Here is a 950,396-nt window from a genome sequence, read left to right as displayed (position 1 = left end):
GTACAGATGCCTTGGGGAAGTTGCCCTTCCCTGTCCAGCATACCTACCTCCTGGATACCAGAGCAACCTTGGGCCTCTCAAAGGATGATGGGCTCTGTGATCACGAGGAAGACCCCCCATCCCATGCCTTTATATTTTGGATGAGACAGAGGCAGTCTCACAGGAGGAGCATGGATGGCTGGGCATGAACCACATTTCAGAAGCTGTGACGTGATTTTTTCCTCCTCAGAAATCATTTCCAATTTATTTGTTCTATCTTGTTTGTACATAGATTGAATGAGATTATATTTGTAAAGTGTCTCATACAGAGGAGGGGCTGGGCCTGGAGAAGAAGTTCACATCCTGCCTTGGGCCCTTCTAGCTGTGTAGTGCTGGCCAAGCCCCTTCACCTGTCTGCCTCAGTCTCTTCATCTGTAAAATGGGGATCAGAATCTACCTCCTGAGGTTCTTGTGAGGCTCAAGTGAGAGAATATGTGGACAGCCCTCACACAGTGCCTGGTCCTTACCAGGTGCTCAATTAGTCCTTGTCTACCTGTTACCTGCTTCTCCAGACTGTGAGTCCTTGGGAGCTCAGTGCAGTGCCTGGCATACAGTAGGAGTTTAATAGTTGCTTAGACTTTTCACTCTTCCCCACCCTTTTCCAGCCACGCAGGCAAACTGGCCATTCATCCCCTGCGGTGGCCAAAGCCCATCAACTTCCCCTCTGCAGCATCTCTCTAATTTGCCTCCTTCTTGGCTCTCTCTCTGGCCTGGGGCAGGCCCCATTGCCTAACCCTTGGACGGTTACAGTAGCTGCTGGGGGGGGGGGGAGGTCTGCCTGCCCCAGGTCTCTCCCCATTCCTGTCCATTCTCCATTCACCCACCAGAGCTGCCTTCCTGAAGCTTACATCCTCTTACTTAATCAACTCCAGTAGCTCCCTATCACTGCCAGTGTGAAGCATGATTTTACTTTATGTCTCCCTGTTAAAATGTCTACTTTGGGCCAGTCTCATAACATCCGTTATAATTCCTGTGGTAACATATAGAGAGAATTGCCCAGGAAAGGGCTCTGGACCTATGGGCTTGTCCCATCAAACATCATCACTGGAGCTGCTGGTCCAACCAATGGGTCCTTTCATATGGTGGGGAGGGGAGTTACTCTATGTCCTTCCCTCCCTCGACAAGCATTTATTAAGCACATGTAGTGAGCTCAGCCCCGGAGATGTAGAAGCACAGTGAGCTGAGCTCTGCCTCTGTTCTGGGCATAAAGCATTTGGGGAATGGCAGCCAGAGAAAGGAGGTTCTGCTTAGGGCTAGAGAGGAGAGCCTTGTGCCCATAGATTGATTGCCTCATCCTTTTCAGGAGCTGTTGGCAAGGTACCTACCCTGGGGAGACCCTGGTGTCCTAGTGGACCCTGGAAGAGATGCAGTCCAGTTGGAGGCCCTCTCTCCCTAGCCCTGCCTCTTGGAACCCCCAGGTTCTGTCACTCATGGCTCAGTCCAAGGGCCACCTCCTTTACTAGCCCCCACGCTGGTCCAGTCCATCCTCAACCCCAATTACTTGTTTTGACTTATTCTGCCTGGATTTCACCTTGAGTAATATGTGCCTGTGTTGTTCTCATCCCCATCCCCAGCAGAAGGGGCTGTTTCATTTCTGTCAGTCCAGTGGCCTGGTGCACACAGCAGGTGCCTCAACAATGCTTCCTGGTTCATTGACTAACTCAGTGACTGATGCAATAATGTGGACTAGAGACTTAGGAGCATCTTGTGTGAATAGGTCATGGTCTCCCCAAGAGAAGGAGAGTGCAGACAGTGCCATCAGGGACCTAGCTACACATTACAATACCCCCTCTCCCTGCCTCTCTCCTCCCACACACAGTGGATAAGGGCCCAGAGGAGACAAACAGACTGTTTTTAAATCAGGTCACATGTTCTGAATAATCTTCACTAGTTACCAAAGAAATGCCACTTCAAGCGACTTTTTGGCACCATGTCAGATTGGGGTGGGGGATAAAGGTTTGCTTCTTCACTGCAGGCAGAATCATGAACCAGAAGAATCATTTCAGAAAGCAATCTGGCCACTGACCATTTGGCCCAATGATTCCGCTGCAAGGAGCATCCCCCAAAGGTGTTGTCAAAACTAAAAGTACAAAGAGATGAGCCCAGCTGCCCCAGCACCTTTAATGGACATTAATGCAATGAAATGATGCTGTTATGAAATTAAGGCTGTAAGAAATATAACAGGAAGACCAGCTCATGGGAGGAACACAGAGAGCCCCATCAGGATCTTTATGAAATGAGGCAAAGGGCGAAAAGCCGAGTCAGACGAATCAAGTACAGGTGGACTCTGGTCAGATAAAAAAAAAAAAAAGGAAAAGGGAGGAAGAAAGAACGAGAAACACAGACCTCCATGGGAGGTTCGGAGGAAGGAACTGGGGCCCCGGGGTCTCAAGGAGGTCATTTATTCCAACATAAGCCAGCCTAATTCATCTTATCTAGGTTTCATACCGAGCTGACAGAAGACTCTTGGAGCAAGGACATGGGGACAAGCATAAATCATTTATTCCTGCAGGCTGAGCTTTATCTAACCACACAAAATACAGCCATCCACGCTACCTATTTTGTGAATACACAAAATAACGGGGCTGGGGGTGGCTTTTCCTAAGCTCAAAGTGCCACTGTGAAGGCCACATATGTCACCTTCATCGATTTTTCTGAAATGCTCCTATTGTGGGTGACCCAAACAGGGAATCCAGGGTCCTTGACTAATCTTGACTTCTTCTCCTTCCATTGTGACCATGGGCCAGACAAGACAGGAAATCAGTTTTGAAATTTCAAGCATGTAATTTACATTTTTAAGATTCCCCCTTTGAAGTTGTGTCTTGTACCTGAGTCCAAAATGGGCAGCCTGGGGAGAAACCTCTTGGACTCAGATTGTGTGTGTGTGTGTGTGTGTGTGTGTGTGTGTGTGTGTGTGTGTGCCCATGTCCAGTGGAGCCCTAATATTAAAGACAAGTCCCTGTGGCTCCATTTGCCCTCCCTGCTGATGAGAGAAGTAAAAAAGAAAGTTATGCATCCCACTCAAGTGAAAATGCTGTCTCTCTGTGTTTTTTGGTATCATGTCTAAGAAAAATATGAATTGACAATCTGTTTATAAAGAAATGTGTGGAGAAAAGTGGGCTGAGCGAATGTGCCTTCCTGTTCTGTTTGTTTTTCTTTTTCTTTTTAGGGAGAAAGTAAATCAAACTCACACAGACTTTATTTTAAACCTGACATGTTGCTCGCCATCTCTGCTGCACAGTTCCCTATTAGCCACCATTCCTACCCTTTATCTGAGCCTGGAAGCTGCTGGCCATTACAAGATGCTGCCATTTCTCCCCCCAAAGCCTCTTACCCATTGAGGGAATAACGCAGGACAGGCCACCACCAGCACTGAAGCTCCCTGAAGCTCTAAGTTGGACATCCTAGGAGTTTCTCCCATACTCAAAGTCCGGCTCTCACTGTTCAGATCCTGACTCTGCCCTGGGCAGAGACTAAACAACATCTCTTTGGGCAGCCAGAGGGAGGCAGAGCCAAAGGCCAGAATCCTGAGCTTCTCTCCGGCAGGAACTCATGTCTGCTAAATTCAGACTGATGCTTTGTGAGAGGGGCCTCCACAAGAAGGCCCCAGATTGCCTGGAAAGTATTTCCTGCCAGGGGGAGAGAGAGAGAGACAGAGAGACAGAGGCAGAGACAGAGAGATAGAGACAGAGAGACACAGAGAGAGAGACACATACACACACAGAACATGATAGGAAGAAAGAGGGAGAAGGGGAAAGAGAAAGAATGAAGACAGAAAGGAAGAGAGACTGCATGATGGAAGGAGAGGGGGGAGAGAGGCAGAGAGAGAACTCAAGATGGAAAAGAGAAAAAGAATGAAGGAGGAGGCCAGAAAGGCAGTGAGGACGAGCCGACAGGAAGCGGACCTGGCCGGGCATTTGGAGAATGTTCCCTCTGTACTCCAAGTGCTGGTGCTAATCTGTCAAGACTAGAAAACGTTCTCTACAGCTCTGGCCTGCCCAGATATTTTCCATCCTAAGCTGCTTACAGTAAGGTCGTTCTCACGGCCCCAAACAGAGGCCCCCCCGTCCTCCAGCCTCTCCCAACATTCTTTTTCTTGTTGGGACTCCACAGGGAATCCTGGAAAGGAGTGGGCCTTTTCCAACCCCGATTTGCAAGCAAACCCTCTCCTATATGGAGATTTAGTACCCCTCCCTGGCAACAAAACCCCTAGCCCATGAGGCTGCCTGCTAGGACAAAAGGAGCTGGGAGCCCAGCTTGGCCTTACCTTGGGTGGGGGGGCACTGAAATTGCCCCCATCCATCTGAGGAAAAGGAGATGACCCCGTCATCCAGAGCCTAGGTAGATTTTGTTGACAAATAAAACCCTGGTCACTGGACTTGCCAGGGGGCTTCAGGGAGATCCTGGTCCAATTCCTGCTCCACCTACTGCCCCCGTCAGTGCCCAGAGCCCCTTTTGGGGACGGGCTCATCTATCTCTCTCCTCCGGGTTGCCTGTGCCTCCTCCAAATGACTTCCTCCGAAGGAAGGAGCGGCTCCGGGCTGGGAGCATGGACTCTCATTTGGTTTTGATTAAAACCAGACAGCCTGCTCTGGAGAAGTCAGCTCTGGACTAAGCTCATGGAAACTGCTGGGGTGGCTTCAATTAAGGCACCAATTAATGATGGACAGGAGCTGGTCTTGCAATGAACGAATGGGCCCAGATACAGAAGGAGAGCAAGGTCAAGGCATTGCAGGAAGGAAAAATAAAAGGGAGAGAGAGAGAGAGAGAGAGAGAGAGAGAGAGAGAGAGAGAGAGAGAGAGAGAGAGAGAGAGGAGGGAGGGGGAGAGAGAGAGGAGTTAGGCAAAGACTCACTCCTTTCTGAACAAAAACTGTCCTTGGGGGAAGGGGAAGGAGCACATACCCTGAAGCCCAAGGGACCTCCAAGATGTGGGAAGGCAAAGGGAGGCTATTTTGTTAGCGGAAAGAAGCACAGCCTTCATATCCAAGGAACTTGCAGCTGCCTCCAGTGGGGATGAATGGTCATGCTCATTTTTATTGGTCCTTTAGGAGTTAGGATCTTTTTTTTTTTCCCAGGGACTGGTGGGATGGATGCCAGCCTGGGGTCAAGGGGCAGCTTGCGTTTTTTGGCAGTTCCTCAAATTGAGAGGGACTGGAATGACTACAAATTTTGCTGAGATAACCAGGCCATATAGAAAAAATTAGGGACTAGGATTTTTTTTAATGGTAGCATTCACACTCAGCTCCCTGCCCAACTCTTCTGAATGTTTTCTAGGCCCACAGAAATGGAAGAAATCACAGGCATCCGGTCTAATGCATACCTGAGCCAGAATTCCTTCTATAACATAGTCTAAAACTACTGGTTCCCCTGACTTGGTTTGAGGACATCTAGGACCCTCATAGGAAGCTTATGTACATCATATATCCCTTGCACCCTCCAGCAGTTTTGGATATAAAAAAGTCTTCCTTCTTCTTGAATAAAGATTTGCTTCTCTGTACCATTTATACCATTTCCTTCCTTTCTGTCTTTTCTCTTGAGTCTTGAGACTTTATATTTCAGAAAGGAGTTATCCTGTCCTCTTCTCCAGGTTCACAAAACAAGCAGCACAGGTCTAGATTTCTAGTTACTTCACCTTCCTGACCACTGTCCTAAACATTGCCCAGCTTGTCAAGGCCCATTCTGTAAAGGGGCTCTCCAAATGGGAAACAGTCCAGATGTGGTCTGGGCAGGGAAGAACAGAACATGATTCTGGCTTCCCTTGTTCTGAACCCTCTGCCTTATTCAGTGTAACAAACATTAGGGTTTGGTTTGGGGCTACCATATTGCATTATAGAATCCTATTTAGTTGGTGACTCAATAAAACCCAGGATCTTTTTCTTTTTCTGTTTTTTTTTTCTTTTTTGAGAGGCAATTGGGGTTAAGTGGCTTGCCCAGGGTCACATAGCTAGTAAGTGTTAAGTGTCTGAGGCCAGATTTGAACTCAGGTCCTCCTGAATCCAGGGCTGGTGCTCTATCCACTGAGCCACGTAGCTGCCCCCCAAGATCTTTTTCTAAACAAAAATGGAAACTCTTGTCTAGCCACCTCCATGAATTCAATTAAGCAAACATTGATTAAGTACCTAGCATGTACAAAGAACTGTGTTCAGTGCTTGAGGTCTAAAGATGAAAGATCACATAGTCCCCACCCTCAAGAGCCCTACTTCCCAGTGACACTTATCTTTGTGCATTTAATGGTTTTGAACTTAATTCTAAATTCTCACATTTATACTTATTATGCTTCATCATTTAATAATATTTGCCCTCCCTGGTCTGGCCCATTGAGACCTTTTTGGATCCTGAATCTCACATCCGACATATTAGTGATCCCTCTCAGCTTTGAGCCCACTGAAAATCCAATGAGTATATCATTTATGGCTTTATCCAAGCTACTGATAAAAATATGGAGTGGTGCAGGCTCAAGAGCAGAATCCTGGAATACTCTACCAAAGACCTCCTGTTGTGGTGACATTGAACCATTAGCTCTTTGAGTCTGGACACATTCCACCAGGTTTGAATCCATTTCATGGTATCATCTTTTAAGCCATGTCTTTCTATCTTCTCCAAAAGAACAGTATATTTTATCAAAAGCATGACTAAATCTAAGAAAACTATATCTATAGTATTTCCCTCATCTCTCAATTTAATAATCCTGTACAAAAAAGTAAATGAGATTAGTCTGGCATGACCATTGCTTGTTGAAGCCAGACTAGCTCTTTGTAATCACAGCTTCCTTCTCTGGATATTCACCAACGATCCCTTTAATGATGACTTCTAGAATATTGCCAGGTATTGAAGTCAATCTTGTTGGTCTATAGTTTGAAGACTCAGATCTTTGCCCGTTTTTGAAAATGGGGCCATTTACATATTTCCAACCTTGGGGGTATGTTTTCCATGGTTTTTCAAATGTGACAGAGAGTAGCTCAGCAGTCACACATTCCAGTTATTTCTGGACCAATGAAAGTAGTTCGTTTGAGTCAGGCAACTCGCATTCCTTAAGGGCATCTGGATGCCCTCTTATGATCTCCTTACTATTCTCTGCTCTGTCAATATTTGGGTTGTGTCATTTCCAGTGGAAAGGCCAAAACAAGCAAAAACAAAGTAAAAGTGGACCAGCTTTGCTTTTTCTTTGTTGTTAGTTTTCATCATCCCATCCATGCCAAACATAGGTCCTACTCCTTCTTCAATCCTCTATTTCAGAGGTGAGCTGGTAAATGTTTAAGAACTGGTTCTCCAAGGGATTAACTAGGTGTCACAGTGGATAAAGCACTGGCCCTGGATTCAGGAGGACCAGAGTTCAAATCCGACCTTGACACTTACTAGGTGTGTGACCCTGGGCAAGTCACTTAAGCCTCATTGCCCCCCCTCCAAAACAAACAAACAAAACAAAAATCAGTTCTCCAGAAAATAAAACCCACACATATGCAGGACACACTTTTAAGTTGAATTGGCATTATTAAACTTTTCTCTGACATTTTCTTAAGTCTATACAATTAACAAAGCAATCAATGAAGCCCTGATTCACAGCATTTTCTAATTTCTTAAGTGTAAATGCTCACTCTGAGAATTTAACAGTTGCTTCTAGTGAGCTGGTATGAGCTGGCTCCAGGACATCACTGTGTTCATTCTCTCCCAGTATAGCCACAGAAAAACAACCAACCAACAGAGGCTTTGTTTTCCTTGGCTTCCCTTGCTAACCCTAGCTCATTCTAAGCCTAAATGACACCATTTTTAAAGAGTTGTGCATACCACAGTCATATCTATCCTCGGTTATCTGGACTTGTTTGCATCTCCTGCACATTACTTTAAAAAATCTAAGTTGATGCAAAAAAAAAAAAAATTAGGACACCTAGGTGGCGCAGTGGATGAAGCACTAGCCTTGGATTCAGGAGGACCTGAGTTCAAATCCAGCCTCAGATACTTAACTAGCTGTGAGACCCTGGGCAAGTCACTTAACCTTCATTGCCCTACAAAAACAAAACAAAACAAAACAACAACAACAAAAAAAAAACACACAAAAATCTAAGTTGATTGGTGAACTGCCTGTGCATCTACATGGGTCTTTTCAGACAAATGCCATTTTTCCTTCTCTTTAGATCATTTTTCTTTTTCTTTTGGAATTCCATTCTTGAGCATCTCTCCAGATCTCCTGGGCTGACTTCCCCTAAAGCATTTTCTTCCTTGTGATAACACCTAGTTTTCCTCTGAACTCTTTTAAATCTGCTTTCTCAAAATCAAGGGTTTATGTCATACCATGACCAGATTTTTTTCTCTTTAATACAAGCTCTAGGAAGAAGAGGTTACTTTTTCCCAGGATTTCCATTATTTCCATTCCAGGAACCATTTTCCCCTGTTGGTGAGAATCATAACCAGAAGATAATTTCTACTTGTTGGATCTTCCAACTTTTAAAGGATGAAATTATCGCTTTTTAAATCAAAAGGTTATTAGTTGATCGACTTTTGGCAGAAACAGAGTGTGCCCCCTATTACTCCTTAATCATGCCTCTGTGTCAGGCTTGGGTTCTATTTATTAAATTCCTCATCTCTTTCCTCTTTCTGTTTAGTATAATTTAAAAAAAAAAAAGGGCAGCTAGGTGACACAGTGGATAAAGCACCAGCCCTGGATTCAGGAGTTCAAATTTGGCCTCAGATACCTGACACTTACTAGCTGTATGACCCTGGGCAAGTCACTTAACCCCCATTCCCCTGCAAAAAAAAATCACTTCTGTTATGTCTCCTTTGACTTTCACCCAAGCATTCTCTGATATGCTCGCCTCTCTAGCTCCTGAATTTCCTCACATTAGTCTGCCTTCTCAATAGCCTGGGTACCTCAAAACTCTCAGTGAAGTTTGAGGCTATTAAAGCTTAAAACTGCACTAAGATTTTTAAGACTCCTGCACAATGTTACCCTATGATCCCTCTTATTTATTCTGTTTTAATTTTTGAATAAGGTTTACCCATTCAGAGCCATTGTCCAATCATGGTTGCATCCGATCAAACCTCAGTCATAGCTAAGAGATCCCGCAGCCCTCTGTTCTCTTAGGATCCCTAGTGTCAGTTGTTTGCTACATACATGTTGAGTGTGTGTAGGCACTTGAGATTGTGCATTTTATTAATGGCTCCTTGGATTTGTTTCCTGTGAACCTCTGGGTGCTTCATCTGCCATTCTTTTTCTCTGGCCACTATAGTATACAACTGGAGAGGGATACACACACACACACACACACACACACACACATGCATATATGTACATATATATATGGATAGGCATGCCCCCTCCATGGTTTTACTTTAAATCCTTTCTGAGAACATTGTTCAAGGTTACTGGCAAATATGTACTTATCACCCTTTTTTAGGTATACTCCATCTCTGGCTGGGAACTTGCCATCCTGGTATTTTATACTATGGATCAGAAACCCAAATTCTATTCTTCTTTCTTAGGCAGCTGTTCACTTACAAAATTAACATTTTTTTCTGCATTTCTTATCTTCACTTGGTTGGTGATAGCAAGAGAAATACACCCAGTGTCCCAGTGGTCTCCAATTTCTTTTTTTTTTCTTTTTTCTTTTTGACAGTGCAATGGGATTTAAGTTGCCCAGGGTCACACACCTAGTAAGTGTCAAGTGTCTGAGGCTGGATTTGAACTCAGGTACTCTTGAATCCAGGTCCGGTGCTTTATCCACTGTGCCATCTAGCTGCCCCAGTTTCCAATTTCTTGATGAAAATCATATAATTGTTGGCAATGTTGTTTAGGTTCCTTCTGGATGTCTCATTTATGCTCATTTTCATGAGAAGTGAATGGTTGTTATCTGTTATGATGTCTTAGAGGCACTCTGCTATATCTTGGATCCCAAGGAGACAACAGACTTCTCTGATATTATCAGGTTGACAAATAGCTGCCTTAGTGCCCCTGAGAAGGAAATTACTACCTACTTACTCTTTCTTCCTTTGTCTTTTAGTGAGCAGTCTCTCACCTGATACTTCTGTGGTTTTCTTCTATCATTCTCAGGAGGACAAGCAACTTCTTCTACCCCAGAGTATCTCTCTCCCTCCTCTTCATAAAGAGCCTTAGATTGGTTTTTAGTTCTTATTGTCCAGCTATTTTGCTTTCCTTATCTCAGAATTATTCTCCACTATTGCCTTTCCCTTATCCTCTCTCCCCAGTCTTAATTAGTTGCCAAGGCTTGGGGAAATTCTCCATCCAGTTCCTGTCACATCTATTGTCTTCTCTCTGCTCACAGCACAAATACCCTAGGTCTTCCTCTCATCTGGGCAACAGACATAGCCTCATAATTGGTGTCCCAGGTTCCAGTCTTTTCTCCACACAGCTGACAATGTAAAGTTTCTAAAGCAAAACTTCTATGGAATTACCCCCATCAAAAAGTCAATGTTATCTCCAAAATAAAATGCAAAGTGAGTCAATAAGCATTTTTTAAACACTGTATTCCAGACACTGTGCTAAATATTGGAAATATAAAGAACTGAAAACACAGTGCCTGCCCTCAAGGAACTCACAGTCTAATGGGAGAAAACATATGGTGCATATAAGATAGAGACAGAAGAGATGGAAGGTAGCCACAGAGGTAAGGTTAAGAACTAAGGGGAAAAGGAAAAACCTTCTATGAAAGGAGTTTGAGATGAGTCTTGAAAGAAGCCAGAGAAACTAAGAGGCTCAGGTGTGGGAGCAGAATATTTCAGGTACAGGGGTTTGCCAGTACAAAGGTGCAGAGTTGGGAGATGGAATACTGTGTTCAAGGATGTCTGAGAGGGCCAGTGTCATTGGAATGGAGGGTAAGACTAGAAGAATAGGAAGGGGTCAGGGTAATAAGAACATTGCCAAAGGGAAGATTTCATATTGGATCCTGCGGGTAATGAGGAACTACCAAAACTCATTCAATAAGAGAATGACATGGTTAGAACAGTAACATGAAAAAAAAAAAAAAACGCCTTGGTAGCTGAGTGGAGGAATGGATGGGAGTGGGGAAAGAAGAGGCAGGGAGACCCACCAAAAGGCTATTGCCACAGTCCAGGAGATATGGGGGGGTAAACTAGGATTTGCAAGTGGAGAGACAGGGACAAACATCTGAGACGTGTTGTGAAGGTCAAAATAATCCACTCATGTAAGGAGAGATATAGGATAATGGGTATGGAGAATAATAGCTCTGTGTGTGTGTGTGTGTGTGTGTGTATGTGTATGTGTGTGAAATAGCTAAGTGGTGAAATGGATAGAGCTCCTGGCCTGGAGCCAGGAAGACCTGAGTTTACATCTAGCCTCAGACACTTACTTGCTGGGTGACCCTGGGCAAGTCACTTAACCTTGATTTGCCTTAGTTTTCTCAACTGTTAAATGAGGATAATAATAGCACCTCCCTCCTAGGGCTTTTGTCAGGAACAAATAATATAATATTTCTGAAGCCCTTTGCAAATCTTAAGGCCTTATGTAAATGCTAATTGTTATCAAAATTAAGTATGGTGGAGACATGTTCAAGCTTGTAGTCAGTGAAGAAGAAGCCATAGACAGTGAAAAGGTCAAGATAAGAGTGAGAATGACTGTGAGACAATCTACTGGTGAAGAGAAGAAGGGATGGGGTCAAGGGCTTTGGCCAAGGGAAGGGTGGCCATCTGAGAAAGGGGTAAAGGAGGAGATGGGGGAGAAGATGTTTGAATGTTGGGGGATGAGGAGGAGGCTAAATGGGGAGGGCTCAGTGAATGGTGCACACCTCAATCTTATACCCACTTCCCTCTCTGGTTTATCCCCCCTTAGCCACTTTCATATACTACCTGCAGTCATACTGGGGTTCTGTCTGTTACCTGAACAGCATCTCCTACTCCCAGCCTTTGTCCAGACTGTGAGCTTAGTCTTCCTTTTCCCCTCTGCCTCTTAGAATATCTAGTGAATTCCTCATTGGGCACCTCCTGAGCTACCTTCTACTGGATTAACAAGCAAGTATCACCTACCTAGCAAAATTGAGCATAAACCTCTGTAAAAATAGTATAACTGTTTGATCTGAGAAATTATAACTAGCTTTCTAATTTGTAAAATTTTATAACTGGCCAATCTGTGACTTTTATATAGCTGTAATTAGCTGCCCAAGCCAGTCTGTGAGGGGCTATCTGCCTGGAGTTTAAAAAGTCCCCCAGGTTCATTAAGCCCTGTATGGGGACCCAATATGTGAGGGCCTGCCTCTTCCCCAAGACTGCTTCTCCCAGACTGATAAGAAAAAGCCTCTTTGAATTTAACACAAAAACAGGGTTTATTGAGGTGAATAAACTTAGAGATAAGGATAAAGTAAGTAAAATATATGACCTGACTGTGTTTAATTTTCTCCCTGCCTGAAATCTCCTCCCTCTCTGTGGGTGTGTCTCTCTATGGCCACTCATCTTGCACTCACTGCTGCTCCCCTCTTAGCCAAAAGCCGCCCTCATTCTACTCACTGGAAACCCCTTCTTTCCTTTTCTTCTCAGCAGCCTTTTTCCTTCTCAGCTCCCCTGCAACTGTCAGCCCTCTCCATAGCATCCCCCTACCGACTGGCTTCTTCACTCCATTCTCCTTTCACCACACCCTTATCTCCCAGGAACCATGGGCCTGCCCCAAGACACCCAAGCCCCCAAGCTAATTCGTTGGCACCCCCAGGCCTCACCTAAGGCCGTGCCGGGTGTGTCCAGAGCTCCAGAAACCTGTGCATATCCCCCAGCTGAGCGGGGCATGGGCATGGTGCTCAAAGCTTTCGGGGAGAGCAGTCAAGCTGGGAGAGGGGTGGCCCTGTTCGGGGCGCCCAAGGCTAATTTTAGCCTCTTACACCTCCATGGGAAAAATGGATATTCAATGAAAGAGAGGACTTTTAAACATTCCTAATAAAAGAATCAGAGCTGAATAGAAAATTTGACTTTCAAATACAAGACTCAAAAGAAGCATAAAAAAGTAAACAGGAAAGAGAAATCATGAGGGATTCAATAAGGTTAAACTGTTTATATTTGTACATGGGAAAATGATACTTGTAACCAACTTCTAAGAACCTTATCACTGTTAGGGCAGTTAGAAGGAATGTACATGGACAAAAGGCATAATGTGATTTGACTATGATGGAATGGCATCCACAAAAATAAAATTAAGGGGTGAGAAAAAGGAATGAAGTGGGAGGAGGGGGAAGGGAGAGGTAGAATGGGGTAAAGTATCTCACATAAAAGAGGTGTGAAAGAACTTTTGCAGTGGTGTGGAAGATGGGAGTAATGGTGGGCACTACTGGAACCTTACCCTCATTGGAATGGCCTCATAGAGGCAATAACATACACACTTACTTGGGTATAGAAATTCATCTTACTTTATAGGGAAGTAGGAAGGGAGGGGAGCCGGAGAAGGGGAGCTGATAGAAGGGAAGGTGGATTGGGGCAGGTGGTGGTCAGATACAAATAGAGTGGTGACCATGGGTGTGCCACTTCCCTTTTCTGATTCTCAGTTATCACATCCAGAAAGTGGGATCAAGTGAGCTCCTGTGTCTGAAGTGCTTTGCAAACATCAACTTGGTATCAAACCATGAGCTATTATTTAGACTCTTAGCCTTCTCTGGCCTCCCACTGTGCTTTGCCTGTGCCTCACTGATGCTTATATTAGTTGTCTGGGCAAATGTCCTTTCCCTATGAAGTTTGGGAAGCTGGTCTGGGTCAATCTTGGCTGCCTCTTCCAGGCATGAGGTCACGCCCTTGTATACAGTGAATGCCTAATCAATGTTTGTGCCAAAGTAAGGAAGTGGTGAGTGGCAAGAGCACTGCATGCTTTTGTAGTCCATGCAAATATTTGATTGGTCAGAAAAGCATCCTCCTGGGGCCATGGGCTCAGGGTCACCCTGCAAGCCAGAAGTCCAAGAACATCATTTGCTTCCTTTCTGTGATACCTTTGAGCCAGGAGCCACTGCCACTGCCCACAGACCTGCTGCTCAGCAGCAGAACCTGCCCATCGAGTCTTCTGGGAATTCTTAGACCATTCTCCCCTTTGGCTCATACCCCCTTTAAGGAGGGAGACTGCTCTAGGAACTCCCTCCATCCCAGAATCTCTCCCAGTGTCACCAGCCTCTGAATCAGTCTCACTGCTTGCAGCTGGCCCTGATGAAATCAGCAGGGGTCCCGGCTGCCCTCTAAAACTATAGCCTCCTTTCTCAATCTGTCAGTGGTCCCATCAGACCAAAAAGTGGGCCTACTACGTGGCTCAGCTGAGAAGCAGGGGCCTTTCTGGAGCCTGGAATTTAAGCAGAGCACATCCTCTCTCTAGGTTTCATTCACTGGGCCTGGATGCTGGTGGAAACCTCTGCTGTTGGCCAAGGATTCCCCAAGACTTATTTACCAAGCCCCAAGCTCTTCAGCCTAAGGGGGTGAGGTGTGGGGGTGAGAGTGATGATAAGAAGCCTGTGATAGCAGCAGCAAGCTAGAGTAAGTGAACACCAAGAGACAGGCACAGTTAAAGGCCCAGGGAACACCAGGGCTTCTGCTGCTACTGCAATAGGGGTCCTGGAGGTGGAAATGAGGCTAGAAAAGCATAAAGCTGACTGGCACAGCACAAGTGAATATTGTGGGGTGCTTAAATGCTAAGATAAAGCCAGATGCTGAGTTGGGCAGGAGGGAGGCCCACATATCTCATTAAGAAAGGGGTCAGGGGCAGCTAGGTGACCCAGTGGATAAGGCATGGGCCCTGGATTCAGGAGGACCTGAGTTCAAATCTGGCCTCAGGCACTTGACACTTACTAGCTCTGTGAACCTGGGCAAGTCACTTAACCCTCATTGCAAGGCAATGAGGCAACAAAAGAAAGAAAGAAAAGGGTCAGAGCTATGGATACTGCTGAGAACACTGGGCAGGAATCACTTCTTCCTACTTTTCTGGTCTTGTCTTCAACTAGCTCATTCTTTCTGTGTCTGGCATTCTCTGTTTCAAGCTGGCTCAGTCTCTGTTTCTATCTGTCTCTTTCTTTGTGTCTGCCACTATCTCTGTCTCTAACTGTTTCTGTCACTGTCTCTGTCTGTCACTATCTCTGTCTCTGTCACTATCAATGTCTCTGTCACTGTCTGTTTCTGTCACTGTCTCTGTCTTTGCCTCTGTCACCATCACTGTCTCTGCCTCTGTCACTATCACTGTCACTGTTTCTGTCTCTGTTTCTCAGGAACTTTTCCCAATCCTGACTTCTTAAGAGTTTGCTTTGCTTACTCTTTGGATGTTGCTTTAAAACCTTTTTTATTTAAGATAAAGAAATACTGATTTCCATGTTTCTCCTCAAATGTAGCTGTGAAAAGCAAGCAAATGCATGGGAGAAAGAGCAAAAGGAGATTTTTTACCCTGTGACATGAGAGAGATCCAGAGAGAGATCCAGAGAGAGATCCAGAGAGAGATCCAGAGAGAGAGAGAGAGAGAGAGAGAGAGAGAGAGAGAGAGAGAGAGAGAGAGAGAGAGAGAGAAACAGAAGCAAGGCAGAGAGAAGAGATTCTCCTTCTAATTTCTGGAACTTTCCCCATTGGGCAGGTATTATGCTGAACAAAAGAAAAAGTGATTCATATTTGTTATGGCTTTCCCAAATCAGAGAAAGACAAGAGAGAAAGACTAGACATGAATGAGTCAGCATGGTGGGGGGGGAGGGGGGCTTTTGGTCGGGGGGTGGGGGGGTAGGGGGGGTGAGGATTTGTAATGAAGCCTTTCTCAGATAACTTCCACTTCCTTTTGTTCTTTCTGGCCAGTGCAATCCCAAAGCACCAAGCCCTGAAGCACTGAGCCTCACTTGTCTCCTAAATATGTCCGGGGAACTCATTATGTGCTTTATCCCCAGGAATGCTCAGCAGTATATAATCTGGTCTAATTCACTCTACAAATCCAGCCAACAAAAGCTCTTTTGAAGAGCATCGTTGAAGAGGCAGCTCCACATGCCAGGTAGAAAACTGGACTCAGAGTCATGATACCTGGGTTGAAACCTGGGTCTGCCTTAGGCACCAATTAGCCAGAGGAACCTGGAGAAATCACTTACCTTCCCCGTACCTCAGTTTCTTCATTTATAAAATGGGCATAACCACCTTCATGAGATGTTTGTCAGCACTACACTTTGTAAACTTTAGAACAACAAATATGAATTATTCTTTACTGGGCTGTTTCTGTGCAGAACTTGTGCTAGGTGGTGGTGGAGATACAGTTTAGCTAAGACAGGAGGTTGAGCCTCAGGGAGGTCATAGCCTAGAAGGTCATTGTCCTTTGTTCTCAAGGAAGACTACAAAGATATCACTTAGTTGGGGTCAAGGTATAGCATGTCCGACTATGGCTGATCAAACCAGTATGAGATGGGAAGGCTCTACCATAGGTTGGGCACAAATCGTCCATATGAACATTGGGAGCGGAGATGTCTAGAGAATTTAGAAATTCGTGCATCTCACATTTCTTTTAAGCTACTGCAATTCTGCTTCACTTATAGACACAGTGCTATCTTTGATGTGGGCACTCCCATGGTGGGCAGTCCTCTGACAGCATCTCCCATGTCTCATAACTGATTCCAAAGTTCTTTATGATCATCTAGATGTAAATAAAATGATGAAATGGCACAAACTGTTGTCCCATTGAATATATGTGGAAACTGAGTCTAAGAGAGCTGCTATGGCTTGTCCAGTAAGTATTTGAACTTTTCTGTGAGCCCTGCCTGCCTGAGCACATTCCCCATGACACCAGAATCTTCTTCCTATGGTACAGAGGGAGAATGAATGCTCAAAACAAAGATAGACTCAAATACAAATGAAATTAGCTAATGATTTGCCTACTTTATACTCCCTCTCCCTCCCCTTGAAGCTCCTAGTTCTATTGAATAATTTAATGTTTCATTTTTGCTTTTAATCAATTCTTCCTTGATTTTTCAGGATTTCTGTTTAAGTATTTGAGTTTTAAAGAATTTGGTTGTTTTTTTTTTAAATACTACATAACTAAGATTAGAAGGGAAAGAGTTAAGAGAGGGGGCAATTTTTGCAACTAATTTCTTTGGTAAAGGTCTTATTTCTAAGATATATAAGAACTGATTTAAATTTAGGAAACTAAGAAACATTCCATAATTGATAAATGATCCAATGATAAGAGTAGGCAGTTCTCAAAGAAATCCAAGTTATCGACAGTCACATAAAAATGCTCTAAATAACTATTAGAGAAGTATGAATTAAAAAAAAAACTCTGAGGTCCTACTTCATATCCATCAGATTGGCAAAGTTGGCAAAAAAGAAAATGGCAAATGCTGGAGGGGCTGTGGGATAACAAGTGCATATATGCACTGTTGGTGGAACTGAGAATGGATCCAAATATTCTGGAAAGTGATTTGTAATAATGTCCCAAAGTTACTAAACTCTGCCCACCCTCTGATCTGCCTGCTCCTAGATCTATACCCCAAAGGGATGAAAGAAACAGCAAATGGAACAACATGGACAAATATATTTATAACATGTCTTTTAGTGATAGAAAAGAATTGGAAATGAAGGAGCTGGGGAATGGCAGCTAGGTGGTATTACAGTGGGTAAAGTGTCCCATTCTGGAGTTAGGAAGACCTGGGTTCAAATTCAGCCTTAGAGGTTTACTAGTTGTGTGAAATTGAGCAAGTCACTTAACTTCTCTCTGTTTCAGTTTCCTTAACTGTAAAATGGAGATAAGTAATAGCATCTACCTCCCAGACTTGTTGGGAGGATCAAATGAGACAATATTTGTAAAATACTTAGCAAAGTGCCCAGTACAGATATTATATGATATAGATGGGATATTGTTGTGGCATAAGACAGGGATGTCATATTGAAATAAAAACATGGCCACTAAACAGTACATAAGGATCCTTTGAGCTACATTTTATTGGAGAAAGCCATATATTAAACATTTTTTTTTGGAAAGGCAATTGGGGTTAAGTGACTTGTCCAGGGTCACACAGCTAGTGTTAAGTGTCTGAGGCCAGATTTGAATTCAGGTCCTCCTGAATCCAGGGCCAGTGCTCTATCTACTGTGCCACCTAGCTGCCCCTAAACATTTTGTTCTATTGTATTTTGTCTCTATTTTGTTTAACATTTCCCAATTGTATTTTACTTTGGTCTACCATACTTGGGAGTGTTGCTGGCCTAAGAAATGATGAAGGGGATAGTTTCTCCCCCCCTTCCTTCCTTCCTTCTTTCCTTCCTTCTTTCTTTCTTTCTTTCCTTCCTTCCTTCCTTCCTTCCTGCCTGCCTTCCTGTCTTCCTTCCTTCTTTCCTTTTTCCTTCCTCCCTTCCTTTTTCTTTCCTTCCTCCATCCCTTTTTCTTTCTTTTCAATGGGTATTGGAAGATGAGATGGAGAAAAAAAAATAAATAGTTGATAATTGAAAGAAATGTTTAAGAAAGAAAGAAAAGATTGACTTTGTACTGTGTCCTTATTCATCTTGAGAAGGCAGGAGGGGTGTCAGTGACTCCTAAAAGAAGAAGGATGATAAGTGTTGAAAAGGACAGGTTTCCATAATCTAGAGAATATTGTGCACTTCTGTACATCCTCCTAGAAATTCAAACTCGATCTGTCCCCAAATGAGCATCTTGCTTTCCCCTCCCCAATATTTCCTCCCTCTTCTGCCTTTAGTCTTTTTATATGGGCTGCCACCATTTCCATATTTGTAAAAAATTATAATTGATTTTTCCTTCTTGTCTCAGCATATGTAAAGCTCTTTGCAATCCTTAATGTGCTATATTAATGCTATTTGACATGTCCTTTTGTTACCTTCACCTCCACACTTTCATATTCATCTCCATTTTTCTCCTTCCACTGAGAGCTAGCATGGCAAAATGGATAAAGTATAAGATCGGGTTCAAATCCTATGTCTGAAAGATCTACACTGAGAGTGGGGGTGCCAATTGCTTGTCCAATTGAATTGACTTAAATTGGTCTATGCCAAAATTCTTTTGACAATGGCTTTAAGGCACACACCAATGAGCTGTGTTCATTCAGTTTCGGGGATGGTCGACACTCATGACTTGGCCCAATGGCCAATTGAGTGGCAAGACCTAGCTCTTGGATTCTGCAGACTAAGACTCTTTCCATGCAGCTGCTGAGATAAATGAGATAACCCTGCCAAGAGTCTGTTAGTGCAATCTCATTTTTTCTCTAAGAATCTCAAAGGTTTAGAATTATCATGTAATGATCAGTAACTATGGTGACTATATTTTCCAAACCCCAGGTCAGAACTCATAGTCTGGCCACAGACTTGTCTTTTCGCAAAAACTCCTGAAAAGTGTATCTTGAGATTAGGACTGACTCAATAAACCCAGGATGTTTGCTGGGCATAGATATATCTTCAAATCAGGATTCACTTTATAAATAATTTAAAAAATAAAGCCCAAGAATCTAATCAAATGAACCACATTGCATTGTCTCACCCATTCTTCAGAAAAAAAAATGTGTAACTCTGAGTTTTCCAAATGTTTTATGAGGCAATGGAAAGTAGCCAAGGACAGCAAAGCATATGGGGATTAACAGTCAGACACAGAGTAGCTTCCAAGATATGGGAAAGAAAAGAAGAAAAAAATGTTTTAAAAAACCACCATCTTTTTTAATATCTTGGAACTCTGATCCCCTCAAGGTCAAAAATTGTCTTGTGAGTACAGAAATACCCATGCTATTTCTAGTGCCTAGAGTCCAGTGGTCAAATGTCTTTCTTATTGTTTATGGGTCTTTTGTCAGTAACATGCTCAGACTACCATACATCCTAAATGCTTCTAGAATTTGGGTCAACCTGGAAGTGTTCCTGGCACTTACTTAATGCTTACCTATTAAAAACGTTGTTCCAAGGAGCCAGGATATTGTTTCCATATCATCAGTGGCAATATAATATGTTTATGAATCCTGATGCCAAACCATTCTTTTCATATTAGGAAAGGTTTTGGAGGCTATGACAAACCCACATAAGGATTGAGTTACGTTTGCTAACACTGTGTTAGCAGTGGCACATTCACATGGGCACACATCTGCATACTCAGGCACACGTTTGTCCTCAGTCACAAAGTCTGACAGAGCCGCATTTCAAAGACAACTGGAAATGCACTCCCAGGCATCTCCCAGAAAGAACGTGACTGGAACATTCATGAATCACCAACAGACCATTTCAACTTTTCTGCAAATTTCTGCAATAGCCAAGCCTTCCACCCTCTACTCTAGGGCTGGTGGTGTGGATGTGCCCAGCCCTGTCCCTGAGGATTGGAAGGCAGAAGGCTTGGCCTTCATCACCCTGGAACATGGCACTTTAGCTCTGGGCTACTTTCCCAGCCTTGAATAATTGATCTGTGACTCCATTACCTTGGACTAGATCACCACTGAGGTCTCTTCCAACTCTCAAGGCATTTTCTGATTCTGTAATCACAGACTTCACCACTTGCAAGAATCTCTCCACATCTATGCATTGTCACACAGCACCCCATTTCTATTATGCAGGATGCATCCAGGAATGGAGGGACTCTGTCTTCTATCAAATGATGCACAAGAAAGAAAAACCCAGTGCTAGCCCCTATCCGTGTTCTCTCCCTCCTAATTACCATGCTCATCCGTAGTTGTTTTCAGGTTGGAAACTCTCCTCCTCCACCACCGCCTCCAATGTAAACTCCTTGAAGGCAGGGATTATTTTCTTGTTCTTGTATACTCAATCTGCAACACTATGCCTTTGCTATGGAGGTCCTTAATAAGTAAATGTTTATTGGATAAGGGGAAAGGGCTTCGTAAAGCTTAAAATTTAGACAGAAATGAAAATTCTGTTAGCGCATTTTATTCTGATTGTGAAAGCATCCTCTCCAAAATAACAGTGATTTCCATGAACATTCACAGCTCCCTCTTCCCATTCTAATCTTCCTCTGTGTCTCCTTGAAATGACAAAGCCTCTCAGCCTGGAGCACAGACAACTATTTTGTGGGCTGAAGAAAAGCCATGATTTCATTTTACTGATCGTAGGATTTGGCACCCGGAGGAATCATTGACATCATCTGCTCCATGCTCTTGTTAAATGAAATAATATTTGTAACAAGCATTTAGCACAGTGCTGGCACATAGCAAGAACAGTAAAAATGTCTACTCCTCTCCCCTCCCCGCTGCTCCTCTCCTCTCACATTCCCTCTGCTCCCCTCTTCTCCCCTTTCCATTACTGAGCCTTAACAAGGCAGCTTGGTGTGGTGAGTTGGCCGGTCAATAATCATTTATTGAGCACTGGCTATGTGCCAGGCTCTGTGCTAAGTGCCAGGGATACAAGTACAAGCAAAAAGAAACAGTCCCTGCCTTCAGGGGGCTTACATTCTAATGGAAGAAAGACACCACATAAAAGGAAGCTGAAAATGGAGGAGATAGCCATGCTGGTGAAGGTGGGAGAATCATAAGCAAAGCTCAGAGAGGAAGGAAGAATAATGGCTGGCTTGGGACCCTTTCTAAAATGCAGGTGCTGGGAAGAGCTCACCAATGGGAGAAGAGAGCTGCAGGAGAGTTGAGAAGGCAGCTGAGGCAGAGAGCTGTATGGGGAGAAAGACATGGATCCAGTGCTTTTCTGAGATACATATTAGCTGTATCACCCTAAGCAAGTCATTGGACTTCCCTCTCAGTTTCCTCAGATGCAAAATGAGGAGAAACATAATGTGTGTATACATACTTATATATATACATACACACGTATATAATACATATATACAGATATGTATATAGATGTGTATGGATATATGTATATGGAGGGATGAGGCAGCTAGGTGGCACAGTGCATAGAGTGATGGGCCTGGAGTCAGGAAGACTCAACTTCCTGAGTTCAAATCTTGCCTCTGACCCCAGCTGGGTGACCCTAGGCAAGTCACTTAACCCTGTTTTCCTCAGTTTCTTTACCTGTAAAATGAGCTGGAGAAGCAAACTATGCTAGTATCTTTGCCAAGAAAACCCCCAAAATGATTATGAAGAGTAAGACATGACTGAAAAATGACTAAACAAAATATATAGAGAGATTTATATAGATAGACCTAGCTATCTACTCATATATGTGTGTGCATATATATATATGTGTGTGTGTGTACCCCATTTTGCATCTGAGGAAAGAGATTTATCTATCTATCTATCTATCTATCTATCTATCTATCTATATATCTATATCTTTACAACTCTTTGAAATGAGATGAAATGAGACATGCCTAACCATACATCTATAGACATATATATATATATAGAGAGAGAGAGAGAGAGAGAGAGACATCTATATATCTATATCTATATATACACACAAAACCCCATTTTTCAGCTAAAGAAACTGAGGCACATATATAATACACACACACACACACACACACACAATGTTTCCTCAGATGCAAAATGGGGTTTTATCTATCAATTTGTGTCCGGGCGTATCTTATTCCATAGGGTTGTTGCAAAGATCAGCTGAGATAAGGACTGTTAGGCATTCTGCTAGCCTATCTTTGGAGTTTTGGAGTTTTGTAGGATTGTATCAGCTTGTGGGACTTCTCATGTGTAAACTCTCTCCTTTGTTGCAGAGGAGATGAATGTGCTTGTAAACTTGTTTGGGGCAGTGAGAATAAATGAGTTGTCCCAGCCAGCACTAGGAAGAGGCAGGGCAAGGACCCACTTTTCCCTTACACCAGGGATGGCTGTGTGCCCACTACGCCCTGTTCCCTCTCTTGTAAGCCTTAAAGTACCATACAAAGGTTGGTTGTTGTTTCTGTTGTCCTCTTTCAAGCTCAAAGGGGGAAGTGGTTTGGTTGTGGTCACACAGCTGGAAGGCAGGAGGGCCCTCTGACTCCAGGCCCAGGGCTGCTTTGGTCCTATGTTGCTGGTACTGCCATGAAGCAATTCTTATGGGTCCTTTGGGGTTCAAAAGTCAATGGTGGAAATGACAGGGGTGACCTCTGGTTGCCCAGGCTGAGGCTGACATCGGAGGGGACCTGAGCAGCCACGGCCCCATGGGTGTGCCAGCTTCCTGGTCCATGGAGTGGGTGTAAGGCATCCAGAGCTGCCCCAGGGCTGCTGCCCCACTCCCTTTTAATACCACCTGGCAGCAACGCCTGGCGGCCAAGGCCACCTGGGGCAGAAGAAGGAGCTATTTACGCAGGCCTCATAATATCGCTCTGTTTCAGCCCTGTAGGCTTTCCAGTTCGGCAGAGAAAGCCTCAGAGCAACAGTCTGGTATCCTGCAGGGAAACAGTTGGGTCATGGAAAATTCCTACCTGGGAACAGCAGGCTGGAGTTGCTGGCAGGCTGGAGCCGCAGGCCAAGATCCTTGGGGCAGGGCCCCAGGAAGAGTCCAGTCCCAACTTCAATCTTTCTGTATCAATGACTGGGAAGAGTAACGTTACATTTACTGTCCAGCATTGATGCTGCATTTGTACATCAATCACCCTGTAAAGTCAGAGCTGGCAAAGAAGGCAGGTGTGTGTGTGTGTGGGGAGGGGTGGGCCAGTGGAGCCTCTATCAGAATTATAGGGCAGCATCTCTCCACCTCCTTACACACAGACCAAGGTGTCAGCTGTGGGTTTTTTTAAATCTCCTGTCCCCAGGATTTCATGGTCCCCTCAAAAAAATCAGTCAATCTGACCTAATCCTTCTTTCATGTCACATGACATGTGGCTCCACCCAGTGGCTCCTCCCTTTACTCTTGGGGTCCTCTGAAGATGCCAGTAAATACACTTCATGATGCCTCCTCATGAGATGAAGCTGAGCCCTCAGGTTGTAAAGACTGAGATTGTTCCAGCAGACACAAGATCTGACAGCTTTCACCAAGGTGCCTCTCTTCCCAGGACCAGCCTTAGTTCTCTCCTTATGGATGAAGGGTCTTGCCATGGGGAGGAAGAGCGGAGCAGTCTGGGAAGGCAGGGAGGAGCTTTGCTCCTTTGCTTTGTTCTGATCAAAGTGCTGCGCCATATTATGGTGAAGTGTTGAAATACCAGTAGTTTGGTTTCATGGAGGCATTAGACGCCAAGCCAAGATAAAAAGCCATGTCTTAGTTTCAGCCAGATTTGTGGACATTGGCAAATAGCAAGCTCTTTGTCATGAATGTACTCAGAGAGAAATTGGTATACAGACTAAGTTTGGGGATGGTGAAGTGGGAGTTATCTTCAAGTCCTTGAAGGGCTGACAGGTGGAGGAGGGATGAGACTGGTTTTTCTCCAAAGAGCAGAACCAGGAGCAGTGAGAGAAAGATACAAGGAGGAAAACCTACCTAATGATTAGACCTGTCCCAGAACAGACCAGGCTGCCCCCAGGGGAGATAGCCTTCCTCTCCTTGGAGGTTTTCTCACAAAGCCTGGACACCCACTTCTCAGGGGTGTTAGAGTGGGATGGCTTTGTTATGCATTGGACTAGCTAGCCATGGAAACCCTTTCCCACTCTCAAATCCTGTCATTCCATCTATGAAGAATAGAGTTAGGGAATTATTACCAAGGTATTCTTTCTGGGGACATTTACAAGAAAATATACATATATATGAGTATTTTTTTTCCACAGAATTTTAACACCAGGAGTTTAAGAGCCTGGAGGGATCTCAGAGAACTTTCAGTCTAACTTCATATTAAACAAACAAATAAACAAGTAAGCAAGCAAATGAATGTTATCAAACAAGCAAGCAACTGAATGAATGAAATAAGTAAGCAGGCAAACAAACAAATAAGTGCAGGGAATTAGTAACCTTAGAGGAAATAGCTTCAGTACAGTGGTGGTATCCAAAACTGGATTTCAAGGGACTCACAAGAGCCAGGGGAAATGGAGGGAAATGGAGGGAATGAACATAGAAAACTTCTTTAGGAATTTGGCTGTGAAAAGGAGAAGAGATGTACAATGGCAGCTCAAGGGGATGGCAGTGTCAAATAAAAGATTTTCAAAGATCATGGACACCTGGTTATATTTGTGGAAGCAATCAGGGGATCAGGAGAGATCAGAGATCAGTGAAAAGAGGGAAAGATCAAAGGGACAAGATCCCAGAAGAATTGAGAGGAGAAAGGAGGAAGACTCCAAATTCAGGATCCACTTCTTCAGAGACTGGAGTAAAGGACAGGAAAACAGGGAATGAAAAGGACTTTTGAGGTGGGGAGTTGGGTAGGAGAGGAAGCTTGTGACTTCTGGTGTCCACCATCATTCAAGTATGAAGAAGAGGGAGTGGGGAGAACATCAGGTGTCCCAAAAGAGAAGACTCAGACTATCCCAAGATGATCATCTTCCACATAGTGCCCATCTGCTATGAATATTGCCCCAGGCACAGTGCTAACTTCTCTTCCCTTATCTCCCTGCCACTCTCTCACTCAGTGATCTCACTGACTCCTAAGGGTTCATTCACCATCTCTCTGAAGATCCCCAAAGGCAGAGGGTGATATTCCTCTAGTCCTATTCCTTCTTATCAAACTCAAAATATGCAGAACAAGAGAAAACAAAACACCTGGATGCATTGACTCACCCCCAACTCACTCCTCTCCTAGAGTTCCCTATTCCTAGCAAGCACACCACCATCTTTTCCTTTAGTCACCCAAGTTTGTAGCTTCAACATCCTCCTCCTCATTCACTCGCCTTAATCCCACATAGTTAAACAATCAGCAAATTTTGCCTCCACAACCCTCCCAGCCAGCCCTTTCTTTCTATTCACATTGGGATAACCTCCCAATTGCTCTCCTGTGGTCAAGTCTTGCTCCACTTTAGCCCAGCTTCTATGCATCTACCAAGGGGAGTTTTCTTTTTCTTTTTTCTTTTTCTGTTTAGAATTTTATTTTCCAAATTACATGTAAAAACAAATTTTGACATCAATTTTTTAAAACTTTGCATTCCAACCTCTCCCCCTCCTTCCCTTCCCACCCACCACACCCAAGAACTCAAGCAATCCAATATAAGCTATACATGAGCAGTCATGGAAAACATATTCACATTAGCTAGGTTGTGAGATAAAACAGACAAAAACAGAACTTCAGATTAAGGAACTGTCAAAAAATGCTTCAATCTGTTTTCAGACATCATCGGTTATTTCTCTGTAGATGGACTGCAATCTTCATAAGTCCTTCAGAGCTATATTGGATCATTGCTGTGCTGAAAATAATCATGTGCTTCCCAGCAGATCATCTTACACTATTGCTGTTATTTTGTATACAGTTCATTTCACTCTGCTTCAGTTCATGTAGGTCTTTCCAGGTTTTTCTGATAGTATCCTGTTCATCATAACTTTTATATAGTACCTTAAACTTGACAATAGTCTAGCAAAGTAGGTATCAGACATTTTGCCATTATAGTCAATCATCACACCTATTTCCCTCCATCCTATTTCCTTCCCATGATATTTACCCTATTTTCTATCTTCTTTTACCCTTTTCATCCTCAAAAGTGTTTTACTTTTGACTGCCCCCTCTCCCTGCTCTGCCCTCCCTTCTTTCACCCTTCCCTCCTTATCCTCTTTCCCTCCTTCTTTCCCCTAGGGTTAAATAGATTACTCCTCCCACTTGGGTATGTATGTTATTTCCTCCTTGGGCCTACTCTGATGAGGTTAAAGTCTTTGAGGTAATTTTTGCATTCTAAATTTTCTTCCTCTCTCCCTCCTCAACCCTCCCAATGAAATCAAGCAATTCAATATAAGTCATACATGTGCAGTTATGCAGAACATCTTCACCTTCCTCGAAAGTGGAAAGTGTTTTGCTTTTTACTGCTCCCTTACCAAATCTGCCCTTCCTTCCTTCCCCTCTCCCCTCCACCTTATCTCTTTCCCCTCCCACTTTCTCTCAGGGCATAATATATTACTATACCCACTTAATTAGGTATGTTATCCCCTCTTTGAGCCAATTCTGATGATAGTAAGGTTCACTCACTCTCCCACTCCTTCCCCTCTTCCCCCTCTTCCCCTTCCCTCCATAAGCTTTTTCATATTTTCTTCATGTGAGCTACCTCTCCCCAGTCCACTTCTTCAAGGGGATTTTTCTAACATGTCTACCATGTCACCCTCTGGCTTAAACATCTTCTGTAGCTCTTTATTACCTCTATTATCTGATATCCAGTCCTCTCTTTGTCACTGAAAGTTCCTCACAACCCAGCCCCTTCCTCTGCTGTCCACCCAGACTTGTCTAGTGGATTTTCTTTATATGCAGTACTTTGTCTCTGGCCTTCATGAATTTGCAATGGCTGTTCCCCATTTCTGGGATGCCCCCCATTTCCAACTCTTAGAATCCCTGGCTTCCTTTACAATTTAGCTCAACCACCACCTTTCGCATGAGGTCTGATTGCCCTCTCCCCATCCCTAAGATTACGCTGTGGTCATTTTATACATATTAAAAATATGCTGAAGGGGCAGCTAGGTGGCGCAGTGGATAAAGCACTGGCCTTGGATTCAGAAGTACCTGAGTTCAAATCCGGCCTCAGACACTTGACACTTACTAGCTGTGTGACCCTGGGCAAGTCACTTAACCCCCATTGCCCCGCAAAAAAAAAATATATGCTGAAATATGTGTGCATTATGTCCTTTATTAGTGAAGGGCCATCTTGAGAGGGCTGTCTCACTGTTGTCTCTGTATGCTCAGTGTTGACCAAGAGTTGGGCCTTCATAAATGTTTGCTTGCTTAGTCAGTTGACTAGGAGGCTACTGGATGATCTCAACATGATGGGTGCCTCAGAGGAAGACAGGTTTCTTGAGTTGCAAAGGGACATTGGGAGTCAGGAGGTAGGTCAAGGACAGTTCCTGCTCCTGCTTAGGGATTTGGGAGGGATGGGGAAGAATCATTCAATACTGGAGAGAGTAGCCAGGGACTCACTGCCTTCTGGGGGAGAAGGAAAATAGGCCTCCAATAACATAGGATGAAAAGAATGTGATGTGGCAAGATATAGGGGGTTGATTAATAACAGGAATTCTAAGTGGTAGAGGGCAGCTAAGTGGTACAGTGGATAGAGTGTCTTGCCGGGAGTCAGGAGATTCTGAGTTCAAATCTAGCCTCAGATACTTACTAGCTGTATGACCCTGAGGAAGTCACTTTGATGTGGGCAGAAATTTGGGGTCAAATTGATCATGAGTCATCCCAAAAGAATTACAAGCCTCAGTGACTCATTTTCCCAAGTTTTATTGCAATGCTGTGAGTGACCACAGGGAGAGAACCAGAATAGTGGAAAGGTATCTCTCAAACAGTGAAAGGAAAGAAAGTTATATTTATAGTATGGATAAATTGATTTATCTGTTTCATTATAATAATCTCTACCTTAAGGAGGTACAGGGGAGGGTCTGTCCTACTCATTATAATATTCTCCACTTTGGGGAGGTACAGGGGAGGGCTTTATCCTAATTTGCAGTTCCTGGGGTCCTAAGCCAATGCCCCCAGGTGGGTACCTTTTTCTGTGGAGGTGTGTTTTGGGGGTTTACATGTCATAAAGTGAATCTGGGGACAAATGTGGCCTTTTCTGTGCATGTCTTCTTTCTGATTCCCATGGCTAGTTTCACATTTTTCAATAGAATTTCTATAGCCTTGTCATTTTATTTAAGGTCTTATTGTTATATGACCTGACCCTTTATGGTTCCATTATGGGTACTGATCACTGTGGGTGAGATAACCTAGCATCCTGACTTGTAAGTTATCCATTACCTGGGGCCTGACTCCCTTTTGGAGCTAATATGGGAATTAGAGCTTGGGTCTTAGGTTTTTCTGTTAACCCCTTTTTTGCCTCCTGCATCAACTTTATCCTGTTTACCTAAGTTTCCTCATCTGCAAACTGAACTGGAGAAGCAAATGGCAAACCACTCCTGCATATTGGGCGAGAAAACCCCAAATGAGGTCACAGACAGTTGGACACAATCGACATGACTGAACAACAACATTGTAGAGTGAGACAATAGGGCTGAGGTGAATAGAGATGAGGAATAGAAGCTGGAGTAGATGTTTTTTAGTTTAATTTTAATTAGTAACTTGCTTTTATAGAATTTTCATCTCCCAATATGAGAGCTTTCCCTTATAACAAAGATATAAGAAAAGAAAGTTTAAAAATCAGTCTAACAAAATAACTAAGGCATCAATTAAGTTTGACAATATGCCATATCCAGAGTCTGCTACCACTTTAAAGAAAGAGTAAAGGCAATTTTTTTCTTCTATTTCTTCTTCTGAGTCAACCCTGGTTATTACAATTATAATGTTTTGTGATTGTTTCTATTTACATGGTATAGTCCTTGGATATATTGTTTCCTTGGTTCTGCTAGCTTTGTTTTGTGTCAGTTCATATAAATCTTCCTGTGCTTCTCTGAATTCTTCCTATTCATCTTTTTTTTTTTACTATGCAGTAATATTCCATGACATTTATGTACCTTATATATATTTTAAACATTTCTCTAGTCCATGGGCATCTACTATATTTCCATGTTTCTGTTACCACAGAGACAGAAAAAATGCTCTCACACCCAATATATATTTGGGGGGGTTATATATTGAATCTTTTTGTAACCTACGTGAGGTAGAGTATTACTTACAATTATAATATGAGAGGTTAACTATTTCTTCCAAATCTAGGGGAACCTGATTACTTCCCTTGGGCTACATGTGGAGTCCAAGGCTGAAAGACTGAGCACTTTGGAACAAGACATCATGTCTTTGGTCTCCCTGATAGCAACAGAGGGAAGGGGAGGGAGCAGGGAGTGCTCACTGTGTCAAGAGTCTCCCATTTGATAGACTTTAAAGGGTGAAACCACCTGCGTTCTTGTTCTTTTCCTTTCTCTCTCCAAAACATGGACATTGAACCGTCTTTCTGAGACTTTCATGCTCCCTTTCTTAGCAGCAAAGACAATAGGACTGCTCAAACATGGTACCCCCAGGACCCACCTGGCATCTAGGCAATTGTGAGCCTGCTGCTTCTCTGCTTTGTGTGCCTTTTCCTAATCCTGAGATGCATGTTTCCTCCTGGGAGGCAACTTTGACAGTCAGTCAATTAGCATTTTATTAAGTACCTACCATATGCCTAGCACAGTGTTGAGTGTTGAGGGAACAAAGAAAGGTAAAAGACTGTCCTTGTCCTCCTGAAGCTTTTAGTCTAAGGAGGATACAACATGTAATAATATAAACACAAAGGGCACAGACAGGCTAAATTGAAAATAATCGGCAGTGACTAAGGCAGTGTGGCAGAAAGGGTTTTTTGTCTTCTTGCAGGACACAACCAGCAAGGATGATGAGACAAGCCCTGTTTTCATGCTTTAAGTATCAACCTCTCACGAGAACATCCAAAAACGACTGATGGCTAGGTCATGTTGGAGACTCTGTCAGTGGGAGCTTTGGAGGGTTTTGTGTTTTTAGCATTACTTTTACATGGAGGAAATAAATCATCTCCTGAAATCTGATCTGCCCTGTTTATTGAGTACCTTTCTGCTCTCTTTTGGGATGCCCCTGAGCCTAGACTTGAGTGAAACCTAAGCTGTGAGTCATTTCCCCCAGAGGCTCCAGAGTATAAGGGAGAGGGGCTGAGCCCCCCATACAGAGCCCAGACTTCCCCAGGAGGGAGCCCAAGTCAGCAGTCAGGAGTCCAGGCTGAGGGGGCTCTTTCATGGGAGAAGACAAGCGTTCCAGTGCCTCATAGCAGCAATGGGATCTCTGGACCCATGGCAAAGCCTTTCTTAAAAGGGCTTTGGTAAGCTGAAAATGCAGGAGTGGAGCAGCAGAGCCCAGATTCAGCCACAGGCTGGCTAACCAACCTCCCCTCCCTGCTGCACTCTTACTGGGACTCCATCTGTTACTGAGCTTAGTGGCAGGGTAGGAAGCCTAGACTTTGAGTGAAGCACCAGCCCTTCATGTAATCCTTTATGGAACAAATATATATGATATATATGATGTAGTGGAGGAGGTGGGAAGGGGAGAGAAAGAGACACAGAGAGAAACAGAGACAGAGACAGACAAAAACCAGATAGACATGGAAACAGAGACAGAGAGAAAAACACAGAAAGACAGAAATGGTGGGGGGGAAGGAGGAAGGAAGAGAGAGATAGAGAGAGAGAGGCAGAGAGAGAAAAAGACAGAGACAGAAACACAGAGAGACAGAGAGAGAGACACAGAGAGAGAGACACAGAGAGAAAAAGACAGAGACAGAAACAGAGAGAGAGACAGAGACAGAGACAGAGAGAGAGACAGAGAAAACCCTTTCAGGGTTTATGATGTGTTCTAGGTAGAAGACAGTGCCATCTTGTGGCAACTGCTAGATATTATAGGATCTCCGAAAGGTCTTGTGAGCTTGGAAATGTTTGAAGACCCATCAGAAGTCTTGTGTCAGAGCGGAAAGGATACAGTCCTGAGGAATAACGCAGAAAAGCAATAGACCAGTTGGGGAGTTGATATGCTGTCCCATCATCCTGGTGGCATTTATTAGCTTTGCTGTTCCCAGAATTGAATTCAGTGGTAGAAATTTTTTTCTTTCTTTTTCTTTTTCTTTTTCATTTTTCTTTCTTTCCTTCTTTCCTTCTTTCCTTCTTTCCTTCTTTCTTTCTTTCTTTCTTTCTTTCTTTCTTTCTTTCTTTCTTTCTTTCTTTCTTTCTTTCTTTCTTTCTTTCTTTCTTTCTTTCTTTCTTTTTTTTTTTGTGAGGCAATTGGGGTCAAGTGACTTGCCCAGGGTCACACAGCTAGTAAGTGTCAAGTGTCTGAGGCCAGATTTGAACTCAGGTCCTCCTGACTCCAGGGCCAGTGCTCTATCCACTGCACCACCTAGCTGCCCCAGTGGTAGAAATTTTTGTATCCCCTACATGATGTTTGAGTTTGCTCTAGCTGGACACCAAAGTTGTAAAGGAGAGAGGGTTTCCTCCCCCTTGGATTTTCTTGTCTCCCCCCGCCCCTTGGTTTTCCTTTTCTTTCTGTCTCTGTCTTCTTGACTATCTGTTTTTTGTCTGTCAGTCTCTCTCTGTCTCTCTGTGTCTCTCTCTCCCCTTTCCACCCCCTCCACTTGTTTGTTTATATTTCTTTTCTTGTTATATCTTTTCATTAAATATTCCTTTGTTAAAGGGAGTTGCTGTTAAAATTAAAACAACTCTGAGGTACCACCTCACACCTATCAGATTGGCTAATATTACAAAAAAGGAAAACAATAAATGTTGGAGAAGCTGTGGAAAAATTGGAACACTAATGCATTGTTGGTGGAGCTGTGAACTGATCCAACTATTCTGGAGAGCAATTTGGAACTATGCCCAAAGGGCCATGGGACTGTGCATACCCTTTGATCCAGTAACACCACTATTAGGTCTGTAGATCCCAAAGAGATCATAGAAGAGGGAAAAGGACCCACATGTACAAAATATTTATAGCAACTCTCTTTATGATGGCAAAGAATTGGAAATCGAGGGAATGCCCTTCAATTGGGGAATGGCTAAACAAGTTGTGGTATATTAATGTAATGGAATACTATTGTACTGTAAGAAACGACGGGCAAGAGGAGTTCAGAGAAACCTGGAAGGACTTAAATGAACTGATGCTGACTGAGAGGAGCAGAACCAGGAGAACATTGTACATGGTAACAGCAACATTGTTGTTGATTAACTGTGATAGACTTGGCTCTTCTCAACAGTGCAATGATTCAAAACTATTTCAAAGAACTCATGATAGAAAATGTTCTCCACATCCAGAAAAAAGAATTGTGAATTCTGAATACAGATTGTATCATGATGTTTTTGCTTTTTGGCTGTTTCTTCCTCCTCCTCCTCCTCCTCCTCCTCCTCCTCCTCCTCCTCCTCCTCCTCCTCCTCCTCCTCCTCCTCCTCCTTCTTCTTCTTTGTGAGGCAATTGGGGTTAAGTGACTTGCCCAGGGTCACACAGCTAGTAAGTGTTAAGTGTCTGAGGCCAGATTTGAACTCAGATCCTCCTGACTCCAGGGCCTGTGCTCTATCCACTGCACCACCGGGCTGCCCATTTTTTCCTTCTTTTTTGAGGTTTTTCCCTTGTGCTCTGATTCTTCATTTACAATATGACTAATGCAGAAATATTTTAATGTGATTGTACAAATATAACATATCAAATTGCTTTCCATATTGGGGAGGGGGAGGGAAGGGAGGGTGGGAGAAAAATTTGGAACTAAAAATCTTATGAAAACAAATATTGTAAACTAACCTTACATGTAACTGGAAAATAGTAAAATACTTTTATTAAAAAAAGGAGTTGCTGTTAATTGCACATTTATAATATCAAGAAGATATCAACTCAACTATGATTTGAAGAAGATGATAATGAAGAGAGAATTGCTTGATTGTAAGTAGCAGGAACACATAGGATGGGGGCTTGAGCGGATGACATTACAAATATATAAGTACTGCAAAAATATTTATAGTAGTTCTTTTTGTGGTGGCTAAGAATTGGAAATCAAAGGAATGCCCATCCATCAGGGAATGGCTAAACAAACTGTGGTGTATGATGGTGATGGAATATTACTGTGCTATAAGGAATGGCAAATAGGACAATTTCAGAAAGGCCTGGAAAGACTTGTATAAACCGATATATAGTGAAGTGAGCAGAACCAAGAGAACATTGTGCACAGAGACAGCAATATTATTTGATGATGAACTGTGAAAGATTTAACTATTCTCAACAATTCCAAAGGGCTAATGATGAAACTTATTCTATCCACCTCCAAAGAAAGAACTGATATCGATTGAACATAGACTGAAGCATGCTATTTTTTTCTTTCTTTCATTTTTTTCATTTATTCAAATTTTCTTGTACAAAATTACTAATGTGGTACATAATTGCACATGTATAACACATATCTGATTGCTTACTGTTTCAGGGAGGGAGGAGGGAATGAAGGGAAGGAAGGAGGGATAAAATTTGGAACTAACAACTGTAAATAAAAAATTTTATTATCTTACAAAAAAGAATTACAAGTACTGCACTTGAACTTGTCATTCATACATTCACTGATTCACTTCACTTGTTCAATAGCTGTTTACTAAGCATTTACAATAACATTTACTCAGTTGTTTACTAAGCTATAGTTTCCTACTAGGGAGAAAGAGCAGTGGTAGTGAGGCATGGCTAGATAGTAGCTTCTCATCTGAAAAAGATGAGAGAGGTTTAAGTGGGATGTGATCTCTATGTGAGTCAACAATGTGATATGGAGGCTGAAACAGCTAGCTTAATTGTTGGCTACATGGAGAAGCTTAGTGTTTAGGACTCTGGGGGAGCGGTCTGGTTTCATTCTGACCTGCTCAGACAATAGCTGTGCTGTTGCATTTAGTTCTGAGACCACATTTTAGGAAGACAGTGATAAGCCAAAGAGCATCTAGAAGGTGAGATCGAGGCTGACGAAGGGCTTGGAATTCATGTCATGTGAAGGAACTGGGAATATTCAGCCTGGGGAAGAGAAGGGGGGAAGTGAGGGTGATCTGGAACGTCAGAGCCCTGGAGGACAAAAGCAGAAGCAGGAGTAAGGAGGTGAGGAAATACACCCTGATAGATGCCTTCCAAAGTGGCCGCAGGGCCTTAGGAGGGGGTAGGGCTCTGGGCCATGGAGGTCCTCTAGGGGGAACTGCTGACCATTGTCATAGTGTGTGTATGTGTGTGTGTGTGTGTGTGTGTGTGTGTGTGTGTGTGTGCTCTTCACCTTTTTGTGTGTCCAGGGTCCCTTTGGCAGTCAGTCTGATGAAACCTATTGACCCCTTCTCAGCATAATGCATGAAATAAAGAGCATGGGGTTTCAGAGGAAAACAATTATATAGAAATACAACACCTCTCTCTCTGTCTCTCTCTGTCTCTGTCTCTCTCCCCCCTTCCCTCCATTCCTCCATCCCTCTATCCATCCATCCATCTATTCGTCCATCTGTCTATCTCTCTACCTATCTATATATCAGCCTATATATGTTCCCGGACCCCAGGTGAAGGGTCCTTGGATTAGAAAGTTTCTTTCTTTCCCTCTGACTCTGCAATTCTGTGGTTTTCAAGGTGTGGAGTTAGGTATGGGGGGAAGCCCTTAGACTGTTGAGTTGGAGGCCCTCTTTTGGGCCCTGCCCACTCTTGTGATGTGCATATATACAAAGACAAACAAAATTTTTCTATACGGAAAACTTGTAATTCATGCTTGCCAGTCAAATGAAGATATTTACTGTCTTGGGGGTGGGGGGGAAGCAGGGAGCCATGGGCAAGGCGGGGGGGGGGGGTAATTCTTTGTTTCAAGGATAGGACTATAAGTGACTGTGTGGCATAGTGGGTAGAATCCTGGGTTCAGAATCAGGAAGACCTGGGTTCAAATGTCACCTCAGACAGTCATGGTGCTAGCTGTGTGATCCTGGGCCAGTCACTTCCCTCTCTGGGCTTCCCCTTCCTCATCTGTAAGATGAAAGGGTTGGACTTGGTGGCGTCTAATGTCCTTTCTAGCTTGAGCTTCATTTCAGAATGTGATCTTAGGCTTACTTCCTCATCTCCAGTGCCAGAGTCACAGGATGCAAAGGAATCAGAGACACCCCTATTCCTACTCCAAACCCATAATTTTACAGATAAGGAAAATGAGGCTCAAAAAGAGAAAGGGATTTGCCAAAAGTCACTCCTTAGGTGTGGAACATCTGGACTCTCTACCTCCTTTCAAGCCTGACTCTGCCCCCTTTTCTGAGCTCCCTCATCCCCACACCCACTCTAATTTCCTTTGTTTACATCTTGTATTGACTTAGCTGAGTACCGGCTGCTTCTTACCAGTGGAAAGGAATGCTACTTGAGAGCAGGGACTTCCTCCCTCTCCTTTCCTCTCCCCTCCCTTCCTCATCTACCCATGATGTGAACTGAAGGTCTTTGGTCTATATTTAACCAAGACCAAAGTGGAGGGAGAGTTGGGGTGGGACTTTTTGTCCGTAGATCATGATGCACTCAATGCAGATTCTGAGGCTGAGATGCAACAGACTATGGTTCTATTCTCTGCTGCTTGTGCTAATTTGGGCCTGACAATCAACACTAAGAAAACAGAGGTCCCTCACAAGCCAACTCTACAATATCCATATGTGGAACTATCGGTTACAGCAAATGGAGAAATTTGGAATGCTGGGATAAGTTCACCTACCTTGGCAGTGTACTTTCCAGGGACATCTGTATAGATGATGAGGTTGATGTACACTTTGCCAGAGCTAGCTCAGTGTTTGGGAGACTCCAAAGGAAAGTGTGGGAGAGAAGAGGTATTAGATGGACCACCAAACTGAAGACTGGTCTCATTATTGTTTGCTTATAAAACCTGGACAGTCCATCCATGCCATGCCAGAAAATGGAATTGCTTCCACTTAAATTGTCTTAGGAAGATTCTGAAGCTCACCTGGCAGGATGAGGGACCAGAGACTGAGGGCCTTTCTCAAGCAACCAAACTCTACTGCAGAGAGCACTTCTCCAATGGGCTGGCCACATTGTTCAAATGCCAAACGCACATTTACCTAAAAGGTTATTTTATGGCGAGCTCACACAAGGCAAGTACTCACATGGAGGTCAGAAGAAGGGGTACAAGGATCCTCTCAAGGTCTTTCTGAAGAACTCTGTATTGTGAGACATGGGAGATGCTGGCAAAGGACCACCCAGCATGGTGTACCCACATCAAAGATGATCCCGTGAGCAAAACAGAATTGTCATAGTACAAAGGACATGTGAGCTGTGCAAATCCAGAGCCATCTCCATCCCAATTGTTTTTTCTTTTTTTTTTTTTTGTGGGGCACTGGAGGTTAAGTGACTTGCCCTGGGTCACACAGCTAGTAAGTGTCAAGTGTCTGAGGTCAGATTTGAACTCAGGTCTCCTGAATCCAAGGCTGGTGCTTTATCCACTGCACCACCTAGCTGTACCCATCATCCCAACTGTTCTAATGGACTACCTGTGGTAGAGCTTTCCAAACTCATATTGGACTGATCAGTTGCAGCCAAACACACTGTCCCCTGACTCCATCGTGATGTCATTGGTCCTATTAGAAAACAAAGAACAAATAACAAGAAACCAAATGATTAAGTATCCTGTGAAACCTGTTCTTCATTTTAAAATCAGATGATGAGGTATCTAGGTGGTGCAGTGGATAAAGCACTGGCCCTGGATTCAGGAGGACCTAAGTTCAAATCTGGCCTCAGACACTTGACACTAGCTATGTGACCCTGGGTAAATCACTTAACCCTCATTGCCCTGCCCTCCCAAATGTTTTCTTTTTCTTTTTTTCTTTGTTTTTGTGGTAGAACTTTCTAAGTTCATATTGGTCTGATCAGGCACAGTCAGACATACTGTACCTCGTCTTGAACACAGTAATGTCATTTTGGTCCTCTTTGAGCACAAAGGACAACAACTGATTAATCCTGGGCAAATTACTTAACCACTTTTCTTCTTTGCAAAATGAGGGTTAGATGATCTTTCTCATCCTTTTCTATCTCTATAGGACACACCAGCTGAACATGAACTGTCTGCTTCTACTGTGGTGGAAAGATGTCAAGAGCTTCTTTCACTTTAGGTGTTGGTCCAAGGTACAAATTATGCTTTTCAGCAGCCCAAATCATATGAAAGAGAGAAAATATATCTCTCCTCTTTCCAATGAGTGTGTATTCAGTATCATAGTTCTTTTTCAATAAAAAACCCCACAAATTTTATCTCTTCTTCATTTATGGGTTGTTGCAGGACTTCAAAAAATTATTTTATAAAGTGGTAATTTACATTTGTGGGCAACCAGGTGGCAACAGTGTATGGAGCACTGGGCCTGGAGTCAGAACATGAGTTCATATTCAACCTTAGACAATTACTAGCTGCATGACTAGACAAGTCTGTTTACCTCAGTTTCCTCACCTGTAAAATGAGTTAGAGAAGGAATGGCAAACCACTCCAGTACCTTTGCCAAGAAAACTCCAAAAGGGATCTGGAGGAGTCAACATACTAAAATGACTTAACAATTTATATTTATTAGTATCTGCTTTGCTGCAGCACCCTCAGGACCATGGATAGTTTCCATTTCACCTACTGCTGAAACCTACTGTGTTAGTCTTCCTGTTGTTTCAGGATATAAGCTCTTTGAGAGCAGGAGGTGTCTGAGTTTTCTATTTGTACATAGTGAGCAATTAATAGCTTAAGATCAGCTAAGTGGCCAGTGGAAAGAGAGCAGTCGATCAGGAAAACTCTGATTTCAAAACCAGTTTCACTTTATTAGCTGTATGCCATTGAACAAAATTCATGTTTCTTTCCTGCTATGTAAAATAGGAATGATAATAATAATGGCATGGAACCTACTTCCCAGGGTAGTTTATCAGATGAGACAATATTTGTAAATTGTTTTTGCAAACCTTAAAATGCTAGCTATTATTAGTAGTAAATGCTTCGTCCATACATCCATTCTTTTTTAGCCCCCCAAACTTAATGGGGCCCGGAACTGATGGCTTTAGGGCAGAGAATACTCGCTTAGAAGGGCTAATTTCAGATATCCTGAGAACACAGTGCCTGGAACATAACAAGCGCCTTAAAAATATTCACTGAGTGAGTGAATGAATGACCGAAATCCTGGGGCACAGGCCCCTGGGGAAGGAACCAACCCTAGTTTGCCTGCGCCTGCTCAGAAAAGCTTGGGCCCCTACCTACGCTTTCCTCTATCCCAGGTCTGGGGACAAAAACACCGGGGCCCAACCGCTACAAAACAAAACAGAAAGAGAACGCAGAGACGCCCAGTGCTTGAGGCAGTTGGGGCTCAGCTCTCCTCGAGAGCCACAGGGAATGAGGGGCAAAGCGGTTGGAGGCCTGGGAGGTGACTGGTGGCTGGAGTTCCTGAGAGGGGGAAAGGCCTGCCCAGAATGGGAAGGCTGTGGCAGATGGGGAGGGGAGGGTAGACACTGCGACGGGGCAGGGGTGGGCACTCACAGCTCCAGAAGGTGACTGACCTGCCGGGAATGAGGCCTTATTTTTCTAAGAAAAAAAAAAAAAGACAGTTAGCATGACTGATGGATCCTGTCATGAACTGAGAGCTCTGGAGTGAGGAAGAACTGGGTTAAAACCTGATCTCTGATACATATTGACTGTGTAACCCTGGATAGGTCACTGAAAATCTTACTGCCCCAAACAGCTATCAAAGATTCTTACATTTTAGAGCAGTTTCAGATCTACATCAGGGGAGTGAGCTTCCTTTACTGAATTGTCCCTATGTGAAATGACAGGTCTGGTCCCCTTGGTATCTCCCATGAAAAGAGGGAGTGGCACAAAAACCTAAATCAAATTCCTTTCTTGCCTTTGGCCTCAGTGAGTCAGGGCTCTGAGTAGAAGAGTGGGTCTCTAAACTGTCATCTACTGATCCTGACTTTGTGTTCAAGCCTGCCTCCTCTTGGGAACCCTAGGCCAACACCACTGTGGCCACAATGTGTTCCCCCTTGATGGAATTACAGGAATGGAAAGGGATCTTTCTCTTCTTAATGTTTCAGATGACAAACCTCCTCTCCCAAGGTGACTCTACTTGGTTCCCTTTCCCATGGTATCTTCTACTACTAAGACCTAGAGCACCTCACTGGGCTGCCTCTAGTTCTGATCTTAAGAGCCAAGGAAGACTGACTGAAGGAGCGAAAGGTGATGAGCATCTTGGGAGCTGTCAATGGCTCTCTGCTGCTGCTCCAGTTTAAGTCCTTCCTGGACTGGTGGCCCAGGTTATGTCATCAAGGGTGACCTGATTCCCTCACTCCTCACCCCTGGAACCATCTCTTTCCTCAAACAATTTCTGCTTCTATTAATGTGTACCCTTTCAGTTTATTTCCAGTGGAAAAACTTTTGGTTGATGGGTCCCCTAAAATGTTGATTTCAAGAAAAGTCTCTAGTGGAACACCTCAAAGAACTTTATCAATTTACCTTCAACACCAACTAAAATGAACACTTCAGTTCTCATAGAAGAATAGGGAAAAGATGATTGTACATGAAACTGAGGATCTGTATTACATACAGCTCAGTCTTCTTTACAAATATATCTGACTGGGGCAGCTAGGTGGCACAGTGGATAGAACACTGGCCCTGGAGTCAGGAAGACCTGAGTTCAAATCCGGCCTCAGACACTTAACACTTACTAGCTGTGTGACCTTAGGCAAGTCACTTAACCCCAATTGCCATATATATATATATATATATATGAGGCAACTGAGGTCTACCTGTAGCTTTCAAAGCTGTCCTGCTTGTCTTTGCTTCCTTCTGGCTTTCCTTTTGTTTTCTCCTGTGAATTATGATCAGTATGATTAATATGTCAATGATCCTCTTTCCTCCTTTCTTTTTCTAGTAGGGGTTGGAGGGTGTGGGTAAAATTAAATAGTTGTAATGCATATGTGTCATCAAGCAAAATGAAATCATGCCTTGTCTGGGTCTGAAAATGCAGATCTGAGTCTGTACCGAGCCCATCATCACTTCTCTTTCAGTAAGTGGGTAATATGATTCGCTTTTGTTCCTTTGGAAGCATATCTGGCTAGTAAATTGAATAGCATTCTCTGCTCTTTTTCTGCCACCACAAAAAGAACTACTATATGATGCATTTGGATCATTTTCCTTGGACTTTTTTTTAGGAGTATATACTTAAGGGGGCAGCTAGGTGGTGCAATGGATAAAGCACCAGCCCTAGATTCAGGAGGACTTGAGGTCAAATCCGGCCTCAGACACCCGACACTTACTAGCTGTGTGACCCTGGGCAAGTCACTTAACCCTCATTGCTCCATTTAAAAAAAGGAGTATATACTTAGTAGTGGTCTTGTTGGTCATAGAGCATGCACAATTGAGACATGGTTCCAAATTGCTTTCCAGAGTGGCAAGGGATGAGTACTAGCCCACAGTTTTGTGGACCACATTGTATTTGTAGACATTGAATGCTAGAGCCGGAAGGGGCCATAGAGCTCATCCAGACCAATCCCTCAGTTTGACAAATCAAGTAGAGAAGGGTCTCAGTGACAATTGTGTGTATATGCACTCAAGACAAAGAAGGGGCAGAGATGGCAGATGTCTGCATTTTGAGGCAACCTCCTCCCTTGATAGAGGAGGAAACTGAGGCCCAAAGAGAAGTGACTCATTTAGGTCATACAGCAGCAGAACTCAGCACCCTAGAGTGCAGTGACCTGATCCCATTTGTTTCTCGGCTGAGATCCCATAGGTTGTGTTCAGGAGAATTACCTAACACCATCCCTGGTTCTAAGGTTAACTTAAGCACTTGGCTAACTTCAAAGAACAGTTTTACCACTCTTTCCACTCCATTTCTTTGGCTGGCTACTGCTACTGGGACATAATTAATACAGAGACAGAGTCCCACATTTTTTCTTCTTTTTTTTAGTAGGAGCAGAATTCAGTCTTTGGTCTAACTTCAAAGAGAAACAGGAGACTGTCTGGCAAGAAACAGTTGTGGAATTGAAGAACTCAGTGCCTCAGGGACTTTGCCACCTTAGCAAATGGAACACCTTCACCCCAGAGGAGTTTGGTTCCCTGTGATGCTAGGTACATGTAGGGAGATGTGACTCCTCCTTGGCTGAGAGGTCCTTGAACCTATGTCCATGTGTAAGGCACATTTGAGGGAGAAGCAGCTTCTGATTGTCAGAGTAATTGAGAGGACAGAGTGTGGAGTTCTAAAGAGATGGGGCCAGAGAGAAGGTGCAACCTTTGGACTGGCAAACCGGAGTATCTGGAGCCACAGTCCAGTGGGATTTCTCCAACATGTTCCCTGACTCCTAGCACCTTCAAGCCTAGGGACTGCTAAGAGTAGACTCCTCTGGTCTACCATTAGTAGACTTCTTTGGTGAGACTATTCTTTGCTTGGTTGAATTTAGAGTTTATCTTGCTTCTGAGTCAAAGAGCCAAGTTCTCCTGTGTATTCCATTGTCTTCCTAAACCTGTCGACCACTTCTGATTGACTGCTTGTTTGGATGTATATGACTGCTCACTCTCTGTAATAGACTTTTGTGTAACAAGCATTTGGTGAGAGAGAGCTAACCCTTATCCTCCCCCTCAGAGTGACCAGGAGATGTAACTTTGAAGGCTTTCAAGAGCTTCACACAGTGAGACTACAAATAATCGAGATATGGTAAGGAGATAGAATTCTAACCCAATGCCCCACTCTGGGAGATAGGAGAGTGAAGGAGTGAGTGCCTAGCCATGGCTTCCCTTGGAGTGGGGCATGCCAGATCTTATCCATCTAAATATATCACCTTGGTAGCTATGGCTCTGTCTATATCACAAAGGATTAACAATCTAATCAGTCTCCAGTCTCCAATGAAAGATAAAGTTGCCTCTTATTGTCAGAAGACCTGGATTCAAATCATCCCTAACTCTTTGTCATGATCCTTCTGGTCACCTGCTCCAGTCCATCTGTCCATGTTGTGCAGGCACCAGCAAGTTTAGGCATTATCAGTTCTTCTGAGACATTACCCATGGGAATCTGATGCCAAAGCGGTCTTTGCTTAGGCACCAATTTCATAGGTGATCTCTGTCCAGATACTTGAAGATGACTGTCATGTTTTCTTCTTCAGGACAATCAGCCCTAATTCTATCAACTGTTGCTCACCTCAGTAAGTTGTCATTGACTATTATTTGTTACATGATGTTGCTAATATCTTCTCAATCAATTAATAAGATTTCTTTTTATAGGTAGTACTTCTTAAGTCTCTCTGCATCTACTACATCTTTCCACACTCTCAGAAATGCCATTTATTATTCTATGGTTTTCTTTGCAACTTGGTTGTTACATTCCAGACTGATGAAACATTGGCCTCCGGCATGGGGCATTTAATACATCCTGAGTTTCATGACTGTGTTCATTGCTACAATAAACTGTTTTACATATTGAAGAATGATTTGAGGCTTTCCTCCAAACCTGCTGCCTTTAATTAAACTGAGGTAATTCAGGTAGTAAATTTCTTTCTACCTCCTTTCCTCAAAGAGTCATGGGCTTGATAATAAATTTTAGGCAAAGATTCTACAGCCTGTGTTGGAGAACCAGATCTAACATATTTAAAAAAAAAAGCTTTCCAAGGAATTAAGTCATATAAATTCTCAAATCATTGAATCAAAGGCACATTTGCCCTGCTTTAACTAATGAGTGTCTGATGGTATTTTGAACTAACACCACTTGGTAACCATGCAAAGCTACATGCTTCTCCTTTGTAATGTAATTCAAAGAAGCCCAGACTCAGGGACTACTATGCCAAATCCCTATTTGCACCAGCAGACCTGGTCCCCAGAGGGTGGCTGTTTTTTATCCTCTCAGGGTTCTATGGGACCCTAAGGATCTGGGGCATGGTTTTCTAGTACTATACCTTATGGACCCCCCACTAGTGTGCTTCACCTAGTGATTATCAGTTATATCAATGAACCAGGCAGCTTTAATTAACTTGGAAACAGGTAATTACCAAGTTGTAAGAAGAGTTGGAACAAAATATCCCTGCCCCCCCAAAAAAACTTGGGTCACCCTTTCCCACAAATACTTATGAAGCCCAGGGGAAAGTGGGCTCAACTTTAGAGAGCACATGAGGCAAAGGTGTCACTCCCAGCCCCTGGTTGTCCTGGAAGTCATTTTCTCCCCTTTGTGTGGCCCTCAAGAAGTTCCCCTTGGGCATGGTGTGGCTTTACTATGAAGTTCCTTGCCCCTTTCTGAACATCCCATTCCCAAGCATGTATGCTTTGTTCTCAGTTCCCAGTGCAGACACTGACAGCAGTCACTGCTGTTCCAGAAACACCGTCAGCTCCCATGGGACGTTCCAGATCCTGCAGCCTTCAAAATGTTCATCCTATGATTAGGGGTTGAAACCCTTCTCTTCCCCTTGCCTCTGCACTCCCAGGGTATCCCCTCCCTGGGGCTTGGCTTGAACTGTTTCTCCTGCATCCTCCTTAGAATGGTGGAATCAGCTGGTTTGTTCCTTTGTACGAGTCCCCAGGGCATAGCTGCTTCTCCTCCACCACCATCTCATTTCCTGTGTAGCATCATTTTATTTCATCCCAAGTCTGGAAGCATTCAGCTCCTTTCCTTCTTGGTTAACTATGTTCTTCATGCTTGGTTCAATATCTTTAGTTGACTGAGAGCTGGGGGCACTGCAGTATCTAGAATGCTGGGCTTGGAGTCAGGAAGACTTAAGTTCAGATTCAGCTTCAGACATTTACTGGTTGTGTGACCCTGAACAAGTCACTTAAATGCTGTTTGCCTCAGTTTCCTTAACTGTAAAATAGGGATAATAATAATAACACTTACCTTTTAGGGTTATTATGAGGATAAAATGAGATGATGGCTGTTAAATGCTTGGCACAGTGTCTGGCACATAATAGTTGCTTAATGACTGAATGCTAGTAATAGCCAGAATTGACTGAGTGCCGCTAGGTTTGCAAAGTATGATGTCATTTTATCCTTAGCACACGTAGGCTTATAAAGTAGCTGCTATTATTGTACCCATTTTATAGATCAGAACACTGAGACAGAGGTTAAGTGACCTCAGTCATTTAGTCACTAAGTGACCTCAGTCAGTGTCTAAGGCCACACTGCTACAAAGTATATGAGACAGGATGTGAATTCAGGTCTTTCTGACTCCAGGTTTAGCATTGTATCCACTGGGCCACCTCCAGCTGCTTTGGAATTATTCTTAACCAATAAAGTATCTTGATAGTTACTTCATTAAGGATGGCATGGGGGGGGTGGGATTGATATGGCTTACCCTCAATCCTTACAAAATGTAATGATGGCATGGTCACTTGCTATTGAATTTGTTAACTTTACACTTAGATATGATTATATAATTTTGTTAAAACAAGAGACGTCTTAGTGCATAGTAATTGAAAAGATTCCTTTGCAAATTGCTATGGCAATTTGCCTTTGAAGACGGAGTAGTGGAGAGAGTGGTGTAGTGGAGAGATAGCCAGCCCTGAAACCAGGAAGACCTGGCCCCAAGTCTTGGTTGTTTGACCCTGGACCAGTCTTTTAGACTCTCAATGGTCTAGAGAACACTAAGACTGTAAATTACAGAGAATGTGCTGACCTTCATTGGTAGAGGGAGCTTCATCACCAGAGATTTTCCTAATCCAAGGAAATCCCTGATCCAGTTCTGATTCTTATATCTATTGTGTGGTAAAAAACAGAAGTTTTAGCTTAAGCATTTGAGAGTTGAGCCCATGCTACTGAAGCGGCTTTTGAAAGACCGCCCTTTTGGGGAGGAGACCACTGTGTGTCTGCTGCTGCCCGGAGAGCTGGCCAAGCACACCGTGTCCAAGAGCACCAACTTCCGGGATGGCAGTTTGAAAACTGAGGGTGGAACGGCAGTGCTCACTCTCTCTCTCATTCGGGCTTCTCAGTTTAGCCACAGTCGGCTCTGGTTCTCGGCCTGGCAGGCAGTTTTGGGATTCAGTGAGTTTTATAATGGAATAGAGACTAAGCTTAGATCTAAGATTATTCATTTGTATTTCTACTTTCCTATTTCCCTAATGGGTATCACCTTTTTGTTATCTAATTAACTCCCAAACAATAACAACTAATCCCTCACTGATTAAAGCTCAGAGGCTTCTTTTTCTTAGTGGTCTGGGAGATATATAAGGGAAAAGTTAAAGGGGGAGTTTAATGCTCTTTTATCCAATTTTAAATGTCACAGTTTACTCCAGTTCTGCTTTCTCATCATATTGAAACAAGGCATGTGAGGAAAAATGCCCCTTTAAACTTGCCAGCTCTTGGGACCGGGGAATCAAGGAATCTATGGAGAAATCAGAAGGCAGGCAATTCATGAAAGAGAGCCAGGAATAAGTGAATCAGTCAGTGAAGGCTAAGACTTTTAACAGCATGAGACAGTGTGGTATAAATGCAAGCAGTCCCCAGGCAACCTTAAACAGCCTGCAGCCTGCACTGAGACTTTTGGGACACTTTATCAAAAGCACTCTGGATTTCAAGTCAGGAAATCTGAGGGTACCACTGGCTTGCCTTTTACTAGCTTCAATAACATTCAAGAGAGTTGACTTACAATGTGAAATGCCTCTACTAATGCAGGTTGGCATATTTTCTGTAAGTTATAGTCTTTTGGGGTTGCCTAGAATGACTTGCCCAGGGTCACACAATGAGGGTGTATCAGAGGAATGACTGGAACCCAGGTATCCTTGGTTCAAGAGTCAGCAAAGTCTATAAATTGCAGAGAATATGCAGACCTAGTGTCAATGGCTACCTCTACCATAGAAAACTTGAGTGATCCTGGACAAATCATTTACCTTCTCACTATCTCAGGGATACTGTAAGATTCTAAGTTGAAAAGCAGCTGCCAATTGGCCTTGGTTATTCAGTGGGAGTTCCCTAACCTAGTAAAAACACAGGCCCAGCCTAAAACCAAAGGAAAGTCCAGACCAAGTTTTGAATATGATGTCAAAGTATTATTCGTGAATTTTATGGGAGAACTTTATATATTCCTATTTTTTCTGCTCAAATGTATAATTTTCTATACTTCCTTCAGTCTTACCAATCTCCCTTCTGCTTTTTTTCAGTGAGAGTGATAGAGAAGAAGAAAGGGTGATAAGAGTCAGAGTTTTCAGACCATTTAGAGACATTTATTTAACTGTTGGTGCTTTAAAGGCGGTATCTGTGTCAAATGAACACCAAAGTCACATCCTAATGGGAACAGGGAATTAGCTCAATCTCACCTTTCTGGGTTGCAATGAAATAGGACGAAAGTTGGGCAAAACATAAGGATAGTTTAGATTTCTCCATGGAGAGGCAAATAAGAAGAATGGGAGGGGGGCAGCTAGGTGGCACAGTAGATAAAGCACCGGCCCTGGATTCAGGAGTACCTGAGTTCAAATCCAGCCTCAGACACTTAACACTTACTACCTGTGTGACCCTGGGCAAGTCACTTAACCCCAAACTGCCTCACTAAAAAAAAAAAAAGAAGAAGAAGAAGAATGGGAGGGAATGACACATAATGGATTCCCAGAGTAATGAGAAGCAGAATGTCACAGGACATTTGGTTAACCTGAATTGGAGTATTCTTAATATACATTTGCAAAAGAACACCCCCCCCCATAGTATCATATGTATCAAGAGCCATAGCAGAAGATGAAGAGCCAGAGAAATTCTACAAAGATCCGTCAATATACTTAGATAGAGGTTGTATGCAACAGCAAAATAAGCAAAGGCATGACTTCATATGCATTATGGGTATTGTATTGTCTTCTTCATGGATGGGGGATGGGTGGAAGGAGGAAGAGAATTTGGAACTGAAAATAAAAACCAAAAAAATTGGCAAAAACTAGAATGGATATATGGATACAGATATGTACACATACACACGCATACACACACGTATGTATGTATGTATGTATGTATGTATGTATGTATGTATGTATGTATATATATATATGTTGGACAATGTGTTTCATGAATAAGTCCAAAGACATGTTGACAACACAAAAACTACATGGGAATATATCATGAAAGGAACTAGGCATCAAATGGCATCACAAAAATGAAACTGATTGTGCAAGGCAATGGGGGTTAAGTGACTTGCCCAGGGTCATACAGCTACCAAGTGTCAAGTGTCTGAGGCCGGATTTGAATTCAGGTCTTCCTGAATCCAGGGTCGGTGCTTTATCCACTGCACCACCTAGCACCAACTGATTGTATTTTAACAGAAAAAAAATGACATGGCACTGATGAGGCCATCATTCCCCTTTTTTTTAGTGAGGCAATTGGGGTTAAGTGACTTGCCCAGGGTCACGCAGCTGATAAGTGTTAAGTGTCTGAGGCTAGATTTGAAGTCAGGTACTCCTGACTCCAGAGCCGGTGCTCTATCCACCATCATTCCTTTTTAAAATGTTTTTTTCAAGTGTTAAGGGCTAAAATTCTAGCTAGTCTGTCTAAAATATCTAATGAGTGGTCACCAATAAATTATAAGCTTTAGCAAGAGTTAGGCTTTTAAGCATTTATTAAGGAGAATAAGAATTTGGTCAAGAGAGAGAGAAAGGCCTACATTCATCTATCTATTAAAGGGAGAGCACATTTCTAGCTCTACTCTCCACCAGAGTCCAAAGGAAAGAGACCCAGTCAGAGCGCCAGGTTCCTCCCTTCTTCCTCCCACAAGCAGACGTCACTTCCCGACGCCAAAGAAAAGACTCCTGGTCTTGCCCTCAAAAACCTTCACTTCATCGTGGAGCTTTTCTACAGTAAGTCTCCAGCAGGTGGCATCATTCCAATCATTACACAAGCCTTTGTTATCTCTACTTCTCCATTCTCTCCCCACTTCCATTAAAAAATAAAGAAAAGAAAACTGTCATAACAAATATGCACAATCCAGCTGAACAAATTTCCTCATTGGCCAAATCCAAAAGAGCTCCTTTCACCCTGCATTTAAGCGCCTCTGCTGTCAGCAGGAGTTGGGCAATGTGCTCCATGCTTTGACCTCTGCTGTGTTTGGTCATCTCATAGATCAGAGTCCTCAAGCCACTGAAGGTTGTTTCCTTTCTAATATGGTCTTCCTTTTATACATTGTTTTCCTGGTTCTGCTCACTTCACTCTGCAGCAGTTCAGAGATGTTTTCCCAGGTTACCCTTACACTGTAGTCATTTCTTAACTTGTAGTGTTATTCAGTTACATTCATATGCCGTCATTTTTTATCCCATCCCCAATAGGTATAGCCTCACTGAATGTGTCTTTGGAACACTTCCAATAGCAGAAAGGATGCCAAGGACACAGCTAGCATTAATGTAGCACTTGAAGGTTTGTGAATTCTTTACCTATGGCAAAAAGGAGGTGATGTTACCCATGTATATTAAGGGTCTGACTCCCAGGGAGGCATGAAATCTCTCAAGTCTGCATTGCTTACTCTTCTTCAAGGGAGACTTTGATTCCTGTCAAGAAGGAAAGCAGGAAATTAGTACCAGAGGCTAGCCACTTTGCTCTCCTTAGAGAGGAGGGGTACCAAATTAGAATTATAGCTACCCACCCTCTAAACATTATTAGTCTAGGGGACGTAATTTTAAGGTTTAAACTGTGCTCCTGATTATTATCCCTTAATGGGGAAGGAGTGTTGCAAGCTATATATTCAGCGTTTGTCTCCCTTCCCATCAAATGCCAGTTCCACAAAGACCACATGTAACAAATAAGTACATTTATCCAAGCAAATAGCAAACAGACATCAAAGAAGGTATAGAGCTGAAGTGCTAAATAATACACTAAATGAACTCTCCACTGGGAGGGGACAGACACAGACACAGAGAGAGACAGAGAGACAGAGATGGGGCTGGGGGGATACGGGGTGGTGGTGGGGGTCCCTTGATTCTACTCAAGGGGAAATTCTCCAAGTCTCTAGTGTAGTCATCTGGTGATAAGGATATAATAAACGTGCCGGTTCCTTTATGTCATATTCTTCCTAGTCTTTCAGACCTTCCCTGAGAATAATCTGGAATTTCCCTCTCTCTTAAAGCTGAAAGTCAGAAGAGCAGGATTTCTTTTCTCCCAAACTCTCACCAACTCTAGCTGTCACATAAGCCTCAGAGCACTGAATAATCATTTCCCACTAGTCTTCTGCCACCAATTCATTCTCCTCCTAGTCCTATTTCTGGCTTCCTCTAGACTTCAGGGCTAGGTTCCCTCTATTGCTGGCTCATCCTGGAACTTCTCTTAGTGCCTCAAGGCCTCTTTGCCATGGGAAGTAGACTTTGCAATCCAGTCACCATGTCCTTCTGCCTCCAGTGGGGACTTAATCCTGGAGCCTCCATTTTGGGAATGTGCTGATGCTGGCCTGTTTCCATTCTTCTCTCAACTCTGTTCCTGACTTCTGCTGGACTTCAGACCCAGGTTTCCACACAGGGTACCTTCATTCCTCTCCTGCCCCCACCCTTTTCATCTCTGCTTTTTGTGCTATATTCCTCCATTAGAATGTAAAAGAATGTTTATTTCCTTCCTTCCTTCCACTAATGAGGAGAGTCTTATACAAATAGATTGGAAGGGTGACTCACACCAGATTTATCTCATTTGATCCTGACAACAACCATGAGAGGCAGGTGCTGTTATTATTACACCCATTTTATAACTGAGAAACCAAGTCTGAGAGAGGTTAAATGACTTGCCCAGGATCACATGGCTAGAAAATATCTGTCAGGATTTCAATCCATGCCATCATCTTCCTGAGTTCAAATCTGTCCCCAGACACTTTCTAGCTGTGTGACCCTGGACAAGACACTTATTTTCCTCAGTTTCCTCATCTGTAAAATGAGCTGAGAAGGAAATGACAAACCACTCCAGTATCTCTGCCAAGCAAACCCCAAATGGGGTCAGGAAGAGTCAGACATGACTGAAAAACAACTCACTGAAAGCCTGACTCTAGGTCTGGCACTTCTCCCACTGAACAACCACCTTGCCGGCACATACCTCCTTTTGTTTTTTCCCCAAGGTCTCTTTTTCTGAAATGTTTTCTCATCCCATATAGTTTGGAGACCATGACTATTTGGAACAGAAACATCTATTTAAAGGTCATCCTTAAGTTTTCACCCCTGGATGTCTTCTATTCAGGCAGATGTGAGCCCTGCAGCTCTACCTCAGGATATGTCCTGACTCCAGTTCTGTTTATTTGCTGCCACCTGGAGGACACTGAAAAGTTCGGCTTGACAGGAATTTATCTTTTGGATGACAAGGTAGCTTCTAGCATGTCATTCCATCTGCCCGATCAGGTCTTTCTAGGTAGCCAGCAGATGCTCAATGTTTGCAACCTTCAGTTCCATGTCGCCCAATTTCAACCACTTTATTGCCTCATTGGCATCAATCAAAAAATCTGGGGTGGTTAAGGATCCTCATTCAGTAATTCCTGGTGGCCTCTCCTGATTCCAAATGGTCATCTGTTGTTGTTTGTCCTTCATTCTTGAAGAGGACCATGATATTGGGGTGATGTTATGCCTTGCACTGAACTGGATAGAAGTGAGGGAGGGCTGTGCAAGGTCACCAACCTCACTCTCCTCCAGAGACATCTGGGTCCAATGACAAGATATAGATCAGGATGACTGGAGATGGCCCCAGATGTTTGAAGCAATCAGGATTCAGTGACTTGCCCAGGGTCCCACAGCTAGTAAGTGTCTGAGGCAAGATTTGAACTGGATCCTTCCCACTTCAAGGCCGGTGCTCTATCCATTGCCCATGCAATAACCTCCTCATGTATGCCTATCAGCTAATCCACCAGCCTCAATCTTGTGCTCAAAGCTTCACTGCTGTAATGATGGGCAGGAGGTTCCTCTGGATGTCTCTCACGGAGCTCTCTGGCATTCTTCTCTTGCATCTTTGCCATTTCCTGTTTTGTTTGTTTCTTTCTGGAAGTTTGTTACTTTCTGTTACATTAACCAAACCTAGTGGTTTGGAGCTTTGTCAGCTTTTCCTATTGCTTGGTGAGGTGAGGTCTGATCCCTAAACATTTCTGCAAACATTCAACCTTTGGGGTGCTCTTGGAGCTTGTATCCAAAATATGGGCCTCTTGGCTCCCAGAAAGGGAACTTGGATTCTAATTCATATCGTGATTCTGCTGCTTACTTACCACCTGTACTGAGTTAGAAATGAAGGTGTAATCATGATCCTCATTTTACAGTTGAGGAAACTGAGGCAGACAGAGGTTAAGTGATTTTTCCAATGTCACACAACTCGTAAGTATCTGAGGGCAGATTTCAACTTAGGTCTTCCTCCCTTAAGACTCAACACTTTCCTCTGTGCCACCAGCTGCCTCAGGAGAACACCTGAAGCACCTTCACAGGCCTGGACCAAACACTGGGAGATGTGGACTCTTCACTTCCATTGACAGCTTTCTACCTTTCAAGTCAAGACCCATCGAGTTCAGTGGCCCATGGATCCATGAGCTGTGGGAAAAGTGAAGAATTAGGAGGAAAAAAAGGAGTTGTGGCCCTGGGCTTCTTTCCTGGACTTGGAGGTTCTCCCCGATGCTGCCCCTTCCTCCCCACAGCATCCAGAGCTCCCTTCCCTGGCAGTTTGGCTGTCACCCTGATGCTGCCTCTAGGATTAGACGGTGTCTCTGACAGAGCTTCCATTGTAGTCAATCAACATTCTCCCTGACACACCAAGGAAGGAAGAACTTCTCTCTCAAAGGAGTTCCCAAAGCCTTGATTAGGTTGCATTCAGATCACAAGGGACTAGGCAAGCAACTTGCTGTGGGGACACTTTTTTTGGGGGGGGTAATGTATTTACAGCCACTCATGTTCATCCTCAAAATTCCAATTCTGCTTAGTGATGAGAACAACAAATTTTGTATGCTGAGATTTTATGAATATTAAGCTAACGTTCCTTCAGCTATCAAACAAGCCATTTATTTGAGCAATAGAAAGGAGAAGCAGGATTCGTTCCACCATCTGAAGTTTATGCTGTAATCATCAGAATTTCCATATTTTTTTATCGTTTTATTAGCATTTATACATCACATTTTACATCTGAGAAAACAGCTTTATGCTCATTTTAATTAGTTGTTCTTCACATCTATCAATTAGTTTTAGTAATAGAAACAGTGAAGTCAAAAGGATTTCGAAAACCAAGATGGAGCATGTGCATGCAAATCAGGTTTTAACGACTTCCAGCTGCAGACAGTTCCCCATGGTTGGGTGGGGATGGGAGAATGGTGAAAGGACAGACTTCTTCCCATCGTCCCAAAGTGCGGTGCTGGACGGGCTCAGCAAAAGCAGCTCAACGCAGCTTGAAAACATGAAGCAAAGGCCAGGGAGATGTCCCTGTGCACGTGTGCGCGCACATACAGTACACGCACGCACACTCGCCCACAGGCACGAGCCGCCGGCATCCCTAGGAGGAGCCCATCAGTCCTCTACATGGGGGATCCCAAGATCAGTCATCCCCAGGAGGAGCCCATCAGTCCCCTACATGGGGGATCCCAAGATCAGTCCTTCTGCCTCTCCACCTTCTCTGTCCTCGATTCCACCAGTTGGCAAGCCAGGGGCCTCTTCAGCTTCACTGTCAAGTCTTCCTGTTTTCCGGGCACCCAATCGTGACTCCCTTGAGATGACTAGGAATGGCAATGAATCCAAGAGAAGGATCCCCGCGGCCTTTGAAAAAGGTGTGTCCCTCATCAAAGAACAGATTTCGATGCTTTGGCCACTCAAAAGGCCCGGGCTGCCTTCCCTCCGGCACCCTGGAAAATCCCTGCGCCAGCGGGCCCCTTCGTGCTCCCGGTGACTCCCTTCTCTAAACCTCCATTTGAGGACGCCCCCAGGCCAGCGACGCTTATTGTTCCTCTCTTGTCCTGGTTCGGTTCCTAAATCTCTGGAGCGCTCAGCCCTGCGTGCCCCTCCGCAGGTACCTTCTCTCCCTATGGTGTGCCCCAACTTTCCAGCTCCCCTTTAAATATCTATCTATCTATCTATCATCTATCTGTTTTTATATTCATTCGTTCATTCATTTACTTACTTATTTATTTATTTTTGGTAGGGCAATGAGGGTTAAGTGACTTGCCCAGGGTCACACAGCTACAAAGTGTCAAGTGTTTTTGAGGCCGCATTTGAACCTGAATCCAAAGCTGGTGCTTTATCCACTGCGCCACCTAGCTGCTCCCTCCCCCCCTCAGGTCCCCTTTATATGTTGTTTTCTGCCTTTAGAATGCCGGCTTCCTGAAGGCAGGAAATGGCGTCTTCGTTCTTGTATCCGTATTTCCAGTGATTAGGCCGGTGTCATCCAATTAAAAAATCAGCTTCTATATCTAATAGGAATATTGGAGTAGCATCACAGGGTCTTAGCTATAGATCTGGGAGGGACCTGAGAAGCCACTGAGCCCAACCCCTTCATTTTATAAAGAAACTGAGGCACACAGTGACAAAGTGACTTCCCAGGTTCATACAGCTTATAAGGGTCTGGGGTAGGATCTGAACCCATGTTTTCTTGACTCTAAGTTCACCTCACTCCTGAATAATGGATGATACAGGAAGGAACTAGGGAATAACCAGGGTGAGTTTGTTGGAAAATAAAATACTAATCTTTCTTTCTTTCTTTCAATTTCTTTCTTTCTTTCAATTTCTTTCTTTCTCTTTCTTTCTTTCTTTCTTTCTTTCTTTCTTTCTTTCTTTCTTTCTTTCTTTCTTTCTTTCTTTCTTTCTTTCTTTCTTTCTTTCTTTCTTTCTTTCTTTCTTTCTTTCTTTCTTTCTTTCTTTCTTTCTTTCTTTCTTTCTTTCTTTCTTTCTTTCTTTCTTTCTTTCTTTCTTTCTTTCTTTCTTTCTTTCCTTCTTTCTAACAAACATTTATTTTTTCCAGTTACATGTAAGGATAGTTTTCAACATTCATTTTCATAAGATTTAGAGTTCCAAATTTTTCTTTCTCCCTCCCTCTCTCCCTCCCTTTCCTCCCCCCTCCACAAGAGCACAACCAGGTTATATATGTAGAATCCACAAGTGCTCTTTTTTATCAGTTCTTTCTGTGGGGGTGGGTAGTAAGCTTCCTCATTAGCTCCTTGGGATTGTCTCGGATCATTGCATTGCTGAGAGTGAGAGTCATTCACAATTGCTCACTGAACAATACTGCTGTCACTATGCACAATGTCCTCCCAGCTCTGCTCACTTCACTATGCATCAGTTCATGAGTCTTTCCAGGTTTTTCTGGGATCATCCAAAGAAATGGAGATAGACTCTTTTTTTTTTTTAAGTGAGGCATTTGGGGTTAAGTGACTTGCTCAGGGTCACACAGCTAGTAAGTGTCAAGTGTCTGAGACCGGATTTGAACTCAGGTCCTCCTGAATCCAGGGCTGGTGCTCTATCCACTGCACCACCTAGCTGCCCCTACTTAACATGCTTTAAATTTAATATGCATCATTAATACTTTCCCCATATCTTTTTTTTTTTTTTAGTGAGGCTTTTGGGGGTAAGTGACTTGACCAGGATCACACGGCTATTATGGTCCTCCTGACTCCAGGGCTGATGTTCTATTCACTGTGCCACCTAGCTGTCCCTCCCCATCTCTTAACTCTATAATAATAAACAATAAATCAATACTGGATTTGTAATATTTGCCTATTTCTAAGGCCTAACTCCTCACGTTGAAAATTTAACAATCAGCTCTCATGAGCCATTGAGGGCTGGTTCCATCACCTGAGCTGCACTTTATGCATTACAGTAGGATTCTGACTGGCATTCCACTGGTTTTCTTAAGACTGCTGCCACAGGAGACCAAGATGACACAAAAATGAGGAATCCCTGCTTGAAACTGTGCCTGTCTCTCAAAATCACAATTACACCAAAGGCTATATTAAGCTGCTCCAGTTTAAAGAAATAGGTTGCCTTCATTACTGTGGGGTTCTTGATAGGTTCAGAATTATAGGTCATGAGCCTGAATCCATTTCCTTCCTATGCAGTTTGCACTGAGTTGCTGCAAATTTTTTATTTTTGACTATCAACAGGCCTCTGGCTCCACCTCCCAACATCCCACATCATTCTTGGAAGTCGATTGCCTTCTTGTGACCTGCATTGCCACGTTGTCAAGGTAGGTTTCTGGGGAAGTAGGTAGATAGATAATTTAGGATTTTTCTTCCCTAAACTTTTTTATTGGTAGCCTTTGTCTATTGCCTTCATTCCCCAATATATCTCTTTAGCTTCATCATTATAAAATTTGGGGGATACTACTTAATCAGAAAAGAAGTAGTTGAGGGAACAGAGGAAGACAAAGGTTAAATGACTTGCCCAGAGTCAGGTAGTTAGTAAGTGTCTGGGGCTTGCAGGTCTTCCTGACACTAAGCCCAGCTTCTGAGCACCGAAACCCCCCCTGACTGTCCCAAGGCTAAGAAAAAGAAAAGGGAGGTGTGGGGAAGCAGTTCAATAACACTAATTGATCCATCAGCTCTGTCCAGCAGTCTAGGGAGCATTCTTGTGCTTATAGATGGGCTCAACTCCTTTGAGTGATCACAGATCTGTCAGGATGCTCTGCAATATAGCTGCCCACCCCACCTCCTGCAAGGAAGGGAAGGAGGGATGTCCTCCTAGCTCTTAATTATGGACAAAGCAGAGTCATTATAATTCTACATGCTCAGATTAACATTCCATTAGTTTGACTCTTTCACTTACATTGACTGTATAAATGGTTTGTAAACTGTTATGTACAAAATGACCAAACACCTTCTGTGTGCTGAGCACTGTGATGGGGTCTGGGACAATGCAAGGTTTGAAGCTAAGACTTCATCCCTGCCTGTTTTGGCTTGGTAGAGGGATAAAGCCCAAAGAGAAGTGACTATCATGCACTCTAAGGTCAGCTTGGTAGTGCAGGGGATAGAGTGTGGAGCCTAGAATGAGGGAGACTCACCTTCCTGAGTGCAAATCTGGCCTCAGACACTTACTAGTTGTGTGACCTTGGGAAGTCACTTAACTGTTTCCTCATCTGCACAATGATCTGGAGAAGGAAATGGCAAATGACTCCAGAATCTCTGCCAAGAAAACTCTGAATAGGGACATGAAGAGTTGGACGTGACTGAACAATAAGAACAAATTATGTACTCTATATAAAGTCAGTTAACTACCAATCACTTATTAAGCTCTTACTCTGTGTTTAGCTCTGTTACCTGCTGGGGATGTAAAAAGAGGTAAAACAAAAACCAAAGAAACAACCCCCCTCCCGGCAAACTGATCCGGGCCCTTAAGGACCTTGCATTCTAATTGGGATTGACTTGATACCTAGAAGGTGCAGCCGGTGTAAATGGGAGCTAATCTTCCCCCTAATGGAGGGAAGGCACAAGCATTAAAGGGAATAGCCAAAGCTGTCTAGTAGAAAGGAGGACTTTATCTGTGACTTGAAGCCTCCTTCAGATGAAAAGAGCATTCGGGGGATGGAAGACAGCCAGTAAAAACCATCTGGAGATTGGAGACTCTTGTGGGAGGAGCAGCAAGGAGGCCTTTGCTGCAGGATTGCAGAGGACGTGGAGAGGAACAGGTTGGGGGGAGCTTGGAGGTAATGAAAAGCACGAGAGGATTTCATATTGCATCCTGGAGGCAACAGGGAGTCCTGGGTTTATTGGGTAGGGGTGTGTGTGCATGTGTCATGTGATTGGACTTTAGGAAGATCACTGGTGGCTGAAAAGAGGATGGACTGACATGGGGAGAGGCTTGAGGTGTGCAGACCCCACCCCCTACAGACTACTGCACCAATCAAGGTGGGATGTGATGGGGGCTGCCCCTGGGTGGGGACAGGGCTAGAGCAACCGGACTCTGTCAGAAAATATAAACACAAAGAATGTGTGTGAGTGCACAGAATAAATAGAAAGTAAAAAATAAATACAATACAAAATAGTCAAATCCAAGGTTAGGGGGAGGGAGGGAGGGCACTGGCAGTTGGGGGGAGGGTTCAGGTGAGGTATTATCTAGAACAAAACTTTTTTCCTCCAATCTTAATAGTGTTTTTTTCCCCCCAATTACATGTAAAGATAATTATCAACATTGATTCTTGTAAGATTTTGAGTTCCAAATTTTTCTCCTTTCCTTCCTCCCTCCCCTCCCAAAGCCAGCAAGTAATCTGATATAGGTTATACATCACAATCATGCTAAATGTTATGGGCCTAGCTTGTGTACCCCAGAAGTTCTCGGGTATATCAAAGAACCTTTTTCTTGAGAAACCAAACCAAAGGACAGACACACCTAAAGAGATAAGTGGTAGGGGATCATGACTGAGCTAGCTCTGGGACCATCACCCTTCATTGCAGTCTTCCCCACCCCTGGGGAGATAAAATTAGGTGTGGCTGCTGCCTTTGTGGGAGAGGGGGAGAGAGATGGCTTGAGAGATCTGCAGCCACCCCTCACCCAATTCCCCTAGCCACCACCAGTGAGGGATGGTACTCCCCCAATAAGGGAACTTTCCACAGTCAAATGATCACCCCCATCAGTCCTCTATAAAAGTACCTGCCTGTCTCCTGCTGGAGGAGAGAGGTATCTCAGAGCCACACCTCTGTGTCATGCCTTCTCCCTATGAGAAGTCCAAGGATTTCTCCCTTGGTTTCCCTTCCCTAGTCCCTAAATAAACTATTATTTTATTCTAATTGGTTTTGTGTGCAAAAGGGTGTAATTCTTTAAAGAGGAATTCCTAAGAACCCCTTTCCCAAACCCTCACCTATTTCCCCATAACACTAAACATATTTCTGATGTACGAGGCAAAAAGGGATTAACAGAAAAACCTAAGACCCAAGCTTTAATTAAAATATTAGCTCTCAAAGGGAGTCAGACCCCAGTTAATGGATAACTTACAAGTCAGGATGCTAGGTTCTCTTACCCACAGTAATCAGTACCCATAACAGGAACAGAGGGAGCTAGGCTGTGAAGACCTTAAATTAAATGACAGGCTATAGAAATTCTAATGAAAAATGAAGATGTTTTGAAACTAATCATGGGAATCAGAAAGAGACCAAATCAGAAAAGGCCAAATTTGTCCCCAGATTCACCTTATGACGTGTAAACCCCAAAACACACCTCCACAGTAAAAAGTACCTGCCTCGGGGGTTGGCTTAGGACCCCAGGAATTCCAAATTAGGATAGGCCCTTCCCTGTACCTCCTTAAGGTGGAGATTATTATAATGAAACTGATAAATCATTTTATCTAAATGTTATGGGGGAAATGGGGTATGGGTTTGGGGTAGGGGTTGGGGTTCTTAGGAATTCCTCTTTAAAGAATTACACCCTCTTGCAGCTAGATGGCACAGTGGATAGAGCACCAGCCCTGGAGTCAGGAGTACCTGAGTTCAAATGCAGCCTCAGACACTTAACACTTAGTAGCTGTGTGACCCTGGGCAAGTCACTTAACCCCAGTTGCCTCACTTAAAAAAAAAAAGAATTACACCCTCTTGCACACAAAAGCAGTTAGAATAAGATGGTAGTTTATTTAGGGGCTAGGGAGGGGAAGGGGTGAGGGGAAGGGAAGGGAAGGGAAGGGAAGGGAAGGGAAGGGAAGGGAAGGGAAGGGAAGGGAAGGGAAGGGAAGGGAAGGGAAGGGAAGGGAAGGGAAGGGAAGGGAAGGGAAACCAAGAGAAATCCTTGGACTTCTCTTGGGGAGAAAGGCACAAAGCACCTGGCTCTGAGGTACCAATTTCCTGGAGCAGGAGACTGGTAGGTACTTTTATAGGGGACTGATGGGGGTGGACCATCTGCCTGTGGAAATTTCCTTTAGTGAGGGAGGACCATCCCCCACTGGTGGTTGCTAGAGGAATTGGGTGAGGGGTGGCTACAGATCTCTCAAGCCATCTCTCTCTTCAAGACACAAAGGCCACAGCCACACCCAAAGTTATCTCCCTAGGGGTAAGGGAGATCAGAATGAAGGGTGGAGGTCCGAAGCTAGCTCAATCCAATCTGGTTCTGTTTATCTCTCTAGGCTTATCTGTCCTCTGGTTTAGTTTCTCAAGGAGAAGATTCTCTGGGCCCACAACATAAACTATAAATATAACTGTCTTTCACTATTCGAGAGATACCTTTCTACTTTTCTGGTTCTCTCACTGTGATCACTCATAGCATTGCAATAAAACTTGATAAGCTGAGTCATTGAGTGTTGTAATTTTTTTGGGATGACTCACAATTTGAACCCAAATTCTACCCATATCATTTCTACATTAGTCATGTTGTGAAAGAAGAATCAGAACAAAAGGGGAAAACCACAAGAAAGAAGAAACAACAACAGCAACAACAACACAACAAAAGTAAAAATAGTCTACTTCGATCTGCATTCAAATTCCATAGTTCTTTTTCTGGATGTGGAGAGCATTTTCCACCATGAGTCCTTTGGCATTGTCTAGGATCATTGTATTGCTGAGAAGAGTTCAGTCTATCACAGTTGATCATCACACAATGTTGCTGTTACTGTGTACAATGTTCTGGCTCTGCTCACTTTACTCAGCATCAGTAGAACAAATTTTAAATTGTGGCCCATGACCCCATATGGAATCGTGTAACTGATTGTGGGAGTAGCAAAAAAAAAATGCAGCAATAGTAAAAGGTTATATCTACCTATTTTATATACCTATATACCTGGAATCATGTAAACATTTCTCAAGAGAAAAGGGATCATGAGTGGAAAAAGTTTAAGAAGCCGTGATCTAGAAGGTGGGGCTCCAGCCACTTTACAAAGAAACTGGCAACCTATTTATTTAAATGGGAACAACTTAATTTAGCCCTTGATATAATTGTGATTGAGAGAGATGAGCACACTTTCAAACAGGGATTCATTTCTCATGTCTCTTTGTCTCCTGTGGCAACAGTCTAGTGAAAGGCTTTGAATTTCTTCTTGGAATGCTATTATGTAACCCATAAAATAAAATACAAAGGAGTATCAATTAAGTTGAAGAACAATTAAAAAACACAAGATCAGGGCAGCTAGGTGGCACAGTGTATAGAGCACCGGTCCTGGAATCAGGAGTACCTGAGTTCAAATCCGGCCTCAGACACTTAACACTTACTAGCTGTGTGACCCTGGGCAAGTCACTTAACCCCAATTGCCTCACTAAAAAAAAAATTAAAAAATACAAGATCACAGACCTCAGATTAAGAGCCTTTGGTTTAAATTAACTATCACAGGGGAAATAGGTGGTGAGGGTCCTTAGGTATTCCTTTTTAAAGAATTACAACTCTTTGGAATTCGATTGTGCTGTAAGAACCAATGAGCAGGAGTTCAAAGAAACCTGGAGGGACTTGCATGAACTGATGAAGTGTGATATGAGCAAAACCAGGAGAACATTATACACAGTATCATCAACATTATGTATTGATCAACTGTGATAGACTAGATTCTTCTCACCAATCCAATGGTACAAGAAAGATCCAAAGGACTCATGAGGGAAAAGCTCTCCAAATCCAGAAAAAGAAAAAAAAAGGAACTGTGGAATATGGATGCTGATTGGACCATACTGTTTCTTTTGTTTTTGGTGCTGTTGTTTTTCTTTTTTGAGGTTTTTCCTTTTTGCTCTGATTCTTCTCTTATAACATGACTAATGCAGAAATATGTTTAATGTTATATCTATGTATATGTATCTATGTATATGTATATATATGTATATATGTGTGTGTGTACATACACACATATAACCTATATCAGATTGCCTGCTGTTCTCTGGGGGGGAGGGCAGGAGGGAAAAAAATTTGAAATTGGAAATCTTATATAAACAAATGTTGAAAACTATCTCTACATGTACCTGGAAAATAATAAAATACTTTGATTAAAAAAAAAAGAATTGCAACTCTTGCACACAATCCAATTAGAATAAAATGGTCTTTTATTTGGACTCTTAGAGAAAGTGACCAAGAGGGAAGTGGAAGATTTCTCCTCAAGGGGAGGAAGTGGCTTAGAGACATGATTCTCTGAAACACCTTTCTCCTCCATTGAAAGGGAGGCCAAAGCCTTTGTAGAGGACAGATGGTGTGGGGACTGATGGGGTGACCACCTGACTATGGAAAGTTCCCTTTGGGGGTGGGGAAGGCTTGAATGAGGGGTGGGATGGGAAAGGCTTGAATCAGGGGTGGTGGTATCTCTGTCCCCCGGTGAAACTCACGTAGCAACCACACCCAATGGGCTTATCTCCTGGTGGGGTGGGAGAGACTTGAATGTGGTCCTGACTTCTGGCGTGATCTTTGCCCCAGGCTCCACTTACCTCCCTCTACATCTTAGATGTGTCCCTCCTTCATTTTAGCTTCTCAAGGAGAAAACCTTGGGGTTAGGCCAGACCCATATCAGAATGATATAGACTCACATAATCTGTGAATGCTGGAAGACACCTGAGGGTGCATCTCAAAGCTGCCCCTGAACAAGAACGGCCTTAGTGAACAAGTAGGGATCAGGTAGCTAGTATGGGCAGCTAGATGGCAGAGTAGATGGAGCTCGGTGCCCGGGGGTCCTTTCTTTAAGCTCCTCCCTCCTTTTTGCCTCTTCAATCCATCAATTCAGTAGGCAAGCGGTTCTTATACTTCATCCTGTGTCTGTTAGGAAGCCCTCCAATACTGACTGCACCCATCTTTGACCATCTGGGCAAATCCCTGGGGATGAAGGGAAAACAGCATTATTTTAATTTTGATTTCTTCTATTATTAGCCATTTGTAGACAACAAAAGAGGGAGTTTCTTTCTTACCACTATAGTTGATGTTTCTAAAACTTTGTCCAATAAGAGGGGAGGAAGGGAAACAGCCTTGTTTTTCATATTGATTTGGGCAGTAATTCCCTTATGACAAATAATGACAGCTTTTAGTTTTAGAAATGTACTTTCTCCCCTTAAAAAAAAAAGTCTTCTCTGCCAGTGCTTTGTAGGGTTTTCAGTAAAAATGAGTGTTGTGCTTTGTCAAAGGTTCCATCTGGAACTATTGATGAAAATCTTGTGGTTTGCTTTTTTTTCCCTTTTTTGTTTTTACTATGATTAATTATGACTAGGGTTTCCCTAATGACTATCTTTACATTCCTTCAATAAATCTAGCTTTTCCAGAGTGTTTTTTTCCTTTCTGTAGACATTTTACAAGGATTTTAGTTTACATTTTAAAAATTGAGGCAATTGGGGTTAAGTGACTTGCTCAGGGTCACACAGCTAGTAAGTGTTAAGTGCCTGAGGCAAGATTTGAACTCAGGTCCTCCTGACTCCAGGGCTGGTGCTCTATTCACTGTGCTACCTAGCTGCCCCTTTAGTTTACATTTTTGATCAATGCTCCAGGTCTCTCTTTTTCCTTTCTCCTTCCTGGTTTTAAGTATTGCTGTCATATTTGTCTTATAAAAGAGGCTTAGTAGAATGCTTTCTTAATTTTTTGAGAATAATTTTGATGCATTATCATTAATATATCAAATTGTTGTTATTAATTTTTCTTTAAAAGTTTAATAGAAGGGGCAGCTAGGTGGCAAAGTGGATAGAGCACCTGCCCTGGATTCAGGATAACCTGAGTTCAAATGTGGCCTCAGACACTTAACACTTACTAGCTGTGTGACCCTGGGCAAGTCACTTAACTCTCATTGCCCTTCCAGAAAAAAAAAAATTAAAAGTTTAATAGAGTTCCCTGTTAGTCCATCTGAGCCGGGTTGTTCCCCCCTCCCCCAAACCCACCCCCTTTAGTAGTTCCTTTATAGTTAATTTGGTTTCATTTTCTTGGATTGGATTATTTAAGATGTTTACTTTGTGGGGGCAGCTAGGTGGCACAGTGGATAGAGCACCGGCCCTGGAGTCAGGAGTACCTGAGTTCAAATGCGGCCTCAGACACTTAATATATACTAGCTGTGTGACCCTGGGCAAGTCACTTAACCCTAGTTGCCTCACTAAAATACCACCCCCCCCCCAAAAAAAAGATGTTTACTTTGCGATCTGTTGGGCATATTATATTGTTTTGGGACCTGTATAGATCTCAGGTTTTCTGGCATATATTAGTTTTTGATGATTCCTATATTTGTTATTTTGTTGTGACTGTACCTTGTTTCTTTTATACTTTTACTAGAACTAGTAAATGTCTGAGGAAGGATTCAGGTCCTCCTTATTCCAAGTCATTCATTCTCTGCTGAGCCACTTCAGGTATTATCCACTCTGTTAAAATCCAAGGTGCTTGAGAGCAGGGAACACTTCATTCTGAGTATTTTTTATAACCATCTCCTAGCACATCATAGGTACTTAATGATTGATTCACTTATCAATTTGATTATATGATTTCCCACAGGTTCATACTGCCTCCCTTGCTCATGGCTGCCAATCCTATTCATATTTATTTGATTTTACCTAAATTTTCAATTTCTCTTCTCTCTCTTCCTTCTTCCCTCTTTGTTTCACTGTGTGTATATGTGTTTGTGTATATATATATATATATATATATATATATATATATATATATATATATATATATATATATATATATATATACTCCTTCCCTCTCTTGTGAATAACTTTCATTGCAACCTTCCTTTTCCTTTCCAGGGCAAGATTTACTGCTGACCCTGTTTCCTTCTTTCCATAGCTTTTCTTCTCTCCCATGTATCCTCCTCTTGTTGACTGGCTATAAAAATCATCCCTTCATGCAGGGGTACACTAGCCAATGTTCTGCCAATTACCTTTCCTCTCCCTATCAGTACAGTAGCTATGTGGCACAGTGGATAGAGTAGCAGGCTGGGAGTCAGGAAGACCTGAGTTCAAATCCAGCCTCAAAGATTTACCAGCTGTGTTACCTTAGGCAGATCACTTAACCTTGATGGCCTCAGTCTCCTCATCTATAAAATGAGCTAGAGAAGGAAATGACAAACTGCTTCAGTATTTTTTCCAAGAAAGCCCCAACTGGTGTGGCAAAGAGTTGAACATGACTGAAACAACTGAACAATGACAAATTCCTCCCTATTAGGACAACTTTCCAGGCTGTTATTGCTTCCCACAATAGATATTGGTTAACTTAGAGTTGAGGGTGAGGTGGGGTGGTGGTTATTAGTCCATGGAATATTAATTTAACTACTCATTCTCTTTTGTTTTTTGTTTGTTTTTTTCAGGACAATGAGGGTTAAGTGACTTGCCCAGGGTCACGCAACTAGTGTCAAGTGTCTGAGGCCGGATTTGAACTCAGGTGCTCCTGAATTCAGAGCTGGTGCTTTATCTACTGTGCCACCTAGCTGCCCTCCTCATTCTCTTTTGATGATGATTTAAGTTTCTCTTAAATGTTTGGCTCCGTAAATCCTTTCTTTTCTTTTGTGGTTATCTTTTGTTGTTTTCTCATATACCATAGATTAGTCCTTCTCATGGAAAAATAATACGTAAACAGAAAAGAATTGATTTCATTATTTCACCTTTTCCTGATATTTATATTTATCTATTTTTCTTATGCTTCTGTTGCACTGAATGTTTGAAAGTTGAAAGATCTAGCATTTCCCTTATCCCCAAAATACCTTTCTTTTATTGTTCATCCATCTTTTTGTCATTGATTTGGCTCTGATTTTCCTAATGTGTTCTTTTAGGTTGAAACTCAAGCCTCTTTGCTTCTTGAAATATTATTCCAAATTCTCTCGAGATTTTATTGAAGACAGAATAAACCTGTGTTATTCAAGTTGTCTTATGTTCATATCTGAAGGTCTTTCTCCTGGATGCTTGCAAGATTTGCCATTTGTTGTTGAACTTGTTAAATTTAACTACTATGTAACAAAGCTTGAAGCACAGTCTTCGTGTCCTCCCTCCTCCTCTACTCCATCTGTAGTCTACTGAGTGAAATTTTTTTTTAACTCATTTGTTTTTGTATTAAGAAGGCCTGGAACCACAATCTTTTGATAATATACAGTTTTCTCTCTTCCATTAGCAAATATGTGTTAATTTTCCTTCATAATATGTTTCTTTGAAATGTATTGTTTTTTTCTGCCTTTTGGCTCATTCCTCCTGTGTTTACGATCATATGATGGTTTATATGCTTGTGAGCTGGGTTTTTATTCAGGCTTCTTTCTTGACCTTTTCCTATTTCAGCTTTTCTTTTGTATGCCACCTCACTTTTGGGAATCCTCCTCAGTCTTTGTAACTTCTCCCTTCCCTTGCTGCAAATACCCACACCACTCTATCAAACAATGCCTTCCCAAATGTTCTTTCTTTTCTCTCTTTGGCTCCAGTAAACCTTCTTAGGCTTCTATGAGGTTGTCAACCAACTGGCAATATTGATTCCTTCCCATGTGAGATATAGAGACTTTGATTCACTCATGGTCCTGTTAATATTCCAGCATGTGGTTAACTGATGCTCAGCTCAATGTAATAAAAATTTATTAAACACCTAAAAGCAAAACAGAACTCTGCCTCAAGTTAGGTAATCTAGGACTAGTGGAAATCCAGAACCTGCCTGGTCTATGTAACCTCTAGATGGAGAGAACTGGCCCTAACTCTGTCTTTAGTCCTTCTCATTATTCTGTTTCCCTTTTTCTTGTTTTTTTGGGTTTTTTTAGTGAGGCAATTGGGGTTAAGTGACTTGCCCAGGGTCACACAGCTAGTGTTAAGTGTCTGAGGCCGCATTTGAACTCAGGTACTCCTGATTCCAGGGACAGTGTTCTATCCACTGCGCCACCTAGCTGCCCCTTCCCTTTTTCTTATGGAAAGAAGTAATGAAGCAAGCATTTACTGAACACCTACATTCCAGGCACTGTGCAGAGCACTTTGTCAATGTTATCTCTTCTGATCTTCTCAACAATACTCTGATAGGTAGATGTTATTATTATTCCTATTTTATAAACGAGAAAACTAAGGCAGACAAAGGTCAATTGACTTTTCCAGAGTCACACAGCTAGAAAGTATCTGAGGCTGAATTTGAACTCAGGTCTTCCTAACTCCAGGTCTAACACTTTATCCACTGGACCACCCTGTAACATCTTTTGCCTTGACTGATCCTTCCTGACCCTCTCTTTCTTTTCTTAGACTGGCTGAGCAGAATCAGTGGCCACTTTGTATGGGATCAGGTGCTGGGTTGGTTTAAGAAAAGCTACCTCTGTGGAAAATCTCTGCAGTCAGTCCTCTAGTTACATGCCAGTGGGCTCACTTGTACTGACTGTAGTGGGTACAGCTGTGAGTAGGGGCACTGAATGAGAATTCTGAATATTAACATTATCCTGTGTAGGGGGCAGCTAGATGGTGCAGTGGGGACAGCTAGGTGGCGCAGTGGATAAAGTACAGACCCTAGATTCAGGAGGACCTGAGTTCAAATCCGGCCTCAGACACTTGACACTAGCTTTGTGACCTTGGGCAAGTCACTTAAACCCCATTGTCCCACAAAAACAAATTAAAAAACACAAAAATAAACAATTGCATCTCTTTTAAAGAATATATTGTTGGATTCTAGTTTCTAATCCATTCTTCCATCTGCTTCTGTTTTATCAGTGAGCTCATCATACTCACATTCACAGTTATGATTACTGCATATTTATTTCCCTCTATCCCATTTTCATCTGTTTATCCTCTCTCTTTTTATTCTGTCCCTCCTGAAAAGTCTGTTTTGCTTCTCATCACTGCTTCCCTTAATCTGCCCTTCTTTTTTTATCATACCTCCCCTTTTCCTTTATCTCCTTCCCTCCCATTTTTCTGTTGGGTAAGATAGATTTTTATACACAACTCTGTGTGTGTGTGTGTGTGTGTGTGTGTGTGGTCTTTCCTCTTTGATCAATCTTGATGAGAGTGAGGTTAAAGTAACACCTATAACCCCATCATTTTATACTTCCATTATAAAACCTCTTCCTTCTGTACCTCTTTTATGTGAGAGAAATTCCCCCATTCTACTTTTCCTTTCCCCTTCTTGCAGTGCATCCCTTTCTCACCCCTTCATTTTTATTTTTATTTTTTGAGATTGTCCCAACATAATTGACTCATACCCATGGCTTCTGTCTATGTAGACTTTTTCTAACTGCCCTAATAATGATAAAGATCTTAAGATATATATATCATATTCTCTATAAGAATGCTAACAGTTTTGCCTTATTGAATCCCTTATGATTTTTCCTTTATGTTTACCTTTTTATGCTTCTGTTGAGTCTTGTGCTTGAATATCAGATTTTCTATTCAGCTCTTGTCTTTTCATCAGGAATGCTTGAAAGTTTTCTATTTCATTAAATATCCATCCCCCCCCACCCCCCCCACCCTAGAAGTATTATACTCAATTTTTCTGGAGAGGTTATTTTTGGTTGTAATCCTAGTTCCTTTGCTTTCCAGAATATCATATTCTAAGTCTTCTGCTCCTTTAACATGGAAACTGCTAAATCTTGTGTGATCCTGACTGTGACTCCACATTTGAATTGCTTCTTTTTGGCTCCATGCAATATATTCTCCTTGATCTGGGAATTCTAGAATTTGACTTTCATATTCCTGGGAGTTTCCATTTGGGGATCTCTTTCAGGAGGTGATCAGTAGATTATTTCAATTTTTATTTTGCTTTCTGGCTCTAAGATATCAAGGCAGTTTTCCTTTATAATTTCTTGAAATATGAGGTCTAGGCTGATAATAGTTGATAATGGCTTTCAGGTAGTCAGTTTTCAAATGATTTCTCCTTGACTTGTTTTCTAGTTCAATTGTTTTTTTTTTTTTAAATGAGATATTTCACATTTTGTTTTATTTTTCATTTTTAAACATTGTCATATTGTTTCTTGATATTTCAAGCACTCATTAGCTTACACTTTACCAGTTCTGATGTTTAAGGAATTGTTTTCTTCAGTGACCTTTTGTACCTCTTTTTTCATTTGGCCAATTCTGCTTCTTAAGGAGATTTTTCCTTCAGTGAATCTTTGTGCTTTTTAAAAAAAAATTTAGCCAATTCTATTTTTTTAGGAATTAATTTCTTCTGTGAATTATTATGCCTTTCCTCTCTTTACCAGTAGGCCAATTCTATTTGTTTTGTGTGTGTGTGTGGCAATTGGGGTTAAGTGACTTGCCCAGGGTCACACAGCTAGTAAGTGTCAAGCGTCTGAGGCCAGATTTGAACTCAGGTTCTTCTGAATCCAGGGCTGGTGCTCTATCCACTGCACCACCTAGCTGCCACCAATTCTATTTTTTAAGGTGTTTTTTTTCCCCCCAGAATTTTTTGTGCTTCTTTTATCAGTTTGTTAATTCTTTTTTTCCATAATTTTTTTGCATCACTCATTTGTTTTCCCATTTTCTCTCTAACACTCTAATTTCTTTCTTTAACTCTTGCAGCAATTCTTGCCAAACTTATATCAAAGTTTTTCTTTGAAGTTTTGGTTGTAGCTGTTTTTACATTGTTGTTTCCATTACATTGAATGTGTCCTGGTCTTCCCTGCCACCATAGTAGCTTTTTATGGTAAAGTTATCATTGTTGTTTGCTCATTTTTCCAGTCTATTTCTTGACTTTGAAATTCATGTTAGAATTAGGCACTGTTTACCTCAAGGTGGTGAGGGACTGTCCCAAGCTTTAAGCTTTTTTTATTGCTATTTTCAGCTCTAATTATTGGAGTCTGAAAGTTTTTGCTGCAGTGGTTCTGGGAGATTTGTGGTCACTTCTCAGCTCATTTGTGTCCTGGTCTTTACCCAGGAAGAGCCTCTGCTTTCCTTCAGTCATAAGCTCTAGTCCTTCACTTGGCCCTGGAACTGTAACCAGTTCATTCTCTATGCAAAGGAATGTGAGGCACACAACATCTGCAATGTTTCTCCTTTTTGTGGCACCCTTGGTGGCATCTCTGTGACTCAGAGACTGCCTATTTGAGAGGGAGAGTAATGGGATCAGAGTTTTGATGTTTGGAAGGGACAGTAGAAATCATCTGGTTCTACCTCCTTCTATAGATACCAAATCTGAGGCCCAGGGAGGTAAAGAGTCAGGTCCAATATCACAGAGGTAAGTATGTCACATATGTGACAATGCTATACAGTAAGTAGCTAGGTGGAACAGTGGATAGAGTGCCTGCAGTTAGGGAGACCTTAGCTCAAATTTAGCTTTAGAAAATCTCTAGCTGCTTGACCCTGGGTAAGTCACTTAATTTTGTTCAGCCTCAGTTTCCTCATCTATAATATGGGAATCATCATATCACCCATCTCCCAGAATAACTGTGAGGTTCAAATGAGATAATATGTGTCAAGTGCTTTGCAAACCTTAAAGGCTAGTGATTATGATCTAGATCCAAATCTTCTGGTTCAATACCCAGTTTCCCTATCTCCATGTCATTGCTCCTTGCCAGGAGGAGTTTTTAGAGGGAAATAAGCCCATGGCAGCAACATAAGCCCAATGCTGCCTTGGGCATTTGAAGGCAGCCTTCATTTGTTACTTCACAAGGACTAATTCCTATATCTCCCTTGTGTGGGCCTCTGCAACCCTTCCCCTCTTCTTCTTTCTCTTCCTCTCTTTTCTTTACCTGTTCCCAAGCCCTTTCTCAACAGACAGATGGACAGACAGGCAGACAGCAACAGTCGGGATATGGCAGGAAGGAAAAGGGGGTATGTTTCAAAGACAGTGCATTGGCAGGTGTGCAGAAGTGACCATGTGTGTGCATGCACACATATGTAAGTGCATGGCTCTGAGGGCATAGTCTAAACGTTTTTAAGTTTAAACCAGAATACTGGGTTAGAACACAGCTCAGGTTGGAGTCCAATTATTTTTCCCTAATTTATGAGTTTTATTCACTTCTCAGGCTCTACCATTACTTTATTTCCAGGCAATTTATGTGTGTAGAAGCTTATGAAAACACATAAGCCCATTCCCAGAGGCAACCAGCCCCTCTCCAGCTGATCACCAGAGGCTTTGCTGTGGGGATAGATACCCAGGGTGACACATCTACTCAGGCCACTAGATGGCGCTTCAAGCTCACTGCTGCTGCTACCAGTACCTTGCTAGGTCCTTTAGAAGTAGAGACTAGTTCTACAGAAAGGTGCATTGTTCAGTCGTTTCAGTTGTGTCTGACTCTTCATGACCCCATTTTCTGAGATACCTTGACAGAGCTACTGGAATGCTTTGTTTGTCATTTCCTTCTCCAGCTCATTTTACAGATGAGGAATAGAGTCCAACAGAGTAAAGTGACTTGTCCAGGGTCACACAGTTAGTAAATGTCTGAGGTCAGATTTGAACTCAGGAAGATGAGTTGGAAGACCGATCCCAAGCCCAATGCACTATCCACTGTACCACCTAACTTCCCTGGAGAAAGGAATGGTTGGTAATATAAATCTCCAATCACTAGTCCCACTCCAATCACTCAATCACATTTCCTGATTTCACAAAACCCAGAAGGATGACTCATTCAAATGTAGATAATCAAAGGATGTTCAATTGAAATTACTAAGCAAACTAATAAAAACCTAAACAAATTGTATTAATCTCCCCTGCGGATTGTGTTGGTCTGGATTTCCTATGGCTTCCCCCTTTCATCTTGCGCTACAGCTCCTGATTAGTGTCATAGAGATAAACAGATACTCAATTCCTTGTACCTGGCATGCTTCTCAAAGTGTTCTCACTCTGAGTGGGGTGGGGAAGCCCATGGGAGGAGTCATTATTCTTTCTCTGTGAACCCATTTGTTATAGGCCCAGAGTACCCCAGAAGTTCTCTGGGGTACATCAAAGAACCTTCTCCTTGAGAAACTAATCCAAAGGACAGACACACCTAAAGAGATAAGTGGAACCCTTTCATAGTGGAGCAAGCTCTGGGACCCCCACCCTTCATTCCAGTCTCCTCCACCCCTGGGGAGATAAGTTTGGATGTGGCTGCTGCCTTTGTGGCTGGAGGAGGAGAGAGAGATGGCTTGAGATCCGCAGCCACCCCTCACCCAACTCTAGCCACCACCAGGGAGGAGGGTCCGAACTCACTAAGGGAACTTTCCACAGTCAGATGGTCACCTCCATCAGTCCTTTATAAATGTACCTGCTGGTCTCCTGCTCGAGGGGATTGGTATTACAGAGCCACACTCTGTGTCATGCCTTCTTGCCGTGAGAAGTCCAAGGATTTCTCTTGTGGTTTCCCTTCCCTTCCCCAGCCCCTAAATAAACTACTATTCTATTCTAATTGCTTTTGTGTGCGAGAGGGTATAATTCTTTTTTTTTTTTTTTTTTGTGAGGCAATTGGGGTTTAAGTGACTTGCCCAGGGTCACACAGCTAGTAAGTGTTAAGTGTCTGAGGCCGGATTTGAACTCAGATCCTCCTGAATCCAGGGCTGGTGCTCTATCCACTGAGCCATCTAGCTGCCCCTGAGAGGGTGTAATTCTTTAAAGAGGAATTCCTAAGAACCCCAAACCCCTACCCCTATCCCTAACCCCTTACCTCATTTTCCCCATGTTACATTCTTCTTGTCTTACTGCATGTCCCAAGATGATCATGCACTCTGAACCAGTGAGGACTATTCCCTTCCTAGGGCGTTGCCAGGGAAAACTGAAGTCTCCTGAATCAGCCGGCTGGGCCCTGGAGATTCTGAGGCCAGGAACCAGCTACTCTTCTCCCTCTTGGGTTCATCTCCATGCATGCCACACCCCTTTTCCATCCCCTAGTGTCCTTGGGCTTCTCTTGCTCTTTGCCTCTCTTCTCCCCCAAAATCTTTGTCATTTTCTATGAGCCAGGGGCAGGGTATAGCTTCTCTACCAACTGAAAGAATGATGCATTGAACTCCACCAGGCCTCAGGGCCTCTTGTGTTTCCAGAGTCCTCGCCCTAAAGCTCCTTGACTTTTTAAAAAAATGTCCCCCTCAAAAGCAACATTAGAATGGCCCTAGTCATCACCTTTTAAGTGACATCCTCCCAAGTTCTCTTCCTCATGGGATCCCTGAGCTAACTCTGGAAGGGAGAGATTAACTCCCTTGGCGAAAGAGTAAATGTCTGAATCAAAGCTTGAACCTGTCTTTCTTTTAAATTGTAGACTTTAAAGTATCTCTTTCGAGATTGGAGGATTATATACCACCTTCTCCATCAAAGTCCTCCAGATGGTGCTTCCTTATCGTGGTGCAGAGGAGACCCTGGACTAATCAAGGCTATACTTGTGAGACATGTCTGGCTGGAAAGAATCCAATCCTCCTGAGGGCGAGAGCTGCTCCATTTTTGTCTGTCTAAGTCTTCCCTGGGCCTGGAGTGTAGAAAATGCGTAACAAATGATTGTTGACATTAGTGATAACTTAAGAAGCAGCCTCTTCTGTCCATCTCTTCACTTCCAGCCCCTCTCAGCACAGTGGTCACAGCCCCTCATGAAGATGGTTTGCTAAGACACAGAAACTGGGCCTTGGTGGAGAAAGTCTTCACCCTGTGGCCCTGGCACACAAAGCACTGATGGAATTAAGCAATATAGCAAGTAAAGCTGCGTTATGTTCCCCCTTTGGGAAATGGCAAAAATAAAGATAATGGAAAACTGTTTCTGCTGTTCACAGCCAGACGGGCTTCTGCTTTCATGGAAACTGAAGACACCTTGCTCTTCTTTGAGTTGGAGACTTAGAAATAGCCTTCTGGATGAGCATTCTGGGGCTGAATCCCTCACCAAGCCCCCTCAGCAGAAAGGGACCATGCCTTTCTTTGTGAGCTCCAGAAGCCATGTTCTCCTAGGTAGGCTGACAAGCTGATGAGTGCACCAATTTTCTGGTAAAGAGGGTGGCTAATGGATACTTGATGCTGGGGAAAGAACCAGTGGGCTATGTGCTGAAATACAACCCAGCCAGTGGGGCAGGAGTTTTCCTCCACAGACCTTGGTAGAAATGAGATATGTCTCAAAAGGAATGATTAGGCAGATTGCATTCCCCAGTTATTTACCATTGGTGTGCTTGCTTTTATAAACTGGTGTGCTCCATGTTATGGAAACTGCAAATCCGAATATTAGACACTCATTCCCTCATATGCTGCTTGCTGTTGATTCACTCAGAGTTCAGAACATCCAAAGAAAAAAACTAAGGAAGATTCCATGAAGAAAATGAAGGGAATCACATGGATGTTTGGATTCGTCACTGGAAGGTGCTGTCATTTACTTCTGTTCTAACTAAACTGGTACCCACACCTTGATCATAGGTATTGGATTTAGGAATGGATAGAACCATAAAGATCTTCTAGGCCAATGAACTCATGCTTCTAATTCATGATTATAAAATGTGGGTCCTGATCTTGGTGATGCATTTCCCAGGTCTTAAGAATTATGGGATGATTCTGACTTGTTCAGAACTGGAAGAGCCTTTCTCACCCATAAACACCCTGGAAAAGCTCCCAAAATGTTCCCAGAAGGTATTCTGACAAATGAAGCTGATATGGGTCTGAGGTACCTCTCCCTGAGAAGCTAAACTAAAGGATGGACACACCTAAGAAGTAAAGGAGATAAGCCCATTAGGCATGGCTGCTGCCTACAGAGATAACTCCTCAAGTTAGGATCACCACTTCTTGTTTAAGCTTTCCCCACCCCCAAAGAGAACTTTCCATAGTCAGGTGGTCACCTCATCTATCCCCCTATCATCTGTCCTCTATAAAGGCTTTGGCCTCTCAGTTGAGGAGAGAATATGTCTCAGAGAATCATGTTGTCTCTAAGCCATTTTCTCCCTTTGAGGGGAAGTCTTTGACTTCCCTCTTGGTCACTTTCTCTAGCATCCAAATAAAAAAAACCCTTTTATTATAATGAGTTTGTGTGGGAGAGGTATAATTCTTTAAAGAGGAATACCCAAAGACCCCCACCAACTCTTTCCCCCATGACAAAACCAGGAAGAAACAGTTACAACCCCTTCCATCCAGTCTAGGACTACAGTAGCAAGACTGACAGAACTCTCTGGAAGGTCTGATTAGAGAAGAGACCCTGTAGATAGAAGGCAAAAGACCCTGTCAGTGGAGAAGAAGAGGAGACTGAGCCCAACATGAGCCCAGCATGGGCTCTACTCCTTAGTTTGTATAGGAGACAAGGTCAGACTGACAGGCAATGCCAGGTCTGCACTGACAAGTACCAACCCTTACCCACAAAACCCTGCTGCCCAAATGTACTACAGGTTTATGTTACACAATCTTAGCTGGGCCCTCACTATAGCAAGACAATGCTTTTACATTCCATAATTGAGTCACCATCTCCCTTATCATAGCAACCCTTCCAAAACTTTTCTTTCCTTGGTAAGCTTCCCATGACTCCCTGTCTCCTTACCCTTCTGTTTGAGAACCTTGCTTCATATTTCAGGGGGAAAATGAAGTCATTCTCTAAGAACTTCCTCCCTTTCCCTTCTCATCCCACATCACGTAGATGTCCTCTGCCATTCTTTTCTTCTTCACCCCTTCTTACATGAAGAGGTGGCCCTTCTCCTTGATGGAGCAAACTCTTCTACATGCACAAGAGATCCCATTCCATCCTGTCATCCCCAGCAGATTGCCCCCTTTGTCATTCTTATTCTATCATTTATCTTCAATATCTCCCCTTCTATGAACTGATTCCTTATTGCCTACAAATATAGCAGTGTCTCCTTGATCTGGATCTCTCCATCCTGTCTAACTATCATCCCCTAGCTTTCCTCCCTTTTGTGGCTAAACTCCTTCTCCTTCTCCTCCTCCTCCTCCTCCTCCTCCATCTTCTTCTTTCCATATAACACCAACAAAATATTGCAGAGACAGAAATTCCTTTCAGAATAATTTTAAAATGTATAAAATATTTGGAGTCTTTTTAAAAAGGCATACAGAGAAACTATAAAAATTCCACCACAATCCACTATTTACTGAAATAAAAATAGACTTAAATAATTAGGGGAAAAATTCATTACTTATAGGTATGCCAATATAATTTAAAAAATGACGATACTGCCTAAATTACTTTATTCATTCAAAGCTATATCAGTCAAACTACCAAAAAATTATTATATAGACCTTGAAAAAAATAATAGCCAAATTCATCTGGAGTAGTAAAATGGGAATGAAGTATCCCAAGGAAAAGAATAAAAAGGAGGGAAGAAAGAGGACCTAACAGTAACAGTACTGTATTAGTTATAGTAAAATACATACATACACATATATTAAATATATAGATATAAACATATCTATAAATGAATAAATATGTGTACATGTTTATATATTTAATTATATTTACTATAGTTAGTATTGTTGTATATACTCACAACACATGAAAATAGAAAGTAGTAATGATTAAAACAATTAGATATTAGTTAAAAGAAAAAGAGAGGCTGATCTATGTAACCAAATACATACTTAACAAACAGAAGTAAATGAACATATACTTTGCTAAACTCAAGCACCCAGTTGTGAGATTCAAAATTGGATATACAGAGCATTAATCTCCCCCTTTAACTTTTCCCTTTTATATATATATCTCCCAGACCAATAAGAAAAAGGAGCCTCTGAGCTTTAATCTGTGAGGGATTAGTTTTTATTGCTTGGGAATTAATTAGACAACAAAAAGTGAAACCAATTAGGGAAATAGGGACGTAGAAATACATATGAATGGTCTTAGATCTAAGCTTAGTCTATTTTCCTTTATAAAACTCACTGAATCCCAAACTGACCACCAGGCCGTGAACCAGCACACCCAAGACCAAACACCAACCACGTGTTTCCGAACTCCTCGCACCGCCATGTCTAAATTTCACAGCCAGAGAGCTCAAACTTCTGTTCCCGCCCTCACTTTTAAGTTCACATCCTGGAAGTTCCTCGCATTCTCGAGTTTTCTTCCCAAAAGGGGAGGTCCTTCAAAAGCTGCTTCAGTAGCATGTGTAATCTCTCAAATGATTCAGCTAAAACTTCCGATATTAATCTTTACCACAAATAATTTTTACCACACAGTCATTGGGGGATAGACTCACTATTTGACAAAAGCTGCTGGGAAAACTGTTCAGCAGTCTGGCAGAAGTTAAGTACAGATCAACATCTCACTTTACATACCAAAATCAACTCCAAAAAGATGCATGACTTAGAAAAGTAGTATCTTAAGGAAATTAGAGGAGTGAGGAAGAAGATTCCTCTCAGAGCTATGGCTAGGAGAGTTCACAATCACACAAGGGATAGAGCAGATCACAGATTATATAATGAACGATTTTGATTCCATAAAGTTAAAATGTTTTTGCAGAAATAAAAAAAGTCCATTTGCAATGAAAAAGGAAAAAATTAACCAGGGATGGGGGTGGGGGCAATCTGATAAAGATCTCACTTCCAATATATGTAGGGAAGGGATTCTAATTTATAAAAATAAATCAATTCCATTCCCCAATAGATCAATGGATATGAACCAGCAGTTTTCAACGGAAGAAGTTCAAATGGCCAACAATTATATTTTTAAAATTCTCAATAATAATATTAATAGCTCATATTTCCATAGTGTTTACTATGTGCCAGATGCTTTGCTAAATGCTTTATAATTGTTTCATTTGTCCTCACAACAATGCTGGGTGCCATAATCACCTCTATTTTACAGATGAACAAACTGATGTAAACAGAGGTTAAGTGACTTGCCCAGGGTCACACAACTAGTGTTTGAAGCTGGATTTTAATTCCCATCTTCCCGACTCCAAGCATGGGGCTCTATGCACTGCTACCTCCAATCACTAACAGTGAAATTCAAATGAAAACTCTTCTGAAATTCTACTTTATACCCATCAAGTTAGCAGAGGTGACAAAAATGGAAAACACCAATATGAGAAGGGCTGCAGGAAAACAGACACAGTGACCTGAACTGGTTAAGCCATTCTGAAATTTAAACCCAAAGAGTTACTTCACTGTGAGTATTATTTTGCAAAAGAAGGAAACAAGTATTTCTTAGGTGCCTACTGTGTGTCAGGTACTGCACTACATGTTAAACAATTCTTATCTCATTGGATCCTCGTAATAACCCTGCGAGGTAGGTGCTATTATTGTTATTCCCATTTTACAGGGGAAGAAATTGAGATAGAGGGTAAGTGACTTGCCTACGGTCATATAGCTAGTAAGTATGAGTTCAGATTTGAACTCATATGTTACTGATTCTGGGGCAGCTAGGTGGGGCAGTGGATAGAGTGCCAGGCCTGGAGTTAGGAAGACAGAAAACTGGGAAAGATTTTTTGAAACCAGCATCTTTGATAAAGGCCTCATCTCTCAAATATATAGAGAACTGAGTCAAATTTATAAAAATACAACTCATGCCCCAATTGGTAAATGGTTGAAGGATATGAAAAGACAGTTTTCAGACAAAATAAAATCAAAGCTAGCTGTTTCTGTGGTGGCAAGGAATTGGAAATTTAGGGGATGCCCATTAATTGGGGAATGACTGAACAGGTTGTGGTATATGAATGTAATGGAATACTATTGTGCTGTAAGAAACAATGAGCAGGTGGATTTCAGAGAAACCTGGAAGGACTTACATGAACTGATGCTAAGTGAGATGAGCAGGACCAGGAGAACATTGTACACAGTATCAACAACATTGTATGTTGATCAACTGTGATAGACTTGACTCTTTTCAGCAATGCAATGGGCCAAGACAGTTCCAAAATGCTTTCCAAATCCAGAAAAAAAGAACTGTGGAATCTAGATGCAGATTGAACTATACTATTTCTACTTTTTTGTTTTTCTTTTTTGAGGTTTTTACCTTTTGTTCTGATTCTTCTTTTACAGCATGACTAATGCAGAATTAGGTTTAATGTGATTGTACATATATAACATTTATCATATTGCTTGCTATCTTGGGGAGGGGGGAGGAAAAAAAATTGAACTAGAAACCTTATAAAAACAAATGTTGAAAATGATCTCTACATATAACTAGAAAATAAAATACTTTTATGATTTAAAAAAATCAAAGCTAACTGTAATCATATGAAAAAATGCTCTAGATCACTATTGATCAAGAAATGAAAATTAAAACAACTCTGAGGTATCACCTCATACCTATCAGAGTGGCACATACAACAAAAAAGGGAAATATTGGATGTTGGAGGGGATGTGGGAAAACTGGGATGTTAATCCAATGTTGGTGGAGTTCTGAAAAGATACAACCATTCTAGAGATCAATTTGGAACTATGCCCAAAGGGCTATAGAACTGTGAATACTCGTTGATTCAGCAATACCACGGCTAGGTTTGTATCCCAAAGACATTCCCCAAAAGAGAAAAAGACCTATTTGTAAAAAAATATTTATAGCAGCTCTTTTTGTGGTGGCTAAGAATTGGAAATCAAAGTAATTGCCATCCATTGGGGAATGGCTAAACAAACTGTGGTATATGATGGTGATGGAATATTATTATGCTATAAGAAATGACAAGCAGGCTGATTTCATAAAGGCCTGGGAAGACCTGTATGAACTGATGTATAGTAAAGTGAGCAGAACCAAGAGAACATTGTGCACAGAGACAGCAATATTGTTTGATGAAGAACTGTGAATGACAATTATTCTCAGCAATACAATGATCCAAGACAATCCCAAAGGACTAATGATGTATTAATTATTAATAATTATAATTAATTATTAATGATGAACTACCTCCAAAGAAAGAACTGACATTGATTGAACACAGACTGATGCATGTTATTTTTCACTTTCTTTCATTTATCCAAGTTTTCTTGTAAAAAATGACTAATATGGTAATTTTTACATAATTTTACATGTATAACCTATATCTTATTGCTCACCACCTCAGGGAGGGGCTAGGAGAGGGAGGGAAGGAGAGATAAAATTTGGAAATCAAAACTTTAAATAAAAATGTTTATTATTTAAAAAAAGACTTAAAGACTCTCATCAATGCAACAACCAGCAATAATTTCAGAGGACTGATGACAGAGAGGTGAGGGACTCAGGATGAAAAATGAGACACACATATCTATCTATCTATCCATCAATCATCTCTTTTTTCTTTTTAAATATGTAGTTCAATAAACAGGCTACTTTCAAATCTGTCCTGATTGTCTGACTCTTGTTTTCTCCCTCCCTTCCCCCTTTCCTTCCCCTCTTCTTCCTTGACTGGTACTGGCCCCCAGCACTGGCACTGACACTAGCTTTCTCTCTCTCTGTCTCTTTCATCAGAGAGTTTTTGTACCTCCTTTTCCATTTGGCTAATTTGGTTTTTCAAGTTGTTAATTTTTTCTCATGTCTTTCCTGCATCACCCTCATTTCTCTTTCCATTTTTTCCTCTACTTCTCTAACTTTATCTTCAAAGTCCTTTTTGAGCACCTCTATGGCCTGAGACCAATTCATATTTTTCTTGGAAGCTTTAGATATAGGGGCCCTGACATTGACATCTTCCTCTGAGTGTGCACCTCGATCTTCCTTGTCACTGAAGAAACTTTCTATGGTCCTCACCTTTCTCTGCTCATCTTTCCTTTCTTTTACTTGACTTTTAGCTCCTTAAAGTGGGGCACTGTTTCCAGACTGCAGTATCCCAAGCTTCAGAAGGTCCCAGGTGATATGATTTAAGGAGGATCAGGTTCTTCACTCACCTGGCCTGTTCCCTGGTTTGTAGATGACCCCAGACCAACTTGCTAATCAACCAGCTTTGTGTATTGTGGTTGTCAACTTGGATGAGCCTATACCCCTCCCCGACTTGGGCCACTGCTACTCAAGCCTACCTCCTGGTTCCCATCAGGGGTGAAAAACCCAAATTCTGCCTCAGCACCAGCATAGACCCCTGTAATCTCCCCCTTGCCAAGGTCTCAGCCCTCTCACCAGACTGTGAGTTTGTTCCAGATGACACTGGTGCTTCAGCTGATTCAGAGGCTCTGGGAGTCTCTTTCTCTGGCAAGGTCTTCTTGGGACTGGATCTGTGTCAGCATGACTGGGGTTGGGCTCCACTCCTGTCTCGGCACAGCAGCTCCCTCCTTCTAACCTTCCAAGCTGTCCTTGGTTGGAAGATGATTTCAGCACATTCTTCTGTGGGTTTTGCTGCTCCAGGAATTGTCCTATGGCATTATTTGGATGTTTTTTGGAGTGATCATGTCATGAGTTGAAGAGCTCACTGCCTATCCTCTACCCTCTCTGTTTCTTTCTCTCCCTTCCTCTTGCCTCAAATAGACAAATATCTCTATCACTATTCCTCTCTCCATAGTCTTAGTTTTGCTTTCATAAAATTTTGCATATTACTTTTTGATAATTGGATTTTTCTTGTGAATTCACTTTGTTTATTTTAATTTGTTTATTCCATCAATTTGATTTTACTTTCTTGACTTACCTAAGGAATGGTCAGAGATATGTGTGACGATGGCTCTGAACTAATGTTAAATACATAGATTTGGGACTAAATACATAGATATTGGCTCAGAGATGACAATTAAATTCATGGGAGCTGATGTAATTAAGTAAGAGAGGGCTGAGAGAAAATTGCAGAGTCTTGGACAGAGCCTTGGGGGACACCACTCATTAGTGAGTATGATGTGGATGGTGAACCAGTGAGGAGGCTTAGAAGTCTTTAAAAAATAGAACTAAGAGAAAACCCAAAGAGGAAAGATGATCCAGGAGGAGAGGTTTGACACAACAGTGTCAAACACTGCAGAGAGGTCAAGAACGATAAGAACAGAGAAAAGATTTGGCTCAAGAGAGTATTTAGGTGTTCCAGTTATAAGGTGACATGAGGAGGTAGTTCAGAAGGCTGATTCTCCCACAAACACTCCAGTAAATCTCTAAAAGGACTCTGGGTTGAATAATGATCCAAAGACTATTTGATTTAGGATTATATAACACATTTCTAGAAAGTCTCTGGGTCCTGAGAAAGGAGGTTTGGTTAGGAAAAGCAGCAAAAACTAAGGTAGACAAGCTGGACATCTGCTGGCACTCTGACCAGAGAAGGTTCCTGGGATACCTGAATCATTGTCCCAATCTGTTCCTATGGGTATAAAGGCTAGTGTGTTTTAGTGGGGTTGGCATAGGGTTCTGTGTAGTATTGCCAGTCAGGAGCTGCTTGCTGGGAATGGGAAGGAAAGCTTTCTAGAGGGGCTTGATGCAATTAACAGTTGCAACTGTAGGGGCAGCTAGGTGGTGCAGTAGATAGAGCACCGGTTCTGGATTGAGGAGGACCTGAGTTCAAATCCAGTCTCAGACACTTAACACTTACTAGCTGTGTGACTCTGGGCAAGTCACTTAACCCCAGTTGCCTTACCAAAAAACCCAAAACAAAACCAAAAAACAACCAAAAAACAAAAAACAATTGCAACTGTGACAAATATAGGTTTGTATGGAATCTTTTCAAAGTATGACCATGTGCTATGGCATATAAACTTCATAAATAAATGTAAAGAAGCAGATATCAAACATTTCCTTTATTGACCACAATGCAATTAAAAATTGTAATCAATAAACAACCTTTGAAAAGAGGATTCAAACTTAAATGGAGACTAAAAATTTAATTCTAAAAAATAATTGGTTAGTCATAAGGTTACTGTAACCATAACATTAAAAGAAATTTGCTCCTTGTAAGAAAGGCAAATCTGGTCAGCATACTAAAAAACAGAGACATCACCTTGCTAACAAAGGTCCTTGTAGTCAAAGCTATGTTTTTTTTAGTAGCAAGGTATGCATATGAGAGTTGGACTACAAGGAAAGCTGAGTACTGCAAAATCAATGCTTTTGAATTGTGGTGTTAGAGAAGACTTTTGAGAGTCCCTTGGACTGCAAGAAGATCAAATCAGTTGATTAAAAAAATCAATTCAGGATATTCACTGGAAGGTCAAATACTGAAGCAGAATCTTAAATATTTTGGCCACATAATGAGAAGATGGGACTCTTTGGAAAAGACCCTGATGTTGGGAAAGATGGAAGGCAAAAGGAAAAGGGGACAGCAGAGGATGAGATAATGTAACGGAAACAACAAGCATGAACTTGCACAAACTTTGAGAGAAAGTGAGGGCCTGGTACACTATGGTCCATGAGGTCACAAAGAGTTGGACCTGACTGAATGACTGGACAGCAACAAAAAGAACAAACCATAATAACAAGAAGAAAGTGCTATCTGTGAGACAAGATGGCAAACCTTTATGATTCAGCCAAAGTAGTCCTTAGAGTAAAATGTATATATCTAAACACTTTCATCAACAAAAAAAGATAAAGAACAAATAAGTGAATTGTACATGCTTCCAAACTCCTCTCTCAACAAAAAAAACCTTAAACAAAAAACTTCTGAAATTCTGATAATCGAAGTATAGATAAATAAAGTTGAAAAAAACCCACCCCACTGAAATGATAACCAAATGATGATTTGTTTTTTAATCTAAAAAATGAATTGAATATAAAATAATTTTAAAGATAGTAAAGCTGATAATATAAGTGAAAAAGAAGAAATTACAGTGAATGAAGAAGAAATAAAAGGAATTATTTGAAACCTCTAGTTGAATTATATGCCAACAAAATTGCTAATTAAAATGAATGAATATTTGCCCTAAATACAACATACTCAGATTAATAAAACCAAGAATGGAAAATTTAAAGTGGGAGGGAAGCAGCGAAGAAGATGAGGAAGCCAGGAACGAACTCCCAAATGAAAACAAATCAAACACATGTCTGAGTGAACTTAAAAGTCACCTGTATCAAATATCTAAAAAAACCCCAAACAAAATAGTTTCAAGGCTAAATAAAAAAATCTCAAAAATAGGAAAATAAGGGACTCTACCAAGTTCCCCTAAAATACAAATATGATCTTCATACCTCAACTAGGAAGAGACAAATCAGAGAAATAAAGTGATAGATCCATATGCCTAGTGATTATTGTAGCAAAAATATTTAATAAAATATTATCCAAAAGGTGACTGGAATATATTAAAAAATATATATTACTAGGTTATATTTATAACAGTAAAGTAGAGTTGTTTTAATGTCAGTAAAATTCTAAATAGATTACATTGATGCAAAAATGAAAATACATGGTCATATTAATAGATACAAAAGAGGATTTGGACCAACCACAATAACAATTTATATTAAAAACATCAAAAAGCAGTGGAATGAATGAATTTTTGCTTTATATAGTAAATCGTATCCAGTCAGGTAGATGGTCCAGTGGATAGTGAGTTGGGCCTGGAGTCAGAAAGACTTGAGTTTGAATTTGATCTCAGCCACTAGTTTTGGGACCCAGGGCAAGTTAATTAACCTCTGTTTGCCTCAGTTTCCACAAGAGTAAATAAGAGAATGAGCTGAGATAATATTTGTAAAGCACTTAGCATAGTGGTTGGCATGTAGTAGATGCTTCCTAAATGTTTCCTTTTTTCTCAATAGAAGAAAGGGAGCTATCAACCACAATATGAAAAAACAACACTTCAACTTACTAGTAATAGAAATGCAATATAAAATAACTCAGCTTCTATCTTACACCCATCAGATGTGCAACAATGACAACAACAGAAAATGACAATTGTTGGAGGGCATGTGAGAAGACAGATACACTATTATACTTGTGAAGCTATAAATTGGTTCACTCATTTTGGAAAGTAATTTGGAACTAAATTCCAAAAGTCACTACATTGTAGACCTTTTGCCCTAGCAATACCTTTTTCTTTTTTTTTTCTTTTTTAAAATTTTGTTTTTTCAGGGCAATGAGGGTTAAGTGACTTGTCCAGGGTCACCCAGCTAGTACGTGTCTGAGGCTGAATTTGAACTCAGGTCCTCCTGAATTCAGGGCTGGTGCTTTATCCACTGTGCCATTCAGCTATGCACCCTCCCCCCCCCCCCCAGCAATACCTTTACTTGGCATGGGAGCCAGTGATAGCAAAGGAAGAGGAAAAGAAACTATGTGTATCAAACTACTTATACTTTGGCCAAAAATTGGAAACTGAGGATATGCCCGTCAAGTGGGAAAACACTGAATAAAGTATGTTATATGAAAGTAATGGGCTATTATTGTTCTGCAAGAAATGATGAAAAAAATGGGTTCAAAGAAATCTGAGAATTATATAAAATGATGCAGAGTGAAGTGAGCAGAAATGAGGGTGTAACTTATACTGTGACCTCAATGTTGTAAAGCGCAACTTTGTTTAAAAATGTTTTTTATTTTTTGTTCCACATTTTTACCCCTTTCTGCCTCTCCCTCATCCACTGAGAAGGCAAGCAGTATGTCTCCTATTACACAAAACACAACAACTTTGCAAGTCTTGTGAACTGTGTAGTGGGCGAGCATGACTCCGGGGGATGGTGATAAAATGTGCTTCTTTCTACCTCTTGACAGAGATGATGGACAAGGGACATTTCAGATGTTGACAATCTATAATTGTGCTCTCCTTCACTGTGTTTCCTGTTACAAGAGAGGCTTTCTGTTTGTTTTTTGGCAGTAGGTTAGTGAATTAAGGGCATTAGAGGTGGGTGATGATAGTGATGATAAAAGAAAGAAAGAAAGAAAAAAAAAGGGAAAAGAAAAAGAGTAGAAACATTTTCCTTTTAAAAAAAATTGACATAAGAGAAAAGAAGGACCTTCAGCAGGAGAGACAGATAAGCAAGAAGTCTTTGAAACTAATGTATTGAGGTTGTTATATAATCCCCCCCCCAAAAAAAACCAACCCCAAATAAACTGTAGATAATAAAGATTGGAGGGGCAGCTAGGGGGCGCAGTGGATAAAGCACTGGGCCTGGATTCAGAAGGACCTGAGTTCAAATATGGCCTCAGACACTTGACACTTACTATCTGTGTGACCCTGGGCAAGTCACTTAACACTCATTGCCCTGCAAAAAATAAAATAAAATAAAAAATAAAGATTTGTATATTAAAACAAACAAAAATCCTTGTCCTCATGTTTCACACAGTAGGATATTAACTGATGTTAGTTAATGAATTAATCTTTTAGGACCACACCTGTGACTTCATTGGTGAGGAACTTTTAACAACTTAAAGTAGATTAACACCTTCTCTGAAATGAATGGCTTTTAAAGACTCACATTTGGCACCAATATGTTAAATGACTTCTGTAGGGTCACACAGGCTAATTTGGAATTGGACTTGCCTAGATGTAAATTGAACTCAGGTCATTTGGACTCCAAGGCCATTTCTCTATCCATTATCCTACATTGCCTCTCAATCCATAGATTTCTAGAAGGTAGAGCCAATAGCTTGAAGGATTTTCATTTTATTCAGAATGCAAGAAAACAAAACACAAAGTGGATTAGCCTATGGAATCAGAATTGGCAGACAACTTCTCCTTTTGGTTTAGGAAATAACATTTTGAATCATTGGCAAATTGAGGCACCTGAAATATATTGGAAAATGACCCACTCACGTGGGTCTCCATAGTGTCTCCATAGTTCTGTGTCATTTCTACATAGATGGTTTAAAATCATCATGTTCAGCTAATGTTTAAGGGAGCAATTTTCCATTTTTATGACTTCTAGATACCACATTAACAACATTTGCATTGATTCTGATAATAAAAAGGCAATCAGTATTCAATGCATTGGAGAACCCTCCTAGGATGGGAGAGCCCAGTGTCTAGCTGATTTTATAGCTTTGTTTTCCTTTTGAGCTCCCCAGGCACCTTTCTTTCACAAACCATTAAATTTCACAGTGTGCAGACACCTCGGGCATTCTTTGGCTTATCCTAATAAAACAGTTCCATTCAGCATCATTGCTAGAAGTGATGCTGCATCAGAATCAAACTTCATTCATGCCTCTGGGACAGTAGTGAAAGGAGGCTGGTTGCTGCCTAGAAATCTAGAAAATAGATTTCCAGGTAATACTCAGCAGGGGTCATATTTTCTCATTTTTTCCCATTCCCCACACCCTAGGATTTCTCTTTAATTATAAAAACAAACAAACAACATCTCCTTTGGGGCTGGGGCAGGAGACAGGGGCAAAAAACAAAAACAAAAACAAGACATTAGACAAAGAAAGACTGTATCTTAGAGACCTTCGTGCAAGAGGAAATAGTGAGTTTTTAACTTTATTGATATATTTTTATTTGAACAAATAGACACTTCCCAATAGGCAACTAAAAAATGTCATCCAAAAATACATTCCCTTCAAACACTTAAGCAGGCAGAGAGAGAGAGAGACAGAGACAGAGACACACACACACATACAGAAAGAGACATATTTAAGTAAAACAGTCAGATGACATGTTTGTCAGTGATATTACACAGTGTTTTCCTGTTCTGTGACTGAGTCATTTTTATTGCAAAGGAAGGTTCATAGACTCATGACTGGAGGGAACTTTGGTGGCAATTTAGTCCTAGCTTCACACACAAGTAAGGTGACTGGGGCCAAGGGCAGGAAAGGTACTACAATCAATTAGAGGAAAGATTTGAAGGATGGTCCTTTGACTACAAATCTAACACTCTTTGTGCTATCCCATGCTGTTCCATTTTCTCACCTGTAAAAGGAAATTTATTAGGAGAGAGAGATATATGGGCTGGGGGAACACACCGCCATGGTGACTGTCCCACTGGAGTAAGAGAAGAACTGGTCTTTTGTATCTTTACAAAGCAAGGGAGAGGAAAGGGCAAGAACACTGGGAAGGATCTTGGATAATGGGGTATCAGTAGGAGATGCTGCATCCATCCATATCCTGCAGATCATCATGCAGACCTTGATATTGCTTATCAGCATACTGGGTCATGTTCAGCCACACCTTATTCCTGAGGTCCTTTTCCCTTGGGAAAGTCTTAAGGATTCCTTGGGTATTGGGTTTCTTGGGGTCCCACTGCATTCCCACAACAAATACATACTTACACAAACCATTGGGCTACATGGCAGGTGGGGTGAGTGTACAAAGAAAATCAAACAATTCCTCCCTTGAGGAACTTCCAATTTAATAGGGTTCCAGTTTATGAGCAGAAGTGTACATAACAAGATAATGAATATGTGGAGAAGTGGTAGGTGCTCAACCCTGGGAGGTCTTCAAAGGAAGGCTAGATGGCAGCCTGTCAAGGTCATAGGGGGAGAATTCCTTTCAGGTGTGGGTAGCTCTGGATGATTGTTGATGTCCTTTCTGATGTGGGATGGAATTTGGAGTCAAATTGATCATGAGTCATCCCAAAAGAATTACAAGACTCAGTGACTCAGTTTACCAAGTTTTATTGCAATACTGTGGGTGACCACAGGGAGAGAACCAGAAAAGTGGAAAGGTATTTCTCGAATAGTGAAAGAAAAGACAGTTATATTTCTAGTATAGATAAATTGATTTATCAGTCTCATTATAATAATCTCCTCATTAGGGAGGTACAGGGGAGGACTTATCCTAATTTGGAGTTCCTGGGGTCCTAAGCCAACCCCTGAGGTGGGTATTTTTTTCTGTGGAGGTGTGTTTTGGGGGTTTACATGTCATAAGGTGAATCTGGGGACAAATTTGGCCTTTTCTGTGCATGTCTCTTTCTGGTAGTTTCAAAACATCTTCATTTATCATTAGAATTTCTATACCCTGTCTTGTGTCTTATTGTTATATGACCTGACCCTTTATGGTCCTGTTATGGGTACTGATTTCTGTAGGTATGAGAACTAAGCATCCTGACTTGTAAGTTATCCATTAACTGGGGTCTGAATCCCTTTTAGATTTCATATCTGAATTAGAGCTTGGGTCTTAGGTTTTCTATTAACCCCTTTTTTGCCTCCTACATCACTTTCCAGCTCTCAAATTTGATGAAGAGTGATTTAACATGGACGCAATCAAACCCATCTTGTCCACTGTAGTTGAGCTGTCTTGTTCCCTCTCCATGTTCATTTCACTTGCGTTGTTCTAATCATGACAGTTTTTTTTAGCTTTCTTCTCCCATTCTCTATTAATTCATTCACATCTTATGTTTCCACGAATTCTCAAAATTTGTTATTCTTTAGGGTCTAGTAATACTCTGTTACATTGGCATGCATAGTTTATTTAGTCATTTTCCTGTAATGAGGTTACATTGTATTTTCAGCTTATAATAGATATGCTAAGAGTGTCAGTGTACACAAAGTTATTTTATGTTATCAATAACCTCCTTAGTATATAATCCTGAACAATGTTGAAAATTTAGTTGGAAAATTCCAAATTGTTCTCCTGAACAATGGCATGACTTCTGAGCTGCACCAGTGATGAATTGCTTTACCTATCTTTCCCATCCCCACAGACATTGGGTTTCCCATCTTTTTTTTCTTTACCAATGTGACAATCGTGAAGTTATTTTTTAGAGAGGTCTTCTTTTTAAGGTTGATTTTGAACAAATTTTCAGAAAGTTGTTAATAGTTTGCTTTTCTTATTAGGCAGCATGGTGGCATGATGGATAGAGCACTTTGTTTGGAGTTGGTAAAATCTGAGTTTGAGTCTATCCTTCAATGAGAAGGAACCACTTGATAAGGAGAGGTTCAAGATTGGAGTGAGGGGGTAGGTTTGATCGAAAATTAGCTGGGTTATGTGGGAGATTTTCCTTGTTAAGGAGAATGGTTACATCTTTTTTCTTTTTTTAAAATAAAAGTATTTTATTATTTTCCAGTTACATGTAAAGATAGCTTTCAGCATTTGTTTACATAAGATTTCCAATTTCAAATATTTCTCCCTCCCTCCCCATCTCCCCCAGACAGCAGACAATACTATATAGGTTATAAATAAATAAATAAATAAATAAATAAATTATATATATATATATATATATATATATATATATATATATATACACATAACAACATTAACCATATTTCTGCATCAGTCGTGCTATAAGAGAAGAATCAGAGCAATAAGGAAAAACCTCAAAATAGAAAAACAACAGCACCAAAACCAAAAGAAATAGTATGGTTCAATCAGCATCCATATTCCACAGTTCTTTTTTTTTAATTATTTTTTTTTCTGAATTTGGAGGGCCTTTTCCATCATGAGTCCCCTGGAACTTTCTTGCACCATTGTATTGGTAAGAAGAATCCAGTCTATCAATCACAGTTGATCAACACATAATTTTGATGATACTGTGTGTATAATGTTCTTCTGGTTCTGCTCATCTCACTCATCATCAGTTCATGCAAGTCCTTCCAGGTTTCTCTGAACTCCTGCTCATCATTTCTCACAGCACAATAGAATTCCATTACATTCATATACCATAACTTCTTCAGGCATTCCCCAACTGATGGGCAACCCCTCAATTTCCAATTCCTTGCCACCACAAAAAGAGCAGCTATAAATATTTTTGACCATGTGGGTCCTTTTCCCTTTTCTATGATCTCCTTGGGAAAAAGACCCAAAAGTGGTATTGCTGGGTCAAAGGGTATGAATAGCTTTATAGTCCTTTGGGCATAATTCCAAATTGTTCTCCAGAATGGTTGGATCAGTTCACAGCTTCACCAACAATGCATTAGTTTTCCAATTTTTCCACAGCTTCTCCAACATTTATTATTTTCCTTTTTTGTCATATTAGCCAATCTGACAGGTGTCAGGTGGTACCTCAGAGTTGTTTTAATTTGCATCTCTCTAATCAATAGTGATTTAGAGCATTTTTTCATATGGGAATAGATAGCTTTGATTTCTTCATCAGAAAACTGCCTGTTCACATCCTTTGACCATTTCTCAATTGAGGAATATCTTGGATTCTTATAAATTTGATTTAGTTCCCTATATATTTTAGAAATGAGGCCTTAAAACTTCTCCCATGAATACTATTATGCAGCTCCTAGCAAGTCATTAATTTTTTTGTACAGGTTTTGTCTATGATGTTGGTTTTTAATAAACACAAATGTGGGGAAAAAAAGAAATGAGGCCTTTATCAGAAGTACTGGCCATAAAAATTGTTTCCCAGCTTTCTGCATCCCTTCTAATTTTGGATGCATTGCTTCTGTTTGTACAAAAACTGTTTAATTTAATGTAATCAAAATCATCCATTTTGCATTTCATAATATTCTCTATCTCTTATTTGGTCATAAACTACTCTCCTTTCCAAAGATCTGAAAGGTAGACTATTCCTTCTTCTCCTATTTACCTATGGTATCACCTCTTATATCTAAATTATGTACCCATTTTGACCTTAGTTTAGTATAAGGTTTCAGATGTTGGTCTGTGCCTAATTTCTGCCATACTATCTTCCAGTTTTCCCAGCAGTTTTCATCAAATACTGAGTTCCTATCCCAGAAGCTAGAGTCTTTGGGTTTCTCAAACACTACATTACTACTGTCATTTACTACTGTGTCTCCTGTGCCTAGCCTATTCCATTGATCCTCCACTCTATTTCTTAGCTAGGACCAGATACTTTTGATGACTGCTGCTTTATAGTAAAGCTCCAGATTTGGTACAGCTAACCCACCTTCCTGTGCATTTTTTTTCATTATTTCCCTTGATATTCTTGACTTTTTGTTTTTCCAGATGAATTTTGTTATTATTTTTTCTAGGTCTATAAAATAATTTTTAGGTAGTCTGATTGGTATGGCACTGAATAAGTAAATTAATTTAGGTAGAATTGTCATTTTACTATATTAGCTCTGCCAGTTACCCCTTTATCAATGACTTGGCTAAAGGGGAGCAAATGAAAGATGTCATTGGGTTTTGTAATGAAGAGAATGAGAAAACAGGATGCTCACATTGAGTGACTTCATTCTTCCAATAAAGTAAGAGGCAAGATCCTAAGCTGAGGGAAGCTCAGGGAGGGAAGAGAAATTTTGGAATCATTTCTGGGGCAGGGGGAGTAAGAAAGATATTCATGTATGGAAAAACAAAAGGGGAAGGGGTGGGGGAGGCCTTCCTGCAGTGAGGCCCAATTGCTGCTGGATAACATAAATTGGTAATACACCCAGTCAACAGTAGTGAGATTTCCTCCAGCTGTGCTCAGGAGAGAAAGCAGATAGTAGGAGTAATCAGAATCTGAGGTTTGACAAGAGAAGCTTGGTAACAGGACGAGGAGTCAAAGGATTCAGTGGCAGAGGACTGAATAAATTTGAAACAGCTATCAGGCTGAGGTCAGAGAGGGAGGAGAGTGAAGTTAGAGCAAAGCATATCGAGGGAGAGAGATTGGAGGTCTCAACAAGGGTGAAGAATAGTAATTGTTGTGGTTGCTCAGTCATGCCTGACTCTCCTTGACCTCATTTGGGGTTTTCTTGGGAAAGATACTGTAGTGGTTGGTCATTTCCTTCTCCAGCTCATTTTACAGATGAGGAAACTGAGGCACACAGGGTGAAGTGACTTGCCCAGGGTCCAGCACTCTAACCATTGCACCACCTAGTTGCCCTGAACCTGATTGATGATGAAGCCAAAAGGAAGATCATGAGGCCACATTTCTTTAAGAAAGAGGTGAGGGGATTCTTCAGGGATGGGGGCTGGCGGGGAGCGGGGGGAGGGGGCTGCAGGAAAGGAGAATCCAACAAAGAAACCATCATTTTCAGGGTACACACATCCTCTGGGATGCCAGTATAACTCTATATAGTCCAGTTTTATTTTCTCTTTGTATTCTCAGCATCTAGCATAAACCCTGTACATCATAGGTACTGGTAACTATCTGGTGGATAGTGTGTCAGATTTAGGAAGACCTGGGTTCAAATCTTGATTCAGAAACATGCTAGCTGTGTGGCCCTGAGCAAGACACTTAGATTGTGTCAGCCTCAGTTTTCTCATCTGGAAAATGAGGCTGGGGGCAGCTAGGTGGCGCAGTGGATAAAGCAAGCACCAGCCCTGGATTCAGGAGGACCTGCATTCAAATCTGGCCTCAGGCACTTGACATTTACTAGCTGTGTGACTCTGGGCAAGTCACTTAGCCCTCATTGCCCTGCCCCCCCCAAACATGAAAATGAAAAAAGAAAAGTAAAGTGGGGCTAATAATGGCACCCACCTTACAAGGTTGTTTTGAGGATCATATGAGATAATATTTGTAAAATGTTTTGAAAACTTTTAAGCAATATGTAAATGATAGCTATTAATAATAATAATGACAATAAGTGATGGTAGAATGAGTAAAAAAATCATTAAGCACTATGTTCTAGTTTCTTTCTTTCTTTCTTTTTTTTTTTAGTGAGGCAATTGGGGTTAAGTGACCTGCCTAGGGTCACACAGCTAGTAAGTGTTAAGTGTCTGAGGCCGGATTTGAACTCAGGTCCTCCTGAATCCAGGGCCGGTGCTCTATCCACTCTGCCACCTAGCTGCCCCAAGCACTATGTTCTAAATGCTAGGGAGCTGTGGTTACAAATACAAAAGAGAGGTCTACCTGCCCTCTAAGAGTTTGCATTCCAATAAGGAGAGACAATATTTACATAGTGAGTGTTGGCTGCCAGAGGTACTTTGGTCTGGGAAGTCACAAGGATGTTGAGTAGAGCCACTGGGGAATAGACTTAGATACCCTTTCAAGGAGCAATTTCATTAAGGTTCCATAGCTGGAAAGGTGGGGGAAGGGAAGGGTGGGTGACAAGAAGACAATCTGGGAGTCTAGTGAAACATGGTTGGACCTCGCTAGATATGGTAGGGCATGTGAAACATTCACCTGTATTTGTGGAAGTGGAGAGAGGGCCAGATTTCCAGTGGAAAGTGTGAGGTCCTCCACATCATAATCTATTGTCTGGAAGGTGGAGGCAGAGTGGATGGGATAAGATGGCTAGTATATAAAAAACAAAATGGACTGAATTGAATTGAATTGAATTGAATTGCTCATAAATTCACCCATTCTTCCTTTGGGTAAAGCTACTGAGAAATATGTGTGGTCCTACCTTTGGCAGTTGTTGGATTTAAGTAAATTAAATTGAGTGATTTAAAGGATTAATGGAAGAAGAAAATATTCTAAAGCAAGATTAAAGTTATTTACATTTTAAATTCCTGCAGTCTCTACAATCTGCTTATGGGCAAAGCCCCTTACCGTTCAAAGAAGCTTAATTTCTCTGGGTAAACAGTGCTGCTAAACATCTCACATTCCAGGAACCAGAGGGAGTTCTGCTCATTTCAGATTAGCCAGTGCCATTTTTAGCTCCAGGAAAATACTCTTCCTGTGGATTGACTCTCCATACACCTGCAGTTAATCTGGAAGTTGGAAGGATATACCATCTTTCAGACAACAGAAATGGTCATTGTGTTTTAGGAGGCAGTGAGCACCATTAGTTTTCAGAGCCTTGTGACTCTGTTCATGGGGTGAGATGGTTTTAACCTCTTTTTATAGAGCAGGGGAGTTCTTAAACTGTAGGTAACAACCCCATATGGGGTCGTGTAACAATGTGGGGGTTGAAAAAAATTTGGCAGTAAATATTTGACTTGTATGCCTATTTTATTTTGTTTTATTTTATTTTATTTTGGTTTGTTTGTTTTTCTTTGCTTTTGTGGGGCAGTGAGGGTTAAGTGACTTGCTCAGGGTCACACAGCTAGTAAGTGTCAAGTGTCTGAGGCCGGATTTGAATTCAGGTCCTCCTGAATCCAGGGCTGGTGTTTTTTATCCACTGTGCCACCTAGCTGCCCTATTTTATATACTTATATATCTAGGGTGGCATAAAAATTTATCTGATGAAAAGGGGTCACGAGTGGAAAGAGTTTAAGAAGCCGTGAACTAGATGACCTGTCTCTGATACACTGTGGTCCTGTGAGTCTGAAATTTTCCCTTTGGGTCATGCATGTTTTTCATTTTCCACAGGACTATTGCAATGTTTTTCTTTGCTTCTTCTAATAATCAAAATAATCTCTTTTTTATACTATAATTTACAAGGTCAGAACTATATTAAAGAGGAAAAGAAAGTAATTGAACACCATTCATATCAATGAGAAGGTCCAATCATACTACAGAAAGCAGCTATATTTTCTTTTCTGCATTACAAAACAATGAAGAATCCAAGAATATTAGAATTCAGAGGGGCCTCAGTGGATACGACAATCCAATCCACATCCCTCAAATGCTTGCTTCCAAAGAATCCTTGACAAGTATTCCCCTGGACCTTTGTTTGAAGAACTCTGTCCACAGTAGGAAAACAAAATAGAAAAACAACAACAACAACAACAACAACACACACAACTATTTCTCAGTTGAATATAGAGACAGGGTTTAATCTATCAATTTATCCATTGCTTTTATCCATCAGTCACAGATCTTTTAAATAAATATTGTAGTTTGACAATGAACAGGACCCAGAACCAAATAAAAAGAAATCAGGTTGGATTGTCTTTGAGAAAATGTATAGGACATTGCTTGACTCAGAGTTACTCCTGCTATAAAATCTCAGCTCTTTATGACAAGTGTTCAATCAGCGATGGAACATGACTATGGATTATGGAAGTCCATCTGACTTAAGCTGAAATCTTTCATTTGTGTTGTCTCCTTCATTGGCATGTAAGCTTCTTGAGATCAGGGATTTTTTTACTTTTCTATTTGTATTTTCCATGATTTGCACATTGTAACGATTGGAATAGCGCCACCTGCTGGAGAATTACTGTAGAAGAGTTCCACCCATGAAGCAAAGGTCTTTGAGGGCAAGACCAGGAGTCTTTTCTTTGGCATCAGGAAGTGATGTTGGCTAGTGGGAGGAAGAAGGAAGAGCTGGGCGCTCTGACTCGCGCTCTTTCCTGAGGACTCCAGCAGAGAAGGGAGCTAGAAATGCGCTCTCCCTTTAATAGATAGGAATCTAGGCCTTTCTTTCTCTCTTTATCAAATTCTTATTCTCCTTAATAAATGCTTAAGAGTCTAACTCTTGCTAAAGCTTATAATTTATTGGCGACCATTCATTAGATATTTTAGACAGTTTAGCTAGAATTTTAGACCTTAACAACATAATAATAACTGCTCATTCATTCATTCATTCATTCATTCATCCCTTTGTTACTGACAAGTTGTTTGTCCTTCGTTCTTTTCTTTTTTTTTTTTAGTGAGGCAATTGGGGTTAAGTGACTTGCCCAGGGTCACACAGCTAGTAAGTGTTAAGTGTCTGAGGCCGGATTTGAACTCAGGTAGTCCTGAATCCAGGGCCGGTGTTTTATCCACTGCGCCACCTAGCTGCCCCACCCTGTCCTTCATTCTTGAACAGGACCAACACATCAAGATGACATCTTGACATGCTTGGATTTAAGTGAGGGAGGGCTGTGCAAAGTCACCAGACTCACTCACTCTCTCCTCCAGAACCATCTGGGTCCAGTGGCAAGCTATACATCAGGATGACTGGAGATGGCCCCAGGTATTTTAGACAATTGGCGTGAAGTGACTTTCACAGGGTCACACATCTAGCAAGTGTCCAAAGTGAGTTTTGAACTCAGGTCCTCCTAACTTCAGGGTCAGTGCTCTATCTACGGCGCCGCCTAGCTGCCCCTTCCTGACAAAGTCAAATTTTGCTGGCCAAATTGGTTTCTGGACTCTTCTTGCCCGTCCCCAAGTTGTGGAGTTGATTTACATCAGTTGAACTTCTTTTCACAATTATTACAATAAGTGGTGATTTCATTTCTGTTGTCCATTTCCCATTTTTCATCATCAATTACTTGTTTAGATAGCTTGGGATTAGGTTGTTTCAATTGTATGTCATGGGGCAGCTAGGTGGCGCAGTGGATAATACACCGGCCCTGGAGTCAGGAGTACCTAAGTTCAAATCTGACCTCAGACACTTGACACTTACTAGCTGTGTGACCCTGGGCAAGTCACTTAACCCCCATTGCCCCACAAAAAACCCAAAAAACATCAATTGTATGTCATATTTGTTCTCATTTTTCTTTCTCCTAGATTCTTACTAATTTTGATCCTTACACTGAACAATATAATCAATTTCACTTTTTGGTGAATGTGATTCGATGTTCATTATTTCCAGTGCTCATCAATTCTTTGCTTAAGTGTTCATAAGGTAAAGGTGTGAGGTTCTTGTGTAGTCTTTAATGTTTTGGCCCTTCTCCTTCCTTCCTTCTGAACCCTGATTTCCTACATGTTTCTAACCATCTTCATCTCTTCTCATTTTTTCCTTAAAGTCACCGAGTAACAGTATGCAGGCTGATTTAGTTTTCAGGATTTTTTCAAGTCCTTTAAATAATTTTTCTACATCTTCATTCTCTGTTAATCATGAGCAAGCTAAGCAGCTAGATGGATAGAGTGTAGGATTTGGAGTTAGGAAGACCTGTGTTTGAATCCTTCCTCAGACACTTCCTAGTCATGTGATCCTGGACAAATCAATGGCAATAGTAATAGCACCAAATCCCGCAAAATTGTTGTGAGGACCAAATGAGTTCAGATATGCAAATCTCTTTGTGAACCTCAAAATACTATAGAAAAAATGATTATTGTTACAAGTTGCAAATATTTTCATGATAGTCTTTTGCAAGTAACTATCATTGGCAATGCAATAAAAGATGAGAAACTGCTATAGTAAATAGTGTTTCTTTAGAACTATAATAAAACCAATCCCCACAATGCATTTCTTTGGCTATGCATGGTGTACTTCTTCTTCTTCTTCTTTTTTTTTTTTGCAGGGCAATGAGGGTTAAGTGACTTGTCCAGGGTCACACAGCTAGTTAAGTGTCAAGTGTCTGAGGCTGGATTCGAACTCAGGTCCTCCTGAATCCAAGGCCAGTGCTTTATCCACTGTGCCACCTAGCTGCCCCTCATACTTTTTTTTTTTTTTTTTTTAGTGAGGCAATGGGGGTTAAATGACTTGCCCAGGGTCACACAGCTAGTAAGTGTTAAGTGTCTGAGGTCGGATTTGAACTCAGGTATTCCTGACTCCAGGGCCGGTGCTCTATCCACTGTGCCACCTAGCTGCCCCCTGCCCCTCATACTTCTAAGCCATGCTTCACATTAGCTGCAATTTCCATCTTCATGGTTTTGTTTACAGTGTCAGTGTCAGGATTGATATGATTGGTTGCTCCTACAGAATAACCACTCATTGGTCATTGGATAATGTCCCTTTGTAGCTCATCACCACAGAAAAATCAGGCACTAGAATGGTAATTTTGGGGGAGATATTGATAATTTCTAATTTTTTTGGGGGGCAATGAGGGTTAAGTGACTTGCCTAGGGTCACACAGCTAGTGTCAAGTGTCTGAGGTCAGATTTGAACTCAGGTCCTCCTGAATCCAGGACTGGTGCTTTATCCACTGTGCCACCTAGCTGCCCCTTATTTTGAAAATTTTATTGAAAATTAACATTTAAATCATTTCCATTTATGGTTAACAGCTTTGTGAGAATGCACATATCATTTCTCTAATCATTCAGATTAACTTAGTAACTTCCATGGTATGATTAACTCCTAAAACATCCCTACAAAGTCCCTGTATAAACCAAGGTCAGAAATATCAGGATCATTCTTCTTGTTTCTCTGTGACCCACACTTTGGGGGCATTCGTGCAACCAATCATCATCTTGAGCATTTCCAAACAATTCAGCCATGATTTTTAATGAAGTAGACAAGCATGAAATGAGTTTTCCATCCTTGCTTATGGATGCCAGGAGAGCTCATAGCTCACTAACATGGGTATAGGCATTGCTGCTTACTTTTTATTTATTTATTTATGTACCTATTTATTTATCCATTTATTTATTCATTCATTTAAATAAATACATAAAAGTATTTTATTATTTTCCAGTTACATATAAGGATAGTTTTAAACATTTGTTTTCATAGGATTTTTAGTTCCAGATTTTTCTCCCACCCTCCCTTCCCTCCCTCTTCCCCAAAACAGAAAACAGTCTGATATAGGTTATATAAGTACAATCACATTAAACATATTTCTGCATTAGTCATCTTGTGAAAGAAGAAACAGAGCACAAGAGAAAAACCTCAAAAAAAAAAGGAGAAAAAAAAAACCAGCCCCAAAGTAGAAACAGTATGGTTCAATCTGTATTCATAATCCACAGTTCTTTTTTCTGGATATTGAGAACATTTTCTATCATGAGTTCTTTGAAACTGTTTTGGATTGTTGCACTGCTGAGAAGAGCCAAGTCTATCCCTATTGTTCATTATACAATGTTGCCGTTACTGTGTACAATGTTCTTCTGGTTCTGCTCCTCTCAGCATGAGTTCATGTAAGTCCTTCCAGTTTTCTCTGAACTCCTCCTGTTTGTTGTTTTTTACAGCACAATAGTATTCCATTATATTCATATACCACAACTTGTTTAGCCATTCCCCAATTGAAGGGCATTCCCCCAATTTCCAATTCTTTGCCACCACAAAGAGAGCTGCTATAAATATTTTTGGACATGTGGGTCCTTTTCCCTCTTCTGTGATCTCTTTGGGATACAGACCTAGCAGTGGTACCACTGGGTCAAAGGGTATGAATAGTCCCATGGCCCTTTGGGCATAGTTCCAAATTACTCTCCAGAATGGTTGGATCAGTTCACAGCTCCACCAACAATGCATTAATGTTCCAATTTTCCCACAGCTTCTGCTGCTTACTTTTAATTTCAATGCTTTCCCCCTTTACCTAGCATTAATTCTCAACATTAGGAGTGATAGTAGTAGGAGGCATGAGTAATTTGTTTCCTCCTCTCTACAGTCTTGAAAATAATCCAGAGTTACTAATTGTTCTTTCCTCTCATCCCTCACCTAGTTTAGGGGTACCAAGGGTAGCATGGATAACTTGTCTGTAGGATGGTCCATCTCTGAAGCCATCAAAGTATGAGGGATGGGGCTTCTCAAAATGTCTTCCTTTGTGCTTGTTTTGAAACTTTTATTGCCAAATAGAGTGATCTTTCCTTAGATTTCATTCTCTTTGGCCTCTTTGAAGCACTTGGCACTCAAGTCTCTTCTACTGGACGCTCTGTCCTTTTTCACTTTTCATGAAGTTGCCCTCCTCTCATTCTGTTTCTCTCCAGCTGGCTCCTCCTCACTGTTCTCTCCTGGGTCTTCATCCACATCACAGGTACTAAGTGTATGAGATATCTGAGGCTCCATATTGATCCTTGTTCTTTTGACACCTATGGCTGATCACAGCAGCTCCAGTGGCACCAGTCATCTTCTTTCTGCAGATGCTTCCCAGATCACTATATTCAGTCCTATTTTCCCTCTGGAACCCCAGACCCACCTTATAATCTCATGTTGAATGTTTCATAGTCCTCTTATACTCAACATATCCCAAACAGAATTCTTTCTTTTCCTCAAAGCAGCTCCTTTCTCTGAATACTCTATTACTCTCAAGAAAGACATCATCATCACAGTTACCCAGGATCATGACCTTGTTGTTATCCATGATGCTTCAAGTTCACTTATTTCATTAGGTCAATCTGTTGCCAAAGCTTGTTGTTTCAAACTTCAGTAAATCTCTCATATATGATCCCCCTATCCTCTTATATGGTCATCATCATAATTCAGTATCTCTTGCCTGGACAAGATTCAAACTCAGATATTCTAATGCTAAGTCCTGTATTTCTGTACTATACCATCATGCCTCATTGTTTTTCTTTTAGTTTTGTCAAGTTCTGAAAGAAGGATACTAAAGTTATCTGTTGTGGGAAAATTGTAAATTTCCACTATTGTGGAAATTGTAAAAATCCACTGTTGGTGGAGTTGTGAACTAATCCAACCATTCTGGAAGACAATTTGAAACTATTACCAAAGGGCTATAAGCAATGCCACTATGAGGTCTCTATTATGAAGAGATACTTAAAAAAAGGAAAAGGACCCACATGCACAAAAATATTGATAGCAGTCCTTTCTGTAGTGGTAAAGAATTAGAAATTGAGGGGATACCCATCAGTTGGGGAATGGCTGGACAAGTTATGGTATATGAATAAACAGAATACTATTGTGCTATAAGAAATGATGAGCAGGCAGATTTCAGAAAAACCTGGAAAGATTTATATGAACTAACGCTGAGTGAAGTGAGAGGAACCAGGAGAACATTATACACTGTTAACAGCAACATTGTGTGATGAACAATGGTGATAGACTTAGCTCCTCTCAGCAATACAATGATCCAAGGCAACTCCAAAAGACTCATGAAGGAAAATGCTCTCCACATCCAGACAAAGAATTCTGGAGTCTGAATGCAGATCAGGGTATACTATTTTCCACTTTTGTTTTTTCTTTCTTGTGGTTGTTTCATTTTTGTTCTGATTCTTCTTATACAACATGACTGATGTAGAAATATGTTTCACATGTATACCTGATATCAGATTGCTTGCTGTTTTGGGGAGGGGGGCAGAGAAGGGAGGGAGAGGGGAAAATTTGGAACTCAAAATCTTACAAAAATGAATGTTGAAAACTATTTTTACATACAATTGTGAAAAAATAAAATACAATTAAGTGGAAAAAAATAACAGGTATATAACAGGCCAGGGCCATTGATGGAGAAATCCTCTTCTCTCTAGAATAAATGGATTTGAGATCTAACCATGGTGGCAGCTTCCTTCCTTCTGCAGTATAGCCTGTCACTTCACCCTTTGTTAAACCCTCCATTGAGGATTTCCCTGATGCCCTGGAGTGTCTCCCTCTGGAGTATCACTCTTTCCTGGATACCAGGGCAGGAGATGAACTGTCTCTCTCATCAGAAGGAGCAATTCTCGACCTGGTTTGCTCATAGGAGTCTTCAACATTATGATTTCCCTCTCAATAGGACAGGGTTTGGTTTTTGTGTGTGTGTGTTTTTGTTTGTTTGAAGTAAATCTTTAAGGTTAAAGTTGGAGGCTAAGCCCTACTCCTTATTACATTCCATCTCTTATCGCTAGAACTTAGTATAGCACTTGGCACACAGTAGGCACTTGATGTTTGTTGATTGAGCTCGCTCACCTGTACTTGCCCTTCCTTCTATGCCTCCTTCTCTTTTCATCCAGTACCACCTTCTTCTGCTCACTATTGTCCTGCTAAGGCAGAGCCAATGCCAGTAGGAGAAACAGCATCCCTGGTGACCAGGATGGACTGTTTGGAGGCAGGTTGGTCATCTGAGATGAAATCACAAATGATGGGGTCACAGAATTCTCATGGCAAATGTAAAACCAGACATCCTTTGTGTGTTTCTGAATTAAGTTGGTCCACATTATGAAACTGTGTTGGCTGGATTCACCACAAATTTTCGTTACATAATCTCTTTTATTTTTTTTTAAGTGAGGCAATTGGGGTTAAGTGACTTGCCCAGGGTCACACAGCTAGTAAGTGTTAAGTGTCTGAGGCCAGATTTGAACTCAGGTACTCCTGACTCCAGGGCCGGTGCTCTATCCACTGCACCACCTAGCTGCCCCCTCATTACATAATCTCAACTGGGTTCTCATTGCAGCAAGGCAACCCTTTTAAATACTACTAATAGCATTTAGTTAAATACTAATGATATTAATATTAACATACTAATGATAAATATTAATACTAGCATTTATATAGGGCTTTAATTTCACAAACATCTCATTTTATCCTTATTACATCTCTGGGTGATAGGTACTATTTTTATTTCCATTTACAGATGAGGAAATTGAGGTGGATAGAGGTTTTAGTGACATTTCCAGGGTCAACATCAATTATCTGTGTGGGGTAAAATAATGGAATTTGATAGATCCCAGGGGTCTGACTTGATTGACTTAGTAGTGTTTGAATTGGGTGTGAATGAGAAGCCACTAAGTACCCACTTAATGTGATTAGATCTTGAGTCGCACCTGGCCTGCCCTGTCAGACCTTAGTCTAAATTTGGCCAACCCTGAGAACGAGTGTCCTCAGAGGCTGTGGACTGCATCATCAACAGAGAACCAGTCTCAGCCACTCTACTTGAAGGACCTCTCCTTTGGGAGAGGGAGAAAAGGTAGAAAAGAGGACCCCAATGGGAAGTAAAACACACTCTTACACTTTCTCTCCCTCTGGCTTTGGAGCTCTGAAACTATGGACCCTTGGTGGTGAGTTAATTCCAGCCCTTTGAATTAGCCGAGCTGGAAGGGAGTTTGGGGATTGTATAGGTTTTTGTTAGAGTTAAGAAGATTATCCATTTTCCTCTTTCCCTATTCCCTTGCCCTTAACTTTATTAATTTCACCTTTGTTGTGTATTTTATTCCCATTAATAAAACCTGATTCATTTGTGGAAAAGAGGCTATTAAGCTCCTTTGTCATTGGCCTGGGAGAAATAACTAAAAAGGCAGTTTGGAGGTGTTAAGGGCTAAAATTCTAGCTAAACTGTCTAAACTATTTAATGAGTGGTCGCCAATAAATTATAAGCTTTAGCAAGAGTTAGACTTTTAAGCATTTATTAAGGAGAATAAGAATTTGGTAAAGAGAGAGAGAAAGGCCTAGATTCCTATCTATTAAAGGGAGAGCACATTTCTAGCTCTGCTCTCCATCAGAGTCCCAAGGAAAGAGCCCGAGACTGAGCGCCAGTCTCTTCCTTCCTCCTCCCACTAGCTGGCGTCACTTCCTGATGCCAAAGAAAAGACTCCTGGTCTTGCCCTCAAAGACCTTCACTTCATGGGCAGAACTCTTCTACAGTAAGTCTCCAGCAGGTGGCGTCATTCTAATCGTTATAGTCCCCCCTATTGTTCCTCAAGAAACAAAATGTTTCCTTGACGGAACAGAGGGGAGGAAGTTTTGGACCTGGTGGTCCCTCATTATTTTCTGAACCTCAATATTATGGTGAGCCACCCAATTAACTCTTCACATATTAAATTTGGCCTCTACATGAGTCTGGATCTGATCTCAGGCATTCATGTCTCCAGGCAGAGTGTTCTATTCAGAATACCACTTGGCTACCTCTAAATGCTTCTGTATTATTTTCTCTTTTCTTGTTGTTGTTCAGTTGGCTTAATCTTGTTGGACTCTGTGACCCTATTCAAGGTTTTATTGGCAAAGATATTGAAGTCGTTTGCCATATATTTCTTAGCCAATTTTACAGATGAGGAAACTGAAGCAAACAGGGTGAAGTGACTTGCCCAGGGTCACACAGTTAGGAAGTGTCTAAATCCAGATTTGAACTCAGATGAGTCTTTCTCACTCCAGGCCCAGTCCAGCCCTCTGTGCACTATGGTACCTGCTAGCTGCCTCATATTACCTTCCTTGGTGAGTTAATTTTCTCATTCAACACAGCTACTCCCTTGGCCAATCCTCTCAGCTGAAAACCTTGACTCAAATTTTATTGAAAAAAATGTGGGGCAGCTAGGTGGCACAGTGGATAGTGTATCAGCCCTGGATTCAGGAGGACCCGAGTTCAAATCCTGCCTCAGACACTTAACACTTACTAGCTGTGTGACTCTGGAAAGTCACTTAACCCCAATTGCCTCACCAAAAAAAAAAAAGAAAAGAAAAGAAAAAAGGTCACTTTCCATGAGTTTCCTCTTCTTCCTCCTTTTCATCTCACACCACCCAGATGTCTCCCCATGGATCTCATCCTTCAGCCCTGAAGAGGCAGCCTTTCTCCCCAAGATAAGAGATCCCATCTCAGCCAGTCTTCTCCAGCAGATTGCACCTCCAGTCATCTCCTGTCTCTCACTTATCTTCAAGCATTCTCTGTCTACTGGACACTTCCCTACAAAACAAAACAAAACAAACAAAACAAAAAAACAACCCCCAAACCAAAAAACGACCCCCTCAAAACCCAAGAACAACAACAAAAACAACAACAAAACGACCAAAAAACCCTTGACTTATAAACATGCCCATGTCTAGCCCACCTTAAACAACAAAATGTAAAAACCTCATTTGATCTAATTTCTTCTATAGCTATCATCCTGAATCTCTCCTCCCTTTCTCAGCTAAACTCCTTAGTCAATAGTCAATAAACATTCTGTGCCAACTGCTGGGGACACAAATGAGAAAGACAGTCCCTGCCTTCAGGGAGCTTGCAATATATGCCAAAAGACAGTACACAAAAGGAAACTAGAAAAGGAAGGAGGCTGCCAGAAGGTTCCTGATGTGGGAGGGGGCTGCTCTTGGGAAGTCAAAACCAAGTCTGGAAGCTGATGGGAAATGTAGACTTAGCTGGAAACTTCTGAGCCCTTTATAAAGCAAGAGTTACTGTTCTACTGTTCAGCCCTCCAATCAGAGAGGGACACAGTTAAAGGTGCTGAGGAGGTGTTGAGTAATCAAAGATCAGTTAATCTCCTTGAGGAGGAGGTTTCAGGTGTAGAGTATCTCCTGAGGGAGGCACAACATGGAAATGAAATCAAAGGGAGCAGCTGATGGGAAATGAACAGGACTGGAACAAGCTATCTTTAGATATTATATATGAATATTGTAAATGTATTTAAACATGTTTACAGATGTATATATGCACACAATTACATACATACCTACAGTGAGAAGAGAGGAAGTATATATCAATTTAATGGAGACAGCCTGAAAAAGCTGGCTAGACTCAGGGTCACTACTTTGTCCTCTCCAAAGTCACTAATGATCTCTTCTTTACTGCCAAATCTAATGGCCTTTTCTCATACCTCATCCTTGTAAGTTTCTCTGAAGCTTTTGACACCATCAATCCCCCTCTTCTCCTGGGTACACACTTGTCTCTAGGTTTTTGTTTTATCTCCCAGTTCTCTTCCTCTCTGTCTGACCACACCTCCTTAGTGTCTTGTGCTGGATCTTCAACCCAGTTGTGCCTGCTCACCAAGGGTGTCCCCAGGGCGTCTATCCTTGGCCCCCTTCTCCTTTCTCTTCTATACTCTTAGTTGGTAATCCCATCTCTATGAAGATGACTGTCAAATTTATTTATCCAGCCCCCACTTCTCTCCTGACCTATTGGACATCTTGAGAATGTGCTGGAGACACTTTAAACTGCACATGTCCCCAGCTGAACTCATCTTTTCCCCAAGCCCTGCTCTCTTCCTATTGCTGTCAGGGGCACCATCCTCCTATTGAGATCCTTTTGCTTCTGCCTTCACAACATCCATCAAACACGGCCACTTCTCTCATCTGATGCTGACCCTCATTGGCTCCCACCTGCACCATTGCAATGGCTGCTGGGAGGTCTGCCTGCCTCAAGTCTCTCCCGCCTCCAGTCTGTCCTGCACTCAGCCACCAAAGCTATGCTCTAAAGCACAGATTGAACCACGTCAAGCCCTCTTTCTCCCCCTCCTCCCTGCACAATATTCTCTCCTTTTGACCTCAAATAGAAAATCTCCTGTGGGCATTTAAAACCCTTCACAACTTGGCCCCTTTCTACTTTTCAGTCTTCTTCCATGTTACTGCTTTTCATATAGTCTATGATCCAGTGATGGTGGTGTGGTAAGATCGGAATTTGACTGACTGATTGGGATGAGCCACACCTGGCCTGGCCTGAGTGACATGTGCTGCTGATGTCAGCAGGAGAAACCACTCTTCACAGGCAGTTTTGAAGGACCTCCCCTTTTTGGGGAGGAAGGGTAAAAACTGGATGAGGGGAGCTCAGTCTCTTCTGGAGTGATTTTTTTTTTTTCGGTGGTACAAGCAGCAGGAGCATATAAGTCCTGAGGGCCCTGGCTGAAAAGCTGTTTTGTTGTTTTTCCATTGAAGCTATGGACCAGCATACAAGCCCTGCTCTTTTGAATTAGCTGAACTGGAAGCGAGTCTGGGGATTGTATAGACTTAGATAAAGTTAGGTGGATTATTCATATTTCTTTTTCCCTGTTCCGTTGTCTTTGATTTTATTAATTTCACCTTTTCTGTTTATTTTATTCCCTTTAATAAAACCTGATTTGTTTGCGGAAAAGTGGCTGTTAGGCTCCTTTCTTATTGGCCTGGGAGAAATATCTAAAAAGGCAGTTTGAAGGGGAGGGAGCTTTGGACCTAGAGGTCCCTCATTTTCTGTGACCCCAATATTACAGTGAGCCACTCAATTAACTCTCCATATATTAAATTTGGCCCTCACAGTGGGCTTGCTGTCTCTCTGTTGTGGGTATACAGTGGGACCCCAAGAAACCTAAAGATCCCAACCCCTGAAACAAAGGAAAAAGCAGCTCTCTCTCCCACCTGAGGTATGAGGTATGGCAGGACATGACCCCAGTATGCTGAAGCAATACTAAGGTCTGCAAGAGGATATACAGGATATGGATAGATGCTGCATATCCTACTGATACCCCATTACCAAAGATCCCCTCACAGTTATCTGGCCCTAGTCTTTGCATTTCCCCTTGCTTTGTAACTCCCTTCCCTTTCTTTGTTTTGTAAAGATACAAAAGACTAGGTCTTCTCTTACTCCTGTGAGGCAGCCACCAAAGTGATCTGTTTCCTGGCCATATATTCCTCTCTGAATAAATCTCTTTTTATTTTACAAGATTAGTGATGAGCCTCCAATTCTTTGGGTGAGCTAGCCCCTGAACCACTTTGCAAGTCCCCACCAAACATTTCCACTCCTCACATTTTCTCTGCCCATCCCTTGTGCCTAGATTGTTCCACCTCATGGCTTCCCTGGGCCTTCTTCAAGACAGCTTAAATTTTACCTTCTTCAAAGGGCCTTCACCATCCTCATCATCTAGTGCCTCCAATAGACCCTTTATATCTTGTCTATATATACTCATTTTCATGTTCTCCATGAGCTCCAAGAGGGGAGGAGCTGTTTTTGCCTTTCTTTATATCCTCCCAGCTTAGTGACTGTTCCACAGCAGATACTTATTGCCTTTTGACTTGGCTATTTGCAAATACTCAAAAAATGAGGGGGCTACTATTTAACTCCTTGGTCAAAAATCCCAGTATCGCTATGGTCTCTAGCACAGAATGGCCTTGTATTTAAGGCTCTTGACAATTAATGTATCATAATTGTTAGCATTCTTTCACCTGGGCAATGGGCATTCAATTAGAATCTAAGCCAGCAAGGTTGTGCCCCATTTAGGCTAGAACAAGGTTAAAGTTGTAAAAACATGGAAATGTAAAAGGATAGGTCTTTCCATTGCTGAGGAAACATTCCATCCTAGAGGAAAGGGGCCAGGGCTTGAATGGCTTGATTGCATATGAGAAGAGAGCCAGACTATGAACTTCCCCAGGGCACTGTCTGCTTCTGTGTTTCTTTGTAACTTGGCTGATTATCTTTCAGTAAAGGTGGAATCCAAACTTGAAGGAAGTTACACCTGAACCCAGAAAGACTGAGAAGCTCCAGAGGCTGCACACCCCCCCCCCCCCCATCTCCTGATTGGACTTGAACAACCCCTGAGCTAAAGTCAGTCCTGGGCAAAGGGCACTTTTCCTTGATAAAACATCTGGTAAATCTTCATCTGAAGAGGACCCCGGACCACCCATCCATCTGAGGATCAAAATAGAGTATCAAATGTGTTATTCAATCATGTCCAACTCTTTGCGACTATTTGTTTGGTTTTTTTTTTTTTTGCCGAGATGTTGATGTGGTTTGCCACTTCCTTCTCCAGCTCATTTTATACAAGAGTAACTCAAGTGACTTGCCCAGGGACACACAGCTCAAAAGTGTCTAAGACCAGATTTATTTATTTATTTATTTATTTATTTATTTAGTTTTGCAGGGCAATGAGGATTAAGTGACTTGCCCAGGGTCACACAGCTAGTAAGTGTCAAGTACTTGTCTGAGGTAGGATTTGAACTCAGGTCCTCTTGTATCCAGGGTCAGTGCTTTATCTGGACCACCTAGCTGCCCCTCTAAGACTAGAAAAGAACTCAGACAAATGAGTTCTTCAAGACTGTAGGCCTGGTGCTCAATTTACTGCACCACCTACCTGAAATATCAAAAACAACCTTCAAACTTTTAAAAATTGCATGTGACTTCAATTTTTGGTCAGTAGCACATCTTATTCTGTAAGCATTTGGGAAAAGGAACAGTGATCATTCAGAGCCTGCCAGGTTCTATTGAGAACAAGTTGTGGTAGAATTCCTTCATGTCCTTTGTTGATAAGATCACCATAAGATAGATAGATGAGTCTAGGGAATGCTGTTGGTAGCAGCAATATACTTGGATTTCAGCAAGGTAGCTGAAAAAAACCCTTTCCCCATATCCATGAAAAACAACTAGAAAGATGAGGGCTGGATATAGAGTTAAGTGAATTTGTAACAGTTTTAATTAACCAGACACATGGATTGTTGACCAGACATCCAGTGGAGTACCTTGGGCATCCAACTTGACTCTTTGATATACAATCTCTTAACGACAACTCCTACATTCTATGCTCCAGACCCACCCTCGCTTTACATGGAACTAGAGTCATAATGAGTAATCAATCAGATCTATGGCTCACTTTTCTCCCAGCTAGGTACTTATGGGAATTTTTTTTGGGGGGAGACTTTTAATATCAACTTTTCAAGTTATTCCCTGCTTGACTTGCTGATAGACCAAAGAACATCAACAGGTTTAGAAAGAGAGCACAGTTATTCAGTTCAGATCCAGGCAGCAATGCACCAGAAGTTAATCAGATCTCACATTTGGTGAAATCAAAAAATAAGGAGTTTTCTGACACATCTACTCAGCTGTCCAGAAAGAATGAAATGCTGCTTTTCATAGGGAAACAGAAAGGTTCTCCTGAACCATCCTTTGGCTACTTCTCTAGAACAGGGCTTCTCAACCTTTCTCCATTTGCAACCCCTTTTTGCCTGAGAAATTTGCATGCAAGCCTGGATTTATAGGTATATAAAATATCAAATACTTATGGCCAATTTTCCCCAACCCTCACATTCAGTTATGTGACCCACAGTTTAAAGAGCTTTTCTCTAGAATGCCTTAGGGTGCCAGGCCTTTGGTCCCATGCCACTCCACCCCCACCCCCTCCCTGTGTTCTAGGCTTCATTGGCCAAGGTCTTCTGAGAAATTCTCTTCATGTGCTGCCTGCTTGCATTCTTGGCTTTATAGTCCCTTCTTCTGGCTGATCCATTGAAGTCCTTCTTTTCCATGGGGAGGATAGGGCAAGCTTGTGAGTCCATGGCAGCCTCTCCTCTGTGTAATTTAAGATTCTAAATGTGGATTCTAATCTGTTCCCCCAGTTTTGGGGGAAACTGACTAAAATCACTGATAAAACAAGTTTAGGAAAATAGAAAGAAAAAGATTGAGAACAGAATTCCAACAGCCTGGCATTCCTATCTTTCCTCAAATTTCCTGTGAAGTCCTCTGCCGCCACTACCATCAAGTCAGGAACCCAAAAAGCCCCAGAGCTCTCCGCGCAGGCTCCCTTTCCTCCTTCCTGTCTCCTCCCAGACCATAGGAGGCTCCTCGAGTTGATTGGCTGGTAGCCTTGATAGACAGCACCCATGAGCAAACATCATTTCCTGATGCCAAGGAAAAGCCACAATGCCTCTGAGGCATTTTCCTCATGGTGGAGCTTTCCCACAGCAAGTCTCCAGTAGGTGGCATCATTCCAATCATTACAGTCCCCACTTTTGTTCCTCAAGAAACAAAATGTTTCCTTGACAGAACAGTAAAAAGAATATAATAACTATTGCTAGCTAATAATATGTGAACAACAATATAGAAAAGGAAGAGAGGAAAGTTTTGTCCAGAGGGGCGATTTTTTTGTTGTCCTTATGAACCGATGCTTTGACATTAGTCTTGCAAAGGGAGAGCCTCTGCAGAGAGTACATGTTACAGATAGTATATATTATAACAGAAAGGAGATAGTAAAAACTAATAAAGCAAAACAGTTCATATAAAGTCTCTGATTTCTCTTGTCTTCTTGAAGTGGTAAGATGTCATCAGGAGGAAGCTGGATTCTGGTCTGGAAAACTGGATTCTGGACTCTGGTCTGGAAAGCTGGATTCTGGACTCTGGTCTGGATAGCTGGATTCTCTTCTTTAACTGTTTGAATTGCTGTATTTTTACTAAACCTTAGCATAGCATTGTCAATGATCAAATTAATAAATTCCATTACATTCCCTCCTTTATATCCATAGACTTTTAATAAAGGGTTGAAGTAGTTATGCAATCAGTAACACTTTTTACCACCATGTGTCTGGATCAAAGTCAAATTTAGTATGTGTTCATGACACCTGAAAATGTTATGGAAAGGTTATCATACCATATCTCATGGTTCCGAGACAGCCAGTGATTGTGCTAGGCCACAGGTGAATTCAACTGAGTGAGATAAAAAAGATAAATAAGTTCAGTTAAATTAGGTTAAATTAGGAGGGAGAGAGGATGAATACTGGACTGTGCCTAGTAATTGTGTTCTACATAGTCACCATCATAAGCAAACCATGGACTTCCGTATACCTGTCTCTCCTTTTGTTGCACATATATTCTCTCCAGGGCCTGCATCAGAGTTCACAGCAAGTTAGTCTCTGAAATGATAAGTTTCCATACTTCCGAAATCTCATTAATTTCACCAAAGACAGTATGATGGTAAAAATGCATGCTATACTGCATAACTGAGAATATATTAGTGATATATACAATAATTCCAAACCATACCCAGAGTATAATGACATATAAATAATAAATGAATGTAAATAGCTGATTATATTAGACATTATTACATAATCTTCTTTTAGACATTATTACATAATCTTTTAGCAATTAACCACACCATCTTATACATGAATTCTCTAGTATAACAGTAACAGATACTTAAAGTGGTGATTAATTTATCAAAAAGAAATAAGACTTCAATTGGCAAGATTCAATATTCAATGTTTTCAGTGAGGTATCAAGCAATAGGGTTCAATAACCCTTCCTGGTCTTTTTTAGTTAAACAGAACAACATAAAAGAGAAAGGAGAAAAAGAAAAAAAAAACTCATTAGAACTCATGGTTCTCTCAAAGAGAGAGTTAAAAAAAAGAATTCTGGTAGTTTCTGAGGCCTGATGGCCTAACCCACAGCATATACTTAAAGTGTCTTTGAAAAGTCACTTAGTTTACAAAATTTAGTTTTAAAGAAAAGCAAAAGAAACAAAAGTCAAAAAAAAAAGCAAAACCAAAAACCAAAAATAAAAAGCAAAAGATTCGCTAAGCACCCTTTTGTGCTCTTAAAGAACTTAAAGGTGTGGTGAATTCCAGGTCTTTTCAGTACCTTTCAAAAGTCAAAACAAAAAACAAAAAGGATTAAAAAAAATAGGTATAGGGTAGGGAAAGGGTGGGGGAAATTGAGGTGGGCCAGAAAACTAGGCCATGTGCTTCAGTGCTTTTGCCTGTAGAAGGAAATGCTTGTTAAATTTTAAGGTATTTAAGCTGCTAGAGTTTGGGGTATGCCACATTGTTTTAAGGTCTCCATTGACAATAGCCTTGCCTGAGGATGTTAGGAAGCCTCGTTGATGCCAAATCATACCAATAAAGTGGCATATGCCAAAGCCATATTTTGAGTCAGTAAAAATGGTGGCACTCTTATCTTTGGCTATATTACAGGCCTGTGTAAGAGCCACAAGTTCAGCAGCCTGTGCCCTAAAATGGGAAGACAGAGAAGCTGCCTAGAGGGTGTCATAATCAGAAACTACAGCAGCTCCAGTAAAACGGGTTCCCTCTCTCATAAATGAGGAACCATCTGTATAGAGGACAAGATCAGGATTTTCTAAAGGTGTATCAAAAAGATCATCACGGGGTTTTTCAGCCATATCAACTAAAGAAGCACAGTCATGCAACGGTTCCCCCGAGAATGGTAAGTTAGGGAGTAGTGTTGCTGGATTAAGAACTGTGCAGCATTTTAAAGTGATATTCTCATTACCTAACAGGGTTATTTCATACTTAGCCAGCCTTTGATCTGAAAAGGCTTGTGTCCTGTGACGTAGTAAGAGAGCCTCCACTTTGTGAGGGCATTGCACAGTTAGAGGGTTACCTAGGACCAAATCAGAGGCTTTTTCTACCAAAAGGGCTGTGGCCGCCACTGCTCTAAGGCAAGGTGGTGCTCCAGCCACTACAGGGTCCAGCTGAGTTGAATAGTAGGCTATAGGGCGTTGGTTAGGCCCCAGTGATTGAGTCAGAATTCCAGAAGCCACCCCCCTTTGTTCATGCACAAAGAGAGTGAAAGGCTTACTATAATCTGGTAGTCCTAGGGCAGGTGCTGATAACAAGGCCCTTTTTAATTCTTTTATGGCTGAGAGATGCTGGGGATCCAACTGCAAAATGTCTGGGACAGAACTTTTTGTTAGAGTTATGAGAGGTTTAGTAATTTCACCAAAAGAGGGTATCCATTGTCTACAGTACCCAGCTCCTCCCAGAATGGCTCTTAATTGCTTCTTAGTAGAGGGGGCAGAAAGTTGTTGAATGGCCTGGACTCACTTAGAAGAGACAGAGCGAGTTCCAGCAGCCAGAATAAATCCTAAATATTCCACCTGGGGCAAACACCATTGTACCTTTGACTTGGAAACTTTGTGGCCTCTCTTGTGCAGCTCTAGTAGTAAGTGACGGCTATCTTCTTGACAAATTTCAGCATTAGGGGAGGCTAAAAGTAAGTCATCAACACATTGTACTAGTGTGGAGCCTTTAAAGGTAATGGAGGCCAGATCCTGCTGTAAAATTTGGGAAAATAATGTGGGACTGTCTACAAATCCCTGTGGGAGTCTAGTCCAGGTCCACTGTCTATTTTTCCAGGTAAAAGCAAATAAATATTGAAAGTCCTCATGTACTGGTATGGAGAAAAAGGCAGAGCAGAGGTCTACCACTGTGAAGCATGTAGATTCACAGGGAATGGAAGAAATTATGGTAGAAGGGGAAGCCACTATAGCATGTCTAGGGATAACATAATCATTAATTGCTCTAAGATCTTGCACAAAACAATAAACAGGTTTACCATCTGGCCCAGGCTTGGGTTTTTTAACTGGCAAAATGGGAGTATTGCATGGAGAGTGATGACATGGAATAATACTACCCTGGCTTTTCAAAGCCTCAATTATAGGGGTGATCCCTTCTATTGCTTCCCTAGACAATGGATACTGTGGAATGGAGGGGGGTGGTCCCCCCTAAACTTTAAAGGTAACAGGCATGGCAGACTTAAGGAGTCCCACCTCATTAGGGGATGAGGCCCATAAAGACTCAGGAATGTCAGAGGGAATTTTGTATACTTCCCCTACTGTTCCTTGAGCTTCTGTTAGTAAAATTGGTAATAAATGAACAGTACCCTCTGGCAATTGTAGGGAGACAGCCCCATCTGGAGCACAAGATATGGTTGCTCTAAGCTTGCAAAGGAGATCACGACCTAATAAATTTACAGAGGCATCAGGCATGAGTAAGAACGAATGTTCCACTGTTAAGGGCCCCATAGATACCATGCTAGGATTCAATTTTGCCACTCTCTGGCTCTTTCCTGAGACTCCTACTACATTAAAAAATCCTACAGGTCTACACCCAGCATCTGGTTTGCTTACTAAAACTGATATAGAAGCTCCTGTGTCTAGCAAGCAGTCATAATATGTGTTCCCTACTTTGAGGGTCACATAAAGTTCATTACTCTGGGGAGGTGAATGGACTGGCACAAGTGCATTCAAAAAATCCGGATCTGGGAATATGTTGCTTTCATTATCTATGTTCCATTCCTCTCCTTCCTCTTGTCAATCCTGTGCCCCCCTTTGAGGGAGTCCACGGTTACCCTGATTCTGGTTCTGTCCTTCTGTTCCTCCCTGATAGGGTCTACGGTTATTCTGATACTGTCTCTTTGTATCCCCCTGAAAAGATTTATATCCATTTTGATTCTGCCTGTAATAAGGCCTATCATCACTCCGGTTGTTTCCTTTCTGATAAAAGTGTCCAAAATTATTTCGATTTCCCCCAAAGAATTCCTCAAGGCTCTCGGTCATTGTCCTCTTAAGGTCTTGTTTTCTAGTTCTACATTCCCTCAAGAAGTGTCCTTGTTTTTTGCAGTACTCGCAAAATTTAGGGGGTTGATAATGATTTTCAATTTTCCAGTTTCTCTGCCCTGTTGTTTCCTGTACTGGAGCTAAAATGTTCTGTCTGTTCCTTTCTTCTCTCTTATTTCCTTCGTAAATATATGTTGCTATTTCTTTAAGTCTGTCAGGACTCAAACTATTTCACCCAGGACATTGCTTTTTAAAATACTTCCGAATTTCTGGTAAGGACTGGTTTACAAAATGAGAGCAGATAATATGGGCGTCTCTACTGTCTAATGGGTCTAGTCTAGCATATTGCCTGGCATACTTACACAGCCTGTCATAAAATTTACTATGTCTCTCATCAGGTCCCTGAACTGTATCTATAAATTTTTGCCAGTTATCAGTCTTTCTAATACAGGATTCCATTGCCTTCAGCAATGTTTCCCTTGCATCTTTCAACATATCAAAATGCTTAGGGTTATTGGGGTCCCAGTCAGGGTCTTGAATAGACCACCCAATACCAACCTTTCCCGTGGCTTCCAGGCTGTTTGCTGCAGCTACTATATCTGCTCTTTCTCCTGGGGACAATATTGTTTCCATAAGGTCAGTAATATCATTCCAAGTGGGCTGATATGCTCTAAAAATTGCTCTAAACTGCCTGATAACTGCTGTGGGATCTTCATCAAATTTAGGAGTGCTTTGTCCCCATAAAGCCAAATCCTTGGGTGTAAAAGGTGTGTATTGTCTGAGCTTACATATAGTACCTTTTTGACCATGGGTGAGGATCTCTTGAAGGGGAAAAATTCCTACTTTCTCTGTCTTCTCTACAGGGGAATCATTTCTTTCTTTCTTTCTTTCTTTGTTTGGCATGGAGGAAGTAGAGGGTGAGGGAATAAGAGTTGGGTCATTTGGAATTTCAGTCTGAATGGCCTTGCATTCAATCTTGGGTTTGGAGGTTTGGGAGGCCATGTCTACAAGCTTAGGCTTGTCAATTTGGGGTCTGTATTTTCTTCATCTTATATTTTTAGTATGATAATTTTCGCTTGCTCTGGCCCAGATTTTCCAATAATGTAAATGTTCAGGTGGACATCTACTTAGGGTTCTTTGCAAATGCTTCAATGTTTTGGGATCAAATGACCCATATTTGGGCCATTCTTCCTATAATTCCTCATGCCACATAAAACACAGTCTGATAAGCCCTCCTCTGGTCATGGTTCTATTTAGTCTAAGTTTTCCCTCATTCCAATCCATAAGTAGCTTTCCTAATGGGGAATCCCAGGGAATCATCTTTATTCTAATATTATCTAGGGCATGCCAAATTCTCCATACCACACCACAAAGTCCCACAAAACCAAAAAGAGTAATAAAAATATATTCAAATTCAAACTGGCCAACATTTCTGATTAGTGAAGGTAAAGCTAGAAAAGGGGTACTTAGGATGCTTAAAAGATCCATTTGAAATTTAAAACAGCCTATACTTGATAGTACTTTCCAATTTAAAGGGACAGGGGAGGGGAAATCTTACCCAATCAGAAGATCAGAAGATGAACGTTCGGTTTTCCTCTTCGTGGTCAGCCAAACTGTGTAATTTAAGATTCTAAATGTGGATTCTAATCTGTTCCCTCAGTTTTGGGGGAAACTGACTAAAATCACTGATAAAACGAGTTTAGGTTTTTAAGGGTTTATTGGAAAATAGAAAGAAAAAGATTGAGAACAGAATTCCAACAGCCTGGCATTTCTATCTTTCCTCAAATTTCCTGTGAAGTCCTCTGCCACCACCACCATCAAGTCAGGAACCCAAAAAGCCCCAGAGCTCTCCGAGCAGGCTCCCTTTCCTCCTTCCTGTCTCCTCCCAGACCATAGGAGGCTCCTCAAATTGATTGGCTGGTAGCCTTGATAGACAGCACCCATGAGCAAACATCATTTCCTGATGCCAAGGAAAAGCCACAATGCCTCTGAGGCATTTTCTTCATGGTGGAGCTTTCCCACAGCAAGTCTCCAGTAGGTGGCATCATTCCAATCATTACACCTTCAAGTGTCTCAGTCCCAAACGCAGCTTCTACTGGGAAATGTAATCTCTCCACTATCTGTCATACCTGTGAGATGGATGGCATGCTTATCAAATTAGCAGATGATGGAGAGTCATAACACTACAGTGTCAGAGATGGAGGCAGCCTCAGCTATCTGGTCCAAGGCAAACCCGAAAAAAAGCAGCCCTCTATACCATACTCAGTAAGTGTTTATTTGGCCTTCTCCTGAAGACCTTAAATGAGGTGGAAACCATTATCTCCTCAGGCAGCACATTCCATTTTGAGACAGACCCAATTAATAGGATGTTTTCCCTGACATCAAGCATAAATTTGTCTCTTTGCCCCTTCTACCCATTTTCTGTTCTGTCCTTTTGTGCCAAGCAGAAAACTGTCTAATATTTCTTCCACATGATGGTCCTTCAAATACACAGACCTCATATTCTCCCTAAGTGTCATGGGAAATTGGGTGGTGGGAGTCCTTAGGTATTCCTCTTTAAAGAATTACACCCTCTCACATACAAATCCAATTGGAAAAATAATCTTTTATTTAGGTGCTGGAGAAAGGAGACCAAGAGAGAAATCCTTGGACTTCTCCCGAGGGGAGATGGTTCAGACATATTCTCTGAGGCACATTTCTCCTTGAACAAGAGAAAGGCCATAGCTTTTATAGATGGTAGATGGGGTGACCAGATAGGGGGGTCACCATGTGATAATGGAAAGTTCCCTTTGGGGGTAGGGAAAACTTGAATGAAGACTTGAAAGAGAAGACTTCTTGAGTTATCTCTGTCCCCTGGTGACACTCAGGCAGAAGCCATGCCTAATGGACTTATCTCTCTTACTTTTCAAGATGCATCTGTCCTTTAGTTTAGCTTCTCAAGGAGAGTTACACCAGAACTGTGTCTTTTAGTTTAGCTGGCCAGTTTGAACTTTAATAGTCCCAAATTCCCAAACCCCATAACATTAAGTATGGCCACTGCTACACTAAACACCTCAGATTCCTTTAAATAATCCTCATAAAGCAATGATTCAAGATCCTTCACCATCCTGGTCATCTCCTTTTACACATCATCAACTTAATAATATCCTTCATAAACCACAGCACCTAGAACTGAAGACTACTCCAGATATGTACTGAGTACACACACACACACACACACACACACACACACACACACACACACACACACACACAGAGGGAGAGAGAGACAGAGGGAGAGAGACTATGCTAGGATTTCTTTAACTTCCTTAATCACATTTCTGACTCCTTCTAGGCTTTCAGTCCCTTAAAGCCCCATATACAAAGATCAGAAAAAGAACACCGTGCAGAAAACCATGGATCTCTATCCCATTCAATTTGTTTTCATTTGAGTATATAATAAATTCAGCAGAAGTGGCCAACTTTTCAAACATCTGTTCTAGTGTGGTCTGGAGTAAGAATCAAACCCCCTGGCTCGTGAGGCTCGTGAGGTTTAGATTCCATTCTCTTTCCTTATTTGAGAGTCAGGATGGCATGAACTCTTCCCTAGTCCTACAACACCAGCCCCATCCTCCAGGCTCTTGCAAAGATTGGCTTTTCAATGAACACATGGTATCTTCTTTCATAGGTGCAGGCTCAAATTTGTTCCTTGAATTGAAGTGTTCAGTGGTCATTCTTCCTTCCCCCTCTGTGCAAAAAGGAAGATGAGGAGACTCAATAACTCTCACCAGAACTGGTTTGCCCACAGCACAGCTCTCTTCCATATTTCCCACAAGAATAGTATGAGTTCCTTTATTAAGTACTTTCCCAACAGTCTAGCTTCTGTCTGTTGTAATTCACCAGCTTTAATAGCCTTGGAGATATCTGGAGTAATGTGGGCAACATTTTTATAAGGATTCATCTCCACTTTAAGGAATTCATGTTGTAATTAAATTCAAAATTTTAATAAATTAAAATAAAAATGGACTTAAATAAATTAATCAGATAATTTAACTTAATTAATACTTCAGATGAATCCAGTTTTAAAATCAGGAATAATTAGGGGTAGATTTTTACCTGCTTAGATGTTTATTCTATGTTAATACTCAAAAGAATCTGTGACTGTCTCACTATTAGGCACTCCAACAGTGAGAATTCCTTCACCAACACAAGATGTGACCCATCTATGACTTGGGAATGGGTCCATCTGAGTTATCTGAGGCATATAGAAATTAAATGACTTGCTTAGGGCCACATGTTGGAGATAGAAATTGGAGCCACACAGATCTTCCTTATTCTGAGCCCAGGACTCCACACTATGCCATGTTCAACCTCTTGACTCCAACATATGTGTGTCTGAGCTACCTCGTGTCTTTGACACTAAAAGGAAGAAATGATTTTCCTCTTCTCTTTGCTGCATCCAACCAGTTTCTATTTAATATCTGCTGACTCTGTCCCACCATAAATGCCCCCCCACACACACATGCATGCCCCTAGTGTCAAGGTCTAACTGGGTACTGAGGAGTTTGCATGGTTGAGCAGGCAGTACCATGTCTCCGATCTAAAAAATGACATCCTTTTCTGGGATGCCACCAGCAGGAACAAACAGGGCCTGTCACTTCTCTGTAGACTCCACAATCAGTGTCCTTCCTGCTCATCTAATTCTGGCTGGGCAATCCTCATGGCTCACAAAGCTCAACATAGATAGCAACTGTATGACAGTGATACCCTGCTCATTATCATTAGTTGTAATAGTAATAGCCAGCATTGACGTGGCACTTTCACCATTTTCATGGTGTTTTGAATATCTTATTTCATTGAGTCACACAATAACTTTGTGAGTTAAGTATAATTATTATCCCCATTATAGAGGTGGGGAAACTGGCTGAGAAAGGTGAAAGAACTTAGGGTCTATGGTTTAGTCATTTTCAGTCACATCTGACTCTCCTTAACACTTTTTAGATACTGCAATGGCTCACCATTTCCTGCTCCAACTCATTTGACAGGCGAGGAAACTGAGGCAAACAGGGTTAAGTGACTTGCCCAGGGTCAGACAGCTAGTAAGTGTCTGAGGCTGGATTTGAGCTCAGGTCTTCCTGACCCCAGGCACAAGGATCTATCCCCTGAGCCACCTAGCTGCCTATTTAGGGTCACCCAGATATTAAATAAGTTTCTGATGATGGATTCAAGCTCAGGCATTTCTGATTATCCATAGCAGGGAGTTCCCCATTTCAGTTAATACTGGGCATGTAAATTCTGACATAAATCACATGATATTTTGGCTATATGTATATGTGACCTACCTCCCTCTGAGACTGTATTCTTCATGAAATCAAAAGTTGTGTTTTCTTAATTGTTTTACCTCTTGCCACTGAAAAGCACTTGAATAATTGTGGAGATAGACAGATAACTGATAGATAAATAGATAGGTAGATAGATTGATAGATAAATATGATAGATAATAGAGAAGATAGGTAGGCGGGTAGATGAATAGAGAAAGATGATTGATATAACAATGAGAGATACATAGATTGATAAAAGACATATGATAGATGATAAATAGATGACTAGATAGAAATGACTGAAAGATAGAGATGATAGATGATAAATGGATAGATAGATGATAGATAGATGGACAAATAGTTGATAGACAGATATAGAGGATTCATTATTTGCTTCCTATTTACCAAACACCTTACCAAGTTCTGGGGAGGCCAAAACAAGTAAGCAAAGCATCCCCTGCCCTCATGGAGCTTATGATCTAATGGGAGGAGAAAATCCATAAAAGGGTATTGATTTGGGGCAGCTAGGTGGTGCAGTGGATAGAACACTGGCCCTGAATTCAGAAGGACCTGAGTTCAAATCCGGCCTCAGACACTTAACACTTACTGGCTTTGTGACCTGGGCAAGTCACTTAATCCCAATTGCCTCAAAAGACAAAACAAACAACAAAAAAGTATATTGATTTAAATAAATGATTAAATGATTATCCCTAAACCAGTGGAGAAAAAGGAATAAAGAATCACACAATCTTCAAGTTTGGAGGGGGCAGAATCTCCAAGGTTTGCCACCAGATGTCCAGCAGACATTTCAATGTCAACATGTCCCAAACTGAACACCACTGTTCCTGCTTCCAGATGTCCCTATTTCTATCAAAGGCCCCACCATTCTTCTAATCTCTTCAGTTTATAGCTGTTGTGGTCATTGAGGTTGGAAGTGTGTGACAAAATGGAGTTACTCAGGCTATGTGGCCCTGATGACCATGGCAAGTGGGCCTTAAGTTGTTATCCATCACCCTTCTATGTGATTCACCCAAGGGTAAGCAAACCCTGAGGAGCTACAGCCTATAAGTGTGTGCCAACCCCAAGGTGGCTTGGATAAGACCACTGTCCCCTACCCTTTTCCTCAGGCAATTTCCATTCTTGACCCTCATTTCAAGAGCCATATAGTTTTCTAACATTGGCATCCTGTGACCTTGTTCCCTCTCCTCATGTGGATGGCCAATATTCTGTCTGTTTATGTGTTCTCTCCACTGATCCCATCTCATTTCTGTACTTTCCCTTATGCTATGTGCTCCAATGGAGTTGTGTCTAAGCATTCTTCCTGAATCTTTGGAGGAGGCTGCCTCTTGAGTTTGAGACCCAGAACTTGGGTCTGGTACCACAATCTTGGTAGCCCTGGGATTCATTCTAATGCAGTGATCTTGGCATCATCATAGACTCCTGCCTTCTCCTCCACATTCATATGTCAGATCTTGCCCTTTCTATCTTAACAACATCTCTTGCATTGGACCCAGGACTCAGGTCTTCGTTGCTTCTCGCAATGACTTTTGCAGCAGCCTAACAATTTCTCCCAGCCTCAAGTCTCACACCCCTCTGGTCTATCATACATGCTGTTGCTAACGAGTCTTTCTTTAGGTACAGATACAACCATATCATGGCTGTAGTCAGTAATCTCCAGAGGCTCCTTATTGCTTTTAGAATAAAACATGACCTCTTCTGTTTAACTTGTAAATCACTTTACAATGCCCTACCCAAACTTATCTTTCCAGGCTTAACCTACTTACTTCTCCCTTCCCAGTTCTGTGATCTACCCAAAGTGACTTTGTCATACACAACAGTCCACACAGCTAGATAGTGTCCAAGGTCAGATTTGAACTCCAGGCCCAGCACTCTATGCACTGCAACCAACTAGTTATTCAGTTCAATAGTAATTCTATACTATTTAAATACAGTAGAGAGTTCAGCTGATTTGCTAAGGAAAGGGAGAGAGTATAGGCTAATCAGGGGTAACAGCTGGGTCAAATTCTGAAGGTATGGAGAGATTAAGGGATGGTGATGCAGAGGACAGAGCACTGGACCTGGAATAAAGAAGACCTGATTTCAGAGCTGGCATCAGACATTTACTAGGTGAGTGACCTTGGGCAAGTCATTCAACCTCTTCTGATCTTATTTTATCTTTAAGATGGTGAAAATTATAGCACCTACTTCCTAGGGTTGTTGGGAGAATAAAATGAGGTAATTTTTGTGAAGTGCTTTGAAACCTTAGCTCTGTTGTTTATGGTTGGTATAGTATCATGTGTGTGTTAGGATAAAATATGCATATATGAAATTGTTTTTGATTTATTTAATGGGCTGCAATTTTGGTATATTAATTAAAAAATTGTATTGCAACTAGTTTGCATAATTACTTTAATGTTCACCTGCTAAGTACTGCTTGGTAGAACATTGCTTTTTTGTGTCATTGTGGTATAATGTTACATTTACATTCATATTTTAGCATTATTAGTTGTTGGATATGATTATCATGGATCAATTTATTAAGAAGATGGGACTCAACTTTCTTCAAAGCTATTATCATATTATGGAAATAGAAATAGAAGGAGGGGGCAGCTAGATGGCGCAGTGGATAGAGCACTGGCCTTGGATTCAGGAGTACCTGAGTTCAAATCCGGCCTCAGACACTTAACACTTACTAGCTGTGTGACCCTGGGCAAGTCACTTAACCCCCATTACCTTACTAAAAAAAAAATAGAAGGGACTTGGCCCCTTTTTGCCTTGTTTTAAAAGTGGGCCCAGAACATAAAAAACCGGGATATTATAGAAGCATTAAAGAGAAATGTGAGAAAGATTGGGTGGATTATAAAAGTAATGTGTGGCAAATTTAAGACTGGGGGGACCTCTCCAGGAGCACTTTACAAATTACAAGGTCCATTTGATCATTTAAAAGCCCTGGATAGGGGCAGCTAGGTGATGCAGTGGTTAGAGCACTGGCGCTAGAGTCAGGAGGACCTAAGTTCAAATCCAGCCTAAGGCACTTGACACTTACTAGCTGTGTAACCCTGGGCAAGTCACTTAACCCCAATTGCCTCATGAAAAAAAAAGGAAATCAGTAAAAGCCCTGTGCAGACCCCCTTCTGAGGAGGATGAAGAGTTGGTCAGGGGAGCAGATGTCATAATGAAAAAAAGGGGTTTAGCCACAGAGAGAGGTGGGATAGTAGATTGAATGCTGGGCCTGGAGTCAGGAAAATTTATCTTCCTGAGTTCAGATCTGGCCTCAGACACTTAGTAGTTGTGTGAGTCACTTATCCTTTTTTGCCTCTGTTTTCTCATCTGTAAAATGAGCTGAAAAAGGAAATGGCAAATGACTCCAGTACATTTGACAAGAAAACCCTAAATAGGGTCACAAAGAGTTGGACATGACTGAAAAAGATGACATGAAGCCACAGAGAAAGTGAGAGGAGTACCTAAGTCAGAAACCACCACCACCACCAGCTCACTTATTGTTTGGGCCAAAGATGGATTTCCTGTATTATTCTGAGAAAGCATAAGTCAGGTCTCCTGTACCAGACAGAAAAACACTATTTGTGGGCAAGAATACTTTATTATTTAGGAATATTTTTGAACCTAGGTTAAGTGGATAGAAAATTGTCTAGCCCAAAGCTTACCCATAGAGGTCAGCCTGGCATTAGAGTTGCTCCAGGGAATCTGGAGACTGCTTCAAGGAATGCTTGAATGCACCCCAAACATTTGTGTTTTGTGTTTGCTCACCCAGGTCTTGTTTTGGGTCACCCACATCTTGTGTTTGCATTCCCCAATGGCTTGTGTTTAGGCTTTGCCTCAATTTTATGGAATGTTATACTTGCTGATTACATCTGAAGCAAACTGCCTATGTGCAGCAGTTCATGTGCTAGCCAACCAGCTACTTATCCTTACACCCTTTTTCTCCACCAACAGTGTGGAGCCAAATTAAGAATCTTGTCTGAGAAGGAGTCATATCATACTGGGAAAGAGACCTCGGCAGGCTGGATGGTTCATATTTCAGAATTTTTACAGAACTAGCAGACATCAGAGTTAGAAAAGATTGAGGGAAAGCTTTAGGAGAGCCACTTTTGGAGTTGTATAGAACCTGAAGGCTTAACAAATCTGGACTCATGTGATGAATAAACCAGTTTGATAAAGAAGAATGAGGTAATATGATGGAGATTGAACACCAGGCCAAGTAAATGCCGCATTCATAAAATCTACAAGTCAAAACAAAAGAGAGATTCTTTCTGAGTTTGTAATTTTTGTGAATACCATAATACAAAAACTGAATGAGATAGTCTGAATAAAGCCCAAAGAAGAGGAATTAGTTAGTGTGGATCATGCAGCAACATGGTACATAGCTGAATGAGTCAATAAGGGGCATTTAGGTAGAGATAAACTTTGGCTTTTTTGTTTGTGTGTGTGTGTTTGGTGGGGCAATGAGGGTTAAGTGACTTGTCCAGGGTCATACAGCTAGTAAATGTCAAGTGTCTGAGGCCAGATTTGAACTCAGTTCCTCCTGAATTCAGGGCTGGAGCTCTATCTACTGTGCCATCTAGCTGCCCCTAAGAGATTGACTTTGATGGAATCTATCAAATAGTCACCAGTTGATAGAAAGAATCTCAGTGCCAGATTGTGGTCATGCATTCTGCAAAGAAGAATTTCTATAGGAAGCAATGAACCTTGGGTGATTCTGGAACATTTTTTTCATGGATGAGCAATGGAAGTTAAAAAAAAAAAAGGTAGCACCTTCAAGATCCAGATACAAAAGTCGGAATTCACAAACCACAGCATGAGGAATAGAACACTGGACAAAACAGCAAAAGAATGGAAGTCCCTGCAAGTGCATACAAGGCTTTTAACTAACAAAAGACAGCTGGGGAAGATGGACACGTGAGGGTAGATGGCACCTGAGAGGGGAAAAGTAGAGGCAGACTAGGTGTCAGAGAAACTTAATTCCAAGGACAGCATTGGGAAGAAGGAGTCAAGACCAGGGAAGAAGGTTGCCCCAGACCTCAAAACATTTAAGAATAAACCAAAGCACTGAATCCAAGTGGGCATATCTCTTCTGATCTCATAGAACTTCACATCGAGGTGATAGTGAAGACTGAATTTTCAGTGGATTATACTGAATTTTGACCAGCCATCATATTCCAATCATCCTAAGAGTGATATTTGAGAAAAGTAGTTTTCTATCCTGTGAAAATGTTTTGTTGGAGCACTGGGTGAAAAAACAGCAGAAGTGGCAATAACAACACTACCCATTTCTTGGATATATCAGAGAAAGTATGAATATTCCCAGGGAGATTTTGCATGTCAACACGCAGGTGGATATTATACTTCTGACATTTCCAAATCAACCAACCAGTTTTGGGCTGTCAATACTGATTGGAACCAATTCTAATCATTTTTTTTCCTTGCTGGGGCAATGAGGGTTAAGTGACTTGCCCAGGGTCACACAGCTAGTAAGTGTCAAGTGTCTGAAGCTGGATTTGAACTCAGGTCCTCCTGAATCCAGGGCTGGTGCTTTATCCACTGTGCCACCTAGCTGCTCCCCCTCTAATCTATTTTTAAAACAATCCTTTATTAAGCACTTACTATATACCAGGGACTGTGCTAAGCACTTTAAAATATTATTTCATTTGATCCTCACAACAATACTGTGAGGTGGGTGCTATTATTATTTTCATTTTATAGATGAGAACATTTTACCAGGTTTTCCTGGGATTACTTAAAGAAGCTAGAAATTTTCTGTGATTGCTAAAGTGTGGTGGTTGAAGTATTCCTCAGGGTGTGGGCTTCCTGCCAGAATCCATTTGACCATGGCAGAGACTTTGTGAGTCTACTATTCAATGGAATGCCAGATACTCAATGGAATGCCAGCGTTGGTAAGTCAAGAAGTGTAGAAACACAAATTACCATCCCCTAGGACACTCAAAGCCTGAGTATTTCTGTCTCACCCTGTTGAACATAATAAAACATTGAGAGTAGGAAAAAACCCCAAAAAACCAAAACAAAAGAAAAGCTCAGTGGAGACTCTGCATGGCATTATTTACAACTCCACCAAGAAAGGTGGGTGTACAACCCTTATAGTATACTTGGTGTTGTTTGGATAAGAGACACCTACCTATTGGCTTGTGCTTGGGGATCTTAAAGGATAGAAAAGGTCCAGCCCCTCATAACCAATATATATTTTTTTCTGGCTGAGAGAGGCTGAAATAAACCTACCAACTAGCTATGACTTTAGCTCAGAAGAGATTTGCTGGAAAAAGAGAGGATAGTATAATGTCTAAGTTTGTTGTCAAGATCTTTAACAAGGAGACAGAAGTTTTCTAGGAGTCTTTGGTGGTCATGGGGTACAAAAAAGTTAGTCAATGTTGCCAGACCAAGTTGGAGAAGGACTAGACAACTTGATATCTACTGAACAGCCAAAGGAGAACCAGTTGGGCTTTGATGAGCAGGTAGAGACAAGTCTGAAAAGTTATACCTCATCAGACTCTAAGTCAAAGAAACTTAAGGATTGTCTGACCCAGATACTGGCTCAGAAAGTGGCATTTCTAGTTGAGAAAACACCATGCTGTAACCCAATAACCTTTCTTCCAATGGAAATGGACCCCAGTTCACCCAATGGGAGGGGACTGAACCCTGAGGCAGCATCTATCCTGTCTAGAATTTTCATTGTGGGTGCTTAAGGTACAGAAACACCTCTGAGAGCCTGGCAATAATGGTAGCCACACTGGGACCTCCAGACATATAGATTTCAGACTCTACCTAGTTCTGCTTGCCTAATCACACAGTGGGCAACAGCTTCTTGGATTGATGGCAGTTGTAGAATTGAAAATAGAGGCACATTCAAATGACTCATCAGCCTCACCCTTATATGAATGAGATCTTATATCTTGATTGAGATACCAATGGTCCAAGACCCAATTCTGGGAGTATTCTCCCTAGTGCTAGCCACCATTGACTAGCACCTCAGTCTCATTTAAGCACAACAATAATTAGTTGTTACAAAGGGATATTAATTTTGAAAATGTGGCAAGAAGGAGGCAGCTAGGTGGTGCAGTGGATAGAGCACCGGCCCTGGAGTCGGGAGTACCTGAGTTCAAATCTGGCCTCAGACACTTAACACTTACTATGTGACCCTGGGCAAGTCACTTAACCCCAATTGCCTCACTAAAATAAATAAACAAACAAACAAACAAACAAAAATAAATAAATAAATAAACTTGTTAAAAAAAAAAGAAAATGTGGCAAGAACATAAGTATCTACATTTTCCTCACTACCTTATGTGTACAATCTTTCCTATATGATCTTTTTCATCTTCTATACTTTCCTCTGAGGAAGAGGCACCAGACCTAGTACAGTTTCTACCTAGCAACATACCAAAGCCAAGTCCTCATCAAAGCAACTCAAACCTTTTAAATCTGTTCATTGTGCTCCAGTTTGGGGTTCATAGCTGTTATCAGTTAAAGAGATTGCTGTTCACCACATAATTAGTAGACTAGGGCCAGTTAGAGAATGTCTAGGCACACTTCAAGGCTCTCCAAGGTTCTTCTATTACTCATCATTATGACTTTCCTTGGAGCAGGCTTGCCACCTTCAATGTGGGAAGTGAATCATTGTGCATATTCATAAGGACTGGGCTCATGGGTTAGTCTCTCATGATACCTGTCATAAATGTAGCAGCCAATAATTCTGGCTGATTGATTATTATATGAGATGTGGATCAGATAGAGATCTCAACTGTTGAGCTTCAATAACTTCAGTTTGGTGTTCACAAGTGCATGTAAGGAGGTTCAGATCTGCATATTTCATATATGAGAGGCTTAGACTGCTTTAATGAAAGACAGAGAACCTGTTTCAGGAAGATACCTCTGTAAAATATAGGCTGGGAAAATCCCAGAGGTGTTGGTGGGACTAGGGAGAGGGAAAGAAAAAAAAAAGGGTGAGCCATTTGCCTTCTTGAAGGCTGTGCCACTCACTTCTTAGAATGGGAGTGGAGTTCTGAGGAAATCCCAATCAGCCAAAGGGAGGGGGAAGCTGCCTAAAATGGCTCAGGGGTGAATGACAACTCAACTTACCCTGCTCAACAGGGGGCACTACTGGTGGCACTACTCCCAAGAATAAAGTCAGTAAGGTTGAATGAATTCTCTTTGTTCTTTCCTCCCTTCTCTCTTTCCTCTGTCCCTCCCTCCCTCCCCCCATCCCTCCTTCTTTCCTTCCTTCCTTCCTTCCATTTTGTAGTAGCAGCAACTTTGGAACAAATGGAAGATGGGCAACAGGAGTTAGCCCTCCTAGGTATCTCTTTCATGCCTGTAATGATCCTCCAAAAAGAATGAAACCTGATCCGATCCCAACAAAATCAATAGGTCCAAATAACTGCCTTGTGAAAGGAAGGGTGATTTACAACTTGTCAGAGAGACAGTCTAGTTAGAAATGCTTGGTTTTATACAAAGTGAGTTTGAGTACAAAAGTAATATTCTTTCATTCTGGAAATATTGAAGGTTTACAAACATTGAATAATACATAAGAAAATAATCCTTTTTCATTGACACTCAAGGGGATCATTAACAGGGAAGGCCCAAAAGGAAAGACATGATTTATAGACCTGGCTGACAAGAGGTCGAGGACAATACCACCTTTGACCTAGCTCCCATCTAGGTTAAGGCTTCCACAGTGAATATCCATGAGGCACATGTGCTTGACAATTTGGAGTTTATTTCATTACTAAAGTAACTCAGATGAGAAAACATGAAAGACCCCACCACCTCCCACCATTGTAGCTGACACCTTAAAAAGCACCAATTGGCTTTCTTTAACCTGGGGCCATTGCTTTCACAATATGTGTGTGATAGACCTCTGGGATGAATTCATGTGGCGTCTTTGTTTGGGATTCTGTTGAATAGAACCTCATTGGCCTGAGTTTGCAGATGCACAGATTTCCTCAAGACTATGGAAAGGTCCTGTTTGTATGAAAAAGCTGGTTGGCCCGTTCCATCCCTCTAAAGAAAGGGAGACCTATCACTCCACGGATGCTGTGATGTTAGCATTCTCTTTCCTCCCCCCTCTCACTTCACTGGCATGAGAAGCTGCAGTGTCCTCTCTCTCTCTATCAAGACTTCCCTGCCTTTGGTCTCTACCATTTCACCTGAAGCCCTACCCATCACAGGGCTCCAGGAAGTCTTTCAAAGAGTTTATGACCACTGATGGCAGCACCTCTTTCTGAATCCCTAGTGCTTAGCACAGTACCTGCCACATAGGTACTTAATACATGTATATTGACTGACTGTCTGATAGTGGCATCCTTCCTTGTGGGCACTGTGACAGGGTATAACCAGAGAGTCCAGTCTAAAATAGTACAGACATTCTCCACGTTTAGAAATTGTTGGTCATACAAACAGTCTGAATACATCTGAAACTGATTCAGTGTCCGAGGGATCAGACCTGGCAAACTCTGAGGGACTCAAACTTCAGGAGGCTATGATAGGTGTATCTTCCAAAAGCTTACCAAATACCTTAAAATGTGGTAGCACCACTTCCTGCCTGAATCCTCACTTTATTTGGCCTAGCACCAAACATGGAATGTGTACCTCACCCCAGACAGCCCAGGGCCACTCTCTGCCACCCTGGCCATCAAAACAAAAGGTCACCATGGGGAGACTTGCAAGGAAGCTTTGGCCCTAAAGTTGTGTTTTATATCAGGAGGCCTTAGACAGTTGTCTCATTGGTTGGTGCACGTGAATACTTTGTGGAGCATAACATCGGTCATGTCAGGAGAACCCCACATTCTGAATCTGCCCCTATGCAGGCTCTGAAATCCCTCCTTCAAAGAGCCCAGTGGAGGCAGCATGAAAGAAAGCAAGCACAATGCCTGTTTCTTGTTAGGATTCTGATTCATCTTTAATCAGTTCCCACTGAAGGGAAGGGAGCCAGTCACGGTCAGCCTCAGCCACTCACTGCAGGTCAAGAACACAGAGGCTCACACTTCTCTCTGGAAGGGACATTCCATGGCTGTCATGGTGAGAATGAATTGGGGTTTTCTGGCCAGTAGTGTATTCCAGGGACATGAAGGGTTACAGGAAAGGTTCTAACAAGTATGCCCAGAGCTTCTGTCACTCACTCACTGGGTGACCTCGGGCAAGTCCCCTTTTCTCTCTGAGCCTGTTTTCTCCTCTGTAAAGTAGGCTAGATGATGTTTAAGGTTCCTCCTCTAAATTTATGATCATATGTATTTATATTTGGGTGTCAATATATGTTTTCTTCAAGCATCACACTATCATACTGATGTAAGGAGGCAAAAAGGGGTTAATAGAAAAAGCCAAGACCCAAGCTTTAATTCAGATGTTAGCTCCAAAAGGGAGTCAGACCCCAGTTAATGGATAACTTATACTAGGTTCTTGTACCCAAAGAAATCAGTGCCCATAAGGGGAACAGAGGGAGAGAGGCCACGATGACCCTAGACTAAATGACAAGGACATAGAAATTCTAATGAAAAATGGAGATATTTTGAAGCTAGCCATGGGAACCAGAAAGAGACATGCACAGAAAAAGCCAAATTTGTCCCCAGATTCACCTTATGATGTATAAACCCCCAAAACACACCTCCACTGAAAAAGGTACCTGCCTCGGGGGTTGGCTTAGGACCCCAGGAATTCCAAATTAGGATAAGTCCTCCCTTGTAACATCCCTAGGTGGAGAATATTATAATGAGTAGGACAGGCCCTCCCTTGTACCTCCCCAAGATGGAGATTATAATAATGAGACTGATAATCAATTTATCTATACTATAAATATAACTGTCTTTTCATTCACTATTGGAGAGATACCTTTCCACTTTTCTGGTTCTCTCCCTGTCATCACTCATAGCATTGTAATAAAACTTGGTAAACTGAGTCACTGAGTCTTGTAATTCCTTTGGGATGATTTACAATCAATTTTGCCCCAAATTCTAGCCCACATCAATACATTCAGAACAGGTTCATTGTATACTTTTTTTTTCTGGGGGCAGTGAGGGTTAAGTGACTTGCCCAGGGTCACACAGCTAGTAAGTATCAAGTGTTTGAGGCAGGATTTGAACTCAGGTCCTCCTGAATCCAGGGACAGTGCTTTATCTATTGCACCACCTAGCTGCTCCCCTGGGTGTCAATATATGTGAAGACTCAGAGGGACACCAGGCTAAAGGATGTTTTTGCCTCTCTTTTCTTCTGTCTCATGTAACCAAGAGGCCTATCCTTCCTGGTTCTGCTCAAATGCCCCCTCCTTCATAAAGCCTCCCTTCCCTGTTCTAAGCCAAACCTTTGTGTTTTTCCCACTGATTGTCTCCATTTGGCCCTGTGCCTTTTACACATAGTAGCTGATTAACAAATAATGGGAGGCAGCTCAGTGGCACAGTGGATAGAGCACCAGCCCTAGAGTCAAGTGGACCTGAGTTCAAATCTGGCCTCAGACACTTGACACTTAGTAGCTGTGTGATCCTGGGCAAGTCACTTAACCCCAATTACCTCACCAAACAAACAAAACCCCCACAAACAATGATTTAAGTGAATCATGGCTTCTTGTGTGTATATCTCATATATCTTATCCTTCTGAAAATATCTCAGGGTTTGGAGAGGATGAGGATTGCTCTTTATTTTTCTGCCTCTCTCCTTGGCAAATGACCCATTTTTTTCCTCAGGCAAGCCTATCCTGTCTAAGGATGGGATTTCAAGATAGACCCCTAACATGGATGTCACTGTTTATTCAGACTACAAATATGTATACAGGGCAGGCTGCTTGTTTTACACTGTCCCAATCTGCCTGGGAAGATAAATGAAGGGCATAAAGAGGACCAGGCAGGATTATTCCTGTTTGCTTTGCCTCTCTAGGGAGGCTGAGGCATGCTAGGGTGTGGGGACCAGCAGAGAGCTAAGTTCTTAAGGATACATCTTTCCAGGAGACCGGCTACTGGCTTTGTTGATGTAGATGACAAGACCTGGTTCTCTTCTTGGAGATGTGGGCATAAAACCTGCACCAACCCTCAGATATTCCATTGGGATGCACCTGGTCCCTTTTGTACCTTCCACTGATGCTTGGTGTCTGTGGCTTTCTGAAAAATTCCAGGCAAATCATTCCAGTCTGCCATGGAGTATTAGGTGGAGAAATACCTGGAATGAAGCAACCTTGAGCATTCACCATGTCCAGCCTGGAGCTCAGCATGTTCCCCTAAGTCATCTTAGCTTCCCAGTTTCCCTGTTCCCATTGAGGGCAACACCAGCCTTCCAATCGTAATCCTTGGGCCATACTTTGCTCCTCTTCCTCCTCCCTCACCCTCCATAACCAATTCATTAGCAAGTCTTAGTAGTTTTGTTTTCAAACCCACCTCCTCCTCACCACTCATACACACCTTACCGCAGCCCAGGACCTCACCAGTTCTCTCTCACAAAACTAGTGAAGTGGCTTCCTAATTGGTTCCCCTCCCTCTGACCTCTTTTCCCTGCAACCCTTCCTCCACACAGCAGCCTGATGCTCAAATATGACTGTCATTGTTCTTTATGAAAGTCTCTAGTGGCTCCTGATTACCCGGAGGAGAAAAGATGGATTGACTGGCCTGTTACTAGAGGCTTCCATGCTCTGGCTCATCTGTCTCCGTGACCTTTTTCTCTCAGTGTACTTTTTAGCCAAACTAGAACTGACTGCAATTACTTGATAGGAGCCTAGGATCATATATTTAGGACAGGAAGAGACCTTATAAGTTGTTGAGTCCAGTCCTCTCATTTTACAGATAAAGAAACTGAGGCTCAGATTAAGTGACTTTTCCACTGTCATGCAGCTAATAAATGCTTGGTGATAGTATCTGAACCTCTCTAAGTCCAAGCACAGAACTTCAGCTACAGCTGCCCCTGGGACCCAATCTTGCCCAGGACTCTTACCTATGTGCTTTTGTGCAGGCTAGGCCCAAAGCCCGACATACACCCTTTCCTTTGTCATTGCCTATTCCATTACCTCTGTTCCTTAACAGCTAACATTGATGGATTGACTCAGGACTCTGCCCACCTCCGATCCAGTGACAGCAGACTCCTGGCTGTCCCATGACAAGCACTTTCTTGGCTCTGGGAATTTTCTCTGGCTATCCCCCATGCCGGGAAGGCTTTCTCTCCTCATCTCTGCCTCTTTGGCTTCCTTTCCAACTAAAATCCCACCTTCTACAGGAAGCCTCCCCCCTTAATGCTAGTGCCTTCCCTCTGTCTTCTCGTGTCCAGCTTCTTTGTGCATAGCCGTTTGCTTGTTGTTTTGCCCCATGAGACTGTGAGTTCCTTGGCACTGTCTTCCACCTCCTTTTGTATCCCCAGCACCTATGACAGTGCTTGGCACAGACTAGAGACTTAATAAATGTTTGTGACTGACTGACTGACTCTGCCTGCATGATCTCCTTTGATTGCCCCTCCCCTCCCCTAAACCCCTGGACATGAGTCCTGCAGGCATTGTTATCTCTACTTTATATGTGAGGAAACCTTGCATAGGGTTTCACAGCCTATAATTGTTCAGTGTCTGTTAGCATATATCTCCTCCTTTGCTAATTAGCATCTTCCTAAAACAATCTCTTTTATGACCTCACTCACCTTCCCAATTTGGTTAAGAAACCATCACTTTTAGGTCTTATCCAAGTCATTCATTTGAGGAAATGGGGCTTCAGAGGAGGGAGGTAACTTGGCAAAGTCACAAATGGATTTGTAATAGAACCAGGCCTCAGACCCTGGCCCAGGGCCCTTTCTGCCATGCTAGGATCCCTCTCATGAACTTAGGACAGAAATTCAGAAAGTTTGAATTGAAAACTAGTAGGAACTAACTAGAATGGCATAATGAGTCCTTAGAACATCTTCAAACTTCCTTGGGTTACATTTTGTATGTTTATAATTAAAAATGGAGCCCAATTAAACCCCTGTATCACTTTGTTCCTTTTTTTAAAAAAAGTAATTCTGTCTGTTTAATCTGCTCTTTCCTTACCCCTACTCAGGTAGCTTTGAGACAATCACTCAAACCCCAATAAAGTGCTCCTGTCTATATGTAGGATTAAGTGAAGTGGAAGTCTAGTCATTATCAAAGCAGGGGGAAAATGAGTAATTTAAATCATTCTAGGTAGACAGTTAATGCAGATGATTCAAGACAATGTTGCCTCACCTTTCACAATTTTCTGGTTTCATTGTGCAAACCAACACTTTTATTATTGATTTGGATAAAATAATTGATGACATGCTTGTCAGGTGTGCAGATGGCACAAAGCTGAGAGGGATGGTCAGTGCACTGAATGACAGCCATAGCTCAGAATGATCTTGGCTGGTGACAATGTTGGTTCAAATTTAATAATAGAAAATATAATGGGTGGGGGCAGCTAGGTGGTGCAGTAAGTAAAGCGCCAGCCCTAGATTCAGGAGGATAGACCTGAGTTCAAATCTGGCCTCAGACACTTGACACTTATTAGCTGTGTGACTGTGGGCAAGTCACTTAACCTTCATTGCCCCACCAAATATATACATACATACACACACATATATATATATATATACATACACACACATATATACATACACACACACACACACACATATATATATATATATATATATATATATATATATACACACATATACACATACACATACACATATATATAACACGGAGATAAAGGTAGGGCCTGGCACTTAGGTAGTGCAGGCAAATGGCTACTCAACAGTTCATCTGAAAAGGGACCTGGGATTTGAGAGGACTATAAACCCAATGTTGAGTCAACAGTGTGACATGGTAGCTCACAAAGCTAATGCAGTCTTGAATGGTAAGAAAAGAGATATCCTATCCACACTTAGCCAAGTCATTGCCCCACCATACTCTCATGTAGCCACACAGCATCTGGAGAATTTTGTCTGCTGATGGGTGTTACAGAGAAAGAAGTACACAGACTAGCTGACCCACTTCTGATACATGCTGACTTTGTGATGCTGGGCAAGTCATTTCATCTCAATATTCTATGCAACTCTCTATGTTGAAGAGAAAGGGTCAACCTATGGTGACAGAGAATTTCCTCATCCAGGGTGGTGCCCTATTCCAATGAAATAGCCAATGAAATCCTCTCTCCTATCAAGAGACTGGGCACTGTCCAGAGGAGGAGGGACTCCAGCTCATGACATATGAGGATTGGGTGAAAAAAATGGCGCATAAAGAATATATAGCATAAAGAAGATAAGTCTCAGGGGAACATGAGAGGTGCATTTAGAACATTGGTAGAACTTTCACCTGGTGATGGGAATTTGTCTAATTCTGTTTGACACCACAGAGTAGAGAGAGAGAGGGACAGATTTAGGTTTGATGTAGAGCTTTCCTAACAGTAAGATTTCTTCTAAAGCTGAATGGATTACTCTGGGTAGAGGGCTTCCTTGTCTTCTTGGGGCAGGTAGGTGGCACAGTGGATAGGGCACTGACCCTGGAGTCAGGAAGATGTGAGTTCAAATTCAGCCTCAGACACTTGACACTTAGTAGCTGTGTGACCTTGGGCAAGTCACTTAACCCCATTGTCTCAAACAAATGGGGTCATCTGCAGTCATCCTGATATATATCTTGCCATTGGACCCAGATGGCTCTGGAGGAGAGAGTAATGCTGGTGACTTTGCACAGCTTTATCTCACTTAAATACAATTAACTGCAAGGCATGACATCACCTTCTGACATCATGGTCCTCTTCAAGAATGATGGACAAACAACGATAACAACAAGGAGGTCTTCCACAAAAGTGATATGACTACTTGTCGTAGGTGCTGGCTTGAGGACTCTTGTTCAGATCCACATTGTCCCTAAAGACCTCAGAGTTCCCTAATAATCCAGAGTCATTGACTTATGAACATACTTGGAGAAATGCCACCCCACCCTCATCACTTTGCCTTGCCTCTATTTGTTTCACATACCACGTGAGCAAGGTAGCCATCCCAAGAGAAGCAGGCAGGCACTTAGTTATACCTCCCAGATCATGAAGGACATAAGGGGCCACTGAAGTATGATTGACATGGAAAATAGATAACTTACCTTATGTTATACAAACAACCTTTCCAAAATAGGAAACATTTAATATTGTTTTACATTCCATGATCCTGCAATTTTCAAGACACTCTTGTTAGGCATGTTTTGATAAATTAACTGACAACATTCTAGAGTCTTTTTTTTTTTAAAGATGTACATTTTAAATAAAGTCATTAAGTAGTGGAGAGTGATAAAAGGCTAGAATTCTGGTGGTAGGCTAGTCAAATAGCTCCATCAAAGGCATTCCAGAGAGAGAGAGAGAGAGAGAGAGAGCTGGGGAGAGTAGGACTCCTTGATGTTTATGGTTCAATGGAATCGATGTGGATACCATATGTTTGTTAACACTTGTTTTCTTTTCTTGATTTTTTGAAAAAGCATCACCTAATGGATACTTAATGGGATTACTTGGAAACCTTACACAGCTAGCTAATTATAAAGGGAATAGATAAGAAACATTGGGATTCTATTCCCATTGGAAGTTCACTAGTTCCCAGCATCATACATTTCTTTTGTTGTTAATGAGGATTAAATAACTATGTGATTTTAAAAGCATGATCCATTTTCCACACCATCAGGAGGCTTCTCTTACTCTGAGCCTAAGTTTTGATAAACTCGATGTTCAATTGAAAGCAAACACTTCACATGCATTAGTCAGGTAAAGCTTCCATAAGGCTATTCAGATCTGATGGAGAACAGCATTGTGGCATCTTGTTAACTCACTATAGATTATATTGCTGACCACACTCAAGATGACATCATGTACAGAGTTCTAGACATACTGAACAAAGAGGAACAACATATTGGATTGGATTGGAAGAAAAAACTCAGGGCAAGATTCTCATTCTCCCCCTCAATCAATCTCTCTCTCTCTCTCTCTCTCTCTCTCTCTCTCTCTCTCTCTCCCTCTCTTTCTCCCATCCCCCCTCTCTCTTAAAAAACATATATTGAATTTAATTGTTTAGTAAAGCAAGCATTACATAATGCTTTTGATATTTTAAAATTATGGGATAAAAGTTTACATCCAAAAAGATGAATGGAAAATTGTGCTTTCAGACAGTAGTGTTAGTTATCATACAGGGTTTCCCCATTCCCAGTGTTGAGGGAATGTCTCTAGACCACGCATGTACGTGCAGTTTCCATCCCGGTCCTGCCAAAGTTTAAAGCATGTGCTTGCCTCCACGTAGCAAAGACACCCCGGGGGGACAGAAGGATCCAGATTTCTTGCTGAAGACAACAGCAATCACCCAAATCTTGGTGCTGGCTCCCCACTGAGTAGCTTTGCTTGAGACTCTCTGCAGAGCACAAGCATGCCTTGGACTTCTGGGAGGTGAAGCGAGCAGAACTGGGCAGCGGACGGCCAGGAAGGGAAGGCTATTCTGGTGTGAGGGGCCATCAGGGCAATCAGTGCCACAAACAGATACTGCTGCTCGAGTGACACGTGGAGCCCACTCCGGCTGGGGAAAGGTACAGTTTGCCATTGGGACAGGCACAGAGCTCATACACAGTCTGCTGAGGTGCTGGGGAGCTTGGTGGGACAGCTGAAAAGGAGCCCACAGGCAGATTTCCCAGACGAATGGTGTCGGCATTTAAAAATATCTAGGAGGAAAAGAAACCATGGTTAATATTTCTGGACATGAGAAATTCCTTCAGAATGTTGTTCCAATGCCTGCCTGTCTTCCACAACCCTTGTCCATGTTCTTTCCTAGGTTTATCACAAGGGATCCTTCTGATATGCTGGAGGAGGGCTTCTTTTGACAACCAAATAATATCAAATGAACCTGCCAGTCATCTGCCAGCTATCTTGTGCTCTTACCACTCCATCTTAAAACTTGAGATTTTTTCTTAAAGGAGGAAGATGTTTGGGCATAGTCAGACATGTACCTTTAATTTCTGGAAAAAGGAGTTTTAAAAAATCCCATGACTGTAGATTCTAAAAGGCAACCCAGATCAAGAAAGAAGAAAAGTTTTCAAGAAGAACTTCTCACAAAAACTATTTCCCAGTAAGTGGTCAAAAGATAGAAACAAACAGTCCTCAAAAGAAGAATTGCAATCTATTATCAGGTAAATGAAAGAATGCATCAAAATCACTAGAAACAAAAAAAAAAATGAAAATCAAAACACCATTGAAGTTTCTTCCCTTGCCCAGAAAATAACAACAATGAAAAGAGATTGGAATATCCAACATTGGAGGGATTGTGGGAAGACTGGCATACCAGGGCATTTTTGATGGAGCTGTGAATTAGTATAACCATTTTGGAAAGCAATTTGGAATTATGCAAGTAAAGTGATTAAAATGTCCATATACTTTGACCCATAAATTTTGCCACTAGGCATATATCCCAAAGAGGACATTGATTAAAAGAGAGTCCTCATATGCATCAAAATATTTATAGAAGTACTTTTTATGATAGAAAAGAATGAGAAACAAAGGATATCCATGAATTGAGGGATGCCTAAACAACTTTGTAGTATGTGAATGGAATGGAATATTTCTATACTGTAAGAAACAACAAATATGGTGAATTCAGAGAAGCATGTGAAAACTTACATGAACTGATAGAAAAGGAAGTAAGCAGTCAAGAAAATTAAAGAAATATAATGACTTCAACAATGTAAATAATGACACCTTTGTAAAACAATCTAAAAATGAATGTTGCAAAATTACAGAGAATAAGCATAGCCCCAAGGAGATACCTCCTTCCACCATCTTGCAGATTTGAAAGGTTGATGGGTATAGAATATTGCATGTATTTTTAGATTTTTTTTCAATGCATGGAATAGTTTGATTTTTTCTTCTTTCTCTCACTTTTTAAACAAACATATCTGAATTATGAAAATGGTTCTCTGGAAGTGGAGAATAAGAGGGATGTAGGGGGAATTAAGACCATATAAAAAACAAGTGCTAATAACATCTGCATTCTCTTAACATTATAAAGATGGAAATGTCCACAAGTTGAAAGGCCATAGTAATATCCATTGAAGCTATTAGGCATATTGTGCCTGGAGAAGATATTTGGGGGAGAGGCATGGGATGGAGTTCATGATAGCTGTTCTCAAGTGTGTCATGAAGCATTGTACAGAAGATGTAGAAAACTCCTTCTGCTTGACTCTAGAAAGCACAGCTGGGGACAACTGATGCAAGGTGCAGAGGGACAAATATAGACTCGATATGAAGAAAATGACACTAACAATTTGAACTATGAAAAAATGTAATGGGCTAATTCAGGGTTAGTTGAGTCTCTCTAAGCAGAGGTTTGCAAGTCAACTGTGGATAAGCATTTATGGGTATGTCATTTAGAGTATTTTTGTTCAGGTATGGGTTGAACAGAGTAGCTGCCAAGGTTCCTTGCAATGCTGTGATTCTGTGATTTCCCATGGGCCTCAGTGTCTTTGTCTGTAAAGTAATAGCTTTGGATAATATCAAATCTAGGGTCCTTTTAACTCTAAACACTATGATCCTATAATCAAAGCAAATGGAGTCAAAACATTAAATCAAGAGAGGTGGCTCTCTCTAGCTGCCTTTATTCTTTTCCCTAGGCATACAAATATAGATCAAGTATACCCTCAGTTGATTCAGGGCCTGGACAATCTATTTATGTCGTAAACATTCAGGAGCTTTTTTAATGGATATGGACATTTAACCACATTCTAAAGCTTGAGTCCAGATGTTAACAATAGCTAATATTTATATAGAGTTTTATGGTTTACAAAGCATTTTACAAATAACATATTTGAACCTCACAACAACCAGGCAAGGTAGATGCCATTATAATTCCCATTTTACAGTTGAGGAAATAATAATAATAATAACAATAATAATAATATAGTGCTTACTAGGAATCAGGCATTGTTCTAAATACTTTACAATTATTATCTCATTACTATAACATTTTACTGATGAGGAAACTGAAGTATACAGCAGTTAATGACTTGCCTAGTGTTACACAGCTAGTGAGTGACAGGATGGATTGGAACTCTAATCATCCTGACTCCAGACCTAGCTCTGTATCCACTGTGCCACCAGCAGCCCCAAACTTCTCTTTAAATAAGTGATATTTATATACAGGGTAGTATCTCACATTTAGAAGAGAAGAAAAAATACAAGTGATAACATGTGTGCAACATAGATAAAGGTTAGTGTGATCCATTAACAGAAGAGTTAACTAATAGCAAATGTGGTGGAATCATGTGAGCAATATCTGTCTGACCCAAGCTGACTTCATGGAGTCCTGTGTTGAGAAACTATTATTGCACCAACATTCTCTATCAGTGGGCTACCTCAATACTTCAAACTTTCATTTACTTAGAGTTCCATCCACTAACTCCACGAAGACCATGATTCATTCCTATATACCTCAATATATAGTTTTTAATTTTTTTTTTATTGAGGCAATTGGGGTTAAGTGACTTGCCCAGGGTCACACAGCTAGTAAGTGTTAAGTCTTTGAGGCCGGATTTGAACTCAGGTACTCCTGACTCCAGGGCTGGTGTTCTATCCACTGTGCCACCTAGCTGCTCCTGATATATAGTTTAATGATAAAAAATTCCTTGTGTGATGCCCAAGATTCTGTTTGAGTTTCTCAGCTGATCAGTCATGTGCCAGTCCATTGCTGGACCTGGAATTGGGCCATTTCTTGATTGTTTTCACCTAACAAGGTTAAGGTTGGATGAAGAACTTAGTATCCCTTCTATATCTCAATTAGGCATCAAAAAAGTGGGGCTTTAGTGAAGGACTAGTGGGATCATCTCACAAAAAATTGATACAGGATGGAAAATGATTCATTGTCCACAGGCTTTAAAAACATCAATGTAAAAGACAAGATGTAATCACATAAAAAGTGAGGTTTTCATCATTATTCTGTATGGCACCAATAACCCTATGTTGGCTGCATCTATTGCTGGAAGCTGTTGACTCATTAATTAAATGAATAAATAGAAAAATGTGAAAATTAAACAAGTTTGTCAGAAAAAAGTATCTGAGTAATATATCTAGAAAAATGAAGCAAGGAAGGATGAAACATTTAGGGGTATAATTAATAACAACAACAACAATAATTAGTTTTTATATAGCAACCCAAATATCTAAAAAAATAAATATACAGTATATATTAAAGATATATACTAATATATAATGTATCAAACATTTAGGAATATAATTACTAATAATAATTGGCATTTTAATAACAACCCAATATCTCAAAAATTAAAAATAAACATAGTGATATATATGCATATATATGTGATATATAGTAATTAAGGTTGAATTTATAAGATAACAAAACAAACACACATTGGAGGGAAGAAATTAAAAGACATAGGGGACCTTCTTTCCAATGAAGTAGAGATCTTGAAAGAGAAAGCTACAGATTTGGAATACTAAATATGAAACTAGTAGAACATTTGGGAGGAGATAAGCTAAAGACAGCAATGCTAGGAGCATACATAAATTTTATAAAAGTCATAGTGCCTCAACTTTAAAATAGGATACAAATGGACAATTTCAGTATTATAGATTTCCAATAAGAACATTAAAAAACATAAAGGGAATATCATACTGCAGGAAACAATACAAAGAAATTGTAAAGCATGCTTGAGTATAGACAACAAAGTACTGATCAATAAAATTCACCATAGTACAACTGAGGCAGGATGGAGAAAATGCTTACAACTCCAAGACATGTAGTGGTTCCATTTCACCATTTCAATACCAAACAAAAACTTATTGCAAGCAATTGGAAGACCTTCAATATAGCATGGAGGACTACAAATTCAAATAATGCAAGATTACCCTATAGTCATGAGAAATCAGAGAAAGGAATGACACAAGATGTTACATAAAAACAAAAGGAACTCAAGCTGTATTTGGACTATGCCGAGCTAAAGATTTTTAAAAAATTTTTTCATTGGCACAGGAATTATTTGTCTACCAATGGATAATGTTGACATACTTAAAGTGTGCACCCTTAAACATTGCCACTGTAATTTTGCCATTGTGTTAGTCAATGAAATCTTCATACGCTACTAGTAGGTGAACTTCAAACTATTAAGAGGACATTCATCATGGATTCCCAGCAAAATCTCAATTTAGCAAATCATGTATTGAACTCTTAGTCTTAAGTCACCATAACAAGCAACCATGTGGTTTAGGCTTCACACACACACACACACACACACACACACACACACACACACACACATTTATTATGGGGAAATAAATGAACTCAATCTCTTACTAATATTACTCAATATTTATGGAACATTTATGATAGAGTATTCACAGTGCAGTGGAAAGAGTGAAGAATGTGTAGTAATTATAAAAGTATCCTAGCTAATGAAAACTATAAAGAGACTTGATTCAAATCTTGCTGAGCCACATATCTGATTTTGGATAAGTCATTTAACATCTCAGGGAGTTTTACCTGGGTTCAATTTTCATTTGAATTATGAGGGGAAAGACAACAAAGAAACATTCTAAAACCTATGTTGATGAAAGCATGGTATAGATTAATGAGGCTTTCCATTTGTGATGAAAGCCTGTGATGGGAGTAAAGAAGAAGGAGTTTATTTACATGCTTCCTTAAACTACAGCTTAACTTAAATTCATTCACTCTTCACTAATCCACAATAAGAGGACCAAAAAATATCTAGAAACAATGTAGGAGAGCTGGATTCCATGTGTGTTTGAGGTGGGGGTGGGGTAGGACAGTATTGAAGGAGGAAGTACCTTCTTGGGATGTTTTCTTTTGTCTCCTATGTATACTCTTGAGTTATCTCTCCTATATCTTTTCCATGTCTATATTTGACATTGTTCAGGTTTGTATTTGAATACCTGGCCCAATTTGAATCTTTGTATCTAAAACCAAATATGGAACAACTAGATGAGTGTCAATCTTCAGTTCTTCCTAGAATGCTCTGTGCCCTTGAGGTATTTGAGTTCCCTCTTTTCTTCTATTCTACATCTCAAAATCCCTTGACATAATCATCTATTCTCTCTTCCTTTCCTCTAGCCTATGATGAAGAGGTCTGTCCCTTCACAAAGGACAAATCCTCTTCTAATACCATTGTTCAGATCACACCCTCTTTCTTTTTGCCCAAAATCATCCTTCTGCCCTACTTCAAATCTGCTTGGCCCCTAAAAACAGAATTGGGATCAGTAAGTGGAAGTGGAAAAGAGACAGAATAATATTTAACTATGGAAAAACTTTCAAACAATTGGTGCTGTCTCAAAGTGAAAGGGAGAAGTCTGAGAAGGGAGAGGAAGAAAAAGGGAGGAGAAAGAGAGGGAAAGAGAAGAGGAGAGAGAGATGATTCAGTATGGGCTTGTAGTTATGTTTAGGAATATTAGGCAGCTACATGGCTCAGTGGATGGAGCACTGGGCCTAGAGTCAGGAAGATCTGAGTTTAAATTCGGCCTCAGACACTTATTAGCTGTGTGACTCTGGCCAAGTCATTTAACTTCTATTTGCCTTAATCCGCTGGAGAAGGAAATGGCAAACCACTCCAGTATCTTTGTCAAGGAAACCCCATGGACAGTATTGGCATACTATGGTCTATGTGGGTCACAGAGAGTCAGACATAACTGAAAAAAAAAAACCAAGGGATATTTGCCCAAAGTTTTCTCTTTATCTTTTTTCCATGATGTAGCTCAGTCATTTAGGGCACTCACACTCAGAATGAAATAAAAATAGGATTATCTTTATCTGGAGGTAAATCCTATTATAAAAGCACAGGCAACAAATAAAGAAGACTTAAGGGAAAGGGATGCTAGTTTATCAGGTAATGGTGGGACAAAGGAGATAGAGGAAGGGTGAAGAGAAATTCACCTGTTCCCAGTGGAGCAGCAAATCAAATCCTAGCAGGTTGATTGTTAAATGGGTCAGTGAGCCACATAAGGCCACAACCACTCATGAAGGCAATTAGCTTGGGGTGGCAGCATGCTTCTCTTGTATTTAGCTGGCCAGTGTCACTGGTGCCCATCTGAACACTCTGAGACCCTCCTCTCCAAGGGGCTCAAAATGTTCCTGACTTCCCCCATCCCACTTGACTTCCTCCTCCCATCAGCATTTAGTGCCTTCTTCCAGCTGAGAAAAACTACACCTCCTTCCAGCCCCAGTGATAATGAGGCAATACTTCATTTCTTCATCTGTAAAATGGAGGTGTTATCAGTACTGACCACACAGGGCTTTTGTGAGGACTTGCATACATATATTTCTGAAGATCACTAGGGTAAGCAAAAAAAGTGCTTATCTTATTTGGGGGGAGCACTGTTTTCCAACTGCCATAAGATTTCCTAGATAGAAATTGTCCCATTGCTCTGTCCTTACTCACCTCCCCCTCTGTGGATTGTAAATGAAGTTCTTTCCTGCAGGTGGCTTTGAAGTCTCCTGCAGCTGCGCTCACTTGGACGCCCCTGGGTGCTTCCATGATCAAAGACCTAGTTGGAGACTCAAGCCTAGGAAGTTAAAAATAAAGCAATCATTAACAAACAAACAGACAGTGTGAATGAGGAACACTCCTGGTGCAGTGGGAAAGGAGTCAGACATGGAGCTGAGGAAGAACTTGGTTGGAATTCTGCCTTCAGCATTTACTAGGAGGGTTACCTTCGGGAAATCTCTTGTCCGCACCCAACTTCTATTCCCTCAACTGCCAAATAGGAATATGATTAACATCTCTCTTTACCTCAAAGAATTGTGAGGATCAAATGAGATAATATGTTTAATGTGTTATGTAGATGTCAGCTATTATAACAAATAATAAAGCTATGATGAACTTAAAAAAAATTATCCCCCAATGAAACTGGAAATAAAATGAATGTCTCTTCTCCTAATGGGAAAAGGGAAGGTCTTGGCGCAAATGTTTTATCATCTCCCTAAGGCTGGTAACCTCTTTCAATATTCTTCCATTTTAGGCATCAGTCTCTTTATTTCCATTCATAGCATTTCCTGAAAATAGGTCAGGGGGTATTTACTTCATTCAGTAGTTTATGTGTTATCTGTATGTAGGTCAGAAATGAATTATTTTCTACCTTGCCCAGAAGTATCCCTCAGCACAGAATATTTGCTGGCACACAAAGATTTGTCAACTTGAAGAGTTTTCAAAGTTCTCAGAGTATATTTGCACTCTTGTAGAAACTAATTCAGCTGAAAACATTCTCTATGACCAATGTCTAGCCCTCCCAATGAATGCCAGGAGTCTCAAAAGAAGATCTAAATTTGGAACTTCAAGGATGATTAAAAGGCTGGACAATTAGACCTCTGATGAAAGAAGAAAAGGACTGAGATTATTAAGGACAAATGATCAGGACAGGGTGATTTGATAATAACTTCAAACATATTAATGAACAACATGAAAGAGAGCAAGGAGATTAGAGGAAGCAAAAGGGAGAGGAGAAAGAAAAGAGAGAATATGTGAAGAAGGAATCAACATTCTCACATCTTCTAACATACAAATCTCTCTCCCCTCCATTGTCTCCTTGGACCACTTAAGTCAAGTTGACACCTGGTTCCCTGAATGTGGCACCTTTGCCAGAATCATTAGTGCACAGGCTATTTTTGTTTCCTCTTCCTGGGATCTCATAGCATTTTTTGTCATTGGACATGCAATATCCTGGATTTTGTCTGGTAGACAATAACACCATCACCAATTGACTCCTCAGAGCCATGTTCCTTCTTGGCAGCCAGAGACACCTTAAAGGATCAAACGGTAAGAACTCAAGGAGCAGGATGCAGGAAATGACCTCATTTCCTTCCTCTAGTTCATAGTTCACCAACCAAAGCTATTGAATATTTTGTTGATTTCACATCTGGGCATCCCTAAGAAGCTGAAACTGGATTGACATTGTTCAGTCTTATCTTTATTGGGTTATCTCCTTAGGCATCCCCAAACTATGTCTAGGGGCTAATGTAATATTCCCCTGGTGTTAATTACTCCTAACATTAAGCATAATTATCTATTTGTGGATGATCCTATAATTCATGCAGCAGTTAATTTAGACCTGCCAGACCTAACTGAAAGGAATATTTAATTAAAATGTGTCACTAGTTGAAAATGGTATGTATTTGGTAATTCTACGAAAAGCAATTCAGTGACTAGAAACAGGAATATGTGCCAATTATTTTATCAAATAGATGGATATGGTTTGGTTAGGCATAAAGTATGTTGCAGCTGGGCTTTATTTAAGTCAAAGAGTCCTGCCGAATACATATATCATAAGGGGATCCGACGCATTTCTGTAAACTTATCATGGAGGCATTCAGAAACGTGCTAGACACTCTGATATTTCTGTTGCTTCATATTTATCACTCAGGCACAAAACAGTCATCAAGCAATTTCCTATTGCCTTACCTGGAAAAATAGAGAGCAGAGCCATTGAGCCAGAGAGTGCAGCATGATTCATCCATCTACCCAATGCTTTATTTGTCTGCTTCACTGATCAATGATTTCATCATCATGCTCCTCATCCAGATGGTCCTTTTCTGACTTGTCAGTCTGTGCACATCCTTCTGTCAAGCTATTGATCTATGGGATTGATCTATGCCCAGGTCTAGTATTTTCTTCAGGTTCTTATGGGCATTGCATTGGTGAATCACCCAGAATCTTCATTGCTTCTCCCTCATTCATTATACTGCTCCTTGCTGATATCATGCTTTCTGCTGGCAAGTCATTATGGGTAATGTGCTGTAGCCTAGTGATTGCCACCAAATGTTTTTGATCATCTTTTGAAGGGTTATCTATGGGAGTGAGCCTTCTGAGATTATAGTGCCCCATGATGGTACCAGATCACTGGGAGAATATCACTGCAAAAAGATGGACTGGGGAAGCAGGAAACACCTGGAAGTTGCTGAAGGTGCTGTGCTATTTTCCAACCATGAACCAGTCCATTCTCCTTCATTTTTCAGAGAATCTTAGAATCTCACAGTTGAAAGGGGCTGGATTCAGGGATCATCTGGCCAAGCTGAGAGGTGAATATCAGACAACCCACCAATAAGTCCTGTCTGGATTTTACTAGAAGTCCTCCAATAAAGAAGGAAGGAGGAAGGCAGACACCTAGGATATTGATCATATGGAATGATTCCAAGGGAGGGCAATCAGAATGGTTAAGGGCCATGCCCTCATGCCATATATTCAATTGAACTGGAGATGTTTTTCCTGGAGAAGAAAAGTAGGTAGATGCTTTCCCATCCATTCCATTTTTCAATAGTTGGTGATTCCTTGGAAGTTTTTCTTTGAACCAAGCCAGATCTGCTTCTTTGGGACTTCCATCTAGCACTGAACTTTGGGTCAAATCTGAGCAAGACTAAAGATTTTTGACAAGAAAGCCCTGCATTTACTTGAAGACAACTGTTACATCAAATGATTTAAGTTTCTATGTGTCAGTCACTGGAGTTACAATGACAACAATGAAAACAACTCCAACCCTCAAAGCTCTAATATTTAATGGAGAGTAGGGAGGCAGCAGGGACATAGATAAAACAAATAGGGAGCAGCTCATGTGTAAGTTAGTACAGTATAATGCAGAACCCAGGTTTAGTAGCAGTCTCACTTACAGAGGTCTAGTAGGGTCTAAGTTTGGTGCTAAAGATTCCCTCTACTAGGCATCCCCAAGCTCAGGGGCTAGCTGTAGTCATCCCAGGGCCACCTCCCCATCCAGCTTCGGTTTTTCTTTTGCTTACTTTGCTTTAGGGATTTCTCTATCAATATTCAGTGGACAATTGCATTCAAATATTGTCCCTCTGGTTTCTTCTAGCCATGGGGGTAGGGAACAGAATAGATTCCTCTCCCTTTTACTCTCTTTAAAACTCTCTCCCCTGTAGGAGGGAGGGGAAACAAGATGTGAATAACTTGGACAGTTACAAGAGAGCTGTTCCCCTACTTTCCATGGATAGGATGATTCTGGGCCTTCAGTTTTATCTTATTAGCTATAAAACTCAACTCCTTCATCCATGGATCTAGGATGACTCCTTACTCCCAGGAGTCCTGGAATCAGGGAACATCATCACCCTGACTGCCATCTCCCATCAACTTCACAATTTTTCATGGTTGACAAAATGAACCTCCACATCTTTGTGTCTCTCCCCATGGTGCTTATCCAGTCCCAAGCTCAATATCATGGGTATTTGGAAACTCTGGGTAAAAACATCTGTTCAGTTGCCATGGCAATGCCTGCCAGAGAGTGAATTGAAAGTTACATAACTATAAAATGTAAACACAAAGTGATATTTCCCTAAATCCTTCATATGAGCATTCCATGTAAGGCTTTTCCTTATTTCTTTCCTCATCAGCATTCTTTCCCACTCTATGTATGTGCTCTCTTTACCCAGGAAGATGTAAGCTCCCTGTGGATGGGGACTACATTTTTGTCTTTGTTCATACTGCCCTAATCTGGGAAGAATTCACATAGAATTTTAAAATATAGCAAGAAGCCAGACATCAACTAAAATTTTCAGTGCTTTTAAAAACCTGTGTTTTCATGAATATGGGCAGCCCCAGGTAAGAACTACCCCTTTCTCACAGAAGATCAGCATCTACTAAGCAACACATGAGAGATGCCTAGGAAACCCATGATGAAGTGACTTGCCCAAGGTCACACAGATACTGTATGTCAGTGGCAGAATTTTAATCTAGAACTTCCTGACTTGAAGACCACTTTTCTCTCCACTAGGCCCACACTGCCTCTTTGGTCAATAAAACATGCTTTGTGACTTGTCTAGTCTCTAGCCACACTTAATGTCTGAATTGCTGAATTGAATTGAAATAAATGGTAGCAGGGTTTTTGATGAATGGTGTGACCCTTTCCATGCTCCTCTTTGTCAATGACACAATGTGGATTTCATCATGTCTTCGAATAGGAAGGCAATGTTTGACGAAATTCACTGTAAAGAGAAGCCAATCATTCTCACAGGAAGTAATAGATGAGCCAAAAATGCACATGGGTCAGATTGATGTGTTAATGGATGGGCAAACCATTCAGCTAGCTGATCAATATGTGCATTCTGCCATTCACTGTGTATAGACCAAGCTTAGATTGGAGGAGAACAGGGCATATAATTTTGGGGAAATTAAATGACCCAAGGAGTTAGGTTGTGGTAGAGAATGTATCACTGTTAGGATCCCCATGTGGCCAATTGTAATAGCCTTGAGGGTGTCAGTCATGAATATTGGACAAAAAACTAAGAAGGACTCTTTTGTACACTTGTTTGTATAGATTACCTCAAAGAAAACACCATACCCTCAGTCAAAGTAGCAACTATGACCTGTCTATGGTTCAAGAGCATTTCAAATTTTCAAATGGATTCCCCTTGAGACTTGGAATTTTGAGATGATGAATGGCTCTTTGCAATATCATGCTAAGGCCAAATACTGCTCATTGTACAATATCTATACCTAGGAGTTGCTTTAATCCAGATGTCTTCTTCCCTTCTCCAAATGCTTCCATCCTGCAACCTTCTTTCCTTGGCTTATGCAGAAACACTAGAAAAAATAAATAGCACACAACAAAAGAAAAGGAGAAGAAAGCTCAAAAATGCTAAAACTGAACAAAATAGCCAGGAACATGTACTCTGGGCACACCTCCATGTTCCCTTTTGAATTCTGTCTCTTGTTTCCTGGGGGCATAGATTGTGTTTTATGTAGCAACATCTTCACATTTTAACAAAACTCAAGGAAAAGAAATATCTCATCATTCTAGAACCAACACTTACTTGAGGTCTTGGGAAGGTTCTGCTCTGATGTGAGGTGTTTCCACAGAGTGTCCAAATACTGCTCCTTCTGTGCCTGCAAGTAACAGGAGAGAAATAACTCCATTGTTGTTGAAAGCAGGTGTGTTATTACTGATGATAAAATTTCTTTTTTTTTTTGTGAGGCAATTGGGGTCAAGTGACTTGCCCAGGGTCACACAGCTAGTAAGTGTCAAGTGTCCGAGGCCATATTTGAACTCAGGTACTCCTGACTCCGGGGCCGGTGCTCTTATCCACTGTACCACCTAGCTGCCCTGATAAAATTTCTTAGAACATCTGTGTAAAATCTGAATCTTCCAAAGAGATCATTTTAAAAAGCACTACCACAGGAAAAGTAAAAACCAAACTCATGAAGGGAATAGAAGAAGAAGGAGGAAGAGGAGTAAAGAATCAAGGAAGGAAACAAACATTTATTAAGTGCCTACCATTTGCCAGATACTGGTTTTTTGTTTTGTTTTGTTTTGTTTTTTTCCAGATACTATTAAGTGCTTTACAAATACTACCTCATTTGATCACCATACCAATCCTGGGAAGTAGGTACCATTATTATCCCTTTTTGTATCCAAGGGAACTGAGACAGAGTTAAGTGACTTGTCCAGGCTCACATAGTTAGAAAGTTTCTGAGGTCAGATTTGAACTCAGGACTTCCTGACTCAAGCCTAGCACTCTATCCACAGAGCCACCTAGCTGCCTCTTATAGGCAGAAGGAAGTAAAATAAAAAGAACAGAAAAAAGAGAATGACAGGTGTGATAACAGAGAATAGGCAAAGGGAAATCCAGATTTTTGGGGGTTGCCTTTAAAGACAATGACACATCTAGATATTTGCAGAGTATTTTCACCTGTAGGTCCCCTATCTTGTGGTTAATAAAGAATCTACAATCTTATTCTATCTTACACCATTAGAAAAAACTGATCTGTGTGTCCATTCATGAATGAAAACCAAAAATAGACAATCTCACCCAGTGCCTTCTAGTCTTGGTAAGTGAAGCTGCAGGTTAATATATGTGACCTTGGTGCCACTCAGTGGGTAGATGATGGGGACTGAAAGGAATTTACTCATTTCAAATAAAATATTACTTATGCTACCATCGAGAAAGGAGCAAAATAGTTAAAACAAACAAACAAAGGTTAGATGTTCTCTGAATATTCACTGTGAAAATATATGGAGGTGAGGGTCATATAATACAGGCCAGGTGAGGGGTGGTGGTAGTACACGATATAAATGGTGGTCACTACAATATTAACTAGTGAAGTCATTAGGGTCAACGATATTGAGTATGGTTTAGACTCTACTTCCTGGTGGAATTTGGGCACAGTTCACTAATTAAAAAATAAATTTGATTCCATGAAACTGAAATGCTTCTGCACAAATGAAATTAATGTATCTCGGGTAATAAGGGAAAGACTATGGGGAAAATGGTATCAAACATGCAGCCTGTTCTGGAAAGAGGCTGCTCACACCCAGTGATAAAATGTGTTTCCCCAGAAACAAATCCCTAAATGTGTCCCATGTGGAACACATACACATGCATATACATGTACACACATGTACACATATACCTATGTGTATGTGTACATGTACATTCCATTTGGAAATAGATGAGCTATGAGCCATGTTATGAATGAAGAGAATTGCAAACTATTCATAACCGTATGAAGGAATGTGGAAAGAGAGACACAATCATTTATTATTGATAGAGGTGTGAATCAGAACCATTTTGAAAAACAATTTGGAGTTATGCAAATGAAGTGAATTATGATTTCCACACACTTTGTAACAGACAATCCACTCTTATGCTTATACCTTAAGGAAGCCATTGATTAGAAGAAAGTCTCCACATACACCAATATATTTATAGCAGCACTTTTTTTTTATAACAGCAAAGAATTGGAAATAAACTTGATGCCCATCAATTATGGAATGCTAAACAAAATGTGGTACATGAATATAATGGGATATTACAGTGCCATAAGAAAGATTGAATGTAATGAATATAAAGAGGACATAAAAATATGCAAGAATTGATACAGAATGAAGTATACTGAAGAAAATAATATACACAGTAACTACAACAATGAAAATGGAAAGAACAACCATCAAAAAAACTCATTCAATGTTACAAAATTACAAAGAACAAGCTCAAGTCCAAAGAAGAAATATGAGCACACACTCCCATCATATCCTTTTTTAAAATTAAAATTAAAATTTTTAACCATATTCTTTTATTGAGAGAAGAAGTCCATAAATGAGTCATTTTCACATACTTACAGATATTTTATGTATTGATAAGTTATGCTGATTTTTTCCTCTTCTCTCCCCCCCTTACCCTTTTATATGGGATGACTCTCTGGGCAGGAGAGTGGGAAGGATAAGGGGGGAAATCATGATGATGTAAAAAAAAACCCCAAATCCCTAAAAAACTTATTTTTAAATGTTTCTATTAAATATTCTCTTTTGAGACCATTAACCCAAATCAGCTTAATTCCACTTTGGGTAGAGGCATCTTTCTTGAAGCTGTTGGTATTAGACTACTAAATGCTCAGACTCCACAATGAAATCTGGAGCACAAATCTTCAATTCCTATTTGAAATACCATTGAGCTTTAGGGAGAACAAAGATCAAAGTTTGGACATTCTCAATGGAAAGGATGACAGATTTTTTCCATTGCAGATTTAATATGTCAAAATTGTCATTTAAGTCCAAGTTATAGGACTCTTACTCCTTTCTTAGATCCTTCTGCCTCCAAGTTAATTAATTTAATGCTGAATACAAAAATAGTTTGAGAAAGTAAGATGAGAAAACACTTGATGAATAAATGGACCATGAATTCAATTATTTTCTTGAAGGCAAACTACTTTCAGACATGGATAATTGCCATTAGGGAATAAAATGGGACAACAATTATATAGCAGGGTTGGGAAAAGGGCTCAGCCAGATCTTGACAATGTCTTTCGATGATAATCTGAATCCATCTTTTATTTTAGTGTCATGACTTCTTATAAGATTTAGAGGCCATGGATATGAGACTATGATTCACTTTTTTTTTTTTTTAGTGAGGCAATTGGGGTCAAGTGACTTGCCCAGGGTCACACAGCTAGTAAGTGTTAAATGTCTGAGGCTGGATTTGAACTCAGGTACTCCTGACTCCAGGGCTGGTACTCTATCCACTATGCCATCTAGCTGCCCCTATGATTCACTTCTTACCTTTAACTTTGGTTTGTTCTTAAACATCAAAGAAAAAAAAAACTTGAGATGGATTGAACATGTCCAGGGTCAATACAGTGAGGGAAAGGTGGGAAAAGGATTAGCCTTTGCTTGGTACTTTACTTGCCTTTGCATATGGAGGGAGTGGATCCTCTATGAAAGTGGGGTATCAGTGACTGGTAATGAATTGGTTGGCTTGCATTGTAGTGGATCAGCAGCCCTCCTTTGGCTCTCAACTTATAAAAAGTTTGGTTGTAGACTCAGTGTTCTCCTTTCTTGCCTTTAAAGGCTAGAAAAAAGGACATCTGAGTAACACAGAAGATGAATGAAAAGATACAGATATGTGTAGACTATTAGACTTTGACGAGAAGAAGCAAAGTGGACCAGTGGACCATGGCAAGAGGTCAAGGATTCTTCATTAGGCAGCCAGTGGTTCCTGTGTCAAAGAAACATAAAGAGAAGACTGCTTCCATTCATTGTTAGGTTGTTGCCAGTTTGAATGTATGCCCCAGGGCATCTCAGGGGCACCTGCTACTTTTCCATGACTGGTAGAGAATAATAATAATGACTTTCATTTATAAAGCACTTTCAGGTATGTAAAATACTCTACAAATATGAATTCCTTTGATGCTTACAACAACCCTGAAAGGTAGGCACCATTATTATGCTCATGTTACAGATGAAGGAAGTGAGGCAAACAGTGGATAACAGGCTTGCCCAGGGCCACACAAGTAGTAAGTATCTGAAACAGGATTCAAACTCAGGTCTTCCTGACTACAGATCTGGCACTCTATTCATTGCACCATGTGACTGCCCTAGGAAGGTAGTCTAGCTAGAGAAAAATGATCTGAAGCTTTATATTGGCAAGTTAGTTAGGCGACATTTATTAAGGGCTTACTATTTCCCAGGTACTGTGCCAGGTTGACAGAGCTTCTCCTAAGTATGCAAGTCACAGCACATCTCAATAAGGTGTGAACACTCCTGCTTTGGCCACATCCACAAAACTATCTGAGGGTTTTCCTAGCATATAGTGGACATCAGTCCAATTTTTTAAAAGAACTATATTGCTACTGCTAAAGCATGGGAGTTGTGCTCCTATGATGGAAGAAGGACAAGAAATCTCATCTTTTCATAAATCCCACAAGCCTTTTGGAGAATTGAAGGGCAGATAGGAACAAGCTTGCAAAACCTAGGTGAGTAACACTGCATGCGCATGGTATTGGCCTATGTAGACCCAAGGAAGCCTTTTGTCCTTCCTGACAGGCTTGGGATCAATAGAGCATTGGTCACCAGGAAGGCACTGCATGTCTCAACAGAGGGCTGAGAGAGATTCATTGTCCTAAACAGAAGCAGCAGTTTGTGGCTTTGAAGTAGCTTGTGCTGAGCTGTTCTGAGGCCACGTGGTCAATTAGAGCATTGAATTTGATGTCAAAAAGACTTGGCTTCTTCTGATTTCTCTCCTGATCTTTGTGGCTAAGTCCTTGAAAAGGCCATTTACAAGTGCCTTCACTTCCTCTCTTCTCACTCTTTTCTGAACCCCTTACAATCCAGCTCCCAAATTCATCATTTTACTGAAACCACTCTCCCCAAAGTTAGTGATCTCTTAGTTGTCAAATCTAATGGCCTTTAATTGGCCTCTTGGTAGCCTTTGACCCTGCCCATCACTCTCTCCTTGATATTCTCTTCTCTCTAGGTCTTCAGTACACCTCTCTCTACTGGTTCTCCTCCTACCTATCTGACCACTCCTTCTCCGTCTCCTCTGCTTGATCTTTGTATGATGTTCTGGACCACATTCTTTAACCATAGGTGTCCCACAGGGACCTGTCCTAAACCCTCTTCCCTTCTCACCTCTATTATTTCACATCAGCTCCCATGAGTTTAATGATCACTTTTATGCTGATGATTCCCAAATCTACCTCTCCTGCCCCAACCTCTTTGTTGACCTCCAATTTTGCATCTCTCCAAATGCCTTTCAGACATCTTAAGCTGAATGTCAATTACACATCTTAAACTCAACATGTCGAAACCAGAACTCATTATCTTTTCCCTTAAACTTCCTCCTCTTCTACCTTCTCTATTATTGTATAGGGCAACACCATTTTCCAGTCTCTCAAGCTTACAAGCTAGGAGTTATCCTCAACTCATCACCATCTCTCACCCCTCTACCCCTCATCTAATCTTTTGTAAGGGCTATTGATTTCACCTTTGTTGTTGTTGTGGGCATTGTTTTTCTTTGTCCTTCTTCTCCCAAAGAGAAGCATGACATTGGGGTAATGTCATGACTTGCACTGAATTGGACTTAAGTGAGGGGGCTGGGCAAGGTCACCAACCTCACTCTCTCCTCCAGAGCCATCTGGGTCCAGTGGTAAGATATACATCAGGATGACTGGAGATGGCCTGGATGTTTAAGGCAATTGGGGTTAGGTGACTTGCCTAGGGTCACACAGTAAGTGTCTGAAGTGAGATTTGCATTCAGGTCCTCCTGACTCCATGGTCAATGCTCTATTTCCTGTATCACCTAGATGCCCCCTTTCACCTTTGTAACATCTCTTGAATACATCTCCTTCTCTTCTCTGACATTGCCATCATTCTGGTTCAGGTCCTCATCACCTCCTGCCTGGATTATTATAATAGCTGCTGGTGTATCTTGATGCCTCCAGGTTCCTTCCATTCCAATCCATTCTCCATTCAGCCACTAAAGTGATTTTCCTAAAATGCATGTCAGAGCATGTCACCTTCCTTCTCTACCCAAGAAAATCCAGTGGCTTCCTGTCACCTCCAGGAGCAAATACAAACTCTGCTTGAAATTCAAAGCCCTTCATAACTCAGATATTTCTGATGTTTCTGGTCTTCTTTTTTTATTATTTTATTATTTTTACCCTCAGTCTTCTTATACTTCCCTCTGACAACATACTCTTTGAACCAGTTATACTGGCCTCTCACCTATTGCACAAATGAAACACTGCATCTCTCACCTCCAGGCATTTATTCTGGCTTTCTCCCATGCCTAGAATGCTCTCCAGCCTCATCTCTAGCTATTGAATTTCCTGGCTTCCTTGGAGTCTGAACTGAAATCACATTTTCTACACGATAAAAACAATCATTTTCAACCCCTGTAAATTCTAGAGCCTTCCCCTTTTAATTATTTCTTATTTATTCTATATGTAGCTTGTTTGTATTGATAACTACAAAGGTACTGAGAAGTGACTGATCCCCAGTCAGTATTCCTACCTAGGCAGGTGAATTGCCTGGGGCTGACTGGTATTTGTCAATTCCAGTCTCTTGATCCACTTATGGACCTCCCCCCTCCCCCCCAAACAAAATGATCCCCACCTTACTTCCTGGACTTTATGTTATTATGTAAAAGGGTCCACCTACATTAAGTAGTTCCTATTTAGAATTAAGTAGTATCTATACTTAACTCAGGAGCAGTCCTAGTTTCTTTCTTTCTTTTTTTTTTTTTGTGGGGCAATAAAGGTTAAGTGACTTGCCCAGGGTCACACAGCTAGTAAGTGTCAAGTGTCTGAAGCTGGATTTGAACTCAGGTTCTCCTGAATCCAGGGCTGGTGCTTTATCCACTTAGCCACCTAGCTGCCCCCCTATAGTTTCATTTGTTAAAAGTTCATTTACATTAGGTAGTTTCTGTAGTGACTCTGGAGCACTCTTTTGGTTCTCTTTGTTCTGTTACCCCATAAAAGTCCTGTCCTTGGTTCCCATATTTAGGTATTCCTAGCTTCTTTCTTTGTGATACCACAAGCTGTAGTTCCTCTGCCCTGATTAAAGACCTTATTTCTCCTATATTGTTTCCTTAATTTCCAGGTTAACAGTATATAATTGCTTGCTGTTCCCTCCATTAGATTATAAACTCTTTGAGGGCAGGGACTGGTTTGGGGACTTCTTTTTGTATCACCAGTGCTTAGCACAGTTCTTGGCACATAGTAGGTGCTTGTCTTAGACTTACTATCTGTGTACATCTGCAAGAATAACTTGGACATAATATTTTGGCCTTGGTTTCTTCATCTGTAAAATGATGAAGTTTGACTTGGTAACATCGAGGTTCATTCTAGCTCTTCTTCTGTGGTGTTGTCATTAGAGAACACAACTGTCAGTGAGACCGACAACTATCTATTAACATACTGTGACCAGTGCCAAGGTGGACACAGCTTGCCAGAGATGGTCAGCAGTCCTAGTCAGTTATAGATTCAGCATGTGCTACTGACTGGGGAAGATGAGCATGGGTAAAGAAGCCCTGCCCTGAAGGTCACATGACATGAAAATTATGGTGATTCCTAAGGAAGGGGTGAAGGGTTTATAGAACACCCATAGAGCTGAGCTACAAGCAAATGGCAATAGAGCTGGGAGTCTGGGACATTCATCAGAGAGCAGGTCAGCAGCATGTTTGAACCCTGTGTCCTTGAAACTACCTTCTCTGCTTTGGTTGTCTGTAGATATCTCATGGTGAGAGCAGGTGGCTGATGGACCGAGAGGAATGTAGCAAACCAAGAAGTGAGGCAGTAACATGAAAAGACTCGAATTTCAGTCTCTAAAAGTTTCCCTACTAGAGATAATAGCCAAAGCTGCATTTGTGCAAGAGTGCAGGACTGGACCATCATTGATCATACATATAATACCATGAAGCTATTAGTATTTACTAACACTATGGCTAGGAAAATTGTCCATGACTTTGAAGACAGGTCAAGAGAGCTCCCTAGAGCTAGTAAAATATCATTTTTACTAGCCCAAGATGGCAGCAGATTTCACTAAGAGTTACAAAACGAGCTCACTGTTTCCAAAGAAAAGTACTATCATTTTGGGCTCTGGTTTTTGATCCATTTTGCAATTTGTTTCTGTTTTATGGGTGAGTTCATCCCATTCATATTTGATTATAAGTACTAGTTATATATTTCCCTCCATCTTATTTCCCCCACTGTTTGCCCTTCCCTTCCCTTCCCTTCCCTTCCTTTCCCTTCCCTTCCCTTCCCTTCCCTTCCCTTCCCTTCCCTTCCCTTCCCTTCCCTTCCCTTCCCTTCCCTTCCCTTCCCTTCCCTTCCCTTCCCTTCCCTTCCCTTCCCTTCCCTTCCCTTCCCTTCCCTTCCCTTCCCTTCCCTTCCCTTCCCTTCCCTTCCCTTCCCTTCCCTTCCCTTCCCTTCCCTTCCCTTCCCTTCCCTTCCCTTCCCTTCCCTTCCCTTCCCTTCCCTTCCCTTCCCTTCCCTTCCCTTCCCTTCCCTTCCCTTCCCTTCCCTTCCCTTCCCTTCCCTTCCCTTCCCTTCCTCCCTCTCCCTCTCCCCCCCCCACCTCTCTCTCTCTCTCTCCCCAGAAGTCTAGTTCACTTTGGACCACTGCTTCCCTAACCTCCTAAAAGTCCCACACTTATCCTATCCAAAACCTTCCCATTTCTCTGTAAGTTAAGACTTCTATACCCAGCCAGATGTATATGCTATTATCTCTTTAACCCAATTCTCATGAGAATGAAGTCCCCACTTCCTGCCCTCCACCCATGCTCCCCTCCACTGTAAAAGTTCTTTCATTAATGACTCTTTTGTATGAGATAATTTGCTTCATTTTACCTCTCCCTTGTCAAGTGTGCTTTTTTGGATCATCCCATCATAAACTCAAACCCAAGCCCTTTATCTATATATGCTCTCTCTAGCTACTTGAATTACAGATATCATTCCCCCATATAAAGACAGTAAACAGTTTAAGCTTATTAAATCCCTTATAATTAGACTTTCATGTTTACCTTCTTATATTTCTCCTGATTCTTGCATTTGAAAGTCAAATTTTCCATTCAGTTCTGGTCTTTTTCTCAAGAATGACTGAAAGTCTTTTAATTTATTAAATTTAATTTTTCTTCCCTTGCAGGATTACACTTGGCTTTGCTGGGTAGGTTATTATTGGTTATAAACTCAGCTCCTTCACTTTTTGGAAGATCATATTTGATGTTCTTTAGTCCTTTAATGTAGAAATGGCTAAATCTGGTGTTATCTGAACTCTAGTTCCACAATATTTGAATAGTTTCTTTCTAGTTACTTATAATATTTTCTCTTTGACTGGGAGCTTTGAAAGATATAATGTTCCTGTGAGTTTTCATTTGAAATCTCTTTCAGGCAGTGATTGGTGGATTTTTTTTCCAATTTCTCTTTTACTCTCTTGTTCTAAAATTACAGGGCAATTTTCAATAATAATTTCTTAAAGTATAATGTCTAGACTCTTTTTTGATTATGTTTTCAGGTAGTATAATGATTCTTATATTATCTCTCTTCCATCTGCTTTCCAGGTCAGTTGTTTTTCCAATGAGATATTTCACGTTCTCTTCTATTTTTTCATTCTTTTGATTTTGTTTTATTAGTTCTTGATGTCTTAGGAAATCATTACCTTCTTGTGGACCAACTCTAATTTTTTAAGGAGTTATTTTTTTCAGTAAGTTTTGGAAACAGTTTTCTAAATTGATTTACTTTCTTTTCATAATTTTCCTGGATAATTCTTATTTCTTTACCCAATTTTTCCTCTGCTTCTTTAATTTTTTAAAAAGTCTTATTTAAAGTACTTCCACTAATTCTTTTTGGATTTATGACCATTTCACATTTTCCTCTGAAGCTTTAAAAGTAGCTGTTCTGACTTAATTATCTTCTCCTGAGTGTCTACCATTAGTGTTTTTTTCCCTGTTTACTCAATTTTAATGGCCTAATTCTTGGTTGTTAAATTTATGTTAGGGTCAGACTCTGCTCCTGGTGTGTGGGAGATAATGTCTCAGGCTTCAGGTTTTTTACACTGCTCTTTTCAGATCTCTAGCTGGTTTTTTGTTTGTTATTTTGTTTTTGGCTTTTTGATGATTCAAATGTGCTGTAATCCAAGACCAGGTGTGGTCATCACTCTTCTGGTTGATGCCTCAGGTATTTCTCTTCAGCCCTAACCCACAACAGTTCCCCCAAAATTCTTTTTCTGCTGCCTCCACAAACACTTTCTCTCTCTGCAGTTTGGAAACATACCACTAGCCTCTTTCTTCCAATTCTTCCATAGTAAAAAGTATCAGTTGACCCCTCTGCCCTGGAACTGAAACTAGGGATTCCATTGTCCTCTAAGTGACCACAGACAGTCACAGAAATCTAGGTAGGGCTCCCTCTCCTCTGTGACCATACTCACTCGGTTGAGCTTGTTCCTTGCTGCTGGCCATAACCCAGGATTACATCTTTACCTGGCCCCCATAATCTACTGCTCTCAGCCACTCAGCTACCACCTTCCTCCCTCCTGACCTTCACTTTTGGTGAGGCAGTTGGGGTTAAGTGACTTGCCCAGGGTCACACAGCTAGTAAGTGTTAAGTGTCTGAGGCCAGATTTGAACTCAGGTACTCCTGACTCCAGGGCCGGTGCTCTATCCACTGCACCAACTAGCTTCCCCTCCTGATGTCCTTCTAAGTTTTCTTAGGCTGGATGACTGCTTTACTCCAACTTGTTATTGTTTCTGCCAGTTTAAAATTCAATTTGAGGCATTTTTTAAAAGTTATTTTGAGGGGAATTTGGGAGAGTCAGGTAATTTCTTCTTTTATTCCATCATCTTCCCATAATTCCACCCCAACTCCATATCAAATGGGCAGCTGGGTGGTGAAGTGGATAGAGCTCTGATACACCTGGAGTCAAGAAGTCCTGAATTTAAATCTGACCTCAGACACTTACTAGATGTGTGACCTTGGGCAAATGACTTAACCCTGTTTGCCTCAGTTCCTCATCCATAAAATAAGCTGTAGAAGGAAATGGAAAACTCTTCCAGCATCTTTCCCAAGAAAATACCAAATGGGGTCATGAAGAATTAGTCATGACTAAAATGACTGAACAACAATATATCAAAATGTTAACTTTAACAATACAGAAGTGATTGAGATTATAGAATGTAGTCTTTGCATTGTCCTGACTTACTGAAGATGTGAATGCCATATTGCCTAATTAAAAGCAAAAAAGAAGATGATGATGATGATGATGATAAAGAATAATAATAATAATACAGAACTGTGTCCAGAAGAAGGGCCATCAAACAAACATTTATTAAACATCTACTATGTAGTGCCAGGGATACAAAAAGAGAAAAAAGATAGTTCCTGTCTTGAAGGAGCTTACAATTTAATGGGAGACACAGCATGTGAATAAATATGAACAAATAAACTATATAGAGGATAAGTGGGAAATAAGAATGGGGAGGTATTAGAATTAAGAGGGATGACTGCCTGTAAAAATGGGATTTTAGTTGGTATTTAAGGAAGCCAGGGAGGTCATTAGTCAGAATGGAGGAGGAAGAGCATTCCAGGCATGGGGGCCAGCCAGAGAAAATGTCTGGTGAGAGATGCTATTTGTGGAACCAACAAATATGTGTTGGGGATTAAGATCTAAGAAGATAAGGAAGGTAGGAGGATGAGAGCCAATCTGAATGCCAAAAACATTTTGTATTTGATCTTGGATGAGTAGGCAGCAATTGGAGTCTATTTATTGTGGAAATGGGTGGCATGATTAGATCTGTGCTTTAGGAAATTCATTTCAGAGGATGGACTGGAGTGGGGAAGGACTTGAGATAAGCAGACTTTATACCAAGCATTTATAGTTTTTCATTCTAAAAGCAATAATAACAATAAAAGAAGAAAAGTATACAAAAATGGAGCATGTGGAAAGTCACGGGTATATAAAGAATACCTTCTTATTAATTTGGTAATTATTGATCAAACCAAACTATTTTTGCTTTTATGGATTATTGAAAAGCTTTGGACTCAGCTTTAGACTCATGATGTTCATTTATTACCAATATGTAAAAATGATCCAGTATGATAAAAAAACTATAGCATGTGGTATCTACCTGGAAAATTGTCCTCTCTTTAGACCATGCCACCAATACAATAATGTCAGGAACTACTGTTATAAAATGGGGTCTTTTTTTAGGTATCCAGTTTAGCCTCATCATTGTTTTCTTCAGTTTCAAACTCAAAATCAACTCCCCTAAACAGGATTGAATATGGATTCCAAAGTAAATATGGAGTCATACCCAAATATTTTATTACCTGATATATATGGATGGTATCAATTTATATGGTTCCACCAAAAAAACATTCAACAGCTTCTCCATCTTGTGAAAGTTTTCTCCAATGATACCAGAATGTCATTTGGATTCAATAAGGGTAAAATTCTTCATGGACACCAAGGAAAGGTAGAGACTGAGGGCTTTGATCTTGAATCCTGATATCAAATTGGAACAGATTAGAACACTCTTGTCATGAGTGATTCCATCCTGAATTTGTAATGAATATGCACACTCTAAGTACATGCATATGTTTAGGTTTGATAACTAGATGCACATGACCAGTATGTCTAGTTACCCAGACCCAATGACTATTTGAGTTGGTCAGGTTGTCCAGATCAGTTTATTATGGATTGACCTGAATTGGGATGTCAGTATATTGGTATTTGCTCCAAATAACCTTGTCTACCAATTACATAATTAAAAAAGATGTGGTCAAATTATCTTTAAAATGGTTCACTCTGACCTAAGTTGCTACTTCTGATTATGGCACACAGTTCCTGGTCCTGTAGTAGAGATTAACTATGGGCTATAGCAGAGAGGAACCAGCAATGTCCTTTCTGGCAATGAACCAAGACCAGAGAAGAAAGTATACTAATCCCCCAGCTTCCCAGGTTTCAGAGGTGACCAAGTACAAACTCACCAGAGACCAGACCATGTAGAGTCCAGCCTCCAAATGATTCTCAAAGCTACTGGACCTGTCTGCCATGTCCAACTGTCTGCACTATTCACCCTCAGCTCTCCCATTCATGATCATAATTTTTCAGGATGGGGGGGGTCAGGTAGTAATACAGTTTTGGGAAGTTTGAATGAAATAGTGAACTAGGTATTCTTTATTATAGATCTCAGGGATCTTAGTTGATTTGCTTTATATTAGGGGAGTTAGTGGGAATCAGAATTATCTTCCCTCCCTTTATTGAGTTATTTAGGGGAGAAAATGAAATAAACAGAGAATGCATGTATCAATTGAAGTAAATAAAAACAATTTGAATGATCAAATCATCAATTGAAGACATGCTTTTAATATTTTAATATTTGGCTATTCATTTTCATATAAAATTATGGGTACTTGGCCTCTGGAAGTCAATTAAAGAACTTAGGTTACTACAAGTAATACTTATAATACCTTTCTCTCCTCTAGACAGGGCATTGAGCATAAAACTCTCAAGGAAAAGTTGTGACTTTGAATATTTGTGGCTGTGAATATTAAGAGACTTACTGGAACACTGACATAAAAATTTAATGGAAAAACACATTTAAAGAAATGAACAACTACTGAATGTAATTCTTAGCATGCACTTATGGAAGCTCCAAATGGACCATAACAAATTTAAAAAGTATCCTAAGTGAAATCCATACAATATTAACAAAACATAGGGCTCATTACTCTAAGGGATTTATGGAGAGATGAATACTTCTTCACCCCAAATGAGGAAGAAGATTGAAGTAAATTCTCAGAGCACAAGATAAACACATTTAAAACTTGCAAAAATTCTTTGAAACAAGCAGGAATCATTTCACAGAGCAATGTCAAAGAATGACAATGGGCATATTCCATTGGATTTCTCAAATGTGGCCAAAAGGCATTTACATTGGGAATGGAGCCTATGCAACTGCTAAGATCTAAGAATAGAATCAAAAGGCCTTTCAAGAGAGATATTCACATGAACAATATGTAGACGAAAGATAGCTGAAAAAATGGCTAGGCTGCCTAGATGTGTTTATAGAGACACATTTATGATGACATCAGAACCAGTTCATCTTCATTGGAAATTGAAGATGGCTTATCTTTAAGGAAATTGAATGTATTGAATAATGCAGACTGTGCAAAGCAATGGCAGAAAATGGGTAACACATCACTGTTGGCTAAAAAAAATATATCATTTACCAATAACTTCCTTATTTCTCACCTGGGACTTCTTTGACCTACTTGTCTACCATGACCAAGGAAGTTCATTATTAGGATAACTTCATCCTGAAATATCCCATCGGCCTTGGTACTCTACCTCACCACTACCCTCTGCCTCTCTGATTGAAGGATGGGGTCATGAACTCTAACTTCCACTTAAGAAGGAACCTCAGCTCAAAAATCTCTCTCTCTCTCTTTTTTAAAACCTGACTGTACTGCTTTGGAACTTCTTTGACTGACTTCATTATATCCTTCAGTTGGATACTTCTCCAACTTCCCCTCCTTTCAGTTTCCTTTTTTGTTTTGTCTACCCCATTAGGCTGTGAACTTCCTGAAGGCAGAGACTGTCTTTTTTTTTTGTATGTGTGTATATGCTCAACTCTCAGCACACTGTCTGGCACATAGTAGGTGCTTAACTGTAACGATTGGAATGACACCACCTACTGGAGACTTGCTGTGGAGAGCTCCACCATGAGGAAAATGCCTCAGAGGCATTGTGGCTTTTCCTTGGCATCAGGAAATGATGTTTGCTCATGGGTGCTGTCTATCAAGTCTACCAGCCAATCAACTGGAGGAGCCTCCTATGGTCTGGGAGGAGACAGGAAGGAGGAAAGGGAGCCTGCGCAGAGAGCGGGGGCCTTTTGGCTTCCGGACTTGATGGTGGTGGCGGCAGAGGACTTCACAGGAAATTTGAGGAAAGATAGGAATGCCAGGCTGTTAGAATTCTGTTCTCAATCTTTTTCTTTCTATTTTCCAATAAACCCTTAAAAACCTAAACTCATTTTATCAGTGATTTTTAGTCAGTTTCCCCCAAACTGGGGGAACAGATTAGAATCCACATTTAGAATCTTAAATTACACATAACAAATGTTTACTTATTGACTGATTAACTGACTTCCCAAGATGTGACCTGGCAGCTAGAGTAATAAGTAAGTAACTTAGTACACATTGATGATGAGGTTGATGCACTCATTGCCTGAGCTAGCTCAGTGTTTGGGAGGCTCCGAAGGAAAGTGTGGGAGAGAACAGATGTTAGGTTGCCTACCAAAATGAAGATTTACAGAGTTGTTGTCTTGACCTCATTGTTGTATGACTATGAAACCTGGACACTATACCAGCAACATTCCAGGAAACTGAAGCACTTCCATTTGAATTATCTTAAATCACTGGGCAGGATAAGGTACTAGACACTGAGATCCTTCCTCCAGTTGAACCACCAAGCACTCAAACTCTACTGCAGCAAGTGCAAATACAATGGGCTGGCCATGTGGTTTGAATGCCAAACATACATTTGCCTAAAAGACTATTTTACATACAGCTCACACAAGGCAAGTGCTCACATGGAGGTCAGAAGAAGCAATACAAGGACACTCTTAAGATCTCTGAAGAACTTTGGAATTGATTGTGAGACATGGGAGACACTGGTACAGGGGTGCCCGACATGGCATGTCTACATCAGTGAAGATGCTGTGCTCTATGAGCAACACTGAATTGCAGGTAGACACACTATATGTTGACCCTGACATAATGATGCCATTTTGGTCTTCTTCAAGAATGAAAGACAACAACCAGTAGCTTAGTATCTTTTACAAATCAATGGAATGCCAATCATCATATTACAAATGTAGAACTCAAAATACCCTTGAAAATTCCACAAATAAACCATAATAGAACCAGAAAATTACTGCAGGCAAAATTGTTTCCCACAATTACCTAGACATTGTTCCCTAAAAAAAATGAGGGAAAATGGTTTTAATGGAAGTGGCCATACAAAATGTTAATATCTTCTAACTATGAGGAGCAAAGAGCTTTCAAAATATAGAAGCCAAACAACAACAACAACAAATTCATGGGATCAATAGGAAGTATGCATCATCCTCTCATCCTTTCTGCTACTGAAGGCATCCTATCATTGCTTTACATAAACCTACAGAAGATGACCTTATGCCCTAATACATTATTGAGTTATAGAAATCAGGTATTCCTTGTCCACCTGCAAAATGGTCTATAGAATATCTAGTAGAAAGGATTCTTAACTGGACTTTGTTCCAGGGTCATTTTTGTGTAAACTCAAAAATACAAGAAGCGTGAGATGGAGAAAGATTCTAACAATACATTGTAAACAATAGTAGAACATGTTTCGGTGGCATTTACATTTCCACATGCCTTTCCCCATTACTGTCTAGAGGAGCAGGAAGACAGTGCAAAGGACTGCCATCCATGCCTAATTTAGAGATCTGAATACCAATACATTTCTAGCTCTTTTGCAGGATCCCAGAACGATCAATTTTGCATTTTCTATAATGGGAACATTCATTGTTTTTGAGTCAGAGGACCTGGATTCAAATAATGTCTCTGTGACTTGTTACCTCTGTAAATGGGGCAAGGCATGTTACCTCATTTATTTGGGTATCAGTTCTCTCCCCTAAAATGAGGAGCTTGGATTCAGTGGCTCCATGAGCTCCCTTCTGGCTCCCCACCTTTCTCCTCCAATTGTATAGTTATTTCTACACTGGAGATTTGGGGAAGAGGCAAGTATCTTTTAGATTTTCCAGCCCATTTTTGCTGCTGAAAGTGACTGATAGGTTACCCCAGGCACAGCATATCAAAATTGACAATTAATAAGCATATCTTTCATTATCTCACCTGTTGAAAACCTGAAATACCAAATAATAATTGCCTGTTGGAGAAAAAACTGGGGTGGTAGATATTCAAAGCTGTGATCTGAGATGGCTTCATGTTTTTCCCTCTACTGAGGGCCTTTAATATATGTTTGGGCATTTCCAAAATTATTGCTTTGTGTGTGCATGTGTGAGCATTCAGTCAACAAATCTTTTTTCTTCCTTCCTTCCTTCCTTCCTTCCTTCCTTCCTTCCTTCCTTCCTTCCTTCCTTCCTTCCTTCCTTCCTTCCTTCCTTTCTTTCTTTCTTTCTTTCTTTCTTTCTTTCTTTCTTTCTTTCTTTCTTTCTTTCTTTCTTTCTTGAGCAATGAGGGTTAAGTGACTTGCCCAGGGTCACACAGTTAGTAAGTGTCAAGTGTCTGAAGCTAGATTTGAACTCAGATCCTCCTGAATCCAGGGCCAGTGCTTTATCAACTGTACCACCTAGCTGCCCCCTCAGTCAACAGATCTTGATTAAGTGCTTTATATGTGCCAGACAGTGTCCTAAGGGCTGGGGAAAAAAACCAACAGTCCATGCTCTCCAGGAGTTTACATTCTAATGAAAGAAGGTAACAGTTAAGAGAGAAGCTAAAGAGTATGTGTGTGTGTGTGTGTGCGCGCGCGCGCGCTCCCACACATGTAGGTACCAGGCAGGGACAAGGGGCTTACATTTAGAGAATGAGGGATGGTTAGTCTAGGGCCATTACCCAAAGTGGAGCTTTTGAGAAGAACTCCTTAATGGGGGGAGGATCCCACAGAAGCAGGGTCAGGAGGCACATGAAGCATGGTGGTTATATACATACTAATGTCAGAAAATAGGATGTTATTGTTTAAATCACAGAACCCAAGCTATAGTGACAAGAAATAAATTTTCCTCTATATTCCTTTAAAAGAACAAGAAAGGTACACAGTAAATAGTAATGGAGATCTCACTTTAGTTTTCTGTGAGTCATTGATTATCTCTGAATCACTTCCTTCACTAATGCAATTTGAGTTCACTGAAGGCATACATTATCACCCTCCACTGGCCAGGGAAATGATCACTTAACATCTCCCCGCCCCCACTCAATGTAGAATTATGAAAATCTTGACTGGGTATGATACAGTCCAAAAATGAATTCAGAAGTCCTGATGCAAACCCACCATGTTAAGGAGTCACAAATCATTCAGCTATTCTTCACATACAGAGTATTAATAACCCATTGGTAAAGATGCAATGATGGTAAGGCTGCTGCTGATGACAATTTAGAGGGTGGGGCATAGAAGGGAGGTTACTAAGACTGATGGGAGACAGGCTAATCAGATTATGGAACAATATAATTAGTTATATACAGACAACTGCTGAGTCATTCATAGTTAATCTCGGTAACAAATTCTTTCCTTTCCCTGTGGCTATAGGGATAACAATATGCCCTGTGGAATGGAGATAGCAGAATGTGACTTTGCAGAAGTGGTAGCTGCCATTTTCTAGGCAGTGTAAATAACTTGAGCTATGTTTGATAAAATGTTTTGTTATTAAAAAGACTGGCCCTAATATAAAGAGCTGGCAGAGAATAATGAATAGAAAACTAATCTTAGAGCCAGAGAGACTTGTGTTACAATCCTACCTGTGACATCTACTGGCAATATCACACTGATCAAATAATATGAACAGGAAGTTTTTTTTGGGGGGGGGGGCAATGAGGGTTAAGTGATTTGCCCATGGTCACACAGCTAGTAAGTGTCAAGTGTCTGAGGCTGGATTTGAACTCAGGTCCTCCTGAATCCAGGGCCAGTGCTTTATCTACTGTGCCACCTAGCTGCCCCCTTTTATTTTTATCATTTACATATTTTTAAAGGAAATTTTCAAAAAAAGAGATTATACACTATCCATAATTTTATGACAAAATGCTCCAAGTCATAAACACTTAGAGAAATACATATTAAACCAACATTGAACTTTCATTTTAGAAACATCAGCACACATAAAAATGATTAAACTTGCAAGGCTATGCAAAATATACTAATGGATTGTTGGTGGAGGTGTCAATTAGTCCAATCATTCAGGCAATTTGTATTTATACTGTCAAAGTCACTAAGCTCTACTGTTTGGCTCAACCTTACTATTATGAGGTATATATCCCAAGGAAGTAAAAGACATAGGGGAAAGTCTTACATATGGAACTTATTTCTAGAATCCCCTGTTTATTTTTCCATTAGGAAAAAGAAAAAAAAGGAGAAACAAAACAATTGCCTATGTGTTAGGATATGCCTGAATAAACTGAAGTATATAAATGTAATGAGATATTATTGGAAGTGACCAATTTGAAGAAATCAGGGAAATTGTGAAGATTTGTATGAACTAATGCGGAGTAAAGTCAGAAGAACTTGAAGAATATTTGTTTTATCTTGTTTTCACAATTACCAAAATAACATAAAGAAAAATAGCAATAAAAGACAGTAGTACTCTAATACAGTGATGAGTCTAGCCTTCAGAAAAGAAAATCACTCCACTTGGCATACAGAGAATGAATAATAGATTCAGAATAGGTCCTGTTTTATCAAATAAATCCATTTTGTTCATTTGTTTTCTTAAAGATTATTTCTTTTTGACATGGAAGGGTTCTATTCGGGGTGGGGGTGGGGGTGGAGGTATGCAGAGGGAGTCATTGGGAAATCACAAGGAAAGAGAAAAAAAAAAAAGAACAGAAATAAAACATTTCTTCTCTTTCTTTGTAGCCAAGCTCCAAAGCTCGTTCTCACAGTACCTGTTACTTTCAGTCGGTCAGCCCCAATGGTGATCTCTTCTTCATTGGCAGAAAACAGGACCCTCCCACCTTCACCTGCACGGACTTCAAATTTTTTACACTGAGCTTCCACAGCATCTGCTCCTAGGAGAAAGGGAGGGGATGACAATAAAATGGGAACAAATGTAACATCCTAACTTCTATTTTGTGTCATCATTTTTATGTAATGCTTCAAATGACCAATGGCTACATCAATTTCCAAAATCTATGTAGCTTTTAAATTATTCAGAGACTTTAACATCTAAAGCCATTTGTGTATTGCTATTTTTATAGATCAATAATTTAGGTCCAACATGTAGGCATATCTTTTCCTTACTTAATATTCAGATGACAGTTTCACTCCTTTCCCTCCACTGATTTTCTTTCTAGGGCTTTTTCACTGATATAGTTAATAGCTCTGAAAAGATGGTTCAATCATGCTATCAGGCAAAGAAAAAGTAAAAAATCCAAAATATCAATAGAAATAAAGAAGGGGAACAAGGGGAAGATAAAGGAACACAACTCCCCAAAGTCAGGAAGGCAGTGAGAGAAACCAAATGAACAATTCTACCTTTAAAAGAATGCAAAGAACATTTCAGGCTTAAAATGATGCATTCATAGGATGTTAACAGTTAGAAGAGATAGAAGACAGTCTAGATTTGTCTCTTCCTAAGGAAACTGAGTCCCAGTTGAAGGTGAAGTGATTTGTCCAAAATCAAACTGTTATTTCATAGCAGAAGCATGACTTGTTCTGATATCTTCTGCCCCCCAATTCAACTGCCTTTCTCCTATGCCAAGCTTCCTCTTGGAGGATGAATTACATATCTGAATCTTTGGATTACAATCAAATACAATATGTCTTTATTCTTCTTTGTCAATTTTAAAAGGCAATACTCTTTCAGAAGAGCAAGAGAAAGAAGGATCTTTCTTTTCTCTTAATTCTACTATTTTATACCAGTGTCATTCTGAGTAGCCAAATTCAGAATGAAAAGAGATTAAGAACAGCTCAATGTGATCTTTTTAAAAACCTATATATGTGGGAAGACTAGCATACCTTCTTAACTGAAAAATACCTTAATTCCAGCTCAGATCAATGGCAACAAACTTGATTCATGTATATAAGTGCCATTAGCATAAATAAATTCACACAGGACAGAAAGGCACAGAGTAGAAAACCTTTATCTTATCTAGATTGATTAAGACAGAGGTTCCTACTCAGAAAGGCTCCAATTCAATTACTTATATCTAAACAGATATAGATAAAATAAATTATTTCCCCAACTTTGTCTCAATGGTCAGATATTGAGAAAATAGAAGAAGAAATATTTTCTCAAATTCTGCATCCTCACATTCAACAAAAACAAAGTATAAATGAAATCAGTGACACCCCATCCCTACTATTTGTCAGACACTGCTGAGTGCTAGGAAATCAAAGAAACACAAATCCCTTCCCCAAAGGAAATCTTATCCTATTGGGGGAGATAATATTTAGATAACGAGGTATATATAAGACATACAAAATTCATGAAGGTAATCTGAAAAAAAGGTATCATCTGCTGGGACTCAAGGACAGACCTTTTCCAGGAGAGTGTCTTATGAGCTAATTCTTAGAAGAATATTAAATCACACAGATAAATTACACAGTTCCCTTCCTGGAACTTAAGTAGACTCTACACACATGGATGTGCATGCACACATACATACACACACACACACACACACACCGAGAGAGAGAGAGAGAGAGAGAGAGAGAGAGAGAGAGAGAGAGAGAGAGAGAGAGAGAGAGAGAGAGAGGATACAGCCAGATCTTTTTTTTTATTCTGAATAGGATTTTATTTTCCAAAATACATGTAAAAACAAAATTTTAACATCAATTTTTAAAATACTTTGTGTTCCAACTTTTCTTCCCCTCTCCATTCCCACCTCCCACCCACAAGAACTCAAGCAATTCAAAATAAGTTATACATGAGTAGTCATGGAAAAATTCCCATATTAGCTAGTTGTGAGAGAAAACAGTCAAAAAACTCAAAACTTCAGATTAAGGAATTTTCAAAGAGGAAATGAAAAAAGAACATTTTAAAATGTGTTTCCATCTGTTTTCAGGTACTATCAGTTCTTTCTCTGCAGATGGGCTGCAATCTTGATAAGTCTTTCAGGGTTATATTGGATCATTGCCTTGCTGAAAATAACCACATGTTTCCCAGCAGATCATTTTACACTATTGCTGTTATTTTGTATACAGTACATTTCACTCTGCTTCTGTTCATGTAGGTCTTTCCAGGGTTTCCTGATAGTCTCCTGTTCATCATAACCTTTATATAGTACCTTAAGTTTGACAGAGAATTTTCTTCATAAAAGCCCAGCAAAGTAGGTGCCATATGTTTTGCCATTATAATCAATCATCATAACTATTTCCCTCCATCCCACTGCCTTCCCATGACATTGACTCTATCTTCTTTTTACCTATTCCTCCTCTAAAGTGTCTTACTTCTGACTATCCTCTCCCTCGTTCTGCACTCCCTTTTTTCACCCTTCCTTCCTTGTCCTCTTCCCCTCCTATTTTCCTGCAGGGTTAAATAGATTACTCCTCCCAATTGGGTATGAAAGCGCTTCCCTCCATGAGCCTACTCCAATGAGATCAGGGTCCCTGAGCTAATTCTGTGTTCTAAATTTTTCTTCCTCCCTCCCTCCTCAACCCTCCCTATGAGATCAAGCAATTCAATATGTCATACTGGTGCAGTAATGCAGAACATCTTCATCTTCCTTGAAAGTGTTTTGCTTTTTACTGCTCTCTCCCCCAATCTTCCCCTTTCCTCCTTCCCTTCTCCCCCCCACCTTTTCTCCTTACCCCCTCAGGGCAAAAATATATTACTATACTTACTTGAGTATGTATGTTAGTCCTTCTTTGAGCCAGTTCTGATGATATTAAGGTTCACTCACTCCGCAACTCCTTCCCCCTCTTCTACTCTCCTCCATAAGCTTTCTTCTTGTTTCCTTCATGTGAAATACCTCTCCCCAGACCATCTCTCCCCTTCTCCCTCCTGCAGTTTATTCCTTCTACACCTCAACCTTATTTTAATGATGTCATCATGGATTAGTTAGGTGGCACAGTGGACAAAGCACCAGCCCTGAACCCAGGAAGCCCCAAGCCCAAATCCAGCCCCAGACATAAGACGCCCCACCCTGTCTGCCCTACAAAGAACAAAACATAAATGCTTTACAGATATCATCCCTTCATATTCAGTTCAGCCCTGTCTTCTGTGAATTTCTTGTAAAGACTTTTTTTGTTTGTTTGTTTTGTTTTGTTTTGTTTTTTGGTGAGGCAATTGGGGTTAAGTGACTTGTCTAGGGTCACACAGCTAATAATTGTCAAGTGTCTGAGGTCACAATTGAACTCAGGTTCTCCTGAGACCAAGGCTGGTGTTCTATCCACTGTGCCACCCAACTGCCCCTGAATTTCTTACTGAGACAGTTCTTATGATTTCAAAGTATTATCTTCCCATGCAGGAATGTAAACTGTTTGATCTTTTAATATCCCTCATGAAGTCTTTTTCCTGTTTACCTTTTTATGCTTCTCCAGGATCTTGTATTTGAAAGTCAAATTTTCTATTCAGTTCAGGTCTTTTCATCACAAATGCTTGAAAGACCTCTTCCTCATTGAAATCCCATTTTTGTCGCTGAAAAATTATACTCAGTTTTGCTGGGTATGTGATTTTTGGCTGAAGTCCCAGTTCCTTTGCCCTCTGGAATATCATATTCCATGCCCTTTGGTCCTCGGTCTTCATTCTTCTTGACATATCTTTGGCATTTAACACTGTTGACCACCTTCTCCTGCTAGAGAATCTCTCTTTTCTGGGCTTTCAACTCTTTCCTAATTCTCTTCTTATCTATCTAACCACTCCTGTCAATCTCCTTTATTGGGTAATAATCCATCTCATGACCCCAAGTTTCTGTCTTAGCCTACCTATATCTCTCTTTTTGTTTCGGTTGCATTCTCTCTCTCTCTCTCTCTCTCTCTCTCTCTCTTTCTTTCTTTCTCTTTCCCTCTCTCTCCTTCCCTCCCTCCATCTATGTCTCTCTTTCTGTCTCTGTCTCCAACTGGTTACTAAATCTTCCTGTTTCTACCTTTATATTATCTCTCATATCTGACTTCTCTCAGGTTCTTATCAGCTTTCATCTAGATTATTGCAACAGCCTCTGAATTGGTCTCATTAGTCTCAAGTCTCTTAATCTTCCATTCTACCTTAAAAACCATTGCCAAAATCATGTTCCTTAACTACAGACTGACTGTCACTTTTGTACTCAGTCAGCTCCAGTGATTTTTTTATTGCTTCTATGAGAAAATATGTCCTCCTTTATTGTGCTTTCAATTTCTTGTACAACATGACCCCAAATTTTCTTTCCAGGCCAAATAGACATTGTTCTCTTCCACTCGGTGATCAAGTCAAACTGGTCTTCTCTCTGTTCCTCACATACAACACTCCATTTCCCATCTCTATGCCCTTGTTCTCACCATTCTTCATGCCTTATCTCTACCTCAGAGGGTCCTTTTCTTCCTTTTAAGCTCAGGGTCCATGTTGTGTTTGAGGCCTTTCCTGATGCCCCAACTCTCAGTGCAATTTCATAAACTACCTTTACTTGAACTATTTTGTATATATTGGCATTTATTCACTTCATATTTGTACATCATACAAACATATACCCATGAATATATAGGTCTACACACATCCAAACACACACACTTACTGGCTACCCTATTAAAAATGTAACCTCCTTGAGCAGAAAAATCATTTTAATCTTTGTCCTTGTATCCCTAATGCCTGGACCACAGTAGTTGGTTAAATATATATTAACTGATTGATAGATGAAACAACCCAACTTTTTTTTACAAATATTACTGGAGTCCCTAACCCAGACTTTCCCTTAGGGGATTCCAAAGTTTTGCCTCCACAAAACAACCACAACAGGATTAGAATTAGCCAGACAGAACAGAAACAGAATCACAGGAAAACAGGTTTTTACTGACCTGGAACCCACAAACAGGGGAAGTCCAGTCTTTGAAGAGGTGTGGAGTGCACAGTCAGCCACCTTCTCCAGCCCTCTATTAGAGATTTAAAAGGAATCTCTCTTACCTCAAATAGGAGCCCAAGAGAGGGAATGGGGGAAAGAAGTGGCCAGCAGTTTCTCCTCATCTCTCCATGTTTAGGAATCCCACTTTTGACACTAGAACTGTCATGGTAAGGAAAATCACTTTATTTAAATATAGAATGCAAGTCAGTAAAAGACCATATTCTGTGTGCTGTTACAAATTAAGGCAGGGGAAAAAAAAGAACTGTCTATTGTCACATGAAGAAGCAAATCTCTGAAATCAGTGGGCTTCTGAATATAAGCAATTTCCCCCAGGTACGTAGAGTATACAGAATGATGTATTTTCATTCTGGACTTGCAAATGATTAGACATTGACCTAAAAGGGCAGTGTGTTGTGTTTCAGGAAAGGGAGGTAGAGACTTTTTAATCTGCTCATCTTTCATTAGACTTCAGAGTTTGAAATGTGATGAACTCTGTCTTTTGGTTGTCCCTACACAAGAAATGAAGTAAAGGAAGACAAAACTTTGGTTAGATATAACTTTCCATTTCTCCTTATAATGGGGGGGGGAGCTTACTCTAACATGGTATTAATCATGTCAAGAAAGGGACAGTAGGGGCAGCTACATGGTGCAGTGGATAAAGCACTGGCCTTGGTTTCAGGAGGACCTGAGTTCAAATGCAGCCTCAGACACTTGACACTTACTAGCTGTGTAACCCTGGGCAAGTCACTTAGCCCTCATTGCCCTGTCTCTCCCCCCCCCCCAAAAGGACAGTACAGTCATCCCCCTCTCCCTCCATAGTAGCACAATAATAAAATATTACTTTAATGTTCTTTTGTGAGAACAGGACAAACATAATAGAAAATAATAATTAAAAACCCATAGAATTACACCATTTCTGTTTTTGTTTTTGCTTTTGTTTTTGTGGGGTAATGGGGGTTAAGTAACTTGCCCAGGGTCACACAGCTAGCAAGTGTCAAGTATCTGAGGCTTGATTTGAACTCAGGTCCTCCTGAATCCAGGGCTAGTGCTTTATCCACTGCACCAACTAGCTGCCCCCTAACTACACCATTTCTTTTCTTTTCTTTTTTTTCCAGGGTGATGAGGGTTAAGTGACTTGCCCAGGGTCACACAGCTAGCAAGTATCAAGTATCTGAGGCTGGATTTGAACTCAGGTCCTCCAGAATCCAGGGCCAGTGCTTTAACCACTGTACTACCTAGCTGCCCCCTAATTACACCATTTCTAATAGAATTTAGAAAGGAAATATTTAAGGCCTCTTCTAAATGGAAACAGTAAAGAATATACATTTTTTTCATAGCATCCCATGATACCTTTACAGAAACTGACAACACAGTACTATGAAGAGAAATGATAAGTTCTTGTTTGAAAAATATATTCTATTGGGACAGCTGGGTGGTGCAGTGGATAAAGCACCAGCGCTGAATTCAGGAGGACCTGAGTTCAAATCTGGCCTCAGGCACTTGACACTTACTATCTGTGTGACCTTGGGCAAGTCATTTAACCCTCATTGCCCCACAAAAAAAATTCTAAAAGTTTTTCTTAGAGCCAATAAAGAATAAAACTAGTAAGTATGATAGGGAGGACAAGTAAAAGAAACAGCCCTAAAAGAAACAATCACAAAATGTCTGAGATGCAACTAAAGCATTCCCCAGATGAAAAATAAAATCCCTGAGAGAACATGATAATAACATAGAAAAATAGATTATTAATAAACTAATGAGTGAATAGGAAATCCACAAATAGACAAACATGAAATAAACATAAAGGAGGGAGTTCTCAAAACTAGAGGAGAAATGGATTTGTTAGAAAACAAAAAGACTATTGAGACAATAAAACTAAAAGAAAGTTCTTTGAAAAATTAACAAAATCAACTAACTTCTAGCAAACCTGATTATCAGAAGACATAGAGGAAAAACAAATTTTAAAAAATGAAAATGAAAATGCAGCAGGAAGAAAAAATAAAAAGAAGTATTTTCTTATAAAGAATAAAATATTAGCCTAACAGATTAGACTGTGAACTCCTGAAGAATAGATGTTTCTTTTTTCCTTTCTTTGTGTTCTCCATTCTTAGAACAATGCCTGACACATAGTAAGGTCTTAATAAATGCTTGACAAAGACATGACTTGACTTAAACAAACAAATGAATCAAAAGTTCAAATTAATAGAGATCTTAAATTATTCAATTTAAGGAAAGGAAATTGAAATAGCTGCAAAGGAGCTTTGAGAGGAAAAATTAATCTCCTGGCCTAGATGGATTTACTGGAGAATGACATCAAATGCTTAAAGAACAATTAATATCTATAATTCACAAATTATTTTTAGAAATAATGAGAAAAACACTTTATCAAACTTTTAAAATAAGAGGAATATAGTATTTATACCTAAATTAGGAAGTATAAAAAGGACTGTAGACAAATATTAAAGAATAACAATGAAAATATTTCAAATAATAGCTTTGCAAAAAGCCAACAGTATATGAGCCAATCAGCCCATAGACTGTATGTACAAGTATTTATTAAGTGCCTATAAGATACCAGGGACTGGGGATATAAATACAAAGAAGGGAACAATTTTTCTTCCAAATGAGGTTGGTTTTTGGTACTCTCTTAGTTTTGTTTTGTTTTTTTGCAGTAAGCATTCTAAGATTTTCCCCACCCCTTTTATATCATATTCCTAAGATGACATGAATTTTTCCTTCAATGACATCCCAATAGTGCCACCTCCAATGCATATATCCTTTGTAATATTTGGTGTAGTCTGTTTTCCATATCTTTCATTGTTGTTGTTGTTGTTGTTGTTGTTGTTGTTGATTGCCTTCCCACTTCCTCTATATCTACATCAAGGACTGTGATGCTAGCAGCCCAATGGAAGTATACATTTTTGCTGATTTTTCCCTCTCATCTTCCATCTAGTTGCTGTTTTACCTTCTTCTAGTCTCACATACCCTTTGGATTCTTTTCATAGTTGAGTCTCTTGTTTTTCTTAAACTTAGACATTGATACATTCTTGAAGTTAAGTGGATACAAGATGCCTATTGTCCAGATTAGAATATAACATGTGTTTCTGTTTGGTGAGTGTGTGTATTGTATTTATGTGTATGTATGTAACATGGAGATGGCTTATTCATTCCCCATCAGTGATGTGTTTTCAACTCATTCATTTTTAGTGTGCAAAGTCTGCATTTTGTCATTCCCAGGTTTAAATGTTGTTCCAAATATTGCATGGTCTCTTTACTAGAAGAAAAGATGAAGGGTGCTGAATAATGAATTTTCCCACCCCAAACTATCAAAGATAATAATGTGTTTCCTTGTCTCAAACAAAAAAAAAATGGAAATAAGGTTATGATGGGGAGAAAAGATTTCCCTTTCCACAAAGTGTTGGAAATGGGAAGAGGGAATCTGTCTTTTTTTTCAGGAGGGTGGAGATGGGGAGAGTGTCACATAGGTAAGACAGGGAAGGAAAAAGCCAGTGGAGCATTGGCATAGTAATGAGAATAAGGCTTTATCCAAAGAGAAAAGAGGTATAGTCTCTGAGGAGGAAGCAGTTGCTTGCCTTCCAAGGAATGATGGAGCCATCAAAACAGATGACTTCTCCTCACTTCAGCTGACTCAGTGGGGGCACAGATGACACTGACAGAAGGGATCTGGAAAAACTAACTGGAAACAAGGAGGTTTGGGAAAGAAACCAAAGACTTTGGAGTAGGGGCACAGGTGGTGTTTTTCACTTCTACTTGTTGAAAGCAAAGAAAAAGAGAAAATATGGTTGGGAAGTGACATGACTAACAAGACAATTTGAGAATGGAATTTGAAGGTCTGGAGCATGACCAAAGAATGACTTGTTCTTGGCAAGGGATGGATTATACCTTATCAAAAACTGGTAAGGCCATATTTGCCTAATGTAGCAGGAATCTAATCAAAAAAGCTTTTAAACTAAAAAGGGTGTGTGAAGGAGAAAAGCACCTGCATATAACCGGTTATCAAGTATATTGTAGAGAGAAGCTACAGTAAAAGAGCAACAGTGGCTGCTTATAAGAATCTGAATCTATAAGAAGAGCTATTGGTAACCACTAACATCAACTTTATGTACACTGATGCCCCAAACTTGGACCAGAGGTCCTAATACAAGGAGGGAAGGTTAAGCTAATTTATATCACTCCAATTTATTGATCCTTTCAGAGTTGTTCTAGATGAGAATGCAAGACTTCCTCTGTTTTATGAAATGCTGAGCTGCCTCCCTTCACAGAGGCATGGAAATTTATCAGGGAGCTTCAGGAGTGCAGCCTAGCCCCTGGTTCTGGTGCCTCCTCCTCATGCTGGGCTGTGTGCAGGCTTTTCTGGTGAATTTCCAGCTTTATGTGGTAGAATGGCAGTTTTCAGGATTTCCTAGATATGTTAGCCAGTACCATGCCCAGAATGTCTTCTTTCTCAAGATGCCTTAGTGCTTAGCACAGTGCCTAGCATATTGGAGGTGCTTAATAAATGTTAATTGACTGACTAAAATGATCTATTGCTTCCTTTTAGAGGAAAATGCCAAACACATTTAGAAGAAAAATTGTTGTAGTTGAAATATAGTTAGCCACTCACTCTTCCAGAATGAGGCCAGCTACCTCAACCCTATTGATTCTAAGAGCATTCTTGATAGGTTGACCCCCATTCTAGTGTGTTCTCCCACTGTTAACTGCCAATGACCCAGTATCATTTAATCACTTAACATCTTTTAGGGGTGAATTTTTACTAAGGAGATTTAGCAAAAAGAGAAAGACATTTTCCCCAACTCCTAGAGACACAGTTTCCCCAATATAACATCAAGGTCCCTGGGAAAAGTGGTCTCAAACTTTCCCAGAAAAAACTTTCTGCATAGAATTTACCCTTCCAAGTTCACTTCCAAATGTGGCATAGCTAATGGATAGGAGTGAATTCAGTGGCTAGGCACTAGACCTAGAATCAGGAAGACCTGAGTCTGAATTTCACCTTAGATACTTCCTAGCTATGTGTCTCTGATCAAGTCACTTAATCTTTGTCAACCCTAGTTTCCTCATTTGTAAGTGGTGATATTAATACATCTACTTAAAAGCAACTAGTTGGTACAGTGGATGAAGTTCTGGACCTGTAGTAGAGAAGTCCTGAGTTCACATCTAGCCTCAGACACTCACTAGCTTCACAAGCATGGGTAGGTCATTTCATTGTGGCCTGCCTCAGTTTCCTCACCTGGAAAATGGTGTGGCAAAAATAATTTGTGGTAAAGATATATATCGGAAGTTTTAGCTGAATCATTTGAGAGATTACGCATGCTACTGAAGCGGCTTTTGAAGGCCCTCCTTTTTTGGGGAGGAGAATGCGAGAAACTTCCGGTACACACACTTAAAAGTGAGGGCGGGAATGGAAGTTGACGTTCTCTGGCTGCTAAACTTAGCTGTGGCAGCGCGCATGGGTGAGAGGAGTTGAGAAACATGTGGTTGGTGTTAGGCTTTGGGTGTGCTGGTTCTCGGCCTGGTGGGCAGTTTGGGATTCAGTGAGTTTTATAAAAGAAAATAGACTAAGTTTAGATCTAAGGTCATTCATCTGTATTTCTACTTCCCTATTTCCCTAATTGGTTTCACCTTTTGTTGTCTAATTAATTCCCAAGCAATAAAAACTAATCCCTCACAGATGAAAGCTCAGAGGCTTCTTTTTCTTAGTGGTCTGGGATATATATATATATATATATATATGGGAAAAGTTAAAAGGAGGAGTTTAATGCTCCGTATATCCAATTTTGAATCTCACAATGGGAATAATAATATTGCTTACCTCCCAGGGTTATAGTAGGGATCAAATAAAATACTATTTATGAAGTGTATTGCAAACCTTAAAATGTTATATAAATAACAGCCATCATAATCCTCACAATGATCACAGAAAAGAGGACATTTTTAACGGTGAAGTCATTACAGTCCAGTCACATGCCAGCCATCCCAGTCCACTTTACCTGGATCACAAATCTGGGCCTTTGGTTTGTTTGTTGGTTTCTTTTCTGATTTAATCAGACATTCTAGAAAGGTGAGAACAGATGCCAGAGAGAAAGATATTTGTGAATACAATGGCACTCACCTACAGTCAGCTGGCCAGTGAGTTGCCCCAAGGCATTCCGGGCATTCAGGGTAACATTTCTGTCAGACTGTAAGACCAGCGGGCTGTCCTGGGAAATATGCAGAAAATAGACAGGTGAAAAATGAAATCCACGTCTAAGTATGCTTACAATATCAACCTTCACAGGGTTGCACAAGGTCTTACTTATATGGTGTGGGGAACATTCTTTATCTTAGATTCCATGCAATATAACAGGATGAATCAAAGCACCCCCTGGGGCCACAAGCCTACAAGAGGTATCTTCTCATTGTTTTTCTTCTGCTAGACTGTAATCTCCAGGAAGAAAGGGCAGGGGCCATATTTTCTCTGCATATATGCTGCCTGTAGTAGCAGCCTGGTAGGCCTAGGTCCAGTTAGAGATGCTCTGGCCCTGAAAGGGACACTATGACCATGGGGAAATGTGGTTGATCAACTTGCTGGCATCAGTTAGAGATTCCTCTTTCCTTGGAGAAGCAAAGTAGTTCATTAACCAGATAGTGGTTGGTCAAACAGATAATAAAGCAGCCACCCAGAAAGCTGGACTCCTTGAATTTACAACAGGAGCTTAGTTGGGAGCCAGTCATGTTTGATATGTGATTAAGACCAGGTAGTATTAACAATCTCAAGTTAGAAATGTGGAATTTTTATTATTCATATATCCAAATAGCTAACTATCACTTTCAAACTGCTGTAACTTTTCAGTCTTAAGTCTCTCCCCCCCCCCCCCACTCCCTTCTCACCTCTATGAAATTGTCATCTTCTCCTTTGTTTAGGGAGTTGAAGTCTAGGCTTCTTCTCTGAGTCATACCTCTATTGCTGTCTAAACCTCCCTGGGAGTTGAAGTTAAACTTCTTCTCCCAGCCATACCTGTATGTGCTGCCTGATTACAGGAACATGCCATAAACCTGTACTTCCCTAGAAGATGAAGTCTAAGCTTCTTCTCCCGGCCATACCTCTGTGTGCCAAATAATAAAAATTTTTACTTAGTGATTGGATTATGTGGGCGAGTAATTCTTTGAAAGAAGAATGTTTTCAAGAACCCAATCTAACAGTAACACTGCCCCTAGTGCCGAGCACAGAGTTCCACACACAGTAGGAACTTACTAGCTGCTGAAAGGTTTGCCTTTGCCTTCCTGAAGTGGGCATTTACACCTGTGCAGACCATGAGGTCAGAAATGATGATAAAGATAAGGTCCCATGAGAGTCAGTTGGAGTGTGGTACAGTTGCCTCAGCATCTACCCTTCAGTGACATGCTGGTGGATCATGATGTGGAGAAGGAGCCCCCATTTCTGTTATGGCATGTATGTGGGCACCTGTATATGAGGAGTGAGGAAAGTGTAATTGGTAGCAGAGGATATCCAGGCAAAGATACCTTTGGGCAGTTTTCTGGGAAAGTGAAGAGGATATAAGAGGAAGAAGAGCAAAACTTCCTAATGTGGGATAATGATGATGGAAGGCCACTTGGAAATGTGGGAATTGCAGAAACAATTCCATTGAATTTGGTTAGTATTGATGGATGATCCTGCCTATCCCTGTACTGGATGCTCAAGAATAGAAGACAGCCCCTTAAACTATTGTTAGTCCATGGGATACATGTAAAGGTCTCTTGAGGAAGTGCCTGACTTAATGAACCTACAGTTTAATTGACCTTATAACTTGGTGCTAGAGGTCATTCATCAGCACAAAGAGCAGAATTTGTAAAAAAAAAAAAAAAAAGCAAAAAGTCCCCCCAAACCCCCTAAGCCATGAACTATCATGGCCCCACTCTTTTTTTCTTTTTAAGCAACAAACATTTATTTTATTTTCCAGTTACATGCAAAGGTAATTTTCAACATTCATTTTCATAAGATTTAGAGTTCCAAATTTTTCTCCCTCCCTTTCCTCCCCCCTCCACAAGATCACAACCAGGTTATATATGTACAATCCACAAGTGTTCTTTTTATCAGTTCTTTCTTTAGGGGTGCATAGTAAGCTTCCTCATTAGTTCCTTGGGATTGTCTTGGATCATTGCACTGCTGAGAGTAGTTAAGTCATTCACAATTGCTCATTGAACAATACTGCTGTCACTATGCATAATGTTCTCCCAGCTCTGCTCACTTCACTATACATCAATGTTCATTAGCCTTTCCAGGTTTTTCTGGGATCATCCTGTTTGTCATTTCCTGTAGCACACGACCAATCCACTACAATCATATAACACAGCTTTTTCCATCATTCCTCAATTGATGGACATTCCCTTGATTCTCAATTCTTAGCCTCCACCAAGAGTTGCTATAAATATTTTTTGTACAATTCCACCCCCCCCCTTTTCTCTTTTTCATGATTACTATTGTTACTGGTTTCCCTTCCATCCTATTCCCTTCCCCATGATATTTATTCTATTATCCATCTTCTTTCATCCTATCACTCTTCAAAAGGGATTTGCTTCTGTCTGTCCTCTCCCCCACTCTGCCCTTCCTTCTTTTGCCCCTCTCTCTTTATCCCCTTCCCCTCCTATTTTCCTGAAGGGTTAGAGAGATTACTCCACCCAATTGAGTGTGTACATTATTCCCTCCTTGAGCCAATTCTAATGAGATTGAGGTCTTTGAGCCAATTCTGATGAGTGTTAGGCTCATTTACTGCCCAGATTAAACAGATTACTACACCCAGTTGGGTCTGTCTGTTAGTCCCTCCTTGAGGCAGCTCTGATATGAGTTTAAGGTCTTTGAGCCTTTTCTGATGAGTGTAAAATTCATTTACTGCCCTGCTCCTCTCCCATCTCTTCCCCCACTCCATAAGCCTTTTCCTGTTTCTTTCATGTAGGATTTCACCTCTGCCCTTTCCCCTCCCCCAGTGAATTCCCTTCACCCCTCAATTTAACCCTAAAGATGTTATCATCTAGCTAAGTGACACAGTGAACAAATCATCACCCCTGGACCCAGGGGGATCCCAGCCCAAACCTGGCCTCAGGCACAAGACAGTCGCCCACTGTATGACCCCAGGTATGTCCCCCAGCCCCAATTTTTTATGGTTCTCTAGGGTCTTGTATTTGAAAGTAAAATTTGCCATTCAGTTCAGGTCTTTTCATCACAAATATCTGAAAGTCTTCTTTTTCATGAAAGTCCTATTTTTTCCACTGAAAGATAATGCAGAGTTTTGCTGGGTAGGTGATTCTTGGTTGTAATCCCATTTCCTTTGCCCTTTGGAATATCATACTCCATGCCCTCTGGTCCTTTAATGTAGAAGCTGCTAGATCTTGTGCTATCCTGACTGGGGCTCCACAGTACTTGAATTCTTTCTTTTTGGCAGCTTGCAATATTTTCTCCTTGACCTGAGAGCTCTGGAATTTGGCTATAATATTCCTAGGAGTTTTCCTTTTGGGATCTCTTTCTGGAGGTGATCAGTGGATCCTTTCAATTTCTATTTTAGCTTCTTCTTCTAGAATTTCAGGGCAATTTTCCCTGAGAATATCTTGGAAGATGGTGTCTAAGCTTTTTCCTTGATCATGGTTTTCAGGTAGACTAATAATTTTCAAATTATCTCTTCTGGACCTATTTTCCAGGTCAGCAGTTTTTCCCAGAAGATATTTCACATTGCCCTCTATATTTTTTATTCATTTGGATTTGCTTTATTGTGTCTTGGTTTCTCATAAAGTCACTGGCTTCCATTTGTTCAATCCCAATTCTTAGGCAATTATTTTCATCAGAGAGCTTTTGTACCTCCTTTTCCATTTGGCCAATTTGACTTTTCAAGCTGTTGAATTTTTTCTCATGTCTTTCCTGAATCACCCTCATTTCCCTTTCCATTTTTTCCTCTACCTCTCTAACTTTATCTTCAAAGTCCTTTTTGAGCACCTCTATGGCCTGAGACCAATTCGTATTTTTCTTGGAAGCTTTAGATATAGGGGCCCTGATGTTGACATCTTCCTCTGAGGGTGCCCCTTGGTCTTCCTTATTACTGAAGAAACTTTCTATGGTCCTCACCTTTCTCTGTTGGCTCATCTTGCCTTTCTTTTACTTGCCTTTTAGCTCCTTAAAGTGGGGCACTGTTTCCAGGCTGCAATATCCCAAGCTTAAGAAGTCCCAGGTGGTATGATTTAAGGAGAATCAGGTTCTTCACTCACCTGGCCTGTTTCCTGGTCCTTAGATGACCCCAGACCAACTTGCTAATCAACCAGCTCTGTGTGTTGTGGTTTTTAGCTCTGATGAGCCTGTGCCCCTCCCCCACCTGGGTCACTGCTACTCCAGCCTACCTCCTGGTTCTCAGCAGGGGTGTAAAATCCAGGTTCTGCCTTAGCACCAGCATAGAACCCTGTAGTCTCCCCCCTGCCCAGGGCTCAGTCCACTCGCCAGACTGTGAGCTTAGTTCCAGACAACACTGGCACTTCAGCTGATTCAGAGGCTCTGGGGGTCTGCTTCTCTGGTGAGGCCTTCCTGGGACTGGATCTGTGTCAGAGTGACTGTGGGGTTGGGGGCTCAACTCCTGTATTAGCACATCAGTTCCCTCCTTTTGACCTTCCAAGCCATTCTTGGTTAGAAGATGATTTCAGCACATTCTTCTGTGAGTTTTGCTGCTCCTGGCATTTTTCTATGGCATTATTTGGATGCTTTTTGGAGTGATTGTGTCATGAGTTCAGGAGCTCATTGCCTTTCATCCCATGGCCCCACTCTTATATAATCCTACTTAGGGATTGCTTTAACTTCACTGGGCTAAACCTCAGTTTCCTCCTCTCTAAGATCCCTTCCAAATCTAGACCTTTACTGCCTTCCTTCCATCTAGCCACCTGGTACCCAAATCAGAGAAGGAGACTCCAAAGTCTGAGGCTGAAACCCTGCCCCTAGTTCACTGATGCTTCCAGGACATTTACTGAAGTCTATTGAGTGAAAGTCTTTAACATTGATGAGCTCAGTCACTTGTCCCCAAATGGTCAATGTTGATAGACCTCACCTAATGAATTCATTTTAGGTTGCTAACCTGATTATAGGCAGCCACCACTTCTGAGGTTGGGGGAAAGGGCTTTTGTTGTCATTATCATTCCACTTAGAGACTGCTCTCAAACCCTTTTCCCTCTGCATGGCAAGATCCAGGCTCAGGGAGGTGGTAGAGAGGGGGAAACAACTTTAAAAATAACTCATTTCCATAAGAGATAAGGGGAATCCTTGGATGAATTATTGTGGTCTTTACTGACTTCTTGAACCTGAAGATAGTATAAAAACCCATGCTCATGCACAATGTCAGACACTAGTTAATCAATTTACCAATAGTCAAAACTATTTTGAGAAAGGAGGGAAAATGGGTTATGGGAAAGGTCAATGCCTCTGTCAAAAGCTCAACTTCTTTCCCTTTCCAGTCCCCATGGTATAGTAGCAATCACTTGAGGTTAAGTCTTCCAAGTATCTTTTGTACAGAGACTCTATTCAAAATCTCTTACAAGGTCAGGGATTATTCCCTGATTTGAAAGAGAGATTATATATTATACACAAAGACCAAAAGGATGTCTGGTCCATGAAGGTCCTTGGTATTTCCATTCAATTTACAAAACAATCATTATTTTATTAAATTCATGCAACACTTGTGCCAGGCACTGCTCTAGAAAAATGGAACTGTCCCTGGCTTCAAAGAGATTCTATTCTACTCTGGGGAAATATGCACAGAGAAGCAAATACAATATCAAAGTCAAGAAAACATGAAGTTATTTCAAGGGAAAATATGATTAAGTGGGACGAAGGAAAGGCCTCATGTAAAGGTGGAACATGATTAGAGCCTTTGGCTTTTAAGAAGCTTATCCTCTAATAATGGAGATAAACATGCCCAGAATGGAATATGATGGAAGAGGAAATGGGGTGGGTGCAAAGCAGAAGGTCTCAAAAAGTACCATGGGAAGTGAGGAGGCCACATTCACCTGTGGGAACAGGGGCACTCAAGAAAGTTTCCATGGAACAGGTCACATTAAAGCTGAGCCTTGAAATATGGGTGGGGGTCAGTTGGAGATGAGGGGATGAGAAGCTGTAAAATTCCCTAAGAATCCTGGCAAACTAAATGGATCCTCCTAATAATGAAAACTGTCTGTGATGCTATGAGTTCATTCCAGGAATAGGGGGTAGTCAAGATTGGATAGGGAAGAAAGTGAGGGTGACAAGAGAATACTGATAAGGACAAAAACTGGCAATGGAAGAGAAAACAAATGGGGAAATGGGACGTAGAGGACTTTGTTGTCAGCCAGAGGAATCAAAGTAATTATAGCAGTTCTGAGCTAAGAATGTGAATTTTCCAGTGAGTGGCTGATAGACAATAGGGTTGAAGAGTATGGGAGTTGAATAGGAATAACTCTGAAGAAAGTTGATACTTCGTACAATTATATGATAATAAAACTGAAAATTAAATGAAATGGATGAATGGTTACAAAAAATAAAATGCCCAAATTAATGGAACAAGAAATAGAGATTCTAAATAAAACCAATCTCACAAAAAGAAACTGAACAAAGGCATAACAGTATTCCTAAAGGAGGGAAAAGAAAAGAAAAGGCTCAGGACTTAAAAGTGAATTCAATCAAACATTCAAATAAAAATGAATCCTAATTTTACATAAATCATTTATAAAAAGGATAGAATGACAAAAAGGTTAGAAACAAATTCTTTCTATGAGACACATGTGATCCTAGTAGCAAAACCAGGGAGAGATAAAGCAGAGAATAAAAAGACAAAAATGTCTTTATGAATACAAAGGCAAAGATATTAAATAACATATTGGTAAAGGGGTTACTATAGCATAATAAAATTATTATACACAATGAACAAGTGAAATTTATTTTAAAAATATAGAATGGGTTCAACATTAGGAAAAATTTCCAAATAGAATCAACATACACTCTTGATACTTGGTGATTTCAATGTAAATGCTGGGACAGGTGAAAATGGGGAGAAATATATGTGAAACTATGACTTAGAAGGAAGGAATGAGAGGAATAAAGATATATAGATTGCATAGAAACTTCACACTTCTATGTAATGAATACTTTCTTTAGAAAATGAATTGTTAGATGTAATTGGGGAAAAAATAGAATTTTATTCCAAAAAAGAAAGAAAATGAATTGTTAGGAGCTTGATCTGTAAAGCATCACATAATACTAAAAATAATGAAATTGGGGGCAGCTAGGTGGTGCAGTGGATAGAGCACCAACCCTGGAGTCAGGAGTACCCGAGTTCAAATCTGGCCTCAAACACTTAACACTTACTACCTGTGTGACCCTGGGAAAGTCACCTAACCCCAATTGCCTCACTAAAAAAAAAAAAAGAAATTGATTATATTTTCAACAGACCAGAAAATACATAATACTGACATGTAAGTTATCTCTAAGTCACCTAGCTATCTGTATACAGTGACCATCTATTCATCAGCATTAAGATCAGAATTTGTAAAAGTAAAAATAAATGAAAAAAAAAACAACCTAAGAAGAACAATGAGAAAACTATATGTTGGGCAAATAGAAATGTTTAATCTTGATTTATTTAAACAATTTATTAAAAAACAAAACAAAAAAAATGAGAAGTGGTCAATAGAATTGATGTTACTATTGAATACAATTTCACCCAGGAGTTAAACTAATGTAACTTAACAGCCAAAATGAGACCCAAAGGGCCAAATTAACAAATATCTGACTTATGTGCTAGATTAAAAGATTGTTTATAAAGGCAACATCATATTAGACTATAAACTTGTTTGTAAAACCTTACAAAGGATAATGAATAATTATGAATAGAGCCATCTCACAGATAAGAAAGAAGAAATGGAGAGTAAAACCAAACAGCAGCAACAACAAGAAAAACTAAAGAAAGTATGGCAAGATATTCAACTAAGTAAAACTCATCTCAAGGGCATTCGAGGATTAACATAGAAAGAACTACAACCTGAAAAAAATTGAAAAGGTTTCCAAACCCCAACCCCCTCACCCCCCCCCCCCACCACATACCTCAACCAACTTTTCTCCAACAAAGACAATGGAACCACCATACCTGGAACTAACATCACAGTCCCTGAGATAATAGTATCTAGTACACAGCACCTAGATAGTAGTATTGGCACGAAAGAGAACAAAGATGTGAAAAGTAGCCAAATTAGATCAAATAAAAAGATAAGAGATTCATGTTGTAAACATTGCAATTATGAGAACATTGAGAGACTGATTCATGTGAAGGAAGGGAAAATACCAAAGGAATGGGGGAGGGCTTGGAATTCTCAGACCTTATTAGTATCCCAAAAAAATAATGCTGGACAAAGGAACATCAATGTCTACCAACCTAGTTGTCCACTCTCATCTATTCAACATCTTTATGAACATTATCTATATGTAAATTAAAAATATTAGCAGGAATAAGCAGATTTTTAGAAACAATATTCAATTACTATCTTGAAAATCACTGAAAGATGTAAAGAATTTAAAACCCCATTAGGTTAATTGTTTGAATATGGGAGATAGAGAAGCAATTGAATTGGTACAAGAAAACACCAATTCACAAACTGTTTTATAGCACCATGTCTCCTATGTATACATCCAAACCATTAAACATTCTTTGGAGAATCAACATGTAATTCATGAACTTTATTTTTTTCTAAATTTTTGCATTAGTCATGTTGTGAAATAAGAATCAGAACAAAAGGCAAAAACCTTAAAAAAGTAAAAAAACAAAAACAAAAGTAGAAACAGTATGGTTCAATCTGCATTCAGAATCCACAGTTCTTTTTTCTGAATGTGGAGAACATTTTCCATCATGAGTTCTTTGGAATTATCTTGGATAATTGTGTTGCTGAGAAGAGCTAAGTCTATCACAGTTGATAATCATGCAATGTTGCTATTACCATGTACAATGTTCTCCTGGTTCTGCTCACTTCACTCAACTTCAGTTCACTTAAGTCTTTCCAGGTTTTTCTGAAATCTGCCTCCTCATCATTTCTTATAGCACAATAGTATTCCATTACATTTATATACCATAACTTATTCAGCCATTCCCTAATTGATGTACATTCCCTCAATTTCCAATTCTTTGCCACCATAAAGAGAGCTGCTATAAATATTTTTGTACATGTGGGTTCCTTTTCCCTTTTTTATGATTTCTTTGAGATACAGATTTTGTAGTGGTATTACTGGGTCAAAGGGTATGCACAGTCCCATACCCATTTGGGCATAATTCTAAATTGCTCTCCAGAATGGTTGGATCAGTTCACAACCCCATCAACAATGCATTGGTATTCCAATTTTTCCACAGCTTCTCCAACATTTATTATTTTCCTTTTATTGGTCATATTAGCCAATCTGATAAGTGTGAGGTGGTATCTCAGAGTGATTCATGAACTTTTAAAAATAATTATTTATTTATTTATTCATTCATTTATTTATTTTGCAGGGCAATGGGGGTTAAGTGACTTGCCCAGGGTCACACAGGTAGTAAGTGTCAAGTGTCTGAGGTCGGATTTGAACTCAGGTCCTCCTGAATCCAGGGCCAGTGCTTTATCCACTATGCCACTCAGCTGCCCTGATTCATGAACTTAAAAAAAAATTGATAGTTACATTTTAATATAAATGATTTCCTTTGCAATGCTGTGTTTTATTTCATGCATTTAAAAGGATGATATGTGGGTTTATTTATTTTTGTTTGTTTGCTTATTTATTTATTTTAAATTTCAATTTAAATTTTTCTCAATTACATGTAAAGATATATTTTAGTTCCAAATTTTTCTCCCACCCACCGTTCCCTTCCCCCTCCCAAGGCCAGCAAGCAATTTGATAGGTTATACATTGCTATTATGTTAAACATATTTCCACATTAATCAGAACAAAAGGAAAAAAAAACCATGAGAAAGAATAAACAAGAACAATAACAAAAAGCAATAACAAAATTGAAAATAGTGTGTTTCAGTCTGCATTCAGACACCATAGTTCTTTTTCTGAATGTGGAGAGTATTTTCCACCATGAGTCTTTTGGCATTATCTTGGATCATTGTATTGCTGAGAAGAGTTAAGTCTATCACAGTTGATCCTCACAGAATGTTGTTGATACTGTGTACAATGTTCTCATAATTTTTATAAGTAACAGCCAAATAATTTTAGATGAATTTCCTCTTAAATATAGGCAAAACTTGGAAGTTTCTAAGTTCCTAATTACAGTGCTTCAGAACACATGGTCAGCAGGGCTGATAGAATGACCTAATAGTTTCCTAACCCATCCATTCCCTCTCTTTCTCTCTCTCTTTTTAAAACAGTATAATTCTCAATCCATTAACACCTAAATCATGAGGTATTGCTTTTCTAAAATATATGATACAATTGTTTGCCAAATTATATACTATAAGAAAATTTAGAACTATAAAGTACTCTAAGAAATATTATGTTTTTTAAACTTGAAACAAACCCAATTAATTACCAATCAGGTGATCTTAACTTAGTCAAATGTGCACTTGCTCTAGACCAGGCACTGTGTTAAACACTTTACAATCATGTGATTCTCCAGAATAATCCTGGGAGGTAGGTTCCATTATTATTCCTTTACAGAACAGGAAACTGAGGCAAACAGAATTTTCTTGGGGCCATTCAGCTAATAATTTCTTTGTTTTTCTTTTTTTTTTTTAGTGAGGCAATTGGGGTTGTGACTTACCCAAGGTCACACAGCTAGTAAGTGTCAAGTGTCTGAGGCTGGATTTGAACTCAGGTCCTCCTGAATCCAGGGCCAGTGCTTTATCCACTGTGCCACCTGGCTGCCCCCAGCTAATAATTTCTTACTGTCAAATAACAAATACATTTTCATGGGAGGTCCTAGTTTACCATAATAATACTGCTGATAGGAAAGGACACTCAGATCCTGTTCTTATTTCCTTCAGGACAGATTTTGGCTTAAATCAAGTCAAATTCAGATTTATAATTGCTAATGATACCGTTTTTAGGACTAATTCTCTGTCTCTGTCTCTGTCTCTGTCTCTGTCTCTGTCTCTGTCTCTGTCTCTCTCAGGTCTAATAATCTTACCCTTTTCCAAGAAAAAAAAAAGGGGAGCCTCAATACAGCTCTTAAAAGCCTGGTATATTGGACACTTGACAATTTATGGCTGTGTGACCCTGGGCAGGTCGCTTGGCCCCGGTTGCCTCACCAAAAAACAAAACAAAACAAAACAAAACAAAAATTCTTCACAAGCAATTCACAGAAGACAGGGCTGAACTGAATATGAAGGGATGATATCTGTAAAGCATTTATGTTTCGTTCTTTGTAGGGCAGATGGGGAGGGGTGTCTTATGTCTGGGGCTGGATTTGGGCTTGGGGGGCCTCCTGGGTCCACAGCTGGTGCTTTGTCCACTGTACCACCTAGCTAATCCATAATGACATCATTAAAATAGGGTTGAGGTGTAGGAGGAATAAACTGGGGGAGGGAAAAGGGGAGAGATGGTCTGGGGACAGGTATTTCACATGAAGGAAACAAGAAGAAAGCTTATGGAGGAGAGTAGAAGAGGGGGAAGGAGTTGCGGAGTGAGTGAACCTTAATATCATCAGAATTGACTCAAAGAAGGACTAACATACATACTCAAGTAGGTATAGTAATATACTTTTGCTCTGGTGGGGGGAGGGAGAAAAGGGTGGGGAGAAGGGAAGGAGGAAAGGGCAGATTGGGGGAGAGAGCAGTAAAAAGGAAAACACTTTCAAGGAAGATGAAGATGTTCTGCATTACTGCACCAGTATGACATATGGAATTGCTTGATCTCATAGAGACGGTTGAAGAGAGAGGGAGGAAGAATAATTTAGAACACAGAATTAGCTCAGGGACCCTGATCTCATTGGAGTGGGCTCATGGAGGGAATAGATTTCATATCCAATTGGGAGGAGTAATCAATTTAACCCTGCAGGAAAGTAGGAGGGGAAGAGAATAAGGAAGGAAGGGTGAAAAAAAGGGAGTGCAGAACGAGGGAGAGGATAGTCAGAAGTAAGGCACCTCTGAGGAGGAATAGGTAAAAAGAAGATAGAGTCAATGTCATGGGAAGGGAGTGGGATGGAAGGAAATAGTTATGATGATTGATTATAATGGCAAAATGTATGGTACCTACTTTGCTGGGCTTTTGTGAAGAAAATTCTCTGTCAAGCTTAAGGTACTATATAGAGGTTGTGATGAACAGGATGCTATTGGGAAAACCTGGAGAGACCTACATGAGCTGAAGCAGAATGAAATGTACTGTATACAAAATAACAGCAATAGTGGGGGATGATCTGCTGGGAAGCATGTGGTTGTTTTCAGCAAGGCAATGATCCAATGTAACCCTGAGGGACTTATGAAGATTGCAGCCCATCTGCAGAGAAAGAACTGATAGTATCTGAAAACAGATGGAAACACATTTAAAATTTTTTTTTTTCATTTCCTCTTTGGCAATTCCTTAACCTGAAGTTTTGGGTTTTTTGACTGTTTTCTCTCACAACTAGCTAATATGGGATTTTTTCCATGACTACTCATGTATAACTTATTTTGAATTGCTTGAGTTCTTGTGGGTGGGGGGTGGGAATGGAGGGGGGAAGAGAAGTTGGAACCCAAAGTTTTTTTTAAAAAATCGATGTTAAAATTTTGTTCTTTTACATATATTTTGGAAAATAAAATTCTATTCAGAACAAAAAATAATAATAATAATTTAAAATTTTAAAAATAAGAAAAATTTTTAAAAAGCATGGTATAGGTGTGTGGAAATTTATTTTGATTTGGGGACCCTACCTTTAGGCTGAGATTAGAAAGCCTTAGGCCTTCAGGGTCTCTTCCCCTCCCCCTCAGCTTCAGCTGAGTCAAAAATCCCCGTGGGCTGTACAAGACGCCAGGTCAGATAGCTGGGGGGACAAAAGCCCCCAGCTCCCTCCAACCTGAGCAGAGAAGAAAAGGTATATATAGACCTGGGAGTTAGACAGCAAAGGGGGCACAAGGACAAGGACGGGGGCGGGGGTGGGGGGTGGGGGGGTTCGGTTGGACAAGGACGGAGGAGAGAGGCTGAGAAGAGGTCAAACCACGGCTGACGAGATTAGAAAGGAGAGACGGGGAGGAGATGAACAACAACGCAGGACTAGGAGCTAAGGCGGCAGAAGACAGACTGAACAGGAGGCAGCAGAGAGCACAGAAGCTGTCAGCACAGGGTATAGGTTGGAGAAAGTGAAGATTAAGAGGAGTTAGAATAAAGTACCTGAGTGCCCTAAGGCGAGAGGCAGCTAAGGCCCTTATTGTATTCAAAGTGCAGCAGGTGGGAAAGAGACAGTGGAAATAGACCACAGGAAAGCAGTCAGGTTGTACATTTTATTTCCCTGCATTCTTAATTTTAAATAGTATCTCATAAATAAACTCTGCTTTGATTATTTAGTTAAGAGGCTTCTTAATATTTTGCTTATCAATTTGGGAGTAGAGCAGTGTGGTGGAACTTTATAAACGGCCCATGCTAAATTAATAGCAGTCAGATTGCCAAATAGTCTAAAGTCCCCAGATTAGTGCTCCCATCAGATTAGCCCCAAAATTAGCCCTAGTCATCAAAAATATTTCCATATTTGAATGGTGACCATGGCAGGACTTACGGCCCAATTATAATTTCTCTAAACTTATAATTTTTCATATACTTATAATTTTTCATAGTATAGTTATAATTTTCCCAGATTAGTTATAGTTATTAATAATTAATTTTTGTACAGGTGAAAGAACTTTGGAGTCAGAGGATTTGGCTTTGACGCCGAGCCTTGTCACTAGTGCTTATCATTTCTTACAGCACAATCGTATTCTATTACATTCATATAGTACAACTTGTTTTACCATTCCACAATTGATGGACATCCCTTAAACATCCAATTCTTTGCTACTATCTTTAAATAGTTAGCATCTATAAATATTTTTGTACATGTGGGTATGCACAATTTTAAAGCCTTTTGGGCATGGTTCCAAATTGCTCCCAAGAATGGTTGGATAAGTTCACAGGTCTACCAACAGTGCTTTAGGGTTTCAATTTTTCGATATCTTCTGCAACACTTATCATTTTCCTTTTTTGTTATATTAGACGATTGGATAGCTGTGAGGTGGTACCTCAGAGTAGTTTACATTTGCATTTCTCTAATTAGTAGTGATTTAGAACATTTTTTCATATGGCAGTAGATAGTTTTAATTTCATCATCTGAAAACTGCCTTTTCATATCCTTTTACCATTTCTCAATAGGGGAATGACTTATATTCTTATATGGGATTTGTGGTTTTAATTACACTACTTCAAAACCATGGGTACAAGGGCAGAATGAAGGATTCATTACAGAGACACCAATTTGGATAAGTACAATCTTTGACAATAGTAAATGTAATATAGGACCCAAGAATGTCAGAGATGGAAGGAATCTTAGAGATCTAGTTCACACTTCCCATTTTCCAGAGGGGAAAACTGAGGTAAAGGGAGGGCAAATGACTCGTTCAAATTTACACTGGTAGGATGCAGTTCTCCATTCTCTGAAACATTGATACTCAAGAATAATGCCAGCATATTAAGGATTACCTGTTTTTCATAAGAGGGATAATTATATTTAATTCCAGGATGAATGATTTGCCCACTCCTAGCATCTTAGATGTATGCTTTTGTATGCAGGGGCATGTAAACACACACAGATACACACATTCACAGTCACTAACCCATTCATGGAGCTGCTTTAGAAGTTATCCACTCAAATGAATATGATAGCCTGGACCACAAGCTTTCTTCCTATGCCTGGCATTTCCAGAGAGGATAATTAGGAGGAAAATCTTTTGAATGATTATTGATCTCATTTAGGAAGCTCTGCAGTGTTCCATGGATTGATGCAGCCAATATATAGAAGAGAAGACTGGGTTGGCTTGCATTTGGCAAATTGGGAAGTATTTTCAATGATGCCAAGCTCCTTCATAAAACAAAGGCTTTTCTTTTTAAACACTTTTATACTTCAGGTGAAGCTATTTGCCTGAGGAACATGAACTACCACAGTCTCCAATGATTAAAGGCCACAAAAGGCCAATGGATAGAGCCATAGTGGGTAGGAGCAATCTTTTTTATGTTATCACTAAAACATTACTTAGGAAAGCTGGCGTAAAATAGCAAGTAAAGAGATGAAGGAGCACCAGTGGATTAGAGTGGTCATATCATAAAACTGAGAAATTAGAGTTGGATTGTCCATGTGTTTCACTGACAAATATGGCCCAGACATAATGGGGCCTCTTCTCTTTTTCAAGATTTTTTTTTTTTTGGAGAAGGTGAATAAAAGAAGCACGTACTAGGAATCTGGGGGTGCACTTAAGATCTTTGCCAATAGATGGAGTATTCCCAGTGATAAGACCATATATTCATTGGAGGATGGAAACAAAGAGCAATCCAGAACAACTTCATAGCTCTGAGCTGAGAGATTGGTTCTTGGACCCTAGCAAAAGTACAGTTTATTCCATTTCAATACTGGACCAAAACTTAGACCAAATATTCTGAAAAGGCAACATTTGCCAACAATCATTAAAAACACACATGGTAGGTATTATTCCTAAGGGAAGAAGATTCTTCCAGAAAAACCTATTGAGAGTTTTATTGGTAGGGGCAGCTAGGTGGCGCAGTGGATAGAGCACCGGCCCTGGAGTCAGGAGTACCTGAGTTCAAATCCAGCCCCAGACACTTAACACTTATTAGCTGTGTGACCCTGGGCAAGTCACTTAACCCCAATTGCCTCACTAAAAAAAAAAAAAAAAAAAAAAAAGAGAGAGAGAGAGAGAGTTTTATTGGTTTTGGCTCAAAGGGTGCACATACGTTGCCTGACCATTGACTGAATCAAATACTGTTAAGTGTATTGTGATATATGCCCACATGCATGTATAGTCATGAAGACTAATTGACAAATAAAGCTGTGTCAATACTTGTGCTGGACAACAGAGGCACCAAGATATTAATAATGACCATAAATACAAATCATATTATCTTACCCATATGATAGAGGGGAATGGCAGAATGGAATAAAGAGCAAAACCCAGCAATTTCTTACATATAAAAAGTCACCGTTAAGTTATAAAAATCCATACAGAATTAAAATTAAGAGTTGGAGTAGAATTCATTTCTATTCAACTCTATTTTAAAAAATCTACACTGGTATGGTGTCATTTAAGGTAACAAAAACAAATAGATATGGTTAAGGTAGATAATAAAACCATATCATGTTTATGGGTACCAAAGATGATAAATCAATATTATTGTTAAATCTCCAAATGAACTGAATGGCATAACTTTTGAGTACCCAAAAGAGAAGCTACAAAATTATGAGAAAACCTATATAGTAAGAAAACAACTGTTGGGCACTTCATTAACCCTCTTTCAAACAATAAAGAAATTAAGGATCTCAACAGAAGATTAGGGGAAAAAAACTATACACACAAGGATATATATACATTGATGACTAATAAAAGGGAAACAAAGAGTATATACACACACATATTCAGCAATACAAAATTTTACATAATGCACATGTATAACCTATATCTCATTGCTTACCACCTCAGGGAGGGGAGAGGGGAAGGAGGGAGAGAATTTGAATCTCAAAACTTTAAATTAAAATGTTTATTATTTAAAAAAACAATAAAAATCTCTTTGTGGGCACAAAAGACTCATGAAGGGATGTGGAAAGACATACAGATTAAACCTCCTGAGTTGACCATAAATCAGTGGGAACTGCAGTCATTAAGGATAATGGGAAGGAAGCTTTAGGACTTAAATGGAGAATAAAAGTTACCTTTAATGATCTACCTTCAAGCATTTATTAAGTACCCACTATGTTATAAGCACTGGGAACACAAAAACAGAAAGAAGATAGCACCTCTCCTTAAGGAGCATACATTCCCTCCAGGAAAAATATATTCCAATTATCCTAAAAATCAGCATCATAGGGAAAAAATACCCTAATCACCCTAAGAGAAAAAAATTACAATTAGACATCAAATTTCACAGGATGAAGTTTAGATAGTTTTAACTTTTCTTTAAAAATATTATATAATAATGATAGCTGATATTTATATAGTGCTTTTAATTGAATAATTTATAATTATTATCTCATTTGATCCTCACAATCAGCCTGGGTGGTAGGTGCTATTATCCTCAGTTTACAGAGGAGTAAATTGAGGGAAACAAAGTGGTAAGAGACTTGCCCAGGGTTATATATCTAGTAAGTGTCTGATGCTGGATTTGAACTTGGGTTTCTTTGACTCCAGGCCTGGTGTTCTATTCACTGTGCTACTTAGCTGTCTCTTAAGTACAAAGACTTTATTATTTATTTAGTTAGTTAGTTCAAAATTCTGTCCTTCCCCCACTCCCTCTCTTACTCAATGAGAAGGCAAGAAAACCTGTTACAAATATATGTTGTCATGCAAAATAAATGTCTGCACTAGCTATATTCCCAGACAAAAGCAAGAAAAAGCAAGAAAGAGAAGTAAATATACTCATGTTTGCAATTTGAGTCCATCAGTTCTCTATCTGGAGGTGGGTAGTATATTTCATCGTGAATCCTTTTGAATTCACCTGAGTAGTTGATGGTATTGATTAGTTACTAATTCTTTCAAAGTTGATTATTTTTCCAATGTATCTGTTATTATATGGATTGGGCTACTGGTTCTGATCATTTCACTTTGCATCAGTTCATAGAAGTTTTCCAAGGTCTGTTTGAAACCATTTTCATCATTTCTTACAGCACAATAGTGTTCCATCACATTCATATACCAAAACTTGTTCAGCCACTTCCCAATTTATGGGCATCCCTTCAGTTTCCAAATCTTTGTTACCATACAAAAAAAGAGCTGCTAGAAATATATTTGTACATGAGTCCCTTTTCTCTCTTAAAAAAAAAAATCCCTTTCAGCTATAGATGTTGTAGCAGTGTTGCTGTGTCAAAGAGATGCATAATTTTGTAGCATAGTCCCATATTGTTCTCCAGAAGGGTTAGGCTAGTTTACAGGTCCACCAAGAGTGCATTGGTGTACCTCTTTTCCCACAGCCCCTCCAACATTTGTTATTTTCCTTTTCTTTCACCTTAGCCAATCAGACTAGTATGGGGTAGTACCTCAGAAGTTGTTTTAATTTGCATTTCCTAATGATTAATGATTTAGAGCATTTAGGTCTTAGTTTCCAGTATACATATTTTTAAAAGAGATAAAATAAAATACTGATGAATTGAGAACACAAGAAAAACAAAAAGAGAATCAGCAAATCATTTACTGTATCTCAAAACAAACACTAAATGGAAATCCTGACCAAAAAAATAATGAAGAACAAAGAAAATTGAAAAATAATAAGACTGATCAGATAATAAAAACTAAAAGCTGTTTAAAAAAACAATGAAATAGGTAGTTTAAAAAAAGAAATTAGAAAGCCAAATTACCAAAATATAAAGAAAAATAACAATGGATGCATTGGATGCAAAGTAAATAAAAAGAAAATATTATATCCAGTTACATGGCAGCAAAACTAAAAGTATAATTAACTAGTTGAGCTTTTACTAAATACAAAATGTTAAGATTATAAAAAATAGAAACTAAGGAATACATAATAAGCACAATACATAAAAACATAAACAATGATTTTCATTGAGAAATTAAAATAAGCCACAAGCAAACCCCAATGGTGGGTAAGGGAATCTAAGTCAAATGGGATTACAGGGGACTTACTCTGCTTTTTCAAAAGTTTTTATTTTGTTATGGAAAAGAGAAATAAATAACTTTTCCAGACTATGTATATTAAATCAAGTATGATCTTGATACTCACAGCATGGAGGAATAAAGCTGAAAAGAAACCATAGACCCAAGTATGCTTAACTGACAAAATGTTTACAAACATATCAACAAAGAGGCTAAAATAATCTAGACTAAAATTTCAATATTGCCACATAAGATTTATACCAGGAACATAAAGATAGATAGTATCAGGAAAAACATGTTTGTTTTTTTTTTATTAGACCTATAATTTCACTGATGTATGGAAGACTTAGTGAGAAAATTACAGGTGCCATTGCAGATTTGCAATGGCTCTGCAAGTTCAAATGTTGCCTGGAAAATGAGAGGTTAAAAGATTTGCCCAGGGTCATGCAGCTATCACATGTCAGAGGTGTTATTTGAAACCACTTCTTGATTCTAAGGTCAACTCTTTGTCCATTATACCAGAGTTTTCTTATAGAAGAGCTATAAATATAATAAAGTATATGAATAATGAGCAAAACCAAATCACATTTATTGATTAACACAGAATAACCTTTATTTTTATTATTTTACTAAGTAGCAAGCACTGATTATGGTTGTAGACTCTCTATAGGCAAGTTTTCTCCCTTCTCTAAATAGCAGTCAGTATTGTTCCTTAGCAGGCGGTATTGTAGAGATGTTTCTTGATTAAATGTACCTAGAATTCTGAGTCCTGGCCCCTGCAACCAGAGGGAGGACTCCCAGGCTAACCCCTTGCTCATGGATTAGACACAGGGAGCCAAACACATCTCAGACCTTAGCTATTTTCCATTCCATTCCATTGCAGGGCACCCAGATCAAATGAAAAATCTGCCAATCTTGATTGTGGCCAAGGCTTATTTTGTGTAGTTATCAAAGATGAATCTGGATGTTAAAGGTTATCTTCTAAAAAGGTCTCTGTTTATTAATTTTCTCACTATATTTCAATCTTAGGTTAGGGATGTCTCCTCTAATAGGCAAAGTCCCTGTTTAGTATGCTAAATATATAGTGATGTCTCTCTCTGTGTCTCTGTCTCTGTCTCTTTCTCCATCTCTCTCTGTCTCTTTCTGTATGTCTCTCTGTCTCTGTATCTTTCTCCCTCTTACTTAGAAAATATAAAATGCCCACATTAACAAAATTAGAAATAGAAAATGTAAATAACCCAATCTTAGAACAAGAAATTGAACAAGACATAAATGAATTCTCAAAGGGGGAAAACACAGGGCCAAATGGGTTTAGAAGCAGATTCTAGGAAACATTTAAAGAACAATTAATTCTAGTATTTCAAAAACTGTTTGAAAAAATAGGAAAAAAGGATCCTACCAAATTCCTTCTATTGTACAAATGTGGTCTTGATGCTGTGGAAATTTATTTTGATTTGGGGACCCTACCTTTAGGCTGAGATTAGAAAGCCTTAGGCCCTCAGGGTCTCTCCCCCTCCTCCTCAGCTTTAGCTGAGTGGAAAAAGCCCCGTGGGCTATACAAGACGCCAGGTCAGACAGCTGGGGGAGAAAAAAAGCCCCCAGCTCCATCGGACCTGAGTGGAGCTATCTGAAAGATAGACTGTGCTGAGGCATGAGGCTCAAGAGCACCCCCCCCCCAGCAGCTGCAGCTCTGGCTGGCGGGTTAGCTTGGTCTGTGGGGGTGAAGGAAGCCCCAAGATTTTAGTGGAGAGAAGAAAAGGTATATATAGACCTGGGAGTGAGACAGGAGGGGAGAGACGGACTAGATAAAGGAGACTCAAGGACGGACTAGATAGAGGGACTAGAGGGGAGTGCGGACAAGAACGGAGCGGAAGACAGACTGACCAGGAGGCAGCGGAGAGCACAGAAGCAGGTCAGCACAGGGTACAGGTTGGAGAAAGTGAAGATTAAGAAGAGTTAGAAGAAAATAGCTGACATGGGAAAGTGTATCATGCCCTGAGGCCAGAGGCAGCTAAGGCCCTTATTATATTCAAGAAGTTCAAAGCGCAGCAGGTGGGAAAGAGACCACAGGAAAGCAGTCAGGTTGTACACTTTATTTCCCTGTCTTCCTAATTTGAAATAGTATCTCATAAATAAACTCTGCTTTGATTATTTAGTTAAGAGCCTTCTTAATCTTTAGTCTATCAGTTTGGGAGCAGTGTGGTGGAACTTTATAAATGGCCCACATTAAATTAACGAAGTCAGATAGCCAAATAGTCAAAAGTCCTCAGATTAGTCCTCCAGTCAGCTTTAGCCCCCCAAAATTAGGCTCGTCATCAAAAATATTTAACATTTTAATGGCGACCACGAAGGGACTTACGGCCCAATTATAATTTCTCTAAACTAATCATTTTTCATATAATTATAATTTTTCATAAGTACAGTTAAATAAATTTCCAGGTTAGTTATAGTTATTAACAATTAATTTTTGTACAATGCCTACACCAGGGAAAGGCTAAAACTAGAGACTGATCACTATTGAATATCAGTGCAAACATTCTAAGTAAAACATTAGCCAGGAGTCTACCTTAACATACCTCAATGGTTACAAACATGACCAAGTTAGATTTGTACCAATAACTTGGAGTTGCTTCAATATTAGGAAAACTAGAAGCATCATTGACCACATTAATAGTGAGAACAATAAAAAGCAACAGGTGAATAGAAAGTTCTTTGACAAGATAAAACACCATTCCTATTAAAAACATTAGAAAGCATAGGAATAAATGGATTTTCCATAAGATGTTACTCAATACATATCTAAAATCAACAAGCAGCATTAACTGTAATGGTGATTACAAATGAAAGGCCTTTCCAATAAGATCAGCAGTAAAGTACAGATCTCTGTCATCAGTGTTACAATTCAATATGGTGCCAGAAATGCTAACTAAGCAATAAGAGAAATAAAGAAATGGAAGGAATAAGCACAGGCAAAGAGGAAACAAAATTCTCTCTTTGTGCAGAAGATATGATGGTCTCTAGGAAATCAACTAAAAATTGAAGTAATGAATAACTTCAATTAAGTTGTAGGATATAAAATAAATGGACATATTATTAGAATTTCTATATGTTACCCAAAAAGTCCCACTGGAAGAGGTAGAGAAATTCCATTTAAACTAAGATCTACTTTCCAAGACACATAAATAAATAATAGGAATAACACTGCAAAACACATTATGCAAACAGACATATTTAACAACTGGAGAAATATTAATTGTTAGTGTCTAGGTCAGGCTAATGTAATAAAATGGTAATATTACACTAATTAATTTACTTATTCAGTGCCATATCAATTAAATTACCAGAGGACTATTCTACAGAGCTAGAAAAATAATAATAAAGTTCATTTTGATTAACAAAAGTTCAAGAATCTCAAGGGAAAAAAGGTAAAAGGAAGGAGCTAGCAGCTGTAGATCTCAAATTAAACCACAAGGCAGTAATTATTAAGATAATTTGGTACTGGATAAAAAAAATTGAAAGGGTGATCAAAGGAATAGATTGGGTATTCTATATGCAGACGTAAATGAGCATAGTAGCATAATGTTTGATGAACTTAAAGGTACCGACTCCAGGGATAATAACTCCCCATTAAACAGAAATTATTGGGGAAACTGGGGAGAAGTCAGGCAGAAACTAGGTCTAGATAAACATTTCACATTGTATAATAAGACAAGATCCAAATGGATGCATGGATTAAATATAAAGGTGACATCATAAACAAATTAGGGGAGCAAGGAAGGAATCATCTGTCATATCTATAGACAGGGAAAGAGTTCATGATCTAATGAGAGAGAGCTTCACAGGAGGAAAAATGGATAATTTTGACTACCAAAAGTTAGAAATAAAGTGTTTGCAAAACCCAACCAATGCAGCTAAAAGTGGAAGAAAAATAGGTAAATGGGGGAAATTTTTTGCAGCAAATTTCTATTATAAAGTTTCATTTCTAAGATATATATATATATATATATATACACACACACACACACACAAATTATATATAACTTTTAAATTTACAAGAATAAGAATAATTTCTCAAAGGATATGAATAAATAGTATTCAGAAGAAGAATTTCAATCAACAGTCATATGAAAAACCTTTATATGGCTAATAATCAGAGAAATGTAAATTAAAACAATTCTGAGGTTCTACCTAATCCCCATGACTTCGGCAAAGTTGAAAAAAAAGGCAAAATGAGATGTTGGAGGGGCTGTAGGAAAACAAGTATATTAATGCACTATTGTGACCTGGTCTAAAAATTCTGGAAAGCGATGTAGAATTATGTCTCCAAAGCTACTAAACAGTGTATGCCCTTTGACCCAACAATACAATTTCTGGGTGTATATCCATGAGAGAGCAAAGATAGAGAAGGAAAAAAAGATTAGAAAAATATTATAGCAGCTCTTTTTGTAGTAGAAAAGAATTACAAACCATTAATTGGAGGATTGACTGAACAAGCATATTAATGTTATTATGTTATAAGAAATAATGAAGGGCATGATTTCTGATAAACATGGGAAGACATGGTACAGTGAGTAGAAAGTGAAGGACAGTTTATGCAATAACAATAGTATTGGAAAGAAACAACTTTGAAAGACTTAGGACCTCTGGTTAATGCAATGACCAAATGTGATTCCAGTGGATCAATGATGAAGTTTGAACAGAGAGGTGAGAGACTCAGAGGGAAGATGGAGGCATTCACACATGCATAGAGACATAGACACTACCCCTTTCCCCCCTTGGACATGGCCAATGTATGAATCTGTTTTGCTTGATTACATATTTGTAATGCAAGTTTCATTTTTCTTGTTTACTCATTTGGGCTAGGGGTCAAAAACAGATTTTCATTGATTAGAAAAATAAAATAAAGGGCTATCTCATAAGGGAAAGAAAAAGTTTTAAGATAGGATGGTACTAGAAAAGTTCTAATGACACACAAAAAATCCAGAACAGCATAGGGATCAATGTCCATTCCTAAAGAGTTACTGGTCATTTTGTTTTTATAGGTATGATGTTCACTGGTAACATTCTGTCAGAAGTCAGTATTAAACTGATTTGGACAACAGTCTCAGTGGATACTCATCATTGCCACCAACTCATAGACCTGGAAGGAATCTTGAGTCTAGACTAGGGCTCAGGCTGGGCCTCAGGTCTCCTGTTTCGGGGTCTCATTATCTCTCCACTACATTCCTCTTCAGGGTCATGATAATACCAGGGTCTGTGTTAATCGTTTTTGCTAATTTCACCAAATATAGAATGGGTTAGAAAGAAACTGACAACTTGGTCACTGGGGCAGTTATATTTACTTAAAAGAAACGGATTGGAAATAATAATTTTTTGTTCCTCACAGAAAGGAGATCTGTAGTAAGTACTTTTTGGATTGAACTGAATTGGCAGCTTGAAACTGGGATGTTCTTTATTTGTTCAATGGCTACTTCTCTCTGCCTCACTTTGCTCTTCCCAGGGCAGTAAAACTCTCTCATCCCTCTGGGCAGGAAGGATAAGGGCAAATGGTAAGAGTCTACATTAAATAGTGATTGGATGAGTGGATTAGTCCATAATCAATCAACAAACATTTACTAAGCATCTACTATGTGTCAGGCACTGTGCTAAGTATTAGAGAAACAAAAAGGGAAAAGAAAGTCTCTACCCTCCAAAGATTTATGATCAGATAGGGAAGACAATATGCAAACAAGTATATACAAAGCAAGCTATATACAGATTAATAGGGAATAATAAACAGAGGGAAGGCACCAAAATTAAGAGGGGTTGGGGAAGGCTTCCTGTAAAAGGTAAGATTTTAGCTGGGACTTAAAGAAAGCCATGGAGGTCAGTTGTCAGAGCAGACGCAGGAGAGAATTCCGGGCACAGAGGATAGCCAGAGAGAATGCCAGGAGCTGAGAGATGGAGGGTCTTGCTTTTGGAATAGCCAGGAAGCCAGTTTTATTGGATTAACAGTACCTGGAAGAGGGCAAGATGTAAGAAGACTGAAAAGGCAGAACAGGGAATATATGAAGGGATTTTAATGTCAAGTAGAGGATTTTGTATTTGATCCTGGTGGAAATAGGGAGCCACTGGAGTTTACTGAGTAGGGGAGTAACTTGACTTGACCTGTATTTTAGAAAATCACTTTAGGAGCTGAATAGAGAATGGATTAGAGTTTGAAAAGACTTGAGCCAGGCAGAGCCATCCTTAGCTATTGCAGTCATCCAGGTGTGAGGTGATGAGGGACTGTGCCAGAGTGGTGGCAGTCAGATGAGAGAAGGGGACATATTGGAAAGATGTTGCAAAGGTGAAATCAAAAGGCCTTGGCATCAGCTTGGATATGGAGGGTGAGAGAGAGTGAAGAAGCTAGGATGGCTCCTAGCCTGAGGGATTGGGAGAATGGTGTTGCTCTTTACAGTAATAGGAATGCAGGAGGGGGGCAGGTTTAGAGGAAAAGGTAATGAATTCTACTTTAGACACATTGAGTTTAAGATGTCTATTGGACTGGGGCAGCTAGGTGGTGCAATGGATAGAGCCCTGGCCCTGGATTCAGGAGTACCTGAGTTCAAATCCGGCCTCAGACACTTAACACTTACGAGCTGTGTGACCCTGGGCAAGTCGCTTAACCCCAATTGCCTCACTAAAAAAAAAAAAAAAGTCTATTGGAATCCAGTTTGAGATGTCTGAAAGGCAGTTGGAAAACACCCAAGAGATGGGGCCAGGTAGATTTGAGAATCACCAGAGATGGTCGTTAAATCCATGGGAGCTGGTGAAATCACCATGTGAAACAGTATAGAGAAGAGAAGAGGACCCAGGCCAGAGCCCTGAGGCAGATCTACAGAGGATGATCTGGAGAGGATCCAGCAAAGGAGACAGAGAAGTCACCTAGGTAGGGGGAAAACCAGGAGAGGAGAAAACCTGGTCCTGAAAACCAGGAGAGAAGAGAGGATCAAGGAGGACAGAAAGAACAACTATGTCAAAGGATACAGAAGGTAAGGAGAACGAGGCTTGAGAAAAGGCCATTGGATTTGGCAGTAAGAGATCACTGGAGAGAGAGTTTTGGGGGCAATGCTAAGGTTGGAAGCCAGATTGTAAGGGGTTGTTGTTGTTCATCCTTCATTTTTGAAGAGGACCAAGGACACTGGAGGTGATGTCTTGACTTGTGGGTGAATTGGATTTAAGTGAGGCAGAAGTTGTCAACCTCACTCTCTCTTCCAGAGTTTTTGAGGTCCAATGGAAAGACAAAACTTAAGACATCCCTGGGTTGTTCTCTTTCCTCATCCCCTCTTCTTTGGATCCCTAGCTCCTTTCACAGCTCAGCTCAAGTGCCTTTAGTTGTGGGGGAAGGGACTAAACACTGATTAAGCACCTACTATGTGCCAGGCTCTGAACTAAGTGCTTTATAGTAGGCCTTTCCTGAGGCACAAAGTTGTTAATGTTCTCCTCCCGTATTCCTTTGCAGAAAAGTGTTTTCCATATTATTTACTTTGTGCATTCTTTGCTTTCTCTCACTTATGCTTCACTCACTCTAAGCAGGCTCAATCTAATCTAAGCAGGACCTTCCTGAAGTAAGGGCTTGTTCTTAGCTTTTTTTCTCCTTTGTACTCCTAGGCCTAGTACAGTACCTTATATGTAGCAGGTGCTTTAGAAATACTCATGCAGTTGGATTTTAAAGGCATTTCTGGATGATTTAATAGGAAAAAAAACCACCCTTGATTCAATTGTGGATGAAGGTCAGGAGACATATGTGTTTGTGCCTGTGAGATGCATTTTAAGGAAGAATGTGGAAGTTAGAAGCAAGTTCCGAAACTCTTTGGACTCAGAGAAATTCTAAATCAATCATAAGTTTGGATAGATAAGGAAGACTGTTTAAGTGGGGTCAAGAGCAGGCACCAGATAGAGAATTGCCTGGATCTCTCTAGAGTGCCACTATGGCCCATGTGCAAAGGGTAAAAGATACCAGACACAGATCTTCCTTCTGCTGAAGTTAATTTTAGTATTACACGGTGTGCCAGTCAATAAATCTTCTTAGGGCAATCAACTGTCAGCAGCTCATCCACCAACACGCTATTATGAGAACAACCCAGGGAATGTAGTGGTTTGAGAGAGATGAGTGATTAGGAGGAGAGAGCCTTATAACTCATAGGCAGGCCTCATCAATCACATGGCTGCAATTCCTCACACACTGATTGCATGCTTAATGCCAATGCCCTCTTATCTCCACATCCACTGATGCATAGCCTGGGCTCAAGGAGTCATGGAAATACTGCCCCCCCCATCTCTAGAACATAAAAGGCATTCCTGCTCCAGCAGATGCACAAAGTCTCTTGACTATGTTTGATTTCAAATAGAAAACTGGGTGAATAATTACTATTAGGTTTTATCTTTTGTAAAAAGAGAAACATTTACATTAGATTTTTCGATTGTGGGGGGCAGCTAGGTGGTGCAGTGGATAGAGCACCGGCCCTGGATTCAGAAGGACCTGAGTTCAAATCAGGCCTCAGACACTTGACACTTACTAGCTGTGTGACCCTGGGCAAGTCACTTAACCCTCATTGCCCCACCAAAAAAAAAATGAAGTATAGATTTTTCGATTGTTGGTTTAAAACTATCTGTGACACAACATACATGTTAATCGCTTTAAAACCCTGACCACTAATGACCTCAGAGGGGAAATGCTCTTTTCTAGCACAGGGCTTGGCACATAGAAAATACCAAATAAATGAGTTACCATTCCTTAATTCATTTGTTCATTCAATCACATGGCAGCTTTTATGCCCAGGACAGTGAGTATATTCAGTTGTATGTCATCTTAAGAATCACACACAGGTCAATAAGAGAGGACAGTCTTCTTCAGAAGAGTCATCTCTGACCCTATAGAGTTCCCTTGCCAAGATCCAGTGTGGGTTTTCAAATAAGACAAGGCACACATTTATGGTTGAGACGAGGGTGCGCATATAGGGAAAAGGATGGATCCAGAAACACCAAGCCCAGCAAAGATGCCTGGAGTGGTGAGGATTGTAACATTTCCTTTGCCTTCTTCTGTTTTGTTATTGATGGAAAAGAGAGATTTGACCATCATTTTACACATCTTGGAGGAGACTTAGACTGAGTATTTAGAAGATTTTGCAGCTACATGAAAATGGATTTAAATAAAATGTGAGAGTGTCTCAGGACCAACCTCTGAATTTTTTGCCCTACCACTCACTTTGAGGAGGTCACACTAACCTGCCTGTCTTCCTTCATAACCAACAGGGACAATATAGCTCATAATCTATATTCAGCTCCCTCTGTCAGCACAGTTTTCTTAGGTTTCTGTGGACAGGACCCCACTTGTTTTCAGGACTGACTGGGGAATAGGCTTCTAGCAACCTCACCCACCAGCCTCACCAGGAAAGCAGAAGGAACACGAAGGTTTTCCCTCATGAATCTCTGAGAAGTATATGCTGGAAGGGAAGAGTTTAGAATTATTAGGTAAATTGAGTCAAGTTTTATTGGTCTTCAAAATGAGTAACAAGTGACACCTGCCAATTGGAACCTTGAAGAAACAGGAAGACAGGCTAGAGAGGTAGGCTAAAGACAGAATAGGGCTAGTCTTGGGTGCCAGACAAAGATGCATACACTTTATTAGTTAGGAATAAGGAATTACCAGACATTTTTGAATTGAGGAGAGACAAGCATAGATGTTTACAGAGCAAAGGTTGTTCTATCTGAAGTTGTATGAAGCTATATGAAGAATGGAGTGGAGGAAGAAGTCAGTGGAAGCTCTGGGAACTGTTAGGAAGCAATGGTGTTTTACAGGCAGGCTGAAATGAAGACCTCTAAGATGTTGTGAGAATAGGCAGAGGGAGGGACATATGGGAAAGATATACAGGAATTGAAATCTATAAGACCTGGTAACTGATTGGACAGTGGAGGGACAAAGAGAAGTGTCAAACATAAAGTTAAGTTTTCAAGCAAGGGAGTCTGGGTATGTGACAGTGCCATAAAACAGGTATACTAGAACCAGAAAGAAGAGCAGGGATCAGGGCAATTGTGTGAGCTCCATTTTGGATATGTTGATTTTGAAGTACCTGTAAATTATCTGTAGAAAAATCCTATAAGTGGTTAATCTGGAATTTAGAAGAGAGATTAGGACTGGTCATTTCATGTCACAACCATCAGCGTATATCAAGAGAGGGTAATCAGGAGGGTGCTAGGTCAGGTCAGTGAGCCTCAGAGTGAAAGCCTTATTGAGTGGTGGGAATCAGTAACTAGTGAAGCAGAACACTGGGTGGGGTATGGTACCAGGCACCAATAGGACAGAGGATCTGGTGAAAGTACCTCACAAGAGGGTAAAGGATGAGTGGGCATGTTGGGAGAGCAGAAATAATCACACACAGGTGCATCAAACAAAAGTATGAGCCACAATTAAGGAAGGATCATGCAAGCCAAAGGGTCAAAGAGTCTGAGTATCAAATGACCCCCATGGGACACAGACTGACCATGGACTGAACATCTTGATATACTCTTCTTTCCCTTGGCCAGCTTGTGAATCCTTTTCAGCTCAACTGGCAAGTGACAGACATGGTCCCTCCCTATCAGGGCTGCTGTGAAGGATCAGGATAATAGCAGTTAAGAAGGAATGACTAGCTGTGTGACCCTGGGCAAGTCACTTAACCCCAATTGCCTCACTAAAAACAAACAAACAAAAAAACAAGCAAGAAGGAATGAGAATCAAGCTTTACTGATTCTTTCAATACAAGTATCATCCTGGGTGGAGGCTTAGGGAAGAGAGAGCACAAGTGGGAAATGAAACTATGGCCAAAGGAGAGTATGGTGAGTCAACTACCAGGTGCATTCCATTTAGGATCATTTGGTCAGTATTGTTTGCAGGGTGTTTAGGGGTAGAGATGGGACTAAAGGAGCCATTGGATTACCACATGCCATCAGTAAACATATTTATTGTGTGGATCAGAACAGAACATTCTCCCTTGTCTAAAAAAAAGACAAGGTGGGGAATTGGGTGCAGCCTTTATGAAGAAAAAGGGTGTAACTATGCAAATAGATCAAAAGAGAAAATAAAGAAAATGTCCAAAGGACACACACACACACACACACACACACACACACACATATGACAGGAAACACTAAAGGAAACACCAATGCCAGTCTCATTGTAGATGGTACTTAAAAACCAAAAAAAAGAAGAAGAGTACAAGAGGGGAGAAGTTAAAGAGAACTTTAGGGAAGGGGGAGAAGCAAAATGTGAGTAGTCTAAGGGGAAAACAAAAGAGGGTATTCAAAGAAAGGCTTTCAGGATAGAGAACCATTGAAAAGCATGCCAGTGAAAGCACAATTCAAAATCAGAATATATAACATAAAGAGCAGAGTGAGAAATAAAATGCAATCTATCCCATAGAATGCTGGGAGAGAAGAAACAGGATTGATGTTTTAGTGCCAAGAATGTCATGATTTGTCTTTGCATTTTGAGTACCCATATTATGCTGTGTGCACAAGAGGAGCTTAAAATGGTTGCTGGATTGCACTGAATTATATAAATACAAAGAATATTGTTTGTGAACTTCCAGGGCTTAGTGTCCTTTACACTGAGTCACATCAGCAAAGGAAATTAAAGAATCAAGCTTTGGTCACACAAACAATACATATATTGTATCTTTTTCGATACATTGTAGGCTTATGGATGTCACTTGGAGTACATATGTTGGGGAGGGAGGGGATTCACAAATGAATATACTTGTTCCCTGAGGGAAAAAAAATCTGTTTAAAGATACAGTGAACAAGTCAAATTGGATCTCAATGGGATTGAGTTATAGGAGCTTGATCATATTGATAGTTAATTTCACAGCACCAATTTAGTATTTGGTATTATAAATCAGCAAGCATCTATTGAGTCCACCTATTATATGACAAGAACTATGCTTGGCCCTGGGGAAACACCATTAAAAACAAAGATACATTTACTCAAGAACATATCCAACACTAAAGGGGCTAAAATACACACCAAGGAGGTATGTGCAGAGTACACAAGGTAATGTTGAGAGGGAGAGAGTGATCTTTCAGGGAGATTAGGAAAGGCCTAATATTGGGAGCAGCATTAGGTTGTACTCTGATGGAAACTTGGAATGTTATGTGGTAGAAGTGAGGGACCCCAGAACATTGTGGGTTGTGATACTTACCATGGAGCTTAAAGGGCACAACATGGAAATCATGCTGATTGTGGCCCCGAGCATGTTTCAACAGACATGGCAAGCTCAGTGGAGGATGGAGTGGTCAGCTTGGGACCTTCTGTTAAAATCACACCAGACCCATTATAGTCAAGCTCTCAGCTCAGGCTCATTGGTTGGGACAGAAACAATCATTCTCCAACTCCATTGACCTGGGCACTGTCTACATAACACCCCAAATCATGCAGGTACACCTGTCTGTGTGTGTAAAAAAAAAGATTTCCATCTGAGGATATTAAACTCTCTGTTACAAAGTGCCAGTACTTTAGTAAATAGAGCCATTATCTCTCCCTTTTCTCCGTGGGATTTGCATTCCTGTACTTGGGAGGCAAACTGAAGAATGCAGAACCTGTCCAAGAAGATGGTGGTCCAACTGCTATATCACAGAGCAATAAACCAATCTAAGGGATTTGAATACAGTGAGTTCTTACCTGTGGGACTTGACTACTCATGGCACTGAAGGGGGTTCCTGTTAGCATGTTCACATCTGAAAGCTACTTTTTTGGGGGTGAGGGAGAAAGTATGGCAGGAGAAACTTTTATCTCTTTATTGATTTATTTCTAGAATATAAACTCCTGAATATTAGGGATTTTCACTTTTAAACTTGTCTTCTCAGTATATAGGGCAATGTCTGGCACATAGTAGGTGCTTAATCAATATTTGTTGGTTGACTGTTGATTATTAAAAATTAAATATCTTCAGTGAAGAAAGAGGATGACTTTTTAAATCCCCAACATATTCTACCCTGATAAGATTGAAGAATTTGCTCACCAATGCACTTGGAAGAAGTTTTGTTTCTGGGATTAGCCTGGACCTCACATCCCCTTCTTTTTTGGTGATTCTTATCTCTGATTCCCCTCAGTCACACATTCCCATGTTTAGGACAGTCCCTGGGTGAGTTTAAGTAGATCTTTAATCAATGTTTATTGACTTACTAACTGACTGACATCTAATCCCTAACAATACAATAAAAGGGAAGCACCTCACTAAGAAATGGACTTTGTCCTATTGAAACTCATGAAATTTTCCTAGTGTATACTCTCACCTAATGGCAATTTAATGTAATTGAATGCAACATGGATTTTTGGTTTTTATTACCCACAACATGCAAGGTACCATGCTACAAGAAAACTACTGTACACATTGGAAGAGATAAGGAAAGTCATCCTTGTTATTAAAAAAACACACACAAAAAACCCCCAAACTAGCAAATGATTCTAACTACCTGTCAGAGAAAGGCATAGCTACAACCGCATACATACCTTTCGGGAATGGATTTCTTTCACATACAATGGAAGTAGAAATTCAGATATACCTTCAAGTCGGATTCCTTCCTTGGTGACTCTCAGATTCCCCATCCCATCCTATAAGCAATGAAATATATTTCACTTTTAGCGATGACTACAGAATGAATATCCATCAACATAATTGCATGATAGTTGAAAGAAAGCATGGAGCTCATATCATTCAGGGCAGGATTAAGGGAAAAGAACAAAATAGGTCATATTTTACATAGATGGAGAATTCCAGGGGGAAGTATACAGGATCAGAGGACCTGCGACATTTTGCAGTCTCCATCAAGGATACAGTTATGTGACAACAGAAAATTCAGGTAATGATAACTGCCACCCAATTAAATGAGGGGATTAAAAGAGTGTTAAATCTAAAACATAGACATAATCTTTTACTTAGGCAGCTATGTGGTAGGGTGCATATAACATTAGACCTGTAGTCAGGAGGACCTGAACTGAGATTCTGTCTCAAATATTTACTATCTGTGTAACCCTGGACAAGTCACTTAAACTCTGATTCTCAGTTTACTCATCTGTTAAACTAGAAACTTGGTAGTATCTAAGTTTCCTTCCAGGTATAAATCTATGATTCAGTGATCTTATGGGTATTGTGTAAAGGAATAATGAGAGAGAGAAAGAGAGCGAGAGCAAGAGTGGGAGAGTGAGAGCAAGAGCGAGAAGAAGAAGGAGGAGGAGGAAGAGGAAAAAGAAGAAGAGGGAGAAGAAGAGGAAGAGGAGGAGGAGAGAGGAGGAAAGACCAGAGGAGAGGAAAGGAAATAGATTTCAGGTAGGCAGACAAATTAGGAGGCTTGTGCAATTAGTTGTTGTTCAGTTTTTTGAGTCATGTTTGATTCTTCATGACAATATTTGAGGTATTCTTGGCAAAGATACTGAAGCGGTTTGCCATTTCCTTCTCCAGATCATTTTATAGATAAGGACACTGAGGCAAACAGAGTTAAGTGACTTGCCCAGGGTTACATAGCTAATACGTGTCTGAGGCTGGATTTGAACTTAGGTCTTCATGACTCCAGGCCCAGCACTCTCCACTGTGCCACATAGGTGCCCACATGCAATAGCCCAGACAAAAAAATAGTGAGGGCTTGAACTAGAGTCATAACTATTTGAGTAGAGAGAAGAGAATAGATAAAAAAATGCAACAGAGAGAAGATCACCAAGAGTTGGCAACAGACTAGGTATGTGGAGTGAGGGAGTGATGATTCAAGGATGAATCTGAACCTGTCAAAGCTGGATGATGGAAAGGATGGCAGTGCCCTTGACAAAGATGGGGAAACATAGAAAGACCCCTGCTTTGGGGAAAAATAGTTATATTTTAGACATATTGGGGTTGAGAATCCTATAGGACATCAAGTCCAAAATGGCCAATGTTGAAGATGCAGGACTGGAGCACCAGAGAAAGACTAGGATTGGCTAAAGAATACTGCAGTCATCTGCATAGAGATTGTAATTGAATCCATTAAGCCAATGATGGCTAAAGACAGAAAGTATGTCTGGAGTTCCATAAGATTGTGAGATGCAGAGAAGGGGAGAAAAGGAAACTCACAGCAACTGGTTTCTCCTTTCTCAGGCAAAGTACAAAGCAAGTTACTCTGCTGAGAGTCTGGAGAAAGTTTGCTGGGGGCCCTTGAGGAGAGAAGACAGAGTTTGCAATAGATGTAGTGGGGAATGAGAGAGGGTCTCACTTAGGAAGGTGGATCAGTTGGTATGTGGCTGAAATGTCTCCTCCCTGAGGGTTACCTTGGCAGACATATGACACCCAAGCAGTTTTCAGGCATCTGATTCCTCAAATGCCTTAACATGCCCCTCATCTTTGACCACTTCTGTCCTCCCCTCTCTCTCTGTCTCTGACACCACACTACACATAAAAATAACAGGTCACCTGACTACAGAACTGGGTGGTTTGCAAAGCACTCTCCCTGTGAGGGAGGGGATGGAACACGTGCCACTTTTCATCTTTTGCTGATGAGGGAACTCTGGCTCAGAGAGCAGAAAGGACATGCCTAGAGTTATCCAGCAGTTAAACTGAGAGACAGGAGATTAGATCATGAGTGTCTGGAAAACCCCAGAGAAGCAGAACAAAAGTGGATTTTGAACAAGAGTCTCTTGAGAAGGATGTGTTTAATGCTTACAAAATCCCAAATGTGATAATGTGGATATATATGTGCCAAATTATTCAGTGGATCCTGGACCTTTATAGGTCATTCTGGACAGTAGCTTAGCAGATCTTCCTAAATTAATGAATCCAAAACTGAGCTCTATACTTTGGAGGTTACCTGCCCAAGGCCCAGGCAAAGGAACCATTACCTCATTTATTCAGAGGGCACTTATGCCCTTCCTAATACAGCCTAAGATCCCATTAGGTTCCAAGACTGCTGCTCTCACTGCTGATTCAAAGTGAGCTTATGGGTCACTAAATGCCCTCGTGCCTGCCCTCCCCCCTCCACAAATGCTGTGAAGTTGCATCTCCCTCATTCTGGGTTTGTGAAGTGGCTTTTTTGAAACCAAAGACAAAAGTTTGCTTTTGGCCCAAGAGAATTTCATTTAGCTACCTTTTGATTATCATGACCTCAGGAGGATAATTGGTTCCTCTCTCCACCCTCGCAATTTGCACTCAGGGAGACTGTGAGCAAGAGAGGAGAATGAAGCCAGGTTGCAGACTCAGGTGTTCCAAGGTAGACAAAGAAGTAAGAGTTCACAGAATCATAGCTAGAGAGGTGAATGGGACAAGGTCATCTGGCCCCATACTCTCCTTTTGAGATGGGGTTATTTGAATTCCTGTTTGGTGTTTAGTTAACTTGGGCTTATTAGTTTTCTATAAATATCTATCCTTTTCACATATCATTTTTGGCTTCTAATCAGACAAAATGATTTCCAATAATTTCCTTCATTTCCTCTTCATCTTCTGTGGATTCTCCCTCTTTGTTCTTTAATTGGGGTATTTGGTTTTCTTTTATTTTTAAATCAAATTAGATAATGATTTGTTTTATTCTATTTTAATAATTATTTTAAAAAGAAGATTTTAGTTTTCTTTAGAAAACATTTTTATTTTCACTTTCTTTTATTTCTTCTTTGATTTGCAGAATTTCTCATTTTGTGTTTCATTAAATATTAAAGCTTGTTATATATATACACACACACATATCATATATATGTATATTTTCAGTTGCACATCCAATTAATTGATCTGTTCATTCTTTCTTTTGTTGTTGATGATGATGATTGGAAACATAGCATTTCTCCTCAGGATGATTTTGTCTGCATCTCAAAAGGTTTCATATATTGTTTCACTATTGTCATTTTCCATAATACAATTCCCTAATGCTTTTATTATTTGTTCTTTCCCCATTAGATTTAAAAAACATATTAAGGATTGTAAAATCATCATCATATGAATACTGCTTTACACAAAGCAGGCCAGAACAAGGGAATTCTATCAGGAATTACAACTACTACAGACAGTTTGTCCCATTTAATAAGCATTCAGTTTGAATGTACCAACATTGCCCTAATTGTGTACCCTCTGACCTTTCTCATCTCTCCTGAGAATTTTCAAATGTTTAATTGACTCCTTTGCCTTTCCTATTTTTGCAACCTTTTCACTAACTCTCCAAAAGCCCTTCCTTATAGCCAAAATAAATTCAAGAAAAATGAATTTCTGTTGTAGTGATTGTGCCTGGAAAAGTATATGTCACTCTGAACTAATAGTCCATCATCTCTCCACTGAGAAGTGGATACCATGCTTCATCATCAGTTATCTGGGACTGTGGCCATTGCCCCAGTCAGAGTTCCTAAGGTTTTCAAAGTTGTTTTCCTTTACAACATTTGGGCCATTGTTCATGTAAATAGTTCCCCTGGTTCTGCTCACTTCATTCTGCATCAATTCATACAAACATTCTCAGGTTTCTCTGAATTCATCTGTTCCATCAATTGTGGCACAATAACCATTGCATGCATGTACCATAATTTGTTCAGCCATTCCACAATTGATAAGCACTCCTTTAAATCTAATTCTTTCATGCAACAAAAAATGATGCTACAAATATGTGGTTTTTTGGGGGGGGCAACGGGGGTTAAGTGACTTGCCCAGGGTCACATAGCAAGTCAGTGTCAAGTTTCTGAGGCTGGATTTGAACTCAGGTACTCCTGAATCCACAGCCGGTGCTTTATCCACTGCGCCACCTAGCCACCCTACAAATATGTCTTATGAATATGAGTCCCTTCTCACTTTCTTTGTATTAAATATGCCTAGTAATTGTTTCTCTGGGTCAAAGAGTATGCGTGCTTTAGTGGATTCCCATTACCTCCAGGACCAAATATAAATGTCTCTTGCATTTAAAGCCTTTTATAAACTGGTCTCCTCTTATCTCTCCAAACTTCTTATACTTTACTATACTTCATTTTCTCTATGATTCAATGGGCCAGCTTGATGTTTCTCACACACTTCATTTCCTGATTCCACATATTTTCACTAGGCTGCTCTCCATGCCTCTGATGCTCCCCACCCCTTGCTTCTGTCTCCTAGTTTTCTGACTTCTTTTAATACTCATCTTAAATCCCAATTTCTACATGAAGCATTTCCCAGAACCCCCTCCTACCCCACTGTTTACTCTCTGACATTACTGTTTAGATTATATATGTCTTGTATGTACATGTGCATAGTTGTGTACATGGTATCACCCCCATGTGAGATCCTAGAAGGTAGAGACTAGGTTTTTTACTTTATTTAAATCACCAGTGCTTATTCCAGTGCCTGGCTCATGGTAAGCACTTAAAAATGCTTGTTGACTGACTGATTTGGGGGCATACTTCCAATTTTCTTTGTACAATGGTTGTACAAAGTCCCAGCTCCACCAACAGCACATTAGTCTTCCTGTCTTTCAGCATACTTCTCCCCTAACAGTTATCATTTTCTTTTGTACTTTTTATGGGCATGGGGCAGAACATCAGAGTTTTTAAATTTGCATTTATTTATAGAATTTTATATAATCGTTGATAGCTTGAAATTCTTTGCCCTTGATAACTGCCTGTTCTCAAATGAACATGTCCAAACCCAAACTTCTTATCTTTCCCTCACATCTTCCCCCTTTTCCAAACTTCCCTTATCCATATCAAAAAGGCTAACATCCTTTTCCCCTTGTTCATAACCTGGACTTTTCATCTCCCTCACTTCACATGTCCAGTCAGTTGCTATATCTTACTGATTTTTACCTTTACAACATCCCTCTTCTAACTCCCATCTAATTCTCTCACACAGAGATCACCCTGGTCTGAACTTTATTCCTCTTTCTTAGATCATTGTAACAGCCCCTTGTCTCAAATTTCTCCCCATTGCAATCTATCTTATACACTACTGCCAAAGTAATTTTCCTTAACCAGGAATCTGACCATATTGCACCACTACTCAATAAACTCTAGTATCCCCTGTTGCTTTTAGGATAATGTAGAAACTTCTCTGTTTAGATTTTAAAGCCCTCCATGACCTGTTTGCATTCTATCTTTCGTCCTCATCAGGTGTCATTCCCCCTACCACACTCTATCATTCAGACAAACTCATTTTCTCTCATCCTTCACATGATACTCCATCTTCAATTTCTGTACCTTTGCACTCCCCTTTCCCCATGCCTATAATTTAGTCCTTATTAGTATCTCTCAGTCCCTTAAAGACTCAGGTCAAGTTCTACATTCTACATGAAGCCTTTTCCTAATCCCTCTTCCTGCCAAACCCCTCTGTCTCAAATTACCTGGTACAAAACTATGTTGTGTTAATTTAGATTTATTCTTTCTATATTTCTATATTTACTAGTTTCTTCCCTGTAAAGGAAGTTTCTTGTAAGTAGATATTGTTTCATTCTTTGAGCTTTTCTCCCCAAGGCTTAGCACTTAATAAATATGTGTTTTGTTGATTGATGGATACATAACCTTTAACTGTTTATCAGGAAAGAGAGTACCAACATTAGATATTTTTTAAATACCAGACAAGTTAGCTGCACAGCTCCCCTGCCCTTGCATCAAGTCTCCTCCTTTCTAATTCTTATTACACTGATTTTGTTTATGCTCAATCTTTTCAATTCTATGTAATTAAGATTGTTCCCTTTATCTTCTCTCTATCCATTGTCTTCTAGTCAAGAATTCTTCCCTATCCATAGTGACAAAAGAGATGACCTTCTATTTTCCTCTAAGGGGAAAGATAATGAGTTCAAATTTTTTATTTTATGACCATTTCTATTTAGGACATGTATCCATTTTGCACTTATATATGGTGCAAGATGTTGATGTATTCCTCATTTACACCAAACTTATTTCTAATTTTCCCAGTAGTTTTTCCTCGAATACTGAGTTTCTACCCCATGTGTTGGTGACTTTGTGTTTATCAAACACTTTGCTACCATGTTCCATTGCTTCAGGATCTTATGCATGTAATATATTTATCAACATTTCTATTTAGAGAGTACCAAAATGTTTTGATCACTATTGCTTTTTATTATTGAGAAGAACTAATTCTTCTTCCTTCCAACTTTAATTTTTTAAAAATATTTTTCTTTGTGATTCTTGACCTTTATTTCCTTGAGGTAAATTTTGTTGTAATTTTATCTACATCTATATTTTTTATTTTTTTTATCTATATCTGTTTTTGGTAGTTTTGTTGGTGAGATACTGAATTTGCATGAAAGTCTGATGATATTTTTGTTTTATTTTATAGGCTGCCTCTTTAGTGGTTATTAATTGTTTCAATTAACTTTCTTTGGATGAATCTCTAGTATTCTTTTTTTTTTTTGTGGGGCACACAGCTAGTGAGTTTCAAGTGTCTGAGGCTGGATCTGAACTCAGGCACTCCTAAATCCAGGGCCGGTGCTTTATCTACTGCACTACCCAGTTGCCCCTCTAGTATTCTTTAAATCCAGGCTTCCCAAATTTTTTTCCACTTGCGATACGTTTTTGCCCAAGAAAATTTTGTGTGACCCCAGGTATATAGGTATATAAAACAGGTATGCATAAACTTTTACTGCTGCCAAATTTTTCATGACCCCCCACATTCAGTTACATGACCCATATGGGGTTGTGACCCACAGTTTAAGAAATTTTGCTTTAAATAAATCATAATAGCATCTTCAGAAAAATGATAATTTTGTTTCTTATTTCATTATGCTTATTCCATCATTTTTTAAACTTTATTGCTATATTTATTATTTCTAGAATTATATTAAATAATGGTAATGACAATAAACATCTTTATTTTGCTTCTGATCTTATTGAGAAGTTCTCTACAATTTCTCCATTATAGATGATGCTTACTTCTAGTTTTAGATAAACAACTGTTTGCCATGCTAAATAAAGGTCCATTTGCATCTATTTTTTTCAGTTTTTAATATAAACATTTGTGAAGGATTAATGTTAATTGTACCTTGAGTGTTTGAGAGAATTTACTGACCTATCTACTGATTGCCACTTGCTTCTGGTCATCTTTTTGTGTAGATCTGGATTAAATGGAGAATTTAATCCTATGTGTTTTGAGGTTTCCTTATTATTGTTCTTCTGGGGTTATTTTCATGCATTTTCTGGAGTGGGACTACTGAACTTCTCTTCAATCTTTCTTTTTTTCTTCTTCAATCTTTCTTGATGGAATCTTAACTAGCAGTCTATTCTACATATTCTTTAAGATTATATGATTTGGGGGGCAGCTAGGTGGCACAGTGGATAAAGTACCTGCCCTGAATTCAGGAGGACCTGAGTTCAAATTCGACCTCAGACCCTTGACACTTACTAGCTGTGTGACCCTGGGCAAGTCATTTAACCCTCATTGCCCCACAAAAACAAAATAAACAAAAACAAACACACACATACACACCCACACACACAAAGACTATATGATTTTATCTCAATTTATGGCTGAATTCTTTCTGAAAATTTCATTTATCAGTTTTCATTTTTGTTGTTCAATATTTCTACTTGTGAAAATTTGTTTGTGAGGTTTTTTTAATGCCCTAGAACAGCCAGTTGCTATAAATGTGCTATTAAATTCAGAGAAATATGTATACTCTTTTCAATTCCAATTCAGTGATCACCAGAGAGCTAGTATATATATGTTTTCTAAAGTTTTATTTAGGTTCTTACTGTGGTAAAGATATATATCAGAAGTTTTAGCTGAATCATTTGAGAGACTGCACATGCTACTGAAGTGGCTTTTGAAGGACCTCCTTTTTTAGGGAGGAGAACGCAAGGAACTTCCGGTATGCGGACTTAAAAGTGAGGGCGGGAATGGAAGTTGGCATTCTCTGGCTGCTAAACTTAGCTGTGGCAGCGCGTGTGGGTGAGAGGAGTTGAGAAACATGTAGTTAGTGTTAGGCTTTGGGTGTGCTGGTTCTCAGCCTGGTGGGCAGTTTGGGATTTGGTGAGTTTTATAAAGGAAAATAGACTAAGTTTAGATCTAAGGTCATTCATCTGTATTTCTACTTCCCTATTTCCCTAATTGGTATCACCTTTTGTTGTCTAATTAATTCCCAAGCAATAAAAACTAATCCCTCACAGATTAAAGCTCAGAGGCTTCTTTTTCGTAGTGGTCTGAGATATACATATATATATGGGAAAAGTTAAAAGGGGGGGGGTTTAATGCTCCGTATATCCAATTTTGAATCTCACATTACCTTTGTTCTTATTTATTATGTTAGATTTATCTAGGTCTGAAAGGAACCACATTGTTGTCCCCAACTATTTTATTTTTATTCACTATTTCTTCCTGTGGCTTAATTAGCTTTTCCTTTAAGTATATAGGTGTTATACAATTGTACAAAGCAATAACATTGACATTATTAAATTATTTATAGTGCCATTAAGAATACTGTAGTTTCTCTGCCCATTTCCTTTGATGATTGCTTTGTCTATGATCGTAATTGTTAATTTTATTTTGTTGGATTCACCTGAAGCTTAATAAATACTAGTTTAGATATTCATTTCTTTCCAGAAAATTATTTTAAGTTTTATGTACCTTTATGTTTCAACTATATTTTGTATAAATATGACCAAAGGAGATAACTATGCAAGTGCTTTATAAGCCTTAAAGCTCTATCAAATGATAGTTATGAATATTATTAAGTAATATAGTCAGATCCTGCACTGTGATCCATTTTGCTATCCTCCATTTAATGGGTGAATCTTCCATTCATATTGATTGTTATCAGTGATATTTGCATTTTAAAAATTTCCATCATATCCTAAGTGCCGAGAAGTCCTCTCCTGGTTCAAGGGCAACCAACTGGTTGAGAGGAAGGAGCATGCACACCAGAAGAAGAAATTGGGGTGCATATTTCACTTCTGTCAGGCACCTGTTGTTCTTGTGGCAGGGAGCAGTTATGGGGACAAGTGCTGGTCAACCCCATCCCTGGATTTACTGCTAAAGAGATAAATTAAAATAGCCCTCCTAGCAAGGGACCCCCTGGGTGCTAGGTCTTGAATTTCAGGCTTTGGTCCTTTCTCCTCTGGGACCTGAGGTTTTTGCCCCAAATGCTTTCATAAAAATCCTTGTTCTCAGTGGGTCCTGGAACTGAATCTTCCTCATTTGACTTTTCTTTCTTAACTTTCCCCTTCCACCCTAGACAAGGTAGACATTATCTGTATAGCCCTTCCTAATCCTGTGTATGCATGTCATGTCAGCAGTGTTTTGGTTTTTTTTATGGTTTCTTATGTAATATACACACATTGTTTCGACAAAGAATGATAGAATTAGAGCAAATTGTGTAAATTAGTAGAAAAAAATTTCATTCCATACCTATTAGGGAAAAGGTTGAGGCCTCCTTGCCCCACCTTATCTCTTTACAAAGAAAATGAAATGGATGGTTAGAAGAACAATAGATAGAGTGGTCTGAGCCTCTTCTTATGTAGCTGCTATCCACCTCTGTGGTGGAGACAGGCCCATGCTTGAATCCTTTATAGACTGGTGAAAACTTAGAGAGCTTGTGTTCCCCAATATAGCCTTTGAGAGACCAGAATCACCTCTGCCAAGAGGAGGCACTGGAAGAAGATTTTAGCTTAGCCTTCAGATGCTGACACAGCAGGTATTTGACCTCAGTGATGCCATTTGAATATAGATGATCTATTTCAGCATGTACCCTTATAAATTTAAATTTTATTTCTCTTTATGTTACATTCATTTCCCGAACTATCCTCTCTCTCTTCTCACTTTCTCAGAGTAATATCTCTCTCATAACAGAGAATAAAAATAAGGGGGAAAACCCCACAGTCCAACAAAATTAATACATCAGCTAGGTGTTTTATTTATGTTTAGAGTTCCATATCCATATTTCATCTAACTCTCAAAAGAAGGGAGAGGTATGTATTTCCACTGTTCCTCTTTAAGACCAAGTTTGGCTATTATATTGCAGCATTCATTCTCAGTTTTGTTATTATTCTTTCCATTTACATTGCTGTACTCATTTTGTATATTCTTTTAAAATTCTCTTTAGTTCACTATGTATCTATTCATACAAGTCTCCTTATATTTCTCTGTATTCTTTGTAATCATCATATCATTTGATAATATCCCCTTACATTAAAGGAACATAATTTACTTAGTCTTTCCCCATCAAATTTATTTCTGATTTTTTATTACTTTAAAAAAGCAGTTCTATGAACATTTTGATATTTATGGGACTCTCTACCCAACCCTCATGTATCTCCTTGGTTCCTAGGTCTCTCATTGGGATCTCTGTATCAGAGACTATGTACATGGAAACCATGGTCTTAGCATAATTCCAAATTGCTTTCAGAATGGTTAACTTAGTTTCATCAACAGCATAATAGTGTGTCTGTATCCCTGAAGCCCTTCCAATTTGGACTATTTCCCTTTTTTTTTTTTTTTTTTTTTTTTGCCAATTTGCAGGGTCTGAAATAAAATCTCAGAATTGTTTTGATTTGCATTTCTCTTATCACTAGTGATTTGAAGCACTGTTTCATATACTTGTTTGCTGAATTTTGGTGTATTTTTTATTATTTCTCTGTATTAGAGAACAAACCCACAATTTTTCCCAATTAAAAAATAAGACTGCTATTCTTATCCTATTTGATTTTGGTCATGAAAAGACTTTTCTTTTTTAAAAAGTCAATTTCATGGGGGCAGCTAGGTGTCACAGTGGATAAAGCACTGGCCCTTGATTCAGGAGAACCTGAGTTCAAATTTGGCCTCAGACACTTGACACTAGCCATGTGACCCTGGTCAAGTCACTTAACTTTCATTGCCCTGCAAAAAAGAAAAGTCAATTTTATTTTCTTTTTAATTTTCTTTTCCCTTCTTTCCTTACTCTACCTGTTTCAAAGGCGAGAAAAACAAAACCCCTTAAAATATGTATAGTCAATGCAAAGATATTTCAATTCCATGTGATAACTACAAATTTACTGAGAACTGACCCAGTCCCCCTACCCAGGCAGGTGAATTGCCTGGGGTCCACCAATCTTTGTCAGTTCCAGACTCTTGATTGACTTATGGACCTTCCCCCACCTTATTCCCTGGACTTTATGTTATTGTGTAAAAGGGTGCATCTACATTAAGTAGTTTCTATTTAGAGTTAAGTAGCATCTATACTAAACTCAGGAGCAGTTATATAGTTTCTTTTGTAAAAGGTCCATTTACATTAAGTAGTTAGTTTCTGTACATGACTCTGGAGCTGTCTTTTGGTTCCCTTTGTTCTGTTATCCCATAAAAACCCTGTCCTCAGTTCTCATCTTTGGGTATTTCTAGCTTCTTGCTTTGTGATACCACGAGCTATATTTCTTCTTCCCTGATTAAAGACCTTATTTTCTCTTATATTGTTTCCTTAATTTACAGGTTAATACATGTAATCGAATTATCTATTTCATTGTTTGTCATCCTCTTTTTTTTTCATTCCTTTTATAATGTGATTTCTGAATGTAGTACATCACCTGTGAGTGCTGAAATAAACAAAAGACATTTGGGCAGAACACATCTTAAAGTTTGCCAGTTTGGCAATGTCTTTGGACTTGGCCTTGATTAGTTCTGGAAAGTTGAAGTTAAAAGAAAATAATTTATCTACCATTGTGAGAGTCACAGGGAAGCACAAGGTTAGATTGGCATGTGAGAAGAGCACATCCTGGCACAGGGTGTGCCTCCATTCCCCTCTGTCCCACTGTGCATCAGGGTCCTTGCATACCTTTGTTGCAGGAGAGAGCAATCAGACTTGTGGGCTGTTTGAAAGATTACTAAAAGTTTAGAGTGAAAGTTGTGAAGACTAGACCTACACCAAACCCAGACAGCTCCTTCTTTCTCCCCCTATCTTCAATCTGGGTGATGGCACAACCTTTCATTAAGTGACCATCTCAGTCTGACTCTATCTCTTCCTATTTTGGGGGAGGGGGAAAATTAAATTGTGGAGAAACTGAATCTATCTATGCAGCCAGCAGTGTGAGCTGATTGCTACTTCCTATTCAAGCAGAATGACTCACCTGCCACCCCTCCACCTCTACCCAATTGCTCACTGCCTTGTCATTACTATCACAGTATTTTCTCATAGCAAACAAAAATCTAGGGACAATGAATCCTTTTTCTTGTATGATGAATGTTGTTACAATTATAGATTCAGTAAATAGTTTGACCCCTTTACAAGAACTGGAGATGCATGCCTACTTCAGCATGAGCTCAGCGGTAGTGGAGGAAGAAAGGACACTGGTCCTATATGGAAGTCCCACAAACGAGATCATATTATGATCATACACCTAGGAAAGCATGTTTCCAGTACATATCAATGGAAAACATATGCGCATTCACACGCGCGCGCGCACACACACTCACACACCCTAATAGATAAAAACAGATGTCGACTGAGCCTGAGCAGGACCTACTAGGTGTGTTCATACTCTAAGGAACTGGGGCTGACTCTCCTACAGCTTCCATGATATTCTGATCATGCTTTTATTGTGGTATATGGTGTGAGCAGTTTGTCTAAAACTAATTTCTTCCAGACTACTTTCCTGTTTTTGCAGCAATCATTGTCAACTAGAGAATCCTCCCATTACTTAATTATATCCTCAAGTTTTATTAAACGCAGAACTATTCATTGGAATTGTTTCTGATCCATCCGTATTCTGTTGAATGGATTTATTTTGTCTATTTCTTAACCAGTACTAAATGACTTTATAGTATAATTTGAAGTTTCATAGTGTGATTTTTCTTTCATTCCTAGTTTTACTCATTATTTCCCATGAGATCCTATACCAGTTGTTATTCCAAATGAATTTTATTACTTTTTTTGGTTGAAGTCTATGAAATATACCCATGGTAGCTTGGCTGGCATAACACTAAATCTATAAATTAATGTAGGTAAATGGTCAGTTTGTTATATCTGTTGAGCCTGATGGTGAGCACTGACAATTTAAGTCATTCTTTATTTCTTTAAGTAGTGTTTTACAATTGAATCCATATAGGTCTTGAGTATGTCTTGGTAGATTGACATTTTTTTAGTTCTTTTGAATGGGATTTCTCTTTGTATTATTCCTTGTGGATTTTGTTGTTCCCGTATAGAAATGCTATTGATTTTTGAAGGTTTATTTTGCATGTTACTGAAGTAATTTTATCAATTATTGCCTTTCCTTATTCTCTAGGAATTTTAAAGCAAACAATTATGTAATCAGTAAAGAAGGATAATTTTAGCTTTTTTGATCATACAAATTAATTTCTGTCTCTTGCCCTATTGTTATTGCTGACCATGTCCTATACTATTTTCCAGGCTTTTTTTTTTCCATTGTAAAGTGGTTATATTGAGTTGGAGAGGGTTATGGGACATCTAGATCCAGATGTCCAGGAGTTAGTGACATATGTCTACAGCTCAAGACAGAGGTGACAGTTGAATATGTAAATATGGGAGTCATCTTTATAGAGACAATAGTGGTCTTTACCAATTCCCAGTGGGTGAGATAAGAAAGAGAAAGAGATGGTGAGAGGACCCAATAGCAAGCTCTGAGATATGCTCAGGCCAAGGAAACAGCATATGAAAGAAAGACCAGAAGAGAGGTGAAGGCCTGGCAAAGCCAGAATAGATGGAAAGACTTGAGTAGGGGTTTTGAACCATTTTTGCATCATGATCCCCTTAGGTAGGATGGTGCTGCTGCTGCTGCTGCTACTGCTGCTGCTGCTGATAAGAAGAACTAGGCTTGCTATATCACCTGCTGTGTGCCATTCCCTGTGTTAAACACTTTACAAATATTATCTCATTCAATCCTTGCAACAACCCTGCGAAGCAGGTGATGTAAGGAAACAGAGGCAGAGGTAAAATGAGTTGCCCAAGGTCATGTCGTCAATAAGTCTCTGAGGTCAGATTTGAATTGAGGTCGTCCTGTTTTAAGACCCAGCAGTCCATGCACTGAACCCCCGGCTGCCTCTGTCTGGTGAAGTCTATTGGCCCAGTCTCAGAAGCAGGATTTTAATCATTGAAGGAAATGCTAAATTTCATTTGAGGTTACTTAAAATTAAGATGCATTTCCCACCATTTAAGTTCACACATCCCATGAAATCTATCCCCAGATTTATTCTTACAGACCCTTGAGATTCTGTGGACACCAATTTACCAATCTTAGCAACTAGACTTTCTGGTGGGCATGCAGGATAGGTTTGGGAGGTGTGAGCACACAGGTAGTTACAGAAGGTGGAGACAGAAGAGAAGAGGATGGGGTTGAGTGGCCATCCCCATGTGTGGCTGAAGTGCAGTAGAATGCCAGCAGAGATGTCAGCAAATAAAGTCCACAGGCACCAGGCTCAGGGTTGGTGTGGAGAGAAAACTACAATCCAATCACTGAACTCCTGGTGAAGGGAGCTCTAAGTGACCTGGGGCTGAGTGCCACCAGGCTTGCTTGTCAAAGGTGTAGATTTCGTGAACCTGGCAGCGAGTGCTAATGCATGGGGTGAATGAACAGGATCTGAGGAGAGCTCAACATTGGGGCTGAACTGAAGGGATTTAATGGAAATAAATGTAATGTTCTATGTTTGGTTAAAAAATTAAGGAAGAAAGTTGCAGTGCTAGGAGAGGCCTGACATAGCTATGGACAGGAAGATTCTTCATGTGAAAGAGGTCTAGCTAGATTGGAGCCAACAGGCTCAGTATGAGTCAGGTTATATGGAAGTGCAAACACTCTTGAATTTGCTGCTGAACTGATAGAAACAGGGTCCATTTGCCAGGGGTGGGGTAGAGGTAGGAAGTGAGAAGGAGTGGTTCCTCTGTGCTCTCTCCTGGGGGCCAGATAACTTCTGGAGCATTGTTTTGGGGTCTAGTCAGTGTTTTAGAAAAGATGTTGAGGGGCAGTTAGGTGGCACAGTGGATAAAGCACCAGCCCTAGATTCAGGAGTACCTGAGTTCAAATCTGACCTCAGACACTTGACACTTACTACCTGTGTGACCCTGAACAAGTCACTTAACCCTCAGCGCCCTGCAAAAAAAGAAAAGAAAAGAAAAGAAAAGAAAAAAGAAAAGATTTTGAGGGATTGGGACATTTCCAGAAGCTGGAGACCAAAATGGTCCAGGACTCCCATTCCATATCCTAAGAAATAGTCAGTCAACCAATACACATTTATTAAGCACCTGCTATGTACTAGGCACTGTGCTAAGCTCTGAGTCTACAACTACTAAAAAGAAAGACTGTCCCTTCTCCTAGGGAGTTTATAATCTAATGGATTATATAATTCATTGGTCTGAGGAATTGGGAGGATTAATTGGAGATAAGAAAAATCAGGGGAACATGATATCAGTTTCCAAGCCCTGGAAGCCCAATCCTATGGAAGTGGCTCTGGATTTGTTTTGCTGCATCTCAGAAGGGAAAATAGAGCCACGGATATAATTGTCATAGAGAAAGGTCTTTGAGTCATGCCAGGGGTTGGAAACTGAAATGAGATGATTTAGGACATAAGAGCTTCGTACCCTTTAAACATGTTTAATTGTTTTATTAATGTAGTACCCACTCTGGCACACATGGTAAGGCCTGTCTAGCCAGCCCCAAATATGGCAAAGGATTAAAAATAAGGAGCCTCCTACAACATGGAAGAACAAAGGCTAGCCATCCATCTGGAGTAAGCCTCCCTCATCGTCAGCTTTAAACTACTTTCAGAAAGCTCTGCAAAATATGTTCAGCATTAACAACAACAACAACAAAGAGAAAGAAAGAAAAAAGAAAAAGAAAACTGCTAAGTCAAAAGAAAATGTTTTAACCCCTCTTGGAAATGACTCAAGGCATTAACCCCACTTGTTCCCATGGTGGGTAAAGGGGTAGGGGGGAGCTTCTGATAGGCCCCTTCAGAAATTTTGCCTTGGTCTCCACTGAACCCTGATGTAACTCTAAGGAACATGTTCACATCGATGTGAAATACACATTTTATGTTACTTGGACACTGTATTATCTGTCTTCTAAATGAAAAACATTATTTTTTTCTATGGTCGTTCTTGAAAACAAAGGTTAAAATATATAGAGCTATGATGATGGTATTAACTTTAGAGGAAAAAACAATTCTGCCTCAATGAAAAGCATTTTCTTTGAGGGGTGCAGTTTTATTCTCCTTAGAACTTTTTCTCCTGAATCCCAATCTGTTGTCCAAAAACATACCTGTTCTCTCCCACATCTGTATACTAATTCCATCTATTAAAAAAAACCAAACAAACAAGAGAGTTCAAGACAATATTGATCACAGGAGCATAGAACTGGAAAGGACCTTAGGCATCATAAAGTCTAACTGCCTAATTTTACAGTTGATGGAAATGAGGTAGACTTGCCCAGGGTCACATATCTGTAGTAAGAGTTTGAGGGTGGATTTGGCCTCAGGTCTTCCTCACCCCACATAGAGCAGCCTTCCCACTACATTCCATGGTGCCTCTCTCTGTTTGAATAATTAGATAACAATTATTATTTCATTCAATCACCATTTCATTGTTTGTTGGGAAAGGCTGTTTTTTCTTTGCTCTGTCTGGGTGAGTTTTTCTATACAGCAAAGCCAATAAATCACTGGGGTCTGTCTTATCAGCACCAATAGCCCATCATAACCCATTGAGAACACATGATATCAAGTGTCTCACAGACAAGTTGAGGTAGTCCTATGAAATGTGTTGTGTTTTCATTTCCACTGGTATGATCCTCTTGTATAACCAGCATTCACTCAACAACCAATTTGGTTGTTGGGCAGTACATTTTTGCATTTCATAGCACACACTGAGCTGAGAATTGGGACTTTGCTTTTCATAAACAAACCCAGTAAACTGCTGAATTTGTCTTTCCAATGCACACAAACCAATGGATTGTGTAAAGGAACTCTTGTTGTATGAACAGTAACCTTAGAAAAAAGTGTTAATATTCCTTTTATAAAACAACATAAATGAATAAATACCAAGTTCAAAACATCTGCCAGTCATTCTTTGGCTTTTGTTTTTGAATGAATTGCCTTTACAACTGTCTCTCTCTGGCAAGCTTGCCTCCTGCAAGACCTCTAAAAGGGGTCCTTAAACAGTGTCCAGAGACATGATTGTCATTCTTTTTAAAATCTATATTTTAATCCCTATTTCACTGTCATTGGTGTCCTCAGTGATCGTATAGGTTTTATTTTCTGCATTTCAAAGTGTGCATCTGAGAAAGAGTTTGTACAAGAAGTGGACCAGTTCTCCAATTCAAGTCCACAAATCCCCATGGAGATCTGGCCTCCTGAAAAGCACCAGCCTGGGGACTAGGGAAGAGTGACAAGACCCACAAGAAAGGCTTCCCTGCCTTCCTTCCAGGACCTTCCATGGTCTTGGTCCTCGGAACAGAGGCATGGAACCATGAGGGATCAGAATGCTTGCTAAAAACCACTAATGTCTAAGGCTCAGGAAAAGCTTGGTTTAGGTAGAGAGGAGCAGGGTCCTGCTTCTAACCCTATCTCAAGCATGCATTAGTTGCATGTCCCTGGGTAAGTCACTGACCCTCTTTATGCCCCACTTATCACCACCATATTGGTGACCATAGGACAAGCCCAGAGGTGGCAGGCAGGGTGATCTTTTTATTAAAAAGTCAGGGAGGGAAAGATGAGGAAGACCTGGGTTCAAGTCTCACCTCTGACTCACATTGGCTATGTGACCTTGGGCAAATGTCTTAATCTTGGTGGCTTCCCTCTAAGATTCTCTAATTTGTCTGATGTAGATATTTTGTTTGCAAACACACACATGTATATGTATATGTTTGTATGTATAACTAGGTTTGCAAGTCTTTTACAATTATTATCTCATTTTATTATCCAACAACCCTGGGAGGGAGGTGCTATTATTGTGCCCATTTTACAGGTGAGAAAACAAATGCCCCCCCCAACACAAATTAAATTACCTAGCTAGTAAATGTCTTCCTGATTCTCACTCCAATGCCTGGCATGTAGTAGGTATTTAATAAATGCTTATTGACTTGATTTGGCTTTCTGTGTTCTGGGTAACTCTAACAGACTAATTTGCAGAAGAGGTACCAAACTGCATTAATGGAGGGAATTTCCTCACCCAGGAGTTCCCTATGCCCTGGGATCATGGATCCAGGGGATATAGCTATCCCTTACAAAAGGGCATATTAGGGAGTGCTCTATGTTTCTTACTCTTTGTGTTAGGCATCCTGCTTTGCTTATCTTTGGTCAAAGTTGTGCTACCTGATTTCATAGAATCAGAAAATTGAAATCCCTCCTGCTAAAGGCTTAGGAATTCATTATGTTCTTGGCCCAATTATTTTTTACCTCTGTCTGATGGGATCCAGTGATATTCATCACCAGGTATGTCCTTGAAATTTTGAGGAAGTTATAATAGACAGGATAGCCAAATGCTTAGATTTTCAGCAGACCTGAGAAACTGAACACTCAGAAGAAAGAATTATGCCTCTGTTACAAAGTACTCACAACTGAATCCACAGTATAAAAAGATGGAAAGGTAGCACCAAAATCAGAGGATATTGAACTGTCTTTTAGAAGTTTGAAATATTCAACAATTCACATACATAGAAAGATGTCATCAAAAGGCCACCTTCAAACATCACTGGAGAACATGAATACTTGGAGTAGTCTTTTGGCATCCACACTTTCATAAATAACTCAGTATTTGGAAATAAAGTGAAATCTCAGGCTTGGACTCCAGGGTATAGGATCAGATGTAAGGAGACTCTTCTACTTTTTCCTACTGCAGTAACTTCACCTGAACCCTCTTTTGCAGCAAACTACTATCAACTGCCCAGGTAACAGGTAACACTGATTCTATCCAGCCAGATAAAGGAAAGGGAAAATATTGGATAGAGTTAGGGCAGAGGATGTTGACAGAACAGAAGACATAGGCAATGGAGTATGACACAGACCTAAAAGGTAGAGGAGAAAGAGTATTTGTAACAAAGACAAGAATGATTGAAAACTGAGCTGACTCCATCCTCTTTCTGGCACATATCAGGACTGTCCTTCCTTGTATCCCCCAACAGGAGGTCTGAGTGACTGCCTCATCCATCCCTCTAGGATCCTTTCTATAAGGGACATAAGGGTGTGTGTGTGTGTGTGTGTGTGTGTGTGTGTGTGTGTGTGTGTGTGTGTGTGTGTGTGTGTGTGTGTGTGTGTGTGGGGGAAGGGCAGGAAACAAAAGAGTGAAGAGGGAAAACTGGGACATGCAGCTGGGGATGCAAGAGAAAAGCAGCTGAAAGCATGAATAAAAATTTATCCTCTAAACAGAAACACAGAGACCATGGAAACAGAAAGCAAAACTTCAAAAAGAAGGAGAGCACATTGATTATAGACTATATAACTGGAAAAAAAAAAGAATTGAAACTTTCAGATGAAATGGCATTCTATGGACTCGCAAAAGTTGAAACACCAGTCCACCATTCCATATGGGTTAGATTAGAAATAAAACTCTTGAAAGAAGACATTAGGCATCAATTTAAATAACAAATCAAAACCCCACACATTAAAGAAAACAGTGAAGGAAAAATTGAACATATGATGGAGGACCTCTGCAGAGAAGAAGAGGTTCAGAGAGAGAGGGAATAACAGATGTGCTACACAAAAATAGTGAAGTGGAAGAAAACTTGGCAGAAGAGAAGCTAAAGGTAGCCATATTTAAAGAACAAATTAATTCTATAAAAGTCTAACCTCTTGACTTTGAAGATGGGGAGGATCCATAAATCTACATTAAGACTTTTATACATACATATATATCCTATAAATGATATAAATACAAATATAAATATAAATACATATATATCCTATAAATGATATAAATACAAATGCATACATACACATGTACATACACACATACATGCATATGTATGTATGTATCTCCTGATTGTCATATTGGAGTAAATAATGCAAGAAATCTGTCTAACAGTTCTGATTGTAGACAGCAAAGTGTTGAGGTATAGAATCAACAGGTTGTCATCAGGCAAGACTGTGACTACATGTACACATATACTTCAAACAAACAAACAAACAAACACAAATGAAGTGATTAAATTTCACCGTTCAAATGAAAAACAAATTTTACAAATTGTCAGAAGAAAGATAATCAAATATAAAGTAAATGCATTTCAAATAACACAGAATTATTCTGTAGTCATGGGTAATCAATCATGAATAGGGCCATTAGTAATAAAAAAAAGAGCAGGGGAAATCCTGTGGAAATAGACTACCATTAAAGGAATCTAAGCAAAACTAATCTAATCTCAGATAGAAAGTATTGACTTAAAGGAGGAAAGAAAAACCATCAATGCTAAAATAAGGAATAGAGGAAAAAACAAGCCTATGAATGTTAACTTTAAATAAGAATGGATCAAAGAGCTGTTGTTGCTGTTGTTGTTCCTCTTTTGTTTTCAAAGAACACCAGTGACATCTCCAGGAAATGTCTTGACTTGTGCATGAATTGGATTTAAGTGAAGCGGAGTTGCACAAAGTCATCTGCTTCACTCTCTCTTCCATAGTTATTGAAGTACAGTGGCAAGCTAAAAGTCAAGATGACTTGATACAATGGTGGACTCAGGATGCAGTGGATGACTTTTGTGTCTGTTGCCTGACCAAGCTCTAAGTGCTCCACCATACCTGATTCAGCTGCTTTCATGGCCATTGGAACAAATTGTTGTCATCCATTCATTCTGATGGGAGAAGTTTTTATGTGTTGGGGGTAGACATCCCTGTAATGAGGCCTGTTGGTTACTCTCAACCTTGTCTAGCCCATCTACCAAGATGGTTTTGCTAGGGTGTGGCTATTGCACATGTCACAGCTTCTTGGAGTCACAGGGGTGCTAGTTCTCTCTGAACACCCCATACACTCATAGGGGGTGAGGGAGAGGGAAGAGTAAAGAATGGCTTTAAGGTTAAGAACATGAGTAAGTAAGAAGATGGTGGTAACCTCAGTACAACTACAGAAGTATGGAAGGGGTGAGTTTTGGTGAAAATGGATGGGAGAGGGAAGACAGAAAACTTATCCCACTGTCAAGCAGCTAAATCAGACACTGTCATATATTTAGCTCTGAGTTTTTGGAGGCTTTCCCTTTCAAATTTAGAGGATATTGAACTATCTTTTAGAAGTTAGAAATATTCAACAATTCTAATATATAATCAGATTGTTGTTTGAGATGTTATTTCAGAAATGTAAACTTAAAAAAATCAATGTTAATAGCTTAATGGATGAAAAAACACCCTATAACCACACTACATTCCATAATGTGAGCGAAAATTACATTGGTTCAGTATCAATATGTCTTCTCTTTTCCAGAATTCTTGAAAAAAGATACTTTATATTTTTGTGTCTAAAAAGGAAAAAAATTAACACAGATAAGAATGTACTAGTAATACCAATATTGGAGGAAGTCTAGTAGTAAACAATAGGATTAAACAATAAAACAAAAGAGAAAGTTGCATAAAGAAGAAATAAAAAAATCTGGATCAGCTGTCTACAAGACACATCTGAAATATAAAGGAACAGACAATGAATATGAGACACTAGAACAAAATTTACTACGAATAAGGAGTTTCCCCAAAAAGCAGGAGATGTAATCATGCTCTTAAAAAAGAACAAAATGAAATTCAAAATTTAAAGAAACATAAATAGGGTAATGCCATCAGGCTTAAACATAGACAATGAACCAATACTAAAATGCATCAAGTAGTACAATAGTTCAATTAATAGAGAAAAACTTAATTTCACTGTAAAAAATATACAGCCACAAAGTAATTATAGGAGACTTTGATATTCTATCAGATTTTAACAAATTCACATAAGCAAAACAGAAAATAATTGAATTTCATGAATTATGGGAGAATTTAGAGCTGAAAGACATTTGGCATTTTCTAAATGGGAACTTTTAAAAAAGATATATATTTTCAAGTACGACTGGTTACTTTTTACAATAATAAATTATATGCTAAACCCCTGAAGAAATTAGAGGAAAGCAAAATCTACAGAATTAAATAGAAACCGTATAATCACATCCTGAATAATGAATGGGTCAAAGAATTAATTGCTATGTGAAAGAGAATGATAACAATGAGACAACATGGCAAAATTCTGGGATATACACAGAAAAATGATATCTGAAAACATTCCCAAAATAGAGAAAGAGGATTGTTGTATTGAATATGCAATTAATTAACTATAAAATCAATTTTTAAAAAGTAGGAAGGACAATTTTCAAATATCAAAGGCCAGATAAAACGAAACAAAACAAGAAAATAATACTCCTACAAAGTCATATTCACTGCATTTACTTAATATTTTCCTAATATATGGCATCTGAAACTGAAAACAATCCTTTATATGTGATCTAATTAGACTAGAGGACAGAAGAAATTAAAGTAGATATAAACAAAGTAGAAAGAAAACTATCACTATTTGCTGAAGGTATGATGGGTTGTTTAGAAAAACTCAGAGAATGCATAAAGAATCTGAGACAAGTAGTAGTGTCAGCAGTGTAGCACAAAAAACATCAACAACATTTCTATATCACAACAATTAGTTCCAGGGAGAAATAATATAAAGGAAAATTCCATTTGAAATGCATAAAATAACTGATCCAGAAAGATACCTTGAGACATATAAAAATGTATTAAAAATAATGACTTTAACAATTAGAGGGATATTCATTGTTCATGGTTGAACCTAATCAATATAATAAAAATAATGATATTTCCTTAATTAATTTGGTATCCTGTCACTGAAATTGCCAAGGGGGGATACTTTATAGAGCTTGACAAGAAAACAAAATTCATTTGGAGTGGAAAAATTTCTTAAATCTCAAAAAAAAAACCCTAGAAAAAATAGAAATGAAAAATGAATAATGGTTTGTTTTAAAGTCATATTATAAAAGAGTAGTTAAGTCCAATAATTTGAAAGCATATATATGTAAATTTGCTTTTTTGAGTGGGGGGCAATGAGGGTTAAGCGAATTGCTCAGGGTCACACAGCTAGTAAGTGTCAAGTATCTGAGGCCAGATTAGAACTCAGGTCCTCCTGAATCCAGGGCTGGTGCTTTAAACACTGTGCCACCCAGCTGCTCCCTATAAATATGCTTTCAAAATATATATAGATATGCTTTCAAATTATTAGATTGACTATTATTTCATATGTACATATATATTTTATTATTATGGAAAATTAGGCCAGTAAAACATTTTTAAAAAGGAAATTTCAGAAACAATTGAATTCAATAACCCAATTTTCAATGAAACTAAAAACAAATTAATTGGGAAAAAACTTTCTATGTTAAGGAAAACTGGAAAAGAGTTTGGCAGAAATTAAGTTCAGGCCATCATCTTGCATCGGAACACAATAACCTCAAATTGGATATATGACATAAATATTAAAGGTCACGCTATAGGGACAAGAAGAGAACACAATTGTAAATGTTTTACAATTATAGGTCAGAGAATTATAATAAAAGATAGAGAGGCCAGTGCTAATGATTAAATATCTAGTTACATAAATTGAAAAAATTGCATAAGCAATAACAATAATAGCAAAGAGAATAGAAGAAGAGAAATATTGGGGGGGAATTTTGTGTCAAATATCTCAGATAGGAGTCTGATATCCAAGATCTATAGGGAATTTACATAAACATATATAAGTTCAAGTGACATTTCACAATGAATAAGTAGTCAAAGGATATAAAGAAATGGTTTTGAAAAAGAATCAAACTATTAACAACAATAAGAAAAAGTGCACTAAATCATTAATAATAGGAGATATACAAATGAAAGTAATTGTGAAATTTAACCTCACACCTGGCAAATTGGCAACCAGAAATCACAAAAGACAGAAATATTTTATGTCAGAGGGGTTGTGGGATGGCAGGTACCATCATATACTATTGGTGGAATGAGGAATTATTCAAGCCATTCTGGAAGGAAATGTTCAACTATGCTTAAAAAGGTGACTACAGTATTGAATGCCCCTTGACCCAGTGTTCCCACTATTAGGAATATTCCCCAAAGAAAGTAAGAATTTTATGAAGGGTACTGTGTACACCAAGAATCAAAACGGCACTTTTGTTATAGTAGTAAAGAACAGAAATAAAACTGATGTCACCAACTGGGGAATGGCTAAATAAATTGTGGTACAAGAATGCAAGGGAAGGTTATTGTGCTAGAAGAAAGGCTGAATCTGAAGAACTCAGAGAAGCTGAGGAAGACATACAGACTGATGCAGAATAAAGGAAATGAAGGCAATAAAACAATGTATAATGACTAAAACACTGTAATGGAAAAAGAAAACCCTATAAAAATGGAAATATATGCAGTAAAATTACAGGGACCAAGCTTGACCTGGAGAACAGATGAGAAAGTACACACTCTCTCCCAATCTCTTTTGGAGAGGTGAGGCATCGGGGATGTGAAACACAGCATGTACCAACAGCCACTGGTGATTTCTTGGTTGTTTTCCTGAACTGATTTCTTTTATTTCTTCATTACAAGAGAGGATTTTCTGGATAGGAGAGTAAGGAGAGATACACTAGGAATAGAATGTTGGGCAAAACAATAGAGTAATTATATTTGTGTGAGTGAATATATAAATGATTTTAGAAAAGAAAGTTGAGGATCAGTGATTTCACTGATAGGACCCTCTACAGATGGGAAAACATCCCCACTCCACATTCCATTAGGCAGTCCACCTGAGTCGCTCTTACTGAAATGTCTTTTTCTCTGTCTATATAAATAAATCTAGATTTAAATAATTATTGTCATTTCTCTCTGTTTCTCTGTCTATGTTTGTGTCTCTGAATCAGTATCTGATTGTCTCTGTGTCTCTTTCACTGTCTTGTTCTCTGTCTCTGTCTCCATCTGTCCATTTGTCTTTCCCCCTCCCTCCCCTGCTGGTGGCCAACCTTCTAGCAATGTGCCATCTCTGTCCTTAGTAGTATCAGTAGCTGGACAACAGGCCCAGAACTTACCCTTGATACTGTATTCATAGGTTTTCAAGGTTGATAGGAATGGTCAGAGTTTGGACTCTTAGTTTAGCCTTCAAGAAGCAATGGTCATCTCCACACCATACTAAGGCAGCAAAAGAAAATGATGGAATGATGCACCATTGGTTAACATGGTATGAATCAGTGAAATCAAGCGACAGAGGATGCTGAGAATACAGAATATTCATTTTCAGATTTACTCTCTCTGCAAATTACTTTTTGTCATTCTCTAATTATTGTTCCACTTGAAGATTAGCAGATGTTCCAAATTACATGGTGACCTCATTTCAAAGTAGCCTCCAGGAACAGAAGGTTTGTAAAGCTCAAATTCTCTGTAAGATATAAAATAAATCCCACCTAATGAAAGCAGGTCATAAATCAATCCACAATGCATGCTGGAAGCCAATCAAAGATATACAACCTCAAGCTTCAACTCTGGGTCTGCTTCAACAGTTGTTCCATCCCTACATTGGTGGGTTTAGTAGTCATCGATACCCAGATGAAAACTGTCCCCCACAAAGGACCCCATTTCCCCAGTGTACCTCTGTCATATGTCTGCAGAATAAAAAGTCCCATTGGCACCACTGAATGAACTAGGAGAAGCCCCCCTGCTGTACTTAGTAGGGAAAACTGGGAAGGGACTGGGTCAAAATCCTTGCTCTGTCATGAATTACCTGTGTGAACTTGCTCCAGCCCCATCACTTCCCTAAGGCTCAGTATCTTCAGTGAAATAAATGAAGGGCTTGATCCTTCATGGAGTCTACAATCCCTTCTACTTCCACTCCTATGATTCATTTCTTTTTGGCTAATAGAATGTAAACTCCTTAAGGGTAGGGACTGCTTTATATTAACCGTTGAATCCTTTGTGCCTAGTATAGTACCTGGCACACAGTAGGTACTTAGTAAATGCTTGCCGATTGAATCACCTCAGTTTCTTCATTCATAAAATGAGGGGGGATTGGTTGGCACCTGAGTTCCCTCTGGAGCTCCTAGGTTGAGATGCTAGAACTTATGGTCTCTAGACATTACCTCCATCTCTAGGACTACGTTGTTGATAAATTCAGGGCAAATTGAAGAAAATATGAAACATGATTGTGGGGAGGGGGAGGGGGGAAGGAACTTTCTATTTTTATTTAAGCGAAGAAAGGATCGAAATGGGAGGTCAACTTTCTTGACTGAAAATCTGACTGAAAACAGGTGGCATATTATTTTCTTGCCTGTCCTGCAGAACTTCTTGGAATCTCCTTGCCATGTCTCATCTCAGTTAAGGAGGAGGGAGTTTAATATATGCACAGAAAGAGAATGTTCACTACTTCATATACATTTTGTTTATTTATTTAAAGTTTTGATTTCCAAATTCTAACCCTCTCTCATTCCCTCCCTCCCTCCCCCCCTCCCCAAGGTTGCAAGCAATCAGTATAGGTTATGCATATTTATTTATTTAAAGTTTTGTACTTCACACACATTTTGATTAAACACCATTGCAATTTATTGAATACCTATTTTATACAACATATCATGACCCCTGTCTTCTGTCAAGAACTCATCACCCTTGATGGTTACTGCCCTGAAACCTGTGACATAGGCAGCCCCAAGAAAAGAAGGAAGGCTCAGTAAATCTATTGAAGGAAACAACTATTTCCATTTGTGGGATATAGAAGCATCACTACCCTTGGGTGTCTGTGCCTAATACCTCACATAGTTCAAAGCATGGCCCAATTCATGAGACATAAACAGCCTGAGAAAATGCTAACACTGAAAAAAATCACCCAGGTGTCCATATCCCCACTGATCCATCTATGTCTATATCTATCTACTGCCCCAGGTTCTCACTGCGCTCTCTTCTTTACCTTCTTACTGTCAACACATTCAGCTCTGCAGCTACAGTGTAAGGGTCTCTCTAAGAACCAATTCTGGGGCTCACACTCACCCTGTCTCAAGGAAGCCAATAATTGGAGAAAGGCCCATGCTCACCCTCAATCTACTGGCAGAAGTTGCTGACCTTTTGTTCTCACAGTTCAACCTCCCTCAATGACATCCACACGCTTGAAAAGTCCATCTTTTTTTGTAGGGAGAGATACAAGAGATTACAATAATCATAAAAAGCAAGCCACATCAATAAAGTATATAATGCTTCACAAAGTGTTTTCCCCACCACAATCTCATGAGACAGAACAACTATTATTATCCCTATTTTTAAAGACAAAGAAACTGAGTCTCAGAGAGTTGAAGTGGTTTTCCCCTTACCACTTAGGTAGTGAGTGTCAGAGTTTGGAAATGAATCTACTTATCATAATCTAAAGTCCAGTTGTCTTTCCTTTCCACCATGCCTCAAATAACTATAGTGCAAATTGGACTTTGTCAACTATATATTAGAGATACAAAGTGTTCTGAGATCAATTGAGTAAAAGATTGTTTCCAGCTGAGAAAATTGGAGATGGCTTCATGGAAAAGGAAGCATTTGAGTTAGTCATTGAAAAAATCCTGAGGATGATAGCAGATGGATAGGGTGAGAGTATTTGAGGAACAAGGAGCTATAAGGCCTGGAGACAGGGAAACAAGGGTGAAGAGGAGCAATGAGCTGGGAATAATGAGTTACCCCATTAGCCCGGACCACTGCTAACTTAATGGTGAGGGATAGGACCTAAATCCATCATTGCAGCTTGGATTTTTGAGGCAGCATTAAATACTAGGTGATGGAAATTGGCCTTTATTCTGAAGGTCATGGGGAGCCATGGACAGTTTTTGGTTTTTTCATTATTATCTGCCCTAGGGGTTCCTGAGCATGTCAAGTGGAACTGAAGGGTGTCAGGTGAACAAGCTGGGTTTTGGATCCTAATATACAAATAATAATCACTGACATTTATATGAAGTTTAGCAAAGGTTTGCAAAGTCCTTTGCCTGTATGAAATGTGTCCTTCTCGAGAAAGCGGGGTGGAACCAAGATGGTGGAGGAGAGGCTGTGACTCCTACAAGCTCCAGATAAACCTGTCCACTCACTCCCAAATAATGTGGTTTTAAAGAACCCAAAAACCCAGAGCAGCCTAATGCACATACGAACAGAGTGAGACTATTTTTCAGCAAAAGAGGGGAATTGTGATGACCTACCTGGACCCAGCCAGGAACAGACAGAGCTTCCAGCGCCCATCAGAGTCTTCAGCACCAGCAGCCTCTGAGGCTCTGATCACAGACTGGTGAGGGGGTTCAGCAATAGGCCGGGTTGAAGTGGAGGTAGTCTCTACTGGAGCTGGGGTGAAGCACCCTGCTTCTGAACCAGTGGGCTGAATCAAGTGATGGTGGCCCAGTGGGGGAGGGGCATAGGCACACCAAGCTTCCAACCATCAAGAATCAGATTTCAATCAGACTTCTGTTTCCGGGTCAAAGACAAAGCAGCTATGACTACTCACAAGCCAGGCAGGCTGAGAAGAAGCCCAATCACCCCCTGGGCCACACTGTAGCTTGAACAGTGTGTCCTGGAAGCAGCACTACACTTTAAGAATGAGTTAAAAGTCAAGAAATAGTAAGCCAAGATGAGTAAGCAGAGAAAGCAGAAGACCATCAAAAACTTTTTTGGGGGAAAAGTAGACCACAATACACCCTCAGAAGAACCAGATAATAACAGGGTCAAAGCTCCAACATTCAAAGCTTCCAAGAAAAATATGAATTGGTCTCAGGCCATGGAAGCTCTCAAAAGGGACTTTGAAGAGAAAGTAGGAGAGATAGAAGGAAGATATAGAGAAAGAGAGGAAAGAATGGAAAGAGAAATGAGAACAATGAAGGAAAGTCATGAGAAAAAAGTCAACAGTTTGAAAAGCCAAATGGAAAAAGAAATAGAAACACTCTCTCAAGAAAATAATTGCCTAAGAATTAGGGTTGAACAGATGGAAGCTAGTGACCTTATGAGAAATCAAGACACAGTAAAGCAAATCCAACTGAATAAAAAAAATAGAGGGCAATATGAAATATCTCCTTGGAAAAACAGCTGACCTGGAAAACAGATCCAGGAGAGATCATTTGAAAACTATTGGACTACCTGAAAACCACGACCAGAATAAGAGCTTAGAAACCATTCTCCAAGCGACTGTCAGGGAAAATTGCCCTGATATTCTGGAAGCAGAAGGCAAAAATAGAAATTGAAAGAATCCACCAATCACCCCCTGAAAGAGATCCCAAAAGGAAAACCTCCAGGAATATCAAAGCCAAATTCCAGAGCTCCCAGGTCAAGGAGAAAATACTGCAAGCAGCTAGAAAAAAAAAAAGAATTCAAATACTGTGGAGTTCCAATAAGGCTAAAACAGAATCTAGCAGCATCTATATTAAAAGACCAGAAGGCATGGAATATGATATTCCAGAGGGCAAAGGACTGGGACTACAGCCAAGAATCATGTACCCAGCAAAACTGTGTATACTCTTTCAGAGGAAAAAGTGGAACTTCAATGAAAAAGAGGACTTTCAGTCATTTGTGATGAAAAAACCTGAACTGAATAGAAAATTTGACTTTTAAATACAAGCCTCTGAAGAAGCATAAAAAGGTAAACAGGAAGAAGACTTCATGAGGGATATTAGAGGATCAAACTGTTTATATTCCTACATGGGAAGATAATACTTCTAACTCATAAGAACTTTCTCAATAAGGAATTCACAGAAGACACAGGTCTGAACTGAATATGAAGGGATGATACCTGTAAAGCATTTATGTTTTGTTCTTTGTGAGGCAAACAGGGTGGGGAATCTTGTGTCTGGGACTGGATTTGGTCTTAGGACCTCCTGGGTCCAGGGTTTGTGCACTGTCCACTGTGCCACATAACTAACCCATGATGACATCTTTAAAATAGGGTTAAAATGTAGGAGGAATAGACTGGGGGAAGAGGAAGGGGAGAGATAGTCTGGAGAGAGGTAGTTCACATGAAGGAAACAAGAAAAAATCTTATAGAGGGAAAGGGAAGAGAGGGAAGGAGTGGGGGAGTGAGTGAACCTTAATATCATCAGAATTGGCTCAAAGAGGGAATAACATACATACTCAATAGGTATAGTAATATAGTTTTGCCCTGAGGGAGGGGAGGGAGATAAGGGGTGTGGGGAAGAAGAGGGGAAGCATTGAAGGGCAGATTGAGGGAGAGAGCAGTAAAAAGCAAAACACTTTTGAGGAAGGTAAAGATGTTCTGCATAACTGCACAAGTATGACATATTGAATTGCTTCATTTCATAGGGAAGGTTGAGGAGGGAGGGAAGTAGAAAATTTAGAACAGAGAATTAACTTTAAGACCTTAATCTCATCAGAGTGGGCTCACAAAGGGAATAACACTCACACCCAGTTGGGAGGAGTAATCTATTTAACCCTACGTGAAAGTAGCAGGGGAAAATGATAAGAAGGGAAGGATGAAAAAAAGGAGTGCAGAGCAGGGGGACAGTCAGAAGTAAAATACTTTGGGGGAGGAATAGGTTAAAAGAAGATAGAAAATGGAGTAAATATCATTGGAAGGGAATAGGATGGAAGGAAATAGTTATGATGACTGATTATAATGGCTGGGCTAATATGAAGAAAATCCTTTGTCAAGTTTAAGGCACTATATACAGTTATGATGAACAGGATACTATCAGAAAAACTTACATGAAAGACCTACATGAACTGAAGCAGAGTGAAATGTACTGTATACAAAATAACAGCAATAGTGTAAAATGATCTGCTGGGAAGCATGTGGTTATTTTCAGCAAGGTAATGATCCAATATAACCCTGAAGGACTTAGGAAAATTGCAATCCATCTACAGAGAAAGAACTGATAGTATCTGAAAACAGATAGAAACAAATTTTTAAAAAATGTTTTTGTTTTTGACAATTCCTTAACTTGAAGTTTTTGTTTTTGACTCTTTTCCCTCACAACCTAGCTAATGTGTGAATGTTTTCCATGACTACTCATGTATAACTTATTTGGGATTGCTTGAGTTCTTGTGGGGGGCAGGGGTGGGAAGGGAGGGAAGAAGAGAAGTTGGGACACAAAGTTTTAAAAAATTGATGCCAAAATTTGTTTTTTACATATATTTTGGAAAATAAAATTCTATTCAGAAGAAAAAAAAATGTGTCCTTCTCCCTTTTCTCCCTCTGGCACACTCAGTAGCCATTACAACCCACCATTTCCAGGCATCTACTGCGAGTCCCATGGCTGACTATTGAGCTCCTGTTTTTCCTTTGAAATATGAGGATGGGGGGCGGCTAGGTGTATTTTAGGGGCAGCTAGATGGCACAGTGGATAGAGCACCGGTCCTGGATTCAGGAGTACCTGAGTTCAAATCCGGCCTCAGACACTTGACACTTACTAGCTGTGTGACCCTGGGCAAGTCACTTAACCCCCATTGCCCCGCAAAAAAAAAAAAAAAAAGAAATATGAGGATGACCCTTTTTGTGTGTTTTTTCCCCCAATTAAAATGTAAGCTCCTTGAGGGCAGTACCCATCTTTTTGCTTTTATTTTTATCTATGTATTAGCCCATAACATAGTGCTTAGCACATAAAGAGAGCTTAAAAAAGGCTTGTTAAGTACTCTAACCTAGGCACAGAGAGTTAAGGAGAGATGGTGGCTGCCTTATCCATGATCTAACCCCATAGGTATGGGGTCACATGTTCTTTGTAGACAAACATGTAACTTACATTGGACCATTTATCTTTTCTTTTTTTTCCTTCCCCACTTGGATGACTGAGTAGTAACTTCAAGATGGACAAGTCCAGGTGACCTTGTGAGTATCAGAGGACTAAGAGATAGGGGCTATTTCCACAATCCACTGCCATTGTGGCATAGCAGGAGTCCTGGGCCAAAGGGAGAAGCCAGGAGCTGGGACAATGTTAGTGACTGGGCCCAAGGGAACAGGAGAATGACCAACTAGCAGAATGGCACTACTGGGATATGAACTCAAGATGCTTAAGATCTTGGTTTCTCTGCTAATTATTATAGAGCAATAAGTTCAGATACTGAATCCAAAAATTCAGTTTAAATCCTTCTATTAATGTACATGGTGATTCTTAGATACTTCTTGATTTCTCTGTGGGAATGGTGACCTGTCCTATACCTAAGCAGCTAAGTAGTACAATGAATAGAGAACTGCGCTGGGGGTCAGAATCACTTGGGCTCAAATCCAGCCTGGGGCAATAACTAGTTGTATAAATCTAAACAAGTCAGTTAACCATTGTCTGCCTCAGTTTCCTTATCTGCAAATAAGGATAATGATAGCACTTAGCTCCCAGGGTTATTGTAGTTTTTTGTTTTTTGTTTTTGTTTTTTAGGTGAGGCAATTGGGGTTAAGTGACTTGTCCAGGGTCACACAGCTAGTAAGTGTTAAGTGTCTGAGGCTGGATTTGAACTCAGGTACTCCTGACTCCAGGGCCAGTGCTCTATCCACTGCACCACCTAGATGTCCCCCAGGGATATTGTAAAGATTAAATGGAATACTTGTAATAATACAAACCTTAAAGAGCTACATAAATATGATTCTTATATTCTTATTATTTCAAGGTTGGGAGGAGGAGTACCCTGACCTTCTGTGAATTACATGAATTTTTATCTGTAGTCTCTCTTCTAGATTCATTATCTCATCTCTGTTTTGTTTTGGTTCAAAAGAGGGTACTTGGAAGGGACAGATGAACAATTTGCATAAAAACAACCAACCATCCAAATAGATAGAAAAGTAAATCTACTATATGTATGTACGTATACACACACACACACACATATACATATTTTATATTTATATACATATATATGAAATACTGATGGGAATTGGGGGTAGGTTCTCTCTCCATTTCTCTGTTTCTATCTCTCTGCCTCTGTCTCTCTCTCCCTCCTCCCTCCCTCTCTTCCTCCTCCTCTTTCTCTCTCTTCCTCTGCGATTGACCATGCCAGTGAAGAAGGGACCATCAGGAGACAAGGCTTCCAGCCAAGGGCAGAGAGACATATGGTGGTGGTCACCCCAGAAAGGAGAGGCTATGCAAACATGCACCATAAAAGAATGCAGGTGATGGATGATCAAGGCCCATTAGGGAGCTACATCTAAGCGAAATGTCACAAGAATCTAGAAAGTGAGAAAATGACTTCTAGTAACTTTGTAAATTATTTCTGTTGACCTAGTTCTCTCAGCTTTAGTTCATCTACTTACCTAAGTACACTGTGTGTGTCTGAGGAGAATGTAGCCCCTCTGGGTGGAAGGTTTTTGTAATTACTGTTCATGTTACACTGTCAGATAACTTCTTTGCTACAAAGCTAAATTGGTCTTGCTGGATAATTGCTCATAGGAAATAAAGCAGTGAAGGCTCATGAGTGAAAATACTCAAATCTCAACCCCTCAGAATCACCCCTTCAATGCTAAGGGGACCTTTTCTTTGGGGAGGTGGTCCTCTAAGGTAAGTGGGAATAAGGAAGCAGCTCTCAAAGGGAGCCAGTATTTACATAGCACATTTGGTCCTCACAATTCTTTAAGGTAGGTGATATTTGTAAGAAACAAATTGGGAGAAACCCCACTTAAAAATTTCTGGGACTCAGTGTTGGAGAAGTATCAAAGGTCTTTATTTATACATTCGCCCTTGAATAGGCCAGCTCCCTAATGGAAATGGCGGAGAGTGTGGGACTCAGGAGCCCTTTTATCTCAACTGGCTGGCCCCTTCCTTCTTCTTCAGTTAGAATTTTCGAGTCAAGGCACTGGTGCCAAACGCTAGCCCATTGAAATGCAGTACAGCCAAATGGGCAGCCCTCTAAACTCCTCCCCCACATGACCAGCCCTAGGTCTCTCTCATCATGTGATCCTGATTGCTGGGGAGGGGGGAGGAAAGGAACCATTAGTAAGCACCCTTCTCCTAGCTGAAATTCACCTCCCAGACATTAATTGCTCCCCAGACAACTTCAATCAGCTTTTGAGGGGGGCCCATATTTTCCCACAATATTGTTATCCTAATTTTGCACCTAAGGAAACTGAGGCAGGCAGCATAACATAACTAGAAAGTATATGAGACTAATTTTGAACTTGGGTCTTCCTGACTCCAAGTTCAGCAGCAATTTATGGACTGTGACATACAGTGGCCTCAGTGAAGCTGCTTGTCTCTCCACTTAGTATGGAAGTCCTTTGGGTACATGCACAACCATTTAACTTTGGTATTTTCAGTGTTCAGCACATTTCCTGACAAACCACTTAATGAATGTTTGTTGATTGACTGATTGAGCTTGCAATCATTCTGAAATGAGATGTTTACTTTCAACTTTGCTTCCTGCTTCACACTGAAAATCAACTTCTGCTTGGAAGAGGCTTCTTACAATAACAAACTGAATCTAAGAAGTTTTATACATACTGAGATTTTTTTTTCCTTTCAAAGACATCATTAATCCTCCAAGCACATCATTTTAAATTCAGTGAGATGGATTTGAAAAGGTCAAATCCAGTAGCTGTTAAAAATCATGGAGCACAGCTCCGTCCCCCTGCAACCATCAGCAGTCTGTCTCTGAGGGCTTCCTCAGTAAACTAACGGAGAAAGATGTTCAAATCACCAGATGAGCCTTGGGAGAGAGCTGGCATTAACCCTGGAGAAAGTGGGCAGCTCTCCACATAGCCTGAGGGCATAGGACAATGGAGCCCTAGGCATCACCTCACCAATACACACAGCCCTGACAAGACCTTCAGTTTGACACCTGCACAGGATAAATGCTTATTACCAAATGGGTAATAAGACCGGAGCATAGGCACAGGTATGAGTCACTGAGGATGTTTCCCAGAAGTGTGGACTAAGTGTCATTGCTCTTTCTCCAGTACTGCTGAGGCCCATCTCTCCATGCCTGATTCTCTGTGCCATCTTTGCCCTTGTGTTTCCATAAATCCTCCACAGATATCGTGACAAAGTCTTGCTGTCCATCTTGGGCTCTTCAGTATTTCTGAAAAGGGAGAGGGTGCTGGGTGCTGGGGGTCAATGGGAAAGTTTAGAAATGGCCACAGGCAGCAGGGAGTATTTCAATTCCATCCTTCATGGCCAGTATACCAGTGTTCTGAAACACAAACAGTGTCTGTACAGGAATGCAGTGTCATTGGGGGAGGGAGGAGGGAGTGAGTCCCATCTGGAAGTCTAAAAGTAAGGTGCTTAAGAGGAAGAGGTGGAAAATGGAGGGAAACTTGTTGATGATAGACTAGGAATTCCAGAGGACACAGTTGACAAGGAAAGCAAGGCAATAGTGACACATAGGAAGAACAAGGGTGAGGTGAATCTGCATGAGAGAATGGAAAATGAGGGGTAGAAGTGGGGCCTGAGTTATGTATAGTTTTGTTGTCATTCAGTCATTCTGTCATGTCTGACTTTTTGTGGCCCCAGCTTAGGGTTTTCTTGGCAAAGATATCTTCAGCTCATTTTACAAATGAGAAAACTGAGGCAAACAGGGTTGAGTGACTTGTCTAGGATCATACAGCTAGTGTCTAAGGCCAGATTTGAACTTAGGGAGAGGAGTCTTCCTGACCTCAGGCCTGGCACTCTAACCACCTTGCCACCTAGCTGCTCCTATACACAGTATAAGAGGCCATCAATTCATTTGATGTTTGCAGGGGTCTCAGCTGTGCATTGATTGAGGGGGCAGTTGGTTCTACTTTGAGGAGATCTTGTCTCTGTCATTGGGGAGGTGAGATTTGGGAAGGGGATTGGGTGGGGCAGGGAGAGAAAGTACTTAGACTGTAGAGAAGACTCTCAGCCAGCTCCGATTCACAATATGGCACTTGGTAAATGCTGCACAGAGAGTAAGCAGGTGGAGAAGGACTTCTATAGCCTGCTGTCTCCACCCTTTCTTGTCCATGGCATCTGGATCAAGATCTCAATGCATCTTTGATCAATCATCTTCTCCTTTGTGCTTTAAAAGTTAGCTTTCAGAAACGTAACACTGAAGGGCTTCTGCAAGACCCTTGTTTATAATACAAATACAGGACAAAAGCTGATCAGAACAGTCATTATGGAGCCTCTGTGATTGTCTCCTTTTTCTCAAGGATTTTCTCATGCCTACTTATTTGAAATGTGGCAAATGAGCAAAAAGAGAAACAAGGGGAAAACGCTGATTTGGCTACTGAGCCATTCTTGATTAATTGATAGAAAAGTATGCTTGTGCCCATGGCCAGAGTTACTCCTGAGATAAGGAGAGATGCAATTAAACATCCTTCAAGGTCTCTGGAATGCTACTTTACTATGGAAAAGTCACTTCATCTTTTTCCACATAACTTTCTCCATTTTAAAAAGGAAATGAGGATAATAATAATTGCTAGCATTTACATAACACTTTAATGCTTGTAAAGTACTTCACTTGTCACCTCATTTTCCTGAGACCCCAATAACAATCCTAGGAGTCAGGTGCTATTTTTATCTTCGTTTTAAAGATAAGCAAACTGAGGCTGAGTGACTTGCCTTGGGTCATATGGTTAATAAGGGCCTGAGGCTGGATTTGAACTCAAGTCTGACTCCCACTGTAGGACTCTATGCCACTGAGCCAGAATAATGGTAGAACTTTTTTGGGGGTCGAGGATGGGAAGGAGGAGGGAGGAGGGCACTGAGAGGAAGCTCTTTGTCAACCTCAAAGCCCTCTTTTTAGAGCTGAGAACTCTGAAAGCTGCTGCTTTCACTCCAGGGTGACTAATCAGGCAGACCTACTCTAGCATTACCTTCAAGTCAGTGACATTATTATTCCATACTCTGATGCATGTACTAATGGCCATGATGAATATTTAGTATTGTTAGTCTTAGGGAGTCAAATATAATTGGTAGAGATGCAGAAAATATATGTTAACAGGCCTGAATTTCTAGGTATGAGAGAGGTCTTCAAAGATTAAAAAAAATTAAATATTAAAAGTAGTGAGTTAAGAAATCAAAAGAGACTGACATAAAGCCTGTGAATTCAGTGAAAGGGGATTTGAAATAATACAAATAAAAGGAAATGCGAATCTGTTCCATCCATGCCTGCTGTGAAGGCATATAAAGGTAGAAAAATCAGAATAACAGCTTACATTTATATTGGCTTTAGGGTTTGCAAAATTCTTTCTGCATATTATCTCTTTTATGCTTACAGTAATTCTGAGAGGTAAGTGCTATTATTCTCATATTACAGATCAAGAAACTAAGGCAGGAAGAGGTTAAGTGACTTGCCCAGGGTCATACAGCTAGAAAGTTTATAACTCCAAATCTAACACTTTATCTATTGTGCCACCTAACTATGAATGACAGAGCAGACAAGTCATAAAGATGGGTCTACTTTATGTAAGCATGGTCACAGGCAGCCAACCACATGCCCTATCAAATTCAGTATGCTGATTCTGTAGGGATGACTAGGAAACACCTCAAATTGAGAAACATACAGAAGAAAGCCAAACCCTTCATGCAATGAAATATGAGAGGGGAGGGTGTTGGTATCATTATATTATGATGTCAACAGAGGCATTCTGTCTACTGGAAGAGATGATGTCTAAGGTCCCTTCTAGTTCTCAGTCCTTTGCCCTGATGATCCTGGGATGCACTGGGAGCTTTTGGGTGGCATATGCTGATCTACAATGAATTACAAATTGAGATTCAGAGATTCAGCCTTATCTGAATTAGAAGTAGAAGACATTTTAAGGGCCATGTAGTGTAACTTCCTTAAAAAAAAAAGGCTCCAAGAAGTTGTAGAACTAGTGGCCACACCCCATTCAAACAGTCTCAGCAGATGGACTAAATGAGGTTGACCTCAAACATTTTGGTGAGTTAGTGGGGGTGAGTGTCTACCACAAGCATATTAAGACTTCTTCCAGCAGAATGGGCAGATGAGAACAATTTGTCCTTAGAGTTTATTCAGACATTGAAAAAGCCAAGGTCACCCACTGTATTCTGGGCCATTGCCAGTCATCTTGGCTTTTGTATTGCCACTGCACTTCAATGATTCTGGAAGAATGAGGCTGATGACTTCATGCAACTCTGCCTCCAATTCAGGCATGAGCCAAGACATCACCCCATGCTGTCACTGGTCGTCTTTGAAAACAAAGAAACAAACAACTTGACACTTCTCTCAAGCTGCTGATAGAAATGTCCTTTGTTACAAAAATGTATGCTTTAGTGAAATAAAACTGTATTGGGGGCAGCTAGGTGGCACAGTGGATAAAGCACCAGCCCTGGATTCAGGAGTACATGAGTTCAAATCTGGCCTCAGACACTTGACACTTACTAGCTGTGTGACCCTGGGCAAGTCACTTAACCCCCATTGCCCCACAAAAGAAAAAGAAAAAGAAAAACAAAACTGTATTGGCCATGTCTAAACATGCATGCCTCATCCCAAACTCATAGTCTGCTGAGAGGAGGTATGCTTTGTTCTCAGTGTTCTGAGGTCATGATTTATCATTGCATTGATCACATCTCTGGACTCTGTCCATGTTGTTTTCCATTACATTATTCCTTGATACTGTGAATTGTTCAGTCAGCATTTCTAACAGAGCAATAACATTCTATTACATTCACTCACATGATGTTTTGTTCAATTATTCTCAGTCAGTGGACATTCACTTCCTGTCAAGTTCTTTGCTATGACCAAAAAAGTGCTATTACAAACATTTTTGTATGTGCGTGATCATTGCCTCTGTCTTTGACTTCCTTGGAATATGTGACTACTAGTAGTATTAAGATGTCAAGGGCTATGTACAATTTAGCATCCTTTTTAACATTATTTATTTTCAACATTTTCTTTGTAAATTTTGAGTTTCAGAATCTCTCCCTCCCTCTTGCCTTTTCCCTACTCATTGGGAAGACAAATATTATCAGTTACACATGTGAAATCATGCAAAACAGATTTCCATATTAGTTATATTACAAAAGAAGACACAAAAAGCAAAAAAAAAAATTTACTTCAATTTGCCCTGAGAGGTAATCAGTTCTCTCTCTCTCTCTCTCTCTCTCTCTCTCTCTCTCTCTCTGGGGAGAACATTTTTTCATCATCACTCCGATGGAATTATTCTGGATCAAGTAACTGACTTAAAGGTAATGCTAGAGTAGGTCGGCCCCATTAGTCACTCTGGGGTAGTCAAGTTGATCATTACAACATTGCTGTTATTCAAAATGATCTTCTGGTTATTCTCACTTTACTTTGCATTACTTCATATATTTTGCAATGTTTTTCTGAAACCACCTGCCCTTGTCATTTCTCATAGCACAATAGTACTCCATCACAATCATATGCTATAACTTATTCAGTCATTTTCCAATTGATGAACATCCCCATAATTTCCAATTTTTTGCCACCATAAAAAGTGCTGCTATATTTTTGTACATATAAGTCATTTTTGGAGATTTCTTTGGGGGTACAGACCTAGTAGTGGTATTTCTATGTCAAATGGTATGCACAGTTTTATAGCCCCTTGGGCATAGTTCCAAATTGTTTTCCAGAATCATTACACTAATTCACTACATCAACAATTCATTCACGTACCTATTTCCCCTCATCCCCTCCAGCATTTGTAATTTCTGATAGGTATAAAGTGGTACCTCAGAAGTGTTTTGATTTGCATTTCTCTAATCAATTGTGATTTAGAGAAGGACTTCTTATACTTTTTCCACTCACAATCCCTTTTGGTCCAAGAAATTTTTACATGATGGGCATATAAAATATGTGTACATAACTTTTTACTGTTGTCAAATTTCTCTTCACACCCATATTCAGTTATGTTGTCCCATATGGAGTTGCAACCCACAGTTTTGATTCAGAGCATTTTTTTCACATGCTTTGATTTTTTTTTTTCTTCTGAAAACTATGTGTTCACATCCTTTGACCATTTACCAATCATGGAATGGATCCTTTTTTTTTTTTTTTAATAAATTTGACTCAGTTCCCAAATACTTTAGAAATAAGGCCTTTATCAGAGAAACTCACTGCAAAATATTTTATATTGGCTATTGTATTTTTTTTTTTAGCAAAATGTGGTTTCCCTGATTATCTCCTTTAGGTAAATCTATTTTTACTTTATTTTTGTCTGAGATCATGATTGCTACCCCTGCCTTTTTTACTTTAGTTGAAACATAATAGATTCTGCTCCAGCCCTTTATTTTTAACTCTGTGTGTGTTTCTGTTTCAAACGTGTCTCTTATACACAATATATTTTTAGATTGTGGTTTTTAATCCATTCTGCTATCCTCTTTTGTTTAATGGGTGAGTTCATCCCACTGACATTCACAGTTATGATTATTAACTGTATATGTATGTCCATTTTATTTTTTTTCTGTTTATTCTTCAGTCTCTATTTTTATCCTGTTTCTTCTCAAAAGTCTGTTTTGCTTCTGACCACTGTTTCCCTTAATCTGACCTCCACTTTATCACCCCACTCCCCCAAAAAACCTCTTAAACCTTTCCCCTACATTTCCTTTTGTTCTTTTTATTTGTTCTTTTCTTTTTTATTCTTTTTTAAAATATTTTTTTTCTTTTCTTTTTCTTTTTTTGTGATTTGCCCAGGGTCCCACAGCTAGTAAGTGTCAAGTGATGACTGCATTGAACTCAGGTCCTACTGAATTCAGGGACAGTGCTTTATCCACTGCACCACCTAGCTGCCCCATCCCCTACCATTTTCTTTGTTTTTTTTTTTGTTTGTTTGTTTGGGTTTTTTTGCAGGGCAATGGGAGTTAAGTGACTTGCCCAGGGTCACACAGCTAGTAAGTGTCAAGTGTCTGAGGCCAGATTTGAACTCAGGTACTTCTGAATCCAGGGCCAGTGCTTTATCCACTATGCCACCTAGCTGCTCCTCCCTACCATTTTCTTATTGGATAAGATGGATTTCTATACCAAACTCTCTGTCTTTCTGTCTGTCTCTGTCTCTGTCTTTGCTGCTGCTATGACTGCTTCCATGGCCCGCTGCTGGTGCTTTTGCCATGCTATAGGCCTGTGCTCACTCCATTTTTATAGACCTCTATTGTGGACCTCTTAAGTTGTCTTAGGTTAGATAAATATCTCCCTTTGAACTTTTTTTTTTAATTTTAAAATTTTTTATTTTATTTTATTTTTCTCTCTTTTTTATTATGAATAGAATTTTATTTTCCAAAATATATGTAGAAACAAAATTTTAACATCAATTTTTGAAAAACTTTGTGTTCCAACTTCTCTTCCCCCCTCCATTCCCATCCCCCACCCACAAGAACACAATCAATTCAACATAAGTTATACATAAGTACTCATGGAAAAATTCCCATATTAGCTAGTTGTGAGAGAAAACAGTCAAAAACCCCCAAACTTCAGATTAAAGAATTGTCAAAGAGGAAATGGAAACACATTAAAAAAATTATTTTTCATCTGTTTTCAGATACTATCAGTTCTTTCTCTGCAGATGGGCTGCAATCTTCATAAGTCCCTCAGGGTTACATTGGATCATTGCCTTGCTGAAAACAACCACATGCTTGCCAGCAGACCATCCCCCACTATTGCTGTTATTTTGTATACAGTACATTTCACTCTGCTTCAGCTCATGTTGGTCTCTCCAGGTTTTCCCAATAGCATCCTGTTCATCACAACCTCTATATAGTACCTTAAACTTGACAGAGAATCTTCTTCACAAAAGCCCAGCAAAGTAGGTACCATACATTTTGCCATTATAATCAATCATCATAACTATTTCCCTCCATCCCACTCCCTTCCCATGACATTTACTCTATCTTCTTTTTACCTATTCCTCCTCAGAGGTGCCTTACTTCTGACTATCCTCTCCCTCACTCTGCACTTCCTTTTTTCAGCCTTCCTTCCTTCTCCTCTTCCCCTCCTATTTTCCTGCAGGGTTAAATAGATTACTCCTTCCAACTGGGTATGAAATCTATTCCCTCCATGAGCCCACTCCAATGAGATCAGGGTCCCTGAGCTAATTCTGTGTTCTAAATTTTTCTTCCTCCCTCCCTCCTCAACTGTCTCTATGAGATCAAGCAATTCCATATGTCATACTGGTGCAGTAATGCAGAACATCTTCATCTTCCTTGAAAGTGTTTTGCTTTTTACTGCTCTCTCCCCCAATCTGTTCTTTCCTCCTTCCCTTCTCCCCCCCCCCCCAGGGCAAAAGTATATTACTATACCTACTTGAGTATGTATGTTAGTCCTTCTTTGAGTCAATTCTGATGATATTAAGGTTCACTCACTCCCCAACTCCTTCCCCCTCTTCTACTCTCCTCCATAAGCTTTCTTCTTGTTTCCTTCATGTTAAATACCTCTCCCCAGACCATCTCTCCCCTTCTCCCTCCTGCAGTTTATTCCTCCTACACCTCAACCTTATTTTAATAATGTCATAATGGATTAGCTAGGTGGCACAGTGGACAAAGCACCAGCCCTGGACCCAGGAGGCCCCCCAAGCTCAAATCCAGCTCCAGACATAAGACACCCCTCCCCGTCTGCCCTACAAAGAACAAAACATAAATGCTTTACAGATATCATCCGTTCATATTCAGTTCAGCCCTGTCTTCTGTGAATTTCTTGTGAAGAATTTTTGTTTTGTTTTGTTTTTTGGTGAGTCAACCAGGGCCAAGTGCCTTGCCCACGGTCACACAGCTATTAATTGTCAAGTGTCTGAGGTCACACCTGAACTCAGGTTCTCCTGAGTCCAGGGCTGGCGCTCCATCCACTACACCACCCAGCAACCCCTGAATTTCTTATTTGAGATATTTCTTATGATTTCAAAATATTATCTTCCCATGTAGGAATGTAAACTGTTTGATCTTTTAATATCTCTCATGAAGTCTTTTTCCTGTTTACCTTTTTATGCTTCTCCGGAATCTTGTATTTGAAAGTCAAATTTTCTATTCAGTTCAGGTCTTTTCATCACAAATGCTTGAAAGACCTCTTTCTCATTGAAATCCCATTTTTGCCTCTAAAAAATTATACTCAGTTTTGCTGGGTATGTGATTTTTGGCTATAGTCCCAGTTCCTTTGCCCTCTGGAATATCATATTCCATGCCCTTTGGTCCTTTAATGTAGAAGCTGCTAGATCTTGCTTTATCCTTATTGGAGCTCCACAGTATTTGAATTCCTTTTTTCTAGCTGCTTGCAGTATTTTCTCCTTGACCTGGGAATTCTGGAATTTGGTTGTAATATTCCTGGAGGTTTTCCTTTTGGGGTCTCTTTCAGGAGGTGATTGATGGATTCTTTCAATTTCTATTTTAGCTTCTTCTTCTAGAATATCAGGGCAATTTTCCCTCACAATCTCTTGGAGGATGGTCTCTAAACTTTTGTTTTGGTCATGGTTTTCAGATAGTCCAATGATTTTCAAATTATCTCTCCTAGATTTTTTTTTCTAGGTCAGCTGTTTTTCCAAGAAGATATTTCACACTGCCCTCTATTTTTTCATTCAATTGGATTTGCTTTACTGTGTCTTGGTTTCTCATAAAGTCACTAGCTTCCATTTGTTCAATCCTAATTCTTAGGCAGTTATTTTCATCAGACAGTTTTTTAATCTCCTTTTCCATTTGGCTTTTCAAACTGTTGACTTTTTTCCTCATGACTCTCCTGCATCGCTCTCATTTCCCTTTCCATTCTTTCCTCCTTTTCTCTACATCTTCTTTCTATTTCTCCTACTTTCTCTTCAAAGTCCCTTTTGAGAGCTTCTATGGCCTGAGACCAGTTCATATTTTTCTTGGAAGCTTTGGATGCTGGAGCTTTGACCCTGTTATTATCTTCTTCTTCTTCTTCTGAGGTTGTATTGTGGTCTACCTTACCCCCAAAGAAGTTTTTGATGGTCTTCTGCTTTCTCTGCCTGCTCATCCTGGCTTACTATTTCTTGGCTTTTAACTCCTTCTTTAAGTGTGGTGCTGGTTCCAGGACACACTGTTCAAGCTACAGCATGGCCTGGGGGATGATTGAGCTTCTTTTCAGCCTGCCTGGCCTTGCTTTCACTTGATTTTAAACTCTCCACTGGGGGGGAGGGTGCTGCTTCTCGGCTCCACTCCTGTTCTCAGCTTCAGAGGGTCTCAGGTGTTTTGGGTTGATGGGAGGCAGGCTTTAATCTCACCTGGCCTGTTCTCAGGTCCAGAGATAACCTCAGGCCTATTTACTAAGAAACCAACCAGGAAAGCTTTCTGTGGTGTGGTTCTCAGCTTCTTATGAGACTGCTCCCCTGCTCCCCTCCCCCACCTGGGTCTCCCACCACTCAGGATTTCTTCCTGGTTGCCCACTGGGGTGGGACAGTCGAATCCTTCCCCCCAATCCACTCGTACCCCTGCACTTACCCACCCCCCCCCACCCCCTCCAGCCATTCAGTCCGACCACACGCTCAGTTCCAGTCCCTTTGATCTTTTGTTGGCTTTGTCACTCCAAAATTTGATTGCAGGCATTATTTTAATGTTGTTTGGAGGGGAATGTTTAAAGAATTCAGCTGGGCCCTGGTCTGTATGATATCATTTTGGATCTACCCCAGCAACATTTAAAAATTTATATTTACACAGTTTTAGAAGATAGTTTGACCAGTTCATAGCCTCAACAGTGCATGAGTATCCTTTTCTTTCCCTACCTGCTCCAGTGTTTATTCTCTTCATCTTTTACCATGTAGGGAATATGAGCTAAAACCTCAGAGTTGTTTTTAATTTGTATTTCTCTTATGATTAGTAACTTGGAGCATCTTTTTTTTTTCATGCTCGTTGATAGTTACATAGCTTCTTTTAAATAATATTGTTTCATGCCCTTGGGACACTACTATAGTGTGGAATAGTTCTTTTTCTTATGTATTTCTATCACTTCCTTATTTTGGATATTGGTGATTTTGTTACATTTCCCCTAATTTACTGCTCCTCTTCTTATTCTAGATGAATTGATTTTATTCAAGCAGAAGTTTGAAAAAAAAGTAATCAGCATTATCTATTTTATATATTGTGGCCACATCTAACATTTGTTTGGTTAAGAATGTTCTTCCTAGCCCTAATTATGCAAGATAATTTTTTCTATTGGCCCCATTTCCTTTTTCTTTCTTTCTTTCTTTCCTTCCTTAATTACCATTTTGTAAGCTTTTACATTTTGGTAGTTTACCCATTTAGTGTTCAAATGACTATATAGTGTAAACTGCTGCTCTAAATCTAATTTCTGCCTAAGTGGTTTTCAGTTTTTTCAGCATCTTTTTTAAATTGTGTACACACCCTAGTAGTTCTTCTTAGATTTATCAAACACTAAATCCTATATTTAGTTACTTCTAGTCCTTGTTTGCCTCATTCATTCAACTATATCTTTTTACAGAATTGAAAACAGAGGCACAGTGACTTGTATAAACTGACAAAAATTTCAGGTAGGAATACAATTCAGTTTTTCTAATCCCAAATCTAGTCCTTTCTTCTCTAACATCATGCATCACATGTTAATTTAGAGTCCAATGAAATATATATTAAAACCTATGTACCATAGATTGGGCATGTAAGGGGGACAAAGATGGATTCAGTCATTCTTCATCTGCCTAGGATACCAATCAGGCAATATTATTTTACCTTACCAATGGAGAATAATCATCACATTTTATGTAATACTACTCCCACATACCCAGTATATCATGATCTTTTATTATGGACTATAGGCTCAATAAAGTTTAATTATCTCATCCTCAAACATACACTGCATAGATAAATAGATAGACAGACGGATGGATGGATGGATAAATGGATATCGGGGAAAGTAGGTTTTTTTGGTAAAGATGTAAGTCATGGTTTATTGAAATCAGTTCTTGATTTCATTAACTAGTCATTTTAAACTCTTGCAGAGTTTTGTCACAAGAAAATTTTGCATATATTTCATAATTGTATTACTTTTGAAGTAGAAAACTTCTCTACCACCCATGTACACAATGAAAATAACAGATTAATCCTTGGCTATACTGAAATTTGACATGTCACTGCTCCTGTTCCAATTATGAACTGTGATGATCTTTTACAAAATGCCCTTGTGAAACAAATTTGTTGATAATGAATTTCAAGTAAGGAGTAAGACTAAAAGAAGCTCTATTGCTCTTCATTCCATATATAATAGAATTATTATCCTGAAAGAACTGATAAGTTTGGTGAAATTGAATTAATTTTCCTTTTTAGTTGCATTTCTTTGTAATATTTTATCTTTTCATTCACAAAACACAAATTATTCATTCTAGATTATTTCAATTAGAAGCATGCTTATGCAAGTCACTATCCACTTAGAAAGAAAAAAATTACTCATATTTTCAAGGTGAAATTCATTTTCTTAAAAAACAAAAATTCCATCAAAGTCTGCCTTTAATGCTTTATTCAGACAGGGAGGTCACCCTGTGTTTTGAAAGTCAATTACTGCCTTTCTTAGGTAGCAGGTTCTAGTAATCTAGAAAGGTTTCAAACAGAGGCCTGCCTACAGTCTGCTTGATTATTGTCTCAAGCCAAATCTAAGTAAGTACGGAGAGGCTAATCACCAGGTTTAGTTACAGAGTAATGATTTGGGGGGCAAACGAAACTTTATGAGACTGTCTATTAAGTTGCTGGTGTTTTGGGCTATGAATCAGAGGAGGAAGTGCTCCATCTATGTAATCATAGGTGCCTGAAACAGTAAAGCAAGAAGAGACTGGAAGTGATTTAGAAAACCTAGAACATTGGGCTGTGATCAAGAACACTTGTTTCACCTTGTTATCCAATAAAACATAGGGTAATGGTGCTTATTGACACCTTTTCCTTGCCTTTTCAGTGCTTTTATTGGGTTTAAGTAAGCTGCTTTACTGGATCACATGACCAGCAACATAGAAGATGATGATCCAGCTGGTTACTTAAGACAGGGGCATAGACCAAAAAAAAGTTCCAAATTTTTCATGAGAAGACTCAGCAAGCCTTTGAATCTAAAGATCAATAAAGAAGAAAGAGCCAGAAGGTAAATAAAGGTAGATAACAAGGAAAATGCCAAAACACCAAGAATATCAAGATAAAAATATTCACAAAAATCCCTTTACACAGCTAATAAACAGAAGGGATAATAAAAATATAATGAATAGTATATAAAAACTGCAAAGCAATATTAAAAGACTTCTAACAAAGGTTATGATATGATGAAAATGAATGAATAGCACTAAATGAAAGATAACATGGTAGGCATCCCAGAGAAAAGAAGAAATGCAAAAATGATATGAACAAAATAAAATGGATAAAAGAAGAAATTAGGAATGCATTTACATTAAAAATTAAAGTTTTCAATGCAAGAAATAAAACACTCAATCAACTAACCAAAGAAAAATGAAACCCCAAAACCACCCCTGACCCCAACAACCCCCACCCCAGATTAACAAAGTAGGAAATATTGAATCCATTATGGAAAATCTTTCTATATAAATAGAGATTATAAGAGAAATTTACAAATTTGAAATACAAAAATACTGAAACTGTGGGAAATTTGGCAGAAGAGAATGTGGAGTCAGGACTCTGGACTTATCAAACAATTTATCAACAAGGATTTAGTAAGCACTTCCAATATTTGAGATAGCATACTAAAAACTGGGGAAACAAAGACAAAATAAAAACAACCTCTGCTCTCAAGGAGCTTATATTCTTTTTTTTTTTTTTTTTTTAGTGAGGCAATTGGGGTTAAGTGACTTGCCCAAGGTCACACAGCTAGTAAGTGTTAAGTGTCTGAGGCCGGATTTGAACTCAGGTACTCCTGACTCCAGGGCGGGTGCTCTATCCACTGTACCACCTAGCTGCCCCTGCTTATATTCTTTTAAAAATTCAATTTCTAAAAATTTTCACCTCCAAATTCTCTCCTTTTCACCTCCATCCCAATTGAGAAAAAAAGGGGGGAAAAACCTGTTACAATCATGTGTAGTCAAGCAAAACATATCTCTCCTTTTGCCAAGCCATCTCTCTCCCTCCCTCTCTCTCTCTCTCTCTCTCTCTCTCTCTCTTCTCTCTCTCTCTCTCTCTCTCTCTCTCTCCCTCTCCCTCTCCCTCTCCCTCTCCCTCTCCCTCTCCCTCTCTTTCTCATCTGCACTCTGAGTTTATTATCTCTCTATCTGGAGGAAAGCAGTATCTTTCATCATGAATCCTCTTAAATTGTGGTTGATTATTTTGTTTAATAGAGTTCCTAATTTTTTTAAAGTGTTTTGTTTTTTTTACAACTGTTTAAATGTTCTCCTCACTCTAAGAAGTTTACATGTTATAGGGGAAGACAACACGAACACAAACCACTACATACCAAATTGTTGGTTTGTTGTTTGTCCCTCATTCTCAAAGAAAATCAGTGACATCAAGAAGGATGTCTTGACTTGCAAATGAATTGGATTTAAGTGAGGCAAGCCTGTGCAAAGTCCGGACCCAGTGGGAAGATATAGATCATGATGACTGGAGATGGCCCCAGATGTAGTGGGAGACCTTGGCTTTTTTTAACTATGGTCTTTCCTAGGTCTCAGTTTATCTGAGACAATGGCCAGTGTTTAAGGCTAGGGAAAAAATGAGGCAAAAATGGCTTCATTTAACAAAAAAAAAAAAAAAAAAAAATTCAGTCTGGGAGGGGAAGACCCTCAGCGTTTCTGACCAGTACAGAAACAATGGTTTTTTACATTCACTCTGAGCCATCAGAACCCCAAAATACAGATTTTATACAGAATGAAGACAAGGTAGTTTGGGAAAGTGGTGCCCTGGCAGCAGTGCTAAAGAAAGACTTCATGGAGCTTTTTTTTTTTTTTTTTTTTTTTGCGGGGCAATGGGGGTTAAGCGATTTGCCCAGGGTCACACAGTGGGTAAGTGTCAAATGTCTGAGGTAGGATTTGAACTCAGGTACTCCTGAATCCAGGGTCGGTGCTTTATCCATTATACCACCTAGCTGCCCCCAGCTTTTGGTTTTTATTGGAACAAAATTGCTTCCAGTATTTTCTCCCTCTTCCCTCTTCCACAGAGGCATCACATATAACAAATCATATTTTAAAGAAAAGAAATAGAAAAAAGAGAAACATCACAAAAACCAATCATCCCCCCAAAAAACCCCAAAGAAAACAAAAGCTTACATATCACATTTCAAAATATCCTTAAGAAACCCAAACCTTCTCAAATCTCTGAGAACCAGAGGACAAATGTAATGTAAATAGAAAGAATTTGTTGGTCACCTCTCAAGAGCAACTCTGGAATGAAAACTCCCAGCAATATCATAGCCAAAATGCAGATTTTTCAGGTTAAAAAAAAGTGCAAGTAGCCACAAAGGAATAGTTCAAACATTAAGGAGCTATAGACAAAATAACTTATGGTTCACCAGTCACCAATTTAAAGGAATGAGAAGTTTGAAATACAATGTTCCAGAAGGCAAAGAATATAGATTTACAACTCCCGACTTTCCCAACCAAATTTGGTATAACATCTTTTTCTAGTAGCAAAGAGGTAGAAATGAAAGAATGCCTATCAATTGGGAAATGGCTAATAAATTATGGTACACAAATGTGATGGAATACCACTGCATAAAAGGAATGAGGAAAAGGATAGTTTCAGGGAAACCTGGGTAGATTGTATGAAAAGATGCATACTGAAAAATTTGAATGACTTAGGGAATCTGTTTTATGTAATGACAAAACATAATTCCAGAGGCTCATGAAAATGATGCTCACATCCCTTTTTTTTTTCAGGGCAATTGATGGTTAAATGACTTGCCCAGGGTCACACAGCTAGTAAGTGCCAAGTGTCTGAGGCTGGATCTGAACTCAGGTCCTCCTGAATCCAGGGCCAGTGCTTTAACCACTGTGCCACCTAGATGCCCCTCTGTTCACATCTTTATGGAGAGGAGAAGGACTGAGTGAAGAATGACCCTTTTTCTCCCTCTTGGACATGGCCAAGATGGAAATTTGTTTTGCTTCACTATACATTTGTAACAAGGGTTCATTTTCCTTTCTTCTCAAGGGGTTGGGTTGATGGGAGGGAAAGAAGTCATTTTGATGACTGAAAGAAATAACTATAAAATAATAAATTTATTGAAAAGAGTAATGATACAGATAAACTAAATATTGATAGAACATACAGAATGTATGGGATTAAGGTGAGGATGGGCAGCATATTAGGTATGGAGGACAGTGAGTGAAAATAAATAGAAATGGGGGGGAATGAGTATTTAATGAAGAAAAGCAATAAGACCAAGATCTCTGAAATGCAGTGTATGAGGAGAGAAGAAAAGTGTAAGAAGATTGGAAATGTAGGAAGGGGTCAGTTTGTGAAGAGTTTAAATGTCAAATAGAGGATTCTATACTGGGGCAGGCCATTATCACCTCATACCTGTACTTTTGGAATAACCTGCTGGTTGGTCTCCCCACCTCAAGTCTCCTTTTCCAGACCTATCTTCCACATAGCCATGAAAGTGAATTTCTTAGACCAAAGGTGGAGTGACTATGGTATATTCCTCTCACCTCCCCATTCAATAAACACCAGTTGCTCCCTATTACCACCTAAATCAAATATAAAATCTTCTATTGGGCTTTTAAAACCATTTACAACTTGGTCCCTTTCTACCTTTTTAGTTTTCTTTTACCTTATTCTCCTCTATGTACCCTGATCTGATACTGTTTATCTGGCTGACATAAAACCCCACCTTCAGCAATGAGTCTTTCTTGATCCTCTAGTCCTTTCCTCTGAGGATATCCCCAATTTGTCCTATATATAACTGGCTTGTACATAGTTATTTGCATGCTCTTCTTCCCATTAGACTGTGACCTCATTGAGTGTAGAGACAGTTTTTACTTTTCTTTGTATTCCCAGAACCTAGTACAGTTCCTGGCACATAATAGGTACCTAGTAGATGCTTGTTGACTTGACTTGTTGCTTTCATCCTTGGGGCAATACAGAGCCACTTGAATTTGTTGCATATGGCAGTGATATATTAGCTTTGTAAATGATGAATTGGAAAAAATCCCCAGAGATTTGAAGCAGCGAAATAGAAAAGGACACTACATATTGCAGAAGAATGAATGAGAGGTGATGACAGCAAGAACAAAACCCTAAACTGAACTTCTCTTCCTTTTGAGACCCACTCATCTAATTGATGAGTCTCTAACCTGGACTACCATTTCATGGTCCACAACCATGCTTACTTAATTCCTGACTAGATTCCCTGACTAAATTTCCTCTCTACACCTTCACCAGAAGCCCTCCTCTCTTCAATTGGAGCCTTCATCCTCCTTTTTAGTTCCCCTTTCTGCATCACTTTCTCCTCCCTCCCATTAGAATGTAGGTACCTTAAAAGTAGAAGATTCCTCACTTGATTGTGTTAGTATCCCCAGCACCTAGCTCAGTGACTGATCCTTACTAAGCACTTAAAACATGCTCTATCTGTCTGTCTCTCCATATAACCATCTGTCTATCAAGGTAGTGGCTGAATGAGTGGTGAGAAGCAGATATATTCAGGAGATATTGTGGAGATAGAAATGATGAGATTTGGCAATCGATTTACTACATAGGAGGAGTCAGAATTCTGAGTCCCAATCTGCGTAAATGAAAGGACAGTGCTGTTCTAAATAGGAGATCTTCCAGAAAAAGAAATAACAATAAAATGATTTGGTGGATTTTTAAGGAAAGAAAAGGAATCAAACAGTTAGATGACTCCAGGAAATCTCCAAGAGTCAGTTGGTGTTTCAGAACTAGTGCTTGGGAGAGAGAGGAGAGCTGGATAAATAGATCTAGGGATTATATGAACTCAGGGGAAGCTGATGAGATCATTGAGAGAGTATAGCACCAGAAAAGGGAAGAGGGACCAGGATAAAATCTGGGTGACATCCACAATCAATAGGCATGACATGGATGATGAATCACCAAAGGAGACTGGAAACAAGCAGTTGAATTGGTCCTTTAAATGCTTTAAGGAGAGAATTTCCAAGAATTTGGTGTGGAATTCAGTGTGGCCAACAGTGTCATTTGCAACAGAGAGTTCAAGAAGGATGCTGATTAAGAAGAGGTCATTATAATTTCACACTAGGAGACAATTGTAGCTTTGGGAGAGAGCAGCTTCAGTTAAGTGATGAGGTTAGAAGATTTTAAAAGAACAAATGAATTCAATACAAATTAAAATGATTGCTCACGAAGACAGGATGCACAGAGATATTTTAAGAACCACAGTTTTCCCAGAAATACATGGGACATTAAAAAAACTTATGAATAAAGACAAAAAAAATCATAGATTAAGAAAATTTACAGAATGGAATAGGCAAAAGAGAAGGTTTGGGGAACCCTAGTCTTCAAATGCCAGGATACAGAGTAGTCATATTAAAAATGCATTTGTCATTGAGTTCAGGAGACTTTCAAAAATGATGTGAATAACTAAAGATTACTCTGATTTCAAGAGAAATGATATGAAGAAATATCCCCCCCAAGCATGCACTCAAACTGTTATCTAAAATTATATATAAAACAAAAATAAGACTTATTCCTATGGAAAAGATGGTTTTCCAACAAAGGAAAGACATTGGATTCATTCTTTAAAAAAATTCATGAACAGAATGTTGGATTATAGCTGTGTTATCCAGGGCAAATCATTCAATTTCTCAGAATCAGTTTTCTCATCTGTAAAATGGAAATAACCATAGCATTTACTCATTGGGTTGTTGTGAAGATGCAATACAATAACCTGTGTAAAGCACTTTGCATATGTCATACTACTATAAAAATTCGAGCTTTATCATCATCATCATCAGAAGCAGCAACAGAGGCAATGGATATGATGAATACAGAAAGGTATGGAAAGACATGAAATTATGTAAATTGCAGAAAGGAGACCCAAGAACATATTATATGTGACTACAACAATATGAATGGAAAGAATATGCAGAAAACAATTGACAATGAATGTTGCAAAATCACAAAAAAAAAAAGTATGGCCTCAGAGAAAAAATATGAGAAGATCATCTACTCTATACTGCCCTCCCTTCCCCCCTACTTCTATATAGATGTGTGGGAGACCATGAATGTAAAATATTGCATATGTTGCCAGGTTGATTTTTAAATTCTTTATTATTTTTTGCCAGTTTTTTTTAAAATGTAGAGAAGTTCTGCTGACTTATGTTTCCTCTTCCCTTTTTTAAAAAAAAATTCTTTGTAATATACAATGATTCTCTGGAGGAGATAGGAGAAGAATAAAAGAAGAAATTTAGGCAATTTTTAAAAACTATCAATACAAGTTTATTATTAAAAACAAACAAAAGAATGTAAGAACCTTGAGAGCAGGGACTGTCTTAGAATGGCTGCATGCAATGCATTCCCTGGCTATGTCTTTAAAAGGTCATTCAGGAAAAAAAAAAAAGATCATTCAGGTCTTATTTAATACTTACTCACAGATTATTCAAGTGGGGTACCAGAGAGCTCTCTCCTGCTGGTTGGGGGAGATTCCCTCAGTATGGAATCTGACCTGAATGAGCTACCAAGGACATTTTTGTATGCATCCCTTTGGATGTATTTACAACTTGGAAGCACCTTCTATCTTTTTTGTTTGTTTGTTGTTTTGTTTGTTTGTTTTTGTTTTTCTTTTTAGTGAGCAATTAGGGTTAAGTGACTTGCCCAGGGTCACACAGCTAGTGAGTGTTAAGTGTTTGAGGCCGGATTTCAACTCAGGTACTCCTGACTCCAGGGACGTTGCTCTAACCACCTTCCATCTTTGCTGGGTAATTGCCAACTCTCTGATCCCTCTGCAACATTGGTCAGTACTGTCATTTCCATTCCAGCCTCATAACCACAATGGTCATACTAATTAGCAGAAGTTTTAACAATTACATGATTTAAGTTGTTTTTTTTTCCCCTTTAGTAGTTACTGGTGACTTCACAAGGGGCAGAAAAAGGTCGTCTCTCCTCAAGGTTTCAGGGACACAAATGGAGCGAGCCACTGACTCACTGACAGATAATTCTAGTAGAATTATTGCCACAAGTATCTAAGTCCTCTGCTAGGAGGACATCATCCCTAAATAGGCCAGTTAATCATGACTGAGGATGAAACGCTCATTAAAATAATTTCATTCCAAAAATTTGACAGCCATCATGACCGACACTGAAAATATGTCCATGTTTGCTGTGAAGTTAGGCCAATAATGGTCAAGAAAAATTATTAGGAGAAACTTATTAATGGGCTTAAGCTCATTACATTCAATTTAGTCCCAAAGTTTGGCAGATGATGTGACTGACAAGCAAATATATTGGCATTTACCAGAAGCTCCAATGAAAGGTGATTGAAGACAATTATTAGGAGAAACTCTACTAATGACCTGACAGTTTCTGGAAGTCTGATCCACAAACAGTACTATCACTCATGTATATGTTAAGATTCAAGTCTGCAACTGGATAAATAGTTATAATTTGCACACCATGTGTAAGGTATCATGCTAGGAACTAGGGATGTAAAGACATGAATAAAACAATGCTTTAAAAACATCAATAGAATGCATCTTGAAACAGCCCATTAACAGTATAATAATTTAAAATAAATACACCCACAAAATCAATTTTTACAGAAATTATGGGAGACAACCAAATAAAAGGTGAAAATCAATAAATAGTCACAGTTGGGATGCACCAACACAATTAAAAACATGATGTGATCCACATTGATCAATATTTTTTTCACCATACCACTTTAATTAACAAATAAGAATCAATGGTGAAATGTTCATACAGAGAAATGGAAAGTTCAGAATATCATGGTAATATTGATTAAATCATAAAGAAGAGATGGACTCGGCAGATATAAAATTATATGACAAGGGCAGCAAATAATAAAGCCTTGCAGAGAGCAGATGGCCAGAAAATGGTCTTATCCTAGCTTCTTACATGATATATGCCAACAAATAACCAATTGATAAACATTCTTAATATAACAACAATACCAAGAAGAAGATGTGTCTTCACTGAATCTGTTATATTAGTGCTTGGTGGAGTGTCAGCTTAGTATAATGAAAATCTAAATTCAGATCCTGACTCTGAGACATACTGACTGTTTGCTCATGGCCAATTATAGATTATAAGTCATAGTCTAGTTGCTGACCAGCATTTTGTAGAGGGGATTTCCATGCCAGGAGTTCCCAATCTCAATAAAATTTCAAAAAAAGAAAAAATAATAATATCATTAAAAAAAGTTAGAAGAGACAATCTTCTTTCAATGTCTTTCACAAATGTGGATGGGGGGGGTCAGGACTCATTAATAGATATTAAGTAAAGGATTTTAGAAGAGGCAGAATAGACAATCTCAATTACATAAAATTAAAAATCAATTTAGGCAGAACAAGACAAATATGGATTGGGGAAGAAATCGCATCACACATCTTTGAGAACTCTGACATTAAAAAATCTAAAGGAAATTGACACAGTGTAGAGTAAGGGTTATTTCTCACTAAATGATAGGCAAACAAAGTGAATTTAAAAAAAACAACATGCAAAAACAATATGCAAGTCATAATTCTAAAGTATCTTTTCCCATTCATCAAAACGGCAAATATGGAAGCACTTACTATTGGAGTGATATGCAAATTCATAGCTGGTTGAGTTCTCAATTGTTTCAACCATTCAGGAAAATAACTTGGAAGGCACCTGAAAGGGCATATAGTCTAATCCCTTCATTTACTGAGGAGAAACTAAGGCTCAGAGGACATGACTTTCCCAAGGTCGCACAGGTGGTCATTAACAGAGCCACTATTCCCATCTATGGAGGAGAAAAAGGCCAATGGCTCCAGTGACTTTGCAAAAAAAACGCCAAATGGGTTCATGAAGAGTTGGACATGACTGAAATGACTTAAAACAAGAAAAACTCATCTTTGTCCTATGCCTCCAAATAAAGGAGGTATGCCTCTCAACACAGGAAAACTTACAAAATGTCCATTTCCTTTGATTCCCTTACAGTTTTTCATGCCCTGGGGAGGTCAACAACAAAAATGAAAGCTTTTTTGGACAAATTCTCATAGCCTCACTATTTGTAATATCAAAAACAAGCAAACAACCCCACCCCAAACCAAACAAAAAATGTGTCATACCAATTACCGTCTCAAACATGAATAGCTAAACCAGAGGATAACTAAAAATTCTTGTACCTGAAACAAAAACAGTGGTAGGAGTGAGGGAATCAGGGAGAACTGATTGAATAAGTAAGTAAATGCAGAAAATGGCATTCATTAAGTGCTTATTGTGTACAGACTCAGTCAGATGTTAATTGTCATTGTACCATTGAAGGGGACAGCCTTACCTAGAGTCCAGCCCATGCCTCTATAGGTGTTGCATGGAGAAGATTAGATCACAGTGCTGGGAACCTGGAGATGCCCTAAGATAAGGTGAAGGTGAGATTCTTACAATGGAGCCCAGAGTCAGAAGAGTACTCTAAGAGGATGAAGTTCAGGAACCAAAGTCCTTTAAGAAGGAGGAACACACCAGAAAATACCTGGGCTCTAGTGCTGAGTTCTGGTTGTCTTGAACCTAGTTGTGGCTCTGGGCTGAACAAATTATGGTACTTGAATATGAGAGAATATTACTAACACAGTAAGGATGATGGCTATGAAGAAGTTAAAGAAATTTGGGAAATGTATATTAGGTGACACAGAGTGAAGAAAGAAAACAATCTATTATACTAACAATATGATAAACAAAGTGGCCACAGAAACTTAAATGAAGGCAAAGGAGGAAGCAAAGGAACTACAATGCAGATAAAATGGGTGATGCTAGATCCAAGTGACTAGATTAAGACACACTAACTTCACCAATGTGATAGCCAGTTGTTATGCTCATTTGACTTTGTAGAGTATATTTTGTATGCAGGGTATGGTGTATGGGGGGGTTTTTCTTGTGTGTGTGTGTTTCTTTTTTGTGGGGAGGCTTGTTTCATTCTATATGGGAAGTGTCTTCTGTGTCTTAAAGATAGTATTTCTCCAAAATGGAATGGGCTGGATCTGTGATACATTGCTATAAGGAACTTCATAGAGGCCAGAATCTTCTTGTGCCTAATAGTCTTTAGAGACTACTTGTGGATAGTACTTTGCATGCTATGTCCCTCAGTAATTAAGGACTGTGAGTCCTAGAGAACAAAAACTGTTTTGGTCTTGCGGGTTCCCAGATGCTTAGCACAATGGCTGACATAGAGGTTCACACTGATAAATGCCTGTGACTTGCTTTACCTAAAGAGTTGACTTTTAGCCTTAGAGTATTGACAGGTGAAGTGACTTTCCCTGTGTCTCATAGCGTAGGTATAGGTAAGAGGCAATGAGGTAGCATGTGGATAGAGTGTTTGACCAGAATGAGGAAGACCCAGTTCAGTTCCTGATTCAGAAACTGACCACTGTGTGACTCTGGCAAGTCACTTATCTGCTTATCTGACTCAGTTTCCTTTATGTAAAATGGGGAATAATAATGTCACCTATCTTCCAGGGCTGTTGTGAAGAACAAATGACATAATATTTGGAAACTCTGTGCAAACCTCAACATGCAACATAAATGCTAGCTATTATTAGGTAGTAGGACAGTAAAAAGCATAGGAACAAAGAACTTTCCCATAATATGGTAAATAGTATTTATATCCAAATATAGCACAGTCTGTAATAGAGAAATGGGTTGATGTCTTTCCAGTAAGATTCAGATGTAATAACACCAATCATCATTACCAACAACATTTATATAACTCTTATGTAACAAAGTATTTTACTAAATATTGTTTCCTCGTTTAGGAATAAACAGAAGTCTGTTTGTCACCATTTGAATATAGGTTAGAGAAAGGCAGGCTATTAATGAAGACAAGAAAAAATTGAAGGAATATACATAGCCAAACAAGAAATACATTTATCTCAATTTGAGAAGATAGGATACTGTACTTAGGGAACCCTAGAGATTCAGTTTAAAATAATTGAACAGTAACTCCAGTAAAGTAGGCAGGAAATAAAATATAACCCACAAGAACATCACTCTTTCTGTATATTACTAGCAATACTCAGCAAGAAGAGACAGGAAAGAAAATTCCATTCAACATAGCTGCAGAAAGTCTAAAATAGCTGGGAGTCTACCATCCAGGGACATGCTGTGAACTGAAGTGGAATGAACAGCAAAGAACCCTTCAAAGAAATAAAGTAAGGGCATAATTAATTTTAGAGCTATTAATTGCCCATGCTTAAGCCATCTCAATATACTTAAAAAGACAAGATGAACTAAATTAGTTTACATATTTAGCATCCTACCAAGAAAACAACCGACAGGTTACTTTTTTTTCTTTTGAAATAAACAAAAAATAATACAAAATTCTTCTGGAATAAAAAAAATACTCAAGATCTCAAGAGAAATAATGGTGGTGGTGGTTGGGAGGGGGGGAGGGGGAAGTAGGAAGAAAAGTGACCTAGCAATACCAAATAGACTTAAAACAGAAGTCATCAACACCATTTGTATATATTTAAAGAAATTAGGCAAGTTGACTATGGGAACAGATAAGAAAAGCAAGACTCAGAAGCAAACAGACAGTACCATAGTGTTCGATATACCTCAGAACACCAACTACTGAAATTAGGATTCAGTATTTGAAAAAAAATACTGGGGAATTCAAGGGCATGGCAGCAAAAGTTAGTAGAGTGAATCACTAAGTCCAATCTTTAAAAGATAGGGGGAAAGAGAAGGTTGGGGAACCCTACTCTTCAAATGACAGGATACAGAATAGTCATTTGTTAACATCTGTTACATGCCAGGCACATTGTAAGTGTACAAAGAAAAGCAAGATGATGATGATGTGCCTGCCTTCAAGGAACTCAAAGTTTAATAGAGGAGAAAGCATGCAAACAACTATATATGTACTGGATGTTTAGTGGACAAATTGGGAATACTCAATAGAAGAAAGGCACAAGCATTAAGGCTTCATGAAGAAAGCAGAATTTAACTGGGACTTGAAGGAAGCCAGAGAAGTGAAGAGGAAGAAAATTTCAGGTACAAGCAGTGAAAAAGCCCAGAGTTCACATTATGGAGAGTCATGTGAGAGCAAATGATGATCAACTGCGAATGTCTTAGTTATTCTCAATGATCCAAGACAATTCCAAAGGACTCATGAAAAATGCTATCCACAGAAAGAGAAAGAACTGATGGAATCCGAGTGCAAATCAAAGTATACTATTTTTCACTTGTATGTGTGTTTGTGCATGTGTTCCTTTTTGGTATCTTTATTCTTTTATGATATGGCTCATATGGAATTATGTTTTACATGACTGCATCTGTATAATCTATATCATATTGCTTACCATCTTATTGAATGGGGAGGTGAGGAAGGGAGAGAAAAAACCTGGAACTCAAAATTTTGAAAGAATGGTAAAATTGTCTTTACAAGTACTGAAAAAATACTATTAAAATTTAAAAAGTAAAGATGTTATAGAATTTCCCCTGGAAGCAAAGTCAAGTTCATTGGATTATGGGTTGTAGACTCAGTTTTTCCTCTCTCTGTCTCTCCTCTCTCTCTCTCTCGTTAAATTGAAAAAACTTTCGTCCTTGTCTTGTGGGTACGTCTGATTTCATGTCTCCATTTTCCTGTCTTGTGGTACTTCTTCTGATTTCCATGATCTTTAAATATTAGTGAGAGTGATAGCTCTGCTCCTCTCTGTACTTGCCTGTCTAGTCAACATTTCCCCCCCCACACCTTTTTTTAAAAAAATTCATTTATCTACTTAGTCCATAGTTCTGATATGTCTTCTATGTAACTTGGGGGAGAGGAGGGAAGAATATGAGAAATGAAATTATATAATCATTCTCATGATTACAAACACATTAAATGTAAGAGAGGTTAAAATGCTGAATTTTTTTCCTAAAAGAAACGGTTCTCAGAGACTCATCCTATCTTATCTCTTTCTTAAAACAGATCTTTTGGGGGTAGCTAGGTGGCACAATGATAAAGCACTGGCATTGGATTCAGGGAAGACCTGAGTTCAAATCCAGCCTCAGACACTTGACACTTACTAGCTGTGTGACCCTGGCAAGTCACTTAACCCCTGTTTGCTGCAAAAACAAAATAAAAAACCAAACAAAACAGATCTTTTTCCCCAAAATATATTCAACACTCAGAAAAACAATCCAGAAAGTGATCAAATTTGTCTATGAGGAAAAAACAGCATAGAACAGAGTGGCATAAAGGTTCAATGCCAGGATTGAGGGTATATTTCCTTTTTGGCAGATAGTGTGAGACTGGCATCTTCTCTTAATTTTCTGCTATCTTTTTATTAGATTCAAGAAATATACATCATTTCAATTTTATCCAGGTATTTCCTACATAAATCAGTAGTGGAGGGCACCTCATTGATATATGATAACATATGGAGAACACCCTTTCATTCATGACAAGCACTTGGGGGGTTTTGATCTAATTTCTCAGGTGGGGAAAAGGACCAAAACACTTTTCCTCACAGTTCCCATCACCTAAGAGAACCATTATTTAACTCTGTGATTTGTGTCGCTTTTGAAGTCTCCAACTTTCTATTATAATGTTAGTCAGATTTAAGAAAAAAGAAAGGAACAGCTGTGTAGTGAAGTGGATAACATGCTAGATCTGAGTCAGGAAGACTCCTCTTCCCTGAGTTCAAATCTGATCTCAGAACACTTCTAGTTGTGTGACCCTGGACAAGTCACTTCACCCTGTTTGCTTCAGTTTCCGCATTGTAAAATGAGCTGAGTAGGAAATGGCAAACCACTGCAGAATCTTTTCTAAGAAAGCTCCAATGCTAAAAGCAGGAAGCAAGAAAAAGAAAAACGTGACCTCGACAAAATAACAGCACATGTTCAGGTTCAGTATGTTTTGGAGAATAGGGATTGAGGTCAAGAACATCAAGGGAATCAATAAAAAAATGAAGGATGAAGGACTTTACAGTAATGGATTACCACAAAGTCGTAATCAACAAAACTATTGATACTGGATAAAAAATGAATGTCCTGATCAATCGAATAAATCAGGTACACAACATAAAGAAGCAAATGAGCACAGAAAATTATTGTTTGATCAATCTAAAGATCCCAACTATTGGGACATGAATTAACTATAGACAAAGCAGTTGGGAAAATTGAAAGCAGTCTGAAAGAAAGTAGGCACTAACATCTTAGGGGCATATGCTAAGAGCTGAATAATATGTGCATGATTTAGACCTAATAGGTGACACCATAACCAAATTAAGTGTTATGGAAAAAAATTACCTGTCAGATGAATAGATAAGGGAAGAATTCATGACCAAATGAAATAGAAAGCATTACAGGAGATAAAGTGATCATTTTGATTTGATTAAATTAAAAAGGTTTGCTCAGACAAACACCATGCAGCCAAAATAAAAGGAAAACATTAAACTTGAAATGTTGTTTACAGCAAATTTCTCTCATAAATGTCTTATTTCTCAAAAATATGGATTTCTAAGAATAAGAGCTATTCGCCATTGATAATTGGACAAAGGATACAAACTGGGCAGTTTCCAGAAGAAAAAAAATCAAAGCTATCAATAGTCTTGTGAAAAAATTCTCTAAATCAGTATAATTAGAGAAATGCAAATGAAGACAACACCAAAGTACTACTTACACCCCCATAAGATTGCCTAAAATGGCAGAAAAGGAAAATGATGATTGCTGAAGAGGATGTAAAAATACTGATACACTAATGCCTTTTTGGGTGGAGTTGTGAACTTGTCCGTTCCTTGTGGAAAACAAGGAACTATGTCCAAAGAACTACAAAACCCTGCATGACCCTTTACCTATCAATACTGCCACGGTCATACCTCAAAGAGAAAGAAAAAAGGAGAAGGATTCATATTTATAGCAGTTCTTTTTGTGGTGGCAAAGATTGGAGACTAAAGGGATACCCAACAACTGGGCATGGCTAAACAGAGTTACTGGGTACAGGAATGCTCCTGTGCTATATGATATGATGAAGGGATTAGTCTCAGAAAAACCTGATAAGTATGATATGAATTTGATGCTAAGTTAATTGAACAGAACCAGTAGAGCAATGTAGACAGTAACAATAATTTTATTATGATAATCGACTGTGAAAGACTTAGCAACTTTGATGAATAAATGATCCACAACAGTTCCAAAGGATTAAAACTGAAAAATGCTATCCATCTTCAAATAGAGAAAGTATGACTCAGCAAAAGTTGAAGTATATTTTTTTCTCCTTAATTTTATTTTAGTTTTTTTTTGCTTCAGTCATTCATTTATTTTTTACAGCTTGGTTAATGTCAGAATATGTAGTGCATGACTTCATATCTATGGTAGTTTTGGTATTTTTTGCCTTCTCAATGAGAGGGAGAGAATTTGGAGTTGAAAGTAAATTTTTAAAAGGTGGACAAATAGGGACTGAACTTGCAAGTGCATTAGTTCAAAGATATCCTGAATGAAGATACTGCCTACTTAGTCCACAATTTTCGGCAATTTATGAGTCTGTAGAGATTTGCCTAGAGCAGCAAGAGGTTAAATGATCTGCCCAAGGTCATACAGTCAATATGTGTCAGAGGTGGGACTTTAACCCAGTCATGGCTGGCTCTGAAATCAGCTATTTATCCTGATGTCACTTTCCAGTCTCACCATTCCATTCCATGTTGATATGAGACCATCACTGCATCTCTTCCTTATAGGAACCTGATTCCATTATGGGTATCTCAACTCAGAAAGGTCAGCGTTGGCTCAATATTGTCAGGGTGAGATATGTACATACATACACACACCACAATGCATACCTATGTACATATAATATATGTAACACATACATGGAAATTTCTGTCATATGCGACTCAATAACTGCCATCCCAGAACTATCCCATAACTGCTTTCTTCAGAAAATATAATAACTACTTTTCTCTCAGAACACAGGAGTAAACTCATGCCCCAGACAAATGAACAAAGTCATCTGTCTTACATATACATACCACAGGTTGCATTTGTCCAAATGCAAGAAACCCCAGAACATAGGCTGACTTATATATGCTTTTATACAAGCCATGTTGCTAGGAAAGGGAGGGAATATGTGATCTACATTTGTACCATGGCATCATAGTTATTTTTTAAATTGCTTCAAAGAAAATTTGCAGCGTGCTGCTACTCTTCTCACTCGGACTTTCTCACCTCTTCCCCATCAGTTTTTTCCCCACCATAGGCATCCCCTCCTTACTCCCCTCACCCTCTATAACACAATGTTCTTCTTGCCTTTAGTCTAGTCTTCTTAAATAGAAAATCCTTAGGGAACAGGGGGCTGTTTTGATGGGTGTATTCACTTTACCAGGTACTTGATAAACTAATTCTTGAAGGCCCCTTTGGCATCTTGCTTGAACTTTTACCAGTAGTTACCAAGTTTGTTATTGTCCCTTCCTAAGGTACTGTGTATAGCATTGAACAAGGTGCTTTGGATGGGCATCTAGTTGCAGTATATAATGGGCCTCTCACCTGTTTATGCTTGGGAGATGACCTTTCTGTTGTCTAATGATACTTCCTCTATTTCCTGAAACCTGTACTTGTGAAGGTACCATTCTTTTTTTTTTTCTTTTCTTTTTTTTTTGTGTGTGAGGCAATTGGGGGTTAAGCGATTGCCCAGGGTCACACAGCTATAAGTGTTAAGTGTCCTGAGGCCGGATTTGAACTCAGGTCTTCCTGAATCCAGGGCCAATGCTCTAACCACTGTGCCATCTAGCTGCCCTGAAGGCACCATTATTAATAGCATTGTCATCTTCATTATCATCAAATTTGGGAAGTATTATCTAGAACATATAGCTACTTATTCTTGAACTTGGGCCTACTAGTAACCAGAAGAATTGAAGAGAGAAATTTGGGTGGGGGATATTCAGAGCCCTCTCTACTGGCTAAATAATAGGTTCCATTTCTAAAGATGGAAAAGCAATTAACAGAACATGGGCCTGCTTTCTTTTCTATGTAATAGCAGAAAGCAGAAAAAACTAGTGGAAATGGCCTGAATTCACTACTACATACAATTCTAGCACTCAGCTCACCTGAATGCTAGGTGACTGGCGGATGGGTCAATTTAAGATGATGGGAGAAAGGATAGTTTAAGTCCTCATGAGTTAAAATTTTATAAGGGAAAACAGCCCAGGGGAAATAAAAAGCTATCATGAAATCCTGAGGAGGAAAATGGAAATAATTCCACTGAGGAAGAAAAGGAGAAGTTGTGCAATGAGAATAATTAGTAGCACACAGGGCTGACCATTCAACTTACATTTAAAATGGAGCTCAGTGATGATCTGAAAACAGAATTACTTAGGAAAGAACTCCCTATTTGGAAAAAAAATGAATTCCTAGGAAAACTACAAAAGATTCTGGGCAAATTTAGTTTAGAACACTATACACCATATACAATAATACACACAAAAAGGATATGTGACCTCAATATTAAAGATCTTGTCATATAAATATAAGTAATTTAGATCATGTACCTTTCATTTCTATGGCTAGGTGGTGGACTGCTAAGTAAATACAAATGACAGCATGTGACTAAAAAAAAAGATAAAAAAGATAATTTTGATTATATGAAATTAAAAAGCTTTCCTAATCAATATTAAGCCTCTACTATGTTCCAGAATTGTATTAAACACTGGGGATACAAAAAAAAGAGGCAAAAAGACACTACCTAGCCTTAAGAAGTTTATAATCTGAGTGGATAATGAGCAATAAGATAGGAAAAGAGAAGGCAATTAACTGGGAACAAATGAAATATTTGTGATATGGGTCTGGTATCCAGGATATTTTGGGAACTAATGAAAATACATAAAACAAAAGCCATCTGGTAGTGAAAGGACATGAAGAAAAAGTTTACAAAAGAATAAATTTAAACTACTAAAAACTACATAAAATACTCCCAGTCATTAAAAAATAAGAGAAATGTACATCAAAGCAAACTTCGGTTTTACCTCACATTCAACAAATTGGCAAGGATGACAAAAAACTTTAAATAAGCAATTTTGGAGAGTTGTGGACAAACAGGAACATTTATACACAGTTGGTGGAAAAATGATTTGGTCAAGAAATTTTGAAAGCAAAGTGGAATTATGATAAGACAAATTTTAAAATGCCAAAACCCTTTTACTGAGAGATTCTATTTCTAGGCCTATATAATGAAGAGGGCAATGATAAGAAGAAAGACACAAAGTATTACACAAAAGTATTCATATTAGCACTTTGTGTGTGTGTGTGTGGGGGGGGCAATAAAGGGCTTGAAAAAAAGTAGATTCCCATTGATTAAGGAAATGGCTAAACAAGTTTGTGGTAAGGAATGGAACAAATGGAATATTTTTATGCTTTAAGAAACAATGAATAAATTCAATACTGAAAAGTATGGGGAAGACATGAGTTGATGCCGTTGTGAACTAGGAAGGACCAGGAAATATGTCCATAATCATTTATAACAGTGTAAATGAAACAACAAAACAATTGATATTACATTTGAGATATATTTTAGCCAAGCTTGTCACCCAAAGAAAAAATTTGGAAATGTATTTATATTTCCTTCTTCTTGGTACAGGTAGGACAGACTATGGGTATGGAATTCTACAGGTCATATCAGAATTTTTTGATGTCTTGGTTAATTTTACTGAATTGTTTCCCCTTCCTAATGATTTGTCATAATTATGGCCTTTGCAATGGGAAATGGATGGATTGGAAATTTCATAGGAGATGTAAAAACAAAAATAAATCAATGATTGAAAATATTGATTAAAAATAAATAGATGTATATGAAATAGTTAATATAGATTATTTCAAATTAAGTGGATTATAATAGATGTGTATGAAATATGGCAATAAGAGCTGTTAATAAAGCACAGATATAGCAGTGTTACATAGTCTTTTTTTTTTCAGGACAATGAGGGTTAAGTGACTTGCCCAGGGTCACACAGGCTAGTTAAGTGTCAAGTGTCTGAGGCCTGATTTAAACTCAGGTATCCTGAATCCAGGGTGTGGTGCTTTATCTACTATGCCACCTAGCTGCCCCCATAGTCTTTTAAAAGTAGCATATAGTCTAAAGATCATGGCAGCTAGGTGGTGCAGTGATAAAAGCACTGGCCCTGGATTCTGGAGGACCGGAGTTAAAATCTGACCTCAGACAACTTGACACTACCTGTGTGACCCTGGGCAAGTCACTTAACCCTCATTGCTCTGCAAAACAAAACAAAACAAACAAACAAAAAAAGACTGTTAGTGCTAAAGATCAGAATGAAATGAGGCTGGGGAGAACAATGAAGGAACTATAAGGGCAATTTTATTATTGTTATTATTATTTTTTTGGTGAGGCAATTGGGGTTAAGTGACTTGCCCAGGGTCACACAGGTAGTGAGTGGTTAAGTGTCTGGGCCAGATTTGAACTCAGGTCCTCCTGACTCCAGGCCGGTGCTCTATAGCTACTGGGCCACCTAGCTGCCCCTTTATAGGCAATTTAAGGAGAAGGACCAAAGGAAAGGGATAGGAGCATTGCTTGGTGGGGAGATATACTAAAGGAAGAAGGGAAAGTCTTGACCAGCATGACTCAAAGTTGCCACTCTAGAACTTCGAAGTTTGAGAATTCTAAGATCTAAGCTTCTAGAGAGAAAAGAAGAAGGACAAAAGAAAGAGAGAGAGAGAAAGAGAGAGAGAGAGAGAGAGAGAGAGAAGAGAGAGAGAGAGAGAGAGGAGAGAGAGGAGAGAGAGGTATGGTGGAGAGAAGAGAAGAATCTGAATAGGGACCTACCTCTTGGAGGCAAGTATAATGCAAGCAATGTTCTGGACACAGAGCAACAGGTAAAGAGGTAAGCCACAACATAGTGGGGAAAAAGAACTGAACTTGCAATATTAACATGCATTATTCAGATGGTATAAGTTTGATGGGAACCTCCAGCAACTCCAAGTTCATTTCTTGAAAATATCCAAGGCCTTAGAGTTATACTACCTAGGTTTATGTTCATATCTAGTTTGAAACTGTAACTCACTTGATGCTGGGGAATTTTCTCTTTAGCAAACCCTAAATCATTTCCCTTCTAGACTTATGCTATGAATTTGGGGGGAAGGTTGGTCAGTCAAATGCTGAGGGATGTTTTCTAGGAACCTAAGTTTGTACTAGAGTCTTAGGCCCTTGTGCATCTCTCATTCCTGTGAATTCCAAGATATCTTCTCTATGTGGGACTTTTCCTGATTCTCTACAGTTGGGAATGCTTTTCTCTCCAGCTTACCCTCCCTCTGTTCCTAAAATTACTCTGGAATTACATTGCATATATTACATTTATTTATGAATATTCTCCTCTACTTTAAAGGCAAGGATTATATAATTTTTTCTTTGTATACCCAGTACCAAATATGGTGCCATAATTCAATGTCATGGAAATCAAACCACCCTAACCACCACAGCATCAATTTATAAATGTAAACAAAAACCATGACATAATGCATCAGAAGGAACAAACCAGAAGAATCTAGTTTGAGAACCTGAAGGGAAATATTGAAAAAGTAGTGGAAAGGAAGGAGGCCTATTAGTACCAGATCTTAAAATATACTTTGAAGAAGTGAATAAAAACAATTTGGTAGTTATTTTTAAAAAGGAGAAAAATTGATGAGTGGATTAAGATTAGATATATAACCTAGAAGCAATCAAAATATAATAGTGTAGAGTTAGATAATTCCAAGGATGCCAACTGCTGGCATGAGGATTCACTATTAAAACAAAAAAATGCCTGGGAAAATTGGAAGTTCACTAGGGAAAACAGATTTGCAGCAAATATATTTGACAGAAGTTTGATTCCAAAACTTCCTAGGGAATTGATTCAAATATATAAGGACACAAGCTGTTGCCCAAGAGAAAAAGCCAAAGGAGATAACAGGCAGTTCTCATATTGAGAAATACAGAACCATAAGAACAATCATATTTAGAATGCTTCAAATTAATACTAAGTAAAGTGCAAGTTAAAACAACTGTGAGGGTTCTCCATACCCTCAAAACTGTCAAACTGGGCATATTTCCTGACCCAGCAATGCACTACCAGACTTATGCCCCAGAGAGAAATGAAAAAAGATGGAGGATAAATATAAAAATGTATAAAAAAATTTTTGACACAACTTTTAATTGCAGCAAAAAATTAGATACTGAAGAGGTGCCAAATTGGGGATGGCTAATCAAATTATCGCACATGAATGTAATGGAATATTAATATACTCTAAGAAATTATAAATGATGAGAGATTCAGAGAGACATTGGAGTACTTTATGAACCAATAGAGGGAGAGAGATGAGAGTCAGAAGAACATTTTATATAATAACTATGGTATTTTAAAGGAAAAGACCTCTGAAAGATTTCAGAACATTAATCAGTCTGGTGAATGGTAAAGACTACATCAGATTGGTGATGAAGCATGATTTCCAGCTCTTGGAAGAAAAATAGTAGATGCAAAATGAATCACATATTTTCAAATGTAAGCAGTTATATTTGATTTCTGTAAATATACATACATACATACATACATACATACATATGTATACATATATATATATAGTTATAGTTATGAGAGTGCTTTCACTTTTAGGAGGTGGAAGATTTAAGGAGGGAAGTGATAAGGTATTAATAGTTACACTAAAAAAAGGAAAAATTTAAAAAGGATCAATAAAACACTGAAAAGAGAAGAAAGAAGGGAAATTCGGAAGGGAACACAGATAGGCATGGCTGTGTGAGTACTACTATGTTAAATTTAATATATACTAAAAAAAAACCCAACAAGCTGCATGTAATAGACTCACAGTTTCATCTATAATCTTTTCTGTTCTTTATTTATGGAAATGCTCATCTTTATTACTATTTTACAAGTTTGCTATAATTTTTGTAGAAAAAATAGAACATAGAAAAAGAATTATAGGAATTGAATAAAAGTTCAATCATCACAATCCAAACTGTATAGACACTGAGCTTAATTATATGATGCAAAGGTGGTTAGATGTAGCAGAAATTCTAGACAACCTTGAGCAGGCCATAGACTAAAAACAGTTTTATATCCTGGTTGTCATTTGTTAATTGTTTTTCTGCCTTATGAAATGCTAGAAATTTCATGTAATATTCTATAACTTATTTTGCATATTAAATTTTGTTGGCATTTTTTATAGTTTTAATTAAATCAAATTTTTTTCTGATCTAGATAAATGAAGAGGTACCTATAAAAAATAACATCACCACCTACATATCTGTTATGACAATTAAAAATTTAACATGTTCATGCATGATAAGTGCTTCCTAACTTAGAAAGAAAACAAACCTTGATGGTGACAAATATTTGTGGGGTTTTTTAAAGCAAACCAAAGTTTTGTTTTCCATTTAAATAGCAGCCAGTGTCAAATCTATATCCTGATGAAATCCATCATAAGCAGATATCACAGTCTTGGAATTCCACCATGCATGTGCAAAACTAAGGTCATAAGCACTGTTGAAAACTGAGACAGCTGAGTTGTCTTTGACTAAACAGCAGAGAGATGGAGGTTTGTGGCTGTACTTACCACAGTGAAATTCATCACTTTCAATATCCATATCGTCATGGCTAAGTTAACAATTGCAGTAACCAGAAGCAGGAGGACAAAAAAGTATAAGCACCTCTTCCTCCATCCATAAATTCCAACTGGATAAAATTGAGGATTCTCCGTTCGGGGCAGGTGATTCTGCTGTGTTGCCAATATGTACTGTTCTCGTGTCATCTGTAGGGGTGTAAATGACATCATCAGAAACTAAAATCCATAAAAATTTTCTTGTGATTGAGTCAGAGTCCCTACCAAGTGGGTCTCTGTACCACCCTCAGGCTGAGTGCATTCCCTAGAAGTGGTTCCTGATGGATGTTGGAATCAATAAAAGTTAAAACACTTGATACATGTCAGTAACTCCCACTATAATGATTTTTTAATTGGTATCTGACACATTTCCTCAAACAATTACCATCACAATGGCTTGGTAGAAGTTCTCTTGATGCTGATGGCAACTTGAGAATTATATACAATTTCCAACTGCTGTTTTATTTCTGTCCCCAAATTCAGAAATCAGAGATTTAAAGATTGAGTTGGAAGGGACCAAGGGGTTGCCTAGTCCAAACTAGCTTCATTTACAAATACAGAAGCCAAGTCACAGAAAGGAAGTAGTATACCCAGGCACACAGATTATTAGGCAGAGATGGGACTAGAGCCTAGGTCTGATGACTTCTGGTTCAATGCTCTTTCCTCTTTACTATACTGCCTGGAGTAGCCATTGAGTCCTTTCCCCGGATATCCCCTAAAAATCCTACCATATTAGCTATGGCAGAAGAACTAGCATGATACATGTCTCTGAGGGGGTATCACCACCCATATTCACCTGGCCTCCTGGGCAGGTGTTGGTCAACATTATGTCCAATGTGTAAAAGTCTGCCTCCCATCCTATTAGGTGTGAGGCACGATACTAAGCACAGGACATACAGATGCAAAGAGACTCTCTCTCAAAAGAAGTCTTCATAACAATGTATTCTTGTGCATATTGGCATAGTAATGCAAAGAATGAAACTAGCTCTCAAGGAATTTCCATTCTACCAGGGAAGATAATAAGCATATTCACAAGTAGTTACAGAATAAATATAAAGATAATAAATACAACATAGGTAAATATAAGATACTTTGGAGGGGGACACTGGGTGCTGGGAGGATAATAAAAGACTTCATGTATAAGAAGGTGCTTGGGGGTAGCTAGGTGGTGCAGTGGATAGAGCACCGGCCCTGGATTCAGGAGTACCTGAGTTCAAATCCGGCCTCAAACACTTAACACTTTCTAGCTGTGTGACCCTGGGCAAGTCACTTAACCCCAATTGCCTCACTAAAAAAACCAAACAAACAAAAAAAAAGAAGGTGCTTGGGGAAGCTCTCAGATGAAGAGAAGGATTCTGAGGAGCAAGGGAGAAGGGAAAGCCTTCCAGACATGGAGGACAGATCATTTCTTAGAGGAATATGGTGAAATAGACTACAATAAAACCATCCAAGTATATATAAGAAACATTGAGGGAAAAAAGCATTTATTCCGGTTTATGTGTACAGCATGAATAACAACAGGGTTTTTGTTGCTGTTGTAATAATGATGAAAATACTAATAATAGTTACAATTGATAGGGACTTTAAGGTTTACAAAATACTTTACAATATACTTTCTCAACTTGAATTCATAATGCTTTTAGTTGCATTTCAATTTTGGTTATCTCATCAAAATAAAGTCATTTGTATCTTTAATTATAATAATAAAAAGAAAAAATTATCACACTGAAATGAACATTTTTAAAGTAGTATTTTTCCATGAGTATAGGAAGCAACCCATTTAGATATTTCATATTCTGAAATGGACAACTAAATCCATTATGTGATGACTTGAAAGTATGTGGCAGGGGAAATCTGGGGGGCACAATAGATAGAGTGATGGGCCTGTAGTAAGGAAGACATATTTCTGAGTTCAAATTTGGCTTCATACACTTCCCAGCTGTGTGACCTTTGAAATGTACTTAACCCTGTTTGCCTCAGTATATCATTTGTAAAATGAACTGGAAAAGGAAATGGCAAGCTATTCAAGTATCTCTGCCAAGAAAACCTGATATGGGATTACAGAGAGTCAGACATGACTGAAAAATGATTGAACATTAACAACTACCTGGCGCTTTAGATAAGACAAGTCAAAAGAATATTTACTAGGTAAACTTTTCACAATATTCCATTTGCCTCCTTGAAAGAGTGATTTCCTTAACTATTTATGAAATATTTAAAGAAATTAGTTGTTCATAATCAAAGTAACATTAATTTTCATTTTTCCCTTTCACCATCATCTCTGTAAATCTGAATTCTATGATAGTTGCCACCAATTTCACCTTCATGATGACTGTCCCAATAATGGGGAGAAGTTGTGTGTCCAATAAATGCACCAGAGAAATGATGTAATCCTGAATGATGTTTGTGGCACAGGCTGAGTGTTGACAAGTTAAATGTTTCCATTTTCTTTTATTTTTTCAATTTTAATTTATATTTATTCCTGAGAACTCAAATAATATTAGCAAACCTTTAAACGTTCAAGGAAGGAAGGAAGGAAAGGAGGAAGGAAGGAAGGAAGGAAGGAAGGAAGGAAGGAAGGAAGGAAGGAAGGAAGGAAGGAAGGAAGGAAGGAAGGAAGGAAGGAAGGAAGGAAGGAAACAAACAAGCATTTATTGGGAACCCACAATGTGCCAGGCCCTGTGATAGGGGCTTTCTCTCATCTGATCCTCACAACAACCATGGGAAGTAGGTACTATTATTATCCTCATCTTACAGAGGAAACTGATGAAGACAGAGGGTCACACAGGTAGTAAATGTATGAGGTGGGATTTGAATTCAGGTCTTTCTGACTCTGGGCCAAGCAGTCCATCTCCTATGCCAGTTAGAGATATGTTCTTGCAAATTTGGGCTGTTGACATGCTAAAAATGACAATACATTAATTTAATTAATTAATTAAAAATGACATACATTAATTTATATATTCAGTACCATGTCAATAAAAAGATTCTTATAAAGCTAGAAAAAATAATCAATTCTCATCACAAAAATACAATCTCAAAGTTAATAATTTCTTTAAAAGTAGGAAGGAAGGAGGTCTAGTAATGCTAAAGCTGACTACATTACAAAGCAATAATAATTGTAAATGATTTGTTACAGGTTAAAAAAGCAAGAAGTTGATTAATGTTACAGGCTGGGCACACAATTTACAGGAAAGAAGGCCCACAGTAAACAAGGTATTTGATAAACCCAAAGATCCAAGTTATGAGAAAATGGCCTCATTATTTGACAAAAACTATTGGGAATACTAAAAGGCCATCTGCCAGAAATTCTGCATGGCCTAACAATTCACACTATACACCAGGATAAGGTTCAAATGGATGCATAACACAGCTATAAAAGGTGACATCATGAGCAAATTAGAAGAGCAAAGAAGACACAGCCTTTGAACTCTTTGAATGGAGAAGTACTTATGATTAAAGCAAGAGAGAGGATCAGACCAGATGAAATCGATACTTTTGATTATTTAATTTTTTAAAGGTTTTGCACAAATAAATCTAATGCAGTTAAAATTAGAAGGAAAAAGGTAACTGGGGAAAAGTCTTTGCATTGTTTCTCTGATAAAGGTCTCAAATAATATATATATATATAATATATAATATATAATATAATATATAATAATATATATATATATATAGAATGAATTCAAATGAATAAGAAGACTTAAGAGCCATTCCCCAATAAATTATCAAAAACTGCACTGTTTTCAAAGGAACAAATCTAATCTATCCATAATCAGATTAAAAAAAAATGTTTCAAGTTACTATTAATTTTGTTCTTTAGTAATTTTTTTTCAGTTGTGTCTGGCCTCTTTTGGGGTTTTCTTGGCAGAGATAATGGAGTGGTTTGCTATTTCCTTCTCCCGTTCACTTTACAGATAAGGCAACTGAAACAAACAGGGTTAAGTAAATTGCCTAGGGTCACATGGCTAGTAAGTATCTGAGGTTGGATTTGAACTTAGGAAAAGGAGTCTTCCTGTCTCCTGGACTGGTACTCTGTACACTGTGCCACCTAGCTGCTCCTGTTAATAATTAGAAAGACTCAAGTTAAAGCAAGTCTGTGGTTTTACCTCATACCCATCACATTGGCCAATATGACAAAGAAGGAAAAATACAAGTGTTGCATAGGCTGTGGGAAAACAGACACACCTGTGCACTGTTTTTGGAACTATAAAATGAGCCAGACATCCTGGAAAGCAATTTGCAATTATGCAGTTCATAAACTGTTCATATCATTGACCCAGTGATGTCATTATTAGGTCTTTACCTGAAAGAGACCCAAGGAAAAGGAAAAAATATATCAAACCCATGATAAATCATCAGTCCAAAGGAATGGAGATGAAACATGCTAGGCCCCACTCTTCCCAAAGACATGATGGATTTAAGCTCTAGAATGAGACATATTGGACATAGCCAATTGAAAGGTAAATGAATATTAGAAGATTATCCAGGTATAGGCGTAGCTCACAAGCCTGTGTTTGCCCCCTCTATGAACTCCCAGATGTTTTCTGTGAACTCTAGGTATAGCTTAACGTGGGAAATTGCCCCTGTTTTGACTGAGAGTGGGATTGTGAAGCAGGATACCCTGCTGGGATCTTGGCCAGGTCCCTTCTAGGCATATCTCACTGATTAACTGCCTAAGGTTCCCAGGATCCTATGGATTATAAACAATTCCAGGGGTAGTCCTAGGGTTTGGCTCCCCCTCAGGAGTATGCCCTGAGAAACTAAATATTTATTCCAACTTCTCTGGCAGTGATACTGTGCGAACTCACTTGGTGTCAGTCATAAAATTAGTTCATCATACAAGCCGCTATTGTTGGCTTCAAGCCACTTTTGTTTAAAGTCCGATATAAATCAAAGTAAAGCCTCTGCCTCTTTGGAGTCTCACTCATGGGGAGGACGCTCAGCCCAGGATATTCCCAATCGGAACTCTGGGAGGCTGTACCGAGACCCCTAGCCAATGGACCCAGGAGTGGGTGCTTCCCCGATTTGGTGATGTATTTCCCTTTAAATCTCTACATAGTGGTCACTTTTGCTTTAATAGCTACATTGTTAGGCTGCTTACTTTATTGCTGCTGCAAAACTAATATCTCTTTTCCTGTACTATAATATTAATTAAATCTAATTTTCTTCACCTGGTGTTGGAGTGTCATTTTGTAGGAGTGCATCTGAACATTAACCTTAACAATACACCAATGCAGGAACCTGTTTAGCTGAAATGTGCAGATTCATTTAGTTAGTTATTTTCACTAGGGGAGGGGAGGCCCTGAAAGCAAGAGAGAATAAATGTGATCATCTATCGATCTCTATCTCTCTATCTATACACGCACATACACACACACACACGCACACACACACATATATGTATATATATACATATATACACACATACTCACACACATACATATATAATTATGTAGATTGTATATATATATATAAATAGATTTTCCCCCAGTTACCTTTTTCTGTCTAATTTTAACCACATTAGATTCATTTGTACACTTTCAAAGTTTTTATATAACCAACATATACACATACAAATACACATAAACACACACACATACACATACATATACAAAATCTTTGTTGTTGTTATTTATCAGTTGTGTCTGACTCTTCATGGCCCCTTTTGACATTTTCTTCTCAAAGATATTGACGTGGTTTGGCATTTCCTTCTTTAGCTCATTTTACAAATGAGAAAAGAGGCAAACAGGATTAAGTGATTTGCTAGTATGCATCTGAAGTTAGATTTGAACTCAGGTCCTCCTAACTCCAGGGCCAGTGCTCTATCTACCATCCACCTGGCTGCCCATGCATACACACACACACACACACACACAAAATGTGTGTGTATGTACATATAAATAAAATTTGGTTGTAAATGATGTTCCTTTGTAAAATTAATGCTCTTTAGTTCAGTTTCTTCACAATGGGGTCAATCCTTCTAAAGGGGTTCTTAAACTTTTAATGTATATCCTGGAGCCCTTTGGAGTCTGAGTGAAGGTTATGTACCTTTTCTAAGAATATGATTTTTTAACAGGAAAAAATAGAATATAAAGATTACAAAGGAAATAGGTATGAAAATATATTTTCTTAAAAAAAAGTACAATCATTGTGTGATGATCAACTGTGATAGACTTAGCTCTTCTCGGCCTTGCAATGATCCAAGACAATTCCAAAGAACTCGTGATGGAAAATGTTCCTCACATCCCCCAAAAAAGAACTGTGAATTCTGAATGCAGATTGAAACATACTGTTTCTACTTTTTGTTTTTTTTTTCTTTTTTGAGGTTTTTCCTTTGTGTTCTGATTCTTTTTTCACAACATGACTAATGCAGAAATATGTTTAATGGGATTGAACATACATAACCTATATCAGATTGCTTGATGTCTTGGGGAGGGGGGAGGGAAGGAAGGGAGAGAGAAAAATTTGGAACTAAAAATCTCATGAAAACAAATGTTGAAAACCATCTTTATATGTAACTGGAAAATGATAAAATACTTTTATGATTAAAAAAAAAGAAAAAAAAAAACAGTGCAAGAACTCTGGGTTCAAAAACCTTCTATCTACTACTCTCAGAATGTCCATTGCCCTCATTGGATGATCTTCTGTCACTATATTAGTATGTTTTCATGTGTTTTCTTGTGATGTTACCAAGAACTCCTCACCTGAGCGAGATGTTGTTCCCACCTGGGTGGGATCCTGGACTCTGGAAGATTATGACAGTGGAGCACAAACTTGGTAAGAATTCTACATAGACCTGAATCTGCTCATTGAAGACCAATCTAGCTAAGTTTAGAGAAGTACATGATTCAGCTGGAAGGCAATGAATTCTTTACTCATGGCAAGCCAGGGTGTCTATGGGGAAACATATAAAATATATACAAGATAAGTCTAAGGTACTTTGCGTTTGGAGGAAGTCTTTGCACCTTAGGTTCAGAAAAGACCTCATGTGGAGGTGGCTCAGTGGTGTGTTGGTAAATATTTAATAACTATGTCTCTGGGAAAAATATATGCATGGTACACTTTGAAGTTTATTCTATACCAACTATTTCACCATCAATTTCTTAAGTCTAGACCATTAACAAAACAATAAATAAAGCTCTAATTTTTAGTGTTTGCTGATTTCTGAGGTGAAAACTGAACAATCAGTCCTTCTGAGCTGGCACCAGCCCACCCTTGAAGGGGGCAAATACAATGAACTTTGTAGGAAATGACGGGCTCTCCAAGGGAATAAGTAAGGAGACATTCTCAGGCATGAGGTAGGGGTGTGGGTCAGCTTGTGCAAATAAAGCCAGACTAGAAACAGAGCACTGCATGTGAAACATAGCCAAAAAGCCATTTTGGTCAAACAAGGGAGTGCATGAAACAGAATAATGTATAATAAAGCCAGTCAGATAGGTTAGAGCCAGTTTCTAAAGAGCATTAAATGCCAAACAGTAGAGTTTGTATTTGATCATAAAAGATTCAGAGACAACTGCTGGTTATTATGGAGGGAAGACAAGGTCTGATCTGTGCTTCAGGAAAATCAGTGAGGCAGCTGTGTAGACAATGGGCTGATGAGAGGACAGAACAGAGGCAGTAAGAGCAATGAAAAGGCCAGTCCTATAGTATAGGTGACAGAGATAGGGGCCTGAGCCACACTTGTGGTTATATGGTGGAGACAATGGGATGGGTGCCAGGAATGTTGTGGAAGCTTGAATCAATGGGACTTAGTAACTGAAGGCATGTGAGGTCAAATGGGGTCTAGGTGACAGAGAATCAAGAACTGAGGATGGTTCCAAGGTTGTAAATTAGGTGGTTGGAAGAATGGTGGTAGCCAACAGGAATACAGAAATTGAGAAGCATGGTTGGGGAAAGATGCATTCTCGTTTAGACATGGTGAACTTGTGATACCCATGAGATAGCTATCTGAATTATTTAGTGTTTAGTCTTTACATGAGAAGTACTGGAGAAGGTTCAAGTCCTCTAGAAACATGAGTTCCTGTCATTAGGATCACTTAATTGGATAGAGAATTCCATTATTTTCATTCATATAAGGAAACTCCATCTACCAATGTAAGTCAGAATCTTACCTCCAATTTACAGTCTTAGAGAGTAGTCTTGAGCAATGAAAAATTAAGTGACTTGCCCAGGGTCACATAACCTGTATATATTGGCATTGTGACTTCAAGCCTGGTCTTCCTGGTTTTCTGGATAGTTTATTTTCTCTCCACTATGGCATGCTGACTTTTTATTGTTAGGATTCTTAGGTTAGTTATATCCAAGGCCTCTTTTTCCAATTAGACGATTGTTTTGGTAACTGTATTATTTCCAGTGGGGCAGCTAGGTGGCTCAGTGGATAAAGTGCCAGGCCTAGAATCAGGAAGACTCATATTCCTGAGTTCAGGTTTGGACTCAGTTACTAACTAGTTGTGTGATCCTGGGCAAGTCACTTCACTCTGCCTCAGTTTCCTCATCTGTAAAATGGGCTGGAGAAGGAAATAAACCACAGCAGTTTCTTTGCCAAGAAAAACCCCAAATGGGGTCACAAAGAGGCAGACACAAATGAAACAACTGAACGACAACAATCACTTCCAGTGACAGAGGTAGATGCCAGATAGATGCTTAAGAGATAGTTTTCTATTAGATGAATCACCTCTGAAAACCTGAGTTGAGTCCATAGATTTGGCTGGCTTCAATACTAAAGCAGGCCTTCTACCCAAAGATTTGCTTCCTTCAGATTCTATTTGGCTATGAGGAGGAGAGAAATATATGTTAGAAATCAATTTAGAACTTAGCATGTCCCCTAACAACTCTCTCTCCCTCCCTCTCTCTCTCTCTCTCTCTCTCTCTCTCTCTCTCTCTCTCTCTCTCTCTCTCTCTGTTTCTCTCTCTCACTCTCACTCTCACTTACCCACAAAGTAGGATGGCAACAACCTTTTTGGTAAAGGGTTTAATGTTCCTCAAGCTCCTGAGATGCTAAAAGACTAACATCCCCTTCCAAACCTACCTTGGACAGCTTCCAAAAGCAAATCTTTGAGTGAAAGGCCATAGCAAAGGGTTGTAGAGGAAAAGAGAAGATCCATTTATTGAGCATTCTTTCATGTGCTTGTAAATTTATTGCAATTTTTGTTATGAGAAATATTTGTTCATTTCATTTGATCCTTTATTGGGGAATGAGTATTAGTCATACACATATACATTATTTATGTATCTTGGATACCAAATCATTATTTCCTAAATTCTATTCAACTATTGCTCTTCTCAACTCAGATGCATTAATATTCTTTGTGCAGAAGCTTTTCACATTCAAATAATCAAAGTTATCTATTTTAACTTTTATTGTTGTTGTTCAGTTGTGTCCAAATATTTGTGACCCCATGGACCATAACATGCCAGGCCCTTCTATCCTCCACTCTCCCTCTAAGTCTGTGCAAATTCATCTTCATTGTTTCCATGACACTATTTATCCATCTCATGCTCTACTGTCCCCTTTTCCTTTGCCTTTCAATCTTTCCCATTATTAGGGTCTTTCCCAATAAGTCCCATCTTTTCATTATATGGCCAAAGGATTTCAACTTTAGCTTCAGTATTTGACCTTTCAGTGAAGTGCCTGAATTAATTTCTTTAAGTATTGACTGATTTGATCTTCTTGTCATCCAAGGGGCTCTCAAAAGTTTTCTTCAGCACCACAATTCAAAAGTGTAAATTCTGTGGTGTTCAGTTTTTGTCCAGCTCTCACAGCCATACATTGCTACTAGAAGAACCATAGCTTTGACCGTACTGATCTTTGTTGGCTAGGTGATGTCTCTGCTTTTCACTATGCTGTTCAGATTTGCCATAGTTTTCCTTCCAAGGGGGCAAGTACCTATTAATGCAGTTGGTATCTGCAGTATTTTTTTGAGCCCAAGAACATAAAATCTGACATTATATCCATTTCTTCTCCCTCTATTTGCTAGGAAGTGTGCTAGAAAGATCTTAGGGTTTGTTAAATTATTTTTTTGTATGTTAAGCTTCAAGCCAGCTATTGCGCTTTCCTCCTTCACCCTCATTAAAAGATTTCTTAATTCCCCTTTACCTTTACTTTCTGCCTACCAACTATAATTCCAGGTTTTGAATCTCCCAGCCTGTCATTTCACATGATGCATTCTGCATATAAATTAAATAAATAAGACAACAATCTACAAATTTCTCATACTCCATTCCAATATTAAACCAATCAGTTGTTTGATGTTAAATTCTAACTTCTGCTTCTTTGCCTGAATATAGTTTCCTCAGGAGACAAGTAAGATGATCTGGTACTCCCATCTTTTGGAGAACTTGTCGCATTTTGTTGTGATCCACACAGTTAAAGAGTTTATCGTAGTCAGTGAAGGAGAAGTAGATGTTTTTTCTGCAGCTCCCTAGCTTTCTCCATAACCCAGTGCATATTGGCAATTTGGTCTCTAGTTTCTCTGCCTCCTTTGAAAACCAGCCTGCTGTTCTGGTTATTCTAGGTTCACATATTGCTGAAGCCTAGCTTGAAGAATCTTAGATGTAACCCAGCCGATGTGTGAAATGAGTGCAATTGTTCAGTAATTTGAACATTCCTTGTCATTGCCCATCTTTAGGATTAGGACATGAACTAGTCTTTTCCAATCCAGTGGCCACTATTGAGTTTTCCAAATTTGCTGGTATATTGAGTGCGGCACTTTAACTGTAACTTCTTTTAGGGCATTAAATAATTCAACTAGAATTCCATCACCTTCACTAACTTTATTGTTAGCAATGCCCACTTGACTTGATTCTCCAGGATGTCTGGCTCTAGCTCAGTAGCCACACCATTGTGGTTATTGATGATGTTAAGGTCTTTCTTGTATAGCTTTTTTTTTCTTCTGTTTCTGTTAAGTCCTTATCATATTTGTCTTTTACCAAGCAAACTTTTGCAGGAAATATTCTCTTGATATCTCTAATTTCTTTGAAAAGATTTCTTGGTTTTTTTCACATTCTATTGTTTTCTTTTTATTCTTTGCATCACTCATTAAAAATAAACAGACAGACAGACAGATAAGCCACACCTTATCTCTCCTTGCTATTCTCTGGGATTCTGAATTTAGTTGAGTATATCTTTTTTCTTTCTTCTTTCTCTTTCACTTTCACTTTCCTTCCTTCCTCAGCTATTTGTATAGCCTCATCAGAAACATTTTGCTTTCTTGCTCTTTTTTTTAAATGATTTTTTGTTGCTTTATCTTATGCAATATTGTGAACCTGGGTCCATAGTTATTCAGGTATTCTATCTAGCATATATTTTGTGATTCCCTCCATTTCTCATTTGTCAAAAGATATATCTCCTACCCATAGCTATGAGAGGTGTATGATCTGTCCTCTTCCTTTTTTTCAGTATGATCTTTAATATTAAAGTTGATATCCATTTAGAATGCATTGTGAAATATGGTGTAAGGTGTTGATCTGTATCTAATTTCTTTCTGTTAGACCACTTTCCAGTTTTCCCATTAGTTTTTATCAAATAAAGAGCTTTTTCTTAGGTAATTTATGTTTTCCACTTTATCAAATAGGTTACCGAGTTTTATTGTTTTTGATTCTCCCTTGTCTCATCTGTCCCATTGATCTATCTTGCGACTTTTTCAATCAATATTAGCTGGTTTTGATGGTTGCTGCTCTATAATTTGAGGTCTGAAAGTGTTATTCCCCTTTCATCCTGACTTATTTTTATCATTTCCCTTGACATTCTATATCTTTTGTTTTTCCAAATGAATTTTATCTTTATTTTATCAAGTTTTATAAAGTATCCTCTTGATGATTTGATTAGTATAGCATTAAAAGCAGAAATTAATTTTGGAAGTATTGACATTTTTATTATATTGGCACAGTCTAGCTATACGCATTAAATATTTCTCCAGCTATTTATGTTGTTACTTATTTCTTTAAGGAGTTATTATAACTGAATCTATACAAGGCTTTCGTGTATTTTAGTAGGTTGATTGCTAGATATTTTATGCTTAATGAAAGCTTCAGTCATTTATCAAAACTTATTATGCTTTGTTATCTTACATAACCTCTAGAAATCTGATTTTTTAACAACACTAATCTGATCTCAGTGTCTCCCCACAGGCTTCTGTTACATAGTCTCAGTCCATATTTATTAACTCAACTGGTATTGTTGTTGTCTTTCTCTTTACATTTCCCTCTGTCTCATAATTTTTTCCCATTTTCCTTTCCTGCTATCCTTTTTCTACCTCACTTACCCTTAGACAAATTTTCCCTATTCTCTACTCTCATCACCAGAAATGACATTCATCTGGGTTGGCCTTTTCCAAGAAATGCTTCTTTAGCTCATCCTCCTCTTTATCTAGTATCACTTTTATTATACCCTAAAATCTTCACTCTCTACATATGCTGGGCACCTAATATCTGTCCCTCTGTCACACAGTGACATTTCTAGAAGATAAAAGCCAACTCAGCCAAGACCATGATTCCAGATGCCCCTCACTCCTTCCTTTCCTAGTTCATTTCCTGCTCCAGCCTTCCTACTGATTTCCACATAAAATTCTAGGACTATTTTTCTTCCCAACTCCAAAATATTCTCTCATTGTTTTCCCAATGAACCTCAGTCAAGGAATAAGTCTCAGAAAACAATAGCTCCTCTTCTCCTTTACCAAAGGCAGAAAAAAGTATGTCTTTGAATTCCTCCCTTTCTCAAAAACTTTTTGACTACTTTCAACTGTATAATCTCATACTCAGAAATATGATAAAATAGAGGAAGAGATGCTGGATTTGACATCAGAGGATCCAAGTCTAGGCTCTGTCTTTTGTCACATAAATATTCTGCCATATAATTCCCTCAATACCACATTCCCCTAACTGAAAAACAAATTGTTTGGCTCAGACACTCTCCAAGATCCATTTTCTCTCAACATTTCTCAACCTCCTGTTCTATTTTTCTTTCCTACTCCATTCAGTCAGTCATTTTCCAGTCATGTCCAACACTATTTGGGGTTTTCTTACCAAAGATACTGGAGTTGTTTGCCATTTCTTTCTCTAGCTCATTTCACAGATGGAGAAACTCTTTGTCTCATTCACTGTCTCCTTTCTACACAGATTCCAGGTAGTGACAATGGGGGAATGTGAGAGGCTAAGTGGTCTTCTCCCCTCTGAGAACACACCATCCTTTTGAAACAAGCTTCTTTCCTTGGACTTTCTCATTTTTCTTTTCTATTCTAGATGAAGAGAGTGGAGCCTCTGAGATCTTGTGAGTTTTGAAAGGGCAGGACAGAGCTCCATAATCTTCACCATTCCAATACTGGTGTCCTCCAACATTTGGAGAATTTGGTAGGTTGAATGTCATATAGGAATTGAGCTAAATATTGAACCTATTCCTTCAGAAAATGAGGTATAGGGAAGAGTACAGCTCTGAGGTATTGAGGAAGGGATGGATGATTGTGTTTTGCACTTGTGATGTCTTTGGAGTAAATATTCCTTTGTAAAAGCTCTCCATTGTTAAGTAGTTAAATGAAACTTGTGCACTAACAATGGCCTCACACACAGCCAGCAGAGGTTTGAGAACTGAGGACATTAGGGAAAAAGACTTACCAATAGCTCAGAGCTACCGCCAGAACCCTGAAAGGCCAACATACTATCTTGACTACGGGAGAATAAGGAGAGCACATATGTTCTGCATATATTTCCAGATCACCCTGATTTCCTCTCTTCTTCCTAACTCTTCCTTTGAAAGACCTTCATTTATGAAGTCCATAAGACTAGTTTAATACTCTTAGCATATATCCTTCTTTCCAGTCACATACTTTCTTAGACCCTTTCTTGGGGATTTGTTTGTTCCATCAAAGCATTTAGAAAAGCTGAGAGTTTAATATACACATGTGCACGAGTGCACCCACCCACTCACACAGAGAGCCATGTTTTGCTTTTATGTTTATTAAGCAATTTATCTTCTGATTTATCTTCTCTGTTTTTTTCCTAATATTTGGATTTATTTACCCTTTTAAGGTTTCTTTTTGGATGAATTTGCATTTCAAAGGATTTGCTCACCTCTAGTTTCTTTCACAATAATGATTGAAATCCTCTCTCCCCCAATGGTTAAAATCAATTTTTTAAAAAATGATCTGTAAAGGACCATTTTGGGAAGATATGGAGGTATTTTGAGAGCTAAGTGATTTCTCATATTTTACTTTTATCTTCATTTTTCATGGACATAGAATAGTCTTGCATGAATTAGTCTCTTTTCTCTTACTATATGAAAAGCTTCTTCCTGACTGCTTGCAAGATTTGTTATTGAATACTGACATATTGAAACTTGACCACCAAACTTGTGGTGAGTTACATATTGTATTTCTCTCTATTACCAGTCTGTGAATTTTACCCTTTGTTTCCAATATGTTTGCACATTTTTCTCCTTCCACAATTGAATTAAGTATTCAAACTTTTTTTAAAGAATTTTATTTTAAGTGAGACAATTGGGGTTAAGTGACTTGCCCAGGGTCACACAGCTAGTAAGTGTTAAGTGTCTGAAGCTGGATTTGAACTCAGGTGCTCCTGACTCCAGGGCTGGTGCTCTATCCACTGTACCACCTAGCTGCCCCCTCAAACTTAAAAAAAAACAACAAAAAACTTGTTCTAGGAAACCAAAAAATCTTAGATTTTCTTGCTCAATGCTGTCTATAAGATTGGTGACTCATATATTTTTCTTATCTTATTGTCTCTTGATTGTGTGCTAGAATTTTTCATTAATCTCTAGTTTCTTGTCACAAATCTACTGATTTCTTCCTTTGAAAATTCATTGCTCTAGCAAGATTCTCCATCATTTGTCCTAATGGTCCATTTTCATTCTTTTCTGTTTAAACTCTTCATTGAGACCATGGATTTTCTTTAAAAAATTATATTTAGAGGGGCAGCTAGGTGGCGCAGTGGATAGGGCACTGGCCCTGGAGTCAGGAGTACCTGAGTTCAAATCCAGCCTCAGACACTTAACGCTTACTAGCTGTGTGGCCCTGGGCAAGTCACTTAACCCCAATTGCCTCACTAAAATATATATATATATATATATATATTTAGAATTTTATTTTCCCAAATTACATATAAAATACAAATTTTGACATCAATTAAAAAAAATGTGCTCCAAATTTTCTTCCCATTGCCTACTGTAATGATTGGAATGACGCCACCTACTGGAGACTTGCTGTGGAGAGCTCCACCATGAGGAAAATGCCTCAGAGGCATTGTGGCTTTTCCTTGGCGTCAGGAAATGACGCTTGCTCATGGGTGCTGTCTATCAAGTCTACCAGCCAATCAACTGGAGGAGCCTCCTATGGTCTGGGAGGAGACAGGAAGGAGGAAAGGGAGCCTGCGCAGAGAGCGCGGGCCTTTTGGCTTCCGGACTTGATGGTGGTGGCGGCAGAGGACTTCACAGGAGATTTGAGGAAAGATAGGAATGCCAGACTGTTAGAATTCTGTTCTCAATCTTTTTCTTTCTATTTTCCAATAAACCCTTAAAAACCTAAACTCGTTTTATCAGTGATTTTTAGTCAGTTTCCCCCAAACTGGGGGAACACATTAGAATCCACATTTAGAATCTTAAATTACACACTACCATCAAGAACTCAAACAACTCAATATAAGCTATACATGAACAGTCATGCAAAACATTTCCAAATTAGCCAGGTTGTGAAAAGAATACCAACAAAAATGAAATTTCAGAGTAAGGAATTAACAAAATATATGCTTCCATCTGTATTCAGATACCATCAGTTCACTCCCTATAGTTGGTTTGCATTTTTCATAAGACCTTTAAAGTTGTCTTGGATCATTGCATTGCTGAAAATAACCATGTCATTCACATCAGATCATCTCACAATATTGCTGTTATTTTGTATACAGTACATTTCACTTTGCATCAGCTCATGCAGGTCCTTCCAGGTCTTTCTGATAGCATCCTGCTCATCATTTTTTTCTAGTAAACTACATTTATATAGTACTTTAAAGAGAGACTTCCTTACAATAAACCCATGAAGTTGATCATTGCAACAACAGCAAAAGATAACATTTATATAGTGCCTTATACCTGACAAACAATTTTCTTCACAGTAGCCCAGCAAAGTAAGTACCATTCATTTTGCCATCATCATCAATCAAGTATCAATCAGTCATCATCATCCATAAATACTCATCATCTATCAATCCTCAGCAATCAGTCCTCATCTTCATCATTCAATCTTCCTCCTCCTAATCAATCAGTCCTCATCATCAATCAGTCCTCATCAACCCATCAGTCTTCCTTCTCATCAATCCATCAATCTCCTCCTCCTCATCTTACATCTTTCCTCTGCTTCAAAATTTTTTCACAGTTACTATTGTTGACTGTTTCCCTCCATCCTATTCCCTCCCCATGATATTTACTCTATTTTCTATCTTATTTTACCCTATCCCTCTTCAAAAGTGTTTTACTTCTGACTGTACCCTCCCCTACTCTGCCTTCCCTTCCTTCAATCCTCCCTCCTTATCCTCTTTCCCTCCTACTTTCCTTCAGGGTTAGGCAGATTACTCCATCCAATTGAGTGTGTATGTTATACCTTCCTTGAGCCAACTCTGATGAGAGTAAGCTCTTTGAGCCAATTCTGATGAGTGTAAAGCTCATTAACTTCCCCACTCCTCTCCCATCTCTCCCCCCACTCCATAAGCCCTTTCCTGCTTCTTTCATGTGAGATTTCACCCCATTCTACCTTTCCCCTTCCCCCTCCCACAGGATAATCCTCTTCCCCTTCAATTTTACCCTAAAGATGTCATCATGGGGCAGCTAGGTGACAAAGTAGACAAAGCACCTTCCCTGGACCCAGGAAGACCTGAGCCTAAATCTGGCCTCAGACACAAGACACTCACCAACCCAATGACTTCAGGTGTGCCACCCAACCCTGACTGTCCCAGAAAAAAAAGATAACCAAAAAAAATGCTTTACAGATATCATTCCTTCATAATTAATTCCCACCTATGCCCTCTGTCTAAATTTATTCCTATCATCTGCCTGTGGTAAAAAAATATGAAAGTTTTTTAACAGTCAGTTAGGATAACTGAAAGACTCCAGTTTTTGAAGGACCACCCTTTTGGGGAGGAGACCAACAGTCCACCTGCTGCGCACGTCAGACTGCCTGCTACACACTCGACTTCCGGGGTGGAGAGAACGGAAGTGGGGGCTTTTTCCTGCTCTGCTGGTCTCCTGACTGCGCTGCTCAGACGGTCCTCTCTCTCTCTCCAAAGGTGGCCTTCGGTTTTGGTGAGTTTTTTATAAGGAATATAGACTAAGCTTAGACTTAAGACGATTTGTATTGTGTTTCTACTTTCCTATCCTTCTAATCAACATCACCTTGTGACTACCATAACAATAAAAGGTCTATCTAGAAAACCAAAAGCTTCTTCCATTTACTAGTCTGGGAGATAAATTAAGGGAAAGGTTAAGTAGGGGAGATTTATGATCTAATATCCAATTTTAAATCTCACATGCCCTAATGCTGAGAAAGTTCTTATGAGTTAGACGTATCATCTTCCCATGTAGGAATGTAAACAGTTTAACCTTTTAACATCCGTCATGATTTTTTTTTCCTGTTTACCTTTTTATGCTTCTCTTGTATTTGAAAGTCAAATTTCCTATTCAGTTCAGGTCTTTTCATCATGAATACCTGAAAGTCCCCTTTTTCATTGAAGTCCTATTTTTCCCTCAGAAAGATTATACTCCATTTTGCTGCGTAGGTGATTCTTGGTTGTAATTCCATGCCCTCTGATCCTTTAATGTAGAAGCTGCTAGATTTTGTGCTATCCTGACTGTGGCTCCACAGTACTTGAATTGTTTCTTTCTGGCTGCCTGCAATATTTTTTCCTTGACCTGGGATCTCTGGAATTTGGCTCTAATATTCCTGGACGTTTTCATTTTGGTATCTCTTTCAGGAGGTGATCTGTGAATTCTTTCAATTTCTATTTTACCTCCTGTTTTTAGAATATCAGTGCAATTTTCCCTGACAGTCTCGTGAAAGATAATGTCTAAGCTCTTTTTTTGATCGTGGTTTTCAGGTAGTCCAATAATTTTCAAATTATCGCTCCTGATTCTATTTTCCAGGTCAGCTGTTTTTCCAAGAAGATATTTCACATTGCCTTCTATTTTTAAAATTCATTTGGATTTGATTTATTGTGTCTTGGTTTCTCATAAAGTCACTAGCTTCCATTTGTTCAATCCTAATTCTTAGTCAATTATTTTCATCAGAGAGCTTTTCTATTTGGCTTTTCAAGCTGTTGACTTTTTTAAAATGACTTTACTGCATCACTCTAATTTTTTCTTCTACCTCTCTTACTTCATCTTCAAAATCATTTTTGAGTTCTTCTATGGCTTGAGATCAATTCATATTTTTCTTGGAAGATTTGGATGTAGGCACCCTTACCTTACTATCCTCTTCTGATGGTGTACCTCGATCTTCCTTGTCACCAGAGAAACTTTCTATGGTCTGCCCCTTTATCTGCCTGCCCTTCTTGCCAGCCTATTTCTTGATTTTTAACTCCTTCTTAAAGTGGGGCATTGCTTCCTGGATGGTCTTTCCCAAGCTTCAGAAAGTCCAAGGTGGTAAGATTTAAGGAGAGGCATGTTTTCAGATCACTTAGTCTGTGTTCTGTTAAGGGTTAAAATTCTAGCTAAACTGTCTAAAATATCTAATGAGTGGTCGCCAATAAATTATAAGCTTTAGCAAGAGTTAGACTTTTAAGGATTTATTAAGGAGAATAAGAATTTGGTAAAGAGAGAGAGAAAGGCCTAGATTCCTATCTATTAAAGGGAGAACATATTTCTAGCTCCACTCTCCACCAGAGTCCAAAGGAAAAAAGAACAAGACAGAGTGCTAGTCCCTTCCTTCTTCCTCTCACTAGCCAACGTCACTTCCTGATGCCAAAGAAAAGACTCCTGGTCTTGCCCTCAAAGACCTTCACTTCATGGGCAGAACTCTTCTACAGTAAGTCTCCAGCAGGTGGCGTCATTCCAATCGTTACAGTTCTGGTCTGTAAGTAACCACAGGCTGCTTGCTCTTTAACCTGGAAACAAATCTGGTTCACTTTGGTTGCAAGCATGGGCATGCCTGTGCCCCTCTCTCACCTGGTACCACCATCCAAAACTGAATCCTGCCTATGATCCTGGGCAAAACATCAGAGTTCCACCTCAGTGCCAGAAGAGACCCCTGTACTCTCCCCCTGGCTAAATGCTCAACCCTTTCACCAGACTGGGAGCTGAGTTAGTCGCAGCTGCAGCCAATTCAGAGGCTCTGGAAGTCTTTCTCTAGTGCAGCCTGGGTCTGGATCTGTGTCAGCATGGCTGATGGGTTGGGCTCCACTCCCACCCCCTCCCACCCCACTACAGCAAACCCCTCCTGCAGAACTTCTAAGCCAACTTTGGCTGGAAAATGGTTTCAGCCCATCCTTTCGTGGGTTCTGCTGCTCCACAAATTGTCTTATGGCATTATTTAGAGTTTTTTGGAGTGATTGTGTCAGGAGCTCTGAGCGCTCACTGCCTTTCCTCTGCCATCTTGATACAATTTAAACAACTCAAGACTATGAATATTGATCCCAATGTCCATCCTTATTTCTCCCTTAATTCTCTTATTCCTCCTCTGATCCCCTTTGTGGGAATTTGAAGTTATGCCATGATAATTTCAGTGACATTAATTGTTGTTGCATGTTTTTCCTTCCTCTGTTTATAAGTTTTCATATGGCTTTCTTTTGTCCCTAGTAGTGATTCATTTAACTGAAAATTATATTCTGTTATTCATCCTCTCCCCCAGCCCTATTTTTGGGGACACTTTTTAAGGCCTGTTGCTCTTTCCTCGTGATGTTTTTTCTTCTACCCACTCTGTGTTTTTTGTACTGTTTTCAAACTGTTGAGAGTGTTTCTTACTGTTTTAAGGGGAGGATGGGAAGTTGGGCTCAGATACAACTTCTCACTTAGTCATCCTGACAGAACAAACCCAATGAGCTTAATTTCAAACATATATACAAAACTCCTTCTTAAATATTAGTGGCACTCACTCAAATCCATGTGAGAGCAATAAGTTCATTTTGATATACAATAATGCCAGTGTTTGAACCACTATAATCATTAAGTACAAATTAAAAGGATTCTATTGGCTAGTAATGCTTGTATTTGTTACTTGAGATAAAATAAGATCATGTCTGAAAGCAAGGACTACCTTTTACTTTTCTTTGTATCCCTAACAGTTAGTCCAATACCTGGCATATAGTAGGCTCTTAGTGACTGATTTGTTGACCTTTAATTTAATTTAATTAAAAAAATTTTTAAAGTAATAAACATTTTTATTTATAATTTTGGTTTCCAATTTTTATCCCTACTTCCCTCTCTCTCCTCCCCCATCCCTGAGGCAGTAAGCAATCAGATATAGGTTATACATCTATGATCATATAAAGATTACCATATTAGTCATTTTGTATAAGAAAACTTGAAGAAAAGAAAAATGAAGGAAAGTGAAAAATAGCATGCTTCAGTCTGTTCAATCAATATCAGTTCTTTCTTTGGAGGTGAGTAGTATGTTTCATTGATAGTCTTTTGGGATTGTCTTGGATAATTGTATTGTTAAGTCTTTCACAGTTCTTGATTAAATAATATTTCTGTCACTGTGCAAAATGTTCTCTTGGTTCTCCTTACATCACTATACATCAGTTTATATAAGTCTTTCCAGCTCTTTGTCATTTCTTATAGCACAATAATATTCCATCACCATCATATACCACAGCTTGTTTAGCCATTCCCCAATTGATGGGCATTCCTTTGATGTCCAATTCTTAGCCACTACAAAAGGAGCTGCTATAAATATTTTTGTACAAATAGGTCTTTTTCTCTTTTGGGGGATGTCATTGACCTTTAAGCATCATATAAATGTGAACTATTTAAACAATTACTGCTATTACCAGTAATAATGGCTAGTCTTTAAATAGCACTTTAAGATTTGCAAAGTGCAGGGCAGCTAGGTGGCACAGTGGATAGAGCACCAGCCCTGGAGTCAGGAGTACCTGAGTTTAAATCCTATCTCAGACACTTAACACTTACTAGCTGTGTTACTCTGGGCGAGCCACTTAACCCCAATTGCCTCACTAAAAAACCCAAAAACAAACAAACAAAAAAAGATTTGCAAAGTGCTTTACAAAGATTATCTTACCTGAGCCACACAACAACTCTATTATTGTGCCCATTTTACAGATGAGAAAATTGAGGCACAAAGAAGATGAGTGACTTGCTCAAGGTCACACAACTAGGGGGAATGTCTGAGGTGGGAGCTTAATTCCAAGTCCTGAATTCTATCTACTCTGCCACCTTGCTGCCTTTGTTATAGCAGTACTATTCATAAGTACTGAAACAAACTCCTATAAATCAGGATTTGTTGCTGTTTTCTTGGTTTTGTTCTCACCTAGAATTCTGGGTAGTGATCCTTTATACATTGTGAACTTTATTAGAGAAATACTTATTTTGCCTTCACTCCTCTGAAAGAAATAGACATTTAAAAAAAAAAAAGCAAAGGGCAAAATCTTCCCTCTGTGCAAGTGATCATTAAATTCCAGGGATATAACAAGACAAAAACATACATCAAAATATGTTCTTTCTAGGGAATAAGTTCTTAACCTTTTTTGTGTGTGTCACAGACTCCTTTAGGAAGCAGTGAGGTAAAGCCTATGGATGCCTGTGAACCAAGTTTTTAAATACAGAAAATAAAATACATAGGATTTCAAAGGAAAGCATTATCGTGAAATATAGCTGCCCCACCTCAGTCCCTGTTTGTCTCTCCATATATGTATATACAATACATGTGAGTATATACAGATGTGTTTTGTGCATGCAAATGCACATATATACAGTTTGCAGAGCCCTAGGCTCGAAGGTATTAAACAATTGACTGAAAAAGTGATACTCCAGTTAAATTCTTTGATCTCGTTATTGGTGTTTCTCCCTGGTTTCATTTCTATGTATTGCCTCTGCCTGCACAAGACTCAAGCCTTTCGTTTGGGACTCCTTTTTTCTCTCTAACTCACTTTCTCTCTCCTCTCTTGTCTTCTTCTTAAGGCAGCTCAAATGGACTAACACCCTCTTAATCTTATTTTCCATTAAGCTTCCAACTTCTAAAATAAGAACAATTCACTTTTTTGAAGTACTTTGCAGTTCCCAAAGTGATTTCTTTATATTTATGAGCCTCTGAAACCTTATTCTTCCACATGGAGGCTTCTGGGAGGCAATGAATGGTCAGCTTCCTCTGCCCAGCATTTCTGTTACAATAGTACTTGGGCTTATCTGTACTTCACTAGTGAATTGTTGTTCAGAAAAAAAGCAGGTAGTTCAATTTACCAAAATGTTAGCTAGAAAGAAAAGGACTTTGTTGAGTAAATGAATTAAGAAACTTCCAAAGGGAAGAGGAATGACCAATAATTGAGAATGAAGGAAAAATGGAAGAAAATCCATTTTCCATATTTAACATGAAATCTATGCAAATTTTGTAATGAAATTTGCAATTTCATTGAGATAGGGAGGTCTCAAGTGAGGAAACTCCCCCTACAAATGAAGTTGGGCACCCTCTCTTTACCTTGCAGTCTTAGAAATTTGACTTCAGCACTGAGAGGTTGAGTAACTTGAATTCTTACCCTCTGGTCTTCTTGACTCCACAGTCTGCAATCTAACCATCATACTCTGGTGCCTTTCCATCCTTTATGGGATGTGTGTATATATATGCATGTTTGTCTGTGTGAATACATATGTGTATGTGTAAAGAGGAAGTTGGAAATGTGTATCTGGGGATCAGGAGTCAGATAAAAAAGATATACAGATTGAGTGTAAGTCTTATATACATACATATATGTAATATAGGTATACTTAAAAACTTTTTTAGTTCAGCTAGCAATATTAAGAAATTCTATTTTCTCTTACTTAAAACCCTAATTCTATTTTTTTTTCACTTTAGAAAAGTGGGTGGAATAGAAGCAAAGACCTTTCTTAGGTTGATGGATTAAGGTGATAAACTAATTTAACTCTTGTCTGGATAACTGTATTGCTTCCCCATAGGCCTCACATTCTCAGCCACAGACAACTAAGGGCAGTGCCCCCTCTTTGTTTTAAAATCCTAATTGTTGATCATAGGCAGGAAAGGTTTAACCCAAGGTGGATTTTAACATAGTGTAACTTTTAAAAAAATCAAGAATCTAATAAATGTTACCTCAATTTATATTGATGTAGAGAGACATAACAAAGGGGAAGTCAGGTGAAACTCATTTCTAAGTCAAAATGGGCTGGGATATTACTATTCTAACCATTTTTATTTTATTTTTTTGGTGAGGCAATTGGGGTTAAGTGACTTGCCTAGGGTCACACAGCTAGTAAGTAAGTGTTAAGTGTCTGAGGCCAGATTTGAACTCAGGTCCTCCTGACTCCAGGGCCAGTGCTCTATCCACTGCGCCACCTAGCTGCCCCTGGGATATTACTATTAAATAAAGAATATGTATATGTATATCTTACATATGAAAATGTATGTTACTATGTATATTACTATGAAGTAGCTGGTAGGTGGTATAATGGATCAAGAGCTGGATTTAGATTTGTGATCAGAAAGACTTCAGTTCAAATCTGGCTTCAGATACTTACTAGCTATATGACCCTGGGCAGTTACTTTACTTTTCTCAGCCTTAGTTTTCTCACCTGTAAAATAGGACATCCATCCATTTGTCCATCTATCTATCCATCTGTCCATCCTTCCCTCCATCCATCCATCCATCCATCTGTCCATCCCTGCCTTCCTCTGTTCTTCCATCCATCCATCTCTTGGTCTGTCCATCCATGTATCCATGCATCCATCCACCCACCCACCCACCTATGTAAGGTAAGCTCTTGTGGGTCTACCTATTGTGAAAATATTTTGAATGACTAGGCCTAATTTGGGGGACTAAAGGTGACTGGTGGACTGATCTGGGGACTTTTGACTATTTGGCTATCTGACTGCGTTTAATTTAATATGGGCCGTTTATAAAGTTCCACCATACTGCTCTACTCCCAAATTGATAAGCAAAATATTAAGAAGCCTCTTAACTAAATAATCAAAGCAGAGTTTATTTATGAGATACTATTTAAAATTAAGAATACAGGGAAATAAAATGTACAACCTGACTGCTTTCCGGTTCTTCCTTTCACTTGCTGAGCCTGGAACCTTTTTAATACAATAAGAGCATGTTACACTTTCCCTGCTCAGCTACTTTCTTCTAACTCCTCTTAATCTTCACTTTCTCCAACCTGTACCCTGTGCTTTCTGCTGCCTCCTGGTCAGTCTGTCTGTCTGTCTGCTCTGTCAGACTGCCCTCTGCCGCCTTTTCTGCCCCTCTAATCTTGTTCGCTGGCCTTTCCTCCTTGCTCCCAGTCCTGCGTTACTGTTTGTCTTGTCCCTTGTCTGCTGCCCTCCAACCTTTGTAATTTTGTCAGCAGCCTCCCAGTCCTCTTCTCTGCCTCATCCCGTCCCCTTGACAGATGCCCCTAAGTCTAACCCCCGATCTATATATATCTTTCTTTTCTCCACTCAAATGTTGGGGCTTCCTGTGCCCTCACAGACCAAGCTAATCTGCCAGCCAGGGTTGTGGCTGGTGGGGGAAGGGGGGGGTGCACTCGAGCCTCACGTGCCTCAGCACAGGCTATCCGGGATCTTTCAGATAGGTCCACTCAGGTTGGAGGGAGCTGGGGGCTTTTTTCCCCCAGCTGTCTGATCTGGGGTCTTGTACAGCCCACAGGGCTTTTTGGTTCAGCTGAAGCTGAGGGGGAGGGGCACCAGCCCCTCCCACACAGAAGAGACCCTGAGAGCCTAAGGCTTTCTTATCTCAGCCTAAAGGTAGGGTCCCCAAATCAAAATAAATTTCTACACTATTTGTTGGCAAGATTTTAGTTAGTGCCATCCTCCTCATTTGACCAGTGTGATTAGTCATGTCCACCTTGCAAGGAGCAGCAGAGGGTGGGAGGGGCCCAGTGCATCACAATTGGGAATGGTGAATGGGTCTGAGCACCTGAGCAGAGGGAGAACCCTTGGTTCTCCTCTGGGGAGTAGGGACGGGGTTTTAGCATCCAATCAAAGGTTGGAGGGCAACAGCTTCACTCAGCATCTACTCCTGGTGGGCCTGCCTGAATGGCATCTCAGTTAGGCAGGTGGGTAGGGGAAGGCATCCTTTTGTGTGTACTCTTGTTGGGCTCTTCTCATGTGACCTGGGCAGAATGGGTGGGATAATAGAAAGTTCAGAGTTGTCCTAAGATTCATGATAAAATGTTTGCAAAGTACTTTGAGAACCCTAAAATGCTATGTAAATGTTAAGTATTATTCTTAGCTTCCAGGTATAGTTTCTTATGTCTTCTAACATGTGGATGCATGCCTTTTCACAGTGGTTCCCTGTATTTATAAGGAGTTCATTTTTTCATCATGTAATCTCTCAATTATCCCTATTCCATTCTCCCAAATTATTTTGTATTTACTTATCTATGCACATGTTACACCCTCCCACTAGAATGAAAGCTCCTTGAGGGCAAGGTCTAGCTACATTTTATCCTTATAGCCCCAGTGTCAAGGACAGCACCTTGCACATAGTAGGTGTATTATATGCTTGTGGACTTGTTGAATTTTACTGATGACCACCATGGTGAAATTCTATAAGATGACATGAAAATCACTGGACATAATGGAATTTAGCCAGATCTTTCAGGTACTTAGGTCAGGCTTACATTTCTAGTGGTTCCATTCTCTGACTCTCCAAGTTTGAGCATATTAACCCTTGGTCATTATAAAGGTGATCCTGAAGGTCACTAAACAGAAATGTTGGACAGAAAATGAGGTGGTCTTTTTAAAGCACTTAGCACAGTGTTTGGCACATAGTAGGTTCTTAAAAATGATCTCCTTGAGAATGCTATGATCAAGTCTTTGCTCCAGAATCCTAAATTTAGAAGTTGCTGCAAGAAGTTGCAGTACTTTAGAAGGGATGTAGAAAGTTGGGAAACAATTTTTATGGCAAGTACTTCTGATAAAGGTCTTATTTCTAAAATATATAGGGGACTAAATCAAATTTATATGAATCCAAGTCATTCCCCAATTGAGAAATGGTCAAAGTATATGAACAGGCAGTTTTCTGATGAAGAAATAAAAGCTATCTATTCCCATATGAAAAAATGCTCTAAACTACTACTGATTAGAGAGATGCAAATTAAAACAACTATGAGATACCACCTGTCACCTATCAGATTGGCTAATATGACAAAAAAGGAAAATAATGAATGTTGGAGAAGCTGTGGGGAAATTGGAACACTAATGCATTGTTGGTGGAGCTATGAACTGATCCAGCCATTCTGGAGAGCAATCTGGAATTATGCCCAAAGAGCTATAAAGCTGTGCATACCCTTTGACCCAGCAATACCACTTTTGGGTCTTTTTCCCAAAGAGATCATAAAAAGGGAAAAGGACCCACATGTACAAAAATATTTATAGTTGCTCTTTTTGTGGTGGCAAGGAATTGGAAATTGAGGGGTTGCCCATCAATTGGGGAATGGCTGAGCAAGTTGTGGTATATGAATGTAATGGAATTCTATTGTGCTGTAAGAAACAATGAGCAGGAGGAGTTCAGAGAAACGTGGAAGGACTTACATGAACTGATGATGAGTGAGATGAGCAGAACCAGAAGAACATTGTACACAGTATCATCAACATTATGCATTGATCTACTATGATGAACTAGATTCTTCTCACTAATGGAATGGTACAGAAGAGTTCCAGGGGACCCATGATGGAAGGGGATCTCCAAATCCAGGAAAAAAAGAACCGTGGAGTAGAGATGCTGATTGAACCATACTCTTTCTTTTGCTTTTGGTGCTGTTATTTTTCTATTTTGAGGTTTTTCCTCATTGCTCTGATTCTTTTCTTATAATATGACTAATGAAGAAATATGTTCAATGTTATTATTATATATATATAAAACCTATATCAGATTACCTGCTGTCTAGGGGAGGGAGGAGGGAGGGGAGGGAGGGAGAAAAATCTGAAATTGGAAAGCTTGTATAAACAAATGTTGAGAACTATTTTTACATGTAATTGGAAAAAATAAAATACTTTTATTAGAAAAAAAAAAGAAGTTGCAGTACTACTGTTCAGTCAAGTCCAATCTTTCATAATCCTATTTGGGGTTTTCTTGCCAAAGATACTGGAGTGGCTTGCCATTTCCTTCTCCAGTTCATTCTACAGACCAGGAAACTGAGGCAAACAGGGCTAAATGACTTGCCCAGGGTCACACAGCTAGTAAGGATCTGGATTTGAACTCTTGAAGATGAGGTTTTCTCATTCCAAACCTTGCTCTAGTCACCATTCCACCGAGTTGCCCTAACTTGCAGTGCACCAAGAGATGAACAAGACCTTAGGTCTGTTAGGTTAGGCTTCTTCACCCACAGGACACTAATCAGCCCTCTTGTTACAGGCACAATTTATACTTGCTTTTGTTTGCTTGCTTGCTTGTTTAATGGGAGGTGCTGGTCACCTTTAGATTATAAACTCCTTGAGGGTAGGAACTATTTTTTGCCCCTCTGTGTATCCCCAGCATTTATCTCTGTGCCTGGCACAAAGATGGTACTTAATAAATACTTGTTGGTTGATTTATTGCCATTCTGGTGGAAGACAGGAAGATAAGTCCCTTATATTTCTAAGGGTCTCTATGACCTCAGATAGAAAATGGTGAGGGAGAGGCTTAATTGGATAGCCCCAGAAGCCCCTTACTGCTCTGATCTTCAAAGATATCTAACTGGTCTACCCAATAAGATTTTAACTAGGAAGAAGAAGGAAAACAAACAAAAGTACAGACAAATGCAGACCCAGCTCAACGTGAGATTGCAGACATTGCAGGCAGCCTGTTGCCAAGATCCCTTGATAATTTAGTTGAAGTAAGAGGGAGCCCTGTGAGATTTGTCTTCCATTTACATTGATGCCTGTGATGATGCTCAGTGGACAAGTATGGCCAGGCAAAAGAGGTTCCAGGCCTGCTGAAGATGCAGATCTAAGGGAGAGACAAAAAGATAAAAAACAGGACAGGGAGAGTCTGAAGGAACATATGGGAAAATTAATTTTCATTCTATCACTCAGGCAGAAAATCTCAATAGAAAAAGCAGTATTTCCTATGTAACCCAGATGTTTGAATGAATTAAGGCAAGACATCAATAACACCAGTTTCTAACATAAAGACTCTTACAGTAAAAACCTCCTGCCTCATTGCCTAGAGTGTAAAATAACAGAATGATTTAGGTCCTATTCATATTTGCTCACAATTGAATGATTTTTAAGTGTCAAATGTCTCACATTCTGAATCTACAAGACATTGCCTCAAGCCAAATCAGAGAATGCCTTGATTGAAATGGGTATAAGAGATCATTTAGTCTGACCCACTCCTCATGTTGGACAGTTAGGTGGTGTAGCAGATGGAATGCCAGGTCTGAAGTCAGGAAAACTTATCTTCACACCTACTAGATATGTGACCCTGGGCAAATCTTCACCCAGTTTGCCTGTTTCTTAATCTGTAAAATGCTAAACCATTCCAGTATCTTTGCCCAGAAAACCCAAGTAGGGTCACAAAGAGTCAAATATGACTAAAAAATGACTGAACAACAAAAACCCCTCATGTTATAGGTGAAGAAATTCAGGACCAGGAGGTCACAGAATCAGAGACTATTAGAATTGTAATGATAATAATAATAACAATAATAACAATAACAACAATGACAATAACAATAAACAGCTACCTCAAAGTTCAACCCTCATCCATTCCTCAAGGTAGGTGAGCAAAGGCAAAATAAGGGAATAAACAGAAAGGGAGATATAAATTCATGCACCTAGAATCTACTGTGGTAGCCAGGAAGGCCAGTCAAAACCTCTGAAACCCTGGTGACTTGGGCTTTGCAGAGAGCACTGACTGAGTTATTTCCATTGTCAATTTTGCACAAATAGTCCTGAGCCAAAGAATGAGATGAGATGGCATAGGCTTGCAGATCTGCCCTACTTGAAACCATCATGGTGATCAATGCCATATGGAGGGCAATTGAGTGACACATCCCTTTCAGGAAAGGTAGTATTAATTTGTTTATCATTGCAGAGCTATTGTAGGAAGAAAGGAAAGGGGAGTGGGCATAAGGAAGGGAGGGAAAAAGGGTACAAGCAAGAGCTGAAATGCAGGGTTAGAAGCGACACTCTCTCCTACTTAAAGTCAAGTCAACAAACATTTATTAATTACCTAATTTGTGCCTGGTATTTTGCCATTGCTGTGTGCTTAGTTTTGCTGTTTCATCTTTTTCTATTTTATTCTTTATAATCAGGGAGGACTTTCTGGGTGTGGTGTTGGAAGGACATTTTGAAAAATGCAGGTGGAATAAAAATAAAAACTGCCAATAAAATAGATTTAAATTCACCTACATCTTGAAAAAAATTATATTTGAACCTCTTTTTATTCATATTTAATTCTATACTTTGACCTACTATTCCATGATCAATTCAGAACTTTTTTCTTAAAAAAAGTTGTATTGATTCTTCTTTTTTTTATCATTACTGTCATTTTCCCCTTAATTATATTCCACCTTCCATTGTAAGAGATATATCTAGTTAATGAAAACAAATCAATACTTGGCCATATCTGAAAATGTATGCCCCCATTCTGCATCATTTTCCACCATTTCTCTGGAGGCTGAAGGCATGTGCTTCACTCTCAGCCTTCTCTTTCTGCTTTTCTTTCTTGACACTACTAAATTTAATTTTATTATGTTTTCAATTTCAAATTCTTACCCTCCCTTTTCTTCCCCCTGCCTCTTGAGAAAGAAAAAAAATCCATTTCAAATACATAGACATGAAAAACAAGTAGGTGCATTAGCCATGTTACCAAAAAAAGAAAAAGAAAAGAAAAGAAAAGAAAAGAAAAGAAAAGAAAAGAAAAGAAAAGAAAAGAAAAGAAAAGAAAAGGCAAGAAAAATGAAAAAAAGCTTCAATCCATCTTCTGGGTCCATCAGTTCTCTGTCAGTGGATAGTATGTGTTATTATGAGTCCTTTGGAATTGTGGTGAGTCATTGTGTTGATCAGGGTTGTTCAATCTTACACCATTGATTTCCTTTACAGCACTGTTGATACTGTATATATTGTTCTGTTTCTACTCACTTTACTTTGTATCGATTCACATAGGTCTTCCCAGGCTTTTCTGAAACCACTCCCTGCGTAATTTCTTATAACACAATAGTACTCAACCAAACCTGTATATACCACATGTTCAGCCATTCTCCAATTGATGAGCATACTCTCAGTTTCAAATCCTTTGCCTTCACAAAGAGAGCTGTTATAAATATTTTTGTGCATATTAGTTGGATATTTTCCCTCTTTCTTTGATCTTTTTGGAGCATTACAACTTTCCAAGAGTCTTGCTCTGGCACTTGCTACTGGTGTGACCTAGAACAAATAATTTCTCTTCTCCAAATTTAAATTTTTACTCTATAAAATGAGGGGGTTGTACTAGAGTGACTTTATGGCCCCTTATAATAGATGAGGTTTGGTTCTGAGCCCCAGAAATAAGCACTGATTAAGCACTATGTGCCAAGTACTGTGCTGAGATGGAGATGCATCTCTGCCTCCTGCCTGAAGGACATGATTCATGTATCATAAAACATTATTGTACCATAAGAAACAAAGAATATGAACAATACAGAGATATAGGGGTAGGCTTTTAAGAACTGATTCAAGGTGAAGCAAACAGATGCAGTAAAATAATATACATAAAAACTACAACCATATATGTGGAAATATAAAAAATAAACTCAACACTGTATAATTATAATGACTGAGGTTAGCTTTAAAGACAGAGGAAAAAAGTTGCATGCTTCCCTTCTTTGCAGAAGCAGAGAACTCCAAGGAACTAAGGAAGTTACCATCCAATTTGATTAATGTATTGGAAAGTTTTTGCTAACTTGCCTCTTCCCCTTCTCCATCTTTTTTCCCTTTCTTTATGACAAGGGATAACTCTTAGTATAGGCAATCCTCTTCTGTAAAGTAGAAAAAGTATGCATATACTTTGACTTTATTGGTGAATAATTCTTGGAGATATATGTGTATAAATACATTTTATTGATTAAAAAATTTTATCACCTAGATTTCCCCCATATGGAAATTTGAAACTTGGAAGGGGAGAGGGCTTTGGGGTCAGGTTGAGGGGAGATGATGAGTTCAATTTTGGACATGTGGAGTTTAAGACATATGTGGGGTATCCAGTCTGAGATGTCCAATAGGTAGTTAGAGATTCAGAGATGGGAGGTCAGCCTGGAGATTAAGTTCCAGATAAGTAGATTTGAGAATACAGCATAGAGATGATAATTGAATAAATGGGAGCTGAAGAGATTACAAAGTAAAATAATATAGAAGTAGAAGAGAAGAGGAATAGGACAAAGACCTATGAGATATTCGTGGTTAATGGGTATGAGGGGATGAAAATCCAGCAAAGGATACTGAGAAGGAGTGGTCAAAGAGGTAGGAGGAAAACCAGAAGAGAATAGTCTCCCAAAAACCTAGAGTAAAGAAGTTATCAAGGAGAGGAAGATAATCAACAGTGTCAAAAGCTATAGAGAGGTCAAAGAGCATGAGGAAGGTAAATAGAAATAATAGCCACCACATACAAAATGAACAATGAAATATAACAAAGACTAAACCTGGTCCTCAACAATAGATATGAGGATACACCTCCCCCTCACTCTTTGTCAGGGCTGTGTATGTGTGCATACACACAAGAGATATGAAACAGGGAATATTCCATATAATGTCATTCTTTTGATCAGTTTTGGTGATATTTTTCTTATTTTCAGAAAAAATCTTTTGTTATAAGGAATGGTTTTCTAGAAGGTCAAGGAAAAGGGTACAGGCAGAAATTTAGGAGGTATAAATTTTTGAAAAAAATTAAAACATATATCTTATATGATAAACCCTAATAGACTTAACTCTTCTCAGCAATACAATTATACAATGATGCAAGACAATGCCAAAAGAACCACATTCAGAGAAAGAACTATGGAGTCTGAATGCAGATTGAAGCATACTATTTTCACTTTTGTTGTTGCTTTTATGTTATTGTTCTTGTTTATTCTTTCTTGAAATTTCCCCCCTTTTGTTTTGATTCTTCTATTACAACATGACTAATGTAGAAATATGTTTAACATGATTGTAATGTATAACCTAAATCAAATTGCTTGCTGTCCTCAGGAGAAGGGAAGGAAGGGAGGATGGGAGAAAAATCTGGAACTCAAAAAAATATCTTTACATGTAATTGGAAAAAAAAATAAAAAATAAAAAAATACATCTTATAAAAGCTTCTCCCACCTGCCATAGATCTATTCCATTTTCTTTTAAATGACAAAGTTGGACTTGATGACCTCTGAGGTCTCTCTGACCTCCAAATCAATTATCCTATAAATATTTAACAAATATATAACAATCATGCACAAAGACCTGTTTCATCTCTTCATTGATTAAATAATTATGATTTTCTTTTTCTCTCCATAGCTCCTGTTGAGAAGCTATTCAGGAAGAGCTGGGTAGGTTGTTTCAATGTGAAAAGGCAGTTAATTTTAGTTCTATTGTAGGTCAAGTCTATGCAAAAGATGAATTCCTTGTTCTTTCTTGCTTAAGTAAAATAAAAGTATAAAGGGTTTCAGTGGGTGCCTTGACATGACTGACCCATTACTTAGGAAATAGATTTCTCTTCAGGTACCAGTGCTTTAGAAATTGCCTGATTGATGTAAATATCAACTGCTCAAAGGGCATATATAGACTCAGTATCCCATAAATTCTCAAAGGAGAAATTTTATTGAGAATTTTGAGATTAAGAAATTTTTAACAATGGCATTCTCTCATCACTGTGCCTTGAAAAGGGGCTAAGTATGTTTGATTGTTGTATATAAGAAGTCATACTTCATTTTCTTATCTTCATCCTGAGTGGCTAAGAGAATATACCACATGTAGGCATACGTTTTCTCATATTTGTTAGGGTTATAGAATTCAATACTTGTTGGTTTTTCATATTTTGATTTGAAATATTTGCTTGGGAGCCAATAGTCAGTATTATAGAATAGGGGTTGGCAAACTACAAGCCATGGCCCAAAGTTGGCCCACCATTTGTTTTTGTACAATCCAGTGAACTAAGAATGTTTTTTACATTTGAAAATTAAAGTTTTGTATTTTAAAATGTAAAAGTCATTCTTAGCTTCAGGCACATGTAAAAAGAGGTAGCTAACCAGATTTAGGCCATGGATCATAGATAGCTGACTCCTTCCTAGTATAGAACATGAATGTCTATTAAGTCAATACACAGAGCAGAAGCAAATAGTCCATGGCTAGTGTAAGGGCAATAGTTGATTGAATCAGTCAATCTATTTATCCTTTGACTCATTTCAGGTAACTAACTAGATATTCTAAACCTGATAACCTTTATTAGGTGAGAAAACCTCTAATGAATCTTTCATTCAAAGGCAATCAAATAATGGATGCCCTGTCATGCCCTGTGAGTCTTTTATACAATGATAAACTAATTTGGAGCCTGGATAATTTGAGCATCTGGCTGCCTAGTGGAGAAAGCAGTCTAATTAAGTTGTTGAGAGAGAATTATTTGGAGTGGGGAGACGAGAATCTCTTTCTACTCCCTCTACCTTGACCAGAGGAAGACCTTGTCAACTTCAGATGATTGGACTTGTGACAGTTCATTGGTCACCTAGTGATGTCCTTAAGACTGCAGTGGCAGTGTTAGGAACCAAAGTTAAACTAGATACACTCAGGGAATACAGCTTCTAAACTCTACAAGGAGCCAAAGGGGAATTTCATGTACCTCTCATGAGTGAGAGAAAAGGATTTTCAACTAAAGGACTTCCAGAAGCCATGAGTGTTCTCTAAGGTTACTTTCCCTTGGATTCCCATTTGTACTTATGGGAAAGCATACCCTCAATTTAAGGAGAAATTTTGTACTGACTGCAGTTTTTTCTCCTTTCCCATATATCTATTTCCAAAACTCATTTAAGTAAGGTTGAGTAATTGAGATCAACTCATTGGTTGTGACTTGCTAGTCCATGGTGGGGGCTTATTAGCTATAGAATTAGAAAGTACTCCCTCCCCCTAAAACTCTAAAGAGAGAAAAGGCATCTGCCATCTAGAGCCCAGCCTGCTAGAGTAAGTGAGGAAATACTACATTCACAAAAGGACAGTTTATATTTTGATACACGAAAGACAGGGCAGCTAGGGGGTGCAATGGATAAAGCACCAGCCCTGGATTCAGGAGGACCTTAGTTCAAATCCTGCCTCAAACACTTGACACTTACTTGCTGTGTGACCCTGAGCAAATCACTTAACTCTCATTGCCCTCTACCTCCCAAAAAAAGAGTGAAAACTTCATACATGAAAGGAAAAGGCTTGTTTAGTTAATGGTTATCACAGTAATTTAAATGTCCATGGACTACATTTATTAACAAAAGGAAATGTTAAATTTATATGTCTATCAATATGATTTTATTCTTTGGATAAATTTAAATAGATGATGACATAAATTCATTTTCTGGGAATTCCTAACCTTTCTGATCCAGTACATTCCCCAAATAAATTAAATAAAAATACTTAAAAGAGTACTTGTGACTGATCACTCAAGCCACTTTGTACTTTTTCAATTTACTAAATAGTAACAGAATGGAGAGATACTGCAGAGATGAAACATGCTTTACTTCTGATAATTTAGTTCTGATGATGAATATTGTAGGTGGCCCAAGGTTTGTTCTTTTGCGCCAACTGTGTTTACATTATTGCCTTTTGATTCCACTCCTGGATAATAGCCATTTCCTAGGCTCCATCTGGAGGGAAAATGCTTTCAGTACAAAGTCGCTCGAGTGGCGCGTTTCCAATTCCAAATGGGGAAGGAATCCACCAGGGCTGTTCCGTGTAGATCCCATGGCCTCTCGAGGCAAACAATGCTGAGAACTAAGCCCACACCAGACCCCGTGACTCTCAAAGGTAATTGTGAGGGGCCACTGCTAGGGTCTCACTTGGCATTTGTCTTAGACTTTCCCAAGAAAGCACTCAGCCTGGAGCCCCATTTATGAGTTTCCCACTGCTTTGCCTTAAGATGATGACGATGATGGTGATTATCATTGCAGCAAAATCTCAGGAAATGAGATTATGTTTACAAAGTACTTTGCACAAGTTAAAGTATTATGTGAATTGTTAGCCACCAGCATCATCACCATAATTATCATCTTGAGGTTTGAAGGAGTTCTTTTGAATTGGTCCTGGGACAGTTGGCTATTCTGCTATCATTGTGTTATACTTTATGTTCTGCAGACAATTGCACAGGTCGATAAAATAACTCCTTTTTTTACATACTTAAATTGAAAAGTAAAAATATGCAAATTCATATTATCTACACTCACTGGAAACATCATTAGTACAATTCCTGGAGCACACCCAATGCCAGGAATGACATATATCTCACCCTGCTTCAACCTAGTTTGGGTTGCTTCCACTAAGTTTCTAGATTTTACAAGGTTTTCTTCCTTATTTGCATCTTGAAGATTATGAATATTTGCATGTTGACATCTACTGAAAATGTTCTTCAGAGTTTATAAATCAACATTATATCAGGGTGATGGAACAGATAGCAGTTCTGTCAATCATAAGAATGCAATTTTTATATCTATCTGTCTGTGTATCTAGCATGGGGGTTTGGACATATGGAGGAATTAAGAGACTACTGAGGTTTAAAATGGACAACTAACTATCAGGACAGACACACCTAAGAAGTAGGGGGAGATTGAATTCTAGAGCAGGTATGTCAGTTGGACATGGCTACTATCTGAGCTAGGGGACAAAGATAACTCCAGAGATTGGGACTATCATTCCAAAAGAAACATCCCACTCCTCATTCAAGCTTTCTCTACCCCCAAAGAGAACTTTCCATTGTCACATGGTCACCCCATCTGTCTTCTATAAAAGCTTTGTCCTCCCTTTGGGCTGGGAAGGAGAAAGATGTCTCCAAGCCATATCCTCCACAGGAAGGGAAGTCTTTGACTTCCCTCTTGGTCACTTTCTCTAAGGGCCCAAATAAAAGACTATTTTAATCTAATTGGATTGTGTGTAAGAGTTGTAATTTTTTTTAAGAGTAATACCTAATAACCCACCATCACCTATTTCTCTGGGACATTATCTATCTTAATATTCATATTTGTAGTGTAGAGATTTCTCTTCTGTCAGACCATGAAAGTTAGTGACCTTCTTGTGAGAAACCCCATTTAAAAATTTGTGGGACTCAGTGTTGGAGAAGTATCAAAGGTCTTTATTTACATTCAAGCATGAATGGGCCAGCTCCCTAATGGAAATGACTGAGATTGAGGGACTCAGGAGCCCTTTTATTTCAACTGGCTGGCCCCTTCCTTCTTCCTCAATTACAATTTCGAGTCAAGACACTGGTGCCAAACGCTAGCCAATTGGAATGCAGTACAGTCAAAGGGGCCACCCTCTAAACTCCTCCCTTCTTTCTCAGTACAATCTTCCTGCCAAGACACTGCTGCCAAACACTAGCCAATTGAAATATACTATAGTCAAAGGGGCAGCTTTCTAAACTTCTCCCCCACATGACCAGCCCTGGGTCTCTCATCATGTGATCCTGATTTCTGGGGAGGGGGGTGGAAAGGAGCCATTAGTAAGCACCCTTTTCCCAGCTGAAATTCACCTCCCAGACATTCCCCAGACAACTTCAATCAGCTTTTGAGGGAGGGGGGGCATATTTTCCCACACTTCTGATGCTCGATGCAACTTTCCAGGATGAGGTTGCTAGGGATTCATAGATGCTAATTTGTTTTTTTAAAGAAAAATAACCAGAATTCTACCTAATATCTCTTTCCCTTCCTCTCCCAGAAAGCTATCCTATATGATAAATTCTATTTTTAAAGGAAAAAGGGAAATATGAGCGAAACTAATTGATATACTGAAAAAGCTGAAAAGTGCATGTAATGTGAGAAAATAATGATTAATAATTGATTTCTTGGGTTCCTGGGGATCCTTCTTTGCTCTCCTCCCCCTGCCCCCCCTTTAGAAAGTCCAGTTCTTCTTGAGAAACTTAATCAAATTTCATCTGAGAAAAACCCTAGGGAAAAAAAAGAATAGAGATAGATTCTTTTGTTTAGATTGTTGAAGGATTGATGGGATTAAACCACACCTAGATAATGGATTTTGCCTTGAGCAACTTGAATGAAGGGTTTGTTTTGTTGGGGTTTTTATTGTATTTTTTTCCCTTATTTCCCTAGAGTTCAATTTGATGTATACCACCTTCAAGTCATGTTAACCAATAGAGTTGAATGATGCTAACCAATTAGATTTGTTTGATGTATAACGACCCAATTAGCTTTGATCAATGTATAATGACCTTCTTCCATCAAAAGAGGATTAAAAAAAAAACCTGGAAAATGTCATGCAGCTTTCTTCTAGGGCTTCTGGAATGTCTTCTGGGTCTCTTTTAGTTCTCTGAGACCACATTGTCTCTGTTTCTTTTGCTCTCTCTGGGGTGTCCTTGAGACCACATACTGTGTCTCTGGGAGACCACCTGGGTTTTGGGGGGCTTTTCTCCTGCTTGCACTAACAGGCATGCTAAAGCTTTCTCCCTCCACTATTATGTGGCCTGGGACCATGAGAAATTAGGGAGACATGAGTTCAATCCTTTATTGGTATAATATTGATAAATTAATATATGCTTACCCCAAACTGGTATCTATTATAATTATTTTCAAGGAAACATATATGAATACCTAGAGACCTACCAACTTTGCAAAACAGTGGGGTGAGGGGGAAGTCTTCTCATATCTCTTTTGCAGGGCCCATGCTTGCCTTTTGTAATTTTGCAATATTCACTTTTTATTATTGTGTAGTTCTTTTCATTTATATTGTAGTCATTGTATATTTTATTTTCTTGGCTCTTCTTAATTCACTCTGCCTAAGGTCATATAGAGTTTCCCATGATTCTTTCATCATATTCATTTGTTTTAATAGTATATAAATATTCCATTATATTCATGTACCATGATTTGTTTAGCCATTACCTATTCAATGGACATCTATTTCTCTTACAAAAAATGCTATTATAAATATTTTGGTGTTCTTATCAATAGTTTCTTTATCAATGGAATCTCTGGATCGAAGGGCATGGACATTTATTTCCTTTAGTTGCTTAATCCCAAATTGCTTCCCAAAATGATTGTACTGATGATATACTAACAATTCACTATTATGCCTATTTCCTCAGAACCCCTCCAACATTGGCTTTTCATTTTTTTGTCAACTTTACCAATTTGCTGGGTGTGAGGTGAAACCTCAGTGAAGTTTTTGATTTTCTTTACTGTTATTATTAGTGATTTGGAGTATTCTTTTATGTGGTTGTTAATAGTTTGCAATTCTTTTGAGAACTATCTGATCATATCCTTTGGTCACTTATTTTTGGGAAATCACTTTTGGCTTAGAAAAGGCTACTAAATGGTTATTTCAATAATTTGAAGCAAAGATTCCACTCTCTACCCCATCATATATACTACCCTATTCCCCTATTCTCTCTCTCTCTCTCTATATATATATATATTATATACACACATATATAAATATATATGTATGTATGTATGTATGTATGTATGTATATGTGAGGAACAAAATTTGATATACATAGCATTAATTGGGTGACTCGCCTAAATATTGGGGTCCCAGAAATATGAGGTACCTTTTAGGCTCACCCTCCCCTCTGAACTGCCCTTTTTAGATATTTCTTCCAGGCCAATAAGAAAGGAGCCTTACAGCTTTAATTCACAGAAAGATCAGATTTTATTACTTGGGAATTAATGAAACAACAAAAGTGAAACTAATAAAATCAAAGATAAGGAAATAGGAAAAAAAGAAATACAGATAAATACTCTTAACTCTAAACTTAGCCTATGCAATCCCCAGATCATTTCCAATTAAGCTAATTCAAAGGAATTTAAGGTTTTCCATAATTAACTCACCAAAACCTGGACAGTCTACAGTTGCTTGTGCCACTGGAAAAGCAGATGCCAGAGAGAGAGAGAGAGAGAGAGAGAGAGAGAGAGTTCCAGAAGAACCTCTGCCTCCCCTCATGGAGCGTTCAATCTTCCTTCCCCAAAAGGGGAGGTCCTTCAAAAACTGTCTATGGAGAGCTCTCCTTCTGACCTCAGTAGTATACATAACTTCAGGGTAGGCCTGGTGTGACCCCTCCCAAATGAGTCAGCTAAAAACTGCAATAATAATTTTATCACAAATCATTTTTACCACATATGTATGTATATATGAATATATATAGATTTTGTGGGGCAATGAGGGCTAAGCGACTTGCCCATGGTCACACAGCTAGTAAGTGTCAAGTGTCTGAGGTCAGATTTGAACTCAGGTCCTCCTGAATCCAGGGCCAATGCTTTGTCCACTGAGCCACCTAGCTGCCCACCTATGCTATATTTTTATACCTCTCAGTGACATGGTGCAGATTCTACATTTTTTTTTTGGTATAATCTACATTAATCATAAGTACAGGCTCTTTAAGGATAATTTTTAAAAATTCATGGTAATGTCCTGGTCCTGAATCATAAGCTCCTCTATTTCTGTAACCAAAGCTGCATAATTCAGCCAGATGTTCATCCTTTCTATGTTGATGTATTGTTGGTGAAATTCATGTGATTGTCATCTGTGGAGGACCTCTAGATTCTAGCTCTGTTCAATGTGAGGTAAAACTCTTTCAGTGACATTCAATAAATTCAGTGGTTTGTATCTGTTACTAGCCTTTACTTGTCCTCTATGCAGTGATTTCTACTTGTCCCCAAAGTACTTCTAGTGGCATTTGACCAGTTTACCAAATACTCCAAGAATGTTTGCCAATGGTCATCATCCTTTTCCAACAGGAAATGTTCATCTTTTTATAGCTAACTTACTGTGACAGTCCCAACATCATAATATTGTGTGAAGTTCTTTTAGGATCCTCTGCAAATCTGTTGTGGTTTATTTTACAGTTCTGAAAGTGAACATGAAGTAGGATGAAATTCAATGGCCAAATGTGATCCTGGAGGCTTGATGATGAACCATGTTATCCACATCCTAAAGAGAGAGAATGGTCTCCAGATGAAGAATGAGACTTGCATTTTTGGACATTGCATTTGTGGAAATTTGTTTTGCTTAACTATGAATGTTTGTGCCAAATATTTCATTGTTTGAGGTTGGAGGGAGAGAAAATAAATGTTTACTAACTGAAAAATAAAAATAAAATTAATTTTAAAAGAGTAAAAGCTACCATTTATAAAGTACTTTATATAAAGAGAAAATAATTGGGAGTAAAATAGATATCCATTGAATGGGTAGTGGCTAAACAAATCATGGTACATAAAAATCATAAATATCTCATTTATTTTTATTCTTACAACAGTCCTGGAAGGTAGGTGCTATATCATTTCTGTTTTAGAGCTGAGGAAACTGAAGTAGAGATTAAGTGATTTGTCCCTGGTCACACAGCTAGTAGCTGAGGTTGAATTTATTTATTTATTTGCTTGTTTGTTTATGTAAACTTTTCATTTTATTTAGAATTTTCCCCAAGTTACATGTAAAAATATAAAAAACAAACCTTTTTCACATTGATTTTTTAAAACTTTGTGTTCCAAATTTTCTTCCTCCCACCCTCCTCAACCCTCCCTATGAAATTAAGTGATTCAATATAAGCCATACATGTGCAGTTATGCAAAACATCTTCACATTAGTCAGGATGTGAAAGAAAATAGGCAAAATAACTTTAGAAAGATGAGCTAAAAATAAAGCTATAATTCAATCTATATTCAGATAGCATCAGTTCTTGCTCTGTGGATGGTTTGCATTTTTCATATGTCCTTCTGAGATCATCTTGCTCATCATTTCTTTCACTGTTACTATTGCTAACTGTATTACTCTCCATCTTATTCCCTCCCCTTGATATTTAATCTATTTTCTATCTTCCTATACCCTATCCTTCCTCAAAGTGTTTTGCTTTTTACTGCCCCTCCCCAAATCTGTCCTTCCTTCCTTCACCTCCCTCCCCACCTTATCCCCTTCCCCTCTCACTTTCCCTCAGATCAAAATATATTACTATACCCACTTGAGTGTGTATGTTATTCCTTCTTTGAGCCAATTCTGATGAGAATAAGGTTTACTCACTCCCCCACTCCTTCCCCATCTTCCCCTCCACTCCATAAGCTTTTTCTTGTTTCTTTTATGTGAGCTTCTTTTCCTTAGTCCACCTCTCCCTTTCCCTTTCTTCCAGTGCATTCCTCTTAAACCTTAACTTTATTTTAAAGATGTCATCATGGGTCAGCTAGGTGACACAGTGGACAAACCACCAGCCCTGGACCCAGGAGGCCCTGAGCCCAAATCCGGCCCCATACATAAGCCACCCCACCCTACCTACTCCACAAAAATCAAGGATAAACAAAAAACAAATTCTCAACAGATATCATCCCTTCATATTCAATTCACACCTTTGCCCGCTGTCTAAGTATATTCCTTTCAGCTGCCCTAATACTGAGAAAGTTCTAATGAGTTAGAAGTATTATCTTCCCATGTAGGAATGTAAACAGTTTAATCTTTTCATATCCCTCATGATTTATTTTTTCTGTTTACTTAACCTTTTTATGCTTCTCTATGGTCTTGTATTTGAAAGTCAAATTTTCTATTGAGTTATTTTACCTTCTGCTTCTAGAATATCAGGGCAATTTTCCTGCATGTGCCAGCCAGATACTATTGGGATCCCATGGTGTCATTTCATAGATTCCAATGTTTTTTTTGCTACCACCCCTATTCTATAGGAACATACCTTCAGAGCCCTACCTTGCCTCTTAGGTTTGTTAACATGGTAAAGTCTACCTCATCCACTGCTCTCTACAGTTGTTGTTTGCACAATTTCCATCAAATACTCCTGGATAATTCATTTGTTCCTGATGGTAAGAGCAGATACTAGCTTCTGGGGGAATGCTTTCATCTGTTTTAGTTGGTCTGCTGGTTTGATTCAGGCTATTATTTCAAATAGGGCTTTTCAAAATTCCAGTTCAAACATGCTCATCTCCTTTTTGTTGACTTCCATGGTGTAAATGCTCATATAGGAAATTTAACAAGTCGCTTCTGTGAGCCATTACAAATTGGCTGGTGATTATTCGAGGGAGGATTTAGAGCGGGGAGGGAAGGAATTGAGGAGAGACTGAATTTTTCAGGCAAGAGGCCATGAGTACCTGAATTTGGGTCATGGGCGTTGGAGTGAAGGGACAGGTAGGTGGTATTGATAGAGTACTGGGAGCCTGGAATCAGGAAGATTCCTTTTTCTGAGTTCAAATCTGGCATCAGACACTAGTTGTGTGACCCTTGGCAAGTCACTTCACCCTGTTTGCCTCAGTTTCCTCATCTATAAAATGAGTTGGAAAATGAAAAAGCAACCCAATCTAGTATCTTTGCTACAAAAGGGGATCACAAAGAGTCAGACATGGCTGAAAAACTATTAAATAACATGGCGGGGGGGGGGGTAGCTAGGTGGCACAGTGGATAAAAACACTGGCCCTGGATTTGGGAGGACCTGAGTTCAAATCTGGTCTCAGACACTTGGCACTTATTAGCTGTGTGACCCTGGTCAAGTCACTTAACCCTAATTTGCCCTGCAAATAATAATAATACATACCATCTAATAATAATAATAATAATAATATAAAATATTGGAGAGAAGAGAAGAGGTCAGATATGAGAGATGTGAAAACAGAAATAAGATTTGAGAGTTAATTGGAAATACTGGGTGACTGAAATTTAGAAGTCAAGGATCATACCAAGGTTTTCAATTTTTCAATCTTGACTAGAACACAAAGTAATAGGGAGTTTGGAATGGGGATGGGTTTTGGGGAAAAGATAATAAGTAAATCAAAATGGCTAGTAAATCATTTCTAAAAGATGCTGTCAATTCTCTGACTACATTTCTGTCATTTCACTCTCTTAATTGTTATTATTATTTTTGTTGTGGATTATTGTAATGGGAATAATTGAAGAGTCAGCTTGGTTTTGTTTTAGAAGACAGAAATGGGCTCCCTGTAAAGGCTGGGAATCACGTGACAGGCTGAACCCTGGGAGCCAGTGAAGGAATTACAGAAGTGCCATTGTCAATTACTATCTCTGGCACTTTCTCCATGATATGATTGTCTAATCTACAGCAGCAACTTTTGAGAAGGAAAAGGCAATGTCAGGAGACAGTAAAATTGAATCCCATTTTCTTAAGATTTCCCTTTTCCCTTTTACTGATTTATTTTAGAAGCCTGAGAGGAGCTCAGATATTGAGATTGCTGATCCCCTTGGCTTCTTACAAGACACTCCAAGCTTACTTACAGTCTCACCAAGATGCATAAACACAGCTATCAAACAATCAACTATGTTTTTTAAAGAAGTGAGTGCTTTTATATTATTGTTCCCTGTACCTCTCCTCCCCCAAATACATACCATCTAAGCCATTGCACTCAATAGAATGCCTTTTCAATTAACTTTCATAATAACTTGGGTCATGTTTGCATAAGCATTTGAGCTTCTCAAAGAGTCACAGATAAGCTAATTAGCTGCATCTCAGGCAAGAACCTGGAGACATTGGTGTTTGCAGACTATTAAATTGTCCACAGCAAATTAGACAGACAAAAGATTGCCGTGCATACTTCCATCTCCCAAATGTTATAAATTGGAACATGTAAAAAAAAATATAAATTTATTGAGTTTATTTGCTTTGAATATTTTGCCCATGGTGGGAAAAAATGTTGGCTTCCAAACTTACTGTAAGAACTGGAAAGCAATTTGGCAGAAATTCAGTTTAGATTGACATCACACATTATACACCGCAACAATCCCCAAATGGATATTTGATCAGAATGCATATACAAAGTGGCCACAAGATAAATATATTGGAAGAGAAGAGATGAATTTCACAGCTTTGGATTGCAGAGAATTCTTGAACAAACATAAGGTAGAGATGATCAGAAAATATAAAATGAACATTTTTGATTTTTATAAATGTGATTTTTTTAATAAACACAATTAGCATGGTTTAAGTTAGAAAGGAGGGGGGAAGATAATGGATTCTGTTATAGATAAGCTGAGTTTTAGAAATTTGGAGTACATCCAATTCAAGATCTCTACAAAGAAGTTGGTGATGCAGAACTGAAACTCAAGAGAGAGACTAGGGTAAATATGTAGATTTGGGCATCATCTGCATAGAGCTGATGAGAGAACCCATATGTAATCACTAAGCAAGATGGTATATAGAGAGAATAGAAGGCAGCTAAGGACAGACCCCTGATGGATATGCACTATTAGTGGCTGTAACATGGATGAAGATATAGCAGTGAAGAGTGAGAAAGAACCATTAAACACACAGGGAATAGCAGGAGAGATCAGTGTCACAAAAATCTAGAGATAAGAATGTATCAAGGATAATAAAGTGATTGAAAGTATAAAAGGCTATAGAGAGGTCAAGAAGGATTGAAAAAAAGGCTATTAGGTTTGGCAATTAAAAGATAACTAGAAACTTAGGATAGGATATTTCAGTTGAATGATAGGGTCAGAAACCAGTCTAGAGGGGATTTAGGAGAAAGGAAAGGAAATGGAGGCAAAGCTTATAGATGGCATTCTCAAGGAATTTAGCTTTAAAAAATGGAGAGATAGAGGCTTGTGGATGAATGGATAGATAAAGGGAAGGATTTTAAGGATAGGGGAGACATAGTAATGTTTATAGAAAGGAAGAGAATAGAAAGGAAGAGAAGGAAGATTAGTAAGAAAGTGGGTATAATAGAAGGAATGGTCTGGAGAAAACAGAAGGGAATGGGATCAGTGGCACATAAAGAGAAGGTTGGCTCAGTAAGCAGAAGTGCTGCCTATGCATGATGCTCGAGTAAAGAAAGAGACAGTGTGGCAAAATGGATGAGTGATATGAGATCAGAAGAGGGGGAAAAAGGAGTTCAGTGAATTTTCTTGACTTTTTAAAATATAAAAGGATATGATAGGAAGCGTTAGTAAAAATGAGAATACTTGGGGGCAGCTAGGTGGCACAGTGGATAGAGCACTGGCCCTGAAATCAGGAGGACCTGAGTTCAAATCTGACCTCAGACGCTTGACACTTACCAGCTGTGTGACCCTGGGCAAGTCACTTAACCCCAATTGCCTCACAAAAAAAAAAAAAAAAAGAATACTTGGAAGAGATCCTGTGGTGCATGGGGTAATGAAGTGATTAGAGAAGTATACATGAAATGCCTCCCTGAAACTAGGGCCTCGTTGAGACCATATGACATAATTTTAAGTGTGCCCAGTTAGCAATTTTGTGATTTTTCTATCAAATCAAATCAGTAACACATGAATAGTGAAGGAGGCAAATTGGGAGTAATCCAATGCTAGGGTTTAGCAGGGTAAGATAGATGATAGGGAACCAAGCCAGTGACTTGGGAGAAGAGGATAGTGTATAGCAGAACTGGTTCACCAATAATAACTTTAAAAGAACTCTCAGAAGATTAATGAGATTTTAAAAAAAGAAAATAGAAAGTATTGAAAATTCCAGGAATGAGAGTCACTATAGCATAGGGTTAATGGAGTTTTGAATCTGTCCAGTCATTCTGTAAAACACTTTGAAACTACTCAAAACAATAGTGATAATAGCTAACATTTATACAGGGTGCACCAAAAGTCATGAAGGGGTCTGATGTTTTAATAACTTTTTGAAAATTATTTTTGATTTCACATATATTCTATATATATGGTATATGATGCTGTGGTATTATAAATTTAAAACAAAAAATAAAGGCGTTATTAAATAGTGAAACCTTTTTGTGACTTTTGGCCCACCCTGTATATAGCTTTAAGGTGTGCAAAGCACACACACAATACATGCATACATGCATGAACACATGCACACACATGCATGCATGCATGCAAACGTAACAATGAAGTCTGATGGGGGACTGGACTAAGTTGACATTGCTAATATGATTGCTTTTTTTTTTTTTTTTGCAGGGTAGTGGGGGTTAAGTGACTTGCCCAGGGTCACACAGCTAGTAAGTGTCAAGTGTCTGAGGCCGGATTTGAACTCAGGTACTCCTGAATCCAGGGCCAGTGCTTTATCCACTGTTCCACCTAGCTGCCCCCATATGATTGCTTTTTAAGATCAATATGTGATTTCTCCCATTAAAATGTAAGGTCTCTAAGAGCAGGAACTTTCTTTTTGCTTGTATTTGTATGAGTAGTACTTAGCCCAATGCTAAGTAAGTACCTAAGCATAATGGTAAGTGCTTAATGAATGTTTCCTTCTTCCCTCCCTCCCTCTCTCTCTTCCTTCCTTCCTCCCTCCTTTCCTTCCTTTTTTCTTTCCTTCCTTCTTTCCCTGCCTCCCTCCCTCCTTTCCTCCTTCCTTCCTTCCTTCCTTCCTTCCTTCCTTCCTTCCTTCCTTCCTTCCTTCCTTCCTTCCTTCCTTCCTTCCTCCCTTCCTTCCTTCCTTCCTCTCTCCCTAGCTTCTTTCCTTCTCTCTTTTTCCTATGAATATCAGATTCTTCTGTGGCATGACTTGATGACTCACCCTCCCCTCAGCTCACTTTCCTTCTACCTCTTTGGCTGACACATTTTTGGCAAGCTGTGCCTACCCCAGCCTTTCTCTGTGTCCTCTGATTTTTGCCCAAAATTAAACTTTATGTTTTCATTTCCACCTTCATCTTAGTCTATCAGTTTATTCTTCTTGGTGATCAAGGTCACTTCCAGATCACTTGCTTTCCCAACCAGCTCACACACACACACACACACACACACACACACACACACACACACACACAGAGTTGAATGCTACAATTATTTTAAGTCTCAGATTCAGCTGTCTTCATCTGTGGGACTTCTTTAAAAGGGAGCCCCACCTCACCTCACCATTTCAAGGGATGGGGACTCAACTGTAATTCCACCTCTGGGTGGGGAACTCCCTCCACAGATCCAGGCAAACATCTTCTTTGGAATTTGCTGAGAGTTGTCTGTAATCTGAGAGGTTAAGTGACTTGCCTGCAAATCACAAAGCCAGTATATGTCAGCAGTCTTGCCAGTTCCAAGGCCAGCTTTCCCTGGACTATACCACACTGCCTTCCATCCAAGCAGAGCCTCTCTTTAAATCTGAAGCATCCAACCAGGTAGTTAGTAACCTAACTGAACATTAAAAGGGCCCAGACAAGACAAGTCAAATCCAGCCTACTAACTGTAGGGACTGATAGGCATTCCTTCCATCTGCTACCAGCACACCTTTATTCAGACAACTATTTCACCCAGTTGCCTGCCATGCCTTTGCTAATTAAGTTGGAGTTGTGCAAACAGAAGAGTTATACACTTATTTTTATTTATCTTAAATTTATCTTTAAATTTTATCTTAAATTAACAAATAACAAATTGAACCAGGTATTTCTACACATGCAAAACAGGAAAAAGGAGATTGCACATAAAATTGTGCAACTTGCTTTGTTTAGTTTGCTTTTCCTTTGAAATATAAAGCCTATAACTCTCAAAATTCTCCTACTCACCTGTGGTTTTTTCTGGCTGTCCTCACCTCTTCTGGGCATTTTTTTAGTGGAACTATATTTTTAACAAATATTCATTCAATGAGCATTGCAAAGTATAGGCTAGCTGTTCTGAAAAATGCAACTTCCCTCATGGAGAGGACCAAAGGGGGATTCCAGCAGCAGGCAGCTGAACTCAAAGGATGATCAAGGATTGATTCCTTAGCAAGGGAGGGAGGAAGATGTATGAGCAAAGGTGCAGGGTGATTTGTCTAGAGAGGAATGTGTGGAGTGTTTTAGGTCAAAGGAGATAAGGAAGGCTGGAAAGATAGAGTGGCATCAGAATCAAATCCAAAGAGGTAATTCACTGAAAGGTAAACTGAGATCAAACACTGACCAAATGAAGTAGAATGCCAAATGCTCAATTGCAATGCCACAGAATCCCAGATATGGATGGGACTTCAGAAGCCAGCTAGTGGAGCCCACATCTAAATAGGAATTCTATGAATTTATCAGATGATAGGCATTAAGCTTCTATTGGAGTGTGTTGAAAACAGCTTGAACCATTTTAAATGAGTTGATTAGTAAATTTTCAGTGTGAGCATTTATACCAGAGAAATCAGCATATGCTACAAATCGAGGCTTGATTTGTTGTTTTGTTGATAGGCTACACTTACGAAATTGAAGGGCAAAATGTTAATAATGAATACTAAACTTAAACTCAAAAGTGTGTTACTGGCATATTTATTTTTTCTAGAGAGCTGGTTGTTAAACACTTGCCAGGATACCACTGAGGGGCAGTACTCATTACCTCTCAAGACAGTCAATTCCATGGTGGGTGGAAATCCAATTTTTAAGGACATTTTTCTTTATGTGAACCTAAAATTTGTCTCTTTGAAATGCCTTTCTCCCTCCTTTTGTCCTTCCTCTCCCATACTTGCTACTGATTTTGCCCTCTTGGGTCAAATAGAGGAACTCAAATTCCTTTGCCACATAGCAGCCCTTCAAACATTTGAAGAGCTATCATAACTCCTCTAATTCACTTCTCCTCACTTAATCTAGTCCCCTACCATCTATCACCCTTTATATCTTCTCAGGAGAGCTCTCCTTTCTTTTACTTCTTTTACTTTCATTCTCTTCTAGAATCTCCAATCTGAGTTCTGACCTTACCAGAGAGAAGAGGAGAGAAAAAAAAGGAGAGGAGAAGAGAGGAGAAGAGAAGAGAGGGCGAGTATGTATACTGATCCAACAAAGAAGCCTGAGATATATGCCTATCCCTAGCAATAGTGATTTCCATGGACTTAGGCTTGACTCTCATTCTCTATCAAAAAACTATAAAACCCTTTCTTGGTGTAGAGAAGAAGTTAAAATAGCCCTTTCTTCATCTATAGGAAGCAAACATATGGTGGCAAAGACAAACAGAACTCCCAGAAAGGCATGGGATAAACAATTCTAGTGGAATCTAAGTAATTGGGTTTATATTAGACATGGGAGGGATCCAGTACTCAATACTACAGTAACTTCTCTCTTATTATGGGTCTGTGAGAAAAGAAGTCAGACCATTGCAATAACTTCATTGGAATTGGCACATGGACCTGGTGGCCTTTTGCCATGGAGAGATTCTGGTGGTTATTTCAACAGAACCCAAATCAAAGAATGTTAGAGGGGAGGGGCCTTCAGCACCATCTAGTATGATTCAGACCAAGAATGTCCCCTGTGAACCCCCACCCCACCAAAGTGGCCCTGCAATGGGCATGGGATGGAGGTAGAACCTACTACGTCCAAAGGTTATCAGTTCCACTTCAGGATGACTCTAAATAACCAGAACTTTGTCCTTACTCATACTTCAAAACTCCAGTGGATATGGAATCTCACAGATAGGAGCACAACTGCTCATGGTACAGGCAATGATAACCCATATACCCCTAACAATCTCCTGCAGTTCTTGTCCATACCCTCCTACAAAAATGCCAAGGGGAAGGCAGGCTCCATTCCAGGGACCTCCTTCCAGTTTTTGCTTTTTCTAAAGCTTCTGTTAATACCAAGACTGACCTTAGACTGTTCATCTCTTACTCCGACCTCTCCCTACAAACCAAATCCCACTCTTTTTTCCAGTACTATATTAGGGGTGGATAAATTGCTGAGTTTGCACCATGGAGAACTGGGCTTGACTCCTACCTTATATACAATAAATCCTTGCATAGTACTTTCCTTACAGTAATTTTCATAGATAAAAACTAAAAGGCTTATTTTCCCCACTTCAAAGATGAGGAAACTGAATCTCTGAGAGGGGAAGTGACTTGCTAGCTGCATGTTCATGGGCAAGTCACTTCCCCTTAAAGAGACTCAGACAAGTCTTTTTCCTCTCTCAGAGACTGTTTCCTCATATGTAAACTAGGGACAACAATTCTTATAGTCCTTACCTCTGAAGACTGTTGTAAGGAAAGTGTTATAAAATATTTATTGTCACTAGTTTATTTACACAATGAACACTTTTATACTGAGCAGGTTGCTTGGCATTGTCTGGAACATAATAGGTGCTTAAATAAATACTTGTTTATTGTCGTTGCAGCATATAAACTATTGTTGCAATCAATAAACATTTATTAAGCACTTACCATGTGCTAAGCACTGGACTAAGTGCTGGGGATACATATACTAAAAGAGAGCCCCTGCCTGCCAAGAACTTACAATTTAATGGGAAAGACAACACAGAAAAGACAAATGAAAAGTAGCTGGATGGGAGAAATTATCCCACAAGGGGACATAGTGGAGGAGTCAAAGAAATCTAAAAAGACAGTAGATGAGTAGAAAATGAGATATTTAAATCTATGGCCAGTGAAGAACTGCAAAGAAGAATTTGGATCAAGGATGTGGCCAGGAAATGTAGGATGGGAAGAGAAGATGGGATTCCATCACATGGCAGAGATGGAAGAGGAGAGAAAACAAGGAGATGACCTGTGGGCTCCACTGACATCTTCCACTTTCAGGAAGAAAGGAGTAAGGCCACTAGCATGCTGGATGGACCACCTGTGGCAAACTGTTTGAGTCAAACAAGAATCATATAGCATGGGCTGGAATGGATGGGGTCAGGAAGTTTCCAGACTGAGGAGATCATGGATCCATTAGATTGTATCTTTAAATTTTGGACTGTGTGTCTTTGTGGTAGCAATCCTACAAGAATAGACAGCAGAGATTGAGAACTGGATGAGAGGTCATCAAGCCTACCCCCCTCATTTTACAGATGTGGTAACTGCAGCCGCAAGGGCAATGCCTTGTCACACACAATTGTCACATGTCTGAGGCAGGAGTCAGGTTCAGGTCATCTTGACTCCAAGGCTAACACTCTATCCATGCCTATTCCACCCTTGTGAGAGCATCTCATAGTTGGACCCAGACTGAGTGTCTGCTCTCCAAGGTACTGACTGACTATCCCTATAAGGTCTGATCACTAGGAGGTGATTTTTGTTCGTTATACCCAGACAATCTAAGGAAAGGTGGGATTATGGTCTGTGCCCAGTGAATGGAGAATTTACATCTAATGAAATAATCGATCTAATGAACTACTGAATAAATAATTGTAATAATAACTGGCATTTTGATAGTACAGCACTTTAAAGTTTGCAAAGTACTTTACAAATGTTAGCTTACTCGATCCTCACAACAACCCCATGAGGTAGGTGCTATTAAGATTCTTATTTTACAGATGAGGTAACTGATACAGGCAGAAATTAAGACCTTGATGTTTAGGGTCCTGTTACTAGTGAGCGTTTGACCCAGGAATTGGATGCAGATCTTCCTTACCATGTCACCTGGCTGTCTCCAATATACAGAGTATACTGGAGGTTGTAAGCTGTTAAAGATTAATACTGTACTAAGAGCATAGACACACACACACACACACACACACACACACACACACACACTTTCCCCCTCCCCCATATGTTTCTGGGGGGGTTCAGACAGAATGAAAGTTTCAATTATACTTCTTCCAGGTCACCTTCACTAGCACTAATTGCATGTCTTCCATGCCCTTAGCACCCTGTGACTGAATTTTGCATCTATGCTCATATTATGATTGTTTAAAGTATCAAGTTACCATCAAGAACTGTCTGGGCTCCTTTAGTCTGATTAATGCCAGTTCAGTGCAGCCTAATATTGTAGTACTGCTATTTTTTTTCTCCCAGCTACTTAATTTGTTTTTCAAGCTCAATTTGGGCCCTAATTTTTCTCAGCATTTAGGCTGTCCTTTCCTTGGGTGAAGAATTATCTTTTTTCTCATACCTGAATAGCATTTCTTATCTTTATATTGTTAATAAGATTTCACAAAGAGATTCAAGTCCAATGAATCTGGGCATTACCAAGAGTAGGACCTGAGCTCCTTGACAGGAGCTCTTGCCTCAGCATTGCCTGTTTGGCCTGTTTTGTAAAGCTATTAAAGCATAGTCTGAAGTCATTAACACTTCCCAAATGAAAGGCACTTCCCTGGACCAGCTGGCTCATCTCTGGCTATAAGCAAGTCCCTTTTTCTCTCAGGGTCTCAGTTCCTTCCTCTGCACCCACACATGTGATCTTAGGAAGCATGACCCGATGGTTCTCCCAAGCCAGAGACCTCATTTACCTTTGATACTTACTTCCCTCCTTTCTGCCACAACATCCATCACCACTAAATCCTGTCTTTGGGAGTTTTGGAATATGTCTGAATTCACCCTTTCCCTTCACATTGTTCTAGCGGGTAGGTCTTTGTGTTGGAAGACAGTGACGTATGGTGGCAATGTATATATGGATATATAATAACAAGGATAGCATTTATATTATTATTATTATTGTTATTATTATTATTATTATTATTTGGGGGTAATGAGGGTTAAGTGATTTGCCCAGGGTCACACAGCTATTAAGTGTCAAGTGTTTGAGGTTGGACTTGAACTCAAATCCTCCTGAATCCAGAGCCTTTATCCACAGTACCACCTAGCTGCCCCCTATAATATTATTTTAAGGTTTATAAAATGCTTTGCAAAAATCATCTCATTTTGTGAGGCAGCTATTTGGCATGATGCATAGTGTACTAGATCTGCAGTCAGAAAATTGCTATTTGGTTGTTTTTCAGACATGTCTAGCTCTCTGTGATTCCATTTGAGGTTTTCTTAGTAAAGACATGGAGATGGTTTGCCATTTCCTTCTCTAGCTCATTTTATAGATAAGGAAACTGAGGCAAGCAAAGTGAGTAAGTATCTGAGGCTGGATTTAAATTCAGGTTCTCTTGATTTCAGAGATTGTGCTCTATCTTATACTACTGGGCAACTTAGCTACTAGTATTAACACTTACCTGTTGATACTAGCCCCATTTTACAGATGAAGAAACTAAGGCAAACGGGGTTAAGTGACTTGCCCAGGGCCACACAGCTAGTAAGTGTCTGAGGCCAGATTTGAAATCAGGAAAATGAGTTTTCCTGATTCCAGGACTAGTGTTCTATCCACTGTGCTACCCAGCTGTCTCAGCCTCAGACATTTACTAGCTACTGGATTCTGGGCAAGTTCCTTAACAGACAGAGAAAGGAAGGAAGGAAGGAAGGAAGGAAGGAAGGAAGGAAGGAAGGAAGGAAGGAAGGAAGGAAGGAAGGAAGGAAGGAAGGAAGGAAGGAAGGAAGGAAGGAAGGAAGGAAGGAAGGAAGGAAGGAAGGAAGGAAAGAAGGAAGGAAGGACAAAAGGAAGGAAGGTACTTGAATGGGTCGGTAGGTAAAAAGACTAACAATTATGGATCGAGACCTAGGAGAGACTTTAGAAATCAGCTGGTCCAAGGCCCCTTCCCTTTTACATACAATTGATGGAACAGAAGCCCCAGAGAGGGGAAGGACATTTCCTTGGGTCTCCCAGACAGACATTAACAGAGCTGGCATTTGAAACATATATCTTTTAATATCCATCAAGATTCTTCCCACTCAAACATATGAAAATAGAAACTATATAGCACTAAACAGCTCCTTGCATGTTAGATTACAAGCTCCTTGTGGACAAACCTGTATTCCTTACAGAATCTATAGAGTTGGGTAATGAAGACTTGTTGACTGACTATATGATAATTTTCACTGACTTCATTATCAGTTTAATAAAGAATAAAGTCAAGTTCCTGTCTGGACACCTAGCCCTTTGCTCTTTGGGCAATTCCTTTGTCTCAGTTTCAGTTTTCCAAAGGACTGGGAGGTAGAATGAAAGCTTTCTATGCAACTAGAATTATAGGATAAAACAATCATAGATGTAGAACTGAGAGGGACCTTTGAGGTCACCAACCCCATCCCTCATTTTTCAGACAAGAAAGCTGAGGGTCAGAGAGGTTAAGTGACTTGCTCTGCTTCCACAAATAGAATATGTTGGAAGTGGGATTCAAGATCAGGTCTCCAGAACTCCAGACCCAAGACCCTCCCAGTCATCCATATCAGTTCAATTCAACAAACCTCAGTCTGCCACTTCTTTGAAAGTATATGCTGCTACCTAGATGAGGTGGATATAGATAGAAAGAAATCAATGAATCTTCCCCTCTAGGAGTTCACATTCTACTCGACAGGAGGCCATTGGAGAGAGGTCAGAACATAGACACATGGAAGTCAATACACATCATTTCATGAGGCAGAGAGCCCACCTGGCTGGATGGGGAGGCATCCAGGACAGCTCCCTGGGGAAGTGCTGATGGAGCCCAGGCTGAACAATGGTGCAAGACAGAGATGGTGAGCTGGAGTGTGGGAATTGCTCTATTCCAGGTATGTCCTGAGGGAGAAGATGGAATGTCAAGTGGGCATAGAGCCTGGAACAAAAGAAGCATGTAATAAATGCCTGGCTGGACTGTAGAATCCATGAAGATGGCTAATGTGAGATGAGTCTGGGAAGCTGGGCTGGAGTCAGCTTAGAGGAAGCTGTTCATGTGTTGAATGAAACATGAATCTCTAGGCAATACACATTCTTCATCCACTTGTTTTTTTTCCCTCTGTGAATGGATAAATCCATCTCTTTGGGTAACTGTGGGTCTCCTTGGCAATGGGGATCTCTATCAAGAACTAGTACCTTGAGACACCTAGGGAATGCAGTGGATAAAGCACTGGCCCTGGATTCAGGAGGACCTGTGGTCAAATCCACCCTCAGACACTTGACACTTACTAGCTGTGTGACCCTGGGCAAGTCACTTAACCCTCATTGCCCTGCCCCCCCCAAAAAGAATTAGTACCTTGCTTTGGGGGGGGGTTGACAGTGACTCTGGGGTCCCAAGAATACTCCTAGGAGAAGAGGGCCAGGTCTGTCCAGCTTGACCCTTCGACAGATTATTTGCTGTCCAAAAACCAGCCCAACTATACACAAAGAGGATGATCATGAGCAGGTGGATTGTTTGGTGATGAATTCCATTGCTATGGTGATACCCAGAAGAAATAGTCCCAGGCATTAGTGTCCTCCTCCCTTCAGCCTTGTTCTTATGAATTGGAAAAAGGGTGGAAATGAAGTCTGAATCATTCAGTTCTTAGGCCATCTATAAAATTTCATTTAACTGTGACTACTCTAAATGTGAGATCCTTAACCCACAAATGGACACACTATGGGAGAAGTGGAAGGATGTCAATCATGACATTCTCCCCATGAAACAAAGCAGCAGAATAAAGTGAACTATAGGTAAATGGAAGGAAGTTTCATAGGTTCACCTTGGAGAGGCAAATGAACAAGATATTTGAGTTGGTTTTCTTGTACATCCAAAACAATCAAAAATATCATTTCATGATCATTTGGTGATCATGGACTCATGATAAACACTTGCATAAACACTATCATGAGAATAATTGCAGTTTATGCTCTTCCTGCTACTGCAAAGCATAAGGAAGTAGTCATTCTTTAAACAACCTGATGCGATTCTCTAAATGAACTCAAATTGCTCTTAATATTCGGTAGCTTTACATATAGGGTAGGCAGATGAGAATACAATGAAAATGTTACTGCAAAACATTTCTCAAAAATACAAAATGAGAGAATCTCAAGGTTTGTAAGCCCCTCACAGATCCAATCTGTTGCCAAGTCCCGTTATTTCTACCTTCCCAACACAGCATGTCTCATATATGCCCTTGCATTTGGATCAGTCTTTCTCTGTCATAATTCCTTTTCTCCCACTTACAAAATCTGTAAACTTTACTCAATAGCTGTCTCTAATTGGCCACAACTTCCCAGATGGAGCTTCCTCATTATCATGGAATATAAAAAGGCACAGCCACATGGAGTCTAGGTCCTTCAGAATTGGTGAAAGCATAAAACCTTGCCAGTCACTATGCCATTATGGCCAATGACCAGACATGGTTCCAGATAAAGCTGTCTAAGTCCAGAGAAGCTAAGGACTACTGTATGTCTGCTGCATGCCCCTGCTTTGTGAGGGCAAAACAACATAATCCAAAATCACTCCCACAACAAAAATCACCCAAGTCCTCTGGTACGATAGAATCAGTTCCACAGTTTGTTTGTTTTTTGGTAATTATATGGTGTTTGCCATACTCATCATCTTCTGATTCATTGATACAGAAAGGATCCTGATACAAAGTTCAAAGACTTGTTTTAATTTAAGAGGAATTATTGTCTGTTTTTATCTCTGTGTACAGAAACTCCTCAATTCTGTGTTGAAAACTCCCTTCTGTTTTTTGATTGGTAAAATTGTTCCTCCTCTCCATAGGTGAAAGAATTGTTCCATTTCTTTTACTTTAACACCAGTGCTGCTCTATGGCATCTTAATTCTATGCTGCCTGTCTTATCCCTCTGCCTCAGACTGGCACCAGGCCATCCAACTCCTGCCCTGATAACTGTGAGAGTTATCTATAACTATTCCCATTCACACTGTAGCATGCTACTCTCTGGCTATATTCAGTCTATGCTCATAGTAACTTTCTCCCAAAATTACCTTAAACTTATTCTTATTGACTTATATATGTGCAGGTTGTTTCTCCCAGTAAGATAAAAACTCACTGTGGATAGGAACCATTTCATTTATAGATTTGTTCTTGGGCTGGGAATATGGTAAGAATTTAATAAACACATGTTATTTAATTGAGCATAAATAAAGGCTATTGTTTATTTAAAGATGCCATATCAAGTCTTATAATTGAGCAACATTTATTTTTCATTTTTCTTGTGAATATGACTTGCTCACTTTATATATGAGCTTCCTTGCAATCCATTGATAAATTCTTTTTGGTCTCACTGAACCATGTTTTGTATGTTCTGCTCTATTCTCTCTGAAAATTTTATTTATGGTTTCTGCATCTACATTCATTAATGTTACTGGTTTATAATTGAATTTGTCATGTTTGGGGGTGATAAGTCTATTGTCTCATGTACAAGAATTGGATATGCTGTCACCTTTCATTGTTTTGAAAGTCTCTGTGGTATAACACTGAGAGCTATTATACTTACAATAAGAACTAGTCAAAGGAGAATATAGAATGGGAGGTAGTGAGCCCCTACTCACTGGAGATCTCCAAGCAAAGCCCACTATTTTCCATTGTTGCATTTATGCATGGGTTAGACCAGATGATTCCAGGTCTCTTCCAATGCTAAGATTTGGTAGAGGAGAGACTTGCTCTTCAAAAGTTTGGTAGAACCTCCAAATACTGCCATAGGACAATTCCTGGAGCAGCAAAAGTTTGGTAGAATTCACAATGAAGGCTGCTTAGGCCTAGGATCTTATCTTAAGTGCTATCTAAAGACCTGCCTTAAATATCATTCTTTATCTTTATAACACATTTTATTTTGATAAAACTCACCAACCAGTCCAGGAAATGTTGCAGATCATAACCTAGTTATACTTGCCCCCTTTGGAAGACTCCCTCCCCTTTGTTGTCATGAAATCACCCAAAAGGGCAAACCCAGAATCCTGGTGGCCTTGCCCCCTTTCTCTCAACATCTTGAAGGGATATTAATAGAATATAGGCATGGCTTACCTGTGCTCATGCCATATGACCAGTCCATAATTTTTCATTCCTACATTTTTATGGCATCCCTTACAACACATTTCTTTCATTATATTTTTGCAATGCATAGCAGCCAGCTCACACCCACCAAGCATCCCCCTATTGTCTGCTGAATAATCCCCAATTCCAGTTCTTTGGAGATGCTGGCATCAAAAGGCTTGGAGGCATACAATGACTAATATATTCCCCCAAAGGGCATGCTTCTCAAACAACCCAGCAGAACACAATAGAAAAGAGAGATTGAAATTTATATACAATTCATGAAACCTTATGGAGCAGGGGACTGGATAGGCCATAGACCATGAAGAATGCAGCCATTCTATTGCAGGCAGCTGTATGGGGAGGCCATCATGGTTACATGTCAGTGAAATTCTCATATTGTTTAGAAAATAAAAACCTCAGAGAAGCTATTCTTGGAGTTATATTTGTTGTACTGACCCTAATCAAAGGACAAATCTTTAGTCCTCATATTTTTCTGTTGACAATTAACAATGGCAGCACAATCCAACCATTCTGGAGAGCAATTTGGAATTATGCCCAAAGGGCAATAAAGCTGTGCATACCCTTTGACCCAGCAATCCCACTTTTAGGTCTTTTGCCCAAAGAAATCATGGAAGGGGGAAAGGGACCCACATGTACAAAAATATTTATAGCTGCTCTTTACGTGGTAGCAAGGAATTGGAAGTTGAGGGGGTGCCCATCAATTGGGGAATGGCTGGACAAGTTGTGGTATATGAATACAATGGAATACTATTGTGCTGTAAGAAATGAGGAGCAGGAAGAGTTCAGAGAAACCTGGAGGGTCTTACGTGAGCTGATGATGAGTGAGATGAGCAGAACCAGAAGAACATTGTACACAGTATCATCAACATTGAGTGTTGACCTACTGTGATGGACTATATTCTTCTCACCAATGCAATGGTACAGAAGAGTTCCAGGGAACTCATGATAGAAGAGGATCTCCAAATCCAAGAAAAAAAAAGAAAGAAAGAACTGTGGAGTATAGATGCTGATTGAACCATATTATTTCTTTTGTTTTGGGTGCTGTTGGGTTTTTTTTTTCTTTCTATTTTGAGGTTTTGCATCACTGCTCTGATTCTTTCTCTTGTAACAGGATTAATGCAGAAATAGGATTAATGTTATTATGTGTATATATATGTGTGTGTGTATATATATATATATCTATATGTATATGTATATAGATATATAGATATAACCTATATCAGATTACCTGCTGTCTAGGGGAGGGGGGAGGGAGGGGTGGGAGGGAGAAAAATCTGAAATTGCAAAGCATGTATAAACAAAAGTTGAGAACTATCTTTACATGTAATGGAAAAAATAAAATACCTCATACATTAAAAAAAACAATAATAAACATCTTTATTTAAAAAAAAAAACAATGGCAGCACAATTCCTATCTCTTTCTCTGAAAGTCACATAACCTCCATCTCCACATTGCAAGTATTCACAAGGAAGAGTTTTGTTTGTGATAATATGGAGTAACATCAGGTTTGTCAGTTGCCAGATTCAATTTTAAATTACAAGATCTTTTGTTCCACTTCTTTGATTCTCCATAAATCTTTGATGCAGCAACTGCAGAAATATTTTCTCATTTTTGTGTACACACACACACACACATACACATATGTGTGCATGTGTCATTACAAGCTTGCTTGTCAGCTACTGCTTGGTCCCTCAGACCCTTTTAATTTCCCATCTCCCTTCCTCATTCCTGAAGCTTCCTCAAATCAAGATCAATAGTCTGTCAGGCTGCCTGGTCATTGGCCCTGCCTCTCACTGTCTTATGCATTTGGCCAGAACTCTCTGTTTGTATGGTTAATGGAAAATGACTGTCAATTGCAGGAGCATTCAAGAGTGATAAGTAATTTATAGCTGCTGCCACATTTCCACACATAAATAGAATAAAGGATCTATTACCATATTGGGTGAGAAATAATGTCCATTTGGAAATGGATTATTTGGAATCAGGCACAAACTGTTGTTGGCTTGCTAAATTACTGGGATTAATAGCATAGGGAATGAATTCTGTCACAGCCCTTGATAGATAGAGTGTTTCTAGGATAATCCTGTTTATAAAAAGCTCAGCTCATTGCTGAGGCAAGGAAATACCTGTGACCTTTGGAAGGAGCCTTTTTAAAGTCTTGGAAACCTCAACTTTGAAGAGATGTTACTGATGTTGTACTACAAATGTAGTGTATGGTCAAGACGCTATACATAAGGCTTCAGAAACAGAGCACTGGCAACATGAATACTCTTTAAATGAATACATAGCCTTATTTAAAAGAAAGGCTGAATGAATGAATGAATGAATAAAAATATTAAGACCTTACTAGGTGCAAGACACTATTCAAGTCATGGGAATACAAATAGAAAAGCCAGACCCTGCCTGTTCTCAAAGAGCTCATAATTTAGTATGGGACATGAAACATATAGAAGAGTTAAGTTATTAAGTCACCTCAAAAGGTCCCAAGGTCCTTGGGACTCAGAAGCAAAGTAGACACTAATGCATATTTTTAATGTCACCTCCATATCAGTTTCTGATCTTGAACCATTTGAGAAAACCAAAGAATGTGGTGGTGACAATGCTCTGAATGGGATTTTAGAGGAATTATAAAAATGAGTAATCATCTTTCATCTCAATCAAAAATTTCTGGGTGAAAATAGAATTCTTGTCAATAATTCTAAAATCATGAGGCACATTTTCATTTCTGCAAAGCAGATTACAATCCATACTTCTTCTAGATCCAACAGGACTTTTAGAGAGATAGAACTACCCAGACTTCCAAACTCCTACGATAGAGAATGAGGAGGAAAAAGAAGGAAAGAAAGTGCAGAGCCAGGCTTCTACTCTTTGTATCAACTCCATGTTGGAGAAGAACTGGGAAATACAGCAAGTTTGGGTGGAGATTACCATGCCAGACTAGAAAGGATGAGGGAATCTATACAATGTCAATAGGAAGACATCTTATATTTAGCAGGAAGAAAGAGAAAAGAAACAAGGCTTCCAGATGATCCAGTAGAATCCCCACCCATTCTATTAGACAGGCCACCTCCACTCTGTTGTGTGCCTCCAATCCTGTTTGTTCTTCAGCTCTGCTCCCTTGATAATACATTATTTTCATTAAAAAGCTCTTTAGGGAAGAAGTCTTTTGTGAATCTTACTCAGTCAATAAACATTTACTATGTGCCAGACATGGAGCTGAGTTAAGGATGAGGTATACAAAGAAGGGCAAAGACATTCCCCACCCTCAGAAAACTCACATTCTGGTTGGGGAGATAAGTAAATAAGTAGACATTTACAAGATACATATGGAGGACATGGAAGGTAACCTTAGTGGGGAAGGCTTTCATGGTGTGGTGGGGTAGGGAGTGAGAAAAGACTTCCTCAAGAAGGAGGAATTTAACTTGTGTTCAAATAAGACAGGTCTTATTAATGGATAGAGAGCTAGCTCAGCTCAATTTAGTGCATGTGACTCAAATCTAAAGAGAAAAGGGGACCCATCTCATCCACAATAGAAAGTTGTATCCTAAATGAGTGATTTGTACTGTCTACCTGACCAGAATAGAGCTAATATAAAGGAATGAGTGTTGAGTTGTTTCACCACTCCCAACCTCAATCAAGACAGATTAAACATAGCTGTTGCCAAACAAGATATTAGTAAGGATGTTGGTACTGAGGAAATTTTGCAATAATTCCTCAACAGTATCAACTCTGATCATCTGAAAGGCCATTTTCTGAGGTGACAACCAAGATAATTGAAAACATAGATGGAAAGATATATAAAGACAGATGGAAAGATAGACAGATGGATGATAGATTTCATTAGGGTCGGGAGTGCTCAGCAAAGAAAATCTAAAGCAGATTGGCAATTCTTCTCTAACATATTGCCCTGGACAGCTTCCTGGAGCACCTAAACAGGAAGCATCATGATTAGGACTTGAGCTGTGGTCATCCAAACTCTAAAGACAACTCTTCATCTACTATAGTCTTTGATGAGCTGAATGTCACTGGAGAAAAATGGAGCAAATGAGACTGAGATCTGCTTATATCTATTATTCAACATGGTATATGATTAATGATTTGTAAAAGGCAGACAAATCTTCCTGAGGAGATTGCATAAAGAGAAAATAGAGAATACAATCACATTGATAGGACAAGAAGTTACGTTTTTAGACTTGGAACACTCTAGGGACCCAAGGATGAAGCCAATCTCACCATGAATTCTGATCACAATCCAGTCACACCATCTCTCATTCTGTGACATTTTCACTCATGTCCTTTGATAATTTCTCCATGGATAACATACCTGATAATAATACTAATAAGTCATATTTATAGAGAACTCTAAGGTTTACAAAATACTTTTACATTGTATCAGTGGATCCACAAGGCAACCCTGGGAAGAACATTTTATTATCTTCCCCATTATATAAATGAAGATGCAAACTGAGGCAGACAGAGGTTAAATGACTTACTCATTGTCACATATCTAGTATGTTCCAGAGTTAGGATTTGAATTCATGTCCTCCTGACTCCAGGTCCAGTGCTCTATGTATTAAGCTTGATAGCTGCTTTGGTAGGATAAGTGTCTACCTTTGTCATTTTCCATAACTCAGGTTGCCAGCAGTGCGCTCAGAGTGGCTAGACTTGCTACATGGCTGGCCTACTACATGTTCTAGGCATGTTCATCAATTGTGAAACTTTCAGGTGACTACACAGTAGAGGAATAGGTAATATGTTAAATGGCAGAATCAGAACCCCAAGAGATCTTGATAAGTTAAACATTGGGCCAAATCTGATGAGTTGAAATTGCCCAAGTCCCAAATGGGGAATGCCTGTCTACACTGTGGCTCATTTAAGAAATATCTGCAGGTCTACAAAGTGTGATATGTATGAATAGCATCTCTTCCTCTATGTTGTTTAGATTACTTTGCATATACATTATTTTTATTTGTTCAGATTTTGTCTTCAAACCTGACCTCTTCACATCTCTTTCCTGTCTGCCACCAAAGTAGATTCTAAGGGGCTCAAGGGCAAGACTGATGTAGAAGAGTGTTGGATTTGTGGTCATCCAGTCAATAAGTACTTATTAATTACCTCCAAAGCGCAAGACACAGTGCTAAATGTTGTGGATCCAAACAAAACAAAACAAAACCCAAAAAAGATAGTCCCTGTTCCCAAGGAATGCATAGTTTAATGGAAGAGATAATAGACAAACAACTATGTACAGACCAGACAAAAATAGTGGAAATTAGAGATAATCAACAGACAAAAGTCACTAGGAGTGGGAAGGTTGGTGGGTGGGGAAAAGGAAAGGATAAGCCATCTTATACAGATTTGGGCTGGCTTTAGGGAGGCCAAGGAAGCTAGGAGGTATAAATGAGAGGGGAAAGCATTACAAGTATGGAGCCTGGGGCAATAACAATGCTTATGTTTTGGAGATGGAGTATTTATGGTAAGGAACAACAATGAAGTCTGTGTCATCAGAATATAGAGAAAGTGAAGAGGATATTATGTAAGAAGGTCAGCAGCCATTTCCTCCTGGAGTTTGCCCAAGGCAGGGACTTGGGTAGGATAAAACTTTCCCAGGGAGAGCTCAAATCTGGGGTTTGCACAGTAGTGAAAGGGAGAGAGATCAAAGACTAAGGAAGGAATCCAGGAAAAAGTGACTGTAAATACAATACAAGAGAATGAAAGATTCAAATTTCTAGAGAGAAAACCTAAATAAAAACCCAGCTCACAAGCAGGCATATCAACAGATGAAATCCAAAAGCCTCAGAGAAACCAAAGCATGTTGCATAGATGTGAGAATACAAAAGAAATGAGACAAAATTACGCTATGAGAGGGGCAGCTAGGTGGCATAGTGGATAAAGCACCAGCCCTGGATTCAGGAGGACATGAGCTCAAATCACCCCTCAGACACTTGACACTTACTAGCTGTGTGACTCTGGGCAAGTCACTTAACCCTCATTGCCTTGTAAAAAAAATTAAAAGACTTCATTTGAGACTGAGTTTCAAAAGTATACCTGGAGAATTATAATTAATAAATATAATTATTTTTTTAATTACCCCATGAAAGAGATAATACTGTGGACTCCACTGATATCACAAGAAACTCTAAAGTGGTTCATAAAAGAAATAACTCTTCCTTCTAAAAATATTTTAAATATGCTTTTCTTTTAAAATTTTTACTTCAAAATTCTCTCCCTCCCACACATTGAGAAAGTAAGCAACAAATAAATTATACATGTGAAATCATGTAAAACATATTTCCAAATTAGCTACATTGCCAAAAAAAAAATAGAGGAAAGTATACTTCAATTTGACTTTAGATAGCTTTGATTTCTTCTTCTGAAAACTGTCTGTTCATATCTTTTGACCATTTATCAATTGGAGAATGGCTCTTATTTTCATAAATTTCATATGTATTTGGGAGATGAGGCCTTGATCAGAGAAATTTGCACTATTTTTTAATATTACTTCATTGTCTATGATACTACATCACAAAATGTAGTTTCCTTGATTATCTCTTTTAATTTGGTGCATTTTTGCTTTTGCTTTGTTTGAGATCATGATTGCTACACCAGCCTTTTTGTTTTTACTTCAGCTGAAGTATAACACATTCTATTCCAGCCCTTTATTTTAACTCAGTATGTCTTTCTGTTTCAAGTGTCTCTTGTAAAGAACATATTGTTGTATTCTGGTTTCCAATCCATTTTCCCATTCACTTTAATTTCTTGAGAGAACTCATCCTTTTCACATTCTGTTATAATTACTATGTTTCCCTCCATCCCATTTCCTTTTGTTTATTTTTCTCTCTCTTTTTGTCCTGTCTTTCTTTAAAACTCTATTCTTGGGGGAGCTAGGTGGTGCAGTGGATAAAGCACCGGCCCTGGATTCAGGAGTACCTGAGTTCAAATCTGGCCTCAGACACTTGACATTTACTGGCTGTGTGACCCTGAGCAAGTCAATTAACCCCCATTGCTCCGCAAAAAAAGAAAAAAAAGTCTATTCTCTTCTGATCACTGCCTCCCTTAATACCCTTTCCCTTTTATCATCTCCACTTTGTGTTGTCCCCTTCCCCTACTATTTCCCTTTTGGGCAGCATTGATTTCTTTCATTTATATTTAGTATTTTCCCCCCAATTATATGTAAAACAAATTTTTACCATTTATTTTTAAAACTGTGAGTTCTAAATTCTCTCACTTTCTTCCCCCTCTTTCATAAGGCAAGCAATTCAATATAGGTTAAACATGTGGAGTCATGTAAAATATTTCCATATTAGTCATGTTGTGAAAGAAAACAAACCAAAACCAATAATAACAATAAAGTTAAAAAGTATGCTTCAATCTGTATTCAGACACCATCAGTTCTTTCTCTGGGAATGGATAGCATTCTCCATCATAAGTCCTTCAGAGTGGCCTTAGATCACTGTAATGTAGATTTCTATACCCAACTGAGTGTGTGAGATTGAGTCATTGACTTCCATCCCCTATTTCCCCTCCACTATAAAAGCTCTTCCTTTCATGCCTCTTTTATGTGAGAAAAATTTCCCCAGTCTCCCTTTCTCTTTCCCCTTTTACCAGTGTATTCCTATTTCTCATTTTTTCTTTTTTTTCCCCTCCCTCCCTCCATTCCTTCCTTCCTTGGAGATTATTCCAACATAATTGACTCTCACCCATGTCCTCTGTCCTTTTAACTGCTCTAATAATGATAAAGTCCTTAGGATTTACATGTATTATCTTCCCATATAGGAATGTAAACAGTTAAACCTTATTGAGTCCCTTAGGATTTCTATTTTGTGTTTACCTTTTTAAGCTTCTCTTGAGTCTTGTGTTTGAATGTCAAATTTTCTATTCAGTTCTGGCCTTTCAATCAGGAATGCTTGAAACTCCTCTATTTCACTAAATATTCTTTTTCCCCCTGAAGCATTATAATCAGTTTTGCTGGGTAGATGATTCTTGGTTCTAATCCTAGCTCCTTCACCTTTTGAAATATCATATCCCAAGTATTCTATGTTCCTTTAATATGAAAACTGCTAAATCTTATGTCATCCTGAATGTGGCTCTATGGTATTTAAATGGTTTCTTTATTGTTACTTGAAGTATTTTTTTTCTTCATCCTGGAAGCCCTGGAATTGGGCTATAATATTCTTGGGAGTTTTCATTTTCGATTCTCTTTTAGGAAGTGATCAGTGGATTCTTTCCATTTCTCTTTTACCCTCTGGAAAGAAGATATTGGGTAGTTTTCCTTTATGATTTCTTTCAATATGATGTCTAGGTTTTTTTTGATCATGGCTTTTAGGTAGTCTAATAATTCTTAAATGATCTCTCCTTGATCTATTTTCCATGTCAGTTGTGTTTTCAATGAGATATTTCACATAGTCTTCTATTTTCCCCATTATTTTGACTTTGTTTTATTGTTTTATTTGTTTCTTGATGTCTCAGGGAGTTATTAGCTTCCATTCACCCAATTCTAATTTTCAAGAAATTATTTTCTTCATTGAACTTTTATACCTCCTTTTATATTTGGCCAGTACTGTCTTTTTAAGAAATCTTTTTCTTTGGTGAATTTTTGTGCCTTTTAAAACCATTAGGCTAATTCTGTTTCTTAAGGTATTATTTTCCTCAGTATTTTTTATGCCTCTTTTACCAAGCTTTAAAATAACTTTAATTTTCCCACTAATTTTTCTTTTACTAGTATTATTTCTTTCTTTAACTCTTCCAATAATTCTTGTTTATTTTGTGTCCAATTAATATATTTTTTTTAATTTGAGGCATTGCTTGCAGCTATTTTCATATTATTTTCTTCTTCTGACTTTGTGTCTCCATCTTCTCTGACATCATAGTAGCTTTTGATGATCAAGGTTTTTTTTTTTTTTTCTGTTGTTGTTTGGCATTTTTTTCCCTAGACTATTTCTTTACCTTGAACTTTATGTTTAAGTTGGCTCTGTTCAACAGGGGGTGGGGTGGGGTGTGGGGATGCACTGTCCCACGTTTCAGGATTTTTCATGCTGGCATTTTCAATGCTAGTTCTAAAGGTCTGCAGGTTTTTGGTACTTCAAAGGTGGTGTGATCCTGGGAGAAGTGTGGTCACTGCTCTCCTGGTCTGCATTCTAATCTTTACCCAGGTAAGGCCTCTGCTGTCCTACAGCCACTAGCTCTAGCAATCCAGTTGGCTCTGGATCTGTGATCAAGTTTACTACTCTCCTGCAGCCACCTTACTACTGTTCCTATCCACCTTGGAACCTATGATCCAGAACTGTGTATAGGTAATAGAGATACTAATCAGCATCAGTTGCAACCAGTGCCAGCAAAAGGTCTCCTGTAATCTCTTTCCAACCAACTGGCTGACCCCCTTACAATTTCTGGGCTGAGAGCTCTTGAAGCTACCACTGCTGTCACTGTTGCAGCCATTATGTATATGTTCTTTGGACTGGCCTCCACCTAGTGTCACAGACCTATACTACTGACCTCCTAAAACTTTTAAGCTGGAAAAATGTCTCACCCTGACATTTTGTTTGCTCTACCACTCACAAATTTAATTTAGGCATTATTTTAAGGTGGTTTGGAGTGGGATGTTGAGAGAGTTCAGCTGGCTTGTTGCCTCTGTCATCTAAGTTTTATCTCTGAAATAACACATACAAAAAAGAAGTGAGGACAATGTTTTTATTTTCCTAAAATTAATCCTCTCAAAGCAGAAATTTAAAATTCACACACACACACACACACACACACACACACACACACACGCAACAGAGTGGGCAAAACCTGAATCCAAAATGGAAGATCTTTCTAAAGAAGTTGATATAGTGAGGGAAGATGACAGATTTGGCAAACATAAACAAAGTAGAAGAATAGTTGGTAGGAGAGAAACAAAAACCCAGTGTTAAGAGGACACATGGAGGGGGCAGCTAGATGGCACAGTGGTTAAAGCACTGGCCCTGGATTCAGGAGTACCTCAGTTCAAATCCAGCCTCAGACACCTAACACTTACTAGCTGTGTGACCCTGGGCAAGTCACTTAACCCCCATTGCCCCGCAAAAAAAAAAAAAAAAAAAAAAAAAAGAGGACACATGGATTCTACACAAGACAAATTGGCTTACTTTGAAGTCAAGAAACACAAAATATGCATAACAAGTCTCCAATAAGAACATGATAAGTGAAAAAGTTTGGATAATATAATGAAAGTTTGAAAAAATGCTTGAAGAAGACAAAAAATGTTCAGAGCTTCAAAGTACCAAACATACAACAACGCTCTTTGAATGATCAAATCCATATATTGCCACCAGGAGACCTATACACACCAACACACACCTGTGCACACACACATATGAAATTATAAAGCATATAATATCTAAACTTCACAACATTATTAATGATAAGTCAATTTTGCCAGTATCCAGTGAAAAGACCTTAAAATATGAAGGAAAAACAATTCTAATAACATGGGATTCTTTCATCGGAAATTTCAGGAGAGGATATAGCAAGCAATGCAACCTTACTTAATTCATAGGTAAACAATGAAGTAATAATAATTCCTTAATTCCTTCTACAAAAGTGAAGGCTTGGTAAGAATGAGATAAAACCAAAGGAAAAGAGAAACTGGGTAAGAGGAAAAGAAAATAGAAATCTCATGCAGAAGCTGAAAGAGAATAGTGCTATTAATGAATAATTCCATATCAGAAATGTATGCCTATAGTGACAACTAGAAAAGTATAATGAATTTTCTCTAGGGTCCACTTGCACATAAAGAGACCACTTTTCCTGAGACTTAGAATTACCACAATGAAAGTACTTCCAGTGCTTGATACAGAAAGGGGTATATATGATTCCCCCAAATCCACAAGCATTAAGAAGTATAGGAAAGGGGGAAAAAAAGTATAGGAAAGGTAGAGAACCAAGTATACTATAGCCTTGCCTAAGAAATGAGGACTGATCATGGGAATAAAAAGAGTCTGGATGGAGTCTCACTATTTGAAACACAGAGTCCAAAAATTATGAAATTCTCTCTCCTTAAACTGTTTTCTAACTCAGTTTTTTGTGATAGCAGACCAGGATTTCTCCACCTTTGTGTTTTAGAACACTTCAGAAATCAATCTAGGGAAGCCTAGTGTCTCCTCAGAATCATGTTTCCAAAAACGTAAAATCAAAATGCAAAGCAAGCCAATTATACTAAAATAGTCGTCTAAATATATTTTTAAGTTGTGAGCTCATAACCAAAAGGGTGGCCCAAGATATGGAGAACATTATCCCTAGTAATTTGCATGACATGACAAGCTTGTCACTTGCAGTAGTGAAGGGATCCCCCATGCTGGAGAAACAATAATGGAAGTATCACTTAATAAAAAAAATTTTTAAATTATGATTCTGTTAACCTTAGTTCTGGTGAGGATTTGCCTCTTAACCTGTGAACCTTTTAAAATTTGGCAATAGTTCAATTCCATTCCAAATAATTCAGCCCCCATATATTGACCCATAGTGAGCCCCTCTCTCATGTAGAGGGTTTTCAAAGAAGACCATCCTGCCTCCTCCATCTCCAATGCCCCTCTTGCATGGGTACCAGTGTGACTGAGGAGGCACAGAGATAGACAGGGCACTTCTTATCTTTGCAGCTTCCTTTGCTGCTTCAAGGAGTCATGATTTCCCAGCGTATGAGGGCAGGGATTGCTTGAGTTATTGCCTTTGTGCAATGTCTAGCACATAGTAGGTACTCAATAAGTGATCATTGATTAGTTCATTTATATTTCTATCACTGTCTCTAGTACTTGGCATCCAGCAAGTGTTTGAGTTGTATGGGGGAAGTGAATCTGAAGATGTTCTCTAGCAGGTCATAAGATTGGAAAAAAAGGGGGGTGGGGGAAGAAATCACTCCCTTGGTGGGAAGCCCTGGTGATGAGTCTCTGTTCTTTGCAGTGACCCTTGGAGGAGGCAGACATACAACCTATTGAAGGTCTTGTCCTTGAAATCTTGCCCACTCATCAGGACTTGTCTAGGTTCAGATTCTGTTGACACAGCCTTCAAAAGGTCAGGGTCTACCTCACTTCACAACTCTGAGGCATTGGCCGATAGCTGTAAAGAAAACACCTTTTTTTTTTTAAATCAAATTTTGTTTGCACTTTGGCCAAATGTCTCCCTCCAATGGGAAATGTACTACGATTTGTCAGCTATATTTTTCACATTTATACTGGGAAGCCTCCAAAAAGAAGGGGTATTTTTCCATTTTCAGCATTTGATTTTGCAATGTCTTCTATGAGCCTTTTAGCAGCTGCTGCTGAAGGGTGACATGTCTCACATTAACCTTGGATTGAACCCAGCCCACATTCATTTACAACAACAGGTAACACTATGGGGGCAGACTGGATGACTCATGTATTTTGTAAGATATTGTCACCCCATCCTGTGCACATGAGGTCATATAGAGAGAGGTATCAAAAGGGAAATGTAGCAGCAATCCAATGTTCTTGGCACCATCAGACCCACCAGAATTCCAGTGTTCACACACTGGTTGACAGAGAACCCTTTCTGGCCAATTCTGACAATGTCTGTCTGTTGCCTCCACGGGTGTTGAACACCATCAGTCTACAAGGAACCCAGAAGGTTGATATTTTTGCCAGTATTTCAGGTTGACTCACAGAGCAACAGTTTGGTTGCCATCTCATAAAGTTCACAATTACTGTAATGCAGGTGGTACAGGAAAGGATGATTGGCAGGGAAGTGTGTGAGACATGGTCATCCACTGGGGTGAGACAGGTAACTGTTGCCATCCATTCTCCACAACTGAAAGATTGAGAGTCGACACAACTGGCTTGTTAAGTAATCAAAAGTCATTGGTGGCCAGGCATAATAAACCAGACATATGTTAGCCAACAGTTTTTCTCTGACTTCACAAGCAGTATGTGAAAGGCTGGTCAGCAGAAGCAGAAATGGTGAGTAGTATGGTTCTGATCACATGTATAATCATGGGGCTTAAAGAGTGATGCCTTCCAAAAAGACTTCAAAGCACACATATTAGCACTTGGAATTGAGGAGTACCTGAGTGTGCAAGAAGTGTTTATAGGGGTAGGGAACATAGATTGACAGATGGACATATGTTAGATAGGTGACAGCTAGCTAGCTAGACAGATAGGTATATCTGTGAGTTGTAGGGGGACAGAGATAGAAAAAAAGAGACAGAGACAGGGAGATATATCTGAGGGGTGGTTGGAGAGGAAAAAAAGGAGAGAGAAAGATATATGAGTTGTTGCTTTCAATATTCATTAGAGATGAATGAAGAGTATGGGCTTCTGAGCTGAAAAATGAGGGCAAAACTAAGACTTTTAATGATTGGCTTCTGAAAATCAAGTCTGACATTACTAGCTGCTAGCTCAAGGTTTTCTAAGGAATCATCTCCTTCCAAAGACTTGCTCCCACAGTCTACACCACCTCTGCCAGGAATATGTGCTCTTTCCAAGTCTGCTTTTTGAGGAGACATGAATAAAACATCTTCACTTTAGTTTTGGGAGGAATAAACGATCACTGCATCTCCTACACTCCTGCAGTCTTGTCTCTCTAGCTGACACTCTCTAGTGATAAGCACTTTAAAGCACTCTGTTTGATGTGAGCCATATGCAACTAAACCAAAATGGCCCTCAATCTGTACGGGTTCAGCCCATCCAGGGTCATTTCTTGATACATTTGAGGCCATCCACTTATCCTGGTGCAGTATGAGGCTACAACAATTTTTGATCAGTCTTTGGGGTCAGGAAGGATATGGTCTCCCCAGCAATACTATTTCACCCAATGTTCAGTGTTAGGTCAATTTCAAGTACTTGGTCTTTATTGTATGGGTTATCAACATCCTCAGTAGATATGGAATGAATATTTATTGTGGTAGAAAACTTGGAGGTACAACAGGAAGGCCCTATCCTTGTAATTGCAGTACTCACGATCTGCACAGATAAGAATACTGGGCCTGGAGTCAGGAAGAGCTGAATTCAAATCAGGCTTTAGACAAAAGCTGTGCAACCCTGGGCAAGTCACTTAACCTTGATTGTCTCAGTTTCCTCATCTGTAAAATGAGCTGGAAAAGGAAATGGCCAACCACTCCAGCATCTTTGAGAAGAAAACCCCAAATGGGGTCACAAAGAGTTAGACATGACTGAAATGACTGAAATACAACAACATAGATTTAAAAACTAAATGCCAGGATGACACTGCATATGCAAAATATAAATGAGAAATGCAGATATTCTTCACATCCCCTATATGTAAGCATGCAGAGGAAACTTACAGCACAGTGGCCATAGTACAGAGTAAATGCTTCATAATTGCATGCTCCTTGACTGAACTAATGATCATCATTAAGGATATCAATACATAACATATGTCTGATATATTTAAGAAGAGAATCTTGCTCAGATACAGTTGGGGATAGATGGCCTCAGTGGTTATTTCCAACTCTGACATTCTATAATCTCCTCGTCTTTTGTATTTTGGTCAAAATTGTCAAAACAGAAATTTAGAAGGCTAAATTCCTTCCTAAAGGGATTCAACTTATTTGAAGACCTGTGGTAAGGAAGGCCCATTTCCCTAGAGGCAAATGGACTTGTAGAACCATAGCTGTTGATCTGAAAGGGACCTCAGATGAGGAAAATGAGGGTTCAGGTCACTTAAATGATATGCCTAGCATCACAGAAGGGAGTATTTATAGAGGGACTTGACACCAGGTCTCCTTCTTCAATATCCAGGGCTATTTTCATGGTACCACATGACCTACAAAGCCTCTGGATGCTTTGGGGCCAATTATTCTGTTGGTCTAGAACCATACCCACAAGAAGACCTCTATGTCAACTTCTGCTCTGTCTATGGAAGCAAATCAGAAATTGAATGGGGGTTATTTGAAGCAGAAACACTGAGCTAGAGATCAAAGCAACCCATCAATGATACATGAGCATTCCACTCATTCAATCAGGCACAAATCCACCTAGCTCAAACATTGCCTAGCCTACATCTTTCCCTTGAGCAAAAGGATGAGAGGAAAGATTATGTAAATGTTTTGCTGCTCTAGGCAAATGATATTTCCTAAACTACTAGCAGAGTAGCCATCAAAAAGAGAGGAGGCCAGGAGCCAAACTCCCCAACCCTTTCACATTCTATCTTCACACCATATTGCCTGTGCTGAAGCCACCCTCCTTATCTCTGTCCACCATCAGAATCTCAGACGCCTCCCTGGAATGCTTGTGAGGAGACCACATTTCCAGTTCCCCTTTATATATTTGTTCTCTTCCTACCATTAGAGCATAAATGCCTTGAAAGAAGGTATTATCTTACTTCCTTTTATTTGTATCCACTAAGCAGAGGGCCCAGCACATAGTACATTATCTATCTAGTTATCTTACTGAGCAGGAACTATTCACCATGAATATATACTGCTTCTTTGTGACTTTTGCTACTATTTCTAAGTGGAAATTTAAAATTTAGGAAATTAATTTGCTATCCCTTTAATAGGAAATTCTAGATGTTCCCATAGGAATCTACATGAGGGAAGAAACAAACATTTATATAGCTTATACTATATCATTTGATCTTCACAACAACTCTGTGAAGTGTTGTTATTATGCTCATTTTACATTTGGGGAAACTGAGGCAAACAGAAGTTAAGTGACTTGTCTAGAGTCACATGCTAGCAAGTTTCCAAGCTTGGATTTGAATTCAGGTCTTCCTGACTCCAGGCCCAATGGTCTCTCCCCTGAGACACCTAGTGGCTTAGTTACCTTTGGTGAACATAAGGTTTACCTGTCAGATATTCTGTAGATTCTACTCTCTGCTGTTTTGTTTTTTGTTTTTTGCAAAGTGGGACAGTATTTGCCATTCTCAAGTCCCATGGCACCTGACTCATTCTCCATGACCTTTGGAAATTAGTGACAATCACTAGCAACTACATGCTCTCAGTTTTTAAAAATAGTATATGGTCTAATTCATTGTTGGTAGAGCTGTGAACTGATCCAGCCATTCTGGAGAGCAATTTGGAATTATGCCCAAAGGGCGATAAAGCTGTCCATACCCTTTGACACAGAAATTCCACTTTTAGGTCTTTTTCCCAAAGAAATCATGGAAAGGGGAAAGTGACCCACATGTAACAAAATATTTATAGCTGCTCTTTATGTGGTGGCAAGGAATTGGAAGTTGAGGGGGTGCCCATCAATTGGGGAATGGCTGGACAAGTTGTGGTATATGAATACAATGGAATACTATTGTACTATAAGAAATGATGAGCAGGAAGAGTTCAGAGAAACCTGGAGGGTCTTATGTGAGCTGATGATGAGTGAGATGAGCAGAACCAGAAGAACATTGTACACATTATCATCAACATTGAGTGTTGACCTACTGTGATGGACTATATTCTTCTCACCAATGCAATGGTACAGAAGAGTTCCAGGGAACTCATGATAGAAGAGGATCTCCAAATCCAAGAAAAAAAAAAGAACTGTGGAGTATAGATGCTGATTGAACCATACTATTTCTTTTGTTTTGGGTGCTGTTGTTTTTTTTTTCCTATTTTGAGGTTTTGCATTACTGCTCTGATTTTTTCTCTTATAACAGGATTAATGCAGAAATAGGATTAATGTTATTATGTGTATATATATGTGTGTGTATAGATATATAGATATCTATATGTATATGTATGTAGATATATAGATATAAAGATATAACCTATATCAGATTACCTGCTGTCTAGGGGAGGGGGGAGGGAGGGGAGGGAGGGGGAAAAATCTGAAATTGTAAAGCTTGTATAAACAAAAGTTGAGAATTATCTTTACATGTAATGGAAAAAATGAAATACCTTATATGTAAAAAAAAATAGTATATGGTGCATAAGAGCTAGGTCACTAAATCCTTACATGCAAATAGAGCCTAGCAAGCAGAGCCTGCAGGGCTTGACAACTGATTGAATTCCAGTGTTGAGAGAGAGAGAGAGGTTCATCAGAGATGACTCTAAGTGTTTGAGCCTCCTGTGGTGACTTCAATTGAGAGACCTCTGAAACATTTCCAATTTCTGTGTTCTGAAACTCATGCAAACTGAACTGAGCTTTAACTCATATAATGATTTTTGAGATGGTATGATGTCTCCTCTTTGCTTATTCAAGTTTGCAATGACCCCTGGCTGAAACCATCAGATTTCTTATAATGAAAACACAATATAGAAAGGTACTATGAGCAGAGGGGAGGCAGGGAGGTAGCCTGGAGGCTCCTTTATCCCAGTGAACAAATGAGTCTGTCTTGGGGAGGTTAAACAGATATCTGGATAGAAATATAAACATGCTGTAGTTGCACTGGGACTTCCTAACTTTTACATTAACTGACAGAAACTAGAAACAACAGTAAGCAAAGTTCAGGTTATGATGATGGATTCTTCCTTTTCTCAACTAGTCAATGAATTCTAATGTAGCCATTTGCACAGTCATGAATGCAGCAAATTAGGAGGCAAGTCCATTTGCGTCCCCATAAGGACCCACTGTAATGGACATACACCCATATTTAATACTAATGTGACATAGCCAGGACAATGGAGACATTGATCAGGCAGAGAAAATTGATGTTCATTAAATTTAAATTTTAAGAGGATACTGCAATCAAACCTTATGGATTATGGACAAACAACATAGCCCTGATGCTTCAGGACTTGAGTTATTTACAGGAAAACATAGCTCATCCTTTTCCACCAATAAACACATCATTCAGCCCTTTCCTCCCCCCTTTTCCCCTATTCTATAATTCATTTAAAAGTGGTAGAATAAAGTGATAGCAGGAAAGAAAATCCAGGAAGAATCAAGAAACATCTGGGCCTAAATCCCAGCTCTAATCCTTGGTTACTGTGTAGTTGTGAGTAGTTATATAATGTCTAAGACCCTCTGTTCTCCTATAAATATTGGGAGGATTGCTAAGTCCCTGAATGACAGAGTTAAGATCCCTTCTGCTATATCTCCCCCAATCTCCCATACAAGCTAGATCAATGGGGCAATGTGAATAAGAAAAAAAAATGAAAAAAATATAAAGCTTTACTCTGGGGTTAAAAAAATCAAATCCACATGCTTATGTGTACATAGCAGATCTTGTTTTTAAAAAGATGAAAGATCTGGAAAATCATAGTGGACCACAAGCTACAAGAGTCAACAGTATGATATAATAGTCAAGATGTCCTGTGTAGCTTTCATCAAGGCAGGTGTCATGTAAAGGCATAATGAGGGATTAAATAACTCAATTGAACTCTGACCTGCTGAGATAACATCTAGAATCCCGCGTCTGGTTATGAGTACCCTGTTTTAGGAAAGACATAAACAAGCTGTATCATGCCCAAAAGAGGGCAGGCTAGAAGGCAATCTAGGTCATCAGCCTGGAGAACATGCCTTGCCATATGGTTGAGTTGCCAAGGGATGTTTAGCCTGGAGAAGTGAAGGATTATCTATGCAGATGATTCTCAGAGACCTAATATCTCATGTAATCTTTAGTCTCACCTCAAACTACCTACTGGATATCTCTAGTGCTTAGTACAATGCCTGGCACATAGTAGGTGCTCAATGAAAGTTTGCTGAATGAATGGATGTACAATAAATATTTTAAACTCAACAAGTCCAAAAGAGAGGTGATAGTCTGTTTCCTAAAGCCTTCCCCTTTTCCTAGCTGCCCTCTTATTACTGAGGTCACCACCATCTTTCTAATCACCTAGACTCATAACTCGGGCATTATTCTCTTTATTCTTACTAATGTACATAGCTCATCTGTTGCCAATTGCTGTTTTTCTCCCTTTGTGACATCACTCCTGTATGTCCCCTTCTCTCCTCTGACACAGCTACCCTCATCTGAACCATGATCATAGGCTGGGGTTGGCCTTTTTGCCTCAGTTCTTTCCCACATCCAGTGCAGTTTCCACTCAGATATAAAAGTGCTTTGCCTAAAGTGCCAGTCTGATCATGTCTCATCCCTCTTCTACTAAACAAATGTCAGTGGCTCCCCAGTATCCAGGATCAAATATAAAATGCTACATTTGGCTTTGGAAATGCTCCCCAATCTGGCTACTCCCTGTATTTCCAATTTTTATACTTTACCTTCTTCCTTGTACTTGGCAATTCAACCTCATTGGTCTCCTGCCCATTCCTGGAATAATCCACAGCACCTCCCAACTCTATGATTTCACTGGTTGTCCTTGATGCCCAAAGCTCTCTGTCCTTATCTCTTGCATCTGGCTTGCCTGGCTTCCTTCGAGACACAAGACCCATCTCACCTTCTGCAAGAGGCTTCTCTCCTTGTCCCTACTCAGAAGTTATCTCCCATTTAGCACCTTCTATATATTGTGTGTGCATAGCTATTTGCATGTTTTCCACCATTAGGATATTTGCTACTTGAGATCAAAGGCCGTGTTTTTGCCTTTCTTTGTATCCCTAGTGCTTAGCATGAGGTCTGGTACATAATGGGCACTTTCTAAATACTTGGTTACTTGACTTGAGTTGTAGGGAGCAACATGATAATCTTCAAGTATCTGAAAGACTGTTATGTTCAAGATCTAAGATATGTATTCTCTTTAGTTTCAGAGGGTCAAGCTGGAAGCAATGGGTAGAAATTCCAAAACATTATAACATTAAAAACAAAACATTACAATAACATTATAATCAAAAACATCATAATAATATTATAATCAAGTAGCTAGGTGACTCAGTGAATAGAGCACCAGGTCTGGAGGGAGGAAGACTCATCTTCCTGAGTTCAAATATGGCTTCAGACATTTATTACCAGTGAGATCCTAGACAAGTCAATTAACCCTGTTTGCCTCAGTTTCCTCATGTGTAAAATGAACTGGAGAAGGAAATGGCAAACCACTCCAGTATCTTTGCCAAGAAAATCCCAAATGGGTTCACAAAGAGTCAGACACAACTGAAAAATGAATGAACAAAAACAACAAAATATAATGGCTAACATTTATATGGTACTTATTATTTACATTTAACTGTGCTAAGCACTTTACAATTACTATCTTATTTGATCCTCACAACAACCCTGGGAGATAGGTGCTATTATTATCTTCATTTTACAGATGAGTAAACTGAGGAAATCAGAGGCTAAATGACTAGTCTAACATCACACAGTTAGTAATTGTTTAAAGGTAGATGTGAACTTGGGTTCTCCTGACTATATTTCCAGCTTTCTATGCACTGCTACCTACCTGCTTTACTAATAGTGGTAACATAAGGAAGTGCTTCATGATAACTATGGCTACCACAAAACAGAATGAACTGCCATGGGAGATGGGAGTGAGAAGTGAACTCCTCATCATGGGAGGTCTTTGGGAAGATTCTGGATGACCAATTACTGGGGTAGCCAATGTGCCTCTTTTTCAGATGTTCCTTGGGTTTGTTATTCTTTGAACTCCTTTCCTGCTCTGAAATTATGGGATTATAAACCAATGTCTACCAATGACCAGCAAATGAGTTGACAGTTGTCTTGAGCATCATGGTTTATTAATTTAACTAATTAACTTGTAACACTGCTACAACATCAAAAAAAAATTTTTTTAAAGCATATTGTTGCATGGCAACAATCCCCAGTGAGAATGTCCCTTCTTATTTAAGTGGAAAATCATGTGTAAACCCAGAAATGATGAACCCACTGTTCTGTTGATTATGTCAGGTTCTTGCCCTATAGAATGGATGTAGTGAGGTAGGGCAAGAACAATTATGAAACACATGTTCTTGTAGTCAAGGGGAGACGAGCTTCAGCTCAAGAACAAGAGAGTTTGTCTTGAGTTATATCATCTCCATCTACCTTCAGAGTTCTACTTGAGAACCATAAAATGGACTTAAAAGAATGAGAGTTCAAATCTGGCCTTAGATACTGACTAGTTTTATGACCCTTGAAAAGTTACTTTGCCTTTGTTTGCCTCAGTTTCTTCATCTGTAAAATGGAGATAATAATAGGACCCAGTTTAGAGGGTTGTTGTGAGGATCAAATGAGGTAATATGTTAAAAAAAGAAAAAAGTGTGCAGTGTCTGGCACACAGATAGTACTTAATAAATGCTTCCTTCCTTCTTCCCTATAATTCTTTATTTGTTAGCATTCCTTTGTCTTGGTGGCGTACCTGAAGACGTTTTGCATCTGAAGCATGGATGCTGGGTACCTTGTGTTTCCCTCTCTCTACCCCACCCCTTCTGCTGTGGAGACCAGAAATGCAATTGTTCCACACAAATCTGAGTAGGGAGGGGATAGAAGCACTGGGAAGATAGTGTGCAGGTGACTGGCATGCCCAGAACAATGAATTCAGGGCAAACCATGAGGACAGATAGAGGGCGAGGACAGGCAAGGTTGGTGGCCCCTGTGGTCTGTCTAGTCCTGCCTGGTTAGCCACTATGCTAGAAGAAATAAAAATGCTTCAGAAGGAATGCAGAGTTCCCATTTCCAAATCTGCATCTATGTTCCTAAGGCATATTACTGCTGAGAAATATTTGGGTGGAATAACAGAAAGAATAATGTTCACATCATCTCAAAAGCTTATTGAAAGCCCAACTTTCTCTCCCAAAGGGATGCTTTTAGTTAATATTCATTTGAAATGAATGTAAGAGGAGTTCACAAAATATTCCTTCCCAGCATAATTGTGCTTAGAGAAGGGACCATTTGTTATTTGGAAATTATTCCTCACAGATTTCTACTAGATTCCATAAGAAAGGATTTCTGAGAAGTTTCTGGTTGACCAGTAAGTCAATAAACATTCATTAAGCACCTACTGTGTGCCAGTCACTGTGCTAAACACTGAGGAGACAAAGAAAGACAAAAAAAAAAACTAGTCCTTTTCCTCAAAGATCTTCCAGTCTAGCGGGGAAAACAACATGCAAACTATGCACAAACAAGATGAAGACGTGGTAAATTTCAAATAATCAACAGAGAAATGATATTTGAATTAAGAGGAGTAGGGAAAGGCTTCCTTTAGAAGGTGGGATTTTAAATAGGACTTGATTTCTTCTATAGAATATCCCTAGAATTCTCCCTCTTCTCTCCTCTGACACTACCATCCCCTTCATGCAGGTCCTTTTCAGCTCATACCTAGAATATTGCAATATCCTGTTGGTGGGGCTGCCTCAAGTCTCTCCCCACTCTAAATCACTTCCCATACTCCTATCCTTCCCTTGTTCTCCTAAGACATAGGTGTATAAGGGGCATGACTCAAATGAAGAATGATATACTAGCTGGGCACAGATGAGGCACCTTACCTTTGAGCTCGTCTTCACTGGTACTGTTTGAATAAACTTCACAAACTAGCCCATACAATGGAACAATAAGCAAAGCTATAGAATTGGAATTAATTTCACCTCCAGCAAGAGCCTGCCTTCTCTTAGTAGAAGACAGAAAGTCTTCCTTTATAAAACAAACTATGCTATTATACATGTGTATGTATGATTTACATACATATATGTATATTTATATGTTATACACATGCACATTTGGTCATGGGGAATAGAGATAATATTTAACCTCCCACCTTGTTGCTCACATGCCCCATGTTATTAAAGAAACAATTGTGGAAACTAGTTTGAAATTATCTCTGGGAAGTATAATGCTCATGTGAGCAACAAGATGGTATATTAAGTCAATGTCAAAGGCTACAGAGAGGTTAAAAAGGAGGAAGACCGAGAAAAAAAGCCATTAGATTTGGCAATGAATAGAGAGTTAACAATTTTGCAGAGAGGAATTTTGGTTGAATGAAAATGTTAGCAAGTTGGAAACCTAACTTGAGAGTGAGCTTGTAAACTAGATGGTTTTACATATTTCTGATATAAACCTGAGAATGAGAAGAGTAGATTTAATAAAGAACATAGTATCAAACACTCCTGGGTTCAAATAATATTTCTAAAAATATGGACTATACAGCCACAGGCTTTAAAAATTTCAGAGCCTCAGTTTTCTCATCTATGAATTGGGGATAAAAATACCTATAACTAATTCACATTGTTGTTGTGAGGTCCAAATCAGTCACAGGATTATAGATTTCAAGCTCAAAGGGACCCTCAGAATAGTCAAGTCAAACTTGCTTATTTTACAAATAAGGAAACTGAAGCCCAGGGAGGTTGAAATGACTTACCAAAAGGATACCCAAGTAGTAAGCATCAGAAGTAGGATTTGAATGCAAATCCTCTGACTCTAGGGACAGGGTTATTTCCATTCTACCACACTGTCTCATTGTGTCCTTTGAAGCATTACATAAATGCAAGCTACAATTATTATCTACAGAACAGCATTTTTCTGTCATTATCCCTTTTGGAGAATAAAAGATGTCCAGTGGCATCTGTGAAAATGGCCATTAGTAAACTTTTTGTTTTGGGTGATGATTATAAATCTATTGCCTGAAACTTCTCAGGCTAGTTTATTTTTTTTAAGCCCTGGTCAGAAGTTCAATAAGTCATACTAAACTCACAAAGCTCTGGCTGATTTCAGCCATTACTCAAAGAACATCTGAGATGTGATCCCAAGATTAAGCAATGTATGTATCCAAACACTGCATCTAGAAAATATTGCACTTTTCATTATATTTTCATGAGATTTTTGAGGAAACAGCCTGTGTGTGTGTGTGTGTGTGTGTGTGTGTGTGTGTGTGTGTGTGTGTGTGAATTAGGGTTAAGTGACTTGCCCAGGGTCACACAGCTAGTAAGTGTTAAGTGTCTGAAGTCAGCTTTGAACTCAGGTCGTCCTGAATCCAGGGCTGGTGCTCTATCCACAGTGCCACCTAGCTGTCCCGAGGAAGCATACTTTTAACAATTCCTTTAGGAGAATCATTGTTTGTGTGCAGACTTACCACTTAGTCATCCTAGTGTGATTTTGCCTGAGAATGGCTCTACAATGATGATGATAATGATCCTTATTCTCCATACTTATTTGTACTTTCAGAATCTGCTGTCCATCAACTATTCTTGTAAGACAAAAGTGTACAAAGGTTGTGACCCAAGTGAAGAATGATACTCTAGCTGGGCACAAAAGGGACACCTTGTCTTTGAGCTCCTCTTCACTGGTGCTTTGTTTGAATAAAGTTTATAAGCCAGGTCATACAATGAAACAATAAGTGAGGCTATGGAACTGGGGTTACTTTCACCTCCTGCTGGAGCCTGTCTTTTCTTAGTAACAAAGGAAGACAAAGTCTGCTTTTATATAACAATGTCATTACATGCACACACATACACACATGTGTGTATAATTTACATATATGCATATATTCACAAACACATATTACATGAACACATATGATCATGGGAATTGTAGAAAACAACTAATCTGCCATATTGTTACTCACATGACTAAGCTTACTGAAAAAATGAAATCTACCTGGAAACAAGTTTAAAAACCTCTCTGGGAAGCACATGTTTACAACAAAACCTGAAGAAATAAAAAAAAATAAAATCATATAATGCATAGTTATATGTTTACAAAACTGAAGACATAAAATAGAGGAATATTTTCAAAAACATAAAATACCCAAACTAACAGAAAATCTATTAGAAATCTTAAAGAAACTAATTTCAGAAAATGAAATAGATCTAAAGAAAGTACCAAAGGTGTTGGTGATGAGGGAGGAACTCCTGGTCTGATAGAGTCACAGGAGAATTCCATCAAACTTTTAAAGAACAATTAGTACCCATACTTCACAAATTATTCTTAAAAATTGAGAAAGCATGATACCAGAATCCATACATGAGACAAATATAATCTTAATGCCAAAACCAAGGAAGGCTAAAACACAGAAAGAAAACTATAGACTCAGTAATGAAAATTGACTAAAATTTTAAACATAAAATCCCATCAAATAGACCTCAGAAATTTATTTATTTAATAAACCATGCACCAGGGTTGCAAGGATGATTTAATGTTAGGAACACAAGCAACATAGTCATATTTAAAACCAAAACATCCCAAATCACATGATCATCTCAAAAGATGTGGAAAAATCCACTGATAAAGTACAACACATTTTTAATGCTAAAAACCCAACAAAGTATAGGCATAGAGGAACCTTTTTTAACACCATAAAATATCCATTTGAGAAAAAAATCAAGCATAATATTGAACAATGACTTCAAAATCTAAAAGTAAACTTCAATAAGCCTTTTCACCCAGCCCAGGACTTCATGAAAACACAGCCAGAACCTATGATAACTGAACTGGTAAAATCACAGAAAATCAGACAAGAAACCCTCAGCAGCAAGAAGTTAGGAAGCCTGATATAGATCTTTAGTTGTGAAGCCTGAAGTGTGCAAAAGACACCCAGAGCTCTCATTGAAACTCCAAGGGGGAAGGATGCTAGTGACTTCCCTATATATTAATGTACTACTTATCTTGTCTATATCTTGTTTGTATATGATTAAATGCTGTCTTCTTCATTAGAAGATGAATTCCTTGAAAGCAAAGACTGTCTTTTGCCATTCTTTTTATCCCTAGCACTTAGTATAATGCCTGACACAGTGGGTGCTAAATAAATGCTTATTGTCCTGACTTGAGGAAGATAAAAGTTGCTGGACTTTGCCTAGAAAAGTTCCAGAGGGGAGATGGGATACAAGGCCACCCAACATGCAATCTTGGGAATCTTTGGAGGAGACAGAACAAGGCAATTTTCTTACTTAAAATTCTCTTCCCACCCTGAATAAGGAAACCTTGAAGAAAATAGAAGACCACTCATTTCCTCATTTGTGGAGCTTTAGAGGGGAAAGAAGCAATGTTCCAAATAGGGGAGTCCCAGGAGGTACTAGCAATTTCCCAGCACCCCAAAAAGAAAGCCTCAACGGGGAAAAATACCAGTTGATTCATTGATCAGGACACCCCACAAAAGAGTTCTTATTGGGTACAGACACATGAAGTGGAAGCTATGAGTCCAGACGCATGAAGGGGAAGTCATCAAAAGAAATCCAGATAAATGAGGTAAGACAAAAGAAAGTTTGGTAACTCTTATCCAGTGGTTTTGGAGGGAACAACATCAGTCCCTGGCACTGTCTTAATTCAGGAAGTAAGGTTTGAAAAAGAAACAAGTAAAATAAGATACAAACAATAGAGAAATATAACAGAGTAAAGGATCATCAAGGCACAAAGCCAGAAGCAAACAAAACCACATCCACATAAAGCTCTAAAGAAAATTTCATTTTTGTCACACTGTCTAGAGAAATTTCTAGAAGAAAATGAGGTGAGAATGCTAAAAAAAAAAATGTAAGTGACATGAGATTAAGAAGCATTGGACTAGGTAAAAGCCATGTCAAAATCAAATGCCTATATATAATAAATGAAAACTGGACAGATTTTTGTTCTTTTTAATAATAAACATTTTTATTTATAGTTTTGGGTTCCAATTTTTATCCTTCTTTCCCTCCCTCCCCTCCCCTTCCCTGAGTTAGCAAATAATCAGATATGGATTATACATGTGTGATTATGTAAAACATTACCATATTTGTCATTTTGTACAAGAAAATTTGATTAAAAGAAAGTAAAAAATAGCATGCTTCAGCCTATTCCATCAATATAAGTTATTTCTTTGGAGGTGGATAGTTTGTTTCATCAATAGTCTTTTGTGATCATCTTGGATCATTGTTTTGTTGAGAATAGTCAATCATTCACAGTTCTTCATCAAACAGTATTGCTGTCTCTATGCACAATGTTCTCTTGGTTCTGCTCACTTCACAATACATCATTTTGTACATGTTTTTACAGGTCTTTCTGGAATCATCCTGCTTGTCATTTCATATAGCACAATAATATTCTATCACCATCATATACCATAGCTTGTTTATCCATTCCCCAATTGATGGGCATTCCTTTGATTTCCAATTATTAGCCACCACAAAAAGATGTTATAAATATTTTTGTACAAATAGGTCTTTTTTTTTCTCTTTTTGGGGATGTCTTTGGGATATAAACCTAGTAGTGATATTGCTGGATCAAAGGGTATGCACAGTTCTATAGCCCTTTGAGCATAGTTCTTTCCAGAATGATTGGATCTTTTCACAACTCCACCAACAGTAGATTAACATCACAGATTTCCCACATCCCTTCCAACATCCAATATTTTCAAGTTTTGTTCTATTTGCCATTCTGATAGGTGTGAGGTAATACTTTAGAGCTGTTTTAATTTGAATTTCTCTGATCAATAATGAGCTAAAGCATTTTAATATGATTATAGATAGCTTTGATTTCCTTGTCTAAAAACTCCCTGTTCATATCCTTTGGCCATTTATCAATTGGTAAATGACTTGTATTTTTTTATAAATTTGACACAGTTCTCTATATAATTGAGAAATGAGGGCTTTATCAGAGATATTTGTTTCAAAAATTCTTTCTCAGTTTTCTGTTCCCCTTGTAATCTTGGTTACATTAGTTATATAATCAAAATTATCTATTTTACATTTAATTTTATTCTTTTTATCTTTGTTGGGCCTAAATTCTTTCCCTGCCCATAAATCTGACAAAACTGGCCAGATTTAAAAGGACCAGAGAGTATAATGAAATTAGAATCTGATGGTCATATTTTGAAAGAAACACCAAAATGAAAATGTCATGGAACGTTATGGTCAGAACATAGAGCTTCCAGGTCAAACATACTACATACATGCACACACATGTGCCTAAATAAACATATGCATATGTATGCATGCATATGTATATACATGTATGCAAGTAGCTATAAATAAATAATTAATGTAATCATAAGTCATATTTAGTATCACACAAGATTTGGCATCTATCATTACAAAAAGGGTAACAACATAAACAAATTGCATGAACAAGGAAGAAACTAATTTTCATATCTATGGATAAGGGAAGAGTTCATGAACCAACAAAGGAAATAGAGAATTACTAGGATAAAATGGACAATTTTGATTATAGGATTTTAAAAAATTGCACAAACCAAGCCAATGCAGTTAAAATTAGAAGGGAAATAGCTAAGTGATGGAATAATCTTTTCTGTAGATTTCTTTGAATAAGATTTAGTATACTAGATATATAAGGGACTAATTCAAATTTATAATAACAAGAGCCATTCCCTAATAGTTAAATGGCCAGAAGTTATATTAACAGGCAGATATCAAATCTTCCAAATCACTGAAAATTAGACAAATGCTATTAATTAAGGTTTAACCTCACATATCAGATTGGTAATGACAATGACAACAATAACAAATATGACAAATGTCAGTGGGGCTGTGGGGGAAAAAAGGGGCATATATGTGCTATATGCAGATTTGTGAATTGATCCAGACATTATGAAAGCAAGTTATAATGTTACTCTAAAAATCTCTAAACTTTCATACCTTTTCAACTGGTAATACTACTAGTGATGATACCAGGTCAAAAAGATCAAAGAAGGAAGAAAATTACCCCAGATATACAAAAAAAAATTACATATACAAAATATATACAATTTCTTTTTATGGCAGCAAAAAATGGGAAATTAAGGTGGTTCTTATTAATTATTATTATTAATTAGTATGGTTAAACAAGTTATGACATATGAATGTGAAGGAACATTACTGTTCTGTAAGAAATGATGAAAGAGATGGCTTCTGCCAAACTTGGGGAGACATATGAACTGATGCAGAGTGAGGTTAGCAGAACCAGTGGAACAAGATATACAATAATCATATCATAAAGAAAACCAACTTTGAAAGAGAGAAGAACTTAGATCAATGAAATGACCAACCATGATTCCAGAGCAGTGAGTAGGAAAGATGGTACCCATGCCCTGACAGATGGACTCAATATGAAGAATGAGGCATACCTTTTTGCTGTTGTTTGGTCAATCATGTCTGACTCTTCATGGCCCCATTTGGGGTTTTCTTAGCAAAGATATTATAGTTTTTATAATTTCCTTCTCTAGCTCATTTAACAGATGAGGAAACTGATACAAGCAACATGACGTGACTTGTTTAGGGTCATATAGCTACTAAGTGTCTAAGTTCTTTCTGACACTATTACTGGTACTCTATCCACTGTCAACTTTTATTTTTTTAGACATGGCCAAAGTGGGAATTTGTTTTGATTGACTATGAATATTTGTTAACAAAGATTATATTTCATTTTGCAATTTCATGGGGGAGGGATGGTAAGAAGAAAAATAATAAATGTTCACTAATACACATATTAAGAAACTTTTAAAATAAGTTAAAAGTAAATTGTAGAAGCAAGAATCAGAAAGCAAATAAGACCTTGAGAGAAAAGGATTGGAAGGAAAATAAATACCTTAATATTAGTGGTCCAATATCTTGCTCAAATAACAGAATACTTGAAAATTTTTACTGAATCACACAGAAATCAATCACTCTATGAGATGAAAAGTAATATTTTTTAAATGTAGGAAAAATAGGATATACAATCTATATTTCATTATATAAATTCTAAATAAAGCAACTGATATGGAAAATAGGTTGAGAAGAGAAAATCTATCTGGAATTTGATTGGAACTGGAATACCTGAAAAATCTGACCATTAAAATCCTATGTATTATATTTAATGAAATTATGAATGAAAACTTCCCAAATATATCAGATCTAGAGAGGAGTAGAAATAGAAAGAATCACTTATTTGCCTCCTAAAGTAACCCCCAAATGAAAATTAATATTATCATAGCCAAGATCCAGATTTTCAGAGAAAGAAAAAAATACTATAAATATCCAGAAAAATAAAGAATCCAAAAATTGAAGAGCCACAGTCATGAAGAGTAAAAGTAACTAATAATAATATCACCTTACATTTGGGGTGTGTGGGCATTCAAGGAGGAATAACATTTCTGGGGTTATTATTTTACAGTTGAGGAAACAGTTAGATAGATGTTAAGTGCCTTGCCCAGGGTTATAGTGTCAGAGGCTGAATTTCAACTCAGGCAACTAACTCTAGGCCAAGCAGTCTGTCCACTGTCCCTGTGCAGATTAAATCATCATATGCAAAAGTAGTAAGGGATTATTTCCTCAAACCATAGAGAACCTCCTCCAAATTGACACAGAATGAAGAAACACAGGAGAACAATTTTTGAAATGACAATATTTTTGCAAAGAAAACACCTTGGAAAGAATTTAAAAACCTAAAGAATGCAATGACCAATCACAACTCCACAGGACCAGTGATGAAGGGTGAGAGCCACCACATGAGAGAGGGATATGTAAAGGCCACAAGGTACAGAGTGAGACATAGAATTCTGCATGAATGGATCTGTTTTCGTGATTATACTTATTTATGACACAGATTGTAGTTTTCCCTTTTTTACCTTGGGTGAGGCATGGGGAAGAGTGGATGGGAGCTAGAAATAATATTAGACAAAAAAGAAAAATCTAGAGAGCCATTAAACCATCCTAAAATTAAGAGATGGAGAAAAAAGAAGCTCTGAAGAAAATAAGACGGATTGGAAAGGAATATGTTGAATTTTTTTTATATGCTTTAAAGAAAAAATCAGGCTGTGGGTAATAATACAGACTCATTTTTACATCTATCATTTGTTGCTGTTCCCCTTTACATATGGACATGTTCTCACTTTGTTTTGGTCTTCAACAAATTGTGATCATCAATATAAGATAATGATAATAATAAATCACTTAAGAAGTCACAATTTCACTGGTTTGGTACTCTGACCAGCCACTCTTGCAGAGTTTTAAAACTCAAGCATCATAGGATCATGGATTCAAAGCTGGAAATTTTGTAGATATTTGCCTTTCCCTGCTGATGAGCCTCTCCAAAGTTGGTGTGACTGTCCCATCCCTGGGCTTCCATTTAAAACCTTTCCCCTTGCCTGGCACATGGCTGGCTGCAACTTCAATGACATGGCCCTTGAGAATCCAGGGTTATATCCACAATGAGACCTTGAATTAAAAAACTAATTTTAATAACTTTATTGATGCTCTTTGTCTTTCTGTTTCAGTCATGATGACCTTCCCGTCTCCTTCAGATTGAATCCTCTGATGCAATAAGGCAAAACAATAAAACAACCATACCTGATGAAATGCACTTATCTGGCCACCAATCCTATAGCCTTTCCAAGCAGAACCCTACCTCTCAACTCAGAGGAAGAGGTTTCATTCATTTCCTTTTTTCAGTGGCGTTCACAGGTCTTCCATTTACTCAGAACCCAGCTTTCTTTTAGTGTTCTTCGCATCGACATTTGTGTACTCGTGATGTTGATTGTTCTCATCATCAGACTTACCAATAGGGAGTCAGTGTACTATTTTCTCACCATCTTGACAACATTCATTGTTTTGATTCTTTGTCACTCTGGCCAATTTGGGTGGCATGAGGCAAAAGTTCAGAGCTGCTTTTAATGATCTTTCTTTTCTTGGACTCATAGTTGTTTTTCCCCTCATGCTTTGTCTCTCCCTGGTTTATCAGGGACATATTAGTTCCACAAAAGGAATTTGAGAGAGAATCTTTTCCCTCTATTTTGCTAGTTTGGGAATTTCCTTTTTTTGCAGCCACTAATTAATTTCCTTTGAATTCTCCATTTAGTTGGGATATAATTATTTGTAGTAATTTCTGAAAATTATTTTTATTGCCTCTGTTGTTCTTTTGAAAAATAATATTTTCCCTCCTTTGCTTTGTTAGGGTTTATAATGGATGTTCTGAAAAAAAAAAGAAAGAAACCTTGTCTTTTTTATTAGTTCTTTAGTCTTTTGATTTTCAAGCTTCTCAATTTCTCCTCTAATATTCTACCTTTTTTCTTTTATACTTTTTAGGGGTTTCTAATTTGTTTCTTTTCTAGGGTATTAAACTGCATATTGAGTTGACTGGTCCCCTCTTATTTCTGTTTAATTAATAAGCATTTTCAGAGATTAAGACTATTCTCATTTGGAGATGTCTTAGCTTGGTCCCATGATTTTGAGATATTGCTGCACTGTTGTCATTATTATTAATGGAATTATTTATTGTCCCTATAATTTGTTCTTGCACAAATTCCTTATTCACAATGGGAAGCAACTTGACCCAGCTAGGCTAAATCATCTTTCCTTTACCTGTTTATTTGTTTCTAGGATGCTTCAAAAGCATCCTTAGGATGGGATGAGAACACCCTGTCTGTTCCTGGCTTTGCTCCTGCCACAGAAGAGGCATTTGGAGGACTTTGGGGACTGCAAGTGGTTTGCAAAAAAGGTACAGGGAATGTTCACAGCACAGGTAAAGGGCAAGCAATAACCAATGGTAAAATGTTTTATAAAAGAAAGAATGTAATTACTTATCCCAAGGAGAAAAATGATGCACACTCATGGTTACTTCCTCATAGTTTGATATCAGTGAATGAGCCACTTGTGCCTGATCCCCACTAAGAAAATGTCTCTGACTTTTAGAACAGGAATTGTAGTATGCTAATAGAAGAATAGTGTCATGAGGGAGTTTTCATAAAAAGAATTATTTTATATGCTTTTTCTTCTGCTTTACTAAATATTTGATTGCTGTTGGTGGTGATAGTTTGCTTTATTTAAATTGACAGGCTAATGTGTGGGAGCTACTTTTGGGGTGTTCCTACCTGGACTTGGGTCAAGGGAAGAGAAACTAGGAAGGAAACAATATATAATCTATCTCAAGATCCCTCATTGTTTATTTGGGGGAGAAAAAATGATGTGTATATGTACACACACATATATACACAAAACTATAATGTTCAAATTATTTGAAATTCTATTGTTATTGCAAAGTGAAATGAGCAGAGCCAAGAAAACATTGTATACAATAACAGCCATATTGTACAATGATCAACTATGAAATATGTAGCTATTCTCAGCAATACACAAATCTAAGACAATTCCAAAGGACTTACGATGAAAATGCTATGCACCTTCAGAGAAAGAACTGATGGAGTCTGAATGCAAATTGAAGTAGACTTTTTAAAACTTGATTTTTCTTGTTTTGGGGGGTTTTTTGGTCTGTGTTTTCTTTTACATGAGTAATATGGATATATGTTTTGAATGACTGCACATGCATGACCTATATAAAATTTCTTGATTTCTTAAAGAAAGGGAAGGGAGGGAGGGAGAGAATTTGTAACTCAAAATTTTTTAAAAAAGTGTTAAAATTGTTTTTCCATGTAATTTGGGGGAAAATAAAATAAAAAAATAAAGAATAACAATAGTAAAGAAAAAAGAAAAAAATATTCTATTATCATTATTATCTTATTCTCATTCTTATCTTTTTTAATAGAGGTCAGACAGAAACAATCCAGGAATAAGTTATTATTACACTACTATTCATTTCTCTTTCATATTTTATAGCTTATTGTAATGGTATGTAAGGTAGCTTCTTCTTGTAGATGTTGCAATGATTATAACTATAAACATTAGCAATAATTTAGCAGGAATCTGTCTTATGGCAATTCCCATCCAGAAGGTCATCTGGCTAGAATTACTTGCACCTCCTAGATCTGCACTTCCTTTTCTTTTTTTCTAATCTAGCCATTCAGTTTGATATCCTCCCCTTTTCTTCCTCTGTCCCTGTTTGTCATCTTCAGTCCCAATGGTGCCTGCTATACTCAAGAACAAATAATGGACTATCTTCCTTGAGAAGAGAATGACATTTGTCAGATAAAACTGCATGTGGAGCTACACCCCTAGGCCCAACTCAGTGGAGAAGGTCACTGTGTTGGAATGTATTGATTAATTTTTCATACACAACAACATGCTATTCCCCACCCCCTTTTTTAAAATAAGGGCTATAGATAAATTTAGGCCACCATATCAAAACATTTCTCTAACACCCCACATTATACTTCATGTGAGGTATATTTAAAATCTTGGGCAGTTTTGTGATGATAGGCAAACCTTCTAGGCATGCTCTTCAATCAAGTTCAAAGACAATTGAGAAATTCTCAAACAATGAAGTGAAACCTGCCAGAAATGGGCAAGTTAAAAATATGATTTATCAATATTCAAAGTGTTAACTATTCTTTTCAAAAGGAGTATCTGGAATCATTAAGATTTGAGTTTACCTTATGTTTTCTTGACAACACTTGATGCATTAAATTATCCTTCTTATTCACAAGTATTCATGTTCAAAGACATGGATGATTGATAGATGAAGAGATGACAAATAGGTAGATGAATGGATAGATGTATGGATAGATAGCTATAGGTAATAGATTACAGATATAGATAAATACATAAATACTTGGATGATAGATTGACGATTGACAGATAATAGATGGATAAATTTGTAGATGTATAGATAGATGGTAGATAGTTCAATGGAAGATACTTGGGCACATGTGAAAGCAGTACTGAAGGAACCAATTGAGAGAGGTTGAAGATTCAAGATAGGTGGAGGATTACTGAAGATGCAAGTTCACCAAATAGATTAGAGGAAATGGGATCAAGTGTACTTGTAGAGGGATTGGCCTTGGTAAGGAAAAAGATCAGCTCATTTTAAAAATGGGAGGAAATGAGGAAAGAGTGGGAGATACTGCCATGGCCTTTTGGAGATGAAGAGAAAGGGAAAAGAGAGTGCTTATGTCAAATGTTTTTTTTTTCCTTCTTCAATAAAGTAAGAGCTGTGGTCCTTAGTTTATGGGAAAGGAGGTTGGGAAGGGACTCAATGAATAAAATATGGCATATGAGTGCAATGGAATATTATTGTATTATAAATGATGAAGGAATTTCAGAGAATCTTGGTAAGTAGGAACTAATTCATGATGAAGGAAGCCAAAGAAATTATATATTTTATACATTTATATTATCATTGTAACAAAGAAGAACATAAAAAAATCCTTTAGCTAACTTGATTAAAGGAGAAGAGGAATAAAAAACAAATTAAAGAAATAAAAATTAGTATGACAAAACAACAAAAACAAAACAAATAAAAAGAATGATCAGAACCTTATATATAATGATATACTTGCAAAACTAAGAATTTAACATATAAATATTCTTATAGATAAGCATATCTATAAGAATATCTTCATTTCTATATCAACTACTTCTATGTAACTTCAAATATAGAAATAAAAAATTCCAAATAATAGAACATCAGAAAGAGACATTTTGCTGTAGAAATTATTCTCACAACTTGAGAATGGAAACATTGGTTAACTAAGCTTGTTTTTGGACAAAATATCAAAAAATGAAAAGTATATATTAATATCATAAGTAAATATCTATTTAACAATTTAAAATAAAATCTTGGCAAAAAGATAATAATATATTCAAAGATTTTTTAGTACAACCAATTGAAATTCACACTGGGGTATAAATAGGATAAAATGTTCCTAAAACAATGGATATAACTCATCATTTTCAAACAAAATTATCCAAACCAATATGCTTATACCATAAATGGCCACAAAAGGCTTTGAAAAAATACACATGTGCTAAAAGTTTTATGGTGAAATGAGCAAAAAAGAATCATGTCTTTGTGTGATCAAAGGTTTTTTTTTTAAAGGCATCTTTTCATATAATAGTGTTCTTTTGAATGTGATTGGGGTTTAATTTTTTGTGCACCTTATTTATTTGGAGATATAGCAGGACCTTTTCTTCCTTTTTTTAAAAGAAAACATGTATGTCTAGGATGACAAGCTAGTAATAAATAAATTGGTAAATACTAGAAGCTACTCAAATAATGATAAGAATAAAACAAGGATATTCTTTATTGCTGCTGTGATTTTATATAGTGAAAAAATGCTAGAGATAATAATAAAACAAGCAATACATTGAATAGCATAATGAAAACCAAAGTAAGGATAAAACTATTTTTCATTGCTGATGACATAAGGCTTTACTTCAAAAAATCACAGAGAATCAGCATAGAACCACATTGAGATAGTTAATAGCTTCAATATTGCAGTAGGATACAAAATATACTAAAAAAGAAATCACCATTTCCTTGTAGCAAGAATAAATTCCACAAAAAATAATAGAATGGAAATTTCATCACAAATAAATACAAAAGGCACAAGTCTGTCAAACAAAGAATATTCAAGACATTTATGAATTTGCCAAACACTTGAATTGGGCAGCCAGGTGACACAGTGTAACCTAGAGTTAGGAAGAATTATCTTCCTAAATTTAATTCTGGCCTTTGTATACTTCTTATCTGGGTGACTCTGGGCAAATCACTTAATCCTGTTTGCCTCAGCTTCCTCATTTGCAAAATGAGCTGGAGAAGAAAAAGCAAATCACTCTGGTATCTTTGCCAAGAAAACCCTAAATGGGATCACAAAGAATTAGACATGACTGAAAACAAGTGAACAACAACAAAAATAACAATACTCAAATAAAGTCAACAGATGTTTATCAAGTGCCTACTATGTATCAACTAATTTTATTGGACCCTTGTTTCAATTTTGTCTGATTCTTTGTGACTCCTTTGTGACTCATATGGCATATGAAAAAAGGCTCTAAATCACTACAAATTAAAACAACTCTCAGGTACCACCTCACACCTATAAGGTTGGCTAATATGACAAAAGAGGAAAATAATAAATGTTGGAGAAGCTGTGGAAAAACTAGAACACTAATGCATTGTTGGTGGAGCTGTGAACTGATCCAACCATTCTGGAGAGCAATTTGAACTATGCCCCAAAGGCTATAAAACTGTGCATACCCTTTGATCCGGCAATACCATTATTAGGTCTTTATCCCAAAAAGATCATTAAAAAAAGGCAAAAAGACCCACATGTACAAAAATATTTATAGCTGCTCTTTTTATAGTGGAAAAGAATTGGAAATTGAGGGGATGCCCATAAATTGGGGAATGGCTGAACAAGTTGTAGTATATGAATGTGATGGAATACTATTGTTCTATAAGAAATGATGAGCAGGTGGATTTCAGAAAATCCTGGAAAGACTTAAATGAACTTATTCTGAGTGAAGTGAGCAGAACCAGGGGAACACTGTACACGATACCATCAATATTGTTTGATGATCAACTGTGATAAACTTAACTCTTCTCAGCAATACGATGATCCAAGATAATTCCAAAGGACTCATGATGGAAAATGCTCTCCACATCCAGAAAAAAAGAACTGTAGAATCTAATTGCAGATTGAACCATATTGTTTCTACTTTTTTTTGGTTTTGTTTTTTCTTTTTTGAGGTTTTTCCCTTTTGTTCTGATTCTTCTTTCACAATATCACTAATGCAGAAATATATTTAATGTGATTGTACATATATAACCTATATCAGATTGCTTGCTGTCTTGCAGAGGGGTGAGGGAAGGGAGGATGGGAGAAAAATTTGGAACTAGAAATCTTATAACAACAAATGTTGAAAACGATCTCTACATGTAACTAGAAAATAATAAAAATATTTTTTGATTAAAAAAATAGAAAGAAAAGAATGCCTTAAAATTACAATTGAAAAATTCAAAAAGGAGAATAGTTCACCAAAAATCAGAATTGAGCAAATGGAAACTAATGACTCAACAAGACAACAGAAGAAGTAAAGCAGAATCAAAAGTATATTAAAGTAGAAGAAAACATAAAATACCTCTTCAGAAAGACAACAGACCTGGAAAATAGATCTAGGAGGGGCAATCTAAGAATAATCCAATTATGTGAGGACAATGATCAAAGAAAGAGCCTATATAGCATATTTCAGGACATTGTTAAGGAGAACTGCTCCAATGTCTTACAACCTGAGGAAAAATTTGTCAGTAAAAGAATCCACCAATCACCTCCTGAAAGAGACCCCAAAAGGAAAACTACAAGGAATATCATAGCTAAATTCCAGAATTGCAAGCAGCAAGAAAGCAACAATTTAAATATCAAGGAAGTGGGGGCAGCTAGGTGGCACAGTAGACGAAGCACTGGCCCTGGATTCAGGAGGACCTGAGTTCAAATCTAGCCTTTGTCCTGCAAAAAAAAAAATACCAAGGAACAACAAATAAAATTACACAGGACCTGGCAACTTCAACATTAAAAGATTGAAGGGCTTGGAATATGATATTCCAGAGGGCAAAGGAACTGGGATTACAACCAAGACTGTACCACCCAGCAAATTAATCATAATCTTTCAGGGGAAAATATGGGCATTCAATGAAATAGGGAACTTTAAAACTTTTCTAAAGAAAAGCCCAGAACTGAACAGAAAATTCAATCTACAAATACAAGAGACACATGAAAAGGTAAAAAGGAGGAAAACATTACTCAATAAGGTTAAAATCTTTGCATCCCTACATGGGAAGAAGATGCTTGTAATCTTAAGAACTGTATCTTTATTAAGGCAGATAGGAGGAGTACACACAGATAGAAGGTGTGGGTATAAATTGATTCTGATATGATGATATTTAAAAAAACACCTTAAGGAGTAACAGGCAAGATTATATTGGGAGAAGGAGAGAGGGAAAGCAGAATGGGGTAAATCACATCACATGAAGAGGTACAGAAGACCTATTACAATAGAGGGAAAGAAGGGAGGAGTGAACATTGTTTTGACCTTACTCTCATCTGATTTGGTTCAAAGAGGGAATAACATATACATTTGATTGGGTAAAGAATTTTATCTTACCCTATACAGAAGTAAAAGGGGAAAGGGGAAAGAAAAGGTTGGAGTATTTATACAAGAGAGGGGAAAGCACAAGAAGGAGATGGGACTGATAGAAGGGAGGGCAAAACTAGGAAGTGAAAGGGGAAAGGACAAAAGGGAGATGGGGTTGATAGAAGGGAGGGTAGACTGAGGTTACTAGAAACCAAACACTAGTAAGCAGGGACAGGGGGAAAGGAAAGAGAAAAGTACAAACAAGGGAAATAGGATGCAGAGAAATACACATTTAATCATCATAACTGTGAATGTGAATGAATTGAACTCTCCTATGAAATGGAAGCAGATAGCAGAGTGGATTAAAAACCAGAATCCTACAATATATTGTTTATAAGAAACACATCTGAAGCAGAGAGATACACACAGAATATAGGTAAAAGGCTGGAGCAGAATATATTACACTTCAGCTGAAGTAAAAAAAAAAAAAAGGCAAGGTTAGCAATCCTGATATCAGAAAAAGCAAAGGCAAAAATTGATCTAATTAAAATAGATAAGGTGGGGCAGCTAGGTGGCACAGTGGATAGAGCACTGGCTCAGGATTCAGGAGCCCTGAGTTTAAATACAGCCTCAGACACTTAACACTTACTAGCTGTGTGACCCTGGGCAAGTCACTTAACCCCAATTGCCTCACCAAAAACCAAAACCAAAACCAAAAACAAAACAAAACAAAGAGATAAGGAAAGAAACTATATCTTGCTAAAAGGTACCATAGACCATGAAGTAACATCAATACTAAACATGTATGCACCAAGTGCTACAGCATCCAAATTCTTAGAGAAGTTAAATGAATTACAGGAAGAAATAGATAACAAAACTATATTGATGAGGGATCTCACCCACCCCCTCTCACAACTAGATAAATCTAAGCACAAAATCAATAAGAAGTTAAGAAGGTAAATAGAATTTTAGAAAAATTAAATATGATAGACCTCTGGAGAAAACTGAATGGCTATAGAAAAGAATATACCTTTTTCTCAGTGGTATGTGGCACATACACAGAAATTGACCATATATTAGGGCATAAAAACCTCACAGTAAAATGCAGAAAGACAGAAATAGTAAATGCATCATTTTCAGATCACGATGCAACAAAAATTATGTGTAATAAAGGGACATGGAAAAATAGACAAAAAATTAATTGGAAATTAAATAATTTCATCCTAAAGAATGAGTGGGTCAAACAACAAATCATAGAAACAATCAATAACTCCATCCAAGAGAATGACAATAATGAGACAATATACCAACACTTATGGGATGCAGCCAAAGCAGTTCTTATGAGAAATTTTATATCTCTAAGTGCTTACATGAATAAAATAAAGAAAGAGGAGATCAATGAATTGGGCATGCAACTAAAAAAGCTAGAAAAAGAACAAAGTAAAGATCTCCAATTAAATACCAAATTGGAAATTTTGAAAAGATTACATTGCCACTTTCTATAGAAAGCCTTTTATCATCCTCATACTTATAAGCACTCTCTCTCTCTGATTAAATTCCATCAGCTCGTGGCTTATTTGTGTACTTGTTGAATCTTCTCAGTGGAATCTTTTCAGCTCCTTGAGGGCAGACTATTCTTTGTTTTACCTTTTCCCACCCAGTGCTGATCATAGTGTCTTACTTATGCTGGGTAATTAATATGTGCTTTTTGGACTAGATTGTTGAATTATACAATCCCTGACTAGTTTAGTAAGCATAGGTGACATCTTTTTGATACTGGAGAATGTTGGAAAATGCATACTGTGTTTGCAGTGGAGTGATTATATGCAGAAAGAAAAACACATGAACATAGATTTAGAGTTTTAAGAAGGGACCTTACAGCCCATCTAGTCCAATTCCCTCACTTACCAAATGAGGAAACTGAGTCCCAGAGAGGCTAAATGACTTGCCCAGAGTCATTGTTGTTGTTAGTTGTTTCAGTTATTTCTGACTCTTTATGACCCCATTTGGGCTTTTTGTCATAAAGATACTTTATGTTTGACATTTCCTTCTTTAGCACAGGGTCATAGAGGTAATCGGTGAGTCAGAATCTACACCCAGGTCCCAACTATAGAACCAATGTTTTGCTCTTCTATCTGCCATGACCTTTCTTTGAGGCATTCTATTCTTGATCGCTGTATCCTCAAAGATACTAAATGTGCTTTTATTGCAAAGGGTCTCCCAAATGTCCCTAATAATACTGCTTCTTGTTCACTAGCACAGTAACACAAGTGCTCTGAGTGCTCTTATTTTGTGATATAATGACTTCATTCTCTGGTCCCAACAGTCCATTCCATTGGCACCATCCATTGTGCAGAGACCATGGAAGCACTGCTGTAGATTGACTCTCTTGCTCTTGGGAACATTTCTAATGACAATTCATTGCCTTTACAGTCATTATTGTGATAGAAGGGTTGATATGTTTTGAAATTTTTGGCACAGCAAGCACTTTTGTTATTGCTGGCAGAATTAAAATCTAGCTTCAGTGAATTATGTTATATAAAAAAAAATACACCTCACTCCATTGGGAGTAATCTGCCTTACACAAATCCAGGCTAACATTTCAATGGAATTGTTAATCAGGGACTATTTACATCTGCACCTGCTCTTATTTGTACATGAAGCTGTGTAATCACTGGTGGTTCTTCCAGATCATGGCAGCCAATAACCATTAATGTACCAGAAGGGTAATTAAAGAGAATCCCCATCTGCTCTAGGATAGTAGGGGAGAGAGAAAGATTGGCTGGAATGCAAAGGTCACCAAAGGAAACCACGGGGGCCACCAGAGTGCTAGAACTTGAGAGTCCTTGGATCCACACATGTGGAAGAGGATGACCAACCCTCTGCATCTTCCCCAAAGACCTTCCTCTTTCCTATGATGAATAAGAATGTCAGAACAAGATGAAGTCAAAGGCAACTCCCAAAAGATAGCCTACCATAATTCATTATTGTTAACTAATTTAGGAAAGAGGATGGGGCGGGTATAGGGTTTTCATCATGAACTCCTAGACCATTATGAAAGATTATATCCAGCTAGGTGGCATAGTGGATATAGTGTTGGGCCTGGAGTCAGGAAGACTTATCTTCTTGAGTTCAAATCTGGCCTGGGATATTTCCTAGCTGTGTGACCCTGAGCAATTTACTTAACCCTGTTTGCCTCACTTTCCTCATCTTAAAATGAGCTGGTATTGGCAAACCTCTCCAATATCTTTGCCAAGAAACCCCATCTGAGGTCACAAAGAGTTGGGCACAACAGAAAAACTGACTGAACAATTTTAAGCTGAATTTTGTTTGACATCTTTTTGTTTGTTTTTCTTTCTTTCTTTTGTGGGGCAATGAGGGTTAAATGACTTGCCCAGGGTCACACAGCTAGTAAGTGTCAAGTGTCTGAGGCTGGATTTGAACTCAGGTCCTCCTGAATCCAGGGCCAGTGCTTTATCCACTGTGCCACCTAGCTTCCCGTTTAACATCTTTAAGAAAGAAAAAGAAAAGAGGTGTTCACTTTCAAGATATTTTCTAAAAAGACATTCCTATCCATTCTGTAGTAGGTAATGATACCATGATCTTCATAAAAAGAGTTCATTCCACCATTTTCTGAGTTCCATATCTTCCATCTCCACAGCATCTCACTTATCTGTCCTCTCTTTTTCCTGGCAAATGTCTAGACTATTTTAATAGCATAAGATTATCTTCCACCTCAATCATCTCATCAATTTTTGTGTGTGTGTGTGTGAGGCAATTCGGGTTAAGTAACTTGCCCAGGGTTACATAGCTAGTAAGTTTCAAGTGTCTGAGGTCGGATTTGAACTCAGGTACTCCTGATTCTAGGGCCAGTGCTCTATCCACTATGCCACCTAGCTGCCCCATCTCATCAATTTGTAGCATTAGTATGAGATTCAGTCCTGTCATATTGAAAAGAAGAATATGCTCTCTTCTCCACATCAGTGCAGCAGTAAATGTGGGCTCTTTGAAAAAAATATACATGGGCCACACTTTTATGCTGAATCTGCATTATTGACACTTTCACTATCACTTAAGTTTAGGCAATCAACAATACAATAAATCAAGCCGTAATTTATAGCATTTGTCTGTTTCTAAGGTATAAATGCTAATGCTGGAAACTTAACAATGGGCTCTCTCAAACCAATTCAAGCAGTCTCCAACACACCCCCTTCTTCACATCTTTGATCACACAATCACTTAGACCTAGAATGTCATTTACCTGTGGATAAAAGAGAAAACATTTACATACTGCTTTAAAGTTTATAAATTGTTTTATTTATGTTATCTTTTTTGATGCTCACACCCATCCTATGAGGTAGATACTATTATTATCTCCTTTCACAAATGAGGAAACAGTCTTGTAGAATTTAGCTTACTTGCTCAGGGTCACACAACTAGTGGATATGTTAAGGACAATTTGAAGTCAGCTCTTCCTGACTCCAAGTCCAGCACTCGATTCACTGACTCCAACACCAACCTCTGTCAAATTCTTGTTAATTATGAAAAACCAAATTCAGAGTTTATCTCCTTCACAAAGCCTTTCCTGATTCAATAATGAAATTTCTTCTGGGATGTCACATAGCTCTTTGTTTTACATATTTGTAAGTTCCTGATTATATGACATGGCACATTTTAGTCATCTATGTTTCTGTTTTACCCATCTACTAGACTAGGATTTCTATGAGGTGAGAGATTGTGTCTTATCTAAATATTCCATGTCTCTTAATGCTTAGAAAAAGATTCTGCATATAGTATGAGGAGATTACACATGAGAGCACGGCCACACACTCATTGCTTTTCCCAAACCTCTTCAATACTACAACCACCAAAGAAAAGGATTATGCACCAAATTCATTCAGAGCTTCCTATATACTCTGGGTCTGATGTTTCTGGAAAATATGGCAACTAAAAAAAGCTCAGGGACCCCCTTCACAGCTCTTCCCAGTTTTCTCCTGTATATAAGTGCATTTAATCCACTTCCTCTCCTCTAACTCACTTTTTGCCTCTTCAAATAAACTATTTTATTGAGGGATTCCATTTTGAAATCAGTTGCAAGCTTTGTAACAATAACCCAAACAAATACTCAAATATAACAACAGCTGAAATCATGTACAAAATAATTCCCCCAATTCCATCAATGTAAGAACTGCTGGCATGGAAATTTCATTCTTTCACCAAAGCAAATGAACTCATATATAACTTGGAGCCTTAAGGAGTTAGTGAGTTGTCTGATACAGTGAGATGTTAACCTGACTTATTGTTGGCTCTTGAACTTTTCAATTAACAGCAACTCTTCTCTTAATTGCTCCATTGAATGGTCTTTTAATAGTCATTTCCTTTCCTTTGATTTTTTTAATTTAATAGAAGACATCCTTTATTTCAATGGATAAAATTGTGCCAAATAAGGTGCAAAAGCCAAAGGAGACCATATAGAGAAAATACACAAAGCCTTCATAGGAGTTAATGTGAATTTGGGGTTATTAGTGGGCCAACACTTTCACATTCTCATGAATTCTTAGACCTCCCACAGCTTCCTATACAGTCCTTCAGATACTCATAGTGGGGGCAGCTAGGTGGCACAGTGGATAGAGCACCAGCCCTGGAGTCAGAAGTACCTGAGTTCAAATCCGACCTCAGACACTTAACACTTACTAGCTGTGTGACCCTGGGCAAGTCACTTAACCCCAATTACCTCACTAAAAAAAAAGTCTAAACTCTTAGGGGGCAGCTAGGTGGCACAGTGGATAGAGCACCAGCCCTGGATTCAGGAGGAGTTGAGTTCAAATGCGGCCTCAGACACTAGGCACTTACTAGCTGTGTGACCCTGGGCAAGTCACTTAACCCTCATTGCCCCACAAAAAACAAACAGATACTCATAGTGTTTCCCACATTTTCATTTCCTGAAGAAAGCAAGAATTCCTGGGAGCAAAATGAAAAATAAGCCCCCTCCCTTTGGACGTGCGCTAATTTAATCATCACTCATAGAAGTAGTAAGAATTCCAAAGTCCCAACTTTTCTCCATCCCCTATATCATTGTTTTTGATTTAGTCTTTCAAAAAGTCACAGCAATTAACATTTATTAAGCAATTACTATAATTTAGACACTGAAGTAAACATTGAGCATATAAATATATAGGCCAAAGGAAATATAACTCTTGCCCTTAAAATACTCATATGTAAAGAAGGAAAACAGAACATAAAAGAGGGCTGAAAAGAGTGTGTGTTGGGGGAGGTACCCATATGTGGTCATGATGCCGAAGTCCAGAGGGTCAGAGGAAGAGCCTGGATAGGAATGAAGGATGGCTAGGTGAGGCTTTTCCTCAAAATGGAGGTGTCATAAGGAACTTACAAAAGAAGGGACCCTGATCCTCTTCTCAGTCTTCATCCTTTTTGATCTCTGCAGTATTTGACACTGTTAGACACCCTCTCCTCCTGGGTCTCTGCCTCTCCCTGGATTTTCATGGCATTGCTGTATCATAGTTTTCTTCTCCTTGTCCATCTTTGCTCCTTTGCAAGAGTTGTTGTTGTCCCACCCTCTAGACATGGGTACATTCCTGGGCTCCATGCTGGGTCCCCTGTTCATCACCCTCTTTACTCTTTTCCTTACTCAATTTTTATTTATCTTTCTCAATGCCTGTGGATTGTACAATCATCTCCATGGACATGATTCTCAAACCTACATATCCAGACCTGAGTTCTAATACTGCTTCTTCAAGTGCCTGCTGGAGAGATCCACCTGGATGCTCCTCAGTAACTCAACCTCTATATGTCTTGAGAGAAAGTGTGATCTTTCCCCCTATATCCACTAGTCCTCTTCACTTCTCTAGTTCTGCCAAGGTTACCACCATTCTTCTAGGTATCTGAATTCACAATATAGGTTGTTTGTTGTTGTTGTTGTTGTTGTTGTTGTTGAATTGTTTCAGTTGGGTCTGACTCTTCATATCCCCATTTGAGGTTTTCTTGGCAGATACCAGAGTGATTTGCCATTTCCTTTTCCAGCTCATTTTACAGATAAGGAAACTAAGCCAAACAATGTTTGTGAGTGTCTGTAAACAGGGCTAATAAGTGTCTGCAGCCAGATTTGAACTCAGGAAGATGAGTCTTTCTGAGAGTCTGACATTCTATGCACTGTGCCATCTAGCTGCCCTCATAATTTCAGATTCATTTTCAGCTCTTTAATTCATATCTAATCCAATTCTAAGATTTAGTGATATTATCTCCACAACATCTCTTTCTTCCATCACCTTCTCATCCCTCATAACGCAACCATACTAGTTCAGGTCCTCATCATCTCTTACTTGGATTCTTATAAGAGCTGCCACTTGTTTCCCTGCCTCTAGTCCATTTACTTTCCAAACTAGTGTGGGGACCAATTTTTAATTGGGGAGTGCTAGCTAAATGGCTCACTGCAACATTGGGGCAAGGAAGGAGACCGGCAGCCTCCCTCAAAACAGAACAAGATTTATTTTAACAAGAACGAACTTAAAAACAAAAAACACAAACAGGATCAGTAGGATCAAGGGAAAGGAAATAAAATGGGGAAAGGGAAATTATAATACCTGAAAAAATACCACTGCCTAGGAATCAGCTGAAAATACGCAGCAGAATGCCTGTTGCTTTTCAGCTTCCACTTAGAATGCCCAATTCTCCTCTCCCAAACCTAGAAACACCCCACACAGCCCCAGCCAATGGGATGGCCGCTCTGACAGTCACATGACTGCCCTCACTAGGCTTCCAATCATTATAATTTTGCCAGGCCCATGTAGGCTTGGCGAGTGGTGATGATGTGAGGTTCCAGAGCCCTGGCAACGGCTACAACCAGTGGGTGGAGCACTGTGCAGTTTGCGGAGCCCCAGGCCAGTGTGTGCCAAGGCATATAAACCTCAAATAACAATTAATTCTTTACACTAGCCTCCACATAACTCTCACATAGATATTTCTCAAATGCAGGTGCCCATGTCACTAAAACTCAAGATACTCATGGGGCATAGTTGCCAAAGAAATCTTGTTAGGTAGGAGATCTCAAACTTGCCAAGTCCCTCCCTCTATTCTTTGCCTCCCTCCATCCATCAAGGTGGGGAGGAATGAGAAGGAGACAATTCTGCTACAGCAAACACTGAAGCTTGTAGTTGAAAAGCTGTTCAAGCCTGGTTTCTAGCCTACCTTACTGTACTTCTAAGAATTCCCTTATAGCATCTCTATAAATTACAAAGCCATTAAGGGGAAAAGCATAAATTATCAATGCCTATGACTGAAGGTAGGAAGGAGGAGGGAAAGGAAGAGTGGGAAGTAAAGGGAATTATGGAGGGAGAAGGAGAAGGAGGAGGAAAAGGAGGAGAAAGAGACAGAGAAACAGAGACAGAGAGAGACAGAGACAGAGAGAGACAGAGAGAACAAGAAGGCAGGAAAGGTTACAAAGGTGAGAACTAGTAACTGAGAAAAAAATGAAAGGCTTTTAGAGCCATTTTGAACATATTCCAGGTCATAACTTTATATCCACATCAAAGCTGAAGCCAGAGGGGACTAGGTCACTCATGAATATTGAGTGTGCTTTCTGTGAAGCAGAGGGGCAGACTAGGGTCACATAGAGAGCCCTCCAATACCATGTCCTCTCCTCTGCAGTAGCCATTTTGTTCATGTCTGAAGGGCAGGGCTATCAGTTGCCAAAACAGATAATGCATCTCCTATTTGTTTAATTAATTAGCTAATTAAGGGGAAGCCTGCTATTCTTGATAGAGTTCAGAAAGCAGGGGAATGAGGCAGGTGTGAGTAGTCAGTAGTCTAGAACACAACCTACTTTACCAGCTGCACTTGTATTTACTTATATCTTCCCCTCTTATATCCCAATAGAATGTAAACTCCTTGAGGGCAGGGGCTATGTCACTTTCTTTTTCTGTTACCCACATGCTTAACACACTACCTGGCTCATAGTAGCTATTTAATAACTGCTTGTAGATTCATTGATTAACTGATTATTACTAGTGGTCATATGATTGCTCACATTCATAGCACATGCCCAACGAAATCTCTTACCAAGAACAATCATCTTTATGCAGTAAAAGCTGAATATTTGCTTCATAAATTAATGAAATATTAACTCTTGGGCCAACATGACAGAATTATTCATTGCTAGAATTAGTTGTTTAGCACTTTCCTCCCAAAGGAGAAATGCAAGTTCTCATCTCAGAATCAGCTCATAAATGCTAAGTACTGAACATAGGTATATGCATTTATTAAGCACCTACTATATATATGTGCATGTATATGTGTATAGGTTTGTGTGTATGTGTGTGTGTGTAAAATGTACTAGGGATACAAAAACATTTTCCTATTCTTAAGGAGCTTAAAGGGGAACAATATGTAAACATATGATTATGTGTGAAATAAATATATGTAAAATAGAGACAAAGTATTTAAAATTGGGCAAGAGAGGCATGAATGAGAGACCAGAGACATCAAAGAAAGTCTCATAAGAAGTGGCATTTGAGGGGTTTGCTTGGAATTTAAAGACCTTCAGAACCTAGCAGCCTTCCCCCTCTCCTTCTGTGGTCCAGACACACTTCCCTTCTCTCTGTTCTTCAAAAACAACATTCATTTCCCAGCTCCATTTTTAAAATTGTCTAGCTATTATCATTGTAAAAATTGAAGATGAACACAAAAAACACTTCCACATTTATGAAACAGTCTTCATCCACCTTTGATACAATAAAACAAACAAACAAAAAAACCTAACAAATAGCTAAGAGGTTGCTGAATAATATCCATCTTGAATGACATTTTAATTTCAAAAGGTCCATATTTCCAGTGTACAGTGAGATGCAATGTCTTGCATTCTGCATCTCCCTTTAAATGCATGATAAAGAAAGAATAAAGATAGCGGTTGCCACAGATCTTCCAAGAGAGTTAAGCTTAGGAGAGCTGATTTAAACTGCTACATGGGCTCAAAGAATGGAAACTGACATCCCTTGCTAATTCAGCTTCCCTTCTATTTTTCCTTTGTGGGAGAAATCACAACCAGGAACTAAACCTCAATTCTGTTGCTGAAGTTGCTTTAGGCAAAGAGAACTCATGTGCACTGGTTGGGTAATGATCCTAACAAGTATCTCAATAAAGACCCAGATTTGTTTTATCCATTACCTCATTTTGGGGGGAACATCATATGTAAGAAACAGCTCCTTTATGGCTATGTGCATAATTACCTGCACCTACAAGATAGCCACCCCCTCCCCAAATAACTAGATAATGCAAATAGTAGACTTAAAAACAAGTCACAAAGTCTGATGGTGAGGTCGCTCTAAGATTTTTTTTTTCTTTCAGTGGTGACTATTAAGAAGCCTACTAATAAACTACTTAATGACTTGGGGAGAGTGTATCCAGAATTTTAATTTCAAAAGCATGTTGGAAAGGAAAAAAAATTTTTCAACTTTCTGGAAACAATAAAACTGATCAAACTGTCCCCAGGGAATCACCAGGTCCCCCAAAGTTCAGAATAGGCTCCTGAAATGCACTTCTTTCCTCACCTCTACCTCTTAGAATCCATAGTTGACTTCAAAGTTCAGCTGAAGAGCCACCTCTTACTAAAGAACATTTCCTGAGCACATACCCTGCATTTATTTTGTATCAGTGTAACAAAGGTATGTTGGAACCAACTGGAACCAGATTCCAAAAGCCAATTGTTAAATTTTCAGCACATGCATTTACACCTTGGAAATCAGCAGATGTTACACAGCAGAGCCTGATTTATTGCTTTGTTCCTTATCTATATTTAAGAAAGTATTTGGAAGGGGCAGCAAGGTGGCACAGTGGATAGAGCACCAGTCCTGGATTCCAGGAGGACCTGAATTCAAATCCGACCTCAGATACTTGACATTATCTGTGTGACCCTGGGCAAGTCACTAAACATCATTGCCCTGCAAAAGAAAAAAAAAGTATTGGGAAGTTATATTGACTCAGTTGCCCATTGTTCTCATCTCTACCATTGGGAAGGCAGGGGGAAGGAGACAGCAAGTCTGCAGCTTTTTGTATCATCTGCTCTTTGTCACAGTATCACCTACCTGCAAATTGTCATGTTCTTGCTACCTTGGGGAGGACCTAAGTTGCAAGAGTACAACCCCTTTAGCTGAGGTGGACCTATCTGGATTGTCTTAAAGTTACCTATAAAAGTTGACTTATTCATATCTTGCTACCATGACATACTTATAATAAAATCAATTTAATTCTCTTAGTCTTGAGTCTTGAAGAATTTTCCTTTTGACAAAGTGATGAAAGAAAAATTAATAATGCAGATTAAACTTGAAAGTATGTTGTGCACACTTTTGTTCTTCTGGAGAGCTGGTTGTTAAATGTTTATTAGAACATTCCTGGCTTGTCAACATGTTGACAAACTTCCGATGGAATGTAAGTTCCTCAAGAGTAGGGACTGTTGTGTTGTTTTCTGTGTTTCTTCAGTGTCCACCACAGTGTTTGAAGAGGTCTTTGAAGAGAGAGTGAGGCTTCACACAACTCTGTTACACTTGAATCCAATTCATCTGCAAGTCAAGACACCACTCCATGATGTCATTGGTTCTCTTTGAGATTGAAGGAGGAACAACAACAGCAACAACAATAACAATAAGTACCCATTAATTGATTGCTTGGCTTTTTTTTTTTTTTAAGGCAATGGGCCTGCTCTAAGCCTGATATCATTTGAAAGATTTCTGTGAAAGCCTGTTTTTGTAAGACTAGATTACTTTGAATCATTCAGGAGAATCCATTCATTAACACTGTCTCCCTCACCCCTCCACCCCCCCACCCCAGACTCCTGGAGATAAACCTTTTTAAAAGTGAAGAATCCATTTTTTAAACTACAGATGATCAAATTCAAACTCCAGAATGCTATGTGGTCCCCTGGCATACCAGTAGCCTGGCTTACCTCTGGTCTTCTGTTCACCATCTCTGCAGACTCTGATGATAAGAAAGGCCAATTTTGTTGGGTTTTGACTTCATGGTATTGGATTGGAATAGGAATAAATCTCTTTGCAATGTTCTAGATTTGGACAATGTGCAAACAAATAGAGTTTAGATAGTTGAGTCTCCAAATGAATCAATTCCATAAGAACTTGGTGCAATGGGGCTGGAGGCTACAAAGTATGTTGGGGCAAAGCAGTTAGCTAAGCTTCTCTAGACCCAAAAGTATGTGACCTGTTGGCACTTTCCATGCTCTCTGGACTGCTTAGAGTCCCTATAGATAGTAAGTTTTAATGTAGACATAATATTCAACGTTATTTCCAAAAGTACGGATGAGACTGACAGTGTCAGAGAGAGCAAACCCTCCTTCATCACTGATGCTATTTGCTGGCAGAGAAGGGGGGAAGGAAACAAACATTTATATAGTGTTATGAGCCCAGGGTGCCCCAGAAGTTCTCTGGGGCACATCAAAGAACCTTCTCCTTGAGAAACTAAACCAGAGGACAGATACACCTAGAGAGATAAGTGGAACCAGTTCAGACTGAGTTAGCTCAGCTAGACCCCCACCCTTCATTCTAGTGTCCCTCAACCCTGGGGAGATAAGTTTGGATGTGGCTGCTTCCTTTGTGTCCTGAGGAGATGGCTTGAGAGATGGGCAGCCAACCCTCACCCAACTCCTTCAGCCACCACCAATGGGGGATGGTCCTCCACCCCTCACCCAATTCCTCCAGTCACCACCAGTGGGAGATGGTCCTCCCTCACTCAAAGAACTTTCCACAGTCAGATGGTCACCCCCATCAGCCCTCTGTAAAAGTACCTGCCAGTTTCCTGCTCGAGGAGATTGGTATCTCAGAGCCATGCTCTATGCCTTTCTCCCCATGAGAAGTCCAAGGATTTCTCTTGGTTTCCCTTCCCTTCCTCAGCCCCTAAATAAACTACCATCTTATTCTAAGTACTTTTGTGCACAAGAGGGTGTAATTCTTTAAAGAGGAATTCCTAAGGACCCTAAACTCCTACCCCTTACCCCTTAGCCCATTCTCCCCATGACATATAATGTCTACTATGTGACCAGTGCTTTAAAAATATTATCTCACTTGATCCTCACAACAACCCTGGCAAGGAGGTGCTGTCATTATCCCCATTTTAGAATTGAGAAAACTGAGGCAAATTAAGGTTAAGTAACCTGCCCAGGGTCACATAACTAGTACAGGATGGAAGGTTTTGAACTGAGGTTTTCCTGGTTCCAGGACAGCTACAAAGCCTACTTAAGAAAAGTGATATAAGAGAGATAAGACAAGTTTAGTTGTAGGCTCTGCTAGGAAGGCCTCAGGGAAGCTCCAGTGGCTAAAAGTCTTAGGGAATAATTGGATAAAAGTTCAAAGGAGTAGAGGAGACTAATTCTAATTAGCATATGAATTGTCTACATTCATTTTGTCTTAAAAACAAGATTGCCAGACCAAGACTGAGACACAGAAACTGAGAGGGAGAGGAAAGAGAAACAGAAAGATAGAGATAAAGTGAAAGAGACTGGTGGAGACAGAGTGACAAAGATGAGACAGAGAGAAGCAGGGAGAGGAGAAAGACAAGACAGAGAAATGGACAGAGAAAGAGAGAAAAACAGAGAAATAGAGAGAGGCATGGAGAGACAGAAAAGGAGACAAAAAGGGAATGAGAAAGGCAGAGAGAAATAGAGACAGAAGAGACAGAGAGAAGGAAAGAAGAGAGATGGCTTAGACTCAGGAAGATTTGGGGCCAAGCCCTGCCTTGGATCCCCACTGGCTGGGCAAATCACTTTACCTCTCAGTGGTCCCAAACAACTCCAATGCCTGGGGACTGAGTTAAGAACACAAAGTGATGTCCAGATGCTGATCTGGACATCTCACTGGGAGTGCATTCCCCATGCCAATGAAATCCCAGGTACAGATGCCTGTGGAATAATGCTTTGGCTCCACATGAAGGACTTCATCCTCCATAAGCCCCTACAGCACTTCACCCCAACTTCAAAGATACACTGAGCAATGAAAGGCAAGTGAGTAAACTTAGGCAGGTCATATACACCACAAAGAGAAGGTTGCAAGTCCTGGCCCAGCCCTGAATCCCATCTTCATCTTGCAAGAGCCAGCTTAGCCAAATGTAAAGAAGCTTCTGAGCAATACTTCTATTTCAGGACTCCACAATGACTGTGTGTTACAGTGAATGAAAGGAGCCTTCCCTTCACTGAAAGCCCATATCACAGCAGGGGAGAAGGGAGGAGTTCCAAACAGATCACAGATGCAAGGATGCTTAGAGTTGGGCAGGACCTCAGAAAGATGATCTGGTCTAAGCACCATCCTTTCAAAGAGGGAGAAGCTGAGGCTCAGGCAGGCCAATGGACTTGCCCCAAATCATATAACTAGTAACTGATGAATCGAGCTCTCCAGGTTAGGTTTTAGATCCTTGTTTTCTGCTTTTTACCCAAGATGCATGCCTGCAAAATTTCAAGAAAGGAAGGGAGGGATTTAATTGTTTCTCTTCTAGCATCCAAACTTTAAAAAAATAAAATCATGTCAATAAATAATTCAACCTTTTCACTAATTCATATAATATTTACACATGCATGTGTATTTGAGGGAAAGAATTCTTCAAAATCCCAAAGAGACTTCACATGGATCTGATCTGACATACACTCTCAAACCCATTATCACACACACAAAAAAATCACATATACTAAGATGGCAGCCAACCAGGCAGATTGATCTGTCTTCTTTCCTTCCTCTCTTTCTCTCCTCTCCTGTCCAAAAATGGAAAAAAAAATGATTTTTGTTCTCTTTCTCTCTCTCTCTCATTTCTGTGTAAAAGTCATTCAGCCCTTTAGAAAAGTACAAGGGTAATGAGCTCCTCAGTTATGTCTCTGCATAGCATTCATTTCCTTTCTTATATGGAGCCTCAGTGTCTGTATTAGTAAAGTGGACAGAACCCTACTATTAAACCCTGTTGTAGTTGTGATAAAACTCAACTTCAAAGGCAAGTGAAAATCTTGCAAACCAATGGGAACACATCTATAAAAATATTCTTAAATTTAAGTATTTTTTTTTCTTTTTGACCATGATTTACTCTTTTAAAATATTTCTAATCACACTAACAGAAAGGGAAATGAGTCATTCTTTGTATCAATTCTACTCTTCCCATTCAAAAAAGGTCTCAGGAGTATCATGGACAGATCCATAGGGATTCCATATTGACCTACCTCAAGAGCAAACATCTTGGTTGTGATTTCAGATACTGACCTGGTTCTTTGAAAGTATCCAATTAGTACACTGACCAGGACTGCCAAGACACTGGGAAGTCTGGGTAACAGATGCATTCATTTGCTAAACTACTGTGGAGGCCCCTAGTGGCTCATTTTTGCTAAAAAAGTAATTAACTAAGCACAATATAATAGTTCTGAGCCTATTAGGAAAGTTGCCTGGGAATTTAAATAAATTTGCTATGATTAGAAGTAATGAAATCCTGAAGAGTGCCAGATTTAATTGCAAAAGTTGTTCAGTTAGCATGTCTAATATTGGGACTTGGACATTGGTGTAAATTTAAGTAAGGTTCCTCTTGTTTCAAGGCTAAGTTACAGAAGAAAGTCCCAAAAAACTTGAACATCTTCTTAGGTACTTTCAGGGATTTTTAAGTGGGATTGACAACAAAATTATTAATAATTCACACCTGCAACAACCATAATTTTAAGATGAGGTCCAGAACCAACACAGCACGAAAATATGGATAGTACGTGAGGAAGGAGAGATTTTGAGTGGAGAAAGCCAGTGTCCAAGGAGGTGGCAATGAGAAAGGTGATTGACTTGTACATTCTCATAATTTACATAGTCCTTAAAGCTTAATAGGCAACAAACTGAAATAACTTATTAGAAAGTTTCTGTTCCTTACATTGTACACAAGAATCAGGAAAAGACCATTGTGAATGCTCTGCCACTGTACTCCCAGAGATTTGGAATTTGGGATCCCAATCTATCCATGTCTGTCCATTGGCTAGAAAGCTCTTCTCAATGTGGCCCCAACTTCCCACTCTAGCCACATTGGACATTACGCCCTTTCCTACACTCTAAGATTCTGGCCTTCTCTACTGTCTGCAAATGTGGCAGGTTCTTCATGTCCAGTCTTTGTATACTTGCATTGGGGGTCTCCTATGAGTGAGGCCTGACTTTTCTATACCTGGACTTCACACACTCTCTCTTCCTTTATGCCATATATAGAATGCCAGATTCTTCAAAATGATATATTTTATATATCATGATTATTCAATAATATATAATATTCTGTAACACATATTAAACAGATAACTATTACATAGAGACCGAGAAGTGCTCAGACAGGTAGGACAACCAGAAGAGAGAGTCCCACAAACTTAGAGAGAAGGGAGTATCAAGAGGAGATGGTGACTCTCATCATTAGCAACTGCAAAGAGCTCAAGGGTAATGAAGATTGAGACAAAGCCACTAGATTGGATAATTTTGGAGACAGAAGCTTCAGTGGAAAGACCTGGTTAAAAGCCAGACTGAAAAGTTTGAGTGGGGGGTGAAGAGGAAGTGGAGGCTCTTATTTGTCTAAAGGCTTCTCGAGGTGGTTAGCCATGAAAGGGAGGAGACATATGGTATGCTAACCTGCAGGTATGGACAGATAAATGAGGGCTTTTTGAGAATGGGGGAGACAGTAGGAGAGATTGAAGATAAATCAAAGAGTAAGGATGATGGAGGGGGAAATTTACTAGAGAAGAAGGGATGGAATGTAATCATTTGTGCAGGTAGAAGGGTTTGCCTTGCCAAGGAGAACCAGAGACAAGGAGATAGTAGCAGAAGGCATCTGGATGGTGTGAGATAAGGAGAAGGGAGAAGAAGGTTAAGTGTATGATAAGGTTATATGTCTGTTCAAGATATAGATGCACTGACTGATCAGCTCTCCAGACTGGCAACAGACTGTCCCAAATCCTTGTATCAGGGCAATAGCAAATGAAAGGCAGGCCTCTGAGCATGAAGTGACCCTTCTGGGAGGGTTCACAGGAAGAAATGGGTCTGAATCCCATAGGATTGAAGGAGAGGATTACTTGAGAGGTACACGAATGAATGAAGCATTCCCACATTCCACCCTAGGTTGGCTATGAGGAAAATGAGCCAAGTTCCAACAAGGACATTGCAAATTAAGGAAACCTCTTGAAACTAACTTGCATGAAAATCATCTGCAAAGTTCATGTGCAATCCTGCCCCCCCCATTCAGTGTTGTTTCTCCTCAGATACAGAGTTGCAGTAGCTGTCCTTTGATGCAGAATTTTCTCCTTTGAGCTCCCAAGAAACCAGTGTTACTTTGCACTCATGCAGTTAGACATTTTTAGAACACCATTTCCACTGTGTAAGCAAAACTGGGACCATTTATCCAGTACCCCTACTGAGTTCTAATGAGTTGACCCTGCACAAGTTAGTAAAAGCCAATTTTTATAGCCCCACTCCAGGCTGCTGGTCATAGTCACAGTCCATGTGCCCAACCTCAGGAATCCTTGGACCCAGGCTTTTCAAGAACTTTTTTCAATCACAAAACATCCTAAAATTGTGTTGACAATTGCTCCATCCCCCACTCAATTAATTCTAGGGGCTCCCTATTACCTCCAGAATAAAAATAGAAATCCTTAGTAATCCTTGTCCCAATGCCCATTGGTTTGGGACTCTCCTCTTGTTGGGGGAGATGAAGACCTTGCCTGGTATGAGGGGTGGGCTGCAATTGGTAAGAAGAGAAAGAACTATAATCTTTGGGACAGGGTTTACATCTGTTTGGTTCAAAGCTCTTCATAATGAAAGTGCTTGATAAATGTTTTCTGGATTATTGTGAAGTTGTGTACAGGTCCAACCATTCTAGAGAACAATTTAGAACTATGCCCAAAGTGTTATCACATTGTGATTACTCATTGACCCAGCAAAACTATTCCTAGATCTATATCCTAAAGAAAGGAAACAAAATGGAAAATAATCTATATGTACAAAAGTATTCATAGCAGCTCTTTTTGTGGTGGCAAAAAATTGGAAATTAAGGGGTTACCTATCAATTATGGAATGGTTAAACAAATTGTGGTATGTGATTATGATGGAATAGTATTGTGTTATTAGAAATGATAAGCAGGAAACTTTCAGAAAAAAAAAACAAACAAACAAACTAGGAAAGCTCACTCAAACTAATACAAAGTGAAAGAAGCCAACACAGGAGAACATTGTTCACAGTATTAGCAATATTGTAACAATGATCAATTGTGAAAAACTTAGCTACTTTGATCAAGATGATCACCTAAAACAATACCCAAGCACCTATAATGAAAAATACTATTCACCTCCAGAGAGAGAACTGATAAACTCTGAGTGCAGATTGAAACATTTTGTTTTTCACTTTCTTTATTCTTCTTCCTTTTTATTTTTTGCAACATTAAAAATATGAAAATATGCTTTGTATGACTTCACATGCATAGTTAATATATTGCTTGCCTTCTTTCTCTCTCTCTTTTTTTGCAAGGTAATTAGAGTTAAGTGACTTGTCCATGGTCACACAGCTAGCAAGTGTCAAGGGTCTTCCTAAATCCAGGGCCAATGCTCTATCCACTGTGCTATCTAGCTGCCTCCCATATTGCTTGCCTTCTCAGTGAGTGGTAGAGGGACAAGAGGAAGAATTTGAAACACTAATTTGTTTTAAAAATGAATTTTAAAGGTGGGCAGCTAGGTGGCACAGTGGATAAAGAACTGGCCCTGGACCTGAGTTCAAATCTGCCCTTGGACAATTGATACTTGCTAGCTGTGTGACCCTGGGTGAGTCACTTAACTCCCATTGCCTGCAAAAAAAAATGTTAAAATTATATATGTATATGTATATGTACATTCACATATCTATTTATTGGCTTGATTTGATGGTGAGAAGGATGTTAGGAAGAGGAGATGGTTTGGAGAAGAAGATATTGAATTCAGTTTTGAACATGTTGAGTTTGAGATGTCAATAGGACATTCAATTTATAATGTCTATTGGGTGATGTGGGATGGAAAGAGACTAAACCTGGATCTATAGCTCTGGCAGTCATTTACATAGAGGTAAAATTTTAACCCATGAGTAGTTGTGAAGTCTCCAAGTGAGAGAGTATAAGAGAAGAGAAGAGGGCCCAGAAGTGATCCTTTTAGCTCCATGACCTACAAGAGGCTTAGAAATAAATGTCCAGAAAACAGCTGCTATGATTGACAATGCAATTGTCTTTGTATGGCTACACAGGATAATGGATGTTTTGGAATCTAGAGCAGGGTCCTGTCCTGACCTAAAGGATCATGTGAAATCTGAACATACTGGTACCCACACCTGTGTCCTTCCCTCTTCCTGCTTAGGAAACAAACAGCCAGTGCAGAAGTGGGGCAAGAATAACTATGTAGTCAAAGAGCACAGGGTCACCCCATAGCTGAATAAGCACCCTCAGTCATTTCATGTTATTCAGCTTTTGGGAGTGTTTGTGTCAGACAACTTGCTTGAGCCCTGACTATTAAAGGACTTCAGTATCATGGAAATTAATTTTCTGTTTAGACTTTGATTTTATAGTACACTAAATGCATGTTGGCTGAGGTCACAGATCCACTAAAATTCTGCAATGTAACTAGGTGGTTCAGTGCATAGAGTGCTGCTGGACATGAATTGAGGAAATCCTGAGTTCAAATTTAGCCTCAGACACTTACTAGCTATGTGACCTTGGGAAGTCACTTAACCTTTCAAAGCCTTAGTTTTCCATCTGTAAAATAGGAATAATGATAGTACCCACATCTCAGGGATGTGAAGATGAAAAGAGATCATCATTGTAAAGTGCTTTGCAAACGTTAAAATGCTTTATATATGCAAGTTATTATTTGAAGAAAAATATAATTTTATCATAGCATAATCTCAGACATGGAAGGACTATTTTCCTTTGTCTTTATATCCTCAGAGCCTATCATATGCCTGACATGATAATAGATAAATGCTTAGTGTAATTGGATTATTGACAGGCTTCATGGTATTGGGGGGTTGGGAGTTAACCTTGGAGCCAGGGAAACCTGGGTTCAAGTCTCACCTCTGACGCACTTTGGCTATGTGATCCTGGGCAAATTACTTAACCTCTCTTGGATGCTAAGTTACAGAGAAGGTGCAAGCTGAAGGTAAAGGGAGACTCTTCATCTGGGAGTTCCTTCTACCAATGGAATAATAGGTTTAGTTCTTATCCCGGATGAAAACAAGACCACCCTGCTATCAAGAGTACACTGGTAGACTTAACAGGGCAATAAGCTTGCAAATAGTTGAAATACACATATAATCATATATTCCAGTTATAAGTAATGAATTTGTATTGTACATGATGGCAAGAAGAAATGTAGGCATGTCTGGCACATTTACCTTTCTATTCCCATATCCTAAAGTTTTCTGCTTTCCATATGTTCAGATCCTATGGGGAAGCATCGCTATAATGCCCATATTTTCCAATTGCCTTCAATGCCTCCCTTCACCACTTCATTGTTATCAGCCCAAAGAAGAAAAGACACGTGATGTGGCCAATGCCAGCCAGGTCTGTTGAATGGCTACATCAAGAGCACGTCCATTTTCTTTTCCTGACTCCATCCTATCTCCTTCAAAATGATCTCCCCTTCTTGGACACTCAATGGTAGGAAGCCAACCCCTGGAAGGTAATCACTCTTTCACTTACCCTCTGCATTCATCACCAAGGATATCTATGCTTTCTCTAAAGCCAAACTTCTCTAAGGCTCCATTATTGTAAATGGTTGTACCCATCCGTAAGCTGGGCCATGATCCAGCTTGCTGAGTGCATGATGAGACAATACATGCATCACTGGGAAATGGGAACATAGGCCAGGAATAAGGACTTGGCAGGAGATCTGTCAACACATTTCACTTGTGGATGAGGGAGGCCCTTAATTCTTCAAGGTGGGCCATATTTTATTAAGGAGGCTGATGAGGCTGAACAATTAAATGTGAAAGAGAGGATTGCATGACTGTCTAATCTTCACCTTTTCTTGTGTTACTGCTCAGTAGATATATGGTCATCGATCTACAAGTAATGGAGGCAGTGCCCACAAAGTCTGGTTTGGACAATTCTTCTTAGAATCACACAATGGTAGCATTCAAAGATGAAAGGGCCCTTCAACCTCATGGAGTCCAATAGCTTGATGTCCAAGAGGAGGAACTAGGTCCTAGTAGAGAAAAGGAATTGTCCACGGTACCCTGGCTGGATGAAAGCAGGAGAGTGAGGGATCCAGGTGTCTCAAGTCCTAAGTTCATTGTTGCTCTTTGCTCAGCAAATTGGAATGGAAAACAATTCCTTAGAAAATAATTACTGAAAGGCAGCATGGATGGTTAAGTACAGGAACCCTTACTCTTTTTGTAGAAGACTTGGATCCCATTTTAGCAGTTGGATGAAACCTATACCTGTCTTCTCAGAATAAGGTTTTCAAAAAATCTTAATGGAACCAAATGCTCAATTTCATTAGTGCTGAGTGAAAATTAAGATGTAACTTTTTCCATTCACATTATCTCAGGAGGGAGGCACATATAGAAGTCTGTCTTGAGCACTAGAAATCCTGAATTCAAGAACTGCCTCTTCCCCATGCTCTTTGCATGAAGCAGGGGAAATGATATAACGTCTCAATGTCCCAGGGGCCTAAAAATCTTATTTGCAGATGATTTTCACATTTGTTTAAGTGGAGGGAATGTTCACTGGGATGAATCCAGAGGACTGCATCATTCCCTACCCCTTCAACCAAAATATCCTTTCACTTTAAAGACATTCATCCTCCTGGTTGGGCTCCCAAATCATTAAACAAGGCCCTGGAATTGCATCAGTGTGGTACCTACCATGGAGGAAACACTCGTTTGGGAATCAAGGGAGCTGAGTTCAAACTCTGCTTTTACTATGCACCACTCGTTTCTGGTAGCCAGATCCTTCTCTGTCAGATGAATGGCCAGGACTAAGTGGCCCCTAAGCACTCCTGCCTGGGATCCCACATTGAGTGGGTGACCTCAGAGATGTAGATCATTGTAGGGAGAACTGGATTGCTTCCCCTCTAAACAGAAATGTGCTTTAGATGTTGTCTGCATGCACCCACATACACATGCATGTGCAATAGGTGTCTATTCTTGTTTTTGGTGGTGGGGAGAAGGAAAGGTGAGGCAAGAGAATCAGGAAGCTTCTGTGGTCTCCTGAGATGACAGTGAGGCAGAGCGGTTTCAGAGTTTCTTTTCATTTAATTTTCTACTTCTGGTTTGGCAGCAGGGTGTTTCATAGGCCTGGAGACAGAATGTAAGTAAGTGTGAGCCCCAGAGTAACAGCTCTGCCTGGCTGTTATGAGAAGTCCTGATGACTGTGAACAGCCTCCTTTAATCTCTTTCCCCATCAGTTACCCTAGGCTTCCCTCAGGACCTCCAGCACAAGAGTATCCTATTTAGGCATGGTGTTAACTCTCTTACAGATTGCTGTAACCATGCCCTGTTGCAGCAGCCTGTCACAAAGGCTTCCAAAAGCCACTGCTAACCAGCATTAGACATTTAAATAAGAAGCCTCATCCAGTGGGTGGGCATGCCCAATGGCTGACCATTTCTTCAGTGGGATAATGTGTCTGGGGACTTTCCACACAGTATTTTTTTTTGCTTCCTTTACGTATCCACGAGGATCAAAGAATCCCATAATACTATTGGGGAAAAGCTTTAAAGGCTACTTGGACTTCATTCCTCCTTGTGAGATGAATTGGAGTGACTGTGATTTCTAAAATTAATGGTTCTGCATTAGTGCAATTAGTATTTCAAAAAAGTTTCAACGTGAATTATTTTTAAAAACTCAAGAACTCTGATGGAGGCAATGATCAATCATGCTTCCAAAGGACCAATGATGAATGCAATCCCCACGCCCTACCCAGAGGGCAGGAACTCCAGATGCATAATGAGACACACATTTCTGCACAGAATGGTAGAAGTAACAAATGCTTGATAATTGAAAACAAATTTACTTAAAAATAAAAGGATGTCAATGATACCATTGGAGCAAATTTTGTCTGAAAGTAGCATTTCAGTATTTTCAAGCTTCAGGGAAGAGGATCCCATTATCTATTGGGGGATGAGGTAGAGGAGGAAAGCCTTTGTATCTTGTCTTACCTATGAAGACCATCAGATGCTACCCTACCCCTCTTTCATTGTCTTTCTTCATTGCTATGTCTGTACATGTCACCTTGGACTTGTCTCTGTGTCCTGAATATGCCCCATAATTTCCTGGCCTGACATATCAAAGCTTGTAATGCTGCATTCCCCTTTCCTCACTATGCCCACCAACCCTTTAAAGCTAACTCACATGCCACCTTCTCCAGGAAGTCTTCTCTTGGCATCCCAGTTAAGAATGACTTTGTCTCCCTCAGATGACACATAGCACTTTGTCCTGAACTCTCTGAAGCCATTATCATGCAATCCTGTGCACCAAAGCCATGAGTGTGAGTAGCCAAAAGCTCCTGGACTGTCATTCATTCAACAAACATTGATTAAGAGCTGTCAAGGTGTCAGGCACCATGCAGGGTACTAGGATGAAAGAATGAATGGATAAATTATTGAGTGGATGAATGAATGAATAAATGAATGGATGGGTGGATGGGTGGATGACAAAAGCATGTATTAAGTGCTGAGGATGTGCCATTCCCTGTGCTAAAGGATATAGAGACAAGCATGAAGCAGTCTCTGCCTTCACCCTGAGGGCAGAACTTTTCATTCTCCCAGCTTCTCTCCCTTGACCTTGAACTAATGCTCCATGACACAGGCCATTGGGGATAATTGTTTATCAAGGGGCTTCTTCCAATACCAATTTTCTAGAATGAAACAGAATCTCAAGCTCCTTATGGCACTGAAGGACAGGACAGGTGAGTGCCCCAAATGTCAGCTTTCCAAGACATAGTTTCTCCCCTCCTCCCCAAAGCCCCTCTCTAGTATCGCAGCTGCTCAGATCCTAGAAGATGCCAGGCTCCTGCCAATTAATTAGAGCCCATGTTTCATGTGACCCAGAAGAAAAGCTTTCTTTTGTTAAAAAGTGAAAAATGTCCTTTTAAAGCATCTGTCAGTGGAAAAGGGGCAAGACACAGGCAAGCCACAGGGTCCTGGTGGATGACAGCAGGACCTCAGGGAAGAGCAAATTCGGTGTCTAGCTGATTACCTGCTTCTCGGTTGTCTCTGTCTCTAAGGCAGCTACCACTGGGCAGCTGCTGCCCACCGACTCCTCCAGCTGGCCTCAATAATCCCTAATAGCTAGTGTTTGTGGAGCTTTAAGGTTTTCAAAGTACTTCACAAATATTTCCTCATTTGATCCTTAGAACAATGCTGGGAGGAAGGTGATTTAATTATCCCCATTTTACAGATGAGTAAACTAAGGCAGACCTATATTATATGACTGGCCCTGTGCTCAATCCATTGCACCACCTGGCTCATGGTTACCACCCATCTAGAAAAGGTCTCAAAGAAGAAAAAGTCTCATCAAGAACAAATTGATCCAGAGGAATGCTGTGGCTATAATAGTCATCAAACTTTCATTTATAGTACTTTATGTCTGGGGGGAAGCTAGGTGGCACAGTGGATAAAGCACTGGCCCTGGATTCAGGAAGACCTGAGTTCAAATCCGGCCTCAGACACTTGACACTTACTAGGTGTGTGACCCGGGGCAAGTCACTTAACCCTCATTGCCGCCCTCTCCCCCCACAAAAGTAATGTAGTACTTTAAGTCTGCCAAAAATTGTACCATCATCTCATTTGAGTATCACAGTAACCCTGTGGGGGAAAATCCTACTAACAAAACTACTACCCTTTTACAGATGAGGAAACTGAGGTTCACAGAGCCCAAGGGATCTGCTCATGGTCACACAGTGTCTGGTGCAGGATCTGAATGCAGTTCTTTCTGATCCCAAGCCCCAAAACTCTCTTCAGCCATGCTACTAGACTGAGGCAAAATGTCTGACAAAGTCCCTCCTGTTGTTCTTGTATAAAATATGGAAAAAGAGGGGATAGAGGACAATGTATTTAAGTGGACTAAGAAATGGTTCCCTAGCACAATCCAGAAAAGATTTATTGTTTGATCTCAATTTAGAGGGAATTCTTTGAGAGAGGAGAGCTCCAGATATCTATCCCTGGTCCTATGCTATGGAATATTTTTTTTTATCAAGGACTTGAATAAAGATTATTCTAACAATCAAAACTCAAGGAGACATGAAACTGAGAGAGAAAGTTAATTCTATAAGAGTCAAGGACCAAAAAATGCTGATTAGAACAATGAGTCAGAACTAATAAGTTTAAATGAATAGAAATAAATGAAATATCCTAGATTTAGGCTGAAAAAGTCAACCCCTTATATATGTGATGTGAAGGAAGTGTGGCTATGGTTTATAGAATCACAGATTTTGAGAACTAAAAGCAGGGTTGCCCTGGAATCAGCTTGTTAAATTTTGAGAGCCAATTGTTACATTTTCTATGTGAGTATTGGCACCTCAGAAATCAACAAATCATGAAAATCAGGGCTTGATTGATTGTTTTGTTGATTGTATGGACTTAAGAAAATGGAAAAAAAATTAATTATGCAAATTAGACTTAAGATCATTATGGGTACATTTCCTCTCCTTGATAGACAGCCGTTAAATATTTACCAGCATAACCATGGTTAGAAGGGACCTCAGTAGGCTTTAGTCAAATCAATTCAGAAACAGGATTTCCAATATCTGCCAGATGATCATCCAGCCTCTGCTTAAAGATGTCAAAGAAGAAGGATAAAGACATGCTAACCTCTCCAGGATTTCACTGAGAAGATGTATTGAGGTGGCTGTAACTAACATTATTCTAGAAGATCTACTCACCAGTGTAAGCAGGAATATGCAGGAGTTAGGACAAGGACTTTATGGAAAGTTGCGTGGTGGGGGAGAGGGGATTAAAAAAAGATAAAGGAAAAAAAAGTTCAGAAGCTAAACTAACCAATACATATCAATTGAATTAAACAGTATTCAAAAAGCAAGGTGCTTCTTCAAATTTTTTTACTTGGGGCTATGCTTGGTTTTTTTAGTTACAAAGCATTCAGTTTTGATTTGTTGTTTCCACATACATTGAAAGATTTGGATTTACTTTTTAAAAATCAGTGACTTGTAGTGGTCTTTTTCAGGCCACTAGGTGGTGCCATAGTGCAGCATGCTGGGCCTGGAGTCAGGAAGACTCATCTTTTTGAGTTCAAATATGGTTCTAGACACTTATTATCTGCACAAACCTGGAATGTTCTTTCTCTTCACCTATATTTCCTGAATTCCCAGACTTCCTTCAAGGCACAACTAAAATCCCCACTTTTGCAAGAAGTCTCTTTCTCTTTCATACTAGTACCTTCCTTCTAAGATTGCCCCCCCACCCTCATTTATCCCATCTCTATCTTGTTAATACAAAATTGTCGGCATGGGGGAAGGGTTCTCTCTCATTAAATTGAGAGTCTCCTTGAAAACATGGGAATGTTTTTGCCATTCTTTGCATGTTTGCACTTAGCACTGGACCTAGCACACAGTATTTAGTAAATATTGGTTGGTTGGTTGATTCTAACCTACCAGGTCACAGACTTCAATGAATGAGTTTCTTTAGGAGGGGCAGCCAGGTTCATAGAAGGAAAATGATGACAATAACAATATCTGACATTCTTATAGCACTTTAACTTAGGACAAACACTTCATGCATGTTCTCTCATTGGGTCCTCACAATGGCACAGTAAGCTAGCTCCTAGCACTTCTTTTCATCTCTCTAAGAACAAAGAGGACATCATCTTGGGGAGGTCTGAATTGTCTTTTAACAAACTCTCCAGCCCTGCAGGGCCAGACCTAAACAATCATGCCCATGTGCCAATATCTTCATCACTCAAAGTGCCCAGTCAATGTGTCCTGGCTAATTTTGTCCTAAGTACATACCCAAATAGGACTTTTCTCCTACCACAGAATCCTGTTCTAGACGACAAAGGAGCTAGGATGGCAAACAAGAATCACCTACCCATCAAAACTGAATATGTCTTTCTTGGGGGTGGGGGAGATGGATATTTAATGAGATATCACAATTTCAACCATTCCTGATGAAAAGATCAGAGCTGAATGGAAAATTTGACTTTCAAATACAAGACTCAAGAGAAGTATAAAAAGGTAAACATGAAAGAAATCACAAGGGATTCAATAAGCTGAAACTTCATTGCTACATGGGAAGATGATACTTGTAAATCCAATGAACTTTCTCATTATTAGGGCAGTTAGAAGCAGTACATAGACAGAGGGCATGGGTGTAAGTTGACTAAGATGGGATGATATCTTAAAAAATAAAATTAAGGGATGAAAAAGAGGGATCCAATGAGGGGGGAGGGGAATGTGAAAGGTAGAATGGTGGTAAATTATCTCACATAAGGAGCTCATAAAGGAGCTTTTACTGTGGAAGGGAAGATGAGGGTGGTGGAAGGAAATGAACCTTATCCTCATTGGAATTGACTTACAAAGGAAAAAAATACACTCAGTTGAACATAAAAATCAATTTTACTCTACAGGGAAGTAGGAAGAAAATGAAATGTTGAGGAAGTACTGAGTAATGAGAGAGAAGAAGAAGAAATATAGGGAAAATAGCATGAAGGGAAGTACACAGACATCATAACTGTGAAAAAATTTACATTAAGTTCTTCTGATAAAGGCCTTATTTTCAAGTATATAGAAAAATAAGTCAAATTTATAATATAAGTAATTCATAAATTGATAAATGGTCAAGGGGTATGAAAGCCAATTTTCAAACTAAGAAATCAAAACTATAGTCATAGGAAAAAAATTCTCTAAATCACTATTAATTAGGGAAATGCAAATTAAAACAAGTCTGAAGTACCACCTCATACTTATCAGATTGGGTAATAAGACAGAAAAGGAAAATAATAAATATTGGAGGGATTGTGGAGAAAATTGGCTCACTGAAGCACTATTGGTGGAGTTGTGAACTGATCCAACCATTCTGAAGATCAATTTGCATACATTTTGACCCAGCATTTCCACTACTGGGTCTGTATTCCAAAGAGATTTTAAAAATTCACATACACACATGAAAGCTATTGATAAATTGTAGAGGACATTGTTTCTCAAAATCTTTCTTATTTACATATATGCACACATTTATACACATATATGTATATGTGGGAGATATTGAGAAAAATGACTGCAAAATAAGCACATAGGCATATATAAATAAGTTACTGAGAAACAATGTCATCAAGGTGTTCTATCTTACATTATTGCTCCACACAAATGTTGACAGTTGTTCTCCTCCCTTCCCCAAATATTCATTGCCATCTTTTTAATTTCATATTAAAATGTTTTGGAGGTTATATGATTTAATTAAGTCTTAAATAATAAATTTTCAGTAAATGCATGTTCCCCCAATTCTGGTTTGCATAATGATATTGCTCATCATCCTCCATTATCCTGTTCCAAAAGAATTTACAATATTAATTTCTCCTAAATTGGCAGTGTCCTTGACCAATATCTCTCTACATTTGGCTAGAGAGTCAACTGTGCTCTGACTAAGGTGCCTTCTAAAAGAATAATAGTCTATAAAATAAGGAGAAAAGAGAAATATTATCACAGGAACACTTGGCAAAACAATCTAAATAGAACTGAGATAGCAAAGACAAGACAAAATCCACTGCCCTCCAAGGAGGAACCAAAACAATTAACAAAGGCCATGAGATAAAAGAAAACAAGGTTGAAACCTTCAAAAGGAAAGAACACTATTACAAAACAACTAGGTTCTCAAAAGATAGAATGAACTGTCAAAATTTACTTCATGGTTAAGAAAATCAATAAGGAATATCTGGCAATCTGGCATTTCTGAGAAACATAATAGTACTGAAACATAAAGAAAACATAAGACTCAGCTGTTGAAATATGTAAAAAATATTAAATCACAATAGAATGTTCAAGGAGAAACACAAAAATATAGGGGGAAAAAAAGCAAAACAGGAAGAATCCTTGAGATTTATGCATACCAAATCATTGGAGCTGGAGAACAAGGACTAATGCAAAAATGTTTTTAAAAGACTCATTATCTTAATATCATGTTCCAGAAACTGATGCAAAAAAGTCTTGTGTTCCAAATAAAGGAAAAAACACAAATTAATAGTATTTTATCATAGATGAATCCTGTGGTTAAGTCAGTGAGAAGTGCAGTCACTAATTTTTAGAGCTTCAATGTTCAGAAGCAAATATTACAATCATTTAGAAGAAACAATTAACATATCACAAGACTAATTTGGAGCAAGCAGGATTATTCAGTGAAGATGAGAAATACTGACGATATGTGTAGATATGGAGAATAGACAAATATGGAAAGGAAAGGATAGAATGTGTTATTCCCCAAACTCAGGTTCTATCTTCCAAAATCGCCAATCTTGCAAAATTGAGTGCATTCCATCTTGAGAAAGGATGTTTATTATTCTTTACTTAAGACTTCAAATATGTTCTTCAAAGAAAACTAGAGCTAAGCAAGATTCCTTTGTTTTTGGTTTTTGTTTTTGCATTTAAACCAACTCAATAGTGGAACTTCATCAGGTAAGCAAGTCATTAAAGCAGGAATTTTGTCTGATAACAATGTTTACATCATGTTAGGAAAAGAAGATATGGCTGTCTCTTTGAAAATTCACATTATTTGAGTGTATTTGAGAAAATAAAGTACTAGGAATTAGTGCAAGATTCTCATATAAGGGGCAACTAGGTGGTGCAGTGGATAAAGCACCAGCCCTAGAGTCAGGAGGACCTGAGTTCAAATCCAGCCTCAGACACTTGACACTTACTACCTGTGTGAACCTGGGCAAGTCACTTAACCCTCATTGCCCCACCCAAAAAAAAAAAGATTCTCATATAAGAAGAAATAAATCACTTGAAGAAAGTTTGGAGAAAGGGAACATAATTTTTTAAATTGAGTTCTGTGGGTGAATCCAAAGAATAAAGAGGTAAAACAGTTGAGGGAGACCAGAAACATCATTCCAAAATCATATTCCCTACTGCAGAAGTACAAAACAAAGACTGAAGTGGCAAAACTATAATCACAAGTACTGTATTTAGTATACAAAGGGGAAGGGGCTAAATGTAGATTTCTCAGGAGAGAGATCTTTTTTTTTTTTTTAAAGTAGAGGTTTTTTAAAAAAGAAAGAAAACAAGATACTATGTTTTTAAAAATTCAGAGCATCAAAATTGTAAATATCGATGAATTCAATTTATCCTTAAAAATGAAGCTCATTGTTGTATGCATTAGAAAACAGAAGCCAACAATATACTAGCTACAAGAAATAAACCTAAAGCATAGGGAAACATAATAAATGCAAAGAAATATAGGACTCACATTAAGATATATAGAGTGAAAGGGGAAGAAACAGAAGTAAATGAAGTCTCTGTGTATACATATACATACATACAAACATATATAAACAAATACATATACACATATTTGTACAGACAATTAACTATTTGCATGGAGATAGATAAAGAAAAAATGTTATTCCAATGCAATAAACAACTTTGGTTCTATATTATTACTTTTTTTTTTTACAGGGCAATGGGGGTTAAGTGACTTGCCCAGAGTCACACAGCTCATAAGTGTCAAGGGTCTGAGGCCAGATATGAATTCAGGTCCTCCTGACTCCAGGGCTAGTGCTTTATCCACTGTGACACCTAGCTGCCCCTATATTATTACCTTTCACACACACACACAATTCCTTTTAACATTTGGCAAACTATGAAAGCATGAAGTTATATATAATATCAATCTTGATTCCCCTTTTATGTTATTCTGCCTAAAATCTGTCCAGAAATAAGATTTATTAAATCTATGGTCTTTTTTCCCTGTAAGATTATACAGGTTTCTCTGCTGTGTCAAACAAAATTTGTTCATCCCCTGAAACAAAAGAAATGACTTGTCATGGGGGATGACTTATTTTTGGTGGGTGAGGCTAATTTCTAACATACTCTGATGTCTGCTGATGTTCACTACTCCCATGATTTCTCCACTTCCTGCCCTCTTTTGATAAAATAATTGGATTTGGCAGACTCCCAGGGGCCCCACCTGAAGACTGATTTGGAATTGATTGAATTGGGTAAGACTGAGAAACTAGTTAAGATTGATAAAATCGAGACCATGCCTGGCTGGCCCTGAGTGGGGTGTTGTTCTCAGAGGCTGTGGATTACGACATCAACAGGAGACCACCCTCAACCAATCTGCTTGAAGGACCTCCCCTTTTGGGAAGGGAGACAGGAAATAGGAAGGTGAGGCTTGCTTGCTGAATCAACCCTTTTCAATTGAGAACTGGCTTGTGGTGGCAGAACTTCACATGGGCTGCTAGGTAAACGCAACATTTTCTCTCTGGCTATCCCGCATTGATCTAAGCTAGGGTTTTCCATTCTATAAGAGATCTGTTCTCACCCTCTCTCTCTTCACTAACTTTTAATACACTTTAATAAATACTTAAAAGCCTAAACTCTTGCTGAATTTATCAGTAATATTAGCTAGTTCCCCCCCCCAAAAAAAAACTGGGGGGGGGGAGGGCAGGTAAGGACCCACATTCGATTTTACACATCACACTCTCCTCTCATTGCTCAGAATTTTCCAAAATGAGGTTAGCCAATATTCCCAACATTGCTGTTATACAGCCACTTTCATGTCATGCCAAGATCCAAGTACATTTTGTCCATCCTTTTCCTCCTTTACAATTCTAGATTTGGGAACAATAATCAATACAACCAGTATTGCAAAAGTTGTGACATGGAGCCTCATGGTTCATTTATTAATCCTTAACTTCTCAGTCAAAAACACCCATCCTTGAAAACCATCCATATATATATATAATCTTGCATTATTAGTCTTTGAGGGTGGGGACTGTATTTTACATTTATATGCCTAGAACTTATCAGGATCCCTGGCAAATATTAAGCTCTCAATGATTTTTTTCATTGAATCATTCATACACTACATAAAATTTTATGTGAACATGTGTGAACTTGGAATATCATTCAAGGACTTACAGAATATGACAAAAGATGAGGATAATCAATATCAGAGTGGCTATGGAAAGACTGACACACAAATATACTCAGTGGATCTATGAAATTCATTCAACCATTCAGGAAAGTAATGTGGAATCATGTCAAGTCATTATTAAAATGTTTGCCCCCTTTGACCTGGAGGTCTCACTAATAGGCATTTACCCAAAGAGGGGGGTCAAAGAAATAAAGTGTCTTTATGCAATAAAATATTTATAATAGCACTTTTTGTTGTAGTAAGAATATGAAAGCAAAGTAGATGCCCTTTAGTTGGGGATGGCTGAGCAAACTGTGGTATTTGGAAGTAATAGTCTATTTTCTATGCCACAAATATTGGAATACTTATATGAGGTGATACAAAGGGAAAGCAGGAAAACCCAGAAAGCATTGTACACAACTACAGCAATGCAATTGGAAATAGGAGCAAAAAGCAAAACCAAAACAAGATTGCGTGAGTATGGTGATCAAGATTGGCCCAAAGAAGAGTTATGAAAATGAGCTTCTTCCTTTCACCAGGACCCTTCTTTTTCTACAGAGATGGAGGGGAATAAGTGTTAACACATTGAATATAATGTAGGACTTGATTGATGTAGCTTTTGTTGAACTGTGATTCTTTTATTCTTTCTTTGCTAAAGGAATGTCTCTTGAGGTAGGAGAAATAGGATCCTATTATACAGAGTTTTGAGAAAATAGTTCAAGGATATAATATATCTTCTTATTAAACAATTCTTTTTTTATTAAACAATTCTTGATGTTTTAAAAGGAGAAAAATAGTCATATGTTGATACTGCCTACTTCAGTCATCAAGTGGTTAATTAAGATACCAAATGATTGTACTAGATGACCAAAAATTTAGAGGCAAATATGCCTGGGGTGGGGGAAGGGGCGTGTGCTAATTGATTTATCAAGTACTAGGCCACAGTTAATTCATCTAAAATTTTTCAGACTTTGCTAGATAACAGAAAGGATTATATCATTTTTCTAATCCGCAACACACACACACAAACACATATATCACCTTAATATGCTGCCTTACATTCTAAAATTAATCCTAAGAATCAATAGTCTTTTGACTCTTCAAAAGGTACTTCAGAATTTTGAGGACATCAGAGGAATGTCCCCTTTTCTTGGGCTTAATTTTCCTACCTGGAAGATGAGTGAGTCAGGTTAGATGACCTTTAAAATCTCCAGCTTGAAATTTATGGCATTAATATCTTTGAGTCATCATGAATCATTTCTCTGTAAAGATACAGAAGGCTTTTTTGTGGGGTAACATACTCTAAATTTACAGGACATTTTCTGAGAAGTTATAGGACAACAGTGTCGCGAAAAAATTTTAAGTCTGACAGAAGAATGAAAATAACAAAGTTTCCAGGCTGAAGCAAATAGGTTTATTGAGAGAGGGCCAGTCCCTCAACGAAACCGGTCATCCAGGCTTTGGGCCTGAAAGACCCAGAAGTACAAACTACATAGGTTTATATACCCTGGGGGACATTATCTAAAATTAGAACATAGTCTTGAGTAATAACAAGGGACCAGCGCTATGATATCAATAGGGTGGATCATGGATAGGCCAGTGTAAAGCGGCGTGAACAGTATTACTGACCACCTACAGACCCTGTGACATTTCTTAGGGCGGATATCACAAGATCTACTACACTATGTCATAGGAAAATTGAGAAACAGGGGAAAAGGACTTGACCTACTAACCTTATGCAATCTATATGAATCACAATTATTTTTTGTTAATATATTGAATATTATTTTAATTAAATCACTTAAAACTATAGTAAATCTCTTATAACTAAGGGACGGGGAAAATCTCACAACAGTAACCCATAGAGTCCATACCAAATAGCCACCTTCCTAAAGTCTATCATCCAAAGTAAAAGCTGTCCCTGTTTCATTGTGTAAGGTAATAACTAATGGTTGGATTTTACATCAAGAAAGACAAGGAAAGAGTTGGTAGGGTCTAATATCTAGAGCTGGATGGGACCTTAGAAGCTGCCCACTCCAATTAATGAGGGCCAATCCCTCATTTTACAGTTAGAGAAATTGACTAAGAGAAGTGAAATCACTTGCTCTGGTAATAAAGGCAGTAAATGACAGAACTAAGATTTGAACCCAGGTCCTCTGACTTCAAATCCATCAATTTTACCTGAGCACCACTGAGTTATTGAATTAATACATGCAAATATAATCCTCACCCAGCCTCATACATACTCCTATTTAGCCCTTAAAAGTCAGTTTGGGGATTAATTCACCTGGGTAAATAAGTCCATGTATTGTGTAATTTTCCTTATTTTTTTAAGAAAAAAGGGCACAAGAAATGATGTTCTGCTCCCCAGAATTCATTCTTCAAAATCGCACAGTTCCAAACCTGATTGACTTTACTCATACAGAATGTAAATGAGTCTTTTCCTTTTCAATAGTTCTTGCCTGCAGAGGGGCTCAGCTGTGTGAGACAGCTTTGTAACCCTTATGTGCTAAAGCCCTCAGGCATGATAATGATGATTCTCTCAAGCATCACTCTATGAATGAGAGTCCCAATAAAGAAAGGACAGAGGATGTTATCTACCTAGGTGGCAGGCTAATAATAACAATGCTAGTAAGGACAATAATTGGGATGATTATAATGTCCCCCATTTCTAGAGGACTTTAAGGTAGACAGAGCCATAGAACCCTAGTGGAGGCAAGATCAGAATGGGAGGACATCAGTTGCTAGGACTATCATTTTCTTTTTCTTCTCCTTTTTTTTCCCCTGGGGCAATGGGGGTTAAGTGACTCGCCTAACATCACATAGCTAGCAAGTGTGTCAAGTGTCTGAGGCCAGATTTGAACTCAGATCCTCTGCTGCCCCAGGACTATCAATTTCTTCAGACAACACACCAGCTTCTTTGGCCCCTGTAAAAGTCCTGAACAACTGAAGATAGTTCATAATTGCAAATGGTGAGTGAAAACTGATTTCAGAAGGTTGGCCCAGGAGGGTACTAGTTGATACCTCCAGCCTCCCCTTTCTTCTGTAAGCTCAAAGATCTTTACTTGCTAAAAAAAACCAAAGATCTTCCTGAAGTCATTTGCAAACTCATCACAAACCATTAGTTAAGAAAAGTGTAAATGCCTTACCTTTGGTCTAGAACATAGGATTTCCTTAAATCCCTTGACATTCATTAGAAGGTCTTGCATTTCACATATTTAACTTGATTGTAACATCACTGCACCCTCACACCAAAGATGACCACTGTTACTGCAGTACTTGCAGTTGTGTAAAGTGTATATAAATATCTGCATGTTCTCCTTTCCTTTCACAAATGCACCTGCATGGCCCCAGGTGGAGGCCACCAATCATCAAGAGGGCTAAGGAATTGCTTCCTATTATGTTGGGACCCTGTGGATGATTCATAAATAGACAATGAGTATTGGCAAAATACTGTGTCCTGACTGTCCACTGTTGGAACCCCATTGTTTGTAAATTTCTTTCCCAGGGTGCAGTTTTGGTAATTACAAACTGATCCAGCCAGCCATCTCCCACCTAAGGTGCTCCACTATAAACTGGCAACCTGCACTTCCTTTGTTCCATCCTTCCTAGATGAGGAAATAGTTTCCTCCATATTCTAGACCATGTGGAACACACACTGGGAGGTCCTATTTGAGCATTTGGGTCTTTTCCTTAAAGACTTTTCCCCAGAACTATCTCAAAAGGAATGACAATCTTTTCTTTATAACATTCCAGATATAAGAACAAGCATGAAGTGAATGTCTTGTACATTTTCTTAATGTTTCTAATTCATGTGGAAATGAAGTATATAGATTTCAGAATAAAATAAGTAAAGTTAGCAGTGATTTGAAAAGGTGTTGAAAGGTATAGAAAAGGTTTTTGAAAAGGTAGAGAAATTATCTCCAAGTAGAATTCACAGATCTCTAGTAAAATAAAGGCCTGATATGGTGTGTTTTCCAGAAAACATGATCCTTTTATTTTCAGAGAGAACTTGTCCATGGAGAAACTCAATGTGTTTCAATTATATTTAACAGTGTATAACACAAACTAGTAATCCTGTTCTTCATTTTAATTTCATTGATATTAAGAAACTCTCCTGTACCCAGGCAGGTCAGTGCCTTCTCTCCATCTTCTAATCTTAGGGAGTTGCCATAGCTAACTCATTTCATAAGTTCCAGAGCCAGGATTGGAATCCAAGTCTTCATGGCTCCCAGACAATCATCCTATTTGAAGAGGAGGTGGCTTTATATCATTTTATTAAATGCCCCTTTCTCATGCAGAGTCTATTTTCTCTATAAGACCCTTGCCCTCAATCACAAATATAACATAAGGGGCACATCAGTACTGAAGGCCAACACACAGATGTTTAATTATACTGATGGATCAGCAGTAGACACCAAGCCATTTCTACTAGGAGTCAGATATTACTGTACTGTGGCTATAAACTTTGTGAGAGTCACTGATTCAAATATCCCATATGGGGACACTTCAGCTACTTCCTCTTTAAGCAACATGGCTTCTCCTTAAGGTAGGACTTTGGTAGGGCCTAGATGGTTATATATGTGTGTGTGTGTGTACATGTATATATATATATATATATATATATATATATATATATATATATATATATATATATATATATATATATGTATATATGTATATATGTATGTATATATGTATATATGTATGTATATATATATGTGTGTATACATAAATATATATGTATATACATATATGTTTCCTTTATATGAAAAATAGATATGGAGAGTTTTGAGAAGTATTATAGGATATAGACACCCTTGACTGGAAGAGGAAGTAGGCTTGTCACATGGCAGAAATAAGGAATAATAGAGGGATATACCAAAGGATGCACTGGGATACATAGTATGCTTTTTAGGAAGAAATTAGGGTACCGGAAGAAAGTAAGGCAAAGGTAGCCAGCTCCAGGAGATCCATGTGGCCATTTTGGCCCTGTTCCTAAGTTGATTTTCATGGACCAGAGGCAGAATCTGGGGTAAAAGGGCTGCTTGACAATAGCTCAGCTTGATCCATTTTAGTCACCAAAAGTATATGAAGGGATCAAATGATAGGAGTAAATAAGGATTTTTGGAAGATACCTTAGATAAGAGCTTTAAGTGACAATGACTAAGTAGAAAGCACGTGGTTAGTGTGTGCACGTGCAGATGTGAGTGGGTCAGAGAGAAAGAGAGACAGAGAGACAGAGACAGAGAAGCAAGGAGGAGGTAACATGTTGTTATGAGCCAAATAGCTTCTCTGGGTTTTCAGATTGGGTCTATTTCACAAAAAGATGAAATAGATCCTGGGACTAAGGAATAAATGGCTTGAATAGACCCTTTCCTCCTATGAGTAGAGAAGCTCAGCTTAAGACCAGGTTTGTTATTATTCAGTCATTTCAATTGTGTCAGACTCTCCATGACCCCATTTAGAAGTTTAGATACTGGTGTGGTTTCACATTTCCTTCTCCAGCACATTTTACAAATGAGGAAACTGAGGCAAATAGGATTAAATGATTGACCCAGGGTCACACAGCCAGCAGGAATCTGAGGTCAAATTCGAACTCAGGTCTTCCTGACTCCAGGCTTCAATTTCTATTCACCACACCACCTAGCTGCTAAGACCAGGATATAGTTAAAAACAATTTAATGGTGACACCCAGCATAGAGCATGCTGTGTAGTGGAAGCATAGGAGAAACACATTCTTCAGGGGAGACTACCTTACTAAGAAAAAGCAACTTACAGTCTATTGGTATTTCCAAAAGACAGTAGTAGTGTGAGAGAACAAGACGTGGTTTTAGAGACAAAAAAGAATTCCATTAAGAATGTTACTTTATGAATTTGAGTTGCCCTAGCTATGTGTGCTTTCCATCATTTTTGTTCCTAGCTTTACATATTTCTTGGACTTTACCCTTTTCCAAAAAGTTGCAGCAACTTGTGGGAGAATGTACCCTTATGATGGGAAGGGAAGGAATTTTTCTTGTCACTTATTCTGTTTTGCTATTTGACTAAATTTTTGGTTATTTGCTTTATTTTGAACTAAAATACCTTCTACTTAATCTGCTAAAGGAAAAGCACTGGTTGGGGCTCATTTGGTATGAATTTGAATAGATGGTTTCCACAACATGCCTCAAATTTAGAATAATTTTTAAGGGATCCTTGAATGATTATGCTAGAAGTTTTGAAAGCCAGAGGGCATGCTCCATCATATAGGGACGATTCTTTCACGTAGATGTGATATTTCATTTGACCTCTGCTAATGCATGACAATTCATAATAATCTATGACAATTTTGGAGTAGAAAAAGATTTTTATATTTTCCCTCATTCAGTTATGACAGGGTAGTAGAAAGACAACCCCCCATATTTTGCCATGCAAAAAGAGAACTTCTACATGCCTGTCTTTCATATCCTCTTCTTGTCCAGGTTTTTCATTTTAATAAATTTCTCATTCCTATTTTAGTTAGTGGGATAAATAACTTGAAACTAAGTCCAGGTCATAGGTTTTGTTGTTGGACTTTTTGTAAATAAAAGATTCTTGATAAGCACCCCAAGGAGAGTGGGATGGAGGAGAGACTGCAGATTGAATATAGGAGTGGGTGGGGTTGGGACAATACAGAAATAAGACAGAAAGAGGTTCCAGGATGCCTTCAATGAAAATACAGTGTGATTTTCAGGGGAGCTCCAGAAGAGCAACCAGTAAAACTATAGTAAAAAAATGTATAGTAAAACTATAGGAAGCTCATCCATGAAGGATGGGCCACCTTCATGCTGAATATTCTGAATAGAGTCCTACTATGAAAAAGAGTGTCAAGTCCTAGATGGTAGGGGACATCAGCATCCATTCCTATGAATTCACAAGTTGCCATGATGAGACCCCTGACTCTACTCCTGCTGGTGGAACACAAGACAATAAGCATGTGGGTATATTGTCTCCTTGGTTCCTTTGCATCGTAAGCTTAGACTGAATCACTAGGGAACAGAACCAATCAGTCCTCAAATCTACTCCATCACCAAGACTAACTTTCTCCTGCTCTAAGCTCTAAGACAGAGGACATTTATTATTTTTATGCACTTCATATTAAAATTTTTTCATCCTTATTTCAGATCATTTATAGTTGCATTTTATAACCAGCACTCACATATGAATCAAATGATAATAATTACTTCTCTCATTCTGCTTTATAATAAAAAAGTAATTCCTTTAGGGGTGAATAGAAAATATTTCTAGAAGTCACTCATGTTTCAGGAAAAAGCATTTCCCCAAAATTTGTCCTTTTATTGGATTAAATCCTAAAATGGCATCAGTAGGACACATATTAATTGCAATATGTCTCTTTATTTTGACAGAATGGAGCATAAAAATAATTACTGTTGGTATTTAAAAGGCATCGCTTCACTTTCAGGTTGTCCCCAGCCACCCTTACAATCATGGACACCTCATCATAATCCTTAGACCTGACACTCTGAAATGTGCACATTAGGTAGCTTTTCACTAAAATAAAATAAAACAATTTTCATTATCGTGATTGTTGCTATTATAATATTGTCAAAGAATAAAAACAGGCTCTAGCTCTTTTAGGTAACTAGTATAGGTAATTTCAATATTCTTCCACTAGAGTGATAAGATCATAGAAAAAGCTGGATGGATCCTTAGGGGTCATTGAATCCAATTTCTTCATTTACAGAAGATAAAGCTGAGGTTTGGGAGGTAAACATGATTTACTCAAGGTCACAAAGCTGGTAAGGAACAGATTCTTCACACACACACACCCTGCCCCCAACACAAGCCCTCATCATGCCATAGAAGTGATCCTGTGTTCTCAAAAGACCAGAGCCAATTTCCTTATACTTTCTATCAAGGGAGAACAATCACTAAGCTTGGGTCCAATGAAGAGCTCTGTGCCTATTATCTGAGGTTCAATCTAATGAAGTGTGGGCTTAGAGGCTCTTTGGCAGATGGGAGTCACCTAACTAACAAGATGGAACATTAGTCACTGTCTCCAAACAACTGCAACACTCCAATTTTCTATAAAAATAATTACAATCCAATTTAGGAGAGGTAGTTAAGTAGCTCAGTGGATAGAGTCCTGGGCTGAGAGTAAGGAAGATTTGAGTTTATATACAACCTTGGACACTGACTTTCTAGCTATTTGATTCTGGCCAAGTCATTATTTAACCTCTGTTTGCCTACTTAGTCACCTATAAAATGGAGATAATTATAAGGACTTACCTCCTATGGCTATTGTGAAGATGAAATGAAATAATATTTGGAAAGCACTTTGCTAACCTTAAAATGCTATGTGTGTGTGTGTGTGGGGGGGAGGTAAGTAGTACAGTGGATAGAGCACCAGCCCGGGATTCAGGAGGACCTGAGTTCAAATCCGGAATCACATACTTGACACCTACCAGCTGAGTAACCTTGGACAAGTCACTTAACCCTCATTGCCCCACAAAAAAAAAATGCTATGTAAATACTGGTTGTTAATAGTAGTAGTAGTAGTGCTAGTAGTAGTAGTAGTAGTAGTAGTAGTAGTAGTAGTAGTAGTAGTAGTAGTAGTAGTAGTAGTAAAGGAGGAGAGATCTCTGATAAGATAAAATCAAGAGGCTCTTGCAATAACTTACCCAGGATATGATGAGAGCTTGCACTTAGATGGCAGCTTTATGAATAGAGAGCAGGCATTGGATGAGGAAACTGTTGGAGAAGTAGAAATGGCAAGAATACATAGAGTGAGCAAGAGAGAGAAGTCCAGAATAATGCTGAGGTTACACAACTGGGATCTGATAAGGATACTTAGGACTTGAATAGAAAAGGTACCTAAGAAGAGGGACTTGTTGAGTTTCATATGTTTTTGGGACATTCATTTTAAAATATCTAATAGGCAACAGGTGATGCTGTCCTTACAGCTAAGGGAAAAGAATATGGCTGGGGAGTGATGAATATATGCACATATACATACATACACATACAGATAGACAGATCCCAAGAAACTAGAAAACTCAAGAAATGCTAAGATTCAATGGAAAACAAATCAGTCTGATAAAATACAGAACCACTGAAACCCTTAAAAGGAATAACCATCAAAAACTTCCAGAACTGTTTCTTAAAAGTGAAATCCATAAAAGAAGAAATTAGAAATAAAAATACAAGAGATACTAGAACTCTGAGTCAGATTTTCAAATCTCAATTAGCAGATAAGAAAAAAATGAACATAATCCAAACAAAAAAATAATAAATAATACCTAACTCCAACCTTGATGGCAGGGTGCACAAAGACAATAAAGATCATTGGACTTCCAGAAGAACATGACCGAAAAAACAGAAGCAAACAATTAACAATGACAAAACCCTCAAATCCCATAATTCAGTACCATGCATGGAAGTGGCCTGGACCTTCTGCATATAGAAAACAAAGCACTGATCAAAGGTGCCCATAGATTGCCTCTCCCCCAAAATAAAAGCATCAAAGTACTTCTAACTCCATGAAACACAGTGATGAAACTTAGCAATTTCAAAGATAAACAACAAATTTTGTCAGGAGCAGGTGAAAAACCTTCAAATAGAAAAAGGAACAAGCTAAAGTTACGCAAAATGTTTCCAGTACTATTAGATGTTGATAATGACAACAGTGTCAATAATTATGACAATGACAACAAAAACAGCAGCAACAACAACGACAATACTGAAGGGAATCAATCACAATATTTGGCCAACCAACTTCTTGCCAGATGCTGTTACATTAAAAATGAAGCCATTTTGGCAAGAGTTGCTAATGACACCAACAAAGCTGAGCCTGAACATTAATGGGAAAAGATGGAGAGATTTAGAGAGATGTGGTCAATATACCACCTTCCACCATCCCCAATAATTCTCCAACCCCTTTCAGAAACAAAGGTAAATGAAATAAAGTTGAATCTACAGAATTTAAAAAAAAGAAAGAACCCTAACAAATTATTACTCTAATGAACTAAAAGAGCTAGTTTGAATGGCTGCACTGTACCTGAAGAGACAGGACCTTTAACTCAGGGAAAGTCAGGCCTGACACCTAAGAGACTCTCAAGTTCAAGGATCAAGGCTAGGGAAAGTACATACTCCCTTTGAGGCAGCTTTGCAGTCTAGCCTCAGGTATATAGCTACCATTAAAGGCAGAGGATTCAGAAAGTGAATGAGGAGGGGGTAAATATAAGGGGAAAATGCTGAAATGTCAAAGAAAACTTAGTAAAAGAGAATGATGCATGACAACAAGCAATTTCAGAAGAGTTCTGAAATCAAAGACAAAATTGAGAATGGCCATGTCAGAATTGGTACATTCCAATCATAAATTTAAAAAGGAACTAAATTAAAAGAATGAATGTTGGTCAGAATTTATAGTTTTCAAATCATAACAAAAGTTCAACTAATAAATTAGAAATCATACTGATAGGCTATGATCATCAAAGAAGAAAATATAGGTAAACAGTTTTGGAATATAAAAAATAAATATGTGGGGGGGGGATCTGGCAGAAGGAATATAAAAGGAAATCATATTAAAAGAACATATCATTTTTATAAAAGACAAAGAGCTTGACCTCTAAGACAGGATTTGAAAGCACAACTTGAAGATCATAAATATTTCAGAAGAACATGGGAAATTTTTAGAAAATAAAACAAACAACTGAACAACAGCACAATGTAGGATATGTTACAAGAAAACTACCTAGTTCTTCTGAATATAGAAGACAAAGAAACAACCCAGAGAATCCATAGATCACCTTCAGGAAAAAGAAGCAAAAAACAAAGAAAACAAAAACATACTCAAGGAGGCATAGTGGTGATATTTCACAATTCCAATGACAAACAATAATTCCTGAAAATTTCCAAGAGAAATATTTTGCAACATAAAGGACAGTTAATTCAATTATCACAAGATTATTCCACACCTACTATAAATTTCACAAGGCAACAGAATAAAATATTTTGAAAAGGAAAAAGTTCAAGATGCCACCCAAAATAGCATTCATTTCAAAGCTAAGTCTAATTATCAACTGAAAAAAAAAAAAAGGGCAGGGACCCAACAAAAGAGAACACGTTGAGGCATCTTAGCAAAAAAAAATATGTAACTAGAATATTCAAATTGCAAACAATGAAAACAATACAAACATGATAAGAACAGTAAGGTGGCCCACTGGATAAAATTCCAGACTGGGAATCAGGAAGACTCATCTTCCTGAGTTCAAATCTAGTCTCACACACTTACTAGCTCTGTGACCCCAAGCAAGTCACTTATCCCTGTTTGTCTCAGTTACCTCATCTGTAAAATGAGCTAGAGAAGGAAATGACAAACGTCTCCTTTGCCTTTGTCAAGAAAATCCCAAATGGGTCATGAAGAGGTATGACTGAAGAACAACAATGCAACAAAAGTTAAAAAAAAAAGAGGAAGAAAAAAGGATGACATATAGAACTTAATCAAAAAAGTAAGGAAAGAAAGACAGAAGGAAAAGAATTCAATAATTTAAAGTCAATTCAATGAACAATTAATCACCTACTATGTTTCAGGCACTGTGCTAAGTGCTGGGGATACATAAAGAGGAAAGACAGTTCCTGTTCTCAAGGAGCTTACAATCTAATGGGGGAGACAACATGTAAATGACTATCTACAAAGCAAACTATATACAAAATTAAGAGGAAATAAGAGAGGAAATGCACTGGAATTAAAAGGTGTTAAGAAAGTCTTCCTGGAGAAGGTGGGACTTTAGTTGGGATTTAAAGGAAGCCAGGGAGGCCAGTAATCAGAGTAGAGGAGAGAGAGCCTTCCAGGCCTGGAGGATGGCCAGAGAAGATGCTGGGGCTCAGACAGGAGTATCTTGTTTATGAAGCAGCTGAGAGGCCAGTGTGATGGGATTGAAACATGTTTCCTAGGGAGTAAGGTGTCAGAAGGCTGGGAAGGCAGAAGGGGGCTAGGTTTTAGGACTTCAAATGCCAAATAGCCCTTTTGGGATTAGCTCCTAGCAGCAGGAGAAAGTTACTCAATTTGATTGAGTAAGGTGATGCAATGAGATCTACATTTTAGGAGAAATCCCTTTCGTGGCTGAATGGGGAATGGATTAGAATGGAGAAAGACTGGAGGTGGGCAGATCCACCACAAGGCCATCGTAGTAATCAAGGTGTGAAGTGATGAGAAGAGAGGTGGCCATGTCAAAAGAGAGAAGGAGAAGTCTTGGGGAGATGTTGCAAAGATGAAATGGGCAGGTTTGGGCAAAAGTTTGGATATAGTAGATGAGATAGAGAGAGAAATCCAGGTGGACTTCTAAATGGGAAACCTTAGATACTATAAGTGTCTCTCCAGAGTAATAGAGAAGGTAGGAGGGAAGACTGTTTAGGGGAAATGATATTGAGTTCTATCTTGGACATTTTGAGTTTAAGATCCTTCTGGATGTGTAGCTCAAGATGTTTGCAATACAGCAAGTCATATATGATAGGAAGTCAGCAGTGAGACTGGGGCAAGAAAGATGGGTTTAAGAATCATAAGCATAAAGTTGGTTATTAAATCCATGGGAGCTGATGAGACTCCTAAGTAAAGTGGTACAGAACGTTATGCTAACTGCAGGTCATGACCCTATGTGGGGTCTCATAACTGAATGTGGGGGTCATGGAAAATTTGGCAACAGCAAAAGGTTATGTATACCTATTTTATATATCTAGATACCCAGGGTTGCTTAAAAATTTCTTGGGCAAAAAGGGCTTGTGAATGGAAAAAGTTTAAGAAAGCCTAGTATAGAAGAAGAAAAGAAAGGGAACAAGGACAGAAACCTGAGACTCACCTTGGCTAGAGGGGGTGATCTGGAGGAGTATCCACAAAGGACACAGAGGAGAAGCAATCTGACAGGTGGGAGAACCAGGAGAGAACCCCAAATTAGGGAGGGGGTTGACAATAGTCACAGTGAAGGTGGTGGGAGAAACTTATAAGAATGGGGCTACAACAAAATATTTGAAGCAAACCCAGTTGTAAGTGCAAAGAATTGATTTAGAGGGATGGCTATTTTTTTTTTAAGTGAGGCAATTGGGGTTAAGTGACTTGCCCAGAGTCATACAGCTAGTAAGTGTTAAGTGTCTGAGGCCGGATTTGAACTCAGGTCCTCCTGACTCCAGGGCCAGTGCTCTATCCACTGCGCCACCTAGCTGCCCCGAATGGGTATTTTTAAAAAGCAGTACTAGAGATGGAGGAGGAAAATAGAAGCCTAACTCTTATAACTTTAAAGACAAATGAACTAAAAAAATCCAGCAAAATAAGAGTGGCAGAATGGATAAGAAAATGGTACAATCTGTTGCTAATAAGAAACTCATCTAAAAAGCAAAGACGTGTAGAATCAGAATGAGAGCTTAGACCAAACTGACCAAGCATCTCCTGAATCCACAAAAGCAGGAGTAAAGTAATAATAATATGAATAGGAAGAGAAATGGATGAGGATATTAGAAGAAGCTTAAAATAAGTATAAGCTACATCAGTATTAAATTTATGTTACTAAATGACAAAATCTAAATTCATACAGGAAAGATACTGAATTACAAAAAGTCTTAATAACAAAATACTAGTTGGAAACAGAATTGTACAAATGTAACAGAAAGTTAAAGAAGGAAAAATACACTACTGAACAAACAGCTAAAATATTTAAAGTACAAATTTTATATCAACTTTTGAATGGTGCCACTAAAGAATATACATGTTCCTCAATGCAACGTGGAATTTTTACAAAAACCAAAGCAAACAAAGCCATAAATTTAAGGCAAAGATAAATTGCAAATAACCAGTTTAAAAAAAAAAAAAGCAGGGGGGCGGCTAGGTGGCGCAGTGGATAAAGCACTGGCCCTGGATTCAGGAGTACCTGAGTTCAAATCCGGCCTCAGACACTTGACACTTAGTAGCTGTGTGACTCTGGGCAAGTCACTGAACCCCCATTGCCCCGCAAAAAAGAAAAAACAAAACAAACAAACAAAAAAAGCAGAACTACTAAATATGCCTTTTACAGACCATAACACAATAAAGATATTAAGTACATCTGGGATAAAAACAAAAGACATAGACTTAAAGAGAGAATTAATAATGAAATCCTAAATAAAGTGTGGGTTAAAAAGGGGGAAAAAAAGGAAAAAAATCTATGACAATGATACTGCCAAAACAACATGCTAATAATTCTCAGTTGTGGCTAAATAAATCCTCAAAGAGGGGGGAGACCCTAAAATACATTAACAAAATAGAAAAACAGATTTAATAAAGTGAATATTATTTCTTAAGAAATAGTATTTGAGCAAATTAGCAAACACAAAATAAGCACAAAAAGGAAATCTTAAAAGTTAGAGGAGATGCCTTGAAAACCAAATTACTAGAAAATTGATAACACAGACCTAGGTATAGGAGATGAAGCATCTTGTGTGAAGAATAGATAAAATATTAGGAAGGCTGTGTCACAAAAGAGGAAATACTATATAATGAGCCCAGAAAGACAATTTGAAGCCTAAAGGAGAAGGACTCTCAAATGTAAATGAAAGAATATATATTTTATCCTACAGTCAATAGAAAATCCCTAAAGACAATTGTGGAGAATTGTCACCTGGTTAACTCTTATTTAAAGAAAATTCCTTTGGAAGCACTGTGTCCCATGGACTGGAGCAGGGAGATATTTGAGACAGGGGGATCAGTTAGGAAGCTCTTACAACAATCTTAGCCAGCAGTTCTGAGAGGTCAAGACCATTTTCAAAATAATACTAAGACATTTATATTTCTAACATAAACATAAATAGAGGGAACCCCCCAGACAATGGAACCAGAGCAAACACATGTTTCAATAAGATATGGAAGATTTGTTTATTTGTTTGTTTGTTTAAGATCCAAACTAGTGAAGAGGGAAGGGCAGTCATGGGTAGGTAAACTAGGAAAAAAATATCCATGTGGAAGGTAGAAATAAGAAAAAGATTCCATGAGGAAAGTAGGAAGTACATTCCAGGCATGAGGGTATGACCGGTGCAAAAATATGGATCTAGGACATGGACTGCTGTGTCTGAGGAAAAGAGAATAGGCTAGCTTAGCTGGACTGTATCATGTGTTAAGAGAACGAATGAATAAAAGTAATGCATAAAACAAAAGTGAGGCTGAGGACAAGTTAAGAAGGGCTTGGAAACTCCATAGAGACAGCTGATTTAATTACTACTAGAGCTCTGAAGGTAAACATTCATATACTCAATGGAAAGAATCTTTTTTAAAAATGTGAAATAACACAAATTGAATTTACCACACAGAATCTTTCCAAAGAATTTGAGGCACTGTATTTATGTATGTGTGTGCATGTGCATATATATGTATATGCGTGCATGTGCACACACACATGCAAGGGACAAAGCCAGAGAGAGATGAAGAAAGGGAGAGACAGAGAGATAAAGGGTAAAATAGAGACAGAGAGAGTATCAAATTTATAATTTAAAACTAAAGAGGAGGAACATTTCCTAGACAAGAAGGTGGCAATAAAAATATTGCTGACGTTGGCATCAGAGAAGCTGAGTTCATATTCTGGCATAGCTACTTATTAAATCTACAGGATTTGGGTCATGTCATCTACTCACTCTGGGCCTAGGCATTCCCAGGAATAAAATGAAAGAGATAGGCTACATAATTTTTTATTTTTATTTATTTATTTTTTTAGTGAGGCAGTTGGGGTTAAGTGACTTGCCCAGGGTCACACCGCTAGTAAGTGTTAAGTGCCTGAGGCCACATTTGAACTCAGGTCCTCCTGAATCCAGGGACAGTGCTTTATTCACTGCGCCACTTGGCTGCCCCTATATGGTTTTAAATAATGTTTGATTTTGTTTTTGTTTTGCTTTGCAGGGCAATGAGGGTTAAGTTATTTGCCCAGGGTCACACAGTTACTATCAAGTGTCTGAGGTCAGATTTTAACTCAGGTCCCCTGAATCCAGGGTCAGTGCTTTATCCACTGTGCCACCTACCTGCCCTGCTATATAGTTTTTCAGGTCACTTTTGGGCTAAATATATATATATATATAAACAAGCCAATCCAATATAGGGCAACCGTATGAATAGGACACATAAACTCAGTACAGACCAAAGCCGGTGACCGTGAAAACAAAATGTGCAGAGATAACTTATGCATCATGGGTCTACCAGAAGAAAGTGACAAATAAAATATTCCTGAATAACATAATTCAGAAAAACATCAAGAACACTGTCCAGAATTATTGATTATAGAAAACAATTAATTGAGCAAGATAATTCACATATCAGTTACCTACAAAACATTCTCCTTTGCTTTAAATTCCAAGAGAATAGTTATTAAATTGAACAATTTCAATGACAACAAATTTTGTAAGCAGGCAGAAAAGAACTCTAACCTACCAATATAAAGGAAATATCCACAGATGAAGCAATGTATTTTATGGGAGGGAATAGCAAATGAGAGATTGCATGAATGGAAAAGAAAGGACAGGGATGGAGGAAATGGGCAATGTACCAATACCAATAATTAATGTGTGATCAGTGAAGGAATTTTGATTTGCCAAGGCCCCCCAAAAGGGGAAATAGTTGTGGGAAAATGGGATCAAGAGTAGAAGAGACTTTCTGGAAACTGGTGAGAGAAATGATTATTTCTCTATTGTATTTAATAACAAATTATTGAATTAGGACCAAGGTTTTCCCTCTCTTCTACTTCCTTATCCAGAAATCAACCACTGTGGCAAATTCTGTTAAAAGACTTACCCAGCCAGGAAAGCTAAGCTCTAATCAAAGACAGTAAAGAAATTCTAAGTTTAGGTGAATGGATGGATTCCTCCTCACTGTGTTTACTCTGATACCACTAGGAAAATGTGGATTCTCCTTTTTGTCAGACAGTTGATATGAAAATTGATATCTCTTTTACAAAGATTTGGGTGCTCAATGTCATGTACCCCAGGACCTTAATTGTAATAGGGCCAGGGCAGCTAGGTGACACAGTAAATAGATCACCAGCCCTGGATGCAGGAGGACCTGAGTTCAAATCCAGCCTCAGACACTTGATACTTACTAGCTGTGTGACCCTGGGTGAGTCATTTAACCCCACTTGCCTCACCAAAAAAAAAAAAAAAAAGAAGAATGAAGGATAAAACAACAACTGAAGTCAACTGGAATAGGGCCACCTCTCATTATCATATTCATTCTTTCCTCAGGAATACCCACCCTTCCAAGGGCATAGAAGCATTCAGTAGGTTCCAGGAGGGGTCTTGAGCATTCAAGAGTGTCATTGATCTTTTGACTAGTAAGAGTCTTGCATTATTAATAAAATAATTAACTACCCAGAAACTATGTCTCTCAAACTTTTTAAATTTAACATTGGGAATGATGGGAAGTCTTACTTTAGATAGAAAGCAGAGTGTGGCATTGAAGAGTATTCCCAGTAGAGGATTTTTGTTTTTGTTTTTGTTTTGTTTTGTGTGTGTGTGTGTGTGTGTGTGTTTGGTGAAATGTAGGTACCACACCTAGAATAGGTTCACACCCAATGTGATGAAAGTGTATATATAGCCAGAAGTGGGATGCCCTTTGAAAAAGAGATAGAGAGAAGATTCTGAAGAGTATAAGGCTAATCCTCAATTTTAGGACACAAGCAGGAAAATGGCATAAAAAAAGAGATGATATGGCAACATCTAAAAGGGCAATAAAATAGAAATTAGATAGAAGGGAACATTCAAGCTTGGTTCGATATGAAGTTTAAGCCCAGGAGGGACAGACATATTATAAAGAAGAAAGTGATAAGGTTAGAACCCATGAGTCAGAAAACACAAATCCAACTAAACTGCATGGGAAGAGAAATCACAAGGAGGAAAAACCAAACCAAACTTCTTTAGAAGGAAATCCTTAGAGGCCAGGGTGGAACCAAGATGGTGGAGGAGAAGCTGTGACTCCCACAAGCTCCAGATAAACCCGTTCACTCATACCCAAATAATGTGATAAAAAAATCAAAACCCAGAAAAACCTACTGCACATAAGAACAGAGTGAGACTATTTCTCTGCAAAAGAGGGCAATTCCAATCACCTACTCATCAGGGTGAACAACTCTGCTCAAAGTCCGGACCCAGCCAGGGACAGTGGTTACAGTAAATGTCACAGTCTTCAGCACCAGCAGCTTCTGAGGCTCCGATCATGGACTGGTGAGGGGGTTCAGCGGTAGGCTGGGGAGAAGTGGAGGCAGTATCTACTAGAGTTGGGGAAAGGGGTCCTGGGTCTGAACCAATGGGCTGAATGGAATGGTGGTGGGCCAGTGGGGGAGGGGCAAAAGCACACTAAGCTTCAGACCATAGAGAATCAGAGTTCAATCAGACTTCTGTTTCTGGGTCAAAGAGAAAGCAGCCATGGTTACTCATAAGTGAGGCAGTCTGAGAAGAAGCCCAATCACCCCCTGGGCCATGCTGTAGCACAGTGTGTCCTGGAAGCAGTGCTACACTTTAAGAAGGAGTAAAAAGCCAAGAAATAGTAAGCCAGGATGAGTAGGCAGAGAGAGCAGAAGACCATTGAAAACTTCTTTGAGGGAAAGGTAGACCAAAATACAACCTCAGAAGAAGAAGATAACAATAGAGTCAAAGCTCCAATATCCAAAGCTTCCAAGAAAAATATGAAGTGGTCTCAGGCCATGGAACCTCATAAAAGGGACTTTGAAAAGAAAGTAGGAGAGATAGAACGAAGATGTGGAGAAACAGAGGAAGAAATGGAAAGAGAAATGAGAGCAATGCAGGAAAGTCATGAGAAAAAAGTCAACAGTTTGAAAAGCCAAATGGAAAAGGAGATTAAAAAACTGTCTGATGAAAATAATTGCCTAAGAATTAGGATTGAACAAATGGAAGCTAGTGACCTTATGAGAAACCAAGACAAAGTAAAACAAATCCAATTTTATGAAAAAATAGAGAACAATGTGAAATATCTCCTTGGAAAAACAGCTGACCTGGAAAATAAATCTAGGAGAGATAATTTGAAAATCATTGGACTACCTGAAAACCATGACCAAAACAAGAGCTTAGACACCATCTTCCAAGAGATTGTGAGGGAAAATTGCCCTGATATTCTAGAAGCAGAAGCTAAAATAGAAATTGAAAGAATCCACCAATCACCTCCTGAAAGAGATTCCAAAAGGAAAACCTCCAGGAATATTATAGTCAAATTCCAGAACTCACAGGTCAAGGAGAAAATATTGCAAACAGCTAGAAAAAAGGAATTCATATACTGTGGAACTCCAATAAGGATAAAGCAAGATCTAGCAGCTTCTATATTAAAGGACTGGAGGGCATGGAATATGATATTCCAGAGGGCAAAAGAACTGGGACTACAGCCAAAAATCAGGTACCCAGCAAAACTAAACATCTTTCAGAGGAAAAAATGGAATTTCAATGAGAAAGAAGACTTTCAGGCATTTGCTATTTTCATAGCAAATAGACCTGAACTGAATAGAAAATTTGACTTTCGAATACAAGACCCTGGAGAAGCATAAAAAGATAAACAGGAAAAAGACTTCATGAGGGATATTAAAAGATCAAACTGTTTATATTCCTACATGGGAAGATAATACTTCAAACTCATAAGAACTATCTCAGTAAGGAATTCACAGAGGACACGGGTCTGAACTGAATATGAAGGAATGATATCTGTAAAGCATTTATGTTTTGTTCTTTGTGGGGAAGACAGGGTGGGGTGTCTTATGTCTGGGGCCAGATTTGGGCTTGGGACCTCCTGGCTCCAGGGCTGGTGCACTGTCCACCGTGCCACCTAACTAACTCATGATGACATCTTTAAAATAGGGTTGAGGTGTAGGAGAAATAGACTGGGGGAGGGGCAAGGGGAGAGATGGTTTGGGAAGAGATTGTTCACATAAAGGAAACAAGAAAAAAGCTTATGGAGGGGAGGGGAAGAGGGAGAAGGAATTGGGGAGTGAGTGAACCTTAATATCATCAGAATTGCCTCAAAGAAGGACTAATATACATACTCAAGCAGGTATAGGTTTTTGCCCTGAGGAGAGAGAGATAAGGGAGGGGGGGGAACAGGGGAAGGAGGGAAGGGCAGAGTGGGGGAGAGAGCAGTAAAAAAGCAAAGCACTTTTGAGGAAAGTAAAGATGTTCTGCATAACTGCACAAGTATGACATACTGGATTGCTTGATTTCATAGGGAGGGTTGAGGAGAGAGGGAGGAAGAAAATTTGGAACACAGAATTAGCTCAAACACCTTTAACTCATCAGAGTGGGCTCATGGAGGGAATCACATTCACACCCAGTTGGGAGGAGTAATCTATTTAACCCTACAGGAAAGTATGGGGGGAAGAGGATGAGGAAGGAAGGGTGAAAAAAAGGGAGTGCAGAGTAGGGGAGGGGACAGTCAGAAGTAAAACACTTTTGAGGAGGAATAGGTTAAAAGAAGATAGAAAATAGAGTAAATATCATGGGAAGGGAATAGGATGGAAGGAAATAGTTATGATGATTGATTATAATGGCAAAAACATATGGTACCTACTTTTCTGGGCTAATATGAAGAAAATTCTTTGACAAGTTTAAGGTACTTTATTCAGGTTATGATGAACAGGATTCTATCAGAAAAACCTGGAAAGACCTACATGAACTGAAGCAGAGTGAAATGTACTGTATACAAAATAACAGCAATAGTATAAGATGATCTGCTGGGAAGCATGTGGTTATTTTCAGCAAGGCAATGATCCAATATAACTCTGAAGAATTTATGAAAATGGCAACCCATCTACAGAGAAAGAAGTGATAGTATCTGAAAACATATGGAAACACATTAAAAAAAATTTTTTTTCCTCTTTGACAATTCCTCAATCTGAAGTTTTGGGTTTTATTTTTTGACTGTTTTCTCTAACAATCTAGCTAATGTGGGAATGTTTTCCATGGCTACTCATGTATAACTTATTTTGAAATGTTTGAGTTCTAGTGGGTGGGGGGTGGGAATGGAGGAGGAAGAGAAGTTGGAACACAAATTTTTAAAAAATTGATGTTAAAATTTGATTTTACACATATTTTGGAAAATAAAATTCTATTCAATAAATTTTTAAAAAGAAAGAAATCCTCGAACATGGTTATGAAAATTAGGAGATCAAGTAAAAGGCACAAAAATTTTGAACTACTGGCTTAAATGGATGAGGCAAAATGGGGAAAATAAATGTCATTTTTTCAAAAAAGAGTAAGTTAATAACTATGTGAAATAGAATATGAGACTATAAACAGATGTCTGTATATCTATCGATCTATTGATCTCCATAAGGGCAGCTAGGTGGCAGAGTAGATAGACCACTGGGCTTGGAGTCAGGAAGACTCACTATCCTGAGTTCTGATCCATCCTTGGACACTTACTAGCTTAGTGACCCTGGGCAAGTCAATTAGCACCATTTGCCTCAGTTTGTTTGTCTGTCAAATGATTTGGAGAACAAGATGGAAAGACACTCCAGTATCTCTGTCAAGAAACCACCAAATAGGGTTATGGAAAGTCAGACATGACTGAACAACTATCTATCTATCTATCTATCTATCTATCTATCTATCTATCTATCTATCTATCTATCTATCTATTATCTATCCACTTATCTATCCATCCATCTATCTACCTACATCTACATCTGAAATGAAACTAAAGTAGATATAAAAAAGAAAAGCAATATATCTCTGAAAATGCATTTAAAATGGGGTTTTTGAGAGAGAGAGAGAGAGAGAGGAATCCAGTCACCAAAATAATAAATAAAATAAGAGAAATCACAACACAGAGAACTGAAAAGAATTATTAGAACTTATTACACATAACTATGTTTTAGCAAAACTGAGAATATAAAGGAAATAAAGGATTAAGAATAAAAGTTACAATTTAACCATATTAAAAGAACATATAATTGAAATTTTTGACAACTCAATTTTAGCAAATGAACAAAGAACAAACAATAAAGGACATTTACCAAAGGAAAATGACTTTCATCCATACTCCAGTGGAGGCAAATTTTATCAAAATTAAGAACAACAACAATGTATTCCTATATTACATAGATTATCCTCAAAAACTAAGAAAGACAACATTCTATTTATAGGTACTCTTTTTGTGGTGGCAACGAATTGGAAATTGAGGGGCTGCCCATGCATTGGGGAATGGCTGAACAAATTGTGGTATACGAATGTAATGGAATTCTATTGGGTTGGGTTTTTTGGGGGGTAGGGTTGGTTTTTTGTTTGTTTGTTTTGGTGAGGCAATTGGGGTTAAGTGACTTGTCTAGGGTCACACAGCTAGTAAGTGTCAAGTGTCTGAATCTGGATTTGAACTCAGGTCCTTCTGAATCCAGGGCCAGTGCTCTATCCACTGCACCATCTAGCTGCCCAACAACATTCTCCTAAACTCCTAAGGACAAATATAGTCCTTAGGCCTAATCCCAGAAAGCAGAAAGCAGAGAAAGAGATCTCTAGGACAATATTACTGATTGATATAAAAATAATTTTTAAAGCCTTGAAAAAAGATTATACATGTGTGCAAATATATAAACACATAAAATAATAACATATGATGTAATATAAATACACACACATTTTTATTGTGACTATGCACACATATGCATACATGGGTATTAGAATCAAGTTGATTCTAAAAAGTACAAGGAATCTTAAGGTTTCTTGGGAAAGGAATTGTTACCAAGGAAAAATAATTACAATAATAAACTTAGATTAAAATGAAATCCCAAATCACTTGGTTATACTAATGGATGCAAAGAAGGTTTTTGGCTGAGTACAATGATTATATAAACCAAAAATGTTAATAAGCATTCAATTTAGGCTACTTCAGAGAATCAAGAATTTAAAAAGTAATTGAGAAAATGTATAGTTCTGGTAAAATAGCTATTCATAAAATGAATCCACATCCTTGATAGCATTTCTATATAGCAAAAACAAAACACAGGAGGAAATGATAGCAAGGGAAATCTCCTGCAAATAGCTACAAAATGCATATAACATCTGGGAGCCAATCTCCCAAGGCAACTACAGACTTACATAAGTAAAATGACAAAACACTATTTTGAGCAATAAAGAGTGATGTAACTGGAGAGCTATTCATTTCCTGTTTTGTAGCCTTGACTGCACAAGAAAAAACTATCACACCATTTAAATTAATTTATACATTTAGTGGGTAACAATTCAAATTCAAAGAGGCATTTTGTTGAGGTAGGCAAATATAAAATTCATCTGGAGGAATGAATGTAGAATCTCAAGAGAAATAGTGAAAAATAAAAGAGTAGGAATGAAAGGGGGAATTTACTTCCAGATCTCATATTTATTATAAGGCTGTAATCAGGGAAACTAGTTGGTACTAGTTAAAAATAGAAAAGTAGATAAGTGGAATAGATGAGTTAGAGAAGAATCAGAAACAATTGAACTCCATAACCCAGTGTTTTATATACTGAAAAAAAATCAATTACTTGGGGAGGAAAAAAAAACTGCTGGGAAAATTCAAAAGCAGTTTGACAGAAATTACATTTTAACTAAACTCTTACATCCTTTAGAATAAGCTGAAATTGCTCAAAAAGCTCAAAACACAATCTTAAGATGAGATCACATCATTTAAAAACAATGTGAGGGGTATATGATCAGGTTCCATTAACAGCTATCACTAGGGAGAGAGTTCTTAACAAAAAAGGGATAATGGTGATCATGAGAGATAAAGTAGATAATTCCAATTACACGAAATTGAAAGGCTTTTTTTTTTTTGGTTCAAATAAATCATGTGGCTAGGAAAAGATATGAAAGAAAAGAAAGATGTGGATTACATCTAAAATCTTTGTCAAGCATTTGAGATTGAAGGGATAGAGAACAAACAATAAAAAAGAGTAGGACCAAGAGCCATTTCCTAATAGATAAGTGGAATAAATATATGAATAAAGAGTTCACAAAAGAATTACAAAGTATTGAAAATCAGAGGAAAGATAGACCCAGATCTTCAAAGATAAGAGAACTGAAATTGAAATGGTTTTGAGATTTCACCTCATACCTAGTAAATTGATAAAAATTACAAGAGATAGAAATAATAAAAAAAATTGAGAGGGTCAGAGGAAAAAAGTCATCCTAATGTCATATTGGTGAAGCTAAGACTTAATCCCCAAATTATGAAAAGTAACTTTCCAATTTGAAAAAAAAAACAACAACAATGAATAAAATGCTTATGTGCAGAGATCCTACTGTTTAAACTATATCCCTATATTCTAAAGGAGGTGATAGATGGATAGTGTGTGAGTGTGTGTGTGTGTGTGTGTGTGTGTGTGTGTGTGAGAGAGAGAGAGAGAGAGAGAGAGAGAGAGAGAGAGAGAGAGAGAGAGAGAAAGGGACAGATTGTTCTTCAGTCACATTTGACTGTGACCCCATTTGGAGTTTCCTTGGCAAAGATACTGGATTTCCTTCTCCAGCTCATTTGACAGATGAGGTAACTGAGGCACACATGGTTAAGTGACTTTTCTCTAGTTACACAGCTAGAAAATGTCTAAATCTGGATTTGAATTCAGGTTTTCCTGATTTAAGGCCCATGACTCTATCCACTGCACCACCTAGCTACTCCATAGATAGATAAAGAACTAAGTGAATTTTTAAAAAATGAATAAAGAAATAGTGCAAGCTAAACATTCTACAGAATATACAAAGTAGGAATCAACTCCTTTCCCTCCCACCCCAGGAAACAAGAAACCAAACATATGTCCATTGACTGATAATGCAGGACTGTACCAAAAGAAACAATGACCAGGAAAAGTTCAGAGAAACATGGGAAGATTTGGAATAAAGGATTCACTGTGAAGTGACTTAAACTAGGAAAACAATATTCTCAGTAGCTTCAATCATGAAAAGAAAGAACCATAATAGCAAACAATAACTAATATTTTTTCTGTTTGAATCCCAGTAAAGAGTTGAGGAAATGAACCTGACCATCATGGTGCAGGAATATTACCTATATGAGCAGAATTGATAGATGTGCTGGTGGCCTTCCTTGCAGTGGTTTTTTTTTTTTTTAATTTTAAAAATCTTTTTCTTATGAGATAGCAGATTAGTTAGAGGAAGAAGTTTTACTTGTATTTAGAAATATACATTACAAATGTATAAAAATAAAAACTATAAATAATTTATAAGTGAAATAATGTAATTTGGTTTGTGGTAAAGTCCTAGAGAGTTCAATTATCAAAATAAACCCATAAAAAAACTTGAATAATTCTCTCTTGATGGGTGAAAAGGAGTGTGCATACTCTAAAACAATCAGAACAGACTCCATTTACTCTAGTTCCTTTATTCTGGATAGATAGCTGGAGAGATGGAGTAGAGTACCTTTAAGATAAAACAGGGAGCATATGGAAGAAATAAAATAAAAAAGGATGTTCATTTTTATTGATGCAATCCTCATCCTTTCTACTGAGGAGATGAAAAATAAAATCACTGAAGTCTTCCTCTCCACAGAAGTAGCCTGAAATCCACCTTTGTTCTAGATCTCTGGGATTCAAGTCGCTTGCATTTTTGATAACTATAAAACTATTAAACATTATAAACTTTCCTTCTTAGAAAGGATGAAGGAGTTAAGTGGTCACATGTTACTTTGATGAGTATGCCTTGATGAAACTCAGAAATACAGAATTTAGGGGCACACACCTTTAATTAAGTTAGAGGCAGTTATCCATATCCAGAAAAAGTTACTTTGATATAATTTAGAATAGCTTTACAAAATGTATATTGTCATAATTGCCTATTGAAGCTCACAATTTGCTAAAAGAAAACCTTATTTTTTCTCCCTCTATCTTCTTTTCAAAGCTTGAATAGAACAGATTATACTTAATTAGAAACTACAGTGAGAAAAAACTCCGATTGACATCAATAATAACCAGCACTACTCTCATAGCTTAAATCAAAATATCTTTTCTTGCTAAGTATATTCTCAGTGGTTATGATGTGTGGATTTCTTCTTAGCTGATAAACTGAGTTGAAGAAAAGAAAAAGGTTTAGCACCTTGCAGTACATTTATATCACACTTTAAGATTTGCAAAATACTTTAGAAATATTATCTCATTTAGTCCCCACAATAATGCTGGGAGGCAAGTTCTAATATTATCCCAATACTAACTGGAGAGGAAACAGAGGCAAACAGCAGGTAATTTACTTGTTCAGGTTTCCAGATCTCCATTCAATGTCCAAACTCAGTTTATATTGTTATCATTCTCCTCTATCCCATATGTATCATGACCATAAAGTCTGCTCAGTCTGCTGAAAGAAGAGGACACTTTGGAATCATGGACACACTCTCAGTGAATGTGGGAATGACTCTTTTTTTTCAGAAGGTCAAATATCATCATCTTTAGAACACAAATTCATCATCCCCAAAGTGACTCAAAGCAAAAGAAGCAGAAGGAAGAACATTTAATATCTTTTCTTTTTTATGTAATCTTCAGCAAACACAATATTTCTTTCATTGCTAACTGCATGTTAGGAGGTTCTGGTTTATGTGAACAACAAAGTAGTGAGATATTAATTTTTTCCAGGTTGCATTGAATTTCTGAGCTTTACCAAAAAATAAATTATACACCAGATGTAGGAAATTTAAAGCTGAATACACAAAAACAAACAATTGGGAACCTTGAAAAGATCAAATTATTAATAAATTCACAAAAGAGAGCACTAATCCTTAGAATGTTCATGCCATGCTCCTCCCCCAACAATCTCCATGATCTTGGAATTGACATAAGAAATCCAAGAAATGGCAGTGATTAATTTTGATTAGCTATCTGTGGAATAAACAGGAGGGGTGAGTTGAAAATATGCTGCCTTCTGATCAGGGCAAGCCCTATACTAGAGAACTTCCATCTCCAAACCCAAAAAGAGTCTGCCTAGAACAGAGTTATATTTCATTATTCAAGGATAGAGTAGAAACTGTCTGGCACATTGTAGGTGGTTGATAAATGTTTATAAAAATCTATCTTACCCTACAGGAAGGTAGGAGGGGAAGGGTATAAAAGAATAGATGTGGCTGATAGACAGGAGGGCAGATTGGGGAGGCTGTAGTCAGAAGTAGCACACTTTTGAAGATAGGCAGGATGAAAGGAGAGAGAAATCATACAAAAAATGCCCTCAAAATTTATTAGAGACATGCAAATTAAAACAACTCTAAGGCACCACTTCACACCTAACATATTCACTAATATGATAGAAAAGGAAAATGACAAATATTAGAATGAATCTGGGAAAATAAGATACTCATACATTGTTGCATGACTGCACATGCATAAGCTAAATCAAATTGCTTGCCTTCTCAATGAGGGGGGCAGGGATTAAGGATGAAAGAATATTTGGAACTCAAAGTTTTTTTTTAAAAATCCAAATGTTAAAAATGTTTTTACATGAAATTGAGAAAAATGTTAATTAAATATTGAAAAAAAAAGTTTGTTGACTTGAAGTTATATCCCTATGTATTCTCAGTAAACTGTTTGGGGTACAACTACATTTGCCTCTTTCCACAGTTCCAAAAATATTTCATAGTTCCTAGAGGAAATAAAGTATTATCCTTTCAAATATTTCCCCCAAGAGCTTGCACTGAAGAATCATAATAAAATCCTTCTGACAGCTCTGTATGGCTTCTCCAGTGCCACACAAAAAACAAGCAAAAGTTCAAATAAAACCTCAAACAATTCATTTAGGATAGTTGCAAAAAAAAAAAATCCTAAAAGCCCAGGAAGTACCTTGGCTTGTATTCTCTCATTGCTAGGGTCCATTTTATTTTGTTTTATTTTTAGTTTTTTTTTGTTTAATCTAAGGCCACACTTTTTATTTAGAATTTCCCATCCAAGTTACATGCAAAAACAAATTTTAACATTGATTTTTAAAACTTTGTGTTCCAAATTGTCTTCCTCCCTCCCTCCCTATCCCCCCTCCCCCGCAAGAACTCAAGCAATTCAATATAAGCTATACATGTGCAGTAATGCAAAACATTTCCACATTACCCAGGTTGAGAAAGAAAACATATTAAAGCATTGGCCCTCAATTCAGGAGGAACTGGGTTCAAATCTGGTCTCAGACCCTTGACACTTACTAGCTGTGTGACTCTGGGCAAGTCACCTAACCCTCATTGCCCCACAACAAAAGAAAAAAAAAACAGGCAAAAAAATTTTTAGAAAAAGGAACTAACAAAAAAAAAGTTATAGTTCAACCTGTATTCAGATACCATCAGTTCTTTCTCTGTAAATGGAGCCCCCCCACAAAAGGTCTGGGTGAAACATTTTTCCTGTGCAAGATATCTTATGAGGTTTGAAGGAGAGGTCTATGACACCAGAGCTGGAGCTAACCAGGAGTCCACATGGTGAGTACATCAGCTATGGGCCTTGCAGATGGCAATAGCTATAGCAACAGTTTCAGATACATTCAAACAAGAGAGAGTAAAAGGATGAAGCAACAGGTCAGAAAAAGATTACAAGGGACCCCTTTGGACCCCAGTGGGCACAGGACAGGGTGCTGCTTGACAACTCTATTTCCTATATCAACTTCTGCATCATAGTATCAGGACAGAGAGGAGTGCTTATAGTCCAAAGTGAGCATGGTTCCTAAGTAAAAGTATTGCTTGTGGTTGCAAGAGAACAGTAACTATACTTCTGCCCAGATGACAACAAGTTGGAAGCACCAAAGACTTCATTACTGCTAGAACTTGTTTTGAAAACAGCAGTGTGGAAAAGCCTGAAGCTTGAAACAATGTATCCCCACTCAGGTGAACAGAGATGAACTTTAAAATAAAGTTCAAAGTCAAGAAATATGTAGTAAAAATGAGCAAACAACAATAACCCCAAAAAAACTTGACCATAAAGAAATATCATGGTGACAGGGCAGATCAAGACACAAATGCAGAAAGACAACAATATCAAAACAGCTATTATCAAAGCCTCAAAGGAAAAAAAAATGAATTGGAAACAAGTCCAACAAGAATTCCTAGAGAGATATTTTAAAGAATTTAAAAAAATCAAATAAGAGTGGTAGAAGAAAAATAAGGAAAATAAACAAGAGTGATGAAACAAAATTATGATGGGTAATTAACAGCATGGTAAAAAAAAAAGTCATAAAAACACTAAAGAAAATAACACCTTAAAAAACAAAATTGGACCACTGGTAAAAGAAGTACAAAAAATTATTAAGAAAATACCTTAAAGGAGCGGCTAGGTGGTACAGTGGATAAAGCACTGGCCCTGGATTCAGTAGTACCTGAGTTCAAATCTGACCTTAGACATTTAACACTTACTAGCTTTGTGACCCCGGGCAATTCACTTAACCCCAATTGCCTCACTAAAACAAAACAAAACAAAATAAAACAAAACAAACCTTAAAAATTAGAAACAGGGGCAGCTAGGTGGCGCAGTGGATAGAGCACTGGCCCTGGAGTCGGGAGTACCTGAGTTCAAATCCGGCCTCAGACACTTTACACATTTACTAGCTGTGTGACCCTGGGCAAGTCACTTAACCCCAATTGCCTCACTAAAAAAAAAAAAATTAGAAACAATAAAATGAAATCAATAGAATGAAAATAATAGAATAAAATGTGAAAAATGAAGTCATAAAAACTGACCTGGAAAGTAGATTAAAAAGAGTTGATTGGGGGCAGCTAGGTGGTGCAGTGGATAAAGTACCAGCTTTGGATTCAGGAGGACCTGAGTTCAAATCTGGCCTCAGACACTTGACACTTACTAGCTGTGTGACCCTGGTCAAGTCATTTAACCCTCATTGCCTCCCAAAAAAGAAAGAAAGAAAGAAAGAAAGAAAGAAAGAAAGAAAGAAAGAAAGAAAGAAAGAAAGAAAGAAAGAAAGAAAGGAAGGAAGGAAGGAAGGAAGGAAGGAAGGAAGGAAGGAAGGAAGGAAGGAAGGAAGGAAGGAAGGAAGGAAGAAAGAAAGAAAGAAAGAAAGAAAGAAAGAAAGAAAGAAAGAAAGAAAGAAAGAAAGAAAGAAGAAAAGAGATGATTTAAGGATTTTTGGAATGCCTGAAAGCCATGATAAAAAAAAAAAATGAACCTAGACATCATATTTCAAAAAGTTATAAAGGAAAATTACTCCAATATCCTACACCCAAAGGATAATATAGAAATTGAAAGAATCCACAGATCACTTGATGAAAAATATCCAAAAATGATATAAAAAATCATTGAAACAATCAAAAATTTTACTACAGAATGTCAACAATGAGACAACATAACAGAATTTATGAGAAGCCATCAAAACAGTATTTATTGGAAAATTTACATTTGTATATGCACGTATCAATAAAAAAAGAAGAAATCCATGAATTGGGCATACAACTAAAAAAAAAGAGAGAAAAAGCACACATTAAAAATCCTCAATTAAAAAAATTGGAAATCTTGAAAATCAAAGAAGAGAATAAAAATGTAACTTTTTTGTAAAAATCATTGAACCAAAAAAGAAACGTAGGAATTGGTTTCATGAAAAGAAAACTAATAAAATAGACAAACTATTTGGTTAATTTTATTTTTAAAAAGAAATAAGGAAATCAAATTATTAGTATCAAAAATGAAACAGGTGGATGGACCACCAATGAAGATGAAATTAAAACAATTATTAGGAGTCATTTTCTAAATTAGATGCCAGTAAAACTGATAATCTATGAATGAATGAATGGATGTGAAATGGATGAATATTTTGAAGATATAAAATTCCCAGATTAACAGGCAAGGAAATAGAATAATTAAGTAACTCTATCTTAGAAAAAGAGATTGAACAAACCTTAAAAGAGCTTGCAAATAAAAATTTCACAGGACTTAATCATTGAATTTGCAAGTAAACTCTACCAAATATTTATTTATTTATTTGTTTATTTTTACACTTCAGGGAGCATTTTATTGATCTTTTAGAGAAAACAGGACTTTATTGGCCAGAAAGGATGATGCCTTCGTACTTCTGCTGGAACAAGCGCACTGGCTTCCTCTTTGGCAATTCTGTGTTTGGCCCCGATGCAGCCTGTCCTCAGCTTGTTGTCTGTAATGCTGAAGCCGGGCCTGGCCAGCTCCACATAGAAGTCCAAGACGTAGATGCCGATGCTTGGGTCGTATTTAATCCCCAGGTCGATCTGCTCTTGGATCCCAAAGTCAAAGTTGCCTTGTCTGAGAAGTTATTTTTCCTTAACTCATATTCTTGCACCTTTAGCCCCTTCTCCAGAATCTTTTCAGCTTTGTTCCACGGACTGTACAGAGAACTGCGATCTTCTCGTTTCTCCTGATTCCAAAAGATCTGACAGTATAGCGAGCTTTGGAGAACACTGGGGTTTGGCCTGTGAGCTGCTCCAACACTTGGGCAGCCCGGGTCAGGCGATCCCCACTCTCCCCAACACAGATGTTGAGGCAGAGCTTTTGGATGCACAGTTCCTGCATGGGGTTTTCCTTTTCACCTTGATCTTGAGCCATGGTGGAAAACCAGAAGAGAGAACAGAGCTTTCTCTACCAAATATTTAAGGAACAATCAATTCCAATATGATATGAACTATTTTGAAAAAAAAAAGTATAGGAGTTCTATTAAATTCCTTTTATGACACAAATATGACTTGATACCTAAACTATGGAGAGCAAAAACAGAAAAAGAAAACTATAGCCAAATATCTTTAATGAATATTAATGTAAAAATGTACATAAAATCCTAGCAAGGAGATTATAACAACATAACCAAAGATCATACACTATGAATAGGCTGGCTTTACATCAGGAATATAGGGCTAGTTCAGTATTAGGAAAGCTATAAGCACAATTGACCACATCAATAAAAATAAAACAACGCAAACCATATATCAATAGATGCAGTAAAAGCTTTTGACAAAATATAACACATATTCCTATTAAAAACACTAGAAAACATAGAACTCCATAGAACATGTCTTCAAATAATAAGTAGTATCTATCTAAAAACAAGAGCAAACATTACCTATAATGGGAATAAACTAGAAGTCTTTCCAATAAGATTAGTAGTGAAGTAAGGATTTCCCTTGTTACCAGTATCATTTGATATTACATTAGAAATGCTAGTTGTAGCAATAAGAAAAGGAAAATAAATCAAAGAAATAAAAATATTCAATAAAGGGGACAGCTAGATGGCTCAGTGGATAAAGCACTGGCCCTGGATTCAGGAGTTCCTGAGTTCAAATCCTGCCTGAGACACTTGACAGTTACTAGCTGTGTGACCCTGGGTGAATCACTTAACCCTCATTGCCCCACCAAAAAAAAAAATCAATAAGGAAACAGAAATATTACTCTTTGCAGATGATGTGATTTTTTTGTTGTTGTTTATGTTTTTGGTTTTTTGATGGGTCAATGAGTGTTAAGTGACTTGCCTAAGGTCACACAGCTAGTTAAGTGTTAAGTGTCAAGTGTCTGGGGTGGGATTTGAACTCAGGTCCTCCTGAATCCAAGGCTGGTACTTTATCCACTGCACCACCTAGCTGCCCCCAGATTATGTGATTTTTAAACATTTATAATTTTTTTTATAATACTAGGGAATCAACTAAAAACTAGTTGGAACAATTAACAATTTTAGCAGAGTTGTAGGATATAAAACAAATCAACATAAATCATTGACATTTCTATATATTATCAACAAAACTAAGTAAGAAGAGATAGCAAAATTCTATTTAAAATAACTGCAGACAATACAAAATATTTTGGAATCTACTTGCCCAGAGAAACCTAGGCATTACATGAACACAATTACAAAACATTTCACACAAAGACAGTTCTAAAGAAGTATAGGTATATTAATTGCTTATGAATTGGCTGAACTAATATAACAAAAATTAAGATGGCAATTCTACCTAAATCATTTACTTATTCATTACTATACCAATTATTTGGAAGAACAAAAAGTGATGAATATCAAGGAAATTAAAAAAAAATAAATGTGAAGGAAGTTAGTCTAGGAGTACCAGATTTCAAACTATATTACAAACTAGCAATTATAAAAAAAAAATCTGGTGGTTATTAAGAAATACAGTTGCAGATCAGTGGAATAGATTAGGAATGTAATACACACTAGTAAATAGCTATAGTAATCTACTGTTCGATAAACCCAAATATCCAAGCTTTGGGGGCAGGAATTCACCCTTTGATCAAAATTGCTGGGAAAACTGGAAAACAATTTGGAAAAAACTAGACATAGAACATCTCACACCATATACCAAGAATCAGGTCAAAATGGGTATGTAATTTAGACATAAAACATAACAAAAGCAAATTAGGGGAGTATGGAAAAATTTACCTGTCAGGTCTAGGGATAAGGGAAAATGATGAAACAGGAAATAGAGGATCACAGACATTTAAAAAGGTTTTGCATAAACAAAAATAAAAGGAAAGCTAGAAACTGGGGGAATATTTTTACACCAAATACCTCTGAAGAAGGTCTTATTTCTCTCTCTCTCTCTCTCTCTCTCTCTCTCTCTCTCTCTCTCTCTCTCTCTCTCTCTCTCTCTCTCTTTCTCTCTCTCTCTCTTCCTGTCTCGCTCTTGCTCTCTCTCTCTCTTTTTCTCACTCTCATGGTGAAAGGATATGAGCATGCCATTTTCAGAAGAACAAATCTAAGTTGTCAATAGTCATATAAAATTCTCTAAATCACTACTGATTAGAGAAATGAAAAAATGTCTGAAATTCTACCTGACACCTGTTATGGGCCCAGGCCACCCCAGAAGTTCTCTGGGGTATATCAAAGAACCTTCTCCTTGAGAAAGTAAACCAAAGGACAGACACACCTAAAGAGGTAAGTGGAACCTGATCAGGATTGAGCTAGCTCTGGGACCATTACCCTTCATTCCAGTCTCCCCCACCCCTGGGGAGATAAAATTAGGTGTGGCTGCTGTCTTTGTGGCGAGAGGGGGAGAGAGATGGCTTGAGAGATCCAAAGCTGCCCCTCACCCAATTCCCCCAGCCACCACCAATGGGGGATAGTCCTCCCTCAGTAAAGGAATTTTCCACAGTCAGATGATCACCCCCATCTGTCTTCTATAAAAGTATCTGGGGGCAGCTAGGTGGCACAGTGGATAGAGCACCGGCCCTGGAGTCAGGAGATCTGGCCTCAGACACTTAACACTTACTAGCTGTGTGAGCCTAGGCAAGTCACTTAACCTCAATTGCCTCACTAAAAAAACAAAAAGTATCTGCCTGTCTCCTGCTCAAGGAGATTGGTATCTCAGATCCATGCTCTATACCATGCCTTCTCTCCATGAGAAGAACTCCAAGGATTTCTTTCTTGGTTTCCCTTCCCCAGTCCCTAAATAAACTATTATCTTATTCTATTGGATTTGTGTGCAACAGGGTGTAATTCTTTAAAGAGGAATTTCTAAGAACCCCAACTCCTATCCCAAACCCCAACCCCTACCTCAAACCCCCTACCCCATTTCTCCATAACACACCTATTCAATTGGCTAACATGACACATAAGGAAAACAATAAATGCTGGAGGAGATGTGGAAAAATCAGGGTACTATTTCAATGTGAGTGGAGTTGTGAACTATTCCCACCATTCTGGAGAACAATTTGGACCTTTGCCCAAAGGATTATAAAACTGCATATCCTCCCACCTAGTATGAAAATGGGCACCTTGATTTGCTTGAGACCCCTAATTACCCAGGTAATCAGAACAACTATATAAGGACTGTCTTCCTTGGCTAACACATCAACAATCCCTTGCATGACCCAGAGTAAACCTAGCTGGTGGTTAAGTAACTCTGAAGCCAATCAAAAACCTATCTGACAGCAGGATCTGTGATTATGGATATTACTCTTATCTTCAGCTATAATCATTTTTTTTCTTTTTGAAGAGATCTCACCAAGACCTTGAACTGAACTTCCAATCACTAACACTTGCTTCTGATTTGTGTACCAAAAGCCACACCCTCCACCCCTCTAATTCCTTACACACATACCCCTCCCTTTGGGAGTGGGCCTTTCTAAGTCCACCCCAAATTCCTTACCTGCCTTTGTTTAAACTGTATCTAAATGCTTACAATCTATTGCATGGTGTCCTAGTCTGCTATAGGGTGGGTAGCACTGATGATCATACTGGACTTTCTTCCATGCTTTAATAAAACCTTTCTTTTGATTTTTACAATTATTGTCTTTCTCTCATTTCCTTCTCTTTTTGAAAGAAGGGGATTTAAATCTTGTGAACTGGTCTTTGCATTCTGAGAGATCCAAATTCCTCTAAGAGAGCATTTGCCTCAGTTTACACCTGCAATACAGTGGTCTGTATCCCAAAGAGAATTTTAAAAAAAGGAAAAGGACACATATGCATACAAGTATTAATAGCAGCTTTTTTTTTTTGTGGTGGCAAAAAAATTAGAAATTAAGGGGATGCCCATCAATTGGGGAAAGGCTGAAGAAGTTGTGGTATGTGACTGTAATTAAATGCTATTGTGCCCTAAGAAATGATGAGGGCAATGGCTTCAGAAAACCTGGGAAGACTTATTTGAGGATTCAAAGTGAAGTGAGCAAAATTGTAATGGTAATCTACTGTGAAAGACAGCTACAGTGAACAAGAAAATGACCCGTGATGAAAAATGCTATCCACCTCCAGAGAGAGAACTGATGAACTCTGAGTACAAATCAAAGCATACTTTTTCATTTATTTTTCTTGCTTTTTAAACTTTCTTTTCAACCTGGCTAATATGGAAACATTTTTTGCATGACTTCACATGTATAACTGGTATTATATTATCATGATTCTCAATGGATGTAAAGGGGCATCAGGAAGGAAAATAATTTGGAATTCAGTTTAAAAAAAAAAGGAATGTTAAAAAAAAAAGCCTAGTCACTTACAAAAAGCCCTTTAAAACCACAGTTCTTTCCCCATTCACATAGAAATCTAATTCTCCCAAAAGCTAGGAGGGCCCTTCTTTCACTAGGCTGCCCAGGAGGCAATTAGGTGACTATTAGTGATGCATCCTATCTCTGCAAGGGAAGGGAGAAGAACTCTAATTCTCAGGTATTTATCCCTTTTAATGATGTGTGTGTGTGTGGGGGGGGGGGTTCTGGAGGTGCTTCTTTTTTTTTTTTAAATCTTCAACATTCATCTTCAATTTCTTTTTTTGTGGTTTCCATTTAAATTATCACCATCATTGTGTATTTTTTCCTTAGGCCTGCTTTGTTCACTCTGAATCAATTAATGTAAATCTTTCCATACTTTTCTGCATTTGTTATATATTTCCCAGCCTAACCCTGTAGGAAGAGAAGGGGCATTTCTTCCCCACCTCACCCTCAGGTCATGTCATGTAGCAGCAAAATGCCCAGTGGGAAGCACCCTTTCAATAGATATGGAGTTCTTTGATGTAACAATGTTTCAAGCCAGGAGCAAGAAATGAAGGAATAACTGTGATCCAGAGAGAATTATCACTCTTTGGTGGGAAAGGGAGGGTTTCTCTCTCCCTTCCTTCCTGCACTGGTCATACCATTTTCAAGTTGAGCCACTCAGCTGGTAGGGTATACCATGTCCATCATCAGGAAGCAGAGAACCACATCCCCCTCCAGATAGACATAGATAAAGCAAGACCATCCCTCAAAGGAGAGAGGAAACAATTTTGAAGAATGGAAGCAGAACTTGGGACCCAGGATGACAACTCTAAAAAGAGAGAAAGAATTCCCAGGACCATCAGGAGTTGTGAGCTGCCTTTGTCCTATATGGATCTTTCAGACCATTATACCCTAAATGTTAGATCACTCTTCTAATGGATACTATGAGTATTTGAAGGAAAGTTACCTCAGGGTTTGGGGAAAAACATTTTATAGCTTCTTTTCCCCTCCTATGGTGTTTTCTCAGTTAAGAACAGGTTTACTCTATTTTCTTTTTTGTTGTTGTTTGTTTTTTTTTGTTATTTTTATTTTTTTTAATGTATGAGGTATTTTATTTTTTCCGTTACATGTAAAGATAGTTCTCAACTTTTGTTTATACATGCTTTACAATTTCAGATTTTTCTCCCTCCCTCCCCTCCCTCCCCCCTCCCCTAGACAGCAGGTAATCTGAGATAGGTTATATCTATATATCTATATACATATACATATAGATATATATATATATACACACACACATATATATACACATAATAACATTAATCCTATTTCTGCATTAATCCTGTTACAAGAGAAAGAATCAGAGCAGTGATGCAAAACCTCAAAATAGAAAAAAAAAAACAACAGCACCCAAAACAAAAGAAATAATATGGTTCAATCAGCATCTATACTCCACAGTTCTTTCTTTCTTTTTTTTTTTCTTGTTGTTGGAGATCCTCTTCTATCATGAGTTCCCTGGAACTCTTCTGTGCCATTGCATTGGTGAGAAGAATATAGTCCATCACAGTAGGTCAACACTCAATGTTGATGATACTGTGTACAATGTTCTTCTGGTTCTGCTCATCTCACTCATCATCAGCTCACGTAAGACCCTCCAGGTTTCTCTGAACTCTTCCTGCTCATCATTTCTTACAGCACAATAGTATTCCATTGTATTCATATACCACAACTTGTCCAGCCATTCCCCAATTGATGGGCACCCTCTCAACTTCCAATTCCTTGCTACCATGTAAAAAGCAGCTATAAATATTTTTGTATATGTGGGACCCTTTCCCCCTTCCATGATTTCTTTGGGCAAAAGACCTAAAAGTGGGATTGCTGGGTCAAAGGGTATGCACAGCTTTATCGCTCTTTGGGCATAATTCCAAATTACTCTCCAGAATGGTTGGATCAGCTCACAGCTCCACCAACAATGCATTAGTGTTCCAATTTTCCCACAGCCTCTCCAACATTGATTATCTTCCTTTTTTGTCATTTTAGCCAATCTGATAGGTGTCAGGTGGTACCTCAGAGTTGTTTTAATTTGCATCTCTCTAATCATTAGAGATTTAGAGCATTTTTTCATATGGGAATAGATAGCTTTGGTTTCTTCATCAGAAAACTGCCAAAAACAGGTTTACTCTAAATGAAATGGATGAATATTTACAAAAATACAAACTGCCCAGGTTAACTGAAGAAGAAATAAAATCCTTAAATAAACCCATATTAGGAAAAGAAATTGAACAAGCCATTAATGAACTCCCTAAGAAAAAATCCCCAGGACCAGATGGGTTTACGGGTGAATTTTACCAAACATTTAAAGAACAATTAATTCCAATATTATACAAATTATTTGGAAAAATAGGTGAAGAAGAAGTTCTATCAAATTCGTTTTATGACACAAATATGCTGGTGATACCAAAACCAGGCAAAGCAAAAACAGAGAAAGAAAATCATAGACCAATTTCCCTAATGAATATTGATGCTAAAATCTTAAATAAGATATTAGCAAGGAGATTACAGCAAGTGATCACCAGGATAATACACTATGATCAGGTGAGATTTATACCAGGAATGCAGGGCTGGTTCAACATTAGGAAAACTATTAACATAATCAACCACATCAATAAGAAAACCAACCAAAATCATATGATTATCTCAATAGATGCAGAGAAAGCTTTTGACAAAGTACAACACCCATTCCTAATAAAAACACTAGAGAGTTTAGGAATAGGTGGAGCTTTCCTTAGAATAGTAAACAGTATCTACCTAAATCCATCAGCAAGTATTATATGCAATGGAGATAAATTAGAGGCCTTCCCAGTAAGATCAGGGGTGAAACAGGGATGTCCATTATCACCCCTATTATTTAATATGGTCCTAGAAATGTTAGCTTTAGCAATCAGAGAAGAAAAAGGAATTAAAGGAATTAGAATAGGCAAGGAGGAAACATAACTATCACTCTTTGCAGATGATATGATGGTATACTTAAAGAATCCTAGGGAATCAACTCAAAAATTACTTGAAACAATTCACAACTTTAGCAAAGTAGCAGGATATAAAATAAATCCACATAAATCATAGGCATTTCTATACATGACCAACAAAGTCCAGCAGCAAGAGATAGAAAGAGAAATTCCATTTAAAATAACGGTAGATAATATAAAATACTTGGGAGTCTACTTGCCAAGACAAACCCAGGAACTCTATGAACACAACTACCAAACACTCTTCACACAAATCAAATCAGATCTAAATAATTGGAAAGATATCAATTGCTCATGGATAGGCAGAGCTAATATAGTAAAAATGACAATACTGCCTAAATTAATTTACTTATTCAGTGCCATACCAATCAGACTACCTAAAAATTATTTTATACAGCTAGAAAAAATAATAACAAAATTCATCTGGAAAAACAAAAAATCAAGAATATCCAGGGAAATAATGAAAAAAATTCACAGGAAGGTGGGTTAGCAGTACCAAACCTGGAGCTTTACTATAAAGCGGCAGTCGTCAAAACTATCTGGTACTGGCTAAAAAATAGAGTGGTAGATCAATGGAATAGGCTAGGCTCAGGAAATTCAGTAGTCAATGACAGTAGTAATGTAGTGTTTGATAAACCCAAAGACTCCAGCTTCTGGGATAGGAACTCAGTATTTGACAAAAACTGCTGGGAAAACTGGCAGATAGTATGGCAGAAATTAGGCATAGACCAATATCTGACACCTTAACTAAAATAAGGTCAAAATGGATACATGATTTAGACATAAGAGGTGATACCATAGGTAAATTATGAGAGAAAGGAATAGTGTACCTATCAGATCTTTGGAAAGGAAAACAGTTTATGACCAAACAAGAGATAGGGTATATTATAAAATGCAAAATGGATGATTTTGATTATATTAAATTAAAAAATTTTTGTACAAACAGAAGCAATGCATCCAAAATTAGAAGGGAGGCAGAAAGCTGGGAAACAATTTTTGAGGCCAGTACTTCTGATAAAGGCCTCATCTCTAAAATATATAGGGAACTAAATCAAATTTATAAGAATCCAAGTCATTCCCCAATTGAGAAATGGTCAAAGGATATGAACAGGCAGTTTTCTGATGAAGAAACCAAAGCTATCTATTGCCATATGAAAAAATGCTCTAAATCTCTAATGATTAGAGAGATGCAATTTAAAACAACTCTGAGGTACCACCTGACACCTATCAGATTGGCTAAAATGACAAAAAAGGAAAATAATAAATGTTGGAGAAGCTGTGGAAAAATTGGAACACTAATTCATTTTTGGTGGAGCTGTGAACTGATCCAATCATTCTGGAGAGCAATTTGGAATTATGCCCAAAGAGCGATAAAGCTGTGCATACCCTTTGACCCAGCAATTCCACTTTTAGGTCTTTTTCCCAAAGAAATCATGGAAGGGGGAAAGGGACCCACATGTACAAAAATATTTATAGCTGCTCTTTACGTGGTAGCAAGGAATTGGAAGTTGAGGGGGTGCCCATCAATTGGGGAATGGCTGGACAAGTTGTGGTATATGAATGCAATGGAATACTATTGTGCTGTAAGAAATGATGAGCAGGGGGCAGCTAGATGGCACAGTGGTTAAAGCACTGGCCCTGGATTCAGGAGTACCTGAGTTCAAATCCGGCCACAGACACTTAACACTTACTAGCTGTGTGACCCTGGGCAAGTCACTTAACCCCCACTGCCCCGCAAAACAAACAAACAAACAAACAAACAAACAAACAAAAAAAAAAAAAACCAAGAAATGATGAGCAGGAGTTCAGAGAAACCTGGAGGGTCTTGCTTGAGCTGATGATGAGTGAGATGAGCAGAACCAGAAGAACATTGTACACATTATCATCAACATTGAGTGTTGACCTACTGTGATGGACTATATTCTTCTCACCAATGCAATGGTACAGAAGAGTTCCAGGGAACTCATGATAGAAGAGGATCTCCAAATCCAAGGGGAAAAAAAAAAAGAACTGTGGAGTATAGATGCTGATTGAACCATACTATTTCTTTTGTTTTGGGTGCTGTTGTTTTTTTTTCTATTTTGAGGTTTTGCATCACTGCTCTGATTTTTTCTCTTGTAACAGGATTAATGCAGAAATAGGATTAATGTTATTATGTGTATACATATATGTATATATATATATCTATGTATATGTATATAGATATATAGATATAACTTATATCAGATTACCTGCTGTCTAGGGGAGGGGGGAGGGAGGGGAGGGAGGGAGAAAAATCTGAAATTGTAAAGCTTGTATAAACAAAAGTTGAGAACTATCTTTACATGTAATGGAAAAAATAAAATACCTTATATGTAAAAAAAAAAAAAAAAGGAATGGTAGATAATATAAAATACTTGGGAGTCTACTTGCCAAGACAAACCCAGGAACTCTATGAACACAACTACCAAACACCCTTCACACAAATCAAATCAGATCTAAATAATTGGAAAGATATCAATTGCTCATGGATAGGCAAAGCTAATATAGTAAAAATGACAATACTGCCTAAATTAATTTACTTATTCAGTGCCATACCAATCAGACTACCTAAAAATTATTTTATACAGCTAGAAAAAATAATAACAAAATTCATCTGGAAAAACAAAAAATCAAGAATATCCAGGGAAATAATGAAAAAAAATTCACAGGAAGGTGGGTTAGCAGTACCAAACCTGGAGCTTTACTATAAAGTGGCAGACATCAAAACTATCTGGTACTGGCTAAAAAATAGAGTGGTAGATCAATGGAATAGGCTAGGCTCAGGAAATTCAGTAGTAAATGACAGTAGTAATGTAGTGTTTGATAAACCCAAAGACCCCAGCTACTGGGATAGGAACTCAGTATTTGACAAAAACTGCTGGGAAAACTGGCAGATAGTATGGCAGAAATTAGGCATAGACCAACATCTGACACCTTAACTAAAATAAGGTCAAAATGGATACATGATTTAGACATAAGAGGTGATACCATAGGTAAATTATGAGAGAAAGGAATAGTGTACCTATCAGATCTTTGGAAAGGAAAACAGTTTATGACCAAACAAGAGATAGGGTATATTATAAAATGCAAAATGGATGATTTTGATTATATTAAATTAAAAAATTTTTGTACAAACAGAAGCAATGCATCCAAAATTAGAAGGGAGGCAGAAAGCTGGGAAACAATTTTTGAGGCCAGTACTTCTGATAAAGGCCTCATCTCTAAAATATATAGGGAACTAAATCAAATTTATAAGAATCCAAGTCATTCCCCAATTGAGAAATGGTCAAAGGATATGAACAGGCAGTTTTCTGATGAAGAAACCAAAGCTATCTATTGCCATATGAAAAAATGCTCTAAATCTCTAATGATTAGAGAGATGCAATTTAAAACAACTCTGAGGTACCACCTGACACCTATCAGATTGGCTAAAATGACAAAAAAGGAAAATAATAAATGTTGGAGAAGCTGTGGGAAAATTGGAACACTAATGCATTTTTGGTGGAGCTGTGAACTGATCCAACCATTCTGGAGAGCAATTTGGAATTATGCCCAAAGAGCAATAAAGCTGTGCATACCCTTTGACCCAGCAATTCCACTTTTAGGTCTTTTTCCCAAAGAAATCATGGAAGGGGGAAAAGGACCCACATGTACAAAAATATTTATAGCTGCTCTTTACGTGGTAGCAAGGAATTGGAAGTTGAGGGGGTGCCCATCAATTGGGGAATGGCTGGACAAGTTGTGGTATATGAATACAATGGAATACTATTGTGCTGTAAGAAATGATGAGCAGGAGGAGTTCAGAGAAACCTGGAGGGTCTTGCGTGAGCTGATGATGAGTGAGATGAGCAGAACCAGAAGAACATTGTACACAGTATCATCAACACTGAGTGTTGACCTACTGTAATGGACTATATCCTTCTCACCAAAGCAATGGTACAGAAGAGTTCCAGGGAACTCATGATAGAAGAGGATCTCCAAATCCAAGGGAAAAAAAAAAGAACTGTGGAGTATAGATGCTGAATGAACCATACTATTTCTTTTGTTTTTGGTGCTGTTTTTTTTTTTTCTATTTTGAAGTTTTTTCATCATTGCTATGATTTTTTTCTCTTATAACAGGACTAATGCAGAAATAGGATTAATGTTATTATGTGTATATATATATATGTGTGTGTGTATATATATATATATATATATATGTATATAGATATATAGATATAACCTATATCAGATTACCTGCTGACTAGGGGAGGGGGAAGGGAGGGGAGGGAGGGAGAAAAATCTGAAATTGTAAAGCTTGTATAAACAAAAGTTGAGAACTATTTTACATGTAATGGAAAAAATAAAATACCTTATTTGTTAAAAAAAAAAAAGAACAGGTTTACTACCTCTGCAATGGGGGAGGGGAGAGAGGGGGAAAGGTGGTGCAGGGAGAGGCTCTCCTTATGGGCTGTTTTTAAAATTTATTTAGTCCACCTTTAATCTATGTATGTGGCCTGAATCTCAGTCCCTTGAACCAATAAAGTCTCAAGTATGGCTTTAAGGAAAAAGTACCCTAGCCTACATAAAAGATATTGTTCTAAGCACAGACTTACTAGTAATTACCTTTGCTAAGAAATAATTGTGATAATCAGTTGATTTTTAATGAAAAACACACTGGTGGGATCTCATGAGGTACAGTGTTAAAAGTAACAATCCAGAGATACTTTAGGACCAAAGAGCAGTAACTTTTACCTGGAGAGATAGTCTAAAGAGGGCATCATACTCTGGGTAACCGTGCACACAGATAAGGAATACTAGTGGCCAAAGCAGTTCTTAACTCCTGATACAACAGGGCCTTTTTCTCTTCAAAGAGTATTCATTCAGTTTCTTTGGGTTTAGCTTCTTTGATGAGTGGATTATTCATTTAGGTTCCCAGTGTCTGGTCCTTTTTCTGTTTGTCTATCAAAGTGCCAGGTCTAGGTCTCTTTTGAGTTCATAGTGGCTCCTTTCTTGTCTACCAAGTTTCTCATATTGACTTCTCATACTGTCTGTATCTGTGCCTAAACTCTGTCTAAAACTACCCCCAGCCAAAGGACTGTCAACCTTCACAATAAGGTGGACTGTCTTCCCCTGGGTAGGTTGCCACTAGATAGCATGCAGGGTTAGAGAAGAAAAGATAAACTCCCTTTCATTTCTAACAAGAGGAGTATTCCACAAAGTACCTTGAAATTTGCATTGTTACCCCCCTCCCCCCCACCCCCAGGCTTGGCTTTCTAGGGATGTGACTAATTGACAATAAAGTCAATCCCTTTATTTCATTCAAGGGACCTGTTGGTACCTCATAAAGGGATCACTGGGTATTAATGCTTTGTTTGTACATCAGTTCTTTTTTTTTTTTTTTTTTTGGTGAGACAATTGGGATTAAGTGACTTGCCCAGGGTCACACAGCTAGTAAGTGTTAAGTGTCTGAGGCCGGATTTGAACTCAGGTCCTCCTGAATCCAGGGCTGGTGCTTTATCCACTGTGCCACCTAGCTGCCCCCTGTACATCAGTTCTTAATGTATCTTATCACATCATAGGGCATGGGTATCAAATCCCCCTTACTCACAATTATAAACTTCATTAACTGATCTCCAAGACACTCCATTATTCCAACCCATTCCATTCCATTATTTTTATGGTGTTCTGCACCATAAAGAGTTCTCATGTATAAGGAAAGGGGGGCATCAAAAAAGGTGTCCCTAAATTGGAGGTATTATAGCCATTAATTCTAGAAAATTCATTACACCAGAAGGAAATATTTCCATTCAATTAGGTAAAAATGAATTGAACACCCCCCCTGCTATGTACAAAGTCTTATGATGGAAAAGCAAAGATGAATGATCTTGCCCTTGAGGCAGTGGAATCAAGGCTGTTTCCTCAACACAGCAGGCTAGTTCATTTGCCCTTTTTGGCCATTCAACCAACAATCAGCTTCATTAAACACCTCACAGCCATGAGGACACAAGGAAAAAAGGAGACAATCTCTACCCTCAAAGAGGTTACATTATTTGGGAGGAAAGAGGGAAGAGATGCACTCTATATGCAGAGTAGTGTACACAAGTTATGCACAAAATAAATCCACAGTAATTGAATGAATCAGAACAGGCTTTCTAAAGAAGGAAACACTTCTCCTTTCAAAACAAACACCAGCTTTGTAGAATCAGACTCTTAATAGGAGCCTGGAATGGCTTTGTACTGATCAAGATTGAGGGAAGCAGGTAGCAGATCTTCAAATGCACCCAAGACAACCTTCATGTTCCCCCTGAGTCTCCTCTTCTCCTATCTAAACACTCCTAATTCCTCTAACTGAATATGGCCTTGAAGCCCTTCATCAAACTGGTTCCCATCTTTGGGATGCTTTCCAACATGTCTGGGTCTCTGCTAAGATATTCTGTGTCAGCAAGAACTTAATACAGGAAGTCCTCCAGCTGTGGCCCAAGCAGGACAGAGTGGCATTGGATGCTCAGATCCAATGATCTGGGAGATGTCCCTTGATTCCTCTTCAGATGTAAGGGGAAGAAGACAGGTCCTGGAGTCAGCAAAAACCTTCTCTTAAAATGGACTCTGCAGAGTCAGGAGAACATTGTACACAGTATCAAAATTGTGTGTTGATCAACTGTGATAGACTAGACTCTTCTCAGCAATACAATGGTCCAAGATAGTTCCAAAGGACTCATGATGGAAAATGCTCTCCAAATCCAGAAAAAAAGAACTATGGAATCTAGATGCAGATTGAACCATACTATTTCTATTTTTGTTTTTGTTTTTTGAAGTTTTTCCTTTTTGCTCAGATTCTTCCTTCACAATATGAGTAATGTAGACATATGTTTAATGTGACCTATGTCACATTGCTTTCTGTCTTGGGGAGGGAGGAGGGAGAAAAATTTGAAACTAGAAATATTATAAAAACAAATTTTAAAAACTATCTCTACATGTAACTGGAAAATAATAAAATACTTTTATGAAAAAAGGGGGGGCTCTGGGGCTTAGATGTAATGGCCCTGGGGCAAGTCACTGAGTACACAGAACCTTGGTTTTCTCATCCATACTAGTTACCTCATAGGATTGCTATTGTTGTTGTTGTTGTTGTTGTTGTTATTATTATTATTATTATTATTAGAGACAATCATGATATATGTTAGGCACTTTGCAAAGCTTCAAGTACTTGTCTAGGCAGTGGGACCTCCTACTGGATGGGGTGGCCACATCAGTCCCCTGCTAATGTTATTTCACACTGAGCCCACACCACTAAAATTCTCAGTTGCTTTTCCCTGGAATGATTGCCAATCTATGTCTGCCACTGGTGCAATCCATCTGGATCACACACCTAGGAAACAAGCAAGCAACTAGTATTTATTATGTGCTTTCTGCATCAGGAATTTGCAAGATAATTAGATAAATTTAATGGGGAAAAAGTCTTATACTTGGTTCAACAAATTACTTTCACAAATACAAAATGGGAGGAGATATTATTGACTAAAAGTATGTCTAAAGAAATAAAACTTTTTTAGTAGACTACATCTGGTCCATCAGTACATGTTTGTATCTTGGCTAGACACTGTAGGTAGATAGTGAGCTGGGTCCAGGAATCAGAGAGAGGAAGGGAGTAGATTGGATTGAATTTGGGAGATTGTGCAAGATTTTCAATAGCTCTGATTTTCTCTCAGAAACAAAAGTTTATCTTTTTAGTCTTGATATCTTTGCCCTGATGGTAAATGACTGGGATTTATGGGACACTACAATCCTCAAGGAATCATAGTCTTGGGTCAACCAGAGGGTAACCCAAAGTTTGGGTGGGTTTAAATAGGTTGGAGGGATTTACCAATAAAGAATTGGTATGGGGAAGTCATTTCAAAGATGTCTCCTTATCAGCCAATTGATCTGTATGATAATTTCAGAGCTTTGGTACCATACTGACTTTTGTAAATCTCTGGGCAGGCAGAAGACAGGTCAAGCATGAAGCAACTTGCAATAATAGGGGAATGGATTGCTGTGGTGGAAAGATGGATTTCTGGAGTGTGATAAATGAAGAGGCTGGTACTGAGGGGAAAAAAAAAACAACCTTGGCCCATTTCCTCTATTTTCCCCTTGTACAGAGGGTTCTCTGACTCACTTTGTTTTCTAATGCTTTCAGTATTGACATATAGTGCCTTTTAATGCAATGAAGACCTGTCCAAGCACAGCCACCACATATTTCCACAAAGATCTGATTAAGGGCTATTGAATGTGAGGGGCAATTTAAGGGAATGATGAGAGTCAAGGAGAAGGGCACGGCCAGTTGGGAGCTGGTGGAATGCAATAATGACAGCTAGTCAGTGTGCAGCCAAGGTATATTGTTTTACAATGTCCTCTTTGGATTCTCATGACAACCTGAAACCATAGGTGGCAAGAAGCCAATTATCCCCATTTTACTGATGCCTTAATGAGGCTCAAGAAGATGAGGTCATTGGACAGTGCCCAAATATCCTCAAAAACTGAGGATATCAATAGTCATAGTAATAAAAATAACAATAATAATGTTAATAATAATAATCTTTATCTAGTACTTTAAACATTAAAAATTCTTTATATACATTATTTCATTTGATCTCAGAGACTGGCAGAGATGGTAGACATAGGATTTGAACCAAACCACCTGAGACTGTGAACCAGGAAGGGCTTGCTTCAAGACCTATCTCTGCAAAATCCTGGCTTTGTCACCCTGGCTAATTCACTTCATCTCTCCAAATCCTGAATTTGTAGAGAAAGTGCCCACTTGCCTGGTTCTAAACAGTTCCCCCACCTCTGGGTTCCTTCTCCAAGTGAAATCCCAGGTTCAGTCTTTATCCTCCATCCCTAGGATTGAGGACTTCAGGTTCTGTGTTTTTCCATATTTCCCAGGTGCCTCCACTTCAGCTTTGACTTTTCTGAGAAAGAGCATGAGGAATTCAATCCTTCTGGGTAGACACTTTCTGAGTTCTTTGCCAAGGAATGCAAAAGATAAAAAGAGGCTGCTATAGTTTAATATGTGTGATTGATTGGGGAGTTGGTACTCTGAAGGCACCCACAATTCCTGAGAAACATGAAAGGATAAGGTACTTTTGAACAAGTAATTGAGGGAACATCCACTAAGCTTTAGTATTGGAGTGGATTATCACAGACTTGCAAATGATGTCAATGTGATGAAGAGGATGTATGTGCTACATTAAGCAGAAGACAGGACTGGCAGAAGGCCACAGGCATGAGCCACACAGGATATGAGGTATGAAAGGTCCAATATCTGCTTTTGTGAGAGAGTTTTCTCATAAAGACACTCAGGATCCACTGACATATCTAAATAATAATAATAATAACAACAGCTTTCAAGTTTTACACAAGTTGTCTCATTTGATCCTCACAACAACTCTGTGAAGGAGGTACTATGGTTCTCCCCATTTTGCAGATGAGGAAACTAAGGCCAAGAAGTCAAGTAACTTCTCTAGGGTCAGCAGCTAGGGAGTATCTTCCTATGTCCAAGCCCATTGCTACAACTACTATGGTATCAGAGGTGGTGCCATTTTACAATGTCTATCTAGATAGAGTATCCTCAGGAGAAGACTCCTTTTAAAAAACTGGTGTTGGACAGCTTGGAAAACAGCTTGGAATCAGTGCCTTTACAGTGGAATTGAACAGATGTCATCCTGAAATCTCTATTCTTGCCATTTCAGCTCCATTGGTTGAATTGAATTGAACCTTGCTCATTTTCCATCTGTAGCTCTTGTTCAAGATATATGCATTTATTAAATAACTCAGTGATCAGTTCATCAAGCTATAGGTCATGTTCTCAGTATAAGGCTTTCTTTCAACACTTTTGCCTTTCCTTTTCTTTTTCTGCATGTTTATTTTGGTTTTCTGTGTGTGTTGCTAATCTGAACTTTTAAAAATGTATTTATTGAGTGGCTAAATTGCTTACTCAGGATGCCTTTTCCTTTAAGGTTGGGTTTTGCACTGCTGTATCCAATGATTGGGCACTTTAAACTTTGTAATAAAAGAACTATAGGATAGGATATTCAATTTTCTTAAGCTCTTAGTCAATGGTGTAAGTATAAAAATGTGGCATGCTTCTGGGAATCATTTCCAGAAGCATTCTGGTTTATAGCTTGTTGGGTTTTTTCCCCCTTCATCTAAGTTGCCCTGAATATGTCAGACAAAGGCTTTTATCATAATAATATTTTCATAATGAGGTCATCATGTAGGTTAGTCGCTGTTTCCATCTCCTCTTCTTTCTTGTACAAACCTTCAGAGTTTTTGTAACACTTGAAGATTTTTAAGCCCTTTCTCTTATGCTGTTCTTTTTTTTTTAAACCCTTCCCATATCCTATATCTTACTTTCTCTTTTCTTAGCAAATTAAAGGGCTGCAGGGAAGTGGTTCTGTGTTGGGAATGTAAGAAGAGGCTATGAATCAAAACCCATAGGCTCACAATTGAGCCTCTCTGTTTCTCTGTTTCCTCATCTATGAACATTGTGATGGTAAGTCTAAAGTTATGAATTTCCTGGGGTGTGGCCAAGGTATAGTGATCATGGGCCTTGAGGAGGCCAAGGGCCCAGAGGGATGGGGTATTAGAAGGGAGGGACAGCAACTTACAAGTGAAATCTCTGAACAAGATGACAAGAGATGCACTATAATGGAAGGCTTTGTGCCAAGTACTGAACTCTGGGGGAAAGAATGAGAAAGGTTCCTCAGCTGGTAGATAATAGCAACAAGGATCTGGATGAGGTAATTTTGATGGTAGGAAGGAACATTGAAGAAGGAAAAACTGCTAAATGACTAAGAGGGGAAGTATAGGCAGGAGAGAATGGAGCTAGGAACCTCTCCTCTTCCTCCTAGACAAGTGTGTGAAGGAGCATGGAAGAAACAGCAACCAGTACTGGAGAAGGTGGCTGGACCTTCTGGGAGGGGCCAGCTATCTCTGAGCACCAGTAGATGTAAAGTGTGTGAAGCAACGATATTTAAGAAGAAAGGGAAAATGCAAGGGAAAAGTAAAATTAAACATGCTAAAAAGAAATAAGCAGGGGAAACAATGTTATGCTTAAAGTCTCTGTAAATAATGGAATAGAATAAACACTTAATAGATATGCACCAAATTGCAAAACATCTAATTTCTTTAAGGAAAAGTTAATCAAATTATGGGGAGAAATAGAAAAAACTATAACAATTGGGTAACGTCAGGTGTCAATTTCAAAGCTCAAAAGAAAAAAAAACCTTTAAAAATCTTACAAAGAAACAAGTTAAGGACTTAAAGGGAATTCTAAAAAAGTTAGAAAAGATAGTTGTCAGATAAGTAATGCATGGGGATAGATAGTAATGTGTATATTAATCATGTTAACCCAGTACCTTTAACAAAAAACACCATGTTTTAAGTATTTAAAAGAAGCCTCATAAACATCTCTCCAAAGTAGAAATATTAAATATACAGCTTACTGACAATAATACAATTAAAATATAACAAAGAACCTTCTAAGGGAGGATTGAAATTTAGACACTAAAAACAGACTTTATTTTAAAATCCTAAAAAATCAATGTTTCAAAGAACTAATCAGAGAAACAATGACCAATTTCATTAAAGAAAAAGACATCATACAAAATCTTTTGGGATACATCTATAGAAATTCTGGGTGGGATGGTGGTAGTATTTCACTAAATGTCTTTTTAAATTATATTTTTAAGGGGAGAAGTACAACAGCTTAATTAATTGGGTATTCAAACAAAAAAGCAACAAATCAAATATCCTCTTTTAAAAAACAAAAAAGGGGGGCGGCTAGATGGTGCAGTGGATAAAGCACTGGACCTGGATTCAGGAGGACCTGAGTTCAAATTTGACCTCAGACACTTGACACCTACTAGCCGTATGACCCTAGACAAGTCACTCAACCCTCATTGCCCTGCAAAAAACAAACCAAAATAAACAAAATAAAACTTCTAAATATATCAGAAGATATTTTAAAGAATCAAAACAATTAAAAAGAATTAAACAGATAAAATAAAGGGAAATTTTAAATAAAAAAGTAAAATAGATAAACTATTAGCCAAACTTGTAAAAAGAAGAAGAATCAAAATAGACCCTTTTTTCAATTATTTGCCATCAAGATTGTTTTTTAATAAATACTTACAAAATTAATAAAAATAAAGTCCCCAGATTTAAAGAACAAAAATTAAATGATTTAAATAACTCAACTCAAGAAAAAAATCTGTAAAGAAATTCTTTAAAAGTAAAAAAAAAAACTTCAGATGGAATTACAAATAATATCACATATGCATAGAAGTTAATTTAACACTCTGTACACTGTTTACAAAAGAAAAAAATAAAGTAGAGAAAAGAACCTCTATTAATGAGGTGAACATTTTCTTGATACATAAGACAGGAAAGAAAAAGAAGGAAAACTGTAGACCAATATCCTTAATGAACTTCAATGCAAATTTAAAAATGAATAAAATATCATCATATTCTTATTCTAATGTAAATAAAATATTACTCAATCTCAAAAAGTCTGTAGGAGTAAACAAAGCCTCTAGCCAATCTTTCCCTTCTTTCCCTCCTTTTCAAAATGGGACTGGCTTATCCCAGGACTGAGGTGTCCAAGAAACTCCAAGCTTCTCTGTTGGGAGAGGCACTTGGCAGTAAGTTTTGGAGGTCTATACCAACATATAAAATGATTACAGGGTTTAATTAGTTTGGATTTATACCAGAAGTAAAATTCTCATTCAGTAGTAGGAAACTATAAAAGTAATATACTACATTAATGAGAGAAGCAATAATAGACAACATAGTAATATCAATAGATGCAAAAAAGCAAAAGAAAAAGAATTTGACAAAAACAACATCATTTATTTTAAGAACATTAAGAAAATATAATGTATATTCCAGAATAAGGTAAATAATATTTATCTAAAACCAGGAACAAGCATATTATGTAATGAATAAATTCTAGAATCTTTCCAATAAGGCCCAACATAAATCAAGAATGCCCATAAGCAGAGCTATTATTTGATAGAGTGGTAGAAATGCTAGTTATAGCAAATGAGGAAATAACCATTGGCAAAGAGGAAACAAAATATTGCTTTTTATGGATGATGATGTTTTACTTAGCAAATCCTTGAGATTTCATTTCAAAAGTAAAACAATATCAATAAAGTATTAAGATACAAAGTACACCCACATAAATCATCAGCCTTTCTGTTTATCACCAGTGACACCCTGCAGAGATAGAAATTCCATTTGAAATAGCCACAGAATATGTGTGTGTGTTTATATGTATATATATATATATATATATATATATGTCACAGGGAAATAGGTGGTAGGGGTCCTTAGGCATTCTTCTTTAAAGAATTATGCCTCTCACACACAATTCAATTAGAATTAGAGGTCTTTTATTTGGGTGCTTAGAGAAAGTGACCAAGAGGGAAGTCAAAAACTTCACCTCAAGGGGAGATAGTTCAGAGTCATGATTCTCTGAGATATCTTTCTCCTCCACCTGGACAGAAGAGTGAGAGCATGGATGGTTGGGGGGATGGATGGGGTGACCACCTGACTATGGAAAGTTCCTTTTGGGTGTAGGGAAAAATTCCTGAGAGTCAGGGAGTCAGGTGGGGGAGGGGGTTCTTTCAGAATGATAGTCCTGACCTCTGGAGTTTTCTCTGGGTGAGAGCTCAGGTAGTAGCCCCACCTAACTGACTTTCTTGCTATAGAATTTAATCTCCACCTACTTCTTAGGTGTGTCCATCCTGATAGCTAGTTGGCCAGTTTAAACTTTAATAGTTCTGACTCCCATGTCACTATCAAGATTAATATAGGTATTACATGAATACATTTATATAACACTCTTTACTCAAATAAAGAGAACATTAAATAGTTAGAGAATTATAAATTTTCTATGGTTGGGACATGCCAATATCTTAAATATCACAAAGGGTGGAAGAAAAGGACACACACACACACACACACACACACACACATATATCAGCACTTTTAGATATAGCAAAAGAACTAGAATCTAAGGGTGAAAAGGAGTCTCCTCAATTGGAGAATGAATTAAATTGCGGCATAAAAATATAATAGAATGCAGTTATAGAGTTCTAATAATTGTATATAGATACACACATATCTATATCTATAGATATATATGTATTTAGATATATAGAGAGTTATCATAACAATAAAGGACATGGAGTCAGAGAATCTTTGGATGATTTCTCCAAACTACTGAAAAGTGAAATGAACAGAAAAAGAAGAGCAATTTTTTAAATGACTACAATATTGTTAAGAAAAGTAAATTTGAAAGACATAAGAACTCTAATCAATACAATGACCAATTATGGCTTTAAAAGCCTGATGCTAAATCATTCTTGTTAACTTTTGGCAATGAAGTGACTGAATAGAGGTGCAGGCTTAGGCAAATACAATGGCCAATCAATGTACCTGATTATACCTATTGTTACCATGGAGGATTTTTTTTTTGTCGGGGTAGAGAGGAATATTTAAGGGTAGAGAGTAAGTGAAGGAAAAGAATGTTGGTAGTGATGCCAAAATAAAGAGACAGAGTAGTCTCTGCATCACCATGTTGATTTAATATGCAGTTTATAATGCAACATATATTTATGTAATACATAAATGTTTTCATTCATATTATATTAACATGTAATACATTATATATGTAGCAAAACTAAATATTTTTGCAATAAAGATTAATTTTTATATGTTATCTTTGTTTTCTGTTCATGTATGTACAACTATATAGAGCATACCTGTATATACATATGTAAATATGTACATATATATGGAATCAATCTTATTTATATTTGTCAAATTCATAATTTAAAAAATAAAGGGAAAACACCATACAGGCTAACCTCATTTCTCTTTTAAAAGGATTGACAAATTAATAGACAAGGAGAATGCTATGGATAGCCTTTTAGGGAAGCTTTTAAGAAAGTCTTCCAGGCTATTTTTGTGGAGATGATGGAAAGATGTGGCTGAGAAGACAATAGAATTAGATCAGTTCAGATCTGGATCCATTCCTGGATTTGAAGTGGAGCAGTTCAAGGTCATCTTGGAGCAAGGTCATAAGCTGAGTGTCCTAGGGATCTGTGTATGTTCCTATGCTGTTTCAGTCAACTAGGATTTATGAAGTGTCTACTATATTCCAGGCACTCAGCCACCCACTGGAGGACTGTGCTAAGTGATTTTTAGAATTCTTATCAAGGACTTGAATAAGGGTATAAATGGAATCCTTCAATATGGAGCTCACAAAGCTAGGAGGTACACCTACCACACTTGTTGACAGTATCCAGAACCTTCCGGGGAGGCTAGATCATTGGGTGGAGTCTAATAAGATTAAATTCAATAGGAATAAGATTAAAGTCTTAAATTTGAATTTACTCAAGCTTTTTCACTAGTATGAGGTAGGGAAGGTATGCTGAGATGGTAGTCATTCTGGAAAGATCTGGGAGTTTCCATGGCACATGCTTAAGATATAACAGCAAGGTGATGTGGGAGGACATAATTTTCAGGAATAGGTGTGAGAAACAAATCGTGAGAAACTCCATTAAAAAATTTCTGGGACTCAGTGTTGGAGAAGTAGCAAAGACCTTTATTTATACATTCACGAGTGAATGGGCCAGCTCCCTAATGGAAATGGTGGTGAGCATGGGACTCAACTCAGGACCCTTTTATCTTTTAATGGGTTGGCTCCACCCTTCTTCCTCAGTTACAATCTTCTCACCAAGACAATGGCAACAAATATTAGCCAATTGGAATACAATATAGTCAAAGGGGCAGTCCTCTAAACTCCTCCCCCATGTAACCAGCCCTGGGTCTCTCTCATCATGTGATCCTGATTGCTGGGGAGGGGGAGGCAAGGAGCCATAAGTAAGCACCCTTCTCCCAGCTGAAATTCACCTCCCACACATTCCCCAGATAACTTCAATCAGCTTCTGAGGGGGGCCCATATTTTTCTCACAATAGGCATGGTCCCTCTATCCTTTGTCCTGGTCAGACCTCACTAGAAGATTCTGTTTCATTCTGGGTGACACCTTTTCGGAATGACATGCATAGGCTGGAGAGAGTCCAGTCCAGGACAACAAATATGGTGAAAGTCCCTGTCAGATTTAGATTGGAGAGGAATGTTTATCTTGGAGAAGAGAAGACCCAGGGAAGGAAGTAAAAGCTATGTTCACAGGAACTCAGTATTTGACAAAAACTGCTGGGAAAACTGGAAGATAGTATGGCAGAAATTAGGCATAGACCAACATCTTACACCTTATACTAAAATAAGGTCAAAATGGATACATGATTTAGACATAAGAGGTGATACCATAGGTAAATTAGGAGAGAAAGGAATAGTGTACCTATCAGATCTTTGGAAAGGAAAACAGTTTTTGACCAAACAAGAGATAGAGTATATTATAAAATGCAAAATGGATGATTTTGATTATATTAAATTAAAAAATTTTTGTACAAACAGAAGCAATGCATCCAAAATTGGAAGGGAGGCAGAAAGCTGGGAAACAATTTTTGAGGCTAGTGCTTCTGATAAAGGCCTCATCTCTAAAATATATAGGGAATTAAATCAAATTTATAAGAATCCAAGTCATTCCCCAATTGAGAAATGGTCAAAGGATATGAACAGGCAGTTTTCTGATGAAGAAACCAAAGCTATCTATTCCCATATGAAAAAATGCTCTAAATCTCTAATGATTAGAGAGATGCAAATTAAAACAACTCTGAGGTACCACCTGACACCTATCAGATTGGCTAAAATGACAAAAAAGGAAGATAATCAATGTTGGAGAGGCTGTGGGAAAATTGGAACACTAATACATTGTTGGTGGAGCTGTGAGCTGATCCAACCATTCTGGAGAGCAATTTGGAATTATGCCCAAAAGGGCAATAAAGCTGTGCATACCCTTTGACCCAGCAATCCCACTTTTAGGTCTTTTGTCCAAAGAAATCATGGAAGGGGGAAAGGGACCCACATGTACAAAAATATTTATAGCTGCTCTTTACGTGGTAGCAAGGAATTGGAAGTTGAGGGGGTGCCCATCAATTGGGGAATGGCTGGACAAGTTGTGGTATATGAATACAATGGAATACTATTGTGCTGTAAGAAATGATGAGCAGGAAGAGTTCAGAGAAACCTGGAGGGTCTTGCGTGAGCTGATGATGAGTGAGATGAGCAGAACCAGAAGAACATTGTACACAGTATCATCAACATTGAGTGTTGACCTACTGTGATGGACTATATTCTTCTCACCAATGCAATGGTACAGAAGAGTTCCAGGGAACTCATGATAGAAGAGGATCTCCAAATCCAAGAAAAAAAAAGAAAGAAAGAACTGTGGAGTATAGATGCTGATTGAACCATATTATTTCTTCTGTTTTGGGTGCTGTTGGTTTTTTTTTCTTTCTATTTTGAGGTTTTGCATCACTGCTCTGATTCTTTCTCTTGTAACAGGATTAATGCAGAAATAGGATTAATGTTATTATGTGTATATATGTGTGTGTGTGTATATATATATGTATATGTATATGTATATAGATATATAGATATAACCTATATCAGATTACCTGCTGTCTAGGGGAGGGGGGAGGGAGGGGTGGGAGGGAGAAAAATCTGAAATTGTAAAGCATGTATAAACAAAAGTTGAGAACTATCTTTACATGTAATGGAAAAAATAAAATACCTCATACATAAAAAAAGCTATGTTCAAGTATTTAAAGAGCTGTCATGTGAAGGAGGGACAGTCAGTGCTTAATAAATCTTTATCAAATTGAAATAAATATATAGATATCAATCTATTGGTATATGGTTTCATGTAAATAGGCCTCATCACAGTATGAACAATGAACTGAAAACTTGACAAAGGGAACTAATTTTGGTTCCTGGGAAGAAGACAGGATAGACAGGACACTTCAGGTCACAAGAAGTCACAACAAGGCAAGAAAGAAAACACATGGTTTGATATGGTGACCAGAGCTCATTCTGAAGGAAAACCCCTTCCCATTCCATTAGGGTAACTTATTCCTTTACCAGGACATTTACCTATAAGCTCCTTGGTAGACTGGATACTTCTTTAAGTTCCTTGACTTCCTCTATTATGATGGGCATGCCCCAGCCATAATGCAGATATAGAAGAAATGATGCTAGGAACAGCAGCCCCCACTCCTCCAGCTGCCCCCCTCCCCTCTGTGGCAGGGAGGGGCTGTCTTCTCACTCAGTTTACTTGAGTGGAGTTAGCTACAGGCCAATATAATTATGCAAGAATGTAATAATGTCTAGAACTCTAAGCACAGCAACTCTGGTGAATAAAAGTAGTACTTTCACATTTGTGTTATGGATGTTGTATTTTATATCCTTACATTTAGACATTTAATTGTCCCAATTTGTATACCCAGAGGTACAGAACCTAAAATCATAAGCCAGTGCAAACTGGCTTATATATATAGTTTGCACTGGCTTATGATTTTAGGTTCTGTACACAAATTGGGACAACACACATATATATATACACATATACATATACATATATATGTGTGTATATATATATACACACAAACTATATATATATATATATATATATATATAATTTGTTTGTTTTGTGGGGAAATGAGGGTTAAGTGTCTTGCCCAGGGTCACACAGCTAGTAAGTGGCAAGTGTCTGAAACCGGATTTGAACTCAGGTCCTCCTGAATCCAGGGCCAGTGCCTTATGCACTGCACCACCTAGCTGCCCACAAATTATATTTTTAAAAAATATGCTCAATACTTTGACTTAATCAACACACATCTATTAAATGCTTACTATGTGCTAGGCATTTAAAAGGTGAGGACAGGAATGAAACAGTTCTTGCCTTTGAGGAGCACATATGTTTTCCTGGGAGACAATATTTATATATCTAATTATATATATATAATTATATATATATACATATATATATGTACACACACATATATAATGCATGTGTACATGTATGTATAAACACATCCCCCATTAACCTTATTTTGAGTGTGTGTGTGTATGTGTATACAGGCTAACCTCATTTCTTTTTTAAAAGGATTGAAAAATTAATAGACAAGGAGAATTCTGTAGATAGTGTTCACTTAGATTTTAGGGAAACCAAAAAAATAAAGAGAAAGTTAACTAGCAGTCTGGGAGGTCAGGTAGAAGGTGGCATTTGAGCTGAGGTACAATGGAGAAGTAAAATTTATAAAGACCACACACATACATGTGTATACCTGCAAATGCAAATGCATAAGTGAATGTGCATACTCTCCTGAAAAGGTCACAATTCTCCACTTCTCAATGATTAGAATTCAGCACCAATTTGCTTTTGCCATCTAGAATATCAGCAAAGACAATAGAAACCCAAAACCTTGGCCAAATACTGTTAGTGAAGAGGGAGTAGTTTTCTTTATTAAATAATTGAGAGTTTTTAAAATATATTTGCATATTTTTGGTTTTCTAAATTTTGCATTTATTTACAATGAATGAGTTATAAGGGAATGACTATTTCTGACACAAACTGCTTTGTCCTAATTTGTCAAACACTGGGATAATAAGAAGAGGGAATTATCTTTTGTGTCATTGTTTAGTCTGCCTCTGGATGTTTGATCCCATGACTGTTGAATTGCCCTCCATGATACAAAACCAAGAGAAGAGTCAGCCAGATGAAAAAGAATGGCTAGGGGATTTGGGACATTGTGTAAGGGATCTCACCCATGAAAGAGACCACAGATCAACCAAAGTGCTTCCTGTACTCCATTTTTACCCATCAGCTATCACTGGAAATATCTGTAGCTTACTTGTCTCCAAAGTTCTTTATGTCAACTTTACATTCTGTAGAGCAGTGATTTTCAAAGTTTGTTTGAGGGATCTATAAGAGTTCCTGTGATGCTTTCAGGGGATCAGCAAGATCAAAACTTTTCATAATAAGACTAAGATATTTTAATTTCTAATGTGGTAAATATTAAAAAAATTATAATTCACATAAAAACCCCTTTGGAGTCCTTAATAATTCTTCATAGTGCAAAGAAGTCCTACATCCAAAAATTTTTAAAACTGCTGCCTTAGAGATTGTGGTGTTCTAAAAAAAAAAATATGTCTCTTTGAAGTAGGAAATAATTTGGGATTGATAATTACTGTCTAAGTTCTCCATGGAAAACAGGTCTGCTCTTATTTCCTCCTATTCACACTAGGTCCAATGTGTCATTCAGGTGCAGAGCCTATCCCAGAGAAATTAGCCCACTTACCCAGTGAAATGTCCCTCAATCCCTTTTGAACCATTCTGGTTGTCAAGATAAAGACCTATCATGGCCCTTTGTTCTTGGCCTTGATGCAGTAATGACATTATCCTGAAAAGTGGATACCTGGACTCAAGTCAAGAAGTATTTATCAAATGTCTATCATGTGCCAGGCACTGGAAATTAAAAGAAAAGTTAAAAAAACAAAACACCAATGAAACAGCTCAGTCCTTGTCCTCAGGGAGCTTACATTCTAATGGGAGTTCGTGCAAACAGCTAAGTACAAACAAGGCAGAGAAAGGATAAATTAGAGATAATCTCAGAAAGAAGACACTAGTATTTGGGGGAATTGGGAAAGGCTTCCTGTGGTGGGGAGCGGGGGGGTGGGGGGAGGGGGAGGGTTATCTAGAGGACATATTAGCTCTCTTCAATTAGACCATAAGGAAGTCATCTTCAATGGCAATGGGAATACCTTTGGGGAACATGAAACTACATAATTTATGTCTCCCTTGATATTAATGATCAGAGGGTCATCAAACAAACATCTTCCTGTTAGCATTTCTCACAAGTCTTGTGTAACTTAAACATGGAAAGGCTAGAGGAAGACTGATGGTTTATCCACTAAATCAAATGCTTTTTGGAATTCTGGTGTCCTTATGCTTTCCTTGCAACTGCATGATACCAGAGATATGGTCTATCAAGAATAAAGGTTGATAAAGGTTGTTATTGGAAAAATGCTTCCACCTACTTGATTTGTGCAGTCTGGATAAAATTCTGAGTTTTTCTTTAATGAGTGATTCATTTTTTCCAATCTTCTTCTTAAAATGTATGTTTATTACTGTCTATAGCCCAGTAACTAATTCTTCTGCTCACTCAACCTCACAGATCTAATGAGATTAAATCACTGAGAAAGTTTCTCTCTCTAATCACAAAGCTTAAAAGTCAAATACTTCTTGTATTTAGTTGGAAAAAATAAGTTAACTTCACAAGGAAAAACCCAATAGAAAATGTTCCATCTTCATCACTTATGTGTAACACCTGTATTTTATTAATTTTATATCATCTAAGCAAGGAATAATGTTTTTCTTCTTTATCATGTTAAAAACAAGAATTAGATTTTGAGTCTAATATGTATTGGGGGATAGTTCTTAATTTGCCATAATTGATGGCACTGATATCATTTGGGATGAATTATTGTTAGATTTTTGCAAATGGAATACTTAGACAGATGAAGAGACTAAAAGAGTTTTCGATTGCCCTTTATTAGAATGTGAAGCCATACCTGACTTAAAATTCATTTTAGTTGCCCAGAAAATGATGGTGTTAATGAATTTGAACATAATTAGAATGGAAATTAAGGAATGACCCGATTAACAGATTACAGAGCCCAAGGAAGCTGATGGAAAGAAACAAGATTGTGAATTGCTATGACTCAGAGATCATGTCTCATGCTTTGTTTTCCTCTCTTGTGACATTTAGGACAAAACCTAAGCCACAGAAAGCATTCAATTCCTTCTCGATGACTAACTGAGAATTCATGAGGGTTGTAAGATAATTTGTATTAAATATTTTAAGTATTCAGAACTGACTTAGTATATGGTATTGGAACTTTGATTAAAAAAAAAAACACTAAATAGCTCCCATTTCTATAGTGCTTGGAGGACTGCAAAGCTCTTTGCAAATATTATCTTATTTTTTATCCTCATAGCAACCATTGGAGGTAGATGCCATTATGATCCCCACTTTCCAAATGGATAATTCCTTAAAAAAACTGTCAAACCTAAATCATGCAATCATGTATTCTCAGGAGTCTGGGGGGGGGGGTGCTTCAAAAGGTATCTAGGTGAACCTATACCTGAATGAGAATACCTTCTACCCTGTGCCAACATATGGACATCCAGCCTCAGTTTCCCAATACTGCATGAAGGTGTTTCTGCTGAGGCCACCCATTCCACTTTTGAATATGGTGGATATCTTGTGGAAATGCACAATCTGGAGATGGAGTCTTGTTCCAGGAATAGCAAGAGGGCCAGGCTAACTGGATCATAATTGAGAAAAGTAGTAAGCTATAAGAAGGCTAGAAGTGAAGGAAGGAGGCCAGATTATAAAGGACTTTAAAAGACAGACAATTTTATATTTGATCTTGAGGCAACTACTGGAGCCTAAAACATAGGGGAGTGACATGGTCAAACCTGTACTTTAGGAAAATCACTGACAGCTCAGTGGAGAGTGAAATGGAGTGGAGAGAAACTTGAGGCAGAAAAAGCAACCAGGACCTATTGCAGTAGTGCAGGAGGGAGATGATGAGGGCCTGTGCCAGGGTGGTGGCAGTGTCAGAGGAGAGAGAAGTCTATTTGAGAGATGCCACTAAGGAAAAAAGTTGACAGACTTTGGCAACAGATTGGATAAAGGGGATGTGAGAAAGTGAAGAGACAAGGATGACATCAAGGTGGAGAGATGCTGTCACTTTTGACAGTAACAAGGAAAGTAAGAGCAGGACATAATTGGAGGGAAGAGAATGAGTTCAATTCTCCATATTTTGAGATGTCCAACAGGCAGTTGGAGATGCAAGACTTGAGCGCTGCAGTTAAAGTATGGCAAGACAAGAAGATCTGACTGTCATCTGTGTAGAGATGATGGTTGAATTCATGGGATGAGACCAGCAAGTGAGACAGTAGAAAAGTAGAAAAAGCAGCAATAGTCATTTTATCCATCCCCCTCTTACTGAATAATTTAGGTTAATTCCAGTCGTGTTTGTCTCTGTGCTAACAAATAATGCTTCTAGGAAAATTTTCAGGAATGGTTCTTTCTGTTTATAGTCTTTATACCACATACAGAGTATAATTAACAAAGTGGAATTATGGAGTTAAGGTAAGGAATGATTATGGGGAACTGTTAGATTCTTTTCCAATGTATTTTTCCTTGTTGGTAATTGTCAGCAATGAAAGAATATACTTGCTTCTCTATGGCCCCAATAGCATTGGGGGGGGGTGTTTTCTTTTTAATATTGTTTTTGGTCAATTTGATGACTATAACATTGCATTAAAATATGTCAGTTTGATTCTCTAGAAATGTGAGATTGTTTTACTTTTCAGTTGAGTAACAATGTGTTTCTTTTATAATAATAATTGGAATTTATATATCATTTTATAGTTTGCAAGAGTTCTTTACAAGAATTGTATGAAGTAGGTACTAGAGAAATACAGGCCCATTTTACAGTTGAAGAATACAAAGCCAAGAGAAGTGAACAGGCTTATGCATGATCACACAGTTAGTAATTGGCAGAAACAGAGCTGATAGTGCCCTATCTTGCATGACCTCAGGACCATTGCTGGTTTAACCCTCCCTTCTATATCTTCTTACCCTTTATCCATTCTGCATTGAGAGACATCTCTACAGGGGCAGCTAGGTGGTGCAGTGGATAGAGCACCGGACCTGGATTCAGGAGGACCTGAGTTTAAATCCAGCCTCACCCAAAAAAAAAAAAAAAAGGAGAGAGAGAGAGGGAGAGATCTCTATAGGACTTTTAACATTTGCCTTTATAGTTTAGATATCAAGGATTAGTTATTAAAATTAATATACATTTCTTCCAAATCTATTTTTTCTTAATATTTTTATATTAAAAACAATTGCAAATAAAATTAAACACTTCTTGCTTTCTTTTCCCATTTATTTCCTTCAATTTGTTTAATAGAAATAGTAATTTTATCTCCATAATTGAGATAATGTCATTTATCCATTTTCTTACATCTTTTCATAATTATTTTTACTCTCTTGTCCAGCAAGAATTCAATGAAATGTATAGTGTGAGAGGGATATCTAAATCTCATTTGCAAATTGAGATGTTTTATCAAATGTTTTATCAAACATTAATATTTGCTATATATTTTGGATGGCTACATATGTATATGGATAGATATGTACAAATATTGACATATAATACCAAGCCCTAAAATAGCACTTTGAAATTTACAAAGCACTTTTCATGTTATCTTATTTGACCCTCACAACAATCCTGTGAGGTAGGTGATGGCATTATCCCATTTTACAAATGGGGAAACAGAGACAAAGAGGTTAAGAGAATGCCCAAGACCATAATGCTTGTAAGTGTCTGAGGTAGGATTCAAACTTGGGTCTTCCTTTCTCTAAGTCCAACACTATTCACTGTCCACCTGTCTGCCTACCCTTCTCTCTTTCAAGTATCTATACATGCGTGTATACACACACACACATGTATACAACATATCTACAGGTAAATAAATATACATTTACATATGTATGCATATATTTCCCCAGGGTAAGAAAGTATTGTATATGTATAAAGTTATCTCTTCTACATTGTGACTTTCCCATCATGATTTTGTTATAACATGGGTCCATATGAGACATTAAATGGGAATTTTTGGGGAGTTTTAAGGAAGCCACAGATGATATGTGAAGGTCAGCAAATGCCACAGAGCCTATGAACAAATTGTTTTACCTAAATTTTAAAAATAAAGTACTATAAAACCCTATAAAAGAACAAGAAAGAAATCAGACTTCTTCTTTGGTATGAAAGGAGGGCCAAAAAATTATATATGGATTTGCAAGATCAGGGGGCTTCATGTCCCTAACCCCAGTAATACAGAAGAGATAACTATACATTGATATCAATATCAATATAAACATCAATTTATATTTTTAATGATTAAACTCAAAGAATTTTTGGCCATTGTTAGCAATGTCGGCTTATAAAAGGCTAGAGATGAAGCTGCTCAGTTAGGTGTCAGTGATCTTGTCCCCTTGATTAACTTTGTATATTTGCTTTTTCCTGACCTATTTGACCATACGGGAGATCAGAAAGGGGTGGAAGTTGAAAAAATGGGAGCCTTGAACCCCAGAGCTGTTTAGTAGTAATTAGATGAATGGTCTTTGGGTAGACAACCACTAGGTATACTATAACTTTAAAAGAGGTACATAGATTACTCAACATGGGTCACACCCCAAAAGGTGTATGGGAAGCTCTCCATCTCAGTCTCTGTCTCAGTCTCTCCCTCACACACACATACACACACACAACTAAGGAGATGATCACCATGACCTAGAGTGAGGTTACATATAATAAGCCCAAGGATATCAGTTACTCAGCTAAGAATGCCTCTGCTCAACATTCTAAAGCTCTAACTATTTGGGATATAACAATCTCCTTCAAAAGATGAGTTGCCTCATTCCCAAGATTCTGAAGGAACAAGACATTTTTTCCACAAGGAAAATTCTCCCTTCTTCACCTATTTCTTGTTCTGTGGTTAATAATGGCTGCTCTATATTAAAGATGTTCAAAAGGCATTGGAACTATTAGAGCATTAGAGAACCCACTCTTTTCATGAGAAAGAGAAAGTCCTAGAGCCACATGCTTGAACTTAGGTCAGAAGCAGGAAGCAGATATAAGAAAGTCAGGAGAGCCATGTCCAGCAACATAGAGGGAAGACTCTGCATATAACAGAGAAGCAATCAATGGACAATTTTCCAGTGAAGGCTTATTGTCACTGAGGGGCTTCAAAGGCACAGGTTTGGTGGGAGCCACCCATTGACATCATCAAAAGACTTCAGCCACTCTGCCATTACTAATCCTTGCATGTGCCTAGGTTTTTGGGTTTCCTATCTTTTTTCCCCTACCTTTTTGTCTTCCCACATCTGGGTGTCACCTTTTCCCATGGATGGTATCTGAATTTCTGTGAAAGTATACCCCAGATTTATGTTTTGTTTCTACCTTCCTAAAGAGGTCATCTCATTAAATGCCTTTGCCTTGAAGTAACCGTGTCCTCTTATGCTTGAAGGTAAACATACTCATGGGACTTGTGAGCCCTGATCTTACTAGATGTAACCCCACAGAGTGACTTGAAACTGAAGTAGCCTCTTCTGAGGCACTTAGCCTGATTTTGTGTGTGTGTGTGTGTGTGTGTGTGTGTGTGTGTGTGTGTGTGTGTGATGAGGGGGCAAGGTACTAAATACTAAAGCCTGTGATTACAAGTATTCACCTTTTCTTTCCTAGCATATTCCGTGATATTTTGTCTGTTTATTTTTCCATATGAACATATCCAATTCTATAGACATCTTTGAATGTTTTGATTGGAATTGTCTTGAGTATTTATATTCACTTTTCAAAGTACCTTTTTATCTTTGTTTTTTACTATACAAACTAAAACATAAAATGTCAATATCCCATTTAAGTACTCCCTTATTCAATCATCATAGTGTTAGTGCTTTATATATTTAAGTTGTATGCATTTCTTGGTAGGCAAATTTCTTTATCTATCAGCTGAGTAATCTTGTCAAGGAAGGAAATGAGATTAGTCTGGTGTGACCTTTTCTTTATGAAACCATGCTAGATTGTAGTGATTGCCACTTAAAGAAATGCTCTCATACACACACACACACACACACACACACACACACACACACACACACATAATCTCCGTAGTCCTGAATGATGGTGATTTGCTGGAAATAAATATCCATATCATTCATCCATAGTTTGAAGAAAACCTTCCTTTTCATCTTCGAAAGAGGGAATATTTTCATAGCAAGGATCTTCCTCACTCCCTTCTTCAATTAACTCAGTACAAAAAAATCTAGCTGTTAAGGACACTTCAATTTTGCACAATTTGATTATATTGGTTTTTTTTTTAGTCAAAATCAAATTTACAACAAAACATGTAGGCCTTTTAAAAAATATTATTCTTATCTTGTACTTTTCTAGCCATGAAAAAAAGTCAAGATTGAACCATACTTTTCAACTCTGAATAAAGCTCTACACATAAGCAAGTCTGAAATGGTAGGTTGAAGCTAGGTTTTGAAGAACTTAAATGTTAAATATTTATTTCTAGAGCAGAAACAAATCAATTACTTTAAAGATCACTAGTTCTCTCTCTCTCTCTCTCTCTCTCTCTCTCTCTCTCTCTCTCTCTCTCTCTCTCTCTCTTTCTGGGGCAATGAGGGTTAAGTGACTTGCCCATGGTCACACAGCTAGTAAGTGTCAAGTGTGTGAGGCTGGATTTAAACTCAGGTGTTCTTGAATCCAGGGCCTGTGCTTTATGTACTATGTCACCCCACTGCCCCTATTTCTTGTTTTTTTTTCTTTTTTTAAGGTCACTAGTCTCAAGCATATCCCTCTTTAACCATGTTCTCTTCTTCCTTTTCCTCCTCCTCCTATTATGTAGAGGAAGGAAGCAGGACAGAGAAGAAAAGAATGAGGTGATAGAACAGAAAGAAATACACAACTGACAGTCATAGCTATGAATGTAAATGGAATGAACTTATCCATAAAATGGAGAAGGGTATCATAAGCTGAATCCGACCATATGCCTTTTCAAGAAACATACTTGAAACAAAGGTTTATACAGAATTATAATGAAGAAGTCAAACAAAATATATGTTTCAGGCACTGAAATAGCAGAGATAGCCAACATGATCTCTGAAAAATAGATCATGAAAACTGAGGTGAATAAAAGAAAAGAAAAACAGGAAAATTATATTCTTAAAGGTATGATAATTGAATCAATATCAATAACTAATATATATGCATTGAATGGCATAGCATCTAAATACTTTAAAAATTAATCAAATTACAGGATAAACAACAACAAAAATAAAATAGTAGGGGACTTCAATGTAATTCAGATCTAAACAAATATTTTTTTAAAGCTAAATAAGAAAAAAGAGAAAGGCCTCGGTAGAACTTTAGAAAAGTTAGATATGACATATTTCTAGTAATTATTCAATAAGAACAGGATGGGGTGCATATATTTTTCATATGGTTTTTGCACTTTAATTAAAAAATGGACTCAGAGTGTGTGTGTGTGTGTGTGTGTGTGTTTAGGTGGCAAAGTAGATAATCTTGAACTTGGAGTCAGGCAGACAAATGTTTAAATTCTGCCACAGATTCTTGCTAGTATGACCCTAAGCAAATCAAAACCTTTTGTAGCTTTAGTTTCCTCATCTATAAAATGGAAATAATAATAGCAATGATTTTATCAGGGTGTGTGTGTGTGTGTGTGTGTGTGTTTGTGTGTATGTGTGTAAACACATATATACACATATATATGATGCATTTAACAAAACTTAAACTATTATACACATATTAGCTATTGTTTATATTCCTTACCATAAATGAAGGCATACAAGCCTCACAAATAAATTTTAAAAATCAGCAATATTAAGCACATTCTTTACCAAGGAAAATGCAATAAAATTATAATCAGTAAAAGACCAATTAAGAAAAGATAACAATTAGGTTGAGATTGAATCATTTGTTTCTAAAGAATTGACGGATTAGAACAAATAGATAATTTTACCAAAGAAAATTACAACAATCAGACATTAAACTTTTGGGCTGTAGCCAAATTATCACTAGGGAAAAATTTAAATTGTTAAACATTTTCATCAACAAAAGAGATAAGGAATAGACCTATGAAAGGTCTGTGACTAATCAAAACATAAAAGGAGCAAAATCTAAAAACCCAACTAAATAACAAATTAGAAATTCTCAAAACCTTAGAAAATATTAACAAAATTAAAAGTTAACATAATGATAATAATGTTAAATTGATAAATGAAACAAAAAACTGTTTTTTTGAGAAGATGTTAAATAGCTAACCTGATTAAGTAAGAGACAGAGAAAAAACATTGTTAGAATAAAAAAATGAAGAGGGCAAAGTCATAATATTTAAAGAGGAAATATATAAAATTATCAGATACTATTTTGGCCAGTTATATTTCAGCAAAACTGATAATAACTTACATAAAATGATGAACACTTACAAAAATGTAAAATATCTAGATTTAAAAAAAAAAACAAGAAATAGACAAGAAGACTTCCTTCACAGAAGGAAAGCACTAGCTCAGTATCCCTAATGAATATCTATTTAAATTTGAATGAAATATTATTGAAGTGACAATAATTTAGTTTAAAATATACTATTATGACAAGGTTGGATTCATACCAAGAATACAAGTATGCATAAAGATAAAGAAAATTATTAAGATAAAATATCATATTCATAGAAATAACAATTATATTATTATATACAGAAAAGGGTTTTGATAAAATTCATTGCCAGTTTCTTTTTTTAAAACACTAGGAAATATAGGAATAAATAGCACTTTCCTTAAAATGATAAATAGTAAGGAAATAAAACTAAAATACAATGTTATACATAATAGAATAAAGCCTGATGACTTTCCAGTAAGGTTAGGAGTAATCCAAAGATGTCCTTTATGACTGTTATTTCAAATAGTTTCTGAAATGCTTTATATGGTCATAAGAAAAATAAACTGAGGAAAGAGAACTCTTTGCCTTTTGAAAGTTCCATGATTGATCCCCCATTTAAAGAACCTTGCATAGTCAATCATAAATTAATTGAAACAATGAATAAGTTATGCAAAGATGCAGGATATAAAACTAATAAACAAAAAAATTAGCATTTCTATATATTACCAGCAAAAGTCAATACTAGAAAACAAATGATGACAATCTATTTTTAGGAAGAAAATATCAAGATTCTCAAGGAGAATAAAACAAAAAATATTTCAGTTAATAAACATTTATTAAGCACTTACTATGTGTGAGATAGTGTTAAGAAATGAGGATATAAAGAAGGGCAAAGTATCAGAAATGTCTTAAAATTTTCTATTCTTTTAAGGACCTATTCTCTGTAATCTTCAAACCACACTATCTTCCCCTTGATTATACTCAATTTTTCAGGTTAAGTTCTTTATTTTTGCATTTTTCTTTTGTCTTTTGGAAGATCATATTACAAGATTTGCTTTCTTTCAGGTAGCTGCAACATAGTCTTTTGTTTTTTGTTTTTTGGGGTTTTTTTTTTTTTTGGCAACGGGAGTTAAGTGACTTGCCCACGGTCACACAGCTAGTAAATGTCAAGAGTCTGAGGCCGGATTTGAACTCAGGTACTCCTGAGTCCAGGGCCGGTGCTTTAACCACTGCGCCACCTAGCTGCCCCGGCATAGTCTTTTGTAATTAAGACTATAGTTCTTTTGAACTCAGATTCTTTTTGTCTGCTTCCTGAATATTCCCATTTGACTAGGAAGCTTTAGATTTTGCCTTTGAAATTTCTGGATGTTTACAATTCAAAATTATTTTGAGGATGTGGCTCCGTCCTCTGGATAGAGTAGATCTAGAGAGTCAAGAAACATTTATTAAATGTCTGCTATTGTTCTGACACCAAGTACTAAGCACTAGGGATACAAAAAGACAACAAGCAAAGAAATAGGTACAAGCAAACTATATACAGCATAAATAGGAAATATATGAACATACTAGAATTAAAGAGGGGTTGGTAACATTTTCGTAGGGTCATAGATAAAAGATTTAGCTCTAGACAAGATTTTGGAGGTCATGTAATAAAACCTCCTGATTTTACTTATAAGGAAGTAGAGGCCTAGAGAAGTTAAGATATTTGCCAAAAGTAACCATCTAGTAAGTGCCAGAACCAGGATTTAAATTTAGTTGGCTTAATTTCAGAACTGGTGATATATTTCCTCCTATGTTGCTTTATATTTCAATGAGAGGAGCTAGAAAAAGGTTTTCATTGACAGATAATTTATTTTAAAACATCCCATTCTAGAAATTCACCACTCTTAAAAGGATTTGAGAAGCGGAAAATACACATAAATAAAAACAAAGTGGTTGATGACATAAAGAGTTCTAAAGCAAGGAACAAATTTGAAAATCACTCCAAAAATCAGCATAAGCAAACATTTAATTCTTCTAACCTCTCAGCATGAGTTTTTTTTAACAGTATTTTATTTAATTATTTCCAATTACATGTAAACATATTTTTCAACATTCATTTTTGTAAGATTGTGAGTTCCAAATTTTTCTCCCATACTTCCTTCCCTTCCCATTCCTGAAGCCAGCAAGCAATCTGATATAGGTTATATGTTAAGAATATTTTCAGGTAAGTCATGTTGTGAGAGAAGGATCAGAACAAAAGGAAAAAACACATATAAGAAAGAAGAAACAAAACAACAGCAACAACAAAAAAAAAGTGAAAATAGTATGCTTCACTCTGCATTCAGACTCCACGGTTCTTTTTCTGGATGTGGAGAGAATTTTTTACCATGAGTCTTTTGGAATTGCCTTGGATCATTGTATTGCTGAGAAGAGCTAAGTCTATTACAATTGATCATCACAAAATGTTGTTGATACTGCTTACAAAGTTCTCTTGGTTTTGCTTGTTTCACGCAGCATCAATTCAATGTAAGTCCAGGTTTTTCTGAAATCTGCCTGCTCATCATTTCTTACAGCACAGTAGTATTCCATTACATTCATATACCACAACTTGTTTAGACATTCCCCAATTGATAGGCATCCCCTCAATTTCCAATTCTTTGTCACCACAAAATACTGCTATAAATATTTTTGTACATATGGGTACTTTTCCCTTTTTATGATCTCTTTGGGATATAGACCTAGTAGTGGTATTGCTGGGTCAAAGGATAGCATATGACTTTTAAAAAAAATTAATAAAGTATTTTTTTTCCTGTTACATGTAAAGATAGTTGTCAACTTTTGTTTATACAAGCTCTCCAATTTCAGATTTTTTCCTCCCTCCCTCCCCTCCCTTCCTCCTCCCCTAGACAGCAGGTAATCTGATATAGGTTTTATATATATACATAATAACATTAAACATCTTTCCGCACCAGTCATGTTATAAGAGAAAAATCAGAGCAATGATGACAAACCTCAAAATAGACAAACATCAGCACCAAAAACAAAAGAGGTAGTATGGTTCATTTAGCATCCATACTCCACAGTTCCTTTTTTTTCCTGGATTTGGAGATTCTCTTCCATCATGAGTCCCCTGGAACTTTTCTGTACCATTGTATTGGTGAGAAGAATATAGTCTATCACAGCAGGTCAACACACAATGCTGATGATACTGTGTACAATGTTCTTCCGGTTCTGCTCATCTCACTCATCATCAGCCCACGCAAGACCCTCCAGGTTTCTCTGAACTCCTCTGGCTCATTGTTTCTTACAGCACAATAGTATTCCATTGTATTCATGTACCACAACTTGTCCAGCCATTCCCCAATGGATGGGCATCCCCTCAACTTCAAATTCCTTGCCACCACATAAAGAGCAGCTATAAATATTTTTGTACAAGTGGGTCCCTTTCCCCTTTCCATGATTTCTATGGCAAAAAGACCCAAAAGTGGCATTGCTGGGTCAAAGGGTATGCACAGCTTTATTGCCCTTTGGGCATAATTCCAAATTGCTTTCCAGAATGGTTGGATCAGTTCACAGCTCCACCAACAATGCATTAGTGTTCCAATTTTTCCACAGCTTCTCCAACTTTTATTATTTTCCTTTTTTTGTAATTTTAGCCAATCTGATAGTATCATTTCTAAAATATATAGGGAACTAAATCAAATTTCTAAGAATCCAAGTCATTCCCCAATTGAGAAATGGTCAAAGGATATGAACAGGTAGTTTTCTGATGAAGAAACCAAAGCTATCTATTCCCATATGAAAAAATGCTCTAAATCTCTAATGATTAGAGAGATGCAAATTAAAACAACTCTGAGGTAGCATATGACTTTTAAAGAGCAGTTTATCTCCACTCTTCCACCATGCCCCCACTGGATAGCTACACTGACATGGTTATTATACAGATGTTCTGAAAAATAGTGGTCAATTATTATAAAATAATTTATGTAACAATACCAATATTTGTTGGTTGTTTTCCACTCCCTAACTCCAATTAATGTGATTGGGAAGACTCTCCATGCCCAGATAAATTTATTGCATAATATCTCCCCTTAGAATGAGTTAGAAAACTGATTAATCAAAGAGATCAGTTAAGTGTCAATTATTTCTAGACACATCAATTGAATTAATCAATCAAAGATATAAATTAGTTATAGAAAAACCTAGTTAATCAAGGTGAGTAGTACTTGGAACTGCTGGATGAAATCACATGACAAATTGTTCTAGGAACGGTTGAAAGATTTAGTAACATCTCTAGGTAGGCCTGTGTATATCAGAGAAGAAGATTCCATCGACTTCTCTGAGAGTCAAGCTTTGGCTGTGCTTTGGAGCTGGATCGTGAAAAAAAGATTTGGGGGGTAATGAACCTATGGGCTCTACATGTACTTTTTGGAGAATATATATTATATATATATTTTTTTGGAAGGGATATTTTTCTAACAAGTATCCTCACTATTCATCATCTCAGAAAATACTTCTTTCAAAATCTAATTAACTCTGGTTGTCCATTTGATAATTAATGGGGAACAGCTCATGTTCGACAATTCTAGAGAAACCCCCAAATCTGAAGGGTTGCCTTTCAAATCCAGAGTGGGTACCATCATCATTTATTCTCTAGGGACTAGGATCACCATTAAAATGGGTGTTAAACATGTCAAAGAGGACGTTATAACAAACCACCCACAAATATTTCCACAGACAACTAAGTGTTGGTGTCTAGCATGCTTCTCTATGTCCTTTTGCATTTCAATCTGTTAGAAAGAAATCACATGCAGAGTTTCAAATGAATGAGAAAATATGCTCATTATAAAATGCAAGGTGTGGGGGCAGCTAGATGGCTCAGTGGATAAAGCACCAGCCCTGGATTCAGGAGTTCCTGAGTTCAAATCCGGCCTCAGACACTTGACACTTACTGGCTGTGTGACCCTGGGCAAGTCACTTAACCCCCATTGCCCTGCCCCAAAACAAAACAAAACAAAAAAAATGCAAGGTGCTCAAAATGCCTGTCTTCCCAAGAAGAAATTGTTATTCCACTCTAAAGGTTTTTTTAAAAATGTACTTTCTACCTTCCTCACAGTTTAAAAGTAATCATAGCACTGACACAAGGTTCTAAATACAGGGTAGGAAAAAAAATGAAAGGACAGAAAATTTCAATTACGCTGTTTATAGCCATTTTCTCAACAGTAAGTAGACTAAGTACAATTTAATTCAATTTAAAAAAAAGTCTTCTGCACTCACTATGTTGGAGGCACTGTGCTAGACGGAATGGAGGAATAATGAATTGATGGATACATACATGAATGATTAAATTTATACTTTATATATTATTAGTTTATATAAGCATTTATCATGCAATTACTCTGTGGAAGGTTACTGCCATGCTGTGGGATTTATTTTATGATTTTTTGAAATAGTGTCAAGCTATTTTATTTTTTCATGCTTTGTATAGTAAAATGAATTTAAAGTTTTCTCTCCTTGACTTGTTTGCTTGATGATGTATTTTTGATAGTGGGTATTTTACATTTTCTTCTCATAGGAGGAGAGTGAGGATCAAATGACAACACATGGGAAGTGTTTCATAAGCCTTAAAGGACCATGCAAATGATACTTTATTGTTATTATTTGATCTTTTGTCCTTGTGTTTTCTTCCTCCCTTCCTTCCTTCCCTTTTTTTCTTTTTTTCTTTTGCAGGACAATGAGGGTTAAGTGACTTGCTCAGGGTCACACAGCTAGTAAGTTTACCTTGTTTTAAGATTTATTCTTGGGGGCAGCTAGGTAGTGTAGTAGTTAAAGCACTGACCCTGGAGTCAGGAGGACCTCAGTTCAAATCCGGCCTCAGACACGTGACACTTACTAGCTGTGTGACCCTGGACAAGTCACTTAACCTTCATTGCCCTGAAAAAAAAAATTATTCTTGTCTCATGGAATAAGAGTTTTGTTTATTTGATTGTATTTTTCAGGGAGTCCAACACAGGTAAGATTTTCTATTTTCTTTTCTAAGCTGTTTTTTTTTTCCTATTTTCTATTTCCTCAAGAGCTCAAATTTCACATTTCAGTGTCTTCATTTTGTTTTCATCTCCTTATGGATTCCTTGCAAGACCATATCACTATTTTCTCTGAGGTCTGAACTTTCATTACAGTGAAGTAGAGGAGTTTTCACCTGGGTTTGCATTTCTATTTTTCTATGATGCTTTGCCATTGTAGTCAGAGTTGTCTTTAAATTGCTTGTGTTTCCAACCTCCATTGTAAGATCAGGCTTCACCCCCTCCCATATTCTTGGCTAGGTTGGGGAGGTCCTGTTAGGTCTTGTCCTCTCTATGGCCTGGTTGCCACTGCTATTGTGTTTCAAGATGGAACTAGGTCCACACTTTGTCCCCATTCCTGGCTTCTTCCTTCACTTTTCAACCCAACATAGGTGCTGGCCTTCCTCCATATCTTTCTCCCTGTTCAATCACCAACTGGTAGTATCTCTGTTCTTGCTGTAGTCATCATAGGCCCTATTTGAGCTTTGTGAATATACCTGGGTACTGACCTCCAGGGACAGCTCCTTCTAGGTTTTTGGGGGGGTTTTTTTGGTCAGGGAAATGAGGGTTAAGTGACTTGCCCAGGGTCACACAGCTAGTTAAGTGTCAAGTGTCTGAGGCTGGATTTGAACTCAGGTCCTCCTGAATCCACGGCCAGTGCTTTAACCACACAACTGCCCTCCTTCTAGGTTTTGCTGAATCTCAGACACCACTGAGAACATCTCTGTTTCCTCTTGTGGCTTCAACATGCCTAGTGGAGGACAGTGAGCATCCAAGAATTGTATAACTTTGGCTTTCTACACAATGACACCTCCTAACCCCCCAAGGCTGACTACATTCCTCACTGAGGCAGCAGAAAAGGGATGAGATTCCAAAGGCTTCAGGCCCTGTTTGCTGAAAGAGCTAGCTGACTTTTACCCTTCCTGGTGTGTTGCTGTTCTGCACTCATGCTTCAAGGTCCTCTGGCTCATCCTTACAGCCCAGAGTTCCTGAGGCTGTCTTGTTATGCTCCTTGGGGCTGGATGGAGCAGATTACTGGAGCTTAATGGGGATAATGACATTTACTATATAGAGTTGTTTTGAAGTAACACAAAGGAGATATACACATGTATATTCCTGTACAAACCTCAAAGCCCTATGTAAATGCTAGCAATGATGGTGATAGTGATGACTATACAGGGACACCAAAAAATGGAAGAGTCAGGCAAAAGTGAAAGCCTGCTAATGGGATTTTGATGTGCATGTGCATATATATATATATATATATATATATATATATATATATATACACACACACACACACACATATGCATATTATTTGTTTATACACATGCACATATGAATGTTATGGAATAAAAAGTGATGAAAGAAAAACAAATGTATTAAATATATATGGTGAGCTAGATGTATTTGATAGCTTGCTAATTGTCAAGCTATGTTCCCTTGACTTCTTAGATCCAAAATCACCCATAAGCAAAATGAGTGGAAGAAATGTAATTATTTGATGACCAGTGAAGGGGGGGGGGGGGGGGAAGAGCCAGCTGTTTTCAGAGAATTGCTCAGTGCTTGGGATGTGTTAAGCATAAAATGAAGGAAAAAGGCATTTCCCAGTGATGCTGAAATCCTCAATAGCTTGGATGAAAATCTCTGGATAAACAAGAGTGACCTCCATCTATTGTTTCAGGCAAGCAGAAAGATGAAGCAGAAAAATTCCAAAAAGTTGAATGGATGGCAGGTCAGGGAGAATTGTGCAGAGGGCTGTAGTGGACAGCTCCAGTGCAGCTAGGGGCAGACTCAGGTGTTCTAGTGAAGACTCCAGATGGCCCCAGCTACTAGGGTTCTCCCTCTCCTCTTCATTTTGGTTTCCCTTTTCTAGTCATCCCTTGTGTTCCAGACTAAAATGTAATCTCCTTGAGGGCAGGGACTGCCTTATTTTTGTCTTTCTGTGTTTCCCCAGTGCTTAGAACAGTTCCTGGATCATTGTAGTCCTTGTTGATTGATTATTTGCATAGGAGCCAGGTGGTTTCTGATGTCTATAAAATGTTTAGATGAGGATTGAGGTGATAGGGAGAGGAGCTAGGCCTGGTATTTCTCTAGTATGGAGCACCCCCAGGTGAAGAAAATCCCCTCTGCTAGCTGCCTCTCTCACTACCTTCTCAACAACTTGGCCTAAAACAGAGAGAAATAAGGTGACTTTCCCAGGATCACCCATCCAGTATGTATACAGGCAAGACCTGAATCCAGGTCTCCCTGACTTGGAGGCTGGGTCCCCATTTATTATATTGCTGCTGACTTAGCAAGTTAAGGAACAGCTAAATATGCCACAGACCAAAAAAATGAAACTCTAGTAAGAAACAGGCAAGACAAAACATTTTTGCACACCTGATTATGTAGCTAATGGAACACAGACAGCTGCCTTCAGGTAAACTCTAATCAGTGACCTAGGTAATCATTCAGCAACTGAAGCTTGGATTACTTCCTGGATCATGTCTTCCCTGCTGCTCCTCAAATTCAATTTTTCTTTGGGAATATGTATCCACTGAGTGATGCCCACTACACACTTCTCCATTGCCTTTGGGGTACCCACATCAATTCTTTAGAGAATATGAAATTTTCAGCCTTGCTACCATTCAGGGGAAGTCTAGTAGAGCTAAAAAAAAATACATAAACCTTAGCTTCAGAAAGGAACTCTCCAAAAGATGATATTGGGCCAGTCTCCTTCTTCTGTTCTTGTCTGGGCTCAGGTAATTGGCCATTTACAATATGTCTAAAATCTTCACTGATGGTACACCTTTTATCCAGCTTATTTATCCTGTGTGGATGGCAGATATACCTCTTTTCCAGGCTTTTGGATCTCATTTAGGAGGCTCTGTCAAGATCTGGAGTTTCATAAAATTAGTACAATGTTATCTGCAAACAAGAACATTTGGGATATCTCACCTTCTCTAAAGAATCCCTCTTCCATTTGGATCTGGGAATGGACACCTTTAAGGATAGTGGCAAATACTTTTGGAAAACATGCATTTCCCTTTTTTATTCATCACCTAATGTTAACAATCAAACAATTGTGGAGGGAAAAGAAGGTCTATGTTGTGTGGCCATTGCCCCATGGGATGCTAGCTGTTAAAGAGTCTGGCCTTTTGAACTGGGAGAGTAAGGGGTGACCTCAAGTTTAACTCCTGGGTAAAAGGCCTGGTTGTCCTATCTTAGGGAACTTGTGAACATGGCTACTAGAAGGTGACACCCTAAACTGAGCCTGGTACCCTAGGTGTGGTGTCACTGGGGAGAGAAACATGGGACTGTTGCCTGTGATATTCTGAACATGAATTTCTTCTCCTACAGTTCCTGAGATCACCTGAATCTGTGGCTCCTATGTCACTGGGCATTGTACTTTGATGTATTAAAACCCATATGAACTATTGTTTATCAATGTCAGCCTGAGGATTCTGTGCCAGTGCAATTTATTTTTTAGACCCCAATGCATATTTTTATATTCACTTCAGATACTACCAAATCCCATCTTATATTTGAGCCCATGTTCCAGCCTGTAGAGATTTTGGAATCCCAATTCTCTTATGCTCCAGGTATACTATGGTTGTGGGTTTGGGGGCATCCACAATCTTCCCATTAGCTTGGCCATCCTCATCTGAGTCATGAAACAGAGCTAAGACTTTCATAGGATACCACTCTATATTGATCATCAGAGTCCCAAACTACAAGAAGGAAATATGCATTGAGTAAGCACCTAATATATTCCAGACACTCTGCTAAGCATTTTGCAAGTATTATCTCATTTCATCCTCACATTAACACTGGGAAGTAGTTGCAGTTATTATCCCCGTTTCCAAATTAGAAAGTTGAGGAAGAGAGAGTTTGAGACTTGCTCAGGATCACATAGCCAGTGTCTAAAGTTGGATTCGAACTCAGGCCATCCTGACTTCAGGCCCAGTACTCTATCCACTGTGTCTCGACCTGACTCTAGGAACAAGTCAAAGAATTTAGTGAAAATAGCATGTACTCTTCCCTTACCCAAGAGAAGGAAAGTGGCTACTTTCCCTGTTTAACCAAACCTTGAACTCCACCTTCCATGTATCATACTCGTGTGGAGCTTTCTAATGGTGCAGGTTCAGGCAGAGACCAGTTATCAGGTATCCTCATATACTAAGAGGAGAGAGTGAGGACAGAGGATGCAGAAAGAGGAGGCAGTGATGGATTCATAAAATTTGCTAAGGCTAGTCTTGAAAACATCTGTAAAACTTGGAACATTCTTAAGACATCCACGATGCTGACATTTATAAGGCTGATATTCATCATTGAGACCATGGCCATTGGAATCTGAAGTTACAGTTCTGGCAAAATCCTCCTCAGCCTAGTCCAGTTCCAGCCAGCGAATGTCACACAAGTAGAGAGCTTGAAGAAATCCCATTAGGAGGCAGCTGCTACTTTGTAGATACCTGCACATCATTTCCAATTTGCAATGGTACCCTTGTACTCTCCCTTTTACTCCCACTGCTCCTCATCCCTGACATGTCTGCTGTGAGCCTTGCAATTTTCTGATGCATGGTAATCTGTTTAATTAATTGGCTGTGTTCGTCCTTGCCCACATCCAGCTCTGTATTGGCTTCTGAAGAGAGGAATGTGCGTGAAGTTTGGGGAGCTCTGTGTTCTTCCCTGTCATGGCACCAATTGCCCAGAAACAAATCTCCCCTCGGACTACACAGCCCAACCAACCCAGGTCTTTATGTTTTGACTTGTTTTTGTTTTTCCACTTAAGAGTCAACAAGAAAATGACTCACAACAGTAGGGAATTTTTTTTTTTTTTTGTATTTTTAAAAAATCTTCAGTTTTGGTCAGAGAGGAAAACAAATAATCATCTCACTTTAGACAGAGCTTGCTGATTGGGTCAGGTTTAAATCCATCTGTGAACCCATTGGACAGATTTCCATTTTCACTGAGCAAAGGATTTTAACTGACAAGGGGAGAAAAATAAGGTCACAGGACTTCACCAGGCTTTGAAAAAGCTTTTGGTGAGTCAAAGAGAGCTTCCCTCCATTTCTACATCCCACTTTGGTCCCACATTCAACAAATCCAATTCCCCCTTGATCCCTGACTCTGCGTGCCATGTCTTTTCTCTTTTCCACATGCACACAATCAGATTTGAAAGTCCTCTGATGACATTTCTACAATGGCCTTGGCAGTGGCCTGAGCGAACAGCATTGCCAGTGGTATGGATGTCCCAGAGAGGGTCATGCCAAGTATGCTGACACCATCCATTTTCTACATTGTCCCTGTCTAGAAGAAAATCAGAGAAACCTGTGATGGGAATTATTTGGGGATTTATTGACCCATTGCTACAGATTTTTACCCTTTCAATAGTATTTTATAAAAATCTTAAATGGACTCTTTGTTTTCCTGAGCAGTACTTAAGACTTGTTCCATATAGCCTTTTACTTTGCAACTGCTAAAGTATAGTTTTACATTCAAGTTGCTGGAAAGGTTTTCAGCCTCAATTTCCTTGGCCATGGAGAGTCTTCAAGGCTCAGCATGACAGCTACAGTTCATGAAAACATGCCCCAAGATTGGGATCCCCAAACTTGTAGGGACCATGTCTTATTTTATCTCGACATTAGCTTCAGCACAGAATTTGGCACATAATAGATGCTTTGTGATACATATTAAATGTATGTAATATGAAAGAATATATGAATGAATAAATGAATGGATACATGAATGAAGAAACAAATGAATGAATTGAATACTCAGAAATTTCCTGAATGGATTATATGTTCTCTTGGCCAGGGCACGACTAGAAAATCTTCTGAGTACCAATGGTCCACACTGATTTTCCCTTTCTAAATCAGTCTTTTGTGAAATTAAGAAACAAAAGCATCTCCATGCAACTTGGTTCAAAAGAAATCATGTCATAACCCACAGATCTCACTGCACAATAATAACACCCAGACTCGATTATGTCAATCACATTTTCCTCAACCCTACCCTATCCATGCCCCACTCCAACTCTACCTGTCCTTTCCAACTTACGCTCTATCATGCCTATTTAGGAATCAGCAAATATATCTTTGTCCTAGACTTCCTTCTCTCATTCTCTTTCTGTCTATTTACACTGAGATCTGGCTTTCTCTCTGAAAACATTGCATTGCTAGCTATCCTTTCCAGGACTTACTGCACCCTCATTCATATCCTCTGACACATTGGTCTTGCATGGGCAATCAGTATACACATTTCACAACACATTGAGATCTCCAGAACTCATTCAGGAGTAGCAGGAAGACTCATCACCATTGGGGCACCATCCTTATATGACTTTGTCCTTCTACCCAGTTGTTTGACTGCCCAGAGGGCTTTGATCAAATAGGAATCAACTATCCCATTCCTTCCTTCTGAAGAGATAGAAGACCACTAGACCTTATAATCTGCATGGCCATTATGCTGTCAAACCATGCTACACTGCCTTCTAGCCCATATATGTAACCGATTGATCTCTATGCTTTCCCATCAGCCTGGTAGCTTAAACTTCTTTCACAAGTGATTCCTTTAAAGAGTGTGCTGGGCCCAGCTTTCCTTTTGCATGCCCAATGCTTAGTGCAGTGCTTAATTCCTTCCTTCCTTCCTTCCTTCCTTCCTTCCTTCCTTCCTTCCTTCCTTCCTTCCTTCCTTCCTTCCTTCCTTCCTTCCTTCCTTCCTTCCTTCCTTCCTTCCTTCTTTCCATCTTTCCTCTTGTTTTTGTCTTGCTCCTGGTTTTTCCCTTTCATTCTGATTCTGATTCTTCTCTCACAACATGACTAAAGTGAAAATGTTTCACACAATTGTATTGTCTAACCTATATAGGGGGAAAGGAGGGAAGGGAAGGAGGGAGGAAAATTTGGAACTTAAAATCGTACAAAAATGAATGTTGAAAACTAAAATAAATAAATATTATTGCTTATATGTTTTGTAATTGCTCGTCTTCTACAGAACCTGATGATTGTTGTCTACCAGTATCTAGGTCCCTCTTCCTCCTTTTTCCAGGATGCTGTCTTCCTCTCCTCCCCAACTCCTGTCAATATCTTAGGGAGTTTCAGCATTTGTGCCATTGCCCCCTCAAATATCCCAACCTGACAGTTGTCCATTCTTCTCAAATTCCTTCACATGTTCACGCTTCTATTCCATTTTGGCCACATATGAGGATAGTTATACTGTGAGTCTTTTCATTATCACAGATGTTAACATTTCATTTATCAAAACCTTTGACACTCCTCTACTTTTCTCCCTTCTTCACCCTTCTGATGGTCTGCAATTTCTTCCCCTCCCTACCCAACCGCACAGTTTTCTAGGCCATTACCCCTGCTCAGATTTTACTTTTCTCTTATCATCAGTATTGAACCAATGGAATTCTGGACTTTTCATTGTTCTTGAATCCAACAAACTCTTGTGCCATGGCTCCATATTCCTTCTGTAATAAACTTTCCCTGAGGTTTGTCCAACCCCACCCCTGAATTAGATCCACAGCCTGCATCCTCCCCTCTTACTCACCTGCCACTGAATAGCATTGGAAGAAGTTGTACCACAATGGGACCTGACTCTTTAAGTATTAGGTGTAGTAGGCCCCATGCTAGTTTGCTTTATGCTGGGGAGGACATTGGGCTGTACTGGGGAGAACTGAATCATATCATATTTTCAGTCCTCTCAGAAGTGAAGCAAAGCTTCTTCCTACTTTCTACATTCTTGTCTTCTTCCTTTACCCTTCTCCCTTTCTTGGCAACCCCAAGAGGACCAACTGAGGAAGAGAGTCTGGTTGTTTCTTTGAAAGGGCAGGGGTAGCTATTTGACTGTGGGAGGTATAAAAGGACCCTGTATAGGGGGAATGGAGATGAGAAAGTGCATCTGAGCTCTTGCTGCCCAAATCCTCTTTTCAAGATCTAGGTGACTGTATGCTATGTTAATTCTACAGAAGGGGAAGTATAGGGTTTATTTGATTGATTATTTTTTGGTGAGGCAATTGGTGTTAAGTGACTTGTCCAGGGTCACACAGCTAGTAAGTGTCAAGTGTCTGAGGCCAGATTTGAACTCGGGTCCTCCTGACTCCAAGGCTGGTGCTCTATCCATTGCACCACCTAGCTGCTCCAAAGTATAGGGTTTTAAACATATCTTGTAATCCTTAAAGATTATTCTTTTAATACAATATATAACTAAATTTGGCTTTAATTATATTTATGTTCTAAAAACAGTTTTTGCAGGTTAGCCACCTAGTTGGTCCAAAATTTGACTGGTTTAGCTTAGGCCTGGCTCTGAATAATTACACATTTATGTTGTCTAGCCTCAAATGCAGCCAGGGAAACCTTTGATTTTTCTTCAATGGACTCTTTATCCCAACTCCCAGAGAAGTTGTTCCAAACATTTGCTTTTCTCCTGACAATTCCACAGCTCCTTCTCCCTCTGCTCTCTCAGCTGAGGACTTAACATCTTATTTCACATTTCATAGTTAGCATTTGCATAAGGTCTAAGGTTTGCAAAGCATTCCATGCAAGTAATCTCATTTGATCTTTATAACAACCCTCCAAAGTAGGTACTTATTATATTCATTCGGTGGATGAGGAAACTGAGGCTGAGAACCCTGGCATTTTGTTTTTGGGAATGATATGGTCATCTTCCCAATCTTTGGTCTTGGAAGCTATCAACTATACACTATAGTGTCTGAATGAATTTCATTATTTTACTTTACGGGAAACTCAGGAAATCAAGACTCATGAGATGAACTTAGCTAATCTATCTCCTTTGTCAGTAGGGTTGTTCTTTAAAATAAACTACCTATGAATTAGAATTATGTGCTATTTTAGAATTCCAGACAACAAGAAGAATCATTTTCTTTAATTCAGAGTTTTTTCATGTAAATACAAAAAAGCAATTTGAATGAATGGGAAATTTTCAAAGATAGTACAATTTTCACAGGCTTAAGAGAAAGTATAATTTTCACAGGACCAACATGCAATCTAAATTTTATCTCATTCTTATATCTAAATCCTCACTTACTGCTTTGCTATTCTTGTTTACATATCAAGGGTGCTTGTGGAAAATATACATTATCACTCTCAGTCAACACTTTGTGAGTATAATTGATTAGGGAAATGGCAACCTGGTTTCAAAGGGAAATCACATCTAATCAATGTACTCAAATTCTTTGAGGATATAATAAAAACACATGGAAAAGGGAGACCCAGGAGATGTGATATATTTAGAATTTTCTATCAATGATTAGATAAGAAACATATGTACACACATATATGTATGTATGTATATACACACATATACATATATACACATATACATGCATATGCATATATATTTATATATATATAAACATATATGTATATATATGGGATATATATATATTAGGCTTCCACCAGTCACAGATGACCATGGATCAGCCCTTTGAAGAGCCACAGGGCACAGTGTGGCTATGCAGTCCAATACGGGAGCTGCAGCTCCTGCCACAATGAGGACATTGGAAAGCTGCACTCTCTGTTGCCCATTGATTCCTGCATCTCATTTGTTTTTCTTCCTCCAGAGCTTGGAGGCACATCTCAGCTGCACACAAGCTACTCCTGAGTACTGAACTCCATCGGGCTCGGTCCTTGGCCATCTCCTCCCAGCTGCCGGTGTCTATTCCCAGAACCCTCAAGTCTCGCTTGCATACATCTCTGTAGTGAAGCTGGGGGCATCCAGCAGGTCTTTGGCCTGGGGCTAACTTGCCATAGAGTAGGTCTTTAGGAATGCGCCCATCTTGCATGCGGTGCACATGACCAAGCCATCGCAGCTGTCTTTGTTTCAGTAGCATGTAGATCCTCTGAAGTTGTGCGTGTTGAAGCACTTCTGTGTTGGTGATCCTAGCTGACCAAGATATGCCAAGGATGTGCTAAAGGCAGCACATGTGGAAGCTGTTAAGCTTCTTCTCTTTTCAATGTTTTGCTGCCATACAGTAAGGTACTCAGGACACATCCTCTATAGATGGCAAATTTGGTTCGTCTTTGTCAATTTACTGTTTGCCCAGACACGCTTGGCAAACTTAGACATTTTTGAAGTCGCTTTCCCAATCCTCTGATTGATCTCAGAATCAAGTGACAAATTTTCACTGACAATGCCGCACTTGCCTGTCACTCAGCACATGAATTGAAGACCTTGATGGATCGCTTCTCCCAAGCTTGCACGGACTTTGGCCTAACCATTAATCTTAAAAAGACAAAAGTCATGTGTCAGTGCTATGTTGCCTCCATTGATACACATCGGTAGCTACCAGTTGGATGTTGTATATATGTGTGTGTGTGTGTGTGTGTGTGTGTGTGTGTGTGTATGTGTGTGGTAATTGGGAGTCAAAAGGAAGAAGCATTGCCAGCAGAGGCCATCTCACCTATGGTCACCCAAGTCACATGTATTGTGTCTTCTGAATAGAAGGTACATACATTTCTTGAGGGCATAGTCTGGTTCACCTGAGTATTCCTGTAAGTACACCATATGAAGGTGGCCAGGTCCCACCAGAATGCATAGAGCATGGCCTGGAGTCAGGAAGACCTGAGGTCAAATATGGCTTCAGACACTTCCTAGCTGTGCAATCCTTGGCAAGCCCAATCTCTGCTTGCCTCAGTTTCCTCATCTGTAAAATGGGGATAATAACAGCATGCACCTTGCAGAGTTAATGGAAAGATCAAATGAGATAATAATTGTAAAGTGCTTAGCACAGTGTCTAACATACATAAATGTTACTTGCTATTATCATTATAATAATCATTATTATAAATATAATAAATAATAATTTTTCTTTTTAGCACAGTGCTGGGCATGTGATAGATGTTATATAAATGTTAGTTATTATTACTATTATTGGCACACTGCCTGACACATAGTTGGTACTATATAAATGTCATGATTATTATTAGACTAGATAGGACTATATATTATGGAATATTATTTATCACTTATAAATATTTTTTGAACTTAACTTTATGTGACTAGAGATAATTTGAACCCAGAATGTCACTATGACCTCAGTAACTCTGCAGGAATGCTGTGGATGGCTACAAGGGATTCTGGGCTCCCCTAGGTCCTAGATTGATCCAAAACAATTTTGTTTTAGTTCCCCATGCTCAAATATTGTTCTAGGTACACTCAAGCTTGTGTTTTGGGTTCATTTGTGTTTTGGCTTTGTCCATGTTTTAGTGAATGTTTATATTTATTCATTTCCATTGTGAAAATTTATTTTGATTTGGGGACCCTACCTTTAGGCTGAGATTAGAAAGCCTTAGGTCCTTGGGGCCTCCTGGGTCCAGGGCTGGTGCATTGTCCACTGTGCCACCTAACTAGCCCATAATGACATCCTTAAAATAGGGTTGAGGTGTAGGAGAAATAGACTGGGGGAGGAAAAGGGGAGAGATGGTCTGGGGAGAGGTTGTTCACATGAAGGAAACAAGGAAAAAGCTTTTGGAGGGGAGGGGAAGAGGGGGAAGGAATTGGGGAGTGAGTGAACCTTAATATCATCAGAATTGACTCAAGTGGGTATAGTAATATATTTTTGCCCTGAGGGAGGGGAGGGAGATAAGGGGGGGGAGGGGGGGAGAGGGGAAGGAGGGAAGGGCAGATTGGGGGAGAGAGCAGTAAAAAGCAAAATACTTTTGAGGAAGGTAAAGATGTTCTGCATAACTGCACAAGTATGACATACTGGATTGCTTGATTTCATAGGGAGGGTTGAGGAGAGAGGGAGGAAGAAAATTTGGAACATAGAATTAGCTCAAAGACCTTAAACTCATCAGAGTAGGCTCATGGAGGGAATAACATTCGCACCCAGTTGGGAGGAGTAATCTATTTAATCCTACAGGAAAGTATGAGGGGAGAGGATAAGGAAGGAAGGGTGGGAAAAAAAAGGGAGTGCAGAGTAGGGGAGGGGACAGTCAGAAATAAAACACTTTTGAGGAGGAATAGTTTAAAAGATAATAGAAAATAGAGTAAATATCATGCAAAGGGAATAGGATGGAGGGAAATAGTTAAGATGATTGAATATAATGGCAAAACATATGGTACCTACTTTGCTGGGCTAATATGAAGAAAATTCTTTGTTAAGTTTAAGATATTTTATTTAGGTTATGATGAACAGGATACTATCAGAAAAACCTGGAAAGACCTACATGAACTGAAGCAGAGTGAAATGTACTGTATACAAAATAACAGCAATAGTGTAACATGATCTGCTGGGAAGCATGTGGTTATTTTCAGCAAGGCAATGGTCCAATATAACCCTGAAGGACTTATGAAAATGGCAACCCATCTACAGAGAAAGAAGTGATAGTATCTGAAAATAGATGGAAACACATTTTTTTTTCTTTTCTTTTCTTTTCGTTTTTTTTTTTTTTTGTGTGTGTGAGGCAATTGGGGTTGGGCAGCTTGCCCGGGCTCACACAGCTGATGGGTGTTGGGTGTCTGAGGCTGGATTTGGGCTCAGGTGCTCCTGGTTCCAGGGCCGGTGCTCTGTCCACTGAACCACCTAGCTGCCCCTGGAAACACATTTAAAAAAAAAAATTTTTTTCTCTTTGACAATTCCTCAGTCTGAAGTTTTGGGAGTTTTTTGACTGTTTTCTCTCACAACCTAGCTAATATGGGAATGTTTCCCATGACTACTCATCTATAATTTATTTTGAAATGCTCGAGTTCTAGTGGGTGGGGGGTGGGAATGGAGGAAGAAGAGAAATTGGACCACAATTTTTAAAAAAATTGATGTTAAAAAAAGAATAAATTAAAAAAAAGGAAAGCCTTAGGTCCTCAGGGTCTCTTCTGTGTGGGAGGCACTCGTGCCCCTCCCCTTCTGCTTCAGCTGAGCCAAAAAGCCTGTGGGCTTTATAAGATGCCAAGTCAGACAGCTGGGGGGAGCTACCCGAGAGATCCTGGGCTCATCCAGGCTGGGCTCTGGCGTAGCCTGTGCTGAGGCATGTGATGCTCAAGTGTCCCCCCAGTCCCAGCCGCAGCCCTTGCTGGTGGATTAGATTGGTCTGTGGGGGCGCAAAAAAAAAAAAAGCCCCGAGATTTGAGTGAAGATAAGAAAGATATATATAGACCAGGGAGTTAGACAGCAAGAGAGGCAGGGCTAAAGGGAGGACTGGGGGGGGGAGACTGACAAGATTAGGAGAAAAGGAGGCCTAAGGACAAGATTAGGAGACCAGCAGACAAGACTGAGGGAGGCTGATGAGATTAAGACAGCAGAAAGACTGGAACACTAGGAGCATGGAAGGAGAGGTCAGTGAGAGAGAAACACAGGGGTTCAGCGGTGGCAGTAAGGAGAGGAAAGTTAGAAGCAGGGGGATTTACAAAGTGAAAGAGGTTCAGAGTTAGAATAAAGGACCTGAGTGGAACATACCCTGGGGCAAGAGGCGGCTAAGGCCCTAATTGTATTAAAAAGGTTCCTGGCTCAGCAGGTAGAAGGAAGCACCTGAACACAGTCAGGTTGTACATTTTATTTCCCTGTATTCTTAATTTTAAATAGTATCTCATAAATAAACTCTGCTTTGATTATTTAGTTAAGAGGCTTCTTAATATTTTGCTTATCAATTTTGGGAGTGGAGCAGTGTGGTGGAACTTTATAAACAGCCCATGCTAAGTTAATAGCAGTCAGATAGCCAAATAGTCAAAAGTCCTCAGATTAGTCCTCCAGTCAGCTTTAGCCCCCAAATTAGGCTAGTCATCAAAAATATTTTCACACCATCTCAATGTACCTTGCTTTTAAGTTGCCATCTCAGCAAAATTGTTTAAACAAATGCATGTGGTTCATGGGCATGCACCCTTGTCTAAGTCCTATATGAGGTAAACCTCCCAGTGCCTGAATGGGAGGGAGTCCACTACTCCTTTCCATTTCCCTCTCCTCTACCAAATGACCTGATAAATTTCTTCCTAATTTCTCTTTCCAAATTAAGGGATTTTTTTTTCTCATGAACAGCAATTTGAAAGAGTATGAGAACTCTCCTTTCCCATGGGAAACAACCATCTGTAGACAGAACCATAGAAAACATCTACTACATTTGCTTTGGTAAATTATCCATATTTTTTACCTGTCTTAAGGTAAAATTTTCCTACCCCACTTAGTCATTGAGACTCAATCACCCTGCTAGCATTTTATATTCTCATCAGGCTCTTAATTTTGTATATTTCTCTCCTACATAGTCTCATGACACCATCATTTCCTCCCTAGTTTCAATTTATTCTAAATAGTTCAGCTACATATTGCTTAGAGAAAGATTCTGCCTATGGTGTCAGTAGTCTGGTCCAGAAATAAAAATGCCTGGATTAACTGAAATTCAAGTGCTCTTGGTTAATTATTTGACATTCAAACTGTAATCCACACAGAGCTTCAGTGAGAAAAGTATGGTGTATAGAATTTCAAGAAAAAAACTTCTCTTGGTTAGGAGTACACAATGATATTTATCTTTAGGTTATAATAGATACTGTCTTTTCTAGTTTGGTCTATTATCATCTACTATCTGAGCTTGTGACTCTCTCTCCCCTGCAATGTAATCACCCCCATTACATACCTGTTGATATTTGGAGGAGAAAATCTGCTATTGTGCTATTCATTGATGCAAATTGGCCACTCACCTGGAACTTAAGAATCTTAGATATTTGCCCAGGGGCATAGAAATATGATTGCCCAGGGTCACATCCAGTATGTGTCAAGATTCAAAGATTGAACCCAAGTGTTCCTGTCTCCAAGGGCTATGTGCCATACTATTATGCCATGCTTCCTCCCCTTTTATGAGTTAGTCAAGATCATGCCCTTTTTTCCCCCCAGTTGAATATCTTTGGAGATTTTCCTTGCTGTGAGTTATTGCTATGACCCACTTTGTTAAGCAATTCAGTGGTAATTTGTTCTCTTTATTTGAAAGACTCAATTGCTTTTATCTATGAGGAACAAATTGTTTTGTCTCAAAATTAAAATGATTTGAAATAAGTGTTATTGAAAATTTATTTCAAATGTCATTTTAAACAAATGTTATACAATCTCTTGTGTATCTGAGAATAATTTTATGTACTGGGATTATAAGGATAAAGTTTATGTGCACATGGCCTTACCTGAAATGAACCTAAGGGAGACATAGAAACTCGCATAAGAGACCCTGAAGGAGGGGGATTCCTTGCATGAGTGACTCACCTAAGAATTTATAGAGTTCATGCTCTGTAATTAATTCTCAAGAAACAGAGAAGGGAGGAAGATCAGATCATCAGTATCAGAAGATTCCCTAATGATAGTACTTATCTGCTCAGATTAACTGCTTAGATTGATGGTGAACATTCCAAGTCTTCTGAGGGACTCATTTTTAGGAGCTAAATTGAAAGAGGGAAATGCCACCAGTTTCTTTATATTCATTTCCTTCTCTTCCAAGGATTAAAGCAACATTATTCAAAGTATCTATTACCTTCCATGGAAATAATACTACAGTCTCTTTGAGGCATGGAGATGACCTAAGGTCCTTAATAAAAGTAAAGTTCATGTAGGCTATTCCAGGCTGGGATGGTTCAAATAACAGTTCAGAAACTGACTGAACATCTATTGTCCAAACCCAGCCTAACCAAAAGACCTATCACTCATTCTGAGATCAATATCCCTATGGGCAAAATCAACCCAACTTGACCCAGGTCTGTACAACAACTTCCTTGTCTACAATGATCTCAGCTAGTTTTATGGGAATGGGGGTGGTTAAGTGTCATCCCTCTTCCCAGCAGGTCCACCAGTAGCCACAGCAAGATGACCCTCATAAAACTTGCATAGATGGGAGAAACTGAAGAAAATATGAAAGTAAATAATTTCCAGATCCAGACTGTACTTCTGTGTTGAAGAGAAGCAAGATCTAGGATGATTAAGAAGGATATAAAAGGATGGAGGAGAGATAAAGTAGCATAAGGGGGGTAAAGTCTGAAGAGGCAGACTCAAGAAGGATAAGGAGAAGATACCAAGCAGAGTAAGTAGGGAAAGCTAAATGGAAAAAAGAGAATATATATTTTAAATGAGTCAATTGGTGGTAAGGGGCAGCAAATATCTTTAATAATGTTACCTTTTGAAAATTAATAATTGGTGAAAAAATGTTTTTATGACCTCCTGAGGATCAACACAAAATCATTAGTAATCATTAAGCTTCTTTGGGAAGGAATCCACCATTGGAGTATGTCTCTGGATTAATTAATTTTTTTCAAAGAATATAGGAAAGGTAAAGGGAGTGGGATTTTACATTAAGAAGATAGAGTCACGTGAAAAAATTGAGGAACTAGAAAGGGAAGTTTGATGAAGAGAAATCAAGGAAAAGTCAAAGTAGGGAGAAATGGAAGTGATTTGGTCAATGAAGAATTCTATAGACTACCGTGACCGGAAAAAAAAAAAAAGAAGGAAATAGATGAGGGATTAGGACAGACAGATTACAATCCTGACAAAGGGACATGATGTAATAAAGGTGGGAGGGAGGCTTTAATTATTCAGAAATCTGCAGGAGTTGTCTCTGCCAAAAGCATTGCAGCTATTGACTTCATTACTATCCTTAATTATACTTTCAGGCTTTAAAAGAGAAGTAACCAAGAAAGTGAATTTCTTTTTTGCCAGTTGCTGGAGTGGAAATAGTAGAAAGCTTAACAGGGAAGTAATCTTTGAATCCTGGTTTCCCTGAAAGCAAAGGAGAGGAAATCAAGGCAGAGCCTGAGACTTATCCTGGAGTTTTGAGAAACTGTATTTCAAAGAGTGTAAAGGAAAGCTAGGTAGGATCTCATGAAGTAAAATGTTCCAGGGGAAGTCAGCCCAATAGGGATGGAAGATTATGAAGAATTAATTTTTGAAGAAGCAATAACAATGGGATTTGTCTGCAGATAACAATATGGATTCAAAGGCAACTCAATAACCAATTTATATTTTTTAAAGGTCAGCTAGATAGTGAATCATATAGAAAGAACCAAGGCCAGGTAACAGAAGGTTGAGAGTATGCCATCGTTTTATAAAGAGGCAGGAGGAATGCAAGAGGTGTGAATGAGCTGAGCTTGGTAAGGGAAGCTAGACAACAGAGGATTTATTTTTCTTTTAGGTTTATTTGTTTCCTTTTAAAGCTTTATTGGGAGGAAAGGAAGAATCACAGAAAGGATAGAATGTGTATTTAGGGTAAATAGAAAAAATGATAACTGAAAAGAGTAAAGACAAGGCTTATTTAATTCCTATTTGGTTTCTTATTTTTCAGCAAAAGATAAAGAAACAATAAATTTCCAGTTGCAATGGAAATGATAAAATAAAAATGATTAATGTAAAGATGTTAAGTAGCAACACTAGGAGAAAAGTCAAAGAACACTTTGCTACCTTTGAAAAATGGCCCAGATGAACTGCATCCTTAGGCTGTGAATGGACTGGGAGAGTTGATTACAGAGCCACTTTAAGTGATATTACAAAGATCATGGAAAGCAAGAGAAGTAGCATAAGGTGGAAAGAAGGGCAGATGTCCCAATCTTCAAGAAGAAAGAGAATGGTCTATAAACTATAGGAGAGTGAGCTTTACTTCCACTCGGGAAAATTCCAGAATCAATCATTAAACAGATGGTTGGCAAACATTAAGAAAGGGGAAGTGGTGATAATGAAGATTCTGTATAGCTTTACCAAGAATTGGTCATGCCAGACTAACCACATTTCCTGCTATTAAGAGGATCACTAAAGTAGCAGGAAAAGGAAAGGGGATGCTATCATTATAGTTTCCTAGATTCTAAGAAGGGTTTTCATAAAATGTTCCTCACTCCTTTCATGCAGAAGATGGAGAGATATTTGGCAATGATGCAGTCCAATAGATTCAGAATGGGTTGGATAGCTGGTAGTCATTAATGCTTCAATATCAACATGGCAGAAATCTCCAGTAAAGTAGTACAGGGACCTTTGCTTGAGTTTGTGCTGTTCAATATTTTTGTCAATGGCTTGGTTAAAATTATAGATGTTATGCTCATAAAACACTCAGATGTCATAAAGCTAGATAGCTAAAATATTGGATGACAGAGCCAAGATCTAAATGAATATTAACAGGTTAGAACATTAAAATGCAACTATTAAGATAGCAAATAACAAACACTTAATAAGAATACCATGAGGATTCATGTAAAATTTTATAGTTGGTTATGAAAAGTCAACTTGACAGGTTCAAGTTGGGGCAGTCAAGGTGAGATCTTGAAAAAGATCTGGTCTTTTCATGATGAAAAGACCTGAACTGAATGGCAAATTTTACTTTCAAATACAAGACCCTAGAGAACCATAAAAATTGGAGTTGGGGGACATATCTGGAGTCATGCAGTGGGTGACTGTCTTGTATCTGAGGCTGGGTTTTGGTTGGGATCCCCCTGGGTCCAGGGTGGATGCTTTGTCCACTATGTCACCTAGCTGTCTCATGATGACATCTTTAGGGTAAAATTGAAGGGTTAGAGGAATGCACTGGGGGAGGGGGAAGGGAAGAGGTAGAATGGGGTGAAATCACACATGAAAGAAACAGGAAAGGGCTTATGGAGTAGGGGAAGAGATAGGAGAGGAGCTGGGCAGTAAATTAATTTTACATTCATCAGAATAGGCTCAAAGACCTTAATGTCATCAGAGTTGCTTCAAGGAGGGATTAACACACACACAATTGGGTGGAGTAATCTATTTAATCTGGGCAGTAAATGAGCCCAACACTCATCAGAATTGGCTCAAAGATCTCAATCTCATCAGAATTGGCTCAAGGAGGGAATAATGTACACACTCAGTTGGGTGGACAGATAGGTGCAAATCCCTTTTGAAGAGGGGTAGGGTGAAAGGAGATAGATAATAGAGTAAATATCATGGGGAAGGGAATAGGATGGAGGGAAACAGTTAACAATAGTAATAGTGAAAAAGGGGGGGAAATTGTACAAAAAATATTTATAGTAACTCTTTGTGGTGGCTAAGAATTCAAGGGAATGTCCATCAATTGAGGAATTACTGAAGAAGCTCTGTTATATGATTGTAGTGGAATAGTATTGTGCTATAGGAAATGACATACAGGATGATCCCAGAAAAACCTGGAAAGACTCATATGAACTGATGTATAGTGAAGTGAACAGAACTGAGAGGACATTGTGCATAGTGACAATAATATTGTTCAATGAGCAATTGTGAATGACAACTACTCTCAGCAATACAATGATGCAAGACAATCTCAAGGGACTAATCATGAAGCATGCTATCCACCTCCATAGAAAGGACTGATAAAAAGAGCACTTGTGAATTTTACATATATAACCTATATCAGATTGGTTGATGTCTTGTGGAGGGGGGGAAGAAAGGGAGGGAGGGAGAAAAATTTGGAATTCTAAATCTTATAAAAATAAATGTTGAAAACTACCCTTACATGTAACTGGAAAAAATAAATGTTTGTTGCAAAAAAAAGAAAAGAAAAGAACAAGACCTGGTACTTTTAGTGAGCACTGATAGCTTAATATAGTTAGTACAGTGATAGGGCAGCCCCTAAAGCTCATACAGTCTTGGTCTTTCTGAAAAGGAAACAGGAAACAATCTCCAGATACACGGAGGAGATATTCCCATCATACTCTGCCAGTGTCAAATGTGATCTGAACTACATGGATTAAGAAGCACAAAGATATTCCTTGAGGGTGTTCAGAAGAGGGCAACCAAGCTCTTTAAGGGTCTTGAATTCATGTCATATAAATACCAGCTGAAGGAAGAAGGCATGCTTAATCTGAAGAAAGGAAGATACATGATGGAGGTGGAGGCAGAGAATTACAGTTGTATATATGAAAAGATGCTATATGGAAAAGGGGCAAAAATCATTCCACTTGGACCAAGAGGGAAGACCCTTGAGCAAGGGCTAGAAGTCACAGGGATGTACTTTTTTGGGCTTTGATATCAGGAAAAACTTCCTACCAACTAGAATTGTTGAAGAGTAAAATGGGCAGCCTCATTGGGTGGTACATTTCTCCCCTCCTTCCCCCTCATCCACAGAAGACATCAAACTAAGGCTATATTACAATTTGTCAGCTTTATGATACTGAGGATTTCCTGGGTGTATGGGAAGGGCCATTAGTGGCTCTTCTAAATCTCATCTTTGTTGATTTTGTGAAAAACTAGGGCTATCCATCCCTCAGTGTCCTCACCATTGTGCTGTGTCTAGCACAGATCTCTTTAGTGATGGCTCTTTCTCCTCCATAAGGACCTCCAAGGCTGTGATGTTATGGGATATGTGGATGTTATATTACCCTTTATGGAGAAGTTTGTTGAAATTATTCTTGCAAATTTTTCCCATTTCGATTCTTGAATGCCCTTGGGGTGACTTTGCTTAGCTGGATGTCTTGTCAAGTGATTTTTTTTTAAACCTCTTAGCATTTAAGTTTTTTCTTTTAATTCTTTATTATTTATTTCTCCTTTATGATATAGCACAGCTCAGAACTATGCATTATTCTTCAGATTTTGTAGTACGTGCTATGCTAGTGTTTTGTTAAGTAGCCTTCTCTATCCATTTTGCAGAAAAACAAACGTCAAATGATTGCTGACTAAGGTGATTTCTAGGCCCTTTCAACTTGTAGCAAATAATTTATATTAGTTTAAGTTCTGGATGACTTTATAATCAGTATAATGTCATTTTTGTTATCTATTTCCCATTATTCATTTTTAATAGCTTGTTTAACTAATTCTGGGATAAATCATCTTTTTTTTCCCTAATAATTTTTTACTCTGAACATGACCCCAATGATCTGAGAGTATGAAGATTTGGAGAAAAATCATTCAGGGAAAACTCCAATGTCATTAATAAGCATTTCCCTGACTGACAAAACATAGTTGCATTCTTTGTCCTTGTCTTCATGCCTAGCGTATACCAATTATTATTTTTTAAAAAATGTTTCTGATATGGAAACATGATTCTTCTGAGCAATATCCAAGTCTATTAGGCTTTCTCATCAGCTATACTTTCCAATATATTTCTTCATCATCTATATCTTTTGCCACCATTCCATCAAGTATCTGATTGTACGTTGATTTGTTTGACAGCATCTTATATCAAGGTTTTCATGGAATTTCTCTACCACTACACCTTTACTAACTGGTGTTGTCCCTTAAGATTCATTATGTTCATGGTTGTCTTCTGGCAAATAATTATCATTAATACTACATGATGACTGAATCATATTTCTTGTAGCTTTGGGGTATATAAAAATCACTTGCCAATACTTTTATTTTGCCTCTCCAAATAATACCTGTGAATCATCTTTCCAGTTGATAGCAGCTTCCTATTTACTTCTGGTTAGGATCATAGCAAGAATTTTATGATTGCTATGATTCATCCCTCTTGGCATCATGTTTGTTCATTGGCCATCGAGCAAGGATCTTACATTTAAAGTACCTCCTATGAGTCAAAGTTTGTTAATAATTAGAAAACTTTGAATCTTAGTATCCTTTTGTCCCATCACTGCAAGAGCTGAAAGGGGCCTCATAGGTCAATAAACCATATAAATTGTTATCTTTTTTGTTTCATTTCATTAGTTGTTGTACCAAAAAAAAAAAAAAAACCCACACAAACCCCCCCCAAAAAACAACCCACATGGCCAGTCTTTTAGATCATTTAAGACAACAAGAGGATGATTGGGAAAACAAAAGTCATTTCATGTATGCAACATAAAATAGAGGTCTACTAAAGCCCTTCAAAAATGAATATTCAACTTTAAGAAAATAACAATAATCACATGAAGGTTACAGACAAACTAAGATCCTGCTATAATCATTTGAAGAAAACAGAAAGGTGAAGAAGGTGGAAAATGGGGCAGCTAGATGGCACAGTGGATAGAGCACCGGCCCTGGATTCAGGAGTACCTGAGTTCAAATTCGGCCTCAGACACTTAACACTTAGTAGCTGTGTGACCCTGGGCAAGTCACTTAACCCCAATTGCCTCACTAAAAAAAAAAATAAAAGAAGGTGGAAAAATAGAAGAGTGGTGCACCAGGGAGGTTATTAGCTCCTATGGCCTAAATATCTACACAAAGACATAAGAAAAAATGACCAGCCTGGAATCACAGTAGAGGAGTTACAACCAGGATACAGTTACCATACATAGAACTGTGAGAGATTGGCAGCATCTGTGGTCCGGGGAAGAAAAGTCCAAACCTTGTCTAGCATGACTCTGGGAATGCATAGGATCTGAGTTTAGCCATTCTAACCAAGAGCATAGGAAGTGGGGGGGGGGGAGGGGGGTGTAGACGTTGGCTAGACATAATGTCCAAGTCTAAGTTCTAAGGGTGAAGATGAAAACAAAGAGAAGAAAACTCCTAATGCAGTGAAGAAACATAACAAAATGCCAAGATAAAATCCCAGAAGACATACATAATTGCTATCTTTACAAACAGAAACTCAGGGTAAAGAAAAAGAATAGACTAGTCATGATAGTAGATAAAAGATACAAAAAAAATGAGTTGAAACAAAAAATAACAATGGGAGTAGAACATCTGGAAAAAGATTATAAAGCTTAAAACTGAAAGTGAAAAAACTTAACTGAGTGGTGGACACCTATAAAAGTAGAATGAAGCAAGCATAACTCAATGACTCACCGAGGCAACAAGAAATACTAATACAAACCATTGTAAGTCCATTTAAAATATCTATTATCAAAACAATTAACCTGGAAAGTGAGTTTGGAGAGAGATCATTTATAAATCATGGTATGCCTCACCTCACCCCACCCCACCCTGCCAAAAATTATAAAACAAAACAAAAAATCCTCTTCAATACCCTATTTCAGGAAATCACCAAAGAAAAAAGCTTAAAGATATTGGTGTGAAAGAATAAAGTGAAAACAGAAAGACTCCACTGGACATGTCCTAAAATTATCTCCAAATTGAGCACACCTAGAAATTTCATAAAAAAATACTCTAGCCTTGGGGTCAAAGAAAAACTTTTATAAGTAGCCCAGAGGAAGGAAACCAGATTTCAAGTAGCTCAGAATCACACAAGGTTAAGGAAAAAATGGTAAAGGAAAAAAATATTCTTAGGATATGATATGCCAAAAACAAATAACAAAGAAAGAAAGAAAAGACTTCCAACTAGAAAGAACTAATTCTTCAAAAGTTAGTATAACCTCCAAGGAAGAAATGAACCCTTAAAAGAACAGAGGATTTATAATAATTCCTATTGAGAAAATCAGAATTGAATAAAATGTTTGAAATTCAAATGCAGGAGACATGAGAAAACTAGAAGAGTATAAATATGCTTGAGTAATTTGAATGGACAAAAAAATGATCAAGTGCTCCCACTCTCAAAGGGGGAGATCAGACAATTTTTTTTTCAGACAATTTTTTATCATCAGAGTCCTACTGTTTTTAAGAGTCAAAGAGGGAGCCAAGTGGGCTCTGGGAGTAGTTTTGTGTTATTTTGTTTGTTTGAAAAGAATGAAGAAAAGTAGAAGAAATACAACAGAAAACAAATGAGAAGGAAGAGGGAGGAAATTATTATTTCTCAAAAGAAGAACATATAATCATTGAGGTGTGGATGGGGGCAAGGAACACATGAACTGCAAGCTCTTATCTGAACTGGTCAAAGGAAGGTTGAACACACACAAACATATTTCTGCATGAGTATGTTCACTCAAAGATATTAATGTACAAATGTAATAAAAACATCAGGGAACTAGGCAAGGATGGAGAAGAATGAGTTGGAGTTTAAGAGAGAGGGCAAATATGTGGATCAAATAATAAGCAAAACAACTTCACCTATGAAAAGCAGATAATACAAGTGGGATTCAAATAAGAGAAAAAAAGACAAGGGCTACTAATATTGGTCTAGGATAAGGAAACAGAAGAAGAGCAAAATAGCAGGAGAAAATGCTAATTAGATTACCATACAAGCTCCCAAAGATACTCTTTCCACCACTCCCAAACTGAAGGATAAGTTCTTTAAAGATGACTTTGGCTGAAAATGAAAATAACAAGTTTTTTTTTTTCATATCCATTAACCTGGTTACATGGAGATGAAAATGGTCAATATTGAAGGGGCTATGGGAAGACTGGCACAGTAATACTTTACTAGTAGAGCTGAGCAATATATATGGAACAAAAGGGGTTCTTAGTATGTGTTCCCTCCCTCTCTGCCTTTGTATCTCTCTGGATCTTTATTTCTCTCTCAGTTTTACCAGTATTGAAAAAAAAATCAAAATTATATTGAAGTAATATATACTTTTTAACCCAATGACACCACTACTGAACATTTGTACATTCACACACACACACACACACACACACAGACATCAAGGCTTTTTTGTCATAACAACTAGAAGTGAGTGGGTGCTCATTGATTGGAAAATTACTGGAAAAAAACCTGTGGCATTTGAATATAAGGGAATTATCACATTTTAAGAAATGACTTAAAATGAAGCATTCAAAAACAAAACTTGGGACGCTATGTTAACTGAAAACAGCAAATAAGGAAAGAAAATTTCGTGCCAAACACAATGACATAAAGGAAAAATGAACATGTTGAATTATTGCAGAGCCCTGATTGGTTTCACATCTAATTTTGACTTTAAAGGACTAGCAGTGAAGTATGTTTCTTTTCTCCACAGAGGAGTGGTGAATTGTCTGGGTGCCAGTTGAGACAAACATTTTAAGGAATTACAATGTTTTATTCCATTTCTTTCACTGTCAGGCAGCAGCTACACAATACAGATTTAATAAAAACTATATGCCAGTCACTGTTCTAAGGTCTGCAGTTGCAAAAACAAAAAAAGCCTGTCCCTGTCCCCAAGGAGCTCACATTCTATTGGAGGAGACAACATGCAAACAACTTTACACAAAATGTCTATCCAATAAAAATGGAAGGCAATGAGCAGATGGATGGTATTAACATAAGGGCACCAGGAAAGGCTCATTGCAAAAGGTTGTATTTGAGCTGAGACTTGAAGGAGGCCAGGGAAGGCAGAAGGCAGTGGTGAGTAGAGAGAGGATTCTAGGGATGGCATCTAGGCAGTAACAACATGGAAAATTAGGAGATGGAGTGTTGCTGCAGTGATGTTGGACCACAGAATTCAAGACTGAAAAGTTATGAAGGCCACTTTTGGGTCTTTTTCCCAAAGAGATCATAACAAAGGGAAAAGGGCCTACATGTACAAAAATATTTATAGGTGCTCTTTTTGTGGTGGCAAGGAATTGGAAATTGAGGGATTGCCCATCAATTGGGAAATGGCTGAACAAGTTGTAGTATATGAATGTAATGGAATTCTATTGTGCTATAAGAAACGATGAGCAGGAGGAGTTCAGAGAAACCTGGAAGAACTTGCATGAACTAATGATGAGTGAAATGAGCAGAACCAGAAGAACATTATGCACAGTTTCATCAACATTATGTGTTGATCAACTGTGATAGACTAGATTCTTCTCACCAATACGATATAAGAAAGTTCCAAATGACTCATGATGGAAAAGGCTCTCCAAATCCAAAAGAAAAAAAGAACTCTGTGGAATATGGATGCTGATTGGACCATACTATTTCTTTTGGTTTTGGTGCTGTTGTTTTTCATTTTTGAGGTTTTTCCTTTTTGCTCTAATTCTTCTCTTATAACATGACTAATGAAGAAATATGTTTAATGTTATATGTGTATATATGTGTATATATATGTATATATATATGTGTATGTATATATGTGTATATATATAACCTATATCAGATTACCTGCTGTCTAGGGGAAGGGGGGAGGGTGGGAGAAAAATTTGAAATTGGAAATCTTATATAAAAAAATGTTGAAAACTATCTCTACATGTAACTGGAAAATAATAAAACACTTTTATTAAAAAAAAAGAAAAGTTATGAAGGGAACAGTTTGTAAAGGGCTGGAGGTGCCCATCAGAAGATTTTCTATTTGATCCAGAGGGTAATAAGGAGCCATTGAAGTTTATTAGGGAAGGAAGTGACACAGTCAGATCTGAGCTTTAGGAGGATCCCTTTAGCAGTTGAATGGAGGATGGACTACAGTGGGAAGAAACAAAGAATGGAGGGCAACCAATAGGTTAATTCAATAGTCTAAGCATGGTATTATGAAAGCCCTCACTGGGTGTGAGTAGCCAGAAAGGGATGTATATAATATCTTCTAATAAGGGAGCAAAAACAAGATCTGACAACAGATTGGATACCTGGGGTGAGTGAGATTAGAGGAAGACGCCTAGGTTGAAAACCTGGGTTACTAGTATGATGGTGGTGCTATGTACAATAATATGTAACTTAGGAAACTTCTTCATTGTTGAGTGGGGGGTGGGGAAGATAATGAACTTGGATTTAGATATACTAAATTTGAGATGCTTATGGAACATCCAGTTGGAGATGTCCAAAAGACAATTGGTAATGTGCAACTGGACTCCAAAAGAAGGTTAGGGCTGGAAATATCAATATGGAATCTTCTGTATTGAAATGATAAGTGAACCCATGGGAACTGATGAGATCTCCAGGTGAAAGTACTGAGGGAGAAGAGAAGATGGCCCAGAACAAAACCATGGGGTACCTTCACAGAAAAGGAGACTGTTAGTTCCCATTAAAGTGTGCCCCAATAAAAGCATTATCCTTCTCCTAAGGATTTGCCATTTTTTTTTCAAAGTAAAATGGTCTTTTAGGTGTCAGGATATGAATATGTATATTTATAACGGTGGCATTTCAGTCACAAAAGAAGGTGGGAGTGGTGGGAAGCATTACTGAACAGTTATACCATACCACCCCTAAGGGCTTACTCTGATGATTCTTGAAGGGGACCATAACATCCAGGTGATGGCAGGACTTGCACTGAATTGTATTTAAGTGAGGGAGCACTAACTCTGATGATTATTCATGAGTGGAATAGACATGTTGTTGAGCCTCAGAGGATGGACTCCAAACTGTGCCCAGGTTTGCACATGGACTTGGAGACAGATCAGCAGAGGAACTAGCCTGGCCCAGGGCAGAGGACCTCATCTCCAGGGGACTGACTGCCAGGCAATGGATTGTTTCTACCCCATAAACTCATGTACATCACCCATTAAAGGGTGGAACATTTGTAATGTGTGCTAGATCAGGACATGTTCATATTGCTAAACTAATGCTACGGAAATGTATAAGAAAAGATTGATGAAAATTTAGCCTTTAAAGCCAGCAAGGACTCTTAGAATAATCTAGTCCAAGATCATTTTAGAAAGGAGAAAACAGGCTCAGAAATGAAGTGACTTGTTCAACAAGTGGGCAGGAGAAGCATGGCTAGAGTGAACATGTTTATCTGGAAATTCTCTACATGGATCACTGATGGAATCATATATCTGGTTCCTCTTTAGGAGGACCAGCCAGGGCAAACATGGGGGTCGGGTGGGGTGCTGCATGAAGCTTTCAAGAATCCAAAAGCATTGGGACACTCTGATGAGACATCTGAGGATTACCTACTCAAACAGAACTATGATGGTGGAATTTCAAGTGCCAGGAGAGGAAAGAGGGGAGACCCATTCTGCCTGCTCAGCACCCTTTGGTAAAACCATGATTACAAATGACAGCAAAGTGCCTTTCAGCTGTTTGCAATGAGAGTTGGGGTGTGGCACCCCTACTTCTCTCTTTCCCTACTGACATTCAGCAGGAACAACAGGAATTGGGACTGTGAGCCCAACAGGAGCTATGGGACTGGATGGAGGATATGTCTTTCTAGTTATGAAAAGGAAAGGATGGTCTTGGCTCAAAGCTAAACTCTGCCCTGAAAAGGAGGAACAACTCCACTGACATTCAATCTGGTCCTCAGAGGTGAGAAGGAAGCTCTGCATGAGAAAGGCTTGAGTGGACCTGGGTCTCAGAAAAAAAAAAAAAAGAGTATGACTAGGAGTAGTATGGGAGCTCTGAGGAGATGAGAAGTCATGGAGGGAACCAGGCAATCATCTTCTGAGGGTTTGGGTTCTTGCTTCCTCTTCATCTTCTTCCTTTTGTGCAGAGAACATAAAGGTTCTTTCCTCTTCTTCCAGAAAGAGGAGAATAGCTTCTTGCCTGCTTCTTCTCTTCTCTCAGAGGATGGAGAAATAGACACATTTTCCTTTTCAGTTCTTCTGTGGGCATCAGTGTATAGAAAACTGCTTTTCTTATGGGCATATCACTGACAATCAAGCAGTCTTCAGAGAGTGAATGCTTAAATTCTCTCTCTCTCTCTCTCTCTCTCTCTCTCTCTCTCTCTCTCTCTCTCTCTCTCTCTCTCTCTCTCTCTTGCTTTCTCTCCTCTCCCCACAAGGAATAATAGCCCCACTCCCCACTCATATCTTCAGAACTACCCTTTCAGTCTCACCTGAAGCATCCTGGCTACTGTAGTCCACCAGATGTACTTCCCCAGGACTCAAGCTGGATGCAAAGCCAAGGTCCTGTGAGGCCAAAGGCTAGGACACTTGCTCTTTCTGACCAGCCAGTGATGTGGCTGTTCTATGTCTGCCCAAAGCCACAATCACCTTCTGATCTGAGGAGCAGGTGACTTGAAGCTTCTGTTGTGTCTTCAAGAAAATGTGTAGAGGTATTGTCAAAGGCAAACATGAGTCACACACTAAAAGACACTGAAATGATTTCTGTTCCCCTGCTAACCAGTGCTTCCCTACAGCCTGCCAGCACCATCAACAGGAGGAAATCCAAAAGGAATATCATTAGAAGTTTGTAGTTGTGAATAGCAAAAGCTGTATTTTGAATGAAATATTTGGGAAAGGAGTGGGGGAGGGGAGAGGAGCCAGAGGTCAAAACATGCTTTAACTATGCCCAGCACATCTCTTCTGGAATCCTTTGTTTCAACAAATTAGCATATGAGTATGGCCTTGTAGACCAGGGAGGTAGAACATGCAAAAGTGAGCCACCATCACAAAGACACAGGCTTCGGCTCTTTAGAAAGGGTCACTTCCCAATACTTAGGTCCCCAGATGGCTGCCTTCTGAAGCTGGGCATTTCCAACCCTTGCTAGCTACAAATGGAACCAGCACAACCATGTGCTGAGGGTGCTGAGGAGGAAGAATGATGGGACTAGAGGGCTCTAGGATTTTAATTTGATATTAATGAATGGAATTAATTTCTGTTAGCCTTGATAATATTAGTGTAATATTAACAAGGTTGGTCATTAACATCCTCAGTTTTTTGATCATTAGGGGAAAACTCTTCTGGCCTTCCAAAGCAATGCTAAAGCATTATACCTTAGAAAAACTCTGAATATTGCAAAGCATTGCTTACATTGATATGGAGCCAGCCACCCTACAGCTTCCATATCCAGTTTCCAAGGAGCATAGGAGCATGAATCTAACCTGGCAAAGGACCATATGGGATATCTAGTCCAAATCTTTCATTTCACAGATGAAGAAACTGAATGCCAAGGAGGTCATGGGACTTGTCCAAGGTAACACAAAGAAAGAAATCTGAGGTAGCTTAAACCCAAGTCCTCTAATTCCAGTCATTGTTCCTATATCTGACTGTATTAATGGTTCTTTGTCTCTAATTATCTCAACCCCTTGCTCTGGTGGTTGGCCATCTATTGCTTAGCTCACTGTTGACTTGTTTGACCAACAAGCATCAGGTGATGCTTTTTTTTGGTGCTGTCTTGATGTAAATGGTCCAAGCCATTTCCAAAGGTAAGCATTTATGATTCACATGGTTAAATCTGTTTACAAAACAGAAGTTGAGACCTCAATTAATGCAACTTTGCTACCTTCTGGTTCCCCTGTCATATGGAACATTGAGCATCACCTGATTTCAGATGCTATGGCCACCATCTCTGAAAACTTAGCTGTGACATTCTTAGCACTTTTTTTTTTTAACTTCTAAATATACTACTTTTCCTTACAAAAACTATTTATCACAATGAGCTCCTTTTTGGTTCACAAAGCTTTGAATAAAATAAACTCATCACTGGCAAATGAACTTCTAACCTCTCAATCTCAAGACATCCCTGCAAGCACTGTGTGTGTGTGTGCGTGTGCGTGTGCGTGTGCGTGTGTGTTTATGTATATGTATACATTTATTTATTTATCAACACAGGAACTGAGGCGAAACCTAAGAAGTTATCAAAAATACTGAAAGGGAACATATGGTGAGATTATAGCAACACTATAGAAAGTGTCCAAAGAGGTATAAGCTTCAGGAATTTTCCCCAGAAACACCCTCCTTTTGGTTTTCCTAGACTCATAGGTAGAATACAACCAGTAACATAATGGTAAACTTAGACACAAAGAAAGAACTTGTGCTGGTTTTTGCCAGTTTACAAAGCATTTGGTAGCTGACTGAAGTTCTAAGACTTTTATTGCTCACAACTCACAGTGGTGGTAACAGGAGATAAGGCAGGGCATAAATCTGGGAAAAGGTAAGATAAAACTCCTCTGTACATCCTTTCTCGTGAAACCAAGGCTTTTCTCAAAGATAAACAATTCTGCTTTATTGTACTTGATGAAAAAAATAATTCCAGCATTACTTCCCCCCCAATAATTTTACTTTCTGTATTGCATATAAATGATCTCTTTATTTAAAGGAAAATCATTATGGATTAAGTAGTTACACAATGAGCTAGATGGTGGATGAGTCACTTTCTCTAAATCACTTTGCTCCAACCTCTCCCAACCACTGTAAAAAAAGGAATTAGTCACCAGATGTAGAGTAATTGCAACTAAATCTACAGGAGAAAGAAAACAGAAATCAAATGAGGTCAAATCCTTCAAAATGAATACCAAGGAACCCTCATCCTTAAAGTACTCATTCAGTGACACTCCTTCCCCACTGGGCTCTACAAACCAACTTCAGGAGCACACACTCACTCTCAAGTTTGTCCAAGGGCACATTTTAGAAGTTCTCTGTTGCTACTGCTGCTGCTGCAGCTGCTGAGACTATGATGGAACACTCCTACTTTCATCCAACCATGCAAGGTTCATACTGATTCTGTCTAGTTATTTAAAATTGTAGCAGAGAAGAACCAAAGTGGGTGGCTCACTTGACCAAAAGTGATTGAAATTCAAACCAAGCTGGGCCAGTGTATTCTTCTTAGGAAAAAAAAGAACCTGAAAATGAACAACAAGGGAATATAAAATAAGGCAGAAACACTAAAGATTGCAGGGAAAATCCCTTAAGAAAAGGCCAAAACCCAAACTGGTAAGTCAGTAGAGAAGATCCCAAAACAAAAGGTACAATGAATAGAAAAACCATGAAGCTTTCCTAATAAATATGAAAAAAAGGAAAGTGTGCCATAGACTGATAACATGCAGTCTCCTATGGATTGCCATGAAAGCAAGGAATTGTTAACAGCAAGAAACTACAGAAAGGGTCAAATGGGCAAGGAAAGCCATGAAAGAAGAAATTAGGGATGGATGTCTATTCATTATATTCCATATAATATTCTATGTTATGGAATGTGGCATTAAAAAGAATTTCTAAAAACTCATTTAGCAGAAGAAAAAGGCAAATCCATAACAGCAAATCTCTCTAAAGGAGCTAGAGATGAATAGATTTGAAATATAAAAGTGCTGGAGTGGAGGTAAGTCAAGTAGAAGAGTGTAGTAGCAAGCTGGTAGGCCTGGGTCCAGTTACAGATACTCTGCCCCTGGGAAAGATGCTCTGACCATGGAGAAGTATGGTTGATCAACTTGCTGGGGTCAGTTAGAGATTATTCTTTCCTTGGAAAAACAAAGTAGTTAATTAACCAGATAGTGGTCAGTCAGATAACAAAGCAGACATGTCATGGACACCCAGAAAGCTGGGCACCTTGAAATGTATAGCAGGAGCTTAGTTGGGAGCCAGTCATGTTTGCTATGTGATTAGGACCAGGTAGTGACAATAATGTCGTTAGACATGTGAAATTTTTATTATTCATGTATCGCACCCCCTAAATAGCTAGCATCATCATTTTCCAAACTGCTGGTACTTTTCAGTCCTAAGTCCTTCGCCCCAGCCCTTTCTCTCTTCTATAAAACTATCACTGTCTCCTTTGTTCAGAGAGTTGAAGTTTAGACTTCTCCCAGCCATACTTCTGTGTGCCAAATAATAAAAACTTTTACTTAAATTTTTATTGGATTTTGTGGGTGATTATTTTTTTGAAAGAGGAATATTTTCAGACCCAGTTTAGCAGTAACAAGAGGAACAAATAGAAACAAGATTAAAAGAATTTCATATACACTCAAGTGACTGACCATGAAGATAGAACATACAGAGATACTTTAGGGATCAGAAATCTCAGAAGAAAATGACAAGGGAGTAACATAATGCAAGAAACAACAGAAGAAATCTGTCCAGAACTACTAAATATAGTCAACAACAAAAGATAAATAATTGAAAGAATGCATAGATCATATCTCTCTCTCTCTCTCTCTCTCTCTCTCTCTCTCTCTCTCATTCTGCCAAGCATACAGCATTTGCTTCAGACTTCAAGACTTGTGGTGGTTAAATTTAACAGTTTCAATTTCAAATTACAAAGTGGACAATCAGTTAATATGGATGAGCTGATGATTCTGTCCTCCTTACTCCCAGGAGGAATTTAAACTTCTAAGAGCAAGGCACAACAGAAGAATAGAGGAGCAAAGAATATCTAAAAGACAATAAATAAAAATTGTTTTGAAGAGAAAACTTACAATTAACATTTTTTTTTGTTTTTTTTGTTTGTTTGTTTGTTTTTGCAGGGAAATGAGGGTTAAGTGACTTGCCCAGGGTCACACAGCTACTTAAGTGTCAAGTGTCTGAGGCTGGATTTGAATTCAGGTCCTTCTGAATCCAAGGCCAGTGCTTTATCCATTGCACCACCTAGCTGCCCCTACAACTGGTATTTTAGAAATTTTTATTTCATGAAGAACACAGAATAAAGAAGGAATAAAAAAAAACTACAAAGACCCCAAATTTGATAATAGAAAGGGAAGAAAATGAGAATAACAAAGAAAATAAATCTTTTTTCAGATAAAAAGCACAATGGAAAGAAATAACAAAATAAAAGAAGAAGAAGGGAAAGCAACAACCCTGGATTAAGGAGGATGAGTTCAAATCCAGCCTCAGACACTTGACACTAGCTTTGTTACCCTGGGCAAGTTACTTATCCTTCTTTGACTTGCAAATTTAAAAAAAGCTAAAGGGAGAAAGGAGAGAGGATTTAAAGTAACTACTTATTTGAGAGGAAAAAGAGAGGGGAGAATAACAATTTTTTAAAAGAAAAAAGAAAAAGGAACCAATAATGTAAATTTAAATCTAAAACTGGTCGAAAAGGCAACAAAAAAGAGAGAGGAATATGTGGGGATTGATGACCAGTACAAAAGAGCCTCTGGGAAGAGGTGAAGGGATAATGTACTGTTTTAAAAGAAGATGAGAATTAAAATATAAATTTGGGGAAAATTAATAATAGAAACACAAATAGAGAAAAATATAAACCTAATTGTCATAACTTTAAGCATGAATGGATTAAACAATCCAAGAAAAGGAAAGAGTGTGATAATTTAGAAGAGAAAACAAAACCTTATAATGTGTTATTTAGAAGAAACATACCTAAAATTAAAAGACACACAGAGAATAAACATGAGAGGTTGAAACAAAGCATATTATGCCTTGGGTAAATCTCCCCAAATTTCCTTTATGATATATGATAGAACAAAACCAAAAAAATGTACAATATAGATATTAGAAATTATTTATGATGAAAGGAACCATAGACCCAAAACCAATATCATATTAAACATAAAATGATTAAGTAACAGTGTGTGGTGCTTTGACGTTGTTGGGAAGAAAATGTCAAAATACATTCTCTTATATTTTAATTCTTTCATGACATACTTGGTTAGTACAAATATTTAGAATGGCTTGCATCTCTGAAAGACGCATGCTATTTCAGTGTTTAGCACAGTGCCTGGCACATAGTAGGCACTTAAGAAATATTGATTGATTTAGCTAGAGATTTTGGTTGCCTGGAAAACTTCTTAAATAGGATCAAAGAATAGTAGAAATTCAGAGTTGGAACAGAGTTCAGAGGCATATTTTGGGTAAAAAGGAATATCTTTTACAACATTTTCCCCAAGTTGCTTATCCAGTCTTAAAAACCCCTATAGTAGTGCAGGCTGGTATTTCAGGTGAATGAATGAATAAATGAACTAAAACAAAACAAAACCATTTATTGAGTCTTTACTCTACGGCAAAGACTGGTATAGGCTGGGGTATAAAACCAAGCAAGTAAGACAATTGCTGACCTCAAGGAGCTCACATTCTAATGGGGAAGGCAATATATGGGGAGTGTTTAGAGGTGAAATATGGGGAAGGGAGAGGGTATAAATATGCAGCAAAGCTTATATGGCTGAAAATTGTGGAGTAGGCCAGGCACTGGACTAGATAAAATGAAAGCTTCCCAGTCAGAATCCAGGGTCCCAGAGATAAGAGGCTGAGATCCAGTTGGGGAAGAATATACCAGAAAAAAAAGTTACATAGATTGGAGAAAACCAGAAAGGTTCATGATTGGCAAGAAATGAGACACTCAGTCCACCCAACTGTTAGGCAAAGGAAGTTCACTGACTCATGGATGGGGAAGGGCATTCAGAACAAGGAAAGGAAAATCATCCAGGATGGTACTGAGCTAAGCACAGCCAAGCCTCAGGGAGGAACCCTGCCTGTTGACTTTTCTGCTCCTGAGGCCAGAAGCTGTCGGTGGCCTGAGCCTCAGTTCTCTGAATGAATCCTGCCTATACAATGCTTGCAACACCTTTTAAGGAAAAAGAAAATGATAACAACAATAACTAGTCTACCCTCCTTAGGCTATAACATTGAGAAGAACTAATCCAGCCCATTTGGCTGGGGTCTCTGATAGCCAAGCTTCCAATTCCACATCCAAAATGGGAAGATCACTATTTCAAATGCTATCCCATTCTTTATATCTTCCCTCCAGCTTATAATATTAGAAACATACAAAGAAGGTCCCTGCTGTCAGATTAATGGAGGATACAGCATGCACATAACTATGGTTTGTTTTTGTTTTTATTTTGTTTTGTTTGCAGGGCAATAATGAAGGTTAAGTGACTTGCCCAGAGTCAAACTGCTAGTGTCAAGTGTCTGAGGTCCTCCTGAATACAGGGCTGGTGCTTTATCCACTGTGTCACCTATCAGCCCTATAACTATGTTAAAAGAGCCTACATAGGAAAATTTGGAAATGATCAATAAAGGGAACACACCATTTCTCCTGTAAACTACTAAAGAGCAGTATCTGCATCTAATTTATCCTCATGATCCCTTGCACTTAGCACAGAGCTTTGCAAATAGAAAGCACAGTTTGCTGGATATCGATTTTCATTAGAGGCAGCCAAGTGAAAGGGTGGCTAGAGAGTTGCACTTGTAGTCAGGAAGACCTGAGTTCAAATCTGACCTCAGATACTTACTAGCTGCATGACCATGGGTGAGTCACCTCACTTCTATTTGTCTAAGTTGCATCATCTATGAAACAGGGTTAACAATAATACTTACTTCCCAAGGTTGCTGTGAAGATCAAATGAGATAATATTTGTAAAGTGCTTAAATTTGCCCCTTTACAAGCACCACCCATTTCTTTCAGTTCTTCCCTCTGGGACCTAGCAGATCATGAGGTCTAATCCCACTTCCATTCTTGAAGGCAGTTGTATCCCACCCCCACCCCCAGCCCCATCTCCAGGTGTAACAGTTAATTTCCTTCAGCTGTGCCTTCACAGAACATTATTAAGAACCTTCTCCATGTTAATTGATTAAGGAACTCTCCCCCACCCCCACCATGGCCTGGGTATTTCCAGGCATCTCTGCAGGAAGGAATAATTTGAGGGAGCCATGGAACCCATATTTCTTGGGCAGGAATCTAAAATGTGTTTATTCCTTCTCATCCTCTCCTGGTATTTTTATAAATAGACTGAAAAGAGCTTCAGGCTCATGAGGATTTGAAGATGTGAGGCAGGGATGTCCCCCACTTCTGGACTGTCCTGCTTAGCACTGGGGTAAACCTTGTCTATAATCACGCATTTCAAAGGATGTGTTCCTATTTAAATGCCTTTTAAAGCAGAAAAGATGAGGAGGATGGCTAATTTAAATATATTATACATATATATATATATATGTTTGTGTGTGTATGTGTGTGTGTGTGTGTGTGTGTAAGCATGTACTCTGGATCAAGAACTTGCTAAGCACTTTACAAATATTATTTCACTTGATCCTCACAGCAACCTTGGGAAGAAGGTATTATTGTTTCATTCATTCATTCATTCATTCATTCATTCATTCATTCATTCATTCATTCATTCATTTGTTTATTTGTTTGGTTGTTTAGAATAATTCCCCAAGTTACATGTAAAAACAAATTTTCACATCAATTTTTTTTTTAGGGCAATGGGGGTTAAGTGACTTGCCCAGGGTCACACAGCTAGTAAGTGTCAAGTGTCTGAGGCTGGATTTGAACTCAGGTACTTCTGAATCCAGGGCCGGTGCTTTATCTACTGTGCCACCTAGCTGCCCCCTTTCACATCAATTTTTAAAACTTTGTATTCCAAATTCTCTTCCTCCTTCTCTCCCCACCACCCCTTAAGAACTCTTTCTCTCTTTCTCTCTTTCTCTCTCTCTTTCTTTCTTTCTTTCCTTCCTTCCTTCCTTCCTTCCTTCCTTCCTTCCTTCCTTTCTTTCTTTCTTTCTTTCTTTCTTTCTTTCTTTCTTTCTTCCTTTCTTCCTTCCTTTCTTCCTTCCTTTCTTTCTTTCTTTCTTTCTTCCTTTCTTGTTTGCAGGGCAATGAGGGTTAAGCGACTTGCCCAGCATCACACAGCTCATAAGTGTCAAGTGTCTGATGCCAGATTTGAACTCAGGTCCTCCTGAATCCAGGGCTGGTGCTTTATCCACTGCGCCACCTCGTTGCCCCAAGAACTCAAGCAAATCAATATAAGTTATACATGTATAGTCATGTAAAACATCTCCACATTAGTCAGATTGTGAAAGAAAACAGACATAAAAAACTTTAGAAAGAGGAACTAACAAAAAATTATTCTTTAATCTGTATTCAGATACTATCAGTTCGTTCTCTGTAGATGGATTGCATTTTTCATAAGTCCTTCTGATAGCATCCTGTTCATCATTTCTTACAGCACAATAGTTTTCCATTCTAATCTTATCCCACAATTTGTTCAGCCATTCCCCAATTGATGAGCATCACCTCAATTTTGAATTTACCTTTTTATTTTAAATCTCTTTTATGATACCAACCTAATAGTGGTATCACTAGGTCATGGTTTTATAGCTCTTTGGCCATAGTTCCAAATTGCTCTACAGAATGTTTGAATCAGTTTACAACTTTACCAAGAGTGTATCACTGTCTCATTTTCCCCATATCCCTTGCAATATTTGTCATTTTCCTCTGCTGTCCTATTATCCAATCCAATAGGTATGAGGTAGTAGTAGGTATTATTGTTAACCCCATTTCATAGATGATGCAACTTAGACACACAGAAGTGAGGTGATTCACCCATGGTCATGCAACTAGTAAGTATCTGAGACCAGATTTGAACTCAGGTCTTCCTGACTACAAGTGCAACTCTCTGGCCACTGTGCCACTTGGATGCTTTTAATGAAAAGCTATATCTAGCAAACTGTGCCTTCCATTTGCAAAGCTCTGTGCTAAGTGCAAGGGATCATGAGGATAAATTAGTTGCAGATACAGCTCTATAGTAGTTTACAGGAGAAATGATGTGTTCCCTCTGTTGTTCATTTCCAAATTATCCCATGCAGGCTCATTTTCCTAGCTATTTGTATGGTGTATCCTCCATTAATCTGACAGCAGGGACCTTTGTATTCCTAGAGTTTAATGCACTGCCTGGTATACAGTAGGTATTTAATAAATTCTTATTGCTTGACTGAGCAAACCCACAGCTCTTATACAAAATAGAATAAGAATCTGCAAAGTAGGAGGGGATGTTCTGAGGGTTCATTAAGGGAGGGAACATGTCTCCCTGAGAGCATCAGGGGAGGTTTCCCAGAGGAGGTGACATCTGAATAGGCCTTTATGAGTTGTAAAGATTCCAATAGACAGGAATGGGGAGTGGCAAGAACAAAGGAAGAAAAGAAGGCCTAAATCAGACTTTCAAGACAATGGGCCACAGCATCACTTGGGTTCAGGATTTCTCCCAGAATTCTTAGGAACACGACAGTTATATATCATGGAAATAAAAATTAAAATAAACAAAAACAAAACCAAAAACATAGTGAAAGTTGGGGTGGAATAGGCTGTAATCCAGGTTCTGAAGTTTCAGCCAAGGCTAGGAAAACTCCCATGGCCTTACAGACTCATGCATTACCAGCAGTTCCAGAAGATGTGGGTAGCACACAATGACTGGTTAATGGGATAAGTAAAGAGAAAGACTAAAGGAAGAAAAGTGATGAAAACCCCAGTACTTAACTGACACTGTTCCTTGGCCTCACAGACCTGGCTTCATTTTCTCTGAGCTACAAAGAAAAAAAATGGGATTTTGTTGCTGTCCTTGGGGAGAGAGAGTTCCTCCACTTTTGTCAGAGGGCCTCCTGAGTGAGAACAGTTCATTAGAGGCTGCCTGCAAGAGTGCTATTTCTCTGATCAGTCAGAATGATTTCCTTCCCATAGCCGGTCCAGTGCCTGGCAGTGACAGGGCTGCTCTGGCTCTCCTGAGCATGTGGATTGCCCATTGGCCTTCCCTACCAGTACATCCTTCTTTAATAATCACTTCTGTGAAAAGAATTTGTCTCAGAGGACCAATGGGCCCTTTGGGTGTGAGGGTACCTAGCAATAAGCTTGATCAGATGATACTGGATAGACTATGTGGATACACATAGATCTGCCACTAATAAGGAGGGGGAAACTGTCATTCCTCATCAGAGTCTTTGTGTGGCACCTCTGAGTCACCCGGAGATAGCTGCTTGCCCAATGGTAGCTAATTCTCAGGGGCCCAGTCGCTGCCAAGCCAGCCACAGCTAATTTGACACTCAGGCCTCTCCTCTTTAGCTATATAGAAGGAGAACATAGACTCTTTTAGCATTTTCAGAAAGCTATAGCAGATCATCCAATAGGTTAAAAGATGCTCCCTGGGCAAGGCATTTTTCCTTGCTTTCAAAGAGCCTCTGAGGCAACCAGTCTTATCGGCTAGCTGCAGTCTTGTGCAAAGATGGGGGGAGGGGCAGACAGGAAACCTCGTGATAGGATTCAGAGAAGGAGAGGCTTTAGCAATCATGAGAATCTAGAGTAGGAAGGGGCTCTTCTAGGCAGCAATTTTACCAGGTTGGAAACCAAGGGAAAGAGCTTCACAAAAGGAAAAAGCAACAGAGCTACTATGTAAAACTCTGGTCTGAATCCGAGGCCATCTTTCTCCCAGAACCCTTTCTACCCTTCTGTCTGGCAATGTCTCAAAAAATACTGTCGGTGAATGTGAGAAAAATACAAATGAATTCATTTAGATGTATAAGATGGGAGGTGAATGGATCTGCCTTGTGGTGATCTAAACACCTCCCAAAGGAATGGAAATTAAATCTTCAGTGGGACCAGGCATGATATTCCCTGGAATCCTATGTCAGGGGTGGCTAGAAGGTTTTTCTGGCACACAGTCACCTCAGAAACCATGTTCAGGACTGCTTACACAGTCTGAGCCTCTGGTTTTTGTTAGATTCTGCAGTAAGGATAACTAGCTTTTATAATGTGATATAAAAGATCCAGGAAAACTGGAGTTCAAATTTGGCCTCAGATGCTTATTAGCTATGCGACCCTGGGCAAATCGGTTAACCCTGCCTCAGTTTCCTCATCTGTAAAATGAGTTGGAGAATGAAATGCCAAAGCACTCCAGGATCTCTGCCAAGAAAATCCCAAGTGGGGTCATGAAGAGCCAGGCATGACTAAAAATCAATGGAAAAACAACACCATGGATGTGGAAAAATAGGTACACTAATGCATTCTTGGTGAAACTGAACAGTTTCAATCATTCTGGAGAGCAATTTGGAACTGTTAGGGTTAAAAAATTCTGATAGAGAGTTTCTGGGTAATTTTCTCATTTTATTAAGAAGGTTGACATGTTTATTAATAAAAGGATGGCCATTTAGTCAGCTTTTTTAGGCCAAAGCCCCCCTCATGGTGGTGTGCTCACTGTTTTTATACTCTTTGAAGAGCTGGTGTTCCTGAGGGCACCAATCATCTCCAGCTGGTTAACAATTAATGAGAAAATTAATGAGAAAATTATTACTGTGAGAGGCCAGGCTATGTTACAGGAAGGTCTTGGAATACAAGACTTGGACTACCCAAATCTTGATCAAAGAGATGCCAATTTCCATATCACCTGTCTGACAAAGGACAGTATCAACACTTTCCAGACCAGTCTGATCAAACGCAATGAGCAGAATTGCACCTACTAGCTCAAACTTAGAATTTCTTTTACTATCTGATGAAATCTCAGCCTTGGTAAATCTCTGCTTAAGATTTCCCACACTGAATTATTTCTGGATGAAGAAGCAGAAAAGAGGAAAAAACCTTGATCCTAATCCAATAATTGGTTATTAATACCAGAGAGAAATATCCATTTCTCACAAAGTCATACTCAAAGGGATAAAAACTATGCATACCCTATGACCCAGCAATATTGCAACTAGGTTGATACCCCAAGGAGATTTTAAAAGTGAGAGGAACCTATACATACACAAGTATTTGAAGCAGCTTTTGTGTGGTAGCAAAAAAAAATGGATACTTAGGGGACATCCATAAACCGGGGAAAGGCTGAACTAGCTGTAGTGTATGATTGTGATGGAATTCCATTGTACCATAAGAAATGGATAGTTTCAGAAAAATCTGGGAAGTCTTAAATGAACTGATGCAAAGTGAAATGAACTGAACAAGGTGACAAATCTATACAGTAACAGCGGTATTGTAAAGAGAATCAACTATGATTTAGTTACTCTGATCAATATAAGGATTCCTCACAACTACAAAGGACTCATGAGACAAAATGCTATCCACCTCAAAGGAAGGAACTAATAAACTCTGAGTACAGACTGAAGCAATTTTTTTTTCCATTTATTTTTCATGCCTCTTGTTTTCAGAACATGGCTAATGAAAAAATATGTTTGCATGACTCCATGTTTAATGGAACATATTTCTTGCTTTCTCAATGGGAAGGGGAGAGGACAGAGGAAGGGAGAGAATGTGGAACTAAAACTACAAATAAATTTGAATATAAATAAATAAATGTCTCTTTGTAAGAGCCACTTGAGCTGGGCACGGTAGCACTTGCTTATTAGCTCTGCTACTGCAGAGGCTAAATCTGGTAGGTCTGAAGATCCTAAGATCTGAGCTGTAGGGGTTAGGAGTCAGGTGTCTGTATTAATTCAGCCATCAATATGGTGAGCCCCCAGAAGATGGAGGTCATAGAGTTGCCTAAAGAAGTTGAGACTAGGTGGGAAATGGAGCAGACCAAAGCTTCTCTATGTCAATCAGTGGTGGCATAAGGCCTTGAATTGACACAGTGGCATGATCAAGATATGAAGAACTGGTCTAAACCCCCCCCCAAAAACTCCAAACTACTTGTTGATGGCATTAAGGAGCTATTGATTGGTTATATGATATAGGGGACAGAGTGACCCTGGCCAAAGAGATTGAGGCAAGAGGAATCTCTGCTGAGTGACAGTGGGGGAACTCACTGGAATTGGGGATAAAGCTGATGGCATTAGAAGCACCCTACTGCCCTTCAGCAGTACCTGGAGAGGGGCAAATATGGCCAGTTGCCTTCAGGGAGCTCAACTTCCTTCTGTGTATAGGGGGAAAAGTTTAGAGATTAAATCTAGAAAATCACTACATATGTCCCCTTCCCAATGGAAATATTCAAATCCATCTCCTTCTTCCTCCAAATATAAAAAAAATTTAGTTTTTTTATGTGGTATTTCATGAGTCAAAGAGTAAAATGTCATCTATGGGACAGGGGGTAGCTCTTGGACAGTGTGAAGGGCATGAGAAGGGTCCCCCTGTATTTTTGTGCACTGTATCTAATTGAATATGGTGACCTCAGAAAGGAGAATTGGTGTCAGACATGGATAATTTTGGGGGGCTTCTCTCTGGGGGCCCTACTGAAGGAGAAATTAAGCCACATCAAGTGTTCATAGATGTGACTCCACATTCCCTGTTCTCTGTGCCTGAGAGGAGGGAAAACCTTTGACCCTGGACAAGTTATTTTCGATTAATCTCTATATCCTGAGTCCATTTGGGATGCTGTACCCACAAGACTAGTTAGTGCCAGAGTTTGTTGTACTTATAGCTGACTATGTAGGAAGGACTTGCAAACTGAGATGAAAAGTGTCCCTTTCCCCTGCCCCCAAGGACAGTTAGATCTGTCTTGAAGACAACAAAGAGAAATACTGGTTCAGTATTCTAGGAGGGAACCAATAAGCCATGCCTAACAGATAACTAGACCTAAGGAGGACCTCAGTAAGACACCAGTGTATAGGAGGAGTTGGGAATAGGAGAGTACCCCTCTTGATACATGTATTCCTAACTCATTTAAATGAGTTCTATCTCCTGGGGGATATTTGTGTGTACAAGTGGCCTGTTTATTCCTGGGTTAGGGGAATGTTTGTGAATTCTTCTTTTGGTAGCCCCTCAGTAAATGGTCTTTTTGAAAAGCTAATCAAATTCTACTGCTTGATCAGTAAGGGAGTAGGTGGGGGATGACACACCAGATGTGGGCTTGTAAGTGACAGTATTAGAAGCCACAACACCTCAAGGTTACCCCCTTGAACCCAAGAGGAGAGATCACATTTCCCCCATATAGACCCTTTCTTGTAAGTTGGGTGAGTGGCTCCAATGTGTTTTCAAAATAAATGGTGGTACTTTTCCACGGTCCTCTTTCTTCAAAGACGAAAGTAATTTCACTACTCAAACTCTGATTTGGGCTTGCTTTTGTCCTGTCCTCTCTTATTTTTGATTAGCTGGCATGTGGACAACAATGCTCTATCTGCAAAAGCAAGGAGCAACATTAGAAAATTCTGCTGATTTAGGAAAGCTGTGCTGATGGGCTCATTTGGTAGAATACCTACTGTTTAAGAAAGGGACACAACAATTAAGACTCCTCTCAGAAATGGTATCTTAAAAGGCTTAAACCAAGGAATGAGAAAAGGGATGAAACAAAACCTAGAAGAGCTCAGGTTTTTTAACAGCCTCTATGAAAAGGGCAATTTTACTTCAATAAATGGGAATATAGCTTCAGGGCATGAGGAAAAAAATAAGGCTAAGAATACATAACTAAGGCAAAGATCACATCACAAAATAATAGAGACCCATACCTAACTATGATGAGGGGAAAAATTCTTAGTGAACTATCTCTAAAACAGAACTCATTGTCTCTTCCCTTCCCCCAGCACTCCCATTTCCCTAAATTCTCTATTTCTGTTCAGGAGCAGCTAGGTGTACCTCCCACAGGACACAGCAAATCTGGGGTTTTCCCCTGACTGTCCTCCATGCCTGTAATGTTGTCCTTCCTCATATCCACCTCCTGGCTTCTTTCCAGTACCAGCAAAAGTCCCATCTTTTACAGCAAGCCTTTTCCAGTCCTTAATTTGCACTTTTCACATGAGCTTATTCCCAAGTTATCCTGTTTAGATCTTCGTGTATGTAGTTGTTTCCATGCTGTGTCCCTCTCAGGAGTTCCCTGAGAGCAGGCCCTGCTTTTCTTTGTTTTGTTTTGGCTTGTTTCCTATTCTCAGCACTTTGCACAGTGCCTGGCTGATAATAAACTCTCAATAATTCAAGTTCAATGACTTGCTTTTATTGGGGGAGGGGAGGGGGAGGCAATGGGGTTAATTGACTTGTCCAGGGTCACACAGCTAGTAAGTACCTAAAGCCAGATTTGAACTCATGGCCAGAGCTCTATCCACTACAATATCTAGCTGCCCCCTGACTGACCTTTCTAAACTTATTATACATTACTTCCCTTCCAGCCCTCTCCCTTCCAGGCAAAGGAACCTATTACCTAATACATAAATTTGACAATCCATGTTCTGTCTGTGTGTCTTTCATCATGCCTGGAATGCACCGGCTCCTCACTTCTACCTCACCAAATACCTCTCCTCCTACAAGAGCCATTGAAACTACTTCTTTCTCTGGAAATTGTTTCTATCATTGAATTTTCACATGCTGTTCCCCAAGTACTTTTTTAAAAAAAAATTGGGGGGGGGCAAGGCAATGAGGGTTAGGTGACTTGCCTAGGGTCACAAAGCCAGTAAGTGTCAAGTGTCTGAATTCAGATTTGAACTCAGGTCCTCCTGAATCCAGGGCCAGTGTTTTATCCACTGTACCAGTCCAAGTATTTTCTTTATACATACTTTACAAAGATTTTGCACATGTGTTGGCTCCCCCTACCGACTCCCCCACTTCGTATGAATTCCTTACAGAGAAGGATTATTTGGTTTTTGTCTTCATATCCCAAGTGAACAACATGATACTTGACATTTAGTGGGTGCCCAGTTGTGGTTGTGGAATGAATTGAACAAAGGATAGAGATGATCACAAATGATCAAAGAGACTATTTTGTTACATAAAGTTAAAAAGCTTTTACATGAACAAAATCAAAGCATGGAGAATAAAAATAGGCATAATGATTAGGGACAGGGACAGAACCATAACAAATGTCTGACCAATGTCTAATAGCTCTGGCTTGGGGGAATCTATGGGAACACAAAAGAGCACAAAGCATTCCGTAGAAGATAAATGGCCAAAGAATATGAACAGGTAGTTTTCAAAAGGAGCAACTCCAACAATAACTATATAAAAGGAGGTTCCAAATATCAAATAAGAAGAGAAATTAAAACTAAAACAAGTCTGATATTTCACTTGTTATTTTCAGATTGGAAAGATGGCAAAAAAGATGAAAATGAGAAATTTGGGAGGGGCTATAGGAAGACAGCTATAATGAGGATGGCTAGATGGTGTCCAGCTGTCATCTGGACTCAGGAAGACCTGAAATCAAAGACAGCTTCAAACACTTCTGACTGTATGACCCTAGGCAAATCACTGAACTACTCTGCCCCAGTTCCCTCATCTATAAAATATAGATAACAATAGCACCTTCCTTCTGGGGTGGTTGTGAGGATCAAATGAGATAATATTTTTTAAATATTTTGAAATCCTTAAAGTACTAGATAATTGCTAGTTGTTGTTGTTATTGGACTATAGGTGTAACTGTGATAGAATTGTTCCAGAAAATAGTTTGGAATTCTAAAATCCAGGAGGTAAAACATTTGTATCCTTTAACTTAACAATTCAATTATCAGGAATTTACCCCCAAGGTAGAAAACAATGTTACATTTGGAGAAGAAAAACTGTCATCTATATTTTATGTAAAGTCACAGACTTAAAAACTATGAATAGACAAGCATTCCTTCTTATAGTGAGACCCAACTTGAAATTCTCCATGGCCCGAGAAGATCATTTACATTTGAAAGCTATATTAAAACAAAAGAAAGAATTCCACAGTAAACCAAACCAAAGGTCAGTAGGTGATGTCTTTGGTGGTTATTTTTTCCGTATTTCTTTGTCTTGCCAAATAGAACAACGAAGTTAATACAGACATATCTTCCAGAAACCACCCGCTCTACTAACTTCTCCTAAGATTTTTTTTTTATTTGATTGCACTCCCTGACTGAAGTGGATTCTTTTCAATTCAAGGAAGACCAAGGAACTTCATATTGGGAAGCTACCATAATATCATTTCTTAATATTAAATAATATAACTTAATGGTTTATAATTCACATATACACCAAAATATTTTAACCACAGTTTGTAGTAGCAGACTAGGAAAGGGATGCTCATTAATTGGGTTGTGACTAAATTAATTATATAAATATGCAAATGTTTTTGAGCCATAAGATTGATGGATATTGCAATACTGTTTGATGAAGAACTGTGAATGACTTAACTATTCTCAAAAATACAATGATCCAAGACAATCCCAAAGGATTATTGATGAAACATACCAAACAAACCCGCAAAGAAAGAACTGATATTGATGAAACACAAACTGAAGCATGCCATTTTTTCTTTTCTTTTCTTTTTTACAAGTTTTCTTGTACAAAATGACTACTATGGTGTTTTACATAATCGTAGATGTGTAACTCATATCTGATTGTTTATTGCCTCAGGGAGGGAGGAAGAGAGGGAGGGGATGAGGGATAAAAATTGGAACTCAAAACTATAAATAAAAATGTTTATTACTTTTAAAAAGAATGATAGATATTAACATTGAAGAGATGGGGGCAGCTAGGTGGTACAGTGGATAAAGCACTGGCTCTGGATTCAGGAGGACCTGAGTTCAAATCCAGCCTCAGACACTTGACACTTACTAGCTGTGTGACCTTGGGCAAGTCACTTAACATTCCTTGCCCATCAAAAAAACAAACAAAAAAAGAGAGATAGAATATTGAGAGAAATTTGCAAAGTAACATGAATTGATAGCATGACAGGCAATTGGGAAAATCATTTATGCAATGAACAGAATAAGAAAAAAGAAAACAATGCAAAAGGAATGAAAAATCTGATCAGTGAAGTATGAAACATGACTTTAAAATTTTTTTGTTAATTTAACTTATTTTTTTCTATGAAGACAAAAATCATTTCTTTCCTTTACCAGCATTGGAAAATAACCAGACTAACCCAAATAAATATACAAACAAACAAAAAAAGGAAAAATGGCAAGTCTTATAATGCTATACATTGCCATTCAAAACAAATTCCTGGCATTGCCATGTCCAAAAATGTAGGACTTACTCTTCCCCTAGAAATCATTTATTTTTTTTTCAAGAAGTAAAAATATGCTTCACCATGAGTCCTTTAGAACTGTCAACCATGACTTAGGAGGACTAACCAAAACTTGGATTACCTCAACCATCTTCTACCTTCACTTCAATTACTGTACTACTGAATGAAACTGGAGAAATTCAAGAGAAAACAATTATGATTGGGTCCACTACAAATTTATGTTTCATAATGTCAAATGCCCCCTCATTGTGTCAGGGCAATATACGTAAATATTTCATTGTGAAACAAAGAAAGTGAGAGAGTGAAGGCTTCAAGCTTGAAGGCAGAGGTCTCATTGAACCAATGAGTTAAGGGGAGAGCTACAAATTTCTTGGTCTCTTTGAGGCAATCATCATAGAGTGTAGATTATTAAGGTGTAAGTAATGGTTGAATGCATCAAGAGACTCACTGAACACTTAAAATCAAATTTTAAGGATAATAATATTTTTAAAACAATTAAGCAATTGTGGCTCTCGATGAGCATCTTAATGCACACTTGAAGAAGTATAAAATGGACCATTGCAGATTTGGAAAGCTCATTTATGGTGCCTTTTTGAATCAGTCAAGGCACTAATTCATATTTTAAAAAGGAATCCCATGACAGAGAAAATTCAGGTCTGCACTGTCACCTCATCATTTGGGACTGTAGCAACTGAGTGTGTGTGTGTGTGTGTGTGTGTGGAAGGGTCATATACCTCCTTCTTTACTCAAAGAACTAGTAGAAACAGTAAAACCTATTACTACAGGCTATAAAACATGACCACCTACCAAATATTTTGCCACAAATGACTAGGTATCAAGAATTTGCATAAAGATCTCACCATCTTTCAAGGACTGACAAATAACAGATCCTCATGCTATAAAAAGAGACCTCAACATATCCTTGAGAACCCAACCAATAAAGTAACTTGGAACTGAAGTATTATACAAATGAAATCATTTCCCATGATCACCAGATCTAACCCTAATGTATCAGGTAGCATGGCACAGTAGAAATAATTCTGAATATGGTGTTAGAGGATGTGGGTTCAAATTGACCCCCTCCCCCATCAGTCACTATCTGTGTAACCTATGTCAGCCACTGTGCTAAGTGCTGTGGCAAAGAAATGGACATTAAGCAGATGCTTATTAACTGGGGAATAACTGAATATATTATGACATATGACTGTAATGGATTACTATTGTGCTGTAAGAAATTATAAGGTGAACTGTTTCAGAGAAACCAGAAAGCATTTGTATGAACTGATACAGAATGAAATGAGCAGACCCATAACAATTTATCCAATAATAACATTGAAAAAATAAAGGAATAACTTTGAAAGGCTTAAGATGTATGATCAACACAATGGCCAAGCAGGTTTTCACAGGACCAATGATGGAGAATGACTTCCACCCCCTAATAGAGAGTGAAGGAACTCAAAATGCAAAAGGAGATACCTATTTTGGGACATGGCCACTGAGGTAATTTGTTTTGAGTAACTATTCATATTTGTTACAAGGATTTCTCCTCCTTTCCTTTCCTTTCCTTTCCCTTCACTTCTCTTCTCTTTCCCTTCCCCCTCACTGAGATAGGGGAGGCAGAAAGGGAAAAATAAATGCTTTTTAATTTGAAAAAGAAGATTTAATTTTAAAGATTAGACAAAAATGCCCTCTCTATCGAAAGAGCAAACAAACCTTAACATTCCTCATATTGCACATAGTTAACACAGTTGCAATACCAAGCACAATGTGCCTTAAAGATAAAATTCATGTCATGCCATCATAGTACACATGATAGGGTTGCATATGATAAAACATTGAGGTGAGTAATAAATATAATAACGACAATAAAATACAGAGCTAGTAAAGCACAAGGACATAGAGCAAGAGTACATGGCAAAGAGTCACATGTCAGGTTTCCATATAAACAGCCCTATTGCTTTCCCAATAAGGAAGCCCCACTCAGTATCAGTAATTCCTGTTACAGTGAAACACAAAATATTATAGTAGAACACAGAATGCATATAGAATGTAGTTTCTTGGCAGAACTCTGCCAACAAAATACATCAGACTGAAGCATTACATGGCTGGTTCTTTCTTTCTTTCTTTCTTTCTTTCTTTCTTTCTTTCTTTCTTTCTTTCTTTCTTTCTTTCTTTCTTTCTTTCTTTCTTTTTCTTTTTTTTTTTCTGAGGCAATGAGGGCTGAGTGACTTGCCCAGGAAGGCTGTTTGTTTTTTATCAAAACTTTTCTAAGTTGATGGTTAGCACACTACCTGGGATATACATAATAACTGTTTAATAAATTCTTGCTATTTTACTTGAGTCCATGGCTGGCTGATAAGCCCAATTAAGTCTGTCTCTTAATTGAGACATATTGTTTATGCATAATTCACTTTCTCTATATTATTTAACTTTATAATACAAGCAAAGAGGCAAAAGTGGCTTTCTCACTAAGATGAACAGGTGTGAGGTAAGTGGTGGCATCATTCCTGGTAGCATTTTATGCATGCCCTGTTAATACCCAGTACTGACTTAACTGAGACTTCTACTTTGACCACAAATTCTCCAGCATGTTACACAGGGTGGGGTAGAACTACTAAGGCTCAGGGTTTCCCTGGGAAGACTAAGGTATGACTCCAGATTTATTGATTTCTGCCAAGACCAAGGTCTCCTTAAGTAATTGACTTTCAAAATTTCTATTTTAAACAGCCTGCATTATCACTGGAAAGCCATACACTGAGAAATAATTTTCCTGTCAGACTTTAGTAACTAGAGTTACTATAGTAGCTGGAGGGGTATGTATGTGGAGATTGGGCTAAATGAGTCACCACAAGAATGGGGAGTCAATGCATACCATATATGGTGCTTTGCTAGTGCTGATTCTTGCCCAGTAGGGCCCATAAGTTGGTAGCCCTATCCTTTGGACATCCAAGCAAATCCAAAAATCCAAATTTGTGCAAATCTAAATTTGGGAAACCAAGACTGCCTGGAAATCAGTCCATGGAATATTTGCTTCTTGCAGTGGTGTGCTGCTGCACTTTGGTTTTCTTGTTCAGTCTGATAGTCCTCATGATCCAGATTTTTCAAGTCCTTTCTCTAATGACTACAAAGGGTATTTCATGCCAATTGCTGTGATGTAGCTGTTGATGAGCATTTCTTCCAGATGGTTTTTGAAATCTTCCATCACAAATTAGAAAAAGATTTTATGGCTATTTGAGAAACAATATCTGGATCACATGAGGTGGATTTTGTAAGTTGCTCTTTGATCATGTCCTATTTCCCATTTGTCCAGGGGAGACACCATTGTCCTATTAAAAAGCTGTTCCCTCAGGTGGTCATTTCAGTGATTGGGAACTGGAAAGTTACCCAAGTCCAATGTCTAGGCTCAGTCCCAGAGTTGAGAAATCAGTGCCTTGATGAGGTTTTCTCCCACTGCAACTCCTATTGTTCTGAATTCTTTTGTATAAGCTGGTAAGGATGGTCCAAATAATCAGACACCAAAACCTAGGTTTCTGCTTACAATATGTTGTATTTTGTATACTGAATAAGCTGGAGTTAGTCCCACTCAATGCTGACACTTTAGAGATAGTGTCTGGGTGGTAACATAAGAAAGACAAGGGATCTACATCCCTTTCAATACCAACTTCTTTAGCAAACTTCAGCTTCACCTTAATGCAGTTCAAAAATGGGTACTCCTAAGGGTGGAGCCAATATGGTGGAGTAAAGGCAGAAATTCAACTGGACTCTCCAAAATTCCCCTCCAACAATTATAAAATGATGCCTTAAAGAAAGTTCTGAAATAGGCAGAGCCAATAAAAACTTGGGGTTGACAAACACAGTTTACTGAGAACTGATTGACTTAATTTAGTTTCTTATCCCAGATCAATGAATGACCTGGTATGATCATACTTTTTCAATTCCATCCTCTGATTACCTTATTCAAAAAACCTAACAGCTGAAACAAAGGATAATCAACCCCAAGGGCAGCCTTTTCTCGAGCTCTGTTTGTTTGTACCCTATATAAACTGTTTTCAGCCCTCCCCTTTGGGTACTCCCAGCTTGCTATAGTGGTATTGTGAGTTATGACTGCTCTGCCTCAATTAAAGAACTTAATTTTATTATTCTTATTGCTTTAATAATTTTTTCAGCTGTACTAGGTGAAAAAATTTTCAAGTCCAAGACAACTTAGGAGGTCAGGAGGAAAGGTCAGTCACACTGGGTGTGGTAGTCAGGACTAGAACACAGCACTGGCTGTACTTTGACAATGCCACCAGCAGGCCTTGAAGGTTGTTGAAATAGTGGCAGCAGCACCTTTGGGAGTATTAAGCCCACAGACAGTAAGGAGATCAGAAAACTGCTCAGAAAGAAATTACAGGGGACCTTTTGTTCGACCTGGGTTGTGGACCCTCTTTCATTGTCCATATGATTCCTGGTTCACTTTCCAGGATGAAGAGGAGCACTAGCACCTGTGGCTCCAGGGTACCAGGAGCCCCCTTCATAGGTGGATAAGAGTGCTTGTGGTCCCTTGAAAGGGAACAGGGATCCTGGTCTCAGTTCCAAGGCAGAATGAAGTAGTAGAGCTTGCAGTGGCAGGACAGTAAATGAACTGACCACAGTTTGAGGGTCAAGAGGAATACTCGCACTTGTAATTACAGGGCAACAAGGTTACATCATGGGTAAAGGCCAAGAGCACATGGAGAGGGCTTGGCTTTGGCAAGGAAAAGGACCACTTCTTCACCCAAGACCTGAATGAAGGAGGAGATGATGGGGGAAGGAGAAAGCTCTTTGAATGATGCAAAGGGAGGAGAAGGGAGAAAGGTAAGTCCTCTAAATGGTCTTGATTTATTTTTGTGTGAAGTATGGGACAAGATTATCAGTTGGGGAGGGGACCATAGGAGACCTCAATAGAGATGAGATTTGAAGCAGCTGTTGTGGGGAGTAGCATGGAGGAATCCACTGCTTGCCTTGATTAAGTGAGGAACAAGGTAAGATGAGATAAAAAACAATTTATCATAAACCAACTGGTCAGCATAGATTTGTGATTTTTCTCTAGCTCTATTCATCAACTTGAGTAAAAAAAGGAAGTTCCAAACTAGATGTCCCACAGAAATCTTACTCAATATACACATTTCCAAAACTGAACTCCAAAACAGGATTTCTTCAAAATCTAACACTTGTCCATACTTCTTTAGTTATGTTAGTCACAGCCATTCTTCCCTTGTCACAGGGGTGTCCACTTGATGTTACCCTGGCTCCTCATGTTCTGACCTCACATATGGCAGTCAAATCTGACCACTCCTTCCTCCACAACATGCTTCTCATTTGATTTCTCCTTTCTCCTCATTCATCATCACCTGGTGCCTGAGGTCCTAGAATGAACTCCTCATGGATCTCCTGGCCTCAAATATCTCAACACTCCAGTCCATTCTCTATATCACCATATTTCTATAGTGTGCACTATATTCCAGGCACTGTGCTAATCAAATAATATCTTATTTGATTCTCACAAAAACTTTCGGAGGTTAATGGTATTATTCCCATTTTTGCAGATGAAGAAACTGAGGCAAACAGAGGTTATGTCTCACCAAAGGTCATATCACACTCTATCCATTGCACTACCTAGCAGCATCTAGGGAAGTAGGCAGAAAGATCCAGATATAGGATCACATAGCTCTAGGAATGGGGCTAATCAGAGTAAATAAATAAAGGCAGAAAATAGACTCCCTTTTTTTCTTTTAAGGTACAGCTCAAACTCCACCTTCTACATGAAGTCTTTCCTTTTCCTCCCATGCACTCCAATTGTTAGTGCCCTCCCTCCGAAACCACCTACTATTTATTTTTACTGGTTCCTTTTTTGCATTTGTTCTATGGATACTTCTATGTGTATGTGTCTCTTTTGTCTGCCATTGCCCCCAAAGTCTCTTATAGATAGGATTCTTTCAATCTTTGTAATTATATCCCCAGAGCCTAGTACAATGCCTGACACAGAAAATGATTCTTAAATAAATGCTTGTTGATTGGTTAATTGAGTGGGGCCCAGACTCATGTCTGGGACACAGGGCCACTCCTCCTCCCCCTAGTCCACAGCACTGCTCACACATGACATTGCTATGTTCATGACTCAATACTTCTGAGATCAACAGAAAACATGGAGGATGGGGAGAAATCCCCCAAAGTAATGACAGATATGTTCTCAAAGAGAACATTATACCCCCAAACATTGACATTAACAAAGGGGAATGAGAGAGGATTGATGACATGGACATATAATGTAAAATACATAGACAAAACCAAAAATGGTAAACCAATTATTAGCAGGCTACCTAAAAAAGCATAAAAGAGGAACCCTTTGAAAATCTGATTAGAAATAAAGAATATGGTAACAACAACTACTTTAGATTTGATGAACAAGTCTCAATGATCACATGATCATGGGATCATTGGTTGAGAGCTTGAAGGGGCAAGAGGGTATCTATCCCAAGGGTTCTTGACTCAGAGTCCATAAAGTTTTCATTTTTAATTGATAATAATTTCAATATAAATGATTTCCTTTTTAACCCCATATATTTTATTCTATGCATTTAAAAATGATTGCGGGAAGGGGCTGCCAAAGGGGCACTTAGACAAAAACATTAAGAACCTTACATCTAGATCAACTTCTTTTTTTTTTAATAATATATATGCAAGGAAACCAAAATTCATAGAGGCTGAGTAGCTAGCCAAGGGTCATTTAGCTAGCAAAGATAAGAGGGAGGTATTTGAACCCTAACCTTTTTTTGCCTGCAAGTACAATGCTCTACTATATCAAAATGTCTCTTTAATGGTAACTATTTTAGCTGATAGGGTCAAAAAAGAGTTCCTTTGAAAAAATGAACAAGATGTTCAGATAGGGTGGAATACACCTATTATCACTACTAAGGAGGCTGAGGTTGGTTAAATTGATCAAATGTTCTCATTAAGTTAGACATCATTTTGGTGAGCCCCCTTGAGTAGACAGCTAACAGCCTGCCTAAGAGAGAGGCAAAGCAGTCCAGATTGGAAACAGAGCAGATTATAGTGAGTAACCAACTGACTTTTAGCTACACCAAGAGGGGGAGATGTGGAGACCAGGTCTTAATTATTTTAGCAAAAGGTAAATTAAAAAAGTAAAAATCACAACAGGTAAGAAGTAAAGCAAACTACTAGAATAGAGCCTTCTATAAACAAAAAACAAATTGAGATTTAAAAAGATATGAATTGCCTAAATATCTGTGTATGGAAAAAAAATTGTGCATGTATGTGTATACAAATTGGCAGAACATGAAATCAAGATCTCTAAAAATTTAATTAAGCAAGTCATAAACTACCAATGTCAGGTCAACTGGAGCCTCTGATGAATGACTTATTTTTATCAAATACTTAAAGAGAAAATAATATTTATGCCATATAATTTTTCATAAAAAAATTTAAAACAGTATTATAATGTTTTTCAGAAAAAATATAGTACTAAATTCTAAACCAGGGAAAAATAAAGCTAAGCTTTAGAACTATGGCTAAAATTGTCATGAATATGGATGTATCAATTTTAAATAAAATCCTGGCAAAAGACTACAGCAGTACAGCCAAAAACATTTTCCTATGACTAGGTTGGATTTTTTCCAGGAATTCAAAGAAGGAAAGCAGTACATTAATCATATTCAAAATAAAAAACACCCTAAACCATGTGATTATATTAGTAGAAGGAAGAAAAACCTTTATGACCTTATAACGGTCATTTATGTCAAAGCCATACAAAGTGTAAGCATAGCATGGGTCTTTCTAAAAGATTATTATAAAGCACATCGGAAAAGAAAAACGTAGCATTATTTGTGATGATGCATATAGAAACACAACAAGAACATTACCTTTTCCTATTGATATTTGAAATAGTTCTATAAATGCCTGTTATCCAACATGACTAATATTAAAATATGTTTTGCATGACTATCAACTCATGGAGGGAGGATGGGAATGAGGGAGAAAGATAATTTGAAAGTCAATTTTTTTTCAAATGATAAAAAATTTTTTACATATAATTGGAAAATCAAAATATTTTAAAAAGGGAAATGGTTGTGTTTATCAGTAAGACAAGAAAATAAATTTATGATGTAAGTATTAGTCCAGAAGATACACTATTTCCCCTGTTGGGTAATAATATGATGGTTTGCTTAGAAAACCAGAGAATAAATAAATTAAAGTTAATTGAGATGATGAAAACCTTCAAGAAATTAGCACCAAAGCACATTAATATTTCTAAATAGCAAAAACAAAATCCAAGAAAAAATAATGTAATGTGGAATATGATTCAAAATAACTCTAGATTGCATCAAATTTTTGGAGCTAAATCTATGAAGACAAAGTCTAGCCTTATATGTGTCATTAAAATATTCTTTAAAATAATAAAAAAATTACTTGATTGACTAATATATATTAATTGCCTATGGTTCCATGCTCACAAAAATTGTTGCCCAAATTGTTGGAGATATAGTGCTATGCCAATAAAATTATCTGGGACACATTTTATATAGCTAGACAAGAAAGTAACAAAATTCATTTGGAGTAAAAAAAGGCTTGGATTCTCCAGAAGAAAAAAAAGAAAAAGAAAAGTAGATGAAGGGAATAGTATTTTTCACACCAAAAGTTACACTAAAATGAGGAATCATCAAAACTACTTGGTATTGTTTTTTTTTTTTTTTTTGCGCGGGGCAATGGGGGTTAAGTGACTTGCCCAGGGTCACATAGCTAGTAAGTGTCAAGTGTCTGAGGCCGGATTTGAACTCAGGTACTCCTGACTCCAGGGCCGGTGCTTTATCCACTGCGCCACCTAGCTGCCCCGGTATTGATTTTTTAAAAATAGAAAAGCAGATCAGTGAACCATACTAGATAAAGAAGAACTAGAAGTAAGTGAACTCTATAGCACAAGGATCAATAAAAGCAAGAACATAAACTACTTAATAAAAATCTTCCTTTTTAGACAAGCACAGTAGGGGAAAACGAAAAGCAACCAGATATAAATGAAGTTTATTAGCCTAAAATCTTGGAAAACATAAGACAATAAACTCAAAACTGATATGATGCTAGAATATTAAAGATCAAACCATTTTTTAAAAGATGAAAACATAACTCTGACTTAAGGGTTAGTTTGTAACCAAGCAGTGGCTAGACATGATCATCAAAGGTAAAATATATCAGTTCAACTGTGTGAAATATAAAATCTTTTGCATGAACAAAATCAATGCAACTAGTATCTTATGGCCTGATCCAGTGATGCCTTCTCTACTCAAATCACTGCTTCCTCTTACTCTCCACCAGTAAAATGGGTTCAATACTTATTGGTAGGTCTTCTCTTATAGGTCAGCTTTTGACTTATTTTACCAGAATACAGTCCTCCACCCCACTCCTCCTTTTTCCTAATCTACACCATACTGAAGTATCTCTTACTTACGCCTACCTCCTACTTTTAAAATTTTATTTTTATTTAGAATTTTATTTTTTCTTTAATTACATGTAAAAATTTTAATGTCCATTTTTGTTTTTTGTTTTTTGTTTGTTTTTTTTAGTAAGGCAATTGGGGTCAAGTGACTTGCCCAGGGTCACACAGCTAGTAAGTGTTAAGTGTCTGAGGCCAGATTTGAACCCAGGTACTCCTGACTCCAGGGCTGGTGCTCTATCCACTGTGCCACCTAGCTGCCCCTTAATGTCCATTTTTAAAACTTTATGCTCCAAATTCCCTTCCTCTTTCCCCACCCATCCCCTTAAGAATGTAAGCAATTCACTATAAATTATATATATATATATATATGTAGTCATGTAAAATATTACCATATTAATCATGTTATGACAAAAAACCTCAAGAAAAATAAACTCAAAATATGCTTCAATCTGTATTCAGATGCCATCAGTTCTTTCTCTGGAGATGGATCACATTTTTCATCATAAGTCCTTCAGAGTTGTCTTGGATCCTACCTACTACTATTGAGCATCATTCTATTTGTTTTTTCTCCATTAGAATATAAACTCTTGATATAAGATACTAGATATCTTTCTTGTTTTTTAAATTCCCAATTCTTAGTACTGTGCCTGGGATGTAGTAAATGCTTAATAAGTATTATATCCATCTATGAAGGAAAATCATCGATTAGGAATATCTTTGCATTAGCTCTTTCTGATAAAGGTCTGGTAGCAAAGATATCATAGAAAATTCATATCAAGATATCAAAGATATTTCGGACATTTGCAGGAATATATAAGACCTAGAGTTATTCCTTAATTAGCTATATGGTCAAAAGAATAATAAATATTAACAAAATTATGAAATATTGCTCTTAGTTACTAATGTGAGAAAGGAAAATAAAAATAACTATTTCAACTTGTATTAGAAAAATTATTCCTTTCCTCTATAATCTGCCACATCTGTTTTCCTACACTTTGTATTTGACACTTTATTTTATAAAGGTATACCATAATTTAACCTCAGTCTATAAAACTATGTACATATATATGATATTTATACATATGTATTTATAATATAATCTATTTCCTTAATTAGAAATAATAAAAAATCCATTTAATGTTTTATGTTGAAGAAAAAGAAATCTATTATGTACATATATGTAAACCTAGAAGACTTAGTTTTCTAAAATACTCTCACTACCTTTTCTTTTGGTATTTATAAATGCTTTCTTTTAAGAGGTGGCCCCATGACAAAGTATTGGAAATTGAGGGATCACCCATCAATTGTGGAATGACTGAATAATTTGTGGCATGTGGTTATGATAGAATATTATTCTGCTATAAGAAATGATGAGGGGGAAGGGTTCAGAAAAATCTGGGAAGACTCATGAATTAGTGCAATGTAAGTTGAACAGAACCATAACATTTTACAAAGTAACAATAATATTGTAATGATGATCACCTGTGAAAAATGTAGCTAATTTCTTTGACACAATAATCTATGACTCCTGATATAAAATGCTATCCACCTCCAGAGAAAGAACTAAACACTGAGTGTAGAGCGAAGCATATTATTTTTCACTTTACTTTTCTTGATTTTTTTGCAACATAGGTAATATGGAAATGTTTTACGTGATTTCACATAATGAGTAATGAATTGAGTGCCTTTGCAGTTGGTGAGCGAGGGGCTGGTGGGAGGGGGGAGAATTTGGAAATTGAAATAAAAAAGTGTTAAAAATTCAGAAATCAAAAAACAAACAAGAAGAGGGACCCTATCTTGCAGAGGTGACTGAATCCCACAGTGGCTCTCATGAAAGTAGTCTCAGGATCAAAAGAAAACATTGGGTTCCCTTCAGAGAATCATAGAATTATGAAATATAAGAGCTAGAAGACATCCTGAACTTTTGATTAATTAATAAAAAGTGCCACATATACATCCTTCTAAGATGTCATTGTCTCATCAAGGCAGCTGAAATGTTTATGTATTTATGTGGGAGTGGTAGAAGTTTTCTTGGAAAACCCCTCTCCTCTTCTTCAATTTCTAGGGCCTATGCACCTCAATATTACCATTGAATCTGTCCTTGAAGACCTGTCTCTTCTGCATACTCTCATGAAACCTCCCTAAGCTTCCTATCCCTGTCATAGCTCCTTTTTGTAAGTAACTAAATAAATTACCATTATTTTTCCTGACACTTTGGTATCCATTGTTCTGAAAAGTGAAAGAATCTCCAGCTGCTCAGGGGCTAAATAAACCTTGTGAGAGAGAAACCTTGAATTACCTGCTTGCTAACAAGAATGCTCCTTGGATGGACTACAGTACTCAGTACATCCAGAAAATAGACAAAGATAACACAAGATAGAAATACCAAATGTCAAAGGAGCTCTTGAAAGAAAAGCATACTGGTATACTGTTGGTGGAACTGTCAATCTCACCAGCCATTTTTGAAAACAATTAGGAATGATGCAAAAAAAAAGGGGGGGGTGTATAAAATTCCCTTACCCCATGACACAGAAATGCGAAACATTTCCCTTTTGATCTCTACCAGCTTACATCTTGTTTTTGCTGTTGTATTTCACTTCAGATATTTTACTTTAAAACCATTTGGGAATTGATTCTTTCCCCACATTGACTTTATTGACACCTCCTTTGCCCAAACAAAAGCCAAAATGGCCAGGTACAGGATGCTCTCCTTAGAAGAGACAAAAAAAGAAGTGGAGAACAGTTAATGCAGCATATTGGCACCCACTGTGGCTCACCAACATCTGTAATGCTTTCATGGCTCTCACTCAGCTTAATTCTAGGGCTACTAGGAAAGCTAATTAACTATCATTAAAGTAAGACTCTGTGTCTCTGGGTAGAACTGATTCATATCATTATTTATAATAAATTCATATTTTTTACCACTTATCCTGAATGTCGATTCACTTCAAATGCTTGTGGACAGTGAGCATGTCTCTGAACAGAAATCTGAAAGGAAAAAAAAATACATCATTTTTTTGTATTTTCCCCAAGTTCAAATGATTAAAAACTCCTATTAAGGCACACTCTGTCTTTAATATCTCCACTGAAATAGAATTTTTAAATGATCAAAAGAAAACATTGGGTTCCCTTCAGAGAATCATAGAATTATGAAATATGAGCTAGAAGAGATCCTGAACTTTTGATTAATTAATAAAAAATGTCACATACATCCTTGTTGAAATTCTATAATGTATGAAAAAAAAGATTCCTATAAGTATATATTTGGGATAAACGATAATTTGTAAGTGCTTCCACACCAAAATTGGCTAGGGGGCACAGTGGCATAGAGGTTTCTGGAATCAGGAAGTCCTCAGTTCAAATTCAGCCTAAAGTACTTACTGACTGTGTGAACCTAAGCAAGTTGCCTCAGCTGTCTGACTCAGTTTCCTTATCTGTTAAATGGGGATAACAATGGCACCTGCCATTCAGGATTATTGTGAGGATCACATGAGACAATTGTTATGAGCTTGCCAACCCTTTAAGTGCTATATAAAAACCAGCTATTGATGTTAAAAACATGAAATCTTATCTGTTCTACATTTATGAACATTACATCTGCATGTAGTCCAAACTCAAGAAATCATTGCCTTTAATTTGATTAATGTTACTACAATACTTCATTCATCCATGATTCATCATACACATGTACATACATGTGTGTGCACACACACCCCAGTCATTTAATCCAGGGTAATATCTAATTATGTCTTCACACAAACCTCCCAATGTGAAGTAGAACATAGTGATCTATACCATACACAACCTAGGCACCATCTGCAGCTACTGCTACGGACTTGCCCATAATACCGAGCTGCCTGAATTCTGAACACTCTGTTGCTTTCTAAAGCTTGCTAAATTTCTAAGGATCAAAGGCAGCTGAGTGAGTTTGGGTATAAGCCAAGCTCCTTCTCACCAACCAAACAGAGAAAGAACAGGCACTAAAATGAAGGAAATATGAAAAATCTTCCCAAGAAAGTCATCATAGTCTGAAGACCAGAGAGAGACTAAAGAATTGAATAAGCAAAACAAATTTTATTATAATGAAGAAATCCTAATTTAATTCAATTTGAAAAGTATCCATTAATCTCCAAGTATATGTAGGATACAGAGCCATACACTAGGCAAAGACAAAACAAGTCCTGTCCTAAAAGAGCTTATATTTCACCCCAATCAAAGATAAAAAAAAATATCCAGAAGGGAATAATTTTGAAATCACTACAACTAAAATGGAAGAGAGTGTACTATGACTGAGTGGTTGAAAGGGAATTGGAAGAAGAGACAAGGAATAACATTTGAAATAATTAAGGGAACATTTTGGGAAAAGAAAAGTGTATGAATCAACACAAGAGAATATGCTTGCACAGGAATCTTGCCCAGTGTCATTCTCTTCTTCCCCCCCCCCCCCCGCCCCACTTCTTGCACTCATGACAATAAGCACATGCAGGCCCTATCCCAGGGTACAGACACTGATGGCTACAGTGGTTGTATAGAAATAAAATAAATCCTGATCCCAAAGGAAGTAGCAGACACTGATTCAGCTCAACCATGTGAAGAAAAGGAAGACAGTAGAGAAGAATTATGAAGGCTGAAAGCTGCATAGTCCTTCTTGTGACTTTAAAGATTATACCAAGTTCAGCTAGCAAATATAATATGAAGGAAAGTGAATCAGTCATTCTTGACACAAGACAAAACTGTGGTTTTCCCTTGAAATCCTAACACAGTAGCAAGAAATGCCAGGAAAATTAAAAAAAATAAAATTCAAAATAGGAGACGTCGGGAATGAATGTAGGTTGGAAATAAAAACTCTTCAGATAGAGCTCTCAAAAGTGCTTCGTTAAACACACACACACACACACAATTAGAAGAATAGGAAAAATTTAATCAATAATGGCGAATTTCTCTAAGAAGTAGAAGCTGGAAGAGAGAGATTAGCAGATTTGGAAAACCAAAAAAATGGAAATGGAGGACAATTTGGCAGAAAAGAAGCAATAGGCCAAAATAATCCATCATTTGCCAAAGCAATTGACCTTGAGGACAAGAATACAGAGAGATAAGTAAAGGATTAGGGGCCCCTCAGAAGAATATAACAAATTATAAAAATAAAACCAAACCATGAATAACACAAAGTAGGACATAATACAAGAAAACATCTGGGGAAGTCTGAATAAGACAACAAAGCATCAATCAAAAGAATGCCCACATTATGGCCAGAATAAAACCTTACAATTCAAACTCCAAAGCTGTAGTGGTTAAATTCAATAATTTTAATGACAAATGACAGATTGTGCATACAGTCAGAAAATAGAGCTTCAAGTATGAAGGAAGGAAAATTTGAATAACATAGGATTAGTTCTCATGCATGAGAAATTCCAGAAGCTAATAGTATGGTATATTTCACAAAGCAAAGAAATTCAAGCTGCAGCTAAGAATGGCATCCCTGACAAGCTGAACTTAATTATTATTGGCAAAAAAAAAAAAAGTTCAAAAAATGAAAGTCATTCCTATTAAAACAAAAACCAAAAACTAAATTAGACAGCATAACATTCAGCTTACAAACAATCCAAACAAAAGGACAAAAAGTAAATTATTATAATAATAAGTAATAGTTTATATAGCACCTTAAGGTTTGCCAAGTGTTTTACATTTATTATCTCATTTAATCTTTTCTAAGTAATCTTGGGAGGTAGGTGTTATTATTGTTATTATTATTATCAATATTATGGTGATGCACATTTTAAGAAGAAGAAACTCAGCTGAGACATTTAAAGTGATAGGGTGACACTGAACAAAAGACTGGTGGAGTATTCAAATTCAAGTCTTCGTTGCTCCAGGTTTGGTAGCCTAACAATTACTTGACCTCACTTGCTCTATAAAGAATGAATAAGTAATGAATAAATCATGTTGGGTTTAGAAGTTATTGTTGAAGAAATGGAAGGAAGGGGATTAGCAAGGGGGTAGGGAAAGGTAAGGAAGAACAAGCAGAAGGGAGGAACTCAGGAGGGCAGAGCTGAGATGGCAAAGAAACAGGGAGTCACCTGAATTCTCCCAAATTCTCCTCTAAAATTTTTTTTAAAATTCCTCAAAATCAATTATGGAATGGCAAAACCCACAAAAGGACAAGGTGAAACAATTTTCCAGCCTAAGACAACTTAGAAGGTTGTCAGGAAAGGTTTTTTACACAGGGTTGAGAATAAAGCACAGACCATTACAGGCTACATCCTGTCCAGAAAACCAGGAAGAGGCTTTGAGGGTGACTGAATAAGCCACTGTTGAACTGGCTTTCAGAGGTATCAGCCCACATATGGTAAGGGCAACTGGTCAGGAGGAAATTACAGGGGTTCTTTTGTTGGCAATGGTAGCAGGACCCTGTTGCATTGACCATACTTAGATAAGAGTCTCATTGCTAGGTTGTACTACAGGATCCCAGTCACAGAGAAAGCACTAGCACACCAGAGCTTGTAGTCTCAAGGGAGTGGAGACCCTGGTCACAGTTGCAGGGTAGAAACCAGTGCTTGTGGTCACTCACAGAAGAAAGTACAGACCAGGAAAGTAGTAAACACTTCTTAGAACATACCACCTTGGAAGAACTGAAAAACTTACAGCCCCTATAACTAATGCTGAAAACAGCTACACAAAAAACCTACAGCTTGAAACGGTACCTCCTCCACTACAGGAGCAGAGCTCAGCTTTAATATATAAAGTTAAAAGTGAAGTAAAAGGTTGGGTAAGAGATCAAGAAGAAGAAAAGAACATGATCATAGAAAGTTACTGTCGTGACAGGGAAGATCAAAACAAAGCTCAAAAGAAGACAACAAAGTCAAAATAGTTGCATCCAAAACCTCAAAGAAAAATGTAAATTGGCCTCAGGCAAAATTAAAAAAAAAAAAAAGAATTCCTAGAAAAGCTCAAAAAGGATTTTTAAAATCAAAGAAGAGAAACCAATGATATAAGAAAGAGGCTAGGCATCATATGTCAAGAAATTATCATGGAAAAATACCCTGAAGGAAACCAGAACCAGAAAATAAAATAGAAATCAGAAGAATCTACCAATCAACCCCTGAAAGACGCATCAAAATAAAAACTCCCAAGATTATCATAGGCAAATTCCAGAGGTCCCAACATATGGAGAAAATATTGTAAGCAGCTAGAAAGAAACATTTCAAATTATGGAGCCATGGTCTGAATAACACAAGATTTAGCAGTTTCAACATTAAAGCATTAGAGGGTTTGGAATATGATATTTCATGAGGCAAAGGAGCTAGGATTGCAAACAAGAATCATTTACTTGGGCAAAACAAAATATAATTCTTCAGGGGAAAATGAACTTTAGTGAAATAGAGAACTTTTAAGCATTTGCAATGGGGGAAAAAACAACCTGACATGGATACAAACTTTGACTTTCAAAAACAAGACTCAAGAAAAGCATTAAAAGGTAATCAGGAAAGAAAAAATAATAAGGGAGTGAAAAAGATAAACCGTTTACCTTCCTACATGGGAAGATTATACTTGTACCTCCTAAAAACTTTATCATTATTCAGGGAGTTAGAAGGAGTGATACATAGGCTGATGGTATAGGTTGAATGTGATGGGATGATATCTAAAAAAATTAAGGGGTGAGAAAATGGAATGCACTTGAAGGGGAAAGGAAAAAGTACAATGAGGTAAATTATTTTACATAAAAGAGTGAAGGAATTTCTACAATGTAGAGCAAAATAGGGGAGGTTCATGCAAAGGCAGTGCATGAACTTTACTCTCATGGGAAATGCCTCAAAGGGAGAATAAAATACACACTCACTTGGTATAGAAATCTATGTTGTCTGACAAAAAAAATAGGAGGGAAAGGGATAAGAGAAGGGGGAAAGGGCTGATAGAAGGGAGCACAAGTTGACAGAGGTGGTACTCAGAAGCAAAATACTTTTAAAGAGGGAAAGGGTAAAAGGAGACAGTAGGATAAATAGAGAAAATCAGATGGAGGAAAATATACAGTAATAATCACTGAGAAAAAAATTTACAGCAAGTATCTCTGATAAAGGCCTCAGTTCTCAAATATATAAAGAAATGAGTCAAATTTATAAAAATAAAAGCCATTCCCTAATTGATAAAAGGTCAAAGATATCACCAGGAAGTTTTCAAAAGAAGAAATCAAAACTATCTGTGCTCATATAAAAATGCTCTAAATCCCTATTGAATAGAAAAATGAAAATTAAAACAACTTTTTTCTGTGTTTTCTTTCACATGACTAACAAAAACATTTTGCATGACTGTACACTATAGCTTACATGTGTAGTCACACAAAACATTTTTATATTACTCATTCTAAACACATTCTTTTTTTGTTTGTTTTGTTTTGCAGGGCAATGGGGGTTAAGTGATTTGCCCAGAGTCACACAGCTAGTGAGTGTCAAGTGGTAGGATTTGAACTCAGGTCTTCCTGAATCCAGGGCTGGTGCTTTATCCACTGCACCACCTAGCTGCCCCCTAAACACATTCTTTATAGACCATAATTTAATAAAAATAGTAATTGATAAAAGAGAATGTGCAAGCCAAAACGAAAACTTTATGATGGCATGCTGAATAAATAATAAAGAATAATTTTTAGAAACAATTTTTATTCTTGCTGTTCTGTCTTTTCAGTTGTCTTTTCATTACCCCCATTTTGAGTTTTCTTGGCAAAGATAATGAAATAATTTGCCCTTTCCTTCTCTAGCTTATTTTATACATGAGGAAACTAAGGCATAGAGGTCTAAATGACTTCCTAAGGTAACACAGCTAGTAAGGGTCTGAGGCTGTATTTGAACTCATGTTTTCCTCACTTTAGGCCTAATACTCTTATCTATTGAGTCATTTTGCTGCTCCCCAGAAACAATAAATTTGTGATAAAGAATGGCAATTAAGAGAAAACCTACCAGTATTTGTAGGATACAGACAAAGCTGCTCTCACAGGGAAAAGAAAATCCCTGAGAAACATGATCAAAAAATACCAAAGAGGAAAAATCTATTAATAAACCCAATTAAAATTTAAAAATATATAAATTCAATAAGCACCATGAAATAAAGAGAAAAACTTCTTGGAAATTAAATAAAGCTACACGTAAAATCTAAAAGTCCAGAAATTTATAAGCTATAAGCTGGTTCTTTGAAAAGATAAACAAAATAAGTAAATCCATAACCAGAATCTTTTAAAGCAACAGCTATTCCATTTTATATAATAAAAAATATCTACAATCTATTTCATGAGTGCCTCTATCATTCCTTTAGTTAGGCATTCTCTGCTTTAAAATCAGCTGGCTGTAAAATGATCTTTACCTTATTCTCCTGTTTGTATTTATTTGTTGGGTTTGTAACAATCTTCAATAATGAGGTTGCATATATTATCTATGGTGAAATTATTGTGCTTTCTGGGGGGAAAAGACTGGTCAGAAAGCTGTTTGACAAATTGCTTTCCAGTTTTTTTCAGCAGTCCTAGCTTCATAAGATTGGGTTTGGATATCTCATCCCCAAGGAAATTAGGTTATCAGCCCTACAAAACATTGGGTAGTTGAGTTCAATTATTTCCGATTCATCCTTATTGAACACATTCAACTGGCTTACTTCCTATGTTTTACATAGTACACATAGTTTTGATGATTGAAGCTCTATAATATAATTTGAAGTCTGGAAATGTCTTCACTCTATATTCCTATTTATTTTCAACAGTCTCCATTAGATTTTAGACTTTTTGTTCCTCCAAATGAATTTGCACTAACAAAATAGATGCAATTAGGATAAGAAGTGAACTCTTCAATTGGGGAAAACATCTTTGTACCAAATTACTCTCCTAAAGGTCTGATATGCAGGCTACACAAAGAAGTAATACAAATATGTATGACTAAGACCCTTCATTCCCCAATGGGTGAGGGATCAAAAGATATGAACAAGTTACCAAGAGAAGAATTAATAAATATTGACAAAATTTTGGTCAGGTCTCTCCTTAACTTTATTACATTCTACTCCTGACCATAATCATTGTAGCCATACATCCTTTCCAACTCCTCATGTCCCCAAGATTATCTATCAGTTAAATGACGTCAGGTGCAACTGTGTTGGGCTTTTTGTATGTTTGTTTGCCTTCAGAGTCCAGTACAATGCCTTATATTGCATGAACATATGTTGGATTGAATATCAAATTGAATAATATTTCTTTCAAACCAAAAGGACAGTATTTAGCAGAACAATGTTTGGAGAAAACACAGTTACTTCATGACTAGCTGTGTCTACACATGTGAAATGAATGAACTGGGCAGAACCCATTCATCCAGCTTTTTCTTCCACTTACATGAATCAGGTATCTAACACTATGGGAAAAAGAAAGTTTAGATCAAGACCAAAGTCCTACCCTCAAGGAATTTCCAGCTTAATTGAGGAATAGGACAAACACTAATGATTAGCTACACACCATGTATTACGTTGGGACAATAAATGCTTATCAATAATAATATAGCTATTCTGCTGGTTCCCAAACTCCCCAAATGCTAAAAAAGTGAAAGGATATGAATAGATATTTTTCAAAGAAAAAAAAAACTATCAACAGACATATGAAAAGTACTACAAATCCCTAATAAGATTGAGCTCACACAATGGCAAAGATACCAGAAGAGAAAAATGATCCATGTGAGAGGGGCTATGTGAAAACAGACTAATGAATTGTTGACAGACCTCTGAATTGATCCAACTAGTTTGGAAAATAATTGGATCTATGCTCCCAAAGACATTAAACTGCACATACTTGGTAACCCAGCTATATCATTATTATAGGTATACCACAAATAGATTAAATAAAGAGGAAAAGGACCAATATTCACAACAATATTTATAACCTATTGGCCTTGAAGTTAAAGACACACCCCAAGCTAAGTTTCCACTGAGATAACAGAGTCAATGCTCTCTTGTCACAAAATCTCAGACTGTGAGCTAGAAGGGACCTTAGAGAGCATCTGGTACCAACTGTAGATGAACAGGAATCCTTCCAGCTTCATTTACCAGAAAATAGGCATGTGAGCACCTGTTGACTGAATCCCTGTTGACCACCCCATGAGGGTGACTTAGCTGCAAATTCCTGGGAGTCAGGGCTTGCATCAATTCTTTAACACACATCCCCAGAACACTGAGACTGTCAGTATGGTTTCTCTTTTGATTTTGTTGCTGTTGATCAATAATTTTCAATAATGCCCAACTCTTCATGACTCCATATTGGGTTTTCTTGGCAAAGACACTGGAGTGGTTGGTCATTTCATTCTCCAGTTCATTTTATAGATGAAGAAACTGAGGCAAACAGGGTTACGTGACTTGCCCAGGGTCATACAGCTTAAGTAAGTCTCTGAGGCCAGATTTGAATTCATGAAGATGAGCTTTCCTGACTCCAGGCCTAGCACTCTATCCACAATGCCACTTAGATGACCACTCTGTCAATGACATATGACTAATGAAATTCCTTCTGTATTTGTTAACTAGGTTGGGTTGCAGGAAATATTGGAGGCATAAAAATATCAGGATAGGGTAGGCTTAATGGATAGAAATTATATGAGAACAGAGGGAAAAAAGGGAAGCAGTAGAGGCATGAGTGTTATGTCAATGTTGCCCAATTTGGGGCTTGAACCTGTGAGATAGCTTGACCAGAATGCTTCAGTTAGTGCCTCCTCTGCCCACCCTTACCTTTCACCGAACAATAAAAACTCAGATTTCTCCCAGCAAGTTTGTTACAACATCCTTAGGGGCAGGCAGCAAGCTTATAATCATTCCCTTACATTTTCCCTATGATTATTTAACCCCGAGCCATCCCATAGCTAGTAAGACTAGGAGTCAGGACTCCGAGCCAATGTGCTCTTCACTGAACTTTGTTATCAAATGGACTATTTATGAAAGTCCTTAGAACAGTGTCTAGTACACAGTAAGGACTTTGACATCTTCCTTCCTGTCTCCCCTACCCCTGGGCTACTTCAAAGAGACAAGAAGAAAGAGCTATAACCCAAGAGCCCTAGTTGAGGAACTTAGATCAAGGTCCAGTTCTAGTCACTTTCCCACCCTGTACCTGAGTTCACAAAGCCTGGGAAACAGGACTTAGGATCATTGTATTTGTTAGAGGGAAACAAAAAGTATTGTATTTGTGGAGATATGAGTTAACATCCTGGCTCTGATACTCACTAGCCATGGGGCCTTGGACTATTCAGATACTCTATTTAGGAGCCACTTTCCTCATCTATAAAAAAGAGGTCATGGTGCTCATATTCCCAAGTTCAATTCACACTGTTTTTGTAAACTTCTGCTGCAGTGGTAGTCTTTGGTATTTTTATGACATAAGCATCTGATGAAAGCAGAATGGGGTAATGGGTTCTGCATTCCTAACCTACTGTATCAGCAGCTATCACATGCTTAAATGCAATGATTTGCAAGTTTATCATGTCCCACCATCCATGACTGAGCCTAAAGTGACTAGACTAGTTTGGGTTAAGTGACTTGACTAGCTTGAGTTCTCAGGGCTCCTGGGTGCAGCAGTGAGAGTTAACCCAGCTTGACCTAACTCCAAGTCCAGCCAGAAGGCCATTAGGCTAAACTGCCTCTTTACCAGATCATGAGTTTCAATTTCTGACTATTTGTAAGTTAGCTTCCATATTTAGAGATGAGAATTTCTCACATTAATTGTTTTTCCCTCATTCTGCGATAAAGGCAAAAACCCTCTTGGAACTGCCCCTTGTCTAGTTAATATGTCCAACAAGGACATTCTCTAGGAAAGTAATCCCCATACACATCCCTACTGCCCCACCACACCCCAATCTTGGGTTAATCCTATTACTAATAATTAATCAAGAACCAGGGTTGTTTTCTAATTGCCTTGGCTAAAAAGAACTATGACCCATGATAAGGCAGTTTCATTCCCCATGATTCACTATCAAAATGGACATGACTACAGGCAGTTAGGTGGTGTGGTGGATAAAGCACCAGCCCTGGATTCAGAAGTACTTGAGTTCAGACATTTGACACTTACTATCTGTGTGACCCTGGGCAAGTCACTTAACCCCCATTGCCCTGCAAAAAAAAAAATGGAGATGACTTGGCCTGACCCAGGTTGGCTAGGCTTCTGCAGTGCCCCTAGAATCCTTTGTCCTGGCACAAAGAACTTTTTTTTGTTTGTTTTTTTGTTTTTGTTTTTTAGTGAGGCAATTGGGGTTAAGTGACTTGCCCAGGGTCACACAGCTAGTGAGTGTTAAGTGTCTGAGGCCCGAGTTGAACTCAGGTCCTCCTGACTGCAGGGCCGGTGTGCTCTGTGCACTGCACCACTGAGCTGCCCCGTGGCACAAAGAACTTTAAACATTATCCACTAGAAATTCTTCTTGTTAGAAGTTATACAGAAATTGAAGATGGACATCACTGTGAATATTAGTGAGAGAGAAGTCTGTGGGGAGCAGGCCACCAAAGGTATAAGGCAAGTTTGGTCACAGTTCTTTGGGTACAGGAAGAGGATATGGCCTCAAACCAGGCTCATTAAAAATTCATAGAATGTCACTAGCAATAGATACCTATATGTATTCTAGTCATAAGGATTAAATGTCTTCAGGGTGGTGCCAGGCTGACTTAGGGAGAGATCTCCAAATATTGGAAAGAACAGTAGATCAGGAATCCAGAGGCAACCAGTCAAGATATGTATAGCCAGTTCACATGGGATTTTGGAAGAGTAACTCCATATGGACTGAGGGACATAAGACTAGTTGGGACTAGAACCTGGTAGTGAATTCTCCATTATTGAAAGTCCTCAAGTTGGGTGAAGACTACTCCTCGTCACAGACATTGTAGAGGGAAAGCTGTCCTCCTCTCTGTTATATCCCCCCGACACTTGTCTTTCCATTCCAGGTGAGATACAGGCTGAATCACAAGGTCTTTGAGAATCCTTGCAACTCTGAGGTTCTGGTCTTGTGTGGGAGTGGAAGGGTTTCAAACACCAGGCATTTCTTAGAACTTTCCCTTATGCTTAATGATGCGTGCTCTCCTGATAGTGGGTCCACACTATGTTCACATAAAGCAGTTACCCCCCCCCTGTTTTTTTTGCAGGGCAATGAGAGTTAAGTGACTTGCCCAAGGTGACACAGCTGTTAAGTGTCAAATGTATGAGGCTGGATTTGAACTAAGGTCCTCCTGAATCCAGGGCCAGTGCTTTATCCACTGCGCCACCTAGTTGCCCCTGGAAGTTACCTTTTAAAGCTGGGTGCCATGGCCTTTCAAATCATGTGAAATGCTGGATTTACTAGTTCAAAGGCTTGCTCCTTATGCCTCCTCGTGTTGTCCTTTAATATAGAACATGCCTGAGAAGTAAGAGGAGTTATGTTTGAGAGGTTCCCAGAGAGATGGTGTTACTCGTGAGCCTCCTTTTTCCTGGGCCACTGACATTGTGGGCAAACATTGTGGGACAAGGTAATTCTCCACAGGGAAGAAAGTCAGCCCTCCTGTCTTACCAATGCTGACACTGAGTGGCATGAACCCCAACCTCCTGGAGCCCCAAAGACTTAAAATCCAGCATTTTCCTTCAAGTTCCTAAAAAATGCTTCTTAAATCCAATTAGAAAGTAAAATTCCCCAGAGAGATTGTTTTTAGTTCAGTTTTGCTTAGTTTTCTCCTTTGTCTCACCCCTAATTTCATAGATTTCAAAACACATTCTCAATTAATTTGATTTTTCTAAAAAAAGAAACATGTAAAGAAGATATCCTTTTAAACATCTGGCATAAAGAAAATAAGAACCCCTCAAACTATGAATCTCTGTATCTTCAAGATATGTCACTCATAAACATCAGAAAGTTAAATGACCCAGTATGAACAGAGTCTGTTGGGCTGGCAATCAAGAGAACTGAGTGTGAGTACTGATTGTTACTAACCAGCTGGGTGGCTTTTGTAAAGACATTGTACCCCTCTGTGGGTTGGCTTTCTCGTCTGTGACATAGGCAGAACATGATTATCTTTCCTCATTTTGTGGAGCTTTTGTGAGGAGTGAATGAACTCTCAGATGGAGAAGCATTTTAGAAAGGTTAACAAATGCTAGTCTTAGGTTAGGCTTCCAGCTTTTCTTGGTTGAAGAGGATGCCATGACTGTGTGGCATGGATTCCTTTCACTGCCCTGATGAGATGCAGGTTTATGTCTTTCAGACTTTAGGCTCAGTTGAGCTCATTGTCCAGGAGGACAGATGTCAGGGGGGTAGTGTGATGCTACACATTGTATATCATCTATTCAGGCTCTCATTCTGGCCTTGAAGAAAGGCTGAAGGCCTGAGCTAGGGTTGCAGTAGCAATTCAATTGAATGCAAGTTTCCCCTTTTAGGGCAGTGCTGATCCACACCTGCTGGCCCAGCCACCAGAGCACCTGCCATCCTGGTGTGCTGATTCACCACCCTTTCCTGACTGCCCCAACCCAGCTGCTTCATGGATGACTTTGGTAGAATTGGCTGCTTTACTGCCCACATTAGTTTTTACCTGCAGGACACATAACTGGCTTTTTTTGGGATACTTTTTGGAAAGCAAAAGACCTCTAAGATCAGTGATAGAAATTACTTAAGTAGAATGTAATATACTTTAATATACCAGCCAAAAAAGCATGGTCATAGAATTGCAGGATTTACTGCTGGAAGGAACCTTCAAAGTGATCAACTCTCACCCCCCTCATTTTACAAATGGGCAAGCTGAAGCTCAGAGGAGATGGGGGTTGCCCAAGGTCACAGAGCAAGCTTGTGTCAGAGCCTGTACTGAATCACAGATGTTCAGAACTGGAAGAGGACTTCCTTAGGAACCATGGAGCTCAAGGCCCTCGTTTTACAGATGAGGAAACTGAGGCAAAGAAGGGTTAGTAGTTGGTTCAGAGTTGGCCAGGTAATTAAGAGCAGAGCTGAGATGCAAGCTAAAGTCATCAGATCCCCTGTCCAGGGCTTGGGGTCCTGAATGCATCACCTGTAAGTGATGTATCATGCTGCCTTCACCTTCTTTCATACAACATGCAGCACCATTGGGAGCCATACCAATCCAACTGAAGTCATGTATGACATGAGCCAAATGCAAGGTTATTATCATTGGCTGAATATTGGGGGCTCATGAAGATGAGTATGTCCCAATTTTCCCACATCTCCAAAATTTATCATTCTCCTTTTTTTGTGTGTGATATTAGCCAATTGGATAGGTGTGAGGTGGTACCTCAGCGTAGTTTTAATTTTCATTTCTCTAATCAGTAGCGATTGAGAACATTTTTTCATATAGCTGTAGATAGTTTTAATTTCATCATCTGAAAACTGTCTCTTCGTATCCTTTGAGTAGTTCTCAATTGGGGAATGGAACCAATTCCAATGAGAGTGGCATTACCTGCCACTACCCTCATTCCCCACTCCACCGGAAAAAGCTATTTTTACACACCTCTTACATGTGAGAAAGTTTTCCCCATTCTACCTCTCCCTTTCCCCATTGCATCCCTCTTTCTTACTCCCTCCTGATTTCCTTACTGCTTCCTCATTTTAAAAAATCAGTCCCACATAATTGACTCACATTTATGCTCACTATGTATATAGATACTGACTACCAATAATGTTAGTTTTTGGAAGTTATATGTATCATTTTCCCATATATGAATATAGTTTGATTTTATAATGTCCCTCATGATTACTCTTTCATGTTTACCTTTTTATGTTTTTTTTTTCCTCGAGTCTTCTGTTTGAATGTTAAATATGCTATTCCACACTGGTCTTTTCATCAGGAATAGTTGAAATTCCTCTATTTCATTAAATATCTTTTTCCCCAGAAGGCTTATACTGAGTTTTACTAGATAGGTGTTTCCTGGCTGTCATCCCAGCTCCTTTGCTTTCTGGAATAACATATTTTAAGCCCTCTGCTCCTTTAATGTAGAAATTACTAAATCATGTATTGCTCTGACTGTAGCTCCAACTACTTTTTTCTTTCTGACTTCTCTCACTATTTTTTCTCAGAATCTCTGAGAACTCTGGGTCTTTGGGATCTCTGGAATTTGGAAAAACTGGGTGGATTAATTCAATTTCTATGTTACCCTCTGGATCTAATAAATCATGAGTTTTCCTTGAAAATTTCTTGAAATATGATGCCTAGCCTCTTTCTCTGATCATGGCTTTCAGATAATTCAAGAATTCTTAATTTATTTCTCCTTGATTTATTTTCCAATTCAGTTGATTTTTCTGATATTTCACATTTTCTTCTCCCCACCACCCCATTCTTTTCTTGGTGTATCATGGAGTCATAACCTTCCACTAGCCAAATGATAATTTTAAAAGAATTATTTTCTTCAGTGAGATTTTCTATTTTTCTATTTAGCCAATTCTAATTTTAAGGAATTCTTTTATTCAGTGAATTTTTCTATCTCCTTTTCCATTTGACCCATTTTTCTTTTTAAGGAATCCTTCTATTCAGTGAAATTTTGTGTCTCTTTTGTCATTACGCCAAATCCGTTTAAGGTACTGTTTTCTTTAACCTTTATTTATTTATTTATTTTTGTCTCTTTTACCAAGCTGTTAATTGTCTTCTTAATATTCATGGATCACTCTTAAATCCTTTCACATTTTTTTTCTCTACTACAGTTATCTCTTTAATGCTTCTGGCAATTCTTGTTGGGTTTGGGTCTACTTATCATTTTTCTCTGAGGCTTCATTTGTAGTTGCTTTCACATTATTGGTACCTTCTAATTATGACTGGTCTTCCCTTCTATAGTAGTAGTCTTTTCTGATCAAATTTCTTTTTTTGTTGATTACTCATTTTTCCAGCCTTTTTTTTTTTTTACTTTGAAATTCATATTGAAATTGGGCCATTGTCATTAGGGGTCTGGAGGCACTGTCCCAAGCTTTTGGCTTTTTGTGTGCTACTATTTTCAGAATTAGTTCTGGGATCTGAATGTTTTCAGACTTTCCAAGGTGGTATGATCCTAGGAGAGGTGTGGTTACTACTCTCCTTGTCTCCACTCTGGTACTAAAAAGGAAAGGCCCTTGTTCCTCTGAAGCCACAAGTACTATTCCTCCTCTTTGCCTTGGAACTGTGACCTGAGTCCCTCCTTCCCTATGATTGACTACCAGTGTTCTTTTTCATCTTGGAACTCTGACTCAGAACTGCTTATGGGCAATACAGTTGCCATTCAGCAGCAATTCCATCCAGTACCAGCAAAGAATTTCCTATAATCTCTTTCTTACCACTTTTCTGATCCCATTACAGTCTCTGGGCTGAGAACTCCCAAAGTTGCTTATGCTGTCACTGTTACTTTCACCATGTGTATAGGCTCCAGATGAGCCTCAACCCCAGTGTCACAAACATCTCCTTTTAGATTTTCTAGGGCCAGAAAAAATGTCTCACTCTGACCTCTTGTGGGCTGTCACTCTATGATTTGATGTGAGAAGGTTTTTTTAAAAATAGTGTTTGGAAGGGAATATTGGGGGAATTCAACTGGATTGCATCTAATTCACCACCTTGACTCTACCACACACTCCCAACCCCCTGCTGAAATTATTTTTGACATTAGTTTCAGAATCTGGCAGCCAAGGTATTTTCTTTTTCTTTTTTTCAGTAGCTGAATCCCGGCAGCCTGGGTTTTAGGTATTTAGGCTAAAATATACTCAAAATAAGTTAAAATCTCAGGGAAGGGCTCCTGTAATCCCAAGTATACTTCAAACAAGAGACTCAGCCTAGGGGGCAAAGGGTACTTCACCACTGAGTTCCTGTCACTCTCAATTGGAGGTTAGATGTGTCACAATGATCACAAATGAAGGCTAAAGGCATTAAGTTTCCAAGAATAATGCATCAAAGGGAATCATGTAAAATAAAACTGAAAAGATAGGTGCAAAGTAGATTTTAGAGTGTTGGAAATTGTAGAGGAATTGCTTGTATTTTTAAAAAAGCAATCAAACAGAACCTAGTTTTTTAAAACACACACAAGCTTGGAGTATTGTTGGAGTATTGGAAAACTTTATTTTAAAATGAAAATTCAGGACCTTTAGGGGCTCTACACATGCAAGGCACTGCCTATTTTTAGCTATGGGGACTATTTGATTTGTGGAATGGAGCAGAAACATGGGCAGAAAGGTCTGAGAACTGTAGGAGAAAAGAGAGTAGCTCCTGAGAGGAATGTCCTTGTGGAGAAATGCAGTCATCTCTGAGAGGATCTGAGACCAAACAGAAAGGGGGCAGCACCTTAGAGATTTCAATTTCAGGGGAAATGGATATTCTGTCATCTCATAATATGCAAGATGCCAAGAACTGACTGACTAATTCATAACAAGGTTACCAGAATTGTCCTTCTTTTCTCATTGCTCTAATAGAACAAATCTTACTGGGTATAGGCAATCACCACACACTCTGTTCTATTCCCTCAGAGTTTTAGGAGAACCTACCATTTAAAAAAGCTCTTTAGAAAACCTTTGGGGGACGATGATGATTGCTTCTTGGCTCTCAACAATGCACCCAACCTCTCAGTGCATGAGCAGGGTGGAGATCAGAGGATCTCAAGGTGAGAGACCTATGAGCAAATCCAGTTCACTCTTCTCACCCAAAGGCTGTCAAGGCCATAATCTAAGATCAGAAGTAGCACTACTGGATTTCGACTCAAGTTCTGTGACGAAATCTGCACTCTTTTGCATTAAGAGAATTTGTGATTCCTTTGGTCTCATCTTAAAATCAATGAGGTGCTTTTGTACAGTGGGAGGTCCTCATTTTTTTTAAGCTCCTTAGTTTGGCTCCAATATCTGTAGGGTTCTTAATTATTAGACTTAATTTGAGTATATATGCAATGTGTTGTGTGTCTTTTATATATATATATATAAGTGCACACATACATATAAGTATGTACATATTTATATGAGTATGTATTTTTGTACTTACTCTGTGTATGTATGTGTGTGCATATGTTTCCCCAAAACTGAATAAGACATATAGCTTAAAATCCACATTAGGTATACCTAGATATACAAATCTCATTAAAATCCTAAAAAGGTTATCTTTTGTATAACAATTACATATTTTGTGGCTATCATATGTCCAACCAATTCTGGAGATCGTGGCCACTTATTCATACATGCTTTCATCAATGCCCGTCATGTGAATGAATCTGCCCAATATTTTCCTATATTTATGAAGCAGGTATAATTGGTAGATTTCTTAGGGGCATTTCCAAGGACATTGAAGATACTCATTGTCTTTAAGTTCTTTCACTCCAGTTTATACTTAAAAGACAACTAAAACTCCATTATCTAGGTTGGCATTGAAATGAAAAAGAAATGTTCACTAGGGCATATTTGGTGCAGCTGTGAATTGTTCCAACAATCCTGGAAAGCACATTGGACTTATGCAAGCAGAATTAGCAAAATTTCCATATACTTTGGGATGTGTAGGGAAAGACTGGGGAAGGGAAAGAAGAGAGAGACAGAGAGAGACAGAGACAGAAAGATAGACAAAGACAAAGAGACTTTATTGAAAGCTATCTGTGTGCCAAGCACTGTGCTATGTTCTCAGGCTTTGAAAACAAACAACAACAAGAACAAAATAACAGGATTTCTTCACTCTAATAATTTGCATTCTAATAGATAAAACTTAATGAGGGGATAGAAAGTGGTTAGCAGCAGGGGTAAGCACCAAGGTCAATGGCAAAAAAAAAAAAGCCTCTATAGAACAAAATGTTTATAGCAGTCATTTCTTGTAGTAGCAAAGAACAATAGCGCCACCAAAAAAGATGCCTACTAACTAGAGCATGGCTAAAAATTTGTGGCATGTGGCATTTGAATATACTGAAGCCCAACTATGCTCTAAGAATGAGGGGCTATGATGAATATGGAAGAGCATTAGAAGACATAGAGGAACTGATGCTAAGTAATGTGAGCAGAACCAGGAAGGTAATCTGTACCATGACTACAATGATACAAGCAGGAATAATAACCACAAAACATTCTACAGTGGATGCTGTGAAATGATACTGAGCAAGCCTTTGCCCCCCGCCCAAGAAAGGGGCCTGACACCTCTGCTTCTCTAAAGAGATAGGAGACACTAGTTGTCATATAATATACACAAATATACAATGTCTGACTATTCCAAATATTGGTTACTTTTTCTGATTTTTTTTTTATGATGTGAGATCGTTCTTTGAGAATAGCAAAGGAGTAGAATATACTGTGAAATGGAAAAATGCATCCTCTATATTAGGGCTCTTAGTTAAACTCTAAGGTTCTGTCTATAGAAACTCTCTTCTAACCATGACATGGGGAAAGTCATAGAAAAACAAAACATTGCAAACATTTCTTTATTTATTTGCAGAAGTTGGTGGCTTATTCTAGAGACTATCTTCCCATGGAAAGATAGATCATAGTTGTTCTTTGCTTAGGGTTAAGGAGGATTCCAAGATTCTTGTAAGGTGGAGAGGTCTTTCTCATAAATCTTTTTCTATACTGCAGGGATTTCCAGTTACATTCAAAGTTGTTCTGTTGGGTCTTCTGCCTAATTAAGTAGTCCATTTAATAAGTATTGGTCATATATGCCTGAAATAAACACGGTTTGAACAAAGCATGAGGGTAAAATTTTATGCCTTTGGAAATTTTGATAAAGTTGATGTTTAGTTGTTTCAGTCATTTCTGACTTTTTGTGATCCCATTTGGGGTTTTCTTGGCAAAGATACTAGGGAGGATCACCATTTCTTTCTCCAGCTCATTTTACAAATGAGGAATTGAGACAGACAGTGTTAAGTAACTTGCCCAGGGTCACACAGCTAGTAAGGGTCTGAGGCCTGATTTCAACTCAGGAAAATGAGTCTTCCTTTCTCCAGGAAGGGCAACATACTCACCATGACACCTAGCTGCCCAAATAATCAAATCAGACTCTTATTTCATTATTTTATTTAAAAATAATAAAATTCATACAAAGAATTCTAAAAATTTATATAGTAAATATAGTTATATCTACAGGATGAAGAGGCATTGGAAGATGTCTGTGGAAGTTTCTGCAGAGCTGCTATTCCAAAGGCTACCCAGTGTTGGGCTGCCATCCTCATCATCCCTCCCCTGGGAATTTTGGAGTAGCTTTACTACTTGTCCTTGTCTCCTGACTTTACCTTTACTCAGTAGCTATTTAATTATTCTAAGTGTTTCAGAGATCATCCCACACAACTAAATGAATCATTTGAATTCTCAGGAGTCATCCCTAGATGGCTTTTCCAGTGTTCAACAGTTTTTATTCGGTGAACACGACTGATTACATTCTAGTCATAATCATGGTTTTTGTTGTTGTTTAAGGCTACGAGGATCCCTTTTTTGTGTCTCTCAAACTTGTGTGATGGAGGCTCACTGTCTGATTCATTCAGTTACTCAATAACATAATTCATTTAATCATTTGACAAACAGGCATCTTACAACTCCTAAGGCACATGGGTGGTTCCCTGAACTCTTCCAATGTTCCATCATGGTATAAGTGACCCTGTTTTCAAAGGCAATTGTCATATAATGTAAGCTCTGGCAAGTCCAGAGCTAAGAAAAACCACAAAACAAACAAAAAATCTCCCAGGATGTACAGGGTATGGTGTCTATCCAGATTCTTCTTAATTCAAATGCCTTCTCTCTGTTGATTATCTTGAATTTGTCCTGTCGATAGCTAATTTTTGTTGTTGTTGTTGTTGTTTTTGCGGGGCAATGGAGGTTAAGTGACTTGCCCAGGGTCACACAGCTAGTAAGTGTCAAGTGTCTGAGGCCGGATTTGAACTCAGGTACTCCTGAATCCAAGGCCAGTGCTCTATCCACTGCACCACCTAGCCGCCCCCAATAGCTAATTTGTACAAAGTTATTTACTTGGTGTTTCCGACATTACACTTGAAGCTCTTCGAGAGCAGGGACTGTCTCTTCCTTTTCTTTGTATCTCCAGCACTCAGAAAAATGCCTGACATATGGTAGGAGCTTAATAAATTTCACTAAGTTGGCCATACTGAAATGTCTTTTTCAGTAATAAACACTTCCTTCATTGATTGTGGACCAAGGACCCACCACAAGAAAAGCTCCTCGAAGTTTTCTGTGACCCCCTCCACTCAATTCTTAGTATTATCTTCCTTCTTCAATGACCTTGTGCTCATACATGTCTTGCCATGCCATGTCCTCCCTTGTACAACATGAAGTCCATTGATTTAGGGGATTGTTGAATCTTTGTCTTATCTTTAACACTATAGGAATTAGCATAACAACAGAGGGATGTGTGAGGGTAGGAGGAGGATGTCTGCAGGGAAATTGAGGGAAAGGGAGGGAGAGAGATAGAGGGAGCTATGAATAAAGAGAGAAATGAGAGACACAATGGATTCCAATAGACTTAGAGAAAGGAAGATCAAGATTCAAATCATCCTCAGAAATTTATCAAGTGTATATATAACTCCATTGACCTCTTGTCCTTTAATCAGTAAGCTGAGGATCCTAAAAGCAACCAAACTCACAGAGTTGTGCTGAGGCTAAATGGAGAAACTGTGTAGAAAATGCTTAGGAAACCTTAAAGTACATGAAAAAATGTCATCTTTCAGATAACAATAATGTGTGCATAAGGTTCTTTCTAAGTTATTGACCCAGGGTCCTGGTCATGGGGCTACTTACACAGTGGGGAGGTAGATAGAGCACTGGGCCTGGAGTTGAGGACTCATTTTCCTGAATTCAAATATGGCCTCAGAAACTTACTGGCTGTGTGACCCTGAGCAAGCCAGTTAATTCTGTTTGCCTTAGTTTTCTAGTCTGTAAAGTGAGCCAGAAAAAGAAATGGAAAACTGCATCAATGTCTTTCCCCAAAAAAGCATCAGTGTGGGGAAGGGGAGGGGGGCGGTCACAGAGAGTCAGACAGGACAGAAATTACTGAACAACAACCTGGTCATGATAAGATTCAATAAGTGATTTGTTCATGGTGGTTATGGTCATGTTTTGACACAAAGACCTCAAAGGTCACTTTTAGCTCTAAATCTATGATCCCATGATTCTTATGCAAGTTCTTCAGCCAAGGTCATTCATATAGTGACACTGAAACAGGATTTGAATTCACATACCCTGACTTCCAAGTGCAGGGTTCAGTCACTGTACCATGGCTGTGCAATGGGCTGACTTGGACCTCTTTCCAGGGTAAATGCATATTACAATATCTTTCAAGGAATGAGCAGAGGCATTCTGGAGGTTCTACTACTTCTATCCCTGAATGCCACATATGTCTGGTAAGTTAGAAATGTGCCTAGGTCACTTGTGGACAATCAAGCTACAGTCTGGAATATGTGGTTTATAGAAGTCAGATGTGTGACCTTGGCCAAATCCCTTTCCCTCTCACTGCCTCAGATTTCTTCCCATGACTAGAGGTTGGGGTTGGACTAGAGATGAGGGTTAGAATGGATAATCTCAAAAGAGATTCTTGCTTTCCAACTCCTAATCTTTTGCATCAGGACAAACATTAGCGGGCCCCAGAATGTGAGCAAGGCTGGCATTGATGCATAGTGGGTTGGGTGGTAAGATTTCAGGGATTCTTAGAAAGCACCCTGTACCCAATGCACCCCCTAGGTAACTATAGTGTCTACCACAGTGTCTGTCATTTATCATTAGAGATTCATACCTTGGATCAGGCAGTCTGCTCTATGAAAAGGCAAATTTGCCCAGAGGAGACTTGCTTGTGAGAGAATTCCCTTCATTCATCAGATGGCTCCGCCTCTTTCTAAAAGGCCTTCAGAACACAGGGGCACTGAGCCCTTGATAAAGGGACCTAAAGTACTCAAACTCAAGTGGATCTGAGATCCTGCAATGTGGACACAAAGAGATAGCTAACAATGTGGCCCTGCCTGGCTGTCCTGTATGGCTTTTGTCCCTATACTCCTGGAAATTCACCAGTGGGACTCCATTCAACATATTGCTCCCTTTCCTCCCATTTTCTTAGCATTGAGAGTAATCATGTGAGCTTTCAGACTATCTACCCACTACAACCCTTTCCTCAGACCCCATGATCAGCCCATTCTCTCTTGTGTTCATGCATTTCCATATTGATTTCTCCTATTGCTGAGGTTACTTAGTGTTCCTCCCTGGATAAACAGGGCAGCCCATTCACACCGACCACATACAATCCCTATTGTCCTCTAATTCTCTCTTTTAGCTCTTTGGTCATTGTAGTTTTCCATGCCTCACAGCCATGAATGAATGTTGGTAGAATAGTAATATGAAAAAGATGGGCCACTTGTAGCCAGTTTAGGCTCACTGAATGAATGAGTGAGTGAATGGATGGATGGATGCATGGATGGATGAAAAACAAAATGAATGAATAAGTGGATGGATGGATGAGTAAGTGAATGAAAAAAGCATTTGTTAAATAATTCCTGTTTCAGGCACTTCACTGAGTATTTTAATGAGGAAAAAACAACACTTATAGAAGAGTCTTGACCAGAAAATGGAGTTTGGGTTTGGGAAATCAGAAGGATGTCAAGTGAAGTCATAAGGGAGAAGGGGGATGACTGACAGATCATTTCCAGGAATGAAGTAGAGAGAGGTGCCTTGGAACATTTTTCCTTTTAGTCCAAGCTTGCTCATTATAATTTTAGAAATTCTAGATTCATTTTTGATTTTTTGTTATTCTTTTTTTCCATTTACACTATTGAAATCAATGTGTTTATCTTTCTTTGGTTCTGCTGACTTCACTTAGCATGAAATCACTCCTGTTTCTCCATGCTTCTCTGGATTCATCATATTTCTAATTTACAACAGCAGATTAATATTCCAAGACATTCTTGTGCTACCAGTTTTCTGTCTGTTCCCTAAGCAATGGAAATCTACTTTCTTTCTAGATCTTTGCTGCTAGTATGACTATTTTGGTGTACATAGAAAGTTTCTTGTTGACAATGCCTTCACTGTTGTGTGTCCTTCACACCAGAACCTCTAGCACAAAGGCTCTGAGTCTTGGGGCTTCCTGGCATTGTTTTTGTTACATCATTTAAAATTGCAATCCAGAATGGATTGAATATATGATGGTGTCATTGATATTGCCCATCTTATGCATAATCAGAGTATTGAAGAGTTAGTGATCTTGTCCAACCTACACGTGAAAGGGTGTTCTGAGTTAAATATGATTATTTTCTTCATCTAATCTGGCTATTTTTGCCACCCTGGCTGCATTCCTAAAGACTCTTTAGTCTTATTAAAATCCATCCTAAGTTATGGTGCTGCAAACTGAACACCAAACACCAGAGGCATTTGGATAAAGACTGAGTACTTTAGCATCCTCATTCCCTTATTCCTTGAAGTGTTGCCCAGTTATATTAAGCCCAATAGCACAATAGCTCTGAGGGACAGCCACATCATACAGCTGACTCCTACCAAGCTTATAATCAGTCCACAAAGAAGACAAACTGTTAGCTAGCCACACTTCACTGATCTCATGCTTTCACGGTGTAAGACTTTAGATTGATCCCTGCTGAATTTTTTCCTATTAGATTTGGCCTAATGCTGCAGCTTGTGAAGACCTTGACTCCATCACCCACAGGATCTAGATGTAAAATTTTCTCTGAAGTTATAATTAGGGAAGGAGGAGACATTCTCAAGTGGTTCTAGGGGTGAAAGCAAAAGAATGTGAGAAAATTAAAATACAGGTATACAGAATAGCAGCTGATTATGTAGGCATATGTTTTCCCAGGGAATTTTGCTTTTAATTTTTCTGTCCAGTGTCAGGAAGTGGGTGATGGGCTCTCAAATAAAGCTTCTGATGGAGTTGCCTATACCTTTTCCCTCAAGATTTAGCATAAAAATGCTATCCTGAATGGGATTGTGAAAGAGGCAGGAAATGAACTTCCAATACACAAAAAGTCCTAGGGGAGAGGGGGAAGAGGGGAGAAGGGGGAGGCCTTGGTTATTCACAGAGCACTGTATAAATGGGTATAAATGGGCATTCTCTAGTAAGCAATATCAGTTCATTAGTATTCCCCAGAGGAGTGCTGTCACTTACAGCCTCAAACTCCAAAGAAGCAAACATATCCTTGTACACATGATAAGAAAGGTCATGGAAATCACAAACTAGAAACTCTGAAATGAATTGTGGCAGTCACAGGTCCTTCTCTGACTTCATCTCACTTTTCACTAATGGGCACTGGAGTTTTATCTTTCCATTTGATGCCTGGAGGGGCCCATATCTGCTATTTCTGCTTCAGCATCCTCCATAGCACACAGCAAAAGGGTGAACACATAGTTTAATGGAAAGGTCTCTGGCCTGGGAGTCTTCTCTGGAACACAAATGAGCTGAGTTAACTTAGAAAAGTCACATGGCCTCTTGGGGGCCTCTGTTTACTCATTTTATTTATTGATTTTTCTTCTTTACCAGACCTTTATTTTTTTTTCCACTTACATTTAAAGACAACATTCACTTATGTAAGATTTTGAGTTTTAACTTTTTCTTCCACCATCACATTTCCCCACCCAAAGCCAGAAAATAATTTGATATAGGTTATAAATTTCAATCATGTTAAACATATTTTCACATTAATCATGTCATAAGGGAAGGATCAGAACAAAAGGGAAAAAAACACAAAAAAGAAGAAACAGGGGGCAGCGAGGCAGTGCAGTGGATAAAGCACCAGCCCTGGATTCAGGAGGACCTGAGTTCAAATCTGGCCTCAGACACTTAACTCCAATCGCTCTGGCCCTCCCCCCCCCAAAAAAAAAGAAGAAAAAGAAAGAAAGAAAAAACAGTAACAAGAAAAAAGCAACAACAAAAGAAAAAATAGTCTGCTTCAATCTGCATTTAAACTCCATAGTTCTTTTTCTGGATTGGGAGAGTATTTTCTACCATGAGTCTTTTGGCATTATCTTGGATCACTGTATTGCTGAGAAGAGCTAAGTTTATCACAGCTCATCATCATACAATGTTATTGATACTGTGTATAGTGTTTTCTTGGTTCTGATAATTTCACTCAGCATCAATTTATGGTGCTTTCCAGAGTGTTCTGAAATCCATCTGTTTATCATTTCTTACAGCATAATAGCATTCCATTACATTCATATACCATAATTTGTTTAGCCATTCCCCAATTGATGGGCATCCGTTAAATTTCCATCTCTTTGCTACCACAAAAAGAGCAGATATAAATATTTTTGTACATGTGGATCCTTTTCCTTTTTTGTGATCTCTTTGGGATAAAGACCTAGTAGTTGTATTGCTGGGCCAAAGGGTATGCACAGTTTTAAAGCCTTTTGGGAATGGTTCCAAATTGCTATCCAGAATGGTTGGATCAGTTCACGATTCCACCAACAATGCATTGGTTTTTCAATTTTCCCACATCTTCAACATTTATAATTTTCTTTTTTTTGTCACATTAGCCAATTGGATCGGTTTGAGGTGGCAACTCAGAGTAGTTTTAATTTGTATTTCTCTAATCAATGGTGATTGAGAACTTTTCTTTTTTCATATGGCTGTAGATAGATAACTTTAATTTCTTCATCTGAAAACTGCCTGTTCATATCCTTTGACCTATTTCCTCATTTTAAAAAGTGGATAATAGAATCATGGCATTGTCAGTCTGGAAGGGACCTTGGATGTTGCAGGATCACAGAGTTAGAACCAGGAGGCACCTCAGAGTTAGCTCTACTAGAGCTTCCTAATTATACAGGTGAGGAAATTGAGGCCCAGAGTGAGAGAGTGATTGACTCATGGTCATCCAGGTAGTAATTGCAGTGGGAACACTTGAACCCAGGTCCTCTGACTCCAGCACCACTATTATTTCCATTTTACCACACTGCCACATAAGACTAGCAGCTAAGGAGTTCATCCATGCTAAAATCCAATACTGACAATGTTCACTTGTAACAGCAGCTATGCTGGGCAATGGAGAAAATCGAAATATTTAGCTAGGTCCACTTCCTACTTTCAAAACATTCCCGGTCATTCCCTGTCACCCACATGCACAAGAGTACACACAGAGGGTGATGGAGAGGCAGAGGGGCATACAAGCTGTACATGTCCTGGAGCACTTCTCCCATGAGCAAAGGATTCTTCTGCCAGGAGCTAGGCATTTTCTGCAATAAGCAACATATTTCAGCAAGGATATTAATCATTAGTACCCTTGTGAAAAAAGGGCAAAAACAAAACCAAAAAAGCCCCACCCTCAACCCTAACCATATTCAAGGTCCTTTTTGTCCCAGTTAAAATTATTCTTGGATATAGGCGCAATTTTCCAACTAAGCTTAACTAGTTCCCATGACCATGGGATAAGGTCCAGATGGATCACCAGCCTCCCACTGTAGCCTGCCCCTACCCCCACACACACACACACTTACACTACTTCAAAAGCTCTTGTTATAACCCAGAATCTAAGGTTTAAAGAGAAGCAACCAGCCACTCCAAAGTGTTTAGTCCTTATCAGTGACCAGGGTCAGCACCACATGAGTTACCTTCAATGGACCCCAGTTCAGTCAATTATCCAACAGGAATCCATGGTGTAAATTTGGCAACAAAAACACCAACACTGGACATGGGAATTTTTTTTCTTTTTTAATTTTTTTAAAAAAATTTTCTTAATAAATGGAGATGAAGAACCCAGAAAAATACAGGCTTCTTTCTCTATAATTCATTTCCTCTTTCTCCAGAGGAATGCAAATATGCCTGGGAAAGAAATTCCTTTTTGTAAGGCAAGGCACCAAAATCCATTAAGTATGTTTCAGGCACTGTGCTAAGCACTAGAGATACAAATACAAGCAAAAAAACCAAAACAAAAACATAATCTTTTCCTTCAAGGAGCTTATATTCTACCAGGTAAAGCAACATACACAAGACAACTGAAAGGGTGGAGTCAGCATGGATGGCTTGCTAAAATGGGGAAACCAGGAAGAGCTCATCAATGGGAGACAAGGGTTTGTCCTGAGCAAAGATGTTCCAAGGTATGGAGATCCAGGAACTATAGAAGGTGTCAGGGTAGGATTACTACATCTGAGGCATAGAGGTGAAACCCCCAATGTCAGAGGCACATCTGGGAAGGGAACAAAGTTTGACTAACCTGGATCTTCCTTCAAAATAGAGGCCTCAGAAGGAGCTCAACAATGGGAGAAAGAGGCTGTGCTGGCAAATGTATACTCCCAGGGTGAGGAGGCCACAGAGGCAGAGGCAATTTATACATAATCACAGAAATGTGGCAACAAGACTGAAAGATGACATTTTTGGAGCAAAGTAGGGAAGAGGTACCATGGGAAGGCCTTGCTGCACACAGTATATCTCAAATGGTTCTTTGAGGAGAGTTCATTTGGAGATTTAGGGTTTGTCTCTGAATTCCAGTGACATGGAAGACTCTTATTTCCATTCTCTATGTTACTTTGGTCCACTTGTTTTTCTCTACTTACTATGCTATGTTCTCTGGGAGCAGCTAGGTGGTACAGGGGATAGAGCACTGGCCCTGGAGTCAAGAGGACCTGAGTCCAAATCTTATCTCAGATGTGTGTAACCCTGGGCAAGTCACTTAACCCCAATTTCCTTAATTATCCAGGGCCATCTCCAGTCATCCTGATATCTATCTATCTATCTATATAGATCTATATAGAGAGATATAGATATAGATATAGATATAGATATAGATATAGATATAGATATAGATATAGATATAGATATAGATATAGATATAGATATAGATATAGATATAGATATAGATATAGATATCTTGCCACTGGACCTAGATCTGGGCTGTGGAGGAGAGGGTGTGAGGTTGGTGACCTTCCACAGCCTTCCCTCACTTAAATCCAATTCATTGCAAGTCATGACATCATCCCAATGTCATGGTCCTCTTCAAGAAAAAGGACAAACAACAACAATGCTATGTTCCCTATCTTCAGTTAGACTGTTTCCTAGGAGAATAAAAATTGGCTTGTGGGCATCTTACACAGCTCTTGATATAAATAAATAAATATAAATATAAAATGTGAGCAAGATGTATGTGGCAATCACATGACAGGAACAGGCAGAAATCTGCTTATCTTTAGGGGATTCACCCACTGCCAGGTCTCACCAATCCCCTGAGGGCCATAGCTTAGGAAGAGGTTTACCTTATGAAATGACAATGATCAGAAGAAGAGAAATGAGTCTGTGTAAAGCTTGGTGGGAGACCCATTTAAGTGACCTCAGTCCTAGAACACTTAAAAAGGAAATTGGAAGGAAGAGCCAACAAATACAAATCATAATGGATCAGCTGACCAGGACATTTGTGTTTAGTGCTCCTCCCTGGAGACTCAGGCTCCTGGACACCTGCCCCATTATGGATGCTCCCTGCAGGTCCTCACGTCATTTCTCAGACACAGAGGCCTCCAAGAACTTGGCAGAGGTGAACTGCATACATCATCCCCATAGAGGACTCCCTGCTGTCCAACAACACGGCATTATTTCCTAGTCCTATAAACTACAACCCAAATTTGCAAAAAGACTGAAAGAGCTCATGGGCCCTGAGGTCTGTGGCAGGCTTCACCACCTTTAGGATAATGTTTCCCAAAGTCCTGGTGAGTGGGGAAGACTCTTCCTATATACCTCATCATCCACGGGGATATCTGAGCTGCCCCACCCCTGGTGTCACCTGCTCTGCTTCTGACATGGTGTCACTTGCCAGCTTCATCATAAGCTTTATCCTCATTAATTTGCCCTTAACCCTGGCCTACCCTAGGGGATCACTCCACCTTCCTGGAATACACACGTGCTAGATCCCACACCTGTACAGGTCTGCTACAGACCTGACAAATGTCTTCCCAGGCTCTTCATGGCCAGCCACCCGCAGACCTGTTTCCCAGCACTTTATCGTCATAGGACAGCCATCTGCTAACCACTTCTACCTAGGCCCACCAACCTCCACTCAGCCCCCCTGTATAAGAGAAGTGCTCAGAGTTCGGACATCCAGCACCTTCTCCTTGGTTCTGTCCTCCCCCCTTCCCACTGTAGGACCCTGGGGCAGCTGAAGAGCCTTAAGCAGAGATGCATACCCTGCAGGGAGTGCTAAAGTGACCCCTCCTCTACCCCTCCTGAAGTTGAAAGCTTCTATCCAAGATTTGGCTTGGGGCTTGTTCCTTGCTGAGTGTTGAGGGACTGCACCTTAAGGATAACTCCCAATGTCCTTAGCAAGGCCTACGCGATTGAGATGTGTCCTCACAGGAGATCAGGGATGGGATGGGATAGGGGACGTTTCCCCATCCCCAAAATATCCAAGTCCACATCTCCTTCCCAGCCAGATGTGCCTACCAGCATTGACATCTGACACTGATGTCAATTCTGGGAAATACCTCATGGCTGGCCAGGGCCTGTCACAAGAGCCAATGGCATGAATGATACAGAGTGTGAAGTTGATGATGTCAGAGACATTCTGAAAACACAGGTAAGAAAAGAGATTAGGCTGGATTCCACTGAGCTCCCTGAAGAAGCTGGAGGCTAGACTCTACCCTCTGGAAGTGAAAATGTGGTTTCTATTCCCTGTTCCCCATTTGGTAGATTCAGCTACAGACCCAGCAGAATTCTGAGGATCTGCCATGCCTCAGGGTGTTACACAGACCTCACCCACATAAATCTGTCACTCAGTAAGTATTTATTAAGTGCCTACTGTGTACTAAGTATGGAAGGCTAAAAAATGAGGAAACTTACCCTGCCATTACTATTGAGCAAAGCAACAGGTACAGGAGTGACTAGGGAAGCAGTGGAGAGAGCACTGGACAGGGTGTCAAGAAATCCTGAGGTCAAATGATGCCTCTGACACTTAACAAGATTTAAGACACAAGTTACTTTGCATCAGTTTCTCCATAAGTGAAATAGAGATAGCAATAGTCCTTACTTCACTGGGTTGAGGTAAGGATCAAATTAGGTAATGTAGGTAAAGGGGGAAGCTAGCTGGCTCAGTGGATAAAACACTGGCTCTGGATTCAGGAGGACCTGAGTTCAAATGTGGCCCCAGACACTTGACGCTTACTAGCTGTGTGACCCTGGGCAAGTCACATAACCCTCATTGCCCTGCCCCTACCCCCTCCCCCCCCAAAAAAGATAACATAGGTAAAGTATTTTGGAAAGCTTAAGATACTGTGTAAAGACATGCTAGCTATTATCATTACTACTATTATTAGCATAAGTAATAACATAAGAACTTGGGCTGAACCTGGGCCTTCACTGCTATAAGGAACTCTCAGATGAGGAAATACCTCTACCCAAGTTTATCAGTTCCTTATCTGTAACAGCTGTAGAAAGTAGCCTAGGGGGCAACTAGGTGGCATAGTGGATAAAGCACTGACTCTGGATTCAGGAAGACTTGAGTTCAGATCTGGCCTCAGACACTTGACACTAGTTACGCTGGGCAACTCACTTAACTCTCATTGCCCTGACCCCCCCCCCCCAAAAAAAAAGAAAGAAAGAAAGAAGAGAAAATTCCTAGTCCCCTGAGAGGTGAACTGCCTCATCAGAGAAGGTCCAGGGAAGGACTTGTACCCAGGTCTTCTGGCTCTTCTTCTGTTCTCTAACCACTATACCCCACTGTCTCTCATTAAAAAAAATAAATAAATGTAAGATCATTTGGGGGCTATGACATTGTAGCTGGACAGACCAGCTATTGAAGTTCCTGTGTTTTTTTTTCCTTTCTTTTTGATGGGGTAATGAGGGTTAACTGACTTGCCCAGGGTCACACAGGTAGTAAGTGTCAAGTTTCTGAGGTCAGATTTGAACTCGGGTCCTCCTGAATCCAGGGCAGGTGCTTTATCTGCTATGCCACCTAACCGCCCCTGAAGTTGCTGTGTTTTCAACAGAAAAAAAACAGTATGTTTTGTCCTAAAGGTTCAGCTTTCTTCATCTCTTATCTACTTGGAGATAGGTTGTTGGTGATTCAGAGCATGCATGAAATTCTGTGTGTTGTCTTCGGGCAATTGGAGACAACACTGGCCCTATAGAAGCCAAAGGGGATGGAGACAGTGAAAATGCTGTCCTGTGTTGCTCAGCTGAAGGAACTAAAGATGTATAGCCTGGAAAAGAGCAGCATCAGAGAAGCAAGAAATACCTGAAGGACTGTCACATGGAGGAGGGCTTTGCTTGTTTTACTGGGCCACAGAGGGAAGCTGGGGTAGGAAGCCATAAAGGGAAGGTGGATGTCAGAGGAATTTCCTTTCTGTCAAAGGAATTTCCTTTCCATCCCAGCATGCAATGGGCAGCCATGTGAGGCAGAGGGCTTAAACTCACTGAGAGTCCCCAAGAAGAAACCAGAAGAACTGATGTCAATTGCTTTTTTGGAAATTGCTGACCTGCTACCAGGTGGAGCCTTAGATCCCTTCCTTCTCCTGGAGTCTGGGGTTCTGTGAGAGTTTGCTGAGTGATGGAGGCACTGAATGGCAACTCCACTAGTTCCCAACAGATGTTGGTGATTGCCTTCCTTTATGGAATGGCACCAAGAACATGGGCTACATGGGTAAATGACAAAATTTTTGGACAGTGCCCCATGCCCAGCACACAGAAGGCACCAACTAAGTGCTCGCCCCATTCCCTCCCCTTGCTTTCCCATCCCTCTTTGTCCTAATGACTTTGATAGGCTCTTTTGAGGTTCACCATGATAACAGATGCAAATGTGTGCAATACAGGAGGATGTCTAGCAAATGTTTTGTACAAGGGAGAGCCCTATATGACTGTCTCTTATTTGCAACTCCAAGTAGACAGTAAAGTCTTGGAGGACAGGGCATGCTTTGTCCTTCTCTTGTCTCTCAATCCCTAGGCTGAAAAGAGTTTCTGGCAAATAGCAACACTCTTCTAGGTCTCTGATAGATTGACTTCTGAGGCTCCTGCCAGGTCTTTCAAGTCCTTCCTCCAGCCTTTCCCATCTTCCTGTGTATCCAGGACAAGGAGTTATACATTGTTAGCCAATGCAGAACTTCCCAGTACTACACTAGTTTGTGGGTGTATTGCAAGTAGCCAGGGAGGTTAATAGGTAGTGTTGGACCTGGGTTCTGGAAGCCTTGAAGTCAAAACCAGCCTCAGACACTTACTACCTGTGTGACCCTGGGCAAGTCATTTAACATCTATTTGCCTCAGTTTCCTCAGCTGTTAAACTGGGGTAAGATAATAGCACCTATCTTCCCAAATTGTTCTGAAAACCAAAAGGGAACATGTAGTAAGCCCTTTGCCAAATGTAAAGTGCCATATGCATCGATTGCTAGTTGTTTGTTATCATCATCATCGTCATTGTTTTTAAAGGCCAGGATAGGCCTCAGATGCTGGCCTGTAATCTCTGGGTGGGTTCTTGTCTATTTTGTTTTAAATGGGCTCATCTTAAATCATCCATGCAAAATCTCCTTTGCAAAACATAATTTCAAGTCTCATCTCAGCCAGGTACTGGCAGGCAATGCTCACAATTATTCAGTCTGATTTTCTTCAAGCTTTAAGATAAGGAATTTGTAATTATGGGATAGACATTGTCATTAGCTTTCAGGCTTTGAAGATTAAATATAAAAGCATAGATACATAACTGGAGCGGCTGATAAAAAAAAAAAAAAGGGAAAAGAAAAAAAAAACCAGCCACCACCAGCTCAGCTATCTTCCGTGAGGACCAAGCAACCATCTCCTAGCAACAGGGATATTGTGGGCCTTCTGCGAATGATGCTGAGAAGAAAATGTCCTTGGACGTCAATGTCTACTTGACAAATAATTCTCAACAACGTGTTTTCCCTGCAGTCCTTGTTTTTAACCCTTAGATTGGCTTTTACTGGGTTGCTTGGAAAAGAAGCTAAGCTCATACCCTTTCATACACCTATTTGCTTCTTATTTCTAAGCATTACAAAGCTCTTATTTTTCCTCATTTACCACCAAGGAAAATGACTCTGTGCTTTGAATGTGATCAGCTTCACAGAGAGGAAATTGTCCAGCCTGAGATGAAAGGATTAGATTGGAAAGCTAATTGGTATCTACCTTTCTTTTTTAATTTAATATTTTGTTTTTATAAATTACATGTTAAAAGGATTTTATCATTTTTTTCTCAAATTTTGAATTCCAAATTATCTACCTTCCACCCCTCCTCCCTTCATCCAAAAGATAAGCAATTTGCCATAGGTTATACATGTGCAATCATGGGAAGCTAGTTTGTAGCTGGCAGGATCTAGACAAATCATTTCTTATATCACAGCATGCTTCATCATCTGTAACTTGCCTTCTCTTCATTATAATGCAATCTCCTTGAGGGGAGAGATTACCTTTGTTTTGTTTTTGTATCCCCAGAATTTAGCATCCCTAGCACCTGGTAAGCACTCAAGAAATGCCCCATTGAGATTTATCAACCTCAGAACATTGCAGTGATGATTAAATGAAAATCGAGAAAGCCATAAGAAAGTTAAGCTTTTGTAGAATTATCAGCTTTTGCTTAGAGTAGTTCACATTGTCAGGGACTTTGGGAAATCCAACCTTGTGTAGTCCTTTCCTTTTTTTCCCCAGGGAGAGAAAAGTGAGGTGCCCAAGGTCCCTCGACTAGGAAGCAGCAGATACAGAAACCAGGTCTCCTAACTCCACATCTGGCTGTCATCACACTGATGGTGTCAGTCCTGGACTATCTCCATGGCATGAATAATTATTGAATTAGGAAACATCAAACCACTGATCTTGGATGTCAGTCTACTTCCTTATGGCCCCACTCACTGGGTAACTGTCCTGACCTCTCCATGGCCACCACTGCCCTAGCTGTATTGCCTCACCTTTTATGATTCTATTACAATGCTCCCAGAGTGAAAGAATCATCTGACTTTTGTCTTCATAAGCTTATCTCTTAGCCAAGGCTTGGTACATAGCTAGTATGAAATAAATATTTTCATTCTTTCATTTATTTTTTTTCTCTTGAGTTTCTCTAATTCTATACCCCTCTAGCCATCTTCCCCTTACCTATATTCATCCTCCACCAACCACAGCCAGTGGTTGAGTTTTTTTGTTATAACCTCTTTCACCAATGAAATGGATACTTTAGTCAATATTCTCTAAGCACCTCCTGGCTTTAGAGGCAAACTGTTCACAGTTATTTCTGGGTATTAAAAGGCACCTATCCAATGAAACCAGGGAGACCTGGCATTTTTTTTTTTTACCATTTCATAAATATTTGAAAGAGCCATATAGACCAGCTCTACCATTGATTCCCAGAAAGATATGAGATGACTCACTCCCCTCAGCTTTGAAGATGTATGGAGGAATGTCAAAGAGCACCATCACTGTGTTGTTCATTACAAAAGCCAAAGTATTACTTCATTTGAATGTTAAGACTTCCAACTACAGATTCAGTTTGGAAATTTGGACTGTTCACTGCAAAGTCAACCCCTCCTCCACTGTTGTTATTTGCTCACAAGTAGATTATGGCTGTGAATAGCACTGTATTGAGTATTGACAAATGGCTAGTGAAGTGCCCGGCCAGCAAATGTCAATGATCCACAATGCTGCAGAACTATATCCCCATGGGATCAAATATTTCATTGATGCATATAAGTAAATGAGCAGAGTCAGGAATGAAATGAAGTATGTTACTAGATGATGGAAAAATGCAAAAAATTAGGTTTTCTGCATTTCATATCAAAATAAAATCACTGAAAGAAGCAGAACAGAAAAGGTAACCATTTCTAGCAGGTGCCACAGTGGATGAAGCACTGAATCTGGAGGAAGGAAGCTCTGAGTTCAATTCTGGCTTTAGTCACCTAATAGCTATGTGATAATGGGCAAGTCACTTCATTTCTGTTTGCTTCAGTTTCCTCATCTGTAAAATGGGGATAATCTATCTACCAGAATTTTTGTGAGGAACAAATGAAATACCACATTCAAAATGTTTTGTAAAACTTAAAGTACTAAGCAAATGTCAGCTATTATTTCTCCACTGCGCCACCAAACAGACCAGTCAGTTCAAAACCAAACTCTTAGCTCATTCAAATGAATAGATTCACCTTTTTACATGTATAAAAGACCCTTGAATTAACCAGGACAATAAGCCCACCCCAAAACATAAGATGACAGCCCTTCCATGTCTTTATGAGTTGGGGTGAGAAAGCTTCATCACTGATGAACAAACTTCTGATTATCAGGAGACAGCAATAATACCAAAAGATATCAATATCCATAAACAGCTATTCCTAAGTACATTTGTTTGTACTCATCTTGTAGTTTTGTTCATTCAATTCACCAAACATGATTTACAAGCATGAGAAAACAGCAAAGACAAGGAAGGCACTCTTTTAGGCACTGGTTATGTTAAAGCAAAACTCGAAACAGTCAATTCTGCTGGTGGGAGTGGGACAGAGGTAGAGGATGCTGGGGTGGAGCTAATATACACAGCAATCATACAATACAGGGGAAAGTGAGGAGGGAGTTAGCATGAACAACCCTATAGATCAGGGAAGACTTCATGGAGTTTTCTTGGTAGAGGTACTGAAGGGGTTTGCCATTTCTTTCTTTGCCTCATCTTGCATATGAAGAAATTGAGGCAAACAGGGTCACACAGCTAGGATCTGTCTGAGGCCAGATTTGAACTCAGGAAGATAGGTCTCTTGACTTCAGGCCCAGCAGTCTATGCACTGAGCCACCTGGCTGCCCATCTGCAAAATGAGAGAAGACTAAATGACCCATTAGGATCCTTCCAGTTCTAGAATTATATGATGTCAAGGTCCCATCAAGTTGAAAATATTTTGAGTACATTTGGAAACACACTTTATTTCTGTTGTCCAAGGTCCTGACTACTTAAATGTGGAAACTTTTTTAATGGAGGCCTGTTCAATGGGGGCTGAATATTTCTGACTACAGGTTTCTGATGGCAACTATTCACTTCACCTGAGCTAACCTGTGTGGAGCGCTTTGTAAAGCTAAAAGCACTATCTAAACATTTTTTTAATTTAAATTTTTTCTCAATTACATATAAAGATTTTTTTTCAGTTCCAAAATTTTCTCCCGCCCTCCCTTCCCTATCCCCCCCAGAGGCCAGCAAGGAATTTGATATAGGTTATACATGACTATCATGTTAAACATATTTCTATATTAATCAGAACAAAAAAAACACAAGAAAGAATAAACAAGAACAATAACAAAAAAGCAACAACAAAAGTGAAAATAGTCTGCTTCAGTCTGCATTCAGACTACATAGTTCTTTTTCTGAATGTGGAGAGCATTTTCCACCATAAGTCTTTCTGCATTGTCTTAGATCATTGCATTGCTGAGAAGAGCCAAGTCCATCACAGTTGATCATCACAAAATGTTGTTCTCTTGGTTCTGCTCATTTAACTCAACATCAATTCATGTAAGTCTTTCCAGGTTTTTCTGAGATCCATCTGCTTATCATTTTTTATAGCATAATAGTATTCCATTGTATTCATATGCTGCAACTTGTTTAGCCATTCCCCAATTGATGGGTATCCCCTCAATTTCCAATTCTTTGCTACCACAAAGTAGCTATGAATCTTTTTGTACATGTGGGCCTTTACCTCTTTTTTATCTCTTTGGGATATAGACCTACTAGTGGTATTGCTGGGTTAAAGGGTATGCATAGTTTTATAGCCTTTTGGACATGGTTCCAAACTGGTCTCCAGAATGGTTGGATCATTTCACAGCTCCACCAGCAGTGCATTACACTATCTAAATATCTATTTATCATCATTATCCTTTTCCTCCTTTGCCCTTGGTTGCTCTCAACTATGACAGCCAATGTTTTTGTCATTAAAAGATATCCTAAGTTAAAGCATTATTTTGTTTTATTGGGTTTTTACCTTGTATTTTTTTTTAATGGAAAAAAATTTCTAAGGATGAGTAAATCACTAGGTTAACTAGATGGAGCTCATGAGTACCTCAGTGGTCCCACACTCAAGCCCATAAACCCATGTTTATGGCCAATTGCTGAATCCAAAATTCAACATGTGAAGTGCTTAATAATGCATGGAAGGGAAAGGAAAGGAACTGGAAGAAAATATGTATGTATGAATGCCTCCTGTGTGCCAGGCACTGTGTTAAGCACTTTGCAAATAGTATCTCACTTTGTTTTGCATGACTGCAACATGTATAACTTATATTGAATTTCTTGATTTCTTAGGGGTGGGGATGGAGGGAGGAAGAGAATTTGGAGCACAAAGTTTTAAAAAATCAGTGTGAAAATTGAAAAGAAGAACAAATAGTATCTCACTTGATCTTTACTTAGGCCTGATCTAGACTATGAAACAAAGACAAAAGAGCTACAGTTCCCACTGTGATGCTCTATGGGGAAGAAAGCAAGGAGGCTGAGCAGAATGAGCTCGGAGCTCCTTCCTCAACCTGACATTCCAGAATTCTGAGAGAAGGCTGACAACTAGTAGCTTGACATTATCTCTGTCAAACATGAGAAACCATTGCTTTCGTTCTGCACTGTCATGGGCACATCTGTAGGCATGGTGGGAGAAACACTGCTCAGACTTGTGTCTGAAAAGCTCAGCCACTTGAGTGTAATGTGCAAGATCACAATCTACCACCCAGTCTGCTGACATCCACCCTACTGACAGCATTCCCAGGTCCAAAAGAAAATTAGCTAGCTTCAATCACCTTTGGGTGACTGGCTGAGAGCTTCAGAATAATCTTTGTGAAATCATCAAAAGAGATTCAATGTAACAGTCAGGAGGGAGGAGGCGGGGGCGGTGGCGGCTGCGGAGGCAGCGGCGGCTGCGGCAGTGGCGTCGGCGACGGCATCAGCAGCGGCAGCGGCGGTGGCGGCAGCAGCAGCGGAGGCTTCCTGGAATTGAGGCAGTGACCAAGGAGACGGTGGTGGTGGTGGCAGCAGCGGCAGCAGCAGCGGCGGCAGCAGAGGCAGCAGCAGCGGCGGCAGCGGCGGCGGCAGCGGCGGCGGCAGCAGCAGCAGCGGCGGCAGTCCCGGCGGCGGCGGCGGCAGTACCGGCGGCGGCGGCAGTCCCGGTGGCGGCGGCGGCGGCGGCGGCGGCAGCGGCAGCGGTAGAGGTGGTGGTGGTGGAAGCGGCGGCGGCGGCAGCAGCGGCAGTGGCGCAGGCGGTGGCGGCGGCAGCAGCAGCAGCAGAGGTAGTGGCGGCGTTAGCGGGGGCGGCGGCGGCAGCAGCAGCAGCGGCTTCCCGGGATTGAGGCAGTGGCCGAGGAGGAGGGGGCGGCGGCGGCTTCCCGGGATTGAGGCAGTGACGGAGGAGGTGGTGGCGGTGGCAGCAGTAGCAGCAACAGCGGTGGCAGCGGGGGCCACAGAGGCGGCTTCCCAGGACTGAGACAGTGACTGAGGAGACAGCGGCGGACCGGAGCGGCCCGGTCCCTGCCCCTTGCTTGTAGGCTGTGGTGGGGCCCGTGTGGGGCCTGCCCGGCTCCCGCCCCCTGCGGCGTCCCCACCGGCTCCTCCTCCTCCCCAGGGCGGGGGGCTACGCAGGAGGCCCGGCCCGGCCTGAGCTCAGGCCGCTTCTGCTGCCGCAGCCGCAACCACCCCCCTCCCCTGCAGCCCCCACCTCTGCCACCACGGAGGAGGAACAGCAACAGCAGCAGCAGCAGCCGCCCTTGCAGCAGCAGCAGCAGCCTCCGCAGCAGCCCCCACCGTCCATGGGCGGCCTAGCTACCGGCATGGACATGGAGCCAGGGCTGCCGGTTGAGGTGCGCGGCTCCAGCGGGGCCTTCTACAAGGGGTTTGTGAAGGATGTCCACGAGGACTCAGTCACCATCTTCTTTGAAAACAACTGGCAGGGTGAGAGGCAGATTCCCTTTGGGGATGTTAGGCTACCACCCCCCGCTGACTACAGCAAGGAGATCACAGAAGGGGATGAGGTGGAGGTTTATTCCCGAGCCAACGAGCAGGAGCCTTGTGGTTGGTGGCTGGCAAAGGTTCGGATGATGAAGGGAGATTTCTATGTCATAGAGTATGCAGCTTGTGATGCCACCCACAATGAGATTGTGACCCTGGAGCGGCTCCGACCTGTCAATCCCAGTCCTCTGGCTACCAGAGGCAGTTTTTTCAAGGTTACCATGGCTGTTCCTGAGGATCTGAGAGAAGCCTGCTCCAATGAGGATGTTCATAAAGAGTTCAAGAAGGCTTTAGGAGCCAACTGCATCTTCCTAAACATCACTAACAGTGAGATCTTTATTCTGTCAACCACAGAAACTCCTGTGAAAAGGGCATCCCTGCTAGGTGACATGCACTTCCGGAGCCTCCGCACCAAACTACTGCTCATGTCCCGCAATGAAGAGGCCACCAAGCATCTAGAGACAACCAAGCAGCTAGCAGCAGCATTCCAGGAAGAATTTACAGTACGGGAGGACCTAATGGGACTAGCAATTGGGACTCATGGTGCCAATATCCAGCAGGCCCGAAAAGTGCCTGGGGTGATAGCCATTGAACTGGGACAGGAGACTTGTACCTTTCGTATCTATGGGGAGACCCCTGAGGCATGCAGGCAGGCCCGAGGCTACCTTGAGTTCTCTGAAGACTCTGTTCAAGTGCCCAGGAACCTGGTTGGCAAAGTGATTGGGAAGAATGGGAAGGTGATTCAGGAGATTGTAGATAAATCTGGTGTGGTAAGAGTTAGAGTGGAGGGTGATAATGACAAGAGAAATCCCAGGGAAGAGGGAATGGTTCCTTTCATATTTGTTGGCACCCTGGAGAATATCAGCAATGCTCAGGCTCTGCTGGAATATCACCTCTCTTACTTGCAGGAAGTAGAACAGCTTAGACTAGAAAGGCTACAGATTGATGAACAGCTTCGACAGATTGGACTGGGCTTCCGTGCTCCTGGAAGTGGGCGAGGGAGCAGTGGTGGTGATAAGACTGGCTATGCTACGGATGAAAGCTCTTCTTCTTCCCTCCATGCCACCAGAACCTATGGGGGTCGTGGCCGTGGTCGGAAGACAGGAAGTTCTGGCTATGGCCCTGGTTCAGATCTGTCCACTGCTTCTGAAACTGAGTCTGAGAAACGAGAAGAGACTGACAGGTCTGGACATAATGACCAAGATGCCTCTGGCCGGGGTGAAGAGGGTCGTAGGAGGCCAATGGGGGGTCGAGGTCGAGGGTCCAGTCTTACACCCCGACTTCCCACGAAGTACAGCACATCTTCTACCAGCTCTGTGCTGAAGGATCCTGAGAATAAGCCCCACAGCCTACTGGACATATCAGAACCAGAGCCTCCAGTTGACTCTGAGCCTGGAGAGCCTCCCCAAGCTAGTGCCCGGCGCCGCCGTTCCCGCAGGCGCCGCACAGACGAGGACCGGACCGTCATAGATGGAGGACTGGAGTCTGATGGGCCTAACCTGCCTGAAAATGGCCTGGAGGAGGAATCAAAACCCCAACGACGCAACCGAAGCCGTAGAGGACGTAACCGTGGTAACCGGGCAGATGGCTCCACCAGCAGAGCCGGGCAGCCAGTGACAGTGGCTGATTACATCTCCCGAGCAGAATCTCAAAGCCGACAGAGGCAGCCTCCTGAGCCCACTCGTGTTCCTTCTGAAGACTCCCTCTCAGCACCAAGGGGTGTCAGCACTCTTCCTAGGGGCCCCTCGGAAAGTGGGGAGCCCTCTGCCTCCTTGGAACTGGGCAACTTGGTGAATGGGGTCTCGTAAAAGTCCCTCCACCCCTTCCTGTCCCTCTCCCCCTCCCCATCTTGCTTGCTACCCAACGAGCCCTTCCTGACCCACATCACAGCTGCTCTTGTCTAAGGGGGGAGGGAACAGTGGCTACACTGTGGGTTCTTCCCCACCCCCCAGGGGCTTGGGGTGGGGTGGGGTGCTTTTTACAGGGTTACCCTTCCCTTTTCTTCCTCTGTCTACCTTACCCCATGCCTCCCCCCATCAGACTGGATGTGCCTTTTATCCTCTAATGCCCCAATCTTTCCCTGGCCCCCTAATTCTCTCCCTGGCCTGTTTGTGGGTAGGGTCCTCCTGTACCCACCCAAATTTGATGGTTTTGGGGGGTTCCCTTGGCACCCCTTCCTCTCATCCTATCCCCTCCCCTCTCTGGGCCTCATCACTATGAAAAATGGGGGTGGTGTCATTGGGTGGGAATCATGGGGAGGGGGGTTTGAAGTAGGGGTAGGGACCTATTAAGGGTCTCTGGAGGTGGGAGGTAGGGGGACAGACTTTGTCTGGCTAAGTACAGTATTTAAAAAGAGAATAAAAAGATCCAAATGGCAAAAAAAAATTGTCATGAGTGCTTATAAATTTTGCGATCTCAAAAAGGAACCTGGTACATTGGGCAACAGGTAGGAAAGGCACAATGGGAGAGGGTACTGGTCATGAGTTCTGATCCCACTTTAGGTACTTTACTAGGTGTGTAATGCTGGGAAAGTTGTTGAATCTTTCTTGCTCTCTGTCAGTTTGTGCAGTGAGAGGATTTAGTTGTTGACGTCTAATGACCCTTCCAGATCTAAATCAATGATCATATGACACTAGGTGTCTGGTACCTCCCACATAAATGTTTATTGAAACAAGCAGAGAATCTCTAATCCAAGCCTAGTTCTTCCCTCTCACTTGATATAGTTCTAAAACATGTCCCCTAATATTATTGACTAAATGATTTCAGGTAACTCATCTTTAATGCCATGTTCCTGTTTTCTCCTGCTCTAGGCATAACTTAGCCATATATTCCAGCTCAAACCAAAACAATAATTATTGGTACAACATACCCAATATTATAGTAGCCTAATTTTTTAAAATAGATTTTCTGATAGATTTTGTTTTTATATTGCCCACATTTACCTCTTTGTCCTTGCTCCACCCCTCCCACCCCCCAGGGGGAAAAATCATCCCTATAATAAGATTTTTTAATAGTCACAAAAGAGGGGGGGAGGATCAGCAAAAGCAGTCAACATAAAGAAAACAATTGGAGATTATATGTGGAATTCTACACCTGTAGACACCCACCTCTGCAAAGGAGCAAAAGGTTTCTTTCAAATTCCTCATTTGGGACCAAATTTGTATTGTTGAAATATTCAGTGTTGATTATTTAGTGATTGCTCTTTCCACTGACATTGTGTTCTCACTGTGTATTCTATTTCCTTGGCTCTGCTGACCACTTTCCATCAAGTCATAGAAGCCTATCCATGCTTCTCTGTATTCATAGTGTTGATCATTTCTTAAAGCACAGTAAGATTTAATTATATTCATTTACCACAATTAAGTCAATAAATCATTTAATCTTACTAGAAGATGTCCAGAGGTAGGGACTAGGAACTCCCTGACTGTCCATTCTACTTTTGGACAGCTCTCATTGCTAGGAAGTTTCCCTTACATTGATTGTTAGGCTATATCTTTGTAATTTCCACTGGTGGATTCTAGTTCTTTCCTCTGAGCCAAGGAGATGTTAACTTCTGATTTCACTTATACATGACAAGTCTTTAAATATTCAAAGACAGCTCTTAAAGACCTTCCCATCAAGACTTGTCTTCTGTAGCTAAATCTTCAACTTATCACCTCATGCTACAGCTAGCCTTCTATCACCAAGGCTACCAGCTCCTGACTTCACTCCAAGGTATAGTTTCCCTTCTATAAATACAACCCCAAACCATCAAAAGTAAGTGAAATATTTTCTTACTGGACAAGAATACCCTAGGATAGTCATCACTACAACCCTGGACATTAGGTGGAGATACAGACTAGAGCTCAGGAGAGAGACTAATTATGGATACACAGATCTAGGAATTGTCTGTGGAGAGATGGTAATTAAAGAAATGAAAGCTTATAAGATAAATCATAAAGAAAGAAAAGAAAAGCAGTATCAGGACATTTTTTAGGGAAATGACTGCCTAAGCATAATTCTACCATCTCCTTATTGTGAAATCCATTTTGCAACACTTTCTATTGATGTCTCTGAAATTGCATATACTTTGGATCTTGAGAAGTCATGTAGCATGCATGACTCTGAGAAGGGATCCACAGACCTCTTCAGACATCCAAAGGGGCCAATCCCACCCACCTGCCCAAAGGTTATGAAGCCCTATCCTAGATGAACAAGATTTTTTACAAATTAGACTTATCTAAAACAGTAGTTATTTCTCCTGGATTTGTGTCATCTGTGATAATAACCTGGTCATATATTTTTTTTATCCTAGGCATTAAAAACAAGTCATAGGGCAAGGCTGGCTCCCAAGGGTGCTTCACTAGAGACTGCTTTCAAAGTCATCCTAAACCCAAGAAGGCCATTCAACCAATGCAAAAGCCACTAACTACTGACATTTAATCTATACTTCTCCATAAACTTCATAACAGCATAAATAAGACTATGACAAATGTCTTCCTAGTATCCAAGCACACTGGATGTCTAGTGTACCCCTAGATATGTGAGTAGCCTAGCATGCCTTCTGCTTGGTGAAGGCCTGATGTGGCTCTTTTTATTACCAAATCTTTTTAATAAATCACTCACAACCTCTTTAATAACATATTTTCTGCTTTTTTTTTTTTTGGCTGGTAATCGATAATAAGCTCACTGGGCTACAATTTACAGAATCTATCTTCCTTTTTAAAATGTGGGCCTTTGCTTTTTAACAAGTGCACAAGATATCCTCCATTATGCCAAGAACTTTCAAAGGTTGCTGACTGTGGCTTGGCCCTCAATGCTGCCAGTCCTTTCTATACCTAAGAGGGGCCCACCCTGGCCTGGTTCCTGGAATGCATCAAATGCTCTCAGTGATTCCATTCCTATCTCTATACTTCCCTTGGATTTCAGCTTCCAGTTAACTCCCAGAGCTAGTTAGGCTTACTCCATGTGCCTTCTCCCAGCCAAAGCCCATTTTTCTTGAAAGAGCAAGCAGAAGGAGCATTAAGGCCAGAGGAGCCCTATGAACCCACATCTTCCTTGGAGCAGCATCTAATGCTTTCCTTAATCCTCCTCCTCTCCCCAATATAGTAAACAGACTGCACTTGGGCCATGCCCTGGGCTCATCAATGTGGCTAAAGTACTTCAGCAAATACTGCCTAGAGCATCAGGCCCAGGGTACTTAATAGATCTGAAATATCTTTGGTTTGGGCAACCCTCTTCACAGGTCACAAGGCTTCTATAATGGAGGTGACTGCTTTCTGCAATCAGTTTGTATTGAAATGTTCTCTCACCCGGCCCATCAGCCTGGCTACAAGCCCCTCTGGCCTGAACAGGCTGCTCCTCAGACAAGAAGCAGACATGACACCTTCTCTGGAAACTGCCCTAATTTCATACATCAGTCAGAACTGGAAGTTACTGGCACAGCCTCTGGATTCAGTAGAACGAGGCTAGTATTGTCCACCAGGATAATATAAAGCTGCCCTAGCAATTTGTATATGCTGATTTTTGTTATTTACACACATACACACACACACACACATTTTTTATGTTCTCTCTCTGATACTCTTGGTTATGAATAATATGTAAAAAAAGAGGAAAGAAAGAATGACAAAAAGTCAAACTTATGGGTGACCCAAGTTAAGTCAAGAGTTGTGCTGTGGGTGTAAAAAAAGTGTCATAAAAGGTAACATCAACCTTCTAGATTTAGAGCCACAAGAAACTTTAAAGTGGGATTAAGAGCTAATCCTGGGGCAGCTAAATGGTGCAGTGGATTAAGCACCAGTCCTGGAGTCAGGAGGAGCTGAATTCAAATCCAGCCTCAGACACTTGACACTTATTATCTGTGTGACCCTGGGCAAGTCACCTAACCCCAACTGCCTCACACATACATACACACACACACACACACACACACACACACAGCTAATCATGTGCCCCCAAGCAAGTTAGGCTGTTTCCTTCAAAAGTATTGAAATATGCTACACTTGACTGGCTTAGGGTGTGGCATTTTGACACTGTTATTTCCTTGTTTCCTGAGTCAAAAACAGCTGCCTGAGCTCCCTCAGGAATTCCCAGTGCTTGGTTAGTGGATGACAAAAAGCAGAAGCAGGGGAGCTTCATTCAGCTGAATTAAGGTCCCTGAGATATTAGTGGTCATCCTTGTCAGATATCCTTCTCCTATTATGGCTAAGTAAATCTTCTAGGTGGGCAGGAGAGCACAAGGCTTGGGATCATGTAGACTTTTCATCCTGATTTAAAATCCAGCCTCAAACACTAGCTGTATGAGCCTGGACAATTCCCTTATAACTCCTGTTTGCCTCAGTTCCTCATCCATAAAATGTGTTGGAAAAAGAAATGAAAAACCACTCCTGCATCTCTGCTATGAAAACCCTAAATGGAGTCATGGAGAGTCAGACATGATGGAAAAATGAATTCAAAACAACAAATCTCCTTTTGTCAACCATTGGATATTGTAAAAGTGACTGACTTTAGAAGAGATTATAACAAAAGCTGGGTAATATTGTAACTCATAAATATGGTCAAACAAAGCATAAATCAGACATTGCTTTGATCTGAAAATGTAAGTCTCATTCTGCTGCTGCAGTTCACCTCTCTGCTGAGAGCTGGAGTATAAATCATCGCAAGTTTTTTCAGGTTGGAATTGATCACTGAATTGATCAGCATTCTTATGGTTTTCAAATCTATTTTTTTTGTATATTACTATACTCTTTTTTGTGAATTGTTCTACCAGTTCTAATCATTTGATTCTGTGTTCATGCAAACTTCCACAGGTTTCTCTAAATCCATCTTTATTTATATCTCATAGCAAAACAATACTATACATATATGTATACAAACATAGACACGTGTGTGTGGGTATCAGAGGGTTTCTCCCACAACCTTTATTTGTGGAGGGTACCCAGGCCAGTCAAATCTTTATTTCCCATGAAGCTGCATTCCATGGGATTTCATCATGACTTCATACTGAATACCTTCTTCCTGCCCCACCTTCTTCATTTTTCTACTTCCTTTTGTATTTTGTTTCCTCTTTAAATTGTAAGCTCCTTGTGGGCAGAAAGTATCTTTTTTCCTTTCTCTGTAAACCCAGTATTTAGCACAGTATTTGGCACAGTAGAAACACTTCTTAAATATGTATCTGATAACTTTACTTTTTCTATGTCTTCAGGATATGTGTTATATGTTAAAAGGTAAATATAGTTTAGTGACTTTGTCAGGTCTTATTCCAAATTGCTTTTCATAATTATTGGGCCAATGCAAAGCTCCACCAAGAGTTCATTGATGTACCTGCCCTCTGATACCTTTCTGCCCACAACACACAAACACAGAATTTGTCACTTTCCTTGTTTGTCATCTTTCTCAGTTTGACTTTTGTAAGCTCAAACCTCACAGTTTTTAAAATTTATTTCTGTTACAATTGATAAGACATTTTTCTCCATGTGGTTGTAGACAGACTGTATTCCTTGTTCTATAAACTGCCTATTCATATAATTTGCCCAATTATCTATTGGTAAATTGCTCTTATTCTCAAATATTTGTATCAGTTGCTTAGATATCTTAAACATCAGACCTTTATCAGAGACATTGTCCTCAAAGATTCCACCTCCCTTCTCCCTCCACCACACCCCAGGCAACACATTTCTTTCTCATTGTAACTTCATTGATGTATGTTATGAGAGTGAGCTCTACAGCTATAGGACAAATTAGCCAACAGTCCTTGATGAACTATAGGGCAGAAATAACATCAATTTCAACATTGATATCATCCTTCCTCTTGCCCCGATTTGCTATGGTCTACAAACAAAGCACCTAAGTAAATAAGCAAGACTCCCTGTGCAAGTCAATGAAAAGACTCAGTATAATTCTCCATTTATTTTCACTTATCACCTTTCTACTGATTAAAAGCCAACCACCCATTTTATTAATAGGATTGTTCAGGAATATTTATTCATACCTATATTATTGGATTTTGTGGGTTTTTTTGTTTGTTTTGGTGGGGAATGAGGGTTAAGTGACTTGCCCAGGGTCACACAGCTAGTAAGTGTCAAGTGTCTTAGGTCGGATTTGAACTCAGGTCCTTCTGAATCCAGGGCCAGTGCTTTATCTACTGTGCCACCTAGCTGCCCCCATACCTAATTATTATAGCTGAGATTGTATTCATTATTCATTCCCATCAAATGGCAGGCCACTATTTGGTTAAACATCTTAGTTTAAAATAAAACAAAAACAAAACTAAAAACAGATTCATTGCACTTCCTTTTTATTCCAGCCAGAGCAACTTGATTTTGAGGAAGACTGGGAAACCTAAGGGCACATGTCAAAAGAGGCACAGCATTATACTGAAGGAAAACAAAGGGTCAATTTATTATTATCTACTCCCATAGCATGGTTCCAAGAATATTCAATAGATATTTATGTTCTAATAGTTAAAAGGTAGATGGGGGGGGAGAGTGAGAGAGAGAAAGAAAGAGAAACATTGTGTTACTCCAGATTATCTCTTTTCCATGCAGATAGATGAAGAAGAGACACACCAAACATGATTATTGGGGGAAGGGTTGCATTGCAATTTGTTTTTGTTTCCTAGCCTAATGACTTTCGTATCCATCTGAATCTTAGAGCAGGAAGGTCAACTTGGACCCAAACATACATTCTCTCTGCAACATTCTTGAAAAAACAATCAAGCTTCTGCCAAAATGCCTCCACTAATATGGAAAATATTACTCCTCTAGGGTAACCCATTTCACTGTTGGACAGCTCCAGCTCCAACAGTCAGGAAGTTTGTTTTGTTTTGTTTTTTCTTAGCAGAAAATGAAAGCAGGTCATTCTATAACTTCCCTATGTTTTTTTAAGTTCTACCCTCTGAGGAGAGGAAGAGTAAATCTATACTCTTCACCATATGGCAGCTCCTTGAATATTTGATAATAATGACCCTGAGGCCTTGAACCTTCACAGCTCTGGGCAAAAGCTTAGTTCCTTCAGCTAATACTCAGACACTACAGTTTCTGGTCTACTCATTATCCTTGTTTCTCTCCTCTGGGAAATACTACAGCTCATCAATAACCTTTCAAGATGAGGTTTCCACTTGTTTTTCTTAATTTGTTTTTTGGGGGTCTTTGTTTTCTTTCACAACATGATGAATACGAAAATATATTTTTCCATGACTACACAAATATAACCTATGTTGAATTGCTGGCCTTCTTAATAAGGGTGATTGGGAGGAGGGAGGGAGCGAATTTGGTACTCAAAGTTTTAAAAAACCAAATATTTAAAGTTGTTTGTACATGTAATTGGGGAAAATAAAATACTAAATAAATTCAGAAAGTTAATAAAAAGAGGTTCTGAGAATTCAATAGAATACTTCTGATGTGCTCTGAGCAGGATAGAGTATAAGACAATTTTAATGTCTTTTGTTCAGAATGCTATGAGGCTCTTGCACTGTATTTTTTGAGGACCTGCCATGTCATATTGTAAACTCAATTGGAGCTCAGAAGCTAGTACTGCTGTTGCTATGAATATGACAATCACCATCACTATTAATAAGAATAACTAGCATTTTTTTCCATTTAGCTATCAAGTTTATTTTCCTGTCATCCCTTTCTTTTTTAAATTTCCTTTTTAATTTCTGGAATAAGAGAAGAATTTATATAACATCGTATGATAAAAAGATGATTGTTCAGGAATGCAAATCTACTATGCACAATTTGCTTTTCCTTTGAAATATAAGAAAAAAAATCGTGTAAATTTCTTTTTTTCTTCCATCCTCCAGATCCCTGTTCTAGATATGACTACCATAAGACACAAACAAATAAATAAACAAATGAGTAAATAAATGAACAAATAGTTGTGTGAATAAATGTGCATGTATATATTTACATATGTACACATACATACATATGCACATGTGTGCACATATGTGTAAAATTATTTTATACATCTATTTATCAGTTCTTTCTCTGGATACAGATATTGTCTTTCTTCATATGTCCTTGATAGTTAATTTGGGTATTTATAATACACAAAATAATGTATTTGCTGAAAGTTGTTCTTAAAACAATATTGCTGTTACTATATACAATATTCTCTTCATTCTGCTCATTTTGTTCTTCATTATTTTGTGCAAGTCTCTCCATGTTTTGCTAAAATCAATGAGCTCATCATTTCTTATGCCACAGTAGTATTCCATGACAATTATATACCGCAACTTGTTTGGCCATTCCCCAATTGGTAGGAATCTTTTCAATTTCCAGTTCTTTGCCAACATAAAAAGAGCTACTATAAACACGTTAGAACATATAGGTTCTTTTCCTTTTTCCCTAATCATTTTTGAAAATACACCTAGCAGTGGCATTGCTGGGTGAAAGGATATAGGCAGAATATTTTGCATTTCAATAGCACATCAAGGTTTTGTTAATTCACTTTATAAATATGATTTTATTTTGTTCTGACAACGACACTGAGAATTTGGTACTACTATTATCCAAAATTTATGGAACTAAAGTACCCAGATGATTTTCACCACGACTTTTTGTTCACTTGCATCTGAATTACCCCCTGTACATCTCGGGCAATTTTTAGATCTGCGTGTAGAACTTTATGCTTTTACCAGTTATTTTTTTATGACATTCTCTTCATCTTTCTAGCATGTAATGATCTTTTGGGATCCTGCCTTTAATTTGAAATCAATTCAGCAAGCCCTAGCAGTTCAGTTCTATCTGCCAAAGAGACAACCATGCCATCCACTTTTTAATCTGACTTAAATGTCACCCACTAGAGAGTGAAGCACATATCCCTGGGACACTCCACTGAAGAGCAGACTTCAGATAGGTGTGAACGAATCAATCCCCACTCTTTGGGTTCTGTCTTCATTGAGTCATTTGCCCTTGTTAGAGCTTCAAACAGATTCTTGTGGTGGTAGTACTTGACCCAAGTGAATTCAGAAGTCCCTTCAATTTTCAAGCTCTTGAATGCAATTCTGAGTCAGATGGCTGCCATCTGGGAGGGCTCCCAGGTTTCTCTGTACCCATTTTCTGTGGATAGGTATCCATTTGCCCCAGGCAAGTCAAGAGTGATAATGTTTTGGGGAGCTATTGTTGTTTTCTCTTCTTGGAGCTAATTGAGGCAAAGTGGACTGTGTAGAAAATGGCTCAGCTGGTGAATGGTACCCTCAAGATATTCTAAATTGGGAACAAGCCCCTTGTCCAATCCAAGGAGCCAATGATATTTGCATATGGAGGCCACATTATATCTCCCCAAATTCCACCCTTGAATCTATTGGCAAATAACCTTAAACAATGCAAAATGGATAAGGAAGCAGTGATACTGTGCATCCACCATTGTAGAACAGGCAAAGTCAGTCATTAGATCAATTTTAAAGGTAATTTACTTAAGATGTGACTCAATTCCAATTCTGAATTTTGCAGCTTCTACTGTTCCTTGGAGCTTCCTCCTTGTTATATTAAGCATTTTAGTTAATGTAAAGGATTCCTGTTGATTGAAATGGAGGAGAAAGAGACACAAGGAGACAGACAGGTGAACAGACAGACAGAGACAGAGAAGGTGCTAGCCTTGAAGTCAGGAAAACCTGGGTTCATTTTCTATCTCTGACACTGTGATCCTCAGCAAGTCCCATCACCTATCAGTGCCCTCAGGCAGGTCTATAAGACTGCACATTATAAAGCCATATTGATGAAGGAAATTTATCTACCAGGAGTTTCCTAAATTAAATCACTGTTCTGGACCACCCCCTCCCCAGATACAAATAAAGACACTGCAAACATAATTGATACCACTGGTACAATAACCATGCATGCTGTGTTTAAACAAGCCCATGGATATAGATGTTAGATATAAACATCGAGCTCTTCCAGACACTAAGAGGATAGTTTCCCCTAGTGTTTGGGCAAGCCTGGGCACACTGTCTGAAAGGCTACATAACTGATTCTAGAGGTGAGGGGCTTTGAGTGACTTTGTAACCACAAACAGCTAGGTGGCACTGTAGTGGATAGAGCACTGGCCCTGAAGTGGGAAGTACCTGAGTTCAAATCTCACCTCAGACACTTAACAGCTGTTTGACACTGGGAAAGTCACAACCCCAGTTGCCTTAAACATCTGGGGCCATGTCCAGTCATCCTGATGTATTTCTTGCCACTGGATCCAGATGGCTATGGAGGAGAGAGTAAGGTTGGTGACCTTGCACAACCCTTCCTCACTTAAATCCAATTTACTGCAAGTAGTGACATCTGTCATGGTCCTCTTCAAGAATGAAAGACAACAACCACCACCACAACAACCACAACCATGAATGAAGGCATAAAGGAGAAGCAGGTGACATCAGCCAGGAGTTTGTCCATCTGATCTCCTGCTTTGATCCAGCGAGTGGCCAGAGGAGAACTGGGACTGGAACTTAGGCCCTCAGGCTCCACATTCATTATTCCTTCTACCCCTATACCCCCTGTCCAGACTCTTGTGATCATGTTCTGCTCAGGCTGTTATTTGTGCTAGAAATATCAAATCCAGTGTAACTGATTTCATGATAGCTTTGTTATTAAAGTGACGCAAACCAATGTTCTTCAATCAATTTCTGTTTTACTATAATTTATTTTATTTTAGTTTTCCAATTAATATGAAGTTATATTTTTTTCTCCTCCCCATGTGCTGCATCCTCTCTCAAATCCTTCATTCAATGTACCTTGTGTTTACTTCTCATAGAAAATAAGGCCTCCCAAATATTAGTAGAGACTAAAGAAAGTATCTGGATGAATGGGTGAAGTCAATGGGAGGTGAATGCTGTCATTTTAACTGTGTCTAACCCCAAAGGCTCCGTCACATCCTTCTCTCCAGATCTCTGTCAGAAAACTCCCTGCAGAACCTCTTCTCTCTCATCACAGCTCTTTCCACAGATGTTTCGCTTGAGGAAAAAGTGACTTTTCATGCCATATGAGTCTCAGACTGGAACATTTTTCTTTATCTGATTTCCCAACTCAGGAAGAAATGGTCACCAATACCCCCACTTAGATTCTAGAACTAGGAAGAACCTAGACCAACTCACTCACTCTCCAGGTAAGGGAACTAAGGCCTGTACTTCCCTGGACTCATACAAAGAGTAAAGTGCACAGCAAGGAGCAGATAAGAGATCCCAAACCATCCCCTTCCAAACAACTTTAAAATAATAAAGACAAATTCTAGATTGGCAGATTCAAAAAAAAAAAAGGGCCAGGGTGAGACTTTTTTTTTTTTTTTTACAGCTTAAAACAACAAATTAGGAGATCAGAATGAGATATCTGTCAAAATACATCCCCCATTCCTATTAAAAACACTAGCGAGCATAAGAAAAAATGGAACTTTCCTTAAAATGATAAGTGGTATCTACCTAAAACCATCAGCAAGCATCAGGATCAGTTAGAAGCATTCCCAATAAGATCAGGGGTGAAAGAAGGATGCCCATCATCACTACTATTATTCAATATTTTACCAGAAATGTTAGCTGTAGAAATAAGAAAAGAAAAAGAGATAGAAGGAATTAGAATAGGCAAGGAGGTAAGAAAACTATCACTTCTTGAAGATGATATAATGGTATACTTAAGAGAATCCTAGAGAATCACCTAAAAAACAACTTAAAACAATTAACAACTTTAGCAAAGTTGCAGGATATAAAATAAACCAACAGAAATTGTCAGCATTCCTATATATGACCAAAAAAGTCCAACAGCAAAAGAGGAGGAATTCCATTTAAAATAACTATAGGCATTCTATCTGCCAAGAGAAACCCAGGAATTATATGAACAGAATTACAAAACTTTTCACTCAAATAAAATCAAATATAAACAATTGGAAAAATATCAATTGCTCATGGCTAGGTTGAGCTAATATAATAAAAAATGATCACGCTACATAAATTAATTTACTTATTTGATGCCATACCTATCAAACTACCAAAAATTATTTTATAGAGCTATAAAAAATGATGAAATTAATCTGGAAAATGAAAAGGTCATGAATATCAAGGGAATTAATGAAAAAATGCAAAGGAAGGTGGCCTGACCATACCAAATCTAAAATTATAAGGTGGCAATCATCAAAAGTATTTGGTACTGCCTAAGAAATAGTGATAGATCAATGGAATAGGTTAGACATACAAGGCACAGTAGTAAACAACTATAGAAATCTACTATTTGATAAACCCAAAGACTCCAGATTCTGGGATAAAAACTCATTACTTGACAAAGACTGCTGGAAAATAGTATGGCAGAAACTAGGCATGGAACAACATATTACAGTGCATATCAAAATAAGGTCAAAATGGGTAAATGATTTAGACATAAAGGGTGATACCATAGGCAAATTAGGAGAGGAAGGAATAACTTACCTGTCAGATCTATGGAGAGGGTAAGAATTTATGACCAAAAAAGATATAGAGAACATTATGAAATTCAAAATGATAACTTTGATTACAATAAGCTTTTTGCATGAACAAAACTAATGCAATTTAGATTAGAAGTAAAGCAGAAAGGTGGGAAGCAATTTTTATTTCAAGTGTTTCTGATAAAGGCATCATTTCTCAAATATATATGGAACTGAATGAAATTTTTAAGAATTCTCCAATTGAGAAATGGTTAAATGATATGAATAGGCAGTTTTCAGATAATGAAATTAAAGCTCTCTATAGTCATAGGAAAAAAAGTTCTCAATCAATATCAATTAGAAGAATGCAAATTAAAACAACTCTGATGTACCACCTCATACCTATCAGATTGGTTAATATGACAAAAAAGAAAAATGATAAATGTTGGAGATTTGGAAAAGTGGGAACACTAATACATTGTTTATGGAGTTGTGAAGTGATCCAACCATTCTGGAGAGCAATTTGGAGTTATGCCCAAAGGGCTATAAAACTGTGCATACCCTTTGACCTATCAATACCACTACTAGGTCTATATCCCAAAGAGAACATAAAAAAAGGGGAAAGGACCCAAATGTACAAAAATATTGATAGCAGCTCTTTTTATGGTAACAAAGAATTGGAAATTGAGGGGATGCTTATCAACTGGGGCAATGAAATTTGTAATTGAACACGTTGTGGTATATGAATGGAATGGAGTACTATTGTGCTAGAAGAAATGGTAAACAGGCAGATTTCAGAAAAATGTGGAAAAACTTAAATGAACTGATTCTGAGTAAAGTGAGCAGAACCAGAAAAACATTGTATACAATAACAGCAACATTGTGTGATGATGAACTGTGATAGACTTAGCTCTTTTCAGCAATACAATGATCCAAGGCAATTCCAAAAGATTCATGATGGAAAATGCTTTCCACATCCAGAAAAAGAACTATGGAGTCCAAATGCAGATCAAAATGAACTATTTTGACTGTATTTGGGTTTTTTTTCTTTCTTGTTACTTTTCCCTTTTGTTCTAATTCCTCTTTTACAACATATCTAATTTAGAAACATATTTAACATTATTGTAATATATAACCTATATCAGATTGCTTGCCATCCTGGGGATAGAGGAGAGAAGAAGAAAAATTTTGAATTCAAAAATCTTACAAAAATGGTTGTTGAAAACTATCTTTACATGTGATTGGAAAAATATCATTAAGAAAAAATAAAATTAAAATTAAAATGGGTCTACATTTAAAATTAGAATGATATGTCTTTTATTGTAGTGAGAATCAGCCCAGAACCTAGGTGTCAGTAATACCAGCTAAGGGCCTTGGAGGCTATAATAGCAGAAGCAGCAATAGATTTAGAAGCTCTCAAGCTAGAGTCAGTAAGGGGATTTGGTCAGAACAAGATTCCATGGCACCCATGTGCTAGGACTGCATACAAAATTGGGTGATCTTTGGTGATACCACCTTATGAGTCACAATTTCATAGTAGAAAGAAGCTCTTGTACTCACAAAGGAGCAAGGTCTTTAGGAACAAGACCACTTGTGGATGAAAGTGATCAGGAGTCTTTCCTGGGTAATGATCAGAGCTCAATTCAGTGATCACACCTCTCCCTGGATCACAGTATCTGGGAAGCACCAAAAACTTCTAAACCTCCAGAACTAGCTCTAAAAAATGTAGGGGGAAAAAGCCTGAAGCTTGGGACAGTTCCCCACCACCACCACCCCAGGAACTCTAACAAAATTCAAAGTTAAGAAATAGGTGTGAAAATGAATGAACAACAAATACTACAGTGACAGGGAAAATCAAGATGCAAACTGCAAAGATAACAATAATGTCAAACAGCTACAAGCAAAGTCTCAAACAGAAAAAAAAGGTGAATTGGATTGAAGCTCAACAAGAATTCTTAGAAAAGTCAAAAGGATTTTAAAAATCAGAGTAGTAGAATAAAAATTTGGAAAAGAAATGAAAGCGATGCAAGAAAATTATGAAAAGACAATAACTTTGTAAAAGAGGTATAAAAACACTGAACAAAATAACAGAAAACAGAAGTGGACAAATAGAAAAAGAGATACAAAAGCTCATGAAAGATAATGATTTCTTAAAAATTAGAATTGGGAAAGTAGAAGCTACTGGCTTCTTATGATATCAAGAAATAATACTCAAAAGAGTAAAAAGTAGAAAAAAATATAAAATATATCATTGGACAAACTACAAACCTGGGAAACAGATGAAGGAGAAATAATTTGAAAATTATTGGACTAACTGAAGGCCATAATCAAAGAAAGAGCTTAGAAATTATATTTAAAGAAATTATAAAGGAAAACTTCCCCAATATCATAAAACCAGAGGGTAAAATAGAAATCTAAAGAATCCATCAATCATTTCCTAAAAGGAATCCCAAAATGATAATTCCCAGGAATATTATATCCAAATTCCAGAGCTCCCAGGTCAAAGAGAAAATACTTCAAGCAGCAAAAAAGAAACCATTCTAATAGTGTAGAGCCACACTCACTTTGACACAAGATTTAGCAGCTTCCATATAAAAAAGAGTTGAAGGCTTGAAATGTGATATTCCAGAAGGCAAAGGAGCTAGGATTACAACTGAGAATAACCTACCCAGCAAGATTGAGTATAGTTCTTCAGTGGGGGGAACTGACATTTAATGAGATAGAAGACTTGTAAGCTTTCATGATGAGAGAAAAGCAGATGAATAGAAAATTTGACTTTCAGATAAAAGACTCAAAAAAGAATAAAGAAGTAAGCATGAAAGAGAAATCATAAGGGACTTAATAAGGTAGAAGTGTTTACATTTCTATATGGGTAGATGAAATATGTAACTCCTAAGAACTTTATAATTATCAGGGTAGTTAGGAGTCTGCATAGATAGAGAGCACAGGAGTGAGTGTAGCAGAGATTTAAATATATATATATATATATATATATATATATATATATATATATATATATATATGGCTGAACTCTTTCCTTGAGGCATCCTAGGTAATCATTTAAAATGGTGAGATACTCTCTTGATCCAGAGAACCCCACAAAATCATGCAAGTCAAAGGGTTCAAACAGCCCAAGCTATCAAGGGCATGCATATCCAAAATGCTACCAAGTATTTGAAAGATGTCACATTGAAGAAACAATGTGTTCCTTTCCCTCAATACAATGGTGGAATTGGCAGGTGTGCCCAGGCTAAGCAGTGGGATTGGACACAGGGTTCATGGCCCAAAAAGAGTGCTGAGTTCTTGCTGCATATGCTTAAAAATGCAGAAAGTAATGCTGAACTGAAGGATTTATATGTGGATTCTCTTGTTATTGAGCATATCCAGGTTAACAAGGCCCCCAAAATATGATAGCATACTTACAAGTCTCATGGTTGAATCAACCCATACATGAGTTCCCCTTGCCATATTGACATAATACTGACTGAAAAGGAACAAATTGGGGCAGCTAAGTGGCACAATGGATAAAGCACCAACCTGGATTCAGGAGGACCTGAGTTCAAATCCAGCTCCAGACATTTACTAGCTTTGTGACCCTGGGCAAGTCACTTAACTCTCATTGCTCTGCAACAAAGAAAAAGAAAAGGAACAAATTGTTCCTAAACCAGAAGAGGAGGATGCTCAAAAGAACAAGTTATCCCCAAAGAAACTGAAGAAACAAAAGCTTATGGCACCAGAGTAAATGGGACATGAATATGAAAATAAAAGGGAAAGTAAACCATTTGTTACAATAAAAAAGTATATATATATATATATATATATATGTATATGTATATATTATATATATACATATATATAATATAAACACATAAAAGAGGAGCACAAAGAACATTCTAGGGGTAAAAAGGGGGTAGGCAATACTTGAATCTCACTCTCATCTGAATTGGTGCAAAGAGGGAAGAATACACACACACACACATTCATTCAATTGGGTATAGAAATCTATTTTACCCAGCAGGAAAGGAAGAGGCAAAGGGAATTGTTAAAAAGGGAGGGTGACAAAAGGGAAGAATAACTAGGGGAGGTACTGTCGAGAAACAAAACAAACTTTTGAGTAGGGACAGGATAAAAGGAAATGGAGAAGGATAAACAGAAGAAAACAGGATTAGGAAAAAGCACAGTTAGTTGCCGTAACTGAATCTGAATGAAATGAATTCACCCATAAAGTAGAAGTGCATAGAATAATGGTTTAAAAAACAGAATCCAACAATATGTTGTTTGAAAGAAATATTAGTGAAACATAGAGACACACAAAGAAAAAAAAACATTGGCTGGAGATGACTCTTATGCTTCAACAGAAGTAAAAAGAAGTAAGGAAGAAGTAAAAAGGGCAGGGGTAGGAATTATAATCTCAGAAAAAGGAAAAGCAAAAATAAACCAAATTAAAAGATAAGCATTTATTTTTTACATCTTGCTAAAAGGCACCATGGGAAAGTAATAGCAATACAAATGTATATGCAATAAACAGAATAGCATCTAAATTCTTAAAGGAAGAATTAAATGTGTTATAGGAAGAAATAGACTGTAAAACTATACCAATGGTGGACCTCAATGTTTCTCTTTCAGAACTATTTTCAGCTCATAATGCAATATGTGTTTGTGTGTGTGTGTGTGTGTGTGTGTGTGTTCAATAAAGGGTGTTGAAAGCACAGACTGAAAATTACTTGAAACCTCTTTGCCTGGGATGCTGAAGGAGGCAGCCATATGGCCCAGTCTCTTTCCCCTCTATCCTAGGTATGTAGGACTTCTGAACTTTTGGAGCCATGTACTCTCTCTTTACTAATATTTAATATGTTTTAATAAATTCTTAATTCCAAAAAAAGAAAGAAAAAAGAAAATAACTTGAAAACTAAACAATGTAATCCTAAAAATGAGTGGGTAAAAGGACAAGTTATAGAAAAATTAATAATTTCATTAATTATAATAATAAGGCAACATACTAAAATTTATGGAGTACAGACAAAAAAGTATGTGGGAAAAATTTATATGTATGTATAAATAAATAAGTATATGTATAAATAAATAAAAGAACAGATCAATGAATTGAGCATGCTATGAAAACAACCTAGAAAAAGAACAAATTTACAATTTACAATTAAACAACAAAATGGGAATCTTGAAAATCAAAGGAGAGATTGACTTTTTTATTTAGAATTTTTATTTTTCCAAATTACATATAAAAATATTTTTACATCAATTTTTAAAAACTTTGTGTTCCAAATTATTTTCCTCCCTCCCTATCCCTCCCAAAGAACTCAAGCAATTCAATATAAGTTATACATGACTAGTCATGCAAAACATTCCCACATTAGCCAGGTTGTGAAAGAAAACAGACAGAAATAAAACTTCAGAAAAAGGAACTAACAAAATCATTATGATTCAATTTGTAATCAGATACCATCAGTTCTTTCTCTGTACATGGATAGCATTTTTCATAAGTTCTTCATGGTTGTCTTGGATCATTGCATTGCTGAATATAACCAAGTCATTCCTAACAGTTCATCTTACAATATTGCTGTTATTTTGTATATAGTACATTTCATTTTGCATCAGCTCATGTAGATCTTTCCAGGTTTTTCTGATAGCATCCTGTTCATCATTTTTTTATAGTAAACTACATTTATATAGTACTTTAAAGAGAAATTTCCTTACAATAATCCCATGAGGTTGATTATTGCAACAACAGTAATAGATAACATTTATATAATACCTCATATAGTATCTGACAAAGAATTTTCTTCACAATAGCCCAGCAAAGTAAGTACCATATGTTTTATCAAGATCATCATCAATCAATCCTCCTTCTCATCAATCAATCATCTCTATAAATCAATTCTTGTCATCATCAATCAGTCCTCCTCCTCAATCAATCCTCATCTTCATCTAATCATCATCAATCCATTCATCATCATCATCTTACATTGCTCTTGTCTCTGCTTCAAAATTTTTCAGTTACTCTTGCTGTCTCCCTCCATCATATTCCCTCCCCATGATATTTACTCTATCCCTCCTCAAAAGTATTTTGCTTCTGTAACAATTGAAATGATGCCACCTGCTAGAGACTTACTGTAGGAAAGCTCCAACATGAGGAGAGGGCCTCTGAGGTCAGGACCATGTGGCTTTCTTTGGTGTCAGGAAGTGATGTTGGCTTGTGGGAGGAAGAAGGGGGAGGCTGGCACTCTGTCTTGCTTTTTTTTTTTTCCTGAGGACTCTGGTGGAGAGTAGAACTAGAAATGCATTCTCCCTTTAATAGATAGATGAATCTAGGCCTTTCTCTCTCTCTTTACCAAATTCTTATTCTCCTTAATAAATTCTTAAAAGTCTAACTCTTGCTAAAGCTTATAATTTATTGGCGACCACTCATTAGATATTTTAGAGAGTATATCTAGAATTTTAGCCCTTACACTTCTGACTGCTCCCTCCCCCAATATACCATTCCTTCTTTCACCCCTCCCCCCTTATCCACTTCACCTCATACTTTCCTGCAGGGTTAGATAGATTACTCTAGCCAATTGAGTGTTTATGTTATTCCTACTTTGAGCCAATTCTGATGAGAGTAAGGCTCAGGCACTTCCCCACTTCTGCTCCATCTTCCCTGTCACTCCATAAGCTTTTTCTTGCTTCTTTTATGTGAGATATGTTACCCCATTCCACCTCTCACTTTCCCTTTCTCCCAGTGCATTTCTCTCTCACCTGAAATATTATTTAAAAAAAAAAGATATCCTTCCTTCATATTCAACTCAAACCTGTGCCCTCTGTCTAAATATACTCCATTCACTTGCCCTAATAATGAGAAAGTTCTTTTGAGTTACAAGTATCTTGTAGGAATGTAAACAGTTTAACCTTTTAATATTAATTATGATTTCTTTTTCCTGGTTACCTTTTTATGTTTTTCTAGGGTCTTATATTTGAAAGTCAAATTTTCTATTCATCTCAGGTCTTTTCATCATGAATGCCTGAAAGTCCTCTCTTTCATTGAATTTCCATTTTTCCCCTGAAAAATTATACTCAGTTTTGCTGGGTAGGTTATTCTTGGTTGCAATTCCTTTTCCCTCTTGAATATCATATTTCAAGTCCTCCAATCCTTTAATGTAGAAGCTGCTAGATTTTGTTTTATCCTGACTGTGGTTCTACAATACTTAAATTGTTTCCTTCTAGCTGCTTGTAATATTTTCTCCTTGACCTGGGAGTTCTGGAATTTTGTTTTTTGGGGTTTTCTGTTGTTGTTGCTGGGGGTTTTTTGTTTGTTTTTTCCAGGTCAACAAGGGTTAAGTGACTTGCCTAGGGTGACACAGCTAGTAAGTGTCAAGTGTCTGAGGTCAGATTTGAACTCAGATCCTCCTGAACCCAGGGCCAAAGCTTTATCCATTGTGCCACCTAGCTTCCCCTGAGATAAACATTAAAAGTTAAAACCATTAAAACTAATAAATGAAACTAGGAACTGGTTTTATGAGAAAAATACATAAACCAATGATGAATTCAATTTTAAAAAAATAAATTACTAAAATCCAAAATGAAAAGGGTAAATGCACCACCAAATGATAATAAAATTGAAGCAATTATTAGAAGACATTTTGTCCAGTTATACTCCCATTAAACTAACAATCTAAGTGAAATGTATCAATATTTTAAATATATAAATTGCCCAGAAAAACAGAAGAGGAAAAAGAATGCTTAAACAACTTTCTCTTTAAAAAATAAATTATTGAAAAAGTCACCAATGAGCTCCCCAAGAAAAAATTTCCAGGACCAGATTGATTTAAAAGTGAATTCTACCAAATATTTAAGGAATAATTAATTTCAATATTATATACTTTTTAAAAATGGGTTTAGCTCTTTCCTTTTGGTGAGCTTCAAGCAGACTGGAGAGGAACTGTACAGCTGACTCCCACTACAGACTTTCCCCCATCCCCTCCCCATTTTTCCCTCCAGGAGGCTAACTGTTACTCAATTTCTGAGCACAAACAGAGGGTCTGGGGCCATGTCAGGCAACCCTAACTGAGGCCTCCATGAGGCAGGCACCAGCTGGAAGCAGGACTTTTCCCGCCCAGTCTGTGAGAAGCAAGTGGCTGTCAGACTCCGCAGCGCAGCCAGGGGATCAATGGCCGGAACGATGGTGTAGATGAGGAAAAGGATGAGACCTGTCCAGCCCCAGGATCTTCAAATCTGAGTTTAGAGCCCAAGGGCGAGAAAGGCTGGTGGTGCCTGATCCACCACCAGTACCAGGAGGTCATCCACCACGTGCAGCAGCGAGAAGAACTGTGTTGAGTTCAAAAAGAAACAAATTAACAGATGCACTTGAACAAGCCAACCAGCTGTTTAACAGAGTGTCCCAAGCAAGAGAAGCAGCCCTAGATGCCCAATTTCTTGCTTTGGCTTCAGACTTGGGTAAAGAAAAAGCAAATCAGTTGCATTCTGAGATGAACTTATTTGATCCAACATCATATGGGCCTAAATTCGACTTGAATCACTTGAAGTACAAGGAAGTGCTAGTGAGGAAGAACCTCTTCATATTGGATTCTTACCTGATAATTCCTGGCTCCAAGTAGGAATAATATCAGTAAAACACTTCAAGAATGCTCCAACATTCCACTTTTTTGTTTGGTTCATTCAAGACTGATCCTCCTATGCCAAAGCAACGGAATGAATGGCAAAGAAGAAAAGATAAGCAAGAAGAAGGAAGGGCCATGCCTGCTGAGTTGAAAAAAATGGAGGAGTCCCAAAAAGAGGCTACAGAAAAGGAGGTAGAATATATCTTGGGATTACTGCGGACATATTTTAGAGAAGAGCCTGAGACTCCCATATCCTTCTTTGACTTTGTGATTGATCCAGATTCTTTTGCACGAACTGTGGAAAACATTTTCCATGTTTCCTTCATTGTAAGAGATTGTTTTGTGGGGGCAGCTAGATGGCACAGTGGATAAAGCACTGGCCTTGGATTCAGGAGGACCTGAGTTCAAATCCAGCCTCAGACACTTGACACTTACTAGTTGTGTGACCCTGGGCAAGTCACTTAACCCTCATTGCCCTGCAAAAAAAATACCTAAAAAATTAAAAATTAAAAAAGAAAGAGATGGTTTTGTAAGAATAAGGTTTGACCAAGATAAACTACCAATAATAGAGCCCATTACCCAGGGTAATAAAGAAAGTGAACACCCAAATCAGGCACCAAGATATTATATCACTGAGTTATCAAGACTGGAAGGACATTGTGAGAACTTTTGAAATTTCACAGCCTATGATCTCTCCTTCTTGCTGTAGCAAGTAAAATCCAAGCTTGCTAAGGTGTCTCAAATGAAAACTGGTGCCTTATATGGAAAGAAGCACATATCATTTATTGTATTATGAAGTGTGTTTTCCAGAGAATTAGATGTTTAGGGTTTGTTTACATATTTTTTATTTATTGTTTATAAAGCTGCCTTGCTTTCCTATGATTAAAGACATTTACTGCCCCCCCCCCAAAAAAATGAAAGAAAGAAACAGACCCCAGGTGGTGAGTTATTAGAAGTGAGGCCAGCTCTTCAAGTTAACTGAGCAGGAAGCAAGTTTGGGGTTTGAATCAGTCTTTGCTAGAGCCAGGAGCTTATCCGTTTTTCTCTTCCTCTATTTCCTTGTCCCTGGCTTTATTAACTTCATCTCTGTTGTAAATTTTATGCCCATTAATAAAACCTGATTTGTTGTGGGAAAGAGGCTGTTAATCTCCTTTCTTAATGGCCTGGGAGAAATAACTAAAAAAGGCAGTTTGGAAGGGAGGAAACTTTGGACCTGGAGATCTCTTCATTATTTTCTGAACCCCAATATTACAGTGAGCCACCCAATTAACTCTCCCCATAATTAATTTGGCCCCTACAGAGGCAAAAAAGGAGTTAACAGAAAAACCTAAGACCCAAGTTCTAATTTAGATATGAGCTCTAAAAGGGATTCAGACCCCAGTTAATGGAAAACTTAAGACTTGAGTCTTCATTAATACAAGTCAGGGCCTAGGTTCTCATGTACCCATAACAAGAACATACAGAGACCGGTCATAGAGATCTTAACTATAACAATGATACACAATGATACACTGACAGGGAATAGAAATTCTACTGATAAATGAAGATATTTTTAAACTAAGTGTGGGAATCAAAAAGTGACATGCACAGAAAAGGCCAAATTTGTCCCCAGATTCACCTTATAACATGTAACCCCTAAAAACACACCTCCACAGAAAAAGGTACTTGCCCCTGGGGTTGGCTTAGGACCCCAGGAACTCCAAATTAGGATAAGCCCTCCCCTGTATCTCCCCAAGGTGGAGAATATTATAATGAGTAGGACAGGCCCTCCCCTGTACCTCCCTAAGGTGGAGATTATTATAATGAGACTGATAATCAATTTATCCATACTATAAAAAAAACTATATTTTCTTTCCCTATTTGAGAGATACCTTTCCATTTTTCTTGTTCTCTCCCTGTGTTCACTCACAGTATTGCAATAAAACTTGGGAAAATGAAAAATGGGTTTAACTCTGCCCAAGGGGCTATGGGACTGTTCATACCCTTGACCCAGTGGTACCACTGCTGGGTCTGTATCCCAAGGAGACCATAGAGGGGGGAGGGGGATCCACATGTACAAAAATATTTGTAGCATCTCTTTTTGTGGTGATGGATAATTGGAAATTGAGGGAATGCCCATCAGTGGGGAAATGGCTGAACAAGTTGTGGTATATGAATATGATGGAATGCTGTAAGAAATGATGAGCAGGAGGAGGTCAGAGAAACCAGGAGAACATTGTATACAGTAAAAGCAACATTGTGTGATGAACAATGGGGATAGACTTGGCTCTTCTCAAGAGTGCAACAATCCAAGACAGTTTCAAAGAACTCATGATAGAAAATGTTCTCAACATCCAAAAAAACCCCAAAAAAACTGCGAATTGTGAATACAGATTGAACTATGGTTCTTTCTACTTTTGAGCTGTATTTTTTCCTTCTTTTTTGAGGTTTTTTTCCTTGTGTTCTGATTCTTCTTTCACATGATAACTAGTGTAGAAATATGTTTAATGTGATTATGCATATATGGCCTATATCAGACTGCTTTCCATCTTGGGGAGGAGGGAGGGAAGGGAGGGCGGGAGAAAAAAAATTGGAACTAAAATTCCTGTGAAGACAAAAGTTGAAAGCTATCCATATATATATATATATATATATATATATATATATATATATATATATATATATATATATATACATATATATATATATAAAACTGGAAAATAATAAAATACTGAAAAAAATGGTTTTAAAAAGAAGTCTTGGGGGCAGCTAGGTGGTATAGTGGATAAAGTACCAACCTGGATTCAGGAGGACCTGAGTTCAAATCCAGATTCAGACACTTGACACTTACTAGCTGTGTGACCCTGGGCAAGTCACTTAACCCTTATTGCCCCAACCAAAAAAAAAAAAAGTCCTATCAACTATCTTTTATGAAATAAATATAGTTTTGATACCTAAACCAAGAACAGCAAAAACAGAAAAAAAAACCCCTTAGGCCAATTATCCATTATTACAATTACTATTCAATATTGTATTAGAAATACTAGCTAAGGGGGCAGCTAGATGGCACTGTGGATACAGCATTGGCCATGGATTCAGGAGGACCTGAGTTCAAATCCAGACTCAGACACTTGACACCTACTAGCTGTGTGACCCTGGGAAATACACTCAACCCTCATTGCCCCACCAAAAAAAAAAAAAAAAAAGAAAGAAAGAAAGAAAAAAAAAGAAAAAGAAAAGAAAAGAAATACTAGCTAAAACATTGAGAGAATAAAAAGAGGTGATGAGGAAACAAAACTACCAGTCTTTGCAGAACAGACAATGGTATACTTAGAGAACCCAGGGAATCAATGAAAAAAACAGGTGAAACAATGAAAATTTTCATAAAATAAACCCACATAAATCATCATCATTTCTATAGATAATCAATAAAACCCAACAGGAAGAGAAACAAATTGAAAATTCATTTAAAATAAGCATAGACATTATAAAATACTTGGGACTTTACCTGCCAGGACAAAGAAAGTGACTATATGAACACAATTACAAAACACTTTTCACACAAATACAAATCAGAACAAATGTAACTACATTAATTGCTCATTTATAGCCTGAGCCAATATAGTAAAAATGACAATTCTCCCAACATTATTTTTACTTATTCAGTGCTATACCAAACTACCAAAACTTATTTTATAGAGCTAGAAAAAATAATAACAAAATCCATCTGCAAAAACAAAATATAGATGGAATATTATTGTGCTATAAGAAATGACAAGAAGCATGATTTCAGAAAGGCCTGGAAAGACTTATATGAACTGATGTATAGTGAGCAGGACCAGCGGAATGTTGTACATAGTGACAGCAATACTGTTCGATGAAAAACTGTGAATAACTTAACTACTCTTAGCAATACAATACCAAAACAATCTGAAAGAACTAATGATGAAGCATACTATCTACCTCCAAAGAAAGGATTGATATTGATTGAACACAGATTAAAGCATGCTATTTGTTACTTTCTTTCATTTTTTCCTTTTATTCAAATTAGGGGGATAACTTAAAAATGGGAAGACCTATATGAACTGTGAAGAGAAGTGAGCAGAAGCAAGAGATTTGAAGATTGTGAAAAGTAACAGCAATGTTGTAATAATGATCAACTGTGAAAGACTTAGCAGCTCTCAACAATATAATAATTCAAAATAATTCAAGAAGATTCATAATGAAAGAAATGCTTTTTACCTCCAGAGAGAAAATTGATGAAGTCTGAGTGCAAATTGAAATATGAATAAAGGAAATCAGAAAAGGAAATTTTCTCTTTTTTTCTTGATTTTAGTGATATGGATTTTCTTGGATTTGATTTTCTTGATTTTAGTTATATGGCTAATGCAAACATATATTTTGCATAATTTCACATGTATAATTGATATATCACTTGACTTCTCATTGAGTGTGGGAGCAATGGGAGGGCAAAAATTTTAAACTGAAAATAATTTTAAATGAATGTTAAAAATAAATTGTAAAAATGATCCCTGATCACATCATGCCAAGTCTTTCACAATTACTTTTTTTTTTTTGTGGGGCAATGAGGGTTAAGTGACTTGCCCAGGGTCACACAGCTAGCAAGTCTCAAATGTCAAGTGTCTGAGGCCAGATTTGAACTCAGGTTCTCCTGAATCCAGGGCAGGTGCTTTATCTACTGCACCACCTAGCTGCCCCCCCCACACAATTGCTTTTAAACCTTGATTCTTCCTCTGTTGATTATCTCCCATTAATCCTATATATCTCCCATTCATACTCAGTTGTTCATACCATGTTGTCTCCCCAATTAGACTGAGCTTCATAGGAGTGCCTTTGATTTTCTCCACAGCACTTAACATATTTTAAGTGCTAAATAAAAGATTGTTAACTAACTAACCAGGTCTCCTTTTAATATTCCTAAATGGTACTTTTAGGGAATAGGGGTTTGGAGATAGAAAAGGAAGGAAAGAAATCATTGGAGACTTCCCTCCCTCAAGGGACAGGGAAGTGGGGAATCCAAGACATCTGAGGGAAGTGGTAGAGAAAGAACTAGAAAATGGCTCCAAATTTCTGGGTCTCAAGCAGCCCAGCATTAGACCCCTGTACTTCTGGCACATCGACTTTCCTTCTAGTCTTGTATCTAATCACCTTGAAGTCACTGTAAATGAAACTCACCATGTTTGAAGTGCCTGGAGATCAATTACAACTCATGTTTCACCAGCTGCAGCTACCACTGATTGGGGCAGCTAGATGACACAGTGAGTAGAGCACTGGCTCTGAAATTGGGAGGACCTAAGTTCAAATTTCACCTCAGACACTTAGCATCTGTATGATCATGGGCAAGTCACTTAACCCCAATTGCCTTAAAACATTCTGCCCCCAAGATGGTGGAGGAAAGGCAGTGAGCTCCTGAACTCATGGCACGATTGCTCAAAAAATTCTAAATAACGCCATAGGAAAATGCTACGAGCAGCAAAACTCACAGAAGAATGTGCTGAAATCATCTTCTAACCAAGAACAGTTTGGAAGGTCAGAAGGAGCCCAACCCCACAGTCACCCTGACACAGATCCAGTCCCATGAAGGCTTCACCAGAGAAGGAGACCTTCAGAGCCTTTGAATCAGATGAAGCACCAGTGTCATCTGGAACTAAGCTCACAGTCTGGTGAGTGGGCTGAGCCCTGGGCAGAGGGGAGACTACAGGGGTCTATGCTGGTGCTAAGGCAGAACTTGGATTTTACATCCCTACTGAGAACCAGGTTGGTAGGCTCGAGTAGCCGTGGCCCAGGTTGGAGAGGTGCACAGGCTTGTGGGAGCTAACAACTATAACACACAAAGCTGGTTGATTAGCAATTTGGTCTGGGGTCTTCTAAGGACCAGGGAACAGGCCAGGTGAGTGAAGAACTTGATTCTCCTTAAATCATGCCACCTGGGACTTCTTAAGCTTGGGATACTGCAGCCTGGAAACAATGCCCCACTTTAAGGAGCTAAAAGTCAAGTAAAAGAAAGGCAAGATGAGCCAACAGAGAAAGGTGAGGACCATAGAAAGTTTCTTCAGCAACAAGGAAGAACGAGGGGCACTCTCAGAGGAAAATGTCAACATCAGGGCCCCTATATCTAAAGCTTCCAAGAAAAATATGAATTGGTCTCAGGCCATAGAGGTGCTCAAAAAAGACTTTTGTGTTATTTAAGATTCTAAATGTGGATTCTAATCTGTTCCCCCAGTTTGGGGGAAACTGACTAAAAATCACTGATAAAACGAGTTTAGGTTTTTAAGGGTTTATTGGAAAATAGAAAGAAAAAGATTGAGAACAGAATTCTAACAGCCTGGCATTCCTATCTCTCCTCAAATTTCCTGTGAAGTCCTCTGCCGCCACCACCATCAAGTCCGGAAGCCAAAAAAAGGCCAGCGCTCTCTGCGCAGGCTCCCTTTCCTCCTTCCTGTCTCCTCCCAGACCATAGGAGGCTCCTCCAGTTGATTGGCTGGTAGACTTGATAGCACCCATGAGCAAACGTCATTTCCTGACGCCAAGGAAAAGCCACAATGCCTCTGAGGCATTTTCCTCATGGTGGAGCTCTCCACAGCAAGTCTCCAGTAGGTGGCGTCATTCCAATCATTACACTTTGAAGATAAAGTTAGAGAGGTAGAGGGAAAAATGGAAAGAGAAATGAGGGAGATGCAGGAAAGACATGAGAAAAATGTCAACAGCTTGAAAAAGTCCAATTGGCCAAATGGAAAAAGAGGTACAAAAGCTCTCTGATGAAAATAATTGCCTAAGAATGAGGATTGAACAAGTGGAAGCCAGTGACTTTATGAGAAACCAAGACACAATAAAGCAAATCCAGATGAATTAAAAAATAGAGGGCAATGTGAAATATTTTCTGGGAAAACTGCTGACCTGGAAAATAGGTCCAGGAGAGATAATTTGAAAATTATTGGTCAACCTGAAAACCATGATCAAGGAAAGAGCTTAGACACCATCTTCCAAGATATTATCAGGGAAAATTGCCCTGAAATTCTAGAAGAAGAAGCTAAAACAGAAATTGAAAAAATCCTCCAATCACCTCCAGAAAGAGATCCCAAAAGGAAAACTCCTAGGAACATTATATCCAAATTCCAGAGCGCTAAGGTCAAGGAGAAAATATTGAAAGCTGCCAAAAAGAAAGAATTCAAGTACTGTGGAACCCCAGTCAGGATAGCACAAGATCTAGCAGCTTCTACATTAAAGGCCCGGAGGGCATGGAATATTATATTCCAAAGGGCAAAGGAAATGGGATTACAACCAAGAATCACCTACCCAGCAAAACTCAGCATAATCTTTCAGCGGAAAAAATGGGACTTTAATGAAAAAGAAGACTTTCAGATATTTGTGATGAAAAGACCTGAACTGAATGGCAAATTTGACTTTCAAATACAAGACCCTAGAGAACCATAAGAAATTTGCAGCTGTGGGACATACCTGGGGTCATACAGTGGGCAACTGTTTTGTGTCTTAGGCCGGGTTTTGGCTGGGATCCCCCTGGGTCCAGGGGTGATGATTTGTCCACTGTGTCACTTAGCTAGGTGATGACATCTTTGGGGTTAAATTAAGGGGTCAAGGGAATTCACTGGGGGAGGGGGAAGGGAAGAGGTGAAATCCTACATGAAAGAAACAGGAAAAGGCTTATGGAGTGGGGGAAGAGATAGGAGAGGAGCAGGGGAGTAAATGAATTTTACACTCATCAGAAAAGTCTCAAAGACCTTAAACTCATCAGAGCTGCCTCAAGGAGGGACTAACAGACACACCCAACTGGGTGGAGTAATCTGGGCAGTAAATGAACCTAACACTCATCAGAATTGGCTCAAAGACCTCAATCTCATTAGAATTGGCTCAAGGAGGGAATAATGTACACACTCAATTGGGTGGAGTAATCTCTCTAACCCTGCAGGAAAATAGGAGGGGAAGGGGATAAAGAGAGAGGGGCAAAAGAAGGAAGGGCAGAGTGGGGGAGGGGACAGACAGAAGCAAATCCCTTTTGAAGAGTGAGAGGATGAAAGAAGATGGATAATAGAATAAATATCATGGGGAAGGGAATAGGATGGAAGGGAAACAGTTAACAATAGTAATCATGAAAAAGAGAAAAGGGGGGAAATTGTACAAAAAATATTTATAGCAACTCTTGGTGGAGGGTAAGAATTGAAAATCAAGGGAATGTCCATCAATTGAGGAATGATGGAAAAAGCTGTGCTATATGATTGTAGTGGAATGGTCTTGTGCTACAGGAAATGACAAACAGGATGATCCCCCCAAAACCTGGAAAGATTAATGAACATTGATGTATAGTGAAGTGAACAGAGCTGGGAGGACATTGTGCATAGTGACAGCAGTATAGTCCAATGAGTAATTGTGAATGACTTAATTACTCTCAGCAATGCAATGATCCAAGACAATCCCAAGGAACTAATGAGGAAGCTTACTATCCACCCCTATAGAAAGAACTGATAAAAAGAATATTTGTGGATTGTACATTTATAACCTGCTTGCAAGCTAGTGGAAGGAGGAGGAAAGGGAGGGAGGGAAAAAAATTTGGAACTCTAAATCTTATGAAAATGAATGTTGAAAACTACCCTTACATGTAACTGGAAAAAATAAAATAAATGTGTGTTGCTAAAAAACAAACAAAAAAACAAACAAACAAACAAAACATTCTAGGCCATCTCCAGTCATTCTAATATATATCTTGCCACTGGACCCAGATGGCTCTAGAGGAGAGTAAGGTTGGTGACTTTGCACAGCCCTCCCTCACTTAAATCCAATTCACTGCAAGTCATGATATCTATCCTGGTCCTCTTCAATAAAGAAGGACAAACAACAACCACTGACTAGAGCTGCCCTAGGGCTACATGAGACAACTTGAGAAATTCCCTAGGTTCTCTCTGCTGCAGAGGAAGCCTGAGATTCCAGGGCAGGACAGGCAGATACTCTGTCAAGTTACTCTTCTGGAGGGCCTGGGAAGTTTCCCTTGACTGGCCTTCTGTGAGTTTCTGTATTGCCCTTGGGGAAAGACCCCCAATTTGAGCAGCATTCTTCTTTTCTTTTCTTTTGGCAAGGCTATGGGGGTTAAGTGACTTGCCCAGGGTCACACAGCTAGTAAGTATCAAGTGTCTGAGGCTGGATTTGAACTCAGGTCTTCCTGAATCCAGGGCTGGTGCTTTATTCACTGTACCACCTAGCTGTCCCTTGAGCAGCATTTTTCTTAATCTGGCTTTTTTTTCCCCGTGGGGGTAGAAAGAACCAAAGGCCCACTGAGGGGACAAGCAACTGATGAAAAGTGTTCTTCCACTTGGCCATCTCAACTTTTCTCTGAGACTTAGCGGCCCTCCCTTGCCCTTTCTCAAAAGTCTCCTTAAGTATTTTAAGGACAAAAGGTTCTCTCAAGGCCCCAGGTCAAAATAGCCAGAGAAGCAAAAAGGATGAGTGTTGTTTCACTCAAGCCAAGGCTCACCACAAAGCAGAATATTTGTGCTCATGGACTTATTTGTTCTTATATTTATACCCTTTTTAAAAGGTCCCCAGGGATATTCCTTTTGGGGGAGACAAGTCTGTGAATTCTACAAAGCCTTTGTCTGTGAAAAGTGCTTATCATCTCATGGGTTATTTTCTGCCTTGTTATTTTCTTCCATTAGGAAAAGGCATTTATGGTTGCAGATTTGGGAGGAAGACTCCCTGTCCATACCACCATGCTGCCCTCCTCATACTTATTAAGAACTTGCCATTGTCTGTTCTGTGCCTTGGTTCCTAGAGTGGCAGCTGACCCACAGACCAGGCTCTGGATTTGTACACTAGGACAGTTATCATCCTGACAAAACCGAAGAGAAGTAACCAATTTGGTGGTTAAGGAATGAAACTCCCAAGACATGTCTGACCTTTGAGAAGCAGATTTTCCTGGCCCCTCCCCTAATCTGCAGATATTGTCAGAAGATAGCAACCTTTAGTAAGAGCAACCATTTATATGTCAAATCAGGGAAATTCTGGGACAAGACAGTGGGGACCAAAGCACCCTAGATGGCATATCTGTAGAGCTATTCCTCAGGAGGGATCTCTGAAACAAAACTAGTCCCTACATACCCTAACCAGGGGGACCCAGACCCTTTCATCTCTGGGCATATTGCAATGCAATTTAAAATGTGTCTATCAGACACCCAGGTAGCATAGTGGAAGGAATGTAAGATTGGAGTCATGAAAATCTGACTGTGAATCTTGCTCCAGACTCCTTGTAACTCTTCACAAAACACTTAATCTCTTTCAAACATTAGTTCTCGGGCAGCTAGGATAGAGCACTGGACCTGGATTCAGGAGGACCTGAGTTCAAATCCACGCTCAGACACTTGACACTTACTAGCTGTGTGACCCTGGGCAAGTCACTTAACCCTCATTGTCCCACAAAAAACAAAAAAACAGAAAAAACCAAACATTAGTTCTCTTCTCTTAAATGGGGATGAAATAGCACCTACCTCACAGGGCTGTTATGAGAATGAAGGGAACTTTAAAGCATAATATGTGTTAGTAATTATTATTGTGTGTCAGAAACTGCTCGGGGTACTGATGATGCAAAGATGAAAGAAAAATCATCTCTGGCTTCAGAGAGATTACACTCTACTGGGGAAGAGACAGTAAGTACAAGGAAAAATACGTATGAGCCAAACAAATAGAGAAGTACTAGCACAGGCACCCAGGGCAGTCTTCTGTTGGATGTGGCTCCTGAGGGGAGCTAAAACAGGAAATTTACAAAATCTAATGCCCTTTAATTCAGACTCTGCCAAAGCAGGGTTTTGCAGGAATCCCACTGGACAGTCCCAACTTCAGAGGGTCTTGCCTTGTGCAATATGACAAATCAAAGCCTCTTGAATTGACAATGAAAAGAATTCTCATGGATTACAGCATGGAGATGATGTCAGACTGAGGGAGGGATGAGCTACCTGTCGGTCATCCCAGGTTTGTGTGTCCCCAGCAACAATCTCAGCTCTCTGACAGTAAGGAAATGAAATGGATGGACTTAGGGAAAACTTGGCAGGCTCACTCCTGAGTGTGTTTGACCACTGCCAGCAGCCATGATGGGGACCTGGGAGCAGGCTGCCATAGTTTCCACATGAGCTCACATCTGCCACTGTGTGCTGAATGGACCAGACTAAAGAATAGTGCCTGTATGTAGTGAGCAGATGACTAGGCTAAGGATCCAAATGGTGTTTTATGTATTTAGGAACCACTTTGGCCTCATTTGGAGTGACGCAACCTGACTTGGAAAGTAAAGCAGGAGCCCAAGTGGTGGGTTTACCTGGGCCAGGATCAATCTTGGAGGATAACACCACCACCCTACCCCCACCCCCATCATGCTATACTGATTCACTTGATTTATTTTACTATTACCCTAAGGAGTGACATGGGTCTCTATGCACATAATACTATCATATGAATTGAAAGTCACCCAGAAGGGAAATCTACCCATTTCCCATTGTGCTCCCAATATCCAAATAACTCAGGTTGGCAGGTGCCAGGCAAAGTCTGGATTTTCTTCTCTCTTTTGGTGACTAGTCTCTTGCTGAACTCCACCTCCAGGGTTTTATGCCTACTTCCCTGCTCTGCTAGGGAGAAGGATTTTGGGCACCAAAGTCAATTCCTTATCAGACCTCTCTAGTGAGTTTGAGTATGTGTCTGTTTCTTATCTGCTTGTGTGTGTGTCTATGTGTGTGTGTCTCCCTTTCCCCAACCCTTTGTTCTACATCACTGTTAAAATTTTAACATAACAGTCAAGGTTCTCTCCAAACTCACATGGATTACTTGTCTTGACCCTCTCTTTGAGTCTGGTCTAACCAGTCATCAAACTCCTAAAATGCCTTAGTCATGCTGCCACCCTCAAAAATAGCACCAGAATAGAGGGTAGAGTAGATGAAGTATGATATTTCTCTCCTGTTTCTTTTAGAAGCCTGGTTCCTAGAACACAAGACTCCTCACAGAGATGAAGACCAGACTCTCTTACATGTCTATTTCCCCTGCTCTATCTCTGAGCCAGAGGCCCTACCACTGGCTCTTGAGGGAGGTACAGAGAATGTGTGGATGGACAAAGTTTCAGTGTCCCTCCCCCCAGGCATGCACTTGTACACATGCACACACACATAGACAATGTCACATTCAGATACTCACACATGCATGCACACTCATATAAGCACACTCACTTTCACCAACAGACTCACCTTTAGCTCTGCTCCATTTTTTTTTCTCTTTTGACTTTCCACCTGAGGGCCTGAAAACCCATGACCCATCTCCCTGTTCCTTTTTATAGTAGTTGTTCCTTTCTACAATAGTTAGAATTGGGGGAATTTCCACAAGAGATTTGAATGGAAATTTCATCAGTCAAGGATCCTATCCTCTATCATCTCGATGAAATATGAAAATGAATATGCATGTGTTTTTCAGCAAGATACATTCAAAGTGTCAAATGATTCATCTTTGAAACTTCTTATTTCACCTGAATTACTCTGGGTCACACCCTCAGTAACAAAAACCACCTAAAATATTACTGCCTTGTGACTCTGGCAGTAATGGTTACTGAGCATATTTAATCTAATAACAAATAGCTAATATTTATAGAGTGCTTACTATGTGCCATGAAAAGTGCTAAGTGCTTTGCACATATTAACTCATTTCATCTTTACAACAAGCCTAGGAGATAGATACTAATATTATCCCCATTTTGCAGTTGAGGAAATTGAAGCAAAGAGATGGTCATTAGCCCAGGATCACAAAGCTAGTAAGTGTCTGAGGCTGAATTTGAATTCTAGGCCTGGAACTCAATGTACTTTGTCCCTGATCTGCTCCTTAGAACTATTGTACCTTAACCAGACATTCAGTCCCTCCTTTGTTAGCTGTTGTCCATGGAATCCATTGAATTCTGGGTTAAGGGATGGGTAACTGTTTGCTTGTTGTACAGTCCCATTTCATTGTCTTCTTTTCTTACATCCCTATTTCCACTAGAGATGAGATATCTGCAAGATGGTTGGTAGCGACATGAGAATCCTGGAAGAACAAAGCTTGTGTTTAGCCAGTGCCAGGCACAAACTAGGCCACTGCTAATATTTGTTTCTAGGTATATGTGTATTCTTCCTAACCTATTATATTATTTATAGCCACTTTTTAATTTATTTTTATTTACAATGAATGAATGAAAAATATTTCAGCAGTCACCTTGTAAATGAACATCAAAATAGCCAGGGTGGGGGAAGGGGGCACCTCAAAAACCAAAGAATGTCCAGAACTCTCAATTAAAAAAATATGTCTAAAAGTAAACAAAAAGAAAAGAGCTGCAGGACTGAAGAATAACAGGGATCACATGAGACTATGCTAAAATAAATACTATTCTCTGTTATGGAGAATAAATCTGGGAATATGATACTCTGAAGTATAGTAGAACAAAGCTTGAAATAAAAAATGACTTCCTTATAAAACAAGTTTAATTACATGGGGAAAGTAGACATATAACAAAATATAAGGTTTTTAAGTATCCGTAATGAAAATATAAAATATGAACAGAAACTTTGAAATGAAAACCAAGAGAAACCTAAGAACATACACATGTTAGCCCAATTATTAGGAAGTAAATTTTATTGAACTTCTTACATTCCCAAAGGGGAGAAGACACAACCATCCCTGGATAACACTGCTCATTAGAGATCTCAGAGAGAGTTAAGTAAGAAAAACTGTATATAAACATGGTATAAAGTTTGGGAGAACAGATATCTAAAGTGCACTGAGGAGTATTGAGCACAAAGAAAGTTTGATAGAAAGACATAAACATCAACAGGCAAACAGATGAGGATAGGAAAAGAGAGAAGGAGAATAGAGTCAGGGAAAGAACAGTCACAAACCCAACTTCAACCATGAAAGTTTAGTCACAATAGGAAGATCAAAAAAGCAAGTGGGGATCTGGGGAGGTAAAGCCAAGATGGTGGAGGAAAGGCAGAAACTGCTCAGACTTCCTGAAACAATTACACCCCCCCCCAAAAAAAAATCCCTCTAAACACCGCCAGAAAACTCCTGGAACAGCAGAACCCACAAAAAGATGGCTGAGACTATTTTTCCAGCTAAAGACACCTTGGAAGTTCAGCAGAAGGGGGAGCTGGCCTGGGAGTAGAGTCCAGCCCCTCAATCATGCCAACACAGATAAAGCCCCAGGCAGGCTATGCCAGAGAAACTTACCCCTGAGCTTCTGAATCAGCTGTATGCTAGCATCTTCTGGAGCTTAATACATGGTCTGGTGAGAGGGCTGAATGACTGGCCAGGGTGGAATCTACAGAGCTATATATAAGAGCTAAGGAGGGATTTGGATGTCCTACCCCAGTGAGGAACCAGGAAGAAACCTTGAGTGGGGGTGGCCCAGGTGGGGGAGGGGTGCAGGCTCTTCAGACCTAGCAACCACAGAACATAAAGTTTTGCTGTTTGGTTGATTTGCAAATTGGCCTGGGGTTATCTACAGACCAGAGAAAGGGCCAGGCAAATGGAGAAACTTCCCCTCATTAAATTATAACACCTGGGACCCCCTGAAGCTTGGGACAGTATATCCTAGAAGCAGGACACCACACTAAGAACGAGTTAAAAGTCAAGTGAAAGGCAGGCAGGATGAGCAGGCAGAGAAAATTGTGAACCATAGAAAGATTCTTTAGTGACAAGGAAGATAAAGGTGCACTCTCAGAAGAGGATAGCAACATCAGGTCCCTACATCTAAAGCTTCCAAGAAAAATATGAATTGGTCTCAGGCCATAGAAGTGCTCAAAAAAGACTTTGAAAATAAAGTCAAAGAGGTAGAGAAAAAAAATGAAAAGAGAAATGAGGGTGATGTAGGGAAGACATGAGAAAAAAGTCAACAGCTTGAAAACCCAAATGGAAAAGCACTTTGAAGAAAATAATTGCCTAAGAATTAGGATTGAACAAATAGAAGCTAGTGACTTTATGAGAAACCAAGACGCAGTAATGCAAATCCAAATGAATAAAAAAATAGAGGGCTATGTGAAATATCTTCTTAGAAAAAGTGCTCACCTAGAAAATAGAGCCAGGAAAGATAATTTGAAAATTATTGGACTACCTGAAAGTCATGATCAAGGAAAGAGCTTAGACATCATCTTCCACAAAACTGTTAGGAAAAATTGCCCTGATATTCTAGAATTTTACCAGAAGGCAAAATTAGAAATTGAAAGAATCTAATGATCACCTCCTGAAAGGGATCTCCAAAATGAAACTCCATGGAGTATTATAGCCAAATTCCAGAGCTCCCAGGTCAAGGAGAAAATATTGCAAGCTGCCAAAAAGAAATAATTCAAGAACTGTGGAGCCACAATCAGGATAGTACAAGATCTAGCAATTTCTACATTAAAGGATCAGAGGGCATGGAATATGATATTTTGGAGGGCAAAGGAATTGTGATTACAACCAATAATCACATATCCAGCAAAACTTGTATAATCTTTCAGAGGAAAAAATGGTACTTGAATGAAAAAGAGGAATCTCAGGTATTCATGATGAAAAGACCTGAATTTAATGGCAAATTTGACTTTAAAATAAAAGACCCTAGAGAAGCATAAAAAGGTAGACAGGAAAAAGAAATTAAGAGGGATGTTAAAAGGTTAAACTATTTATATTCCTACATGGGAAGATGATACATCTAACTCATAAGAGCTTTCTTAGTATTAGGGCAGATGATAGAAATAAATTTAGAAAGAGGGCACAGATTGGAATGTATGATGAAGGGATGATATCTGCAAAGTATTTATTTCTTGTTTATCTCTTTTTGTGGGGTTGTTGGAATTGGATGACATGCCTGAGGTCATGCAGTGGGTGAATGCCTTGTGTCTGAGGCTGGATTTGGGATTGGGTCCTCCTAGGTCCAGGGTGGGTGCTTTGTCCACTGTGTCACCTAGCTTCCCCATTATGACATCTTTAGGGTAAAATTGAGGGGTAAGAGGAATGCACTGGGGGAGGGGGAAGGGGAAAGGTAGAATGGGGTGAAATCCCACATGAAAGAAACAGGAAAGGGCTTATGGAATGGGGGAACGGAGAGATGGGGGAGAAGCAGGGCAGTAAATGAACTTTACACTCATCAGAATAGGCTCAAAAACCTTAATTTCATCAGAGTTGGCTCAAAGAGGGATTAACACACACACCCAATTGGGTGGAGTAATCTATCTAACCCTGCAGAAAAATAGGAGGGGAAGGGGATAAGGAGGAAGGGGCAAAAGAAGGGAGGGCAGATTGGGGGAGGAGTCAGTCAAAAGAAAATCCATTTTGAGGAGGGATAGGGTGAAAGAAGATAGATAATAGAGTAAATAGCCTGGAGAAGGGAATAGGATAGAGGGAAACAGTTAACAATAGGAATTGTGAAAAAGAGAAAAGGGAAAAAATTGCACAAAAGAATTGGAAATCAAAGGAATGTCCATCAATTGGGAGTTGACTGAACAAGCTGTGGTACATGATGGTAATAGAATATTATTGTGCTATAAAAAATGACAAACAGGATGATTTCAGAAAAACCTGGAAAGACTCATATGAACTGATGTATAGTGAAGTGAGCAGAACCAGGAGGACATGGTGCACAGTGACAGCAGTATTGTTCTATGAGCATTTGTGAATGACTTAACTACTCTCAGAAATACAATAATCCAAGACAATCCCAAAGGGCTAATGATGAAACATACTGTCCACCTCCAGAGAAAGAACTGATATTGATTGAACATAGACTTAAAAAAAAAAGTACTTGTGGATTGTCCGTATATAACCTATATCAGATTGGTTGCTGTCTTGTGGAGGGGGGATTAAAGGGAGGGAGGTCGAAAAACTTGGAACTCTAAATCTTATAAAAATGAATGTTGAAAACTACCTTTACATCTAACTGGAAAAAAAATAAATAAGAAATGAAGAATTTTTTTAAAAAAAGGATGTTGGAATAAAGGCTTAAAAACTAGTTAGAAGGAAGATGGCAGAGAGTAGCCAGCAAATTGCATGAGTTCTCCTTCTATTCCCTCAAAAAGAACATTAAATCAAGCCTCTAAACAGATTCTGAAACTATAGAACCTGCAAAGAGACAGAGAGACATAGTCTTCCAACCAGAGAAAATTTAGAAGACTTCAGGAAAGGTCTATCTCACTCTGGGAAAAGGGAGGCGCTCAGTTCACTGCAGCGCAGCATGCCGGAGAGGGTAGGGCAAGTCAGCAGGAAGCTGTGGGACACAGCCAAGCAACTGAGGTCCTTGGATCCTGGCACAACAAGCCAGTGGTGCAGCAGAACAGTGGCAAAACCCACCTGCATCAGCCAAGAGCGCAGGTTGCCAGCTGGAGGGATACCCACAGGACAGGCGCCAGAAGGCCTACTGATCCCAGCACTCAGACAGGAAGCCCAGGGCAATGTCCACTGATCCCAGCATGCTCAGACAGGAAGCCCAGGGCAGGGAAAAATCTACAAACCATGGAGGCCTCAGTGTAGATAAACAGTTATAGAGGCCCTATATCTAGCACAAGAAGCTTGAAACAGGGACTCTGGTGCCCCAGAGGAGACTTCAACTTTAAAAAAATAAAAAAATAAAATAAGCTGCATTATGAGCAAAAAACAAAAAAGAACTCTCACCATTGAGAGCTTCTTTGTTGACAGGGAAGAGGCAAACACAAATTCAGATGAGGACAATACTCCCAAATTGCCTATATGTGCAGCCTCAAGAAGGAAGATCAATTGGTCTCATGAACAAAAAGCCTTCTGGGAGGAGCTTAAAAAGGATTTTAAAAATCAATTGAGAGAAATGAAAGAAACACAAGAAAATTATTTAAAAAATAATCATCACCTTGGAAAAGGAAGCACAAAGATTGACTGAAGAAAACAATTCCTTAAAAATTCATCTGGCCAAATGGAAAAAAAGGTGCATAATCTCACTGAAGGAAACAATGCCTTAAAAAATTAATTTGGCCAAATGGAAAAAAAAGGTGCATAATCTCACTGAAGAAAACAATGCCTTAAAAATTAAAATTGGACAGTTGGAGGATAAGGAATCCATGAGACACCAGGAATCAGGCAAGCAGAATCAAAAGAATGGAAAAATAGAAGAAAATATGAAATACCTCATTGGAAAGAAAACTGATCTGGAAAACAGATCCAGGAGAGACAATTTGAGAATCATTGGGCTGCATGAAAGCCATGATCAGAAAAATAGTTTAGACGCCATATTCCAGGAAATTATTAAGGAAAACTGCCCTGATATTATAGAATCAGAGGATAAAATTGTCATTGAAAGAATCCACTGAACACCTCCTGAAAGAGACCCCAAAAGGAAAATTCCAATTAATATTGTAGCCAAATTCCAGAATTATCAGGTGAAGAAGAAAATACTCCAGGCAGCCAGAAAGAAGCAATTTAAATATCATGGAGCCACAGTCAGGATTGCTCAGGACCTAGCAGCTTCAATATTAAAGGATTGGAATATGATATTCTGGAAAACAAAGGAGCTTGGACTGCAGTCAAGAATCTATTACCCAGCAAAACTGAGCATTCTCTTTCAGGGGAATGGACATTCAATGACACTGGGGACTTTCAAGGTTTCCTGAGGAAAAGACCAGAACTGAATAGAAAATTTGATCTTAACATACAAGACTCAAGAGAAGTTTAAAAAGGTAAACAGGGGGAAAAAAAGTTACTCAATTAGGTTAAACTGTTTACATCCCTACATAGGAAAATAATACTTTTAACTCTTGAGATTTGTAAATATATTTGGGCAGACAGAGGGATTATACACAGAGGGTATAAATATAAATTGTCTTTTATGTGATGACATAAAGGAAATTAAGGGGTTAAAAAGGGAACTTATGGGGAGAAGAGGAAAGGGGAGGTGGAATGGGGTAAATTATATCATATGAAGAGGTGAGAACAAAACCTATTACAATAGAAGGAAAGAAGGGAGGGGTGAACATTGTTTCAACCCTACTCTCATTAGATTTGATTCAAAGAGGGAACAACATATACATTCATTTGGATAAAGAAACTTAGCTTTTTCTTTAGGAAAATAAAAGGGGAAGGGGAAGGGGGGACTGATAGAAGAGGGCAAAAGCAAGGGAGAAAAGAGTAAAGTAAAGGGAGGGGGTGATAAAAAGGGAGGGCAGATATGGGGATGCAGGGGTAAGAAGCAAAACGTTGGTGAGGAGGAATAGGGTGAAAGAAGGGGGAAAGTAGAAAGGGGTTAAATAGAATGGAGGGGAATAGACGGTTAGTAATAATAACTGTGAATGTGAACGGGATGAACTCTGCTTTAAAATGGAAGTGAATTGCAGAGTAGATTAAAAGCCAGAATCCTACAATATGCTATTTACAAGAAACACATTTGAAGCAGAGAGATACACACAGAGTAAAGGTAAAAGGCTGGAGCAGAATATATTATGCTTCAGCTAAAGTAAAAAAAAAAAAAGCAGGGGTAGCAATCCTTATCTCAGACAAAGCACAGGCAAAAATAGATCTCATTAAAAGAGATAAGGGGGGCAGCTAGATGGTGCAGTGGTTAAAGCACCGGCCCTGGATTCAGGAGTACCTGAGTTCAAATCCGGCCTCAGACACTTGACACTTACTAGCTGTGTGACCCTGGGCAAGTCACTTAACCCCCATTGCCTTAAAAAAAAAAAGAGAGATAAGGAAGGAAACTACATCTTGCTAAAAGGCACTATAGATAATGAAACAATATCAATATTAAATATGCATGTGCCAAGTGGTATAGCATCCAAATTCTTAGAGGAGAAGTTAAATGAGTTACAAGAGGAATTAGACAGGAATACTATACTAGTGGGGGATCTGAATCTCCCCCTCTCAGAATTAGATAAATCTAGCCAAAAAATAAATAAGAAAGAAGTGAAAGAGGTGAATAGATTACAAGAAAAGTTAAACATGATAGATGTCTGGAGAAAACTGAATGGGGATAGAAAGGAATATACCTTTTTCTCAGCAGTACATGGCACATTTTCAAAAATTGACCATGTATTAGGGCACAAAAACATCATAATCAAATGTAGAAAGGCAGAAATAGTAAATGCATCCTTCTCAGATCATGATGCAATAAAAATTACATGTAAGAAAGAGCCATGGAAAAGTAGACTGAAAATCAATTGGAAACTAAATAATTTCATTCTAAAGAATGAAGGGTCAAACAACAAATCATAGAAACAATCAATAACTATATCCAAGGGAATGACAATAATGAGACAAGAGACCAAAATCTATGGGATGCAGCCAAAACAGTGCTTAGGGGAAAATTTATAGCTCTAAATACTCACATGAATAAAAAAGAGAAAGAGGAGATTAATGAATTGGGCATGCAATTTAAAAAGCTAGAAAAAGAACAAATTAGAAATCCCCAATTAGATACTAAACTAGAGGTCCTGAAAATTAAAGGAGAAATTAATAATATTGAAAGCAAGAAAACTATAGAATTAATCAATAAAACTAAGACTTTGTTTTATGAAAAAAACCAATAAAATAGATAAAATATTGGTTCATTTGATTAAAAAAAAGAAATAAGAAAACCAAATTGCCAGTATCAAAAATGAAAAGAGTGATGTTACCACCAATGAAGTGGAAATTAAATCAATAATTAGGACTTATTTTGCCCAACTGTATGCCAATAAATTTGACAATCTAAATGAAATGGATAAATATTTACAAAAATACAAACTGCCCAGGTTAACTGAAGAGGAAATAAAATCATTAAATAAGCCCATATTAGAAAAAGAAATTGAACAAGCCATTAATGAACTCCCTAAGAAAAAATCCCCAGGGCCAGATGGGTTTATGGGTAAATTTTACCAAACATTTAAAGAACAATTAATTCCAATATTATACAAATTATTTGGAAAAATAGGTGAAGAAGGAGTTCTACCAAATTCATTTTATGACATAAATATGGTGGTGATACCAAAACCAGGCAAAGCAAAAACAGAGAAAGAAAATTATAGACCAAATTCCCTAATGAATATTGATGCTAAAATCTTAAATAAGATATTAGCAAGGAGATAACAGCAAGTGATCACCAGGATAATACACTCTGACCAGGTGGGATTTATACGAGGAATGCAGGGCTGGTTCAACATTAGGAAAACTATTAACATAATCAACCACATCAATAAGAAACCTAACCAAAATCATATGATTATCTCAATAGATGCAGAGAAAGCTTTTGACAAAATATAGCACCCATTCCTAACAAAAACATTAGAGAGCTTAGGAATAGGTGGAGCTTTCCTTAAAATAATAAGCAATATCTACCTAAAACCATCAGCAAGCATTATATGTAACAGAGATAAATTAGAGGCCTTCCCAATAAGATAAAGGGTTAAACAGGAATGTCCATTATTACCCCTATTATTTAATATTGTACTAGAAATGTTAGCTTTAGCAATCAGAGAAGAGAAAGGAATTAAAAGAATTAGAATAGGCAAGGAGGATACAAAGCTATCACTCTTTGCAGATGATATGATGGTATACTTAGAGAATCCTAGAGAATCAACTCAAAAATTACTTGAAACAATTAATAACTTTAGCAAAGTAGCAGGATGTAAAATAAATCCACATAAATCATCAGCATGTCTATACATGACCAACAAAGTCCAGCAGCAAGAGATAGAAAGAGAAATTCTATTTAAAGTAACAGTAGATAATATAAAATACTTGGGAGTCTGCTTGCCAAGACAAACCCAGGAACTCTATGAATACAATTACCAAACACTTTTCACACAAATCAAAACAGATATAAATAATTGGAAAGATAGCAATAGTTCATGGATAGGCAGCGCTAGTATAGTAAAAATGACAATTCTACCTAAATTAATTTACTTATTCAGTGCCATACCAATCAGACTACCTAAAAATTATTTTATAGAGCTAGAAAAAATAATAACAAAATTCATTTGGAAAAACAAAAAGTCAAGAATATCAAGGGAAATAATGAAAAAAAATGCACAGGAAGGGGGGGTTAGCTGTACCAAATCTGGAGCTTTACTATAAAGTGGCAGTCATCAAAACTATCTGGTACTGGCTAAGAAATAGACTGGAAGATCAATGGAATAGGCTAGGCACAGGAGACACAGCAGTAAATGACATTAGTAATGTAGTATTTGATAAACCCAAAGACTCCAGCTTCTGGGATAGGAACTCAGTATTTGACAAAAACTGCTGGGAAAACTGGAAGATGGTATGGCAGAAATTAGGCATAGACCAACATCTTACACCTTATACTAAAATAAGGTCAAAATGGATACATGATTTATACAGAAGAGGTGATACCGTAGGTAAATTAGGAGAGGAAGGAATAGTCTACCTTTCAGATCTTTGGAAAGGAGAGTAGTTTATGACCAAACAAGAGATAGAGAATATTGTGAAATATAAAATGTATGATTTTGATTATACTAAATTAAAAAGTTTCTGTACAAACAGAAGCAATGCATCCAAAATTAGAAGGGAGGCAGACAGCTGGGAAACAATTTTTATGGCCAGTACTTTTGATAAAGGCCTCATTTCTAAAATATATAGGGAACTAAATCAAATTTATAAGAATACAAGTCATTCCCCAATTGAGAAATGGTCAAAGGATATGAACAGGCAGTTTTCTGATGAAGAAATCAAAGCTATCTATTGCCATATGAAAAAAATGCCCTAAATCACTATTGATTAGAGAGATGCAAATTAAAACAACTCTAAGGTACCACCTGACACCTATCAGATTGGCTAAAATGACAAAAAAGGAAAATAATAAATGTTGGAGAAGCTGTGGAAAAATTGGAACACTAATACATTGTTGATTGAGCTGTGAACTGATCCAACCCTTCTGGAGAGCAATTTGGAATTATGCCCAAAGGGCTATAAAACTGTGCATACCCTTTGACCCAGCAATACCACTTTTGGGTCTTTTTTCCCAAAGAGATCATGGAAACAGGAAAAGGATCCACATGTACAAAATATTTATAGCTGCTCTTTATTTGGTTGCAAGGAATTGGAAGTTGAGGGGATGCCCATCAATTGGGGAATGGCTGGATACATTGTGGTATATGAATGTAATGGAATACTATTGTGCTGTAAGAAACAATGAGCAGGAGTAGTTCAGAGAAACCTGGAGGGTCTTGCATGGGATAATGATGAGTGAAATGAACAGAACCAGAAGAACATTGTGCACAGCATCATCAACATTGTGTGTTGATCTACTGTGATGGACTAGATTCTTCTAACCAATGCAATGGTACAGAAGTTTCCAGGGGACTCATGATGGAAGAGGATCTCCAAATCCAGGAAAAAAAAAAAGAACTTTGGAATATAGATGCTGATTGAAACAAACTATTTCTTTTGTTTTTGGTGCTGTTGTTTTTCTATTTTGAGGTGTTTCCTCATTGCTCTAATTTTCCTCTTATAACGTGACTAATGCAGAAATATGTTTAATTATATATATATATATATATATACACATATATATATATATATAAACTCCTATATCAGATTACCTGCTGTGTAGGGGAGGAGGGAGGGAGGGGAGGGAGGGAGAAAAATCTGAAATTGGAAAGCTTGTATAAACAAATGTTGAGAACTATCTTTACATGTAACTGGAAAAAATACATTTATCAGAAAAAAAATAGTTAGAAGGGAGATTGGTATTTCAGAGCCATGCTCTGTCATGCCTTCTCGCCATGAGAAGAAGTCCAAGGGTTTCTCTCTTGGTTTCCCTTCCCCAGCTCCTAAATAAACTATTATCTTATTCTACTGGGGAAAAAACCAAAACAAACAAATAAAAACAACCAACCAAAAAAAAAAAAACAAACAAACCCAAAACCACCTAGTTAGGGGGATGAGAGTTTGGGAAAGAGAAAAGGGACAGAGGAATAGGAATGGACAACTTCAATTACAGATGATGATTGTTAAATAAATTGCTTCCTTTGATTTAATCCTTTGAAAAACATTTGGAGAGGGGAGGAATAGATTAAATGGAAGAAAAGGAAAATACATAACAAATAAAAGTTTATACTTTTTACACAAATAAAATCACATCTAAATAATTGGAAAAATATCAATTGCTCATGGATAAGCCTAGCTAATATAATAAAATGACAATTATACCTACATTAATTTACTTATTCAGTGCCATGCCAATCAAACTACCTAAAATTATTTTATAGAGCTAGAAAAAATAATAGCAGAATTCATCTGGAAGAAGAAAATGTTAAGAATATCAACTGAACTAATGAAAGAAAAGTGCACAGCAAGATGGGCTAGCTGTACCAGATCGAAAACTATACCATAAAGAGGCAGTCACCAGAAGTATTTGGTACTGACTAAGAAAAAGAGTGGTCAATCAGTGGAATAGTTTAGGCATAGGAAACACAGTAGTAAATGACTATAGTGATCTATTGTTTCATAAACCCAAAACCCCAGCTTCTGGGATAAGAACCCACTATTTGATGAAAACTCCTGGGAAAACTGGAAGATAGTATGGCAGAAACTAGGCATAGACCAACATCTTGTACCATATACTCAAATAAGGTCAAAATGAGTACATGATTTAGACATAAAGGGTGATATCATAGAAAAATTAGGAGAAGAAGGAATAGTTTACCTCTCAGATCTGTGGAGAGGAAAATAATTTATGACCAAACAAGAGAGAGAATATTATGAAATGAAAAATGGATCATTTTGATTACATTAAATTTAAAGGGTTTTGTATAAACAGAAGCAATGCAGCCACAATTAAAAGAAAAGCAGAAAGCTGGAAAACAATTTTTACAGCAAGTGCTTCTGATAAAGGCCTCATTTCTCAACTAAATAGAGAACTGAATCAAATTTATAAGAATAAAAGTCATTCTGCAATTGAGAAATGGTCAAAGGATATTAACAGATGATTTTCAGAAACTAAGGCTATCTATAGTCATTTGAAAAAATGTTCTAAATCTCTATTGATTAGAGACATGCAAATTAAAACAACTCTGAGGTACTACCTAATACCTATCAGATTGGCTAATATGACAAAAAAATAATAAATGTCGGAGATGTGGAAAAATTGAAACACTAGTGCATTGTTGGTGGAGTTGTGAGCTGATCCAACCATTCTGGAGAGCAATTTGGAACTATGCCCAAAGGAATATGAGGCTGTGCATACCCTTTGACCCAGTAATAACACTACTAGGTCTGTATCCCAAAAAGGGTCATAAAAAGGGGGAAATGAACCATGTGTATAAAAATGTTTATAGTAGCTCTTTTTGTGGTAGCAAAGAATTGGAAATTTAGGGGATGCTCATCAATTGGGAAATGACTGAACAAGTTGTGGTATATGAATGTAATGGAATACTATTATGCTGTAAGAAATGATTAGCAGGCAGATTTTAGAAAACCATGGAAATACTTAAGTGGACTGATGCTGAGTGAAGTGAACAGAACCAAGAGAACATTGTACAGAGTAACACAGCAATATTGTGTGATCATCAGCTGTGATAGACTTTGTTTTTCTCAGCAATACAATGACCCAAGACAATTCCAAAGGACTCATGATGGGAAATGCTTGCCACATCCAAAAGAAGAATGAGGAATCTGAATGCAGATTGAATTATACTATTTTTTTCTTTTTCTTTTTTTCTTTCCTGAGATTTTTCCCTTTTGCTCTGATTCATCTTTCACAACACGACTAATATGGAAATGTTTAATATGATTGTGCATATATAACCTATATCATATTGTTTTCTGTCTTGGGGAAGGAAGGGAGGGAGAAAATTTGGAACTCAAAATCTTATAAAATTCAATGTTGAAAACTATATTTACATGCAACTGGGAAAAATAAAATACTATTCAAAAAGAAAAAAAATAACTATAAGATATAGTATAAAATACCTCTTGTCTCCCAGCTCAATTCCTGACTTGAATACTTTTTAAAAACTCCTCTCAAACAGCTGTCTCACCCAGGGAATGCCCTTGTTGCTGTGGCACCCTCCTCTAGACCCTGGCTGAGAGCACCATTTCAGGAGGTGTTCAAGCAGGAGTGTACTGGTAATACTTTAACAGCTACTACTACCAAAATGCCTAACATACTTTTAAATTTAAACTGAACAATTAACATTTTCTCCATCACTTTCTTAAATCTAGACAATCAAGAGAATAATATAGTTATGATTTATAACATTTGTCAATCTGTGAGGTAGAAAGGCTCATGTTGAAAATTTAACCATCAACTCTCATAAGTTCATGTGAGCTGGCTCCAGCACACCCCTGTGTCCAGGCTATCCATGATCAACCCACTCCATGTATTTCCAACTTCAATTTGTGTATTTTCTCCAGCCATTAAGATCTTCAACAATTACATCACCTTGAGGTTAGAGACATTTGTGTTTTTATTCATAGCACTTAATGCTATGTGGGACACATAATAATCTAAATTTGCTTTCTCTCTCAGTCTCTTGCTCTCTCACTCTCACTCTCACTCTCCCCTTCTCCCTGTCTCCCCTTCTCCCTCTCTCTCCATCCAGAGAGAGTTTTGGAAGGAAGGAGGAAGGGAAGGGGAGGAGGAGACATGGAAAGGGAGATGTTGTAAAATGGCTATAGCAAAATGTCTTTTTATAGGTTTATACCTTTTACAAGTGTGGATGTAGTCACATGATAAGTAGACTATTACACCTGATCTACTAATGCTTTTTCTGGTCTGGGAGCTTTTCCTCTGTTTTCCATGTTATCCTTTCCACTGACTCTAGTATCACATTGGACTCTGGGATGAGTCCAAATGTAAATGAATTGTCATTGATGCAGAGCAGAGTTTTATGGGTTGTCTTGACAGATCTTTGAAAGAGAAAGCATAAGGGAATCAATAAGTTTAAACTGTTTAAGTTTCTATATGGGAAGATAATGCATGCAACTCATAAGAACTTTTTCATTATTAGGGCAGTTGGAAAGACTATAGAGACAGAGGGCATGGATGTAAGTCAATTATGTTGGGATGATCTAAAAATGGATGAGTGAGAAAGGGGATAGAAGGAAAAAAGGAGAAAAGGAATGGGGAAAATTTTCTCACATAAAAGAGGAACAGAGGTAAGAGTTTTCATACTGGAGGAGAAAAAAAGGGGTGGATAATAAGCATTGTTTGAATCTCAGTCTCATCTGAATTGGTCCAATGAGAAAAAAATATCTATAAACACTCACTTGGATATAGAAATCTATTTTACCTAATAAGGAAGTAGTACAGGAAGAGGATAAGAGAAAAGGGGTGGTGCTGATAAAAGGGAGGGCAGTAGTCAGAAGCAAAACAGACTTTTGAAGAGGGACTGGGTAAAAAGAGGTAGAGAATGATTATAAATAAAAGAAAATAGATGGAAGGAAATACAGTTAGTGATCATAACTGTAAATGTGAATGGGATGAACTCACTTATATAAGATTAATGGATAACCAAATGAATTAGAAACCAGAATATAACCATATGTTGTTTATGAGACACCCTTAAAATAAAAATACATAGTTAAAATAAGGGGCTGGAGCAGAACTTATTATGTTTTAGATGAGGTTAAAAAAGGTATGGGTAGAAAGATCAGTATCTCAGACAAAGCAAAAGGAAACATAGACCTAATTGAGATAACTAGGAAACTATATTTTACTAAAAGGTACCAAGGGCAATGGAGTAATGTAAATATATATATATATATATATATATATATATATATATATATATATATATATATATATATATATATATATATATATATATATATATATACACCACATTTCTCTGATAAAGGCCTCATTTCTCAAATAAATGGAGTACAGGTAAATTTATAAAAATGAAAGCCATGATCCAATTGATAAATAGTCAAAGGATATAAACAAGTAGTTTTTAGAATAAGAAATGAAAGGCATTTATAGTTATATTAAATGCTTTAAATGACTATTCATTAGAGAATTTCAAATTAGAACAACTCTGAGGTACCACCTTACACTTACCAGACTGGCTAACAAGACAGAAAAGAAAAATGGCAAATGCTGGAGGGATATGGAAAAATAGGGGACACTAATGAACTATGAGTGGAGTTCTGAAATGGTCCAACCATTCTGGAGAATAATTTGGAACAATGCCCAAAAGGCTATTAAATTACATATATTAAATTACATATATCTATGCCACTACTAGTTCTGTACCACAGAGAGATCAAAGAAAAAGCAAATGGATCTACAAGTACAAAAATCTCTTTTCATTGTGGCAAATAATTTGAAATTGAGGAAAATATCATTCAACTAGAGAATGACTAAACAAGTTGGGATAAATGATTGTGATTGAATACTATTGTCTTATACTAAATGACAAGTGGGATGGTTTCAGAAAAAAAATTAGGAAGACCTATATGAATTGATGCAGAGTTAACTGAACAGAACCAGGAGATCAGGACACAATAACAGAAATATTATAATGATGATCAACTTTAAAAGACAGTTACTCTGGGGCAGCTAGGTGATGCAGTAGATAAAGCACCAGTCTTAGACACTTGAAACTTACTAGCTGTGTGACCCTGGGCAAGTCATTTAGCCCTCATTGTCCTACAAAAACAAACAAAAAAGAAGAAAGGGACAAAAAGACAGTTACTCTGATCAATACAATTATCTAGGATGAATCTGAAGGACTAATGATGAAAAAATCCTAGTTACTTCCAGAAAGAGAGGACTGATAAACTCTGAGTACAAATGGAAATATATTTATTGCTCTATTTTTCTTGCTTTCTTATGACATGACTAATATGTAAATCCATTTTTGCTTGATTTCATATGTATAATTGATATATCACTTTCCTTCTCAACTAGTAGAAAGAGGGGCTGAAGAGAAGGGAGAATTTATAACTCACAACTTAAAAAATAAAGAATGTTTGAAATAAATATATAATTTTCAAATATATATAGTATATATGTTACATATATACTATATATATATATGTATACATATATATATATATTTTTTAAAAGGAGCCTAGTGAACCTATCTAACCTACCACACATTTCCATTATCCTTTAGGTTAGTAAGAAAATTAACTTTTAGTGATAGATGAGATGACTTTGTCTTCCTACTGTATTTTATTTAATTTCAAATGGATACATGGACAATTTAATTTTGGCATAGAAAACTTCTGGAAGAATCTAGAAAATTAGAACCATTAATCGACTAGGATACAGAATCAAACTTACATGATCAACATACTGATTTGGTGTAATTGACTCTTATTTATTCAAGAGATGGTGGCTTCTGTAGATGGGGATTTAATGGGGGGCGGAGAAGGGAGAAGAAGGAAGAAGAAAGTGAAAAAGAAAGAAGAAAAGAAAGGAAAAGTAGTATGAAAAGTTAGAGGAGGAGGAGAAAGAGAAAAAGGAAGAGGAGAAGGAAGAGGAGGAGCGGGGAGGAGGAGGAGGAGAAGGAAGAAGACAATTTCACAGAACAATTTCAAAATAAAGGAGAACATAGCAAGTGGGTGTCCAAAAGGGCCACAGAAAGTTAGGATAATTTATTATTGCCTTATACAATTTGATACACCCTTTACAATTAAAAAACCCTGCACTTAATAAGTTTGTAGCTTTGTGTTTGTTGTGGTTTAGTTATGTCTGACTCTTCATGATCTTGTGGACCATAGCACACAAATACTGTCCATGAGGTTTTCTTTGCAAAGATTCTGTAGAGGCTTCCCATTTCCTTCTCCAGTGGATTAAGGCAAACAGAGGTTAAGTGACTTAGTCACAGTCACACAACTAGTTAGTGTCTAAGGCTATATTTGAACTAAGGTCTTCCTGATTATAGGCCCAGTACTCTATCACTGAACCTAACCCTAACCTGCTCTGTAGTTTTAGATACAATCTTTCTTTTCTGTTCTTTTGTGGATACTGAAGTGTTCATGTTAGTCCTTATAAAATTCATAACAAAAAATAAAATGCTTAAAGCATTACCACAAAGAGAATTGCAAACTATAGGCAGCTATATGAAAGTTTGTACCATGTCACTCATTTAAAACAACTCTAAAGTTCCTTCTGACCCAGCAAATTCACAATCACTGTTGCTGGGAATCTTACATCTTGGAAAAGCTAGGAAAGACAGGCTCACCAATAATCAGCAAAGTTCTGAATTGCTTCAGTCATTCTGGAAATCAATTCAGAATTAAAGTAAAAATGTGCCTAAAATGTTCTGACAATTTGAAGCAGAACTCCCCCTGCAAGGAATATATCTCAAGGAGGCCAAAAATGGGGAAAAAAATAGTCTAATACAACATGAAATATTCTTAATGGTATTATTTTTTCTAGCAGCAAAGAATGGGAAACAAAGTTAACACCCATAAATTAGGGAATAATTTTAATTTTCTTACACAGATAGAATGGAATAGTATTGCATCATAAAAGCAACAAAAATGAACACAGAAAAGAATAGGAAGATTTTTTACCATTAAGGAGAGTGAAATATTAAGAACCATACACAGTGACAACAATGACATAAATGGAAAGAAGTAGAAAATAAAAACATTTTCAAACAGTTAATTATAATCACCATCATATATAAATAAAGATGAAAAAATGTTTATCCCTCCAAACATGGGGTATGGGTTCCCTTCCAAATTTGCAACTTCAACTGCCTTTTAGACATCTTGAACTGGATTTCAGTGGACATCTTAAACTTAATATATCCAGAACTGAATTCATTATCTATCCTGCTAAAACCTTCTCCTTTTGTTTTCAAAGATCACACAATCCTCCTATTCTCCCAGACTCAAAAACCTAAAAGTCACCTGTAACTCCTCAGTATCCTTCACCCCACATATTAAACCTACTACCTAGGTCAGTCAATTTCACCTTTGGAATATCTCTCCATTATGCCCCTTTCTCTCATCTGATACTGCCACCCCTGAGGGAAGACTAAACACATAATGCCTGAACTATTGCAATACCCAGTTGGTGGGTCTGCCTGCCACAATTCCTTGATCTAATGATACTGGCCTCCTGACTGTTCTACAAACAAGACACTCCATCTCCCAGCTCTAGATATTTTTGCTGTCTTCTCATCATTCCCAGATGTTCTTCCTCTTCCTCTTCATCTCCATCTCCTCACTTCCAAACTTTCTTTGAGTCTTAACTAAACTCCCATCTTCTACAATAAGCCTTTCCTATGCCATCTTAAATCTAGTACCTTCCTAGTTTTACTTATTTGCTGAATATAGCTTGTTTGTTTATATTTGGTGATTGCTCCCTCTTTAGGAAAACTAGGTGGTACAGTGGATAGAATGCCAGGCTTGAAATCAGGAACACTCATCTTTGTGAGTTCAAATCTGGCCCCAGATATTTACTAGCCCGGTGTGCCTGGCCAAGTCACTTAATCCTATTTGTCTCAGTTCCTCATGTGTAAAAAAGAACTAGAAAAGGAAATGGCAAACCTTTCTAGTATCTTTGCCAAGAAAACCCCAAATGGAGTCAGACATGACTAAAGTAATTAAACAAAAATTCCCCTCTTAGATTGTAAGTTCCTTATGGATAGGGCCTGTTTTTTGTCTCTTTTTCTATCCCAAATACTTAACACCGTGCCTGGCAGGTGGCAGGTCTATAATAAATGTTTATTGATTGATTTATTCAAAAACCCAGTTAATATTTTAGTTACTTTGCTAAATTGTTACCACAGCCTCCCTTTCTCTTTCTATTTTAATTTTTGTTATGAGGAATAGTTTGTTGAGGAATGGAAGAGATAAGGAGATAACTAAAAATGAGGGTGATTTTAAAAAATATAGGCATCAAAACAAATTTTGAGAAAGGAGTTGCATTTTGTACCTGAGCAGGGAGCCCGCGCGCGCGTGCACGCACACACACACACACACACACACACACACACACACACACACACAAGACCCAAAAACAGTATCCAGGCCACATTACAAGAATGTGTTTTTACTAAAAGTAATTACTCTTTTCCAAAATGGGCTTCTTTGCGATTCCTCATGAGTATTCACAGAATGATGAGGGAAGGGCACAAAACGTTGGGTCAGAATTCTGGGTGTAATGATGAGCATTTGACTTACTGCCTATGAGAACCTCACCCTAAATTAAAATTTTTCAATAATAAGGTTAAGTAGATATTTTTATAGTTATCAACAAGAAAAAGCATAAGGATTAAACAGGTGTGTACCAAATGTAATTTTGCATGTAGATTCACATGTTGTCAAAATCACTCCCATTTATGAAGTAGCATCAAAGAAATAATCAAAGTTCTGTGAGGGAAGGATAATTTGCCAGTGACCTAGAGGGGAAGGCATGAAAAAGGGATGGCCTCAGAAATACACCAATGATCAAAAGGTAGTAAAGTCCCACATAGGAGGTGTCCAGGATATTGGGTGAAATATCTAGGAGAGTTCATGGAACAGTATCAAGAAGAGGAGTAGGGTTCTGTGCTTGGTAAGGGAGGGGATCACTGCACCAATAAACTCATAGATCCAAAGACCAGAGTGTATTGAAACCAGTTCTCTTCTGCTTTCTGACTTCACCATTATTAAATGATTCTAAAAGAATAAACAGGGGGCAGCTAGGTGGTGCAGTGGATAAAGCATTGGTCCTGGATTCAGGAGGACCTGAATTCAAATCTGGCCTCAGACACTTGACATCTGCTAGCTGTGTGACCTTGAGTAAGTCACTTAACCCTCATTGCCCTGTGTAAAAAAAAAAAAAGAATAAATAAAGGATGGTGTGAGGAGGCAGAAGAAGGGGAATGAAAACAATTCACTTAGAACAGAAAATAAAGGGGAGTATAATGGGGGAACCAGATATTTTAAAGAGGAAAAAAATAAATTAGAAATGCCAAAACAATAGGAAAAGAATCAAGATGTTCAGAAAGTAAAGAAACCAAACCTAGATAGTATAAAGATTCAGTCTGTGGCTTTAGAAAAATTACTCTAGAGGGCAGCTAGGTGGTGCTGCAGTGGATAAAGCACTGGCCCTGGATTCAGAAGGACCTGAGTTCAAATCTGGCTTCAGAGACTTGACACTTACTAGCTGTGTGACCCTGGGCAAGTCACTTAACCCTCATTGCCCTGCACATATGCAAAAAATTACTCTAGTTATAAATCCCATTTGCCACACCATAACCAAAAAGCCCAAGCTTACAATTCTCAAAGATGTGGTTCATTCAAGAAGAGGGGAGGCTAACCTTTACAGAGAAGGGTCAGGGTCTTAAGATCTCTATAGCCCCACAATGGACCCCTGAGAAAAATTACTTAAAGCTTCTGTTTGACTTATGTCTTGGGTCTCCCCCAAAAAGGATTAGAATGATACTCATTTTAAAATGTAGATCAGATATAGAACAGCTATTCTATGGGAAACAACCATTCCTTCACCCCAAAAGAGATTCTCAAAACACAAAAGACTCATAAGTGCACTTTGAAAAAAAAACCTAAACTAAACTAAAACATGAAAGAAGGCAGCTGATGCCTATAAAAATATGGAACACTTTGTATATCTGTTGAAGACCCATTTCATCTTCACCTTGGCTCTACACTGTCTGAGCAACTCCCTCAAAAATGTTTGGCAACTTAGAATATGAATAGGGCACATCCTCCTGTTAGTGATCATTTTTTATTCTGAGAAGCACTTTGGAAAGATCAGATACTTTATGTTCCTCACAGTTACTACCAACTGAGGAACCCAGAAACTCCAAAACAACTGAAATAGCTGCCAAGCTGAGACATATTTATCTAAAGGTTCCCATTCAGTCACTTGTGTTCAGGGAAAGAAACACACAGCAGAAGATCTAGCTTTAGTCTCATCTAGGTTGTCGTATATCTTGGCTACTGTGTGGAAGCAACTGTCAAAGTTGATTGGGGACTCTAAGGAAGTTTAAGGGATACCTTAAAGGGTAGTAGCATGGTCAGCAGACAGCAATAAAGTGCCATAGGGCACATGATCCTTAAATGGTAACCAACCTTCTTTGTCACAAGTTCCTTCCCTGACATAGCACAGAGAGTTGGGGATTGCCCTGTCATCTAATATCCTGCAGTCTTTCATGATTTACAAGATTACTTAATCTGTTTGTCCCTCTTCTGTAAAATGAAAATTACTATAAACCCATTCTTCCCTAGAGAGTCTTGCTGAAGACTCAATAAGACGATAGGGCAGCATGCCCTATGAGTATTTGGCAGTCTATATCAGTACCACTCTTTCTGATCTCAATATACAAGAATATATGCAATATTTTAAGGGTATGTATGCTGGCAGCTCCAATGGTAGGAAGTTAGCAAATAAAAACAATGTTGTTTTCTAATCTATTTATTTTAATGGAATGCCCTGTGGCACGAGGTCATCAAAGGTATAAGGTAGTGAGGTCTGTAGTGGAATAGGTATGGATATGAGGTAGTGATGTCTAGGGCAAGACAGGAATGTTACAAAAAGCATGGAAGTAGCAGAAACAATAGACAAAGGATTAGTAGAAAGTGTTTGATATATCTTTCCATCTGAAAACCCATCCAAAAATGAAGAACAAAAAAAGTATTTGCTTTCTTTTTTTTTTTTTTTTTTTTTTAGTGAGGCAATTGGGGTTAAGTGACTTGCCCAGGGTCACACAGCTAGTAAGTGTTAGGTGTCTGAGGCTGGATTTGAACTCAGGTACTCCTGACTCCAGGGCTGGTGCTCTATCCACTGCACCACCTAGTGGCCCCAAAAGTCTTTGCTTTCAAGGAAATTAAAGACAGAAAATACAAACCAGTCTTAAATTTCTTTAATGATTACATAAGTCTTTTAAAGAGAAGAGAGTTGTAGTTTGATATGAAAGCAAGAATTGGAATAACTCAACTGAGAAGTTGACTTTAGACATCACCTGGCCTCATTTGAAACCTATAAATTGAAATGAGGGAGATGACTTGTGCAAACTCACACATCTAGTAAGGAATGCCAGCATTCAAATCCAGGATTTCTGACATTTGATCTAGGGCTCTTTACCTTGTTATCTCCTTATACTGGGGTCTCATGTGTAATATGACCGTGATCAAGAATGATTTGGATGCCTGCCTTTGGCAAATAAAACCATTATTTTTTCACCATCCTATATCTCTAGGGGCTAACCTTGCCCAACTCTGTGATAGTCTAGATTTGAGGACAAAATAGAAATTTGTTCCAGGGACATAGTGAAACTTTTGAGAAGTTCCTCTTCTAGGGGACTTGCCAAATACTATCTAAGATGAACATTTTGCAATTGGGCAGCATACTGAATGAGATTTCACTTGCTTTTCTTCACAACCACTTCCAAGTAGCAATGTTTATAATATCTCCCAAATCCTGGAAGGCCAGCCTTATCATGTTATACATACCAGTGGCACAAGTGATGCAGTCTCTCTTTTCTATTTTCCCTCATTTCTCTTGAGTCCACATATATTGCATTAAGAGTTAATTACTGAAAACCTTTTTGTTTCCCTTTTTAAAAAATGAGGCACACACTGAGTATTCTCAAGTGTATCTATAAACATTAGATGTCATAAAAGCAGATGAAGCTAAATTCCTTCTAAGCCTACAACAGGTGTGTCCATGTGTTTTGGATCTTTGGGAAAATTATCACATAATGATTTTTCAGTGGCAATTTCATAAGACATCTTCTCTCAGTGACAATGTCATCACAAAAGCATGAAGGAGAAACACTAGGAAAACCCAGAAAGTGTAGGGAGAATTTTGAGTAAATTCAATATCACCATAAATAGTTAACTCCTAGACCTCCTACAGGCCACCTAGCTGCCCTGAAAAGGACAATTTTAAAGCTGGCATTTGGGGCCAGGAAGAAACCTAGTTTTGATTGAGTGTCTTAAAATGGGGTGCAGTTAGTTTGGACAGTGGATAAAGCACCAGCCCCGAATTTAGGAGGAACTGAGTTCAAATCTTGCCTCAGACACTTGACACTTAGTAGCTGTATGACCCTGGGCAAGTCACTGGACCCTCAATACCCCTCAAAACAAAATTTAAAAATCCCAACAAACAAAAGACACCCCCCCACCAAAAAAAGAGAGAGAGTCTTAGAATGGTCTTTTGGTCTCTAAGCTTTTATTCACAAAGATTTCAAGTACTTTCTAAAATGAAAACAGTTCACTTGGTTATTGTCAAAGTGTTGTCCTCACAACAGGGTGGGGCATGAGGGACTTTTCTAGAACATGAATTCCATTGACCTGTTTAGACCTGCTTGGCTCTTGACGTCTCATGTGCATCTCATGGTAGCCATCCCACTCACCTTCATGTTATGTGCTATGGCATTGTAAAACCTGTTCTCTTTGTCTTCATCTCATTTTTTGGTGTGTCTGTCTCACATAGGTATTGTAGAGGCACAACAGCCAGGGTGCAAAAGAGAGTACTGAGATAAACTGCTTTCAGTAATCCTAACCTTCCTACAACACAAAACACCTTTTCTTCTGGAGAAGCTGTGATAATGCACCTTAAGACACTATATCTCAGAAGAGCCAGAATTATGGGGCAGGGGGGGGTAGGGGTGTGTGGAGGTGGATAAATGTGTGGCTAGCAAACATAGTCAGAATCTTGGAGAGTTCCCAGATTGAAAGCTCCATCAGTTGGCTCTTTTCTGAGCTCCAGAATTTCACACATAGACCCTTCTCACCACTCTTGCAGCCCCCACGTGAGTTAAAGCTTCACTTCTTGCCTGAATTATTTTAACAGCCTTAGAACTGGTCTCTCCACTTCAAGTCTCTTCCCTCTTCAATGCCTCCTTCAGATAAATGTGAATTCCTGTAAGTCAGTTCTAACCATGTCACTTTCCTTCTTGGTAAACTCCAGTGCCTCCCTATTATCTTTTTTTTTTTTTTTTTTTTTTTTTAGTGAGGCAATTGGGGTTAAGTGACTTGCCCAGGGTCACACAGCTAGTAAGTGTTAAGTGTCTGAGGCCGGATTTGAACTCAGGTCCTCCTGACTCCAGGGCCGGTGCTTTATCCACTGCGCCATCTAGCTGCCCCTCCCTATTATCTTTAGGATGAAATGTGTTTTTTTTTTAAACTTCTATTTGATCTATAAAGAAACTGGCTCCAACCTATATTTCCAGGCTTATAACAAACTACTTGCCTTTCAACACACTACAGTCTAAGCTCAGCCAACTGGTCTTGATATTTTTCACCAATGATATTCCATACCTCCCAACTCTATGTTAGTTCACAGGATGTCCCTCCCATGTTCTCCCTCCTCACTTCTGCCTCTTGGAATCCCTAACTTCCTTCAAAAATAATTTCCAAATCCACCTTCAATTTAGGCCTTTTCTGAAGCATCAAATGCTAGGGTTTTCCTCTTCCACCATGTTACCACATAACATTAATAACCACAAGACCCATACAGTTGAACTCAATGATGATGAACTGCTCCTTTTCCTTAGAGTAAGTTACTTGAGACTCTGAAGGATCTTTTTTAGACTTCTAGCATACTGCCAGTATCCTGTGTTCTTTGTTGCCATGGCTGCTAGGAAAGGGAGGAGAGGACACAGGAATTTCCTCCCTGTGAATTGCTAGAAACTCAAGAGACAGCTGGCAGAGGCCCAAGTAGGAAAGGCAGAAGATTTTGCTCTTTTTCCTTTTAGAGCTTAAGGAGGGGGAACTTGCTACTTCCTGACTTTATGATCAATGGGACTTCCTAGTCCCAGGGACCAATGGACCAATCAAGACCTGCTGCACTTCACATATTTTTTAGCCAGGGGATAGAAGTCAGGGCGAACTCCATGGCCCTGTTCCATGCTCATGTTCTATGCACTTTGCCTCTTTTATGCTTTTATTTGTATTGTATGTACTTAATTACATGTGTGTGCACAGTTTCCCCAATAGAAGATAAGTTGATTGAAGACCTGGGCTGTCATTTTTTTAAATTGTTTTGTATGCACAGTGCCTAACCCAATGTCTGGCATACGGTAGATTCTTATTGATTGATAAGGGATGCATTTTTTAATCAGACTCTTTTCTGAAGTTTCCAATATCACCTTGAGAAAAATCATTCCATAATAACTATTTTGCAGACAGTTGAAAACTTGTTGGGAGATGTCGTCTTTGGGGATCTTGATATACCTCCTACATACCTGACACACTCTGAACCTAATCATTTGTATACATTTGATCTTCCCTATTAAACTGTTAATCCCTTGACCTCTAACCAGCACCTCACACAGAAGGCACTTTCAAAATGCTTATTGAATAAATAAAAGATGTCACCAGAGTACATGGGAAAGATATAAAGAGTTGAAAACTACAAAGTACTTTGGACAGCTCCAAATGCTGTGACCATAGCAGGTCTCTTCAATATCATTTTCGATGCTACTTAGCCTTGAATGAGATAGCTAAGAAGTCTACCTTCACTTCACCTCACATGGGTACCATTTCTGATTGTTTCATTTTTATTTTACTAATTAGCCTAATTAACTTACTTTGCTGAGGAATGATGACAAGAGCCCTAGGTTACAAACCAGAGGACCTGCTATTAAGTATAACCTTAAGCAATCCAATGGACTCTGTTTTCTTTTCTATAAAATGGGTTCAATGGTACTTGAATTATGATTACCAGGTCCTCATGAAAAAGGGATTTAATGATGCATGAGTAAGAAGGATTATTAATGAATTATATAAATGAGTCTCACTTTCTCTTAAGCCTTATAATTTATCTGTGATCATTAAATTATGTGAGGATTTGCATATGAATAGCTCATCACATCAATTATTCCTAATCTGCTTTGTTACTAAGAGTTCAGGTTGGAGGAGAATACATTCTTTAGAGGTGTTGGTACAAACTAGAAAATTCCAAAGTTTTTTCCCCTATGGAGAATGTTTTCCATGAGCTTTGGTCTAGCCGTATGTGGATAAATAAATGGCAGAATAACATTGTGAGCCAGTGATTACCTTGACTTCATTTTCTTTTGGATATCCTGATTATATAAAGTGAAGGTTTAAAGAGAAATATCACAGAAGATGGAATTTTATCTGGGTCTTGAAGTAAGACAGTGAAGACATAAATTGGAAAAAAAGGGGGAGAACATATCAGGCAATGTAAATAGCCATTGAAAGATGGAAATAGTCAATGCTTAAGGGACTGTGGAAAGAAAAATAAAATAATACATTTTTGGTAGAGCTGTTAATTGAAACAACTATTCTGGAAAACCATTTGGAATTACCACGAGAAAGTATTAGAAATATTGTACAATGAACTGTGAAAGACAACTTTTCTCAAAAAAATACAGTGATCCCAGATAATTCTGAAGGGCTTATGATGAAAAAATGCTCTCTACATCCAAAGAAAGAACTGATGGAGCCTGAATGCAGATTGAAACATACACATTTTCCCTCCCTCCTTTCCTTCCTTCTTTTTTCTTTCTTTTAGTTTTCTTTGACAAAATGACTAATATGGAAATGTGTTTTACATGATTGCATATATATAAAAATATATATAACCTATATCAGATTGCTTACCATCCCAGTGAGGGGGGAGGGAAAGGAAGAAGGAAGAGAATTTGGAACTCCATTTTTTTAAATGAATGCTAAAAATTGACTTTACATGTAATTGGGGGAAGATCTTAGTTCAAATTCAGCCTCAAATGCTTACCAGCTATGTGATACTGGGCAAGTCACTTAACTTCTGCTTGTCTTTATCCACTGGAGAAGGAAATGTCAAACTAGTATCTTTGCCAAGAGAACCCAATACGCAATAATTTGGGAAAAATAAAATATACATATTTTTAAAACTTGCATCACATCTGCCTGGACAAGTAGATTAAGGAAAGACAAGCTTTGTATCTGCCACCTGTACTACTTTCTATTAAGCATGAGAAGTAGAATTTAGCCAAAGGAACAGACTTAGAAAATCTCTTTAGATTCTAGGCTTAGAGTTTCTGCTTTTGTTGAAGGAGCACAATTCTTATCACCTCAACAGAGAAGAAAATGAGCAGCCAGAGGAAAAGAAGCCATACCCATCAGGAAACTATTAATTAAACTCTTCCTGAGAAAACCAAGGATGGTCTGCAATCCAGAGTTGAGCAGCCCTGGGCATGGGTTCTGTATGCATGTGTCTCCCTGATACAGTTTCTGAGTTTGATATCTGATGTATATCCTGGACTCAGGATACTGACATGAATGAGATTTTAGGCCTCCAGCATCCTCACCTGTCAAAAGAGTCTCTGCACCAGAGTGTCATGCAGCCCATTAGTCAGCTATCCAAGCTTGGTGCCATCCTTACAACAACTGAGGATGTCATCTGGGCTCTTAGCGTGGATAGTCACTGATAAATTTGTTAAATAACAGAGATTAAAGTCCTATTTCCTGGGAATTCCACTGGAGATCTCATTACAAGTAGATGTGTCTACTCCACCTTCCGGGCTCCTCAGCTGCCCTCCAGGTGATGTCTTCCTCAAAAAGAATGAAAGCTCCTTGCAGATAGGACAGGGACTTTCTTGCTTGCTTCTATTTTTATCACAAGCACTTAGCAGAGTGATTAGCAATAGACTGGGAGCTCCTTGAGAGCAGAGACTTTTTGCCTTTCTTTGTATCCTTTGTTTGGCACAAAGTCTGCCACATAGTAGGTATTTAATAAATGTTTATTGACCAGCTGACTGATGCAGAGTAAGTACTCTGTAGTCATTGGACTCTGTATAATGACTCTGAATCCAGATATTCTGCCAGTTCTTGCCAGTACTTCTATGAGGAATCTTCTTAGGTCATCTACAGCTTTAGCATGAGCGTCTTGATCAAATGCTGCTAAGTGTTTAACAACCAGCTCTTCAGGTGAAGATGCACTCAAGATATACTTCTAAGTTTAATTTTAATCTGCATTGATTTTTTTTAATGTATGAGGTATTTTATTTTTTCCATTACATGTAAAGATAGTTCTCAACTTTTGTTTATACATGCTTTACAATTTCAGATTTTTCTCCCTCCCACCCCTCCCTCCCCCCTCCCCTAGACAGCAGGTAATCTGATATGGGTTATATCTATATATCTCTATACATATACATATAGATATATATACACATAATAACATTAATCCTATTTCTGCATTAATCCTGTTACAAGAGAAAGAATCAGAGCAGTGATGCAAAACCTCAAAATAGAAAGAAAAAAAAACCAACAGCACCCAAAACAAAAGAAATAATATGGTTCAATCAGCATCTATACTCCACAGTTCTTTCTTTCTTTTTTTTTCATGGATTTGGAGATCCTCTTCTATCATGAGTTCCCTGGAACTCTTCTGTACCATTGCATTGGTGAGAAGAATATAGTCCATCACAGTAGGTCAACACTCAATGTTGATGATACTGTGTATAATGTTCTTCTGGTTCTGCTCATCTCACTCATCATCAGCTCACATAAGACCCTCCAGGTTTCTCTGAACTCTTCCTGCTCCTCATTTCTTACAGCACAATAGTATTCCATTGTATTCATATACCACAACTTGTCCAGCCATTCCCCAATTGATGGGCACCCCCTCAACTTCCAATTCCTTGCTACCACGTAAAGAGCAGCTATAAATATTTTTGTACATGTGGGTCCCTTTCCCCCTTCCATGATTTCTTTGGGCAAAAGACCTAAAAGTGGGATTGCTGGGTCAAAGGGTATGCACAGCTTTATCGCCCTTTGGGCATAATTCCAAATTGCTCTCCAGAATGGTTGGATCAGCTCGCAGCTCCACCAACAAATCTGCATTGATTTTTAAAAATTATTTTAAAAATCAAATTACATATGTAAAATGAATTATTAACATTAGGGGCATTTGGGGGAGGGGAATCAATTCGGGTTAAATGACTTAGGGTCACACAGCTAGTAAGTGTCTGAGGCTGGATTTGAATTCTGTTTTTCATGATTATGAGGCCAGGGCACTCTATCCACTGTACCAGCTATCCACTGCTCTTTGATATATATATTTTTTTAATTTTTGAGTTCAAAATTCTCTCCCTCCTGCCCCTAACCCTCATTGAGAAGACAATTTTAGGGGACAGCTAGGTGGCACAGTGGATAAAACACTGGCCCTTGATTCAGGAGGATCTGAGTTCAAATCCGGCTTCAGACACTTGACACTTACTAGCTATGTGACCCTGGGCAAGTCACTTAACCCTCATTGCCCCACAAAAAAAATAGAAGACAATTTTATATAGGTTATACATGTGTAGTCATGTAAAATATATCCTCACGTTAGTCATGTTGTGAAAGAAAACACAGAAAAAACCAATAAACATAAAGAAAAAACTATGCTTTAATTTACATTTAGATTCCATCAATTCTTTCTCTGCAGATGGATAGATAGCATTTTTCATCATAAGTCCCTCAGAATGGTCTTGGATGATTGTATTGCAGAAAATGGGTAAGTCCTCATCATACAATATTGCTGTTAATTTACTCACTGTTTCCCTGGTTCTGTTTTACTTTATATGCATTTATGTAATTTTTGGGGGGGAGAGGGGCAGCAATGAGGTTTTAGCGACTTGCCCAGGGTCACACAGCTCATAAGTGTCAAGTGTCCGAGGCCAGATTTGAACTCATGTCCTCCTGAATGCAGGACTGGTGCTTTATCTGCTGCACCATCCAGCTGCGCCACCCCCCATCTGCCTCCCATTCATGTAATTTTTTCCAAGTTTTTCTGAAAGTATCCTGATTGTCATTGATTATTTCACAATAATATTTTGTCACAATCATATACAATAACTTGTCTGGCCATTCCTCAATTGATGGGCTTCTCAATTTTCAAATCTTTGCCACAGAAAAGGGTTGCTAAAAATATTTTTATACAAATAGATCCTTTTTCTTTTTGTTTTGGATCCCACTGGTACAGACCTAGTAGCATTGTTTGTCACATGGTATGCATGGCCGTATAGACCCTTAGATAGAGTTCCAAATTGCTCTATAGAATGATTGAATCAGTATACCACTTCACCAACAGTGCATTATTGTCTCAATTTCCCCAAATTTCCTTCAAGATTTATCATTTTTTATTTTCTGTCCTATTAGCCAATCTGAAAGGTGTGAGGTGGTGCTTCAGAGTTGTTTTAATTTTCATTTTAATTTCTCTAATCAATAGTGAGTTAGGGAATTTTTTCATGTGACTATATGTAGCTTTGATTACTCCATCTGAAAACTGACTATTCATATTCTTTGGCCACTTAGAAATTAAGAAATGGGTCTCATTTCAATAAATTTGACTCAGTTCTCTATATATTTGAGAAATGAGGCCTTTGTCAGAGAAACTTGTACAGTTTGTCACAGTTAGGATTACTATGTATTTCCCTTTATCCTATTTTCCACACTTATCCTATTCTTTCTTTCCTTTCACCCTGTCCATTCTCAAAAGTGTACACCCTCCCTTCTATTAGTCTTCTATCACCCTCATCTCCTTCCCCTCCTACTTTCCTTTATGATAAGATAGATTTTGATACCCGAGTGTGTGTGTTGTTTCCTCTTTGATCTAGTTCCAATGAAAGTAAGTTTCATGCACTCATCCCTTCTTTCCTCATCTTCCCCTCCACTATAATTTTTTTTGCCTCCTTTATGTCAGAAATTTTGCCCCATTCTACCTCTCCCTTTCCTCTTCTCCCAGTATATTTCTCTTTCTTACCATTTACCCAATGTCTATGTATACTCTTAACTGTCCTAATAATGAGAATTTTTTTAGGAGTTATAAGTATCATTTTCCCACATAGGAATGTAAATAGCTTAACCTTATTGAACCCATTCCAATTTCTCATTCTTGTCTACCTTTTTGTATTTCTCATAAGTCTTGTATTTGGAAAGTCAAATGTTCTATTCAGTTCTGGTGTTTTCAACAGGAATATTTGAAAGTCCTCTATTTAATTGAATATTCATTTTTGCCACTGAAACATTATACTCAGTTTTTCTGGGTAGCTTATTCTTAGTTGTAATCCTAGCTTTTTGCCCTAGAATATCACATTCCAAATCCTACAGTCCTTTAATGTAGGAGCTGCTACAAGGAGGGATTAATATACACACCCAATTGGATGGAATAATCTATCTATCCTTGCAGGAAAGTAGGAGAGAAAGGGGATAAGGAGGGAGGGATGAAAGAAAGTATAACAGATTGGAGAAAGGGGCAGTCAGAAGCAAATCCCTTTTGAGGAAGGATAGGGTGAAAGAAGATAGATAATAGAGTCAATATCATGGGCAAGGGAATAGGATGGAGTGAAACTGTAAAAAAAAGAAAAGAGAAAAATTGTACAAAAATATTTATGGCAACTCTTTGTGGTGCCTAAAAATTGGAGATTGAAGGAATGCCCATCAGATGGGGAATGACTGAACAAGCTGTGGTGTACAATTGTGGTGGAATATTATTATGCTGTGGGAAGTGATAAGCAGGACGATTTTGGAAAAACCTGATAAGACTCATATAAACTGATGTAAAGTGAGGTGAGCAGAACCAGGGGGATATTGTGCACAGTGGCAGCATTATTGTTCTATGAGCAATTGTGAATGATTTAACTACTCTCAGCAATACAATGGTCCAGGACAATCCCAAAGGATTAATGATGGAGCATACTACCAACCTCCAAAGAAAGAACTGATGTTAATTGAGCACAGACTGAAGCATGCTGTTTTGAGGTTTCTTTCTTTTTTTACTTGAGTCTTTTTTGTATAAAATTACTAATATGGTAATGCTTTACATAATTGCAAATGTATAACCTATATCTGGTTGCTTGCTGCCTCAAGGAGGGAGGGTAGGAAGGGAATGAGAGAGGGATAGAATTTGGAACTCAGAACTTTAAATAAATAAATAAATGAAAATGTTGGAACTGATAAATCTTGTGTTGTCCTGACTGTGACTCCATGATATGTGAATTGTTTCTTTCTTTCTGCTTACAATGTTTTCTCCTTGACCTGAGAGTTCTGTAATTTAATTGTAATATTCCTAGGAGTTTTCATTTTTGGATCTCTTTCAGGAGATGATCAATGTTCTATTTTACCCTTTGGTTCTAGAATATCAGGGCAGTTTTACTTGATCATGTCTTAAAAGATGACATTTAGGCTCTTTCTTTGATCATGCCTTTCAGTTAGTCCAGTAATTCTTAAATTATCTCTGTTGCATCTAGTTTTCAAGGTCAGTGTTTTTCCAATGAGATATTGCACATTTTCTTCTATTTTTCATTCTTTTGATTTTGTTTTATTATTTCTTATTGTCTCATAGAGTCATGAGCTTTTACTTGCCCAAATCTAATTCTTAAGGAATTATTGTCTTCACTGAGCCTTCGTATCTTCTTTTCTATTTGGTAAATTCTACTTTTCAAGTTACTTTATTCAGTAAATTTTTGTTCCTTTTTTTTCCATTTGTCCAATTCTGCTTTTCAATATATTATTTTCTTCAGTATTTTTTGTGCTCCTTTACCAAGCTATTTACTCCTTTGCCATGATTTTCTTGCAATATTTTCATTTTTCTTTCCAATTGATCTTCAACCTCTTTTACTTAATTTAAAAAAATGTTTTGAGCTCTTTCATGGCCTGAGACCAATTTATATTTTAGTGTGAGGCTTTGGATGTACCAATTTGAACTTTGTTGTCTTCTGATTTTGTGTTTAGATCTTCCCTCTCACCATAGTAACTTTCTACACAGAGGAATTTTTTTGTTTTTTGCTCATTTTCCCAGCCTATTTCTTGTCTTTCGACACTATCCTAAAATGGGGATCTGCTTCTGGAGTGAAAGGTGCTGTTCCAGAGATAATTCTGGGGACCTATAAGTTTTCAGTTTTTCCAAGGTGGTAAAGGAAGAGGTGTGTTTTCTACTCTCTTGGCTTATGCTTTGGTCTGTCCCCAACTGTTAGGACTGTTTTCTGCCCTAGAACTATGAGTAGGGTCCCTACTTTTCTATGGATACAAGTTCTGGTGTGCTAGGGTTACTCCTGCCCCTGAGACTGAGACCCAGAACTGTGTGACCCAGATCCAAATATGGGCAATGCAACAGAGTCTTACCCCCACTGCCAGCAAAGAAACCCCTATAACCTCCTGACTCATTGTCTGACCCCCTTACCATCTCTGAGCTGAGAGGTTCCAAATCTACCACTGCTGCCATTGATTCAGGTACCTGCCTCCTGCTTATTTATTTGGGGAGGGTGTCACCTCCCCCGGACTCTGAATCTGTGTTTTTATCATTTTCTCAATCACTTTCTTAAGTCCAGAAAATCAGCAACAATAAATCAAACCCTGATTTATAACATTTACTGTCTTCTGAGCTGGAAATGGTCCAAATGAAAATGCACAATTCAGCTCTCCTGAGACAGTTCTAGCCAGACCTTCAATACTCCCCCTCCCCCCGGTAGACCTAATGAAAAAGGGAATGGAGGGTGAGAGCAAGAAATAACGTGTATTGGGTAGAAGACATTTGAGCTGGGAATTTCAGGAGACCAGAGATTCCAAGAGAGAGAGGGAAGGAGGGAGCCCAATCTAGACATGAAGGACAGCCAAGACCAAAGCACTAGAGGGGACATTATGTGTCATGTTGGAGAACAAAAGAGAAAGAAAGCCAAATGGGCTTGACTCTAGCTTATGTCAAAGGGAATGACATATAACAAGCCTGTAAAAACAGGCTGGAACTAGGATTTGAAGGATTTTCAATGCCAAACACAGGAGAAGAGACTGACATCCATCTGTAAACTGTCTTGGAGCATTGCCTGGGGCACCAAGATGTTCAGTAATAATGATGAAAATAATGATCTGATCATGATGATAATAGGAATAGCTAGCATTTATGTATCACTTGAAGGTTTGCAAAGCACTTTATAAATGCCAAGTTGTTTAATCCCCACAGCAACCCTGGCAGGTGGTGTTATTCTTATTCCCATTTTACAAGTGAGGAAACTGAGGCAGGCAAAGGTGAAGTGACTTGCCCATGGTCATATAACTAATAAGTGTGTGAGATTTCTGACTCTATTGCACCACCTAGTTATCAGTAGACTATGTTAAGGGACCTACCCAGGGTCAGCCAGCTAGTATGTGATAAAGGTTGAGACTTGAACCCAGATTTCCTCAAGTTCTAGCCCAGACCTTGCCCATTATTCCATGTTGTCTTTAGATTCCTTAAACATAATTTAGTTATAGTCTACTTCCCTATGTAATTCTTAGTAACAGAACCCAAATACTGACTCAATGAACTTGGAAGAGTCAAAACTGCAGGTTTTAAGCTAGATGGAATCTTCAATAGCATCTAATATTATTTTTCTGTCTCTGTTGCAAAGGTGGGAGGGGCCAGACTCCTCAGGGAAGTAGAGGGTCCCCTGAACAAAGTAAAGTGTTGGGGGTCATAAAGTACCTCTTTTATCAATTATAACTGCTGTAGGTTAGATTTCACTAAATATTTCCCTTATAAAACATGCAGTAACTTAAAATGTCCTCTCTTGTTATAGCTACTGGAAAAATGAGGCTCTGGAAGCCTGGGGTCCAGATCAAAGAATTTTGGCCATTTAGAAAAGAGAGAAGAAAAAAGACTCAAGCAAACTCAAGTAAGAAGTTACAATCTGAAAAAAAAGCCCAGGGACAGAGATAGTAGCATTTCAAAGTAAGGTTAGAGCACTGTGGACAGTACCTGCCACAGCAGTCCTGTTGGGAAATCTATTCTGTTTTCTCCAGGAAAGACTCATCAGTGATGTAGAGCTCACTCTACCAAAATACTGGATGCACTGGAGACCAAAGAGAAAATCCCTATAGAGAGGAGCCGTCCAGGTCTGGCCAGCCCTTCAGTCAGGGGATGCCCAGATAAACACTCCATCTGTGTGATGGTGCTCTGCCCATGCCAGTGTTCGCTGGTGACAGACGGGCAAATATATTCACACATATGCATATATACATATACACGGCCATATATTTAGTAACAATTTTACTCATAAATTATGCTGGAGTGACTTCTAATGTAACTGAGAAGACATTAGTCTGTTCTACCTGTCCCCTAAGGATGGGGACCTCGGGGCAAAGTGGGGAGGAACCTCTGTCCTTGGAGCCATTATTTATTTGAATGGCTTTTTATGACATTCACACTCATGAGCTCTGAAGCCAACCAAACATAGTTTCATGGTGGCCTGGAGGCAGGGACCTGGTTTTGAGTCATCATTCTGCTATTTACTGACTGCATGGCTCAGGCAAATCACTTCATTTTTCTCTTTGGCCAAAGGGTCCTGATCTATTTGGAGGAAGGGCACAAGCAGCTAAGTGGTGCAATGGATAGAGTGTTGGGCCTGAAGTAAGAAAGACTCACCTTCCTGAGTTCAAATCTGGCCACAGACACTTACTAGCTGTGTGACTGTGGGGAAATAACATAACCCAACAGGGTTATGCCTCAGTTTCCTCATCTGTAAAATGAGCTGGAGAAGGAAATGGCAAACCACTCCAGCATCATTGTCAAGAAAAAAACTCGAATGGTATCACAAAGTGTCAGACATGACTGAAAATGAACAATAAAACAACAAACAAACATTTATTAGGCACCTACCATACTCCAGGGACTATCGCTAAAAGTGCAATACAGGGGCAGCTAGGTGGTGCAGTGGGTAAAGCACTGGCCTTGGATTCAGGAGTACCTCAGTTCAAATCCGGCCTCAGACACTTGAAACTTACTAGCTGTGTGACCCTGGACAAGTCACTTAACCCCATTGCTCCGCAAAAAAAAAAAAAAAAAAAAGTGCACTGCAAATATTATCTAATTTTATCCTCACAAAAGACCTGGGAGGGAGGTGCTGTTAATACCCACATTTCACAGTTGAGATATACAGAGGTGAAGTATCTTGCCCAGGATTAAAGAGCTAAGAAGTATCTGAGGCTAACTTTAGATTGAGGTCTTCCTGATATAAGGGTTTGAATAGAGGACTCCAAAGCTACTTTCAACTTTAAAGTCTATGATTCTATACTATTCTCTTCTATACCATGCTAGTGCATACACATGCATGTATACATATACTTATAGATACACACATACATTGCATAAGGATATGTATACTTAAAGGATTCCTTCAACACACATTTCTGGAAGCAATCTCACCAAGCTTCATAAGAATATTGCACATGTTCTTTGGCCTGGGCCCTACTATATCAATTCTACCATAATGTAGTTATATCATGTAAATCCATGATTTCTTTAATGTGCACTGTCTCTCCATTGTTGAAAGGAATGACACATCTATTCCGTACCTTGGAAGAGTCTTTTCCATACCCACTGGGGGAACAGATTAGAATCCACATTTAGAATCTTAAATTACACAGAGGGAAGGGAAGATTGGGGGAGAGATCAGTAAAAAGCAAAACACTTTTGAGGAAGGTAAAGATGTTCTGCATAACAGCACAAGTATGACATACTAAATTGCTTGATTTCATAGGGAGGGTTGAGGAGGGAGGGAGGAAGAAAATTTAGAACACAGAATTAGCTCAAAGACCTTAAACTCATCAGAGTAGGCTCATGGAGGGAATAACATTCACACCCAGTTGGGAGGAGTAATCTATTTAAAGCTACAGGAAAGTATGAAGGGAAGAGGATAAGGAAGGAAGGGTGAAAAAAAGGGAGTGCAGAGTAGGGGAGGGGACAGTCAGAAGTAAAACACTTTTGAGGAGGAATAGGTTAAAAGAAGATAGAAACTAGAGTAAATATCATGGGAAGAGAATAGGATGGAGGGAAATAGTTATGATGATTGATTATAATGGCAAAACGTATGGTACCTACTTTGCTGCTATGAAGAAATATTTTTGTCAAGTTTAAGGTACTTTATTCAGGTGATGATGAACAGGATTATTATCAGAAAAACCTGGAAAGACCTACATGAACTGAAGCAGAGTGAAATGTACTGTATACAAAATAACAGCAATAGTGTAAGATGATTATTTTCAGCAAGGCAATGATCCAATATAACCCTGAAGGACATATGAAAATGGCAACCCATCTACAGAGAAAGAACTGATAGTATCTGAAAACAGATGGAAACACATTTTTAAAGTTTTTTTTCCCCTCTTTGACAATTCCTCAATCTGAAGTTTTGGGGGGGTTTTTGACTGTTTTCTCTCACAACCTAGCTAATGTTGGAATGTTTTCCATGACTACTCATGTATAACTTATTTTGAAATGCTTGAGTTCTAGTGGATGGGGGATGGGAATGGAGGAGGAAGAGAAGTTGGAATAAAATTTTTTTAAAATTGATGTTAATAAGATCAGGGGTGAAACAGGGATGTCCATTATCACCCCTATTATTTAATATTGTTCTAGAAATGTTAGCTTTAGCAATCAGAGAAGAGAAAGGAATTAAAGGAATTAGAATAGGCAAGGAGGAAACAAAACTATCACTCTTTGCAGATGATATGATGGTATACTTAAGGAATCCTCGAGAATCAAGTCAAAAATTACTTGAAACAATTAACAACTTTAGCAAAGTAGCAGGATATAAAATAAATCCACATAAATCATCAGCATTTCTATACATGACCAACAAAGTCCAGCAGCAAGAGATAGAAAGAGAAATTCCATTTAAAGTAACGGTAGGTAATATAAAATACTTGGGAGTCTACTTGCCAAGACAAACCCAGGAACTCTATGAACACAACTACCAAACACTCTTCACACAAATCAAATCAGATCTAAATAATTGGAAAGATATCAATTGCTCATGGATAGGCAGAGCTAATATAGTAAAAATGACAATACTGCCTAAATTAATTTACTTATTCAGTGCCATACCAATCAGGCTACCTAAAAATTATTTTATACAGCTAGAAAAAATAATAACAAAATTCATCTGGAAAAACAAAAAATCAAGAATATCCAGGGAAATAATGAAAAAAAAATTCACAGGAAGGTGGGTTAGCGGTACCAAACCTGGAGCTTTACTATAAAGCGGCAGTCATCAAAACTATCTGGTACTGGCTAAAAAATAGAGTGGTAGATCAATGGAATAGGCTAGGCTCAGGAAATGCAGTAGTAAATGACACTAGTAATGTAGTGTTTGATAAACCCAAAGACTCCAGCTTCTGGGATAGGAACTCAGTATTTGACAAAAACTGCTGGGAAAACTGGAAGATAGTATGGCAGAAATTAGGCTTAGACCAACATCTTACACCTTATACTAAAATAAGGTCAAAATGGATACATGATTTAGACATAAGAGGTGATACCATAGGTAAATTAGGAGAGAAAGGAATAGTGTACCTATCAGATCTTTGGAAAGGAGAACAGTTTTTGACCAAACATGAGATAGAGTATATTATAAAATGCAAAGTGGATGATTTTGATTATATTAAATTAAAAAAATTTTGTACAAACAGAAGCAATGCATCCAAAATTGGAAGGGAGGCAGAAAGCTGGGAAACAATTTTTGAGGCCAGTGCTTCTGATAAAGGCCTCATCTCTAAAATATATAGGGAATTAAATCAAATTTATAAGAATCCAAGTCATTCCCCAATTGAGAAATGGTCAAAGGATATGAACAGGCAGTTTTCTGATGAAGAATCCAAAGCTATCTATTCCCATATGAAAAAATGCTCTAAATCTCTAATGATTAGAGAGATGCAAATTAAAACAACTCTGAGGTACCACCTGACACCTATCAGATTGGCTAAAATGACAAAAAAGGAAGATAATAAATGTTGGAGAGGGTGTGGGAAAATTGGAACACTAATGCATTGTTGGTGGAGCTGTGAGCTGATCCAACCATTCTGGAGAGCAATTTGGAATTATGCCCAAAGGGCGATAAAGCTGTGCATACCCTTTGACCCAGCAATCCCACTTTTAGGTCTTTTGCCCAAAGAAATCATGGAAGGGGGAAAGGGACCCACATGTACAAAAATATTTATAGCTGCTCTTTACGTGGTAGCAAGGAATTGGAAGTTGAGGGGGTGCCCATCAATTGGGGAATGGCTGGACAAGTTGTGGTATATGAATACAGTGGAATACTATTGTGCTGTAAGAAATGAGGAGCAGAAAGAGTTCAGAGAAACCTGGAGGGTCTTACGTGAGCTGATGATGAGTGAGATGAGCAGAACCAGAAGAACATTGTACACAGTATCATCAACATTGAGTGTTGACCTACTGTGATGGACTATATTTTTCTCACCAATGCAATGGTACAGAAGAGTTCCAGGGAACTCATGATAGAAGAGGATCTCCAAATCCAAGAAAAAAAAAGAAAGAAAGAACTGTGGAGTATAGATGCTGATTGAACCATATTATTTCTTTTGTTTTGGGTGCTGTTGGTTTTTTTTTCTATTTTGAGGTTTTGCATCACTGCTCTGATTCTTTCTCTTGTAACAGGATTAATGCAGAAATAGGATTAATGTTATTATGTGTATATATCTGTGTGTGTGTATATATATATATATCTATATGTATATGTATAGAGATATATAGATATAACCTATATCAGATTACCTGCTGTCTAGGGGAGGGGGCAGGGAGGGGAGGGAGGGAGAAAAATCTGAAATTGTAAAACATGTATAAACAAAAGTTGAGAACTATCTTTACATGTAACGGAAAAAATAAAATATCTCATAAAAAAATTGATGTTAAAGTTTGTTTTTACATATATTTTGGAAAATAAAATTCTATTAAATAAAAAAAAAATACAAAATAGCAAAAAATACAGTCACTTCCCTCAAGGAACTTACATTCTATCAGTGGGAGACAATACATACAAGAGATTTATGAATCTGTGGAAATGGGGGTCCAAATGTAATCCTGAAAGGCAGGAGCTGAATCACATTAGAGGTTAGTGTGATTGGTATGCGTCCCCTCTCAAATGTAGGTACTAAAGAGGAATTCATTGATTCCTTGAATACCTTGGCCAGACCAAAAATAAATAAATAAATTAAAATCTAAATACCATGTTTAAAGAAATTATAAAAGAAAATTACCCAGACTGATCAGAAGTGGAGGGGAAAGAAACAAAAAGGATCTATTGACCACATCCCAAAAGACACATTATAATTTCAGAGTTTGAAATTTAGTTTAAGAAATACAAAAAAGAGGAGGCAGCTAGGGTGGTTCAGTGGATAAAGCTCCAGCTCTGGTTTCAGGAGGACTTCAGTTCAAATCCAACCTCAAACACTTGACAAGTACTAACAGTGTGACCCTGGGCAAGTCACTTAACCCTCATTGCCCTACCAAAAACAAAATACAAAAAAGAAACCCCCATTATCACAAATATAACATATCAAATTGCTTATTCTGTTGGGGGGGGGGTGATGGTCAGAGGGAGAAAATTCAGAACTCAAAATTTATAAAAAACAATAAATGTTAAAATTTGACTTTACACATAATTGGAAAAAATAAGATACTATTAAAAAAAAGAAATCCCCATTATAACAAATCCAATGAGTGATATTCTAGCCACTGGGACCTAGAAGAATAAACCTAATCCCCATCTCCACAAGACAATCCTTTAACTATTTCAAGAACATAATGAAGAGTCTGTGGTGTCTTTTATCAAATCATCAAATTCCTTAAGGACCCCTGCCCTCCAAAAAATAACAACAACAACAACAAAAACAACTTGGTATCACATTTCAGTGTCATAAAACTGCCCAGACTGATCAAAATCAGAAGGAAAAATGTAAGTAAAAGAATTCATCTGTCACCTCCTTAAAAAACAAACAAACAAACAAAACACACAGGAATGCCATGATCAAAATTCAGAGCTTCCAAGTCAAATAAAAACTACTATAAGTACTCAAAAGAAAAGCAATCAAACACTAAGAAATTGTAGTAATTCAAGTAAATACTTTATAAATACTGGAGGGAAATATGGAAACAAGGAAACAAGAAAGGAAGGAAAGGAAGGAGGGAGGGAGGAAGGAAGGGCTTATGAAGCCTATAAGTATAGGGTAATTTAAAATAATTGTAGATAAGTTTGGATATATACTCATTGAGTAAATCTCTTTCCTTTGCCATCAAGTACACTTGATGACAGCAGTCAGGGTGAATCACTGAGAATTTTGTACAAGTTCATATGGCAGCATGAAAAGAACTAGCTTCCATGTTTTTTTTTTCTTCTGAATGATGTCACCAATACTGTGTGTGTATAAATTACAGGTCATTTTCTGATCTTTTAAAAATTTATCCTTTGACACTGATGCACTGTGGTTGGAGTTCTGAACAGAACCAGCCACTCTGGAAGCAATTGGCAACTATACCCAAAGGGCTATCAAATTGTGCATACCCTTTGACCCAGCTATACCACTACAAGGTCTGTACCCCCAAAGAGATCAAAGAAAAAGGGAAAATAACCTATTTGTAAAAAAATAATTATAACAGCTCTTCTTGTATTCACTAAGAATTAGAAATTGAGGGGATGCCCATCAAATGGTGAATTGCTGAACAAATTTTGGTATATGACTATAATAAAATATTATTCTACTATAAGAAATAATGAACAGGGTAATTTCAGAAAAACCTGAAAAGACTTATATGAACTGATACAAAGTGAAGTGAGCAGAACCAGGAGATCATTGTATACAGGAATAGCAATATTGTATAATGAACAACTGTGGATGACTAAATTATTCTCAGCAATAAAATGATCCAAGATAATCCCAAGAATTTATGATGAAGGATGCTATTTGCCTCTAGAGAAAGAATTCATGTTATCTGAAAACAGACTAAAACATAATATTTTTGTTTCCCTCTCTCCATCTCTTCTTCCTCCCTTCCTTCCTTCCAGTTTTCTTCCAGAAAATGATTAATCAGTAAATGTTTTACATGATTACATATATATTAACAATATCAGATTGCTTGTTCTCTCAGGAAGGGGGGGGGAAGGAAAGGGGACATAGAATCTGAAAGTCAAAATTTTTTAAAATAATGATATCAAAATGTTTTATATGTAATTAGGGGGGAAATAAAATATCATTTTAAAAGAATTTGTCCTTTGATGCCTAGTTATGGTGTGGAGGAGGCCTCTGATGCACAATGGTAATGTCAACTCTGGCAGGCTTTACCAAGCTGGGAAGGCTTTAATTACTGGTTCAGTGCAAGACTTTGCCTACTTTCCAAATACCAGTCTAGATAAAGCTGGTTAGGCTCAACACCAGTGGGTTGCACACTATGTGGGGATCCTAGAAGCCCATTCCCCATTCAGGTTAGACTTTTGACTAGTCAAGGAATGGAGTTCAAAATGCCTCACTAGCCAGTGCCCCAATCCCCATAGACCAGATTCCTCATGACACTGTAAGGTCCAGGGAATTGGTGCATCATAAGGAGGAGAAAGGCTCCTTTGCTGGGGATGGAGGAATCTAAGAGAATTGCTGGAATCTCATTCTTTTCCATCTCTTCTCATTTAAATACTAGATGTTAATTAATACCCATGTATGAAGCGAAGGCTTCCATGGTAATTGTTCTACTCTCTATGTATTTGTGACACTGCTGAGCCATTTAACACCCTTCAGCACCTGGAGAAAATGTGTCATCAGAAAAAAAATCTCATTTTATTCATTGGTGGAAAAAACACAAAAGCTCATGGAAGGGGTTCATTTCTCTCATGCTCAACATCTGTCCAGTTAATTAAAGGTCATTGACTTGCCATTTATCTTTTCAAAAGGCCCTTTTTACAAACAGGCATTTTTCAAAAAACAAGAAAAGAAAAATATGCCAGTCATACATAATTATAGGGAAAAGCCACTCTTAGATAATAAACAGGAGGTAAGTGGAGGTAAGGTCAAACAAGCCCAGGGGCTGGAGTTAGCCTGTTTTTGTGCTCACCAGCTGTGAGACCTTGGGCAGGTCACTTCCCTTATGAGCCTTGGCAAAGTTTTTTTTTTTTTTCTCCATACCTTTCCTGGGAGATATCAGCTACTCTGGAGAAATATTGTTATTCCAATTTTATATATGAGGAAAGTGAGGTTGAGAAAGCTTTACTGACTTACCATGTCATAAGTGATAAATGTCAAGAGCCAGGACTCAGATATGTCTGTCCTGGCTCTCAAAGACCAGTTCAGATAGCAGCAGACCACAGCAGAATGATAACAACAGTGAGGATGATTCAAGGTGATCCCCAAAGGAACCTCCAGAGTTCATGAGGACACCTTCCAGGGTGAGAAAATCTATTAGCAGCTATCCCTTCTCCCAGGTATTCTCTGTCCAACACTCCTGATCACTTGCAGCTTGGGAAGATGGCACAGGGCTGAGAGTCTTGAGGACATGGTAGGCATTGGGTAAACCACTGATGAATGAAGGGATAATCTTCATACATAGGGAAGGCTGAATTTCAACTGGCAATGTCTTAAGTGTCTATTTGGAATAAATATTTTTGGACTTGAGTCATAGTCTAGACTAAGTCTCACTTAGCCTAGAAATGCCATGATGGAGAGGTAAGACCAAGGATCCATGCAGTCTCTTCTTCCAGACCTTGACCCATTTTTCAGGAGATGCTATGGATGACTTTCATGATCTTAGAACTACCATTGTTAGAAGCCAAGGACCTAACATCTTTTACTCTCCTGTTACAGTTTTCTCAAAAGATGTTAGATAGGGTGGTGGAGAGACCTTTGCACTGGCAGAATGAAGATATGTTTGGGTCCCACCTCTATTTCTTAAGCAGAGGACCATCATCATGGCATTGAGTGCACCTGTCAGTTCCAGTCCATTCTTCTGTCAATGGGGATAATGATATAACCTAGGGTCACTGGGAGGAAAGTGAGCTTTGTAAACATAAAGGCACTCTAGAAATGGGGACATATGGGCAAGCTGGGATGCTAATACACTGTTGGTGGAGTTGTGAAAAGATCCAACCACTCTGGAGAGCATTTTTAAACTATGCTCAAAGGGCTATAGAATTTTTCATACCCTTTGATCCAGCAATACCATTACTAGGTTTATATCCTAAAGACATCCTCACAAAGAGAAAAAAGACCTATCTGTATAAACATATTTATAGCAGCTCTTTTTGTGGTGGCTAAGAATTGGAAATCAAAGGAATGCCCATCAATTGGGGAATGACTAAACAAACTGTGGTATGTGATGGTGGTGGAATATTATTGTGCAATAAGAAATGACAAGCAGGATGACTTTAGAAAAGCTTGGAAAGACATGTCTGGAATGATGTATTGGGAGCAAAACTAAGAGAACTCTGTATACAGAGACAGCAATATTGTTTGATAAAGAACTGTTAATATCTTGACTATTCTCAACAATACAATGATCCAAGACAATCTCAAAGGACTATTGATGAAACATATTATCCACTTCCAAAGAAAGAACTTGTATTGATGGAACAGACAGAAATATGCCATTTTTCACATTCTTACTTTTTTATGATTTTAGTTTGCTTGTACAGAGTGACAAGTATGGTGATGTTTCACATGATCATACATGTATGGCCCATATCAGATTGTTTGCCACCTCGGGGAGGGGGAAGGGGATAGATTATTCTCTAATACTATTCTACTGTATTATGGAAATATTTGTTTCATTTAAGTTTAGAATAAAATAAATACCTTTTTTAAAAAAAGAAAGAAATGGGGGCATCTGTGATCAGCCAAGTACCTGTCTGATATTGAACTGTATAGCTTCTAAGACTGAGGAATTCTTTATGTTCTCTAGCCACTTTGAACTTTGAACAAAGAAAACCCACTCAGCCATGGTGTCCACACCTTTCAACCTTGAGAGGGTCATTCAGGGTGTTATATGTGGTGACTCAATCACACTTATTCTAACTACAATCATCTTTCTTGCACATTCTTCCACTGGATATGGGATGGTAAACCACGGAGTATTTGTCCTGTCTAGGATTCTAAAAACTAAAGTGGAAGTGTACTTATGGATGTGTTGTTTCATAGCTGGCTTGTTGTGGATCTGATTTTTTTCAAATAAATATTTAGAAATATTTTTATTTTGTTTTTATAACATTTACATTTCCCTTAACACCACTTTCTAGCCCTTCCCAGTGTAGGGACCATTTTTAAATTGGGGAGTATTAGCTATGTGGCTCACCGCAATATTGGGGCAAGGAAGGAGACTGACAGACTCCCTCAAAAACTGAATAGGATTTATTAACAAGAACGAACTTAAAAACACAAGCAAGATCAGTAGAATTAAGGGAAAAGAAATAAAATGGGGGCAGGAAAAATGATACAACCTGAATAACAGCACCACCCAGGAATCAGCTGAGAACACATGGCTGTGTCCTGTCGCCTTCCAGCTTCAAGCTAGAATGGCAAACCTCCTCCCTTCTTCCCAGTAGAGCTCAGGCTGACCACACACAGCCCCAAGCCAATTGGCTGGAAGCCCTGACTGACAGTCACATGACTGCCCTCACTGGGCTTCCAGTCATTATAATTTTGCCAGGCCCATGTAGGCATTGGCAAGTGGTGATGAGCCAGCACCATGGTGATGGCTACAACAAGTGGGTGGAACACCATACCGTTCGTGGAGGTGCTGGACCTGAGCCCCAGGCCAGTGTGTGTGCCGGGGTTTTTTAAATTCTAGCCAAAAGATGGGGTCATAAAAACCTCAAATAACAAGTAATTCTTTACATTTTCCCCTTTGTTTCATCAAGAAACACAGGATATTTCCTTGATGGAACAATAAATAATAAACAATAAAAAATAAGAGTATCATAACCAATGCTAGCAAACAATATACTAATAACAATATAGGAGAGGGAAAATACAAATTACAGATGATGTATATAGTAACAGAAGGAAAAACAAAAAACAAAAATGTCCATTTAAAGTCCTTAAAATCTTGTCTTCAAAGGAGGGTTGAGATGTCATCAGGGGAACTGGACTCTGGTCTGGATTCTGGCTGTCTCTGGATTCTGGTTGTCTCTGGAACTACTGAATTTTCATTAATCTTTAGCATAGCATTGTCCAAAAGTGTTCAAATTAAATAATGAAAGTTCTTCAAAATATACAAAACAAATTTAAACTTGATATATACAGCATATTGAAGTCCCCCCTTTGGAGGATACTCATCCATACGCAATACAAAATTGAGAAAGATATGACATTACTAACACTTTTTACCACTATATGTCTGGATCAAGGCCAAATTTCATAATGTGTCTGTGATGACACCTGAAAATGTTATGGAAAGGTTACCATATCATATCTCATGGTGCATAGACATCTAATAATTGTGCTAGGCCTCAGGTGGATGGATTCTGACTATGCCACCAGACTGAGTCAAAAAGCCAAGTTAAGTTAAACCAGGTGCATGTGTTAGGGCTAAAATGACACCAGACCATTTTTGGAGTGAGAGAGGAAGAAACTCGACTGTGTCCAGCATTTGTGCTCTACATAGCCACTCTCAGAAGCAAACTATGGACTTCCTAAATGTATTTGGCTGTTCTCTCAGCCTCCATCAGGGTATCTTATGTGTACCTTTCTCTTCTCCTGTTGTACATATATTTTCTCCAAGGCATTTTACAACAGTGAGTGATCCCTTTTACTCAAGAATTTAAAAGGAAAAAAAAAAGATAAAGAAAATGAGTTCCAGAAAATGAACATAGTGGAAAAGTCAGACATTATCTGTACTGTTCAAAACCTATATCCCCCCCATCTCTGCAAGAAAGTAGGGAAGCAAGTAAGTCATTATGTCTCTTCTTTGGGTCCAAACATGCTCATTATAATTATACAGCATTCAGTTTTTATCTGACTTTTGCTATTAAGTTTTGTTTTTTCAAAGCCTGACTCTAAGCAATCTTGTTATTTAGGATTTGGGGAGTTTTCTTTGCTTTTCTGAAGATGACTAATTGTTTAAGATTATTTGTAGTTATTTCCATATTTCCATTTTTTCTATTTAGAAGGGTTACCTATTCATGAATAGGTCACTGGAATTGAGTCAGAAAAGGTCCAGTACCAAATACTGAGGCACATGTCTGGGGATTATGGGATCCTGGACAATTCTCTGGTCACTCTGAAGCTATTTTCTCACTTGGTGCTCACCATGGTACTGATAATACCAGTATTCCTACCTTGTAGAGCTATTGTGATGTCCCCTTAAGAAACACTATTACAATACTCACAGGACTACATAAATGGTAACATCCTTCTGTCACCATTCTCTTAAACATTTCCTTGAACTCAATGATTCTTTAAAACACTTTCCCAAAGGAAACCTCAGTATGATGCAGAACTTTCATCTTGCTATGAATTTTTATAGCCTGAGTTTATGTTACCAATTGCATTGAAATTATTTGGGGAAAGTAATAAATGCACGAATGTCCCCAGTTCAGCCCATTTACTCTTTTTCTCTATGAACTAATGGACATTGATTGGATATTTGATTAAGGCTGCTGACTACTGCCAATTAATTCTCCATCTTACCTTTGAATGGCTCTCCCATAAGCAGTAAAATGACTCTTCTATAATCAAGTATTATTATCTCTATTTTCTCTGCCTGCCCCTTTGCAGTAAACACGAGGGCCCAGGGCGGGGGGTGGGGTATGGAAAGTGCTGGATAAGGGAAAGAGGTCCCCACATTCCCCAAACTGCTGTTTCCAAGTGACAGCAGTAGCTGACAGGAAACTGCTGGAAGTTTGGGCCATTCGGCCCCATTCTTTCATTTCCAATTACTCAATGCTGCAGTACTAGAAAGAAGGATAAATTATATTAAAGATAATTGCTCAGGAAAACCTTGTCAGTGAATCTGATTGTAAGTTTCAAGGTTGGTGGGGAAGGGAGTATTGCCCCAAGGACTGAGGGATAGACGGACAGAACCACCCATTAAGGAGGAAGAAACCAAGGGCCCTTGAGGGGAGGAACTTGCAGAGGTTTACACAGGTAGTAAGGGAAGCTGGCAGGATTTACATCCAGGCAAGGTAGCATGCTGTTCACTGAAATGCTGAAGAAAAAGTCAGAAAGTCATGGGAAGAATGGAAATCTTTTAAGCATGGAATTCTGAAAATACACCCAAAGTAGTTCTCATAAAGAAAAAAGAAAAGTGGTGATGTAATGATCTAAATATCCAAATGTGATGTACAGGAAACTCATCAACCAACTTGGATTTAAAGGACACATTATGTTTCCATGAGCAAGGAGCTCAATTCACCTTCCTTGGCCTCAGTTTTCTCATTAGTAGTACTAGGATATTGGAACAGATGGCTCAAAGATCCTGACACAGTTCTGGTCCTCTCAAAACCATTATAGGAATATGAACTCAGTAGAGGTCGTGCCAGGGCAAGTGAGAGCCAGGTGGGCATTGGACAGCTGTGAAGAATGAAGGGAAATTCATTAAAACTCATGAGAGGCAGGTCTAAGACCGTTAGTGCTAACAGGTCTCCATGAGCTTTCTTTGTACTGACCTGTCAAGAGAAATACCAAAAGTAACCTTGTCCAAAGATTCCAGAGATGGTCTCAGAATATACCCTATGCTACTCAGAAAGGTGAAAGAACATATTTACTAAGGGAGATGATGACTTGAGGATGTGAATGTGACTGCAGAGAAAGGAAAACCTTCACATGCCCTAAAGAAGAAGCAAAGCAAGAACAAACTTAAGGACTCCACCAAAGAGGCTTCTTCAGTTCTGTTTCTTTAAGTTTTAAATATAGTATGGATGGGGCAGATTTAGTGGGGTATTCTAATCATGGAGTTTAAAGTTAGATTTGCCTTTTGCACTTTGGGCTCCAATTCATCTTGCTGCCCACAAATACCCCCAAATCTTTTTCACATGAATCAGTGTCTAGAAGGTACTGCCCACCCTATACTTAGCAAACAGATTACTGGGAACTCAAGGATGAGGTTCTCTGTAAAGTTTCACTTTATCAGATTTAGCTGAACATTTTAGGCTGCCAACAGTGTGGTGCTGTCTAATGAGTACTGAATTTGGAGCCAGAGGATCTGGGTTCAAAACTAATTTCTTCCACTTACTACCACTGTGGATGAGGACAAGTTACTTAATATTTCTGGTTCCTTTTCTGAAGTACTTTCCACCCAGAAAACTGGCAAAGATGTCAAAAATGGACTGCATCAATGCTGGAGAGATTGTGGAAAGATAGGCACATTGGTGGAGGTAAGGATTGATCTAACCATACTGGAAAGCAAGTGGGAAATACAATAACAAAGTAACTAGAATGTTCACAGTACCTCCTTTGAACCAGAAAACGTGCCACTGGGCATCTATACTACAAGAAGGTGAAAGTAGCACTTTTTGTGTAGCAAAGAACTGGAAAGAAACCCCATCCCTCAGGGAATATAAAAAGCAAAACTGATATAAGACTATATTGGCATTTTACTTCACAGTAAGAAATGACTATGAATAATATTAAGAAACATGGAAAGCATTTGCAATGACTATGACAACATAAATGGAAAGAATCACAACCACAAAAGTGGCTGCTGTAAAGTTGAAATGGAAAGCTTGGCCCCAACTATGTGGGGTGAAAAAGTGCCTTCCACCGTTATTTATAGTTGTGGATAGGGTTTGCCACTTTGCATGGATGCTTTCTCAGTTAATGAGTCTCTGGAAGAGCTATGTGACAATGGGAAAATCACTTAACCTCTGTAAGCCTCAATTTTCTCATATATAAAATGGGAATAACAGAAGCATCTACCTCTCAATATGGTTCTGAGAATAAAATGAGGCCATGTTCCCAAAGGGCTTAGAAAACCTTAAAGGACTCTATAAATGTGATGTATTATTGCTACTAATGATTGATATTTATAACAAAGGCTCTCCCATTAGGAGAAAGGAAAGGGTATAATTGGACACTAAGATAATACAAAAAGTTTAAGATTGAATCAGACGGTCTTTAAGATGCCCTTCAGTTCTGTTGTCCTGTGATTCTAAGGTTATATGAGAATAATAGAGAGGCATCCTGCCATTGCAAATAGTGACCAGGAAGAAGTGGGTTCAAGTCTCACCTCTGACACATACAGAAAGCACTTCATATTTTCATAAAGGAGAAGTCAAGCACCAGAGTGGACTCTGGCCTGGGAGACAAGGGAGCAGTCATCTCTGGGCTGACCATGTTATATGGGTACAGCCATTAACCTATATATTTGACCAGAAATATGTATTTTATGTTCAGAAGAGCTACTGGTATCCTACAGATGCTAAATAAACAAAATCAAGTTATATCAAAAAGGGAAGGATTCCACAACACAGCATAAATTATACCCATAACCTTAATTCATATTTGATGCTACCCAAGAACTCAGATAAAATACCATCTGAACCACGAAATGGTGGCCAACAGTCTCAGGCTATTTTTGTATCCAAAGATTGTTGGAACCTATCAGTGGTGCCTTTATGTGCCTGGAGAATCCAATTCAATGGGAATTTGGCAAAGTAAAATGGGCCACAGAGGTCTGATGGAGAGGCCATGACGGCTCCTAAATCTAACCCTGTCTTTGCCAACTTCTCTCATCCTTATCCTCCAAATGGATTCTTATCAACAGAAAATCTGGAAAACTTTGTGTTTGTCTAATTACTCTAGAGACATATAAAGCTGTCTTGTGTTGGTTGAATAGACATAGAAACAGAAGGGGAGTGATGGCCTTAATGACAAAGAATTGCAGATTTATAGAGTTAGAAGGGCAATGGAGGGTGATTGGGGGAGGACAGTAATAAAAGAATCTAAAGACCTGGGTTTCATTCTTGGCTCCCACATTTCTGGACTCTGCAATTGTGGGCAGAGCAAGTCACCATTGGTGCCTCTGTTTCCTTATATGTAAAGTGATATTAATAAGACTTCTGACTTTACAAGGTTGATGGGAGGAAGGCACCTTGTAACCCATAATGGACTAGACAGATATGAGGTATTAATTTTATTGAACTGCATAGCAAAATAATTACACAATAGTGTACCTTGTGCCTTGATTTTTTTTCATGTTCTCAAGCTCATTGATATCCTTATGAGGCCTAGATCTGAATTCAGAGTTCCCAAGGTCATCAGAACAGGACATAGGACAGTGGAGTGAGGAACTTCTTACTCCTGAAAGTTATTCCTCCCTTAATGAAGCCAAAGACTCTCCTAGTTTTCTTTGGTGACCAGATCACACACTCACCATATACCAAGTTTATGGTTTCCTAAAAACCTTCAGGTTTTTTCAGTAGGAATAAATTTCTAATCACTTCCCTCTGTCCAGTAATTTTCAGATTGGTTTTGGCACCTCATCTTTAGATGGAACTCTATTGGACTTCACCTCATTAAACCCGGCCCCATGCTTTAGTCCATCACATTCTTGCTAGATACTGATGCTCTCATGTGGGGGTTAGATATCTCTTCCAGCTTTATGTCTGTCATCGGGAAATTGGGTCTGATGATGACAGTGGTGGTGATGGTGATGGTGATGGTGATAACAATAATAATATAGCATTTACAGAACACTCATTAAGATTTCAAAGCATTTTACAAATATTATCTCATTTGATACTTACAGCAAGCCTAGGAGGAAGGTTTTATTTTTATCCCTAGTTACCAATCAGAAAGAGGTTAAGTGGGGCAGCTAGGTGGTGCAGTAGATAGAGCACCGGCCCTGGATTCAGGAATTCCTGAGTTCAAATCCAGCCTCAGACACTTAACACTTACTAGCTGTGTGACCCTGGGCAAGTCACTTAACCCTCATTGCCCCGTGTAAAAAAAAAAAAAAAGAAGTTAAGTATCAGCTGAAGGCCCCAAAGCTAATAAATGTTTGAGGCTAGATTTGGAATCAGGTGTTCATGACTCCAGATCCTCTGGACCATCTAGCTGACTTATTCTTACACTTAGGATCCATTCCTAATATTAAGGGACCCTGGGATGTTTTTATGCTCATTAACTCAAAATGCTTATTAAATACATCAGTCTTGACTTTTTTAGTTGTAAAAAAAATGTGCTTAACAAACCAATAATAGAAAAGTCATTAAACAGGCAGCATATGTGGGAATAAACAATGAAACTTTTTTTGCAACTAATATATAACAAATAAAATAGTAAAACTGGCAAATTAATGCCATTACTCAGTAGCAGCATTGACAGGCATTTTGCAGTTCTGAGTCTATGAATTACGGCAGGTTTATAATGGGAGAAAAAAAATATCGATTGCAAAGAAAAGGAAAACAACTAAAAGCTCACATGTATGCTATCAGTTGTAGAAACCATGTCCTGGCCATGTAGCTGAAATGGGGTTGGAAGGGATGGGGGGTACAGTAGACTAATCAACACCAAACACTTCAGTCAGCTACAGACCTCATTAGCTTACGAACCCTCTTGCATTGGGCTCAGAGGCAATCAAGGAGGATGTTCTGGTATTTCCTCTAAAAATCACTCTTTAAATTAGCTCCGAGTCTCAACATCAATTTATAAAATAAACTGGAAAATCCTCTTTCCCTCATAATTTGTCTCTATCCTTCAACTCTGGCCCTTTCCCACCCCTGCTTTGTTATACTTAGATGACAGCCTAGAAATGTTGTTAACAATTTAACAAACAATATAAAGACATTTCAACAAATAATTATGATGAGGAAAAAAATTTTTAAAAACCATTGCTAGTCACCCCGAACTATCCCCATACAATTGCTGACTTTTCAACTCTGTAAAAATAGTCCTACCATTCAGTTCTCAGGATGACAAAGTCCTTCAAAAAGTTTCCTTAAAACATCTTTTCTACAGCATACCTACTCCACAAAATGAATCAAACTTGGTTTTCTCAGGAAATACCTCTTCAAAACCTTGATCATTTATTGCTGTTCTTTATCTCTGTGCTTGGTCCCTCTCCTATCAGGGAGGATATTTAACTTCTGGGGAAAGTTCATACCACAGTATCCTCAGGATTCTCCTCCCTCTCAGAAACGCCACAATACAACACAGTCTCTTTTGGGAGAGGCAATTGAAACTCGGATTAAGTGTCCAGTGAGGACACTGGATGAGTCTGTTACAAAGTCCTCCTCCTATGAGGAGGAAAAAGAAAAGGAGAAGAAAGGAAAGGGGAAGGGGAAGACAACACATACATACATACAGACAGACCAACAGACGTGCATATACATATGTATATGTAAATCACCTACTATATTCCAGGTAAGCAGTAAGCACTTTACAAACGTTATCTCATTTGATGCTCATTATAACCCTTGGAGATAGGTACCGTTATTATTTCTCAATTTACAGATGAGGGAAGTAAGGCAAACAGGAGTTAAGTGGCTTGCCTAGGGTCACACAGCTAGTCAATTGTCTGAGGTCAGATTTTAATGCTGACCTTCCCAATTCCAGCCAGTCATTCTTTCCACTGTACATCCTACCAACATTTTTATTTCTAATGGCCCATGGGTAGGTGCTAAGGAATTCTTCATGACAGATAATCCTTTGGAATTAAGTCATATGCATATATTGCCAGGATAATGATGCAATGGATACTAAGAAAGTCACAAGTCCCCCAAATCAACGATGCCAGAGCCTCATTGGTTGCCATTCAGAATTTCCTTTGATAGGATGTTATTCTTAAGAATCCATTCCTTGACTTCAAAAGGATGGATATTGTGGGATTAACCATTTTCCCCAACTTTTCATATTCTTGAAGATGAGCTATCACCTCCACTTTACATTGATTTTATATTTAATTATTATATTTGTGGTTTTCCTAGTATAATGTAAGTTCTTAGAAAGTAATTTTCTTTTTGTCTGTATTTTCACTGCTCAGTGCAGTACTGAATAGTCAGTAAAGAAGCAATTATTAGGCACCTACTATATGGCAGCCATTGTGCTAAGGTCTGGGACTACAAAGAAAATTAAAAAGTCCAGCTAAATGATGGTTAACACTACCATATTTAATAAATACTTGATAAATTAAATTAAATATAAATTTCTCTCTTATGTCATAGCTGGCTGTCTATCTCTTCAGATGCTTCTCTCCAAGTATGCTTTCTATCCCTACAGAAATTCTCCTTCAGTATAGATGCCACTTTAGAGTCTCAGAAGCTGCATCACCAGAGCCCGAGATCTGTTAGATCCTACCAAGTTAATTTCAGTAAATTCAAACATTTATTAGGCAACTAGTATAAACAGGACCCTCCAGTGGCTCCTGGGAAAACAAAAGGAAAAAGGGAAACAAGAATTGATGACGTACCTACTGAGTGTCAGGCACTGGGCTAAGTATATGCTTTACAAATATTCTTTCATTTGATCCTCACAAACAGCAGGGGAGGTAGGTGCTGTTGCCTTCATTTTACAGTTGAGGAAACTGAGGCAACCAGAGGTCAAGTAACTTGCCCAGAGTCATCCAGCTAGTAAGTGTCTTTAGCTGGATTTGAACTTGGGTCTTCCTGATTCCAGGTCCAGTGCTCTACCCATTCCACCATCAACTTGTCAAGTCAAAGAAAGAGTACAAGCAATAATTCCTACTCCCAAGGAGCTTATCATAATGAGATGAGAGAATACAAAATGGCATAAACAAGGCTGTGATAGAGGCAAATGAAAGAGACCAAGTACTCAGGTGAAATTTAAAGAGGGCTGGGTCACATTTAGCTGGGGAGGGGGTGACATAAATATTTCTGGGGAAGGTAGCCCCTAGTCTGAGTCTTGATGAAGGAAGAATATGTACTTTGGCCCATTTTCTATTTTTCAGTGCACAAGATCTGTCGAAATGCATTTGGTTGAAACAGTTGTAATTACATGCAATATTGTCTCATAATTATCATTTCGTCAAATCTGTTATTGGTTTAGACTTTTGCCCTAACCAGCTGACAATCTGACTACATAACAATTTACTAGTGAGTCTTACATCAATGATGAGTAATTTTGGGACATACTGAGATATAAGTCAATTTCACATTTTTGTGCTATTGTTTGATCCTTGAACATTCCCTACCTTCCAAGTGACTTTGTTAATAATAGAGTCAGGCTGTTCATACACAAGAGTTCTGAGAAATCTATGGGACTTTGCCCCCTTTTATGCCTTAATTATACACCATGCTTTGCAATACTATGTTACTCTCCTGGGTATACTCATGTTCCTACTGAAGTGACCCAGTCACCCATGACTATGGGGCCTTGTCACATTTTTCCTATATTTTTCTTTGTGACAGAATCTTCAGTCCCAGAAATTGGTTCACGAACACCAACTAACTGCCGCTCATGGCCCAAGCACAATATGGATACTACAATGCAATATTGTCATGAAACAAGGCCTCTTTATGCACTTGGGAGAAGGGTAGGACTGAGTGAACTGCCCCAAAATCATGAAGTGGGAAGGGAATGCCATCATGTCCAGCTTGGATGTCAGTAAGAAGCCCCACCAAACATGGCCAACAAGTCACCCATGGATCTTATTGCAGACTGTTAGGAAGTTAACAGGGGCAACTAGCTGATCAAGTGAGTAGAACACTGGGCCTAGAGTCGGGAAGACACAAGTTAAAATATGGCTTCAGACATTGACCTTGGGCAAGTCACTTAACCTCTATTTGTCTTGATTTCTATTGTAAAATGGGGGGAATAATAGAGGATTAAAAAACATACTATTTATAACGTGCTTAGCACAGTGCCTGGCACATTGTACTTAATTAAGAAATGGGGTTTTCTAAACTCTAAGATTTTCTGTACCCTGTTCTGGAATGTGACACCAAACAATCACCACCCCTGTCTGAGTCCAAGATAAACCATCTGATCCCTCTTTTCTATGGGAGCCATTCAAATACAATGGGAAACCAATGATCTGGACCCTGTTCCCTTTGCTGCCTCACTGCCATTTAAATCTCTTCTCCAGGACCACCATTCCAAGCTCCTCCAATCCATTCTAACCTGGTGAGGTCTTAGGGCCTCTCACTCTACTGGCCCCCACTTCTGGCTAGCTCTTCTCCAATCTTGCCAAGCCTTTCCCACCATGTTTCTTTCATCCAGAACTGAAGCCAGATAGGGTCAGACCATGGAAAAGAATGTGGAGAGAGGGCCTAGATGAGGCTGAAGACAAGTTGGCTTCCCAGACAGTCCTGTCACCTGTTGAGCTTGTACACAAAAATCTGTGGGGGTTTTTTTTATTTATTTTTTTTTTTAGTGAGGCAATTGGGGTTAAGTGACTTGCCCAGGGTCACACAGCTAGTAAGTGTTAAGTGTCTGAGACCGGATTTGAACTCAGTTCCTCCTGACTCCAGGGCTGGTGGTCTATCCACTGCACCACCTAGCTGCCCCCTGTGTTGTTTTTTCTTTTCTTTTTTTTTTTAAGTGAGGCAATTGGGGTTAAGTGACTTGCCCAAGGTCACACAGCTAGTAAGTGTTAAGTGTCTGAGGTCAGATTTGAACTCAGGTCCTCCTGACTCCAGAGTCGGTGCTCTATCCACTGCACCACCTAGCTGCCCCCCCCGTCGTGTTGTTTTTTACAAACTGTTGTCCTCATCATAGAAGTCACTGGTACTGCTGCTGGTGGTTTGGCCCCCAAGCAGCAGAACTCCCATTCCTTCTTATTCAATGTCTTCTGCTTATTACTGGGCCTACTGCCACAGCCTCATCTTTTTTACTTTAGTACTAACAGTCACCCCATGAGTTGTTCTAAATAGATTTATAAACTGGGCAATTAGTATATGGAACTGCTTCTTATGTCATTGAGTTAAATCTCCTCCAAACTATGTATGTGGCCTTGAACAAGTTACTTCCCACTCTCAGACCCTCAGTTTTTCCTTCTATAAATTGGGATTATTGCTTCTAATTCCATCCCTCCTGACACTGAATTATATGCTTTCCCAAGCCCCACAGATAACATCAGTATGATAAAGATGTGTAGTTGGGAGGATGAACAGTAGTAAAACCTGAGCTTCCTCCCCACCTGTCAAATAGTCAGAATTCTCTGGCTGATGAATGACTATGAACACTATATGCTATGATGCTGCAAATTACATTTTGATTAAAATCTTTCTCAAATATCACACTAATACTTATTGCTTTCTTAAGTAGAAAATCTTGGGCATAATAAAGCCTTCTGTTTTGGCTAGCCAGCATCATCACTATTCAGTTCAATAAACATTAATTAAATGCCTACTATGTGCCAGACACTATCACAGGTACTGAGAATTCAAAAACACAACAGTCCCTAGCCTCTCTCAATAATATATCAACAGGCTGCCAACCTCATTCAACCCAAACTGCTCCCTTTTGAGTCACCAACAATGTCTTAATTGGCAAATCCAATGGCCTTTTCTTAGCCTTTGTCCTTCTTAACCTTTTTGCAGATTTTGGTGATCCTGACAACTCCCCCCTCCTGAATTCTCTTCTCTGATCTTTTGTGACCCTGCTCCCTCCTTGTTCCCCTCATACCTTTCTAACCTTTATTCTTCTATATCCTTGGTAGATTTATCCTCCTTATCCTACCCTCTAACCTTGGATCCCTCCTGTCCTAGAGTCCCCTTTTCTTTTTGTTCTATACCATCTCACTTGGTGATCTGCTCAACTCCCAGTGTCACTAGTTTTGTGCAAATGATTCTCAGGTCTATCTGTCCAGCCACAACCTCTCTCTTTTGCTAGAGTTCTGCATCTCCAACTACCTCTTGGACATCTTAAGTTGGATAGTCCTTATACATCCCAAAATTAGAACTCATCTTCACCCCCAAAGCCCTCACCTCTTTAGATCCTCCCTATTACTATTGTTTAGGGGAAGCTAGTTGGCACAATGGATAGAACACTGGCATGGAGTCAGAAGAATGAGAGTCCAAATTTGGCCTCAGACACTTGACACTTACTAGCTGTGTGACCCTGGGCAAGTCAGTTAACCCAGATTTCCTGAAATATTTAGGGCCTCTGCAGTTGTCCTGATGTATGTCTTACCACTGAACCCAGATGGCTCTGTGAGGTAGGTGACCTTGCACAACCCTCCCTCACTTAAGTCTAATTCACTGCAAGTCATAATATTACCCAGATATCATGGTCGTCTTTGAGAACCTGAAGGACAAACAACAACATCACTATCATTCATACTAGTTACCCTTGACTTCCCACTTATAGGCAGTTCACATATGCAATACATTGCCAAGTCTAATTGTTTCTACCTTTAGAGCATCTATTGCATGTCTCCTTTTCTCATCTGACATTGCCCTTCTGGTCCAGACCTTCCTCACCTTGACTATTGCAATCTCCTGTTGGTTGGTGTCCCAGACTCCAAACATCTCCCCACTCCAGTTCATCTTCCTCCACCAGCTGCTATATTGATTTTCCTAAAGTATAAGTATGATCACATTTCTGTCTCTCTCTGTTCTTCTTACACAAACATATACACACACACACTCCTCCCCATTCAATAACCTCAAATAGTTCTCTATTATCTCCAAGATCAAATACCACAAGTTTGGCTTTTAAAGCCCTTTATATCCTGACTCCCTGCCCCATCCCCACTCTTCCAGTTTCTTTACATCTTATTCCCCATATATTCACAGCAAAGCACTGACACCAGCCTCCTTGTGGCTTGAAGGAAGCACACCATTTCTTGCTTCTGGGGAGTTCCAATGGCCATCTGCTCCCATGTTCCTAATGCCAGGAATGTTCTCCCTCCTCAACTCTCATTGCTGGCTTCAGTGGTTCCTTTCTTTCTTTTCTTTTCTTTTTTCTTTCTTTCTTTCATGTTTTTACCACATATCCAGAGTTTAATGGCTTTTCCTTTCTTTTTGTAAAATAATAATAAACATTTTTATTTAAAGTTTTGAGTTCCAAATTCTATCTCTACCTCCCCTCTGTCCTCCCTGAGGTGGTAAGCAATCAGATATGGGTCATACATGTGCAATTATGCAAAACATTACCACAAGGTTTGCAAAGCACTTTACAGGTACTATCTCATTTGATCCTTACAGCAACCCTGGCAACCAGGGATGGGTGAGGTAGGGAGTGTTATTTTTATCCACATTTTACAGATGGGGAAACTGAGGTTGAAGGTGAAGTGAGTGATCTGGCCACATAGGATCACCTTGTTAAGTGATTAAGGCCAGATTTGACCTGTAGATATCCTGACTTCAATACATGTCTTCCTTTGTCAACTTTGTCAACATTCTCTGCAACTTCTTTCTCTTCCTCCTAGTTCTGAGCTCTTGGGCTTAAAGGACAAGAGTATGGATATTAGAGTGCACAGGAAAAAGGTGGGGCTGTGAGGGCATGAATCTGAGCTGTGGTGAACAAGGTCTTGAATGCCAAGAAAAATACATTTAAAAAATTTTTAGCAGACAGTAGGGGGCCCCTGAAAGTTCTTGGGTTGGAAGGGAGAGCAGCCAAACCCAAGGTAGCATGGTACAGTGAAAATAGGGCAGGATTCTGAGCCAGAAGATGTGAATTCAAATAAGATTACAGACTTCTTTCCCACCTCTTAGAATTCCCAGCTTGAAGAATTCAAAGCTATTAATATTCACAGAAAAAATGCTTTAAATAATTAATAATTAGAGAAATAGAAATTAAAACACCTCTGAAATACTACTTCTTCCCTATCAGAGTGGCAAATATTTTGTTTGACTTCATATGTTAATAGGAGTTGTATTTCTTGCCTTATCAATGGGTAGGGAAGAGGGCAGAGTGAGGGAGTGAATTTGGAATTGTAAATATTTTTTTAAAAAATTAAGAGCCCTGGTTTGCTTCCAAACTCAGCTCAGGTGCCCCCTCCTATAATAGGTTTTTTGTTTGTTTGTTTGTTTTGTTTTTCCTGACTGACTAATTGTGCCCCATTTAACAAGAATGACTATAGATATTTTGTATAGTCTTGAACTAAAAAGCCATCTTGGATCTGGAATTCCTTCCAAAAAGCAAGTCCAAGGACGACTAATGGGGTCACACAGTCAGTCACTCACTGAGACCTGGCTGTCACAACAGCTACATCATGGTAACTCATGGCTCCACAATTTCTCTTGCATTACCCCTCTTAATTCAACCCACATGACCTTTGTTGTAGTCCAGGGCCTCTGCACTGCTTGTCTGGACTTTTGAATTAGTTACCTGCTTTGTTTTTGTCCTCAACAAATTGCAATTACACAGTTGTGAAGTTGATATTCCTCCAACAGAGATCTAACTTTTCTATCCCTCTACTCACATATCTTCAATGGTTATGTATTCCCAACTGGGTTTAAATTAAAAAAAAAAAACACCTTAATTTGGTATTTATTGCCCTCTACATTATAACTCTTTCCTAGCTTTTCAGTCTTATTTAATATTAGTACCACACCTCCCCCATTCCCACCCACCTCCTACTTTTTGTTCTATTCAAATTTGCCTACTAATTGTCTGTCATTTATGCCATGTCATTTACCACCTCTTTGCTTTTGCCCAGGTGGTCTTCCATATTTTCAAGGTCCTCCTTGCTCTTCTATGCCTCTTGAAATCTCTTAACTTTCTTGAATACATAGCTCCTATGCTACCTCCTCACACACAGAACTTTTCTGATCCCTCTGTTATTAGCACTCAAATCAGCTGTTATTTTCCCCATAAAGGGTATGTCAGTCTACTTCCTTATTGCTTCTTCATCATCCCTGTAAACTTCCAAACAAAAATCTCCCTCCCCAGCTCCCATTTCCCTGTATATTATCTCCTTATATTAGAACCTAAATTCCTTGATGGCTGGTGGTGTGTTAGGTCTTGTATTTGCATTCTCAGTGCTTAGAAAAGAGGAAACAATTACTGCTTTTTATTCATTCGTTCGTTCTTGAAATACTTGGTATTTTACATTAATTTTATATTTGTCAGTCTGTGTGTACATGTTGCATGCATCCTTCTAGTAGCAAGATCCTTGAGGACAATTGGTTAATCAAAAATTATTTTAAGTGCCCACTATGTGCCAAATACATGGGGAATACAAAGAAAGGCAATGGCATGATCCTTGCTTTCAAGGAGTTTCCAGTCCAATTGAGGAGACAGCATGAAAAGAATTCTGAATATATAAAACACAGAGAGTAGATGAAAAGTGCTATCATTTAGGAGGACTTAGCCCTCTTGTGAAATCTGGACTTTGAGCTAAGAAATTGAAAGAAGCCACTGACAAATATAATAAAAAAAGGAAAATCTTGGATGTGGGATAGTAATCCACTGATGGAGTTGTGAAAAGATCCAACCATTCTGGAGAGCAATTTGGTACTATGCCCAAAGGGCTATAGAACTGTATATACCCTTTGATCCAGCAATATCACTGCTAGGTTTATATTCCAAAGATATTCCCCAAAAGAGAAAAAGACCTATTGGTACAAACTGGAAATCAAAGGAATGCCCCTCAATTGGGGAATGGCTAAACAAGCTGTGGTATATGATGGTGATGGAATATTTTTGTGCTATAAGAAATGACATACAGGATAATTTCAGAAAGGCCTGGAAGGACACGTATGAACTGAATGTGTACAGTGAAGTGATCAGAAGAAGAACATTGTGCACAGAGATAGCCATATTGTTTGATGAAGAACTGTGAATGACTTTACTATTCTAAGCAACACAATAATCCAAGACAATCCCAAAGGACTAATCATGAAGCACCTCCAAAGAAAGAACTGACATTGATGGAACAGACTGAAGCATGCTATTTTCACTTTCTTTCATTTTTTCTTTTATTCAAGTTTTCTTGCACCTTGAAACACTACAGAATTGGTCATTATTATTAATAATATAAAAGGGGAAAAACTATGTAGGAGGTACATAAATGAGGAATGGGCTTCCTCAGGAGGTAGTGAGTCTCCCATCACTATAGGTTCTCAGAAAAGTTGAATAATTCTGTTGGGAATGTTCCAGACAGGGTTCCTGTTTAGCTAGAGTTGGACTAGAAGACCACCAGGGTTCTTACCAGCTCTGAGATCTTGTAATAATGTGTGGGCTGATGGGCCTGGAACAATTGGGCAAATCGAATGAGATGAAGTTTGATGAACTCTGAGGTCCTCTCAATAGAAGATGAATAAATTTCCTGAGCCCCTGACATCATACTCTACGAGAAAAGAGATGCTGGAATTAGAGAATTAGATTGGCCCAATTCTTTCCCTGTCCATGGGAACATCTGGTGTGGCCAGCTCTCCCTCCTGAATTACTGAAGATGAGCAGCTCAGCAATCTGGAGGTCCCTGCTCCACCCATGGCCCAAGTTAAGTGGCAGGACAGGCTAGACTTTGAAGATCTCCAGCCTGGGACTCTCCCTGCCTCACTTAAGATTTGGCTGCAGGCACCAGACATGCAACCAGGGAGTTGCTGGAGAAGCCGGAGGGCCTTGAGCCTCACTGCAAAAAAGAGACTATGACTTCCATATCCCTGGAGACAGCACCACCAACCCCACTGTATTGATTGCATCTTTATGGCAAAATCCACTGGGGAATTACAGAGCTTTTAGGCCTGCCTCTTAACTGATAATCCATTGACCCACCCATTTGGCAGTTGGCCCCCTGCCTATGGGAATGCATTTGTTTGTTTCTTTGTTTTCCCTATGGCTTCCATGGTCACCGTCTTTGGCATCCTCACAACCCCAATGTAAGAAAAGTGTTATAGCAGACACAGTGCTGAGGAGAGACACCTTGAAGTGAAGACAACAACCAGGTCTCAAGTCCCAGATCCTAAGGGGCTTGGAGAAGTCACTGCCTTCTTTGGAGCTGAGAATATTGTTGTTGTTTAGTCATGCCAGACTCTCTGTGACCCCATTTGAGGTTTTTTTGGAAAATATATTGAATAGGTTTGCCATTTCCTTCCCTAGTAGATCCATTTTATTATACAATCAAAGGTTAAGTGACTTGCCCAGGGTCACACAGCTAGGAAGTGCCTGAGGCTGACTTTGAACTCAGGTCTTTCTGCCTCCAGGTGTAGTGCTCTATCCATTGAACCACCAGTGGAATTTATAAAGCGATGAAAGGAGGAGAGTTTACTAAGGATCCCTTCAATCCTCCAGATCTGAGGATAGCTTCTGCAGGTCATCAGTCCCTTGAAAGAGAGAGGGTTGGGGTGTTTTGTTCAGTCTTTGTAGCTCCATTGCCTGGAACAGGCCATACAGGAAGGCCATAATGAACAGTGGTTAGCTTGACTTGGTAAGTCATATTTTGTTACCAGCAGTCCTGGACATCATATATTTGGGTTGTTTAAGATGTTTCTTATTTCTTGGAGTGTTGACAAAATGTCATGTGTGCAGAGTTTGATCATTTCCAGGCATCCTTATTCTCTACCACCATCCCTCTCTTATTACTTTCTTCTTTGTTTTTGAATCCATTTGCTTCTTTCTCAGCAAGTCTTTATTGATTTGACTATTAGGCTGATGATATTTTAGCTTTAATGAGCTCTAAAAACCCACAGAGCCTCTGAAAGTCCTCATTCTCCTAAGCTCTGTCCTACATCATTTCCACAACCAGGGAAGGCCAATGGGCCAAAGGAACAGAGCAATGAAGGAGATTGGGGGGATGTCCCTAAAGAAAGGAGAGTAAACAAAGAGGAGCTCACAGCAAATCTGAATGGTAGCCCCCAGACATTAGAAGCCATATCTCTGTCCATTTTCTTCAAAGGGCTGAAGATCTGAGGTCTCATGGCCATTAAAAAGCAAAGCACTTAACTAAGTCCAGAGAGATTCTTCCCCTGAAGACTGGCCTAAATGTAGAGTCCTCAAAAACAGGTTCTGAAGAGAAATAGAGCTACCTGCTGTGGGTCCAGAGAGATGACCAGCAGGCTTGATATTCTTCAAAGTAGTACAATGAAACTGGAGCAGAGAAAGCAGTGATGCTGCTGGGTGATGGGATGGCTCCCTCTGCCCCATGTAGCTCACACTCAGGGCCTTGGTCAAGATTGTTGGTAAAAGTATGGAGCCCCAAATGATGGCCAGAATGTACCTGGTCTTGTGCCAGAGGAGACCAAGTGTCCTGAAACTTACTAGATTCATCATTTGATCTCTTTGGGATCACTGTGTACCTGTAATGGAGAATTACCAAGACAGATTACTAGAGGATTTCATTCACTAAGTGTTGAGAAGCCTGGAACGGGCATTGAAGCACTTGCATATAGGGACATCCAGGAAGCTTTTGACTAGACTCATAGTGTCAACAGTAGCTCAGTCAGGCTTGTGTTCTCCATGATCAAGGGGCCATTTTGTTCTCTTGGGAGGGTGGTGGAGGTGAGGAGTTCTTCCTGTAATCACAGGGAGCTCAGCCTTCCACATATTCATAGAATCACTAGGGCTGTGGACAAATAACCGAGGCTGTCATCCAAGGATGTCTGAACTTCCCAAGGTTGTTCTTTGGATAACAAGACCAGCTCAGGGCTCAGAGACTACTGAGCATAGCAGGATATGCTGCCTTGAGACTGCAGGATCACCTCCCCATGCCCACTCTCCCTCTCTCTACCAAGACTAAGGCAAAAGGAAAAGGCCCACATGATAACGTCCATCTTGGATATCCCATCAAATTACCTTCTTTTAAAAAAGGAAAAGAAATGGTATTTGCCTGAGAGCTTCATGGTCCTGCACATGGACTCTCCCTTCGAGAGTTGAGTGTCCACTACAATCTTAATCTGTATTTTATGGTCAAAGTGAAGACTTGGTATTGAGTGGATTTTTACTCAACAAGAGGATCCACTTTTTATTCTAAAGACTCCTTACTGTGAAAAGGTAGGCTTCCAAATATCCTACAGTATCCACTTTTTGGATTCCAAAGTTAAAGCCTTTCATTCACTTTGAGTGGTTACCAAATTCATATGATAGAAGAATTCATCTGAGGAGTGAGGTGAGTCAGGACATGGCTCATTTGGGAAGAGTAATTTCCTCATAGGGAAACCACAAAGACATGTGAATTGTCCTGAGAGAGAAGGGTACTTGCCGATGTCATTCATTGCAAACAACCAAGAGATTAATTCAGAAAGTGTCCTGCCCAATTTCATTTTTGGAAGGTGTTTTTCATTTAATGCATCTGAAAAGAATAGATATCCAAAGGACTGTGAAATTAGGGATCACAGGATTTGTAAGGGACACGTGGAAGATGAAAAATACTCTATAAAGTAAAACTGAAGCCTGGAGAAAGTCTAAGGTTTTCTGATGAACTCTCCTCAACTGTGGGCTTTTGTAGGCAAATGATTTCCAAGGCTTTTGTTCTGTGAGAGTACCAGTCTCGCTCTGGACTTTCTCCTATGCCCAATAAAGGGGACACCAATACAACCACATATCTCCTTCTCCCAATCTCAAGAAGCCAAGCTCCATGCCAGGGTTTACTGAAGGGGATCCTCACGGCCCTGCCTCTGTGGCCTGGCCTGAGACAAATCTATAGGCAACATCATTTACTAGTTTGGATGTTGACAAATGTTGTCATTTGAGGTAGCGATGTCTTTTATGAAAGAAATCCTGCTCTCCTCCCCCAAACGCAGTCAGCAAACTTTAGCTGGCAATCCAAGGGAGGAAAAATAACAGGGTAAATATAAATTTCTTCCCTTGTGTGGTGAGTATCATCAATGTGCAAGGCCAGAGTGGACAACCCAGGAATAGGGAACATGTGAGTTAAGGAATCCATGAGAGATTTGAGTCCCTGCCCCCATGCCTACAGTTTGGCCAAGGTGGGCTTCACTAAGAATAATAATATTCTCTTTCTCTCACCCCATCCCCTATCCCACCACCTCCACTTTCATTCCTGTAACCTTGGAAGAAAGATTTATTTATATCACTTCAATAAGCTCGTGCTGACCCATCTCCAGAAATTATTTGGGTACAGTAGAAAGAGTCAAGTATTGGACTTAGAAGACTTTGGTTTAAATTCCAACTCTGCTATGTATCATCTGTGTGAACATGGGTGAGTCAAATAACCTTCATGAGCCTCAGTTTCTCCATCTGTAAAATGAGAGCATTTAACATGATAGCCTCTAAAAGCCCCTTTTCCAGGTTTAAATCTAGGAGCCTTTGAACCTATGACTGACGTTTAAGGCTCCTTCCAGTCTGACTCACAAATCCCAGAGCCTGGTACAGGCTCCTGTTCATGTGCCACAGGTCACGTCTTTTTGGTACATAATTGTGACTCACATTTCTTTATTTTTTAAAATGTGTACTGAAATTGGCTTTGTAATCACCTTCATTTCTCAATATATTTCTTCACTTGACTCTACCCAATAGCCATCCCCTTATAACAAAGAAAAAAACATAAATGAGGGCAGGGAATAGTTCAGCAAAACTAAAAAACAAATTAACTGAGTCTAACAGTGTATGGAATGATGTACATCATCGTTTCCCCACCTCAGGAAAGAAAGGAATGAGGCACATTTTTTCACTTCTTTGGGGCCAAGCTTGGTCATTATTGTGCTTGGCTTCAGTGTCTTATTTTGTTCTTTGTGCTTACATTTTTTGTTTGTTTGTTTGTTTTTTAGTGAGGCAATTGGGGTTAAGTGACTTGCCCAGGGTCACACAGCTAGTAAGTGTTAAGTGTCTGAGGTCGAAGTTGAACTCAGGTACTCCTGACTCCAGTGCCAGTGCTCTATCCACTGCGCCATCTAGCTGCCCTTACATTTTTTCAATCAATCTAAAAGGGCTTATTGGGTGTTTACTATGTGCCATGAGCTAGAGATATGAATACAAAAGTATAAAATCATTCTTTTTGCTACTAAAGAACTTACATCTTAATCGGAGAGACAACTTAATCATATATAATTATATGCAAGACACATACAAAACAGATGCAAGGTAACCTGAGGGAGAGGGGAGGCATTACCAGAGGGAAGGAGAAAACAGAGTAGGAAATACCTCATGCAGAAGGAGGTCCTTAAACTGAGTCTCACAGATACTGTGAAGATTTTTTTCCCTTGGTTTTGCTCATTTTCCTCTGCATCAGGGCATATATCTTCACATGCTTCTCTGTAGTCTTAATCAATTTTAATAGCAAAGTAATAGTCTGCTATATTCATTTACCATGATTTATTCAGCTATTCACTAAATAATGGCTATCAACTTAGCTTCTAGTTTTTTGATATTTTAAGGAAAATAAAATGTCCTTTTGTCCTTGATTCCCTTTGAGATATATGCCTAGAAGTGGGGTCTCTGATCCAAGAAGTACAAACATTCTAGTTGCTTTTTGAGTATAATTCCAAATCACATTCCAGAATAGTTAGATCAATATATAGTTCTGAGTATGAATACAACCTCTCCAACACTGTCTATGTCATATGTTTGTATGTACATAGTGTTGTGTATATGTGTATGTGTAATATATATTCATATTATATAGAGTGCATCCAGTCATGATACAAACACATACTTCACATTGTAAGCAGATGGGGTTTCCAACATCATTTACCTAATCATTGAAGACCCAGGTTGATTGAATTAGTCTAGAGTTTAAAGGAAGAGTTAAGGAATTTTCCTAGCACTCCACCAGAAGGTACAGATAAGCTCTTAATCAATTTGTGAGGATTCTATTGCTTTGATCCCAGGATAAAGGCAGATTATACCACACAGGAGGCACTTAATAATTGGCTCTAGGCTTAAGACAAGTCCCTTTGGGCTTCCATATAATAAGAATACTGACTACTCCATCCTTAGGTACAAGGGTCCAAGCTCAGGAGCTTGGGGAGGGGGGCAGTTCTAGTGTTAGAGCCCTGGAAAGGGAATTGTGCTGCTGAGGAGGGTGAGGAGAGGTGCCTCTGTCTTTGTCTTTGTCTCTCTCCCACCCACATAAGTCATGTCACTGGAGATACTAGTCACAGACAAAGTTGGTCACTAGAAGCGATGGGAAAAATTGGACTAGGACGAGACCCATCTAGTTGGGAGTGCAGGGGTAGCCCAAAGATAAACAGATACAGAATGACCATATAACTGCAGAAGGGAGAAAGCCTCAAGGAGCAAGATTTCTTGAATAGAAAATGTCATCCATGGATTCAGGTCAGGCTTCCAGATCTCAAAGTACCAACAATTAGGAGTCATTCCTTTGCCATGTTGGTAGCCTAGATGTGTTCTTCACCACTTTTGTAGATATTGATCCCAACATGTTAATTTTCATTGAAAGAAATCCATCGAGTCCTTGGCTGAAGATATATAGATAATAAATCTTATTGTTACATCTTGTCTTTTCCTAGAAGTCAGTTCTCAGCTCCTTTAGTGTAGGAACTGTATGTTGCCTTGTTTTGTATTCCCAGCACTGAGCACAGTGCCTAGGACATTGTAGGTGCTTAATCAATGTTTTTTGACTGATGGTCTCTCTGGACTGAACCTACCCATCTAACTAAGGAAAACAACCCCAAACTATCCAAAGCAAAGACTTTTTCTGACACATTATATAACGGTATATGCCTAGTCTGGTATCACCCTACCCCTTAGATTTCCTTATCTTTTCTCCAAGACCTTCTCAGTTTTTCCATCCATCATTTATCCAAAACAGTAAGACCCCAGCAAAGTGATAAGAAAGCACATGGCAAGTATCACAGAGAATTTATATTTTGCCAGGAAGTATTTCCTCCTCTAACCCCAAACTATTGTATTCTATAAAATATCATAGAATCACAAAAAGTGAAAGGAATAGCTGGCATCATCTAATCCAATACCTATTTGACTCTCCTCACCACTACACCAATAGACTGAGTTTCTTGAAGGCAGGGAATGTGAATTATTTTTGTTTTGCCCCCTTTTTTGTACCCACAGTACATGGCACAGGGCCTGACACATAGTAGATGTTTCACAAATGCTCATTGACTTCACTTGATTAACAAGTGGTCATTAATCCTTCAGTTGAAGACTTTTAATGAGGAGGAATTCACAGACTCCAAAGGCAGCCTATTCTGATGCTGGATGGCTCAAGTTGTTGGGAAGCTTGTCTTTAGATTGAGCAGAAATTTGTCTTTCTGCAAATTCTACCAGTTCCCTAGGGGAAAACAAAACAAGTACTTGAAGTCAGGTACTAAGTTCTGACTTATCTCTTCTCCTGGTTAAATATCCCCACTTCCTTCAAAGGACCTTCATATGACACAGTCTTGAGGCCTGTCCCCATCCTGGCTGGATTCCTCTGGCTGATCTTTGGATTATCAATGTCTGTGCCAACATGTTTGACCTGGAACTCCACAATATGTCTCAATGTTGCCTGAACAGGTCAGAGGATGAAAGGACTTGAACTTCAAAGTCCTGGACAAGATGCTTCTCCAGGCAACTGAAGGCACCATTTGGCTTTGTTGCCTAACCTATCAGCTTATCTTGAGCTTAACATTCACCAAACTACCATACAGTTTGAGAAGAGAGGAAGCATGCCATAGTGATTAAAGATGCAATCTTGGAGTCAGGGAGGCCTGGTTTTGTGTGCTACCTCTCAAACATACAGCCTATGTGATCCTAGACAAATCACTGAACCTCCCAGAGCCCCTTTCTAACAGTATAAGTAACTGCATAAGTGACAGAGGTAAAGGAATCTTCTTTACCAGGAATTTTTGACACTGAGGAAATCAGAGGTTTGGTTCAAAACATTTTTTGTGGAAAAACATTTTAATAATAATAATGAAAACTAACATTTCTATAGTATTACTCTGAGGTTTGCAACACAATTCTAAGCATTTCATTTGATCCTCTCAACAACCCTAGGAGGTAGGTCTTGTTATTATCCTCATTTTACAACTATGGAAATGGAGGAGGACAGAGATTAAGTAACCAACCCATCTAGGGTTGCACAAATAGGAAGTGCTAGAGGTGAGATAGAAACTCAGATCTTCCTGACTCCAGGGTTGGTACTCCATCTACTGCACTGCTACTTAGTGGACTTATTTTGAGACAAGTCATTTTGCTCTGCCTTTTCCATACTAGTAGAGTTGGTTTTCTTTTCACCCAAGAGTAATGCTGTATTGACTCCTCCTAAGTTCTATCTCATTATCTCATTGTACCCAATGTTCTAGCCCACATCAATATTTAAATGACCAAACAAGGCATTTATATTTATAGAAATAAAATTATAATAAACTTAAATTTTGAATACTTTTGTGTGTCAGGAAGACAAAACCAACCATTTCTAATTTCTTACCTGAAGGGACTGGACACTTTAGATGAAGTCCTTTGGAGCCAGCTCTAAGAGAAAGGAGATATTTGGCCTGAGTTTAGGGTCAACAAAAGGATATTTCTTTGTTTTTTTTGTCTTCAGAGTAAAAAGAGCATGATATCAGACTCCAAAAGAGTGAATTCTACTTTCAGAGAAATGACTGTCAGTATGAGGTGCACAAGATTGGCCTGGCAAAAGATGTGCTCCTCTGCTGTGTTATGCTTGACTGACTGGTAAGCCATTTAGACCTGAATAAAAAGAGGAAAAGCTCCCCGGAGAAGCCATAATCCCCCTGCCCATTGCAGAGGGCCAGGGGCTGGAGGAGACGGCTCAGGGCTCTGCTGATGAATTGGAAAGCTCCTTGCTTAGGGAGTGAGTTCACGTCAAGCTAGCTCCCATAGTGCTCAAACTGGCCAGGGGATCAGACCAAAACGCAGAATGCTGCTTTGCCCAGAAACCCATGCTCCAGGAGTTAGAGAGGGCTTGTGGCAGGGCTCTGGGAAGCTGAGGTAGGTGGGGCAGTTTTGGAAACTGCTGTGAGGGCTAAAGTAAGCCTTGAGTGCCTCAGTGCAAATGAGAAACAGGTGGACCTTCTGAGTGCTTAAAAAGGAGAATACAATGTGCAACTCATTCAGATCAGGAAAGGCAGGCCCCCCCTCCCTTTTAAGGGAGCTCCTGAGGCTACCTGAGAGACCTCAGAATTGCAGAGGGCTGCTCAAGTCCACACCTGCATTGGACCAGTGAGTAACTTTCATTGACACTAATCATTCTTTTTTTAAATTAATAACATCTTTATTTTTGAAAAACAAATCAGTCATTCATATAAACACTGACATTACAAAATACGTTGAGGAAAGAGAAACCTCTACTATTGCACCAAACAAGACCAGGATGTTCTCTGTCCCTTGGACAACTGCTTAGGATAAACCACAAATAAAATCTCCTTTGGGTTGAGATACGTTGCTCCCTTCTGAGAGGGCAAGTAAAAGGGAGGGGTCTCCTCAGTCACTAGAGATATTGCTGTACTGTTAATAAAAATATATATGCTTCTCTTTAAAGCATAGAAAATAATTCCACAGGCAATATTGTGGAGGCCTCTTCTGTGTCTCCAAATGCAGCACTGTCTTCTCCCTGCCCCTCCCATGTGTTATTTCTTGGTTATTTGCAGATGGAGGTGGTGCTGGAAGGCTCTGGTTTTATGGATGAAAAGTTGGAGAGGTTGATCAAGGCTGAGGGGCCAAACTGGTTCATAATCTCCCGGACTTTGGCCTTCACTTCATGGAGCTTGTCAAAGTCCTCTTTTGGGGGGATTGTGGGGACTGAGGCCAATCAACAGCAGGCAAGTCTCATCTGTCCATGATCCCTGGGCTCCCAGCCAGCACCAACTTACACACTCCCAACTGCCGATTCCGACTGCGCTTCCATTAATAACTACTCTACACTAATCATTCTTTTTTTTTTTTTTTTTGCAGGGAAATGGGGGTTAAGTGACTTGCCCAGGGTCACCCAGCTAGTAAGTATGTAAGTATCAAGTGTCTCAGGTCACATTCGAACTCAGGTCCTCCTGAATCCAGGGCCAGTACTTTATCCACTGCGCCAGCTAGCTGCCCCCTTACACTAATCATTCTTGATGAAAGTCAGCCCTATCTTTGCACTTTGCACTTTGCATCCAAGAAGTCTGCTTACTGGGGGGTGGGGGGGGACCAGAAAGGTACTCTTTGTAAGGCCTTTGGGGAGAGGAATTAACAGGGGACTGGAAGCAATCCCTTGAACTTCAAGGAAAAAGACAAAGCAAACTATTAAGGTAGCATGAGAGGCATTTTAGAAAAAGCAAGGTGTCCAACTCATGGATATTTTATGGAAGAGGAAAGCTAACAGGACTCCCTCCACCACTAGCCCCCCTCTTTTCAGAGCAATCCTAGTGGGAAGGTAAAGAGGTGGAGGCAAGTATCTTCCAGCACTTAGGTCCTGGGGCCCCTGACATGAGCAGCTCCACATTTCTCCCCCTTGCTGAGTCCACCCCAGAAATTCCATTGCTCTTTACACTGAGGGGTCCAACTTTCTGGTGCTGGTCCTCATTCCTCACCCCGAAGCTAAGCCAGATCCTCAGTTTCACCAGGTCTGGTCACTGACCTCTGGCCCCTCTGTAGGAACCCTACGAGATGCTTGTCCTGCACCCCCTCTCAAGACTACTTCTAACCTCATTTGCAGCATCTTGTCATTTCCCTCCTTATTCCCTCACTCCCAATGCCTCCTTCTTTAGAACAGTATAATCTCTACCAAAAGCCAGTCAAATATCGGGGAAATCATCCAAGCCAGTCCTAGGAAAATTCCCTTCTTGGAGCAAAGCTCCATGGCCCCACCCTACTTATATCTCTGATTTCTCTTTACAAATACTGCATCATGAAGTTTGTGGTAACTGACTTGATGCCAGTGACTTATATTATTTGAAAAGCACAAAAGGTGTCAGTTCTCAACTGAAAAAAAATCTAATTGTTCCTTATTGTAGTCCCATTAGTCCTTGAATATTAATGCCTCTTCCAGTTGTCTGGTTTTAGGCAATTAGAGTAATTAAGAGTGAGAGGGGGTGAGATTTCAAACCTTTCAATCCCATCCAACAGATGAAGAAACTGAATCCCACAAAGGTGCAATGACTTGTCCAAGGTCATACAGGTGACAATTGATTGATCTGGGATTAAGTCTCAGTCCCTGAATCTGTTCTTTCTATGACACATTTCCCTTAAGAGAGGAGCCTTGGTTTCTCTATTTAAGAAGAAATATATACAGATGACAGTGTTTTCAATTCTTTTAAAGAAGCTATGCTTATTTCAAGATGAAATTTTCAGTCCAATGTACATAATTAGACCCAAAGCCTCTGGGTGTTTTGGGTTTTTTTTAATGTTAGGTTTTCTCCAAGCCCTGGTACATGTTTGTGTGTCTGCCCCCCTGCTCTTCACGGGAATAACCTTTACAAAAAGAGAACAAAGCAAACCAGAGTGCCTTCTCTACAGTCCTTGTCTATTTCTTACCCAGCTTCACTTTTTTTCTTTCTACAGACTTGTGATTTCATTGGCTATGGAGGCAAAGGGAAGAGAAAGGGAGCATGCCCTTATTAAGTGTCAGCTGTATCCCAGGCACAGAGCCAAGCACTTTGTAAAAATTATCTCATTTGATCCTCACAACAACCCTGGGAGCTCAGTGCAATTATTATCCCCATTACAGATGAGGAAACTGAGGCTTAAAGGTTAAATTTCTGCCCAAGGTCACACAGTAAATGTCTGAAGCCAAATTTGAACTCCAATATTCCTGACTTCACACCTGGTGCTCCATGCAGTTGCTTCTCTGTAGAGAGATATAGGTGAGGAAACTCTATGTAGTCTGGTCTGCACCTTCTTTGCCACTTATGGTATTAGGAAGTTTCCTGGGGCTCTCAGGTATGAAGTGACTTGTCCAGGGTCACACAACCAGGATATAACCCAGGGCTCTGGCTATGCACCGGGCCAGGCTACCTCTTCCTGTTCCATAGACCTCAATAAAAGTGATTGTTACTTTAAAGGAGTAAAAAGGCAACAACAACAACAGAACCTAGCTTTCCTCAATGTAGATCATTTTGGTTATTGAGGATATTTCAGTTTCTGCTCCTGGTGAAGCCGCTAGAAAGGGCTGGATCAATAGCCCAACAACTTAGGTCTGAGAGCTTTCAGGAGTCAGGCCCTCCTCATGGGGGATGAACCCTGTGAGAGTCTGGGGTAACCACAAAGCACTCTAGGGCTGCTTACTGCCATGATCCTTTGGGGAGAGGGAGGTGCCTGGTTGAGGGAAAGGACATTAATCCAGGGATGTGTGGCTGTGAGTCTGCTTTGGGAAGGGTCTATTGTCTGGTGATGTCCAATTCTGGCAGGTTTTACTTCTTTCCTTCTATTTACTCATGTATAGATAGGGGTGGGGTGTGGTCCTCACATCCTCCCACCCATGCCTCATCACAGCATGCAGGGACCCAGAGGCCATGCTGCCAGTGGACAAGAAGCCTTGGTGGGCCCTACCCAGTCCAGGTTGGGCAATAAATAGTCCTTCGGTACCTGACCACCAGCCCAGTGACCTGCAGAAGGACTTGGCCTCAGAAAACAGGCTGTTGGATTATTGTTTTTTAGCCCCAGAAGCCCAGCCATCCCACAGAGCATGGAAGGTTCACAGTTTGTTGGGGTGGGCATATGCCCCCCCAGTACAAAAGAAAGGACTTTGGGGAAGTTTAGTGGACAGCTTAGGTTGGCAGTATTTCTCAGCTTATGTGTTAGCTTAGAGCACATGCTCAAAGGAAACGTCTCAAGGGCAAAGTTGTCAGGAAAAAAAAGATGTTGCTCTGTTATTAATTCAGCTGTGAGCCACAGCATGTGAATACATTTAACATTTCATCAAATGGCTATAGTAATCTAATAGCAGATGCATAAGGGCAACAAGTTTTCAGAAAAGAATCATGGCTAAATGTGACATGCTATCAATACATTTAAAAAAATTTTTTTTGCGGGGGCAATTGGGGTTAAGTGACTTGCCCAGGGTCACCCAGCTAGTAAGTGTCAAGTGTCTGAGGTCAGATTCGAACTCAGGTCCTCCTGAATCCAGGGCTGGTGCTTTATCCACTGTGCCACCTAACTGCCCCCTATCAATACATTTTAAAGTTGCGTTCAAATCCTGACTCTGATCCATCTTAGCTGGGTGGCAATTAGGGGACAGAGTGAATAGAACACTGGGTCTGGAGTCTGGAAGGCCTGAGTTCAAATCTGGCCTCCAACACTGTGACCCTTAGCAAGTCACTTAACCTTTTCCACCTCAGTTTGCTCATTTTTCCAATGGGATAATAATGCCTATCTCTCAGGGTTGTCATGAGGATAAAATGAGATAATATTTGTAAACTGCTTTGTGAACTTAAAGCACTATAGGTATTTTTATTGTTCAGTAGTTTGTTATGTCCTACTCTTTGTGACCCCATTTGGAGCTTTCTTGGCAAAGATTATGGGAGTGGTTTGCCATTTCCTTCTCCAGCTCATTTTACATATGAGAAAACTGAGACTGATAAAGTTAAGTGACTTACCCAGGGTCACACAGCTGGTAAGTGCCTGAGGTCATTTTGAACTTTGGTGTTCCTGCCTCCAGGCCACCTAGCTGCCCTACAATAGAATGCTAACAATTCTATGCCTGAGAATTCCTTGGCCTCAGGTTACCATCTATAAAATGAGGACTGCATTTCTCTTTGACATCATGACAGAGATTTCTTTGGGAGGAGAAAGATTGTGGACATGAGTCCAATCTGGCGACCTTAACTCTGGCTTCTTAGACAATCTCATTTGGGTGGAATATTGGATGAATTTATCACTAAAGGACACAGCAGAATCATTGAGAGGTCCTAGCAGCATGGATGTGACTTTGCATCCCCCGAATGCTCAGCCTTGGGATAGACCACGGGATCCAGAGATGCAGTCTGATATGGCAGGTGAACAAAGCTAATGCTTGCTTGGGCTCCAAATTGAGAGCAACACTTGCTAGCACTGAGGAGGTGATGATCACACTGCTCTCTGCGGTGACAGGTCCCCATCTGGAACAGGCGCTGTTTTGTTAATCCTAGTTTAAGGAGGACAATGATGGAGTAGAAGGAGTCCAGAGTAAGGCAGAAGAATAGTGAAAGACTCTGAGCCACAGCCTATGAAGACTAAATAAAGGAAGTGGTGCTATTTGGCCTGGAGAAGAGAATGCTCTGGGCATATGAGAGTTATCCTTCAGGTATTTGAAAGGCTGCCATATATTTTAGGATTGTTCTTTTTGGTCCCAGAGGATAATGGGTAGAAGTTACAAAGAAACCAGCTTAGGTTTGCTGTGTCCCTGCCACACTGAGCTGTCCCCAGGCAGGATGAGCATCGCCCTCCTTCATGTTCTTCAAAAAGAACACGTCTCATAAGTGGTCATCCAGTGGGGCATCCTTTGAAGTGGGCATTAGACTGGAGAACTGCTTATGCCCTATCCAAGTCTCCTGTGTTGTGACCCTGATATTCTCCAGGGTTTAATCTGGCATTTTGTTTTCCGCTTTGAAAAGGAAGTTGCCTTCATTCTGCTAAATAAGCTTGGATTAAGCACCTCCTTTGTGGAAGAGAGATCGCATCCCCACCTTCCCCCATGGGATTTATGGTCTAGCAAGGAAATCAAAGCTTATACAGTTAATTAAGTACACAATTAATAATAAATCAATTAGGACCATGCACAACAGTGTCTTCTGAAGTCCCAAAGGGAATACAAACCAAGGTCATTTTTGCTTTCCATGCAGCACCAGTGATGCCCTCCTTCTTCCCTATGGTGGTCCTTTAAATACCTGAAGCCAGTCCCACAGCTGGCCTTTTAAATTGATGCAACTTTCTGTTATGATACATTCCAATCATCTGAATGATTTCTCCTCCCAAAGTACATTCTCCCTAGCTGCCTGACTATGAGACTGTGATGAATAGCTCCTGCCATCTCTCTCTTCTGTCATTTACCATTGGGTAATCATGATAGAGGAGAGGTTATTGAGCCAGAACAAGCAAGCCTGGGGGTGTGCATTGGCTTAGGCTTGAGATAGCTTGCCACTAAGGGCCATCTTCCTTTGGGTCACCAGCCATTAGTATTTCATTCTCTTCATGCGGGCCTGCCCAAGTCTCTTGGAACCATTCCCATCTGGTTTTCCTTAGAGTCTAATTATATTCCATTATGCCACACATTTTTCAGCCATTCATTCCCTAACCCAGGGGTTCTGAATCTCTTTCAGGTCCTGGACCCCAAGAGCAGCTAAGAGCACAGTGGATAGAAGACTGAACCTGGAACTAGGAAGAACTGAGTTCAAATCTAACCTCGGACACTTACTAGTTGTGCCACCCTTCCTCAGTTTCCTTACCTGTAAGATGGGGATGATAATAGAATAGTTCCAAGGTTGCAACAAGGATCAAATGAAATATGTAAATATAAAGTGAGTTGCAAACTTTATGAGGTAAGTTGAGAGGAATACCACTTTTTCTTCCAGAGTGAGTGGGTTGGTTCCCAGAACTGTTGCTCATCTGCTGTCAGCATTCCTTCCTGCCCCCTCAGCTGTGCACAGCAGAGAGCAGTATGATTCTCACCTCCTCAGTGCTAGCAAGCATCACTCTCAGAACAGAGCCTCCAAATGCATTAGCTTTGCTGAGCTGCCATACTGCAGTGCTGACACCTTGAACTTTCAGTCTCCTAAAAACCCCTTACCCTGTTTAACAAACTGCAGCCAAGTAGGCCTCCTGGATATTGGACTTCTGAAGGGGATTTTTTTAAGCCTAAGTGTCAGACTTTACATTTTCCCTATTGGATTTCTTCACAGTAGTCACTCTAATATGCTGCAGTTCTAAGGGTCTTTGGGTGCTCTGCCCCCTCCCAGCACACTAGCTATTTTGTGTGGTTTTGTGTTGTCTACAAATTCAATGATTGTGTCATCTATATCTTTTCTCAAGTCATTGCTAAAAATGATTAACACTGCATAGCCAAACCCAAATCCCTGGGACCTCCAGCTATGCTGATATAAGAGCAGTAATGATTAGTTTTAATATGGTCATTGTAAGAGCTTTGAATCCACTCAAATGAATTACTATCTAGTCCACATCTTTCCATCATGTCCACGAGAATAGTATGTACTTGATTATCAGACCGAGTGCTAATAATGAAGGAAATTTTATCTATGGCATTTTCAGGGCTATCAGCTTAGTAACTTTCTCAAAAAGGAAAATGTAGCCTCCCTTCTTTCCTTTCTCTCTCCCTCCTTTCTCTTCCTCCCTTCCCTCCCTCTGTCTTCTATCTCTCTTTCCCTCCCTCCCTCTTTTTCCCCCTCACCTTCCTTTACTTTCTCCCTTTTTCTCTGAAAGACCAGGCTACTCAGTGTGGGATGGGTATGGCACTGATTAGCACAGGAAAGTCGCTCAACTCTGTTTCAGACCTGGGCCAGTTTGCCTTCCTTATGGAACCTATTTCCCCACCAACTGTGGCAACTGGAGGGTCTCAGCATATCATTGTTGAACCTATTACAAACACCTAATTAGCATCCCCCTGTGGCTCAGAATCTCAAGCTTAAGAGATACTCAAGACCAAGTCTTCTCAGGAGCTAGGATTGGAGGTAGGTGCCACCATACTTGGCCATGACACATTATTGACAAAGCCGTGCTAGCTCTATGTAATTATTTCCCTTTCTAGATATTCATAGTTGCTTTAAGGATCTGTTCCAGAATTTTCTGAGGAATCAAAGTTAAGTTCATAGGCCTTTAATCTACAGATCCTGTTCTCTGTTCTTTCTGGGAACTCTGACCCTTTTTCCTTCAGCTTTGCTTTCAGTAGAGTTATTTAAAATACTGATGGTCATCATGCAGAAGATTATTCCTTGGTGCCTATCATCTACATGGCTTTCATCAATCCTCAGATCCTAATCTGAGTAATAGACATTTTTCATGATTTTTAAATTGTTAATCCAATCTCTTCAGTGACCACAGCGGGTACAGCAAAGCCAGTGCTGAATTTGAAATCAGAGGATGTATATTCTTTTTAAAAAAAAACATATCTCCACATTAGTTATGTTGTAAGAGAAGACTCAGAACAAAAGGGGAAAATGCAAGAAAGAATAAACAGGAACAATAACTTTAAAAAGCAACAACAAAAGTGAAAATAGTATGTTTCAATCAGCATTCAGACTCTATAGTTCTTTTTCTGAATGTGGAGAGAATTTCCACCATAAGTCTTTTGGCATTGTCTTGGATCACTGCATTGATGAAAAGAGTCAAGTCTATCACAGTTGATCATCATACAATGTTGTTGATTCTGTGTACAATGTTTTCTTGGTTCTGCTCATTTCACTCAGCATCAATTTATGTAAGTCTTTCCAGGTTTTTCTGAAATCCATCTACTTATGATTTCAAACAGCACAATAGTATTCCATTACATCCATATACTACAATTTGTTTAGTCATTCTCCAGTTGATGGGCATCCCCTAAATTCCCAATTCTTTGCCACCACAAAAAGAGCAGCTATAAATATTTTTGTACATGTGGGTCCTTTTCCCTTTTTTATGATCTCTTTGGTATATAAACCTAGTAGTGGTATTGCTGGGTCAAAGGGTATGCACAATTTTAAAGCCTTTTGGGCATGGCTCCAAATTGCTCTCCAGAATGGTTGGACCAGTTCACAGCTCCACCAGCAGTGCATTAGTGTTTCAATTTTCCCACACAAAGGATGTGTAGTCAAATCCTGACTTTACCACTTAATTGATCTATGACCTGGAGCAAGTCATTTAACCTTCTAAGGCTTCCATTTCCTTAGCTGTAAAATGAGATGGTTAGACAAAAAGAACTCTACAGTTCCTCCTCTTCTAGTCTACCCATGTTAAAAACCATAATAAGATAATATGTAAAATGGTTAGCCCAGTTCCTGGCATGTAGTAGGCATTCATTAAATGCTTGTTCCCTTCCCTTCCCCACCTTTAACAAGAACAGTCCATAATATTCTGGGGTTTGATGCAATCAGTACAATGTCTTCCAAAAGCAGGAAAACCTAACCAGTGAATCATTGGGTTGAGAATCAGAGGGTCCTTATTATGTGAGAGACAGTGTCAATACTGAGAAAAGAGTGCTGGATCTGAAGTTCAGAGTATCTAGGTTCAAATACTGTCTCTGACCATTACTACCTCTGGAATTTGAGAAAATCACTTCTCCCTGGGCCTCAGTTGTTATTTTGTTTGTTTGTTTTTGTTTTTCTGTTTTCTGTATAATGACTGTTCTGGACCAGCTGACTTCCTATGTCTCTTCCCACTTGGTCTATGACAATAAAGTGTTCAGTTCTGTACTTTGATACATGCATGACCTTAAACAATCCATTTGACCCTTTGGGCTTCAATATCCTCATCTGTAAAATAAGAGGGTTGAACAATATGGCCTCTAAGGTCCTTTCTAGCTTTTGATCTATGTTCCGTTATGACATATTATGGGTCATTCATCTGAAAAGAGGAAAGGCTGATGAACGGTGGGAGCATAGCTAAGGTCTGGGGAGGCACTAAGGTTTTTGAAACCAGCCTCTTTTCCTCCTTGCTTAATGTGTTAAGGGGCATAAGAGAAAGGGTAATCTCAAGTCTCCTTTGCTGAATCATCAGCTATAGCCAATCCCCTAACTATATATGCTTTGTTCTGGCCTCTTCACTTTCTCTCTCTACACTTGATTTTTATTATTTCATTACCCTCCCATTGGGGAAAGAGGAACTGGATTCATATAAATATATCTCCAAATGGTGGAGGAGTCCCGAGCAATAGAGGAATAATACATTGGGTCCAAATGGAAAGAGGAGGGATTATCTGGTGGAAGGTGGCTATACCTAGAGGTTACTCCACATAAACACCCAGTCGGCAACCTCTATAATCCCAACATGAAGTGCCTGAGGCAGTACTATAGGCTGGCCTCAAGAGTCTGCTTGTCTATGTTACTGTGGGGGTGGGGGAAGCAGGAAAAAGGAGGCAATGGAGAGAACAATATAAAAGGCTGAAGAAAAGCCAAGCATACAAGCAGATAATCCAACAGATAGGATCCTAAAAACAGATGCAAAATTGTATAAAAACTCAGAGGAGTAAAAATGTAAGAAACAAATACTATAATATAAGTTGAAGTGAACCAGTATTGTCTGATAAAATACAAAATGTTGAGGAGTCTCCACAGATTATAGAAGTATGGCCAGGAATCCCAGATTAATTCAAAAGAAAAAATAATGAATGAATTTAGGTCAGAAATCAAAACTTTCTACCCAGAAATTAGAGCTCTCTAAACTTATTTTTAAAAGTCAATTATCAGGGGCAGCTAGGTGGCACAGTGAGTAAAGCACTGGCCCTGGATTCAGGAGGACCTGAGTTCAAATCCAGACTCAGACACTTGACACTTACTAGCTGTGTGACCATGGGCAAGTCATTTAACACTCATTGCCCGGAAAAAAAAGTCAATTATCAATATAGGGGGAAAAGAATCCATGCTAGAGAATCTCTAAGTAAATGCTGTGAGGGAAAAGAAAAGATTTGAAACACAAAATTCCTGATCCAGACAGGAATTTGGCAGACAAGAAACAAAAGGCAAAGTCAAAAGAATACATAAATTCTATGCAAGTCAATGCAACTGACCTTGAAGCTGGAATACACAGAGATAACTTAAGGATAAATCTCTCAGAAGAATGTGACAAATCAAAACAAACCTGAATAATGTAATTCAAGAACTAATGGAAGAAAACTTTCTCAAACTTCTGCTTACAGACCACAAAGCAGCAGCCAAGAAAGAATTCATGCTGTGCCATGAGGAAAGCAAACCAACCAACCCTGAATTTCAAACACCACCATAGACAGTAGATACATTTTGAAAATGTCATTGATAAGAAACATATTTTGCAAGAAGTCCAGAGCAAGATTTTCACACGTGAAGAAGAGGCAATTCAACAAATCCAGGATAATTGGACATTCATGAGAAAATCTGCCAAGTGAATCAAACCATGTGCCCCCAAAAGCAAAGGTGTTTTAAGATCAAGCCCTAAATGGCATAACCTATAGATCTGAACCTAATCATCACCTCTAAAAAGTTGGACATTGCTGAAAAAGAACCCTGAGGTGGGCAGATCAGTTTGGAGCTTCAGGTCTGGACAATAGGAAAATGAGGAAAACCAAACTAAGAATTCTTCCTCTGCCTCCCAGGGTTATTGTAAAACTTGAGTGAAATAATGGATGTTATGTGCCATATGCCAGGACTCTACTACATGACAAATATCATATAAATGTTGGATCTTATGTGTTTTGCATGAGCAATATGCATATGTGCATACTTGCCAGTACATGTGTTCTCACATAAAATAAACAGTTTTGTGATACAATTTCAGATCTTGAATCAAATAAAACCTCACAAAACAGTTAGATGACCAAGGATTCTCACTATGTAGCTACATTCTCTTTTCTCATAATGGAAAAAGATTTTAACTATGCAATGCTGTGCATTAGTCATCAGTGGTCAGTCAAGTATTTATTAAGCTAGTCATTGAAATAAGTAGTGCGCTCTAATTCTGCCTATCCTCCCAAATAGACAGCTCCTTCTCTGCAATTTTTATATCTCAGCACCAAGGACAGAGCTCTGCACGCATTAGGTGGTTGAGCAATGACTGCAAATCACAGCATGGAAAGAAATAATACAACTGTATGGTGTTTACCTTAATCCTGGACTTGGACTCTCAGAGGTAGAAGGGCCCTGAGAGGTAATCTGGTCTAATCTATGCCTGGACAACAATCTTCCCGACAATACTTCCAGCAAGGGAGTACCAAGCCCTGCTTGGCTGTCAAGCAAGAGCCCATGCTGTTAGGGTACTTTGTTCTCTTCCTAAATCAGCAGGCATTTCCCTCTCAAGAGAACTCCCCACCAATTGGTCAAAGAAGGCCAATTTCTCCACCCCTCAAGTGAAGATTGGTCCTCCAAGCTAATTTTCTTCCAGTATGCTTTGTTTTGACTGGCTGAAGGTTGCCTGAATTCACACTCCTTTGAAACCCAGATACTGGTTACAAGTCATTCTTTAGGTTTAACACCCCAAAATCAAGAGCTTTTAAACCCCTTCAAACAAAGTAAGCTGCTACAACACCACAGTCATCCTTCTCCATACCCTTCAGATATGAAAATATTTGTTATATGGAGGGAAGGAGGAAATTAGCAGAGACAGTAGTGTCATATGCTAATGTCTAATGAGGGACTCTCTGGATAGGACAAAATGAGTGTTGCCCATATTTACAAAGTAAACCTACCTTCCATTGCTTTTAGCTTTGTAGTTGCGGGTACTTGGGGTGACCCTCAGCCTCAGATCTTAATCATTTATTTTAATGAGGACACTTTAAAAGCCAGACTATGTTCTCTGCACAGATGTACCTGGCTTCCCTAAGCACAATGTTTCTGGGATCCATTGTATTTTCTTCTCCTTAAAGGGGATATTCCAACTGCAGTTGAAATGTGCTCAGCTTAATCATGAAGATTTCAACAAGAGCCTTCCTAGTAATCCCTTTCTTACAGCTTCCCCGAAACCTGAATGAGGTTGTAGGTTTTTTCTTTAAAAACAGATGGAATGTGTTACTAATGGAGACACCACTTTTACAGGACCAGTTCTAGAAGTACAAAGGAATACAGGTCACACAGGCTTCAGTGTGGTCAGTTAGAATTTATTTGATATTCTGTCATTGATCTTCCTGTGATGCGCTGCAATAAAAAAATCCCTGGTTTCTTTGGAGAATTATTCATAAAATACCTAGAAGTATGCATTTCAAATAATGTATGTATTGCCTTTATGTCCTGTGGGAAAGTTATGGATGAAGGATATGAAAATATTGATAACACCCACAACCACATGTACTAGTGCCTACTGCTAACTAGCCCTTACTGAAGCATCATTTTGGGCAAGAAAGATGGGAGAGGAGAAGAGAGGAACAAAAATTAATATTTCTTTTCATGAAAGGACATTTCTAAATGTAGAGCTACAAAGGCAAGTTAAAATGCAGAACTTCACATCACCTGGATAATGGATAATAATCTGGATAATGTGATGACCCAAAACACAATCTCCTGATCTTTGTTCTCCATTGGTGGTGATGATAAAAGCTTCATGACAGAAGGAGCAGAGTATATACTTTGACTACACCTTCATGGGACATCTTCCAGGTGAGTTGGTAGTCTGTTATACAAGTTTCTTGTACCAAAATCCCCCTGGCTAGTTAGCTCTGAGAAATTTGGCCAAACAAGTTGGTCAGCAAACAAGGCAAAAGCTTCTCTAACTATGGTGAGATCAGTCACTCCATCAGGAGTATGTATTTCTGAAGGACCAAGAAGGATGGTAGGTCCTGAAGATACAATTATAGAAAGGAAATAATCCCTGCCCTCTGAGTTGGCATTCTATTAGAGACAACTTGCACATATGTAATCCTATGTAAACTAAGTGAGTACAATTCTGCTGAGTGATGGCACTATTTGCTGGGCATGAGGGTGGAAAAGCTTCCCCTAGAGGAGTGATATTTGAACTGAGACTTGAAAAAGAGTGAGAGTTCTAAGAATGAAGAAGGGCATTCCAGACACAGGGAACAGCCTGGGCAAAGGCACAGAGGTGACAGATTGAATGCCAGCTTGGCTTCACTAAAGAGAGAATAAAGTAGAAAAATGTAATCAAGCTGGAAATGTAAGAAATGACCAAGTCATTAAGAGCTATAGGGAGAACAGGGAGCCAAATGAGTTTGAGGTGAGGGAGGATGTGCCCAACTCAGAATGAATATGTCACAGGGCCTACCCATGTATGGAATACAGATGTATTAAGTACTACTGAGTTCTGAGGAAAGATAGAATTTACAAAAGACACTCCCTCATGAAACTCCTAATCCAATTGGGCCTAGGTCTTCTTACTTTCTCTCACTGAGTTTTGAAGTTTCTAAATTTTCTCACCATCATAGATAGCCCTGTAAAAAATAATTTATAGGACTGAAAACCCTCCTCATAGGGTTTTCAAAATCCACAATGCTATGCAAAGCTACATCTTTAATCTCCACCTCTTTCCTAAATTCTACTGACTGAATCCCAACATCATAGACCTAGACATAGATTGGATTGTAAGCTCCTTAAGGGCAGGGGCTGTCTTTCTTTTTTATTAATTGTATCCTCAGTACTTATTGCATGCCTGGGATATATCTTGTGCTTTAGAAACGTTTATTGAATTAGTAAATTGGAAGGCCCAGGACAGAGCCAGGAGGGACACCCATGGTTAATGGGCATGACCTGGACAAAGGTCTAGCAAAGGAACCTGAGAAGGAATTAACAGAGAGGTAAAAGGAAATTATTGTCCCAAAAGTCTAAAGAGAAAAGTCTTTTAAAGGAAAGCATGATTGGCAGTGTCAGAGGAATAAGAGAGGTCAAGAAGAACAGTATCAAGTAGCAGATAAGTGCTTCATTTTCTTGTCGTTATTCCATTAAGTTTCAGAAAAATTTTCACTACGTAATTCCTTCCATTTACTCCTCCTATGGTTAGCACCCTAATTCTAAGGATGAATGGATTCTTCAATAGAATAACTGATGTATGGACTACAGAAACATAATAGAGCAGAACTGGTTTAGTTTCCTGAATTGATCACCAGCAACACATCTAGTGAAGGTTGATTCAGACAGTGAGTGAGAGATGTGGAGGCCTTGCCAATGGAACCAGCTGAAGCAACAAGGGAGCATGATGGAGGTCATCAAATAATTAGAAGACTATTAGATGAGCAAAGGAAATCACTTGTTCTTCTAGGCTCTAGAAGAAAGAACTAGTGGAGGATGCAGATAGAAGAACAATGGCCTTAGACTTTCATCAGAGCAGAAGTAGCTGTTTGAGGAAATGCGTCTCCCAATTACTGGATGTCTTTTCAGAAATCAGTTGGTCCATAAACATGTATTAAGCACCTACCCTGTGTCAGGCACTGTGCTAATTTCTAGTGATGCAAAGGTAGCCTCTGGTCTCAAAGAGCTCACAAGCTGATGGAGAAGATAACAAGCAAAAACGTGTACAAACTTATATATAGAATCAATAGGAAATCAGCCACTGAGAGAAGGTGTTAGAAGAAAGAGAAGCTGGAAAGTCTTCCACTACAAAATGGAATTTCAGTTGGTAGAGAGGAGGAGGAAAAGTATTTCAGGCAATGAAGACAGCAGGACAAGATGCCCAGAGCTGAGAGATGAAGTTATGTAGCAGCAAGTGGACCAGTGTCACTGGATCAATGGCTAAATGGTTTAATCAGAATCACTGGATAAATGGCTGAGAATAAGGTGTAAGATGAATAGAATAGGGGACAGCTAGGTGATGCAGTGGCTAAAGCACTGGCCCTGGATTCAGGAGAACCTGAATTCAAATCCGGCCTCCGACACTTGACACTTACTAGCTGTGTGACCTTGGGCAAGTCACTTAACCCTCATTGCCCCACCAAAAAAAGATAAATAGAATAGTATGTCAGGAGGGGGCTAGTTCATTATAAGCATTGAACACCAAATGGCATTTTTTTATTTGATCCTGGAACCAATAGAGAGCCATTAGGGCTTCTTAGTAAGGTCATGTGTGACATAGTTGAAGCTGTGCTTTAGGAAAATCACTTTGGTGGCTGAATAGAGGATAGAATGGAATGAGGAGAGACTTGAAGAAGACCCACCAGCAGGCTATTGCAGTCCAGGTATGAGGTGGTGATGACCCATACAAGAGTGGTGCAATGTGAGGGGAGAAAAGGGGACATATTCAAGAGATGTTGCAAAGATGAAACCAAAAGGTCCTTGCAACAGATTCGATGGGGGTGGAGTGAGAGATAGTGAGGAGTCCAGGATGACATGTACATTTCAAGCCAGAGAGACTGGGAGGAAGGTGTTGCCCTCTACTCTAATAGTGAAAGTAGAGGGAGGAGGGTTTAGGGGAAAATATAATGAGTTCTGTTTTTGATGCTTTGAGTTTAGGATGTCTACTGGACATCTGGTTTGAGATTTCTGAAAAGCAACTGGAGATGGAAGTCAGAAGAAATCTTGTAGAATGTGTTCTTCAAGTCTAGGTTGGCCTAGCCCTCTGAGATCCCCTCCAACTCTGAGATTTAATCATCAAACTCTGAAGGTTCTTCCCTTTACCCAAAATATCAAGAAGAGGGTCATTAGAATGGGGAGAGGTTTAGTAACCATGGAAGATGAAGATCAAATAAAGCAACTATCATTTTCTGAGAGATTTTCTTTTTTTAATTTTAAATAATTTTTCATATTATTTATTTTAAATTTTTATCACAAAAGTATTTTTTAGTTACATGTAGAGATAGTTTTCAACATTTGTTTTTATAAGATTTCTAGTTTCAAATTTTTATCCCTCCTTCCCCTCCTTCCCTCCTCCCCAAGTCAGCAAGCAATCTGATATAGGTTATATATGAATAATCACATTAAAGATATTTCTGCATTAGTCATGCTGTGAAAGAAGAATCAGAGCACAAGGGAGAAACCTCAAAAAAAAAGGGAAAAAAGTAGAAATAGTATGGTTCAGTCTGCATCTAGATTCCACAGGTTGTTTTTTTTTTCTGGATTTGGAGAGCATTTTCCATCATGAGTCCTTTGGAACTATCTTAGACCATTGTATTGCTGAGAAGAGTCAAGTCTATCACACTAGATCAACACACAATGTTGTTGATACTGTGTACAATATTCTCCTGGTTCTGCTCATCTCACTCAGCATCAGTTCATGTAAATCCTTCTAGGTTTCTCTGAAATCTGCCTGCTCATCATTTCTTACAGCACAAAAGAATTCCATTACATTCATATATCAGAACTTGTTCAGCAAATTGATGGGCATCTCCTCAATTTCTAATTCCTTGCCACCACAAAAAGAGCAACTATAAATATTTTTTGTACATGTGAGTCCTTTTCACTTTTTTATGATCTCTTTGGGGGAAAGACCTAAAAGTGGTATTGCTGGGTCAAAGGGTATGCACAGCTTTATAGCCCTTTGGGCATAGTTCCAAATTACTCTCCAGGATGGTTGGATCAGTTCACAGCTCCACCAACAATGCATTAGTGTTCCAATTTTTTCCACAACTTCTCCAACATTTATTATTTTCCTTTTTTTCATCATATTAGCCAATCTGATAAGTGTCAGGTGGTACCTCAGTGTTTTTTTAATTTGCATTTCTCTAATCAATAGTGATGTAGAGGGTTGGAGCCAAGATGGTGGAGGAAAGACATTAAACACACAGAGCTCCTGATACAATCGCCCCAATAACAGCAATAAAAGAACACCTGGAGCATAAAAACACACAAAAATGTGGGCTGAGATTATTTTCCAGCTAGAGATAGATTTCAGGGGTCTGTGCCAGGCCAAGAGTAAAGTCCAACCACGTGATCATGCCAACAGAGACACTAGGTACACTGCTGGAAGAAATTTACCCCAGAGCCTCTGAATCAGCTATAGAACCAGCGTCTTCTAGAACTGAGCATGTGGTTGGGTGAGAGGGCTAAATGACTGGAGGGGGGGAGGGGAAATGCAGGGGTAGCAGTGGGTCCTAGGGAGTAATTCAGCTGTCCCACACCAGCAGGGAACCAGGAAGAAATCCTGAGTGGCAGGAGGCCCAGGTGGGGGAGGGATGCAGGCTCGTTGAAACTAAGAACCACACCACAGAAAGCTTTGTTGGTTGGTTGTTTAGTAAGTAGGCTTGAGGTTATTTTCAGACCAGAGAACAGACCAGGCAAGAGTAAAACCTGCCCTCCCTCAAACCAAAACATCTGAGACCCTCTGAAGCTGGGAACAGGAGTGGAGCTGAGAAGCAGCCCCCCCCACCTCCCAGTGGAGAGTTTAAAATCAAGTAAAAGATGAGCAAGCAAAGAAAGTTCAGAATTATAGAAAGCTTCTTCAGTGACAAGGAAGATCAAGGTGTAGCCTCAGATGAGGAAATCAACCACAGGTCCCCTACATCTAAAACTTCCAAGAAAAATATGAACTAGTCTTAGGCCATGGAAGCTCTCAAAAGGGACTTTAAAGAGAAAGTAGGAGAGATAGAAGGAAGATGTAGAGAGAAGGAGGAAAGACTAGAAAGAGAAATGAGAGTGGAGAGCAGAGAAAGGAGAGTCAGGAGAAAAAAGTCAACAGTTTGAAAAGCCAAATGGAAAAGGAGATAAAAAACTGTCTGATGAAAATAATTGCTTAAGAATTAGGATTGAACAAATGGAAGCTAATGACCTTATGAGAAACCAAGACACAGTAAAGCAAATCCAATTGAATGAAAAAATAGAGGGCAATGTGAAATATCTCCTTGGAAAGACAGCTGACCTGGAAAATAAATCTAGGAGAGATAATTTGAAAATTATTGGACTACCTGAAAACCATGACCAGAACAAGAGCTTAGACACCATCCTCCAAGAGATTGTAAGGGAAAATTGCCCTGATATTCTAGAAGCAGAAGCTAAAATAGAAATTGGAAGAATCCACTGATGACCTCCTGAAAGAGATACCAAAAGGAAAACCTCCAGGAATATTATAGCCAAATTCCAGACCTCCCAGGTCAAGGAGAAAATATTGCAGGCAGCTAGAAAAATGGAATTCAAATACTGTGGAGCTCCAATAAGGATAAAGCAAGATCTAGCAGCTTCTACATTTACGGACTGAAGGTTATGGAATATGATATTCCAAAAGGCAAAGGATATGGGACTACAGCCAAAAATCATGTACCCAGCAAAACTGAGTATAATCTTTCAGAGGAAAAATGGGACTTCAATGAAAAATAGGACTTTCAGGCCTTTGTGATTAAAAGACCTGAACTGTACAGAGAATTTGACTTTCAAATACAAGACCCGGGAGAATCATAAAAAGGTAAACAGGGAAAACAAAACATGAGGGACATTAAAAGGTTAAACTGTTTATAGTCATATATGAGAATTTAATACTTCCAACTCATAAGAACTTTTTCAGCAAGGAATATACAGAGGACATAGGTCTGAACTGAATATGAAGGGATGATATTTGTGAAGCATTTATATTTGTGTATGTTCTTTGTGGAGCAAACAGGGTGGGTTGTCTGGTGTCTAGGGCTGGATTTGGGCCTCCTGGGCCCAGGGCTGATGCTTTGTCCACTGTGCCACCTAGCTAACCCATGATGACATCTTTAAAATAGGGGTGAGGGGTAGGATGAATAGACTGGGGGAGGGGGCAGGGGAGAGGTGGAATGGGGAGAGTTAGCTCACATGAAGGAAACAAAAAAACCTATGGAGGGGAGGGGAAGAGGGGGAAGGAGAAAGGGAGTGAGCGAATCTCACTATCATCAGAATTGGCTCAAAGAGGGAATAACATACATACTCAAGCAGGTATAGTAATATATTTTTGCCCTCAGGAAAAGTGGGAGGAGAAGGAGATGGGGGGGATGGGGAGAAGGGGGGAAGGAAGGACAGGAAGTTTGAGGGAGGGAGCTGTAAAAAGCAAAAAACTTTCGAGGAAGGTAAAGATATTCTGCATGACACCACATGTATGACATATATTGAATTGCTTTATTTCATGGGGAGAGTTGAGGAGGGAGGGAGGAAGAAAAATTTAGTAAACAGAATTAGCTCAAATGCCTTAACCTCATCTGAGTGGGCTCAAGGAGGGAATAACACACACACCCAATTGGGAAGAGTAATCTATTTAACCCTACAGGAAAGTAGGAGGGGAAGAGGATAAGGAGGGAAGGGTGAATGAAGGTGGGGGGGGGAATAGAGCGAGGGAGGGGGCAGTCAGTAGCAAAATATTTTTGAGGAGGATTAGGGCATGATAAGATAGACAATAGAATAAATATCACTGGAAAGGAATGGGATGGAGGGAAATAGTTATGATGATTGACTACAATGTCAAAATGTATGGTACCTACTCTACTCGGCTATTGTGAAGAAAATTCTCTGTCAAGTTCAAGGTGATGAACAGGATGCTATCAGAAAAACCTGAAAAGACCCACATGAACTATAGCAAAGAGAAATTTACTGTATACCCAATAACAGCATTAGTGTAAGATGATCTGCTGGGAAGCACATGGTTATTTTCAGCAAGGCAATGATCCAATATAACTCTGAAGAACTTATGAAAATTGCAATCCATCTCCAGAGAAAGAACTAATGGTTTCTGAAAACAGACTGAAACACATTTTTTTTTGACAATTCCTTATTCTGAAGTTTTGTTTTCATCTGTTTTCTCTCACAACCTAGCTAATGTGGAATTGTTTGCCATGACTACTCATGTATAATTTGTGGTGAATTGTTTCAGTTCTTGGGGTGAGGGTGGGAGGGGAGGGAGGAAGAGAGGTTGGAACATAAAGTTTTTTTAAAAGTTGATGTCAAAATTTGCTCTTACATGTAATTTGGAAAATAAAAGTCTAAAAAAATAGAAGTTCCCCCCCAGGTGGATTTGTAGGAGGCAATGGAGTTTTCCTGGACATAAATTGGGCCAGGGTCACACATGGCCATCATATGTCAGAGGGGATACTCAAACCTAAGTCTTTCTACTACAATACTCTATCCCACTGGGCCACAACTTCTTGGATTAAATAAAATATTGATTTTTTTAAAATGCTAAAAGAAATAGTGATGTAGAACATTTTTTCATATGGCAATAGATAGCTTTGATTTCTTCATCAGAAAACTGTCTGTTCATATCCTTTGACCATTTCTCAATTGGGGAATTACTTGGATTCTTATGAATTTGATTTAGTTCCCTATATATTTGAGAAATGAGGCCTTTATCAGAAACACTGTCTATAAAAATTGTTTCCAAGCTTTCTGCCTCCCTTCTAATTTTGGATGCATTCTTCTGTTTGTACAAAACCTTTTTAATTTAATGTAATCAAAATCACCCATTTTGCATTTCATAATATTTTCTATTTCTTGTTTGGTCATAAAGTGTTCTCCTTTCCATAAATCTGGGAAGTAAACTATTACTTCCTCTCCTAGTTTGCCTATGTTATCACCTTTTATGTCTAAATCATGTACCCATTTTGACCTTATTTTAGTATAAGGTGTAAAATGTTGGTCTATGCCTAGTTTCTGTCATACTATCTTCCAGTTTCCCCAGCAGTTTTTGTCAAATACTGAGTTCCTATCCCAGAAGCTGGAATCTTTGGGTTTATCAAACAGTACATTAGTAAAGTCATTTACTACTGTGTCTTCCTGTGCCTAATCTATTCCCGCGATCCATATTAGCCAGTACCAAATAGTTTTGATGACTGCCACTTTATAGTAATGGAAGAGGTTTTCTAGGGACTTTCTTATTGCTTGGTGAAAACTAAGGTTTCTCTTGGTTAGGATAAAGAGGATTCCAAGGTAAGGTTGTTTTTGTTTTTTAATTTACTCAAGGACTGGGTTCATCAGAACACAATGAGAGTGGTTTCCCACCAGGGCTTCCAACAGCTCCAGGAGCCTACTGAAGTGTATATCTAAGGCAGCTCTTCTTTCCTAGATCAAAGTGGGAGAAAATCTCCAACTCGCCTTTCCCATATCATCATATAGGCTGACTTCTCCAAGATAAAAGATTACTTTTACTCTGCCAACTCCTCTCTTTTTAACATAAAAAAGTAGCCAAGAAAGATGTACCAACAGCTGGAACAACAACACAGAAAGCCCAGCAAGATTTGAAATCCAGCCTGTACCTGGAGAATAGACCTTGTGCATGGAATCTGATCTCAGCCCTGGAGCTCTGTATCACAGGTAAGCACTCAAAGGAAAAGCCTCTTAGGCAGTGGCCAGTATGCCTGAGGGCTCAAACTCCATTCACGATGAATAGGGAGTCAAATGGGTGTACTTTTTCCCACCTGAAAAACTCCTAATTCCTACCTCTCCAAACTGTTGTTTAAAATTTTCAAATGCACAACAGACTGAAAGGGAAATTGAACATAACGTATTATATAGACAATATAGTTGGCCTCAGATTTGAGGAGGCCTTTTCTCACCAAGACTCTCCCCTGGGAAAACATTTTTTCTCTACTTTATGTATGTTTTGTATCTAATTATGTACAAGTATTCCCACCCACCCTTCACTAGAATACAAGCTTCAAAAGAACAAGGGCTGTATTGCTTCTGCCTTTGTATCACTAGTACCTCACATAGTGACAAACACTGAGCAGATGCCTTAATGCTTGATGAATGAATGGACTTGGAGATACTCTGCTCCTCTCCCAATGGTATTTAAATGCATATTGTAAATTCCTGGTGGGCAGGGAGAGTGGGGCCCATTTCTTCTGCATCCTCCCATAAATCATAGGAACCTAGATTTAGAGCAGGAAGAGATCTTAGAGGCCAAGGAGCCCAACCTTCATATTTTGGGGATGAGGAACCAGGCTCAGAGATGAAATGATTTGCCCAGCTAGTTAGATGTCTGAGGTCGAATACTCCATCCAGTGTGCTAAGCTGGGAGTCCTAGGGTAAGGCCATTCATTAAGAAAAGTGAGTCCGTTCTCCTTATAGATGTGCCTGGGCACTCCTTGGGCTCTCCCACCTCATTTTGTCCTCATTGTCATGCCAACTAAGGTAGCCATAAAAATACCTAGAAAGCCTGTCAGCCTGCTGCCATTTTGTTGCCCTAGGGAAAGTTTCCTTCTCATTCTTCCTGACCACCAGCAAAACAGACTCCACCAGGAGTTCCTTCCATGCTGCAAATCCCAGGCAGCTGATAAAAACCAACCAAACAAACAAAAACTCCAACAACAAAGAGCTCCTTAAAGACAAGAGACAAAAACCAAAGCCAACATAGAAGAGTTGTGAGGGTTTAAAACCATTCATGAGACTTCTGGACAAGTAATGCTTCATTTTGTCATGCATCAGCTTTCATTAAAGGATATTTTGGAGTAGGAACCCTGCCATTTGCTTGGCATTTTTTCCTGAAGGGTCCCACTGTACCCTGGTCCTGGCTCCTGTTTCCTTCAGCCCATCATTGGTTTTCCTTGTCTTAAGGTTTTGATTCTTCCAATTCCTCTGGACAGCTTCATGACAAAGGGACTGCATCATGCCTCCTAACAGTAACTCCACAAGTGGGGCCCTCCAGTGTCCAGAGCTTCCTGCCCTCCAGTACTCACTCACTGCCTGGCTCCCTGGGCTGCTAGCAGGATCCTGACCTTAGCTTTGGTCTGCTCACTGGAATCCTAGATACTCGCACCTATGAAGTTCTTGGGCAACATTCAGGGAAGGTCAGAGATGGAAAGGAACTCAAAGACCAAAGCTCACTTTCAAGAAGACGAAACTGAAATGCAGAGAATTTAAGTAAACTGCCCATGGACAAGCAGGCAAAAGTGTGACCCTGAGCTCGCAGCAAAGGTGTCCGCCTCCCAGCCCAATGTTCTTTTGACCATAGTACAGTCGACTCATTGCCTTCATTGAAATCAAATAGAAAAAGCTTATTCTATTTCCTGAGAAACAAGAGAAATAACCAATTTGGATCCAAGCAGCTTCTTGTGTTCCAAAAGACCAGGATCAGTTTTTCCAGACATTGAGGTTAGGGGTCTCTGGTTAGAAGTAATGCCTTAGCAGATTCAGAGCAAGGGAGGTGATGGATTCACTGTGCTCCACTCTTATACAGCAATAGCTAGGATGCTGCATCTAATCCTGAACACCATAATCATTGATTCAGAATAAATATGAAGTACCCCTTTTATTGAGAAGGGAGTAGGTAGCACCAGATTACCCTCCTTCCTATCTACCTCCCTATCTATCTATCTATCTATCTATCTATCTATCTATCTATCTATCTATCTATCTATCTATCTATCTATCTATCTATCTATCTACCTGTCTTGTTTGGTAGCAATTCTTATATTTATTCTATATCTACTTAGATACACCTTCATTGTAACTTATTTGTAGGCTATCATTTCCTTGAGAGTAGATTGTTTTGTTCTTTGCACTTGTAACCTAAGAATCTAGTACTTTGCTAGTACATACTTAATAAATGCTTGCTGAAGGTAATTATCCCATGAAGAAATCAAAGCTATCTATTTCCATAGGGGGAAAAATGATCTAAATCACGATTGATTAGATAAATGCAAATTAAAATAACTCTGAAGTACCACCTCCCACCTATCAGATTGGCCAATATGGCCAAAAAGGAAAATAATAAATGTTGGAGAAGCTGTGGGAAAATTGGAATACTAATGCATTATTGGTGGAGTTGTGAACTAATCCAACCATTCTGGAGATCAATTTGGATTCATGCCCAGAGTTCTATAAAACTGTGTATACGCTTTGACCACTATTAGGTCTATTTTCTAAAGATATCATAAAAAGGGAAAAGGACTTAAACATATTCATAGCTGCTTTTTTGTGATGGCTAAGGATTGGAAATTAATGGGATGCCTATCAATTAGGGAATGACTAAACAAGTTGTGGTATATGAATGTATTGGAATATTATTGTGCTATAGGAAATAAGCAGGTAGATTTCAGGAAAACCCGAATGTATTTACATGAATTCATGTTGAGTGAAATGAGCAGAACCAGGAGAACATTGTACACAGTATCAATAACATTGTGTGATGATCAACTGTGATAGATTTGGTTCTTCTCAGCAATACTATGATCCAAGATAATTCCAAAAGTCTCATGGTGGAAAATTCTCTCCACATCCAGAAAAAAATAACTGTGGAATCTAGAAGCAGACTGAACCATACTTTTCTACTATTTTTAGTTTTGATTTTTTTTTCTTTTTTGAGGTCTTTCCCTTTTGTTCTGATTCTTCTTTCACAACATGACTAATGCAAAAATATGTTTAATGTGATTGTACATATATAACCTATATCAGATTGTTTTCTGTCTTGGGAAGGAGGGAGGGAAGGAATAAAAAGTGGAACTTGAAATCTTATTAAAACAAATATTGAGGGAGCAGCTAGGTGGCACAGTGGATAAAGCATTGGTCCAGGATTCAGGAGGACCTGAGTTCAAATGTGGACTCAGACACTTGACACTTACTAGCTGTGTGACCCTGGGCAAGTCACTTAGCCCTTATTGCCCCCCCACCCCCCAAAAAACATATATTGAAAATTATCTTTACATGTAACTGCAAAATAGTAAAATACATTTATTATTAAAAATAAATAAATGCTTGATTGATCAGCAAATATAAACTGATCTGTTTAGCATTTATGACCTTCCACAAAGACACACAAAATAGATGTTAAGCTAGATCAATAAATCAATCAATTACTAGATAGCTAGATGATAGAGAGGGGAGTGCATGGATGAATAGATGAGTGGATGGCAAATGGATAGATAGATAATATATTGAGTGCTTGCTATACACTAAGGCCTCATCAGAGATCTTTTTCTCATACACAGCATTCTAGGATAAGTGCAGCAGAGAAGTACAACAATAGTCCTCACACTAGCTAGAGAACGAAACAGTATGTCTGTTATAATTCTCCAAATGTTAATTTTCCCTCTTTAACTCAGCTTATAGATTCAGGCAATAGATTAAGCAAAAAGTGTCTCAAATTCAGAGTCTTGTTCAGAAAGTGGCTTTGTTTTGACTTATAGCACCATTTTGGTGGTGAATCTATTGGTTTTCAACTCAAGGATTGTAATACCCTGGATGTCTACATTTTGTTCATGGGAAGATGATAGATGGGTCCAAATTAACAAACAACAATTGTGGGAAGAAAAAGGAAAAGAAAAAAAAAGTTTTGAAGTCCTCAATGGATCCACGATGTTACTGACATGAATTTCCCCTTCACAGGTTTAGAGGTCAATACCATAATGCCTTTTCATCATGGACACCTGTCTTACAGATAATCCTCATAGGAGTTTCACCTGATGGGCTAGAGTTTTTCCTCTAGTTCAGAAGTTCTTCACCTCATTTGTGTATTGGACCCCATTGGCCAGCACTCTGATAAAGTATATAAATCCCTTCTCAGAGAAATTCACTTAAATACATTTAAAAAAAACAGTACATGGGATTACTAAGGAAACTAATTATAATAACATAGATATAAAAAGGTATTTTTAAAAGTTCGCCACCCCAGTACCAAACCCCTGTTCTGCCTCTTTTACCTTGTCCTGGGAACCTCTCCCCCCAACCCCCACCCCGGACATCCATGCTGTATTTTTCATCTTTTCCTGTACTACACATCTTTGGTGATATTTTCTACATTTCTTGCCCAAGAATTGTCACTTGCTAGAAGCAGCAGCCTATTTATACCCACTGAAATTTCTCCATTGCCCTTTGGATGGCCTGCAATTTTGATTCTTTGGGGATTATGGAATTTTGTGACTCACATAGAGCATAGGGTTCCCCTTCTCATCCTGAGAGAAATTTGGGGTTGTTGAAAGGGCTGGACCATGTCTTAGATGCAGTCTCGCCTTTTCTATTTCTATGATTTTATTCAGGGTCAATCTATATTGTCTCTTGAAGATGTATGTGTTAATGGATAAATTCCATAAGTTGTGCGTATAATTGTGTCATGCCATGGAGAGTAGTCATTCTTAACTCACTTGGGTTGTTTTTCCCCCTTCCTTTATGGATGTGATGAATATCACTCCTCAGGGCTTTTTGCAAGCATATCATATGGGGGAAAATGAGCAGCTTCTGCAGGACTACCCCATCCATAGGGGATTTTTCTTCAACTTAGCCTTTGTGTTGGCAGTCCTCCACAGCTGTGGCAAACACCACTGGTGAGGACACACCAGCAGATAGTTGAGCAAAGTTGACCCTGTTGTTACACCTGTCATGCAATCTTATTACAATTGATTGAAACATAAATCAAATATGCACAGGAGATGCTTGAAGGAGTGTTGAAGGAGAATCTTTCAGATGGCATGTTGCCATAACAAATCAAATTTGTTTATTTTGTCAACAAACAATAAACACAGTGGGATTTTGTACACTCTGTACCTTTCAGTCAATTGGATACAGAAATTGGATTTCCCATAGAATATTATTGACTAAAGGCCACTTGTTCCTTTCTCATCGTTTCACCAAGGACATTTTCACTTGATACATGTATAGTTAAGTTAGTAGAGATAAAAAAGAGAGCTTTTGGTCATTGGTGTTCTCTAAATCACCTCTTTTTAAAAAAAATAATAATCTATGATTTTTTTTTCATTCACTTGTTGGCCTATTTTGCCTATTTTGAGAACTGATCCCTCAAGTCAAGCCAACAAGTATTTTTAAAGTGTTTCGTATATATTGGGCATTATGGTAAGTGCCAGAGATACAAAAAGAAAAAAAGTAATCTCTGCCCTCAAGTAGCTCCCATTCTAATGGGTAGATAGCAACTATGCACATACAAAACCAATCTAGCATCAGTGAACATGTCAAAGGGAAGGGAGCAATATGGAGGTTGAGCAGAGAGGCTTCTTGCAGAAAGTGGAAGGAAGCCAGGAGGTGGAGATAAAGAAGGGCAGCGTTCCCCAAATGAGGGACAGCAAGTGAAAAGGTATGTTTGGTTTGGTTCCTTCCTTTGTTTCCCCAGCACTTAGAATAGTCCCTGGCACATAAGTGCTCACAAATGCCGGAGTCAGGAGATGGAGCATCTTGTGGGGAAGTAACAAGGGGGCCAGTGTCACTGGATTGTAGAGCTCCTGGAGGAGAGTAAAATGTAAAACTGAGAAGGCAGGAAGGGCCCAAGTTATGCAAGGAGGAGAACAAAGAAGAAGGCTGGGGTCACTCACAATTGGTAGGTGTTGTGTGGATGATAATCCATTCAGAGAAATATAGAGGGATTGGGTGGGAGGAAGGATGTACATCAAAAGTAGTTCAGGGGCATCTGGGTGGCATAGTGGATAAAGCACTGGCCCTGGATTCAGGAGAACCTGAGATTCAGGAGAATCTGGCCTCAGACACCTGACACTCGCTGTGTGATTCTAGGCAAGTGACTTAACCCTCATTGTCCTGAAAAAAAAAAAGTAGTTTAAAGACAGGTTTTTCTCCAGAGAGTTCTTTTTTTTGGGGGGGGGGCAGGCAATGGGGGTCAAGTGACTTGCCCAGGGTCACACAGCTAGTAAGTGTCAAGTGTCTGAGGCCAGATTTGAACTCAGGTCCTCCTGAATCCAGGGCTCATGCTTTAACCACTGCACCATCTAGCTGCCTCGCTCCAGAGAGTTCTAATCATAAACTTCCATGTTTATTAGTTGCCTAGGAATGAATGTTTTTGGCCTAAAAAGGAGAAACTCAGATTGTGTCTTCACAGGGCTGAAACAACCAATCAGCGGATTCAATTTGTTATCTGAAATAACAGGAAGCTAGGGTAATTTTAGTTGTTGAGCACAATTGATCAGTTGAGTCACAGAAAGTGGTTAAGCTAAGAAACTCATTTTGCTCTCCAAATATTAGGAATTATATGTGTATGTGCAATAGCCCAGAACTGGAAGAATTAGTATGTTTAGAAACCAGGTTTATTGGGGTTTTTTTAAGGAGTTAATGATGCTTCCATATTTGTCTCCAAATATGTTGAGGACCACAGGACTCATTAAGTCATTGTGGTAGAGGGGAAGTGGTATTATAAGGCAAGTGGGGCTAGATATTCATGGATAGAATAGCATATTTTCAAAAGAATTGAGATTTTTAAAAAGGAGGCATTTAAGTAAGATTTCCTTCAAAAAAGAAAAATGATACAATTTCAGAGTAGTTCTTATCTTTGGGCATATATTTTTATGTTTTTTTTAACTGTGTTTTTTGAATCTGAAACTGAGTTGTAGAAATTTAACTTTGAAGGTAGAAGGAATTTCGAGGGAAATGAATAACAGGAATTCATAAAGTCATATGTTACCATAGGTACAAAGCTGCATGAGCTCTGCCATCAGGAAGCCAGAAAGGTCCAATTGAAGCAAGGTCTAGGTCCATTCTCTGCCTCCCCTCCAATCAAATGTAGGTGAGCAGAAGCCCTGGAGATCTGTATTGCTTTACAATCCCAACTAGATCTGTCTGGAAGTGGTGTTCTGCACACAGCAGGTGCTTTAGAAACCTCTGTCAATTAATTAATGGCGCAAAACATTGTGGGAGAGGGGAAGCTAGGTGGCACAGTGGATAAAGCATTGGTTCTGGATTCAGGAGTACCTGAGTTCAAATCCGGCCTCAGACACTTGACACTTGCTAGCTGTGTGACCCTGGGCAAGTCACTTAACCTTCATTGCCCAGCAAAAAACAAAACAAAACAAAAAAACAACCAAAACATTGTGGGAGAGACAGCAAGAGAACCTGCATCACAGACAGTGAAAATGACTGTGTACATTCAGCAGGTACTTCAAGACATAAAGCCATATGCTTAAGAATTCTAGACATGCTGCTACCTGGGATGCTGTGTGTAGCATGGTGAATAAAGCACCCACCACACATGGAACAAGAACACTCTGGATTCCAGTCCTGCTTCAGACAGTTTGCTAGCTGTGTGACCATTGGTGAGTCATTCAATCTTTCTCTGCTTCAGTTTTCTCATCTGTAAAATGAAGATCGTAGCACTGACCTCACATTGTTTGTTGTAAGGATCAAGTGAGATCATGCAGACCTTGTGGTTCTGCATTAATGTCTGCTACTTTACAAGTATTAACCTAATAAAATGGGAGGTCTGGATTAAATGATTCGAGTATGTAGGAGTGATCCAGAGAAATCCTTGATCTGCAGGACTGGGGTACCACCCATGGCTACGTACATCCTCTGGCTTTGGGGGATAGACTGGGCTTTTGAGAAGGTACACAAGCTTCTTTTAACTGAGATGATGCAGCAATTCTTGGTTGGTCCCCATGTGTATCTTTAGCTGGGGTTGGATCAAAGAGGAATGGCCAAAGAGTAGAATATCCTGGGGTACAGAGTTTTGTGAAGGAACTTCTCTCCTGACTAGGCTATAGGAGCTATAGAAAAGACCCCCCTCCCACCCTGAGTTCATCACTTGGAACTCTGACCACCCTTCCTTAGATTTTCAGCAATGAAGCAAGGGAACTTCACTCTATAGGCCAGAATCTTTGCTAAGTCAGAGGCTAGAAATGGTGGAGACCATAGCCTAGCATCAGTGTTATGTGCCCAAGAAAAATACCATATTTGCTGAGAAACAGACCCAAGTGTCCCAGAGTCATGACTTCGCCAGCAGTGAAATGGACCCAAGACTAAAGATATCAAGAAAAGACATCAGGGCTCTGCTGCACCAGAAGTGTGATTTCTTTTGGCCATGTGTTTTCTCTTTCCCTAGGGTACTGTATGTGTAGGATACTCTTCCTACTGATGCTATGTATACATGTGGAAGAATGCACCCCAGATGTATTGAGTATTTTGTGACCATTGTCCACAAACAAAATGACATTTTCGCATCTGTCTTTTCCTTAACCTAATGGTAGCTGACTAGAGTGGAGGTATATGGACCAGTGGGGATTTGTGAGTTATAACTTAATGTGTGGCCCTAGAGTTCCTTGAAACTGGGGTAGATGGATGACTCCCCAGAGCACTCACCCTAGAAGTCAAAGGGTCCTCTGTGACCTTGGACAAGTCACTTAACCCTCATTGCCCCACCAAAAAACCACAAAAGAAGTCAAAGGGTCTAACCCCAGAGGTTCCACAATGAAAAGACCCTGCCTGCCATGCCCACATATCAAATCTGAATTTTCTTAAGTGCTCAAGAAGCTCAGTCTAGTAATAAAACTGGTTTTTATGCCAAAGGGACTATGGAACTGTGCATACTCTTTTATCCAACTACATCATTACTAGGTCTATACCCCAAAGAGATAAAAGAAAAAGGAACCTGAACATACAAAAATATTTATAGCAGCACTTTTTCATTTGAAACCGAGGAGATGACCATCAATTGGAGAATGGCTGAATGAGTAATGGCTTATGATTATGATGTAATACTATTGTAAAGAAAGAAATGATGAAGGGGATGGCTAATGTGGAAATGTTTTGCATGACTTCATATGTATGAGTATTATGGTGGGAGAAAGGTGGAGGGAGGGAGAGAATATAAAATTGAAAAATAAGAATTAATTTAAAATATCTTAAAGGAAATTGACCTGATTTCCAGACAGGAACAGTGCCTGAAATTCTGAGACATTTTACAGTCTTCTGCAGATTTGGAGACTGAGTAATAGCTAAAATTAATATAGCATGTTAAGGTTTCCAAAGCACTTTATGCATTATTAGCTCAGGTGAACATTTGAATGGGGCTTAATTGAACCACCATGAACCAAATATGGTGAGATTCTTCTGCCCAGATGATCAAGAAAACATTGTTTTATTTTCTTTGCTTGGTATTTTTTTTTTTGTACAATCTGTCAGACTGACCTGGAAAAAGCAAAAAGCTGCAGCTTTCTTTCTGTCTGAATCATCCATGCCAATGTATTAGGCAATGAGGTGATTTAAACCTCATTAGAAAGGATTTATTTCTGTGTCTGACGTTTTAAATTTTAATCTTTTAAATTTGTTTAACAAAGCAGGGTAGTGCCATTACTTATGAGATTGGAACAATCCGAGTGTTCCAGGATCCATGATGCTCGACATTTCTCTAGGCTCACAAGTAATTATGATTCTTATCCAGTTGGGGGTGATGCTGGAAACCATACTTTCCACTCAGATTAGAAAAGAAATTTGCAGATCAACTTTAGAAGCAGGAAAGGGGAGCAGGTGATATGAACATCCAGTCGAGAGGACGCTAGCTCATGCCCAGTTTGTGGATACCTGGGAATGGGCTGGCATCTTATTGACTGGACATTAACGTTATGGGTTAATTGAAAAATTAGCATGGAGGCAGCTGTAAATGATACACATTGCAGGAAGAATCGTTCTCACTTGTTTAAAAGAATAAGAAAATAATCATGGACGAAGGACTTTCTCCAGTTGAATTCGCAAAAGCCATGGTTTCTTCCCCTTAGTCCAATGATCCTGGATTTTGTTGTCTTTGTTCTTCCTTGATGTGCCAATTGAAAATTTTGAGAATCCCCAGCATGGATCAAGTGGAGCAATGGAGGATGTTGGAGTAGAGTCTTATTATCTGATGAGGAGGACAAATTGATTTGGAAAAGGGATCCAAGGCTTAGAGGGCATATTTTCTCATGGTCACCAGCACTGTTGGGTTTTTGATTTGACAACTCCAATGGGAGTTACAACATTCTTCCGTAGCAGGTGCAGAGTTGGGGACCCATCCTATATGTATCCCAGAGTACATAGCAATCTGGGACTTTCCAAAGAGTCTCACTCCAGACCCAAAACTTAAGTCACTAAGAGATCTATAAACATTGCCCATAAACAACCAGGCTCCTCCTGTGGACTGAGTTCAAATGCCTGAGCCAATGAATACCTGACTATCCCTTATTTTTCCTCCCATAGATTCTGGAACTATGGCTGCATTTTTTAATGTACCTCCTAGTTGTCACCAGGTGGGGCTCTGGTAATCTGTCCCAAGCCTATGGAGGGTTGGGCGGGCTCAAGTCCTTGGCCTGGAATTAGAGCTAAGGTGTCTATCAGAAAAGGGTGGGTTAGAAAATGTCATAAATGGAAACTGTGGTATATCCACTTCATATGGCAAGAATGTTATGATATCATGGGGGAAATTTTTTCTTCTTAGTTGATAATGAAAGCTTGCAATGTCCCCAAGCTCTCAATACACAGACTGTCCAACACCTGAGAGGCAGTGTGGTATGGTAAATAGGTCACTGGACTTGGAATCAGCCTTAGATACTCATTAATATGTAGCCTGGGGCAAGTTATTAACATCTCTGGGCCTCAGTTTCCTCATCTACAAAACAAGGGTCTTCAACTGCATGGCCACTGGGCTCTAAAGCATGTATGAACTTTAAGCTATGATAAACCTTGGAACCTCAAACTCTCACTGACTGGAAGTAGAAGATTTGCCTAGGAGAAAAAGTTCCTAAAGGAGGAAAAATGTCTTGGGGTATGGTTTCACAGGACAAGATGAAAGACCCCATTTAATAGAAAGATCTAGAATGAGACTGAATGTGTTCCCCTGGATGCATCCCTCCCTAAGACTTCTCAATGCTGCTCAACTCTGACCTTCTTGAATGAAGGCAAGGAACTTTTTTTTTTTTTTTTGCAGGGCAATGAGGGTTAAATGACTTGCCCAGGGTCACACAGCTAGTAAGTGTCAAGTGTTTGAGGCTGGATTTGAACTCAGGTCCCCCTGAATTCAGGGCTGGTGCTTTATCCACTGAACCACCTAGCTGCTCCCAAGGAACTTGTCTTATGGAAACTTTGTATCTACTGGACCACCTAGCTCTGGCTCTAAACAAAAAGGAGCTGAAAGCTAAATGAATGAATGAATGGGTAAATAGTTGAAGGGAGAGAGAGATCAATTAATTACTTCATTGACAAATAGATGGATAGATAAATGGATGGTTGGATAGAGGAAAGAACCAATATTAGAATAGATAGCTGAACCTTGGTATAATATAAATATATTGACTTGCCTGACCTTTTACACACTCAAAGAAGTTGAAATTGTAATGACCATTTTCTGATGCTCAAGATCAAGTAATTTTACATATTTTCTGTCCCTTTCCTATGCCTAATAATCAAATCTTGTTCCCTCAACATAAAGAATTTGAAGGGATTCCTTATGAAATTCCTAATGAAATTCCATGGATCATTCATGTCCGTACTTACACCAAGCCCACTATCTCCTGCCTCATTGGAGAAAAGACTTTACAGTTCCTCCATCCGCCATGACTTACAATCATTCTGATCAGTCAATCAACCAGCATTCATTTATGAGGTGAATAGAATGTGAATGGCACTGTGTTAAAAGCTGGGGTTACAAAGAGAAGAGTTAAATAGTCTGTCCTCTTGATGAGCTTACATTCTAATGGAAAAGAGAAATACACATATTAAATGGGTCTATAGAGAATACTCTAATGAAGGATAATAAAATGCCATCAATACAACCAGGCTTCCTATGGATCATGGGAGAGGATGCTACTCCAATTAGAATGACTCATGACGGGTCAGTCATGGTGATTTGTCTCCTTGGTTAGCTTTGCCATTTTGTCACATAATCACATGGAAGAGTACATGAATTCCCTTTTCCTAAAATATGAACTGCTAATGAATTAAACTAGTATATGTCCCACTATGCTCCCAGTCATCTGGTTCACAACCTTGGAATTATCCTCAACTTCTCTCTCCTTCAACCCCTCCAACACCTAATCAGTTGCCAACCTTTGTAATTTCTTCTTCTATATCATGTCTTGTATATAGCCCCTTCACTCACCCAGCCACAATCTGAAAATAGGACTTTATAACTGTGTATTTTGAGATTCTAAATGTGGATTCTAATCTGTTCCCCCAGTTTTGGGGGAAACTGACTAAAATCACTGATAAAACGAGTTTAGGTTTTTAAGGGTTTATTGAAAAATAGAAAGAGAAAGATTGAGATCAGAATTCCAACAGTCTGGCATTCTTATCTTTCTTCAAATTTCCTGTGAAGTCCTCTGCTGCCACCACCACCATCAAGTCAGGAACCCAAAAGAGAGAGAGCTTTCTGTGCAGGCCCTCTTTCCTCCTTCCTGTCTCCTCCCAGAAAATAGGAGGCTCCTCAAGTTGATTGGCTGGTAGTCTTGATAGACAGCACCCATGAACAAATTTCACTTCCTGACGCCAAGGAAAAGCCACATGGCCTTGCCCTCTGAGGCATTTTCCTCATGGTGGAGCTTTCCTATAGTAAGTCTCTAGTAGGTGGCATCATTCCAATCATTACATCACCTCTCTTATGGACTTTTGAAATGATCTTCTAATTGTTTTCCTTGATTCATAGTTCTACCCTTTCCATCCACTTTTCACATAGCCACACAAGGAAGTTTCCAAAAGGTTGGCCTGCCCACTAAACTCTAGTGGCTCCCTATAGTTTCCCCAAAACACAAACGAAAACAAACAAAAAAAAACATTATAGTTTCCTCCTTGCATTTTGTAGCCCAGCCAGCCTTCTTGTTGATATATGATACATGACCATGATACTATCTCCCATCTCTGCCTTTGCATTGGCTATACCCCATGCCTGGAATGCTGTTCTTCCCCATCTCTGCTTCTCCTCTTTTTCTAGTTATTTACATGGCATTTCCTTCTCATTAGACTGTGAGCTCTTTGAGGGCAGTGACTGGTTTGTTTAATTGTTTGGGTTTTTGCCTTTCTTTATATCCCTAGTGCCTGGCACACAAGAAGTACTTAATCAAAGCTTCTTAATTGATCGGTTTACTCATCAGCTATTAGTGAGAAGAGAGGACTAAAGTTCAGTACATTCCATTCTGGAAGGCCAAATCAGTAAAGAGCCCAGGGCAGCCATTCACTCAGTGTTTTTTGGACAAAACCACAATTCCAAAAAGATTGCTTGATTTTGTGCCTGATGTTTTGCCCTCACTGATGCTCTATTCAGTCAAGTCTGCCTCCAACTTTTCAGGCAAATTTATCTGGAGAGAGGGTTCCCTTTGGATTACTTGTGGTCTCATTCAAATTCACAGGCTTGTCCTGGAGTATCCTGTGTACCCCACCCCCAAACAAGCTCCCCAGTGCACCATGCATGTTGGTAATGTGGCTTTTCTTGGACTTTTCCATTAGGAAAACTTGAGTGTGCCAATTAGGGTCAAGCCACAGATTTATGTGTTCATTCTCTTGTCCCTTGAGGCTCCAGTATTCAAAGCAGTTGTCTACTTGAAGACTTTGTAGATGTCCATCAGCCTTCAGGGATGGGAGACCAGATCAGGATGGAGCTTTCCAAACATCTTATGAAGTAGGAAATGGGGATGTCTATTCTGGAAAAGACTAAGAGAATATATAAGAGTGGTCTGAAAATCCTTGACAACCTGAGATCAGATTTGTTCTGCTAAGTCAGAGACTCAGAACATGGAATTGAATCATAGCTCTGCTACTGCCTAACTGATTGGCTGTGAACAAGTCTCTTCCCTCCTCTAGGCCTCAATTTCTTTGGATCCAAAATCCAGAGTTGAAAGAGGACCAAAGAGGTGATATGATTTCCCCAGGTTCAGATGTGTTAGTAAATGATTGAGGAAAAATCTCAACCCACGTCCTATGAATTTACCTGAGCTAATTCTTGAGTAAAACAAAACGGATTGATTAGATACTCTCTGATGACTGTTCAAGCTCAGAGATCCAATGACCCCATGAATTAGAGCAATTAAATTCAGCTCAATACAAGGGGAAACATAATAAGAGTTGTCCTCAAAATGGAATGTTAGTTCTCAAGAGGTATGATGTTCACCGTCATTGGAGGCTTCTAGGTACAAATTGGATGACAGTGCTCAGGGAGTTTGTAAAGAGAATGAAGATCAAGGAATGGAATGAACTGGCTAAGGACTTTCCAATCCAACTCAATTTAACAAGCATTTGTTAAATGCCTTCTTTGTGCAAGTCCATGTAATTTGGTATGCATATAAAACCTGAATGATTATTTAGAAACTAATACTAAAATAAGACAGGGAGAAAAGTGTGAGTGAAGTCTGCCACACACACTCTCTCTGATTATAACAAGTGACAGAAATACAGAAATCAAAGACTCATTCACATTCATAGGGTTTTACTTACAAGTAAGTAGTCCAAGGATCATCAACTCCATTTTACAGAAGTGAAACAAGGCTCTGAGAGAAGTGATGTGCCCAGGGTCAAACAATCAATAGGACTCAAACTGAGGTCTGATGACTACAAGTTCAGTGATCTAACCTCAGAACAACTGTTCCTATGCCAAGGGAGCAGGAGAAGAAAAAATAATTTCAAGAGTTCCCCAGACTCACCAACAGTTCATACCAATCAAGCCAACCAGCAGTGACATGATCTCTAGGATAATTCAGCCCTGTGCCCACCACTGCTGTGTGCCCACCACTGCATGCTAAAGAAGCTTGGTAATTAGGAAACATCAGTAAAGTGTCCTTTATCAGGTGTATTTTGTAGCATACAACCCAAAGAGATCAGCCAAGTTCCCCCAGGGTTAGTTCCTCACCCCAACAGTTATTCACATAGTTTGTTTTTTAAAACAACATTCATATAGAGTTTACATTCTCTGAAAAGGTAGCCTGGCTATGCTGGCACAGATGTGGAGGGATGTGGCCAAATGCTCATTTGCTCATGAGGCCAAGTCTTTTTTCTCCTCTGAGAAAGACAGAGCACATGGGAAGGAGTCAGTGACAGCAACTAATAAAGTCACTAAGGATTCTGAATGACACACCTACATCTGTCAAACAATTTGGTAATGGCTTAATCCTCTGAACCAGTAGTTTTTAACCTGGCATAAATGGACCCCCAAGGATTAGATTTCAGGGAGTCTATGAACTAGGATAGAGGCATCTCAGTGGTACAGTAGATAGCAATGAGCTTGGAATGAGGAAGACCCAAGTTCAAATCCAGACTCAGAAACTGCCTAGCTTTGTGACATTGGCCAATTTACTTAACCTCTGTAGGCCACAGGAGAAGGAAATATCAAATCACTCTAGTATCTTTGCCAAGAAAACTCCATGGACAGATTTCTATAGGGTCACTAAGAGCTGGAAATGACTGAAATGATTGAAACACAACAAATAAACCTGGATAGGGAAAAAATTGCATCTTTATTTTCACTAACCTCTAACTGAAATTCAGCATCTTCTTCAATTGCTTAAAAAAAATGATTCTTGAAGCATCTAGGTGGCACAGTGGATAAAGCACCAGCCCTGGATTCAGGAGGACCTTAGACACTTGACACTTACTATCTGTGTGACTCTGGGCAAGTCACTGAACCCTCATTGTCCTGTCCCACCCCCCAAAAAATATGATTTTTAGAAGGGAGGAGTCCATGGTAAAAAAAAATATTAAGAACCCCTGCTCCACAAAGAATTGGAAATGAAGTGGATGCCCATCAATTGGGGAATGGCTAAGCAAGCTGTGGTATATGATGGTGATGAAATATTATTGTGCAATAAGAAATAATGTGTGTGAAGAATAAAGCATGGGAAGATCTACATGAACTGATTCAGAGTGAAGTTGGCAGAGCCAAGAAAGCAGTATACACAGTAACTACAACAATTCAAATGAAAAAAAAAAGTAAATGTAATAAAATCACCAAGACCAAGAAGGACTCAATTGAAGAGATATACGGAGACACCCCCCAACTCACCCCTCCATGGAGGTGGGAAGTTCACAGGCAGTACATATAACATGCACTTTTTGGACTTTTTTAATGTACTGATCAGTTGTGTTGATTTTTTTTCCTCTCTTAAAGACACTATTATAAAAGATGGCTCTCTAGGAAGCAACAGGGATACTTCTGATAACTACAATTATATAAAAAGAAGCAAACATCAGTAAATATTTATTAAGGGGCAGCTAGGTGGTGCAGTGGATAGAGCACTGACTCTGGAGTCAGGAGGACCTGAATTCAAATCCAGCCTCAGACACTTGACACTAGCTGTGTGACCCTGGGCAAGTCACTTAACCACTTGCCTCACCAAAATAAAGAAATAAATAGAAAGATAAATAAATAATTGAATGAATGAATACTTATAAAACAAATAAAAAATCCTCTAGTCAAGAGTTGAATATATATAGAAATAGACAAGATCCAGATATAAATTGGGTATCTGCTGATTGGGGAATGTTAAAATATTCCATGTAATGGACACATGTGACATGTAATGGAATATAAGTGTGCCATGAAAAATAGCAAATAGGAAGAATTCAGATAAAGAAGTAAAGAAAAGTGTGAAATTATGCTGAAGGGTGGATGTAAAATTGGGAAATTATCAAAATAATGGAATAAATGAAACAACATAAAAGGAAAGAACAAAATGGAACTGAACACTATCTCTTAATGACCAAGTTGGACCATTAAGAAAATAATTAGCTTATCAGTTTACAAGCATTTATCAAGCTCCAAAACTACATGACAAGGCTTTATGCCAAGCACTTGAGATCCAAAGAAAGACAAAAGACATTCTATACCCTCAAGGAGCTCCCTGGTCTACTGGGAGTGACAACATGTAAATAATTAGGTCAAGTAGATTGAAGGTAAGCTCAGAAGGAGAAGGGGGCAAGGACTGGGAAACATCTCCTGTAAAAAGTGAGGTTTGAACTGAGTTCTGAAGGAAACCAAAGAAGTTAAGAGACAAAGGTGAAGAAAAAGAACATTTCAGGCACAGGGGAGAGCAAGTGCAAAGGCATGAAGGCAGGAGATGGGGCACACTATGGGAAGAACAGAAAAACTGGCAAGTATAGCTGAATGTAAAGGGCTTAGAGGGGTGCATAGTTTAAGATGGTTGGAAAAGTAGGAATGGGCCAGGCTATGAAGGGATTTGAATGCCAGCAGGGGAATGTATATTTGATGAGGGCGGGGGAGAATCATGGCTTGACCTAGACTTCAAGAAGATTACTTTAATGACTGAATGGTGGGTGTATTAGAGGAAAGACAAGGCAGAGAGACCACCTGTAGCACCTTTATTTGGGGGCAGAAGGAAGAAGAGGTGAAGATTATGGATGTGAAAGGTCACGTGTGCCATCAGACAGCCAGTTTGGTTTCCTGACTATGTTTGTTATTTTGGTTTTTTTCCAAACTTTGTCATAAGGAAAGTCTTATCGGTTAGTGAAGGGGAGAGATCTACCAAAATGTCAGTGTTATGTAGAAACAAAAGATATACATAAAACTTGTTGTTTGTCCTTCCTTCTCATTCTGGAAGAAGACCAGGACATGGGGAGGTGATGTCATGACTTGGACTGAATTGGATTTAAGTGAGGCAGGACTGTGCAAAGTCACCAGCCTCACTCTCTTCTCTGGAGTCATCTGGGTCTAGTGGCAAGCAGTACATCAGGGATAAATGAAGGGAAGATGTGTTGAAGTTGAGCTAGGAAAGAGAGCCAATGCACATGCCCTGGGTCACCTGAGGATGAGCCATTTCACATTAATTCTTCAGGAATCTGAGCTTCCCAGTGGCACATCCTCATCATTCAGAACCTCTAAATTAGGTTCAGAGGGACAACTAAAGATGTTTGCTCCCATAGCAGCAAGTACTAATTGGGGGCTGCTCTAAGCAAGGCTGTCTGAGAGGCAGCTTACAGGAATCAAAGATGACCCAGGTTTGTACTTTGCCATCAAGGAGTTTCCACTGTAGAGGGAAAAGCAAGATAATGGGGAAAAGCTAAACAAAAATTCAAGAACACAATGGAAGAGAAAAGAAAATCTATGAGCATTTGCCCACACACAAAACAAACCCCCAGATAGACAAGGGGTCCCAGGTGTCACATTGCTCCCAGACTGGAAATCTGGGAAGCTTAACAGGCAAGGGTAGGTGTTAATAGGTTCATGTGGAAGGACACAAAGCTTAGGAGGTGTTTTACAGAAGAGAAAAGAAGGCTCTCTCCTAGAAGAGGAGTATACCTGGTGAGGTACAGGTGAAAGGCCAGAAGCTATAAAGTGTGCTCTGGGAATAAGGAATAAACTAGTAAGGATATGTTTCTATTGAGGAACTGGGGAGGAGCAATTTGTGACATTGTGGCTTGAAGGCAGAGCTGAGTTTTGACTTTGTTCAGCAGGCTGTATGGAGCCACTAAGTGAGTAGAGTAAGGTGTCACCTAAGCAATAAATGCATCATCCCAGAAAGAGCACTGGGGGCTCACAAAGACCGGGCCATCAGAACATAACTTCTGGTGGGTTCTGCAAGCCAGAAAAGTCTCCAGTGTGGACTCTAGGGTGGTCAGTATGTTTGTCAGCCAAAGATCAGCACAGAAGACTAAAAAGACGCCCATCCCCCCAAATGCTGGCCACCTAAGATAAGGAGTTTCCTTAATTTATGAATTCAGAGTTCATCTATTTAGGTAAGAGATGGAAGTACTATGGATTGGACTGGACATGAGATATGCAAATTGGGAATTGATACCTGAATGAAATAAGGAGATAGTAAGAGAAAAATATATCTGCCTGCTCTAGTAAGAGCAAATGACTTGCCCCAGGTAAACTATACCTGAGGTACTACAGGAATGCACAGCTGTGACTTCTGAGCTTCCATCAGTGAGCAACCTGGAAAGACCAGAAACAGAGATGATAGAAACAGAGGAGGCTTGCAAATAGGGTTCCAATAATCAATAAAAGGAAGAGAACTATAGGCCAATTGACTTGAGTTCATTAATTCTCAGGAAAGTTCTAGAATGGATCATTATTGTTATTCATCCTTCATATTTTGGTCCTGAAAGAGGACCAAAATAACTTCATAGTCTTAGAGTCAAGGTATAGTGTGTTCAAATGTGACTAGTCAAACCAATACATGTTCAGAAGGCTTTATCACAGGTTGGGCACGAATGGTATGTTTGAACATTTGGAATGGAAACTTTTCTATATTTGCCCATCTCCCATTTTTTGAGCTACTGTGATTCTGCTTTGCTCATAAAGCACAGTACTTTCTTTGATCTGGACATGCCATGCCAGGAAGTCCATCTCTCATGTGTAACAATTGATAAAGTTCTTCAGAGAAACCTTGAGTGTCCTTGTATTGCTTCTTCTGAGCTCCATGTGAGCATTTGTCTTGTTTTGAGTTCTCCATAAAATAATCTTTTTATGTAAACATATGTTTGGCATTCAGACTACATGGCCAGCCAACTGGAGTTGTATTCTCTGCAGTAGAGTTTGAATGCTTGGCATTTCAGCTTGAGAAAAGACCTCAGCATCTGGTACCTTATCCTGCCAGGTGATCTTCACAATCTTCCTAAGAGAATCCAAATGGAAGTGATTCTGTTTCCTGGCATGGGGCTGGTATACTGTCCAGGTTTCAGAGTCATACAACAATGAGGTCAGCACAGTGGCTCTATAGACCTTCAGTTTGGTAGACAGCCATTAATGCCTCTTCTCTCTCATACTTTCAGAGCCTCCCAAATACTGAGTGAGCTCTGACAATGCAGAAAGTATACCATCAAGGGAAGTGAACTTATCCACAGCATTGAAAAGTTCTCCATTTGCTCTGATGGTTGCAAGTATTGATGGTGCAGTGCGGACTAATGGAGAACTTATTTTCTTGGTGTTGTCAGGCCAAAATTAGTACAAGTGGCAGAAAACTGATCGTACTCTATTGCATCTCAGCTTCAGAGGCTGCACTGAATGCACAATTATGTGCTAACACAAAGTCACTTGCCAACTATCCCGGCACTTTAGCCTTGTAGACTTTTCAAGTTCATTTACTATCAGTGTGGTAGCTGCCCTTGATGCCACTTTCATCCTCATTTAAAGTGTTTGACAACATTACAGAAAACATTGTGCTAACGCATACGGGAGCAAACACACCGCCCTGCTTTCTTCTGCTGGTGACTGGGAAAGCATGAGAGCATCCTCCTTTATCCAGATCCTGGTCAAGCATGCAATCCAACTATCAAACTATACAAATGAACTTCTCTGGGCAATCAAATTTCATGATAACCTTCCACAAGTCCTCATGACTGACAGTATCAAATGCCATGGGCAGATTGACAAACATTTTATTCAGACCTCTGTTGTGTACCTGGCATTTCTTCTGGAGTTGTCAGGCAGCAAAATTCATTTTGAGCATTCCTTGACCATTTTGAAGCCACACTGGCTCTCAGGTAGGTAACCATCTTCCAGGTAAAGGGTCAGCCAATTAAGGTGGACTCTGGTAAGAATTTTGCCCTCAATGACCAAGAGAGAGCCCCACCTCTCATGTGAATGTTTTAATGAATGGATTGCTAAAAATATGGTAAATTAACATCCAGAAAAAGAAGGGGAGGGAGGGAGGCCACCAAACTGTTCAACTAGAAAATAGATAGATGATTGGTAGACTGATTCACAGATAAAGAGACATAGATTAAATAAATGATACATAAATATGTAGATACATAGAGAGGTAGGTAGGCACATACATACAGAGATACATAAATAGATACATATATAAATATTTAGATGCATAGATCCATACATAGATAATAGTAATAGATGGATAGATGAGCAGATAGAGAACTGGAGAGAGAGAGAGAGAGAGAGAGAGAGAGAGAGAGAGAGAGAATGAACTACATAAGACAACAAATTAAATGGAGTCAGATGTGGGTTGAATGGCTAGATTCAAAGAGTAGTCACTAATGGTGTAATGTCACCTAGTCAGAAAGTATCTAGTAGAATGCCCCAGGGATCTGTGGTTTTCTTTCTACTGTTTACTATTTTTTTTTTGGTTTTTTGGGTTTTTTGGTGAGGCAACTGGGGTTAAGTGACTTGCCCAGGGTCACACAACTAGTAAGTGTTAAGTGTCTGAGGCCGTCTTTCTACTGTTTACTATTTTTAAATCAATGACTTAAAGAAAAACACAGATGAAATAGTTAAAATTTGCCTGTGGCACCTAGCTGGGATAGAAAGCTGACACATTGGATGACAGAATCAGGCTCCATAATGACTGGGGCAAGCTAAATTCCAATAAGATAACATTTAATAGGGATAAATGTAAAGTCTTGTAAATTGGGTTCAAAAATATACACAAGAACAGGACTTTTGAGACATGGTTAGACAGCAACTTGTCTGAAAAAGACTTGCTTTTTTGTTTTTATTTGTTTTTGTGAATTGGAAGCTGTCAATGAGTCAGAAATATATGGCAGGTACAGAAGATGAGTGAGCATTAAAGAAGCCCCAGGTCAGTCCCTCTATAGCCGTTGCTTGTCAGATCCATCTGGAATGTGGGTTCAGCTCTGCATGCCCTGTCTTGATCTGGCCACAGAAGGCAGAATCAGGAGCAATGCCCCCCTTCATAGTTATGACTGCTATTAATAGAATTTCAAATAAAAACAACTCTGAAGATCCAACTCATACCAAAAATTGGCCAAAATGACTCACAAAGGGGAATGAGTATTGGAGTAACTGTAAGAAGACAGGCACAGTAATATCCTGTTGGTGGAGCTATTAATTGTTCCAATCATTCTGAATATCAATTTGGAATTATGCAAGGGAGATTAAACCAGGCATATCCTTTGACCTCGTGATCCCACTACCAGGCATATACCTTAAGAAAGATGGGGGGGGGGGTAACTAGGTGGCTTAGTGGATAGAGCACTGGCCCTGGATTCAGGAGGACCTGAGTTCAAATCCAGCCTCAGACACTTAACATTTACTGGCTGTATGACCCTGGGCAAGTCACTTAACCCCAATTGCCTCGCCAAAAGAAAAGAAAAACAACAAAAAAAAAACACAAAAAGAAAGATAGAGGGATGGGCAGGGTAGGGGTGGGGCTAGGGGGCATAGGGAGGCCAATTAGTCATAAAATGTTCACTACATCATTCTTCATGGTAGCAAAAAAGTAGAAACAAAGTAAGTGACCATCAGCTGGGAAATTCTGGTATATAAATGTAGTGGAATCCTATTTTACAGTAAAAGATGAAAAATGGGAGGAATTTATGAAAACCTGAGAAAACCTGCAAGTCAAAAGGACTCAACACAGCATGTATAACAATGTAATGAAAGGAAGCTGACCTCCAAGTAAATGTCCTAGAGAATAGATCATGAACTTTCTGTTCCTCCTCATGGCAGAGACAAGGGGATAGAGTGGGGCAGAATGTTATATACCTTTGCCAGATATGGTCCCTATATTGGGTGGTTTTTTTTTTAAGATTAATTGTTTTTTCTTACCTGAAAGAGTCCAATATGGAGAATGGAAGGTTTATTCAAAATGCTCCCCAACCCCATCCCTCCCCACCCCCCCAGAGAAAAAGGTGATATGAAAACAAGTTATAGATAACATTTTTTTTAAAGATGGGAAAGATCTGTGAATGTTTGTAAACTAAACTGAGAAAGGAAAGAATTATTTGAGAGGGAGATACAGTTTTTGAAATTTCTAAAAACACTTTAATTGGTTAACAACATATTCCACCAAAAACAAAATTTAGATTAATTATGGTGATAATTTTCAGTAGATTGTTACAAAAACCAAAGCCCATGATGTTACAAGAATGAAATGAGGGAAACCAGCATTCTATTTTGCTGATGAGAGCGCTTTAAGATTTCTCTTCTCTTTGGAGGTGGTTAAGGTCAAATGAGTTGATCTCCTCTAAATCTCTTCCAATTCCCCACTGAGTATCATTTAGGTCAGACCAGCATGGAGGAAGTTCTGGGAAAAGGGTGGGAATGGCCTATGGGTATTCCCAGCTGGCTCCTCCCAAAGGACAGCTGAAGGAGGCACAAAGATGGCTTGTCTGTCAGCAAGCCTTTATTAAATGCTTCCAACTTGCCTGGCACTGTGTTGGGGATACCCATCCCCTACACACACACACACACACCAAAAAAGGGCAAAAACATTCTTCCCTCAAGAACCTCACAATCAAATGGGAACATATAATAACATGGAAGCAACTATGTATAGTTATGTAAGATGATGATGATGTTTGTCCTTCATTCTCTTTTTTTTTTCCTTTTTCCTTTTTTCTTTTTTCTTGGTGGGGCAATGAGGGTCAAGTGACTTGCCCAGGGTTGCACAGCTAGTAAGTGTCAAATGTCTGAGGCCAAATTTGAACTCAGGTCCTCCTGAATCCAGGGCTGGTGTTCATTCTCAAAGAGGACCATGACAAGGATGTCTTGACTTGCAGTGAATTTGATTTAAGAGAGGGAGGGATGTGCAAGGTCACCAGACTCACTCTCTCCTCCAGAGCCAGCTGGGTCCAGTGGCAAGGTATGTATAAGGACAACTGGAGATGGCCCAGGATGTTTAAGGCAATTGGGGTTAAGTGACTTGCCCAGGATCACATAGTGAATAAATGCCTGAAATAACACTTAACTCAGGTCCTCCTGACTCTAGGGCAAGTGCTCTATCTACTGCACCACCCAGCTGCCCCTATTGTAAGATATATGGCCCATTACCTAGTATTGCTTTGACTTGTGTTATCTAATTAACCACAGGCAAGCTCAATTTACACACCCAAGTGTCACTGCATAAATCATGGTGGATGGGGTGCCTTAGTTTCCTGGCTAGCCCCTGAAAGCCATTTAACCCAGGATCGACATTGACGCATTGGGTGCCAAAAATAGGAGGAAGGAAAATGGGCTCATACATAAAAGATCCCATGGCAGACACCTCCTGTTCCTGCAGCTTTGGAAGGGACCTCCCGAAGCCCCTCACCCACTGAGAAACTCCTCCCCATTTGTCACAAATGACAAGTGCCAAATAAACCTTTGAATTGAAAGGAGAAAGAAGGCCCTAGAAAATAGGTCACATTTGCGTAGCACATTTGGCTTCACAAAGATTTATCTTACAAGGCTTCTAAGAGGGAGGGAGAACAGAGGATAATCACCATTTCACTGACTCTGGTTAAATAACTCACCCAGGGTGATCCAAATAATAAGAGCCTGAAGGGAGGATACAAGTCCAAGTCCCAGGACTATGTGAAGCTCTCTCTCATGCAAATTATAAACCTCTTCCACTTCCGGAATCACATATAATATATCTTGTAAAAATGTATTGAAGGGGCAGCTAGGTGGCACAGTGGATAGACTACTGGCCCTGGATTCAGGAGGACCTGAGTTCAAATCCAGCCTCAGACATTTAACACTTACTAGCTGTGTGACCCTGGGCAAGTCACTTAACCCCAATTGCCTCAACAAAAAAAAAAACTTTATTGAGTGGACAAACCATGTTCATATAGTCCAAATAATTTGAATCCCACTCCTAGGACTGTGTCAATGCACTCTGGTTTTCTCTGGCTGTCCCACATGCCTACACTACTGGCCTTCCTGGTCCCCCCCAAGACCCAGTTTCAGTCCCCTCTTCTGTAAGAGACCTCCCAGCTCATACTTCATGGCCTCCCACCAGCCTGTGCTACGCGGCCTACCCCTGCCCCCTCACCCGGCCTGGAACACCAGCCCTGCAGGGGTGCTGTCCCCACTCCTCCATTACTGCAGGATGAAGTCTCCCCCAACTTCCACTGGAACTCAGCAGGTTCTCTGAGGCAGAGGCATCCCCTCCCCTGGCCTCACTAAGCCCATTATCCAGCTGTACTCTGAACTACCACTACTACCCAAACCACCCAAACTATTTTTGCCCCAGATGGAAAACCCCCTATTGCTAACTCTCTTTGTGTGACTTCTTGAAGAGCACCTCAGAGACTGGCCTTCAGCACATGGGAGAGATCACTCCAGCCACTGATGACATCACAGTGGGATTCCAGTGGTAGTAGGGCAGTTCTTTTAAAGAGAAAAGACAGCAGGGGCAGCTAGGTGGCACAGTGGTTAAAGCACTGGCCCTGGATTCTGGAGGACCTGAGTTTGAATCCAGCCTCAGACACTTGACACTTACTAGCTGTGTGACCCTGGGCAAGTCACTTAACCCTCATCGCCCTGCAAAAAAAAAAAAAAAAGAGAGAGAGAGAGAAAAGACAGCAGCATCAGTGAACAAGAGTGTCTTCAAAGAGCATAGAAAATTAAAAAGAAAAACTTAGAGCTGACATTCTTCCTACCTACTCATTTCCATGCTGAATTAATTAGAGGAGCAGGCTGATTCATGCTTTTTAAACTTCTTTCAAAATAGTTCTCTATGTTTACCATTAAATTATGGCATTCCAGGACTGTATGAAAGAAGTAATGGTCAAGTTATCACCGTCATCATCAATCAGGTTTTCTATGTGTGAGCAGGGCTGGATCAGACGACCCAGTTACAGGGTAGAGGTACCTGTGTTTAAAGCAGCCATATTGTAGTCCCAGGGAGAACAACCCCTAATTCCTTCACAATCATCAAAGTAAAGATGATATTGCCATACCTCACATAGTACAGAGCATAGAGCAACAAAAGAGAAGGTTGGTGGACCTGGAGAAAGGGTGGTTCAGTAGGTTCAGTCGTATCCAATCTTCACGATCCCTTCTGGGGTGTTCTTGGCAAGGATGATAAAGTGGTCTGCCATTCCCTTTTGCATCTCATTTTAAAGATGAAGAAACTGAGGCAATTGGGGCCACAGCTAGTTCAGTGTCTGAGGTCAGATTTCAACTCAGGTCTTCCTGACTCCATGCCTGGCACTCTATCCACTGTGCCACCTAGATGTCCTAGAGTCAGGGTACTAGGTTTGTATCCAGGCTCTGACACTTGGTGTCCAATGGCAGGCAAGATACTTAACTGCTCTGTGACTCAGTTTCTCCATCAACAAAATGTGGATAATAAAACTAGCACTCACTGACTATTAATGAAAAAAAAATCATTAACTGTTCAGGACCATGCAGACATAAGTTTCTTTTAGTGTCACCATTATCCATTCACCTTGTTCTCCTGTGTTCACTTAATTCTCCTTCAGGAAGTATCACCCTCAACCATGATTTCCTCTGGAGGAAAACTTCTCAGGGCTGTAGACATAATACCAGACTGCCTTGAATTGTACTCACTATGGCTGACTGCTTGTGCAGACTGCTAATAGGAATGTGTCTACACACTCACAAACCACCACCAAGGCCCACAGATGCCAAGCCCCTTCAAAACTGGTGCAGTTCACAAGAGCAGTGCTAGTATTTGCCTTGGCTTATGGGTCCAAAATAAGAATATTCCTTGTCAAGACAAGCTGGGCAGAGGGAAAAGATTTTGAAAGCCACGGTCCAATCACCCAAACATGGACCAAATGTAGTCTTGAGTTAGTCACAGAGAGACTGCATACTGTCATCCAGAAAGTTTGCAAATAAGTTGATATCATGTAACTGTTAGACTGATTTCTCTTCTCCACATTCTTCTTCTCTCCAATGCATTCTCTCCTCAGCAGCCAATGGGATCTTCCTAAAGAGCAGGTCTGTCACCCCCTAGTCCATAAGCTCCAATGGCTCGCTCTTACTTCCAGGTTCAACTTAGTAACTTATAATTGGCTTTTAAAGCCCTTCCTGCCTTCCCAGACTTTTTTACACCTTCTTCCCCTCCTTATACTCTGCAATCCAGAAACACCTCTCTTCTGTCCCTTCCACGTGACTCCATCTTCTCTTTAAGCCTTGACACTATCTGCCCCTCCCCCCTCATGCCTGGAATATTCTTCTTTCTCACCTCCACCATTGGCCTCCCAGCTTCCTTCAAGGTTCAAATTCCACCTTATGAATTTGTCTTTCCCAGGTCTCTTCCTTCCCCTTCTACACTCTCCATCCCACTTCCCTCCCAGGTCATCTTCCATTTATGCTATACTGTCTCCATCAATGAAATGGGAGCTCTGTCCACTGGACCATCTATTACTTACCCTTTAAATGGAGTTTGAGAAATCATCCCAAAATTTGTCTGGAACAGGGGGTGGTGGTTGTTGTTGTTCTTTGCTTGCTTTTATTTTCCTTTAGTACTTGCTTTTCAGTTAGTTCAATTTACTTTCCTGAAAATGGATTGTTTAACATTACAATTTCATTTTCTCTTTGGTCATTTTGCATTTTTGTAGGTAATTGTCCATTTGGGGGCAGCTAGATAGCCCTGGATTCAGGAGGACCTGAGTTCAAATCTGGCATCAGACACTTAACAATTACTAGCTGTGTGACCCTAGGCAAGTTACTTAACCCCAATTGCCTCACCAAAAACAAATAAATAAATAAGTAAAGGTAATTGTCCATTTCTTTTAAATTCTCAGTTTTATGGGCTTATAAATGCATATCATGACTTCTAAAAACTCTTAAGTTCTCTGTTGTAATTCTGATTCATTCTTTTGCTATTATAGTAATTCAGGTTTCTACATTTTTAATCAAAATAAGAGTTTAGAGTTTGTTAGTCTTGAATTACTTTAGTTTGATCAGTTCTGTATAGTCTTTTAAGTTCTGTATTATTTTCATTTTATGCTTTATCTATTCTCTGATTTTCAAGATTTCCTCCTTGTTGCTTATTTTTGATTCGTTTATTATTGATTTTCTAAGTTAGCATATTCGGTTCATTAGTCCTCTACTTTCCTATTTTATTAATGTATGTTTTTCTTTTTTTCCCCCTTGAGTAATGTGTTAGTTAAAACCCAGAATTTCTGTATGTAGTTTCATTATTGTAATTTCCTTCCATGTAGTTATTGTCTCTATGTTTATCTTTTTTTTACTTACTCATTAGTCAGAACATCATTTTAAAATCTCTATTAAGGTCTGTATCATTTGCTTGTGTTCCCTATTTAATTACTCTATTTTTTTTGGTTACAATCTGTAAAATCTTGTTTGGTCTTCCTGATCTTTTAAATACATACTCATAATATATGTGTACCTTAGCACATCAATCAATCAATTTATTAAGCAACTACAATGTGTCAGACACTGTACTAAGGGATGAGAATAGAAAAAGAGGCAAAAGACAGTCCCTGTCTGCAAGGAGCTTACAATCTAATGAAGGAAACAACATGAAACATACACAAACACAGACACACACATATCATATGGCAACTATATACAGTACAAATAAGCAACAATTAACAGAGGGAACGAAAGAGAAGAGGGGTTGGGGAAGGCTTCCAGTAAAAGATGGGATTTTAGTTGGGACTTAAAGGAAGCTAAGAAGGTGGAACAGAGGAGAGAGAGCATCCCCAGTGTGGGGGACAAGCAGAAAAAATGTCCAGAGCTGAAGCCCATGTCCTATTTTTGTAACCATGGCATTTGGTACTAAGAAATATGGCTGATTTTTATTGTTGCTATTCAGAAGATAAAACAAGTCTTTCAGTTTTAAATTCGCTAACAATTTATTGAGTTGGTTGTTTTTGTTATAGTTGTCCTGTTCTGAAAGAAAAACATTACATTCCACTAGAAAAATTCTTGCTACTATGAATTTCATCAATTCAGTTGTTTTCCTTTATTGACTTAGATGCTGTCATTGAGTGCATATACATTTAGCTTTGATACTTGATGGTTACCTACACTTCCTTTACAAAGGACGTTGTTTTACTGTTTTTCTCTTGAAATTGGGAACTTCTATTTTTGCTTCCTCTGATATTATAATTTGGACTCCTACTTTGGGGGCATTTGCCTGAAACATAAATAAATCTTATTATAGCCTCTGATTTTCCTTCTTTATGTTTTTTAAAAGATTTTTTTTTAAATACAGAAGTTGTTTTCCCCTTGTATTCATTTTTCCATTCTCTTCATTTTTAAAAATTCTTTATTTTATTTTCATCTAACTTTTATACTGTTAGTCTTACAGGGGTTTCCCCCACTTATTTCCTTTGTATCAACTTGAATGTCTTTATCTTTGGGGTTAGTATTTTGTCTCTGAAATGACTTTTGCTTCCACTGCTGTGATACCAATCTATTCCTACCAGCTCCTCCCTCCCCATGTCCCATGGTATGTCCTCATTGCTGGCCCTATCCCAAGTTATTTATATTTACTTAAATTGTTCATTTATCTTTCTTGTTATTTATCTATTTCTGCTCCTATTCACCTTTTTTTTCCTCCAAAGGGCTGTCCAATAATCTTTCCTTGCCTCAAACCTTCTATTTTGAGTAACATTTCAAAATTCCTTAAACTTTGTACATACACACACACACACACACACACACACACACACACACACACACACACACACCCCTTTTCCATTCCAATCAATCCTGACTTTTATTTTCTGATTCAAGGGAATACCTTGCCTATTTCTTTATTCTATCTGTGCCTCATGGGGGCAAACTTTCTGTAACACTAGATTTAACCTCCTTCTATCTTGTTTTTATCTGATTGATTGTCTTTGTAGATCTTTCTCTAACCTCTCTTTTTCCCCTGCTGTGTCCCACTCTTAGAAAGAATGTCAGATGGGATCAGTGCCGTGCATGCTATCGGAGTCACTACATATCTTGAGACCTGGCCCTGCCTCCTGCCTTTATCATGATCAGGCTCTGTACTTAAGGCCATGTTTTCTTATCTTTGATTTCCTCTTCTTCCTACCTCTCCGGGCACTGGCTGCCTGTGGTGACATATATATTCTCTCTCCTATGGCTTAATGCTACCCAACTTTGGCTGAGAAAAGGCATTCTTCTAGTGTTCAAATCCATACCACCACCAGCACCACCCCCATCCTTAATTTCTCTCTGCATCCTGGCTTCAAGATGGATCTTTTTATATTGTACAGAATAGAGTTCATGGGTTCTTTCAAAATCATTGCCTCTTGCTTCTCTTCTGCCATTTTTCCTCTCCATTTCACTATGTGTGTGTGCCCTAAATCTGTTTCACTCTCTCAGAGACCTTCTTCTCTGGAGAGAGAATCTCCATCCTGAGGTTCAGTTTGGCCTACTAGAATGTGTATTTCTAAGTCCATTCTTCATTGTAAAGGGTTGTTTTGGGGATTTGGGTGTGTTTGGTTTGGTTTTGGGGGTGCACATTCTGGAGATTGTTTCTATTGTTTTATGGCCTCTGTGGGATCTTCAAGCTTTCCTCTTCCACTGGTTAACATTGAGTCATAGCACAAGTTATTCATTGTATTTGGCTTCTCTTTGAGGTTTTCCTCATCATTCTTCCTGTTGTCATCATTCTTTATTTTGGCTTATCTACTTGTGATCTCGAGTTTTGGGTTGTTTCTCTGCTACCCTTTTGGTCTTTTAACTCTTCCCCTATCTTCCTTCTCATTTTTACCCTGAGGATTCCTCCCTTTCTGGTGCCATCCTCCTCCACAACTACACACAATCCCAAACTAAGACTTCTGGGCATCTTCACCCTTCTTTTATTGGGAGATATGAGGGCCAATGCCCCAAGTTACTCTGGGGAGAGTGGACTGACCCAAACTGAGTTTCTAATCCCCTTTTCCTCAGACCCAACACTCATTGCCCTCCAGTAATCCTTCTGAATGTCACAGCATGTCTTCCATATTCCCTCTTTCATTTCCCTCTCCAGTCATTAACTTTCTTGAGGTTGGGCAGAAAGTTGAATCCCTGACCTGATGGTCCAGCCCATCTTTCTTAGCTTGGGGATCCCTACAGAAAGATCCAAATCACCAGTCTAGAGGAATAGTTATCCGCCTTTTACATAGCCCTTTGAAGGCATTTTTCTATCTACTCCAATTAACTACCTATAGGCATCTTGCTGCCTAGTGATGGAGGCTCAGAAGGCCCAAGCTCACTCAGAAAGACAGCTGGCCCAAGCAGCTTTGGGTTTTCTGCCATCAGAATGAGAACAGAAATGGGATCACAGGACACAGTCACACTGCCCCTATCTCCATAATTTTATTATGCAATAGAACAAGTGGTCTTTGGAGGCTTAGTGAGTGACATATGTACATGAGCAGTGAATATTCTACATCTCATCTAAATTAAAAGTGAATATGATCAGCCTTTGCTCAAGATATAGATCACTTCCCAATTACATATTGGCTTGAGCCTCAAGAGTTCAGAGAGAAGGGAAAGCAATAAGATCAACACTGAAAGGAGAACTGAGCAAAACAAAATAGAAAATAAGAAGGGAGGCAGAGAGAAACAGAGGGATGGATGGAGGGAAGGAGAGAGAGAAAAAGAGAAAGGGAGGGAGAGATGGAGAAGAAGGGAGAGAGGGACAAAGGGACAGAGAGAGGGAGGAAAAAAGAGAAGGAGGGTGGCAGGAAGAAGGGAAGGAATGAATGAGGGAGAGAGTGAGACAGGGATAGAGGGACAGAGGGAGGGGGAAGGGAGGAAGGGCAGGGGGAAAGGGATGGAGCATCTGAAAATTTTCCCTATGTGAAGATTCATGGGAACTTTGAAGTGATGTAACAGAAAATATTTGTTTCCATCTCTGCAGGCCTGCTTGACTTTAGAATTTGTTTGGAAATGGCCCATGGCTGATTTCAGGATTAGCACCACATGAGTCAGGAAAGAGAGCAATGCGATCCAGAATAATGTCCACAAGCTAATAAAGCAAACACATCCTATGGAACAGGTTTATGGGGGAAAGGTCATGGACAAGGCCTTCAGCACAGGGCCCAAACCTAGCCCAGGGGCTGACAGCAACATGGCTGAGGCGGGATGAAGCACTGGCACTTGTGCAGGATTTCTAGATAAAGCAAGAAAAACTCAGATCTTATGTTCCAAATAAGGGCCAGAGAATATCTTATCTGCTCAGAATTCATGGCAACTGGGGACAAGCAGGGTAAGGGTGACAGCACGGTCCCTGGCTTTCCCTGCCCCCACCCCAGTGAGGTTCAGAATGACTTCTCCCATGTCAAGTTTCTACATCAATCATACAATAGAGCTAGATGGAGCCTTAGAGGTCATTGGGTCCAACCCCTTCCTTCTACAGGTGAGGAAACTGAGTCCCACAGAGGCACTGACTTTCCCAGGGCCATACAGTCTGAGGCCCAAGTCAAAAGCAGGCCTTCTGACTCCAGGTCCAGCACTCTACCCACTACACCACACTACTTCTCTAGTCACTTTTCCTCAAATGGGCTGTGAACTGAATGAGCACCATCTGTACCCATTCAAGCAATAGTCCTGGTTCTGGGGCAGGGAAGTGATGAGTAGCTGCAGAACAGAAAGCTTGGAAGAGCAGCATTGGGATGTGGGTTGGTAGGTGCCTTTAACCCACCCTTCATTCTTGGGGCCTAGTATGAGTCTGAAGATGGGAATCTTCCCTCCTACCTGGAGCCCTCAGGCATCTTCTTGGTGGAGTTTGAATCTAGCCTGAATTAGTATTAGAGGTCTTCCAGCAGACTGTTTTATCCATGGGAGGCAGCAAGTCTTTTGCTTATACCAAGGCAGAAATGGTCTTTTCTAAGGGCTCCTCTTCCCTTCTCCTGCAATGCAAGGGCTGGGCACGTCTGAGCACCATCAGCACCACCCTCCTCAGAGCTGCTTTATACTATATGTGGTGGAGCTAAAGCAGAGGATGGTCACAGACTTAGAGGCATCTAGTCTAACACCTTCATTTAACAGATAAGTAGGTTGAGCCTCTGAGCAGCTCATACCTGAGGTCACAAAGCCAATCAACAACAAACCTGGAATTCGAGCCCAAGTCTTCGGATCCCAAATCAAGAACAAACAACTGTTGGGTAAGGACCATACAGAGTGGCAATCCTTCTGAGGCTACTTTATCCTTTGGTTCTCCCAGGGAGGGAACTGGAGATAGTAGTCACCTTTTAGGCTCTAAGGCACCCCAATTATGGGTGCCTTTTGACTCTTGAAAGAAAAGCTGAGATCTGAACTTTAATATCTTGTCTTCACTATAAGGTATGACTAATATGAATTTTTTAAACTCTAAAATAATGTGAAGTCATGATTTAAACATTAATCAAAAATTATTATTTTAAATTATTATATTAAAATCTATTATTTTATTATTATATTATATTTAAATTATTATATTAAAATATAAAACATAACCAGGAGTTTTAAAAGGTCATTAACTATAAGACATATATTTATTAATGGCACAGCTCAGGGGCATGACTTACAAGCCTTAGAGTGTGAAGGTTCAGACCAGGGTAGAGCAGGGTAAGCCAACTTGGCTGGTTGGTTTTTGGTAGGGAAATATATAGTGTGTGTGTGTGGCGGGGAGGTGGGGGGGATTATTAAAAGTTTTCCTTTCTCTTACAGTGAAGGATGAAGCTTCTGGTGACTTCTCAACTTTTGTGGGTTTTCTTTATCTCTCTACCTTTTACCACCAGTTTGTGAAACAGAAAAGCCACCAATTTCAGTCCTTGGGGTGGTTGACTACTGAACAGTAGTCAATGCTAGAATGTCTAATGCTAGAAAGTCATTCTATCCAATTCTGCTGCTTTTCACAGATGAATTTTTAAACTGTCGAGACAGCCCATTGCTCTCTGGTGCCCCAGACAGACACACAGAGGTATTTGAGTTGGTGTGGACCATGTGAGATAGGACCTTGGAAGCCAAGTCCCACCTAAGATCCTTCAGCCCTTATCTTGGTCTATTAGCACATGCCACAGAGCTAATCATTACCAACTCATTCCTGAGAGATCCATGTACTTTATCACCTTTATAAAGGTCCAGCATGATTAACACTGTACATTTTCAAGGGGGCCCTGATTAGGTCTTCCAAACAACTGGGGACACAACTTATTATGAGTGGCTCTGAGAATTCAATCATCCATCACAAAGCAAGCTCCTTATTTGTTTGCTGGCTCATTCCAATCCACAATTCTTTAATATTGGAGGTACCTCAAGATAATTTATCAGCATGACTGTCAGATCCTGGAAAGGCAGCAGCAGGCATCCCAACTGAAAAGGCTGGAATGGAGAATGCTCCCCTAGGAGAACAGGGGAGTAGGAAGCCAGGCCCTGAAAAATATGTCTGGATCAGGGGGCAGCTAGGTGGCACCGTGGATAGAGCACTGGCCCTGGAGTCAGGAGTACCTGAGTTCAAATCCGGTCTCAGACACTTAACACTTACTAGCTGTGTGACCCTGGGCTAGTCACTTAACCCAAATTGCCTCACTAAATATATACATACATACATACATATATATATATATATATGTCTGGGTCACTTTTGTGCTTTGAGTGATTGTGTTGGTCCAGAGTGGTTATAAGCAAACTTGGAAGAGAAAAACAGGCTGTAGGCCCTGGAAGGAAGCCCCTTCTTCCAATTTAATGGGGGGAGGGGTCCTTAGAACATGGATTCCTTGGGGAAGCTAGGTGGCACAGTGGATAAAGCACTGGCCCTGGATTCAGGAGAACCTGAGTTCAAATCTGGCCTCAGATACTTGATGCTTACTACTTGTGTGACCCTGGGCAAGTCACTTAACCCTCATGGCCCTAAAAAAAAAAATTAAAAGGAACATAGATTCCTGGAAGGGAATTCCTGGAGTGGGTCAGGAGGCCCCGTGAGGAGAAATGTGCCTGGGGAAGACAAGGAAAGGAGAAGTAAGATGGCACAGGAGCAAGCCAGTGAACCCAGCTGGTCAGCTTCTGTCAGAGCTGTTTCAGTGCCAGGCCTCTGAGAGTAAATCCATTTGAGGTCACCTTGAAGAACAGCCCTGGAAGATGGGTGGCAGTGACATGGAACCTTCCTGAAAGCTAAGGTATTGTCACTTGGCAAAGGAGAGTGCCAGTGAGGACATTGGAAGGGAGGGCAAGAAGGTCCAAGAGACCCAGACCTAGAGCAAGGGAATGGGCCTGTGGCTGGGATTCCAAATCCTGGCAATGTGTGACAATGTCTCTCTGCCACATAAGCAATCTCTCTGTGCTTTTGCCAACATAGATTACGTTTATTGTTTAACTTTCCATTGAGCTCAGCCAAGCATTTATCAACCACCCACTAAGCCCCAGCACTGGGATAAAGAGATCACTGTGGCACAGGAGGGACCTTGCTCCGAATTTTTAACTAGAGGATCAAGGAGAGTTTCACAGAAGAGGTGACCCCCTAAAGCAGGCCATGGAAGAAAAGAAGCCTTTCCAATGCTGGTAATGGGCACAAGATGATAGAAAACGGTTCTCTTTTGTTGTGGCGGGGGGGGGGGGGGAGGAAAGAATTTAAGCACTTATTAAGTGTCTAAAGTTTGTCAGGCATATTATGTTATTTTATCCTCATAACAACCCTGGGAGGTAGGTACTATTATTATTACCATTCTATAGTTGGGGAAACTGAAACTTAAGAGAAGTTAAATGTCTTGCCCGGGATCACATAGCTAGTAACATATACAAAGCTGGATTTGAACTCAGGTCTTACTGACTCTAAGTCCAGTACTCTACTGCACCACCTAGTGGCCCCTGTGCATGAAGTCAAGTTGGGAAATTATTCCAAAGGTAGATTGAGGCTGGACTGAAGAGAGTCTTCAATATCGAATTCAGATCATGCAATCACATATTATCCTTTAGACCAGAATGTCAAACAGGCACCTAGTACACTGCATAATGCAGCCAGATTGATATGAAAATATAGTTGGGAAACATTTAACAAACTAAATAAAAATCTAAGGTAGATAGCATTACATTTTAATTATGCAGTCTACAGGGACCCTGATGTACAGATCAAAGGGGCCCCATTTCTACCTAACACCGCTGCTCTGCACCAGGGGGAGCCCTCAAATGGCTTTTTGCCAGTGATCAGACCTGTGTCATTGGAGATCATTTTGATACCTGTACAAATCATTGATTGGAGAGGGAAGACTAAAGGCACTAGACAAGTTGGGAAGTCATTGCAATATTCTATGGGAGAAGTAATGAGGTTGGTGGCTGTGTGAGTGAATAGATTTAAGAGGGGGACAGAGGCAGAATCGATCGGGCATGGCAAGTGATTGGAAAAGGTCTAAGGAACTGTTAGGATGGTGGTATGCGCTACAAAATGCAAGGGCAATATATTGCCATCAATTATTTACATGACAGATATGTATATGTGCCACAAAACAAAAAAACATAGTATAAAACTATTGAACATTCATCACTGGTTACTTAGAATAAAAATCAGGCCTGGCGTTTTCCACCAAGGTGATTATGTAGTGATCATAGCACCCTGGAAAGCATCTTGAGTCTGGAAGGAGATAATCTCAGGTAGAATGCCAGCTCAGGCATCTAACAGCTGTGGAACCTAGCACAAACCACATTAGTTCTCTGAATCTCAGTTGCCTCATCTATAAAATAGGCCTTTTAATGTTTCTTCTAGTTACAAACCTATGGTCCTTTTTCCTCAAGATTAAAAACCTTGTCAAACTTCTGTTGTCTCTTTTAAGCTGCAATGAGAGGCAAGAAGGCAGAGCCAGGACAACTGTGGGAGGAAAATGATGAGAGAAAACATTCAAGGAAACGCTAAGTATGATGAACTCAATTAGCTCTGCCCAAAGTGATGGCATCACCAGGAAGAAACACAGGAAAGAAGCAGGAGAAATTCAAAGAATTAGATATAGGAAATACTCATTGCTAACATCCATACTTCACCTGGGAAAAATGCCTACATGAGACCAAACACTTTAGAACAAGGTGGGTTTCTGCAGGGGAAGGGAATAAAGAGCCAGGCTGGGAGTTAAGGCCTTCTGATCACATTTGGCTTCATGACTCTATGTGGTGGGAGACAGAGGCCCACATGCCACCCCCACTGCAGACCTTTGGAGTGACTGACATACAAGGCTTTATTCCTCATAGACATAGCACAATTTGCTTGGTCCCCTAAACTTTGGAAGTCTCTAAAGATGAAAGAGGAGTTATAGAGATCAAGATGTTTATAAAATATTCAGAGGCATTTCCATTGACTGTAATGTGGAGGGGAAAAAAGATTCCCTGAAAAGTTTTGACAAGTTGATTTTTAAAGGAAAGAGACCAATTTAAATTAGAATGTAATAAAACTAATTAGTTTCTTCCCATTTTTTTTTTTTTTGGTAAATCATCAATGATTGGAGTGGAAAGGAAATGCCAAGGTCTCAAAAACCAAAAGCAACAGCAGATAGAATGTGGATCCCATTTTCTAAAGCAGGGCCCTGTTTTGGTCCTTTCCTGTTTCACCAACATTCATCAATAATTTGGTTGGTGACCAGACTGGTAGTGGATGCAGCAAGTTCTAGCTTTAAGAAAAAGAAATCAAAGACAGGCAATGAAAGAACGCAAATCTCAGCCAGACTTTTCTCTTCAGGAACATTGGTCTGTGAAAACAGACACAAGAATCAATAGCATAATAAAGACGTCCAAACCCTGAGTGGCTGAGCTACTGGCCGACATGACCTGTGAATGCTGAGGTGGCCAATGGGAAGATTCTGTTCTAGCCTTGGTTGTTGGTGGTTTTATTTTTTTTTCTTTTCTTAGATTGACAAGGAACACTATTCCCAAATGAGATAAAGTCTTCTGCAAAGAATCCACTTATATATCATTAGAGGGCAAATCGAATTTTGGCACATTGAAGTGGAGCTGATTGAGGGTTCCCAACCCAATTCTGGATGCCCTCCATGGAGTAGCCTTGAAATACTTCAGATGTAGCCTGGGAAGGTTCAGCCTTTTTGTGGAAGGACTGGCTGGCTGGTCAATATATGCCAAGACTGCCATAAATATATGGGATGTCTACACTTCACAATAAAACAGACTGACGGACCCTTTGGCTTGGAAAGGACTGAGGAGTGTTGTATGATGTAGGATAGGAAATAGTTGATCAAAATGATCAGGAGGCATCCCAAAAGAATTGCAAGACTCAGTGACTCAGTTTCCTATGTTTTATTGAAAGACTGTGATGACCACAGGAAGAATACCAGAAAAATGGGAAAGGTTATCTCTTAAGATCTGGTTTCTAGGTGTCCTGTCACCTAGGAATATTACTGGCTATTGATGGTTAATGGTCCCTGGTTACTGTCTTGGTTACTGTCTCTGTTGATGATAATGGTTGATAGGGACTTGAGCCTTCTTGGTTACAGTAAGAATACAAACCTTAGTTTCTCTGTTAACCCTTTTAGGTACTATTAATAAGGACTCAAGCCTCAGTTTATCTGTTAACCCCTTTTTACCTCCTCCATCAGGGGGGGCATAATAATAATGATAATGATGATACTAATAATAATAACAGCTCATATTTATCTGGCACTTTAAGGTTTGAAAAGTTCTTTATAAATATTATCTCATTTTACCCTCTCAAAATAAACCTGTGAGATTAAAAAGTATTATTAACTAGGTGGTGCAGCAGATAGAGCATTAGACCCAGAGTCAGGAAGACCTACAGTCAAATCTGGCCTCAGACACCTAGCTATGTGAGCTTGGCCACCAAGTTATTAATTATTATTTAATTAAGTGATTATTTAAGTATATTATTTATATTATATGTTGTATTTTGATTAATTAAGCATATTCTTTAATTAAGTAGTTAATTGCCATTTAATTTCTGTTTACCTCAACTCTAGAATGGGGGATCAATATTTATCAAGGCCTTACTATGTGGCTGGCACTGTGTTAGGTGGGGATACAAAAAGAGGTGATAGACAGTCCCTGTCCTGAAGGAGCTTATGATCAAAAGAGGTAGATACCATGCAAACACACACACATATACACACACACACAAAGAACTATATATAGGGTAAATAGGAAATAATGAATAGAGGGGATGTGTGAGAATTAAGAGAGGTTGGGGAAGGCTTCCAGCCAAAGAAAGAAACGGGGAGGAGAATTGGGAGGATAATGCCATGAACCTCAGAGAGAAAATATCTGAGAGGAGACAGTGATTTATGGTGCCAAGTGCCCTAAGAAGGGCAAGAGGAATAAGATTTAAGCAAAGACCAGCAGAAGAGGCAATTAAGAGACCATTAGGTAACTTTGAATGATGGATAAGGCCAGAAGCCAGATGGGAAGTGAAGGTAATGATATACTTATTAATAAACAGGGTGTTTTCCATCTATGAGTTTGTCTGTGAGAAGGGGTAGAGGGCATGGGATGACATCGTAAGAGGATGTTAAGTGTCTAAAGAGCTATTTTTCAGGTGTGTGGAGTTAAGCATGTTTGTAGGCATCAGGGAGGAAGCAGGAACTTACCTGGCTTCCTTCAAGTGTCAGCAAAAGGCTCAGTTTGGAAAGACTTTCCTACTTCTTATTCTTGATACCTTCTTTATGAGATTAGCCTCAGTTTGTCCTATATGCATTTTGTTGGGGCATAGTTATTTGTATATTGTCTCTCCCAGTAGACTTGAAAGCTCCTGCCTGGAACATAGTAAGCATGTAATAAATTTTTATTGACTTGACTTGAGAGTTTTAAGATTAAAAAGATAGAAACAGAATGATGGGAGCCTGAGGCAAATTGCTAAAGATGAGAGGCAATGGCTGCCAGAGACCTGGTAGAAGGGGGGTGATCTTTGCAAAGAGAATAATCACCTTTTCATCAGAAATTCTAATAAAAGAAAAGCAAATGGCCAGAATGGGCAAGGTGAGGCAGAGCTGGAAAACAGTACACAAGGAAAAGCCTTCAGAGTTTGAGTACTGGACATTCAACTTGAGTCAACAATGTGACAATAGCAACTAATGATGATGATTGATGATGATAAACCATTCATCTTTTATTTTTTGTTTCCATAGCCATAATGAGGGGTTTGTTACTATCTTTGTGATCTTGGACAAGTCACTTCCTTCATCTATTAACTAAGGTGGTTCTAAGTATTCTGAAAATGGATAGATGGAAGGGAGGGAGGGAGGGAGAGAGGGAGAGAGATCCCATGATCCTCTGTTTTGCAATGCACTTTGCAAAGGTTATCTCATTCAATCCTTAAAACAACCCTGAGGGGTGGGTGATATAATTCTCTCTTTTATAAACAAGGAAACTGAGGAAAACAAAGTTTAAGTAACTTGCCCAGGGTCACCACAGATAGGAAGTGTTTGAGGCTATATTTAACAGGTTTCAAGAAGTATAAATAACTATCCCAAGGTCACTTTGTAAGGTTATGAGAAAACCAACCCTAAAACCCATGAGTTTTAGCTCTTCTATCAGCCACAACAACCCACTGTCTCCATTAGTTACTTATTCTTCATTGTTGCTCCATATCCTGCTGCTTCTGGATTCTAACTGCTTATAAACTCCAGCATGCTGAGGAGTTACCGTTCTGATGAATATCTAAGACTAGAGATGAAATCTTCCTTGTGCTGATGGATGTTACCATAGCAATTACTGTCTGGTTTTTCCAACTGGAATTCTGAGAGCGACTCACATTGGTGGTTTGGTGACAGTAGTATGGCAGAGAAACAAAAGAGAACTTTTGTTAATGGCAGCAACACTAGGGGCCACATCTTGTGATTTCACTAAACTCCAATCAACCCATTTTCTATAATAAATCAACAAAACTTCTGAATTAGCATCCTCCCCAAGAATTTAGAGTTATTTTCTCTTTAGTTCCTTCCTTTCTCACGGTATGTGGAGTCTTCTGCCAAATGTAAACTTCATATTGTCAGCCTTGGTCCCTGTAGATATACAAGGAAATACCTTTCCCCTTTCTACCACTCTTGGCAAAAAAGTGGGGAACACCTGTGCAGAATGTTGCATACACTTTCAGACATGGTTGTACAATTGTGTTGATGGGGGTAGGGTAGGATGACCAGGGTGAATTAGAAGGTAGAGCTTGATGATGGTACATAATAAAATATTAGATTTTAAATGTATCAAAGTGAAAAATAAAATAAAATGAAACTTACTTGTACCAACTGGTCACATTCATAAATATGTGTTAATCTTGAAATGTGCCCATCCTGAGCTTTGGACATTAACTCTACAGTCAGATCCATTCAGGCAAGACTTGGGGGGAGGGAATTGGGGGAGGAGGGAATATTAGAAGTATGTGCCTGGGAAAATAAGGTAAGTCTGAGGAACATGAATTCATTTTAGTTCTAACCACATCTCAACAAGTGTGTCAAATGCAGACCACACTTTAAACTTGTCCATTTAGCTTGAAAGACTCCTGGATCATTTACATAACCTGCAGATTTTCTACCAGTGACAGTGAGAAAGCTTTGCTTTGGAAACACTGACCCCCAAGCTTTGGAAGCCCTGGACTCAGTAGGTGGAGTCATCTATTGACATTGTCCCATCTTCCAGCCAAACAAGGAAGGGAGGCAGCGAGACGAGAAGCTGATAGAGAAAGGCATCTGGTCCATCTCTTCCACATCTTGACATCAGGAGGCAGGCAGAAGCAGGTTGCAGCTTGGGTGGAATATAGCAGCAGGAGAAGCTCAGTGAATATTATTTAGCCAAACCCTCAAAAATGCAGCAACTACTGGGATGTTTGTGATTCTTTGTTGAATTATGGCAACATTAACTCGTTTCGGGCTACATTTGCCTTGTGAAGTTTTCTCTTATTAGACCCTTAATCAATTAATCAAAAAGTAATTATTAAGCACTTACTATGTGCCAGGCCCTGTGCTAAATGCTGGAGATAAAAAGGGGAACCCAAACCCATCCTCTGAAGGAGCTCACATTCTAATTGGGGACAGAGATGAATATCTAAGCCAGAACCTACCAGCTGAATACAGAGCAGAGGGAAGGTGACCTTAGGGAAAATGGTACTAGCAGTTGGGGGGACAGAGAACGGCCTACTGAAAAAGAAGGTGCTTGAGTAGAGTCTTAAAGAAACCAGGGATTCTTTGACTTGGGAGGAAAGTAAGGCTGCAGAACCTATGCAGCCCTGCCTCACTTAAATCCAAGTCATGGCAAGTCAAGACATGACCCTTGAAGTGATTGAAGAGTGAGAAGTAAGGAGGCCAGTCCTGGCACAAAGACCCAGAGATGGGAAATGGAAGCAGTGTTTGAGGAACATCTAGAACATTACAGTGTGAATATAGAGGGGAAGGAGTAGAAGGGAAGAAGATGGAAAAGGTGGAAGGAGCCAGTCCAGGAAGCTTCTCTGATAGAAAAGAGAGAATTATGATTAGAGTTAGCATTTGGGTTGTTTGGGGTTTTTTTTGTTTGTTTCCTTGTTTTTGTTTTGTTTTTATCATTTTAAGCTTTGTAAAGCACTTCCAATATGTCAGCATCTCATTTGATACTGACAACACTGTCATAATCAGCTGGGAAAACCCAGAGATCAGCAAGGAGGCAGCAAATGGTTTTGGAGGACTGAAGTAGCCAGAGCCTGAGTTCCCTTCTTTGTCATGGTAGTTAAGTCAAGAACAATTTCTGGTTTTTGTTTTGTTTTTTTTTTAAATGGGGATGTGCCTCTCCTGGGGAAAATGTCCCCAAGGGGGGTAAACCCAGAATGTGCTAACCCAACATCCTTCAGCCTTCTTGCCAGCCAGACTCCTCCAAATTCCATAAGGGGGCCCTTTCCACTCGAATATTGTTTAGATGTTACCTTAGCTTCAACAGCAAGGAAAGAGATGCAGTTTCTGATTCTAGAGTCACAAGCAAAGGAAAGTACTGCCAGTGAGAGCATCCCAGCAGTACCTGGGGTCCAGAGGAGGGTGCTACAGCCCATTAAAGCCACAGAAAAGGCTCCTTAGAAGTCAGAAATATGCCTTTGCAAATTCCTCTCCTCCTAGGAAGCCAAGAAATGAATAAATAAAGCAGTGGCTAAAAATAGGAGAATTGCTGGAATATGATTTTTTGCCACTATGGAATGACTAACATATAAATTTACAAAAAAAAAAAAAAAAAGACAACACCTCCTCAGACTCATGCCAGTGCTCAGTGCTGCCTTCTTTTTGAAATCCTTGTTCTCCTCAGCTGGGCAACTCCAGGGAAAAAAGAAGCTGCACTCCCCCTTCTAAGCTGTGTGTCTCCCACCTAACTGTCTGAAATGCTCTGACCAGCTTGTTCCCAGATCACAACATTATAGATCCATTTACTCACTCAAGCTTCCAGCTTTAGTAGTTAGATTCATTTTGGTGCCATAGACCTCACCTTCTTAAACTGTGGGTCACAACCCCGTATGCAGTCACAGAACTGAATATGGATGTCACCAACAATGTGGCGACCATAAAATGTTATGTGTGCCTGGTTTATAGAACTATGTACCTGGGGTCGCAAAAAGGGGTTGCAAGTGGGAAAGGTTTAAGAAATCCTTTTATAGACAAAGCTTTTTTCCCCTCTTAATGACCTAATTGTATGGTCTGCAAAAGGTTTTCTCTTCCTTTCTTGATGTAGAATAAAAATTCTTACCCTCAAAATAGTAAATTTTAAAAATTATATCAAATTTAAAATTCTTGCCTTCTTTGCTGTTAGGGACCCCTTTAGCAATCCAGGAAAGGCTAAGGATTTCTCACAACTATGTTTGTAAATGCTTTAAGTAAAATACACAGAATCACAAAGGAAACAAATTATATTGAAACACAATGATCTGTTTAACAAAGCAAAAAGGTTCCTAGGCCCCTGGCTAAGGCCCCTTGCTCAGAAGAACTTAGTTCTCAGTATGAATTTATCTAGAAAGGAAAAAAAAAAAACACTGATTAAGAAAACATGGAAGGAACCCCGAAGATGTATCATTATAGTGACTGTAAAACAAAAATAAACCACGAGCTTTAATGAATTAATGATCCTTGCTTATTCTACAAAGATAATTAAGAGATATTGTAGAAAGAGCTTCCTTCCATTCTGTGAGTGATGGAGACACTCCAGTTGCATTCCTAGCCATTTGTTACCCAGAGATGACCAGATGGTCATCTAATGACCAGAGGCCTGGGCAAGAGCATCCCTACCCAACTTTCCAGCATCAGCCCTCTGAAGTCTCCTTTGGATTCCAAAGCCTGAATACAACATGGCACTGCTGCTGTGTCACAAAATGAACATGATAGGCCAGATTTCACTGTGCAAGGGAAAGAATGATGTCTCCTAGGGTCAGTGCTCCTGCACACTAAGTCCAGGTAGGCTCTTCTCTAAATGACAACCATGCTGTGGCCAAGGGAAAATAGGCATCTTCTTTGTAACACTCACCACAAGGCAGAGGATGGGAAGCCAGACGAAAGTACCCAGAAGCCTTGGAGAATGGGCTAGATCAAAGGAAAAGCAGAGCATCCCAGAAGCCTTTGCCATACATGTTCTCTGATTTCCCTCTCAGAAGTCATCAGTCTTTTCCCTCAGGAACCTGTGCAAACCAAGAAGGGGAAGCCTCCCTGCTTGCTAGCCATCAGTCAGGAGCAACCCCTAGGCTCTCAGCTCTCCCTGCCTAATAGCACCTGCCAGCCCCTGATGCCCAGGCAGGTCTGCCCAGTCCAGTCAGGCCCCTGGCTCCTTGATGATACAGCATGGAGAAGAACACAAGGCCGTATCACACCATGACCAGCATTAGCATTCCCTGTATGCTCAAAGTCCGAAGAAGAGGGAGCTCTCCACCAGTGATGCTGGGATTCTCACAATTCACTGGCATATGGCCAGAGCTTCTGGAAGATGTAGGTTAAAGTCCTACCTCTAACATCTTTCTGGGTGACCCTGGACAAGTCACTTCACCTGTGGAAGCTCTAAGTGACTCTCTCAGACTGCAGAGAGCATCATCCACAAGATCCCTGCATTGGGAAATGCAGGCCCCCTTCTACTCTGTACAGTAACTTCACTTTGGAGCAATGGCAGTAATGCAAGGAGTGCAATGATTGAAAGAAAAATGCTTCAACTCTTTCCTTCATACTTTCCTTTTAGTGCCCATGGGGCCCCTTCTTTTCCTCTGGGATTAAATAAGGTCTTTAAGATTTCATTATATACTGGACTTAAAAAGAAAAGTAAGAGCTGCATAATAGATTAATTGTTTCAGTCCCTTCCTTCTGTTCTCTAGTATCTATGGAAATACTCATTTCATTTGCTGCTTATGAAGTTTGGAATAAAATGTTTAAATTCTTTGAAGTTTGAGCCTGGTGAGGAGGTAGTCCAGCCTAAGACAAGTTTGGACTCTAAGTGGGAAAGGCTTTGAAAAGAAATCTGAAATCTAGACCCTGCCAATGCTTTTGAGAGTCATAGAGCTGAGGAGGATTGGGGCGGCTAGGTGGCACAGTGGATAGAGCACCAGCCCTGGAGTCAGAAGTACCTGAGTTCAAATCCGGCCTCAAACACTTAATACTTCCTAGCTGTGTGATCCTGGGCAAGTAAGTCACTTAACCCCAATTTCCTCACAAAACAAAAACAAAAACATAGAGTTGAGGGGTGGGGGAGCTGACAACTCAATCAACCCGCCCCTTCAGTTTGAGGAGGTGTCACCATCTCTCTAGCTTTATTCTCAGGCCTGACTCCCTGAGCTCAGTATGGGGGTATGAGAAGAAGGAACCATGGCCTACCTAGAAATCCTTTTCCCAAAGGCCACAGCAAGGCAAGAATGATAGGCTCCCTTCCAGTTGCCCCAATTCAGTGGGCTCCCCGAACATGTGCCGGTATCTGGATATGATGGCCTCACTGAGTGAGCAACGTCCATTTGGTACAACCCTGCAGCACAATGGGACACCAGCACTGGTCAGAAATGAGCTCAAGACTCCATTTCCTGGACTGCATATCATAGCTCAAACTCACTGGCCAATTCTCCCCTGGAGCCCTCTTTTGGTGGGATTTCCATCTGGGCTAGCCCTCTGCCTTTCAAGGTTAGAGTCCCATTTCCCTCCCTTTCATTCTCATCAGCCACCATGATGGCCCCCACTCTGCCCAAGTCATTGGAACAGCTCCAGCCCCAAAGCCTAAGAAATGGTGTTTTCAGAACTTAACTTCAGCCCCCTTGGGAGGTGCGGGGAGGCAGCAAGCAATGGCAGGGAGCACAAAGGCAATGGACACTGAGGAAGGGCAGTTTCAGCTGCTGATTCCTAAAACCATGAGCTCTCTTTTGCCACGTCCTCCAGGGCACCCAGGACAGCGCAACAGATAGTCTGGGCACAGACAGACAGTAGGTGTCCTCACTCCTCCTTCCACGGAAGCTGACAAAGTGTATCACAAATATCACCTTGCTGGGAGGGAGCAGAGGCTCAGGGGCAAGACCTGAGAGAATGGGAGCCAGCCAAGAGGGAAGACTGCCAGGGTACCGGGGTCAGAGCTTGACCGCAGTCTGACCTATTCAAGGTCACCCCACCTCCCTGGGGTGGGGTGGGAGCAGCTGCTCCCCGACCGCCAGCCCAATCTCTTAATAATGTCTTGAATAACTTAAGGACTGGAGGCCAGAGGTCAGTCCCTAAGAAACACTTTCTCTGCGGCCCTCTGAACTTCCTGTTCCTGCTTCTAAAGACACAGGGGAGGCCGGTCAGTTGGGAGGCTGACTCTGCCTCCCGAGGAAGCCGCTGTCCTCCCAGCACCTGCGTCTGTCTCGTCTGTCTCGTTTCTCTGGGTCTCTGGCTCTGTGCCTCCCTGTCTCTGGGTCTCTAACTCTATCTCAGTGTTTCTGTTTCTGTCTCTGTATCTCAAACTCTTACCCCCAATCTCATAATCCTTGAGTGAGAATGTGTGTGTTTGGGGAAGCGGGGAGGGATATGCTTTATGGGTTGAAACCACACTGAATTGAGCAGCCTCCTCCACCAGTCCTGCGCCTAAGACCCCGTGAGAGGAGTGGGAAATGACTTGAAATTTAAAGCCAGCCCCAACCAAAGGCAGGACTCCTAATGGACTCCAGACCCTTCCCTCTCGCCGGGGACTGCCCATTCTGCGTGCCTGATTCATTTTGTTTGTAGGGGGTGTCCTGGGGATAGGACAGTCTGCGGTCGCCAGGACAGACCCCACCCCCACTCCTGTCCATCTTCCAGAAGCTGGGAGAACGGAGGTGGTGAGGAAGGGAACTAAGGGGCGTAACTCCTCTGGCCCCCACAGGACGGCGCTACGGATCAGGAGCTCAGGGCCAGGACAGGACAGACTGCACCCCCCCCCAACCTCCCAACACACACACACACACACACACACACACACACACACACACATACACACACACTCGCGCCCCAACTCTGCTCAGGGACTAGGAGCCCTCCAAAGCGGTCACGGGGCAAGAAGACCAGGGCAGCCGGCTGGAGGTCAGGCTTGACCATTAGGAAGGACTAAAGGAGTAGGACAGAGCCCAGCTGCCTGAGTGGATGAGGGCACTGGGTACCACTGGGCAAGGACAAGGCAACCGCAGTGCCCGGGGGCTCCGGACAAGTGCAGCTTGGCGAGCCACCACCCGGCGGAGAATGAGCTCAATGCCACTCTCCAATCTGTCCCCTCCACTGCCGGAAGTGACAGCCTAGGTCTGGGTCAGTAGGTATGGAGAGAACTTTTGCCGGGAGTCAGCCCGAAGGGAGAAGGAACCAGCCTCAGCTTCCCGCCCACCTCTGCCAAAGGCACTGACCACCTGCGCTCCAGACCCACCCGCGGTTCACCACTTGCTTGCTTAGTGGTAGGGAGGCCAGGGTTCCAAGAGGTCTTCTTTTCCTTGGGGGTACCCGCGGCCCCAGCCCCAAGTCTGTGTCCCGCAGGATGAGCCCAGCAACCACTTTCTGGCTGTGCACCCCCAACCCGCTCCCCTAATCCCTACGCGCTTCTGCGGTCCCGGCGGAGAGAAGAAAAGGGAGCAAGGGGGGGGGGGGGACAGGAAAGGAGCTGGATAGCTGGGGAAGGAAACCCCCAGGCTCACCTACCTGCGGCGCCGCGGGGTCCACGCCGCCCGCTGCGGCCATAGAGCGGGGCTCCGGCTGCGCAGGAGCCGGAGCCGGAGCCGGGAAGTTGGACCTAGTCGAGTTAGTGTTTGAGTTGCCAAGCTGGACTCGGGAGTCCTGTTCTTCTCCCAGGCGCGGCCGCCTGGCCGGGGCACATCCTCCGCACTCAGGGCGCCCTGGCAGCCCGGGCCGCCGCCACGCGCTTCGAACCCGTGGTATCCATTCACGGAGAGCCCTTGGACTGCCCTAGGCTGCTCTTTCCTCCGGCTGAAGTGGCCTGCTTTGCCAGCCCGCGTATTGGCCGGAGCACCCGGAGATACCTCGCTCAGGGGAAGCGGGTCGGAGCCGCGCTGGGGAGCCGCGCGGTCGCCTGGAGCCCGCCGCTGCCTGGGATGCTACTGCCGCTGCTAGCAGCAGCCGAGGACGAGGACCCGCACCCCGCGAACTGCAGCATCCCGAGGAGGAAGAGGAGGAGGAGGAAGAGGAGGAGAAGAAAAAGGAGGAGGAGGCAGCGCCGCGGCTCCCCGGACAGCGCCATGGCGGCAAATGGCCCGGCAGGTGGGTCCGAGCAGGAGAAAGACGAGGAGTATGGGGGCGGAGAGTAGGCGCCAAGGACCCGCCTGCCCCCGAGCTGCCCGGCTCGAGCACTCCACCTCCCGACCGCTGCCGCGCTGCTTCTCAAGAGATGCACAGTCCCCGCACTTTTTGAGTGCCCGCGGCCGCCAGGCAGTCCGTCCCTAGGCAAGAAAAATGAGGTCCATCCTTCAGGTTGGGGGGGGCGGGGGAGAGGAGGGCGGGGTCCTGGAGAGGCAGGGAAGGAGGCAGGCTCTGCTGATGGGTGGGGGCAAAGGGGAGATGGGGTGGGGGCAGCAGCAGGAAGAGCGAGCGATAAGGCTCCTCCCTCCCTATCCAGCTGCCAGCCCGCCAGGCCCTCGCTTCCTCGGATGATGGGGCTGCGCTGAACTGCACTCGGTTCTCCTCTCCCCCCAGCCCGGCCAGGGCCGCCCCCCCTCCCCTCATCCCCACCCCCACCCCGGAGCTGATTGCTGCCCACAGCTGCCAAAAGGCAATACCGCCTCTGCTGGCAAACCTGCTTTCTGAGTCTCAGAGACAGCCCTCAGCTGCCCCTCGCTCTCTGCTAGGCTGGGGGGCGGGGAGAAAATCTCTTGCCTTATGTGTCTACCCTTCGAGTTGGGGGGGGGGGGCACTTATGTAGCTCTTTGGCTGCTTCTGTGGATGAGGAGTAGGGTGGGGGGAGGGGCTGACTGCCGGGATTCCCTACCCACCTCCCTGCAGCCCCAGCCCCACTTGTCTGTTTCCTGAAGGAAGGTTGTAAAATGGGGCCACTTATCTATCTCCAGGGTACCAGGGGGTTCTACTGGGAGTGATTTGACTCTCCAAGTAGTGACCCCCCTTTTATTTTCATAGAGGTGTTATAGACATCTGCATTCTCCTAAGCGACCCCTCTGCCCTTCTCAGCATTAAATTTGGACTTGGCATGACGGCTCACGTGTGTGTGTGTGTGTGTGTGTGTGTGTGTGTGTGTGGTGTCCCTCAAAGCCTTTCCTCTCTCCTCCTCCTCTAGCCCCTCCCCCATCTCATAAGATCCATTGGTCGGGCATTCTCATTTTGCTCATATAACTTTAGACCAAGAACACATTTCTGGGAGGGAGGGGCGGGGGGGGGCGTTTCTACCAAGTTTTTTTTTTTTTTTTTTGCCATTATTGCCCTCCCCCTTTATTGGGAAATCTGTAGAGGGACAGCCTAGCTAGTTGAAGTCGCTGGTCTGATTTAACAATCTCTAGGCTCCAGACTAAATATGGGGACCTACTATAACCAGAAGCCAGGCAGGTAAGCTTCTGTACAAGCAGAGGGGCCCAAACAACGTTGAGACTCCTGGGTCCATTTTTTCTGGGGAAACATGTATAAGGCTCCACAAATAGCTGGCCAATCGCCTCCAGTGCAAAAATGGAAGACTTTGCACATACAGTAACATTCATTTGTCCCCATAACATACACATTTATTCTTTGATTCTCGAAGACAAGAGCAACCTCTGGCATGGAGCTTGAAAATCCTTGTTTGGGAAGATGCTGCTCCCAGGTACCACAGGCTTCCTCCTCCTCTCTTTGAGGTGGCCTTAAAATCTGAAAGTGAGGCTCCTGTGGTGAGGAAGGAATGGGGTGGAAAGAGAAGCAGGGATGAAGTTTGGGCTCGTTTTTAGCCAAGCTTCAGGGAAGATGAACTTTGGTGGCCACAGGGCTCTCACTTGCCACAGAAAGCACACTTCAGTGAGCAGTCACCATGTGCCCTCACACTTCAGGCCCAGCTCCAGACCTGTGGGGCAGTGACTGCCAACATGGTCTTGCCAAAGCCAGTGGTTACATCATTTCTGCTACCTCTCCAGAGGCAGGTCAAGCAAGAGAAGGATGGCCTCCCTGGTGGAAACCCCAGCATGCCTGCTTGTGGGATGGTGGGAACAGAAAGGGACCTCAAGGACCTGCCAGGGTCATTGAGTAGATTCCAGTACTTCACTGGGTCTATGGTCACCTTAGCCTGACTCTCCCCTCCAGCAGAAAAGATCACAAGCCACCCATGCATTCTCATAGTCCATGACTCTTGTTCACCATTTACCATCAATTATAGAGTCACAGAATTACAGAAAGGGAAGAGAACCTCACAGAAATGTCAGCAAGGAGCATCTTGGCCTTCTCCGAACCCCTCCCCAGGATATCAACAACCAATAGTCACACCCCAGGGAGGTTCCTTCCTATGACTCTTCGACTACCCTTGAAGACCACTAGGGACGAGGAGCTCATTGTCACCTGACAGCCTATTGGACTTTGGAGTTACTCTGGTTTACTGGACTCTACTGTTCATCTGTCACCCTATAAAGCTGGACCTGGAGTCAGGAAGACCTTAATTCAAAGCCTGCCTCAGACACCTCCTAGTAGTGTGACCTTGGGCAAGTCACTTAACAAACTGCCTGCCTCAGTTTCCTCATCCATAAAATGGGGGTCACAATGATAGCTACTTCCCAGTGATGGTGATGAACAAGTGGTGATAATGGGGGGGGGGCAGAGGGGTGATGATCCTCGAGGGGAGGGCATGGCCTCTCAATTCAGGGGTGGGGTGGGTTGAGGGGAGGGTAGAAAGGTTTAGATGGGCTTGCTCCTGGAAGGGTAGAGCCTCTTTGTTGCTGGGGTTAATCTACTTCTGGGCTGTTTCCTAAGCTGGCACCTACTGATGCTGCTGCCCCTTCATTCAAGTGCCTACATAACCTGGAGTCCTCCTGCTTTTCCACTCCTGTTACACCTACTCTTTGATTCAGTGACACTGACCTCCGGGCTATTGCAAAAACTACAAAGTCTAGCTTTGCTCTGCTGCTATTTTCTCTATTGGTCCCTGATGCCTGAAACACTCCCCTTCCTCATCTCAGTCCTGACCTTCTGCCCCCTTTGCACTGACTGCTCCCTGGTTGCCTGGAATATTCTTTCTCTCCTCTGCCTCTCAGAAGTCCTGGCTCCCACAAAGCCTCAGCTTGAGGGCCACCTCTCAGCGAAGTGTTCCCCAATTCCATCAGCTTTCAGCCCCAGCCTGCCCCCACCTTAAAAAAAAAAAGTTTTAAGTATATTGCATTCAGGGTCAAAGTGCTCACAGTGAAGACATGGAATCCTCTCCACCATCACCCTGATATCATGCAAATTCTTAAAAGCCTGGAATTGTTTCTCCTGGCCTTATTTATATCCCTAAAACCTATATCAACAGAGGTGATTACCTAAGCTTCTGCATTTCTTCTACAGAAGTAGAAAGTAGAACACAGCCATTTCAGGAAAAAAAGAGGGAAGATGCTAAGACCAGGAGGAATCTACTTTGTTTAGGAAGTGTGCATTGCTATGGATGTCCTTGAGGAAACTGTCATTTTCTGGGTTTCCATGGTCAGAATACAAAAGCCTCCACAAATCGGAATGTCTAGAGAGCTTCACCATCAGTGAGGACTCCTTGACTCGGACTGTGAGGGGAATCTCCCCTGACATTTGCAAGCCCTTCATTGGAGTGTGCGTACTGAGCCTGAGCGATCATGGGTTCTGTTCAGGACAAAGGCTAGCAGATGGGGGACTCAAGGGATCTTGGTGAGCACATTTGTCATTGTGGAGCTTTAATGTAAGCATGAGACTACTTCATGGGATCCCCAGAGCTCATGGTTGGAATTCATTACCACATACATGTACAAGTGACTGTCTAGCCTTTGTTTGAAAAGCCATTCCCAGGCAGCCTGGGCCACTTTGAGTCAGCTATCATTGGTAGGAAATTTTTACCTGATGCCAAGCCTCAATTGTCCTTTGCAATTTACACATGTTGCTCCTGGTTCTCCACCTGTAAGCCCAACCCAGCCTTTTCTTCTCCAGGCTAACTACTCCCAATTCCTCCAAATAACTCAAATTCCTGAGACCCATCGTCATCCCAGTTGCCTCCTCTGGACACCCTCCAATTGGGCAAATGCCTTGCTAAAATCTCATTACACAGAACAGAACCACACACACCTTCAACATTCACCAACCCTTGAATTTTCTGCCTTCCCAAATCTGTTGGGGGTGGGTGCTTGGGTTCCTAAATTTTTATAGGCTTTGGCCACAGTGTAATCAAAAATTAACTGTACAATTTTGTTCTAGAAAGAGATAGATTTAATGAGATAATTATCATAGAATCTATAGGGAAATCCTTACCTCTTCAATGAGTGTACCAATCTGCTGCCCTGTAGAGACTTTGTTATGCCAAAGGTGGAAAGGTGAGAAAGGGATGGAAACAAACTCTGAAATGCAGAGGTGAAGCCCCTTCCCTTCAGATATAAAAGAAATATCCCAGCCTTTGGACTCCAGTGCCTCAAAAATGGCCAGAGAGACCATGGACTTGCCTCTAGAGCACAGGCTACACATATACACACTTGTCCCTTCACCATCAGTGAAGAATCTATCACTGCTAATTAGACTGAAGGTGGAATCCCTGATTGAAGGAACTTGCTCTGAACCCAGGAGGGTTTAGGAGTTGTTTAGGGCACTTCTGGCTTCCAGCTTTGAAAGAGATACCAATTCTACTTCAGGTAGCTGAAGGGAGAATAAGTCTCTGGGAAGAAGCCAGTGAGAGAAACTGGCAACGTCTAAATTGTTCCTATCCCCAGCTTGTTACACCAGAGATGTTGGGAACTTCTCCTTGGGTGAAATCAGAGACTCTCTCTTTTAGATAAACTGAATTACCTTGCTCCCAATGGGAGAGCTCCTTTACCCCATGAACTTTGGTTCAGTGTTCTGAAATGATTAATTGGGGAAATTAAACAATACAATTCATTCAAATAAAGCAATGAATAACTCAATAAATTACTTGTCACCAGTTTCTTTTCCAGTGATCAGCTTTGGAATTAACATATGAACCAGAAATTTGCCAGAGAAAGAGGTCCTTTCCCAACAATCTCATTTTTCATTATATATATATATATACATATATACACACACATGTATGTATGCATGCATGAATACATGTATATGCACATATGTCCTTGTATGTTTGAATAAAATAATTTGGACTTTTATTTCTACTTTTTCCTTGACTAAATCTAACAAGTAAATTGCTAGTGTATGAGTGTAAAGGGAAATAAATAAAGCATCAAGGTTATAGCCTGCATTGAAAGCTGCAATTCAGAAATCCCCAACCCTACTTTCTTGGTCAGTTGTTTGCTTCTCAGATTATTTTTTTTCTCTTCTACACCCCTTGCATTTTATGGGCAACATAGGAAAATACACTCTGTGACCCTTGTCATCTTTATTTTCTTGACCCAGGATTCAAAATAATTGGTGGTACATTTTAGATTCCTTTTGGTAGTGTCATCTGTACCCATTGGAATCATCAGAAATGGATAGTTGTCATCCATTTCAAAAAGTCTTAGAAAACTCTCTGTGTCTTGATCTCTTCCCCAGGAAGACAAGTGAGTTCTTCTTGCTGTATTCAGATGACCTTAGGGTCCCAGAATTGAAATCATCAACTTCTACTCCTCTTTTTCCTCAGCCTCTTAGTGGATAGATTTTTCACCTGATCCCTCCAGTGGCTCAATTATTACATTTTGGGGAAGACAAGAAGCTTCTTCCATCTCAGAAATCCAACTCCCTCTTTCTCTGGAACAACCTCAAATCTATTTTTAAGCTCTAAGAGCCTAGCTTTACATTTACTTCCATTTCTCATTTGGGTAACATTCTTCCTTTCCATGAGAAAGGTCAAATCTCTCCTCCCAAACTTCAGATCCCTTTTGTCCCCCACTGACCTTTACTTCTGTTTTTTTAAGGGATGCTTCATCCTCCCTAACAACCCTGAGGGTGGAAAGGCATTCATCAACTAAGAACCCCAAGAACAGTTGAGGCAGAAATGCAAATATTATACACTGGATAACAAGTCATTGCCCAATTGCCCCTACAAGGGATAAATATAAAAAAATGTGGCAACTGATGCTTGCTCAAGCATGCTTTGATACGCTGTGAGATTGCTTTAAAAATCTAAGATTTGTTGCTCTAACTCTAATTTCAGACTTTGAGTATTATGAAACAATCAGCAAATAACAACAACAACAATGATAATTATTCATAGATCATAAAGGTGCACATGTATCTTATGAGAGGAATCCTAAGTCAATAAATGATCATTTTTGAGCCTCTTTTTAGAATTTAAAGGGTTTTTTTAATACTATCTGCCTCCAGAGAAATAACTGATATTGTCTGAACATAGACTGAAACCTACTATATTCTCTCCTTCCTTCCTTCCTTTCTTTTTTTTTTCTTTTTTCTTTTTTTTTTTTTGGCAGGGCAATGGGGGGTAAGTGACTTTCCCAGGGTCACACAGCTAGTAAGTGTCAATTGTCTGAGGCCGGATTTGAACTCAGGTACTCCTGAATCCAGGGCCAGTGTTTTATCCACTGTACCACCTAGCTGCCCCTCTTCCTTCCTTTCTTCTTTCTCTATCCCTTCTTTCCTTCCTTCCTTCCTTCCTTCCTTCCTTCCTTCCTTCCTTCCTTCCTTTTTTCTTTTCTTTTTTTCTCTCTCTCATTCTTTTTTTTGTTATTTTTTGAGTCTTCTTATACAAAATCACTGATATGGAATTGTTTTACATGATTGCACATGTAGGACTTACATTGGATTTCTTACAGTCCCAGTGAGGGGGTAGGGCAGGGAAGGAAGGATAGAATTTGGAACTCAAAACTTAAATAAAAAAAAACACAACAAATGATACAATTTGTTTTAACATGTAATTGGGAAAAAATAAATATTTTGAAGAATATTTTAAAGGGTTTTAATTTTTAAAAGTGTTTCCTATCTGTGGAACAATGTGACTGGTACTATCAAATAAAAAATTCACCTGCTTTCTATGAATATAGCCCTGCCAATGGCCACGGCAGTCTTTAAGTGTCCTATTAAGTTCCTAGTCTTAAAAAAAAAATAAAGTACACAAATATGCCATTTTAGCTAATAAGGATATATATTTTGCATATCTTCACATGTAGAATGGTTATAATATCACCTGCCTTCTCAATGGATGAGGGAAGGGCTGAAGGGGGGAAAGGATGTGGAACTCAAAAAAATATAAAAATAAACATAATTTAAAAAAAATATAGAAATATGCCATTTTGTTTACTCTTCTAATAGGGAATCATCTTGTAACTTTTTTCCTACAATCAACTACAGAAGCACCTCTGAAGTTTTTCTAACCAAATAGCTAAGAGCACTATATTACATGACTTATAGAAACAGAAAGACCCAAAAAGTTAGCTTCAGTCCAACATTTTGATCATTTTTGGTGCCTTTTGCTCATAAAACTTGACAATGGATAATCAATAGTAATTTCCCCACAATGGAGCTTTTATAATTAAATTGGAACCAAGATGAATTTGCTTTGTTATTGGCTCCATGGAATGGCCCATGATTCATTTACCTACTATCTTCTAGCATGATGGTGGGGCTGGTGCCTTTGAGAAATTGAAGAGCAGCTTCCTTTGCAGTGAAAGGGTATTTCTCAAGAATTCTTGCCATCAAAGTTTCTCTGCATGAATTTTTGTTTTCTATCAGTCTTCCTCCATGGTTCATGGGGACCAACAGGATTCCTGGTTCACACAGGCCTGGGTTTGATCTTTGGGTATGTGTGGGGAGGCCAGGAGGGGAGGAGACACTGATTACCCAAACAAAAATTCTAAGAGAGGAACACCCATGTGATCAATGAAGCAGAGAAATCCATCAGTCATCAGAGAATAAATCCTAAAAACAGCTGATGTTCCCCTCTGTCTCTGTATTCACCAGGTTCGAAAGGCTGGGTCAGAAAACCATCCCACAGGGCAATGGGAACTCTGCCAAATCTCAGAAACACCATCTCCCCATAAGCTGGACTCTTAATGCCTCCAGTTTTTTGTGTTTTAAGCATTTTTTTTATGGTGGAGACAATAAATAGCTGCCCAATACTCAATAAACTCCAGTGTCTACCTATTATTGCCAGGATTAGCTACAAAATCTTCTGCCTGATTTTAAAGTCCTCATAACCTACTCCTTCCTTGTCCTTAGAGTCTTTTTACACCTTATGCTTCTTCTCCTCCACATCTAGGATTTGGTGATCCTGTCCTCTGGGCTCTTCCTTTCCCAATGCCAGGCCTCCAGGCCTAGAAGACTCTCTCCTCATCTCTGAACCTAGCCTCCCAGGCTTCCCTGTTTTCTGTCAAATCCCAGCTAAAGTCCCCTCCTCCTACCAAAGCCTTTCCTTTAATGCTGGGCCTTCTGTCTGCTCATCACCTCCAACTTATTCCATTTACATTTATTTGCACATAGTTGTTTATGTCTCCCCCTTAGACTATTGATTTCTTTAGACTGGTTTTTGCCTTTCCTTATATCCCCAGCACTTAGCGTAGTGGTTGGCACACAGTAGGTGTTTAATAAATGTTTGTTGACTTGCAGTGACTTAACTTCCTATTAAATGTTATTCTGTATAGTGGCCCCAGAAGGGAAAAAACGAGCCTGAATTCCAACTCTCCGGGGTCAGGCTCCTCAGCATTGGGCTCACATTCTATGAATTTCCAGGTGGGCATCAGGGACCTACCTCCTCCCTCAGGCCTGAGATAACAGACATCTGTGGTAATCCTAAAATCCTCATTCTTGTATTTTTCAATGGAATTCAGGTAAAAATGGTTCTGGGACAGGTCACTAGCCTAAGGCTCTTCTTTTATCTCTATGTTCCGTAGGCTGAGACACAAGTGGATAAAATGGATTCTGTTTTACAATCCCATCAAAGTTCCAGGAGATTAACTTCCTGTGAACATGCTGGAATTATCTTAGAGACAATCTCAGTAAAACAATAAACAACAACAAGCATTTATTAGGCACTTACTGTGTACCAGGCATTGTGATAAGTACTAGGGATACAAGTACAAGCAAAAAGAAAGTCCCTGGAGAAGAAAAAAGGGGGATGGAGCTGAAGTCCAAGAAGTCAGACATAGGTCCAAGAGGAGACTGAAGTCAAGGTGGCTGGGGGCCCCAGGAGAGATCTGGAGCCACCTACTAGGAGTTGCAAAGAGCCACAAGGGGAGCATCAGCATACTACAAGGGGAAAAGTGAGTGACTGGCATCTGAGGGACACTGAGGAAGCTCTGATGAAAGCACTGACAGGCCATCTGCCACTGAGAATGCCTGGAGGCTGGGGCTGCAAAAAGAGAAGATAAGGGGGTGCAGAGGCTTTATAGAGCAGAATGGAAGGGAATGACCATTTGTAAAATCCCTACCATGTGCCCAAAATTGTGCTAAGAATTTTACAAATATTATCTAAGTAGAAACAGCCCTGAGAACCTCCTGCCAAAGCCCAACAAAAATGGGACTTCTCCTGATTCAGGCTGCAATGAGGGGATCACTCAGGAATCAATCGTATGTCTAATTTCTGTGCTTGTATGGTTCATTTTGACCCTGAAACAAACCTGTTCTTGTTTGAGGTACAAACCTCACAAGTCCATGTATGTAAGAAGAACTAATGATAGCTGCTGAAGGCCATTGGATATTGGTGTTTGCAGAAGATCTAATGGAGCAATAAGACAGAAAAGTGAGAAGTTCTCCTACCAGGAGGCAGTCAGCCTGGGTATCGAAGTGGGTTACAGAAGAAAGAACAATGACTACTCTCCATAAATGCCAAGGGAGTCCTTACACTGGCCAATAATATTCTAACACAAAACAAATAAACAATAAATAAACATAAATACAACCCACACATGGAGCTCTGGATTAGGGAAAGTGATTCCTGTATCCTGACAGTCCTCCCTTCAGCCTTTCCTCTGTTTGAGAAATCCTGTGAGCACTTCTCTAGTGCATAGCACTGTGACCTCAGGGAGATTATGCTTTACTTGGACAATACAATTTGGATACAAAGAAGTCAGTGAAAGATCACTGAAGGAGAGGGTTCTAACAATTTTTGGAAGCAGGAGGTGGCACCTGGCCTGAACTTGAAAGAAACTCAATGAATTGCAATGGGAGTAATGGTCCAATGGATTCTAATTTATTTTTCATCTCAAAATAAGCATTTCTCTTCTTTTTTTTTGTCATTAACAGAGAGCAGAGCAAGCAAAATGTATTTCAGGTTTATGAAGATAAACACAGCATCCTCTCTCAGGGCAGAGGATGACCTCAAACTAGGGTAAGAAAGAAAGGGGGATAGGTATCCTCCCTCCAAACCATCTGTTCTTGGCAGGTGTTGCCATGCCTTGGCCATTCCTTCTTCTTAGGGCCAAGTGGGAATGAGGAGATAGACCTAAGGATAGAACCACTTAGACCAGTCCCTTCCTTTGGTGTAACAGAACCACTAAAGTCTAATGACTGTGCTGTCCTCAATTTAAACAGTAAGACCCTAGAACAGTATTCTGACCCTCTGAAATAAATGACCTACCTAATTGCTTCTGTCAATGTCTTTCTATATTTCTGGCTAGTTTTCACCTTCAGCTCTGCTTCAAAACTAGCCTTTCTCCCAAAGAGGAACATATACTCAGGCCCATAGCTCTCTGTAATTAGATGATATTCATTCCAGGTGAAGCAACCTCCCCAGGTAATGGTACATTCCTTTCTCCTCAATGGAATGGTTACCATTTTAAATGGTGTACATCATCACAGCCCACCTCTAAATTAGGTCATTAAAATATGGGTTTTTCCCAATATATGATTTCTCTGTTCAGAAATCAAATGGGTGGAAAACCTCTTCAGTTCATCCAACATTTTTTCAGAGCTTTTTGATATCAGGATAAAAAGGATTTTATAGCATGATGACAAATCCTGACCATCTCAAAACCAATTAAAATCTTTATTATTGTGGAGACAATAAATGCATGTTGAATGAAATGTGTAATGTAAGGCTTATAAATGCTGAGAAATAGCAAGATCTAATCCTTTTTACTTATCTTCCCTGTAATTTAATTCCCCCATCCCCCTCCAGTCTCTTTATGATCAGATTTCTATGGGATTGGGGAGATCAGATAGATTCAAACTTGGGTCTTATCTGATTTAACCAAGATCACAAAGATATAAACTGGGAGAAAATGTTGTAATCCAAAGTCATCCCTCCAATTTTTCTGGCTTGTAATTTAACAGTGAAAAACTCAGAGTTGTACATGGACAGGTTAAAGGTTAGAATTTAATATCTCGAACATTATATTTTATCTCTTAAAGGTACCTCTCTTTGATTCTGGTCTCTTTGTATGATAGAAAGAATATACAGTTGGGGTTAGATGACTTCAGTTCATATTCTGCCTCTGTAACTACTTACATGTACTTGGGTCCATTTCTGTACCTGTGAAATAACAATATTAGACCAGATAAATATTTGTTAACCTAGGGTCACGATCTAGATAGATTTCAGGGAATTGGTAAGCTTGGATAGCAGGGAAATTTTCATTCATAGTCCTGGGTTCATAAAAAAAAAATTATCTGATAAAAATCTAGCCTGTGTTTCACTTCATGCAAGTTTGGAGGCTCCTATAAATGGTAGTAACTTCTCAAAGCCACAGTCATAGGGCTGTTCAAGCTAGGAGGTAGGGGAATAAGGTAAAAAGCACACTGTTTCTGGAGTCAAGGAATGGATTCAAATTTAGCCTTTGACCCCAAATACCTGTGTGACCTTAGAAAACTCATTTCAACTCCTTGGGTTTCCTCATCTCTAAAGGAAGGTGGGCTGGGCTAACTGTGGTCTGGAGGCCCCTACAGTGTGAGATCTATAATTCTCTGACCCTAGGAATTGTTGACATCCTCAAAAATAAAAAAGTAGTTCTATGAATCAACTTGAAATGATAGTTGTGGAAAGGAATAGACTATGAAAATAAATAATTAATAAGGGATCTTACATGGGCAGGATGCCCAGTCCTATCTTATGAGCAGAGAACCCATGTGGCATGCAGAACCATATTCTCCAAGTGCACAGGATGCTCCCTAGGTTGACTCTTCCTGAGAATTGCCCAAGGACACATGGAAGCCAGATGGCTTCCCTACCCACACTGAAGGGAACCAAAACAATTCCTGCTACTAAGCACCAATGTTCCATGGCAATGTTCCTCCCAAGGGTAGTTCCTAGCAGAATTATGGGTGATTTGTGCCCTGCTTGCCTCTTGTCTGATTCAGTGGTGAAGAATCATGGTCTTCTGAGGGCTTAGAGAATTCAGATGGGAGCCACCAAGAGCATAAAAATATCATAAAATCAGTAACTATATAACCTTCACTTTATCTATGGAGGTGCCACTATGGACACTTTGGGTTAGGTCAATAACAAAGGTCAATAACATTGAATTCTAGAAGACTTCTGCAAAAGAAAAGACCCAGGGATGGGGCAGAGCATGGAGACAAAGACAATAAGAAACACCATTTCCTGGGACCTTGATAACTATTATCTTCTTGGTTTGGGGGGATATGTTTACAAAATATCTGCAGCTTATGAACCAAGGATGAAGAGAAAGCTCCATAATGGACCTAATAAGACCTTCCATAAGAAATCCACAATACTTCTGTAATAGTAGGTCAAAGTCAAGGGTGAAAAATATGTTCTATAATATGGTTTAAGAGAAAAAAAAATGAGAGAGGCCCAAAATTGGTGCATTACAAAATTCCTTACAAAAGGAAATAAGGAGAAAAGGTATTAATGAGCTTAATTGATTGATTAATTCATTTATTGGTTGAGGCCCTGTGTTTTCTCTGTGAGACTTCCATGTGATTATCACTTTCCTGCCCCCTTGGGTTTTGTTGTTGAGGTAGTTGCTATTATTTTTTTTCTAAATTTATGGCTACAATTTTAATCTTTTGCAATGATAAAGGGGAGCTGGGTTTAGACTTGTCTGCTTAACAAGTTATCTTCCCTAAAGTTTTCATGCCACATTCAGTGAGAAAGGCCACCCATCAGTGACCATAGAGTGTTCAGTGGGAAGACCAGTCAAACAAGGGATGGAACAATCCAGTCCCCTCACTCCACAGCTGAGGAAACAGAGACCTGGCTAGACTAATCCACTTGCCCAAAGAGTTCAGAGTAAAGACAAGATTTACATACACCAATGTTATACCTCCAAATTCAATGGTGCTTCCCACTCTGCCACCCCATTTGACATGGACTTCGTAGCATGATTTTTGGCCTCAAACTCCATCATCAACTAGATGTCATTAAGTATGCCAGCATCAATTTTAGTATTTGAAAAAATGGACATTTTTATTATAGTGCAAAGGGATTTTTCTGAAAATTAATGATATTACATAATTATCTACAAAGTCATTTGGCACTGTTAGGAAAAAGGTTGTAAGTGATTCATTATTTGTTATTACTATGGCATGGCAGAAAATTGGGATTGAGGATCCTAAACTCCCCAAATGCATGGTATTGTTGCATCATTAACTTAAAAAGTTGGATTCCATGTTAATGGAATTTGGGGGTGCTTAGGATACCCTTAGGCACCATAGATGTCCCTTCTACAAGATTGTTTTTATGCTATTACTTCTCAATTTAGAAATGAAAATACCCTTGAGAATGAAGATAGGAAAAACTATTCTCATGGCCATGTTCATCAACAAATATCAATCCTTTAAGGATGTGGAAAGAGATGTTGGGTGATTTATCTGATAACATTTATTAATAACATCACCTTTACCTTGTCCATGAGTTCTCTCTCCAGCAATTTCAGAGGATTTTCAGAGGTGAATATGTCACACAAATTCACCTGGAGATATATCTATATCTATATCTATATCTATATCTATATCTATATCTATATCTATATCTATATCTATATCTATATCTATATCTATATCTATATCTATATCTATATCTATATCTATATCTATATCTATATCTATATCTATATCTATATCTATATCTATGTAGATATATAGATATAGATATATCTCCCAACAGTTTCCCCAATAATAATAATAATCTGTCCTATCTTTTATATAATACTGATGTGTATCCCTTTTTGGGTCCTCCTCATACAATTCTAGAGAGTTCCATTCTCAGGCTATGATATTGAAAATTTGTTCGATTCTATCTTTACTCATAATAATAATAATGGGAACATAAGGGTTTACACTTACAGAATTTAACTGAGACCTTAATCTTGAGAAAAACAACACAATTGTAGTAATACAATAATTTAGTGAGACTACCAACATACAGAATTGACTTGAAAGGCATTACATATTTTCAGAAACTTCCCTACATTGAACCTTGTCAAGTATGTGTTCAGCCTAACAAACACATTAAATGACAGGGTCAGAATATGGGAAGCTCTTTACAAGCTAGCATGATATCTATATAATAAGAAGATCTATCTAATAAAAAGAAATTTATTAGCTATAACTAAAAAGTCCCAAATTTGGTTTCAAGATTCAATTTCACATGGTCTTAAGAGAAGAAGTATAGGAAGCCAACAGTCATTGTAAACGGTATCTCTGGATTTAAGGGGAAATAAAATGACTCAACAGTGCTATACTGCAGTCCAAAAATATTAATGAGACCTCAGGTCCATTAGGAGAGACAATGATTATCAAAGTGAAAATCTCATTGTACTCTATTCTGATCATACCACATCTAGACTATTTTGTTGAGTTCTCAATATGACATTTTAGGAAAGACTTTAATGAACTGGAGTGTTTCTAGAAGGTGGCACTCAAAGGGGCAAGGAGACTAGATAGCATGCCCAAAAAGGATTGAAAGGATTAGCTATGTTTACCCTGATAAAGAGAACTCATTTGATGATAGAGATTTGAATATCTACCTTGAAATATTTGAAAGACTGTCAGATGGAAGAAGAACTAGCTTTGTTCCACTTGGTACCAGAAAGTAGGTCAATGAGCATGAGTGAAAGTTTAAATGAGGTAGATTTAGACTTGATATAACAATGATGATGACCACAACAATGATGAAGACAACAATAAACTTCCCTACAGTTTCAAAAAAAATAACCAAAAATGTAATGAGCTTCCAGAGAAATTAGCAGGCTTAGCTGAGTGCTTTTTGGAGATGTAGAGAGAATGTGGTCCAATTGTTCATTAGACTAGAATGTCTTTGAGGTCCTGCAAAAATCTAAGATGCTATAATTCTGTGTTTTTATTCTGAAAATCAGTCTAGTTAAATACTTATCAAAAGGCTCATAATCAAGTGTTCAATTATTTTTGGCCACATACTCTCAAGCTATTATTGTCCAACATCTCTTTTTTTACTGAGGTTAGTTATTACTTCTACCTCTTCAGCTTCTTTGTATTTTTCAATATCTTACAATATGGTTCTGACCTCTCTCCCTGTCCCACCTCTACTAGCCACTAAAAAGTTATCATTAAATTCTTAACTGCTAGTTCCCCTAGTTTGTTTTTGTTGTTTTTGTTTTTTCAGTCTTTATTCTGCTTGAATGCTTCTCTGGGGTACTCTCTCCTCAACTGGTTTTAGTGATACTGCTCTTTGTGTCCCTCTTCCTTCCATCCTGACAGCTTGTTTTTGGTCTCTTTTGAGGAAATAAATAATGGGAATAAGCATTTATATAGTGTCTACCATGTGTCAGACATTGTGCTAAGTGCTTTACAAATATTATCTCATCTTCACAGCAACCCTATGAAGTAGGTACTATTATTAACCTCATTTTACAGTTGAGGAAACTGAAACAAACAGAGGTTAAACTCATGGTCATACAGCTAGTAATTATCTGAGACTGGACTTGAATTCAGATCTTCCAGACTCCAGGCCCAATGCTCTATCCATCATACCATCTAGCTGCCTGAAATTACCTCGTATTTACTTCTCTGTGTACAGAATATTTTACGCATTTAAATGTAAGCTTGTAGAGGAAATGAACTATTTTATTTTAGTGTTTGTATCTCCTATGACTAAAGGTGCCTTGCATTAAAGTGGTCAAAACCACAAAATTATCCTTAATGCTATGCAATATCCTTTTTTACCATAATGAAAATAACAAAGTGATAGAAAAGGGGAGCAGAATGTGAACGGCCTTATATACTTTGAACCAACACTAATTTATCTTTTGGTGAATTCTATCCAATAATCAACTGTAATCAGATGTTCAAACCCCACATGTAGACATGTCAGCTTCTTCCCAGAATCACTCTTTACCTAAAGAGAATATGAAACCGCAAATCTTTTCTCTTGAATATGGAATACAGAAGATCAGGATCTTCCATCTCCCAAACTTTCCCTAACTATGCCCTTCATGCAGGCATGGAGTGTTGTCATTAATCTCCAGAAATGAGGAGAGTCTTATGCTAATGGATTTAGAGCTAGGTCTCACTACTAGCGTCGTGATCCACAGCCACATTGTCATTCTCTTTATAAATAAATCAAAATATGAAAAGAAATCACAGCTATATAAACAATGGCAACTGTTTTGAATGTGAGGATTAGTGTAAAATGCATTGTCAACAAGTACATGGCTGAGAAGATGTGGAAAAATTGGAACACTAATACACTGTTGGTGGAGCTACAGACTGATCCAACCACTGTGGAGAAAAATTTGGAACCATGCCCAAAAGGCTTTAAAACTGTACATACCCTTTGACCCAGCAATACTATTACTAGGTCTGTATCCCAAAGATATCATGGAAAAGGGAAAAAGACCCACATGTACCAAAATATTTATAGCTGCTCTTTTTGTGATAGCAAAGAATTGGAAATTGAGGGGATGCCCATAAATTGCGGAATGACTAAAAAAGTTGTATGTAAATTTAATAGAACACTATTGTGCTGTAAGAAATGATAAGCAGATGGATTTCAGAAAAACATTGAAAGACTTACATGAATTGATGCTAAGTGAAATGATCAGAACCAAGAGAACATTGTACACAGTATCAACAACATTTTGTGGTGATCAACTGTGATGGACTTGGTTCTTCTCAGCAATGCAATAATCAAAGACAATGCCAAAAAAAGTGTTTACGCTATTTCTCCTCCACATTCAGAAAAAGAACTATGAAGTCTGAATGCAGTCTGAAGTATACTATTTTCACTTTTGTTGTTACTTTTTGTTATTGTTCTTGTTTATTTTCTCTTGCATTTTTTTCCTTTTGTTCTGATTAATGTGGAAGTATGTTTAACATGATTGTAATGTATTACCTATATCAAATTGCTTACTGGTTTTGGGAGGAAAGAGGGAAGGTAGGGTGGGAGAAAAATTTGCAACTCAAAAAATGTCTCCATGAAATTGAGAAAAATTAAAATTAATTAATTAACACACACACACACACACACACAAGTACATGGCTATAAGAGGAGGTCACTGGCCAGGTAGAGGAATAATAAATGGTCCTGTAAAGTCAAATCCATGGTCTCTTTAAGTATTATTTATGTTTTTCTGCATTGAATTAAAAAGTTTTTATGCCTTGATATATGGTCAATTTTTGTTTTCCTTTCTATTTTTGTTCAATTCTCTCCAGATATCTATGGTATGTAGCTTATCTAAAATTCTATTCATCTCCTTGACTTCTTTCTTGTTTATTTTTTGGTTATTTTTATCTAGTTCTGAGAGGGGAAATTTGATGCCCCCCCACTCTTATAGTTTTTCTATCTATTTGTACCTGTAGTTCATTTAACTTTTCCTTTAAAAATTTGGGTGCATTTGGTAATATAGTTTTAATATTGGTATTATTTAATCATCTATGGTACTTTTAAATATACTATAGTTTCCTTTTTTAGCTTTTTTAATCAAATTTATTTTAGCTTTAACTTTTTCTGGAATCATCATTGCTGCCCCTGCTTTTTTTCAATCAGCTAAAACATAGGAAATTCTACTCCAGCTCTTTATTCTTACTCTATGTGTGTCTCTAATTTTTTTAATATGCTTATTGTAAAAAAAAATATATTGTCAGATTCTAGTTTTTGATCCACTTTGCTATTCATTTCCATTTTATGGTTGAATTCATCTCATTCAAATTTAAAGTTTTAATTTCTAGTTGTGTATTTCCCTCCAAACTATTTCTCCTCTGTTTATCCTTCTCTTCCTCCATGTTTACCCTATTTCTCCTCAACCTAAATTACTTCTGAGCACTGCCTCCCTAATTTGCACCTTTCTAAGAGTCCCTCCTTTATTTTGACTCTGACCCTCTTATTTCTTAATCTACACACCTTTCTAAGAGTCCCTCCCTTATCCTATTCCCTCACCCTCCTATTTCTCTGTAAGTTAAGAAGTCTTTTATACCCTTCTGAATATAAGTTATTCTTTCTTTAACCCAGTTCTGGTGAGAATAAGATTCTAGCACTATTTTACCTCCACCTCCTCCTGCCCTTTACTGCAACAGTTCTTCCATTCATGCCTCATTTGTGTGAGAGAATTGCTCTATATTACCTCTCCCTACCCAATTTTATTTTTTAGGATCATTCCATAATAATAAATTCAACTCCAATCCTTCTATATATGTATGCTCTTTCAAATTACCCTAGTAATGATAACATTATTGATAGTTGTGGATAAAATTTTCCCAAACAAGAAATAAACAGTTTGGCCTTTAAAAATCTCTGATAGGGGGCAGCTAAGTGGTGCAGTGTATAAAGCACCAATGCTGGATTCAGGAGGAACTGAGTTCAAATCCGGCCTCAAACACTTGACACTTACTAGCTGTGTGCCCCTGGGCAAGTCATTTAACCCTCATTGCCCCCCCCCCCCTGCAAAACAAACAAACAAACAAAAAAACCCACTCTTTTAATTGGGTATTTTTTTTTTTAGTGAGGCAGTGGGGGTTAAGTGACTTGCCCAGGGTCACACAGCTAGTAAGTGTTAAGTGTCTGAGGCCGGATTTGAACTCAGGTACTCCTGACTCCAGGGCCGGTGCTCTATCCACTGCGCCATCTAGCTGCCCCAATTGGGTATTTTTTAATGTTTACTTTCATGTGTTTCTTTTAATTCTTGTAGGTCAAATTTTCTGTTCAATTATGGTATTTTCCTCCAGAATAGTACTTTAATTCATTATATATTCATTTTTTTAAAGTAAGAAACCCAGTGAGAAATTAATACACAAAATAACAAACTGAGAAAGGAAAAAAAATCCAATCACAAAGACATGATCTTTACTTAACTAGATATTAGTTATTTTGGGAACTATATGAGTAAGAATTATTTGAAGGGTATGGTTATATGCCCTTAGTGTAGGTCCAAGATATTTTACTCCTGAAATGTGATTTCTCCAGTTTGTTGAGGAGATTGGCTCCAAGTACTTTTCTCTTGTTTTTATGTCATCTGGAAAATGTCAAGCTTCAGATGAGGTTCAAACTTGATGACTTTCTAAAACCAATCTAAGGCTCTCTTTCTTTTCTTTTTTGTTACTAGGCCATTATAGAAAATGAATGGGAGCTACTGATATTATCAGCTAATTCTTGGCTTTGCTAGGTGAGAGTAAAATTATGAAGGTCAAAAGCATTGGTAAGTCATTTTTATGAACCTGTCCATCGACATTACTGAGGTACTGAGGACAGTTTGGAGTTTTCGGTGGCACCATGAAATGGACATGAACAAAACCACTTTACTTAATGAATGACCCAGGCTTCCTAAACTTGAAATGAAAGATTGTGGACACATTCTCATCCTTTTTTCTTGTGAAAACCACCTATAATATAAGTTACCTAAAAGCAGTGAGGATGAAGTAATGAACATTTTTTTTTTTGGCAGGGCAATGAGGGTTAAGTGACTTGCCCAGTGACTTACAGCTAGTAAGTATCAAGTGTCTGAGGCTGGATTTGAATTCAGGTCCTCCTGAATCCAGGGCCAGTGCTTTATCCACTGTACCACCTAGCTGCCCCAAAGCCATGAACTCTTAAGCTGGCAAGGTCTGAGCCAAACTACTCAAACTGGCTCTGTATTGTTTTGCATAAGTTTTGCAGTCATTGCTAATTAGTGCAAGTATCAATTCCTGGGAAACAAGGCAAGAGACTGTGTGATGTCTGGTCTGCTAATGGTCTGCAACCTACATTCTGCCTTTCTTTTCAGGTTAATAACACAGCAAATCTGGTTCTTTGGGACTTTGCATCTATTGATTATGGATATGAGTTTCGCTGTTGCTTTGGCAAGCTGGGCTTGGAAAACTTTAAGGGGGGACTGACTGCCCAGTCACATCTCTGGGATACTGGGTGTAATGCAAGAGATAGTGATAGAGAGTTCCAGGAACTTGAATCAAATTAGGTCTCCAAGTCTGCAGTGGTGCAGGCATGAATGTGGGCAGGGGCAGATCAGATGATGAAAGTTTCAACCTTCTCACTTTTTTTTTCTGGACGCTGGACAGAGGCCACCTCTTCTGATCACATAAGGTCATAAGGCTGTACATATACCTACGCTTTTAACACACCTTTCAGCCTTTTACAATTTTACAGAGTGGGTTTTCTTGCCTCGAAATTGCCATTTTTTAGTAACTTCCCTAATTCCCGTAACTCTTGTGGCTGTAAACTCTGATCTACACCTGGGGTAAGCTTATCACTCTCAGTCCATTGCAGAGGTCCAGCCTTCACCACTTGTCGGAAGCAGTCCACTGGCCCTGGGAAATTGTTTACCCCAGTGAGGGAAGCAATGACTCTGGACTTGCATCTTCCTCTTCACCACATCAAAAGGATAGGAGGGGGGCGGCTAGGTGGCGCAGCGGATAAAGCACAGGCCCTGGAGTCAGGAGTACCTGAGTTCAAATCTGGCCTCAGACACTTTACACTTATTAGCTGTGTGACCCTGGGCAAGTTACTTAACCCCCATTGCCCCGCAAAAAAAAAAAGAAAGAAAGAAAGAAAGAAAAAAGGATAGGAGGTTGTCCTGGTGACCCCAGCAGCAAGGCAGCTATAGGCAAAGTTCTGCAGTGGGGAAAGCCGGTCTTGGGGCCTGTTCCAGATGTGATTCAGGTTCACATAAACTAGGAAAGAGCCAGCAGAGAATGGCACAGCACCTATAACTGTGAGGAAAACTTCCCGATAAAGGTCCAGGAAGCCTTCTTGATGATAAATTGTACAGAAGGCTTGGGAGATCCCGTGTAAGAAGGCTTCAGCAGATTCTGCATAATCAGCAGAGTTTGAATGACATCAGTCGGGTAGCTGATAATGGTGGCCACCATGAATGGGAGATTTCCAGTTACAATTGTGCTCCACTGGGAAACGTAACCTCGCTCATCCATGAACAGCAGTATGAACTTGCGGTGGGCAGAACGCTGTAGGGGAAGAGGCACAGGAGCGCTACACCACTGCCCTTCCACAAGGCCTGGGCCCCCTCTGCTAGCCAGACGCTCCGGCTGGCGGCCCACGGGCCCTGCCAGTGTCAAGGGTCCGGACCCACATGGGTGAGGACTGTGGCAAGCTCCAGCAGGGCGGTGAAGCTGAGGTTGAGCGCCCTGGCCAGGCCTGAGCACAGCAGCTGCTGGCAGCCCGTGAGCCAACCGGAAGCCACCCGGGAGCCCCCTGGGAGCTGCCAGGTAGTCATAACGGCCACTCATGACCGTGGCCTTGGGACGGGCTCTGACTGGCCCGACTCAGGCCTGCATATGCATTTTTTTTTTCTTTTTTCATCAGAGTTATTCAAAGCTTTGCTGGGTAAGTTATTCTTGGCTGCAAAGTGAGCTCCTTTGCTCTTTGGAATATACTGTTCCATGCCCTTCAATCTTTTAAGGTAGAAGCTGCTAAATCTTGTGCTATCTGGACTGTGGATGCACAGTATCTAAATTATTTCTTTTTAGTTGCTTGTAGTATTTTCTTCATAACCTGGAAGCTTCAAAACTTGTCTATAATATTCCCATGAGTTTTCATCTTGGGATCTCTTTCAGGTGGTGATCAGTGATTTTTTTTCAATTTCTATTTTATCCTCTAGTTCTAAAATTTCAGGGCAATTTTCCTTAATAATTTCTTCAAGTATAATGTCTAAACTCTTTTTAAAAAATCATTACTTTCAGGTAACCCAACAACTTTTATATTGTCTCTCCTTGATCTGTTTTCCAGATCAATTGTTTTTATAATGAGATATTTTGAATTCTTTCCCATTTTTTCTTTATTTTGATTTTGTCGTATTATTTCTTGTTGTCTTGTGAAGTCATTAGCTTCTGTTTGCCGAATTCTAATTTTTAAGGAGTTACAATTTTCTGCAAGGTTTTGGATGTCTTTTTCCAATTGGTTGATTTTCTTTTCATAATTTTCTTCTGTTACTCTTATTTTTCCCTTATTTTTCCTCAACTTCTCTGATTTGATCTTTTTTTTTTTTTTTTTTTTAGTGAGGCAGTTGCGGTTAAGTGACTTGCGGGGGGGTCACACAGCTAGTAAGTGTTAAGTGTCTGAGGCCGGATTTGAACTCAGGTACTCCTGACTCCAGGGCGGGTGCTCTATCCAATGCACCATCTAGCTGCCCCTGATTTGATCTTTTAAAGTCCCTTTTAAGCTCTTCCAAGAACTCTTTTTGGGCTTGGGACCATTTGACATTTTTTCTTTGAAGTAGATGTAGCTATTTTGACTTAATTATCTTCTGAATTTGAACCCTGATCTTCTCCATCCCCATAGTAGCTATCTATGGGGAGGTTCTTTCTCTTTTGCTTACTCCTTTTTCCCCCTTAAACAGACTATTCCTGGGCTGTTAATTTTTGTTAGGGTTGGGTTCTGCTTCCACGGTGTGGGGGATAATGTATCAAGCTTCAGGATTTTTGTGCTGTTGTTTTCTGAGCTCTATCTGGGTGGGGCCTGACCTTAGATATGCCCCTCCATCTGAGTCACAACTAGGGCCCCAAGCAATGCATTTACTGCAAAAAACTCTTGCTCCCTGCAGTTGTTGCAATGGCTTTGAGCTTCAACTCACCCCACTGGCCCAACTGAAACCAGGGATTCTGGGATTGCCCTCAGCAGATCTGCCCTCTGTGGCCACACTCCCCTGCCTGTGCATGCTTGCTCCTCCTTCATGCACCAATAGCATGGGACTGGATCTGGTCAGCACACCTGGGCCCTGCATCCAGCACCAGCAGAGCCTCCCCCTACCCTCCCCAATTTTCCCTTGAACTGCTGCCCAAACCCCACATGGTCCAGCCGAAAGTTCTGGAAGCTGAGGCTGCTGCCACATAGCTGCCCCCAGGGCTTTTATTTGTTGACTCCCTGTCATTTGCCTAGAGGTGTGTGCACTTCAGTCAGGCCAAGCCACTTCTCAGGACATGTCTTTCCTTTTATTCCCAAGTTGTCTCGGCCTTGATGACTGCTTTACCCTGACTTTTAATTATTTCTGCAACTCAATAGTTCACTTTGGGGCATTATTTTAAATTATTGGGGGAGGGGGAATGGATTTGAGAGAGCCAAGTAATTTCTGCCTTATTCCACTATCTTCCCACACTCTTTCTCCAGGCTATGACATTTTTAGATCAAGTTGTTTATTTCTCTGAGATGTTCTCCTTGGCCTGAGCTCTTAGGCTATTGTAAGCCTTGATGTGAGAGAAGAATGTTGTTCTGCAAATAAGACAGGAGAAACTTCATTATAAGGCAAGGCATTTGTGAGTTCATGCCCCATCTCAGATGATGTCATCACAGGTGATGATATATTTTTTTTCATGGCAATGGGGGTTAAGTGACTTGCCCAGAGTCACACAGCTAGTAAGTGTCAAGTGTCTGAGGCCGAATTTGAACTCAGGTACTCCTGAATCCAGGTCCGGTGCTTTATCCACTGCACCACCTAGCTGCCCCATGGTGATGATATTTTAATGTGGTCACTGTTGTGGTAAAAATTATTTGTGATAAAATTATTATTGCAGTTTTTAGCTGACTCATTTGGGAGGGGCCACACCAGGCCCTCCCTGAACTTATGTATACTACTGAGATCAGAAGGAAAACTCTCCATAGGCAGTTTTTGAAGGACCTCCCCTTTTGGGGGAGGAAGATTGAATGCTCCATGAGGGGAGGCAGAGGTTCTTACAGAATGCTCTCTTGCTCTCTGGCAACTGCTTTTCACGTGGTGTGAGCAACTGTAGACTGTCCAGGTTTTGGTGGGTTAATTACGGAAAACCCTAAATTCCTTTGAATTAGCTTAATTGAAAATTATCTGGGGATTGCATAGGCTAAGTTTAGAGTTAAGAGTATTTATCTGTATTTCTTTTTTCCTATTTCCTTATCTTTGATTTTATTAATTTCACCTTTGTTGTTTAATTAATTCCCAAGTAATAAAATCTGATTCTTCTGTGAATTAAAGCTGTAAGGGTCCCTTCTTATTGGCCTGGGAGAAATATCTAAAAAGGGCAGTTCAGAGGGGAGGATAAACCTAAAAGGTCCCTCATATTTCCAGGACCCTAATATTTAGGTGAGTCACCCAATTAATGCTTTGTATATCAAATTTTGGCCTTCACATTGTTAATATATAAACCACCTGGATTTGATGTAGTTGGCTTATTACACAAAAGGATTTTATGAAACCTTGGATTAACACTATCAAAATGCCCTCCAACTGGCCTCCAAACTAAACCCAGACAATGTGCTAATGGGTGTCAGGAAAACCCTAGAGTCATGTGGGTGCTACATATCAATTGTCTCTCCAAATATCTGAGAAAGCAAGTAAGTCCCCATCTACTGATCTCCTTCCTAAAATAATAAGTAAACTTTATGGCTCTCCAAGACACACCTTTGTCTGTTAGAGCCATCCTTGTAAAAAAAAATCTGAGCATCCCTGTCCTTGATAACCCCTTTTTTTGAATTACATAATCTTATATTAGTGTCTGCTTTTAAGTTGAATTGGTAAACTGATTTGCATTGCATAAATTCTTGTTATAGTGTTTGCTTTTAAATTCATTTGTATCATGCTGATGAAACTGATTACCCCCTGTACCAATAATATCTGTAATCAGTAAGCAGAAATCTTATACACATTCAGAAAGATGGAGTCTTCTAGCTCCTTCTTTTCAAGGAGTCTCCACATGATTCATGCCTGCTTGTTCTTGGGACAAATAAACTGGTACTGTTTTTCCTGTCACTGATCTGGTTTTTCTGGTAGGAGAAGTTATGAAAATTATAATTTCTCTGATTTTTTTTCTGTAGGAGACAAGCATAAAAGCAAATTTTGAACATCACAAAAAGTTAAACTAACTTGAATTATAGCTATGCCCCTTTATAGGATCTGATCCAGACCGAGCAAATCAAAATGGGCAACAGGATAGGCTGGGCAGAAAAGTGAGCACACCTTGGAGAGACATTAAAAGTCTGAGTTAGTAATTCTGCAGGTATTTGAGGCCAGGAGCCTCAATGAAGGAAGAAAGGAATTCTTGGGAGGGAGGTGGGGGAGATTTCTCTCTCCCAGCCTCTCTCCCAATAGCAAATTTAAAGACTCTTTTCAAAGTTAAGCCTCTGTGAAAACAATAGCTAAACCTGGTCCAAAGAAGAGAGAGAGGTTGGCACCTTCTTCCCAGGGATGTAGGATGTGGCATATCATGTTAGAGTCTTCAATGTAGTCAATATATTATTATTTTCTTCATTTTGAAGATGAGGAAACTGAGGCAACCTCTGAACCAGAGGTTAAATGACTTTCCCAGGGTAACAGAGATAGTAAATGTTCAAGGCTGGTTTTGATCTCTGGTTTTCCTAACTCTAGGTCCAAGCACACTGTACCACATAGCCACTTCAAGAAAAGAGTGATGTCTTCTATGCACAAACTTGGATTTGGGATTCGCCCACTTGAATGGAGCTTATTGGTCCATTCTCTAATGTGTGGCTATGCTTTTCAGAGCCTAGAATATAGTAGGTACTTAATAGCCACATAGTAGGTACTTGTTGATTGAGAAGAATGGCCCAGGAAGAACATCGAGTCACTCTCACACATAATTCAGCACAAAAGAAGAAATTAGGAGGTTAATTAGATTTAATTACCCTTGTAATTGAGTATCTACTTGACCCTTCTGCAAGTTTGTTTTAGGGTTTGAAAAGAATGCCTTAATTGCCAAATGAAGCAACTGGGCAGATAATATTGCCCACCATAAATCCTAGGTCATGGAATTGGAAATTACCTAATTCAGCCTCCAACCTCAAATTCCCCACAACAACATTCCCAGCAAATAGTTATCCAGCCTTTGCTCAAAAACATCTAGGAAGGGGGAAACTCACCACTCTAATTGTTAGAAAGGGAGCTTAAATCTATTGCTTTGCATGTTCCACCCACCATTAGCCAGACTCCTGGAAAAGGGGATCCCCCTTCTCCAATTTTACCCAAAATATAAAGTATTCTACATCCCCATCCATGGAAATACACAGCTTCTGAGACTTTTAGGGCCTTATCATAGAGTACTTGCAAAGATCCAAGGACCACAGGTTTAGAGTTGAAATGAACCTTACAAGCCATTGGGAAATGGAGGTAATTTTAAAATAAAAGGGATCCATAGAAATATAATTTTAAAATGTTTCAAGGAATTAGCCATCCTTCCCAGCCTGTGAGAAAAGATGGTGACATATCAGTGACATTTTATTCATTTTATTTGATCCTGATTGGCAGGTTTCTGCTATGCTTTCAATTAAATAAACCTTTAGTAAGTACTTACTATGTACCAGACACATTGCTAAATGCTAAGGAGGCAAAGACAGTCCCTATCTTCAAAGACCTTCCACTCTAATGGGGAAGCCAGCATGCAAACAAATAAATACAAAGCAAGCTATAAATAAGAAATCATTCAGAGAAGGAAAGGCCTGGAATGAAGAGGGGGTGGGGAAGCTTCTTGTATAAGATGGGATTTTGGTTGGGACTTAAAGGAAGCCAGGGAGGTCAGTAGCACAGAGTGAGGAGGGAGAGTGCTCCAAGCCTGCAGGAGAGCCAGAGAGAATGCCTGGATCAGAGAGATGCAAGGTCTTGTTGGTACAGCAGTCAGGAGGCTGGGTGGCACTGGATCAAGGTACACATATTAGGGAGTGAAGTATAGGAAGATTGGAAAGTTAGAAGGGCACACGGTCATGGAGGTCTTTGAATGTTAAACAGAGCACTTTGTATTTGATCCTGGAGGTGAGAGGGAGCTACTGGAGTTTGTGTGGAGTAGGAGTGTGCATGACATGATCAGGCCTGTACTTCAGGAAAGTCATGTTAGTGACTGAATGAAGGATGGATTGGAGTGGAGGAAAAGACGTGAGGCAAGCTGACTCCCCAGCAGGCTACAGTAGCAATCCAGGCAGGAGGAGATGAAGGCCTTCACCAGGGTGGGGTCAGTGTCAGAGAAAAGAAAGGGGCATATTGGAGTATGTTGCAGAGATGAAATTGAAAACCCTTAGCACCATATTGAATATGAGGGTGAGAGAGAGTGAGAAGTCCAGGATGACTCCCCTATTGCAATCCTGAGGGTAGAGGAGGAAGGCATTGCCATCAAAAGTAATAGGGCAATTTTGGTGGGGGGTAGAGTTTAGGGGGAAAGATAATGGGTTATCTTGGACATATTGAGTTGAAGATATCTACTGGACATCCAGTTTGAAAGGGGATGCTGATAATAATTCCAATATCCTTGATGCTTTAAGTTTCCAAGTGGGAAGTGGGGTATTTTATTGACTATCTGAGGGTTCGGGTATGAATTCTTTCTATGTCTGTTGTAAACAGACACTTTTCTATGTTTAATAGATTATTAGCTTGAGTGCTTGCAGGGGAAATTGGGCCCCATTAAGAAGCAAAATTATCCATTTCCTGAAATTGCCAGTGTTTCCTTAGTGGAAGAGTAAGTAAAAGCTATTTTATGAGCAGCACCCCAGAATCATACCTAGGAATTCATGTCAGGAGGAATGCTTCAGCAGCAGGATATTAAACCAATTAAAATAGTTGGAGTCAATTCACCAAACATGTATTAAACCAATTTCTGTGCAGATCACAAGCATGGGTGTTAGAGAACAATCAAAACCTTGCAAATGCTCATGGAGCTCAGAGTCTAGGGCTGGGATAGAATACCCATAGAGAGAGCTCTATGTTGCACAAGACTGCATAAGTGCATTAAAAAGATGCAGACAAAGCAGTAGATGCCTCCTGCTGGGAAAACTTGTTACTCACCAGGGAAGACTTCATGACAGAAGTAGCTCAGAGCTTGACTCAACAAGACAGTCAGGAATTCAGTAAGCAATGGAAGGGGAATTGTGGGTATTTCAGACACGGGGGAATATTTTGAGCAAAGACAGAAAAAGCAGAGATCTGGGCATACACAAGGAATCTAGAGCATAGAGTATGAGAAAGGAGTATGAGAAGGGGGTAGGAGAGAGAGGAAGACTGGGAAGGAGAGGCAGTGCCAAATTGTGTAACGGCATTATGAATAACAGGCTGATGAGTTTCAATTTCACTAGGCCATAGGACAGCTAGGTGGATAGTGTGCCAGGCTGAGTTGGGAAGACTCCTCTTCCTCAGTTAGAATCTGATCTCAGACACTTCCTAGCTGTGTGACCCTGAGCAAGTTACTTAATCCTATTTGCCTCAGTGTTCTTATCTGTAAAATGAGCTGGAGAAGAAAATGCAAACCACTCCAGTATCTTTGCTACAAAAACCCCAAATGGGGTCACAGAGAGTTGGACACAACTAAAAAAAAAGGATTAAACTGAAGGTAATAGGGAGTTCTTGAAACATTGTGAGCAGACTTGTTACATAAGCAAATTTACATACTCAGGAGGCAAATCTCAGCCTCAAAAGAATGGTTTGGTTAGGGAGAGAGTAAAAGAAATATCCCTGCTAATGCATGTTGTTTGTTTTATAATGATCATTAGGAAAAATTTTAATGTCCTACAGTCTTTCCTTCTACCCCAAATTATCTGCATTGTCCATTTGAATGCGCTTGGATAGTGCTTTCAATGGTGTGCCTCCAACACACTCCAACATGCCTAGGATGCAGGAGGCTACCATTCCTTGCTCTCCTTTGCTAAGCAGTAAGAGTTTTCCAAGCCACTGCTTGCTGAGGGAAACTCTGATGGAGCAGGGGCAGGTTCACACCCTTCAGGGCAGTGTTCACATTAGGTTGATGGAATTTCAGAGAGCAGGACAGGACTCTGAATGCTTTTCATTTTTCTGGGAAGTCACCAAATACAAGAGAAATCTCCATGCTCAGTGTAAGGAAATTCACAAGCTACTTTCATGTAGGAGGATTGCCTCCAAACCCAAGCTGCCCAGAGGCTCTCACACTGGAGCTCAGGTAGCCTACTCTCCTCCTTATCATGAAGATAAAGAAACAGGGTGAGATGGCTGTGAATTTCCCAGATGCACTAACAGCACACCACTACAAAGGCTGCAAGAGAACTTCTAGTGGTGTGGGTCCGCAGCACCATTTATATGGCACCCACCATGTGATCAGTGCTAAGCATGTGACATTTATTATCTCATTGGATCCTCACAACAACTCTGGGAGGGAGGTGCTCTTATTATCCCTATTTTACAGATGAGGAAATGGAGATTCAGACAGATTATTGTTTTCCCAGGGTCAAACAGATGGGAAGTCACAGAGATAGACTATGAGCCCAGACTGTCTGGTGGCAAAGCTGCCATTCTTTTGCTTATGCCACACTGCTCAGTCAACAACCAATGAACAATCATGTCTGAAGCACCTACTACATGCACCTATTATGCCTACCTATGCCAACCATGCAGTTAGGGGGGAGAAGTTCAGGAAAGAGTCACATGTCTGCCTCAGAGACACACTTCAAAGGGAGTGCCATTACCCAGACTCCTTGCAGGGGAGTTCTCACTCTCTGCCAAAAGCATCAACATCTCATAAATGCTTGAGTGGCCTTAGCTAGACCTTCATCCTTCAAAGGCAGAGAAATCAACAAGGAGAAGTGCTTTGGGATCAAGAGCTAATTCTTGCTAATGAAGGGTTGCTGAAGTAGAAATGGTGGTAACCCTATCAAGCAAGTGCCCCATAAATCTAAAAATTGGTGATAGAAAAAGCCTGGCATGTTGTACTAGGCCCCCAAGAGTTAGGGAGGGAGCGTCTATGATGATTCAGAGAAGTAATAGGGAGATGGGGGATGTCAGGCCAAGAAGGAGGAAAAGTGTGAAGAAATGAAATTCCAAAGAGATCTTATCGGTCTTGGAGCTGGCAATGGCTCTACAGGTCTTCTAATCTTTAGGGGAGAAAGAAGCAGCTTGTTTTTCCAAGATCTGAGAGGCAGACTGTAAAGTCAGTGTGAATCAGCAGTGGGAGATGGAAGCCCCCAATTTCTTAGGCTGCAGGAGGAGGGGCCAAACTGTTAGGAAGGACAAGGCAAATGAGCCAAGTCCAGTGACATCTACAGTATCACATCCATTCCAGGCAACCCAGTTTGGGGAGACACTGAGAAGCTGACAAGGGTCCAGAATTGGGCAGCCAGGATGGGAAGGGGCCTTGATGCTGCCCTGAGTGAGAAGTCTGGAGAAGAGAAGGCCAGGGCTCTGTCAAGGGCTTTTCTAGGAAAGACAGGTGAGATTTGTTCTGTTTGGCCCCAGAGGACAGAACTGGGAACTACAAATGGAGCAAGTTTCAAGGAAGGCATGGTGGGCTGAAGGTCAGGACAACCACACACAAGTCACCAAGATGTCAGGTATCCAGAAACGGCCTGAGCAGCTTTGGGAACCTGGAAAGCAAAGGCGGCATGCCTGCTTCCTGAATAGACTTTTGTGAGGGTAGCTTACACCAGGTGGCCTCAGAGGTTCCTACCATTTCTAAAATCCTGTCCTTCTTGGATCCTGGGAATCCTACCTTGGACCCGAGTTCAAAACCTGCTTCAGGCATTAACTAGCCATTTGACCCTGGACATCTTTTTGGGCCTCAGCTTCCTCTGTTGTCAGACAAAGGGGTGGGACTCAGTGACCTCTGAGTTTACTTCCAGATATGCCTCCAGGATTCTATTGCTACCCCTGGAAGTATCTCCCCAGTCTTCTGCTCAAGGCTTCCTGGCCTACCTTGTGTCCCAACCCCCATGTGGGGCACTCTTCCTTCTCAGAATCCTCTTTTCAAATGCATAAAAATAAAATATTTTGAGTTACAGGGGAAGCCGATTTTACTGAGATACAGTTATCACCCAGAGCCCAGGTTAGGAATCCCTGCTCTGGTCAGTCCTAGGAACAGCAACAAATTCCACTTTGGAGTAGCAGTAATGGTTTGGAAAGCTTCCTTAAAAGGAGTCCCAATTTATGTCTTACACCAAGTTCTGACTGGTAGGGTCAATCCCAACAAGTCTTCTCTCTCTTCCATATCTACAAATTCTGGAGTTCAGCTGACTCATCTCACTCAGTCTTCTCTATTCTGAGCATCCTTAGTGATATCAGCAGATCCTTGTATGGCAGTGTAATAGGAGGGGGGAATTCTGCAAAGTTTTCCTCAAAGGTGATTATTAGTAAAGAGAAGCAAAGTCTTTCAACACTTACCTTAGAACCCAGGCATGCTTTGTATAGACTAACCCCTTCTGGGACCTCACACTCACGGGTTCAGATCTCCTGAGGGTAGCTGACTATTAATATTCTCAGGGTCTAAGGTGTTAATACCCCTGAGAGGCTGTACTTCTAGTATCATGGCTCTGAGCCCCACCTTATATGCTACTCATTAAGAATCATCTAATTGACACCATTGGCTTTTATGAAAGGGATTTGGTGAGAAGGCATAGTGAAAACAGTTAATCCCAAACATGTGATTATAAAATGAATGAAGTGACTGTTTGAGAGAATGGCCTTACTTTCATGTCATCTCTGGAAGTGCCCTGGATACCATATTTCGTGTGCTTTAGGTTTGAATTTCAATTGACTCCAAGTTCACCTGGAAGACTGGCTTCTCAACAAAGATAGTAGCTTCATGTAAGGGGTGAGGTCAATAGCCAAATCACAAAGGACTGAGAAGTGAGCAAGAAGAGAGGAAACAGCGGTGATGAGTATATAGTTGCCCCACACAAGGAGTTCAGTTTTGTAATGGAAAAATATACTGTGATAATTTGAAGGGATATAGGATCAAGTAAGTGAACATTCTCTTTTTAAGGCTAGGAGAGCCACTTCTGAAAGAGACAGGACTGGAGCCAGTGGAGAAAGAGAGAGTGAACATGAAGGAGAATGTACATGATTGGAGGATGCATGGAGAGGTATTAGTCTTGGAAATGAAAGGAGACATGCCTTCCTCAGAGATTGGAGTCAGTCCATCCAGAAACATGCATTTCTTTCTCTTCCTTCCTTCCTTCCTTTCTTTTGTTCTTTCTTATTTTTTTGGTGAGGCACCTGGGGATAAGTGATTTGCCCAGGGTCACACAGCTAGTAACTGTTAAATGTCTGAGTCCAAATTTGAACTCAGGTCCTCCTGAATCCAGGGCTGGTGTTCTATCCACTGCACCATGTAGCTGCCCCATCCACAAGCATTTATTAAGTACCTAAAGTGTGCCAGGCTGGGGAGCAAAGAAAAACAAAACCTAGTCCATGCTCTAAGGGAGGAGACAACATACAAACTGTGTGCAAATGGGACTAATCAGAGACAAGCAACTGAGGAAAAGCACCTGAGGGGGACTGGGCAAGGACACTTGTAGGAGGTAGGATTTCAGCTGAGGCTTGAAAAAAGCTAGGTAAGGGAAGAAGCAGAAAGAGATGAGGAAGAGAATTGTAGACATGGGGGACATCTGGAAAGGAGAGAAGAGGGAATGATTCCAAGGCCTGTGTGTATGTGTGTGTGTGTGTGTGTGTGTGTGTGTGTGTGTGTGTGAGAGAGAGAGAGAGAGAGAGAGAGAGAGAGCATATGTGTATGTATGTGAACCTGTGTGTGTGTGTATGTGTGTGTGTGTGTGGTATGTATTATGGAAGGGAGTGCTGTGTAGGGAAGAGGAGGAGGAGACCTCAGAGAGTCACTTCTCAGGAGAGAACAATCTGAACACTTCTTCTCTGAGGCATGGGAGAAGAGAGAGGGCAAGGGAAAAGAGAGGGCCAGAGTTCTTTAGGGATGCAAAGCAGCCATTACTTCTTCAAGCTATGGAGAACCCATGGGATGCCGGGGCCGTTGTTGGTACTGAGGCTAACATAGCTGGGCAATGTTTCAGGATCTTGCAGAGATCTCCCTTTTTTAGGCAGGTGGAATGGGGCAAACAGTGGGGTTGGGGGGCGGGGGGGGGGAGAGAGAGAGAGAGAGAGAGAGAGAGAGAGAGAGAGAGAGAGAGAATATACAAATCTGACCAAGTTTACCCAGTAAGTCTTACCTTTCATATCATCTGGCTTCCATGGAGCACAACATTCTTTTTCACCCAACTCTAGATAATATCTTTTCTGTGACATAACTAGAGGGATTTTTAAAAGTCTCAAATAAATAGAATTTAAAATAGAGCATTTTAAGAGAACTACATTCCATCTTTTAAAGGGGGAAAAAATCCCAGATAAGTGATTTTTCTGAAGGCACAGAGTATGTGTTGCAAATACCTTCAGGGGATTGCATTTAATCCAGTGAAAAGTAGGTCAACCCTTCCAAGATCAATTCCTAATCAAATGCCTGCTCTGTCCTCTGGTAATATTTATTTCTGGCTCTTTCATTAAGGCTGTCCTAGGTTTCCTACACAAACAGACCTGAGTTCCACCAGTCCTAAGCCCTATAACAGATTGCCTTTCTCCTCCAGGTTGGAGAGGTTAGAGTGAAAGCAGAGACAGTAAGCCTTCCTTGTCAATGGGGGTCTGCTGACCTGTAGCCCTGGTACTCAGATTTTCAATTTCACTGATTTCATCTAAAAATGTTGGAAATATAATCTGTAAAATTAAAAGGAGAAATCCATTTCTTTGATCAATTCCTTCTTGGAGAGGAGGGGACAGACTCTTCTAAAGTTTGAATCCAGGAATGAGATCAAAGTTGTGTGAAGCTTGTCAGAGGAGGGCAATCCCTTCAAAGCATCTTGTCAGGACTGGGGACTCTCAAGCTGACTTGTTAGGAGCAGCTGGAATAGGTCGATTATCCTCATTTTACAGATGAGAAAACTAAAGAAAATAGAGGTTAATTGATCAGGAAGGGATACTAATTGTACCTCCCAGAACTGATCCTGCTGCCTTCAGCAGTGGCTTCAGCATGGCCAGAGGGAATGGAGCCACTCTGTGCCTCATGGGTGACTGTTTCATGAACATAGATTCCCTTGGGCTCCCTCCATGGCCAACACTACCAGGTGAGCTTTTGCACCTATAGTCAATATGGCCAGAGAGAATGAATGAACCCTGGGGTGCTCTGGATGGAAGCATTTCAGTGAAATGAGACCTTAGTGATCATCCATGATGGAGCTATACCTGAAGAGGAATCCCATCTGTGACAAGCAAGTTGTTGGGCTCTGGCTAACGTCTCCCAGGAATGAGGAACCCCATCCCCTGAGGTATTGCATTCCACTTTTGAACAGCTCTACTTGTGGGAGGGCTTCCCCTGCCCCCCCATACAGAAAGTCTAAGTCTTTCTCTCTCTGACTTCTCCAGCTGCTTCATTCATTCCATCTCTATACATCAGCCCTGCCCCAGAGTGAGGAGAACACCAGTTAGCCAAGAGAATTAGCTAATCAGGTGGGGCTTAGAGTTTCTTCTATGTTTTCCAGTCTTTATAGGACAGTGTACTTAGTGGTAGAGGGGGCAACAAGCAGGAAGGGAGATCACGGTACTAAAAGTGGAAGGACAAATAAAGTATCTGTAACACTCCAGGTAAACAGGTCAGATAGTAACATCTAGAAGAGCTGGAGGAAATTTTTCAATGTTATTCTGTGTATACAACTCACATATACATGATGTTATATCATTTATAAAATGTGTTTCTCACAACAACATTGTGAGGTGGTATTATTATACCCATCTGACAGATGAGAAAACTGAGACTCAGAAAAGTTGAGTGAGTTGCCCAACTTTGTCTGCAGCATGTTGGGGGCAGAGCTTGGACAAACACTTAAGTCCCTTGACTTCAGATCTAGTATTCTATCCACTAGGCCAGTGGTTCTCAAATGTTTTGGTCTCAGGACCCCTTTATGCTCTGAAAATTATTAAGGACACTGTTCCTTCCCCAAAGAAAATTTGTCTATATGGCTATATCTTTCAATATTTACCATACTGGAAAAAAATCTTAGTATTATTTTGAAAAGAGTTTGGACCTCACAGACCCCCCCGCCCCTCCGCCAAAGGGTCTTAAGGAGCCCCCCAGGCATCCGTGGACCATACTTTCTGAATCCTGGCATTAGACTATTGATCACAATAGACTGTCAGAGCAAGGAAGACCTTCTAGTTAAAAGAAGATATGTTTTCTTTGGGCACATTCTTTCTACCTAAAGACTTGCTTGCATTGAGCAGCCAAGCTCCCTAAAAGAGAACAATTCATTGTGCTTATTTTTAAAGCTGAGGCTGTTTCACTGAAAAATCCCACCATTAACAAACTTCCCACTTTGGCAATAGTATGTTCAGATTTACAACACTGCCTCTTCCCTCAAAGTTCTTGAGCCAAAAAGGAACAAAATGAAAAATGAAATTTTGCAATTAGAAGAAAATAATTCTAAGCATAAGAATGAATTAATGAGTAGGGCTATTTGTTTTCTCTTATGGTAGATTTACTTTGTCTTTGCAGAATGTTTAGTGGGGTTCTATTATTATAAACAATAATCTTCTTTAAGATAACTTTAAGAAATGCACCTAAATTATATGAACATGCTCTTAATTAATGGCACTTGATATAGAACCATTAGCTAATGTTGATAGTATATTATAATTTATGAAAATAACACCAATCCCAAGAATTACAGTTTAGCTTCATATTGGGGGTTATTAATATGTATAAGGGAAATGTTTACAAATATTGCCACATTATCAGCATCTGCTGATCTATTAAGGAACACCATTGCATTTGAGGACATGTTTTCACTTCTCCACACATAAATATTTCCTCTCTGCCTAATCATGGAATTGATTCATAAATACTTTAAAATTAGATGTTCCTCCATAAAATCTCAACTAATACTGTAACAATCTTAATTTAGCTTTTGTGGGGCTATTGCAGGAGCCAAAGTTGTATGTGTCTCCATCTCAGAGTTTGAATACATTTTAAAGGCCACCAAGTCTGACCCAAACCCAATAATCCCCCCTGCCAACATCCCTGGGGAGCAGTCATCCAGGCCTTAGTGGAGTTTTCTAAAGCCAACAGAATGCTTTCAGGTGAACCACACTCTCACCATTTTGTGCTTAGGCATTGATTTTTTGAACCCAAGAAAAATACTTTGGAATCCTCTCTTACTAAATTAAATCCTATCAGATTTGACCCAAAGAGTCTATCAAGCTTATTCTACAACTTTAGAGGTCATCTGTTCCAACCTGTTCCTGAATTGGAGTCATGGTGACAAGACCCCCAACCAGTGGTCATCTGCCATTTCACCTTGGGAAAGGAATGATTATTCAGATATTTTTCCTTTCCCAAAATCAAAGTCTTCTTGTCCACTCCTTCTACTCTCTTCTTCCTGGTTCCTTGTTCCAGAGGAGATTAAGCAAAACAAACCTCACTCTTTTTACTGGTGATATCTCTGAGATGGTCAAAGATGGCTGAGATGCCTATCCTAAAGCTTTTCTTCTCCAAGCTAAATGTGTACAATCCCTCCCTAGAGCCTTGAGTCCCAGGGATGCTTTCAAAGCCTTTCAAAATACAGATTATCCTTGTCTAAACATGTTTCCATTCATCAGTTTTCCTTGATATGTGACACCCAGAGAATCACAGAATTTGAAGGAAGGAGCCTTCAGAGGCAACTGAACAATACATGCCTGAGAAACAATAACCAATCTTCTGCTGAATATGTGGAGGTGATCTACTGGAGAAGGAGGGAACTGTGGAAGGCTAGGCCTTTATGAGGAGGCAAAAAGTTGGCTCAGAGGATAGACCATTGGGCCTAGAGTAAGGAACACCTGAGTGCAAATCCAGCCCCAGATACTTATTAGCTGTGTGACCCTGGGCAAAGATCTGGCAAGAGAAGGAGGAGGTGGGGATTGTGCTCATAGCTTATCTCAGGTCCAAAGCCAGCATCATTACTGCCTCCATTTCCCAGATAGAGCTTCCAATTATCTTTCATGTGGATGGCGCCATTTTATCAAGCTGATGTCTTCATATGTGACAGAATCCCTATCCTTATGCTTGCCTTTATTAAGTACCTACTATGTACTGTGTACCAAGTCTGATACTTTGGATAACTAGAAAGGCAAAAAACAGCCCCTGCTCCTAAGAACCTCACAGTCTAAAAGGGAAAACAACTTGCACACAACCCTGTTATTGTTGTTCAGCTGTTTCCATTGTGTCTGATTCTTCGTGACTACATTTGGGGGTTTCTTGATAGACATATAGAAGTGGTTTGCCATTTCCTTCTCCAGTTCATTTTACAGATGAGAAAACTGAGGCAGGTGGAGGCAAAGTGACTTGCACAGGGTTACACAGCTAGTAAGTGTCTGAGATCAGATTTGAACTCAGGAAGATGAGTCTTCCTAGCTTTACACCTGGCACTCTATCCACTGTGCCACCTAGCTGCTCAAACAACCTTGGGGCAACCCTAGTCCCTTTGCAGACTCTCAATATATCTGTATCTCTTGGATTGTCCCTTCCAAGATGGAGTCTCCTCATCTCCCTTCTTCTCACCATCCTCAAAGCCAAGTTCAAATAGCATGTACTTGGGGCAACTAGATGGCACAGTGGTTAAAACACTGGCCCTGGATTCAGGAGTACCTGAATTCAAATCTGGCCTCAGACACTTGATACTTACTAGCTGTGTGACCCTGGGCAAGTCACTTAAACCCCATTGCCTGCAAAAAACGAACAAACAAAGAAATAGAATGTGTTCTTATAGACTCTGGGTAAAACTTGTCTTCTCAGTTGCTGTTGTTTTCTCTAGTGTCTTGAGTACTTCTGGGAATCATGCTAGATTGGCTAAACAGGAACTGCATAAATGTTCCTGACAATGTATTCTTTCAGTCCCCAGGAATGAAGTTCACCTGGGTCAGGTGACTTAAATCATCCAGTGGCAGTGAAGTCATCTCTTACTAGGTCTAGTAAAGCTCTTATGCTTTATCTTGGGCATCCATGTGGTCAAGAGCCATTTTCATTGGTCATTTCCAGTGTTCAGGACATAAAAGAAGCTCTTCCTTCTTTCTGTTGTCATTTATCATTTATCTATCCACCCCACACTGGCATCCGGTCCCTTCTCTGATCTTCCTCTTTCTCCAAACATAATTTAAATTTTAAAAATTGTCATTGGCAGTCCTCATCAGCCTTAAATGACTCTGACCATTAGCACTCCTCATGCCATTTTCACAGGACCATGCCAAGTTAATTTATGTCCTGTCACTTGCCTTGCTTCTACTTCTCTCCATATCTTTTTTGCAATCTCTTTTGGTTGGTATGCCTGGAATGGCTTCCCTCCTCATCTCCTTTCCTGACTTCCTTGACTTCCTTTGAGTCTCATATAAAATCCTATTTTCTACAGAAAGCCTTTCCTAATCCACCTCAATTCTAGTGCAATCCCTCTGAGATTACCCCAGATTTATCCTCTATATAGCCTGTCAATATCTAGTGGTTTATATGCTGTCTCCCCCATTAGACTGAGCTACTTGAGAGGCAGGGACTGTCTTTTGTCTTTTTTGTATCACTAAAGTTTATCACAGTACCTGTGGCACATAGTAGGTGCTTAATAAATGCTTATTGACTGACTGCCTTTCCCCATAACCAGGTTTCATATCAGACTATACCCAGCATCCCCCCCTCTTTTTTATATCACAAGCTCTAAGTCACACTGATGCTGCTGGGATTCACAGGGGTTGGCCATAGGTACCACTCTCTCTTCTGTACCCTGCCATGTGGGCTGTACATTCAGTACCAGGGAAGACTTTCTCTGTTTAAAGGAGTTCTGCTCCCTATTCTCATACTAGCTGATTTATCAATCCCCAGTCTCCTAGCATCCTAGACACAAGGTTACTTTTTGGCTCAAATCAAAGGTCTCCCACAAAAGAAGGAAATGGAAGAGGTACCCAAAGAGCAAACATGATTTGGGTTTAGGACATGTAGTTCACTCCTATTCACAGAAAAGGATACTAATCAGAGAAGAATCAAAAACCATATTACAAGGATTAATGGGATTAACCAGATTCGGTAACAATTAATAATTACAATTATAATTGATTGGAAGGCTGAAAACTTCTGCCTCATCAGAGTATAATGAAGTCATACAGTGCAATCAATGGGTTATTTTCCACTTTATTGGGAAGTATCTGACTACTACTGGCCAAACATGCCAGGTCTGGCCCCTCTTCTGATGGTGGTTGACTAAGCCAAAGCTTCTGCTATTAGCCACTGATGCTGAAGTGGACCCAACTGCCATTCCCATGCCAGTGACCTTCCAGGACCTCCAGACATTTTGTAACTCAAAATGTCACTTACAGTTCTTTATCATCTCCTATTGAGGACCCCTGAGTGGCTGCAAGTTGGCTCCATCCAAAATTTCATGTGGCCAATAAGAAACAGGCAGAACTAGCTGTGTGTGGTCAATACAACTCACTAGAAAGAGCAAACCTGGACAGAACTCATGACCCTGCTACACCCACATGAGGATACCTTCTTGATGTACAACACTACCATGCCTTTCCCTTCTCATTTTAGATATCTTGTTTATTTGGAATAAGGAGTAGCCATCAGGAGTCACATCCTGGTTTCTGGTTTCATTCTACCAAATCTCAGTGAAACCTGAATTTAATTTTGGCTTTTAAAAAATTTTATTTTTATTTTTTTATTTTTCTCAGTTACATGTAAAGATATTTTTTGAGTTCCAAATTTTTTCCTGCCCTCCCTTCTCTCCTCCCTTCCAAAACCAGTAAGCAATTTGATATAGGTTATAGATTACAGTCATGTTAGACATGTTTCCACATTAATCAGAAAAAAAGGAAAAACCCCCACAAGTCTTTCCAGGTTTTTCTGAGATCCATCTGCTTATCATTTCTTACAGCACAATCATATTCCATTATATTCATATACCACAACTTGTTTAGTCATTCCCCAATAGATGAGCATCCCCTCAATTTCCAATTCTTTGCTACCACAAAAAGAACAGCTATAAATATTTTTGTACATCTGGGTCCTTTTCCATTTCTTATGATCTTTTTGGGATAATAGACCTAGTAGTTATATTGCTGGGTCAAAGGGTATGCACAGTTTTAAAGTCTTTTGGGCATGGCTCCAAATTGCTCTCCAGAAAGGTTGGATCACCTCATAGCTCTACCAACAGTGCATTAGTGTTTCAATTTTTCCACATCTTTTCCAACATTTATCATTTCCCTTTTTTGTCATATTAGCCAATTGGATAGGTATGAGGTTGGTACCTCTGAGTAGTTTTATTTTTGCATTTCTCTAATCAGTAGTGATTGAGAACATTTTTTTTTCACATGGCTGTAGATAGTTTTAATTTCATCATCTGAAAACTGTTCATATCCTTTGACCATTTCTCAATTGGGGAATGACTTGTATTCTTGTATATTTGATTCAGTTCTCTCTATATATTAGATATGAGGCCTTTTTTTTGGTGAGGCAATGAGGGTTAAGTGACTTGCCCAGGGTCACATAGTTAATAAGTGTCAAATGTCTGAGGCCAGATTTGAACTCAGGTCCTCCTGAATCCAAGGTCGGTGCTTTATCTACTGTGCCACCTAGCTGCCCCCAATATGAGGCCTTTATCAGAAACACTCTGCAAAAGTTGTTTCCCAGCTTTCTGTTCTCCTTCTAATGTTGTTTACATTGGTTTTGTTTGTTCAATTTTTAAAAAAATTAATGTAGTCAAAATGAGCTACTCTGTATTTCATAATGTTCTCTATTTCATCTTTGGCCATGATTTCTTCCCCTCTCCACAGTTCTGACAAGTAAACAATTCCTTCCTTTTCTAATTTGCCTATGGTGTCATCCTTTATGTCTAGATTTTGTACCCATTTTGACTTTACTTTGGTGTATGGTGTAAGATGTTGTTCTATGCCTAGTTTCTGCCATACTATTTTCCAGTTTTCCCAGCAGGGTTTTGTTTTGTTTTGTTTGTTAAATAATCAGTTCTTATCCTGGAGGCTAGGGTCTTTGGGCTGATCAAACAGGGGATTGCTGTATTCATTTACTGCTGTAGTTTGGTGCCTAGACTATTCCACTGATCCTCCTCTCTATTTCTTAGCCAGTACCAAATAGCTTTGATGATTTCTGCTTTATAATATATTTTTAGATCTGGTACAGCTAGGCCACCTTCCTTTGCATTTTTTCATTAATTCCCTTGATATTCTTGACCTTTTGTTCTTCCATATGAATTTTGTTATTATTTTCTAACTCTATGAAATAATTTTTGGTAGTTTGATTGGTATGGCACTGAATAAGTAAATTAATTTGGATAGAATTGTCATTCTTTTAATATTACCACAGTCTACCCATGAGCAGTTTATATTTTTCCATTTGTTTAGATCTGTTTTTATTTTTGTGAAAGGTGTTTGTTTTTTATAATGTTCGTATAGTTGCTGGGTTTGCCTTGGCAGGTTGACTCCGAAGTCAATATCGTCTACAGTTATTTTGAATGGAATTTCTCTTTCTATCACTTGCTGCTAGACTTGGTTGGTAATACATAGAAATGTTGATGATTTATGTGGATTTATTTTATATCCTACAACTTTGCTAAAGTTGTTAATTGTTTCAAGTAGTGTTTCAGTTCATTCTTTAGGATTCTCTATGGATTCCATATCATCTGCAAAGAGTGATAGTTTTGTTTCTTCCTTGCCTATTCTAATTCCTTCAATTTATTTTTCTTATCTTATGGCTAAGGTTAACATTTCTAGTACAATATTGAATAATAGTGGTGATAATGGACATCCTTGTTTCACCCCTGATCTTATTGGGAATGCCTCTAATTTATACCCATTACATATAATGCTTCCTGATGTTTTAAGATATATACTGTCTATCATCTTAAGGAAAGCTCCATTTACTCCTATGTTCTCTAGTGTTTTTAATAGGAATGGATGCTGTATTCTTTCAAAAAACTTTCTCTACATCAATTGAGATAATCATATGATTTTAGTTAGTTTTGTTATTGATGTGGTCAATTATGTTGATAGTTTTTCTAATATTCAACCAGCCCTGAATTCCTGGTACAAATCCCACCTGGTCACAGTGTATTATCCTGGTGATAAATTGCTGTAATCTCTTTGCTAATATTCTATTTAGAATTTTTGCATCAATATTCATTAGGGAGATTGGTCTATAATTTTCTTTCTCTGTTTTTGTTCTTCATGATATAGGTATCAGCACCATATTTTTCTCATAGAAGGCATTTTGTAGGATTCTTTCTTCACCTATTTTTCCAAATAGTTTGTATGGTATTGGAATTGATAGTTCATTAAATGTTTAGTAGAATTTACTTGTGGGGGCAGGTAGGTGACGCACTGGATAGAGCACCGGCCCTGGATTCAGGAGTACCTGAGTTCAAATCCGGCCTCAGACACTTGACTCTTACTAGCTGTGTGACCCTGGGCAAGTTACTTAACCCCAATTGCCTCAGCAAAATGCAAAACAAAAAACAAACAAACAACAACAACGAAAAAAGAATTTACTTGTAAACCCATCTGGTCTTGGAGATTTTTTCATAGGGAGTACATTGATGACTTGTTAAATTTCTTTTGTCTAAAATGGGGTTATTTAAGCATTTTATTTCTTCTTCTGTTAGTCAGGGCAGTTTTTATTTTTGTAAATATTCATCCATTTGATTTAAATTTTCAAATTTATTGGCATACAGTGGACAAAATAGTTCGTAATTATTACTTTAATTTCATTTTTATTGAAGGTGAGTTCATCCTTTTCATTTTTGATGCTGGTAATTTGTTTTTCTTCTTTCTTTCTTTTTAGTCAAATAAACCAAAGGTTTATCAATTTTATTGTTTTTTCATAGAACCAGTTCTTAGTTTTATTTATTAATTCTATAGTTTTCTTACTTTCACTTTTATTAATCTCCTTTAATTTTCAGAATTTCCAATTTGGTATTTAATTGGGGGTTTTAAATTTGTTCTTTTTTAGCTTTTTTAGTTGCATGGACAATTCATTGATCTCCTCTTTCTCTACTTTATTCAAGTAGACATTTAGAGATATAAATTTTCCCCTAAGAACTACTTTGGCTGCATCCCATAAGTTTTGGTATGTTGTCTCATTATTGTCATTCTCTTGGATGAAGTTATTGTTTCTATGATTTGTTGTTTGACTCACTCATCCTTTAAGATGAGATTATTTAGTTTCCAATTAATTTTTGGTCTATTTTCCATGGCCCTTTAGTACACATAATTTTTTTTATCATTGCATGATCTGAAAAGGATGCATTTACTACTTCTGTCTTTCTGCATCTGACTGTGAGGTTTTTATGCCTTAATATATGGTCATTTTTGTGTGTGTATGTGCCATGTACCACTGAGAAAAGGGTATATTCTTTTCTATTTCTATTCAGTTTTTTCTAGAGGTCTATCATATTTATTTTTTCTAAAATTCTATTCACCTGGATAGAGCACCGGTCCTGGATTCAGGAAGAACTGAGTTCAAATCTGGCCTCAGACACTTTACACTTACCAGCTGTGTGACCCTGTGCAAGTCACTTAACCCTAATTGCCTCACCAAAAAAAAAAAAATCAACTGAACTAAACTAAACTAAAATTCTATTCACCTCCTTAACTTCATTCTTATTAATTTTGTGGTTAGATTTATCAAGTTGTGAGAGAGGGATATTGAGGTACCCCACTAATATAGTTTTGCTATTTCTTCCCATAACTGAAAAGTTCTCTAAGAATTTGAATGCTGTACTAGCTGGTGCATACATGTTTAGTATTGATATTGCTTCATTGTCTATGGCACCTTTTAGCAAGATGTATTTTCCTTCCTTATCTCTTTTAATTAGGTCAGTTTTTGCTTTTGCTTTGTCTGAGGTAAGGATTGCTACCCCTGCTTTATTTATTTATTTATTTTACTTCAGCTGAAGCATAATATATTCTGCTCCAGTCTTTTACCTTTACTCTGTGTGTATCTCTCTGCTTCAGATGTGTTTCTTGTAAACAACATATTGTATGATTCTGGTTTTTAATCCACTATGCTATCTGCTTCCATTTTATAGAAGAGTTCATCCCATTCACATTCACAATTATGATTACCAACTGTGTATTTCTCTGCATCCTGTTTTTCCCATTCTCACTAGTGTTTTGTTTCTGGCCATCTCAGTCTATCCTCCTTTCTATCAGTCTGACCTCCTTTTTGTCCTTTTCCTTTTCCCTCCTAGTTTTATCCTCTGTTCTGTCAGCACCCCACCCTTTTCTTCCCCCTTTTCCTTTTTACTTACCTATAGGATAAGATAGAATTCTTTACCCAACTGAATGTGTATGTTATTCCCTCTTTGAACCAAATCTGATGAGAGTTGGGTCAAAACAATGCTCACCCCTCCCTTCTTTCCCTCTATTATAATAGGTGTTTTGTGCCTCTTCCTGTGATGTGATTTACTCCATTTTGCCTTCCCTTTCCTCTTCTCCCAGTATAATTCTTTTTATTTCCCCTTAAATTTTTTTAACATAATCACATAAGAATCCCCTTATACCCACATCTTCTGTCTGTGTGCTCTCCTTCTATTTGCCTTAATAAAGATACAGTTCCCAAAAGTCACAAGTATCTTCTTCCCATGTAGGGATGCAAACATTTTTACCTTATTGAATAACATGGGTTTTCCCCCTTTTTGCCTTTCCATATGTTTCTTGAGTCTTGTATTTGTAGATTAAAATTTCTGATCAGTTCTGGAATTTTCATTAGGAAAGTTTTAAAGTCTCCTATTTCATTGAATTTCCATCTTTTCCCCTGAAAGATTATGCTTAATTTTGCTGGTTACTACATTCTTGGTTGTAATCCCAGTTCCTTTGCCTTTTGGAATACCATATTCCAAGACCTCTGATCCTTTAATGTTGAAGCTGCCAGGTCCTGTGTAATTCTGATTGTTGTTCCTTCACATTTAAACTGTTTCTTTCTGAATGCTTGCAGTATTTTCTCTTTTACTTGATAGTTCTGGAATTTAACTATGATATTCCTTGGCATTTTCTTTTTGGGGTCACTTTCAGGAGGTGATAAGTGGATTTTTTTCAATGACTAATTTTTCCTCTGATTGTAAGACATTCGAACAGTTCTCCTTAATAATGTCCTGAAATACGCTGTCTAGGCTCTTTTTTTGATCATGGTCCTCAGGTAGTCCGATTATTCTTATATTATCCCTCTTGGATCTATTTTCCAGGTCTGTTGTTTTTCTGAGGAGGTACTTTATGTTTTCTTCTACTTTTATATTCTTTTGATTCTGATTTACTTCTTCCTGATGTCTCATTGAGTCATTACCTTCCATGTGCTCAATTCTGATTCTTAAGGAATTATTCTCCTTTTCCAACTTTCCAATTGTATTTTAAGGCATTATTTTCTTTTGTTGGAACTAATGACTTTCTCTTGCATAACTCTCATTTCTTTTCCCAATTTTTATTCTACCTCTCTTATTTGGTTTATAAAATCCTATTTGAGCTCTTCCAAGAGGATTTTTTTTTATTTCAAGACCACTTCTTCTTCCCCTTTAAGGCTTCACATGTAGGGGTTTTATTATTGTTGTCTTCCTCTGAATTTATGTTTTGATCCTCCCTGTCACTATAGTAAGTGTCATTGGTGAGGGTTCTTTTTTGTTTCTTATTCATATTTTTAGTTTTAGTTTAGCCTCTTTTGTGTGTTTTAAAGTTGAGTTCTGCTCCTGGGGTACACCATGCACTGTTTGGAGTTTCTTTTGCTGGGGGTCAGGGACTGAGTCACCAGATTTCTGCTCTGAGGAATCAGCAGCATTGGAGCTGGAGGCCTCACAACTGTCCTGCTGTGCTACTAGCTCACTAAGCGAGGACCTTGGGTCCTCAGCTGCTGATCTATGCTATGACTAAGAACCTTTGCTGGCTCACCCAGGACCCTCTGTCCTGAGCTGTGCTCCCCTTTTACCCATATGAAACAGACCTTTCCTGAAGATCTTCTAGGTTATTTTTTTTAAGTGAGGCAATTAGGGTTAAATGACTTGCCCAGAGTCACACAGCAAGTAAGTGTTAAGTGTCTGAGGCCGGATTTGAACTCAGGTACTCCTGACTCCAGGGCTGGTGCTCTATCCACTGTGCCACCTAGCTGCCCCTCTTCTAGGTTATCTTAAGGCAGAAGTTTGTTTCACTCCATTTTTATGCCAGTTTTACAGCTCCAGAATCTGTTAAGAGGCTTATTTTAACATTGTTTCTCAGGGAAATTTGGGAGAGTTCAGGCAGCTTCCTGGTTTCACCCAGCCATCTTGGCTCCACCTCCTTCTATAATGGGAAGCTTCTTGGAGGAGTCTTAGCAGCCAGTCTTTAGATGAACCAAGCTAAATCTTTCCTTGTCTTTCAGTGAGGCATTCAAGAGCAATCCTTGAGGTGTCTAGGCAGTAAGTAAGCAACAGAAAATCAACCATATGCAATGAGTGGATTTCCAATTGATTATAGGCATGTGAAGGTGTTGTGTCTGCCTCCAGGGTACCAATCACAGCTTCACTGTCATATGAAGCAGATCAAAGAGATCTGGTCAGAAACTAAAATCTCATTAAAATCAATACTTTAGAGTCTTGTGACATGGCCGTTAGAAACCAATTCTGTGAGGCCTTAGCAGAAAAGGAGTCAGAAATTGCTGGACAGTAATAAAGAGAATTCCCTTGCCGAGACTGTGAGAAGTTATCCATCATTTTTAATGCTTCAAAAAAAATACTGGGGTCATTTCCAGTTGTCTTGATCTATATCTTGCCACTGGACCCTGATAGCTCTGGAGGAGAGAATAAGGATGGTGACTTTGCACAGCCCTCCCTCACTTAAATTCACTGTAAATCATGACATCAACCTGATGTCCTGGTCCTCTTTGAGAATGAAGGACAAATAACAATAATAATCAGAACATGCTGTAATAAGAAAAACAATGTCATTGTTTTACTTATTTTAAACTTGTATGTTGCTATAAAAACAAGTTTCATTTGCCTAAAGTCATTTAATGATCCCAAATGAGAATATATTCCTTACCTATTATTTCATTAAGGATTTAATTATGTCGTGTTCTTGTAACTTTGTAACATTTAAAGTCAAAATATGTTTATATTAAAAACCCAAACTGCCTATGTACAGGATAGGTAAGATGTGGCTAGATAGGAGTAGATCATATTTTTTTAAATGGACTGTGGTTTTTAGAGACTGGAAGCTTCAAATATGTCTGCAGTGTGACCTAGGAACTGAGAAAGTGAATGTGACCTCAGATTTAATTTAGAAAGAGATTTATGGTCTATGGAGGTCATTGGAGTCTCTCTGTGTACTGCCCAGGTCAGACCACATCTAGAGTACTGTGCTCAGTTCTAGGCACCACAACATTTTAGAAGAGACTGAGGAATTCAAATGTAATGAGATGAGAGCATATAGGATGGTCAAGGGTTTGGAGATGATGTCCTATGTATAAATCTTGAATGAAATGGGGCTGTTTAGCCAGGAGAAAGGCAAACTTCGGTGGTCCTGTAGAAAGAACCAGATTGCACAGTGGATAGAGTGCTGAGTCTGGAGACAATAACACCTGAGTTTAAATTATTCCTGAGACACTTACATCTGTGTGACCCCACTCAAATCCCTTAACCTCTGTCTACCTTGATTTCTGCAACTATAAAATAGGGTTGCTGTAAGGATCAAAGAAGATAATATTTGTAAAATGATTAGCACATAATAGTTACTAAATAAATAAATGGATGAACAAATGAATAAATGGATACATTAATAAATGAATAAATTTCTTTTGTTTAAAATCTAGGTAACTAACAATGAGGGACATTGTAGGTTATGTAGCCACTGAGGGCCTTCCAATTCTATGATTCTGAGCTCCCATAAGACTGTCTAGAATAAAAGATGTGTCAGGGAACTAAAGAAGGGCAAGCACTGTTTCCATTTTCAAATAGGAAAGAGAAGAGGGTCTGCAAACCATCTATAGGGAAGTCTCAACAGGCATCACTAGCAAGATTCTACACTGTCAGGTCTGGAGCCACAGAGAAAAGCTGGGTGGATTGGGTGGACACCGAAGGTGGAAAGCAGCCTTGAAAAGGACTTGGCAGTCCTCACACCAGAGTTACTAGGCTTCCCTGAATACATCCTATATCCCAGCATAGGAGGGACATAAGAAAGAAACATATAATAACAGGTCCATTGGACTGGAACCCTAAGCAGGACACTGGTGAATCCTGGCTTCTAAAGAGAGGAATCAGGCTCTTTCTTGTTGTCTCTAGTTCTTGATGCTCCCAACCTGGAGCCCTGGGTAAAATCACTTAAAATTTAGGTGTAGTTCAAGTCTGAGGTCTCCCCAAGAGGGGTTAGAAAGGCACTCAATGTGCAATGAAGAACAGGTAGCTATTTCCTCCACTCTAATCGAATGCTTAAAAAACAAGACTCAGAGGTGCCTTGAAGACATAAAAGATGAAGGGGTGACCTGAAATTCCTCTTAAACTCTTGTGAAAGGTCAAACCTATAAAACATCAAAGCAGGAAACATTTCATGGCATTGCTAAATTACCTTTCACTTTAGCTCTACCCACTACTGAGTTCCTTCAAGTTTCATATCTTTTGGCAAGCGAGAGCATGGCTTGGACTTATCCTTCTGTCTGTGGTCATCATTTCTTCTCTAACTTTTCCACAAGAAAAATATGAGAGAGCTTGTTAAATACAAAGATAAAAATTTTAATATGTGTAACTGATCTAAGAGGTGGCTGGAGGGTATCTGTAAGGGAAGAGCTGGTGTGATCACATCAAGATGAACCTTAGATTTTCCCAGCTGACTCTTGGGTGCTTCAGGTGAGCTCCCCAGACATAGCATTTCCTACTCTATCCATGGAAAAGATGGAGACATATGGACAAGATGATCACTTTAGAACTGCTTGAATTGTCAGGCCAAAAGAGCAGTCATTATTGGTTTGATGTCAACTTAGGAGTAGCACTCTAGAGAAATGTCCCAGGAATATTTAGCAGTTTTATTATTGACTTGTGTAAAGACATAGATGACATATTTATCAATGTGTAGATGACACAAAGATGGAAGAGAGAACTAATGGAAAACACTGGATGACAGTCAGGATCCAAAGGCATTATATAGTAGAATGATGGATTGTAGTATATCACCTCCCAAGAAAGAACTGATGGGGTGTGCATGCAGACTGAAGCATACTATCTCACTTTTTTGTGTGTTTTTTTCCTTTTGGTTTGTTTCTTTCTTTCATAACATGATAAATATTGAAATATGTTTTTACATGATTATTATATATATATATATATATATACCTAAATCAAATTGCTTATGGTTTGGGGGGAAGGAGTGGAGAGAGAGATAGGGAGAAAAATTTGAAACTAAATACTTTTAAATGATTGTTAAAATTGTCCTTACATGTATTTGAAAAAAAATACTATTTTAAAATAAAGAACGATGACTATACATAAATGAGTTGTAATCCAAAATAAAGTGAATTCTGTTAGAAAGTGAATTGTAAAGTGCATGTTTGTGATGTATGGCTAAATAGTTCATCTAAATAAAAAAAAAAAAAATTTAAAGATCTGTGTGTCTGAGTGACTACAAACCATTTTCAGTCTGCCTGCTGATTCATTCTTGTGAGATCATAATTAAAACTGGTTCCTATTCAATGTATTTACTCATCCACTGAACTATGAGATGCATTATCTTTCTTCCCCCATTTAACTTCACTTTGGCTTCCTAATCTTTGAAAGTGAAAGCAAGAATCACACACATACACACACACACACACACACACACACTCACACACACAGAATTGAAGAAGAGGATTTATGTTATAAACTAGTCATGTCTCTAGGGAGAGTGGGTTCCAACTTAGCTCATTTCCTAAATATCATTGGGTTTCACCAAGTTTTTGTCAAAAGTAGCTCTTTCTCTTGTTTTTAACTCAATTACTCGTCAAGCTGGGCCTGAAGTTTACTTCTTTCTCCTCTGGACATCAAGCTGAACTGACTGCAACAACCCAAATCCTATTAAGCCAGAACATGCATTCTCCTAACCTTCCAAAACTCACTAGATAGTGGAAGTCCATTCACCTAGAGAACAAACACAGACATGAAAGCCCAAGCTATATTCCCCGAGTCTCAGAGGTATAAGAGCCCAAGCCAATCATCTCTCAAAATTGTCTTCTTTTTCAAGGTCTTAAACACCAGTGACAGCTTTAATTAGATCTAACTAAACCAGCTTCCTTTAGAGAAAGGAGGGGAAACAAGCATTTATTAACACTTACCTATAGCCCAAAATACTTTACAAATAATATTTTTTTTTGATCCTTACATACTATGCTGAGAGTGTTATTACTATCTTTATTTTACAGTTGAGGAATTGAGGCAATCAATGATTTAAACAACTTACCTAGGGTCACACAGAGCTTATAAGTGTCTGAGGCCAAATTTGAATTCAGGCCTTCTTGATTCCAGGACCAGTGCTCTATCCTCTGAACCACCAGCTGCCTCCAAAGTGTTGCAAAATTTCTGCCACTCACTTGTTTTTTTCTTGTTTTTTTTTTGTTTGTTTTCCCCCTCAAGGCAATGAGAGTTAAGTGACTTGCCCAGGGTCACACAGCTAATAAGTGTCAAATGTCTGAGGCTGGATTTGAACTCAGGACCTCCTGAATCCAGGGCCAGTGCTTTATCCACTGTGCCACCTAGTTACCCTTGTAAAATCTACATTCATCACTAAGTCTGGACTCCTTATTGTTAGTCCTTCTGTAATTTATTTTGACAATGACTTGAATTGACTCTATTATTGTCATTAGTATTGTACTCGGGACCAGAAAAGAGATGACGTGACTGTTCAAGAATGCTTCAGTTTGGGTGTTTCTAGACTATAAGCTCTCTCAGGACAGGGAGAAGGTATTTTTCCTGGAATCCTCCAGAATGCTTCCTTAGTACATAGCAGAGGCTCTATGGTGAATGAATCCTGTGGCCAAACTCTTTTGTTGCAGTTTACCTGGAACAGAAAGACTTACCATATCACAGCTATAACCTATTTTCTTTTCAACCATCTTTAAGAACTAGCATCTTGAATACAAATGAGGAGTCCATTACTAAATTGTTAATGGAAGAAAAAAGCTAACAGGAATTGTGAACATTCACAGGCGAAAATTCTCAGTGAGTCTCCATCAGGGGATACTTTCCAAAGTTTCCAAGTTTCTGCTATGCCCAGCTGGTGATATGCTCCTTGGGGTGGCCAACTACACTATTTTCAGAATTATTGTTCCTGATTAATGTTGGCTTATTGCACGGTTGTCATGTTGTTAAACAAGGTCATGGCCTTTCCTTGCAGTCACAGTACGGTGCTATTTAATTATATCTAGGGAAAGAAGGGATGTGTAGGGTCCTCATGACAAGCTGTGCTAATGTTGCAAATGCCCATTACAAAAACAATTATTCAAATAACGCCAGCTAGGAGAATGACGATATTTTCAAACTCTTGAGATAGAATATTTCCAGAAGCATTTCCATAGGTGGGCCAGCTACAAAATTTCATATTAGCAAAGCAGTAAGTGAGCCACAGGACACTCCCCGTAGGTAGAGGCAGCATCACACAAGCCCCAGAAAATCAGTTGGCAGCCATCATGAAACGCCTGCCATGAAAATCTTTCATTAAATATTCTTTGCTTCATCATTTTCTGTTCCTGTGATATCTGAACCTGAGCCGTGAACCAAAAGATGCCTTCGCTCATACCACTCGATCAATCCTTTATTCAATCAGCATTTATTAAGCACTAAGTGCTAGGTACTGCACCAAGCACTGGAGAGAGGAGGGAAAAGCCCAAGCAGTCCCTGTGTAAGCAATATTCCTACCAGGGCAGGTTGAAGATGGGAAATAACAACAAAATAACATTTTGGACTCACATTTTCATTTTCCTTCCTAATGGAAATCACATAGTCCTACAAAATGCTACCTTATAAATTCTGAGGTTGGGGAATTGTCATCCTTTCCAGTTAGTACCTTCAAAGAATGCAAGGGTCCTCTCTCTGGTAGAATATATGCAATCACTGGTAGCTAAAGCCATAATTGAGATATACTCCAAGGTTAGAAACTACCAGGAAGAGCTGGGAAAAGAAATCTTCTAGGAGTCAGAAGATAACCTGGGGAGTGGGGACCACTTAAGACAATAAAACCAGGTGCAGGAGTCCACAGTGGAGGGAAGGGAAATGAGGGAGATATGTATAATTATGTAAATAAATTATATAAATATTTTAAGTGTTATTGCAAAAAGATCTATCTTCTATTTTTATTAACACTTTGAAAGATCCATCCATTTATTCAGTTCATTCATTAAACAATCATCTAAGTACTTTCCATTTGTTGGACACTGTACTAGGAACTGAGCATACAAAGAGTGAAACAGCAGCTTACATTTTATAGGGAGAAATTGCATGAACACAAGTAAGTAAATTCAAAATCAAAATGAAATCATTTTCGGGGAAATCAGGGGGAGGCTAGGTCTTGCAGAGAAGAGGAGCTGCTTCTCTGAGGTAGGGGGAGAAGGGGGAGAAGAGAGAGCATTCCAGGCTGAAAGTGCAGTCTACACAAAGGCATGGAGATGGGAAATGGAATGCCATTTATGAGTAATCTGAATTTGCCTAGTTTTCTGAAAGACAGCATTTGAAGAAGAGGAATATGCAATAAGCCTGAAAATGTAGGCTACTACATAATTGTGAAGGGTATCAAATGACCCAAAATGCACTTTATATTTTAACCCCTAAGAAATTGGGAGCCCCTAAACTACCTTGAGCAGGGGAGTAATATGATAGAACCTATTCTTTGCAGAGGATAGATTAGAGAGGGAAGAGACTTGAGGCAGAAAACACACAGGGAATTATTATTATTATTATTATTATTATTATTATTATTATTATTATTATTATTATTATTATTATTATTTTGGCAGGGCAATGAGGGTCAACTGACTTGCCCAGGGTCACACAACTAGTAAGTGTCAAATGTCAGAGGCAGGATTTGAACTCAGGTCCTCCTGAATCCAGGGCCGGTGCTTTATCTACTGCGCCACCTAGCTGCCCCCACACAGGGAATTATTGAAATAGTACAGGACAGAGGTGAGGGGGTCTGTACTAGAGTGGTGGTGATGTGAGTAAAGAGAAGAATGACACAAAAGATGCTACTGAGAAAAGCTCTGTGGGTTTTGCCAACTGATCATAAACAGAAAGTGAAGGAGAGAAAAGATTCTGGGATGTTCCTGAAGTTGTAAACCCTAGTGACTGGACAGATGATGACTTCCTAAATAGAAAGAAGGAAATTAGGAAGAGGGAGAAGTTTGGGGAAAAAAGATAGATCTTTGTTTTGGACACATTGTGCCTTAGTCAGCAAACATCTAACTTCCTTGCTAAATGGAGAGAGCACGCTGCCAAAAGAAGCAGCGGGTTAGAATATCAACTACTTTGTAAACTCTTCTGAAGAAAGATGGTGGTGGATGATTGTGAGTGATAGCATTTCCTAAAAGAAAGAGAAGAAGTAGACAGCAAAACCTGTCCAAGGAAAGCCTGCTCAGACATCTAACTCAGCAACGTCACCCCAAGGTAGAGGAAAATGGGAGAACAAGAAGCAGGAGAAAAATGTAAGACTTGTAAAACTATCATTAACAGGTTATTCTATGTGCTTTTTTCCCCATTGGGGCAGCAGAACCAGCATGCTCAAAACCCTACATTACATTCTTAGACATAACTGTAGGGCAGATAGAAATGACACTAGAAGAGAGTAAAAATGGGGAAAACAGTTGAATTGGCTAATCGTGCATACAGGATAACCAGGCTGCAGGTGTTGCTCCACTGGGAAACATGGAAGCTTCTTGATCAGGGGAGGAATATGGACAGACCTATGCTTTAGGAATATCAATTTGGCAGCTTTGTGGAAGATATATTATATCATTTGATCTTCACAACAGCTCAGGAAGGGAGGTACTATTGTGATTCCCAGTTTAATTATGAGGAAACTCATTCAAACAGAGGTTAAGGGACTTGCCCGCAGTCACACAACTAGTAAAAGTCTGAGGTTGAATTTGAACTTAAGGCTTCCTTCTCCAGACCTAGCACCCTATTCATTACATCACCTAGCTGCCCCAATGAAAGAGAAATACATATAAAGTCCTTCACATGGGTTCAAAAAGTCAAGTGCACAAGTACATGATGGGAAGAAAAAGAAGGGTAGATAGCAATCCAGGTTAATATGACCTGACTTACAAGCTCATTGCAAGCCCAGAATGTGACATGGAAGTAAAAACAAGCACAATGGCCTGCAGTGTTGGGTGGAATAAAATTAAGAATGATGCCCAATGACAAGATTCAAGTCCTACTGTCTGAACTCTACCTTGTTCACATTCTCCATTGGGAGCACTGCGGTTCTTTCTGAGCCCTTTTCCAGGAAGGATATTTTAAAATGTATTGACATGCTGGAGCATATCCAAAGGAGGCTGAATAGAATGGTGAGGGGACTGAAAATCAATGCATGGAAGAATAAGTTTGAAGGAAATGGGAATGGCTAGCCTCAAGAAGACATAGGAGGGCATGATGACTGTCCTGAAAAATCCAAACAGTTGTCATTTGGAAGAGAGATTAGACATGGTTAACTCAGTTCCTAATGACAAACCTGGGAGTGGTGGAGAAATGTTACATAGAGAGCATTTGGGCACAATAATGCCTAGGAAGTTTCTATATACACTTTCCTGAACTTCATGCCAAGTGCTGGACAGCAAATTAAATCACCACTGATAGAATATTATGGGCAGTTACACAATTCAGACATAATGAGGACTGCTTCTGGGTCAGACAGCAAGCTGACGGATTGTCCAAGGAAAGGAGAGATTAAAAGGAGAGAACGAGCTGCCAGACAAGAAGGAGATCTGATCCAGAGGAGGGACACTGGGAGGCCTCACATAAATAGCTATTAGAAGGAGGAAGGAGGAATGATGTCTGACAGACAACCCAGTAAAAACAACTAAATTAAACCCCTCACCTTTTCATCATGAGCAGTGATCCATATATTCTTATTTATTCAATTCCAATGAAATGAGATGAAGTTGGAGGCCAGCCAAGATGGTGGAAGGGGAGAAAGTGGTATAGCCTCGCTCTACCCCCACAGCTCACATGACACAGGGACTGCACAAAGGTCTGTGGAACAGCCCTCCCAAGGGCTCAGAGAGCTCTATTTCTTCCCATCTTGGGAAGAGAATAAGCTAACAAGAAATCAAGACTAAAGAACAGGGTTTCTTCTAGTACATATAGGGGAAGTTTTGAGGATCTCTCATGGAAGGGAGACTAGCAGAGAGAGAAGGTAGGACCCACATATGCACATGAACATGCACACACACACACATGCATGCATGCACCACAGCAATAGGACTATGGTGGCTGGTGGCAGAGATATCTGTTCAAAACTCAAGCCACTTCCACAGGAGCCCTGTGAGGTGACCCCTAAATGAATACACAAAGAGCATCTTTTATCATGAGTATTTTCTTTTTTTAGTGAGGCAATTGGGGTTAAGTGACTTGCCCAGGGTCACACGGCTAGTAAGTGTTAAGTGTCTGAGGCCGGATTTGAACTCAGGTACTCCTGACTCCAGGGCCAGTGCTCTATCCCCTGCGCCACCTAGCTGCCCCATGAGTATTTTCTTAATAGGTGCCCATTGCCTTACTTGAGCCAGTTCAATTGGTGCCTATTTTTAATTGTGTATTTTCTACAATTCTGGTAAAGATGACACTTGCCAGATGCAATCATATTGCTTAGAAACACCTGTGGTTGACCTTGTTCTTATGTTTCCCACTGCTCCTTTGTTCATGGCACAAGGATGTGTGCCAACTTTGGGAATCCCACAGACTAGAGTGACCTTTTCCTAGCACAGAGTCAGGATCTCAGCCCTCTAGAGCATTGTTTAGAATTTTCACTCACTGTGTGGAGGAATCAAAATGAGCCACCTCATAACTTTTCTGCCAAAGGCAGAATTACTAGAAACTTAGTATACATACATACAAACACACACACACACACATGCACACACACACACGTGCACACGTGTGTATGTGTGTGTGTGTGTGTATCTAATAAACACAAGCGTAATAATGGCTGAAGGGTACACCTAGAAAATAGACCAGACTGAATCCTGGTCATGAAAAATAAAAAATAAAACTCACACTGAATCATTTTTGCAACCCAGATCAACATGGGGAGACAGAGGTCTTCAAGACATTAGTGACAAAGTCTATTGAGGAGGGTGCCACATGGAACCTTCCAGCATGTGGCCTGAACTGGGGCTTAAGACTACATAGGGCAACAAAAGGTCCCACCTCCACTATGGAAAGGCTTGATGCTATACAGGGACCTGGAATAGGTTCCAGCTAGCAGCTCTGTCACTCATATAGAGCTGGATCATGGGATATTTGAGGAAAAATCAACATGGAAGGTGAAACTCCCATTTATACATACCAGATTTATGTGGAGAGGAAAGCTATAGGCCAAGGCATTGAAAAGAAATGTAGAGAATGTCTTGAGGGTAGATAGATTATAGACACCAGGGTATAGGTAGAGTGATCCATCTAAATAGAGTGAACTTAAAAGGAGGAGAGGTTGTAAGCAATGGTGATCATGGTCTAAAGACAGATAGATGATGAAAGATGAACAGATAGGCAGACAGATAGATGGATAGATACATGACAGAGACAGATAGACAAATGACAGACGGATACATACATGTATACATTGAAACATATACATCCATGGATAAATGATAGATAGGTAGATAGACAGACAGACAGATAGATAGATAGATAATTTAAGTGTTTACTATGTCCCAGGTGCTATGCTAAGATGCAAAAAAAAAAAAAAAAGAAAAAGGACAGCCTCTGCCTGCAAGGAGTTCTGTTCGAATGAGAGTAAATGCCACATTAAGGGGAGTTGGAAAGCAGGGGAGGGAGGATTGTTGAGGTTGCTGGTGAGGAGGCAGAGAAGTCCAAGGAGTGAGGAGGGAAGCCAAGAATGAAGGATGCATGGCCAGAATGCCTCAAGAAATGGTAGCCTAGGGGCAGACACACACAGATCAGAAAAGAAGGCCATAGGGTGGAGGCATCTTCTGGGTGTGAAAACTGCAGCCTGGATGTGGCAATGCAGAGCAAGAAACACGCCCATTCTCCTAACTGGCCTTGAATGTGGAGGGTCATGAGATCAGATACACCTTATCCTGGAGAGAGTGGCTAGGAATGCATTGTGTACAGGAGAGAAGTAGGGTTCTTGGACTGCAAGGAGATAGTAGGAACATAAGAGGAAGAGGCTCAATATCAAGAGCAGTTCATTAACAATATAATAATAGAGCAAGGTGTTATAGAATGAACAATGGAACAAGAGCAACTCTATTACATGCTCCTAACCATCTATCTCCATTTTGTAAAGCTTCTCTCTCATAACTGTTAGGTGATGGGAGGAAATTCCCAAAGCATTCATTTTTTACAGCTCATGGAAAAGGTGTGTGTGTGAAGAGAAAAAAGAGAGAGAGAGACCCAGAGAGAGAGAGAGAGAGAGAGACAGACAGAGACAGACAGACAGAGACAGAGACAGAGACAGAGACAGAGACAGAGACAGAGACAGAGAGAGCAAGCTCTCTGGAGGCTACTGACTATAGCAAAAGAAAGCATGTATAAATAACACCCCAAATTAGTCTTCTCCTTTCTCAGCTCACTTAGCCCAAGTGGCTTTACAATAGCTGGCATTCTGAGTCATGAGTCAATGAAGTCTCCAGCTACAAAAAAAGCTGGAGCTGCAAATTAGCTGACCACTGGTAATATAGCCACTTCTTTTTTGGGGAGGTGGGGCAATGAGGGTTAAGTGACTTGCCCAGGGTCACACAGCTAGTAAGTATAAAGTGTCTGAGGTCAGATTTGAACTCAGGTCCTCCTGACTGCAGGGCTGGTGCTCTATCCACTGTGCCACCTAGCTGCCCCCAAGTGAAACTTTTTTTCATCACAATAGCTTTCAAAATAAAATTCAGTAGTATTGCTCTAAAGATTTCTGATGGCACTTGGAAGACATGAATCTCTTCTATTTACCATTTGGTTCTGTGCAATCATAGTCTGTAATGACCCAGGTTGTAAAGAATTAAGAATCACAGCATATACATTACAAAAAGTAACAGTTCAAACATGTAGTAAGCAATTTACATGTCATGACAGAAAGCTTCCATCATCTCCTGCTTTCGATATCTCACAAAGTATTTCCCCAACATCAGCAGTGTAAAAAAGTTTTTTGGTTGGTTGGTTGGTTGGTTGGTTGGGTTTTTTTGACAGCTAAGTTTTTTGGCAGTGGATAGAGTACCAGGTCTAGAGTCAGGAAGATGTGAGTTCCAGCTCAGACCCTAGCTGTTTGACCCTGAAAAAGTCATTTAATCTCTATCTGCTTCAGTTTCTTTATCTATAAAATGAAGATTATAGTAGCATTTCCCTCCCAGGGTTGTTTTGAGGATAAAATATTTATAAGGTACTAGATAAACCTTAAATGCCATATAAATGCTAGTTATTGTTATTATTATTTAAATTTTTGTAAAGGACCCCTTCTCCAGTAGATAAGTGGTCAAAGGACATGCACAAGAATTTCTGAAAAGAAGAAATACAAGCTATTAACAACCATATAAAAATGTTCCAAATCACTAATATTGAGAGGCTTGTAAATTAAATCGTCTCTAAGCCTGTACCTCATCCCAGCCATTAGACTGGCAAAAATGACTGTTGTCAGGGAGCTGCCAATTGGTCCAACCATTTTTTTTTTTTTTTTGCAGAGCAATTAGGGTTAAGTGACTTGCCCAGGGCCACACAGCTAATAAGTTTTAAATGTCTAAGGCTGAATTTGAATTCAGGTCCTCCTGAATCCAAGGCCGGTGCTTTATCCACTGTTCCACCTAGCTTCCCCTGGTCCAACCATTCTTGAAAGCAATTAAGAGCTACACTCTAAAAAGTAGCTCAATTCACATATACAGGGCATACATGGTTATATAAACATACACTCATACATGTACACATATATAACTTGATGTAGCTTTATATATACAACTAAACATATAAAAGTCCATGGAAAAGAGTAATTTTAAAATATTATTCTACATGATTTTATGGGGCACTTTTTATTATTGGGGGTTTCTTTCTCTACTCTGTGATGTGGAGGCTTATTGATATTTTAAGAAAGTTATGAATCCTTCTGAATGTTCTCCTTGTATTATGTCAGCATGCTATTCAAAATCATCACTGAATCTCTATTGCCTTCCAATTAAGGATGAACAACTAATCCTAACATTCAAGCTCTTTCCTGGTTTGACTACAACCTAGCTTTATGAACATATTACATATTCCCCTCTTTTATATAATCCACTTTCCAGTCAAACTGAACAATCTCTTATTACCCCAGTCCTCAGAAGCAGAGTAAGTAAACATAGTCTCCTAAACAGTGCTTAGAAAGAGCACATATTCTATTTCCTAAGAAGTGGCTTTTCAAGTAATTGGGAATTATGCCTTTAAAAAGTGAGTAAAATGTCCATATCCTTTGACATAGAGATCCCCACCCCCAGACATACCCCATAGAGACTGAAGAAAGAAATTATCCAAAAATATTCCTACCAACCCTTTTTGTGACAACAAAGAAATGGAAATCCTTAAAAAAAATTGTTAATATTTACATCATACTTTCTATGTGCCATGCACTATGCTAAGCACTTTAAGATTATTGTCTCATTGATCTTCATAACAACCCTGAAAAGTTGGTGCTGTTTTGACCCCCAGTTTACAGATTGAGTAACTGAGGCAGGTATTGGTTTAATTACCTGTCTGCGGTCACACAACTGGTGAGTGTCTGAAGTAAGATTTGAAATCAGGTCTTTCTGACTCTAATCCCCATGCTCTGTCTACTGCACCATCTAGCAGCAGTTGGGAGATATCAAAAGGTAAGTGCTATTATCATCCCATTTTATAGGTAAGAAAACTGAGGCAGGTAGAAGTTAAATGACTTGCCCAGGGTCACATAGATAGTAAGTGTCTGAGACTAGATTTGAACTCAGTTCTTCCAGATTGCAGGTCTGGTGTTCTATCCACTATGCCACTTACTGCCTCTAGCTATTATTATTACAAGGATGATGAGTGGCCCGGAACAATGAAAGAGTTGAGATGATCATGTTTCTAGAACTGGAAGACAAAAGGGAAATGTACTCTGTGCTGAGGCAGCTAAGGAGACTGTCAAAGATGGCCAGGAAGTAGGTCAATAAGAGAAGCATGGTTGAGACCTGCCTGAAGTTGTTGCCCCTGTGAGCCAGTGAGAACAGGGGCATGCCAGGGTAAAAGCTTCAGAGAGGAAATGGTTACAACCTCCCAGGTATGGACTCTGGCCCTGTTGGCAAGATGGCAGACAAGGTGGTTGTAAAGGTTGTAACTGAAGAATGGGGAGTGGAGGACTGAAATATCTTTGAATCATTTAGGAAGCCTAAGAAGAGCTGAGGAGCCACATATAGGGAGAACATATAGCCCTGCCTTCAGGGAGCATTTTGTTCTTGTTTAATTGATGTTAAAATGGCATTTCACTTAAAGTACAAAGTAGAGAAATCATTTGCATTTTCATTCCTGGAATTTATTTGTCTAACACCTGTTCCTAAAGCCTTTCCTGCTGAGTCTATGGTGACTATTTACTGTAACTTTAAGAGCCAAATGGGATTTTGTGGAAATAGGCACATTAACTTGTAAGCTTGAAGATACTGTTGTCCAGTCATGGATGAAGAGAGGCTGCCAAAAAGAGAGAAGGATGATGGAAGCATGGCCTTTTGTTGGGGGGGGGGACTGTTTTACACTTTAGAGGATAGAGAACATTCTAATCAACTGATTTTTACTCATACCTTTTGGTTTTATTTATTTACTTGTTTGTTTATTTATTCATTCACTAATTTATTTATTTGTTTGTTTATTTTTGTCCTGGCAATGGGGGTTAATTAACTTGTCCAGGGTCACACAGCTAGTAAGTGTCAAGTTTCTGAGACCAGATTTGAACTTGAGTACTCCTGAATCCAGGACTGGTGCTTCATCCACTGTGCTACCTAGCTGACCCGCCCATACCTTTTGTTTTTAAATCACCAACATTTTATCCTGCATCTTTCTCTATTCCTTTAAAACATTAAAAAAAAAGAGCGAGAAAAATATCAGTAAAACAAATTATTACATCCCTCCAAAATCTCACATTGTATGTAACATTTTATGCCACCCATCCCCACTTCTGCAAAGGGTCATGGGACTGTATCTTTTCACGTCTCTTTGTTGGGGCCAAGCTTGCTATATATATTTTTGTAACATTCACCTTGCATTGTTTTATGGTTGTTATTATTTCCATTTACCTTTTTGTAGACATGTTTACTGTTTTCCTTGCTCTTCTCACTTCACTTAGAATTAGATCAGAAAAGTCTTCTTAGGGGCAGCTAGGTGGTGCAGTGGATAGAGCACCGGCCCTGGGGTCAGGAATACCTGAGTTCAAATCTGGCCTCAGACACTTGCTACTTACTAGCTGTGTGACCCTGGGCAAGTCACTTAACCCTAATTGCCTTACTAAAAAATAAAAAATAAAAGTCTTCCTAGAATTCTCTATAATCATCATGTTTAGCATTTCTTATTCCACAGTAACATTCTTTTGCATTCCTACACCACAATTTGTTTAGTCATTCCCCAGTTGATGAGCACCTTCTTTGTTTGTTGTTCTTTGCTACCACAAAAAGTACTGCCATCAATATTTTATTGTATATGGAGCCTTTCTTTTTGTCAATGATATCCTTGAGGTTCCTCTTTCCATTTTCATTACTAAATGTCTTTGGGATGACTGTGTTTATTTGGGTCTCTTGCAAAACATTTTGTTGTTGTTATTGTTGATTTTAATCCTCCATTTCTTCTATCTGCTTTATGAGACTATACTAGTGATGATCATCCTTGATCTTAGTTTAAAATATTTTAAAAATAAGAATCTCTCTGTTTGGCAAATCAATCAAGTGCTTAAGTGGACAATACACTTTCTGGTCTCTTTTGTCTTCTTGTGGCAGGGATTTATTTGATTAAACTTCTGTATAAAATTAATATAATTGCTACAAATGTCATTTCTGTTGTCCAGTCTCCATTTTCCATAATTGCTTAATTAAATAGTTCAGGATTTAATTATTTAATTGTCTGTCATACTTTACTCTTCTTATTATTATTTCTTCTAGCTTTTTACCAATTTTGATCTTTTCTCTGACAAGTTGGTGATGTGAGTATAGAGAGTTAACTGATTCAGGAATAAATCCTGTACATATCAATGATGAGTCTTTTTCTATTCCTCAAGAGTTTATATCCCATTCATTTCTTTCTTTTTTTGGAGGAAATCAGGGTTAAGTGACTTGCCCCATTTATTTCTCAAGATATCCCAATCTACCCCTAACACATCATACCAATGGATGAAAAAAAATCAGTAAAGACAGCTAACCTGAGAACACTGATTGGCAGCAGATATAACACTTTCTAGTTCCCAGAATCTTCAATCTCTGCAATGAAAGGCAAGTGAGATCGTCTCATCGATTTGTTTATAAATGCACACGGTGTTCAGTTTAATTGCACCATGTACATTGTTTTGCTGGTTCTCTTTCCTTCCTTCTTCATGCATTAATGTGTCTTCCCATTTTCCTCTTAATCATCATTTTATTTGGTATAGCAATATTCTATTACATAGCTGCACTATAATTTGTTTAGATATTCCCTAATACCAGCCACCTTATAGAACAACATGTTTTCAGTTGGTCCAATAGAAATAAGATTAATCCTTCAATCTGCAATTGGTTTCCAATTTCACTTCATTTCAACAAAATTGGGGAAAAAACATGCATAGATTCTGGTCTGGGCACTAGGGATAAAAAGATGAAAAAATATCACAGTCCTAGGCCTCAGGAAGCTTATAGTATAATGGGGGAAGGCATACATATGGCATGTACAGAAATGAATACAGTTTAGGGCAGCATGTGAGAGGCCAAACCCAAGAGCCAAACAAAGAAAAAAGTAAGGCTGGGAAAGAATGGTTTTAGAATACATGACATGTGCAGATATTCCTAGAGTAGGCACATGAGAGGTGGGATTCATGCAAGGGCATGGGGACAGACGGAGGCAGTCAATCAATAAACATTTATAAAGTACTTGCTATGTTTCAGGTACTGTGCTAAGTGATGGGGAAACCAAGAAAAACAGACAGTCCCTGCTTTCAAGGAGCTTACCATCCAATAGGAGAAAAGAACACACAAAAAGAAGCTGAGTGGAAAGGATAGTGGGGGAGGCTGGAAAGGAAGGGACCTGACCCAGGGAGATGATAAAGAGTCCTAAATACATACCAAAATAGTGTAGCTGGGGGGAAATGGAGAGAAGATTGTGCTGAGTCCCCTCTTTAACCACTCAGATATAGATGTAAATGCACAAAATTATTGTAAAGAGGCACCACTCTAGCTTGGAGTGAGGATTATCCGATTAAATATATTTCCTCTTTGTGGTCATTAGCATAAATATAAGAGTATAGGAGAGTAATCCATTTGCATCTTATCAAGATGATTAGCATTAATGGAATGTTTCTTGAAGGCCTAGAGCATCCAGCTGTACTCTTTCCCTTGCCCTACCTATTAGATTACAACTGATTCGAGATTAACTGCTTCCAAGGGAATTGTTCTAACAATAGCTCATCATGGAAAGCATTTAGTTAGCAGTAGACTAGGATTTCTGAAGCTTAGAAATATAATAGGATTTGCCGTCCTTCTCTATATGTTAAGTTTTCAAAGATATCTCTAAAATGTTTTCTTTGGGTACTTTTTTCTATCTCCTCAAACTTTCATTCTGTAAAAATATTTTCATTTTTTAACTACTGAAGTTCAGTCTGTATGTGCCCAGGAAAAAGACCATGTAACAGAGGGCTTTTATACTTTTAATGGAAAAAGAATCCATTTTAACAAGGGGGAAAAAGCTTGACCGATCATACTGCTTATTTCGCTGTTTACTCCCTCTGAGTCCCAGTTATTATTGAGAAGTCCACTTCATCCTACCAAATGTCCCTTCTTTTATTTCCTATACTCTTCCATACCCTGTTCTATCTAATTCAGATAGCACAGTGGATGCTTCCAGAGGGTATTCTGCACCTTCTAGTATATCAGCCATTCCATTAAAGCTAATCATCTTGATAAGATGCAAATAGCTCTAACTATTAGTGCAATGAAGTCTGTACTTGTAGTTCCCAACACTTCCTTTGGAATTTTCCTTTAGTGCTGCCCCCTTCAGTGCAGGTGACCCTGGACAGGGAGGCTAAGCCAGTAAAGTCCATAATCTGTAAGGTTCTACCAGACCAGAAAACAGTTCCAGATGGAAACAATAAAAAAAAAAGTTTTAAAAAGTATGCTTCCAAGATGGTGGAGGAAAGCTCCCGAACTCATGACACAATCACTCCAAAAAACATCCAAATATGGTCATAGGAAAATTTCCGGAGGAGTAAAACTCACAGAAGAATGTGCTGAAATCATCTTCTAACCAAGAACGGCTTGAAAGGTCAGAAGGAGGGAGTTGCTGTGCTGATACAGGAGTCGGGCCCAACCCCACAGTCACCCTGACACAGATCCAGTCTCAGGAAGTCCTCACCAGAGAAGGAGACCCCCAGAGCCTCTGAATCAGCTGAAGCACCAGTGTCATCTGGAACTAAGCTTACAGTCTGGTGAGTGGGCTGAGCCCTGGGCAGGGGAGAGACTACAGGGGTCTATGCTGATGCTAAGGTAGAAGTTGGATTCTACACCCCTACTGAGAACCAGGTGGTAGGCTCGAGTAGAAGTGGCCCAGGTTGGGGAGGGGCACAGGCTCCTCAGAGCTAACAACCACAGCACACAAAGCTGGTTGATTGGCAAGTTGGTCTCAGGTCATCTAGGACCTAAAAACAGGCTGGGTGAAGGAAGAACCTGATTCTCCTTAACCTGGGACTTCTGAAGCTTGTGATACTGCAGCCTGGAAACAGTGCCCCACTTTAAGGAGCTAAAAGTCTAGTAAAAGAAAGACAAGATGAGCAGACAGAGAAAGGTGAGGACCATAGAAAGTTTCTTCAGTAACAAGGAAGACCAAGGGGCACCCTCAGAGGAATATGTCAACATCAGGGCCCCTATATCTAAAGCTTCCAAGAAAAATACAAATTGGTCTCAGGCCATAGAGGTGCTTAAAAAGGACTTTGAAGATAAAATTAGAGAGGTAGAGGAAAAAATGGAAAGAGAAATGAGGGTGATGCAGGAAAGACATGGGAAAAAAGTCAACAGCTTGAAAAGTCAAATGGAAAAGGAGGTACAAAAGCTCTCTGATGAAAATAATTGCCTAAGAATTAGGATTGAACCAATGGAAGCCAGTGACTTTATGAGAAACCAAGACACAATAAAGCAAATTCAAATGAATAAAAAAATAGAGGGCAATCTGAAATATCTTCTGGGCAAAACTGCTGACCTGGAAAATAGGTCCAGGAGAGATCATTTGAAAATTATTAGTCTACCTGAAAACCATGATCAAGGAAAGAGCTTAGACACCATCTTCCAAGATATTATCAGGGAAAATTGCCCTGAAATTCTAGAAGAAGAAGCTAAAATAGAAATTGAAAGAATCCACTGATCACTTCCAGAAAGAGATCCCAAAAAGAAAACTCCTAGGAATATTATAGCCAAATTCCAGAGCTCTCAGGTCAAGGAGAAAATATTGCAAGCTGCCAAAAAGAAAGAATTCAAGTACTGTGGAGCCCCAGTCAGGATAGCACAAGATCTAGAAGCTTCTACATTAAAGGAATGGAGGGCATGGAATATGATATTCCAAAGGGCAAAGGAAATGGGATTACAACCAAGAATCACCTACCCAGCAAAACTCAGCATTATCTTTCAGTGGAAAAAATGGGATTTTAATGAAAAAGAAGACTTTCAGATATTTGTGATGAAAATGCCTGAACTGAATGGCAAATTTGACTTTCAAATACAAGACCCTAGAGAACCATAAAAAAAAAAATGGAGCTAGGGGACCTACCTGGGGTTGTACAGTAGGCAACTGTCTTGTGTCTGAGGCCAGGTTTTGGCTGGGATTCCCCTGGGTCCAGGGGTGATGATTTGTCCACTGTGTCACTTAGGTAGATGATAACATCTTTAGGGTTAAATTGAGGGGTGAAGGGAATTCACTGGGGGAGGGGGAAGGGCAGAAGTGAAATCCTACATGAAAGTAACAGGAAAAGGCTTATGGAGTGGGGGAAGAGATGGGAGAGGAGCAGGGGAGTAAATGAATTTTACACTCATCAGAAAAGTCTCAAAGACCTTAAACTCATCAGAGCTTCCACAAGGAGGGACTAACAGACACACCCAACTGGGTGGAGTAATCTATTTAATCTGGGCAGTAAATGAGCCTAACACTCATCAAAATTGGCTCAAAGACCTCAATCTCATTAGAATTGGCTCAAGGAGGGAATAATGTACACACTCAATTGGGTGGAGTAATCTCTCTAACCCTGCAGGAAAATAGGAGGGGAAAGAGATAAAGAGAGAGGGGCAAAAGAAGGAAGGGCAGAGTGGGGGAGGGAACAGACAGAAGCAAATCCCTTTTGAAGAGTGAGAGGATGAAAGAAGATGGATAATAGAATAAATATCTTGGGGAAGGGAATAGGATGGAAGGGAAACAATTAACAATAGTAATCATGAAAAAGAGAAAAGGGGGAGAAATTGTACAAAAAATATTTATAGCAACTCTTGGTGGAAGCTAAGAATTGAGAATCAAGGGAATGTCCATCAATTGAGGAATGATGGAAAAAGCTGTGTTATATGATTGTAGTGGAATGAATGGACTTGTGCTACAGGAAATGACAAACAGAATGATCCCTGAAAAACCTTGAAAGACTAATGAACATCGATGTATAGTGAAGTGAGCAGAGCTGGGAGGACATTGTGCATAGTGACAGCAGTATTGTTCAATGAGTAATTGTGAATGACTTAACTACTCTCGGCAGTACAATGATCCAAGACAATCCCAAGTAACTAATGAGGAAGCTTACTATGCACCCCTATAAAAAGAACACTTGTGGATTGTACATATATAACCTGATTACAATCTTGTGGAGGGGGGAGGAAAGGGAGGGAGGGAGGGAGAAAAATTTAGAACTCTAAATCTCATGAAAATGAATGTTGAAAACTACCCTTACATGTAAATGGAAAACAAAAAAATAAATGTTTGTTGAAAGAAAACAAATAAAATATTTTTTTAAAAAAGTATGCTTCCATCTGCATTTAGAATTCATTGGTTTGGGGCAGCTAGGTGGCACAGTGGATAGAACACTGGCCCTGGAGTCAGGAGGACCTGAGTTCAAATCTGACCTCAGACACTTGACAACTTACTAGCTGTGTGACCCTGGACAAGTCACTTAACACCAATTGCCTCACCAAAACAAAACAAAACAAAACAAAAAAAACTTTATAGAATTCATTAGTTCTCTCTCTGGAGCTGGAGAACATTTTTCATCATGGAACCTTTGGAATTGCCTTGGATCACTGTCTTTATCAGAGGACTTGTCTTTCATAGTAGATCATTCTTGTAATATTGCTATTACTGTGTACAATGTTCTCCTGGTTCTGCTCACTTCAGTTTGCATGAGTTCATAGAAGTCTTCCTAGATATTTCTGAGGCCATCCCACTCATCATTTCTTCTAGTTCAAGAGTATTCTATCATGATCATATACAACATCTAGTTTAGCCATTCCCCTGTTGATGGGCATCTCTTCAATTTCCAATTCATTGCTATCATGAAGAGGGCTGCTGTGAATATTTTTGTACAAATAGGTCCTTTCACTTTTTTGATCTCTTTGGAAGGCAGAGCTAGTGGTGGTATTGCTGGGTCAAAGGGGATGCACAGCCCCATAGCCCTTTGGGCAGAGCTCCCAATTCTTCTCCAAAATGGTTCCTCACAATAATTCCACCAACAAAGTACCAATCATCTCCTAACTATGAAATGCCATGTTCTTGACATCTCTATAGCTTTTGCCCATCCTTTCCTCATGAATATTCTCTTCTTCCCTTGCTTGCATGACACTGTTCACTCTTGGCTCTTCTCTTTCCTCTTTGACTGCTCCTTCCCAGTGTTCTTTGATGGTTCATCAGTCATATCCCAACCTCTGCCCATGGGTTTTCTCTAGATTCTACCATAGACCTCTCTCTTTAAATTCAATATTCTTTTCCTTTGTGATCTCATTTACCATTTTGGGTTCATTTACCATCTATACAGATGTTTCCTAAATCTGTATCCATCATCCTAATATGTCTCCTGAATTCTGATCCTGGATCATCAACTTCCTCATTCACCTCTCCATCTGGTCATCTCATTAGCATCTCAAAATGAGCTGGTCTGAAATGCTAATCAGTATGATATCTCCCGTAAGATTCCTTGCATTTATTTATTTGCATATATTGTAACCATCTCCCCCTGTCCCACAGTGGAATCTAAGCTCTGAGGATAGGGGCTGTTTTTATTTTATTTTTTTTCATCTCCTTTCTGATGCCCACATGTTGACCTTAAGGCCTCTTGACCCACACAGTCAATGCCAGGGCTGGAAATGTCAGAATTGCTGTTCACTGATATATTCAAAAAGGAAACAGGAATGCAGGAGAAGGGAGCTAATGCCTAGACAGCCAGGAAACTTGAGGGTCAGACTCTCCCTGGCAAATATGTCTCCAGATCATTACAATGGGCTTTGGCTGCTTGTGTATGGGCATGGTGGGGGCTGAGAAATCCTCCTCCCTGGCTGTAAATCAAAGCCTATGAAAAGGAAAAGGATTTCCCATCCACTCCCCCCAAAAAATAATAATACCAGAAAGCTGTTCCAATCTATGGGGGTAGGATGGTGGGTCTTTGACTCTGAGTCATCAATCCTCTTTGATGCAGGTGCCATCAGGGGAGTTAACTTTATCTTTCAGCCACGGCACATATCCATTTCCATTTCCATGGGAGGGACCCCATTATGGCAGACAGTCAAGGTCTGTAATTTCATTAAATGGATTGGGGAACCTGTATTGAATTGAGATTAATCTAATCAGGTCTTTCTTACACATTTTTAACTAGCTGGGAGGAGAGAGCTTGTGACTCATCCCTGCCATTCTCTGGATTTCTTTCTTTATTCCTTCCTCAGTAGAAGGCATAAGTCTTTGGGAAACAGGATCATAGAACTGAAAGGGAGCTTAGGGATTCCCCATTTTACAGATAATATAATTGAGGTCCATAGAGGCCTAGTCTTAATCATACAGGTAGTAAGTATCAGAGGCCAGTTTTGCACTCAGATCCTCTGACTGCAAAACCAGCAATATTTCTACTATATCCCATTGTCATGTATTTCTTTTTAAAAATGTTAATAAACATTTTTATTTAAAGTTTTAAGTTCCAAATTCAAGCCTTCCCTCCCTCTCCTCCCCCCTCCCTGAGGTGGTAAGCAATCAGATAAAGGTTATACAAATCATACATTTCTCTGGCTTCTTCCTCCTGTGTCATAACCATCCCTTTACCAGACCATTCTACCATAGTTTAAGGTAGCCAGGAGTCAGTTTCTAGAGTATCCCCACATTTTCTATTAAGCAAGGATTGAGGGGGAATTGGCATGACACTCCTTATAGCTTCCCTTAAGCCCCAGGTGTCATCATGTTTTACATACTTGATCCTGAGTCAGCTCTTATCTTCTCTCCCCTTAGTCTAACCCTTAGCCATCATAAAGACCACCCAACACCTCCTCCCCATCTAACGCTTGACCATTATAGCAGATGCCAACTCCACATGCTAAGAGAGTAGAATGAAGCTGGTCATAGTGTCAATTGACTTCTTAGGAAGGCGTCAATATTTGCTAATTTAGGCATCAGCCTGGAATTGTCCCAAAGACTTCCAATGCAGAAAGTTCTTCCAAACCCATTCTTTTCTTTCCTCCCATAGTAGAAAAGCCCAGCATAGAAAGGGAAGTATTCATTAGAGTAGCCCTACTCCACCTCACTTCACTAGCACAACCACAGACTATGCTATAGCTCACCACCTTCATGGTCATTCTTGGGTTTTTTGTGAGGCAATGAGGGTTAACTGACTTGCCCAGGGCCACACAGCTAGTAAGTGTCAAGTGTCTGAGGCCAAATTCAAACCCAGGTCTTCCTGAATCCAGGGCTGGTGCTCTATCCACTTCACCACCTAGCTGGCCCCATCATGGCCATTCTTTACACTAGGATGGGGAATCCAAGGGGAAGACTTTTTAGCATTTAAACTAGGTTGGGAAAGATATTTTAGGAGGATGTTTTTGGTTTTGCTTGTATTTTTTGTTCAACATTTTATTTTCTAGTTACATACAAGGATAGTTTTTAACATTTGTTTCCATAGGATTTTCAGTTCCAAAATTTTCTTCCACCCTCCCCTCCTTCCTCCCTAGGAGAGAAAGCAATCTAATATAGGCTATATATGTGCTATCACATTAAACATATTTCTGCATTAGTCATATTGTGACAGAAGAGTCAGAGCACAAGGGAAATGCCTTAAAAAAGAATTTTTTAAAAACAGTCCAAAAGTAGAAACAGTATGGTTCAATCTGCATTCCTAAACCATAGTTATTTTTTCTGGATGTTGAGAACATTTTCTAATATGAAGTTCTTTGAAATTGTTTTGGGTTTTAATTTCTTTCTTTCTTTCTTCCTTCCTTCCTTCCTTTCTTTGTTTTGTGTGAGGCAATTGGAGTTAAGTGACTTGCCCAGGGTCACACAACTAGTAAGTGTCAAGTGTCTGAGGTCTGATTTGAACTCAGGTCCTCCTGAATCCAGGGCCAGTGCTTTATCCACTGAGCCATCTAGCTGCCCCCCCCCATCTTTTAACATAGATGCCTGAGACCAGTTCATATTTTTCTTGGAAGCTTTGGATGTTGGAGATTCGACTTTGTTATTATCTTCTTCTTCTGAGGATGTATTCTGGTTTACCTTTCCCCCAAAGAAGTTTTCAATGGTCTACTGCTTTATCTGCCTGCTCATCTTGGCCACCCATTTCTTGGCTTTTAACTCCTTCTTAAAGTGTAGCACTACTTCCAGGACACACTCTTCCAAGCTACAGTGTGGCCCAGGGGGTGATTGGGCTTCTTCTCAGCCTGCCTGGCCTGTGAGTAACCATGGCCACTTTCTCTTTGACCTGGAAACAGAAGTCTGATTGAATTCTCATTCTCTATGGTCAGAAGCTTGGTGTGCTTGTGCCCCTCCCCCACTGGGCCACCACCACTCAATTCAGCCCACTGGTTCAGAACCAGGGTGCTTTGCCTCAACTCCAGCAGAGACTGCCTCCACTTCATCCCAGCCCATGGCTGAACCCCCTCACCAGTCCATGATCCGAGCCTCAGAAGAAGCTGCTGGCACTGAAGACTCTGAGGAGCGCTGGAAGCACTGTCTGTTCCTGGCTGGATCCAGACCACATGCTGAGCTGTTCAGCCCAATCAGCAGGTGATCACAATTGCCCTCTTTTGCTGAAAAAATGGTCTCACTCTGTTCTTATGTGCATTAGGATGCCCTGTTTTATTATTTATTTTTTTCTTTTACAGCATTATTTGGGAGTGAGTGGATGGCTTTATCTGGAGCTTGTGGGAGTCACAGCCTCTCCTCCACCATCTTGGCTCCACCCCCAAATTTGGATTGTATTTTAAGAAAATTTTTAAAGTATGTATTATTTAAAACATTTGTATCATGGTCATTTATGGATATAAAGGATTGCATTTTAAAAATCCAAGTTGCAAACTTTGTTTTCAGTTTTGGTTTGCAAAAGAAAAAAATGCAGATGAACAAAAGTCATGAGCAAAGAACATCAGAAGTATTCATTTTTCCCCCATTTGGTCAGTGGAAGATAGTTTGAGCTGAAAGAACAGGGGTAGAAATGTAACCAAGGGCACAATTAGATTGTAGTTCATGAGAAGCTCATAAGGAATGACTGTTGAGCAAGGGATAGCATTGCTGTGAACATTTCACAAAGAAGAATGGCTAAGGAAGACAGAAAACATCTAGAGACCTCACTGTTGATTGGCCTCTGAAATTCAATTCTCCAGGGATTAGCCAGTGGGTCACTTCACATTTACTGCATTTTGTCAAGATTGCCAAAAGCCTCCCAGGCATCATCATCACTCCTTCCCTTTTGGGGGCCAATAATTTCTGTAACTATAGAATGAAGTATAGGGTCTATGTTAACTTGGTTTGGAGGATTCTGTCAAGAGAGTCACAGAATTCCTTTGCTTCATTCATTACAACCCTTGGGAGCATTGCAAGTTGGAATTATCTACATTCCCAAGAAATGATATGGGTTGGATTTTGTTATCACCATTGGGACCATGAGGAAACCAGTTCCTTGCATTACCTCCTAGAGGAGAACTTTGTCTTTATATTCCCAGTGCTTACAGGTATCATGCCTCATGGAATGAATAAACAAACTTGAAAGTTGTATTTCCATTTTGCTTCATTTTCTTTTTGTCTTCCAGTTTCATGAATAGTGGTAATGTTCATATGATTATGATTCTGTTTTTCCAAGAATATTTCATCTGAGCAGTCACTGGACAACATTCTCACCAACAGTTTATGTTTATCAATTGTATAAAACCTGTAGTTTCTAACACACACACACACATACACACACACTAGCTTTTCTGTAATCTCACCACCATTAGCATGGAAGTGAAAACAGACTGCACAGAAGGTCATTTTGGATTTGTATCTTTTCTTTTCTTTTTCTTTTTTTTTAGTGAGGCAACTGGGGTTAAGTGACTTGCCCAGGGTCACATAGCTAGTAAGTGTTAAGTGTCTGAGGCCGTATTTGAACTCAAATACTCCTGACTCCAGGGCTGGTGCTCTATCCACTGCGCCATCTAGCTGCCCCTGTATCTTTTCAATGGATCACTATGACCAAAAAAGCTATCATCTCCTAGTGGTCAACTTGCTGGTGAGAAGCCTCTATTTCTCAGTAACCTACAAATATTGGCTAATGTAGAAATATATTTTACATTACTTCATATGTATAATGGGTATTGCATTTCTTTGCCTCTGGATGGGTGGAGTAGTAGCTGGAGGGAGGGATAGAATTATAATTGAAAATAATTTTAAATAAAAAAATAGTTGTGTGTATAAGCAAAGTTGATCCCCAGACAGCAGGCATAGTCTTTGCCAAAACCCTACCTGAAAGTCTTGCCAGCTTGACAGAACTTGTATTCCATTGTCCTTGCCATTGAGAGATTATTTCTACTTTCATATCAGGATGAGGTCATTTATGGAGGATGAAAAAATGGTGTTCTGCACCAGTGGAGGCAGTCTCCACATTAATAATGCCATGGGTCCACTGAAATATCAAAGAATTGCTGGATAACTTTAAAACCACTAAATCTGAGAGCTTTTACAGGGCCATCAGTGATCTCAATTATCTTGTCCAATCAGTACCTGGGTATGAATCCTAACATCCCAAATACCTCTCAATCTATAGATTTGGAAACAGAGGACTTGTGTTCATTTTGCCATTTGCTATCTGTGTGACCTTAGGCAGGTCCCTTCAATCTTTTGGCTCTCAGTTTCCTCATCTCTAAAATGAGGGAGTTGAACTAGAAGACCGGCAGAGTCTTTTTTTTTTTCCAAACTTTATTTTATTTTATTTTTTGGAAGCATACAGGGTTAAGTGACTAGCCCAGAGTCACATAGTCAGTAAATATCTGAGACCAAATTTGAACTCAGACTCTAGGGCCAGGGTTCTATCCACTGTATCACCTAGCTGCCCCTTCCCCCATGCAATATTTTAGAAGGAAAAAATGTACTAGCATCCAAATTCTCCTAAAATCTCCATTAACACATCACATGGAGTTCAGGCATTAGGAAACAGCATCCTAGGTAAATGTAACTGAGTCACAAGAGTTACCCTTTAGCATATCCCTTAGTAGTTTTATCAATGAGTATCTGAGTGTATGCATTATCAACTTGACATTACTATGTTTAGTCAACAAATTAGACAATGAACAAAATTAATGGATAAAATTATGTGCTTACTACATGCCTAGCACTGTGCTAAGGTTGGGGATACAAAGAAAAGCAAAAAATACCAATCCCTAGCTTCAAAGAACTCATCATCCAATAAAGGAATATAATATTTAACAACCAGTTTATTGGGGAAAAAATTGAAGCCCCACAAATTTTTAGGTTTAGTCTACATTATAAATATATTCCTCACTACTTTCTTCAGTTTATATAATCTCACCCCTCAATTGATAAATAGACACAGGATATGAACAGGCGGTTTTCAGTAGAAAAAAATCAAAGCTGTCTATAATCATATGGAAATACTTTAAATCACTATTTTTTTTTTTGGTGAGGCAATTGGGATTAAGTGACTTGCCCAGGGTCACACAGCTAGTAAGTGGCAAGTGTCTGAGGCCAGATTTGAACTCAGGTCCTCCTGAATCCAGGGCTGGTTCTCTATCCTCTGCACCACCTACCTGCCTCTTTAAATCGCTATTGATTAGAGATATCCAAATTAAAACAACTCTGAGGTACCATTTTACACTTATGAGATTGTTAATATGACCAGAAAAGGGAATGACAAATGTTGGAAGGGGTGTTGAAAAATTGGGATTATAACGCACTGTTGGTAGAGTTATCAACCAACCCAACCATCCTGGAAGGCAATTAGGAGTTATGCCCAAAAGGCTATCAAACTGTGTATACTCCATTGAAACTGGTTCTAAACTCCACAACAAAGACAACATGCAACTTAGGATATCTCTCTAATATAGTCAGGAGTTTACCACATAATAATGGGGATGGTAGAAAGAGAGATAAGGATAGAGTCTAAATCTGTGATTTCATTGGTACTAGGAACAAGTCCTAGGTGAAAATACCCACTCTACCAATGCAGATCTACACCTTCTCCACAAGGTCTAGTTTCAGAGAGATGTCTAGGGTACTGAGAAGCTTTGTGATATGTGGGATTTATACCCAAATCTTCCAGGCTGGCCCTTTATCCACTGTACTGTGGAACCTCTCAGGAGAGATACATGATAAAACAAAGTAAAATAGACAAGGAATAGGGAAGGAAAGCATGGTTCAAGTTCTTTTTGGGGAGGGGCGGGGATGAAGGATTGGCTAAAAGAAGACACAGATTAATTTCTTTTTTTTTTTTTTTGCTGTAGAGAATAGACTTTATTGGACTCACACCAGCAGCCCCTGTTTCTTCAGCATTTTTGTGTATTTGTGTATTTTGCCTTCCATATTCTTCTCAGTTTACTTGCATAGTTTCATGAGCTTTTTCTTTCTATAATGGATCTTAGCTTTCTCCTTCCTCTTCTCTTCCAAAGTAGCAGTCACTGCCTGACACTTCCAGCCAACCTCATTGGCCAGGCGCCCTAGATAAGCAAACTTTCTTGTTGGCTTCAGTCTGACCACTTTGAGAGCAGCTAGGACAACCATATGTTTCCGCTTGTCATGGGGTGGGGAAATGCCATCGAACACCTTAAGGCCTTCCAAGGCAGCCTGACCACGTTTGGTCTTGTGGGGAAACATTCCTCTAACAGTCCTCCAGAAAATGCACCTGGGGGCTCTGAAGTGATAAGGGCCTCTTGAAGGGTTTGTGTTCATTCGCTTTCGGAGGAAGGCCAGGTATTTCAGCTTGTTCCGGTCGAAGTTTCCTGAGATGTTGATTCCTTTGCAGTGAACCAGGACCACCTTCGGCCCCAAGAGGACTTGCTTGGCTATGATGGCTGCCAAGAGGCCCAGGGGATGGCGCCATCCGTTGATCACCACGACCTGCCAGTCCACCATGGCTGATGCCACAGGGTTAATTCTTAATGTTAATGCTTAATACAGAAGATGCTTTTTACAAATAAAAAATTAAATAGTATTCACTGTCTTCCTGTACTAGATTGATGAAGGCATTTTTTTTTTTAGAGAAGAGAAAGTATGAGGATTATTTGAAAAATAATCTGATTCAATATGCAATGCAATTAATCAATCAACAAGCATTTATTAAGCAACTACTAGATGCCAGGTCTAGTTCTAGCCATTTGGGTACAAAGGAAGTGAGCAACATCACTGAATCTGTGCTTTGGAAAAATCCTTTTGGTATCTGGGTAGAAGAAGGATTGGAGGTGGGGGGTGAATTTGAGGAGGGAAACCACAGAGGTGATTATCCTAATAGCTGAGGCAGGAAACAATTTGGTCATAAACAAAGGTGGCTGAAATTTGTGTGGGGAGAAGGAGGCAGATGCAAGGGATATTATGGCACAAGAATAAGACTTGGCAGCTGATTGGAGAGGGAGGGTAAAGGAAAGTGAAGACTGGAGGATGACTGGTAGGTTGTAAATCTAAGTGATCAGAAAGCTGGTGGTATTTTCAAGAGAAATGGGAACTTTGAAAGAGGGTGGGCTGGGAGAGGAAATAAGTGAATATGTTGAGTTTGAGAAGCCTCTAGAACAGCTGGTCTGAAATGTCAAAGATGCATATGAAACACTCTGCTGCTGATGTAAAACATCCTCACCCTTAAAGTTGATGATGTGAGGTATTGGAGTTCAGGAGAGAGTTTAGAGCTGGATAGGTCTATGCTAGTTGTGTGACAAAGTTACTCCTCCCAGGCATATGATGGGAAAACTGGAGTGGACATGGGAACAAACATTAAAATTGTCCTTCTGAGACAGCATAGGCATTTTCAAATATAGCACAGCCCCACTTGCTCCCACTATCTATTGCCCTCCATAATTTACATGGAAATCATTGTTTTTAATGATTAAACAATGGCGATGTAGAATGGGAATTGTCCTCCTTGGAGACAAGTAGAGGCTACATGTCCCCTTTTCAGGAAAGCTCTAGTGGGGATGTCTACTTGGTTCCTGTGAGTGTTTTTTGTTTGTTTGTTTTGTGGGCAATGAGAGTTGTGACTTGCCCAGGGTCACACAGCTAGTAAGTATCAAGTGTCTGGGGCTGGATTTGAACTCAGGTCTTCCTAAATTTAAGGCCGGTGCTTTATCCACTGAGCCACCCAGCTGCTCCCTCCTGTGAGTGTTGTGTTGAAGGTTTATAACTCCCGAGAGTCAGGGTAGACTCCTGTGATGAGCTTTCCATCTCCCCTTTGGAGAGGGCTCTCTTTGAGTGACTCTGGGGAATCCTTGCCAGTACCTTCTCTCCCTTTTTCTCTCCCATCTAGCAAAGGGGGAAGAGGAGATTTCTTGCCCTCTCTACCAGTGATAATGGTAGCTATAGCACACAGTAGCAAAAATAGCCTAGGCTGCTGTTTCCTGCCTTTGTGTTTCCTTTCCTAAGCACAGGGTTATCAACCAGTGATCAGAGAAATGAATGTTTCTTGCTTAGATGGTACTTTTGTGCTGGGATTGAGAGATCCTAAGTCAGCTGTTGACTGCCCAGGGAGAGGTGATTTCCATAACAACAGAGTCCTCAATGGAGAAGATGATCACCACTGAGAGAATTCTATGGGTGAAGGATAAAAGTCAAACACAGGCTGTCCAGTAATCATGTACCATGGACAGTTCCAGTAGTGCTGTCCTACATCTGTCTTTGCACTGCAGGGGGAGCTTCATGAGCACAATGGACCCTTGGAGATGTATGTATGCTGTACTTGTTAATGTGTGCTTAGGAGTGCTTTGGGTTTCATACAGTATCTATAATGGAGGAAAGAAACCAGGGTCCTGCACCTAGTACTCTCATTGTTTACTGAATACCATTACTAGAAGGAATGCCATTAATCATGCTTTGGTGAGACCCCAGGCAAGAGCCACAGCTAAGAGGTTTCTGGACTATGATGGGCCAGAAAGAGGTAGGCTGACCCTCTTTTTCTGAGGATCAGGCACCCTCAAAATTGAATCCAGGCCAGAACTAAGTGGAGCCCCTTGTGGGAGTCCAGGGGTCATGGATCACATCTGCAAATTCGCAATATATGCAAAGTGATTTAAGAGTTTGAGGAAGGCTGCATTATCAATAAGGGGGCTTAGGAGGTGGCATGTGAGCTCACCCTCAAAGCCCGATAAGTATTCTCAAAAGAGATGGACAGGAGGGAATGCATGTCAGGCATGGGGGGTGGGGTGGGGTGGTTTGTGCAAAAGTACAGAGCAAATCACTTTTGAAGAGGGATAGGATGAGAGAAGATGGATAATGGAATAAATATCATGGGGAAGGGAATAGGATGGAAGGGAAACAGTTAACAATAGTAATCATGAAAAAGAGAAAAGGGGGTAAATTGTACAAAAAATATTTATAGCAACTCTTTGTGGTGGCTATGAATTGAGAATCAAGGGAATGTCTATCAATTGAGGAATGATGGAAGAAGCTGTACTATATGATTGTGGTGGAATGGTCTTGTGCTATAGGAAATGACAAATAGGATGATCCCAGAAAAAACTGGAAAGACTCATGAACTGATGTAGTGAAGTGAGCATAACTGGGAGGACAATGTGCATAGTGACAGCAGTATTGTTCAATGAGCAATTGTGAATGACTTAACTACTCTCAGCAATATAATGATCCAAGACAATCCCAAGGGACTGATGATGAAGCGTATTATCCACCCCCATAGAAAGAATTGATAAAAAGAGCACTTGTGGATTGTACATAAATAACCTCGTTGTTGTCTTATGGAGGGGGGAAGAAAAGGAGGGAGGGAGGGAGAAAAATGTGGAACTCTAAATCTTATGAAAATGAATGTTGAAAACTACCTTTACATGTAACTGGAAAAAAATAAATGTGTGTTGCAAACAAACAAAAAAGTACCTAGATAGGATGTGGAATGTAATGCATGGGAAACAGCCAGCAACCAGTTTGCCTAAAGGTAGAGTATGTGAAGGAGATTAAGAAACAGTAAGCCTGGAAAACTAGGCTGGAACCAAATCATGAAGACTTGTAAATACTGGGCAATTTATATTTTATTCTAGCGGTAAGAGGGAACTTCTTGAGCAGGGGAGTGACAGGGTCAGAACTGTATCAGATATTATGGGGTTATGGGAGGATGCATTGGAGGTGATGGAGATAAAGCAGGGAGACCCATTAAGAGGGAATTACAATGGTCCAGGTGAGAGCAACTGGAGGCCTGAACTAGACTGGAAGCTGTGTAGGTGAAGAGGGGGGTGGGGATAGATAGATAGGTAGATAGATAGATAGATAGATAGATAGATAGATAGATAGATAGATAGATAGGTAGGTAGGTAGATAGATAGATAGATAGATAGATAGATAGATAGATAGATAGATAGATAGATAGATAGATAGATAGGTAGGTAGATAGATAGATAGATAGATAGATAGATAGATAGATAGATAGATAGATAGATAGATAGATAGATGGATGGATGGATGGATGGATAGATAGAAGAGAAGCTGGAAAAGTTGAATCAATAATACTTGGCAACTGATTGCAGAGTGGGGATAGGAGAGTGAAATCAGAGATAATGTAATGGTTGGGAATCTAGGGGCCTGAAAGTATGATGCTCTGACCCAAGATTAAAAGAGGGAGATACTACAGCTAAGGATTGAATCTGAGATGCCTACTGCCTGGCATGCAGTGAGAACTGTCCAATGGCCACTTGGTGATTTCAGGAGAACTCAATACACACTTCAGTCATCTGCAATGAAAGTTGTACCTATGGGAGTTGAGAGAATCTAAGACTTCTTAGCATAGATTTATTAGATAAAGGCAAGTAGGTGGTATAGTGCATAGAGTGCTGGACCTAGAAGCAGGAAAAGCTGAGTTCAAATGCAGCCTCAGACACCTTCCAGTTCTCTGACTCTTGGCAAATCACTCTACCTCTGTCTGCTTCAGTTTCCTCAACTGTAAAATGGGAATAACAGCAGGACCTCCCTCTCAGGGTTGCCCTGAGGATCCAGTGAGCTCATGTGTGTGAAGTGCTTTGCAGACCTTAGTGTGGTTGTCTGCATATTAGCGGTGCGGCCCTGGGAAGGCTGTGTCCGACTCAGTCATGATCCTTATTATTCGCACTGTCCACCTGTGAATGAAAGTGCCTGTGGAAGATGCTCTGCAAACTTTGAAGTGTGGTTTGAAGACAACTTGCTCCTCATATTTTTCACATTTAATTTTTATTTTTTCTTAACATTTGGTGGTTTGGTTTTTTGCATGGTAACGGGGGTTAAGTGACTTGCCCAGGGTCACACAGCTAGTAAGTGTCTAGTGTCTGAGGCTGGATTTGAACTCAGGTCCTCCTGAATCCAAGACTGGTGCTTTATCCACTGCGCCACCTAGCTGCCCCAACATTTGCTGTTTTTTTAAGCATTTTGAGTTCCAAATTCTCTCTCCTCCCACTTTCCCCTTTATTGAGAAGGCAAGAAATATGGCATAGACTATATATGTGCAGTCATGAAAAATGTATTCCCATATTAGCCATGTTGCAAAAAAATTACAGACACCCCCCAAGAATAATAAAGTTTTAAAAAGTATGCTTTGATCTGCATTCAGATGACATCAGTTCTTTCTCTGGAAGTGGATAACATTTTTCATCTTAACTCCTTTGGCATTGTCTTGGATCATTGTATTGGTGAGAATAGCTAAGTCATTCACATTAATTTCTTTGGCATACAGCCCTAGTAAGGGGTCTTTCTGGGTCAAAGAGTATGCAGTTTTATAGCCTTTTGGGCATAGTTCCAAATTGCTTTCCAGAATGGTTGGATCAGTTCACACCTGTACCAACAGAGCATTATTGTCCCAGTTTCCCCATATCCCCTCCACCATTTGACATTGTGTATGTGTGTGTGTGGGGGGGAGAGAGACAGACAGACAGAGAGAGACAGAGACAGAGACAGAGACAGAGACAGAGACAGAGACAGGGAGGGAATGAGGGTGGGAGGGAGGAAGAGAGGAAAAGAAAGAGAGGCTTGGGTCTGAGCTTTAGGAAGGTCACTTTGGAAGCATGTGGAGAACAGGCTAGAGTGGAGAGAGGATAAGGAGAAAGGTACTGAGATAGGAAATGAGGGCTGCCCCAGAGTGGTGGTAGCCATGGGAGTGGGAACAAGGAGCTGTATGTGTGTGCAACTGTCAGCAAGTCTTAGAATTTCTAGGGTCTCTCCTGAAGCCAGTTCCATCTGAGGGTTGGAACTCTGGTTTGGATGCTTATCTCCAGTGCTTGCTACATGCCTAGGGAGGAGGTTTTCAGAGCACAAGCATACACTTGTCACTTGCCCTGGAGGCTACAAAGGCTTCTTTGTAGGAATCTGGAGATGGGTGTGTTGGGGGGAGATGGGAGTAGGGTCACAAATGAGATTTGGCTAAAAGAACCCAGTGCATGCAGCATTGTTATTTCAGCTGCATGCAGGCTGCTGAGCCCTTCCTTACAGACTACAGCATTTAACTGTCTTTCCAACACTTAGCATGGCGCCTGGTACAGAGGAGGTACTTACTTAACCCATGTGGACTTTGTTTCCAATACAATGCACCTTTAGGAACATGGAGTACCCAAAAAGGAGTTATGAGAGGGGCCTAGAAAGCTTGGTTGGAGCCCAATTCTGGAAGGCCTTAAGCTCCAGACCCAGTGGTTTTCCTTTATCCTACAGATAAGAGGGAGTCAGGGCCGGATGTGGCCAGACCTGGAGCCTAGGAGAGCAGAAATGTCAATCGAAGTCACGGGTCCCTATCTCTAAGCTAATCCTGCCAAGAGCTATGAGCCATTTCAGACGAGGTCACTGCAGGCTCTATACCTGCAGGAGGTGTCTGGGCCAGCTCCCTCCCTTAGAGAAACAATGCATTTAGAAAGATGAATTCCTTCTAGCCCCTTACATGTTGTGCTTCTGGGGAATGTGGTAAGGACAGTGAAGAAGTCTGGATAAAAATGCTCTCAGGAATCTGAGAAGGGAGAAGGCTCAGCTTTCATAGGAATTATTGAGGCCTAAACTAGGCCTGGTGATTCACTGCAAACAGTTGGTACCTGGATCCAAATGCTGCCTTGCAGCAAACTGGGCTAGTGTGTGAGGTCCCTTAACCCCTGCTAGCCTCAGTTTTCACATCTGTAAAATGACAGGGTAGGACTCTGAGATAGTTTCTTAGGTCCCTCCCAAGCCTTGATCTAGGAGTCTTTGACTGCAACCCAGAGGGGTGGGGTCTGTCTGTAGGACAGCAGAGATGTGACTAGGAAGAAAGCCCCAGGGACCAGGGGACCAGGGAGCAGCCGTGGGGTGGCAAACTGAAGGATTGATAGAGGTGATCTAGGTCCACATTTTAAAATGGTAGGCCAGGGGCAGCTGTGTGGAGCAGTGGTTATATGGTGCTCAGCCTGTAGGCAGGAGACTCAAGTTCCTGAATTCAAGTCTTCTTTCTGTGTGACCTTGAGCGAGTCACTTAACCCTGTTTGCCTCAGTTCCTCCAGTGACCCGGATCACTGGCAAGATTCTGGAATGCCTGACTCTTGGGTTCATGGAATTTAGAGGTAGAAGGGACCCAACCTAAAGATGTAAATTTAGGGGTCTCTGAAAGACAGAAGCCAAGGCAAGCAAGCCTGCCTGCTTAGGACTGGACCTGGGATGTCACTGATAAAGGACCTTCCAGAGGAGGAAACTCCCTCCACCCAGCCAGAACAAGCACTTCTCTACTGAAGTGAGGGGGCATCACCCAAACACTGAAATGGAAAAGGGGGGCAGAACTGGAATGGAACAATGAGAGCTACACCCAGGGGATGGAGGGAGGAGTCACAGACACACCCACGGGTAGGAGGGGGAGTCACAGACACACTCAGGGAATAGAGGGAGGAGTCACAGACACACCCATGGGGGGGAGTCACAGACACACTCAGGGGATAAGGGGAGGAGTCACAGACACACCCATGGGTAGGAGGGGGAGTCACCGACACACTCAGGGAATAGAGGGAGGAGTCACAGACACACCCATGGGTGGGGGGGGGGAGTCAGACACACTCAGGGGATAGGGGGAGGAGTCAGTCAAGAAAGACCCAGGCCTAGTGGTCTTTCTCTACAAAGAGACACTTCCAAAGCTGGGGGTGGGCGGGGAGGAGGCATCTAAGGAGCTCCACCTAGGCTGGGGGAAAAGGCGTGTAACACAAATGGGGTGTGGTCAGAATTGGAATTACAGAGGGGTTGGAGACATGAGGGGGCGTGGCCGGAGATATAGGCAGGGGGCGGGGCCATAGGGAACATGGAGGGGGGGAAAGGGGCGGAGAAAGAAGCCGCGGGTATTCAGGAGGCGGGGCCAGGAAACAGGCGCAGCGTCAGGGGCGGAGCCGGAGAGACGCCATGGCTGGAGGCAGAGTCTGAGTTTGGGCTGCGCAGGCGCAGTTCCTCTCCCTCGGCGCGGCACGGGGCGGGGCGGCGGTTGTCTAGCCGGCTGTCGGTCGGACGGTCAGTTCGGGAGGCTTGGGGCAGCAGCGGCGGCAGCAGGGGCACCGGAGCTCGGGCGATGGCGGCGCCCAGGTCAGAGTCGGCGGCGGCGGCGGCGGCGGCGGCGGGACCGTCCCCGCGGGGCGGCGGCGCGAGCAGGCTCGGCCGGGGCCGGTGGCGTTGGGGCCTGGCGGGCGCGAGTTGCGCGCTCCTGCTGCCGTTGCTGCTGCTGCTGTGCGCGCCCCCGAGCGTGGCCCAGAAGAAGAAGGAGGTACGGGAGCGCGCGCGGGGGGCGCGGCTGGGCCCAGAGGGAGCGGAGGGGCGTGAGGTGCGCGTGCGTAGAGGGCGCGGGGAAGCAGCAGGTGCAGACGCCATGGGGGTGGGGTGCCAGGCTCACTGGGACCGCGTTGCCAGGCAACGCCACGTCTCTGTCTTAGCTTCGGCCTAGCCCTCCTGTTCTCATGGCAACGGCAGCGGATGCCCCTGCGCGTGCGCATACGCCTTGTCTTTATCCTTAGTCCCCACTCCCCCCGTCCCCCTGCTTAGGGCCTGGAGAAAGTGGTTAGGGTCTCGAGTCAGCAGGCCCATAGGTACCTACTATGCGCCTGCTGTGTGCAGGGAGGCAGTCTGCCCTCCTGGAGCTGCCCTAGGCTGGGGAGTCTGCCCTGGGAGTGTCTTGCGGGGTTGCAGGCAGGCGTACAGAGGCCAGAACTGCTTCAGAAACCGGCCAGTCCCCTTGCAGTTTGTGGTCTGATGGGGGTGAGGATGAGGGCGTCCGAGGCTGCTGTTTCAGGGCGTCTGGGATCTCCCTTAGGTGACTAGCTTCTCCAAGGACGCAGGCCTGCACGCGTGCCCACCTCTCCCCGCTCTCCAGGCCCCCTTCCTTGGGTGCCCTGCCCATCCCCATCTCCCTCCCTAGGACACAGAGGGCCCTTGTGTCTGCCGGCATACTCTCGGTGATGGGCACCGCTTCTGCGGGCCAGTGCTGTGTCAGAATGTGTCCAACTTGCCCAAGGTCACCAGCCTATCGTACACTAATGTGGTGGGTTGGTTACTAAAATTAATCTGAAGTTATTTGTGAATTTGTTATCTTTTCCGTGAAATCTCTCAATAGCAAAGATACAGAATAATCCAACCAGTCAACGAATATTTATTGAGCACCTACTATTGCTCCGCACTCTGCTAAGCCAGAACATGGCCCCTGCCCTGGAGTAGCTCAAAGTGTAATAAGGGAAACAGCATGAAAACAGCTTGTATAAATATGGGCACATATATTCCCTTAGGAAGTAATGGATAGAAGGCACTAGAATTAAGGGGGTTCAGCAGAGACTTCCTGTAGAAGGCTGGATTTCAGCTGCGACTTAAAGGAAGCCTGTAGGCTGAGATGAGGAGAGACAGAAAGAGACAGAGAGATAGTGTTAGTTGTAAACATTCTAGGGGGATAGAGTCATTTAATCCCATGATCATGGGGATACATGTAAGGTTTAAGAAGACTGGAGAGGCAGCAAGCAGGTGGCTGGCTCTGAAGAGCTTTGAATGCCAAACAGCATTTTCTGTTCGATCCTGAAGGCAATAGAGAGCCACTGGAGGTTATTGGGGCGGGGAGAGTGGTGGCATGGTCAGACCTTTGTGTTGTTTAATCAGCTTGGCAGCTAAGTAAAGGATGCTCTGAAGTATGGAGAGAGAAGGCAGGCTGGTGACCCGAAGCTGTGGCAATATGCCTGGTGTGAGGTAGTGGGGGCAGGGTCAGAGGAGAGAAAGGGCTTATTCAAGAGATGATACCAAGATAAACATGACAGGCCTTGGCAACAGCTTGGATGGGGGTGGTGAGATAGTGAGGAATTCAGGCTGACCCCTAGGTTGTGAGGCTATTGTGGTGCCCTATACAGTAATAGGGAAGGGAGGGGGAGGGATGGTTTAAGGGGAAAGATAATGGAGCCGGTAGGTGGCAAAGTGAATAGAGGCACCAGCCCTCCAGTCATACACTAGCTGTGTGACCCTGGGCAAGTCACTTAACTCCAATTGCCCCCCCCCCAACAAAAATGAGTTCTGTTTTGGGTATATTGAATTTAAGATGTCTGAAAAGCAGTAGGAGATGGGAGATTGGAGGTCAAAGCGATTGGAGCAGGATGGGTAGATCTGAAAGTCATCAGATGGTAATTAAACTCATAGCACCTGAAGAGTTCACCAAAGGTGAAGAGGGCCAGCCAGAGCCCTGGGGACCACCTGTGGGGAGGATCTAGCAAAGTAACCAGAGAAAGGATCAGTCAGAGAGGGGGCAGCCCGGGGAATGGGGGGGAGGGAGGGAATGTCCTGGAAACCTAGAGAGAAGATGGTCATCAGGGCCTGTCAGCGTGTTTTATTGACCCACTGTAATGATTGCTCTGTATGACATTTGAAGCCGTTCTGTTGAAGTTTGGTCTGGAGAGCTTCCATCTTGCTGGTTGTGTGGTTCCTAAAAAACCAAAATAAAAGAAAGAAACTTTCTGGGGAACAGATATGGGGCAGCAGCAACTTGATGGCAGTAGAAGGGTCCTGGGAAGCTGTTTTCAGGTGGACTGGAGCCTGGGCACGTGTGTCAGCAAATACCAAGGGGCCAGGGCTGAGGCATAGTGAAGAGGGTGGAGAAGGATTGATGCAGGCGTTGGGGGAGAGAGCCTTGAGGCTGAGGCCTGACTGTGGGCCTGGCCCTATCAGGCAGGGAGAAGGGGTGGCCTCTGTGCGGCATAAACCAGGAGAAAGGTGGGGTGGGGGGGAGAATGATGCTGAGAAAGGAAGTCCTTTTGTATGACCCGGCAGACTCCTTTGTTTGCTGGGAGGAGATGCTACCATCAGTTTGCTTGGGGTTTTGTATGTTGTCTCTCATGATTCCCTCTCCTAGAAAGCCTAACAACAGATGGCAAGTGTCGAGGCTGCATTCGTGTCACAGATGATCACTTTGGAGGCACCGACAGGATTCCCTTTGTTTATGGCACCATCCCTTTGGGCAGCTTATTTCTGCAGACAAAATGGAGTCTCATAATTTAGATCACTGTGATGTTTCCAGAAATTCCTTCCAGGCTTTTGCTTCTTTCAGTTAACACTTAACCATTCTTAACTTCCCTTCAAGTGCTCGTCACCTACATCTCTTTGTCTAGTCCCTTGCTACCTTGCTGTGTATACTGCTGTGCACCAGCAGTATGGTGCAGTCCATCTGTGCCGAGCCCGCAGAGCTGGCCTGTGGCCTCAGGATGAGCACTCAGCTTGAGACAACAGCATGGACACCCACCCCAAGCTACCGATATAGATGAACCCACAGGAAGAGGCCAGAGTGTCCATGGTGAGCATGGAGGACGGGGTGACACAGGCTTGATCACCACAACCAATGAGGGTTCGTTGCAACCCCAGCTTTGTTACCATGACCTTTGGCTTGAGATACACGTCATTTCCTCCATTAGTACAGAGCACAGCAATCATATAGTTCGGCTCTCATTTTACAGAGAAGGAACCTGAGGGCTAAGGCTATGAACAAGTTGCACAAGGTTTCGCACATGGTCAGAACTCTGATTGAATCCTGAGAACGGGGATTCCCTGGTGCACCTTTGGGATGTGGGGGTGAGCAGCCCTGAGCTCTCCAGGGTTGTGCTGGGGGAGGCCAGCTCGGGACCTGAGCAGAAAGCCTTTGCTGGAGTTGAGGTTGTGTAAGGGGCTTTACCACAGGGCTGCTAGCTCATGGGATGGGCAGGAGCCTTTTCTGACCCTGGCATCTCATGGTTTAAACAATATGAGTTGGTGTTAGTGGAAGGAGTGTGTCACAGATCCTAGACATGGACCTACTTGGGGATAGCCACGTTCAAGGTGTGGCAGCTCCTTAGGGAAGCTTAAGTAGAATACAGACTAGCCGGAGGCCATGAGGTTAGAAGAGGCAGCTCAATTGGGAAACTGGGTGTGCAGAAGCACCTGAGCATGACTGTGGAAGCTCCCCGGGTGAGAGCAGTGATACCAGGAAGAGCCAGTCACGTGTGTGGTCCTGCTGCCAGTGAGGCAGTGTCTGCAGTGGGCCTCTCGACATGTGGAGTAAGGAGAAATTGTGGGAGCGGTCTGAGGGCTGGGCCTTGGAAGAGGCCCTGGGCCCATACCCATCCCAGAGTTTGCTGTGTTTTTTCAGATCCATTTTTTTATCGGATGGTGCATTTTGTTTTGATGCCACAAAATCTTCGTGGCCACCACTCAAACAAATCTTGTACAAAGTGAGGGCTTGATAGAGTGATGGAGGCTGCTAGGGTGTCCCTTCCCCCTTTGAAGTTTGCTGATGGTAAGAGATGGGAAGATTCAGGGACTTCCTCCTTGGTAGCATGGTCCCAATACTGGGGCTTGCCTTCTGTTGTCTCCTTGAGTCATTAAGTGAATTCTTTTGGCTTACAGCACTTCATAGGATTTTTGCATTTTTATCTGAATTCTTCATATTCCTTGTTCCCTTTGGGGTCATAATATTCCATTACATGAATATAACCCAGTTTGTTCAGACCTTCCCCAGTTGTTGTGTAAGTGAGTGGATATTGCTGTGCACGTGGATGTGTTCTTGGTATTTACTCTCTCCCAGCACATAGTTGGTACATTTAAAATATCTTTTGATTGATTACTTAAATATTAGGGTCTCCAAATCAAAGGGTGTGAACAGGGGGGCCTTTTCCGGCTTCATTCCACATTGTTTTAGGTGACTGGATTATTGAGTTCAGTGTACCCAAGGGATAAGGGAGGATACTTACCAAGCCAAGAATGAAGGGTCAAGGCCTTGGGGCTCCCTGTATTTCTGACTGGGCTGTGTGGGGTCATCTGCTCTGCTACAGATTCTGTTTCTATTTTTTATTCTGAATCAGTGCAAAACCAAGCTTGAAGAAGCCCTCAGGTTGTACAGTGGATAGGGCCCTGGGCCTGGAGTCAGGAGGACCTGAATTCAAGTCCAGTATCAGGCACCTAGTAGCTATATGACCCTGGGCAACTCACTGAAACTTTGTGGGCCTAGGGTCCCTCATTTGTAAAATGGGGTTAATAATAGCTCCTCCTCTGCAGGGTTGTTGTGAAGGTCAGATGAGCTCATAGGTGTGATATACTCTGCAAACCATGAAGCTGCTACTTTTAATAAGCTTTCCAGGTTTCTGTCTTACTTTCTACTGTGCAGTCATATTGCATCTGTTTACCACAGCCTTTTGTTGTCCAGCTGATGGGTATCTGGCCTGTTTGGTTCTCAGTTATGGCAGTTGCTCAGCGCTGCTGTGAATAACTCGGCCCATCCTGGATGTTTGTTTCCTGTTTCCGGAATGGTCGGCCTTGGAGGCCTTTGCCCCAGACGACACTTTAATGAGCTCCTGGCTCGCCCATGATTTCTCAGCCTGTAGAGCCAGATTTGAACTCAGGTCCTCTGACTTTAAACATTCTTTGGTCATTTAATGATTGACAGTGCAACTAATAGGCCTTACCTGTCTGTCTTCAGCTGTTCTTGTCCCAGTCTTCTAACTGCCCTCCATCGGGCAGGTGCCCAGGAGGCCTTCCTCTGATTCCTCACCACCCCATGAATCCCCATGCAGCATTCAAACTGTGGACCTGTTGCCCTGTGGAATCCTTTCCCCTTGCTAGGTCTTCCTCGCCCATCAGACTAGAGGGATCATTCATAATGGTTCCTATTTGCCCCCGCCCCATGCCCCACGTGGCTTCCATTGCCCTTTTGTCTCCCACAGTTTGGATTTGCTGAGGCTGTGCTGTTCCATGACATTGGGGTATGGGCCCTTTAACCGTGTAGGAGCAGTCACAAGTATTGCAGTCTCCTCGAGTTCTGCTGGCTATTGATTTTAGTTAGAAGTATGGATTCTGCAGATGCTGTGGGATAGCTGGCAGTACATCCACTAGCTCTTGTGACTCCTCTTTAGCTTTGAGAGTTAATGGGGTCTGCAGCGGTAGGCGTTGGTCCCGTCGGCCATCTTCTCTCTCCTATTTTGGCTTGATAAAGTCAGGCTGGCTCCTCATGAAGTGAGCACATCTCTGGTTTCTAGAAACGCACTGACTGCTCCTTTCTGATATTCAGTTATTAGTAGGGGGTCCTGGGTTTGCCCATCCTGCTGGCTGCTTCCGGGAGTCCTTGAATGCCTGTCCTCTCTGGGCAGTGTGGGGCTTTCTGGATTGTTCTGCCCAAGGATAAGGGAGTCAGCAGGCCCACACAAGATGGCAGCCATCTCTGATGGCGTCTGGGGAGCAGGAGGGGGCCCTCAGGCAGTGGTCAGACTGGTGCTGGTGGAGGAGCAGTGTCAGCTGGGCACTGCCCCAGACATTCCCAGAAGGAGGGTGCAGTGCAGGGACAAAAGGAGAAAGGATTCCCAAAGAAAATCGCCCACCTTCCTCTTTGCCTCTCCTTCTCCTGTATACCCTTGAATGCTGATGACTTCCTGAGCCTGGGTCCTCTCTCCTCTACTGGGTGGCATTGTTCTGGGCAGCAGGCAGTCATTGAGTGCTTGTTGACTGACCTGCCATCTAATTTCAGGGTTTGCCTTCTAAGCCTGACAGTCAGTACTTTTATTTGGGATACAGGGCTTTATAGGGATGACCTGGTCATTCGTTTTACAAAAATGGATTAAGCTCCTGCTGGGCTAGGCACTGGGGGACGCCACTGAGGAGCTTCCGTTTTATCAGGAGAGACAGAGTCTCCTAAACCGAGCTGGGCCCTGTGGGGCAGATCTGCTGCTTTTCTGTTGGACCTGCTGGCCTCTTCCCAGGGCCAGCCCCCCTGGTTCCAACCTTGACTTCCCTTGATTGCTTTTCAGCAGTAGCTGCTGTCTTCCCTTCCTCGGCTTTTTGCTCGGTTGGTTGTTGCCATGCTGTCTTCAGAAAGCTAATTTTTGTGCCCGACTTTGGTCTGAGCCTCTCTTCTCTGACTCCCTCCAGGTCTGTGAGGTTTCCCATGTCCAGGCAGGGGATGGGAGAGGTTTGGCTTCTTCTGATGCACATTCCGGTCTGTCTCGGTTCAGAGCAAACGCCTTCAGCTTGGGACAGCTTGAATGATATTGTGACCTCAGCACATTTAAGACCTTGATAGCCCTTTGACAGCATCCCCTCCTTCAGTTTCCTTTGTCAACTAGATTATATGCTCCTTAAAGGGCTGGGATCTTTTTGGTATCCCCTAGTTTTCTATACAAAGTGGGCATTTGATGCACTTTTATTGATTAAAAATTAATGATTGCCTTGGTATTATAAATAAAAATTTCTATTTGTGACTACGGAAAAAGAAATCTTATCTTACCTAATAGGGAAATAGGAGGGGGCAGGGCATGAAAAATGTGGGCTGGGTGAGTGGTAAAAGAGAGGCATTGAGGGAGGCAGCAGAGACAAAGCAGACTTTTGAGGAGGGACAGGATAAAAAGAGAAGGATAAACACAGTAATCATACTGTGAATGTGAGTGGGACAAACTCATCCATAAAATGGAAACAGAAGGGATTAGAAAACAGAATCTTAAAAAAAATATTTTGTTTACAAGAGACACACTTGAAACAGAAAGACACATTCAGTTAAAATAAGGGGCTGGAATAGAATCTGTTAGGCTTTGACAATATTGTTGTTATTTTCACTTCACTTAGTATCAGCTCATGTAGTTTTTCTCTGAAACAAAGTAAAAAGGAAGCAGTAGCAACATGATTTCAGACATTTCTCTGACAAAGGTCTCATTTCTCAAATACATAGGGAATGGAGTCAAATTTTATAAAACTAAGAGACAGTCCCCATTTGATTGATGGTCAAAGGATATGAACAGACAGTTTTCAGAAAAATCAAAGCTATCTATAGTCATATGAAAACATGTTTTAAAACGCTTTTGATTAGAGAAATGCAAATTAAAACAACTCTGAGGTACCACCTCACACTTCCTTGTTGTTTTGCTTGTCCTTTGTTCTCAAAGGGGACCATGACATTGGGGTGATGTCATGACTTGCACTTAATTGGATTTAAGTGATGGAGGGCTGTGCAAGGTCACCAACCTCATTCTCCTCCAATGTCATATGGGGTCCAGCGGCAAGACATATCAGGATGACTAGGGATGGCCCCAGATGTTTAAGGCAACTGGGGTTAAGTGACTCAGCTAGTAAGTATCTGAAGTGAAATTTGAAGTCAGGTCTTTTGGACTCCAGGGCCAGGGCTCCATCCACTGCACCACCTAGCTGCCCACACCTCACACCTATCAGAAATGACAAATGTTGGAAGAAATGAGGGAATATAGGTACACTAAGGAACAGCTGGTGGAGTAGTGAACTAATCCAACTCTTCAGGAGAGCAGTTTGGAACTATGCTGAAAGGGCTATAAAACTGTGTATACCCTTTGACCCAGCAATAACATTAGTAGGTCTGTAGCCCAAAGAGATCAAAGAAAAAAGGTCCCACGTGTACAAAATCTATAGCAGTTCTTTTACAGCGGCAAGAATTGAAAAGGGAGGGGGATGCCCATCAATTGGGGAATAGTTGAAAAGTTGTGTACATGATTGAGGATGGAGTACTATTGTGTTCTAAGAAATAACTGGGGGCAGGGTGTGGTTTCAGGAAAAAACATGGCAAAACCTCTGAGCTAATGCAAAGTGAAATGAGAAGAACCAGGATATCATTGTGTACAGTATAGCAGTGTTGTGATGATGATCAACTATGAAGGATTTGGCTCCTCTGATCAAGACAATAATTTAAGACAATTCCATAGGATTCTTTTTTTTTTTTTTCAGGGCAATGAGGGTTAAGTGACTTGCCCAGGGTCACACGGCTAGTAAGTGTCAAGTGTCTGAGGCCGAATTTGAACAAAGATTCTCTTGAATCCAGGGCCGGTGCTTCATCCACTATGCCACCTAGCTGCCCAATTCCATAGGATTCGTGATAAAAAACGCTACTCTCCACCTCTAGGATAAGCCTTTGAGTCCAAATTGAAATATACTTTTTTCAATTTTTTTTCCGGTAATATGGCAGATCTGGAGATATGTTTTGCATGATTTCACATATATAATTAATATTTTGCCTGCCTTCTCAGTGAGAGAGGGAGAGAATTTTGAACTCAATTTATGAAGAAAAGAATGTTAAAAACAAGTTTAGGGGCAGCTAGATGGCGCAGTGGTTAAAGCACCGGCCCTGGATTCAGGAGGACCTGAGTTCAAATCTGGCCTCAGACACTTGACACTTACTAGCTGTGTGACCCTGGGCAAGTCACTTAACCCCCCCCCATTGCCTGCAAAAAAAAAAAAAAAGTTTAGAAAAATAAAACTCCTCATATGCAGCGAGTGTATTACAACATTTTTTGCCTAGACATATATTCAGCTAAGGAAGAGTCAAGCAGAAACCCAGTTGCCCCCTTAGAATTAAATTGTTTAACCTATCCCTGTCCCAGAGGAGTCCATTTGGCATCTACAATAACAGAAGCCAGCTTAGCAGCTTGTCTTCCCCACTCTGACAGCTCTTTTCCCACTTTGCCCTGGCCGCCTCTAATCTGTCTTCTGTCCCTGTGCTTGAATAGAATAGTTCTTCAGCTTAGTATAGCTTAGTCATTTCACCTCTCTGTTAAAAACCTATTTGCTGCTCTCTGTTGCCCAAGGAATCAAGTTCAGAGACTTTGGCCTACTCAGGCACTCGGAGGCTCTGCTCTCCCCCTATCATCTTGTCTCTGAGTGCTCTCCTTCCACGCACTGGAGCCAAATGAACCTGCCGATTTGTGCCTCTTGGCCTCCTTGCCTTTGCAGCCCTTTCTCCTCTTTGTGTGATCATTTCTTGCCAATCACAACAAAACCCTTCTGCTGACCTCTTGGACAGTAAACCTTCCCATATATCCTGAGGGCTTATCACAGAGCTTGGCACAGATTCTGGATGACTGACAGGGCAGTAATGACCTATCCCATTTGCTATGGAGAGATTGAAAATTTGAGAACAAGATGGAGACGATTGAGGGTAATAACAATCTGTAGGAAAAAAATGTGAGGAAATGGTGTCAAGGACACCTTGTAGAGGGGTTGGTCTTAGGAAAGAGAAGGGTCACTTCTTTGTCAAAAAATGGAGAGGAGGCAGCTAGGTGGCTCAGTGGATAAGTGCTGGCCCTGGGATTCAGGAGGACCTGAGGTCAAATCCCAGCCTCAGACACTTGACACTTACCCAGCTGTGTGACCTTGGGCAACTCACTTATACACTCACTGCCCCCGGGAAAAAAAAAATGGAGAGTAGAAGTAGAAGATGACTTCAGAGGGTTTGAGATGAAGAGAATGAGGTAAAGAGGGAGATCACATCAAATGGCCTCAATGTTTTTTTTCCTCTAGAATAAGAATTGAGATCTTCAGCCAAGAGAAGGGGAGGGGGAAAGGGAGGCTTGAGGAGGGATTTAGAGGAGGTTTGGAGCACTCTCCATGGGCAGTGAGCTAGGGAATCAGGTGAGGAGTAAATGAAAGACTTGTTATAGTAATGACCCAGTAGGGCATTGTAGGACTTGTAGGACACTGTCTTGCTTAACTCTGCAGTATGAGTGGGAGGGCAGAGGGTGGAATTGGATAGGAAAGGACACTGTAGAGTTGAAGTAGCTAACAGGTTTACTTTGGAGAGAGAGGGAAGTGAAGTTAGCAGAGGTAATGGCCTGAGAAAGTACTCAGGAAAGGAGGGACCGAATGTCCCTGAGGCTGAAGGATGGATTTTCAAGTGTTAAGGCATATGGAAAAGTGGAAGGATTGGAGATTCTGGTCAGCTAGGGGAATGTCAAAGTTTTATTTAGGCAATGTGTGACCATCCCTATGTGTTGCTGAAGCAAGTGGGTCATGGGATTTTAGGAGGTTTTGGTTTTTTGTTTGGTTAGGGAATTTGAGGAAGAGTTTATGTGAATAGTAAAGCATCCTAGATAAGGCAAGGAGTTGGAGATAGTGGAGGGAGTGTAAACTGGGAGTTAGTAGACTATAGCTTCCATAATTTGGATTAGGTGAAAAAAATTTTAATCAGTGGAAATTAAATGAAAAAAGTAAAGGACATAAAAGGAGAGTTTTGAAGTGACAGTGAAGAACAAAGAGTATTCTGACTATGGTTAATGTTTGGATTATTCATGTGAATCAAGGTTTCATCTGGGGAGAGGTATGTTTGCCACAGATACTTACCAGGTCATGGAGGAAGTCCAGGGAAGATTCCAAGGTAAAAAGAGATTTCCTTTAGATGGTGCAGTCATCCGAATGCACCTCTTTACAGTTGACATGCTGATTGTCTCAAAGCCCAGAACATTGTAGAACACGCTAGATGAGGCCTCTATCTACTCAAAAAGGTTTGGCTTAACCATTCATAGGGGAAAACCCAAGTGTGTGAAAATCCATTCAGTGATATTAAGTGATATGGGAAATGTGTACAGCTTCATATTGTCTATGTATATAGACATGCATGCATGCATCCATCGATTTCTCAGATACACACTGCAAATGAACAAGCACTTGTGCCTATGATTAAAGAGGAGGACAAGAATGGACTAAATTACCTGTGGGATGCTGTGGAGTTCTTTTAAAGACTCCACACATCTGCCTGGATTGAGGGCCTGTTGATAATTCAAGCATTCCTTTGGTAGTGGTGTGAGGCTGTCCGGCCTGGGTTACCACAACCATCAAAGAAGTAAGAGACCACATTATTCTGACGACACTTGTGAGGGGCCTGCTGGGTGTCAGCAGGCAGCAAGCCATCACAAAGAAACAACTCTGCCACTTGGGTGTAGAAGCTGTCTTTGTTGCAGGGTGAGGGGGGACAAGATGAGGTACTGGTCTCTTGGGGAGAGCTGGAGAAGAATGGCAGATGTGTTCCACTGCTTGGAGACCATGACAGAGCTCTGCCTGCCTTCTTCAAGCTGAGGGCTGAGAAAGAGGAAGAGGAGGTGTCCATCCACAATTTGTGTGCTTTGTTAGCAGGGAACCCTTTTCTTTTTGTTTTCCAACTTTTTAACTTTCAGACTCATGTCATACTTGGTTCATTTATCCCAATGAGATTCCAGGCAACTGTTATTTTAATTAGCACAATTTCCAACCATTTTTCCCAGGTAATTGTTCTGCAGTGGTTATACCTGAGAGAATGGTCTTGGAATCAGAAAAGCCTGATTCCAAGATAAGTTGTGGGCAGGAAACAGTGGAGGTTAGGAGGGAGAAGCAGCTGGTGAGGCTGTGAATGCCTCCTTTGAGTCTTGCCTCTTCTCCATGGTGCTTGTGTGGTCTTGGGCAAGTCTCTCTCTGGGACTGAGGAACAGTCAGAGAGGGAGGAGGAAAACCCAGAGAGATCAGTGCCAGGAAAAACTCAAGCAGTGTTCAGGGAGGGAAGGTGGCCAGTAGTGTCTGCATGGGGCAGGGCATCTGTAGGATGGAGCCTGAGAAAAGACCTTCAATTTGGCAGTGAGAAAGAGGCGGTGGCAACTTTGGTGATGACAGTGTCAGCAGAGTGAGTGAGATCAGAAGCCAGGGCCTCACCTGAGGGGATTTGGGGGTTTGGTTGCATTACAGACTTTCTGGGTGTGGGATCCAGTATCAATTAGTGAAGCAGTTAGAGGATTGCTTAGCTGCTTGAGGCCCAGGTAAGGTTTGGTAACATAAATGGGCAGTGTACCCACCAATCAGCCCAGTTGTGTGTAGCGTCTTCATCTCCATTCATCAGCATCACTGATGGGTTTTGGGAGCATCCAGGCCTGTGATTTTCATTTTCTCAAGAAGACAGTTTACTAAGACTTTATTTGTAACTAAATTATTTCCAATTCCACATACACTTCTCCCCATTTTTCCTCTGCTGCTTGGGAAGGTTGAATTTAGAACTAATGCCAAGTCCTTAGGTTTCTAAATAATTGGAAATTGCTAATGAAATTGCCAAGACATCCTTGGTTTGGGGAGCTGTAGAAAGGTGACACCTATCCTGAACCTCATGGGTCTTTGCTTTTATTTATTTAAAAAAAAATCTGCAGGCACAGTGGAGTGAGAAACCCAAGCAGCATGTGAATGGCAGAGCAGGCCCCTAAGAAAATGGCCTCTCCCCATTGCCTTCTGGTGAAAGGGTCTGTCAGTGAGTGACTCAACCACAAAGATGCTGAGTAAGAACAAGGAAGGAGCATTGCCTGGCTTGCACTTTCAGCCTGGTAGGACTCAGGGTTCCTGGCTATATGGACCTTTCTCTTCTTGGCATCGGTCTCTAGCCTGCTGAGCTTTGGGACATGGGTCAGTTCATCTCTAGGTTACTTGTGTTGAGGCTGGTTCCCTTCTAGCCTCATCCAGTGTATCAGAATGAGGGACAAAATGTCCTCAGAGAGGCAGTCATTTGAAATGATGATGAAGAAGAAAGAAAGAGAGAGAGAAAGAAAGAAAGAAAGAAAGAAAGAAAGAAAGAAAGAAAGAAAGAATGATAGGGATATGAAGTAATCAGTGTCACTCGTATGCCAAGTACATTAGTCCTGGGTTGAGCTATAGAATATACTATTACTCGGTAAAATTGGGTGCAATTGGAGAAAGATTACAATTCCAGAATGGTGTTCTAGAATTGTTGCTGAGAAGAATAGATTGTTCTAAGAATGATGAGAGAGTGATGTCAGGCCCTCTGCAAAGTGCTGGAGATGCACAGAGCTCCCCCCACCAATGGCCCACAGTATTGCTTGAAAGGCTCTTTATTAAATATAATTTTATTGGAGTATGGTGAGAAAAATACATATTTGATATTTATTTCTTTTTTCCTTTGTGAGGTTTTTATGCCCTGATACATGGTCAGTTTCTGTGACGGTGCCATCCGTGTTTGATAATAAGAATACTTCTTTCTATTTCTATTTATTATTCTCCAGAGTTTTGTCATATAATTTTTATAAAATTCTACTAATTTTCTTTACCTCCTCCCTCATTATTTTATGGAGAGATGAAAATAGGGAATACTTGATGAATTTCCATGCCATCCTTGTGCAGGAGCCATGCTGATGTCTCTGTCATTCCAGTTTTAATATGTATGCTGCTAGAGGGAGTGCTCATTCATGTAGTTCATTAAGGCCTAGTTATATACACATCTCCCACAGAAGACTGTGTGCTCCTTGAGGGCAGGGATGGCATTTTGTCTGTCTTTGTATCCCCAGCACTTAGCACAGCTCCTGCCACATAGCAGGTGCTTCATCATTGCTTGTTGACTGATTGATTCATTACATATTAATCAATTCTTAGTGAAAGTAGGATATACCTCTATGGAGGTAATTCAAGAATTTTCTGTCATGCTTTATTTTACTTGAAGGTGAGCCCTCCCCCCACCCCATCATTCTTGAGCTTAAAAAAAGTAGTTGCAAAGTCTGTTTAATTTCAGCATCTAATGTAATGTGTTATGATGATATATGGTAACGAGTTAGTGCATTAAACATTATTCAGATTATTCTTTAGATTTAAAAAAATTGAAAGATGTCCATTTTACTATCACTAAACTCTGATTTTTACAATACATTTCTATGAACGATTTATTTTTTCTTTGTTACTTGGACCTTTCAAATAGTGAGAACCTTGTGTGTCCTGAGTACAAGCTTTGTTAGCCTGGAACACCATTATCCATTTAATTGAATGTAGTTTACCAGAGAGAGGGACCCTTCCTGTTGGATCGATGCTGATTGCACAAGCAGCACGATGCCACTCTTGGAAGCTGACCTGGTTTCTGATTTTGGCATTCAGGTCATTCACTGAAAGCATGTGACAGAGTCTGTCTTCTTGCCCTTTCTGAGCTTCTTGCATCATTATTTGTCAAAAAGCAAGTATGATCTTGACTTCAAAGTAATTAGAGTTCCCCCAAATTGACAGAAAAATCTAAGTATTTCAATTATGTTGTTATTAATAAATAAGATTTGATCGTGTGGAGCACCACATGTCTAGAATTCTTAATTTTCTTGAAGTATTTTCAGATCAGGGCGTTCACCCTCGCACCAAGGTCACAAGGGCTTACAGCACAGAGTTGGCTCCCAGACCTCTTCAGGAGGCTCTGCAGTGTCTTGGATATTGACGATTGTACAACAGACGCTATCCCACAATGGAAGGAGGCCCCCACCATTCCTTGGGAATCCCTCTTCCACTTGGACTTTACACTGGCTCACCCTCGTGGTACACATACTTTGGCTGAGCATATATCTCCCTTTTTCTAGGTCTCTCCTAAGGTTGATTGTTACTGGGCAGGGTTCCCTCCATGGTCATGTCTCCCAGGGAATCCTGAATGACTTTGAATTGTATGAAGGGTGGCCATTTTACTTCAGAGAGTCTGCAAGTAAGGCAGCATTTTGTTCTGCTCTTGCCGTCAGCCCACACAAGGCACAACCACCAAAACCCTCTGTTTTCTCATCCATGAGGCAGCATGGATGTTGTGTGGTGGGGGTTGTATTGGGGAAGGGCCTCCTGTCTCCTGTGGTGGTCCCACCTCCTGCTGGAGTGTTTCTCTACATCTCTTGTGTTTTTGGTCTGCTTAGAGGGCCCTTCTGGCCTTGGTCCTGGTGTCTCCGTGGGATGACTTGGCTCAGCCATGTCTTTTGCCAAGTTCCCTTGAGCTTGGTTTTATCCCCTGAGGACTGCTTCTCTCTGGCTCATGAGACAAGGTCACTTATACTTGTCCATCATCCTTCATCATGTTTTCCTGACAAGTCTGTGTTCTAATTTAGCGTTGCCTTTGACTGCCTGAAAATAAGTCCCAGTAGGTCACAGAGCATAGGGACTGACTGGACCTGTGAGTGTTTTGTTCTAAGAAACTACCGCAGCCATTGTAGACAGGCCTGTAGCTGCCCTGCATGGTGTAGTTGTAGGGTTACCTAGAACACTTGAGAAGTTCCCGTGACCTTCTGGAGCCACACAGCAGGATGTGTCAGAGATAAGACTTGGCCAGGTCTTGCTGGCTCCTCTGCTGTTCCTTTCTCTGTACAATTCTGTGTCACCACGGATAGCCCATAACCTCAGCACCAGCAGAGCTGGCCTTCGCTGCCTCCAATCTGTTTGACTGGTCTCTGGCTTAAACCAGTTTTACAGTTTGTGTTATACTGAGTCAGGCGTAGAGCAATCACGGTATCCAGACACTTAAACCACAACTCACGTGAAGTTGATTCTCTGTGCTTTCACACGTGTTATCATTGATTCTTTAAAAAACAAAGTTAGGGCAGCTAGGTGGTCCAGTGGATAAAGCCCCAGCCCTGGATTCAGGAGGACCTGAGTTTAAATATGGCCTCAGACACTTGACACTTACTAGCTGTGTGACCCTGGTCAAGTCACTTAACCTTCATTGCCCAGGAAAAAAAAACAACCAAAAACCAAAACAAATTAAGTAATCTGTTGAGGATGAGACTTCTTCAAACACTTCATTTGGTTATAGAGGCCTCTTAAAGCCTGGTGTCCTTAGGGTGGCTGGGCCCCAAACAGGCTGCAGCTAATGGATGGTGTGTGTGGTTTTAGAATTGCCCCAGTGAAATTCCAAGAGTCTGATTTTGGGGTAGCCTATAAGGGGAAGAAGGTTTTAGCCATGGCAACCCTGCAGGATCATCCTTTGAGTCACATAGTCCCCCTCATTTGAGCTGCACCCACCAGCCCAATCCCAGATCTCTTAAGTATTGGGGGAGAAATTTTATTCTCACTCTCCTAGAAGTCTCATCGCCGCCAGTCCGTCCTGGGCCTTGAGGTGTCCCGAGCTCCTGTGGGCTTTCGTGCCAGGCCCTGTGCTTGTCAGTGCTAGAGACGACAAGAAAAGTCCAACAGGCCTACCCTCCAGGGGCTCTCAGCTCACCCCAAGTGCAGTAACCAAGTGATTTGAGGGGGTCACCTGGGGAGCGGGAAGGTTGGGACAGCTGTCAGTACAGGGGGGCAGCCCTAGGGCGGAACCTTGATGGGAGCTAGGGCTTCTAAGAGATAGAGGTAAGGGGGAGGAATGTTGTAGGCTTGGGGGCTGGCAGCCCAGGCAAGGGCATGGAGGTTGGAGATGTGAGAACAGCGTGTGGTCCAGGTTAGCTGGAAGGACTAAAGCTTCAGCAAAGGAAGCTGGGGGCAGAAGCCAAGTGCTTTAAAGCTGATGTAGACAAACTGGTATCCACGTTCAGCCCCAGGCCCCAGACTGGTGGCTGGAAGGTGGCTTGGCTGGGCCAGAGACCAGGTACAGGGGGCTGGGGGGGGGGAAGGGGGGGTTGGCTAACTGCATCATGACATTCCTCACAGTCGAAGCCCTGCTTTTGATTTCAGAACCTCTTGGCTGAAAAGGTGGAGCAGTTGATGGACTGGAGTGTGAGGCGCTCTGTTATCCGGATGAATGGGGACAAGTTCCGGAGGTTTGTGAAGGCGCCCCCCCGGAACTACTCGGTAGTGGTGATGTTCACGGCCCTGCAGCCGCAGAGACAGTGCTCCGTGTGCAGGTGATGCATGCTTCAGGAGGGCCTTCCCTTCCTCCGTTTGTTGGGAGATTGCTTATTCTTGATCAGAATTCTTCCCCTGTGTCCCCCACTCCTGGTAAAGAAGGCGGGCTCCTCAGAAATCATTTCCAAGGGAGATAAATGCATGCATCTCTCCTGAATCCAGCAGATAGCGGTTACGACTCCATTACATTAAATGTTTGAAGTGTCAGCCAGCAGGTCATGGTATACATCAGATAGAAATGAAACATTTCCGTGCTTGGAAGAGTTCTGGTCTGCTTACCGTGACACTACCTGCCTGAACTGCCCGTCTGAGTGCCGGGATTGTTCAGGGAAAGCCACTTCATTCATGCTCATCTTTGGTTCATAGTCCAGGCAGGAGGCTAATTAGACCCTGAAGTTAACGTCTTAAAGGGTAACTTACTCACTTGAAGAGGAAAAACTGTTTAATTTTCAGAAATTTGTGAAGGGGAAGGGCTGTGTATGTGTGAATAATAATGCCTGTGTGTCAGGACCCCGAGCTGCTAAGAAGGGAGCTTCTGTGCCCCATGAAGACATCCTCCATGGTACAAGGCAGGTGCGTTTGCTAGAAGAGAGCCTGGCAGCCTGTGGGCAAGGAAGGCTTCCGATGCTTTGTACTAGGAACAATAGCTAAGTTAAATGGTTGGGAGGGTTGGGGAGAGCCGGCAGTGTTATGAAACTTGAGCATTCTGTGCCCAAGCCTGAAGTGCGCAATTCTATGCGGTCACCTTTAGTTAGGGCCGACACCACCTTGTGGAGTGTCCATAATTAAAAAGTCCGTGGGTGTTCCATGCATGGAATAGTTTATTGAGGGGAGCCACTGAAGGCTTAGGAGCCCACGAGGGACAGGAATAGGCCTGGACCTCAGGAAGCTTCTCTTGGCATCTCTCTGCCTGGCAGACTGGAAGGGCCTGGAAATAGGGAAACCGGTGATGAGGAACAATCAGTAATCCAGGAGAGATGTAAGGGCATGAATTTGGGTGGGGGAAACCACTGTTTGACAAAGGAGGCAGGGATGCAATTGAGAGATATTAGAGATTAAGTGACTTGGCCAGAGTCACACAACCAGTCAATGCCAAAGGTGGGACTTGAACTTGGATCTTCCTGCCTCTGGGCCAGCTCCCCCTTATTTGTAGAAATGTCAGGGAAAGCAATACTTCTGTCATGAAGTCTGAGATCTTGTTTTTTTTTTTTTTTTTTTTTTTTTTTTTTGGCGGGGCAATGGGGGTTAAGTGACTTGCCCAGGGTCACACAGCTAGTAAGTGTCAAGTGTCTGAGGCTGGATTTGAACTCAGGTACTCCTGAATCCAGGACCGGTGCTTTATCCACTGCTCCACCTAGCTGCCCCCGAGATCTTCAATTTTAATCATTTTCTGGCATATCCCACAATTGTTCTCTCCCTGTGGGATTGGAGACCTCAGCAGTTGTAGTGTGTAATTTAAGATTCTAAATGTGGATTCTAATCTGTTCCCCCAGTTTGGGGAAAACTGACTAAAAATCACTGATAAAACGAGTTTAGGTTTTTAAGGGTTTATTGGAAAATAGAAAGAAAAAGATTGAGAACAGAATTCTAACAGCCTGGCATTCCTATCTTTCCTCAAATTTCCTGTGAAGTCCTCTGCCGCCACCACCATCAAGTCAGGAAGCCAAAAGGCCCAGCGCAGATTGGCTCGTAGCCTTGATAGACAGCACCCATGAGCAAACATCATTTCCTGACGCCAAGGAAAAGCCACAATGCCTCTGAGGCATTTTCCTCATGGTGGAGCTTTCCCACAGCAAGTCTCCAGTAGGTGGCGTCATTCCAATCATTACAGTAGGTTCCCCATCATCGGAGGTCTGCAAGTGAAGGCTTGTTGACTGCTTTTGGGGGATGTTGTAAAGGGATTCTCAGTCCAGTACTCATTTGACTGGCCTCCAAACTCCCTTCCAATTCAGTGGTTCCCTGAACAACTAAATAAAGGATTCTCACCTTTTGGTGGGTGTTCAGAAAGGAATTTTTGACAATTCCACAATACTGGCTCCACACTCAGAAAACCTTTGCAAGCATTCTAATCCCTAGTGGGTTTTTCCCTTTGTAAGAGTCTTTCCCAGAGGGTAGCTAGGTAGCGCAGTGGATAAAGCACTGGCCCTGGATTCAGGAGGACCTGAGTTCAAATTTGGCCTTAGACACTTGACACATATTTAGCTGTGTGACCTAGGCAAGTCACTTAACCCCAATTGCCTCACCAAAAAATTAAAATAAAATAAAAACTAAAAGGTTTCCCTTCCCTCACTGGCACCATTTAGAACTCTCAAGGCATTAAGAAAATGCAGCACTGATGAAATTATTGGAAAAATCACCCAATTTGAAGAAGCAGCAGCAGGTGCTAGTTATTAAACAGGTAACCAGGAAAATCTTAAACAGGACTGTGCAATTTTTCATCCTGGTGTCCCAGGGGTTCCTCCTTCTAACTGGTGGTTATTAATAAATGTTCATTCTGTTGCCTTTCCTTCAGTGAGTGGAAAGGGAGGTAGCCCAGAGAGAGTTTTAGACCTGAAAATAAAATAAAATTGGATTAAACAAAGAAACAAACAACAACAACAAATCCAGGCAGGAAGATCCTGCCCCCAAAAATGTATATCCATCTTTCCCCTCTCTTCTCTGAAGCTTTCATTCTAATGAGAGAAGACATCCCATAAAAGGAAAAGGGGAAAGGGGTGGTTTGGGTGGGTGCGAAGGGGAGACAAAGGTAAGTTATTGGTGTCATTGTGAGGGAAAGTTGCGGGTTATGACCTGGAGAGGAATAAGGCCTGTCCTGGCTGGGCATCCTCCTGGATGGGAGGCTATGGGGCGCACATCCAACCCCGAGGAGAAGCCATAGTGATGGCCTGCACTCACCCCTGGGTATTCTAGAGCTGGTCTGAGCTTATGGCATGAAATGGTTTTCTGGGGCAGATAGAGAAAGCCTGAGTGAAGCTGGAGGGAAAGTGAGATACAAATGTTGTCAGTATTTTACAAAGTAGAGGCAAGTGGAATTTGGGGGGGATTGGGGCATCAGCCCCTGGGAGGATCAGGGAGGGCTTCCTGGAAGACAGTGGGCTTGAGTGCAATCAGCAAAACGAGGGATGCTGAGAGGTGGAGGGGCAGTGGAACTGGGTGGTGGCACATTCCCTGGTGATTAAGTTTGAGGCTGCTTGGCTGGCCCTCTCGGAGAGCCCAGTGAACCCCTGTGGGGCAGGGCAGTGCCGGACCACTGACCTCACTTGAGCGCCCCGGGTGTCTGTGCCCTGCCGTCTGCTGAGGCCGACCGGGGTGCTTGATGGAGGGGATCAGTGAAGTATAGCTCCTTTCCTCCTTGAGTGGGGACCTTCTTCACAAGCCCATCAGGCCCAAAACGTCCCTTCTCACACCCTTCCCCTTGCTTCCAACAGGCAAGCCAATGAAGAGTACCAGGTGCTTGCAAACTCTTGGCGCTACTCCTCAGTCTTCTCCAACAAGCTCTTCTTCAGTGTTGTGGACTACGACGAGGGTGCAGATGTTTTCCAACAGGTACCTGCAGATGTTTGCTCTTTCCATGGTGTTTAGTCCAGTGAGCCCCAGGACGGGAACAATTGCTTTGTGTGATGCAGACAGCTCAGAGTGCACTTTGTTTCTTGTGATATGCATGGTTGTCAGCAGTGACTAGAATGTGTCTGTTTTGCACTGGAGTGACTTGAGGGCCACAGCCCATGCAGAATTTGTCCACCTTTCAAAGCACAGGAGATGTAAACACCATTGACCTTGGGCTTTGAGAAGTAGTTTAAAGGAAACGATCCCCTTGCATTGGTTGTGTGTGGAGACCTGGTGTCCCTTCTGTGCCTGGGCACAGGCATCCTGGTGTTGGTGACATGCCCTGTGCTTCTCCACAGCTGCCCCAGCCAGTACCCACCTGGGCCCCCTTTGTATTCCCAGAACTGTCTGGGTATCACTGAGGGGAGGTCATGCTTGCTCTCGGTGGCTGCCAGGATAGGAGGTAGAGATAGAATTGGGGTCTGAGTGAATGATCATGCACCCAGGATCACCCTGGCCACAGCCAGATGCCCTTCTTCTTCTGGGATCTTGGCTTTCCAGGCTTTTCTCCCTTCTGCCCCTTCATCTGTAGGCACAGGCCAGGCTTGCTGGGTCTTTTCATTCTCATTGTCCAAGCACAGGCCTGTCTCCCAGGCAGGTGTGGCTGCCTTTAAAGCCTACTTTTTGATTGATGATTTCCAGCTGTTGGCCACAGGATTTAGTTCAGTAGGTTTGCCTTGTGTGCCTCAGTTTAATGCTAGCTTAGGAAATCTTTATGTCTCGTATCACAGAAGGAATCTGCGGTGAGCTGCCCTTTTTTTTTTTTTTTTTTTTTTTTTGCAGGGCAATGAGGGTTAAGTGACTTACCCAGGGTCACACAGCTAGTAAGTGTCAAGTGTCTGAAGCTGGCTTTGAACTCAGGTCCTCCTGAATCCAGGGCCCGTGCTTTATCCACTGCGCCACCTAGCTGCCTATGTGAGCTGCCTTTTCAGCCCTGTTGAGTTGGCCAGGAGCGCTCAGTCAGTCTGAACCCTTGGGGCACACCCAAAGGCAGTCACCAGGCCACAATGCTGTTGCTCATCAACAGAGACCCCTGGGAGAACAGTGGGTTAGTAAACGAGGCTCCTGCTGAAATGGAAACATTAGAGAGAAGGATCAGCTTCCTGAGTCTTCCCCTCAGCAGGTGCCTAAGGCTTCCCTCCTCCCCGGGGTTGGGGGGGGGGGGGCCCTTTGGGCTGTAGCCGGGCTAGGAGGCTTGATGTGTTGCCGGGACTTCCTTCTTTTGCAGCTCAACATGAACTCCGCGCCGACCTTCATGCATTTTCCTCCAAAGGGGAAACCCAAGCGTGCTGACACCTTTGACCTGCAGAGAATTGGCTTTGCTGCAGAGCAGCTTGCCAAGTGGATCGCTGACCGGACGGATGTACACGTAAGCTCCTGGGGGCTGTGGGGAGGGTGGAAGGAGGCCTTGGGCGAGGTCCTGGGGGCACTGCCCGCTGACAGGCGCGCGTGTCCCTCACTTCCTTAGATCCGAGTTTTCCGGCCCCCCAACTACTCAGGCACCATTGCCTTGGCCCTGCTGATCTCTCTTGTTGGAGGCCTGCTCTACTTGAGGAGGAACAATTTGGAGTTCATCTATAACAAGACAGGCTGGGCCATGGCTTCCCTGGTGAGTGTGTGTGTGCCCCAGTGCGCAGCAGTGGGCTAGGGCTGGCAAGGGTGGGGATCCTCACCAAGGCAGAGTCAGATTCCTGCTGGGACATCCACACCCCCCCCCTCCCCCAGCAGGGCCTCTCTCTGCCCTGTGTGATGCCCTTCTGTGATTAGGATCACATGAAGCCTTTCCTTTTAGGGAAGGGAGAAGAGGGAATAAGCACTGATGGAGCACCTGGGTGTACAAGCACTCTGCTTTACATCTCCTTTAACCTTTTTCATGGGTGTAGTGGGGAGTGGGATGATTGGGGCAGAGACTGGGGCTGCTCTCCTTCCTTCTCCTGTAGTTGTTGTAGCCCTTTGAAATCCACTTCCCCCACATCAGGGTTGCTTGTCAGACTTTGCCCTTCTGGCTCACAAGCCCAAGGAAGTAGTGGCCACCTAATACCATCCATGCCTCTAGGGTCCCCATCATTTCCACCTGAAGCTCTCATTTCTCCCCTGTTACTGAGGATCACCTCTGGTATAGAATTACCTCTTGTGGCAGCATCCTCCAACTTTGGAGGGATGAATTTATCTTGAAACAAGTTCAAGCATTCTTAACTTTGCTGATTGGGACTGAGACGGGAGGCGACTGGCCTTGCGGCCATCATTCTCTCTGTCCCCCACTGCATCGTCTTTTTATATTGTTTCCTTTGATTCTTTTCATACATAAACACGTTTAATGTTTACACAGATCTGGGTTGGGATATGTTATATGGAGATGGTGTATAAATGTGTGTATGTATATGCATGGAGACTTTGAATTGTAATTTTGAAATGGAAAATCATGAATTAGGACTGTGTGAACCTCCAGACTTGTAAAGATTCCTTGTCACTGCTTTGTTGGGCCCAATGTGCCACATGATTTTATCCCCTTCAGCTGAGAGAGTAATGGTCATGGAAGTCATTGTAGCTCCTTCTAGACGTCTCTGTTACAGGATTATAGCTGTGAGCCACATTCATCCCAGCCCCTGCACACAGTGCAGAACCAGATGGCCCTGGGCCATTCACGTGCACTGAGCTGGTGATCATCATTTTTCAGTGAAAATAAACATAATTTTTCTGTATGCTAATGCTTAAACTCCAGACAGATTATTGCTGCAGCAATCCTCATTAAGTTCACTGGGAAAGGGAACAGAATTATTGCTCCCACTGTCATTCTGTCAGGATAGAAGTAGAAAAGTAGAATGTTTCATTCCATAATAGGAGCTTCTTCCATCCTCTTGTGGATTGAAATAAAGCCATCTTGGGGCCCTGTTTCTTGTTTTCTGGCTATTTGCTTCTGGTGGTGACTGTTCTGTTTCAGGTAACCCTTGGGTATTGGGGACTAACCCCGGTATTCAACAACCCCCAGAGGTAGGGCTTGATCTGGATTCTGTTCATTAGGGTCAGTTTGCTCACAATAAGGGTTTGTGCTTTTCTTAAACTTTAACATATATAGTATTCCTAACAGAAATCTCAGTTACTCATAGGCCCAAAATAATAAATAAGAGTTTTAATTTTAAAAACAAATAGTTTTCATATTTGGACTTGCTCTTAATTCAAAATATACGCCGTAATAAAAAGTTATTTTGTTATGAGTTTGACTCCTTGAAAAAAAAAAAAAAACATTCTTGGGAAATCCTTTTGAAACATTTAGATTTGGTTAACTATATGGAGAGAAAGGATAGGAAAAGCAAGGCATCTATATCTACATCTGTATCTGTATATATTTCAATAAATGCATGTTCACAAAAAGGATATTGACAAAAAATGCCCACAGAGGATGTAGAAAACTCAAAAAGACTGAAGTTTTAAGCATTCTACTTCATATCATACTCCAATGCAAAGTAAATAAGGGGAATGTGATTTAAAAGATATAGAGCTAAATGATGACTGAAAATAACTTGCTCAGTACCTGTTATACATCAAAATGCAGAAAGTTTTTTAAAAACCAAAGATCAATGTAAATATGATGTCTAAATTAAAGAAATCTAAGGAAATCAATATTTAACTGCAAATAGGAATCCATGAATGCTCATATTAGTAGAGGATGGGGGTAGCATTTATGAATTAAGTTTGCAGTTAAGTTAAAAGTGAACATTAAATACCTAAATTAGGAAGATAAGAATCATATGACCTATACAAATAGTTTTCAGAATGAATCATTGAACTGGCCGTTAATAAGATGGATACCTTGGAAAAAAGTTGGATAAAATATAGTCACAAATAAACCCATCCAAATATTCAAGAATATATGACAAGCTGTTTTCAGAAACATTGAAATACAATTCTATTTATAATACTGAGTCAAATGTTTTAATAGTCAAACCTGGTAAAGATATGCCCGAAGAAGAGAATGCAGGTCAATATCAGAGCTCATTAATAGCAATAACCCAGTATTTCAAATAGTTTACTGGACTTGGAGTCAGGAATCCCTGGGTTAAAATCTCAGATACTTAGTGGGTGTGTGAACCTGGGCAAAATAAAAGAGAAACGTTATGATCAATGAAGGTTCATATGGGGAATGTGGAGGAGGCTCAGCATTAGAAAAACAGTCAGCAAAATAAATTATATAGCTAATAAAACTAACATCTCAACAGGTGCATACACAATTTTTTGAAAAAATATAACACCCTCTTAGAAACTCCAACGAAAGGTGGTATAAGAATGGGAAGATTTTACTTGAACATTAAAAATGCTTACTTGACTAGAATAGAGAACCACTGGAGGAGGATGCTGCCTGGACTCTTTATCATTCTTGGCCTGCATCCTTTTGGAAAGGCCTGTTATGACAACCTTGAGAAAAGAAATTAAAGGAAGCAGCATAGTCAAATCAAAGTTTAAAATACTGCCTCCACCCCAGCCCACGAGAATTTATTTAGAGAACCCAGGAGACTCAACTAAAGAATTAACCAGTAGAATAAATACCCAGATCCCTGCCTACTCATCCCCTGGGACTCTAATGTCTGTCTCTAAGCTTCTGCAAGGTTCACCCGGCATGCTGATGACCTTCCTCACTGGCCCCTGACCACATAAGCTACCAAAGGATGGCTGGCACTCCTTGTCATCCCTCTTCCTCATCAGGCCACCCATCCCACTTCTCTTCTCAACACACATTTTCCTCACAGCTTTTGCTCCCATTCTCCTCTCGTGGTCCTTGCTGGTTCAGTGGCAGTAGGAAGTCTTTTCTCCTGGAGTCAGAGGATCTAGGTTCAAATTCCACCCTTTATCTTTACTTTGGAGGACATAGGCAAATCAATTTGATAGGTTGTTTATACTATGTGCACAATTGTTATATGAAGTGGCATGTTTATGGGCATTTATTCTTCATATATTATGCTGTAAGCTCTGGGGAAAATGTTCTCCCACCCTCACAGCCTAGTCGCAGATTTTGTAGTCAGCATCTAAATAACTCTTGAATGAATACATGATTTGAAAATTAGAATATTTGTGGATTTCCAGCCATTATGGAAAAAAAAAAAACCTTTGAGAAATACTATATGCCAGAGGAAGAAAATGAAGTGTGATAAGAGCTTAGGAAATGATGGAAATTTTAACTATTAAATAAAAGCAAAACATAAGTCCTCACACTAATGGAGAAAAATATTTCAAGAGGTGGAGCCAAGATAGCAGAGAGAAGCCAGGAAATTGCCTGAGCTCTCCCAATTTCCCTCAGAAACATCATTAAATCAAGCCTCTAAATGGATTCTGAAGCCTATAGAAACTACAAAAAGATGGAGAAAAACCGTTATCAGCTTAAAATTACGTAGAATCACTTCAGGAAAGGCCTGTTTAACTTGGGTAAGGGGGCAGTGCAGCACAGGAGGGTATCTAGGCAAGCCAGGGGAGGTTCTTAGCCACAGCACAGATCAGTAGCTGAGGCCCCTCTGTCCTGGCTCAGCAGGCTAAGGGCATAGCAGGCCAGTTATGAGGCCCCCACCATCCCCAATGCAGAAGGCAAGCTGCCAGCTGGAGAACCACCCACAAGACAGGCACAACTAAGCCAGGCCATGCCAGTGCAGAACGTGAGCCCAGAGCAGTGAGGAATCTTTCAGCCCCAGAGGCCTTGGAGGAGAAAGTTAGCAATCAGGCCCCCAGCACAAGAAGCTTGGGACAGTGTTTCCCTGTGCCCCAGGAGCAGAGTTCAACTTTAAAAGGCACAAATAAAGCTAAAATATGAGTAAGAAACAGAAAAGAGCCCTTAGCATAGAGAGCTACTGTGGCGACAGGTAAGACCAAAACACAAACTTGAAAGAGGACAACACTGCCAAAATGCCTATGTGTGAGCCTCAAAGGGGAAGATGAAGTGGTTTTAAGACCAAAAAGCCTTGGAACAACTCAAAAAGGATTTTAAAAGTCAAATAAGGGAGGTAGAAGAAAAATGGTGAAAGAAATGAGAGTTATGCAAGAGAATTATGAAAAGAAAAAAAAAAGTCAACAGATTGGAAAAGTAAGCACAACAATTGGCTGAGGAAAACAAATCCTTAAAAAATACAATTGGCCAAATTGGGGAGGGGGGGGGAATCTACTGAAGAAAACAACTCCCTAAAAAGTAGAATTGGCCAAATGGAAAAGGAGGCTATAAAAACTGACTGAAGAAAATAATGCCCTAAAAATTAGATATGATGAACCCATATCAACATTTCTGTGCATGACCAACAAAGCCTAGCAGCAAGAGATAGAAAGAGAAATTCAATTTAAAATAGCTGTAGATAATATAAAACATTTGGCAGTGTACCTGCCAAGACAAATCCAGGAATTATATGAACAGAATTACATAATAGTTTTTACACAAATAAAATCTTATCTAATTGGAAAAATATAAATTGTTCATGGGTAGGCCAAGCTAATATGATAAAAATGACAATTCTGTCTAAATTAGTTTACTGATTCAGTGCCATAGCAATCAAAAGACCCCAAAATTATTGTATTCAGCTAGAAAAAATAATAGTAAAATTCATTTAGAAGGAGAAAAGGTCAAGAATGTCAAGGGAATTAATGAAAAAAAAATGCATAGGAAGGTACCATAGAAAGTTGAAGTTATCAAAACTATTTGGTACTGACCAAGAATAGGTTAGAGACATGAGACAGTAGTAAATTACTATAGCAATCTACTGTTAGATAAACCCAAAGACCCAAACTTTTGGGACAAGAACTTACTATTTGACAAAATCTGCCGGGAAAACTGAAAAAATAGTATGGCAGAAACTAGGCATAGACCAACATCTTACACCATATACCAAAATAAGGTGAAAATGCATACACGATTTGGACATAAAGGGTTATACTATAGGCAGATTAGGAGAGGAAGGAATCGTTTACCTCTCAGATCTATGAAGAATAGAAGAATTTGACCAAACGAGAGAGAGAGAATATTGTGAAATACAAAATGAATCATTTTGATTACTTTAAATTAAAAAGGTTTTATACAAACAACCAATGCAACCAATATTAGAAGGAAAGCAGAAAGCTAGGAAACAATTTTTACAGTCAGTGTATCTGATAAAGGCCTCATTTCTAAAATATATAGAGAACCAAATCAGATTTATAAAAATAAAAGTTATTCCTCAATTGAGAAATGGCCAAAGGATATGAACAGTTTTCTGATGAAGAAATTAAAGCTGTCTATAGTCATTTGAAAAAAATGTTCTAAATCACTATTGATTAGAGAAATAGAAATTAAAACAACTCTGAGGCACTACCTCACACCTATCAGATTGGCTAATATGACAAAAAAAGGAAAATGATAAATGTTGGGGATATGGAAAAATTGGAACACGAAGCCATTGTTGGTGTAGTTGTGAACTGATCAAACCATTCTGGAGAGCAATTTAGAACTGTGCCAAAAAGGCTATAAAATTGCATGCCCTTAGACCCCGCAATAACACTACTAGGGCTGTATCCCAAAGAGATCATGAAAAAGGGAAAAGGACCCACATGTACAAAAATATTTATAGCAGCACTTTCTGTGATTGCAAAGAATTAGAAATTGTGGGGATGCTCATCAATTGGGGGATGGCTGAACAAGCTGTTGTATATGAATGTAATCAAATACTATTGTGCTGTAAGAAATGATGAGCAAGCAGATTTCAGAAAAACCTAGAACAACTTAAATGAACTGATGCTGAGTGAAGTGAGCAGAACCAGGAGAACATTGTATACTATCAACAACATTGTATGATGATCGACTGTGATAGACTTAATTCTTCACAGCAACACATATACCAGGGCAGTGCCTAGAAAACATAACAGAAAATGCTCTCCACTTCCAGAAAAAGAAATATGGAGTCTGAATGCAGACTCCAGTGTACTACTTTTACTTTTTTTTTCTTTCTTGAGGTTTTTCCCTTTTGTTCCAATTCTTCTCTTACAGCGTGACTAATGTGGAAATATGTTTAACATGATTGTAATGTATAACCTATATCAGATTGCTAGCTTTCTTTGAGAGGGAAAGGGAAGGGGAAAAATTTGGAACTCAATCCTATAGAAACAAATTTTGAAAACTTAAAAAAAAAAAAAGAAAATATTTCAAGACCATTAATGTTTGCCATGGCTTATCACATTACATCATGTGTTTTTCTAGGCCTTGTTATCTCCTGTGAACAATGCCATAGCTTTATGGTCCATTGTAATTCTTAAAAAATAACCGTCTTAATCTTTAGAAAGGTTGAACACAACCCAACATGTCTCAGCCAACCCCTCATTTTTATCAGCCTCGAGAAGCATTGGCAGCTTCAAGACTGGATTTTTGTGCTCCTTTGTTACATTCTTTCTGTCATGATGATGATACATCTTTTCAATCTCTCTTCTTACAGTGGAATAGGAGTCATTATACTTCTTCTGTCTAAAGTTAATTTTTGGTTTTACATCTTAAAGGGGGGCTTATAGCTGCCAATGATAAAAATAGGCTGGCCCCAGGTGATCCTTTCATGAAGAGAAGCTTCCTGGAGTCAGTTGGCATGGTGTGTCGTGCCTCATTGGCCTACCTTGTCTCACCTGTGTGAACTTGGGTAGGGGAGCTTGGGTAGGACCAGTTTGCCTCCTCCATTTCCTGGTCCCTTCAGTCATCATTTGTTTTGGTTTTCTGTTAACTGTCTTATGAGATGAGCCTGGAAGAAGCCTTCCAGGACATGAGACTTTATCTACCTTTTCTCTCTAACTCCTCATCACATTATGTCTTGCAAGGTTTGTGGCCTCTTGATGCTTCCAGCCCAGATTTTTGTTGTGGATTTCACACAATCAAGGTTTTTTTAAAAATGTATTGATTTGAGGTCGGCTCATAGGCTGCCGAGTCATTTCAGTCCACATGATCTCTTAGGTCTTGGAGAGGTGAGAGATGGAAGTAATGGTTGTCTTTAGTTGCAGTATCTTAAATCTGTGATGGATCTTTTGAAAAACAATTTGCTGAATAAACTGCTTGTATTCAAGTAGCAGTTTGTATTTTATATTCTCATTTGACTGCATCCTGTTTTTCAGTGTGTGGTCTTTGCGATGACATCTGGACAAATGTGGAATCACATCCGTGGCCCTCCATATGCTCATAAGAACCCTCAGAATGGACAAGTGGTAAGTTCTCATACGAGGTTCACAAATGTGATTGTGTTTAGCCTATAGAAAATGGGTTATGTTTGTTAATTAAAGCACAGTTATCCATCCATTCTCCCTCACCCCCATATGCTGATTTGATTGGTGAGTGTCTGACGGTATAGAGAGGCGGTGGCTGACCTTCTGTGGCTGAGAGTAACACAAGTTAGCGTTCACACAGCACCTATTTTGCACCAGGCTCCGTGCTAAGCACTTTAAAAATGGGATCTCATTTGGTCCACACAGTAACCCCGCAAGTAAGGGGCTGTTATGAATACCATTTGAGGAACCTGAAGTGAACACAACAAAGTGACTTATACCCAGGGTCACACAGCTAGAGCTAGTAATTGTCTGAGGCCACATTTGAACTCAGATCTTCCTGACTCCAGTGTGGTCCTCTGTGCTGTCTGGTGCCCCTGGTAGTTCAGGTCTACAGTGTGTCCTCTTCTCTTGAGTCCCTTGCTCCTTATCCTTTGAAGGGCTTGCCCTACCAAGCCCCAGCCTTGGACATTGCCACCAGTGGTCACCTTTGCTCCCACACACCGGCTGCTGAGTGCAGGTGGGGAGAGTCACGCACGCATGCACTGGGGCCTCCCCACATCTATGTTACGCCACTGAGATCCCTTCACCCTGGCACTCCCAACAAGTCTGCTCCCTTCAGATCCATCCTTTGACTTGCCCAGCCCAGCAGCTTCTCCATATCTTCACTCTCCTTGACTTCTGCTGCCTTTGACACTGTGGATCACTCCTCCTCAGGACTCTGTTCTCTCCTGGTTCTCCTCCTGCCTCTCTGACCACTCCTCCTCATTCTCCTTTGCTGAGCCCTCCTCCCAGTCATGCCCTCTGACCTGGGGTGTCCTACAGGGCTTTGTCCTGAGCCCCCTTCTGTGGCCTCTCTTTCCTATTTTGATTGGTGGTGGGCTCATCAGCACCCATCATTGAATCACCTTTCTGTGATCATGTAGGAGAAGGGCTTGGCATGGCCTGAGCCCAGGGACAGTTGACTGTGCGGGAGAGTCCTGAGTGTGTATTATCTTCCTTAGCTCTTTGGGAGCAGAAACTGTCACACTCTGGAGTGTTTATTCCTGGGGCTTAATGCAGGTCCTGGCACAAAGTCAGGACTCAATGTGTTTCTGTTCGTTCATTGCCCCTTCCCCCCTTTTAGTGCAGAGTATTCTTGATTCATTTTACAAGACATCTGCAAGATCCTTTCTTACCAGCCATTGTTGGGTGGGCATCTTCTCAAATTTGTCAGTCCTATACTTGAGCAGGGTATGAGATTTAAAATTGGATATATGAGCATTAAACTCCCCCTTTTAACTTTTCCCTCATATATCTCCTAGACCAAGAAGAAGAAGCCTCTGAGCTTTAATCAGTGAGGGATTCGTTTTTATTGTTTGGGAATTAGACAACAAGAGGTGATACCAATTAGGGAAATAGGAAAGTAGAAATACAAATGAATAATCTTAGATCTAAGCTTAGTCTATATTCCTTTATAAAACTCACCGAATCCCAAACTGCCTGCCAGGCTGAGAACCAGCACGGAACACCAAAAGCATGTGCTGCCACAGCTAAGCTGAAACGTCAGAGAGAGAGCCTGAACCACCACCCTCTTTTGAACTGGTGTCCCGGAAATTCGTCACAGTCTCCACCCCAAAAGGGAGGTCCTTCAAAAGCCGCTTCAGTAGCATGCACTCAACTCTCAAATGATTCAGCTAAAACTTTCGGGTTTTTTACCACATTCCCCCCTTTGTTTCATTTGAAAAATGAATAAGTTTGCTCAACAAAACAGCCAAAAATAATATCCTGTACTAGCTAATATGTTAATATCAATATAGAAAAACGGAGAGAGAAAAGTTTTATCCAGAGGGGCAGTCCGTCATGAACGTGACGTTTTGACATTGGTCTTGCAGAGAGAGGGCCTCTGCAGAGAGTACATGTTAAAGATGGTATATGATAACAGGAGATAACAAAAACTAACAAAACAAAACTGTTCATATAAAGTCTCTTGAGTTCTCTTGTCTTCTTGAAGTGGTAAGATGTCATCAGGAGGAAACTGGATTCTATTCTGGAAAACTGGGCTCTGGGCTCTGGACTCTGATCTGGAAAACTGGATTCTGGACTCTGGTCTGAAAAGCTGGATTCTCTTCTTTGAATTGCTGGATTTTTTACTAAACCTTAGCATAGCGTTGTCAATGATCAAATTAATAAATTCCATTACATTCCCTCCTTTATATAATAGAGGGTTGAGGTAATTATATAATCTATAACACTTTTTACCACCATGTGTCTGGATCAAAGCCAAATTTAGTATGTGTTCATGACACCTGAAAAATGTTATGGAAAGATTATCATACCATATCTCATGGTTTTGAGACAGCCAGTGATTGTGCTAGGCCACAGGTGATTAGACTGAGTGAGACAAAAAGAAAACAAGTTCTGTTAAATTAGGTTATTTTAGGAGGGAGAGAGGACAAAACTGGACTGTGTCTAGAAATTATGCTCTACATAGTCGCCATCATAAGCAAACCATGGACTTACCTATACCTGTCTCTCCTTTTGTTGCACACATATTCTCTCCAGGGCCTGCATTAAAGTTTACAGTAAGTTAGTCTCTGAAACGATAAGTTTCCATACTTCCTAAATCTCATATTAATTTTACCAAAGACAGTATGATGGTAAAAATACGTGCTATGCTGCATAACTGAGGATATACTAGTGATATATACAATAATTCCAAACCATACCCAGAGTATAATGACATATAAATGATAAATGAATGTAAATAGCTGATTATATTAGACATTATTACATAATCTTCTTTTAGCAAGTAAACCACATCATCTTATACATGAATTCTTTAGTATAACAGTAGCAGATACTTAAAGTGATCAATTTATCAAAAAGGAATAAGGCTTCAATTAGCAAGATTCAATATTCAGTATGTTCATTGATAGATCAAGCAATAGGGTTCAATAACCCCCCTTTTTTTTTTTTTTAAACAGAATCTCATAAAAGAGAAAAAAAACTCATTTGAACTCATGGTTCTCTCAAAAAGAAAGAAAAAAAAAAGAATTCTGGTAGCTTCTGAGGCCCAATGGCCCCACCCACAGCATATACTTAAAATGACTTTGAAAAGTTACTTAGTTTACAAAATTGAGTTTAAAACAAAAAAGCAAAAGAAACAAAAGTCAAAAACCAAAGCAAAACCAAAACCAAAAAGCAAAAGCTTTGCTAGCACTCTTGTGTGCTCCTAAAGAACTTAAAGGTGTGGTGAATTCCCAGCCTTTTCAGTGCCTTTCAAAGGCCAAAACAGAAAACACAAAAAAAGGATTAAAGGATAGGTACAGGAAGGGGAAAGGGTGGGGGAGATTGAGGTGGGCCAGAAAACCAGGCCATGTGCTTCAGTGGTTTGCCTGTGGAAGGAAATGCTTATTAAATTTTAAGGTATTTAAGCTGCTAGAATTTGGGGTATGCCACATTGTTTTAACTGGTTCCCCAATTCTCTGCATGCTAAAGTGGCAGGGGTTTCTGAATTGTCATTGATTTTTCTAATGCTGTCATAATGTTTTGTATGGTAGAAAATGTGGAGTTCTTTAGCATCAGCTTTGTCTGTGCCACTGATTTTCAATAGGGGCTGATTCAGCTGATGAATGATTACATTCAGCTGGTTATATTTTGCAAAGGCTACAATAGCTCAACAAAAGTACTAGCTTTTTTTCAGTATAACTTTCAAGCACCCTGGTTTAATTTCAGAGAACCTGAAGTTGTGGCTTGTGAGATATTTAATGACTTCTGGTTTGATTCTAGCAACTCCTCCCGGACTATGCTTTCCTCTTCCCGTAATCACAGAGAGATATGGTTTACCACCATTCTGCTTATGCTCTTCAGTTTTTTGTTGCAGTACAGTTATTAAATGATTTATGGCTTCATCTATGTGGAGTCCATGGAGGTCCAAAACATTCTTTGGTAGTAGGGAAGCATTGACTTTCTCAAATATCTCCACAGCAGCAAGATGGTTGGCTTCTCTCATCTTCTCCTTGTGGACACTACCCTGCTGTGCATAATATGTGGCAATATTTTTTTCCTCCCTGTGATAAGCTGCTTTTGCCTTGCTATAGCATTCCAATCTCTTTTGCTGGTGAAGGAGAGCCTCTGCTCTATAGTCATCATACTTAAAGGTTTTGCGCTGACCTTTAGATGCCTGACCAGAAAGCGCTGGTGCCGGAATGCTCTGTTTAGGCTTATTCTCCTCATTTGACTCAAAGACAGAGGTGGCAACTTCCTTAAGCCTATCTATAGTCATATTTTTCCAATCTGGACATTGTGTCAGAAAATATTTGTGAATTTCTGGCAATGAATTGTAAACGAATGTGTTAAGTACAATATAGGAATCTCTCAAATCTAATGGATCCAATCTGGCGTACTGTCTAGTGGCCTCACAAAGTCTATCATAAAATCTGTTTGGTCTTTCGTTAGCCTCCTGAGGTAGGCTTAAGAATTTCTGCCAGTTTTCGGATTTTCTAGAGCAAGATTCCATTCCCTTCAGAAGTGTTTCCCTAGCATCTTTTAATTCTTGGAATTGTTGGTCATTGTTATAATTCCAATTCGGGTCCCTGAGAGGCCATGCAACAACTGCCTGGCCTTTGGAAACAAGGGTATTTCCTGCTGAGATATCTGTAATTTCACTTGGATAGTAAAGTTTCCATAAGGCAAGTAACATCAGCCCAAGTGGGTTGATATATATTAAATATAGTCTTTAACTGTGAAATTACAGTGTTTGGATTTTTCTCAAAACTAGGGAAGATTGTTTTCCATGCACTCAAGTCACTTGGTTTAAAGGGGCTATATTTTCTAACTTGAATTGGCGTTCCTTTTTTAGTATGTTCTATAGCTTCCTGCAGGGGGAGCAGTTTCTGCTGCTCTGATTCTAAACACTGGTCAATATCTGTTTCTGAAGCTGGGTTATCTCCAGCAGAGGGAGCTATCCTAGCGTCTCTCTCACCATGTGGCATCCCTTTAATCTCTTTCCATATTACAACAATGATAATAGCGAGAATGAGATTTGTAGTTATTTGAACTTTCATGAGTATAGTATTAGAATTTATTTCAACTGCAGGCATACATAATATTTCTACTAATATTAAACACATTCTCAGCCTGTGCCATTATACCAAAAAATTTTTGCTCTGTGAATGAGGAGGAAACAGATAACACAATGAAGGAATATTAAGTAAGTTAGATGTTTAAGTTGGGACATTATGCTACCCCAATACATTCCAATGAGAAAAATCAAAGGGAAAGCAAAATATTCAAGCATGTTGCCCTTTAAACTGGACTGGCTTTTTCTCTTAGGGTTTCTAGCCCAAGGCTTCATCACTGTTGCTGATACCTTTGAGGTCCCTTGTGGAAGAATCACTCCTGCCTGTGGGGATCTGAGTGAATGCCTGCTTGCACCTCCTGGAGAGGCTGTGTCATTTCTGCTGGTTCATTTTTCCATTGGTTCTACTCCTGGCCCATGGTGGGGTTCCTACCTTTCTGGGCTTCCAATCAGCCAAAGTAGAGACTAGCAGGGCAGTTAGGTGGCACAATAGATAAAGCACTGGCCCTGGATTCAGGAGGACCTGAGTTCAAATCCAGCCTCAGACATCTGACACTTACTAGCTGTGTGACCCTGGGCAAGTCACTTAACCCTCATTGCTCTGCAAAAAGACCAAAACAAAACAAAGTAGAGACTAGCACTGGCCTGGATAGGATATGGAGTGCTCCTTTGGAGCAATTTGAAGCCAGGCAGAGTGGCTCCAGATTACTTCTCTTGTCCTAGACCCTTCAGGCTGTTCTGTGGCCCAAGAGCAGTCCTTACCTAAAGTCAACCTCGCTTTCCCACCCCCGCTATATAAATGATTTTGTTGTCCAGACAACAGGTAGCCTGAGAAGGAAAGGTCCTTGTCCTCCCCACTGTCTTGGATGTTTGCTGCCCACCAGCCACATCTTGCTGTTTTGATCTGGGAAAAGCCAGTCTCCCTTCATTCCTAAGTAATGTTATCTTATGGTAGCTGTGCTCAGGGCTTGAACAAGTACGCGATTCAGTCCTGATTGGCCTCTGCTTCTATCCCTTTGGGTATGTCTTTTTCCTACTTGTCAGGGAATAGGGACTTGGTGGGAACCTGCGCCTGCCCAGACCCAAGCCTTATTTTAAAACCAAGCTGTGACCTCTCTCCAACACTCGCTTCCTGAAATGTTCTGTGCCCTGGCTTTGCTGCAGCTGAGATCATTTTTGAACTCTGTTCCCCGCAGAGTACAATGGGGACGTTGGGAGGGGGTGCACCTGAGAGGGGGCTGTTTGCCACACAGCCTTGGCCCCTGCGGCCGCTGTGTTCACATGTATCGTATTCCTGTGGCGTAGGCTCAGGGGGAGGGGAGACTTCTCCCTCTCCTTGTGCTAAGAATGGTAGGGCTGCTGGGTGTGGGTGGAGCTGGAACGGGGGAGGGACCCAGCTGGCTCTGGGTGTCTGAAAAGGAGGGGGCTTCTGTTCAGGAATACCCACAGGCCTTTGAAAGGCCCCTTTGTGAGTGACCGCAGTGATGTGCACATGGGACAATCACAGTGGGCCTCCAAAGCTGACCGGGTCCTTCGGGCTGTTGGATGGAGTGGAAGAGATCAGAAATCTGTCCTGATTACATCAATGAGAGCTTTTTGATCATTTTCCTTTTATATTAGTCTGGGAGGAAACTAGGACTGCATAGGAGGCAGTGAGGACCACCTGAATATTTCAGTGGAGACCAAGGATGTGATGTCTCTACTGTTTGTTTTCACCACGTCCATGTGGCTGAAGTGTGTGTGGGGGGGGGGGTGAGGGTAGTGTGGCAGAGGTGCACTCGAGGACTGGTGGACTGAAAAGGGTCTGCCTACCCCTGAGCTTGAGCGGCAGGATTTGTCCCCAACAGGTGTAAGATGCTGCGGCCCCCGCCCATTCTCTGGGGTCTCTAGCAGGGGGTAGAAGGGTCCTCAGAGCTTTCTTTGCCCATTGGCCCTTCTTATACATTCTGATTCCTTGAAGGCCAAAAAGCACAGGCTGGTCAGATCAGAATTTCCCCTCATTGACCTAATTTGAATAACAAATAGTCTTTTTTTTCCCCAAAATATTTAAGCAGTAGAGTATGAGATTGCTTTTTATTTACTTTTTATAAATGTGACTACCCTTACAGAATGTCTGTTCCCTTTAATGCTCCAAAATAGCACTTATCTTTGGAAGTGGTTTTCTTCATCAAATCAGTGTTGGACATTTAGCAGTATAGCTTGGAAAAGAGGCTCCCCCCTTGTCCTTTAGTAACCGCCTTTTAAAGCAGAATCACCACAGAATTTGATTCTAGATAGTGACAGTAATAAGGACATTTAGCCTGTCCTGATGTGCTGGACACAGCGACGGATGTTTTATGAATATAGACCAAGGCTTGTAGCTTTCCACAAGACCACACCCACTGCTGTGGTCATGAAGAGAGAGCTGGGCGGCACCTCTTGAGCTGCTGTGTTCCTTTGTAGATCTTGGGCTTCGTGCTTCCCCCTGCCCTTCCCTCAGCCCACAGCTGCCAGGCGGCTCCTCCACCTTCCCCCCCCATTCAACAAAGCTTGGCTCTAGGAGATGCCTGGCCCACAGGGGTTTGTTTAATGAACGAATGAAGGGAGAAATGTCCTCATGGAGGCCAGAGACAGAACCTAAGACACAGACTGTTCCTGTGTCTGTAAAGGGGGTGGAGGGAATTGAGGTTATCTGATCTCGAGGTCCCTTCCAGTTCTATTCTCCTGTTAGGGGTTGAGCCCTTAAGCAAGTGTGTGGTAAATGCCTCCAAGGCACCCTCAGAGACCCTGGGGTACGGGAAGGAGTCAGGCTGACACATGCTTAGAGAAGAGCAGTAGACTGTTGCGTAGGATGATGAGACCATCCAGACACGCAGTAAGGCACGGTGCCAGGTGGGCCCTCCTGGGCATCTGGGTGCTTTGTAGCATTGGGTATCTGGGGGGTTGGTCACCCTGCTTGGCCTCAGGCACTTTGAGGAGCAGAGCCTAATTCCCAGACTTTGTATCTGACTCCAGGCGAGGGCCAGCCTGGTAGGGACACACAGTCGGTGGGTGCTCAGTAAGTATTAGCCGAAATGAGCTGAGGGTGACTGGCTTAAATACAAACCAGGTCTCTGCCAGCACACTTTGGCCTAGAAAACCACAGATCCGCATTATCTTTGTTGTGTCTTTGCTTACTTTGTTAAACATCTCCCAGTTGCATTTCCATTCAGTTTGGGCTCCTCTCAGGAGCTCTGCTGCCACACTGAGCTTGACACTTCTGATTTAGCCCACTCAGGTTGTAGATGAGAGAAACGATTCCATGGTGGGATCACAGGGTCGCTGATTTAGGGTTGAGAGGCACTTTAGAGGCCCATTTTATAGGTGAGGAAACAGCCCCAAAGAGACCAAGTGCAGACTTGCCCAGGCTCAGGTAAAGCAGTAAATGTCTTTAGGTGAGATTTGAACCCAGGTCTTCTGAAATGTCTCTTAAGACTCCACCCAACCTCTGGAACTGACCAACACTTACTGTCTAATGGAGGAGAGTTCTTCTCTGAGTTTTGTTCTTGTTTTACCAAACATTGAGCTGCTATCTTCATTTGCTACTAGTTCTACCCTATCTAGTGTAGTGAGATCTTCAAAATTTTTTGATCCTGCAGCCCTATCCGTTTAAAAAAAAAGAAAAGAAAAGGGGTGGGGGACTGAGCCTCAGCTCTCCCCAGTACATGCAGATCTATTTATTTATTTAATTTTTTTGGTGAGGCAATTGGGGTAAAGTGACTTGCCCAGGGTCACACAGCTAGTAAGTGTTAAGTGTTTGAGGCTGGATTTGAACTCAGGTCCTCCTGAATCCAGGGCCGATGCTCTATTCACTGCGCTACCTAGCTGCCCCCATGTAGTTTATTTTTAATTTAGATACAATGTACTATGATATCAATATAATATTATAGTACATTATAAGCTGCCTGCAAAAACAGAAGAAGAAAGAATGAAGAAGATAAAATAAGAATTACTTTACAGTTTAGAATGTTATTGACATTACGCTTTTTGGTCCCACTAAAATATTTTTTTATTGAGAGCACTGTGGCACTAGGCTTTAACACTTTTTTCTAGGCTGTCATTTTTGAAAAGGACAACTATGGCAATGTCCACAGAAGTACACTATTAAGTGGCCTTACGAAGTCCTCATTTTCTGTCCTATCCACCCATTCTAACAGAGGTTTTTGGTGAATTTAGTACATGACTGTCTTCTATGACTGTCTGTGTGCATCATCAAGTGAGTCTGCACTGGTCTGGTCTTTAGACTGCCTTGGCAGGAGGGGATAAGGACCACTGTCTGCCAGGAAGGGTCTGGCTCTGAACTAACCAAGCAGGCTGAGCCTCTGTGACCTTGGCTCGGGCCAGGAAGGAGCAAGTGTCCTTAGTGAGCCGGCTCTCGGTGCTCCTTGGTGTTCAGCATCCTTTTAAGTTAGTTTTCTTTAACATCATATTTTTGTTTAAGATGAAACATTCTGACCAAAAGTTGTGCTGCTAAAATAATTCATGAAAAGCCTGGGTGGCAGCTGTCTTGGTGTTAATGCCCCCCGGGGAAACCTGGCTAGCTTCATTCATTCATTGCTGTGTGCATACATGTCCACATAGGTATGGGGAGTGATCCATAGATCCTGGCGGCAGGGAGAAAGTTAGAAAAAGAACAAAACCATCGACTGATTCTCTGGGTGTTCTGATGACCTCCTCTTACCAAACTCACCAAAGATGCCGTTCCAAGTACTCCATCATGGCCAGATAGTTGTTGATGACCGGGGCCCTTGTTTTCTTCCCTTGCTCCACCTCTGGGTCTCTTGGGCCATTGCTTCTCAGATTGGGGTGGGGGGGGAGTTTAAGCCATGGGCACACTGCTGCTACTAGAGATACTCAGCCAGTAGTGGGGGGGGGGTCAAAGGCTCCTGATAGCCCCCTGCACCCACAAAGATCAGTCGCTTACTATACACTTTTGTATGGGCACTGGCAGATTAAGTGACTGCCATGGGCCTGCTCCTCCAGATTGTTTCGGTGACCATTTCTGACCTATTAAACTTGTAGATTTGATATTGAGTTTGTGGTTTTCATACTGATGACAATGATAATAAAGGCAATGATGATCAGGCTTTCAACTTTGCAGGGTATCTGACAGACAACATTTAGAACCTCATATTTTTGAAATCTAGGCAAGTGCTCTTTATGAGTTTGAAATTAGATGGATTTTATGTTGGCACCAGCCTCCAGGGGCATTTTTTTTTTTCCGTTTTTATTTTTGTAGATTATTGGGACTTGGGGTAAGAGAGACCTTGAGGATGTTTGGAACAGTGTGTCACCTCGAATTCAGTTTTCTAATTTCTGAATCTGGAGTTTTTTCCAAGTACAACAAAAAGAAAATATCATGGCTGTTTAGCAGTCTGTGGATGGGCCAGCATCTCTTGACTCTCTGTGATCCTGTTCCCGCACCTTCTCTATGTGGGTGTCACCACCTGCCTAGCACCCTGTAAAGTTAATACTTTGTATCTAAAAATATCATCATATATGGAATAAGAAGGAATCCATCATGGACTTTCTGGGGGTGGGGGTGGGGAAGGGCATGGGTGTGTTTCCAACAGAAGTTAGTTTAGAAGCCGAGGAACAATGACTATGACACATCTGTATTATATAATTTAGAGGGAAATGTTATAAACTGTTCCCTGTTTCTAAAGTCCCATTATTTCCTCTTTTTTCTTCCTTTTAAAATCATCACGCATTCTGAAGGTCTGGAGTTAGGAGCAGGAAGTAGGCATTCACTCCCGTGGGCCTGCTGTGTGCAAGGCCCCATCCCACCTGCTAAATATGTTAAAAGAGCCATGGAAACCAGTTCTCCCCCTCAGGGAGCTTACATTCCTGTGAGAATTATAGCATACATGTGAATGAATAGCCCACCCTGAGACACCTTGAGGAAGAAGGGAGAACTGAAGAGGAGGGCGAACAGGGAGGATTTCCTTGGGAGTTGTCTCCGGAGCTGTCTTAGAGGGAGGCAGGGCCTCGCAAAGACGGCGCTAAGGAGGGAGGAGCAGACAGATTTTGGCCAGGCTGGGTTTGAGCGGGCTACTGTTGGGTCACTTCCTGTCCCTGGCTGGCCCAGGCCCTCAGACAGGTCGTGTGCTTGATCCCAGCACCTCCCCTCTCCCAAGCCACTTCTCAGCTCTGCCCTTGATAGAGAATGGGAAGACATTGGGAAGAAGAGATACCCCAGGAGACTCCTCAGTAACCTCGGCTCTCTATTCTCATCTGCCCAGGAATGAGTGTGGACCAGTGGGAGTCTGTCTTTGGCTCTGCCCTTAGCCCCCATTTGTGCAGGGACACTGCTTCATCCCCCAGAATCCGGGCTCTTCTGACACACTGGGGAGGAGAAAGCAAGTGAGGGAAGCAGAGGAAGGATTAATCAGATTGATCATGAGGCATCCCAAAGAATGACAAGACTCAGTGACCCAATTTCCCAAGTTTTATTGCAGTTCTGTGAATGACCACAGGGAGGGCCCCGTGGAGATGTCTCTCAAATAGGGGAAGAGAAGACAGTTCTATTTATGTTGTACATAAATTGATTATCAGCATTATTATAATAATCTCCACCTTAGGGAGGTACGTGGCGGTTCATATCCTAATTTGGACTTCTTGGGGTCCTAAGGCAGCCCCCGAGGCGGGGACCTTTTTCCCTAAAGGTGTGTTTTGGGGGTTTAAATGTCGTAAGGTGAACTGGGGGCAAATTTGGCCTTTTCCACCCACATTACCTCAACTTGCCAAGGTCAGAGTGTCCCTGTGGTTTTCATTCTCAGGCCAAGTTTCTGAGTATTAACATTTATCAGTTAGGATTTCTATAACCTGTCTCTTTAAGTTTTTGTTGTAGTTAAGGTCTCGATGATCTGCCTCTTTATGTTTTAGTTATGAGTGGTGATTAATGGGGTTAATTAATAGGAGCCAGACCTCCAGGTACCAGTTAACAAGAACCGAAGCCCTGACTTTGATGAGGCCCAAGTCTCATGTTATCCATTAGTCCCTTTCAGAACTGGGGTCTGAATTCCTCCTAGAGCTCAGATCAGAATCAGAGCTTGGGTCCTAGGTTTGTCTGTTAACCCTTTCTTTACCTCCTCCACCAGAGGCACCAGCTCTCTTCTCAGCAGCACATGTGGGTGGCTGCCATAGGTCCCAGCCCCTATCTAAGCTTTCGTCTCTCTGGTTCTGGGGGGGGGGTTCCCCTTTTCTTCCCAGGCCCCTGTGTGCCCTCTCTGCCACCCTTCAGAATGGGGGTGGGTTGGGGGGGCTGGTTTATCTGTCCCGGGGGATTGAGTTGGGGGGCGTTTCTTGTCCCCAGCAGAGCTTGTCTTTGTGTCCTCGTTATGGATAAAATTCTTTTTTTTATTCTTTTTAAAAAATTTTTTACAATCCACAAGTGTTCTTTTTATCAGTTCTTTCTATGGGGGTGCATAGTAAGCTTCCTCATTAGTTCCTTGGGATTGTCTTGGATCATTGCACTGCTGAGAGTAGCTAAGTCATTCACAATTACTCATTGAACAATACTGCTGTCACTATGCACAATGTCCTCTCAGCTCTGCTCACTTCACCATACATCGATGTTCATTAGTCTTTCCAGGTTTTTCAGGGATCATCCTGTTTGTCATTTCCTGTAGCACAAGACCATTCCACTACAATCATATAACACAGCTTTTTCCATCATTCCTCAATTGATGGACACTCCATTGATTCTCAATTCTTAGCCTCCACCAAGAGTTGCTATAAATATTTTTTTGTACAATTTTCCCCCTTTTCTCTTTTTCATGATTACTATTGTTAACTGTTTCCCTTCCATCCTAGTCCCTTCCCCATGATATTTATTCTATTATCCATCTTCTTTCATCCTCTCACTCTTCAAAAGGGATTTGCTTCTGTCTGTCCCCTCCCCCACTCTGCCCTTCCTTCTTTTGACCCTCTCTCTTTATCTCTTTCCCCTCCTATTTTCCTACAGGGTTAGAGAGATTACTCCACCCAATTGAGTGTGTACATTATTCCCTCCTTGAGCCAATTCTAATGAGATTGAGGTCTTTGAACCAATTTTGATGAGTGTTAGGCTCATTTACTGCCCAGATTACTCCACCCAGTAGGGTCACTTCTGCCCTTCCCCCTCCCCCAGTGAATTCCCTTCACCCCTCAATTTAACCCTAAAGATGTTATCATCTAGCTAAGTGACACAGTGGACAAATCATCACCCCTGGACCCAGGGGGATCCCAGCCAAAACCTGGCCTCAGACACAAGACAGTTGCTCACTGTATGACCCCAGGCATGTCCCACAGCTCCAATTTCTTATGGTTCTCTAGGGTCTTGTATTTGAAAGTCAAATTTGCCATTTAGTTCAGGTCTTCTCATCACAAATATCTGAAAGTCTTCTTTTTCATTAAAGTTCCATTTTTTCCTCTGAAAGATAATGCTGAGTTTTGCTGGGTAGGTGATTCTTGGTTGTAATCCCATTTCCTTTGCCCTTTGGAATATCATATTTCATGCCCTCCGGTTCTTTAATATAGAAGCTGCTAGATCTTGTGCTAATGGATAAAATTCTTGAAGTAATTTGAAGCCTGGAGAGGGAGTGGCACAGACCAGGTGGGAAAGGTGTCTCTGGACCCAGCTATTCCTGGAGACATGGCATCTGAGCCTAGGGAGGAGACAGATCCCACTTACTGTAACCTTTGTGATTTGGCCATTGCTTTACCTCCTCAGGCCTCAGTTTCCTCCTTTGTAAAAGGATGGGATTAAGCTAGATGCCCTTGAATTGCCTGATGAAATGAAGACGCGCCCCACAACAGAGCCAGAGAGACAGCAGTAAGGGCCTCTGACCAGGCCCAGACAGCCCAAAGACCCAGAGCCTGGGAGGCATTGGTGGGGTGGGGTGTGCTCCTGGTCAGCTGAGGGGAACAGAAGCATCTCTGGCTCCTAGGGCGAGGCAGGGCTCACCCAGGGCATGGCCCAGAGTCCCAGTGATGTTACTGGCACTAGCGAGCGAGGACAGCCCTCCCTCCCATAGTGGTCGCCTGCCTGCCTGTCTGTTGGTAAAGGGGGATGGGCTTGCTTCTCCCTGGGATGTCTGCGTCTGCCAGGCTGGGGTGGTGGGATGACCTGTAAGCCCACACACAAGGGGGATGGAAGGCTCTGGGGGCTGCTGGCAGGAGGGTCCCTGGGGGGGGGGGTCTGTGGGGGCCGTGGCTTTGCCCTGAACAGATGTCTTGGGTTCCCCCCTGCTCTAACCCCATTCTCTCCTCCTCTTGCAGAGCTACATCCACGGGAGTAGCCAGGCTCAGTTTGTGGCCGAGTCCCACATCATTCTGCTGCTGAGTATCCTTTAAGCTGTGGATTGGGGAGGAGAGCCAGGCAGGGGGCTTTGCTAGAGTCCAGGACATGGTTGCCTTTTCAAAATGTGTTTGGCATGCCTGGGTTTCAGCATGGTGGGTCTCCTCCATGATCTCCTCTGGACTGCATATCTCAAAACATGATTCTGAGAAGGGTCCACGGGCTTCTCCAGATCACAGGCCCCCAGGATCCATGACACTAAGGGGCTTAAGAAGCCCTGACATCCAGCCAGATCCAGATGATCTGATGGATCTAAGGGGGATTGGTTAGGGGGTACACACGTACATGCATGCATATAAGTCTACATGTGTGTGTGTGTGCATGCACACACGTGTGCATACATTCTAGCCTCTCATATTCTGGGTCTGTGGCTGGCAGGGAGAGTCGGGGACACATGTGTCTGTCTCGTGGCTCTTCCTGGTCTCTGCTCTTCTGCTGTTTCCTTGACAATGGCCTCAGATGCTGCCATCACCATGGGGATGGTCCTCCTCAATGAAGCTGCCACCTCCAAAGGGGACGTGGGCAAGAGAAGAAGTAAGTGATGCCCTGCAGGATTGGCTGGTGCTTAGAGGCCCGGGCAGGGGCCAGCAGAGCTGTCAGAGCCTGGGAGTGACCCTCTCCTGGCCTCTGTTTTCTCCCCTGCAGACTGTAAGCATGGCCAGAGACAGGTGCCTGAGCTACCCCGGGGGAGGGCCTGCTTCCTGCAGGATTGCATCTTGGGAAATGGAATCCCACCCTGCCTGCTCATGTGGGGTGCCAAGCAGTGGGGGCATAAGGGGGGAATAGGAACAGAAAGTCCACTGCTCATATGCAGCCTAATGGGTCGTAACAACAGATGTCCGTGGGCAGCTCTCTGGGACAGTGTCATAAGGCCTGCAGATAAGAATGGGTCCAAATGCACTTATTTAGTGCCTCCTGTATGCCAGGACCTCTGCTGGGCACTGGGGGCACAGAGGACAGCCTGGTCCCTTCCCTCCTGCTACTCCTAGTCTGTGGGGGAACCATGTGCCAGTGACCTTGTGCACACAAGCTGTGGGCAGTGGCAGTGCAAGCTCCTCTCAGGCCTGAGGTTGGGAGATAGCGGGTCACATGCAGCACCCCTAGCCACAGAGGGGATGAGGGGGGGTCCTTCTGGATGTGGTTTAGGAAATGGGGGCCTGAGCAGGTTCCTCATAGACGTTTACCCGGGAAATCCCTGCAAGGGGCCATTCATTCCCAAGTCGTTCCTGTGGTGCGAGTGGTGAGAGCTTGGGCTCTCAAGTCGGGAGAAGACAAGTGGCAGTGATGGGGATGAAGGGCTGCAGAGATCCAGGGGCCACAGAGCCACCGCACTGGGGACAGGCCAGGTCTTTGTTACCTTTAGATTTCCAGGGCCTGGCTCGCAGTAGGTGTTCACTGAATGTTCAGGTCTGCGTCACTAGTCACACTGGGGTGTGCTGGCACACCCGCACCATCCCAAGTGCGGAAAGCTCAGGGGCTGCCTCTGCTATGGATTGGCTTTGAGGAAACACATTTTGGCCCAGAGATGGGGCGTCCCTTTGAACGTCGTGTAGGGGCTCTCTCCTTCCAGGCTCAGCAGCAGCCTTGGGATGGCACGTGGGTAGAGGAGGGGAAGCTGGGGTGTGTTCTGGCCACAGGCGCCTCACCCAGGAGGCGGGAGGCCCTTAGTCACCTGCCCTTTAGAAGAGGAGCTATGGGTCCGTGTGCTCCCACTGCCGCACTTAATGCCTTCTCTCTCTCTCCCTCCAGTCATCTGCCTCGTAGGCCTGGGCCTGGTGGTGTTCTTCTTCAGCTTCCTGCTGTCCATCTTCCGCTCCAAGTACCACGGGTACCCCTACAGGTGAGCCTCGTGCCCTCCCTCCACCGGGGCCACCACTTTGCTTTGACGCGGAGGCGCCTACCACAAGACATCCAAAGCCGACCCATCAGCCAGCCTCCCGCTCAGCAAGCGCATGTGCCGGGCGTGATGGGCAGCGTAGACCCCCCGCCCCAGCCTGGCACCCCCCTGGCACTGCAACCCTGCCTGCAGGGCGTGCATCCATATGCGGTTGCACACGTCAGGCGGGCATGAGCAAGCACAGCTCTCCGGGAGCATGCATCCCCAGCCTACGTTCTACTTTTATTCTGTAGACAGTGTGAGGACTGCAGCTCCTTGTACATGGGTGGCATGAGTTGTGCCCAGAACCCTGGTAATAAATAGCCTCTCCAGAGGAAGTGATAGAGACAGAGATGGGGTGGAGGGTGTGGAAATAGAGACAGACAGACAGAGACCCCAGCGGACACGGGGCCAGTTGGTGACTCTGGATCGAAGAGATATGTTGGGGAGGGAGGAGGGGGCAGGTGGTGAAGGGTTTCGAAGGCCAGACACAGCATTCTGTGTTTGGTTCTGGAGGCCATAGGGAGCCATTGGAGATTACTGAGCAGGGAAGGTGATGGAGTCTGACCTGTGTTTTAGGAAAATCACTTTGGTGGCTGAATGGAGGATGGTTTGGAGTGGGGAGAGACCTAAGGCAGCTATTGCAATAGTGTGGGCCTGCACCAGGCTGGGGGCCGCATCAGAGACAGGAAGGGGGTGTATCTGAGAGGGTCGCACGTGAATCTACAGGAGATGCAGCAGGGCTGAACACCAGGCCTTGCTTGTTACCCTCTTGGATATAGAGATGAGGAAGAGGGAGGGGCCCAAGAGGGCTCCTGGGTTGGGAACCCGGGCACTGGGAGGGTCGGGGAGGGCCTAGGGGAAAACAGATGAGTTGTGTGAGTGTGTTCGTTGAGGGTCAGCAAGCTCCAGGGAGTGAGGGAATTGTGCGCTGGGGAGGAGGTGAAATGAGCAGTTCAGAGAGGCCTGGAGAGTGTGGAGGGAGCCCGGAGGGTGTGGACACTTCTTCAGTGGAGGGTCAGCATCAGAAGGCTGCCGGACACAGGTCCTGAGCATTCTGGGGAGTCTAGGCTGATCCAGGATGTCTTACCCCTGCCACCCCCCATCCCAGGAAGGGCAGAAGAAATGCCCCCAGCTATGTGTTTGAGGTAGAGGCCTCCGGGTGCAAAACACTGTTGGCCTTCCCTAGGTGCTTTGATGGGGACAAGGATAGGATGGGGTGCAAAGGTCTATCTGGAAAAGGTACTAGGGGGCAGCTAGGTGGCACAGTGGATAAAGCACTGGCTCTGGATTCAGGAGAACCTGAGTTCAAATCCAGCCTCAGACACTTGACACTTTCTAGCTGTGTGGCCCTGGGCAAGTCACTTAACCCTCATTGCCCCACCAAAAAAAAAAAAAAAGGTACTAAAAGGTGGCATCTGAAGGGACTCAGTGACTTCTAATCTCCGAAATGTTGTTACAGAAATGAGGGAGTTCACAGCCTGGCACAGGAAGCCCTGGGAAATCCGAGCCCTGCTGATGTCACCCCAGGGGCTTTGGTCTAGTTTCTGGACCTGGTGTAGGCTCAGAGAAAAGTATCAAAGGAAAGAATGCATTCAGAACTAAGAGCAGTAGAAAAACCCATTTAAAACACGTATCAGCATCCGTCCATCCGTCTGTCTGTGTGTCTCTACTTAGCCATCCATGTCCGTGTATGTACATGCACATACAAAGATCTCTGTGTCTGGGGGTCTCCCCAAAAGGCTGGTCCGCCGCAATACATGCTGGGCTTTCTCCCAGGCACTAGAGTCGATGAGACCGTGAAGATGCCCGTGCTGTCCTCAGACGCTTACGTTCTCTTAAAGGGCACAGAGTGTGTGCCCACCCAGGCAAGCAGATGCTGAATCATACAGTCGTTTGGAGAGAGACGGTGTATGTGGGGGATAGGGGCAGGGGGCACAACTCGGCGTGTTTGCAGTCCTGACCCTCTGGAAGCCCTTGTAGGCCCTGCCTACAAGGCTCTGATCCAGAATAGGGCCCACCCCACCCCCATTCCTTCCTCCATTTATGAGAGCATGAAATGATCATTAAAGAAAGTCAGGAAGTTATTAACTGCTCTGCTTTGGGAGGAGAGAGGTGGTGATGCGAGGCCAGGGGAGGAAGACAAAGAGAAGGGGAGGAGACAGAGATACATACAGAAAGAGAGAGAGAGAGATAGAGGACAGAGGGAGGGAAGGGAACAGGAGTGGGGAGAGAGAAAGACATATGGGGAGACAGAGACAGGGAGGAGAAGAGGAGGGAGACAGAGCCATGTGTACCCAGAGTGAGAGAGAGAGGCAGAGGAAGAGAGGAGAGAGACAGACCTCAGTGGGGAGGAGAGAGGTGCATACTGTGAGAGGTGCAGGTGGAGGTCAGAGGAGGCAGAGAGCCAAAGGGGAGCCCCTCTCACTTGGGGGCCCTTCTGGCCTGTTTCCACCCTGTCCACCCGACAGCAGTTTCCCTCCTCTCTGCACCTCCTTGGGCCTTTCCCCACGTGCTGTGCATCAGGGATTTCCTCCCCACAGCAAGGCCCCCTTGACCATGGTTGGTCCGGTCTGCCTCAGATGGCCGGGTCCCTCCTCCATAGTTCCCACCCACCATCACCTCTCTAACAGTTGTGTTCCCATCCTCCTCTGCTTGAATCTCCACCTTCCTGGGCTTCTCGCTCAAACAATTCCCATCTCTTTAAGTGGATTTGCTCTCTAGTGAATTTCTGAACATCGCTCCTGATGTTCACTGGAACAGTCGTATAAGATGGGGTGTTCTGCTTGGGGGTGCAACAGCAAGACTGGATCAGGCCTGCGGGGGGGGGGGGGGGGGCGGGAGAGCAAAGCGCCTCCCACAGGGAGCAGCCGGTCTGGGTGGCCTGGAGAGCGTTTTAGTGGAGTTGCATGAAGGAAGCCTGGGAAGTGGACGTTAAGCGCTAAGCCAAGTCTGCATCATACCCTGTCAAGTCTTTGTTGGAAGCCACCCTGACCTCTTGAGCCCCGGGGAGTGACGTGGTCAGGCTGGTGCTGTAAGAAGGTGAGGTGGTGACCGTGCAGAGAGCAGACTAGGGACAAGGGAGGCCTGTGAGGAGAAGGGATGGCCTGGACTAGGGCAGGCTCCGGGTGGGAGCCAGCCTGGACAAGTGAGCGATTTCCCACAAAGAGCCAGTGAGGGCCGAGAGTCCGGCTTTGGTGGGATTCCCGGAGCCACCTCCCTGTGCTGGCCCAGGCACACTTCCAAGGCCTTTGCCCCCATGCACCCTTAAAAGAAATGCACTAAGAGAAGGATTGAAAGGGTTAGGGTTGGAGCTTACAGTCCCTCCCGAGGGCACAAGTGCTCTCGTGGTGCATTGGTGCTGAGAGCAGAGAGCAGGCCAGAAAAAAGCCCGGGGCCTGAGTTGGACCACAGGGCTTCCCAGGCAGAGGTGACCGGACTTTTGGATTGTTGCTCTCCCTACCCAGATGAAAACATATCCCGGGGGGTCAGTTGTTCTGGCTTTAGCAGATGCAGTCTGGGTGTCAGGGGAGGAGAGCTTTCTGTATGCGTAAGCTTGAGCCAAACCCTCCCAGAATGAGCCCATCTATTTCTGTCCTGACCCCAGTGCACACGTGTTACAGGGGAGTTTCTCTCTCACAAATACCAGCTTGGGATGTGAGAGATTGTGCCGGGCTTCCACCCTTTCCCTGTAGCTTGACTTTTCTAGGGCTTTGAATCTGTCCAGAAAGGTCTTCCCTTCCTCTTTATCTCTGGGAGGGTAGCAGATGACATGGGTTCAAATTCCACGCCATAATTTCCTTCAGGTGTGTCCTGGGCTAGCTGCTCACTCATCGCTGGTCCTCCTGGTTCTCCCAGGGGCCTGCTGGACAGCTAGCTCCCCTGGATGTCCCTGAAACGTGTCCTGTGTACTCTTCATGGCTCTATCCAGGCTGGAGCCTGTCCTCATCCCTCTGGAGTCCTTGACTGTGTCCTCCTTCCCAGGTGGCCACTCCAGCACTCCCCACCCTTGGCAACCACGCCCGGTCCAAGCCCTTCCCGCCTCTGGCCAAGACTTGCAGGCCCCGCCTGTGGGCCTCCCTGCTGCCATCCCCTCCTCACAGCTGCCAACACGCTCCTAGTCTGAGTGTGCTTCCACTGCGGGGAGGTGCCTGGGACACACGGCTCTCCCCGACCATTGCCCTGCTCTGGGACGCGCTTTTCATGCTCATCGGGTTGGCCCTTGGCTCACCGGATGGCATCTCCTGCCTTGGGGCTTTGGCTCCAGAGCATGTCCTCACCGCTGTGTGCCCACTCCCTGCCCCGCGGCCCCGTCTCCCTGCAGTGCCCTGTGAGGGCGGCACCTTTCATTTTTGTCTTTTGTTTCCCCAGTGCCTAGCCCAGTGCCTGGCCCCTCGGTGAGTAGTGGCTTCTCACGTTTACTTAACTGAATTCAGGCTGCTGAAAGCCTTACGTCTGGGGTCCCCCTGCAGCCTTGTAAGCTTCTGTGGCCTCATTGGCTCAGGAATCCATCAGTAGGATGCTGGAGGCCTGGGATGGGTTTTGCCAGTTACTTCCCGGGCGCCTTCCCCTATCCCTCAGAGACCCTTCCCAGGATGGCCCTTGGGGAGGCTCTAAAACGCCCTGCCCCTCCCAGAGACCCTGACATCATGACAGCAAGGAGTCTGGCCCGAGGGCTCAGTGCTGGGCAGGGCTGCCCAGAGAGGCCTCTGTCCTCTGGGAATGCCCAGACACAGCAAGGAGGACTCCAGCTGCCTCTGATTATCCCATGGGGCAATGAGGACTGACACAGGATCGGTGGGACTGCCCAGCTGAGGAGGCTGGGAGCGTCAGGACTGGGGTGGCCCGCCCAGGCCCTGTTACAGCCCCATCCAGATAGGGGACCTTCCTCCCTCATTCCACACCAGGCCTCCTGTCTCTCTGCATCAGGCACTGCAGACAAAGCAGAATAACGCGACTCTCTCTGTTCCCAACGGCCCGGCCTGGGTTCAGGTCCCTCTTCCCCCATTCTGGTGATGTTTGAAACATGTCTCAGGGTGGGGGCACTTGGTGGTCCGGCCCCCACTGCTGGACACGGATGACAGTAGAGCAGAGAACACAGGGGAGGAACGTAAGAAGGAGGAAACTGAGAAGCGGCAGAAATGCTTCGGTCCATGTGAGTGCTCTGGCTGTGTGGAGGATGTGGCCTGGGCTTGAGGTCAGAACCGAGAAATGAGATCTGCTGAGAGCGCGCCTCAGCCCAGGCGGGGGCAGGTGCCCAGCTCCTTGTGAGACTCCTAAAGGGCAGGCATGGCAGCCAGAGAGGCCTGTGGGGGCAGGTCTCTGTCAGGCTGGGCCATGCCAGGCAACGTTTGGGCATCAGCCATGTCACTCGCTTCTTTCTCTTAATACTAGCCCCGTCCACAAGAGGGGAAGGGAGGTGCACTGGTGTGTCAGTGTTTCCCTTGTGACTCCGGTGGAACCCATGGTTGGAGTTTGGCTGGGGAAGGGGGGGGTCACAGATGGAAGAAAGGAAAGGGGTGCCATCGAGCACTGCCTGCTGGGGACAGCGCTGGAGACTGAGAGGAAATGACCTCCAGGGTGTGCTTAGGACTGAGGGAAGGAATCGGCCATAGGGCATCTAGAGGAGGGCATGTGAGCAAACGTCAGCACGATTGTTGAAGTTTCCTCCCTAGGATAAGAACAGCTCTTGGGGTGCACTGAGGGGGGATTCCTTGCAAGGGCAGCAAAAGTGACCTGAGGCCCAGTAGATATGCCTGGCCCCAAGACCTTGAAAGGGGGATAGATATCAAGAGTTTGATGCTCTGAAGGGGGGCCACCTGCCCAGGGATGGTGGCAGAGATAGGAGGGTGTGCCCTTGGCCATGGGGAGCTGTGGGAGGAAGGGGGAGGGAAGCAGGGACTGGGTGTGAGATGACAAGCCTCAAGGGCCACCCCTGCCTCCTGGGGACTGGGCCCCCTCTCCCATCCAGCGTGAATGTAGATGCCCGATCATCCCAGGCTGCCATGGCGCTCCATAGCTCCCTCTCACCTCTGGAGGGCTCCGGCCCCCCACCTCTACCTGCAGCCCCCTTTCTGTGGAAATCTGCTGCCTCCTCCCTGGTCCCAGAATCCCTGGCGTGCCTCATTCTGAGTTCCCATGACACCCCAGGACCGCAGGAAGCATCGACAAGGATTTTGTCATCTTTGGCCTGGCAGCAGAGCCCGCCGCTGCAGCCTCCCAGAGGTTTGGGCCCCTGTCGATCTTGCTTGACAAAGGCGACACCATAACTTAGAGTCAGTTGGAAAGAGACTAAAGAGTGGGGGGAGGAGTTGGAGCATCTTCAGTCTGATCATTTTAAACAAGTGATTGGTGGCCGGAAGATGAGCTAGGTTGGGAAGTGCGAGCCACAGTGGCATCCTTGGCACCCTAGGTTTAGGCAGCTGATATCAGTCAGACGTCATGCACAGGAGGACCCCAGAAGAGCATACACCTGCCTGCACCTGCACCTGCACCTGCCCCTGCTGCAAACACAGAACCAGGAAGGGAGAGGAGACTACAGGGTGTCCCCAGAGAATGAGGGATGGTGGGGACATCGTCATGGTGTCAAGGGATGGTGACAGTCCTCCCCTTCACTCCTCCCCTGTATGCGATCTCAGAAAAGGTCTCAGTTATCACCCAGCCTGGACAGGCAGTGGGGTCCCAGGTGGCTTCGGGCACCTCCCAGCAGAACCTCATTCAGAAGACTCGCCCTGCGTGCGCACACTTCCCAGGGAAAACAAAAGGAAACTGACAGAAAAAGCCCCCCAGAACAGGCCACCCTCAGAGCCTCACTGCCCACCACACGGAGCCCACCGGGCCCTCTGGCCACCCTTCCTGGACAAGCACAAAACTCAGACGGGGCCTTGAAGGCCATTCCCCAGGCAGATCATCCGAAGGCTTTCCCTGGGCCTCAGCCCTTGGGGATGCCTGTGGGGAGAACTTTGGGCAACACACAGCTGGAGGGATGCAGGGTATGGCAGGAGCACAAGGCCTTTAAAGGGAAGAGTCAGTAGGCCCTGCAGAATCAGAGGGAGTGGTGAGTGCCCAGTGCTTGCCTGCGACCTTCTCCACAAGAGGCGGACCTTGTGAGCAGCTGCATTGGACCAGATTCTGCCTGCCAAAGGAGGAGCCAGCATGAGAGGAGTGGGGGCTCTCTGTGACCAGAGGTGGGCGCTTATGTGAACGGTTCATCGTGCAGATAAGAGAAAGGGTTGGGGGATAACTGGGCCGGAGGAAGTACTGGCTGATGCTGGCTAAAGTGTGATGTCCTCATTAGGCTCCACGGCAGAGCTGAGCGGCTGCTTCTCTTCCCGAGGGGTCCAGTGACCCACCAGGCCCCGTACTATGGCTTCTCTTGCTCTGAGATGCTGGTGTACTTGTGAGCCAACTCTTGAGGAGCAAAGTTTGGGAGGCAGGGCCTGCTCACCTGTGGTCAGCGACGAGGCCTGTGCCCCAAACCTTTCCAAGCTGGCAGAGATCTTTGCTCCAGGGCCATCTCCACACCCTAATACATCACCCGAGTGAAGGTCTTGCATGCATAGAATCTATTTCTTTATGTGGGAATAACTTTAGATAAGCCAGGAGCCCTTCACCATTTTTTGTGTCCATTAGTCTGGTGAAACAAATGGACCCTTTCTCAGAATCATAGTTTTAAAGGCATAAAATAAAATAGAGTTAAAAAGTTTTGAAACCAAATGTATTGAAATGCCAAAGCAAACCTTTTTTCAACAAGGGACTGGGCCCCTGGCTAAGAGCCCCTTCTCTAATCCAAATTCATTTCACAGATGGGGAAATGGAGAGTAAGGGATGTAAAATGATGTGTTGGTCTTTGACTTTGAATGAATTCATTTCTGTAAATTTAATTTTTGAATCTTTGTTTGAAAAGGGAATAGTCAGAAACATCAGTAGGAAATTCAGTAACAGGTTGTGGCTTCTTTGTTGTGGTTTTCCTTTGTTGGATTTATCTGGATTTTATAGTGTGACCGAAAGCCACCTACTCCAAACAGGAAAACAAGGGAACTTTCCCACCAATTTACTTGAGTAGTTCCTAAATTCATAAAAATAAGATTCATGAATGTATCCATGCTTTGTGAGGGAATTGACCGTTCATAAACGTCCTAGCACTGTTCTGGCCTTTGCTGTAGTTAGCAGCCCTCGCTCAGTGTTTGGTGAATTCACTTGGGTTCGGGATGTTCTGGGTCTGTATCCATGTGGGGAGGCTCTGACCCATGGGCGACCCCAGACCAGAAGAAGGTGCCTAGCTGGATGTTGAGCCCTAGTGTTCTGCTGGCCACCGTGGTCCTTGAGCCTTGGATAGCACATGTCACAGAGGAGATAGCTACAGGCCACAGAGAGATGTGGTGGCCCTTGAAATTCATGAGCCTTCCTAAAGAGTATTCAAAGGGTCCTTCTCCCATTGCAGGGCCTACCTGGACCCTCTCCCGCTGCCAGCCACACCTCCCCACCCCCTTCCCTTGTGTGACCTCTAGGCAATGGCCACAGGTCCCCGACCCGCTTCCTCCTGACATCCTGTCCTCTTCCCCTCCAAGTTTACCCTTCCAGACCCAGTAAAAGGGTTTGGCCACTTCATTGAACAGCCCGACGTTAACTTCAATACAATTGCCTTCCATTTTGTCCTATTAAATACTTTTATAGTCCGATATCTTTGGACATTGTTTTGGAAAATGTTTAATATGGAATAAGTTTGAAAAGCTTTATTTATTCTGGGACTTGGGGATAAGGCTCTTGTTATTTGCAGCATTTAATATTTTTTCTCTCTTTTGCAGCTTTTTAATTAAATGAAATCCTTCAGGATTTGCCCAAGATGAATGTTTACCATGAAGATAAACTGTACCTGATCCTGATACCAACATTATGTTCTTTAGAATTTGGGTGGTTACTACAGTAACTGTGATAAGTTAGACCCATCTTGTTCCTAATGAATTGTGCATTTTGCTAGTGAAAATAACAGACCATTTAATTTGTGGAAAGACATGCCGGAGGTAAACACCACCTTTACAAAGGACACATCAGACAGTTGTTCGAGGGTATTATTTATTTCCAGGATGTGGTGCAGGATTGAAGTAAAATTCTTAGTCAAAGAAACCCACATGTTCTTGCCAATGTCCCAGACACAAGCTATATGCATGAAATTTGTGTCTATGTGTATGAATTAGCCCTGTGCCTGTGATAAAGTGAATGAGCTCTCACAAGTAGTGTTCAAGCAGTGTTTTTTTTTGGGGGGGAAGAACAAGGTTTGGTGCAGGAGCCTGGGTGGTCGATGATGCTCCCAAATGGATACCTTGTGGGGGCCACCACTGTGACTGAGATCTCAGCACATAGCAGGCATCTGGGCTAAGCCCAAAACATAGGCCTCCCTGGCAGCCACCATGCTTGTGCTCTGTAGAGAGCTCTCCAGGCATCGACGGCAGCCTGGCAGGTGGCAGGGGACCCATACTGGGAGGGAGAGCTGAGAGTTAGAGTTCTGGAGATCAAAGCTTCAGAAGAAAACCTTTTCATGACTACAGCCTGAGAGAGGTGAGGTCAGTGAGAAGGCCAGCAGGAAAGGAACTGGAAGGTTTGGTGGACTCTGGTAGTCCAGAAAAGCACACAGAATCTTGGGCTCCCCTGAGAGAGGCATAGTGTTCAGGCCTAGAAAGGTGACAGCGCCACTCCTGCGTAGCTCTGGGCTCCACCTCTTGGAAATGACTGGTGTCCTGAGGAGGCCAGTAGATAATTGGAAGGAACTGAGAAAGATGAACCTCAATCAAGGGAGATGTTGATTGGAGTGGCCCTTCCAATAATTGAAGGGCTGTGCTCTGGAAGCGGGATTAACCTTGTCCTTTTGGATCCTAGAGGGCAGAATTCCTATGGGAGCAGGGTGGACTTGTCCAAGAGATGCCTCCTAACCATTAGAGCCATTTGAGGGGGGGGGGGGCTGCCCTGGGAGGCAGTGGGCTCCCCCTACCCGAGGACTTCAAGCACAGGTTAGGTCATGGCTCATTCAGGGGCTTCTTGTTCAGAAGCTGGCTTGCACTAGGGGATCTCTGGGGTCTCCCCCTCCAAGGGGAGCTGGGTGACTTGACTCAGTGGAGGGATTTGCTGTGCACACTGACTGCTGCTCCTGGAGGCAGAAGGAAAAGCTCATGAAAGCAGGTTCTTAATTCGAGTGAACTTTGGTTGGGGGTAGTACTAGGTGAAACACCCCCAAGTCCCCTTTAATAAGCTGCTTTGGGGCCCATTGCCTGATTTTGATTGGCTTCTGAACACTTTCCATTTGCTACGTTGCCCAGGACGGGGCAAGGCCCAGGTGGTTGCCTGCTGAACTCATTTTGCTTGAAGGAGCTATTTGATGCAGATTCCTGTCGGTGTGTGACTTCCCTGGGTCTCAGGCTCATAGACTCTCAAGGGTCACTGGGTCCAAACCCCTGCTGCACTGATGGGCGCCTGAACACTTTGTCAGACAGCCCATTTCACCTTTTGGAGCATCTTAGTCATTAGGACCCTGGGTGTGTCCAAGTGTAATCCCAACAAACGCAGGGCATATGTGCACACGGGTTTCCAAGCCTAGCTCGTTCTCCCAGGGCTGCCTGGGGCCATGTTGTGAAACAGTTGCCCCCCCACCCCCACTCTCATGGCTACCCACACAGGGACAGGACCCCAGCTCATGCTTCTGTCCAGGTGAGCTGCTGCTTCCAAGGTGGCCCAAGCAGGGGAGGGGGCAGCAGGACCAGCCTCTGCCTTGGTCTGTGCTGCCAGAAGGCCCTTTGTTGTTTTGGGCTGTCGTGACACACATCTAATTATGTGGACTTGCTGGCCTCTGCCTCTCACTCAGTAGCCCCTTAAATGTTTGTCCATCTCATAAGGACAGTGTCAGGGAGGCCAGGCCATTGGTTACCAGCCCTTCCAGGCTAGTCATTGCATCTCTTCTCATGAGCTGATTGGGTGGATATTCCAATCTACTCTGGGATCACATGGGTGGAGGACCAGGGAATTTTGGCCATCAGACCAACCAGGAGCTACAAATCCACAGTAAGAACTGAATCGGAAGAGATCAAGCAACAGACTCCTCCCCTGCGTGCCCCATCTGTGCATGAATGGGCACCATTTCATTTTGTCTTGGACCCCCATAGAAGCTGTGGGGAAGGGAAGGACATCCCCACATACTCCTGGTCCTGAGGAAGGAGGCTTCTGCAGCATGCAGTTTGGACACCTCCCTGACCTGAACTCTCATTGCTCAGCCCCCATCAAACCCATGCCAGGTCATCTTTGCAGGAGTCATCAATCCACTGAAGCTCCCCCCACCAGCACAACCACCGTCTATGGCTTCCCAGCCCAGTCATGGGGGCTTCAATCATCCCTTGACACCCACGTATGATACGCTGCAACAACCATACTTGTTGCTATCTCTGGAGGTCAGCCTGGTTGGTGTGATAGTGTGTGCCTTTGTGTGTGGTCTGTATCCACTCCCATCTTACATAATAGGGGTATACCAGGGCCTGAAAAAGTAGTGAGCTTTCCCTTTATTCTTGCCACCACCCCACGTGGGTCCCACATCCTACTTTCCCTAAGCAAAATAATCCCGAGCTGATTGCCAGTGTGTGATCTTGTTGGAACGGTCATAAAGGAGATGCTAGTATCGACATTTTACAGATTAGGGAAACTGAGGCAGAAAAGCAAAAAGACTGACCCAAGAACTCATTACTGTCTGCAGTAGGATTCCAATTTCATTCCCCTCAGCCCCAAATCCAATACTTTTCATTTGCCCCTCCTAGCCGCCTCATTGAGATATATCATCCCTCCCACTCCAGATCCAAAAGTGATTAGGCTCACCCCCTAATTAAAGAGAAGAAATATTAGCTGAAATTATGTGGCAAGGAGAGGAGAGCATTACCACAGTTGGATAGAGTTCTTCAGGGAACCATGTCCACTCGGTTTATAAACCACTGGGACATTGCTACTAGTCTGAGTCCTTCATACAAGACAAGAGGTTCTACTGCAAATACTGAGTAATTTACAGTCGACTGTTTTTTTTGTTCCCTTTTTCCTGATGCACACCGTTCAGAAAGCACATCGGGTACTTCACATGTAAACAGCTATGTGTTTTTAAACAACGAGTTATTCCTTTCTTAAAGCTTCATGATTTTTATGAGACCTGAATCTATCTCATCCTCTGGCTCCGTACCGTTTATGGTAGAGAGTAATTCCCTCATTCATGTGAAGCAATTTTCACTACCTGAACCTTCCCCCTGCCAAAGCTTAATCCTATTTCCAAGATAAATATGCTCCTAAAAGCTGTGACCTATCTTGAATAGACTTGTGTATGTCCCTTTAAGATTCCCAGGCAGTGCTTTCCAGCTCTAAAACCAAAATAATCATCAATAAACATAGATTAAGCACCCTGCTGTGTGTCTAGCAGCCTGCTAAGCACTTTGCTTTCAGGGCCCTCTGAATTGCACATCCCGGATGTCCATTGGTTCTCAACCCCCTGAGACATTTCTCCCTTGGATTTTGGAATTTCAGTCCTGAGAGACAGAGGACAAAAAAATCAGGAATGACAAAACAGGCAGAGACTTGGGGCTATAAGATCAATAAATGAATATAGAACTAGAGGAGTGTGGAATCACGACCTGAGTCCTCAGAGGGGATCAGGGCTGGCTCATCTGCACGTCTCTTTGGCACAGGAACACAGGCCAAGCTACCAGCAGGTATCTGTCTAACTGGGGGCTCCAAGGCTTTTGTGATTTCTTTGCATCTCCAGCTTCTAACACAGTGCATGGCGATAGTAGATGCCAACAATGTTAGTAATCATGCAGATTAATAACTTTTTGTATGAAAAATTCCATAAAATAGGGTATCATGAATGGTAAAGGATACCAAATCCATAATATAGATACCTTGTGATCTGAGAGCCATTTTGTTGCCCCTAGGTCAAAAAGTGAGCTCATCCTTGTAACTAGTGCGGCTGATTAATTTTCCAGGAAGAAAAAGAGCACACACACCCTAAACCATCCCCCAGGAATATGGTAGGAAAGGCCTGAGGATTCTACTCTGCTTCTGTCTAGTGGGAGGAAGGAGAAGAAGGCACTATGTGTCAAAAGCATCAGCCATCTCAACCCTTCACAGTAATACCCACTGGTGTTAAGGATACTCATATCACCCACAACACAAAATTCTTGTGTGGAAAACACTGCTAGCCCTAAAGCCATGTTGAAGCTCAGATTATAATGAAGAATTGTTATCCTCAAGAATTTTCAGTAACAAAAGTTACTCAAATTTTGTAGTTTATTCCAAAATCTTTTTAAAGACAGTAAGATGCCTCACATTTTGATGTTGCTCATGCCTCCCACAACTCCCATAAACCACTGAAAGATGATCAGTTTCCATCCCAAGATTCCATGACACCTGAACTCAAGATTGTACCACACCCTGCTGGACAGGTGAGCCCTTTCTTGTCTTGACCTGTCTCTGCCATGAAGATACACCAACACCCACAATGGAAGTCCAACCTTGAAAACCACTGGATGCCCAAGAAGATGCTAAGGGCATCTGCTCCACTGTACTTCCCTTGTGTAGTGTCCCCTCATCTACTCACATTTTCATCTTTCCAATCCTTTGTGCCCCCACTTTGGGTTAAAAATTCAGGGCTGAGATGATGATAGCTAACATTTATGTAGTTTATACTATGTGCCAGTCACTGTATGAAGCACTTTACAAATAATATTTCATTTGATCTCCACTACAACCCTGGGATGTATATGCTATGAGTATCCCCATTTTGCAGTTGAGGAAACTGAGGTAGGGAGCACTTAAGTGATTTGCCCAGGGTGACATAACTAGTAAGTGTTTGGGGCTGGATTTGAACTCAGGTCTTCTGGATTCCAGACCCCGTGCTCTCTCCCTTAAGCCCCTTAATGCCAATGACTAATAGGTCTTTTAGGGGTTGCTAACCCAAGGGCTATGAACTTTAAAAACTATAACTATTTCTATATAATTGGTTACCTTGGTAAATCATCGTAATTATTTTGCTCTTACAACATTATTCTGAAAAGGCTTCACCAGACTGTCCACAAGGACCATGGCACAAAAAGGGGGAATTAGAGAATCCTTGATTTAAGTGCTTGCTAGGGTCTTCCATATTTGAGGGAGCGATCATCTGAAATCAAGCTCCAGCTTGTCTGCATCCATTGCTGAGGGTGGAGGGAATCCACACCCCTGTGACATTCACTGTCACCATCAGTTACTCTCCTAGTTGGTTTTCTTCCCCTGGATGGACCATCAGGGGGTCTAAATACAGGGGCCCACCTTTCAGCACCGTCACTCCTTTGCAAATACCTTGGGATGACTTAATTTATGCTGACCACTACCGGCAGATGAAGGATATCTGTCAGGCCTGGACACTGTATATCTGCTTTTCCTTAGATACTCCCTCACATAGAAGCCTCATACCAGTGTAACTAAAGAAATGGCCAGGTCCTCCTTACTCATTTCTCAGAGGTAACTGATTATTTAGTGGATTCAAGGGCTGATGAGCTATTAAAATAGATATGGTGTATTGTCTGCAGATGTTTCAGGACACCTGGAGTAAGACTTCACTTGCAATCTATTTTTTCATATTCTCACATGGTCACACCCAACTCTGTACCTGCATGTCCCCAAAGTCAATCATGAACATGGTCCTAGTTACCAGAAAGGACTGAGGAAGAATGGGTGAAGCAAGTAGACTCTTAAGGATGTCTCCTTGTCCTAGTCTGGTGGCATTCAGCTTCTGATACACAAATGGCTGGTTCTCCTCTTGAGTGAACTCAGTATTTGTGGGGCCTTTGATCTATTTCAGCCTGTTGATGAAGGCTTTGGTCCACTACACACACACACACACACACACACACACTACTCTATACATTGCATTATTCAGTGGGGTCTTACTAAAGTCACAAGATGACACTTTGATAATCCCAAGTGAGGGACCAAAACTATGATTAATAACTGAAGAGCTTGTGGCCAATCCAGGTCATCTGATTCAGATGCACCTGCAGCCTATTCTCATCCAGGTTGTTTTAATCTTGATGTTCTGTACCTCTCTCTTCCTCATTTCCTCTACCGTTGGTACAAGGGCTTATTTTCCTTGGGACTCCAGCTTACTTGAAAAAAATGGCATCAGTTTCACTAGAATGGAGAGAGCCTGAATATTTAGAGTGAGAAGACCTGGGCTTCAGACTTCACCTTCTGACTAATTTCCCCTCTAGACCTCAACTTTCAAACTCTACTTCTAGAGGGATTCTTGGTGGCTCATCTCCTTCCCGCCAGCTAGCAGTGCCTCCCGGCAGTAGCTAGTGTTTGGCTGACAACTTGCCTGTCCCGTGACACAGACTCCCAGAAGGTACTGATCTGCCCACTGGGTTCAGAACACTGCCCACTGCTGCCATAGAATGAATGGCAAAAAATCAGCCCAAACTCTCACTGCCTAAAGAGGGAATTGTATTGTCAAAGCACTTTCCAAAAACTTAGGACATTCTTTAACCTTTCCCTTCATGTTCTCTAAGGACATGAATTAGAACAGTGGTCAGGTGTTGCTTCTCCCAAGGGAATGGAACTTTGTCAGTTCTATCTTTTTATTGCTTTTTTTTCTAAATCTTCCACCCAGCAAGTAAGGAACATCTGCTTCCAGTTAATAGGCTGCAAGAGGAATTCTTTTAGCTCCTTCTGATTGTAGATGCTTCTCCATGTAATAATTCTAGATGTCTCCTCTTATTTTTAGATAAAGAGGGGGCACCCAAGCATGCCTATAATTAGCCATTTTATGCCTCATTTAGTAATCCTGAGCATGGACAGTACACACAAAAATAGCCACTTTTTGGTGCGTTCGTGCTTAGTGAGCCACATTGGAATGTTGTTTGTTAGCTCAAGGATGTATGTCTCACCACTATAGTGAAAACTTCATGCTCAGCACCTAGATGTGTTCCTAGGCAAGAACAGGGGACTGATAAATTTTATGAAAACATATGTTGAAAACTATCTCTACATGTAACTAGAAAATAATAAAATACTTATGACTAAAAAAAGAACAGGGGACTGATGATGTGTATTAAAATATAATCATTAAAAATATAATCAAGCAGGTCAGCTAGGTGGTGCAATGTATAGTGCACCAGCCCAGGATTCAGGAGGACCTGAGTTCAAATCCATCCTCAGACACTTGAAACTTACTAGCTGGGTGACTCTGGGCAAGTCACTTAACCCCAACTGCCTCACCAAAAAAACAAAAGCAAAAACAAAAAATATAATCAAGCCCAATTTTATACAGAGGAGAAAGGTGCAAGGCAGGTTTTCAAATAAACCTGCCACTGTTTGTGAGCCTGCTGATATGACATGAGATGACATAATATGTAATATAATTTAATATAATGGTATAATATATGAAACATCAATGTAATAAATATTATATAGTATAATGTAATAATACTTAATATCAATATAGCATTTCAAGGTTTTCAGAGTGATTTACATGCATTATATCATTTGATCCTTGCTACAACTCTTTGGAGCCAATTTATTATTTATTATCATCACCATTTTATCGACCAAAAATCACTTACCTAGCAAAAGGAATTATAATCCTTCGAGTGAAGATAGATATTTAATGAAATAGAGGACTTTCAAGCTTTCTTGATGAAATGACCATAGCTAAGGGATTCAATAAGATTACTGTTTATATTTCTACATGGGTAGTTAATACTTATAACTTTTGAGAACTTTATCATTATTAGGACAATTGAGTATATACATGGACAGAGGGACCCCATAGGAGTTGAATATGAAGCGATGATATCCAAAAAAAATAAAATAAAATAAAATTAAGGGTTGAGAAAGAGGGATCCACCGGGAGAAAGGGGGAAGGGAGAGGTAGTAAGGGGTAAATTCTCACATAAAACAGACACAAAAAAGCTTTTACAGTATAGGGAAAGAAGGTAATGGTGACCACTGCTTGAACCTTACTCTCATTGGAATTAGCTCAAAGAGGGTATACACATCACATGAAGTTGGGTATAAAAATCTATCTTACTCTTCAGGGAAGTAGGAAGGGAGAGGGATAAGAGAAGAGGGGTGCTGATAGAAAGGAGGGTGGACAGGAGGAGTTGGTAGTCAAAAACAAAACGATTTTGATGAGGCACAAGGTAAAAGCCGAGAAAGAATGATAAACAGGAGGGAAAAGTGGGATGTGGAGAAATACAGTTAGTAATCATAACTGAAGGTGAATGGGCTGAACTCACCCATAAAATGGGAATGGATAGTAGAAAGGATTGCATGATTTGGATATAAAAGGTGATACCATAAGGAAATTAGGAGACCATGGAAATAGTTGATGCATCAGATCTATGGAAAAGGAAAATTTTATGACCAAACAAGAGATAGAGAGCATTGTGAAATGCAAAATGGATATATTTTGATTATATTAAGAAGGGTTTTACATATTAGAAGGAGAGCAGAAAACTAGAGAAAATGTTTGCCTCAAGTTTCTTTGATAAAGGCCTAATTGCTCAAAATATAGAGAACTGGGTCAAATTTATTAATAATACATGTCTTTTTCCAACTGATAAATGGTCAAATGATATGAATAGGCAGTATTCAGAAGAAATCAAAGCTATTTGGGAAACATTTTTACAGACAGTGTTTCTGATAAAGGGCCTCATTTCTTTTTTGTTTGTTTTGTTTTGTCTTTTTTTTTTTTTGGCAGGCAATGGGGGGTTAAGGGACTTGCCCAGGGTCACACAGCTAGTAAGTGTCAAGTGTCCTGAGGCCGGATTTGAAAGTCAGGGGCGCTCCTGAATCCAGGGCTGGTGCTTTATTCCACTGCACCACCTAGCTGCACCCAAGGCCTCATTTCTAAAATATATAGAGAACTAAATCAAATTTATACAAATGCAAAGTCATTCCCCAATTGAGAAATGGTCAAAACATATGAACAGGCAGTTTTCAGATAAAGAAATTAAAGCTATTTATTGCCATATGAAAAAAATGCTCTAAATCATTCTTCATTAGAGAAATGAAAATTAAAACAGCTCTTAGGTACCACCTTACACCTATCAGATTGGCTAATATGACCAAAAAGGAAAATAATAAATGTTGGAGAACCTGTGGGAAAATGGGAAAACTAATGCATTGTTGGTGGAGTTGTGAACTGATCCAACCATTCTGGAGAGCAATTTGAAACTATGCCCAAAGGGCTATGGGACTGTGCATACCCTTTGACCCAGTAATACCACTACTAGGTCTGTATCCAAAGAGATCATAAAAAAGGGGAAAGGTGGGGCAGCCAGGTGGCACAATGGATAAAGTACCTGCCCTGGATTCAAGAAGACTTGAGTTCAAATCTGCCCTCAGACACTTGACTCTAGCTATGTGACCCTGGGCAAGTCACTTAACCCTCATTGCTTATGCAAAAAAAAAGAGGGAGGGAGGGGAGGATCCACACATACAAAAAATATTTATAGCAGCTCTCTTTGTGGTGGCAAAGAATTGGAAATTGTGGGAATGCCCATCAATTGGGGAATGGCTGAATAAGTTGTGCTATATGAATGTAATGAAGTACTATTGTGCTATAAGAAATGATAAGCAGTAAGTGGACTAATGCTGAGTGAAGTGAGCAGAACCAGGAGAACATTGTACACAGTAACAGCAACATTATGTGATGGTCAACTGCTAGATTTAGCTCTTCTCAGCAATAAAGTGATCCAAGAAAATTCCAAAGAACTCATGATGGAAAATGTTCTTCACATCCAGAAAAAAGAACTGTGGATTCTGAATGCAAATTGAACCATACTGTTTCTACTTTTGTTTTTTGTTTTTTTGAGGTTTTTCCTTTTGTTCTGATTCTTCTTTCACAAAATGACTAATGCAGAAATATGTTTAATGTGATTGTACATATTTAACCTATATCAGATTGCTTTCTGTCTCGGGGAGGGGAGAGGGAAGGGAGGAAGGGAGAAAAATGTGGAACTAAAAATCTTATGAAAACAAATGTTGAAAACTATATTTACATGTAACTGGAAAATAATAAAATACTTTTATGATTTAAAAAAAAAAGAAATGACAAGCAGGCAGATTCAGAAAGACCTGGAAGATTTTAATGAACCAATGCAAAATGAAGTGAACAAAATCAGCAGAACACTGTACACAGTAATTGGAATATTATACAGTGATCAACTTTGAATGACTTAGCTATTTCAGCAACATAAAGATCTAAGACAGGTTTTTTTTTTAATGTATGAGGTATTTTATTTTTTCCATTACATGTAAAGATAGTTCTCAACTTTTGTTTATACATGCTTTACAATTTCAGATTTTTCTCCCTCCCACCCCTCCCTCCCCCCTCCCCTAGACAGCAGGTAATCTGATATAGGTTATATCTATATATCTCTATACATATACATATAGATATATATATATTACACACACAGATAATATACACATAATAGCATTAATCCTATTTCTGCATTAATCCTGTTACAAGAGAATGAATCAGAGCAGTGATGCAAAACCTCAAATAGAAAAGAAAAAAAACCAACAGCACCAAAACAAAAGAAATAATATGGGTTTCAAATCAGCATCTTACTCCACAGTTTCTTTCTTTCTTTTTTTTTCTTGGATTTGGAGATCCTCTTCTATCATGAGTTCCTGGAACTCTTCTGTACCATTGCATTGGTGAGAAGAATATAGTCCATCACAGTAGGTCAACACTCAATGTTGTAGATACTGTGGTACAATGTTCTTCTGGTTCTGCTCATCTCACTCATCATCAGCTCATGTAAGACCCTCCAGGTTTCTCTGAACTCTTCCTGCTCATCATTTCTTACAGCACAATAGTAATTCCATTGTATCCATATACCACAACTTGTCCAGCCATTCCCCAATTGATGGGCACCCCCCTCACTTCCAATTCCTTGCTACCACGTAAAGAGCAGCTATAAATATTTTTGTATATGTGGGTCCCTTTCCCCCTTCCATGATTTCTTTTGGGCAAAAGACCTAAAAGTGGGATTGCTGGGTCCAAAGGGTATGCACAGCTTTATCGCCCTTTGGGCATAATTCCAATTGCTCTCCAAATGGTTGGATCAGCTCACAGCTCCACCAACAATGTATTAGTGTTCCAATTTCTCCACAGCCTCTCCAACATTTATTATCTTCCTTTTTTGTCATTTTAGCCAATCTGATAGGTGTCAGGTGGTACCTCAGAGTTGTTTTAATTTGCATCTCTCTAATCATTAGAGATTTAGAGCATTTTTTTCATATGGGAATAGATAGCTTTGGTTTCTTCATCAGAAAACCTGCCTGTTCATATCCTTTGGACCACTTCTCAATTGGGGGAATGACTTGGATTCTTATAAATTTGATTTAGATCCCTATATTTTAGAGATGAGGCCTTTATCAGAAGCACTGGCCTCAAAAATTGTTTCCCAGCTTCTGCTCCTTCCAATTTTGGATGGCATTGCTTCTGTTTGTACAAAATTTTTTTCATGTAATATAATCAAAATCATCCATTTTGCATTTTATAATATACTCTATCTCTTGTTTGGTCAAAAACTGTTTTCCTTTCCAAAGATCTGATAGGTACACTATTCCTTTCTCTCCTAATTTACCTATGGTAATCACCTCTTATGTCTAAATCAGTATCCATTTTGACCTTATTTTAGTATAAGGTGTAAGATGTTGGTCTATGCCTAATTTCTGCCATACCATCTTCCAGTTTTCCCCAGCAGTTTTTGTCAAATACTGAGTTCCTATTCAGAAGCTGGAGTCTGTTGGGTTTATCAAACACTACATTACTAGTGTCATTTACTACTGCATTTCCTGAGCCTAGCCTATTCCATTGATCTACCACTCTATTTTTTAGCCAGTACCAGATAGTTTTGATGACTGCCGCTTTATAGTAAAGCTCCAGGTTTGTACCTACCGCTAACCCACCTTCCTGTGAATTTTTTTTCATTATTTCCCTGGATATCTTGATTTTTGTTTTTCCAGATGAATTTTGTTATTATTTTTTCTAGCTGTATAAAATAATTTTTAGGTAGTCTGATTGTATGGCACTGAATAAGTAAATTAATTTAGGCAGTATTGTCATTTTCACTATATTAGCTCTGCCTATCCATGAGCAATTGATATCTTTCCAATTATTTAGATCTGATTTGATTTGTGTGAAGAGTGTTTGGTAGTTGTGTTCATAGAGTTCCTGGGTTTGTCTTGGCAAGTAGACTCCCAAGTATTTTATATTATCTACCGTATTTTAAAATGGAATTTCTCTTTCTATCTCTTGCTGCTGGACTTTGTTGGTCATGTATAGAAATACTGATGATTTATGTGGATTTATTTTATATCTGCTACTTGCTAAAGTTGTTAATTGTTTCAAGTAATTTTTGACTTGATTCTCGAGGATTCCTTAAGTATACCATCATATCATCTGCAAAGAGTGATAGTTTTGTTTCTCCTTGCCTATTTAATTCCTTTAATTCCCTTCTCTTCTCTGATTGCTAAAGCTAACATTTCTAGGACAATATTAAATAATAGGGGTGATAATGGACATCCCTGTTTCACCCCTGATCTTATTGGGAAGGCCTCTAATTTATCTCCATTGAATATAATACTTGCTGATGGCTTTAGGTAGATACTGTTTATTATTCTAAGGAAAGCTCCCCCTATTCCTAAACTCTCTAGTGTTTTTATTAGGAATGGATGCTGTACTTTGTCAAAAGCTTTCTCTGCATCTATTGAGATAATCATATGATTTTGGTTGGTTTTCTTATTGATGTGGTTGATTATGTTAATAGTTTTCCTAATGTTGAACCAGCCCTGCATTCCTGGTATAAATCCCACCTGGTCATAGTGTATTATCCTGGTGATCACTTGCTGTAATCTCCTTGCTAATATCTTATTTAAGATTTTAGCATCAATATTCATTAGGGAAATTGGTCTATAATTTTCTTTCTCTGTTTTTGCTTTGCCTGGTTTTGGTATCACCACCATATTTGTGTCATAAAACGAATTTGTAGAACTCCTTCTTCCCCTATTTTTCCAAATAATTGGTATAAGAAGTGGAATTAATTGTTCTTTAAATGTTTGATTAAAATTCACCCGTAAACCCATCTGGCCCTGGGGATTTTTTTCTTAGGGAGTTCATTAATAGCTTGTTCAATTTCTTTTCTAATATGGGTTTATTTAGGATTTTATTTCCTTTTCAGTTAACCTGGCAGTTTGTATCTTTGTAAATATTCATCCATTTCATTTGATTGTCAAATTTATTTGGCATACAGTGTGGCAAAATATTTCCTAATTATTGCTTTAATTTCCACTTCATTGGTGATACATCACCCTTTTCATTTTTGATACTGTAATTTGGTTTTCTTCTTTCTTTTTTTAATCAAATTAACCAATATTTTATCTATTTTATTGGTTTTTTCATAAACCAGCTCTTAGTTTTATTGATTAATTCTATAGTTTTTTTGCTTTCAATCTTATTAATTTCTCCTTTAATTTTCAGGATCTCTAATTTAGTGTCTAATTGGGGATTTCTAATTTGTTCTTTTTCTAACTTTTTAAGTTGCATGCCCAATTCATTAATCTCCCTTTCTCCTTTTTTATTCATGTAAGCATTTAGAGCTATAAATTTTCCCCTAAGCACTGCTTTGGCTGCATCCCATAGTTTTGTATGTTGTCTCATTATTGTCATTCTCTTGATAAAGTTATTGATTGTTTCTATGATTTCTTGTTTTGGCCCATTCATTCTTTAGAATGAAATTATTTAGTTTCCAATTGATTTTCATTCTACTTTTCCCTGGCTCTTTCTTACATGTAATTTTTATTGCATCATGATCTGAGAAGGATGCATTTACTATTTCGTGCCTTTCTACATTTGACTATTGGATGTTTTTGTGCCCTAATACATGGTCATTTTGAAAATGTGCCATGGACTGCTGAGAAAAAGGTATATTCCTTTCTATCCCCATTCAATTTTCTCCAGACTCTATCATGTCTAACTTTTCTAGTAATCTATTCACCTCTTTCACTTCTTTCTTATTTATTTTTTGGCTAGATTTATCTAATTCTGAGAGGGGAGATTCAGATCCCCCACTAGTATAAATTACTATTTAATTCCTTTTGTAACTCATTTAACTTCTCCTCTAAGAACTTGGATGCTATACCACTTGGAGCATACATATTTAATATTGATATTACTTCATTATCTATAGTACCTTTAAGTAAGATGTAATTTCCTTCATTATCTCTTTTAATTAGATCTATTTTTGGCTGCACTTTGTCTGAGATAAGGATTGCTACCCTGCCTTTTTTACTTTATCTGAGGCATAATATATTCTCTCCAGCCTTTTACCTTTACTCTGTGTGTATCTATCTGCTTCAAATGTGGTTTCTTGTAAACAGCATATTGTAGGTTCTGGTTTTTTAATCCACTCTGCAATTCACTTCCGTTTTATAGCAGAGTTCATCCCATTCACATTCACAGTTATTATTACTGACTGTCTATTCCCCTCCATTCTATTTACCCCCTTTGTACTTTTCCCCCCTTCTTTCACCCTATTCCTCCTCACCAATGTTTTACTTCTTACCCCTGCCTCCCCCGATCTGGCCTCCCTTTTTATCACCCCCCTCTCTTTTCTTTACCCTTTTCTCCCTTGCTTTTGTCCTCCCTTCTATCAGTCCCCCCCTTTCCCTTCCCCTTTTGTTTCCCTAAAGAATGAGTTAAGTTTCTTTATCCCAATGAACGTATATGTTATTCCCTCTTTGAGTCAAATCTAATGAGAATAGGGTTGAAACCATGTTCCCCCCTCCTTTCTTTCCCTCTATTTTAATAGGTTTTTTTCCACCTCTTCATATGATATAATTCATCCCATTCCACCTCCCCTTTCCTCTCCTCCCCATAGACTCCCTTTTTATCCCCTTAATTCTTTTGTATCTTCACATCAGAGACAATTTATATTTATACCCTCTCTATAAAGTCCTTCTCTCTGCCCAAATAATTTACAGTTCTTAAGAGTTATGAGTATTATCTTCCTGTGTAGAGATATAAACAGTTTAACCTAAGTAGGGTAACTTTTTTTTTTCCCCTTCTGTTTACCTTTTTAAACTTCTCTTGAGTCCTTGTATGTTGAGATCAAATTTTCTATTCAGTTCTGGTCTTTTCACCAGGAAAGATTGAAAGTCCCCATGTCATTAAATGTCCATCTTTTCCCCTGAAAGAAAATGCACATTTTTGCTGGGTAATAGATTCTCGGCTGCAATCCAAGCTCCTTTGCTTTCCGGAATATCATATTCCAAGCCTTGTGGTCCTTTAATGTTGAAGCTGCCAGGTCCTGAGCAATCCTGACTGTGGCTCCATGATATTTAAATTGCTTCTTTCTGGCTGGCTTGAGTATTTTCTCCTTCACCTGATAATTCTGGATTTTAGCTACAATATTCCTTGGAGTTTTCCTTTTGGGGTCTCTTTCAGGAGGTGATCGTGGATTCTTTCAATGATGATTTTATCCTCTGATTCTATGATATCAGGGCAGTTCTCCTTAATAATTTCCTGGAATATGGGTGTCTAGATTATTTTTCTGGTCATGGCTTTCAGGGCAGTCCAATGATTCTCAAATTGTCTCTCCTCGATCTGTTTTCCAGATCAGTTGTCTTTCCAATGAGGTATTTCACATTTTCTTTCTATTTTTTCATTTTTTGTATTCTGCTTGACTGATTCTTGGTGTCTCATGGATTCCTTATCTTCCAACTGTCCCACTTTAATTTTTAAGGCATTGTTTTCTTCAGTGAGATTAATGCACCTTTTTTTCCATTTGGCCAAGTGAATTTTTTAAGGTATTGTTTTCTTCAGTGAGGAGTGTATGCCACCTTTTTTTCCATTTGGCCCAAGTGAATTTTTTAAGGTATTGTTTTTCTTCAGTGAGATTATGCAGCTTTTTTTTCCATTTGGCCATATGAAATTTTTTAAGGCTTTGCTTTCTTCAGCTTTCCTTTTCAAGCTGCTGATTCTTTTTTCATAGTTTTTTTGTTTTGCTTTCATTTCTCTCCCCATTTTTTCTTCTACCTCTTGCAATTGATTTTTAAAATCCTTTTTGAGCTCTTCCAGAAGGCTTTTTGTTCTTGCGACCAATTCAACTTCCTTGTGAGGCTTCAGTGTAGCCAATTTGAGGCTATTGTCCTCATCTGAGTTTGTGTTGGCTTCTTCCTATTGATACAGAAGCTCTCAATGGAGAGGGCTCTTTTTGCTTCTTACCTATTATGCAGCCTATTTATTTATTCTTAAGTTGAGGTCTGCTCGGGGGGCACCAGGGTCCCTGTTTTGGGCTTTTGTGCAGGTGTATAGGTGCTGTGTGACCGGGCTTTTACTCTGAGGCCTTTATGGTGTGTGGAGATCCCCCGCCCTGCACTTCCTGTCTGATTGTGCTCAGCCAGTCAGGCGCCAGACCCCGGCGTCTGATCCCGCCGTTTTGTGGGCCCTCTCAGCCGGTGCAGGTAGGTTTTTTCCACTGTCCTTCTTGGCCACCAGATTTTTGAACCAGGTTCCGGGAGCCTCAGTTGTTCGGCTGTGGCCCACAGCTCCTGCTGACTTGCCCCGACCCCCTCGCGCTGGGTTGCTGCCCTGCGCTGGCCTCCTTTTGCCTGAGTCAGACCGACCTTTTCCTGAAGTCTTCTAAATTATCTCTGGTTGGAGGACTGTGTCTCTCTGTCTCTTTGCAGGTTCTGTAGTTTCAGAATCCGTCCAGAGGCTTGATTTAATGTTCGTTTTTGAGGGAACAGAAGGAGAGCTCAGGCAGCTTGCTGCTTCCTCTCCGTCATCTTGGCTCCGCCCTAAGACAGGTTTTGAAAAGACCTATGATGAAAAATACTATCCATCCCCAGAGAAAGGATTGATGAAGTCTGTATGCAGACCAAAGCATACTGTTTTTTACTTCATTTTTGTGGAGGGGATTTTGGTCTGTGTTCTCTTTCACAGCATGACTATATGGAAATATGTTTTTCATGACTGTACATCTATAACCTATATCAAATTGTTTGCCTTCTCAATGCTGGGGGAGGAAAGGAAAGGAGGAGGGAAGGAGAGAATTTGAACTCAGAATCTTTGAAATGTAAAAAAAATAGTTTTACATGTAATTGGGAAAAAAGAAAATATTAAAGAGGAAAAAGAACAGAGGTCTGGAAATAACAGATAATAGAAATTATAGGTTCTGTTCAAATTGGGAAGGATCTCTAGTATCCTGTACCCCAACCCTTTCATTTTACATACTAGGAAATGAGACCCAGGGAGGGGGAAAACCTTGCCCTGAGTCACATAGATTTAGAGTGTCAGAGCCAGGATTTAAACTTGGGCCTCGTGATTCCAAGTCCAGTATCTTCTCCACCTCATTGGTTGTAGCCTTAAACTGTATTTTCCAACAATAATAACTTGAGGTTATTGGATGTAAATTCAGTTTTTTAAGCCCTAGTTTGGACATGTTTTCTTCTCTCGTCAATATCACAAGACTGTCCAGAATGGCTCTCAAGGAACTAAGGTCTGTGGCTGTAATTAAGGGCTGGGGGGTAAGTGGGCAAGGGAGACAAATCAGATAGATTTCTGGAGACATTTGTCCTTTGGAGAAGAGTCTGTATTCTCCATTTCATCTCTGACCCTGCAAAAGCTCCTTCCAGGGCATGTGTGGGAGTCAGGGTCTGAAGGAAGACTTCCAAAAGTGAAACATCAATTCAGGCTTCAACAATGAGGTTCATTTATCAATCAGGACCTGTTGTCTTCCTCTGGTGACAAGAATGAAAGATGTGGGTTAAATAATAGTATCATGAGGGGCAGCTAGGTGGCACAGTGGATAGAGCTCCAGCCTGGAGTCAAGAGGACCTGAGTTCAAATCCAGCCTCAGACACTTAACATTTACTAGCTGTGTGACCCTGGGCAAGTCACTTAACCCCAACCATTACCTCACCAAAAAAATTAAATTAAATGAAAAAAAAATAATAGTATCATGAAAAAGAAATGCTGTGTAAAGTGTTGACTTAGAAGACAACAAACTCAGATTTTATGAATTTTGAAGGCCAGAGGAGGAGGAAGGGTGGGTGAGTGAATATATTTGAGGCAGCCATGATGTGTGGTGAGAAAAATACTGCCCTGCCCTTTAGGAGGCAAGGGTATGAATCCTTTCCCTAACACTACAAGTGACTACTCTCTCCCCAAGCCTCTGCTTCTTCAGCTATAACAAAGGGAATAAGAATACTGTGTTACTTGTGGTCCAGTGGGCACCCCTTTCCCATAAGGGGCTTCTGCTGTGCTCTCACAAGGACCAGGCTGATACTTATTATTAAGGAGTTTTGTGTTTCACTCACTGGTTCATTGAACACCTACCCCAGAGTTGTGGGGGAAATCTCTCAGACAAGGCTCAAGTGTAGCTCACAGCCTCACCAAAAGGGATGGACAGTGTCCTTTCTAGAAAGATAGTACAGAGTATTAGATACCAGGGACAGGACAACCTTTCCTCTGCTCTGAAAAGAAATGCTATTAGGGGAACATCAGACTCCTAGGCACACAATAGCACACACTTCAAAAAAGAGCCAGTAACTCCTCATTCCTATTGTGATGTTCTGTGAGAGGCAGCAAGGTCTCCCAGGAGATTTGTGGGAGTGCTGAGAGGGTTGCAGTCTCACTTCAGCCTGCCCTGTTGCAGCAGAAACCCAAGGTCGAGGTCTTCTGGCCAACCTCAAGAAAGACTCCTGGCTCCAGAAGATCTTCTCCTCTGAGAAGGGTAGAGTTTCAGAGAGTACCCCTGCCTGTCCCCAGAGCAACAGCCTTCAGTGAAATGAATACTGGCCTCCTTGAAGTAGCTGCCCCAAAGAGCTGGAAATACCCATTTCTCAGTTTCTCTGCTCATGCCTTGAACTCAGGAGATGCTGAAAGTGAAAATAATCAGTCTTAAGTCAGATTTCAGTCTCACCAAGACTGGCACATGTTCTCCCTGCCCTGCAGAAGCGCTGCCATAGCCACTGTCCCAGAGGGAAAGGCAAGGGAAATCTACCACCCTCTCAGCATTGGTGATGGCCATAATGGGGTCCCCTTTACCCACTGTTTAGGAGTGCACAGAGCGAGCGACTCTTCTCCCTGACACTCACCAGAGACTGTTTGCTTTGGGGTTGGCCTTTGGTGTGGCCTTCCTTTGCACCCCCAAAACTTAGCACAGTGCCTGGTACATATCCGGTTGCTTGATCAAGGCTAGTTGACTGACTAACTGGTTTTAGGTCCTAGCACCCTCTCTGCACCTCAGTTTTCTCAGGGCTAAAATGAAGAATTTGTAATAGAAAAGTATCAATCAGGTGCCTTCAAGCCTTAACTAACTTGTCTCTTTGATGTTGCCTGAATTTATGTGATTCAAGAATCCACTGGCAATTCTCTCCCATAGGATCGGGTACACATTCATAGTCTTCCTGTGTTTCTAGGATCCAAGCCCTTGTTGGTAGGGAGTGTGTTCATTGGCCCCTCCACCTTGGCCTAGGCCAAAGTTTGGACAACAGACACAAGGCTCCTCCTGTGGGCTTGTGTGAGATGCCTCTCTAACTTGGCACAAACCCATGGGGCTGTTTCACCATCACAATAGGGCCTAAAGTGGACACAATGTTGGACAAAAAAATTCACGATGAGCAGTTATCTAGGCAGAATGAAGTCATTCTTCCACTTCTCCTTCATTGATCAATCCTGCTGTGTCTGCCTCTTAGCCTCCCGGGGCTCCACAGACAACCTCTCCCATAAAGTGAGTCTGGTCAGCCACACAGGGATCCCATGAGGGAATCATGGCTTCCAAAAGCACTTGGATACATAATGAGAAATTCCTGTTAAGATCTTTTCTGTTTATTGCCCAGTCCTAGACACTCCTAGGAAGATTTCTCTCTAGACCATTAATCTTGAACCCTGGTGCCAAATGGTGCGGTAGAAAGACTTCCCATTCACCGGGATGAAAAAGGATGGGGGTAGATGAGTAAACCATAGCAAAGTAGTGTTACTTGTGGAATGTGGGAAACATTCTTCTTGTCCTCACCCTTCATACTTTGGACTTGGCCCAAGCATACTGCTTATGTCATTCTGAAGAAAGTAACTGGAAGCAGGGCCCAAGCACCAGGCAAGACTCCTTCTTGCTCCCACCATGACACCAGCAGGGACCATAGGAGCAACATGAGCCATGCGGAAAGGAGTAGAGCCTTCTCTTCATTTTTTTTCTCTTTTGCAACGGTAAAGCAAAAGCAGGGTTGATGATGAGGTCTGTTCTTAAGTACACAGTCAGTAATCAGGCCCTTCTTGGAGCCTTTTCAGCCTGGTAGAAGCTGCTAACGCTAGTGCTGCTCGGCCCGTGACTTTTGGAGAGCAATGGGGGTCACCTCTAACCCACTGAGGCATTAGGGTGAAGACACTGGCTAAGAGTAAATCCATAGCCTGTAATGAAGATTCACACCTTCTTCAGTCATCCTATGATTATGATCTCCAAAATAAAATAAAACATTTCTAATTGGAGATGTGAAAATGTATATTGAAGAATGAGAACTGAAGGATTTTATTTGACTACAAACATAAATTCCCCTTATGCCAGCTCAAATAAAATTAATGGGAAACTCTAGGGCAGCATAAAGGGATAAATAACAATGAATGTTTTCAGGGTGTTTACACTAGCTTCATTTTAACTCGAACATAAATCAGCTTATCAACATGTGATTAAAATAAGAGCCCATTGCTCCTCATGGTGGAGATTAGGAAGGACTGGTTTCTGAATGGGTTTCATAGCATGCCAGTTACTACCTTTCCTGACATAGTTCCTCCACCCAATAAAACCTGTTTTTCTTGAAACTTTATAAAAGAACATACTTTCTTTGTTGTCAAAATGACTTTATTACATTATTATTTCATAATCCTGAGTCCTTAATTTAAATCCTTTAGCACAAATTAATAAGCTAAATCATTAATGACTGTAGATAAAAAAGATTATGTAAAAACTGAGCTGTTTACACCTTTAGTGGGCTCCCTCATACATGTTATTGGTGTTAATAATTAATAAAGGTGCTAAGAAAAATGGTGGGAAAAGAAAAATAAAGGGGACAGAAGGAAGGCTCATGGACATCCTTTGCATGCTAAACTCTGCTGAAACCTCTTTGATTTCTATTCCCACTTCCTTCTAAAGGCCACTCCCAACAGACACATTGATTGTGTTCCAAAAATGCTTGTATAAATTGGTTGTGTGGAGCTCACAACTCATTTTCCATAGTATAAAAATATTACTGTTACCTTATATTTAATATAACATTTATATTCTATGTTCTATAATATTTATAATATTATATGCTTATGTAAATATTTTTAAATTGTTGTCAGCTTCCTAGATCAGCCCACAAATGTTGGACCATATAATTTAGAGTTAGGAAGAATAGAGATTCTGTTATCTACCCCAATCCTTTTGTTATGATTAATTACTATTGCCATGTGTGGTTGGGAGGTCACACATTTGCCACATTCGGATCATGTCATTTTCCTGGGTAAACCTGGGTAACTGTCTTTGATACAATTTCCAGTCATAGGGACTTAATAGTCAGAAACCAAATATGAGGTGCTAGTCAGTCACAAATGTCTTTTACAGCCTACCAGAAGAGGGTAAAGTCCCTAGCTATCCCCACCAATGCTCCATGAGATATCTTGTGCTACATTATCAAGATTGAATTGGTAGTTAGTTTTGTCACATAAGTCACTTCCCAGGAAATACTTCTGTCTTCCTTGTACCTTCTAGTGAAGAGAGCTGTCAAAAAAAAACTGTCCAATATGATGATGGTGATTGATGGCAAATGTGAAAAATCACCATTGTGGTTTAGCATTTCATAACAAAAAGACAGGGAGGGAATTTTATTTTGAAAAATTAAGTTATTTTTTCACTTAATAGTATTTTATTTTCTCTAATTGCATGTAAAGACAGTTTTCAACATTTATTTTTGCAGGATTTTGAGTTCCAAATTTTTTCTCTCCCTCCCTTCCTCCCCCCTCTCCAAGACAGCAAGCAATCAGATATAGGCTTATATATATAATATTTATATATGTATATATCTGTATCTGTATATATTTGTATGTATCTGTATGTATATATACACATATATCTAGATATACACACATATCTATACACACACAATCATTTTATACATATTTCCATATTAGTGATGTTGTAAAAGAAGAATCAGAACAAAAGGCAAAAACCACAAGTAGGAAAAAATAACAACAACAATTAAAGTAAAAATAGTATACAATATGATCCCGACTCTAAAGTTTGTTTTTTTTTTTCTTGACATGGAGAGCATTTTCCATCATATGTCTTTTGGAATTATCTTAGATCATTGTATTTCTGAGAAGAACTAAGTATTTCACAGTTGATCATTGAACAATGCTGCTGTGTATAATCTTCTCCTGGTTCTGTTCATTTCACTCAGCATCAGTTCATGTAATTCTTTCCAAATTTTTTTGGAAATCTGCCTGCTCATCATTTCTTGTAGCACAATAGTATTCCATTACATTCATATACCAAAACTCTCTTTTTATATGACTGACTCTCTGTCTCTGTCTCTATTTTCTTCTCTGTCTCTACATCTTCATTTTTCTGTCTCCATCTGTCTCTTTTGTGCTTCACCACCTATTGCCTCTTTCTCAGCTACATTTGAATAATGAACACAAAGATGAATAATACAATGATTAACCTCTTTTTCGTGCAGAAACTGACTTTTAAAACAATAATGGAACAGAGAAACCTAGTAAGAAACAGAGATTGAGAAAATAGGCAAATGTTTCTCCTGAAAGAACATGAGAGAAAGGTCTATGCCCTGAAGGGTACAAGAATTTACTAAGTATCCCCTGTGTGCCAGCCATGGTCCTAACACTTTACAAAGTTTATCTCATTTGATCCTCACAATGACATTAGAGAGGAGCTACAATTATTTTCCCCACTTATACTTGAGGAAACTGTGGCAGACAGAAGTAAAGTAACTTTCTCAGGACCACACAGCTAGTAAGAAAAGAGAAAAAGAGGAAGAAGATAAAAAATTATCTGCAAAAGCACTAACACCATTGAAAACATCTGCCTCCAAGTTCAGAGAAACCTGGAAGGACTTGCATGAACTGATGATGAGTGAGATGAGCTGAACCAGAAGAACATTATACACAGAATCATCAACATTATGTGTTGATCAACTGTGATAGACTAGATTCTTCTCACCAATACAATGGTACAAGAAAGTTCCAGGGAACTCATGATAGAAAAGGCTCTCCTAATCCAGAAGAAAATTTTAAAAAAATGAACTGTGGAATATAGATGCTGATTGAACCATACTATTTCTTTTGTTTCTGGTGCTGTTTTTCTATTTTGAGTTTTTTCCTTATTGCTCTGATTCTTCTCTTATAGCATGACTTATGCAGAAATATGTTTAATGCTGTTAAGTATGCATATGTATATATAGATATGTATGTGTATATATCTATATATGTATATAGAGAAGTGTGTGTGTATGTAAAACCTTTTTGGATTGCCTGCTGTCAAGGGGAGGGGGGGAGAAAAATTTGAAATTGGAAATCTTATATAAACAAATGCTGAAAACTATCTCTACATGTAACTGGAAAATAATAAAATACTTTTATTTTTAAAAAGAAAGAAAAAAGAACACATCTGCCTCCATATGCCCTGTTGCACACCTGGGGTTCTCCTTACCTCCAAGAAGGAAGAGGAGAAGGTGTCTTCTCTCATCTCTTCTTTGGGGCTGGGCTTATTCTTTTCTTTTTTTTTTCTTTTTTTTCTTTTCTTTTTTCTTTTTTAGTGAGGCAGTTGGGGTTAAGTGACTTGCCCAAGGTCACACAGCTAGTAAGTGTTAAGTGTCTGAGGCCAGATTTGAACTCAGGTACTCCTGATTTCAGGGCCAGTGCTCTATCCACTGCACCACCTAGCTGCCCCTGCACCACCTAGCTTCCCTTTATTCTTTTCATTCTGCTGTTTGGTGTGGTGGTTGCCCTTGCTCTTTGCATGGTTGTGGTCATTGTGTAAAGTGTTTTCCTGACTCTGCTGACTACTCTTTTCATCAAAGAATAAGAGAATGTCTTCATCCTCATATGCCTCATTTCTTCCAGCAGTGGAGACAACCTCTAAGAAAAATGGTCATATAACCTTTTTGACCTTATCTTGGTAAATGGTGTAAGATTGGTCTATGCCCAGTTTCTGCCATATTGCTTTCCAGTTTTCCCAATAATTTTTACCAAATAATTAATTCTTATCCCCAAATCTTGTCTTTATGTTTGTGAAATACAAGGTTATTGTGTTTATTTGCTGCTGTAAATTGTAAGTCTACTCTATTTCATTGAAGTACCTTTATATTTATTAGCCAGTACCAGATAGTTTGATAATTACTGCCTTATAATATAGTTTAAAGTCAAAATGGATACATGATCTACATATAAATAGTTAGATAAGAACATTAGAAGAACATGCAACAAATCTCTTATCAGAGTTTTGGACAGGTGAACAATTTATAAATAAACAAGAGATAGACAGCAAAGTTAGGCACAAAATGGATAATTTTGATTACATTAAATTTAAAACATTTTGTACAAATAAAACAAATGTAGCCAAGATCAGAAGGAAAGCAGCAAATTTGGGGAAAAAAATTTATAGGCAATTTATCAGATAAAGGTCTCATATCAAAGCTATATATAGAACTTTGTCAAATCTATATGAATACAAGTCATACCCCCAATTAATAAATGGTAAAAGTATGTGAAGAGGCAAATTTCTGACAAAGAAATCAAAACAGTTCCTGAAGAAATCCTCTAAATCATTATCAATTAGGGACATGTAAATTAAAACAATCTTGAGATATCATTTTACACCTACCAGATTGGCTAAAATGATAGAAGGGGAAAGCAACAAATGTTGGAAAGGATTTGGAAAAATTGGGATACTAATTCATTGTTGGTGAACTGATTCATTGGTGAACTGATCCAACCATATTAGAGAGCAATCTGGAATTATGCCCAAAGAGTTATTAAACTGTCTATTCCCTTTGACTCAGCAATACCACTACAAGGTCCATTTTCAAAGATGGTTAGGGAAAAATGAAAAGAACCTATAGTTTCAAAAATGTTTATAGCAGCTCTTTTTGTGATGGCAAAGAGCTGAAAATTGCAGGGATGCTCATCAATTGGGGAATGGCTGAACAAGTAATGATATATGATTGTGATAGAATACTACTGTGCTGTAGGAAATGATGAGCTCAGTGATTTAGAAAAGCACAGAAAGACTTGCATAAAATAATGAAGAGCTAAATGAGCAGAAGCAACAAAACATTGTATATAGTAACAGCAATATTGTTTTAAGCACAACTTTGAGTGAATGAGTTATTTTGACTATTATAAATACCCAAATTAAATATAAATATAAAAGACATATGAATAAAGACACTATCTGCAGTCAGAGAAAGAACTGATAAATATAAGTATGTATAGAATGATTTTACATATATATATGTGTGTATATATATGTATATGTATATATGTATATATACATATACCTATTTGTGTCTAATAGTAGCCATCTCTAGGGAGGTGGGTAGGGATGATAAAAATGGAAAAAAAGAAATTTGAATGATAATTTTGTTGTATATTTAAAAGGAATAGCAAATTGTGCATAGTAGATTTGTAGTTTCATATGTAATCATCTTTTTTATTATACTATGTTTTATTCGATTTACTTGTTTTATTCCGTTAACTAAAAAGAAAATAAATTTTACAAAAATAGAAAGGATTACTAATCCCTACATAAGGTTTCCTGCAGACTGTGTATTGACTTATTTTAAAATGTATTGTTATCTGTGTTTTATTGTATTTTCTATTATTTTGTTAAGTATTGCCCAAATATATTTCAATTTAGACTGCCTATGGCTTGGTGTACCACATACTTGTCATATCTGTCTGACAGCCCAGTAATATTCCATTACATTCATGTACTGTGACTAGGTTAGCCCTTACCCACTTACTGGGTATCAGTTTTGTTTCTAGCCCTTTATTATCACACAAAAAGTGCTGCTATAAAATGTCATTAGCTGTGGAGCCTACCTTTTGGTCAGTGACCTCCTAGGGGTTAGCAGCACTTGATACTGTTGACTCTTCTGTCCTCCTGGCTGCTCTTTTCTCTCTGAGTTTTTGTGACATTGCTCTCTCCTTATTCTCCTTCCATCTCTGTATTCCTCCCCAGACTCTTACTGGATCCTCAAATGTTTTCTGCTCCCTAATGGTAGGTTTTCTCTAAATCTCCATCCAAGGCCCACTTCTACCATCTTTTTACATTACCTCTTTGTGGCCTTATCAACTCTCACTGATATAATTATCTTCTCTTTGCAGATGACTCACCATGCACCCAGCCAGCCCTATCTTCTGCTCTGAGCTCAGTCCTATCACCAGTGGTCTATTGAGTATTTCATGTCCCAGGGGCATCAAACTCACCTTATCCCAAAGTGAATTCTTTGTCTTTCCCCGAAAGCCTTCTCTCTCCCCAGCTTTCCCTTTCCTGGGAAGGTGTGCCCTTCCTCCTGTCACCCCACTTAATGACTTCACCATTGCCCTTGACTCCTTCTCCTCTCTCACCACACATTTTCAATCAAATCTCACCATTTCTACCTCTGGGACAGCTCCCTCATCGAACCCCTTCTCTCCATTCCTGCAGCTCAGGCCCTTATGTCCTCTTGCTTCACTCATTGCAATGATCTCCTAATCAGGCTCCCTGTTTCTGGCTTCTCTCCCCTCTAGTTTGTCTTCCACTCAGCTGCCAAAGTAATATTTATGCTGTGCAGGTCTGACCACATCAGTCCCCTACTAAGCAAACTCCAGTGTCTCCCTACTAGCTTGAGGACACAATGGAGGAATGTGTCCATCCGGCATTCAGAGCCCTTCACAATCAAGTTCTGACCTTCTTTTCATACCTGTTACATACATTCCTCCCCTTCATGTACTCTATGGTCTATCTGAATGCCTACTATTCCTCTCCCGTGCCATTTTTCTCCCATCTCTATATCTTTGCAGAGGCTTCTATAGGCCTGGAATCCACTCCATCTCTACCTCCACCTTCTCCTGAAGATTAGCTCAAGAAAAACTTTCTGCATGAGGCTTTCTCTGGTCCCCCCATGTACTAGTCTCCCACTTCCCAGGATTTTTTTTCTTATTTAGAATTTGATTTTTTTCCAAATTACATGTAAAAACAAATTTTTACATCATTTTCCCAAAAACTTTGTGTTCCAACTTATTTTCTTCTCTCCCTTCCCATCCCACCCCCCAAGAAATCAAGCAATTCAATATAAGTTATACATAAGTAGTAATACAAAACATCTCAACATTAGGTTGTGAAAGAAAACAGCTATAAACAAAACTTCAGGTGAAGGAACTATCAAAAAAAATTATGCTTCAATCTGTTTTCAGATACCATCAGTTCTTTCTCTGTAGATGGATTGCAATTTTTATAAGTCTTTCAGAGTTCTCTTGAATCATTGCATTGCTGAAAATAACTAAGTCATTCACAGCAGATCATCTTACACTATTGCTTTTATTTTGTATATAGTACATTTCGCTTTGAATCAGTTCATGTGGGTCTATCCAGGTTTTTCTGATAGCACCTTCCCAGGATTACCTGGTCTAATAGGGGTCTTCAGCATTTGTAGGGTGCCTGGGATAGCACCTCTCCATGTGGAGAGGTTGTACCAACTCAGCAAACTGATTGTCAATTCACTTAGCTGCTGTCTGAGTCAGTTTCCTCATCTGTAAAATGGAGATATCCTTCCAGGATTGATGTGAAAATGACATGAAATGCCATTTATAAAGTGATTAGCCCAGTGCCTAGGACTCAGTAAATGCTACATAGATGCCTGTACCTCCTCTATTACTCTTGTATTTACTTTTTAGGTATGTTGTATGCAGATGCTGTTTCTCCCATTACAACATAAGGTCCTTGAGGGCAGGGATGGTTCTGCTCTTATCTCTGTGATACCACACAGTGGTCAGCACCTCGTAGAGTCTTTTATTTATTTATTTTGTGGGGCAATGGGGGTTAAGTGACTTACCCAGGGTCACACAGCTAGTAAGTGTCAAGTGTCTGAGGCTGGATTTGAACTCAGGTACTCCTGAATCCAGGGCAGGTGCTTTATCCACTGCATCACCTAGCCGCCCCTCCTCATAGAGTCTTAATAAACATTTGTGGATTGATAGACTGCTTTATTGATCTTGCCACAGATGGCCATAAAAAAGCTCTCCAAATCAGCAGTTCTAAACCTGTTTTATGTAAATGGACATCTTTGGCATCCAGTCTGGTGAAGTTCATTGACCTCTCCTCAGATCCATATTTTTTTTTCAGGGCAATGGAGGTTAATTGACTTGCCCAAGGTCACACAGCTAGTAAGTGTCAAGTGTCTGAGGCCAGATTTTGAACTCAGGTCCTCCTGAATCCAGGGCCGGTGCTTTATTTACTGCGCTACCTAGCTGCTCCCTAGAACCATATTTTTAAATTCATAAAATACATACATAGGATCACAAAAGAAACCAATTCTATTTAAAGACCATTTCCAAAATACTTTAAAGCCAGGTTCATGGAGGCTGAGCCAAGGATCCCTGCCTGAAGAGAGACTTATCCTCTTGCCTGAGATGGAGGCAGGCACAGGAATATGCTGTTCACTCATTCTCACCAGTCATTGACAGAACTGCATCCAGAAGCAGGACTGATTGTAGGACTCTGCACACTATTGTCCTGCTTGGGTAGCCTTTGCAAATAGATTTTTTTGTGCCATTTCAGATCCCCCTTTGACCTTCAAATGAATAATTGTGCCTCTATTTGCCTGTAAAACCACCTTCAGATGTCCAACGCTCAACATTAATTCTCACCGGATTAACCAAATTGAATGTCCTTAGATCTTTTGACTGCACTGCTGGAGTCCAATCATTCAGCTCTTTGTCACCATTCAGCCTTCCCTGCTGACAGGTAATTAAAACTGTGCCTCTGAATGCAAGAAGACCTTTCATTTCCTAAATCTTTTCCGATGAATGCTGAGGATAAGAAAGGAGGGTTGCAGTCAACTGGGACACTGGAGGCAGAGCCATGCACTCTGCTTAGGGGTACAGAAGTAGGGCAGGGTCTGGGTGCTTCTTGTTTTTGCATTCCCAACACTTAGCCAAGGGCCTGACATATAGTAGGTGATTCATACATGCTTACTGTCTGTTGGCTGAAGAGCAGCAACAAGCCATGATCAGTTACTAGAGAGACACTAACACATTGCCCTTGCTCATCATAGTAAGAGCCTTGCCACTTAAACTCCATTTTAATTTCATGAATATGGACAGAATTGCTGATGGCTGAAGTCTGCTTACAGTCCTTTGATGGATTCATGACCTCACCAATGTGTATTCTCCCTCCAGTGAGACAGATCCCAGCCTATTAATGCCTGCATATCCTGTGTGGGATGCTTTCCCATAGCCTTCCACAGGAGTCCATCAATACCAGTGCTGTGGACAGGCCTTCAGGTCATCCTCTAGAACTAGTTCACATCCTTTTCTACACACAAAAACCCAAATGGACCCCAAATGGAGGCAGTTAGGTGGCACAGTAGATAAAGTAGCAGCCCTGGATTTAGGAGGACCTGAGTTCAAATCTGGTCTCAGACACTTGACACTTACTAGCTGTGTGACTCTGGGCAAGTCACTTAACCCTCATTGCCTTATAAAAAAGAAAAAAAGAAAGACTCTAAATTTCAACTTGCTAAAAAAAAAACAACTTTTGTTTCTAACACTGATATTATTTGAATTATGTGACCATGAATCATGGGACATCACAGTCTCTGAAGAATCATAATTGTGAGTGATCCAGGGAGGACAGAGACAGAGACAGAGACAGAGAAAAACAGAGAGAGAGAGAGAGAGAGAGAGAGAGAGAGAGAGAGAGAGAAGAGAGAGAGAGAGAGAGCCAGAACATGAAGGAAGGGAGAAAGAGGTTCCTGGACATAGAAAAAGAAGCAGAGCAATGGAGATATTTAGGTCATGTGTAAACAGGTGGCCACACTTTACTACTGCTACATAGTGTGGAGTAGGCCATAGAGGGAATCATTCATGAGAGGGATGAATATGAGATCGCTGCTCTAAGGTGCCCTGGAATCTTAGATGGGCTCTTCTTCATGTCTCTTGCCAGTGTTAATGGTATGTGTTGTGGGGGGAAGGGGTTGTATGAAAGCCCAGAGGATCTTTGCCATCTCCCTCTTAATGAAGAAATTAGATCTATATGGGCAAAAATGGTGCTTTGTTTTTTCAAAGAACCTGCTAACGAACTCCCTGCAGGTCCCTCTTCATCCCATAGGGTTAGAACAAAATGTGTGGTTGGGAAGGACCTTAGTGACTAACTCAGCTTAAGGAACCCTTAATATTCAATGGTGATGGTAAATATTTCATAGTTGGAATTTTATATTCAGCCCCTTTAGGAAAGACATAGGCAAACTGCAGTGTGTCCTGAGGAAAGTGTCCAGAGGGGACGAAGGAGTTTGAGACCCTCCCTTACGAACATAGATTGAAGGAATGAGGACTTTTAGTCAGAAGAGAAGACTCAGGAGAGATGTGGTGCCTATCTTCAAGTATTTCAAGGACCATCAAGTGGCATTTTCACTGTCAAATTCCTAGAAAAAGTGTTGTACGCTTCTTCTCTCTACCACATAGCTCAACTCCATTCAATCATCTGGCCCCACCACTAAACAGAAATGGATCTCTCCATGCATGGTTCCCTTTAATAAATATTCTTAATGTCAAATCTTACAGTCTTTTCTTGGTCCTTTTCCTTCTTTCCATTCAATTAAGTGGGCACTGTTTGCCTACTATCTGCTTTAGTTACTGTTCCAAGCTTTCAAGATAGAGACAAAACCAAAACTGGCCCTGATCTGAGGAACATAATGGCATTCTACTGGGGGGGGGAGGGGGAGGGTTTACAGACAGAAAATTAGATAGAAAATATATTGGGAGAAAACAGTCAAAAAAACCCCAAAACTTCAGATTAAGGAATTGTTGAAGAGGAAAAGAAAAAAAAATTAAATATGTTTCCATCTGTTTTCAGATACTATCAGTTCATTCTCTGCAGATGGGCTGCAATCTTCATAAGTCCTTCAGGGTTATATTGGATCATTGCCTTGCTGAAAATAACCACATGCTTCCCAGCAGATCATCTCCCATATTGCTGTTATTTTGTATACAGTACATTTCACTCTGCTTCAGTTCATGTAGGTCTTTCTGGGTTTTTCTGATAGTATCCTGTTCATCATAACCTGACAGAGAGTTTTCTTCATAAAAGCCCAGCAACATAGGTACCATACATTTTGCTAGCTAATATGGGAATTTTTCCATGACTACTCATGTATAACTTATTTTGAATTGGTTGAGTTCTTGTGGGTGGAGGGTGGGAATGGAGGGGGGAAGAGAAGTTGGAACACAAAGTTTTAAAAAAATTTATGTTAAAATTTTGTTTTTACATATATTTTGGAAAATAAAATTCTATTCAAAAAAAAGAAAGAAAAGAAAATATATTGGGGAGGCCACAAACCTAATATCATGATCACTTTGTTAATGATAGGATGGGTTTCCAGAGGGTACACGTCTGGGGACAGCAGAGAAATGGGGCTTGACACAGAGGTGTGTGAGGAAGGGGCCAGGGTAGGCATCTTTGGTCTAGGCAACCAATAATTCAGAACTGGGTTTTCGGGATCCACACGGCAGTAGGTTGGAATGCCTTCTCTAAAGAAGATTTTTATGACCTGAGGAAGAGGACATTCATTTCTTGTTGGCTTTTTAAGCTTAGCCTTGGCTCTCTTGTGGCCAATCCTCTGGATCATCACCAAGGCCCCATCCCCTGGGTGTGAGTGTGCCCTGGAGTTCTGTCCTGGGCCCCTTTTCCTCATTCTCTGTGTTCTCTCATTTGATGACCCTCACCAACTCAGAACATGTTATATTAATGTCCAACATAGTTCCTGGCATGTACTAGTGCTCAATTAACACTTGTTTCAGTATAACATTTGGTCCTTGTGACAAGGGCCTATGAGAATAACAACCTTTCCCATGTGATAGACGAAGAAGCTGAAGCAGAGAAAGGGGAACTGTGGCACACGCCAATAAGTACCACTGACACAATTCCCACTCAGGTTTTCCTAATGCCAAAATCCTATCACACTACCAGCCCCACTTACCTCCCACACCCCCTTTTCAGGAACAAAGCAAGGGATACCTTCAGCAAGGTATGAGGCTCCTTACATTTTTCCCCTTGAGGATGCTCCCAACTAGGCTAATGGGCCTTTTGAGTGGGCTGCTCACACAGTATTTTGTATTTCCTTGCAATTTTAGAAAATCAGTGTGACATAGTGGACCCCAAGTCAGGAAGACCTGGGTTCAAGCCCAACCTTTCACATGTACTGACTGAGTAATCCTGGGCAAATTTGTTAATTTCTCCATGCCCCTGCCAACTAGCCAACACCCTAAGTTGCCAAGAAGACTCTGACCTGCACTGGTGAAAGCAGTTTCCCTCATTAGGGAGTTTCCAGGTATCCTGTGAAATCAGAGAGTTGGTCTTAAAAAAGAAAGATGACACAACCAAGAGGACATTCTTGGAGGCCAGAATGCGAGGATTCCCACTCCCAACCCACCCCTATGGGAGGAGTTCCTGACCTTTGGAATTCTTGCAGTAGAGCCTTCATCTCTAATGCATTCATGACATTTACCCATGTAAGGGTATGCCCTTGGCACAGAGAACAATTCTCATGTGGACATTTTATTTACTGAAAGGGCACCATAAAGACCTTTTATGTGAAGCACATGAAAGCAGTTAGAGGAGAAACACACACAGTTCTGAGGGAACCCAAGAAAGAAATAACCTCTCCTATAAAAGAGCTGGAACAGAGACACATGAAGATCTGAGAGGACCATAGTGAAAGCATATCTCCCTGCCCTTTACAAAGTCTTTAAACTTCTCAGTGAGAGCCTGTGGATGGGCTACAGAGATTTATTGATTAGTTAGATCTCTGCTAGTGAAGATACAGGATCTGGTCACTCTCCTTTCTTGGAACAGGGAAGCTTCCAAACCTTTTTTTTAGACTGGCATCCATGCAAAGGACAAGAGCTTGGCTTTGCTGGGGTTTGTGCATGGATCACAGGGGGCATGGGTAAGATAGCTGGTGATGTCTGTGAAGGCTTGTGGTTTTTGTCCATTCATCAATGTCCAAAGTAGAGCCTACTTTGCCAGCCTGGTTCTCAGTCCCTTAAGTCACTTGTGTAACATGTGTGGCAAATTTAAGTCAATAGTAGAGTTTAGTTTTGGTACTTATTAAATTGCTGTTGTTCCTCCTTCATTTTTGGAGAAGATGAATGATATCATTGGTCAGATTGGCAATGGTACAAAGAGAAAAATCACAATTTTTGGCAGGGATTTGAGAAGGCAGCACACTTATACAGTATCAGTGAAGTTGTGAGTGGGTCTATTCATCCTGGAGAGAAATTGTGGAGCTATTTGCCAAAGTCACTAACCTGTGTAACCCTTCAACCCAGTATGACCACTTGTAGGTATATGTCCTAAGACAAAAGGACACATATTGACAAAAATATAGCATAACTTTTTGTCATGCTAAGAACTGGAAATAAAATGAGTGCCCTTCCTTGGGAAATGACTGAATAAATTTATGGTTCCTGAATACAAGGAATATTCTTGTGTTTGAAGAAATGACTAATATGGATTTAGGGAAACTGGGAAGAGAGAAAAGAGCACAACTCAGACCAATTTTGCATGATGATATAAATTTACAAGATAATATAAAGGGAAATGAATGACATTGAAAGTCTTTAGAACTTTGATTGATGAAATCATCAATTGTCACTTCAGAAGACTGATGCTGAAGCTTCTATCACCACCTGTTTGCAGAAAAGGGACTGATTGGAGTGCAGAATGAGGAAAGATCTTCGCAGATGTGGCCTCTGTGTTGATCTCTTTGGTTTAGCTTGATTTATTGATACAAGGAAGGTTTCTGTGTGGAAAGGGGTTAAGCAGTGGGGTAGCCATAAATATGCAAAATAAAAAAGAAAGTAAACTATACACACAGAAGAAAACAAAGAAGCCTTCGAAAGAATACAAAAATGTGATAATATGTAATAAATACTTCCCCCTAAAACACACCTATATGTAGCAGTTTTCATATATGAATCCTTTTTAAAAAATTCTGTCTACTAAAATATTTGCATTTAATGAGTGATTAAGTGCATTATATATAGAATGCACTGTACAACATGTATATATATGTCTACACATGTATATTTGGGTATGGTATATTGTATATGCATGCATGATATATATAAACACATATATGTAGTATATCACACTCATAATAACCTTGACTTGAAGATAATTAATTGACAATGTCTTCAACTTAGCTCTTCCTCAAGGTCAGTATCTACATGATAACTAAATATCTGATTAAAAGGACATCTTCATGGTAGTGTGTCCTCTCATGAAGGGATTGTGATAGAAGTAGAGACCTTGCCTTGTTCACCATTCTGTGGAGATCAATTTCCGAAGGGCATTTGTTACCCATGTTCTTGACTAAATTACCATTACTGCGAATCCCTTTAGTCCAATTAAAATTTCTGTTTACATTTTCCATTAGTCAGAATTGTTCCCTCTCTTGGCATCCATTACCACTGACATGTAGGTAATATTCCAATTTATTGTTCCTCTGCTCTTGAGATGTTATAAATCCTAACCCCACAGAGAGAAATGTCTGTGCAGCTAATCAGCATTCCAACTTCTAAATATTTGACATTCTGGGTCCAAATGAAGTATTTGAAAGAATCTCCATATTTGTAATTGGGTAATATATCTTGTCTAACTATTCTTTGAAATACAAGTCTATGCTCCTACCACTGATGCCAAAGAGGCCAAAGTTGATCAGTTCTATGTAAGATCCACAACATCTCTTAGAAATAACACTTCCTCCCTCCACCCTCCCCACACACAATATCATTCATCACAGGGGGTTGGAATGCAAAGTAGGAAATCAAAAGATAATTGTAATAACATGCAAGCTTGGCCACGGAGTACAAAATGAAGCAGGGCAAGACTAATAAAGTTTTGTTGAGATAATTCTCTGGTCATAAGCAAACATTCTTTTTCAACAACCCCAAAGGTGCCTCTACACATGGACATCACCAGATTGCCAATATAGAAATCAGATTCATTATGTAGTTTGCAGCCAGAGGTTGAGAAGCTCTATACAGTGCATTAAAACAAGACCTGGAGCTGACTGTGGCCCCAGATTTTGAGGTTCTTGTTGCAAAATTCAGACTTAAACTGTAAGAAAATAGGGAAAACCATTAGACCATATAGATATGACATAAATAACACATCTTATGAATATGAAGTGGAGGTGATGAAGTAGATTTGGTAGACAAAGTGCCTGAAGAATTATGGACAAAGGTTCACAATATTATAGAGGAGGTGGCAACAAAAAAAACATTCCAAAGAAAATGAAAAGTAAGAAAGCAAAATGATGTTATGATAAGGCTTTACAAACAGCAATGGGTACCGACTGTACATTTAAGTGTGTCCTCAAGTGCCATCGCTTTTATTTTTCCAAGGCTTACAGCTTATAAAAAGTATTTTAGATGCTTACCTGGCAGGAATTGACCTTCCAATAAGATCAGTGTAGAATGGAGTAGATTGACTCATGTAAAAGAGGAACAAAGAGCTTTATCAATGGCCAGGGAGGGGGTGGTGGATGAGGAGGCAGTTTGCAGGAAATGCTTGAACCTTACTCCCATTGGAACTGCTCACAACAACAACAACAACATAACCTAACATTCACTCTCAGTTGGGTATAGAAATCTTTTACCCTAATAAAAAAGAGGGGGAGAGCTGATAGAAGGGAGGCAGATTGGGAGAAATACTCATCAGAAGCAAAACACTTTTGAAGAAGGATAGGGTGAAAGTAGGAAGAATGAAGGAAAGCAGAGGGAAAATATGATGAAGTTAATAACTATAACTGTGAATGTGAATAGAATGAATTCACACACAAAACAGAATTAAGTAGCAGAGTGGATTAAAAACCAAAATACTACAATATGTTGTTTACAGAAAACACACTTGAAACAGAGAGTAAAAGGTAGAGACTGAGCACAGTCTATTTGCTTTAGCTAAAGTAAAAAAAAAAAGCAGAGGTAGCAATCACAATTTCAAAAAAAAGGAAAATAGATCTAATTAAAAAGAGAAGCAGGGAAACTATATTCTATTAAAGTACCATAGACAATGAAGTAATTTCAGTATAAAAATATATATATGGGGCAGCTAGATGGCGCAGTGGATAGAGCACCGGCCCTGGATTCAGGAGTACCTGGGTTCAAATCGGGCCTCAGACACTTAACACTTACTAGCTGTGTGACCTTGGGCAAGTCACTTAACCCCAATTGCCTCAAAAAAAGAATATATATATATATATATATCAGGGCAGGTAGATGGCGCAGTGGATAGAACACCTGACCTGGAGTCCAGGAGTAGCTGAGTTTCAAATCCGACCTCAGACACTTGACACTTACTAGCTGGGTGACCTTGGTCAAGTCACTTAATCCCAATTGCCTCACCAAAAAATAAAGAAAAAAAAAAGATATATATTGGGGCAGCTAGGTGGTGGAGTGATAAAGCACAGGCCCTGGATTTCAGGAGGACCTGAGTTTCAAATCCAGGCTCAGACACTTGACACTTACTAACTGTGTGGCCCTAGGCAAGTCACTTAACCCTCATTGCTCCACAAAAACAAACAAAAAGATATTTACCAAATGGTATATTTTTCCAAATTCATAAAGAAAAAATTTAATGAATTATAGGAAGAAATAGGCATAAAACTAGTAAGTGGGGGGATTTCAACTTTTCTCTTTTAGGACTACATAAATCTAATAAAATTAATAAGAAACAAGTTAAGGAGATGGATGGAATTTTAGAAAGCTAGATATGATAGACTTCTGGAGAAAATTGAATAGGAATAGAAAAGAATATACCTTTTCTTACTGTCCATGGCACCTATACAAAAATTGACAAGGCATAAAAACTCCACAATCAAATGCAGAAAAGCAGAAATATTAAATGCATCCTCTTTTTAGATCATAATTCAATACAAATTACATCAATAAAGGGCCATGGAAACATAGGTTTAAAAAATAGTGGAAACTCAATAATCTAATCCCTAAAAAATGAGTGGGTCCAGGAACAAATCATAGAAGCAATTTCATTAATGAAAATAACTACAGTGAGACAACATACTATAATTTATAGATGGCAGGCAAACTCTTACTTAGGGGGGAAATTATATTTATATAGACTTATACAATAAAATAAAGAAAGAACAAATCAATGAATTGAGCAGTCCACTAAAAAAAACTTGAAAAGAACAAAATAAAAATCTATACTTAAACAACAAGTTTGGAAATCCTGAAGAATCAAAAAAGGAAATACTTAAAAAACTTGAACTATGAGTTAAAACTGAGGGAGTTGATTTTATGAGGAAAAAAACACACAATAATATAGACAAACCATTGGCTAATTTGATTTTTTTAAAAAAGAAAATGGAATTATCAGTATCAAAAAAATGAAAAGGGGTGAATTCATCACCAATCAAGATGAAATTAAATTATTTATTCTGAGGTACCTTGCCCCAATTATATGCCCAATAAATCTAACAATCCCACGTAAAATAGAAATTATGAAACCATAAACTTCTCAGATTTACAGAAGAGGAAATAGAATACTTCAATAACCCTAATTAGAAAAAGAAAATGAACAAATCATCAATATGCTCCATAAATAAAATCCCCAAGGCAGATGGATTCACAAGTGAATTCTACTAAACATTTAAAAGAAACAATTCCCAATACTATATGAAATATTTGGGAAAATAGCAAAGAAGGAGATCCTTCCTAATTTCCCTTCTCATGACAGAAATATGGTGCTGATACCTAAACCAGGAAGAGCCAAAATAAAATGATAAACCAATTTTCCTAATAAATATTTCTACAAAAGTTTTTAAATAATGTAATAGGAAGGAGATTACAGCAAGATTTCACAAAGGTTTCACTACAACCAGTTGGAATTTATACTACAAATGCAGGGCTGGTTCAATATTAGGAAAATTATCAGCACAACTGACCATTTCAAGAACAAAACCAACAGAAATCATGTGATTGTTTCAATAAATGCAGCAAAAAATTTTTGACAAAATACAGCACGTTCCTATTTTAAAAAACTAGAAAGTATTGGAATGAATGGAGTTGCCTTAAAATGGTAAGTAGCATCTCTCTAAAGTCATTGGGCAGTGGGGTGGTATGGTTGGTTAGAGTGATGGGCCTGGAGTCAGGAAGGCTTATCTTTCTGAGTTCAATCCATCCTCAGGCCACTTAACTAGCTTTCTGATGCTTTACTGTCTTTACCTCAGTTTCCTCATTTGTAAGATGAGCTGGAGAAGGAAATGGCAAACCATTCCAGTAAGCTATGTTAAGAAAATCCCAAATGGTATCATGAAGAGTTGGATACAATTGAAAAATGACTGAACAATAAAATCTAAAACCATTAACAACATTATCTGCAACATGGATAAGCATGAAGTTGTCATGGGGTGCAGAGCACCCCAGAAGTTCTCTGGGTCACATCAAGGAATCTTCTCCTTGAGAAACTAAACCAGAGGACAGATATGCCTAGTGAGATAATCAGAACCAAATGGACTGAGCTAGCTTCGGGATCTCCACACTTCATTCTGATCTCCCTTACCCCTGGGGAGATAAATTTGGGTGTGGCTGCCACCTTTGTGTCCTGAAGAGAGATCCATAGCTACCCTTCACCCAATTCTTCTAGTCATTACCAGTGGGGGATGGTCCTGCCTCACTAAAGGAACTTTCCACAGGCAGATGGTCCACCCCCTTAGCCCCTAGCCCCCTATAAAAGGACCTGCCAGTTCTCCTGCTCGAGGAGATTGGTACCTCAAAGTCACATGCTGTGTTCTGTGATGTTTAACATCTAAATTGTGGTCGCCTTAAAGTTAGGAAGCTTTCGGCAGGAGGTCCTTGGGCATTAAACATTTGTTAAAGCAGTACAGATATTACCCATGGAGTTTCATGAAAGGTAAGAAAAAGCCTATTTAGGCCTAGAGTTCCAGCCTGGTCTGGTTTCTAGGATGTTTCAGAAAGTTAGAAAACTAACGGGCTTATTTTAGCCTAGAGTTTCCAGCCTGGTCTGGCTCTTCCTCAAGTCCTACTGCCACCCATGCCTGCTTCAATCATGAAGTCTCCTTCCAGCAAACTGATTGTGGAAGCTTTTTATAGGTCTGGAACAGAGGCAGTCCTTACACACTGCTTCAAGCTGATTGGTTGGCATCATCCAAATCCATTGGTTCTGAAGGTGTTCTCAAGGGTGATTACAATCCAGTTAACTTAAAGTAGGCTAATCAGCAGTTATATCACTCTCACTTGATTCAATCAGTCCTAGATTATTCTCCAGGTGGGTCTTTGAGTATCTGCTAAATCTCATTATTTCATCAGAGTTCCTATACCTATCTCCTCATGAGAAGTCCAGGATTTCTTTCATGGTTTCCCTTTCCCCCCCCTTCCCTTCCCTTGCCCCTAAATAAACTGCCAGTCTTATTCTAACTGCTTTTGTTGTGCAAGAGGGTGTATTCTTTAAAGAGGAATTCCTAAGAACCCCAACCGCTACCCAAGCCCCCCCACCATTTTTCCCCCATGACAAAGCCTTCCAATACAATCAGGGTAAAGCAAAGATGCCCACTATAACCACTTAATTCAATATTGTACTAGAAATATTAGCTATAGCAATAAGCACAAGAAAAGAAATTGAAGGAATTAGTATAGGCAATGAGGAAACAAAACTATCACTCTTTACAAATTATATCATGGTAAACTTCAAGATTCCTAACGAATCAACTAAAATACTAGGTTGAAATAATTAGCAACTTTAGAAAAGCTCCAGGTTACAAAATAACCCATAAAATGATCAGCATTTCTCTATTTCCAACAAAATCCAGCAGCAAGAGATAGAAAGAGAAATTCAATTTAAAATAATGATAGACAATATAAACACTTGGGAGTCTGACAAGACAAACAGGAACTATATGAGCACAATTACAGAACACTTTTCACACAAAGTCAGATCTAAAAATTTAGAAAATATTAGTTCGTCACTGTGAGAAATGGGTAGTTGTCTCCTCTCAATGTGGATATAATAAGTCAGTCATACTCCCCTGACCTGTTTGTAGGACAAAGGTCTCAGATCCCTTCCTCCCCCTCAGGTTAGCAGGTCACATGGTTCAAGGAGCCCTGGTCTCAATTAGGTCCTCTCCAGAGGTTCTGTCCATATAAGGAAGTATAAGGTCTACTCCTGAGTTATGCCCATACAAGGAAGAGGGGTGGGAATACTGTGTTCCGATTAGCTAGTTTTTGAGCGCGTAGATTGTAACCCCGACCAGTGATGAAAAAGGGGAAGGTCCATTGGAGTAGGGCCTAGGGTATAAAAATGGGGCCTATGAGCCCCCTTTCTGGGTACCTACTAGCTGCACACTAGGGTGCCTCCTCTCATGAGAAGAAATAAAGCCTTTGTCACCTCGCTGCTGAGTTCCTGAGAATTATTGAGAAGAGGATGAATTTTTTTCCCTCACACTCACGGAGTAGGCTAAGCCAATATAATAAAAGTGATAATTCTACCTAATTTAATTTGTTTATTCAGTGCCAAACCAATCAATACTACCAATAATTATTTTAAAGATCTAGAAAAAATCAATAACCACTTTCATCTGGGAGAACAAAAAGGTCAAGAATATCAAGGGAGTCAATGAAAAAAAAAAACATTGTGAAGGATGGTGAAGGATTACAAAGCAGTAATCATCGAAACAATCTGGGTACTGGCTTAGAAATAAAGTGGTGGATCAGTGGAATAAATTAGGTACACAGTATACAGTAACTAGATGACCACAGCAATCCAATGTTTGATAAATGCACAGATCCAAGTTTTGGGGAAGAGAACTCACTATTTGACTAAGTTGTGGGGGTGCTCAGAAGGTTCCCCAGGCATGTTTTAGCTTCTTTTCTGGGCTACTTGTAGAGCTATAGATCTATGAGATCTATATATAGATATATGAGATGATAGATATATATAGATATTATAGATCTATATATAGAGCTATAGATCTACCTAGGTATGTGCTTGGTTCCTGATTACAGCCACTGCAGTACTGATGACAATGCTAGATGTTGATGTAAGATGGGAAGTTCAATATCTTTCCACTCCAGGACCAGAATGAGGGTAGAAAGCAGAGATCCAGACTGGAGGTGAAATGTTCTCCACCCCTACTGCCATTCTCTCCTCATTGCCATTCACTGGGATCTGAATCTTCAATTCTCAACTAACTTGTTGTTATGGACATGACCCTAAGGCTGTGATTAAGTTTCCTGGATCAATTCCAACATGATTCTGGCTACTCTTACTCTTTTCCCAAGGAAATCTGGACAATTTCTCCTTTACTTTACAGGAGGTGGAGTGACTTGAATGATTTACTCAGCTACCTCCCACCCTCTTAATATCTGTAATATAAGATGGAATAGATAAACTACAGTCAACAAGGGATAAGAAGAAGATAAGGGAAGAAAAGGATAAGGATAAGGGAAAGATAAGGGAAAATATTAGAAGTGATGCAGGACTAAAAATAGAAGCAAATGCCATGATTTTTAACAAAGGGAAGTGAGTAGACCATGACTGCAAATTATAGGACTACAACTGTCATGGGGTGCAGAGCACCCCAGAAGATAAGGGGAACCAAATCGGATGGAGCTAGCTTCAGATTCCCACCCTTCATTCTGGTCTCCCTTACCCTGGAGAGATAAATTTGGGTGTGGCTTCAGCCTTTGTGTCCTGAAGAGAGAGATGGCTTAAGAGATCCGTAGCCACCCCTCACCCAATTCCTCCAGTCACTGCCAGTGGGGGGATGGTCCTCCCTCACTAAAGAACTTTCCACAGCAGATGGTCCAGCCCATCAGTCCTCCATAAAAGTACCTTCCAGTCTCCTGTTCGAGGAGATTGGTACCTCTGAGTCATGTGCTTTGTGCCTATCTCCCCATGAGAAGTCCAAGGATTTCTGTCATGGTTTTCCCTTCACCCCATCCTTCCCTTCCCTTGCCCCCTAAAAAAACTACCACTTATTCTAACTACTTTGGGTGCAAGAGGGAGTAATTCTTTAAAGTGGAATTCCTAAGAATCCCAACCCCAACCTAACCCATACCCCATGGCCCCCCATTACACAACCCTGACTTAGATTCCTGGTATAAGTAATAAATACCTCTTATTAAAATGAAGTTAGCACTACTAGGTCTGTATCCCAAAAATGATTTTTAAAAAAGGAAAAGGACCTATTTGTACAAAATTATTGGATAGAAGCTCTTTTTGTGGCAAAATAGAATTGGAAATTGAGGGGATGTCCATCAATTGGAAATGGCTAAACAAGTTGTGGTATATGATTGTGAGGGGATAATATTGTGCTATAGCAGGATGCTTTCAGAAAAACCTGGATTTACATGATGTGATGCAGAGTGAAGTGAGCTGAACCAAGATAATATTGTATACAATAACAGCAACATTGTGTGATGGTCAACTGTGATAGACTTAGCTCTTTTCAGCATAAATGATCCAAGACAATTCTGAAGGACTTATGATTTTTTAAATCCCTATTTGCCTCCAGACAAAGAAATAATGGAATCTGAATTCAGATTAAAGCATACTTTATATTATTTTTCTTGATTTTTTTTTGAGGGGGAGGGATAATGAGTCTACTTTTCTTTCACAACATGACTAATATGGAAATTTGTTTTGCATGACTGTACATGTAAACTGTAAAGGCTTTATGAAATTTGCTTGCCATTTCAGGGAGGGCGTAAGGGAGGCGAGAGAATTTGGAATTCCAAAAAATTTTTAAATGAATGTATAAATTGTTTTTACATGTAATTGGAAAAATATTTAAAAATGGGAAGAAAATGATAAAGGACTAAAAAAAATGAAGATAAGTGAACCTAGCAGACTATCCTTGCAGAAGGACCACTAGACTGATACATCAATGGGATACTGTAGATACAGTTAGCTAGGAATTTAACAAAATATAGCTCCTGCCATGTTTAAAAAACCCTGATGTTTAAAATCTGAATGAGTGGTCACCTTAAATTAGAAGCTTTAGGCAGCCAGTCGTTGGGCATTAAGCATTTATTAAAGCATATCAGGTATTCACATGGAGTTCAGAAAGTTAAGAAAAGGTCTATCTAGCCTACTCAGCCTGGTCAGGTTCTTCCTCAAGTCTTCTGCCAGGAACCTGCTCTAATCATGGACTCCCCAGCAAAACTGAGTGTGGAAGCTTTTTATATGTCGGAGCATGGGCGGTTCTTACACACTACTTTCAAACTGATTGGTTGTCATCATCCAAATTCATTGGTTCACTGGACTGAAGATGGTCTCTTGGTTGAGTACAAAGTCCTTCACTCTGAGAACAATACCTTCTTAAAGGCTAGCCAGATTTGCTTACAATCTAGTTAACTTGAAGTAGGCTAATTAGCAGTCAATCACTCTCACTTAATTCAGTCAGTTTAGATTAATCTCCAGGTGGGCCTTTGAGTATCTGCTAAATACCATTATTTTATCACACTCCTTATTCTTTTTTTAAATTTTTTTATTTTTTGTAGGGCAATGAGGGTTAAGTGACCTTGCCCAGGGTCACAATGCTTAACGGGTGTCAAGTGTCTGAGGCTGTATTTGAACTCAGGTTCTCCTGAATTCCAGGCTGATGCTTTATCCACTGTGCCACCTAGCTGCTCCCTATAGCTCCTTATTCTTGCAGAAAAGATGATGAGAAATGGGCTAGACAATGGCACAATTAAGTTGATTTAGGGATTGTGGAATGATCAGAGGCCAAGAGTAGTCATGAATAGGTTAATGTTCATTTGGAAGGACGTGACTTCTATCAGTGACTTTGACAAAGCCAGGGACACGGCATGCTTATCATCTTTGCAAGTAACACAAAATTAGGCTGGGAAGAATGTTAAAGACATGAATAACAGATTATGATTCAAAATCAAAGCATAATGCTGAAGGAACTGAGTCAGATCAAATTGAAGAGAAAGACAATGTTGTGTAATGGGTAGAGAGATGCTCTCAGAACCAGGACAACCTGGGCTCTAGTCGTGCCTCCGATATAACTGATTGTGTAGCCCTGGGAGCATCACAACCTCTCACTGCTCTTGGCCACCTTCTAATACTCTAAGGTACAGAGAAGATGCCAAGCTATATTTGAAGATGGATTTCCCTCATGAGGAAGTGCATATACCGGTGAAATTACAGATCTAGTTCCTACCCCTTAAGAAAGATAAGTGCAAAGTCCTGAGGATTTCAGTGGACTGCAAGTTCCAGCAGAGTCAGCAGAAGGATAGGATGGACAGACATCAAAGGCAGGACTAGACTGTACTGGGCAGGGGGAACAGGTCCACTGGACTCTACCAGAGTCAGGTCAACTAACATCACGAACAGTTCTGGAGGTGATATTTTAGGAAGAAAAATGACAATTAGAACATCCCCAAAACAGCCAATAGAAACACGGAAGAGGGATGAGCCTGGTTCTGCTTGGCCCCAGAGGACAGAATCATGAACAATAGCATGCAGGTGGGAAGCTGTAGAGAGGCAGCTCTTGGCTTGGTGCCAGGAAATACTGCCTAACCTAAAGGTAATGGAGTGCCTTAGGAGGGGATGAGTTCCCTGTCAGGGAAAAGGATGAACAGAGGATTGATGACCAATCACTGGCTGGAGATGTTGTTTGAGGCAATTCTTGTTAGCAATGAATTGGATAACCTTTGAAATCCCCTCTACCTGTGAGCCTCAGATATCATTGATGTAGGAGGTAAAAAAAGGGTTAACAGAAAAACCTAAGACCCAAGCTCTAACTCAGATATTAGCTCTAAAAGGGAGTCAGACCCCAGTTAATGGATAACTTCTGTTAGGTTCTTGTACCCACAATGAATCGTACCCATAATGGGAACAGAGAGACCTAGGGCCATGGAGACCTGAAGACAATAAAGGAAATGACAAGTGTATAGAAATTCTAATGAAAAATGGAGATATTTTGAAACTAGCCATCGGAAATCAGGAAGAGACGTACAGAAAAGCCAAATTTGTCCCCCAGATTCACCTTATGACTTGTAAACCCCCAAAACACACCTCCACTGAAAAAGGTACCTGCCTCATGGGTTGCCTTAGGACCCCAGGAACTCCAAATTAGGATAAGCCCTCCCCTGTACCTCCCTAAGGTGGAGAATATTATGAGTAGGACAGGCCCTCCTCTGTACCTCCCCAAGGTGGAGATTATTATAATGAGACTGATAATCAATTTATCCATACTATAAATATAAATGTCTTTCCTTTCCTTATTTGAGAAATACCTTTCCACTATTCTGGTTCTCTCCCTGTGGTCACCCACAGTATTGGCAGTAAAACTTGGAAACTGAGTCACTGAGTATTGTAATTCTTTTGGGATGACTCACAATCAATTTGAACCCAAAATTCTATCCCATATCATCATGACTGGTGTGATTCTCCCTGGTCCAGGTCCAAACAGGAAGATTTGTTTCTTGCCAAGGTTACTGGAACTTTGTCATTGGTTTCACAGACAGTGAGGAATGTGATTTACATGCCTCTTCTTGTACATCAATCACCATACTATAGATCCCTTTTATGCCCCAGGCTTAGTTTATTATACATCAATGAAAAGGAAAACAGGTTGATGTCATTACATAGGTTATCTCCCCAATGAGATAATAGGCTTTCCTTTGTATTTCTTGCTTTTCTCCTGCCTAGGTAAAGAATGGCTTGTTTCTGCTTACTCAGATAAGCATGTCCATCTCATCAGGAAGTTGGTAACACCGGCTCTGGATCATTGTCTTAGGAACATCAACCAAAGCATGTGAACCAATTTATCCCCAGGCCTGATTTTGCTTGAGCACAATTTAATGTGCCAGAGGAAATGCTGAGAAATATCCCTGCAATGAACACAAGTAGTCCCTATGTCCTTTCTGCTTACTCCTAAAAGCTTCTTATTTCAAGACCATACCAGGATAAACTCTTGGCCACTGGTAGGCAACTTAAGGGAACAGGAAAGAATTCCAAGGATATCGTCAAGCATCCAAGTGTCTCTGAGCCTTCAGAGATGGATGACTTTGGGGGGGACTCTGTCCCTAAGACCTTGGACAGTTGTAGCACAGCCCAATGCTGGATACTGAGCCAAGGAGCCAAGGAGACACACCAAACATGGGCAACCATGAGGAAGGACACTAGGTTCTCCCTAAGCCACATGACTCTGTCACCAAGTATGCCTCATCTCTCTCAAACTGACTCTCTGATTGCTGAATGTGATGTCCTGCTATGGGCCAGGAGTTCTATACCTGATTGAGGAGGAAAGAGAGAAAATCCCCTTTCCCTTCAAGACATGAAGCCGGGGCATCTTCCACAAATCTTAATAAAAAGAGTAAGCAATTTATAGAACATTTTAAGGTTTGCAAAGATTTAGAAATATCTCATTTTATTCTCCCAACAACTCTAGCAGGTAGGTGATGTTATTATCCTCATTTTGTAGATGAGAAAATTTAGGCAGACAGAATGCCTTGTGACTTTCCCAGGGTCACAGATCTACTAAGTATTGGAAGATGGTTTGGAACTCATCTTCCTGCTTCCAAGTCCATCACTCTATCCACCGGGCCACTTAGCTGCCTCTTTTTCCAGTACCCCAACTCAATCAGAAATATGGAAGTTTGCCTCTGGAACTTAGTTATTTAAAATTCCCTGGGGGTGTACCCAATTTCAGCTTAACCAATAGCATTGCCCCTTCCGCATCAATCAGAGAGTTATTTACATTTTGTAAGGGGGTCACCAGATGTTCATCCCTTAATACTTCATCTACACTCCTATTCTGTGAATCTATCCCATGACCTAACCTCCAATGAGTTGGTGAGAGGAATCAAGTCTCCCTATACTATGCTCCCATGTCTTTTTTCTATTCTCTTTGTTTTCCATCAATGAGGATGCCTCACTATAGGATTTAGGACTGAGATATATTCAATGCCCATGCTTCCTTCAAGCACAATGGAATTACTCTGTTTATCTCATTTGACCAAGTGACCTTTATCCAACAGAATAATACTCATTTTCATTTGGACTGGGTCTTTGTTTCTAAGGTGGGTGATTTTCAGAGAGTGGATTGGTGGACTTTGTGGGCTCAGCCCTCCTGCCTCAGTTTTATTGGATGGGACCAGTCATCCAATTCACATTAAAGTTGTGGCTTCCAAGCTGTTCTTCCACCATTGATTTCTTTGCCGAATTCATTTTCCTCCATCCTCCTTTAAGTCAGGACTTTGTCTTGGACTAGGTTCACTTGTACAATGTGGTTTTAATCTGTTTTCATAGGCTTTCCTCATTCCTCTTTATCCTTTCTCTCCCAAATTCTTTGATTTTACTTAAATGGATAATTTCTTTTTCTCTTTTCCTTCCTTCCTGTATCTCTCTTTCTCTGGCTGTCTCTCTGTCTCTGTATCTCTGTGTCTCTGTCTCTGTCAGTCTCTCTGTCTCTCTCTGTGTGTCTGTCTCTGTCTTTCTGTCTCTCTCTGTCTCTGTCTCTGTCTGTCTCATCCTGCCGCACTATAAAGCATCATCCACATAGCTGCCAATGTAATTTTCCTTACCCTCAGATTTGGCCATATCATTCCTCTTCACACTTCAGTGTGTTCCCTATTGCTGCTAGATCACAAATGATCCCACTGTTTGACATTTGAAACTCTTTATGTCTTGCCCCAACATTCCTCCCCTTATCCACTCTATGGTGGAGCAATGTGGCCTTCTTCCTTCTCTTCACACCCAGCATTTCCCTCATGTCTAAATGGTGCAGCTTGTCCCCCCCCCCCCCCCCCCCCGCCCTGCCTCTCTGAAACCCTAGTTTCCTTCAAGCTTAGCTCAAGTATTGCCTTCTACTCCGGGATGAATCCAAAATGCAGGATGTGTGTGACTTCCTACGCTGGTGCTTGACATGAAGGCTAGCTAAAATGGATTTTACTAAATGGAGTTACTCATCTCAAGAGAGGGGAAAAAAGAGGTCTCTTTATGTGATGTACATAATTATCTTGTACTTAATGACAAGTCCTGAAATAAATCAAGCTATGAGTTGAGGAATGAAGTGTCTTTAATTGAGATAATAGGGTAGCAAACCTGCCACTCTAATGATGTCCCCATCCTACCCCCCAGCCAACTCTAAGGGAAAGGTTCTTTTACCTTTAGGGAGAAGAGGGGGAGGAGGTAGTATGAGGTAGCAAGTCCCTAGTCATGAGACCCCAATCACCCTTGGTAAGGCTGGGCAAGAAAAACCATTTTATTTGGGCTGTTTTGCCCTTCATGCTATGAATCCCAGTGGAAAGAGGTAAGGGCATTAGAAGCTGAGATCAAACTTAAGCTAGGATCTCTACCTAGATTTTACCTCACTTAAGGTGTAGTTCAGTTCAACCGAATGGAGAATAAAAATTCTTTTTTGGGGGGTAGGTGGGGTGAGGCAGTGAGGGTTAAGGTGATTTGCCCAGGGTCACACAGCTAGTAAGTGTCAAGTGTCTGAGGTCAAATTTGAATTCAGGTCCTCCTGAATCCAGAGTTTAGTGCTTCATCCACTGCCCCACTTAGCTGCCCCCAGAATAAAAATCTTAAGAGTGGGAATGTAAAGTATATTACTGAAATTGTGATATTACAAGAATAATGTGTAAGGGAATGACAGTCCATATTACATTTAGTATGTAAACTGAGGCAAATTCGCCCTTGAGGGAATCTAGATATCAGAAAATTCAAAAGCCAGTTCTTGAGATTTTAAATCCCCTTTTTTTCCTAAAAGGGAAAGAAACCGGAGAAAGAGGATGCTTGTGAAATTAAAGAAAGGTTTTATTAAGCAGGGAAGAAAAGATAAATTTAACATACACATGGGTACTATGGCACCCATGATAAATAAGGCACCAGGTAATAGATTGTGTGGGTTTATGTACATTTTAAATAAGGGCAGGTAAGGAATTTTTGGATGGAAAGGTGGACTTAGAAAGGAATGAGTCAGTGGGTCCCATTCCCAAGGGGAGGGGGAGTGAGGATTTCTGGGGGTCAAGGATGTGGCCTTTGATCCACAAATCAGAAGGCATTCTTGGTAATAAGAAGTTCATAGTTCAAGACTTGGTTAGGAGATGTATTGATAAGGAGATCTCTTAAAAAACAGGATAATTCTGAAAACCTCATAACCAAACTCGGGAAGTTGCTGAAGATAAGGTTGTCTGCAAAAAGCAGCATATATTGGGGGCAGCTAGATGGCACAGTGGATAGAGCACCGGCCCTGGAGTCAGGAGTACCTGAGTTCAAATCCGGCCTCAGACACTTAACACTTACTAGCTGTGTGACCCTGGGCAAGTCACTTAACCCCAATTGCCTCACTAAAAAAAAAAAAAAAAAAAAAAAAAAAAGCAGCATATATGCACAGTCTCATAACCTGTGGTCAGGTAAGAATTTGAAGATAGGGATGCCTCTTGAAGGTCCATAAACCACCACCACCAAATGGCTCAGGATCTGTTTCAAAGCTGGTATGAGCTTACTTGGCTTCAGAGTTACTAATTGTCTGCATGTTTAGCTGGATTTACTCTCAGTCACTGCAAAGGATTGTTGGTATATCAGCCGATGCAGCCGGTCCTTATACGGTTCTTCTGGTTACCTGGACAACTGGGGGACTCAAGCAAATCAAGGTATCCATTTTCACAGTTATTAATAAGTTCTGTCATTATGTTAACAATTTTTCTATCATCATCATAACTGTGAATATATACATGCATAACGTATAAGTACAAGCATCTATTGGTATCTGTGTGTGTATTTGGATGTATATTGGGCATTTTCGTCTTTCTGGCATAGATGGGTATTAGTTCCCTTCTTTCTTTGCCTCTATATCCCCCTAAATTACCTTGTGTTTATATATATAAAATTAATTATATACACACACATATATGAGTGTGTTTATTTATGTACATATATATGTGTGTACTGTGTATGTGTGTGTATAGACACAAATATTATTTGGTCAGCTAGGTGGCAAAGTGGAAAAAATGCTAGGCCTGGAATTAGGAAGACTCATCCTCCTGAGTTCAAAACTAGCCTCAGACACTTACTAGCTATGTGACCCTGGACAAGTCATTTCACCCTTTTTTCCTCAGTTTCCTCATCTGTCAAATGAGCAGAAGAAGGAAATGCCAAACCACTCCAGTATCTTTGCCACAAAAATCCCAAATGTGACATGACTTAAAGTGAGCAATAACAACATATTATACACACATATACAGTTGACTAGCCATGTTAAATATACACATATAGTACATTTGTGTGTGTATAAATGCATACATACACACATGGCATATATGTATATATAATACATCTCTGTGTGTACACACACACACATACATATATATACACTATAGACATACACACATTGCCAATATGATATCTACAACTGATTGGCTATACACATACATAAATACATATACAAATGCATGTGTGCACTCAGACACACACACACACACACACGTACACAAACATTCTGTGGAGGGAGGCGTCTGCTGGTCTGTGGCATGCTATTTGGATCCCCTGGTCTCACCGGCTATTTAGCACATAAGCTTTCATCCCATCCCCTTTATCTCTAATTTCATTTCCCATAGTTGGGAAGGAACTGAGCCACAATGGCCCACGGCCTTTGGGAGGCATTTTCCTATGAGAATTGTCTTTCTCTTATTATGAAAAGTGGTCCAGTTGAAATCCCTGGGGCTGAGCCTCCAATGTGTTTCTACTTTGCCGAGGTTTTGTTTTTTGATAAACTAATTTTAAATTTTTTCTCCCGAGTTTGCCTCTTTATCAGGGTGAAAATGCAAACATAAAAATGTTCTTTTTAACAATCCCATAAGAAGGTGAGCCCAGCTGCCATTTCACAACAGAAAAGTAAGCTGATCAGTTTGTCAACATTATCCTAGAACTGCCAATCCAGTGGGGAGCCCATCAGTCACTCACCAACCTGGTCTCTGGAGGCCAGACCACATGGTGACTTTCCAGCTGGTTGTGGTTGGGTGCGTGCAGATATGTTCAAGGCTTCAGGGTCCCACACTACCCCCAATAGTACAGGACTCTGGGGCACAGGAGACTCATGTAACATTTCTGGAATGGATCTGAGTTTGTTGAATAGTCTCCTTGAATGCAGAATCTGCAGCTCTCCAGAAAGGTCTCTCTTTTGAGGACAGAAATATCTTCTCCCCTTTTCTCATTTAGTATCAAATCAGCTAGATGGTGCAGTGGATGGCATTGCACTTGGGAGTGTAGGGAGGAACGAAATTTGAATCCTGACTCAGACAGCCTCAGTTTCCTAATCTGATGAAAAGGGAGTAATGAATACACCCTACCTCACAGGGATGTTATGAGAACAATAGAGGTGATATGTTTGTAAAATACCACATAAATACTAGCTAGCATAATTATCTAAAATCCAGCAGTTGCCTAGTGAAATTAAAAAAAAAATTACAACTCTGTAACTCACATTATTTCAACACATTTACTCGTTCTTTTTTCATTAGGATATGTAGAGAAGTGGTGATCAGATTCCCAAATGTCTCCTTTTCTTAAGAGATGAAAAGGAATTTTGATATGCCTTTGTTGCTACATGTTTGAATAATCGATGAGGAGACTGTGTCTGTGTCTCTGGGCACTGACTAGTTAGAGCACAAAAAATAATCTCACAAGAGCCTCAGAGTTAATGGATTAGCCTGAGAAAGTTTGAGAAAGGTTCATTGGAATTGGGGGGGCTCTTATTTTATTTTTTAAGATTCCAAAATCTTAATGAGAAGGCTGGCAGGGTGGGGTTGGTCCCTCACAGTACTTCAGGGGGAGATATATGAAAGCTACCTGGGCAGTCAGCTTCCATAAACTCACATCTATTTCTAATTACCTTTCCTAATAATTATCCAGGGAGGTAGTATTTATTCCAGATTGAGAGAGCAGCAAAAATTTAAAATTGATTTCCTATATTTCTCCTTTCTCTAATCAGCTGGCTTTCTTAATTCTCTCTCATCTCTCTCTCCTCCCCTTCTCTCTCTCTCTCTCTCTCATCTCTCTCTCTGTCTCTCTCTCTCTCTCCTCTTCCCTCTCCTCCCTGAGTTGTCTTACTCCCAACAGGAGAGCCCTTTCACTCATATTGTCTAGTATATATTCTGACTGGCTTTTGCTTTGAAGAAATGGATTTCTGTTATTCTAATTGCGTGTGTTTCATTGTGGGATGGATATTCTATGTGAAGGGGGGCCTGCCTTGCATGTAAAGTTGCACTTCTCTTTCCCAAGAATTAACCAGCAGTCAGTAGTTATCTTGCACTCTGAGACCACATCCCATAGACCCCAGCTGCTTAAACTGTGGGGTCACTACCCACATGGGGCCAAGTGACTAAAGTGGGGATCATGACAAATCTGACAACAGGTTATGCATACCTATTTTATATACCCACATATACAGGGGCACATAAAAATTTCTTGGACGAAAAAGGTCACAAGTGGAAAAAGTTTCAGAAGCCTGTCCTGAACTACTAGCATTTAAGGGAGCAGAGAGATATAATTCTAGCCCTGGACCCCGTCTCTCTGAGGAGAGCAAGGGGACCAAGCTTCTGGCCCAACCTCCTGCTTCCCCTCCTGGCAGGAATAAAGTCTCTCTTGGAGAAGAGGTTGGAGGTAGAAGAGTCTAGCAAAGTCTAGTTGACCTCCCTTCCAGCCACTTAATGACACGGCAGGCTCAGAATGAGGGGACAGCCCTTACCAAACAGGAGAGAAAAGAAATGTCTGCTGGAGCCTTAGGAAGTCTAGCTTAGTCTCTCCCGGCTTAGTCATTCCCAATTTAGCCTCTTTCTT

At 39.8% G+C, this 950,396-nt stretch overlaps 4 protein-coding genes, 1 non-coding gene and 3 pseudogenes across 12 annotated transcripts; 3 read left to right on the top strand and 5 right to left on the bottom strand.

The window, feature by feature from the left end:
• Nucleotides 1-134,627: 134,627 nt before the first annotated feature.
• Nucleotides 134,628-757,874, bottom strand: SGCZ (sarcoglycan zeta). Of its 8 annotated transcripts, none has more exons than XM_043970999.1 (10): nucleotides 757,773-757,874; nucleotides 542,866-542,931; nucleotides 309,452-309,633; nucleotides 281,479-281,673; nucleotides 211,636-211,737; nucleotides 179,464-179,551; nucleotides 168,246-168,368; nucleotides 148,631-148,703; nucleotides 143,259-143,382; nucleotides 134,628-136,526 (listed from the first exon to the last, which is right to left on the bottom strand). In XM_043970999.1, the coding sequence occupies exons 4-10, from the start codon at nucleotides 281,671-281,673 to the stop codon at nucleotides 136,332-136,334; spliced, it is 900 nt and encodes a 299-aa protein (XP_043826934.1). In that variant the 5' UTR covers nucleotides 309,452-309,633; nucleotides 542,866-542,931; nucleotides 757,773-757,874; the 3' UTR covers nucleotides 134,628-136,331. The 8 variants fall into 8 exon arrangements, with proteins under 8 accessions (XP_043826934.1, XP_043826935.1, XP_043826931.1 ...); XM_043971000.1 differs by lacking the exon at nucleotides 757,773-757,874 and adding an exon at nucleotides 755,469-755,539; XM_043970996.1 differs by lacking the exon at nucleotides 309,452-309,633.
• Nucleotides 440,704-441,239, bottom strand: LOC122731123 (annotated as a pseudogene).
• On the top strand, nucleotides 580,942-584,047 carry LOC122731120 (fragile X mental retardation syndrome-related protein 2-like). Its single transcript, XM_043970995.1, has one exon. The coding sequence runs from the start codon at nucleotides 581,515-581,517 to the stop codon at nucleotides 583,519-583,521; it is 2,007 nt and encodes a 668-aa protein (XP_043826930.1). The 5' UTR covers nucleotides 580,942-581,514; the 3' UTR covers nucleotides 583,522-584,047.
• Nucleotides 604,113-605,473, top strand: LOC122731121 (annotated as a pseudogene).
• Nucleotides 757,875-778,665: 20,791 nt separating the features above from the next.
• LOC122732325 lies at nucleotides 778,666-779,755 on the bottom strand (annotated as a pseudogene).
• Nucleotides 779,756-833,670: 53,915 nt separating this feature from the next.
• LOC122732797 (60S ribosomal protein L13a-like) lies at nucleotides 833,671-834,207 on the bottom strand. The gene has a single exon (XM_043973183.1). The coding sequence runs from the start codon at nucleotides 834,205-834,207 to the stop codon at nucleotides 833,671-833,673; it is 537 nt and encodes a 178-aa protein (XP_043829118.1).
• Nucleotides 834,208-841,540: 7,333 nt separating this feature from the next.
• Nucleotides 841,541-897,457, top strand: TUSC3 (tumor suppressor candidate 3). The gene is made up of 11 exons (XM_043972389.1): nucleotides 841,541-841,993; nucleotides 858,916-859,085; nucleotides 862,515-862,632; nucleotides 863,921-864,061; nucleotides 864,161-864,301; nucleotides 871,786-871,875; nucleotides 886,274-886,337; nucleotides 886,812-886,886; nucleotides 888,102-888,192; nucleotides 892,600-892,625; nucleotides 897,036-897,457. Exons 1-10 carry the CDS (start codon nucleotides 841,541-841,543, stop codon nucleotides 892,604-892,606), a joined length of 1,350 nt encoding a protein of 449 aa, XP_043828324.1. The 3' UTR covers nucleotides 892,607-892,625; nucleotides 897,036-897,457.
• Nucleotides 855,601-855,704, bottom strand: LOC122733123. The gene has a single exon (XR_006353721.1). It is a non-coding gene; the product is annotated as a U6 spliceosomal RNA (small nuclear RNA).
• Nucleotides 897,458-950,396: the final 52,939 nt, after the last annotated feature.

The sequence above is a fragment of the Dromiciops gliroides genome, chromosome 6, assembly GCF_019393635.1.
Source record: "Dromiciops gliroides isolate mDroGli1 chromosome 6, mDroGli1.pri, whole genome shotgun sequence".
NCBI lineage: Eukaryota > Metazoa > Chordata > Mammalia > Microbiotheria > Microbiotheriidae > Dromiciops > Dromiciops gliroides.
The sequence above is the reverse complement of the archived record's forward strand: the minus strand, read 5'-3'. Positions and strand labels throughout refer to the sequence as shown.

Excerpts from the sequence above, each read along its gene's own strand:
- LOC122732797 (XM_043973183.1), bottom strand. The coding sequence starts at position 834,207 with ATGGTGGACTGGCAGGTCGTGGTGATCAACGGATGGCGCCATCCCCTG.
- TUSC3 (XM_043972389.1), top strand. The coding sequence starts at position 841,541 with ATGGAGGGGGGGAAAGGGGCGGAGAAAGAAGCCGCGGGTATTCAGGAG. Across the intron at positions 864,062-864,160 it reads CTGACCGGACGGATGTACAC|ATCCGAGTTTTCCGGCCCCC; the intron begins GTAAGCTCCTGG and ends TCACTTCCTTAG. Across the intron at positions 886,338-886,811 it reads CCACATCATTCTGCTGCTGA|ATGCTGCCATCACCATGGGG; the intron begins GTATCCTTTAAG and ends CAATGGCCTCAG.
- LOC122731120 (XM_043970995.1), top strand. The coding sequence starts at position 581,515 with ATGGGCGGCCTAGCTACCGGCATGGACATGGAGCCAGGGCTGCCGGTT.
- SGCZ (XM_043970999.1), bottom strand. The coding sequence starts at position 281,673 with ATGACACGAGAACAGTACATATTGGCAACACAGCAGAATCACCTGCCC. Across the intron at positions 148,704-168,245 it reads TGACCGACTGAAAGTAACAG|GCACAGAAGGAGCAGTATTT; the intron begins GTACTGTGAGAA and ends TGTTACTTGCAG. Across the intron at positions 136,527-143,258 it reads TACAATCCACAGAGGGGGAG|ATATTTTTAAATGCCGACAC; the intron begins GTGAGTAAGGAC and ends TTTTCCTCCTAG.